A 1,042,292-nucleotide genomic window follows, 5' to 3' on the forward strand; every position below is an offset into this window, starting at 1 on the left:
TTATGTTAGAAACTGGGCTTCTCTGCAGATGCCCCCACATTTTGCTCCATTTTAGACTGGTAGAGGCTGGGTTTTGATTCTGATGGTGCACTGGACCCTGCTAAACAGGCCCCAGTGCCCGTGCTCTTTTCCCTGAAAGTGATGTGAATTGGTACACAAAATTGGTAAGGTACTTAGGTCCCTTATAAGTCCCTAGCAGATTGTACCAGGGGTACCTAGGGCAAGGGTGGTAAAGGTATCACCAGGACTGCAGACACTATATTGTGCCACCCTGTATGACCCAAGTAAAAGTGTATCTGCAGGTCTGCGATTACAGCCCTGCACAAGCAGCCTATCTGCTCAAGAGTGACTCTGCACACACCATTTGCTGCAGAGCATCACCAATGGCTTAATATAAGTGAGTCACTCTTAAGTTTGTTCCCCTAAGCCCAGGAGGTAGAGCGCATTATATTAAAGGTGTGGCTAAACAGGTTTATGCATCTATATCCCAACAGAAACCATGTAAAGCAAGGTTTTACAGTAAGCGACAGGTGGTCCATAGAGTAACATGGGATGGCAACTCAGAAAACTCGAGATAGTCAGCTCCATTATGGAATGATCAAATTGTGTCATGTTTGGTGTCAAACATTGTGCATTTTCCCCCAACACGATTCTCATGTTGAGGGTGAGCTAGCATGCAAGCAGGTGCCACCTTGAGTGGGTGCCCAACTAAGGTTTAGTGCTCCAGTGCCTTGGTGAGCTTCCCGGAGCAATTTGCCATCAAGACAAGAACCTGCCCTCCTGGTGAGATGTGCTAACACTTCCACAGGATGGTGACAAAGGCTTGGACAGGAAGGAGGCTACATCTCAGTCCTCCCAGGAAGGCTAGTGGTTACAGCTATCAAGGCAGTGAGTGTCAAGGGCTTCACCACACTTGATATGCAAGAGTACTTGCCCCCACATGAGGACAAAGCCCTTCCCGCCCTGTCCAGCATGACAGGTGGGAACATAGGTTATGCAGGAGGTGTATACCTCCAAAAAGCTTGCCACAACTTTAGGGTGATCTTGGAGGTCCGTACAGCCATGGAAGGGTGGCAGACCCTGAAAGAGAGGACTCTAGCTAGAAAGGTGACATACACCCACAGGATAATGTCACCTCAGGGGCGAGTCAGCCGCAGGGACCAGTAGCCCATTGGCCACTGACCCTCATGCCCTAACACCCTCTAAACTAGGATTTAAGGGGCTCCCCTAGCACCAGAACCTTTGTTCTGACTTTGAATTTGAGAAGAGGCACAAAGTAGTATGCCACCACCGACAACAGGACCGTGGACTCTGCTGTTGTGCAATGCTGGGGACACTGAAGTGCCCTGAAGAAAACATACTGGAATGAGTGTTTGACGTGTGTCCATGGCAAAAACTCATTACTCCCAGAAAGAGGGAATCCAGTGGACACCAGAAACGGAAGCAGACTACCTTGGATAGGTGGGACTAGACCCATGTACGCTACAGGAAAATCTATCTGCTGTATGACAAGAATTGTGACCTGCTGGGCATGTCAAGAGTGAGCCCAAAGAGAAGTAGTGTCCAGCAAGTTCAGATTGGTAGCTAAGCTTTCCCCAAGTTTCAAGCAGATGCTTCACTCCTGCTCACCTTCAGATGCCAAAGTAACCATGAACTACATTTGCCTCAGCCAAAGCTTTGTAATCGCCAGTGCAGTGATTGACTCCTTGAACATCATCAACGTCCCCGCTACTGTGTTCCTGCATCCTGAAGTTGGAGTTGTCTAGTGTGTGGCAAAGCATATTTGCACCCGCGATTGACTGCTGCCTGCCACCTATGCATTTGAAGCCACCGAGCACGGTATTAGGTATCCAGCTGTTGAAAACTGGTCTGAGGACCCCAAAGACCTCTACTCTCCGTGGATAGAGTGAAACTCCATCTCCATGTATGGGTTTCTCGAGTGCTGCAAGTTTGACAGCTACCATAGATCCAGTCAGCACCAAGGACAGCCAAAGAACCTCTGCGCCCAGACTCTCTGGGCAAGGTAAAGAAGTAGTGAGTGTTGAGTCTTGGTCTAGGGACCCTCATGACCTTATCCATAAGAGGGTCATTTTGAACTCACCCTGAAAGTGACCAAGTGTCACCTGTGATATCCCCCATTGACTCCAATGGGATCCATTAGAAAGATTTTGTGCATTTATTTTTCAACACTTCAAAAATCCACAACTTTCGATTGTATGTATAATACAAAGTTTGTTTTTGTGCCTATATTTAGCATAAAAATATAGTCTATTTTTATGAATTGATGCCAAGATTGCTTTCGAGTCATGTCACTTACTTATTCTCAATGCAGTTAGGTGAAATGCTTAACACATGTTCCTCTAAGTACGCCTGACTGGTCTGTGCCACACTACCAGGACCAAGCTAAGGCTGCTAAGGGCGAATCCAAGGTTTATCTTTGTGTATTGTGTTAGTATTACATGTAAGGCACTCCAGCCATATCATATAATACTTACACCTTGCAACATTATATAAATAGGGTATGTGTTGTAATCAATAAAAGAAGGCTTCTTTGTAGATAAGTCAGGGAGCCTGGCTGAGCAGCAGGGAACTGGGAACTATGGAGAGGATGCATAGCAACAACCACAGGTTACAATATGGCCAAGTCTGGAGTAGGGAAGTGCCAAGCAAACAGGCAATTGCACACTACACAACACTCAGCAGGTGGAGCTACTTGTGTTTCAGGTCTGGCGTACAGTATTAGGCGCTGATACTAATGCAGTGCCGGTTGCATAATGGAGCTTAGAGCGTGGTTTCCTAGTAACGAAAGTCTAAGGGGGATATTCACAAGGTTAGCGGCACTTTATCGCAGTCAAATCGGTGATAAATTCATCGCACCATTCACAAGCTGGTGCGAACAGCTGATATCACCAATTTACCTGCGATAGTAGCCCCAAAAAACAATGCCACGGATGACACCGGCAACTAACGCTAATGAGATGCAGAGTAGGCGTTCCAGTGCAAAAACACTCGAAAAAACCACAACACCACTTTCACAATGAACTGCCAGAACTGCGATGCGCATCAAAACCACGCAATAAGCCATGGTAGCCGCAGGTTTTTAACACCTGCCTCAAGCAGGTGTAAAGACAGTGACTCCCTGCAGTAGGGAACGGAGCCCCGCACACAGCCACACCGGAAGAACAAACAACACCATGGAGCTACTCATGCAGCTCGGAGCCCCAACAGGGCCACAACACCCACCGACACCACCCCAAGGACCTCCACCTCGACCTGGACCCGGACCCGCCCCCCCCGGACGACCACAGAGGCAGCGCAGAGTAAGACAGAAGACCTACTGAAAACGCACCACTTTCACAGACAACGCCCGTGGAAGTCATTGCCCACTACAGGCTCAAAAGTGCAACCATCCTCCGCATCCAGACCCACATTGCCCACAGGCTGACGGCACCAACACAGTGGACAACCAACACCCCTCCACAGACAAAGCTACTGGCTGTGCTGCATCTGTTGGCCTCTAGTATCTTCCAAACAACAACTGCCAGAGTCAGAGATGTCTCACAGTCAGGCCTATCAAAGTTCATCACACCTGTCCTGGATGCCATCCTCAGCTTCATACCCCAGTTCCTTCACTTCCCCAACACTGCACAGGAACAGCTGGAGACAAAGCAGGGCTTCTACGCCATAGCCGGATTCCTGGCCATGTTGGGGGCAATCAAATGAACACATGTCCCACTTGGTTCCCCTGCGGATACTGCACACCACTACCGCAACAGAAAGTATCAGCATTTCATCAATGTGCAGGCAATAGTGGACCACGGGGACTCTTCACCAGTGTTGTCGCCAACCAGGCAGTGTGCATGATTCCTTCATCTTCCGACAGTCCATCATCAACCAGTGCTTCCAGGATGGCACATATGGAACGGAACTGCTCGTTGGTAAGTGCCAAATCAACACATCACACACCCCAAAGCCACCAACACAGAATGCACAACTGTGGGAATGCACACGTGACCAAACCATATACAGCATGTCAAACTATACGACCACCTACCTAACATGACAACACCACTCCATGGCCATCCTGGGCTACCCCTGCACCCAATACAGACGTTACATGGCACCACAGCCACACAACAGCTGAACGTGTGGAGATGCGGAATGCAGCCATGTGCGAGGATGCATGTGACCCGTGAATGAGAATGTACACAACAAGAAGTGAGCCGTGGATGTGCAGGACAGACATGACTATGCAAACCACAGACATGTCCATGCAGACCACAACTGCTGGTGACTGGAGAGTAGTGAGTATTGGAAGCAACAATGTCACCCCGGACGTGGAACAGATAGCGGAAGTGTCACACGATGCCTACCCCCCTGTGTTCGTGAGTGTAGTGTGTTGGCCCTGAGTACGCCAGGACTGCACAGGGGTGTGGTGACAAACCCTGTCGCGCAGGGTGTGGTCCACTCCCGGGAAGGCCAACGTCACTGACAGGGCAGTTCCTCGCAGTCCGCCACAAGGCTGACACCGTGAGCAGCGGGGCCTGCGACCCTGTGCGCCTGCTGCACCCCAGGATGTTGATGCACAGACCAGGCCTGCCCGCCCCAGCACACTACGGCCACACTGCTCAGCTGCTGACACCATTGTGTGTCGAAGAGGACCCAACAAGTGCTGGTGCAAGCTCCAGGCCCCAGTCACGCAAGCTCAGCAGCCTCCGCAGACCCTCGCTGGCCCACATCACTCCTTACTTATTGACATGCTCCACCGGCGTCCTCTTCAGACCAGTAGGTCCCACATGTGGAACAGTGTCCTGAGGCCTGAATAACAGTGACCCCAAGTCTGTGGCAGCGGCCACAGCACCAGACTCCCTTCGATCAGTGTGGCATAATTCCATTAAGCAGGCCTGCGACACGTGATGCCACTAGCCCTGTGCACCATGAGTGACCGTCATCTGCCGGCAGAACATCGTTGGTGTCTGAGCCTGTGGCATGAGGGTTTTCATCAGTGCTGCAATGGGCAGGTACGGACTTTGTGTCGGGCCTGGGTCTGTGGCATTCATATGCGCCATGTTGCTGGACACAGCTGGCATGTGCCCTCTGCATCATGCCCTAGGGGTAGGCCCCCTATTCTCCCCCACGACACTCCACGGAATGCAAATACGAGACCCTGCTATGCCCTCATGACCCAAACCCAGTCTCCTGCAGTTCAGTGTCCGGTGTCGGTGGGCCCGTGTCGGCCGCTGTGCATCTGGGGCCACTGGCCGTGTGTGACTCGAGTCATTCCCCCTTGTTGTACTGACATTGCATTATTGAGTGCCTGATGACTGTTGGAGTTGTTGCCAACACCAGCTACTCCCTGAGGGCTGTCTTACACTAACCCCACACACAGCCAGCACACGCGTCACTGTATTGGTTGGCCTGCCATCACATTGTGCCGAACCAAGTATTGACTCTTTTCTCCCTGCACTGTCACAGGTGATCAAGGATATGCACTCTGCCCTTGGATGATGACACCCCTCCAAGACCCGAACACACCCGCCCAGAGGCAGTACAATGCGGCCCACATACGCACCAGGGGCATCATTGAACGCACATATGGCGTGTTGAAGTCACGTTTCAGGTGCCTGGATGTCACAGGTGGAAAGCTCCTGTACAGCCTGGACATCGTGTGCAAGATGATTGTTGCATGTTGTGTGTTGCAAAACGTCTGTGTTCGCACCAATGCCCCATGGATCCCAGTTCCAGAGGTACCGGACAATGATGGCGACGATGGGGCAGGTGGCCCACATCCCACTGCAGCTGCAGCTGGAATGGCCCATAGAAACTCCATCATTGACACTTACTTCGCAAGAGGACGTCACATTGTGGCCATCCATGGCAATCGTGGGAAAATTGAGGATGTCCAATAGCGATGCATGTGTGATTAAAACATATTTGCCGGTAACAGGTTGTACTTGTACAATGTCATGTTCCATGTCCCTGCAGTTTCAGGTGTGATTTTCCATGGTGTGCACATTTGCGGAACCTGTGGTGTTCTGTGTTCTGTTGTGGAGGTGTTGCTGTTTGTACCGGGATGTTGGCAATGTCTAGGTGCACTTCTGCTTATGTGCGTATGCTGCACGGTGGGCGAGTCAGTATCAACATGTACCTTTCCTGTTTTCCTACCTTTCCTCTCCTCATAAACCCCACTGGGGAAGTTGTATAACCTAGTGCACGATTATCTGAAAAAAAAAAGATGCAACATTTTCAAGAGCTACAGCCTGTGGTTGGAGGTGGGACCGGGAACCGGGACTTATTTCTCATCAACAAACTGACACATAATAAGAGAGAAAAAAAGGAGAAAGGAGCAAAAGAAGGAATGAAAAACTGACAAAGGGAGAAAGCTGTGCTAAAAGATGACCTGTAAGAGTGAGATTAAGAGGCAGGGAGTGCATAGGGCCCTGGCAGTTATTATTTTACAAATTAAACACTGAAAACATGTGAGCCACACCCAGTAAAGAGGAAAGAATGGCCAGTGGTAAGAAAGGTGGGAGGGAATTAAACTACCTAGCAGAGTGACATGAATTGGCCTCGAACGCTATCTACCAAGTCCCCACAGGAAGATGTTAGGGTGATGTGAGGTGAACGCCTCGCTCTTCGCTGACCCGCTTTATTTTCTGAGTACTTGAGGAACAAGTGTCTCTAAATTTCAGACGCTAGGTGCCGACGTATATAAACCTGACCACTTCTCGTGTGTTTGATAGTTCTTTCTTTTTCAAAGGCGAAAAGAAAAAGTCAGCAGCAAAGTTAAATTGCATCAGAAAGCAAGACATTTCTAGTGTAACGCTGTTGCCATCTAGCGTTACAAAATAAACCACAAGTATTCTACAAAACAAAGCGACAGAAAGCCTCAAGAAAGTCAGCAATAAATTGAACCTTGTTAAAAAATATATTGAGCGGAAAACATCATACTAGGGATTAACAAATGACTATGTACATTTTTCTAAATTGGATCAGTGCGATTTTTAGTCATCCTGAAAACCAAGCCGAAAGTCAGTGTTCACAACCCAGATTAGAGATTTAGAATTGCCAATATGGAAATCTCCCACTAGACACGTGGGATAGTTGAGACACATATTTCAATAGGCATTAACCTCCATAAAGTATCAGTGAAGATGTGTCGACATGGCCTTTTCTTGACACTCCTGTAGGCTACATGTCTTCATCGTGTTCTTTATTCGTTTTTTGACTTATTTTACAGGGGTATTACATTACTATTATTATATAGTTTTTTGCATAATTATGTTTGTTTGCATTTTACGCGATATGTGCCACATGCTACTTAAGGACCAATGCTTATCACATCGATGTGAATTACTGTGTATTTCTTTAAACGTTGTATAGAGTTAATGATACCATGTTGTTCGACATGTACCACTGTAATTGTTTTTGATTTCTGTATTTCTGTTTCTGTATTTCTGTTTTTTCTCTCTAAAAACAACCAATAAAAATATTTGAAATGAAAGAAAGAAATTTAAAAAAAAGAATTGCCAATAATACCACTAAAATTACTTTTACAGGCTTTTTAGACCCTGAAGCTTGTGGTAAAGTGGGGCAAATGGTGCATATCCCCTTTTAGAACAAGCAACGAATTAGAAGTACGCTTTCAATGCAGGCACGTTCATTTCACACTTGCTCAAATCATTACAAATATGGTATGGTGCTCCATATGCTATAAATACGCAAGAACCACTTCCAAGCTTTAGTACCAATTTTTAGGTCTTGCCTACAGACAGCTTCAGCTGAATGAATGAATGAGTGAAATAAGATTTCTAAAGCTAGTATCTACCAATACAGCATCCAGGCGCTACAGCTTCTGCTCCAACATGAGAAAATCACTGAAGGGACAGGTATTCCGCAGTTTGGCAGCCGGATAAGAAAGGCTCTGGCCTCAGGTCTCACAAGCATAATTTGGGGATATTTAGGAGTTAGAGAGAGGCTGAGCTAAGTTTGAATGCAGGGATATAAAAGAGAATTTCTGTCTCAGGTAGTTCAAGGTCTTATATGTGAAACACATGGATTTCAACTTGTTTCGGCACAGGGTGGGAGCCAATTTACGGAGGCGAGAAAAGGGGTAACCGAGTTCTGCTCGGGAATGTCCAGAAGTTTGGGAGCAGCATTCTGGGCAATCTTAAGACGTTTCAGAATGCAAAGAGGAATACCTAAATAAAGGAATAAAGGGAGTTGGCATAGTTCAGCCCAGGGTCGGATGGGGATCACAATTTGGCCTAGGCACTGTCAAAAAAAGTGGCTAAAATCTGTGGGGCGTGCCCTTTAATGAAACACCATTTGGTTACACTCAAACATCTCATTTGTACAGAAATGTTTGGTAAATTAAGCATTTCAACAATGGTAAAGACTAGGAGCCCTGCAATTCTGAAAACTGAATACTCACTTGCAGTCTTAACACCCTGTACAATGTAGTTAGATACTCTTTTCCGACCAGTTATGTCCTTGACACTGATCATAACATAAATCAGAAATCTAGTACAAAGTCAAGGGGAAAAAGTTAGTTTGGAATCTCTTGGAATACAAAAAGTAGGAGGAAGAGTAGCTCCGAACCTCTGCCTTGGAGAATAGAACCTCTAATGCATTTTGCAAATCAGCCATAAAATCATTTTGCAAAACACTCAAAAGAAATTAAATCCACCTCACTCACACATTTTGAGAAGTTAAGTAGAACCAGAAATCAGGTAGTGATAAATGAGATAGGAGAGACATGAGGGAAAGAGAATATGTATCAAATGCCACACAGAATTCAGAAGAAACAATAAAAACCCTCTGTTCAGAATCATGGTTAAAGTGACCGGAAGACAACAAGTGATATTGGTTTAAATAATCCCTCACAATTCTTCACATGCCCCTTCATGTGTTAGACACATGCTGTACCACCAAATCTGAGGCACGTTCTGTGGGTCACATGCATGATAACAAAAAACAACCAACCAGAAAAAGTTGTGCATACCAAATAGCCCTCCTCTGGCAGGCAGAATTAAGCCACATGTTTGGGCATAACAGGGCCTAACCCCTTACACAGACGAGAGGCAGTTATCTTGCAGAAAAACTCCTCTATGGATGGCAATAACCATGAAAAATATAGAAAATCAACAACAAGGACATATAAACTAAACGTGCTAGAAAAGGCAATCCTGCTGAGACCGAAGTGTCAAGTTTGCAAAATTTGCTTAGGCCCAGAGTAGGGCCTAGCTTAGACTGAGGCTCAAACTGTTCTCTTTTGAGAAAGCACATTACACAAAGTCTTATACATATCCTGACATCAACACACATATGCTGGCACATTCCAGCCTAGGACCTAAAACAGAGTCCAGTCAGAATGACCTAAAGAGTTCAGCCATAACCAAAATTTACAAATTAATATTCCTGGCATATGGAGAAATAAGTCCCTTGTGTGCATTTTAGATGAGACCTTTAAAATAGAGCTACACGGTTTGCTGGCACACAAATGATTTAGTTTAATTGTGCAAATAATTGGTAAAAATAAAATCAAAAAAAATAGTTGCTACCTGTTCCTTCTTGCTACAGAGCAAGGGATCGGCTAACAGCATACTGCATTTCTGGGTGCTGTATGTGGTAAGTCAGTAAAGCTTTGGAGCAGACCTACTGCACTGAGCCTAGTACAGGATTCTCTGGATGTGGTGGGATCGCTATTGAGGAACATGAGATGTGGCTTTCAGTACTGCTTTACTCAGCCTGCTTTCATCAGCCCAGTGGAGAGTGGAGAGTGGGGTGCCAGGGGGAATAGATGGCCCTCTTGAGTTGGAGCTTGGCCTTGTGGTGCATCTGGTTAGAAGAGCAACCAAATAGAAAAGGCCAGGTGAACACTCTGTAGTTCTGTACGGGAGGGCCAGGACTGTGTTCCTCCTAAGACTCAGGAGTTGGACTGGGCCACCGAAGGCCCAAACATGGATTCATCCCTCCTGGGAGAGATAGGAAAAGGTTGGGGCCTCAAGAGGTGAAAATGTAACCTGAACCAGAAGCCTGTTGAAGCATGTTTTCTGGGCATCTGAGGGCTGGACAAGTCTTTGCTTTGACCTCCTGCTGCGACTTCTGGGTAAGATCCTCCTGCTGATGGGCGCTGGAGACTCCAACTTAAAGTTGTCTGGTGCAAGCTGCTGGCCAGCTGCTTTTATGTTCCTCACCTGGCTAAAGTGGGAGTGCTAATTAGGAGGCGGGAAGGAATTCTATGAATTCTCATCCCCACTTCAAACCAGAAAATTCATCTTACTGACTGACTGAGAAAGGGGGTGTGGTCAGAGCAGTGAGACAGATACCCATAGACCTAAAGTTTTTACACTCATGCAGGCAGTGAGGGAGGGGTGTGGCCAGATGGAGGTCAGGCAGGAAATTTGAAAGAACCTTTTTGTTGGGGAGGGAAAGCCAAAAGCTTCACCCAACAAGATCCCCCGTTGCAGGTTGAGGAGGGACTCACTTAAAAATATGAACACAACAAAATGTTAAACTCTTAGGGGCATATTCACAAGGAACTATCGCTGAGTTAACTGCACTTTATCGCAGCCAAAGTTGCGATAAATCTATCGCCCCATTCACAAGCTGGAGTTAACAGCCCACAGCACCAGTTTACCTGAGATAGCAGCCGCAAAAAACATCGCCACAGAAGACCCCTGCAACTATCGCTAATGAGATGCAGAGTAGGCGTTCCCGTGCCCAAAGCCACGACAACACCACTCCACAACATTCACAACGACCAGACAGAACTGCAATAAGAACACGAAACAGGTGATAAGGCGCGTTAGCAGCAGGAAAATTACACCTGCTCTGACCTGGTGCTAAGTCGGACCACAGTCTGCACCACAAAAGGGAGACCAGCCCACAGCCACGCCTGAAGAACAACAGATGCACCCGGGCAACTGAACATGCAGCCCAGAGGGCCGAAAGGGAAACAAAACCTGCTGCAACCACCCCCAGTACCCCTCCTCCCCAGCCCCCCGACCAAAGACATGCCACATCAGCTACACCCAATCACGTACAAAATTATCCACATGATGTTGCTGAATCACAACTGGTTACATGCATGTGTCATCACAAAAATGAGCCTCACACATTAATTTCCGAAGCAACAAATCAAACTTTATTAAAATGAACACAGAAATGAAATGAAGACACATTGCGGCTCCTCTCGGGCCAATCCGTAGGTCACAGCCTGCAAGACAAAAATCATGATGAGAAGGTGTGTCCTGCGCACATCAAAGGACAGAGAGAGAGCGAAGGAGAGAGAGAGGAAGAGAGGGAAAGAGAGAGAGAGGAAGAGAGGGGGAGAGAGAGAGAGAAGAAGAGAGTATTAGAGAGAGAGAGAGAAGGAACAGAGGGAGAGAGAAAGAGAGAGAAGAAGAGAGTGGGAGAGAGAGAGAGAGCAAGGGAGGGGGAGAGAGAGAGAGAGAGAGAGAAGAAGAGAGTGGGAGAGAGAGAGAGAGAGAGGAAGAGAGGGGGAGAGAGAGACAGAGAGAGAAGAAGAGAGTGAGAGAGAGAGAGGAAGAGAAGGGGAGAGAGAGAGAGAAGGAGAGAGAGAGAGAGAAGAAGAGAGTGGGAGAGAGAGAGAGGAAGAGGGGGAGAGAGAGAGAGAAGACGAGAGTGGGAGAGAGAGAGAGAGGAAGAGGGGGAGAGAGAGAGAGAGAAGAAGAAGAGAGGGGGAGAGTGAGAGAGAAGAAGAAGAGAGGGGGAGAGAGAGAGAGAGAGAGAGAGAGAGCGCTGCCCCTGCGCACCCAGGCCACACTGCACACCTGCTGCCATCGGTGTGTTTCCAACCACTTGCCGGCATGAAGTGCAGTCCATTAGGGCACACATCTGAGACAGACCCGTCATCTGAAACAGAGTCCAGATACATGTTTGGTACAGTACACAAAATCGCACAAGACAACATTGCCTGCCCGCCCGGGCACACACAGACAGTGGCACCCCAGCCCCTCCCGCCGCCCATCTGTGCATTCCCGCCCATGCACACCCAGGCCGCACTGCTCACCTTCTGCCACCGGAGTGCAGACAGGAGGTCCCACCACCTGCCACCGCAGGCCACAAGCCCGGGGCCCGCGGACATGGCACACTCCACACCATGCCGCCCCGCTCCGCAGGCCACCAGGTCTCATGTTTGGTGCTGGGTCTTGATCACTCCATGGCAGAGGACATACCAAGGCACCCGGCCTCATCTCAGGCTGCACACCTGCTCAGCCCAATAGGTGCCACCAACTCCGTGAACCCGGAAGCGACGCCACGTGGCGGTAGGCCCGGGCTGCCCACTGGCTCTGGCCTACAATGCGGTCCAGCAGGGCACACAAAACCTGAGCTGTCTGGACCGCCGGGATGGGGCATCATCGCAGGCTGCACACCCGCTCAGCAGCTTAAGGTGCCACTGGCTCAGTGCACCCAAAGTCACCGTCCCATGGCAGGGTGCCTGTGCCGGCGGCAATGCTCCAGGTGCCACTAACCCTGTGCAAGCCCAGTCAGCACCATGTGGTGGCAGGCCTGTGACGGACGCAATGCCGTGGGTGCCATTAACCCTGTGCACAACAACACATGGGCCCTTTATGATTAAGAACCGTGGAACGTCCGTCATCTATTGACCACCGGCAGAGGGGAATGTGACGTCGTCGGCCCCTTATGTTGGCAGAGTCACATGGCCTGTGACGCCTGTGCCGGATGGGTGTGGTGTGCGTGTAAACCTGCCCTCAGGGAGTGTCTGTGACATGCTGACAACGAGATCAGTGACCTGCACACCACCAACTAGTACGCCTGCGACAGGTAACAATGAGGGCCCCTCCTCGGAGCATAAGAGGAGTGGTCTGGCCTGCCTTACGCTTTACCAGCACAGGGCTTGTAACAATGACACATGGGATCTGGGCGTGATTCAGTCCATGTCCGGACATGGAAGTGACTGATGCATGTGTCCCTGTTGTAGTGTTCATGGGACCCGGTACACAATATGCTATGTAGCACCCTCTGAATAGCATCCCACAGGATGAGTATCATTAACACAAGGGACATCACTGACCCTACATTCACCCACACGTTCATACATGGATGATGAACGACATAACACAGCAGTGCGTCACTGGATGTTTATTGCACATCCAGTGCAGTCCTGTAGCTGGAGCGGTACAGGGCAATGCCGAGCACACTACACAATATGGGCCTGTGGAGGGCCAGCCAGAGTCCATCCGGGGATGACAAATCCTGTGGAAGAGGTATGGTACAGTCTGTAGTGTGGTTGCCGTGTCATTGGTCATCAAACAGGATATGGCAGTCCATGTCGCTGTCCATAGTGAGTGCATCGGAGTGTATCGGGGGTCAGTGGTAGGTCATGGGGCCATGTGCAGCACCAAGCAGGAACAGGCCAGGTGGCGGAAATGAATGCTAGTGCCTCCTGATCACAAACCCATCCACGTCCTTGTCCCCAGATGTGTGCTCTGCCCCACCTGTGGGTGTTGCAGTACCGGCTGGGGCACTGTGGGCCACTGACACATCAGGGGCCAGAGTAGGGTTGTCGGCTGCACTGTGTGGCAGTGACACATCAGGTCCCGGAGTGGATATGCCTGCTGCACAGTGGGGCACTGACACACCAGGGGCAGAGATGTGGATGGTGTGGGGTCAGCAGCATTCATCAGGGCCACGCCTTGTGGCAGCAATGCTATGATGATGGTCTGCAGGGCCTGTTATATCCCAGCTACATTTCCCTGATGTTTAGCGGTGGCTGCCATCCTTTCTGCCTCCATCCACACCATGTCCTCCATGAGCCTCCGCATGTATGCCAGCTCACGGCTGCTATCACTGGAGCCCCTCTGAGCAGACAGGTGTTCTTCTCTCCGCGTCAGGACTCCAGTGATGTCAGTCAGGGCTCGTTGGAGGCCATGGAGTGGGCCTAGACACCCATGGATGGCGTCCAGTTTGGTAGCCATGAGGTCGAACCCCACCCGCACCTGCTCAGCCTTCTCCCTCTGGGACTCCAGCACATGGTGTTGGAAGGCCATGTGTTGTTCCTGGGGGTCTTGGGAGACTGGTGGGCCGTGGGTGCTTCCTGCTGGGTGGTTTGGGTGGTGGGTGGGGTCTCCTCGAGGCAGCTGGTCAGCCCTGATCCTGGAGGTGAGTCACAGATGATGTCAATGATGTCTAGGAGGGCTTGGGTGTCGATGCTGAGGTTGTCCTGCTCATCATCAGTGAAGAGTGCCTGGGACTGCTCTGCAGGGGGTGTTGCCAGTGGCCCTACAATGTGAAGGGGAGATGGTGTATTGCAATGTGTCCACATGTATGTGGCCGCATGATACATGTTGACATTGTGACAGTCTATGGATCTGGGCGATGTTCCAGAGTCATTGAGGGTGTGCACTGTGCTCTGCTTGATTTTGCATGTGTGCCATCTTGGCCATCGTGGCCATCTCCATCTGTCTCCCCAGTACCTGGTGGTCACTCACCCTGTTGTGGTTGTGTTGTGTCCTGTCGAGCAGTGTCCGGTCCCCCGACTCCGGCCACAGTATCCACACTGATGACTGTCGACACCAGCTCCTCCATGTCATCCAGCACGAGCTGTGGCGCTGGGCCCCCGCCTCCAGTCTGCATTGCTGCCTTTTGGTTGGCTGCAAGTTTCTCCATAGTCTTCCGCTTGATGTCATTCCATCGCCTCTTGACCTCTTGACCTCGTCCATTGTCCTCTTGTGCTCTCTGACGGCATTCACTTTATCCATGATGTCCCGTCATATTCCAGTTTTGGACTTTTGGTGCCCAATGACACTTTGGAGGTGACGAACAGTTGTTGATGGTGTTCCATCACCTCAGTGACTATGATCCTGTTCACCTGCGGACTGAACTTCGTCTTCCTCTTCTTCTTGCCCTTCTCTGTCCCCGAGGTCCCGGGCTGGTCGTCCGGGGTGCTTGTGGGGTTGCGCTCGTCCTCTGCGCCTGCTCCGGCTGCCTCCATGGTGCTTGGGTGTTGGTCAGTTTGTGTTTGGGTGTTTTTTTCCAATTTTATGGAGATTTTTCCCACCGCCCAGATGTGTGTTGCAGGCCTGGCGCTGCTTATCGCTGATTTCCTCATCGCCCTTCGGCCCATCGCAGGTGTTTGGGTGTTGTGGTGTGTGTTTTTATCTCAAATGAGGTGATTGTGTCACAGACATTGTCCACTGTTTCAGCAGACTATCGCATGGCACCGCCTTGTTGTGAATTCCACGTTGACACGGTGTTATTTTCCCGCAATGGGCTGCGATTCTGAGAGTTGCGTAAAGCTACTCTTGCGGTAGTTATCACGCGATCTTGTGAATATGCCCCTTAAACTCTCCCTGAATAACAAAAACAATATAGAAGTAGAATGTTGCATCCAACAAGAGGTACAGATTGGCTTGTTTCAGAACACAGCCTCCACAACATAGGAAATCTAGACCGTGAGGCACTAAGGGGAAGTAAATGAAAATTTTGCAGCAATATTAACTGAAACACTTAATTTGTCCCTATGTGAAAAAGGAGACATTAATTACCTTTTGTCCAAGCGGGCGAGGTGAAATGGCCACAACACCTATATGACTAGTTTTGCCACTTGGACGGTTTGTTACTGGCATGGCTGGCATTTTCCTTTTCTGGTGGGTTCAACATGATTTTAATCACTCAAATCTGGTATTTTTTCAGTATGTACTTTGAACAGTAAACATAAGGGAAAGCATCTTAAAATGTGTTCTGCCTGAATGATCCATGACTGATAGTTAAATTAAACAAAGGCAGAAAAGCAGTGTTAAAGAATCCGGATGTGTTTTTATAAAGCTTTCTCTTTAATTCTCATGTTCCCTTTGTAGAATCATAAAGCAAGAACAAATGGTTATTAGGTCAAGCCTAGGCAGCGCGCATGTGCTATCTTCAAGACCTGCTGTAATCACTATATGGAGTGTAATCCCACCTGCTGGTTGCCATTGGTTCACTCCTGCATTGCTCTTCTTTTGTGGCTCCCTATTGGTTGCTGCTCCTGATATAAATTTCCATTTTTATGCCAAAAAGCACCAACCAACTACAGTTTATTTACTTACACTATCTGGAGGAGGAGCAAGTTGTGAGCCAGAAGCATCATGCCCTCTGTGTCAGCAGTTGGATGAAGGAGCCGGGAACTACTCTGTTTTGAGCATGCCTTTCCCGTTATCAAGCACCTCTACCCCCGCCACTGGACGCCGTGTGTATGGAGGCGGGTGTGGCCTGGATGACCTCTCCATCTAGGCCTCGACAACCATTTCCTTCTCAGTCACTGAAGTCAGCCCAGGGGCGGTAGCCCCCTGAGCACGCAGCATGTCAGGCAAACACTACAAGTGGCCCAAGGTTAGCTGCAGCATTGTTTCAATGTGTTCCCGACCCAGCCCTTCTCCGAGGTTCAGCAGCTGCCTATGTAAAGTCCATGGGGTTAAAACAACAGTCAGACAGGCCACATCAATGAAGGCAGTAAGTGACAGTAGGCAGGCAGTGAGTACGCAGCTTTGCATGGTGCACGTGGTGTTGCTGCTTCCACAGCATTGTGTCAGTTGCTGCAGCCAGGTACTGTGATGCCTGTTTGTGAACTGGACAGGCAGTGGCTTCTATCTGACCTGTTTAGCAGTGTTACAGAAGAAACATGTCCTGCCCCACACCTGCTGCATGCACATTTGGAACACACACCATTTAGGAAAATCATAAACTAGTCATACACAAACCATAAACATATTTGTCCAGGCCTCTCTCTGCCCCCTGTCCCTCGTTCAGACCTCAACCAGTAGTTTTTCCTGAACCCTACCACATCCCCTCCCGCCCCCTCTTTCTTGGAGTCTTTCTCCCCACTCACAAAGACTAAGGAGTGTATTTTCAAGCCCTATCGACACAGGCAAGTCACTTTTAATGATGTTCCTGTGGAAATAGGGGTTTCGTGGCGTAATGTCGCCTTGTAAATAAGGCACCCTTTCACGCCGCAACACCCACTGATTTTGCTGCTGCCCCCTATTTACAATGGTGGCATGAACAGGAGGCAGGGCCAAAATTAAGACCAGGGAAAACCTGGTCTTAACATGGCGAAACGAGGAGAAATATTTTATTTCTCTTTGTGTTTGCGGTTTCTATGTGTGCTGCATTGTGCATCACACCTAGAATCAACTACATGCTATGAAGGATTGTTTATGTGCAGGAAGGTATCCCTTCCTGCACATGAACAGTCATTAAGAAAATTACGATGACGATTTGCAACTTCTATTTGTGCTGCACAGTGCAGTATACATAGAAGTTTCAAATCGACATTTGTGATTGTTTATGTGCAGGAAGGGACACATTCCTGCACATAAACAATCATTCCCTCAATGCAGACACCCTTTCACTATGGTGCAAGGGTGCCTGCTTTGGCGACAAGCAGCTTAATTTGGAGCCAGAGCTAGGGAAAATGCAGGGATGTGCCATTTCTTTGTAAATACATCTCATCCCTGCGCTTTTGGAAAGGAGGAGCTTGGTCTAAACATTTTGTGCTTAATGACATGCTCCGCCATTTCCTGCTAAATATGCTGCTAAATCTGTCTACCACCAAACCTCCTCCGGAACACTGTTCTGGTCTTCCATCCCACGGACCTTCCCTCACCCAGACACTGGCCATACCTCTCACTGCCGACCCCTTTCCTGCAGATTACTTTATACCGCAGTTTAAGGATACACAGAATGAAGGATCCTGAAGCCACCCTTGGGTAAGTCCCTGTCTTTCTCAGCCCTTAGTTCTTCAATTAGTAGGTAGCTATCATTGACGCAGCATTGTAGTGCACCAGTTCCTATTAGTTTAAAAGGCACATTGCGCCTTATTTACAGCTGTCTTTTATTGCTCAATAAAAGGTTGTGGGTGTCATGAACCATACCAGCAGATTTCTAATATCTGACATTTTTGTTAAACCTAGAACGCCGGCAAAAAGTACACTACCTCCTAAGCTCTTTTTGCATTGTATTTGAACATATATATTACGCATACTACCTGTGGGAGCACTGAAGCGCTTACCTACATTGATATCACTCTACACCGTGTGGGCAGAAAGATTTTGTTTTTTTTTATCCTGTTGGGAATCGTTTCCTTGTCATGCATGATGGTCACTGAGGTGTGGTTATCGTGTTATGGGACAGAGCACTTCGAAATGAAGAAGTTTGAGAAACATGCACACAGCTTATGGTTTTAGTAAGCCAGCAGATTTTAGTGGCTCTACAGGTCCCGTATTGTATTTCTTATTTCCATAGTTCATACTGCTGTGAGGGGATGTCTATGGAAGCTTCTTGTTTATTTTTAGCTTGTCGTCTTCCCTCACTCACTACCTGTTGCTTCCTCCTTCCTACTCCACCCATCCACCTCTGCTGCACCCCATGATCTTTTATTCATTTATTTAGGAGAGCGTAGTAGCAATTGCCAACAGCTGCTCAAACTTATAAAAAGCGATTTGCACTACGTGGAATTTCATTTCTTTTTATTTACCGATTTATTTATTTACTTTTTTATTCCCTCCGTTTACCTCTACCGCCTTCTCACTTCGGACGATTTCTCAGTGGGTTAAACGCACTTTGGGGAGGTTTGAACCTTGAGTCCGATAAAATGTTCATCCTTCCCACGTAGATGAAATGGCACTGGTACAAAACACTACTGCTTTCCTGGTTCAAATCCCTTCATGGTATCCATTCAGTCAGCACTGCACACCCACAATACTTGGAGTGTATTGTAGCTCCCAGGATCTCCCTTTGTAGATGCAAATTTTGCATGACGGTGCGGATATGTCTATGGTCATGATGTGCACATCTTTGATGTCACTGGTATTGGTCTGGACAAGAAGACATCAGCGCTGTACAGAACAACAGCAAAGATGTGCAACTAATGCACAAAGAAAAAAAGATTACTAATCTATTATTAACCTCTAATCTTGGGTTCCGGGGTAGCTTGCTACTCATAACGAAGTGCTTCAACTCATCGTCAGGGGTAGTAAGCGCTTTTTAAATATAATTTACAATATATTATTTAAGCAGGTGGTTCTGTGGGATGAAATGTATCCCTCAGTTTTATTTATATTTTTACAACTTTTTTGCTAGTATCTGAAAGGCAACATGGCTTTTAAGTACATTTGATACCACATATCAACAATGCACATAAATATACTCCACATCATACCTCATAATTCTAATCAGCATAATTTCATTCTGCACCACAGTTTCACTCCACACAATATAATTCCACAGAATTCAGCAACACACCACAGAATTCAACACATTTACACAATACACCACATACATCCAATCCACACCACACAATACCATATCATGCCACAAACTTCAACCACACACCACGTAATTAAACTTCACAACATAGCATAACACAAATTACCATACCACATAATTCCACTCCATGACACACAATCCCAGTCTACATAATTCCAGTACTCTCAAAACCACATAATTACAATCCACATAATTCCACTGCACACCATGCCTCATAATTCTAAGCCACACAGTTGCACAATCCAACCCAAATAATTCCACTCCACACCACATTCCACCACTTCACTCCATAACACATGAGTAAAACACATTGTCATTAAAACACCAAAGACTCTAACTCTAACAAATGCGAGACCTAGCGGCATTGCAAATGCTTGTTTGTTATTGTTGTTCTTCATTTTGACAGCTTTATATAGTGTGAGAGGCTGTTCCAGTGCTATTCATGAGCACCAATTACAGTATTCAAGGGGCTGGGAGATGAAGTGATTTGCCCAGAATCACAGAATTTTGAGTGTAGACGTTGGGACTCGAACCTAATCCCCCATCTCTGCAACTCTGACCTTCAGGCCTATGCACATGCAAGTCATGAAAGTGGGAGGATATTGTTCTTGGGAAGGAAACCTAGGACAAGGTAACAATGGCCTAAAGCCTGAGCAACAACAACTCAAAGGCACATACTATTATTAAATTATTCAAACCCTTCCCAGCTCTCCACTGTCTTGGGGCAATGGCCTGGTAGGGGAGGGGATTAAGCATAAAACACAGCTGCTGGACCATCCATATGGGTGGGCTGAGTGCAAGATGGCCTAAGTCCACAACATCCCCAGTCCCCCACAGCGAGACCCCAGCATAAACCCACCCTCCCCCGCCCACCATGCCCTAGATGAGAAGGGTGGTGGGTGAGGTGTCAGATAAAAACACAGTTTCTGGGCTGCATAGGCCCCAGGGCGGCCAAGGTGAGAAATTGACCCAGGATTCTCGCAGTCATCTCATCCCCAGCCCACAATCAGGGCTATTGTTTGGCAAGGCAGGGGGTCAAGGGGAGGCCACAGCTGATCATCACCCATGGGCCATATTACACAGCCCCCCAGTTAGGCTGCTTTACTTTCCCAGTCCAGTGCAATCTGTGGGTTGGGAAAGAAAAAAAACAGCCCACAGAGGGCACTGAGTCACCGGCTCTTCGGCCAGTGCCCAATTGCCTGTATTACCAATACGTTCCTGGTTCAGCCTCAATGTGATGTGTGCTTGGAGAACAGTTGTACGTGCACATAAAGGTAAACATGGTAACATTTTGAGAAGAGATTTTAGCATGCCAATACAGATGGCTGCCACATTCATAGTTTGATCGGCAAAGGACAGTGCATCATCTAGTGGTGGCTGTTGCAACTAAAACTTGGTAGGCAGCATGGGTGACAAAAAAAAATAACTTACCTGCTGCTCCCGGATGCCAAGTCGGTGCTCCTCTGCTCCAGCCACCTCGGTGTTCCTCTGCTCACCTTCCAATGTAATCCAGACACTGCTCTCATGCTATTACCCAGCATGAGTGAAGCACCGGTATTGAAATGCCACTCAGCTGAGGACCAGGAGCCTGTGTCTTTTCTCCCACCAGGCTATGCAAGACAGCTGGGTCTTGGAAATTTAGGTGTGCCTGTCAGTCTGGCCATCCTAAGAAGGCCGGCCAAACCAACATGCGCACTTACAGTGCACCTACCACTCATACTCTGTGGGCATGGCTGCTGCTGACCCAGAGCATGGCCAGCGTACTTCTCTAGACTCAGTAGACTCAGCCGAGTAAGTGAAAAATTAAAGGATGATAGATTAGTTTTACTATTATTTTATTTTTAATTTGCTACCTTTCAGCAGTGGAGCAATAAAGGAGGAGGAGCCCCCTGCATCCTCAAGTATCAGTGCAAGTTGTTTAGTTGATTTGGCCAGAGAGGGAGGAGTGACCATATCATTGTGCCACCACTCAGGAGCCAGGGAAACAACAGCATCAGTTTTAACCAGATTTGAAGAGATCGTCTCATGCATTGGACAACCACTGCCATACAATTTTGTCAAATATAGATACAATTCAGTGGCGGTGCGTCCATTGGGGGCGTTGGGGCGTAGCCCCCCCGCCCAGCTCCCGCCCGTAGCTCCCTCGGCATTTCTAAACTTGTCTTAAGTAAACACTTGACGCCGAGGGAGAACCAACTGACAATCATGTCAGTCAGCATGACGTCGGACCGCCCACCCCCTTCAGAGTCTGAAGGGGGTGGGCGGTCCGGCGTCATGTTGACTGCCATTCTTGTCAGACCAGGGAGGGACAACAGGCAGCAGCACAAGTGCGCATGAGTGGGGAAGGTGAGCGAATTTTCACCCATGCCCAGTCATGCGCACTTGTATTTGCACTGGCTTGCGCATGCCCATTAGGAGCCCCTCGGTCTCCTAATGGGCAGGCGGCGGGCGTAGCGTAAGCTGTGCCGTCAGCCAATCCTGGCGCTGCTGGCAGCGCCAGGATTGGCTGAGAGGGGTTGGCAGGCCCCTCCAGTGCCGTTCGTGAAGGCGCCAAGGGGAGCAGAGGTCTGAGAGGTGGCGTGGACCGGCTGTAAGGTAAGTTTAGTTTTTTGTTTAATACTTAATTTCCCCCGTGCGCGACCCCCCCCCCACGAGCCGCGCGGCGACTGTAAGGGTGTGTGTTATAACTTATTAGTTAGTTGTTATTGTAATTGAACATGCTTATATCAGATATGAGAGTTCTGATTGTGAGTTACCGTCTGTTTTGAGTGGTGGGTTGCTTCCTTGTCTAAAAAAAGAATAAGAGAAATAAGGTTTGTCTTTAGCTGAATTGAGTCCTTAATCATGGGCTCGTAATCTCCCACTTTAACACTATGCAGCAAGCCTGCTGTCGATTTTGCATATTACTTTTTGTGTTGGTTGAAATATCTGTTCTGCTGTTGTTGAGCTCATGGGCTGAAAGGCAGCCGTTTGTAGAGGTTGAAAGACGCCTTTTTGCAGTGTCCATGATATTCTGTGGTGTGCGTTATTGATGGGTTGAGGTTATTTTATGTTCTGTTACATTGTAGTAAGAAGGAAGTATGGTGTATCTTTTTCCTGGGCTGATGGGTCATAACTTCAAAACTACCTGGTTATTTTACATTATATAGGAATTAATGTTTCACCCTGGTCTGTGATGTTGTCGAGTCTCTTGTGTCATTCTGTTGCTGTGTTGCGTTGAACAGAGGCGTTTTGCTTCACCCACTGCACAACATACTTCAACCATTACATTTTACTTTCTGTGTTTTAGGATATATTCGTGAAAGAAATCGTAGACTGGTTATTCTGGGTCTCACAATGCCGTTGCACAAATAACCCTACAGTTTTCCTCCCCGTTATTTCAGAAATTCCCCTACACATGTTGGCTCCAAGAAAACCCTGCGCCCATTGCTCCTAGTGGTGAAGTGAAACTACAAGAAACAGGGGGAGTGTCAATGCTGGTCTGGACTTACCCTGGTATTAAACATACCTCTTAAGATGTATGCTCTGGAAACACACACTAAAGAATGTTTGCTAGAAGGAATACAACTGAAATAAAGAAATCACACAGACGTACTGGCTCATTGATAGGTCATTACTTTTGATAGTCGAGCTCCCAATGTGTCACTCTGTAAAGAACCACGGCAAGCAAAGATAGACGGTTTCATTTTTATTTTTACATATTTCCCATTCGAGTTAATCATTAGTTTACGCAGAAAAGGCTTCTGTAACAGGTTTTGGGTTAACGTACTATCTGTTTTAATGTTTGGTGCTTTTCACCTATTCGTTGATGCTTACAGATAAAATGAGCACCACCAAGTGGGGTGATAGCAAAATGTGTGAGCCTGAGGCAAATGCGTGCTTTATTAAAACATCTGGTGTCATTAGTCAAACACTTCGTTTTATGGATAAAGCACTAAGTGAAGTGGCCAGTAGAAGCGACATGTTTCACTTGCTGATATTTTGTTCCTACTGCTATGGTCTTAGCACTAGAAGTCGAGGGTAAAAAATATTTTAATATTTTATGAGCTTCTGGTATACTGACTATGACTTGGAGAATGCTTCTTTCGCTTGGATACTAGTATATGCCAGGTTCCTTCCTTTGTTATCACTTACTATCTTTAGAACTGAAGCAGAATTTAAATAGATGCTGAACAACTGGAGACAGGACAGCACAGTCATGGAGTTTCCTTCCTAAGAGCTGGCATATCACCGGTGTCTGGTGGGTCTGCTGTTGTTTGCAGTTGTCTTTTAATCATTGATAGGTCGATTAGTGTTATTGCTGTGGCCAACGTTCTTGTCGAAGCATTTGGCTGGTGTTCTGGTTTCTTGCCTTCCCATTTCCTGGCATGATGTGAGTACATTAACTCTCCATCAGCACAAAACATTTTTGCTCCCTCTGTCTCTTTGTCATGTTCTTCATTATGTTGAGTCTCAAGATGTGCCTGTGTATGTCTGTAAGTGTGTGTTATGGTATGTGTGTATGTATGTGCGACTGTGTGTGTGTATTTGTGCTTTATTGTACGTGATTCTTTTTTTTGTTTTTACAATGTGCTTAATGCATGTGTGGATGGTCTATGAATGTTCCTAATTTTGCCTGAAAATGTAATGAAGAAACAGGATGGGGAACTCATTTTCTGGGGATGACTCTCTTTGTTAAGTGGGGAAACTGAGATTATAATGTTAATGCATTTTAGTTTCAGCAGGACTTCACCTAATAACTTACCCTCTGCAGTGGGCTCTGTGTGTTTGCAGCTCTAGTCTCTGTGCTTCTCAAATTTGCTTGAAAATGCACCCTTTACCCACTTTTTTTTCAAAGTTTTCTCGGGGGGAAAATCCCCCCGAACCCCCTCTAAAGTGGTCGACCTAACTCTCCCCATGTTTTCTAGTTAATAATACATCGTGAGCAACTGTGTCCCATGATGTATTCAAATCTAAAAGGATCACTGGGGCAGACCCTTGTCAATCAAAGATCATTCTTCAGTCGTCAGATAGAGCTACTAGTGCTGATTCTGTGCTATTGTCTGCTCTAAACCCCGATTGTGAAGACTCGAGTCATTGTAGAACTAAGTACAATGAACCATACCAGCTGAGAGTTTACTGCTTTTCACTGACATAAGCTGGCAATGAAAGTAAAGATATTGATCTAAAGTTAGACAGATTAGATGGTCTCCGGAAGGCTTCTTAAGCAGTGCTGTTAGAATTGCTGTCTTCCATGGACGCCATTTAGGGGTTGCCAGGGATCACAGACAGGGCTGGACTGGCCGTAGCAGGCACCGGGCAAATCCCCGGTATGCCGCACGGTTGGGGACCGGTTTTGGGCCCCTGGGGGCCGTATTTGTTACAGGGTCGGCCTTGTAACAAAATAGGCCGAAAACCGGCCCTGGCAAAGAGCTCTAAGGCACCCCCAACCCTGGGGGGGGGGGAGGTCGAGTCTTTTGCAAGGGCCGGTTTTGGTTCCCAGTCCGGCCCTGATCGCAGCTGTGACCCATGACTTGCCCTTTGCTTTCCCTAGCACTGCCTTTACTACCCCTGACCTCCGAGGTGACAAATTCAGTGCCAGGAACACAGGGGCAGCTGGGACTCCACTCTCTTTAGTTTCTGTCAATTATTTATTGCACTATTAGTGAATAAATAAAATATTTCATTCAATAATAGTGTAATAAAAACAGAGTACAATAAGCTGGAATATGTCCTTCCATGGCAGCTGAGGTACGTAAAATATGCTTTTCAATGTATGTAGTGTGTGTGTTTGTGGGTGAGAGTGTGTTTTTGTGTGAAAGATTGCATGTGTGTGAATTTGTTTGTATGAGTAAGTATCTGTCTGTAAGTGAAAGTGGAGGCCAAAGGGCATGTGATGCCACTTCCACAACTCCTGGCATTTCGGTGAATTGCCATCCATGCTGTCTTCCAAGCTAAAGCAAAGTTTGCTGCTGTGAAAGGCTGGTGACAGAGCTCAGTACGTACAGACAAGACATTTTCCAAGGCTAATTTTAAAATTTGGCATTATGAATTTGTATGTATGAGTCAGTATCTGTCTGTAAGTGAAAGTGGAGACCGAAGGGCATGTGATGCCACTTCCGCAGCCCCTGGCCTTTCGGTGAATTGCCGTCCATGCTGTCTTCCAAGCTAAAGCAAAGTTTGCTGCTGTGAAAGGCTGGTGACAGAGCTCAGTACGCACAGACAAGACATTTTCCAAGGCTAATTTTAAAATTTGGCATTGTGAATTTGTATGTATGAGTCAGTATCTGTCTGTAAGTGAAAGTGGAGACCGAAGGGCATTTGATGCCACTTCCGCAGCCCCTGGCATTTCGGTGAATTGCCGTTCATGCTGTCTTCCAAGCTAAAGCAAAGTTTGCTGCTGTGAAAGGTTGGTAACACAGCTCAGTAAGAACAGACAAGACATTGTCCAAGGCTAATTTTAATATTTGGCATTGTCTAAGGCTAATTTTAATATTTCAGGGGGATGTGGATTGGAAGGAGATCTTGAATTTGTGGTCAGGACTTGAATAACTGAGGCTCATTCTAAAAGAAAAGGTCCTGAAGTGGGTGTGGTGCTCTCAGAGTACTGGTTGGAGAGATTTAGAAAGTTCACATAAATAGTTTCATTTGTGCTTTTAAAAAAGATAGCAAGCTGATCACAGAGCTTTTGAGATGGAGGAACGGGAAAATAGCACATTTTTGGATTTTAGCTGCTTTACAGTGGAAAAGAGCTCGAACCCTGGGTTTTAGAATTAACAATATGGGATGTTTAATACATATTGTTAGCATTTTTGATAAGTTGTTATATTTGTGTAACTGACTACGAAATTGTATTTTCTTTTCAGAATTGTATTGCTCCCTCCAGCTCTTTTCCATTTGATTTCTGATTTTTCTTCTAAGTATGTAACGGTTCTGTAAACCAGGGGTCAGTGGATTGTTTTTCAAACTGGTCTGTATTTACAGCCAGGGGCAAAAAAGTTGAGTGTTCTAGATGTCCACTGATTGAAAGTTTCTGCTGCATCAATGTTTTCAACAGTAGTAATTGGAATCTTCTCAAGTGCATGATTGAAATTATGAGGGAGGTGTTTCTGAAAGGGGCATGTCTCTGAAATTCTCTCAAAGGCCAGACTGTGAGGGGCATGTCGATAAACTCTCTCAAAGGCTAGACGGCGAGAGGCATTCCTCTAAAACTCTCAAAGGATACACTGCGAGGGGCATATCCCTAAAGTCTCCAAAAGGCTAGACTTCGAGGGGCATGTTCCAAAAGTTTGTCAAAGGTTAGACTTTCGAGGGGCATGTCTCTTAAGATGCTCAAAGGCTAAACAGCGAGGGGCATGTCTATAAAGCCTCTCAAAGGCTAGACTGCGAGGGGCATGTCTCAAAAGACATGCCCCCAAGACTTAGGATCGGCTGATTCTAAAGAACAAAGCTTATTGTAATGGTGACATGGTCTGACCGAATCATTGGGAGTGGTTGGTGGGCCCTTTTCAGAACATAATTTGTAAATGTTGTATCAAGTGTATGGCCTGCTAAGGTGCAGATCCCTTGACCAGTTGAACAAAGTCAGAGCAGCCACGACTCATCCTGCAAGCTCAGAGTAGTACTGAAAAGTAATAGCTGAATAGCTGAAAGACCTATTTGTTCAATGCCAATACTTACAGTGAGTTTTAGGTCAGCCTGTTACTTGTTATTGTCTGGCTTTATTATAACTTTCTTTTACTTGTTTGTAATCCAATGTCTTTCATTAAAGCCGTCAATTGTATTTTTGTATTTTTTTGTGTCTTAAGATGTTCACTATGGGGAACAACCTTTTTTCCTTACTACTGATGCTGTTTGGCATCAGCAATAAGCAATGTCAAAGCCAAAAGGTTGTCTACCACTTTTGAAAGGCGAAGTGAAGAAGGTTAAGTTGCAGAATAAATACAACATGAGATGGTAGAAGTGTATCAAAAAATGCCTTCTTTATTGCAGCAAAAGGAGCACACGTCTTGCAAATCCTCTCTCCACCAGCCCCCAACTGCAATTGAGTAAACTGAAGTTCGCAACCATAGTGAAGGAACACAGAACCTGAAGCTCGAGACAAGAGTAAACAGTGCATGCGATCCTGCATTACAAATAGCAGTCGTGCTGAACATTAAAGGAGATAGACAACAGACTATCACTACATCATCTCCCTCCTTACAAAAACATAGCACAACGATAAATATTAAAGAACAACTCAAATACCTAGATTTAATATAACCAAGGGGCTCAAATCAGGTCTTATAAAAAACCCTTGAGTCTAGCAGGTAAAGATACTTTGCGTGATACTCTACAGCCATGAGTTGAAACACCATTTTCGCTAGAAACAGGGTTACTTGAAATATGTGGAGCAACAGTACAGTCAGTCTGCAAGTCCCTTACCCCAGTCAACCCTTCATGAGGACACACAGCTGAAGCAGAAGTTGACATCACACCAGCAGACAATTGAGCAGAACCGATCTGCTGTGTTGAGACTTCGTGACCATGGTGACTATTGGGTAAATATTCCGAGTGGGGTGGCAATCCAAATATCATCAGAACTTTGATCAGTGCCACATTTCTCTCTGACTTCGCTTATAATCTTAGCCTGTTCAGGTGCAGGTTTAACTACTGCTCTTTTACTCCACCACCCTCTTCCATCAATTTGAAGTGAACCTTTCGCAACTCAAATAACTTTGAGGGAAACAGAACATTTTGGTCCCGATTCGGATCCTGTAAAACCCGGGTAAGATTCGTCGTACGGAGCGTATTCTCCATACGACTCGTACCCGGGAAATCCACCGTACAATCCAGCAAGTACGATTCGTACAGAAATATCATTTCCGTACGAATCGTACAAAACACCGTATGGCGAAAAAATACCTACGAGTCTGATCCTGGACAGCGCGTACGCGACGTCCGTACGGAGTCACTCAGCGTTTTACGGACCAGCAAGTACGATTCGTCCCTACGTCACTCCGCGCAACTATTTTTTTACGGCAGCCAAAAAAAACGGAAAACTGAGTCCGACGCGAAAACGGAGCCCCGGTACGCGACGGACAGCCATGGACCCCATCCTACGTGTCATCCCGGCCCTCTTAGCCTATGACCTGGTGCACGGAACCCGACGCACACGCCGTAGAAGGTGAGAACAACACCCAGGGGCCAAGGGGGGGTGAGGGGCAGGAAACATACCCCCTACCCAAATTAAAACCTACAATATTGAGGACAAACATTACCTCAAGGGTCTGGTCACTCCGGGGGGCGTGTCCACCAATCCCTGTGTCACGCAACAACGGAAGTGGATGTGTACGCCTACACCTACGGCAACACTACAATAATGATACGCACCGTACTCACACATACATAGCGTGGGTATGGTCCTTAGCACTATATCAGTGGTGCCGTGGGGGTATGCATGGTACGGACCATACACACGCCCCCAGAGCATGTGTACGGTCCGTATCACCATTGTAGTGGTGCCGTAGGGGTACTCGTGGTACGGACCGTACACACACCCTCAGAGCGTGTGTACGGTCCGTATCACCATTGTAGTGGTGCCGTAGGGGTACGCGTGGTACGGACCGTACACGTGCCCTCAGAGCGTGTGTACGGTCCGTAACACCATTGGAGTGGTGCCGTAGGGGTACGCGTGGTACGGACCGTACACACGCCCTCAGAGCGTGTGTACGGTCCATATCACCATTGTAGTGGTGCCGTAAAGGTACGCGTGGTACGGATCGTACACGCGCCCTCAGAGCATGTGTACGGTCCGTAACACCATTGTAGTGGTGCCGTAGGGGTACGCGTGGAACGGACTGTACACACACTCTCAGGGCGTGTGTACGGGCCGTACCACACGTACCCCTATGGCACCACTACTATAGTGATACGGACCGCACCCACGCATACATAGCGTGGGTATGGGCCGTATCACCATTGTATTTGTGCCGTAGGGGTACACGTGGTACGGACCGTACACACTCCATGAATGCGGGGGTACGGTCCGTATCACACGTACCCCTACGGCACCAGTACATTTGGGATACAAGGCGTACACACACCACGAATGTTGGCCTACGGCCTGGTGCAGCATATTACCTCTATATTGGTGTGTGTGTAGGCCCAGGACAGCAGTGTACTGCATCAAGGGGGTTGGTTGGTTGATTGGGTGGCTGCATAGGGGTGGGTGCATATCACTCCCAGCAGTAGTCAGACATGTGAGGGGTGGGTGCAGAGGACTCCCAGCAGTGGACAGACATGGGGGTGGGTGCATATCACTCCCAGCAGTGGACAGACATGTGAGGGGTTGGTGCAGAGGACTCCCAGCAGTGACCTGCAATATGAGGGGTGTGTGCATATCACTCCCAGCAGTGGACAGACATGTGAGGGGTGGGTGCAGAGGACTCCCAGCAGTGGACAGAGACATGGGGGTGGGTGCATATCACGCCCAGTAGTGGACAGACATGTGAGGGGTGGGTGCAGAGGACTCCCAGCAGTGGCCTGCAATATATGGGGTGGGTGCATATCACTCCCAGCAGTGGACAGACATGTGAGGGGTGGGTGCAGAGGACTCCCAGCAGTGGCCAGACATGAGGGTGAGTGCATATCACTCCCAGCAGTGAACAGACATGTGAGGGGAGGGTGCAGAGGACTCCCAGCAGTGGACAGACATATGAGGGGTGGGTGCATATCACTCCCAGCAGTGGACAGAGACATGGGGGTGGGTATAGAGGACTCCCAGCAGTGGCCTGCAATATGAGGGGTGGGTGCATCGCACTCCCAGCAGTGGACAGACATGTGAGGGGTGGGTGCAAAGGACTCCCAGTAGTGGACAGAGACATGGGGGGTGTACATCATTATCAGATGACCCTAACTCCATGGGTGTATGTACGCATCCCTAACTGTGGACAATGATGATAGTGCCATAACAACACATCACTGACAGCAGTGTCCCACTCCCAGGAGGAAGGATGTCACTCCCCCACTGCATGACACACCACATGTGGGTGTGAGGACAAATAACACATGCATACCCACCCCTGGCGGATGCAGCACAATACACACACTGAGATCATGCCACAAGACTGTACAGTCATGTCACTGCCTACTAAACTAAGAGAGCCAAAGGGAACACACACTGTCACGCACATCCCAGGACTGATAGGAATGTTCAGGTGCTGGGCCAGCCACCAAGATGTTGTCTCTCATGGAAGGACTAGGGTGGAGTTCCCACAGATACAATGCCCACAATTGTGAGTCAGGTGCCCAAATACCCTGCAGAAAAAGTACCATATGTGTGCTAGGCCGGGAGTACACACATGCATAGTGCTGAAAAGGGAGAATTTCTCCATGAAGGCATTTAGACATACTCAACACACAAGTACAGTGACTAGCAAGGATGGTACAGACGATGCAGCCGGAGACATTGCTGAGCAGGCATGGCCATAGTTGAAGGGATCCGTCACCAACAAAGGAAATGTAGACACAGGTCAGCACAACAATTGTGCAACTCTTTGCAGGGAAGATGTCAGGTGCCACAGAGGAAGGAACACTCCTTGGGACAATGTCTCAAAACCAAAATAACACACACTAACAATGATTCTTTGCAGAGACCTTGTGATGGCACGCAGAAACCATGGTCCACCTCATGACCATCAGAGTAGAACATTTCTCAGAACCATAACACATTACCACAACACCAACTCCAGGAGCCTCAGCACCATCATCAATACCTGAAATGCAATAGTGTGCAAAGTAAAAATAAAATGCTTTATTCAGCATAAAAGCATAAAAAAAAAAATTATGAAATGACACTATATACAAAGGCCAATGGCCAGTCCACAATAGAAGTCCTTGGGGGGACACATGGGCACGCGTCTCCCCTAGCTTGCCTGCACATTGGTACCCTCAGGTTCGTCGACCGGGGGGGGAGCATCATGTGGGGAAGAACCAGGCACCGCAGGGACAAGAGGGGGAAGGGCAGGTGTGGTGGGTGCAGGGGTGGACGTCTCCAACGCAGGGGGTGGGGCAGCGGCAAAGGTGGATGTTAGCACGTTGCTGCACATTGCTGCCAGGGCGTTCAGGGTAAGCCCTGCACCGGAAGAAACCCCAGGGCCAACGGAGGGGGGGGGTGGCCGAGGGATGGGGTGCAGCGCTCGTGGGGGAGGGGGTGGACAGGGGGGGACTTGACTACCCTGCCCGGGGACTTCCTCGCCCACTTGCGGGGTGGTGTCACAGTGGGGGTGATGGCCAGCTCTTCGGGTGTCAGTTTGGCAGGGGAGCCAAGGGGAGTGCTTTTGGAGGGACTGGGTTGTGAGGCCTGCGGACTCAGACTGTGGCTGCATGTATGTCTTTTTGCCTCAGACCCAGTGGGTGTGCCTACATCCCCCTGAGTGTGCGTGACAGGAGGAGTGTGCTTGCCCTTACTTGGTGGTGTGCTGCCTGTGTCTGGTGGGGTCCGGGCTTGGGAATGTCTGGGTGTGCATGGGACAGGTATGGGAGAGGGAAGTGTGGATGGGGCTGGGGTAGGGGGGGACGAAGCGCTGCAGTAGATTCACTGCTGACGTTAGTGAAGAGTCCATGGACCGCAGAAACCTGCGTTGTTCAGACATCGATGCTGACATGCCCTCCATGAACGACACCATCTGTGTTAGCAGTGTGGTGTGGCCATGGAGGACAATCAGCACCGATGCCTGCCCAACCTGCAACTGCCGCAGTATGTCCACAGACTCTGCACTGAGGGCAGCAGGGGTGACAGGGGCAGGGGGTGTGGTGCCTGTCCCAAAGGAGATATGGTGGTGCCCTGCACGGACAGAAGGGACCGGAGCAACTGGGAGGGCGGTGCTGGGAATGGAGGAGGCGGGGACAGATGTTGGGCTGCTGCCAGGTGTTGTAGCAGGCTCCGCCCCCTCGATGAGGTCAGCCTCAGACCCGTCTGCGTCGTAGTTGGATTCACCACCAGACAGGTCCTCTGACTGACTCCCCTCGCCCTCCGTGCCACTGGCTCCTGCAGACTCGCCAGCACTGGTGGCACTGGTGCTGGGTCCCTCATCCAGGTCCGTGCCGGTGTCTCCCTCGGTTTCCAATGATGATGCTGTGGGCAAGGTGAAGATACAGAAAAACATCAGTCACCTGTATACATCTGACACATGAGTACAAAAACAATAGGTCACAGTGCATATACAAGCAATGCATCATGAGTAACAGCTAGATTACTCCGCACATATGTAAGCCCTGTACTCCCCAGTTGGTAGAACCACCATGGCACTTGGACACAAGGAACAATAGGACACACCAGCCCAAAACTTGAATGAGAAAACACTGAGGAGCTAGTGTCTGGGAACAGGTGGGCACAGCAATACAATGAAGTCATGCCACCTCTTGTGTACCCTGAAAGAAACAGTAGTGGTGCACCCAAAGCAAAGTAACACACCTCAATACCAAAGGTGTCCCCACACTCAGAGACCTGTAAGTACTTTGGAACACAAAACGAAAAAAAGTTGGTCCCTTGGGAATCACAATACTTGACACAATCGACATGGTCAGAATGTGGGAATGTGCCATTTTGTGAACAGAACACACATGTGCCTTCATAACAGATGGCTCCCAAGGAGGTGCACACAAAACTACATTTACCCAGTCATTGAAGAAGCTGGCAGCCTTCTTTAAAGAAGCCACTGTTAGAAAGAAATGTTGTTGCAGAAAGTACATATACATGGGCCCACGTAGGGCTTGATGACTTGACACTCGTAAGTTGGTATCACCAACCACCAAGGACCTACCCAATTTCCACAACAGTGGGGGAACATGTATATGTATAATCTGAAAAACAGTCTCATTAGAACAGTGCCTTCTTTAAAATTGTGCCAGTGTGTTCCCTGAAAGTGTAAAGGTGGTTTGGTGTGCACTTCCTTGGGAGACATCTGTCATGCAGGCACATTATTGTTCTTAACAACAAAACATCAAACTAAAGCATAGAAAACATGAAGACCTGTTGACAAGTGTTGTGAGTGCCAAGGTACAATACCTTGTGACTAACAACTTGAATTATGTCAGTTGTCACATGGCCATCCGTTACCTGATGACACAGTTGCCAACACATCTGCCCCACTGCCTGTCATGTGAAGTGGCACACATGTCCAAACCCAGGACAATGCATGAGCTTATGGGCCTGCTATTGTGTTGTAAAAAGGCATAACTGCACTGAGGAGACACCCCCATGGCAAGCCAGAATGTCCACACAGAAGTCAGCGCGCAAAGACCAAACTAGGTAGCATCTTGACCACACACTGGTGCAAAAAATGAATGAGCAGGAATCATGTATCTAAACAATTGACACATGCTGCAAAGCACAAACATTAAACCCTGCACAACATCACTGGGACACTGCACGTTGAGTCTCTGTCCAGCCAATTATCACACACAGGTCCGACCTGGCAAGGAGACATAAGGTCTGACCACGTAGGCCTCGCCCGCACAAATCCCCCATACCCGAGACAATATGATTGAGACAGATCAAGAAGTGACACCTCTTAATCAGGCTTTACTAAAATGTGCAGCAAGACTTCCCAAATGTACTCCACATCACCTTGTGAGGCTGCCAACACATATTTGTGACTAACAACCATCGACAGATAGTTGTGAATAGACCCACAGGCACTGCCCAGTGTGAGTATGCACAAGCCAAATGGGGTCTCCCTGTCCAGTGGACACATGTAGCACACTTTGGATAAATACAAATGAGGCCAGGGAACAATGCCACAGAGGCAAACATATGCTGAACACACTGAGAATGGACACAGTGTTGGATGACACACATGATTACGAGGCAAGGGTGTCTCAGGGGACTGTAGTGGGCACAATGCTCCATGTTCCTGGAATGATCTGACTGTAACATTAGCAACCGTCCTGCCACTATGCATATCTCCCACTCATGCACATCATGTCTGAGGCCACAACATTGGTCATGCATGCTGCAAGGGTGTTCATTTGAAACCTCACACTCCCATGTTGAGACTCATCATCAGTGCCAACAAATATGGACCCCCAACAGAGTGAACAGGACAGGGCACAGGCAAAGTAACAACACATGTCACATACCACCCTCCCACATGATGCAGAAAGCAATGTGCACTTGGATCAACTGGCAGGCTAGATGACCATGTGCAATTGTGATTAAACACAGACCAGGGGACACATGTCAAGCAAGGGAAGGGACAAATAAGAGCACCGGTTGACTTTGGGGAACAGAATATGCGCTGCACATATAAACCCTGGCAGTGTATCCAGGCTACAGAGCACTTCCAAAAGCTGGGGACACACAACACAACAAACAGACAGGTACCTACCCCCTCCTTGCTGCTGTCCCTCCTGTAACTGCCTATCCAGGTCAGGGAACACCACCACCAGGACACGCATCATGTGGGTGGTCAGGCGTCGGCGCCCGCCGTGGGGGCGTGGAGGTGAGAGCCCCAGCTGGACCCGGGCGATCCGCCGGGTCCAGCACCGGATGTCCTGTCACAGTTTTCTGACTTTGGCTAGGCGCCAACTGCGACCCCCGCCACTCTCACGGCCCTGAGGATCCGCTTCCAGATCCCCCCCTTCTCGTAGGCAGTTACCTGTGAGGATGACAAAGTGAGACAACATCACTACACCTGCTCCATGTCACAAAGACACACATTTAAACATCGATGATATGTTGAACAGGGCATAGGATGCTGCCAAGGAATCCCATCTTACTCATATCGACATTGGCCTCTGTGGAAGCCCCAATGCACTACATGGCATTGAAACTACACAGGTGGCAGGAGTGGTGCGACACACTCCCTGATCATGGCACACACTGTGCATCACATACAACACCAGGTTGATGGACAGCACCTCAAAGCAGTTACATGCCCCAGCCCACTGACGCAACCTCAGCAGAGTACACAGACACACACAGGCACAGATCAATCACCTGCCATTGGCAACAGCGGATATATACCTCACTCTGCACATGTGCCACTTGCCTGTGGGGTGTCACAGGTGTCGGGCTAGCTCAGCAAGTCAGAGACACAGTACAGCTTACTCCTCACATCAGATGGGTAGAGCTGTTGCCTCCTCCATGCAGCTGTGGTGCAACACTTCACATAGACACTCACCCACATGACAAGGAACCTTCACACACATCAATGTCCAGGAGGGCGTACACATCACTTGGACACTCTCACCACAGCTCCCCTCAACTCATACACATCTGTGGGTACAGTCACCTGTCACACCGGGGGGACCACTGAATCACCTCCGGACAATAGCCAAAAATGCCACCAAGGATTTGCCAGGCTGAATGTGTCATGCACTATGCAGTGAATGTCACAGTAAGCACAATGCAAGTGAGGAGTGCACACAGGAATTACTTCATGCTCTGCATGACAGACATAAGCCTTCCCCCCCCCTGGGACCCACTCTAAACCTCTTTGCATGTCTGTCACAACTGGACACAATGCCAGAAGTGACAGCCACGAAACAGGTGCACAGTCAAAGGTAGTGGGGTCAGCACTCACCTGCTCCCCTGGTCTCCCATACAGGCTGGGGTATTGTGGGAGGAGGACATTCAGCAAGGCCTCATTCTCCTCAAGTGTGAATGGCTGGGCCCTCTCCACAGTCCGCGACATGGTGCCAGAGGAAGCACAGACAGCAGCAGTGTGGTCGACAGGAAAGTTGTGCAGGCAAGTGCCCTCTCATGGGTTCTGGCTGACTTATATCTGTCTTGCTGGGGGCTTTCATTTACAGGAGTACAGAGTGATTGGTCAGACTCATTTGCATCCTAAGTTTCCTTCAATCCCTTTAAACATATACCAATGACACAAATTTGCATGGTTCAAATTTTGAGCATCATGGCAAGGTAAACACCACTTTGCAACATTGTAATTTTTGAGCCAACTGACTTTTCAAGCCCACATGATGGCCACATTGCAACTGAAATCTCTGTATCCATGACAATCAGCATGCATTTTGGGCCTAATACTTGTCCCCTATGTAATTTTTGATTTAAAAAAACATGTACGGTGTGTTTCACACGTACCCGTACACGTACGGCACCACTACAATAGTGATACGGACCGTACACATGCTCTGAGAGCCTGTGTACGGTCCGTATCACTATAGTAGTGGTGCCGTAGGAGTACGCATGTGTGTACGGTCCATAACACGTGTACTCCTATGGCACCACTACTATAGTGATACGGACTGAACATACGCTCTGAGAGCGTGTGTACGATCCGTATCACTATAGTAGTGGTGCCTTAGGAGTACGGGTGTGTGTACGGTCCGTAACACGCGTACGCCTACGGCACCACTGCTATAGTGATAAGGACCGTACATACGCTCTGAGAGTGTGTGTACAGTCCGTAACACGCGTACTCCTATGGCACCACTACTATAGTGATACTGACCGTACATACGCTTTGAGAGCGTGGGTACGGTCCGTACCACGCGTACTCCTACGGCACCACTACTATAGTGATACGGACCGTACATACGCTCTGAGAGCGTGTGTACGGTCCGTACCACGCGTACTCCTATGGCACCACTACCATAGTGATACGGACCGTACATACGCTCTGAGAGCGTGTGTACGGTCCGTAACAAGCGTACTCCTACGGCACCACTACTATAGTGATACGGACCGTACATACGCTCTGAGAGCGTGTGTACGGTCCGTACCACGCGTACTCCTATGGCACCACTACCATAGTGATACGGACCGTACATACGCTCTGAGAGCGTGTGTACGGTCCGTAACAAGCGTACTCCTACGGCACCACTACAATAGTGATACGGACCATACACACACTCTCAGAGCGTGTGTATGGTGCGTTTCACATGCTTACACTGGTGATAGGAGGCGCACACGAAAGGAATGGAGGTCTCCGACTCACACAAGGCTGTACATCAAGTCATTGTCATTGCAGACTTTCATGTGCAGGGCCTAGGTGTGTCAGGCAGTGATATTGCACATGTCTCCTCATGTAGTTGCACAATTGATGTGTGATGACCTGTGTACACATGTCATGTGTGATGGGGCACTATGTGGCACACTTCTCTTCACACTTTGCACATGTGTGCCTGTAGTACAAACGTGTCAAGCACAGCATCACTGGTATGGCACAGTCACCACCACCCGCAATTGTCCCCTGATGCCAGGGACAGGGACACTAACAACTGACATTTCACAATCAGCGTGCCCCAATGTGACTATGTCATGTGTGTGTCATGTGTTCCCATGAGCTTACTGTTACTGTTCCGTCAACTATATCTGCTGTTGCTGCATCCAACATGTGTCTGTGTGGAGATGGGCATGGCACACATCTACGCACACCATGCCACATGTGGATTCCCACGTAAGCAGGGTCTGTATGCATCGGACATGATATTTTCACATCAGGACATATCTGCGTCGTCTCAATGTCTATGTTTTCTGTTTTCACGTGTACCCCTTCATCGCAATGTGTGTAAACTGTACATTTGACACTCCATGTGACCTGTGCGTCTAGCTTGCCGTCAGCTGTCTGTATGAGATGACATCCTTTAAATGCAGCTATGTGGATGTATGTCACTCCTGTGATGTCCCTGGCTGTTCACTCAGACTGGCCCCCAGCTCGTTTCAGGGCATGTCATGTAGACTTGCCAATCAACGGGTGTATCTGGCTTTTCGTAGGAGTATCACCAAGCTAGCATACGTGTCCTGGATGTATTGCACACACCAGACTCTGTATTTAGCAGATGTGTAGTAGCAGTTGAGCATGTGCTCTGTTCATTGACATTGATGTTGTTATCTTCTCAATTTTCGTCATTCATCACAATTTTCAGCAGGGCACCACCTGTCCCCCGACCAATGCCAGACTTGGGTGCCATGAGGGAACGTGCCTGCATCCGATGTTACAGATTCACTCAACAGTTGATTGAGGGCTTGACTGCCAAGGTGGCACCACACCTCCAACCGCGACCCAGGTATCCCACTGCGCTGACCCCCAAGATGAAGGTGATGGCAGCCCTACATTTTTTTGCCACAGGTACGTTTCAATTCACCATAGCTGATGTTGGTGGCATGTCACAGACAATGTTCAGCCGTGTCCTGCATGTTGGAGCACCTTGATGAATTCATCCATTTTCCGACTCCTGAGGAGTTGACAGGTGTCAAGGGTGATTTCTATGCCCTGGGAGGGATGCCCCATGTCATTGGGTCCATTGATGGGACACATGTGGCTTTGGTACCACCACAGGCACAGGAGGTAGCCTATCGCAACCGTAAACATTACCACTTTATAAATGCCCTTGTGGTGTGTCTTGCTAACATGCTGATTTCCCATGTCTGTGCACGTTTTCCATGGTCAGCACATGATGCCTACATCATGAGGCATAGCAGGGTGCCACAAATGATGCTGCGGCAGCACAACAAACGAGCATGTCTTGTTGGTGGGTATACTCTGTTTGTCCTGTGTGTTGCGGTATCTCTGGCTCTTACGGCATCTCCTGACCCACTTATTTAAATGATGTTTCCATGTAGGGGACTCTGGCTATCCCAACATGCCATGGCTGATGACGCCTCTCCGCAACCCAAGAGCAGCTGCAGATCACCGGTACAACAATGCACACGGGCAGACCAGGCGAGTGATTGAGAGGACGTTTGGCCTCCTGAAGAGCCGATTCCGGTGCCTTCACAAGATAGGCGGGTCCCTCCCATATGCACCGGCAAAGGTTTTCAAAATCTTCCTTGTGTGCTGCATGCTGCACAACATGGCAGTGGAGAAGGCAGTGCCACTCATCCTGTAGCAGGATGAGCAGGAACATCCACCCATTGGAGGATGAAGGGCTTGGTCACGAGGCAAGTGAGGAGAAGGAGGAGGAAATCCGGAGTCAGCTCATACGCAACTTCTTCTCATAATGGTGAGTCACTGGGTCTGAGTGTGCACGCTTGTAGCCTTGGGTGGCATGTGTTGTAATGTGTGTGTCCAGCTGACTGTATGCTAAGTGACTTAGATGTGTGTTCTGATGTGTCACTCGAGTGATGATGTCATTCCACACATTTTAGCAGGCACACTTTCTTTTAAATTGGCATGGGGACAACATTATTCCTGTTCAGTAAATGACCATGTATGTGGAGAAAAATCTTTTAGCTGACTTCTTGTGTGTCTGTCATTCCCAGGTTCTTGCGCATGTTGTCTGCTCGTGTCATCGTTGTCCTCCTGCTATTCGTCATGAGTATTGCAACGTGTGCTGAATCAGCGTTCCATGCATGGACATGGGGACATGGGGAAATTTCATTTTGGGTAAGGATTGCAGCAAGGCATTTTGAGGGTGGTACTTGTTTGGAATGTGTGGGGACTGCTTCTGTGCATGTTGTGTTACCATGCATACATGTTGACTCACCATGGGGCACATAACATGTAGCATGACTTCCATGAATTCACAGTCACCCTTCATCTGTAATGGTTTTTGGATTCTGATGAAGGCATCAATGTGTGTAAAAATTCCCTCGGGATGCTACGGGTGGACATAGTGTGGGACATCCCCATGACGGGCTCAATTGGGAATTGCAGCCTCTCCGTGTGCAGCAGGAGGTGTTTGGCTCATCCCCTTAACTTGTGTGCCAGTTCATTTGGATTTACAACATCCGTGTTGTGAAGGGGGTGTCCAGCGTAGGTCCCACATGTTCAGTCAAATGACCTGTGAGTCTGTTCATATTGATGCATTTCCCTCAGTGTGAGCTTGAGTAATAAAGGTGTTCCTCACCCTTCGAAGTGCCTCATCTCTGTCAATGCAGGACTCTTGCCACTTTGCATGCGTCATCTCTGGCATAGTTGTCAAAGATTGTGCATATGAGTGTATGTGTAGTTCGGCAACATGCATGCAGTTCTTCATGGATAATAATCTCTATTGTGCATGAAGTCCATGGTTGTGTATGTATTTGGGCAGGTTGCTCCCACCAACAGGCCGTCAACGCCTGCTGAGGGTGTGTCTCCTGTGCGCAGCTTGGCCTTCTGTTTCCTGATCCTGTGTCAGTCATCTTTGGTGATTGTTCATCCATTTTCTCTGGGTGAGCCATGAGTAACCTGACACTCCTTCCTTTACATGCACCTGTTGCAGTTGTCCTTTCTGACATCCTTGTCTTTGTGTGCTACTTTTGGCCTAGTTTCCAGTACATGCCGCCTGCTGCTGCGGGCCCTGCGGCAAGGGCCCACCAAGTTCCCCGATTCAGCAACCCACATGCCTCCAAGATGCTCCTCCCTTCCTCCCTCCACCCATTCATTAGGCTGTCATCAGCTTGTCTGTGCCACTGTTGCGGCCAGCCGGTGCCAAAGGCAGGATCGTCAGCGCATGCAACGTGCACATTGCACGACCCTCATGTCCTTGCATGACCCACATCACACAACAGTCTCATGTTGCAGCCACCCTCCAAGCAATGTCCAAGCGAAAATCAACCGCCTGCTCTCAGGCATACCCTAAGCGCACACACCACACCTTCGCATGCTGAGTGCACAACTCCAACTGCCTACACAGCGCTGCCCCGCCTTCCAGGCCCTGTCACACCAACCAGGTCATGTCCCTCTTACTCCACACCGGCTCCGTCCAACAGCACGCCATTGGACTCTGTTACCTCCTCAACACAACAAGCCCACACATCACCATCATGACAGTGACCTGGATGAAAGCATCCTCAGCACACAACTTCTTCATTGCCATCTCAGACGGATACAAGAGCACCCGCAGGGATGGCACTAACAATCCCAGAGGATGAATTGATATCTATTCCCAAGTACGCACTCAGGATCACAAATCCGGTTTGGCACAAACCCCCTGCAAACCATCAGAGTAACACTCATCTACAGATCTCCAGGCCTACAGCCACAATTCCGCAAAGCCATCAACACGTCCATCGTCACGCACGCCCTCACATCCACAGGATACATGTGGCTGTGGGCCAGGAACTTCTGGCTGGATGAGAACCACACCAGCATCCATCATTGGTCCATCCACATTAGCATCCACGTCTCTGACGGGCAACAGACTGCCACACACCCCGCTACCAATCCCCCAAAGATGCTTGATGTAAGTTAACACAGACATGCTGTGTGGGACACTGGAACCAACACCACCGCCACACCCTGCAACCTCACACACTGGATCAGCAACTGATCCAACAATCTAGCCACGTTGACGGACTTTCCTGTGACGCACATCAACAATTAAGCCACCTGGGACAAGGCATACCTACTGGACTCATACACGTCTCGCAGGACTCTTGTGCACAGCTTGCAACACAAATAACCATCAGTGGCCTTACAACCCTGGAAAACGACACACACAGCCATCACCATATCATCAGCAAGGACAATTGGAGATCCTTCAGATGGAGACGAGGACAAAAAACAGCACGACATCAAGGAGCTCATCAGCATCGTGAGTGCACTGACATCAGCTCTCCATCCAAAAGACACCCCACCCTTGCAAGGCTGAGCCAATCCCTTGCAACTTTCTACCACTGCAAGCTCATGGACATACACGCAAGCCTTGGCACACAGAGGCAGAACGCACTATTATACGTGTGACCAACCACCCTCAGGTTTTGGACTTCCATCATCAGCAGATACAACACCTGGCTCATGTGCAACATCCCCTGGGGATCTCCATCAGGACCCTTCCCACACAACATCTCAACCACATCATTCCCCATCATTGTAGCCCCCGTCCAGCACGTCATGTATGTATCTTTGGAGATAGCCACATTCCATGGTAGATAGAGGCATGCAGTGACCCAGGCCCTTCTTAGACAATGGACGGCAGGAACGCTGGCTCTCAAGGAACCTCAACGTGCTTCCCTAGCCAGCAAATGTCATCAGGGAGACAGTCAACGAGCAACTGACAAACTTCCTCCACGCAAAGAACTCCAGGCAACTTGCACAAGACCGTCTTCCACAGTAATCACCCCACTGCAACCGTCATCATTGCCACCAACACCGACAACTTTGCCCTGCTCAACAATGGTGAGGCCACCACCCTTGACCTCTCCACAGCATTATGCACGATGTGCTCACACACTGTCAGCTCACACATCTCCAACACTGGTATCCAGGGGATGGACCAGGATGAAATCACAAAGTGGCTCACCAGCAAGGCCATGGGAGTTGGACTCAAGCCTTCAGCATGTAGTACCGTGGCGTCATCTGGCACATGGCCCAGGGCTCATCTCTCAGCGTGTCAATATTCAATGTGTCCATGACCCCCCTCTCCACCATCACATGCGCACACAACCTCATCATCATCTCGTATGCCATTGACAGCCGGCTGCTCCTCACCCTCAACAAAGACACAGCCATTGCCAGTTCCAACCTTCAAGAAGGCATGAGGTCCGTTAATGAATGGCGGGACATCAGCCACCTGAGGCTGGACTTGTACAGGACTGAGATAATCATCTGAGGATTGTCCCCTTACAGCTGGGTCAACTCCTTGGGTCCCACCCGCCAGGGCACTGCACCAGCACTCAGTGGCCACGCACACAAGATGGTGTGCATCATGGACTCGTCGATCACAATTGCCATGCAACTCACCAGCATCAGTACCTCATGCTGCAACACCCTCCGCATGATGCACATGACCCACAGATAGATCCACTCCAAGGCAAGACAGACCGTCCCCCAGGTCCACGACACCAGCCATGTCAACTACAGCCCCGCCCTCTACGGAGCAAGTACAGCCAAACTCCTGGAAAACTTGTCCACATCCAGGGTGCATAGTTTTCCCACCTGGCTACACATACCTGGGCACCTCCACATGAGCCATGACCTCTACACCTTAATGATGCTCTTCCAAATTGGTCTGTCTGCACAGTATTGCAAGCCCCCCTCAGCAGCTTGAGGCCATCACGGGTGAGTATTGTGCTCCATGTCTGTATTGGATGATACATTGTGACCCATGTGTGTCCTGTGCCGGACTCAGATCCCAGGGTATGGATGGCTGGAGTTAGTGCAACACTCAGGCATAGTTTGACATTTCCCCACACACATGTTGTGGACTCATGAAAAATGACTACAACATCTAATTTAAGAAATTTAGTTTTATTCTCGGTGGGGGCGTCTATTGTGGGTGAAAATAGGTGCTATACAGTGTGCCTAGAATCCAAAGTTCACAGGGGGAGATGGGATCCTTTGCATTTGAAGTCATCAGATTCCAGAACACAGTGTTTGTCATCATTGGTCAGACTGTGACCAGCAAGTCCATGTGACAGAGAATGTCAGTGGATGAGGTGCTGCTGTTGCGCATGAAGGCCAGGTGCCAGGCCAGGTGACCTGGGAGATGTGGATGGTCCGCTGCCTCTCACGGTATTTTCCGTGGACGACCCACCTTCCTCGCGGGACCCTCAGATGCAGGCCTTGATGATGTTTGGGATGCTCCGTCGGTCGAATCCTCCTCCTCCTCCCTCCCTGTGGTTGGTGTTGGTCTTCGCCTAGTGGCACAGGGAGGGGTGCCCATGTTGTCAACGATCCGACGGAGTGAACGGCTTATGTCCGTTTGCACTGCCAGGAGCTCAGCCAGTCTTGCCTCCATCCGTCCTTGGTGTTGTTGTTGACTGGCGTGTTGCTCGGCATGCTGGTTCTTAATCTCTGTGAGGGTCTCCACTACCTGGCTGATGGCCCTGGTGTCACGCCGGTATGCGTCCATGATGTTGCGTACGTGTGACATACCGGTCCCTTCATATGGCTGGTCAGGTTCTCACCTCCGCCTGCCTCCACTCCCACCACCCCTTCCCACACAAGCCTGGCCTGCCGTTGTGGGCACATCGGGTCTACGGGACTCCTGAGGGATGGCAGTTGCGGGGTTGTCTGTCTGGGTGCCCGGCGAACCTTGTCCCTCCAGGTCACACTGGCTCAGTTGTTCAGTGCGGGCAGGGCTCCTGGGTGTTGAGGTCATTCAGTTTTAACTCCATTCTGTATTCTGTCACCATTTTGTTGCCCTCACTCAGGCAGCTTGGTAAACCGAGTGTTTTTGCCCTTTGTACTGCCACGTGTCAAATAACCTTCTCTTCCTTGTTGTGAAGCTAATTCCAGGAACTAGCCAGACTGACTAAATCCCTGCCTATCCCAACTATTTGTTGGCCTTCAGTATTCTTTCTCCGCATTATCCTATTTTGCAAGTTGTCCTTTGAAGCACACAAACATGTCCTGCCGTTACTGATTGACCTATAGGTGCTGTCATTGATTGACTTATGGGGTTGGGCAAAAACACGACTCAAGGGGGACGTTCTGGTTACATGATGCCTTGTTTTGAATGTTTTCCTATTGGCTAATATTTGGCAGATCTTGTATGTCCATATTGGCATTTTGCATGCTTGCATGAGCCAGGACTGCCCCTTTCTTTTATGCTGAGTATGTAACCCTCTCATATATAAGGCCCCAGTGTTCTGCTCTCTTTGGACTGCCTCATTCAGTTGCTGCGGCTTCTGGGTGACGTAGTCACACTCCTTTTGAGTTTAATAAAGATGTTCTTTTATATTTCAGTTTCTGTGCCAACTTCTTTTTTTTGTTAGTTTAACCCTGAGAAGGAGTTTTGAATTTCATCAATTGGTGCCCTCTCTGAGGATCATCAGGAGTGGCTATCTGAGGGAGCGATCTTGTCAGGAGACTGAAATCTACTGAGGAGGACAGGACAGGACTCTACTAAGGAGGTACTCTGTGCACGGAGATTCTGGGGATTCTTTGTCTCTGCAGCCCAGTATATTTCTGATCTTCCTGATTTTGATCCTCCACATGATATCACTCCTGACTGAGAACTTTTTTCTTGGCGTGAGTATTCTAAAAAAAGACCGTTAGGTCATTCAGAACTTGGCAGTTAGAATTTGGACAACCTTTTTATTGGTAAGAGTCGTTATGAATTTGTGTTGGCCAACTTTGGATTTGTGTTGGATTGATATGCAAAGTGCAATTTGTGTAGGCAGGTCATGAGGAGATTTTTCTCTACTTTGTATAAAATTTGAACGGTGCAACGTACGGAGAGTACCTTAAGCACTACTTTGGTTATAAATACTTGCATATTCTGCAGTATTTTTTTGCCATGCCTGTTTCAAGCTCACATCGAAGAATGTGTTGCTTTTTTGGTTTCTTAGTGAGATGTGATTTAAATTAGCCGTCTCCCATGAGGGAATACCTAAATAGGTTTAGGTATAAAAACATATTTCTTCCTTGGTGATTCTGTATCCCCAGGGAATTAAAATATGGACATAATACATACAAGGATCCTTTGTTCTGCGCAATCTTATGAATGGAGTGTATTTTGGCTTCTTGGACATATAGGTGCCAATTGCGATCCTGTAAAAAAATTCCCCGTACGACTCGTATCCGGTCTTTTTACCGTACGAATCGTACAAGTGCCGTACAAACTGCCAAGTACGAATCGCATGTGAAAAAGTCCATACGAATCGCATTGGGAATAATTCCCCACACGTCCTCGGGTCGGAAAATGTGTCCAACACATCCTCGGACGATTTACCGTACAAATGTGAAAAGTGAAGTCCGACCGCGCTAGTACGATCCATCCCGTGCGTCCGATGTTACAACCGGATGGAAAAAACACCGTCCGCAACGAACTCCCATAGCAACCATGGAGACATGTGCCCGCATACGCGCCCAACACTCCCCCCAGCCCTCCTATGTATGAGTCGAATCCCCACCCGTGTATGTACACCCGTGTATGTACGAGACGTACCCCCACCCGTGAATTTACACCCGTGTATGTACACCCGTGTCTGTACGAGACGTACCCCAACCCGTGTATGTACACCCCCGTACGTATGGCCCATACCCCCACCCGCGTATGTATGGAGCGTACCCCCACCCCAACCGTGTATGTACGACCCGTACCCTCACCCGCGTATGTATGGAGCGTACCCCCACCCCAACCGTGTTTGTACGACACGTACCCCCACCCCAACCGTGTATGTACGACCCATACCCTCACCCGCGTATGCATGGAGCGTACCCCCACCCCAACCGTGTATGTACGACCCGTACCCTCACCCGCGTACGTATGGAGCGTACCCCCATGCCAACAGTGTACGTACGGACCGTACCCCCACCCTGTATGCATGGAGCGTACCCCCACCCCAACCGTGTATGTACGACCCGTACCCTCACCCGCGTATGTATGGAGCGAACCCCCACCCCAACAGTGTATGTACGACCCGTACTCCCACTCCAACCGTGTATGTATGACCCATACCCTCACCCGCGTATGCATGGAGCGTACCCCCACCCCAACCGTGTATGTACGACCCATACCCCCACCACAACCGTGTATGTACGACCCGTACCCTCACCCGCGTATGCATGGAGCGTACCCCACCCCAACCGTGTATGTACAACCCGTACCCTCACCCGCGTATGTATGAAGCGTACCCCCATGCCAACAGTGTACGTGTGGACCGTACCCCCACCCGTATGCATGGAGCATACCCCCACCCCAACCGTGTATGTACGACCCGTACCCTTACCCGCGTATGTATGGAGCGAACCCCCACCCCAACAGTGTATGTACGACCTGTACCCCCACCCCAACCGTGTATGTACGACCCGTACCCTCACCCGTGTATGCATGGAGCGTACCCCCACCCCAACCGTGTATGTACGACCCGTACCCTCACCTGCGTATGTATGGAGCGTACCCCCACCCCAACCGTGTATGTACGACCCGTACCCTCACCCGCGTATGTATGGAGCGAACCCCCACCCCAACAGTGTATGTACGGACCGTACCCCCACCCCAACCGTGTATGTACGACCCGTACCCTCACCCGCGTATGCATGGAGCGTACCCCCACCCCAACCGTGTATGTACGACCCGTACCCCCATCCGCGTATGTATGGAGCGTACCCCCACCCCAACCGTGTATGTACGACCCGTACCCTCACCCGCGTACGTATGGAGCGTACCCCCACCCCAACCGTGTATGTATGACCCGTACCCTCACCCGCGTATGTATGGAGCGTACCCCCACCCCAACATTCTAAGTACGGAGCGCACCCCAGGCCCCAACACCAGCACCTTCACACAACATCGCGCATGTACGAGTCGTACCAAGCCAGACACAAGGACAGCACTGTACAACAAAATTGCCGAAGTACACACCGTACACACGCTAAAAACGCACGTACACAACCAGGACAAAGCACAACAACACAAGAATACACTATTCGAATGGCACAAAGCCACAAAACATGTCCAACAAGCACAAATACAACACATTCACTGACCTGCAACTGCCAAAATCCCAAACAGAGGCCCAAAACACAACCACTCCTTATAACACAGCCACCCAAAGTTCAAACACAGCCACACCCACCAATGGACCAATAAAAAGGGCCCACAGACACAAACCATGAGCCTTTGCAACAGACTCACTGCTGCCAGACCCCAGAGACAACCTACAGCACCATACTTGAACCTTTACTACACCTTACACTTGCACACCTTCACACACCCACCTTCACAAACACCCCCTCATCACATTCACACACACACCTGCACAACCACACCCACACACCCACAACCATCCACACCCACACCCCCCACAACCATCCACACCCACACCCCTCACCATGCCCACTAACAAGAATCCAAAGTTCACTAGCCAAGAGTTGGAGGTCCTTTTCGACGACATCCTCAGAGTCGAGCCACACCTCTTTGGAACATTTGTCAGACAGACCAGCATTTCCGAAAAAACAGCCATGTGGCAGAGGATTGTCGATGCTGTCAATGCTGTTGCGTCCACCAGAAGACCAGGCATGAATGCCAAGCCAGGTGGTACGATCTGCGGAGGAGGGTCCGAGCCAAAATGACCGACGACCACAACCAGGCCAACATCACAGGAGGAGGGCCGCCCCGCAGACCCTTACAATACCATCCCTGGGAGGAGAGGGTGATGGCCATGCTGCCGGTGGTGTCAGTGGACGGATTAGAAGGACTCCGAGACCCGGGTGAGTACACAAACAACTCACCTCACATGGAGGGAACGTCATCCACAACCAAACTCACAATCATTCACGCAACCACCCCAAGCTATTGCATGACTCAACCACACTCCATGAACACGCACATGCCACTAGCGCCACCATGCCCCATGCACCCAGCTGGACAATGCCAAGTCACAGGCCACAGAAAACACCAACACAAGACACGGTAATCCGGATGGCGGGAGTGTGGGCCCCAAAAATCACATAGTGCAACTCAGAAGCAGACAACAATGCCCTCTGCCCATTTGGCCTAGGTCACAGCCAGACAAATAGTGTGTCCCCACACAGGAAAGACTTGCCAGCAAATGGCGGACGCCTTGCATTAAGACATGGGGGTGAAGGCACGTTTTTGCACATGACAGCAGCTAATGAACAGCCAACACTGTGAAAGAGTGGCAGCACACACCACCACAGCAGCAGCGCAGACACAGACACTACACCCAATGGGTGCCTGGAGATCAGAAACAAACTCACATCAACAAGCCAAGGGCCATTCAAAGATCTGCAAAAAGTGTGTGCCTAGGAAGCTGGGCTGAGGTGACAGAGGGTGACACACAGAGGGAGGGAGAGGGGGAGAGAGAGGGAGGGAGACACAGGGAGACGGACAGAGGGAGGAGGCTGACACAGGGAGGGAGGGAGAGGGGGACAGAGAGGGAGTGAGAAAGGGACACACAGGGAGACCAATTCAGCCTTGTGGGGTGTGGGAATGTCTGCTCGTCAGCAGGTGGACTGCGTGCATGTAGACAAGGGTGGCCAGTGCCTGAATCCCCCTCTCTTCTCCATGGCAAAACACAGGGCCATGTCTCAACCTGTGCACAAGCACAACGCCAGCTACCTGCATTATATAAGTGTGTGGAACAACTCCATGTGCCCACGTACAGTGCAACACGGAAGGCGCCAATGCATGGCTCGCCACACCTGCTCACTCCACTGCTGACTGCAGTCACAATTGACGCAGCAAGTAAGACTGTGCCACACATAGGTAAAGTCTCAAAAGCTGTGGTCAAGGGACATACCCATGCACAAGTGCACTGTGAGTGGAATGCAAGACATATCCAAATTCCCAGAGGAAATGTGCCAACTTAGAAACGAATGAAACATGGATGTTGCATGGAACAAAATTAACATTGTCTCTCTCACACACAGGTCAACGTCGTGGATCACCCCCCAACACTGGGGGGGAAGACTCACAGGACCCGGCTCTGCGGGATGACGGACCCACCGGCAGCGACGACTCTCACCACTCTGTGGACGACCCCGACCAATCTGGCCCCTCTGGTGTCCAACCACCTGCAGCACCTGCGTCAGGTACAACTGGGCCTACCACCACCCCCACTCCTGCCACATCCCAGGAGACACCCAGGATCCCTGCCCCACCACCACGACGCAGCCAGGCTGACCAGGAGGAACACGGTGTACCGGGCACCCAGGAGGAGGCAGGCGACAACGCAAATGCCACCCCTCAGGGGTCCCGGAGACCCGATGTGCCCACAAGGGCAGGCCAGGTGCAAGTGGGCAGGGGTGGTGGGAGTGGAGGACGGCGGAGGTGCGAGCCTGACCAGTTGGCTGCGGAACCGGTATATTCCCATGTCAGAAACATCCTGGACACATACCGGCAGGACACCATGGGCATGGCCCAGGTTGTGTCCATCCTCGAGGAGATCAAGACCCAGCAGGCCCAGCAACATGCGGAGCAACATGCCTGTCTACTGCGACACCAAGGGCGGATGGAGGACAGACAGGCTGAGCTCGTGACGGTGTTCACGGGAATTCACAGTACACTCCGTCGGATAGCCGACAACATGGGCAACCCTCCCTGTGCCACCAGGCATAGAACATCACCACCCACAGGGAGGGATCAGGAGGAGGAGGAGGAGACATCCGACGGAGCATCCCAAACATCGTCACGGCCTGCTTCTGAGGGTTCCCACAGGAGGGCGGGTCGTCCATGGAAAAGACCGTGAGGGTCGGCGCAACAGCACCATCTCCCAGGACACCTGGCCTGGCACCTGGCCCACTGGACCAACAGCAGCACATCAGCAAAAGACATTCTCTGCCACATGGACTTGCTGGTCACTGTCTGACCAATGTTGACAAAGACTGTGGCATGGACTCTGAGGATTTCCAATGGCAAGGACACCAACTCCCCTAGTGAACTTTGGATTCCACACACCCGGAAAGCCCCTCATGTCATACCCCCCCCACGTACCCAAACAAAAATAAAAAGTTACACGATAAAGAGATGATGCCTACATTTTGCATTATTACCTTACATGTGTCTTGTTAAGTCTAACCATGCCTGAGTTCTCTTATGACTTCAACCATCCACACCCTGGGGCCTTAGTCTGGCACAGGACCCACATGGGTCACAATGTATTAGGCAACACAGACATGGAGCACCATACACACCCGTGATGGGCCCAACCAGCTGAGGGGGTGGCCGCACAACCGTGCCGACAGACATATTGAGTACAGCGACATCCATGCGCAGAGGTCAGGGATCATGTGGAGTGTCCTGGGGGGCACCCAGGTATGTGTGGACAGGTGGCAGAAGCATGTCCTGCAAGCTTGAGTCAGGTGGATGCAGAGAATGGTGGCCTGGCCAACGTTGGATGCATGGGGATGGCACATGTCATAATACCCACACAGTCATGGACATCATGCACAATACACAGTCTAATCCCACACAAACAGCTTGCATCTTGCTACTCGACACATAGACACATAGCCACTATCACGGAAAACCATGCCAGACATGCCGGATTCACCGTGGCAACACACCAGCATTGACTGAGAATAGGCACCTTGGAGGCATAGGGACACCTTTATTATTCATGTATTCGGGAATGCAGAGGCAACTCGGAGTACACATAAACAGGTCATGTGGAGTAACATGTGGGTCCAACACTGGAACCCCCCTTCTGCAGCAAAAATGCGTGATAGCCATGGAACTGGCACACAAGTGTCGGCTAACAGCTAAACACCCCCTGCTGCTCACGGAGAGGCTGCCATACACCATTGATCCTCTGATGTGGAAGTCCCACACCATGTCAAGCCAATGCAAACCGTATGTGTCCGAGGGCAGTGTTACACACATTGATGCCATCATCACAATACACTATCCCATCACAGATGACTGTCAACAAGTCTGACCATCTATCCAGGTGTACCCAGCTACATGTCATGTGTCCCATGGTGATGCGACATGTCTGCAGAGGAACCAAACATCGACAGGGGCAGTGTGCACACATCGTAAACAACTGCCACACCCAATACACCCCTGATGCATCCCTTACCCTAAGGAGACTTCCAAACGTGTCCGTGCGTGTAACGCTGAGTCAGCACACGATGACGGGTCCATGAGGAATAGCAGTGCCACAACAATGCAACCAGCAGACGGCATGCGCAAGTACCTGGGGATGAGAGACACATAAGAAGTCAGCCACAAAAAGCACAGCCACTTGCATGTGCATGTACTCGACACATGTAAGGATGACAACATGCTAGGTCACAATTATGACTGGGGAAATACACTCATCACTGGCACCATCACTCCAGTGACACATCCACACACACCTCTGACTCACTTGGCATACATGCAGATGGACACACACATCGCAACACATGCCACATGGGGACCAATGCGTGCACACACAGACACTGGTACTCACCACTAAGCAAAGAAGTCGCGTATGAGCCGACTCCGGATGTCCTCTTGCGGAACCACATCCTCCACATCACTAGCCCCATTGCCAAGCTCTTCGTCCTCCACGGGTGGATGGTCCTGATCATCTTGATCCAGGATGAGTGGCACAGCTTTCTCAACTGCCATGTTGTGCAGCATGCAGCAGACCATGAAGATTTTGCAGACCTTTGCCGGGGCATATGGGAGGGCGCCGCCGGTCTTGTGGAGGCATCTGAATCGGCTCTTCAGGAGGCCAAATGTCCTCTCTATCACTTGCCTTGTCGGGCCATGGGCGGTGTTGAAGCGGAGCTGGGCCGGCGTGATGGGGTTGCGGAGAGGTGTGATCAGCCATGGCATGTTGGGATAGCCAGCGTCCCCTACATGGAAACCACATGGACATAAGTAGGACAGGAGAAGCGGTCGTGCTGGAAGTCTACGCAAAATACAGGACAGACAGAGTGTACCCACCAACAACACATGCTCGTTCGTTGTGCAGCTGCGTCATCATTTCAGGCACTCTGCTACGCCTCATGATGTAGGCATTGTGTGCTGATCCTGGAAAACGAGCACAGACATGTGAAATCACCATGTCGGACAGACACACCACAAGGGCATTGATGGAGTGGTAGTGTTTGCGATTCCTATACGCTACCTCCTGTGCCTGTGGTGGTACCAAAGCCACATGTGTCCCATCTATGGACCCAATGACATGGGGCATCCCTCCCAGGGCATAGAATCCATGCTTGACCCCAGTCAACAGTTCAGGAATTGGGAAATGGATGAACTGATCCAGGTGAAGCAACATGGCCTCTAAGAAATCATGCAGCACACGGCTGAACATGCTCTGGGACATGCCACCAACATGAGCTATGGTATATTGAAAGGTACCCGTGGCAAGAAAATGTAGGGCTGCCATTACCTTCAGCTTGGGTGTCAGTGCCGTAGGATACCTGTGTAGCGGTTGCAGGTGTGGTGCCAGCCTTGCCGTCAACTCCTCAATCAACGGTTGGGGGAAGCGGTAGCACCTTATACAGTCATTCTCCCGCATGTCAGCCAAGTCCGGAATTGGTCGGGGAAGAGGCGGCGCTCTGCAGTAATTTGGAAGTGACAAGGAAGAGTGAGTGCACTACAACAACAATTTATTTGTACTGAGCACATGTTAATCTGTCAATACACATATGCTACATACGGAGTCAGGTATGTGCCACATGCCCTGGACACGTATGGCTGCCAGGTGACACTCCTACCAAGACCCAGCTACACATGGAGATTGTGAACCTCCACATGCCATGGCATGGGATTAGCTGTGTCCCAGTGTAAGTGAACAGCCAGACGCAACACAGGAGTGACATACATCAACACATCAGCAGAAGTAGGATGTCGATTTCAGTGACAGGTAGCGGAACACTAGAGCCACAGGTCACATGACATTACACTAGGACAGCCCACACACCTTGCCATGAAGGTGTACATGTAATGACTCACCACACATTCATTGAGAGGATGCAGACATGTCCTTGTTACGCTACTCCGTGCCCCATGCATACATACGCACCTCACATCCGATACCACATGTGGCCTGGTGTGCGTAACATTGTGCCATGTCCATCTACACACAGACACATGTTGGTTGCTGCAACAGCTGATGCTTTTGAGGGAGCACCAACATCAAGCTAATGGGAACACCCCACACATACATGACATAGACACATCGTGCACCGTGGGTAGTCACATGTCTGGTGTGGTAACCCCTGTAGCGGGCATCAGGGGACACTTGCGTGTGTTGTTGACTGTGCCATGCCAGTGACGCTCATCCCAAGTGTGCAGTACGACATGCACACATGTCAAAGGAGTTAAGGGCATGCCTGGCACACATTGCACCGTCACACATAACATCTGTACACATCTCATCATACATCTGTTGCCTTCTCGACTCAGGAGTAATGTGCCACATCACAGCCTTTCACACCTGTGCCCCACACATGTAGTACTGCCCAGACAATGCCTTGATGTCCATCCATGGACAAGTATGTCAGCTCTATTCCTTCCTGTGTGCTGCCTGTCACCACTGTGATGTGTGAAAGGCACCGTACATTCGCTCAGAGGGCCTGTGTACGTTCCCTATCACTATGGGAGTGCTGCCGTATGCGTACCCATAGTGATAGTGAGCGTACAGGCGTGTGTACGGTCCGTATCACTATGGGTACGCATACGCGAGCATACCCATAGTGATAGTGAGCGTACAGGCGTGTGTACGGTCCGTATCACTATGGGTGTGCTCGCGTATGCGTACTCATAGTGATAGTGAGCGTACAGGCGTGTGTACGGTCCGTATCACTATGGGTACGCATACGCGAGCACACCCATAGTGATACGGACCGTACACACGCCTGTACGCTCACTATCACTATGGGTACGCATACGCGAGCACACCCATAGTGATACGGACCGTACACACGCCTGTACGCTCACTATCACTATGGGTACGCATACGCGAGCACACCCATAGTGATACAGACCGTACACACGCCTGTACGCTCACTATCACTATGTGTATGCATACGCGAGCACACCCATAGTGATACGGACCGTACACATGCCTGTACGCTCACTATCACTATGGGTACGCATACGCGAGCACACCCATAGTGATACGGACCGTACACACGCCTGTACCCTCACTATCACTATGGGTACGCATACGCGAGCACACCCATAGTGATACGGACCGTACACACGCCTGTACGCTCATTATCACTATGGGTACGCATACGCGAGCACACCCATAGTGATACGGACCGTACACACGCCTGTACGCTCACTATCACTATGGGTTCGCATACACGCCTGTACGGGCCGTTGCTATGAATTTGGGGTGCCCTAGGGCCCCGGTACGCACTGTACCTGTGTGTGAAACTCCAAATTACATAGGGGACACATGAGGGACAAGTATAAAGGCCTACATGCATGCTGGTTGTCATGGAGACCAAGTTTAAAGTTTGAAGGTGTACATGTAATGACTCACCACACATTCATTGAGAGGATGCAGACATGTCCTTGTTACGCTACTCCGTGTCCCATGCATACATACGCACCTCACATCCGATACCACATGTGGCCTGGTGTGCGTAACATTGTGCCATGTCCATCTACACACAGACACATGTTGGTTGCTGCAACAGCTGATGCTTTTGAGGGAGCACCAACATCAAGCTAATGGGAACACCCCACACATACATGACATAGACACATCGTGCACCGTGGGTAGTCACATGTCTGGTGTGGTAACCCCTGTAGCGGGCATCAGGGGACACTTGCGTGTGTTGTTGACTGTGCCATGCCAGTGACGCTCATCCCAAGTGTGCAGTACGACATGCACACATGTCAAAGGAGTTAAGGGCATGCCTGGCACACATTGCACCGTCACACATAACATCTGTACACATCTCATCATACATCTGTTGCCTTCTCGACTCAGGAGTAATGTGCCACATCACAGCCTTTCACACCTGTGCCCCACACATGTAGTACTGCCCAGACAATGCCTTGATGTCCATCCATGGACAAGTATGTCAGCTCTATTTCTTCCTGTGTGCTGCCTGTCACCACTGTGATGTGTGAAAGGCAGCGTACATTCGCTCAGAGGGCCTGTGTACGTTCCCTATCACTATGAGAGTGCTGCCGTATGCGTACCCATAGTGATAGTGAGCGTACAGGCGTGTGTACGGTCCGTATCACTATGGGTACGCATACGCGAGCACACCCATAGTGATAGTGAGCGTACAGGCGTGTGTACGGTCCGTATCACTATGGGTGTGCTCGCGTATGCGTACCCATAGTGATAGTGAGTGTACAGGCGTGTGTAGGGTCCGTATCACTATGGGTACGCATACTTGAGCACACCCATAGTGATACGGACCGTAAACACGCCTCTACGCTCACTATCACTATGGGTACGCATACGCGAGCACACCCATAGTGATACGGACCGTACACACGCCTGTACGCTCACTATCACTATGGGTACGCATACGCGAGCACACGCATAGTGATACGGACCGTACACACGCCTGTACGCTCACTATCACTATGGGTATGCATATGCGAGCACACCCATAGTGATACGGACCGTACACACGCCTGTACCCTCACTATCACTATGGGTACGCATACGCGAGCACACCCATAGTGATACGGACCATACACACGCCTGTACGCTCATTATCACTATGGGTACGCATACGCGAGCACACCCATAGTGATACGGACCGTACACACGCCTGTACGCTCACTATCACTATGGGTACGCATACGCGAGCACACCCATAGTGATACGGACCGTACACACGCCTGTACGGGCCGTTGCTATGCATTTGGGGTGCCCTAGGGCCCCGGTACGCACCGTACCTGTGTGTGAAACTCCAAATTACATAGGGGACACATGAGGGACAAGTATAAAGGCCTACATGCATGCTGGTTGTCATGGAGACCAAGTTTAAAGTTTGAATTTTTTCCGGAAGGTGCACAGCAGAAGTCAGTTTGAATGAATCTACTTTGTTGCAATGTGGTTCTGGAGTTGACATCATGCTGAAGAAAAAAAACAATAAAAACCCACTGACTGTGCTAGGTTTGAAGGGATTGGAGGAAACATAGGATGCAAATGTGAGTGACCAATCACTCTGTACTCCTGTGCATGAAACAGGCCAGCAAGGCAGATATTAGGCAGCCAGGTCCCATGAGGGAGCACTTGCCTGCACATCTTTGGATTCTAAGACCCAGCTGCTGCTCCTGATTCCCTGGAACCATGTCAAGGTCTGTGGAGAGGGCACAGCCTTTCACCCTGGAGGAGAACCTGGCATTGCTGGATGTGATCCTCCCACAGTACCCCCTGCTGTATGGGCGACCAGGGTATCAGGTGAGTGCAGAGTCTACTAGCACAGACTGTGTCCCTTTTTTGTGACTGTGACTTCTGGCATTGTGTCCAAGTGTGACACACATGCTATGTACTGTAGGGGGGGTCCCAGGGGGGGGGAATGCCTGATGTCTCCCAGCCAGAGCATGCTGTGGTGCATGTCTGCCATCCTCACTTGCATTGTGTTTACTGTGACAATCACTGCATGGTGCATGCCACATTCAGCCTGTCTTGTCCTCCTGGGAATGTAGCCTCTACAGTCCTCACTTGATTATGTGGTCAGCCCAGTGTGACAGGTTACTGTACCCACAGATGTGTGTTAGTTCTGTGTACCTGTGCTGAGAGTGTCCACATGATGTGTTCGTACCCTGGACATGGGTGTGTGTATAAGTCCCCTGTCATGTGGGTGGGTGCATATGTGGAGTGTAGCACCCGGGCTGCATGAGGGATGGATATACCCTGCCCATCTGATGTGAGCAGGGAGCAGTGCTGTGTGTCTGACGTGCAGAGCCAGCCCCACACCTGTGAGCCCCCCGTCTAGTGGCACATGTGCAAAGTGAGGTTTGTCGCTGCATTTGGCAATGGCAGGTGAATGTCCTGTGCCTGTGTGTGTCTGTGTACTCTGCTGAGGTAGCATCAGTGGCCTGTGGCATGTGACTGCTTAGAGGTGCTGCACATAATCCTGGTGTAGCTTGTGATGCACAGTGTGAGCCTGGATCATTGATTGTGTCGTTGCACTCATTCCACCTGTGTACTTTCAATGGCACGTACTGCTTTTGCCCTTCCCCAGAGGATCATGTCCCTATGACAAAGGTGCAATGCGTTGGATGCATACTATGCCTTGTTGTAAACAGCAAATTTGTTCTAATATGTGTCTCTGTGACATGTGCCAGATGTATTGATGTAGTGTCAGTTGTTCATCCTCACAGGTAGGCGCCTCTGCCAAGAAGCAGATCTGGATGAACGCCGTCAGTGCCGTGAGGAGGACGGAGGGTCGCAAGCGGCACCTGGCCCAGGTGAGAAAACGCTGGCAGGATATCTGGTGCTGGACCAGGAGGATCGCACGGGTCCTGCTGGGGGACTCACCTGAGACCCATAAGAACCGCGGGCGCCGCCGTCTGACCCACATCCACAAGCGTGTGCTGGCGGTGGTCTTTCCAGACTTGGACAGGCGCTTACAGGAGAAGCAGCAGCAGGAAGGGGGTAGGTACATGTGTGTTTGTTGTGTGTCACCAGCATTTGTAAGTGCACAGTTGCATGGATACACTGCCAGGGTTTAAAGGTGCTGTGCAGATCCTGTTACCCACAGTATAGCGGTGCTCTCCTGCCCCCCTTCTCCTCCTTGCAATGTGTTACCTGGTCTGTGTGTAGTCACTCCTTCACAAGGTTATCTAGGCTGGCACTTTATCCACGTGAACAATGCCTGTAGCATCATGTGTGGGGGTGGTGTGTAACAGGTTTTGGGACCTTGCCTGTGCCCTGTCCAGTTCAGTACTTGTGGGTTCCATGTCAGTTGGCACTGATGCTGAGTCCAGACATGGGAGTTAGTCTCTCAAGTGTCATGCCTTACAGCACGCATGTCCTATGTTGTGGCCTGTGACATGATGTGCATGAGTGTGCGATATGCATGGTGCAGGGATAGTGGCGTGTGTTGCAGTCATTCCCATTCAGGACCATGGAGTTGTGTGGCCACTACTGTCCCCTGGGGCATATTTTCATAGGTGTCATGTGTGTCATCACAAAATGTGGACACTCTCAGTGTCTACAGCATAGGTTGTGCTCTGTGCCATTGTCCTCTGGCACCATGTATATTGACGTAAAATGTAGTACAAGTGTCCACTGTACAGCCTGACCTGATTTTCCTTGTTCATACTCACGGTGGCCAGTGCCTGTGTGTCTTGTTACAATCATCTGATGATGACCATTTGTACATGATTATTTGGACAGGCGCACCTTGGGTATTTGGTGTCCAATCTTGCATTTATGCAGCCCATGTGTATTTCACCCAGACTAAGAGATGTAAGTGCTTCCTGTGTCTCAACTAATTGTCTCATGTAGGGGGTGGTTGGTGCGGGCAAAGCCTACATGTCAAAACCTGATATCTCCTTGCTAGGTCTGGCCAGTGTGTGATGTTTGTCTGGACATACACTCAAGGTGCAGTGAGCCAGTCATGGTGGGCATGTTTTCAGTATTACCTATGCAGCATGTGCCTCAAGTTCATGGATATGGCCCCTGCTCATCCCTATTTTCGGCGACGCTGTGTGGTGCAGATGCAGTGCTGGATTGTCCCCAGGGCCTGGCTCCTCTGTCAAAATCCATTTCATGTCATTTGCTATTGTGTCATGCTCTCCATAGTTTTTCAGTGGCATGGTGGGTCAACCAACTGTGTGTTGCATGCCCTACATATGTACCTTGTTTTGTAGATGTTACTCATCTTTCTTTTCAGGCTATGCACTGTAACCTATGTAGATTGGACTCATGTGACATATGTATACAGGTGTATGATTAATTGCTGTCTCTTCACCTTGCCCACAGCATCGTCGGGGGACACGGAGGGAGACATCAGCACAGACGGAGCGGAGGGACCGAGCACCAGTGCAGCGGTGACATCGTGGCTGGCACATCGAGTGGAACTGATGCAGAGGAGAGTGAGGCCGAGGACCTGTCCACTGCCACCACAGAATATGAAGCTGACGGGTCCGAGGATGATCTCTCCGAGTGGCCGAGGCTGCACCAGCAGCTGACAGCGGCACAACATCTCTCCCCACGCACTCCATTGCCATCAGCCGCCTCCCACTTGCTCGTGTCCCTTCCCAGCGAGCCCAGTCACCGCATGTCTCCTTCCTGCCAGGCACCGCACCCCCTGCCCCTGTCTCCACTGCTGCCGCCAATGCCGAGTCTGTGGACATCCAGTGGCAGTTGCAGGTTGGTCAGGCTGCGATGCTTAATGTCCTCCATGGCCACAGCCAAGTGCTGAACAACATGGAGGCATACTTGGAGGGCATTTTCTCATCGCAGGCTGACCAACGCAACTTGCTGTGGTCCATTGACTCGACACTGACTGCAGCAGTGGGTCTCCTGCAGCGCTTCGTCCAACCCCCTACCCCTGACCCATCCACACTTCCCACTCCCATGCCTGTCCCACGTACACCCAGACGTCAGCATGCACCCACCACAACAGACACAGGCACCACACCAGCAGGGAAGGTCAAACGCATACCTCCTGGCACGCACACACAGGGTGAAGTAGGCACAACCACTGGGTCGGGGGGCAAACGTAAGACACGCAGCCAGAGTGGGAGTCCGCATTCCACCAAATCCACTCCCTCCAAATCCCCTCCCCTCAGCTCTCCTGGCCACATATCCGGCAAAGACTCCTTCATGGCTGCTCTATCCCTGAGCCCCACAGTGACACCACCCCGCAAGCTGTCAAGGGAGTCCCCGGTCAGGGTGGTTAAGTCCCCCCCCTGTCCACACCCTCCCCCAGTGGCGCTGCCACCCATCCCTCTGACCCCCCCCCTCCTTGGGGCCGGTGGTTCCTTCGGGTGCAGGGGAGTCGCTGGAGGACCTTGCTAAGGTGTGCAGCGCCATCCTGGCCTCCGCCTTTGGCCCTGCCCCACTCCCTGTGGTGGAGTCCTCCATCCCTGCACCCACGACGCCTACCCTTCGCCCTCATGTCCCTGCGGTGCCTGGTCCTTCCCCCCCACATGATGCCCTCCCCCCTCTGGAAGACGAAGGAGTCTGACTGTGCAGGCAAGCTAGGGAACACGCGTCCCACTGTGTCCCCCACCTGGATTTGAACTTTGGATTGCCCTATGGGCATTGTACATTTTGAACTTTCAAGGGACAAACAGATTTTTGGATGCTGAATAAAGCAATTTATTTTTCCTTAGTACACTACTGTCTGTCTGGTATTGCTGTTGGTGGACCGGCCCCATTATTTTGGGTGTTGATTATGTGTTGGGTGTGTGGGAATTGTAGTCTTGTGCTGGTCATATGGTGGATCCTGGTATCTGTGTGCCATCACAAGCTGTTGGCTACATAACTTTGTTCATGTAAGCAGTTACTGCATGGTGACATCGTCCCAAGATGTGTTCCTTCCTCTGTGTAACCTGACATCTTCCCTGCAGGGTCTTTCCAATATGTGGTGCTGAGCTGTGTCTACATTGGCTGGGTGTGTGACGGACTCGTTATACTTGGGCCATGCATGCTGAGCGATGTCTCCACCTGCATCAATCGTGGCGTCCTTGGTGGTCACTGTACTTGTGTATGTAGACTGTTGTCATGACTTCATGTGGACATGTTTTCTTTTCGGCGCTATGCATGTGTATACTCCCAGCCTCGCACACATGTGGTACATGTACTGCAGGATCTTTGTGCACCTGACTGACATTTGTGGGCATTGGATCTGTGGGTACTCCACCCTTTTCTTTGCAGGGGCACTGCTGTGAGTGTTAGGCACCCACCCCTCCTGTGTCTGGGCACTGCTGGGAGGCCTCTGCACACACCCCTCCTGTGTCTGGGCACTGCTGGGAGGACCCTGCACCCACCCCTCCTGTGTCTGGGCACTGCTTGGAGGACTCTGCACACACCCCTCTTGTGACTGGGCACTGCCGGGAGGCCTCTGCACATACCCCTCCTGTGTCTGGGCACTGCTGGGAGGACTCTGCACACACCCCTCCTGTGTCTGGGCACTGCTGGGAGGCCTCTGTACACACCCCTCCTGTGTCTGGGCACTGCTGTGAGTCTTAGGCACCCACCCCTCCTGTGTCTGGGCACTGCTGTGAGTGTTAGGCACAAACCCCTCTTATGACTGGGCACTGCTGGGAGGACTCTGCACACACCCCTCCTATGACTGGGCACTGCTGGGAGGCCTCTGCACACACCCCTCCTGTGTCTGGGCACTGCTGTGAGTGTTAGGCACCCACCCCTCCTGTGTCTGGGCACTGCTGTGAGTGTTAGGCACCCACCCTCCTGTGTCTGGCCACTGCTGGGAGTGTTAGGCACCCACCCCTCCTGTGTCTGGGCACTGCTGTGAGTGTTAGGCACACACCCCTCTTATCACTGGGCACTGCTGGGAGGCCTCTGCACACACCCCTCCTGTGTCTGGGAACTGCTGGGAGTGTTAGGCACCCACCCCTCCTGTGTCTGGGCACTGCTGTGAGTGTTAGGCACACACCCCTCTTATGACTGGGCACTGCTGGGAGGACTCTGCACACACCCCTCTTATGACTGGGCACTGCTGGGAGGACTCTGCACACACCCCTCCTGTGTCTGGGCACTTCTGTGAGTGTTAGGCACCCACCCCTCCTGTGTCTGGGCACTGCTGGAAGGCCTCTGTACCCACCCCTCCTGTGTCTGAGCACTGCTGGGAGGACTCTGCACACACCCCTCTTATGACTGGGCACTGCTGGGAGGACTCTGCACACAACCCTCTTGTGACTGGGCACTGCTGGGAGGACTCTGCACCCACCCCTCCTGTGTCTGGGCACTGCTGGGAGGACTCTGCACCCACCCCTCCTGTGTCTGGGCACTGCTGGGAGGCCTCTGCACATACCCCTCCTGTGTCTGGGCACTGCTGGGAGTGTTAGGCACCCACCCCTCCTGTGTCTGGGCACTGCTGGGAGGACTCTGCACCCACCCCTCCTGTGTCTGGGCACTGCTGGGAGGCCTCTGCACACACCCCTCCTGTGTCTGGGCACTGCTGGGAGGACTCTGCACCCACCCCTCCTGTGTCTGGGCACTGCTGGGAGGACTCTGCACCCACCCCTCCTGTGTCTGGGCACTGCTGGGAGGCCTCTGCACACACCCCTCCTGTGTCTGGGCACTTCTGGGAGGCCTCTGCACCCACCCCTCCTGTGTCTGGGCACTGCTGGGAGGACTCTGCACACACCCATCTTATGACTGGGCACTGCTGGGAGGACTCTGCACACACCCCTCCTGTGTCTGGGCACTGCTGTGAGTGTTAGGCACCCACCCCTCCTGTGTCTGGGCACTGCTGTGAGTGTTAGGCACCCACCCCTCCTGTGTCTGGGCATTGCTGGGAGTGTTAGGCACCCACCCTCCTGTGTCTGGGCACTGCTGTGAGTGTTAGGCACACACCCCTCTTATGACTGGTGTGAGACCCGGCCCTCGTAACGTAGTCAGACCTGACCCCTGCACCTCACACCAGCCCCGAGCCCACGGCCTAGCCGATCCTTCCCACCAGAACACACACACCCGACCCGGACTTCCCCCATCCGTGGCTGTTAGACGGACCGGGAGGGTCGGCCGAGGACAAGGGGAGAGGTCTCCGGGGAGAGCCGTCTCCAGCGATCGTACAGATGAGTAACTTCCCCCCCACAGATACACACCACACAAGGATAGGATTTAACGTTCTTTATAGGTGATTTCTTGAGGTACGATGAAATGGTACAAGGAGGTCTGGACTCAGGGGTCCCCTCGATTCTAGTCTCTTGGTTTGGGAAAAGGGGGTAGCGGGACAGTCTGGTTACCAATCTGGTAGCTGAGATGGTATGGTGGGTAGCTCACAATCCTCGAGCTCGGTGTTCTAGCTTGGACGGGCCGCGGCAGCGCCAGCAGGTCCCGGTGAAGGTGGTCGTTACACGGTCCGCGGCAGCGCCAGCAGGTCCCGATGAAGGTGGTCATTACACGGTCCGCGGCAGCGCCAGCAGGTCCCGATGAAGGTGGTCGTTACAACGGTCCGCGGCAGCGCCAGCAGGTCCCGACGAGGATGGATGATGCAGAAGGCCGCGGCAGCGCCAGCAGGCAGGACGATAATTCACAAGGCAGGGCTACGGCAGCGCCAGTAGTCCGTCAAGGCTGAGTTCTTCTCGGTGTCTCTCGACTCCAGGATACAACTGCCTTCCTGCTCTGGAGCTGCCCTAGTTATAGGTCTGGCGCCCTTTGATGTCCGGACCCTCGCACTTGGAGGTCGGGGGGTCCGGGATGAGGGAGTCCAGACACCCAGCAGGGGGTGGAGCCAGCGCCCGGGGGAGCTGGAGGGCGATCGGCACCTGGCGGGGGAGAGCCATCGACACTTCTTTCTCCCATTGACCTGCCAAGTGGTCCGTTCACCTCCTGGGTGGATGGTGGTGCCGGGCTGTCGGGGCCGGGCCAGGCCCAGGGTTAGGGTCGAGCTGAGGCCACGCGGCCTCGTGGCGCAGTGTCCAAGATGGCGGCTGATCCGGCCGGGGGAGCCGGTAGGGGTTCGGCCCCATGATACATGGATGTCCGGGGGCAGGAGTTCCGTCGGGAGACGGGGTGCGGGTTGCTCTTGTGGGTAACACCTAGGAGTCCGGGGCTTGGGCCGTGTCATGCGGGGAGGGAGTGAGCCCTTCATGTGGCCTGTCCAACATGCGTCCCCCCCAGCTGAAGGCGGGGAGAGTCACCCATCCTCTTGGGGACTCTCCTCGTCGAGGCGGAAAAAGCGTGACAGGCTATCTGCGTTGGCGTGGTCTTGGCCCGGTCGATGTTCCACAGTGAAGTCCATCCCCTGCAGGGAGATGGACCAGCGCAATAGTTGTGGGTTTTCCCCCCGCATCTGCATTAGCCACTGCAGGGGTCGATGATCGGTTTGCACCCGGAAGTGGGTACCAAAGAGATAGGGCCGGAGCTTTTTGAGGGCCCACACCACTGCAAAGGCCTCCCTCTCGATTGTGCTCCAGCGCTGTTCTCGGGCCAGGAGGCGTCTGCTGATGAAGGCCACCGGCTGGTCAAGACCCTCGGGGTTCAGCTGGGAGAGAACCGCCCCGATGCCGTGGTCGGAGGCGTCCGTTTGCACAATGAACTCCCGACTGTAATCGGGGGCCTGGAGCACAGGGGCGGTGCACAGGGCGGCTTTCAGCTTCTCGAAGGCCGCTTGACAGTCGGGGGTCCAGTTAATCTTCTTCGGTTGGTTTTTGGACGTGAGACCCGTGAGGGGCCCCACAATGCTGCCATAGTCCCTCACGAACCGCCGGTAGTAGCCGGTGAGTCCCAAGAAGGCTCGGACCTCGGTCTGCGTGACTGGGGGTTGCCAGGACTGGATGGCAGCGATTTTGAGTTGCAGAGGGGCCACCAGACCGCTTCCCACCTGGTGTCCGAGGTAGGTCACGGACCTCTGACCGATTTGGCACTTGCCGGCCTTGATTGTGAGGCCGGCCCGCTGGAGGGCTTGCAGGACCTCTCGGAGGTGGTGGAGGTGGTCGGACCAGTGGTGGCTGTACACAGCGATATCGTCCAGGTAGGCGGCGCTGAACTCTTCGAGCCCCGCCAAGACCTGGTTCACTAGTCGCTGAAAAGTAGCTGGGGCATTCTTCATGCCGAAGGGCATGACCTTGAAGTGGTAGTGGTCATCGGGGGTAGAAAAGGCGGACCGTTCTTGGGCTCGGGGTGTGAGACCGATCTGCCAGTAGCCCGCTGTCAGGTCGAAGATGCTGAGGTAGCGGGCAGCCCCCATGCGGTCGATCAATTCATCCGCTCGGGGGATGGGATGAGCATCGGTCCTGGTGACAGCATTCAAGCCCCGATAGTCGACGCAGAATCGGAGTTCAGGAGTGGTGCCGGGGGCAGCGGCTTTGGGGACCAGCACGACCGGGCTGGCCCAGGGACTGTCCGAGGGCTCGATGACCCCGAGCGTGAGCATCTTGAACACTTCCTCTTGGATGCAGGCCCGCACCCGATCTGGTACGCGGTATGCCCGGTGTCTGATAGGGGGACTGTCCCCCGTGTCCACGTCGTGCAAGCACCAGGGGGTGACCCCTGGGGTGAGGGAAAACAGAGTAGCAAACTGCAGCAGGAGGTCCCGGCAGCCTTGGCGTTGCTCTGGGGTGAGGGCATCGGAGAGCCGGACCCCGTCCACGGAATCGTCTTTCTCCTGAGTCTTCAGGAGATCAGGGAGAGGCTCGGAGTCTTCTTCCGCCCCACTGTCTGTAGCCATCAGGAGGCTGAGTTCCGAGCGCACAAAGTGGGGTTTGAGTCTGTTGGTGTGGAGGACCCGGAGGGGGTTCCGGGGAGACTCCATATCGATGAGATAGGTGACGGGGCTCTTGCGTTCGACCACTTTGAAGGGCCCCGTCCACTTGTCCTGCAAGGCACATGGTTCGGTGGGGGACATCCCCCACACTTGTTGACCAGGTTCGAATTCGACGGAGGAGGCATTTTGATCGTACCATTTCTTCATGTCCTCCTGACTGGCCTCAAGATTCGCTTTTGCCATTTCCCTGAATCGCCGGGTCTGATTGCGTAGTGCCAGGAGGTACTTGAAGACGTCTGGAGGGGTCTTTAGGGGGGCCATCTCCCAACCTTCTTTGACTAGGCTGAGGGGCCCTCGCACAGGGTGCCCGTACAACAGTTCGAAGGGGCTAAAACCGAGGGACTTCTGGGGAACTTCTCGATAGGCGAAGAGGAGGCACGGAAGTAGTACATCCCACTGGCGACGGAGGGGCTCTTCCAATCCCCCAATCATTCCCTTGAGCGTGCGGTTGAATCGCTCAACTAGTCCGTTTCCTTGAGGATGATAGGGGGTCGTGAATCGGTAGGTGACCCCGCACTGTTGCCAGAGGGACTTCATATATTTTGAGATAAAGTTTGTGCCTCGGTCGCTGACGACTTCTCGGGGGAAGCCCACCCGGGAGAAGATCCCCATTAAGGCCCGGCCGACCACCGGAGCTGTTACAGTTCGCAGGGGCACAGCCTCGGGGTAGCGGGTGGCGTGGTCCACCAGTACCAGGATGAACCGATGTCCTTGTGCTGTGCGGGGGTCCAGGGGCCCCACAATGTCTATTCCCACCCTCTCGAACGGGGTGGTGACAACTGGGAAGGGTTGCAGAGGTGCTTTGAGCTTGCGGCCGCTCTTCCCGCTGGCCTGGCACGTGGGGCAGGACCGGCAGTGGTTGAGGACGTCGTTTCGCATCCTCGGCCAGAAAAAGTGGGTCACCAGGCGACTGTAGGTTTTGTCCTGGCCCAGGTGTCCCGCCAGAGGGACATCGTGGGCCAAATTTAGCAGGAAGTCTCTGAAACGGAGGGGCACCACCAGCACTCGACTGGCCCCTAACTCCGCGATTCTCTGTTCACTGTATAACAGGTCGTTATCCCAATAGACCCAATGGGCTCCGGTGGAGTCCCCTGCGCTCTGGGCGATGGCTTGCGGGCGGAGTCCCTCGAGGGAGGGACAGGTCTTCTGCTCCTGGCGGAACTGTTCCTGGGTGGGCCCCCCTTCTTGACGCCACTGAGCCAGGCCGGGAAGGTCCTGGGGCTGGGCGACCCCTTCGGGGGTTGGCTCTGGGGGGTCGGTATAGTCGGTGTCCTCTACTGGAGCGATCGGGGGAGGAGGTGCAGGCCATTCTGGTTCTTCTGGTCGGGGGATGGCACGGGCGGCCATGGACCGGGTGGTTACGCACGCCCAGTCCGGGAGGCCCAGCATCCCCAGGTGCTCTCTTCTTTCGACGGCGGCCCACGGGGAACTCTCAAGATCATTCCCCAGGAGACAGTCCACGGGGGCATCATCCCGGACCGTCACCTTCAACATGCCGGAGACCCCTCCCCATTCGAAGGGGACGCAGGCCATCCGACATAGACTCTCGGAATTGTCGGCTGAGCGGACGGGGCAGAGAATGTTCGGCAGGATCTGCTCTGGTTTTACCAGGTGACAGCGGACGGCCGTCACACTGGCCCCTGTGTCACGTAGGGCTTCGGCCCGGCGCCCATTAATGTTCACCCACTGGCTATATTTTCTGGTGTTGGCGGGTAGGGGAGCCCGCGGGACCATGTCTTTTCCCCCTAGGCACGCTAGAACCATGGCGGCCGGTTCCCACTCTTGTTGTGCCTGCTCATATTCTTCTTGTTCCTCGGAGATTTGTTCTACCCCCAGGGCGGCGGCAGCTACCTGGCAGGGTTTTGGCGTTTGGTTCTGCGGGCAGTTCGGGTCATTGGCGTAGTGGCCGACTCGCTGGCATCGGTGACACGTGACATTGGCTCGGAACCCCGGGCGCATCGGGGGGTTGCCCCGGCCGGCCGGGGGCGGGGTGCTGGCAGCGGGAGTGGCCGGGACGGTGTCTCTCCCTCGCCCCTGGCCTCCTCCTCCTCCTCGGGGACGGTGCTGACCTTGGTTGTTCCGGTTTTGCTCGTGTGGCCTTTTCTCCGGCCCACTCGGGTGCTTTCCCACCGGTCAGCTTCGGCGGCGAGTTGCCGTGGGTCAGTCAATTTACTGTCGAGGAGGTGCTGCCTGAGCTCGACGAAGCAGTTGTTAGACAGGTGCTCCCACACCATGAGGTTAAAAAGTTGCTCGTAGGTCGTTACGTGGCTTCCCTTGATCCAACCCTCGAAGGCTCGGCTGAAATAGTTGACATATTCCACCCACGTTGTACCCGGGATCCGGGTGCAGTCCCGAAACCTCTGGCGGTACATTTCGGGTGTGAGCCCATATCGGGTGAGGAGGGCAGCCTTCATGTGGTCATAGGATGACATCTGATGGTCTGGGAGCTGCAGTAGGGCATCGCGGCCTTCGTTGACGAACCTCCCCCATAGGCCGGCTCCCCAGTCACTCCGATCGATCCGGTGGGAGGTCATGGCGATCTCGTAGGCCTTGAACCACTGTTGTATGTCGTCCTCTCGGACATACTCTCGGACAACATCCTTGGGGATGTGGACTTTCTTTTCTGTCGCTCCCGGGGTGCGCGGTCGCTCGGGCACCTCCGGTTCTTTGTTCTGCTTCCGTAGTTCTATTTCTGCCAGTTTGCGCTCGTGTTCGAATGTTAGTCTTTTTTCTTCGAGCTCTCTCTGCCTCTGTTTTTCTTCCCATTCTTCTCGGAGCCGCAGATGTTCTAGGTTCAGTTTTTGCTCGGCTAATTTTAGTTCACCGTCCATTTTGAGTCGTGCCATTTCCAACTCATGTAATCTGTTTTTTTCTCTTTCTTGGATCTCTTCCTGCGAGAGGCCCGTTCCTCCCTCCTCGGGAGCCGTGGCGTTCCTCTCCGATGCTGCACCGTTTTGGTCTGGGGATCCGGCGACCCCGGTTTCTGCCCACGACTCAATGGCGTGCTTAAAATCGTCTTTGGTACTCAGGCCGGTGGTAGCAATGCCTAGTTCCATGCAGAATTGTTTCAGTTCACGATGGCTATACTCTTCCAAATTATCCATCTGGAATTTCTCGGTGGATCCGCTCTCTTTGGTTGACATCGTGGTTTTGTCGTGGGGTGAGCTACTCTCTGTACGATTACGCGTTGATTCGGATCGCGCCGCTGGCCACCAATGTTAGACGGACCGGGAGGGTCGGCCGAGGACAAGGGGAGAGGTCTCCGGGGAGAGCCGTCTCCAGCGATCGTACAGATGAGTAACTTCCCCCCCACAGATACACACCACACAAGGATAGGATTTAACGTTCTTTATAGGTGATTTCTTGAGGTACGATGAAATGGTACAAGGAAGTCTGGACTCAGGGGTCCCCTCGATTCTAGTCTCTTGGTTTGGGAAAAGGGGGTAGCGGGACAGTCTGGTTACCAATCTGGTAGCTGAGATGGTATGGTGGGTAGCTCACAATCCTCGAGCTCGGTGTTCTAGCTTGGACGGGCCGCGGCAGCGCCAGCAGGTCCCGGTGAAGGTGGTCGTTACACGGTCCGCGGCAGCGCCAGCAGGTCCCGATGAAGGTGGTCGTTACACGGTCCGCGGCAGCGCCAGCAGGTCCCGATGAAGGTGGTCGTTACAACGGTCCGCGGCAGCGCCAGCAGGTCCCGACGAGGATGGATGATGCAGAAGGCCGCGGCAGCGCCAGCAGGCAGGACGATAATTCACAAGGCAGGGCTACGGCAGCGCCAGTAGTCCGTCAAGGCTGAGTTCTTCTCGGTGTCTCTCGACTCCAGGATACAACTGCCTTCCTGCTCTGGAGCTGCCCTAGTTATAGGTCTGGCGCCCTTTGATGTCCGGACCCTCGCACTTGGAGGTCGGGGGGTCCGGGATGAGGGAGTCCAGACACCCAGCAGGGGGTGGAGCCACGCCCGGGGGAGCTGGAGGGCGATCGGCACCTGGCGGGGGAGAGCCATCGACACTTCTTTCTCCCATTGACCTGCCAAGTGGTCCGTTCACCTCCTGGGTGGATGGTGGTGCCCGGCTGTCGGGGCCGGGCCAGGCCTAGGGTTAGGGTCGAGCTGAGGCCACGCGGCCTCGTGGCGCAGTGTCCAAGATGGCGGCTGATCCGGCCAGGGGAGCCGGTAGGGGTTCGGCCCCATGATACATGGATGTCCGGGGGCAGGAGTTCCGTCGGGAGACGGGGTGCGGGTTGCTCTTGTGGGTAACACCTAGGAGTCCGGGGCTTGGGCCGTGTCATGCGGGGAGGGAGCGAGCCCTTCATGTGGCCTGTCCAACAGTGGCCTTCCTCCTTCGGCCATCCCGGGCCCGCGTGCCCACTTCATGCACCAAGATGGCCGCCCGGCCCCAGCGCGACCCTAGCCTATAGGCGCCACTCCGGCTGGAGGACATCGCGCTCCCCTTGGGATGAGAAAGGGAGGAGCAGTTTCCATCACACCTCTGCGCTTCCCTGGGAAGGTGGGTTTCGATCGACCCGCCGGCCTCCCTGAGGGCTGGCTCCACGCCTGCTGGGTGTCTGGGACTCCTCCCGACCCGGCCCTGAAAGGATCAAAGGACAATGGCAGGAAACCCCCAACAAGTGACCCCCAGGCGACAAGACCCCTGCCTGCACAAGACTCCGGACATCAAAGAGGAGTCGCCCTATAACAAGGGGTGCTCTGGGACTGTCCGGCAGATTCGCCTTGGAAACACCTGAGCCCTGCTGAGTGACTCGCGGCTCCCTGAAGATCGTAAGACCTCCGAACTTGTACTCGAGCCTGCTGAGTGACTCGCGGCTCCCACAGACTCTCTTGGTCCCGCCGGACCCCACGACGACAAGCGTATCCCCCAGCTCGAGGATTGTGAGCTGTGCGCCGGGTACGCTCCTGCATTTGATCCCTATCCCCAAAGACTGTCCCGCTACCTCCTAACCCCTCTCCAAGACTTTGCGAGCCCGCGCTCTACTTGTATATATTTTGCCTTGCTGATCATAAAGATCCTACCACTCCGATCTGATAAAGATTTGCTCTTAAGAACTCCTCGTGTGGTGTCTCTCTGTCGTGTGGTGCAGAGTGTGGGATCCTAGATACGAGGTTCCTCCCCTGAGGAATCTCCCGCCAGTGCCCGGCTACGATACCTCGAGGGTGGGTCTCAGGGCAGTCAGGGCCCCCTCCGGGCCCCTCTGAGGTCGCCTTCTAACATTGGTGGCAAGCGACGGGATTCGGGCCCATAATCTAGAGATCGTACCGTGAACGGCTGACGCACTACCGACAAAGATGGCAGAAGGAAACACCGTGGTTCTCGTAGAAGACGACGCCAGTACCGTGTTCCAGGTGGAACAACTGGAAGAGTACACTCACAAAGAACTAAAGCAATTTTGTAAGGAACTCAGAATCGCTACCACTGGTCTCAACACCAAAGAAGATATGCAAAAGGCACTGAAAGCTTGGGTGGATTCTGGAGCCTCCCGCCCAGAAGGAGAGGGGGAGCCCCACAACGAAGCTGGACCCTCTCAAGGAGAACGCAGCAGCAACCAGGTGCGAGGCTTCATACCAGACGGGGGCCTATCCCCGGAGGAACTCGCAGACAGAGAAAAAAGTCGCCATCACGAGCTCGAATTAGCCAAACTCAAAATCGAGGGCGAGTTGAAATTAGCCGAGAAAAAGCTAGCAGTAGAACAGTTGCGAGTACAGGGAGAACTAGAAGAGAAGAAACTCCAATGAGAACACGAGGGAAGGAGACTTCAACTGGAACATGAACGCAGCTTGAAGGAAATAGAACTGAAAGCAAGAAGCGAAGAAGCGCGGCCCCCGGGGAACCGGGAGGCGGCCGCCCCGACGGAGCAGAAGGTCCACATCCCCAAGGATGTGGTCAAAGAATATTACAAAAATGATGACATTCAGCAGTGGTTCCGGGCCTAGGATTGGGGGGCGGGGTTATGGGGACGATTCCTGAGCGAAGGGAGAGACACCCTGCTCGACCTACCCACCTCCATGCAGACCTCCTATGAACACATGAAAACGGCCCTCCTCACAAGGTACGGCCTCACCCCTGAGATGTACCGCCAGCGGTTCCGGGACTGCAGGAAGATCCCGGGTACCACCTGGGTGGAATATGTGAATTTCTTCAGCCGCGCCTTCGATGGGTGGATCAAGGGCAGCAAGGTAACCACCCTGGAAGAACTAACCGACCTTATGTTGTGGGAACACCTGGCTGCCAACTGCTTTGTGGAACTACGCCAGCATCTGCTCGACAGCAAGCTCACGGACCCGAGAAAGCTGGCTGTCGAGGCGGATCGCTGGACCAACACCCGGGTCTCCCGGGGCCCTGTAGGAGAGTACCCCCGAGCCAGTCAGGGACCACCCCGCCAGAGAGGGGGGGGAAACCAGGGAGGGCAGAGAGAGTCCCAGGCTAGTCCCCCAAAGTCCCAACCTCCACCTTTCCCGGCACCCCCACCAGCTGTATCCGGCCCCCCCCCTGAGACGGAGGCACCGGGTAACCATCACTTGTTTCCGTTGCCAGAAGCCCGGGCATTACGCCAACGACCCTGAATGCCCCATGGCCCCACGCACCACCCAGGCAGCACCCCCCGCTAGACAGATAGCCAATGTAGCCCTGGGGGAGGAGGTTGAGGAGGCCGAGGAGTGGGAACCCGCCACTATGGCCCTAGTGTCCTTAGGGGATAGAGGGATGGTCCCTGGGAGCCTCCTGCCCTCTAACACAAAGAAATATGGGCAACTCGTAACGATCAATGGCCACCAAGTAGAAGCCCTCCGTGACACCGGGGCCAGCATCACCGGTGTCCTCAGCCATTTAGTCCACGAAGACCAGGTCCTCCCCAACGTATTTTGCCCTGTCATTTCAGCCGACAACCCAGAAAGCCTATGTAAGGTAGCCCTGGTGCCCTTCGAGTGGGGAGGGGTGGTCGGTAAACTGAAGGTCGCAGTGAGAACCTCCCAGCCCGTCGACTGTCTCCTGGGGAACGACCTGGAAAGTTCCCCCTGGGGACAAGTTGAGCGCAAGACCCACCTAGGGATGCTGGGCCTCCCTGAGTGGGTGTGCGCCACCACTCGATCCATGGCGGCTCGACTGACCCCCCTGAGGGACGTTGACGACGCCCCGACCCCTGAAGATGGGATAGCCCCGGCCGAGGGCCCCCACATTCCCCCACCAGAAGAGTCGATCGCCAGTTACGAACCCCCGCCTTCCGACTCCACCCCAGATGCCGAGTTAGGCGATCTGCCCGAATTAGCCCAGTGGCGCCACGAGGGGGGCCCCTCCCGAGAGGAGTTCTGCCGAGGGCAGGCTACCTGTCCCTCCCTGGTCGGGCCCCGGCAACAGGCAGAGGCCCAGGCCGCAGGCGACCAGACGGGGACGCACCGGGTGTATTGGGAGAATGACCTTTTGTACAGCGAACAGAAGTCGGTGGAGCTATGGTCCGGCCGGGTGCTGGTGGTACCCCTACGCTTCCGAAACCTCCTCCTGGGCTTGGCCCACGACGTTCCCCTCGCAGGTCACTTGGGTCAGGACAAAACATACAGTCGCCTCGTGACTCACTTCTACTGGCCCAGAATGAAAGCGGATGTGGAAGCCCACTGCAAGTCCTGTCCCACGTGCCAGGCCAGTGGGAAGAGTGGAGGGAAGCGCAAGGCTCCCCTCCAACCCTTCCCTGTCGTCAGTACCCCTTTTGAGCGGGTCGGAATCGACATTGTAGGACCTCTGGACCCCCCAACTTCCCAGGGGCACCGGTTCATCCACGTCCTGGTGGACCATGCCACCCGTTACCCTGAGGCCATCCCCCTGCGCACCGTCACGGCCCCCGTGGTGGGCCGGGCGCTGATGGGGATCTTCTCCCGCATGGGTTTTCCCCGTGAGGTCGTGAGCGATCGCGGTACCAACTTTATCTCCCGATACATGAAGTCCTTATGGCAACAGTGCGGGGTGTCCTACAAGTTCACCACCCCGTACCACCCCGAAGGAAACGGCCTGGTAGAGCGGTTTAACCGGACTCTGAAGGGGATGATCGCGGGCCTGGAAGAGCCCCTCCGGCATAAGTGGGACCTCCTGCTCCCCTGCCTCCTATTCGCATACCGAGAAGTTCCCCAGAAATCCTTGGGTTTCAGCCCCTTTGAGTTACTCTACGGGCACCCCGTCAGGGGGCCCCTCAGCCTGGTCAAGGAAGAGTGGGAGGTGGCGCCCCGAGGCCCCCCCCGAGACGTGTTCCGTTACGTCCTGACCCTCCGAAACCAGACTAGGAGGTTCCGGGAGATGGCAGAGGCCAACCTGAAGGCGAGTCAGGAGGAGATGAAGCGCTGGTATGACCAGAACGCCGCGCTAGTCGAGTTTCAGCCGGGCCAGCTGGTGTGGGTCATGGCCCCTGTGAAACCCTGCGCTCTCCAGGATAAATGGACCGGGCCCTTCAAAGTAGTTGAGCGAAGAGCCCGGTCACATACTTGGTAGACATCCAGTCACCCCGGGACCCCTTCCGGGTCCTCCACGTGAACCGCCGCAAGCCCCACTTTGTGCGGACGGAGCTGAGCCTCCTACTGGCCACTGACGACGGGTCCGAAGAAGAGTCAGATCCGCTCCCTGATCTTCTGTGCACCAAGGAGAAGGACGGCTCCGTAGAGGGAGTGAACCTCTCCCCGTCTCTCACTCCCCAGCAACGTGAGGATTGCCGCCAGCTCCTCGGGCAGTTTCCGGACCTTTTCTCCCTGGTCCCCAAGGTCACCGACTGGTGTGTCCATGATGTGGATACCGGGGACAGCCCGCCAGTGAGACACCGAGCCTACCGAGTCCCTGATCGGGTCCGGTCCTGTATCCAAGCCGAAGTCTCGAAAATGTTGACCCTAGGCGTGATAGAACCCTCAGACAGCCCCTGGGCCAGCCGCGTAGTCCTGGTCCCAAAAGCAGCTGCCCCCGGGGTCGCCCCGGAACTCCGCTTCTGCGTGGACTACCGGGGACTCAATGAAGTCACCCGAGCCGATGCCCACCCCATTCCCCGAGCCGACGAGCTCATTGACCGGCTCGGGGCTGCTCGGTTCCTTAGCACCTTCGATCTCACCTGCGGCTACTGGCAAATTGCGCTCACAGAGGGAGCCAAGGAGCGGTCCGCCTTCTCCACCTCGGATGGGCACTATCGCTTTCGCGTGATGCCCTTCGGGATGAAAAATGCCCCGGCCACCTTCCAGCGACTGGTAAATAAAGTCCTGGCCGGGCTGGAAAAATTCAGCGCTGCATATCTCGACGATATCGCAGTTTTTAGTTCCGAATGGAGTGAGTACCTCCAGCACCTCCGGAGGGTGCTAACCGCCCTACGCCAGGCGGGCCTCACCGTGAAAGCCAGCAAATGCCAGATTGGGCAAGGTTCGGTAACCTACCTGGGGCACCAGGTCGGAAGCGGGCAGGTCGCCCCTCTGCAGCCCAAAATCGACGCCATCCTAGCCTGGGAACCCCCCACTACCCAAACAGAGGTCCGAGCCTTTCTGGGCCTCACGGGCTACTACCGGAGATTCATCCGGAATTACGGCAGCCTGGTCGGTCCCCTCACGGGACTCACGTCCAAGAAGCAGCCCAAGAAGGTACAGTGGTCCCCTGCCTGCCAAGAGGCGTTCAATGCCCTGAAAACGGCCATGTGTACGGCCACCGTCCTCCAGGCCCCCGACTACTCCAAAGAGTTTGTGGTACAAACTGATGCCTCCGAGCATGGCATCGGGGCAGTCCTCTCCCAGGTAATTGACCAGGGTCTAGACCAGCCCGTGGCCTTCCTCAGCCGAAGGCTGTTGCCCCGGGAACAGAGATGGAGTACCATCGAGCGCGAGGCGTTCGCCGTAGTCTGGGCCCTCAAGAAACTACGCCCTTACCTGTTCGGCACCCATTTCAGGGTCCAAACCGACCATCGCCCCTTGCGATGGCTCATGCAGATGCGAGGAGAAAACCCCAAGCTTCTGCGGTGGTCAATCTCCCTCCAGGGGATGGATTTCACTGTGGAACATCGCCCTGGGACGGACCACGCCAACGCCGATGGCCTCTCCCGATTCTTCCGCCTCAGCAAAGAGAACCCCCAAGAAGATGGGTAGTTCTCTCCGGCTTTCAGCTGGGGGGGACGCGTGTTAGACCCTGCCCTCGTAACGTAGTCAGACCTGACCCCTGCACCTCACACCAGCCCCGAGCCCACGGCCTAGCCGATCCTTCCCACCAGAACACACACACCCGACCCGGACTTCCCCCGTCCGTGGCCTTCCTCCTTCGGCCATCCCGGGCCCGCGTGCCCACTTCATGCACCAAGAAGGCCGCCCGGCCCCAGCGCGACCCTAGCCTATAGGCGCCACTCCGGCTGGAGGACATCGCGCTCCCCTTGGGATGAGAAAGGGAGGAGCAGTTTCCATCACAACTCTGCGCTTCCCTGGGAAGGTGGGTTTCGATCGACCCGCCGGCCTCCCCGAGGGCTGGCTCCACGCCTGCTGGGTGTCTGAGACTCCTCCCGACCCGGCCCTGAAAGGATCAAAGGACAATGGCAGGAAACCCCCAACAAGCGACCCCCAGGCGACAAGACCCCTGCCTGCACAAGACTCCGGACATCAAAGAGGAGTCTCCCTATAACAAGGGGTGCTCTGGGACTGTCCGGCAGATTCGCCTTGGAAACACCTGAGCCCTGCTGAGTGACTCGCGGCTCCCTGAAGATCGTAAGACCTCCGACTTTGTGCTTGAGCCCTGCTGAGTGACCCGCGGCTCCCTGAAGATCGTAAGACCTCCGGACTTTGTGCTTGAGCCCTGCTGAGTGACTCGCGGCTCCCTGAAGATCGTAAGACCTCCGAACTTGTGCTTGAGCCCTGCTGAGTGACTCGCGGCTCCCTGAAGATCGTAAGACCTCCGAACTTGTACTCGAGCCTGCTGAGTGACTCGCGGCTCCCACAGACTCTCTTGGTCCCGCCGGACCCCACGACGACAAGCGTATCCCCCAGCTCGAGGATTGTGAGCTGTGCGCCGGGTACGCTCCTGCATTTGATCCCTATCCCCAAAGACTGTCCCGCTACCTCCTAACCCCTCTCCAAGACTTTGCGAGCCCGCGCTCTACTTGTATATATTTTGCCTTGCTGATCATAAAGATCCTACCACTCCGATCTGATAAAGATTTGCTCTTAAGAACTCCTCGTGTGGTGTCTCTCTGTCGTGTGGTGCAGAGTGTGCGATCCTAGATACGAAGTTCCTCCCCTGAGGAATCTCCTGCCAGTGCCCGGCTACGATACCTCGAGGGTGGGTCTCAGGGCAGTCAGGGCCCCCTCCGGGCCCCTCTGAGGTCGCCTTCTAACAACTGGGCACTGCTGGGAGGACTCTGCACACACACCCCTCTTATGACTGGGCACTGCTGGGAGGACTCTGCACACACCCCTCTTGTGACTGGGCACTGCTGGGAGGACTCTGCAAACACCCCTCCTGTGTCTGGGCACTGCTGGGAGGCCTCTGCACACACCCCTCCTGTGTCTGGGCACTGCTGGGAGGACTCTGCACCCACATCTCCTGTGTCTGGGCACTGCTGGGAGGACTCTGCACCCACCCCTCCTGTGTCTGGGCACTGCTGGGAGGCCTCTGCACACACCCCTCCTGTGTCTGGGCACTGCTGGGAGGCCTCTGCACCCACCCCTCCTGTGTCTGGGCACTGCTGGGAGGACTCTGCACACACCCCTCTTATGACTGGGCACTGCTGGGAGGACTCTGCACCCAACCCTCCTATTTCAGGATATGTACGCTTAGGACATACACGGGTGGGGGTATGCTCCATGCATACGGGGTGGGGGTACGGTCCGTACGTACACTGTTGGCATGGGGGGTACGCTCCATACGTACGCGGGTGAGGGTACGGGTCGTACATACACGGTTGGGGTGGGGGTACGCTCCATACATATGCGGGTGAGGGTACGGGTCGTACATACACTGTTGGGGTGGGGGGTACGCTCCATACGTACGCCGGTGAGGTTACGGGTCGTACATACACGGTTGGGGTGGAGGTACGCTCCATGCATACGCGGGTGAGGGTATGGGTCGTACATACACGGTTGGGGTGGGGGTACGCTCCATACATATGCGGGTGAGGGTACAGGTCGTACTTACACTGTTGGGGTGGGGGTATGCTCCATGCATACGGGGTGGGGGTATGGTCCATACGTACACTGTTGGCATGGGGGTACGCTCCATACGTACGCGGGTGAGGGTACGGGTCGTACATACATGGTTGGGGTGGGGGTACGCTCCAGACATACGCGGGTGAGGGTACGGGTCGTACATACACTGTTGGGGTGGGGGTACGCTCCATATGTACGCGGGTGAGGGTATGGGTCGTACATACACGGTTGGGGTGGAGGTACGCTCCATGCATACGCGGGTGAGGGTGCGGGTCGTACATACACGGTTGGGGTGGGGGTACGCTCCATGCATACGGGGTGGGGGTACAGTCCGTACGTACACTGTTGGCATGGGGGGTATGCTCCATACGTACGCGGGTGAGGGTATGGGTCGTACATACACGGTTGGGGTGGAGGTACGCTCCATACATACGCGGGTGAGGGTACGGGTCGTACATACACGGTTGGGGTGGGGGTACGCTCCATGCATATGGGGTGGGGGTACGGTCCGTACGTACACTGTTGGCATGGGGGGTACGCTCCATAAGTACGCGGGTGAGGGTACGGGTCGTACATACACGGTTGGGGTGGGGGTACGCTCCATACATACGCGGGTGAGGGTACGGGTCGTACTTACACTGTTGGGGTGGGGGTACGCTCCATGCATACGGGGTGGGGGTACGGTCCGTACGTACACTGTTGGCATGGGGGTATGCTCCATACGTACGCGGGTGAGGGTACGGGTCGTACATACACGGTTGGGGTGGAGGTACGCTCCATACATACGCGGGTGAGGGTATGGGTCGTACATACACGGTTGGGGTGGGGGTACGCTCCATGCATATGGGGTGGGGGTACGGTCCGTACGTACACTGTTGGCATGGGGGTACGCTCCATACGTACGCGGGTGAGGGTACGGGTCGTACATACACGGTTGGGGTGGGGGGTACGCTCCATGCATACGGGGGTGGGGGTTCGGTCCGTACATATCCGTACCCACGCTGTGGAATGCTTGTGCGGGCCGTACCCAGGCCTTTGCCACGTGGGTACAGCTGTCCCGCCATTGTTGGGGTGACGTAGGTGTGGGCATGGTACGACTCGTACCCACGCTCTTAAGGCGTGGGTACGGGACGTACCTGTACTGCTGTGTTGCCGGTTCGCATCGTCAACCACTTCCATTGTGGCGGACGCTGGCTTTGCTGGACACGCCCCCACCCCCTCGTAGTGACCAGGGCCTGGGGGTCAGGTATGTCCAGGGCATGTGTGCTGTGTGACTTTGGTGGGGGTTTTGTGGCCTGGCCCTGCTCCTGCCCCCCCTTTCCCCCCTCCCTTTGTTGTTCTGACCTTCTGCGGCGTCTGCGTCGTAACCTGTAGAGGAGGTCGACTGCTATGAGGGCCGGGATGACACGTAGCTTCGGTTCCATGTCTATCCGTCGCGTGCAGGTACTCCTTGTTCGCGTCGTCCTGATTTCCCGGCAGTTTTTGGCTGCCGGAAAATATTCTCCGTGCGGGATGACGTCGGTGCGAATCGTACTTCCTGGTTCGTGAATGGCAGGCTGCGTGCGTCCCGACGTCACGTCGGCGCTTTCCCGGATCACATTTGTATGTTTATTTTCGTCGGTCGGGATTTTGTACGATTCGTACGGAAATAGTATTTCCGTGCGAATCGTACTTCCATGTTTGTACATTGTTACGACCGGGTACGCGTCGGACGGGGAATATGTTCCGTTCGACGGTTCGTACCTGGTTTTTACAGGATCGTAATCGGCACCAAAGCAGTCTGTTGGGCTGGTTTTTTGGAACACTATTAAGAAGTGTTTCTTGTCAATATGACTTGCAACTAGTATTTATAAATGGTTTGGTTTAAGTACAGTCTGTGGGCTGTCCTTTGTTTCTGTCCTAAGTGTTGATCTGTGGGTTAAATGTGTGTTTCTGTGGGTTAAATATATGTGTCCTGAGTGTTTGACCCCTTTCTGTTTATGTCTGAATTGAGCTCAATGTGTGTTTGTGGTTTTTCTTGATGTTTTCAGTCTGTTAAGCAAAATGTCAGTTAATTAATATTAAGTAGAAATTAAATAAAAATCCAGAAATGAACCATGTGATATGCTAAATAGCTATATGTTGCTATATAATTTATAGAGTAAGCAATTATGCACATGTACAAACTGTTAAATGCTTAAAAAAATAAAATTAAAATTTACATTCACTAGGAATACAATGGCCTCAAAAATGAAATTGTGTGTTTTGTAGAAAAATAAACTTATAGTATTTTTTACTTACATACATTGTATTAGATATTAACAGGCAAACACTTCAGCTGAAGTAAATTTTTGCTGAACTCAAACGCAACACGCATTGATATGTCTTAGTTTGAAAAAGACTGCCACCGTGCTCATGTTACAACACTGAGAGACAAGCTTTTATTGTCGCTAAGCAAGCAGCTCTAATAGACAGGAATGTTTACTCAGCCAGGACTTCGCCCTCAGTTGAACACGGGTGAAACTTTGCATTTCAAAATGTTGTTTTAAAAAGGTTCCAAAACTAAGGATCATTATTTTGTATTACAGGAAGGCATTTAAATGATAGGCAAGGGATGCAGCTTGCTTTTATATGTGAAATTATCAAAAATGATTGGGTTTATCAAAAATAATTATTAATTATGAAAAATAATTATTAAAAATAAGTGCTTCTAAATTCATTTTTTTACTATTTATAAAGCTTAATACTCATACTGTGACCTCCTAGCATTATAATTTAATTTAAGTTGTGTTGTACTGCATAATGAGCTGGGGGAGTGGCCTAGTGTGGATGTAACTAGGACTGCAATGTGCACTGCTGTAAAGTTGTTTCAGTCATTTAATTCATTTAACATACAATTCACAATAATCATATACAATTTTTTGATATGCGTTTCTGTGATTACACAATATACATAATCATTCAATATGTGTACACTTGTACATAAATGTTGAACATAAATTGAAAATCAAATAACATTACAAGCACCCAATGCATTTGGTGCTTGTAATGTTATTTGATTTTCAATTTATGTTCAACATTTATGTACAAGTGTACACATATTGAATGATTATGTATATTGTGTAATCACAGAAACGCATATCAAAAAATTGTATATGATTATTGTGCATTGTATGTTAAATGAATTAAATGACTGAAACAACTTTACAGCAGTGCACATTGCAGTCCTAGTTACATCCACACTAGGCCACTCCCCCAGTTCATTCCACGTGCCACGCAAGCATATGGCAATGCTGCACGCATACCGTTAAATTTTTGCTTTACAATTCAAACACGAGTGCGCTCACCACCCATTTCTACGTACTGCATAATGAGGACATTTGTATATGGAATTTCACTTGGTGCAGGCTTAAAACACTCATTTTTCTAAAGGATTTGCAAGAGATATGTCTAATGTCCAATATCTGCAATCTGTAAAGAACATTCTGAGGATGATTAATATGTATCACAATTATAGGATATTTATTTTTAAGTGCCCCAAATATCAAAGTCGAAATTGGGTAAAATAGACTATTTAACAGCATTCTTGCCCTTTACGATAGCTTTAAAGTGCCTTAGGCTTCAGTAAATGCATATATTTAGGTATAATACAATTTGCAGGTTGTTCCCATTTGCGGTTGCTTTTAATGTCTCAGTGAGCCAATGTGCCCAGTGCAGAGGTGTGGGTTTAATATCAAGATTGAAGGTTCTAAATCTAGCTAGACCTACTGAGACGTTCATCCTTTGTAGGTTGATGAACTAAGTACCGTTGCATAGGGTAGTAACAAACATTTGTTCTAAAGCTAGTATGTTATGTTATTATGTTCTGTGAGTTATTCACAGTAAATGTTTTAATAATTTAAGAATAGAAATAAACTGTAGCCCCTAAAAGAAGTAATATATATAACATGTGTTTTTAAAAAGGGTTAATTATTGCAGGTTAGGAAGAGTTAGGAAGTTTTTTTTGTCTGTGACAAGCTTCAGGGTGAGGAGAGAGACAGGGCTGAGGAGCGCAGAACGCGAGGCAGATTTTGACCTTGAGGTCAGTAAGGTGGGAGTTAGGAGTGAGTGTAAACAGATGGAGAAACCATTGCTTGGAAAAGCTTCTCTGACAAGAAGACATTAATGCTTGCACACTATAGGAACCTTGAAAAGTGGCGGGGACCAGGAATGCTGGCAGAGGCTGGACAGCAGCCCAGAAAGTTCTGCTGAGGTGTTATTCTTAGCTCTTGGAGGACTGTGCAAGGTCGAGAAGTGCATTCCTGCACGGCCTCGCTCAAAGCAGGGCCTCAAAGGGGGTGATACATTCATATTTTTGCTTTTGAAAATACTGTCCATGTAGTTGCCTTAATTTAAGATGGTTGGTTACAATTGATATTTTGTGTGTTATGTGATGTATCAGCAGTAGGTTGAAACAAGATGATTTTTTTTTGTATGACTTCTTTGAAAACAAAGCAAAATGTTTGTGTGTTTACCATGTTTTTGCATTTTGTCCTTCTATGAATTGTTCCTGCTGGTCCTGTGTGTCAGAAGCGACACAGTAAGTTATATTTGACAGCCGGGCACCACTAACTGGTGACCAGCTGTCAAACGGAGGGTTAGGAAAGTAAAAGAGTGTAATTTTCATTTTAAGCCTGACAAATTAAGCAGGCCCGAATATTGGGTTTTGGGCTGCAGGTTCATAGTGCATAAAGTACATGACATGGTGTTGTGAGGAACTGGAACATTAGCTGAGATTACCGTATGTGGTGTAGGGGCCAGCGGTAGAGTGAAAATTTGTGTACTATTTTGACTTTTGTGTATCACCCATACTCTTGGTATTGTGTCACAAACTTGACTATCACCCGAGTAATTTTTGCTCTTCCTATAGATTTTTCTTTTGCCGCTTCTCCCCTGATTGATGTTGCATTGTGCCTAGTTATTGGGGATTTTAGCTATGTCCTAGTCCCATATCTCTTTTTCGAGTTCCTTTCACCAGTCAGCCCTTTTATTATTATTGGTGTATTGTTCAGGTTCACATTTCCAGACTGTAGTAATGTACCAGGGACCCCCATATTATGTATAATTACCTTTTTGTATGACCAGACTGGTTTTTAAGAATTTTCTTTAGGCCTACTTCAATGTTTTCCAGTCTGACTGTCAGGGTAGTGATGGACTGGTTAACTGACTCAATACTATAGTAAGACAAGTTTTCCACCTCAATAGGAGATACTTTAAATTTTTATTTTTTTGAACATGACAAATTTTCAATGACTATTTTAATTTGGTTTTTTACCCTTTTGTTCCTGCTTCTTTAATTTTCGGTGGGATCAGATGTGTTCTAAATAATGGAAATACCAGGACTCTCTAGTTCTTGTCTTTTGTTTCCACATTTGATTATTAGCCTGTGTATTGCATAGTGCACCTGATGCACAGTTATTAAAGGGAGGTATCTACATGTCCCTGATAATCTGTATCATGTGATTTCTCTTTTGAGGTGTTCTAGATAAGGAATTTAGGAACACCTAGACGTAATCATTGATAAAAAAAAGAATAAAAAAAAAGGTTTACCCCATTAGGCAATGCCACCATGTGATAGAATTCCCATGCAATTATCTACCCTCAGATGGCAGAGGATAATGAAGGGTACCCAAATTGAAGAGACTAGAAGTACTGCCTTTTAGAATGACAGTGTATTCTAGACCAGAGTTGTCCTATGGCTTATGGTCACTCCCTTGCAGATTCTAGGCCACCTGCTTGCAGTCCCATTGTTAAATACAATGAACTGTTTTTATACTAAACTGAGGGAAACTAACAACTGTGTCACATTTCCTACGTCACTAGATTCTGCGGGAATTAAGTCATAATAACCTGCAGAACACTGATTTAAACCTAATTCCCATCAGTGACAGCTACGGATGAAAGACGGATGTCTTGGCCCTACAGTCCCAGCACCCAGAAAGTAGCAAGGCTGGACAGCGATCGCAAGCGCGCCATCAATGGTATCTCCAAAGCATCGTACTTGCTCCATCAGACGGCGTTGGACATCACAAAACCAGAGTTTCAGTGTAAAAGAGCGAAAGAGAAGGATCCCTGTTGTTGATGGCAGAGCTGGTTTGAGGCTTCATTTTTCTACCTGTCATGTGCTGGTAACCTCTGACAGTGTGCAGTTCCTTGAGCCCCTTGGCTGGAGTTTGGCCACCCCCCCTCTCTTTTCTTTGCTCCAACGGAAGGGCAGTGCACCGGAGGATCTAAGGCACTACATGATGAAAGGAAAATTAAATGAAAGAGCAGCCCAAACATCCTCTGACACTGAATAGCGAGTGTTGGTGCCTGAAAGTGTTGCTGAGCGTGAAAGTCTGTTGCCTCTTTCCGATTAATAGTACTTGGGTCTGCACGGGATGATCTTTGCCCATGACCAACGAAGAGCCCAATATCTGTAGTGCCTGCCGCAGAGGAAATATATTGGTGCACTGCCTTGAGACATTGAGACTTTCGAGTAAGCTGTGAGTGTTTGCCAGGAGGGCACTCCAACGGATACTGAGAAGCACTATTTTCATGGAAGGCCTGAATGAAGAGGCCCAATGCAGAAGAAAACAACAGAAGCAGATTTGATGGACGATAGAAGCCTACCAGAGAGGCTTAGAACGGACTTTGGCATAGTTATGCTTGCACAAGCGGTTCCCGTGCAATTGCAGAGAATGGGTGTTAGGAGACTGATTCTTATTGTTTTGCTGGCATTGTTTTAGAGTAGTATTCTGTTTAGTAAAAGCAGAATGAGGTCTATCCTCTGTTGAAGAGTATCCCCATTTCACCTGAGAACATTGATAAGGATCGCCACTGTTTCACCTGAGTATACAATAGTCACTGAAATGCATAGGAGCCCTGAAAAGGTTCACTAAATAATTTTAGGATTTGCTTTTGCCTAGGGTTATGAAAAAATGATAATCCTTTTTGTAATAATGGTCATTACTTTCTTCTGCTATCTGAATGTTAATTATGACTCGATGCTTTGTTCTCTTTGTATCCCTGTTGATAGCTTACATATACCTGCTTAAATGAAATGTGTAGAATGGAAAATGCTCACCTAGCAATGAATTAGGATTTGCCTGAGTAATGGCAAAAGGAGGGTCTGAGGTAATTCAGTTTTAACTCCATTCTGTATTCTGTCGCCATTTTGTTGCCCTCACTCAGGCAGCTTGGTAAACCGAGTATTTTTGCCCTTTGTACTGCCACGTGTCAAATAACCTTCCCTTCCTTGTTGTGAAGCCAATTCCAGGAACTAGCCAGACTCACTAAATCCCTGCCTATCCCAACTATTTGTTGGCCTTCAGTATTCTTTCTCCGCATTATCCTATTTTGCAAGTTGTCCTTTGAAGCACACAAACATGTCCTGCCGTTACTGATTGACCTATAGGTGCTGTCATTGATTGACTTATGGGGTTGGGCAAAAACACGACTCAAGGCAGATCTTGTATGTCCATATTGCCATTTTGCATGCTTGCATGAGCCAGGACTGCCCCTTTCTTTTATGCTGAGTATGTAACCCTCACATATATAAGGCCCCAGTGTTCTGCTCTCTTTGGACTGCCTCATTCAGTTGCTGCGGCTTCTGGGTGACGTAGTCACACTCATTTTGAGTTTAATAAAGATGTTCTTTTATATTTCAGTTTCTGTGCCAACTTCTTTTTTTTGTTAGTTTAACCCTCAGAAGGATTTTTGAATTTCTTCAGTGTCTCCTGGGATGTGGCAGGAATGGGGGTGGTGGTTGGCAAAGATGTACCTGAGGCAGGTGCTGCAGGGGCTTGGACACCAGAGGGTCCAGGTGGTTTGGGGTCATCCACGGAGTGCTGAGAGGCGTCGCTGCCGGTGGGATCAGGTTCCTCCCGAGCCTGGGACTGTGATTCTTCCCCCCCATTGTTGGGGGGAGATCCATGACGTTGCCCTGTGTGTGAGAGAGAGACAATGTTAATGCTGTTTCATGCGACATCCATGTTTCATACATATTCAAGTTGGCACAGTTCCTCCAGGTAGTTGTATGTGCCTAGCATTCCCCTCACTGTTCACTTGTGGATGGGTATGTTTTGGGGGACAGATTGATATGTTCTCCTGAGTGTTTGACATGTAGATTTTTGGCTTGGATGCTTCTTTGGCTATGGATTGATCTTGTTGTGTGACATGTCCATTGTGAGAGTGGGTAAATCCATTGCCTGCCTCGGGGGTGTGTGCTTGTGTGAGGGGTGTGTGTGACAGGGCCTGCTGGTGGGTGTAGTGTGATTTGGCTGTGGGTCTCCCAGGTGATGTATCTGTCCCCTCATGGTGCATGCTGGCATGACAGTGAGTGTGAGTTCCTGTCCTAGATATCTGAGCTTGTGGTGTTGGTGTTTGAGTTTACAGTGATCACAAGAGGGCCTTGTGCTGGCTACAGCAGGGCCAAGTGTCAGCTACCTTGTCAGTACTGTGCCAGTCCCTGTGCATTGATCATGGTGCATGGGTATGTACCTGGGCCATATGGGCTGAGGGCAATGGTGTCTGATTCAGAGTTGAACAATGTGTTTTGTGAGCCCCACCCTCCCAGCATCCCGGACATCCAGTCTTGGGTTTGTGCTTCGTGTAGCCTGGGACATGGCATGGCCTTGCTTTGTGGATGGGGTATACACATGTTAGTGGTATGAGCGTTGTTTTTGAGTGCGGTGGTGTCCGTGAGGGTTTGGGGGTGTTGCATGCATTTGGTGTAGTTGGGGTGTGGATGCCATTACCCCCATGTTACGTAAGTTGTTTGTGTACTCACCAGGCTCTGCAACTCCTTCAACTCTGTGTACTCCCACCGGTGGAAGCAGGGCCATCACCTTCTCCTCCCAGGGATGGTAATGTACCGGTCTGCGGGGCAGCCCACCTCCAGTGATGTTGCTCTGGGCGTAGTCCTCGTTCATTTTGCGCTTGACTGCCTGCCGCCGATCGTATCACCTGGCTTGGCATTCATTCCTGGTCCTTCTGATGGGCGCAACAGCATTCACCCTATCGACGATCCTCTGCCACAGGCGTGATTATTCGGCTATGCTGGTCTGTCTGACCAATGTTCCAAAGAGCTGTGGCTCGACTCTGATGACTTTGTTGACAAGGATGTCCAGCTCCTCCCTTGTGAACTTTGGATTCTTGTCTGTGGGCATGGTGTGGGGTGAGGGTGTGGAGGGTTGTGGGTGTGAATGTGAAGTTGTGTGTGGGAATGTGGAGAGGGGGTTTGTGTGAAGGAGTGTGTGGGAAGGTGTATATGTTAAGGTGTATATGTTAAGGTGTATGGGTGCAGTTGTTGGGGTGTGCTCTGTAGCTGCAGTGAGTCTGTTGCAAAGGCTCATGGTTTGTGTGTGTGGGCCCTTTTTATTGGTCCATTTGTGGGTAAGCCTGAGTTTGAATTTTTGGTGGGTGTGGTATAAGAGGTGGTTGTGAGTTTGTGCCTATGTTTACCTGTTTGGATGTGCCAGGTCAGTCATTTTGATGTTTTTTGTACTGTAGACGTGTTTTGTGGTGTTGTGCGAGTCGAATTGACCCTCCCTGTGCTGTTTTACATTGTCCTGGATCCGTACGAGTTGTTTTCGCGTATGTAAGGTGCGTCCATACGCGATGTTGTTATACCGTGCTCGCATACGCAATGTTGTTGTAAGGTCCGTACACACGCAATGCTGGGGGACGGTGCTGGGGTACGGTGCGTCCAAGTACAGGGCTGGGGGACGGTGCTGGGGTTTGGTGCGTACAAGTATGGTTGTGGGGTACGGTACATCTAAGTACGGGGCTGAGGTACGGTGTGTCCAAGTACGGGGCTGGGGTACGGTGCTGGGGTACAGTGCGTACAAGTAGGGGGCTGAGGTACGGTGCTGGGGTACGGGGCGTCCAAGTACGGGGCTGGGGCACGGTGCTGGGGTACAGTGTGTACAAGTACGGGGCTGGGGTATGGTCCTGGGGTACGGTGCATACAAGTACGGGGCTGGGGTACAGTGCGTACTAGTACGGGGCTTGGGTACGGTGCGTCCAAGTATGGGGCTGGGGTACGGTGCTGGGGTACAGTGCGTAGAAGTACGGGGCTGGGGTACGGTGCGTCCAAGTACGGGGCTGGGGTACGGTGCTGGGGTACGGTGCGTACAAGTGCGGTGCTGGGGTACGGTGCATCCAAGTACGGGGCTGGGGTACGGTGCTGGGGTACGGTGCGTACAAGTACATGGCTTGGGTACGGTGCGTCCAAGTACGGGGCTGGGGTACGGTGCTGGGGTATGGTGCGTACAAGTACGGGGCTTGGGTACAGTGCGTCCAAGTATGGGGCTGGGGTACGGTGCTGGGGTACGGTGCGTACAAGTATGGGGCTTGGGTACGGTGCATCCAGGTACGGGGCTGGGGTACGGTGCTGGGGTACGGTGCGTCCAAGTACGGGGCTGGGGTACGGTGCTGGGGTATGGTGCGTCCAAGTACGGGGCTGGGGTACGGTGCGTCCAAGTACGGGGCTGGGGTACGGTGCTGGGGTACGGTGCGTACAAGTACGGGGCTGGGGTATGATGCGGACATGGGGGGTACGGTGCTGACATACGGGGGTACGGTGCTGACATACGGGGGGATGTGCGGACATACGCGGGGGGAGGGGGAGCTGTACGACTCATATCCCGGGCACAAGTTTACCCGGGATACGAGTGGTACAGAGTTCGCTCCGTATGGGACGTTTTACATACGCTTGCATATTCGGAAGGGCGGTACGGATCGTACTTGTGCGCTCGGACTTCAGTTTTACGATTTGTACGTAAAACTGGCCGGGTACGTCTCGTAGACCTTTTCCCGAAGCGATTCGTATGTATTTTACACGTACGAATTGTACTTCACCGGTGGGACGGGACTTGTACGATTCGTCCGTAAAAATATACGGATACGAGTCGTACGGGAAATTATTTTACCCGATCAGAATCGGCACCTTTGTTTCTCCCTTTTTCACCATGTGGAGTCTTGCTCATCACAAAATCACCAACACAAAAATCTACATGCCTAATGCTGTGCTTATCATCATAGTGCTTCCTTTGAATTTCTTGTGCATGGGGCACACTTGACTTGACCAGATCATTGAGCTCACACCAACAGGTTTTATCCTTAGTAAGCAGATCTCTAATCCAATCAGGACAAGTATTATTCTTGGGTGACCTTTTTTTAAATACACAAAAAAGAGCCAAGCCCACAGTGCAATGTGGTGTAAAGGAATATGCCCAACTTTTCTCTCTTAAAAAATCTTCAACAGGTAGTTTGCTCATTACAGCTGTTTGAACTCCTTCCTCAACAAACTGATTCACTCTCTTAACCAAATCATTGGACGTGGGCAACTAGAGTGCAACTTACACGTGCTTAACATGATGTTTGGCCAGAAAACCCTTCATTTGTGTGGAAGTGTAATGGGTGGCTTTGTCTGTCATTATCTCTCTAGGTGGGACTTTCAAAGCAAAACCGTTTTGTAAAAAGTTAATAACATTAGCTGTAGGGGGGTGCCAGAACAAAATCAAAATAGACCCACTTAGAGAAATAGTCCACAAGAACAATAAGATATTTTTGAGAAAAAGGTAGAATGTTGAAAGGCCCAGCAAAATCCATAGCTACTTTGGACCAAACATCATCTGGTAGAGGCACTGAATGAAGAGGTGTGAGGCGGGTTGCCCAATGTTTGTGAGACATCAGGCAAGTAGTACATTTTGAAACCCAATTCACAACTTATGTGTCCCAAGATGGCCACCAAAAGAACTGTTTGACATTTTTACATGTACCACCCACTCCTAAATGACCAGAATGTTCTGCTGAAATAATTCTTTCTTTCAAAGAAGTAGGAGGAACACACAAATCGTTTCTCATAAGAACACCATCAACTAAAGAGAGCTTGTCTTGAATTTGTGCAAATAGTTTCAAGGGTGCTACTAAGGATCTCTTTATCAAGAACTCTTTAACCAATAAAAGTACTTCATCCTTATCTAAAGCTTCCATACACTGAAGTTTTGAAATAGTACCAGAATAGGATAGAAGGGCATCATAAAGACTAGGAACCATGCATTCAACATCATTTTTAATTTTTAATTACGTTAGGTTCCAAAATTCGTCAATGGCAAACTTAACAGGCAGTCAGCCCTGACATTTTTCCCCCCTGATAAATGTAAAATCGTGATGTTATGCTCCTGGAGCTGCGACAAAAGTCTTACGAACCTTGCAGATGCTTTACCTGAACCATTTCCGTTTCACCAGGTGGAGTAATGGCTTATGATTAGGGCTCCCGGTATTATAGTATTTAGTTTTTTGCCATTTCTGTCTGTATTTATCCATATTTATTTTTTGGGCATTTTTTCTGTATTTAACCACATTTATTTTGGCCACAAGCAAAAGACGACGCTACAGCTAGTATTTTTCCACATTTATTTAAATTGACAATGCATGATTATTTTCAGTAATATATATATAAATACGCTGCTGCTGTGTTACAACAATATTGAAAACACACCTCACTATCCCAGAATAATTGACGTAAACACATTTAGAATTTGAAGGAGTGTTCCTGTGCACTCTAATGACCTGGCAAAAGAGGGCACGAAAAGCTGAAACACATGCTGGTTCCATATTAAAAAGAAATTACATGAAAACTGTAGCTAAGCACTCTTTTAAATACATATTCAAGGACATTAGGGCAAGACTGCAGAACAGAGCTGGCTCTATCAGGGGGCCCATGAAAGAATAAAGTAAGGCAACATTTCAAATTGCTGTTTGACTGCAGGGTAAGTAAGAGGCCACAGGGGTGAATGGGCATGCGCAAGATGTCAGGTGGTCTGGAATTAGGGTGCTGAGCATGAGCAACCGAGGCAAATGAAAAGGATAAAATGAGGAAATACTGTGCCCATGAAAATTAGTATAATGTTGATGTATAATGGTAAAAGTGTTCTCTTTTGTTAATATCTTTATTTTCCATTTTCTTTCCACAACAATATACACAATGCCTCCAAAATCAACTCAGCAGTCAAAACATTAATGTATCCCGTGGGGAGTACCAGAGGCGCAACTAGAGTGAAATTTCGGGAGTGGCTAATCAAAATTTCGGGGCAGGGGGAGGGCTGATTCTTCCAGCAATCGGCAGAGTGAATATGCAGGGGCTCTGAGAAGGAGTGAAAGAACAAAGCCTTGTTAGCAAGTGAATGGTCTTTTAAAGACCTGTGAAGTACTCGGGTCCGGCTGTGTGTGAGCCCGTTAAGCTGTCTCTGCCAGGCTGACACACATGAAGGGGGGGGCTGAAGCTCTTTGAGCGTAATGGGTGTTGCTCGCCTGGGGAGTACAGTAAAAAGACGAAATTACAACATTTCTAAACGTATGCAAACTTTGCTAGTATTTTGCCATTTTTACATATAAATACAGAAAACGGAAAACCAGGAGCCCTAGTTATGATCCATGTACTGTGTAAAATGTGTGCCCCAAAGTAAACTCTTAAACGTCTCTATTGCCCATGAGCACGCCAAAGCCTTTCTTTCAATAGTACTTAATGCCCTTTCAGATTGTAACAAAAGACGAGAGGAAAATGCAATGGTGCGTTCAATACCTTGTACATTCTGAGAAAGAACCGCACCTAGACCTATTTGGCTAGCATCAATCATTAACGCACACTCACAACCAGACTTGTAGGAAGGAAGTGCTGGAGCTTGAGCAATTAGCTGTTTGATGAATTCAAAAGCTTGTGCTACTGAGTTTTCCCATACAAATTTTCCCCTTTTTAAAAAATATTACTGAGAGGTTGTACACGAAACCCTACTCTTGAAAGAATCGTGAGTAGTATTTGCTCATCCCAATGAATGATTTTAATTCCTCTTTGTCCTTGGGGTGGTTCCTCTGAGATAGCTCTCACCAGGGAAAATATTCACATTCTTGTGCTAAGAGGAGACATTTATCACGCTTCAATGTGATTCCATACTTTTTTAAAACATCCAAAACATTGAATAGTCTATCATTATGCTCCTTGGTGGACCTACTAAAAATCAGTACATCATTTTGATAAGCAGGAGGACCAGTAATATTCAGCAATATAGTATTCGTGAGCTTTTGGAAAACACTCACTGCAGATGCCAACCCAAAATGAAGCCTAAGAAATTTTTGAGCTCCAAATGGGGTCACAAAGTTGGTCAAATCTTGGGAATCTGCAGCGAGTGGTACCTGGTGGTAAGCTGAGCGTAAATCTACCTTGCCACTGACAAAGTGGCTAAGAAATCCTGAATTTTAGGAAGTGGGTGACAATCAATCAGTATATTGTTGTTAAGTGTGCGCAAGTCCACACATAGACGAATAGCACCATCTGTTTTATGATGATGGGACTCACACACTCAGAGGAGTCTGTGGGAGTAATTATCGCTTCTGAAACTAATTTGTTAAACAACTCCTGCAGTTCTGCTCTTACTGATAATGATACAGGCCTAGGTTTATGAGAAATTGGTATGGTATGGGGTTTCAATTAGATTTTGTGCTCAAAATCAGAAAAGATGCCTATTTTAGATTGATACACATCTGGATAAGCTTTTGCAATACCTTTAATCTGTTCAATGTCTTCTGATGAATCACCACAAGCAGGAGCAATGCATGCAGGATGGACTACCACTGGAACATCAGACCATGAATTAGCATAAGGCTTAGTTTAGCTAGATCTTGCCAAGCAATATTAAATATTCCTTTCAAAGCTACATACATTTTCATTGTAACTTTCCTACCAAAGCACTTCAGTTCTTCAAAAAAGAAACCTAGCATGGTGATGTCTTGATCCCCCTATGCTTTAGGATTAAAATCTGTTGTCAACAAGGATTTATGAGCAGCCCAATGTTGGTTGTATAAAATATCAGAAACAATGGTAATGGGGGCTCCTGGATCAGCCATCGTTTGCAACATTACTCCTCCAACCATATCTTCACACAGAGGTCCCTTGACAGATTTGCTTGTACAATCAATAGCGTCTAGTGTAAGAACCACCTTGGAAAGATCATGTGAAACCAGAGAAACACACGGGTCTGCATCTAAAGTATGAACATGTGCATTTCCCTTGCTCCTACATACTCCCTGAAAGTGTCCAACCTTGTGGCATTTGTTACACCTCTTACCTAGAGCTGGACAACCAGTACAATTGTTCATGTAAACTTTTGAACCAAATCTGAAACAAAACCCAGAACCCTTTTTGGGTACAAACTTTTTACCTGTCTTTTTTAAAGGTAAAGCATTTACAGTATTCCCATTCCATCTTTTCATACTTTATTCCATTCTTTCAACATTCCATGCATCCACCCTTTCATTATTTAGTTTTCCATCCATCTATCCTTCTGATCACAGTTCCAAACAGTCATACATCCTTTTACGCATCCATCCATTCTTCTTCATCCATCCACCAATTCACCCTCCTTTCCTCAATCCAGCAATCCATCCTTCCACACCTTCATTCAGACGACCATTCATCCATTCACCCATTCATCTAGACTGTTATCATTCCAGCCACTTTCTTTCTCTCACTCATGAAAATATTGTCACACCCTTACATCCAGCAGTCCATTCACCCTTGCATACATCCTTCCATCCTTTTTACCCTTCCTTCTCATCACAATTTCTTCTTTATTTTTATATGCCCTTCATTTCACTCTTCCTTCCAGCCCCCTCTCTCTCTCACTTTCTCTCCATCTCTTTTGTTCTTCATTTCTTTGCTGTAAATACATTTCCTTGCTTGACCTCCATTATCGTTGTCCCGTGTTCTTAAAATCCTTTGTCAACAGAGCTGCAAATAGGAAAGGGTCATAAATAACTGTGAGTGTCAACACCACTCCCCTTAAGCTGTGAAAGAGGGGGGTTCACAACGCCACTGGAGAGGAGAAGCGATGTGTTAAAATCCCACAGCTGGCCCTTTCTGTTGGGCGATGCGTTGAAGAAAGGGTGCACAGGTGCGATGTGTGAAAAATCTAGACACGCTGGGGTTGATGCGATGGTTTTTCAGCCGCACAGCTGAGCCTGCATCAGAGTCAAAGTGGATGTCCCGGAGGTCAGAGACATGGTGCTCAGGACTCGGACTGCGGCAAACTTGGAGCCACATGAACTGGCACGGTATTGATTCTACCAGCTGTGAAAAGTAGTTGTGCTGATCCTTCAGACAGAGCATGGCGATGCCTTGGTTTTTCAACTGCATAGCAAGTTTGTGGTGGGAAAAACAGGCACGGAGGGTCACAGCATGGATTATTTTCAAAACCACCTCCAAGGGCCCAGAACTGGATTTGGCGTCACTTGGCAGGTCAGACCTCCAAGCAGAGGAATCCAGTGTCTGTGAAGTCTTTGATGGCCCTGATACTTCTTAACAAATGGAGAGCACACACTAGCCCTTGGAGAATCTTCTCAAGAAGGATACAAAGCAAAGTCCAGTCCTTTTCCTCTCCAAGACAGAAGCAGCAACTGCAGGCCAACCCAGCAAAGCAACACAGCAAAGGGGTGGTACGCCTCCTGATAGCTCTCCAGATCATCCTCATGGTAGAGTCTCTTTTTGATCCAGAAGTGTTTTAAATATGTTGGGTTACAGGTCCAATACTTATACCCCATTTGGCATACTTCAGAGAATAGTATTTATAGATAACACACAGAGAGGCAACACTCCAAAATGCAAAGACTGTACACTAGGCATTTAAGTCCAAGTTTTTTAATTGATACATGATGTGTTCTTTAATGTTGCAAGATGATCATATACAGCAGCAGCAAAACAGCCAACGCGTTTCGCACGACAACGGGCTTCCTCAGGGCAAAATTAGAAACTAGTCCAATCTTGTGCAAATCACTGATATATCACGATCGCTGCTTGATTAGCTTCACAATCATACGACATTTCTTCTTTAATTTCCAATATTTATAAAAGAAGGAATTCTTCAGTTAATCCCAATTTTGAGGTAAGTATTCCACAAAAAAGCTGTGACCGTATTAAGTCCACAATTCGCGTTATTAGAATCCAAGTCTTGTAGGACACTCACGAACGTTCACTACGATTGGTGAATTTTCTGAGCAACAGGCTCGAACGTTCGTGAGTGTCCTACAACACTTGGATTCTAATAACGCGAATTGTGGACTTAATACGGTCACAGCTTTTTTGTGGAATACTTACCTCAAAATTGGGATTAACTGAAGAATTCCTTCCTTTATAAATATTGTAAATTAAAGAAGAACTGTTGTATGATTGTGAAGCTAATCAAGCAGCGATCGTGATATATCAGTGATTTGCACAAGATTGGACTAGTTTCTAATTTTGCCCTGAGGAAGCCCGTTGTCGGGCGAAATGCGTTGGCTATTTTGCTGCTGCTGTATATGATCATCTTGCGACATTAAAGAACACATCATGTATCAATGGAAAAACTTGAACTTAAATGTCTAGTGTACAGTCTTTGCATTTTGGAGTGTTGCCTCCCTGTGTGTTATCTATAAGTGTTACATGTATATGGTCCTAAGGCAGTGGACCAGAGAGTTGGGCAAACTGAATCTAGAAATGTACTCACATCTTGTGTATAGGAGGGTGGTGCCGCTGTTGTTTTCCCAAACTGCCTATATTGCTGTATATTTAGAGAATAGTATTTGTAGTGCACAGATCCTGCCTTGCCCTGTGTTGGGTCCAGATATACTACAGGGAGTGGAAACAGCATTGAAGGATCATATTGCAACCAACTTAGAAAAACTGCAATCTGTTTGCGTCTATTGTTTAGCCCATTTGCATTATGACAAAACATTACAAAATCTGTACCCTTATTCGCTATCTATTATCTGAATGCTTAACCTTCTTTACTGCACAACAAACCTTTTCTCTAGTTTACCCAGAAAAGCAATGGCCAGCTGCTGTGTCCAAGCAATTTTTCCCCCTCTAAGCCAGTGTTACGACCAACCATCAAAAAGCGTGTCCCCTCCACCAAAGAAACCAACTAGTAAAACAAACCAATATTTCCCCAGAAGCCCCAATCTAGTGATCCCTCACCAACCCTCATCTCTTGGGCCCCTCCCACAATGACCCCTGAGCCCCATTAACTCTCTTGGCACCCTGATGCTGTGCCCAACCAACCTGCCTCAACCCTCCTGCAGAAAAAGAACCAACAAAGTTAAATCATAACAAATAAATCAACGGAGCTATTGCTTAGTAGAAAAAGTCTTTAAGAACCCCAGTGCTTCATCAGCCGATGCAAACCAGTTCAACTGTCCATTGTGCAAAACCTTCAGTTTGGCAGGATAAAAATTAATTGCCTGAGATCCAGCCTGGCAAACCAGAGGAAGCATGGCTTAAAACTCCATTCTACGACAGGCAGATCTATGGTCATGTCTGAAAAACTATAAATTGAGAACTCCTTGTTTATGTGAAATTATTTTGCTTGCATGGCCCTGCTTAAGTCTTTATCCCTGACCCTATAATTCTAAAAATTTAGCAAAAATGTGTGAGGGTACTGTGAGTTTACTGACATCTTGGCGGGTACATTAGATGCTCACTCTCTTGTTAGATCTGCATAATAACCTGGAAGAACTTATTTCTTTATAATATTATTCACAAATAATACCAGCCGCTCTGCATCCTCCTCGTGCTCTGGAATGCCAGTTATACGCAGATTGGATCCCCGTGAGTGATTTTCCAACTCCTCAAGTTTCATTTTCAGGGCTCCTAGCTGTTTTTCCAACTGCTGCATCACTCCCATCATTTACAGTACTTTGACCTCACAGTCAGAAATACGTTGATTCAGTGTTTCCATTAGGTCAAGAGCCTGAGAAACTGACTCAGCTCAAGACTGCAGATGGCGTGCAGACGGCTCCCATGACACGTTACACGTCGATCTTTGCCCCGCCCACCACCGATCCCATAGGGATGATGATGTGACCATGCTGATCTCAGCTGCTACTGCTGAAACTACATGAGGCAGCTCCCTGCCTGGATTGTGCACCGCATTTGAAAGGCTCAGGGGAAATCTTCATTATAGCCCCATGAAGGAGTGAGCAGCAGGAGTTGCAGGAGGTTAGCAGGCAGGATTGTGTACTTAGCACATCCCATAAAGAAGATAATTAGGGGCAATTGGATGCTGGGCAGTCGGTCCCCTAATAATCTACAGCGGTTCAGTGACTAAATATCGAGGGACATAATATAGAATGCCCAAAATATCGACTCCAAAATATCGAAGTACAGAATATAGAATCCCTATCTACAAACAGGTAAGTACTAAAATATCGATTCCAAAATATAGAATGTTAAATTATAGTTAACTAAAATATCGATTTTTTTAAATGTAATAAAAATAACATAAAATGTATGTATGTAAATGTATGTGTCTTGTAAAAGTAATTATATATTAAAAACAATTAAATAAAACATACTTAAAATAATATAAAAAAGCTTAAAATGTAATGTAAAAAAAGTCGAGATTTTGTTGGATAGTGAGAGCGTAAAAATTACTATTCCCACTCCAGTGAGTGCAACAGTAGGGAAAACGTTGGCTAGCGTAGGGGTAAAAATTACTATTCCCACTCCAAAGAGTGCAACAGTAGTTAAAGCGTTGAATAGCGGGAGGGTAAAAATTACTATTCCCACTCCAGAGATTGCAACAGTAGGGAAAGCGTTGAATAGCGGGAGAGTAACAGTTACTATTCCCAGTCCAGTGAGTGCAACAGTAGGGAAAACGTTGGATAGCGTACGGGTAAAAATTACTATTCCCACTCCAGTGAGTGCAACAGTAGGGAAAGCATTGGATAGCGGGAGGGTGAAAATTACTATTCCCACTCCAGTGAGTGCAACAGTAGGGGAAGCATTGGATAGCGAGAGGGTAAAAATTACTATTCCCACTCCAGAGAGTGCAACAGTAGAGGAAGCATTGGATAGCAAGAGGGTAAAAATTACTATTCCCACTCCAGAGAGTGCAACAGTAGGGACAGCGTTGGATAGCGGCAAGGTAAAAATTACTATTCCCACTCCAGTGAGTGCAACAGTAGGGAAAGCATTGGATAGCTTAGGGGTAAAAATGACTATTCCCACTCCAGTGAGTGCAACACTAGGGAAAACATTGGATAGCGTATGGGCAAAAATTACTATTCCCACTCCAGTGAGTGCAACAGTAGGGCAAGCGTTGGATAGCAGGAGGGTAAACATTACTATTCCCACTCCAAAGACTGCAACAGCAGGGAAAGCATTGGATAGCGGGTGGGTAAAAATTACTACTCCCACTCCAGAGAGTGCAACAGTAGGGAAAGCGTTGGATAGCGGGAAGGTAAAAATTACTATTCCCACTCCGGTGAGTGCAACAGTAGGGAAAGCGTTGGATAGCGTAGGGGTAAAAATTACTATTCCCACTCCAGTGAGTGCAACAGTAGGGAAAATGTTGGATAGCGTAGGGGTAAAAATTACTATTCCCACTCCAAAGAGTGCAACAGTAGGGAAAGCGTTGAATAGCGGGAGGGAAACAATTACTATTCCCACTCCAGTGACTGCAACAGGAGGGAAAGCGTTGGATAGTGGGAGGGTAGAAATTACTATTCCCACTCCTGAGAGTGCAACAGTATGGAAAGTAATGATTTAATATTAAAATAAGATTAAATTAAATATCAATACCAAAAAAAAATTAATTAAAAATAATTACCAATTAATAAAATTAACTACCATTGAAATACAATAATTACCAATTAATAAAAATTAATTACCAATTAATAATTAATTATCAATTAATTATCGAAACATATAAATAAAAATTAATATTTACTTTATTACAATTAATTTACTTCCCACCCAATTCCCCTATAAGCCCACAACCCACTCCCAATAATAAAAAATACAATTAACATTATTATCAATTAATCATTTAATAATTACCAATTAATAAAATTAACTACCATTGAAATACAATAATTACCAATTAATAAAAATTAATTACCAATTAATAATTAATTATCAATTAATTATCGAAACATATAAATAAAAATTAATATTTACTTTATTACAATTAATTTACTTCCCACCCAATTCCCCTATAAGCCCACAACCCACTCCCAATAATAAAAAATACAATTAACATTATTATCAATTAATCATTTAATAAAAACTAATTACCAATTAATAAAAATTACTTACCAATTAATAATTAATTATCAATCAATTAATTATCAATACATATAAATACAAATTAATATTTAATTCACTATAATTAAATTACTTCCCACCCTATTCCCCTATAAACCCACAACTCGCCATGGAATTAAATTACGCAAAAATTTAATTACATAACATTCACTACTTTAAAAAAATTAAACATACATTACAAAAATAATACATAATTTTAACACATATACTACCATACCTAACACTAAAAAAAAAATCGATATTATGGAAATCTATATTTTTAAATTCGATATTATGGAAATCGATATTTCATACCACAATTTCGATATTCTATCCTATCTATATTTTGGTAATTCTATGTTCTGTGCTATCTATATTTTGGAGTCGATATTCTGTCCTGTCTATATTTTGGATTCTATATTTTGGTCGTTTACCATCTTCAGCACTGTTGTGACAGTTGGTTTGACTTTTCTCAGGCTTTCTTTAGTCCCCAGTTTCTGCTTGCCGTTTGGTGCTGTTTGGGGATAGAAGCAAGAAGCTTCCCACGTGGCAGTTTCTGTGTTGACTTTTCCTGGAATCTCTATAAGAGGGTTACTTGTTCTTTTCAAATTTTATACTGATCCTGGTTTGAGCTGCAATTAGAGTATGCTGTAAAAGTTAACGAAGGGGGGGCAATAGATCATGTAAAGCAACTCCTGTGGGGAAACACCCTCGAGCAGGTGGGGTGAAAATGTTGGGTTTTATTCAGTTTAGTGGAGTTAAAGGTGGTGTGGGGGATTACCCAGGAATAAGATCAGAAAGTAGGCCACAATCGGAGATGGCAGATTCTGAGTTCTTACAGAGGGACCCCACTACACAAGCTCAAATCCTGCAAGTTTCTCAAACATGTAATCCCAACAGCAGCCAGGCTCACAATCAGAAAAGATGCCTATGGTCGACTTCAGGACGTACTATCAGGAGGGGGCCTTTGCCGGTAGCAGTCCCCAGGGAAGTGTAGTGTAGTTTCTATTTCCCTAATATGCTCTGTGTATTGGAATAATATACACTATAGGTTTGGCATAGGACTGAGGTCAGTATGCCCCTATCGAGTATATTAAATTTAATTTACTTTGTACCAGCTAACTCAGAGGCCACTAGAAACTCCTGGTAAACAAGAAGGGAGTAGTTTCTGGCATAAACATGACAACTTTGTTTCCCTTTAGAATCTGAACACGTCTCAGAATCGTGGAAACAACAGATATATTCGGGAAAGAAATGTGCAGGAGAAAAAAAAGCATTTACCAACTCAGTGCCAGCAGGGCAGAGCTCAGAAACAAGAACTGTAGATGTTTTGAGAATATACAGAGTCCTTCCGTGTTTGAAAAGCCTCTTCTCTTAACATAAAAACTCCAGAGTCTTAATAGTCTCTTATACATTATTCAACCCCCGTCTGCTGTGGATTAGGCAGTTTTCTTGCAAGTTCTAAACTTCTAGATGACTAGAATACCCAAGTGAACTGCATTGCAGCCCTAGGAAGCAACCTACATTTCTGCACCATGGTCATTGCCTCACTGGCTCCCAGTAGCTAGAAGGATTTCTTTCAAAGTAGCTTCCTTATATAGAAAGATAACTACATTGGTGTCCCCTTGAATTGAAGGAAAACAATAACTCCATATTTTCTGTCGATACAGCAAGGTGAATTAAACAAACTAGGTTAAATCTTACTTCCAAAAAAGGATTTATTTATCAGAATCCCACCATCTTAAGTTTGACCTCTAGGGGAATAAACACTGCCTCATAATACTTTCTTTGAAGACATGTTAAAGTCTGGAGCCTACATTTACTTTGTTAACAAAATCACCAGTTTATAGAGATGGCCAAGGAATGCTTAATTTTAGCCAGTGGTTTTCGGGGTTCTGCACTGGCACTTAATTGTCAACACCAGCACTGATGACAGTCTGTCACATGGCGGCGATGTTTGGCTAATTTAGAGTTGAGCACAACAAAGTTCAATGTTCAAAATAAGCTTTATTTGATTTCAGTCATATGAAATCACAAAAGCAAGTAGATTAAAAAACATTTCATAATATTCTTTACATTAAAATCCAAATATACTATAATACCACATTTCATTGTTTTCCAAATGCACTTAATACCAGGATATTGTGTTGAGAGATAAACACTACAAACAAAATAATCCTACAGAATGTAGTACATTCTAACCTGTTTTCTAAAGAGTTTGAGCACTAATACTTTTCCTTAGTCTCAGTAAGGTTTTTAAAAAGCCAGCCATAACTCCAATACAATAATCACCGTCCAATAATTGCAAATATTTGTTTATCAATTCAATATACATTATGAATGACTAGTGCTTGCCACGTAAGCCATTCTTATAGCTCTGGGGGCCTGGAATATTCTGAATTGTCACCTTTGTAGGAGTGTGATGGTTAGTAGTTATGTAGGTACTGTAACTTGCAGTGCTGAATGGGGCAATGGGTGGTGCAAGCTGCAGCGCCCTATTTACAAGGCCCCTGGCACTTATATCTTCACAAATTAAGCACTGTGGCCAGGATTTACTATCTAGGTGATGTGACTCACTCATTCAAATGTTCCAAAAAGGTAATTCTTTTATGCTGTGCCACATCATGAAACAGGGCATTTGAGCATCTGTTACAGAGCATTTCAAGAATATCTCTCTCCTTTTCAGTAGTATGAACCAAAGCAAAGCATTCAAACTTCACCTCTATCACTGCCTGGATTCTTTCTTAGAAATCATATGTAGGACATTCCAGTCTAAGTTGAGTCGTGCCTCTGTAATACATTATTAATTTTCTGATGGTTTTGTCTATGAGATGTATGTTTTCGTCTTCAAAAGGTAGGCACTGTATACTGAAATGAAATGTCTATGTTGTGCCAGTCCAGACCATATGACTGCTATTGTCACCAAGCATCTCACATAAGTGAAATACCCAGATCAGCAGGGGTGTAGCAGACACTACATTTCTTGAGGGGGCACAGGGACAGCCTTGGGGACTTTCCATTGACTATATTAAGTGCCTGTGGTCTGAGAGACTCCGGATTCGATAAACATATACAATTGATTAGTTCTGCAAGTACGCTTTGTGAGTACCGAAAAGTAATAAAGTTAGACTTTTGGTCCAAGTTTACTTTCATGAATACCAAAAAGTAGTAAACTTACACAAAAGTGTACGTTTATCTTTGTGAATCGGACCCAATGTGCCTAATTCTGCAGAATCTGAGTGCTTTTGTAACTCCATGGAAATCCGTGAAGGGAAACTCTGCGAGTTCCGCCCAGGACTAAACAAAACTTGCTCTCATGTGTTGTAGATTAGAGGGTAGCAAAGTAACACTGCAGTGTATTTGTTGATGGGGAGAGATATGATACTGGATCCAATCATCCATGATGATCTGTGCCAAACAAGCCTTTAATTGACACCTTGTAAGTGGGCAGAAGAGAAGCAGCACCGCGGGGGGCATAAGAAACTATTAAAACAAAACGTCATTACTTTTAAAAGGCCTTTGAAAAGCCTGTGCCATCCAGGCTACAACAGTGCACAGCAGAGGTGGGGCAGGAATCTGAAGCATTTTTAGTGCAATAGACATTGCACGCCTGGAGCCGTGAAAAGAGCCCTGCTGAAACAGCAACTCTTGCTTAACCCCTTCAGCGCTGGGCGAATTCCGCCGCGGTGCTGAAGGGTTCGAGCGCGGGCGGGACCATGACGGAACGGTTCCGTCATGAGCACAGCTCAACCGTGGCTCATGACGGAACCGTTCCGTCATGAGCATGGAAGGGGTTAAACTTATTTCTGTTTTCAGACCCGGTGCTTTTAATGCACTGAAAAATAATAAAGTTGAAATAGGAAATGCATCGCAGCCTCTTTGAACTTCAGGGTTGTTTGTCCCCCATGTCCCCACACCCTTGTCTTCTGTGTACCCCCACATCCAGGACTTTAAGTGGACCGGGTCTCACCGGTGCTCCGGCAGTATGTTAAAGGAGGCCTCGAAACGGGTCTCTATGGGGCTCTGTTTTGATCCCTGGCACATGCGGTGCGTTTTTTTCCGGACTACAGTGACATCGATGTGCGTGTGCTCACACTGCTCACTTCTCAGTAGTGGAGAAGTTACGGCATGACGTCATGCCAGGTGAGCGTTGAAGGGGAAGGGAAATCCTTTAAAGAGAGCCATTTTCTCTCTGGATTTACCTTCTCTTTTTGAAATTCAGGAGCAGAAACATTGCTGTGGCGTCACTAGGGCTTTAAGTGGGAGCTTTTTCAATATTATTACAAATAATAGTTGCTGCTTATTTATCTTATGCAACTAACAACCATTGACAAAGCCAACCACCTGGCTTGAAGTTATGATGTTACTTGTTGTATGATATATATGGATGCAATGACAGAAACAGCAAAATGCAAGTCGGGCGGCATACTATGCTAAGCTCAGTTTTGTGGCTTACCTGTTTTTAAGCCACGTCCTTAAATTCATAAGCCACGCCCCTTTGAGAGACCCCCCCAGTTTTTTCATCCCACTTAAAGCTCTGCCCACATCCACAATCTGAGGGTGTACCTCTTGTCCTCCACACTTCGTACTCCCATGCGCTGTTTATTTGTGCTGGAAGTATTGCGGTGAGGGAGGGGGTGGTGTTTCATTGAGCAGGAGTCCTGTTGTAAATAGGAGGTGCCCCCATCACGGCTGATCGTGATTATCTTGGTGCTTCTGAAGGTGAACGAGTGATTGGTCGCTGACGAAGCCTCTGTACCCTTAGCAGAGGGCCATCTGTCACAGGGCTGCTCTCACCTGATTTGGGACAGGTCTTTCAGAACTGATTTTCTCCAACCGCATGAGCCACGCTCAAAAATCGTAGCGGATAGCTCCAACGCTGCCATAGCGTAGTGAGGACGGAGTGCTCAATATCCTGTTGTTATATTGTCATGACCTGCCTGCTGGTTGCTGAGCCACACAACGCCCTGTACGTCACTGACGAATGCTATTGTGCCTACACGGAACAAAATCTAGCCAATATAAACCTTTTTAAGCTGTACCTGTTGAAGAACACGAATGGGGCACAGTAGAGGGACCACTTCTGCGCTGCCCGTTCGGGCAGACATTGAACGTTGGGACACATTGCTTGATACGGCTGAACTATACACTATATAGGACGGAATAAATTCAGGTACAGCTAAGCCCTAATGAGAAATGTATAGAAACCAGGATACATGAGCTCTATAGGATAAGGGGTCATTGGCCTTCGGGGGCGCGATTGGTGAAGTTCAGTATGTTCAAGCTAACTTGGCAATGTTGCAACTGTATAAACATGTCTGCCAGGCAGGTGGATTAAGCAGGGCATAGTGTCTATAAGGCGGGAGATCCTGTTCATTGGTAACTGTACATGGGCCTGCTTTTTGGGTTTCAGAAAGACCTCGTTGTTCTCTTTTTTACGCCTCCGTCTTTGGAAATCTGAGGTTTTTTGCTGCCGGCCTATATGGTTGTATGCGAATAAGCTGTGTAATGACTCTGGCAAGACCTTTAAAATCAATAAAAGTTGGTTAAAAAAAAAAAAAAATCGTACTTTAGCACAGAGAGTAAACTCCCTGCACATCAGAGCTATTTTTTATTTTTCCCCAGAAGAGAACCCCCTCTGCGCGCAGCAGAGAAGGTGGTGTTTCTGAGAAATACAAAAACTTGCCAAATTGCCCACTGCAACGTAGTTATATAGTTGGCATTAATTGCTGGCAACAGTGCTCCCACCAAATCGAAAAAACACTTTCTCTAGAAATTATCCACCAATTCGACAGAAGTCTGTAGGTGGGCAGTCTGACTGGACATGGGTGGAGCTAGTGGTATATTCGAGAACAAACTGCTAGCGAGAGCAGTGTGCTCTCAATTCGGGGCCGGCGCTGGGCATGGGCAGGTGCCCAGGGCCTCGCCTCTGCTTAAAGTCATGGGGCTTTGCACCTTTGCAGACTCCAGAGTTACGAGACCCAGGAGGCCTCCTTGAAGTTTATATTCTTTTATTTTTGTTCAGTTCCCATAGTAGGCTCTCTATCTGGGCCAAATCGCTGCATCTGCATGATGATGACAGCAATTAGACAGACACCTAAGTGTGCTTAGGAGTGAAATGAGCTCTGTGTATGAATGAAAAGCAGGAAACCCTGGCGGGCTCACAACAAAAGAAAGAATCAGGTAGCATCACAGTGGCATTGCTTACCAAGGATGCAGGGGAAAGAAGCAGAGCAGAGAATGGCCTAGACAGGTGAATGAAAGAGGTAAGACAAATGAAAGAATGTGGGAGGAGGAGGTGAGCAGATAGATGAAAATACAGCGTGAGACAAGGGATGCATGCAGAGGAGAAGAAGAGCAGAATCAGCAAGAAATAGTAAGTTCCTGGAGAAAGAAAGAAAGGCGGGGAAGAGGAGACGTGATGCAATAGGCAGAATCAATTAGAAGAGACTGGGAGAAAGATGGGGTGCAGGGCATAGCACGCAAAAGAGAGGGATGTAAGGGGGCAGAATCCATGCAGAAAGGAAAGAGGCAGGGGCAGCGGATGAACTTTGAAAGAGGTTGGGCTTAGATACCTACCTCAAAGAGGATTTATCGAGTGAGGCAGGTGAGCGCAACTTCCCCTTTGAGGTTTTAAAGGCATTCTCCCGAGAGTATTTTGAAAGGCAGGGCTAATTGGCATAGTTACAACACAAATGTCACACAATTGACAGAACATACTGAGGTTCCTAATGAAACGTACAATCATTTGTGGCGTGCCAAGCACGTCTTACCCTTCCCAGTGGTTTGGGGTGTTCACACTCCCCAGGAACAGATTGAAAAATCATGAAAGATAGAGTTTTTGGCCCAGTGATCTTAAAACGTGTCCAAAAAGCGACGTGTGATCCATTCTAACCAGCTTGCACCACTTTTATGTTCCTCATTCTCCTCATGTAAGCACTGTACTCCTGTGTTGTGCCTTCTGCCTCCTGTAATCTCCACTTTCTTGTGTGAACCCTTTTTCTCCCTTCAATTTCCAAACTTGGCTGTCTACAACCTTCTCCCCCAGTAATCACCTCTGTCTAGCGTGTACTGTTCTCTAGTGTGTAAATTTCTGCTCTCTAAGCACTTTTCTCATAGGTACACCGGTATAACCCCATGTGTAACTAACTTCTGTTGTCTTCACTCCACCTACTGGACAAAACAGGAGCAAGCACTATTTGCATGTGGATCCTAATATAAACACTACTGCTAAAACTGGTGAAAATAGTTTTTGCACCTATTTCTGCCATGCCTGGGACTAAATTACCCTGACTAAAGAGGATGATAACAGTTATGTCCGTCTGGACTCAGAAAACATTGTATCTCTTTTAGACAGGGCAATCATCCAGGAATTTGATATTTCAACTCATGTCAGAATGTAGGTTTGTGTAGGGAATGAAACATATTTAAATCTAAGTGGCAATGGTCAGTAGGTCACAAGTTACAATCCTGACTAAACCAACTCAGCAATTCTTTCTTTACTGTCATAAATAGAATACCATTACGTGTCTAATATTAAAACATATTTACAGCGCTTAGTATGGGCAAATGTGTGATATTAAGCGCTACATAAAAAGGTTATTGTTCCATTTACTTCTCTTTTCAAAAGAAGCATTCCTACCCTTTGGAATATGTGCCTACTCAAGGGTAGACACTGCCTATCTATAGGGTTTCCAGGAAATCAATTTAAGTCTGAATTACACCGAGGGTTCTCACTGTTTTGTGCAGATTATAAGTTTATGTTCAAACTTGGAAACAGCACATTTTGCAGCATAGGAGGTACATTGGAGAATAGTGCCAATAAACATTCGTTTTCCTCAACTGACACTTTTTTTTTTTTTTAAATCCTCATTTTGCGATTGTATAGATAAGGAGGTTTCTGGAGTCTGATGATCTTTTTTGTTAATCTTTGCCGTCACAGCCCCATCACTTTCCGAGATTGCTTTTTTGGGGAGTATCCCATTCATTGTTTTGATCCATCAGTTTTTCTCCACTTACCCTTTATCGTTTCCAATATTACCATTGGTTGGTGGGGGGGAGCTAGCCAGTTTGACTACTCGGCAGAAATCATTTCTGCCTGGTATTATGGTTTGTCGCGTTAATCATTGGATTTGTTGTTCATGACCCAGTAAAAGATTTTAGTTACTTTGAAAATGTTGTTCCCAAATTTCCCAAAAATTTGTTCTCTTCGTATAGCCACTGTTTCTATCGAAGTTGTTGATTTTAATGGTGTAATTTAACCAGTTTGTGTAACTTGGAGCGATCGGTTTAACCCAATTAATGCAGATTTCTCTCCGGGCTAATAGCATTAATACAAAGAGTAAATTTTCCTGTTTTTTATTTACCTTTTTTCTTTCAGCACCTGTGTTACTGTGTATCCCCCAAAAAATGAGAGGGGTACTTACAGTTATGTTGGTTCTTAGTATCGTATTCACTGTCTTACCAATCTCCTCCCAATAGTTGGTTATTGCGGGGCATTTTTGAAACATATGGATGTCATCCGCTCTTGCTTCTCCGCACTTGGGACAGAGCTTAATATTGGATCCTTTGAATTTAGACAGTTTCTTTGGGGTCCAGTAAGCCCGGTGAACTGTAAACAAGTGATTCCTTCTTAATGGTGATGATTTTATACAGGACCAGCATTTCCTCATAGATTCTTGCCATATCAGTTGTAGATCTATCTCTTGATCTGGTATGTCTTTCCTCCAAAATTTTTCCGGGATTGAGAAATCTTCCTCTCCTGATTCAATAAGTGTCCAATACCACTTTGATATTTCTTTTCTTATTAGTGTGGTTCTTATCGTTTCGCTTTCAAGTGTCTCGTTTCCGGTATTTTTCTCTTGTAGCGACTTGGCCCAATTTGATAGCTGGTAATATTTAAATTTCGATATCTTACCGTCTGTTAGTTCATATAGCAAGTTCCATGGGATTATCTCATTTCCTTTTAATATTTGTCCCCATAGTACTATTCCTGCTGCTTTAAGTGGCACTGCTAAAGAGTCTTTTAAGCATTCCGGTGACCCTGGAGAATCCCATATTGGTGCTTTTGTACTGTAATACGGTATATTTACTGAGCTTCTTATTTGGAACCAAAGTCTAGCAGCGTTATATAAAATCTTCAGTTTTATTTTTTTGAAAAATTTTGGATGTCCGAATTTAAACAGGAAGTGGTCTGTTTTCTCGGTCATGTTTTGCAGGAAACTTGGGTAGTCTTGATACTTTCTCAATAATGATCTAAAATTCTTAAATTGGAAGGATCTATAATATTCAAATAAATCAGGACTAGCTATCCCTCCTTCTTCCTCCTGAGTTTACTCCAGGCTATTCTCGTTCCTTTTGAGGCCCAGATAAAACTTGCAATTTCGCCTTGAATCTTCTTCATGAGTTCTTTTTTAAAATCCAATGGTATGGTATTGAAAAGGTATGTGAATTTTGGGATAATAGACATTTTTATTACATTGGATCTTCCCAGGAAAGTTAATGGTAGGCTTGACCATGTTTTAAGTAGTCTTCTCATTTCTTTAGCAATTATCGTTAAATTTAGTTGCGGGACTTTGTCCATTTCTTTTACCAGGGTGATTCCTAGATATTTTAGTTTGTCCCTACTATACGGTGAAAGTGGATTACAGTTCCAGCTCATTGTTTCAGTTTTTTCTTTGTTTGTTAAATAGCCTGAGACTTTACCAAAGTCACTCATCATCTTATCCAATGCTTGGTAGGCACTTTCGTAGTTTGTTGTAAATACCATTAAGTCATCAGCATATAATGCTATTTTCTTTGACCAGTTTTGATATTTAAAAGTAGAGATCTGTGGGTGGTCCCTAATCAGAGTGGCCAGTGGTTCGATATAAAGATTAAAAAGTAACGGCGATAACGGGCAACCTTGCCTTGTACTACGTTGTATTTTAATGTTGTTAGTCAGGTTGCCGTTGACTATTATTTTAGCCCTTGGATTCTTGTATATTTCTTTTATCGCATGAGCGACACTTTCCCCCAGATCATATTTTCCTATTGCTTCGTTTAGGAAAGCCCAATTTACCCTATCGAACTTGCTTTAGCGGCGTCGTAGGTGATTATAGTGAGGGGGAGTTTTTTGGAGGTGGCGATATCAATTGCTGCAAACAACTCATGAGTAATTTCATGAATTTGACGCCCTTTTATAAATCCTTTCTAATCTAAATTAATCAATCCAGGCATAACCTTAGCGAGTCGTTTTGCTATGACTTGTGTGAAAATTTTATAGTCGCAGTTCAGTAGCGATATTGGTCTATATGACTCGCATGTTTTGGGGTTTTTCCCGGGCTTTAAAATAATACTGATTATCACGTCGTTCCAAGAATCTGGGATCTTTTCATGATCTATATATATGCTATTCATTAGGTCTGTTAGTTTATTAACTAGGTGCTCTTTTAGTGTTATATAGAATTCATTTGGAAGGGCATCTGGCCCAGCGGCTTTTCCTCTTTTTAGATTGCTTATCGCTTCTCTGACTTCCTCAGGTTTAATCCTTTGATTTAACTCTGTCTTTTCTTCATTTGTTAATTTTGGAAGGGGAATAGCTTCTAAATATTTACCGATTTGTTCTTTGGTTGGATTTATATCTTCTTTATATATGCCAGAGTAAAATTTTGAGAACTCCTGTCTTATTATATTATCTTCGAATGTTTCTAGTGATTGTTCTGACATCTGGATGCATGGTATATTATTCCTAGATTGTTCACATTTTGTTTTCCATGCCAATAGTTTTCCGCACCCTTCCCCATATTCATAATTTGCTAGTTTACTGTTTTCCCATTTTTCTCTCACAATGGTTTCTAAATAATTTGCTAGCTTTTCTTTTAATCTTCGATGTTTTATCTCTAAATCTTCCTTTTTTTCTGGGGAGGTTTCGTTCTCTAGTTGTAACTCCACATTTTTAATGTCTAATTCCATTTTGTTGATTTCCAGTTTCTTAGCTTTTACTTTATGTGCTCCTAAGCTGAGTAATTTACCCCTTATCACGGCTTTGTATGCGTCCCAGGTTGTTTGTTTTGAGGTGCCTGTTGCATTGTCTTCGAAATAGTGTAGTGAAACCGTTTCTAGCTGGCTGATGTATTGTTGGTTGTGTAGTAAAGATCGATCTACTGTCCATCTAGAAGGAGTTATATCTTTGGGTAGAAGCAAAGTTAATTTTACCGCTGAGTGGTCAGATAAGTGTGTAGGAATGTGTTCAATACAATTAACTATATTCTGTAAGGATCTATTTAAGAGGAAAAAGTCTATCCTTGATTTGTGTCCTAATTTCTTATTGTGGAAGGTGAAGGGATATACTTTATCTCCTTTTTGTGACCACATATCTTCCAAATCTAAATCTTTTTTGTATATGCTTAGCCATTCCCTCATCTTGGGTAGGATGAGGTGTTTGTTTGGGGGTGATCTATCTTTTTTTGGATCCAGTATTATATTATAGTCTCCTCCTATTATTATGGGATCAGATGTTGATAGAAGTTCCGAGTATAGATTTTGGAGAGGTGTAGGGTCATCTATGTTTGGGCCATAGTATCCTACTATGTTAAGTATGTTTCCTTCTATTCTTATTTTCGCTATGGCCCATCTTCCTTTATTGTCTACTTTCTTGCTTATCACTTTTGCCTTTAAGGATTTTTTTAAGATAATTGCTACCCCCTTCACATTACAGTCTTGGGTAGTATATATACATGTTTCTACCCAATTTAATCTTTTTATTATCTGTTCCCACTCAGTACTAACAAGGTGAGTTTCTTGAAGTATAATAATCTCACTCTCCATCTTGTATAGTTCATTTTATCTTAACTGACCTCTTTTTAACGTACATATAGTATTGAATTTTATAGCTTGTATCTATTTTAGCATTATTTATGTGTATATAATGATTAATCGCATACGCGATATGTTCTTATTTTGTATTAATTGTATTTTCTTTTGTCTGAGTGTATTTAATTTAATCCCTTGTCTTTTTATGATATTGATTTATCGAAATAAAGTACTATGACTGACTGACACTCTCCGTCTCTTTTATATATTCCATAATTTTTCTCCTTCTGTTGGGAGTTCTTAGTCCGTTAACGTTCCATGAGAGAACATTTACTGTTTTTTCACTCGTCATTTCTTCTTAAAGAGTTTTACAGAGAGGGCTGTGTTAAGGCATTCTTGTATGTATTTTGTTTGACATCCTTTTGACTCCATTTTTGGTTTATGAGGATATTTTTTCTAATTTTTTCCCTAATTTGCTCCCCACCCGTGTATTTCTTTTTACATTATAGTGTTTCTGCGAGGTTCGTTTTTCCCTCCCTGAGGAAGCCTCCCTTCTTCTTTTGGATGGAATTTTCCACCCGATTCGAGCTCCGGTTCACCAGTTTTCTTACTTAAAAATGTTTTAAGATTTACTTTCCTTCTTCGATTAGATTATTCTGGAGGGATATTTCTTGTGTTTAAATTAATTTGATTTCTCCCTTTGGATCTGATCTTTTATTTGGTTTATAAGGTTTTCTACTTCTTGAGGCTCTCTAGTATTGTGCATTTTGTTTCGCCACATGATTCTTAATGCTGCTGGGAATTTCATCTGGACAGTTGCCCCCAATGTTTTCAACTCCTGCATATATTGTCCCAATTCCCACTGTCTATCTTGTGTGGCTTTACATATATCTGAGCGGATTTTGAATGACCAGTTGTCTTTGTTTAGTGTTCCATTTTTTAAACCCTCACTCAGTATTTTTTCTTTAAGGGTGTAGGTCATAAAATTGACCAAAATTTTTCTTGGATTTTTCTTTTCTTTACTTTTTCTGAAAGGATCCCTGTGGACCCTCTGAATGCCCACCATCAAGTTGCAGCTTTTGGCCCACGGGAAAAATTCTTCAAGAAGAGAGACAATAAACGATTTTATATCCGATCCTTCCATATTTTCCGGTACATTTAAAATCCTGAGGTTATTTTTTCTCCCTTGGTTTTCCAGTGATTCCAACTTTTCTTTGATTGTTTTCTCGTTGTCTTTTAGTTTTCGAATTTCTTTTTGATTCGTGCTAACCTTTTTACTAAGGGATTCCACTGCTGCTTCTACTGCGGTAACTCTCTCTCCCAAGACATTTAATTTTTGGTCTAAACCTTCACATACTTCGCGTATCTTGTTTTGATTCTCCTCAGAGACTGAGAATTTTTCTGTCATTGCTGCCATTATTTTTTCAGCAAATACCTCCATGACTTTTTCGGTTGTGATTAATTCTTGCTCTGTTGCTGTTGCTAATGCTTCTTGTTCTATAGGTCTCTCTGTGGGTTTAGTTTGTGGTAATGTTACCTCCATTAAATGTGTAGTTATTGGGGTTGCGTTAACCAGGATAGTTGACCTTTCTCTTCCGGTAATCTTCGACGTCTCCTCACCACTCACATTGCCTAGGTCCTTCTTATGTGTAGGTGATCTGTCTAAATGAGCTCCGGTGCTTATTGGTGGTTCAGTGGGCTCGCTCTGTATAGAGAAATGGCCACCTCTTACTTGCACTGATTGTTGAACCTTAAAATAAGACCGCAGGGAGGGAGTAACTCTAATTTTTTGATTCGTGGAGAGCTTTGATCTTGTAGATCTTAATTTAACATTTTCAGACAGTTCTGCTAGTTTAGGTAACACTCTCTGTTTTCGTTTAGTTGTTCCTGGAGACACACCCTTTTTTATCGGTTCAAACTGTGGTACTAATTTGCGATTCCTTAAGCAATAAGAGGATTTTCCTCCTCCTTCCAGATCTTTGTCTTTCTCTGCCTCTGTTATTGCACTTGAATCAGGGTTTCTTTCTATTTTCCTGGATCTTGTATTATACACCCTCGTTTTAGGTTGTGCTTGGGTGTGTCTCTCCTCTTTGCTCTTTCCAATGTCCTCTTGATTAAAACAGCTTGCAATTAAGTCTGGTGCTGTTCTCTCCAATCTGCCCGCCCCACCACTGGGTATGCTTTTTGCGTTGGTAATGTTCTCTGATTTTGTCAGATTTTCTGAAACTCCCTGGTCTCTGTTAATCTGTGAAACAGAGGAAAACACTTTTCCCTCAGTTATCAGTAGCGAAATGTCCTTCTTAGAGTTCATTAGCCGAGGGTGTTCTAGGTTTACAGCTTGCAAATTGATGTTAATAATATGCTCTTTATTTTCTCTTTTCAGTTCCCCTGCTGTTTGATTTGGGTTCAGAGTCTTATTCTGTCCGCTCGGCTCGCTGCTTTGTGTGGCTCTCTGTCTATCGGTTTCTCCCCCGCTGACCCTGCCGCTCGTGCCCCGGAACTGGAAAGTGACTCTCTGGAACGCCATCCGGCAGCTCCACGTCGCTCTTCGTGCACTCACCCAGGCTCCGGTGTTAGGGAAAGACTGCTGCGGGAGTCCCAGCTTCAACGGTATGCTCAGGTTCAGCCGGTTTCTATTTACCATATCTCTCTATGTGTTTTCTGTGTGCCGCTCGAACGTTCTTTTTTTTTTCGTTTCAACTCCTTTCGTCGAGAGTTTCCAGTTGCTTTAATCCCTCTTTTCAAGAATCCGTAAAAACGTTACGGAAAGGTTAATCTTTGATTTTCATTTGGCTGTTGAGTCGAAGCTCCCGACCGAGCGTGTTAGCCGGCCGCCATCTTCCTCCTGGATGTTTTTTTTCTCAACTGACACTTTTGTGGAAATTCTGTTTCTGCATGAGAGGGTGGACTGACAGGGTTCAGACGAGTGTAAGTTCTCTGCTCCCCCACGTAGCGAGCAATTGCCCACATCAAAGCAGATATTATAAGAGTGAACATTTACACAATGTGCGGCGGTCCCTTTACCTGAGCACTGTTGACTGGGTGGGGAATGAGTTAGGGAGGGTGGAGGGAGGGTTCTTTTCTTAAGGAACAGTATGGGGCATTCAGGACCTTTCTACAGAGATAGGCGCTTAAAATGTTTAGATTTTTTGCTGGATTTTTCACAGATAAGAAAGCAACTGTATTCCTTTTATTGTTCTAACATGGCTAATGGGAACTATCTGGAAGTGCTAATACTCTGTGTCGATACTGGAAATGGTCAATGAAAAGAAATTTGAGGGGAAAAAAATGACACACCTTACGATTTAGGAATATCTATTCATAAACCATGCACTCTGTGGCATGCCTTAGAGATGTAAATATGGTGCCAAAAGTATTGTGTTTTGTGAGGCCTTCACCCTGGGCCCTATGGCAGTCTGTAGATACAGTTTTTCCAAAAAAGGTGAGAGGCATAATCCTCTAATAAACAAGTTATTTCTTTTCAGACGCAATATGCCACAATGTCTTTATAATCCTTAATACTGCGCTTTGTGCCAATGTAAAGTGTTGTAAATACCTGAGTCACTTTTACACATTTTAATGCTTCTCTATTTGTTGATCTAGGCAGAATGAAAGCTGAGCCAGCCTTGGTGTGATTCGTTCTCAACACACCACACTGATCCATTGTACTGGTTTTAAAAACAAATTCCTTGCACAATCATGGCTAGTACTTAGAGAATATATTGCAAAGTCATCCTGAGCCCTGGGCAACCCCATTTTTTGCTAACTGGTACTGGGGTAACTGACTCTGGTGGCCCCTGGGCTCTGCCTAACCAGGTCCATGGCCAGTGCTATGGTGAAAACACAGTGACAACACACACACCTCTGGGTACCCTCTGTGTTAGGTGTCTCCCTATGGTTGTCATGACCTAACCTATAAGTCCCTAGTACATAATAGGGCAGGGGATTGAAACTACCTTTAAGTCCCTAGTATATAATAGGGCATGACTATTTGGAGGCCAGCAGTCCTTTCTGCACTTGCATATGTGCATTGCTTGAGAGTCTGAGGTCCTTTTAAAAACAGCCTTGTGCTGCAGTACTGCTTTTAAATATAAATTGTGCCCAAACTCGACTTGATATACAACAATATTTTGGCAACCAGTCTCCCCTAGGTGTCCCAGGGGTGGGGGATTGGGTACTTTATAGGGAATATCTTTATAAAAGATGTTTTATATGCCTTGGAGATAGATAAATTACACATTTCACTTCCCTCATTGTAGTAAAGTTCTTCCCAAAATCGACTTTTGTGTAGGCCTGGGCAGTGAACTTCGCTCCGTTCGCGGAATGTGAGGAGTTTACTGAACTTTGCACTCCGCGGAGCTCGCGGAGTACAGAAAACTCCGCTTCGCGATGTGCAGCGGAGTTTATTCCCCGTTCGCGATCGCAAATGGTAAAGTCGCGATCGCGTACGGTAAGTTCACGAGAGCGAGCTGCCGCTCGTGTAGAATTTCTACCCGAGCGGCAGGAATACCAGCACAAACTGCAGTTCGCACTGCAGTTTGTAACTTCACGGAGTTCCGTGTAGCTAAACTCCGCGAACTACGCCCAGACCTACTTTTGTGCTAGGAGCACTGTGGAGTGAGGATCTAAATTATTTTTGCATATTCAGGACCCCTGAAGTCTCACATAGTTGTCACAGGGGTGGGGGGTTATGTAGCTATAAGCAGGGTCCTTATAAAAGATGTTTGATAGTCCCTGGTGCTGGAGAAACTGAACATTTCATGTTCCTCATTGTAGACCGGCAGCCACATAGGTTAACATAGCAATAGTTTATTAATGAACAACTATTGCTAGGATTTCAAGAAAAATATCTTTCAAGGACTTAAGAGAATGGTATTGATAAATCCAACAATATGCTATTGTTGAATTTATCCTGAAATATACAGAAATAAGTTATAGGACTTTTTTGTCTTTAAGCCAAAGTTCAACCTTCCTGTGGTCTCCTCTAATTGGTCAGAGTAAAGAGGATTAGCCAGGCTGCTTAGATAAAGTGATGTGGCACCCAGGGAGAGAAGCTATCTGGTAGGAAAGGGCTCTGATACACAGGAATTCCAGAGCAGTGGGGAGGGGTCATAAACTATGGAGGTTCAAAGGAGGATAGGACAGGCAGGGAATGTCAGGGAATGGCAGGCCCATCTACCTACCATCCCATCTGGACTCAGCCAGATGACAGGCTTAAGGAAGGAATTTGCAGATGTCAGGGGAGGAGATCTATGAAAATGAGTCATACTGAAGGTTGGTTTTACTAGTTCTTGCTCCTCAGCTGATAATTCAGCCATAATGTATTTTGGAGGAATAGTGCTTCCTGAGAGACCATTGTGCCATAGTTTGGAGGAAGAGGTCATGCTCTGGGGTGCACCTCATTGGACAGGAGTGCTCTCCTGCTTGGCCCCAGAGAACACTGAATAAGCATCTGAGAGTCTGAGAGGAGCAGAGCCTCTCACATCTGCTGCTTGAAACTAAGAGTTGAAAAGAAGGGTCCATGCTGGAAGTTTGATTTGCACTATTCAGGCCCTGCACTCTGACTGACTCCGCGTGCTGCAAAATCTGGAACTACAGCCCTGTGTACCTAACTTGCTTCAAGAGGAATAAAGAGTAGATTCCCTGCAAGCTACTGGTTAACAGAGCTCACCTGGACCCTCACCACCAGGAATGCCCAGTCTGGAGTGAGTCTGGTGGATTTGTAAGGGTTTTGTCCAAGTGAATTGTGGGAAATAAAGTCCCAAAATTACAAGACCCATCATAGAGATGCCAGACCTTTGGATTGTGTTTTTGACACTTTGGGACCCCCAGAGAAACCTCAGGAAAAGTTCCAGAAGTTTGGAGCTACTTTGGAAAAAAGCTCCAGATGGGGACTTACTCAACCACGAGAGCCTGTCCTGCTGGTTCGTCCCATTGAAAAGCTCTGGAGGTCCAACTTCCAGCGTTTAACTGGGAGACACCTGGAAAGCAAGTTGGCGAACCCGGACTGGTGAAGAGCATCAAGGGACCCCATCATAAAAAGCTTCAGAAAAGTTTCTAATTCTGAAGGTGAAACTTTGAGCCATGCAGGGCTTGATCGCGGTCGGCCTAAAACTTCGACTTTGTCGCACTCTAGTGTGACCAGATGTCCCTTAGGTGCTAAAAGTTTCTCTGTGCCATATATAGTGCTAAATGAAAATCTCTGGTTCCGTACATTGGATTTGTTTCATTTTGGTGTAATTTTAAAGATACAAATATTCCCTATCTTCATTGATTGGTGTTGGGTTTTTATTGTGTGGTGTCTCTAAATTATTTATTGAATTGGTATTTTTAAATGCTTCACATAACTTCCTCTTAAGTTAAGCCTGACTGCTGGCAGCCAAGCTACCAAGAGTTGAGCATGGGAATAATTTCTTGAGACCTATCCTGAGCACTAGACTGCGTTAGTGGCCTTATTTCTATTGGTAGATACGCATGTACTACTACTAATAACCCACTTTACAACAGAATACATTTTATTTACATGTGCAATAAGGCTATTGTGGTAAATGAATATGAAGGGTAGCCAATAGTAAATGTAAAACAGGATAAGATTGAATCTAAAGGTAGCGTCACAGCTTACAGGTTTGGTGGTAGAAAGGAAGCAGGAAGGACACACCAGGAGCAGCACCTTTGCTGCTCAGCCCACGCATTTCAACTGACACTCACTTAAATCATGCACCCATCAGCAGTCTATTGCCTCACACTCACACTAGCTGAGCAGCAGGGGATATTTAACTAAGGAGAGAATGTATTGAATAGACATGAAAAAACCACACACCTCCCTTCTTTACAGCAAAAATAGACAATATTAATTCAGAAAAGAAAGTAATACATAACAGCCATGGAATGAGCACAAAGCATGGGAGTAACAAATTCAATACAGAAGAAGATCATACTCAACATCATGAAATTAACACATATGGTGTAAGTAAAAATTAAATCATACAATACATAAAATAAACAGACCAGGGAAAGAAATAATGATACCTGGTCAAGAGATACACATACATACATCACTCAAGAGAAACACCCACACTCTCCCACCAACAGCAGACAATAAAATATAGAGGAGCAACAAAACTGGCACCTCACACTAAAGTCACTGACTCTACAGCATAGCACAAGGATGCAATACGGGTGCCATACATCTTTACAATCAACAAACCACACAGAAATATCTAAGACATTGCAAAATATATGCCCCTGTGGGTGCAACACATATAACCCAAAGCTAGTTGTCCGGTTGCAAGAAAAAATGCTCCATCACCAATACTAGTAGAAAGTTGAAATGTAATATTGTTTTGGTAGCAACTCACCAGCCCATCACAATGTAAGATTAGGGTGCAAGTAAAAAATGCCCCAACACATATAAACATAAGTACGGTTTAGGCACAACGTAAATGCCTATCACCAGCAACTTAAATGTAAGTACGGCCATCACCAGCAACAGTAAGAAATGTCTGGGTGTGAATAAGCAACCCTAAGTACAAGTAGAAGAACGTATAGATTGGGTGCAACACTGTGCTTCATCATCGCCAGCAACAGTAAGCATGTTTGGGTATAAATAAACATCCCCCAGTACAAGAAAAAGAAAGTATGATTTGGTTGCAACAACGTGCCCCATCACCAGTAACATGAATGTAAGTGCGGTTTGGGCACAACATAAATGCCCATCACCAGCAACATAAATGTAAGTATGGTTTCAGAGCAACACAAATGCCCATCACCAGCAACAGTAAGAATGTATGGGTGCAGAAGAAAATGTAAGTAACATTAGCTCAAGGAGTAACACTCATGCAGCACACAGGGGTTTACTTCATACTCCGTAATGATCGAATAATGCACATCATGAGGCAAGTACTTATACTAATAATCTAAGCAGGCAGTGAATGACCGAAAAGGACAGAAAAATTCTGCATGGCATACAAACACATGCAAGCACAAATTCAGCATGACATAAAAAAATAGACAGAAAATCAAGATCAGCATTCAGCCAACTGCTAGCATGGCAATATATATTGATAAAATGTTCTGCTCATTCACTCTCAAACATCCAGCATACTCCAACAAGAGTGCATATGACAAGTGGCATTCCAGGTAGAGGAAGCTGAAAAAAGCACAGAACATGGCGACAGAACTGCAAAGTTGCGGCATCAAAGAAGAAATGTCAATCACATGAGCAGGAGTACCAAGCTCCTTTCAAATGTTGATGTCTGAGCCGTGCGCATCAGCGTCAGTGCTCTGAGCGCTTCTCCCAACACCGATTACCAGCACACACGAGATGAAAATGGCATTTCAAATAAGCACTAGTGCCTGGACCGTTAGAAAGCAGCAAACAATAAATGCTGACAGTCAGTCCCCTTTGGTAGCAAATAAAACACAAGAGAAGACATGAACTGGCATCACAGTAAACGTTCTCTCCCACAATTCCAGGAATCTTCTTGTTCACAGCATGTAATTGATGCTCCCTGTTGAAAATAAACAGCAAGTACCCCATGAAAACAACTCCTCGTAGGAAATGAGCCTGGGAGAGCTGCAGTCACTGAAACGCAACTGACCAAAGTGCGGTGACAAGTTGCTAAGCAACTACTCAAAAGGTCTGAGCGGTGAAATGTAGAGGCTACATCCTGACACACCACGAGGTGAAGATGTTACACGAATAGTCAGGTGCAAGAAAACTCCCTTTTTGAAAATCTAGTCTCAGCCCAAGAAAATGTTTGGCCTTGCACAGTAGCAGTGGATTTCTGAATGAAGACAAATTAATTCAAACCTTGTAGAGATAAGTTAGAGGTTCTCATCTCCAAGTAGTCTCATACCATATGGTGTTTTCTTTGGTGGCCAGTGTAGCTGGGTCACTCGCCCACTGTGGCAGTAAGCCAAAAAAAATCTTGGATTTATTTTCCAGCATTTTCTCTCCTTTTCAGAACGGATTCATCCACTTGCTTTTGCTACATCCAAAAGTAACACAAAAGCACTCTTTTTCCCCCTCTCACCAACTTAAGGCTGTTGTGCAGTCTAATAATAATTTTTATTGCATGATTAATTAAAATCTTACAATTCACGAATAACCAACACTCAATCACTAAAAGGTATCTACACAAGAGAGTTCATAAAATACATTGAATACGCAAGTTCAATTAATCCTTATTACGATTCATTATTACTAATATTAAAATAACAATTATTTACAGTTATAATTTCTTTACTTTTGTGCAGTATCTCATATGCAAATGTTGCTCTAACTGTCAGCAGCTTCCAGTCCTAATATGCTTGAATCATTAACTTCCAACTTCTTTCTTACAAGGGTCATAAATTTAGTAAATTTCGCAATCATTAGTATATCCATTGGGTTAAAACAAGCTAACAGAGCTTGTCTACACAATCGTATCCCTTTTTTTTTATAAAACCAGGTTTTTAAGTACCTCTTTCTTTCAGCCTTCAATGATGTACAAATGTAAACCAAATGTATAATGTTTTCTTCCCATCGGTTACATAGTCTACAGGGGGTTGGCTTGGTTGGTCTCAGCCCATGCTTAGCATGTATTAGTCCCGGCAGACTGCCAAATCTTGCGGTCATAAATATGTTTTTTATTTGGGCTGTCTACTGTATTTCTAGATATGGTTGCACTTTGAGGGTAGTGTTTTCATTCACCATCATTGTTAATCTATTAATTCGTTTTTTAAAAGATAATGGTGTTATTTACATCTCCCACATCTCGTGTGCATACAGTTTTTTTAGTGCTGTTAGGAGGTATGTACAAAAACGAAAAGTTTTGTTCTGTTGCATTTCTTGACAGAGTAGACAGCTCATTGGATTAAGATATTAGTTTTGATTTGCTTCCATACCTTTACATACTGGCCCATCCTCGCAACTTGCTGATTACAAAAGCCAAATTCCACTCTGATCTGAAATGCTGATGCATTAACCGGCAGTCGAAACAGCATTTTAAATGTTTTTGTTATAGCATTGTTCAAAAGTACAGATTCCACAACGCAAAGAACTTCACTTCCATAAGTGAGACTGGGCATTAATTTTGCTTTTATAACCTTTAATAGTGGCAGATAAGTTGGACCGCCCAAAGAGCTATGTAGTGAACGAAAGGCCGTAATCAAGCAGTTACTTCTTTTTTCAGCTCTGTTTTGTGTTGAGAAAAGGAACCCTCCTCATCAAACCATAATCCCAAATATTTGTAGTATTTTATTTGTTCAAGGTGCCGATTTTGTAAATACCATTTTTGTTTGCTGTGGCTCGATGCCCTATTGCAGGCTACCATTATTTTTGTTTTTGTTTCATTTATTATCATCTTGTTCTTTGCAGAATACATTGATATTTTATTTATAAGTCACTGCAGCCCTATCTTTGTTTGGCTGAGTAAAATAACATCATCAGCGTACATTAGTTTGAAATCTGTTTGTTAGCCAATTTTGGTGAGTGAGCCAACTCATTGTCCAGTTCTTTCGTAAGGTCCGCTAAAAATAGATTAAATAAGTACGGCACTAATACGCATCCTTGCTTTAGACCTTGAGATGTATCTATTCTTTATAACCGTAAGCCATCACCTAATCGAACCCTTGTCCAAGTCTGGGTATATAATCATTGAATTGCTTTTAAAAGGCCGGCGTTAATACCGTAATTTTCCAACTTCCTCCATAAAATGTGTCTATCTAAACAGTCAAATGCTGATTTAAAATCAACGAAACATAGATATAGTGGCTGTTTTATCTTTTTGTATTTTTCTGTTAACATTCAAAGTATTAATATATTCGTTGTTGTACCTAGTCCTTGTATAAAACCTGATTGGTTTGGGGGAATTAAATGCTTTGCCGCTGCCCATTCTGTTAGTTCTTTTAGAAGAATTGATGCAAAGACCTTAGCTTCGATATCTTGCAGTGTTATTAATCTATAATTAGCAGGATTTGACCACTCACCGCTTTTATAAATAGGTGAGATAATGGAACCCCTCCAAGAGGAAGGGATAGTTGATGTTTGCACCGCTTGACTAAATACTAATGTTAAGTATTTGGTCCATAATAAAGCCTTCTCTTTATAAAAGGCCGCTGGAATCCCATTTGGACTAGGAGCACCGTCAGATCTCTTTTTCTTTATAAGTTTGGATACTTGACTTTCTGAGATAGAAATGTTGGTATTTTTTTTATCCTCTGACTGTCTCGAATTATTTATGCCGGGATTCCAGTCCATGCTTGTGTTTATATTGGAGTTTAGGTGTGAATGAATGAAGTTGAACCAATCTGACTCAGGGATAACAGAGGATGTAGTTGCTCTTCTAGATCTATTTAAATTGTTGATTAAAGACCAAAACTCCCTTGCATTATTCTTTTTACTGGTATATAATGCCTTAGCCCAAAGTTCTTGTTTTTTTGCATTTTCTTAGTCTAAATTCGTTTTCTTACTTCTGCATTTATTTTCTTTAATTTATCTCCATAGAATTGATTCCCTGGGTGTTTCTTAACCAATCTCAAGATTTTATTACGCTCCTTTTTAGGTCTCGCCTGACCCAGCGCTTGCGCTGGTCTGGCGAGACTTTAAGTAAGGGCTTCAAAAAATGCTACCGCCGGCTACAGCTTGCAGTGCATGTGTGTGGGCGCACGCTTGAGTAGAGGCGCCATATGGCATTCCTCATGCTCATTAAGCGCATCGCTTGCCGCGCGCTTAATTGCGATCACTTTTGCGTCGTGCGACGGCCACGCGCGCACCACTCGTGAGACTACCACTGCCACCCCTTGGCCTTAAATAGCACGGCATCTCCTGTATTTAAGGCTTGCAGGTACCGGTTGTGTAATTCAGTGATATTATGCAATAATAAACATTGATATTATGCAATAATAAACATTTTACAATAACTATGTGTAGGTCGGATTCTTCTCGGAAACCAATCCCTTTGTCAAGCCATGACAACCCCCAATGTGCTAAACAGTTTAATATTACTAAAGTTAAGATTGCAATTAACTAGTGTGCATATTTACATCTCGGAATTAAATCATACGTAACAGCTTCATAAAAGTTCAATACATCAAGTCAGTACTGGAATCCAAGTCTAATAACCTATGATACAGAGCCACCCGATTCATCTAATCAAAACCAACCTAGACCTTCATCCGATTCGAAACCTCGGTGCTTCAATGTGTGCATTGTATTAATTGTGTTTGTAATTAGCAGAGTTAACACCCAGTGTACTGTTCTGGGATGGCAGGGTGCCCTACACACGCCTACAAACCTCGAGTGGGAGTCATATTCATGTTTTCCACGAAACACATGCCTACAGGGGCTCGAGGGTTGCTGTGGGATCCCCAACATGCTCTGTCATGCAGCATCAACTCTCTCTCTCTTTCATGCACACAAGCTCTCTCTCTCCCTCTCTCACACACGCATGCATGCACACATGCATGCTCTCTCTCTCTCTCCCCCTCTCTCTCACACACACACAGGCACGCACACATGCACGCTCTCTCTCTCTTTCTCACACACAGACAGGCACACATGCACGCTCTCTCGCACACACACACACGCATACTCCATCCTCTGTAATCTTTCCCGCACCAGTACTCTCCGTGTTGCTTCTGAGCCCTGCTTTCGTTATTTCCCTCCACCCACCTTAAAAAAAAAAAAAAAGCTTTGGCACTACTTTCTTTTTCTTTCTTTACCAGTACAACTTGGATCAGTAAATAAAAAAAAAAGAAAACTTCACACGCACGCTTTAGGTGCATTCATGTGTTGTGCTTTTACCCACAAAATGACACAGCTGCTGCGACTGCATAATAGCATTTTTTTTTTTTAATGGGGGGTTCCTCTTTATCAATGCTGCACAACATTGCTAAACAAGCATTGGCATAGCCAATTGGTCTTGCCTTTGGGACATTAAGTGTTTAGTTATCCAGCACAATATCCTTGGTGCAACAACATCAACTGTTGCATGGCTAAACACTTATAAGGTACAAGGTTTAGCCATGCAACAGCTGATGTTGTTGCACTAAGGATATTGTGTTGCAAAACTAAATACTTATAAGGTCCCAAAAGCGAGACCTATTGGCTATGACAATGCTTGTTTAATAGGTGACTTTTCGAAGACAATTTGACCAGCCCTGTTGATTTTATGCCCTTCTGATCTTTATTATAAACTTTTTATTTTTGACTTAAGACTAATTTATTTGTGAAGAGGGGCCATTTTTCAATAGCGTTCAGACCTTCATCATCAAAACAGGTTTCAACCATTACTTTCGATGTTGCTGTGATTGATTGTTTGGTACTTTCAGTCCAATAAAGTTTCTTATAATTTACCGTGTTTATATCTCCCAAAAGCGTCACATATTCTCCGTGTTTTACACAGTTTAATTATAACTCTATTATTTGTTGATTATGGTCACTTCAGTTCGCTTCACCGATCTGGTAGGTTGAAATCTTTTGAAATAGGTTTAATGACGCTATTGTGTAATCTATTCATGATTTATTACCCAAGGCTTGATAAGTACAGGCAGGTGGTATATCTTGTGGAAAACGTCCGTTTAACACACTTAAACCAAAGGCTTCTAGATCTTTTAGAAAATTCTTCCCAATTTTCCCTTTCCTCTCTTCCCTAGTATCCGCTGTAAGGCATTGGCTTGGTATTGCCCATAAATAGTTCTGTTCTTGTATTTCTTCATCTATCACGTAAGACCATAATATGTTCATATTAAAGTCACCCGTAATGATGACCTCAGGTTGCGTGTCATTTTCCAGTTGCTGAAGTACTATAGTTGACAAACTGGTAACCATTGCTTTTCTTAAACTGCCATCAGGGTGTATATAAACATTTATTAATAGGAGTGTTTTATTTTCCCATTTATCATTATATCATAGTTTTACAATCAAACAGTCGGTGATATTTTGTATTTCCTCTTCACTTTCCATTTTTATTTCTGTTGAAATAAAAGTTGCCAGGCCCCCACTAGATCTGCAGAAATTGTTTGTTTTAGTGGCGGACGTATAGTATACCCTAAAAGCATTCTAATATAAAAGGTTTGTTTGCCCAGGTCTCTTGTAGGCAGATAACTTGAGAAGCTTCTGACCCATGAGTCAGTTGTTCATTTTGTAGTTTAGATTGAATTTCTTTTATGTTCCAGGAGCATAGTCGTATTGTGTCCCTTAGATTTGTTACTTCCTTCTTGGAAACATCATTTGTAAGTCGTCAATCCTCCCTTGCTCCGTGGAGTGCTGTCAATAACCAACCTAGTTGCAATTCCTCCATTGGTTCTTTTTTGATCACTGTAGAGAAATTTGATGTTTGCCCCATGTTTTGTCCTATTGGATTTTTTAATATTGAGTATGCCTGGTTGTTCTCCGACCCCGCCCGATATGTAGTTGTTTTTCTCGGTCTAATAAACGGGCTTGGGGAGGAAGGTTGGGGCGGTATCGTAACTTTTATTCCCCAAGCCAAAAAAAGGTCATATTCTTGAATGATAAGATCTACAGAGGTGGATGAGGTCCAAGTTACCAGAGTTGGTTCATGATTGCTGCTTTCCTTTGCTAAAAATTCAATTGATATCATTCTTTCTAGAGCCGGTATTGCTTTACACAATCTCAAGATGTTACTACGATTTAGGATGTCGTTGTTTCCCCTGGATTTATATTCAGGTTTAAAAATCAGTTGGACACCTCCCTCCTTTTGAACTTGTTTTTTTATTTTGGCTTTTTGTAGTGGATTACAATAATTTGGCAGCTCTTGCTCTTTTGGCTCACCTGTATGTTTCGGTGGCTCCTGGGTCCATAAAGGTTGTTTTACTGATTGATTAGCCTGGGATATTACATTTGACATATTAAGAATTTTTATTCTTTCTGTATCACACTCTCGTGCTGTCTTACTTTCTTTGTGATTTTTTATCTTACCTGTAATATCTTCAGTTACTGTGAATTGGTCAGATTTTATTTTTGAGTTTTCATTGTGAGATCGTTAGCTTCTCACTTTTGTATCAATGTCCTTAGCTTTTGTGCTGTCCGTATGATGTTTCTTAGTTTCTAAGGCATCCAGTTTTTATAATACACCAGGCCTTTGATGTTTTTATTCATTACGTCTGACAGTTTTTTATTAAACAAAGGATAGAGGTGTTTTGTTTCTTCTACAACTTTGTTTACTTGTTTCAAAGTTACGTTTGTTGGTCCTTTTGCATTCAATAGGCTGTTCCCTGCTGTTCCCTGCATTTATTAACTCAATCTCAGGGGAAGAGATAGTTTTTGAAGCTTTTCTAACCTTGCTTTCCGTAGTTTTTTTCTCTGTCTTTTTGATAATTGGTGTTCCTGTGGTGTTTCCGATTGTATTGTTTGGGAAGCAGGTGAAATTCTTCCTGCTTGGGTTTCATTTTTTTCGTGAATTAAATCCTTACTACTTTCACCGTTTTGTTAATCGTAATTTTTTCAGTTGTACTCCCATTTTTGTTTGCATGGTTAAATAAATTCCCTTTTAAGTTTTCAATTATTGTATTTATTACTTCCGGAATTGTGGCCAGTTTGTCAATCAGTGGAGCACAGCTACAATCTGTGTATGAGGGTATTGGTTGTGACTGAGCTCTTATTACCAGGTTATTTAGCATGTCTATCTTGTGATCAATTCCCGCTACTGAGGTTGCCATGGTGCTAAGCAAGTCTACCTGCAAATCCATTTTATTTTACTGATAAGTCAGGGCTTCTAGTATTAATTGTGAGGTCCTAAAGAACAGATCCCATATTGATCCTGAGTCCCAGTTGACCATACAATGTGCATCCTGAATTTGGCTGTTTACAGAACAATGTTATTTATTTGATTCTTCGTCTTTATTTCCTAATTCGATCAATTCTAGCTTTTTATTACGTTCATCCTTTTGATAAGGTGTACTCCATCGCTGCAGATTATCCGATTTTGTAATGTAGTCATCCATATTATTTTGAAATATATTAGTCTGCTCGATATTTTCCTGACCTGCATTTTGCTCTACATCCTTTGACGTTGACATAGTGTCGGTTTGAAGGGGATTCGATAAATTCACATTGACCTTTGTTATTACTTTTCGGCTTTCACCCCCTTTTTTTTATTTGACTTGTTGACATTGGTTTGGCTGCACCTGATTGGTTGGGTCGCCTGCTATAGTAGCTTTTTTTTACGTTTACCTGCACTTCAATTGGTAATGGTGCCCTTGTTACTAAGAGGTGTTCGAAATCTCCATGCTGTGTTCTCGTATCGATTGGGTCTTCTTGTTGCACGTGACCTGTTAGAGGTATTTTTAACATCTCTAGATCAGTTATTTGGCCCCATTGATTGTCGGAATACTCATTCATTTTTATAGTTTGCTCCTTTCACAACTGATCAGTCTCCAAAATATCTTGTTTTTGGGATATTGCCGTTGATTCATTCACTAGTTTGATTGGTGTTTGTAGTCCACTTGAATCAGTTTGTAAATTTAGCTTTGCTCCCGTTGGGTCTTTCATAAAGTCAAACTTTGTCGGGAGCTTTGTTGTTTTCCCAAATATATGTGCCATAGCTGCTTTTGAAGCCAGGTTTTCCCCTGCTTGTTTTATTTTTATTTTGTTTAAAATTGCTGTTGATTGTACGTTTTTTTTCCTTCTAATGGGGGGGAATGGTGGTCGCTCCTTTCCTGACCTCATACCTCCCACTTAGTTGTACAGATATAAAAACTACTTTGTATAAGCAGGGCAAAGCATAGCAACAACTGCTTGCGACAACAGCTTGTAAGATCATGCGCTTCTCAAAAACCTCACCTCTCGCAGTTGCAATCGCAGTTGCAGTTTGCAGTTATAGCTGTTCCTTGATGACTGTAGCTGTATGTGTTCACTGTGAATGTCTCTGTAGTCACTGTAAATATCACAAGGGCCATGTGAATGTCAAAATTGTATTGCCCACCACAGAGAGCTGAGACCGGGAGGTTCCACTCTGGCACCGCTCTGCTCTGCACACTCTGCCCGCCTGGCCCAAGACTTGAGGAAGGAGAGCAGGCAGAGTTTGAGGGACTGTTGCTGGACACTAGCAGATCCCTTGGAGTGTCCCTTGGAGTGTCACACTGTGTCAGATTGTGAGCCAAAAGGGGCCAATGAGGGCCAAGCGGGACCAAGCAGGGCCAGCGGAGGGAACAGGCGGGTACAGGCTGGTTAATTGCCACCGTTGCGCTTCACCTCCTAACAGTGGCTCGAAAGACAATGCTGCCGCTGCGAGACGCTAATGCCGTTTGAGACCACTGCACTCTCAGCAGCACTCACGGCGCTACACCCCCTCTTCCCTGCCCGCTGCAAGGTGGAAAGATGCTGGAAAATGCGGGGGTGAAACAGGTGCCTGCAACCGGCTGGAAAAAGCCTCCTGGCTTCCTCACTCGCTCACTAGCTCCTAGCCATCCCCCTCACTGTAGCCCAGGAAATCTGAGAGACCGTTGGAACCTAGTCTCAGCAGCGGCGGCGCTTGGCTCCACCGCTTCTCACCGCTTCTCACCGCGGGCGGCCTGGGAAACCAAGGTCTGCGGTTCCGTTTGCTCAGCCAAGAACAGAATGCGGTGTTTCCCTCGGCACTCTCTGCAGCTCTCTGCAGCTCTCAGCAGCGACCGCGACCGTAGCAGCGCCTCTCACCTCTGACTCCAACGCTCTTGCTCTGCTCTGTTCTGCGGCGGCGAAATGTTGTACAGTCACTTAACATCTCACAACTGGATTATGCAAATGCTCTCTATCTTGGGCTTCCTGCCTTCTTGCATTTGGTACCCTACAAATAAGTCAGAAAAGTGCTAGTCTCCTCATCTGAGCCTGCTGCAGTGCTATGTCGTTTCTTCTCACCTTTCTGCTGGTTTACAGTTACCAAACCCTCGGGCATATTATCAAGGACGATGTTAAAATTATCGCCGGTTTAGCGGCAGAAAACTGCCGCTAAAGCGGCGATAATGGGCTTGATAATATGCCCTGGAGAATTCCCACAGAAGCCCAGGTTCTGGTGTGAACCTGGGCTTCTATGGGAATTCACAAGGGCATATTATCAAGCTCATTATCGCCGCTTTAGCGGTGGTTTTCTGCCGCTAAAGCGGCGATAATGTTAACACCGTTCCTTGATAATATGGCCCCCTCTAGCTGTAAAGCATTATCAATTTGTCATTGTGCGCTGCAGAAAATGGTTCTCTCTTTTGTCAGCACTCCTTGCATTCATTCCAGAATCTTATACACTGTGACTACCAAGCTCCTGTGCCCTCCTAAAATCAAGAGGGCACACACTGGAGTAAGATTCTTCACCTTTCTGGCTAAGCAGGACTGGAACCCTTTCTCTCTTGAGCAATGGTGCAACTCCAATCTACTGGAGAAACACTTAAAACTGGCTTTTCTCCACATTAGTAAAGACAACACCTCTCTTTTGGGAATCCCTTTGCACCAGGATGCTCAATTAGCGAATAAGTTTCATTAATCCAATTCAATAAAAATAACTAAAGATATGTGCTGCAATTTTTCAAAAAGTGCTTGGGGCACTGGGAGGTAAGGTCACCTTAATATCTTGTAAAGGTATTTTTTAGGCCTAGTAAGACGAGACCAAAGCATCTGCCCCAGTGTGCTTAAGAGTGTTGAACAATGCATCATTTGTCACTAACTGTCCCAGAAACTAGAACCATATATTGTACTAGCTATACTTACGAAACCATGCATTAATATGTGAACAATTAGTGAACACTGGATTAATTATGTCAGTTTTGGAGAGACATAGGCCTGGCTATTCCACCTAGTTAATTCATCTAATGTATTTCCACTTAATAGAGATTAAAAATAGATGTGCTTATTTTATTAGGATCATTCCTTGTATTTTGTACCACTTTGCTGATATTGAAACTAGCTCCTTGCATAGTGGTTTCAATGATGCTAGATAATTAATGGCTAATTGATGTTAATTCCTGTGATGTCACTTCTTGTGAGGTTACAATTTAAGGCAAATTATAGGGCCTGCATATTCCTATTCTGTTCAGGACCCCACAAATTCTAGAACCCGCCCTGTGTGTTTATTGGTGTGCTTGCTCAAGTGAATCCATTATGGGAGCTCCCCTTCGGTAGATAGGCCAAGTTTAAATGTACAAATACCGTAAAGGTCACCAGGTGGCAGAGTAAACCTAATTCATTTCCAGTGTTAGCTTTTGAGATTGTACCCAGTCTGACATCCCTAATTGGTTATTACCAATGACTCAACAGTTTACGAAATTAGGGGTATATTATCAAGAAATGGCGTTAAAATTATCGCCGGTTTAGCGGCTGAAAAACTGCCGCTAGAGCGGAGATAATGGGCTTGATAATATGCCCTTGAGAATTCCCATAGAAGCCCATGTTCTGGTGTCAACATGGTCTTCTATTGGAATTCTCTGCGGCATATTATCAAGCCCATTATCGCCGCTTTAGCGGTAGTTTTCTGCCGCTAAAGCGGCGCTAAATTTTAACGCCGTCCTTGATAATATGCCCCTAATTTTGGGTTCACCTCAGATGAGGAGTCCGAAATTGTTCTTTGTCAGGGCATATTGGTGTCGAATAGAGTTATTCCTGTAATGCCAACTACGCATTCGTTGCTGTTTATTGGACATTGATAATTTTGTTTTTATTAATCAAGAGAATAGCCTTTTGATGGTCTGAAATGCAACCCTTTTGATGGATTCCTCTGGCGTCAATAGTACACACGCAGGCGCGGTTTTGCAGGCGTGCTTGCGGTGAGCCTGGCGCTCCCTCAGTCAGTCCGTCTGCCTCAGAGGGAGATTATTATCCTCCAGGCCCGTGGGTATTGAACATACACTCGCTAGCCACGAGAAACAAACGGAATCTTACCACTTCCAGGAAGAAATCAAAACCCTTTTTTGTCTGTAAGCACTGGCGAAAGCAAACCACTGGCAGCTGGATGGCGATCACTGAATGGTCATAAAATCAGCAGCCAGAGCGCTTGATGAAGCAGGATTTGGAAAAGCTCGAGCGTAGGATTAAGTAGAAAACACAATTGGGCTGTTTGGATTCGGCGCATATTAAAAGTTAAATGTAAGCAGCGCCTGATTTAAGAAGGTCTCTCACGGCTGGATCCAACAGGAGGTGGCCTGGAGTGAAAAGGGACGATGGGCAGGGGTGCGGCCCCAAGTAATGACCAGTGGCACAGGTAACTGTGTTTGGAGAGCTGGACTAGGACCGGGGTTCGTGAATTTAGCACCGGACTCGGGGTGCCAGCAGGGGCGGCTGGTGACATTTGAAAGAGGTGGGGCGTAAAAGTGCCGGGCAGTGCAGTGTGGCAAGCGAGCGAGATCTACCCTATGAAGAATTTTTTAAAAAGAAAGTGCAAATGGTGCATTTTCAGGCACATTTCAGAAAGCAAGAATGTTAATAAACCATTCTATATATTCGCACCTTTCATCTTCTCCCTCATTATCTTTCATTCTTTCCGTCATCACTCTTACTCCTACCTTTAACCCTGCACTTAATCCTACTTACGCTTAATCATATTTCACATCTCTTTTTACTCTTAGTCCTACAGAAACTTCTACTTACTCATACTTACACAAATTTGCACCTACTCAGTCCTATTTACACCAAATCATACTTCTAATTAGTCCTACACTTCTTACTCCTTTCTTTTCTTGCTTATTTCTCTTCTTACTACTATGCTGATACTTCACCGCAAATACATAATGTAATAGCAGTCAAGGCTCGCAAATTATACCAAATGTAAACTGTCCAACTAGATAGGTACCAACTGGATGTAACCCAACTGAGGCAGAAGCCAACCTTCATGCGCGAGGCAGGCACTGCGCATCATAATACTAGAAAAACAATTTTGGTGAACATAATAAACTGTTTTGAAAGAAGCACGCCACTCTTGCTTCCAAAACGGAATGTAAATTAAGTACATCCCGTTTGGGAAGCAAGAGTGATTGTGCTTCTTTTAAAACAGTTTCTTATGTTCACCAAATTTGTTTTTCTAGTAATATGATGCGCAGTGGCAGTGCCAAATTTGGTGAACAACATAAACAGTTTTAAAAGAAGCACAATCCCGTTTTGGTAGCAAGAGTGATTGTGCTTCTATTAAAACAGTTTATCAATCAAGGCTAGGCCCAGGGTGGGTCGAGTGCTTCTGGAAAGGGCCTGGTGCATCCAGAGCAAGCAAGAGGCGTATTATAAACAATGAGTCATTTTATATGTGACTGTTCTGCCTCTGTTTTTCGTCACATTCAATTTGGCATTCACGGTATTTGCTGCTAGAAATCCGAGCTGTAATGTGAAGGGCATGTTAAAATATGACCTAGTGAGGAGGAGAATGGGAAATTCTGAATGCGGACCAAGTGTACAGAGTGTTAACTGAGCCCACCCTTCACTGCATAAGTATTTCAGTACGTTTCCACAGTTTTTTTTTTTTTTTTAACATTTAGCGAAATGTTCCAGCATGCGGCGACAAAAAAATCAAAACTTATTTCAACACCATCAAAAACTCTGCGCAAAGCCTAGCTTTGAATTGCGCTCTGCTGTTGAATTAACCTGCCATTTTTTTTTACCTTAAAAAGATTGCGTTTCGAGCTAAAGCAGTTTGCTTCGGTATCTAAATTCCCTTCACGCTTCTCCTTTCTAGGTGTTCGCCTTCTGCACTGGCTTCATTTTGCAAAAAGTGACTTTACTTTAACTTTGGGACGTAAATTTAAGTAGCTAGTGAATCCCATCCACACAAGAGTCTCGTCAGAGTTGACCCAGGGCCACTCTCAGGATAAACATCCGAATAAATGCATATCCTTACGATCAAGAACGGATTATCGAGACCTTTGTTTCCTTCATATGAAAGTTCTAAAAACAAACGGAACTACCTATTTCAAACGGTCGAGCCAGGACAAACGTGTAGTCAATGCCAGCAACATCACTTAGCATTTAAATGAGGTGATGCAGAGAAAACGATTCCACGCCAGAAGCCACAAAGGTCACATGATTTAAACGAAAGGCCACGCATACAACAAACATTACCTCCGCTCCGAAAACAGATAAAGAGCAGTTGGAGAATATAAGCCTTAGCGAGTGCTCAGTCATTACTCTCGAAGGCTTTTACTGAAAATCGTCTTTTTTCTTTTTTATGAGTATTATAACTAACTCACCTATGGAACGTTCTCGCGCCCAGGCTCCTCGTGTCTGCAGACAGCGTGGCGAAGCCAGAACTGGAAAGTGCTGGATTCTAACTCCTCCCCCAGCCCCCAGCCCACCAATCATTTAAAAAATAAGCAACTGGAAGGAAGAGACAGAAGTGACTGACACGCCCCCACGCCTACACTGTTTTAACCGGACTGCCCTGCCCCCAGCTATTGAAATGAATGGAGAGTTTCTGACTCCTCCCTGGGCCTGCTTTCTGGCTGAAGGTCGAAGAAATCTTCGCCCAGCCAGAAAAGCATGCACAGCAGATCCAAGGGCCATCCTCCGCCGCACCCTCAAAGAAAATACCCAGATTTACACATGTTTATTCACCGAGCAGCCAGCACAATTTATTGTTAGCTGCTCGGTGTTCCATCTTGCATTTTTTAATCCCCCCAGGGTGGCGGGGCGACGCCCATCTCGCCCCTTAGCACCAGCCGCCACTGGGTGCCAGTCGTACAGCCCAACATGGCTAGTTTCGGGGTCCCTGCCACACCAGTCGTGTCAGAGAGTCAGGCGCGGAATAATACTTCGTGCCTCCCGTGAGCGGGAGAGGGGAGATCCATGCCATGGGGAGAAAGTGTGCATTGAGAGCGCCACACGGAGGGCAGCTGGAGTCAGGCCAAAGTAGCCCCCTTTATAGAGTCTGACTGGAGTGTTATATGTAGGAATCCGAACTGTATTAGGGGTCGTCCGCTGGGGAGTAGTGCTCTTATTTCGCTGCAGCAGTATTTCGAGTCCTTGTCCGTTATAGTGTCACTGAGGTCTTCAACCCACTACGCCCTCGAATTGCGAGTGGACGCTACTGATTCCCTCTGCATCTCACTGTAGAGTCTTTTTAAATATAAAAAAAATTCTTGAGAGTTCATTTTACAGATATGTATACATAAAGTGCCTGTATAGTTCCATTTTACCGTTATAATCTTAACTCATATTCTCAAGTTTACATAATTGATCAATACAATATACTTCAAATATATAAAAGTAGAGGCTATTACTTAAAACGGTGGATTAAAAGCGCATACTACACGAAACCTTATAATAAATTACAGTTCTCAAATTTAGGATAAGTGACCATTTTCTATTTGATTTTGATTCTCTGCTGACTAGTTTCCTATAGATTTCAAACGGGTTATACATTGTCTATAGGAGCCTGAACGTAAAGCGTAACGCTTTTCCATTTCTCTGACTTCATGCAACTTCGACTTCCAGTGGAGAATTGTGGGTATAGTCTCACTCCACCAACTCTGCAGTATTAGTGATCTTGCCACCAATGCTAAAATATATAATCCTTCCGCTTGTGGGGTGCTAACAGTTATGTTTGGGGAATATCCCAGAGTTGCAACATATCCATCAATGGTTGTCCTAGGGCCTAATTTAAGTTTACAGTATTTTTCAATCTCTCCCCAGAAATATTTAGTTTCCGGACATTCCCATACAATATTGGTCCAGTTGCCTCCCCCCTCTGCTGAGCACCGGAAACATTTGTCTTCTATCTGAGGATATATATTATGCAGAAAGGACGGGGTCCTGTACAATAGACATTTAGTATAGTATTGCATTTTCCTAAAATTGGCGCCTCTTAGGAGTGTTGAATTGAAGTTGTTCATACTACTGCAGACCGACCTTGAGACCTGGAGGTCTTCTTTCCTGTGCCATTTATCTTGGGCCTTTTCATACACCCTCTTATCCTTATTCTCATTAAGGATTTGCAACCATCTGCTTTCTGACCTGTGTCTAGCTGTTTCCGAGAGAGCCTCGCTAAGTTCTAATGTTGCCCTGAGTTTGAGGGGGTCTATATTCGTAAAAAAAAAGTGATTAATTTGTAGGAAAGACCACTTGAGTATATTTTTAAAACAGCTTAGGCAGCACTCGATTTCTGACCATTTCTTACAGATTTCAAAATTAATAAAATCTAATTTCCCTAAAATATTAGGTTGGCTACGCCTCTGTTCCCCATTCTATAGGTCTGTTAGACGTGTAGAACCATTTATTGAAGGTGTATCATAATATTTAAACAGTTGTGTTTTCCATGTAAAAAAACACTGGGGTACCTTATACCGCATTTTTTTTTTGGGGGGGGGGGGGGGGTTCACCAGTCTCATTGTGTCCGAGATTTTGTATTCCTTCAGTATTATTATTACAAATACATTTTCTGTGCCAAATGAGTCAAGATTGTTAAAAAATCTGTAAGTGTTATGTGCAAAGTTCACATACAAGTATTCCCTCAAATTGGCAAGGGACAACCCACCTTCCTTATTTGGATTACTTAAAGGGCCTAGTGCTAATTGTGGTGATTTATTGGCCCATATAAAAGATGAAAATAACCCATCTAATTCTTTAAAAAAGGACATTTGCAATTTATAAGGGATTTCTGAGAATAGAAAGTTAAATAATGGTAACATCGATATTCATATCAGTGCTACCCGTCTAATTATTGAGATTGGAAGTTAGTTCAATTTTGCGAACAAATGCTTAATCTTTTGTAATAGTGGAACATAATTTAAAATATAGAGATCATTCACATTTTCCATAGTTAATATATATCTAGATATTTTTTAGGCCTTACATTGCATAATGGCTGGAGTTCCGAGATTAATGTGTCCTGGGAACAATTTCAGAGTAAAATTTCCATCTTAGCAATATTTATTTTGTATCCACCCCGTGCCTGGAATTCCCTAAAAATTTGCTAAGATTTCCTTTTGAATGTTCTCCCCAGGTTTAAGGAAAAGGACAACGTCGTCAACATATAATTTTATATTAGATATACCTTGCATTGGTGCAGATAAAGGCGTGTTTCGTCTAATGGCCATTGCCAGGGGTTCTAAAAATAGTGCAAAAATTATTGGGGCTAATGGACTCCCCTGGCGTGTGCCCTCACAACAGCGTGGGACCTGTATCCAAGCAGTCCGACATGCGCATAGCGATTGCATGCGCAGTTTTATTAAAAAGCCCTTTTTAAGCCTGTTGCAGGTACATGGATCGATGTGACCTGTCTTTCAACTTCATTTAAGGCTACCGCATATCGGAGCTACATCCCTTTAAAATAGGACAATTAATTCCAAAGCCTGGCCATCAAATAACCACGTATTTGCATTAGCCAATGCACTGCCCTGCAGTCCAGCTCTCCTGTCATTACCCCCCTTCCCCTCACAGGGTGCCCGGCTGGGTCACATGTGAGTAACCGCTTGCTTCCACTTTTTCACCAACCTGGGGTGCCCATGTATCACGATGACAGAGTATACCTCTATTCAGATGTCCCTATATTGCTAGGTCCTGAAGAGAACCCTCATACCTAAAGGGGTTGAAACGCCGTCGGCGACAATAAAGTGACCATCCTCATCATTTAGTTCTCTGGATGGCCAACTTTAAAAATTCAGTTGGAAACCATTTATAATTGTCACTAACTTGTCACATACTGTTGTATGTTCCAAGTTCACTGGGGACACAATGCACTGTACAATTGCATAATTGTGTTTATATTTACACAAATAACTATTACTTATACCCAAGATTGTGTTGTGTATGGTTCTTCTCTTTCAGATATCGCATTAACCCAGTCCTGCATTGCGATTGCGCTTATGAATATTATTATTTCCTATAGATATTACTCTTTCCCACAGGAACCACTGTTTCTGCATATAGTCTATTTACTTTGCAGCTTCCTGCATTTCTAAAATTGATAATTATATGTGCTGAGGAATCCTCATACAAATGCTGCGCTATTTGTATCTATTTTTGGGGAATACAAATCTATCAAGGATTACAAAATGACTTTCCCAGCACACTAGGTCAAAAGCTTTCTTAGCATCTAAAAATAGCATCTGGGCCCTTATTTTATTTTGGGTCAAAAAATCTAGGGCCTCTATTAAGAACTTTGTATTTGGGAAGAGCTGTTGTACGCCCACAAATCCACATTGATCGAGATGTATAATTGATCCTACAATTCTATTTAGTCTATTCGCCAACAGTTTTGTGAAGATTTTATAATCAAAACTAAGTAGGCTTATGGGCCTATAAGAATTAATGATTTCCTTATACTTGTCTTTCTTCAAAATGCTGACTACTACGGCTGTATGAAATGATGTTGGGGGTTCTCCACCATTTAAAATATGGTTGGCGAGCTTTAATAAATATATGTTTAACATTTTTGCAAATTTCTTATATATTTCAGCTGGTAGGCCATCCCACCCAGCTGATTTGCCATTAGCAATCGAGTTCACTGTTGTGTCTATCTCCTCCAGAGAAAACTCGGCCGTTATCATATGACTTGTTCCTCTGTTAGGGACGGTATTGGGAGTTTGTCTAAAAATCTTAAAGAATGGTCAGCCATGATTTGATCGTCTGTCTGATAGATTTCCTCATAATGTAATAAGAAAGCATTCCCAATCTCTGAGGAGCTGGTGATCCACGTTTTTAAGACTGCATCTGTCAGTTATAGGATCCTGTTTTGAACCTGTCGATCTTTAGCCTGCCATGCTAATAGTCTCCCTGTACACTCACTTTCCTCATATACCCTCGGAAGATAAGCCATATTGGCTGTACTACCCCGTGCATAATAATAATCCTGCATTTCTGATTTGGCCTGTGATAACTCCTGCTTTGCCGCAGAGTTATTTGTTTGAGATTAGGTTCAATTGGCTTGCTCTAGTCTGCTTTCTAGCTCACCTCTTTTTGCCCTTTTCTCTCTCTGTTGTTTCATTTCTTTAGAGGTGATGAAGCCCCGAAGAACAGCCTTGAAGGCATCCCAAACAATATCTACCCGGGTGGTGCCTGTATTGATCAGAAAGACGTTTTTTATCTCATTTGCTACCTCTGTACACCATTCTTCACTCTCCAGATTGACTTTATTAGAAAGCCATCTTCTGGGTGCTTTTTCGAGCCCCACCATTGCTATTTTCATTTTAACCAGTGCATGGTCTGAAAAAGCATTTGGAATGTATTAATGAGTGAGAAGTTCCAACCCATGTGATACTAAGAAATAATCTTTTCTGGGGGCAGAATTGTACTTTGCTGGGAAGCATGAAAAAACCTGTTCCTTGGGGTGTTGTAAGTGCCATAGATCGGCCAGGTCTAATTCATTTTTAGATCGACCTAGACAGTGCAGCTGTTTCTTTGAGACCTGCTATATTCGGTCTGTGGGCATCAAGTCTATGCCCTTTCTTGGCATTGTTTTTCATTTGTCTATGTCAGTGTCCTTTAAAAATTCCTGCTTGCTAGTGTCACTCCTGCCTCTTTGTCCCTCCTTTTCCTTTTCCGTTCCTCCTACAGAGCAGGGACTTAGTACTGTATCATTCCACCCTGGCTCTTTATCTGTTATTTAGGGGACTATTTTCTCCTTGGTTTCCTGCTCTATTACTGTTTGTCTGTAATTAGCTTCAGTGCCCTAGCTGCTTATATTCAAATATAGTATTTTTCCTCCCACCTCCTCTTAATGCCAGAGATGTGCTACCACTGCATTTTTTACTACTGTGTCCCACATCGTGGCTCCCTCTCTGTTGTTTGTATTTTTTGTATTATCCTTTTTACATTTTTTGATCTCCATCATCATTTGGGCATTTTCTAGTAGGATAAAGCCTTGGTTGAGCTTCCCCTTACAGGAGATTGGGCGTGTTTTTAGGTATGGCCTGCAAAGGGTTTACATCCGGTCCCCTTTCTTTTCTTGCTCTTCATTGGTTCCTGTGCGGGCCACTTGCTTTTCCTCCAGTTCTACTGGCTGTAGCATATTTTATTGCATGGACCAATGCTTGTTTTCACACAACTTCAGCCCTTCAACATCTTCAACATGTGGGTGTAGAAAGCTCTCTCTTTCATTATTCCTCCTTAAAGGTATCTTTCTGCACAACAGGTGCGGACAAGCCAGACTTAACAAATAAGTCACTACAAACAAAGTAAAGAAGAGGCTATCACATAGACGGTGTCATGTTTTGTGAAACTAAGGTTAATTTGATACGAGCTGCAAGCAAGAACTACAATTTCTTGAAAATAATTTGTGAACTACAGTTACAGTATTTAATTTATGATCGAGGTAGTTATATCGGCATACTAAACTGTAAATGGTTTGAATTGCATTAATAAAGAAACTTCAGTCAGTCAGTCAGTCAAAATTACTTTATTCGGTTCAAAGCAAAAACCATAAAAGTACGACGAACATAAAACAGTACAACCATTTAAAAACATTTGACATAAAATTACAATAAATATTTACTCAGACAATAAAAATGATATACACTATAACCATGTGATCTTTTTCCTCAATCTCATTGACATTACTAAAAAAGTGGCAATATTAAATATCTCCCAAGGAGAACCCAACATCTGAAGATACATGAGGGCTGGTTTCGCCTGTCTGAAACCTTTGTTTTTTAAGAGAGGAATGATGTACTTTTTACGGATTAAAGACAGGTGGTCACAGAAAAAGATAAAGTGCATAGTGTCTTTTATGGAGAATCTGTCACACGAACAGATCCCCAAATCCTTCTCCTTAGTCCAACCAGGGGAGTCAGTCAATAAGAGATGGAATTTGTTCAATCTGAACTTGATTAATAAAAAACGATGGTCCATCTTATTGACAATACCCAGGTAAGGCTCTAAACTGTTAGATGTAGTGATCAGCTGGTGTGCCTTTACAGTGGGTTTGAGTAATTCTCTTTCCTCCCTTATTATCATAGCCCTCTGTTTATAGGTGTCTTTAGCCCATTTTAAATCCCCCCTTACTATAGTGCTTGGATTCTCAAATAACTCAGGTCGACCCAGATACCTTACTAGAAATTTAATTTGGTTCAACCACGGTATAGTTTTTCCATACTCTAAGGATAAGCAATCTTTTAAAATTGCATGGTTCAGTTCTAGTTCAGGATTTAGCCAAATTGAGATCCATTTCAAAAGTGGGGCAATGGCTATACGGTCAGTTAAGTAGTCAATCCCACACTCTTGATGAACAATATAGCTTGATGTAGAACATGGGAGGGATAATAGTGATTTTAAAAATCTATTTTCTACAACTTGTAGGTCAGAAATATTTTTAAAACCCCACAGGTCTGCCCCATATAATGCAATGGAGGTGCATTTTGCTACGTAAACCTTCAACATAGCTTGCATGGGCTTCACCCCCAATTTGCGTCCAAACTCTAAGACAGCAAGTGTGGCCCTAGCAAAAGCGTTGCGTTTGGCAGCCAGTTGTGGGGCCCAAGTAGACTTGTCGTCAAAAATTACACCTAAATAAGGGAATCTTGAGACCCGTGATAGAACATGACCTTCACAAGACATAAAGAAACTTATTTTATAAAAGGTCATTCCTTATTAAGCCTGGGCGTAGAGTGCAAAAAAAAAAACGCCGCACTACGCGATGCTCGGTGACCATGCACAGTGCAAGCGGGCGCTGCTTTCTTTATGTCGCTCAAGTAGATTTTCACTCGAGCTGCAGCTTTTCTCAACGGGAATGGACAGTTTCCCAACGAGAGCCATCACGAACGTATGCGACCACTCGCAATGAGAAATCTGACCGCCGGCGTTTAGCAATCTCGCTGGGAGGTTGATTTTAAAACGCTCGCTCTCACCAACTTGATGTTGACGATCGCGAACAAGGAAAAATTTCACCGGGAGATGGATTTTCCTTGCTCACACTTGCCAACTTGACGTTGACGAACGCGAGCAAGGGAAAAATCTCTGCTCCGCTACGCGAAGAGGAGTTTTTCGGAACTCTGCGAGCTTCGGGTAATGCGGAGTGGGGAAAACTCCGCAAACTCTGCGAGCAGAAAAGAGTTCACTGCCCAGACCTATTCATTATTCAACCTAACGTGTATGAAATTCGGGATATGAATTATGTTATTCAGCGGATTCTTCAGTGATTGGCTGAAATATTGTATCTTCAAGACGGTCACAGTTTCAGATACTCAGAGCTCTGAATGGCTGTCCTTTTTTGATGTCTATCTCTTTCCCAAGAATCTAGGGAACTTGGTGCTCCAGATGTGCTACCACATGACCCACAGCGATTAACAAGCGACGTGAGTTCCATAGAGAAGAACATGGCGGTGGAGGCTGCTGTGGAGTTGCTTTTCATTCAACATTCAAACACCAGAACAGTGAGGTATGTGCAGGGAGTGGGGAATTGAGAAGAGGCTGTGCAGGCAATGGCAGAGATGGCATAGCAGTTCTTGGAATTGCTCGGACCATTATGATCTGCAGCTCAGCTGGATATGTTTATTTTCTGGACAGACAGACAGGCTGTGCGATCAGTTTGTAACTTGGAGGAATTGAACGCACGAACCACAGTTAGCCATGTCCTCAGCCGCGGTCGGTAGTAGGAGTAACTGCAGGGCGGTGACGTGGGAAGGGGGAAGGGCAGGGTGTGGGGTAGTAAACTATGGATTACGGAGATTTACAGGTAAGTTAACATATAAATTAATAAAACGAATTTTGTTGCGTGCACTGCATCGCATTTGGGGATGCAGTGCATGCAACGAAATTCGTTTTATTAATTTATATGTAAACTTACCTGTAAATCTCCGTAATCCATAGTTTACTCCCCCCCCACCCTGCCCCTCCCCACGTCACCGCCCTGCAGTTACTTCTACTACCGACCGCGGCTGCATGTCCTCCTTATGGAGCAAGAATAACTGCTGGACCTGGAGTGTCTCACACTAAATACGTGTACCACAGTCCGCAGGATTGCCCTGCTGTAAAAAAAAATACCATGCATGCAATTGAAGCGTAATTAAATTCAAGAGCGTCAATGGCAGTGTCATGTACAATATTAATTACATTACTTATTGAGGACTGCCCTTTGCTTTCCTCCACATCGGAGCGATAAACAGAGTTTGAAAGTCTTGAGGCAGGAAAGCAATGCTCGCAACCCAGTGTCTCCTGTCATGACTGCTTTATTTATTTTTTACGTGGAGTTCATTAGTTGGGTTGTTTTATGGCTTTTCTCAAGAGATTGTAGATTGGTTCTGCTATCAGTTTAGTCTTTGCATACATTTTGAAGTGCTTCTGGTACTCCTGTAAGAGCTGTCAAAGTGTGCATTTACATAATGAAAAACTGACAGGAAACAGATGTCATTCCACAGGTCACCAGCTGCTGATAGTTCTAGTCACACAATCCAAACTTGTTTCCAGTAACAGTAAGGAAGGATAGCATCAAACCCTCTAAGCAACATGTTGTGCAGCGCTACAGGCTGCTGTGACATCAAGATTCATGAAGTTTGATTGCATGTTCTTGTCCAACGTGACAAACAGATCTCTCATATTACCAAGAGTGGATTTGGTGCCCTTTGCACACCTGAAAGCATGCGATAGTCCTATCATTTGATTTTGTCTGTCATAAGCTTGAAGCTGTCTCGTTACATCTCTCACCGTGACCGGGATCTTGTTGGGGAGGCTGGTTTGGTAATGTTCCGGCCAGTGGTTACCCACAACCTTCAAGGTAGCTGTTTGTTTCCTTAGGGTTTCTCAAGTGGCTAGAAAAGACTAGTTTGAAGCTTCAGTCCTGGATGTAACGTCAGCTTCAAAACTTTGTATGAAGTGCATTAAGGATTGGCTGGCCCGAGCTCTGCATGCAGGTTGAATTCTATACTTTCTGGATCAGTCTTTAGATCTCCAACATAATAAGTGGGGAATGCATGGTGAATGAATCAAAGGTGAAATAACTGATGAATGAGGTGAAACTTTGAATAAGTAGGCATGTAATTGCATATTTTGTTCTTGAGTCACTCAGGGCATTTTTAAAGGTTTATCAATTGATAGTTTTCTGGTTTGCGGTATTTTCAATGTGTTTAACACGGTAATTATTTTGTCTCTCTTTAATTTTTTTCAGTGTTATTAATGGTCTTACTCTTCCAAGATGTCGGGATGAAGACTCTATGTTGGTATGCAAATAAAAATGCACTTGCATTTGTAAAACAAGCATTAAAGTAATCTGTATTCGCCTTCCACATGATGCTTTATTTTGTCCTATGAGCCTGGGGAAAAGGTGCACCAGTTGAGGCGCTGCGCCCTTACATTTCACTTCTATGTTATGCCGCTGTTCATTTGTAAGTCTCTGTCAGAACTGATGATTCGGACTCTCATCCTTCAGAGCTTAAGTAGTAAAAACTATTGGATTGTAGGAGTATCACTTCTTAAAAACCTTTTTGGTTACTTCTATATTGGTGTAACTTGCTTAATTATCTTACTGTTGCCTATGCCCTGAAATCAACCTGCACCTCCTATATTGCAAACAAAACTTTTTAAATGAACACCCACCATATGTTATTATGTAAATCACCAATTTTAAATCGCACTCTTGGAAACTTTTATTTTTCTAAACCATTTTTGTAAAGCATGTATATGCTTTATGAAACGTGTCTGACCCAAAAAACATATTATTTTTTTTAAATTTTTTTTTTATTGAAGTTGAATGGTGTCATACATATACTAAATATAAAATACCAGATATATACAATGAAAACAGAAATGAAGCACACAAAAAAAATTAAAAAAAATCCTCACCATGAAAATATCCTGCTTTCAGCATTAAATATAGACAGATAATGAATTTAAAATGAAACCATGGTGAAGAGACAGACACAATATTTGAAAAAATTAATCAAAAAGGTACCCCAAATTTTATCGAATTTCCTCCCCCCCCCAGTCCTCAGAGCGTAACTTCGCTCACTTCTCTTTACTCTTCGCATTTTAGAAAGCCATTGATGAATGGATGGAATTTGATTTGTGCGCCAATTTTGAAGTAGCAGAGATCTAGCAACGGCCATACAAATATAGACAAATTGTACCAATGGTACAGATAGATTAAGGTGCGGATCAAAACCATAAAGCATCAAATTGACATTTAAGGATATCTGAATATAACAATTAGAGCTTAAGAAAACAAAAATTTCAACCCAAAATGTTTTAACCAAGCTACAATCAGCGATTACATGAGTCCAGTTTGCAGGGGCGAAATTTAAACATCGAAAACAATTTGGAGAATAACTACTATACATTTTGGCGATTCCCGCAGGAGTACGATACAAAAGCCATTTTCCAAAAAATAACATTCTACGCCAATTGGCTCCCCTTAATGTGGAAAAATTCAGTTTATTAATAGATCGCCATGTAGACACTGTCAGAACGTGATTTTCTTGCTCCCACCATTTTTTTACAGCTTTGGCACCCAGATCCCTTTGTCTTGATTGAGCAAGACAACGTTTCCACTCTCCAGGTTTCCTTACAAGGTTATAATTAAAAAAGAGATCGTTATTTAATGGCGAGATCTGAGTAAATAATGTGGGGACATATTGCTGCAAGAGTTGATAAATGTGAATATAGGAGCCAATTAACAAAAAATTTCTTGGAATGAGTAATCTCATCTCCATCGGGGATATCCATCTTGTATTTTGTAAAAAATCACCCACTGTACTAAATCCAGCTTTTGTCCAGTGACCCATTAAATCAGAACTAAGCGCCTGTCCATCAAATGACAGTAGGTTAATAAACGGAGACAAGGAATGAAACAAGGATAAAGATTATCTTTTTAACATGGCCGTGCGTTTCCTAAAAAACCAAGCAATTATTTTAAACCTGACCAATTTAGGGGATTTAGTAACCTGGAGAGGGGGGGAAATTTGACTTTCCGAAAAAATCAAATCAACAAAAAAACTAATAAAAACGTTGGAGTTTGACCTTGGAGATTTAAATCGGGTCAAATACAGAGCAAAATAAGCATCATAATAATCTCTAATATTGGGTAATGTGAGACCGCCACTATCCAAATCCTCATAAAGAGTATTCAGTGCAATGCGAGGCGTTTTGTGCGTCCATAAAAAGCGCGAAAATATCAATTCAACTTTAGAGAAAAAACTACCCGAGAGAAAACAGGGGATAGTTGAAAACAGAAAATTAAACAACGGTAGAATTGACATTTTAATCAAAGCGACGCGGCCCAGGATTGACAATGGTAATTTATTCCAACGAGTGAGCATTGAGCCAACTTTCTGAAGAAGGGGTTCAAAATTAAGACTGAAAAGGTCTTTAACAGAGGCTGTAAAGAAAACCCCTAGATATCTTTTAGGCTTATTATTAATGCAGCTCCTTAGGTCCGGATATAATTCAGGTTTATGGTTACCACAGATCAATATTTCTGTCTTTTTTTTATTGATACGATATCCCCCGAGAGTCTCAAATTCCTCAAAAAGCTGAAATACAGAAACTTGAGACTGCAAATCAGATTTAATAAGAAGCATAATATCGTCAGCGTAAAGTTTTATTTTTGACATTGATGGAATCGGAGGTAAAATCTCAGCACATTGCCGAATTGCAATTGCGAGGGGTTCAATAAAAAAGGCGAAAAGAATAGGTGATAGAGGGCAACCCTGACGTGTACCCCGATTAACTGACACGGATCCCACTGTCGATGAATTAATGATAATATTGGCTTTAGCACCCGTGTAAAGATTGCGAATAAAATTAATAATAATTAATGGGATGTGGAAATATTGCAAAATAATAAAAAGAGTTTCCCAGACCACCAAATCAAAAGCTTTTTCCGCATCAAATAACATAATTAGAGCTGGAATCGCCTGTGTCTGAAAATAGTCCAAGGCTTCCGAAAGGAAATGAGTATTAGTCATCAATTGTCTGCCGGCGATAAACCCATTTTGATCTTCATGGATCAGATCCGGGGCAATATGATTGAACCGGATGGCTAGTAATTTAGTAAGAATCTTATAATCCGAATTTAAAAGAGTAATGGGGCGATATGAATTAGGGTCCTTAGCGTCCTTCCCCTTTTTCAGAAAGCTGACCACCGTGCCCTCGCGAAACGAATCTGGAATGGAGGCTCCAGCGAGCATCGAGTTGATGAGTTGTATAAAAAGATCAGAAAGAACGGGAAAAAAAACTTTAAAAAATTCGGCAGTTAATCCATCCGGGCCGGGGGCTTTTCCTGATGGGAGTTCTTTCACTACCGATTGTACTTCTAGTAGGGAAAATTCACTGACCATATTAAATTGCTCAGATTCGGAGAGAGAAGGGATCACCTCCCTTCCCAAAAATGCTTTTAATTTAAGGTGATCGATTTCATGCTGATGACTATATATTTTTTGATAATGAGAATGCATTATCTTACCTATCCCCTCGGAGTCAGTCACATATTGATCAGTGACGGGACAGATTAGACCAGGAATTAAATTGGAGGCGGCTTGTTCTTTAGCCTGCCAGGCCAGAAATCTCCCCGTGAAGTTACTTTCTTCATAGATTTTCTGATATTGACGACAGAAAAACGCCTCTCCTTGCTCAAATAAATATGAGCGGAATTCGCGTTTAGCTTCATCTAGTTGATCTTTAATATTTCTAGAAGAATCTTGTTGGCGTAGCTCGCTTAGAACCTGAATGCGTTGTTCAAAGGCGTTTTTTGTAGCCCTAGCAGCAATAGACGTAGCAGCATCTTTTGTGATTATGAGTCCACGGATAAACGCTTTTAGAGCATCCCAGATAATACTAAGAGGGGCGGTGCCGGTATTATGAGCTATAAATTCTGTAATCATATCTTTAAGTTCAGAGACCCATATCTCATCGTTGAGATATAATTTATTAAAAACCCATCTTTTGGAAGACCTTACAGTATCCCCTAAAATAAATTCCCTAATGAGAATAACGCGGTCTGAGAATACATTGTGAACCGTGCTGGAATAACCTAGCCTAAGATTACGTGAGGCGAGAACAAAATCAATACGAGATGAGGACTTAAATCTACTCGACCAACAAGTATATTCTTTTTTGGAGGGATTATCTAGACGCCAATGATCAGAGAGATCCAGAAGTCTTTTATAATTAGAGATGGTCTGAAAAATTTTAGGTTTAAGTTGTTTTTTTTGTTGAGATGATGAATCCAAATTGGGATTCATTAAGACGTTGAAGTCGCCAGCGATCACAATATCCCCTGACACAGTCAATAAAGATTGAAACATCTCTTCAAAAATATTGAAATCATCATTTAATGGGCCGTAGCAACTGAGAAAAATAAAAGGTCGCGGTCTATTTTTAACTCTACAAGAAACCCAGCACCAACGCCCTGAGCCCCCAGTTTCTGAGTGGATAATTTCCGCATATACATTTTTGTTTATAAATATCGCGACCCCCGTTTAGATTCATTACATGATGCAAAGCACCGATATGAAGCCCATGATTTAAACATAGAAAACTGATCTATCTTAAAAGAAGAAATATGGGTCTCCTGAAATAAAACTACCGATGGATTTTTTGCCTTAATCCAAATTTCAACCGCTCGTCTTTTCTTGATGTTATTTAACCCATTGACATTAAGAGAAAACAATCTCAGACTGTCCTTATTTGACATCTTAAATTATCTAAATATAGGGAATCGTCTGCAGGCCTCATCTCGCCCATGCCTACTAACACAAAAAAACCTGACATCATCAACTTCATTTTTGATTATAACACCACAGCCCTCCCACCAAACTACGTGACCACCCTCACCAATCACCCCCATCCCCGTCCCCACCCTCACCCCCCAGAACCCCACCCGCCAATGGCCCAAATCTCCCTTCCCACGCTGACCATCGGAGCCTACCCCCCTGCATTGGGGTGACCTGTCGCACCCCCTGGGCCCCCTGGATTACACACTCCCTTATGCATCGCTGATCCCCCCCCAAATCCTACCAAACAGTTCGCACCCCAAAAGAAAAATCAAGACTTATAACATTTAAGAACACAAAAAGAGCTATACGCAAAATCCTCCAAGTTATGACTTAATTAAAAATTCGAAATCTCCTTGAGCAAGTCCCTTGCTGCTGCAATATCGGATAGCATAAAGAATTTGCCTTTCACTAAGACTTTGAGTTTAGACTGTTGTGCTGTCGAGGCTTGGGCCCCTTTAGCTTTAAATAGCTGTAGCATTTGGACGAACTCTTTTCTTCTCCGGGCAGCTGAAGCGGACATCTCTGAAAAAATGCGACATTTCACAGTTTCATTAAAAAAAAATTGTCTTTTCTGAATTGCTGTCGAAAGAATAGTCTCTTTAATCCGTATATCAGAAAAGTTTAATAAAATTTTACGAGGAAGGGAGGAATTTGGAAAGGGTTGAGCAGGGACTCGATGAGCGCGCCTAATAGTTAGGTCACCCTCATGATTAGGAATCACTTTTGATTTTAAAAAAGAGGTAACCCACTGCAGCGTACTAGAGCCTTCAAGACCTTCGGGAACCCCCACTATGCGAAGATTTGATCGACGATTATAATTCTCCAAATCATCTAATTTAGATTCTAATAATCGTGAGGCAAGGGAGAACTGATTTGTGTCTTTTTTTACCTTAATCATTTGATCCTCCAGAGTAGAGATTCGGGTTTCGGCTTCTTGAAGACGGACAGGGAATGTAGAGAAGAGCTCTTCCATTTTGTCCAGACGCTGATTGATCAAAACGAGCTCAGATTTTTGAGACCTCTTCAGCTCTCGGACCTCATCAAGGATTAGGTTTAACATATCTTTAACTGACATCTGGATCTCTCCGACAGTCTCAGTATCCAAGTCTAACAAAGGACTGAGCGGACGGTCAATAGAACCAGTGGCTACCGGAGTAGTTAGAGACTTGTCAAGGTGAGGTACAGTTGTAGCCGTATTTTCCAAAGTCAAAGCTTCTTTCTGAGTATCATCCGTGATGTTCATAGGGTGTACCACAAGGTTATCTTTGAATGAAGATATCGAGATTGTAGACGGTACCAAGGGTGTCACGTGGTTGGGCTGATGCAGGAATTTAGGGGGTTGAATAGTCGAGGAAGAGAAGGAAGAACAGGCTTTAGTAGAGATACTTTGACAGAGGACAGCATTTTTCTTATCAAAAAGAGGAAAAGGTTTTGCGCCCTTAGAGACCTCCGCTAAACCATCATGTTCGGTGGTGGAATCCTGAGGAGGTGAAGAGCATACTGCCTCTACGCTGTGAGATACCTCTAAATCAGGGGACAAAGTCTCCCCGAAAGATTCCTCTAGCTCTACGGAACTTTCCGCGCTGTCACTTTTATCCTTCATACCGCCTTTACCGCCTGTAGTGTTAAGTAATTTGGCTGCTTTCCTCGCTTCTTTGACCTGAATGCGCAGAGCTTTGGCCTTGCGAGTATTTATTAATTTTCCCATACTGAGAGTGAAGAATGTGTAATAGTTGCCCCCCTAAAATGTAGTCCCGGCACCTTTAACTCTCTGCAGTCCAATAATACAAAGTCAAAGAACCTACCGAGACACAAAATAGGATTATAAATCCAAATCCAAGTGGCCGGATGCAGTTGCAGCGAATCCGGATAGGCAGTACCACAGGAACTAACAGCCGCTCCAGCGCCGCAAGTGAGACCGAGGATATGAGGGTATGAAGAATCCTTTCACTTCGGTGAAAAAAAGCACTCCGCTCCGGTGAAACTCCAACTCAAACTGCCAGGCGCCCCCTGCCAGTCACCATCGATCTACTCCTCAGCTGCAGAGCAGAAAACGGTCGGAAAACGGCCTGAAACTGGAGATTAATTTAGGAATGCCTGAGAGCATAAGAAGTAAGAAACCACTCCATTCCGCTGTGGTCCGATCGATTTTCAGGCTTGCAGAGATTTACAAGGACCGAAAAAACGCCGCCAGCCGCTGCCAGCCGCCATCAGCCTCTTCACCGCCGTGCAGCCTCGAGGGAGAGGGGAGGAGTCAGAAACCTGGGAATCCTCAGGTGTGCATGGAGGCGTGGATCTCCCGTGCACCGGCCCCCAATGGAACTGGCATATTAGTGATAAATGTTAGAATGTGTTCTCATGTAAAATGTATTCGAAAATAAAAAGTGCAGTGAAAGCTACAGAATACTAATGCAAATGTGGTAGAAACTGACAATATGCAATAAAGCTATCCAAAATAATAACATATGGCAATTTGTGGCTTATTTTGTCTTCGAGTTGTTGTAGATGAATCGAGTGATGGGTCTTGAAAAAAATTAAATCTCCACCTAGAATGATCTGATCCAGGATATTAGTTAGGGCCTGTTTTAGCTGTAACCACATAGATTGTTGCCATGGACAGGTTAGAATGAATAAGTCTCCCATTTATGAATGCCCCCCCCCCCCAAGTCTGTCTGCATGGCTTTTATTTGATATGGGACATGTTTACCAACATATATCCCTACCCCCTTCTGAACGCAGCTAGCATTTGATAAAAAAAAAAACCCATCCCATTGTTGTAAATACCTATTCACACTGTGTACCTTCTTAAAGTTTCCTGCAGGGGTACGATATCTGGGCTGGAACCCCTTAACCAGCTTTCTATAGCCTGGGCTTTGCGTATGGTATTGAGCCCATTGGCATTAAAATAAATTACTTTCAAAGCATCTTTACATGACATTGTTTGTTAATAACCATCATAAAGTGACTAGTGCTTTTTCTATTATAAACAAGTTGAAAGCCCCCAAAAAGCGTTGTGCATATTATTCCAAAATGTGAATCCATTGCAACTGATCTAATATAATATCCACTATAACATGATCTATATGGATCACATATTCCACAAGAGGTGAGAGATCTTTTCCGCAGTCTAGCGCCACATTCAATTTAACTGTTAATATATCTGCTATATATGTGTTATGAATACATCCCGTTCCCCATCCTACAAAAAGTGTCAAGTGAAGTTTTAGGAGTTCTAAACCTTTCTATCCTCATTTCTGAATGTTCCATAACTTTGTCTTTTATGTCCTATTCCTATTTTGTCCCGATGGAAATCCAAGCACTTAACTTTGAAATCTCCTTTTTTATTTTGTCTCACCCCGCCCACCACAATCCCCCATGCCCTCCCTGGAAGACAGATTTGCCCGCTGCTCCCTCACCCCTGTCTACCTCTGGATGCCTTTGTAGTGCATCCTTTCCACGCTCCTTGTACCTCCATCAGAAGCTCAAGATTCTGATGCCCCTCCACCTGCCCTGGAAAAAAAACTTTTACTTTACGACTAGCTAAATGGGTTGCTCCCCCATTAGATATCTTCAGCCCCTCATTTATTCCTGTTAGACAGGTTCGTTAACATAGATTGAGCTTCTGGTATATCCCTAAATAAATCAAATTGCCCATTATCTAATACTTTAAGCTTCAATTGTTGTATTATCGTGGCCTGCCCCCCCCCCTCCCTTTAAACAGGTCGATAATTTTAACAAATTCTTTTCTTTGCCATGCTGTTGCCGCTGACATGTCTGGGAATATCTTAAATTTTGAAATTTCCATTGTGGAGAAAGAATTCTTAGCAATTGCAGTACTTAATATTCGTTCCTTTACTCGAAACTCCGCAAAATTATGTAGTATTGTACAGGTAAATTTTGCATCCGCTGTCTCTGTGCGGGAACTCTGTGAACCCCCTGCAATTGTTAGGTCCCCTTCCAGCTCCGACATGACTTTCTTTAGAAATGATACGGCCCATTTGGGAGCCTGGGCGTCTTCGCATCCTTCTGGGACACCCACCAGGCGGAGCTTGGAGCGTCTATTATAGTTTTATAAGTCCTGGAGATTAAGCTCCACCTGGTTTTTGCTTTTTCCCATTTCTGATAGTTCTTGCTGAATGGTGGTCAGTTTGTTCTCCAGTTCCGAGATGCATTTTTGTTTGGTGTGTTGGACATATTTTCTTCCAACTTAGACAGCCTCTCATGTAGCGTAGCAATCTCATGAGCCTGTGAAGTCTTCAGATCTCTAATCTCGCCTAATATAGTGATTAACATGTTTCAAATTGAAGTTTCTCCCCCCTCTCCATCTCCCGACTTTCTTCTCAGGAGCTGTGTCAAGCGGTCTTCCTTCATATGAGTTCCACTTAGAGTTGCATCTCTCTCTGTACTTCCGCTGTTTGTCTCCCTAGTGGACCTAGTTGATGCTTGAATATCCTGGAGAGATGATGATGTACCATTGGGGGAGCTTAATGGCGACTCAGGCAAGGTAGCCATTTATGGTTGAGCTGAGAGCTAGCATGATCTAGAGCACGTGTGCCTTTATTTGGTGAGAGTGAGACTTGAGGCTCATCGGCCGGCTTCTGCTGCTTTTGAAAAAGTGGATACTGTTTAGAGGGGGTAGGCCTGTTGCTCTGACCAGAATTTGTCAACCGTGCCTATGGTCTCATCATCTCACATTCTACATTGGAAGTAGTAGCTATGGGTCAAGCTGTGTCTCGGGAGCACATCCCATATTTTCCACCTCTGACGTTTTCTCAGTGTCTGAGGTATCATCCAAGTCAGCTTGTCTTTCTTTTTCAATCAGCGCGTTAGCTTTGAGCTCCATTCTGTGTTGTGTATTTCTCTGTCCCTTGCATTTTGTTCTAGCAGCTGGTGAGGGAGTGGACTGATCTGGCGTTTAGTTATTATGTTTCTAGTTATTTTCAACTGTTTAGTGCGCATTCTACAGATCCGTGCCCAGTGGCGTAGCTAGAGCATGTGGCGCCCGGGGCTATCCCTCAGATTGCCGCCCCCCCCCCCGGCGGGTGGGGCGGGGGGAGGGCATGCACTTCAAAGAGGTCCGAGAGACACGTAGTATCGCCGCTAATAGTTACCTTGATCATGCAACTTACATGCACATACATGACACGGTCCAAGGCTACACAGTTGAATACAGCGGTGACTGGCAGTACAAAAGAGAACACACAGACTGCATGATCTATCTGGGGACTCAGAAAAACCGCATGTGACATCCATCAGAGAGCTGCGTGAACAATTACCTGGTAATCCCCTCAACACAATGCAAACATGCATATACATGACACTGTTCATGTAACCTTCATCTACAGCTGACATTAAATGACCATACATCATGGTCCCCTCCATTAAAGCAGTGGGGACCTGCACAAACGTGATGTGCTCTGTGGACCCAAAACCAACTTAACAGTGTCGAAGCCTGTGATTCTTTATCTTTCAAAAACAGCAAATTAATTATTCACAGGGAATGACTCGCTGTGTGCCCTTACAACTAAACGCAGCACAAAGGGGTCAGTCAGCTCCACCTTGCCAACACAGACCGGATACAAAGCCCACTCTGGTGGCCCAAAGGCAACAACCAGGGGTCGCTCCCTGTCATTACTTCCAAGCAGCAGCAACCAACTCCCTTGGAATGAAAAGACGTGCTCTTGGTACCCAAAACCAGCTTGTAATAGTGCATCTCTCCTTCACAGCAGTCTCAGCACACACATGGTGCATAGCCTGCCTGGGGGCCCAAAGCTAAAATACAGGGAAGGGTGGCCATGAGAACTTGTTCAACTCTATCCAAGACCCGGGACAAACTGTTCCGGCGCTGCGGCACTCCTTGAATATTCAGAAGAAACAAGAAAAATAGGACCAGTAAAACTCACTCTTTTCCAAATCTCTTTCTAAATATTATCACTTTCCATGTAATGTTCCTTTGATGGGAAGAGGAGGTTTCTGAGGTGGGAGTATCAGGCAAGTGATACTACTCAGGCTCCATCTGTTCAAGCCTTCATGGAGGATCCCTCTTCATTACTACATCCACCTGACCCCGGACTTGGCAACGCTCTCCCTTACAGGCTTGATTATCCACTACTCCTCTCTCCAGTGCACCTTATCTCACAGCTGACCTTGGGCCCCAGCCCCATATCAGGCACCATCGGGCTCCACTTTGATTTTTCCCGGTAAAAACATTAGTAAAATCACCTTCAAACTTAAAACATTGAAAGTAGCAGTTAATATAATTAGCATGCACTTTAAAGTATGTTCCACAGTAGCCCTTATGACCCGACTGATAATTAAATAAACAAAAACAGAAAGGCCATGACAGGGCCGGCTTTACCGCTGATGCGAAAGTCTTTTTTGGCGCCACACTAATAACCTCTTTCTCCGTAAATACCTTTACTACCACCTTCCAACCGTGCCCCTCATCCCTCCTTGGCCCCCCTAGTGACCTCCTCCTCAGATTGCCTCACGCCACAAGTGCCCCTCACCTCCCCATAGCCCCTCCCCCTCATGACCTCCTCCTTGGACTCCCTCACTGCCACCATCCACCAGTGCCCTTTATCTCTCTGTAGCCGCCTCTCCCCCTCATGACCTCCTACTCAGACTCCCTCACTACCACCCTCCACCAGTGCTCATCTCACCCTAGCTCCCCCTCGACACCATGACCTCTTCCTCGGATTCCCTCACTGTCACCCAGGGCACAAGTCCTAAAAAAAGAAGTGGGTGGGGGGACGCTGACGTCACAACAGCAAGTGATGTCACGTAAGGTGGCTTGCACCATCAGACTCATTGCCTCCCCTCGCTCACCCCTTAGATGTCATTACATCAGAGAAGCCAGCGCGTGAGCAGCGTTCTGAATGAGCTCCGATCTCGCCCCAGAGAGGCCAAAGAGTAAATGTGTGGCTCCATTTGCTCCAGTAATCGATCTCCCATTAAAATAAGTGAGGGACGCCATCCACCCGCCTGGTACCCCGACTCGAGCCCTGCAGTCACCCTCCACCAGTGCCCCTCATCGCTCCACAGCCCCTCCCTCCAACTACCTCCTCCTCAGATTCCCTCACTGCCACCCTCCACCAGTGCCCCTCATCGCTCCGTAGCCCCTCTCTCATATGCATTTGTTGTTTAGCGCTACTCATATCAGTGTAGTGTGTCTGCACTTTACACCACGAACACATTATACAGAGACAACGAATCATACAAGTATGTAAATCAGTCTACAGGGAATGTCACATAAGCCAATGAGGATTACAAGGTGTAGGAATCTGCTGCATACTTAGAAAGAGGACACAACAACCATAAATAAAGATATTTCTCCCCTTTGTGCCTCTGGTGGGGAGGCGTACAATTCTGATACATTCCCAGGTCTACTAATGTTGGTGAATCTGGGAATGTGTCAGAATCCATGGTTAAATGTGCTGGAACACCTACACTCCACCTGAGGCATGCCTCCCTGCTGCAGATTAACGCAAGGCAGCGATTGCGCTGCCTTGTGTTACTCTAGATTCCTCAAACCAAGGTGGCCTTGCGTGACTAGATAAATCTCATTTAGGTTTTGTGACGCCGTTTTGTGCCCTTGCGACGACGCAAAACCTTGATAAATATGCCCCTGTTTGTCTTTTCTTGTCTCTGCAAAGTGTTCACATTTGAATTCATCCACACCCTCTTTCATCTTGTTTCATTGCTACAGATACAATGATTTCGTTGTAATGTTAGCACAATGGAATTAAACATGTTGAGGAGGGAAGCAAAAGTGTGATTTGTTATGAAATGTCTCTAAAAACCTCCCCAATAAAAGATTATTCGCAGCAAAACACTCCAAGTGTTGCTTTATGTGTATGCTATTTCAACTGCATACACTCCTGCTTGCTGCAAAAACCTAATACCTTTTTTCTTTTTCAATTTATTTTGAAGCCACATTTAATTATTAATTTGTGTGATTCAATGTGAACTGTACCTGACCAGCTACAAACGTATTTCATTGAATCTATTACCCTGCATTATCCTAGTAACCAGAACAGCACCATCGGTGATGGCTGGGCAGCACCTGCCAGTATGGATAAACATCATACCAACACTTAAAAACTCATGCTAAGTAGAGGTGTGTGTTCACACTGGTCGATTTGATGGGGACATGGATTGCTTGCTGTACTCTGTACTGTTTTCACCACAGTGACCAGAAGGCACACTTAGACCTTGCCTTATTTCCTCTGAGTCATGGTATTGGACTAATTGCAGTAACCAGCCGTAACATGCCATGAAGGCCAAGCAACATACCCTGTACCCTCTGGGGATGCTGTCTTCTCTGCGTTCATCTCATCTCAGGTGAGGGTGGTAAGTGTGACTTTAGGAATGAAATTGTTTGCCGCGGGAACAGAGTTGTTACAGATAGACTATGGGTATAGTGGATTGTTTGTTACTTAACCTTTCAATATGCACGTTGCCATCCAGTCAATCCATGGAGTTGACTGGTGGCAAGGGGCTGTGGGGAGCTGCTCGGTATCATCTGTGGGAGCAGTGGGTGATGGCCCATGATCTTCATGCAAGGCAAGGGAAGTGCTCGTAGGCTGGCTTCTGCTCTACGAGGATGCAGTCTCATCCATCCCTCCCACCCAGCCTGTGCTCTTGCTGCTACCCCACCAACACGTGGGCTATGAACCAAAGGCACAGCATTTTGACAGAGCAGGTGATGTTGCAGGAAGCCCCTGTAGTGCCGCTTCTTCCTTATACCCCTCTTCCTTTTGTTACTACCCACTGAAGGGGATGTCCAAGTGATACAGGGTCCACATGCTTAGAATACCAAGTGCTGATGCTGCTAAAAGAACATTTTTACTTCTCTCTAACTAAGAGCCATGAAGCTCATTCATTAAAGGCCCACATTTGTGACCAGTCATGGCATTGTACTGAAGGTCCCAACTCACCCAAAGTTGGGATTTTCATGCTAAAAGCAATGAGTGCAAATCTCCAATGTAAGACCACATATGTACCCACATGTGTCTGTTCTTGTGTGTGTGAGTGCGCAAAGATGATCAAGCAATGTCCATGCTAATAGGCTTGTAACGGAACGTGCCTCTTCAGTCACTAATTAGTTGAGGCACTGAATAAGTCATCCCACTTTCTTTCACTTTGTGCCTCATCCTTGCACTCATACATCAACACGCTGACTTATTCGGTGACGGATTCATTCAAGTATTTCCGTCGATTTTCTAAGTGAGACGCCTAAGTGTCATAAGCATGTCCTATTTGGACCCCGGCCTAGTTTGCTCTTCTGTTGGACTCAGGCTGCACCCGACCCACCCCACCCCACTGACGAGGCCCGCCGCCCGACAAGGCCGAACCGAACGTACAATGTGTACAATCTGATTGCATCAACTCACATATGCACTGACTGTGCACGTGGCATCAGGCAAGCGTAGTTCTCACCGCCAGACTTCCATGTTGAGCAGACACATGCCCCTTGGGCTTGCATTGATTTTACAGGAGCTCATGAAGTATCTATGTAGAATCTGGAAATAAGACTAACTCCTGGCCTGAGTGACATACTTTAATAGTGAATTATAGTGAGAAACCCCCCAGGCCAGGATGAAAAGATAGGGGAAGGGGCGGGTGTGTTTGAAACCAAGGACGGCCTGTAGAGGTAGGGGGACGGGGCAGCAACACTGAGAAGTAGTGCGTGGGAGGGGAAAGATGCAAAACGGGTTATGGTTAACAAAAAGTCCCTCAATCACGGCGCGAGTAGCGGAGAGACACTAAAAAGAATAAATCTGTACTTGATATGTGCACCTGAGATGAAACAGGAAGTGACGCCTGGGCTGCACTGTCTAATTAGGAGGCAGCCAAGAAGAATGACTCTGAAGTCAAACAAATGTTAAGAAATGGGCAGGTTCCAAGCCCTTTATGTAAACAATAGTAGCACCTGCTGCTCACACTGGCTCGACCCTAAAAACCGGCCAGCAAATCATAAAACAGTACCACAAACAGCCAGATATCCTGCCCACACAGTGACCTGTGAGACCGTACACTCGGTCATTCCCTAATGTACCCTATAGGCCAGTCTGACCCTGCTAAATATTATAGATTTCCTATGAATAACTCCAATGAAGTGATATTTTTGTCAGCAATGCTTAGGTCTTGATATTTATTCCAGGCGCTATTCTTCATTGATATTCTGGCACTGTACCCTCTGCACACAGCACACAACTCTTCAAGCGTGACCCATCGACAAATTGGCAGCAAATAGAGTTCTACTCCGCCCAGGGGGTGCGGCGGGCCGCGGCTCGTGTTCCCACCCACTTAGTGGGCTCTCTCTAGTCTGCTGGAGCCAAGTCAGCCCTGCACATGGCTCGTCCCGGCACAGGTGAGGAAAAAATAAAACAATGGAATGAATTGAATAACCCCGACTCGAGTCAAAGCACTGGCTAGGATAAATGCAACCATTATTACGAATCACTGTATCCCAGCACAGACTTTTTGGTGGTAACTTGTTTCTTGTTGCAGGCCCTGGCCCGGGTCTGCTACCAATTCTCTAAGGCAGGCGCTGCGCGCAGCAACCCACTGCTTCCACACAAGATTGGAAGATGTAAACTAAACTGTCGGTATTCTCGCAAAGCATCTGCGTGATGTCACAGTTTGTTGGTTAGAAAAATAACCAAGCTGCATGCATTCCCCATCAATGAGAAAATGACGGGCTGTATTGATGCCCGCATTCATGCATTATTCATCCGTGACGCGGGCCGGCTGACAGCTTATCAGCATGGCATGGCTGGACTGGGGAACCAAAATCAGTCCTCTCTCCTGTTCTTCCTAAAATTCCTGAAATGCACCTGGCGGCGCGGGGCAGTAACAGAGGCATGAAGAGCGGCCTTGGGCTTCCAAACCGGCCTCAATGGGGTTCAATCCACCTGGGAAATGTCCTGTCCTGTGGAATAAAAGGTCTGCCGCCCGTCCCTGCGTATCAGTCTGTGTACCGGTTTGACCGTTTGACGCATACACTTGCTGCCTATGACCGAAGTAGGCCCTAAATGTACGTTCACGCATTGCTTCTCTGTGACGTCACAGTTTGACCTCCTAAATACAGGCTGCAATCATAATTTCATTTTCTATTGCATTACAAACACCATGTACATTTGTAAACAAGTATGACATATGCATTTGACACAAAATACAGTTCATCCAGTTATTTGAAAACTAACAGACAAATAATTGCTCTCCACTAGCGGATCATTAATCACCAGCGTTATTGGGCCATCTTTTAAATTTATTGTCTTATTGTTGTCCTGCACCGGCCATGATAAATAATGATAAAAAATGAAGCGCACAGGAAGTACGTGTCCTGCTGGGCCTGCCACCTGCGCATATTTTTAAAAAAGAAAAGAAACACGGAACCCACTTCCGACTGTTTTCCTCTCTCTACTATATCTTTCTTTTGTGAAAGACACGGCGACTGCAAAGCGCATTCCCATAGAAATCAGGGTAAAATATAGCCTTAAAGTGCACCTTTGTTGGGCACCTACCAGTGTAGTGTTTTTGCTGATGATGTCACAAGCGTCCACTTTGCCCACTTCCGGGTTGGTCATTTGACCTACTCACTGCCGGAGGAGGTACCTTCTAGATCTGCCGAAGGGAGCTGGGCTTCTAATGACAAATGTAACCATGTGAAGTCACCGGAAGTGACATCACTGGAAGTGGCACCCCTTGACGTGGCCCTGACGAAAGTGGGAAGATATATTTGTTATGTGGAACTGAGGCCGCCCTAGGGACTCTGGTTTTCTTAAAGGCTTTAGGCTTTACAACTAATATTTTAATACACCAGCTGGACTCAGGCTTTCAAAGTCATTCTGATATGGTCTGTTGTACTTTCTCCATCTCTCTCGCTCTATCAGGCCCAATAAGAGGTCAGACCTATAATACTGGCACTGTAATGGAAGGTGTGATCTGAAGCATGCCTACAGCAGGCGCTTAACCAACTTGGGTACCACATTGGGTCTGAAGCCTCTAACGTGCAGGTGTCAGTTTGCGGCATGCCCTTAACTCATCCCTGGTTACTGCCAGCGACCCCATAACTGTGTCATACAAACTGCAGAGACCCCAGTACAAGGTTGTGTAAACCGCACAATGTGCGGTTAACACCTAAATATGGACATTGGGGACTATTATTGCCCACCAGGGCTTTACATTCATAAAATGATATTTTGCTGTAGGTTCTGTGGTAAATAAAAATACCGGACTGAATTTCATACGGAATCTTAAAATAAAGTAAATAGCTCAAAATAACAAGAGGCAGAATCCGTGGTATAAGAGGTTTTCTAATGGGCTTTATTCCATTCAAAATGGCCGACTCGAGTCGCGGCCTTCAGGTTCCGTCACCACGAGGGTTCAGGAAGTGAAGTACAATAATTTATTAACAGACATGTATTTTTATAATAAGTACATTACAATGAAACGAATGTAGAAGGCGTAACATTTGATAAGAAAAGTGACAAAACAGTGACATAATCGAAACTAGGCGTAATAAGGAATAAAAGAAACATGATTGGTTAGAATTATCAGACATAGGTGGATCTATAAGATAATACTTGGCATAGATGCGCGCGCGGCAGCATGACGTGTAATTGACGTGCAACTAGGGGGTGAAGGGGACTTGACATTTAGCTCTACATGTGGAGACGAGAAGTCTGGGGGTCAAGTCAACCTAATCCCAAATCATATCTAACATCCTATGTTTAAAGAACTATGTTATCCACAAGGAAGAGACTCTCGGACAGAATCTATTCTATACTGACTGTGTACGTGTACAAGCGTCTAAGTGTCTATATGAGATGCGAGGGATAGAAAACTTTCCATGGCAACAGGGCTATGAATCACTTGCAGGAGGACGGAAAGGCTGAGTCCTTTGCTTGTGAGCTAAAGGAAATGTTTACCTAAATCACTGGACAGGAATGCATCGGCTGGAGAGCAAAATAGATAATTCGAAGGTGAAATACAACTTCTTGGCAGACAGGCGAAAACTGGCCGAGGCAGGCACCGTTAGCTGCACAGGGAGTAGGACAAAGTTCATGGATACAGATGCGAGCTCAAGCTGAAGCTGTCAGAGACAGAGAGCAGGGAAAGGCTTTGAGGACAGAATCGGGCCTACTCGCCTGAACTGTAAAAATGGAGTAACTTAGCCATATAAAGTCGGTGGCCTGTCATACCTAGGAATCGAATATCCAGCCCATTGATGGCGGATCTGACAGAGAACATGTCGACGGTAGACACACATATGTTTGCGTCTTAGAAACTGGAACTGGAGGGAACATACATGTACTTGTAACATGCATATAGAACCGTTGGGGTCCAAGATAGGGGACATAACTGATCAGGAAAATCCACATTTCCACATTCCCTCCTTGTCCCCTTCTTGCCCTTCACGAGACATCAATCTTCATCATTCCATTGATTTGCTCATGGAGCATCATTTCTTCTTCCTTCCGGCATTCTGAACGGGACCTGTGATGTGGAATGCATGATGTGGCACACAGACCACAAATCGCTGGTCCACCTTGCAGGCATAAACAACAACTGAAGAGCATAAGAAGGCCAATACCTAGGAAGGATAAAACTCTCCATCCCCAGGCTGATATCACACTCCAAAACCACCCGGACCACGTCCAAGTGCCTGGATTTTCGTGTATCTGGCTTACAATCTTATGAAGGTGTGTTATAGCTTTATATACAGATGGCGAATTTTCTGGTATGAATATGCAGCAGCTGGATCCGATGACCCTGCAAGCTCCGCCCCTATCGGCCAGGATGACGTCAAGGACAAGACGATTCTGGAGAACAACAATTCTCATCACTGATTGTTCCTCTGTCAGATTGCCTAGGGCGGCTATAGTCTCGTTTACTACAGCTTCAAGAGTCTTGGTGAGTCTGCGTATCAGCTTACTATTGGATATTGTACCTATATAGGGAAAGATACCTTTATTGAAATCTACATACTTGTCCCATGCTGTCTCAGTATAATCGACAACTGGGAGATCTCTTTGCTCTCTATTGTGTACTAAATGAACATTTCGATAATAATCAGGGGGAGCTAGGAAAACAGGTGGCAAAAGGAATGCTATGTAACAGGTACCATCCCAATCTAGAGGCAGACGCATATATGCCGTCTGACCACATATGAAGTAAGAATGGCGAGAAGCTCTAAATGAAGATTTACCTTGATCACTATATTCTACTGTAGTAACGCATTGGCTATGGCCCATATGTATGGAACCAACTTTTCTTACACATAATTCACCCTTAACTGGAAATACTGACATAGTGGGCAGAATTAGTTCAACTTCGGATTTGACATTCAGAATCATAAGATTAGGCGTAAAATTACCTAATTTATACACTTCATTTTCTAAATCAGTTCCTGTTCTACTGGGGTGACCCTCCTTATTAGGGTGACAGACTTTGAATAAAACTAGATTCAGATTTCCCCATATCCAATGTTGTTGATAAACTGCTGTGTCTGGGTCTATGGAATTTAATAAACTAAACCATGCTCCACAGGAGCCATTGTGTGTGAATGGATGTGGAAAGAAAGGCAGAACTCCTTTGTTATTCTGATAGGGAGGAAGTCGGCCACACACCCAACAATTGGTCGCATTACTAGTCTGATGGGAATGATGTAACATACTAATGAAGGTGTTATTGCGCAGCGCAAGTCTATAAGATAATTCATGTGGCGGTAGGTCACTAAAAGAATGTTCTGCAGCAACATTATAAACATGTCTAGAGATAGGATGATATATGTGCAAAATCACACTCGTAATAATTACTAAAATACTCAATAAAAACAAAATTAATAATGTCCTCATACAGTAGCTACGCAGTGATTTACAATACGCCTGTCGTTTCAACATTTCTCGGGTATTTTCTCTACTCAGGTCCAAGGGATACATGTCGGAGACAATTCAACCGCTTCACCTTGGAGAGGACTTAAACAATCAAATTGCTCGACTGTTTGGGCCTAAGCTTTAATTTATAGTACTGAGAGTCATTCTGTTCAACAAAAGGAAGTTTTGAATCAGTCTGTGAGGGAGTGCAGGGCACAGTGTCTATATCTGAAGGTAGTCCATGAAATTTTTTGACGTGACTTGAATGAATCCACCCTTTGCGTCCCTCGATCTTCACGGCTGTTCTTGTGGTCAACAGGACCAACTTGGGTGCTTTCCACCTGGGCTCCAGTTGACTTTTCCTGTCGAAATTTCTCACAAAGACAAGATTACCCGGAACAACGTCATGGGGTTTCGCCTCAGTGTTGTCGGGAAAGGCTGCAGCTACCTGTGAACGAGAAGATTGTAGTGCAGACATCAAGGAAGCCAAGTAATCTGTCAGCATGTTACAGTCAATGTCAGTTATTTTGCGTGGTATAGGCGTCCCCCACATATTCGGTGGTCTACCAAAGATCACCTCATACGGGGATAGCCCTGTTCTAGAGTGTGCTACCATTCTCATGTAAAAGAGTGCAACTGGTAATGCTACTATCCAGTCGACACCTTTCTCTCTACATATTTTGGACAGTCTGATTTTCAGTGTCTGGTTATGTCTTTCTACGAGACCTGCTGCCTCGGGGTGTCGGACACAGTGGAATTTCTACTGATATCCCAACAAGAGTGAGACATGTTTCATTAATTCGGATGAGAAAGGCTGACCGTTATCTGAATATACAACACGTGGTAAACCGTACCGTGGGAAGAATTCTCGAACTAGCTGCTTGGCAGTAGTCGGGGCAGTGTAATCTGATACGGGATACGCCTCTGTCCAACGGGAGAGAGCGCAGACAACTACGAGGACATATTTGAATCCTCGACAACGTTCCATCTGAATATAATCCATCTGGAGGACTTCAAAAGGATGGTCAGGAGGCTGAAATCCACCCTGCTCTACGGGAACACTCTTTCCTGGATTAAACTGACAACATATCATACAGGTACGAACTTTTTGTTTAGCTGCTGCTCGTAAATGTTTGTTGAACCAAATGTGCTGAATGCTGTCTAGCATAGCCTTCTCTCCTAAATGTGCTGGACTGTGAACTGTAGCTATAATGGCTTGAACCATGGAATCAGGGAGAAACCATACAGATTTCTCCTTCGTCATCCACCCTTGATCTGTCTGGATCCCTCCTAGTTCAGTCCACTTCTTTATTTCTTCTGCTGTGGCATGTGTCTGTATGTCAATTACGTCAAGTGCGGGATCCTTAATTGTCATACACTGTGTTGGTGTCTGAACTATTGGCTTTGTCATGTCTAATGTGCGATTCTGAGCAGTCTGTTTAGCTGTTTTGTCAGCTAAATCATTGCCTTGAGAAATGGTATCAGTAACCTTCGTGTGTGCTTTACATTTCATAATCGATATAGCAGTGGGTAGATGTATTGCATCTAACAAAGCATGAATGAGGGGCCCGTGCTGAATGTGGGCACCATGGGACGTTAAATAACCTCTCTCTCGCCACAGCACGCCGAAGTCGTGTACAACTCCGAATGCATAACGTGAGTCAGTGTATACATTAACTTTCTTATTTGTGGCTTGAATACAGGCTTGCGTTAGAGCAATAAGTTCTGCTGCTTGGGCTGACAGAGTATCTATACAATGTGTCTCAATAACTTCAGTGTCTGTTGTGACTGCATACGCGGCCACTAAATCTCCTGTACTTGCTCTCATGCATGATCCGTCTACATACAACGTCAGGTCTGGATCTAACAATGGAACGTCTGTCAAGTCTTGTCTAGGTTTCGTCTTTATTTCAATGATTTCAACACAATCATGAGCTAGTGGGTCTGTTCCAATTACAGGTAATAGTGTAGCAGGATTCAATGTATTACACCGTCGGATCTCTATGTGTGGTTGAAACAATGTCAGTTCATAACCGGTAAGTCTTGCTATGGTCAAGTGTTGTGTTTGTGTTCGGTTCACAAGAACCTCTACTGCATGTGGTACTTGAACTGTCAATGGGTGTCCTAATACTATGGCATCGCTTTGTCTGATTGCTAAAGCTGTCGCTGCCACTGATTTCAGGCATGCAGGCAAAGCCTGAGCTACGGGATCTAATGTACTGGAAAAATAAGCACATGGCTTGCATGATCCTGCTTGATCCTGAGTGAGTACTGACAAGGCAGTACCTTCGCGTTCTGTAACAAAGAGTGTAAAAGGTTTGCTATAACATGGTGTTGCTAAAACAGGTGCTTGACATAAAGCTTCCTTTAGGCTTTCAAAAGCTTGTGTATGTTCCTGAGTCCAAGGGAGAACAGTCGATGTGGCTGCCTCCTGTGTGGTTAACTGAATGAGTGGTTTTGCTAGAAATGCGTACTGAGGGATCCACTGCCTACAATATGAAGTGAGACCTATGAAAGCTCGCACCTCCTTTTGTGTCCGGGGTATTGACATGTTAGCAATTAACTGGATGCGATCTGGTGTAAGCTGCCTTCCCTCCTTGGACAGCGAGTGACCAAGATAAATAACTCGCTGAACACAGAATTGCAGCTTAGAAGGGGACACCTTGTGCCCCTTGTCGGCTAGGAAATGTAAAACTGTCAGAGAAGCTTTTTCACATTCTGACTCGCTTCTCGCGGTGATCAGCAGATCATCGACATATTGAAGCAGTGCAGTATTGACTGGCATGTGGATACTGTCAAGTTCTCGTTTCAATGCTTGGCTGTAGATGCTGGGGCTTTCTGTGAATCCTTGGGGAGCGCGTGAGAATTTAAAACTGCGCCCATTTAAACTGAATCCGAACAAGTATTGGCTTTCCGGATCTATTGGGACGCTGAAAAAGGCATTCTTGAGATCAATTACAGTAAAGAATGTTGCTTCGGAATCAATTGCTGTCAACAATGATGATATATCAGGGACCACAGGGAATTGTGGTACAATACACTTGTTTAGTTCACGCAAATCAATAACCAATCGGTACACTGGTGGGGCAGTAGGATCAGTTCGTTTAAGAATCGGAATTATCGGTGAATTACATACATTGGAGTCTGTTTCTACAACTACTCCCTGGGCAATTAGCTCATCAATGATTTTCAGCAAAGCCACTACAGCATCATGCGGTAACTTGTATTGTCGCATTCGTGGTAGTACCACTCCTGCTTTCAATGTAACTCGATAGGGTGTAATGTTCATGCAGCCAACATCCGTAGGGCCTTGTGCCCATAGATGTACTGGTAAAGTCTGTAGTCGGGGATCCATGTCTCTAGACACATAGTGACCTTTAAAATCACGCAAAAACAACCTTACTCCTTCCGGAGAACAACATATTATGGCTCCTAGTGCTTTCAGAGTTTTAATTCCTAACAGATTTTCTGGGCATGATTTAGTAAGCAATAAATCTGTAGTTCGTGTCAAAGGTCCTATCGTAAGTGGTAGAGGCTGTGATACTTCATTAACAATAGGTTTTCCTGAAAAACCAAGGGAAACATTTTGAGAGCCTGAGAGGGGTGCCCCTGGAACTTCACTACGTTTTATGGTTGTTCGACTTGCCCCTGTATCGAGTAAGAATTTTCTATCTTGACCTAATAATTCACTATGTACATAAGGTCCTTCTTGATCTACAGGAATCTCGATAAGCGGTAAGTCAACTTCCCTCTCTAGGCTGGTTCATGCGTAACGCTGATACTCAGGGTATTCATACTGTGCAGTCTGATACATTTGTCGTGTTGTGGTTTGTGTGGCAGTAGCAGGCAACGGTGGTGCAGCTGGCACAAACTGTATGGGTTGCTGTGAGGCTGGCATGGACTGTTGCTGAACTGGCATGGACTGTCCATGCTGCATAGCTCCTTGTTCATTCTGATCTTGTCTAACTAATCGTGGTCTCTCTTTTGCAATACCTGTAGCTATATTACGTTTCAGGACTGGACAATCGTGTACATAATGGCCTAGTTGTTTACAGTAATTGCAGGTTCCTTTTACAGGAACTGCAGAATCACCAGAATGTGTCACACCCTTTTTGTGACCATCTGCTGGTACTGTCTGAGAAACTAGCATTTTCATTTTTGTATCCTTCATGCGTCTATGCTCGTGTTCTTGTTCATCCCTAATTCTATTGTGATGATACTGTAACATTTGTAGCATTTGCGACGGAGTGTTACTTTGCCAGGTACTCTCGAATTTCAATATTCTATTCTTTACTGGAGGTAATGCATTTTCCACTAATTTTGTCACAAATAAATGTGGATATGAATCACTACTTGCTTTTATACCACTATTTATACCAAAACATTTTTCAAATCGAGCATAATAATCGCTTGTGTCTTCATCTTGCTTTTGTTTACAGGCTGTGATTGCACCCCAATCTTCCTTTTTTGTAGTTAATAAACGTGGCAGTACCTGTACTAGTAAACCTGGTAATAGTTTAACTTTATCCCCGAGCCCTGAACCTGCAGCTCGGCCCCTTTCTTCCTCTGCTAATGCTGTCCAGTCTATCTTTTGGTCTCCCACTTCCCACTCTTTTTCTTTCAGTTTTTCATATATGCCAGCAGGCAAAAGCACCTTTAATATCGTCATAATATCAGGAAAGGTGTACTCTCCCATCAGTAACATGTCTTTAATTTCTCGGTGGAAACCCGCTGGGTCTTTGTCATGACTAGGTACTACTTTTTTCATTTCTAATAATTCCATTTTTGATATGGGTGTGTAAACAAATACACGGTGAAACTCATTGTCTTCGCCTTTTATTGGGTGCACTTCTCGTAGGGGATTTTGTCTATCCATATAGTACGGCGCTCTTTCTCTGTGGGGCAGCGAGAGAGAATCCGGACTTACAAAAAGGACATACTGCTTACGTGACACTAATATCTCTTTAATTAGCTTGTTACTAGAACCTCTCCATCTGTTCGTGAGTAGTTCCGTTAATATATCAGGTAAAGGACCAGGGTCAGCATGTTGGCTCTTATATAATATGAGGAGTTGCTGAATCATATATATTCCAGCTAAACGTTGTTCATCTGTACTGAGGTTAAAAAACGTGTGTGCTACGGTCTCATCACCGTATTTTTCAGGACTGTCAATCCAGTGAACGGCTGATCTGGCTAATTCTTGCTCATCCATGGAATCGAGGAGGTGGTAACCTCTTCGTTCTCGTAGTATTTTATCTGCGGCTTGAAACGAATGTTCAGGAGATTTCAGATTTATTACAGGCGTCGGATACGTTCTGCTATTATTTGGACATACAGAGTGTATGGGATCAGAAAAACATCTAGTATTTTCACAGTATCTTCCTCTGCCTACATAGGCTATGGTCTCTGACTGTCTTGCGGAATTCCCTGATTCGGACACTTCATCTTGCTCAAACTCGTCTGTTCCCAATCTCTCTTCATGAATACGCTCTATTTCTTTACGTATTTTTCGGCACATGGCTATTATACAATTTTGCTTATCGTGTCTCCCTTCTGATATATTCTGACTCCATCTTGTAAGAATAAGCATTGCATTCGGGTCTACCCCCGGACGATCTTGATTTCTGATTACACAGTTTATGAGGAAACGTAACAGTTCCCCCTGTATCTCTACTTTCTGGAATTCCATAGCTCTGTTAATACATCCTGGATCTCGTCCTGTTTGAACAAAATGATATATGTTATCTAGATGCGTAGTCATCCCTGGTAACCTTGCTAAATACTCTGCGGCTCGCCTGATACGTAATGATGCCAGGACCATTTCGTCCTCTTTACCAACCACTGGGTCATATCTACAATTTACAAGGAGTTCCTTAAGCGTACGTTCACTTACGAATTTAGGTGTACGTGAATGCGCTGACTCTTGAAAAACAAGTTTATTTATTCTGGGTGGTGTAAAGGTACTGCTAGCACCTCCCGTGGCCCCATCTGGGGCGTCGGGTGTGAATGGATTCGTTGAACGTGACACAGCAACTACGGGTGTCGATACCCCTATAGGATCGACTGCGGAGACAGATGCGGAAACAGATGTGCTTGCCGAAGCTTGTATCGGGACTTGCTGTTGCACGGGGACAGATACCTGATCCTGACGTTGAACCCCTCCGCCAGACGGTCTATGTGGTGTGGCGTTAGCATACTCGGGAGCTGCATCGTCTAGATATGAGGAAAGAAAAACATCTTCTGCGGTTCTGGGATGCCCCTTTGGATGTACCTTAATTGGAAATAATGGGGGTGGCAAGTCTTTTGGCATCTCTGTAACAGCCTTAGGTAGTCCTTCGGCTAGAAGGGGATACATACCATTCATAAGAGCATTTCTTTGTCTATTCACTTGTTCTGATTTCACTCGGATACCTTCCTCAATTAATAGATTTTCTTGAACTTTATTTGAACTTTCTTTACTCCTCTCTTCTTGTCTACGTGCTTTTTCTGTTCGTCTATGAGATTCTTTACGCCATAACTCAACAGCGTCTTTCTGTGACTGTCTGACCTTTTTTTTCCATAACTCTTCCTCCACTTTCATGATGCACTCTGCATCCCAGGTTCCCGCTATGGGCCACCTTTGACTTTCCGGTAATCCTTTGGTATAATCTACCCATAGATCAAGAAACAATATGGCATCTAAGCCATGTTTATGGTACATAAAATGCCCTGGGGTGTCCCTAGGAGGAATAGGAACTGCTTCTTCAAGCACCCCTTTTCTGGTAGTAATCTGTCTTAACTTCGAGAAGAGCGGCATATTGACAACTGATCTGATACTTACTCTTGAATTTTCTTAATACGAAAAACACCATAAATGAACAGTGAACAATGAACAGTCATTCATACCACAATATGCAAGACATTTCTGAATACTTTAAACATTAAACATTAAACATTATAACAATGATCGACAATGATGACAGTCTGCCTAACTAATCACCACGCTGAATTCTTGACAATAACTGAATACTTCGGAATACTTGATATACTGCTAAACAGTACATATACACTGCTAAACAGTGCAGACCGGATTTGTGTACCCAAATCCGTCTTGACCGGCACAACCTATGTGCGCGTCAACACGCCTCCCCGGCGATGGTACTCACCGAGTAGCTCCTTGAAACGGAAGGCCTCAGAGAATGGACAGGACTCGATAACTGCGGACATCGGACCCTCTGGACGTCGGGATTTCGGAAAACCTGGTGGGCCTCTGTATACCTCGGATCTTGCTCTCTCAGCTAGGCTCTGGTCGGGATACTTCGCACTTCTCACCGCCTCGTCTGGGTTGATCGCAGCCTCAGTCGCCCCCGCTTGACCGGAGGGAGCTTACAGGAAATCCTGCTGGTACGCGTTTATGGTCCGTCCAGCTGTGGCAACGCGCCGGCGCGTGAGATGAGAAAGTGTCCCTGTTCGGGCGCCATTATGTGGTAAATAAAAATACCGGACTGAATTTCATACGGAATCTTAAAATAAAGTAAATAGCTCAAAATAACAAGAGGCAGAATCCGTGGTATAAGAGGTTTTCTAATGGGCTTTATTCCATTCAAAATGGCCGACTCGAGTCGCGGCCTTCAGGTTCCGTCACCACGAGGGTTCAGGAAGTGAAGTACAATAATTTATTAACAGACATGTATTTTTATAATAAGTACATTACAATGAAACGAATGTAGAAGGCGTAACATTTGATAAGAAAAGTGACAAAACAGTGACATAATCGAAACTAGGCGTAATAAGGAATAAAAGAAACATGATTGGTTAGAATTATCAGACATAGGTGGATCTATAAGATAATACTTGGCATAGATGCGCGCGCGGCAGCATGACGTGTAATTGACGTGCAACTAGGGGGTGAAGGGGACTTGACATTTAGCTCTACATGTGGAGACGAGAAGTCTGGGGGTCAAGTCAACCTAATCCCAAATCATATCTAACATCCTATGTTTAAAGAACTATGTTATCCACAAGGAAGAGACTCTCGGACAGAATCTATTCTATACTGACTGTGTACGTGTACAAGCGTCTAAGTGTCTATATGAGATGCGAGGGATAGAAAACTTTCCATGGCAACAGGGCTATGAATCACTTGCAGGAGGACGGAAAGGCTGAGTCCTTTGCTTGTGAGCTAAAGGAAATGTTTACCTAAATCACTGGACAGGAATGCATCGGCTGGAGAGCAAAATAGATAATTCGAAGGTGAAATACAACTTCTTGGCAGACAGGCGAAAACTGGCCGAGGCAGGCACCGTTAGCTGCACAGGGAGTAGGACAAAGTTCATGGATACAGATGCGAGCTCAAGCTGAAGCTGTCAGAGACAGAGAGCAGGGAAAGGCTTTGAGGACAGAATCGGGCCTACTCGCCTGAACTGTAAAAATGGAGTAACTTAGCCATATAAAGTCGGTGGCCTGTCATACCTAGGAATCGAATATCCAGCCCATTGATGGCGGATCTGACAGAGAACATGTCGACGGTAGACACACATATGTTTGCGTCTTAGAAACTGGAACTGGAGGGAACATACATGTACTTGTAACATGCATATAGAACCGTTGGGGTCCAAGATAGGGGACATAACTGATCAGGAAAATCCACATTTCCACAGTTCCACGAATATTCTTTAGAGAACAGCACCATTCATCACATCCTCAATAAAGAGATCTTAACATGGCAAACAACCTTGGCTAAACTTTTGCCATAATGTGCTATAGAATGGAGTTTTTCTCAGATCCCCGAGGAATAAGACGAAACCTCCCTGTAAGAGGCTGTTCGTGTTCTTGAATCCGTGGATTTAAAAAACACTATTTTGCTTTCTTTTTATGAAAAGATAATCGAAGGAGCACGCCCAGACTCGAGCTCGGGTTTAACATCCTCTCAAGCTTGCAACCATGGAAGTGTCTAAGAGTGCTTCCCAGATGCACACTAACATGCAAGAATAAGACCCCTGATTCGGGGCATGATTCAGGCATACGAGACCCATCCGGGTATTGGACTTGGAAAATGCCAGGGGGGTTGTGTTGTCCTGATTAGGACCCGTCACATTTTAGCCAAAATTATTGGCCATTTTCCTATCTATCTCACCCAGTCGAGGGGATTCATTTCTCATCCCTCCCCATAAACTCCGGCAGAAACACCCGGCATGTGGAGAAGATGTCAGATGACAAGGAGGCTGCAAATCTGGGAAGGCAGGCCAGAGGCCCAGAGAGGACGAGATGAAAGTATTTATAGTGCACCGTGTGCTCGCCTCCCTGTTACTCTCTCACAATCCTACCCTTCATCTTTCTGCTCTCCTCTTGGTCTTTGGCTCTCTGCTTCTTTCATATGTCTCGTTCATCCCTCTTTTATCAACCTGCAATCCATTATCTTGCACTTTCTGTACACTCTTCATTCCATTACTGTTTACATCAATGTTAATCTCTCTGCTTTACCTTTATAAACATATCTCTCACAAAATCTGTCATCTCTTGGTTTTGTTTCTGAAAATTCCACCCATCTTCACACTTCCACTGCATATCACTTTTCTATTGCTCTCATTTTTCTGTATTTCTGAATTACCTTATTTTATGTTTTTATGCTTACCTATCTTTCAACCTCTCTTTTCTCATCTATCTTACTTTTTCATTCTTGTTTATTTTACTCTCTAGCCTCAATTAATTTTCCCAGCCCCCTCTACTCTAATTTCCATCTCCATCGGTTCGCTTTCCTGTGCCTTCCCTACTTCCTCTGTCAGGTTCTGCCTCCCATTTTCCTGCCGCCTCTTCCCCCATTTTTCTGCAAAGTCTACTTCACCCACAAACACAGAAGCGGCGCGCTCCTCACACAGGGACGGTACTATCTGCAGAAAATCTTCCTTTTACTTCTGCCGATCAAAGCCCTTCACCTACTAGGAAAGATCAAGGAAGCACGTCATTATGGGGTGATCTCGCGCATCTCTCAGGTAAGGATTTATGATGCTGGTTATTGATGTCTAAAATGCATTCCTTAGAAGCTTGTTGAGTGTTTGTTCATCGTTGTTTTGAAACTGCATTTAATTTGGAATCTACTTATTAGTCAGTGTGTGCATAATGAAATGTGTGATGATTTCTATCTACTTGTTTCGCATTGATTTTTAGTGCATCCTTTTTAAAGTTGTTTTTGCAAAGAATCGATGGCGGCCTGGCGGGTCTCATTTCGCACTCACTGGGGAGTTTCAGAAATAAATAAATACATATCTTATTTTTGCAAAAGTCAACTAAGATGAACAGTATCAAACCCCTGGCCTGGCTCAGTCGAACCCCCGGGCTGCTGCAGAAAGGGCGTCTTTCATTTCTTTCAATTATTAGTCAGTCTACAACAACCAATGAAATCCTGGTAGGTCTATGTGAACTATGAGTATTTGATGGGAAAACAAAGGATACAGGTACAAAGCCGAAAAGCACCCTGATTCTCTTACCTATTACTGCAGACACTAAAACGAATTATCGGTGACGCAGCAGAGCCAGAGACTGCCAGTGCCCGTGCCCCAGGCCACAAGGTCGTCACGAGAGTGCGTAGCGGTGAAGCGCGTGACGCGTCACCGCTACGTTCTCATCGCGAGGGCCAGGCAAGAATGTAGCCCAGGGCCGTCATTGGGCGCTGGCGCGCTCTCCAAGATTGACAGACGGCCCTGGAGCAGGCACTGGCAGGCTGGGATGGGCCAGTGAAGTCAACGTATGCGCGCCGGGGCGGCGCCGCGGCCGCGGGTAGAGATTAACGTTACGTAACAACGGACGGTCATCATTTTGATTCATGTGGCAAATTTAGTGGGCAAATTGCAGGCAGCCGCCCTAAATATAGTGCCGCCTGGGGCGGTCTGCCCCCACCGCCCCCCCCTAGTTACGCGCCTGTCCGTGCCCTCAAACGAATCCAATCTGGAATGAATAATAAACAAAGTGCTTACTGCCCACTTGGAGCAGCCTCAGAGGGGCTCCACAAGCTCCATTAGTCCTAAAAGTCCGAAGGTTCGAAAAAAGTTATGTGAGCCCCTCCCCAGCTGCTTCATGAGGATGCCTACCTCCTGTGCTTGGCTCTTTGTAGCTTTGAGCACTCACCTTCGATTACAGCATCTATATCCTCTGCTAGCTCTTTGAGTCCATAGATTTTTGTATGACTCCAATACCACAGAGGCCTGTCCCGCTGTCTCTCTGTCTCGCTGCCGGATTCCTTCTGATCAAAAGTACGGAACTGAGAGCTGAATTCCATTGCGCGCTGCATCGTTGACCATTCTTCAGCAGCAGCTGTGTAACGCGTCTCCTATCACAGCCGTGAAAGAGGAGATGGGCGGGAGGAGGGGGGAGAGCTGGAGGCGAAGATAGTGACCCTAATAGGGTCACCCTGGTCCCTCGTGACCACCTCTAAGCCTTCCTAACAAATGAGTCAGTTAGACAGTAGAGAATACAAACCAAAAGTATTTATTAGAGGTACACTCGAGTGGAGTCTGGTCTGACCAGCCTCCTTAGATTGCTGCAGAGGAACTGACTTCTGCTAACATGGTAACACATTATGTACGTCTTCAGAATCACTAAAGACACACCCAGACTGATATTTTCCGGACGAAAGCAGCTACACAAAGGGGTGCAGAAGGATCAGTTTTAATTCTGAGGCCAGGCACACACTATCACTAAACCAAGGTCGTTCTGGCCGTACCCACCACTAGACTAGTGGGAGCAGACCTCTATCTAGTGGGAAAGGTATGCGCTAATAAGAACAGTGTATTCATTAGAACAGCAAGGCTCAACCTTGGAGAAACGAAAACTATCACAGCTGCCTTCAGCAGGGACAGAGTGAAATTAGTTTCGATCATGGTATAAGATGGCAGCCAAAAATAAAAATGGTGCAGCGAATGCTAACTTAAATCGTACAATGCACAGAGTATTCAACTAAAAGTATTTCTAGTCCAACAGAGCGCTTACGGCTACGTGCCTGGGCTACGTCAGCTGTCATCCAGCGAGTTCGATTTTCCTCACTCTAGAGTCTGGCTACAAGTCGTCTATGTGAATGGGCAGTAATAAGTGTAGTCAAGGTGTTGCAGTCTGGTGATCTATGAGGAAAGGTTGCATAATTAGTCTTGCATAATGTTCTCAACTGGATATATATCAAGGCGTCACTCAATTAAATTTCTACACTTCTGGGCCTCTAAGCTCTGTGAAGCACCAGTGCGATATTAGTTCTGAATTTACAAATAGACAAGTTATTCATTGTTTCCTGAACAAACCTTCTTCCTCAATCCTCCTAGTAGGTAAATCATTCCATAGTTTTGTCAAGAGAAAGGACAACAATCAACCTCAACTCCTAACTTTGCACACTGCAGGCAATTTGGCTGTCCTTCAGGAGAATGATCTCTAAGATCCCCTGTGCTCATAAGGACGGAGCTTGGGAAACAGAATTTGAGGGCCTTTTTTATGATAAGCTGTATGGGTAGTACATAATGATATAAATGTAATTCTATGTTTAACTGCAAGTCAGTGCACAACAGCCAGGGAGCTGCACACCAATTGATACCTCAGTATCTTTAGTAAAAGCCGCGCCGCTGTGTCCTGAATTGCCTGAAGTCTTTTCAACACAAGAACCAAGTATGCAACGTGGAGGGAATTTCCGCAGTCTAATCAGAAAATAATCATAGCCTGCACCACAGTCTTCCAAGAGCTCGGTGGGAGGACGTCTAACATTTTTTAAAGCATCCTAATGATAACAAAATAAATGGAGCACAGTTTGTAAGCTTGGGTCTAAAAAGAGAGTTTTTCATCCATCCACACACCTCGACTTTTAATTGTTGGTTTGGGCGGGGGCTGACATCCTAAGGGTCCTCAGCACTACGCTTTTATTGAACCCTGCGGAAACCGTCTGAACGCCCGCAATCTCGTATAGAGCCGCGTAGAGTTTGGAAAGGGGTAACAGCCTCTGCATTTAGCAGGCTCTATACCCCCCCCCTGTACTGTGGAGCGGGAATAACTGCGATCTGGCTTTAGAGCTATTTGAGGCCTCCATCACTGAGGTCCTCGATGTGATTGCACCCTTGAAGATGGAAAGGATTCAGGCCAGAGTAGCCCCTGCTCCATGGTACACAGACACACTAAGAAAGGAAAAGGCTTCATGCAGAGCAATTGAAAGAAAGTCGAGAAAGTCCAAGTCTGCAGCAGATGAATGGTGCTATCGTGAGGCCCATAGAATTTACTTATACAGCTGCAGTGTAGCCAGGAGAGCATATCTAGGCTCCCGGATTATGGAAGCTAAGAACTCATCGCGGGAGCACTTCACCATTCTGAGAGAGTTTACAAGCCCAGGGGCAAATAACCCGCTCCAACCGGCAACACAGGAGCTTTGTGATCACCTAGCATCCCATTTTACCAATAAGATGGATACAATATATTGTTCGTTTGGGGCAGTAGAGGAGATCCACGAGAGTAAGGTCCCCAAGGCAACCCCCGGCCGTCCGATGCTAGAGGAGTTCCCCATCATCACGGGGGAACAGGTGGGTGTTCCACTGGCCCAGGCCGAATCGGGTTCGATTTTAAACCCATTACCACCCATGGCTATGAATGAGCTAGCCCCGGTCTTGGCAGACACTTTGGCAGATATTTTTAATATCTCCTTAGCCACAGCCACCTTTCCACGTAAATGGAAAGTAGCGCGTATTAAACCTTTGCTGAAAAAGGCTCTAGCAGACCCTATTGACGCGAAAAACTACAGACCTATTTCCCTTCTCCCGTGCTGTTCCAAAATTATGTAAACACTAATAAACCGTCATTTTTCTAGCTCTCTACAACAGAACAAGATACTGGATCCATCTCAGTCAGGCTTCCACGCATCTTATAGCACGGAGGTCGCCTTGCTAGAGGTCACGGATACGCTGAGAATGTCGCTGGATAAGGACTCCCCAGTTATGTTAGTACTGCTTGATTTTTCGGCAGCCTTCGACACCATCTCCCATTGTATCCTGTTGAACAGGCTTCGAGAGATTGGTGTCGGAGGCCTGGCCTATAAATGGATCCAGAGTTACCTCTCCGACAGAACACGTGTCCAGTTAGAATCCTATGTGTCGCCTACAGCTGCAGTGGACAAGGGGGTACCTCAGGCTCTATATTGAACCCCACATTGTTCAACCTATATGTTGCCCCTTTGGCCTTAATCATCAGGAATTGTGGGTTTGAAACTATATTCTACGCTGATGATACGCAGCTGATAGTACATATAGAGAATGATCCTGCTGCAACGAAAGCCAAGTTCCTAAATTGTATGATCAGCATAGCAGACTGGATGAGGAAACGAAAAAAAATTTACAACTAAATTCCTCGAAAACAGAGATTCTCTTGTTTGGCAAAGCAGAAGAACTGTGGACTTCCGATTGGTGGCCTTCTGAACTGGGAGAAGCCCCCTCCCCGAGAAGCAGGGCGAAGAACCTAGGGATCAAAATCGATAACAAGCTTTCAATGGAGGAACCAATTAAGACACTTGTAGGCTCCTGTTTCGGGACCATGCGGATGCTTAGAAAGATCTTCCCATAGATTTCGCTCAACGCCAGGTAGACTCTCATTCAGGCGCTGTTAATTAGCCGCCTTGACTATGGCAATTCCCTGCTGGTAGGAATTAGGGAGGACCTGTTAGCCAAACTACAGGTCGTGCAAAATACAGCCGCCCGCCTCGCCCTTTTTAAACCAGCCCGAACCCCCTCTCTTCCTCTCCTACAAAAAACTTAATTGGCTTCCGGTCAGGAGATGGGCCATCTTCAAGTTGTTGTGCTTGGTCTATAGGTCCTTGCATGGAATGGGTCTGGCTTATTTGACCAACAAACTTGAACGGTATCAGCCTGTACGTCAGCTTAGATCCAGCAACTGCCACCTGCTCTGCAGCCCAAGAATTAGGAAGGTTAAAATGGGGGGTCGTGCCTTTTCCTATCTGGCTCCCAAACTCTGGAACGACCTCCACGACCAAATCCGGGACTGCCCCAATCTGCCCAAATTTTAAAAAATGCTTAAGACATGGCTCTTTTAAGTCGCACTTCACATGATGCCTTTGTTCTCAGGCGCCGAGAGATCCCCTTGGGGATGATTTGTGAGCGATACATATGATTTAAAGTAAAGTAAAGTATATTCCATAGATTTTATGACAAAGACATTGGCTATTTCATTAGTGTGGGCCACCGAAGGTGTCAAGGCGGACCCATTACTTTACTTTTTTTTTTTTAATTTGACTGCTCCATATAAATCTCTGAAAGAACTTGCTGCAGATTCTATATTTTTGGCATGACATTCTACTGTGTCCTTCTGCTAGCATGATGATATTTATTGATTGCCTTTCTATAATCTTTTTTTGTTATTAGGATTATATCCATTCCTTCACTGCCTCTCACACACTTCTTTTAGTTCTTGCAGCTGAGCATTAAACCAAGGTGCTCTTGTTTGCAGCCTGGAAGGCCTAAACTTCTTAAGAGGACTGTTATTGTTTAGTGTGGAAGCAATACATTCATTGCATCAAGCAAATTTTCTTCAGGTCTGGGTATAGTGTCTAAGAGAAAAACTTAAAATTTTAGAAAGTCAAGCTTAGACCAAAAGCAATCAAATTTGGGAGCAGCTGTGTGCTCCATACATAGTCAGCAGCAAACAGTGGCGTCCTGTGTACATACACAGGACTCAGGAGCTTATCATAACTCATGTATGTACAGACTTCGCCATACTTGCATACCTCATTCTTTGAAAAACGACTTACCTAGGAGTATTTACTGCAACTTCTGGACCAATATTGACCAGGAGAAGAGCCTTGAAGAAGCCATGTATGTGACAAAACATAGGTTGGCTGTACTGCATGATGTTGGATGTACCATTATTCAGAACATTTTGACAATAAGAAAAGCTTGGACCGAACATTTCCTGAACGTGACTTTTTGGACTAAATCCATAACTAACTAAATACTTTGTGTGAGCACTGCAACATCTCTTGAATTTAAAGTACCTATTAAGTCTGTAATAACTAGGGGAGAAAGGGAGAAGACTAAACAAGCTTTATATACTATACACACCTCCCTGCCCAACTTGTTTGGCGGATCTTTCTTGCAATATTTTACCCTATTTGTAGTGCCTGACAGACGTAGATCCTTTGTGGAGCCAAGGTGCCATTAGGAACATAATATCTGGCTGCTTGTCATCTAAAAATGTAAAATGTTTAAGTTTATGGCCAGGCAGTTATCTACAGTTAATTAAAAATAGCTTTCAATTGAGTGGGTCTGTATTATTTATATTACTAATGTCAGGTCTCAAATCTTTTGAAGGGAGAAATCGCAATGCACACATGCACACCTTTCATCCCCTACATCAATAGATTGGGTGCCCATATACATTCGAATTACTTTTAGTGCATGTAGTTGTTCAGGGAAATAAGTCCTTCTCTCTGGCCTTGGAGAGCCAGGGTTTGTGGCCCCTGGTACTGGCCAGATGCGGAATGGTGTCGGCAGGCCTGCCTTTGGCGTGCCAGCTACGCGTCCATGCACCAGCATCCACTAAATAGATGGACCAGAAAACAGCTAGAGTGCTAACCAAGATGGCGACTCACACTGGCCCAATAATGGCTGACACTCACCAAAATGTAATTGGTTTCAGCACAGTACGATGGCAAAAGTGCAATATGGGCATAAAAAGAAAAGTCCTCCTTTCAGTTTCCCCCTCTATTAACCTCCCATCGAGTCACCCCAACCATGAGAATGATTCTCCTTCAAACAAAAGTAAAAACAATAAAAAATGCGGCAAAGACATTTAAAACCAATGGCACTGAATGCGGGGCATCCACGCAGCGGCATCCATTAAAGAAGGTGGACCAGAAAACAGCTGGAGCTCCAAGCAAGATGGCGACTCGCACTGGCCCAATAATAGCTGACATCCACTAAAATGGAACTAGTGTCAGCACCATACAATAGCAAAAGTACAATGTGCCCAAAAGAAGAAAATTCCTCCTTCACTTTCCTCCTCAATTATCCTCCTATCGAGTTACCACAACAATAAGAATGATTCCCCTTCAAACAAAGGCAAAAACGATTAAAAACACAGAAAAGACATTTAAAACAAATAGCACTGACTGTGGGACACCCTCACACCGTCATCCATTAAATAGGGTGAAGCAGAAAACAGCAAGAGCACCAGCCAAGATGGCAACTCACACTGGCCCAATAATTGCTGACAACCACCAATATCTCACTGGTGTCAGCACAGTACAATGGCAAAAGTGCAAATGTCCCTAAAAGAAGAAAAGTCCTTCATTAGGTTTCCCCCTCAATTATTCCCCCATTGACTCCCCCAAACAATCATGCACTGTGGAACTCTCCCAGTTTGCGATGGTCACATTTTCAAGAATATGATCATTGGTAAATTGGACTCCAATGGTTCGAACATTCTCCCATGCTATCTGTGTGCATGTCACTGTTTATCTTGGCTCACCAATGGTGGGGAGGCTGTCCTATGAGAGGCTCATAGTGAGGTGCGGTGGGCTATTTCATGCTCAATAGCCAGGTGACCCATGTATGGAGGGTTGCAGCCAATGGGCTGCAAAGGGTGGCTGGGCACTATAATAATATTTGATTTAGTTGATTGATCGATTTATATATTTGCAAAGCACTCAAAGGCCCAGAGGCATGTTGGTGCTGCTTCTTTCCAAAGATAGGCTGAATACCTTATTTGCTGAAAAGCCAGGCTTTAAGGGATTTCCAAAAAGAGAGGAGGTTCAGAATTTCCTTCAACTGCAGCGGGAGAGAGTTCCACAGTCTAGCAGTTCCGTAATGAACCTTCTACCTCCCCAAGAGGCATGTTTAAGCTTAGGGACAGCCACATATTTGGCTATGGAGGATCTAAGCTTTCTGGGGGAACAGTACCAGATACATTTTTTCTTAAAATATTCAGGGCCAGAGTTGTGTAAGCCCTTGAAGGCAAAGCAGAGTGGCATGAATTCTATCCCTTTTAGGTCACGCCTCGGCAAGACCTGTTGTAATCTCTTTTGTGGTCTTTTGGCACACCGACCAATTGCCATTGGTTGTTATATGTGGTATTCAGAAATGCGAGCTTGTTATGTTATATATATAGGTTGCCGAATAGAGGCCTGGGTAGCATCCCAACCTTTTACCTATATTTGTCCCTATATTACATTCATAACGGGCTGCTAGGACTGACCCTTGGCCTAGTTACTGTACTGCTTACAGAATGTGGGGTTTTCCCTGAACAATAGCCTCATACATTATGCATGAGGATTCTTGGATTCTTGGAAACTCGGCAGGACTACCATCTCCTGCATAATAACTATGTGCAAGGTTCATTCCCTACGTCATCCTAAGTCCGACAAGTAGCACAGCAGGTTAGAACCCCCGGGGAGACCTTTTGGTATATAAACATCACATCTTGCTGAGATCATGACTTCCATGCTGACACACTGACGCAAGACGCTGAGGTTCCTGCATGCCGAAACTCCAGATCACAGTGGTCTAACATCCCTTGCGGGTTGCCCAACTCGAGACCAAGGTGGGGTCCCACAGTCTCTCATTTCAGGTAATGGGGTTGGCTTTGTCCTAGAGGGACTCTTGGCTTAACAGCTACATACATGCTAGGTACACTTAGGTACATCTAGTTAGGGTAGCATCATAGGAGTGCGCATTTTATTATCATGTATTTTTGTACTTGTGAGTATTCCTGATTATAGCAAGATGGTATAAATCTACCATCCTTTTACTTTCTTAGTGTTGCTAATCATTTATATCTGTTACTATCTAATGGTTGTTTCAGCACACCTATTTTACACTAGAATAAAAACTGTTCAATAAATGCTTCTTGAAAAACGTTCATACCATTTGTACTGTGTATCTCTCTGAGACTAAGTGAGCACAAGTGACTGAGCGAAAAGTAGTGCACTGTTTCCCCAGTCCTGAAGGATCAGGGTTGTCATGTTCGATAGTTGCCAAGAACTATTTTCTCCTTGGTAAGAGGAGTTTCTAGTGACACTGTAAGCTAGCTGGATACCCGGTGGGTGTGTCAGGAATCAGTCTGGACACCAAACCCGCAGTGTTTGTTGTCTACATGCGCAGATCCTCTATAGGTTTTATAGGAACTACACAACAGTTATTGGTGTTTGTCCGTGTTGGTTCCCCCTTTGTGTGTCTGTGCCCGCCCTATGGTGATTTCACTAATGGTTTCTTTTGGTCGGCTGCAATGCTCCATCGCAGCCCGTGATGGCCCCTCCTCCCATCTGAAAATGAGTATCAAGAATTGAGTTTCGTGTCCAGCAATCCATCACAGTCATCTCACTTGGAGGGCTCAAGCTGAGTTCGCTCTTTGGTGCTCGTGTTTCTTTTGTGTTTGGTGCTACCCCCGTCATCACTCTTCGTCACTCCCCCTCTGCTTTCATGGTTCCTCCTGGTCGTCCCAATGGCGCAGGTCCCAGCTGTTCCTGTTATTCGCCCATAATCACAGGATGCTGAGTGGACGCCGAGACTTGAACTCTTTTCCTCAAATGCAAAGAAGGCAGCTCTGGCTGTTATGCCAATCCTACCCCTATCATTCTGTCCCTCTTCTTGAGTTACCTTCTTTCCTCCCTTGACGGCACCCCACTTTTGGCGAGAAATCTCCCTCTCTAGCGCTTAATGAAGCTTCTCCTCCTCCTCTAGTGAAACACTCATCCTCCCTCTCTCTCACATTCCTGTATGGTTAACATGGGGAGCGCCTGGGAGGGGTTGAAGAGCTGGTGCACCTCTTTCACCTCTGACTTCTGTCCTCATACACTCGGTAGCTTGGAGAGAGACCCCATGGGGAGGGCCTCTTCGGCACTTGTGTACAGCGCCCACCGGCACGTCTAGCCTTTTTGGAAACCCGGGTGAGACTGTGACCAGAAGCCCACAGCCATCGGCGGATGTCTGCGAGCTGGCGTGGTCCATGTGATGGTAAGTACTGGCTTTGCAATTTTTTTTTCACATACTGAGTTGTACTAATTTGTAAGACCTCCGCTGGTGCATTTTGTTCCCCTCCGACCCCCCTCTCAGGGCCTAAACACCCCATTTGTCCTTGCTTCAACAGTCTCTCCGACTCCTCCATTGTTCTTCTTCTCCCCACAGACTGAGGATGCTGCCTCACTCTAAAGGTGTTTGTGTACAGGATACAAAATTGGGTACAAATTGCTTTATGTCTTGAAATGTGTGTTATTTCTGGAAAGTAGCCTCGTACACTGCATTAAATGACTACCCATCAGACCATCAAAACCATTTAAGCAGCCCCAGCCCACAAGCCCCTCTGATCATCTCATTTGAACCTGTTATAAGGACAACTGCGCAGGCAAAGGCCACCCACCTAACTCATGTCAAATCTTTATGTCTAACGCTTTTTAGTTCTTGATGGACCTCTTGTGGGCAGCATAGCAGACAGCACAAGCACGTATTTTCATGCTTTAACTTATAGTTTACTATGCAGCAAGTCTACATATCATTTCGTAAGACGTGTCATGTTAGCTAATCACACAATGGCTGTGGTGTATGTTTTTAACCTGTTCACACAGCACACACATGCTTCAGGATTAATACGTGAAAATAAGTTTTAATAGAAATTGACATGTCTTGTTTAACAGGACTTTGGTGTGCGACATAAATGTTATTCAGGAATTATTTTGTAAAATATAGAAACTTCTGGGGTGTGTGCATCAGTATAAACTAGCTTGCCTTTGCATTCTGTAGTCTTGTTTAGTCCCCGTTTAAAGGCACATTGCAAGTGCCAGAACTCAAACAAACGAACCTGGGCTGGAAAAGATATTTATGCATGGACGATAGAAACCCAAGAGCTCCCATACCCATTTTCCAGTATTTATTATGCAATTGTAGTTATTATAATAAAACAAACTACAAGTCCCAGAATCCAGAGTGATACTTGTTATGGCATGCCTGGCAGAAGCAGGTTGACCATCATGCTACAGAACCAGTGTTGGATCTGGGGGTCTCTAGTTGGCAGAGGCATGTACCAGTGTCCAAATAGGGGCCCTTACTTCTAGTCAGGTAAGGGGGATACACTCTTTAGATAACCCCTGCTCACCCCCTTGGTAGCTTGGCACGAGCAGACAGGCTTATCAAAGGCAATGTGTAAAGTATTTGTACCAACACTCACAGTAACCCAGTGAAAACACCACAAATGGACTCCACACCAGTGTAGATAAATAAAGAACTTTTATATAAACTACACAAGACCAAAACGACAAAAATCCAACATACACAGTTCAAGAATATGATTTCAAAAGAGTTCTTAGCTTAGCGACAAAATAATCCACATTAGTGTTGATTTTAGCCAACAGTACCTGGTGATGCGATAAAAGTTCCTAGCGGTGCTCAGGCATCGAAAAACAAGCAACAGCGTCAGTCCTGAGACCCTGGGGAGGTGATGCGACAACCCTGCTGCACGCAGCGGGCGTGTGCGACGAATCCGGCCTGTATGGGGAGTGAGGCAATACTTGTATGGATTCCAAGGCGTAGCTTCTCCGGTAGAAATTTACTCGCAAAGGCACGATGCGACGATCTTCGATGTTTCTCCGACGATGTTCGCAGCAATGAAATACGGCCCGCTAACGAGCGGTGCGACGATCTTCGATGGCTCTGCAACGATGTTCGCAGCGACGAAATGCAGCCCGCTAATGAGTCTTGCGACGATCTCACTTAGTGGCGGCAGGCTCTGCGACAATACTCGCAGCAACGGAAATCTTCCCGCTCCGGGGGCGATGCGCGCCGAAGATGAACGTGGCGTTGACGCTGCAGCGGCGACAGGCGCTGCGACGTTCTTCGCGGCGACGGAAATGTTCTTGCTAAGCCGGCGGTGCGTGAAAAAGTTGCAGATCTTTTACTTCTTTTCTCTTGGTCAGCTTCCCAACAGCAGGCACCACTTCCAGAGGCCCCACAATTGGATCAAGCACTCTAGGAAGGGCAGAACTCACACAGCAGAGTTCAGGGGGAAGCTGGGGGTGAAGTCCTTTTGTTCCTGGGACTTCTTAACAGGAGGCCAGCTCTACTCAGGCCCTTGGAGATTCCTTCAAGCCAGGGGACACAGCACACAGCAAAGTCTTTCCCCTCTCCTTGGCAGCAAAGCAACTGCAGGTCAGCCTTACAGCAGGTCAGTCCTTCTTCTTCAGTCTTCCAGCTTTCTCCTTGGCAGAGGTTCCTTCTTGATTCCGGGATGATCTAATTTCTTGGGATCAGGGTCCCAATATTTATACCCCAAAGTCCTTTGTCCTCTGAGGGCAGAGGGGCCTTTGTCCAGTCCAAACTAGTTCTGGAGCACTCTGTTTACATGACTCCTTCTTTCCTTTCACAGTGCAGGGCAGAAACATCAGACGCCCCACCGGAGGTGGAGCCAGCATTGTGGAGGGAAAGCACAGCCCTGGAGCACTGTGTTGACATGATTCCTTCTCTCCTTTCACAGTGCAGGGCAGAGACATCAGACGCACCACGGGGGTGGAGCCAGAACTGTGGGGGGCAGGCACTGTCCTATTCAGGTCCCAGGTGCAACTCCTCCCTCCCATCTAGATGCAGATCTCTCTATTCAGCCCTGTGCTGACTCACCCTGTCTCGGTGAATTCCCCAGCCCCTGTCACTCAAATCTCCAGACAAGGAATACACAGCCTTGCAAATGCAGGTTTGGATGGTTAGACAAGAAAATACCTACTTTCTAAAAGTGGTATTTTCAAACACAGAATGTTCAAACCAACTTCACTAAAAGATGTATTTTATCATTCTGAGTTCAGGCATACTAAACCCGAATTTCTACCATGTTCCCTGAGTCCGTTTAGGATTATAAAATGTAATAATCAAACTGCCCATTCTGGCCTATGGAGAACAGGTAGCCTTGCAATAGTGAAAAAAGAAAATGGCTGTAATTCGCTATTAGGACATGCCACACACATCAGGGCTTGTCCTACCTTATACTTACAATGCACCATGCCCTTGGGCCTACCATAGGGGTGACTAATGCAGAAAAGGGAAGTTTTGGGGACTGGCAAGTGGGTGCACTTGCCCAGTCAGCATGGCAGTTAGCAACTGCACACAGGCAATGCGGTGGCAGGCCTGAGACACCATTTTAGGGCTACTCATGTGGGTGGCACAATCAGTACTGCAGGCCCACTAGTAGCATTTAAATCACCAGAACTGGCACACTCAGTGCACTTTACTAGGGACTTCCTGGTAACACAAATATGCCAATCATGGATAACCAATTACAATAACAACTTACCTAGGGAGCACTTGCACTTTGACACTGATCAGCAGTGACAAAGTGCCCAAAGCATCTAAACCAGCAAAAACGAAATCCAGAACAGCATCAAATATACAGGGGGTAGAGGCAAAAAGTCAGGGGAAACTACGCCGAAGATGCCAGGTCTCACAACCAGTAGACAATAGACATGACTTGTCTCACCGGAAGTTGTATGGCAAATTTCATATGTTTTTCATTGTAAAATAGTAAATAACTTTATTGGCAATGAAAACATAAGAATATGTTCTTTTCCATGAACTCTGGAATTCGGTGGTTAAAGGTAAACATCCACTATTCCGAATACTCTCCTTGTCACGTAGGCGCTCTCTCCAAAGGCCCCATTTTACATGCTTATGTGTGTACCCAGCGGGTCAGGAGCCGGTTTTATTTGCACCAGATTTGAATAGCGGTCAGGTGGGGTGTGGCCAGTGTGACGTGTTGCCACACGGGGTCCATAAATCCCCTCTACACTACACATCGGGTCTGTTGTGTTGTTCTGAGCAGACCGACATAAACTAAGTGGCATCATCATACCTCACATATTGCATTCTGGGAATTGTAGTCTTCTTGGTTTCACTATTCTGAGACAATTGGGCAATAATGCCAGTGAGTAGCAGTTTTTGCATCAGAAAATCACATGTCTGTATATACTGTGCGCCGTGACACAGGGCCAGGAGAGCAGCTGCAGACGGGCGTCACCTGAGCTCAGGTACCAAGATTTTTATTCCACTACACTGGATTTTAGTGCACCAGTGTTTGCATAGCTATGTATTTCCACATGTGGTTTTATGTATGAATGTATGTTCCTTGTACAGTGCCCGATGCCCTAAAAAGAGTACAGCTCTATATTGCATTTAGTATTAACTGCCAGAGCTTTCTTTACTGTTTATCTAAGTGGTGAGATGTTGGCTGACTCTGTGGTGATCCAACTCGGCGCCATGCCTATTTTGCGGAGTTCTCTGCAACAGGCCCCCAACATGCTGAGCTACCCTTGCAGCCACTTGTGCAACAGAGCTCCTTTGCTCTCAGTGGCCTAAAAATTTGTTTCCTCTAAATGCTGGCTTAGAAGTTAAAGTATATGTGTTAAAGTGCATTATTAACACTTGAGGGATGTTACCACTTAACTGAAAGCTCTTCAGCGCCTCGCCAGGAGCATGAAGCACCACATTATACAAAATATGTTTAATTTTCTTAATAATAGCCCCGGTTCGCACACTTTGAACCAAACATCCTGGCGCAGGCAGACCCTGCCCACGTCCCACCTGCAAATAATGCTCTACATCTTGTACGGGTCATTTTAAGACAGAAGCATCACATTATCATTTCAGTGTTTTTTGTCCTGAAATGTTCTTTCCTAGTTTCACCTATCGATTTATCGGGCCCACCTGTTTCTAAGCGCTTAAAAAGTACCTGATAAAGTAAGCAGGACTAGGAATATCTGAGTTTCTGAAGTGTCGGGACCCTCTTTAATTTGGCGGAGAGCGAGGAACTTCTGTGAGGGACGGTGAGGCAAATTCCTCTACTTTACACCACCGTAAGATGGCATAATAACAGTTTGTGTGGTTTGGCAGTGCTTGAAGGTCTTATCCAGGAGACCACCTCTACTGCTTGGGTCTGCACAGCTTCATCTGTGGTTGGTAATAGTGATTTAATGTACTTCATGAAAATCCCAAACGTAAGTGAGTTTCCAGAACTGCTTGTTACCAGATAGATCTCTGCAGTGTGTGCTCTGAACACAAGTGAATTTAACGACCAATTTTTAGGTCTCGCCTGACACAGCCCATGCGCTGGACTGGCGAGACTTTTTGTGAGGGTTTAAAAAAATGCTACTGCCGGCCTAGAGCTACAGTGCATGTGCGCGGGCACGCGCTTACGACAGAGGCTTTCCTTCTCATGCTCATTAAGCGCATCGCTCGCCGCGCTTGATCGCCAATGTGATCACTTTCACTTTCGCGGCCATCTGCCTCCCAGCGCGATCACTGTTGCGCGCGCAGAGCGCGTCCTCGCTATCACGATCACTTCCTCTTTCAGGGTCGCGCGGCCGCGGCCAATGCTTGTTCTCCTTCCCAGTAACAATGTTCCCCCTTCCTCGTCGTTTCTACCACCAATGTAATTGTCGGCGTCTCAAGTCAACTTTCATAGATCTTTAATGACTATTTTACTATTTTTAAATAACCTTCCAGTAACAGATAGGGTGATTAAGCAACAACAAAGAGGGGATGTATATGGTTACACATGCATACACACGAAGGTCAACCTGGAACACAAGATGCCTTGTGCTTTACCGACTGGGCTGTCTGCTCTACAGGTCATCACAACTTAACAGCTCATCGCCAGAGAATGGTTTGTTCAGAATAGAGAACAGCTCTAAACCCAGCTCTACAAGTCCCTCACATTTGTACGGCATTCTAGTACTTTCTTTGATAGCGCCTCATGTTTGTAAAAGAGCGATCAAAAACGTAAATGCTGCTGAGTGCGACATATTTCCCCGTGTGTCAACACTAGTGCAGGTTTCTCATTATACAACTTAAGCTGTCAGTGTTGGTTTTCTGCTAAACCAGGAGTATCACTGTGATGCCAGTGTTTACATTGCCTCATTATGGAAACCCCGCATTGCCATCAGTTTTCAACTGCCTCCTTACACAAAATACCACTGCAATATGCAAAGCACTACTTGTGAGAATATGAAAAACATCAATGTCACATCAGAAACCGAATTGTGTTGGTACTTTTCTAGATGCCAGTGTTTGTTCTGCCACAGTAAGAACACCACACGCCGCCATGCAGTTTCTACACTCCTGCACCATATAAATATGAGTGTGCCACCAGGAACCACACATCATTGCAATGCGGGAAACAACAATGTCCTCGGATATACAGAAACAGTGCTACACCATACCATAATCCATACTGCCTAGTAATATACTGCACTGCCTTTCAGTGCAAACACCCACACTGCCCTGGTTTAAGAAGCAACACTCGAATTTGTGCTAGAGTCCTCTCTGCTGTCAAACGCACAGCGTTATTGGCATGGCAAACCCCACATTGTGCAGCTACGCACCCTGCCACTGCATTACGAAAAACCCGGCATTAACTAAGGTAATGTATACCATGCTTAGTGCAGTTATTTACATTTTTCCTTTCCACATCACACTCAAAGAATTTAGGGGTAGATCTATGTTGGAGTTGCGCCACTTTTACGCCGCCGTTGCGTCACTTTTGTGACGCAGCGGTGGCGTAAACCCTGCGCCACGTTGCGCCCTATTTACATCGTGACGCATCTATGGAGATGCGTAACGGTGTAAAGCCCTGCGCCACATGAAACCTGCGTCTGGTTTCATGTGGGCATTTCCACGCAGGGGGGGCGTTCCGTCGCAGGAACGCCCCTGAAAAGTGACTCAGTGAAATCTATAAGATTTCACTGAGTCACTTTCCCAACGCTGATGCGTCAAAACCCTCCGCCTGCTTGAAGCAGGCGTAAGGCTTGACGCACCATGTTAGGTATGGGGTAGGTTGGAACAGTGCTGAAGTTACGTCGCGCTTGCGACACAACTTCAGCACTGCGCCAACCTTACGCCGGCAGATACGTCACGCATCTGCTTGTCCTTGCGCCACGATGCACCGCATTGTAAATACGGCGCATCTGCGGTGGCACAAGGGCAAACTTGCGTGATGCATCTTCCCTGGCGCATCCATGCTGATTTGCAGGGATGCGCCAGGGAACATAAATCTGCCCCTCTGTCTGTCTCCTTTTTTTATATTGTTGACACACCCCTTTCATGTTGACAACAGTCACCGTGAAAATGTTATGCTTTAACAGTTCTCATAATTGAGAATATTTTAATGGAGGAAAAACATGATAGATTTACTGAAACTATGTTTACAGGATCGATATTAATACATCAACAAAATAGTGAACATGTACTGGGCGATCAACCACTAAACTAATCAGGTCATTATATAAATGTAATGATTACAAGATATTCTGCAACCCTATGTACTGGACATACTCAGTATTACGTGTGAACGTGATGAACCCCTAATTACTATAGACCTCTTTTTAAAATGGATTAGGGAGGAGGAGCCAAGATGGCGGACGGACAGGACGTCTGAGCTCCCGGCTCCGCAGCCCGTCTGCTGTTTACATGACATCCTGATCTTTAATCCTGCCTACGGCGCGAGCAAATGTAACCACGAATGCGCTGATACTTTCCGCATTCCTCCGATGTCCCCGCCGGCTTTTTTGGTCGAGGATTCATAGAGTTTGCCGACTTCGGACCTTGCCCACGCACTCTGGCCTGACCACCGTCACCGGACACCGCTTATCACGTACGGTGAGACGACCTGGGGCTGGACCGGCGCCTGGGGAAATGTGACCGGATGTGGAGTGGGCGGCTTGGCGGAGCCTTCTTCGCGACGGAGAGAATTCCTGTATGATTGGGTCCGGGCTGGCGAACCTTCCTTTGTCCTGCTACCAGCGGTCAGAGCGGTATCCATTTTAGAGCGCCCACCACCCGCATTGCAATACAGCAGAGGGCTCTCCCATCGTGTGAGCCCCGTATAGCGAGCAGTAACTCTTCTTGCCTTAACTACTATTCCTCCGTCCTATGGAGTCGCCCTCACCCCTCCGATGTGGGCTAACTGCAAAAATGGTGGCGGTGCCGGTCTACCTCGCCGGAAAGACGGAAGCCTCCATATCCCTGACGCAAGCTTCCCTGCCTACTGTCGAGCTGGAGGGTGTCCCGGTGGCGCCTTTACATACTGCCGACATGCGGAAGCGAGGAGCAGACCTGACCTATGGTGATATCCTTCTAGCCCTGGAAGACTTGAGGGCGACATGGTGCCAAAACACTCGAGAACTGGAGCGGAAGATCGATGCTGCTATGCCATCCAGGGAACTACTGCGGTTGTCTGACCCCCCAATGCCTCTCATTCCCTTCGAGGCGGATACAATGTGGCGACAGGGGGATACTGTGGAACGTCCTCTCCCTGGCTACAGTGTCGAGTGTTCTTTTAATGACAAAGTTGCAGATACAAAGCTCCCTTCCACTTTACAAGCTGAGACTCTGCCTCTGCAAGTGTTGCCACGGCTTCCTCAACATCGCCGGAGTGTGTGCCGTTCTGTGGGGAAAACTGTGTTGGTCACTATCGCTGTGGTGATGGTCTATGATTGGGAACTCTCGCTTCCTCTCCCTCTGCGTCTTCTATGCCGGGAGCGGCCATCTTGCTCCTTTGTTCTGCCTGAGGTACACTCCCAGCGGTGGCCATGCTTGGTGGGGTCTCAGCGTTCTGGCCAGGGCTGATGTTGTCTCCCTTGATGATCCTGCCTGACCGCCTGGCATGACCCGGACTAGAATATTTGTCTATGTATTTGCTGTGCCGCATGTGTGTAATTTGCTATTGTTGATTGCGGGGGTGGATCTGTGGGGCCACTTAGGATCGGGCCAGGGCTGGGCGATTCCCTTTAGTTTGCTGTACGTATTGGCGGGCGGGGACTAGGACGGGACTGCTAATTATCTGATTTATTCGCACATTTGGAATGGAGTCTCCCCACCTGCTGCTTTGCTTGCTACTTCAGTTGTGCTGATGATATTCAGGGTGGGGGATGCTTATGGGGCTGTGGTGACCGGGAGTATGTAAAATTTCCTCCTCCTGCCTTCTCTGGGAGTCGGAGACTGGGATGTTCTTTCCCACTCTCCAGACTCTCTTTCCTACCTGGGGTTCATTTGGGGCGACAGGCATGCCTATTGGGGGGGGGTGGGCCGTGGCCTTCCGCTGGTATGCAGGGTGGGGGGATGGGATGTGTTCTATGTCTTTTCTTCGTCTCTATGGCCCTCTTTCTCTTTCTTTCTCTCTTCTTCTTCGGTTTCTTTCTCTTTTATGTTTCTTTGTTTCTTCGGGGTCGGGGTTCAGTGTTAGTAGGGAGTTTATTGTGTTCTATCATTCTGTGGTATAGTGTTTGCTCTTAGTTCCCGGATGGTGGCCACCTGTTTCCTTACAAATGCTTTCCTATATAACGCCTCCTTCTGGGAGCTCCGTGAACGGTGATGTCTCTCCTGGTCAATGTCAGCTTCGACTCTTTTCGTAGTTCACTACATTGTACTCGACAAAATCATAAAATTAAACCTTTTCTTATCCTGACATTATTGTTCTATGTTCTACAATGTCATAGCGGCCGGCCCCGAGGGGTTGTAGGCAGACGCTGTGTATTGTGCATTTACCGAAATAAAGGTTTTAAAAAATAAATAAATAAATAAATAAATAAATAAAATGGATTAGGGTGCGCTTACATTTCCTAATTGTAAATAAAACCAGATGCATTCTAGTATTTTTAAGAATGATGTTAACTTCATGTTTTGATACCAATGCTAGATAAATGTAATTACATTTTTTTGGGATTGATAAGAACGTTGATTGAATTATTCATGTATGTTATGGTGATAAATTATAGTTCATGAGAAGAAGGAATTATCTTTTTTGAAGAAATAAAAAAGGTCACAGTACTTAAACTTAGGTTTTTAGATGTATGAAGAAGCCTTAGCAAACAGAAACAAGCATTGGCATAGCCAATAGGTCTCGCCTTTGGGACCTTATAAGTGTTTAGTTATCCAGCACAATATCCTTGGTACAACAACATCAACTGTTGCATGGCTAAACACTTACAAGGTCCCAAAGGCGAGACCTATTGGCTATGCCAATGCTTGTTTATTTTCCTCCAGATATTTCTAACAAACATCACATTTGCTTGATGTCTGTCTATAACTTGGACAATAAGCGCATCGAAACCAATAAGCATCACCCAATCCCAAGTTCTGATGTGTGTGCAAACTGAAGTTTGTCATAGATCAACATTCTGTTCAATTCTTGGAACCAGAGCCAGAGAATGTTGTCCATAGACACAACACACTTTGTCGCACCAAAGGCACACATGCAATGCACTAAATATGTAAGCAGGCAGAATCACATACTACTCGCTGTACAGTGCTTTAACTCCTCTTCAGGAATAGTAAGCACTATATAAATCCAATTACAACATCTTTTTAGTAAGGGTGAAAGGGAAATGGTGCGGCGCTTAGGAACTAACATGTCTGTTGCTGTGTACCCATGTGTTGCTTCTTCTGTGCATGTAATCTCTCCAGGTGTGTGTATTGTAAAAAGTGGGGTCTGAGGTCCTCTTAAAGAAGCAGTATAAATGTTATCTTCTTTTTTTTCTCCTTATTTTTCACTCCATTCCAAACCAAAACATTGGGTAAAAGAGATTGTCATTTACAATGCCTCTAACTCTCCCAAATGTGAGACCAATTGCAATGCACATGCTTGTTATAATGGGAAGCTTGTGGAATTTAACCAAGGCCTTAGATGCCAATTTGGTATTTGTGGATTCCTAGTAGAAGATGTGCTGAAGCATTCTGCAGTATCTGTAGTTTGTGGACAAATGTTTGTTGAACATTCAGAAAAAGAGCGTTGTAATAGTTCAATTTGGAAAAGGCAAGTGTAGTTACTATGGTTTTCTAAAGGTCTATATGAATGGAGGAACATACCTTCCTGATAATTTTCAAGGTAAAGAAAACTGAGGAGGCTGAGGCGTTGGCCTGATCTCTGAAGGTCAATCTGTTGTCAAATACAAACCCAGACTTCTCATTTTCTTCATGGAATTGGGCAGTACGCCTAGTTCTTGTAGACACCAGCTAGCTGTCCAGAAGAAGGTTTAATTGCTGTTAGAAATGGGAATCTCTAGTTGGCAATAATTTGCACCTTTGTCCCAGTAGGGACCCTTCTTCCTAGTAACCGCTGCTCACCCACTTGGAGCTTGGCATGAGCAGACAGGCTTATTTCAGAGGCAGTGTATTAAGCATTTGTGCATGCATACAGTAACGCAGTGAAAACACTACAAATGGACACCACACCAGTTTAGAAACAGAAGTATTCTTTATCTAAACCAAACAAGACCAAAATTGAACAAAATCTAACATACAACATTGTAAAAATAGTTACTTTGCAAGATGACATTAAATTTTTTGCTAAAGCTGAAAAACACAGTTCTTCCGAGATGGTAACTCCATCCGGGGCGTCCGCAATGCTGAGAACGACAGAGTCTAACAATTCCAGCTTACTGCATCAGTACAGGTCAGCTAAAGCATCAACAGACTAGTAGACAGTACCTTTCTCGTTGCGGCCGATCCCGTTGGTACGAGTCAGTTGGGGCAACCGTAGCAGTTGCGATGTGAAGTGGAAGCAGTGGAGCGTGCGGTTCCCTCATGGGGCAGTGCAGGCGGTGACTCGGTGACGGTCGTCTAACGGCATCGGTGAGACCAAGGCGTACGATGCGGAGTGAGGCAGTGCTCAATACAAGTGGAATGTATGTCGTTACTACACCATCCATTAGCCCGCAGTAGGTCACAACGCGGACGTTACATCATCCGCGTTGTTACCACGCATGGCTTTACATCGCAAGTCGTTTCTACGACTTGTGCTAGATGGCGCGCTGGACTTAGGAATAGTATAAATTACTACTACTACTCCAGTTAGCGCAACAGCAGGGAATGTGTTGGATTTAAAATCCAACACATTCCCTGGTGTTGCACGCCATCTAGCGCAAGTTGTTGAAACGACTTGCTATGTGATGCCATGCATGGTAACAACGCGGATGATATAACGTCCGCGTTGTAACCTACCCGTGTGGTATTACCAGCATTGTAAACGCTGTTTCCCATGCAAGTGTTGGCAGGTCATGGTGCGGCAATGGAGCCAGTCGATGTTCGGGTCGGGCAGGGACGGTGTCGGTGACACCAGGGCAGATTGAAGCGAGGCGGTGCGGAGTGTAGTGCCCACTGGATGCAGTGCATGCAACAGCTCAGTGAACGTCACCCAGCGGTGTCGGTGAGACCAAGGATGTGGTGCGAAGTATGGCGGTGCCTTCTGCAGTGCCTTCAGGTCACGGAACCCGCGACGGACTCGGTAACAGAGTCGGCGGCTCTTTTCTTCTGCTGCAACTGAAACCAGCGGTTCCAGAGATGGTGCCCAGAAGGATGGTGAAGTCTTTGCTGTTCCTGAGACTTCTGTAACAGGGATCAAGCTCTACCTCAAGCCCTTGGAGATACTTTGTCAAGCAGATTACACACACAGTTCCTCTCCTTGGCAGAAACAGCTAGTGCAAGCCAACCCAGACAGCACACAGCGAAGCGGCAGTACTCCTCCTCCAGCTTCTTCCAGCTCTTCTCCTTGGCAGAGGTTCCTCTTGAAGTCCAACAGTGATGTAAAAGTCTGGGGTCTGGGCCCCACTTTTTATAGCAGAAATTCCTTTTGTTTTCTGGTGGCAGAGAAGCTTGTTGTCCAGCCAAAACCAGTTCTGCCCTCTCTGGTGCAGCTGCCCGGAAGGGGGTGAAGAGAGCATTGTCCAAGGCAGACCAGGCCCATTAAGGTGGGAAAGAAATCTCCTCCCCTACTCTGAATGCAGACCAGGTCTATTCAGCCCAGCCTTGACTCACCCTGGAAAGGCAGGACACCCCTCACGCCCACAAGTGGCTTTCTGAACGGAATGCACATTCCCAGCCCCTGTCACTTCAAAGCCAGACAGTCAATACACAGACCTAGCAAAAACACACAGGATGGCTTGGCAAGAAAATACCCACTTACTAAAAGTTGTACTTCCAAACACAGAATCATCGTTACTAAAGATACATCTTTATATTCCGAGTTCAGGCAGACTAACCTATACCTTCCTATCGTGTCCCCAAGGAAAGTTATATTTATAAGATTTTATAAATAAACTTCCATTCTATCCTATGGGACAGATAGCCTTTCAACAGTGAAAAACAAAATTGCCAGTATTTCACTATCAGGACATGCCACACACATCAGGGCCTGTCCTACCTTTCACATACACTGCACCCTGCCCACAGGGGTACCTTGGGCCTACATTAGGGGTGACTCACATGTAAGAAAAGGGAAGGTTAGGGCCTGGCAATTGGGTGCACTTGCCAGGTCGACATGGCAGTATGAAGTGCACATAGGCACTGCAAAGGCAGGCCTGAGACCCTTTTGTAAGTCTGCTAGTGTTGGTGGCACAATCTGTGCTGCAAGCCCACTAGCACATTTTGTTTGCAGGCCCTGGGCACACATAATGCACTGTACTTGCAGTAAATCAAATAAACCAATTGTGGACACACTAATCCATAATAACAATTTACAGTGGGAGCACTTGCACGTTGGTACTGAAAAGCAGTGGCAAAGTGGCCAAAGCATCTAGACCAGCAAAAGCGAAGTCCAACACACAGTAAAACACAGGAGGCAAAGGCAAAAAATACAGGGAAATCCACTCCAAGAATGCCAGGTCTAACAATTGCATAAAAGAAGAACCTGTTTTCCCGGAGGTCAGTTTAAGACAGTTGATTTTCATCCAATTGTTTCTCTGACTCCTGCAGTTATTAAATCTAGTCACTATCTTCTCTGGATTACTGGAAACTGACACCATTATCTGAGTATCGTCAGCATATGAGGCATCAGAAAATCCAAAGGATTTGATGAGCCTGCCGAGCGGGGTGACCTAAAGATTAAAAGAGTGGGGCTCAGGGAGGAGCTCTGGAGCACTCCACATGGCAGCTGGAACACATCACAATTAAATTCACTCATGGCTACAAATTGTTTACTCTCTGATACAAAAGATTTCAGAAGATTGAGAGCAGATCCTTTAATTCCAAGATTAAAAAAAGATCAAGCAATAGGTCATGACTGACCGTATCAAATGCCGCTGAGAGATCCAGCAGTGTATCGGTATCCATGACCCCCTTATCAAGTATGGATCTCAACTCTTCAGAAGTGATAATAAGAGCCTATTCTGCACTATGAGCACCTATAAAACTGAATTGTGTGGTGTCCAAGAGCATGTTGGCATCAATAAAGGAGGCAAGTTTAAGATTTAATGCCGTTTCTAAGATTTAAGCTGGAAAAGGTAACTGGGAAATAGGCCTATAACTACTGTGGTCTTGCGAATTAAGGTTGGGTTTCTTGAGAAGAGTAAGGATCGAAGCTTTCCTCTATTCAACTGATAATAGAGCTTAAAGTCCAGTGTAGCAATTCCCCTCTGTTCATACTTTAGTGTCAATGTTTCCCATACAACCTGGTCCTGTTTGCCCGCCTCTACAAGAGTAGTCATGTGTGATCTGAGTGTTTAAAAGAAACGTCTGGTGGGTGGAATGGAAATGTAAAAAAGATACAATTGCTTGAGAAGTATTGTCATTTTCATGAGTTAATTCTACCATGCAGCGAATAGGGGAACCCTGATCCATCTGTGTGCTTTGACAATGGCTGTACCATAGTGTTCAGTGACAACTGTATTTGTGTCTTCACTAACCCAGATTCCTAGGTATTTTACTCTGGATGTGCTCCAGGGAAGAGGATAATCTAGAGTTCAAACCTTTATCACCCTCATCAACGGGAAGACCGTCATTTTGCTCCAATTATTGATATGCCAGATAGGGCATTGAAAAGTGTACATTTTGATACTACTGGCCCTAGATCAGTTTTAGGGTCACTGAAATATATTATAATGTCATCCACATAGAGCGATAAAATGATATTGTGGGAAGAAGGCTAGCCCTCGATGTCCGTGCAATTGCCTTGCACAAGCCAGGGGTTGTGAGGCCATGGTGTATGAAATAGGTGACAATGAGCTTCCCTGAACCTAAACGGGTCAGAGAACAATCCATTGAGGTGTACTCTAGCAGCAGGGCCAGTATACAGTAGCTTTCATAGTTGAAGGAAGGAAGAGGAAAACCCCATCTGAGCAAATACAACAAATAGATATGCCAATTCTAAAGAGTCGAAGGCTTTGGGAGCGTCCAGGAACAAAGCCACAATCTCATGGTCCTGTTCTAGCTGGTGAAATAAGGGTATAATGTCTCAAGTTATGTGCTGTGAATTTGCCAGATATGAAGCCTGACTAGTCAGGAAGTACCAAAGTAGGGAGGAGCAGCAGAATTTGGTTGGAGAGAATTTTGGCGAATATCTTGGTATTGCAGTTTATGAGGGATAGTGCTCTGTAGGATGACTGCCAGTGTGGGTGATATGCTCATTTTTACTAGGGTAACTAGGGAGGCTTCCCTAAAGAGAAGGGGGGGCGGGTAAGGTTGCTTGCCTTGCCGTTTTCTCAAAAAACTTTTGAAGTTAGATTACCAAGGTAGCATATGTCTTTTATATAATTCTGCAGGAATCCATTGTTCCCAGGACTTTTACAGGTTGGGAGCCTGCAATTGTGGCTACGATTTCATTGGTGGAGATGGGTTCTGCCAAGTACTGTTTTTGGGGTCCCTCTATCCATGCCAAGGCTTTGCTTTTCAATCAGTGTGTGTAATCGTACTATGTTCAGTCGATGTGAGATGTATCTAGTCGAGAGTAGTGAGTGACGAATTGTACCGGAATATTGTCTGAACTGTAGAGCGTGCCTCCATTCTCATTATCTTTTTGTTTCCCATGGGAGAGGAGCATATCTGGACGATGCATTAGTATGGCCAGGATCATGCCTGACCTATCCACCTTTCCATATCACCGTGTCATGATATATTTATATTGATGCTTGACCTCTCACTCAGCCTCTTCATTGAATTCTATTACCTTGGCCATAATTTCTGCTAGAGACTTGGAGAAAGGGTTAGTTCTATAGGTGCACTGCAATGTGCTGTCATGTAGTTCTTATGAACCTATATAAGATCTGCTAGTTTAGACAACTTACACTGTAGTATTGGTGTCAGACTGATTCTAGACCCCCCCAAAGCGTATGTTGCCCTGTGTACCAGCTAGTTGACAGTGCCACTAGAAACTCCTCTTACCAAGGAGGTAATAGTTCTTAGCAACTATTCTAACATGACAACCCTGATCCCTCAGGACCGTGGAAACAGTGTACTACTTTTTGCTCAGTCACTCGTGCTCACTTGGTCTCAGAGAGATACACAGAATAAACGGTAGGAACGTTTTTCAATCGGCATGTATTGAACAGTCATTAATCTAGTGTAAAATAGGTGTGCTGAAACAACCACTAGACAGAAACAGATATAAATGATTAGAAGCAGTAAGAAAGTAAAAGGATGGTAGATTTCTACCATTTTGCTATAACCATGGCTACAGGCAAGAATATAAAATACATGACAATAAAAATGTGTACTCCTACGATGCTACCCTAAGTGTATCTAGCATGTATGTAGCTGTTAAGCCAAGAATCCCTCTAGGATAGAGTCAACCCCATTACCTGAAGTGAGAGACTGTGGGACCCCCGTCTTGATCTTGAGTTGGACACCCCACAAGGGATGTTACACCACAGCGAGCTGGAGTATCTGAATGCAGGAACCTCAGCGTCTCGGTGTCAGTGTGTCGGCAGGGAAGTCCTGATCTCCTCTGTCTATCTCAGCAAAATGAGGTGTTTATTTACTCAAAGGAATCCCCAGGGGTTCTACCTTGCTGTGCCATTGTCGGACGTAGGATGACACCGGGAATGAACCTTGTACATAGTTATTATGCAGGAGATGGTAGTCCTGCTGAGTTTCCAAGAATCCAAGAATCCTCATGCATACTGTATGAGGCTATTTTTCAGGGTAAACCCCATGTTCTGTAAGCAGTAACGTAACTAGGTAAAGAGTCAGTCATAGCAGTCGTTATGTATGTAATGTAGGCACGAATATAGGTGAAAGCTTGGGATGTTACCCGGGCCTATATTGGGGTACCTAGATGGAATATAACAGTTCATAGTTTATTATCTAATTTATCTAGTTGGTTGCGAAGGGCCTTTCGAACACCATGTTGCTTAGCAATACAGAGTCGTCATGTGTATGTCATAAATGCATTGCACAATATACCCAGAGAGCTTACCAAGTTCTCATTAGCCCAGAAGAACTCTATTATTTCAGTTTCCAAGTGTTCCCGGAAGGCCTCGTCTGTGAGCACCATGGGAGAGAGACGACATGTGAATGCTCATTCTTTAGAGTCCAGCAGTTCAAGATTCAGTTTAAGTGGGGAGTGATCTGAGTACTTGTGTGAAAGGTGCTTGGTGCACTTTGGCCAATCACACATGTCTTTTGTGCATTTCCAGTAATCTAATTTTGCCAGCAACTCATTCGCTGTGGATGCGTGTGTACCTTGCTTCACATATGGGAATATGCAGCTCCAGATGTCAATGAAGTCATGCATGTCCATTGTGTCACAATGAGCCATTGCTGCTGCATGGTGAGTGTGCCTACTGTAAGCAGTCCATATGTGTGTCTAATACTAGATTGAAATCTCCACCCCATGTTATTGCTGGTCGATAGCACCATGCATTTTAGCTACATTTGTTCAATGAACTCTGAGTCTTCAGTATTAGATGCAAATACACTTTGAAATGTAATGTTCTGGTCTGCTAGTCGTACTTGTATCAGGTTGCACTTGCCTTGCATGTAATTTTCTTCATGTGTAAGAGTGAAGAGGAGGCCATGAAGAGCAAGTATAGCTGTGCCCCAGGCATATATTGAGAAGTTTGCTAGAGAACTGTGGCAACAGCATCTTATTGCCAGAGAAGTGGGCTGGAGGCTTCCGAGGTGCGTTTCCTGTATAATGCGACATCAATATTATATATATCCATGTAGGTTAATATGTGTTGTGCTTTGCAGGGTTGTTTAAGCCTTGTACATTCCATGCCAGTAAGCTAATTTGTGGGGGAGTCTGTTGGTGTGACGACATGGATTTTGTGAATTAGTGAACAAGGGGAGTGGTTGAATCATATCTTAGAATCAACTGTCTGTGTGTGTCTGTGAGTCGTAGCAAGTATGACATTTGTAGACAGCAGTGGTGGTGTTTGAACAACCCATTCCCTCCCACTGTGTAAACAAATAACCCTTAAAACCCTCTCCAGCCCACTCCAACATCCCAACTAGATTGAGGAAACAATATCTACCCTCCCACCCATAGATGAAATGAAACCCACATAGATAAAGTGAAACCATCACCAGCAGCTTACATAGGGGGAAATAAATGGGAGGTATCTCTGACAGGGCCAGAGAGGTAGGTGAACAACCAATCTCAGGAGGCAGACAGGTGGCCAAGCGAGGTTGAGGAGAAACGTTTTTTTGGAGTTTACTCTATTCTTGCCATGTGCTGTGGAATTACAACCTGTGATAGATGTCCAGTACCCCGGGTGATGACAGTTTAGCTGGGGCTGTGAAAGGCCGTCACAAGGTTGTGATATTAAGTGTTATCTATTCCGGCCTCTGCCACTTTCTCCTGTAACCAACTGCAGTCAGTCATTGTCACTTAAGCAATTGCTTCCTCCCTTTTCTCATCCATGTGATCCACTGGGGAGACGCAGGCCTGTTTGTGATAACCTAACAGCTAGAGCAGTGGACCTCAAACCTGGGGAACCGGGTTCTAGTCTTGGCATGGATGCACAACATCCTGTGCTTCCGGGCAAATCAATTAAACTCCCCGTGCCTAACAAAAAGTGAATGTGTCTGTCTGAACAGCACTCTTATACCTTCCGGTCTAGTTTGCGCTATATAAAACTCCTCCCCACCAAAAAAAGTTGACCACCTCATGGGATCTGTGAAGATGTGAGGTCTACCCTGATGAAAAACTCAGCTTTGCGTGGTACACTAAAACATGTTTGATTCCTGCCTTGCAGAGCATATGTTTAGTGGGTAGAAATTAGCACCTGGCAGTCTGATCTATAGCGTGAAGTCCGGGTAGAATGACAGCTGGTTTACTGAATAGTGCAGTTCTCCACACTCAAAGGTCATTACCAGTATAGTGTCCCAGTTCTTATCATTTTCAGGCAAGCAATTATTAGGCAGGCTGATGCTCCCAAGGGGGTATGGGTGCCCAATTAGTGGTAGGCTCATTCCAAGGTGAACAATATCCTGAGTGACCCTCCATACAGTGTGGTTAGCATTGTTTTGACATACTCTTCAACCCTGTATATCTCTGTATTTTCTGGAATGCTTACAATCTTTATGTTATTCCATCTAGATCACGCTTCTAAGACCTTGTCCATTACTTTGATCACCTTAAGCTCTTTGTCCATTTGCGTAACCTGTGTGTGTGAGCAGGGGTGCAGCCTCCAGTTTGACCTACTCAATTTTCTAAGTGCTCTCTTTGGTGGTTGTGCTTGTTAATCCTTTCTTTCATATGGTCCAGTCTGGTTATGTGTGTGTCTATTTTGGAGTCAATGGTACGGAGACTACATTTCATATCAGTGAGGTTGGCTCTGATATCTTCAGCCGGAGATCCACCACTGCATCAGTGAGCGGCAGGCCTCCGACATGCTGTGCAGTTTGGTTGGACCGCTTTGTGATAAATTGTAGTTTTGATTGATGTTGTTCCTGCTTTCCCATGTTTTGCATCTTCAGGTGGGTGTATCCTGCCGACAATCACAATGAAAATACCCTACACTGTAATTAGATCAACTGCCAAGGACACGAGCAGACCTATAGTCCTTAGACACTTGAAGTGTTCCCAGCTGGTCATTGTAGGGGCCCTTGGGTCTACCCAACGCGGCCCTCTCTTATCCGATTTCCTGGCAGTATCTAAAGGCTGCTGTTTCTTGGGCACTTTGTTTCCCCCAGGTATTTAGGGCCCAGAGGTGACTGCCATGAGGTGTCCACACATAAATTGAGGCCTCTTCCTCCCTACTCTAACTTCTCTGAGCAGCAGTTTTCTAACAACATTTCACTGCTCATGGGCACCAGATCGGCTGGCAGCTCTCACATCTAAGGTCAGCCCATGGGAGCCACTGTCCTTCTCTCCAGGACTCCGCAGAAAGGTCCAGAATCACATCCCCACCCACTGGTGTTTCAGTCTTCAGTCACCGGGTGTGAGCTCTGGCCTGTTGTTGTTCAGCAGTAGTCCTCTACAGCCAGGAGAGATCGGGTAGGGTACAGCAGAGATCTAGGCAGGTGCTGGAGGCCAGGAGAAGGGTGTGAAACTGGGTACAAAAAGTAAGACCCTGGCTCAGCAGCTGGCCCAAATCTGCCAGTGCGAGCAACCACAAATCCTGCCCTGGCCACTTTTCCGGCTGCGTGAGGACCACCTAAACCCGGTTGTTTTCTCCAGAGTCACAAAGGTAATCTGCCCACTTCAAGAACAGTGGCACAATGGATGGGAGAGGGTAACCTCCCAAGTACCAAAGGCTTCACTCAGCAGGGCGGGCCAGTATGGTTGTGGTTAATATCTTGGCTAGGCCGTGGGCACCTTTCACAACCTGGATCTCAGTTGGTCAGTCAGCAATGTGGGACGATTCTCTAGCCCCGATAAGTTATATCCTTTATCCTTTTGTGGTGCACTTGGTAGTGTCAGGCAGGATTGATGCTGCTTGCTGTACTCAGCTGGTGGACTCACTATTGTGTGGCCATCTTGCTGCCCAGGTCTCTGGTGCCTCCTGGCCGATATTAATTCAAGCTTTCCAGCCACCATTTTTTTGTTTGTTTTAGTGGATCTTCTTAAGTTTTGGGGATATGCCCAGACTTGAGTCCTGTGCATGCTGTCACTAGTAGCAGCCTATACCTGGCTGATAAGCCCAAAATAGGGCAAAACCGGTCCTGTGTTGCTTGTGTTGTAGTTCCAGGGCGATCTGGCTTGGCAGTTTGGGCTTATTTGTTTCCACTGAAACATGACCCAGAATCATTTGCATATGCCTGGCTCCAAACTGGGGTGGCGTTGTGTGAGAAATAACAATGAACTGGGATGCCTGCCCAAGCAATTAACAGTGGCTGAGATTATTTCAAGCATTCCAACCATCACTTTTTTGTAACTTTTAGAAAGTTGGTAGTTTCCTGCTCTAAACCTTCTAAGGCCTTTTAGGAGTTTCCAGCTGCCTGGGTCTTTTAATTGATCCCTCATCAGAAAAGCATGTTTGGCCCAGACAGTGAATAATAGGACCTGGGAATGGGGGCACGGGGCAAAGCTGTTCTCTGCCCCACTTACATTTCAAAGGGCTGTTTCCCGCAACCCTACAAAGGAATTTGACACTAGACATTTGCCACCCTACACCTCTTGGAGGCTGGGCAGGGAAAGAAAGGAAAAAGATGTAACTTTCCAGAACCAGATGTGAGGGTGGACTAAAAGATTCCCCCATGACAAAGGGTAACACTAAATGTCAATTGTGATCCTCCTGAACCATTCATCAATACACTCCTGGACCTGTGAACATTAAAGTAGAAGGACTGCCTTGTTTCCCAAAGGGGGGTCAGAAAATTCAGTTCATTTTCATAGACAATTTTATTTCACTTAGCTGCAAAATGGCTGAACGGATTATTAATAAACGTTCAAATGTACTTTAGACTATCTAAATGATTCTTTTAGCTATTGCAAATATCATGTACAATAGACCATGTAAATGTACATTAGACAATGTAGATGATTCTTTTAGCTATTGCAAATATGAAGTGGTTATGAAGTTATAAGAGCCAACTTCTCAGTGATATCTTGTAGTACAATACTACTAAAAGTAGCAAGGAAACCCAAAACATAAACTAGATTGCTTTTTTACTACATGAACAACTGAAAGGCCCATCTTAATCTACATACATTTTCTTTGCATGCTCTCTGGCTCACAAAATAATATTGGCCCAACAAGCTGTGCAAAAACTATCTTTCCTATACAACAAAATAAAAAATTACCCTGGCAGTTAGCTACACAAACTACTATTTGGAGGACATGATAATTAACCACTAGGAACAAAATAATAATCTCCTTTTTTATAATAATAACAATGATTACCTTTCATTCACTTTGGCCTTCATATGTAGCGCAATACTTCTAAAAGTAGCAACAAAGCTCAAAGAATGAACTAGCCTGACTATGTAAAGTTTCAGATTTACTAAATGAACAACTGAAAGACCCACTGATGGTCCTATTCTAATGGAAACCAATGAACAATACATGGCAAACAGAATACAATTTAAAGTGCATACGTTTTTGTTTCATGCTCTCTCCTTCACAAAAGAAAACGGAGCCCAACAAGCCAAATAAAAATCATCTTACTTTTGTACTCCTGTGCAACAAAATGGTAAAGTGACCTATCAGTGAGCTACATAAACTACTATATGGAGTAAATGATAATTGGCCATTAGGAAAAAAATTATCTTGATTTGGGCTTTCATTCAGTTTGGGATTTATATGTAGCCCAATCCTACTAAAAGTAGCAAGGAAGTCCAAAAAAGTAAACTAGACTGCATGTGTAAAGTTTCGGAATAGCTACATGTCCAACTAAATGACACATTTATAGTCACATGATTATCTAAACCAATGAACAAATACATAACAAATACAATGGATAAAAAGGAAGAAATCACATTAAATCTGATTGCCTTTCTGTAGTTATAGTTAGTATTCTCAAAGATAGGAAGTCCTCGGATATTAGCCCCCTAACTTTTCCACCTGTTCGATGAATCACCACAAAACTTTCCAGACCTATAGCATTATGTACATTTCGAGATTATTTAAATTTTAGTGGTGAATTGTTAAGGGGGTACAAAGAAAAAAAGATTTCCTACATCACTTTTTTCCACCAATGCATTTTCCACAGACTATTGTATTTGATGTAGCTGAATGGATTTACATGAAATTTAGCAGGATTATACTTTATGGTGCAGAGATGATGTTTTTTTGGGTACTGCAGATAAGTAGCATAAGTACTTTTTAATATAATATTACACATTTAAACTTAGTGATATCTGTTACCACTGTATTTTTGCAGAATTTCACAAAATGTTGTGAAACTATCATGGTACATGACTATAAATGTATTTGAAAATTTATAAAAAATATAACTGAATTTCCCTATAGGTAGGGACCTTCTACTTACCTATATCTATGGCCATGAAACACTGAACACAGCCAAATTGTAGTAAAACCAATTTGACTGCCTTTTTATTTTAAAAAAATAGCCATTACCCAATTATATACTGGCTTGTCATCACCGTGTATCACAGTATACTGCAACGTTATAATAGTAGACCATGGCCCAAAATATAACTAAGGCCTAGTTGTATTATTGGTTTAAGGTACCCCTGTGTCACTTCTGGTGTGCCATGGGCAATGCAATACTTAAGTAAGTTTTACACAGGAATGCAAGGCCACCATACATGGCATTGTGTTGATTGGTAAATCTGGAGAAACGCACGGCAGAGCACTTCACTATTTTTCATTAATCTGCATACCATAATCTACATTGCTGCTAAATTTCACATGCATCTATATGGCATGCCTGAAAGACCCATTTAGGGCCTATTCTAATGGAAACCTATGAACAAATACATGCCAAACAGAATACAATTTAAAGTACATATGTTTTTGTTTCATGCTCTCTCCTTCACAAAAGACAACTGTGCCCAACAAGCCAAATGAAAATCATCCTACTTTTGTACTCCTGTGCAACAAAATGGTAAAGTGACCTATCAGTGAGCTACATAAACTACTATATGGAGTAAATTATAATTGCAATATAACAAAAGAGAGAGAAAGGGATTTCACAACTAAGTTGTAAGGGGTACTCCCAGTCCCCTGAGGTACACAAAATAAACAAAGAAGGGGGTATCCTTAAATGAGAGAAGGTAAAGACCTTCTGTCTGTTGGAGAGTTCTCAGAGAAGTAAAAAGAGAAATTATTTCTTTTTTATGAAACCCCTCACTCACCAACCGTCTGTCTCCCTTATGAGCCCATGACACGATTCGAGTAAGAATCGCGAGTTCATCTATACACAGAGGACTCCTTGAACCCTTTTTACCACCTTCGCAAGTATATGTGGGTGGCACACAGACGCTCCAGGGTTGGATGCACCTTAGTGCGTGTAGACCGCCCGGTGTGTCGATAGGTCCTGACGAAAACCTGTGATTACACTCAAAGGTTGAAACATGTAGACCGTCAATATTTGGATAATACTGTAGGTCAAATTAAACCTACATTAGTATTACACTTCACCACTTTTTTAATCGTGACCCTGCTGCTCCATATTAAATTTGTTAGGGAGTACAGTAGGATTACTTTTAACTTTATTTCACTCACTCACACACGTCACTTACACGTACTGATATAATAACAAACCTGCTCCGCTGTAATCAGGCGTGGAAGCACACCCGAGTGGTATTCGACTGCTCGGGTGGACCCCGATGATGAAGCATGTCCCCAACCAGGTTGGTGAGTGAGGGGTTTCATAAAAAAGAAATAATTTCTCTTTTTACTTCTCTGAGAACTCTCTAACAGACAGAAGGTCTTTACCTTCTCTCATTTAAGGATACCCCCTTCTTTGTTAATTTTGTAAATTATAATTGGCCATTAGGAAAAACATTATCTTAATTTGGCCTTTCATTCAGTTTGGGAATTATATGTAGCCCAATTCTACTAAAAGTAGCAAGGAAGTCCAAAAAAGTAAACTAGACTGCATATGTAAAGTTTCAGAATAGCTACATGTCCAACTAAATGACACATTAATAGTCACATGATTATCTAAACCAATGAACAAATACATAACAAATACAATGGATAAAAAGAAAGAAATCACATTAAATCTGATTGCCATTCTGTAGTTATAGTTAGTATTCTCAAAGATAGGAAGTCCTCGGATATTAGCCCCCTAACTTTTCCACCTGTTTGATGAATCACCACAAAACTTTCCAGACCTATAGCATTATGTACATTTTGAGATTATTTAAATTTTAGTGGTGAATTGTTAAGGGGGTACAAAGAAAAAAGGATTTCCTACATCACATTTTTCCACCAATGCATTTTCCATAGACTATTGTATTTGATGTAGCTGAATGGATTTACATGAAATTTAGCAGGATTATACATTATGGTGCAGAGATGATGTTTTTTGGGTACTGCAGATAAGTAGCGCAAGTACTTTTTGATATAATATTACACATTTAAACTTAGTGATATCTGTTACCACTGTATTTTTGCAGAATTTCACAAAATGTTGAGAAACTATCATGGTACAGGACTATAAATGTTTTTGAAAATGTATCAAAAATATAACTGCATTTCCCTATAGGTAGGGACCTTCTACTTACCTATATCTATGGCCCTGAAACACTGAACACAGCCAAATTGTAGTAAAACCAATTTGACTGCCTTTTTATATTCTAAAAATAGCCATTACCCAATTATATACTGGCTTGTCATCACCATGTATCACAGTATACTGCAACATTATAATAGTAGACCATGGCCCAAAATATAACTAAGGCCTAGTTGTATTATTGGTTTAAGGTACCCCTGTGTCACTTCTGGTGTGCCATGGGCAATGCAATACTTAAGTAAGTTTTACAATGCAAGGCCACCATACGTGGCATTGTGTTGATTGGTAAATCTGGAGAAACGCACGGCAGAGCACTTCACTATTTTTCATTACTCCGCATACCATAATCTACATTGCTGCTAAATTTCACATGCATCTATATGGCATGACACTGCAGCCAGTGCACTATACAAGTCTCCACTCTATGCCACTCCACTATAAGCTACTAAACTGTACGCAATGCCACTGTATGCTAGTACACTCTATACTCTTACACTGTACACACTTCCACTCTGTCACTCCATTCTATGTCACTGGCCTGCTGAAAATGAGGTGCTTGAGTGGATTTTCTCCTCCAATGGACCGTTCGCACTCACTCTCGAAGGTTACAGAATACAGTTAGGAAATACAATATAAAAAAACCTTAGAAATTCACTTAAAAAGCAAAGGTTACACGTAGACCCAGGCATAAAACTCTGCTCTGTTTGCAAAGTTTGTGGAATTTGGGCACTCAGCGCTCCTCGACAGAGCACAGAGATCCTGGATTCCACCTTCTGTGTCTTTTTACATTTGCACACTTGAAATTTGTTTTGGTACTCGCTCGCGAGTACCACAATATTCTCGGGCCACTACTGAATGCGTGTAAAACTTTATGCCCACTCACACAGCCTCCAGTTGTGAAGCACCACTTGAGTAGCTTTTGTGTTCAAGAAGCAGCTAAAGAGGCGTTTGAGTGGATTTTCTCCGCCAACGGACCATTGGAATTTTTTTTGTACAACAAGCCATTTTTTAAATTTTCGTTTTCCAAGAGGAAGGAAGTGCCCCAGAGACTCTAAATTCCTGTTCCTGTCCAACAGGCTTCTTCAGTGCTTTGTACATCTTTGGGTCACTTTTCATTTGTATTTGGAGCTGGAATGATCACTCACTTCTGCATATATACCATTGGATTTAAGGACTTTTTATTTGAGAATTCTCAAGAAAGTTAAAACAATCTTGAATAAGGGTGTTGTCGGTTTGATAGAGGGTATGTATCAGTATTTATTTGAACTTTAACTTGAATTTTCAGTTATTGTGGTGGATGGCCAGAATTTTCAGTATGGGCCTAGTTATATTTTTGTATTTATGTTATCTTCTTTTATTAAGAAACAATGTTGTATAGTTCTGTACATTTTCTTCATGTTGTTAAATTTTCAATATTTATTTATTTTACTTTGTGGCCTAGTCTGCCAAGGGGCCATCTAGAAGGCCCAGGCCAGTGCTAGTCATGGGTGCATGAGACAACTGTTTCTGTGGTGTATATGTTGTTTCAAAACATCATTTAGGGATGGGATGGCATTGGATTAAATTAAAAATGTGGTTTTTTTGTTGTATTTCAGTTTTTTTGTGTGCAAAAAGTGTACATGTGGAGTAATATTTGATACCTTGGGAGGATGTGTGTTGTTGTACAATTTTGTGGCTCAGTTAATTTTTGTTTTTGGCATTGCTGGATTAATTGTAGTGTTTTCTTCAGTGTTACCGTGCCTCCTTTGTCAGTATGTGTATGTGTGTTTTCCATAGGCCACCATTTCTTTGTCTTGTTTCTCCATGCCTTGTGTTCCCCACGCCTCCTTGCTTGCTGTTGTGTGGCAATATGGCTGGCAGCCGTTTTGTGCATCCAGCCAGTGTGCCTTTGCCAAAGGCTTGCATGTGTTCTTTATTCCCCATGATTCCTTGCTTGTTGTTGTTCGACCATGTGGCACTTTCTGGCAGCCATTTTGTGCATCCAGCCAGTGTGCCTTTGTGAGTCCACACCTGCCTCTTTTCAGCTGTGACATAGAGGGTTGTACCAGGGCAGCTAATTCCTGGCTTGTCAAGGCAGCCAATGGCATTGGCTTTTTAAATTAAGTAAGGTCAAATCCTCCGCAAAACGACTGTTAGTCCTTTGGTTCAATGAGGCGCTCAAGGGGCTGTGTAAAAATTGTGAGAAATTTGAAATAATTTGAAGGTGACATTATTTCCAGCTTGATAAATCTAGATACAGAAGGGCCTTAAGGCACTTTCATAAAGCTCTAAAATAAAAGCTTAATCCAAATTTCTTACTGCTCAAATAGATGCATCAAACAACAAAATTGGTGAGGTCTTATAAAATTGCAAAGAAATTCACCCATCCAGACGCTTTGCTTCAGCCTTTAACACCTTCACCCAATCTCTGCTCTCAACTTTGATACTATATTGATAATAAAATTAAAATCACAATTTATTCCCTACCACTGACTGATAAGGCTCCATTAAAGGCCGCTTCCTTCTAGTTCAGCAGGAGGTTGGTAAGCCACCCAATGGCCAATTACTAAAGGTCTTTGCTCCTATTTTGTTGGAAGATTCTGCACGTGCATTAAGATCTTGGAATTCTGGGTCACCAGACGACCCCTGTCTTCCTCACATTTTAGCTTCTAAATGCAATGGTATTACCCCATCCTTAAACCAGCTCTTGAATAATTCGATTCATTCAGCGATAGTGCCTAACAGCTGGAAACAAGCAAAGTTAATCTCATTATTAAAGAAACCATCTGCTGATAAAAACTATTCTTGCTAACTATCGCCCCATCTCTCCGCTCTCAGTCTTCACCAGGATATTATGGAAACTTACTAATAAACAGCTTTCTGCCTTTTTAGAGCACAATGGCTTAATCCAACCTTCCCAGTCAGGCTTCTGCCCAGGCTTCAGCACCAAGACCACTCTGTTGGAGGTAGCAGACGCAATCAGGCTAGCAGTGGATCAGGGAAAACGGGTTGTCCCGGTTCTCCTTGATCCATCTGCAGCTTTTGAGATTGTATTGCATCTCATTCTTCTGCAGCGTCTTGGTGCTGTAGGTGTGTGTGGTTTAACCATGACATGGTTGAGTTCCTTTCTGGCAGAGAGGTCTCAATGAGTGTGGATTGCCCCTTATGCCTCAGAACCTAAGGCATTGGGTGTTGGTGTTCCCCAGGGCTTGGCATCGAGCTCTACATTATTTAATGTGTATATGACTCTTCTGGCAACATTGACTGAATCATTTGGCTTCACATTGTCTCATACGCCTGGGATATGCAACTTCTATTTTAAGACATGTCTGTCTGCTGTATTTCAATAGATGCATGATAGCAGTCTCCAATGTAATGCTTGCAAGACTAAAATTATTCTTTTTGGGTCCTCACCTGACCTGGAACAATGGCCTGTGGCCACAGTATGTTCCTCCCCCCACCCTCTCCAGCTATGGTAGTGCATAATCTGGGAGTGAAATTTGATAATTCTGTGTCTTTTGCACCTCAGGTGGCTGGGGTAGTGCTCTTTTTTCAGCAGCAAAAAATTGTGATCACTTTCAGGCTGGACTATGCCAACTCACTTTACTGGGGGTTGCCTGCCTAGCTCCTCAGGAGGTTGCAATTAGTACAGAACGTGGCTGCTCAACTTTTGTTTTATCTCCCCAGGAGAGCTCATATTCAGCCAGCCCTAAAAAATCTACAGTGTTTACAAGATTGTTACAAGATTGTGTTGGGTTTAAAGGCTTAGTCCTTACTCAAACAGCTTTCCATCGCATGGGCCCTCAATATCTGTCCAATAGAGTCACTCAGTATCATCCGACCAGATCTATTCAGTCCTCCAATTCTTTGTTGGTGGTCACTCCGCATGTGTTCTGTGCTCCCCATGCCTCCTTGCTTGCTGTTATTGTTTGAGCATGTGGCACTGGCTGGCCTGGCAGCAATTTTGTGCGTCCAGCCAGTGTGCATTTGCCATAGGCTTGCGTATGTTCTTTGTTCCCCATGCCTCCTTGCTTGCTGCTCTTGTTTGACCGCTAGAAGACTTGCTTTGCTGAATACAAAGAGACCCAATGCGGTCCGTTTTTTTGTGAAAATTAAAGCAATCTGAGCCACCGCTGATAAAACAAGCTGCGGAACAGCCTCGAACAAAATATCCGACATCGCCGGCATGGCAAACATTGCCCGATGAAAGCTCAACTAAGCTTCCTTTTACCGCCAACAAGCATAACTACTGCATTGGTAGAAGTATCGCTCGATTGGCGCAAGTCATCATACTTATATTTTAACTTGCATCTTTTCGCCTGCAACACGCAAATTGCTTACTCAAATCAATCAGTTAACCAGTCCACGCTCTGAAGAGAATCCCATAAGCCACCCTGGGAAAGGAAACGCGTCAGCATTACACAACAGGGGGACTGTTGTATTTGATTACATTTTTACGCCCAGTGGAAATGCTTTTTGAATTGTCTCACTACTGGGTTTGATTGTTTTATTCCCCATGATAGCAGCTACTTAACTCAGTTATACAATGTGGATGTTAAAGGATATCCAAGTAGCTGCTTTGTTTGTGAATTAAGACTGGTGACATAATGTTTGAATAATTTGTTGTTTTGTATCACTACTTCATCACAAAGTTTGTATGTTTTTGTTTGATCTGTGGCATAAATAAGTGTAATTTGTTCTAGTCTGAAACGTATATAACTTCTCTGAACCATGATTCGAATGTGGAGTACATAGAAATGAGCAGCAAAGAAATGCCTCAAGCCACTATCAACTCAATAGTTGGTTCATAGTCTGTTTTATTAATGTAGCAGCATTTGAAAGGTGATGGCTAGGACATTTCTTGCTCTTAGTTGTTTGACCATGAGGCACTGGCTGGCAACCAGTTTGCGCATCCAGACAATGTACCTTTGCCATAAGCTTGCATGTCTTCTTTGTTCCCTATGCCTCCTTGCTTCCTGCTGTTGTTTGACCATGTGGCACTGTCTGGCAGCCATTTTGTGCATCCAGACAATTTGCCATTGCCATAGTCATGCATGTGTTCTTTGTTCCCTATGCCTCCTTGGTTGCCGCTGATGTTTGTCCATGTGGCACTGTCTGGCAGCCATTTTGTGCATCCAGCCAGTGTGCCTTTGCCAAAGGCTTGCATGAATGGGTGTGATTTCAGTTTAATAGTATGCTTGAGGATCATTGTAGTATGTGTATTAAGAATATGATTTTGATGCCTACATACCACTTTTTAAAAATATTTTTGTTATTTAGGTAATTTTGTTATTCGATATTTTAAAATGTTTTTTTTGCCTCGGTTGATCCATCCATCCACCATAGGAGGACTTCCATGCAACAACATTCAATATGTTTTAGGTGTAATTTAATTTCCTCCTGGGCACCCTGGCTGCAGTGCACTGCAGACACATCAGCATCATTCATTTCTTTAATGATTTTTCCATTTCCCACTGGCCCACATTGCCTGTCATAGGGGCCCACTAACCTCTAGTTTTCAAAAGATAATTATTCAATTTACCCATGCAGTTCCCTGAGTGCCACAGGTTTCTCCTCTAGAATATATGGACATTGTAGGAGATTGGCATCGACTGAATAGTTGCCCCCAACTTTTTGCTGATGTTTTGACTGTTTCTTGACTCTAGCCAGGCTGTGGCCCTGCTATCCAGGACCCCAGCCTATCTGCTTCCTATCTAAACTGATGTGAGTACCCTAGGTAGATACCAATTGGATACTGAGGACACCCTATGAGCCCCTTGTAGATGGTACCCTAGGTACCCAGGGCATGGGTCCCTCAGAGGCCTACCAGGGGCTGAAGCACTTATTGTGCCACCCCTGGGACAGCCATACAAACTGACACCACCAGACCACTACTGTAGTCTGGGTAAGGTGGTGCTTGCACCCCTTACAGGGATATAGGTATCCTGTATCCCACTTAAGTACAACACATAAATCCTCTTAGGTCACCCGTAAGGCAGCCCTTGCTATTCCTACAAGGCAGGGTGCTCACATATGTGTGAGGGGGAACCCCTACCTGAGTAGGGCGCCTCTGCAACTTTCGTAGAAATGAATGCGAGGTTGTTTGTAGTGCAGCCATACCATATACTCTTAAGCGCATTATAATCAATCGCGATAGCATGCTAACTTGAGAATGGCTGCACAGAACCATGTCGTGTTTGGTGTCAAACATCTTGGAATCATACCCTCAATCCAGTCATTGGAGAGAGGGCATGATTCCACCCTGCTAGTAGGGTGATATGGTAAAAGCGGTTGGTTGATTTTAGACACCAATTTAAAAGAGCACATTTAGTACAAAATAGATGCTACCCGCCACCCACACGATTCTGGCTGCCTATTGCTGGGCAGAACTCCAGCCACGGCAGCTGGACAATAGGGATCTTGTTGCAGGGAGGTGTCCTCACCTCCCCAGACAGACTATGTGGATTGGAACTGGGTGGGTGCACCTTAGGATGTCTTTCAAACTTGCACGTAGGCTTCTCCAGTGCCTACTTCTGCATACACCGGCTCAGACCGGTTCAGGGGCATCCTGTCCCCTGCCCCGGTGGGAAACACACAAAGGGGAGAGGTTGTAGCCACCCTTTCCCGCCTGAACTCCCATTGGTGGGCTCTGATTTAGACACTCCCCTATTCCCTGGATAAAGGTGGGTGCAGGGTCCCCAGAGCCTCAGATTAATCTTGGACGAGAACTCTGCTTCAAAGACTTGAAACTTTGACGAGCTGCCGCTCAGCTGACGGAAGAAATCTCCCTTGGGGTAAAGGAGTTACCCCCCTGCTTGGCAGGCACCTGAAACACTGCAAGTGACCTGGTAGGAACTCCGCTGCTCCTACGGACATCGAAGACTTCTGCCTACCCTGAGGTGGGTTCCCAAGCATCCCAGAGGCCAGTGAGTGTGCACAGCAAGGCTGAGCACCGTGGACCCTGAGGGTGCCGAGATACCCAATACCCCAGCACACCGGCCACCTCTTGCCCAGCACACGAACCCGACGAGGGAGGAAGTTGTGCTTTGGCCCATCATTGAGCCAACCTCTCAGCATCAACTGTGCCATAGATCAACGCCCAAGCCCGCTCCGGCGACCCGTGGGCACATCTTTACGCACTCCAAATTGCTGCCTCCCGCGGTCCCTTGTCTCTCGACTGGTGGGCCCTGGCGGAAGTGAAACTTTACTTTCAAGGGCTCCCCTGGTTGCTCCAGGCCTGCTCTACAGTCTCCTCGCTGAAGACCTCGCTCAGACCTCGTGGGTCTGCACCGTAGCTGTTTCTTGATCCTTCCATGGGTTGAGGTTGCCAAGGCTTAGTGGACCCAATCCCGACACTAACACCGCAGCGGCCTTCATCCTTTGTGGGACAGTTGCCCTCCAGCAGCTGGCCTTCCTTGAAGCCTCCTGGACCCCGTGGCTGCTAATCCAAGCTACCCGTCTTCAACCTGGAAGCACCCGACATTGAAGGGCTCTTTCTCCTAAGGCCCCTGGTCACTGGCGAGTGACCCAGACTCTGTCCCCTCTGCTTTCAGGTCCTTTCCTACAAGATCTACATCTTCAATCTGCACGACATCGACGACGCTCCTCGCCAGCAGCAGTTCTTCACGTTTTTCCATAGAAAATGAGACATTGACCCGACACTGAAAATGACCTATGCACCCGGCTTCCCTGGGGCAGGTAACACTAGTACCTCGGTACTATCGTAGGTGTGGGCCCTCCAAGAGCTTAACTTAAAACTCCTGAACTTGAACTCCTGCTAGAAGTGTCTAGATTCTTGCATTTTCCAACCGCGACATTTCCCATAGGGTTTAACAGGGATCCCGACTGTAGTTTAAATCACTACCTTGGGTGGTTTCATAAGGGGTCAGCGATCCTAAGTGCCCTAGGCACTGTCTGCAGAACTGTCGTGGATCTTATACCACTTTTTTAATATATGGTTTGGTCCCCCCGTGGGGCCCTGTGATTCCAGTGCTATTCATTGTGTTTATAAATGCTTTATTGAATTGTATCTTTACCTCCAGCCTCACAAGAGACTAGTGGGATTTGTTCTTAGAATAAATACAGATATTATGAATATATACCTGTGTGGACTACTCTTTCATTTGGTCATTCAAGAGGTTATCCATGGTAAAACAATAAGCTTAACACTCCTTCAAGACTTAGCCTGAAGGCTGCTCTCCACAGCTACCACTAGGATAGCTTTCTTTAAAGGTTGTCTTTTAACCTATCACCTTAAGAGTCGAATTGGACTGGTGCAAGGTGTCCCCTATAACTAGTGGACAGCATATGCCAGGCCAAATTCTCACATTGGTGTGCAGCGGTTGAATTCAAGCTTGCCATTGTTTTACCAGATAACAAATTGAATTTCTAAAGTGAAAGCCACTTTGGTACTAGAGGCACATATAAATTCAGCATAGAATACAATAAGTTCTACTGAACTTAGGAGTTGTGTGTAGAGGGCTTAGCACACCTTGACTACAACTCAAGAAAGGCTTCAGTAGGCCACACCTAGTGTAGGTAGATGCAACAATCCACTACACTAGAAATGTCTTCAGGATCAGGAGCCCATAAGGCCCTGGAAGGACCTCTAAGGGTCCCAGTCGACAGGTATGACAATCTCACTTTTGCTGAGCTAAGGGAGATGTGCACTGCTAGACATTTGAAGACAACCAAAGGTGCCAACACACATCTCAGAGAAATTCTGATCATTGCAGACTTCAAGCAGACTCTAGTGTCTGCACCCACTTCGCCGGCCACACGCTCGACCCACTCTTCTCGTCCAGCAAGCACGTCACCTTTAGCCACTCCACCGGACTTCACTGGACCGACCACAGCTGCGTCCATTTCAGCTTCAGAAAGAACACGGTCCACAATCACCCGAAGCAGGCTCCCCACAGAAACTGGAGCAAGATCACCGCCGACCAGCTCGCCACCTCCCTCAGCCAGAGCCCACCTGCCAGGACCACGGACCCTAACACAGCTGCCCTCGACCTCACGCAGTGGCTGACCTCCTGTGCCGACGACCTCGCCCCACTGAAGAACCCCCCCTCCAGACCCAGAAGCAAGAAGGCCCCCTGGTTCACCGACGAACTCAAGGACTCCAAGAAGGCCTGCCGCACCCTCGAGAAGGCCTGGCTCCTCAACAAGACCGCCGACAACAGAACAGCACTCAAACTCGCCACTCGCAGACATCACCAGCTCATCCGCACCACCAAGAAGAAATCTCTGCGGGAACGACTGGACAAGAACGCCCATGACAGCAAGGAGCTCTTCAACATCGTCAAGGAGTTCTCCAACCCCAGCACCGGCAACAACGACATCACTCCCTCACAGGACCTCTGCGACTCCCTCGCCTCGTACTTCCACCGCAAGATCGCCGACATCCACAACAGCTTCGACATTTCACCCCCGCACCCATCGGTTGTACCTTCGCGCCCCGCCGCCACCCTCCAGACATGGACCGAGGTGACCCCCGAAGACACGTCACGCATGATGAACACCATCCACTCCGGATCTCCGACCGACCCGTGCCCCCATCATGTCTTCAACAAGGCAGCCTCTACCATCGCACCCCACCTCCGAGACATCATCAACACCTCCTTCAACACAGCAACCTTCCCGGAGAGCTGGAAGCACGCCGAACTCAGCGCTCTGCTGAAGAAACCAACAGCGGACCCGACCGACCTCAAGAACTACCGCCCCATCTCGCTCCTTCCTTTCCCGGCCAAAGTCATCGAGAAGGTCGTCAACAAGCAACTGGCAGCCTTCCTCGAGACGAACGGATCCCTCGACCCATCACAGTCCGGATTCAGAGCCAACCACAGCACCGAGACAGCCCTCATCGCAGCCACCGACGACATCCGAGCCCTGCTCGACAACGGCGAAACAGCGGCACTCATCCTCCTAGACCTCTCCGCAGCATTTGACACTGTCTGCCACCGCACACTAGTCCAACGCCTCAACGACACCGGCATCCAAGGGAAGGCTCTGGAATGGATCATCTCATACCTCTCCGGCAGAACACAGAGAGTACGCCTCCCTCCGTTCCGCTCCGAGGCCACCGAAGTCATCTGCGGCGTCCCGCAAGGATCGTCGCTCAGCCCTACTCTCTTCAACATCTACATGAAACCCCTCGCTGCCATCGCACGCCAACACAACCTCAACATCATTTCCTACGCCGATGACACCCAGCTGATTCTCTCCCTCTCCAGAGACCCCGACACCGCCAAAGCCAGCCTGCACGAAGGGATGACAGACGTCGCTGAATGGATGAACATCAGCCGCCTGAAACTGAACACGGACAAGACAGAAGTCCTCATTCTGGGACCATCACCCTCCGCATGGGACGACTCCTGGTGGCCCCCGGCACTAGGCACCGCACCTGAACCGACGGACCACGCACGCAACTTGGGCGTCATACTGGATTCCTCCCTATCGATGACCAGACAAGTCAACGCCGTCTCCTCAGCTTGCTTCCACAACCTCCGCTTGCTCCGAAAGATCTTCCGATGGATCCCGACCGAGACCAGGAAGACGGTCACCCACGCTCTCGTCACCAGCAGACTAGACTACGGAAACACCCTCTACGCCGGTACTACAGCCAAGCTTCAGAAAAGACTTCAGCGTATCCAGAACGCCTCCGCCCGACTCATCCTGGACGTCCCCCGACGCAGCCACATCTCGTGCCACCTGAGAGACCTGCACTGGCTCCCTGTCAACAAGAGGATCACGTTCAGACTCCTCACCCACGCACACAAGTCCCTCCACGACCTAGGCCCAGGGTACCTCAACAGCCGCCTCACCTTCTACACGCCCACCCGCCGGCTACGTTCCGCTAACCTCGCCCTCGCCGTCGTCCCTCGCATCCAGAGAGCCACCGCTGGAGGAAGGTCATTCTCCTACCTGGCAGCTAAGACTTGGAACTCCCTACCCGTCCACCTGCGGATGACCCAGGACCACCTGGCCTTCAGGAAACAGCTCAAGACCTGGCTGTTCGAGCAGTAGCAGACCCCCTTCCCCAAGCGCCTTGAGACCCTTACGGGTGAGTAGTGCGCGATATAAGTTCCATGATTGATTGATTGATTGATTGATGGGGTAGACTGGTTGGGTGGGTATCCCACAGAAGAGAACACCCAGGTGGTGGACTCTTATGAGGACCAGGAAGAGGATAATGAACTCGACCTGGAAGAACAAGACCACTCACAACATGGAGGTGGGGACCCAATGGGCACCCCTCCATCCTTAATGGGAGAGTGGAGGATCTATACAGGAGGAACAGATCACCCTCGGGGGGGTCTGCCCATTCTGGGAGATCCAAAAGGACCACTGCCTCTTCTCAGAGAAGAGATTCCTCTGAAGAGAGGAAATGCAGACTGATCCAGTTTGAGCAAGCCAAGCTTCAGCTCAGGAGAGAACAGCTAGCATTAGATAGGGAGTCCCTGGAGCTTCAGAAAACTTCAAAAAGGTGGGGTCTAGAGACCCCTGGTGGCAGTAATAATACCCCTAGAGCTAGAGAGAAAGCTCCTGACAATAGGAACCTGCATAAGATTGTGCACCCTATCAGGCAGGGGATGACATCCATAAATGGATCACTGCACTTGAAAGGGCCTGTAAGGTTCAAAGGGTCCCAGTAGAGCAGTGGGCAGCAATCTTATGGCTCTCCTTTGCTGAAAAGAGGATGCTGATGATTATTATATCTTGAGGAGTGCTTTAATAGATGGGTTTGGTCTAACCACTGATCAATACAGATTAAAGTTCAGAGATACCCAGAAAGCACAGAATCAAGATTGGGTAGACTTTGTAGATTGTGCTACCAAGGCTCTGGAGGGTTGGTTAAATGGCAGTAAAGTAAATGATTATCAAGGATTATACAATCTGATCCTGAGGGAGTAGATCCTTAATAACTGTAAGAATCAGCTATTGCATCAGCACCTGGTGGACTCAGATCTGACCTCTCCCCAAGAATTGGGAAAGAAGGCAGACAAATGGGTCAGAACCAGGATCAAGCAAAAGGTCCAGCCCTTGGGGGGTGCAACTAAAAAGGAAGATGCCAAAAACTCTGAGAAGGGTGGGGAAAATGGAAAAGACCAGCAGTCTTCAACAGGCCCCCAAAAAGTAGCATCTGGAAATTCCCAATCTAACAAAGCTAAGCAGCCAAGGAAGCCATGGTGTAAAAACTGTAAGCAGAAAACCCATTGGACTTCAGACTGTAACAAGGACAAAGACTCCACAACTACCACTACACCTGCCCCTAAGGCATCTGTTCTCCCTAGTCCAGCTATAAGTGGTGGTACACAGAACAAGGAATTAGTAGGGTTGACCAGGGTTCTGGAGAGGACTCTGGCCTAGTCAGAACACCTACTCAGGCTGTGCTAGTTTGCGATGGGGACCTGTCCCTGTTTGTGAGTCCCAGTGGTCTGTACAAATTCAAACAACAGCCTAGGATAAATGGAAGGGAGTCTCTAGCATACAGGGACACAGAGGCTAGTGTCACCATGGTGACTAAGGACCTTGTGGACCCTAGCCAAATCATACTTGGGGAAACTTACCAAGTGACCAATGCGAGCAATGTCAGTACTAACCATGCTCTGGCAGTTGTTAACTTCTCTTGGGGAGGGGTAACTGGCCTAAAGAAGGTTGTTGTAAGTACAGACCTACCAGTAGAATGTTTGCTAGGAAATGATTTGGAGACCTCAGCATGGGCTGAGGTGGAGCTAACTACCCATGCAGCAATGCTGGGTATCCCTGCAGAAGTGTTTGCCCTGACAAGGTCAAAAGCTAAGCTGACAGAAACTGAACAGGCCTTGGATCCTGGAAAAATGGACCAAGAGGAGGAGTAGCAGGGGTAAGGCAGTGCCTTCCCCCCAGGATCAGTCTGATGAAACTATTGTAGCAGAAGAGGATCTGACCCCTGAAGAAGGAACTGTCTCAGATGAACTTGAGCCTGATCAGGTTGAGTTCTTAGGGACAGGAGGACCTTCTAGGGCAGACTTGAGCCTGGAGCAGCAAAGCTGCCCCACTCTTGAACCCCTCAGACAGCAGGCTGCTGCTGAGGCTGCTGGGAATGCTAGTGGAACCCATAAAGTATATTGGGATGATGGGCTCCTTTACTCTGAGGGTCGAGACCCCAAGCCTGGTGCAGCCAGGAGGTTGGTCATACCTCAGAAGTTTAGGGGTTTCCTGCTCACACTAGCCCATGATATTCCCTTAGCAGGACACCTAGGCCAAAATAAGACTTGGGACAGACTTGTCCCTCACTTTCATTGGTCTCAAATGAGTGAGGACTGCAGGAGTTTTTGTAGCTCTTGTATTACCTGCCAGGCCAGTGGCAAGGCAGGTAAGTCCACAAAGGCCCCCCTGATAACACTACCTATGGTGGGGGTTCCCTTTGAACGGGTAGGGATTGACATTGTTGGTCCCCTTGACCCACCAACAGCATCTGGGCACAGGTTTATTCTGGTGGTAGTGGATCATGCCACCAGGTACCCAGAAGCTATTCCCCTTAGAACCATCACAGCACCTGTGGTGGCAAGAGCCCTCCAGGGAATATTTTCCAGGGTAGGGTTCCCAAAGGAGGCATTGTCTGACAGAGGCACACACTTTATGAGTAGTTAACTCAAGGCAATGTGGAAGGAGTGTGGTGTTAACTAGAGGTTCACCACCCCTTATCATCCTCAATGCAATGGGCTTGTTGAAAGATTTAACAAGACCCTCAAGGGCATGATCAAAGGACTACCAGTAAAGCTGAGGCGAAAATGGGATGTTCTTCTGCACTGCCTTCTCTATGCACACAGGGAGGTGCCACAGAAGGGGGTTGGTTACAGCCCTTTTGAACTTTTGTTTGGCCACCCTTCCAGAGGGCCACTCTGTCTAGTAAAGGAGGGATGGGAGTTACCTCTCAACCCCCCTAAACATGATATTGTGGACTATGTACTTGGTCTCCGCTCCAGGATGGCCGAGTACATGAAGGAGGCAACAAAAAACCTTGAGGCAAGTCAGGAATTACAAAAAGCCTGGCATGATCAAAATTCTGTACTGGTGGTGTACCAGCCAGGACAGAAGGTATGGGTGTTGGAGCCAGTGGCCCCAGCAGCCCTCCAAGACAAATGGAGTGGACCCCATACCATAATGGAACAGAAGGGAGAGGTCACCTACTTGGTGGACCTTGGCATTCCCAGAAGTCCCCACAGGGTACTTCACGTAAACAGACTGAAACCATATGCAGACAGGGCTGACATGGGCTTGCTCATTGCAACTGATGAGGGACAGGAGGAGGAGAGTGACCCTCTCCCAGACCTGCTCTCTCACAACCCTGATGATGGGTCAGTAGATGGTGTAGCCTTGGCAGGCAGCCTCACTGCTCAGCAACAGTCTGACTGCAGACAAGTTCTCCAGTCATTCAGACATATGTTTTCACTGACTCCAAGTCAGACCATCTGGTGCACTCATGAAGTGGACACTGGGCACAGTCTGCCTGTGAAGAATAAGATCTACAGGCAACCTGACCATGTCAGGGACTGCATAAGGACAGAAGTCCAAAAGATGTTGGAATTGGGAGTTATTGAGCCCTCAGATAGCCCTTGGGTTAGCCCAGTAGTCCTGGTACCCAAACCTCACACCCAGGGTGGTAAGAAAGAGATGAGGTTCTGTGTAGACTACAGAGGACTCAATGCAGTCACTAGGACTGATGCACATCCCATTCCCAGAGCAGATGAGCTCATAGATAAATTGGCCTCAGCCAAATATCTGAGCACATTTGATCTGACAGCTGGCTACTGGCAGATAGGGTTAGCTGAAGCTGCAAAAGCCAAGACAGCATTTTCAACCCCTAGTGGGCACTATCAATTTATTGTAATGCCCTTTGGTCTGAAGAATGCACCTGCCACTTTGCAAAGGTTGGTGAACCAAGTACTCACAGGCCTGGATGACTTTAGTGCAGCATATCTAGATGATATTGCCGTCTTCAGCTCCACCTGGGAGGATCACCTGATCCACCTGAGGAACGTTTTGGAAGCCCTGCAAAAGGCAGGACTCACTATCAAGGCTACCAAGTGCCAGATAGGGCAGAGTCAGGTTGTGTACCTGGGCCACCTTGTAGGTGGAGGCCAGGTTCAACCACTACAGAGCAAAATCCAGACCATCATGGACTGGGTTGCTCCAACCACCCAGACTCAGGTCCGAGCTTTCTTAGGCCTGACTGGGTACCACAGAAGATTTGTAAAGGGATATGGATCCAATGTGACCCCCTTAAATGACTTAACCTCTAAGAGGATGCCCAAGAAGGTTCAGTGGACTTTCAGCTGTCAGAAAGCTTTTGATTACCTAAAACAGGCCATGTGCTCTGCTCCAGTGCTCCAAAGCCCCAACTACTCCAAAGAATTCATAGTTCAAACTGATGCATCTGAGGTGGGGGTAGGTGCTGTATTATCACAACTGAATGAAGAGGGCCAGGATCAACCAGTAGCTTTTATTAGCAGAAGGTTGACCCCCAGAGAGAAACGTTGGTCAGCTATAGAGAGGGAGGCCTTTGCTGTGGTCTGGGCCTTGAAGAAGCTGAGGCCATACTTGTTTGGCACTCACTTCATTGTTCAAACCGACCATAAGCCCCTCCTATGGCCAAAACAGATGAAGGGTGAAACCCCCAAACTAATCAGGTGGTCCATTTCCCTACAGGGGATGGACTATACAGTGGCACATAGACCTGGGAGCAATCATGCCAATGCAGATGGCCTCTCCAGATATTTCCACTTAGAACATGAAGACTCAACTGGTCAAGGTTAGTTTAATGTCCCTGCATTTGGGGGGGGTTATGTAGGAGATTGGCATCAACTGCATAGTTGCCCCCAACTTTTTGCTGATGTTTTGACTGTTTTTTGACTCTAGCCAGGCTGTGGCCCTGCTATCCAGGACCCCTGCCTATCTGCTTCCTCTCTAAACTGATGTGAGTACCCTAGGTACATACCAATTGAATACTGAGGACACCCTATGAGCCCCTTGTAGATGGTACCCTAGGTACCCAGGGCATGGGTCCCTCAGAGGCCTACCAGGGGCTGAAGCACTTATTGTGCCACCCCTGGGACAGCCATACAAACTGACACCACCAGACCACTACTGTAGTCTGGGTAAGGTGGTGCTTGCACCCCTTACAGGGATATAGGTATCCTGTATCCCACTTAAGTACAACACATATATCCTCATAGGTCACCCCTAAGGCAGGCCTTGCTAATCCTACAAGGCAGGGTGCTGAGATATGTGTGAGGGGGAACCCCTACCTGAGTAGTGTGGTAAATATTTCATTACCGGTACTATTTTTTATGCGGTAAAGTCTAGTAAGAATAACTCAGTAAATATAAGAGGCAGAATCCGTGGTATTAGAGGTTCTAAAAGGCTTTATTCCTCTACAAAGGAATTACAATTCGAACTGCAGGCTTCCAATTCCATCACCATAGGGGTTCAGGAAGGAAGGCCATACATTATTGACAAGTAATGGTATTTATATGGAAAGCATTACATTTAAGACAGATGCAAGAGGCGTAACAGCTGATAATACAGATATGGTATGCATACGTAACTAAAAAAGGCGGACATATAGGCGTAACTTAGTAAACGTCATTATACATGATGTCACAAGTGGGTGGATCCATAAGAGAATCCTGCAATGTCAGCAGAAATATTTGGCAGAGATGCGTGCGCAGCCGCATGACGTGTGATTGACGTGCAACTAGAGGGTAAAGGGGACTTGACATTTAGCTCTACATGTGGAGACAGAAGTCTGGAGGGTCATGTCAACCTAATCCCAAATCATATCTAACTTCTTATGTTTAAAGAACTGTATTATCCAAAAGGAAAGGTCTCTATGATGAAATCTATTCTATACTGACTGTTAGTGCGTGTACAAGCGTCTAAGTGTCTACATGAGATGCGAGGGGGCAGGAATCTTCCATGGTAACAGGGGCTATGAATTACTTGCACTTGGACAGCGAGGCCTGGCCCTTAGTACGGTAGCTGGAAGAATGTTTACCTAAACTACTAGACAGGAATGCATCGGATGAGGAGCGGAGCAGATAATCTTGAAGGTGAAATACAATTTTTGGCAGGCAACAGGCTGGATCAGGCACCGTTAGCCGCGCAGGGAGTAGGACAAAGTTCATGGATACAGATGCAGGCTCGGACTGGAGCTTTCAGAGGCAGAAGGCAGGAAAAGGCTTGATGGCAGAATTCAGGGCCTACTCGCCTGAATCTGTAAAATGTGGAAAGTGAACCACATAAAGTCGGTGGCCTTTCATACTTAGGAATGGAATATCTGACCCATTCATGGCGGATCTGAAAGAGGACATGTTGACGGTGGACGCACATGTATTTGCGTCTTCAAAACTGGAACTGGAGGGAACATACATGTACTTATAGCATGCACATGGAGCCGTTGGGGTCTACGATAGGGGACATAACTGATCACAAAATTCATATTTCCTCATTAGGGCCCCTCTGCAACTTTCGTAGAAATGAATGCGAGGTTGTTTGTAGTGCAGCCATACCATATACTCTTAAGCGCATTATAATCAATCGCGATAGCATGCTAACTTGAGAATGGCTGCACAGAACCATGTCGTGTTTGGTGTCAAACATCTTGGAATCATACCCCCAATCCAGTCATTGGAGAGAGGGCATAGTTCCACCCTGCTAGTAGGGTGATATGGTAAAAGCGGTTGATTTTAGACACCACGTAGTACAAAATGAATGCTACCCGCCACCCACACAATTCTGGCTGCCTGTTGCTGGGCAGAACTCCAGCCACGGCAGCTGGACAATAGGGATCTTGTTGCAGGGAGGTGTCCTCACCTCCCCAGACAGACTATGTGGATTGGAACTGGGTGGGTGCACCTTAGGATGTCTTTCAAACTTGCACGTAGGCTTCTCCAGTGCCTACTTCTGCACACACCGGCTCAGACTGGTTCAGGGGCATCCTGTCCCCTGCCCCGGCGGGAAACACACAAAGGGGAGAGGGTGTAGTCACCCTTTCCCGCCTGAACTCCCATTGGTGGGTTCTGATTTAGACACTCCCCTAATCCCTGGATAAAGGTGGATGCAGGGTCCCCAGAGCCTCAGATTAATCTTGGACGAGAACTCTGCTTCAAAGACTTGAAACTTCGATGAGCTGCCACTCAGTTTGCGTCTTCAAAACTGGAACTGGAGGGAACATACATGTACTTATAGCATGCACATGGAGCCGTTGGGGTCTACGATAGGGGACATAACTGATCACAAAATTCATATTTCCTCATTCCCTCCTTTTCCCCTACGAACCCTCAGGAGATATCGATCTTCATCAATCCATCGATCTGTTCATATAGCATCATTTGTTCTTCTTTCTTCTTCCGGGATTTTGGACGAAAACTTGGAGGTGGGATACACGATGTGGCACACAGGCCACAAATCGCTGGCCCACATTGTAGACATAAGCAGCAACTGAATAGTATGAGGAAGCCAATACCTAGGAAGGATAGGATCCTCCATCCCCAGGCGGACAACACGCCCCAGAACCAACCGGACCAAGTCCAGGTGCCTGGACTCTGGTGTATCTGGCTTATAATCTTATGAAGGCGGGTTATGGCTTTATATACTGACGGCGAATTTTCTGGTATGAAAATGCAGCAACTTGATCCGATGACCTTACAAGCTCCGCCCCTATCGGCCAGGATGACGTCAAGGACAAGACGATTTTGAAGCACAACAATCCGCATAGCAGACTGCTCTTCTGTTAAATTGCCTAAGGCGGAAGTAGTCTCGTTCACTACTGCTTCAAGGGTTCTAGTTAATCTACGTATCAGCTTACTATTAGTGACTGTACCTATATAGGGAAAGAAACCTTTATTGAAATCTGTGTATTGCTCCCATGCCGTTTCAGTGTAATCGACAATCGGGAGATCTCTCTGCTGTCTATTGTGTACTAAATGGGTATTTCTATGATAATCAGGAGGAGCTAGGAAAACAGGTGGCAGAAGGAATGCTATGTAACAGGTACCATCCCAATCTAGAGGTAGACGTATATATGCGGTCTGGCCACATATGAAGTAGGAATGACGGGAAGCTCTAAATGTAGACTTGCCTTGATCACTGAATTTTATTACAGTGGTGCATTTACTATGGCCCATGTGTATGGAACCATTCTTTCTTACACATAATTCCCCTTTAACTGGGAATACTGACATGGCGGGCGAGATAGGTGTAGTTTCAGATTCAACGTTCAGGATCATGAGGTTAAGTGTAAAATTACCTAATCCATATACTTCATTTTCTAGATCAGTTCCTGTTCTTTTGGGAAGTCCCTCCTTGTTAGGGTAGCAGACTTTAAGCAAAACTAGGTTCAGGTTTCCCCATACCCAGTTGTCTTGATAAACTGCGGAATTTGAATCTAGGGAATTAATCAAACTAAACCATGCTCCACAGGAGCCATTGTGTGTGAACGGATATGGAAAGAGGGGCAAAACTCCCTTATAGTTCTGATAGGGAGGGAGTCGGCCACATATCCAACAATTTGTAGCATTGCTGGTCTGATGGGAATGATGTAACATACTAATGAATGTGTTGTTGCGCAGCGCAAATCTATAAGACAACTCATGCGGGGGGAATTCACTAAAAGAATGTTCAGCAGTAACATTGTAAGCACGTTTAGAAATAGGGTAATACATATGCAGCAATATACTAGAAATGATGATCAGAAGACTTAGAAAAAACAAAATTAATAATGTTACTGTGCAGTGACTACGAAGTGATTTACAATACGCATGCTTTTTAAGTTGCATCTGTCGATTTCTTTCTCTATTCCGGTCTAGAGGATACATGTCAGAGACAAATTCAACCGATTCACCTTGGAGAGGACTTAAACAATCAAATTGTCTGACTTGCTAGACCTTAATTTCAGTTTATAAAGTTCGCGTTTTGTTGGTTCAACCAAGGGGAGCTTTGAGTCTGTTTGTGAGGGCATGCAGGGCTGAGTGTTCACACTGGACGGTAGTCCATAAAATTTCTTGATATGACTCGAGTGCAACCACCCTTTACGTCCCTCGATCTTCACGGCTGTCCTTGTTGTTAGTAGAACGAGTTTAGGCGACTTCCACCTAGGCTCCAGTTGGGTCTTCCGGTCGAAATTCCGTACCAGAACCAAGTCACCTGGAACCACGTCATGGGGCTTCACCTCAGTGTTATCGGGAAAAGCTGCAGCTACCTGTGAACGACAAGATTGTAGTGCAGACATCAAGGAAGCCAGGTAATCTGTCAGCATATTACAGTCAACATCAGTGATTTTGCGAGGTATAGGCGTCCCCCACATATTTGGTGGTCTACCGAAGATCACCTCGTACGGGGATAGCCCTGTTCAAGAATGTGCTACCATTCTCATGTAAAAGAGCGCAACTGGTAAGGCTACTATCCAATCGACACCTTTTTCTCTACATATTTTGGACAATCTAATTTTCAGAGTTTGATTATGGCGTTCCACGAGACCTGCTGCCTCAGGATGTCGGACACAGTGGAATTTCCATTGGTAGCCTAACAAAAGTGAAACGTGTTTCATTAATTCGGATGAGAATGGCTGGCCGTTATCTGAGTAGACAACACGTGGCAAACCATACCGTGGGAAGAATTCTCGAACTAACTGTTTGGCAGTAGTCGGGGCAGTGTAATCTGAAACCGGGTAGGCTTCTGTCCAACGGGAAAGAGCACAAACAACTACGAGAACATATTTGAATCCTCGACATCGTTCCATCTGGATATAATCCATCTGGAGGGCTTCAAAAGCATGATCGGGAGGTTGAAATCCACCCTGCTCTACGGGGATGCTTTTACCTGGATTAAACTGACAACATATCATACAGGTACGTACTTTCTGTTTGGCTGCTGCTCGCAAGTGTTTGTTGAACCAAATGTGTTGAATACTATCTAGCATAGCTTTTTCTCCTAGGTGCGCTGGACTATGTATTGTGTTAATGATGACTTGAACCATGGAGTCGGGAAGAAACCATATAGATTTTTCCTTCGTCATCCATCCTTGATCCGTTTGGATCCCTCCTAATTCAGTCCATTTCTTTATTTCTTCTGGTGTAGCATGTGTCTGTATGTCAATTACATCAAGGGCAGGATCCTTAACTGTCATGCAATGTGTTGGTGTCAGAACTATTGTCTTTGTCGCGTCAGTTATATGAGTCTGGTTCTGAGCAGTCTGTTTAGCTGTTCTGTCAGCTAAGTCGTTACCCTGAGAAATGATATCGGTAACTTTTGTATGGGCTTTGCATTTCATAATCGATATTGCAGTAGGTAAATGAATCGCGTCTAATAGGGCTTGAATGAGGGGTCCGTGTTGGATGTGGGCACCGTGAGAAGTTAAATAACCTCTCTCTCGCCACAGTACGCCGAAGTCATGGACGACTCCGAATGCATAACGTGAATCTGTGTATATGTTGACTTTCTTATTTTTGGCTTGGATACAGGCTTGTGTCAGAGCGATGAGCTCTGCTGCTTGAGCTGACAAAGTGTTAATACAATTTGTTTCAATGACTTCAGTGTCTGTTGTGACTGCGTAAGCGGCCACTAACTCTCCTGTACTTGTTCTCATACATGAACCATCTACATACAATGTCAAGTCTGGATCTGATAAAGGGATATCTGTCAAGTCTTGTCTGGGTTTCGTCGTGATAGTAATGACTTCAATACAATCATGTGCTAATGGATCTGTTCCATTTACTGGCAAAAGTGTGGCAGGATTTAACGTATTACAACGTCTGATTTCTATGTGTGGCTGAAACAATGTCAATTCGTAACCGGTGAGTCTCGCTATAGTCAAGTGTTGTGTTTGTGTGCGGTTCAAGAGAACCTCTACTGCGTGTGGTACTTGTACTGTCAATTGATGTCCTAACACTATGGCATCGCTTTGTCTGATTGCTAAAGCTGTTGCTGCCACTGATTTCAGGCACGCAGGAAGAGCCTGAGCTACTGGATCTAATGTACTAGAGAAATAAGCACATGGTTTGTGTGATCCTGCTTGTTCCTGAGTGAGTACTGACAGGGCAGTACCGTCGCGTTCTGTAACAAAGAGTGTAAACTGTTTACTGTAACATGGTGTTGCTAAAACAGGTGCTTGGCATAAAGCTTTCTTTAAGCTTTCAAAGGCATGTGTATGTTCTTGAGTCCAAGGGAGAACAGTCGATGTGGCTGCCTCCTGTGTTGTCAACTGGATGAGAGGTTTTGCTAGAAATGCATATTGAGGGATCCACTGCCTACAGTATGAAGTGAGACCTATAAAAGCCCGCACCTCCTTTTGTGTCTTGGGCGGTGGCATGTTAGCAATTAACTGGATGCGGTCGGGTGTAAGCTGTCTTCCCTCCTTGGACAGCGAGTGCCCAAGGTAAACAACTCGCTGGACACAGAATTGCAGCTTAGAAGGGGACACCTTGTGCCCCTTGTCGGCCAGAAATTTTAAAACCGTCAGTGACGCTGTTTCACATTCAGGTTCGCTTCGGGCGGTGATCAGCAGATCATCGACATATTGAAGCAAGGCAGTGTTGACTGGCATGTGGATACTGTCAAGTTCTCGTTTCAGTGCTTGGCTATAGATGCTGGGGCTTTCTGTAAATCCTTGAGGTGCGCGTGTGAATTTAAAACTTCGGCCATTTAAACTGAATCCGAACAGATATTGACTTTCCGGATCTATTGGGACGCTAAAGAAAGCATTCTTGAGATCAATTACAGTGAAGAACGTTGCTTCTGAGTCAATAGCTGTTAGTAATGAAGAGATATCTGGGACCACAGGGTATTGTGGTACAATACATTTATTTAATTATTTATTATTTAATTCGCGCAGATCAATAACTAATCGATATACTGGTGGTGCTTTTGGATCCGTTCTTTTAAGAATCGGAATTATTGGGGAATTACATACATTGGAGTCGGTTTCTACAACCACTCCTTGTGCAATGAGCTCGTCAATGATTTGCAGCAAAGCCACAACAGCATCTGGTGGTAACTTGTATTGTCGCATTCGTGGTAGTACTACTCCTGTTTTCAGTGTGACACGATATGGTGTAATGTTCATGCAACCAACATCAGTGGGGCCTTGTGCCCATAAATGTGTAGGTAAATTCTGCAGCCGGTGATCCATGTCTCTGGACACGTAGTGACCTTTAAAGTCACGTAAAAATAGTCGTACTCCTTCCGGAGAACAACATATTATAGCTCCTAGAGCTTTCAATGTTTTTATACCTAACAAGTTTTCTGGACATGATTTAGTAAGCAATAAATCTGTAGTACGTGTCAATGGACCAACCGTAAGTGGAAGGGGTTGCGTTACTTCATTAATTATAGGTTTTCCTGAGAATCCAAGGGAAATATTTTGTGAGCCTGAGAGGGGTGCCCCTGGAACTTCACTGCGTCGTATAGTTGTTCTGCTTGCCCCTGTATCAAGTAAAAACTTTCTGTCTTCCCCTAATAGTTCACTATGTACATAAGGTCCCTCTTGGTCTACAGGAACCTCAATAAGGGGTAAGCCAACTTCCCTCTCTAGGCTATTTCATGTGTATCGCTGATAATCGGGATAATCTGCTTGCGCATACTGGTACATCTGTTGCGTCGTTGCTTGTGTTGCAGCAATAGGCTGCGCTTGTGGTGGTGCTACCATCGGTTGTGGAGCTGCCTGTTGCGGAGCTAGTTGTTGCGGATCCTGTCTAGGTGGACGTGGTCTTTCCTGGGTTCTACCTGTGGCAATATTATGTTTCAAGACTGGACAATCGTGTATATAATGACCTTGTTGTTTACAATAGTTGCATGTCCCTTTAACTGGACCTGTCGAATCACCCTTTTGATGACCATCAGCTGGAACTGACTGAGCAACAAGCATTTTCATTTTCGTATCTTTCATACGTCTTTGTTCATGTTCTTGTTCTTCTCTAATTCTATTGTGGTGATATTGTAACATCTGTAACATCTGTGACGGGGTGTTTCCTTGCCAGGTACTCTCAAATTTCAATACTCTATTCTTAACTTGTGGCAGGGAATTTTCAACTAATTTTGTCACAAACAGATGTGGATATGACTCACTACTGGCTTTTATGCCACTATTTATACCAAAACATTTTTCAAATCGGGAATAGAAATCACTAGTGTCTTCATCTTGCTTTTGTTTACAGGCTGAGATTGCACCCCAGTCCTCCTTTTTTGTGGTTAATAAACGTGGTAGTACCTGCACTAGTAATCCTGGTAGTGCTGTAGTCTTTTCCCCAAGCCCTGATCCTGCAGCTCGGGCCTTTTCTTCGTTTTCTAATGCTGTCCAATCTATCTTTTGGTCTCCCACCTCCCATTCCTTTTCATTGAGTTTCTCGTAAATACCGGCAGGCATTAACACTTTCAATATTTTCATAATGTCGGGGTAGGTATACTCTCCCATGAGTAACATGTCTTTTATCTCACGGTGGAAACCTGCTGGATCCTTGTCATGGCTGGGTACTACTTTCTTCATTTCTAATAATTCAATTTTGGTTATAGGTGTGTACACAAACACGCGTGTAAAGTTATTACCTTCACCTCTGATTGGGTGTACTTCGCGTAACGGATTCTGTCTATCTATGTGATACATTTTTCTTCCCATAATGGGAACTGGAACGTGTTCTGGGCACACGAAAGTTATATACTGGTTTCGAAATTCTAGAATTTCTTTAGTTAAATCAGTACCTGACCCTCTCCATTTATTCGTGAGTAGTTCTGTCAATATGTCAGGTAAGGGTCCTGGATCGGAGTGTTGGCTTTTGTATAATATAAGGAGGTGTTGAATCATGTATATACTAGCTAAACGCTGTTCGTATGGGGCAAGATTCAGAAACGTGTGTACTAGTGCATCATCATTGTATTCGCTGGGACTGTCAGCCCATTGTACTGCTGACCTGGCTAATTCTTGTTCGTCCATGGAATCGAGCATATGGTACCCCCTTCGATCTCGGAGTAATTTATCAGCGGCTTGGAATAGGTGTTCAGGGGACCTTGTATTTAACATAGGGGTTTGAAAATGTCTGTTACATTCTGGACGTATCGGACGTATCGGATCATTAAAGCCCCTAGCATTATTATGGGGTCTTCCTCTACCTACGTAAGCTATCGTTTCTAATTGTTCTGATTCTTGCTCCTCCTCTTCCTCTGATTCAATTCTGTCTGCTTCTCGTCTTTCTTTATGTATTCGTTCTACTTCCTTGCGGATCTTTCGATACATGGCGATTATACACGCTTGTTTATCATGTTTCTCGTCTGATATGTTCTGACCCCATTTGGCAAGTTTTTGTATGGTATCATGATCTGCCCCAGGCCTGTCTTGGTTCCTAATCACGCAGTTTATGAAAAAACGTAGTAGTTGTCTTTGGACATCCACTTTTTGGTATTCCATAGCTTCGTTAATACTCTCTGGACCTCGCCCTGTTTGGACAAAGTGATATATATTGTCTAGGTGTTCAACCATTCCTGGTATCGTCATTAAATACAATGTAGCTCGTCGTATTGTGGAAATATGGATTTTTATGGTCGGTTATGTCCCCTATCTTGGACCCCAACGGTTTCATGTATAAGTTACAAGTACATGTATGTTCCCTCCAGTTCCAGTTATGAAGACGCAAACACATGTGCGTCCACCGTCAACATGTCCTCTTTCAGATCCGCCATGAATGGGCCGGATATTCTATTCCTAAGTATGAAAGGCCACCGGCTTTATATGGTTCATTTATCCCATTTTACAGTCCAGGCGAGTAGGCCCTGATTCTGCCATTAAGCCTTTTCCTGCCTTCTGCCTCTGAAAGCTCCAGTCTGAGCTCGCATCTGTGACCATGAACTATGTCTTACTCCCTGCGCGGCTAACGGTGCCTGACTCGGCCTGTCTGCCTGCCAAAAACTGTATTTCACCTTCAAGATTATCTGCTCTGCTCCGCTCCGCATCCAATGCATTCCTGTCTAGTAGTTTAGGTAAACATTCCTCCAGCTACCGCGCAAAGGGCCAGGCCTCGCTGCCCTCATGCAAGTAATCATAGCCCTGTTACCATGGAATATTCCTACCCCCTCGCATCTAGTGTAGACACTTAGACGCTTGTACACGCACTAACAGTCAGTATAGTCAGTATAGAATAAGATTCTATCCTAAGAGACCTCTCTTTTGGATAACACAGTTCTTTAAACATAGGATATTAGATATGATTTGGGATTAGGTTGACATAACCCCAGACTTCTGTCTCCACATGTAGAGCTAAATGTCAAGTCCCTCTCTCCCCCTAGTTGCACGTCAAATCACACGTCATGCTGCTGCGCGCGCATCTCTGCCAAGTATTTTTGCTGACATTGCGAAATTCTTTCATGGAACCACCCATTTGTGACATCATACCTAATGACGTTCTTTAGTTACGCCTAGTTACACCCATTTTAGTTACGCATGTATGTCTTTATCTCTGTTATCAACTGTTACGCCTCCTGCATCTGTTTCACTGTAATGCCTCTTCTATAAAAATGATTACCTGTCAATAATGTGTTGTTCCTTCCTTCCTGAACTTTCGTGGTGATGGAATAGAAGGCCCATAATTCGAATTATGTTCCTTTGTATAGGAATAAAGCCCGTTCGGAACCTCTAATACCACGGATTCTGCCTCTTATTTTACTGAGCTATTCTTGTTAATTTTCCGCATCAAATTAAGTTCCGGTAATTAAATTATTTACCACATATATGGCGCCCGAACAGGGACACTTTCTCATCTCACGCGCCGGAGGTGCGTTGCAGGCCCGGTCTCCTGCCACAGCTGGACGGACAACAACGCGTACCCACAGGATTTCCTGTATCTCCCTCCTGCCGAGCGGGGGTAACTGAGGCTGCGATCAACACCCAGACGAGGCGGTGAGAAGTGCGAAGTATCCCGACCAGAGCCTAGCTGAGAGAGCAAGATCCGAGGTATACAGAGGCCCACCAAGTTCCGAAGTTCCGAAGTATCGAGTCGAGTCCAGTCTGGTCCAAGTCCAGTTCAGTTCAGTTCCGAGGCCTTCCGTTCCGAGCTACCCGGTGAGTACCATTGCCGGGGAGGCGTTCTGACGTGCACATAGGTTGTGCCGGTCAAGACGGGTTTGGGTACACAAATCCGGTCTGCACTGTTTCAGCAGTGTATCTGTACTGTTTAGCAGTATATCAAGTATGTCTAGTATATAATTCAGAATTACCTAGTTAGTGCCGAGTATTATGCTTAGTGACTAGTTCCCTAAATGGCCATCATTGTTGTTCATTAAATGTTAAATGTTAAATGTTCTAAATACGTTCTGCATATTGTGGTGTGAATGACTGTTCATTATTGTGTTTTATTGTATTAAAGGTGTTCAAAATTAGGTCTCAGATCAGTTCTCAATATGCCGCTCTTTTCGAAATTAAGACAGATCAAAACTAGAAAAGGGGTACTCGAAGAAGCTGTTCCCATTCCTCCTAGGGACACTCCAGGGTACTTCATGTACCATAAACATGGCCTAGACGCCATATTATTTCTTGATTTATGGGTAGACTACACTAAGGAATTACCAGAAAGTCAGAGGTGGCCCGCAGCTGGGACCTGGGATGCAGAATGCATCATGAAAGTAGAGGAAGAATTATGGAAAAAGAAAGCTAGACAATCACAGAAAGATGCCATTGAATTATGGCGTAAAGAATCATATAGACGTACAGAAAAAGCACTCAGACAGGAAGAGAAAAGTAAGGAGAATTCAAATAAAGTCCGAGAAAATCTATTAATTGAAGAAGGTACCCGAGCAAAAGCAGAACAAGTAGACAGACAAAGAAATGCCCTTATGAATGGTATGTATCCTCTTCTGGCCGAAGGGTTACCTAAGGCTACTCCGGAGATACCAAAAGACTTGCCACCTCCATTGTTTCCGATAAAAGCACATTCCAAAGGGCATCCCAGAACCGCAGAAGATGTTTTCCTTTCCTCTTATTTAGACGACGCAGCTCCCGAGTATGCTAATACTGCACCACATAGATCGCCTGCCGAGGGGGTTCAACGCCAAGACCCTCCGTCTGTACCTCCGCAACGACAAACTCCGACACAAGTTCCGGCAAGCACATCTGTTTCTACAGCCGTACCCACACCTATGGTTGCTATATCACGTTCAACGAATCCTTTCACATCCAGCACCCCAGGCGGTGCTACAGGAGGTACGACAAACATTTTTTCCACGCCACCCAGAGTAAATAAACTTTCCTTTCAAGAATTAGCTCACCAACGTACGCCCAAACTAGTAACTCCCGACATGCTTAAGGAACTTCTAGTAGATTGTAGATATGACCCTGTGCCCGGCAAAGAGGACGAAATGCTGCTGGCATCATTACGTATCCGACGAGCTGCAATATATTTAGGGAGGCTACCAGGAATGACTACACATTTAGAAAATATATATCACTTTGTCCAGTCAGGGCGAGATTCTGAAAGTATTAATAGAGCCATGGAGTACCAGAAAGTGGAGATACAGGGGGAACTGTTACGTTTCCTCATAAATTGTGTGATCAGAAATCAAGACCGACCAGGGGTAAATCCGGAAGAAATGCGAATTCTTACCACATGGAGTCGGAATATATCAGAGGGGAGACATGATAAACTATTAAGTATAGTAGCTATGTGCCGAAAGATCCGCAAAGAAGTAGAACGAATACACGAAGAAAGATTGGCGGTAGACCAGCTTGAACAAAACGAGGAGGAGGAAGAATTAGAACTGCCCACAGGACAGTTAGAAACTATGGCCTATGTAGGTAGAGGAAGATCTTGTAATAATACTAGATGCTTTACTGATCCGATACGTCCGATACGTCCAGATAATAACAGAAATTTCCAAAACCCTATAATAAATATAAGGTCCCCCGAACATTCGTTCCAAGCCGCTGACAAATTACTCCGAGAACGAAGGGGTTATCATATACTCGATTCTATGGACGAACAAGAATTAGCCAGGTCAGCCGTTCACTGGGTTGACAGTCCCGGAAAATATAGTGATGATACACTAGCACACACGTTTTTGAACCTCACCCCAGATGAACAGCGTTTAGCTGGTATCTACATGATTCAACAACTCCTTATATTATATAAAAGCCAACACTCCGATCCTGGTCCCTTACCTGATATATTGACTGAATTACTCACGAATAAATGGAGAGGTTCAGGTAATGAGTTAATTAGAGAAATACTAGAATCCAGAAAGCAGTACATTCTTTTTGTATGCCCCGAACATGTCTCACTGCCCATCAAGGAAAGAACGACGTATTATATGGATAGACAGAATCCCTTACGCGAAGTGCATCCGATAAAAGGTGATGACAATCAGTTTAAACATGTGTTTGTATACACACCCATATCTAAAATAGAACTATTAGAAATGAAGAAAGTGGTACCCAGTCATGACAAAGACCCAGCGGGTTTCCACCGTGAAATTAAAGACATGTTGCTCATGGGAGAGTATACCTATCCCGACATTATGAAAATATTAAAGGTATTAATGCCTGCGGGCATTTACGAAAAACTCAAAGAAAAGGATTGGGAGGTGGGAGACCAAAAGATAGATTGGACAGCATTAGAAAACGAAGAAACAGCTCGAGGTCCAGGTTTAGGGCTTGGGGAAAAGACCAAAATACTACCAGGTTTATTAGTACAGGTACTGCCACGTTTATTAACTACGAAAAAGGAAGACTGGGGTGCAATCTCAGCCTGTAAACAAAAGCAAGATGAAGACACTAGTGATTTCTATGCCCGATTCGAAAAATGTTTTGGTATAAATAGTGGAATAAAAGCAAGTAGCGAATCGTATCCACATCTGTTTGTGACAAAATTAGTTGAAAATGCCTTGCCCCAAGTTAAGAATAGAGTATTGAAATTCGAGAGTACCTGGCAAGGTAACACTCCGTCACAAATGTTACAAATGCTACAGTACCATCACAATAGAATTAGAGAGGAACAAGAACATGAACAAAGACGCATGAAAGACACGAAAATGAAAATGCTAGTTTCCCAGACAGTTCCAGCTGACGGTCATAAAAAGGGTATGACACAGTCCAGTGTTTCAGCAGGTTCTGTAAAAGGGACATGCAACTATTGTAAACAGCCAGGTCATTATGTACACGATTGTCCAGTTTTAAAACATAATATCGCCATAGGTAATACAAAAGAAAGACCACGGCCACTTAGACAGGATCAGAACCAACAAGGAGCCCCGCAGCATGCACAGTCCATGCCAGCTCCGCAACCGTCTATGCCAGCTCCACCACCGCAGCCTATTGCTGCCACACAAACAACCACACAACAGATGTACCAGACCGCACAGTATGACTATCCTGATTATCAACGATACTCATGAAACAGCCTAGAGAGGGAAGTTGGCTTACCCCTTATAGAGGTCCCTGTAGATCAAGAAGGACCTTATGTACACAGTGAACTATTAGGCCAAGATAGAAAATTTTTACTTGATACAGGGGCAAGCCGAACAACCATAAAACGTAGTGAAGTTCCAGGGGCACCCCTCTCAGGCTCACAGAATATTTCCCTTGGTTTTTCAGGAAAACCTATCATTAACGAAGTATCACAGCCTCTCCCACTTACGATTGGTCCCTTGACACGAACTACAGATTTATTACTTACTAAATCATGTCCAGAAAACCTGTTAGGTATAAAAACATTGAAAGCTCTAGGAGCTATAATATGTTGTTCTCCGGAAGGAGTAAGATTGTTTTTACGTGATTTCAAAGGGCACTATGTGTCCCGAGACATGGATCACCGACTGCAGACTTTACCCACACATTTATGGGCACAAGGCCCTACAGATGTTGGTTGCATGAACATTACACCATATCGAGTCACACTAAAGACAGGAGTGGTACTACCACGAATGCGACAATACAAGTTACCCCCAGATGCTGTAGTGGCTTTACTGCAAATCATTGACGAGCTTATTACCCAAGGAGTGGTTGTGGAAACCGACTCCAATGTATGTAATTCCCCGATAATTCCGATTCTTAAACGAACTGATCCAAAAGCCCCGCCAGTATATCGATTGGTTATTGATCTGCGCGAATTAAATAAATGTATTGTACCACAATACCCCGTAGTCCCAGACATTTCTTCATTACTGACCGCCATTGATTCCGAAGCAACATTCTTTTCTGTAATTGATCTCAAGAATGCCTTTTTCAGCGTCCCAATAGATCCGGAAAGCCAATACTTGTTCGGATTTAGTTTAAATGGACGAAGCTTTAAATTCACACGCGCACCTCAAGGATTCACAGAAAGCCCCAGCATCTATAGCCAAGCACTGAAACGAGAACTTGACAGTATCCACATGCCAGTCAACACTGCCCTGCTTCAATATGTCGATGATCTGCTGATCACCGCTAGAAGCGAACCTGAATGTGAAAAAGCCTCACTGACGGTTTTACAATTTTTGGCCGAAAAGGGGCACAAGGTGTCCCCTTCTAAGCTGCAATTCTGTGTCCAGCGAGTTGTTTACCTTGGGCACTCGCTGTCCAAGGAGGGAAGGCAGCTTACACCCGATCGCATCCAGTTAATTGCTAACATGCCAATACCCAAGACACAAAAGGAGGTACGGGCTTTTATAGGCCTCACTTCATATTGTAGGCAGTGGATCCCTCAGTATGCATTTCTAGCAAAACCACTCATTCAGTTGACAACACAGGAGGCAGCCACATCGACTGTCCTCCCTTGGACTCAGGAACATACACAAGCTTTTGAAAACCTAAAGAAAGCTTTATGTCAAGCACCTGTTTTAGCAACACCATGTTACAATAAACATTTTACGCTCTTTGTTACAGAACGCGAAGGTACTGCCTTGTCAGTACTCACACAGGAACAAGCAGGATCACACAAACCATGTGCTTATTTTTCTAGTACATTAGATCCCGTAGCTCAGGCTCTGCCTGAATGCCTGAAATCAGTGGCAGCGACAGCTTTAGCAATCAGACAAAGCGATGCCATAGTGTTAGGACATCCATTGACAGTACAAGTACCACATGCAGTAGAGGTTCTCTTGAACCGCACACAAACACAACACCTGACTATAGCAAGACTCACCGGTTACGAATTAACATTGTTTCAGCCACACATAGAAATCAGACGTTGTAGTACATTGAATCCTGCCACACTTTTGCCAGTAAACGGGACAGACCCACTAGCACATGATTGTATTGAGGTTATTACTATCACGACGAAACCCAGACAAGACTTGACAGACGTCCCATTGTCAGATCCAGACCTGACGTTGTATGTAGATGGTTCATGTATGAGAACAAGTACAGGAGAGCTAGTGGCCGCGTATGCAGTCACAACAGACACTGAAGTCGTTGAAACCAATTGTATAAATACTTTGTCAGCTCAAGCAGCAGAGCTCATCGCTCTGACACAAGCCTGTATTCAAGCCACAAATAAGAAAGTCAACATATACACTGATTCACGTTATGCATTCGGAGTTGTACATGACTTCGGCGTGCTGTGGCGAGAGAGAGGTTATTTAACTTCTCACGGTGCCCACATTCAGCACGGACCCCTCATCCATGCCTTATTAGATGCAATACATCTTCCCACTGCAATATCAATTATGAAATGTAAAGCTCACACGAAAGTTACTGATATCATTTCCCAAGGCAATGATCTAGCTGATAGAACAGCTAAACAGACTGCTCAAACTCACACATCTGACATGACAAAGACAATAGTTCTGACACCGACACATTGCATGACGGTTAAGGATCCCGCTCTTGACGTAATTGACATACAGACACATGCTACACCAGACGAAATAAAGAAATGGACTGAATTAGGAGGGATCCAAACGGATCAAGGATGGATGACGAAGGAAAAATCTGTATGGTTTCTTCCCGACTCAATGGTCCAAGTTATCAATAATACAATACATAGTCCAGCGCACCTAGGAGAAAAAGCTATGCTAGACAGCATTCAACACATTTGGTTCAACAAAAATTTACGAGCAGCAGCTAAACAAAAAGTTCGTACCTGTATGATCTGTTGTCAGTTTAACCCAGGTAAAAGCATTCCCGTAGAACAGGGTGGATTTCAGCCTCCTGATCACCCTTTTGAAGTCCTCCAGATGGATTATATCCAGATGGAACGATGTCGAGGATTCAAATATGTTCTCGTAGTTGTCTGTGCTCTTTCCCGTTGGACAGAAGCATACGCGGTTTCAGATTACACTGCCCCGACTACTGCCAAACAGTTAGTTCGAGAATTCTTCCCACGGTACGGTTTACCACGTGTTGTCTACTCAGATAACGGCCAGCCGTTCTCATCCGAACGAATGAAACACGTTTCACTTTTGTTAGGCTATCAATGGAGATTTCACTGTGTCCGACACCCCGAGGCAGCAGGTCTCGTGGAACGACATAATCAAACTCTGAAAATTAGATTGTCCAAAATATGTAGGGAGAAAGGTGTCGACTGGGTAGTAGCCTTACCAGTTGCACTCTTTTACATGAGAATGGTAGCACATTCTCGAACAGGGCTATCCCCTTATGAGGTGATCTTCGGTAGACCACCAAATATGTGGGGGACGCCTATACCACGCAAAATAACTGATGTTGACTGTAATATGCTGACAGATTACCTGGCTTCCTTGATGTCTGCACTACAATCTTGTCGTTCACAGGTAGCTGCAGCCTTTCCCGACAACACCGAGGTGAAACCCCATGACGTAGTTCCCGGGGACCTGGTGTTAGCGCGTAATTTCGATCGGAAGACTCAGCTGGATCCTAGGTGGAAATCGCCTCAACTTGTACTACTCACCACGAGGACAGCCGTGAAGATCGAAGGTCGCAAAGGTTGGATACGTTCAAGTCATATCAAGAAATTTCATGGACTACCGTCTGATGTAAATGATACACCTTGCGTGTCTTCACCGATTGACTCAAAGCTTCCTTTGGTTGAACTAAGCGATAAGGAACTATACAAACTAAAACTACGGTCTAATAAGTCAGACAATTTGATTGTTTAAGTCCTCTCCAAGGTGAATCGGTCGAATTTGTCTCTGACATGTATCCCCTAGACCTGAATAGAGAAAGAAACCGAAAGATACAGTTGAAACAACATGCGTACTGTAAATCACTGCGTAGTCATTGCACAGTGACGTTATTAATTTTAAAAAGTCTTTTAATAATCACTGCAAGTATATTGTTGCACATATATTATCCTATTTCTAAACATGTTTACAATGTTACTGCTGAACATTCTTTTAGTGAATTACCCCCGCATGAGTTGTCCTATAGATTTGCGCTGCGCAATAACACTTTTATTAGTATGTTACATCATTCCCATCAGACTAGTAATGCTACAAATTGTTGGATATGTGGCCGACTCCCTCCCTATCAGAACTATAAGGGAGTTTTGCCCCTCTTTCCCTATCCGTTCACACACAATGGCTCCTGTGGAGCATGGTTTAGTTTGATCAATTCCCTAGATTCGGATTCCACAGTTTATCAAGACAACTGGGTATGGGGAAACCTGAACTTAGTTTTGCTTAAAATCTGCTACCCTAACAAGGAGGGACTTCCCAAAAGAACAGGAACTGATCTAGAAAATGAAGTATATGGATTAGGTAATTTTACACTTAACCTCATGATCCTGAACGTTGAATCTGAAGCTACACCAATCTTGTCCGCCATGTCCGTATTCCCAGTAAAAGGGGAACTATGTGTAAGAAAGAATGGCTCCATACACATGGGCCATAGTAAATGCACCACTGTGATAAAATTCAGTGATCAAGGCAAGTCTACATTTAGAGCTTCTCGTCATTCCTACTTTATATGTGGCCAGACCGCATATATACGCCTACCTCTAGATTGGGATGGTACCTGTTACATAGCATTCCTCCTACCACCTGTTTTCCTAGCTCCTCCTGATTATCATAGAAATACTCATTTAGTACACAATAGACAGCAGAGAGATCTCCCAATCGTCGATTACACTGAAACAGCATGGGAAAAATACACAGATTTCAATAAAGGTTTTTTTCCTTATATAGGTACAGTCACTAATAGTAAGCTGATACGTAGATTAACCAGAACCCTTGAAGCAGTAGTGAACGAAACTATTTCCGCCTTAGGCAATTTAACAGAAGAGCAGTCTGCTATGCGGATTGTTGTGCTTCAAAATCGTCTTGTCCTTGACGTCATCCTGGCCGATAGGGGCGGAGCTTGTAAGGTCATCGGATCAAGTTGTTGCATTTTCATACCAGAAAATTCGCCATCAGTATATAAAGCCATAACCCGCCTTCATAAGATTGTAAGCCAGATACACCAGAATCCAGGCACCTGGACTTGGTCCGGTTGGTTTTGGAGTGTATTGTCAGCCTGGGGACGGAGGGTCCTATCCTTCCTAGGTATTGGCTTTCTCATACTATTCAGTTGCTGCTTATGCCTACAATGCGGACCAGCGATTTGTGGTCTGTGTGCCACCTCGTGTATCCCACATCCAAGTTTTCATTCGAGATCCCGGAAGAAGAAAGAAGAACAAATGATGTTATATGAACAGATCGATGGATTGATGAAGATTGATATCTCTTAAGGGCAAGTAGGGGACAAGGAGGGAATGTGGAAATATGGATTTTTATGGTCGGTTATGTCCCCTATCTTGGACCCCAACGGTTTCATGTATAAGTTACAAGTACATGTATGTTCCCTCCAGTTCCAGTTATGAAGACGCAAACACATGTGCGTCCACCGTCAACATGTCCTCTTTCAGATCCGCCATGAATGGGCCGGATATTCTATTCCTAAGTATGAAAGGCCACCGGCTTTATATGGTTCATTTATCCCATTTTACAGTCCAGGCGAGTAGGCCCTGATTCTGCCATTAAGCCTTTTCCTGCCTTCTGCCTCTGAAAGCTCCAGTCTGAGCTCGCATCTGTGACCATGAACTATGTCTTACTCCCTGCGCGGCTAACGGTGCCTGACTCGGCCTGTCTGCCTGCCAAAAACTGTATTTCACCTTCAAGATTATCTGCTCTGCTCCGCTCCGCATCCAATGCATTCCTGTCTAGTAGTTTAGGTAAACATTCCTCCAGCTACCGCGCAAAGGGCCAGGCCTCGCTGCCCTCATGCAAGTAATTCATAGCCCTGTTACCATGGAATATTCCTACCCCCTCGCATCTAGTGTAGACACTTAGACGCTTGTACACGCACTAACAGTCAGTATAGTCAGTATAGAATAAGATTCTATCCTAAGAGACCTCTCTTTTGGATAACACAGTTCTTTAAACATAGGATATTAGATATGATTTGGGATTAGGTTGACATAACCCCAGACTTCTGTCTCCACATGTAGAGCTAAATGTCAAGTCCCTCTCTCCCCCTAGTTGCACGTCAAATCACACGTCATGCTGCTGCGCGCGCATCTCTGCCAAGTATTTGCGAAATTCTTTCATGGAACCACCCATTTGTGACATCATACCTAATGACGTTCTTTAGTTACGCCTAGTTACACCCATTTTAGTTACGCATGTATGTCTTTATCTCTGTTATCAACTGTTACGCCTCCTGCATCTGTTTCACTGTAATGCCTCTTCTATAAAAATGATTACCTGTCAATAATGTGTTGTTCCTTCCTTCCTGAACTTTCGTGGTGATGGAATAGAAGGCCCATAATTCGAATTATGTTCCTTTGTATAGGAATAAAGCCCGTTCGGAACCTCTAATACCACGGATTCTGCCTCTTATTTTACTGAGCTATTCTTGTTAATTTTCCGCATCAAATTAAGTTCCGGTAATTAAATTATTTACCACAGTATACGTAGTGATGATATTAGTAATCTGTCCTGTTTACCTGGCACTGGATCGTATCTACAATCCACAAGATGTTCTTTAAACATGTCGGACGTCGCTAGTTGGGGTGTACGTTGGAGTGCTAAATCTCTAAGGGTCTGTTTATTTCGCGGCGGTGTGGCAAACATGTCTGTCGTACCTCCTGTAGCACCATCTGAGGTGCTGGACAAAAAAGGATTCGTTGGACGTAAGATAGAAATTGTAGATGCGGGAAAAACAGTAGAAACGGATGGACCTGTGGGAAGGGGCGTAGGAGTTTGTTGTTGCGGGGATACAGACGGATGATCTTGACGTTGAACACCATCGTCATGCGGTGTGTGTGGTATGGTATTAGCATATTTGGGAGCTACGTCATCTAAATAGAAGGAAAGGAAAACGTCCTTTGCTGTTTTGGGATGTGTTTAGGGATGTGCTTTTATCGGGAGCAATGGAGGAGTTAAGTCTTTTGGTATTTCCGGGGTAGCCTTAGGTAACCCTTCGGCCAGAAGAGGATACATACCATTCATAAGAGTGTTTCTTTGTCTATCTACTTGTTCTGATTTTACTCGGGTACCTTCCTCAATTAATAGATTTTCTCGGGCTTTATTTGAATTCTCCCTACCTTTCTCTTCCTGTCTGAGCGCTTTTTCTGTACGTCTATATGATTCTTTACGCCATAATTCAATGGCATCTTTCTGTGACTGTCTGGCTTTCTTTTTCCATAATTCTTCTTCTACTCTCATGATGCAATCTGCATCCCAGGTCCCCGTTGCGGGCCATCTCTGACTTTCTGGCAAATCCTTGGTGTAGTCCACCCATAAATCAAGAAATAATACGGCATCTAGGCCATGTTTATGATACATGAAGTATCCTGGAGTGTCCCTAGGTGGAATGGGAACAGCTTCTTCGAGTACCCCTTTTCTAGTTTTGATCTGTCTTAATTTCGAAAAGAGCGGCATTTTTAGATCTGGTTACTTAATCTTAAACACACTTAATACAGTAAACACAATGATGAACAATCATTCACACCACAATATGTAGAACGTATTTAAAACATTTAACATTTAACAGTCTTAACGAACGATAATAACTAATAGAAAACTAGTTACTGACATATTACTGACACTAGATAATACTTAATTATATGTAAGACATACTAGATATACTGCTAAACAGTACAGATACACTGCTGAAACAGTGCAGACCGGATTTGTGTACCCAAACCCGTCTTGACCGGCACAGACTATGTGCACGTTAAATGCCTCCCCGGCAATGGTACTCACCGGGTAGCGCGGAACGGAAGGCCTCGGAACTGAACTGAAACTGGACCGGACTGGACTCGACTCGACTGGACTTGGAACTTCGGAACCTGGTGGGCCTCTGTATACCTCGGATCTTGCTCTCTCAGCTAGGCTCTGGTCGGGATACTTCGCACTTCTCACCGCCTCGTCTGGGTGTTGATCGCAGCCTCAGTCACCCCCGCTTGGCCGGAGGGAGATACAGGAAATCCTGCAGGTACGCGTTTTTGTCCGTTCAGCTGTGGCAGGAGACCGGGCCTGCAACGCACCTCCGGCGCGTGAGATGAGAAAGTGTCCCTGTTCGGGCGCCAATTTATGTGGTAAATATTTCATTACCGGTACTATTTTTTATGCGGTAAAGTCTAGTAAGAATAACTCAGTAAATATAAGAGGCAGAATCCGTGGTATTAGAGGTTCTAAAAGGCTTTATTCCTCTACAAAGGAATTACAATTCGAACTGCAGGCTTCCAATTCCATCACCATAGGGGTTCAGGAAGGAAGGCCATACATTATTGACAAGTAATGGTATTTATATGGAAAGCATTACATTTAAGACAGATGCAAGAGGCGTAACAGCTGATAATACAGATATGGTATGCATACGTAACTAAAAAAGGCGGACATATAGGCGTAACTTAGTAAACGTCATTATACATGATGTCACAAGTGGGTGGATCCATAAGAGAATCCTGCAATGTCAGCAGAAATATTTGGCAGAGATGCGTGCGCAGCCGCATGACGTGTGATTGACGTGCAACTAGAGGGTAAAGGGGACTTGACATTTAGCTCTACATGTGGAGACAGAAGTCTGGAGGGTCATGTCAACCTAATCCCAAATCATATCTAACTTCTTATGTTTAAAGAACTGTATTATCCAAAAGGAAAGGTCTCTATGATGAAATCTATTCTATACTGACTGTTAGTGCGTGTACAAGCGTCTAAGTGTCTACATGAGATGCGAGGGGGCAGGAATCTTCCATGGTAACAGGGGCTATGAATTACTTGCACTTGGACAGCGAGGCCTGGCCCTTAGTACGGTAGCTGGAAGAATGTTTACCTAAACTACTAGACAGGAATGCATCGCATGAGGAGCGGAGCAGATAATCTTGAAGGTGAAATACAATTTTTGGCAGGCAACAGGCTGGATCAGGCACCGTTAGCCGCGCAGGGAGTAGGACAAAGTTCATGGATACAGATGCAGGCTCGGACTGGAGCTTTCAGAGGCAGAAGGCAGGAAAAGGCTTGATGGCAGAATTCAGGGCCTACTCGCCTGAATCTGTAAAATGTGGAAAGTGAACCACATAAAGTCGGTGGCCTTTCATACTTAGGAATGGAATATCCGACCCATTCATGGCGGATCTGAAAGAGGACATGTTGACGGTGGACGCACATGTATTTGCGTCTTCAAAACTGGAACTGGAGGGAACATACATGTACTTATAGCATGCACATGGAGCCGTTGGGGTCTACGATAGGGGACATAACTGATCACAAAATTCATATTTCCTCATTAGGGCCCCTCTGCAACTTTCGTAGAAATGAATGCGAGGTTGTTTGTAGTGCAGCCATACCATATACTCTTAAGCGCATTATAATCAATCGCGATAGCATGCTAACTTGAGAATGGCTGCACAGAACCATGTCGTGTTTGGTGTCAAACATCTTGGAATCATACCCCCAATCCAGTCATTGGAGAGAGGGCATAGTTCCACCCTGCTAGTAGGGTGATATGGTAAAAGCGGTTGATTTTAGACACCACGTAGTACAAAATGAATGCTACCCGCCACCCACACAATTCTGGCTGCCTGTTGCTGGGCAGAACTCCAGCCACGGCAGCTGGACAATAGGGATCTTGTTGCAGGGAGGTGTCCTCACCTCCCCAGACAGACTATGTGGATTGGAACTGGGTGGGTGCACCTTAGGATGTCTTTCAAACTTGCACGTAGGCTTCTCCAGTGCCTACTTCTGCACACACCGGCTCAGACTGGTTCAGGGGCATCCTGTCCCCTGCCCCGGCGGGAAACACACAAAGGGGAGAGGGTGTAGTCACCCTTTCCCGCCTGAACTCCCATTGGTGGGTTCTGATTTAGACACTCCCCTAATCCCTGGATAAAGGTGGATGCAGGGTCCCCAGAGCCTCAGATTAATCTTGGACGAGAACTCTGCTTCAAAGACTTGAAACTTCGATGAGCTGCCACTCAGTTGACGGAAGAAATCTCCCTTGGGGTAAAGGAGTTACCCCCCTGCTTGGCAGGCACCTGAAACATGTAAGTGACCCAGTTGGAACTCCGCTGCTCCTATGGACATAGTACCCTGAGGTGGGTTCCCAAGCATCCCAGAGGCCAGTGTGTGTGCACAGCAAAGTTGAGCACCGTGGACCCCGTGGGTGCTGAGATACCCAATACCCCATGACACCGGCCACCTCTTGCCCAGCACACAAACCCGATGAGTGGGGAAGTTGTGCTTTGGCTCATCATTGAGCCAACCTCTCAGCATCACCTGTGCCAAAGATCGACACCCCAGCCCGCTCCGGCAACCCGTGTGCGCATCTTTATGCACTCCAAATTGCTGCCTCCCGCGGTCCCTTGTCTCTCGACTGGTGGGCCCTGGCGGAGGTCAAACTTTACTTTCAAGGGCTCCCCTGGTTGCTCCAGGCCTGCTCTACAGTCTCCTTGCTGGAGACCTTGCTCAAACCTCGTGGGTCTGCACCATAGCTGTTTCTTGATCCTTGCGTGGGTTGAGGTTGCCAAGGCTTAGTGGATCCAATCCAGACACTAATACCGCAGCGGCCTTCATCCTTCATGGGACAGTTGCCCTCCAGCAGCTGACCTTCCTTGAAGCCTCCTGGACCCAGTGGCTGCTGATCCAAGCTACCCGTCTTCAACCTGGAAGCACCCGACATTGAAGGGCTCTTTCTCCTAAGACCCCTGGTCACTGGCTAGTGACCCAGACTCTGTCCCCTCTGCTTTCAGGTCCTTTCCTACAAGATCTACATCTTCAATCTGCACGACATCGGCGACGCTCCTCACCAGCAGCAGTTCTTCACGTTTTTCCATAGAAAATGAGACATCGACCCGACACTGAAAACGACCTATGCACCCGGCTTCCCTGGGGCAGGTAACACTGGTACCTCAGTACTTTCGTGGGTGTGGGCCCTCCAAGAGCTTAACTTAAAACTCCTGAACTTGAACTCCTGATAGAAGTGTCTAGATTCTTGCATTTTCCAACCGCAACATTTCCCATAGGGTTTAACAGGGATCCCGACTGTAGTTTAAACACTGCACACGCTCCCCGTGGGTCCCCTTCCTCACTACCTTGGGTGGTTTCGTAAGGGGCCAGCGATCCTAAGTGCCCTAGGCACTGTCTGCAAAACTGTCGTGGTTCTTATACCACTTTTTTAATATATGGTTTGGTCCCCCCCCCCCCCGGGCCCTCTGATTCCAGTGCTATTTATTGTGTTTATAAATGCTTTATTGAATTGTATCTTTACCTCCAGCCTCACAAGAGACTAGTGGGATTTGTTCTTAGAATAAATACATATATTTTGAATATATACCTGTGTGGACTACTCTTTCATTTGGTCATTCAAGAGTTTATCCATGGTAAAACAATAAGCTTAACACTCCTTCAAGACTTAGCCTGAAGGCTGCTCTCCACAGCTACCACTAGGATAGCTTTCTTTAAAGGTTGTCTTTTAACCTATCACCTTAAGAGTCAAATTGGACTGGTGCAAGGTGTCCCCTATAACTAGTGGACAGCATATGCCAGGCCAACTTCTCACAGACATAAAGGAAAGAGCTCTATCTGCATATTGTGTGTTATCCTGATGGGGAATTACCTTTTGTGGTTTGACTTTATAGTGGTTATTACCTAAGCAACCAACCACACTTATATTGCCTTAGTCTGTTCCAATTCCAACTGCAACAATGCCACATTTCACTAAATGTTTTTCTTGCTTGTTTGCTTTTAGGTGCACATGAGAAGAAGAGACATCAACCGCAGTACTGCCAAACAGAAGGTCTGAACAGCGATGTTGGACTTGGCCCTTTTTGCAGGGTCATCCCTAAACTTTTTGCTTTTCTCCTAGCAATTTTTCTGACATAGTATTGGTGGTTTTAGGCCTCTGGGCACTTTAGCACTGCTGTCCAGTGTAAAGTGCATGCGCTCTCTGTGTTAAATATGTTAAGATTGGTCTACACCTGTTTAGCCTATTTAATTTACCTGTCAGCCCCTTGTAATGTGGTATCTCAGATACCCAGGGCTGGTAAGTTAACTGCTACTGGTGGACTTGCAGCACTGATTGTGCCACCCACCAAAGTAGCCTTGCAAACCTATCTCAGGCTTCTGCCATTGCAGGGCCTGTTGCGCGCAGTGTTACTGCCGCTGCGACGTGACACCTAAAGTGAGTGCCATGTCCGTGACCCCCCTTTTACTAGATGTCAGTCACCCCTAAGGTAGGCCCTAGCTAGCCGTATGGGCAGGGTGCATTGTAAATAAAAGATAGGACATGTACCTTAAGTGTGTGACATGCCCTGGTAGTGACAAACAGCCATTTTAGTTCCTCACTACTATGGGGCTGCCCTCCCATAGGAATGCATTGGGGATTCCCTGATAAGTGTTTCAGTGGTAATCCCTGATAAGAGAGGCGCAGCATGGTCAAATATGGTATGTTTGGAATAGTGATAATAAATCCTATGAAATGGTGGCTTATGAGTGACAGGGACTGGTGAGGTGTGTGTGGCTCCAGGAGGGGCAGGGTGATTCAGCGCGAGGCCGAATAGGACATCTATATTTTGAGTAGTGGGAGGGGAAGTCCCTGAATAGGCTTGTGCCTGCCCTAGTGAATGCCGTCTCCGTTCCCCTGTGGTGTGTCCCATGGGACCCAGTTGCCTTCCTCTGCTGGGAGGCCCTGCGTGCTGGCCTCCTGGTGGGAGTCTCAGGGACCCACAAGGACACAGGAAGAGGTCTGTAGTGCTGGGATCTTCTGTGACAGAGAGGAGCATTTTGGTGGGTCTGCAGTGCCGCGCTGCTGGAGAGAGGGAATCCCCGGCGGAGGGATTTCCCCAAGCTGCTGCAAGGAGCGGGTGCCCACCCCGCATTCTGTGCTGACTGGCAGGTGCCCACCCTGCTTACATGTTCAAATTTGAGCCGCGGGTGCCCACCCGCATTGTGCCTGGAGAGTGGGTGCCCACCCCGCATACCTGCTTGAAAGCCGAGTGGGAACCTACCCCGTGTCGGTTCCCAACAGGGCGGGGGCCCACTCCGCATTCACCTTTGGTCTCGCGGGTGCCCACCCCGCATTGAGGATGTATTGATGAGCGGGTGCCCACCCCACGATTGCCTTGTTTGTGGCGGGTGCCCACCCCACTCTTTACTGAGTGAAGCAGCCGCCGAGGAGGATCGCCGGGCCGTGGCCAGATGTGACGCGGAAGCCAGGCGCCTGCGGCCTGATAGTGGGCATAGCCAATCACAGACATAGACGGCAGGAGAGAGGTTGTCTTCACCCAGGCGGGGTTCCCGTGACCGGAGAGAGCCCCGCGTGCTGAGGAAGTGACTGTCGGCCCGAGTGGGCTACCGTGTTGTTGGGAGGAACCCGCAGGCAGCCCAGGAAGACCGGAGCCTCTTAGGCTCCTTGCCGAAGTCCCGGTCACAGGGGAGGGACCGGGTGAAGCACAGAGATCACCGGATGTGAGGAGATGACGCCGGAGTCCTGAACCAGCCCGGTGAGTGGGGCTGGCTCTAAAAGTATTTCGGGTGCGGGGATTGGCACCAGAGGAGCCCAGTGACGTGGGGCTCCCTGAGGCACATTGTCGGTGCCTGGGTGGTCCCGCAGGAGAGCGGGCCACTCCAACGGTGGGGGCCATTGCTTACAAAGCCCCAGAGGGGGGCTCCCAAGGCACCGTGGTGCCTGGGCTCATTTTCTCTACAGCTGCCCCGCCGGATAGTGGGCGGCTGCAACGGTTGGCTAGTCTTGGGGCTCCCGAAGCAGCACAGTTCCGCCAGGGCCGTTTTTCTTGAAGAGTCCCAGTGGCGATTCAGGGCCAGGAGCCCCAGTGCCTGTTTTGTTCTCCAGTTGCGCCACCGTAGCGGGCTACTGCAACATGGAGGGCCTGTTCTTTTGGCAGTAGAGAAGGAGCGCCCCAGCGCCAGTGCACACTTTGTGTTTGCTGCCAAAGCAGCCAGGGGGGCGCTTTCAGAGGTCCCCCCTTAGCACCCTAACTTTCTGGACATAGGGCAGTGGGGGCCCCAGTGAAAGTTCAGTTGGCCTGGGGGTCAGTTGAGAGTTTTAGTAGGGTGCCAGGCCCTAATGTGATGACCCATGCATAAATGTTCAGGCCTACAGTGATTGCATACCGTGTCAATGCTTAGGATATTTATGCCAATGTTCTGGCCTAATTGTGATTCAGACATAATGTGCTTTATGCTTGTGATGCCTATGACAGAATGAATTTATGTTTAGGAGTTTTATGCACAATGTGTTTATGCTGGTGAGGCCTAGTGCATAATGTGGTTCTGCTAATGAGGTTTGGGCCTAATGAGATTCATCGCCTAATGTCATGTTATGATATTTTAGGATGGTGTCTAATGCTAATGTGATATAGTCCCCTGTAGATATTGCCCAGTGCCAGTTGGCACAGTGTGAATGTGTGATTACTATTCTATGTGTTTATGATAATACAAAGACTATTTTTGATATAACCTTGTGTGGAGTTTCTTTTGTAGTGTGCCTAGTGTGTTGCTGCTGTATATGTGTGTTGCGCAAACGCTTTACACATTGCCTCCGGAATAAGCCTGGCTGCTCGTGCCAAGCTACCAAGGGGATGAGCAGGGGTTATCTTTGGCGTGTAACTCCCTTGCCCTGACTAGAGTGGTGGTTTCTGCCTGGCTTTGGCACAAGCCGTAGCCAACCAGAAATCCCATTTCTAACAAGGGACATCACACATCAGTCCTCCAATCGCTTCCGCTTGTGCAGCTTAGTGCCACTGCCAACTGAGAGCTTTGAGATGGTCTGAAACAGCAAACCCCCACCTCAACCTAAGCCCAAACCCACATCTGATAGTGAGGCAGCCACTTCCAGACAATCATGGTGATGCCCACAAGTAGTGACTTTGAATTGGATTTATCCCTGTCGCAAAATAGTATTCAGTCATTTCGGGAAACAGAGCAAAGTGGACAGCAGCCACAGCCAGCAATAGTACATCTTCCTGATGTTGGAGCAGAACTGGAGATTGCGATTTCTGCCAAGCAAGAACCTACTCTTTTAGAATCATTGGCTCCTAGACCTCCAAAAAGGAAAAGGAAGGGTACTACTCCACCATCTTCCTCAAGCACCACTTCTGATGATGATTATAGGGACGTGGCATGTACCCAACCAGAGTCCAGGAGAAATCAGGAGAGGCAAGGGTAAAGAAACATTCCTGAAAGCCTTAGAATTCTAGAAGGGGATGATCACAACAACCTAGTCATTGTGGAAGATGACACAGAGGAGTCTGACATTGCTATTCAACCTGCTTTAATGGATGTGGCACAGGTAGCACCACCAGCTCCCATATTTGGAAAGCCCCAACTGAGACCTGCACTAACCACTACCTCAGTAGAAGTATGTGCTGCAGAGAGGCAATCACCAACACACCCATTTACCTTCTGTTTTTCTTCAGGCTTTGGCAGTAGTCCAGTAAAAAAGTACTTCTCCCCAGTTTATGACTTTTTTACCGTATTTGCAACACACGTTCATCAAGGTAAGCCTGGTTCACATTATGGTACTGGAAGGCAAATGACCCATATGAAAAAACACCATGCAATCCGATGGGAGGGGCACCTTAAATAATACTCTGAACGTGGTCATGGTGGTGAAGGTCAGGAGAGCTGGGGAACATCAACTACAAGTTCAATCAAAGTGGGAGGTGATGATGAGGAAGAAGAGGATGCCATCCTTGTGCAAAGCAGTCCTGTCCCCAGACGTATGCCAGAAGAATCACCTTCCTCAGCAACTTCGCAATGGCACAAGTCTTAGAGTCAGATGGAGACACCAAGGCATACAGTGACTGCTCCACCATGACACACACAAGTCTACCACCAGCTACTTCTCAAAAGTCACCTATTTCAGTGGAAAAGAAGAAAAAAATACAGGCTACTATTACAGGCATGTTTAGGCAGGAGGGGCCGAATGTATAATGTTACATCGCGGTCTTCACACCGTGATACGTTTACAATGCAGTCATTACAATGCAAGTGTTACAACAACTTGCGCTGGGGGGCGCTGGACTTTGGAATAGTATAAGTTACTATTCCAACTCCGGCCTACGCAACAGTAGGGAAGGTGTTGGAATAGTAAATCATACTATTCCTTAGTGTCTAGCTCCATCCAGCGCAAGTTGTTGTAACGCTTGCGTTGTAATGGCCACATTGTAAACATATTGCAGTGTGAAGACCGCGATGTAACGGATGTCTCCCGGAGAGGCCCTACGACCGCAACCACCCAACAGCCCTTTTGTACAATGAGAAACTGTCAAAAATGTTAGCGATGGACCTCCTCCCTTTTCTTTTGTAGAAGTAGTGGGTTTCTTAGAATTTGTAGCAGCTAACTGCCCAAAATGGAAGGTTCCAAGTAGGATCAATTTTGCCAGAGTTGCTGTTCCAACGCTTGTTTACACTATCCACCTAACAACAGACATGTGGACCAGTTGTCAGGTGACTGATTACATGTGAATCACTGCACAATGGATCTCTTGAGGAGGTAAAGCAAAAGATATCTACAGGTCTCAGTCCTGAGGAAAGTTTCAAGAGTGTTCGGTGACATGCAACAGTGGTCACGTTCGCCGTGGAGAAATCACAAACAGCTGCAAACATCTCGGACAAATTTAACAGCAAGGTGTCTGAATGGCTGCGACCAAGGGGTCTCAGAAGTGGATTTGTTGCCACAGCCATGGCAGACAGTGGCTATTTCAGGGTCTTATGTTTGGCCCATTGCATCAACTTGGTGGTGCAAGACTTTCTAAAAAAAGAAGACATAATCAGCAACTAACTGACCATCTACACTCATTTCAGTCATCTTTTAAATCCCCAAAGCATTTGCAGATTATTCAGCATGCTAACAGACTACCAGTGAAAGCCCTGATACAGGTGGTGCCAACAGGTTGCAACTCGACCTATTGCATGTCACAACCTCTTTCTGAGCAGTACAAACAGATCAATTAATATGTCATTCAAAGAGGAGGGGATACAATTGGTAAAGCTATGACCATGGATGTGGATAAATGAAACCTAGTCAAATGCCTGACACAGATGCTATTCCCTTTTGAGGTTTTCACACGAGAAGTTAGTAAGGAGGACAGTACAATGGGTCAAGCTATCACGTTGTTGCATCTGCTACATGACAAGCTAAAGAAGGTGTCTGCAAAGTTTGCACTCACAGGTGTGAATGAAAACACAGAAACGCATGCCTTGGTTGAGAGCTTACTCTTTCACTTGGCTTGTAATGGAAGACTGCAAGATGGCATCAAAGAGTACAGCTGTGCCACACTAGTTGATCCATGGTACAAAACAATTCTGCCCACTTTCATTCCTTTTCCAGAAGAATGGCTGGAAGTTAAAGGGCCACTCCACAGATCTGGGGGGCCGCTTTTAACTTGCAGAGAGGTCAGTCCTCTCTCACAGAAACCAACACCCTCACCCTGAAAACTGGCAACAACAGCAATAGAAGGATCTGAAGCAGCCTTTGCATTGTATTGGTATCAAATGGCAGGGCTTAAGTCAAGTGGAGAGGCCATGACAAAAGAGGTCGAGCAACTGGCAGCACCAAGGACCATCCAGAGGATGTTCCAGAAGTATCTGGATGATCTATGTGGATCAAAACCCATTGATGTATTGGTATGGGAAGATGCGCCAATGGCCAGAGCTCAGCATAGTGGCAATAACGTATCTGGCTTGACCCGTAGACAGTGAGTCTGCTGGGCATGTGTTCTGTGCAGCTGTTGCAGTTGTTCCAGTGAGAAGGACCAGTCTCTTGCCTCAAAATGTAGAGAGATTGACCATGATCAAAATGAACCAACATTTCATAACACACAACTAGACCGTTCCTGAAACAGGAGGAGAAGGATTGGTCAGAAGTGTGTTACCAGACCAACTTCTGGGTGAACCACCTGAGTTTAAGGACAAACTCTACTTACTGGACTGAGTATGCCCGTGCCACCATAGAGTATTTTTTCAATTATTTCTCATTAAACTTATTTCTTTGTAAAATAAAAAGTATCTAGTAGAACATTATGTTTGTGTCAGATGTATGCTGTCCCACCAGTTTTAAGTCACGTATATGACCGGATTGCAGTTGGACCAGCATACAGTTAATAAGCCGCCACAATTCCTTTATGAGATTGAGACAATGCTTGCCTCCCTCTCATGACTATCCTTTTTTGCATCACTTATTAGAGCTGCCCTAGAAGATCATTGATTTACAAGAGTGCAAATACCAAATTCCAATGTGTTGACAGTGTCAAAGATACAATTGTGTACCTACTACCTAACCTACCCACGTTTGGATTGGAAATGGTAGCTACAACTATTGCAACAATAAGGGAGGCAGTATGAGTGATGATTGATGATTCATGTGGTGGTAGGCAGTGAGGGAGGGTGTTAAACTAAATTGTAAACTTGATTTAGATGATTTGAAATGTTTGGGGCCTGAATGATGGGTCAAAATTTTCCTGAATGTGACTGGCCATTACAAACTTACTTAGTGAAAATTAACCTATAGGGTCCACTCTTTCCTTCGTTTTTTCATCACCTAGAAGTGCCTAAAAGGGCCCCAGAAGATCATTTGATTTACAAGACTGCCAAATTCAGATCTGTTGCTTGCATCAAAGAGGAGATACTATTGTGTACCAGCCACCTACTTGGATTAGAACAGATAACTATTGCACCAATGAGTAAAATAATATTCAGTGATTGTCAGTGATGATTGATGATTTAATGGTGGCAGACAGTGAGGGAGAGTGTTCAACTATAATCTGTAAACTTGATTGAACTAATTTGCAATGTTTGGGGCCTGAATGATGGGTGATCATTTTCTTGAAAGTGACTGGCCTTTTCACAGTTAGAAAGATTTACTTGCAGGGTCCACCCTTTTTTTCTGGAGACCGACCAGTCAATTTAATTAACGAACAGAAACTTATACAAAATACAGCAATTGTGTTTCTCTACTTGTTCTTCAACAGCAGTGCACTACCCATCTATCTTGCTCGGGTCGGGCTGGGACGAAGTTACTCAGTGTCAGAAGGAGGATGGAAGAACACAGGGTGGGTCTACGTCATCAACAGCTAGAAGAAGAAAGTTATCGATGTCAAAGGGAACCCATAACTCTGATGCCTAGTACTCAGCTATGTGGATTGGAAAGAGGTTTGTTGATTTGGCAAATGCTTCTGAGTGTATATGTTGCACTGGTGGCAAAATTGAAACGCCTAGTCCTTCTTTTTTGCTCTGCTTCTGATTCTTCTTGGTAGACTCCTCATGAATCTCACCTTTCTTCCGTCCTTCTCCTTGACTCTACAATACAGTTACTGTTTTACAGTCAGCAGGCCTTCTCGTCTCCTGCATGAATGAACGGCCAAAGCTGAGCTCAACACTCCTGCTTCGATACGGGACCTACCAGACAGGCACCCAAGAATGATGGAAATTCCTGAGGAAAATGCAGATGCACCACCGAATTTTGCAATACAATATTATTTTTCTCTTGTTGGACCTGGCCCTTTTGGCAGGTTCACCCCTAAACTTTTTGCATTTATCCTGGCCTTATTCCCTATGTAGTGTTAGTATTTTTAGGCCTCTAGGCACTTTAGCACTGTATCCCAGTGTAAAGTGCGTGCGCTCTGTGTTACATGTAGTGAGACTGGCTTGCCCTCCCATAGGAATGCATGGGGGATATGTGTGTCCATAGTAGTTCCTGATGTGAGAGGGGTGCAGGGGCAAGTTTTGTATGTGCGAACTCGTGAGAATAAATGCTGTGCAATGGTGTGCGCAGATTAAGTGTGACTGGTGGAGCAGTGCCACTTCTAGAAGTTGGCATTTCTGTGTGCTGTGTGATGTGAATTGCCTGTCTTGCTTGTGATTGACAGGAGCTGAGGGGGCTGGGCCTTCCCTTCACAATGCTGGCTCCACCTCCTGTGGTGCGTCTGATGTCCCTGGCCTGTCCTGTGAATAGAGAGGGGAGCTGAGCAAAACAAAGTGCTCCTGAACCAGTTGCATCTGGTTCTCCCCTTTCCCTACAGTTGCAGAACAAAGGAAAATGCTGTATAAAAGAAGGGGCTGTGACCCCATGAAAATGTTCTTGTTTTTGGACTGGAATCTGCCAGGGGCGTGCTGCTGCTGGGGCCCAGGGGAAGGCTTGCCTCCCTGGGCCCTGCCCTGCCCCTGGATGCCTGGAAGACCTTTTTTTTGGGACCTTTTGCTCTGATCCTCCAGGACCGTGGAGGACCTTGTCCTGATCCTGGCGCCTGGTGAGCGCTTGTCTCATTTTGCTACCGAGCGCTTTGTCTTTTTCTGGAGAGGAGTGCTCCTGTTCTCCCCCTGCAGGTGCCCACCCTGCATCTTTGTTTTTGGTTTTATGATTAATGCGGGTGCCCACCCCGCTTGTTTGAGCCCAACACGGGTGCCCACCCCGCTTCTACATTTGTTTTCGCTTTCGAGGGAGCCTACCCCTCATTTGCCGCCGTTCAAATCACCGCGGCGGCCCGAGACACAGACAGGGCGGAGGTCAGGCAACGACGTGCCTGACAGCGGGCGGGACTTTGGGTTTTGAGAAGGAAGTCACGCGCACGCCGCCGGAGAAGCTGCCCAGGAGGATGGTGATGGCGCCTGTCCGTGCGGGGCTCCCGTTGCTGAGGGAGAGCCCCACAGGCGCCAGCCAGTAGGAATTGAAGGCGAAGGGGGCGCGAGGCACCTTGCCGGTGCCTGCCCTCGCTGCAGGTGAAAGCCCCAGTCCCAGAAGAGGGACCGGGTGAAGAGGAGACCGGAGGAGCGGAGTCCCCCAAGAGCAGCCCGGTGAGTGAGAAAGGGCTGAGGGGGCTCCGTGTTGTCAAGTGCTGGTGCCTGATTGAGGCACAGTGTGGTCGGGGCATTTAGAGCGGCCCCGGATGGCAGCGGGCCGCTCCAACCTCGGGGTCATGTTTATTTAAAGCGCCAGTGCTTGGGGGCCTGATTTGTTTTAGGGCCTTGGTGGCTCCAACGTGAGGGCACAGAGGTGCCCAGGCCCCATAGCTGCATTTCGCCCAGCTGCCCCGCTCGCAGCAGGCAGCTGCACCTCAGGGCATGCTTATTTTTAGAGCCCCCATGGCTCCAACATTTGCATATTTGGGTTTCAGAGCCCAGATGGCTCCAATGTGCGCACTATTTGTTCCAAGAGCTTAGGTGGCTCCAACGCTTCCCAACTTTTTGCATATTGATTTCAAGGGCCAGTGAGAGCCCATGCCGCATTTTAACTTTTACAGCTGCCCAGCAAGTAGTGGGTAGCCGCACCGTTTAGGTCTTGTTTTCTTTTAGGGGAAATGATTAAGCCAGGAGTAAGACGCACTCCTTCGCCCCCATCTTTGCCTGCACAGCTGCGCAGCAATTATTGCCAGCTTCAATGTTTGGGTTTGCGCAGTGGCACACCCTTTACCTTCGCTGCCTAGGCAGTAGCCCTGACTCTTTGGACATAGGGCATTTGAGCCCCTTTTCTGAGATGGCCAGTTGGCCGGAGGGGACGCCAGGACCCTAATGTGATTTATGTTCATGTGGTTATGCCTAATGTGATTTATGATTAGGATGTTAGTGTCTAATGCGTTAGAATTCTAATGTGAGTGTGGTGCTAGGAAATGTTATTCATTTAGTATGATTTACGCACCCTGTGTTATACCTCTAACTGTGGTTTATGATTATGAGGTTGGTTTGCATATTATGGTTTATGCTAGCGAGATTTATTCCCTAATGTAGTTATGCTTAGGAGGCTAGGGTCTAATGTGTTTAGACTTGTGAGAGAAATGTATAATGTGTTTATGCTGATGAGGTTGGCGTACAATGCGTTTGGCGCCTAATGTGATACTGTGCATATTGAAGTTTATGTTACAGGCTGATGCTAAGTACAGTGGTTACCAGTAGTTACTGGTTGTGTTCGCTGTTTAGGATAAGTTCTACATTTACTAAGTTCACTTTGTGATGTACTGACTGGGGTCCAGTTGGCCCTGTCAGGTGTAAATAATCCCTTGTGAATATTGCCCAGTGCCAGTTGGCACAGTGTATAATATGTGCTTACTATTCTAATGTGTTATGATAATACAAAGGCTATTTTTATATATAACCTTGTGTGGAGTTTCTTTTGTGGTGGGCCTGGGATGCTGTTGCTGGGTGTGTGCGCAAATGCTTTACACATTGCCTCCGGGATAAGCCTGTCTGCTCGTGTCAAGCTACCAAGGGGGTGAGCAGGGGTTATCTTTGGCATGTAACTTCCTTGCCCTGACTAGAGTGGTGGTTTATGCCTGGCTTTGGCGCACGCCTTAGCCAGACAGAAATCCCATTTCTAACATCTCTTAACAATCATAGTTTTTAGAACTTGGTGGGTTCCCTTCTCCATAATTTGATTTGTTCAAACCTAGAAGGCAGAACATTTAGATATCTGATAACATGAGTCTCTGGGGCAGAAGGACTGTTTCCAATGCATTTAATTGTACTGTATGATACTAATTCCTTTGTTTCCACACACAATATATTGATGATGATGATGCGCTGCTCATTGCCCAAATTAAAAGTGTCTTTGTATAGTGTTTGTCTTTGTCACACCTTTACCCAAATCCCCTTTCCCATCCATTCATCAAACCTTTAAACTCCCGCAATGTGCGATTTATTGAGGTGTGACTTAATATACAACATTAGTGGACCACACACTTGGTGGGGTAGATGTGGTGAAAGCGACACCAACTCACTGCAGGATCTCCTATTACCTAAGCAATAACCCACACTGGCCCCATTTACCCACCCACGCATAAAAGTGATGCATATTTTAGATATAGGAGAATATCAGTCATCAGCATCATCATTCAGGCCTTGTGTTGTGTAAACGCTTAGCTTAGTCCACTCCAGACTTTGAGTCTAATTTTCATGACCCAAAGATTTTTTAATTTTAGTTTTAATTAAATACTAGCTCCCCATTGCTCAGAAGTTACTATTGCTATTTTATGTTATTTTATCACTGTGCAGTATTCTTTGTTGGATCATATAGTGGTCTGGACTTAATTCTTTGTAAATCTATGATATAATTTATAACTCACTAACTGAGTGTTTTTATTTCCATTAAGTTGCCTGTGATGAATAATCTTTCTGATTATTCCTACAGTTGGAGCTCACCAGGGTGGAAGTGGGACCTCGCTTTTGAAGTTGTGATGCCTTCCCTGTTCTTGCTTCATCTCTATTCAGGTAAGAGAACTATAGAGTGAAGTGAACTAGTTAAGTTAGTAAGTAAGCAAATAACTGCTACTGCAGATAAGTAATCGTTTATCTAGGTTGTTGTAGGCAATATAGGTCATGGGAGCATCCCCATTAATGGTCAAGATAGTTACAGGGGTACATAACTAGATATAACTAGCCAGTAACATTTTTATACGCAGATTTAAAAAAGCAGCAGTGCAAAGTAAAAGCTAAACTCAAATAAACTACTTCAGGCATAAATTGTGATGACATATAATCCTCTCCTTTATTTTTTACAAAAAAAAACCACACTCTCCACATGCAACAGACCCACCCCTCTCCCCAAATAAATTGACCCACCCCCATTCCACAATCAATGTCCTTGAAAATGTCCAACATATTAACAAAACCTGGTTCCAACTCCATTCCTACTCACCCCACTCACAACAAGTCCCTACCACCAAAACAAAAAATTAAAAAAGGGCTAGAAGAGGGCATTGTCCATTTGGGGCTGGAGCTGATCCAGGCTTCACTCTATCCAGCCGAGCCAGCTCTCCATACATTCCAACCATGCCAGGATACACCGGAGCATTATCCTCTCAGAGATGGAGTATCAGCAGTTCCAGTCAGGGCCTCTGACAGCTGGTGCCGGTGATAGGATGGCTGGGAGGCTGGAGGCCTCTAGGTGACTGGCCGCACTGGGGCTCAGCTCAGAGGCAGCTATTTTCACTTCTTCATCGCCAATGCCACCAGCAGCAGATATTCCTGCTAGATAGTCTCCAACCTCTGCCACCGCAGCTGGTGCACTATCTCCTGCCTAGTGGGTGGCAGGGGTTGACCAGCAGGAGTAGCTATATCAAGAAAGGCAAAAATAAAAAAGACAATGTAGCAGTACATTGCTGGTCCCCAGGGCCATTGGAATTTGATGTGATTATAGTTGGGAAAGTCACAAGGACAATTTGATATTTTATCCACACATGCCTCGCATAAAAAGCACTGACTGACTGGCAGAAAAGTATTATCGCAGAATAGCACCACATTGAAAAATAACAGTGATGTGAGTAATTTTTTCTTTTAAAGGCTTTTCTAGGAACTAAACAGGCACTTTAAGTGAAAAATTACAAATAAATTGCCTCTCATTAATGAGTAAGGCACTATGCACTATGGAGTACAAGTTGTGTTGTGCTAAATTAATGGAGGCATGCCAGCCAGCGCATCAGGTATTTTGCTACTCTTTGCAGCTGGGGAAGCTGTAGTTGACATTTTTCTATCTTTAATTCCAATGGCCCCTGCTCTTCTTCAAATGCCTTTCACTTTCTATCATGACTCCAAAGTAGCAGATGAATAATAAATATGATCACACACCACATGTATAAATGCGGATATTATCCTGTCTGCCATAAGTAGACATTGGGGAAAACGATGCACTGCACTATAGAGGAAGGAACAGGCTATGTATTTGTTTTTGGGATGTTCAACACAGAGTATACCATTCGTCAAACTAGAAATCAAATCAGGCACTTTGACCCACTTTACTCACTGGCCTCGCCCACCATCACAAATGATTTCCAATGAATTCATTTGCTAGGCAGTAAGGAAAGGAAACTTGATTTACTCTACTGCAGTGTAAGGTAGAGAGATTAGGCAGGTAGGTAGAGCTTTTGATATAGAAAAGAGGGGTGACACTGGTCATCGATTTGTCATGGGACTTTTAAGCATTGGCCTATTCAGTCACTAAAAAGGCATTAAATACATCTGTTATCGGAAACCTAAAATATATTCTGGAATGACTTCAAATGGCCATAAAATGTAGCACATGCCAGGAATGGAATTTCCAATTTTTCGGTAGGCTTGGTCAGAAAAACGTAGAAAAGAATAAAGGAGTGAATGAGTGGATGAAGAGAAACTCATCTTGTGTGTTCAGTTTGCTATGCATGGAAAACTTTGTAAATGCCACATTAACTGAAGCACACGCACATTATACAGTCAACACTGCAGTTAAGAATTGATCCATACTGCACTTCATTCATGGGTGGCAAAATGCCATAGGTAGTGATGGGGGTGATGAATGAGGATGTTTGGGATACATAACTACCTTGCTTAACAGATACAGTGAGTCAAGGGAGTTGAACAAAAATACAAATTAAACACTTTGGGGGAGATTTTCCAAAAAGTATTGCAACGCAGCACAGACCCCCGTGAGGCTGCGCTGTGTTGCGTGACTGGGAGGGAGCAGGAGAGCCCCATATCTTCAGAGATATGGCTCTCTCTTTCCCTTGCTTGGGTGCTAATTTCAGCTGCTGTGTGCCATGCACACACCTTAGTGCCGTAGCGCTAGTGTGTGTGCATGAGTGTAGCATAGTTTTTGTATAGGAAGAGTATACTTCCAGTACAAAATACTATGCTAGGGACAATGCAAAGCTTTTTCCACTTTGCATACGTGCTGCACTGTGCAGCACGCATGCAAAGTCGTAAAAGCATGGAGAAATAAAAGCATTTCTCCTGTTAGCGCCTCCTTTGAAGGGGAATTAACTTTTGGCGCAAAACCATGTTTACAAATCTTCGTAAATAAGGATTTGCATCAAAAGGCATGGGTGGTTGCATGGGAACGCCCATGTACCACCCATGTAACGCCCCCTTGGCGCAAAGTAACGCAAAGCAGTGCTTTGCGCTACTTAGAGGGTGCTTTCCAGCAGAAAGATAATAGCAAACAAAATTTAAGCTGGTTAGCGTTACTTTTGTGACGCTAAACCAGCGCAAAAGGTTTGAAAATCTCCCCCATAGAACCATAGCTTTGATTACCATAAAACAAAGTAAGTGAAGTAGGCGAGCAGCATGCCGCTCTCCAATAGTGCTTCCATGCCTACTCATCCAAGCAATCCAATTATTCATTCATCCTTTCATTCTTCTATTTTCACCCATAGCCACCATGGTTTAAGCTTTACTTTCTCTTATCCAGTCTTTCATCAAAATTTCCAATCCATCCATTCAGTATCCACCGTTCCTTTCACCCATTCATCCCTTTACCTAATACCCACCCACACATCCTTTCACTCATATACCATTTCACCCATCCTTTCTTTTAACCTTCTGTTCTTTTATGATTCCCTCAAGCCATCACTTTTAGCATTCATTATGTGAGCATTTGCTGAGTTGCAGATAGAAGAGGCCATAACTCAACCATGGCTGCAGCTGGTAAAGCGGAGTGTTCACGATCATGAGTCACAAAGATGAACTTGTAGCCACTGAGTATAATAGTAATTGTCAATAAGCAAGCAATGTAACTTACCACCGCCCATCCCTGCCACCACTTCGCCCTCTCCAACTGACTCTCCTTCAACTCCTACAACAACACTTGAGGAGGCATCACTGGTGTCTGTGTGGCTAGAAAAAAACATTATACATTTTGTAGTTGCCAGATACCTCCCCTTAATTTTTTTAATCAAACAAATGCAACCACAATACATCACTACAGTTCAGTTAGCACTGCAGTATCTTCTAAAACAAATATCACTCTGGGCATTTTGTTGTTTGACAATGTTAGCAAAGCCAAGTAGTGAAGCCAACCAAAACCTTTTCGTAATGGGAGACATAGCTATGGCCTAAGATGATCATGTTGACTCTGAGTCATTGAAGCACAATGAAGGGGTGGAATAATAGTCAATGAAAGACATATGGTATTGGGTGGCAAATGCAATGGGACCTCATACTTTCTAGCCAGGCTGCACAATCATGGAAACTGCTCGTATACTGCATAAATGAATTACAAAGCACAACAATGAAGGAGTAGAGGGTTGGTTCATGGCCATGGCCACTCTCTTGTTGACTGTTCATGAGCAAGAAAAAGAAAGCCTTCCCAACAAATATTCATGGTGAATATTATTTATAATTCTAACTTATTTGGGCCTGCAATCTTCACAGTAGAGTACCACAAATCTGTTCTTAGACTTACAGCACCACAAAATATATTGGGGAGAGGGAATGATTACTAACAAAGCAGAAGAAAAGTGAACTAGAAACTAGTACAGACCGGAAAAAGTAATCTACCAAAAAATAAGGGGGAAAAAAGATAATGCAGGGATAACAGGAATGAAACAAAAATTAGATAGGGGAGCTGGAAAAAAAGAAGACAGCATAAAAAAATAAACAAGGCAAATTTTAAAAGTAGAATTATAGGCAGAGGTAAAAGAGCTAATCCATTTTGCTTTGCACACATGGGTTTGTATCCCATCCTCATCACCACGTGAAAGGAAGAAGGCAGGTAAGGGTGTTAGAGCAACTTTATTTCTAACCAGCAACACCAGGCTCCAGGCAGCAACACTTGTCCTGGAACACAGCACCAACTTTCCTATATGCCAAGATTGCACCCTAATCCCACAACAATCATAAAACCCAACATTAGGACTTAATAGGCTGAGAAAAGTCCTCAGCAGCGGCGCTCGTGGTTGGATCCCCATTCCCAGCTCTTCCTGGACCTGCCACAGCACTGCCCCTCTTCTTGACATTGTGTGCTGATGTAAGAAATGAAGTAGATAAAACAAATAGATTAGTGGTGCAGTTAATCTCCACAAAATTATTATGACAGGCAAACTCAGTCACATTGTACTTATCTAAAACAGATTGCCTATTGTACTAGTAACTAGTCTATTGATTATCGTTGAGTTGGCCATAATAATCCTAAAATACCAATTCCAAATTTGATTAACGAAAACTACATTTGGAACGAATGCATTGCAATGAATGATCTTTGACTCTATTCTCCTTTCTCAACCCCCTTGATGGACCAACTAAGTCTCCCTTTTTTGCAATGCATAGATTCATACTACATATCATTGTGAAGTAGCTTGGGACTGTACGAGCTACATAAAGAAAGTCACAGAGAATGCTAGCTCACTGATATCACTGGATCACCCTGGGGACAGGAGGACAGAAGAGTCTGCAATGGCTTATTAATTAATCAGCCAAAGCGGGCGCCATTGAGGGCAATTAGATAGTGTTGAGCACCAGCCTAGCTGAAACTGGATCACATAATAATAATATTTTTAACGTAGACTAAACGTAACTTTCCTCTGAGTGTGAGCAGCATGCTATTCTGGAAAGCAGTTTTGCATTGTAGAATACGCATACATCGCACCCTCCCCCAGCACAGCCGACGCTCCTGCAGTATGTCCCCACTGCCAGGCCTGATGCCCGCTGGTAGCATGGAAGGGAGGAGGCTTTTCATGAAAACAAACTAGTGCTGCCACATCTACCTCACTAAAGATAGCCTGGGGCTGCACACCTTGGTGTCACTGCCATCCACAGGGTAGGCGGGTGCTTGCTTTTCGGGGGACCTAGCACCTAGCACCACTGCTCCCCTGTTGCCCTTGCTCTGACATGGCACTGGATGAGGGGGATTAAAAACAGGGGGAGAAAGGAAGGATATAAAATACAAAGGAAGTTAAGGAAAAATACAAAAAAGTGCAAAATGTCATAAAAAACACACAAAAAATGAAAAAAACGCAAATCACATAGAAACAAGAATACACACTAATATAATAAGTAAAAATTAGGAGTGGATTATTTAGGAGGGTGGAGGATTGAAAGGATTAACAAGAGATTCATAAATTGGCCCAGCACCAAGAGCAGAACAGAGAAACAAGATGGCCATGCCCAAGCAAGCCACACGGTGCCTCCTATTTTTCTGAATTAATTTTTGAAGGCCTTGAAGGGATCTGTCCAATTTACCACTGCTAACCAGTGCTAAAGTGCTAGTGCTCTCTCCTTAAAACATGTTGCATTGGCTTTAACCCAATAGGCACATTTGGCACAGTTACTTGTAAGACCCTAGTAAAGGGGCATTGCCTGTGCCCAGGGCCTGTCATTTATATGCTACTATTGGGCCTGCAGCACTGATAGTACCACCCACTTAAGTAGCACTTTAAATATGCCTCAGGCCTGCTTTGCAGCCTGTGTGTGCAGTTTTAAACTGCCATTGTGATCTGGCAAATTAAATCTTTTTCCAGGCCCAAACCTTCCTCTTTAATACATATAAGTGACCACTGGGGTAGTACCTGGTCAGCCCTTAGGGTAGGATGCAATGTATGTAAAACGTAGGACATGTACATTCAAGTTTTACATGTCTTGGTAGTGAAAAACTCTTACAATCATTTTTCATTACTGCAAGGCCTTTCTCACCCATAGGATAACCTATTACATTTTATAATTGTAATTTTCAAATGGGAAGAGATGACTAACTCATGTTTGGTGTCTGGAGTCACAATTTAAAATCTTAACTTATGATGAAGTAAGATTTTAAATTGTAATTCTGAAAATGCCACTATTAGAAAGTTGCCTACAAAGAGGTTGGGCCTTTTAATCAGCTGGGTTGGGCCACCATTATATTGTATGCATAAAGTGTAGCTAGACTGTAATATTTCAGTCAACACTTCTTTACTGAGAGATCAAGTAATTTAATTACCTTGATCATTGTTCAATTTTAAGACTTTGTAGTATTTTGTACATTTCACAAACACATAGACATATCTTCAAGACAACATTAAAGAATAAGGCACAATATTTACAGCCCTGTCTAAAAATCCTTAGTTTACAAAAATCACATGAAAACATAATTTTTCAAAGGAAAATGAATCAAGTGCATTCAATTTTTCATACATATAACAAAAAATACAATACTTAAACTACTTTCAATTTAAACTAGTCTTATGATTTGCATGGTATTTAGGTTGCAATTATTAGTCTTATTTTTTTCAAGTTCCGAACTTTCTGCTCAAATTGTCCCTTAGCGGTTGTAGGACACACTCTATTTGAGTGGGACATTAATGTCTCTTTTAGGATTGCCTATATTGGGTTTTCACTTTCACTGAAAACTCCCCAAGTCTTGTTGACGACGCATTTCGAACTTCTCATTGCTTTTGAATTCTCCTCAGGACCTTGACTGGTTGATTCTCATTCTCACTGTAGTTTCACTTGTTGACTGTTACGGTGGGGCCTCTGTCAGTTTCCTCTTGACTCCTTCTTTTGTAAGGACGGTTTATTAATCAAGGTAGTGTCTTCACAATTCTTTTCAAGGATTTCTGGCTTAGCCTCTTTGAGTGTTTCTTGAAAGCAGTCCAGCGTGTCTGACCGTTGGTGCTTTTAGAAAGTTTGCATTTACTTGCCTTAGCCATGTGGTGCCTGCCACGTCTCTCTGGGTCACCTGAATAGATTTAGCTGACAGTTGGGCTTTGTGTATTCCTTCTAGACACCCACACACAATGGGAAGCTTAGGTGTGAATGGATCACTGACAGCATGGGTGGGAGGAGCTGGGCCGAGTCCCATTTGCACTTGAATATGTTGTGCCCTGTCTAAACACAAAGAACTGCACACCCCATGTAGCTAGACTGGAGCCAGGGCAAAAGAAGGCATGGCATCTGTGCACTTCAAAGGCATGCCTCTAGAAGCTTCTCCCAACTTCAGAGGTACAATTGTGTATGAAAGAAAGACCTCAGATGCCAACTCTTCAGTACACTTCTGGACCTGTGGGTTCTCTGCCAGGAAGAAGGAATACTGTGCTGCTACAAGGACTACCACCTTGCTGATCTTCTGCTCTAAAGGACCTGCTGCCCTGCTGTGCTGACCTGCTGCCTGCTGCCCTCTTGCCAGGGGAAGAAGAACCTGACCTGCACTTACAACCTGAACCCATGACCCCAGAGTGACTCCAAGGGCTAGTCTGCAGGCCTCCTGATCTGAGCCTCAGAGACGTAAAAGGCTTCCCAACCAGTTCCTGGACCCAGTTGTTGTGAGTTCCTGACCCCCATATGGTGCTGCTTATAATCCTGGACTCTTGCCATGTCTCAGCGCTCTTAAAATCAATCTTTTGATCTGTTCACAACTGCAAATGGGCCCATTCGCACATCACAGTGCCGCTCGCACCACAATCAATAGCGAGCCACCACCAGCCCGTCACTTTGCACTGCTGCATCAACAGCCTGCAGGGGACCTCCAATTCAAAACTTTAGCCTGCCAATCCGCAACATCTGGACTGCTCTTCGCGTGACGCCAACACAACCGCACGCTACGCTTGTTATTGTCCCCTATAGCTTCGACAATGCAAACTGAACTCTTGGCACAAAACCTGTGAAGGTAAAACTTCAGTGGGACTAATCTGTTATGTTATGTTATGTAAATAAAATCTATTGAGTGCACGAATACCCGGAGGTGTCTTGGTGCTAAGACAGTGGTGAGCCCTAGATAAAAGCACTAGTTCTGAAAAAGCCATGTTTTTAGTTCCTTTCTGAAAGTAGTGAGTGAGCCGGCATTTCTAATATCAAATAGTAGCTCATTCCATAATTTTGCTGTGCTGTTTGAGATACTATGGCCTCCTCAGCATAAGGTTTGGATCCTTGGAACCCTCATGAGTCTGGTGCCTGAAGAGCGTAGTTGTCTGGCTGGGCGATACCAGGAAACAAGCTTTTGGAAAAACATTGGTCCGGTGTTGTTCAAGGCCTTGTAAGCTAGACATAGTGCCTTGAACTTAATGCGCTGCGCCATCGGGAGCCAGTGAAGTCTTCAAATTTTCTTGGTTACAGACTCATATTTAGGAATACTTGGTAGAAGTCTTGCGGATGCGTTTTGAATCATCTGCAGTTTTTTTCGATTTTGCTTCTGCATATTTAGGTAGAGTCCGTTGCAGTAGTCTAACTTTGACTGCACAAGTGTAGTCACTACCGTCCTTTTGGAGTTATCAGTAATATACGGTAGAATCTTCAATTTCTTGATCAGAAAATGGGAGGTAGATACAATGGCATTGGTTTGCTGAGATAAGGTGAGTTTATTATCAATCAGCACCCCCAGGTTTTTTACCTTCTGGACTGGTTTTGGCAGTTCCCCCATATCCGCCGGCCGCCAAAGGTCATCCCATCGGGTTACAGATTCCCAAAGATTACCACTTCAGTTTTTCCAGAACTGAGCCTAAAACAGTGGTTTCCCATCCATCTATTTATTTCCACCATACAGTTTTGAAACTGCATGATGGGGAGGCTTGATCTTTATACGCTGCCACCACCATCTGGGTATCAACGGCTAATGAATTAAGACTAAAACCGAAGTCTTGGATCAACTGGGCAAGTTCTAAAACATAAACGTTAAAAAGTACTGGACTAAGCGATGAGCCCTGTGGGACTCCGCATGGAAGGACATAAGGTATTGACTTAGACTGGCCCAGTGTCACCGTTTTTCTCCTATCCTTTCGAAAAGAGGATAGCAAGGCTAGTGCCGGGCCATTAACTCCTAGCATTTCCTGCCACGATAGCAGTAGGTTATGATCCACAGTATCGAAATCCGCCGAGAGATCAAATCGGATTAGGGCGGCAGCATCCCCTTTATCAATCACCCTCCTGATCTCTTTGGTGGCCTTAATTACTGCAGTTTCTGTGCTGCGTTCAGGGCGAACCCCAAATTGGGAGGGATCAAGTAAGTCATTTTCCTGTATGAAAATGGATAGCTTCTTGTTCACAATTTTCTGCACAATTTTTGCCGGGAGAGGTAGTCTGGATATCGGGCAATAGTTATTGGGGTCAGAGTCGTCTAGATTGTTTTTTTTTATCAAAGGCAGTATTGACGCATCCTTCCACAAGGTCGGGAAGGTACCAGAGTAACATATTGTTAAATATTTCTGTAAGCAAAGGGCTCACCTCCTTCACTATCTCTTTCTGAAAAGCGGGAGGACAAGGATCTTGGTGGGACCCAGATTTAGTTTTTTTGATGTGTTTTTCCGCTAGTTCCATATTAACGAGCGAGAAGCTGCGACAAGTGTTATCACTGGAATCTGAGCATGGGCGTATATCAATAGGAACCTGGGTGGGGATAGTTTCAAAAGAATCATAGATATTTTTAACTTTATTTCTAAAAGCTTCTGCAATAACCTCACAAAAACTGTGGTTGTTCTTAGTGCATTTTTAATTTGGCAGAGAGGAAAGCTTCTCTACTACCCCAAACAGTTCTTTGGAGGAGTTCTTGGCTTCTTTCGATCTGCCTCGTAAAACATGCCTTTTTTTCTGCGCTCAGCAGAGTTTTGAAATGAATTAGTGCAGTTTTATAAATGCCTTTATCTGTTGTATCATGTTTTGTTCACCAGCATCTTTCAAACCTGTGACATTTTTGTTTTTCCTGCCGTAAGGCCTCAGTAAGCCAAGGGGCTGAAGGTAGGTTGCGGTTCCCTGAAATGTTTCCGATGGGTACCGTGGCCCCGATTGCTTCATTAAGCCAATCAGTATATTTGCTAACTGCTAAGTCTGGGGACACATTTAAAGGAGGTCGTGTCCTATCCAGTTGGTGGCAGAGTGAGGCTTTATCAGCCATGTTCCAGACCTTATATGTTAATGAGTGGGATTTAATTACTCCTCCTTTCTGGACTTTAGGGATAGTATAATCGATTGTGATTAGAGAGTGGTCTGACCATGTGAGAGTGTGAATGTCATTAATTATTAGGCTAGATACAGATGTGAAAATGCCGTCCAGTGTGTTTCCTGCCTCGGGGTGGGCTTGTGCACCACTTGAGATAGGCCTAGTGTCCCTAGGGTCTCTAGTAGAGAACTAGTGTCTTTATTCCCCCCCTATCTTCCAGGTACACATTAAAATCGCCCAGAATGGTGAACTCATCAGTGGAGAAGATAGGTTCCATGAGAACATCTAGGTTACTGTTAAACGTACTTCTGGATCCTGGGGGATGGTTGAGAAGTATGCCCCTAAAGGCTTTTTAGCATTTGCTGCTAAGGTGAAATGCAAAGCTTCATATTAAGGTGTGGGAGCTGGTGAGAAGGTGGCTTCAAACTTTTCCCTATATATTACAGCCACTCCACCTCCCCTCTTAATTGGCCTGTCTACCCTAAATGATAGTAAACCCTGTGGGGCTGCTATCACAAAGTCCGGGTCTGAGGCAGCATCGGCCCAGGTTTCTGTGAGGAACAAGACATCTAACTCATGTGATGTTATGATGTCTGCTACCTCATATTTATGTTTCGCAATGGATATGATATTAATGAGGCCCAGTGTGCTTTTATTTAGTCTGGGGGTTCTAACAATTTTACCTCATGGTTGTTTCTGGAAGTTTGGAGCACCTTAACCATCTGTTGTGGTGGGACCGCAAAACCACAGGCACAGTTTTGTTTAGCATGTGCTTGATTCTTATTCAGTTTAAAAGTACAGTAGCTCCCTGTGGGAGGGCAGGTCGGATAATCAGACGAGGAGGCTGTATATAGTGGGATACTCGGCGGGTTTTGTTTGAAATAACAGGATTTGGGCCACTCGAAGATTTTATAGGGCTGTTAACTGTCCCCTCGGGCTCTTCTGTTTTTCCTGGTCCCCCTGCTGATGGTTCTTCCCTTCGGGCTACTCCTAGTTCGTCTTCGGACGTCTCGTCCCCTGGTTGTTCACCTGGACCAACGGTTGTCCCACGGAGGCTCATAGGAGAGAGGAAAATAAGGAACTGTCAGATACTCATAATAGATATGCCATGGTTTTTAGATCACCGTCACCGCACCACCGTGTTTGAAGGTGAATTCCACTAAAAGTCAGGGGGGGTAAAAAGGAAAAGTGATCACGGGTGAGGTATAGGAAGGGGAATCGGGGTTGGAGGGTTGGTTGGGTGTGCTAGCGTGACTGGAAGTGCCCGCTACTCCTCTGGAGACCCCGTTCTTCCTCCTCCCTACGAACACTGCTTCCCAATTCAACTTTAAAGGGTGAATACCAGGTGAGTGCAGACCTACTTAAACAATTCTCAGTGTCGGCATCCAATCCCTCCCTTCATACCATGTCCCTCCCGCCACCCGCTCTCCGTTCACCCTCGCTCGGGGTTACTCACAGGCTCCGCCGCAACTCTCTTGAGTTGCGGCCGCTCTCCAGCCTCCTCCGGTGGGGACCACCACTCCTCGTACCACTTCTCGTCCTCTTCGGGATATTCGTTGCCTTCGGTCTTCGTCCCGAATCGTTCTCCGTCCTCGCGTCCTACGTCTTCTTCTCTTCCGCTTCTCGATTCCTTCAGTCCTCCGTCCACTCTCTCCTCGATCTGGCGTCTCTCGTTCCTTTTCACTTCTGGGTCCTCAGTGCTTCCGGGGTTAGTCCCTCCCCTTACCACGCCCTCAACGTCGACGATCTGTTCCTGCAAGTGTAGAGGACAAGGGGGGGGAGGTTATCCTTTTCGTCACCGTTGCGAAGGACCTTTGGGGTCGGTTGGCGACTCTCTAGGCTCCCCCGGACCTGGGTATATGGCGGCCCCCAGAAGGTGAGTGGCGCTGGGGACCCGGTCCCTTCTCACACTCCCTTTAACATGGGCGAACTCATGTAGTTCTTTTCTTGTGTACCTTACTAGGTTGATTGTCAATGGACCAGAGTTTCCGGCACTGGGCCCGGTCCATGCGCGGATGGGAAGGTATCACTTTTAAAATACCGAGTATACAGGTTAAATAGATTAACAGGTTAAAAATCCAAGCTAAAATACTAAAAGGTCCCAGTAAGACCATCTCTAAAATCCACTGTACTGAAAATAAGGACTTTACAGCAATGGCTCGCAGTGAACAGGGCGTACATGAGTCTGCTGCGTGGCCGCACCATCTTCCACGGATATTGTGTGGGATGGTGAAGACTAGACCGCACGTTGCCGGAAGTGTAACACACTGTGTGCCAGCGGAAGTTGGAATCCATGCTGCAACGCCCTCCGCTCAATCAGCACGCCAGTCATGGCAGAACCGGGCAGGAGACAGCGGGAAGCGAGGGTAAGTGCCAAATAGTGCAAACAGGTTTAAAATATGGCAGATACCACTTTTAAATAACCGAGTATACAGGGTAAATGGGTTAACAGGTTAAAAATCCAAGCTAAAATTCTAAAAGGTCCCAGTAAGACTGTCTCTAAAATCCACTGTACTGAAAATAAGGACTTTACAGCAATGGCTCGCAGCGAGCATGGCTTACATGAGTCAGCTGTGCAGCCGCACCATCCTCCACTGATAGTGTGGGATGGTGAAGACTAGACCTCACGTTGCCGAAGTGTAACACACTGTGCGCCAGCGGAAGCTGGAATCCGCGCTGCAATGCCCTCCGCTCAATCGGCACGTCAGCCGTGGCAGAACCAGGCAGGATACAGCGGGAAGCTCGGGTTAGTGCCAAACAGTGCAAACACGATTCAAATATGGCAGATACCACTTTTAAAATACCGAGTCTACAGGTTAAATAGGTTAACAGGTTAAAAATCCAAATTAAAATACTAAAAGGTCCCAGTAAGACCGTCTCTAAAATCCACTGTACTGAAAATAAGGACTTTACAGCAATGGCTCGCAGTGAGCAGGGCTTACATGAGTCCGCTGCGCGGCCGCACCATCCTCCACTGATATAGTGTGGGATGATGAAGACTAGACCGCACGTTGTCGGAAGTGTAACACACTGTGTGCCAGCGGAAGTTGGAATACGCGCTGCAACGCCCTCTGCTCAATCGGCACGTCAGCCATGGCAGAACCAGACAGGAGACAGTGGGAAGCAAGGGTAAGTGCCAAACAATGCAAACAGGATACAAATATGGCAGGTACCACTTTTAAAATACTTAGTATACAGGTAAAATAGGTAAACAGGTTAAATATCCAAGATAAAATACTAAAAGTTCCCAGTAAGACTGTCTCTAAAATCCACTGTACTGAAAATAAGGACTTTACAGCAATGGCTCGCAGTGAGCAGGGCTTACATGAGTCCGCTGCACGGCCGCACCATCCTCCACTGATATAGTGTGGAATGGTGAAGACTAGACCGCACGTTGCCGGAAGTGTAACACACTGTGTGCCAACGGAAGTTGGAATCCGCGCTGCAACGCCCTCCGCTCAATCGGCACGTCAGCCGTGGCAGAACCAGACAGGAGACAGCGGGAAGCGAGGGTAAGTGCCAAACAGTGCAAACAGGATTAAAATATGAGAGGTACCACTTTTAAAATACCGAGTATGCAGGGTAAATAGGTTAACAGGTTAAACATCCGAGCTAAAATACTAAAAGGTCCAAATGAGACCGTCTCTAAAATCCACTGTACTGAAAATAAAGACTTTACAGCAATGGCTCGCAGTGAGCAGGGCTTACATGAGTCCGCTGCACGGCCGCACCATCCTCCACTGATATAGTGTGGGATGGTGAAGACTAGACCGCACGTTGCTGGAAGTGTAACACACTGTGTGCCAGCGGAAGTTAGAATCCGTGCTGCAACGCCTTCCGCTCAATCGGCACGTCAGCCGTGGTGGAACTAGACAGGAGACAGCGGGAAGCGAGGGTAAATGCCAAACAGTGCAAACAGGATTCAAATATGGCAGATACCACTTTTAAAATACCGAGTATACAGGTTAAATAGGTTAACAGGTTAAAAGTCAAAGCTAAAATACTAAAAGGTCCCAGTAAGACCATCTCTAAAATCCACTATACTGAAAATAAGGACTTTACAGCAATGGCTCGCAGTGACCAGGGCTTACATGAGTCTGCTGCGCGGCCACATCATCCTCCACTCATATAGTGTTGGATGGTGAAGACTAGACCGCACCTTGCCAGAAGTGTAAGACACTGTGTGCCAGCAGAAGTTGGAATCTGCACTGCAACGCCCTCTGCTCAATCAGTACGTCAGCCAGGCGGAAGCAGGCAGGAGACAGCGGGAAGCGAAGGTAAGTGCCAAATAGTGCAAACAGGAGTAAAATATGGCAGATACCACTTTTAAAATACCAAGTACACAGGTTAAATAGGTTAACAGGTTAAAGGTCCAAGCTAAAATACTAAAAGGTCCTAGTAAGACCATCTCTAAAATCCACTGTACTGAAAATAAGGACTTTACAGCAATGGCTCGCAGTGAGCAGGGCTTACATGAGTCCGCTGTGCGGCCGCACCATCCTCCACTGATAGTGTGTGGGATGGTGAAGACTAGACCGCACATTGCCGGAAGTGTAACACACTGTGTGCCAGCAGAAGTTGGAATCCTCACTGCAACGCCCTCCGCCCAACCAGCACGCCAGCCACGGCGGAACCGGGCAGGAGACAGCAGGAATCAAGGGCAAGCCCCAAACAGTGCAAACAGGACCAAACCCCTGCAGGCACCACCCTCAAAACACAGAGACTGTATTCAGCTCTGAACATTTAACTTTGACCTGGTCCAGCACGGCCAGAGAGCCAATGTTGGTGCTTTGTGCTTTTAGGCCTTATTTTACAATTTATTCTTAAAAATGTATAACTCCGATTCTGCTGATTGGATTATTGGTGTTTTGGTCTTGGTATATGTACAAAATGTTGCTCTTTTTTCTAACCTGGTGTGTGATCTTTTTGTGTGGATCATTCAGAGTTTTGCTGTTTGAAGTGTTGCACAAATATCTTACACATTGCCTCTAAATTAAGCCTAGCCAATCTGTGCTAAGCTACCAGGGGGTTGAGCACAGGTAGATGTTGGGTTTGCTTGTGCTTTACCCTGACAAGGATTGTGGTTGCTGCTTGACCAGGGCTCACACCCCAGTCAACCAGCAATCCAATTTCTCACACCTGTAAGTAGGCCTTAAACAATGATGCAACTTTATTCACTCCACTCATCCAGTATTGACAGCGGTTACTTCACTGTTTTGTAATTACAATAGCAGATAATGCAACACATTAACGAAGCACTTTTAGTTCAGTGTCTCAAAGCACAGTGTAATGCTTGCTGGTGTTAAATCAAAAGATAAAAGAGCCAGCACTGTTCATGAGGTTTCTCTTGTTACAAATCATGGTTTGCATTGTTGTGTGTGAAGATGGGATGATGGTGTAGATGTGGGAAGAACGATAGTTTGGTGTAGTGATGAGAGATAGCAGAAAAGTATCTGGTAAATCTTGGGACTGCATGCCGGCATATTCTCTGGAAGCTGTTTTGTTACTATTTGTATTTTGTTACGGTTTATTTCTCTCAGGAAGCAAAATTAGGCAGAGGTCGGAGGCTGGTCTATCTGGTAACTGTTGAGACCAATGGATGAGTGGCACAAAGAAGTCTTGAGAGCGAGCAAAGAAGACGAGCCAGTAACATAGCTTTCACACCATGTGATGACTCAAATGGGCACTGTTCCCATAAACTCTTACGCTTCTGTGAACTTTCAACAGAGCTGTGTTACTCTCACTAACTCACTAGGTGGTTGCTGTCAGAAAGTGGGTTGCAATTAGTCCTTATCAACTTAATAAACACGCCATAAGTAGGCCTCAGCCCAAGTCTCAGTTCTACTCCGCTCAGCCCCTGCTAGCTGTGGCACAAGAAGACGGCACCACTGCAGAAAATTCTGTCGTAATTTCAAGCAGTACCAATCATTTTAAACTGATGAAATAACACCTCTGAACCACTACAATTGATAAACATGTTCTCCTGCCTGTCAGACCAAAGAACTGTTTTAACCCGGTGCTGGATTTGAACCCCGATTTGGGATCTCCAAGTCAAAAGAGGTAGAGTAAAGGCTGTCCTTTGTTCTGGCATCTGTTTCTGCACTCACAGATTTCTTGTCCATTTGAAGTGGCAAGTCTATTGTCCTCTGTAGAGCAAGGCCATTAACTCCAGCCAGCAACATGTATTGGCCTCTAGAGGTGAGATGAGTTTTAAAAGTGGTTCTAAGCCAGATTTGGGTCAGGCAGAACACAGTGTATTTATACACCTTTACTTTCCTAGTAATGTTATCAAAAATCTGATTTCATCATTAAATTATATTTTTAAAACTTTGTGGAATTTTTTTTTTCTAGAAGGTTCCTAGGCCTTCATAGAAATTAAGGATCCTAATTTTACCTGGGCTTGTTCATGGGAAATGAAGGTAAGCCTCCACAATAAAAACAACTTTTGGACAGTTGATTACTGTAAGGGCACACTATTCTAAATATATAGGGTGTCAGATTGTTATTGTTTAAGCTTTCAGCCCTGTGACTATAGTAGACTCATTGTCAGGTTGACTTGCCAATATGCAAAAATAGGTTTTCCTACATGGCAAGGGCACTTTTATTTTCTATGTGTTACTGTCGTGCTCTTTTAAACTGCACCCCAGCCAGAGCATGGTGGTGCTTCTGACAGCCATATATTTTTGTCATATATCTGGGTGGTGTACATGCAAACAACTGCCCACGTGATATTTGACTTCCATGCTATTGGATCATTGCTATTTTCTGCTAAATCCAGTTATATTGCAGGAAAGTTAAATAGGTAATTGGTTGAAACCTATTTCGGTAGTACGGTTTTACGCCCAGAGCGCACACACAGTGGCACTGAACAGCAATGTTACAGTGCAGTCCTAATGCCAGCAAAAGTAGAAAGGTTCTAGAAAAAGGTGAAAAAAAACATGGTGACCTTGCGGATTTGTGGTGGTTCTTAGTAAAATGTCTGAAATAGAATTTAACTGAGAGTTGGCATAGTTTGCCATTTTATTCTCAAAGAACCATGTACATAAGAGACAGCATATCAGGGAACATATTTATAACTGGGTCAGGTGAACTTTGACATGTTTTCAGAATGTATCAATTTTTTCAATGGCAAAACATCAGGTAGTTTGTTGTACAAAGTTAAAGTCATAAGGAAGAACCAGAACATGAGACCTCAGGAGCACCACTTTAACAGTATTCCTTTATGAGCTCTTCATGCAATATTTAAGGAGCGAAATCTCCTTTTCTTTTCTCTCTTTCTTCATAGAAATCAAAGTGGAGGAACTGTATCATAAGCAGAGGTCACTTTTTAATATGGGGATACATGTAGTGCGCTGCAGTACATTTCCCAGGAGTTCTTTTTCGCATCAGAAATTCTGAAATATTCGCGTTGCTGATGCTCACAGTGGTGAGAAAGTGAAGCACTCTCTGTTCTGAACCATCACAGTACCATCCACCTTTGTAACAGGGCACAGACGCGTCAGATCAAAGTAGACAGTCGAGCTTTAGAGGTGACAAAAATGAAGGCGCTGCTGGGATCAATCACATTTTTAAAGGGATTTGAAATTGCCTTGGGTAATCTTATGCTGCCTGCAATGACCTGTGTTAGGCGCCGATGTAAAGCACTGAAATGTAAGTTCCTGCTGGCCTGCTGCCTCTGAGACGATACAATGTGACGGAGCATTATGTATTCTAAGGGCAAATAAAAAAGACATTTCAAATTAGTGGTGAGATTGCAGAAAAAGTTAATTTTTCATGTTGTGTTAGAGAAGTAGATAACTCATGGGCGGCAGGGGCATACCTTCAGGGGGAGGTGTAGGGTGTCACGGCCCTAATAAATGCACTTTAAGTCTTACCCTGTTCTTTCAAAGCGGGGTGAGACAGTGTCTGTGTTCTGTGTTCATAAAGTCGCAGCCCTCACTTCAGAGATGCCAGACCTTGGACAATGGAATAGTTCCCACAAGCAACTAGCCAGGCAAAACAAATATTGTCATTAATTGACACTGCTACCTGACGACTCTGTAAACAGCCAATGCCTAGCAAGATTTTACATTTAAAATTATTAGTTTAAAATTGTTTTTGCTTGTTTACTTTTTGTGTAGCTACTTGAATCTAGGCTTAACTGCATAGAGTACCCAGTTCATAAACGTTTTTTTTTAAACTCTTTTTATTGATCACAGCACAAGTTGATGATACAGTACAAGGAATATCAGCGATATTTCAACCAAATACCTGGAATAGGAATATGTCCATCCCTTCATTGTTCACATGGCGTTGTGAAGTGTAAATACGGCATTGTCATGATATGTTCTTCAGCTCTCCAACAGCGATAGGCCCCTTGCAGGGGGGGGGTACACAGCCCTCCCCTATAGGCATTCCATCCTCCCCATACCTGTTCCGATTTTTAGGGCATCCTCTATTTATATAGACTGCCTTCTCGGCTACCATGGCTCAGTCTATAACTTTGCACCATTCAGCATGTGTAGGTGTGGTCTGTACTTCCCAGTATTTAGCAATATTGCACTTTGTGATCATCATACCTAGTGTCGCCCAGTCTTGCATTTTACAGGTAAGGTCCGTCGCCTCCCAAATATTGAGGAGACACATGTTGGGCTTGGGTGGTACTGGGGTCTTGCATACCTGTATCATTGTGTGCATGACTGCCCTCCAGTAATTTCCAATCTCTGGATAGTCCCATAGGATATGGTAGAATGTGCCTGCCATTCCACACAGATGCAAACAGAGTGGGGAATCAATGTGTCCCATTTTGACTAGTGTTTCTATGGGTACCTTGAGTTGAATTAAGCGCAATCTAGAGGGTATTGTCACCTCCCGCGGGGATTCTAGCGCTTCCTGACAGTCAGTATCATCTAGTTCCCCGATATCCTTTTGCCATCTCTCACTGAGGCCCTGCATTGGATCTGGCAAGTTATTGATTCATTTTTGGTATGTTAGGGAGACCACCTTATGGTCCATCTTGCCCCTGAGCAGCCTGTCCTCTAATGGTGACACTTGCGGGAGGGTTTTGCCGTCAGGGATCACTATCATGAGTGCATGCCTGATCTGTAAATATCGGAATGTTTCCATTATAGCCATTTTATATTGTTGTTGCAGTTTTTCAAAATGAGCAACTTTACCCTTGTCCCAGAGATCTCCCACCCTTGAGATTCCAATAAGATCCCACTTTTGCAATCCTTTACAGTCAATTTATCTTCCCAGCTTCTCTGTCTCCCAGAGTGGGGTAAACAGCATCAGATTACTGTGCCAGCCCAGCTTTTGGTGTACTGCATGCCATAGGTGAACTGTTTGCGCTGTAGGCCCTGTGAGGCTTCTATTGTTCGATTTGACATATATGGCTCATTTCCGATCTCGCTGGGAAAGCCCTACGGCCGACCTGCGCCCGTAGAGCTTTCCGAGCGACTCGGGCTGCTGGGCTCCGAGCGACCAAGTACGATGCAATTCAGCGCTGACGGACTCGGGTCACTCGGAGCCCCATTGAAGTGAATGGGAGCCTGTTGTACAGAGCGTACATACGATCCTATTGACGAAAAAGGCACTTCTCGGAAAAGGCGCCCCCTGTAACAGGGTCACCTCGGTGCACGCCGCACCTTGCATGCATTTGAAGGGGGGACCCCTGGGTCCCCCCTGCTGGCCGAGTCGTGGGGCCCCGGATGAAGGGGATCTGCTGCAGACCCCCGAAGTGCACTTCCCAGAGCTTTTTCGAGTCGGAGGCTCCGACTCTCTCCAGCTGCTCGAAACGCACATAGCAATTGCTCGGTCGGAAATCGTACACATTGCACTGTACGTGTCGGCCATCTTGGAGTCGCTCGTAAGGCATCGCTGACGGGTACGAGTCATTTGTAGCGCGAGGCTTAAAACGCATCATACTTGCTCGCTTGTACACCGGTACAAATCGGTTGGAATCGGGTCTATAAATTGGACCCACGCTTGAGGGATGAGATTCGTAGCCCTTGTGAGCGAGATCGGAATCGGGCGCATAGTGTTCACAGGGCACCTCCCTCACCCAAACATTATCTATCTATTTGAAATGTGGAGTCGGTATGAAGGCAGTGTGTTCAATGGTTAAGGACTATGAGCTGTGATGCCCAGTAATACGCTTGTTTGTGGGGGAGAGCTATGCCACCATCGTACCATCCCGTAACTCATTTTTGGGTGGCTATGCGAGGTGTCTTCCCATCCCATAGTAGGGTACGTACTTCAGTGTCAATTACTTGAAAGTATGTTTGTGTTATCTGGAATGGAGTGTTCTGGGGGGCATATAGGAATCTGGGCAACGCCATCATTTTAAAGAGTGCTGCATGCCCTAGTAATGTTAGTGGGAGGAGTGCCAGTGCCTGACATCACTCCGTAGGCGCCTCAAGGGCTCCTGGAGGTTCTTATTCATAAACTCCTCAGGGTTCAATGTGGCAAAGATACCCAAAAAGCAAAAGCCGTCCGTTACAACTGTCACTTCACACCCTCTGGGTATCATTGGGGGAGAACAGTGAGGACATTTGGAATTGATTTGTTCCAATTTATCATGTAACCAGAATATTTCCGAAATTTGTAAAGATGTTCATTATTCTAGCATGTTAGTGAAGCCACGTAAAGCAGGATGTCGTCAGCATATAATGATATTCGGTCCTCCCAGTCTGCCATCCAGCGGAGTCCCCGTATCAAGGGGTCTTCTCTTACCCATGCTGCAAGGGGTTCTAATACAAGAGCGAAGAGTATTGGCAACAGGGGTCATCCCTGTCATGTCCCATGCCCTAAGGAAAAGGTCCCTGATAGTCTAGCATTGACCACTACCTGCGCCAGGGGTTTTGTGCATAGGAGGCGAACCCAGGACCTGAATTTGGAGCCAAGCCCCAAACTCTCTAGGACTACAAAGAGAAAGGTCCACTCAGTGGAGTCAAAAGCAATACATGCATCTAAGGAAAGGATAATTGCCTCCTCCTGGATGGTGTCTCTCCTCCACAGTACCCCATGTAGACGTCGCAGAGTAAAGGCAGTGTTCCTGCCCAGCATAAAGCTGGGTTGATCTGGGTGTACCAGTTTATTAGGGTGTCAGTCTGTCTGACAATGCTGCTTCTGCATTAAGCAGTGAGATGGGTCGGTAGGAGCCACACTCCGTCGCTGGCCTACCTGGTTTATGGATTGTGACTATTGTTGCTAGACGTTGGTCTCTAGGGAGCTCCCCTGCCTTTATGCTGGCCCGGTACATCTCTATAAGGTGTGGCATTAATTGTGTCACTGTCCTTTCATACAATTCGATTGGAATGCCGTTGGGGCCTACGGCCTTCCCTGACTTCATATCGCCAATGGCCAAGGTTATTTCTTCCTCTGAGATCACTCTCGAGGTACAGTGTCTCTTCTGCAGTGAGTGTGGCAACACCGATGTCCCTGACATGTTCAGCAGTTTCTGCTGCTGTGGTGGTGGTCACTGGGGGATAGAACTTGGCATAATAATTTGCAATCTCTTCTACAATTAATTGTGGGTCTTTGATTAAGGTCCCTGAGTCAGCCTGGAGTCCGGCTTCACCACCTATCTGCTGGTTCATGTCTATCCAACCAGGCCAGTAGTCTACCTGCTTTGCCCTCCACTTCATAGATCTTGTGTCGAGTCGTTGCCTTTCTAGCCCTAACTTCCTCCCACATGTGTTCCTTGCATTCTTGCTTTTAAGTGTTGAGTCGATGTGTTTTGGATTCAGAGGGGTCCTTGGAGTGTAGCACCTCTAAGTCCAGGACATCCTGCTCTAGAGTGTCAGTCATACTTTTTTTTTTCTTTTTTGTGACCTGATATACTGGAAATGGCCTGTCCCCTTATTACTGATTTATATGCTTCCCAAAGGCGGATCAGGGAGGTGACCGAGTGTTCATTTTCCGTGAAGTAATGTTGTGTGGCTGTGAGGAGGCCATTTCATATTTGCAGGTTTTTAAGATACCCAGGGTATACAGAAAATGTGCGATGTGAACGTAGGGTGTCCAAGGCGTAGCTGGCCAACACAGGAGAGTGATCAGAGATGCCCCTTGCTAAATGGTGTATATCCGTAAACCGAGCGACTCTATCTGTCAGCGTGAGAATTAAATCTATTTGTGAGAGACTATTATGTGCCCATGAATGAAACGTGTATTGTCGAAGTTGTGGATAATGTGCTCGCCAAAACTCAGCAAGCCCCATGGCTCCCAAGATCCCAGATCGCAACTCCACTACCCCGATCGACAACCTCGCCAACCTAGGACTCCGAGAACTCATCACAACACCCACCCACTCCGCCGGCCACACGCTTGATCCCATCTTCTCCGCAAGCGTCCACGTCTCCTTCAACCACACCACCGAACTCCACTGGACCGACCATCGCTGCATCCACTTCATCTTCCAGAAACCCACCACGCACTACCACCCCCAACAGATCCCCCGCCGCTGCTGCAGCACAGTCACCGAAGACCTGCTAACCACCACCCTTGCCCGGAGCCCACCCACCGACCCCGACCCCGCCGCCCGCAACCTCAGACAATGGATCGACGACTGTGCCAACACCCTCACCCCAATCAAGAAACCCTCCAACAGACACGCCAACAAGAAAGCCAGCTAGTTCACTGAAGACTTCCATGCCTCCAAGCAAACCTGCCGAAAGCTAGAGAAGAAATGGCACCATGAACAGACACCGGACAGCTACGCAGCCCACAAGTATGCCACCCGCAGACACCATCACCTCATCAAATCCGCCAAAAGGGCCTCCTTCAAAGACCGCCTAGACAACAACGCACACAACAGCAAAGAGCTCTTCAACATCGTGAAGGAACTCTCCAACCCCAGCTCCAACACCAACGACATCCCACCTTCGCAAGACCTGTGCGACTCCCTTGCCACCTTCTTCCATTGCAAGATCGCAGACATCCACGACAGCTTTTATGTCACGACCACCCCGACAACCACTGAGACCTCCGTCCCCACGGCCACCATCCGCACCGACCCCCTGCTCCCCTGGAACAACATAAACAACAACGACACCATTAAAATCATGATCACCATCCACTCCAGATCTCCGTCAGACCCATGCTCACACCACATCTTCAACAAAGCCAGCACCACCATCGCACCCAATCTCCAGAAAGCCATCAACATCTCCTTTAAGACAGCAACCTTCCCGGAGATCTGGAAGCACTCCGAGATCAACGCCTTACTCAAAAAACCCAAGGCTGACCCCAAGGACCTCAAGAACTGCCGGCCCATCTCCCTGCTCCCGTTCCCGGCGAAGGTCATCGAGAAGACCGTCAACAGACAACTGACCCACTACCTCGAGGAGAACAGCATCCTGGACCCGTCCTAGTCCGGGTTCCTCAGCAACCACAGCACCGAAACTGCCCTCATCGCAGCCACCGATGACATCAGGGCCCTGCTGGACAACGGAGAAACCGCGGCCCTCATCCTCCTGGACCTGTCAGACGCCTTGGACACTATCTGCCACCGCACCCTACGCACACGCCTCCACGACGCTGGGATCCAAGACAAGCCTCTGGACTGGACCACCTTCTTCCTCTCCGGCAGAACCCAGAGCGTCCACCTCTCCACTTTCCGCTCTGAAGCCACCAAGATCATCTGCGGCATACCCCAGGGCTCATCCCTCAGCCCAACATTGTTCAACATCTACATGGCACCGCTCGCCCACGTCACCCGACTGCACGACCTCAACATCATCTCCTATGCCGACGACACCCAGCTGATCCTCTCCCTCACCAAGGACCCCCTTACTGCCAAAACCAACCTCCACAAAGGAATGAAAGCCGTCGCCGAGTGGATGAAGAACAGCCAACTGAAGCTAAACTCGGACAAGACGGAAGTCCTCATCCCCGGCTCCACTCCCTTGGCCTGGGACGACTTCTCATGGCCGACCGCACAGGAAACAGCTCCAACACCCACCGACCACGCACACAACCTAGGGTTCATCCTCGACTCTACTCTCTCCATGATAAAACAGGTCAACGCCGTCTCGCTCTCCTGCTTCAACACACTCCGCATGCTCTGCAAGATCTACAGGTGGATCCCCACAGAAACAAGAAGAATGGTCACCCAGGCCCTCGTCAGCAGCAGGTTGGACTACGGAAACGCCCTCTACGCAGGAGCCTCGGCCAAACTCCTGAAACTACTCCAACGCATTTAAAACACCTCTGCATGCCTGATCCTCGACATCCCTTGCTGCAGCCACATCACACTCCACCTGAGAGACCTGAACTGGCTCCCCATCAACAAGAGGATCACCTTCAAGCTCCTCACCCACGCACACAAGGCACTCCACAAGACCGGACCAGCATACTTCAACAGACGACTCAGCTTCTACACCCCCAACCTCTAGCTCCTCTCCACCGACCTCGCCCTCGCCACAGTCCCCCGCATCCGAAGAGTGACCTCCGGCGGCAGATCGTTCTCCCACCTCGCCGCCAAGACCTGGAACACTCTCCCCATCCCCCTACGGCAGGCCCAGGACCTGCTAACCTTCAGAAGACTCCTCAAGACCTGGCTATTCGAGCAGTAGCAGCATCCCCCCCCTCCAGCACCTTGAGACCCTCACGGGTAAGTGGTGCGCTTTACAAATGTTCTGATTGTTTGATTGATTGATTGAGAGAGCTGTGACATGTGTCAGTCGGCTTCCAATGTGGATGGCGTTCTACTTGATCAAATAGGGCTCTGTTAAAATCCCCACCGGTTATCAGATCTCCCTCCGGAAGTTTGAGTAAGAATGTGCTCAGTGCAGGGAAAGCTATGTTATGCAGTGCCGGCAGGATATAGACTGTAAGTATGTTGATGGGCTTTCCTTCCCAGTGTCCATGTCTGCTATATAATTAGGGGAAATTGTTTCCTGACTAAGATACCCACACCTCTTGATCTGGAAGTGAATTCGGAGTGTACCACTAGCTTGAAGCACCATCTGTCTAAAGCTTTATACGAGGTGTCTACCAGGTGTGTCTCTTGTAAGAGGACCACGTCAGGTGATTGACGTTTGATATACTGTAGTACCAGCCCTCTTTTCAATTTATCTTTAACACCGTTCACATTCCATGAAAAGAGCGGGAGATGTAAGTCAGCTGGTGGTGTTTGCATTGTTTGCGATGGGTGGAAAATCTAACTTTCTGAATGCTATTTTCGCCCACTCCCCTTTCTGCCTGACAAGGCATTTAGCTTCTTGCTGCTGTATGTGTCATTATCCCATAACGCCCAACCCCCATTTCCTCCCCCACCCTGTCTCCCTGCATGACGGACTTAAAACTACCTGCCTACCCAACAATGCAGAGAGCCTGTCGTTCCCACCCCAGTACCTCTTTGAGGTGAGCATTCTGGTCATCCCCCTCGTCAACTCCCCAACCAGAAAGTACTGTTCTTCCAGTTAGGACTATCTGCAAGGAAGTCTCTTGAGGACGATCAATGACACATGTCTTTGTGACTTATTAGGTATTACCCCTCTAGATGTCCTGTAGGTACAGACCCATTTTTCATCCGTACAAAACCCCTCAGTCCTCCCGCGTACTGCCTTTGTTTTCTTAGAGAGAGTTTATCCGTTCCAGGGCTGGACAATACCCCAAGGGTTAATGTGAGTTTACGCTGCAGAGTTTGTGGGATTATCTTCAGTGTGTCATATGGCATTTCCTGTAGCTTCTGCTTGTTTTCTTGTCTACGCTGTGATTGCTGACTTGACACCATCACTAAAGCTAATCCCAGGCCTCTTCTGTTGTCAGGAAGAACCATACTTTCCCTTCTGATTCAACACGCAATTTTGCAGGGAACAGCATTGAATATTTAGGTTCATGTTGTCTTAGTTCCTTCATACTTCAAGAAAGCACTGCCACCATGTAGTCTGGAAATAAGGTTATTGTACTTTTGGCTTAGCATAGCGGTAGGGCAGTGAAAGCTGTTTGGAGGATTGCGTTGCGGAAGTTAAAAATTCGAGCCAGGACTGGTTTCGGTGGGGCTCCTGGTTTCAATCAATCAATCAAGACATTTGTAAAGCGCGCTACTCACCCGGAGGGTCTCAAGGCGCTAGGGGGAGGGGGGTCCGCTACTGCTCGAACAGCCAGGTCTTGAGTTGCTTCCTGAAGGAGAGGTGGTCTTGGGTCAGGCGGAGGTGGATGGGGAGGGAGTTCCAAGTCTTGGCTGCCAGGTAGGAGAAGGATCTTTCTCCCATGGTGGCTCTTCGGATGCGTGGAATGGCGGCGAGGGCGTGGCTGGTCGATCGTAGCTGGCGGGTGGGTGTGTAGAAGGTCAGGCGGTTGTTGAGGTATCTGGGGCCCAGGTCGTGGAGGGCCTTGTGTGCGTGGGTGAGGAGTCGGAACGTGATTCTCTTGCTGACGGGGAGCCAGTGCAGGTCTCTCAGGTGTCCGGAGATGTGGCTGTGTCGGGGGATGTCAAGGATGAGTCGTGCGGAGGCGTTCAGGATGCGTTGGAGTCTTTTCTGTAGTTTGGCTGTGGTTCCGGTGTAGAGGGTGTTTCCATAGTCCAGTCGGCTGGTGACGAGAGCCTGGGTGACCGTCTTTCTGGTTTCGGTGGGGATCCATCGGAAGATCTTTCGGAGCATGCGTAGGATGTTGAAACATGATGATGAGACGGCATTGACTTGTCTGGTCATCGAGGAGTCCAGGATGAAGCCCAGGTTGCGTGCGTGGTCCGTAGGTTTGGGTGCGCTGCCCAGGGCGGGGGGCCACCAGGAGTCGTCCCAGGCGGAGGGTGATGATCCCAGGATGAGGACTTCCATCTTGTCTGAGTTCAGTTTCAGGCGGCTGTTCATCATCCACTCGGCTACATCTTTCATCCCTTCGTGTAGGTTGGTTCTGGCGGTGGCTGGGTCGTTGGTGAGGGAGAGGATCAGCTGAGTGTCGTCGGCGTAGGAGATGATGTTGAGGTTGTGTTGGCGTGCGATGGCTGCGAGGGGGCTCATGTAGACGTTGAAGAGGGTGGGGCTGAGTGATGATCCTTGCGGAACGCCGCAGATGACTTCGGTGGCCTCGGATCTGAACGGGGGGAGCCGGACTCTCTGGGTTCTTCCGGCGAGGAACGAGATGATCCAATCTAGTGCCTTCTCTTGGATTCCGATGTTGCTGAGGCGCTGTACTAGGGTGCAGTGGCAGACAGTATTGAACGCTGCGGAGAGGTCCAGGAGGATGAGGGCCGCTGTTTTCCCGTTGTTGAGCAGGGCTCGGATGTCGTCAGTGGCTGCGATGAGGGCGGTCTCGGTGCTGTGGTTGGCTCGGAAGCCGGACTGCGAGTGGTCGAGGGATCCGTTTGTCTCGAGGAAGGCGGCAAGCTGTCTGTTGACGGTCTTCTCGATGACTTTGGCAGGAAAAGGGAGGAGCGAGATGGGGCGGTAGTTCTTGAGGTCGGAGGGGTCTGCTGATGGCTTCTTCAGGAGGGCGCTGAGTTCGGCATGCTTCCAGCTCTCCGGGAAGGTGGCGGTGTTGAAGGAGCAGTTGATGATGTCCCGGAGTTGGGGTGCGATGACGGAGTCGGCCTTGTTGAAGACTTGGTGGGGGCATGGGTCGGTTGGTGATCCGGAGTGGATGGTGTTCATCGTGTGGATGGTGTCTTCGGTGCTGACAGGGGTCCAGGCACGGAGGGTGGTGGTGGGGGTCGTCGGTTCGGTGGTTGGGTGCGTGGTCTGTGCGCCGAAGCTGTTGTGTATCTCGGCGATCTTGCGAAGAAAGAACGAGGCGAGTGAGTCGCAGAGGTCTTGTGAGGGAGTGATGTCGTTGTTTCCGGCGCTGGGGTTGGAGAGCTCTTTGACGATGCTGAAGAGTTCCTTGCTGTTGTGTGCGTTGTTGTCTAGTTGTTCCTTGAATGCTGTCCTCTTGGTGGTGTGGATCAGCTGGTGGTGTTTGTGGGAGGCGTGCTTGAGGGCGGTCATGTTATCTGTAGTCGGGTTTTTTCGCCAGGCCTTCTCGAAGGTACGGCAGTTCTTCTTGGAGTTCTTGAGGTCGTCGTTGAACCAGGAGGCTTTCTTGCTGCCGGGCCTGCTGGGATGGTTTTTCAGAGGTGCGAGGTCGTCAGCGCAGTTGGTGATCCACTGTGTGAGGTTGTTGGCTGTTTGGTTGGGGTCCGTTGAGCTGGCGGGAGGGTTCTGGCTCAGTGATGTGGTGAGTTGGTCGGTGGTGATCTTGTTCCAGCTCCTGTGGGGAGCCTGTTGCGGGTGGTGGTAAGTCGTGGTTCTTCTGAAGCTGAAGTGGACGCAGCTGTGGTCTGTCCAGTGGAGTCCGGTGGCGTGGCTGAAGGAGATGTACTTGCTGGAGGAGAAGACTGGATCAAGCGTGTGTCTGGCGTAGTGGGTGGGGGAGTTCACCAGTTGCTTGAGTCCGAGGTTGGCGAGGTTGTCCAGCAGGGTGTTGGTGTTGTTGTCGTTGTTCTCCAGGTGGAAGTTGAGGTCCCCTAGGAGGATGTAGTCAGCGGAGGGGAGGGCGTGTGGGCTGATGAAGTCTGCGATGTCTTCGCTGAATTGAGTGCGGGGTCCTGGGGGTCTGTAGATGAGGGTGCCTCTGAGTGTGGTCTTGGGGTCGGTGTGTATCTGGAAGTGAAGATGTTCGGCAGCTGTGAGGGTGTCGTCGGAGTTGGTCGTGATGCGGATGGTGTTCTTGTGGACGATGGCGAGGCCTCCTCCTGTCTGGTTGACGCGGTCCCTCTGGGTGATCTTGTATCCATCTGGGATGGCGATGGCGATGTCGGGTGCTGAGGAGGCGTTCATCCATGTTTCCGTGAGGAAAGCGACGTCTGGAGATGTGGTGTCGGCAGGTTCCAGAGTTCCACGGCGTGTCTGTGGACGGAGCGGGTGTTGAGCAGGATGCACTTCAGGTGGTTGCTGCTGGTGCTCGGCTTGGCGGGTGCGGTACAGGTCCGGATGCAGGAGAACTTGCAGGAATGGCAGGTGAATGGTCCGTGGGTGCGTCTTGGGGTGGCTCGGTAGCAGCCAGGGATCCGGCCGGTGTTGAGTGCGATGAGGGTGGCGGCGTCGTAGGTCCTGCGGGTGGGCTGGCGTCTGCGGGGGCCAGGGGGTCTGGCGCTGGGCGCGGTCCGGCCGTGGACGGGCGCAGACGGGCTTGCCTTAGGCACGCCAGTGGCGCGTCCGCTGCGCGCGTCCGCTGCGCGGCCTCCATATGAGGGGGCGAGGGAGGGAGGAGCAGCTGGGAGGTGGGAGCGGGGCGGCCAATGGGGATCAAGGGGGCAGGGCCGCAGGGACACAGCGGCGGGAAAGGCGTGGCGGGGGACACGGAGGCAACGGGCCAGAGGAGAAAGAGTCCAAAATGAAGAACGGGCTCAGTGGGTACAGAAGGCAAAGGTGGCAGAGGCAGGGAGTACAAAGAAAATCAGGGGTACAGTGCGGAATAAACGGGCACAGTGGGTACAGAAGGCAAAAGGTGGCAGAGGCAGGGAGTACAAAGAAAATCACGGGTACAGTGCGGAATAAACGGGCACAGTGGGTACAGAAGGCAAAAGGTGGCAGAGGCAGTGAGTACAAAGAAAAACAAGGGTACAATGCGGAATGAACGGGCTCAGTGGGTACAGAAGGCAAAGGAGGCACAGGCAGAGAAGCAGCAGTCAGGACACAGTGCTTACGAGCGGCAGAGGCGGCGAGATGCAGGAACACACAGGGGTCTGTGTGGCGGTGAGGGGAGCGACCTACCTGGTGGCAGGGTCAAAGGTCGCTCTCTCTACCGCTGCGCGTTCTCCATATGAGGGGGAGAGGGAGGGAGGAGCAGCTGGGAGGTGGGAGCGGGGCAGCCAATGGGGATCAAGGGGGCGGGGCCGCAGGGACGCAGCGGCGGGAAAGGCGCATCGGGGGACACGGAGGCAACGGGCCAGAGGAGAAAGGGTCCAAAATGAAGAACGGGCTCAGTGGGTACAGAAGGCAAAAGGTGGCAGAGGCCGGGAGTACAAAGAAAGTAACGGGAACAGTGCGAAATAAATGGGCACAGTGGGTACAGAAGGCAAAAGGTGGCAGAGGCAGCGAGTACAAAGAAAAACAAGGGTACAATGCGGAATGAACGGGCTCAGTGGGTACAGAAGGCAAAGGAGGCACAGGCAGAGAAGCAGCAGTCAGGACACAGTGCTTACGAGCGGCAGAGGCGGCGAGATGCAGGAACACACAGGGGTCTGTGTGGCGGTGAGGTTTGGGTCTTCCCCCTTGCACCCGGTGAGCACATTCCACAAAGAAATAGTTTGACAGCCCTCGGGGTTGCAGATGCTTTGGAACTAGTTCTTCCACAAATAAGTCAGTGGCTGGCCCCTTCGCTTTCTCTGCACCCCAATGTCCCTCACATTATTACACCGTGAGCGGCCTTCATAATCATCGAGTTTGGTGGTAAGCATCTTATTTGTGTCTTATAGCTGTCGGATTTGAAGTTTAAGGTTATCTGTGTCATCATGTAGCACTGCAGTTGTTTTCTCCACCTCCGTGACCCTCGCATTCATGTTTTTGAGGTCTGCTTGAACCAAGGAGATTGCTATGGATATTGAGTCTATATGAGTTTCCAAGGATGAGTGTACTTTATTAAGTATGGACATGATGTCTTGTAGTGTAATTTCCTTCTCCTCTGTGGGGGTTTGGCTTTCTGCCTCAGCCGTTACGTGGTCTTGCAGGTTCTGGTTGTCCTTTTGCCCATATAAATTTGTCGAGTTTCGTTTGGTGTGCATTGCATGGCCCTCTACTCCCCGTCATTTTCGGGACTGTGTCGATATTGAGGATCTTACATGATTTTTGGATGGGAGTAGTCACCTATGCCTGCCTGTGGGAGAGTGTGAACCTACGTGGCCTTTCGGTTTTCCTGCCTCGTTTTGTCCCTTAAGTACTTTATTTCAATGTGGGATATGGCGGGGGGTCTCTACACAGGTGTGTTCCATCTTCGGTGGTCCCAGACCTGTCTGTCACTGAGACACCAAGGATATAGCAGTGCTGTGGAAGTGCTGTTGTTGTTCGAGTTTTAGGGCCCCAATGGGTGGCCACCGCAGGCCAGTCCGAGGGAAGAGTCCCCGTGGGCCCTCCGGCCTTATTTCAGTCCTCACAATCCTCCGCAATGCAATGTGGTGCTAGGTTACTTTCCTGACTTCAACAAATATGTGGGGGAGGAGAACCGGAGCACTGCACAATGCCTGGTTGTGTGATTGCTGCTTTATTCAATGGGACCTCTTTGTGCTGATTTATTCCCTCTGCATATGAGTTCTTTGCCTGGTCTCTGGCTTATGGTATAAGGAGGAAGGGATCCAGCTACTTTCGCCCGTGATTTCAGATATGGTCTTACCCCTCTTGCCGGATCGTTGAGTTGTGTGCTGATGGCGGCTATTATTATTTATTATTAGGGAGGTTTATAAAGCGCTTGGTTACGCTAGGAAGCGTGTCCCCGCGCTATGGGTTGAGGGGAGGGGTTTCCCTGTCCTCCTTCCCGAATTACGGGTTGTTGCCAATTAAGTGGTGCCCAAAGTATCACACGCACCTGGTTCTGCCGGTTCCATCACCGGGAGGCAGCTGACACTATTCTGGGCCTCAGCTCCTCTGCAACCCAAGTCCCCGGTTTTCCTTTGTGAGCAGGCTGCAGCTTCCCCGCTCGCCTCCGATACTTCTACCACTCTCCTCCCTGGTCAAAAAGGAAGATCATCCTGGAGCCATTCTGAAGTCATTCGATGACTTCAGCCAGGCTATTCCTGCAATTATCTGGGGACGTCAGACCAAACCATCCTGAAGTATGCCTATAGGGGGAAATATTTAAATGGGATGACTCTTACTGTAATCACAAAAACTACTCTAGGATGGTGTTCTGATGACTTCCACTGGCAGGGAGTGATTACCTTTTACAACTCCACGAATACTAATTGACAACTTTGGGATGAGTGTGAATTACTCCAGGATGGGTTCCAGACAATTTAAGGATGATTGTGGATTATTCCTGGATGATCCTATTACCGCTTTAGGATGGAAGTTGATTACTCTGGAATGATCCCATGATAATTTCAGGATGAGTGTGGATTACTCCAGGATGATTTAATGATAACTCAAAAATTAGCATAGATTATTTAGGATTATATTAGGACAACTACAGAATGAGTGTGGATTACTAGACAATGACTACATAAGGTCTTTAAGATGGTTATGAAATACTCTTGCAGGCCAAGTGTAGATAGCTCTCAGGTGATTTAATGGATAAATCAGAGTGGCTGTGGATCACTAATAAATCATTACGGTCTGGATTACACCTTAAAATTTCCATGTTACAAGCACATTAGCTGACTGTCAGTATTTCCTTGCAGGGTCCCACTATTAGTTTAGGAATATGGATGTGCTGGTAGGGAAATATTTAGAGGATCACCTCCTCAATGAACCTTCCTGTCAAAAAAAAAGCCTCTTGAATGCAATATGCCTCCTTTATACAATACCAGGAATTATTTGCAATTCCATAAGTTCTAAAGTAAGACCTAGATTTATAAGTGTCACTTAATGCAGCTCAACACCCAAATTTGCTGAGTTGCATCACAGGGTGAGAGCAGGAAAGTGCCATGTCTACCCCTCTCCCTTGCAACAGTGCACCATTAGGCAGTCGAGCACCATGCACACACATTTGCACTATGGTGCAAAGGTGTCTGCGAGAGTCTAGCTTTGGTTTTGTACTGGAAGGGCCCCCTTGCAGTACAAAAAATGCTATGCCTAGAAAAACCTGAAAATGTTTCCCATTGTGGATGAGTGTTGTAACAAATAACAATTTGCTCTGGTTTATAAATCCTGAAAAGATTTTGCGTCAAGTCCGCATTATAAAACTTAAGCAAACCAAAAAAAAAAACTTCCATAAATCTGGTCCCAATAATAAGATGAATATTCTCCTACTCTGGAAAGATTACTTTTTAAACTCTGCCGTGAGATGCAGGCACTGTACAAAATAAATCTCAGAAACATTCCTTTTGGCTAGCTTTGTGCTGTAGAAATACCATATGCATACAAAAGTAGTGGCTTCAACAATGTTATACTTTACATTCAGATAAGATTAACAACTTGTCCAGCTACTCCTATACTCCTGACTCACTGGGACTTGCCTTACTTTGAGGTACAGAGCATTATCTGAAGCTGTTTAATGTAGTGACCAGTGGCAAAAGACTGAAAAAGTAATAGTTAAATGAAAAAGCACCAAAGGGGATGCGTTAACATGTAATTTTATTGATCTAAAACACAACTTTGGCCCCATAGGAACCAGGATACTGAACAATAGAACATAAAGAAAGTCCAGGACACTCTTCAAGATGGGAAAAAAAATGCCAGAATACTACAACAAAAACAAAAAGGCTTAATGAAAGCCAGCAACTTCAATGTTTGTTTTTAGATTCAGAGTTTTCTTTAGTCCTCCTCCAGTATTGCAAATCTTTATAGCCAGCTTCCTTCTCATAGTTCTGTTGTCCAGTGATGGCCAGCCTTCATCCCTGCACATATAATTCATAGAGTCTGGAGGAAAAAGAAATTAACATACATCAGTATCATGTTAACACCACTATTTTAGGTTTTTAGTAGGACTGGGTTGCCTTTAAAATGTTCCATCCTTTTATTTCATATAGTGTACCCGATGAGATATGGTTACAAGGGCTCATAAGTTTAACATTAAGGTTACTTGGTCAAAGAGGTAATGGTGAGAGCAAGGCATTGATGAAGAGGTGGGCAGGAGGTTAAGAAAGAAGACTCACCTGTCCAAGTGAAAAAAACGCCGCTGTTCACCAGACGCTGTCACGCTTTCTCTGCAAACAGAAAGCAATCAATACCAGATTTCATTTACAAAACCATCATGGAGGCAGCTATGTTGAGCCTGAACTCTACCTACAGTATTCTTATTTGGAAAACAGGCTAAAAAATTACCATACTGACCAGGGTTCAAACATTTTTGTAAAACTGAATCTCAATGCACAGCCACGGTTTCAGTGGCTTTCACATGGCCAAGTGTTGGTGCAGGTCAGAAACAGACGTCTAAGACATCCTGAGACAGGACAGAGATATCCTGTGTGTTCTTTTCTAGCTTGGGGAAGTGACAAGTTTGGCATTTAACAGTTGACTGATTCAATGTTGTCCCTTTACAGTTGCATGACGTGGGAATTTAAGAATTCTACATTTTCTCCACACAGATGATAATGGCCACAAAAAAAAACGTGCAAATAACTGCTTCATGGGCCGTCCCTAAATAAATCGAGCATTAGCAAAACCAATAGGTCTTGCCTATGCAAGAGCTATTGGCTTTGCCAATATGTTTTATCCATGTTGCACACCAACGTGACTACTGTTCAGCATGGTTAAAGGTTAGTGGGCTAAAGAGCGGCATGGAGTGGAGTGTCGTGAAGTAGAATGGAGAGTCATGGAGTGGCGTGGAATGGCATGGAGGAAGTAGTGTTGTATAGTGGAGATGAGGTGAGTGGCGTAGAGTGTCAGAGAGGAGTGGAGTCGTGTAGAGTGGAGTGGAGTGACAGAGGGTGTTGTGTAGAGTGGTGTAGAGTAGATGGTTGTAGAGTGGAGAAGTGTAGGAGAGCGGAATGGCATAGAGTGGAGAAATGTGTCAGAGTGGAGCAAAGTGGGACAGAGGGAGTCGTGTAGAGAGTCGTGGAGTAGTTTTGTAGAGTGGCATTGAGTGGAGTAGGGTGTCAGAGTGGAGTAAAGTTTAAAATAATAGACCGTCTTAGAGTGGAGTGTTGTAGAGTGGCCTAGAGTGAAGTGGCGTAAAGGACAGTGGTGCAGAGTAGACTGGTGGAGTGCAATGGGTTTGAGTGAAGTAGTGTAGAATCAATTAGCATAGAGTAGATTGTTTCAGAGTAGAGTGAAGTGATGTAGAGTGGAGTGGTTCAGGGTAGAGTGGAGTGGTTCAGTGTAGAGTGGAGTGGTTCGGGGTAGAGTAGTGTGGCGTAGAGTGCAGTGGTGTGGAGTCAGTGGTACAGAATAGATTAGAGTGGCATGGAGTGATGCAGTGTAGTGGCGTAGAGTGCCATATATTTATGTGTTGCAGAGTAGAGTGCAGTGACAGAGTAGAGTGGTGCAGAGAGCAGTGTTATAGAGTAGAATAGAGTGGCATAGATTGCAGCGAAATAGAGCGCAATGGTGTGGAGTATAGAGGTGCAGATGAGGAATGAAAGAATGCAAAAAAGGAAGAAGGAAGTGGCAGACTCAAAAAAAAGATTCAGAAAAGATCAGAGAAATAGCAAAAGGCATTTTATCTGAGAAACGTCACAAACAAAGCCCTCTAACTTCACTGCAGGATCATTTGCATTCATGAAAGCATCCTAGACTCAACTGGACTACCTGCATATCACAATATGATCTCAGTATACTTAGGAGAGTCTCCATGACACATAGCTGTAGTTGTATGTGTAATAGACTTACTTGAAGAAGCTTTTCCTCATACCTCTACATCTATAGGTCTGTCCTTTTCAATAAATCCACTACAGCATGGAGCAGCACACTTCACACATTGGCTAACTTCGCTTTCAGTGACGGCAATCTTTCCTTTCACCAGAAACACATTCACACACAAAGTATTTTCCTTAAAGGCCAGGGGCTAATATGCCACGGTGTGCTTTTAAAGACACATTTTTGTTTTCAACCAATTGTTTTAGATTGATGTGGGCCTGACAGGTTTCCTAACCATGTTTCGCAACATAAATGATAAAACAAAAACTGACAAATCGAAAAGGCATGCTGTCAATGCCAGCCCTTTAAGCTTAGCCACTGCGTTTTCTATATTTTTGAACATTCAACCCCAGTCCTGTCACTTTGTTGCCGAACTGTGACCATTGCCAAGCAGTAGCATCATCGTAAGAGAGTGATTCTGAGTTTTTGGCCTATGCTGGCTGAGACCTGCAATTTAGTGATCAAGCAACCCCAGGAAAGAGGGCTGGGGAATGGGGCAATTTGGTACCTTTCAGTTCCTGTGTGCACTACACAGAGAAGAGTGCATGGTGCTGTTTGCGAAGAATCCAAGTAAAAATTGGGCTGGTCAGATGAGTCCTGAACAAGCAGTTCTGGTGATAGCAGTACTGCACAAAATGTAGCAGTTAACTGCACAGTGCATGAACTATCATTGTGCTAATGTACCAGGTCTGGATTGCAACGTGTAAACACTTTCTGAAGTGGGGGGTATGGAGGAAGAGTAGAGAAAAGGAAGCAGGCAGGTGGAAGTCATGAAAGAGATGTACAAGAAGGAAAATCATAAAAGGGAGAGTGAGGAAGGAGGAGAGATCGGAATGCAAAGGAAGACACATAATTTGAAGAGAACTGGGGAGAGCACAGATAGGAGTACAAGATTGGAGTGGAACATGAAGAGCGTGAAAAGGAGTAGACAAGAGCAAGAAGCAGCGGTAGAAGAGCAGTCCTAGAAGAGGGCGTGAAGGGAGAGAGTGATGGAAAGACGTGAAGCTGAACAACAAAAAGCAGTTAGCGAGAGGAGTACCGAGAGAAGGGGGAAACTCGAACATAGGGAAGAGCATGAGTGGAGAGAAAGAAAAAAGGTGAGAAGAGGAGGAAGAAAAGCAGATAGTGAAGGAGAGAAAAACAGTGTAGCTATTCATTATTAAACAGAAAGTAATTTAATATGTACGGCTGAGGGATTGGCAGGGCTGGAGTTTCCACGGCCTGCTTCAATAGTGGCTAGTTCTGCTGTCGAAGACATGCAATAAAAATTCTTTAACTGTGTTAAGGTCTGCTGATGTTAAAAGGAATTTCTGTAGCATCACCATTGGTACAAGTTAATAAGGTTTCAGTAATTCCATCAGGATCAAACTTTGGTGGAGATCGGGCTCTGTAGCTTCAAGGAGTTATATTACATGATCAGGCTGTAAGACACAAATCCTACTGCCACCTCTTTCAAAACGAAGTCAGACACACATTAGGACAGGCTTTCACGCGCACCTTTGACATAATTAAGCACTAAATTCAGCTGAGTCTGCTCCATGGTTGTTGTTGAGATGTGAGCATAACCCCTCCCCCACATACAACATATTTGCTCGGTGTCTCAAACAAAGCCCCAAGCACATTCATACAATCTAACTCATATGTGGTTCGATTCCCACATTTTCAAGAGACAAAATAATTAAAGCTCAGAGGAGCGGACTCCTGCATTCACCACTTCTCCCATACAAAGCACTACATGTTTGCGCGGCATATTAAAGAGTGGCCGGTTCCCGCCTTAAAGCGCTGCGTTTCCCTACAAAAGTGCGAGTAGAGGCGGCAAAAATCAAACCCATCGCACTCTCTGCCTCTTCCCCCGAGCCAAAATACCAACGAAACGGAGCAAATCTCTCTTCTTTCCCCCTCTAGTAGTCTCCCCGAATCGGTACACTTTCGACGAAGAACTTTCTCTGCTTCCCAGCGGGTTCCCCTGCACCTCAACTTCCGCTTCCGTCCAATGCAGAGTAGGCACTACGGTGGGATTCAGGAAATAGAGGATGGACTAGAAAGACTTATCTAGTCATCAAGCACTGGTAATGACAACCAATGTCCTAACTTGCTAACATACAATGTAAAGGTAGCGGTGACCCTACAAACTAATAGCAAGACCTGAGCTCAGGCTGTAAAATGCTGGTTTATGATCAGAGTTTGAAAATATGTTGTATGTTAGCATACAACATAGATCATGTTACAATAAAATAAGGTGTCTTTAAAGTTCAAGCAAGTGTATATCTTTATGCGCTGATGCCATTTGCCTTAGCAAATCATATTATGTGCTATCTTTTAAAAGTGAACGTTTTAAAACATTAACCCGAGAAACAATTCTGGCCCCGCTCTGATGACATTTCTGAACTAAGAGGCAGGCAGAGGTCATGCATATCCCTGTATTTCCACAAGGACATTTATGCAAACCCTCCCGATTCAGATGGGAGACTACCGATTTCGAGCCTAATCTCCCGATTCATGATTGTAAACATCCGATTTTGAGACTGCTGCTGACAGGCGATTAGTTGTCAGCCTGGTTTCCTAAACCTGCCCTGACTCTGTTATTGATTTAAATGTAGGGCGTGGAGTGGGTCATGGGCAGGGACTGAAGAAAGGTATTCAGTGCAGCCAAGGTGCAGTCTGTGCCTCCGTTAAATGGCACTGCAGTGACAGGCAGTGAGTGGTCCGATGCCTTGAAGTGTGGTGCAAGCAGGCGCGCAACACCCATTGGACTCACAGGGCTCCAGCCCCCCCCCCCCCCCCCCCCCGTCGCGTGTGGCAGCCCGGGATGAAACAGCTTCCCGGCGCAACACAGCCGCACCCCAGCACTTCACAGGTCTTTAAAAGACCATTTGCATGTTAATGAGGCCTCGCTGTTGTTTCACCCCTTCTAAGAGCCCCTGCAGCTCCACTCTGCCTATGGCCGAAAAGATTCAGCCCCCCCGAAATTTTTTCTTAGCCCCCCCCCCCCGAAATTTGGCTCTAGTTGCGCCTCTGGGTGCAAGTAACCTGCTGCTTAAGCCTACCAACTCCCTGCAGCACTCTAATGCGCCATGACAATCAAACATGTGTCCCTCTGAGCCACAGAGCTGTCTGTACTCTTGCCACAGTTAAGGTCAAACAAAGTATTGATCCGATAGGATAGTGGGTGCCAGTCCATAGTAACACACTGTATGTACTGCGGGGGGGGGGGGGGGGGGGGGTCGCTCAGTAGCAATATCAGCTTTTTCTAAGCCTGACGCACGCTCATAGTCATGAGCAATGCCAATAGCTCTAACTTTAACAATGCCGAGACCATTGCATTGTAAATGCTTGTTCTCCTTGTAATTTGCACCGTACCTCAATAGCACATGATTTTCACTTTTGCCTCTTGCAAGTGCTTTTGTAACTTGTTCATTGTTCATATCGCTCTGACACTTCGGGTAAAGTCCGCGTATATATAAAACGCATAAATAAATAAATAAGTAAGAATTGGCAGCTGCTCTCCAGGACCTGGTTCGAGGCCCATCCGGCAAACTGATCTGAGAAAAACAAGCATGCAGGGGGAAACAAAAGTTCAGACCTTTAACGCTGCATACATTTTGCTATTCATGCACAGCACCATTTCTGCCCTTTTTGTTTATTAAAAATTGCAAAGCAATTTTTCACCTTTGTATAAAAATGCACAACCACGCGATATAATCACCCCGCAAACTTTTACTCCGCATATGCCTTTACCACGCATGCCATGACAACGCAAAGGCGTGCACGGTGAATGCATAAACTTTGTAAAAGTGTTTATGGTAAATATATATATATTTTTTAATATGATATGTATATATATATTTAATTTTAATATTTTTTTAAAAAAAACTAAAAACCAAAAAAGTTCTTTTTTATCCCAATAACTAAACACCCCTAACATTGTTAAATTACCCATACCACCCCAATACCCATGCCCACTAAAATCTTAAATTACCCTTGGCACCCCAAATCCACCCTGAACCCTAAAACACACCCTGACCACTAACAATACCCCTACACCCCCAATCCCACCCTGAACCCTTAAACTACCCTAGCACCCCAAAACCTAAACTGAACCCTGTACACTAAAATTACCATGAGCACCCCAAAAACAAAACACACCCTGATCCCTAAATGTTCTACTACACCCCAAACCTAAAGCCACCATGAACCCTAAAAATCCCCCAGCACCTCTAAACCCAAACACACCCTGAACCCTAAAAATTCCCCTACACCCCAAAACCCTAACCCACCATGCCACTTAAAAATACCCCAGCACCCCAAAAACTAAACCCACCCTGAACCCTAAAAATACCCCAGCACCCCAAAACCCAAACATACCCTTAACCCTAAAATTACCCATAACCACTAAAAATAAACCTGCACCCCAAAACCTAAAATGACCCTGAACCCTAAAAATACCCCTGCACCCCAAAACCTAAACCCACCCTGAACCCCAAAAATACCCTGGGCACCCCGAAACCCAAACATGTCCTTAACCCTAAAACTACCCCGGACCACTAAAAATAAACCTGCACCCCAAAACCTAAACCTTAAAAATACCCCTGCACCCCAAAAACTAAACCCACCCTGAACCCTAAAAATTCCCCAGCACCCAAAAACCCAAACATACCCTTAACCCTAAAATTAGCCATGACCACTAAAAATAAATCTGCACCCCAAAACCTAAAATGACCCTGAACCCTAAAAATACCCCTGCACCCCAAAACCTAAACCCACCCTGAACCCCAAAAATACCCTGGGCACCCCAAAACCCAAACATGTCCTTAACCCTAAAACTACCCCGGACCACTAAAAATAAACATGCACACCAAAACCTAAACCTTAAAAATACCCCTGCACCCCAAAAACTAAACCCACCCTGAACCCTAAAAATACCCCAGCGCCCCAAAACCCAAACATACCCTTAACCCTAAAATTAGCCATGACCACTAAAAATAAACCTGCACCCCAAAACCTACTACGACCCTGAACCCTTAAAATACCCCTGCACCCCAAAACCTAAACCCACCCTGAACCCCAAAAATACCCTGGGCACCCCAAAACCCAAACATGCCCTTAACCCTAAAACTACCCCTGACAACTACAAATAAACCTGCACCCCAAAACCTAAACCCTAAAAATACCCCTGCACCCTAAAACCTAAACCCACCCTGAACCCTAAAAATACCCCAGCATCCCAAAACCCAAACATGCCCTTAACCCTAAAATTACTCCTGACCACTAAAAATAAACCTGCACCCCAAAACCTAAACCCACCCTGAACCCTAAAAATACCCCTGCACCCCAAAATCTAAACCCACCCTGAACCCTAAAAATACCCAGACACCCCAAAACCTAAACCCACCCTTAACCCTATAAATACCCCAGCACCCCAAACGCCTTAACCCTAAAATTACCCCTGAACCCCAAAACATATAACCCTACACTCCAAAACCCAAACCCTATACATACCTTATACTTACATATAAATCACATATGCTTCTACCAGTCATGCATTTACAACAACTTTCATGTATGGTAAATGCATATGCATTGTAATGCCATGCGTTGTAATGGCATTGCCGAGTATTGGTAGTTGCATTGTGATGGTATGCGGGGTGATGGTAGTAGTGGTGAAAGATTAGTTGTAATGGGTGTTTACCTCTTGCACTAGAAGTATAATCATTCTCAAAACATAAGGAGCAATTTCATCATGTTAAGAAGAAATGATGCTTGTGGAGATTTGGATGTTTATTTTCAAATCATCAAGCACAATTGAATCTTATGAAGAAATCACATACTCATTCTTAAATCCTCCTGAAGTCATCAGGAATAGTCACACCTTGTGAAGTCATCGCATACTCATTCTTAAGTCTTCCCGAAGTCATCAGGAATAGTCACACCTTGTGAAGTCATCGCATACTCATTCTTAAGTCTTCCCGAAGTCATCAGGAATAGTCACACCTTGTGAAGTCATCAGATGCTCATTTTCAAGTCATCCACAAGTCATCGAGCTCAAGTTTCTAAACTCTGCTGATGACTTCAAGAGCTTGATGATGTCTGATGATGTGAAAATGACTTCTAGAGTAGTTGGATGATCATCCAATGACTCTGGGATTGCTTCTAAAGTAATCCTGTTTGACCTGGGCTGTCTCTGGTCGCAGAGTCTCTTCGGCAGTCGTCCCTGCCGATATTTTTGATCCCTTCTACGTATCCTATCGGAGTAGGGTGCTGTCGTCTTCGGCTTCAGCCCGCCCTTCACTGAAGGCCCCAGCTTCACATCCTCGCGCAGGCCCCAATCCTCCTGATGGCTCTGACAAGTGTTTTCTGGCTTATTTGGGGATTTAACCATCCCGGCCCTGGTGGCTTCCGCTTCCTTTTCCGCCTTGTTTGGCAGTCTGCAACCGGATGAATTAGCGGATTTGCTAGGGGAGTTGAACAGGGTATTCAGGAGCTACATTAGTGGCTGGCCATTTCGCTCGGCAGCCAGGCCATAAACATATTTTCTGCCATAAACTCACATTTGAGTCATAAAATTTCACTGTAACACATGCCAGGATGTCACCAGAGGACTCCTAGCAGGCGTACATAGTTTACCAACTGCGAATTTCACCCAACTCAAGTTTGGAGAACTCCACAATAGTAAATACTACCACAAAGGATGGGAAGTGGGTATTCCTATGTATGGTGAGTCTTGTACATTTGGGAACTCCCACAAACTTTTAACTTTTAATTTGTGGGCATTGCAAAACTCATCTAACCATTTCCAGCACTTGAAAGGGTCGGTAATGTACTGCTGTCAAGGATTGAAGTGATCCCTGCTCCAAGAAGGAAAAGAGAAAGTATTACTCATGGATTTGGTGGGGAAGGGCTTTCTCACTGGAGAAAACTATATTTTTTTTAACTGCGCATTTGCACAGTGATAGCCATCCTCCCTGTGCTTAATTCTATGGTATATACAAGTCTGCACATGTAGAATAGGAGCCATGGAGAAATGTCACATAACATTCCCAGTAATATGCATGAATGCCTTCACCTGATGCAGCTTTTCAGGCATACTATTGGAAATGTATGTTTTTTGCAAATAGAAGTAAATCAACACCAATAGGTAGGATTACTTTTTTAGGGCAGATCTTATACGTTCTTTGTGCCAGGTCCAAAAATGTCTAAATATAATTTAGGCTATGGGAAATGGTAGAAATCAATTCAATAATTTTATCTACATTAACAGCATGGTTTATTTTTTAAATACTCTTTTCTCTGGAAACGTTGAACATAATTTAAAAAGAATTAGGAAGTGTGAAGGAAAATGCTTCTCAAGGCCTAATTTACTTTCCACAGGAATATACCCAGAATTGAAACATGCACCAGGCATTTAGGGCTAGACATACGCAATTTGCAGCCAGTATTTTGTGACCAGTGTGGCGACTGGTGTGAGGCCACTGCCTACTCTAAAAAAATGATTTTTCAACATTTACAAAAGGGAAGGATTTCTTTGTTCCCCTTCCCGTTTGCAAATGGCTACCACCTCTTTGAAGGAGGTGGTAAAAAATATAGTTTTGCAATCGGAATTGGGTCACAAAACATACAAATTTCAATCGGTATTTTGACGGGATGCCCTAAACACGGCCCTATCAAATACTGATTTGTACGCCCGTCCTGACCTTGTTGCCTGCCACAGAGGGGAGAGGGGAACCAGGACCATCAGTCTCAGCCTCCCACGTGGCCGCTGCTGCCAATGTCACTCTTCTGTGCCCGGAGGTGCTTTATAAATCCTCGCGGGCTCTCGCAGTGCGGGAAGCCCGTCCTGACCTTGTTGCCTGCCACAGAGGGGAGAGGGGGACCAGGACCAGCAGGACCAACCTCCCACGCGGCCGCTGCTGCCAACGTGATTCTTCTGTGCCCGGAGGCGCTTTAAAAATCCTCGTGGGCTCCCGCAGCGCGGGAAGCCTGTCCTGACCTTGTTGCCTGCCACAGAGGGGAGAGGAGGACCAGGACCACCACTCCCAGCCTCCCACGCGGCCGCTGCTGCCAACATCACTCTTCTGTGCCCAGAGACGCTTTAAAAGTCCTCGTGGGCTCCCACAGTGCGGGAAGCCCGTCTTGACCTTGTTGCCTGCCACAGAGGGGTGAGGGGGACCAGGACCACCAGTCCCAGCCTCCTCCCACGCAGCCACTGCTGCCAACGCCACTCTTCTGCGCCCGGAGGTGCTTTAAAAATTCTCACGGGCTCCTGCAGCGCGGGAAGCCCATCCTGACCTTGTTGCCTGCCACAGAGGGGAGAGGGGGACCAGGACCACCAATCTCAGCCTCCCACCGGCCGCTGCCGCCTATGTCACTCTTCTGCATCCGTAGGTGCTTTAAAAATCCTCACGGGCTCCCGCGACATCTGTCAGAGCGAGGACGAGGCTGGGCTGGGTCCACCCTCTTGGCTCTCAATCTTTACTTTTTGTTCCATTTTCTTTTTCTTGGAATAGGATTGTTTGGATCTGTGACCTCCTCTGACGAAGTTTGCCAAGTAAGTTTGCTCTGATTTACCCCCATCTAGTGTGACTAAATTTAGCTTGGGACTATGGCAAAAGTGAAGCAAACGGGGAAGAGGGAGAGTACTCCCAAACCCCTTCAGAACTCCACCCTTGACTCTTTCCTAACACGTTCCGCGAAAGCCATAAATAAAGAAATATTAGTAGTACAACGCCGGCTATCTATAGAGGGAGGCTCCACTATATGTATGAACCAGGATATCTCTACAAGTGTCCAAACAAAGAATATGTATTTAGAGAGCCTTACTGTTGATCAATCTATATTGGAACTGACTCCTCCTGTGATTCCCATGCCCGATCTCAAGCATCCCCAATACCTTGCCCCCCAGGAAAAAGGAAGAGGAAGCAAAAACATCTGGAGCCCGCTCTAGCAGCTAATACAAGATCAAAGAGAAAAACCAAAGAGGCCCCAATTGTGGACAGTAATAGCTCTATTCTAGTATCACAAACAGCATTACACGCCCACCCTGTGCCACCTCTCCCTGCAGTTTTATCTTTGCATGATCTCAAGCTTTTAATGAACGGATTTGAGAAAAGAATGCAAAATAGTCTGTTACCTATCATCAATAGGCTTGACAACCTAGAAGTTAGTGTGGAAAATATTTAAAAAGTCGCTTTCAATGGTAGCAATAGAGAATGGGAATTATGGCCCCTCATGTCCAGATTCTGTAGATCAATTAGGAGCTAAAAGTTGCAGGAAGTCTAACAGTATGGTGGAAAAAACACTCCTGTAATCCAATACAGCCTTTAGCCATAACCAATGCTCAAGTAAATGGTCATGATATACGAGAAGTCCCATTTAAGTGCAAAACTATGGTGCACAACTCTGGTATTTATCCTGGACTTAACATCGCTAGCCCACCACTAACTAGGAAAGGAACTGAACCATCTAGACAGTCTGACTTACATTTAGTTTATCCTTCCACAGGGGCAGACACCCGTAACGATGTGACTCTTCACCTCCTTTCAGAATGCTGTCCATATGTGGTTATTTGAACTAATGCCCCACCACTTACGGACAACCAAAAGGAATCTACCACCAAGTTGAGGAACAAAGTATGTCACTGGCTATCTCAGAACACTGACTTCTCCAATTCTCGTTTTCATGACATCCTGTTTGTTTGAACAGTGAGCTGGGTTGGTCCGCTACGAAAGGCTACCAAAGGAGACAACTTAGTGATTAACTGCAGATCTCCAGATCTTGCAGGGCAGTTACTCCAAAGTAGGAAGAAGCCATCTGGGAGGGGCCCAGGCCAAGGAATTGAGCTAGTGCCACTTGATTTCTTTTATAAGCATCTTAAGCCAGCTGGGTTATTTCTCCCATCGAATGCTCGCTCTGTCCAGAATTCATCAAATAGAAAAGTTAATTTCCCCATAGAAGTCAGTAATAGATATGCAGCTCTCACTGATCTGGTAAGCCCTGACTGACTAAACCAAGGGAATGGAAACCCAAAGCTGCCCCATGTTGTAGCTAAAAGCATCCTAGCACAGGGAATAACTACAGTTGGTAATTATTTCTATAATGAGTTAGTGAATAATACCTCACCTATCAAATCAGCTACTTGTGAAACTGCTCAGGACCCATCGCAAGCAAACTGTATAACCAGCTGCCTGCAACAGGGAAGCAAGGGTGCTGAACAGCCACTTCAGTTTGTTTCTTGGAATATTGCAGGAATAGAATCTAAATTAAGGGACCTTGAGTGGAGCAAGATGGTGGACAGTTGTCGTGTATGCCTGTATCAAGAAACCGGGGCGACAGAGGGGGTGTACAGGGTGAGGTTCACCACATTTAGCATTGAGGCTAGGCCATCAACAGTGGGACGCCAGGCTGGAGGTCTGCTAATTTGGGTTAGGACAACACTGGAGTGTAAATTCAAACTACTTGAGGTAGAATCCCAGGAGATCCTTGGCATCGATATGATATGGCCCAAAAGGAATATCCATATTAGATTATTCAACATATATAATAGTTTTAGTAGCCATCATAAGCACTCTGAAACTATAGCAACGCTTGCCGATTTCCTTGAAACCTGTAGCGGAGAGTATTACCTTGTCCTAGCTGGCGGTTTTAAGACAACCTAAGAGCCAGTAGACTTTGTACAAGAACTTGTACAGGAAGAAGAGCAAGCAAGGGGTGTAACAAGCTACATATTTCCCCTATTAAAAGATGCACCAAGGTTGGACAGCAGGTATTGTCACTTACTCTAGCCCTTGGGGTGCGTGCCTGTAATGGGCGGACATCATCTGATGAGGAAGCCAAATTTACATTCAAGGAGGGGAGTGCCACAAGTAGGATAGTTTATATTATGGTGGACCTTGACTTGTGGCCATATGTCAAGTATATGGTTGTCTAAAACCGTGAGGATAGTGATCAAAATGCCCTCTTTTTGGAGCTAACTGTCCTTCCTAGCTTTAATAATCAAGCCTATAAAACAGCAGCCCCAATTGTTTCCTCGAATAACAACAGAATTAAGTGGCCTCAGGTTAAGGCAGATGGGAAAATTCTCCCAGTAATCTATAAAGATGTGGCACAGACTTATTGTGGCCAGCTTCCAAAAACTGTCCAATAGTATTAAACCTCACTTTAGTAAATTGTCCAACTTTAAAACTTCCAAACGAAAAATCGCCCCGTGGTACAATGAGGACTGCAGACTAGCTAAGGTCCATCTAACGGTGGCAGTAAAGCAGGGGACACAAGATGACATTAAGAACATTGTATAAGAGGGTGCAGGACAGGGCTAAAAGAAGAAGGGAGGATGACAATTGGCGTTCATTGGCAGAGGCCTCTGGACGGAAGGATAGTTGACTCTTTTGGCACCTTCTTTCTAAGGCCCCAACTAAACAGGTCAGTGAAGATAATTATTATATACAACCAAATGTCTAAGAAGAATATTTTAAAAAGCATTTATATTGGTGTGGCCCTTGACCCTGAGAAAGGAATAGTAGCAGTACTAGGGTAAGGTATTTTAATGTCAACATATGAATATCCTGAGAGTTTCTCTTTAAAGGACGTTATAATAGCAATCAAGTCACTCCAGTCTGGGAAAACTCCTGGCCTAGATAGACTTCCAGGAGACCTGTACAAAGCTGAGCCCAACATCTGGGGTCCTTTGCTCCACAAGGTCTTCAATGCCATCCAGTGTGGTGGGGATATCCCTCCAACCTGGAAAGTAGCTGAAATAATTCCCATTTTAAAAAAAGGAGACAAATGGGAATCCTCAAACTACAGACCAATAAGCCTTATTGGTGAAGTCATTCTGCTACGTCTCCAGAATTGGATGGAGGAGAACAGCATTATCTAACATTTGCAGGCAGGCTTTAGGCCATCCATGAGTACCCTAGATCAAGTGTTTGGATTCCTGTTGCTCATTTGGAAGGAAGTGAAGATCCAGAAGGGTCACTTATATGTTGTATTCGTTGACCTTAAAACAGCATTCAATTCCATTGACCGCACCAAGCTTTGGGCCACACTTGGAAAATTAGGACTCCCAGGTGACTTACTCCACCTATTGGTCCATTTACATCAGGATAACGAGGCAAAAGTTAGGTGGAAGTCAGATAGCAGCCTCTCTAGCAGCATATTAATTTCCAAAGGTGTACGCCAGGGTTTTGTACTTGCCCAAACTCTTTTCACTTTGTACATTAACGGGCTAATAAAAGAGTTTTACGACTGTGAAGGTGACCCACCAAGACTAGCAGGGAGCCTTCTTCCCTCCTTGCTATTCGCAGACACATTGCTCATCTCTAAGACTCCGATAGGCATTCAGAATATCGAGCTCCATGTAAAAGAAACGGTGGTGGAATCACTAACCCTTCAAAGCCAGACTGGTCAACTGCCCTGGTTTAATAGGATCAGGGAGTGGCTTTTTAGATTGGGTCTAGATGCGATGAGGGAGGCCCCACAGTCTATTACAAAAGATAGTGCCCCCCCCCCCCCCCGTTACATTTTATTTTTTGGTGTCCCAGGTATGCAAGCTCAAGGTAATCATGGATTATTCCAGTATGCCGACTGCTTTCCTTCTCCCGCCACTTGAAGCTTTACGCTTATTCAGGTCAGATTTTAAAAAATGGCTTGTCTTTGCAATAACTAGATACCTACTATATACTTAGTGAAAGAGATCGGAAGTTATATCATGAAGAGCTTGGGGCTAGACTAGTTTGAATATATGTGTCTTTCATTGGATATTTTCATCTCTTAGACTTGTGAAATTTTAATTTGTCTTAAAGTCTATCTGACAGCTGAGCCATGCTATGTTGTATATTATTGTGTTAAAGAATCAGTTTTTAAAGTTTTTTATGTAATAATGTGTATATGAGATTTTATGCTGTATATGATCATGTTATTGGTCAATCAATAAAATATATTTAACTACTGATTAGGACTTTGGTCGCAAATCTAAATTCCTATTCGGTAACATGATACCCAATCGTAAGTAATGATTTGTACATATAGAAAAGTCTTTTTGCAGTATCAAACAGCCCGATTCTGTGAATCTGATCTTTTGTGAATGAAAAAAATGTTAAGTGCATCGGTCCTTAGTCCTCTGCAGTAGTCTAGTGGTGGAAATCAGGACCTATTTGCTGCGTCTTCTCACTTTTTGCCCCATTTGAGACCCCTAGATGCTGGCTTTCTGTTTCGGAGAGTGCCCTAGGCTCTGCTGGAAAGGCCCAGGACCAGTGCTATGTTGAACACACAGTGAAAACACTTATATGAGGGTTGTTGGAATGTGGATTATTAGTGGTGATAAATATATATCTAACACTGACAATAAGGCCACTGACACAGTCTAGGGCTCAGAATAGGTCTCAGAAAATTATTCCCATGCTTAACCCTTGGTAGCGTAACTGCAAGCAGGCAGGCTTAACTTCAGAGACAGGTACGTAAAGCATTTAAAAACACCAATTCAGTAAATAATTAAGACACAACACAAAATAAAAATCCAACACAATAGGAAATATTTTTATCTTTAAAATGACACCAAAATGAAGTATATTCAATGTAGGGAACCGGTGATATGATTTTTTCAAAGATTTAGAACTATGTAGCACATAGAAACCAATAGCACCTAATAGCACTATTTGTTCATGCTAGACTGGGACAAATTCAAAGTTTTGGCTGACCTCGATGAAGCCCTGCAGTAGGCCTTGGCCAATGTTTTTACCTTCTGACTTAGAAACTTTTCTGGAGCTTTTCTTCCCGGGGTCCCTCGAAGCTCTCAGACAGTCTGGATTCGATGAGGATTCGCCAGGGTGCCTTGCGACGAGCTCCCAGTCAAACCTATGGATCCAGGCTGGCTCGTGGCTGAAGGTGGGCAGTTTGACTCTCACAGTTGGTCCGGGTCACCTTTCCTACGTTCGTACTTAGAAACATTTACAGAGCTTTTTCTCCTGGGGTCACTCGATGCTCTTCAACAGCCTGGATTCGGATTCAACTAGCTTATAGTGAAACTCTGGAAGTCGGACCTCCAGAACATTTCAACAGGACGAACCTGGAGGGCAAGCCCAGTCGTGCCTGAGGGTCACCGGCTTGGCTGGCCAGGTTGAGGGTGTCCACTTATGGAGCATTTTTCAATGTTGTTCCAAAGTTCTCCAAACTTCTAGAACGTCTTCTTGAAGTTCCTTTGAGGGTCCCGAACTGTCCAAAACTTTCTCCAAGGGTCTAGAAGTTCCAAGATGGTCCTTGAAAGTTTGAGATGTCAATTCCCACAATTCACTTGGACAAAACACCTACAAATCCACTGGTAGTGTTCCAGGCTAGGGATTCTTGGTAGGGATGGTCCCGGTGAGATCTGTTAACCTGTAGCTTGGAGGGAGCCCACTCCTTTTGAAGCAGGTTTGATCCACAGACTGAAGTTCGAGATTGAGCAGCAGGAGCAAGTCTGTCAGAGTGCAGGGCCTTGTTGGTGGAAATCAAACTTACAGCATAGACCCTTGTTCTTCCTTTAGTTTCAAGCAGTAAATCTGAGTGTCACTGCCCTTCTCAGATACTGAGGGGCTCATTTATGAGCCCCTGCGTCACATTTGTGCCACCGGTGCGTCACTCTTTGTGATGCACCAGTGGCGTAAAACGTGCCATGTTGCGCCATATTTACGAAGTGATGCATCTAGGTAGATGCGTCACTTCGTAAACCCCTGTGCTACATTATACCTGCACCAGGTATAATGTATGCAGGGTGGGCGTACCCCCGCAAGAAAGGGTTGTAGGAGTGGCGCAGCGAAATCTATGAGATTTCGCTGCGCTACTTCTAGGACGCCAATGCGTCAAAACCTTAAGCCTGCCTCATGGCAGGCGTAAGGGTGACGCAGGCCCTTTCACATGGGGCTTGCCCCCATGTGAAAGGAACATTGCTGGAGTTGTGTCAGGCTTCCGACATAACTCCAGCAATGCACCACTTTCTGCGCCTACAGATACGTCAGTTATACTGACGTATCTGTCCTTCCTTGCGACATGATGCATCATATTATAAATATGACGCATCATTGGTGTCGCAAGGAGGGCGCACTGAGAAGTGACGCATCGCTGCTTTAATGCAGCGATGCGTCACTTGTCATAAATGAGGCCCTTATTCAGTATTCTCTGGGGTCACACAGGAGGGAACTTCTGTCCAATGAGGTGCAGGGCTACACCCCAGAGCATGACCATTTCTTCCAAAGTGTGGCATAGTGGGCTCACAGAAAGCACTATTTCGTCCAAAATTCAATATGACTGAAGTCTAAGCAGAGAGGCAAGAGCAGGCTAAACTAACCTCTAGGATGGCTCATCTCTATATTCTCCCTCCCCCTGGTGTCTGCACATTCCTTCCTTAAGCCTGCCATGGTGCTGGGTTCAAAGAGTAGGGGTGTAATGAAATTCGTGTTTTCTGCCCATCCCCTCCTTCTTTTAAAGATCATGGTTTACGACTCCTCCACCAGGCATTCTTATGCAGTAAAACCTTTCCTCCCAGAATGGCTCCTAACCCCATGGGCTACTTATCACCTCATCAAAGCAGCCTGGCTAATCAACTGAACTCTGACCAATCAGAACAGATCACTGGAAGGCTGAATTTTGGCTTACAGACTTTACTACAATGTGGGAAGTGCAATGTGCAATTTCACAAAACCCAAGGCATAGAAAACTTATTTTATGAGGGTTCTCCTTATACGTACTTTTGCCTCACAATAGGGCAGGGGATTAGAACTACCTTTAAGTCCCTGGTATGTAATAGGGCATGGATGTTTAGAGGCCAGCAGCCTATTCTGCACTTGCATGTGTGCACTGCTGAGTCCTGAGGTCAGTTTAAAAGCAGCCCTGTGTTGCAGGACTACTTTCAAATGTAAATTGTGCCCAAACGCGACTTTGATGGTAGGGGCATTTAAAAATGACAAACTACAATATATTGGCATATTAGGTATCCCAGGGTCTACCATAGGTGTCCCAGGGGTGGGGGGAGTCAGGTACTTATAAGGAGGGCCCTTATAAAAGATGTTACATATGCCCTGGGGATAGAGAAATTGCACATTTCACTTCCCCCGTTGTAGTAAGGTGCTCCCCAAAATTGTCTTTTGCACTAGGGGCCCTGTGGAGTGAGGATCTACAACATTTTTAAATATTCAGGACCCCTAAAGTCTCCCCCAGGTGTCCCAGAGGTGTGGGGGTCATGTAGCTATAAGCAGGGACCTTATAAAAGATGTTTTATAAGCCCAGGTGTTGAAGAAATTTCACGTTTCATTTTCTGATCCCCAGCCACATAGGATAACATCGCAATAGTGTATGAATGCATAACTATTGTTAAGAATCAAAGAAAATATCATTCAAAGACTTAGGAGAATGGTATTGCTAAATCCAGCAATACACACAACGTGATGGATATGCCGTCACCTAAAACATAAATCCCATAGGATATAATGGGATTTATATTTTAGCACACAGGATATCCGTCACCATTGTGATGGAGAAACCCATCTGGCGAGATTTAAATCAGGCACCATGTTCTTCTCAAAAGAGAGTGGCCAGCCTGTTTCCACTTTCTCTGTCCTGCTTCATCTAAGAACATTGAAACCAAGAGAGATTGCTATTTTGATGGCAAGTTGGATAAAACATTTAGCCAAGTTTCAGTAACACAAAGAATACTTAGATTTCTATCAAAGACAACTTGATATATAACTCCATTGGGTATCCAGTAGGAGTTGATCAGTCCCAGCTTGAGCCCATCACAGATGGGGTATGCTGGAAACTGTGCTCACCTGAGACTGGCGGGTAGACGTCTGTGGCATCACCGATACAAAGTGCCATGATGCAGTTTCAGTTTTAGATGAGGCTTGCTGATACAACTGGCAAGCACAGCCATGTCCTCCTGGGAGTAACTAGCTGCCTGGGAAGGCTTTTTCTCCTACCATGACTACATTTGCAACTTTTTTTATGGCTGGAAATGGTCAGAGAGAAGTTTAATAATACCCAAATATCACATATTTTTAGGGCATTCAGAAACTTTCCAGGGAAACTCAACTTTGGAACACTCACTTTTCCACCCTACAATGAGGATTAAATCATAAACGGTTCCGAAATATTGTGCATGAGCAAAGGGATTTACAACTGCAGCATCAGCTTTTATGGCTGTCCTACAGTCATAAATCTAGCCAATTGTACATGTGTGTCATGGAAATGTTTGTTTTACTTGGTCCCTTTACTTTAACCTATGCTCATTATAATTTGCATATCTGCTGGTCTTTGTGTCTAGGCGACTCCTTGTCAGTTGGTCCGCCTATATTGATACATTATATGTTGTTATCTGTGTGCAATGGTGCTTGCAGTGTTGTGTAAGTCCCTAATAAAGTGCACGGTGTGTGCCCAGGGCCTGTAAATCAAATTCTACTAGTGGGTCTGCAGTACTGATTGTGCCACCCATATGCGTAGCCCTGCAAATATGTCTCAGACCTGCCAGTGCAGTGTCTTTGAGTTCTGATTTAAGCTGCCATGTCGACCTGACAAGTGTACCCACTTGTCAGGCCCAAACCTTCCCTTTTATTACATGTAAATTGCCACTAAGATACACCCAACGTAGCCCCATGGGCAGGGTGAAGGGTGCAGTGTATGTGGAAGGTAGGACATGTACTGGTGTGTTTTACATGTCATTATAGTGAAATACTGTATATTTCATTCTTCACTTGTGCAAGGACTGTCTCTCCCATAGGTTATTCTTGGAGCTGCTTTATAACATCTTACAAGTGTAGCTTTCAATTGGGAAGAGCTAGAGATTTGTAGGTTTGTCTCCCTGAGCTCAGGATTAAAAAATGTATCTGTTAGTGAAGATGGTTTTTAAATTGAGTGTTTGAAAATGCCACTTTTAGAAAGTGGGCACTTTCTTGCTTTACCAACTTCTGCCTCTGCCTGTCTGTGGAATCAAAATCTGGTTTAAACTGACAGTTGGGCTGTTTGTGCATTCATTCTAGACAGTCACGCAAAGGGAGCTGATGTGTGCCCTGCATAGGCTGATGGGCCTTCCTAAGCTAGAATGGTGGGAGGAGTTAGTGACACCTGAATAGGGTTGTGCCTGGCATCTCACAATGCTGTTTCCACTCCCCTCCCCACTTCCCCCCTGTAGTGTGTCTGGAGCCAAAACAGGGCAAGGCAGGATCTGTGCACCACAAAGACTATCCATTGCAGTATGCCTACTTCAAAGGCCAAAAAGGGTATACGTATTGGACCTATAACCCCAGACTTTTAGAACACTTCTGGATCAAGAAGAACTCTGCCAAGAGGAAGAGCTGAAGAACGGTCAGGAGGAGTACTGCTCCTTTGCTATGTTTGCTTTGCTGGGTTGGCCTACAGTTGCTGCTTCTGTCTTGGAGAGAAAAAGGACTGGAATTATGCTTTGTCGTCCTGCTTGAGAAGATTCTCCAAGGGATTGTGTGTGCTTGCCTTTTGTTAAGAAGTCTCAGGACCATTAATGAAGGGGCCCTTCTCATCTACATGCAATCTATGTCCCTCACCTATCACCTCTGCAAGGCCTTTCGGAACCGCACAACATATAGACACTTTCAGCAGAACTATTCCCAGATTACACAAATCTTCAGGCTGTGGATTGAGACTGTGATGTACCTCTAGTAAAATAAAAGGCTTATAGGCTGCACACACTAAATGGCATCAACCAGACTGGGTGGTAAACTGGGGAGTAGGTATGTTACTGATACAAGAAAGAGAGGCATCTTCGACAAATTACTATTGTTCTTAGTGTATGCAATGCTTGTGCTGGCAGAGAGGAAATCAGAAGATCTAAAAAGATATTTTATTTAATTGTCAAAATGGCAGAGCTGGAATGCAAAGAACTTTAGAAAAGAATGGAAATCAATCAATCAGGAGCCTTATGTAGTGCAAATGCCAAAAGCACTAAGCACTGAGCACTGACAAACTCAATACTTTGTTTCAGGATTTGGGGACATGGTAGGCAGAAACCTTGAGGCTTTTTATTAACCAATAAGCACACATTTGAGGATGTTGGTGCCTCTGTCTGAGGCAGCCAGTCTATCTAGTAGGCATAAGTTTAAACCCTTGTCTAGTTTGTCCATTTATCACCAAAGGCAGATGTGTAGAACAGCAGAAAGAAGGTGGAGGAAGAAAGAATTTGAGGAAGACAGGGCTTGCTGTAGGAAGCATCTGCAGTTCCATTAGGAACTGGAAAAGGCAAACATATGTATTATATAACTGCAATAATGGAAGCCATAACATCAAGCTTCTAGGGGGGTTCAGTTAGCTTACTCATCCATCAGCCCTCTTCCTGATGGCATTGCCTTCACATAATTTGACGACCAACTGGGACTCTTGCCTTTCAACACAAGATCATTATAATCCAGCACAAAATATGAATATTCTCTAGTCAGGAATTCTATTTTCTTCTCCATATCTCACTGGGTGAGGCACTGTTGGGTCACTGCACAGCAGCATGTTGTGGTATCTGTCCCTGTTATGGCAAGAGGGTGTGGTCTCACAAAACTTTAAAACAGCTGCTGTGACTCCCCATCTTAAAAAAGGAGGTCTTCTCAAGGATGACTGACAATTTTAGACCCAGTTTTTAATTGCCGGTATTCACCAAGTGTCAGAGGGAGCAGTACAGCATGTTTGTAAGTTTTACTTACACAGTAAATGTTAATTAGGGTTTCAACTGGGGCATGGTACAGAGACAGTCATTTTTTTTATTGAACCTGTCCGTGTCCTATGCTACAATAGATCCATCTGTTCTTCTGGAAAGGGAAAACTGTCCCCTACAGATTTTAGGTATAAAGCTTGGCTGTAATCAGCTTTAGACCGGGTTTGTGATTAAGATAATTATTCCATGACGAGGGAGCTTTGTTCTTGAGCTGCCACCGGTTTCTCCAGTTTATCCATTGTTTTTTAAAGGATATATGGCTGTACTTTCAACTGGACTGGACTTTCAGCACTAAATAGATGACACCCAAATAAGGGTTCATCTGGAGGAATGGTAGTTGCCAGGCTCTGTTCCCACATTCTTACTGGCTCACAGAGATTGTGGTCTCTCGATGGCAACATTTAATCACAGAATCATTGCCTTCATCCAAGAGCCTACATCAGCAACCACACCAAGCACAGAACTAGCTATTGTTTTGCACACGCCTTCTCGTCAGTGAACGGAAGACAGCAAATGCCTTTAAGAAAACTCTGATCACTTGAACATGCTCAAGTATCAGTACACTTAAAAAGGAGTTTAGCTCCAACTGTCAGTGTTCCACAGCGTTTCGTTGCAGTACACAACTTCTCCAGCTCATCTAAGCATCCTCAATTGTCCTCCTGCTCACCACTGCTCCACATTCTTCTCCTTGCCTGCCCTTTAGCATATACTCTCTCACTCTTCCAGATTTCCTACAGTCTTTAAGTTCCAAGTGATCCTCTTTGCCTTTTTAATGCCACTGTGCAACTTTTCTACTTGCCTACTATATTTAGCCCAGGTCAGACAGATACCTTTATTACCAGGCATTTTCAGATCAGCATTTCAACTAGCAGGGCATCACTCCAGGCTTCTGGTTTCTTTGCCATCTATGGCTAGTCTGCAGTTGGTCAACTCTACTGCTGATTACCATTTCACTCCAGAACCTTTTATATTGGCAAGTTCAAAGGCACAATCTTGAAAGGCAGAAATTAGACTGCCATCATCCTGAGGCTTGGTTCTGCCTCTTCTTTTAAATCAGGAGGCATGCACCATTTTTGTGTGAAGGTTGTTTTATTCTATCCCCTCATGTCTGACAATAGAGAGAGACCAAATAACAGCTTCTTGTGGGGATAAGAGCAAGTGAATCAACTTTCAGTGGTGGAAAAAATGAAATATCACAAAATGGAGTGGCTAATCCATTGTTATCTCTGTTTTATTGGCCAGAGTCCCTTACAGCAGCATCATGAACCAGCTCTACTGTTAAGAACCTGAGAGTCTATACTGACCATCAACACTCTTTAGTTACCATAATTAGGACAGAAGTGAAAGGTTTAGTCCAGACTGGCCAGAAATCTTCTTCCATTCTTGGTCTCAATGAAAAGGGCTGCATTTATGAAGGTTATAATTTTATTTAGTATAACAACGTCCTTCATCATAACTGCTAGATAGATTTACATGTTCAGATGGCACAAGACCAAGCTATGTGATTGATTTACAGAGTGAAGAAACCACATTATGTTGTGCTCCATAGAATTAAAGGTACAAAGTCTGGCCCATAGAGCTATTTATAACAAAGGGGATATGTGCCTTCAAAAGTCATTACACGATACTGCCCCAGAAGACATTTGAGGTATTCAGCTCCAATGAGACCTATCTCTCTGAGGTACTGTAAACGTCATTCCATTGGAGCCTTCTTTGTCATCTTCGTGGTTTCCCTATGTTACAATAACTAGGCAACTGAGAAACTGTTAAAAAGCCACCATTTCTAGAAAATGTATAGCTAGTTGCTGCTCTACTGGGTAATGCTGTTCTTCGTACAGTGGCCAACACTCTAAAAACATACATATTCTCCATGATATAACACTAGAATGTTAATCTATATTTGTAATAGGACATGATTACTTTTCTCCTTTGTGTTGTACTCCTCTGCAAGTTTCCCCTTCTTTAGCTATTCTACCCATCTGTGTTTTCTCCTACTAATATTCTACCTCATGTCACCTTCTCTTTTTACTCTCTCCTTCATATCTTCCGTGCCCTATGGTTCTCCCCTCCCTTTCTCTGTCTTTTATTTCGCTTCTCTCCTCTGCCCTCTCTTCCATGCTTTTTTTTGTCATCTCCCCTCCACAGGGTTGTCTGTCATTTACCCATTCCATATTGCTCGTCTCTGAGTCACCTGTTTTCCTCTCTCACCCCCCCCCCCTTTCTCATGTCTCTTCATCATCACCGCTACTTTTTCCTATCAGTTGTTTCTTGATTACATATATGTCTCTTTATTACCTCTTTCACCCTTCTCCCCCTCTTGCTCAGCTATCTCTCACTCACATAATTATCATTCAATTACCTCTTTTCTATATCTTTTCCATACCTGTCCCTTCATATCCTGCCTGTCCCTTTATCAACTCGTTATCTATCCCCACCCCCTCTGCTCTCTTTCTAACCTATCACCATGCTCTCTATTAACTCCACACTCTCTCTGACTCTCAATTATTTCTTATCTGTATCTGTCTCTTGATTTACCCTCCTCTTTCTCCCCACTATCTGTCACCTGTCTCTTGATCATGTCCACCATCACTTCTCCCCTCTTTCTCTCTCTCTGCTGCCCCACTCTCATGTCTGTAGCTTAATCACCTCTTTTAGCTCGTCCCTTTCTTACCTCTCTCACTAACCTGTATGTCTCTTTCTCATCCCTCTCTTTTGTGACTTCTTATGCTCTTTCAAGGCTATTGCTTTCTTGGCTGTCTCTTTATAACCTCTCTCATCTGCCACCCTTTTTACCTCTCTCAATTGTCTTTCACCTCTCTTCATCCCTCTCAAACGCCTGTCTCCTCCCTATCTCTGTCTCTTCTACTGTGCAGCCCTTTTTTCACTTCTCGCTCTTAATCACCCACTCTATCCCACTCACCTTTCTTCCCTTCCCAGTCCTTCTCCCTCACCCATGCCCCCCTCTGTGTGTCCTTTAAGCTGTCTATTTCTCATATTTCTCTATGTCTTTATCACCTTTCTCACACAAATCTCTCCTTCCATATCTCTCATCTGTGTTTAACTAATCTCCCTCCCAAAAACTGCCTGTCTCTTTCTCAACTGCCTTTGTTTCTTACTGTTCTGGCTCTATCACTTCTCTCCCATTCTCTCTATAAATGTCTCTCACTTGTCTGCTCTCTCTCTCACATTTGTCTCGTCCACACTGTTATCCTCAGTTGTCCTTTATAACACCGCTGTCACTTTACCAACCGCCATCTCACTCACTCTGTCTCTCTTTCTTTCTCTCAACTATTTCTTTTCTTGCCGCAGTCTCTTTTATATCTTTTTAACTGGCCTCTCCTCTATCAATCCCTATGGTGTTTCACCTCTCTATCGCTCACACACCTCTTTCTTCTCTGTCTCTCAACCCTGTTCATTTCTCACCTGCCTCCTTATTTATCACCTCTTATTCTAATTCTCTGGCAGCTGTCTCTCGCCTATTTCTGTCTCACACCTGTCTCATCTCTCATCTGCCTTTTTCTCACCTCTCCCACGTCTCCACCTCTCTCTGTATGAAACTTGTTCTTTGTTACCTCACACTAATTCTCGCACTTCTCTCTCTCTCTTTCCCCCTCTCACCTGTGCCTTTTAAGTGTCCGCTATTTCTCATTTGTCTTTCTCCTTCCCTGTGATGTCTTTACCCTCTCTCACCCTGGGCTCTGCAGATATTTCCCTCCTCAATGACACAAAGAGACATGGAGGAGCATTTTTCCAGGGGGCCTCCTCTGCCAACATTAATTCATTTTGAAAGTTTGTTATGAGTGTTTCACTGTGCTGGGATATCCCATCCCGTACAGCAGGCTTCACCGCATCAGCCAGGCAACAGCTGTCATGTTTTTTCTTGCAGCTTTTGTGAGAAGGCTTCGGAAGTGGATGGGGGCCCCCTCCAGAGCAAGGGTACCTGGGCCCCCCCTGCACTGTGGGGGCTGCGAGGGCCTGTGTTACGCCTCTGACCTGCCAAGTGGTGCTAATTCCACTCTGGGCCACTTGGAGTTGGCTTCTGCTGCAAGAAGAGCTGAAAGTACATGCATTGCCTTTCAGCTCTGGTTTTCCCCACCACAAGCTTGCAGTGCGGTTGAAAAACCAATGCATCCCCAAAGTGCGGCAGAAAAGGTTGACACAGCACCTGTTCACAGCCAGAAGAACCGCCGCACATCGAGTCCAGTGCACCTAGTCTCCAACGTCTGAGTCCCATGCTCCGACTCCAACACAGGCCCTGGTCTGCGGCTGACGGAATCAAAGCATCACCTGTTCTCAGCTGGAAGAATCTATGCAGCGACTGTTTTACCACTGCCTCATTGACTCCAATGCATCCGGATTTTCCACTCATTGCACCTGAGTGACAAGTCTACATTGACGCTGGGCTTCAGTAAGGAACCGAGGCTATGTACGCGGAGGAAGGAACCATCACCTCCCCCGCATAGTAAGAAACCAGCGCATCTCCTCCTCTCACAGTAAGGAACCGATGCATCCCATTATCTGCGTAGCAGTATGGAACCGATGCATCACCTTCCCAGGGAATAAGAAACTGATGCATCACCTTCTCTGATGGGAAGAACCAACGCACCGCTTTGCTTTCCAGCGCCCCACCTCCCCAGCGCCTGTTTTCATCTTGTGATTTTGACGCATCCCAAGTACTTTGTACAAAAAGTGACATAGCTATAGTTTTATATGGACTGAACTGTTTTAAACATTTTTTAAAGTAATATCTTGATATGTGTATGTTGGATTTTTGTTGATTTGGTCTTCTTTGGTTTAAGATCAAGATTTGTATTTTTTTAAACTGGTGTGGTATCCATTTGTGGAGTTTTCACTGTGTTACAATGTGTGTTGTTGTGCAAATGCTTTACACATTGCCTCTGAGATAGGCCTGGCTGCTCATGCCAAGCTACCAATGGGGTGACCAGGGGTTAGCTTAGCTGTGTAATCCCCTTACCCTGACTAGAAGGAAGGGTCCATACTTGCACCGGGTACAAACCACTGCCAACTAGAGACCCCCATTTCCAACCCAATTCATAAGCAAACACGATCCTACTTATAACTACCTTGTAGTGACCCCCACTAGGTAATAAAATGTATGTTTGAACTAGTTAAAGGATGTGCTGGAGTGCATTTACCACTGTTTTGACACCTTTAGGGCTCTAAAAAGTTAAGAAGTATATTTTGTGAATTGCCATTGTCTTACTCTTTGTGAGTTTGAGTTTTATATTCGCTCGTCCCTGTCAAACTCCTAGATTTCCCCAAACACAACTCCCATTTAGTAGTAATTATTTTCCTGCCACAAAACATGTATGTTTGTGTGCGGAAATCTCTGCCACAGTGACAGAGAACTCCATACACAAAGTTGCATGTTGTGATAAATAATACTACAGTAGTACTACTTACATACTACAAAGTGCAGTTCATGAATCAGACTAGCGTGTTTTTCCTTTTACTTCCAAACTTGCATTTGCAATGCACGTTGAATACCTTTCTGTACTCGGTACCGATTTAAGACCCGTCGCAGGATACTTCATTTAGGTTTGGACCATTGATACATTAATTCTTGGGAAGCCCCGTGGAGATAGAAAAATGGGTGACTAGGATGTGCTCTCTGAATTTCCATACTTTGTATCAGGCAGAAGGAGAGCTTCCGCAATGGAACTTACGTGCGGCCCCGCGCTAACGTGAGATGCACAGTTTTCATTGGTGCTGCCGGTTATAGTATTTGCCCTCGCCTTCCCCCTGTATCTGTCAGACGCTGCTGTACTCCATTTTGGGAAGCATGCATAATTGACTGACTCAAATTAGTGTGTTTCTGTATTTTCTGTTCCCGATGTAAATGTTTCCACATCAGCGTCGTGATGTGTGTCAAAAAGAAGCCATTAAACTTACACTGGATGTTATTTGGTTTTGTGTCACATGGCAATCATTTGTTGCACATTTTCAGCGCTGGGAATTCTCAGAAGAAACCCCCTTCTTGCTGTTAAGAACACACTGTTATTCAGAATGTAGCAAACTTAAAAAGCACAGACTGCTTTATTTGCAAACCCTGTAGCTATATGTCAGCGTTGGAAACTTACGAAATCTCTTAAAAGCAGAAAAACTAAAATAAATCAGAGACACATTTAGAAAACAACACGTTTTTTGTTTCCATTAACCCGAGTCGGCATGAAGAATGAGGCCACGAAGCCTCTGTCTTGAGTGACCCCTTCACCCTTGCTGTTTTTGGCTACTTTGCAACTGTGGATGTGTAGTTTTTGTTTTATGATTGTATTTATACATTTACAATTTTGCCGTTGGCCAAAACCTCATGCCTTGTCACACAAGACATGAAACTACTTGGTTGCCTGTGCACGATTGCCTGCGTGAGAGCTGTATGTGTGCGGCCTTCATGCGTGGGTGCCTCTGTGCATTGGTGACTATATGTGTGTTCACAAAGCACGTGGGTGACTGCGTGCCTTTTGGTCCTTGTGTGCATGGAAACCTCTAGTTGTGCTGCTCTTTTTGCACACTTGTGTTACAAAAGTACAAGTTGTGTAAAATGTCCCCGCATATTGTGGAGTTATGTGTGCATGTACCTACAAACACAAAGCCATTGCTTGGTCATTGATTAATGGCAAAGTGCTGTCGTTTTCTGAAAGGTTTACTAGAACTAATTTGATAAGTTCCGCTGAATCTGTGTGTCAGTGATTAATTGAGGGCGATCTTGAGTTTAGGCATCGCCTCTCTGCATGGTATTTATTACAAGTAACCTAACAGCCTTTTCAAACAACGTCTCAAACCCAAAAGTGTTTAGTAAGTTCCTGGGAACTTAGCACAAACCTACAACGCCATCCAATCTGTGGCCCACAGATGTCTCTCTCCTCGTGCTTGGACCATTCTCAAACATCGACGGTATTTCGAATCAGAAACTTGAGAACTGAGAATACTGCCAAGGCAATGAGCAAAGATTAACAAGCCAGGTGATAAAATTATCGCGGCTTTAGCGGCAGAAAACTGCCGCTAAAACGGCGATAATGGGCTTGATAATATGCTCTATGGAATTCCAATTGAAGCCCATGTTAGATTTGAAGGACGTCTAACATGGGCTTCAATTAGAATTCCATAGAGCATATTATCAAGCCCATTATCGCCGTTTTAGCGGCAGTTTTCTGCCGCTAAAGCGGCGATAATTTTATCGCCTGGCTTGTTAATATGCCCCATAGTTCCCATACAAACTTTTTTAACTGGTTGAATATATAGCCCACTAAAATACCGAGCATTGGTTGAGTTAAGGCAAGCAATATGCATTCTATGGGGCAAGACATCGACGTGTAACTGAGAAAATCACCTCTCTGCAAACAATCTACAAACTCAAAAGAATTTCGAAAAAAAGGGCACAGTGGCATCTTCGACTTACTATTGGTAGTGCTGGTATCTAGTTTCTGATTTTATAATTCCTGGTGGTACAAGTCCGCTGTGTACCTAGAAGTTGCCTCTAACAGCTTGCTAGAGGCACCAGCATTCTCTTTGTGCCCATGAGTGCAAAGGGTGCAGGGCCTCTTTTAGTGTATGGAGGGAAATGAAAATCCTCCCATTTCTGAATCCACAGACTCATATATGAGGATATGAGTGTTGAGGAAATGCATTAGGTACTCCCTGTTTAGACTTTCCTCGAGAAAAATGGACGATTATTTTTTTTTAAATGACGATTTCTAGTTGACTCCAAACTCTATTCGAGACTCTGGGTATGTGTTGGCATAGCATAATGACCGTAGAGGGAATAATCAGAGAAATAGACAACCCAAATCTTAGATCCTGTTAGATCATTAACAGAAGCTAACAGGTAGGCAGGGTCACTGGAATTATGCAAATATGTGGCCGGGGTGTTTTTCTCATAATTAAAGATTTACAACATTTGCCACATTATCCATCATCTTCTGCATAATCTGCAGATTTTGACAAAACAACATTTTGTTCAAATGGTTCAAAGGTTGCTAAAAACGCAGCAACTCATTGTGTCATGCAGTGTAAGGCCCTTCAAAAGGTTGACTGGTCAAATTTCTGTTGTTTATTCCTATATTCAGGAGTTAAACAGGTAGCAATGTGGTGCAACATATGTCCAGAGAAAGTTAACAAGTGTAAAAATGTCAAAATGATTAAATATTACTATCACAAAATAAGCTGCATTGTGGCACATAATTTGGCTTTTCTTACAGCATAATTTAGGTAACCCTGCCGCATAATTTGGCATCGTTATATAAACAAGAGGGTTTTTAATTGCTTTCTAAAGATGAGTGGGTTAATATTGGCCCTAACATTGTGGGTCACTACATCTCTAACATCTACATTGCTGAAGGTATGTTCTCTAATTGATAATGGTGTCTCGTTTAATAATAAAACTTCATCAATTTAAATTTGATTAAATCGTTTTATGGGGTGAAGAACATTAATAAACAATTATTTAAATTAATTTCATATGCCAGATTAAAGTAAAAAATAAAGGATGATAGTTTTTTGGGGAGGTAAGCAGTTAGGCTTTCCCTGAGGTATAATATTTATATTATTTCATATAGTATATAAAAAAATAATATATGATTTAAATATGATTAAATCATTTTGGCAATAGAGGTATTAATTAAAATAAAATGAAATTTACGTACCTTTAGTTAACTATTTGAAGAAGTAAATAAAAAAGGTAGCTCATCAAGAGATATATTAATAGCCAACATCGATTAAATACAAATTTATATTTTGAGACATATTTGTAGGATAGGATAATTTTAACATGTATTAATTAATTAATCACCTGATTGCAAGTTACATAAATAGATTAACAGGTTCATGATATAGTATGAAAATAAAATTATAGATATGTGTGAAAAAATTGTGAAAGGTGAGGTATAGAGTATTAAAGGAAATAGAAACAAATGTAAAAAGAAATAGGAAACGTTTAGGTCAATATAACATATTTGTTTTTCAATTAAATGAGCAAACACACTAAAAGAATTGTGTACGGATTATAATTGAATTTAATTATAACTGTACAACATATAAAATGGGGTTAGGTAATTAAATTACACAATTTGAAAATGTATTACATTTGTTTAAATGTTTGGAGGTTACTTAAATGAGTACCATGGACTCAGTGGATTTAGTTAGGTATAACCCTTCGGCTTCTATTGTGGGTACAATGATTATTGAGGGGCAATAACATCTCTGATCCTGGATGGGTTTTGTTCTCGATTTGTTTTTGTCCCTTTAGTCTGTGACTATCCCATAGAGGAGTACTATTGGCTGTACCTGTTCAGGGACTTTATCCCTTTAATGGACTTTTTTCAAGTATGTGGATCTTTTTGTACATAAATAACTTTAGAGGCTATGCACATTTGGTTCAAGATGGTGACGGTGGGCTCATTTTATAATTTCTTTTTCTACTCTGTTGTCCCTTGTTATTTCATCTATTTTTTCAGTTCTCACCTGGTTGTAACATATAAAACTTTATACAATTTTATTCGATGTTGGCTGCTACTCCTTCATTCTTCTTATTCTCTTGAATCTTACTTTGGAATGGTTTCTTGCTCCTGCTTGCTAATTGTTAGCTGCAATTTCTTCTGACATATTTTATTTTTAAAAAACAATTCCTTCCTCCACAGACCAACAGTTTAAATGTGAATGAAGCTCTGCATCATTCTGAAAATTATGGTCAGAAATTAAGCCCATGGTTTGTCTCAAACTAAACTAACCTATTGGGCCCTGAAGAAGGAGCTTGCTGAGTTGCATGGGATCTCCGAAATGCGCGTCGGCGCTTTTTCTCTTTTTTGTTTATTATTTTTTGTATGTATATGCTGTATTGTATTTTGTCATTTAATGTTTTGTTGAGTTCTTTTTGTTAGGTTTATTGTAGTCTTTTTATGTATTGAGTTAGGTCCTTTCATGTATTCTCAGTTATTGATTCCTTAACTATTGTGCTTGCTGGGCTGAGATTTTGTCTCATTGGGTTGCTTTCTTGTTATGTCATGTTTTGTATTATATACAAAAATATAAGAAAAAGATGAATACATTATCATCATGAAAAATATATTTTTGATAAATAAATGAAACAAATTAATGTATTATAACTATACTCTTGGTCTGTGGGTGCTTCTAATTCTATGGACGTATTGCCAATATTTGAAGGTATATTGTGAGGGAAGTTCTGTTATTTTTTGATATTGTTGTTTCCCTGATTACTTCCTCACCTATCTAATTAATTCAGGGTCCCTCTCTTGTGGTTTTGTTAATGGGCCCCATAGGCCCCTTACTACTCTGGGCTTCGGCGTTTCAAAGGGAAGATTCACCTCTGCTTCTTGTTGGACACTACAAGCCCCTTTTTTAGAGTTACACCTCTGCTCCAAGGTGGATCCCATAGACTGTTTCACTTTTGTCCCTGGATGGAATCCATAGTCTGACCACTCCATAGTCTGCTGGTTAGGCGGTAGCACGTGCAATGCGAGTGAATCCCACAGACCCCTACTAATGTGGGTCAGTAGATTCTGAAGGACATTGACTCCTTTGTTTATGGTGGACCCTTTGGACCCCTAACAATTGCGGCCTCATGAGATCCCAGGCCTAGTTATACCTTCACTCCTATGTCTTCCTTATACATTGACCACTGTTGTGTGCTTAGTTTATTCTCTAAGGAAGAGTCAGTGGTTTCTATACAGTGGAAATAATTTTGCAGTATAAAAAGAACTATGTGATTCAGTCAAACAAGAATTCTCCCAACTACAATATCTTAGTCGTGCCAGGAATATATCCTTTCTGAGACATATCCTTCACCTATTACTTCTTCTTACTTCTCTACCTATTTCTTCCTCATATATACAGTTCACATCTTCTGTCCTCACCAACTTTCCGTATACTCTTTGACACCTCCACATTACACTCTCCTCCACCCCACACTCTAAGAAAACATTATTTTCAGCTGCTGGCGATAACCCATTTTGCCCTATCCTGCTCCTTTCATCCCTTCAACTCTCAACACATCCCTTTTATCTGTACTTCTCCTCTGACCTAGCTTCTATTTCCCATCAAAAGTCCCACATGTATTTTGCTACTGTTTAGCTTCCACCCTCTTTCGCTCATGTCCCTAATTTAAATACCAATCATAAAATACACAGAGCTGATCAATCTACAGTTTTCTTTATGCAGCTACAGCTTACCCTTGGAAGGACCCCCAATTCCACACTTATCTTTATAACTGCCTCTAACCAACCACCCTCCATACTCTTTGAACATCTGCATGTCTATATATCTTTTTCACCAACCACCCTCTATACTCTTTGAACATGTGCATGTCTATACATTTTACTCCTTTTCCTAAGCATCCACCTAACAGCCCCTTCACAGCACTCGTAATGCATATACCTCCTACTTCTAACCATATCCAGTAAGGTCAATGTTCTTACTTTTAGACCAACTGGACAAACCTGACAATAGAACCTGCTCTCCACCTCTGCTGCCACATCGACCAGAGATGCAACATAAGCACTATTCTGTTAACACTGAGGTTAGCCTCTTAAGGTACAAAAATATTAAACATCTCCTCCATCACCTATAACATACCTACCCTCCACCTGGCCTAACCAACAACAATATTAGTAGGAGAAATCTTCAGTTTTCACTTGAACTAACCTGAATATAAGTGATACCCTCCAACTTGACAAGAAACATCCAATAATTACTGTCGGCTCACCACAGCAGCTGAAAACGCAGTAAAAAGCCACCCAGTGACCAAAAAGTAACAAAGACTACATGATCCTGCCTGTAAACCCTGCCCTGAATATATACCTGTCTGCAAGACCAACTTTTAGCAGATTACAACAAACCTAATACCTTACATATTTCCAGAGATTACATTAAGCATGCTTCCTATTCAATGATGTATCAGTAAGCAACAACAGAGAGTGTCATTCTAGCAGATGTCAGACCTGACAACTTCTTCCTCACAGACACTTGGCATGGTGACGAAGGACCTCCTGTATTACATGAAGCAATACTCGACAGATACTTAATCCTCTTCAGAAATTCACCAGATAAGAATGGCAGGAGAATAGCAGAGGTCCACAAAAATGTGCTACCTTTGCCCTACATCACAGAATCCACGTTTTTCCGGATCAGACTCATGGCAAATCTCTTGCTTTCCAACCACACCATCTCAACCGCCAGCCTCCTCATCTACCAACTGCAGCACACACACATTCTTTAGCAGAATCTTTACTGGTGCCAATAGTGGGCATTTCACAAGACCCTCTACATATCATGGAATTGCAACATCTGATTTGAAACACCAGCACATCATCAGCCCTCATGCTTAGAATAGGTTGCATTTAGAATTACAATTAAGAAAAAATATATAAGTATTGAAAAGGTGATCTAAAAATGTAGGTTAAGATTGGGCTACTGTAGCAGCGTTCAATGTAAAGATACAAAAAACATATAAAACATTCATGGATAATTTAGTGGAGGACATAGTCAAAGGTGGACTTAATGGTGGAGAGTGCAACATACAACACATTTATGTAAGTGTAAACAACGATGGTAAATAATACCAACTAGTTCCTTTTTCAGTGAGTGATTCCGTGCCCTCTGTGACAGGATGGCTGTGAACTCATAAAAGGAGGTATGTTGGGTGTCAATAGCACAGCGATCTCAGTGCATGCCGATATTCCAGATTCAACCAGATTCAACTAGTTCGTCATATTTTACTTGTTGAATTGTTATCATTCATCTTATGCACCGTCTTAAACCCTCTGCAGTGGACTTGCTGTCATGAGCCATTGCAGCAAGTAATGTATCTGTACTTTTGACCTCACCTTTTAGGGCTGTCTCCATGCCACCAACAACATTAGGGAGTCTGCATATCTTGAGAAGCATTGCAGTCTGATATTTATTGGCCTTAGCTGTGCAGCAAAACACATTTTTATTTTGGATCACTATGGTTTGCACCATCTATCAGTTATTGTCCAATGGTCCACCTCATAATCTGCAAAGAGTGTGTCTTCTGTGTGTACTCGTTTGGACACTCAAGGGTTACCTCATTGTTTAAAGGAAATATCACCACATAGTTTTCTGTTTAGTAAGAATGCTTACAATGTGGAGAAAGAGAGAAGGCTTCGTCAAACTGGTTTGCCTTTCTTGTTAACATTCCGTAAATACCACAATACGATTCAACTTTATTCAAAACAAGACCATGTAAAGATAGTGAGTGATATCAAACACTTGAAAAGAATAATACGAGTTAAACTTTACAAACGTCCATCTTTGCTTACATCTCCAAATAGTACTAAGGTCCATAGTCTAACAAGATGGTGTCAGAAGAATTGCTTAATGGTCCATGGGAAAAAATGGTAACAAGCAGAAGATATCACGCTACCTACAAACTATTTACTAAACAAATGTAATTGAAATAAAAATGGAGTCCACTAAATATATACATCTCATTCATCCTTGTGCAATTATGCATTATTATACAAGTCAAATAAATCACACCGTACTTGGTTCACTGGGTTGCTTTTACGTCTGAAGTACAAGTTCACTCTGGAAGCTAGAGAGCTCTTGTAACCGTCCAAATCGACTAAAACACTTTATTTTCTACCATTACTGCTCTTATAATCAAACTTCCTTTATCCGACCTGCAAAACGTCTTGGGTCAGCTCATTAAATATAATAAAACACCCCAAGTGTGATGAAGACTAGACTGGGAAGAGCTGCAGGATCACTCCCCACTGGAAGCAAAGATACTGATGGCAAACTTGGACAGGGAAGCAGTATCTCACATATATCGAATGATAGTCAACAACCTGCCAGATGTCCTTACAGTCCTTAGAGGGAGATATGAGAAGGATGTGGGTGATTTTGATGACATTGAGTGGGACAAACCCCTAGTGTGTGCAAGAGAGGTAGTAATTCAGTCCTTTAATTCAACTTAAAATCCTGCGTAGGATTTACGTAGCAGAAGCTTGGTGATAGACACCACATGAGTGAAATATCAGGTGGTGCCATCGACCTTCTTGAGCACTATTTCTGAGAGTTTGGTTATATGGCACTTATTATCAAATTTAGATACAGAACTACAGAGGGTTCTGAGAGAAAAGTTTTGATCTATTTCTGAAAATGCCCCTACTGGGTATGAAGGGGTAATGCATTCTTGCAAAGTTCAGGGTCAGGCTCTAAGAGTGAGGAAGAAAAGGCTGCGGCTGCTTAGAACTAGGGAAAGGACCTAGACTGCATTGTGAGCTGAAAAGCTACCTGAGCTCACTGGAAAAGGGTAAGACTCTGCCTCAATGTGTGTTGCTGTGAGTACAAAGATTCTGCTCACAACTAGGCCAGTCCGACTGAGGACTAATGACAGAAAAGATCACCCTTCTTGTCTCTCTCTATGTAGCATCCATGAGAGAAATTCCCCTGAGCAAAGCCTCAACACAAGTTTGAGGGAAGAACTCAGAAGCAAGTGATGCAAAGTGCTGCCTATCTGTGGAAGAACCTGCTGCACTTTTACTCCAGTGAAAATGGCCCCCCTTTGTCTCCATGATCTCAGGTGCTGTGGGCCTTCCTGCACTTTGCCACTGCCCCCTGGTAAGCTAATATGCAAATGCTTCATTGCCCAATCCCCATGTCAGGACTGACCCCTACATTTGCTGCTGCCTGTTGGAATGGCCTCCATCTTATAGATTTGGAACCCCAGTTCCCTGGGGGCTAATATACCCTTCCACACTCAAGGCACCATCTCAAATGCAGTGATCAGCTCCAACAGCATGCCCTTAATCTGGCAGCCACAGTTCCTTTCGTTGGCCTCTTCTTTAGTCCACACAGGTGCAGCATGATTTAAAATGACACAAGGTGGACTATCTTCCTGGATCCCAGGATCAGAATATATGTAGAATTAGTTCCAGTGTCCGCCAAGCTAGCTACCCACCTACAGATCATGCAACACTTGAGAATTTTGAAAGAACCAACCAAAAAAAGGAGCATCTTGTCATCTCATAAAGCCAACAGTGTTTCTGCTGTCACTATGATGATGACAGTTATCCTTTAACGCTATTAGAGAATGTTTATCATCTCAAGTCAATTTTCAACTAGCTTTATTCGAGCTTTTTTTTTTAATAGTCATAAAAGCACAAATAAGACAAAACACATTCCTTATACAGCCATAATCAATAAAGTATTCACATAAAAATCTAAAAAGTGCATTTTATTATGAACACATCAGTATGGATTTTCTACAAGTTAAAACATTCTTTAAAAACACTAAGATTAATTCAGCAATATAATCTTCTCCTAATAATTGTAAAAACAAAAATTGCAGGACAACATCGACTTAATCCGTTTTTCCTTCCTGTGCAAGGAAATACATTTACAGAAAAATAAAATATGAATAATTGATTGGGCTGATACATTATCACATGGACAATTGCACAACACTCTTGACCAATCATTCTGGAGGGGGAACGAGGTCAATCTATGAACAATTCCCAGTTTAAAGCGAGTCAGCAGAAATCTGTTCAAATCTCCTGTAATGAACCCTATATAGAGTTGGATTTTATATGTGGTCAGAATAAGGTGGTATGCTTGAACAGTTACTTTATTAATCTCATATTTAGGTCTCGCCTACGCTGCATAGGAAAAAGACCTTTAGAAATCGCTTTGGCTTTTCAGCCAAAAACGTGCCCGCATTGCATTGCTTTCAATGGCAATGTGTGCACGTGTGGCGATTCCCTTGCGGGAGCGAGCTTGACACCATTTGATTGTAATTAACTTGCAAACACATGGTGCCCAAGGCTCGCTCCCGCAAGGGAATCGCTGTGTGTTCTCTCGCCCACCCCTCCCACTTGTTAGGCCGGAGTACTGTTTCACTTTCGTGGCCGAGGGGCCGCGTTTGTGTTTCAGCGCTTGTTTTAAATATACATGTATACGCTTCATAATGGAATATACCCGGCTAAGTGGACTAGGTTTACATATATATGTAGCCACCCTCTTTTCTTCAAGTGGTTGGTTAAATTGGCCTTGAACTAAAAAGAAAAACTGCTTCAGTGTCTGTAAAAGGAGATGTTATTTCTGGACGCACTCAACATACAAAAGCAGTCTATTTTTAGCTGAACCTCGTTTTCAGAAAAAGGCAAGTGAAACAAAGTAGTGTTAGTTTAATGCAGGTCTCATCTTGGCAGCGAGGCTCAAGTGCTTTTTTAAAAATCTACATGCGATGCTGTAGCAGTGCAAATATCACATTCTGTTATGCCCACATTAGACATTGCTGGGCTGTTAGAAGTACATGGTACGTGTAGTAAACCTGCTATGCCCCCTGTTCATGGCAAAAAACAGTAAACAAAAAAAACAGGAGTGACATAAAGAACAGTTATTAGAACTTCACTTAAATTAAATAAGCCCTTTTTACTGTATTTTGGTTTTTAAAATCCAGTTCTTAAGGGTGAATAAGCCCACATGGTAAACTGCCTCAATCAGTAGCCATTTTAAGGCGGAATGTGTCTTTATTTATGTCTGTGTGGCCAGTTGCTGAACTGTTCACTGTGCAGCCAGCAGACCAGAGTTCTTAATCCAGTTTGACCAAATTGTGTAATTTATCCCTCTTTCCTTAATTGACAGAGTCCAGGTGCACAACGAGACATGCAAGCATCCGTCAAAATAATGCTTTGAGGAAAGAGAAGCAGTTGGTGGGGTGTTTCTTCACTAGTTTCTCTCCGTTTATTCCATTAACTAGATTGTGATTTTCCTTACAGCAGTAGTTTGCCATTGAACAGAGACGATATAACCTGCCCCTGACAGCCGGAAGGGTTCGTTTATTGAGAGCAAGATAGGAAAATTCAATTTTCTGCCCTGGCCCAACTTGTCAAAGCTTCCATTAGTGCCTTACTGCGGACGCATAAAGGTCTGCAGTTTGATTATTATTTTCATTAATCCTATTCCTTATGTGTTTTAAGGCCCAACTGTTACTATTTGTTCCCTCTCGGAGTGCATTGCCGGCTACAATAAGTTACTGTCACATTTTTACTCGGGATAGAAAGCGTTTTAATTTAAACCTAGTCAGGGAGCCAGTTCTCTTTAATTAGTTTAACATTTTCCTCCGAGAACCAACACACTCAAAGTCTAAATACTTTGACAGTCTTCTTAGATTTTGTATAATTTATATTTTGTATAGAGCTGCCCGTCTTGTACGCTTTTTTCTAAACCTGAGCCACAGTGTTTGTGTACGAGTATGATTTTGCACAAATTCCGCATACCCTCATATGTTTAATACATATGCATATTGAAACGTTGTTATTCTACAATAAATCTTGAGATTTGTGGTCTGTAGAAGTTGCTTTGTTACAGTATCAACAAGACGACCAGCTCAGGCAAACTCCCGACTGCAACTGTCACGGAAAGAACATTTCCCTTCTAACATTCCATCCCTACATTCTGTAGTACTGGCTATCAACACAGAATTAATTCCACTTTCTAATAAAACAGAAGCGATGTGTGTGTGTGTGTGTGTGTGTGTATGTGTGTATATATATATATATATATATATACATACATATACAACATATGAGAACTACATTTCAATCTTAATGGTCTACATTAACTGAAGGCAAACTGGTTAATGACAATATATGCACATCATATATAAACCTTGGTGGTAATTTCCTTGTTGTAAACTTCTTCACAAATCTGTTCATTCTGTTGATCTGACCTGCACTCCAGGCAAGCTGTTTTGTTGATTTCAATCTTCCTTTGACCCACCATTTGAAGAAGATGTAGACAAGCCTTTCCTGTCACTGCATTTTGCCATTTCAGCTACCCCACATTTCACCGCATTCCTTACATTCCATCTTTTGCCATCTTCTAACACAACTGTAAACAGCCCAGCTCTCTTCACTATTTTTGCCATTTACCACTTAGATGAACCTTTTCTCACACCAGCTTGTATCCTGCAACTCGCGTAATACCCTTTTTAGGTCGAGTCTAGCGCAGCGAGCATGCGCTGCTCTAGGAGAGGGCTTCTTGGAATTACTCCAGACTTTCGCTAAACTCGTGCGTGTGGCTTTTTATTTTCCACATAGTCTATTGGCCTTTGCGTGTGGCTTTCAAAAATAAAAGCACGCAATTGGCCAAAGGCGGGTGCATGTCCCACCTTCTCTGTAAATGTTCACTCCCAAGGCCTCCAGCTGTCGGGAGCGAGCAGCTGCGCGCAGGGTACCATCTGTTGTGGATCATGTTACAAATTAGCGTGGTCGCTTTCACTTGCGCGGCCGCGCATGTTTTTCATAGTCAAAATGAATGCCAGCATCCTTTCTGACGCCTTTCCCGGAATGCCCTGGCCACTGCCAGAATATTTTGTTTTGTTTATTGCAGGAGTTACTTTTCTGTAAATCACTTCGGTGACATTAGGGGCTCTTAACTTCCGTTGTGAAGGCGAGTTTGTTTTCTGAAATATACCCAGAGCTGAGCAATTTCTTTGTGTACATTCGGTTCAGACATTCTTGGGTTCTCATGCAATCGCCATCTCTGTGCTCGTGGTTGGAGTGAATTTGCAAAGGGGAGTTGTAAGTAACGACGACACTGCACGGACAACGGTCTGTCAGTGCAGGTAGTGCGTACATTTGATGTAACACATTTGGATCACGGGCTGTCTACTAGAGCGCTGTTTCACATCTTCCGTGGTGTCTGCGTTTCTCTTCTGCGTTGCCCCCTGCGAATGAAAACAGCGCACTGCCAAGCCTGTGCGATTCCTACTATAGAGGGCACTCCCACGTGCTGCGCGCTACTGGTCTGCCAACGCGTTTTGAAGCCTTGTCAGGAGTCAGAACCGTTATTGAAATACAAACACTGTAGCCTACCACAATGCGTTATTTAGGGAAGGCCAGCTCTAAACTGTCAGATACTGGAATGAACATCTTCTTTATGTTTATATGCCATTAAACAGGGGACAGTATATTTAGTGAGAAGACACCTTGGTGCACAGTGTGCTCAGTAAGACGTCCACTGCTGTAACGGTGACGATGTTTGAACCTGAGGAGATGGAAGGACTTGCTGAGTGTCTTGGAACACCTCATTCACACCGAGAAGTGCCCATGAAAGTGAACGGCTGCAGAAAGAGACTCCCCAGCACATGCAGTCAGCGCAGGCACCCAGGGCCTGTCAGCTTGAAGCATTGACTCTTCTGATGGCTGTCTATCTGTCTGTCCAGCCCCCCTTCTTGTTTTCGGCAGGAGGTTTATATAGTTCCTGAAGCGGGTAGCTTTTAGGTTTTGTTTTGAACTTGAAGTATTGTGTTGGAAGGACGTAAGTGGCAAATACATAAATAATTGCCTTCAGCACCTTGAAATCTAGGTCTCTACTAACACATACTTCCAATTACCCAGTAAGTGCGCACAGGCCTTATGCAGTAGGCACCAAAATGCAGCACATTTTATAACAGTATTACCTCATTATTTTGTCAGTACAAAAACTAAAATTAAGGATACTTTATTAAAGTTGTTAACACATAAACAGCACCTTTAAATATGGGTAACTACATCACCTTAATAATCTCTTATAAGGTCCCAAAGGCGAGACATATTGGCTATGCCAATGCTTGTTTCTTCTTATTTCTTTATGGTATACAGACAACTGTCTTTTAGGTCTTTCCTTTGTACTAAACGTAAACTTGTGGGATCTGAAAAATACTCAGGATGACCTAGGCTAGACATAACATTTCTGACATACTCAAACCATCTAATGTGCGCCGCCCCATCCAGCCAGCAACTATCTTCTAAAATCTGTCTGTTCAGAAGTCCAAATCCTATGCCACAAGAGGGCTGGTTGGATTTTACAAATATCCATTATATAGGGCATACCTAATTCGAGTGACAGATAAAAGTGGAGGTACTCTCAGGAACAATCAGCAGAAACCTAAAACACCTATTCTCAAGAAGTTGCAGGGGTTTTACATCCTCATAGCCCCAGATGCCTGCTCCATAGGTTGCTATGCTAATGCACTTAGCCTTGTAGATCTGCAAAAGTTCCTCTGGCGCCCGTTTTCCTAGTTTCCTACTAAAATTAATTAGAGCAGCCATGGCTTTTGAGAACTGCAGCCTCCTTGCCTTGATCTCCTGAGTCCTGGACCCTCGTCTGTCAAATAAGATCCCAAGATAGGAAAAGGTGTCAGTGCATTCAATTTGTTTGGTGCCTAGAAATAAAGACCTGCACTTCCTACTGCCAGTCCCACATTTCATCACAAAGGTCTGAGATATGTTGATATTTAAACCTAAATTTGACTTAAAATTTGCAAAGCTACACACTAATTTCTGAATACCCCTCGGAGTACGGCCCATTAAGACCTCATCATCGGCATACATTAGTGCTGGTATTGGGCGTTCTCCTATTAGTGATAGGTCCTGGCACTCATTCTCCAATGTTCTTCCTAAATCATTTATGTATAACGTAAAGAGAAATGGTGCCAGGACACAACCCTGCCTCACTCCTCTCATCACCCTAAAGTGTTCTGTACATTCACCCCCACACCAAACCGGACCCTTGCTATTGCCCCAGCATATAGCTGCCTTAAAAACAATAATAAAGATGCATCCCCCCCATATTTTAAAAAATTGCCATCGTTTTTCACGTATAACACAGTCAAATGCCGCAGTTAAATCGACAAAGGGTAAAAAAAGGCTGCCCCCTTTGGCCTTAGTATATTTGCCTATCAACGTATTTAAATTCAAACCTTGCTCCACAGTGCCTAGACCCTTGCGGAAGCCAAACTGTAAGTCACTAATGATCGAATGATCCTCCGCCCAATCTTGTAGTCTGGTTAGTAGCACTCTACCAATAACTTTAACCGTGGAGTTGAGCAGGAATATAGGCCTGTAGCATGCTGGACTAGACCGGTCCCCCTTTTTAAAAATCTGGACCAGTATCGATTCAAACCAAGATGGCAAAAGTCCAGTCCTACTACTGGCATTTATAACTTGTGTTAATAATGGACCCCATAAGTCAATATTATATTTAAAAAGATCAACCGATATGCCATCAGGGCCTGGGGCCTTCCCGACCATACTTGACATTATTGCCAGGTTAACCTCACTGAGATCAAAACTTGAATTGGGTTGCTTACCTAACTGATAGTTACTTGACACTTCTGCAACTACACCTTCCGGGCTTAGGACCAAAAAAGGATTGCTATATAACTTTGCATAAAGTTCCACCCATTCCACCTCACTGATGGCTATCTCGATTGTCGGCCTATCTCCATTTACTAGAAAGGGATTATTTGCCGCCTTCCAAAAGGCTGAAGAATCCCTCACCTTTGAAGCTAAATGTAGCGCTTGCCATGCTTCATCTTTTAACGACCTTTTCCTTAATTTTAATGTCCTGTTATACTCCCTTCTGGCTTCTCTAATCTCATCATAGTTTTTTGTTGTTTTGTGTAGGGAGTTTTTAAGCTTAGTGTAAGCTTTGGTGCACCTGGTATCAAACCATCCCTTTTTTTGCCCTACTCTTTTATTATCCTTCATTTGTAAATCCTTTTTAATAAACTCAGCTATTAGCGAAAAGCCAGCTATGATCTCATTGTATGTAGATTCTTCATTTAAACAGGCTATAAATGCCTCATTACAACTTGTAATGATCTTATTTGTAAACTTCTCTGGGTCTAATTTATCCCATTTCAGGGCATAACCATTTTGCCTGATCAAGTTTATGTTCCCAACAGTTCGGGTGGAATGATCTCTCATACTCGCCATATTACTTTTCATCATAACTGTCAAACTCTGGGCAAAGTGATCACTCACTGAAATTTCGTGTGTGCTAAAGTCCACGATCCTTGTTGCAAATCTACAAGAGGCTAATATAAAATCTATGGTTGAAAATATGCCCCGTCCATTAAATGTAGGGTTAAATGGTCAAACATAAACTGTTTGCAAAACCCAAGTCTGCTTCAAACATGATTTCATTCAAAATATCTCCATAAAAACTATGAGCAAAGTGTTGAAAGGATAAATTATTGTTGCTAGCAATTCAACAGAGCCCATTATCTGCATGCTTACATACAGTACAGTTAAAATACCCTCCCCATCTTGTAAACAGATCTTTAGATATTGAGGCCTGACTATTTTGTATGGATGTATGATGGTACAACGCGTACCATCACAACGCGGTATGTTACATCGCGGTTTTGACAACGCAAGTCGTTACATCAACTTGCGTTGGAGGGCGCTGGATTTAAGAATAGTGTGAATTACTATTCCAACTCCAGTCTACGTACAGTAGGGAAGGTGTTGGAATAGTAATTCACACTATTCCTTAGCTTAGAGCGCCCTCCAGTGCAAGTCGGTGTAACGACTTTCGTTGTAAAAACCACGATGTAACCATACCGCCTTGTAATGGTTGCGTGGTAAAGGATGTTTCCCATTTTGTATAATAGCGCTTATCAACCTCAATATTCCCTCGAGTCTTTCATATGGGGCGTTGTTGTAAAAATTCACTAAAACAATACTCAAAGATTTATCAACGTCTAATAACAGGACCAGGAAATATGAGTCACCGCCAATCATCCTCATTTTTGTCAAGTTCAGATGGTTTGATACAAAGGTGCTTAACCCCCCTTTAGCTCTACCATGTGTCGATGCAATAGCCGGCTTATGATACATCCTAAACCCATTTATATAAATCGGACCCTCTGCCCAGGTCTCCTGTATACTAACTATTTCAAATTTTTTCACAAAATCACTCCATACCTGCTTATTCACCTTAGTTTTTATACCTGCTACGTTCCCCCTGATTCTTTTACTACTGGTCCCAAATTAAAGTCTGTTGCCGTGGGCTGGGAGAAGTCATGGATCTCTGGCCTAATATATGTAGCTGGTATAGTGGAACTTACAATACTCGTTGTCAAGATGGCAGGGGGTTCAGTGTCAAAGCCCTCCCCATTGATGGGGGGATCATGTGTTATCACCGACCCTTCATTAAGATGTACATTAAATTTTCCCCCCTTCTGGTTACCTGCACTTTTGGCTGAGAAGTTGACCCCAAATGTCTGCTGGTTTACTTGTTCTAGACACAGTCAGTCCACGTCTTCTAGGTCAGGAAGGTTGTCAAACCTGTTATGGACTGGTAAATTATACAAATGATTGTAATTTGCTGGTTATAGGTCGCAAAAGTCTGAGGGGCTGATGTTAGTCAATGGTTGGTAAAAGTAGCCCAACGGGAGAATGTTAATAGCAGTTCTTGAAAGGACCTGATTTCCTGCCCTATGCAGGATCATTTGTACAAAGTGCGGTGTTGTAAATGTCAAAACTACACAATCGCCACTTAACTTCTTCAACCCTCTCCCTATCCAGCTTTTCCTTCTTGCCATCTTAAACTCAGCAAACAATCCATTCCGTTTGACCTATTTTCGAACCAGCCAGCATAAGGATTTATTCCTTAGGGAATCCCAAGTCTCTTCGACCCCATTAGAAAGTTTGGGTACGCTTGCTAGAATGACCGTATATGGCGTGACGGCTGAAGGTAAATCTAATGTAATGAGAGTGAGGGGATCTTCTTGATTTGGCTGAGTAGCTTGAGCTCTTATGCGTCTACCCTCGAGACTTATTAATGGTTGTGGCCCAGCATTTATCCTCTCTGGTGTGCAGATTATAATATCGTCCTGAGAGAGAAAGACATTATTTAACTTAGGTGAGGGCAATAAAGCTGTACTTACGGGGTTAGACGAACCATTTGACCGGGTGGAATTCATGGTGTAATCTTTCTTCTCCGTTACCTTCCTTTTAGTTAGTCGATTACTCAAGTTAGGTTCCCCACTACTAGGTTGTGGCTTCGAAATTTTACCCTCTATATCTATCCTACTATTTTGCATTCTGGTAGTGTTAGAGATAAGTGATTGTTGTAACTCAAAACACTTTAATGGTGAGTCCTCAATTTTACCCATTCTAATGGTCACATTTGTCAGAGTATCTCTAATAAAAGAATCTTGTGAGTCTAGTTTGAGTTTTAGTTTATCACTTTCAGTCGTATTAAGCCGTTGAGCCCACCCACCGGGTTTAACTTTTAATTTTTCTTTTGTCATAAGGTGAGCCTTATCTTTCTTAGGTGTTTTTTTAGATGCTTTATTTGGTTTAACTCTGGCTTCTGTACCGTTGTTAAAATTTGGGGGAGATCTACCTATCGTGGGCGCTTGATTGGTGGTGATGGTTGTGAGTCACTTTCCTGATCACTAACAAAGATTTCATCAGAGGCATCCAGTACGCACCCATTTGTCTCAACCAAACCTCTTTGTGGGGTATCCTGTGGCGAGGAGATGGTAAGTGGCCCTGATTCGACTGTTTCTACAATTTTGTTTACCTCTGGGCTACGCTTATCAGTGTTTAGTACTTCTTCCACAGAGATGATCTGCTGCTCTATGGCCCCCATTGGCCCCGTTAAATAATTTAATAAAGTCTGTCGGGAACCTGCCTCCGAGTTTTTCTTCTGTAAACTCGAATTTTATCTCTTCCCCGTTATAAATAGAGAAAAGACGAGACAGTTCTTACCTATTAGAAATTAAATACACACAATAAAAAGTCAGGTATCCAATAACTAGATGTATCCTTTCCAAAAAATACCATGTCCATTAAAAGTTCCAACTTGATGATTTTTAAGTCAATATTGTCCCAGCTCACATTCCAGCTGGCAGTTACGAAAAGGGGTTTTCCTATTTTGGAGCAAAACCAGGAGATGTGGTCCAGCCTCTTCCGGGCTATGACGGGCTAAGACGGGCCCATCTTGGCCCAGTCTTCGCCCGGGCTGCGCCCGGGTACGTCCCGCACACATCCCGCGCTGCGGGCCTGCTTTCTCCTTATATCTGCCCGCCCTCCTCCAAGGAGCGGGTGCAAAGTGCGGCAAAGTTGGGAACAGCAGAGGTCCGGGAGTAAAGTGCGGTTGTGCTTGCTTGTGGCGTCCTGAGCTGCGGGCCTGCTTTCTCCTTATATCTGCCCGCCCTCTTCCAGGGAGCGGGTGCAAAGTGCGGCAAAGTTGGGAACAGCAGAGGTCCGGGAGTAAAGTACGGTTGTGCTTGCTTGTGGCGTCCCGTGCTGCGGGGCCTGCTTTCTCCTTTTATCTGCCCGCCCTCCTCCAGGGAGCGGGTGCAAAGTGCGGCAAAGTTGGGAACAGCAGAGGTCCGGGAGTAAAGTACGGTCGTGCTTGCTTGTGGCGTCCCCAAGTCAAACCTCGGCCCGCCAGATGATGCTGCCAGGGCTTTATGTATCTCTGTGAAGTCGGGAACGTGTATCTACCACATCCCTTTGTTCAGATGAGATTAAGAACGTTGACTATTCCCTTTCCCCTTTGAGTAGGTGTTGCATTTTTAGGCTGCAGGAAGACATATCTAAACTGTCTGGGTGCAATGGTTATGAAGATCCCTCCCTGCTCCATTGTGCGGTGCTCTGAGACAGATGCACAGTAAACATTGATTTATGAGCCTGCAGGTAGGGAAGAGGAAGGACATTGTTATGTTTATGGGGAACACCCCCCTGATCACAGAGAGGGTGGTCTGGGCTGTGACCCGGAAGAGATGCATATAATAAATGGGGGCCGGACCGGATGATCCGGGTCAGTGCACCAAAGCGTAAGCGTGGAGTAGGTGTGTGTTTAATCATTCCCCGATCCCGGAGCGCATGCTGCCCTCCTACCCACATACTGCTATCGTCACACTAGCCGACAATTTAACAACTGGCGACGAAGGTGGGATCTTTCCTGATTCTCGACCCACGGCGGCTGCATCTTCGCTGCCTGCTCACCCGGAGGCCGTTGTGTTTCGAGCGCCGGAGCGCTGCCTGACCCGCTCTGGTGGCGGCTGCCACGCGGAGCGCTGAGCCTCGCCCACGAGTGCGCCTACGAGGCCTGCAACTTTTTGCTCCCTGCCACCTCCCGGTGCAGTATTCTACAGGGCCCGCGACAGGGCTGAACACGTCCCGGTGACGGCGCACGCGCACGTGCCTGCGTATCTCTCGCAACGAGCGCATGTGGGGGCGCTCTCTTCGTCTAACCTGCTGCCTGGCTGCATCCTAACACGCGAGTGAGTGCCGGAGGTGCTGCAAAGAAGGAAGCCACCTACAGCCTGCTCTCCCTGGTTAGTTCACGTGTGTGTGCCCTGTGAAGTGGACTGCTGACCGTGGTGGATGCATCAGTGTGGCGAATGGGCTGCTGGGAGAGACGGGGTGTTCATGACTGCTGAGTCTCGCCCAGGGAGTCTATCCTAATACCACTGGTTGAAACGTGGGGCGCAATCACCTACGCTGGACGCCCATAACCTGAAGCCTGGCTGATGAGTGCCTGTAGGCCGAAGTCTTGCTGCTGCCTGAGCCGGAGGTGCGGGTGCTAATTATTTTGACTGCGTTCACTCCCGGAGCACGTCCTCTGTCATGTCCAGGTCAGCCTGCGCCGGCTGAATCAAGGCTACTGACCAGTCAGCGTGAGGATGACGACGGTGCCCCCGATTGAAGCGTTCGTAGTGGACGGCCCGCCGTCCGCACAGGTGGCTAAGTGGAAAGAATGGCTGGAGCGCCTGGAGAACTATTTTGCCGCAGTCGGCCTAAAGCCCGAAAGACATCGGCCCATGCTATTGCATCTGGGTGGTCCTGCCATTCACCGACTGGGAAAATCCGTGGTGGAAGCCGGCCCTCCCCATACCTATGCTACGCTCAAAGCAGCCTTGACCGCACATTTTGAACCCCTAGCAAACCCAGATTACGAACGTTTTCTCCTACGACAAGCTAGACAACAGCCGGAAGAATCGGTCGACACCTTCTATGCTCGTTTGAAGGAACTGGCAAGCACCTGTACCCTACCGGACACAGATGACGAGCTGTGGGCACAGTTCATCCAGGGATGTTCGTCCATTAAGTTGAGAGAAAAGGTACTCGAAACGCCCGGAATCTCCATGGCCGACATTCTCACCATGGGCCGGTCTAAGGAGTTGTCCAAAGTGCGCGCCGCACATATGGAGACGGCCCTTCAACGGCAAGTGAAGACAGAGCCAGTGAACGCGGTGGTGGCGACTACCTCGAAGAAAGCGTCTACAAAGAAACCGGAACACAGCAAACCACCACCCTCAACTCGTTCCTGCTACATGTGTGGAGGGTCGTACCCACACCAAGGTCCATGCCCTGCTCAAGGGAAAAGATGTTCGGCGTGTCGCCGTCTGAATCACCTAGCCAAAGTGTGCCGCTCTGCGGGACGTCAGCGGCAACAAGGTCGGCAGATCAATGCAGTGGATGCCCCACAACAGGGGGCTGAGGAAGACGATATGGATGACGATGAGGACGAAGGCACGGTCCATGTAATTCACGCCCTACAACCTGATGGATGTCCGAGACGGAGGGTCCCAAAGTGTAACGTCAAGATTGCAGGACATCTGACGCCGGTGCTGATTGACACAGGTGCGTCCATAAACATAATGGCCCAGTCCATGCTGAGATCCTTCCCGATACAGCCCATCTTGAAGCCAACGTCCATACAGGTGTTTGCTTATGGCTCCGGCACACCACTCACGGTGTTAGGCGTCTTCACCACCGACATCACCCACGAGTCAAGTTCCGTTCGCACAAAGGTGTACGTCACCAAGGAAGGTGCTGGAATGCTGCTGGGCTGTCGTACGGCAGAACATCTGCAACTGGTGGTGTTTGCATTCGCTGTGCACGTGGAGAATGTTGAGTCACTGATGGAAGAATTTCGAGACCTGTTTGACGGTATCGGGTGCTTAAAGGACTACCTGGTACGGCTTCACATAGACCAATCAGTACAACCAGTCGCTCTCAAGCATCGGAGAGTAGCGTTTCATCTGCGGCCGAAGGTCGAAGAGGAGCTAAGAAAATTGGAGGCCGCTGACATCATCGAGAGAGTGGAAGGACCGACACCATGGGTCTCCCCCATTGTGATAGCCCGAAAACCGAAACAACCAGGTGAAGTCAGGATATGCGTGGATATGCGTTTGCCGAATCATGCCATCAAGCGGGAACGCCATCTGACACCCACGGTCGATGACATCATTGCGGAGGTCAGCGGATCACACTGGTTCTCGAAGATGGACCTTCGGGCGGGCTACCATCAACTCCTGCTGGATCCCGAGTCAAGGGCCATAACCACTTTCTCCACCCATGTGGGTCTGCGCCGCTACAAGCGCCTCAGCTTTGGAGTGTCCAGCGCGGCGGAAGTATTTCAAGATACCATCAGAGGTGTATTGGCTGGCCTCAGAGGGGTCATAAACGTCAGTGATGACATTTTAGTACACGCACCGACTCTGGAGGAACACATGAACCGTCTACGATGCGTGTTCCAGAGGCTCCAGGACAGTGGCCTTACGTTGCATCGCGAAAAGTGCGAGTTCCTAAAAAAAGAAATAGCGTTTTTTGGATATCACTTCTCACAACAAGGAGTGTCACCCGACCCAGCGAAAGTTCGTGACATTCAGACGGCACCTGCCCCGACCACAGTCACCGGAGTGAGAAGCTTCCTAGGCATGGTCACCTATTGTGGTCGTTTTATCCGAAACTTAACGAATCTAACGGCGCCCCTACGAGAACTCACGAAGAATGCCGCCACATGGGAATGGTGTCCCATTCAGGAGAAGGCTTTTCAGGACACCAAACACGCCTTGTCCGCCGAAACCACCTTAGCGTATTTTGACCCCGCCCGGGAGTCCGAACTGTCGGTGGATGCCAGCCCCATTGGTTTGGGTGCCGTATTGTCTCAGAAACAACTGGACGGAGAGTTGGCCCCGGTAGCCTACGCGAGCCGAGCTCTGCCAGAAACAGAGCAAAGATACTCACACATAGAAAAGGAAGCGATTGCAATCCATTGGGGGTGTCGTCATTTCCACCTATACCTATATGGGCAGCCATTCACGGTTCACACTGACCACAAACCGCTGATTCCTCTTTTCATGGGCGTGTCGTCGAAACCACCTCCAAGAATTGAAAAGTGGATCCTGCAGCTTCAAGAATACCAATTCAAAGTGGTCTACCGCCCAGGGACACAAAATCCGGCGGACTTCCTATCCAGACATGCCCGCCAGTTACCCGAGAAGAGGAGTCTGAAGCGCAGGAGACGGAGGAATATGTCAGGCTGGTGGTGGAACGCTCTCGGCCTCTGCCCATCAGGCTAGAGGACATCCTGGAAGCGACCAAACGGGATGACTGCTGGGAGATGGTGATATCCGCGGTTGGATCAGTAAGATGGCATCCCCTGTTGGAGAACCTGACACACCGAACGGATGATGCACAAATGGCGTTAAAAGCTCTTCACAATGTCCGTTCCGAATTGGCCGTGTCCCCCGAGGGATGTCTGATGAGAGGCACGCGTCTGGTTATCCCCAGGTCACTACAGCAGCGAGTGGTGGACTTAGCTCACATTGCGCACCAAGGTGTGGTAAAGACAAAATCACGTCTGAGGAGCAAGGTGTGATTCCCTGATCTGGACAGTGTGGTGGAGAGGACTGTCCGGTCCTGTGCGCTCTGCCAAGCGGTGGGGCCCGCTGATCCGCCAGCCCCAATACTGACGGAAGACATACCTCCTCACCCGTGGCACCGGGCGAGTGCCGATTTTGGGAGCCTACCGGATGGCCGACACATGCTTGTCGTCATTGATGACTTTTCAAAATACCCCGAGGTTGAGATACTGGACTCAATCACTGCGAGCAACACAATACCTCGTTTCGAGAAAATCATGGCCAGCCATGGGCTAATCAAGGAGCTACGCACAGACAATGGTCCGCCATTCGCCAGCCACGAGTTCTCTGAATACCTCCGATCAAGAGGTGTTCGACACGTGAAGATCACACCCCGGTGGCCACAGGCCAATGGCGAGGCCGAGCGTTTCATGCGCACCCTAAACAAAGTACTCAGGATAGCAATGTCCCGAGAACAGAACATGGAATGTGCCCTGTACACTTTCGTGTAAGAATACAGACTTACACCTCACTCTACAACGATGGCCAGCCCCGGTCTCTTGTGCAATCAACGGGTGCTGAATGATGTGTTTCCTCATTTGACACCATCCTCGCCTGCACATCGTCAAGTATGCGAACGCCTTCGGCAGAGGCGGGCCAAGAATGACCGCATGTCCAAGAGGCGCCATGCCGGGAGCAGATCGTTGGTGGCAGGTGACCTGGTGTTGGTGAAGAATCGCCATCCATGAGGGAAGTTCTCCCTTCCGTTCGAACCTGAGCCCTGGGTGATTCAGATGGTCAAGGGCACAATGGTCACTGCCCAGAGGGATCACGAGACAGTCACCAGGAACATCTCCCAGTTCAAAAAGTACCAGTGTCCGGTGCGACCAAGTGTGGTGGTGCCAGAGTCCGAGGATGGCGAACCGACGGGTGACGCCCTCGACGAGGAGAGTGTCTCACCTGGGCCAGCCCCACCAATGTCCGGGGCAGCTGTGGAACATTTGTCAGGGGCAGCTGGAGCTGAAGGCGGTAGAGACGGGAGTGAAGGTCGAGGCGGACAAAGATATCATCTCCGGGCCAATCCAGCAGTGTCGTCTCGACTGAGAGGTTTTGTGATGGACTAAGGAAAAGAAATGCATTTGGGTTCTTTTCTATCTCTCTCTCTCTCTCTCTCTCTCTCTCTCTCTCTCTCTCTCTCTCTCTCTCTCTCTCTCTCTATACTGGAGTGTTTTTCAACCGGTGTTTTTGTTGTTTTTGTTTTGCCATGATAAAGGAGGAATGTTATGTTTATGGGGAACACCCCCCTGATCACAGAGAGGGTGGTCTGGGCTGTGACCCGGAAGAGATGCATATAATAAATGGGGGCCGGACCGGATGATCCGGGTCAGTGCACCGAAGCGTAAGCGTGGAGTAGGTGTGTGTTTAATCATTCCCCGATCCCGGAGCGCATGCTGCCCTCCTACCCACATACTGCTATCGTCACACTAGCCGACGATTTAACAGACATAACATGGACAAGGAGGGGACAAATGAGAAGACAGCGTCCAGCAAGGTGGTGAACTGTTCAGTTGGTGAACAACTATCTGCTATTACACAGGCATTGTATTTTGGCTTAGACACTGGAACACTAGTCAACCGTGCTAAAAGGGGTTGGATCCGTGCCTTCAGCTGAATTTTATTTTGCCAGGGAGAAAAGTAACCAAAAACATAATAGACACCCTCCAGGAAGAGGATGCCATACTGGTACGGTCAGCACTTGTGAAATAATGTGCTAGGTAGGTCACAGTATTGCTGCCTCAGAGATTTTCAGCTCGACACTTCGGTTGCATTTTAAAATTGTATTAATTTTATACATGATGTGACATTTTTATAGCCACATCCTCAATATTACTCCTCTTGATGTCAAAACATCAAAGGTTGCCTTTATGTTATTGTTTCTTACTTTTTCTTTATTCTGCTTTAGGACGTTTGCTGTGCCAGGGTTCACAGTGTCGTTTTGCAAATATTTGGCTTTGTTGTGAGTATACAGCACTCCTCTGGCTTCGCACCAGGACGTTGTGCTCTTAATGTAATTGATAAATAAACACCGAGCATTGCCATCAGACCCAATGATAGTGTGATTTCACTTCCTATGAAGTGATTGGTGGTAATGGTTATGATAACGTCACGTTTTGTGATGTCATGACAGGGGTGAAAGGGAAAGTGTGCGTCATGCTACTTACAATGTGATTCTGGCGAAATTACATTTCACTGCCTAATTAAGAAGGGAGACGAATTTGTGATTGTATCCCCTGCTGCACGTTTATCATATCCTGTAATGTTCCAGTATGACGCGCTCGGCAAGTAGGTTCGCCTCGTCAGTCCTCCGGTAGTCACTAAAGCCGAATCGCAGCCAGGTGCTTGTTTTCCACGCTGTGAACACCTCTGCCTCCTCCCTCGCAGGTGATCATTATTTACACAACAGGACCTCTGTGTGCCAGGTGCCCGTTCAGTGCTGTACCCGCTGCCGCTTCCTGGTCCCCGCAGCCTCTGCACGCCTCTCGTTCCGGCCCCTCCCTCCGCGCCCAGTGCGTGCACACCCCGGCTCTGAGCGCTGGGTAAAGTTCAGGGCAGATAAAGTCACCGGGACGACCCAGTTGCTGACATCTTGTCTCTAGGTGGATTTGTCATTTCTTTCATAAATCTGGATTCACGCAGCCATGGCTTTTGGGAAGACTTCAAAGGATCCTTTCAGCACACACGTAGGACACCTGATCGGTAAGATTCACAGATCTCTGTCAAGTGAGGCACTGGCGCGCCCGACCAGAGCTGTACAGGAAACTCCATCGTTAATGAGCAACGCATATCCATTCCTGTTATTTAAAGCGAAGCTAAGCAAGGAGTAAATGAAATAGTAAAGCGATGGAATGTGTAATATTTGATACCAGCACGCTCTAGAACACAGGTGGGCTTCAGGTGGGAAGGGGGAGGAGCCACGCCTGGAAGGAACGTGTTTTCGTTCGCCTGTCTCTTTACCATAAAGTGTTTGGCGAATCCTTGTTACTGTAGTCATCTTGGCATTACAAATCATACTTATTTCTGTAACAGTAGTATCAGGGAATGTTTGACTATTCGCATATGCCATCACAATGTCACCAAGCCACTGTTTTGTTGGGTGATTTATGATTCTGGGTTGATTTAGGAGCTAATTGAGTATTTCGACATGCTACTTATTCAGACTTTTATATACACTATTCAGTAGACAGAATTAAAAAAACAAGTTTAACATAGCCAAAGCCTCCGGTTTTATTAAGGGAGAGTGAAGAAAATCATATGTTTCTCAGTTATAAGGAACACTTGTATCCAAGTTATCCCAGGGATGTTGCTCCATCAAAATTCCAGGGGTAGACGAAGGGGCTATTGCTAATTGACATCTTTGCATCCTTCCTTTTCCTCTTTCCAGTCCCCACTTTTGATTAGTTCACAGATTCACAGCAGTATCTGTCAAACTCTCAAGGTCCACCCACCACAATCCCGAAAACTTACAGCAGCCATTGCCCCACAATTCTGTTGCTTTATTACCTATCCCCAGTGAGGCAAGTGTGTGGTTGGTAGCAACTTCGATGGGCATTTTGGGTGACAGATGGTGCAGTGATGGAAGTGTGACGGATTAAATGTACTGGTTCAGTTGAGCATGTGTCTTTGCATTACGGTTCCAAGTTTGTGCCAGTGCAGAGGAAGCGTGAACCAAAAATGTAAAGGAGTAATGCAGCTTTATGTACCTTTTAATCATTTTGCTCTGTCATAGAGAGTATTAGTGAAGTACTCATTCCAGTAGGAACAAGTCCACCTTTTAGCATCCTTTGACTTGGGGGAGAGCTAACAGCCATTGGTTAAGAAACATAGGGTACCGTGGAGTAGCACAAGGGGGCGTGGACTGATAATCTTCCTGAAAACAGGTGTCAGATTTGGCGAGGCATATGGAGGAGACTGGTAGCATATACAGTTTACCTATTTCCCCTACTTAATCACCTAGCTACAAGGTTTGCTCCAGCACAGCAGAAGAGACAGTGGAAAGCAAAGTGGAGCTTCCCTTTTGAGAGAGGATGTGGCACCTATCAAGGCCCACGAGAAGAAATACAAGTTTTCTTAAGCCGAAGGGACAGTGGCTATCACCAGAAACAGTTTCAAAGCAAGCTGATGCTTCAAGGCAGACATGTTTTGCAATGATTCTTCTGCAATGGAAGGACGGGGAAAGGGTCAACATGCCATACTACATGGCTATGATTATATGTACTTTATTCGGTATAAAACTCTTTCTCAGGGTCCGCACCGATGCCACATGCGCTGCAGTTCCTCGCTGAGGACTCTTAGGCCTTCTTTTAGGTGATGGGTGAAGGCGAAGAGTCTGCATTCCTATTTGAGGGCACACAGAAACAAGTGGAGTAACCATTAGGTATTTATTTGGGTGGTTTGAGAACATTAGCTCCACCAGCAGGGGAATATATCACAACCAGGCGACATTTGCATGCCTGAGACTGCAGAAGAAAGCGATACCAAAGGGAATGATGGACGGAGCGTTTGAGCAAATCAAACACCCATCCCCAGTCAACTGATCTGGGTTTAATCCATCATCATTCTTTAGCTCGCTCCACCATCCCAGTTTAGACATGGCCATATGCAAATCAGTCAGAAGAGGCACAGATGAATGCAACCTTAATTTCTACTATTCAAAAGGTGGGACTAACTGTCAATTGGTTAGAATAGAAAGCCTACAAGACCTTTAAAGAAAGGATCTTCCAGGCAAGAATGCAGATATCCTATTGTGTTCTTTTCCGCAAATCAAAAATCAGTCCTACTTTTCAAGGCTAAGGGAGTAAAGCTGGCAGTAAAGTATCACCGACATTTCAAGACTTCCTGGGAAAAATCTACGCCAGACACTTGGATATTAGAAGTCTATTGGACCAGTTATTGCATAGATATGTCCTCAACATTAACCCTGAAGGGTGCAAGAAACACCCCACTCGAGGAATGGAACACAGAGAGTAACCTCCTTAGGAGAGGATAGTGGCTTCTGCACTACAAAGCCATTTTCCAGTATTACAGGAAGTGTTAGGTGAGCATTAAACCTATGCATTAAGGCGCCTCCTGGTTGAGGCATTAAACAAACGGATTCCTTTCATAACAGGCATTTGCAATGCAATAGGTCTCACATTAATTAAAGTTTGTGCTATTGGCATTGCAATATTTCTCACATCTGTTTGAGTTATAGCTATTGGCATTATAAAGGGTACCTATATCTTATGGAATATATGTATGTAGTGCTTAGTGGAATTATGTGTATTGGATTGGATTAGCTAGTTAAATTTGTGGTATGGCATAGTGTGGCGTGGATTGGATTTGTGTAGTGGGTTTATATGGCATGGTATGCTGTAAAATTATATGGATATTAAATATGTGGTTTGAGTGTACTGGAATTATGTGGAATGGGATTGTGGGTTATGGATGGTGGGCAGGACCCAGAGCCCCAGGTAGCACCGCGGCCAATCGCCGCAACTCACGTCACCAGCAGGGCCACCCTCTTTACATCTGACCCAAGGATCGCGCTGTTTGCCAGCATCCGCCCCTTAAGGTACTGTTTTTCCTGCTGTTTTATCACCATTTATTGACAATATACAGATACACAATATACAGATACTACTGAGGACCATACTGCTATTCATTGGGGACAATCCATTGGGACTCTTGTGTGACTCTTGTGCTCTCATCAGAGTGTGTGGTTAACCTACTATCTGTGTACTGATTCCCTTGTATTGCTGGTCTCTGGGCTCTGAGGGATGGGGAAGAGAAAATCAATGAAGGGCTTAGGTGGAGGTGGTGGCAACCACGTAGGGAAAGGGAAAAAGGCCAGTATGTTGTCAAAACAGCCAAACAATAATTGTGTCTTTGATCGCATTGACACTCTTATCAGCGAGTGTGAAGGCATCCTAGGGAAGATCAAACTGCGCATGTCACCCTAGGTAGCCCCCCCCGGCCAATACCCTCCCCTCCCCTCCCCGAGCCCCAAACCCTTGGTCTATCTCCAGCTCAAGTCGCATGCCTACCATCCCAACAATGTTTCAAAGACCATCTTCTAAGAAGACGCATACAGCGACGCAGAGGATAATGCTAGATACTGCGGAGCTATGCCAACCTTATACTACTTCCCTCAACGCCCCTGATATTGATACCCAGCAGCTTGAGCCCACAATTCATTGCGCAAATAGATTCTTGCCTCTCCAGGACCTAACCGATGATCACAACGGTGATACATTCCAGCCTCCCCCTCCACCCACAGTTATGACCAGCTGAGTACACAAACTAGAAGACACACACTATCTTATAAATATGGTTAGAACTGAGATAGGTTCTATGAGATCCATGATAGAAGGACTAACCATCTTAAGTTAAAAGATTATTGCAGACTGATCCATTTTGATTAAAGAATGGCACCCACACATTAAGTCGCTATTTGCAACCTCCTTACAATTTTTGCGTGACGCAAAAGCCAATTCTACATGGAATAGGTATTGCCCCTCATGGTTCCTTTTCGCACCACCCTGCCACTCCTGCCATTCCTGTCCATAGGCAAGACTCACCTGACCCCATAGAAAAGCGAACTAACAATCCTAACAATATTCCTCACAATAAATTCCAGAACCCAGTGGCTGTACAAGATTCTTTAAAAGGATCAGGGCCATACCCCCACTGGGTGTTCAGCATCTTTCTCACAGTGGCCAATATCAGTCGGCCCCTCTAGCCACCATACCTCCGTTACATACCTAGAAAATCTACATGACTAATGTTCGTAAAGTCAATACAAAGAATGGCTACGAGAGCGGAGAATCTCTGACTAATAAAGTGATCCACTGGATCCGCCACATCAGGGGCTGGTGCTCAGTAATTAGAGACAACATTTCCAGGGCTCGGAGGTGTACCTCTTCTATCTATCCACTCAACTACATTGAACTTGCCTTCAAGGGGGCCAAGCTGGTGGAAAACCTCTTTGCCCTGAATTTACAACCTGTCCCCCCAACGGATCCTCTATTCAGTTTAGGCACTCTCCTATTCACGATCAGAGCAAGCCATCATCCCTCCAACTATCAACTTGTCTAGCAAGTAGCTCTTTATTGGAGGATAATGATTGACTACAGAACATAGCCCTACATAACTCTGTTTTAACCACCATTATTTCTAACTATATAGTTAGCCCCCCTGGAATTCTAGCTCTGCAGACCATGCCTTACCATAAAGAAGATAGTTCTCAGGGGGAGGCAGGACTAAGCAGCTACAACATCACCACCCAAGAAGAGGAGGGTAATGACCAGTTCACGTGCCCAACTCTGCAAACACCAGCTCATCCTCTAACTAGCAATTCCATCCCTATTCAAAGTGTTGCACTTGGTCTGGCACACCATCAGCAGCGGAGGATTTTATCATAGAATGTGGCCGGGCTAAGTAGCAAAATGCCAATACTCCATTGGAACAAATTAGTGGAAGGATTTGATGTTTGTATCTTCCAAGAGACCTGGAGTCTGGTTCTGCCACACAAATCTGGTCATGCTTGTATCCATTCACCTGCAATTTTATCAGGGAGAGGCCGCCCGTCAGGGGACTGACCATTTGGGTGAATATTGCTCGACTGTTGAATCATCCGTCAAAAAAGCTTGAGCCCAGATATCTTGGGGCTCAGCATTACGGGGCCAAGGGGGGGGGGGCACAATTGAACTGTTCAGTGTTTATGCGAGGGGGACAAAAGGGGACAGACTCTCCCCCACTATCTCAGCTTTGGAGGAATGGCTTGCCAACTGCTCACCCCATGCCAGAGTGGTGGTGGCAGGAGACTTTAACTGCACCTTTGAACCCCTGGCTAATGAAGATCTAATGGGAACTGAAGAACATGATAACAGATGGGCAGTCCCCCAACTAGACCTACCTCCAGTTAAGCGATGGATGCAGCAGGCACTCCAGTTGAATGCTATCACTATAGAGTATGGTCTGAGTGCAGTTAATGGTAGGTCACCATCAGACAAACACGGTGCTAATACCTATAATAGAGACAGTTGCCTGCCCCGGATTGACTTCATCCTTCTTGATGTGAAACTGTGGGGGGATATGGTCGATATGATCGTGGGTACTACCACAGAGAGTGACCATACCCTCTCTAATTAACTTTGAAACCCCTGTGGGAGGCACCCTACTATCATGGGCGCAATTCACTATTGATTTCTACCAGAGAGTTAATTCCCTCAAACTGCAAAAAGTTCTTGAAATGGCAGAAGGTAATCTTGCATGATACTAAGATCGCTGGCATAAATCACGATTTAGTCGTAGGCATATCATAGCTCGAGGCTGCCGCCTATAGTGTAACTAGACTGACGGATGTACCTAAGGTCCATCTGTGCACCGTCAACCGAATTAGTTCATATTTCCAAGTCCCTAACTTGGGCAAAAAACCTAGTATGCCCACAAAAGGGTCATACTTGTGGTACAAAAAAAATTGTAGGCAAAAAATTAGATCTTAGCAGTAGCAATTAAAGATAAGAACCAGCCCCTCATAAATCTGCCAGGAAGTCCTATAAAGCAGTCTTACAGGAGGCAAAGTTAGCATGGGATGATTTGCACTGGCAGGAACTTAAGGAAGCATGTACAGCCAAGAATACCATTCTGTTTTGGAATTTAATCATCTGGGGGAACAAATCATGGGCATGCCCATCTGCAAACCACATCACGGGGCAGGTATGGCATGATCATTTTAGAAAACTCTACTCAACATCGGAGGCCACCCTATCTGTGGAGTCAGATGATTTAAATGGGTCCTTTGTAGATGATGAGTGCTTTGACCTAGCGGAGTTAAAGGCTGCAATAAACAAAATAGTGCCCTCCAAAGCACCAGGACCAGATAGCCTGCCAGGCGATCTCTTCCTCGCTGACCCCTCCAATTGGGCATGTTATATTCTACTCCTAGCAAATGCTATAGCCAGTGGAGCTCTGGTCCCTAGGTCTTGGAGGAGCGCCAAGGTGGTCTCAATCTACAAAAAGGAGCCAGAGATGATCCTTCCAATTACAGACCCATTAGTTTGTTTGATGCTCTGTGGAAGGTCTTTGGTCGAGTCCTTCTGCAGAGGATTCAGCCATGGACTGAGGACGAAGCCATCCTTTCCCAGTGCCAGGCTGGCTTCAGGCCAAAAACTGGAACCAGGTGACTCCTCCTAGTCCATTGGAAGGTAGTGGTGATTGGCAAGGGCAGTCTTTATCTCACATTTATCGATTTAAAGACTGTCTTTGACCTGGTCCCTAGAAATAAGTTGTGTTCAATGCTTAGTGAGAGGGGTATTCCCCCTTCATCCTTAAACCGCTGATCCGGCTACACAAGGGCAACTTCGCCCAGGTTAGATGGGGCACAAGGACAATTAACAGAACGCATCCCCATCAACAAAGGAGTTTCACAGGGTTGTGTTCTGGCCCCCACCCTATTCTCTCTTTACATGAATGAGGTGATTGGCTTTCTGCAAGAAGATCCAGCAGACACACCAACTCTGGGGGGCGAAAAGGTACCAACACTGATATTCGCCGATGACACTCTACTGATATCTAAGACCCCACCCGGGCTGCAGCGCCTACTAAACAGGTTCCAAATTTTTTGTGACAATCAGGGTCTGGCCATAAAGACCTCGAAGACCAAATTCATGGCCTTTAACTGTCATAAGTCATACAGGAGAAGCCCTTTGCTTGGAAAGGGTAGACACCTTCGACTATCTAGACTCTCTAACAAAATGTCATGGAGGCCCCACCTAGCAAAGATGCTGTTGGGGCACAAACGAGTGGTTGGAGCGCTGGGGAAAGAACATCGCTCCTCACATTCTAGGCCGGTAGCCCCTGCCCTTCAAGTTTACGACGCCAAAGCAGTCAGCTCAGCCCTTTACGGAGCAGAGGTCCAGGGATTTGAGAAGGCTGATGATCTCACAGATCTGAGTATAAGTTTCTCAGAGGCCTGGTGATGCTACCTCAAAACATCTCCCTCACCCCCTTATTGCTGGATATGGGTAGGCGGTCGATTGGAGATATTGCCAGGTTGCTCCCACTGCTCTTCTGGGCTCGCAATAGGCGAACCCCAGAGCTTCTCCCCCATGCTGAAGCTCTTACTGAGATCATCCGGTTAGATACTGGCCACAAAGTAGGTTGGATCTCAACTGTTAGAAAATTGCTGACAGCTATGGGGCTTCAAGATTATTGGGAAAGGCAAGAACCCCCAAGGAAAGACAAGCTCAAACGATTGTACTGGGAATGGGTGGAACAACGGGAAAGCTGCAAACCCAATCTGGGCAGATTAACAGTAGAATTTTATCTACATTAAAAAAACAGACATTTAGAGCCTTTTTTAGATATAATCCAGATCCCTAGGGACAGGATGCTGTATATACATTTTAAGTTCGGAACTCTCCCTGTCTGTGAGATGACAGCGAAATGGCACTCATGTAATGAGAAATCAAAAGACTGCCCGTGTTGCAGAGCCCCGCAAGAAAGTTCTGCCCACGTTATGTTCGCCTGCCCGGCATATAACATCTTGTGGGCTAAGTGGCTAAAATTGATCTGTCAGCAACTGGGCACACGGGACTACCAGGCAGCCCTGCATATCCTTAGGTCCAATCCCAGACCGCTTTTTGCTTGTTGCATGGCAAAGTTCCTCAGCCAGGCATAGCTTATTAGATTGAAAGTATTCCAAAGAGCGGCACAGCACCAACTGAACTAGGCTGTGATGAAATCGTTGTACGACTCTAAGGTTGTTTGGCCAAGCCACAACACCAGACCTCATGCACAAGCACTTTATCTGTTAATTTCTGCTGCTATCCTATGGAAGCTCAAACCCCTAAAGCAAAAGTAATGCTCTCAACAGAGCCCACTATAAAGATTATTACTAAGATGAATTATTGTACAGCTTTTTATCCTATTTTTATTGTATATAATGTATATTTATATCGATATGTGGTGTATCAATTTGAAAAACAATTGAATATGGCAATTGTGTTATGTGTCGTGTGTCTGATATCCTATTCTATTGTACTGTCTGTTTGTATAAGTTTTAGGTTGTTGTATGTTACATTTATTCTGTTTGTATTTTAAAGCATTTTTCTATAGCTTTTATGACATTATCTGTCGAAATAAACCTTACGCAACAACAACAGCATAGAGCGGGATGGCATTAAATGGAGTGACATTGTACAGAGTGGTGTTGCGTGGAGTGGCATTTTGTAGCTTAGAGTGGTGCGGCGTAGAATGTAGTTGTATGGAGTGCAGTTGTGTAGAGTGGAGTGGGGTTGCATAAAGTGGAGTGTAGTTGCATGGAGTGGAGTGCAGGGACATTTTAAGGATTTTGGGGGCCCTGGGCCAAACATATTTTGGGGGCCCCTGTTCGGAATAACTTTGAATTCACTGTCCATTTTACGTTCATTCACACCCTTGTTATGTCACGCAATATTTAATGATACATTCAAAATGTATGAAACAGTAAAAGAAAGAAGAAAAATGAGCTGTAATTACTTATATTACATTTTATAGTGATTATGTTACTTGAATCCACACCTGAAGACAAATGAAGATCAGTGGGGCCCTCTGGTTGTGCTAGGCCACTCTCTCAGGCACTCTAGGTATCACATATAACATTATTGAAGTAGGCCAGAGTGATGTTGTCCCATTTTCTAGCAAAATTCAAATTGTTTAAGGCCTTAACAATGTTGATTCTGGGATGAACTTTATTGCATAGGCTGACAGCAAACAGTAATAAATACAGAAAAGCATTGGCGTTCAACCTTCTTCAACGTGTTCTGTGCAATAGGTGGTTGTTTGGATGATATCATATATATCATGGTTCATAGGTTTAACAGAACATGATTGAACAAATATCCTTGTTGGACCTCATTTTGTATCTCTGCAAATCTTGTTACCTACACCTGACCTGTGCAGTAATTGTGTTAAGGAGTTCTATTTTAATTTTGAGGAATTGAACATAAAAGCTGCTGGGTTTGGAAGTTTTGTTGAAGGCAATGTTTGCTGCCTGTATCAAAGGCTTGAATTAAGTTTCAATGATAAGTAGAAAGTTATAGACCATAGAAAGCTATAGGCTTTTGTGAACTGCTGACAATAAGTTTATGATGCTCAGATGGACCCTAGTTATGATTTACCATTTTTCAGGTCTATTCAGTCTTAGAGATGCCTGCAAGGCATCCATGCTGTTTTCCTGAATGGTCAGGCCCTCTTTGGTTGTTTTATAGTTGGAGAAGGATGAAATAGGCAAGATTGAGTACAAGAACTCTATGCTGTTGGCTTGAATTTTGACAATGCCGTTTGTCACATAGAATACGGTTTTGGTATTTTCTTGCGAACATTATTCAAAGTGATTTTGTTCTTGGATCTTCTTCCCATTTGTCAGTTTTTCTTGTCATATAATGTCAAATGCTATAAGTGCACAATGTGCTGTGATTCCAGAGCATCTTGGGGTATTTTAAGTGCAGTTTAGGATGTAGAAGTCAAACATCTTAATGCAGATGATTTTTAGAAAAGAGGAAGGTAAATGTGTTTCTATGAATATTTACTTAGATTCAATGAATACCAAAACTGTCACTGTGTGTTTCTGCAAATTAAAGCTTCTAAGTCAAACCTTGGAGCATCTCTGTACAATATTAGGCACCTGTAAGGCACTACTTAAAGTATGCATCTCTTTCTGGATTTGCTAGCAGCAAACTCATTAACCAGATCAGCAAATTCTATTTCTTGGAGCATTTCTGACTCAATACTCAGCAGAGCCAGAGAATTGAGTCTGGCTTGTAGCATTCGATTACGTAGCTCATTTTTTATGAGCTTCAACTTTGAAAAGGACCTTTCACCACTACAGTTTGTGACCATCATCGACAAGAATATTCGCAGTGCAATTTCAATGTTAGGGAAAGTGTTCTCCAGTTTATCAGTTTTTATTTTCTTGTAAACACAAGACATTGAAATTTTTTCATTTTTGTGTACAGGATAATGTTTGAACTGCTGGCATTCCTTGATGAGATCAGATTTGTTCAGGTCTTTATAGTACAAATAGGCAAGTTTTTCACACCACCCTTCGATTTCTTTGGTGTTCATGTTTTTTAATTCTATAAAGAAGCCAAACCGATTATTTAGGTCTCTATATGCTTCGCTTCGCCGTGTTAAACCATCAATCAGAGCATCCATGATCGGTAAGTATGCTTCTACCTTAAATTTGTTCCGCCCTTCAAGTACGGTGTCACTAGAGGGTCCTTCAAACCGAGTTTGTCTACTGCTTCGTTGTTTAGTATGCTTTCCAAAATCGCTGTAATGAGTATCAGGAGCTTTTGCCTTGCATTCATAGTCATCAAATTGGTCTCTCAACTCTTGGACATAAGACTTCAAAGATTGAATAATGTTGACTACAACAGATAGGTTAACATCTTTTTGTACAGTCTTGCTTGTTTCGTTGAAATGCATTAGTATGTAATTCCAGAGAATGGTCAAAAAAATGGTTTCCAGCTTGTCCATTTTTTTAAGGAGACTAAGTGCATCATGCATTGTATCTTTTGACTGAATGTGATCATTTGTCAGTGAATCAAGAGCAGCTTTAATTCTTTCATAGCCACCACACAATGCATTGAGGGCATCTGCATGAGCTGACCATCGAGTATCAGACAAGCGTTTTACAACCTTGTGATCTGGGCCTACAGAATGAAGTAGCACATCCCAACGATGAGTAGAAGCAGCAAAAAAAGTGTACAAAATTTGAACAAAGGCAAAAAAGACACAACCTGCATGCTGCACTCAGCCGCTTTTATACCCACCAGGTTCAAAGAATGGCCAGCACATGGCACATAAAAAGCAAATTCGTTGATCTCTTTCAGTCTTGCCTGTAAGCCCGAAAATTGACCAGACATATTGGATGCATTATCATATGACTGACCACGGCAATCTGATAATGGAATACCAGCCCGCTCTAGGAATTTCACTACAGCAAGATACTCTGCCCCATGACCATGAATGGAGATAAATTCCAAAAAACGCTCCTTTGGTACGTGACCCTTTACATACCTCACAGTGAATGTCAACTGATCGATGTGACACACATCTGGAGTGGAGTCTACACTGAGAGAATAATATTTTGCCTCTTTTATTTCTGATATTATTGCAGAGAAAAATGTCTTGCTCATTTATGCGATAAATTCTTCACAAATTGTTGCTGATAGGTATGAGGGATTGCCCTTTCCAGCGTTTCCATATTTCCTGATGTGTTCTTCAAGAAACGGGTCAAATTGGCTTAGAAGTTCTAAAATCCCCAAATAATTTCCATTGTGCAGTGATCCTATCATCTGGTTTTCTCCTCTGAATGGCATACCTCTTCCTGCTAAAAATTTAACAACTGCTACAATTCTTTTCAGCACACGCTACCAGTATATTTGTTCATGTTTTATCTGTTCCTCTAATTCAGAATCAATTTTACCAGTTTCTTTTTGATGGGTGGTGTATACTAACATGCATTTTTGATGCTCAGGGCAAGCTTCATGTTGAGAAATCCGACAGGCTGCATGCTTCCAGTCGTTAAAACCAGATCTACTGAAGGCAGAATCTGTGCTAGAAAACAAACGACAAGCAAAACAGTACACTGTTCCTTGTGAAGGAGAATATAATAGCCATGTACGACTTACAAATTCCCCATTTTGCAGTTGCTGCTTGAAAGCAGCATCGGATAAATTCCGCTTGTGTTTCTTTTCTCCAATTTGATAAACACGAGCAGAACTGGAAAAATCACTATTTTGATTTTGACAGGTTGAAGGCCCTCTTTGAACCCAATATGATCGTGTTACTTTTGTGATAGGATTCCATAAGGCAGGATCTGTTGCGTAGCTCACTGCTGTTGGTTGTGGAATTTGTGAACATTGGCTGTCATCTGTTATCATACTCTGAGAAGCATTTCCGGCAGTAGTTTGTAAATCTATAATGTTAGAGGATGTGGAAACAGATACATCCTCAGTATATTCTCTTACTGGCTCATTAGCAACAAGATCATCTCATTTATACTGAGACTGCGCCGCATTATCAGTACAACATTTCGATTGTACCGTAAAAAATGAAGTTACTTTTTGAAGCTTTGCAAGCTTCTGTTTTACTTCAGATTTTTTTTCCTTTTCATAGCTCCACTCACATATGAACGCCTCATTTTGTGCAGTGAGCAACTTTTCAGACTATATAAAGATTCAATAACGTATGTGCTCAAGAGCTGAGGAAGTAAGAAAACAGTACATTGTTGTTTGTTATTTATATCGGTAACCATTTGTTCAACACACTATTGCAGACTATGATGTGGGGCATACAAATATGTTCAGGAAATCCAGAAACATGATCAAACATTCTGGACCTACTAGGCCAAGGTATAAAATATGTACATTTCAAATTTACCATCCCTATCAGCAATGTGGTGGGAGGTTGGGGCACAAAGTAACTAGCATTCAGTTATACGTGTAATTGCATGAACAATACTCACATTTCTTTTTACTTAGGGAGCAATAGAAAGGTATCACTTTCCTTTGTGGGACTTAATTTGTTTTTGGGCAACTTTAATTTTTCACATGAAGACAGGGCAGGTTTATGATTCCTTTAAAAATATATTTGCATACATATTAGTATGGATACATTTATTTTGGACACATCATCCAAATATTCACAGTGAGTCAATTTCTAATAGAAGTGGATTTTCCAAATTAGCTATGTATTGAAACATAAAACAAAAGAAAACTTAAATACAGGCAACTCAACTAGCTAATAAATTACGCAAAGCATGTCCTTTGGATTTCTAATTTACTTGGTAAATAGTGTCTATCAATATTTCAATTATCTGCGTAAGAGGAATACATTAGTACATTATTTGGGATCAATAATATATGATTAGTACACGAGGGGCATCATTTAGGAGTCACCAGGGGTGGCAGCTCTGGCCCCTGGCCCCTGGCTTGCCCTTTGTAATCGCTGAAACTGGCTTTGTGATCCCTGGCCTCAGAGGTGGCAAAATCAGTGCCAGCAACACAGTGACAGCTCGATCTTATGGACCTCAGTTAGGGCTTCACTCTTTGTTTACTGTCAAAGTTTTATTACACTAATAATGAATGATATTACATTATTCATTCTTAGTGAAATAAAAAATGGAGCACCGTTAGCTGAAATATGACCATTTACTGGCAACTGAGATATGTAAAGAATATGCTTTTAAATGCACTTTATGCTGTGCATTGTATGTCCTGCATACCATAACTGGCCGACTTGAGAGGTTTCACATGTTTGCATTAGCTGAATCACAACAGCAGTGTTTTACTCTCTCTATCGACACACACACACACCTACACATCAAACGTATCTAACTTTCTGCTGTTTCTTTTCCATGGATTAACTTAATAGAAAAGACAAGGAGTGGGCATCTTTTGCCCCAGTGACACAGATGTGGTATCTCTGTATGGATTTAGATTACAGTTCCACTTCTGAGTATGTCAATGTTTCGGGCCTCATTATGAGTGCAGATACAGAGTCCCTGCACTTCTTTAATATATAAGGGAGAGTTCCTATGCTCCTCAGCAGACTGCCAATACTCTTAATGGGAGAGCACATTTACATCTCAGGAGCAAACAGATACTCCGGGATAATGAGTACCTACACTTTCATATTTCCATTTGATGCACTGAAGTTGTTTCAAAATTCCAAATGGAGCTGGTAACTGTTACTGGCCACTTCTGGAATTCTCATTAGGTGGTACATAGTCTATGGAAACTCTGTCATGTTTCCCCTGAAAATTTTGGCTGCATGAAGCTGCCAAAATAGCTGGGGCTATGGGGGTGGAGGGAGGATGAGTAATTACTGGGAGAATCAAACCCAGAATTACCAATTTCCCCCAGTAATTCCTCATTAATCAGGCTTCTACCTGGAATCACCATTAATTCCGCACCTTCACAGTTAGCAGGACCCTGGTATCTATATCTCTTGAGGTGCAGAATTAACATCCCAGCATCAGTTATTTGTAATGGGGCTCTAAGTAAGTGTTCAAGCATATAGTAAAGATGGCCTCACATCGAGCATAAGACGTTTGTATACACTGGCGGACAGTGTAAAATGTAATTTGTTTTTAAATACCATTTCTAGCAGAACAGAATATCAAAATTAAACTTTAACAAATGGGAATATTTAGCCATTTTCATTGGATTGGGTAAATGTTACAAGAACCGTGGGGCGTAACATTATTGGCATACTGCACTGTGGTGAGCTAGCGTAGTGAACGAATCTGAACAACCTACGGGAGTTCGGGGGGGTTCTCCCCCCCAAAGAAAATTTGAAAAAAGAGTGGACAAATGGTGCATTTTCAAGCAAATTTGAGAAAGCAGGAAGGTTAATAAAGCAATTGTGAAAGTGCAATTATTACATTAATAAAGAGATGTCATATAACAACATAGGTAGCTATATAAAACTGCAAAAAAGGGCCCTACTGTCCCATTCAAAGTACAATAGTGCTGGAGTGCCATACTGCCTCATTCAAAGCACAGTAACGCTTGAGTGTGATACTGTCCCATTCAACACACAGTAGCACTGGAATGGCCTAGAGTCCCAATCAAAGTCCACTAGAACCAGAGCTCTCAACTGTCCCATTCAAAGCACATTAGCCATGGAGAGCCGTGGAGAACCCCACTGTCCCACTGAAAGTACAGTTGCACTGATGAGAAGCGCCTTACTTTCCGATTGAAATCATAGTAGCACTGAAAAAACTCAACTGTTCTACTCACATCATTATAAACCTGGAGTGCCCTTCCGCCCTATTCATAGCACAGTTGCACTGGAGTCCTCTACTGTTCAATTCAAATACAGCAGCCCTAGAGTGTCCTACTATCTACTTCAAAACGCAGTAGCTCTGGGGTGCCCTACTGTCCCTCCGAAAGTAAAACTGCACTGGTGAGAATTGTCGTTCCATTCAAAGCAAAGTAGCTCTGGAGTGCCTAACTGCTCCACTGAAAGTACAAAACACTAATGAGAAATGCCCTTCTGTCTCATGCAAAGCTCTGTAGCGCTGGGAAGCCCTTCAGTTCTTTTCAAAGCACAGTAACGCAGGTGTGCACTAATTTCACATTCAAAGCCCACTACCCTGATAAAGGAGCTCAAACCCCTACAGTGTGGCTCTAGAGCTCTACAGATAGCTGCATTTGTCTTTTAATTTGAATGCCATTACTATAGCAGTGCTACCGATGCCTGTTTTCATTATGAGAGGGCCTTCTGTCATTCCATATTTAATAAACATGTGGACCACAATTACAAGGTAGGTGCCTAGCAGCACTTTTTGGCAATGAAGAGGGCAGCTTTATTGAAAGGAAGAGTTTTCCATATAGCATTGCTGAAAATGTTGTATATCACAGTTCATCTGAATTAACATGTGGTTTGAGGTACGAAAATGAAATGGAGTTAGTTTTACTTAAAAAGTGGGAGTGTAACAGCAAGATTGTTATCGGTGGCAACTGTGCTGCTGTTAATAGGCCTTCATGTGACTTTCACTTTTGAGATAAATACGGGTGGGAAGCTTCCGGAAGTATTGTTTTGTATAGTTTACCCATAGTAAGTAAAATAATTGCACATGACCTACATTATGTGATTGCTTTTAGGAGATATAGAAGAAATAGTAAACAAAAATAATTTCTCCTCAGGTCACACACACACACAACATTCTAATTTATTAAAAGTACGTTTGTCATCCAGGAGGTTACACTAACTACACGTGGATCTGGAAGGCAGCCTGACTGAGCCGGCCCCCATCCAGTCTAAACTCTATAGCAGGTTGCCTCACCCAGACTGAGAAATACACATGGGGACATGTGCGAGCTGGCCATTGACATGATTGGCGGAGGTAAGCGAGGACCACCTTAAGTTAGCAGCCAAAGCTCAAATTACACGACCTCTATGCCCATACCGAACACAACCCTGCCCTGTACTGCTTTCACTGCTACAGTGATAACAACTCTGACACATGGGGGACATATATCCGAACCAAAAATCAATTCCATTAAAGGAATTTATAGCCCAAACACATTCCCCTACACTGGACATTCCAGGGTATCATATAATCTCATACATGTAATGAAACGATTAATCCCAACATTTCCAGAAGCCCGTCAGACAGGGGTCTGCTATTTTACTTGTTAGAGAAACTAACCCCTAAACCTCTTATAGCTCGTATTTATATTATAGCATACTGGGCTGCGCAACTTCAGAACCAGAGGGTTAAGCCTGCATACTGTGGTCCATAGACATAAGTAATGAAAACACTGACAAATAATGATCCTTTTGCTGTGTGCATGCTAAATGCCGCACATTGGCAGGGTCTAAATGCCGCGGATGTGCTGCCCCTGGGTCAGATAGATTTCGAGCACTTGGTGTGCTCCTGCCCCGCCCAACAGCTGCAACATCTCGGTCCCAGGTAATTCACACGCTAGAGCTAATGATTCCTATGATAATATAAGAGGGAACTGAATTAACATATTCCATTTTAAAATGGAAAACATTTAGGTTGTACGGCAACCTGCATGTAAATTAACAAATCGTGTTCACTGCCCCCAATGGCGCTCAATGCACAAAGCACTTTTGCACATACCACGCTGCATTTTAAACAGGGTATTTTCCTTAGGCCGAATGCTAATTTGTACTAATGTAAGTAAACAGACATAGAAAACATATATCAGGGATTCTGAAGAGCTCAAGGCTCACCACCCCTAAAGTAGTAAAAGGTTAAACGCATAACCCGCACTGAAGCTCAGCAAACAAATGTAGTAATCAGAGGGTAATGACGCCAATACATTTAAGGACCTAAGCACTCTTTAGCACTAATTGAGCAGTTAGTGGCCTATGCACGCAGCACTTTATCTTCGCACAAGTTGCACTTACATAAAAGCACACATTCTAACTGGGTTCAAAGCATGGGAAACCGAGATCCGTGACTTTTTGAGGTTCAAGACAACACACCTCACTCACTAGCTCTCAAGTTGTATGAAGATGAATGTAAAAATTACTTTAGTATCAGTCAAGTCGCTTTCTACTAATACGACAATTCCCAGGTTTGGTATTACACACACACAACCTTATTTACCTCGGGAGTCGGGACTCTCCTTCGACATGCATCTCTCTGATTCTTACTCCTGGATTCGGCCTCCCACAAACTGCGCGCCAGTCTGAACAAGCGGAAGCTGTCATGAATGATAACTTTTGCTCATCTTGGCCTGTCAAGCGAGTTTCTGCCATATCAGATGCTAGGATAGGGTTGGAGGCGAGTCCACCTCCTCTATCCTGCCATCTGATAGGATATCGGGATGAAGAGTGACAAGCCCCACCGAAGCCTCATTAGCAGACATGCTGCACTGCCGGAGGCAAGTGCTTCATGTCTGCTCTACACTGTGAATGTGCAACTCCACTGCGCCCCCTATGGGCGAGCCGGTAAAGCACACAATGCATTGTGCTTACATTGATTAGTAGCTGGGACTTTGCAAGGGGCCCCTTGTGAGGTGGGGGCCCTGGGCCAGAGCCCACTTTGCCCCTGCCTTAAAACGTCTCTGGTGGAGTGCAGTTTCGTGGAGTGGATTGGCAGTGGAGTGGCATTGCGTGGAGTGGCGTGTGGCATGCAGCTGTGTGGAATGCAGCGGTGTGGAGTGGCATTGCATAGAAAGGAGTGACGTTGCGTGACGTGGAGTTGCATAAAGCAGGGTGGCGTGGCTTTGTATTGAGTGACATTGTACTAAGTGGTGTTGCGTGGAGTGACATTAGTAGAGTAGAATGGTGTGGTCTAGAGTACAGTTGTTTAGGGTTGAATGGGCTTGCAGTTGCGTGGAGTGGTGTTGCATTGAGCGTCTTTTCATGGAGCGGAGTGGCGTTGCTTTGAGTGTCAGTGCTTGGAGTGGCGCTGCATAGAGTGTAGTGGGTTGGGTAGAGTGAAGTTAAGTTGTATGGAGTACAGCTACGTAGAGTAAATTTGCATTGCGTGGAGTGGTGCTAGTGAAACAATTGGCTTGTTAGGAAATATCAAATTCAGAACTACATTAAAGAATTGTACTTCAACTGCATAAGAAAAAATACTAAAACTGTGAAAATGTGCATAAACTGTATTAGCAGTAACTCAAAGCAGTGCAATTGTAGTTATTCATCTATCATTCTACCTTTTAGATGGAGAACCATTGGTTCCAAATAAACCTTTATATTCATATCATTCAAAAAACCTCTCAGCCGTGAATCTGTTAAAAATCCTCATGAAAGTCTGGTTTGTTAACTATCCCCTTTAGATCAGACTTGCGAGCGATGATCAATAAAATGTTTTTTCTGCACCTTTTTATTTGTCTTTAAAACACAGCAAGCAGAACATTCTAGAGGGATTGATGGGATGACCTTTTTGCCCATTATTTACCTAGTGAAACGTTATGTTATGTCCTTTAAAAGCACTTATCAAAGTGCGAGAAATGCTTGGTTTTCACTCACAAGGGAACTGCCAGAGTCAGTTATTTGTGCCAGAGCTTGTGCTACGGTTTGGGGAAACGACTGCAGTACGTTAAGAACTGGCTTCAGTCTTTAAGCTATTATTGTTACCAGTCTTTGTGCCAAAGTCTCTTTTGGGACTTGTCTCAATATCTCTTCTCACTGTCAGGGTGTTTCTACCACTTTGGATAAAGGTGAAGGTTGAGAAGCATATTTTGAAAGGGATGTAAGAACCTCTTGAGCTCTTCGATGCCTCATCAGGGGTAGTAAGCGCTATATGAATACAATTAAAACTACAAACGGAGTGTTAATACATGAGGGCCATCTGGCTGGTTTGGGGTGGGTGGGATGGAGGGGGGAGAGGCTATAGGAGAGAGTGCAAATGAAGAGCTATATATTTTAAACGTTGGCGAAGGCATGCACCGAGGCTTTACAGACCCATGAATCAGTTTAAAATAACGACGGGTGAAGCATCAATTGCATCAAGCACAAGGGCAAACAAGCTCATGATGCAGTCCAAACATGCAAACTGTATTTGTTAAACTTAATGAACACAACAAAGGGGGTAACAACCCACAGAATCATCCAAAAGCAGACATACCACCACTGAATTCCTCATACAAGGTCTGCCAAATTAAGATCTCAAAACAAATGCATGAAACCTCCAGTGTGCGCACGTTTCTGCTTATATCTGTGATTTATTAAAAGCCTGGAGCACGTGCCAAAGGAGAAAGCAGCTAGATGCTTCAGGACAGCAATAAATCTTAAGTGTAAGTACTGAACATCAGGCCCAGGGGCTTTTTTGCTCTAAAAGACAAGAATACAGCCTGTGCACAGCCCTCTCTCTCCGTCTCCCTGGCTCCAGTGTTCTGCTGTGAGACATGCCAGGCTGGAGCCCCGTGACTGATTGAAAGGACGGGGTGGGGGGAGAGCAGAGAGAGTGTGATTGAGGAGCAGAGGAAGAGACAGGAGAATGAAAGCAAAACCAGCGCTGGGCCCGTGAAACGAGCGCAGCGCTGAGAAAGTATGTCCACAATTATTTTAAAAAGTAGCAATAGAGCTGGAGGCAGCAGTAACACAACTCTGGCATTAAGAGGAGGTGGGAGGGTGGAATGCTATATTTAAATATAAGCAGCCAGAGCGCTGAAGCTCAACACAGGCAAACACTAACAGAGCAGGCAACCAAGAAAAAAATAGCCCCCCCCCCCCAAAGAACAGGTAAAGAACCATAGCAGCATGAGACAGTACTAAGTCCTTACTATGTGGGAGGAACAGAAGAAAGAAAGGAGGGACAAAGAGGCAGGACTAACCACTAGCAAGCAGGGATTTTTAAAATACACTGACATCGACAGAAGAAAAGCAATGGCAAGAAATGGGGTGGACTTGAAGCCTACAGACTGATTACAGCAGGTCACAAGGAGATAGCGCATTTTCTGTCTAGTTTGACCTAAAAAGGAATTACCTTTGTAGCTGTACCCTAGAATTGTAATAGAGGGCCAGCACTACCATTTTTCAGTCTTCTCACTCAAGTTGAATTTCTCTTCAGAGGCCTTGACAAGCAGTATGAGGCCTTTATTGCTGTCCATCCCTAGACAGATATCTTTATACTCTTATACGATAATTACTTAATTTCACAACCACAGTCATTTCAGGACATTGAGCATCAGATGCAGGTGATGTATGACACAATGAGTTTTCAAGGTGTTCATATCAACTAATCAAAATCCTACCTAACACTGTCTCAGGATATAGGTTATTTTATTTAAAATAATTGCTAAGTTACTTAAACCCATTGCAATAAAAGTTAAACATGATATATAAAAAAAAAATATGATATGCATAAAAATTTGGAATTCTATAATTAAATCTTTGCATTAAAATTTAAAAATGTTGAATGGTAAGACAGAAGGTGGAAATCAGTGTTTAAGAAAACAGGAAGCCCTATTTTAGCAGATTCGATGTTATCACTTAGGTCAATGTCACATAACAGGGAGAACTCTTTATACTTTTTTATAGTTTAGTTTCAGGAATATTTACTGCTCTTGTCATTTCATTGAGGAGATTTGGTTCAAGAATAAAACAGGTCAGCAGCAGTGTTGCCTTGGTGGAGGGACATATTGTTTCTTAAAAGTGATGTAACTATTTAAGCAGCAGTGAATGTCCGCAGCGCTGAACAAATTACATTTTGCTGTAACCTTTGCTGCACCTTTAACAAAACTTTGACAAAGGAGCAGTTTATTTGGGGTCCCCTGCATCAAAACGGGCTAGAATTGCCACCTTTTTGTTCAAATTCCCCTTTGGTAAATGCCCTGGTTAATAGTTGTTTCCTTTCTGCCTGAACAATGTTGCAGGAACACACTAAGTGCAACAGATCTTCCTTATTGCTCCCGCAGAGTCGGCAGGTAACAGGGAAAGTTCCACACAGCCACGGTACCATATGATCTTTAACTGGTAATAACCCCAGCCGGTATTTTTAAAACTGCAGCTTGATAAAAGCTGGGTAACCAGTGGCAAAGTAATCTTGAAGGGCAATAAATTTATAGTTATTTATTGTCATCCATCCATGTGCTCTTTTTGCTAGTATAGCTTTGACCTCTATAACAGATTGAGTTTTATGTGACTTCTTGACCAAACGCTTGAAAGTCTGTAAATTGGTTGGAGTTTCCCATAGTTGTGTGAGGCCAGCAAGGATGAGAGACTCTTGCAGGCATGCTCTAGCCAGTGACATATTGTGGTGCTGTAACTCGTCCTATAATGTGATTCAGTGTGTTGGGTTCGGAATTCCTAATCTTTTACAGCTTATTATGTATGCATCGCGTTTGGCTAGTACTGTTTAAGCAACCCGAATTCTGATTTTATCTGCGCTGGTGAGGAATAACTTGGTAAGGAGAATATAATTCTGTAAGCATGAGTGATTGCGGAGTCAAGGGTGTTGGCGTCCTGCCCTCTTAATGCTTCACTTCCATATGAGATTGTTGGGAGAAGCTTTGCTCTTACGGCTTCCATCAGTGGCTTCAGAGAGGGTCCAGCACGTTTTTAAATGCTATGGCAGGAACCATTCCTTCCTTTTGGATCACAACATTCTGTGTTAAAAAGCTGCCTATGTTATCAATAGTTACCCCAAGATACTTGTATTCATCTGCGCTTTCCAGCCGCGTTTCGCCCAAAAACCAGGCCTGCATTTAGGAGCTCTTGATGTTATAACTCATGGTTCTTGTTTTGCCCAAGTGGATCGACAGGCCTTTGGCTAGTGAGTACACATCATTGTGTTGAGCAGTCATTGAAGCCCACTGAGTGCGACTAGCCAGTACCACGTCATTGGCACGTAAAAAACTCGATATTGGTTTTTTGCCTAGTTTAGAAGCCTGAGGATTACATGATCGTGGTGATTCCATCAATTCTGGTAGAAAGTGTTTGAATAAGGTTGGTGCCAGATCGCGTCCTTATTTTAGGCTTCGAGTGGTTTGAATTTTTCGAGAGAGATGGGCACCTGCTCCTATTTTGACTTGAATCCATGTATCTCTATGCAACATTATCAACATATTTAAAAGGTTTTGCAGTATATTCCTGTTTGATAACTTCCGCCATATCTTCCCCGGGTCCACACAGTCGAATGCTGCTTTAAAATCAAAATAACCAAAGTATAATGGTGTTTTGGAGGCATGGGCAGTACCCGTAAGTAAAGAAATTGCTAAAATGTTCATAATCGTACCAGGTGACTTTAAAAATCCGATCTGATTTTATGCTATTGCTGCAGCGTGGAGTACAAAATCCCTCCCTCCGTCACAGACCAAAGATCTCACAAACATACACTATCCATACATTCACTGGTGGGGCCCATAACACCAACATTCACTCACCATCAATCTGTGTTTCTCGGGAGGCGATTATCTTCCAAACGCTGACATGAAAGGAATTACCTCTTTACCCTAATGAGCAACAAATCTACGCAACCTTCTGATACTCATTAGGCCCTCAACTTCACCTTTAGTATTCCTCTCATAAATTGGGATGGACCAGTTAGTTGCAGGTTTAGGTTGACTTCCAATTCTCTAATTTACCTTTAAATCAATACATTTTCAATGAATAAACAACCCAACTCATTCTGTAGTTAATCAATTCAATCTTTATCTAATTAATGCAAATTAAATCAGTCCTTTCTTCAAGTCGCCAATCATATTGACCTATTCTGGCTAATTGTCGTCCTCTAAGTCAAATCGGGTAGTCTCGCAAATCTATGCCCATCAAATTTAGTAATTTCAGTTCATCAGGAGTTTGGGCATTAATTCAGTCCGTCAAAGATTCAGGGAAACAGCTGTCCTGCAGCATCACCGTCCTCTCCGTCAGCATAACGTCAGGAAATCGAGAAAAGCCAAAAACAAACCAGCACCAACCTCTCTATTCTACCATAATTTATAGTAAAATCGTTGACAAAATGTAACAAGTATTGGTTTCCGGCTCCTCTGATTGGACAATCGAAGATCGTCTGACAGAGTTCTCATGAACTAATGTCTCTTAGATCATCAGTCCTGTTGGTTCCGGTTTTAAGAGGCGTCTTATTGTTCTTCTGAAAAGCTGGCTTGCTTCCCAGGGCGGCCTTGGTGGGTACAGTCTGGTTAGGGTCATGACGAGGCCACTGTAGCTGGCGTTAGCGCAGGCGCACTTCACCCAAAACCTCGTGTAGTGTCGACGGTCAAGTTAGATACCGGAGGCAGCCATTTTGTAGCAGGCCCAAATGGTCAACTTAAGCAAAAGAAACACAAAATGCAATTAATACATAGAAATAACTAATAAAATGTTATTCCCTCGCTAATACCCTTAAGTGTATGTATTTATCTAGCAATAAGCAACACTCAAGCGGTTTATACTTACTGAATAAAGCACAAATCACAAATACATCACTAAAGCAACATATATCATGCAATATTCTAATTGTCTATCATTAGTATGCGTACATAATTTAGTTTACGAAATAATAAAGTCATGCAAAGCAATCCCACGTGTATTTCAGTTATTAATAAGATTAATTAATAATTTCCACTTCAATCCATTAGTTCGATAATAATTGAGTAATTAATTTAATTAGCATAAACATGCAAAATGGAGAGGATATACAATTTTTTTTTAATTACCCGCTCCAGCACTATGACAGTGTTGCTAAAGGCCCATGATGGTAGCTCTTCAAGCACAATTCTGTCAAAGTATTTAGCATCAACATCCATCAGAGTTATAAAATGATAGTTTGCTTGAAGAGATCTGTCCCCACCTTCAAAAATGGGAGAACCTTTCTAAGATGCAATTTGTGTGCTTCTGACCTCAGAAAAAACTGGGGCTAAGGTTCCTACCCAGAAATCTGGGTCATATTTAAATACCACTAGAGGTATGCTGTTTGGGCCTGGGGCTCCTTTTTGCCATTTCGTTATTTATTTTTTAATGCTATCTGCATTCACCTCAGGCCGTCCCTCATGTTGTATATTTGTTAGAGTATCCCAGATTCCCATCTAGAGGGTATCTGTAGATACGTCATTGAAGTGATTATATAGTTAGTGAATCCATGAAGAATCAGTGATATATGAGTTTATACCTCTATTGCTTGGTTTGAGAATTGGATTCACTGTAGCCTAGAACCTAGTGCCATTGTTATATTTCATATCAGTGAAATTTAGCCCATATTCATTGTCCTGGCCTCTTTGTATTGTCCATCTTAAGTTCTTTAGCACTTGATTATTTGGCCTTAAAGCTGTGAAAGCTGTTAAATCTCCTGACTTTTTCCTTAGACTTCTGAGGGCTTTATTTATTCCAGTTTTGTACCCCCTGGTTCTAGAGTCATGTGTTGCACTGGTGAACTCTACATCCTTTATTATCACATTTGGATTTATTTGCTTTAGCATGTTTTTCTAGTAGTGTTCCAATGAGAGTTTCTTATGTATTTACTGCAGTAGTTGCATTACCTAAAATGTCTTGAAGTATGTCCTTTATGGTTACATGCAGGTGAGTAAACCTGACTGGTGTGCTCTTAATGTGTCTCTAATTTGTGAGGTATATTTTGTCATTTGTCTCCCTTACATGATTTGGGGTAGTGAAGTATGGTGAAAAGGTGACTTCTTGTGGAAGATGGTCACTGCCACATCTGTCTGTGATTTGACATGAATAGACATGTTTAAATATGGACAGGGATGCAAAAGTGTAGTCAAAGCAAGTACTGGTTTTGTTGGAGCGGAATATGGCATTCGGTGGATTATCTGTTTGGAACCTGCAGTTCAGGGACGACAGCTGAGGGTCCGACCACTAGCATTGTAATGCGGCGGTTCAACCATTGGTGACCCGACTGCCCAACATCGTAATGAGGGACTATGTGCATATTTTTGGAGGTGCCCTAAGGCGTAAGTGTTTAAGGTCATCCAGTAATCGACTCCCAATGTTTGTTAGGTGCCCGGATGTATTGCTGTCCTGGTTGGGTATTTTCCAAAGTGCTGTTTAGGCTATTGTTAAGTCGCCTGACGAGGTGCCCATTAAATATAGATTAAAGTCACCAGATATAACAAAGTGGATCGAATTTTCCTCCTCCTGCAATCTTGTTCATTCTTGCACTACTTTTTAACTGTCATTGGATTGGTTGTTAGGGTGAATATAGATATTAACACGAATTACATCAGTAGCGATGCCTTCAAAGTTAATGGTGCATTTTGTTGCATTAATTCCTGTGGCTTTAATGTCTAGGGCTGTAGCCGTGGCTGCGCTGGCTATAGAAACATAGTTTGACAACACTCCTGAGGGAGGCCCGTGTTTTGCCTGTTTTACATCTGGAGTAAAAAGCGAATGTAGCCTTGGATATAGACAGGCTCAAATAGCCACGTTTCCTGGAGAAAAATAATATCAAAGACAGCAGATAGTCTCAGGATATAAACGCCAGACCCTATACCCATAAAGGCAAAGACTTTGTTTCAGAAATGTGAGTGAAAATATTACGATCTATGGTTCAATAGACTGGGATCGCAGCGTCTGTGAGTGCAACAGATGCACGGCCCCTTATATATTTTTATTGCCCTCAGCTATGCTACTTCTTTAACCACCAGTCAAGTGCCTGCATTCTTTTTGGATTCTGAACACTGAGGGCTTCAACACAGGAATAGTAATCCTGGACTCAGCGAGGGTGGCCTCCAATAGTAACTGGTTGCAGCCAACCTAAAAGAAAGTGTATCCTTGGATACTCCTTCTATGATAACTGTGACAACTGATGGCAGTGGGCATAGTTGGGGTGAGACATTGGATCACAGGGAAGGGCCAGCAGGTAATCCAAAGAAGAGAGATGGAAATTCATCAACGAGAAGGGGTTTGAAATGGTTTTCAATCCATTTTGTGGGTAAAGGCTCAGGTTGCATCAGTGTTGACAGACAATACAACAGCCTTGGCCTATGTCAAGATTAGAGATCATGAGGTCCAGCACAGTGACCAATTTGAGTCTCCAGCAGGATCTTTGCTGAATGATTGTGTGGAAAATAAAATATTACGCTCTCAGAATTTTTCAGAATATCAATAGGATCATGCATAAAGCAAGAGGCTGAGTCTGTGGTATCAGGTTCAAAAAGGGCTTTATTCCAATAACTCGAGTCAAAGGGAGAATATTACCATCACCAAAAAAGGATCTGGAAAGGGACTCAAAAGTATTCTCAATATTCTCAAAACATTATTCACAGAGAACAGTATATATACATTTCTCAATTGTACGTAAGCAAAAGAGCAAGAGAGAATGAGATAAGAGCATGTGGGCGTGTAAGTAGGCGTGAAGGTGGGCGTCCATGTGGGCGTCCACTTGATGATAATGGGTAATTTGTCATGTGTGGGTGGATACCTGGAGAATCCTGCAATGTCAGCAGAAATATTTGGCAGAGATGCGTGCGCAGTCGCATGACGTGTGATAGACGTGCAACTAGAGGGAGAAAGGGACTTGACATTTAGCTCTACATGTGGAGACAAAAGTCTGGGGTTATGTCAACCTAATCCCAAATCATATCTAACATCCTATGTTTAAAGAACTATGTTATCCAAAAAGAAAGGTCTCTCGAACAAAATCTATTCTATACTGACTGTGAGTGCGTGTACAAGCGTCTAAGTGTCTACACTAGATGCGAGGGCAGAAATCTTCCATAGTAACAGGGCTATGAATTACTTGCATAAAGACAGAGAAGCCGGGCCCTTTGCTCGATAGCTGGAAGAATGTTTACTTAAACTACTAGACAGGAATGCATTGGGTAGGGAGCGGAGCAGATAATCTCGAAGGTGAAATACAGTTTTTGGCAGGCAACAGGCTGGAGTCAGGCACCGTTAGCCGCGCAGGGAATAGGACAAAGTTCATGGATACAGATGCGAGCTCAGACTGGAGCTTTCAGAGGCAGAAGGCAGGAAAAGGCTTAACGGCAGAATCAGGGCCTACTCGCCTGGACTGAAAAATGGGATAAATGAACCATATAAAGCCGGTGGCCTTTCATACTTAGAAATAGAATATCCGGCCCATTCATGGCGGATCTGAAAGAGGACATGTTGACGGTGGACGCACAAGTGTTTGCGTCTTCATAACTGGAACTGGAGGGAACATACATGTACTTGTGATTTATACATGAAACCGTTGGGGTCCAAGATAGGGGACATAACTGATCATAAAAATCCATATTTCCACATTCCCTCCTTGTCCCCTACTTGCCCTTAAGAGATATCAATCTTCATCAATCCGTTGATCTGTTCATATAACATCATTTGTTCTTCTTTTTTCTTCCGGGATGAATGAAATTTTGGTGGTGGAATACACGATGTGGCACACAGACCACAAATCGCTGGTCCACATTGTAGGCATAAGCAGCAACTGAATAGTATGAGAAAGCCAATACCTAGGAAGGATAGGACCCTCCGTCCAAAGGTAGATAATACACTCCAAAACCAACCGGATCAAGTCCAGGTGCCTGGATTCTGGTGTATCTGGCTTACAATCTTATGAAGGCGAGTTATGGCTTTATATACAGATGGCGAATTTTCTGGTATGAAAATGCAACAGCTTGATCCGATGACCCTACAAGCTCCGCCCCTATCGGCCAGGATAACGTCAAGGACAAGACGATTTTGAAGCACAACAATCCGCATAGCAGACTGCTCTTCTGTTAAATTGCCTAAGGCGGAAATAGTTTCGTTCACTACTGCTTCAAGGGTTCTGGTTAATCTACGTATCAGCTTACTATTGGTAACTGTACCTATATAGGGAAAGAGACCTTTATTGAAATCTGTGTATTTTTCCCATGCTGTCTCAGTGTAATCGACTATTGGGAGATCTCTCCGTTCTCTATTGTGTACTAAATGAGTATTTCTATGATAATCAGGAGGAGCTAGGAAAACAGGTGGCAAAAGGAATCCGATGTAGCAGGTACCATCCCAATCTAGAGGTAGGCGTATATATGCGGTCTGGCCACATATAAAGTAGGAATGACGAGAAGCTCTAAATGTAGACTTGCCTTGATCACTGAATTTTATTACAGTGGTGCATTTACTATGGCCCATGTGTATGGAGCCATTCTTTCTTATACATAATTCCCCTTTTACTGCGAATACGGACATGCGGGCAAGATTGGTGTAGCTTCAGATTCAACGTTCAGGATCATGAGGTTAAGTGTAAAATTACCTAATCCATATACTTCATTTTCTAGATCAGTTCCTGTTCTTTTGGGAAGTCCCTCCTTGTTAGGGTAGCAGACTTTAAGCAAAACTAAGTTCAGGTTTCCCCATACCCAGTTGTCTTGATAAACTGCGGAATTCGAATCTAGGGAATTCATCAAACTAAACCATGCTCCACAGGAGCCATTGTGTGTGAACGGATAGAGAAAGAGGGGCAAAACTCCCTTATAGTTCTGATAGGGGGGGAGTCGGCCACAGACCCAGCAGTCTGTAGCATTGCTAGTCTGATGTGAATGGTGCAGCATCTGAATAAAGGTATTGTTGCGTAAGGCAAGTCGATATGATAGCTCATAGGATGGCAGATCACTAAATGTGTGCTTTATGGTATCATTAGTGGAGGAGTATAAGAGTGAGGCAATAGGAGGAAAAATAGCATGTAGTATTAAGCTGATACATATTATCGTGATGCACATCTTGCTCTTTTTTATCAATATTATTGTCCAAGATCTTATGCAAGCCAGAATACATGTTCAACCGCTTCACCACCTAGTGGACTTAATTGATCAAACGGGTTCTGACTTTTTAGATCTAAGTTTAGCTTTGTGGAAACTGCTGGGGAGTCTCCTCTAGAAAATGGTGTTCAAAATCCAAAATCCAAGTTCAAAGTCTTTTTCCTTTGTAAAAGAGTGGTGAAGGTGCAACCATCTTTTCCGCCCTTTGACTTTAACGGCCGTCCCCGTGGTCCAGAGCACTGACTTTGGCGCCTTCCATCCAGGAGCGATGGAGTATTCTTTGACCTGGGTGTTGTCAGGGAAGGCGGCAGCAACCTGCGAACAACAAGAGAGTAGTGCAGACATCAAGGAAGCCAGGTAATCTGTCAGCATGTTATTATCAACATCAATAATCTTTTAGGCATTGGAGTGCCCCACATATTTGGTGGTCTACCAAAGACCACTTCATAGGGAGATAAGCCTGTTCTAGAATGAGCTACCATTCGCATGTAAAAGAGGGCAACCGGCAGGGCTACCATCCAATCTACACCTTTGTCTGCGCAAATTTTTAATGTCTGATTATGTCTTTCTACAAGGCCTGCTGCTTCAGGATGTCGCACACAATGGAATTTCCAGGTATACCCTAACAGAAGGGACACCTGCTTCATTAGTACCAGGACATATTTGTAACCTCTACATCTGTTTATTTGGATATAATCCATTTGGAGCACTTCAAAAGGGTGGTCAGGTGGATGGAATCCACCTTGTTCCATCGGAATGCCTTTACCTGGATTGAATTGGCAACAGATCATACATGTTCTGACCTTTTGTTTCGCTGCTGCACGCAGGTGCTTGTTGAACCATATATTCTGTAAGCTATCTATCATTGCTTTCTCTCCTAAGTGTGCATCAGTACCCCTCCTTGTTCCGACCATTTCTTTAATTCATCTATAGTAGCATGTGTCTGTATGTCTTGTACATCCTTGGAAGGATCCCTAACTGTCATGGCTTTGGACACTTATTGAACCTGTAACTTTGTCATGTCTAGTGGGGTCTGAGCTGTCTGTTTAGCTGTTCGGTCTGCCAGATCATTGCCTTGGGAAATGGTATCTGTGGCTCTAGTATGTGCTTTACATTTTAGGATAGCTATGGCTGTTGGTAAATGTATTGCTTCCAGTAGGGCTTGAATATGGGGGCCATGCTGTATCTTGGCCCCATGAGAGGTCAAGAAACCTCTTTCTCGCCAGAGAATCGGTGTAAATGTTTACTCTCAGGTGCTTAGCTCTTATGCACGCTTGTGTCAGGGCGATGAGCTCTGCTGCTTGTGCTGACAATATGTCTATTCTTTTAGTCTCTATTATTACAGTATCAGTAGTCACTGCATATGCTGCCACTAATTCTCCCGCCCCTGTCCTCATGCATGAGCCGTCAACTTATAGTGTTAGGTCGGGGTCTGGGAGTGCAACGTCTGTCAAGTCTTGTCTTGGTTTAGTCACGGTATGTATTACTTCAACACAGTCGTGTGGTGAAACGCTTTCTGTACTGGAGGGCAAAAGGGTAGCAGGATTCAGTATGTTGCATCGTCTGATCTCTATGTGTGGTTGAAATAACGTTGGCTCATAGCCTGTCAGTCTAGCTACAGTCAGGTGTTGTGTTTGTGTCCGGTTCAAGAGAACCTCTACTGCGTGTGGTACTTGTACTGTCAGAGGGTGGCCCAGCACTATCGAGTCACTTTGTCTTATGGCTAAGGCCGTTGCTGCAACTGATTTTAGGCACGCAGGCAAAGCCTGTGCTACTGGGTCTAATGTACTAGAAAAATAAGCACAGGGCTCGTGTTTTCCTGCATGATCTTGTGTTAGGACAGATAGTGCTGTTCCATCCCGCTCTGTCACAAAAAGCATAAACGATTTGTTGTAATCAGGGTTTGCTAAAACTGGTGCTTGACATAAAGCTCTCTTTAATTCTTCAAATGCCACAGTGTGTTCTTGAGGACTTTAGTCTTTTTGTGTCTTGGGCTGTGAAAAACCAGAAATCAATTGAATACGTTCCGGTGCCCACAACTAATTCCCCTGAAAGATCACAATAAAACATGAGAAAAAGGGGAAAGCACCATACCTATTTCCTCGACTTAATTTCTAAGGGGGCTAATTTCTAAGGGGCTTAATTTCTTAAGGGGCTAGCGGGAAGCGAACCTCCTCAGGGGCCAGCAGAAAGCCAATATTCTCCTCCTTCCCCCCCTTTTTGACAGGAGGAAATCTGAAACAGATTTCACTGCTGTCAAACACTATCAAACCCTGTGTCTTGTCAACACTATTAATCCCTGTGTGTAGCTACTGGGCGTAAGCAAAATTATAGGAGATACACAGCGTATTTGAAACGGCGAGAAATCCTTCAAATTAATGTACAAACCTCATTGTGTTAGCTCATAAGCTGGCCAAATGACATCTCATATGCAAATGTCCCTATTACATGAACCTACACCAACCTGAAGTCAATATTAATGCTAGGAGGCCCTAATAGGAATGCTAAATTACCTAAATATTCGGAAAACCAAGTTTAAGAACAGTTGTTAATGTTGATAATTAATAATTAATCTGCTAAAAAAAAATCAGTAATTCTGCAATAATTTCCACCTATACAATAAACAGCCTAATTTAAAAACAAGTCAACTTTTGGGGCCACCACTTACAAGAATGAGCTTACTAAAGCAAACTTTAAAAAGGAAATCCTGTCAGATATTTTCTCATTACCCTAAATACCGAGCCTCATTTGTCACTCTGTGGTGGCAGTCCTTATTTAAAACAGGCCTTTCAAGAGTTAAGATGCGAGTGCACAAATCATAATCGTTCCTTAATGTCCAATCTGGAAACATATGACCGAGGCTGCCTGTCTATAAGAGAAAGGCAGTTATGTGAAAAATATTTTAGTCTTGCATAGCCTTTTTCTTTTGTTTCATTCATCTCCAACACCAATTAGACATACACTGATAACGTGTTGTCTCCTATTTTGACAGCATGATAATGGTAATATCAGCCTTAAAAAAACGACAATCAAACCATTGCTGAAGAAACCCTCTTTGGATAAAGAGGAACTTAAGAACTATAGACCTATCGCAGGCCTCCCTTTCTTGGCAAAGGTTCTTGAGAAAGCCATAAATCTCCAACTGGCAGAATATATAGAGCAAAATAAACTGCTTGATGACACTCAATTTGGTTTTCGGAAGCTACACGGTACGGAGACCGCCTTGATTAAAGCCGCTGATGAAATCAGAGTCATCAAAGATCAAGGGGGGACCGCAGTTTTAATACTACTGGACCTCTCTGCAGCATTCGACACGGTCAATCATTCTATTTTGATTGACCGTGTTGGAAATCTAGGCATTCAAGCAAAAGCCAAGGACCTGCTTACCTCCTTCTTATCGGGCAGAACACAGGTGGTAACAATAGGCCCTTTTAAATCTGTAAGCCTGGCATTGCCATGTGGGGTTCCGCAGGGCTCATCCCTAAGCCCGACACTCTTTAATATCTATGTGTCTGATCTGGCTAGGGTCATCAAACAACATGGGATGAGCCTGACCTCTTACGCGGACGATACCCAGCTTGTGCTTGCCATTAAGAACGATGGGAAGGAGGTAGCAGGAAGGTTCCAGGAAGGTATGCTCGCAATTAGAGACTGGATGGCAGGAAATTGCCTCAAATTAAACTCGGAGAAAACAGAGGTGATCATTTTTGGAAAACTAGTGCCTGATTGGTCCTCCGTCTGGTGGCCTTCTTCCATGGGCGCCCTACCGACTCCAGTATCTAAAGTTAGGAACTTGGGCATCATCTTTGATGATAAACTCAATTTTGCCTTACATGCAAATCAGACCGCTTCAGCTGCTTTCCAGAAATTGAGGACTATTAAGAAGGTCATCCCGTTCCTACCTGACAATGTGGCAAAAACAGTTGTGAGCACTTTAGTACTATCTTCCTTGGATTATTGCAATGGTCTTTTTGCTAATGCTCAAATACGGGTGATAGCAAAATTGCAATCGATTCAGAATGCAGCGGCAAGACTGCTTTCCAAGGTATCTAAATTTGATCCCATTAGTCAAACTATTAGGGACTTTCACTGGCTTACTGTCAGGAATAGGATTAGATTTAAGACCTTATGTCTTACGTTTAAAGCTTTAAATAAGCAAGGTCCACAAGTCTTTCAAGACCAATTGATTCTATATCAACCCCCAAGATCCTTGAGATCAACAACAAGTTTCCAAATTTCGGTCCCGCGCACAAAAACCGTGTCTTGGGGAGATAGACGCTTTGTGGTAGCGGCCGCAAAAATGTGGAATGTGCTACCGTTACACATTAAATTAAGTCACACTCTGCTGCAGTTTAGGAAATTATTGAAAACATGGCTCTTTAATCAATAATCATTGCTAACCACCAGCGTTCCATTCTATTAATGATAAGTTCTGGATTCTGTTAAAGTCTCAGCGCCAAGACACCCAAGGGCATACGTACGCGCTTAATAAATTGCAAAAATAAATAAATAAATAAATAAATAAATGTCTGTGAAATTTAGTAATTGTGAACAAGTTCCAGCCAAGCGCTGTGCAAAGATTGCCGTCGTCACGACCATCTCTGTACTTGCACAGGAGAACTTTGTATTAAACGCTAAACAGACTGGTCAATACAACACAAAAACAAAACATATATAAAATACATATGCCAAGCCATCAGTATACCAAGCACAGAAAGCATAGACAATTACACTAACATATATAAATGAGCAGTGATGCGCAATTACAGTACCTACAGCTCAGAGGCGAACATTCTGGCCTGCTTAATTTGTCAGGCTTATAATCAATAACTGATTTACCTGCCCTATACAACCCCATCTGGCAGTGGGTCATCCCAATGATGACCGTGTCAAGTCTGACACACAGGATCAGCAACAATAATCAAAAATGAAGAACACACGAACCTTTTTGTTTTCTTTTATAAAAACAGAATCAGCAATAATAATCAAAAACGAAGAACACACGAACCTGTTTGTTTTCTTTTATAAAAATGAGCTATGCATCTTCGTCAACACAATGTACCCTAATGTCCCAGACGAAGACGCACCTCTCATCTCTACTCACAGACTTTTAACCACTGGATCATTTATCCAATGCAACTGGTGGCAGCTTGTGGCCACAATTCAAAAATGTCTGAATTTGAAAATCGTTTTTATATAGGCACATAGCCCTTAAAATTCCAAGCAAGAGCAACATTTTACTTTCTGGCCAGAAGCAATATAACATTTGCTAAAAAATAAAACAAATCTTCTCCATAGACATTTCCCCGGGGCACTGGTTTAGCACAGAATAGACCAAGGGAATCTTTCTCGACTTACATTTCTCAGCTGCCCTGTCTTATCAGAGAAGCTAAAAATAGCCCCTCAGCGCGGCCTGAGCCTGGGCTGCCAGCCAACTTTTTTGTTGTTCCGGCTGCAGGCATTACACAGATGCGATGTCAGAGAAGCTTTCTAAGCAGTGCCTCTGTTCTGCTCCTCTCACCGGCCCCCACCTACACTGGCTACAAGGTCAGAATCTGTCTCCGATTTCTGTATCACATTCTGCTCTACACAGCCCCCTCCTTCTCCTCACTCTGAAGCTGTCAAAGACAAAAAGACTACTCAATTCCATAAAAACTGCAATAATTCGCTCAATTGAAAAATTATTTTTACATACAATTTTGCACTCAGGGGGTCATAATCTCACCGACTTGACCCAGCACATTGGCTCACTGGACCACCAAGAACACAAACCTGTATTCTTGAACAATTTGCAAATTCGAAATACCCACAATTCTTTTTTCAAGCTAAACTGTTCAAAAATTACTTTTTCGTTAGCACTTTGTACATTAGGGGTGTCATCAAATCACAGGTGTTGCTCCTTCTCTAGCTACACCCCTCTCAATTTCCTATTGACAACGTAGTCAAATGTTGGACCATGTAAACACCAGCTATGCGCTGTTCATTTGGTGGGTGGCTCAAGAACCTTTGGGCTACTATATCATTATTATATGTATCGTGGTACTTGCGGTGGCACTCTAACTGGTCTTTCTACTGGGGCCACTCTTGCTAGGTCCTCTGAAAGGACGGGATAAATACCAGCAACGTCAGTATTTCTTTCTCTGTCAGCCTGCGCTCATTTTACCTGCTCCACTTCCTCCTGTAACATCCTTTCCTTGGCTTTTCCAGACTCCAGTCTACTTCTCTCTGCTTCGTGAAACACTTACTCTGACCTCCTATGTGACTCCTTGCACCAAAACTCAATGGCATCCTTCCAAGCTGGTCTACATTTTCTCTTTCATAAGAGTGTTTCGTTGTCTATCTACTTGTTCTGCTTTTACTCGGATACCTTCCTCAACTAACACGTTTTCTCGGGCTTTGTCTGAATCCTCCCTACTTTTCTCTTCTTTTCTGAGCGCTTACTCTGTGCGTCTATGCTATTCTTTACGCCATAATTCAATGGCATCTTTCTGTTACTGTCTGGCTATCTTTTTCCATAATTCTTCTTCTACTCTCATGATGCAATCTGCATCCCATGTCCCAACTGCGGGCCACCTCTGACTTTCTGGTAAATCCTTGGTGTAGTTCACCCATAAATCAAGAAATAATACGGCATCTAGGCCATGCTTATGATACATAAAGTACCCTGGAGTGTCCCTACGTTGAATGGGAACAGCTTCTTCGAGTACCCCTTTTCTAGTTTTGATCTGTCTTAATTTTGAAAAGAGCGGCATTTTTAGACCTTATTACTTGAACACACTTAATACAATAAACACAATAATGAACAGTCATTCACACCACAATATGTAGAACGTATTTAAAACATTTAACATTTAACATTTAACGAACAACAATGGCCATTAGGGAACTAATCACTTAGCATAATACTCGACACTAACTAGGTGATTCTGAATTATATACTAGACATACTAGATATACTGCTAAACAGTACAGATACACTGCTGAAACAGTGCAGACCGGATTTGTGTACCCAAACCCGTCTTGACCGGCACAACCTATGTGCACGTCAGAACGCCTCCCCGGCAATGGTACTCACCGGGTAGCTCGGAACGGAAGGCCTCGGAACTGAACTGGACTGGACTGGACCGGACTGGACTGGACTGGACTCTACTCGTGACCTGGATACTTCGGAACTTCGGAATCTGGTGGGCCTCTGTATACCTCGGACACAGCTCTCTCGCAGGTGGGCTCTGGGTAGGACAATCTGCGTTCCTCACCGCCTCGTATGGATGCCTGGTCGCAGTCTGTCCCCTTCGTTGGCCTGAGGGAGTTGGCGGGAAGACCCGCGACGTGCGCGCTTGAAGTCCGTCACGGCTATGGAAGGGGGCAAAACTGGACCTTCATCTCCGGCGTGTGGGGAAAGAGATTAAACTGTTCGGGCGCCATTATGTGGTAAATAAAATATTACGCTCTCAGAATTTTTCAGAATATCAATAGGATCATGCATAAAGCAAGAGGCTGAGTCTGTGGTATCAGGTTCAAAAAGGGCTTTATTCCAATAACTCGAGTCAAAGGGAGAATATTACCATCACCAAAAAAGGATCTGGAAAGGGACTCAAAAGTATTCTCAATATTCTCAAAACATTATTCACAGAGTACAGTATATATACATTTCTCAATTGTACGTAAGCAAAAGAGCAAGAGAGAATGAGATAAGAGCATGTGGGCGTGTAAGTAGGCGTGAAGGTGGGCGTCCATGTGGGCGTCCACTTGATGATAATGGGTAATTTGTCATGTGTGGGTGGATACCTGGAGAATCCTGCAATGTCAGCAGAAATATTTGGCAGAGATGCGTGCGCAGTCGCATGACGTGTGATAGACGTGCAACTAGAGGGAGAAAGGGACTTGACATTTAGCTCTACATGTGGAGACAAAAGTCTGGGGTTATGTCAACCTAATCCCAAATCATATCTAACATCCTATGTTTAAAGAACTATGTTATCCAAAAAGAAAGGTCTCTCGAACAAAATCTATTCTATACTGACTGTGAGTGCGTGTACAAGCGTCTAAGTGTCTACACTAGATGTGAGGGCAGAAATCTTCCATAGTAACAGGGCTATGAATTACTTGCATAAAGACAGAGAAGCCGGGCCCTTTGCTCGATAGCTGGAAGAATGTTTACTTAAACTACTAGACAGGAATGCATTGGGTAGGGAGCGGAGCAGATAATCTCGAAGGTGAAATACAGTTTTTGGCAGGCAACAGGCTGGAGTCAGGCACCGTTAGCCGCGCAGGGAATAGGACAAAGTTCATGGATACAGATGCGAGCTCAGACTGGAGCTTTCAGAGGCAGAAGGCAGGAAAAGGCTTAACGGCAGAATCAGGGCCTACTCGCCTGGACTGAAAAATGGGATAAATGAACCATATAAAGCCGGTGGCCTTTCATACTTAGAAATAGAATATCCGGCCCATTCATGGCGGATCTGAAAGAGGACATGTTGACGGTGGACGCACAAGTGTTTGCGTCTTCATAACTGGAACTGGAGGGAACATACATGTACTTGTGATTTATACATGAAACCGTTGGGGTCCAAGATAGGGGACATAACTGATCATAAAAATCCATATTTCCACAATTGTCTAGTCTCACTATCTGCAGCATACATAGCAGCTGTGGTCACCATGAAGGGAAATTGATTAAGCAGGAAATTTGCTTTTCAGGGAAGTTCATTTTAAAATGGCAGCTATTTCAGCAGGTGTATCACAAGTCTGGGATACCACACTTGCATTTTTTAAATTCACTGTGAATGTTTTTCTTCCGCATGGTACCCCACCCGTTTCCTCTGGTCTGGCATTTTGACTCTGGGCATGTGGAGACTGAAATTGCCACTAGTGCATGTGCTCTGTCCCCTGAAACTTGGTAACAGCTGGCTGGTTAATTCTAATGGTCACACCTGGTCTTTTGCTAAGAGCTGAATAATATATTCTGCAGAAAGTGCACCAGTGGCACAAAGGTCATATGTCACATGTGGGCTGCAATGTAATTTTACACCTACCACATGTGTAACTTCAAAAGCGTACCTTGAGGACTGCCAGATTTTTGGAGGTGTCTCCATATACTTTGGTTGAAATGATAGTAACTGCCTTGAATGGCTGTGTGGGGGGTATATTTCTTGTGTGGTTTGAATCATGGCTTACTCAAAGTCTATGTGTATATTTGGGGGATGGTAGTAATTTGTTTTATGTTTTATATGGTTCAAGGACTCTTAATAAGGGGCCGATTTCGATCCGTGTCGGAAAGCTCTCCGACCAAGCCGGATCCAGAGTGTTTTCCGACCGAGCCGGAGTCCTGCAGTTCGACCGAGCGAGTACGATGAGGCCGTATGCTGCCGGACTCGGTTCGGTCGGACTCCCATAGAAGTCAATGGGAGCCGGTCGTACGACGCGTACATGGGCTACCATTGACTGAATGGGTACCTCTCGCACAAGGGCGCCCCCTAAAGTGGGTACGCATCGGTGCCATCCGCAACATACATGCCTGTGTTGGGGGTACCCATGGGTCTCCCCCTGTGTCCGAGTCGTAGAGCTACGGGTGTCAAGGGGTCCAACGTGGACCCCCAAAGGCAACTTCCCGGACGTTTTGCAAGCCGGCACTCCGTCTCACACCAGCTGTCGGATGCGTGCATCGTACTGGCTCGGTCGTAAATCGCATCCATTGCACGCCATGGTTAGCTTACGGCTGAGACGTACGGAGCGGTTCGGACCTTGAAACGACTCGGTCGGTGAATTTCACGTAGCTTGCATCGTACTTGCTGGCTCGACCAGCTGTACGAGTCAGGCGGAAAGCACTCGTACGGCTCGTAGTTTTTCCGGCCGGATCGCGTTCGGTGCCCTTCCGTCCCGGATCGAAATCGGCCCCTAAGTGTTGCTTTGTCTATATAGTCGTAAGTCATATCTAAAAGGGATGTCTGTGTTTTGATATTCACCATTTGGGGTGTATATGTGATTGAATGGTTTGAGACACATTTTGAAGGTCCTGTCCATCATCCAGTTTTGATATTGGCTAAGTTTTATTAAGTTGTTTGTTGGAGAGAATGTTAGGATTTGTTTCACATTATTTAGGTTGTCATGTAAAATGAATGGTTCCCCATGATTTGTAATTGTTAAAAGATCAGGTATGTCTGTGTCTTAGGGGCCGATTACGATATCGTTAGGAAACTCATCCAACCGAATCGGTTTCTGAATAATTTCCGAGCAAATCGGGTTCTGCGAGTCCGAAGGACCGATTACAATGCTACCGAACATTGTTCGTTGGACTCACATTGACTTCAATCGGAGCCTGTGTTCCGGACGAGAACACAGGCTCCCATTGAAACAAGCATTTGCAATGCAATAGGTCTCACATTTGTGAAATTTTAAGCTATTGGCATTGTGAATGACAATGCCTTTTATTTATCTGTTTTGATAATTAACACAAAAGTAAAATGCCAATAGTTCAAACTCTTGCAAAAGCAAAACCTATTTCACTTTAAAGAAGTGGCCGCCATTTTCCCGGGCTGCTTGTAAAGTGAAAGCGCGCATGGCGTGCTGAATGCTGCAGGAAAGCATGTTGTGTCTGCAGTAGGAGAAACTCATGTGCTAACAGACTAAATAAGACATACCATGTAACAGAAGTAAAAGGGCCAGTCCTCATGGGAGGTTACAAATGAAGGCGGTAATAAGGAGGGACTAACAAGCCTATTCACAAATCAGAAACCAGCATTTATTGAGGACAATGACACAAGCCAATGGAAAATATGGGCGGAGAGTGGGCAGAGCTTCAAGTCTACACTCGAATACAGCATGCCTCGCAGCGCATGCATTACCCAGGCTCGACCTAAAAAGCAGAATGTTCTGAGCTGGCCTGCTCATGAAAATCAGGATGTTCTCCACCCTTGGAACTCTCTTTCAACATCCCTCACCTCCCTCGTCCTCAAGTAGCTCAGAGGTGGATACTACTAAGCTGCAAACTAATGCTTATTGGGTGAAGCAGGTCCCTTACAGCAGACTGCAGAAACTTTCCACAGAGGAATTAGGAGCAATTAATTTATGTTTTAGAGTTGTATGATTTCTTCACTTCATGGATACTTCATAATACTTTTATATATGGTGGGAGGAATGGTAAAGTTTCAGTGCTCATGGATCAGGGAATGGAGAGTAGCCTGGGGCAACAAAAAGACACATTAACAAGCCATGTTCAGTTTGGATGCTGGAATGGATAGGACAGGTGGGATAAAGGGGGAGGTTAGATCAAGAAAATGTTTAGGGAAGACTATGGTGGAGAAGATGGTGGTGTCAGAAAGAGAGATGGTCACACAAAAAGAATAAAAAAAGCCACATGTATGCTTACCAGAATATTGTATAAACTATGCACGTATGTGCAGTGGAGTACTGCGAAAACTGCCAAGGTTGCTGGCCTTGTGCGCTTTGAAATGCTCTATTCTGAAATAAGATTTACTGAACGATACTCCCACAGTCCACCACTTCTGAAGCTGTGACAAACAAAGTAGTGTCGCAATTTTCTTTATGATGAGATCCTGAAACTTCCCTGTAAAGCAGTTATTAATCCCATCAGGTTTTAACCAATGTCATTAGGACTACATGCTTTTAAAATAACCATTGGCAACTTCCACAATGTGATTTGAAATGTGCTACTCTGTCATTTAAAATAAAAAAAAGTCCTCAGGGTATGAAACACAAAACCTCAAGCAGGAGGTCTTTACATCCCAACAAAGTTTTGTACAATGCTGTGGGCCATGTCCGTTTCGTAAATCATATTCACCACTAGTGTCTCAGAACAAAGCATGTGGGGGGACTGGCACGAATGTGACACCAAATAACAGACGACGAGACAGATGTTTGATACTTTAAATGACTAGGTACGGAAGATATCCCAGTTGCCTTGGTGAAGGTGACCTAACGTATTTAAGATCAGGAGCATTTTTGCGAAAATTTTAGCATTGTTTTTAAATGTTGCGTTTGGGCCCTCTTCTTAAAATATCATACAAAACAATTATGGCACGAAAGCACTTCATGTGATGGCACCTGCTGCACCTGTGCTTTGACCGAAATGTGTGCCTTAGTACGTCTGAGCCCCACTTTCCTCTAGAAAACGTTAAACTTGACACCTATTTAGCATGTAAGACTAGGGGGTTTAAACTAAAATGTTGCTCCCCTCAATTGAATGTTTTAAATACGGGAATCCTGAAAGGCTTTGTATGACACAATGAAATGCAAGTAAACCATGGACTCCAAGAGACTTTGCAAAACAAAAGGGGATGATGGACGGAGTGTTGAACATTGCAGGCACTACCCCCAGTCAACTGATCTGGGTTTAATCCATCATCATTCTTTAGCTCACTCCACCACCCCAGTTCAGACATGGCCATATGCAAATCAGTCTGACCCTGTGCCTCATGGGAACAGTCCAGCCCGAACTGCCAAGCCATGTCTTCCCTGGACCGGAAACAAGCATCCTGGGACCGGTTTCTGGCTAAACAGCCGTCATCAGCCAGGCAAGCTTGAATCCAGTGGCAAAGTGAGCAAGGGACCCACGTCTGGGCACACCCTGCCAACTTAGGGCGAACAAAGCAAAACCAAAGGGGATGATGGCTTGGCAGTTCAGGCTGGACTGTTCCCATGAGGCATAGGGTCAGACTGATTTGCATATGGCCATGTCTGAACAGGGGTGGCGGAGTGAGCTAAAGAATGATGATGGATTAAACCCAGATCAGTTGACTGGGGGTGAGTGCTTGCAATGTTCAACATTTCTTGCTTAATGGTTTGTTGCAAGAATCTGACAGAGTTTCCTTGTCTTGCAGTGTTTACCTTTTTTGAAGTGTTTAATTGTTTAAATTAGTGGGCCTTTCATACTGTTGATTTAATTGTTTGTTTAAGTTTATTGGTTAAATTTGTTTATAGTTTTATTTTACTGGTTGGTTTAATATAGTTTGATTTTTTTTTATCAGTTGAATCCTTCTATGGTAAACCCAAATTTAGGATTTATTTTTTATGTATAATGTATAGTTTGATATTTTTGGTTATAGATTTATTAATATTGGTGTTTCAATGTTTGTTAGTAATGCTAATTTATTGGTGGGTTTTATTGTAAATATTTTAGGTATAAACTTTTTGGGGGTAAATGGTAATGATTTTTTTGATGTGATATATTTGTATTTAATTTAAACATGTGTATAACAAGTTTTGGGTTTAATGGAAGTAATTGTTTTATGTGAAAAGCAGTTTTTGTCTTTGATTATTTAATTATGTTGGCGATAATATTTTAGTCGATATTTTTTGCATACTATATGTTTATTTAAAGGTAACACAATTTTAGTTTGAAGTATTTCTGTTTTCGATATTTATAAAAATTTATATTTCAAGCAATGATATTTGTGCTCTCGATATTTGTGGTTTTTATACTTAAGTATACAAAGTTGATATTTTGCATATTATGGATTGATAGTATGTCAGTGATCCCTCTGACTATTAAGTAGGCCTGGGCTAATATTCCATTCCGCTCACGGAAATTGCGATAATTTGACATTTTCGCGTTCCGCGGAGAGCGCGAAAATGTCAAAATTGCCGCAATCCGCATCTTACCGGAAATTTTTTTTTTGCTCGCGCTGTAAAAAAATACATTCTCGCGTTTTCCCGATCCGGTCACGTTCTCCACGAGATGTTGGATTGTTGGTAGCCATTTGCGCTGTCTCGTGACAGTTCGCGCCCGCATTAACGTCATTTGTCGCGCGATCACGACATTCGTCGCGCGATCACGTCTTTCTTCTCGCGATCATGCACTGCGAAAGTATGAGATGATTGAGATCTCGCGCCCGTGAGCAACCGCATGGGTAAGTTGGCGAGCCGCGATCACGCAGAAAATGCCGCGAACGGGCGGGAAAAAAACTTCCGCGTCTTCGCGATATTTTCGCGTGTTTGCGGAGATTTTTCACATTTTCGCGATAGTTTGAGAAAGTGAATTTCACAAATTATGCCCACCCCTACTATTAAGAGGAACCACCATGCGGCGGTTCCTGTCAATGTATTGAAAGTGTTCCATACAGCTCCAACAATATGACCATGCCTTAAGGCACTCTTCCAATACGTTTCTTTATTTTCTTTAACAAAATCTAAAAGTGGAATTTTATTTTTGAAATAAAAAACTTATGACCCTTTCTCCATGGAAATGTTCTCCTTTGGTATGGGATTCTTTTGAAAGATTTTACTTTCACTTCCCATCACTTTTATACTGGCCATTTGACTCCTACTCTAAAACTTACACCTTTTACCCTCACAGAGCAGAGCTATTCCACAGGTTACAGAGACCTATGTGAACTGGCTTTTTATATAAGAGTTATCCCTCAGCTGAAAATGCAGTCTTCAAATGACAGATTAATGTTAAGATTTGTCACTAGACATGAGAGCTATGTTTCACATTATGAATGTCTTCGGGGTGTTAGCTTTATACTGCAGCACTACCCTTTTGGTGACTTCAGACATTGGGGCCTATTTCGATGCGGTTGGAAACGGCTCTGAGGGTCAGTCAGAGCTGCCCCGACCACATCAAAATGTCCCGTATGTATTCCTTTCTGGCCAACCCATTTTGATGGGGTTGGTCAGAAAGGAATCCGAACCGGATATCTGAATAGCATCCGACAGGCTCGGAGAGCCTGGATGCCATTCGGAAATCCTCCATCAATCCCTCGGGTGGCTCTTTCCGGCTGAGGGATTACTATGGAAGATTCCCACAGCCTTTTTTTGCCGGCCTTTCTGACACAGAAAGGCTGTAGGAATCTGACTTTGGGGCTCCCCAACAGGTGCCCCCAGTTGATTTCTGCACCCGGTGGCAGGCACCTAGAGGTGCCTGCCACGGGGTGGTTGATGAACTGTACTGCTGCTCTTTACAATGCTATCATGCATTCCATTCAGAATGCATGTTCCCATTGCAAAGTATAGGATTTGTCACATCCTATTTGCTGGTGTGGAACCGACAACAAGTGGTCATTAGGTTGCAGTTCCCAAACGATGTCGGATGGACTCGGGTCTGGCCCACATCGTAGTCGGGCCCTTGAAGATTCTGGCAACAAATAGACAGCAGGGTTATTTTGTGGGCAACACAGGCCTTAGAAGTGCGGCCATCAGATATCTTTCGGAACGTGTGTTTCAGCTTACATGAATATGACAGCCTGAAGCCTTGATTAGCAGGTCAACACCTCAAGTAAAGCAGGTTAACATTTTCTAACTTTAGATAGCAGAGCTATATATCAAATGCAAAAGGATTACAGTGCCAGACAGCACACAGAACTATCCCTCCAATTTCACAGATCTTACAGCTATTTATTTTACTACATCACAACTATTCTACAGGTAATACATATTTTTAAGGTTGTTACTTTAAGACAGCAAAGATAGCCCTCAGGTTTCACAAACCTCATAGGTTCAGACCTCTTTTCACAGGCAGCAGAGCTAGCCCTTAATTTGCAGGGAATGTTCATGATTTGAGTTTTAACAGCAGCGTTCTTCCATGGGTCAATCAAAACTGTCAGGTTTAAGATTCTGAATCCAGAGTTATCAGTCTACATAGAATAGTATACCTGTATTTACAAACTCAAACAGCACAGCTAAGATTCAGGCTCAGGCTTAAGAAAGTGCAGCTATCTCACAGGTTAAACAGATCTGACAATAAAAGTCCTTAAGATGCAGAACTAGCACTCATCGTATATTGTTCCTACCACATGAACTACTTAGTGTAAGAGATTGGATTATTTGTTGAAGTAGGTGAGAGCCCACTTCAAAGAACAGTAACAATCCTCATCAGGGTGAACCACAAAAGTCACTAAATAAACATGTGCTCAACCCTCTGGTAGCTTGGTACGAAAGCAGTCATGCTTTACTTAGAGGCAATGTGTAATGTATTTATTCATCACTCAAACAGAAATAAAGAGAAAACACAACACAAGAAAAATGCAAATAACATGACACCAGAATGTAAAAAATTGAATCATTAGAACCGAGGACATGAATTCCTAAAATTTGAAATAAAAATAGCGCTAAAAAGCACAAAGCGACAACCACGGTTATTTGGTCGTGCTGGACATAGTCAAAGTCAAACGTTAAGGCAGACCGTGATGGAGCATAGGTCAAATATAGCAATCAGGTTTCTTCTGTTGGAAAGCTTGTTTTTAGACTTGGACATTTTTCTCGAGAAAAGTTGTCATGAATGAGCCAGGACAACCTGCCAGCTGGATCCTCTGCAGGGCTCAACAACGGTAGGTTGCTGAAGAGCGGGGTCCTGGCACTTTTGCCGACGAAGGCAGGAAAGATCAAAGCAGGAAAAGTTTGAAGTCCATGCCCAGGAAAGCAATGATGTCAAAGCGTTGCGGCTTGGTGTCGATCCTGCTGAAACCCTCCACGTTCGGACCTAGAAACTTTTCTGCGAGGCAAATATCCTTCAGTAGGGCAAACCATACAGTTTAATTCAACCAGTGATTAAATGTCGATTGCTTCAGCTCAATACAAGCCCCAGTCTCCTGCCTGTTCTTTGAGGGAATTTCGTTTTTAAATTCACAGCTGTCGCAGTTTGGAAAGAAGTGCTCTCTAACACCAGCCTTTCCTCCAGGACCTGGGAGGCACAACTTGAGGGTTAGGACTCACTCAAACAGTGGCCAGCAGTAGGGTCCTGGGCCGGTCCAGTTGGAACTGCTTAGCTGGGCAGTTGCAGGGAGATACCACTTGAAGCTTGTTGTGTTCTTGTAACTTTATCAAGAGGCCAGCCAACTGACCCTTGGCCTCCCTTGTGGGGTTCTTGCTTTAGGCACCAGGGCAGTCTTTCTTTTGATCTTCATGGGTCCAGGAGTTTTCTGAGAGGAGTATCTGGGTTGCCACTTGTGTGCCCAACATCTTCCTGGTGGTGTGGGAAACTCCTGCCCTTTCCATATCAAATGGGGCTAAAGGTCCTAGGGGTGACCCTAACCACTTTTGCAGCACACCCTATGTGTTTCACTTTAAACTATCCCAGAGTGCCATTCTCCACCTAATTCCAACATGGTAGAACTCTTCTTCCTTTGATAGAGTTACCCCTGACCACCCATAGGTATGGCTATTCCAAACCAGGTTTGAGGCAGCTCCGCCCTTCCACTGGGTTTAGAGCCAAGCAGATGAGGAAGTCAAAGTCAAGCAAACAGTTAGACCTTCCATCCCTAGGTTGAGCTTGCCCCAAATGTCTTGCTTTTTGCCTCCATGTTTTGCTGAATATTGTTGTTGGCCTTAGGACTCTGAGCACTTTACCACTGCTCACCAGTGCTAAAGTGCATGTGTTCTTCCCTAAAGTCAATCAATCAATAATCTTATATAGCGCTACTATTCACCTCTTAGTGTCTTAAGGTGCTAAGTGGGGGGTCTGCGGTTCAGTCCAATAGTCAGGTCTTGGGGTTCTTTCTGAAATGCAGCAGGGATGGTGATTGTCCGAGGTGCAGAGGCAGGGAGTTCCAGGTCTTTGCAGCTCGGTAGGAGAAGAATCTTCCTCCAGCCATGGTCTGCGGATCCATGGGATGGTGGCCAGGGCCAGTTGGGAGGAGCAGAGATGTCTGGTGTGAGGGTGGAAGGAGAGGCAGTGGTTGAGGTACACAGGTCCAGCGTTGTGGTGGGCTTTGTAGGCATGTATGAGGAACTTGAAGGTGATTCTTTTGTTGAGAGGTAGTCAGTGTAGGTCTCTCAGGTGGCCGGTGATGTGGTTACAGCGTGAGATGTTCAGGATGAGTTTGATGGAGGCTTTCTGGATGTTCTGTAGTTTTTTCTGGTGTTTCTGGGTGGTGCCAGCATAGAGCGCATTGCCATAGTCGAGTCTGATGCTGTCTAGCGCATGGGTGACCATTTTGCTGGACTCTGTGGAGATCCACTTGAAGATCTTATGAAACAGGCAGAGCATATGTAAGCTTAAAACGAAACCGCATTGATTTGGCGGTTAATTAGGAGCGAGGAGTCAAGGATGAAACCGAGGTTTCGTGCATGGTCTCTGGGTGTGGGAGGCTTCTGAGCGCTGCAGGCCACAAAGAGTCATCCCAGGTGGAGGGAGAGGAGCCCAGGTTGAGGATTTTGTTCTTATCTGAGTTAATCTTGAGGCAACTGTCCTTCATCCAGGTGGGGACTGCCTTAATTTTGTTGTGGAAATTGCTGTTGGTGGCTATGGGTTCATCTGTGATGGAGAGAATCAGCTGGATGTCATCAGCGTAGGAGATGTTGTTGAGTCTGTGGCTTCTGATGATGGCTACAAGCAGCCCATGTAGATGTTGAAGTGGGTGGGGCCAAGGGAGGATCCCTGAGGCACTCTGCAGCTGATCTCTGTGGGTTCTGAGTTGCACAGTAGAAGTCTGACTATGCGTTCGGCTGGTGAGGAAGGAGTGGATCCATTCTAGGACTTTGGAATGGATACTGGCATTGTGGAGTCTTGTGCAGAGGGTGTGGTGGAAGACGGTATTGAAGGTGGCAGAGTGGGCCAGGAGGATGGGGGCAGCAGTCTCTTCACAGACAAGGAGGGGGAGGATGTTGTCTGTTGTGGCGAGGAATGTTGCTTCTGAATCCCGATTGTAAGAGGTCCAGGATGTTGTTCATTTCTATGGACTTGGAGAGTTGGGCTTTTATAACTTTCTTGATGACTTTGGCTAAGAAGGGGAGCAGAGAGGTGGGTATGTAGTTCTAGCGGTCTGTTGGGTTGGCAAAGGGTTTCTTCAGCAGGGGGAAGGTTGCGGACTCGATGGAGCATTTGATAGTATGGCAGAGTTTGGGTGCAATGGAGGTGCAGTCTCTATTGAAGATGTGGTGAGGGGATCTGAGGGGCCTCCAGAGGGGATGCTCTTCATGATCCTGAGTGTCTCGTCACAGGTAAGGGTAGTCCAGCTGGTCAAGGTCTGCTGGGGTTTGGAACCATTGGATGTAGTGGTTGCAGGTAGGGCGGGTGTGTCTTGGGTTGCAAAGCTGTCGTAGATGTCCTTGATCCTGCAGTGGAAGAAGGTGGCGAGGTTGTAACAGAGGTCTTGAGACGGGACAATGTCTGCTGTCTCTGTGCTGGGTTTAGAGATTTAAACTTGTATGTAATTGATGTATACATGATTAGTATATTCAATTTACCTGTAAGTACAATATAAAGTGGTATACCATATACCCAGGGCCTGTAAGTTAAATGCTACTGGTGGGCTTGCGGCACTGATTGTGCCACACACATAAGTAGCCTTTCAAATCTGTCTGAGGTCTGCCACTGAAGTGCCTGTGTGTGCACTGCAGTGCCTGTGTGTGCAGTTTACTGTCACTTTGACTTGACATTTAAACCTATTTGCCAATCCTTAAACTCCCCTTTCCTTACACATAATCCATCTCTAAGGTAGGCCCTGTGTAGCCCTAAAGGAGAGGGTGCAGTGTAAGTAAAAGGTAGGACATGTACTTTTATTATTTGCACATCCTGGCAGTGACAAACACTTAAATTAATTTTTCCACTACTGTGAGGCCTACTGCTCCTATAGTTTAACATTTGGAATTCCTTAATACACATTTAAGCTCTAATTCCTGATCAGAAATGGGTAGCTAGTTTATGGGCATGCAGATCCCCCCGGACCCTAGACCACTTCCCCTGGGCCAGCAATTAAAATATATGTGGGAGGGGGACCAAGCAGCCCCTCTCCTGTGCCACGTACAGCCTCAGGGAGTGCCACCTCCCTGGGGCGAGCCCATGACTTGGAAAGAAGGGGAGCAGTATGGCCCATGTTGTGGAGCCATTAATGGCCCTGGGGATCACCAACCCCAGGGACAGTTCTTGTTATGTCCCGCAGTGACCACCCCCGGGACATAGCTGTTTGCTTTTGCTTGGTGGGAGATGACAGCTCCCGCCCAGCAAAAGAAAACACTCCATTCCCGGAAATGGTAGCTGTCAAACCACTCCCGCTTGCTGGAGGCAGAGTTTTCATCTCTTTTCCTGCCCGCACATATGCAGGCAGGGAAAGAGATGAAAGATTGCACTTGCACACGGAGAGCTGCATTTCCAGCAGCTTCCTGTGTACAAGACCAATGCCGGCCCCCGCAGAAAGCGGGAAGCTGTCTGGGACCATGGGGGCCTTGAGGGTCCCCCTCGGTCCCAATCCTGCACACTGGGTGCCATGACTGGGACCAAGGCAACAAGGGACATATGGCCGGGCCCCCGAGGATTCGTTCCCTGGGGCTGAAACTGCCACAGGGAGGGGAGGCCCCCTCGCCATTCAAGCTATATAAATTAAGGCTGTGCCCTTGAGAATGGGGTCCACAGGGCTAAAATTGGCCTGGGTAGGGGGGCCACGTGGCCCCCTCCTCTATTCAATTAAGGCCAGGCCCTAGTGGATGGGGTCTCCAGGGCTAAAATCAGCCTGGAAAGGGGGACCAGGCAGCCCCCCCATTAATTCATGGCCAAGCCCCAGGGGAAGGGGCCTCCGGAGCCATTGTGGCCCTGATGCTCTTTTCACAAAAATTACTCCTCAACAGTAAGCTCTTACACATATAATGATAGACGGTACCCCCATTGAAGCTTCACTTCTGTAAAGAAAATATGATCCTAACTCCTGGGCAATGGCAACGCAAGTGTGTTTGCTCTGAAATGCTTCATGGAGGTGAATGCATCTTTGATCTATAGGAGCACAATCTTTATGTGACTGTGATGAGTGAGTTATTTCTTGTCCTGTCCCGGTGAGAGCAGAGTCCATGGTTCACCCCTTGAATGACTACGAGTATGGAAATGTGCAAACCACTTGGACGCTTCACCTGTTTGGCCCCACCCACCTTCATCGTATGTAAAGGTCATCCTGCCTTTTTCCAAGATGATGGACAGCTTCACAAGCTGCACCCAGGGAGTTTCCAACCGATTTTGTTGAGGAGTTCTTGATGCCTAGGAATATGAGGCCTTCTCCACCAAACAAAGAAGAACTTACTTCATATAGTCAAGAGGAAGGGCCCTTATTGGTGGCGAGATACCTCTTTCTACTCTTGTCATCTTCTCTATAGGAAGATTCATGGTATGACAGATTTCTGGATAAAGACTCACAAGCTACAATTACAATACCAAAACTGTCACAAGGTCACTGCTGACATTTCCCCATGCTCCATTACGCAGCTGTAGTACAGAATACGTACTGGCCCTTTTCCCAAAGGAGGTAGCACTTAAAAATTAACCAGTAGAAAGTACTCCACTTGGGTAGATATTTTGGGCAAAACTATGGCCTCTTTTTGGATACAGGGGCAGGTGCAGTTGCGCTGTGGCCCAGTTACTAACACAGCTAGTAACACACTCACACAGACACTTAGATATATATTAACACACTCAGGCACTCACACACCCACTGACAGACCCACTCAGATACTAATATACCTACTCACAGACCCAGTCAGACACTCACACACCTACTCACAGACCTATTTAACCACCCACTCACATACCTACTCAGACAATCACTCACACTCATAGACCCACTAATACACTCATGTAACCACTAACAGATACACTCAGACACGCTGATACCCACTCAGGCAGTCATGCACCCACTCACAGACCCATTCAGATATTAATGTACCCATTCACAGACCCACTCAGAAATGTACACCCACTCACAGACCCCTCAGATACTCATGCACCCACGTATAGGCCCACTCATTCTCTCTCACTCCCACTCCCTGACCTACTCAGAGATTCATGTACTAACTCACAGACCCACACAGAGACTCCCACTCACAGACCCACTCAGAGACTCATGCATCTACTCAAAGACCCACTCAGACACTCATGAACTCACTCGCAGCCTTACTCTCACACGCACATGAAGGCACTTGCAAACCCACTCAGACATTCTCACATCCACTCACAAACCCACTCAGACACACACAACCATTCACACACTCAATTATACACTTATGCAGCCACTCTGAGACCCACTCAAACACTCACATACCCACTCACACATCCATTGAGACACTCACTCACCCAATGAGACACACATGCACTCACTCACACATTCACTATCAAAGGTTACAGGTTACAGTCAGGAAATAAAATAAAATAAACTCTAGAAATTCACTGAAAAAAACAAAGGTTACAGGGACATTATAGTTAGGAAATAGAATTTTAAAAAACCTTAGAAATTCACTGAAAAAAACAAAGGTTACAGGGACGTTGTAGTTAGGAAATAGAATTGAAAAAAACCTCAGAAATTCACTGAGAAAATCAATGGTTAAAGGAATGTTCTAGTTAGGCTCAGAGTTCACTCGCACACAACCATGGAAATTCAGAAGTTATAGTTACCTGAGTTGACTATAACTGCTTATGATCTAACATATTACATCGCTCATGACATAATCAGTGACATTCTTCATGACATCTCAAATGATACCACTGATTACATCATCCAGAGAACCGCTTAAACAGCCACTCACACCACCATAGAACATCTTATACATCCACACTAACTCCCACGCAACCTCTCACATACCCATTTGCAGACCCATACCAGTTTTCACACAACCAATCACTTAACCATTGAGCCCCTCATATATCCACCCACTAACTTACCCATACAGCTACTCATGCACCCAATCACTCCTCAATACAGCCACTCACACATCTAGTCATACAGACACTTACATACCCACTCGTACACCCTTCCAGCCACTCACACACCCACTCAATCACCCAGACAGAAACTCACATGGCAACTCACTTGCCCATACAGGTACTCACATACCCACACACTCACCAGTACAGCCATTTACACCTACTCGCTCAATCAGCCACTCACACAGCCACTCATTTACCTATACAAGCACTTACACCCCTACCAAACCACTTACATACACATTCATACATCCATACAACCACTCACACACCCACTCACTCACACTTATAGCCACCCATATACCCATACACACACTCATACAGCTACTTACTCACCCATACAGCCTCTCACACACCCACTCCCTCACCCATATATCCAATCACACAGCCACCCAGTTACCCATACAGCCACTCACACACCCACACACACACACCTATTTGCCGCACACACAGCCACAAACTCACCTATACAGCCACTTACACACCCACTCACTCTCTAATACAGCCTCTCACTCTCCCATACATCTATTCAAATGCCCACTTACACAACCATAGTGCCGCTCAGACATCCACTCACACACTGATACAGACAGTAACACAGTCACTCAGATGAGATATGTTTGAAATAGCAATTACTGGTACAGAAAGAATAGTAATTTAACTTATGCTATCGCTTAGTATATATCTTTAAGTGTCAGAAACGATTACGAAACACTTACACTCATGGGATGCTGTCATTAGTGATGTCATTTGAGATGTCATGAGTTATGTCAATGACCATGACATGAGTGATGCAGTATGTGTGGTCATAAGCAGTGCATTGCCGGGGCAAAGGTTATAGTTAGCTCAGGTAACTATAACTGCTGAACATCTACAGTTCTGTATGAGTGAAATCTGAACCTAACTATAACACCCATCTAACCTTTGTTTTTTTCATGGAATATATATATCTATATATAAGGACCCAATTGGGTTTCATTATTCAGTGTGGCCCCCAACAGCACCCACTTGGGCTATACTTACGGCTTTTGGACTGCATTAACCAGTATGCCTTGCGGTGTGCAAGGCGAGTGAATTCCTGCAAGGGGCGGGACTCTATTTTAAATAAAAAGCAGGTGTTCCAAAACCATGCTGTTGGCATCCTCATTCTGATTTGCTTGTGAGTAAGGAAGAAATTTCGAAACGCGTCGAGTCTTTGGCCACGGTTGAGATCAAGGGCTGGTACCTGTGGCTGATCCTGCATTACAAGAATAAGCTGGCGTGAGGTCTCTCCTACTATGGGCAACTTTGGTGTTTGAATGTATATATATATATATAAATATATATATCTATATATGTATATTATCTACTGGCGGTCGCCAGTAGATAGTTATAGTTAGGACCGTGTTTCCATAGGAAATCCGCAACATTCTATTTGGAATAACTTTGGCGCCGGTTGACGAATCCTCGCGAAATTTTCAAAACTAATGGGGCGCTATGCTCCGCTCCTACCCTGAAAGTCTCGGGGGGATTCGTCAAGCGGGGGCTGAGAAAAAAGGGGTTCCCAAAACGCGTTTTCCCCATGCATTTTCCCATAGGACCTTTAGTCCGAGCTACAGCCCGAACGGCTGAACAGAATTATTTGAAATTTGGCAGAGAGGTAGTCCTCAGGTCAGAGATGTGCCTTTTGCAGGTCTGGTGTAAATCTGTTCAGTAGGTCCTGAGAAAATAGCATTTAAATCAATATATATATCTGTAAGCGTGCTCCGTGCGCTTACGGTAAGCTTACCGTACGCGTACGGTGCCGTGCGCGAGCTCAATTCTGATTGGTGGTTACATGACTGTAAACATTCGAATCGGTAGAAATCAGAAAGTGTCGGCCGCCATTTTATGTCTCTCGCTCTGAAAAACAAAGGTGGATAACGTGAAAAGGGGGCAACGAAGAGAGTTGCAGACCCCCTAGCGTTTGTGAGGGGGTCCAGGAAGGACCAAAAAGTACGAAAAATACAATTAATAATTTTTAAAAAAAAATCGCGGAGTGCGCGTACGGTAAGCTTACCGTACGGTAAAAAAAAAGAATAAAAAAAAAAGAATTAACAATCACATTTAATATATAAAGCTAAGGACCCCCAAGGGAGAAAAAAACAATTGATATTTTGTAAAAAATGGCGAGGCGTGCACGGCACGAAATGCGCAACGTGGGAGCTCGGTGCGCGAAACGCACCGAGTGCCCACAGCGCGCGCACGGTGCGCGAAGCGCACCCTGCGCGCAGGGTGTGTGCACGATGAAAAACCAGAAAAAAAAATTAAAAATAAATACATAACTTAGCATTTAAAAAACCGTACAAATTAACTGAAAAAACCATAGGTTTCACACACGTTATAGTTAGGAATTAGCATTTAAAAAACCTTGCAAATTCACTTAAAAAACCATAGGTTTCACACAAGTTATAGTTAGCTGTACATTTCACACGTAAAAAACCAATGAAATTCCACGTTATAGTTAGATCAGGTAACTATAACTTGCGCGACCGCAATCCACAATGTGTCATTTCAGATGTCATCATTGATGTCATGAGTGATGTCACTGACCATGTCATGAGTGATGTAATATGTGACGTCATCAGCAGTTTATTGTGGGCGCGCAAGTTATAGTTACCTGATCTAACTATAACGTGGAATTTCATTGGTTTTTTACGTGTGAAATGTACAGCTAACTATAACTTGTGTGAAACCTATGGTTTTTTAAGTGAATATATATATATACATATTCACTGAAAAAACTATAGGTTTCAGGCATGTTATAGTTAGGAATTAGCATTTAAAATCCTTAGAAATTCACTGAAAAAACCATAGGTTTCAGGGGCGTTATAGTTAGCTGGACTTTTCACTCGTACAAAACCATTTAAATTCCCCCGTTATAGTTAGTTCAGCTAACTATAACTCATGCGCCCGCAATGCACTGCTGATGACGTCACATATTACATCACTCATGACATGGTCAGTGACATCACTCATGACATCACTGATGATATCTCAAATGACATCACTGATGACATCACTGATGACATCATCGAATGAATGTGTGTTTTTCTGAAAATTACATATGTTTTATATATGTATATCTCAAGGTCGATGGAAGAATAAATGGGTATATAAGTGTCTAAATGGATGATTTGTTTTTGAAAAATTGATTGTATAACTGACTGATTAAGTGTATCTTAGTGAATACATGGCTTAGTGAGTAATGTTTAAATATGTAAACATCTGTATCAGTCTCTCACTTTGTGTATAAGTGGCTGCATGGGTTGGTGAGTAGCTACATGAGTGTCTATATAGGTTATTAGTTGTTTGTTTGAGTATCAGTATGAGTGTCTGAGTGTCTGTATGGTTTGGTGGGGGGTATTATGTAGTGCATAGGTACACGAATGAGCGACTCACTGTTTGTATGTGTTGAAGACAGCATGTGTGCAGGACTGTATGGGTGGATGAGTGTGTGCATGGGTGTGTTAGTGAGTGAATGACTGTCTCAATAGTGTCTTTATGAGGAACTACATATGTTTTAAACTAGTATATGTGACTATTGGTGTATATAAGGGAGTATATGTGAGAATGAGAGATTGAAAGAGTTCCTGTAAGAATAAGTATGTGTTTCTATAAGTGATTGTTTAAAAGACTAAGTATGTGTAATTTCTGTAGAAGTAAGTGTGGTGGTGTGTGTATAACTGTGTATGCAAGTAAATGGATGTTTGATTCTTTATTAGCATGAGTGACTATGTGTGTGAGTAACTCTATGGGTGAGTGGCATTGTGTAACAGGATGTATAGGTGTATGAGTACATATGATGAGTGAGTACATGTATGAGTAGCTGTATAGGACTGTTGGTGAATGAGTGGATGTGTATGTGGATCTTAGAATTACTGAATAGGTTGTTGTAACTGACATTGGTATGTCCATTGTTTTGTAAATTTTAGTTTCTATTTTTGAATGTGTGTATCAAAGGTTATATTAGGGGGAGAGGAGGTCTGCCACTCTATCACAAGGATGATGTAATCAGTGATGTCATTTGAGATGTCATGAGTGATGTCACTGACCATGTCATGAGTGATGTAATATGTGACGTCATCAGCAGTGCATTGCGGGCGCGCGAGTTATAGTTAGCTGAACTAACTATAACGGGGGAATTTCAAAGGTTTTGTACGAGTGAAAAGTCCAGCTAACTATAACGCCCCTGAAACCTATGGTTTTTTCAGTGAATCTATATATACATATATCTATTACCTACTGGCAGTCGCCAGTAGGTAGTTATAGTTAGGACCTATTTTCCATAGGAAATCCGCAACTTTCTATTTGGAATAACGTTGGTGCCGATTGACGAAACTTCGTGAAATTTTCCAAACTTTTGGCCAGCTCCGGTCCGCTCCTATCCTGAAAATTTCACGGTGATTCGTCAAGCGGGGGCCGAAAAAAAGGGGGGTCCCAAAACACTTTTTCCCCATGCATTTTCCCATAGGACCTGTTGACGCAGCTACAGCCCGAATTGCTGAACGGAATTACACCAAATTTGGCAAAGAGGTAGTCCTCAGTTCAGACTCGTGCCTTTTGCTTAAATGGTGTAAATCCGTTCAGTAGGTCCTGAGAAAATTAGAGTTAAAAAGATAGATATAGCTGGGCGGAGCTTAACCACACATCTCATCGTGAGATCTGATTGGCTGTCAGTACTTCATCCAAGAAGTGTTGGCAGCCATCTTGGGACCAATATACATGATAGCACCTCATTAAAAAGCACTGCAGTTAATAGAAGGTTTTAAGACTTTAGTTACATTATAAACCATTTGTTGATGTTACCATACTCATTTTAGGAATTGTGGTGTGTTCTAAGGTGATTTTACCATGTGAAAAAGCCTTTTGCTGTGATATCATGAATCATGTTTGAGAGAAAACTATTTTCTCATGATTTTCCCACAGAGGTTTGGAAGGTGATCTATAAGCTAAACTGAGAGTATATTTTCTGTAAATTCACATTATCTTTCTCAGTCATGTGAGAATGAAGTCTGACATTCTCAGTAAAACATGTACATCCAACAAGGGAAGAGACTGTCAGTTGATTCCTTTGTGATCTCCTGCAGCTTCCCAGAGTGTTCTAAAGAACAACTAGAGCGCTAACAGTCCTACTTATGACAAACGTATTGCACACCTGAAGCCATCTTGATTGGAATAAAGTGGTAACTCTTAAAACATTTAATTTAAAAAGGAACAAAATGAGGGGGTTCATTTTTCCATAGAAAGTATGATTAGTGCTGCAGAAAGAAAAATTAGGGCACATTTTGAGTGACTTCTCAAATCCTCTCCTATTTCATTAAAAAATTCTGACATGCAGACTGAAACATGCACTTTCAATACCAGCAGCAGACTTCCCTGGTGAGCAGTAGCTTTACTACAGTGATCTAATAAGCAACTAGAGTGCTAACATTCTGAATTTATGGCAAATGTGTGACACATCTGAATGCCTTCTTTATGGCATCAAAGTAAAAAACTGAAATTATTTCCTACTGAGGAGACTGTAGTAAAAGAGGAAATTAGGAAACTTCATAACAAATAAGTCTCCCAAAATGGCCACCAGAGACAAAAGAGCCCAAATGTAGCACAAATATCACCCAGATGTAGCCCAAGTATAGCCCAATGACAGAATGTCCCAGAGTGTTCTAACGAACAACTAGAGCGCTAACAGTCTTACTTATGACAAAAGTATGGCACACCTGAAGCCATCTTGATTGGAATAAAGTGGTAACACTTAAAACATTTAATTTACAAAGGAACAAAATGAGGGGGTTCATTTTGCCATAGAAATTATGATTAGTGCTGCAGAAAGAAAACATAGGGCACATTTTGACTTCTCAAATCATCTTCTATTTCATTAAAAAATTCTGACATGCAGACTGAAACATGCACTTTGAATAACAGCAGCAGACTTCCCTGGTGAGCAGTAGCTTTACTACAGTGATCTAAGAAGCAACTAGAGTGCTAACATTCAGAATTTATGGCAAATGTGTGACACATCTGAATGCCTTCTTGATGGAACCAAAGTAAAAAACTAAAAGTATTTCCTACTGAGGAGACTGCAGTAAATGAGGAAATTAGGAAACTTCATAACAAATAAATCTCCCAAGATGGCCACCAGAGACAAAAGAGCCCAAATGTAGCCCAAATATCACCCAGATGTAGCCCAAGTATAGCCCAAGGACATAATGTCCCAGAGTGTTCTTAAGAACAACTAGAGCACTTACTGTCTTACTTATGACAAAAGTATGGCACACCTGAAGCCATCTTGATTTGAATAAACTGGTAACACTTAAAACATTTAATTTAAAAAGGAACACAATGAGGGGGTTTATTTTGACATAGAAATTATGATAAGTGCTGAAGAAAGAAAAATTAGGGCACATTTTGAGTGACTTCTCAAATCCTCTTCTATTTCATTAAAAAAATTTGATATGCAGACTGAAACATGCAATTTTAATACCAGCTGCAGACTTCTGTGGTGAGCAGTAGCTTTACCACAGTGATCTAATGAGCAACTAGAGTGCTAACATTCAGAATTTATGGCAAATGTGTGACATATCTGAATACTTTGTGATGGAATCAAAGTAAAGAACTGAAAGCATTTCCTACTGAGGAGACTTCAGTAAATGAGGAAATTAGGAAACTTCATAACAAATAAATCTCCCAAGATGGCCACCAGAGACAAAAGAGCCCAAATGCAGCACAAATATCACCCAGATGTAGCCCACATGTAGCCCAATGACAGAAGTGTGCAAAACACTTATTTTTTGTGTATTTGCAGTTTTATATAGTGCAGACTTGTCAGGTATTGGAGTGCTTTACATGAGCATTGGTTACATCACACAAGATCAAATTCATTTTGGTTGTAGACATGGGGAGATTAAGTGATTTGACCAGAATCACAGAATGTTGAGCTGAAGCAGAAACTCCAACCTGGTTCCCCAGTTGTAAAGTCTGCAGCTCTGGAAGTAACACCACATCCTCTCCCCTAGGTGCAGCATTTAATCAAGTGGTCAACTGGATAAAAAACATAAAGATTACAAATAATTTAAAAGTTCTTTGTCGCTATTTGAAAACTCAGAAAATATGTCCTCATTTTAGTTTTTTAGAGCACTAACCATAATTTTGATGCAAATAAGACCCTCTCATATATGTAATTTCTAAAGGAAATGCTCAGGGTATTACAGTTTTGATTACATCAAGATGACGTCAGGCGTTCCACACTTTTGTAATAAATATAGAATGTTAGCAATCTAGTTGTTTATTGGGATACTGTTGAGAGGCAGAGGCCATGGGCACGGACTCTGAAAATTGAAGGCAGGTAGAAGAGTGCAGAGGCAACAATTTGACCACACTGGGCAGGCAGGAAGGGCAATGGCGGCACAACAGACTATGGAGGGCAGTGGAAATGGGGGCAGGGGCAACAAACCAACAATACAGGACTGTCAAGAGAGGCTGTGGCAATATATTAGACCATTGTGGGCAGAAGGAAGAGGCAGTGGTAGTACAACCATACATGCCAACAGACCCGTTTCAGCCAGGAAACGTCCAATGTTTTTAAGCTCAAATGGGCTTTATTTGATCTGTCTCCTGTCTACAATCTCCTCTTTTTCAATGTAACTCAAAGGGGAAAATCAATATCCCAGTTTGTTTTCAAAATCTCCCTCTTACCAAGTTCAAAATGTTCGCAAGTATGGTACATTGGAACATTGGATCATGGTAGGCAGGAGGAATTGGGGTAGGGACATGGACTCGGATAACAGAGGACAGGAGGGACATGGAGAGGTGCACCAAACTGACCCTACAGGGCAGGCATCAGGGTTTGCAGCAGCGCAATACACCACACAGGGCATGTGGGACGGGAGCGCAGCACAACAATCCATAGAAAGGAATAGGGAGGGGACAGGACCATGCACATGGACAACATAGAACAGAGGGGAAAGAGGCAATGGTAGCTAGCTGACCATAATGGACAGACAGGAGAGGAAGCTGCAGCATAACAGACCATAAAGGGCAGGAGGGACGGATCAGGGGCATTACAATGGAACAGACATGCCAGGAGGGAGGTAATAGGGGTCTGCACATGGAAACAGAGGGCTGGGGCAAGGGGGCAGGGCAGGAGCAGCAAGATGACCATGGAGGTCAGGCAGGATGGGCACTAGAAAAAAGACACACCATGGAGAGCAACAGTGAGACTATGATGGCATACACACAGACCATGGAAGGAAGGTGGGACGGGGTCAGGGGCAGCTAGCTGACTACACATGGAAGGTGGGAGGGGCCATGGCAGCACAGAAGACCATGCATGGCAAGCGGGAGGGTTAGTGGCAGCACAATGGCTATGATGGCCAAGAAGGAGGGTGCAGGGGCATGCACAAAGGACCATGGAGGATAGAAGGGAGGGTCAGGACCTTGGCACAGACAAGAGAGTTCAGGGGAAGGGACCTCACAACAGACTGCACTGGGCAGGCAGGAGGAGCAGTTGCAGCACAACAGACCAGGGAGGGCAGAAGGTTGTGGCAGTAAAATGGACCATGGAGGACAGGAGGAAGGGGATAGGGGCATGGCATGTGAACAGGTAGGGTGGAGGTGGCAGGGACTGGTCACAGTCATCTGACAATGCTAGGCAGGTGGGAGGGGAGTGGCAGCTCAACAGAACACTCAGAGTAGATAGGAGTGGCAGGTCCATGGAACATGGTGGGCAAAAAGGATGGAGCAGGGGCATGCACAAAGACATCGGAGGGCAGGGGGAAGGAGAATAGGGGCAGCAAGCTAAGCACAGAGGCTAAGCAGGAGGTCAATGTTTGGGCAATGGAGGGCAGGAGGAGTGGACTGGTACATCATGCTAAATGGAGGGCAGTGGCAGCACATCAGACCATGCATGGCAGGAGGGAGGAGGCTAGTCCATGGATTCAGACAACAGAGGATAGGGAGGAGGTGGATGAGGCAGCAAGCTTACTGTTCAGAGAAGGTGGGTATTAGGAACTTTATTGTTTTTAAAATGTGTGTCTGTGCGAACTACTTAAAATATGAACAAGTATGCAGCATAATCTCACTTTTATTCAGGAATAAGAGGACGTTTGTGACTGTGACTCCGGGCTCACTTGGCAGAAACACCCCCTGACCCTCCACCCCCCATCGCAAAATGTAATTCCCATGAAAAGGGTAGGTGGATGCAGTGTTACATAGAACATAGTCCGGAGAGCACGATTGAAAATGAAAACTAGATATAGTATATGGTATAAACTATGCACCAAAAAGTGTGATATAAGATGAACCAGGGCGTGAAATATAATATGCAATACATTGTCTGCAATGACAGATTCATTGGAGAGCGCAAGATAGCACAGGCACTAGCGCGTGCTATGCGATATGCGCCTTGGAGTGTAATATGTACAGGGCAGTGTTGTGTAACCTAACTAGTCTCTAAAGTTGTAATATAAAATATGTGCTGGGGAGAGTAACGTTACATATGCACTATGACAAAGATGTGAATCCCAGATTGTAATATGTATGGCATAGCGCTGTGCGTTATAACATAGGCATCGAGGAAGACACATTAGATGGGGCAATATAACCCGTGCGAAGGCAAGTGTGGCATGACATATTCACGGGGTGGTGTTACAGTGCACATGGGCTAGAGAGTGTCATAGCATACGCACGAGCTGGTGGAATACAACACAGAGGTGTGTGGCACTCGGCGGGCACTGGTGGGTGTAACACAGCATTGGGCTCAGCCAGGAGCATGCTGTGACTCTCAAGTGAGGTTCGTCTCCTTTCCAGAGAGTAAAATACAAAGTATTACACATCCGGCGGTGGATGTGTGTTTTATTAACTGTGAGGGGGGTTTCTTGCATAGTTTGGTCGAATTTTTGTCGAATCCCCTTTGAATGGCTTGGTGTGCGTGTGCATTAAATGTGCCCGTCAATAGCTACCCATGTTTGTATAAATAAACGACAAGGGTGTCTACTTGGAGAGTACCCACCGGCGGGGGCGCCGGGATTATGCATGGTAGGGCGTCAGACACGTCAGAGCTTCACTAGCGGTGTAAATACATTCCACGTGGATTCATTGTATGCATAGTCGCCTTTTAATGAATATCACACAAATCGTCATGGTGATAGGTATATACGGTTTGTCCAGCATGTCCTAGGTGTTTCTATAAATATGTTTTTTTTTTTTAAATGATAAAAAACAAAGGCCGGCCCCGGGGGATGGGATCCCCGGGGCTATAAGTGGCCTGAGGAGGGGGGCAACGCATCCCCCTCCTAAAGAATAAAAAAAAAAAAGGCCATGACCTGGGGGTTGGGGTCCCCGGGGCCGATTTAGGCCTTGAGAGGGCCATATTTATTTTTTTCAACAAAATAAATTAGGATGCAGGCCCTGGGGGATGGGGTCCCCAGGGCCAAAAATTTAGAAAAAGAAGGGGGGGCCACACAGCACTCCTTCTTCAAAAAATAAAATAAATAAAAGACCGGCATCGCGCCGGAGGCCACGCCCCCTCCTTGCAGCACTCTGCAAACGCGCCCCCTGGCCAGTTGTAAGTTGGGGAATTAATTCCCCTTCAATACTGAGGGTACCTGAGGGCCAACTATCCCAACAGGTATCTCCAGTATGCGCCAGGGAGCTGCGTTGCAGACAGGTGTTCTGAGGCCACGCCCCTTTTTACACCTCTCTGCAATGCCGCTCTGTGGCACTTACTGGAGGTACCTAGTGGGATAGTTTGACCCTAGGAACCCTTAGGATTCAAGGGGACTTAATCTCCCAACTTAAAACGGCCACAGGGCGTGTTTACACAGTGGGGAAGGGAGGGGACGGGGCCTGAGGTGACATGTGCAAACACGCCCTGTGGCACGTTTTAAGAGGTAGTTTTAATCCCCTGCCCTATTATATACTAGGGGCTTACAGAGGAGGTCATCCTAATCACAGGGGGACCCCAACGCATAGTGTTCCCTAGTGTATGTAGGTGTTTCCACTGTATTCTAAGTGTCTTTTAACATAGCACTGGCTTTAGGACTGGTTAGTCAGACTCAGTTACCACCAGTATCCATCTGAAAAAGTTGAGGGTGCAGGATGATTTTGCAACAAGGCTTCTTTCTGCTCTTCTGTTTGTTCTTTCTGCACGTTATCCTTATTCCTGCACTTTTCTTCGTCTTTGAGGACTTCTGTTGCTTCTTTCTGCATTTTTTTTTCTTTCTGTGCGTTTTTTCTTCTTTCTTCACATGTCCTAACATAGGCATAGTTAGAAATTAGCATTTAAAAAACCTTTGAAATTCACTGAAAAAAACATAGGTTTCAGGCACGTTATAGTTGGGAATTAGCATTTAAAAAACCTTAGAAATTCACTGAAAAAACCATAGGTTTCAGGGGCGTTATAGTTAGGTGGACTTTTCTCTCGTACAAAACCATTGAAATTCCCCCGTTATAGTTAGTTCAGCTAACTATAACTCGCGCGCCCGCAATGCACTGCTGATGACGTCACATATAACATCACTCATGACATGGTCAGTGACATCACTCATGACATCACTCATGACATCTCAAATGACATCACTGATGACATCATCCTTGTGATAGAGTGGCAGACCTCCTCTCCCCCTAATATAACCTTTGATACACACATTCAAAAATAGAAACTAAAATTTTCAAAACAATGGACATACCAATACCAGTTACAACAACCTATTCAGTAATTCTAAGATCCACATACACATCCACCCATTCACCAACAGTCCTATACAGTCACTCATACATGTACTCACTCATCATATGTACTCATACACCTATACATCCTGTTACACAACGCCACTCATCCATAGAGTTACTCACACACATAGTCACTCATGCTAATAAAGAATCAAACATCCATTTACTTGCATATACAGTTATACACACACCACCACACTCACTTCTACAGAAACTTACACATACTTAGTCTTTTAAACAATCACTTATAGAAACACATACTTATTCATACAGGAACTCTTTCAATCTCTCACTCTCACATATACTCACTTATATACACCAATAGTCACATATACTAGTTTACAATATATGTAGTTACTCATAAAGACACTATGGAGACAGTCATTCACTCACTAACACACCCATGCACACACTCGTCCACCCATACAGTCCTGCACACATGCTGTCTTCAACACATACAAACAGTGAGTCACTCATTCATGCACCTATGCACTACGTAATACCCCTCACCGAACCATACAGACACTCAGACACTCATACTGTTACTCAAAAAACCAACTAATAACCTATATAGACACTCATATAGCTATTCACCAACCCATGCAGCCACTTATACACAAAGTGAGAGACTGATACAGATATTTACATATTTAAACAGCCATGTATTCACTAAGATACACTTAATCAGTCAGTTATACAATCAATTTTTCAAAAACAAATCATCCATTTAGACACTTATATACCCATTTATTCTTCCATCGAACTTGAGATATTCATACATAAAACATATGTAATTTTCAGAAAAACACACATTCACTGGATGATGTCATCAGTGATGTCATTTGACATGTCATCAGTGAAGTCATGAGTGATGTCACTGACCATGTCATAAGTGATGTAATATGTGACGTCATCAGCAGTTCATTGCGGGCGCGCGAGTTATAGTTAGCTGAACTAACTATAACGGGGAAATTTCAATGGTTTTGTACGAGTGAAAAGTCCAGCTAACTGTAACGCCCCTGAAACCTATGGTTTTTTCAGTGAATTTCTAAGGTTTTTTAAATGCTAATTCCTAACTATAACGTGCCTGAAACCTATGCTTTTTCAGTGAATCTATCTATCTATCTATCTATCTATCTATCTATCTATCTATCTATCTATCTATCTATCTATCTATCTATCTATCTATCTATCTATCTATCTATCTATCTATCTATCTATCTATCTATCTATCTATCTATCTGTCTATCTATCTATCTATCTATCTATATATATATATATATATATATATATATATATATATATATATATATATATATATATATATATATATTAGATAGTTATGGTTAGGACCTATTTTCCATAGGAAATCTGAAACATTCTATTTGGAATAACGTTGGCGCCGGTTAACGAATCCTCGCGCAATTTTCAAAACTTTTGGCCAGCTCCGCTCCGCTCATACCCTGAAAGTTTTGCGGTGATCCGTCAAGCGGGGGTCGAGAAAAAAGGGGGGTCCCAAAACGCGTTTTCCCCATGCAATTTCTCATAGGATCTGTTGTCGCAGCTACAGCCCGAACCACTGAACGGAATGACACCAAATTTGGCAAAGAGGTAGTCCTCAGTTCGGACTCGTGCCTTTTGTGCATATGGTGTGAATCTGTTCAGTAGTTCCTGAGAAAATGAAGGTAAAAAAGTTAGTGATATCTATGGCCAGGGAGGATCCGCGGACCCTACCCGCACCCTAAGCGCACCCTCCCCGAACCGAGCGCGCACCCTCCCGATCGCGCGCTGAATGCTAATTGGCTGTTGAGTGTCTCTCTACATTCGAAACCAGGAACTGTTGGCGGCCATTTTCTGCCTCGTTAGAAGCGAGGCTGAAGATGGAAGGGGAATAAGTGTGTAAAACATATAAATGGGGCAGAGTGGAAATACTCTGACCCTCTAGAGGTGCTTAGGGGGTCCCAGAAGGACCCCCTGGGGCCCCAGAAGGACCCCCTGGTGCCCCCTTTTTTTTAAAACACGGGGAACTGCACGCACGGTGCGCGCATCCTATCGCGTTGGATGCCCGGATTCTCTCGCGGTGGGTGCGCGGATTCACGGAAACATTTTTTGAAAAATGACAAGAAATCATTGGTTGTATGACAACTTTCTACACTGAAAGGTAGGGTGTATATTTCTGTTTTTTAAAGGTATGATTGTTATTGGTTAACAAAAACAGATTGTAAGGAACATTATATATGATAAGCTGATATGTTGAAAAGTCAAGCACACTTCATGTCTTGTGTAGGAACATTGTGTGCTGAACTTGTGACCTGTGAGCTCAGTGCAGTGTTCCATGACCTGTTTCTATGGTAACAAGCAGAAGGCAGATTGGGGGAAGGGTTGAAATGTATTTCAGTTGGAAATCGTTGAAATGTTTAACCAATAGAAATGTGTGTTTGCTTTTGAGTTTATGTGTGAAGGATTTTGATTTGATGTTTACATGTATATGTGTGGAAAATAAAAGGGAAACTTTTTCATTCTTTGCTTTTGCTGAGAGGTGCACAGTGCAGAGATTCTGTAAAAGAAAATATGGTGAGTGATTGATATACTTCTTAATCTACAAAAGAACTTGAAAGATGAGTTATTTAATTGTGAGGGGATGTATGTAGACTATTTTGATTTTAATCAGACTAATGTATTTTTCCTGCTAAAGTGTAGGGAGTACTTTTTTCTCTACAATGTGTGTGCATGTAGAAACCATTCTGTGATAAGCATTTGTGTTTTTCATGTGTTTTTAAACAGATAACTGTGCAGTTTTTATATTTTGGTAGAATTAGAAACCAGTCATTGTTTATGAATTTGTGAAATGAGTTATGTTATGTTTCTATACTAAAATGTAGTACTACTTCTAGATGAAGAAATGTGTTTTGGTATAGTGCAAGGGATAGTGTTGTTTGTCTAGAATCACACAGTGAGTCTGTGTGCATTTGGGAACCACTGTGAGAGAAGCATTTGGTAACATCGTGTATTTGCTGACAGATAACTGTTTTAACTTGTCATGTTGTGAAGTTTTAGTAGCATTTGAAGACAGTTATGGCTTATGATTTGATTAAATGTGTCAGGCTTTGACAGAAAAGTGCAGTCCTGAAATATGTAGATTGTGTGCAGTTCCCTTACCAGTTGCACTGTAGTGAATGAGTTTTGGTAAACTCCCAGGGATAGTGGTGCATGTCTAGAATCACAGTGTGAGTTAGTGTGTATTTGGGATCAGTGCGAGAGAAGCATTTGGTGATCTCATGTATTTGCTTACAGATAACTTTTTTAAAACCTGTCATGTTGTGAAGCTTTAGTAGCATTAGAATCCAGTCTTTGGTTATGCGTTGATTAAATGAGTCATGCTTTGACACTGATGTGCTATACTTAAATATGTAGATTGTGTTCAGTACCATTAACTCTTCTAGACTAGTGAATGAGTTTTGGTATACTCCTAGGATAGTGTTGATTGTCTAAAATCACACTGTGAGTCTGTGTGCATTTGGGTAAGGATTGTGAGAGAAGCATTTGGTAATATTGTGTATTTGCTGACAGATAACTGTTTTAAAACCGGTCATGTTGTCAAGTTTTAGTAGCATTAGAAGCCAGTCTTTGTTTATGCTTTGATTAAATGAGTCAGGCTTTGACACAAAAGTGCAGTCCTGAAATATGTAGATTGTGTGCAGTTCCCTTACCACTTGCACTATAGTGAATGAGTTTTGGTAAACTCATAGGGATAGTGGTGCTTGTCTAGAATCACACTGTGAGTAAGTGTGTGTTTGGGATCAGTGTGAGAGAATCATTTGGTAACATCATGTATTTGCTAACAGATAACTGTTTTAAAATCTGTCATGTGAAGTTTTAGTAGCATTAGAATCCAGTCTTTGCTTATATGTTGATTAAATGAGTCATGCTTTGACACTGATGTGCTGTACTTAAATATGTAGATTGCGTGCAGTCCCCTTACCCCTTCCACAGTAGTGAATGAGTTTTGGTAAAGTCCTAGGATAGTGTTGATTGTCTAAAATCACACTGTGAGTCTGTGTGCATTTGGGTGAGGATTGTGAGAGAAGCATTTGGTAACATCGTGTATTTACTGACAGATAACTGTTTTAAAAACCTGTCATGTTGTCAAGTTTTAGTAGCATTAGAAGCCAGTCTTTGCTTATGCGTTGATTAAATTAGTCAGGCATTGACATTAAAATGTAGCCGTGAAATATGTAGATTGTGTGCAGTTCCTTTACCACTTCCACTGTAGTGAATGAGTTTTGGTAAACTCCTAGGATAGTGTAGTTTATCTAGAATCACACTGTGAGTCTGTGTGCATTTGGGAACCACTGTGAGAGAAGTGTTTGGTAACATCGTGTATTTGCTGACAGATAAGTGTTGTAAAACATGTCATGTTGTCAAGTTTTAGTAGCATTAGAAGACAGTTGTGACTTATGCTTTCATTATATGAGTCAGGGATTGACAGTAAATTGCAGTTGTGAAATATGTAGATTGTGTGCAGTTCCCTTACCACTTGCACTGTAGCGAATGAGTTTTGGTAAACTCATAGGGATAGTGGTGCTTGTCTAGAATCACACTGTGAGTTAGTGTGTATTTGGGATCACTGTGAGAGAAGCATTTGGTAACATCATGTATTTGCTGACAGATAACTGTTTTAAAACCTGTCATGTTGTGAAGTTTTAGTAGGATTAGAATCCAGTCTTTGCTTATGCGTTGATTAAATGAGTCATGCTTTGACACTGATGTGGTGTACTTAAATATGTAGATTGTGTGCAGTACCATTAACTCTTTCAGAGTAGTGAATGAGTTTTGGTAAACTCCTAGGATAGTGTTGCTTGTCTAAAATCACACTGTGAGTCTGTGTGCATTTGGGTAAGGATTGTGAGAGAAGCATTTGGTAACATCGTGTATTTGCTGACATATACCTGTTTTAAAACCGGTCATGTTGTGAAGTTTTAGTAGCATTAGAAGCCAGTCTTTGCTTATGCTTTGATTATATGAGTCAGGCTTTGACATAAAAGTGCAGTCCTGAAATATAAAGATTGTGTGCAGTTCGCTTACCACTTCCACAGAAGTGAAAGAGTTTTGGTAAACACCTAGGTATAGTGGTTGTTGTCTAGAATTACACTGTGAGTCTGTGTGCATTTAAAATCCACTGTGAGAGAAGCATTTGGTAAGATCGTGTATTTGCTGACAGATAACTAATTTAAAACTTCTCATGTTGTCAAGTTTTAGTAGCATTAGAAGCTAGTCTTTGCTTATGCATTGATAAAATAAGTCAGGGTTTGACACTAAGGTGCAGTACCATGTACTATTCTGTTCACTGTGGCAGAACAGAAAATTTAAAAGTTTTACCTAAGCACTGTCCTAGAAGTAGTCTGATTATTTAGTCAGTTTCTAAGTACCAAATAGACTGCTTCAAATGTCTATGCAGTATGCATGTAGTGTTCTAACATACTGTACACTTGTCTTTTACACCTTCAATTCCCTAGTCAGTATCCATACACTTCCAGGAAACATCCTGTCACTTCCTTTGCAGTCCTCTAGAGACCCATTCAACCGCATGCACTAATCCATTCACTGTGCCAAAACCCAAACACTTATATATTCACCAAGGCACTCTCTTTCCAGTACTGATTCAGTCACTGCCTAAGTATTCATGCACTGAGCCAGGTCTTAGCACATGGACTTCTTCAAACCCCTATCCACTATGCATGCAGTCCTCTAAGCACCTACACACTTGTCTTTCACACCTTCAATTCCCCAGTCAGTATCCATACACTTCCAGCAAACACCCTGTCCCTCCCCTTGCACTCCTCTAGTGACCTTATTAAGCATCATGTACTAATCCATTCACTGCGCCAAACCCTAATAAATTCACCCAGGCACTCTCCTTGCAGTACTCTAATCATTCAGTCAGTACCCAAGTACTCATGCAGTGACCCAGGCCTTAGTATATGGACTGCTTCAAACCCTTGTCCACTATGCATGCAGTCCTCTAACCACCTATACAATTGTCTTTCTCACCTTCAATTCCCTAGTCAGTATCCATACACTTCCAGGAAATACCCTGTCACTCCCTTTGCAGTCCTCTAGTGACCCATTCAGCACCATGTACTAATCCATTCACTGTGCTAAAACCCAAACACTTATAAATTCACCAAGATACTATCTTTGCAGTACTCTAATCATTCAGTCAGTGCCTAAGTATTCATACACTGAGCCAGGCCTTAGCACATGGACTGCTTCAAACCTCTATGCACTATGCATGCAGTCTTCTAACCACCTAGACACTTGTCTTTCACACTTTCAATTTCCTAGTCAGTATCCATACAGTCCAGTACTTGTGACTGCCTTTGCTCTAGTGACCCATTCAGTACCAAGTACTGATCCATTCCCTGTGCGAAAAGCCTAGCACTTATAAATTCACCTAGGCACTCACCTTGCTGTACTCTAATCATTCAGTCAGTACCCAAGTAGTCATGCAGTGAGCCAGGACTTAGCACATGGACTGCTTTAAATGCCTATGCAGTATGGATGCAGTCCTCTAATCACCTACACAGTTGGGTTTCACACCTTCAATTCCCTAGTTAGTATTCATACTCTTCTAGCAAACACCCTGTCACTCACTCAGTGTGTCTCCTTATAGTACTGTAATCATTTAGTCAGTTAGCATGTAGTCTTTTAGTGAGGTAGGCTTTAGGGCATGAACTGCTTCAAAGTAGTATGCACTATGCATGTAGTGTTTTAACGATCGTCACACTTGTGGTTCAGGGCTATAGTTTCTTAGTCAGTTTTTATATAAAATGTGTTTGTACAGTAATGGAATAGTATAAATTTGAAAGTTATTAATATACATTTATTTGTGATTCTTTTTTACAGATACAGAACAGGAGTGTTTCTCATCTGTTTGCACTCTTCTCGTGCAAGATTGTTTGGATGAAGGGTCCTTAGGTGTTTGATCATACTTGCCGTGCCGCACGAGTATTTTTTGTTAGGATCCCCTCGTAACAGAACTCTTTGGCAAATCTTGCGAATGAAGAAGGTGGCATTGGTCTTTGTTTGCCCCTTGGAAAAAGTTAAAAATTTCTTCACCACTGAAGAAAAACGTAGTGGGCGTGGTGCCTTCTGCAAAAAAATTTCCTCAGATTCAGTAAATATTTTAAAGGGGCAACATTTACAGTTTTTGTAAGTTAAACTTATAACATTTTGTTAGCTGTATACATTTTATTTATCTGTGATTTGTTTCTTGTGGTATTTTGTTGTGAATACCATGTTGTTGTTTTTTTAACAATCTTTCTGATTTTCCAGGTCTGTCGTCGACATCCGTAGTTCCCACAGGAGTATTCCGCCTTGTTGTTTTGTATTATTGTTGTTACATTTTGTTTATTAGTTTATTGTTTATATTTATGTTAATAATAAAAAAAAATGAAAATAGTTTATCGTTTATATATTTATTATTATCAAAAATAAAGTTTGAAAAAAAAATTAATAATGTTTTTGGTTGTTCTCTTAACTGCTGTGGGACTCTTTCTTGTTCTTATTACTGTTATTTGATGGAGTCCACCATGGTGTTAAATTTTGGGGCACTTATCGCTGGAATACTGGTGATATCTGCAGTTTGCACCAACTTCTGAATAGTGTGTTAGATTTATCTCAACTTTACTTCCGTTAAAGTGCTGATAATGAAATGGAGAGTAGCCGTTCCCGTGCAAAAAGACACAAGGTGCACCTTTGCGATTTATTCTAAATACTAAAATCCTGTATTGTATTGCACTGAGGTATTGGCTGCACTTACAGTGTACACACAAAATCTATTAAGAAATCTCATTGTATTTATATTGATTGGGAATAGTGCGTCAGGTGCTGGATCTTGACGAGATACACTGCTCAGTTCGTATATTGTTGTGCACATGAAAAAATCACATCACAACTTTCACACCAATTGCAATGTGAAACAAATTCCGGCGATAAGACACGTTAGCACCAGGGATTTAACACCTGCTTTCTGCTGGTGTTAAGCAGGACAACTACCTACACCATGAAAGGGAACACAGCCAAGAGCCACACCAGAACACCCACAGGTGCCATAGAGTCAATGAGCCTGATACAGGGATACCCATGAGGGCCAGACGACTCATCTCAACAACTCCAGGACCGCCAATGCCCCCCAAACCCACATCTTAGTAAGTGTGTCCCTGTGGTCATTGTCTTAGCATGATAGGCACGAGCCCTGCAACATCACAGTGTGCTGTCACCTCAGCGTTGGCAGTGAGCCTGGATGTGTAGCTACGTACGCATCCTCCTGCATGCACAACTGGTGTGTGCTGGTCTGTCATTCACAGGTCAGTGCAGGGGTGTGCCTATCCGGCAAGGGGAATGGGGTGTCTTGGACATGTCCGTGTACAGGAAGTGCGGTAAGTGTGTCTCTGTGTTTAGGTGTGGCCTGTTACAAGAGCCGCAGCAGTCGATGTTGTAAAGTGGCATGCACCACCTCCAAACGGCACTGTGATTTTGTAGTTGGAATGTAGCAGGACATGCGCAAATAGGCATTACAATGGCGTGCCATACGAGTGCACGAGATACAACAGCTCACCGTACAAAAGTGTGGGGGCTTGTGGGAGGGAGGAGCAGCCGTTTGGCAACATAACACACAGTGAACTCAACCATGTGCCACATGCTGGGCATCTCATCCATGATGACCATGGTCGCAGACATCCCACAACACCAACGGCTGGCCTTTGTACACATTCTGTATGAATGCAGCGTGGTTTTCACTTCTATGCTCGTTCAGTGGTGTGATGTTGGCAGGTTGTGTGACTTGTGCTCCTTGTTGGTGTGTTTCATTTTGGCCATTGTTAGTCTATATGTGTGTTGTACTTAATTGTGCATGTGTGCCATTCTGCCCATCTACCCCCTCCCCCCACTCCCTGTTTCTTCCTTTTCCTAGTGCTGTTGTGTCTATAATTTTGTTGCTGCACACATAAATACATGTAAAGAATAAATTAGAATCGTTCCTTGATTCTTTTAGGTTTGAAAACTTCTCTATTGGTTTCTTTTTAATTTTCCATATGAACCGTTTTTTTAATATTCAACAACACATAGAAGTCAGAAGTGCAACGTATTCTATCAACACACTTTCTAGAACATTCTACAACACGTGCAGGTTAAAAGTTCATCAATTTTTTAAAACTTAGCGATTTATTTTGCAACAATTTGTTGAACATTTAACGACACATGCAGGTTAAAAGTTGACGATTGTTTTAAGTTCGAACAGTGCCTTCCAAATGCAAGTAGCAGGTGTGGTTGAGCTGAGCAAATCTTATCCTATGATATGTACTCCACGTTGAAACTGCTTTTTCTTAACCAATCACAAAGATGCTTTTCCACAAAACTAATGTGCGCCCTACTTTAAAAAAAAAATGTTTTTCATGATATCTTCAGAGATAAGTTATAGATAGGAATTAGCATTTAAAAAACCTTTGAAATTCACTGAAAAAAACATAGGTTTCATGCACGTTATAGTTAGGAATTGGGATTTAAAAAACCTTTGAAATTCACTGAAAAAACCATAGGTTTCAGGGGCGTTATAGTTAGGAATTGGCATTTAAAAAACCTTAGAAATTCACTGAAAAAAACCATAGGTTTCAGGGGTGTTATAGTTAGCTGGACATTTCCCTCGTACAAAACCCTAGAAATTCCCCTGTTAGTTCAGCTAACTATAACTCGCGCCCCCGCAATGCACTGCTGATGATGTCACATATTACATCACTCATGACATGGTCAGTGACATCAATGATGACATCACTGATGACATCTCAAATGACATCACTGATGACGTCATCCATGTGAAAAATTAGTGTATCTTCTCACACCCTAATATAACCTTTGATACACCGACTCAAAATTTCAGACAGCCATTTTGACAACCATAGATACTCCAATACCAATATCTACTCACCCACTCATTGACTTTTAAGTCTACATACATCTCCACTCACTCACCTGTACAGTCACTCATACTTACAGTCACTCTGTGCATTTATTCACCTATATAGACACTCACACACCGCCAATCATCCATTGAGGTACTGACACATTTAGTCAGTCATGCAAATAATTAATCACAGTAAAATTTACTCACCTATACAGTTAAAAACACTCAAGTTCACTTACTCATAAAAATACTAACAAATTCTGTGTCTTCCTGCAGAAAAACAAACAGCACATGACACAGATATCCTTGCACTATGGCGCATACAGCCACTCCCAAAATCACACACTCTCACATATAGATAGTTATATACTCTTAAACACATATACACTGCGCTTCACATATGTAGTTACTGACACATGTACAACTGAGATATACATTCAATCACTAACACACCCATACATACACCCACCCAACCATACAGTCCATCACAGATGCACTCTTAAAAACATGCACCCACTGAATCACCCACTCACACATCTAGTCACAGAGTCACACACACCCTACCCACACAAACACTCAGGCACCCATACAGATACTCAGACAACCAATCAATAACCCAAATAGCGACTCATATAGCTATTCACAAAACCATGCAGCCACTTATACACCAACACACAGACACATACAGACATTCACACAGTTTAGTCACTAGTCTGCCGTAAGATACATTTAATGACTCACTTATAGACTCAGTTACGCACCTAGAAAATCATCCATTCACACACTTGTACACCCACTTATTTTTCAACAGGCCTTTCCCTATATATATTAAACATAATAAAACTGTTCAGAAACACATACTCAATGGATGATGTCATCAGTGATGTCATCAGTGATGTCATTTGAGATGTCATCAGTGATGTCATCAGTAATGTCACTGACCATGTCATGAGTGATGTAATATGTGACGTCATCAGCAGTGCATTGCGGGGGCGCGAGTTATAGTTAGCTGAACTAACTATAACAGGGGAATTTTTAGGGTTTTGTACGAGGGAAATGTCCAGCTAACTCTAACACCCCTGAAATCTATGTTTTTTTTCAGTGAACATATATATATATATATATATAGCTAGATATATTATAGATATATATAGATATATATGTAGATGTATTACCTACTGGCGGTTGCCTGTAGGCAGTGTCATAGTTAGGTCCTATTTTCCACAGGAAAAGCGTTTTTTCTTTTCCCAATAACTTTAGTGCCGATTGATGAATCTTCGCGAAAGTTTCAAAAAAAGTGGCCAGTTCCGGTCAGCTTCTGTCTTGAAAGTTTTGGGGTGATTCGTCAAGCGGGGGCTGAGAAAAAAGGGGGGTCCCAAAACTTGTTTTCCCCATGTTAATTTCCATAGGAAACTTTAGACAAAGCTACTACCCAAACTGCTGACTGGAATTACACCAAATTTGGCAAGAAGGTAGGTCTTGGTTCAGAAAGAGCCTTTTTTGTTAAATGGTGTAAATCCGTTCAGTAGTTGCTGAGAGATTAGAAAAAGAATGTTTTGATATCTGAACACCAAGGAGGGTTCGCACACCCTCCCGGGCACGTGCTATACTCTGATTGACCGTCAACGCTCCAAACCAGAAAGTGTTGGCAGCCATCTTGTGACTCGGTTGAACTGAGTGACAAGAAAAAGGGAAAATAAAAGGTTAACAAACAAGAAAAGGGGGCAGAGAAGAAACACCCTGACCCCCTAGTGTTGAAAACTAAAACAGCGATATGATTAAGCATTCACTAAAGACATGAATTCTCTCTAGTTGAAACATGTTTCTTGTCTTATGTTGACTAATGTCCGGACTCCATTTTGTATTGTCGTGTCTCCACGTGCTCAGCACGAGAAGAGTCCTACCTCTTTGCTAGTTGTTCTTGTAATCTGCCTAGTAACAGTCTATAAATAGCTCCTTTGTCCGTCTGGCGCATGCCCAGACTTGACCACATCTGTTATCAGTTAGTCCTTGCTTGACCATGTTTTCGTGGGCTCAGGAAATTAGTTACTCCGCCCACATATTGATTCTGTATCGAAAATGCCCATAAAAGGTAATGAATTTCGCTTCATGTTGTATCCACCCACTTATGAGCCCCTCTTTTGTGTATAAAAGGGGACCATGTACGCAAGTTCTTTGTGCTACTCTATGCAATACTGAAGAGTGTTGTATAGGTTGTAGGACCACCCTTAAGGGTTAATAAACTCTGTCTTTGTACTTTGCAGTTTCCGTGCCAACTTCCTTCCAGTTTTTATTACAGGAGAGCGAACCCTTGTACTCTGCGGGCCTAGCTGGGGCCTGTATTCATCACTAGGCCTGTTCAGGCGGTCCCAGGGCCCAAAAAAAGCATTTAAATTTTTTAAAAAAAAATTCACGCTGGGTGCGCGAATCCTGCCAAAAATAAAAAAAACAAAGCACGGGCTCCCGCGCTTCGTTTTCAAAGTCCCTGGGTGGACCAAGTCCCGGGGACAATTTATTTATGTAGCGGGGGCCCACGGGTGCACCCGCTGCCCCAGGGACTGCCACCTCCCTGGTGCTAGAATTAATGAAATAGGTGTGGGGGAGCCCCTGCTCCCCCACACTGCTCCGGGGGACCACCACCTCCCCAGTAAACAAATTGTTCAAAAGGAGTGGTCCGTTACGGGCCCCCGAGCCCCGGGGACCACTACCTCCCCGGGGCTATGTTAATAAAAGGAGGGGGGCCACGCAGCCCCTCTCCTGGAGCCCTCCATGGCCCTGGGGACCACCAACCCCCAGGTCCGGCTCTTGCAGAGTCCTGGGGTGCCCACCCCCGGGACACTGCTGTTTGCAATGGCAGGGTTGGCGCCATGCGGCTCCTGTCCTGCCATAGCAAACTCTGCTTTGCTTCATTGAAGCGAGGGCAGGGAAACCTGCGCTCGCTTCAATGAAGCAAAGCAGATTGCTTTTCCACAGTTGGAGCTGCATGTCAGCACCTCCGCCTGTGGAAAAGCAATGCCGGCTCCCGCAGGAGGGGGGGTGCTGGCGGGACCTTGGGGGAATTGGGGCTCCCCCCATGGTCCCCAATGGAGAGGCCAGGTGCCGGGGGATGGGGTCCCCGGTGCCAGAAGTGGCCCGTGAGTGGAGCCACGTGACCCTCCTCCCTCAAAATAAAAAAAACATAGAGGCAGAGCCCGAGGGGATGGGGTCCCTGGGGCTAATAGAGGCCTCAGGAGGGGGCCATGCAGCCCCCCTCCTTAAAAAATATTTTTTTAAATAAATAAATATATGGCTATGCCCCGGGATGGGGTCCCCGGACCGAAATTGGCCTCGGGAGGGTGTGCCACGTGGCCCCCTTCCCGTTTATTATTTTTTTTAAATAGGGGTCAGGCCCTGTGGAATGGGGTCCCCAGGGCCGCAAAAATGGGAAAAGAAGGGGGGCCACACAGCCCCCCTTCAGAAAAAAGAACAAAAAAGCTGGCATTGCACCGGAGGCCCCGCCCCCTCCCTGCAGCACTCTGCAAACGTGACACCTGGCATGTTGTAAGTTGGGGGATTAATTCCCCTTCTCTCCTGAGGGTCCCTGGGGGCCAACTAGCCCACCAGGAACCTCCAGTAAGCACCACAGAGCTGCGTTGCAGAGAGGTGGTTCGAGACCACGCCCCTTTTTACACCTCTCTGAAACGCAGCTCTGTGGGGCTTACCGGAGGTACCTGGTGGGCTAGTTAGCCCCCAGGGACCCTCCAGATTCAAGGGTACTTAATCCTCCAAGTTACAACACACCAGAGGGTGCGTTTGCACAGTGGTACAGGGAGGGGGTGGGGCCTGATATAACAAGTTAGCAATCTTGCTGTGTGAGACATACTGGAGGTAATAGAAGGGTTAGTTGGTCTCCAAGGTTGATGTTGGGGGCTAACTACCCCTCCTGTTACCTCCAGTAAATTCCACACAGTGGGATTGCTAAAAGGTGTTTGGAGGCCACGCTCACCTTTCTCCACCACTCTGAAAATGAGTCTGCTATGTTATAGTTAGAAATTAGCATTTAAGAAACCTTTGAAATTCACTGAAAAACCATAGCTTCAGGGACGTCATAGTTAGATATTAGCATTTAAAAAACCATTGAAATTCACTGAAAAAAAACATAGGTTTCAGACATGTTATAGTTAGAAATCAGCATTTAAAAAACCTTAGAAATTCACTGAAAAATCCACAGGTTTCAGGGACATTATAGTTAGTTGGACATTTCACTCATACAAAACCATAGAAATTCCGCCGTTAGTTAGTTTAGCTAACTATAACTCGCGCCCCCGCAATGCACTGCTGATGACGTCACATATTACATCATTCATGACATGGTCAGTGACACCACTGATGACATCACAAATGACATCACTAATGTCATTATGTGTCCCCACCATTCAAACAGTGTCCATGTGGGCACCAGCATAGACCATTGCAATAAGGTAGCAATTTTGGAACAAGAAGTACCATTAGTTTCCATAATGGATTTGGCTCACTTGATAAGTCCTGCACCTGAGGGTGGAGTCCTGCACCTGAGGGTGGAGGTTGAATACCTCAAAGGAATATTCTGTGAGAGATGACTAAAACAGTCGATCTCTTTCATTGCTTGTATGGGCCGCCGGTCAGTCTGTGCCTTCAGGAATGGCCAGTGCTGGCCATCGCTTGGTCCGTATTGTGATGAAATGATATATCCTTAGGAAACTGCAAGTGCAAGGATTAGGGCGATGAATTAGACAAGAAGGATTGTTCTGAGGAGGCAGTGGTGCGTGGTGACTTGTGCGATCATCTTTAGATCTCCTTCACATAGGGAGGTGCAAGAAAGTGCCCCTTGTAGTCTCAGCTAACAAAGCTATGCTTGGCTTGCTGCTGGCCTCAGCCAATCTGCTCATCTGAAGAGTGTTGTTCAGTACTTGTTAAATCACTGCTTGTGCTGCAAATTTGATGTACTGTGGGGTGTCATTTTTTCCACCTTCAGCAGACATTTGACAAATCGACAGTTCAGTTGGGGATCTACCAGCTGTCTCCTTTAGCCTTGTGTTGCTTCACAGGTGCAGGCAAGATGGAGCAAATCTTCTTTCCCAGCCCCACAAGCCAGCAGATGTCAGAGAGGCCTTCTCATAGCCAGGGGAGAAGGTGGACTTTTGAGGGTACCCGTTCCAGCCAGTATATTAAAGATTGCACCTTGACAGATGCTGCGTATCCGATGGTAAAATATTTCTGTGGTTGAAGATTTTTGTAGTTGTTTAATGTTGCCCATCCATGAGCTCTGCTCAACAGTGATGCCTTGTCTTTGACAAGCGAGTTGTTTTCTAAAGACCAACTTTTTAAAACCTAGTGACTGGTTGGCATATCCCAAAGTTTTGTGAGACCTGTGACTTCTAAAAATTCCTGAAGGTCGGCCCTTGCTGGCGACAGATCACGGTCCTGCAACTTCATCCATAGCAGATGGTTTTGTGAGTTTACCTCTGCTTTCCTGATCTTGTTTTAGCATATTGTGTACACTCCCTGCCTAATCAGTCCTTGTTTTAGCAGCCCCAATTCAGATCTGGATCTGTGCCGGTAAAGTGAAATGCAGGAGTGAAAAGATAATTCTGTAAGAGCGTGCCATTATGTTATTCAAGACTCTGGCATCTCTGCCTCTTAATAGTTCACTTCCATATGAGATTGTCAGTATGAGTTTGGCTCATGCTACTTAAAGGAGGGGTGTCAAAGAGGGACCGGACAGTTTTTTCTTTAGCTTTTTAAGAGTTACAGCCAGAGCCAAGCATTTTCTCTTTATCACTTCGTTTGGGTAGTAAAGGAACATTTCTTGCCAATGTTCACACCTAAGTATTTTTACTTGTCCATGCTTTCTATCCGAGTGCTTCCCAGAATCATGTAGATGTGTTTTTTTGCTTGTTGTTATATGTCATGGTCTTGGTTTTCCCAAGATTGATGTTCAGCCTATTGGCCGTAGAATAGTCCTCTGTAGCGTCAAGTAGCTGTTGCAGCCCCACCTGAGTGCAGCTGGCCAAGAACCCATCATCGGCATTGAGAAAGCTAGCTATTATCTTGCCCCATAATTTTGGAGCATGGGAGTTACAGGATTGCAGCTGGGGAGTCAGGTCCGCCAGAAAGGGATTGAAAGGGTCCTTGCCAGGACGCACCCATGCTTTAAGCGGTGGATGGTTGGTATTTCCATAGAAAGCTGTGTTCCAGCACCCAGCTTGACCCATACTCAGGTATACTTGTAGAGGAGAATTAGCATATTCATCAGTTCTTGAGGTATTTTCCAGTATGACACCTTGCGCCACAACTTTCCCCGGTCAAAGTGGTAGAAGGCCGCTTTAAAATCAGTAAAGCAGAAGTGAAATGGCATTTTGGCTCTTTGTGCTGCATCCACTAAAAGAGAGATTGATAGTAAGTTTGTTGTTGTACCTGACATTTTCAAAAACCTTGTCTGGTTGAATGGAATGATTAAGTTCCTAGAAGCCCAGAGTAATTGATCTTCAAGCAGAGCACTGACAAAATATTTGGCTATTAGATGATAGTTGGTTGACAGAGATCTTTTAAAGATTGGTAAGATTATCGAGCCTCCCCACGAGGCTGGCAGGATGCTCAAACTCCCGATCTGCGAGAATACTGGAGCTAAGGTTTCTGCCCAAAGAGCTGGGTCATGTTTAAAGACCACTGGTGGAATCCCGTATGAGCCTGAGGAGCCTTCCCTTCGCCCCTTGGCTATGTGCTTCTTGATTTTGTCTGCATCCTCCAGGTTGGGCCCTTTGGTGAGTATAGTGTGTGCAACTTCCTGAGTGCCCAGCAGGGGACTACCTGTCACTGGGCATTTCAAGTTGTCTTTTAGAAACTGTGCCCAGGTGGCTTCGGAGATGTGAGAGGTAATGCCTCCATGATCAGGTTGAAGGAGATGTTAATGGGGGCCCAGACCCTAGCGCTGTCATTATGTTTTAAGTAGGGGTGGGCGGAATTTGCGAAATTAACTGTCGCAAACTATCGCGAAAATGCTGAAAATCTCCGCAAACACGCCAAAAATATCGCGAAGACGCGGAAGTTTTTTCCCGCTTGTTCGCGGTAATTTTTGTGTGATCGCGGGTCGCCAACTTACCCATACGGTTGCTCATGGGCGCGGCCATCTTGTTTTCACTTGTCCTGCCCTCTCGCGATGCTTACTTCCTGTTCCGGGTCGCACAATGCATGTTCGCGCCCGTTCACGGTCGATATTTCCTGTTCGCGACCGCTTTTACTTGATCGCGTTGCTTTTTGCATGCTCGGGAGAAAATATCGCGCAAACTTGCGCACATGGTCGCAATGGGCGCGGCCATCTTGTTTTTCACTCTATTGCATGGTTCTGGGGCCTGATTTTTAATCCTCCCAAAATCTTTTCAATCCTTTGTTTATAGCCACTTTTTTTGGATCTTTATTACTTATTATTTCTCTAACTATTTTCCTGCCTCTATATTTTTGGTTTTTGTCTACTTTTTTTTTTGTTTTATAGCTACTTTTTCTCTTTCTATTGCCTGCTATTTATTTCCTTTACTCCTTTATTTATTTTACCTTTTCTTTCCCGCCCCATCCCCAGAACCATGTCCAAGGGTAGGGCTGTTCGCCGGCGCAGCCAGAGCCGCGACCGCCTTCCTTGCGGAAGGCGGCGCCCACAAGGGGTGCAGGCACGGGCCTTATTTGGGGAGGTGGAGTTGGCTGCACTAATTTTCTTTGTGCAGCGCCACCTCCCCTCAACCCTGGCAGCAGGTGGCAGGCCTGGGTCCGGGTACGGCCTCCGGGAGCGTTGGCAGCGGTGGGGGTAGGTGTGCCGGGCAGTGTCACGCTTCTCTGGTGTTCGGCGCACCCAGGCGCAGCTGACGCACCGGTGGTCCGACATCTTGGACCGTGAGCAGGACCTGCTGGACCTGCTGGGAGTGGAGGTCCCGGGGCTTGGTGAGTACCTATTTAATTATTACTACTTTGTGTCTGTTCTTCTGCTCTGTGTTATATATTGCGAATATCTTTTTTTTCTTACAACCAGCTAGAATGTTGCTGCTTACATTCCAGGTGAATTACGTTAAAAAGTCTGTGATTTTTTTGACACAGGTGCTCTTCTGCGCTAATCTTACTTGTTTGCAGCTTTGCGTTTGCGCTTGCTTAGAGTGATTCTTTACGAGTTTATTTTAGAGAAATTAAGTTACGTAATGTTACAGTGACTCTAGTCCACTCCTTACTTTGTCCTGTCACTAATAGATAGGGGCGGATTGATACTTCGGTTTAGGTACTTTGTATGAGCTTCTAATTTGTTAGTGGTATGCGTGATGCACCCTAACTCAGTTACGTGACGTGCTGGTAGTACGGCTGTCTTTATTAGAACCTTTTCTAGTTTGTTCAATGAGTGGTGGTAGGCTTAGCAGTTACTTAGCACGAGCAGATCAGCATCAATCAATCAAACCCAAATTTGGTGTATACAAAACATGTAGTCATGTTCATGTGTCCTCCATGATTTGACCATATGCATTGTTGAGGAATACAGTGGAAATGCATACTTAATGTACAATTGGCATGCCTGGAATAGGTGGGCTAGGTTGGGTGGTACGTTGTACTTAGGCTTAGTTGTAACTTGGTATTCTGGAATCAGAATGGAAGACTGGATTACTGTTGATAGATAGTAACTTAAGTAGTCGAACTGCGAATCCACCGATATTACTTGTTGACCAGATGAGATCGGTCAATTTAGTTATTGCAATTGTTGTTTACATAAGTGTTTTTTGAGCGTTGTTGAAAAATATTGTATTTGTTTGACACCATCCATCAATGTTTGTCTCTTTCTTATATCTTTCCTGTTCATCAGCACCCAGGGGCAGACCGACAGGAACTGGGCAGTCGGCGGGACACACAGACGAACACCACCAGGAGGACACCGCTGAGGGCTCCTCTGCTGGCCCCAGTAAGTCTTCTTGTTTTTAATAATATTTCTTATTCCATAACTTGTACTGCCCCATATTTTTCCCGAACTATTGTTTGTTTCCAAATGCTATTTTTTTACCACCAATTATCCTTCGATCTGTACGGTTTCAAAAATCTTATCCCTGCCTCCGCTATGATGACTGAGTACTACTACATACTGTCAGTCTGTCTGTACTGTAGTAGCTAGTCTTGCACAGTTGGCCAGTGCCACTCTTTGTGAAAGGTTGTAATATAAAACTCATATTCACCAGTAGCTCGAGCCATTGAGTCCAATCCGTTGGGTCGTTGTCTTGTACTACTTTTACTCTTATAGATCTTGAGGCTTTGAAAGTTCACAGCAACAGCCCTACCAGATTTATTCCTATTTTGATATGATACCCTATAGGACATACTACTGTTGTAGGGATCTTGCACATACACAGACATTTGCACCAGAAAATAGGATGTTGGTGATGGTATGGTTGGACCTTGCTTGCACACCTCAATCAGAAATTCCGCACCCACCACAATTCCACTGCTTGACTATAGTACTGTCTTGTCATAACTATTAGGTCTCGGAACCTCCCCCCAAGATACCCAACAAGTAGACAACCCAGAACATAACACACCCAACCTCTCAGTCGTGGAAGCAATTCACATGCACACCCTTACTTTAATTTGCTCACTCGTGTAAGTTAGTCCATACCAAATACCACCAAGTCTATGTAAGTTCAAAATGTTTATTTCAATTTGAGAAGGTCTGTACACTGTTTTCTTATAAATGCAGCACCAACCGGAAAATCAATAACATTAAAACAATATACATTGTTACACTTATACAGTTGGGAATTAAATCATGATAACTGAACAGTGGTGGAAGGCAGCACCACCATCCCATAGCAATTTAGTTTATTTAAATTCATAAATGAAGATGTGAGTGAAGGGACCCCTCACCTTAGAAGAACCTAGTACTGGTAGTTGTTGCATCATTCAGAAGCTCTGGTTCGTAGAAGGGAATCTCGCTTCTGTAATGCGAAAAATGAAATGGTGTGCGTTAGTATTGCAACCTGCAAGCATTTCTCAGCCGTGCCAAAAAGTGTAGCATTTATGGATAAGCAATATGGACTAACAGTAACAGTAGTACACCAGTACTTCCTAAAAAAGTGGCTTGTTAATGTTTGGTGACCGCTTGTACGCAGCACGTAGACTAGACAGTAGCAGTGTGAGGCAGGTCATGTGGGCTCAAAGGTGTCTTATACAAGAAGCTGCAAGGTAACGTCACATGTGCAAAAATAAAAGACACAAAGGTAAAATGGTAGCATGGCTAGGGCTAATTAAGCAAAGGCTACAATGATCATATATAACTATTAGTGTCTACTCTACTACTACCTGATTTGTACTAGTGATGTATGTCAGTATTAACTCATTTTTCAACCTTGCTACTGATCAATAGGGGGGAGGTGTATATGACGCCTAATAAATGTGTAATGTTTTCTAGGCGCACTACCGACCACCATTGCCGGGGCCAGCGAAGGCGACGCGGAGGGCGAGGATGCGGCAGTTGCTGCAGATAGCAACGGAGCGGTAGGGGTAGTGGCAGCACCAGTGGCAGGCGGTGGTAAGTTAGATTCATAATCCTTAACTATTGTTGAACTTGACAGTACACTCACTGCAAGGGTGTACTGTATGTATATGTATACTGTACAGTTGTGACTTAGGGCCCCATTAGGATGGTGGGCGCATTGCCCCCGCCGGGCCGGCTGGAATTCACTGCTGACACCGCAGGGACAAACCTCCCGCCATCCCTGTAGAAAATATTCAGACCCCCCACATGTCGACCAGGCGGAAAAGGGTTCAATATGGCGGTGGTGTTTCTCTGAACACACCGCCAGCCATATAATCTGCATTTTGGAATGCCTTTGCGTGGCGGCATTGCCGTCCGCCACGGAAAGGCATGCAGACATTGCAGAGTATGCTTGGGGGCCCCCATGGAGGGTACCTACCTATGCTATGGTACCCTCCCGCCTTTCAAAGCAAAACGTGACAGGCTCCGTGCGGGGCCCGTCATGTTGTGCTTGGAAAAGCAGCACAACATTTTAGCATTGCTTTCAGCAAAGCCAACCAGAATGTAAAAAAAGAAAACAGGATGCGCCCACCACTGTGCCGGGCGCATCATCCTAATTAATTGTCCCCACGGGACCCCCACCCTTTTTAGCATGAGGATGGCGGGCGGACAAAGTCCGCCCGCTATCCGATGTCGTAAGTAAGTATGAGTTGTTGGGGACGTTTGAAGAGTGAACTAGAAGACTAGAATTCCCTTTAATTGGCATAGGACTAGGAGCCGGAGTATTGAGTAACCAATGGCCTCATCTATCTGATTTCAACTCCGCTTTGAAAGTTTTATGGAGAAGAGCACCTGGTGCACTGTTCAACTAAAAAGTGAAAGACGGGTGGAAGGAAGAAGGACGGGCGACATTTAAAATGTTATGTACTACTGTGCTTTATTTTATAGTGCTACTCTACCATGCCACTATGTGTATAAATAATTACCTTGTCCTACTGTTTTTCTAAGAGTATATTTTACAATTGTCTTTTTTTTTCTTTTTGATACACAGCTACTCCGAAACTCAACCGGAAGGAGTTGGCCGCCAAGGCACGGCGCCGGAATCCAGCGGGAATACCGGCGGCTGGTGGTCCTAGCCGAGGAGGAGGAGGAGACTGCGGCAGCAATTGTTCAAGCCTCCTCCAGTGCCCCGGGCCCCAGCCACCGACCTCCAGCGGTACAGCGCCACCGTCTGGCGGCTGCCCGCCGCCACCGTGCCATCTCCGGTGCCCCCCCACTGTGGCTGCAACTGCCTCTGCCTTAGACGCCGCTTCGCCCGTTTAGAGGACGAGATGCGCCAGATGCGTGTCCTCCTTCAGTCTCGCCCCACCACTTAGCCCCTGTCATCCTGTTCTGCCCCTTTTTTAATTCTTGTTTGGGTGGGTGGGTGGGAACTTGTTAGGGTGTTACGGACTTCTATGGACATTAGTTGGGGTTAGGGAGGGGGGTGGGTCAGCTTTTGTGGGTTTAGTTTATTTTTGTTAGGGTAAATTAAATATATTTTTCTATGTTACATGCAATGTTGTTAATGTTTTGTAGGTGGGGTAACTGTTTTACATCACACTGTTTCCTTGCTGGTGCATGGCCTCCCATAGCCTGTGTTTGATTTCAATAATTGGCTGACTGTATAAGACACAAACAGATAGATGCGACACACCTCACTCATTGACTGATCCTTCTAGTACTTTCAGTCTGTCCTGTAGTCTATGCATTCTTTGGAGTGGTGTGTGAAAATGAAATCATTGACAACATGTCCATAATTAATTCTGCCTCCCCCAAACTTCTCTCTTACCGGTGCTTGATGTTTATGTCCAACTGTGGCACAGCACTGGCTACATGGTGAAGATGGTTTCCTTTTTCATGCCATGATTGGGGTGGTGGTGGTAGCAGCATAGTAGTAGTAGTAGACACTGGCAGGGCGGCAGCATTTGCAAAATAAGAGAAGGAGACAGTCAATCGCCTTTGAGAGACTGTTAGGAGTAGTTGAATGAAGTACAGTACAGAACTTACCGAGCAACAATAATATGCTCAAATATTGGACAAAAAAACAGAATGGTGGTTAGGAGGATAGCCTACTAGACAGAGTTACAAACTATAGTTGTGTCGAGTCACTTGACTAGGCCTACAGCCTAACAGTTAGTGCTGTATATGAGGAATGACAAGAAACACATCCAATCAATGGCGGCAATTCATGCTGAGGTATATGTTCCTTTGTTAAAAAAAATAACCTCTGAAATATCCTACTCATGGGTGGCCAAGCAGAAGAAGATCATCGCTCTGCCTTGAAATTGAAGTAGTGTTGCTTTCACCACATCCTCCCCAGCAAGTGTGTGATTAAGTATTGGTGTACATTTAATTTAGTTACACCTCGACAATAAGTCACACAGCCCGGGGAAAGAGGGTTAGGGTTTGTTGAATGGATGGGAAGGGGGTTTTTGGGAAAGGTTTGACATAGAAAAACAGTATGCATACATAGACAAACAAATGACAATCATTGAAGACTACCATATCCATATGTTAAGGGAGAAAAAGGCAATGCATGCATGATGATGAGAGACCCGTATTACATACACTTCTAGTTCTTGTTCTGTTATGCCAGCCTTAATACTTTAACAGATACCAAATAGAAATTTTAAATATTGGTAGGGAAGAATCGTAATTACACAGAGCAAACCTAATGATGATTGATAATAACAACTCCAAGAACACACTGTTGTAAAGATTGTATACAAGATATTAATCAAATTATTTAAAAGAAGATAAAAGTGGATACTGTTACTGTCTTATCCTGGTCAAAAATGTGGACTGGATTTTTGCATCTCGGCATTCCTCTTGCTCCTCTCGTCCATCAATCTTGGGTGTGTCGCCTCGCCACTCGCCACTGCCCGGCTGGAAAAAAAAAGGTGATTGATTGGTAAGGTAATTAATATGCATTTTAATGTTTTACAAAGTTTCAGGCAAGGCCTGGCCTGTAATTGTAGATGGAAAACCAAAGGGGATATTGAGAAAGAAAGTTAAAACAAATGCACAAGTGATGGTGTAGTGCAACAAGAACACTTTCCGAGGTGGCATCTATGCATCATCTCTACTCTAGTCTGTTTCCAGCATTGACCTTCAACAGTAACAGGAGAGAGCAGGCCCACAGTGCTTAGCATTTAGCACATCCTACGTTAACACTTAAAATTCTTTTTTTTTCTCTCAAAGAGTTGGACAAACGCAAAGCACATTATCCATCCCAAACATAGCATTTTACAGTTTAAGTTAGTAAAATCAATGCACTGCAGTCATCCCACCGCCACACTCTATTCAACTTCTACACAGACATTTGGGTCTGCTGTGGTTGTTGTTGTTGACGTGTTTACCTTTTGGCTTTTCCGTTTATGCCACTCATGAAACGTCCTCCTGAGTCCTGACTTAATCATCATCATCTCTGATACTTTTACTGACTGACTGTGAAGATCGGCCTGCAGTATAAGTAACATTTTTATGACACAACAAGAGTAGAAATATAAATATTATTGACTTGAGTCATTCTTTATTGTGTACAGAAAGATAGATTACTAGTACACTTTGACATCACTTTGTGCACAACAAACAAACAACGGAAACACAAAGACCAATCGCTCAGAGTCAGGTGTCCAATGCATGCCATTAATTGTCATTACCAGTTCCTTCTCATCTTAAGTTAACGGGCCGTCTATTTCGCCATCATCATGATGGACGGGTCTGTTGTGTCAATCATACTCATTGCGCAGATTGAGTGAGTCCCCTTCCTGTATTGAATTAAAAGCAATGTATCACCTAGCTGTAGGAGAAGTACAAATTTACACTTTTTACACATCTCTGCAACGCAGCTCTGTGGCACTTACTGGAGGTACCTAGTGGGCTAGTTGGACCCTAGGGACCCTCAGGATTCAAATTAACTTAATCTCCCAACTAAAAACGGACACATGGCGTGTTTACACAGTGGTGAAGGGAGGGGACGGGGCCTGAGTTAACATGTGCAAAAACGCCCTGTGGCCTGTTTTAAGGGGTAGTATTAATCCCCCTGCCCTATTATATACTAGGGGCTTACAGAGGAGGTCCTGCTAATCACAGGGGGACCCCAACGCATAATGTTCCCTAGTGTATGTAGGTGTTTTCACTGTATTCTAAGTGTCTTTTAACATAGCACTGGCTCTAGGACTGGTTAGTCAGACTCAGTTACCACCAGTATCCGTCTGAAAAAGTTGAGGGTACAGGATAATTTTGCAACAAGGCTTCTTTCTGCTCTTCTTTTTGTTCTTTCTGCACGTTATCCTTCTTCCTGCACTTTTCTTCGTCTTTGAGGACTTCTGTTGCTTCTTTCTGCACTTCTTTTTTTTCTGTCTGTGCATCTTTTCTTCTTCCTTCACATGTCCTATCTCTGTAGGCATAGTTAGAAATTAGCATTTAAAAAACCTTTGAAATTCACTGAAAAAACCATAGGTTTCAGGCACGTTATAGTTAGGAATTAGCATTTAAAAAACCTCAGAAATTCACTGAAAAAACCATAGGTTTCAGGGGTGTTATAGTTAGCTGGACTTTTCACTTGTACAAAACCATTGAAATTCCCCCGTTATAGTTGGTTCAGCTAACTATAACTCGCGCGCCCGCAATGCACTGCTGATGACGTCACATATTACATCACTCATGACATGGTCAGTGACATCACTCATGACATCACTGATGACATCTCAAATGACATCACTGATGACATCACTGATGACATCATCCTTGTGATAGAGTGGCAGACCTCCTCTCACCCTAATATAACTTTTGATACACACATTCAAAAATAGAGACTAAAATTTTCAAAACAATGGACATACCAATACCAGTTACAACAACCTCTTCAGTAATTCTAAGATCCACATACACATCCACTCATTCACCAACAGTCCTATACAGTGACTCATACATGTACTCACTCATCATATGTACTCATACACCTATACATCCTGTTACACAATGCCACTCATCTATAGAGTTACTCACACACATAGTCACTCATGCTAATAAAGAATCAAACATACATTTACTTGCATATACAGTTATACACACACCACCACACTTACTTCTACGGAAACTTACACATACTTAGTCTTTTAAACAATCACTTATAGAAACACATACTTATTCATACAGGAACTCTTTCAAACTCTCACTCTCACATATACTCACTTATATACACCAATAGTCACATATACTAGTTTAAAACATATGTAGTTACTCATAAAGACACTATTGAGACAGTCATTCACTCACTAACACACCCATGCACACACTCATCCACCCATACAGTCCTGCACACATGCTGTCTTCAACACATACAAACAGTGAGTCACTCATTCATGCACCTATGCACTATGTAATACCCCCCACCGAACCATGCAGACACTCAGACTGATACTCAAAAAACGAACTAATAACCTATAACCTAATATAGACACCCATGTAGCTACTCACCAACCCATGCAGCCACTTATACACAAAGTGAGAGACTGATACAGATATTTACATATTTAAACATTACTCACTAAGCCATGTATTCACTATGATACACTTAATCAGTCAGTTACACAATCAATTTTTCAAAAACAAATAATCCATTTAGACACTTATATACCCATTTATTCTTCCATCGACCTTGAGATATACATATATAAAACATATTTAATTTTCAGAAAAACACACATTCACTGGATGATGTCATCAGTGATGTCATCAGTGATGTCATCAGTGATGTCATCTGAGATGTCATCAGTGATGTCATGAGTGATGTCACTGACCATGTCATCAGTGATGTAATATGTGACGTCATCAGCAGTGCAGTGCGGGCGCGCGAGTTATAGTTAGCTGAACTAACTATAACGGGGGAATTTCAATGGTTTTGTACAAGTGAAAAGTCCAGCTAACTATAACACCCCTGAAACCTATGGTTTTTTCAGTGAATATATATATATATATATAATTATATATACTGAAAAAACCAACAAAGGTATCACTGATGACAACATTTGAGATGTCATAAGTGATGTCACTGACCATGTCATGAGTGATGTAATATGTGAGGTCACAAGCAGTGCATTGTTGGGGTGTGAGTTATAGTTTGCTCAGCTAACTATAACTGCTGAAGTTTTCAGGTTTTGTATGAGTGACATGTCAGCCTAACTATAACATCCCTGTAACCTTTTGTTTTTTCTGTGAATATATATATATATATATATATATATATATATATATATATATATATATATATATATATATATTACCTACTGGCGGTCGCCAGTAGGTAGTTATAGTTAGGACCCTGTTTCCATAGGAAATCCGCAACATTCTATTTTGAATAACTTTTGCGCCGGTCAACGAATCCTTGTGAATTTTTCAAAATAGGTGGGGCGCTACGCTCCGCTCCTACCCTGAAAGTCTCGGGGGGATTCGTCAAGCGGGGGCTGAGATAAAAGGGGGGTCCCAAAACGCGTTTTTCCCATGCATTTTTCCATAGGACCTTTAGACACAGCTACAGCCCGAACGGCTGAACAGAATTACTTGAAATTTGGCAGAGAGGTAGCCATAAGGTCAAGGAAGTGCCTTTTGCAGGTCTGGTGTAAATCTGTTCAGTATTTCCTGAGTAAATAGCATTTAAAAGCATATATATATGTGGGCGGAGCCTAACCACACATCTCATCCTGAGATCTGATTGGCTGTCAGCACTTCATCCAAGAAGTGTTGGCAGCCATCTTGGGACCAATATACATGATAGCACCTCATTAAAAAGCATTGCAGTTAATAGAAGGTTTTAAGACTTTAGTTACATTATAAATCATTTGTTGATGGTACCATACTCATTTTAGGAATTGTGGTATGTTCTAAGGTGATTTCACCATGTGAAAAAGCCTTCTGCTGGGATATCATGATTGAGAGAAAAATATTTTCTCATGCTTTTACCACAGAGGTTTGGAAGGTGATCTATAGGCTAAACTGAGAGCTTATTTTCTGTAAATTCACATTATCTTTCTCAGTCATGTGAGAATGAAGTCTGACATTCTCAGTAAAACATGTACATCCAACAAGGGCAGAGACTGTCAGTTGATTCCTTTGTGTTCTACTGCAGCTTCCCAGAGTGTTCCAAAGAACTACTAGAGCGCTAACAGTCCTACTTATGATAAACGTATGGCACACCTGAAGCCATCTTGCTTGGATTAAAGTGGTAACTCTTAAAACATTTAATTTGAAAAGGAACAAAATGAGGGGGTTCATTTTTCCATAAAAAGTATGATTAGTGCTGCAGAAAGAAAAATTAGGGCACATTTTGAGTGACTTCTCAAATCCTCTTCTATTTCATTAAAAAATTCTGACATGCAGACTGAAACATGCACTTTCAATACCAGCAGCAGTTTTCCCTGGTGAGCAGTAGCTTTACTACAGTGATCTAATGAGCAAAAAGAGTGCTAACATTCTGAATTTATGGCAAATGTGTGACACATCTGAATGCCTTCTTGATGGAATCAAAGTAAAACACTGAAAGTATTTCCTACTGAGGAGACTGCAGTAAATGAGGAAATTAGGAAACTTCATAACAAATAAGTCTCCCAAGATGGCCACCAGAGACAAAAGAGCCCAAATGTAGCCCAAATATCACCCAGATGTAGCCCAAGTATAGCCCAATGACAGAATGTCCCAGAATGTTCTTAAAAACAACTAGAGCGCTTACTGTCTTCATTATGACAAAAGTATGGCACACCTGAAGCCATCTTGATTGGAATAAACTGGTAACACTTAAAACATTTCATTTAATTTAAAAAGGAACACAATGAGGAGGTTCATTTTGCCATAGAAATTATGATTAATGCTGAAGAAAGAAAATGAGGGCACATTTTGAGTGACTTCTCAAATCCTCTTCTATTTCATTAAAAAAATTTGATATGCAGACTGAAACATGCACTTTTAATACCAGGAGCAGACTTCCATGGTGGAGTAGTTTTACTACAGTGATCTAATGAGCAACTAGAGTGCTAACATTCAGAATTTATGGCAAATGTGTGACATATCTGAATACCTTCATGATGGAATCAAAGTAAAAAACTGAAAGCATTTCCTACTGAGGAGACTGCAGTACATGAGGAAATTAGGAAACTTCATAACAAATAAATCTCCCAAGATGGCCACCGGAGACAAAAGAGCCCAAATGTAGCCCAAAATCAACCAGATGTAGCCCAAATATAGCCCAATGACAGAAGTGTGCAAAACACTTATTATTTTGTGTTTTTGCAGTGTTATATAGTGCAGACTTGTCAGGTATTGGAGTGCTTTACATGAGCATTGGTTACATCACACAAGAACAAATTCATTTTGGTTGTAGACATGGGGAGACTAAGTGATTTGACCAGAATCACAGAATGTCGAGCTGAAGCAGAAACTTCAACCTGGTTCCCCAGTTGCAAAGTCTGCAGTTCTGGAAGTAACACCACATCCTCTCCCCTAAGTGCAACATTTAATCAAGTGGTCAACTGGATAAAAAAACATAAAGATAACAAATAATTTTAAAGTGCTTTGTCGCTATTTGAAAACTCAGAAAATATGTCCTTATTTTAGTCTTTTAGAGCACTAACCATAATTTTGATGCCAATAAGACCCTCTCATATATGTAATTTCTAAAGGAAATGCTCTAGGTATTACAGTTTTGATTACATCAAGATGATGTCAGGCGTTCCACATTTTTGTAATAAATATAGAATGTTAGCAATCTAGTTGTTCATTAGGATACTGTTGAGAGGCAGAGGCCAGGGGCACGGACTCTGAAAATTGAAGGCAGGTAGGAGGGTGCAAAGGCAACAATTTAACCACACTGAGCAGGCAGGAAGGGCCGTGGAAGCACAACAGACTATGGAGGGCAGTGGAAAGGGGGGCAGGGGCAACAAACCAACAATACAGGACTTGCAAGAGAGGCTGTTGGAGGGAAGATCTATTACGGGTCAAGGAAGCTAGGGGCGGTCCCCAGATCCCCGGGAGCCACCACAGAACTGAGCAGGAGAGTGAGTCAGGGACAAAAGGGGCACCTTAATTTGAGCCGGGGTGCCTAGGAACGCTTGCTCCAAAAATGAAGAAAACAGACATATGAGACATGGAATTGGAGGCAGAATACAATGGCAGTTTAATGAGAAGATGCAACTTCAAAGAAACCGCAGAATAGAGACATAAAGTACAAAATACAGAATCCAGATAATCATACAGCTGTCATAATATTCTCTGTATCTCAATTAATGTACTGACAGAGAGAGAGAGAAAACACATCTATAAATGCATCATGAGAAACAAGTTACACCAAGGAAAATGTTACCTAGGAACACTCACGTTTACTCTTAGAGCAAGCATTCCTGCAATTACAATACAAAATCTTTTAAATGCAAAAGTAAAGAGAACAATGGTTAAACATAACATGACATTTCATATAGGTAAAATAGAATAAGATACTTCAAGCAAAGCAGAGCAAGACATTTTAAGCAAAGGAAGACAAGAGCTCCCAGCTCTTGGGGAAAACCTGCACTGCCTGTTAACCTACATACAGACGGCGAGGTAGTCCGTCGATATCTGTGGGTGCTCCCTTTTTATATCATTTTGTGGGCTCCTTTGCACGCTACATCTACCTACGTATGCTACCCAAAAGCTTCGTCTGCAGATTTTACCAGACATTTCGTCATTTACCCACTTAATGCTGACAATGGACTGGGTGAAAAGGTCAGTCTCTCAGGCCAATCGCTTATCGTAAGTTCCATAGAGCAAGCAGAAAATAATGGGTATTGTACGGGAATTCAATATATTTATGTATAAAATCTCCTCAGTTCTCCTAACTTGACGCTCTGCGGTTGCCACTTCCTTAAAAGCGGGAAACCTGCCCAGGAAGCAAGTACCAGTCCAGGATGCAGCCTACTGTATGTCGACAGCTTCAGGGGGATGTTGAACTTTGATACCGAGCACGGAGCACTCGGGTAGGGTGGGGGCTACTAGTTTGGATCAGAAGGCCTCGCAGACCTGCCTTCAGACTGCTATACACTAAAATTGCAGAGCTATGGTCAATTTAACAAAGAGGCCTACATATTGAACAGAAGGGCCTACACAGGGGTTTTATGCTGGCTGAGTGGTAAGGATGTCTCAGGATAATTATATAGCAACACAGGACCCGCTGGTCAATTTAATACGGCCTACAAATGCAGCTGGCAGGGCAAGGACAAGGGTCTCATACTTCAGGTGTGGACAGAACGGGCCAGGGGCCCCCTGTGATACAAAATCTACCCTCCTTCAAGGCTGTGGCAATGTAATAGACCATTGTGGGCAGAAGGAAGAGGCAATGGTAGTACAACCATACATGCCAACAGACCCGATTCAGCCAGGAAACGTCCAATGTTTTTAAGCTCAAATGGGCTTTATTTGATCTGTCTCCTGTCTACAATATCCTCTTTTTCAATGTAACTCAAAGGGGAAAATCAATACCCCAGTTTTTTTTCAAAATCTCCCTCTTACCAAGTTCAAAATGTTCGCAAGTATGGTACATTGGATCATGGAAGGAAATGGGATAGGGACATGGACTTGGATAACAAAGGACAGGAGGGACATGGAGAGGTGCACCAAACTGACCCTGCAGGGCAGGCATCAGGGTTTGCAGCAGCACAATACACCACACAGGGCATGCAGGACGGGAGTGCAGCACAACAATCCATAGAAAGCAAGAGGGAGGGGACAGGACCATGCACATGGACAACAGAGAACAGAGGGGCAAGAGGCAATGGTAGCTAGCTGACCATAATGGACAGACAGGAGAGAAAGCTGCAGCATAACAGACCATAAAGGGCAGGAGGGACGGATCAGGGGCATTACAATGGAACAGACAAGCCAGGAGGGAGGGAGTAGGGCTGGGGGCAAGGGGGCAGGGCAGGAGCAGCAAGATAGCCATGGAGGTCAGGCAGGATGGGCACTAGAAGCAAGACACACCATGAAGAGCAACAGTGAGACTGTGATGGCATACACACAGACCATGGAGGGAAGGTGGGAGGGGGTCAGGGGCAGCTAACTGACCACACAGGGAAGGTGGGAGGGGCCATGGCAGCACAGAAGACCATGCATGGCAAGTGGGAGGGTTAGTGGCAGCACAATGGCTATGATGGGCAAGAAGGAGGGTGGAGGGGCATGCACAAAGGACAATGGAGGATAGAAGGGAGGGTCAGGACCTGTGCACAGACAAGAAAGTTCAGGGGAAGGGACCTCACAACAGACCACACGGGGCAGGCAGGAGGAGCAGTTGCAGCACAACAGACCAGGGAGGGCAGAAGGGTGTGGCAGTACAATGGACCATGTAGGACAGGAGGAAGAGGATAGGGGCATGGCATGTGGACAGGCAGGGTGGAGGTGGCAGGGACAGGTTACAGTCATCTAACAATGCTAGGCAGGTGGGAGGGGAGTGGCAGCTCAACAGAACACTCAGAGTAGATAGGAGTGGCAGGTCCATGGGACATGGTGGGCAAAAAGGATGGAGCAGGGGCATGCACAAATACATCGGAGGGCAGGGGGAAGGAGAATAGGGGCAGCAAGCTAAGCACAGAGTTTAAGCAGGAGGTCAATGATGGGGCATAGAATTGGGCAATGGAGGGCAGGAGGAGTGGACTGGTACATCATACTAAATTGAGGGCAGTGGCAGCACATCAGACCATGCATGGCAGGAGGGAGGAGGCTAGTCCATGGATTCACACAACAGAGGATAGGGAGGAAGGGGATGGGGCAGCAAGCTAACTGTTCAGAGAAGGCGGGTATTAGGAACTTTATTGTTTTTAAAACATTGTGTCTGTGCGAACTACTTAAAATATGAACAAGTATGCAGCATAATCTCACTTTTATTCAGGAAGAAGAGGACGTTTGTGACTGTGACTCCGGGCTCACTTGGCAGAAACACCCCCTGACCCTCCACCCCCTATCGCAAAATGTAATGCCCGTGAAAAGGGTAGGTGAACACAGTGTTATATAGAACATAGTCCTGAGAGCACGATTGAAAATGAAAACTAGATATAGTGTATGGTATAAACTATGCACCAAAAAGTGTGATATAAGATGAACCGGGCGTGAAATATAATATGCAATACATTGTGCGCAATGACAGATTCATTGGAGAGCGCGAGATAGCACAGGCACTAGCGCGTGCTATGCGATATGCGCCTTGGAGTGTAATATGCACAGGGCAGTGTTGTGTAACCTAACTAGTCTCTAAAGTTGTAATATAAAATATGTGCTGGGGAGTGTAACGTTGCATATGCACTGTGACAAATATATGGATCCCAGATTGTAATATGTATGGCATAGCACTGTGCGTTATAACATAGGCATCGAGAAAGGCACGTTAGATGGGGCAATATAACCCGTGCGAAGACAAGTGTGGCATGACATATTCACGGGGTGGTGTTACAGTGCACATGGGCTAGAGAGTGTCATAGCATATGCACTAGCTAGTGGAATACAACACAGAGGTGTGTGGCACTCGGCAGGCAATGGTGGGTGTAACACAGCATTGGGCTCTGTCAGGAGCACGCTGTGACTCTCAAGTGATGTTCGTCCCCTTTCCAGAGAGTAAAATAAAAAGTATTACACATCCGGCAGTGGATGTGTGTTTTATTAACCGTGAGGGGGGTTTCTTGCATAGTTTTGGTCGAATTTTTGTCGAATCCCCTTTGAATGGCTTGGTGTGCATGTGTATTAAATGTGCCCGTCAATAGCTACCCATGTTTGTATAAATAAACGACAAGGGTGTCTACCAGGATTAGGCACGGTAGGGCATCAGACATGTCAGAGCTTCACTAGTGGTGTAAATACATTCCACGTGGATTCATTGCATGCATAGTCGCCTTTTAATGAATATCACGCAAATCGTCATGGTGATAGGTACGTACGGTTTGTCCAGCATGTCCTAGGTGTGTCTATAAATATATATTTTTTAAAAATAATAAAAAACAGTGGCCGGCCCTGGGGATTGGGGTCAAAAAAATATAATTAGGAGACTGGCCCTGGGTTATGGGGTCATCAGGGCCAATAAATTAGAATAAGAAGGGGAACCAAACAGCCCCCCTTCTTAAAAAACTAAAATAAATAAAAGACTGGCATCGTGCCGGAGGCCATGCCCCCTCCGTGCAGCACTCTGCAAACGCGCCCCCAACAGGCATCTCCAGTATGCGCCAGGGAGCTGCGCTGCAGCCAGGTGTTCTGAGGCCAAGCCCCTTTTTACACCTCTCTGCAACGCAGCTCTGTGGCGCTTACTGGAGGTACCTAGTGGTCTAGTTTGACCCTAGGGACCCTTAGGATTCAGGGGGACTTAATCTCTCAACTTAGAACAGCCACAGGGCGCGTTTACACAGTGGTGAAGGGAGGGGACGGGGCCTGAGGTGACGTGTGCAAACACGCACTATGGCATGTTTTAAATTGGGGATATAATTTCCCTTCAATACTGAGGGCCCCTGGGGGCTAACTAGCCCACCAAGTGCTTCCAGTAAGCGCCACTGAGCTGCATTGCAGAGAGGTGGTCCAGGCCGTGCCACTTTTTACACCTCTCTGCAACGCAGCTCTGTGGCACTTACTGGAGGTACCTAGTGGGCTAGTTGGACCCTAGGGACCCTCAGGATTCAAATGAACTTAATCTCCCAACTAAAAATGGACACAGGGCGTGTTTACACAGTGGTGAAGGGAGGGGACGGGGCCTGAGTTAACGTGTGCAAAAACGCCCTGTGGCCTGTTTTAAGAGGTAGTTTTAATCCCCATGCCCTATTATACACTAGGGGCTTACAGAGGAGGTCATGCTAATCACAGGGGGACCCCAACGCATAATGTTCCCTAGTGTATGTAGGTGTTTTCACTGTATTCTAAGTGTCTTTTAACATAGCACTGGCTCCAGGACTGGTTAGTCAGACTCAGTTACCACCAGTATCCGTCTGAAAAAGTTGAGGGTCCAGGATGATTTTGCAACAAGGCTTCTTTCTGCTCTTCTTTTTGTTCTTTCTGCACGTTATCCTTCTTCCTGCACTTATCTTCGTATTTGAGGACTTCTGTTGCGACTTTCTGCACTTCTTTTGTTTCTTTCTGTGCATTTTTTCTTCTTTCTTCACATGTCCTATCTCTGTAGGCATAGTTAGAAATTAGCATTTAAAAAACCTTTGAAATTCACAGAAAAAACCATAGGTTTCAGGCACGTTATAGTTAGGAATTAGCATTTAAAAAACCTCAGAAATTCACTGAAAAAACCATAGGTTTCAGGGGTGTTATAGTTAGCTGGACTTTTCACTTGTACAAAACCATTGAAATTCCCCCGTTATAGTTAGTTCAGCTAACTATAACTCGCGCGCCCGCAATGCACTGCTGATGACGTCACATATTACATCACTCATGACATGGTCAGTGACATCACTCATGACATCACTGATGACATCTCAAATGACATCACTGATGACATCACTGATGACATCATCCTTGTGATAGAGTGGCAGACCTCCTCTCACCCTAATATAACCTTTGATACACACATTCAAAAATAGAGACTAAAATTTTCAAAACAATGGACATACCAATACCAGTTACAACAACCTCTTCAGTAATTCTAAGATCCACATACACATCCACTCATTCACCAACAGTCCTATACAGTCACTCATACATGTACTCACTCATCATATGTACTCATACACCTATACATCCTGTTACACAATGCCACTCATCCATAGAGTTACTCACACACATAGTCACTCATGCTAATAAAGAATCAAACATACATTTACTTGCATATACAGTTATACACACACCACCATACTTACTTCTACGGAAACTTACACATACTTAGTCTTTTAAACAATCACTTATAGAAACACATACTTATTCATACAGGAACTCTTTCAATCTCTCACTCTCACATATACTCACATATATACACCAATAGTCACATATACTAGTTTAAAACATATGTAGTTACTCATAAAGACACTATTGAGACAGTCATTCACTCACTAACACACCCATACACACACTCATCCACCCATACAGTCCTGCACACATGCTGTGTTCGACACATACAAACAGTGAGTCACTCATTCATGCACCTATGCACTACGTAATACCCCCCACCGAACCATGCAGACACTCAGACTGATACTCAAAAAACCAACTAATAACCTATATAGACACCCATGTAGCTACTCACCAACCCATGCAGCCACTTATACACAAAGTGAGAGACTGATACAGATATTTACATATTTAAACATTACTCACTAAGCCATGTATTCACTATGATACACTTAATCAGTCAGTTACACAATCAATTTTTCAAAAACAAATCATCCATTTAGACACTTATATACCCATTTATTCTTCCATCGACCTTGAGATATACATATATAAAACATATTTAATTTTCAGAAAAACACACATTCACTGGATGATGTCATCAGTGATGTCATCAGTGATGTCATTTGAGATGTCATCAGTGATGTCATGAGTGATGTCACTGACCATGTCATGAGTGATGTAATATGTGACGTCATCAGCAGTGCATTGCGGGCGCGCGAGTTATAGTTAGCTGAACTAACTATAACGGGGGAATTTCAATGGTTTTGTACAAGTGAAAAGTCCAGCTAACTATAACACCCCTGAAACCTATGGTTTTTTCAGTGAATTTCTGAGGTTTTTTAAATGCTAATTCCTAACTATAACGTGCCTGAAACCTATGGTTTTTTCTGTGAATATATATATATATATTCACTTAAAAAACCATAGGTTTCACTCATGTTATAGTTAGCTGGACATTTCACTCGTAAAAAACCAATGAAATTCCCCGTTATAGTTAGTTCAGATAACTATAACTCGCGCGCCCGCAATCCACTGCTCATGACGTCACATATTACATCACTCATGACATGGTCAGTGGCATCACTCATGACATCACTGATGACATCATCCTTGTGATAGAGTGGCGGTCGCGCGAGTTATAGTTATCTGAACTAACTATAACGGGGGAATTTCATTGGTTTTTTACGAGTGAAATGTCCAGCTAACTATAACATGTGTGAAACCTATGGTTTTTTAAGTGAATTTGCAAGGTTTTTTAAATGCTAATTCCTAACTATAACGTGTGTGAAACCTATGGTTTTTTAAGTGAATATATATATACAGAGAGAGAGAGAGAGATACAGATATATATTTGTGTTTAAAATACTGTTGTATAATTAAAAAAAACAATTCGGGTTGTGGGGAGGTTTGTATGGGTAGTGATATTTTGATTTGAATTGTCATTTAATTCGACGACTTACATTATTTCTCAAATTTATAGAATGAATTATTGGGGTTCATTGATTTGTGTTTTTTTTCACATTTGTCTTTAATAAAAAATGGTATCTTCATTTTGAACTATTTTATATAAAGGTGTCAAATTGTCATTATTAAAATTCCAATTATCTTATTATTCTTTTTTGAAGTCTATTTGTTTAGAAAATACAGTTTAGTAGTAAGTAAAATGCATTGGCGTTCTTAGTTTTTTTTTATTGATATATTTTATATGTTTTTCAAAGTAAAAAAAATGTATATATTAATCCTATTTTTTCTATAAAGTGATGTTGTTATGATGTATTTAAATGTACAAGATGTACATATTCCATTCTAAACAATATTGTTTGACTTGATTCCTTTTCCCCGATATCTGCACTTTCTTTAAATGTGTGTTTAGCTAGAGTTCGAACAGGAAATTTGCTGGGGACAAACTAGAGAAATGGTCCAACCACCATCTTTAATATTTCTTTAAAATCCAATTCAATGATGAAGTTAGATTTTAATCAATATTTAAGAAAGATAACTGTTATAAAGTTACCTATTCCAATCACTACCTGAAGCTTCTGTAGGCTAATTTGCATTAGTCTTCCAGCAGCTCCCCCCTCCGGTGCTTGATCGTAATAAGGTGTGAAAACTGCTCTCAAAGCACATGACAAGAGCAGCTGGGAGAGCTCAGGAGTTTAATTCACTTTAAAGGGACAAGGGTGAGGGTGAAAGCCTCTGATCTATAGGCCTTCTGTAGCCGAATAGATACCAGCCCAAAGGGAGGGAGTGGTGGTTCTAGGGCGGTTTGGTGTAGCTGAGAAGGGCACTGTTCATTTTCCTAAACACACCCATGACTGGCCCAAGGCTTCTAAGAGGAAGTAGGCCTGTACCATCTTAGATATCCCTTAGAAGGGTGCACTGTGGCATAGTTAACTAGACGAGAAACAGGATATGCTTTAAAGGTAGGAAGGGTTGCCCCTGGAAACCTTTTCTTACTGGTTAGGTAGTGTTAAACAGTCAACCCATCCACCACAAAACACTCAGTAACTGAAGAAGAACAGAATAGGAGTGGACTTGCTGTTTCTGACCTACTTTGAGATCTGAAGAGCTGGACCTGCTCCCACCTGTACCCAGTGCTAAGATTTAGATTACAAGAGTTAGTTCGCTGTTCTACCCTGTAGCTACAGGGCATTTCAAGCTGAAAGAGGCCTTCTCCCAGAAGTTCCAGTTCTCCAGTAGCAACTTGAACTGGATTGGACCCTGATAGTGGCTGGAGGGAGGGCCCCTAAATGCTGTCCCTAGGGTCCTCGGAGCCTCAAAAGTGACCAAGAAGAACTGCTCCAGAAACTCCTAAAAGTTGAAACTTTGCACATTTTTGGACTTGCAAGACCTTCGGTGCATAAGTGGCATGGCACGGAACAGGTGTTGATTTTAATATAACTTCATCATATACAGCTTCAGGTTTACCCTGCAGCAGGATTTCAGACTCCATAAACAAGACTAGGGGGATATTTATGAGGGGGTTTGCATTGCATTTGTACCATGCAACATGGTACATGCACATTGCAAACCCCAAATGCAGTTTATGAAGTCATGCAAAGCCACTTTACATGGCCCTGAGTGGCTTCATAAATCTGGAATAACGCAACGCAGTGCAAATCGCTGTGTTGCATTACTCTACCCTGGGAAGGCATTCCATTGGGATTGCGTGGGTGCTCCCATGCAACTCTCATGGATTTTGACACATTCCCAGATATACCAGAACTGGTACACCTTGCAATACACCAACAGGATATGCCTTCCCAGGGGAGGCGTAATGAGGAGAAGTATCTATATTTCTACTCGTTACTTCCTCTTTCTATGTGTGCTGCATTTTACTGCACAGATACTGATAGGAAGGTGCCCCTTCCTGCACAAAAACCATGGTGCAAGGGAGCTTGCTTTGGTGCTAGGCTGCCAAAAGGGTGCCAGCACCAGCACAGGGACAAAGTAGGAATGCACCATATTCTTCTAAATACAGTGCATTCCTGCCCTGTCCCTGTGGTGCAGCACCACAGTCCCATAAATCGGCCCCTAAGCCTGAGGGTAAAAATCTTGAATGGGCAAAAGTACAAAAAATACCCATCAGAATCTAGAACTTTGGTAATCAAGAAATTTGAACATCTCATGCTCCTAATCTTCCTCGCTAAAACCAATGGCTTCACCAAGACCTCATCCAGGATAACTGTGCTGGTGTCCAGGTGTCCAGGTGTACCTGACTGCTCAGCAGCGTTGATATCCATTCACCACCATGCTGTTGTCTGCATTTTCCACACCTAAGAGGACTGGCGGCCAAGATGTTGTATAGGTTTCTCTTCAGCTTTGCGGGTTAGCAATAATTTAGCCACACTCTCATCTGAAGCCTCACCACTGCCAGTCATATGTGGAGACCCACATAGTACTTTTAGATGGAGAGAGTGTTCTGTCTCGTAGATTGTGCTGCTGGAATAAATTTGTTTGACAGCTGTGTTTTTACAACTTGTGATGTTAAATTGTCAGTAAATGCATGTTTTTACTATTTTTTTAAAATATGCTTTATACCAGTGACAAAGTGTCAAAATGCTTTTGATGACCGCGAAAAGTATTACAGCAAAATATGAACAATAAACATCACTTGTTATGTTATGGAATGTTATGTTAAGTAGTTTTATTAAGCACTCGAATAACTGAGGGTGTCTTGGCGCTAGCAACATTTTGCAGATCGGGATAAAACCGAGACTCATTATGAAGAGTTAAATTGCCAAGTCTTAAGGGTCTTTCTGAAGATCAGAAGATTTGGGGAAATTTCATATGTAAAGGAAGATTATTCCAGGCTTGAAAGGCTTCCCGCACAAAGCTGCCTCCGCCCCAGGTTGCACGTTTGAATCTGGGCATGATCACAGCTTTGGCGACAGAGAATCTCAAAGGCCTATTGGGAATGTACCAGTTAAAACTATTTCTGAGGAACAAGGGCCCCCTTGGTCGTGTAGAGCTTTATAAACAATGCATAAAGCCTTGAAAGTAACTCTTTGCCTGATGGACAGCCAATGCAGCTTCTTCATAGGTTTAGACACTGATTGGTGTTTGGCAAATTTAAGATGAAGCCGGGCAGCTGCATTTTGCCAGGTTTGTAGCCTATTAAGCACATGTTGATGTGCAGTTAGATACAGACCGGGATGAAAGGGAGTATCTTCTTTATTACCCTAAGACTGTGAAAGACTTTGAAAGTGTCCACATTGACTTGGTCAGTAAGAAACAATGTATTATTAATAAGGACACCCAGGTTACGGGTTTTGTTGACAGGAGCAGGAAGAGGGCCCATGTCTTGGGGCCACCAGGCGGGAGTCCATAACAAGTGCTGAGCGCCGAAGAGCAGGACCGCAGTCTTTCCTGAATTTAACTGTAGGCAGTTCTCCGCCATCCATTGGCCTACAGCCTGCATACAGTTACAAAAGTTGGTTTCTATGCCAGATGCGTCATTGGCAAAGGAGACAACAATTTGAGTCTCATCGGCATAGGAAGTAAGTAAGAGCCAAACGAATTGATAAGCTCAGCCAAAGGGGTTTCGTAAATGTTAAATAGTGCCATGCTTAGTGAGGACCTCACACGGAGGGAAATAAGACTTTGAAACAAAATTGTCCAAATGGACTGATTGTTCATGACCATGAAGGAACAAACTAAGAAGATTCCAAGCAGTGCCAGTGATACCGATATTGGCTAGACGAACTAACAGTCTGCCATGCTTAAAGGTATCAAAAGCCGCTCCCAAATCTAATAAGATCAGGGCAGCTTTGCCTTTCAGGTCTAGGGATTACCTATATTCCTCTGTTGCCTTGTCTAATGCAGTTTCCATGCGATGGCCAGAATGAAGCCAAACTGGGTGGCAGCCAGCAAATTGTTGTCTGAGATGAAGTCAACAAGATGGGTATTCATTACATTCTCAATTACCTTGGCAGGCAAGTGGAGACACAATATGGGGTGATAGCTTTATGGATGTCGAGGATCCAATAAAAGGTTTCTTCAAAAGAGGAAGCACTGATGCTATTTTCTAACTAGTTGGAAAGGAGCCAGACTGAAACATTCACTGAAAAATAGTCAGTGTGGGAGCGATTGTTTAAGCAATGAGAATGGCGTCACTGGGAGGACATGGGTCACCTGGGAAGCCACACCTGATGGCTTTGATCAGCCTTATGATTGTCTTGGTAGAGGGAGGATTGAAAGAATTATAGATGGGCTCAACCAAGGTCAGGCTGGAGGGGATGTGACTGCAATAAGGAGTGGCTAAATTAGGAAAAGTATCATAGATATATGGAACTTTCTGAAGAAAACAACTGGCCAAGGAGTTGCAAAATGATTGGCTAGAGTTAGTAGAGTGCTTTGTCAGTTGTAAGCTTGATGACCCTAGAAGAATCTTTTGCTGATCTGATTTTATTGGCTAATACGCAGTCTTTACTATAAGAATTCTCAATTTGTAGGTACTCAGACACTTCTTGTGCTTGACTCTTTCCACATTGTTGTATTCTTGTCACCATTTTTTATTTGCCTTCTAGAGCTCTCTTTGAGAGCTCTCAAGACTTCTGAGAACCAAGGGGCAGAGACCCTATTTCTCTCAGGTTTAACAGCCTTGGGGGGGGGGCACGGTACCGGCGACAGAGTCCATCCAATGTGTGTGCTGGGTAACCACAGTGCTCAGACCATCAGAGAGGGCAGGTTGAGAGTTTGATAGCAATCTGGCCAAATTTTCAGAGTCACCTTTGTGCCAGGTCTGGGTGAGGACTGTGTGGGGAATAGATCTAGTAGGAAGAAGAGGCACCCTGGCAGTAATATGAAACAGGATGGCACTGTGAACTGACCAGGTTAGAGGAAGAATATCTGTGATGGTCAAGGAATAATTATTAGAAAAGATACTGTCTAATGTATTACCTGCCAAGTGGGTAGGGTCAAAAATCAAATGAGGGAGCCCTAACGAGAACATGGTTTGAAGAAAGGCTGAAGTGGCAGTATCTGACTCGGCCTCCAAATGGAAGTTGAAATCACCCAACACCATATAGTCACTAATAATTATGTCATCCTCTAACAGGCTGCTAAATTCTTGCATGAAGATTGGGCGGGGGCCTGGAGGGTGGTAAACCAGAGTACCCTTGAAAGATTGGGTCTTAAATAGAGGGATGCTGAAAGACAGCGCCTTGCAGTAAGGAGATGGCAAGGGGTTGCAGGAAACTTTTTATTAATAACATTTTATATAGTGCAAACTTGACCCTAGAAGAGTATCAGAGTTCTTTACAAATAGTTCAATAAGTAGAAAATAGATAACCAAGTAACATAAATGCTGACACTATCCGTGGCAAATCAGGAGTGGGATAGTGACTTTTAATCGTGGACTTGGCGAGTGCAAGCCGTAGTAGGAGAACTGCGTCATATCAGCATCCAGAGAATGAGTCAGTGGGTTCAGAGTAGAGATTTGGTCATTAAAAGCAGTTTGACTTCTTTTTTTAATGAAGTGATTGAAAGAATAAGTCTGATTTCATGGGGCAGGGAGTTCCAGATTCTAGCAGCCAATCCAGAGAAGACTCGTTGTAGATTTTCTTTTTCTGAAATTTTTGAGGTTTCAACAGTAAGGTGCTGGTGCTCTAGATGATCTGCCATCCCCAGACAGTTCCAGTTACTCAGCTAGGTACTTTGGTGTGTTGAACTGTAGGGCTTTGTGGGTCACATAAGCAATTTTCATCTGAATCCTTGCCTCATAAGTGAGCCAGTTTAGTACCTTCAGATCTGGAGTGATGTGGTTGTACCTTTTGGATCCAGTGATGAGTCTTGCAGCAGAGTTAATGGATGCCCTTAGTGGAGCCAACTTGGATTTCGGCAGACCACATAGAGTAGCACTCCCATGTCTAACCTAGGGATCACTAGAGCTTTCACCGTTGATTTAAGTTCGTTGAAGGTGAGGAAGGGTTTTATTTTTTTTTAAATTCTGATTTGAAAGTTTGCTCCTTAAGTGGCTGAGATGATGTGTTCCTGCATGTTGAGATTCTTGTCAAGTGTAATTCCTAGTGATATTGTGGAATCTATAATGTGTGGAAGTCAGTTGAAGGCTGTTAAATGTTTCATCCAATCTTTGATGTTGAGGCATCATTTTGGTGGGGCAAATAAGAAGAATTTGGTTTTGAGCGAGTTGAAGTTAAGTTTTTTTCTGGTTAGCCAGTTTGGGGTTTTTAGCAGAGTTGTGTTGAGTAGATGGATATTCTCAGGGGTGGACATTTTAAGGTATAGTTGAGTGTCATCTGCATACGTGTGTTATTGTACATTGGAAAATTTCAGAATGTCGAAAATAGATGCTCCATAGACAGGCTAAAGAGAGTAGGTAATAAGGTGGACCCCTGAGGGACCCCTAAAGTGACCAGGGTGGTAGTGGACAGGGATTGGTTAACCTTAATTATTTGAGTTCTGTTGTGTACAAATGAGGCGAACCAATTTAGGACAAGATTAGACCAATAAATCAATGCTAAGCCACCCCACCTGCTGTCAGGTCTATCCTGGGGGGGATTGCATAACCCACAGTAATAGCTCCAGGAATTCCGGAACAGATGCAGAGTTCACCCAAGTTTCAGTAATAAAGGCAAAAGAAAGTTTGTAAGTTTCCATGAAAAGAAGGAATTCTGCATGGTGCTTTGCCTGTGATCTTGCATTGATGAGCACACAGGACAAGCGTTTGTTAGATTTAGGTGGAAGCCTCTTTTGAGTGACAGGAATATTGTCAAAAGAGCATAGAGTAGGAGCGAAAGGGCCCATTCTTAGGTTACAAATAGGGCAAATATAGTGACCAATTAAGAAAACATCAGTCATGTCTAATGTAAATGTAAATGTACAGATATTTATATAGCGCAAATCACCAACCGGTCTCTAAGCGCTTGCTTAGGGAACCCGTCCTGGTATTCCCCTGTGAGATAACCCAGCAGGGCATCCACAAGGTGAAAGCCAGGCATCCCACCACGAGGGGCCATTGTGGAGATTAAGCAAGCTATTGCCCAGAGTCGCAGAGTGTGAACCCATGAATTGAGTATGCACTGGAGCGAGAATTATCGAGTCCATGGACAATTTATGGACTCATGACCCAGCTGAGCCGGGAATTGAACCCTGGTCCCGGGCTGACCTCTGCTTCCAGATCTGCCTACTCTAACCAGTGAGCCACACTTCTCCACAATGGGAATGGAGATGTGCACTAACCTGTAGACCTGAGCGCTAAAAGAGTGTCTCAGGAGTACCTGCTTACCGGCCACAGGTCTGGATGGTGAGAGAAAGGGGGACTGGTGCTCAGCGTGAAATGGGCACAGACAGGCACCGATGGACTTGCCTTAGGTGCACCGTTGGCGCGCCAGCTGTACTGACATGCTTTGCCGGTAAAGAAATAGCCCGACATGGGCAGGGGACATGGGCAGGCGTGTCGCCTAACACGCTGTGGAGCACGAAGCCACATAGAACATGGAACATGTGGTAACAAATTTAAATGCCATCCGGGGTCCAGCAACCCCTGAGACACATCAGCAGGCTCCCCTGTCTGAGGGTCTCAACTGCTAAAAGAACAATGTGAAATTAAAACTCAAAAATTAAAGGGCAGAAACCCCTCTAAAATGATGCTGCCTTGCCTATTGCTAAGTGAAAGGGGCTATGAGCTTAAACAGATCACACACAAAAGTAACCTTGGCAGCATTGCAGTTCACAGAATACACTGCTCTTGTAAAAATACTCCAACTGTTGACATGGCAACAAAATTATTATTTTCGGAAATGTGAAGTATAGACGACTTCATTATTGTTCACACCAGTTATAAACATCAATACATGTATTTATTTCCTCACACACGGTCTCCACACGCGCTTGCCATGAGAACTGTTATTGCAGGATGTCAACAAACTCACTTAAGTTGGTAAAAACTGTCTTTTTTAAACAGGATAAGTAACCCAATTACAAATATAATAGAGGTGATAATGTGAAATATTTTAATTATGTTGTCATGTTGTGATTGATAATTGTATACCACAGGTTTGTCATCAGTGGCTCCATGACACAGCAACAATGCATGCTGGCATCACAGAAAGGTGTATTAGATTTAAAGTTCTTGTGCATTCATGCACACATATCGTGAGATCCTTGGGTAACACTTTCCTGATTTGGAGTTTTGCAGACGGGTTACTCTGTCACAAATGTTCACCGTAATTCAAGAGCTTTATATCCAGTGACACTTGTAATACGGCAGACGGGATATCCATCACTTGTGCAACAGAGTAACCCATCCAGCCAACTCTGAATCAGGCCCAAAGAAATTAAGGGTAGAATTTAGCTGTGGTTGAAATGGTTGCAAAATGGACATGAACCTTATGAGACGAGTGTTTAGGCAATATTCTAGTAGGTATTAGAGGAATGTAGCATACATTTTTATTGACCCTCTTGAATAAGAGGTGGTCCTAGACGTTTAAGCGATTTAGTATTTTGTTCTCAAAATGAAGAGCTCTTAATCCAGGTCTGGATGCATTGAGCAAAGAATACCTGAGTCCCCACCTCGCTGGTGCAGAGCCACTTGCCACATTTAGAGATCCTGGTCTGCCTGGTGGGAATCCTTATGGCTTCAGTGCAACCAATGGTGTGGCAGTTTTGCGCTTGGGCATAATTTTCATTCGACCCTCTTGGAAAACTTTTTTATATTTTTCAAGAATAAACTCCAAAATTGTAAGTTTGTCCCAAAAAACTAAAACATCAACGACCCCGGTGTGCAGGAACTTTCCTTACTGTGGGTAGAGGACGTTGAGCTTCACCAAAACTTAAAGTGAGGGCCTATGTGTAGGGTGGTAGCAGCACATTTTACCTGGCATGATTCTGTTTGAATATCGATGTGCAATGGATATATTTTTTAGCAAAATTTCAAATTTCAAGTCTACTGGCTTACGCATCTCTAGCATCCATTTTCAGTATTCTTTTGATTTGTCTACACCAATGCATATAAAACACAATAGGTATCCAAATTTCAAGCACTAAAACATGTTCATGGTAACTGGATCACTGCAAACACCAGAATAATTCTAAAATGAAAACTCTGTTTTACAACGCAGTTACCATAATGAAACCAATAGATGATTCAACACTATCAGTACTAACTGAATGCCAAACCTATCTTGTACCATGGAAGCTCGTAATCCACCAACCAAAACATGATTACTTTCTGTGAGGATTCACAACTACCATTCATGATGTTACTTATTGCAACCACTGAAACTGACAGAAACAAATAAAACACAATCTGTTGCTTACAACTGTATACATGCCTGTATGTGTCTACCTCTGTGTTGGGTTGTAGACATGGGTACCTGGCTATTTCTGGCTTGCTCTGCCATCTCGAGAAATCCATTATTCCTAACTTTCTGTCATACCAGAATTCCATTCACTGTGTGATTCCTTTCCCAAAATGTATCACCCCTACATGTGCCCGCTCCCGCCTACACCCTCCCTTCTCTACTTGCACATTAGACAACTAAGCTTTGTCACTAACTACTGCTCTGATTCGGAGAGGTTCATTCCATTCACAAGAAACCTGTCTTATTAGCTCTCATTTCCTCCTTTCCACTCGCATTTAGAGTATTTAGATGGCCAAAGAGCAGCATACATAACCATACAAACTAGTAAAATAACATAGCTCTCTTATGGTCTCCATCTGTTTAGAAAATAACAAAAGTATCGGTGACAAAACTTTAATTAAAAATATTCAGGACACAATTATTGACTTTATATGCTGTAGGCCTCATGTACGTATTTTTGCCGTGGGGAGTGCAGCAGGCCTTCCTTCCTGTGCTGCCCTACGGCAAAAGAAAAGGGTAGGAATGCGCCATATCCATGAGATACGGCGCAATCCTGTCCTTTTCCCCATCGCCGGCACACCATAGGTTGCCATGCGCCAACGCAGGCACCTTTGCACAATGGTGCTAGGGGGTCTGCCTTGAGGGGATGATTGTTTTTGTGCAGGAAGGGACACTTTCCTGCACAAAAACAATCAGAAGAGGCTTTTTCCTTTTTCTATGTGTGCTGCAGAATGCAGAGTGCAACACACATAGAAAAAGGAGAAATAAATATATTTCTACTCGTTGTGCCTCCCTTACGCCCCCTCTGGGGAGGCATACGTTTTTGAGGTTGCCTCAGATTTAAGAGTTCTCATAAATCTGGGGCAATGTCAAAATGCCATGGATGTTGCTGGGAACGCCCACAGCAACACTCATTGCATGCCCCTTTAATGCAGAAAACTGCGTTAAATAAATAATAATAATAAAGCCACTTATAGAGCGCCTGGTTACACTCAAAACGGTGTGTCCCCGCGCTAAGAAATGCTAATGCCTCCCCGAAAGGCTGATGACCGGGACTAAAATAAAACCTAGGCTAGAAAGAGAAAATTATTAACATGGGAAAAGGTAAGTTTTTAGCTTCAGTCTAAATCTAGTTTCGGATGGTTCCATGCGCAAGTCAAGAGGGAGGTTGTTCCAGTGCCTACTCACTAGAAGGCGAAAGGAGCTACCTCCCATCCTGGTACTGCGTACGCGAGGAAGCTGGAACAGCATCGCTCCAGCAGATCTCAGGTTACGAGTAGGGCGATGGATATTAAGAAGATTTTGCAGGTAACCTGGACCTTTTCCCTGGGCAATGCGATGGGCAAAGCAAAGTGCTTTGAACTTGATGCACTCTTCAATAGGGAGCCAGTGAAGTTTCCATAATGCTGTTTTTCCAGAAGCCCTGCGAGGAAGATTGAGAACCAGGCGGGCGGCAGCATTTTGGACGCACTGCAATTGGTGTATGCCTTTTCTGCTTAGGCCTAGGAGAAGAGCATTGCAGTAGTCCAAGTGTGGAGTGACTAGGGCATGAATCAATGTTTTCCTGGCACTAATAGGGAGCAGAGTGAGAACTTTCCGAAGTGTTTTTAATATTCCAAAACATTTTCCCGTAATTTTACTAATCTGTTGTTTGAAATAAAGCTCCGCATCCAGCCAAATTCCTAGATTTCTAACGGAGTCTGCCGGGACGGGGATCGCACCTAATTCTGATGGCCACCAAGCCTGGGTCCAGGCAGAGGGGGATTTTCCAACCACCAACAGTTCTGTTTTATCGCCATTAAGGCGTAGGCAGTTGTTGTTCATCCACTCTGCCACGGACCGCATGCAGTTGGAGAAGTTTATGGCATCCTCTGCCTGATTGTTGGTAAGTTTAATTATTAGTTGGGTATCGTCAGCATATGTGACGATATCCACACCAAAAGCATCCACAATATGTGCTAGGGGCTCCATGTAAAGGTTAAACAGCGTGGGGCTCAGACTTGAGCCCTGTGGCACCCCATGCCTCAACTTACGAAGAGTCGATATGTACGGAGGGCAGTGTACCTGAAAACTCCTGTTTTCTAAAAAAGATTCTACCCATTTCAGGGCTGGTCCTTCAACTCCCAAGTCTGAGAGGCGAGACAGCAGCGTCAAGTGCAGCACGGTGTCAAAAGCTGCACTAAGATCTAATAGAACCAACGCTGCCGTCTGCCCCTCATCAGCAAGTTGTCTCAAACATTCAGTGGAGAAGAGAACCGCCGACTCTGTAGAGTGACCTGTTCTAAACCCTGACTGCGTGGAGTGGAGACGAGAGTTCTCCTCAATGAACTTCATGGGAACAATATTTAAGAGGCAACATTAAGCCAAAGAAAGTGGCATAGAGCTGCCTCGTAAATATGGGACTGGTTCCTGTGCCACGGAACGTCACAAAAAGTGACATTCCGATGGTGCAAGGGGCATCATAAATGAGGTCCTTTGTATGTAAAGTCAAAAATATTGACTGCAAAAATATAGAAGAACACAATATTGTCAAAGTATATTGAGTTTGTACTACATACTTATAATAAAAATTATACTTTCAAATTAGTGCAAAAATAGAAAACTTAATATTTGAAATATAAATCTATGTACACATTTATCATAAGAATATGAATACAATTATTTGTAAGATCAAATACTAAATATAACCAATTCAATATCGACTCTGGTCGAGGACACACTCTCTCCCCAGCAGCTCCACACCAATTTCCCTGCCGCCGAAGCCTCCTCACCTCCTATTGAGAGGGGCTCGAGCCCCCTGCGTGCCAGTCACCACCGCTGATTAGAATTTTTTATTCTCTGTGGGCTAGTTTGTTTTGTTGTGTCTTGACTGCTGTGCTTATTGTTGTGTCTTCACTGCTGTGCCTATTGTGGTGTCTTACTACTGCGCTTTTCTCCCAGCTTCATTCTCCCACCTCTATGCACCTGCGACCCTGCCCCCCTCCTCCTCCCATCCCACCTCCCAGCTGATCGTCCCTCCCCTTCTTAATTGCAGTCGCTGTGCGGTCGCACCTTCGGCGCCTAAAGCAAACCCTGGTTCTCCAAGACCCCACCGCTACGACCCCACCACCCTCCACGCACTCAATCCCGGAATACACACCGACTGCAAAAGAGCCTCGCCGAACACCACCCCTGGACAGTTCTCGTGCAGAACCTGCCGCAGATCCTTCATCTTTGACAATGCCCCTTGAACCGTCGAAGGCCCGCCGAAGGCACACACAGCCAAAACCCTGACATGCATCCTCCTCAACGTGCGCTCCCTACGACAACACGCCGTAGAGATCTGAGACCTGATCGACACCCTCTCGCCCAACATCGCGAGAAACCTGGACCAACGCCACCTTCGGCCCCGACATCGCCACTGCCTTCCCCGACGTCTACAAGATCCAGAGGAAGGACAGTCCCATCACCCAGGAGGAGGACTCGCCATCGCACACAAAACCCCCCTCAGACTCTCCACCTCCAGCACGAGCAACCCCCACTCCAACACAGAACACCTCCACTTCTAGATCCAGACCAGCCCCATGACCATGCTACGCGGAACCCTCATCTACAGACCACCGAGACCTCGCACCCAGTCCGCAACCACCATCTTTTAGCTCGTCGCACCCCACGCTATCACCTCCATGGACTAAATTCTACCCAGGGACCTGAACTTCCATCTCGACAACTGCAACGACCCCGACTCCACCACTCTCCTTGACAACCTCGACAACCTCGGACTGAAGCAGCTTGCCAACACACCCACGCACAGAGCTGGACACACCCTCGACCCCATCTTCACAGGAGGGACAAACATCTGTTTCAGCCACACCACCCTGCCCCTCTGGATGGACCACCACTGCGTCCACTTCACCTTCAACACCACCACCGCACCAAAGCCCGCCCCCTCTAAGGAACAGGAGCAAAGTCACTGAGGAACACCTCAACACTACCCTCCTCCAAGACCCCCCCAGCGCCACGACCAACACCAATGCCGCAGCCATAGAATTTCACCGCTGGATCTCCTGCTGCGCCGACAAGCTCGCTCCCCTCCACCACCCCGCCAAACAACGACCTCTGAAGGCCGCCTGGTTCACCACTGAACTTCAGGAAGGCAGGCGCTCCTGCAGACACCTAGAGAAAACCTGGCAAAACCAGAAAACCACAGAAGCACAGAACAACCACAGGAGCGCCCTGAAGGAATACCATCAGAGCATAAGAGACACCAAATGGACCTTCATCAGAGATAAGTGCACACCAACACAACCAACGCCAAAGAACTGTTCAACGTCATACAGCATTTCACCAAACCCCCCGGAGAAGCCACGGACGTCACACCTTCCCAGGAACTCTGCAACAAGCTCAGCTCCTACTTCCATCAGAAGATCAAGGTCCTCTATGACAACTTTAGCGAACAGACGCCGGGCACCACCCCCCTCCCCACTGCCTCTGACAAGCCTACCATCACGTACTGGAATCCCGCCACAATCGAACACATCACCGCGACCATGAAGAAAACCCACTCAGGAGCCCCGATGGATCCCTGCCCATCGCACATATTCCAGAGGGCCGCCATCGCACCCGAACTAGGACGAATCATCAACGCCTCCTTCAGAGCCGGCATTTTCCCAGACGACTGCAAACGTGCGGAGGTTAAACCCCTCCTCAAAAAACCTACGGCCGACCCAACGGACCTGAAAAACTACCGGCCCATCTCTCTCCTCCCCTTCGTGGCCAAAGTCACCGAGAGGCTCGTAAATGCTCAGCTGACCGCCTTCTTCGAAGAGAAATCCATCCTAGATGCCTCCCGGGATTCTGCAGCAATCACAGCACCAAGACCTCCGTCCTCGCCACCACTGACAACATCCGAATGCTACTAGACCAGGGACACACTGCGGCCCTCATCCTTCTAGACCTTTCTGCAGCCTTCGACACCATTTCACATCGCATGCTAGCTGCCAGATTTCACAACACGGATACAGGGAGCTGCCCTCGACTGGATCCAATCTTTCCTCTCTGGCAGAACACAGAGGATCAGACTCCCTCCCTTCCTCTCCAAACCCACTGATATCAACTGTGGAGTACCCCAAGGATCATCGCTCAGCCCAACGCTTTTCAACATCTACATGGGCCCCCCTTACCGCCATCGTCAGACAGCATGGACTCAGCATAGTATCCTACGCCGATGATACCCAGCTCATCCTCTCTCTCATGAAGAATCCCGAAGGTACCAGATTCTGCTTCCAGGAAGGAATGAAGGATGTCGCAGCCTGGATGAAAGACAGCTGCTTGAAGCTCAACTCAGAGAAAACCGAGGCCCTCATCCTCGGACCCTGCACCTCCACCTGCGATAACACCTGGTGGTCCTCGGCCCTTGGGAATCCACCCACCCCTACAGACCACGCACAAAACCTCGGCATCATCCTTGAATCCTCCCTCTTCATGAACCGCCAGATCAACGCCTTTGCTTCCACTAGTTTCAACTGCCTGTGCATCCTCCGCAAGACCTTCAAATGGATCCCCCTGACTGCAGAAGGACCATCACACATGCACTGATAACGCGCAGACTGGACTACGGCATTGCCCTCTATGCCGGAATCAACAGAATTCTTCTACACAAACTCCAAACCATCCGGAACTCCGCAGCAAGACTCGTCCTCGGGACACCGCGCCACGAACACATGACCCAACACCTACGAGAACTCCACTGGCTCCCCGTTGAGAAGAGGGTCACCTTCAAACTCCTCACCCACGCCTACAAATCCCTCAACAACATCAGACCCAAATACCTCAACAAGAGAGTCTCCTTCCACGTATCCAATAGGAACCTCCGCTCTGCCGACCTCGCCTTGGCAGAGGTCCCCTGCATCCACAGAAACAGAGCAGGCGGGAGAGCCTTCTCCCACATCACTGCCAAGACCTGGAACAAGCTACCGGTGAACATCCAACTGTCCCCTACCCTGCAAACATTCGGAAAGGAACACAAGACCTGGCTCTTCGACTGATCCAGAGCTGCACCCCTACCTTTCCCCCGCAGCGCCTTGTGACCCTCACGGGTGAGTAGCATGCTTTATAAACCCCTGATTGATTGATTGAATATGCATTCAATATTTAATTTAAAACATAAGCCAGTTTCCCCCCCACCCCCCCATTGCTACACAAGAGATCAACTACTCAATCTAAATACCGGTGAGTGCCTCAACCCGACCGTACTGATAGAGTACGGCAATAATGGACCAACTAAATGCAATTTGTGCGGTCTTATAGCTATGTATCTACCTAGCAAAAATATAGCTGGTAATGACAACATGGGTACAGCTCCACCTCCTCTAACAAAGGGATATCAGGATAGCACCAAAAGGATAGGAGCCTCTCTTGTACTGCCAACTCACCAATGCGCTAGCACAGCGGTCATCCATAAGGTGGCAGCACCTCGCAGTGCTCCACTGCCGATCCAATTATATGTATTCTTCTGAAGACTAGATCAGTGATAAAACACAGATATGAATTTGAGTGTTTGATGTAACTCTCGCAAACCCAGATCTCGTCTTTTTAACAGAGACCTGGGCGAACGCTACATCAGAACCTGATTGGAATGTCGCATTACCTGCAGGTTATCAATTAGCCTGTGCAGACGGGAAGGGGAAAATAGGGGGGTATAGCTATAATTTATCAGTCCCATTTTAATGTTAGGATGGAGCCCACTCAGCAACTGGAAGCAGAGGCTGTGATTTTTAACATCAAATGTAACAACTATGTGTCTTTCCCGGGCTACTTCTTTACTGGCCACCAATGGGTCAGGTCCACTTTCACCCACTCACTCCAGACCTTTTTAGAATCATGTTTAGAAACTCCCACTTTTACAATTCTAGGGGATTTCAATCTCCACCTAGAAGCAAACAACAATGAAGATACTGCCATTCTGCTGGACAATCTTGCAGGTTATGGTTTAAAACAGATTGTGTCTGAATCCACGCATAGGGCGGGCCATACCCTGGATGTCATATTTACTAACAATCCTAACATTAAGTTGGTCAACACGCTGCCTCTGCCGTGGACCGATCACAAAGCAATATATTTTAATATACTAATTTCCACCACTAGCAGCCCCCATCTGAACAGATTACCCCTGGTCAAATCTCGACCTTGGAATAGAAACCAAAAAAGTGAACTTGAAGCAGTCCTTGTGAGGAACCCCCCTAATGATGTCTCTGACCTCAATTGGGCAACAAGCAAATTTGATGACTGGATTCGGTCATCAGTAAATCTGTTAGCTCCAGAAGTCAAGCGTCTGCACCCTGGTATAATGCAGATCTCAGACTTATCAAATCCAAATGTAGACGTTTTGAATGACTCTGGAGGACAGATTATAGTGAGGAATGCAAAATGGCCCATGATCTAGAGGAATATAAGGCAGCTATAAAAATGCTAAAACGGTATTCTTTACAACCAAAATAGATGCGGCCAAAAACTCCTCGAAGAAGCTCTTTAAAACAGTGACGGTTCTACCAAGCTGCAGCAGGATAGGCAATTTACTCCTGACCAAAATTTTGCTGACAAGACTGCTACCTCTTTCTAGACTAAAATACAGACAGTCTATGATGAACTTCTCAAGTCGCTACCTAATTCGAGTGGAAACAATGAAGATACCTGGGAGGATAATCCAACTCATGGTAGCCTGTCAAGGTTCTCTACTCTAATGATAGAGAAAGTAAATGAGCTGCTGCTATTGACAAAGTCTGGCTCTCCTACTGATCCATGTTCCCCTTCTATTTTGCACTCGGTCTCTGGAAAAATTAGCGCTCATTTGACCCCTCTCCTAAATGAGGTTACCAGCTCTGGGACCTTTCCATAGTCATGAAAAAAGGCTTGTATTAGGATTATCCTGAAGAAAGCTACATTGGATCCTACTGAGCTATCGTGTTTACCTATACCAGCTAAAATTCAAGAAAAATCTAGAAACAGGGAACTCACCGACTACCTAGATTGCAACAACCTCCTAGATGCTACCCAACATGGCTTTAGATCTCGCCACTCCACAGAGTCAGTCCTGATCATGGCCGTATAGACAGATGGATTGTGGGGCAGCATTTGATACCATTAACCATGAGATGCTGATGCGGCAGCTGAAGGCAATAGGTATCAAAGAGATGGCCTTAACCTTACTATCATCCTTCCTGACATCCAGGGAGCAGATGATCTACTGGGACAGTCTCAAATCAGAAAACTTTTGCCTCCTGTGTGGTGTTCCACAAGGATCGGCTCTATCACCAACGTTGTTCAATATATATGTCACCCCTCTGGCTAGATTAATCAAAGATCATGGGCTTATGTTAATTTCATATGCAGACGCTACCCAGATAGTAGCATCTGTCACACAGAGGGTGGACGCTACAGCCACCAGTTTTCGAAATTGTCAATGAGTTTGGGCAGGGTCCTTCCATATGGAGCCAATTGTGGTGGCCATCTGAGGTGCAGGATTGCCCCATTCCTGCTATTAAGGCAAGAAACCTCTGATTCATATTTGACCACGAACTAAAGTTTGCAAAACAAATCAACTACTTAACCTCCTCCTGTTTCTTTACATTGAAAATTTTGCGTAAAATGTTGCCATTTATTCCATTAAGCCTTAGGAAAACGGTAATAGGAGCTCTTGTCCTTTTGAAAATCGATTATGGGAATGCGCTATCCCTGGGCATCGAGAAAGGCCAGACTGCCTAACTGCAGTCCATGCAGAATGTGGCAGCACAAGTACTGCTTGACATTCCCAAACACCATCTCACATCCGCCAGTATAAGGCAGCTGCAATGGCTTCCAGTCCGACAGCGAGTAGAATTCAAAGCTCTCTGTCTTGTGCATAAGGCACTCTATGGAGGGGGAGCCATGGTCATTCAGAAACCTTTCTCCTGGTAATCCCCACAATGGAATCTCAGGTCAGCCAACACAGGGCTAGTACAGGTTCCTAAAATAATAAAAGCAAGATGGGAAGGCAAAAGCATCTCCCATCAAGCAGCTAAATTATGGAACACACTACCAACTACCATTGGACTACAGTCTAATAGGCTTCTATTTACGAAATAGGTAAAGACCTGGCTTTTCCCTCAACACTAACCTCAACGAGCCTGTGCACGGCAACAAGGCACTCATAGCGCCAAGACGCCTAGGTAATCGAGCGCTTTATAAGTATGTCAGTCAGTCATAAACAAAATGCATATTAAAAAAGATTAAAGACAGAATTTACAATAAACAAACTTTTAAAATTAAAGCAAAGGAAAGAAAAGAATTCCACTTGAGGGCATACAATTAATTCACTATCCCACTACAATCTGAGCAACAGAAGAGAAAGTGTTGGACTTTCAATGGGTCAGATTTACTATTCCCATTTCAACCCGAGCAACAATAAGAAAAGTGTAGGACTTTGGAGGGGTTAGATTTACTAATACCCCGCCAACATAAGCAAGAGTAGGGAAAGTGTTGGATTTTGGAGGCGAGAGAACAACTATTCCAACTCAAGCATCAGCAACTGTACAGAAAATATAAAATTTTAGAGAGCTTAGATTAAGTCTTTACTATCCAGAATTAACACAATATAAATCACATATATAAAATAAAAGATGTAAAATATATTGGCATAAACACATTTACATTAGCAAAAAGTAAAATCACAAAAAGCTAATAGAATTAGAAATTAAAATGAAATCAAATAAAATATTTACATTATAAATTTAAAATGCTTCCCAACCTATTTCCATAATATTCAAACAATCACAAAAACAAATTATTAAGTAAAAATAATACACAACAGTGTGACAATATAATACAACTATGAAATGAATTATTAAACAAAAAAGTATATATAATACAGTTATTATATGTAACAAGTAAAAAATGAATATTTAAAATATTTTGCACCCTATTCCCCTACAAATCCAAAAACCTGAAAAAAGTTACATGAGAAAAAAAACGTTACATTTATTGCCGAATTAAAAAAAACACTGATAAAAAATTCAACCTCCTTAACATTAAAATAACAGCAACTTATAACACAAAAACAAATATAATTCAATTAAATGATTGTTAAATTAGATTATGTAAAACTAATTAGAAACAGCATATTAAAAAAACCTAATCAAACATTTAAAACAATTCTTGCCTTCTATGTTCTGTCCGACAATATTTTAGCCATCACAATTTTTTGCTATAATGTTTGCGACTCACAATATTTTTTGCACAATATATTGTCAGAATACCCCATGCCTGTGAGTGACTGCATTTCTGCTGGGCTGTGTATATAAATATGTGTAGGTCGATTGGCCTGTGTATCTATGACTATCAGTGGGCATGCTATTTTTTGCAAATGTGCGTGAATTTGCCATATGAGTCAATGTAGCATTAATGCAGTTCTAGTTCATAAACATTGTTAGAAATATCTGAACCTGCTTTCCACATGAGCATTTTTTAACTTTGCAGTGATATACGCATCATTGTCCTCCGGAAGCTATTTCATCTTAGTATTAAACATGTTTTGATGTAAATCTGCTAAGCACTTATTCAGGATGTGAACTGCAGAGACCAACAATTGTTAAACATGTTTTTGACACTGTTTCCTTCAGTACGGCCACTCAGTGATTTCAGTGCATTGTCCACACAAGCGTCCTCTGACTGGGTTAATTTCTCAGTACTGCCCTTATGATCCTCAAATTCTTCTCTTGAGACACAATTAAAATGCATGCTCAGACAACTATTTCATCCAAAAAGACAGGCCAGCATTACAGCTCTAAAACTAAAATTGTGACGGTACACTGTGTAGGATAACCACGAGATTTAGACTGTTACTGATTATTTGTTTGTTGCATTGTGCATCGAAGTTTAAGAACAGCAACCTGATCAACAAGCTACACAATTTTGTTAAATCTCTTCAGGGATATTTGTCTTTTGTTTGCCACTCTATGGTTGCAGCTCACTTCGATTGATTTTATGATGATAGAAGAGGTATTGGACTTCATTTGCATGGCCTCTAATGCTTCATTAACTCTTCTCTGGTCATTTTCTCTTCAAAGATTATTTATTTATTTGCATCCTTTGGTACAGCAAATTTCAAAGGCTTAGAAGACATTCTGACTTTCTTGTTCAAGGGCTTGCTTCTTCCACTGCACTTCCTTCAACCAAAATATTTTAGAAAAAGATGCTTTTTGAATAGAACACATCACTAGATTTGGAGTGGGTTGGAAGGGGGTTTGAAGGCAGGAGGGGTTGGGTCTAATTGAGACTTTCAGCACCGCTTTCTCATCCCCTCAATTGTTACAACTTATTTTGCCCTTCTGGGTGCCAATGGGCTCCTAATAGCCTCAGAGGCACATGCAGCTTTGCCCCTTCATTTTAGAGCCATGCTGATGAGTCGTTTAAGAAGTGGGACCTGGATTCAAGCAATGTGGACAGGCAATCTCCAGCTTGAAGGAAAATATTTGTTTTATATTATTAAACTTTGTATTGCGGTGAGAGAGTGTCTGGAAACTTAGGGAGAATCTTCCTCTTTGCAAGTATGTAAAATGATTTACTGCTTGTATCCACAGTGCTCGGTGCTCAAAAGTGCTCTTAAAATGTAACAGGCATATGAAGAATATGACAATGGAGCCACACAAATTGATTCAGAGAGACAATGGCAATACAGAATGTTATGCATCACTAGAAGATTAAATCCCAACAGTGCTCCATTTGCCTTGACCCTGAACAGCTAATGGATCATCATCATTGTAGCATCCTCACCGGCTGCGGTACATGTAAATGATTCCGCCATACACAGAGCTTGCTATTACACATCTGTATTCCTCAGTGTATGACCGTGAACTCAAAATTCTAAATCATGAACTCTATTAACCACACCCAAACACTTACATCACAGTTTTACGGAGTCTGTCAGGAGCCAAAAGGTTCCCGTCATCTTTACGTCACAAGGCGCTACATCTCCACCATGTTAAATAAAAAGTACAAATATCACATATATACATCACAACTCTTCAATAAGTCATCGTGGAGCTAGAATCAGTCACCCAGAGCGTATCATATGAGGCTGTGAAGCGATAGGAGAAATCTCCATTATTGGCACTTGTGATATAGAGACAGGTGCAGTTAATGAGCTCTCAGAAGTCTCCATTGAAACAGGCTCATTTCTGAACCTGGAGTTAGTCAATGATGAGACAGATGCTTGAAATGTGGAGATTCTTGCGTAATGGAATTTTCAGGGAGGTGAGCAGTCACCATATGTCCTTTATAAGTCACAACTTTAAAGGTTTCAGAATCAAATGGAGCATCAGACTTGTGTTTTCTCTTTTGTCTTGGTAGGACTCAATCTCCTTCTGTAAACACAGTGTTCTTAGCATATCATCTTTTGTCTGCGTAGATTTTCATCTTGTGCTTGTGACACAAATCTGTTTGACGAAGTTTACCATCATTTTTTGATCTTTCATTACTCCATTGTGGCAACTTGATCGTCATGCCTCTTCCAAACATCAGGGTGGTAGGACTTTCACCTGTCGTTGAATGGGGAGTAGACCAGTAGGCACGAAGAGCAGAATGAACAGCTGATTTGAGATCAAGTTTCTCCAGGGCAGCATGCTGAACGGTATACTTGAGTGTGCTCTTAAAACTCTTAACAACGCCGTTCGATTATGGCCTAAAAGGTGAGCTTTTCTGATGCTTAACTTTGAGATGATTAAGAAAGTCTCTGAATTCTCGACTTTTGAAAGGTGGGCCATTATCCGACTTGTCAAAGGGCCCAAAGAAGTCAAAAGCAATTCTCTCCCACACACGCTTTGGAAGATCAGACATGTTCAACGGATGCTGGGTTGTTTTGGGAGATAAGCAGTTGCACAAAGGACAGGTCTTTAATACCCTTTCAACTCTTTTGGCAAGATGATGAAACCTAGCTTGGTCTAGGGGGGCTTGCTTAGTGACAAGACGGGCCAGGATGTCCTTCATGTGCCACTTCAATTGCTTGTTACCGCAGACTCTCCAGTATGACAATTCTCAAACTTCATAAGACAATACCTTCTTGAGGAATAGACAACCGTTCATCTTTCACATTTCTATATTCTCTGTCATTTGTAAGAGTTTGAGTGTGCTCGTTCCAGGTTTGATGTGCAATAATGTCTTTAATTATTAGCATGCCACTATCTATGCTCATGGTAGTAATGATTTGTTCCAACGAAATAGCAGCAAGTGTACTGGACTCTATGATGAAGTTAATATATGCTTCAGCTGCTTTGGAATGGAAAAATGACACTGTACTGGCACTCATGAAAAATAGTCAACAGGGTTTTGATCTTTCCCAGGTCGGTGCACAATAGTGTAATCATATTCCTGAAGTCGCAAATGCCAACGTTCATGTGAGGCGGTATCATGGCTTTAGGATTGTCTAAAATGGTAAGCAATGCTTGAAGATCTGTGACAAGAGTGAAATGCTTTCCATATAAAAATATGTGGAAATGTTCACAAGCCCACACCACTACTAAACATTCTTTTTCCGGCACGTTCAGTTTGTGAGAAACTTCTGCTAGCATATGCCACAATATGCCTTTGAGTATTTGGATGTCCATTGTGTTGGGCAAGGATCGTGCCCCACAGATGAGGCTTGAGTTAACAACAACCTCTGCATGAAGCTTTGTTCACATTTATTTGACCAGTGAAATGAAGCATTTTGTTTAGTTAAGTCTCTTAAGCCAGAAATGACTGTGGCAAAGTCATGTATGTACCTAGAACAGTAACTGGCCATGCCAAGACAAGAATGTAACATGGTAACATCTTGTGGGGGACAGCTGGCTGACAATGTCTGTTCTTCAGCTGGATCTAGAGTCATTTTCCCATCGGAGAAAATATGGCCAAAAATATTAGGTTTTTTTTGCGGCACTATTTGTCTGCATTCAAGGTTAGACCTGAATCAGCACGTAATCAATAAACTTGTGTAAGAGCTTTATTGTGTTCTTTTTTGTATGGCCCCAAAGACGAATATGTCATCACTGTAATTTGAAGCATTCATGACAGTCTGCATTATAAATCTAATGATGTCTTGAAAAAGTTCTGCAGCTGATAACTGACAAAAACGTGATCTTTTGTATCTGAACAAACCAATATGGGTAGTAAAGGTGGTTATGTACCTGCAATTTTCTTTGAGTTCCAATTGATTGTATCCTTGGTTCAGATTGAGGCGAGAGAAAGCTTTGGCACCATTTAGCTGTGTGATCATGTGGTGTCTGACCAGAAGATTGCTCAATTATATCATGCTTTAGTAATGTCTCAAGTTCCTATCCAACAGCTTCTTGTAAATGAAATGCTATTTGACAATGTCTTTGAGCAACAGAAGGAACGTCCTCACGGATATGCAGTTGCACTTTCATGGTCTTAAGTTTTTTTAATCCATGAAACAAAGTTTGATGAGCCTTCATGTTGTAGTTTATAGATATCAGTGAATGGGTGCTTGTACTTTTGTCTTTTTGTGTTTCGTGGTTGGTACGAATGAACCTTGACTTTTTAATGCCGTTGATGCCACCCATGTATTCACTTTAATCTTCGATGGGGCACTGGAGACAGTTTATTAAACTTCTCCTCAAGCATAATGTTTATTGACGCACCGCTATCCATAATAAAATGAATGAAGCAACCGTTCACTTTTAGTGTAATTTTAGGACAGTGTTTGAATGACTTTTATGATTTGACTTGTCGACTTTTCATTGGCACATCTTCTTCCTTGCATGCGGCGAGTCCGACATGCATGCGTTTCTCTGAGGTAAACATTGACACTGCACATCCATCGTCTTCACTGTCGCTTGAAAATGACACCCAAGAACTCTTAGACGAAGATTTAACAACAATCGACATCATGATGAGGTCTCGGGACCGACCGACCTCCAGTCGCATACCCCATTTGTCTATGAGAGCTTGTGCTGCGGCCATAAACCGGCTGTAGCACAAGCTCCCATAGACAAATGGGAGAATCTTTTCATCCCTGAATCGTGTGGCATGCACCATGCAGTGCCTGCCATGGAATAGAGATTATCATGCCCCCAACCAGAGGCTTCAGGGTGAAGAGGGCCCTGTAAAGGGACAATGTTGCTTTCTGGCAGGCTTTCCCTGTTGGAAAACCCGACATTTTAATCCCTACAGAGGAAACGCCGTCCATAGGGATTACGCGCTGATCTCCGACTGGCTGACGGGCTCGTTGAGCCTGTCAGGATCTAGCTGGAACGACCGGTCGGTTTCACTTTCAACCGCCTGCAACATAAGCGGCAGTCAAAACTGGAAATGTGATGAGACTCAGAATGAGTGACTAAGTGTTTCCCTCAGCATTCATTGTCTGAATGAATCTAACAAACATCCATCTCCAACTCAGAGATGTATGGCTTCTTAATCATTGAATTAATTGAACTTAGAGTGTTTGAGAGTATCAAGTCTTATGACAAATTAATTGATAATTTCACTAGCTTTCTGTTGTTCCTGACTGAAAACATTTATTTCATAATTGACATTCGGCATTGGATCTAATTTAATATTTAGCACCTTTTTGACCTGATAGTATTATACTTCATCAGCATGAGGTACTTTATTACCTCCTTTACTTCTTCACCAGCAAGATTTTTGAGATATTTGATAATCTTTTTGTTATCTGTTTCTTCCAGTGCATCGATTAAATCATCAAACGTTTCTATCCAGGCAGTCCATCTGTCCATCTGTCACCAATATTCTGCTTTTTGGCAGTATCGAATGGAGGTGGTTGTTTTAGAATGGGGGCAGCATTATAACCATTTGAGGAACTAAATGACGTTGAAAGTGGGGTTCTCTCCTGAACCACCTGCTGTCTGCTGGGACCTCCTTTATGACATCTCTGAGGTCTTGCGACATGCCTGTAACAGGGTAGTTACAGACACTTTGAGGTTGGGTGGTCTCTTTCTTTGTGGCCATTGAAATCCTTCATCTTCTCAAATACTTTTTGAGTTGTTCTGAGCTCCACCCAGCACCATTGGTAGTGTGCCACTTCAAGGATTGACCTCTCTGTAAACACAACCTCTGCACTTTCACTTGGGTCACTTCGCCCAATGCTGTGGTGGTCTGATGAGTTGCTTTACTCAGGTTTCGGTAAGTACAATGAAATGCTTTATGGTTGAATATTCTTTCAGCTAACACTTCTTTGTACCCAGTTTTCACTGCTTTTATTGCTTCTTTGCACATTGCTATCGCTGCCTTCAGTGCTCATTTTCATTCAGCTATTGCTGCCTTAAGTTAATTTCTCTACCAAGATGTTGCTGCTTTTAGCGTTTCTCTGTCCCTGGTTGTTTCCGCCTTTAGAGTTATCGTTCTGTATGACTTATAGCTCAGTGTTGCGTTGTGGCAGAGTACCTCTTACACTGCCTTTCCAGCAGGTTTTTGGCTAACTATGAGTAAACTTCTTTCTTTTAAAGCTTCGCACTGGGTGGAGTGGTGTTTTGACTCCACGTACACCTACCTTAGACCTTAGATCTTCACTTTGACTGAGGCATTAGCAGTTTGCTGGTGCACGGCAATCCCTCTGGGAGTGCACTGTTGACTCTTTGGGTTACCATCCTGTTGGAAAACGAGACGGTATCTGTGAGGCCTTCACAAATAACATGTCACATTGGTCCTTCACTGGGAACCAAACACCCCATTGTACCGCTTGGCTCTCAAAGGGTAGCGTTGCAGAGAAGTCTAAGGCTTACTTAAGGGAGGTGGTGTAGGCTAGTAATCGCCATTTACCAGTACGCAGCAATAACACTCAATAATTGACTGTCCAGTCTGAACTTTGCTTTATAAAAGAAAGAGTACATTTATTAAACACACACACTACTCATGACTAAGCACCAATTTACCAATATAAATAAGCAGCTGGAATTACTTTGTGACATTGCATAACATCTCCACCCCTCCTGCAGGGGGAGTGGGGTCTAGTACCACCACTCCCATGTATGCACATCATCTTGCCCCCTAATGCAGTTGGTTGACACAACCTGGAGCGAGGGCCTTGCCAGTCTCGGCCCACACCATCATCTCAACAAGCATTAAAAATAGGTACACCTGCCCTGGGGACACATAACCCTGACTGAGCATCTTATACTGACCATACAGTATGCACCCTACATCACAGTCGGGGTTGTTCTTCCCCTAATGCAGTAGTAAGAATGCATGTTTGGGCATCACTTTAAATGAGGTACTTATCATCGCTGATAACAATTGTACGGCTTTGCAATCACAGCCCCTATAAGGCATCACAGTTATAATCACAGGATTAGGCATATGCTGCCACACACCCTAGCAGGAATGTCCGGCAACATAATCCCACTTTGCTTATGAATTCACAATTGCACCTCTTCACCTCCAGGAGATGCCCTTCTCCAGACATCCCCAGCACAGCCTTCCACACATTGAGGCAATTCTTAAGGCACCCCCCAGCTGTAGAACAAATGTTCCAGCCCAGGTAAAAGTTGATTGCTGGCTGAGCCCATGAGGGGTTCTTCTATCGAGCCCCCCAGAGGCTGAGGGCGGGACTTAATATGTTCATGCTGGGGGAGTCTGCGTTGCTCCTGCAGCTCCCTGCCACCTCTTTCAGCAAATGGGGGTGACCCACCCCTCCTCTGGCGGCCACCAGGCACCAACACCAGTAGCTTTCCCCATGCCTTGCAAGACATTATGGGGCGCTTCGTGCTCAGCCCATGCATTTTAGAACAGCGGCTCTCCCGCTGCTCCGGGGAGAGCCGCCCTGCCCTGGCTGGTGCCCTATTGCTGCACCTGCTCTTGTTGGGGACCCGGTCCCACCCAGACCCCGTACTGCCAGGTGAGTGCTGTGGGGCTCGGGGAGCCCACCCCCGGCCGCTCCCTGTATGGCCCGCACCCTCGTGGGCAGCCGCAGTAGCCGGCGCATTCATTCTGTTCTGCCCGCTCCCACGGACAGACACGGAGGCTGCTCCCTCTCCAGCGGGGCTTCGGGTGAGTGCAACAGCACTCTCATGGCCTTCCCACTACCACGGGGAAGTGAGACGGCACTCCCCCTGCCTCCGCCTTCTATCCGTGGACAGGAGATGGGGTCCAGGGCCACTAGTGCATCTTTGCGGGGAGCGTGACGGCATTTGTTTCTCACACGAGGGGGGTGTGACAGTGCTCCCCTCTCTCCAGTTTCATCGGGGGCCTGGGTGGGCTCCTGGCACCCCTTGTGGGCAGTTTCACAGGGAGCGCGACAGCGTTGCTCGGCTTACCTTCTTGTGGGGGCAGCCCCTGGGACCTGACCCACCTCGGGGGCCGATTTCAGACCAGCGACAGAACCCCACACGCTTCGTTGTCAGTCAGGCCAGATGTCCAAGATCGCCTACCTTCTGGGGGGCATATCTCAGCCCCCAGGAACCGATCTTCACCATTTTGGCCACTTCTTGCTCTTGTTGGCGAGCCCCAGCCACTGGGAGCATGTTCTTTTGCCCTCCTGGTCTCATGGAGGGTGAATTCATCAGGGAGCTGTCTTCACTGGCTCCCTGCACCAGCCTTTCGCCTGGCTCTCCTCCTGGGTCTCTCTTCTCCTTGCTCCGAGGCCCAGACTTCTGCTCACTGGTCCTGGTCTCCCCTTGTGGTGCAAGTCAGGGTCCTGGGCCAGTCTGGAGGTTCTTCCTTCCAGCTGCCCATGGCGCCAGGCTCCAGCACCAGTCTTCCTCAGCAGACCACCCCCCAGAGAGGTCCTCTTCCTGTGCAAACTCTTTTTAAAGAATTTGGAGGGGGCTGGCAGGAAGTCTCTGCCCCTGCTCCCTCCTTCCTGCCCAGGCCTCTAGGTTAGCTCAAGATGGCGTCGTCCAGGGTTATCATGCCACATGGTCTCTGAAAGCCCCTTCTCCCCTTTCTGCCTTCTCTCCAGAGCAGCTTGGTGCCTGGTTCCAGGAGACAGTTGCTGATGGATTGACCTGTAGCTCCACCCATCTTCTGTTCTTGGAGAGGAGGTCTTTGCCCTTGGAATGCTTGTTGTGAAGGGCTAGGCCTCTGATGCTACAGCTTGGAGAGAAAGGTCATTAATCCAGCCTGACAGGGTCAGCCCCATCCAGGTTCTGGTTATGAGCTGACTCAGAGGAATATGACATTTCTGGATGACCCAAAAACAGTACAGATATGACTTTGGACTCTGCAGAATACTTCTTCTCACCTAAGTTACAGTGGACTTTAGTGCGTGTCTGTAATTTGTAGGCCCTAGGGAAGTGAAACTATCCCATGTGATCCCCATCCTCATAGAGGACTAATGAAATGGTCTTTCAGTGAAAACAGTAAAGCACACTGACTTTCCCTTACATGTTTCTTCCCATTGTATAAACCCTATTCCATTTCACAACCCAGCTCTGCATAATTCCTGCCACACCATTCAATTTGTAGCTGCTCCTGGGCTGCGCATGCCAGGAATCTCCCCTGCACAGCCCTTACACTTGTGCACATGCATGTACACACATGTCTGCATGTAACCGGCCTGGTTCCCCTTACTCTGGCTGCAGTGCAGCGGCCTACTCGCGCCAGGGAGACACCGGTAAAATACATATGTAAATAAATTAAATGTTAATTTGATATTTGTATAGCGCACTACTCACCCGCAAAGGTCTCAAGGCGCTTGTACGAATACCGCTGTGGAACCCATCCTGGCTTTCCCTGTGAGGCGTCCACTCCTGGGCACCCCCAAGGTGGAGGCCAGGCATCTTTAGCGTTGTGGGGGCCATTGTGGAGATTAAGCAAGCTTTTGCCCAGAGTTGCAGAGTGGGACTCCATGATTGGAATAGGCACCGAGGCGAGAATTATCAGGTCCGTGGAATTTTTGAGCCCAAGACCCGCCGAGGTGGGGAATTGAACCCTGGTCCCGGGCTAGACCTCTGCATCAGGGTCTGCTGCTCTAATCATTGAGCCACACTTCTCCAGGTATCTCAACTCCTCTATGCAGTCCGTTTCATCATGAGTTCACTGTGGGTGAGTCCCAACTTATGAGGCTCTCCCACAGTAAAAGCTCAACAAATAGGTGTTCAAAAAGCAAAAAATCCCGGCGGCTCAGATGGTCAGAACCACCTTCTAACACATCCCATATCTCATCCCCAGTTGTAGCATCTTCCTTAGCCTCAGTACATGTGTATGATTACACCAAACACAGAGCTTGGTATTACACATCTTTATTCCTCAGCGTGTAACCGTGAACTCAACATTCTAAGTCATGAATTCTATTAACCACACCGAATACTTATGCCACAGATCTAGGGAGTCCGTCAGGAGCCAAAACGGTCCCATCATTTCTAACTCACAAGACACTACTTGCACAACTGTAGGTAAAATTAGAGAGCAGCAAACCATTAATCATGGCAACTTGTCACAAATTAATGAGGATTATGTCGTTGTCATACTTTATCTGCTTGCAGTGGGCTACAAGAGAAAGCATCTAACCTAGACGAATGAAACACCAGGAAAGTTTCTAGAGGGCACAGTCCCAGTACAGTGAACCCCAGCAGGCAATCTTCAGCTGCGGGAAAATGTATCAGGGCCTATGCAGAGAGCAGCAGCCAGTGTCTGCTCTGAAACACTTCTACAGTCGGCATCTCAAAGTATAAAGGAAAAAGACTGAATGAAGGATGGAGGAAAGGAAGGAAATATCAGAATTTCCTTGTGAAGCGCACTCCCATAAATGACTGAAGGGCTCGTTTCCCTCAAATGTTTGCTCATTGCTATCTGGATATGGGAAAAATCGAGGGGTATTTTATTTTTCTGGCTAATTCCTTGGCAGGGTGAGGAGGTTGTATATTTTTCTAGTCTTCTGATTGGACTCTGGAAAGCTTTAAATGTTGACAAGTGTCAAACTTCATTGTTGTTGGTGTGAGTTGGTCTTGAAATACTGCCCACTGTATTGTTTACATTCTTTAGGTGCTGGTCATTTTTGTAACCATGCTGCTGCTTAACATTTAGCTAGCATGTGCCAATGGCTCTGATGAAATCAGGGGAAAGTGACATCTCTCACTTCCAAGTAGCAGGTGCGCACAATTATCCTTAGACCCGTTAAGGTCTAGTCATATTTAATCTGTTTTATAAAGAAATCCATTTAATCCATTGTGTTTATGTTCATTTCATTTATTATTCTTATTCTTCAAATTGTCACGTTTACTCATTTCTTTAGTAAAGCAACTAAATCTTTTTACATATTCACATGTTCACACTACCCAATGCATTTCGGGTCAATGAAAAAGACCCTTCTTCAGGGGTCTGTAACAGAAAAATAAAGGAAATATAATGAGCAATTCAGTCGTCTAATCATACTCTTTCAGTATTTGACTCTATCTAATATACAAAAATTGTCAATGTATCTCGTTTATAATAAGGTTTTCATTATTCTGTCAGTTGGCGAAGTCTAAAAATCTTTACAACTCTATACCTTGAAAATCCAGTGCCTGTATTACCCCTGTCAATGTTTAAATAAAACACCTGAAAAGATAATCCTAATGAAATAAAGTTCATTAACATTCAAATTGCAAAAAATATATCTGAAAAATGAAGACTAAAAGCTAACATATCTAAAAGATGAAGGCTGAAAGCTAGCGTAACTATTCTTTGCAAGTCTGCCGGTTACTTACTTCCATGTGCAACACGAAGTTCCCAACTCTCCTTCAATGCGAGTTCAGTTTACAAAACAGCCCTAGTGTGTGATATTTATACATGACTTAATTGGTTGAAAGCATGATGACACATCGTGCCTACAGCCAATCATATGTAGTGGTTACTGGTTACTGGTAACCACTACATATGATTGGCTGTAGGCACGATGTGTCATCATGCTTTCAACCAATTAAGTCATGTATAAATATCACACACTAGGGCTGTTTTGTAAACTGAACTCGCATTGAAGGAGAGTTGGGAACTTCGTGTTGCACATGGAAGTAAGTAACCGGCAGACTTGCAAAGAATAGTTACGCTAGCTTTCAGCCTTCATCTTTTAGATATGTTAGCTTTTAGTCTTCATTTTTCAGATATATTTTTTGCAATTTGAATGTTAATGAATTGTAGTTAGCACGAACTTTATTTCATTAGGATTATCTTTTCAGGTGTTTTATTTAAACATTGACAGGGGTAATACAGGCACTGGATTTTCAAGGTATAGAGTTGTAAAGATTTTTAGACTTCGCCAACTGACAGAATAATGAAAACCTTATTATAAACGAGATACATTGACAATTTTTGTATATTAGATAGAGTCAAATACTGAAAGAGTATGATTAGACGACTGAATTGCTCATTATATTTCCTTTATTTTTCTGTTACAGACCCCTGAAGAAGGGTCTTTTTCATTGACCCGAAATGCATTGGGTAGTGTGAACATGTGAATATGTAAAAAGATTTAGTTGCTTTACTAAAGAAATGAGTAAACGTGACAATTTGAAGAATAAGAATAATAAATGAAATGAACATAAACACAATGGATTAAATGGATTTCTTTATAAAACAGATTAAATATGACTAGACCTTAACGGGTCTAAGGATAATTGTGCGCACCTGCTACTTGGAAGTGAGAGATGTCACTTTCCCCTGATTTCATGTTTCATAAATAGTGTTCCTAGACAAAACACTAAAAGAGGGAGCAGCACACCATAAATACGAAATTACCAGAAAACGTTAATAAGAGTGCCGGATGGATAAATAAACGAATTATTCCAATGGCTCTGATCTCATGTTACAAACCAGGTACATATTTTGAGCAAGCAGGCTCTGTTATTTAAGGTTTTTACTGTATTTAAGCATTTGTATAGTACTTAATACTCATAACAAGGCTAAAATGCACTTTTGCATGATTCGTCTCAGGTTTGTATAAGCCCTTTTGATTAGTTTGGTTGGTTGTATATTTGTTGATATTTGTCCCACATAGAAGAAGCTGGCATTGCTTCTTTTGCTATTCTGTTCCATTTATTATCATGGAATCCACAGCTACCAGCACCTTAAAGTGTCTTGTGTCTCGAAATCTTCATTTTTATCTGCTATGACATGGAGGACCTTCTCCATACTGTGAAGAGTAGTATCATATATGGTGAATGAATCCTCCACTGTGGAGATCTCCCACTCCACCCGGGAGATGCAATCATCGTTTTGTTAAGTTTTCTGCTGATGGATTTCATATGAGTAGCTAGGGGATCGATTTTGGAATCAGTGGAGACCAGGCTCTCTTATATGGCTTTCCTCGGTGCCTTCATATCCTCTTCACTGGTCACCACTTCTATGGGGGTATCCACATCCTCCATGGTCGTCAAATCTTGTTAGCGACTTGGCACCCCTATGGGACTGGAATGATAGCTCTGTCTGCTTATTATCGGCTTTACCCATGATGAAAGAGACTGTTCTGCGCAGCCGGTGTCTAGACCCCTCTGATGATGCTCATAAATGAGCCTTTCTCGCACAGTTTCACATATGGGGGTGGAGGAATCACAGACTGCAAGCAAATGCATAGGTTTGTGATGTCAAGTCTCCAAAGTGACCTTTTGCTGCTCCCCCCCTTCGGGAAGTATCATGTAGGGGAGGATGGTCAACCAATGTCCAGCTACAGGTGGAATATTCCAGATGCTGTAAGGTGACTCATACCCTTAAGTTTCCCAGCCACGACAGGTGCCACCTTCACCCTGGCCCATCAGAGGCCGCAGTGGGGCACAAGCAGATCCAGGGCTGTTCCGCCCTCCTACTGATGTGCACAAGATTCGCCATCAGCCGGTCCCACCATGCAGTTACTCTAGGCCAAAGGGGAGTTCGCGCCTACCAAGAGTGGGGGGCAGGATCAACAAATCATCCCAAATGGGGCCTCCAGCCAAACAGAGTGGAAGGACTGGCCGGCCACCTGCCGAGGGCTGCAGGGAAACTCCAGCGCTGGAGATGGGGATAAGACACCTCTCAGCACGGTGCAGAGGGCCCCGCTCAGGCTCCATATTGACAATGGTTGCTGGAGGGGCAAGCACAAGGCCCAGGCCTCCCTGCTCCCTCCCAATGTATTTCCCTCTGGCCTCATCGCTAGCCAAACACTCAAGGCAATCTCTCTGAGCCTCTCTCACCGGATCACGCTTCTATCCTAGAAGGCGGCGACCCAACCCTGTCCCATCGACCACTGCCTCACTGACCAGACACCCTGCGGCAGCTACACCCACCACCGCCTGTGGTGCCACTGGGCCAGCAGAGTCCATCTCTTCTCCCTCATGTGATGGGCCATCGAGCTGAGTCTCTGCCTCCTCCCATCACAGGCCACACTCGGATCTGCCTCCAGGCTGCGGGAGTCACAACAGGCAACTGCAGCACAGCCATACAGTGCAAATATATTTTCCGTGCAGATTTAGATGCCCCGGCACGTTAGGAAAATGTGTCTGGCCCCATGGGGGTTGAAAACGAGCGTTTAGTAGCAGAGGATGCTGCGTGATGTCCCTTGGCTGCAGGAGCCTCCTGTGTGTGTGCCCATCTGTCTCGCAGGCTCTCTGGCCCCCCGAGAAAGTGATTTCTGCTTCGTCTCTACAGCTGCTTTCAAGTTTAATGATACAGATTAGCATCTTTACAGGAAACCCCTACTCGTTGTATTTTGGAACTTTTTGGGGATCATTTTTATCCTTTGTTAATCCTGGACTTAAGCATCTTTGTCAGCATTTTGCCAAGTCCAAAACGATGAGTGGTTTCATTTGGGTACGTTAAGCTGACACGCGTCGCTTCCTGAAAAATCCAATAAAGTTTGGACCATCACTTCACATACCTTCTGCTTGGAGTTTGTGATCTAGTCCTGAAATAGTTTGCAATAGACAAGTTAACTAAATTATGAATTTTACAGCACCATTCTTTTCAAATATGGTGGTTAAAAAGCCATAAAATGTACGCACAGTTCTGGAGGGAAGAATTAAAATTTTCTACAACTGAAATATTCAAATACTTCAAGATCTGGCACAGAACCCAAGAGCAGTATTTCCATAGAGAAGCAAGTGTATTTCCTAAAAGGGAATGATATGTTTAGTACAATGAACTAACTGTACAATAGGCAAATATTTGTGGCAGTCGGAAGAAATCTATCTGAAACATTGTGACTATAATTTTCCATACCAGTTATAGCACACAAAAAGATGTGTGACAGAAAGAATGGGCTTCTCTGTCGTGGACCTGTGTGTACATATGGTCCTGATCATGCATATTTTTATCCTTTGATTGTGAGGTACCATTGTCATTTGTACTGGAGTGCTCTGTTGCGATCCTGCCAGTGTCACTCTATACAAATTAAATAACATACATCCATGTTTAGTGTTTTACATATAGGGCAATATGGAAATATGCATCCAGACATCTTCTTCATGGCTCGTATTAAGGACACATTACCATGTCCGATTTCACATAATCCAATCACTAAAGCACTTGCGATCGGCAATATTTCTTTATATATGCAATAATATGAAAATATGAAATGTGCATGGCTTGTGCTTTGCACAGTTTCCTGTTTACAAAGAACGCATTAAAGATAGCCCTGTGAGAAATGTTTGTTATTCTGGCATGATCTTGCATCCTTACTGAATTTTGCATTCTGAAATGTGCAACATTTTCGCAATTTCGCGTAGCATGAAGTGTTGTGTAATTTTTCCCGACAACAAACTGCTTTGAGTAGGAAACGTCTCATCAAGACACAATTTTTCCTCAAACAAGACATTATCCTTGAGCCAGTCTAATATTGGTGCCTTGTATGACTGTTCTATGCAATGTATACTACCGTTAAGAAAAGTTACTTGAGATAGCGGTGGAATGTATCTTGCATAATATGTGTAATTTTATTAAAGTTATGAGTATGATATCAAAAATATGCAAATTCTGCGCACCCACAATTACAATATGCGTTCCACATTGCCTGGTATAAAAAGTGCACAGTAAGTGGCTTTCATGCCCTGCTCGCTAGACCTATGCAGGCAATGAAATGCCAGAGGCAGAAAACACAAAGGAGCAGGGATACAGGCCAGGGGAGTATCTCCTTTAACAAAACAAGCATTTGCAATGCAATCGGTCTCAGCTTTGGTACCTTATATGTATTTAGCTATGCAGCACATGAACCTGGGTGCTGAAATATCTAGGGGTCATGCATTGATTTCTATGAACTCCCAAGGCCAATCAAACGAGCCCTTGGAAAGAGACGAATAGGAACTAGAGTCCTTTACTTCTAGGGTCAGCAACTTAATAGAAAAGTACCGTATTTACAGCCTACCTTTGCGAGGCCTCAAGCGGGGCATGGTCTAATAGATCATATCATTGTTTCAGAAGCAAAGGCTTGACTTGTGAAGAACACTATTGCAGTTAACTCTACAGCAGTCACACAGTCCCATCAGAGGCAGGGGCTTGACTTGTGACTCAGTCATTCCTGGTACTACCACGATATCAAGAGCATGACTTTTGACTGCCACTGCACAAGCCATAACAGTAAGCTGGTCAAGCATGACCTGCAACTGTCTCTTCCCAAGCTCTACTGGTGTTTCATATCTACCACGAAGAAACAAAGAAAGAAAAAAAAAGAAATTAGAGGACTCGTTCATAAAGCAAGTCACAAATGTGCAACTGCAGCTCTATAACCTTTAAGGCCTGCAGATTTATAACTTGGGGCATTTATAAGAGCTTACAGAAGTTAGCCTAGAAATCATACACTTAGCAAACTTCTTTGAATTCCATTTGACATGGGCAAATATACACATGCACATCTGCTTTTGCAAAACCAGTGCAAATTCATTTGTTAAAACTTTGTTTTCTGTTTTCTACAATAGGAAATATTTTCCTTAATGGAGAAAGTCCTTTACCTACATCGCCCCTTCTTTTTGAAATTTTGCAAGGGTTGGTCCCTTCTCACTCTAGAAAAGGTTTTACTACTGCCCTTGTCAGGAGTAGATTTGCAACCTTTTGAATGAGTTAGACGGAAGTTGGAAATATAATACCCTTAAACATGCAGGTTTTTGGGTGTGCACAAACTCACTGTGCATTCCAGCCCTGAAACTACTACTTCTCACCTGCTTCCAGGTCTTATTTAATTTTTTCACACAAAAATCTTAATGTGAGTTAATCATTTTTTTAACATAAAACTACATTTTGCATGAGTAAGGTAAGCTTAGTTACCTAAATAACTTTGATCATCAGGCCCATAACATTTTGACTCTCACAAGACCTAACATAGTTCATATAAATGTAAATAGAAAACCAATTATTGAACCATATAGAACTGGAGAGATGTTCACAATTGTGCAAAGAAGGGGACTGAGGCACACTGAGAGCATGTGATCAACCCAAGACTTATACAATGTGCTTAAGTGGCGAAGCTTAGACTGAGTGGTCTTGTTGATCTTCAGTTAGCAACCTGGGCACTGGAGCACAAATAAAATCCATCTTTATTTGAAAACATTTTGTGACGTTGAGGAAATGCTTAAAACTATGTATGCCAATGCATTACACAAACTGATTCTTTGGAAACTCATGTAAGAAACCGAGCTATGGCACAATGCAGTAGTATATACTAAACTCTAAGAAAAAACAGGAGGGAGATACCCTTCAATATTTACTAAGGAATAGGGTCAATAGATCCAAAAAGTCAAAACATCCCAAACAACAAAACAACAATTCAAACCATATATGTAGTGCCAGTATTGATGGGGAATTACTCAAACAAAAAAATGTCAAAAATAGTCTTAGACAGTCATTGCAAAATCAATAAGTCAGTATCACATAAAAAACAATAACACAAAATATTAAAAATTGATAGACAAATTTATTCAGCGTTTGTACAGTAACAAAGTTTAAAAACAATTTTTTTTTTTTAAACAGAGACAGAAAAGTCGACACAGCGTTTCGGTGGTTGAGTGATCTTTCACCCTCTTCAGGACAATTCTCTAAACAATAGAAACAATCACCATTCATTATTATTTTCATGTGATACTGACAGCAATTCATAAATAATAAATAATAACAAAATTGGCAGTGGTTTAAAATCTTTTTATAAAAAGAAGAATGATTATTAAGACCATTGTTATCAAAAACATCATTGTCTAAGAGCATTTCAGAATACAAAATACAATCCCCAGCACATACATAATGCAACACTTTAAATGCTGATGAGCATTGATGTACTAATCATGTAAGCATCTTACTAACAATGCCTAATCAACACATAATCAAAACACATACCCAATATACTTTCTGGATATAGCAAGTTTTTTCCATCACTTGACCTTCGTGTGTAGCAATTTTCTATCTTTTGCTATACGGGATTTGAGGATGTCCCACTTATAAAAACCTTAATACATGGAAGAACAAACCAAACATCAGGATAAGTATTATACTATAATGGTCCCTTCCAAAAACACATATCATGTGTAAAGATAAATGTTGATTTATAGTTACCTTAAAATAAAACCCAAAGTATGTTGGTTTTGTTCGTTCGTGCCACCGTACTAATATGGAGACTAGAGTTTCTATAATGATAAGAAACATTCCTTTATTCATATATGAAAGTATTATTAAAAATTAGTTTCTCCAAGAGGAAATTAGCTTACCCTTATATTAAGTTGAGATTCATAGATTAATGATAATCCAAAGTGCTGAGATTTGATCTATTCTCAGTATTATATACCCAGATTTAATACAGGGTCATACCTTGATAATACTGAGAATAGATCAAATCTCAGCACTTTGGATTATCATTAATCTATGAATCTCAACTTAAAATAAGGGTAAGCTAATTTCCTCTTGGAGAAACGAATTTTTATTAATACTTTCATATATGAATAAAGGAATGTTTCTTATCATTATAGAAACTCTAGTCTCCATATAAGTACGGTGGCACGAATGAACAAAACCAACGTACTTTTTTTATTTTTTTTTTAACAACAAACTTTATTGTTTTGTACAGTGCAAGGGTCAATCAAGAAAGGCGACTTCGTAATAGTGTGACACACATAAGCCCCTTCACTGCAATTTCCTCCCACTTCCCTGGTCTGCAAACATCAGACCCCTAACCCCCCCTCCCTTCCCAACTCATGCCCACACCCTCTTCTTCCTCATTGCACAACATGACAATTACCACAACTTTGTTTTTTATTTTAAGGTAACTATAAATCAACATTTACCTATGCACATGATATGTGTTTTCGGAAGGGACCATTATAGTATAATACTTATCCTGATGATTGGTTTGTTCTTCCATGTATTAAGGTTTTTATAGGTGGGACATCCTCAAATCCTGTATAGCAAAAGATAGAAAATTGCTACACACGAAGGTCAAGTGATGGAAAAAGCTTGCTATATGCAGAAAGTATATTAGGTGTGTGTTTTGATTATGTGTTGATTAGGCATTGTTAGTAAGATGCTTACATGATTAGTACATCAATGCTCATCAGCATTTAAAGTGTTGCATTATGTATGTGCTGGGGATTGTATTTTGTATTCTGACATGCTCTTAGACAATGATGTTTTTGATAACAATGGTCCTAATAATCATTCTTCCCTTTTATAAAAAGATTTTAAACCACTGCCAATTTTGTTATTATTTATTATTTATTAATTGCTGTCAGTATCACATGAAAATAATAATGAATGGTGATTGTTTCTGTTGTTTAGAGAATTGTCCTGAAGAAGGTGAAAGATCACCCAACCACCGAAACACTGCGTCGACTTTTCTATCTCTGTTTAAAAAAAAATAATTTGTTTTTAAAGTTTGTTACTGTACAAACACTGAATAAATTTGTCTATCAATTTTTAATATTTTGTGTTATTGTTTTTGTATGTGATACTGACTTATTGATGTTGAAATGACTTTCTAAGACTGTTTTTGAATTTTTGTTTGAGTAATTCCCCATCAATACTGGCACTACATATACGGTTTGAATTGTTGTTTTGTTGTTTGGGATGTTTTGAATTTTTGGATATACTAAACTCTGGCATAACCTAGTCACTGGCATATTAAGAACCTTGTGGTGATCAAAACACTGCCCTTAAAAGAGGCCATTCATTAAAAAAAACATTGAATAGCAAACTGTTCTAGTTGGAGGGCTGGGTCTTCATACAAGAGTTAGTAGCCATTCAGGTAGGAGGCAAGTTTTCTATTCCATGTTAGGCACTAATGGTACAGTCACAATAGATTTGTACTGTTAGGGCTCTATTCTTGCTCAAACTGTATCTTTCAAAGGATGAAATCAGACTGCAGGGGTTGTTTTTTGTGACCCCCCTAATTAGTTGATCAAGTCTTGATTTTGACTTGTAAACAGATGTAAAATTCATCTTGAAACGGCTGTGCAGATATTTTGTTCATGTTCTGCCACCTCAGAAAAATGCTGCAAGCCAACAACTTTCTTTCCAGAGTTCTTTACCAATTTATTTAAGTTGGCAGTCAGGAGATCCTGCTCATGTCCCTCTGAACTAAACAACCTTCCTCACTCTGCCTGTCTATGAAAATCAATGTAGCCTAAGCTTTCTAACTTCAGTGATGCTGAAAAAATAAAAGAGAAACATAAATCAGTTTGGTGACCTAAGCACACCTACAGCTGGATAGAACAAGGGTTTACACCAGAAAGCAATCCTAAATGGGGTTTGTAGCACTGCAAAACAGGTGCACATGTAACACAAATGCACCCACCAATGCTGGAATCGAAGACTCCGTTAGGAGGCATCATCCTGTAGCCAGGCAACAAGCAGCAAGCCACACACACCACTCACAAAGAGCATCCTCTTTTGGACTGACACAAACAGAGTACCACGAGGAGCACCGGCTACTCCTGCAGCTTTCACAGATCCCATTCTCTGCGCACCACAGCTGGCACTCACCGAAGGAGGGGGGCATGGATGCTGTGCAGTGGGGCACAGAGGCACGACTAGAGCCAATTTTTAGGGGGGGGCTACAAAAATGTTTGGGGGGGCTGATTCTTCCAGCAAAAGGCAGGGTGGAGATAGAGGGGCCCTAAGAAGGGGTGAGAAGCAACAAAGCCTCATTAACAAGCAAATGGTCTTTGATAGACCTTTGAAGTGCTCGGATGCGGCTGTGTGTGTGCCCGGGAAGCTGTCTCAGCCCGGGCTGACACACATGGCAATGGGGGGGCTGAAGCCCTTTGAGCCCAATGCATTGCGCGTCTGGATGCTGTGCAAGAGGGCAGCTACACAGAGAGAGAGCAAAGGAAGGGTGGCGAAGGGTTCTTTCCTGGAGCAAAAGTTGACTTGCCATGCGCCCCAACCCGTGGCTAACAAGCATATAAAAATAAAGTGCAATGACACTCATCCTGGTGTACAAAAGGTACTTAAGAGGGATAGGAAAATGAATCACTTGACCTCTGGGGTAAACTGAGATGTACTAAAAATATGTACAGCCCCACCTGAACATCCTGTGATTCTGGGCAAATCACTCAATCTCCCCATACCTAAAAAACATAATTAACATCCCCTTGTTTAAAGTAACTGGTGATCGTATAGAAGTTTCAATTCCTAGGGGCACCAGTTTGCGTTATATAAAACTGAAAAAATACTGAATCCATGATGTTGGCTGTATTTGGTTATTTCCGTTTAGTCATCCTCTCTAAATGCTGTACAAGACTCTAGGTCGGTTCGGTTATCAGAGTGGTCCATCGCCCCTTCTCCATCACAAATAGCTTTCCACTGGACGTCAATAATGGGACAAGGAAACAATGAATACTGCAGGGTGAAAACTAACGTAGCTCAACATCCCAGCAGGCAGAAGAGAGCACGTGTAAGAGGACTCCACGTTTAAGCCTGGTTGTGAAATTAGTAGTCCATGCAGACATCAATTATAGTTAAATAGTAAAAGAATTGCAACGTCAGGGGAGCCTCACCTTCAAGAACTGACAGCGGGAAGGTTCGCAGAATAAACGCTAGTGAAATAATGTGCCATTCCTCAGGTTAGGTTGGAGGCACAAACAATTGTTAATGTGAATACGGCGAACAGCGGCATTGCGCAGGCCAATAAAGGGCTGCACATAACAATGCTATGCAATCGCAACACCCGATCCATTAAACTGAAAGTGCGGCATGGGTGCACTTAAAAAAAAATTGTTAATGTAAATACGGCGGGGAACCGTGCCAGTGAAGAGCTGCGCATGACACCTCTATGCAATTGCTGCACCCACGTCATTAAACTGAAAGTGTGGCCATTGGGTGCCCTTTAAAAAATATATTGGCAATGTAAATACGGCGAACCACAGCATTGCGCGTGCCAGAAAAGGGCTGCGCATGACACCTCAAAGCAATCATGGCACCCGCGCCATTAATCTGAAAGTGTGGCATGGGTGCCCTTTAAAAACAAGCTTGCTGTCCTCCCATTTACCCTCCCAGTGCATCACTGATCACAGCAGTTTGACAAAGCTGCGTTTACAGTATCGTTTCACACAGAGTCGCAATTTTCAAGTATTGGGGTTTGATGAGGGAAAACATTTGCGTTCGGATGGTGGGGGGGAGGGCTTATAACATGAAGCAGAAGGGAGAAGCAATCAAAACAAGTTGTGACAGGCGGCTAGCAACAATAAAGTAAACAAGTCCAAGCGCCCGAAGGATTGGTGAAGATCTCATGCATGATCTTATCTCCCAGTAACATCATGTCGCTGGTAGCGATCTCCAATAGTTTACTAAAGTCACCATGCTCATGCTTTTTAATATGCGTGGTAGTAGTAGTAGTGGTGAAGAACAAGAACAATGGACTACATTCCAAGACGTGAGCCTGCTTATGACGCACTGTAACTAAAATCTCTCCTGCATTTCTGCTCCTCGTACAAAAAAGCTGAACGATGCATTACATTAAGGTAATCAAACCGGAAAGGACTCGGAAATCAAATAATAGCTTAAATCTATCTCGGCTAGATTCCAAAACATGTGAAACTCTTTTACTCACCTAATCTTTGTTGAGAAGAAAAACCAGCGGTGGCGAAGTTGGAAAGGCATCATTGTCACGCTGCCTTGAAAGTGGGCGTGGCCGCTGAATGAAGCACGTCGTCATGCTTGAGTTCAGATAAACTCAATAAAGAAAATAGAACAGGTCCAGTGCCACAACCTAGTAAACGGCCCAATAGACATGGGAGGAATGAATTGACGACAAGGACGTACTAAGGAGGGGCTAACAAGCCTCAAAATCAATCAAAAGCCAGCATAAAAGCCAGCATTTAGAAGGACAAACACACAAGCCAATGACAAAGATGGGCAGGGTAGTGGGCGGAGCTTCCCCCGCTATACTGTATACAGCATCTCTTGACGAGACAGCGCATGGGCTGCATAGCCGAGACCTAAAAATGCAATGGGTATATGGGCCCGATTATAAAACAGTATGCAAGGAGACAATCCTCATTTAAAGAGACAATGGCAGGCCAAGGAAGCCTGTATTCAAAAGCTATCCCCCAAAATAAAGCTGACCGTGTCTTCCAAATATGCACAGAATGGCACCAGGGAAACAACATTCATTGGCAGAGCAAAGAGGTCTGGCGCTGGCTGCCAGTCTTTTGGCTTAAGCAATTCATGTTTTTTTTTTCTGTGGTGGTTTTTGCAAAACTCTTCTGTTGATTTTTTTTGGGTAAGCTGCTGTCCCCTCATCAATATATAAAAAAAGTTGGTTGACAGCAATAATATTCTTTGGTCTGCAAAAAGCACTCATTATTATAGTGCTCCTCGGCACCCAAGAGGACTACATTTGTATGGAAGTATTCGTTGTGAAATGGATGCATGCCATAACTTACAGTGAAGTCAGCCAGTGGATGAAAGGGACTGACTGGTTGCCCCATGATGCATGCTGGAGTGGGTAGAAGAAAAATATGAGACACAAAAACAGACTAATGGATGAAATCTGGCTGAAAAACCCTATAAATAAATATGGTGCATACATAATTTTAGTAAAATCAAAAGGTACTGGATAACAACGGACCTAAAAAGGGCCAACTGGGCTATGATTGGTGGCCAGCCTCTTTGCCAATGGTTTTTTTGTGATGCCTTTGTAAATGTTTATTACAAATAGGTAAGAAGCATTGAAAAGATTATTAAAAAAGGAGCCATGCAAAGACAGATAGAGAGTGTTCTATAGAAATATTGATTTGCTAGATGAATAGATAAATACCCACAGCCATTTTGATAAACAAAGCAGACAGAGAGTTAGACAAACAGCGCAGACAGAGAGTTAGGCAGAACAGACAGGTGGATAGATAGCTAGATAGATAGACCGACAGACAGACAGAAAGAGATAGATAGATAGATAGATAGATAGATAGATAGATAGATAGATAGATAGATAGATAGATAGATAGATAGATAGATAGATAGATAGATAGACAGACCAGACTGTGAGTGAGACCAACAGACAGGTAGATAGATAGACAGAGCAGACAGAGTTAGTCAGACAGACATGGGGATAGATAGAAAAACAGAGCAGATGGAGAGTGAGACAGACAGATGGGTAGATAGCTAGACAGGCAGACAGGCAGACAGACATAGATAGATAGATAGATAGATAGATAGATAGATAGATAGATGATAGATAGATAGATAGATAGATAGATAGATAGATAGATAGATAGATAGATAGATAGATAGATAGATAGATAGATAGATAGATAGATAATTTAAATGTCTATATAAGCACAACATAGAAGAGCACTGAAAGTAATCTAGAGAGTAATACAAGCAGGATATAAATACTTTAGTATACACATATATACCCATACTACGTTAAAGAGTACTGAAAATAAACTAGAAGGCCATACATGCATGACATACAGACTGAATTGATTTACAAATATAACTCTAATCCTCAAGTAAAATACATACCACACAACATACAGGAGTACAGTTAGAAAAGTACTTTATTGTGTGCATTATAAAGACACCTTCCTGAAGAACAGTTTCAAATTCTTGCACTCTAGTATGTTGTTAAATAGTAGCAGCCACATAATAAGAAGACCACTCTTAAAGAAATGTACAAGATCATTAGCAGGATGCAGGAAAGGATCAAGCTGGAATGTATCCTGTGCCTTGAAGAGCTGGTAGAAAGCATCCTGCTATCTTATCAGACTCTAAATACAAACGCAACATCAAAGTAATAAAGTAAAAATAAAAAAATGAAAATAACTCCCTTGTGTGCTGATGTGTTTATTGTGAAAGAGCAAAATGCAGTCACTCAAAGTGAAGTTTTCCAATGGCTGAAGTGGGCTGACTCCTTTCCCCATGCTGTATGTTGGTAATGGGTGGAAGCAACATATGAATATTTGTTTTAAATCTAACATCAAACCTAAGGAGCAGCATGGTGAGGGAGGATGAAAAAGGAGCCAGTGAGAACGTCACCATCTGTCCCACAGTTAAATGCCCAGTTTGATGGAAAACTGGAGTGCTGATATCTGAATGATGGAATGAAAGTTAGGCAGCTGTAAACAAAACACACTGTTAAAATCGAAGCTATGCAAGTTTTGTATATCCTCTGGGGCAAGATGAAGGAAATTAGTTTTTACAATATTTGACCAATTGTGCTTCTGCACTTGTTCTGGATGTCTAATTGCAGGCCAGATACACCCTGTCAAACTGAGGCACTTCAGAGTCAGATTGTCAGATTTCTATAACTCCATAATCATTCAAATTCAGCACTCATTTTTGGGAGTGGGGAAGTGTCATGTTCCAGAAGTGGAGGACGTTCTTGATCATATTTTGCTGTGGACTCCATCATTTTGTGTTGATAATGAAGGTGTATCCATTGAAAAAGCTGGAGCACATGAAATGAAGTCGGGAGTGAGGAGATGTCTGTGAAGTGAACCCTACTTTCGTGATCGAGACAATTTCAGTAAAGAGCTCATGCTTCAAGTAGCATTTTCAGAGATGGACTTTTTTGATGATAAACTGGTTTTTCCAACTTGGTCGGTAAAATCTGTAGGTCAAATGCCTATAGAAATAGCAATAGCACACCTTAGATTTTCCAGTGGAAGTTTTATATCCCAATTCTTAGTGTCGCAGAATGAAAGAAATCATACTGTTTCAATTTACCACATGATTAAACCAAATGCTTTCCTCTTTCCCAACTTTCAAAACCTAAAATTGAGCGCCAGATATACTATTATAGAGTTCACAAAAAAATGGGCACCAACTTATTTGTGACCTATATTTGATGTTGCAAAGTGACTTATGAACTATTACATAGCTTTACAAAATCATCATTCACAGAGGATCACAGAACAGCCTGCCAAATTACTACTAATTAGGCAAGTTGCAATTTGTGTTTTACTGTGGCTGGCAGTAAAAACAGGGATGTTGACATACTAGGGACCGCAGACACCAATCCCTGTGTTAGCATTCCCAAATACGAAACTTTGTTTTGAATTAGTCACTTTCCTTTAAGGAAGCGCTGCTACTTTAAAAATAATAAAGACATTTCCATATAGGGGCATATAGGGGTGCAGGAACTAGACCACTGAATACTCCCCCGTAGGCTGCCAACACAATTCCCAAAGGAGAAGGTGTCCAAATCTATTACCACCTCCTTTGACATGTTGGTAGCTGTTCAGTGGTTTGCCAGCAGAACTGCCATTAATACACTACACAACGAATCACAATTTGGGAGAAACTCCCCTTCGAAATTACATTGTGGTATGGGTCTTAAAACCCCAAAACTTTTCAATCTTGCAAAATGGGTTTTCTAACTAGAAACAGCCATTTTGCAGTCACAAAACCTGTGATTTGGGGAATCACAGGATTTGCTATAGCAAAATTACTGGCTTCAGCAACATCTGTGTTTCATGAGTAAATATCACCATGCATTACCTGTTTGGGGATAATCAGTCTTAGCTCCTTTTGTCTGGAATCAGAATGTTAAATTGGGTGAAGAGATGTGGGTGCAGAATTTTTTATATTCCTTGAGATTACAAATGAGAACTAGAGAGCCAGCCCAGCATGTATCCTTGTACACAAAGTAGTTGGGAGGTTTGAATTGCCATTTTATTAATGAATGATTCTTCTGTCATAGCACATGCTAAAAACTGGATTGATTCTAGGCATTGTTGTTGTTTACTAACCGAGGCACAATGAAAAAGGTGTTGGCAATGTGAAAAGGTCTGGCTTATAAATGAAAGAGCTTCTTCTGTCATTTATGGTTTCACTCAAAATGTCATTAAACATACAAAATGTCATTGATCTTTGCATTCATGCTTCCATTATCCACCCACTGGCTCATTCTGACATTCACACGCTCACAATAAGATAAACACAACAACATTTTTAGAATAAATGTAAAGAATAAAAGTAGAGAAAAGAAAACATGCTGCTGCCTAAACATGGAATGAATATGTTTTCAACAATAAACAGAATTAAGCATCGCAGCTGGTGGCCATCTTGCAATGGTATAATACATAGTGTATCATTGTTTTGAATTTACAGCATGGCTGTCAGGTTTAGAGCCAACATGTTGACCATCTTGGAATGGTAAAACAATGATACACTATGGACAACAAAATTCCATGTTGGCTGCTTGATCTAGCACCAGGGCTGATTGGTATTTGCCTTCACCAACCGGCAAGCGAGACAATGGCTGAAGTAGGCTGCCCAGTTCCCTATGCTGTATGTTCTCATAGATGGAAGCAAAGTGTAAACAAGACCCATTCAGACCAATGACAGAAGAGGGCTGACCCAAAGCCCATCTGGTTTTGTATGTGTATGCATGTTGGACTTGTCCTTTTCTGCAGGGTCATCTGCAAAATGTTTACCTTCACCCTCCTGTTCTCTGAATCTGTTTTTGTTAGCTCTTAGGACTCTGCAGATTTTAGCACTGCTAATCAGTGTTAAAGTGTTTGTGCTCTCTCTTATTTAAACATGGTAACATTTTGGCACTTTTATTTTACCTGTAAGTCCCTGGTAAAGTGTACTACGTGTGCACCCAGGGCCTGTAAATTAAATGTTACTAGTGGGCTTGCAGCACCCTTTGTGCCACCCACTTGAGTTGTCTTTTAAACATGTCTCAGGCCAGACATTTGTGTGCACTATAAACTGCCATTTCCACCCAGCAAAATAAACCTTTCCAGGCCCAAACCTCTCTTTTTAATCCATATTAGGCCCCTACTATCTCATAGGGCCGTGTGCAGTGCATTTAACAATCTGGACATGTACTTTAACTTTTACATGTCCTGGTAGTGAAAAACTCCTAAATTTGATTTTCACTACTGTAAGGCCATTCCTCTCCTATTGGATAACATTGGGTTACCTTATTACATTTAGCAAGTGATAACTTTAAATTGGGAGCACATAGGAATATCTAGTTTGGCGTTTAAAGAATTGTACTTTTTAGTGATAAAGTTGGATTTTAGGCCACAGCTGAAAATGCCACTTTTAGAAAGTTGTGATTTTCTTGTCCCAGCCATTTGGTGTCCACGGCCTGTACCCTGGGTCACTTAACTAGGCGCAGCCAGTAGTTTGCCTTTGTGTATTGCTCCCAGACAGTGAGGCAAAGGACAATAGGTGTTGGCAGGAGGGCCATCTCTGACAGGATCAAGGGAAGGCTCTGTCATCTGCAATGCTTGAATATCAAAAAGGCTCTGCGAGGGCACATTTGCAAAGGTTTTGACACTAGTATTTTGTGACCCCAGACAAGCTTGGGCCAGGACAGGGAGGCAGGCAATTCGAAACACCTTTAGGGATGGAAAGCACAGAAACTTCTCCTATTTCAAAGCTAGCACCAGGTACAAATACTGGACCATCAGACCCAACTCTTCAGTACACCAATGGACCTGTAGAAGACTCAAAAGAACTGCTGTACAGCTCTGCTGCAAGGAGGACTTTTACTCTGCTGCCCTGTTACTCAGCTGCCCTGCTGCCCCTCTGCACTACTGCCTGAGTGAGAAGGACTGTAGCTACATCTTGAACCCAAGACCACCAAAGTGGCTCCAAGAGCTAGTTGGCTGGCATCCTGATCAGAGCTTCAGGGAGAGAAATGGCTCCAACCACATTGAATCCCGCACCAGCTCTCTGCCTGCGGGGATTCCTGCCCTACAAGTGAGACAACCCCAGTCCTGGACCCTTGGAAATGGGTGTGAAGGGGCTCTGCCAGCCCAGCTTTGGTCCCCATGGGAACCAACGCAAAGCGATGTGAAGCCCTGCAAAGCCTCACCGCTTAGCCGCCAGCCTCATCAGAATCTACGCAGAGCAATGCTAAGCATTGCCGCACAGCTGTCAGCTCCATCTGAACTGACGGAAAGACCCACCAAGCTTCATCACACAGGTCACCCGAATTGAATCAAAGTGACACAGATCGACGCAAAGCCTCATCGACAGCTTCATCATAACTGATGCTGTATGACCTGAAGACTCACAAAGCAATGGCGTGCAGACCACACACCTGGATTTAAGGTATTTTGTTCTGAGGACCAAACTTGTTTCCTTTATCTGGCCCACACTCCACTGTGGTCGGCCTGTCCTATTCCTTCGCAACCAGATGAGCACAGTTGGCTATTTGTTCTTCTAGGCACTGTTTTCACATAAATCGTTAAACCTGCATAGTTCCAGTTCTACTGATTGGATTTATATTGTTTTGGTCTCAAGTAATGTATTACATTTTCCTCCATTTTTCTAAATTGTTGTGGGATATTTCTTGTTTTGTGTGTTCACTTTATTACTGTTTGAAGTGCTGCATAAATACTTAACACATTGCCTCTAAGTTAAGCCTGACTGCTTTTTGCCAAGCTACCAGAGAGTTAAGCACAGGTTAACTTGGGGTTGCTTTTGTTTCACAGAGATTGTGGTTGCTGCTTAAGTAGGGTTTCATCCCCCCATCTGTAACCCAATTTCTAATAATGCATATTATATATATGTTTGTATATTTGTATTTTCTAAATTAACTTTTTAGTACAAGATCCCAAAAGACAACAAAGCCTTCCAAAGATATTCTAGCAATAATTATTACAGTGCAAATGTTGTTCGTATTGGGTAGGTATCATTCAACTCTTGGCAACTTGTCTAGGGTGCAAATTTCAACTGGGAAAAAAAGAAATCCTGCTAGGGTTTAAATGGGGATTAGGTGGGCATGGTGGCTCAATAATATTAATAGCAATTGTCAGCACTCATCTATGCATTTCTAGAGCCTCGATCAGTCTTCTTCCGCTGAAAGTAACTGAGTGGTGGGCACTGTTATGGCTAATTTTTTGATGTGATCTAGCAATTGCTAAAGAGAGAGGCCTTCATTCAATTAAGAAATTTGAGAAGATCTGGTCCAGGTAACTGCGGGATTGATTAGACTTTTTGCAATACATATTGCTTGATTCCGGATCAATTCACTACTTTTTCTTATTTTCTATTTTCTTGTATTCTCCCTCATTTTGTAGATCTGTATTAAAATGTTAGAATTTGAATGCCCATATGTAACCTGTTATCTTGATGTCTTTAACTTCATACTCCCCAAAAACAATAAAAATATTTTTTTTAAAAGAAGAAATAAAAATGTTGTTTGTCAAAGGGTATTAGTAGACACAAAATACTTCCCTACAAAGCTAATAAGTAACATTTCATGTAACAAGGCTTTAATGCAGTGCAGAAACAATAAAGCAGTAAAGACTTGGCTTTACCATATGTGCACATAGAGAAAAAAGGGAGTGACCCTACTATCCAAGAGACAGGGTACTGCAGGTAATGCTAAAAAAACAAATTCTCTTGGACCAGATTTAGGAAAATTATTATTCAAAATCCACTCATACAGCTACTTCAGTACTTCACACTGATCACACACATATATGAACCCAGAAAACAATTGCAAAAATACACAAAAAGAACCTATAACTTATAAGTGCAAAAACATTCTTATTTTTATAATGAAATATTTTTTATTTTTGATAAATAATCATCATATAAAAGATCTCAGTGGTAGACGAAATGCAGAATCACAAACACATAAAACAATTTTATACAGCAAATAAAAACTATGTTTAAAAACTATGAGAGACACATGACATGTGAGACATTAAAAACATCATAAAGTGGTTATCCCTACAAGAATCAATTAAACGTATAGATGTCCACTATTCAATAGTTAAGTGGGACCACAAACGTTCCTTGGGTATAACTCTCAACACACAAAGCGTCAACCTGTTTCGGTGGTAACAAGACAGTTTATACGACCACCTTCATCAGGACACAGTTAATAAGTAGTCTATCCTATTGCTGAAATGATTTCATTGCACCTATTTAAAAACCCAGAATGTTACAATTTTTTTATTACATCAATCATAATAATATCTAAACACAACCTAACTTTACACCTATATAGACTCTATTAACATAACATAGTCAAAAGCACAGACGTTTGTCAGAGTCTTCTTACAATTGTTTATAAGGGTCCACTATTACTCATACAACACTATGCTCATACATTCATTTATTAAAACCATCATATTCATTTGTTCATACTATACTCTATTTTTGTCTTAGGGGATCAGAAATATAATGTCTTGACCCCTTACTCGTGTATATAAAATTTCACATGTTGTCGCATCTCTAATTACGAGTTTTAAGAAATGTTCTTATTGTTGTTAATTTACACCCACCTTGGCGTGGTAGTATCCTATCGCCCAATTTTGTGAAGTAGCAAGAATTAAAACCTTTTCTTTCTTTATGCACTGTGATCTCAAATTCCTATAGAAACAAGACTCGCAATTAGTTTAAATTGGCTACAAGGGATATATATCTAATGTTTCACTTGCCCAAAATTCCCTAATTTGGCACAAAATCTATTTAGCCAAACCTACCCTAAAAGAGTTGGTCAAACCAAAGACTGAATAATCCACAAGTCTTTATTAGAGTTGGGCAAACTGTACATCAGTGGTGGAACCGCATTACTCCCCTGTGTTATCAGTGGGATCCTTAATGGGGTAAAAAGCATAGAAAATTGTAAATATGTCACTTCAATATTTAACATGCCCCTGTTTACCCATTACTGTAACTAAGCTGTATCATTTAAGGTTACATACATTTGAATACTAGTCTTATGTTCCTCTACAAAGACGGATTTATCGGTAGTCTTTGGTATTCTAATGGCGTGCCGTTATGATATTCTATCCGGTCATTGTTTTAGGCATTCCCTTAGCTTCAATCTGAAATAATATTACATTACTACTCAGCGAGGTATACTGCAAAACCCTATTTTACAAAAACATATATGCCTAAATTCGTCATCTCGAGGTTTGAATTGGTTTAGGGAATGGTAAATATTAATTACTACTCTTTACTTTCTTCAGATAACATAAAACCGTTTCATTAAGTGGCCAAACCTCTTATATTTATACAACCTTAAGCAAGGCCTTTTTTATTTAAACTTCAGTTTTGAGAAATTAACCGAATTTCTATATTTTTAAACTCATTTCCAAATGCATACAAACATCACCAGAATAAACACCACTTCTCTTTTGTAATACCTACTTGTGTGCATGTTGGTGTATTATAAGTTGTTACATAAAACTACCCTGGATTGGTTGTATCTTTATCGGAATTTGATGGGTTGTTTTTTGATCATGTTAAATCCCTATTAGGTATTTTTTATTAATCAAACTCAGGGCGCCCCAGGCCTCAAAATAAAAATAACATAACTCGCAGCAGCCAGCTTGATATAAGGCGTGCAGCTCAGCACAAGGGTGAAGCACCCCTGTCACCATGAACGTCATTTAGGGGTTGCATGGGATCGTACTAGCAACCCATTTCTTGCCTCTTTCAAACCCTAGTACTGCTTTTGCGACCGCTGCTTAATAAGTGTCAAAAATCCAGTAAGCGGCTGGCATGGCTTCAGGTGGCGGGGAGGACGTGGGGGAGTCGCGAGGGGGAATAAAAAAAATAATCTTACCTTGCCGCCGGGTCACGCGTCTCCGCTCCTGCTCTCCTGCCTCCGACTCCAGGGACAGAAAGGAGGAAGCCAGGCTCCCTTCCCTAAGAAATGCAGCATTATGATTGGTCTGAGCGCCATGACATGGTACTCAGCCAGGGGCTGGAGGGGTGGGCATGTTCTCCATGCAGGCTGTAATGCAGCCTGCATGGAGAGTGGGGAAAGTGCACATGACTGGTTTGGGCAGCCTGAGAGGGCCTCCAAACAGTCATTGTGCACTTAGGAGTGGGCAAACCACTCCTCCCCTGCTCCAAGAGCAGAGCAGCAATGCCCATCCCGCAAAGCAGCAGGACACAAATTATAAAATGATAATACCTCTAAGTTAACATCATTTTATGTTTCTACTTGGCACTGCTTAAAATCCATAGGGCGAAGCTCCTCCGCCATAGCGGAGGAGCCACCACTGCAAAAATAAAAATCAGCAATAGAAACATAGAAGCAGCTCCAGTGGTGTAACAAACTTGAGGGGCCCCCCTGCTAAGTACATGAAGGCCCCTCAGCCCACCACAACACTAATAACTAGCCCCAGACCTAGTCAAAGTACTGTGCTGAGGGGCCTCCCTGAGCCTTGGAGCACCCCTGCACCACGGGGGCTGCAAGAGCTAATGTTACATTACTGGGCAACTGGTTCCTACATGTGTTGATTGGGGCTCCATAATCCTTGATTTCTGCCAAATGTTTTTATTACACTAATGCCCAGTTAAGAAAACTGTATGTCTTGTAAAATGTATTTGAAATATACCAATGTCCCCCAGAAAGGAAGTTGTGTTATTGTTGAACAAATGTGATTCTCAAAAATAGTTTTGAGAACTAAACTATTAAAAACACTTAATACAATTATATAAAGGAAACTGTGTGAAACTTTTTCAGTTGTAGCAACAAGGAGACTCTAAACTTAAGGTGAACTTGGATTCCAGTCACAATGAAACAATAGGTTTAGATGGCAAAGTATTTGGACCAAAATCTTGAGATCCAGTTCACAGGGCCAGCTGGCCGAAGTGGCTGGTGTCACAGTCATAGGCTACAGATCAATGGGGGTCCGCTTGCAGTCCTAACCGGTTATCGTCAGTTATAGTTTTTACAGCAGGGGGCTCATGGTACTGGATTTGGGCAAGCATCTAATGTAATTTCTCTAGGAGGCGTTCATGAGTAAATATCTCATTCATAACTGCTTGAAACAAGGATCTTCATTGTCTGGGTGCTTTCTCTCACATAGCTGCTGGGGTAATAAAATAAAATAAATGCTTTCAAATGTATGTTGTATGCATGCTTCCCGATGAAAAAGTGCTTATGTGAAAGACAGTTTGTGTATGTGTGAATGTTTGAATATGTGTAAGCATGTGTGTGTAAGTGGAAGTGAGTGACAGTCAGTGACTAATAGTGAATGATAATGTGTGAGATTGAGTGTCAGAAAGTGAGTGTGCATGAGTCAGAGTGAGTGCGACTGAGTGTGAGTGAGGTAATGTAAGTCAGCATGAGTGAGAATGCTTGTGAGTCTGTTGTTTGATCTAGCATAGTGATTGTAATTCTTGTCTGATGGAAAAATACTCCTATCGACAATCCTTAGCATGACAGGCACCTGTGACAAAATACTGGCAGACTGCAGTTAACCCTTGGTATAATTGTATTTGTAATTGCATTTATATAGCGCTTAGTACCCCTGATGAGGCCTCAAAGTGCTTTTTGGCGAGTAGCACGCTACTCCAGAATCCCAGAATCATTAGTGGTGAGTTTGTATAGGGAAATATGAAATTTATTTGAGCGGTGGACATGTTAGTGTTATTTGGGTTGAAAAGGATAGTGGACAGAGAAGAGGGAGGTGTTTGAAATTCTAAAGTGCTTAATAGCCCTGATGAGGCATCAAAGTGCCTTGAGCAGTAGCATGCTACTACAAAATCCAAACAGGATTAGTGGTGGAATTTGTATAGGTAAATATGAAATTGCTTTGAGCGCTGGACATGTGAGTTTGTTAGTTGAATTGAAAAGAATAGTGGAAGGATTGAAGAGGGAAAGGTCTAGAAAGAGTTTGTTTGGAGATCATAGCGGTAAGAGCAGATTTGGGATGAGTAGTGAGGAGTGTCATAGGAAAGGGTTTAGAAAGGCTTGATTGGGAGAACTGAATAGTGAAATAGGTTTGTGATGATGTAAGGGAGGGTTAGAGGAGGGAAGAGACTCGAAAGGGTTATTTTGGGATCATAGTAAGGGCAGAGAAGGGAAGAGTCTTGAAAAATGTTTTTTTGAGAGATCATAGTAGTCAGAGAGTGGAGGTAGAAGATATTGAGAGAGGCATAGGGTGAAACACAGGGTAGTGCATTGGAGAGAGTAGTAGATTGAGGTTTGGGATAAGTCAAAGAGTTGTGGTAGGGAATATATTGAGAGAGGTGTGGGGTGAGATATAGGATAAGACATAGTGTAGTGCATTGGAGATGCAGATGTTAAAATACCGGTACTGGCTTCCTCAAGGTATTAGGTACTAGAGGTAGATTTTGGCATAATGGTAAAATACTGGTTCTTGTGCACTTGAGGTAATTCTTGGCATATAGGGCACACATGGAAAATTCTTAAGCTGGCATACTTGAGGAAATTGTTGCCATGGGGGCACTCTTGGCAGCATGCTAGCACTAGCACATTGGAATTAATTATTGTCATGAGAGAGGACAACCGTAGCATATGAAGGGGGCAACCATGACAAAATACTGGCCCTGAAATAGTGAGGTAATATTTGAAATAGGGGTCAAAAATGGTATATGGATAGCATTAGTGGTAACATTCTGGCTCTGGTATATTATGGAAGGCGCCCATGGCAAAATGCTGACTCTGGTACAATGGAGGTACCTTTTGACATATGGAGGCACGTGTAGCACATCTTTTAAAAATGGGATCAACTCCTGGATAATGTCAGGTTTCAATGGCTTGGCATGCCATTATATGTCTTGAATATTTAAGGCTTGTCCCTTTGGAGCCTGTGGCTTTTTCATAAATTTATGTGAACATTGTGTTTCGAAATTTTCAGTGGTACATGAACCCCTCTTCCCTCTTAGATGAGATCTGGCTCACTTGCTCCACCCACTTGCTACAAATCAGGGCTAGAGTTACACCCTAGAGCTTTCAAAGATCATGTCAGCATGCTAATATAGGCGGTATCTAAAACAGACATGTGTTGTGTTGTGATAAAGGAAACACAATAAATTAGGGCCAAGGGAGATTTAAAGAACAGCATGGGTTGACTCCCCAAGTTACCACTATACCACACAAATAGACACCTGTACCTACCGTACCTCTGAAAACATCAGTTGAACTCCTCTTTCGCAGTGAAAGAGTTGTAGCCTGCAACGTGACTAGCTATCACGGTACAAGAAGGCACCCGATGATGAAGCATGCCACCTTTGGTGGGTGAGGGAAATCTTCCTTAAAAAGGAATATCCCATCCCAGTTAGGATACCTTTGCTTCCTTTATTTGTTTCTCGTCTTCTTACTTAGACCCCTTACTTAGGGATGTGTATTTGTGTGGTATAGTGTTGTTATATTAGTCATGCAGTTATTATGGAACTTTAGAGATGTTACTTATCGTGATGTCATCAGGAGTAAGGTTATGTGACCTGACCTCCTTGTAAAACGTCACTACCTGTGATGTCATTAAGAATAAAGGGTGTGTGTTGCCACTTCTGCTACCCCTGGCATTTTGATAAATCGATGTCCATGCCCGTGGCCCCTGTAGAAAACAAATTACCAAGGTTTACTTACAGCTAAACACATGGTTCACTTGCTGACACTTGTTAATCAGTATCATAATCTCATTTATAATGTGCTTCAGGCCAGCAGGTCAATAGGCATAGCTGTGTCGCTTAGATAAGTAATAAGATAAAAATGATTTTAGTCTTTTCCTGAAAGATAATAAATCTTCATGGAGACAAGGTGAATCTGCAGTTTATGAAATATGCTGGCTACTCTGTGCAGTAAGCTGCTTTCTCTTGCTGTTGAGCTAAGAGCATTCTATTAATGGAAGGCATATCTCTTTTTTATTGTTAGATCTGTAATATGCTCTTCAGTAAGTCCAAATCCATATATTGATTTTTGTGCTAGTGTGAGAGATTTAAACTTAGTTCTTTCATTGAAAGGAAGGTAGTGCAGGTATCTCCTCATGGTGAAAATGTGATGTAGTAGGATGTCCTTTACTGATCTAACTGAAGTGTTCTGTAAGACATGTGGTCTTTGGACATGTACCGTAGATGTACCTAAATATAGGGTATTAGATTAAGCTTTCTTCGAGCCCACTGGTAATTGTGGCTTTATGTTTCGCGTCTTGAAGCAGTTTGCAGAATCTGAGCAGTTGATGTGGTTGAGGTTAGAGTAGAGTACTGGAATAATTTGAGAATCTGTCAGACTTAAATCACTAATAACCTGTAGATCAGAATGTTATTGTTGGAATAATGTGGAACATATCCACGTCTGTGCTCCACACTAAAGATATAGAAGGGGGATTGGGATAAGGATATAAGAGAAGGCACACAAGAAACATCATCAGTTTGTAATCACAAAAGTAGTCTTGTCAGATGGAGCTTCTCTCAGATTTTCTGCAGCCTCTCATAAGAGATAGCTTTTTTTATACAAAATAAAACACAAGACTATTTTTACTCTCTGCTCCTATACACTTACAATATACACAGTATTTTTATTTACATGGATTTTGCATAAATGTTAACATTCTACAGGAAATGAGACGTACGCAAGATATACTCTAATAACTGATGCACTATGGTAAACATTCAACATATTAACGGCAAAGTAGCTGTATTATGTTAGAGACAAAAAAAATTGAATGAAACGGGCCTTTTTCTGATTTCCTATAGCAGGTTTTATAGCGCCACAACTTGAGGATCCAATCAGAAACAAAGACACACACATGATCTTCATATAACACTGTGACGGTCCTAGAGGCAGTTGTTACACTGCAAGTTTGAGACCATGACAAAATCTCAATATGCAGTAAATGCAGGGCCAGTGCAGGGGCCCAACAGGAGTCCCACAATTCAATCTAATAATATGTGATGCTCTCCAGCTATCACTAATCTCTGAAGGCCTTCCATGGCCTCTGAAGACAGCACTGGAGGAGGATTATTAATTCTAAGAAAGCAAGGAAAGTTTCTGAGGTGACACTGCAGAAGGTATTTCAAGAAGTGTCACAAAGAGAAAACTTCTGGGAACATGTTCCAGATGTCTACTTGAAGTTAATTCTGACTGGAGTGTCAGGAACACAGGTGAAGCTGAGCCTAAGCAGAGAAACACATTTGAAGAACAGAGCCCAACAGAGGAACAGGTAACAGGGAAGAAGTCTACCACCTGGCCATGCCCTGGGTGTGGTTATTATAGCTTGCAGGATCCACAAATTCTGCAGTAGATCCTCAAATCCCAGGATTCTTGAATCCCATGGTAAATCCTCAAATCCTAGGACCCTCCAATTTTGCTGTAGATTCTTGAACCCCGCTGTATCCTGCTACTCAAATGGGGCATACATTCAAGCTAAGATTTACTTGGATTTTGTGTTGGAGTTGCAGCACTTATTTGGTGTAGCTCGAACTCAAAATCTATTTTGGGATTTATAAAGCCACACAAACCCCGATGCATGTCATTGTTTAAAAAAGTACAGTAATTTATTGCCCTGCCTTCCTACACCTTCCACTAGATAACCCATGTATGGTGATGCAAACGCGTATTTACAGAGCCGTGTTAACATTAGTTTGCACCATAACTGTGCAAATACTTGAGGCTCATGTAACAAGCAGAAATATATTTCCTCGCTATTCCCTCTTTGCATGTGTGCTACATTCTAAAAAGGGACATCTTTCTGTTAAAAAATGATCCCTACAACAATGCAGGAACCCTTGTGCCATGATGCACAGGCCCCCTGCATTGGTGCCAGGCAGCCCCAAATGGGTCCACTCTAGGAGAGAGCAGAGCTGCGCCATATCTTTGGAAAATATGGCACTGTTCTGTTCTCTCTCTTTCTCCTACATACAACCCAGTGCAGCAACTTATTTTGCTGCTCTGATCTGCATTGCATGAAATGTTAGTAAATATGTCCCTCACGATTTTAAGGGTACCTACAGTGGGACAGATTGAAAGTGCTGGTGATGAAGGTAACATGTGGGAAGCACAAATGGGACAGCCTCAATCCTGGGAAGCATAATTCCTATCACACAGCACGGATGACAGCCTGGGATGCATTGACCTGGTGGCAGAAGGGGCAGGTAATAATGCCCAGGAACAGATTTGATGGAAGTAGAGGGGAACACTTGTGATAAGCCATGACAGAATCCAATGATTTTCTCTTTTCAAAAATACCCCAGTGTTTTAATCTTATCGTTAGGTAATAATAGAATGCTTACCACATTAATATGGAAAGAAGGCCCTAGGTCTGATTTGTTTCTGGTTCCAGAGTGTCACCAGGACCTCGATTTTGTATTCATTAAGGTTTTAAAAGTTAAGACTCCATCCATTCCTTGGTGTTGCTTCCCTGTTAGAGAGATTGAACACTACTCTAGTGTCATTGGCATAGTTATCCAAATAAAGACTCTAAGTACAGAAAATATTTCAGAATGTCTAAAACCACGTAGTTGCTGATTCAGAGATGTCCATCAGTTCTTGTAATCTCTGGACCATGATGCTATGGACAGGAGATTCAGTGGCTGAGGGGGTGTCGAATAGCATCATTCAGACAGAGTAACTTTTATTCAATACGTTATAAATGTATATCTGCACATCAACCAAAGCAGATTCAGGACCTCCAATCTGATAGCCAGGAGATTATCTGATTCAATATAAGATTCATTATACTACAGCTGATTTGTAATGAGGGCATATGATAGGAAAGAATAAACAGCTGTTCACTTAAAATTGTGGTGACCTGCAGTCGTTGTGCAAATTGCTTCCAAGGTAATGGTGCAGTCTTCAATATTTCTGGGAGCACAGCACAGCATTATGAGAATGCAGGTTGTGCCTTCCAAGATCACAAAACAGGTTAAATCAAAGTTATGTAACTGGAGGTTACATGTTGTTGAAATAATATGTATGATGAAAGATGTGTAAAGGTCATTGAGTTGATCATGGCTCAACAGTAGAATGTAAAACCATTATCTTACTCTATCTCTATCTCTTTCACTTTCTCTCTCTCTCTCTCTGCGATGAATGAGTGTATGGTCAATGGCCTGTGTGAAATCAAATTAGGACCCTGACAAACATACCATTATGGAATTGTTATTAACTCAGTGGAGGATAAATCATTATTTTGCTGTTTCCCAATGTATTTGCTGTAGACATCTGTTGTTTACAACTGTAGTGGCTGAACATCTTATAATGAGGTCACAGTCACATTTGCTCTGATAAAAAAAGATAGCCATTTTACTATAAATTACCATATCTGTCAGTCCGGGACATGGACTGTCTCTTTGCAGAGCTTTCACGCAGTTGTAAAACTAGTAGATATGGTGTGCAGGACTAAAACAATACTTTAGTAGCTCAGTCCTGGAAGTATGCAAACTCTGCCCTGCTGAATTCCAGTTACCATGTGGTAGCATACAACTTGTGCTGTTTTTGGAGAGTGCATGCGATTTTTGATCTTTAACAACACTGACCTTATAAAAACATTGAAAACCCTAGATAAAAGGACACTGTGACACTCCATCTGCTGCTGCTACAGTTCCCTGATAACTGCCACAAACCTAAATAAGGAGGAAGCATATCACCCGCACATGTGTATGAATGGACTAACCTCTGTGTGTTTCCCTAGCTAGTGGTGGATGGAAATCTGTTGTAAGATAATATATAATTTGGTGGTTTAACATGTGCTTAAAGTATGTGTCGTCCTCTATTTGATCAAAAACTGCAATCCTGGGGAGAGGATGTGGTCTGACAGCTAGACTGCTGACTTTGGTGCTGGAAACCAGGGTTCGAGCCTCGGGGTCGCGTCCACATCCTGTGATTCTGGGCAAATCATTTAATCTCCCCGTGCCTGAATGTGTAACGTAACCGGTGCTCATGTAAAGCGCTCCAATATCTTCGGGTCGAGATTGCGCTAAATAAATCTGATATAAAAAAAAATGAAATCCCTCTACTGTGTCGAGCTTTGGTGTACTGCCAAAATTCATCCTTCTCATTACCATTGCATTGAGGGCTACCATGCTGGATTCTCAGAAACAACTTGTGTAATTTGCACCTAGTTACCACTTGCCTCCAATGGATCGTAATTTGCGGGTAACCCCATTTTTACCAACATTCTCAAATTGCAAGTGCTTCATACATTCCATTCGTGAATCGGCATGAAAAAATGGGTTCTTGGATGAGGTGGGTGAAACCCTACTCAACCCTACTCAATCAACAGCTAATAGCCCTGTTAAGGTGAGCCACAAAAAGTCACTAAACTATCTGGTGCTTAACCCTCTGGTAGCTTTCCGCAAAATAATTCTGGAGAACTTAGAGGCAACATGTAAAGTACTTATGCAGCACTTAAAGAAACAAAGTGAAAACGCAACTCAAGGAAAAAAACACACCAATTTAGAAATATAGAGTAACATGTAATAAAATATTTGATAACAAAATGGCACGAATCCAATCAGTACAACCGAAGATATGCAATTTTAAAGATGTAACATAAGAATAGTGCCTTAAAGCACTATGCCACACTTCGGTTAACTAGACATGCAAGACCGTATAAAAGTCACAAGTTCAGGCCGGCTGCAATGGAGAACAGGCTGGAAACAGTTACCAGGTTAGTACTGCTAAAAAATGTACCATCTAAAGTCCAGGGCAAAGAATCCAGTTCAAAGTGGAGGAAGCTTCAAGGAGCAGGGAAAGCATTGCGGATGGTTGTAGCTGCACTGCAAAGAGCAGGACAGGCATAGCGGATGGTCATCACTGTGGACCAAAGATCCTATTGGACATTGTGAATAGTCATTTCTGGTTCTTATAGTCGGCGGTCATCACAGGCTGTAAAGTGAGGTGCAGATCTCATTTTGCGGAACGTCACTGGCGGTCACTGTAGCGTGAACAGTCGGGTTCACTGGAGCATTACATTGACGGTCTGTGCAGACGGTAAGATCTTGAGGTGAAAAGGGCTTTTTTGTGGTCATTATGAGCCCAAAACTGTAGGAATTCTCCTTTTCTTCGAGAAGGAGCTGAAGTTGAAGACAATAATAGAAGTGAGAGTAAAAAGGAAGAAGAAATTAATATAACAAACATAGGTCTATTTAAATAACAGAATAGTCATCTATTGTATCATAATGTTGTGGAAATTCAACACAAAAAAGTACTGTTTTTTCTGCTGAATCTGCCCAACATTATGATTCCTTTGAAACATCATGCATCTTCTTCAATGATTATAGCGGACAGCGTTATTTAAATAGACCTATGTTTCCTGCCTTACTATCTTCTCCCTTTTTACTCTCAGTTGTACTTATTTTCTTAATCTAATTCTTTTTTTTTGCACCATATTGTCATATGGTGGGGGTGGGCACATGCACTATTACTTGAATCCCTGTAACATCAAGTATTTTAAAACTTTTTTATATACACCTATATTAAGGCATTTGTTTGCATACACTATATGTGATTCTATAAATTGAAGCATTATATATGCTGATTGAGTGTTTTATCCAATACTTGTGGTTGAGATCTTGCAGTGTGGTGAATCGGCTTCCTAAGGGAAGACTATATTTTACTGTCTAATGTGGTTCTCCTTCCCTTGGATTGTGGGCCTCTCTCTCTTGTCGTGTTTGCAGAATTATGAATCCAACTTTTCTTTTACAGAGGGTTTAATTTACAATTCCTTAGACACCAAACATGATTCTCCTATCTGCTCACAAAATAAAAGTTAGCACTTATTAAACATAATAAGGTATCCCAATGTTAACCAATGGTAAGAGTAGACCTCACAGTAGTAAAAAATGAATATTAAAAATACATGTCCAACTATTTATTTCACCCTGTCCAATGGGCTATTTATGTCCTACCCTAGAAGTAATTTATATGTATTAAAATGTGTATTTTGCCAGGTCCAAGAGGCAGTTTAAAACTGTTTACAAAGGCTGCACACAAAGGTAGGAATGAGACATTTTTAAAATGGTCACTTAAGTGGTTAGCACAATAAGTTCTGCAGGGCCACTCATAGTATTTACTTTATGGGCCCTGGATATATGCTAAAGTACTTTACTAGGGACTTACAAGTTATTAAAATGTGCCAATTGAGTGTAATCCGATCTTAACATATTTACAGGAGTGAGCACAAGTACTTTAGCACTGGTTAGCAGTGGTAAAGTTTGCAGAGTCCTTTAGCCAACAAAAACTAATCCCGCAAAACAGGAGGAGTGAAGGCAAAAGGTTTGGGAGAAAAGACACCAAGGATGTCAGTTCTAACAATCTATATCAGGTAATTGCTATTTGGTAATTAAAAATGTTATCTTAAATAAAGAAAGTTTAAATTATTCGGTTAGCTGTGCTGAATTAGCAAGCCATTATTTTTTAAGGCTTCTTGCATTGCAATATATTATTTTAGCATTCTGTAATCACTATGCAACTTGTTACCAGTTCACAAATACATAAGGGCATATTTATCAAATATTCACGCAGTGCAACATAGCAAGACACCTTACTGCTCTAAGTGAAAGGGCAGGAATATGCAGTATTTAACATTAAGCAGAGCATTCCTTCTTTCTGTCTGCTCTGGTGCACAAACTGCTGTCTATTGGCAATGCAGACACCCTTGTGCCATGGTGCAAGGGTGCCTGCATTGCTTGCAGGATTGTTTAATGCAAGAGGAACCCTTTCACACACAAAAATAATCCTCCAAGGCTTTTTTCTCTTTCTACATGTGCTGCACAATGGAGCACATGTAAAAGAATGGAAAAAACAAATAAAAAAAATAAACATATTTCTCCTCGATATGCCTCCCCGGGGAGTGTGTAACATTTTAAAGCATTCCCAGGTCTACCACTAATGGTAAATCTTGGGATGTTCCACAATCCATGGGTAGGTTTGTGGGAACATCCATGCTCCTCCCATGGAACACCTCCCTGGGGCAGAGTAAGACATGGCAGCAACTTGTGCTGCCTTGCTTTGCTCCACAAGCAGGGCCATGCAAGGTTCTAGGTTTTGTGTCACCCTTGCACCCCCTTGCGTGTCGCAAGAGGGATGGAAAACCATGATATATATGGCCTTTAGTATACTGGGCCCTACATGTACTGATCAAATGTTTTGAACAGTTGGCATTGAGTATGATATGCAAATAAAATATTTTCACTGTCCACTGTCTCCTTTTTTTCAGAAATAAGTACAGTTGGAACAGTACATACTGAAGATTGGGGTCAGTTTATGAACATCTGTGACTTCATCAACACAACAGAGGAAGGGTGAATAAAATATTCCATTATTTATTTTGTTTTGCATAGAGGATGGAGATGTCTGCAGCAAAGTTGAAATGTTAATTATTACCATTTGGAAAGTTTTTTGATGTGCTAAGGCAGACATAATAGGGTATATTTACCAATTTTTCACACAGTGAAACACAACAAGTCACCTTGCTGCACTGCTCTGCATGAAAGGGAAAGGGCAGGAATGTGCCATATTTAATATTATACAGCGCATTCCTGTCCTTTTCTAGTGCTTGCACACTTTTGGCTGCCAACGCAGACACCCTTGCATCATGTTGCAAGGGACACCTTCATACACAAAAACAATCCTAAGAGGCTTTTTCATGTTTCTACATATGCTACAGAATGCAGCAAATGTAAAAAGAGGAACAAAACAAGAAGAAATAAAGATATGTTTTCTCGTTACGCCTCACATGGGAAGGTGTAGCATTTTGCTCACGCCCAGGTCTACCACGAATGGTAAATCTGGGAATGCACTAAAATCCATGGGTGGATGCATGTGAACACCCACACTCCACCCATGGAACTCCTCCCTGGGGCAGAGTAATGCAAGGCAGTGATTTGCACTACCTTGCGTTACTCCACATTTATCAAGCCATGCAGGGCCTCGCAAGGTGGCCTTGCATAGCTTGATAAATCTCAAACCTTGCAGGGTACCTTGATAAAACTGGACCAAAGTTTTCATGTGTGTATATAATATATGATCAGTGCCCTGGTTGTGCTCATTTTCCTTTACAATATTTCCAACAATACGTTTCTACTGGTTATAGCAGTTTTTCTACACTCAACTTTGATGCTATTAAATGAATTCACTTTATTGGTCCTTTTCACACAAATCACTTGTTTCATAAGATATTAGAACATAATTCCTCTAACATAGCTGAGGCCCAAAAAGAATATTGGAATCCCCTAACTCATCTCTTCTTAACCTGTAGTCTGGGACCCCCTGTAACTGGAACACCCAGTCAGAGTGTCCGCCAATAAATATTTAACAGATTAATAAAGTGTACATAAATAAAGATTCAACATATAAAACTGAAAATTTGAAAACATTCCATAAATGTGGAGGGATTTGAAAGTGGAGGATAACAATTAAGCTGGTGTACTCAGAATGATTCATGGGAGTAGTACAAATGTATCAAACAGAATATAGAATGTATGATGGGTGGCCTCACTTGAATTTAGAAAAGCCCCAACCTTCCCATTAAGATAAAAAACATTTTTTTTCATATTTGGGAATTAAATATGATACTTAATATTTTTGGGGTTTGTTTGATGTATACTTGTTTCTCCATTTTTATTTATTGTGCTGAGGTGCAAATATTAGAAATGGGGAACAACCTTTACAACGCAACTTTTACAACGCACTACCATTACAACGCATTTTTTACAACGCATAATCCATTACAACGCATGATATTACAACGCATGACACTACAACGCATTTTTAAAAACTACCTTTACAACGCATTCCATTACAACGCATACTACCATTACAACGCATACCATTACAACACATAATATTACACTATACTATCCAACACTTACCCTACTGATGCACCCCCTGGAGTTAGAATAGTAATTTTTACCCCTATACTATCCAACACTTACCCTACTGATGCACCCCCTGGAGTTAGAATAGTAATTTTTACCCCTATACTATCCAACACTTACCCTACTGATGCACCCCCTGGAGTTAGAATAGTAATTTTTACCCCTATACTATCCAACACTTACCCTACTGATGCACCCCCTGGAGTTAGAATAGTAATTTTTACCCCTATACTATCCAACACTTACCCTACTGATGCACCCCCTGGAGTTAGAATAGTAATTTTTACCCCTATACTATCCAACACTTACCCTACTGTTGCAACCCCTTGAGTTAGAATAGTAATTTTTACCCCTATACTATCCAACACTTTCCCTACTGTTGCACCCCCTGGAGTTAGAATAGTAATTTTTACCCCTACACTATCCAACACTTACCCTACTGTTGCACCCCCTGGAGTTAGAATAGTAATTTTTACCCCTACACTATCCAACACTTACCCTACTGTTGCACCCCCTGGAGTTAGAATAGTAATTTTTACCCCTACACTATCCAACACTTACCCTACTGTTGCACCCCCTGGAGTTAGAATAGTAATTTTTACCCCTATACTATCTAATACTTACCTTAAATGTAATTTAATATTATGCGTTGTAATGGTATGCGTTGTAAAGGTAGTATGCGTTGTAATGGTAGTGCGTTGTAAAGGTATTTTTTAAAAATGCGTTGTAGTGTCATGCGTTGTAATGTCATGCGTTGTAATGGATTATGCGTTGTAAAAAATGCGTTGTAAGTGCATGCGTTGTAATAGTGTGCGTTGTAACGTCATACATCCATTAGAAATTGCTTAAGCCAGCTTCCAGTAATGGCTGAATTGGGGTCCCCGGATTTGAGTAATGATGAAGTGGGTGTTGACAGAAATCAAAAAGTTGAGAGCCGTTTCTGTAACTCAGTTTCTCGGGTTGGGGGGCATATCCTTTCTTTTGCTGTATTTATTCATGGCACACTAGGACTGGGTACAAAACACCCACCCAGTGCAAGCTGCAAATTCCCCGGTGCTCTTTGCAAGCAAGCACATATTAATTAGTTGCATCTGTTGTGGGAACATGGTACCTCTCCAATTGAAATTCTCCGGTGCCACTGCATCTACATGGTGTAGTGGCACTCTTGAAACCTACACCAGTGAGACACCTAAAGCTCCTGCCTATAGTGAATGCTCGCTCGAGAACCATAATTGTTACAAAGAACAATAGCTCCTTTTTTTACATAAAATCTAACGTTATTGCTAATGCTTATATGAATTTTACATGCAAATAGAAACCAACATTTGTTAAATATTACCAAGCGCACAGTGGGAGACGTTGTAAAACATAAAGTGGACCAGCATTGGATACACAACATAAATTATCCAGCTGCACAAAAGAATTGAGAAATCAATCACGTATTCCAAAATCTAATATATATATATATATATATATATATATATTTTTTTTTTTTCTGCAAAGCGACCCACTTCGGAAATCACAGGGCGCTCTCAGGCGGTGCGTTCAGAGACGGCAGGGTCAGGCCGTGATTAATTGTTCATTCGTTTCCCCGTGGGGCTGGGTTCTCGCGCACTCCCGGAAAGAACAGATCGTCACCAAATCATTTCGTCAGGTTTCTTTCTTTATTACAGCATGCCAGTTAGAAAAAGCTCTACGCGTTTCAGTCCCACCAGGGACCTTGTTCACGAGACTGGTCTTTGGTCAAACTTTTTTTTGTTTGTTTTAAATCCACCTCTACAATCAACAGTGACATCACTTCCTATTCCGGAGCTAAGCATTCTGGTACATGAAGTTCAATCAGTTTTAGCTTCGAAGTTCATACTGTCCCCCATTAAATTAAATAAAACGAATACTGGGATTCAAACCCTTAAGTAAGGATGCAACATAGGTATATGTACATAATTACGACAACCTTCGTGAATAATGCAATAATATAACTGAAATTCTATTTCATTGGTTTGAAACTAACACCCTCTAGTGGGTCATCCTTTTTAACCTAAGTAATACACTCATAATTAATTTAACTGGGTGTCGAATTCGCCCTCTGGTGGGCCCTTATTAATAAAACATTGTTTTCTAACTGAATTTCTTCCCAGTCTGTTTTTCGTTTCGATTCTTATTTTGGTTAAGATTAATACTGTTCTGCCCAGTGCTCCCGAGTCTACCCAAACTGTGATGAAGATAAATAATCAATTAATCAAAAATCAAAAAATAAACAATTAAAACAGCTGAAATTGCTGACAGTTAACGAGAATGTCACTCATGGTGAAAAATAGTTCTGCATTTTAAAGATGGTAGTGGAGTTCCTCGTCTTGATTTAGACCGTCAGGGGTCAAAGTTCTGAAATTAAGGATGTGCTTCGATTCTTTTTGCCTCATCACTCTTTCACGATCTCCTCCTCTGGGATGTGTCCCCACTGCTTCGATGGCATAAAATCTCAGATCTTTCCAGTTTCCTTTATGTACCTTCTCCATATGTTTGGCCACCGCATTGCTCCTATCGATGTTGATGGTGGCCCTTACGTGTTCCAAGATGCGTTTTTTCAATTCGCATTTTGTACTCCCCACATATTTCATAGGGCATGGACATTCTATGATGTAGATTACAAATTGGGTCTTACAGTTAATCAGCTGTTGAATTTGCCATGTACGTTTGTTTGCCATCAGTACTTCTTTAGTGTTTTGTGCGATAGTACATACTTTGCAGCTTGTGCATTTAAAAAATCCTTTGGGTTTAAGCCAAGTGTCTTGTTTTTTAGGATTTCTAAAATGACTATGGACCAGTTGATCTCTTAGGTTTTTGGCCCTTCTGTACGTGATGTTTGGGTGATCCCCCATTATAGTAGCTGTTGTGGTGTCCATATGGAGGATATGCCAGTTTTTGCGAAGTATTTGCATCACTTTTGAATTTTCCGTGGAGTGGGTAGTAATGAATCTTATTTTGTTTTCTTCGTTTGTTTCTTTGGGTTTTTCTTTCAACAGGTCCTGCCTGATGATATTAGTCGTTTTTAGCAATGAGGTTTGAATCGTCTTGGTACTGTAATTTCTTTGTTTAAATCTTGAGATGGCTTGATTTCGATGTTTAACCCACTCCTCCTCTTTAGAGCAAATTCTTTTAATCCTCAGGAACTCGCCGTAAGGAATGTTGTCAATTAGACTTTTTTGGTGAAAACTCCCAGCGTGAAGAACTGCATTGGTCGCTGTGTTTTTGCGGTGCAAGGTGGTGTGGACAGTGTTTTCTGAGATATAAATTTCAGTATCTAGGAATACCACTCTTTGGTCACTGATGTTGTATGTGAATTTCAAATTGAAATATGAATTATTCAAGATTTCAAAGTAATCCGCAAATTCCTGCTCCGTTCCTTCCCAGACAATCAACAAGTCGTCGATATATCTAAACCAGGCTATGGTTTTGTTGACAAAGATGTCATTTTCCATGCTCCATGCCCAGGTTTTCTCCCATTGACCCATGGTTAGGCAGGCGTATGATGGACTGAAGGAAAATCCCATAGCAGTACCCTTGCGTTGGCGAAATATTTCCTCTCCAAACATGAACGAGTTCTGTTCCAGACACATCTGGATCATTTCTAACAACATCTTGTTGTGGTTGGAAAAATGAATGTTTCTCTCCGACAAGAAGTGTTTACATGCGTTGAGTCCAATGTCGTTCTGGATGTTAGAGTATAATGAAATAACATCCATCGTTATGAGTTTGTATGTCGAGTGCCATGGGGTATCTAATAAGTGTCTCAATAGATCTCCTGTGTCTTGAAGATATGAAGGGAGGCCCTTGACAAATGGTAAAAGGAACACATCTAGAAAGTTGGCCATTGGTTCCAATAAAGCATCCTTGGCTGAAATTATTGGTCTGCCTGGAGGGTGTTTTGAGTTCTTATGTATTTTCGGCAGAAAATAAATTGTGGCCATTTTGGGATATTCCGTTCTAAGATATTTTGCTTCGTCCTCATCCAATAAACCCTGCTTGCTCCATGTGTCCAATTTCATATCCAGTTCTTCTTTCCATTTCTTAGTAGGGTTAGTTTTCAATTTTTCATAGTATTCTTCATTTCTGAGTTGTGAGTATGCTTCTTTCATGTAAGCCTCTTTGTCTAAAACAATGACGTTTCCTCCCTTATCTGCCATTTTTATTTCGATGGTATCATCATTTTTTAGAATGGACAGCGCTTTTCGTTCTTCAAATGTCAAATTGTCTCGTTTTTTTGAGTGGTTAAGTTTATAAAGATCTCGTATCACACACTCGTGAAACAAATCAATTTTGTTTCCGTGTGGCAATTGCGGATAGAATTTAGATTGCGATTTCTTCCGACTGGTTCCTGCTCCCAGTTGGTCACAATAAGCCTGTAGGTCCCCTCTTTCTTCTTCAGGGTTTTTATCCAATTCCATTAGGGTGATGAAGTGTTCTGCATCCTGTGCAATTAGATCCATGTTCGGTGTTGTAGTGGTACCACTGAGTTTGGCCATTTTTGGGTTTTCGGTGAACAGTTTCGCTAGTTTGATTTTTCTGATGAATTTGTATAGATCTATTCTTGTTTCCGCTAGATCCAGGCCACTGGTGGGACAAAAGTTGAGGCCACGTTTAAGGAGTTCCATTTCGGTTTCCGTGAGGACTTTTTTTGAGAGGTTGATGACTTGTAGTTCGTTTATGTCATTGGTGACAGTGTTCTCAAGATTTTTTAGGTCCATTTCTGTCGCATGCTCCGTGTCATCGTTCCCACTCGGTTTGCGCTGAAACTTTGTTTTGTACTTTCGCTTGCCTCTCCTTGTTGGTTTCTGCGGGCGTTGCCACGTCCCCTGCCTCTTCCTCGATTGTTGGGGGATGGTCCTCCCGTTGTCTTTTCCCAATTCTTTTGTTGCAGGGCCAATCTCATTTCCCCTAAAAAAGAGCGCTTTGTTCTTGCTTCAGTTGGATCTCCCTCTAGGTCACTTAAGTCCGTTGATGTGAGTGAGGACAGACTGCTACTATTTGTTTCTATGTCAGATTTTTCATACTGTTTGAAGCGGTCGTATTTCCTCGCATAGGTGAAAATGCGGCCTTCCAAGTAGTCTTCCTTGTCACGTTGAAATTTGGATTGTTTTCTGCTTCGCACAGTAACTTCATGTTTTTCAATATAGTGCTCCAATTCTTCTTTGAATTTAATTAAATCCGAGTTCATCTCCGCAGTTGCGAGTTCTTTCTCGATTTCTTTTAGTTGAGAGGTGGTCTTCTCTAAAGCAATGGCAATGTGTTTAACTAAGATTTCCATCAATCCTAGTGATGATTTTAAGATGAATTCGCCCCATTCACTTAATAATTCATTACTTGTGTCCACATGATTGGGCATCAGGCCAATGCGAAGTCCACGTGGCACTCGTTTGACTTCAAGATATTTCTTTAGAGACGCCACCTCCCACCACTTGTTTATTTCTATTTTTCACCATGAGTGACATTCTCGTTAACTGTCAGCAATTTCAGCTGTTTTAATTGTTTATTTTTTGATTTTTGATTAATTGATTATTTATCTTCATCACAGTTTGGGTAGACTCGGGAGCACTGGGCAGAACAGTATTAATCTTAACCAAAATAAGAATCGAAACGAAAAACAGACTGGGAAGAAATTCAGTTAGAAAACAATGTTTTATTAATAAGGGCCCACCAGAGGGCGAATTCGACACCCAGTTAAATTAATTATGAGTGTATTACTTAGGTTAAAAAGGATGACCCACTAGAGGGTGTTAGTTTCAAACCAATGAAATAGAATTTCAGTTATATTATTGCATTATTCACGAAGGTTGTCGTAATTATGTACATATACCTATGTTGCATCCTTACTTAAGGGTTTGAATCCCAGTATTCGTTTTATTTAATTTAATGGGGGACAGTATGAACTTCGAAGCTAAAACTGATTGAACTTCATGTACCAGAATGCTTAGCTCCGGAATAGGAAGTGATGTCACTGTTGATTGTAGAGGTGGATTTAAAACAAACAAAAAAAAGTTTGACCAAAGACCAGTCTCCTGAACAAGGTCCCTGGTGGGACTGAAACGCGTAGAGCTTTTTCTAACTGGCATGCTGTAATAAAGAAAGAAACCTGACGAAATGATTTGGTGACGATCTGTTCTTTCCGGGAGTGCGCGAGAACCCAGCCCCACGGGGAAACGAATGAACACATATATATATATATATATATATGTATATATATATATATATGTATATATATATATATATATATATATATATATATATATATATATATATATATATATATATATATTCACTGAAAAAACCATAGGTTTCACACATGTTATAGTTAGCTGGACATTTTACTGATAAAAAAACAATGAAATTCCCCCGTTATAGTTACTGTAGGCAACTATAACTCACGCGACCGTAATCCTCTGCTGATGCTAATACTGTATTTAGACACTTATTTGCCCATGTCTTCTTCCATTAAATTTTAGCTATACATATATTACAAATATTTTTTTTTCATAAAGACACATATGTCATCAGCAGAGGGTTACGGTCGCGTGAGTTATAGTTGCCTACAGTAACTATAACGGGGGAATTTCATTGGTTTTTTATCAGTAAAATGTCCAGCTAACTATAACATGTGTGAAACCTATGGTTTTTTCAGTGAATTTGCAAGGTTTTTTAAATGCTAATTCCTAACTATAACGTGTGTGAAACCTATGGTTTTTTCAGTGAATTTGTACGGTTTTTTAAATGCTAAGTTACTTTACGCCATTTGTGGCGTGCGCGCCCACTTAACGCAGTTCGTTCCGTGCGCGCACGGTGCGGTTCGCGCACTGTGCGCGCACAGTGAGCACGCGGTGCGCTTCGCGCACCGCGTGCCCACGTTACGCTAGATGGGCCATGAACGCACGATGCGCTTCGCGCACCGTGCGCACATGGAGGACATATGATGAGCATCGTTGTGACAGGTAAAATATATGTTTTGCTTTTGATGTAATAAGCCATGCACAAATGGTGCCCTGCGGGCACCGTTTGCACACGGGGTGGGGAGAATGTGGATATTTTTTTTTTTGTATTATTATTTATTACCGTACGCGTACGGTAAGCGTAATCGGCGAAATTTTCGCAAAAATTAAAATTGCCTTTTTTCACTTGGGGGATCGTTGGGGACTCCCTCGACATGGCTAGGTGCTTGGGAGCTGTCTAAACAGCCCCTTTATATGTTTTTGCACTTTGTTTTTCAACCCCCTGTCAGAGTGCGAGTGAGAAAATGGCGGCCGCTGCTTCCTGGTTTTGACCGATTCGAATGTTTACTAAGATCTAAGAGCCAATCAGAATCGCGCTCGCGCACGTCACCGTATGCGTACGGTAAGCGCACCGTAAGCGCACCGTAAGCTGGCTCAGATATATATATTGATTTAAAGGCTATTTTCTCAGAATCTACTGAACAGATTTACACCAAACCTACAAAAGGCACTTCCTTGACCTGAGGACTACCTCTCTGCCAAATTTCAAGTAATTCTGTTCAGCCGTTCGGGCTGTAGCTGTGTCTAAAGGTCCTTTGGAAAAATGCATGGGAAAAACGTGTTTTGGGACCCCCCTTTTATCTCAGCCCCCGCTTGACGAATCCCCCCGAGACTTTCAGGGTAGGAGCGGAGCGTAGCGCCCCACCTATTTTGAAAAATTCGCGAGGATTCGTCAACCGGCGCCAAAGTTATTCAAAATAGAATGTTGCGGATTTCCTATGGAAACGTGGTCCTAACTATAACTACCTACTGGCGACCGCCAGTAGGTAATACTCGGTTTTGGGTACGATTACCCATTGAGAGTGTGGAGCTTGGATATATATATACCTTAGAGGGGGGAATAGATTACTAGCACTTCGTAGACTTGAATCCAGCTATATTTTTCTTCTTAATTCTAAGATCCCTCACGGCATGAATGTTGACAAAGCTCTTTCCATGCACCTGTAATTTAACGCTGCTTGTCCCAAACCACACCCAGCTCTCCGTTTTTCCGTAGGCTTTCCTTTTTCATTTTTTGGGGTATTTATCTAGTGGTCGTTTTAGAATGCACTACCCCAGTATCCTCTGTGGTTTATGGATATCTGAGTGCCTTTTCTGTATATAACATCCTGTTGTTGGACTGTTGGCCCACTTGGGCAGCACGTTTTTACCTAGCTTTTACCTAACTTTTGGATCCCATGGCCCACTAAGGTCTGAGTCCCATAATGCAGTGTAGAATTATTAACACACCATTTAGATATACTTATCTTAATTGGGTTAGGTAACCAGTCCTATGACAAGTACTAACTATGATTATAAATTCATTACCTAGCTTATATACAGACTAGATGTGTTTCTACCGTCCTAATCGGAGCACTTGCTAGGAATTATGGCTTTTGGGGTTTTGTCTAATTCTATTGTGAAGATAAATGCATAAGAGAATTACGAGACATAGAGTCTGTTGTTTAGAATAGATCCATTGTTCTGTAACAACTGCTTTCTGTTCTTTTATCGTTTTTCTTGCTCTTTATAATTTTCAATTTTGTCAAAGATATATTTTGTCTAACAAGTTGTGCTTGTTATGTTATTTTTGTACATATTCTTTTAGATAACCAGTATTTGCTCAGGAGATTGCTTTGAGTTCACTCTTTATGTTCATTACGAGCGGGGTTGCTGTAACAACCCCTAGAACGACTCATATACTTAATGCCAGATAGGAGTTAAGCCCGGAGGTGTGACGAAGGCGGCTTGCTGTCGAAATGCGTTGTGGCCTTCTTTTTTGTCAATAATGAATTTTCTTGTTCCATTCTCATGGAGTTGGCGCCTGTTTGTTTGATGACTGACGGGATTGGTTACATATATATATATATATATATATTATCTACTGGCGGTCGCCAGTAGATAGTTATAGTTAGGACCCTGTTTCCATAGGAAATCCGCAACATTCTATTTGGAATAACTTTGGCGCCGGTCGATGAATCCTCGCGAAATTTTCAAAATAGGTGGGGCGCTATGCTCCGCTCCTACCCTGAAAGTCTCGGGGGGATTCGTCAAGCGGGGGCTGAGAAAAAAGGGGGGTCCCAAAACGCGTTTTTCCCATGCATTTTTCCATAGGACCTTTAGACACAGCTACAGCCCGAACGGCTGAACAGAGTTACTTGAAATTTGGCAGAGAGGTAGTCCTCAGGTCAAGGAAGTGCCTTTTGTAGGTCTGGTGTAAATCTGTTCAGTAGTTCCTGAGAAAATAGCATTTAAATCAATATATATATGTGGGCGGAGCCTAACCACACATCTCATCCTGAGATCTGATTGGCTGTCAGCACTTCATCCAAGAAGTGTTGGCAGCCATCTTGGGACCAATATACATGATAGCACCTCATTAAAAAGCATTGCAGTTAATAGAAGAATTTAAGACTTTAGTTACATTATAAATCATTTGTTGATGGTGCCATACTCATTTTAGGAATTGTGGTATGTTCTAAGGTGATTTCACCATGTGAAAAAGCCTTCTGCTGGGATATCATGATTGAGAGAAAAATATTTTCTCATGCTTTTACCACAGAGGTTTGGAAGGTGATCTATAAGCTAAACTGAGAGCTTATTTTCTGTAAATTCACATTATCTTTCTCAGTCATGTGAGAATGAAGTCTGACATTCTCAGTAAAACATGTACATCCAACAAGGGCAGAGACTGTCAGTTGATTCCTTTGTGTTCTACTGCAGCTTTCCAGAGTGTTCCAAAGAACTACTAGAGCGCTAACCGTCCTACTTATGATAAATGTATGGCACACCTGAAGCCATCTTGCTTGGATTAAAGTGGTAACTCTTAAAACATTTAATTTAAAAAGGAACAAAATGAGGTGGTTCATTTTTCCATAAAAAGTATGATTAGTGCTGCATAAAGAAAAATTAGGGCACATTTTGAGTGACTTCTCAAATCCTGGCATGCAGACTGAAACATGCACTTTCAATACCAGCAGCAGTTTTCCCTGGTGAGCAGTAGCTTTACTACAGTGATCTAATGAGCAAAAAGAGTGCTAACATTCTGATTTTATGGCAAATGTGTGACACATTTGAATGCCTTCTTGATGGAATCAAAGTAAAAAACTGAAAGTATTTCCTACTGAGGAGACTGCAGTAAATGAGGAAATTAGGAAACTTCATAACAAATAAGTCTCCCAAGATGGCCACCAGAGACAAAAGAGCCCAAATGTAGCCCAAATATCACCCAGATGTAGCCCAAGTATAGCCCAATGACAGAATGTCCAAGAATGTTCTTAAAAACAACTAGAGCACTTACTGTCTTCATTATGACAAAAGTATGGCACACCTGAAGCCATCTTGATTGGAATAAACTGGTAACACTTAAAACATTTAATTTAAAAAGGAACACAATGAGGGGGTTCATTTTGCCATAGAAATTATGATTAATGCTGAAGAAAGAAAATGAGGGCACATTTTGAGTGACTTCTCAAATCCTCTTCTATTTCATTAAAAACTTCTGACATGCAGACTGAAACATGCACTTTTAATACCAGGAGCAGACTTCCATGGTGAGCAGTAGTTTTACTACAGTGATCTAATGAGCAACTAGAGTGCTAACATTCAGAATTCATGGCAAATGTGTGACATATCTGAATACCTTCATGATGGAATCAAAGTAAAAAACTGAAAGCATTTCCGACTGAGGAGACTGCAGTACATGAGGAAATTAGGAAACTTCATAACAAATAAATCTCCCAAGATGGCCACCGGAGACAAAAGAGCCCAAATGTAGCCCAAAATCACCCAGATATAGCCCAAATATAGCCCAATGACAGAAGTGTGCAAAACACTTATTATTTTGTGTTTTTGCAGTGTTATATAGTGCAGACTTGTCAGGTATTGGAGTGCTTTACATGAGCATTGGTTACATCACACAAGAACAAATTCATTTTGGTTGTAGACATGGGGAGACTAAGTGATTTGACCAGAATCACAGAATGTCGAGCTGAAGCAGAAACTTCAACCTGGTTCCCCAGTTGCAAAGTCTGCAGTTCTGGAAGTAACACCACATCCTCTCCCCTAAGTGCAACATTTAATCAAGTTGTCAACTAGATAAAAAAACATAAAGATAACAAATAATTTAAAAGTGCTTTGTCGCTATTTGAAAACTCAGAAAATATGTCCTTATTTTAGTCTTTTAGAGCACTAACCATAATTTTGATGCCAATAAGACCCTCTCATATATGTAATTTCTAAAGGAATGCTCTAGGTATTACAGTTTTGATTACATCAAGATGATGTCAGGCGCTCCACACTTTTGTAATAAATATAGAATGTTAGCAATCTAGTTGTTCATTAGGATACTGTTGAGAGGCAGAGGCCAGGGGCACGGACTCTGAAAATTGAAGGCAGGTAGGAGGGTGCAAAGGCAACAATTTAACCACACTGAGCAGGCAGGAAGGGCCGTGGAAGCACAACAGACTATGGAGGGCAGTGGAAAGGGGGGCAGGGGCAACAAACCAACAATACAGGACTTGCAAGAGAGGCTGTTGGAGGGAAGATCTATTACGGGTCAAGGAAGCTAGGGGCGGTCCCCAGAGCCCCGGGAGCCACCACAGAACTGAGCAGGAGAGTGAGTCAGGGACAAAAGGGGCACCTTAATTTGAGCCGGGGTGCCTAGGAACGCTTGCTCCAAAAATGAAGAAAACAGACATATGAGACATGGAATTGGAGGCAGAATACAATGGCAGTTTAATGAGAAGATGCAACTTCAAAGAAACCGCAGAATAGAGACCTAAAGTACAAAATACAGAATCCAGATAATCATACAGCTGTCATGATATTCTCTGTATCTCAATTAATGGACTGACAGAGAGAGAGAGAAAACACATCTATAAATGCATCATGAGAAACAAGTTACACCAAGGAAAATGTTACCTAGGGACACTCACATTTACTCTTAGAGCAAGCATTCCTGCAATTACAATACAACATCTTTTAAATGCAAAAGTAAAGAGAACAATGGTTAAACATAACATGACATTTCATATAGGTAAAATAGAATAAGATACTTCAAGCAAAGCCGAGCAAGACATTTTAAGCAAAGGAAGACAAGAGCTCCCAGTTCTTGGGGAAAACCTGCACAGCCTGTTAACCTACATACAGACGGCGAGGTTGTCCGTCGATATCTGTGGGTGCTCCCTTTTTATATCATTTTGTGGGCTCCTTTGCACGCTACATCTACCTACGTATGCTACCCAAAAGCTTCGTCTGCAGATTTTACCAGACATTTCGTCATTTACCCACTTAATGCTGACAATGGACTGGGTGAAAAGGTCAGTCTCTCAGGCCAATCGCTTATCATAAGTTCCATAGAGCAAGCAGAAAATAATGGGTATTGTACAGGAATTCAATATATTCATGTATAAAATCTCCTCAGTTCTCCTAACTTGACGCTCTGCGGTTGCCACTTCCTTAAAAGCGGGAAACCTGCCCAGGAAGCAAGTACCAGTCCAGGATGCAGCCTACTGTATGTCGACAGCTTCAGGGGGATGTTGAACTTTGATACCGAGCACGGAGCACTCGGGTAGGGTGGGGGCTACTAGTTTGGAGCAGAAGGCCTCGCAGACCTGCCTTCAGACTGCTATACACTAAAATTGCAGAGCTATGGTCAATTTAACAAAGAGGCCTACATATTGAACAGAAGGGCCTACACAGGGGTTTTATGCTGGCTGAGTGGTAAGGATGTCTCAGGATAATTATATAGCAACACAGGACCCGCTGGTCAATTTAATACGGCCTACAAATGCGGCTGGCAGGGCAAGGACAAGGGTCTCATACTTCAGGTGTGGACAGAACGGGCCAGGGGCCCCCTGTGATACAAAATCTACCCTCCTTCAAGGCTGTGGCAATGTAATAGACCATTGTGGGCAGAAGGAAGAGGCAATGGTAGTACAACCATACATGCCAACAGACCCGATTCAGCCAGGAAACGTCCAATGTTTTTAAGCTCAAATGGGCTTTATTTGATCTGTCTCCTGTCTACAATATCCTCTTTTTCAATGTAACTCAAAGGGGAAAATCAATACCCCAGTTTTTTTTCAAAATCTCCCTCTTACCAAGTTCAAAATGTTCGCAAGTATGGTACATTGGATCATGGAAGGAAATGGGATAGGGACATGGACTTGGATAACAGAGGACAGGAGAGACATGGAGAGGTGCACCAAACTGACCCTGCAGGGCAGGCATCAGGGTTTGCAGCAGCACAATACACCACACAGGGCATGCAGGACGGGAGTGCAGCACAACAATCCATAGAAAGCAAGAGGGAGGGGACAGGACCATGCACATGGACAACAGAGAACAGAGGGGCAAGAGGCAATGGTAGCTAGCTGACCATAATGGACAGACAGGAGAGAAGGCTGCAGCATAACAGACTATAAAGGGCAGGAGGGACGGATCAGGGGCATTACAATGGAACAGACAAGCCAGGAGGGAGGGAGTAGGGGTCTGCACATGTAAACAGAGGGCTGGGGGCAAGGGGGCAGGGCAGGAGCAGCAAGATGGCCATGGAGGTCAGGCAGGATGGGCACTAGAAGCAAGACACAACATGAAGAGCACAGACAAGAAAGTTCAGGGGAAGGGGCCTCACAACAGACCACACGGGGCAGGCAGGAGGAGCAGTTGCAGCACAACAGACCAGGGAGGGCAGAAGGGTGTGGCAGTACAATGGACCATGTAGGACAGGAGGAAGAGGATAGAGGCATGGCATGTGGAGGTGGCAGGGACAGGTTACAGTCATCTGACAATGCTAGGCAGGTGGGAGGGGAGTGGCAGCTCAACAGAACACTCAGAGTAGATAGGAGTGGCAGGTCCATGGGACATGGTGGGCAAAAAGGATGGAGCAGGGGCATGCACAAAGACATCGGAGGGCAGGGGGAAGGAGAATAGGGGCAGCAAGCTAAGCACAGAGTTTAAGCAGGAGGTCAATGATGGGGCATAGAATTGGGCAATGGAGGGCAGGAGGAGTGGACTGGTACATCATACTAAATTGAGGGCAGTGGCAGCACATCAGACCATGCATGGCAGGAGGGAGGAGGCTAGTCCATGGATTCACACAACAGAGGATAGGGAGGAGGGGGATGGGGCAGCAAGCTAACTGTTCAGAGAAGGCGGGTATTAGAAACTTTATTGTTTTTAAAACATTTTGTCTGTGCAAACTACTTAAAATATGAACAAGTATGCAGCATAATCTCACTTTTATTCAGGAAGAAGAAGACGTTAGTGACTGTGACTCCGGGCTCACTTGGCAAAAACACCCCCTGACCCTCCACCCCCTATCGCAAAATGTAATGCCCGTGAAAAGGGTAGGTGAACACAGTGTTATATAGAACATAGTCCTGAGAGCACGATTGAAAATGAAAACTAGATATAGTGTATGGTATAAACTATGCACCAAAAAGTGTGATATAAGATGAACCAGGCGTGAAATATAATATACAATACATTGTGCGCAATGACAGATTCATTGGAGAGCGCGAGATAGCACAGGCACTAGCGTGTGCTATGCGATATGCGCCTTGGAGTGTAATATGCACAGGGCAGTGTTGTGTAACCTAACTAGTCTCTAAAGTTGTAATATAAAATATGTGCTGGGGAGTGTAACGTTGCATATGCACTGTGACAAAGATATGGATCCCAAATTGTAATATGTATGGCATAGCACTGTGCGTTATAACATAGGCATCGAGGAAGGCACGTTAGATGGGGCAATATAACCCGTGCGAAGACAAGTGTGGCATGACATTTTCACGGGGTGGTGTTACAGTGCACATGGGCTAGAGAGTGTCATAGCATATGCACTAGCTAGTGGAATACAATACAGAGGTGTGTGGCACTCGGCAGGCAATGGTGGGTGTAACACAGCATTGGGCTCTGTCAGGAGCGCGCTGTGACTCGCAAGTGATGTTCGTCCCCTTTCCAGAGAGTAAAATAAAAAGTATTACACATCCGGCAGTGGATGTGTGTTTTATTAACTGTGAGGGGGGTTTCTTGCATAGTTTTGGTCGAATTTTTGTCGAATCCCCTTTGAATGGCTTGGTGTGCATGTGTATTAAATGTGCCCGTCAATAGCTACCCATGTTTGTATAAATAAACGACAAGGGTGTCTACCGGGATTAGGCACGGTAGAGCATCAGACATGTCAGAGCTTCACTAGTGGTGTAAATACATTCCACGTGGATTAATTGCATGCATAGTCGCCTTTTAATGAATATCACGCAAATCGTCATGGTGATAGGTACGTACGGTTTGTCCAGCATGTCCTAGGTGTGTCTATAAATATATATGTTTTAAAAATAATAAAAAACAGTGGCCGGCCCTGGGGATTGGGGTCAAAAAAATATAATTAGGAGACAGGCCCTGGGGGATGGGGTCATCAGGGCCAATAAATTAGAATAAGAAGGGGAACCACACAGCCCCCCTTCTTAAAAAAATAAAATAAATAAAAGACTGGCATCGTGCCAGAGGCCATGCCCCCTCCATGCAGCACTCTGCAAACGCGCCCCCAACAGGCATCTCCAGTATGCGCCAGGGAGCTGCGCTGCAGACAGGTGTTCTGAGGCCAAGCCCCTTTTTACACCTCTCTGCAACGCAGCTCAGTGGTGCTTACTGGAGGTACCTAGTGGTCTAGTGTGACCCTAGGGACCCTTAGGATTCAAGGGGACTTAATCTCTCAACTTAGAACAGCCACAGGGCGCGTTTACACAGTGGTGAAGGGAGGGGACGGGGCCTGAGGTGACGTGTGCAAACACGCACCATGGCACGTTTTAAATTGGGGATATAATTTCCCTTCAATACTGAGGGCCCCTGGGGGCTAACTAGCCCACCAAGTGCTTCCAGTAAGCGCCACTGAGCTGCATTGCAGAGAGGTGGTCCAGGCCGTGCCACTTTTTACACCTCTCTGCAACGCAGCTCTGTGGCACTTACTGGAGGTACCTAGTGGGCTAGTTGGACCCTAGGGACCCTCAGGACTCAAATGAACTTAATCTCCCAACTAAAAACGGACACAGGGCGTGTTTACACAATGGTGAAAGGAGGGGACGGGGCCTGAGTTAACGTGTGCAAAAACGCCCTGTGGCCTGTTTTAAGAGGTAGTTTTAATCCCCATGCCCTATTATATACTAGGGGCTTATAGAGGAGGTAAGGCTAATCACAGGGGGACCCCAACGCATAATGTTCCCTAGTGTATGTAGGTGTTTTCACTGTATTCTAAGTGTCTTTTAACATAGCACTGGCTCTAGGACTGGTTAGTCAGACTCCGTTACCACCAGTATCCGTCTGAAAAAGTTGAGGGTACAGGATGATTTTGCAACAAGGCTTCTTTCTGCTCTTCTTTTTGTTCTTTCTGCACGTTATCCTTCTTCCTGCACTTATCTTCGTATTTGAGGACTTCTGTTGCTTCTTTCTGCACTTCTTTTGTTTCTTTCTGTGCATTTTTTCTTCTTTCTTCACATGTCCTATCTCTGTAGGCATAGTTAGAAATTAGCATTTAAAAAACCTTTGAAATTAACAGAAAAAACCATAGGTTTCAGGCACGTTATAGTTAGGAATTAGCATTTAAAAAACCTCAGAAATTCACTGAAAAAACCATAGGTTTCAGGGGTGTTATAGTTAGCTGGACTTTTCACTTGTACAAAACCATTGAAATTCCCCCGTTATAGTTAGTTCAGCTAACTATAACTCGCGCGCCCGCAATGCACTGCTGATGACGTCACATATTACATCACTCATGACATGGTCAGTGACATCACTCATGACATCACTGATGACATCTCAAATGACATCACTGATGACATCATCCTTGTGATAGAGTGGCAGACCTCCTCTCACCCTAATATAACCTTTGATACACACATTCAAAAATAGAGACTAAAATTTTCAAAACAATGGACATACCAATACCAGTTACAACAACCTCTTCAGTAATTCTAAGATCCACATACACATCCACTCATTCACCAACAGTCCAATACAGTCACTCATACATGTACTCACTCATCATATGTACTCATACACCTATACATCCTGTTACACAATGCCACTCATCCATAGTTACTCACACACATAGTCCCTCATGCTAATAAAGAATCAAACATACATTTACTTGCATATACAGTTATACACACACCACCACACTTACTTCTACGGAAACTTACACATACTTAGTCTTTTAAACAATCACTTATAGAAACACATACTTATTCATACAGGAACTCTTTCAATCTCTCACTCTCACATATACTCACATATATACACCAATAGTCACATATACTAGTTTAAAACATATGTAGTTACTCATAAAGACACTATTGAGACAGTCATTCACTCACTAACACACCCATACACACACTCATCCACCCATACAGTCCTGCACACATACTGTGTTCAACACATACAAACAGTGAGTCACTCATTCATGCACCTATGCACTACGTAATACCCCCACCGAACCATGCAGACACTCAGACTGATACTCAAAAAACCAACTAATAACCTATATAGACACCCATGTAGCTACTCACCAACCCATGCAGCCACTTATACACAAAGTGAGAGACTGATACAGATATTTACATATTTAAACATTTCTCACTAAGCCATGTATTCACTATGATACACTTAATCAGTCAGTTACACAATCAATTTTTCAAAAACAAATCATCCATTTAGACACTTATATACCCATTTATTCTTCCATCGACCTTGAGATATACATATATAAAACATATTTAATTTTCAGAATAACACACATTCACTGGATGATGTCATCAGTGATGTCATTTGAGATGTCATCAGTGATGTCATGAGTGATGTCACTGACCATGTCATGAGTGATGTAATATGTGACGTCATCAGCAGTGCATTGCGGGCGCGCGAGTTATAGTTAGCTGAACTAACTATAACGGGAGAATTTCAATGGTTTTGTACAAGTGAAAAGTCCAGCTAACTATAACACCCCTGAAACCTATGGTTTTTTCAGTGAATATATATATATATATATATATATTTATCATACCCTTTCCGCAAAGAAAGAAATAGGTCGCACTCTGGTAAAAGTGTCCCACTTTTGTTGGTTTTATTTTCAAGGTTTTCAGTTGTACTCCCGAGGCAATAACAAACCAACGCGTTTCGGTCTCCACCGAGACCTTGTTCACGGTAACGCCCCTTCTGGAAATCAAATGTTATAAACATTTGTTTATCATTACATCATTTCCTGTGTCTCATACTGGGGCATTATGGGATTTGTAGTGAATTCTTTCTCAAATTGAGTCCAATAAAACATGCACATTATAAATAATAACCAAATTGAAACAAAATTAAAACTTTAAGTCTAAAATAACCTTTCCTCAACCTTACACTTCATATATTTTATACTTGGGATACCAGTTGCAGAATCAAAGAGGTCAAGTAAGAGGAAAAGGGAAACAACGTACAAATGTAAACAGACAAGAAGAGGAAGGAGGGGCTGCCTTTGGAGAAAAAGTAGGAGTGAGTACTCGGAGTATGCAAGTGAAAAAAACCTTTTAGAAGACACACAGGAATTAACAATTGTGAATTTATCCAGCAGACCAATCACAGATTCGGAAAGTTCTTTGTTAAAACGAGGCCTCAATTTTTGCCCCAGTGCACACATGGACATTGCACAGACTTGTATTGACCTGTACAGATATGTAAGAAAAATAAAATTGGCAAAAATCTTTAAGGAAAAAAAAGAAAATGAATTTAAACATCAAAGTACGCCAATTGATACACCAACTTAAACTTTCTCAGCAAAAGATTCAGAAGGTTTTTTAACTTTAATGAATTTGGATGCAAGAGCAGAGTCAGAACACGTGGTTTTGGAGGAAGTATGCACACAATTGGGAGCAGGCCTAAGCAAAAAGAGACCTAAATCCCACTTCTATCCACAATTGCCAGCAGGAAATAAGATAGATATCTTTCATGAAGCCATCATTCAAGATATCTATAAAATAAAAAAACAAAGATATGTGGATAATCTGAAGGTGGAGGAGCGTAAAGCTTTGGCAACCTTAACTCAAGATGAAAAAATCGAAATAAAAATGGCCGACAAAGGTGCAAGTATTATCATCTGGGATAAACAAGACTATATAAATGTGGCATTTGAACAACTAAATGATACAACTTATTATGAAAAATTACAAACAAATCCCACACCAAAAAAGAAGATCAATCTGGACAAAACACTGAAAGAATGGCTAGATTTGGAATTAATAGATCAAGATGAATGTAAATATTTGACAGTTGAACATCCCGTAACAGCGACAATGTATTTTCTCTCCATGATCCATAAGAATCGCACTAGACCACCAGGGCGTCCTATAGAATCAGCAAATGGATCCTTATTTGAACCGATGGCCAACTACATTGATCATTTTTTGTTACCATTTGTTCCCAAGTTAAGCTCGTACATCAAGGACACTAGCGACATGTTGAGACATCTGAATGGCACCCCATGGCAAACATCTTACAAATTGATAACGATGGACGTTGTGTCTTTGTACACGAATATAAACCATAAGATTGGGATTTCAGCCTGCAAATTTTTCTTAAAAGAAAGAAACATCCACCATAATCAATATAACATCATGTTGGAAAAAATGATTGAAATATGCCTAACACAAAATGTATTTTATTTTGGAGAGGACATTTTTTATCAGACAAAAGGCACTGCAATGGGTTTTTCTTTCAGCCCAAGCTACGCCTGCCTCACAATGGGCTGGTGGGAGCAAAGGTGGGCTTGGCAATCCGATAATGACACATTTTTTAATAAAATAATTCTTTGGTTACGTTTCATCGATGACCTCCTGATTATTTGGGATGGGTCGGACCAGGAGTTCAAGGAATACTTTGCAATTCTCAATACAACACCAGCAAATTTTAAGTTCACATATGAATTAAGTCAAACGAGAGTTACTTTTCTGGACAATGAAATTTATATCTCAGATAATCAAATTCAAACAACTTTACACAGAAAGATTACTGCAACAAATGCAATGTTACATGCAAGTAGTTTTCATCAACAATGTTTGTTCCAAAATATTCCATATGGTGAATTCTTAAGACTGTGGAGAATCTGCTCTGAAAATAAGGAATGGCTCAAACACAGTGTCTTAACATCAAAAAGATTTGAAAAAAGAAGTTATCCAAAAACACAAATCAACAAAGGTTGGGAAAGGGGAAACCAAGTAAACAGAAAAGACCTATAGTTTATATTAGGGCATCAGTATGTGCATCAGATTATCACGTGGATGATGTCATCAGTGATGTCATTTGAGATGTCATCAGTGTTGTCATCAGTGATGTCACTGACTATGTCATGAGTGATGTAATATGTGACGTCATCAGCAGTGCATTACGGGCGCGCAAGTTATAGTTAGCTCAACTAACTATAACAGGTGAATTTCTCTGGTTTTACATGAGTCAAATGTCCAACTAACTATAACGTCCCTGAAATCTATGGGTTTTTTTAGGGAATTTCAAAGATTTTTTAAATGCTAATTCCTAACTATAACGTCTGTAAAACCTATGGTTTTTTCAGTGAATATATATATATATATATATATATATATATGGGACTGCTCCAAATGCACCAAAAACGAGTCACTCGCGGTCGGGTGCTGTAATACGGCGGTGCCTGCCGTATAAAATTAACGCTCCAAATTCTTAAATTGTAAAGAATATAAGCACTCACGGATAGCGTGGCAACAGGTCTTTTATTCCCGGAACAGACGCGTTTCGGCGGTCTGCCTTCCTCGGTGTTAACAACACACCGGGAAGCGCCATATTTTATACATTGCATCTCCGCGTGGCATAGTATAATAGACATAGACATAGGACAGCGTAAAGTGTTGGTGGAATCACCAGCGCCATCTTGTAATGTGTCAATATACATATATACAGTGCAAATCATACAGTATATACATTATATACAAATTAATTCATAGCGTTCCATATGTTATTCACTTGAAATACACGCCGAAATCAAATATAGATCAAACATCAAATTAATGCATCACTGAAAGATGGCTGCCATACCACCTCTATTCATGATTGAGCCGTGTATCGGCAATGCTCGTGATGATGCCGTATATCGGCTTACGCTGGCTGTCAAGAACTCCATAATTTAATGTATAATACAATTAATCTAGTCTTGACACAAATAGCAAATTGGTAATCAAAGCGGCCACAACAGCAGCAGGTCGCCGCAGCCAGAGGACAAAATCCATCACACTTACATTAGATATCCTGATAAACATATTATTCTAGATAACATATTAATTTCCCAAATGTACTGACAGCTCTTCATTACTGTTAAGACCTGACGGAAATTTTGACTGAAGGTCAATAATGTAACGTGATTCTAACCTCCGCAATTTCTGCAGGCGGTCGCCGCCTCTGATATTTTCTGGGACAGAATCTAGACCGAAAAACTGTAAAACATTCTTACTACTTGGATGTTTTTCTTGATAATGTCTCGCTACAGGGTAAGAAGCATCCCCTTTCAATATTGCCCTCCTGTGTTCTAGTATTCTGATTTTCAACGAGTGAATGGTGCTGCCTATGTACAATAGGCCGCATGGGCAAACGAGACAGTAGACAGCATAGGGGGTACTGCAAGTCAAAAACTTTCTAATGGGCTTTTTAAATTCACATTAGGTATTGTGTAATTAAGTACTCTATGGCTGTTAGAACAAGCCTTACACTTGCCACATGGAAAGAACCCTTGCATATCTTTCAGGGTGCCCTGTTGTAATGTTGGTTTGGTTAAATGACTGCTAACCAATCTATCTTTTAAAGATCTTGCCTTTTTATAGGTAATCATCGGATGATCAGGAATATCATCCCCTATGATGGCATCACTTTTCAAAATATGCCAATTTTTTCTTAACATCCTTTTCAAGAAATTAGACTCAGCAGAGTATGTCGTAATCATTCTGAATTTGCCTTCATGTGAATTGACCAAATCTTTCCTTGTAACTGTCTTCTCTTCTAGCAGATGTTGTCTAGGAATACCTCTAACTTTATTGAGTGTTGTCTCCAGTAATGCCTGTCCATATCCTCTGATACGAAATCTATTTACACATTGATTAGCTGCCAATTCAAAATCACAGGTTCTGGAGCTATTGCGTTTTAATCGTAATAGCTCCCCATATGGTATACTCTGTATCAGTTTGGGGGGATGATTGCTAGTTGCAAAGAGGATCGAATTCCCCGCTGTGGCCTTACGGTACAAGGATGTTTCTAATTTCCCCTCAGAAATAAATACCTTTAGGTCCAGATAGTCCACTGCCACTGGACTTACTGTACCTGAAAAGTGTAGATTAAGGTTATTGGTGTTAAGATCCTCAATGTATCCTTCCGCTGATTCCATGGTACCCTCCCAAACAATGAACAGGTCATCGATATAACGATACCATGCTTTTACCTGGCCTGTCACTTCTCCTTTTTCATAGGTTCGGGACACTTGCTCCTCCCACCAGCCCACCAACAAGTTGGCGTAGCTGGGGGCGAAACAAGTGCCCATCGCAGTCCCTGAGATTTGTTTATAGTACTGATCACCAAATAGAAAAATATTATTTGAAAGGCAAAAACTTGTAAATTCAATCAACATGGAATTATGTTCCGCAAATCTCAATTGTCGTCTATTGAGGAAAAACTGGACGGCTTGAATCCCATCTTCATGTTTTATACATGTGTACAGACTAGTAATGTCCAATACCATTAAAACATACTTGGAGTCCCAGTTTAGGCTATTCACTTTCCTCAAAAAGTCTTTCGTGTCTCTCACATAAGATTTTAATTGTGACACGAATGGGAACAAAAAGTGGTCGATAAACATGGACATATGTTCTGTTAAACTCCCTTGTGAGGAGACTATGGGTCTACCTGGTGGATTGACATTATCCTTGTGAATTTTAGGGATATGATAAAATGTTGCCACCAGTGGAGTAGTTTTTCTCAAAAATAGATACTCATCAGTCCCCAACATGGATTTATCATACCATTTTTTAATTAACAGATCATAGCTCTGGACACTGGTTAGATAGAGTTCACGAGAGGATTTGATGTAATAGTTGTTATCCGATAATTGTCTGAGTGCTTCAGCACAATATTGCTCCTGAGTTTGTAGCACTACGTTGCCGCCTTTATCTGAAGGCTTGATTATGATTGACGTGTCCTGCAATAAGCCATCAAGTGCTTGCTTCTCCTCCTTTGTCAAATTTTCACCGGAATTGCGTTTTTGAGTTCTGCATCTGAATTTCACTAGATCTTTCACCATTGTATCAGAAAATGTATCTATAGAATCAAAAGGCATTTGAGGTACAAAAGTTGATTTTAATTTGAAGGGACTTACTTCCAGTTCTTGCTCAATGCCCACCGCTTTTGCTCTTGCAGCCGTATCTTCCGATACACTTCGTTGAATGGATGTGCCAGAGTGCAGATTCTGCAGAAGTTCCACTCCAGATAGATCATTGCAAGTCAATATGTCAGTGGCAGTAATCCTTGCTCCTGCCGAAGTAGATTTCATTAAGTTCGGCCTCAATTTGAAGTATTTATGTAGCTTCAATTTACGAATGAAATTGTACAGGTCAATCCTGGTTTGCGTGAACTCCAACTTGCTAGTCGGACAGAAGGTCAGTCCTAGGGTAAGTACCTTAATCTCACTTGTTGTTAGTTCTTTCGACGTGAGATTAACCACTGTTAGATTAGATTCTTCTATTGGCGCTTGTAGTTCCTCTTCTTGCGCATCCACGTAGATCTTCCTCTGCCTCTGGCGGCCCCACCCTGATCGACGTGTTCTCCTGTTTGATATTCGGGTGGTTTGTTCTTCCCGCCTCTCAGCCATGATTGCCTGATTATTTGGAACTCGTCGTGAAAAGGAGTCGGCCCCATAGTTCCTTCCACTACAGGTCTTGACCGCTCGTCTCCTGATTCATTCTCCGTTAAATCGGATTCTGACGTTTCCACTTGTACATTGGCTTTGGCTGTGCTTCTTTGCGTTAGTTCTTTTCGTGGCCCATCAAATTTGCGCGCAAAGGTTAGTACTCTGCCCTGTAGATAGTCCCTCTCATCGCGCTCAAATTTCTCTTGTTTTCTGGTTTTAATTTTTCCTTCATATTTCAGCAGTCGTGCTTTCATTTGCTTCATTAGTTCTTCCACTTGTATTTTGTCTTCCTCTTTCGTTAACAACTCCTCTAGAGTTTTGATCTCCTCCAAAGCTTTCTCTCGGTCACTCCAGGCATACTTGACTAAAATATCAAGAGTGCCCTGGCAATACTTTGCAGTGTGTTCTGCCCATTCTGATAATAAATTCGGGTCAGGATTTTCATATGAGGGAACAGTGTACACTCTTAAGCCTCTGGGAACTCTATTAGTGTCCACATAACTCTGTAGAGAGGTGGCCTCCCACCACTTCCTTGTTTCGCGTTCATACAGTCTTTCCAATTTGGTCAGAGTGTTATGTAGGTTGCCACCCAGCCGCGGCGCCTCTGCCGCATCGGCCCCCTCGGTTCCTCTTCGCCGTTGGGTTTTAAACATATCCTTTGCCGCTTCCGTCAGGTCTTAACAGTAATGAAGAGCTGTCAGTACATTTGGGAAATTAATATGTTATCTAGAATAATATGTTTATCAGGATATCTAATGTAAGTGTGATGGATTTTGTCCTCTGGCTGCGGCGACCTGCTGCTGTTGTGGCCGCTTTGATTACCAATTTGCTATTTGTGTCAAGACTAGATTAATTGTATTATACATTAAATTATGGAGTTCTTGACAGCCAGCGTAAGCCGATATACGGCATCATCACGAGCATTGCCGATACACGGCTCAATCATGAATAAAGGTGGTATGGCAGCCATCTTTCAGTGATGCATTAATTTGATGTTTGATCTATATTTGATTTCGGCGTGTATTTCAAGTGAATAACATATGGAACGCTATGAATTAATTTGTATATAATGTATATACTGTATGATTTGCACTGTATATATGTATATTGACACATTACAAGATGGCGCTGGTGATTCCACCAACACTTTACGCTGTCCTATGTCTATGTCTATTATACTATGCCACGCGGAGATGCAATGTATAAAATATGGCGCTTCCCGGTGTGTTGTTAACACCGAGGAAGGCAGACCGCCGAAACGCGTCTGTTCCGGGAATAAAAGACCTGTTGCCACGCTATCCGTGAGTGCTTATATTCTTTACAATTTAAGAATTTGGAGCGTTAATATATATATATATATATATATATATATATATATATATATATATATATATATATATATATATATATATTCACTGAAAAAACCATAGGTTTCATGGGTGTTATAGTTAGTTGGACATTTCACTCATACAAAACCATAGAAATTCCTCCGTTATAGTTAGTTCTGCTAACTATAATTCGCGCCCCCGCAATGAACTGCTGATGATGTCACATACTACATCACTCATGACATGGTCAGTGACATCACTGATGACATCTCAAATGACATCGCTGATGACATCACTGATGACATCATCCAGTCACTGTGTGTTTCTCTAAAGTTTAAATATGTTTACTATATATAGGGAAAGATGTATTGAAGAATGAGTGGGTGTATAAGTGTCTGAATGGATGATTTAGTAGGTGCGTGACTGACTCTATAAGTGAGTGATTAAACGTATCTTACTGAATGCATGGGTTAGTGATTAACTGTGTGAATGTCTGTATCCGGCTGTCTGTTAGTGTGTAACCGGCTATATGGGTTTGTGAATAGCTACATGAGTTTCTATATGTGTTATTGATTGGTTGTCTGAGTATCTGTATGGGTGCCTGAGTGTTTATGTGGGTGGGGTGTGTGTGACTCTGTGCATAGATGTGTGAGTGGGTGATTCACTGGGTGCATGGTTTCAAGAGTGCATCTGTGATGGGCTGTATGGTTGGGTGAGTGTGTGTATGGGTGTGTTAGTGAGTGAATGTATATCTCAGTGGTACATGTGTGAGTAACTACATATGTGAAAGGCAGTATATATGTGTGTTGGAGTATATAAATGGCTATAAGTGAGAGTGTGTGATTCTGAGAGTGGATGTATGGATGACTGTGTGCTTGTATCAGTGATTGTATAAGAGCTTAAGAATGTGCTAGTATTTGTGTGAGTGATTGAGCTGGTGTGTGTATAACTGAATAGGTGAGTAAATGGCAGTGTGATTAATTATTTGCATGACTGACTCGGTGTGTGAGTACCTCTATGGATGAGTGGTGGTGTGTGAGTGTTTATGTAGGTGTATGAGTGCATATGATAGTCCTGTACTGAGTGACAATAAGTATGAGTGCCTGTATGGGTGAGTGAGTGGATGTGTGTGTAAACCTAAGAATCAGTGAGTCTGTATGTAGCTATTGCTGTTGGAGTGTCTATGGTTTTGAGAATGGCAGTCTGTTATTTAGCGTGGGTGTATCAAAGGTTATATTAGGGTGTGAGAAGATGCATCAATTTATCACATGGATGATGTCATCAGTGATGTCATCAGTGATGTCATTTGAGATGCTATCAGTAATGTCATGAGTGATGTCACTGACCATGTCATGAGTGATGTAATATGTGACATCATCAGCAGTGCATTGCGGGGGCGCGAGTTATAGTTAGCAGAACTAACTATAACGGAGGAATTTCTATGGTTTTGTACGAGTGAAATGTCCAACGAACTATAACACCCATGAAGCCTATGTTTTTTTCTGGGAATTTCTAAGGTTTTTTAAATGCTAATTTCTAACTATAACGTGCCTAAAACCTCTGTTTTTTCAGTGAATTTCAAAGGTTTTTTAAATGCTAATTTCTAACTATAACGTGCCTGAAGCCTATGGTATTTTCAGTGAATTTCAAAGGTTTTTCAAATGCTAGTTTCTAACTATACCTACAGAGGTAGGACATGTGAAGAAAGAAGAAAAAACACACAGAAAGAAGCTTAAGAAATGCAGAAAGAAGCAACAGAAGTCCAGAAAGACAAAGAAAAGTGCAGGAAGAAGCAAGACATGTGCAGAAAGAACCAACAGAGGAGCAGAAAGAGGCCTTGTTCCAAAATTATCCTGTGCCCACAACTTTTTCAGATGGGTACTGGTGGTAACTGACTCTGACTAACCAGGCCTAGAGCCAGTGCTATGGTAAAACACACTTAGAATACAGTTAAAACACCTACATACACTAGGGAAAACTATGCGTTGGGGTACCCCTGTGATTAGCATGACCTCCTCTGTAAGGCCCTAGTACATAATAGAGCCGGGGGATTAAAACTACCTCTTAAAACGCGCTACGGGGTGCGTTTGCACAGTGGTGAAGGGAGGGGAGGGGGCCTGAGGTGACATGTGTGCAAACAGGCCCTGTGGCCATTGTAAGTTGGGAGATTAAGTCTCCTTGAATCCTGACGGTCCCTGGTGTCCAACTAGCCAACCAGGTATTGCCAGTAAGCGCCACAGAGCTGCATTGCTGAGAGGTGTAAAAAGGGGCGTGGCCTGGCCCACCTCTCCACAACGCAGCTCTGTTGCGCTTACTGGAGGTACCTGGTGGGGTTGTTGGCCCCCAGGGACCCTCAGAATCAAATAGGAATTAATTCCTCAACTTAAAACGCACCACAGGGCGTGTTTGCACACATGTCACCTCAGGCCCTGCCCCCTCCCTTCACCACTGTGCAAACACACCCCGTGGCGCGTTTTGAGTTGGGAGGCTAAGTCCCCTTGAATCCTGAGGGTCCCTGGGGTCCAACTAACCCACCAGGTATGTCCAATAAGTGTCACAGAGTTGCATTGCAGAGAGGTGTAAAATGGGGCATGGCCTTGGACCAACTCTCTGCAACGCAGCTCTGTAGTACTTACGAGGGGTACATGGTGCGCTAGTTGAGCCCAGGGACTCTCAGGATTCAAGGAGACTTAATCCCCCAACTTAAAACGTGCCACAGGGCGCTTTTGCACAGTGGTAAAGGGAGGGGGCGGGGCCAGAGGTGACGTGTGCAAACACGCCCTGTGGCACGTTTTAAGTTGGGGAATTAATTCCCCTTCAATCCTGAGGGCCCCTGGGGGCCAACTAGGCCACCAGGTACCTCCAGTAAGCGCCACAGGGCTTCGTTGCAGAGAGGTGGTCCAGGCCATGCCCCTTTTTACACCTCTGTGCAACGCAGCTCTGTGGCGCTTACTGGAGGTACCTGGTGGGCTAGTTGGACCCCAGGGACCCTCAGGATTCAAGGGGACTTAATCTCCCAACTTAAAATGGCCACAGGGAGTGTTTGCACACATGTCACCTCAGGCCCTCCCTCCCTTCACCACTGTGCAAACGCGCACCGTGGTGCGTTTTAAGAGGTAGTTTTAATCCCCCTGCCCCATTATGTACTAGGGACTTACAGAGGAGGTCATGCTAATCACAGGGGTACCCAAACGCATAGTGTTCCCTAGTGTATGTAGGTGTTTTCACTGTATTCTAAGTGTCTTTTAGCATAGCACTGGCTCTAGGCCTGGTTAGTCAGAATCAGTTACCACCAGTACCCGTCTGAAAAAGTTGTGGGCACAGGATGATTTTGCAACAAGGCCTCTTTCTGCTCCACTGTCGGCTCTTTCTGCACGTCTTCCTTCTTCCTGCACTTTCCTTCGTCTTTGTGGACTTCTGTTGTTTCTTTCGGCATTTCTTTTGCTTCTTTCTGTGCTTTTTTTCTTCTTACTTCACATGTCCTACCTCTGTAGGCATAGTTAGAAACTAGCATTTAAAAAACCTTTGAAATTCACTGAAAAAACCATAGGATTCAGGCACGTTATAGTTAGAAATTAGCATTTCAAAAACCTTTAAAATTCACTGAAAAAACCATAGGTTTCAGGCACATTATAGTTAGAAATTAGCATTTAAAAAACCTTAGAAATTCACTGAAAAAACCATTGGTGTTAGGAAAAGTTATAGTTAGTTGGACATTGCAGTCGTACAAAACCCGTGAAATTCCCCCGTTATAGTTAGTTCAGCTAACTATAACTCGCGCCCCCGCAATGCACTGCTGATGACGTCACATATTACATCACTCATGACATGGTCAGTGACATCACTGATGACATCACTGATGACATCTCAAATGACATCACTGATGACATCACTGATGACATCATCCATGTGATAAATTGATGCATCTTCTCACACCCTAATATAATCTTTGATACACCCACTCTAAATAACAGACAGCCATTATCAAACCCATTGACACTGCAACACCAATAACTTCATACCCACTCGCTGATTCTTAGGTCTACACACACATCCACTCACTCACCCGTACAGCCACTCATACTTATGGTCACTCAGTACAGGACTATCATATGCACTCATACACCTATATAGACAGTCACACACCACCACTCATCCAGAGAGGTACTCACACATCTAGTCAGTTACGCAAATAAATAATCACACACCCATTTACTCACCTATATAGTTATACACACACCTGCTCACTTACTCATACAAATACTAGAACATTCTTATGCTCTTATACAATCACTGATACAACCACACACTCATCCATACAGCCACTCTCACAATCGCACACTCTCACTTATATCCACTTAAATACTCTAACACACATATATACTGCCTTTTAAATATGTAGTTACTCGCACATGTACCACTGAGATATACATTCACTCACTAACACACCCATACACACACTCACCCACCCATGCAATCCATCACAGATGCACTCTTGAAACCATGCACCCAGTGAATCACCCACTCACACATGTATGCACAGAGTCACACACAACCCACCCACACAAACACTCAGCCACACATACAGATACTCAGACAACCAATCAATAACTCATATAGACACTCATGTAGCTATTCACAAACCCATGCAGCCGCTTACACACTAACAGACAGATGGATATAGACATTCACACAGTTTACTCACCAACCCATGCATTCAGTAAGATACGTTTAATCACTCACTTATACACTCAGTTACGCACACACTAAATAAATCATCCATTCAGACACTTATACACCCACTCATTCTTCAATACACCTTTCCCTTTATATATTAAACATAGTTAAACTTTACAGAAACACACAGCCACTGGATGATGTCATCAGTGATGTCATCAGTGATGTCATTTGAGATGTCATCATCGATGTCATCAGTGATGTCACTGACCGTGTCATGAGTGATGTAATATATGACGTCATCAGCAGTGCATTGCTGAACTAACTATAACAGGGGAATTTCACGTGTTTTGTACGAGTGCAATGTCCAACTAACTATAACTTTCCCTAAAACCTATGGTTTTTTCAGTGAATTTCTAAGGTTTTTTAAATGCTAATTTCTAACTATAAGGTGACTGAAACCTATGTTTTTTTCAGTGAAAATATATATATATAAATATTACCTACTGGCAGTCGCCAGTAGGTAGTTATAGTTAGGACCTATTTTCTATAGGAAATCCGCAACATTCTATTTGGAGTAACTTTAGCGCCAATTGACGAATCTTCGTGAAATTTCCCAAACTTTTGGCCAGCTCCGGTCCGCTCCTATCCTGAAAATGTCATGGTGATTCGTCAAGCGGGGGCCGAGGAAAAAGAGGGGGCCCAAAATGCATTTTCCCATCATATATATATATATATATATATATATATATATATATATATATATATATATATATATATAACAAACAAAGTTACCCTGAAGAGCCGCACTGCAAGTATGATAATCCGCTTTATTACGTGAAAGGCAGCAATCAGACACGGTGGAAAGAACATCACAGTATTCAGCCAGCAGGGTGGAGGTGGCAGGGACAGGTTACAGTCATCTGACAATGCTAGGCAGGTGGGAGGGGAGTGGCAGCTCAACAGAACACTCAGAGTAGATAGGAGTGGCAGGTCCATGGAACATGGTGAGCAAAAAGGATGGAGCAGGGGCATGCACAAAGACATCGGAGGGCAGGGGGAAGGAGAATAGGGGCAGCAAGCTAAGCACAGAGTTTAAGCAGGAGGTCAATGATGGGGCATAGAATTGGGCAATGGAGGGCAGGAGGAGTGGACTGGTACATCATACTAAATTGAGGGCAATGGCAGCACATCAGACCATGCATGGCAGGAGGGAGGAGGCTAGTCCATGGATTCACACAACAGAGGATAGGGAGGAGGGGGATGGGGCAGCAAGCTAACTGTTCAGAGAAGGCGAGTATTAGGAACTTTATTGTTTTTAAAACGTGTGTCTGTGCGAACTACTTAAAATATGAACAAGTATGCAGCATAATCTCACTTTTATTCTGTTAAATGGTAGCGGCACCTTCAGTCGATAACCTTCAAGTATTGCCCGGCGGTAATCGCCTCTTATACCATTCGATAATTAACCAACAAAAGAGGCAGGCGCCGTAGACTGGAAGGCAGGAAACAAAGTTTTATTCCGTCGGAGCAGAACACGTCAGATCGGACAGCAAGGTATCGTCTCGAGGTGCTCTAACCGCATCTCTGAGGCCTGGCCTCTTATACACAGGTTTATTGCTTTATTACATGTGATACATTCTTGTTGAGACTTTGATGTACGGAAAGACATCCTTGGAATCCCCACTTCAAGCTTGTTCCCACATATGTCTACAGTAGAAGTCCCCACCCCACCCACAGTAGGAGATGGTTATCACACAGCTGGACATTCCGCCAATTCCCGGGGGTGTGTGCGACTGATCGGGTCTCAGGGGGTGGGGGCTTTGATCTACTGTAATCCCTTTGATGTGAGGTGTTTCCCTTTCAGTAGGGGCAATAAACTGCATCCGCAGGGCTAGGTGATGGCCTGGGATCGGTTCGGACAATCGGGCGCAGAGGAAGGGGGTTATCAAAAGGATGTATGACCATGTATGGGATGAAAAGGAGGTGTTGGTCAGGCACGGGATGTGGTTCCATGGCAGGGTCGCGCAGAAGGAGAGGGTTTAAGGCCCATGTATGAGAGAGCGGGGGGTGGCCGGCGCGCGGGGGATGTTTGCAGCGCCTGAGGGGCACACTGGCGATCGGCAATGAGACCATGGCGCCTAAAATGGCCGTTGCGCGTTTTCTGCATGTGGCGCTTGGGCAGAGACAAGATGGCGCAGATAATGTTCAGATACGAACTAAATTTCCACAGTCCTCCCTTTTAACATATCTCGCCAGCTTGTTTAGTTCGGATCTATCCCCATAATACCACGTACTTCTGTTTCGTACAGGGCTTTCATTCGTTCTGCTTCAAAGTTCAGAGTCTTGGGGCAGATGTAGTTCGTGAAAAGTGAACATAAAGGTGGCAAGCACTGAATCCCCAGGCAACATCCACATAGAATCACAATCGGCATTAGGATAAACGTAAACAACCTCCACCCCCAGTTCTTTATTGAGTCCCAAAACCAATTCCCAAGCGACCATCCTTCTTGTTCCTGATGCACCTCTGAGGAAAGTCTGTGGAGGTGTTCGATCGCCTTGTAGACGGAGGGTGAGTTGTCCGGTACGTAGGTACAACAGCTGGACCCAATGATGCGGCATGCTTCTCCACGATCAGCCAGAACCACATCTAGAACAAGGCGGTTCTGGAGAGCCACCAGGCGGACGGCCTGAAGCTCGGCGGTGTTGTTGGTGAGGATGCCAGCCGTAATGTTCATTGTTGTTTCGACTGCCTGGGTTAAGTGCCGGATGGCACGGCTGTTCGCCATTGGACCCCAAAGCGGGACAAGTCCTTTTACTGAATCCATGAACTGTGCTCCGGTGGAGTCGGCTTGCACAATGTCCTTGGCACGGTACTGCCGGTGGTGGTTTGCTGGAGCCACATATGTTGGAGGAAGGATAAAAGCGATGTAACAGGTGCCTCCCCAGCCTTTCGGAAGCCAGGTGTAGGCCTTAGTACCACAGACGAAGTACATATTTGGGGAGGTAACAAAGGAGGGTGGGTCGACTGAGTCCAATGTTCGGGTGATGAGACAGGAACTGCGGCCCACCGGCTGTGTTCCCAGACCTTCGAGGCACACAAGACCTGTGATGTTGATGACGGACAGAGCCACTGTTAGGGTGGCGGCCGTTCGTTTCCGGAGGTAAGAGAAGGTGGGTCTGGCTGGGTTGTTGAACACCTGCATTTCAACTCATTCTTTGGCAGGGATGTCTATATGAAAGGAAGTGTTTGATCCTAGAGGACAGAAGGGAGCAGAAGTTTTTCCAGTTTTGTTCAGCCAGAACCCATGGTAGAAGTGTTTTGCTGGAAGTGGCATTGTCCTTGTAGCTTTCTTGCAGGAGGATTAGCCAAGCGAGGCAGGAGCCATGGACAGAGAAAGGTGAGGGGATGAAAGGGATAGAGTGTCCAGTGGCATGCGGTAGCAATCCACAGATCCAGCAATTAGTGGCATTGGCGGCAAGATTGTGTTGGTGGAGCAACTGCACGAAAGAGTTATTCCAGAACTCCTTACGCCTTTCTCGCAGTTGGGGAGAAAGCGAGATCAAATGGTGTTCTTTCATGGTGGTAGGTTGAACAGTGGTCAGCAATGTCTTATGAGCGGGTGAGCTCTCTTCCATGATCCAGAAGGTGGCCATGAGGAGAAGGTAAAAGAGAAGGGTAATAAAAAGTGCGATAGTCTTTGAGCTGTGCATCTTGTCAGTCTTTGGGTTTTGATAGTGGATCTTCGGACGTCCGGTTGCTTCCATCACCTTCATGTCGGGCGCTTCCATCATCTTCAAGGGACTCGGTAGCGGGCAGAACCACTGGCTTTGTTTAGTTCCTCTCCTGGAAGCCTTTTGAGGTGATTAGGCTACCGATCTGGGATCTCAACTTAGTTCGTGGTCTGCTTAGCCGAAGTTCCCTCCTTTCGTCGCAGGTTATACCCTTCTTTGGATGGCACAGTGGGGTCGGGATATTTCGTTAATTCAAGTGTCACTGTATTCTGGTAGCAGCTCAGGGATGGTCGGTCTTTGTCCGGGGGTAATCCTTGGCCGGTGATGTTGTCGGTTGTCATCAGGGTCGGTGATACCTTCTTACTGTGATGTGCGTGCAGCCAGTTGCGCTTCCCCTCCACTCGAAGAGCTGTTCGGGTGGTGATCAAGACTTGCAGAGGGCCCGTCCACCGGGGCTCCAGACTCCTTGCACGCTGGAAATTACGCACTAGGACGTAATCTCCGGGTCGGATATCGTGTCCGGGACCCCTGGAAGCGTCGGGAATGGCTTGCAGCACCTGCTGATGGATAACATACAATGTTTTAGTTAGGTTGTACAAATAGTCAGACATGAGGACGTCCGGGACGTCGCGAATGGATGTCGGTTTTGGTGCAGTCCAAAGGTTCATGGGCCGCCCGAAGACGACCTCGTAGGGGGTTAAGTGGTGTTTGGTGGGAGTGGAATGCATTGATAGCAATGCTAGCGGGAGGGCGTCTGGCCACTTCAATCCTGTGGTGGCAACTATTTTGGCTATTTTGAGCTTCAATGTGGCGTTATGTCGCTCAACCAAGCCTGCAGATTGGGGGTGGAAAACCGCATGGAACTTTTGTTTTACACCCAACCCTTTTAAGATGAGTTGGATAACTTCGGCTACGAAGTGGGGGCCGTTGTCGCTCCATAAAATTCGACAAAGACCGTAACGGGGGAAGAATTCCTTCAGTAGTACTTTTGCGGTAGTCATAGCAGTGTTGTCGCGGGTTGGGTAGGCTTCCACCCATTTGCTGAAGGCGCACACAACGACAAGTACGTACTTCAGGCTCTGGCACCTTTCTAACTGGATGTAGTCCATCTGCAGGACCTCGAAGGGATGGTTAGGAACCCCAAACCCTCCCCGGGGTACAGCAGTTCCTTCACCAGGGTTGTGTTGGAGGCATACCAGGCATTGTTGGACCAGACGTTTGGCTGAGTCTGGGATCTTATCGTTGTGCCAAACTTTGGAGATGAGTTCGATCATGGGGGCAGACCCTATGTGTGCGGGGGAGTGTGTCATGGTCAGCATGGGAATCAGGAATGAGTCAGGTAGCAACCATTTGTTTGTGTCTTTAGTCTGCCAGCAGCCTTCATCACCTTTCAATCCTACCCGTGCCCATTCAGTCAATTCGTGTGGTGTGCTGGCTAATTGGATGTCCCTAATCATTTCCCTGGCATCCTTCCATCTCTCAGTTTGTGACCTGGTCACGTACATACGTGTCGTGGACCTATTCTCGGCTGTGGTTCGGGCAGTAATGTCAGCCAGAGCATTTCCCTGTCCTATAATGTCTGTCACCTTCTTGTGTGCCTGGCATTTGATCACAGCCAGCCGTGCGGGGAGGAGGACTGCTTCGGTCAGGGCAGAGACTAGATCTCCATGTAGGATGGGTGTGCCATGGGAGGTTAGGAATCCCCTCTCCTTCCATAGGAGTCCAAAGTGGTGAACCACCCCGAAGGCGTACTGACTGTCGGTGTAAATGTTTGCGGTTGTCCCTGCTGCTAGGATGCACGCTCGTGTGAGAGCAATCAGCTCAGCCGCCTGTGCGGATCGCTGTGTGATGCGGGCTGTTTCAACAACTGTTCGGGCCGTGGTGACTGCATAGGCTGCTGAGGTGGTGCCATCGGGGAGCTTGATGCATGAGCCATCTACCCACAGTTCTCCGTCAGGGTCCGGGAAGGCAGTGTCTCGGAGGTCAACCCTACTCTTGGTCTGTTCATCGGTGAGGGTCACGCAGTCATGTATAGGGGACGCATTGGGGTCAGTGTCAGGGAGAGGTAGCAGAGTGGCTGGATTCAGGGTGGTGCATCGCTTCAGCGTGATATGGGGTGCAAGCAGAGTCAGCTCGTAACCAGTCAGTCGTGCGCTAGTCAGGTGTTGAGTCTTGGTCTGGTTCAGGAGGGTGTCAACTGCATGGGGTACTAGCACGGTGAGGGGGTTTGAAAGCACGATCCCCTCACTTTGTCGGATAGAGACAGCGGCGGCGGCTACTGCTCGAAGGCAGGCGGGCAAGGCTCTGGCTACAGGGTCGAGAGTGGCAGAGAAGTAGGCGCAAGGGCGTTGCTTGGGACCTATGGACTGTGTTAGAACAGACAATGCGCACCCCTCCCTTTCGTGGGTGAAGAGGGAGAAAGGTTTAGTGTCTGGGGTCCCTAGGACTGGTGCTGAACAAAGGGCATCTCGTAATTCCTTGAAGGAGGATTGGCATTCGGGTGTCCAGGGGATGGGGAAGGGGACGTCTTTGACCAACAGGGAAAGCAGAGGTTTTACGATAAGACTGAAGTTTGGCAACCACTGTCGGCAGAAGGAGGTGAGGCCTACCAGGGACCGCACTTGCTTCTGAGTTTTGGGAACGGGGGTTTCTAGGATGGTCTGAATTCGATCAGGTGCAAGCTTCCTCCCATCTTTGGATAGGAGGTGGCCTAGGTATGTCACTTGGGGTTGGCAGAATTGCAACTTCTTCCTGGAGACCTGGTGACCGTTCTCCGCGAGGAAGTGGAGGAGGTGGATGGTGGCTGTGACTGCGAGTGGAGTGGTGTCGGCCGCCAAAAGAATATCATCAACGTATTGTATTAACACCAGTCCATCTGGTAGTTGGACTGCATCTAGTTGTCTTTTGAGGGCTTGGCTATAAATGCTGGGACTCTCAGTGTAGCCTTGGGGTGCCCTACAGAATCTGTACGAACGGGCTTTTAAGGTGAAGCCAAAAAGGTAGCGGCTGTCTGGGTGGATGGGGATGGAAAAGAATGCGTTCTTGAGATCAATAACAGTGAAGGTAGTGGCAGTGGATGGAATCAGGGTGAGGATGGTGGTGATGTCTGAGACTATGGGGTACTGAGGTATGACTACTTTGTTAACTTCTCGTAAGTCAACAATGAAGCGGTATGCTTTCCCATCTCCTTCGCCTTGTTTCTTTACAATGGGTAGGATAGGGCTGTTGCAAACATTACTGACTACTTCTTCTACCACTCCTGCGTCGACTAGGGACTGGATGATTTCCACCAATGCCTTCTCGCCTTCGGGCGATATCCGATACTATGGAAGCTTTGGGAGCACCGCGTCCGGTCGGACAGTTATGTGTACAGGGTCGATCACCATGCGTCCTACGTCTGAGTCGGTTTTAGCCCACAGGTGTGAGGGTAACGTGTCGAGTAGGGACAAGTCAGCATCGGTTATAGAGAACATACGTTGCGTGAGACAAGGCCTGAACAGATCTGGGTTATCGTGCAGTATGACTCGGACTCCGTCTGGGGAACATCTGATGGTAGCTCGGAAATGTTTTAGTGAATCAAGACCCATAATAGCGTCGGGGGTGTTGGAGGAGAGCAGAAACGTCGTGTCAGTGGTGTTATTTTCCAAGTCAAAGGAGATTGGTGCGGACAAGGGATTAGTGGAGGGCGTTCCATCGAAGCCTATTGAGGTTACGTGTGAGCCAGACAAGGGTGCCCTCGGAATCAGTTGTTTAGATAATGCACTACGTGTCGCCCCGGTATCTACCAAAAATGGAGACTTTGTGCCCAGGACCTTAGCAGTGACGTAAGGACCTTGCTGGTCAACACGGAGTTCGACTGGATCCCTCCCTTGCCCCTGGCGGTCCTATGCCAAGTCATGGGCGTTTTCATAGTCGGACTGCTGACACTGGTTCTGTCGGGGGCGGTCAAAGGTGTTTGGTCTGCCTGGCCTGTCGTTGGTGGTGTCGTTCGTGTACCCTCGTCCCTGTCCTCTATTTCTGGGGCTATTTGCTATGTCTCTTGTGTCCCTATTCTTGTTCATATCCAGAAGGACCGGGCACTGGGACTTCCAGTGTCCAAACCCTTTGCAGAACGCGCACTGATTCTCGTCTAAGTCCCTGCGTCCACCGTAGGTTGTGGGTGCATGGTCTCTAGGGGGTAGTTTTCTAGGAGCAGTCGGTTGGTAGTTTCCCTTGGGAGGTTCCCTTCCTATGGTCACCCCTTGCAGCTGTGCGATCATTACCCTTTCCTTCAGTTCCTTTTTCTTTCTCTCGGACGCCCTATCGTTCTCATTCTTTTGGTGTTCATAGTACTGGGCCAGCTGGAGGATAGACGCGGGTTTGGAGGCTGCCCAACTACACTCGCTGGTCTGTAACTTCTGGGAGATGTCCTGTGACAGACCCTTCACATAATTCTGGACAAAGAGGTGGTGTCCGGTTGCAGTGGCCATGTCCTGGCCACTATAATCGGAAAACACTGTTTCGAATCGAGAGAAGTACTCGGACACATCCTCCTGGGGTTTCTGGCGGCAAGCCGTCACTATCGACCAGTCTACCTTCCTTTCTGGGATTAGGGTCTTCAATTTCTGTACAATCTTGTCTGGGAGTTCCAATATGGCCTTTAGAGGTTTCTGTCCAGGTCCTCGCTGTTTGTCTATGGTATCGAGTTGTGCCCAGGTATATCCGAACGGCTCAGCGTGGTCGACTTTCCGGATTTGCTTCCACACATCCGCCGGCAGACACAACCCGAAGAACAAATCGATATCCACCAAGGTCATTATAGTTGAACCTAAGGCCGTACCTAGTTCTGTGTAAAAGGCAGTCGGGTTCTTTCTTAAGTCGGGTAGGGTTTTTCTAAAGGTCAAGATGTCTTGTCGGTCCCATGGCTGATAGACCCAGTTATATACAACCCTTCCCTTCGCATCTTGGTGGTTGATATCGTCGTGTGTTCCCTGACCTCGTGGGGGGACCCAGTAAGGAGCAGCTTCCTTGATGGGCATCATGGTATCAGCTTTTCCTGCCTGGGGTTCAGTCGCTATGGGGGTCTCTGCCTTGGTTGTCTGTCTGTGTTCTTTAAGATGCCGGAAGACTTCGAGTGTACGAGTGAAGAGGTCCGTTACATCGCTCTCTCCCCCCTCCCCCATATCTACCTTCCTATACAAGGTCGCTAAGCCTTCGGGACCTCGATCTTGGTACCTATCCTCATAGGCATTCAGGGTGTGATAACAAAGTCGTTCGACAAAGTGTCGTCTGTGGTTGTCGGCATGCGAGTTATACATGTCTGTTATATACTCCTCACTTTCCTTCCGTTCTACTAGTGTTCTTACTACCTTATCGATTTTGGCTCGTTCATCCTTTGTTAGTCGATTCACTCTGGCGGAATCCCTCTTTCTCATCTCAGGGTCATCTAACGTTATTGCTAACGTTGTGTTCAGTACAAGTGGCTCGGCCGGTGCGGAGGCCGTGAGGACCGAGGCCCTGGTACTGCTTTCGCTTGCGTTCGGGGGTTGCGGGTGCTGCACTATGGGTTGGGAGGGAGCATATGGAGGGGGCATGTAGATGATCGGGGGATCTAATAGTAATTCGTCATTCACTCGTTGCTTGGAAGGTAACTCAGGGTAGAGCGTAGAGGAGGTCCTAACAGGGCACTGGCCTGATGTTTCAAACTCTTGTTTTAGTTTAGCTTCCTTTCTCTCCTTTATCTCTTCCTCTAACTTTCTAGCGGCAAGGTGAGCTGCCTTACGCAATTCCTTTTCTGCTTTTACTTCTTCCCTCTTTTTTCGTTGTGTTGCTTCTTTATGCCATAATTTGCTATAAGCTACGGTGACTCGTCCATATTTAGTAAACATGTCCTTATTAGGGGTGCCTTCCAGTGGAGCCGGATGGTTCATCTCTAATAAGCGGTCCGGGCATAACCAACTACCAATCAGTGGGGAGAAGATAGGCATGACGGGTTACAACGGGGACAAAAGTCTGCACTACCTATCTTTTCACTGCTTGCAAAGACTAGATAGAATATCTCTATTCTACGTTATTTGCAAGTAGAGAATACCTCCAAAGAACCAATATCGAACAACCAGTGTTCGGACAATCAATCAATCAAATGGTGAGAAAGAGATAGGCACGACGGGTTACAACGGGGACAAAAGTCTGCGTTACCTACCCTTCACTATTTGCAAAGACTAGACAGAATATTTCTATTCTTCGTTATTTGCAAACAGAGAATATCTCAAAGAACCAATATTCTTCAAAACAATCAATGTTCGGACAATCAATCAGTGGGGAGAAAAAAATAGGCACGACGGGTTACAATGGGGACAAAAGTCTGCGTTACCTACCCTTCACTATCTGCAAAGGAAGAGAGAGTATTTCTACTCTTCCCCGTTTGTAGACAGCGAATATCTCAAAGAACAATCAAGTAAGCAATACTAGTATTTTCAATCAATCAATCAATCGTTTCGCAATTCGTCGTGTTACACGACCTTACCCAGACCGTATGGACAGTTTCTCGTCTTCCGCCTCCAGCGCCTGATCGTCCTCTACTCTCCGTATTTGCCGCGGCACTCCTGACGGTTCCCAGTCAGGACCGTAGATCACTCGAGAGAGGTCTGTTCGGAACCAGTGAAGTTCGGATGATCGGCTGCCAGACGAGGGTCTATCAGGCAGGAGCTCTTCCCGATCGTTGCAGTTGTTCACTTTGTCGTCAGGACCTCTCCCACTGGATCCACGTGTCGCTGATGGGCCCCACGCTTGGAACGCCAATTGTTAAATGGTAGCGGCACCTTCAGTCGATAACCTTCAAGTATTGCCCGGCGGTAATCGCCTCTTATACCAATCGATAATTAACCAACAAAAGAGGCAGGCGCCGGAGACTGGAAGGCAGGAAACAAAGTTTTATTCCGTCGGAGCAGAACACGTCAGATCGGACAGCAAGGTATCGTCTCGAGGTGCTCTAACCGCATCTCTGAGGCCTGGCCTCTTATACACAGGTTTATTGCTTTATTACATGTGATACATTCTTGTTGAGACTTTGATGTACGGAAAGACATCCTTGGAATCCCCACTTCAAGCTTGTTCCCACACATGTCTACAGTAGAAGTCCCCACCCCACCCACAGTAGGAGATGGTTATCACACAGCTGGACATTCCGCCAATTCCCGGGGGTGTGTGCGACTGATCGGGTCTCAGGGGGTGGGGGCTTTGATCTACTGTAATCCCTTTGATGTGAGGTGTTTCCCTTACAGTAGGGGCAATAAACTGCATCCGCAGGGCTAGGTGATGGCCTGGGATCGGTTCGGACAATCGGGCGCAGAGGAAGGGGGTTATCAAAAGGATGTATGACCATGTATGGGATGAAAAGGAGGTGTTGGTCAGGCGCGGGATGTGGTTCCATGGCAGGGTCGCACAGAAGGAGAGGGTTTAAGGCCCATGTATGAGAGAGCGGGGGGGTGGCCGGCGCGCGGGGGACGTTTGCAGCGCCTGAGGGGCACGCTGGCGATCGGCAATGAGACCATGGTGCCTAAAATGGCCGTCGCGCGTTTTCTGCGTGTGGCGCTTGGGGAGAGACAAGATGGCGCAGATAATGTTCAGATACAAACTAAATTTTCACAATTCAGGAAGAAGAGGACGTTTGTGACTGTGACTCCGGGCTCACTTGGCAGAAACACCCCCTGACCCTCCACCCCCTATCGCAAAATGTAATGCCCGTGAAAAGGGTAGGTGAACACAGTGTTATATAGAACATAGTCCTGAGAGCACGATTGAAAATGATAACTAGATATAGTGTATGGTATAAACTATGCACCAAAAAGTGTGATATAAGATGAACCGGGCATGAAATATAATATGCAATACATTGTGCGCAATGACAGATTCATTGGAGAGCGCGAGATAGCACAGGCACTAGCGCGTGCTATGCGATATGCGCCTTGGAGTGTAATATGCACAGGGCAGTGTTGTGTAACCTAACTAGTCTCTAAAGTTGTAATATAAAATATGTGCTGTGGAGTGTAACGTTGCATATGCCCTGTGACAAAGATATGGATCCCAGATTGTAATATGTATGGCATAGCACTGTGCGTTATAACATAGGCATCGAGGAAGGCACGTTAGATGGGGCAATATAACCCGTGCGAAGACAAGTGTGGCATGACATATACACGGGGTGGTGTTACAGTGCACATGGGCTAGAGAGTGTCATAGCATATGCACTAGCTAGTGGAATACAACACAGAGGTGTGTGGCACTCAGCAGGCAATGGTGGGTGTAACACAGCATTGGGCTCTGCCAGGAGCGCGCTGTGACTCTCAAGTGATGTTCGCCCTCTTTCCACAGAGTAAAATAAAAAGTATTACACATCCGGCAGTGGATGTGTGTTTTATTAACCGTGAGGGGGGTTTCTTGCATAGTTTTGGTCGAATTTTTGTTGAATCCCCTTTGAATGGCTTGGTGTGCATGTGTATTAAATGTGCCCGTCAATAGCTACCCATGTTTGTATAAATAAACGACAAGGGTGTCTACCGGGATTAGGCACGGTAGGGCATCAGACATGTCAGAGCTTCACTAGTGGTGTTAATACATTCCACGTGAATTCATTGTATGCATAGTCGCCTTTTAATGAATATCACGCAAATCGTTATGGTGATAGGTACGTACGGTTTGTCCAGCATGTCCTAGGTGTGTCTATAAATAGATATTTTTTTTAAAATAATAAAAAACAGTGGCCGGCCCTGGGGATTGGGGTCAAAAAAATATAATTAGGAGACAGGCCCTGGGGGATGGGGTCATCAGGGCCAATAAATTAGAATAAGAAGGGGAACCACACAGCCCCCCTTCTTAAAAATATTAAAATAAATAAAAGACTGGCATCGTGCCGGAGGCCATGCCCCCTCCTTGCAGCACTCTGCAAACGCGCCCCCTGGCGAGTTGTAAGTTGGGGAAATAATTCCTCTTCAATACTGAGGGTCCCTGAGGGCCAACTAGCCCAACAGGCATCTCCAGTATGCGCCAGGGAGCTACGCTGCAGACAGGTGTTCTGAGGCCAAGCCCCTTTTTACACCTCTCTGCAACGCAGCTCTGTGGCACTTACTGGAGGTACCTAGTGGTCTAGTTTGACCCTAGGGACCCTTAGGATTCAAGGGGACTTAATCTCTCAACTTAGAACAGCCACAGGGCGCGTTTACACAGTGGTGAAGGGAGGGGACGGGGCATAATGTTCCCTAGTGTATGTAGGTGTTTTCACTGTATTCTAAGTGTCTTTTAACATAGCACTGGCTCTAGGACTGGTTAGTCAGACTCAGTTACCACCAGTATCCGACTGAAAAAGTTGAGGGTACAGGATGATTTTGCAACAAGGCTTCTTTCTGCTCTTCTTTTTGTTCTTTCTACACGTTATCCTTCTTCCTGCACTTATCTTCGTATTTGAGGACTTCTGTTGCTTCTTTCTGCACTTCTTTTGTTTCTTTCTGTGCATTTTTTCTTCTTTCTTTACATGTCCTATCTCTGTAGGCATAGTTAGAAATTAGCATTTAAAAAACCTTTGAAATTCACAGAAAAAAACATAGGTTTCAGGCACGTTATAGTTAGGAATTAGCATTTAAAAAACCTCAGAAATTCACTGAAAAAACCATAGGTTTCAGGGGTGTTATAGTTAGCTGGACTTTTCACTTGTACAAAACCATTGAAATTCCCCCGTTATAGTTAATTCAGCTAACTATAACTCGCGCGCCCGCAATGCACTGCTGATGACGTCACATATCACATCACTCATGACATGGTCAGTGACATCACTCATGACATCACTGATGACATCTCAAATGACATCACTGATGACATCACTGATGACATCATCCTTGTGATAGAGTGGCAGACCTCCTCTCACCCTAATATAACCTTTGATACACACATTCAAAAATAGAGACTAAAATTTTCAAAACAATGGACATACCAATACCAGTTACAACAACCTCTTCAGTAATTCTAAGATCCACATACACATCCACTCATTCACCAACAGTCCTATACAGTCACTCATACATGTACTCACTCATCATATGTACTCATACACCTATACATCCTGTTACACAATGCCACTCATCCATAGAGTTACTCACACACATAGTCACTCATGCTAATAAAGAATCAAACATACATTTACTTGCATATACAGTTATACACACACCACCACACTTACTTCTACAGAAACTTACACATACTTAGTCTTTTAAACAATCACTTATAGAAACACATACTTATTCATACAGGAACTCTTTCAATTTCTCACTCTCACATATACTCACATTTATACATCAATAGTCACATATACTAGTTTAAAACATATGTAGTTACTCATAAAGACACTATTGAGACAGTCATTCACTCACTAACACACCTATACACACACTCATCCACCCATACAGTGCTGCACACATGCTGTGTTCAACACATACAAACAGTGAGTCACTCATTCATGCACCTATGCACTATGTAATACCCCCACCGTACCATGCAGACTCTCAGACTGATACTCAAAAAACCAACTAATAACCTATATAGACACCCATGTAGCTACTCACCAACCCATGCAGCCACTTATATACAAAGTGAGAGACTGATACAGATATTTACATATTTAAACATTACTCACTAAGCCATGTATTCACTATGATACACTTAATCAGTCAGTTACACAATCAATTTTTCAAAAACAAATCATCCATTTAGACACTTATTCTTATATACCCATTTATTCTTCCATCGACCTTGAGATATACATATATAAAACATATTTAATTTTCAGAAAAACACACATTCACTGGATGATGTCATCAGTGATGTCATCAGTGATGTCATTTGAGATGTCATCAGTGATGTCATGAGTGATGTCACTGACCATGTCATGAGTGATGTAATATGTGACGTCATCAGCAGTGCATTACGGGCGCGCAAGTTATAGTTAGCTGAACTAACTATAACGGGGGAATTTCAATGGTTTTGTACAAGTGAAAAGTCCAGCTAACTATAACACCCCTGAAACCTATGGTTTTTTCAGTGAATATATATATATATACCAATTCAATATATGCACAAAAACGCTTTGCAAATCTGGCCCATAGTTCTTTATACATTCCAGTAATATTTAGCATTAAATTAACGAACCCTCGAACTTACATTGTATTTCAAAATTGTGCTATTTCCCTTATTCATGCATTTTAATGGATTTTTCTGCTTACTATTTCTTTAATTTGAACCACTATAATAGTTCAAATGTATTTACCATCTATATTACGATGAGGTTGGACCACACAAAAAATTAGAACGTAATGGGATTCATTGAACATGTTAAACAAAACGTTTCTTCTAACAACCAGTAGAAATCTGAGGGAATCTGCCCGTGGGAAAGAATGGTCTGTTCCTAAAAGAAAATGAGCGATAATTGGAGATCTCCTTTGTAATAAACTTTTTGCATTGTTACGTAGAGTCTTTCTGGATTTTTCAAAACTACTACACGTACATGGGATTCCTTAATACAAAAGGTTGCAGTGGCATTATGGTGCAAGGAAGGGTGCTCTCTGGGAAAATATGAGTGACAGCAAGGATTGCCAGTTTAGGGCATGCCTTAATTAACTTGATGACATGCATAATATTAATTAACTGGCACAGTTGTGTTTCTAAATATTAAGTGTCTCGTTGCAAGCCTAGCATGGAAGACTGGCTTCAGGTAAGGTTGTCCATATTTCTTTGTAGATGAATATAGGGTGGCCACCTAAGTCCATGGCAGTGTAGCTAGAGTTTTCAGTTCTGCACTTCAATGTGACTCTTAAACACGTTATGGATGCTGCAGTCTACGTTTTCTGTCTTTAAGTTAATTTGACTAACACACCTGATAAGACGAACCAACTCATTGTGGGTTTAAATCCCATGACTGGAAGCAATGTCAGCTATGAAATGGACTGAGGTGGTCACGGTCCAAGCCACCTCAGAGTGTGCAAGAAGGGTGAGATGTGCTCAAGCCTTCTCATTCCCACAGCCAGCCTGGCAGTAGCATGTAGGTTTACTTTCAGAGAAGGTAGGTGCACTTTAGCAATACCTGTGAGTACAGAGTTAAATGGGTAACTAACAATTTTAGGTTAAAGTATAAATGGTGTAATTCCACATAGGAGTTTGATTGGGACTCCTTTTGCCTTTGCATTGTTGTGTGATTGCATGTTAACGTTCTTGTCCAGATTGAGCCCAAGGGATTTAGCAGACTCTACAATTAAAGAGCTGCATTTAACATCACGATTGAGTTTAGGCATGTTTGCAATAGGATGAAAGAGTTTGCTGGAGAAAGCAGTGGGAGGTCAGTTTGTGGCTTAAACTTCAGGTGTGTTGACATTCTCATGCTTTAGAGGCTTGGCTAAATTTTCTTTAGAGGAGGAGACTTTCAAATACATCTGATTGTTATCAATATAGAAATGGTAAAAAAATATAGTGCAGCTGAGAGTAGAAGCAGTGATTCAATGTTAAGAATAAGGAGGGTGGCGGATCGATTAGGCTATTGAGGTAATCCTAGTTACTCTGTAATAGGGTCAGAGAGGCAGTTGACTGTCTCCTGGATTGTCCCTGGTTGTCTCAGTATGAGGTGAACTGATTTTTAGAAACACTGTGAATGAACTGCTAGACCTTGATAAGACATGTTAGAAAATGGTCCCTATAGTTGGGTCTTGTTTGCTTCTAGTTTAATCCAGAAAGGTTAACACCTTCCTCAAAATTCCATCTACTGGGATTACACCCTAGCCAATCTTTCCTTTAACCGTGTTTTGGGGGGACTATCAGAAGCGTTTTTGACATTTAAGGACAATCCTTAGTATGAACCTTTTCTGGATATGCTGCAACCTCAATTGGCAAAATCTATGTATCTTAAATTTTGCTATGATACTCTGGAAACAGGGTCCTTCCCATCACAGAGGATTACTGGAAGGCCAACAGACCACTTTGAGTAATATTCTATCTGCTGCCTACCCCTTAAGGAAAATATTGACCATGTTCTCTTCTTCTGTCTTGCCTATACAAAGTTGTGAGCTAAGTGGATTTACCCATCATGTATTTGGCTTGGCCTTAGACATTATCGGGAGGCTTCAAGGCTACTAAGAAGTGACACTTCAACTAATATTGTGTTTCACCTGAGTAAATACCTATACACAGTGGGGCTAATAAGAAAACAGAAAGATCTAAAGTTCTATTCCTACAGAACCCTGAGTGTGGGTTCTAGACCTAAATTAAATATTATTGTATTAGTGTCGAATTTCAGCTCTATTGAACTTCATTCTTTGGGTATTGCAATTTAGTTCACTATCATATTTATAACTAAGCAAGCACTACTAGTATTTTAACACTTGGAATCCTGTTCCCAGAGTTATGGTGCACTTAAACCTTAGAGATGCTGGCCCGTGACTATGGAAGATGTTTTATTGATTACATAGGTTTTGAGGCAAAGGGACATATTAAGCAGTTGGTCATGTATTCAATTGGTTAGAAAACTGGTCTTTTGGATTACAGGTTGTACGAGTCACCCACAATGGATTTATTTTACAGGGTAGCACATGTACTTTTGTACTGAACCCTATTGCTTATGAAACTGTATGTTCTTTGGCCCCCTGAAGTACCTCTTGCCCTCATTGAGTTTAAACCTCATATTATTACTAATTCCCTTTTTCAATATTTTCTTTCTCTTAATTTTATTCATCCATGTATTTTAGCTTGTATATTACTGTTTTTAATGTTGCTATATGCATACAACTTTTTGGAGCCTTACTTCCACATCAGGCGTTGGTTGGACTGCAATGGAACAGTAAGAACTATGATATGGTCTACATATTTACTATTGGTCCTACGAGACTGGCTGTACACAGTGAACTTGTCTTGAATTTAATGTTTTTATTGTATTGTATGCATTGTTGTTTTATGGAATGACATTCTCAAAAAAAACACTTTAAATGACAAACGATTCAGCTATTGAGGCAATCCTGGGTACTCTGTAATAGGGTCAAAGAGGTAGTTGGCTAGTTCCTGAATTGTCCCTGGCTGTCTCGGTATGAGGTGAACTGATTTAGTGATATGTTACTAATAGCCATTCTCTTTTAAAGGATTTCTAGGAATGTTACATGGCTATCTGTGTCAATGGCAATTGATAAATCAAGGAGTAGAGAGAAACGTGATTCACCCTTATCCAGTATACATCATGTATATTTTTTAAGATTGTTGTCTCAATGCTCCAGTTTGACCAGAAACCTGATTTCAGATCATATAGTCAATTTCTTTCCTAGATAAAGTTGTAATTGGGTTTCCACACATCTCTCTAATATTTTTAACAGGAAATGTAGATTTAATGTAGAGTGACTTTAATTAACCTCCGTTCAATATTCACCACCATTGTTTAGTGGATGTGATACTTGTCCTATTTTTAAACTATGTGGCAATTTTCCTTGTGAAAATGAGGTGCTAATCAGGTAGCTTCCATGTGGAATAGTAGCTAATATCACTGATAATAGTAGAGGGAATAGTTTCATTAAGATGAGACAAGTGTTTACTTTTGGCTATTAGTTTGTGCAATTCCAGCAGAGTGATTTCCTCTAAGGTAGGGTCAGGTGATCCTTTGCCATCTGTGCTTTGTCTTTCCAGACTTGTGATTTTACAGGGTAAAGTAATCAGAATTCTATCTTTCTTAGCTAGTCATCAAGAAGGTGGAGAACCCTTCACATTCTGGTTTTAATATATTAGAGGTCACAAATTGCTTTGGGAGGGAGTGTAATTTATCACTATGCTGAAGTGTTTTTCCTAATGGTATTTAGCTCGATTGTCTCCACAATGTGTGTGGTTTTTGTTCTGATGATACCTTTTTATACTCAGTTTTTTTCTGTGCAATTGTACTAAGTTCTATGCTCTGGGTTTTTTGCTGCTTGTTCATTCTGTTGTTCTAAGAGTTTTTCTGAGTGATTTGATGAAAACACTTCCATTACTCTTGCTATGGTGTTTGATGTACCAACCTGTTAGCTCCTTGACTTTCTGCTCTAGGACAATCGATTGTGATGCACGTGTTGGTTCCATAGCTAGTCTGGCAGTTTTAATATGTCTATCAGTTTGAACCCATTGCTTGCGTCCCCTCAGGTGGCCACTGGCTATAACTGTTGGTTTATTATTCCTGCGAAGTGGAAGGAATGGGTATGAGGAAATGTTTGCAACAGACTGTTGTGACTGGCACCAGTCTCACAATTTCCTCTTGTTTTGTTATGAGGAGCTCCAGGCTGGAGCCTTTTCTGTGTATGTACCAGAAGTTGAGACATGTTGTCAGGATAGGAGTGAGGCTAGGCTTGATGCTGCATAATCCCAATGGTCATCCCTTTGAGGTTAACATCTCCAAGGAAGATTATACTTGAGTTAATTATTGAGACAGGGATGAGTTCCATAATTTATTTCATGAAACCTTTCTCTTTCTTCCACAAAAAACTTTTACCTCCCAACTGCTTTTTTTAATCTCAAACTGCCTTATTACCACCCGTCACGTAACTTGATTTCTCACAGCTATCCGCTGCTACACTCTTATGAAATGTTCTATATTTTTTCATCAATGTCATCTAGCAACTTTGTGTGGCCCCCTTGTCTTTACATCCCAAAGCACATCCTTCTGGGTGGGTGTTATGTATTAGTAAATCCTTCTCTGTGTTATTGGTTACTACGGAGGGACTCCATTTTGAATGGTTCCTGCTTTATTTTAAGTTCATATGAGTGTGAAAAAACATCCTATTAAAAGAGAAGAACAATTTACATAATATATCATTCAAATTCAAATGGATTGTATGTGTCGAAAAGCAAATGATAGGTACTAATCATTTCCCGAGAAATTTAAGAGCTATGCTTCATAAAACAGCTTTTTGAGGTGCATACATTTGTAAGATGTATACTATGAACTACATTCAGTAAGCTATATTAATCACGATGCATGACAAAAATCAATAACTTCTGAATTTGGAATGCCTACCTACCCTAGAAAGGAATTAAAAATTAAAATATGGCAGCTTTGCCTAATACATTTTAAGGTGGTATAATGTAATTTATTGGGTTTATTAGTAAGTTATAAGTTTTTGACTACAAGTGTTCAAGTTTTGTATATTTTCATGTTTTATTGTTGTAATGTCCCCTTTTTGTACTTGTGCTGCAGGCCAAAGGAAGCGGTAAAAGCGATAAAGAGAAGGATTTCCAAAAATTATAACCATAAAGAAGTTAGACTTTCTCTATCAGTGAGTACTGAGATTTTATATTGTCAATTTAAAAAGCAAAAACATGTTCAGCATAAACCCAGGGATTATAATCAAATTTAAATACCATGGATTCAATTTACAAAGATGTTTTCTGCCTTAATTAGAAGTAGCTAAGTGTGTCAGGGGTCCACAAAGTGCTGCCTAGCTAGTGTAATGGAATGTAAAACTGTATAATTGTATGTCATACCTGCAAATGACTACAGAGTAGTAAACTTCATGGTAGTTGCAAGGAGTGGGCAGATCAACACCTTGGAAGGCTGGAGTAAATCCCTTCAAAGATGGAAAAGGAAACAGGGCATGCAGAAACTTTGTTGGGGTTCAGGCAAATGGTTTTCTCCGCAGGAAAAAATATCCCATATGGAGAAAAAAAGAAGAGAGAAAAAATGTACTCTTGCGCAGCAGAGCTGCCTTTACCCAATGTGGAATTGTACTGCATGTACGATTCTGTATTGTTAGTAATAGAATCCAGACGTGCTGGTTTGGTTTCTAAGTAATTAGTTGTATTTTCTGTTTTCAACTAAACTGGCATTGGCCCTATGTGAAGATATTTTACTTCTAGATGCACAAACTCTAGCCAAAGCTCACTGGTTGTTCTTTAAAAGGAAAGAAGATGGGTTTGGTGGTCTATGCTCAGTCCCGGGTTAATGTCATGGCAGCTCTTCATGAAGCTAAATTGGTACTTTTACTTACAGTAGTATATACTTGATAACCTGCAGTTTGGAAAATGTTTATTACATTATAATACATGGAATTCTACAATCCTTGTATAAACAACACTCACTAATTTCTTTAAAATCAACGACTTGTGGTGCACCAAGTTGCCCATTATAATGGAAAGACGTCAGAACTCGACAATTATAAGGTTATTACAGTCGAGTTCTGATCTCACAATGCCTGCTTGCAGTAGGCGAGGTGCGAGGCAGGTCAGGTGACAGAGCATAATTAAAGTAGCTGTTTAAGGCAACAAACTGAACATTGCTTTCCTGTCTTCTGCTCTATTTTATTAGATTACAATGACAAGCAGAGAGAAAATTTATATTTTTTGCACTGCTTCAATAGAGAAAAGCTGGAAGCATTCTGCATGTTCGTAGAGGTTCTGAGCTACTACAGCTTTTTTTTTAAACTGACTTGTACTGTTCTAATATATGTTTGCAACAATTATCTAACAGAATTTTAATGTGTTTGATTTTGCACTAGAGGTTTTATTTTTGTTTTTCGTGTTTGCAAGTTGCACACTAAGGTTTTCTGTGGCTTGTGGGAAAGGTGGTAGTGTGAGCATATATTATATGGGATAAAATAATGCCTGGCATACATGATAGCGATATTACAAGTCACTTCAGAATTTATTTTTTTATTTATTTTATAACACTTGTAAGGCGCACAGCTACCCACAAAGGGTTTCCCGGCGCCGGATCAGCGTCACGTACAAACGTCCACTGGACAAGGAGCAAACTTGAAACACATTATTTATCGAACAACCAGGTCTTTATACTTTTTCTAAAGCTCATGAGATTTTCCTCCTTACGTATATGGATGGGTAAGGTGTTCCACAGAACTGGGCCCAAATAGGAAAACGATCTTCCGCCTATTCTGGCCCGCTTGAACCTAGGTACCACAAAATTCGCAGCAGTGCCTGAACGGAGGCTGCGATTGGGAAAATAGAGTTTAGCAAGGTCCTGTAAATATTTAGGGGCGATACCGGCTTTGATTTTAAATAAATAAATCAGGGTTTTGAACCGAATCCGGTTTTCGACCCTGAGCCAGTGCAGGTCCTTAAGATATTTGGTGATCCCAGCGGATCTGGGGATTCTGCAAAGCAGTCTGGCAGCGGCGTTTTGCACCAGTTGCAGCCGTCTTATTGCCACTTTATTTGAACCCAGGTACAAGATGTTTCCGTAGTCAAGCCGAGATGTCACTAAAGCATTGACTACGGTCTTCTGGGTGGAAGGGGGTGGCATCCAGGCAATTTTACGAAGCCATTTAAGAATGGCAAAACATGTGCCAGCCACTTTGTTAGCTTGCTGTGTCATAGATAAACTATCATCTATGATGACTCCGAGGTTTCTGACCTGAGAGGCAGGAGGAGGAAGTTTGCCAAACGATAATGGCCAGTGGAGATCGCTCCACAGCTCTTTGCTATTTCCCAGGAGGAGGACCTCCGTTTTTTCCCCGTTTAGTTTGAGTTGGTTAACTGACATCCAATTAAATATTTCCTGGAGGCCTATTTTTAGTGCAGATGGAGCAGATGAATCGGATTTTGAGAGAGAGAACAAAATTTGAGAGTCATCTGCATAAGTCATTAAGACAAGGCCAAATTTTTCAACTAGACCTGCCAATGGACGAAGGTACAAATTAAAAAGCAGCGGGCTCAGTATCGATCCCTGTGGCACGCCGTGAGGAGAGTGGAATATCTCAGAGCATGCCTCCGAGGAAGAGATCTGAAAGGTGCGGAGGGATAAGTATGATCTTATCCATTCAAGTGCCTTGCCCTCGACACCATTCTCCCCCAGCCTGTCGAGCAGTATGGAGTGAGAAATGGTGTCGAAGGCCGCACTTAAATCCAACAGGACCAGTGCTACCGTTTGGCCATCGTCCATGAGCTCCCTAATTTTTTCTGTGACCCCAAGTAGGGCCGTCTCAGTGGAGAAACCACTCCTAAAGCCAGATTGGGACGAGTGAAGAAGCTCGTTTTTTTCCACATAGGATGAGAGTGCTTTGTGGATGTGCCTCTCAAGGATTTTTGAGAAGGCAGGCAGCAATGAAATTGGGCGGTAGTTGGCCAGTATCAAAGGGTCTGCGCCCGGCTTTTTAAGTAGAGGAGTGACCATTGCATGTTTCCATAGTGCAGGGACTGAAGCCTGCTCAATGGAGGCGTTCAGTAATTCCGCTATGGGGACCAAAGTCGAGTCCTCTAATTTACTTAAAATACTTATAGGAATAATGTCACGTGGGGAGCCTGATTTAATCGATTTTAGGAGTTCCTTCAGTGTATTCAGATTAATGGGAGGCCAGGCCCCGAGATGACAAATTCCTCTGAAAACTTGAGGGATGTTAAAGTGTTTATGCGTGGTTATACTGTCCCTATTGATGTTGGAGACAATGTTATCAATTTTGTCAGTAAAAAATGAAGCCAAGTCTTGACATTGCTGGGTGTTAAGGGGGGTAGGTTCCGCTCTTGAATTTTCACCAGCCAGCTCCCTTACGGTATTAAAGAGAGTCTGAGATTTATTTACGGCCATATTAATGCTGGTGGTCACATAGCATGCTTTAGCTTTCATGCATGCTGAATGATAGCTGTTTCTGGCTTTACGGTAGACTTCTTTTTGATGGAGTTCATAGTTTTTTCGCCACTGCCTCTCAAGATTCTTACATATGGATTTTTCTTTCTTGAGAGCTTCAGTATACCAGGGGGCAGGAGGGCGATGTATTTTCCCTTTACAGCGGGATAAGGGTACACAGGAATCCGCTGCATCATTTAGCCATCTTTGTGTGGCTTCTGCTATGCTATCCATGTCTCCATCTAGGCATGGATGATCTTTCCTCAGCGCATTATTAAAATCCTCCAAATTTAAGGATTTCCAATTTCTCCTACGGGATTCTAGCTCGGTCGTAACTGGGCGATGTATAGGTTTAAGTGAGATGGCAAAACGTAAAAGAAAATGATCAGACCAGAGAACGGGCGTAGTGTCAAGCCAAGAGAGTTCCTTCATGTTTGTTATGATAGGGTCTAACAAATGTCCAGCTCTATGTGTAGGACCCTTGTTGCGTACCGTCATATCTAAAACCATGAAGTTATCTATAAAGTTCTTACAGGTCTTATCATTACCGTCTTCAAGGTGAAGATTTAAATCTCCAAGGACCGTGTAATTTTGAGCATTCAGATATTCGGGTAGGATAGAATTTACCAAAGAGTCTGACCAGGCAAGATTTTTTACTGGCGGTCGATAGACCAGTACGCCGGAAAAGGTGAAATTGGGACTAAGAATAATTTTAAATAATGCCGCTTCGCAGTTGGGAATATCTACAGGTTCGAAGTTACATACAAAATCTCTACTGTAAATAATAGCAATGCCCCCTCCTATTTGTCCTACCCGATCCCTCCTTACAATAGCATAATTCGGGGGGAGGGCCATGGCAACGTCCGGACCTGATCCTTCATGAAGCCAGGTCTCAGTTAAAAATAAAGCGGTAGGCTTTTTTTCCATTAACAGATGAAAAATATCAAGTTTATGTTGTACTAGTGAACGGCAGTTAACCGAGTAAAATATACAATTGTTAGACCTCGCTCCCTGCTGGCGAGATTTAATGGTAGTACCCTGTGTGATTTCACGATAGGGCTGGAAATTAATTAAGGACAGAGTACATTCGGGGCATGTTTGTGATCCAGCTAATAACGGGTTCAGGGTTATACAGTTGTCATGGTTAATGGGGCGTAGCGCCCTAAGTGTAACACTTGTTATCATACCGTATAGTGTGGAAACAGAGTAATACGCCCTAAGTCCCGGCCTGGACGGGCACAGACGGGCTGACTCTGGCTAGACTCCGGCGAAGACGAGGCGCGTCCGCTCAAAACGCGTCCGCTATCGCGGAGAGAGACTGTTTCCTTTTATCCCTGAGCCTAGAGCGCTCTCACCGCTCTGTCCCGCCCTAAGATGGCCGCCACTAAAACCCTGGTGCTCGGTGCCTTGCCCTGATTCGGCAGGTATCGAGCGCGAGTCTGCTGGCGCCGGAATGGGTAAGCCCCCCAGTGTGCTAACTGTCAATTTCTACATTTAAAAACATGCTAATTCAAATTCAATACAGTACAATTTTAAAAAGGTTTCAGTTCGTTTAAAAAATGCAGTTTATACTCTCTAGCATAGTAGGTAAAGCAGAAGGATGATACGCTGCTCGAGCGCTCGCTAATCCCATAACCTTCTAAAGGAACTCCGCCTTTGGCCTTGTTACTCTATATGGGTATAGAATTCCTTGGTGGCTTGCAATATCCTTATAATGTACTGCAGGAGTTACTTCATTCTTTATATCTATCAGACATGATTAATTGCATCTGCACTTTCTGTTTACCATACACAAACACTGTGTCCTTAGAATTAAAAACCTTCACAAAACATAGTCTGATGAGTACAGGTTCCCTTCAGACTGTTGCAGGTAATTCTGAATGTACACCTGACCATCCACCCATTTTGGCCTTAAATAACCCCAACCCATCTCTGCTTCTTGGTGTAAGCCCAGGAAATCCAGGAGTATGGGTGAAGACTCATACCCATATGTCCTGGGTGTTCGTTCTGGCTGCATGTGGCAATTGTGCATATTTTGATGCACATCTGGTGTCAGCTCACATTCCTCTGTCAAGCATGAGTTTATCATCTGGTTGCTCCTGCCACTTCTGCCACTACACAAACATATATTGTGTGGCTTTAACAGGGGGCATTGTTATAACAAACCATATTTGCACTGGTCTAAACCATCCTTTTTGCAAATAATATTGCTCTAAATGTTGAGAACCATTTTACCTATCTTATTAAATAAATGTATATGGATTTTGGATTTATAATCCCTGGCCATCCTACAGATCATTTTCCAGCATATGAGTATATGTTCACTGCAGTCTCACAGTGCTAGAGTTGAGTGGTAAAAAGAAAATGAGCAGACTGTCACACCATCATCCACGGTATAGAGGTAAAAGAAGGAGCTGGTTGTTGAAATATGGCTATCTCTGGAAGGTCACCCCAAAATGTTGCCTTCCTCCTCCTCATTTTCTGGATTTTTTGTTGGCTTTAGGACTCTGGGCACTTTACCACTGCTGACAAGTGTGAAAGTGCACGTGCTCCCTCCTCTAAAAATTGTATAATTGATTTACACCTGTTTGGCATATTTGATTTGCTTGTAAGTCTCTTGTAAAGTGATTCACCATATACCCAGGTACCGTAAATTACATGCTACTAGTGGGCCTGCAGCAAAGATTGTGCCACTCAGAGTGTGGCCTTTCAAACCGGTCTCAGGCCTTCCATTGCAGCACCTGTGTGTGCCTTTTACTGCCACTTGGACTCAGAATTTAAAATTACTTGCCAAGCTTTAAACTCCCCTTTTATTACACATACGTCAGTCCTAAGGTAGGCCCTAGGTAGCCCTAAGGGTAGGGTGCTGTGTAAATGAAAGGTAAGACATGTTGTATGCTTTGCATGTCCTGGAAGTGACAAACAGCCTATTCCGTGTTTCACTACTGTTAGGCCTACTCCTCTCCTTGGTTAGCATTTGGAATTTCTTAATACACTTTTAAGCTGTAATTCCTGATTAGAGAAGAGAAGCTTTTTCATGTTTCATATGTTTGGAATGGTAATGACAAATCCTACTTACTGGTGAAGTTGGATTTAGCATTACTGTTTCGTAAATGCCACTTTTAGAAAGTGGATTTTGCTCTGTGCTTATAACTCTGTGTGCGCTGTTGCCTGTCTCCAATGCATGTCTGGACTATGCATTCCTTCTAAACAGCCACAACACAGGAAGGATAGGTGTGTCTGGGTACCTATCTACGTACATTTTCATTCTGATGACCTTGCATGGGCAAGATGGAAGGGAGGAGCTAACATTTCACTTGAATTAGCTGTGTTCGGTCCCCACACAAAGGACTGATTATCCCCCACAGATAGCCTGGCAGACAGTGATAGGTTGAAAGGAATGCATGTGCACTTCAGACAGGAGCTTTGAATTCACCCCCACATCAAAGGCACTTTGGTATATAAGTGCTGGGTCTCTGACCCTCTAATATCAAACACTACTGGACTTGTAACTGAAGCTCTGCCATAACTGCTATGCTGCTTAAAGGACTTATTTTTGGACTGCAGACTTGAAATGTCTGCTTTCTCTTGTGTTGCCTTCCTGCCTTCTGCTCTCTGACTCTGCTGAATCAGAGCTGGACTCTGCCTTACCTCCAAATGATCTCCAAAAGCTTGTTGGCTTTCCTCCTGTTGCTTGAGACTCTGGGAAATCAACGTCTCTGCCCCTGCTCCTGTGCCTGGCTCACTGTCAGAGGCCAAGGTACTTTCAATACAGACTTCAACGCATCTCCTGTGGGAGTGTAGCAGAACCAGCGCATCGACCCGGTTTCCTGAGTAAAATCAGTGCATTGCATCGGAACCAATGCTTTCCCCCAGAGATTGATGCATCAGACAGCGTATCACCGCCGTTGCAGCTCAGTCGGATCAACACAGCCCCTTGACTGCGATGTAGAAACCAGCACATCACTCGATGCCTCTCAACTCTAGCACCCATCTTCAGAACTGAATCATCGCCTTCACTGCATGGAGAAGATTGACGCATCCTGCACCTGCACGCCTCGACAACGAGCATCTTGCTGTTTGCGACTAGGAAAGGTATTTGTTTTCACTGGGAATAGCATGGGTCCTGTAGCCAACCAGCACTTCATCACGATCAGCCCAAACTTTGACTTTGCCTTGGTCTAGTGCGACCCAAAGAAAATATTTTAGTGCTACTTGCTTTACTGCATCTATTCTTTTAGAATTCAATATCTCAACCTCTATACATTAGGTTTGTTGTTTTGGTCTTGTTTTGTTCAGAATATAATAGTCTACTTTTCTAACACTGTGTGGAGTCTTTTTGTGGTGTCTTTATTGTTTTACTATGTGTGTGTGTGTGTGTGTTGCACAAATACTTTATACATTGCCTCTTTACATCTGCCTGACTGCTCTGTGCCAAACTACCAGAGGGAGAATACAGGTTATCTTTTAGCGAGTATCTATCCTACCCAGACTAGGACTGTGGCTTCTGCTTGGACAGGGTGCATACCTGTGCCACCCAGAAACCCAATTTCTAACACTGGTAATGAACTGGAGTACTTCCTTTGACTGAAACCGCAATATGTCTCCAGTGGTGGTAAATTCTTAGAGGTGAACATCTAAACATTCTTGTGGGATTTAGAAGAAATATTTGTGATAAAACCTCCAGTATGACGTTTTGAATTCCTCTTTTTGAGATGCATGTGTAAATGGTGATTGGTTTAAACAATCTTAACCAAATTTCTCTTATTGAATATAATTTAAGAAAATGTCTGAAAGATTTTTAAGAGTAATTAACTTTATGAACAATTTATAGGAAATAAAGAGTGATTTTTTCTCTGAAATATTTTTTGCTTAAGCTACTACATAATATATACCTTCCTGAGTATTGATACAAGAAAAAGGCTACCTACATCACCAAAATGCATTTTTCTTCATTTCAGAAAGTGGATGAACACTGTAGCTTGCATACTAAGCCCAATATACAAATACAATAGGTTGCATAGTTAATGCCCACCATAGAGCAAAATTAGAACAGGCACAATATCTGAACTCTATACTAACACTTTCCTTTTTTTCTTTTATTTTAGCTTCTAGACATGTGCATGCAGAACTGCTGTGTAACCTTCAAAGCTCTTGTTGTGAAGAAGGACTTCTGCAAAGTGCTAGTTAAACAGTTGAAGCCAAAATACAACCTACCAATTGTTATGCAAAATAAAATTTTACATTTCATCATGGTAAGTAGTGTACTTAAATGTGTAAAAGTTGTAACGAGAAAAAAAAGGACAGAGAGACAGGAACACATATGGGGCCATTTAAAGATGAGAAGATTTGGATATGTACTATAAATTAATGGATGTCCTTTTCTTCCCACCTTGCTTTTTTTCTGTATCATTTGTAGTCAAGTAATTGCTGAGTTTCTGAAGGTAGAGACTGACCCTGACTACAATTCTCCTTATGATCCATGTCCAGTGGTAGCTTTAAAGCTAGCCCCAGAACCGGTTACGATATCGTTGAAAGGATATTTCCCCATAGCCTGGAAATCCGCTTCAATTTTGCCTCTACTTAAGAAACCTAACCTGTACCCGTAGGACTCTAATAACTTTCAACCTATCTCGCGTATCCCTCTGCCAGCTAAACTGGCCGAGAAAAGTATGAACGCACAACTTACTACATACTTACGAGAAGCCCAAGTATTAGATCCAACCCAGTACGGGTTCAGAGCAGGTCATAGCACGGAGTCCGCTCTGTTAAAATCTACAGAGGAAATTAGGACCGCACTAGATCAGGGAGGCAAAGCCGCAATGATCATGCTGGACTTGTCCGCGGCCATCGACACGGTCCATCATGATTTGTTGATGGACCGGTTGTGGGAGTGTGGAGTACAAGGCAAAGCATGGGAACTCCTGAAGTCTTTCCTCTCGGACAGAAAGCAGACAGTGTCTCTAGGCACTTTTTGTTCTAAACCGTTTTCTCTCCCCAGTGGGGTGCCGGAAGGCTCCTCTCTTAGTCCAACATTATTTAATATATACGTGTCCTCTCTTGCCCCTCTGATCAGGTCATTTGGATTTGATCTGACCTCCTATGCAGATGACACTCAGATTGTGGTGTCTCTGCTACTAGGGCAAGAGAGGGAGACAGAACTACGATTTCATGATTGTATGGATGCAGTGGGTATATGGATGTCCCAGAACTGCCTAAAACTTAACTCAAGCAAGAAGGAGGTCATTTTGTTTGGTAATGATCCCACGTTCTGGACCCCAAGTTGGTGGCCAGTTTCGCTGGGCTTACTTCCAACTCCTTCCAGGAAAGTAAAGAACCTGGGAGTTTTGATTGATGATAGATTTCAGTTTGAAGATCAAGTCAACTCAGTTGTCTCGGCTACCACATTTGCCCTGAGAACCTGTAAAAAAATTCTACAGTATCTTCCAAAGGAAAATCAAAGCACAGTAGTGACTGCATTGACTATGACAAGGCTGGACTATTGCAACAGCCTTTACCTTAACATCCAGGAGCGTCTGTTGCAAAGATTATAACTTCTACAGAACTCGGCCGCCAGACTGTTTACAGGGACACCTAAGTTCGCCTCTGTTTCCGGCGACATCAGAAGACTCCACTGGTTGCCTATTAAGAAACGGGTGCAGTTTAAGTCACTTTGCACCGTTTTAAAAGCACTTCATGAGACTGGCCCAGAACATCTGAAGCAGCAGTTTCAATGGTATGTTCCAAATAGACTATTGCGATCCCTAGGAGCTAAATTGGTAGCAGTTCCAACCTTCAGAAAAACTGGCTGGGGAGGCAGGAGTTTTCGTGTGGGGGCAGCCAAAGCTTGGAATGCCCTCCCATTTCAGCTTCGAAATAGTACGAATCTCATGGCTTTTAGGAAAGCCTTAAAAACCTGGATGTTTAATGTGTAATATGCGGCTTTTTTTGGTGAGCTATTTAGGAGGTTCTTTGTAGATAGCGCCAGGACACCTTCGGGTAACAGTTTGCGCTTTAGAAATATTATAACATAACATAACATAACATAACAATTCTGGCACCCCTTAGTTAATGGTCTTTCTGCTACAGCGTCGGTACATTGACCTTTTAGAGCAACCCTTTGAATATTGTTTTTTTCTGTCATAACCACTGAAAAAGCCACTTTTTTGTTAACAGGAAAGTATAACGATGTTCCCGCATACTGGGAACTATGGCATTAGTGATATGGCGGGTGGGATATCAGCCACATTCCTAAGTTAGTATCCCGTTTGCCAAACTCTATATAAGGCCCTAAATTGATAAAAATAAATAAGTGAGATAATGATCTAAAATGCTATAAAAGTAGCTCCTTTATCGTTAACATCCACAAAGGGCGATAAGTGATCAGATTGTTTGTTGAAGGCAAAATAGCCCACCACACAGATTTTCATACAGAGGGCTGGCTGGTGCGGTTTTGGTTATCCTGCTTTGATGCACACTGCTGCTAAGAAGGGGATGCTATAGAAAAGCTCCAAGGAGTGTTTATGTTTTCAGCAGCCATGTAAGTGTGCATGGGCTAGTATCTGGATAGTAAGACAGATAGAGAGACACCGTTACAGCACTATATTTGAAACACTAAATAAAAAATAATCTTTGCATCATAAATATCCCCCCCATGTAATTTTACCAAACTTTTGGAAAAAATAAAGATCTGAATTAAGGATTTCATCCTGCCATACTTGGTTTAGAGTGTTCCAAGTGGGGCAGGAAGATTGGAAGGAATAATGGGGATTCGAAAACGTGCTTTTCTCCGACTTTCTCTGCATCTAGCAACAAACATTGGTAAAGCCACGCCTCACCTATTGGCTTTTCCAAAACATTTTGTGGATGATGTTCAGCATTAGCAAAATAGACAAAATGTTTTTGCTGCTGTTGTACATGTACGTGCATGCATGCATCACAAGACTACGGCCTCCCAACCTCATGAGATGTGCATACGCATACGTAACAAAGCATATGCATGCCTACAGCAATACGCAGCCAGCATTTTTGACTGTTTCATGATGGTGAGCGAGCTGGGTAGGTGGAGAAGAGAGCAACATTGAGGTGGGAAACAGCACACGAAGGAGAAAGTGAGTGAACACTTTCACTCCCTTGGAGTTCTGCAAGAAAAAGAAAAAGAACTTCCCTGATGTGAGCAGTGAAAGGTTACAAATCATCCAATCAAAAGGAAGGTAACATAGCTATACTCCAGCATATGGACAAATACAAGAAGAGGAAGGAAAGTCGTTGAATAAGAAGCAGGCAAACGGAATTGGCATAAAACCAACCAATTGTAAGCAGTGGACTGGCCGAAATGCCACTGTAAATATTGTCCTCCATTGTTCTTTGAGATCAGGCAGCTAAATGCTTCTTCAAGGTGACACCCAAAAAGGGTTAAAAGTTAGTACACCAAATTGTCATATATGTACGGCCTAAACCTATTGGGTGCCTGTGCTTAGTTTGGTATATATTCCTCCAGCAGTTTGTGAGAAACAAACAAAAACAATGTGGCTATAGCACATGCTCAAGTTCTCTATATTTCACTTAATGTTACAATGTGACATTAAGGCCATTTTTTAAAACTAAGCATCCATTGGCAAAACAAGGCAATATTCATGAACATCATTTGGCATATTTAGAAGGAATCCCCCGGGGGAATTCATGCCAGTTCCATTGTTTGATTCAGGCGAATGTAGGTTTGGGAGGCTCTACGTTGCATTTGCCATAGTTTTCGAGATTTGGGCCCATTCAAATAAGCAGATATTTCCATAATGCTACAAGCTTTGCCCAATGGTTCACAGGGCTTGGGACACCCTGACACTGCCTTGATTAAGAACAGGATGAAGGCTGGTCTTCCTTTTTAAATCCCTAACCAGAACCTTCTGTGGCCCCACTATTACCCATTTTGGCCAAAGCTGTGTGAAGTTCCTCAGCTATGATGCCGAACTATGGGGATGTTTTGTCAGCACTCCTAACCTTCCCCACGTGCAAGGGGTCTTTTTACCATCCTTCTACCTTGCCAAATACACCATATTACTGTTGCCCTTTGCCCAACCTACACTGTGTGCAAGAGCAGGGGCACTGTGGTTAGCTGCTGCACAGCCCTGTACACATTTGCAAACAGGGAATGGAACAAGTGTCAACAACAAGGGTAAAGAAGGCCGGGGAGAGATGGCATTGGAGATGCTGCCCAGCTTCCACTTGTGAACAAGACAGTGAGATAGTGAGGATCAGACAGCTAAAAGCTGACAGCTGTTCACACTGCCCTGTTTGCATTTGCGAATGGACCAGGGGGCAACTGCTAGTATTCCCAGAACTATTTGAACCCTTTTGTGAGGGTGAAGTAGGGTCGGAACAGATGTTAGCTGCTTTGAGAACCCTCAAATTAACCCACTACCTGGCCTTTTACAATGCGGGAAAACTACATAGCCTGGATCCTCGGGAAAGGTGGGGGCACTAAGAGCCACAGGTACAAAGCATTTTTTGGTCGCAAACAGCTCCATTTGTAACCGAAAAAATGCAAAATGCGATTTGGTAACTTACTATTTTGCATTTGCAATTTGGTATTTGGAAGGGGCATGTTTAGGGCCAAATTCCGGTCACAAAACAATAATACTTTACCACAAGTTTTGAACTGGTGGTAACCCAGTCGCAAAAAGGGGAAGGGGTTCCTTGGGGACCACTTCCCCTTTACGAATTTGAAAAAATGAAACTGCAAAGTTTATTTTTTTCTTTTTAACCACATAAAACTTTCCTTTAAGGAAAACAGGTTGCATTTAAAAAAAAAAGTCTGCTTTATTCAAAAGCAATCACAGTCATGCTGGTCTGCTGACCCCAGTAGGCCACCATCCCTGTGATGGACTCGATTCCTTGTGGGCCACAAATATGCATGATGTAGGTCTATTTGCGACCCACTAGGATTCACTAATGAACCTCTGGAGAGTTCCATACATTAGGAATACTGATTTCCTAATTGCGATTCAGAGAGAATTGCAATTTGGAAATCGGTATTCCTAATGTTTTCATATCTGGCCCTAAATACCCTACTCTTTTTGGGCAAGGGGAGCAGATCACTTTAAAGCCCTGACCAGGTCTAGTTTTAGGGCTGTGCAACCAATGTAGCTGCACCTGGTACTGCCCTCGGAGGGGGTGGGCAATGTGTTTATAAGCAACTTATTGTTTTAAAAGCACCTGCTGCAGAGTTCCATGTGTGTCTAGTAGTTTTCAGGCAACAATAAACATGTCAAGATAACTCTGGTGATTGATGTTCCTGCTGCAGAGAGAAGGAGTTTTGTCTAGAGGCAGTTTTGACTCATCATAAAGTAGCACAGACGATTAATCTGCCTTCTGCAAAGAACGTGTAACATGCAGATCATAGAACTGAGTGTGAGTGAACTATGATTAGCGCTATAAAAAAAGGAAATTAACTTGTGAGGATGGGATTCGGATCCAACTTTATAAAATGGATCCAACTACTTTATGCCTGCCCGACCGCACAGGTTGTGGTAAACAATCATACCTCCACACAGTTTCGATTAGCGAGAGGAACCAGGCAGGGGTGCACTCTTTCGTCTTTGCTCTTCGCCCTGGTGCTGGAGCCTCTTGCGGTCTAGGTCAGGGGGGACCCGCTGATCCGTGGACTGAAGTGGACGGAGAGCCATGAGGACCGCATTTCATTATATGCGGATGATATCCTTTTATACATGGCCTCACCATCAGTCTCTCCACCGTGTTCTATACATATTCCACATATTCGTAACTCACTCAGAGTACACCATTAATTGGACCAAATCTCAGCTCCATGTACTGTGGAGGGCACCACCATGCAACCCTAGGGGACATGACATCCCATTGGCATTGAGGGGCTTCCGATATCTAGGTATATACATTACACTTGATCCAGCCCTATTCTATGATGTAAAGTTGCTTGAACCTCTGGCACGTTTCCGTGCCAACACCAAGCACTGGTGCTCCCTCCCCCTCACTCTCTTGGAACGTGCAGCCCTCTTTAAGATGCTAGCACTGCCACGCTTCCTCTAAGTGTTGCAAAACTTCCCAGACAAGATCCCTGACACTTATTTTACGAACTTCGAGGGCGCCGTACAAGCGTGGTATGGGACAGTCGAGCCTCTCGGATAGCCATGAAAAAATTAATGGCAGGGTCACCAAGCAAATGGAAAGAGCGGGAGGTAAGACCCTAAAGACCTCCCCACAGCTCTGCCTATTAAACATCTGGGATGCCACTGACCTCACGCAAACTGAGAAAACATGGGCCTTGCTTGTATAGGCCATTGCCAAACGAAATATTGCACAGACGTTTGGGGGTTGTGGTAATTTCTGTTGTGCGTGACTGGGCAGCTTATATGGATAGGGCAATGATAGCTGAAAAGGATGTCTTCAAACACAGGGGATGCCCTAGAAAATGGGATTGCAAGTGGGGTGGGTGGAATAGATATAGAGGCAACATATGCCTGTCTCCGACAGCCGAACTGCGACGCGACCGACACAACATTGTGGACTTACCCGATATTGACAATGTGATTTCGCATGAGGATGGGTAATGTGATCGTCTATATGTCGACTAATATATGCCATATATATGTATACCGTGACCCTGGTGCAATGTTATATCTAAACTGTGGACATATCTGGTATTGGAAATATGATTCTGCATGGGGATGTTTAACATCATTCCCGAATACCAACTAAATCGATGACATATATGTTTACTGTGACCTTGATACATTGCTGTACTGCTGCTTTAAGTTTTCTTTTGATCAATAAAAAGTTTATCCAAAAAAAAAAGAAAAAGGAAATGCATGTCAGAGAGGGGCTATGGAGAGATGTGGGCACATTTGGGGGATGGTAGTGAGGGAATTCATGAAGAAGGAGGTCACTGGGAGGGACTGTCACACCGGGTGTCACCAGTCTTAAAGCCGGCACTGGCCATGACTTTGGACATGGCAGGAGACATAAATGTTTCTTCAATCATACCTCAAAATCAAGGGTATATTATTATCAACTCTTCCTATGACGTGATATTGGACACTAGTTTTATATATGTATATATTCCCCCCCCAAAAAGGTAATGATAAGTTAGTAAAACTTTATTTATGTTTGGTATAGAAACCCAACTTAAACTACACAAACATTTGAAATTCTAAAGTTATATTTATCTCTTAAATGGATCATTTATGCACCTCTTATGCACTTATCTATTTCTTATTTGTTACAAACGCAACCTAAACCACACAAACATTAGAAATTCAAAAGTTATAGTTATATCTTAAATTTATCAGTTATATACCACTTTCAAATTACTATGTCATACTTATGACTCACATTTAAACTTACGCACCACCTTCAAATGTGTATAACTGGTGCACCTCAATACACAATCTTGCCACCTTAGTCACCTCACTACATTAACTACAACTTGTCCCTTCTCCATGCATTAGCTATACCCTTGCACATTACTTAAGTTATAGCATGTGACATCATTACATTAATAACAACACGTATGACAACTGAAATTATATGATCTGACACGACACAGTGCATGATCTAGTGGCAAGTTATAGTTAATATAGTGTGGCGAGTGAGGTGACAAAATTGTGTATGGAGGTGTGCGAGTTATATGAATTTGAAAGTGGTGCATAGGTATAAATGTGAGTTCTAGGTATGACATAGTGGGTAAAGCTCTAAGGAGAAGTCAGGGCCTGATATTTTGAGCTAGAAACCCCAGACAAGAACCAAGAGACATTAAAGCTGATTTTAGGTGTGGCCAGGAGCTGTATATATAAAAAGGGGGGTCTGACCTGTCTAATATCCGTTGTTAAAAAAAGTGGTCTTAAAAACCTATGCCGAATGGTGTTGTATTTAGGGCAGATATGTACAATGTGCAAAGAGTCACACGTTGAACCTTGGCCACAGGTGCAAGATGGTACATATGTGATTCTATACCAGGTACCTTTTGAGAAAAGAAGCTGGTGGAATATGCCCAGCCTAAAATAGGTCAAAAAATGCTTTGATGGTTGAGCATTTCTAGGGGAACATATGGTTCTACCCCATTAACTGTTTTTATCATAGTATATTTACTATTTTTTTGTGGATATAGCAGAAGCTTCCCAATCAGCAGCCGCTCTATGATGAAAAGCCTGCTTTAGGAATGCAAAGGAGTTTGATCCAGTAAGGCCTGATCCGCTGGGAGGGCTCAGTATCAAAACACAAGAATTCTCATAGAAACCCAACACGGCCATCAATCAACATTAATTTAAGGAATACTACGTACACTTCAATCTTGTGTGTATGAGTATTTATCTCATTTCTCATATATATATTTTTTCTTCATATTTGTCATCTTTTGGTGATCATATCCATCTGGTACAATCAAAACAATACAGTGGACAAACAACAGCAAACACTCCTCAAATCAAATCACAACAGAATATAGTCACAAAAAAACATGAACAAAATTCAAAAATACATTAGCTGCTGAATAAAAATAAACTTGGTATCGCTTTGTTCGCCCTAAGTTGGCACGGTATGCCCAGACGTGGGTCCCTTGCTCACTTTGCCACTGGATTCAAGATAGCCTGGCTGATGAGGGTTATGAACTCGAAACCGGTCCTAGGAAGCTTATTTCCGGTCCAGGGAAGACATGGCTTAGCAGTTCGGGCTGGACTGTTCCCATGAGGCACAGGGTCAGACTGATTTGCATATCGCCATGTCTGAACTGGGGTGGTGGAGTAAGCTAAAGAATGATGATGGATTAAACCCAGATCAGTTGACTGGGGATGAGTGTTTGATTTGTCCAAACGCTCCGTCCATCATCCCCTTTGGTATCGCTTTGCTTTAGCCAGACAACATCTTGTTTTGTGATCTTCCCAGGGTTAGAAAATAGCTCAGGTCTCCGAAGGGCTTTAACATGTACCCTCTCAAAGTGCAGCCAGGCTATATTGGACATATTATCCAGTTTCAAACAGTCCTGAATGACTAACCTATTAATGCTTAGCTCCTTAGTAAGCCAAACTGAGCGACATAATAATAAAGGGTTGCAGCCATATAAAATCAGCAATGTAGTTCATGCCACCCTCTTTGTGTATAATCTCAGAGGGCGAGCATTTACCTACGCTCAAAAGACTCCTAAAATGTATTCTCTGCCCCCAAAAGCGGGGCTATAATGGCATAGCCCCATATCTCAGAACCAAAGGTGGATATTCGGATACACTTAGCTTTATAAATGTATTAGTGTGGTGGAGTGGTGTAAAGTATAGTGTGTAAATGTAAGCAGGGGTACCATGAAATTGTGTGAAAAGATGTCAATGTTATGTTGCCAAAACATATATTATAATGTGTAAATGTGAATTTGTATATGTATAAAACATCGTTATATATTGCGTTTTGTGCCATTTGGTCAAGGGGGTGCAAAGAAAAAAGCGGGATCCCAAAACAGGTTTGCAATCAAGTGCATTTTACGCAAACCTTTATATTTCGGATTTGGATGAAATTTGTCAAGATTACAAACTATAGTACACAGATGGTTTTTATGGGTAGTGCAGGTAAGTAGGGTAAGTATTTTTAAGGTACTGTAAGTTAGTGATATTTGTTGCAGCAGTATTTTAGCAAATGTTTTCTGTATTTTATGGGAGCACCATGGAACATAGCAATGACAACTGATTAGGTGATTTGCAAATGACTGTCTTTACACAAGTTCAAGACAGCCTTGTTGTTTTTAGAGACAGTTTGCTCGTGTTGTCACTGACCATGCTATGAGTGATTTAATATGTGAGGTCATACCAGTGCATTGTGGGGCATATGTTATAGTTAGGACAGCTAACTATAACTGCTGAATTTCACTGGTTTTGTACAAGTGAAATCTGAGCCTAACTATAATGTCCTTGTATTCTTTGTTTTTTTCAGTGAATTTCTAAGTTTAAAAAAAATTCTATTTCCTAACTATAATGTCCCTATAACCTTTGTTTTTTTCAGTGAATATATATAGATATATACACATATACACAAATACAAGTGCGCACATATGCTCTATTGACATTTCCAGGGGCCCCATCCACTCTTCCTGTAGCCCAGTGCATTCCACCCTAAAAATACACTCTTCTAGAGACTGACAATTCATGTTATTGCACTTGGAGTGGTTTGTAACATGCTAATAATCATCCTGTGGGGGTCTCAGAGTGCCATTGGTAGAATTGCTCAAACAGTTTGCCCACCTTGCTAGCAGTCTTTGTTTCTCGTACCCAGGTACATATAAATTAGTTTTAGACATGGACTATGAGCCAGTTGGAAGCTGTGAGAGTCAACAGCGCTGTGTTAGCATCTGCACAATAGTAGCCTGAGTTCAACCCTCACCACTTCTGATGGCTGGTCTGTGGTGAACACTACATCTTGCGCTGTTCTTGTTTTATGTGAAGTTATTATGTGGGCGTGAAGCTGATTGAGTCAAATGCATTGTGCATTTTCCAAAGAGACTAAGGACACATTGCTGTGGGTTGGAGCTTTTCCAGGGCTCTATGGGAGCATTCCCCTGTATCTGGAGTCCTTCACTTGCGGTAGTGCCCATCTCTCTGTGTGTTGCTGTGCTGGAGCGTGTTTCCTTGCAGCAAGCATCAGGGAGCAGGTTGCAGAAGGGAGGAGGGCTGCTGAATGGGAGGCAAATGTAAACCGGTGGGGGGGGGCGGACAGAAGCTGCATGTCTAGTAGCAGGTAAAAGGCTGAAGACACCGGGTAAAGGGTGGGGGAGGAGTTGGCATTGCAGGGGCAAGGCAAATGCTGCTGCAAGATGGGTAAGGAGCAGGGAATAGGCTAGGTACTGGGAGATGGAGCATGGGATGGGATGTTGTTAATCCGCAGCTAAGGAACAGACCAAAGCTGCTAGTACAGAGCTCGGGTGTTACAGAACTTAGACAGGGCTGCCCGTGCATTGTGTGGACCTGCGGTGTAAGGGAGGATCGCAGGTTGATGCATGTGGCTCATTTGTATAGATGCCTGCCACACCTCTCCTGTGGCATGGATAGAGTCACAGGAAGTTAGAAGTGTTTGCTGCAGGACCTGCCATAAGGGATTAGTTGGAACATTTTTACCCAGACTGATTTTGATTCCCACTCCAGCACAGGACTTATTGTTACTTTGGGAGAAGTGTAACCCATGTGGATGCATGAAGGGCACCCGGAAGTTCCTACCAGGAACAGATACCTGCAGATGAAGCTTTGTTTCCTGTGTGTGGGTTGTGTGGATGCTAGGGAGAGGGAGATCCTGTGTGGCAAAGCAGCACTGACTGCTATGTACTGGTGACACTGATTAATGCCTGACAGCTGCTGGCTGCTCCTGCTTGCCTACCGCATGGTCACCAGGGCTTCTGACCCTGGCACTGGCGAGGGTGCCCCAGCAGCAGCCTGGGGCTCACCAGTTTGCTATGAGGGTGTGCCACAGGTGATATGGATAATAACAAAGCTTGCTGCTACTGTGCTGCTCCTCTTTTCACTAGAAATACAGTTTCCTGCATGTGAGAGCAATAGTTTCATCTCTTTCCCAGCCAACATGACAGCAGGCAGGCGAAGTGATGGAACTTCCACTTCCAGCAAGCAGGCATACTCTCACAGCTCCCGCTTGCTGGAAGCAGATTCTTTGCTTTTGCTTGGTGGGAGCTGTCACAGCTACCGCCAAGCAAAAGCAAACAGCTAAATCCCATGGGTGGGCTCACCGGGACATAGCAGAAACCAGCCTTTGATAGTGGCTCTCCCCAGGGCCATATATGGCTCCAGGAGGGGGGGGGGGGGCGTGTGGCTCCCCTCCTTTCTTGTGCAGCGGCCAGCCCCAGGGAGATGGTTGTCCCTGGGACTTATATTGCCCCATCTTAATTTTTTTTAAGTATTTGTCTTTGGGGAACTGTTTTTCCCTGCGGTCTGGAGTGCGCAAGTGGCCCCCCTATCTATTTTAAAATTAAAGCCCATGGGAGGTGGTGGTCCCCTGGAGTCTGCGCGCCCCTGCCTATCTATTTTTAAATTTAGAGCCTGGGGAAGTGGTGCTCCTGAGAGATCCAAGTAGCCTCCTTGTCATAATGTAAACATCAGCCCTAGGTAGGTGGTGGTCCCCGGGACATAAATAAGCCCTAGGAGGGGGTCCGTGCGCCTCCCTCCTTATTAATAAAAGTACACATGGCCCTGGGACCTGACCCACCTGGGGGAAATACTCAAAGCAAGCGCGGGAGAACATGCTTGTTTTTTTTTGGTGTTAAATTCACAGCAATATTCGTGACAGTTAATGAATCTCCATTAAAGATAATGGGGTAACCCAGTAGCCCTCAGAACCTGGGCACTATAGTAAAAGCAAAAAAACAATGGTTCTGTCGGGAAACATACAGACTTATTTGGGTATGTACTTAATACAATGGAGAACAACGAAGGACACACACAAAAACCAGGATAACAGAAATGAATTTGTTTTACTGGATGGAATTATATCAAATATCATATAAAAACACCGAAGTGTTTACAGGATGACCCAACCAGGAAGCACATACAAAATTAAACAATTAGTGAAACACTGTGTACTTTCACAAACCAAAACCTCACATATCACAATTATGTACAATGGACAATACATAAAAATAATAATAAACAGACAGATCCAGTTTGGAGTACATAAACCACAATAGGCTATAATTTCCTAATTCTGTATGCGGATTTGCATGGACGCATTGGACAAGTAACGTCGACGTTTCGACCCTATATGGTGGTGCCAATTAGTATGCATCAAAGGTGGGTCTTCATCAGGACAGAAGATTGGTTGGGGACCTGGGAGAACCAATTTATTCTATTGGAAATGGATTCCTCGTATAGCGTTAGTGGTAAGCCGGCATCTACTTTGGTAATGAATTCTGAAAAACGGTAATTTCATTTAGAAAGGAAGAGTGGTGCTGTCATGACAATCGCCACGTAATGGTATCCGTGTGCTGGACGTCTTTATACTAATTAGCGGCCGAGGTTTTGACGGATAAAGACGTCCAGCACACGGATACCATTACGTGGCGATTGTCATGACAGCACCACTCTTCCTTTCTAAATGAAATTACAGTTTTTCAGAATTCATTACCAAAGTAGATGCCGGCTTACCACTAACGCGATACGAAAAATCCATTTCCAATAGAATAAATTGGTTCTCCCAGGTCCCCAACCAATCTTCTGTCCTGATGAAGACCCACCTTTGATGCATACTAATTGGCACCACCATATAGGGTCGAAACGTCGACGTTACTTGTGTGGTAAATATTCTTTTCACCTAAACTGAATTTCATACGGAATCTTAAAATAAAGTAAAATAGCTCAGAATAACAAGAGGCAGAATCCGTGGTATAAGAGGTTTTCTAAATGGGCTTTATTCCAAAATGGCCGACTCGAGTCGCGGCCTTCAGGTTCCGTCACCACGAGGGTTCAGGAAGTGAAGTACAATACTTTATTGACAAGAAGTAACTTTTATAGGTCATACATTACAATGAAACGAATGCAAAAGGCGTAACAATTGATAAGATAAATGACATGGTAATACGTAATCGAAACTAGGCGTAATAAGGAGCAAAAAGAAACATGATTGGCTCTGATTATCTTACATAGGTGGATCTATAAGATAATCCTTAACATAGATGCGCGCGCAGCAGCATGACGTGTGATTGACGTGCAACTAGGGGGTGAAGGGGACTTGACATTTAGCTCTACATGTGGAGACGAGAAGTCTGGGGGGTCAAGTCAACCTAATCCCAAATCATATCTAACATCCTATGTTTAGAGAACGATGTTATCCACAAGGAAGGACTCTCGGACAGAATCTATTCTATACTGACTGTGTGTGCGTGGACAAGCGTCTAAGTGCCTATATGAGATGCGAGGGGCAGAAAACTTTCCATGGCAACAGGGCTATGAATCACTTGCAGGAGGACGGAAAGGCTGAGTCCTTTGCTTGTGAGCAAAAGGAAATGTTTACCTAAATCACTAGACAGGAATGCATCGGCTGAAGAGCAAAATAGATAATTCGAAGGTGAAATACAGCTTCTTGGCAGGCAGGCGAAAACTGGCCGAGGCAGGCACCGTTAGCTGCACAGGGAGTAGGACAAAGTTCATGGATACAGATGCGGGCTCAAGCTGAAACTGTCAGAGACAGAGAGCAGGGAAAGGCTTTGAGGAAAGAATCGGGCCTACTTGCCTGAACGGTAAAAATGGAATAACTTAGCCATATAAAGTCGGTGGTCTTTCATACTTAGGAATCGAATATCCAGCCCATTGATGGCGGATCTGACAGAGAACATGTCGACGGTAGACACACATATGTTTGCGTCTTGGAAACTGGAACTGGAGGGAACATACATGTACTTGTAACATGCATATAGAACCGTTGGGGTCCAAGATAGGGGACATAACTGATCAGGAAAATCCACATTTCCACATTCCCTCCTTGTCCCCTACTTGCCCTTCAAGAGATATCAATCTTCATTATTCCATCGATTTGCTCATGGAGCATCATTTCTTCTTCCTTCTTTTTCCGGCATTTTGAACGAGAACTTTGATATGGAATGCATGATGTGGCACACAGACCACAAATCGCTGGTCCACATTGTAGGCATAAACAACAACTGAAGAGCATAAGAAGGCCAATACCTAGGAAGGATAGAACTCTCCATCCCCAGGCTGATATCACACTCCAAAACCACCCGGACCACGTCCAAGTGCCTGGATTCTCGTGTATCTGGCTTACAATCTTATGAAGGCGTGTTATAGCTTTATATACAGATGGCGAATTTTCTGGTATGAATATGCAGCAGCTGGATCCGATGACCCTGCAAGCTCCGCCCCTATCGGCCAGGATGACGTCAAGGACGAGACGATTCTGGAGAACAACAATTCTCATCACTGATTGTTCCTCTGTCAGATTGCCTAGGGCGGCTATAGTCTCGTTTACTACAGCTTCAAGAGTCTTGGTTAGTCTGCGTATCAGCTTACTATTTGATATTGTACCTATATAGGGAAAGATACCTTTATTGAAATCTACATACTTGTCCCATGCCGTCTCAGTATAATCGACAACTGGGATATCTCTTCGCTCTCTTTTGTGTACTAAATGAACATTTCGATAATAATCAGGGGGGGCTAGGAAAACAGGTGGTAAAAGGAATGCTATGTAACAGGTACCATCCCAATCTAGAGGCAGACGCATATATGCCGTCTGACCACATATAAAGTAAGAATGGCGAGAAGCTCTAAATGAAGATTTACCTTGATCCCTATATTCTATTGTAGTAACACATTGGCTATGGCCCATATGTATGGAACCAACTTTTCTTACACATAATTCACCCTTAACTGGAAATACTGACATAGTGGGCAGAATTAGTTCAACTTCGGATTTGACATTCAGAATCATAAGATTAGGCGTAAAATTACCTAATTTATACACTTCGTTTTCTAAATCAGTTCCTGTTCTACTGGGGTGACCCTCCTTATTAGGGTGACAGACTTTGAATAAAACTAGATTCAAATTTCCCCATATCCAATGTTGTTGATAAACTGCTGTGTCTGGGTCTATGGAATTTAGTAAACTAAACCATGCTCCACAGGAGCCATTGTGTGTGAACGGATGTGGAAAGAAAGGCAGAACTCCTTGGTTATTCTGATAGGGAGGGAGTCGGCCACACACCCAACAATTGGTGGCATTACTAGTCTGATGGGAATGATGTAACATACTAATGAAAGTGTTATTGCGCAGCGCAAGTCTATAAGATAATTCATGTGGCGGTAGGTCACTAAAAGAATGTTCAGCAGCAACATTATAAACATGTCTAGAAATAGGATGATATATGTGCAAAATCACACTCGTAATGATTATAAAAACACTCAATAAAAACAGAATTAATAATGTCCTCACACAGTAGCTACGCAGTGATTTACAATACGCCTGTCGTTTCAACATTTCTCTGGTATTTTCTCTACTCAGGTCCAAGGGATACATGTCAGAGACAATTCAACCGCTTCACCTTGGAGAGGACTTAAACAATCAAATTGCTCGACTGTTTGGGCCTAAGTTTTAATTTATAGCACTGAGAGTCATTCTTTTCAACAAAGGGAAGTTTTGAATCAGTCTGTGAGGGAGTGCAGGGCACAGTGTCTATATCCGAGGATAGTCCATGAAATTTCTTAACGTGGCTGGAATGTATCCATCCTTTGCGGCCCTCCACTTTCACGGCTGTTCTTGTGGTCAGCAGGACTAGCTTCGGTGTTTTCCACCTGGGCTCCAATTGGGTTTTCCGATCGAAATTCCTCACAAACACTAGATCCCCCGGAGCGACGTCATGGGGTTTCACCTCAGTGTTGTCAGGAAAAGCTGCAGCTACCTGTGAACGACAAGATTGTAGTGCAGACATCAAGGAAGCCAAGTAATCTGTCAGCATATTACAATTAACATCAGTTATTTTACGTGGTATAGGCGTCCCCCACATATTTGGTGGCCTTCCGAAGATCACCTCATACGGGGATAGCCCTGTTCGAGAGTGTGCTACCATTCTTATGTAAAATAGTGCAACTGGTAAGGCTACTATCCAGTCAACACCTTTCTCCTTACATATTTTAGACAATCTGATTTTCAAAATTTGATTATGTCGTTCCACGAGACCTGCTGCCTCGGGGTGTCGGACACAGTGGAATTTCCACTGATATCCCAACAAAAGTGAGACATGTTTCATTAATTCGGATGAGAAAGGCTGGCCGTTATCTGAATATACAACACGTGGTAGCCCGTACCGTGGGAAGAATTCTCGAACTAACTGTTTGGCAGTAGTCGGGGCCGTGTAATCTGATACTGGGTACGCCTCAGTCCATCGGGAGAGAGCGCAGACAACTACAAGAACATATTTGAATCCTCGACATCGTTCCATCTGGATATAATCCATTTGGAGCACTTCAAAAGGATGATCAGGAGTCTGGAATCCACCCTGTTCTACGGGAACACTTTTTCCTGGGTTGAACTGACAACATATCATACAGGTACGGACCTTTTGTTTAGCTGCTGCTCGTAAATGTTTATTGAACCAAATGTGTTGAATGCTATCTAACATAGCTTTTTCTCCTAAATGCGCCGGGCTGTGAATTGTAGCTATAATGGCTTGGACCATAGAGTCAGGAAGAAACCATACAGATTTCTCCTTCGTCATCCATCCCTGATCTGTCTGGATCCCTCCTAGTTCAGTCCATTTCTTTAATTCTTCTGCAGTAGCATGTGTCTGTATGTCAATTACGTCAAGTGCGGGATCCTTAATTGTCATACACTGTGTTGGTGTCTGAACTATTGGCTTTGTCATGTCTAATGTGCGGTTCTGAGCAGTCTGTTTAGCTGTTCTGTCAGCTAAATCATTGCCTTGAGAAATGATATCAGTAACCTTCGTGTGTGCTTTACATTTCATAATCGATATAGCAGTGGGCAGATGTATTGCGTCTAACAAGGCATGAATGAGGGGTCCGTGCTGAATGTGGGCACCGTGGGAGGTTAAATAACCTCTCTCTCGCCACAGCACGCCGAAGTCGTGTACAACTCCGAATGCATAACGTGAGTCAGTATATACATTAACTTTCTTATTTGTGGCTTGAATACAGGCTTGTGTTAGAGCAATAAGTTCTGCTGCTTGGGCTGACAAAGTATCTATACAATTTGTCTCAATAACTTCAGTGTCTGTTGTGACTGCATACGCGGCCACTAAATCTCCTGTACTTGTTCTCATGCACGATCCGTCTACATACAGCGTCAGGTCTGGATCTAACAATGGAACGTCTGTCAAGTCTTGTCTAGGTTTCGTCTTTATTTCAATGATTTCAACACAATCATGAGCTAGTGGGTCTGTTCCAATTACAGGTAATAGTGTAGCAGGATTCAATGTATTACACCGTCGGATCTCTATGTGTGGCTGAAACAATGTTAGTTCATAACCGGTAAGTCTTGCTATGGTCAAGTGTTGTGTTTGTGTTCGGTTCACAAGAACCTCTACTGCATGCGGTACTTGTACTGTCAATGGATGTCCTAACACTATGGCATCGCTTTGTCTGATTGCTAAAGCTGTCGCTGCCACTGATTTCAGGCATGCAGGCAAAGCCTGAGCTACGGGATCTAATGTACTGGAAAAATAAGCACATGGCTTGCGTGATCCTGCTTGATCCTGAGTGAGTACTGACAAGGCCGTACCTTCACGTTCTGTAACAAAGAGTATAAAATGTTTGCTATAACATGGTGTTGCTAAAACAGGTGCTTGACATAAGGCTTCCTTTAGGCTTTCAAAAGCTTGTGTATGTTCCTGAGTCCAAGGGAGAACAGTCGATGTGGCTGCCTCCTGTGTGGTTAACTGAATGAGTGGTTTTGCTAGAAATGCGTACTGAGGGATCCACTGCCTACAATATGAAGTGAGGCCTATGAAAGCCCGCACCTCCTTTTGTGTCTGGGGTATTGACATGTTAGCAATTAACTGGATGCGATCTGGTGTAAGCTGCCTTCCCTCCTTGGACAGCGAGTGACCAAGATAAATAACTCGCTGGACACAGAATTGCAGCTTAGAAGGAGACACCTTGTGCCCCTTGTCGGCTAGAAAATGTAAAACTGTCAGAGAAGCCTTTTCACATTCAGGTTCGCTTCTCGCGGTGATCAGCAGATCATCGACATATTGAAGCAGTGCAGTATTGACTGGCATGTGGATACTGTCAAGTTCTCGTTTCAGTGCTTGGCTGTAGATGCTGGGGCTTTCTGTGAATCCTTGGGGAGCGCGTGAGAATTTAAAGCTGCGCCCATTTAAACTGAATCCGAACAAGTATTGGCTTTCCGGATCTATTGGGACGCTGAAAAAGGCATTCTTGAGATCAATTACAGTAAAGAATGTTGCTTCGGAATCAATTGCTGTCAATAATGATGATATATCAGGGACCACAGGAAATTGTGGTACAATGCACTTGTTTAGTTCACGCAAATCAATAACCAATCGGTATACTGGTGGGGCAGTAGGATCAGTTCGTTTAAGAATCGGAATTATCGGTGAATTACATACATTGGAGTCTGTTTCTACAACTACTCCCTGGGCAATTAGCTCATCAATGATTTTCAACAAAGCCACTACAGCATCATGCGGTAACTTGTATTGTCGCATTCGTGGCAGTACCACTCCTGCTTTCAATGTGACTCGGTATGGTGTAATGTTCATGCAGCCGACATCCGTAGGGCCTTGTGCCCATAGATGTACTGGTAAAGTCTGTAGTCGGGGATCCATGTCTCTAGACACATAGTGACCTTTAAAATCACGTAAAAACAACCTTACTCCTTCCGGAGAACAACATATTATGGCTCCTAGTGCTTTCAGAGTTTTAATTCCTAACAGATTTTCTGGGCATGATTTAGTAAGCAATAAATCTGTAGTTCGTGTCAAAGGTCCTATCGTAAGTGGGAGAGGCTGTGATACTTCATTAACAATAGGTTTTCCTGAAAAACCAAGGGAAACATTTTGTGAGCCTGAGAGGGGTGCCCCTGGAACTTCACTACGTTTTATAGTGGTTCGACTTGCCCCTGTATCGAGTAAGAATTTTCTATCTTGACCTAATAATTCACTATGTACATAAGGTCCTTCTTGATCTACAGGAATCTCGATAAGCGGTAAGTCAACTTCCCTCTCTAGGCTTGTTCATGCGTAACGCTGATACTCAGGATATTCATACTGTGCAGTCTGATACATTTGTCGTGTTGTGGTTTGTGTGGCAGTAGCAGGCAACAGTGGTGCAGCTGGCACAAACTGTATTGGCTGTTGTGCGGCTGGCATGGCCTGGGGATGCGGCATAGCTCCTTGTTCATTCTGATCTTGTCTGAGTGGCCGCGATCTTTCTTGTGTTTTACCTATGGCGATATTATGTTTTAAAACTGGACAATCGTGTACGTAATGACCTGGCTTTTTGCAATAATTGCATGTTCCTTTTACCGGTCCTGCTGAATCGGACTGTGTCATACCCTTTTTATGTCCTTCAGCCGGTACTGTCTGAGACACTAGCATTTTCATTTTTGTATCTTTCATACGTCTTTGTTCGTGTTCTTGTTCATCTCTAATTCTATTGTGATGATACTGTAACATTTGTAGCATTTGTGACGGAGTGTTACTTTGCCAGGTACTCTCGAATTTCAATATTCTATTCTTTACTTGAGGTAATGCATTTTCTACTAATTTTGTCACAAATAAGTGTGGATACGATTCACTACTTGTTTTTATCCCACTATTTATTCCAAAACATTTTTCAAATCGGGCATAATAATCACTTGTGTCTTCATCATGCTTTTGTTTACAGGCCGTGATTGCACCCCAATCTTCCTTTTTCGTAGTTAATAAACGTGGCAGTACTTGTACTAGTAAACCTGGTAATGCTTTGACTTTATCCCCGAGTCCTGAACCTGCAGTTCGGGCCTTTTCCTCCGTTTCTAATGCTGTCCAATCTATCTTTTGGTCGCCCACTTCCCACTCTTTTTCTTTCAGTTTTTCATAAATGCCAGCAGGTAAGAGCACCTTTAATATCGTCATAATATCAGGATAGGTATACTCTCCCATCAGTAACATGTCCTTAATTTCTCGGTGGAAACCCGCTGGGTCTTTGTCATGACTTGGTACTACTTTCTTCATTTCTAACAATTCAATTTTTGATATGGGTGTGTATACAAATACACGGTGAAACTGATTGTCTTCGCCTTTTATTGGGTGCACTTCTCGTAAGGGATTTTGTCTATCCATATAGTACGGCGTTCTTTCTCTGCGGGGCAGCGAGAGAGAATCCGGACTTACAAAAAGGACATACTGTTTACGTGACACCAATATCTCTTTAATTAACTTGTTACTAGAACCTCTCCATCTGTTCGTGAGTAGTTCCGTTAATATATCAGGTAAAGGACCAGGGTCAGCATGTTGGCTCTTATATAATATAAGGAGTTGCTGAATCATATAGATTCCAGCTAAACGTTGTTCATCTGCACTGAGATTAAAAAACGTGTGTGCTACGGTCTCATCACCGTATTTTTCAGGACTGTCAATCCAGTGAACGGCTGATCTGGCTAATTCTTGCTCATCCATGGAATCGAGGAGGTGGTAACCCCTTCGTTCTCGTAGTATTTTATCTGCGGCTTGAAACAAATGTTCAGGAGACTTCAGATTTATTACAGGCGTCGGGTACGTTCTGCTGTTATTTGGGCATACAGAGTGTATGGGATCAGAAAAACATCTAGTATTATCACAGGATCTTCCTCTGCCTACATAGGCTATGGTCTCTGACTGTCTTGCGGAATTCCCTGATTCGGACACTTCATCTTGCTCGAACTCGTCTGTTTCCAATCTTTCTTCATGAATACGCTCTATCTCTCTACGGATTTTTCGGCACATGGCTATTATACAGTTTTTCTTATCGTGTCTCCCTTCTGATATATTCTGGCTCCATCTTGTAAGAATAAGCATTGCATTCGGGTCTACCCCCGGACGGTCTTGATTTCTGATCACACAGTTTATGAGGAAACGTAACAGTTCCCCCTGTATCTCTACTTTCTGGAATTCCATAGCTCTGTTAATACATTCTGGATCTCGCCCTGTTTGAACAAAATGATATATTTCGTCTAGATGCGTAGTCATTCCTGGTAACCTCGCTAAATACTCTGCGGCTCGTCTGATACGTAATGATGCCAGGACCATTTCGTCCTCTTTACCAACCACCGGGTCATATCTACAATTTACAAGGAGTTCCTTAAGCGTACGTTCACTTACGAATTTGGGTGTACGTGAATGCGCTGACTCTTGAAAGACAAGTTTATTTATTCTAGGTGGTGTAAAGGTATTGCTAGCACCTCCCGTGGCCCCATCTGGGGCGTCGGGTGTGAATGGGTTCGTTGAACGTGACACAGCAACTATGGGTGTCGATACCACTGTAGAATCGACTGCGGGGACAGATGCGGAAACAGATGTGCTTGCCGAAGCTTGTATCGGGACTTGCTGTTGCACGGGGACGGATACCTGATCCTGACGTTGAACCCCTCCGCCAGACGGTCTATGTGGTGTGGCGTTAGCATACTCGGGAGCTGCGTCGTCTAGATATGAGGAAAGAAAAACATCTTCTGCGGTTCTGGGATGCCCTTCTGGATGTACCTTAATTGGAAATAATGGGGGTGGCAAGTCTTTTGGCATCTCTGGAACAGCCTTAGGTAGTCCTTCGGCTAGAAGGGGGTACATACCATTCGTAAGAGCATTTCTTTGTCTATTTACTTGTTCTGATTTCACTCGGATACCTTCCTCAATTAATAGATTTTCTTGAACTTCCTTTGAACTTTCTTTGCTCCTCTCTTCTTGTCTACGTGCTTTTTCTGTGCGTCTATGAGATTCTTTACGCCATAACTCAACAGCGTCTTTCTGTGACTGTCTGACCTTTCTTTTCCATAACTCTTCCTCCACTTTCATGATGCACTCTGCATCCCAGGTTCCCGCTGCGGGCCACCTTTGACTTTCCGGCAATCCCTTGGTATAATCTACCCATAGATCAAGAAACAATATGGCATCTAAGCCATGCTTGTGATACATAAAATGCCCTGGAGTGTCCCTAGGAGGAATAGGAACTGCTTCTTCAAGCACCCCTTTTCTGGTAGTAATCTGTCTTAACTTCGAGAAGAGCGGCATCTTGACAACTGATCTGATACTTACTCTTGAATTCACTTAATACGAAAAACACAATAATGAACAGTGAACAATGAACAATCATTCATACCACAATATTTGAACACTTTAAACATTAAACATTAAACATTTTAACAATGACCGACAATGATGACAGTCTGCCTAACTAATCACCACGCTGAATTCTTGACAATAACTGAATACTTCGGAATACTTGATATACTGCTAAACAGTACATATACACTGCTAAACAGTGCAGACCGGATTTGTGTACCCAAATCCGTCTTGACCGGCACAACCTATGTGCGCGTCAACACGCCTCCCCGGCGATGGTACTCACCGAGTAGCTCCTTGAAACGGAAGGCCTCAGAGAATGGACGGGACTCGATGACTGCGGACAGCGGACCCTCTGGACATCGGGATTTCGAAAGACCTGGTGGGCCTCTGTATACCTCGGATCTTGCTCTCTCAGCTAGGCTCTGGTCGGGATACTTCGCACTTCTCACCGCCTCGTCTGGGTTGATCGCAGCCTCAGTCGCCCCCGCTTGACCGGAGGGAGCTTACAGGAAATCCTGCTGGTACGCGTTTATGGTCCGTCCAGCTGTGGCAGGAGACCGGGCCTGCAACGCACCGCCGGCGCGTGAGATGAGAAAGTGTCCCTATTCGGGCGCCATTATGTGGTAAATATTCTTTTCACCTAAACTGAATTTCATACGGAATCTTAAAATAAAGTAAAATAGCTCAGAATAACAAGAGGCAGAATCCGTGGTATAAGAGGTTTTCTAAATGGGCTTTATTCCAAAATGGCCGACTCGAGTCGCGGCCTTCAGGTTCCGTCACCACGAGGGTTCAGGAAGTGAAGTACAATACTTTATTGACAAGAAGTAACTTTTATAGGTCATACATTACAATGAAACGAATGCAAAAGGCGTAACAATTGATAAGATAAATGACATGGTAATACGTAATCGAAACTAGGCGTAATAAGGAGCAAAAAGAAACATGATTGGCTCTGATTATCTTACATAGGTGGATCTATAAGATAATCCTTAACATAGATGCGCGCGCAGCAGCATGACGTGTGATTGACGTGCAACTAGGGGGTGAAGGGGACTTGACATTTAGCTCTACATGTGGAGACGAGAAGTCTGGGGGGTCAAGTCAACCTAATCCCAAATCATATCTAACATCCTATGTTTAGAGAACAATGTTATCCACAAGGAAGGACTCTCGGACAGAATCTATTCTATACTGACTGTGTGTGCGTGTACAAGCGTCTAAGTGCCTATATGAGATGCGAGGGGCAGAAAACTTTCCATGGCAACAGGGCTATGAATCACTTGCAGGAGGACGGAAAGGCTGAGTCCTTTGCTTGTGAGCAAAAGGAAATGTTTACCTAAATCACTAGACAGGAATGCATCGGCTGAAGAGCAAAATAGATAATTCGAAGGTGAAATACAGCTTCTTGGCAGGCAGGCGAAAACTGGCCGAGGCAGGCACCGTTAGCTGCACAGGGAGTAGGACAAAGTTCATGGATACAGATGCGGGCTCAAGCTGAAACTGTCAGAGACAGAGAGCAGGGAAAGGCTTTGAGGAAAGAATCGGGCCTACTTGCCTGAACGGTAAAAATGGAATAACTTAGCCATATAAAGTCGGTGGTCTTTCATACTTAGGAATCGAATATCCAGCCCATTGATGGTGGATCTGACAGAGAACATGTCGACGGTAGACACACATATGTTTGCGTCTTGGAAACTGGAACTGGAGGGAACATACATGTACTTGTAACATGCATATAGAACCGTTGGGGTCCAAGATAGGGGACATAACTGATCAGGAAAATCCACATTTCCACACTTGTCCAATGCGTCCATGCAAATCCGCATACAGAATTAGGAAATTATAGCCTATTGTGGTTTATGTACTCCAAACTGGATCTGTCTGTTTATTATTATTTTTATGTATTGTCCATTGTACATAATTGTGATATGTGAGGTTTTGGTTTGTGAAAGTACACAGTGTTTCACTAATTGTTTAATTTTGTATGTGCTTCCTGGTTGGGTCATCCTGTAAACACTTCGGTGTTTTTATATGATATTTGATATAATTCCATCCAGTATAACAAATTCATTTCTGTTATCCTGGTTTTTGTGTGTGTCCTTCGATGTTCTCCATTGTATTAAGTACATACCCAAATAAGTCTGTATGTTTCCCGACAGAACCATTGTTTTTTTGCTTTTAGTTAATGAATCTCACCATGAATTTGTTTTTTAAATGCTTTTATGCCCTGGCGTGGGTGTGTGTGGTGGGTGTGAGTGTAGTTGTGTCTTGAGAGAGTCGGTGTTTGTGGGTGTTGGCTGTGTGTGTGCAAGTGGCTGAGAGAGGGGGTGATTGTGTGCATCTGAGTGTTGTGTTTGTGTTACTTTTTTGTGTGTGGGGGCTATGGGTGCGTACAGGTCTGTGTGTATAGGTATGCTGCTGAGTCTGTTCAGAGTTCCTGAGGAAACTCATGGGGCCATGCAGAGTGTTGCAGCTGTACCACATCACTGCAAAAGAAAAGTTGTTTTTAAAGGAACCCCAGGGGGTCCGGATACCCCAACTGTGTCTCTTTATGTTTTATTTGTATTTTTTTTGGGTGGCTGCAACATTTGTCTTCATGTTGCGGTCAGCCAATCAGGCCTTATGATGTATTTGAACCTTACAGTGATGCGGTAGTACAGAGACAGTACTGCAGCCTAAAATAAGTAGAAAACGTTTAACGTTAACTTTGCAAAAACGACTGTCTCATAAATCATATAAAAACATGCTTTCTGTGTAAAGGTCTAGCTTCTCCTAAATTAATTTGGTTTTATTCTGTTTAGTCGTACTGGCTCTCCTATGAGAAATTGCATGGGAAAATGTGTTTTTGAACCCATCCTTTTTCTCAACCTTTGCTTGACAGATCACACCAAAACTTGCCAGAAAGGTACTGAAGTGGATCAACTTTTTAGGGAAACTTTCCCTAAGATTTGTCAAACTGCCTCAAAGTTATTAGAAAAACAATAGTGGTGACCGCCACTGTATAGTTATACATTTGAATGGGCTTTTGTAGGAAATGGAAAAAGTTAAAATTAAGTTATTCCTAGCTTTAGTTAAAATGTCTTAACATGTGTTTAAAAACCTTTAGATATTCACTGAAAAAAACACAGTTTAGGTGGAGTTAAGTTTGCGAATCGGAAACGAAACACCACAGAAAGTCTCAAGTTATGGTTAGGACCACAATCCACAAATCATACCACAGAAAAGCAAGCTATAACTTATACTTGACCTCACCCTTGATGTGAGAGATCGCATTACGAATGCCGTAAATAGTTTTAGAGATGAGATTGCATATCATTCTATAATCAAAACTATGAAAGAGACAACTATGATTTTAGTATTATTTTTTGTTGAGTGTATTGTTATGTAATACCATTGTAATTGTAGGTGTTGTTATTTATTTTAATAAATTCTGGAAGGACTTAAGCATTTTTTTCACAACTTTGTCCAAGATTCATGCCTCCTGTGACCAATTTACTAATCTTGAAGCCCATGAGGTCCCCGGGACCCGGGGAGGTTTCTATTTATTTTATTGTTGGGGATCCCTTTGGCAGCCACACATTTTCTTGGTGTCCGGGTAGGTTCAGCCCTTCTCCTTTTTCCAATTCTTATTTTACTTTCCCAACATGGTGCTCCATGCACAGTGCTTGGTAACAACAGAAACATTTTCATTACAACCAGCCAATAATAATGCAGTGGATTTGTGAATCATGGCCAGATTTGCAAATCCTCATGTGTAACGGGAGAAAAATGATCCCTTGCACAATGGTGTGCCTCTATTCTTTAATTGTATTTGCAAATCCACTATGGAATCACAAATCTGCTGAGGGCCTGCAGATTAACAGTCCATCATTCTAAAATGTAACCTCTTCATTCCAACACCGGAACATGTCATGATTTCTTGAAAACTCCTACACAAAAAATGTATACCAAATCAAGCAAAGGCACCTCATTGAGTAACATTCTATGTACATGCCAAGTCTGGTGCAATTCCATTCAGCTGTTTTTCTGTATCGAGGAGTAAATTTAATCCACCTCAGCTCCTTCCTATAGATTTTCACTCTGATCCATCAAACACAGGCCAAGGAAAAAGGGGGTGGGGTCCTAAAATAGTCTCAATGGAATTACACCACGTTCGACAAAAATATAGATCTTTTTCAACAAAGTGTACTTTTTGTAATTGGTATAAATCCATTCAGCTCTTTTTGAGAAATTTGTGTTTAAAGAGGTTCGGGTTGGGGCTGAAGGGGTTAAAAAGTCAGGTATAGCTCTACATTCTGAGAATTATTTAAGAAGAATATAAGGGGGCAAGATAAACACCCCCTGGCTCCCAGGGTCATGGGTAGTGGGTTTTTCAATGGGAACCCAACTTGTTTTGCTGGCAACACAATATAGAAATCACACTGTGTCATCCATTACAAGACTTGGGATAATAGTACCTTTTTGAATTGCATTGTAGTGAAGGAATGTTTTTGAATGGTTATAACAGATCACAATATAAATAATTTGTTGGTGATGTTGTACTCATTTTAGGAATTCTGGTGAGTTCTCGGGTGATTTTACGCTGTGAAAATTACTGGTCCAAAACTAGGATTTGATGTCCCATGTTTAAGAGAAAACAGTTTGGTTTTCTCTAATGCTTTTCTCAAAGAGGTTATGGAAATGTGCACCAAAAGCTAAACACTGAACACATTTCTTACAAGGGCACACTATCTTCCTCAGCCATATGAGAACAAAGTCTGATATTCTGAGTAAAACGTTCTTCCAATAGCAGCAGCAGCCTGTCAGTTGATATCCCAGTGTTCTATTGCAGCTTCCCACGGTGGTCTAATGAACAACTGAAGTGCTAACATTCTGTATGTATGACAACATTGATAACACTTGAACACCATCCTGATGGCATCAAAGGTGTAAAACGTAAAGCATTTCCTTTATAAATGAACAAAATGAGAGGGGGTATTTTTTTTCATAGAGTTTATGGTTACTGCTCTAGAAAGCAAATTGAGGAGTATCAATTCTCAAAATCTTCCTCATCCATGTCAGTAATCATTCTGAAATGCCGAGGGGAATATGTACTTCCAACACCAGCAGCGGTCTGTGAGGTAACTCCCTAATAATCAATTGGAGAATCACTACAATGAACAACCATAGCACTAGCATTTTGAGTTCAAAACAAAAGTGAGGCACTCCTGAACGCCATTTGTTGAAATAGGAGCTGTTGAATTTCCTGAGGAGCAGGCTGAAGTAAATGAGCATTGAGATTAGGCCTGTGAGTAATTTTAATTACACCGGAGTAATTTTGGTAATTTCTAAATACTCTTTGACACAGAGTTGCCACCAATTACGTGATTACGAGCTTGCATGATTCAAAGTAGTACTTTGGGGGAAAATAATTTCCTTGTTATGGGGATGGGCATATGGATTACTTCTTCAAACCAAGTCATGGCCCTTGGGACCCCATCCACCCGGGTCAATGCCTTGTTAACTGGGAGGAGGCCTTCTCTTTCAGAGTCATCCTATACCCCGGGTAACCCATCCAGCTAGGCCAAAGCAATTTTTGATTGAGGAGGGTACGTGGGGCCCTTTTCCCCAAGCCATCCTATAGCCACCGGGTACCACACCGCCTAGGGCCCAATGACATGGAGTGTCCCTGAGACACCACCCCCATGGACACTGTGCTGTTCTCTACCCGTGAGAGTGTGAAAAGGTAATAAAAATCTAATTCACTGCCTGCCCTTTCTTAGGCAGGGAATACAGCGTTGCTCCCACCTGGCAAGAGCAGAGAAAAAAGCTGCTCCTGCTTGGCGAGAGCAAAGCAGCATAGCCAGTTCATGCTGCACCCAGGATGAGTGCTAGCTGGGGAGCCAGCAGGGGCAGAGGGGTTCATCAGGCTCCCACTGGTGACCTCCAAAATTAAACAAGCATTGGCATAGCCAATAGGTCTCGCCTTAAAAGTGTTTAGCCATGCAGCACATTATCCTGTTAATAATCCGGCCACACAATTTTATGCCCTATGATGTTTAAGGACGTGCTCCCTGTGTGTCATGGACAGAAACATGCTTTGTAATGTACTGTGGTAACACTGAGCTGCAGAAGTCAGTGAAGACTATCAGTCTATGCAGTTTGACCAGTGGAGATGTCTGTTAAAAAACATATCTTCCACTCATGTGGTAAAATGCAGGCGTGTGCAAATGGTGGCAACACATCATACTGTAAATACACCAGCCGGCACATGTGAAGTATTCTAGAAGAATCCCCCACCAGGGACCTGTCAAGAGCTACCCCCATTGCTTAATGAGCTGACAAGTCACTAGTGGAGCACACTCGGCTCAGCTCCTGAATGAGGTGTGTGCCAAACCATCACATTCAGGGCCCCTGGAACTGTGCGGCAGGGTACGGCCAAATTATGCGGCAGGGTTGACTAAATTAGGTGGCAAGAAATGGCAAATTATGTGCCATCATCCGGCACATTTTCTGATAGGATCAGTTCATTTTTCTGTCTTTTTTTTATACTTGCTAACGCTGTCTTGACATAGGTTGCACCTACTTAGTACCAGTTTAGCACCCAGACCCTGATCATACCTTTAACAAAACCAATACACACAATGTTGGGACTAAAAGGCCGCAGTTTAATAAACAATTCAATTCTCATGTCCCCCTCGCGGGCGGCATGGAATTGATTTTTTCATGTGAGGTGCTGGCGATGAAGTAAGTAATGTTCTTTTAGTCCAAGTTCCTGAACCCTGTAATGGACTGACGTAGCTACTGCCCCTTTAAACACCAATCATCCCTTGCCTTTTTACCCTCAACAGCACATCCACAGCCCCCCACAAACCATTTACAGCAAGGAGATTAAACATGCCACGTTGCCACCCACACAACACCGCACGCAGCTGCGTAATTGGTAATAATGCGTCTCAACGAGGCAGCCTTTTTAGGCCGGGCAACAGAGCAGAATCCAATAAACAGCAAGTGATTTTGCACTACATTAATACAGATAATGCACTAAACTGATATATTCCACCCAGCATCTGTGCAGCGCCAACTATGACTGTGCAGCGCACTGCAGACATTTTTTTGCAGTTTTATAAAGCGCAAACTCGACACGAAGGTATCAGAGCACTTTACATGAGCACCAGATGCATTACAGATGGACGCATTCATTTTTAGGCGCAGGGAGATTGTTATTTGTCCAGAATCACGGGATTTTTTGAGTCTCCAGCCAGACTCGAACCTGGTCCCACAGCTTAAAAGTCGACTGCTCTAGCCGTTAAGCCAGACATTGCCAATGAGTGTGCAACTTGACTTCTCTTAGCGCCTGCCCCACATTCATGTTGGCACCCATCTCCTGAGAGTAAGAATGATAGCAGTTTGCTGTACAAATGTTGTGAACAAGACATGACACCCTGTCACCTAGAATATAACGTTTTGGGCTGAAATGCTGCAATGCTTAATACAACAGTCTGTAACATTAACATCAATTTGCAAGCAGAAAGAGGGTTCCGATTTGAGGGCACTCTAGACATACCATGTGGTGTGAAAGGCGATAGGCTACTGTCAGCAGTGCAGCTGCTGTTTGCAGTGGCACTGTGCCCCCAGAGCGTGAGGTGGCAGTGCACCCTGATTCTTTCTGTCATTTCCTATCCAACTGTCGGGGGAGCAGCCTTTTCCTTGAGTACGGGCTATTGGCATCCTTTCTACCCGCTGTCTGGGTTAAAGGTCACAGGGTACTTGGAATAGGACTAGGAGGCTATGCCCTCTCTTAAGCAGACATAGATATGATGTGCTTCTTGATTTTGCTTTTAAAATCAACCAAAAAAAATTCTAAGTCAGCAGAAAGGAAGTAGAAGGAAAGTAGGCCTGGCGTTAGTGGCAATGCATCGATAAACCCACGGCAGCAGGCGGCACAGTCTATCAGTGTCACATATGCGAGCCATGCACTTTGAAACCATTACGCCGGTCTGCCGTTAGTTAAATAAACGGAAGAAAGAGCAAGTCGTAGCTAAGAGAACTCATAATGTCTGCTGAGCTGAAACAAAGCACAAGTTTTTAGCAAAATCACGTACACAGTTTTAAGACCAAAGAGAGAGTATGTGAGCAGATATAAACAAACATACAACAGCTCACGCCAATAGAAAAACAAACCAGCACGGCCGCGTGGCGACCGCGCTAATTAGAAACATGATCCCGAACAGATGGCGCTCCTGCTCGTAACCGCAAGCCATAGCCCATGTGGGACATGCACCCGCCTTTGCCCAATTGCGTGCTGTCTTTTTGGAAAGACGCACGCAAAGCTCAATAGAAATAATGACGAAAAAAAAACACACGCACTAGCGTGTGAAAAGTCCTGATGGATTCCAAGAGGTTGTTTTCCTAGAGTAGCTCGATCTAAAGAGGCTTAGCTCAAGGATGGGGGGGGGGGGAGGGAGGGGCCTAGCAACGAAGGCGTTAAAGGCCTGTTTACAGAAAGCCAGTTTGTAGAAGACTACAATAAACAAGGTTTGGGCAGCAGGAGGGATGGACTCAAGCTGGACAGTCTAACACAAATAAAGCCAGCAAATGGAAAGCCAAAAAATGGGAGTTTCAACCCACAAAGCCAATGGTAAGCAACTGGCAGAATGCATTCCTAAGTCAGCTTTCTGAATGTCCCCAAGAGGTCTTCAGCAAACTAGACAGTTTTGCTGTCTGGTAGGCTGTGGCCTAAAAAAGAGATACACCAGAACATGTCTTGAAAAGCGATGTCATGATCCCATAACTCTGCCCACTAGTATCCTCCTGTAATTCACCTCTTGTGGCTAAGCTATTTGAAAAGTTGGTTGCCTAAAAACCCTACGCACAACTCACTTCAAACATAAAAGCACCACTTCCTTAAAGTAGAATCAGCCAAGGAAAAAGCAATGAATTTGACCAAGTTTTCTGAAGGTAAACTTACTGTAGACTCCAAACAAGAGAAATTGGAGATGGGGTACTGCAGCTGTCCTTTTGGAATTATCTGTATCTCTGATACAATATACCATAACATTTTGATCATTAAAACAGTTGAAATTGTAGCAGTTGGTCAAACAGCGACCCAGTTACAAAAATCCTTCCAATAACCGGCTCATATTGTGCATATCTGGAACCATCAATGACTCCCACAGGATTACACAAGAATCACCACCTCCTCCAATAATTTCAAATAATAACCCAAAACCTATGACCATTAGCAACTCCGATCTGAAATATCATGCGTTCAATGATGAAAGACACCAAAATTAAATTACCCGAAGATGGAAACTTGGTGTTAAATCCTCCCCCCACCCCTATTGTTTTGCCCAAAAATATGGACTCATTAAAAACTCTAAATTCAACACCAAAAAAACACTGATGGGATAAACACATTGTTCTTTCAAACCTTATCCGATAACTCTGCCTAGAAACTTGGGCTTGTATCGACACTGTCCACAAAGAACACAATCAAGCAAAAGCTCTAAATCATCCTCCAAAATATAAGTTGCAAAACGACCATTTACAAACTTTCATCCTTAAAAAAATGCAGGACAGAGTTGCTTATCATGCTCTATGACCTACTCCCTTGAAAATATCTCAACAAGTTGCAAATGGACCTCAAGCCTCATTGGAAAAATGCTCCAAGCAATTCATCTGCCCATGCGTTAAGGCCCCCACCATCATCAGCTCCACAACAAAAGACAAGGAGTATCAAATTCAAGAACACGACACACCTGCAGATTAAATGAAAATTAATCACCTTGTCCCTCCAAAATACATTTCCCTAACTTTTTCCACCTCACTATGTCTCACTCCTTAGGGCATATTAATACAATCCAACAATGCCATAATATACAGTGCATGAGATGCCCTCTCACAAACTCTGAATTTTTCCTTTTGTAAATGACTCTTAATACGAGCATGTTATAATCTGCTCTATCACTCAAGACAACCAGCACCCCATAGAACCTGGCAGGAAAGTCACAAGAACGCTCTCCACAATGTAAATTCAACCATAACAAGCACTGGCAAAGCCAATAGTTCTAGCATTGGCATGCTACTACAATGGTCACTTTTAGTTCTTCATTGTTTAATGCAAACATCTGCTGTAAAAATAAAAAAAAGAAGACAGGCCGCCACCTACATGTGACCACAATATGTCTAAAATAAAAAAACATCTACAGTGTCAGTTAAACAATATTTATAACAAAGTTAAAATGAAGACAGGTATTAAATCATCTAACTGTGCACCTGAAGAGGAGGGAAAATACATAACAGGTTTTTAAAAGAAAAAAGATAATTAGGGCTCCCGGTTTTATGTTTTTTCTTTCTTTTTTTAACATTTCCATCTGTATTTATTCATATATATTTTTGGGCCATCTTATTGGTATTTATCCATATTTATTTTGTGTTTTGAAAATAAAAATCTTAAGATAGTATATTTCCACATTTTTCAATCTTTTAGATATGCACTCATACATAAATGCCTGTTTCGTTTTAGCAAATTGAGCAGTCATATATAACAAAACACTACACCCACAGGTATATATCAGTGTTAAACAACAAATATATGTTAACATATCCTGTTTTTTCAACTCCCCATGAGGTGTATCTGCTCAGCTTTTGCCTGCAATTCATGAAAGACAGCATGGAGAGTCTCTCACAAAAAAACACACTTTTCAATATTTGTCTGCTTTTAAAAATAAATACAGACAGGAAACACATTGTTTTTGTATGCATTTATCTTTAAAAAAAATAAAAACAGTAAAAACTGAAAACTGGGAGCCTTAAATATACATAAATAAAATGAAAAAAACTTACTTTAAGAAGCTGTCACTGAAAGAAAAGGAACTGTTTTTAAGCAGAAGTGAACAATGTGCACAGTTTTGAGCAGTCACTTGAAGTGAATGGAACCACTTGGAAAAGCTGGCTGACCCACTGCACCAAGCTGTATACTCTGGTGGTCGGAAGCCCGTGGAGGAAATCTGCTTATCAAAAGCCCCTCTTTGTATAGATATTATGTGAGGTGTGTTGGGAAAACAATGATCTAGCTACACATTTAAAGCTGTCTCAAAGGCCAGACCTAACAAAAAAAAAAAAAAGAAAAAATGAAGCTCTGAATTTTAGTACAATCTTGTTAAATCACTCGTACTCAATGTGTTATCTACCATATAACAGCAACATACTCACTATAACTGGCCTTGCCTAAAACCTCCATGGCAACTTTAAGAATATTTTACCAGGAGGTTTCCCTGCTGCAGTAAACAGGATCAGCACACCACAACATTGCCATACAAATAGCCAGGGAGATACAAAGGTGTCACATGTTCATAGGGCAGAGATGTTAGGTAGACCACTGCCCAGCAGGCTGTTCTTGAATTTTACATTCTGCTACTCTGAATGCAACTCCGCCAAAAGAAGTCAATGCATTACCAAAAATCATACAATCATGCAATACTTATCAAAGCTTTCCATGAATGTCCTGAGACAAACCAAACAAGGGATGTCTGAACTTTAAGTCTGCTAAAATTAGACTGCCCCCCCTTTTGTTCCTCTCTCTCATAGGGCGAACCTCCATTCAATAGGCACTAGTGAAAAAACAATAATTGAAAGCAGCAGTATTTGTTAGTCAACTCTTGAAACTATTATGCATAAAACACATTCATGGGCCATTTAATGGGCTAAACTTCTGTCATCCAAGCATCACATCTAGATAAAGCCTTTACTACGCATCACAGTGCCAGAATAGTGCACATTAGACAACTCCTGTCACCATTATACATACAAAATGGATCCAAGGAAAATAGTTGGCCAAGAAGTTGCCATGTCAATGGTCCACTCAGATAAATCCCTTTCCTCTCTTAACCTTAGAAAAACATTAAGCAAGAGACAACTCCTGACACCATCTTAAGCAAGTGGCTCCAAGCCATCTAGTTGGCTAACATTTGCCACCTCAACTGCAAAGCTACATCAAGCTATTGTTGGAGCTCACTCTTCGCCAACATATAGCATACAACCATTGCCCTTCACTTGTACAACAAGGCTCCAATATATATAGCTAGCTCAGTATTTGCCATTGCAACAATACACGTAACCCATCGTCAAATAGCATCAGATACTCCTAAAGGGCTAAGCTGTAAAATGTCACAACTAACCAGAAGCAAAGCCACTTCAGGCGAACAAACGGCAACATTAAATGGCGCACGCACATCAATTCACATAATTACAGTATTCATAACATGATCTAGCAGCTCACTTCCATTTACAAAGTACAATTACAAACATAAAATGTTTAAGACTTCTAAAGGCGTTCTCACTTTCACCTAACCTAAAACAACAAGCCCAGGGAAAATCACTTTCCCAAACCTTCTTTTTATTTGACAGTTTTTGATCCAACACTGCTAGACCCATAAGAGCAACAGAGTCTGTCACAATGAATGAAAATATAGGAATAACTTTCCCAACATTTACGGTGGAAGATGAATTACATAATAAATGAAATGGTGATGCAAGTTAGAGGAACTACTAATCTTCACCCTGCCAGTTCCAAAGCACTGCTATATAGAAAGAATGACGCTCGCTCCCCATTAAGTTACACAAAAACGCTATTTGTAGAATGCTCTCTGAAATGCACTAGTAGCTTTTCATCACTTGCTGTTCATCACTGATATTTCATTTAAGTGCAAGAAGCACGCCCCTCGGGGCAGATAAGCCTCTGATACTAGTGTCCAGCAGAGGTAGGATGCGAGCACCCGCAGAGGAAGGCTCCGCACCAATGGGTAGAGAGGACCGCCCGCACAGGTTGCAAAAATGTTTACAGGGTAGCCCCCTGCCGAGCTCCACGCCCCCTGCAACAAATACGCCCCCGGGGGCCACCCAAGTTTTATACAGCTTCTCATGGACCACCATTCATTCAATGTGTGTCCGTGCGCCTACTGGCAAGCAGTCACTCTCAATAAGCATCAGCACCCACCCCCTTACTGCTCACCTTTGCCAGTATCCCACAACACTCGCTCCAGCTGCGGGAAGGTAAATTCGGGCAGCTCCAGCAGCGTCCCGTACCGCTCCAGGAATGAGCAAACCACTGCGAAATCCAGCAAGGAGTCCGGGCAGGTGTCTTCTTCCATGGGCGCCTGTATCTCCGCCGCTGCCTTCGCTGCCGCCATCTTGGACCTGCTGGGGAATGAGGGGGTGACCAGGCTCGAGCTTCCGGAGGAGCCTGCCGCGATCCCACAATGCACCGAAAGAGGCAGCAGAAGCAGCCCAGGTTGCAGTGACGCTCCTCCCCGACTGCCCTCTCGCTCTCCCTCCCCCTTCCCCCGTTCTAGTCTGGCCTTGTGTGACACGAATATGAAAACAAAAGAGCATAGAGATCTAGTGGTTTGAGAGCGGAGACCGAGTGGAAATAGACAACGGACGACCAGCTGAAGATTTCGTTTGTTGATCTACAAGGTAGCCATCTTGGGAATAAAGCAGGGGTTCAGAAACGAGTCAAACAAGAAAAAATAATTATTTTAAACTAATTTTGGGAACAAATCCAATTCCAAGAGACTGACATATGTTAAATGTTTATACAAAAGCTCGCTAAAGCATTTGATAAGATATTGTATCTTTTAAATTCTACTCTGTTTTATATGAGCAGAAAGCTCAGATGCTTACACTGTATTTTTTGTTAAGCATATGTAAAGTAACATTGAAACTTAGATACATTAATAAGATAATTACTGTAGTTAAACACTGCTCTTCAGACTGTCGCGCGGTCGAATGCGCAGAGATGGGTCCTTGAACGTTTGCCTTCCAGTTAGCCCCATTTCTGTTTCTATGAAGTGGGTGGTTGGCTTTAAAAGGCACAAGAAACTTAAATCACAATTGGCCAGTTAGGAGGGGGCTGTGTTAAAACGTGAACTGTAGCCAACAGCAGCACAGAGGAGGCATGGTCAATTGAACATTGTTTACCTCCTAAGCGTGGGGTTCAAAGAACTATTTAACAAGCAAAAGCAGGTGCGTGCCTCGCGCAGCAGCAGGGGGAGGGGGCCTGCTCGATTACCTTGCAGGAGCGAGCGGCAAGGCGCGATAATTGATACCATATGGCGCTGCCGCTCGCTCCCACAAGGGAATCGCCAGACGTGCACACGTTGCCATTGAAGGCAATGGAACGCGTGCACGTTTTTGGGCGAAAAAGTGAACCAATGGCTAAAGGTCTCATCCTATGCAGCGCATACGCGCTACGTAGGCGAGACCTAAAAATGTGTGGGTGCCACGAGTGACTCTGGGTTTCCATTGGAAAAATGAAAAATGTCTGGCTCCCACTTGCACACAGTATCGGGGCTGGCTGGTGAACCGGCAAGGGATCGGTGGCTCAGATAGAGTACAAATGTGGCCTACTCTGTTTCAAATCTAAACCCCCCAGGGCCCGGGGGTGGTACATTTCTATTTTTTTGGGAGGAGGGAGTGCGACACCCCTCCCAAAGCCCTTTTAGGCTTTAGGGCCCACATCACCTGTAGCCTCTTTTTAATGATTGGGGACCCCCTCCAAGAACTCAGAGCATTTTGTTTACTATGTAGAAAAAACATTTGAATCCTCCATGCCACACAGACTTCTAAATTCCCACAGCTACCCTTCACAGCCATGAGACTTGTGAAAAGCATTCTGGGTCACTGCAAGTGTAGATCCACCAGAATGACCCATGCTTCAAGCTGATCAGCAGCGGGTGAGCTCAGCACTTGAGAATCTTCTGATGCATAACACACGGACTGCTTGTCCTTCTGAGCCCAGGCAGACTCTGGTAAATTCTTTTTACTGCCTTTTGTAGAGCTCCTAGTTAAAGTGTAACAGTATGTTTTCTCCTGAAGTTCCATTATAATCATGGTGTTATTGAAAGAAAGTTTGAATTAGTAAAGAGGCATGAATTGAAGAAGCATCATTTGTAGAGTGTTTGTAAGTGAACAATCCTTCAAATGGATCAGAAGCCAACCTTGCAACTCCAGAGAATCACACATTTCTTGAATCTCATATTTAGGTTGTCCTTGTACATGACTGATGAATCTTACATGTATGTGACAAGGTCAACTAGAAACCCAAAGGACTGATCTGATGAGTTATCATAAATACATGTATTAAATATTTTCTATTGTGTCCTACATTTAAAAAAATACATAAAATTAATTCAAATAAAAAAATAAAAAATGTACTATTTTGGGGGGTTAATAAACATTCTTATTGTCCCCAACTTTTACAATCGGCATGGCTTTTTCTGCAGGATTGGATAAGAGCTGGTACTAAGTATCAGAAAAATAGCTAGCCAACAAGTAAAGTAAGGCCTGATTTTCCAGATTCTATTGGTGTGGAAAGAACTCATTCAGTTGAATTTGAAGTGTATGCAGGAAACTGATATTTCATTGTGGTTGCAAGAATTATTCTATTGAACTGAATTGGAGAAAAGGTATATTTCAGATACATTAATGCCTTAAAAGCATTCATGAATTATGATTTATTTTTTCTTATGGGTTGCCATGTAGTTAATTTATCATTGGTTTATGTATTCTCTTGTGGAACATGGAAATGTGATCACTACTCCTCCTTCCATGCCTGTGCTATTGAGCCTTTATCACTTTAAATTCTTTCTTAGACTTGATGGTTACTTTTAGTGATCAATCTATTATTCTTAGTATTATAAACTAATCAATGTATTGTACCATTCTAGTAATGCTAAGATCAAATGTCCCTAAAAAGAATATGAACTGTGAACAGGGGAGTGTAGAAGGAAAAAGAATAGGACAATGGTTGAAAGTCCAACATAAAACGATAAAAAAGTTTAATGCAATATGTAGTAATTTAGGTAATGAGCTCTTCAAAAATAAGCTTATGATTGGTGTGATTGGTTTGCAAGTTATCCTGTTGACTACTAATGAAATAAACGGTGTTGTATGAATATGGCACTGTGCCTAGAAGGAGAAAATATATCTGTCTTAGTGATGTTAAGATTAAACTTAGAGTCCATGTCCAAGTACACACTAGGTACTAAACTCAAGCAAGCACTCAGTGAGACATTTGTAGATTACATTAGAAAAGGAGGAAGAAGGAAACTGCATGTGCCTGTATGTCTGCACATGTGCCATCGGCATAGAAATAAAAAGTGCAACTTTAAACACAGTCACTGAATAAATTGTCATATTTTACCTAAAAGAGGTCAGAGTACAAAAAACAGATCCTGCAATAACTTCATAGGGCAGAAACTGTGGAGTAGAAGTCTCAGTTCAAGAAGAGACAGATAAAGAATGTGAACAAAGATAGAAGAGAGCAATTTCATAAAAGTCCGAGAAATATCTAAAGAAGAAAGTGAATGACGAAAACCACTGTACTTCAGCAAGCTGACAAGGGCTGATTAGAATGAGCAAGCACAGCAGGTCCTTAGGGAGTCCTTGTGGAAGTTATTGAGGCTGTAGATACAGTTATGAGAGTGAAGAAAACATGACAGGTGATAGGGAGCAGTCCTTTAGATTACTTTGGGCAGGTAACAAAGAAAAGAATTAGGATAGTAGTCAAAAGGAAGCTACAAGTCAGCTGAAGCCTTTTCTAAATAAGAATGCCTTGATGTGGGTTTGAAAAATTGGGTAGGCTGGAGAATGAAAATAAGGGTTGCAATAAGTTAACGATTTTGAAGTGGTAGTAGTAGGATTATCTTGATTAAATAGCTTTGGTGCACTCAGAAACTGGGTGAAAGTTTGTCAACATCTTAACTATGCTAGGGAGAGACTGATGGGTTAGATATGAGAAAACACAGTATTGAGATAAAAAGACCACAATTTCAAATTTTGACATGAGACTTGAGAATGAGTCTTTCATGAGCCAGAGCTAATGATAGAGGTGGATCTGGCAGAAGATTAACATGAACCAGAAAAAATCCAAACATTTCAGTGCCTGTCTTTTCAAGTTGAGAATTTTAATAACTTTATTTCACTGTCTGTGTTGTGAAGAGAGTCATATATGTCTGTTTTAATTCTGACTTTTTTGACAAAACAGGTCTGGTCGAAAGGGCTTGAAGGTGGATCCGTTGATGTGAGTGATGTGAAGGATGTTTACCTGGATTTACTGAAAAAAGGAATATTATTTCCAAGTCAAGAGACAAACGGAGAGATGTCATGTGAAGAGCACATGGTAGGTAGTTATGTTATAGGTACTTTTACAAATACAAAATAGCCCTTGTTGATTGGCAATCTATATATGAGGGAATGTGAAAGATTGTGTGATATTATAATACAGGAAATATAGGCGTTCATTTCAACTGTTCAATGTGTGTTTGAGAAAATGCGCACAGTGAGTGATTTTTAACATTAATATGCACATTTGTGATTTATTCAAAATATTGCAGGTGCTATTTTTTTGCAGGGTAACTAATAAAATGATGCATTTTTTCCTGTAAAGTTCTCTGACATATTCAAAAACGTTTCACTCATTAAGAGAGGAACCCAAATTAACTTTCAATTATAATTTCTTGATACCCTGAACCCATGCCTGGGCTGGGAGCCATCAGTAGCTCTGTAGTTTATGTTCATACTATCCCCTCACTGCACCGAGAGGGCAAGCATGTCCAATGTTTCCCTGCAAAGTTCTGGATCCCCCAATAAAATATTGTAACAAATGAGGGCCACATGGTGCATGCCAAAGCTGTTTTTATTAAACAAATCACTCAAGAAATTAGATATGCCAAAACATAAACTAATGGTTCATTAACATTTCATAGATTTTGCCATAGTATACGGAGGCACTGATTCTCTACAGCAGCAAGAGATGGAGGTACATGCAAAACACATTTACTATTCTTACTCTAGTCTTAGCAACAGTAGGTAAACTACTTCACTACAAACACATTTCATACCTGAATAGCCCTATTAATTTTGAAAAAATATAAAACTTTGAATATAAACATTATTACTTAACTTAATAAATAATGCTTATTTAAATATTACTTCATTAACTTTCCACCCTACACCAATACAAGCCTAGCAACCAATACCTAAAATATAATGAGTATACCGCAATGTATGTAATTGATAAACAGTTACATAATTATTGTTAATTAAATATTACAAGTATCACCACCCTATAACCTCTAGCAGCCCACACCTAAAAAATAACTAAAATATATAATTATTACACAATTTACATAATTAATGATCAAATCGAAATGTTTATATACAATAATCATTATTATTTTTTATGTATTAACTAACTTCCCACTATATACATCTACAAACCTAGCAACCTGCAACTATAATACAACTAAAATAAATCAATATTACATAATGTGAATAAATAATAATCAATTCATAAATGATAATACATTATTAATTAATTGTTAATTATTACTTAATTAACCTCCTACCCTACACCACTACAGGCGCTTCAGTCTACACCTAAAATATAACTAAAATATATTATTCTTACACAATTTCCATCATTAATAATCAATTTAAATAATTCATAATAAATTATAAAATAATTGTAAATTATTGATCACCTAATTAATAATAATCCACATTTGTAAAGCGCAAACAATTACCCGTAATTGTCTCTAGGCGCTGGGGGCCGTCGGGAAGATTAAGCAAGCTATTGCCCAGAGTCACATGGTGCTGGGCTAATCTGCCGCCGGGGATCAAACTGTGATCCCCAGATTCCGGAGGCAGTCACCCTGGCAGCGGCGCCACACCTCTTCCCTAATTAATTTCCTACCCATAGCCCTACAAAGATAGAAACCTGCATGTAAAATCTAAGTATAATAAGTAAATATATTACATAATATACATAATGAATATCAATCACATACTTGTTTCAAAATTAATTCATTCATAATTATTTATTACTTACCTTCCTACCCTATCCCCCTACAAACCCAACATCCCACTATCACACTATAAATTACTATTAGCAATTAAATGTAAAATTCTAAATGATGTACAATTACAAACTATATTTAAAAAAATGAATAATTATACAAACAATACTCCCTGAGCCCTGATTGGGCGCAATGTTATCATCCATGTTTGCCCTTGACTGTTACTATCTTGTCTGTATATATGTCAGCTTGGACTTTGCGTTAGCAGATCCATGCACCTGGGGAGCTGCTACATCCTATACCGTTTTCTAATATGTGTTTTTGCTTTCTTTATCTTTTTGCATGACCATTTGTAAAGCACTCTGATACCCCATGGGTCATATTCCTGCTATATAAAGTTTTTATAAATAAAAATTTAAAAGAAATGTTACACATAAAATAAATAAATAAACTAAAACAAATGAATCCAATGAAACAATTATATTCTTTACATCTGTATTATTTAAAACAATATTTACAACAATATTCTTAACAACGATCTTACTTACCTGAAAAAACTATATTTTTGACAACAATATTTCTGCATCACGATATTTTTGCATCACAATAATTTTTTTTAGATAATTCTGTCTCCCAATATTTAGAACTCAATATTTTGTCTAAATACCACTTCTATAAGGTTGTGAGAAAATGAGAATGTTGTTAATGTTTCTGTTTCCCCTGTCCCCCTTCTCTATTTGCATTGGGTCTGAGGTCTGAGCAAGCTATTTGTATAAGGGTTTGCCCAAGGCTTTGGCTAAGAGTTTGGTGGAAACAAGTAATTTCCCCATCTCTTCTTCCCTGTTCAGTCTCCCAACCAATAATGAAACTCATGCGCTAGGTCTATCAACTCACAGTTATCTGAATGGTGTGGTACCTGAGCCAAAACGTTCTTCAGTTCTTCACTAAGAGTCGTATTTTCTCCATTTGACCTCTAACACTTGGTTTAGGTATGTAATCAAGTAGTTTTACCGATTCAGTATCTAATAAATTAGTTATTGTACCCTGTCAGACATAAATATGACATATCACTTACTTAAAAGTCAACGTGATGCATGAAAGGAACTATTATATGCAACCAAGATCAATGACCATGCCACAGCATCACCAGACAAAAATATGAATGCTAAAGGGGATTCAGCTGTGGGAAAGGGTGGTGGTCTACATGCAAAAATGGAATTCCCACTAAGTCAAATAGATTTTAAACATTTATAAGACTCTAGTATAAAATTCCATGACTAGTACTGGGGTATCCAAATAATGGTCCTACTTTAGTGGTGATAGCAGAAGCTGGCATCTGAACCAGAGGACTGCATATTACAGGTAAAGCAAGAGTGCTCGGGATGTCGGGAGTCTATCCAATCTGTATGACATTCCTGAAACCTCCTCCTTCAACCATCTGTTCTCCTTTCTGGCTTCAACCACCTCTGCCAAATTTTTTACAGCATCCTTCACAAATTGAGAAGAATAATCCATGACAAGACTCATGGCACCCCGGTAAAGAGACTCAGTGGGCACCTCAAACTGTCTAAGTTGTATCTCAATTTAGTGCAGTGGTGCCATGGATAAGTGTTTCACTGGAATTAAAGACTTTATATGAAGCGCAAAGGGAATGAGAAGCGCTATCTGACTTCTTTCTGCTCACTAATTAATTAGGTTGTGTTCTTGATTTCTGTTCAGCTGAAGTGTCTCTGGGTGTGTTTGTGCAATGAGCAGTATCTCATTTGTCTTAAAGAGTGATATAAAGAGCACTATATGCACAAGTTTGTGATTAGACATAACATCTATTTTCTGTTATTCCTGTGTATCTACCTGCTTCAGGTCTGTACCTAGCTCAGGCTACTTTTTCTCTGTTGATAGACCTATAAAAAACTTCCAACCTGCCAAGCAAACAAAATAGGTTGGCTACTACTTATGATTAACTGACTAATCTCCCAGGTTTGCCCCCACCCCTTCAATCTATGCCTACATTGGTCTTAGGAGTAGCTGGAGGTCGCTTTTAGTAGTGTTTTTTCAAACACACATTAGCATCTTGATTTCCTCAAAGTCATCAGTCCTTTGTAAAAATAGGTGCTGCTCCAGTAGGAGTCTGTGTGGGCCCTAACATTACCAAGGACTCGTGTACCAAAGTCTTTTGAGCCAGAGCCTCCATCGCTGTCTTCTGATTGGCCCAATTTGCTGCCATAGAAGACGTTTTCCTGGTAGTCTTAACGATGGTTGCTAGGCTGGATGTTTTTGTGACTCCTGAGAGGAGCAATAGGCATGGCTCTGACTGCAACGATAAAAGTAGCATCCACAAACCACAGTCTACTGGGAAAATTTCCTGGGTGACAAAACTGCTCAATTCGAGGAGTTTTCTAAATGTAGGTAATTTCCTTTTACGTAATTGTTTGAAATTTCTGAAAAATGATGTGCAATAACGCAAAATGCTAATCTAGCACTTGACAGTAGTGCAGAGAACAGATTCTGTTTGTTCGCCTTATTTGCCTGCAATAGGATTCTTACCACTGCCTCCCCAATTGTGCCATTCAGTGTAGTTGCAGAATTTAATGGTATTTCATGCAAAAAGTGTAACATGAAGTGATGGAAATTATGTCAATTTTGCTGGTGTTATTTAATTCTCTCCTGGGCCTTTTAATAAAAAGCAATGATAGGATAAGGGAGGAATCTAATATGTATTAGATTAATTAATGTACTTTGTGATAAGCGAAACTTGCATAAAGCCCTATAAGTGGGCTGCAGAGCGAAATCCCTCCGTACATTTATAGAATTTTATTTAAAAGTGATCCAGGATGAAAAAAGAGTCTGCACCTCATTAAATTTGTTTCTAGTGGTCATCTAGAGTTAAATAAAGCACACACAAGATGATTGGAGAAAAGCTTCTAAATAGTCCAACCTGCTGGCTATTGCTCTCTGTAGCATTACAACCCGTTGTTGTTCACCCACTGTGGCACTTTAGTCAGAGTCCTGACCTATGCAAATCAGTAGAGATCCTGCTCCTTATGTTAACAATCCATCCTCAACGGCCAGGCTTGGTTCCCTCCAGAAGGGAGCACAAGCAACCACATATGGTTTCATCCTTTTTAGGCCTCATCGGTAAGGTGTCCTTGGTGGATTTCATGCAAAGAGTCATTTGACAATCACTTGCGTTAGTACTGCAATCCATTGTTTTTTGCCTACTGGGCCATGCTAGACCGTGGTTTGCCTTATGAGCATCATTATTGACTTTGTTTCAAGTTACACAGAAATACAGAATTGCGTGAGAAGGATCTTTGGAGATAAATGCCTTGCACTCCTGATTTAGTAAATGCTTTCAGTTTTTTTTTTATGTCAACGTTGCTTTTGGGACGAGTGTAAAAGCAGCAATATATTACTTTTTACTGTTGTAGTTAAGGTGCCTGGCAGTATTCCTAAATGTTTCCGCTTCCTTGCTGCTGGTTAGTTCTTCATGAACTTTGTTGCGTTTTCCCATTTTGATTCTGTTAGGAATTGGGTTTGTGGATTGTAGAGGTATGCACGCTGTCCAAGCAGGAACCACAATCCTAGTCAGGGTAAGCTAGATACACACTAAAAGATAACCTGGTAGCTTGGTACAGAGCAGTGAGGCTTATTAAAAGAGTCAAAGTGTAAAGTATTTGTGCAACACACACACACACACACAGTAAAACAATGAACACCACAAAAAGACTCCACGCTGGTTTGGAAAAATACACAATAATTGTAAGAATAAACCAAGAGTAAAATGACGAAAATCTAATAAGTAGAAACAGAGTTATGAATTTCTAAAGATTAAATCAAACTATAGTACTGCAAGTCATTAGGCGCCAAATGAGGACTTCTGGGCACGCTAGACCAGGATAAATACAAAGTTCAGGCTGAGCGTGATGGAGAGCAGGAGTCCCACAGGTCCCTCTGAAAACGTACCTTGGATGGAGGAAGCGTAGATGTCGAAGACTCGATGTGAGGAGCAGAGGAGGCGATGCATCACCGTCGATCCCGTGGGTAGACTCATTGCGTCAGTTCTGATCCGCACAGTCGATGAAGGCTTTGTCATTTGTCATTTGTCATTTGTGGGGTATTTCTAGAGCGCGACGTTCGCTCCGGAGGGAGCATCTTGGCGCTGAGGATCCTGAATGAACCAGTCCATGAGGATTTATATGGAAGCTTTGGAGTAATCGTCCGAGAGATTAAAGATCCATGTCTTTAGAAGCTTTCTAAAGGGTTTTTCCTGGGTTTGTTGTCTGAGTGTTTTGGGCAGTTTGTTCCAAGCTTTAGCTGCAAGGAAACTGAGAGTCTTCTCACCCTTCGTTTTCAGATTGTATTTAGGGGGAAGGATGAGGTTGTCGTGGGTCGAACGAAGGTGACGGTTGGGCAAGTAGTGGGGACAGCGCTTGGTGAGATATTTAGGGCCTGTTTGGTTGTACCCACGAAAGGCTATAATCAGGATTTTGAAGAGAATCCTTTTGTGAAGGGGGAGCCAGTGAAGTGAACGAAGCGCTGCAGAGATAGAGGATCTGCGGGGTAGGCCCAGGACAAGACGGGCAGCTGTGTGCAGAACGCTCTGCAGTTTTAGGATGGTGCTCTTTTTGACTCCTGCAAGCAGGCCGTTGCCGTAGTCCAGTCGTGAGATTATGAGTGCTACTGTCCCCGTTTTTCTGGCATCGACGGGGAGGAAGTCGAAGAACTTTCTCAGGGATCTGATCGTTCCGAAGCATTTGCCTGCGACGGTTCTGGCATGCTGCTCAAAGGAGAGTTCGGAGTCAAAGATTACGCCGAGATTCCGGGCTGACGACACTGTCTGGGGGGGGCAACAGAATTATCTGGCCACCAAAGTGCTGGAGAGAAGGAGATGTTAATACCAATCGGGAGAATCTCCGTTTTACTCGAGTTGCATTTCAAGTGGTTGTTGTCCATCCATCGAAATACTTCGGTCAGGCAGTGTTTCAGGTTAAGTTCAGCTTTGGTAGATCGTTCGTCCAGTGGCACAATGAGTTGTGTGTCATCGGCATACGAAGTGACAGGTATGCCGAATGATTCTATCAGATTAAGAAGGGGAATAAGGTAAATGTTAAAAAGGAGAGGGCTAAGGATGGATCCTTGCGGGACGCCTGAGGGGACAAGTTTGTCTTTGGAGTGGAATGGGCCCAGAGCGACTGTTTGGGATCGGTCGAAGAGAAAAGACTTTATCCAAGATAGGGCGGAGTCAGAGATGCCAATGTCCCTGAGTCTACTGATGAGGATGGTGTGGGAGATGGTATCAAACGCCGCCGTTAAGTCGAGGAGGATTAGAATGGAGTTTTTTCTCTGATCTTGTAGGGATTTTATGGTGTCAGACAGTTCGATAAGAGCGGTTTCTGTCGAATGCTTGGGGCGGAATCCAGATTGTTGGGGATGAAGAAGGTTGTTTTCATCGAGGTAGCGTTTAAGTTCGTTGTGGACTAGGTGTTCCGTAATTTTTCCCAAAGCCGGGAGTAGCGAAATTGGGCGGAGGTTGGTTAGGTCAGTCGGGGATTTATTTGCCTTCTTCATAAGGGGTTTGACAATTCCTTTTTTCCAACGGCTGGGTACTGAACCTGAGCTAAGCGAGGAGTTGATTAGGTTGTTGATGGTCGGGTTAACCTCGTCAATTAATTGGTGAAGTATCTTGGGGGGACAAGGATCAGACGGGGCGCCCGATTTGCAGGCCAGGATGGCTTTTCTCGACTGCTCAAGAGTGACAGAGGGGAAGCTACTTAGTGTGCAGCCTTGGGGGACCAGTGGAGGGGGCACAGGGGGAGTGGTGGGGGGGGGAAATTGATTTGGATAGAGGCAATTTTGTCCTCGAAATAATCAGAAATTTGGTCACAGAATTTCTGGGAAGGGGGGATTTCAGGTAAGAGTGCCTTAGGCTGCGTGAATGATTTAACTATAGCGAACAGCACCTTTTGTTTTTGGCCAGCGTTTTTAATGGCGTTGACGTAGTAGTTTTTTTTACCCAGTTTGATTTCCAAAAGGTAATTTTTCCTTGTCGCGATATAGGAAGTACGATTAGTGGCCTCGTATGTCTTTCGCCAATTTCTTTCTGCTTTTTTACATAGCAGATGCGCATTTGCAAGTTCTGGTGTGAACCAGGGGGCATTTGTTTTGGTTTTTGCCCGGGAGGAGCGGGGGCGTGGGGGCGGGATTCTGGATTTAATTTCTTGAGTGATCCAGTTGTGAAAAAGATCGGCGTCGGTGTCGACATTGCCGGAAAGGATGGGTGCTTGAGTTTGCATTGAGGGATTAAGAGTGATGTTATCCTGAACCTTTTTGCAATTGATATGATTGTCGGGGTGAGAAGCAGCTTTGTTACGGTTGGGTAGATTTTCGCTCAGAATGTGGAATGGGATTAGGGAGTGATCAGACCAGATCTGAGGCAAAGGGGATAGTGTGATCAAGGAGGGAGAGTTTGTGCAGACTCCATCGAGGGTGTGACCTAGGGAGTGGGTCGGTGAGGTGACGAGTTGCTTAAAATTCAACATGTCGAGGGTTTGTACGAAATTGATGGTTTGAACATCTATTTTCGATTCTAGATGAAGGTTAAAATCACCAAGGAGGGTGAAGAATGGGTATCTGAGTGAGAATTGTCCTAAAGAATCATACAGTGAGTCGAGGAACACAGATTTGTCAATATACCCCTTAAGAATGAAGGCGATGCATTGTCATCCAGCTGCGCAATCCGCTGTCGTCGAGCGGTGCAGTCTGTCAAAGCGATGTTGCCAAGCAGCTGCGTCTGCACTAAAGGAAATGTGACGGTTCTGATCAGGGAAAAGTCGTCGAAGCATAGGTTCTGTTGGGTCAACACGTAAAAAGGCACTTCCGAGGGCCCAGCACTGGATTGGCAGCACTTGGCATGGCAGGACTCACAGTTGGCAGAACCAAATATGCTGATGCAGGGTTGGAAGAAGCCTTTGATGGCCCTGAGACTTCTGAACTGGGGGCAAACCAGCAAGCCCTTGTAGTCACCCTGGGTTCAAGGGAGATGGGTCCAGTCCTCTTCCTCAGCAGGGCAGAAGGCAGCAGACAGCACAGCAGAGCAGAAAAGCAGTTCCTCCAGAGCAGCAGTCTAGCAGAGCAGCATGATTGAAATATATTTTTTTTTTGTTTGATACAATTTGGAAAAGGTCATTGGTAAATGTACGCATACCTGTAAAGTCACATTGTTTAAGCACATATGCACTTGCACCCCATAACACCTCATTGGGTGTAGTACAAATGTTTTCTTCATCCATATGTGGAAATCCATATGTGGAAATATGGATTTTTCTGATCAGTTATGTCCCCTATCTTGGACCCCAACGGTTCCATGTATGAATCACAAGTACATGTATGTTCCCTCCAGTTCCAGTTATGAAGACGCAAATACATGTGCGTCCACCGTCAACATGTCCTCTGTCAGATCCGCCATGAATAGGCCGGATATTCCATTCCTAAGTATGAAAGGCCACCGGCTTTATATGGTTCACTTATGCCATTTTACAGTCCAGGCAAGTAGGCCCTGATTCTGTCATCAAACTCTTCTTGCCTTCTGCCTCTGAAAGCTCCAGTCTGAGCCTGCATTTGTGACCATGAACTTTGTCTCATTCTCTGCGCGGCTCACGAAGCCTGACATCAGCCTATTCTCTGCCAAAAACTGTATTTCACCTTCGAAATTATCTGCTCCGTTCCCTGGCCGATGCATTCCTGTCTAGTAGTTTAGATAAACATTCTTCCAGCTACCGAGCAAAGGCCCGGCTTCTCTGTCTTTATGCAAGTAAATTCATAGCCCTATTTTGTGGAAGATTTCCGCCCTCGCATCTGGTGTAGACACTCAGACGCTTGTACACGCACTGGCAGTCAGTATAGTCAGTATAGAATAAGATTCTACTCGAAGAGACCTCTCTTTTGGATAACATAGTTCTTTAAACATAGGATGTTAGATATGATTTGGGATTAGGTTGACTTGACCCTCCAGACTTCTGTCGCCACATGTAGAGCTAAATGTCAAGTCCCCTTCACCCCCTAGTTGCACGTCAATTACACGTCATGCTGCTGCGCGCGCATTTCTGCCAAGTATTTCTGCTGACATTGTGAAATTCTTTCATAGAACCACCCTAATATGACATCACATCTAATGACGTTCTTTCATCACTCCCAGTTACGCCTATTTTTACTACGCACGAATATATTATCCGTATTATCAATTGTTACGCCTCTTGTATTTGCCTCACTGTAATGCCTATTGTATAAAAGTAATTGATTGTCAATAACGTATGTACTTCACTTCCTGAACCTTCGTGGTGATGGAACTTGGAGCAACCGATTATAATCGACCATTGGAATAAAGCCCATTCCGAACCTCTAATACCACGGATTCTGCCTCTTATTTACTGAGCTATTTTATTATGTTTCTGTATCAAATTAAGTCCCGGTAATTAAATTATTTACCACATGAATGGCGCCCGAACAGGGACAGTTTCTCATCTCACGCGCCGGCGGTGAGTTGCAGGCCCGGTCTCCTGCCACAGCTGGACGGACAATTACGCGTACCAGCAGGATTTCCTGTATCTCCCTCCGGTCAAGCGGGGGCGACTGAGGCTGCGATCAACACCCAGACGAGGCGGTGAGAAGTGCGAAGTATCCCGACCAGAGCCTAGCTGAGAGAGCAAGATCCGAGGTATACAGAGGCCCACCAGTTCCCGAAGTCCTGAGTCGAGTCCAGTTTCCGAAGTGTTCGAGTCGAGTCGAGTCCAGTCCGGTTCAAGTTCAGTTCAGTTTCGGAGGCCTTCCGTTTCCGAGCTACCCGGTGAGTACCATTACTGGGGAGGCGTTCTGACGTGCACATAGGTTGTGCCGGTCAAGACGGGTTTGGGTACACAAATCCGGTCTGCACTGTTTCAGCAGTGTATCTGTACTGTTTAGCAGTATATCTAGTATATCAAGTATATAAATTCAGAATAACTCAGTTAAAGTCGAGTATTATGTTTTAGTGATTAAGTTTTCCTTAGATCGTCAGCATCATTGTTGCTCAGTTAAATGTTAAATGTTAAATGTTTTAAGTACGTTCTGCATATTGTGGTATGAATGACTGTTCATTATCGTGTTTACTGTATTAAGTTTGTTCAAAATCAAGTATCAGATCAGTTTTCAATATGCCGCTCTTTTCGAAATTAAGACAGATCACAACAAGAAAAGGGGTACTCGAAGAAGCCGTTCCTATTCCTCCTAGGGACACTCCAGGGTACTTTATGTATCATAAACATGGCTTAGACGCTATATTATTTCTTGATTTATGGGTAGACTACACCAAGGAATTACCAGAAAGTCAGAGGTGGCCCGCAGCGGGGACCTGGGATGCAGAGTGCATCATGAAAGTAGAGGAAGAGTTATGGAAAAGGAAAGTCAGACAGTCACAGAAAGACGCCATTGAGTTATGGCGTAAAGAATCTCATAGACGTACAGAAAAAGCCCTCCGACAGGAAGAGAGAAATAGAGAGAATTCAAATAAAGTCCGAGAAAACCTATTAATTGAAGAAGGTACAAGAGTGAAATCAGAACAAGTAGACAGACAAAGAAATGCCCTTATGAATGGTATGTATCCCCTTCTGGCCGAAGGATTACCTAAGGCTACTCCAGAGATACCAAAAGACTTGCCACCCCCATTATTTCCAATAAAGGTACATCCTAAGGGGCATCCTAGAACCGCAGAAGATGTTTTTCTTTCCTCATATTTAGATGACGCAGCTCCCGAGTATGCTAATTCCGCCCCACATAGACCGCCTGCCAGGGAGGTTCAACGCCAAGATCCAGTACCCGTATCTCTACAGCAACAAGTCCTGACACAAGTTCCGGCAAGCACATCTGTTTCTACCTCTGCTCCTACAGCTACTTCTATAGCTGTGTCCACACCTATAGTTGCTGTATCGCGTTCAACGAATCCTTTCACGCGCGATACCCCAGATGGGGCTACGGGAGGTGCTACCAACATTTTTTCTACGCCACCCAGAATAAATAAACTTACCTTTCAAGAGTCAGCACATTCACGTACCCCCAAACTCATAAATGCCCGTACGCTTAAGGAACTTCTTGTAGATTGTAGATATGACCCTGTGCCCGGCAAAGAGGACGAAATGATCCTGGCATCATTACGTATCAGACGAGCCGCAGTGTATTTAGGGAAGTTACCAGGAATGACTACGCATCTCGACAATATATATCATTTTGTTCAAACAGGGCGAGATTCAGAATGTATTAACAGAGCTATGGAATACCAGAAAGTGGAGATACAGGGGGAACTGTTACGTTTCCTCATAAATTGTGTGATCAGAAATCAAGACCGACCGGGGGTAGACCCGGAAGCAATGCAAATTCTTACCAGATGGAGCCAGAATATATCAGAAGGGAGACATGATAAGCAAAATTGTATAATAGCCATGTGCCGAAAGATCCGTAAAGAAATAGAACGCCTACACGAAGAAAGATTAGCGGTAGACCAGTTCGAACAAGGCGAGGAAGAAGGATCAGGACTGCCCACGGGACAGTCAGACACCATAGCCTATGTAGGTAGAGGAAGATCTTGTAATAGTAATAGATGTCTTATTGACCCGATACGTCCGATATGTCCAGATAATAACAGGAATTTCCCAACACCTATAGTCCATATAAGGTCTAACGAGCATTCGTTCCAAGCCGCTGACAAATTACTCCGAGAACGAAGGGGTTATCATTTTCTCGATTCTATGGATGAACAAGAATTAGCCAGGTCAGCTGTCCATTGGGTTGACAGTCCCGGAAAGTACAGTGATGATACAGTAGCACGCACATTTTTGAATCTCACCCCAGATGAACAGCGTTTAGCTGGGATTTATATGATTCAACAACTCCTTATACTATATCAGAGTCAGCATTCGGACCCTGGTCCCTTACCTGATATATTGACTGAATTACTCATGAATAGATGGAGAGGTTCAGGTACTAAATTAATTAAAGAAATACTAGAATCAAGAAAGCAGTACATTCTTTTTGTATGCTCAGAACATGTCTCATTGCCCATCAAGGAAAGAACCACGTATTACATGGACAGACAGAATCCCTTACGAGAAGTGCATCCAATAAAAGGCGAGGACAACGAGTTTAAACGCGTATTTGTATATACGCCCATATCGAAAATAGAATTGTTAGAAATTAAGAAAGTGGTACCCAGTCATGACAAAGACCCAGCGGGTTTTCACCGAGAAATTAAAGACATGTTACTCATGGGAGAGTATACCTATCCCGACATTATGACAATATTAAAGGTATTGATGCCTGCTGGCATTTATGAAAAACTCAGGGAAAAAGAGTGGGAGGTAGGAGACCAAAAGATAGAATGGTCAGCATTAGAAGCAGAAGAAAAGGCCCGAACTGCAGGAGCAGGACTTGGGGATAAAACTAAAGCACTACCAGGTTTACTAGTACAGGTACTGCCACGTTTATTAACTACGAAAAAGGAAGATTGGGGTACAATTTCAGCCTGTAAACAGAAGCAAGATGAAGACACTAGTGATTACTATGCCCGATTTGAAAAATGTTTTGGTATAAATAGTGGCATAAAAGCAAGTAGCGAATCATACCCACACCTGTTTGTGACAAAATTAGTAGAGAATGCCTTGCCTCAAGTGAAGAATAGAGTGTTAAAATTTGAGAGTACATGGCAAGGTAACACTCCATCACAAATGTTACAAATGTTACAGTACCATCACAATAGAATTAGAGAGGAACAAGAACATGAACAAAGACGCATGAAAGACACGAAAATGAAAATGCTAGTCTCCCAGACAGTTCCAGCTGAAGGACATAAAAAGGGTATGACACATTCCGGTGATTCAACAGGACCTGTAAAAGGGACATGCAATTATTGTAAAAAGCCAGGTCATTACGTACACGATTGTCCAGTTTTGAAACATAATATCGCCATAGGTAATACAAAAGAAAGACCACGGCCACTTAGACAGGATCAGAATGAACAAGGAGCCACGCAGCATGCACAGTCCATGCCAGCTCCACCACAGTCTATACAGTTTGTGCCGGCCGCACCAGCGCTGCCTGTTGCTGCCACACAAACCACGACACGACAGCTGTACCAGACCGCACAGTACGACTATCCTGAGTATCAACGATACGCATGAACAAGCCTAGAGAGGGAAGTTGACTTACCCCTTATCGAGGTCCCTGTAGACCAAGAAGGACCTTATGTACATAGTGAATTATTAGGCCAAGACAGAAAATTTTTACTCGATACAGGGGCAAGTCGAACAACCATAAAACGTAGTGAAGTTCCAGGGGCACCCCTCTCAGGCTCACAGAATATTTCCCTTGGTTTTTCAGGAAAACCTATTGTTAATGAAGTGTCACAACCTCTTCCACTTACGATAGGACCTTTGACCCGAACTACAGATTTATTGCTTACTAAATCATGTCCAGAAAATTTGTTAGGAATAAAAACACTGAAAGCTCTAGGAGCTATAATATGTTGTTCTCCGGAAGGAGTAAGATTGTTTTTACGTGATTTTAAAGGTCACTATGTGTCTAGAGACATGGATCCCCGACTGCAGACTTTACCTACACATCTATGGGCACAAGGCCCTACTGATGTTGGTTGCATGAATATTACACCATATCGAGTAACACTAAAGGCAGGAGTGGTACTACCACGAATGCGACAATACAAGTTACCACCAGATGCTGTAGTGGCTTTACTGCAAATCATTGACGAGCTTATTGCCCAAGGAGTGGTTGTGGAAACAGACTCCAATGTATGTAATTCACCGATAATTCCGATTCTTAAATGAACAGATCCGAAGGCCCCGCCAGTATATCGATTGGTTATTGATCTGCGCGAATTAAACAAGTGCATTGTGCCACAATTCCCTGTGGTCCCAGATATCTCGTCATTACTGACAGCTATTGATTCCGAAGCAACATTCTTTACTGTAATTGATCTCAAGAATGCCTTCTTCAGCGTCCCAATAGATCCGGAAAGCCAATATTTGTTCGGATTTAGTTTAAATGGACGTAGCTTTAAATTCTCCCGCGCACCTCAAGGATTTACAGAAAGCCCCAGCATCTATAGCCAAGCACTGAAACGAGAACTTGACAGTATCCACATGCCAGTTAACACTGCTCTGCTTCAATATGTCGATGATCTGCTGATCACCGCGAGAAGCGAACCGGAATGTGAGAAAGCATCACTGACAGTTTTACAATTTCTAGCCGAAAAGGGGCACAAGGTGTCCCCTTCTAAGCTGCAATTCTGTGTCCAGCGAGTTGTTTATCTTGGACACTCGCTGTCCAAGGAGGGAAGGCAGCTTACACCCGACCGCATTCAGTTAATAGCTAACATGCCAATACCCAAGACACAAAAGGAGGTACGGGCTTTCATAGGCCTCACTTCATATTGTAGGCAGTGGATCCCTCAGTATGCATTTCTAGCAAAATCACTCATTCAGTTGACAACACAGGAGGCAGCCACATCGACTGTTCTCCCTTGGACTCAGGAACATACACAAGCTTTTGAAAGCCTAAAGAAAGCTTTATGTCAAGCACCTGTTTTAGCAACGCCATGTTACAGTAAACAGTTTACACTCTTTGTTACAGAACGCGAAGGTACTGCCTTGTCAGTACTCACACAGGAACAAGCAGGAGCACACAAACCATGTGCTTATTTTTCTAGTACATTAGATCCCGTAGCTCAGGCTTTGCCTGCATGCCTAAAATCAGTGGCAGCGACAGCTTTAGCAATCAGACAAAGCGATGCCATAGTGTTAGGACATCCATTGACAGTTCAAGTACCACATGCAGTAGAGGTTCTTGTGAATAGAACACAAACACAACACTTGACTATAGCGCGACTTACAGGGTACGAACTAACATTGTTTCAGCCACATATAGAAATCAGACGCTGTAACACATTGAATCCTGCCACACTTTTACCTGTGATCGGAACAGACCCACTAGCCCATGACTGTATTGAAGTTATTACAATCACGACGAAACCCAGACAAGACTTAACCGATGTCCCATTGTCAGACCCAGACCTGACGTTGTATGTAGATGGTTCATGTATGAGAACAAGTACAGGAGAGTTAGTGGCTGCTTACGCAGTCACAACAGATACTGAAGTCATTGAAACAAATCGCATAAATACCTTGTCAGCTCAAGCCGCAGAGCTCATCGCTCTGACCCAAGCCTGTATTCAAGCCACAAATAAAAAAGTCAACATATACACTGATTCACGTTATGCATTCGGAGTTGTACATGACTTCGGCGTGCTGTGGCGAGAGAGAGGTTATTTAACTTCCCACGGTGCCCACATTCAGCACGGACCCCTCATCCATGCCTTATTAGATGCAATACATCTACCCACTGCAATATCAATTATGAAATGTAAAGCTCATACGAAAGTTACTGATATCATTTCTCAAGGCAATGATCTAGCCGACAGAACAGCTAAACAGACTGCTCAAACTCAAACATCCGACATGACAAAGACAATAGTCCCGATGCCGACACATTGTATGACGGTTAAAGATCCTACTCTTGATGTAATTGACATACAGACACATGCTACACCAGACGAAATAAAGAAATGGACCGAATTAGGAGGGATTCAAACGGATCAAGGATGGATGATGAAGGAAAAATCTGTGTGGTTCCTTCCTGATTCAATGGTCCAAGTTATAATTAACACTATACATAGTCCAGCACATCTAGGAGAAAAAGCTATGCTAGATAGCATTCAACACATTTGGTTCAATAAACATTTACGAGCAGCAGCTAAACAAAAAGTTCGTACCTGTATGATCTGTTGCCAGTTCAACCCAGGAAAAAGCGTTCCCGTAGAACAGGGTGGATTTCAGCCTCCTGATCACCCTTTTGAAGTCCTCCAGATGGATTATATCCAGATGGAACGATGTCGAGGATTCAAATATGTTCTCGTAGTTGTTTGTGCTCTTTCCCGTTGGACGGAGGCATACCCGGTTTCAGATTACACTGCCCCGACTACTGCCAAACAGTTGGTTCGAGAATTCTTCCCACGATACGGTTTACCACGTGTTGTTCACTCAGATAACGGCCAGCCGTTCTCATCCGAATTAATGAAACACGTTTCACTTTTGTTAGGCTATCAGTGGAAATTCCACTGTGTCCGACACCCCGAGGCAGCAGGTCTCGTAGAAAGACATAATCAGATACTGAAAATCAGATTGTCCAAAATATGCAGAGAGAAAGGTGTCGACTGGGTAGTAGCATTACCAGTTGCACTCTTTTACATGAGAATGGTAGCACACTCTCGAACAGGGCTATCCCCGTATGAAGTGATCTTCGGCAGACCACCAAATATGTGGGGGACGCCCATACCACGCAAAATAACTGATATTGACTGTAATATGCTGACAGATTACTTGGCTTCCTTGATGTCTGCACTACAATCTTGTCGTTCACAGGTAGCTGCAGCTTTTCCTGACAACACTGAGGTGAAACCCCATGACGTAGTCCCGGGGGACTTGGTCCTGGTGAGGAACTTTGATCGAAAGACTCAGCTGGAACCTAGGTGGAAGTCGCCTCAGCTGGTCTTGCTCACCACGAGGACAGCCGTGAAGATCGAAGGCAGAAAAGGTTGGATTCATTCAAGTCATATCAAGAAATTCCATGGACTACAATCAGATGTGAATACCACCCCTTGTGTGTCTTCACCCATTGACTCAAAACTTCCTTTTGTTGAAAAGAGTAAATCCGAACTGTATAAACTAAAACTCAGGCCCAATCAGTCAAGCAATTTGATTGTTTAAGTCCTCTCCAAGGTGAAGCGGTTGAATTGTCTCTGACATGTATCCCTTGGACCTGAATAGAGAAAACACCCGAAAAATGTTGAAACGACAGGCGTACTGTAAATCACTGCGTAGTCATTGCACAGTGACGTTATTAATTTTGTTTTTCTTAAGTCTTTTAATAATTACTGCAAGTATATTGTTGCACATATATTATCCTATTTCTAGACATGTTTATAATATTACTGCTGAACATTCTTTTAGTGAATTACCTCCGCTTGAGTTGTCTTATAGATTTGCGCTGCGCAATAACACGTTTATTAGTATGTTACATCATTCCCATCAGGTTAGCAATGCTACAAATTGTTGGATATGTGGCCGACTCCCTCCCTATCAGAATTATAAAGGAATTTTACCTCTCTTTCCATACCCGTTCACACACAACGGCTCCTGTGGAGCATGGTTTAGTTTAATTAATTCTCTAGATTCGAATTCTGCAGTTTATCAAGATAACTGGGTATGGGGAAATTTGAACTTAGTTTTGCTTAAGGTCTGCTACCCTAACAAGGAGGGACTTCCCCAGAGAACAGGAACTGATCTAGAAAACGAAGTGTATGGATTAGGTAATTTTACGCTTAATCTTATGATCCTAAATGTCGAATCCGAAGCTACTCCAATTTTGCCCGCTATGCCAATATTTCCAGTAAAAGGTGAACTATGTGTAAGAAAAAATGGTTCCATACATATGGGCCATAGTAGATGCACGACTGTAGTAGAATTTAGTGATCAAGGCAAGTCTACATTTAGAGCTTCCCGCCATTCCTATTTCATATGTGGTCAGACGGCATATGTACGTTTGCCTCTAGATTGGGATGGTACTTGCTACATTGGATTCCTTTTGCCACCTGTTTTTCTAGCTCCTCCTGATTATCACAGAAACACTCATCTAGTAAATAATAGAGTAAGGAGAGATCTCCCAATAGTCGATTACACTGAAACAGCATGGGAAAAATACACAGATTTCAATAAAGGTCTCTTTCCCTATATAGGTACCGTTACTAATAGTAAGCTGATACGTAGATTAACTAGAACCCTTGAAGCAGTAGTGAACGAAACTATTTCCGCCTTAGGCAATTTAACAGAAGAGCAGTCTGCTATGCGGATTGTTGTGCTTCAAAATCGTCTTGTCCTTGACGTCATCCTGGCCGATGGGGGCGGAGCTTGTAGGGTCATCGGATCAAGCTGTTGCATTTTCATACCAGAAAATTCGCCATCTGTATATAAAGCCATAACTCGCCTTCATAAGATTGTAAGCCAGATACATCAGAACCCAGGCACCTGGACTTGGTCCGGTTGGTTTTGGAGTGTATTATCTACCTTTGGATGGAAGGTCCTATCTTTCCTAGGTATTGGCCTTCTCATACTATTCAGTTGCTGTCTATGTCTACAATGTGGACCAGCGATCTGTGGTCTGTGTGCCACATCGTGTATTCCACCACCAAGATTTCATTCATCACGGAAGAAGAAAGAAGAACAAATGATGCTATATGAACAGATCAATGGATTGATGAAGATTGATATCTCTTAACGGGCAAGTAGGGGACAAGGAGGGAATGTGGAAATATGGATTTTTCTGATCAGTTATGTCCCCTATCTTGGACCCCAACGGTTCCATGTATGAATCACAAGTACATGTATGTTCCCTCCAGTTCCAGTTATGAAGACGCAAATACATGTGCGTCCACCGTCAACATGTCCTCTGTCAGATCCGCCATGAATAGGCCGGATATTCCATTCCTAAGTATGAAAGGCCACCGGCTTTATATGGTTCACTTATGCCATTTTACAGTCCAGGCAAGTAGGCCCTGATTCTGTCATCAAACTCTTCTTGCCTTCTGCCTCTGAAAGCTCCAGTCTGAGCCTGCATTTGTGACCATGAACTTTTTCTCATTCTCTGCGCGGCTCACGAAGCCTGACATCAGCCTATTCTCTGCCAAAAACTGTATTTCACCTTCGAAATTATCTGCTCCGTTCCCTGGCCGATGCATTCCTGTCTAGTAGTTTAGATAAACATTCTTCCAGCTACCGAGCAAAGGCCCGGCTTCTCTGTCTTTATGCAAGTAAATTCATAGCCCTATTTTGTGGAAGATTTCCGCCCTCGCATCTGGTGTAGACACTCAGACGCTTGTACACGCACTGGCAGTCAGTATAGTCAGTATAGAATAAGATTCTACTCGAAGAGACCTCTCTTTTGGATAACATAGTTCTTTAAACATAGGATGTTAGATATGATTTGGGATTAGGTTGACTTGACCCTCCAGACTTCTGTCGCCACATGTAGAGCTAAATGTCAAGTCCCCTTCACCCCCTAGTTGCACGTCAATTACACGTCATGCTGCTGCGCGCGCATTTCTGCCAAGTATTTCTGCTGACATTGTGAAATTCTTTCATAGAACCACCCTAATATGACATCACATCTAATGACGTTCTTTCATCACTCCCAGTTACGCCTATTTTTACTACGCACGAATATATTATCCGTATTATCAATTGTTACGCCTCTTGTATTTGCCTCACTGTAATGCCTATTGTATAAAAGTAATTGATTGTCAATAACGTATGTACTTCACTTCCTGAACCTTCGTGGTGATGGAACTTGGAGCAACCGATTATAATCGACCATTGGAATAAAGCCCATTCCGAACCTCTAATACCACGGATTCTGCCTCTTATTTACTGAGCTATTTTATTATGTTTCTGTATCAAATTAAGTCCCGGTAATTAAATTATTTACCACAGGGAAGAAAATGAGGAACATTTGAATATGCACATTGACTCTAAAAAATCACGACCCAGCACATTTTCTACAGTTTTAGGGATGACAGGTCAACACACAAGAAAAAGTATGAAAATCATAGTTTTCTTTGAGTCTACCCGGTACACTGTGAATTGTGATACATGCAGAAATCCACTGAAATCTGAAGCACAAGTCTTCATCTTGATGTGTGAATATTACTGAGGAGGAAGGACTTTTGTTATTTCTGAAAATATTCACAGGTTGGAACATTATAAAATTGACAAGGAAAGTTCATAATAAAGTTAGCTAACTTTAACATTATGTCCGTAGAGTTCATCGCAGAACACCAAGCAACCTCTGTCCTGTACTCAGCCTAAAACATGTCCGGTAGACCGTCCTCCTGCATCGTCAACAGTATTGCTGGCTCCCGAACAGGTACATAAAACATTATCTAAATGTATATTTATATCTTCATAACATTTCTTTCCTACAGTAGGGGCAAATATTGAGTGCAAAATAATGTAACCTCTCTTCAGCATCATGTGGGATACAAGAAGAATGCATGCAGAGAACTCTGATGTTTCTAAGACAAAACCTAGTTTTGGGGGCCTATTTATGAGCCGGTTTGTATCGCTCTTGCACCACGCAACGTGGTGCAAGAACGACGCACACCTTACTTGTGATTTATATAGTGGTGCAAGGCCACTCTGTGTTTATTTATTTTGAAGGTTTTATATAGCGCGAACAAGACTCTTGCGAGTATCAGAGCGCTTTACAGGATGGAAGGTGGCAAAGTATAGTATACATAGACAACAGACAATAAGAAAAATAACAATGAGTAGATATAGAGTTCAAGTGAATTTAGCCATGAGGATAGCTTTCACTTCTCTTTTGAAGGTTGAAGTGGAAGGGTTCATTCTTGTTTCACTGGGTAAAGCGTTCCAAATCTTCGGAGCCATACCCGAGAAGGAACGGTTATAAGTTTTTTTTCTTGGCAAATCGTTGAGGTTGTAGGAGAAGGGTTTTGGCACTCCTAGAGGCTCTGTTGCCCGCAGAGAGAACCAGTTTATGTGCTAGGTATTGTGGGGTTTTGTGGTAGAGGGCCTTGTGCGTCATGCAGGCAAGTTTTAGGTGACTTCTGGCTTCAAATGGAAGCCAGTTGATGGCTCTCAAGTCAGGGGAGATGTGAGCGTTTCTTTTTGATCCTGTGATGAGTCTCGCAGCTGAATTGATCGTGGCTCTTAACGGTGCTGTTGAGGATCTTGGGAGGCCGCATAGGGTAACTGCTCCGTATTCCACTCGGGGAATTACTAGGGTTTGAACTGCTTGTTTGAAATCGTGTGCAGGCAGAAAGGGTTTCAGTTTTCGCAGGGTCTTTAGTTAGAAGTTAGCTCCTTTAGTTGCGGTGCTAATGTGTTTCTCCATCTTTAAGTTACTGTCTAGCGTTATCCCCAGAGATTTCGCTGAGTCGACTATGAGCGTGTGACCATTTAGAGCTGTTAGGTGCTTCATCCAGTCCAGGATAGTGTGGGTTTTGTTAGGGGGGGCGATTAAAAGGAATTCCGTTTTGAGAGAATTAAGTTTCAGATGGTTTTCTGCCAACCATGTTTGGGTTTTTTGAAGTGTGGTGTTGAGCGATTTGATGTCCTCTAGTGAGTGTATCTTGATGTATATTTGTGTGTCATCTGCGTACATGTGGAAGTGTATCTTGGTAAGGCTTAGGAGATCTGTGAGAGGTTCCATGAAGAGGTTGAACAAGGTGGGTGAGAGAGAGGAGCCTTGAGGGACTCCTAACGTGACTGGCATAGGGTTGGACAGGAATTGGTTGACCTTGAATCTTTGGGATCTATTTTGGAGGAAGGAGGTGAACCAGTTCAATACATTTCCAGATATTCCCATTCTGTGTTTTAGGAGGTCAAGTAGGTTGTCGTGTTTGACGGTGTCAAAAGCTGATGACAGGTCGAGTAGGATTAGTAGATGTTAGACATGGCACCATTGGCGTGAGTCTCCCTTCCATTTTTTCGCTGTGTCTCCTCTGTTTTTGCTGGTTATAGATGCTCTGGGCGCTGTGCCACTGCCATTCAGTGCCACAGCGCGAATGCTCCCTTCGTAAAGATGACATATGAATTGGTACATCCATGATTGGCTTATTTGGTTTACCTGTTAGTCCCTAGTAGCGTGGCCTGTGTGTGCCCAGGGCTGGTAAACCGAATGCTGCTGGTGGGCCTGCAGCACGGGATTGTGCCACCCACAGAAGCAGCTTGTAAAGTGTGTCTCAGACCTGCCACTGCAGTGTCTGCGTGCAGTCCAGAACTGCCATCTTGGCTGTGAAGTGCACCCACTTCCCAGCCCCTAAACCTTCCCTTGGCATCCTGTAAGCCCCCCTTATGATAGGGCGCATGGTATGTGTAAGGTAGGACATGCCCTGATGTGTGTAGCATGTCCTAGTAGTGAATTACACCCCATTTCCTTTTTCACTACTGTAAGGCTACCTGTTCTCCATAGGACAGAATGGGAGGTCTGGGCTATTACACTCTATAGTCCTAACTGACCCACAGAACATGGTAGAAAAACGAATCTAATATGCCTGAGCTCAGAATATTAAAATACATCTTTTAGTGAAGGTTATTTTTATATTCTGTGTTTGAAACTACCACTTTTAGAGTTAAGGTACTTTCTTGCCTAAGCCTTCCAGTTTGCTCTGCTATGATGTGTATTGGCTGTCTGGTTTTGGAGGGACAGGGCAGGCTGAGTCAGACCTGGGTTGAATAGAGCGACCTGCCTTGGTGTGAGGGGAGGGGTAGCTCCTGCACTTGAATAGGACTGTGCCTGGCAAGGTGAACGCTGGCTCCACCTCCCACTGTGCGTCTGAGGCAGACCCCCTCATTCTGAAAGGAAGGATGCAGCCTGATCAACAAAGTGCTCCAGGGCTGGGCAGAACTGGTTCTGGCTGGGTTCAGAGACTTGGGACCCCTAAGAACAAAGACTTTGGGGGTATAAATATTTGTGCACAAACCCCTACAAGTTGTATTGCTCCTGGATAACAAGAAGAACCTCTGTCCGTGTGGCTACAAGAATCTGCAGGAGAAGGACTGTCCTTGTGCTTGTGTGCTGTTCCTGGGACTGGCCTGCAGCTGTTACTACTGGACTTCAAGAAGAGGAAAGGAACTTTGATTTGACTTTTATTTCTTTTACTACAGCAACTACCCAAGGGCTAGGAGAGAGCTAGCCTCCTGCTGGAGTCTCAGGCACATCAGACTCCACCATCAGCCTCCTGTTTCCTCCCAGCGAGGATTACTATCTGCAGGTGAGGCTCCTGTGTGTTCCAGGACCTCTATTTCTACTGCTGAGAAGAGAGCGCTGAAAATCGTCGCTAACCTCCGTTAGCGAGCCGCTGCAGCTGGTGAGCATGAGAACAATCGCCGCTCCGCTGTCGCCGAGTGCTCGCTAACCCCGAAGATCGTCGCTGCACCTGTCTGCGGACCTGAAAACGCCCGCTATCCGAAGATCGTCGCAGCACCTGTCTGCGGGCCTGAAAACGCCCGCTATCTGGAAATCATCGCAACAGGATCATCGCAGCGCGGACGCCGAGCGTTCGCCATTTTTCCCCGCATCGAATCCGGATCGTCGCTCCCTCGCGGAGCGCCATCTTTTGTCAACGCAGCAAGATCGCACACGCAACAGGCTCGGTGCATCATCCTCTCTTCGCGGCAAGGATTTCATCGCATCACCGGCTTAGCGTGAGGAAGTTTGTAGCTTTGTCCTGCCCGCAACCCAGCGCATCATCCTCCCTTGCGGTAAGGATTCAACGCATCGTTGGTTAGCGTGAGTAAATTTATCGCTACAACGCCTTAGCGACATTTTTGTTGCTTTGCCCCAGGAACCAGATACTTTGTGAGTAAAAGGGTCGCAGAGACCACTGCCTTGAACTAAACATCATTTTGTGCATCCTGAACTATTTTTCCTTGCAGCATTTCTAAAGTAATTATATTTTTATAGTATTGTGGATTTTTACTGTTATTGGTCTTGTGATTAAGTCTATATAAAAATACCTATTTTTCATAACTACTTGAGTGGTGTCCATTTGTAGTGTTCCTCATTATATTACTGTGTATGGTCATAAATGCTTCACACACTGCCTCTGAGATAAGCCTAGCTGCTCGTGCTACGTTACCACAGGGTTGAGCAGGGGTTGTCAAAGGGTGTAGGCTGCTTACTCTGACTTAGGAAGAAGGGTCCCTACTTGGACAGTGGCCAGCCATTGCCAACTAGAGACCCCCATTTCTAACATTGGTGGTCAGCGGTGAGGATCTGGACTTGCATTTATGATTGCATACAGTAATTATAGTGTACACTACTAGTGAGTGCAGACCATAACATAACCACGTACGTTGTTGAGATTTTTTTATTCTATTTTTGATCGTTATTGCCAGTTATTGCCACAATGGGCAAGCCCAGATCCAATGCCTCTGAGGATCTCTCCTGGGAAGAAGAGAAATTAGACACCTACAATGCCAAGCAGCTCAAATATTTTTGCAAACGCTTCACAGTCCCTATCACAGGTCTCACTAGAAGGGAAGAGTATTACAAGGCGCTGAAGGCCTGGTTAGAAGCCAGGGATGCCCCTAGGAATGTGGAAGAGCCTGTGGAGGGGGGAGAGAATGCAGGAGAGCAGCAGGACGAAATTGTAGATTTGGTAGGGGATAAAGCAGTTTCCAGCCCGGGCACTAGTGTGTCCTCAAGGGGCCTGACTCCAGAAGAGATGGAGGACAGGGAGAGAGATAGGCGGCATAATATGGAGATGGCCAAGCTTAAATTGGATGGTCAGAAGGACCTAGAGAATAAGAAGTTGGAAGTTGAGATAATGAAGATGAAATTTGAAAATGAGAGAATTTTGAGGGAATTGGAGATTAAGGCCAAGAGTATTGAGATCTCCCCCTCTGGTGGCAGCATACCAGTAGTGCATACTGATAGTAGAGTATATATCCCTAAAGATGTTATTAAGGATTTTCATAAAAGTGAGGATATTGGGCAATGGTTTGCCGCTTATGAATTAGCTATGGTGTCCCACCGGGTCCCTGAGAAGGATTGGGGAGCGGGGCTGTGGGGACGCTTTGTGAGTGAGGGGAGGGATACCTTGTTGGACCTACCCCCAGAAAGTAGGATGATTTATGCTCACATGAAGGAAGCTTTGATTACCCGCTATGGTTTAACCCCTGAGATGTACAGGCAGAGATTTAGAACCTGCAAGAAGATAGAGGGTACCACGTGGGTTGAATATGTGTCTTTTTTTGGCAGAGCAATGGAGCGCTGAGTAAAAGGCAGCAAAGTAGAAACTTTTGAGCAACTGTATGACTTGATTGCATGGGAGCATTTTTCTAGTAACTGTTTTCCTGAGCTACGCCAGCATCTGATAGATTGCAAGCTGACTAACCCTAGGAAGCTTGCTGAGGAGGCGGACCGCTGGGTGAGCACCCGGGTTCGCAAGGGTCCAGTGGGAGACTTCGCCAAAGGTGGGCAGGGTCCCCAGCAGAGAGGTGGGGGGGACAGGGGTAAACCAAGGGAGTTCCACCGAGGGCCCCAAGATAATTCCCAAGGGAACCAGGCAGTGGTATCCCAGCCTCCCCCAGATAAGAAGCCAGTGCCTCCAACAGGTAATCCTGTTCCAAGGAGGCCCCCTACGTGTTTTAAGTGTGGCCAGGTGGGCCACAGATACTTTGACCCCCAGTGTCCCCAAAAGGATACTGCTGCACCACCCCGTGCACCGCCCGCCAGCTTGCTAGTGTAGCCCTGGGGGAGGAGGAGATGGGTGCCCCAGGTGGGTGGGACCCCGTAGAGTTGACCCTTGTCTCAATAGGAGACTTTGAAATGGTTCCTAAACCTGCACTGCCTGATAACACTAAAAAATACAGGCAGTGGGTAACCATCAATGGCCATAGAGTGGAGGCTCTGAGGGACACAGGAGCCAGTGTAACTGCTGTCAGCTCCCGGTTGGTGTCCAAAGAGCAGGTTGTGCCCCATGCATTCTACCCAGTAGTGTCGGCAGACAACACAGAGAGCCAATGTGAGGTGGCCCAGGTTCCCTTTGAGTGTGGGGGGGTCTCAGGAAATCTTCAGGTGGCTGTGAGGCCCGCCATGCCTGTGGACTGTCTGTTGGGCAATGATTTAGAGAACTCACTGTGGGCTACAGTGGAGAGGAGAGCTCACTTGCAAATGTTGGGACTGCCTGAGTGGGCATGTGCTACCACTCGGTCCATGGCAGCCAAAGAGAGTGTTGAGAAAGACCTGGAGCCTGAGAATATGGCCCAGGTCCCTGCCTTAGAGGGAGGGGGCAGGGGGCACGGGAAACCGGCCCCCTTGGTTCCCACGGCCCAGGAGGGAGCAGACCCTGAGGGGGATGCCCTGGATCCTACCGGGGAGCAGAGTACCGACCTGGGGGACCTGCCTGAGCTGACCCAGTGGCAGCAGGAAGGGGGGCCCACCAGGGAGGAGTTTTGTGAACAGCAGAGAACTTGCCCCTCTCTTGAGGGTATGCGGCAACAGGCTGCAGCCCAGGCAGCAGGTGATATGTCTGGTTCACATCTGATTTATTGGGAGAACAGTCTCCTGTATAGTGAGCCTAAGGTTGCTGAGCCGGGGTCAGCCCGTGTGCTGGTGGTACCCGAGTGCTTCAGAACCTTCCTACTGGGGTTAGCTCATGACATTCCATTGGCAGGACATCTGGGGCAGACCAAGACCTTTGAAAGGCTGGTCACCCACTTTTATTGGCCCCAGATGCGCAAGAGTTCAGATACATATTGTAGGTCCTGTGAGACTTGCCAGGCAAGTGGGAAGAGTGGGGGGAAGATCAAGGCCCCACTCCAACCCTTCCCAGTTGTTAGCACCCCATTCGAGCGAGTGGGCATTGACATTGTGGGGCCTCTGGACCCCAAGACAGCCATGGGCAACAGGTACATCCTGGTCTTGGTGGACCATGCCACCCGGTACCCTGAAGCCATCCCGCTCAGGACAGTGACGGCCCCCGTGGTGGGACGTGCACTGATGGGGATCTTCTCCCGTGTGGGGTTCCCCAGAGAGGTGGTGAGCGACAGGGGGACCAACTTCATCTCCCAGTATATGAAGTCTCTGTGGAAGGAGTGTGGGGTGACTTACAAGTTCACCACTCCTTACCACCCCCAGGGTAACGGTCTGGTTGAGAGATTCAACCGGACCTTGAAGGGCATGATCATGGGCCTAGAGGAGCCCCTGAGGCGTAAGTGGGACGTCCTCTTGCCATGCCTGTTGTTTGCATACCGTGAAGTGCCACAGAAGTCCTTAGGGTTCAGCCCCTTTGAACTGCTCTATGGCCATCCGGTAAGAGGGCCTCTGAGTCTGGTCAAGGAAGGCTGGGAGCAATCTCCCAGGAAACCTCCCAGGATGTGTTTAGCTACATCCTGGCCTTCAGGAACCAAACTCGGCGTTTCAGAAACATTGCTGAGGCAAATCTGGAAGCCAGCCAGGAGGAGATGAAACGTTGGCACGACCAGAATGCCACTCTGGTCGAGTTTCAACCTGGTCAAAAGGTTTGGGTACTGGCCCCAGTGGAGCCCTGTGCGCTCCAAGATAAGTGGACCGGTCCATTTGAGGTGGTGGAGCGAAAAAGTCAAGTTACCTATTTGGTGGACTTTAAATCTCCCAGGAACCCCCTGCGGGTCCTGCATGTGAATCGCCTAAAGCCCCACTTTGCGAGGTCTGAAGTGGGCATGCTTCTTGCCACAGATGCAGGGATGGAGGAGGAGAGTGAGCCTCTTCCTGACCTCCTGTGTGCAGGAGAGAAGGATGGGTCAGTGGAGGGTGTGGTCCTCTCCACCACACTGACCCCAGAACAGCAGAGAGATTGCCACCAGCTGTTGGGGCAATTCCCAGATTTATTTTCCCTGGTACCTGGTGTCACTGACTGGTGCGTCCATGAGGTAGACACCGGGGACAGTCCTCCTGTCAAGCACAAGGCTTACTGGGTGACCGACAGGGTAAGGGCCTGCATTAAGGAGGAGGTCTCCAAAATGTTTGCCCTGGGGGTGATTGAGTCCTCTAGCAGCCCTTGGTCCAGCCCCGTGGTCTTGGTACCAAAGGCTGCAGCGCCTGGTGACACTCCAGAACTTAGGTTCTGTGTGGACTACCGAGGTCTCAATTCGGTCACGAGGACCGACGCGCACCCCATCCCCAGAGCTGATGAGCTCATAGATCGGTTGGGGGCTGCCCGGTACCTCAGCACGTTTGATCTGACGTCTGGGTACTGGCAGATCGCCTTAACTGAGGGGGCAAAGGAGAGGTCCGCATTCTCCACCCCAGATGGGCACTACCAGTTCCATGTGATGCCTTTTGGGATGAAGAATGCCCCTGCCACCTTTCAGAGGTTGGTCAACCAGGTGTTGGCTGGGCTGGAGGATTTCAGTGCCGCCTACCTGGACGACATTGCTGTATTTAGTTCCTCATGGGAGGACCACTTACGCCACCTCTGGGAAGTGTTGATGGCGCTGCGCAGAGCAGGCCTCACAATCAAGGCCAGTAAGTGCCAGATTGGGCAGGGTTCGGTGGTGTACTTAGGACACCAGGTAGGGAGTGGCCAGGTGGCCCCTCTACAGCCCAAGATTGAGACCATCCTGGCTTGGGAGCCCCCAAGGACCCAGACCCAGGTGAGGGCCTTCTTAGGACTCACGGGTTATTACAGGAGGTTTGTCAAGGGGTATGGCAGCATTGTTGCCCCCTTGACTGAGCTGACTTCCAAGAAGCAGCCCAAGATTGTGAACTGGACTGACACCTGTCAGAAAGCTTTTGATGCTCTCAAGACTGCCATGTGTACAGCACCCGTACTCCAGGCGCCCAACTTTGCTAAGGAATTTATTGTCCAGACAGACGCTTCAGAGCATGGGGTGGGGGCTGTTCTGTCACAGATGAATGAGGAGGGACTAGACCAACCTGTAGCCTTCATCAGTAGGAGGTTACTTCCACGGGAACAGAGGTGGAGTGCGATCGAGCGAGAGGCATTTGCTGTGGTCTGGGCGCTGAAGAAGCTGAGACCATACCTGTTTGGGACTCACTTCCGGGTTCAGACCGACCACAGGCCCCTCAGGTGGTTAATGCAGATGAGGGATGAGAATCCCAAGTTGTTAAGGTGGTCCATTTCCCTACAGGGTATGGACTTTACGGTGGAACACCGCCCTGGTACAGAACACGCCAATGCTGATGGTCTGTCCAGATTTTTCCGCCTTAGTGATGAGAACCTCCCAGGGGATGGGTAGTTCTCCCCACATTTCAGCTGGAGGGGACATGTGTTAGACCTGGCACCATTGGCGTGAGTCTCCCTTCCATTTTTTCGCTGTGTCTCCTCTGTTTTTGCTGGTTATAGATGCTCTGGGCGCTGTGCCACTGCCATTCAGTGCCACAGCGCGAATGCTCCCTTCGTAAAGATGACATATGAGTTGGTACATCCATGATTGGCTTATTTGGTTTACCTGTTAGTCCCTAGTAGCGTGGCCTGTGTGTGCCCAGGGCTGGTAAACCGAATGCTGCTGGTGGGCCTGCAGCACGGGATTGTGCCACCCACAGAAGCAGCTTGTAAAGTGTGTCTCAGACCTGCCACTGCAGTGTCTGCGTGCAGTCCAGAACTGCCATCTTGGCTGTGAAGTGCACCCACTTCCCAGCCCCTAAACCTTCCCTTGGCATCCTGTAAGCCCCCCTTATGATAGGGCGCATGGTATGTGTAAGGTAGGACATGCCCTGATGGTGTGTAGCATGTCCTAGTAGTGAATTACACCCCATTTCGTTTTTCACTACTGTAAGGCTACCTGTTCTCCATAGGCCAGAATGGGAGGTCTGGGCTATTACACTCTATAGTCCTACCTGACCCACAGAACATGGTAGAAAAACGAATCTAATATGCCTGAGCTCAGAATATTAAAATACATCTTTTAGTGAAGGTTATTTTTATATTCTGTGTTTGAAACTACCACTTTTAGAGTATAGGTACTTTCTTGCCTAAGCCTTCCAGTTTGCTCTGCTATGATGTGTATTGGCTGTCTGGTTTTGGAGGGACAGGGCAGGCTGAGTCAGACCTGGGTTGAATAGAGCGACCTGCCTTGGTGTGAGGGGAGGGGTAGCTCCTGCACTTGAATAGGACTGTGCCTGGCAAGGTGAACGCTGGCTCCACCACCCACTGTGCGTCTGATGCAGACCCCCTCTTTCTGAAAGGAAGGATGCAGCCTGATCAACAAAGTGCTCCAGGGCTGGGCAGAACTGGTTCTGGCTGGGTTCAGAGACTTGGGACCCCTAAGAACAAAGACTTTGGGGGTATAAATATTTGTGCACAAACCCCTACAAGTTGTATTGCTCCTGGATAACAAGAAGAACCTCTGTCCGTGTGGCTACAAGAATCTGCAGGAGAAGGACTGTCCTTGTGCTTGTGTGCTGTTCCTGGGACTGGCCTGCAGCTGTTACTACTGGACTTCAAGAAGAGGAAAGGAACTTTGATTTGACTTTTATTTCTTTTACTACAGCAACTACCCAAGGGCTAGGAGAGAGCTAGCCTCCTGCTGGAGTCTCAGGCACATCAGACTCCACCATCAGCCTCCTGTTTCCTCCCAGCGAGGATTACTATCTGCAGGTGAGGCTCCTGTGTGTTCCAGGACCTCTATTTCTACTGCTGAGAAGAGAGCGCTGAAAATCGTCGCTAACCTCCGTTAGCGAGCCGCTGCAGCTGGTGAGCGTGAGAACAATCGCCGCTCCGCTGTCGCCGAGTGCTCGCTAACCCCGAAGATCGTCGCTGCACCTGTCTGCGGGCCTGAAAACGCCCGCTATCCGAAGATCGTCGCAGCACCTGTCTGCGGGCCTGAAAACGCCCGCTATCTGGAAATCATCGCAACAGGATCATCTCAGCGCGGACGCCGAGCGTTCGCCATTTTTCCCCGCATCGAATCCGGATCGTCGCTCCCTCGCGGAGCGCCATCTTTTGTCAACGCAGCAAGATCGCACACGCAACAGGCTCGGTGCATCATCCTCCCTTCGCGGCAAGGATTTCATCGCATCACCGGCTTAGCGTGAGGAAGTTTGTAGCTTTGTCCTGCCCGCAACCCAGCGAATCATCCTCCCTTGCAGTAAGGATTCAACGCATCGCTGGTTAGCGGGAGGAAATTTATCGCTACAACGCCTTAGCGACATTTTTGTTGCTTTGCCCCAGGAACCAGATACTTTGTGAGTAAAAGGGTCGCAGAGACCACTGCCTTGAACTAAACATCATTTTGTGCATCCTGAACTATTTTTCCTTGCAGCATTTCTAAAGTAATTATATTTTTATAGTATTGTGGATTTTTACTGTTATTGGTCTTGTGATTAAGTCTATATAAAAATACCTATTTTTCAAAACTACTTGAGTGGTGTCCATTTGTAGTGTTCCTCATTATATTACTGTGTATGGTCATAAATGCTTCACACACTGCCTCTGTGATAAGCCTAGCTGCTCGTGCTACGTTACCACAGGGTTGAGCAGGGGTTGTCAAAGGATGTAGGCTGCTTACTCTGACTTAGGAAGAATGGTCCCTACTTGGACAGTGGCCAGCCATTGCCAACTAGAGACCCCCATTTCTAACAGTAGACAAGCTTCATTTTGGTCTAGGATTTTGATCGCGTCGTCTACAACATGAGCCATGGCTGACTCGGTGCTGTGACCGGCTCTGAAGCCTGATTGAAATTGGTTCAGCAAGTTGTATCGATCAATGTGACTGTTCAGCTGTAAGTTAACACATTTTTCCAGGAGTTTGGCTAACATAGGGATATTAGATATCGGACGATAGTTGTTGGGGTCCGAGGGGTCCACTGTGGTTTTCTTAATGGATAGGTGAGACCTGCCCAGTTTTCAGGATGTCAGGGATGGAGCCTTGAAGGAGGGAAGTGTTAATGATCTTGGTCCAGCTGGGTAGTATGAGAGGAATGAAGTCTTTTAGGTAGTTCGCAGGGAGCGGGTCAGTGAAGTAATTGGAGGGCTTCAGAGTGTTGAGTGTTTTTAATATGGAGTCTTCAGAGAAAATGTCAAAATGGAACCAAGTTGCATTGTTTTTTAGTTTAAATAATGGGCGGATATTAGCTAAAGCACCATCAAGAGGGAGTGAAGGGCTCTTAGTCAAATCTGATAAGGAGCTAAGGTCCTTGAGTAGGTCCGATTTAATGGATTCTGTCTTGGAGGCGAAGAAGGAAGCAAACTCCTCACAGTTGGGTAGAGAGAGTGGGCTGGCATTGAGGGCATTAGGTAGGCTTTTAGTTTGGGTTTTGATAAGGTCGAATAGCTTTTTGGGGCGGTTCTTGGCAAGGTCTAATTGAGACCTGAAGAAATCAGTTTTAGATTTTTTGATCTTTCTAAAATAGGCGTTTCTGGATGTTCTCAGAGTTTGGAGGAGGTCCGTTGAGGGAGTATCTCTCCATCGGCGTTCAATTAATCTAAGCGAGCGTCGGTCATCATTTAGCCTCCCATCGTACCATGGTTTAGAGTCTTTTGAGGAGGTTCTTTTCAGTTGTAATGGGGCCATTTTGTCAAGCAGGTTGTTCATGGAGTGAAAGTAGTGATTTGTCAGCCCCTGTACATCATTCATGTCTTCCGGGGGACGGAGAGGGTTTGCGTTATCTAAGGATGAGAGGTCAGATCCGATGTTTTTCAGGTTTCTCTTCCAAATCTTAGTTCTCAGGGGTTGTGTCGGGCGTCGTTTAAAAGATTCAAGGATTTGGAAAGTAATGATATGATGGTCAGACCAGTCGCATGGGTGTATCGAGTCTAGCTATGTGGAATCCGCTTTGGAGATAATTAGGTTGAGCGTTGCACCCTTGTCGTGTGTAGGGCTGTTGCAAATTTGAGTGAGATTGAGGTCTGTGAGGAAGGCTTTGAGACTGTTAACCGCAGGGCCGTTCTGGTCATCCCAGTGAAGGTTAAAGTCCCCTAAGAAAATTTGTTTAACATGTTGATTGTCATTAGAGGCTAATATGTCCATGAAGTGTTCTATGAAGTTGAGGTTATCTCCCGGAGGATGGTAGAAGGTGTGGAGAGAACAGATTTGTTTGTTGTTGTTGGCGATGTTTAAGCATAGGTATTCGCAGGATGGTGTAGCAGGGGCATAGGAATTGGTCACAGTTAGGTTGGTCTGGTGTATGCAAGCTATCCCACCGCCTGGCCTGTCAGTTCTGTCAAGTCTGGTGATGTCATAGTTAGGAGGTAACAAGATGTCCAGGATGGGAGTAGAAGTTTCATTTAGCCATGTTTCTGTCAAGATCAAAATGTCTGGTTCGTTTGTGATGAGTAAGTCGGCAATATCAGCTGCGTGTCTGGAGGCGGACCTGCAGTTGAGGAGTATACATCTTAGACGTGGCTGGGTGCTTACAGTGGTAGGTTCAACTGTGATGGGGATTTAGTGAGGTATTTTTCAACAATGCCTCTGGAGTTGAGTCTCGGGGCTCTGTGTGTATTGATTGGAATGGAATTAATTTGGGAATCAGATTGCGGGCAGACTGGAGGTCCCGTGTTGAGAAAAGGGTAAACTAGATCGTAGGATTGGAGGAGGGCCATTAGGTCCAAGTCAGATAGAGGGTTTAACCTCCTGACCGGGCGGGATGTGGCATTAGGGAGTGGGACTGTGATCCAGCGTGGAGAGCCATGTGTGTGGGAGTTTGCAGGATGATGTTGGATGTGGTTAAAGATCTTAGGGTGTGGGAACGGGCTGTATTTTTGTTTAGCACAAGTGGACTTAGGTTGGTGTAGGATAAGGTCTTGAAGGGCTCCAATGTCTGATTTGACTTGTTGAAGGGTTGACAATATCAGGTCAAGTCTCATATCAGGCAAGATGGATTCGTTAAAGGATGGGGGGACCAAGGGAGTGTACGGTGAAGTAGTTTAATTAGATATGGCTGTGTAAAGAGCCGTGGGGGTAAGTGTAGGGTTTATGTGTCCAGGGGAGGAGCTGTAAGAAGAAGTGGAGCAGGGGGGTGAGATATGGAGAGCCAGGTGAGAGGTTCAGGTGGTGTGGGGGGTGTGGGGGGGGGAGTCCTTACTGGGGTTTAAGTGAGTGGTAATGGGGCTGATAAGAGGCGCCGGGAGAAGAGGAGAGGGGGGAGGGTGCTATAAGGAAAGCGGTGGGAGTGGGTAGTGGGGTGTCAGTGCTGGGGTCCGAGGGGGTAATGTTGGGGTTGTTGCAATGACGGGAGGTGTTGGGTGTAGCGGTGAGGGGGCAGGGGGGTGCGAAAGTGCAGGGAGTGGGGGGATGGGGAGTGAATTGTCGATGTTAAGAAGTGGGGTGGTGGTAAGGTGGTAATTGTCGTTGGGTGGGTTGTCTTCGGGGTCTGAAGATAAAGTTGTGGTGGGTAGGGTCATCTGTGAGTTCTGATTTATTTCAGTCGCAGGATGAGAATTGTAAGGGACCAGGTGAGGAGAGGGGGGGGAGGGGAGAGCAAGAGTGACTCTATCCTTAGTAACGATCAATGTATGAAATGTGTCACAATGGCTGAATTTTAGTGAGAGAAACCACGCAAAACATGCACAGAATGTATACATACGTTAGTCATGAGCCTAAGTTAGTGTTTCTTCTATAGGCATAAATGGTCTGTCTTCACCTGTTCTTTCCTTCTTTGTTGGTGCCATCTGTCTTCCATTTCTACGGTGCTGGTATGGTGCATCAACTGAGTTGTCTGGTTCCATTGCTGGCATCTCTCTTCTAGTTGGGATGTTTAAAGTTCTCCTTCTTGGTTATTGACAATGCCGCCATGGGTCTGAGCTTACAGAAGATCAGAGTCCAGTGTGGGTGTCTGTGCATGTGTGGTTGCTGCTGCCCATAGAGGTGCTCCATATACACCGGCCTTGTCTGCGGGTGGGACCATGGGAGTTCACTATGGGACGAGACCCCACTTTTTGTTTCTGCCACGTTTTCGGGGCTATGACCCCCAACCAGGAGGCTGTGTACCCGCATGCATGCAACCACTGGTGCAGTGTTTCTTTCAGGGCTACACAACGCTACTGTGATCGCTTATGGGCAAACAGGTTCCACAAAAGATCTACACACTCGAGTGTGGGTGAGTAAAATTCCTAAGTTTTTGTGTGTCCCGCTATCGGTGGCTGTGTGTGAGCAGTTGAGCTGGTCGTGCTTCTCACGGGCGAACAGCTCCTCAAAGGAGCTACATAGTATTGTGTAGAGTGGAGCAGAACTCCGCGTAATTCCACTGAGGCCATGAAAGCCATGCTAAAGATGTTCCTCCATCCAAAATCTGAAACTTAGGACATGGAAAAATTTATACCAAAAAGAGGGTTGAGAACTGAGAGGAAACCGGGACCTACCTGCTCACCGACCCTCCCGAGGTGCATTGCCGGTCGGCCTAAAATTGCGGCAGCTCCCGCTACATTCTTATCTGCATCAGCAAATCTTGAACCCCACGGAAAGGGTATCTGGACTTGTGGAGCACTCCTCAGCTACAGCCTGCAGCTGGAGATTTCCAATAAAATTCTGAATGTAGATTTCTACACAGTGACTGTGTCCAGCAGCTCCCCGATGATGACGCCTCCTCCTTGGATGACCGTCGGCTACCTTGTCTCGCTGAACTCTACCTACTCAGGAACTTTTCTTCAAATAAATGTCTACATCAGAGTGTAAGCCGAGACCGGGTGCAATCCACCTCGTGGTCAGTCTTAACTTTAGACTTTGCCCTGGTCTTGCGAGACTAGATACCGGCGGCTGGCGCATTAATCTTTTAGATGCTATTTTTAACTTAAATCTTTACAAATTCATAACTCTGATTCTACTGATTGAATTTAATTAGTTTTGGGGTAATTGTATTTATTAAAATATTCTTTATTTCCCTAAATTGATGTAGGAGTTTTTCCTGTTCTATGTTTTCACTTTAGGACTGTTTGTGTGCTGCATAAATACTTAACACAGTTCTTGTAAGTTAACCTGACTGATTTTGTGCCAAGCTACCAGAGGGTTAAGATCTGGTTAATTTAGTGACTTTTGTGGTTCACCTTGACAGGGATTATGGCTGTTGCTTGAAAAGAGTCGTCCCCCAACAAAACCCCAATTTACTATACCAACATTATATAAATCTGTTGTTAAAGTGGGTATTTATCTATAAGAGTGGAGTGTGAGTTAGAGCCATTGTGTCTTCTACAAGTTGCAGTAGCCACATGTTTACATTTTTTCTCATCAATATGAGAATTAGAAAACATAAGGGAAACTCATAAACTGCTTTAAAGTGGATTTTTCAAATTTTTGGTTGTAACATAATGGGAGGGTTGTAAACCCCACGGAAAGGGTATCTGGACTTGTGGAGCACTCCTCAGCTACAGCCTGCAGCTGGAGATTTCCAATAAAATTCTGAATGTAGATTTCTACACAGTGACTGTGTCCAGCAGCTCCCCGATGATGACGCCTCCTCCTTGGATGACCGTCGGCTACCTTGTCTCGCTGAACTCTACCTACTCAGGAACTTTTCTTCAAATAAATGTCTACATCAGAGTGTAAGCCGAGACCGGGTGCAATCCACCTCGTGGTCAGTCTTAACTTTAGACTTTGCCCTGGTCTTGCGAGACTAGATACCGGCGGCTGGCGCATTAATCTTTTAGATGCTATTTTTAACTTAAATCTTTACAAATTCATAACTCTGATTCTACTGATTGAATTTAATTAGTTTTGGGGTAATTGTATTTATTAAAATATTCTTTATTTCCCTAAATTGATGTAGGAGTTTTTCCTGTTCTATGTTTTCACTTTAGGACTGTTTGTGTGCTGCATAAATACTTAACACAGTTCTTGTAAGTTAACCTGACTGATTTTGTGCCAAGCTACCAGAGGGTTAAGATCTGGTTAATTTAGTGACTTTTGTGGTTCACCTTGACAGGGATTATGGCTGTTGCTTGAAAAGAGTCGTCCCCCAACAAAACCCCAATTTACTATACCAACATTATATAAATCTGTTGTTAAAGTGGGTATTTATCTATAAGAGTGGAGTGTGAGTTAGAGCCATTGTGTCTTCTACAAGTTGCAGTAGCCACATGTTTACATTTTTTCTCATCAATATGAGAATTAGAAAACATAAAGGAAACTCATAAACTGCTTTAAAGTGGATTTTTCAAATTTTTGGTTGTAACATAATGGGAGGGTTGTAAATGCTTCCTCGAATGGGAATTCTTTGACAGTGTTTCTTTTTTTCCAATACATAGATTGGCAAACTCTACAGTGAATTGGATATGGTGAAAACAAATGTGACTGTTATGTCAGCAATTCTACTAGAAAATGCTCCGGACACGACGAATCTTCAAGACATGGATCTTTTACAGGTAAAAGGCAACACTTTTCTGGGCCATTTCCCACTATTTAATCTAATCTGTGGTGTATGGTATGCACTTATAAAGTACGCGTTCACCAAGGTATTATGGCACTTAAAACCAGAAGTCGCTGTTCGACTAAGCCGAACAAAAGAGTAAATTTAAAATAAATATGTTTTCAAGACTTTCTTGAATTTTTGTAAAAAATTTTCAGAGCAAAGGACTTGAGGGAAAGAGATCCATGGCTTGGCAGAACACTCAAAAAGGATATGCCTCTGTACTTCCAAGAGCAAGCTCTTGGAACAATAAGCTGAAAAGCCTTGGCAGAACATAATTCTCTCTTGGGGACACAAATACAGCTTGTTTTAGCTAAAAAATCTGAAGAATGTTGATATATTGCCCTTCGACCAATTTCCATGACTCTAAAGAAGATCCTGTTCTTCCCTGGTTGCCAGTGAAACTGGTGTAGAATGGTGGACCTGTGAGATCTTTTAGAATCATTAATAACTAGCAAAGATGCATTTTGTACTAACTGAGGTTGGTGAAGAAGGACATCTAAATAGATGGCTGATTCCAAGCATTTACATTAGTTACGTGGTAAGTAGGATCAGTAACTGGCAACAAAAGATCTTAACGTTTTAAGTTGCCACAAGTTTTCAAAACAATATTCATCTGGGTTTTTAGCATTTCATCAGACAGCAAAATGTACCCGCTTGCTCACACCTTTCCCCAGATTCTAACCCATAAGTAGAAATGTGACTCATTATATGTGATATAATTGCTGCTTTATTTAGACTTAAATTGACATCCTTGGGTTGAGCAACAGATTATTTCAAGTGACATTTTCTCTTACTCACTGTTCCCCACAACAGTCATTACAAGCAGCGGGTGAGTCTACAGATCTCTAGAAACACATCCATAAAAGCTGATTGCATAATTATAAAGGCATTTCAGCTCTCCCACTGATGAGAATTTTGGAAACCGTAAAAGTGTTCTTCTTTTTACAGCATAATGAAAGAGCATGGCCCAGGTTTTTTATCCATGCAGGTTATGGTCCGTGCAACGTAATAGAAGCTGTTTTATTAAACTGATGGTTACCACTCTCAAAGGTAACTGTGTTTTCCGTATTCATATACATGGAAAAGAATGCATGGTGCCTTCTCTAGAGACAAGGGCTGTGTATTTATTCAATGTCAGAGACTCTTTGGTATGCAATTCAATTCTCCATTTTAGATATAGGGCTGCTTATTCTTTGAAAGTGATGGCTGTTAAATTGTGATAAGGTCAAATGGTTTGTTGTTAGGATCTAAAGTATGACCTGTCTGATGTAGTGGTTTAGTGGACATGTTACTTAAAATAAATCCACCATTTCTGTCCTGAAAAAGGCAGTCCGTAGTTCTGCGCATACTGAAACATAAACACTGACTCCCTCAAGCGATTCTATGAATGATCCATGCTAACTCATTCCTGTTACCCATCTCTTTTGTGGTTGTTTTGTATTAATCTGCTCTCAACATAATTTAATAATTGTGGTTGGAGATATGTTGTGTGTCATTGAAAGTAAATATTTAATGTTGTTTTGTATTTATGATATACATACAATGTTTATATTTTGAATAAGGCATGCGTGTCAGGATCTCTCACAATATGACTTGCGAACTGCATTACATGGTGATTACCACTATTACTACACTTACATCTATTCAAAGGGGAATGGGACCACTTGAATGTAGCCCCTAAAAAGGTTTAATCAAGTTCTGCTCCAGGCCATCTAATCCAGTGGCACAGAGATCACCAATCACAATTATATGGCTGTGCTTATCAATGACTGCAGCTGAATACTTGAAAACAAAATCATTGGGGTTGTATTGCTTGAGTGACTTAATGCTAAACTCTCTTGTGGTCATTATGTTCACATTATAAAGAAATAGTGCATTATTCCAGAAACCTTCCTTTGCCTCACTCTCTCCACTCTCCCTCCCTTTCTTTTCCCTTTTTCCCACTTTTTTCCCCCTGTATTATGTGCAGGTGTAGTATGATGTAGTTAATGCATCACCTTCTTTTTTTATGATATCTTTTTATTAAAACATAAACATTGACAGTCGGCCAAGCAATATACACTTACATGGGATCGATTCAGATGGCGAATACATTTCGACATCATAGGCAGCTGGGACACACATCGGGTACACAGATGGGTTTCAAGGAGACATAGGTTCATCCTCCAAAGGTACCACAGGAGCCGGACATATATCTCCCCGGTAGACATTCCACTTAGACCATACAGAGGACCACTTCTTAGGACATCCCGTGCCACATACACCGTTTTCTCCCTGAACATACACCACTCTAAGTTCTTTTTCCAGGTATCCAGGGTCGGAGGCGTCCCCGCCCCCCACATTTGGGCTATATCACGTTTGGCCACCATTGCACCCAGAGTAGCCCAGAGCCTCTCCACACCGGTCAAATTGGTGGGTTCTAAAACATTAAGGAGACATCTTTTCACCTCCGGGCGTATGTCTTTGTGTAACACTCCCCTCATGACCTCCTGCAAACCCCGCCAGTACTCCTGGATCTGTTCACACTCCCATAGTATGTGTAGGAAAGTGCCCATCTGACCACAGCGCCTTCTGCAATCTCTCCCTCCCCATATGAACCAGCTGGGGCCCAGTGACGTACGTTCTATGCAATATTTTGAGCTGGACCAGGCGTAGCGGAGCAGAAATCGCCACCTCATGGGGGGAGGCCACCGCCTCCCGCCACTCCTCGTCGTCAAGCTCCAGGCCATCCCCCACCCAACACTCACAGAGCAGCTCAAGGGGATCGGGGTTTTATTAATCAATTTTCAAAGTTAACGAAATTGCTTCCTGTGGGAGGTACCCATCAAGTAATCTGTCTTCGAAAGGTGAAGACTCAGGAGTGTAAGAGCCCTTCTGTAGGGCCGTTACAAGAGCATGACGGATTTGTAGATAACAGAAAAACTCGGGGAGTTCACATTGCTGTTGGAGAGTATTGACCGCAATCATATCACCTTTCACCCAGAGGTCACCTATCTGGGGGATACCAATAAGATCCCATTTGTCAAAACCCTTTGAGGAACGCAGGTTGCCCAGTTGATCCGAGTCCCACAAGGGAGTTGCCAGTGTGAGCTTCCTGTCCCAACCTAAGCTTTTAGTAGCTGCATGCCAAACCTGGACCGAGTGTTTGGTTGGACCAGTTAAAGGGAGTTTCCTGGGGTTCGAATAAAGGGCTCTGTTGTAGTTCCCACCAGGTAGAAGCCATCTATCCATGGTGAATCCTGGATTGTCTGGCCTTTGGTAGGTGCCCTGATAAATAGCGGCAAGGTGGGAAGCCAATAGTATTTCCTGATTTCGGGAAGGCCTATGCCACCGTCATACCAGTTTAAGACCAATTTGTTGAGAGCTATTCGGGGCCTCCCATCCCACAGTAACTACCTCTGTAAGCCCTCAATTTCCTGAAAGTATCTTGCAGGGACCGTCTCAGGGTAGTTTTGCAGGGCGTAGAGGAAACGGGGCAGGGACATCATTTTGAATGGGGCTGCCCTGCCCAGCAGTGACAGTGGGAGTGCCTTCCAGCTGGCGATATCTCGCCTCAGCCTCTGCAAGGGCGGGAGCAGGTTTCTCTCGTAACGAAGCTTAGAATCTGCGATGACAAAGATCCAGACGTAGCGAAAGCCATCTCTAACAGTTTGCATTTGGCAGTCCCTGGGCAGAGCGGGAGAATCACCTCCTAGAATATATATGAGCGACTTGCTCCAATTAATAGAATAGCCAGAGTATCCACCAAAGATCGTGAAAATAAATAGCACACATCTTAGGGACATTTTGGGGGAGGCTAGACAGAGGAGTATATCATCTGCATAAAGCAAGATATGGTCCTCCCAGTCTGCCGACCACCTGTATCACAGGGAAAGGGCGAACAGGAGGGGCGACATCAGACATCCCTGATGGGTACCACGACTCAGTTGGAATGGGTCTGATTGTTTATTGTTGACCACCACCTGCGCCAATGGCTCCGAGTAGAGTAGTCTAACCCATGCAGTGAAGACAGACTCAAACCCCATTTTGGCAAGAACAGCGAGAAGGTATGGCCATTCGATGGTGTTGAACGAGATAGAGACATCCAAGGAGACAATCACGGCCGCCTCTTCAATGGTGTCAACTCTCCCCAGCACTCCATGTACCCTCCGCAGATTCAGGGCCGTGTTTCGGTGGGGCACAAAGCCCGATTGATCAGGGTGCACCAGAGTATTTATCATCCGGGTCAAACGAGTGGCCAAGAGTTTAGCCAGGATTTCGGGTTCTGCATTATGCAAGGAGGTGGACCTGTAGGAGGCAAATTTATTTCTAGGGTTACCCTCTTTATGAATCACGACAAGTGACGCGAGAAGCTGGTCCGGTGGGAGCAACCCCACCCTCCTACTCTCCATGAACATGGCCCGTAGATGAGGAGCAATTTTATCTGGACGCAGTTTATAAACTTCGATCGGCATTCCGTTGGGGCCCAGTGCCTTTCCCGACCGAAGGCTCCTGAGTGCCTGGGCTATTTCATCATTGGTGATGTCACTTTCCAGGAAACTCTTATCCTCCTCAGAGAGGACGAGGATGTGGATATCTCGAAGGAGATCCATGGAGTCCTCCTCGAGTAAGGAGGAGCGTGATTGATATATCACGCTGTAGTGCGCTGTGAACTCACCAACAATTTTTAGGGGGTATGTGATTGTTCCGTCTTCATTATCCGCCAACCTGGAACAAGCCTGTTGGCCCTTTCTTTCCTGTCTAGCCAGGCCAGAAGCTTCCTGGCTTTGTCTTCCCATTCATACACTCTACCATCCCTCTCTCCCCACCAAGTTCTAGCCCTGTCAGTGGCAATACTTTTATATTTGTCCCACTTTCATTTCAAAAGGTGAAGTTTTTCTGGACTCACGTCCTCAACGAGACTCTCCTCCAGCTGGAGGATCTCCTCCTCCACAGTTTCAAAGTCTTTTTGTTTTTCTTTCTTGACTCCGGCAATTAGTGAAAGAGTCTGCCCCCTGATTACCAATTTGAACGCTTCCCACAATATTTGGGGGGATTCGAAGGACCCCTGATTTTCTTGAAAGTAGTGGTCGATGGCTAGCAAGAGCTCTTTGCGAACCACAGGGTTGCGTAGGAACCAAGGGCTGATGGGCGCGACCATTCCCATCCACGTGTCCCCCAGGACCAACCGGGTCCATATCGGGGAGTGATCGGAGATACCCCATGCCAAGTGCCTTATCTCCTGAATGTGGGCGAGTTGAGACGCAGGAGCCAGGAGGTAGTCAATGTGGAAAAAGCTATGGTGCGCCCCTGAAAAAAAGGTATGCTGTATACTATCAGGATGAAACGCCCTCCATACATCCGGTAGGCCGAGGGCTTCCAGAAAGTCAGGAATCCAGCGACACGAGGGTCCTATGTCGCGGGAGGGTTGACGTTCCAGGGAGCCAGAGGCAACCGCATTGAAATCTCCTCCCACCAGTAAAAGACCTTCAGGATGTGAGAGCAGTTGGGTATCCGGATTGTTGAACGCTTGGCTCTGTAACCCAGGCGGGACATAAACAACATTAAGGTTAGTATGTTGCCCACCCAATGCCCCGTGATAGCGATATATCTACCCCATTCATCGGATCGCATAGACTGAATTGAAAAGGGGAAGGTGTATTTGATCATGATGCCCACTTCCCTGGTCCCAGAAGTAAATCTGGAATGGGCCAATAGCTTATACCCCCCATCTGTTTAATGCTTTACAAGTGTTACCCACCAGGTGCGACTCCTGGAGGAAAACCACATCAGGGGAGTGGCGTTTGAGCTATTGTAGGACTAAAGTATGCTTCCCCTTGTCTCCGAGCCCATTTACATTCCAGCTCAATAGAGTAAAACTTTTATCCCAGTGTGTACCCATGACGATTTTTCAGTTGTGAGCCTATCTCCATGCGCAATTGTAGCCGTTGCTGCCAATTGAACCATTGCAAATGAACACCCCCCCCAATCCTTCTCGTTCCCCGTCTCCGGGCAAAGGGTGAAAATAGGCATCGGAGCTCACCAAGCCAGGGAACATCTCATACTCAGAGTTCCATATTGATCGAGTGTCAGCAGGCATTGTGTTCCTTGGCGTCTCTCCATCCCTCCAGCCAGTCTGCCACTGCCTCCGGGTGATCAAAAAACCAGGCCTTTCCATCCGCCCCAACCCGCAGCCGAGTCGGGAAAAGCATTGCATATTTCAGTCCTTTGTCCCTAAGTCTCTTTTTGACAGGAAGAAAGGATCGCCTTTGTTTCTGCACAGCTTGAGTAAAGTCTGGAAAGAAAGAGATGACTGCATTTTCATACTTGAGCGGTGGCGCCACCCTTGCGCTCTGCAGGATCACATTGCGGTCTCGAAAGTTAAGCAGCCTAGCTAAAATCAGACGGGGAGGGGCGCCGGGTTTTGGACGCCCCCCTGGGGACTCTGTGGGCCCGCTGAACCACAAAGAATTGCAACAGGCCCTTGGGGCGTAGATGATTGAGTATAAGGTCCTCGACGAATAGATCCAGTGCCTGTCCCTCTGCCTTCTCCGGCACCTACAATATGGAATTATAGCCTAAACCTTCGGAAACAGATGCACTAAAATAGATGCATACTCAAGCTGCCTCGTGTCAACCGTCCACATCGCACCCAAAGAAAGCTTGAACAAGCATTGATAAAGTAATTTATTTTTAAATTTGGATCTACATTTATTTTACTTGCAACATCAATATTTAACATGGAATTCAGTGTATAAGCAGGTTGTTACTCCCATTCAGCAGCGGCTCCTCCGCTAAGGCAGAGGAGCGCTTTCCCCCTGCTCTTTGAGCAGTGCAAAAAACAAAAATAAAATGATAACGCAACATTATTATTATTTATTTTTCTATACTGAGGGAGATTTATGGGGCGGGGCGGGGCTGGGCTGTCGTCAAAGCCAGCAGGGGAGGAGTGGCTGGGGCACTTAAGTCCACATGACGGTTTAGTCAGCTGTCATGGGTCGGCCAAAGCATCATGTCTACTTTGCATGCTATCCACGAGCTGTATTGTACAGCCTCAGTGGAGAACATGAACAGGCTCATAGTCCCCTTCTGAGTGCCAAACCAAGGCGCTCAGACCAATCACAATGCTGCTGTCATGGAGACAGCAGCATCGTGATTGTCTTAGGGGAGCCTGTGTGTGCTTCCTGCTTCCGGCAGGAACAGGAAAGGACGGAGGCGAGACGACGGCCGGCAGCCAGGTAAGTAATTTTATTGATTTTTCTGACCCTTCCCGGCCCCAACAAACAGGTACTTTTTGGTGGCAGCCGCTACTGCTCCCATTGTAAGAAAAACAAGCTTAAAGTTGACTTGTGAGATGTTTAGTGGACTATTGCATAATATTAAATTAAGCTAAATGCACATAGCACTTAAAATTGTAGCTTAAGTTGCCAAACACTTGTAATCACCCTCTTCGTTACTGGCATTAATGCTGCAACATTGAAAATGAAATTACTGATCTGAGAATTTCGAACATTCTACTGGTTAAAGTCTAATAGCATTCTACTAATTTATCTTCCCCTGTCTTGTCCATCTTCTCCTCTTCTATCTGTACCCTTCTCTGGCTCAACACACACCTGTAACCCTTCTAAGTAAGAGAAATGGGATGGGGCATCATATAAGGGATAGACAGAGACATAAAGAAAACTGTATAGCAATAGTGCTAAGTAGAGGGAGAAGGAGGTGGAGAAAGAGATCAATCAATGAAACAAGATTTGTAAAGTGCTGCTATTCACATGCAAGTGCATCCAGGCTCTGAGGGCAATCTGCTTTGGTGGAAGCAGTTTAACAACCAGGTCTTGAGTCCCTTTCTGAATTCCTAAAGAGAGGGTGATTTCCAGAGGTGGAGGAAGAAAGAGGCTGTTCCAGGACTTCACAGCGAGGCAGGAAAAGGAACGTCCGCTACTGTTGCTTTGGCAAGGGATAGGGGAGTGACGAGGGATAGGGGAGTGGAGTGCAGGTGCCTGGAGGGTTGGTGGAAGATCAAGCAGTAGTTGATGAATACCAGTCCTTGATTGTGCAGGGCTTTGTTGGCAGGGGTCATCATCTTGAATTGACATTAGTGAATGGGGAGCCAGTGGAACTTCTTGTGGTGTGGGGTGATGTGGGTCCATTTGGGAAGGTCGAGGATGAGTGAGACTTCTGAGTTCTGTCTGGTCTGCAGTCTCTTTAGGAGGTTGGTGGTGATTACTACGTAGAATGCATTGTCATAGTCCAGGCAGCTAGTGACGAGGGCTTGAGTGAAGCTATGTCTGTTGCTTACTGGGAGCCATCTGAGGATCTTTTAGAGCAGGTGAAGATAGAGGATGCAGGCGGAGGAGACTGCGTTGATCTGATATTTCATGGTGAGTTTGCTGTCCAAGATGATGTTGAGCTTCCAGGCATGGTCTCTAGGAGTGGTCGAATGTCCAAGTTCAGCAGGCCAACAGGGTTGTTCCATGGGGAGGTGTTGTTTCCGAAGATCAGTACTTCTGTTTTGTCTGTGTTGAGTTTGATGCAGTTGTTTTGCATCCAGTCGGCGATGCTGGTCATGTGCAGGTGGAAGTTGGACCACGTGGTGGATGGTTCTTCTGATAGAGAGAGGATGAGCTGGGTGTCATCTGCGTACGATATTATTTTCAGTCCATGTGTTCTGACGATGTTCGCCAGGGTGGTCATGTAGGCGTTGAACAGGTTAGAGCTGAGGTATGAGCCTTGGAGGACGCTGCAGATGACGTCTTCGGGTTCCCAGGTGAACGATGGTAGGCAGATTCTCTGGGCTCTTCCGGTGAGGAAGGATGTGATCCATTTGAGGGAGTCTTCTTGGATATCGATCTGAAGAAGCCTCTCAATCAAGGTGTGGTGGGACACAGTGTCCATGGCTACTGAGTGGTCAAGAAGGATCAGGGTGGCCGTCCTTCCTTGGTCTAGGAGGATTCTAATGTTGTCGGTGGCTATGATCAGGGCGGCTTCGCTACTGTTGTTTGTGTAGAAACCGTATTGTGAAGTGTCGAAAAGGTCATAGTTTTGCAGGTATTCGATCAGTTGGCAGGAAAGGGGGGGGAGAGATGGGCCGGTAGTTCTTGCGCTCTTTGGGCTCAGCAGATGGATTACTGAGGAGGGGCTTGACTGTGGGGTGTTTCCATTCTTCTAGGACGGTGGTCGATGTGATGGATGCGTTCAAGATGGCAGGGAGCATTTTGCTGATGATCCTGTTTTTGAGATTGAACAAGTTGTGGGAACAGGGGTCCGTGGGTGCTCCTGAGTAGAAGGAGTCCATGATAGCTCAGGTGCTCTGTGTGGTGAGCTGTTCCCAGGCAGTGATCCAGTGATCGAGTTTTTGTCTGTGGGAGCGAGGAGACTGAGGATGTCAGAGGCAAAAGGTTGAGGTTTGAAGTGTTTGTAGATGGTGCTGATCTCTTCATGGAAGAAGTCGGTCAGAATGTTGCAGAGTTCCCGGGAGAGGGTGATGATGTTTCTGGTTGTTGATGGGTTGGAGAACTCCTTCACAATGCTGTAGAGTGCTTTGCTGTGGTTAGGACTTGCTTCGATCTGGTAGGCTAGGGCATTCTGTTTTGTCGCCTTCAGGAGTTGGTGACAGTGGATGAGCGATATCTTGAAGATGGTGCTGTCTGTGAGGTCCTTTCTGGTGCACCATTTCCTTCCTGGATGTTTGCAGATGCATTTTGAGGTGGTCAGTTCCGGAGTGTATCCGCTAGCAATTTTGGTTGATATCTTGAGTTTGGTGGGTTTGATTGGGGCAACTTTGTTGGAGCAGCCGGTGATCCAGGTAGTGAAGTTCTTGACAGCCTGTTCAAGGTTGGTTGTGCTCTCTGGGTGGGAGATGCTGCTGTAGAAATATATGTGAGTTCGAAAGAGAAGTAAAGCAAATAGAGAAAGCTGAGAAGTCAGATGGAAAAATAAAGAGAGGTAGAAAGAGGAAGGTTGTAGGAGTGTGGTGGAAAGATAGAGAGAGAGAAATTTAGGGAGTAGGAAATGCAGACAGAGGCGAACGGTACTCCAAGGAGTGAGATAGAGAGAGAGGTAATGCAGAAAAAGGGGTGAATTAGAGAGGGGTAAAGGCAGCAAGAAGCGGAGGTAGATAAAGACACTTGAGTAAAAACAAAAAGATGTACTATTTTATTATATTTTAGAATGTAAGATGTAAGCTAGTGAGTGAAAAATGGTATTGAAAAATGGGCCAGATAAAGAGAGTGTGGCAGAGAAGGAAAGGTAGACAGTGTGTTCAATGGTAGAAAGAGAAATGTGGCATAGAGTGAAAGGAGGAATTTGAGGGACATACATGAAATAGAGAAACAGAAGTTGGGTGTACACAGAGGTAGGGAGTTGTGAGAGGAAGATATCGTAATGAAGAGAAATCTATAAAAACAAGTTTGAGTTAGACATTTGAGCTGGAGGGGTGGTTTTAAATGGAGAAGCAACTCAACAAATAGGTATGTGTCTGTGTGAGAGAAGAATGCAGAGAGAGAAGTTGATGATGGAGCAAGAGTGGTAGAGTTGCAGATATAGAGGTAGCCGTAAAGGAGTAAGATATTAAGAGAGGTGAAGGAAAGGGAACAGAGGTAGAACGAGAGGAAAGGGAGGTGGAGAGGTGAGGTAGTGAACTAATAGTGAGGTCAATTGAGAGGTTCAGTGGCGGCTCTTCTGCTAAGGCAGAGGAGCGTCACTCCACTGCTTTTTTGCAGTGAAATAAAGGGAAAATAAAATGATGAGAACTTGTCTTATTATCGTTTTATTTTCTCCATCTTCAGCAACTTTGCATTAGGAGGCAGGGGTAGGAAAGGAGTGGTAGCACCCTTCTAAGTGTGCAATGGCTACTTGGCCGGCCCTCTCGGGCCGCCCAAAACAGTCTTGCCCACGCCACATCTTCTTTTTGCAGGCTGCATTACAGCCTGCATGGAGAACAAGCCCAGGCTCCCAGTCAGCGCCTGAGTGCCGAAACACGGCACCTACCAATCATAACGCTGCTAAGGCAGCATTGTGATTGGCAGACTGGGATCCTAGCTGTGCTTCCTGTTGAGGCCGTGCGAGGGAGGACTGCAGAGGAGAGATGCAGCCAGGAAGCGGCGAGAAGTTATGTGTTTTTTTAAAATATATATCTGCTTCCCCCGTCGCACCTGCCCCCTACCTCCGATCCGTGCCGGCCCCCGCTGGAAAGGTTAGCTAGTGACACAGAGAGAGTATAAGAATTGAAAGATGTGAGGTAATGAGGGAGATGTGAAGTACAGAGAGAAATGAGATAGAGAGGAGAGAGTAAGTAGTGAGTTAGAGAAAGGACTGAGAGTGAGGTAAAGAGAGTGTCGGAGGGATGGTCGGAAGCAGAAGCGAGGAGGACGTATCTGTTCAATAGTGGTGTTTATTGCAAGTATATGTCACAGTCTGAAAAACACAAGACAACTCAGTTTGAGTAAATGGTACGTAGTTTAAAGAGTTCAGAATGATAGATGGCAGGGAGTAGGCAGTCTTCCCAGGTCTTGGATGAACTTGATGAAGGTGTTTCCTTTCTTTGACGGCCGAGAAACCTATTACGGGTTTCTAGAGGTCCACTGGGTTCCCAGAATAGACTCCCAAAAATAAACAAAAAAAGAAAAGTAGCGGTTAATATCGGGTTCTACTTTGAATGGGAATACCGTCACCATGCCACGTGAAAAATATTTTAAAAAATAGGAATGCGTGGTTTTCTAAGGGAGTTTAGGTGAAGGGGAGTGCGTAGGGTATACGTGAAAACGTGAGGTAAGACAGGCTAGGTGCAGTATTGGTGGCCAAAAACCGGGGTGTCAACAGAAAGTGCTTTTAAACCTGTCAACCCCCTACCGCCTTTACAACTCCCCTCCCCTTCCCTAAGATCCCCTGCCCCGTTTTACGTACCGCCAGGAGCCACAACTCTCCTGAGTTGTGGCAGCTCGTACGTCCTCCGGGATCCACCACTCTTCGGTCCACCTCTCGAGGGCGTCCTCTTCTGTTTCCCCTGCTCCGGCATTGGCGTTGCTCCTGGACAGCGTCTCGGTCTCTCGGTCCTCTGGTTCCGGGGTCTCCTCCGCTGGCATACCTATCGTTGTGTCTCTTCCCTTTTTCTGCTGGCCCCAGCCTTCTACCGGCGTTCCTGATTGGCCTATACGGCTTCCCGTCCCGCCTTCCTGATGCCCGATCAATTCCAGGTTAGTTCCGACGTTCTGTGGGAGGAGGGAAGAGGTATCCATTAGAGATGTCGTGCCGGGGAAGTTCTTCTCTTTGCTAAGGTAAGGCCTAAATGACGGACATTGCAAAAGTCTTCCATTATTAGCGGTTTCACCTTCGGAGACTCCCTCACAGAGAGGTAAGGTGGTAGAGGCATGGAGAGAAAGGAGTAGTAAAGATAGAGAGGAGGTTATGTGAGAAGTGAAGGGAAGAGGGATGAGGTATAGAAAGTTAAGATATAGAGAGGTGATTAGGACAGAGAAATATAGATGTAGGCAGAGAAAGTGATAGCGAGAAGGCATGGTCAGGAGAAACAGTGCATGGTAAATGGGATATTGAGAGAGAGGTGTGGTAGGAAGACCTGAGATAATGAGACTGGGTGAAGATAAACAGAAAAGTAAAGAGAGAGAGAGAGGGCGTTAACATAGTAGAAGCAAGGTAAAGTAGGGAGAGAGAAATCACAAATTAAAATTATGTTTCAATTTAATTGCCACCAACTGCCTGAGAATGCGTGGGTTAAGTCTTGGCAGGCCAGGCATGCACATTGAGGGGCAGGGTTGTCGTGCACAAGCTTTGCACCATGATGTAGATGTGTGAACTTGCTGTCTAGCATAGGATTTGCACCGGAAGCAGACTCCTTCTGTTACTAAATTCTGTGACTATACAGCATTCTACACTTCATGTGTGCTGAGTAGCTCATATGTATTATGTGGAAAATGTGTAGAAATGTAAACTTTTCTTCAAGTTAGCAACAGTTTCAAGGAGGTGTTCTTTTTTTATGCCATTCTGACTGTTTGTGAACCCGTTTGTGCATGCAAAAACAGCATGGGCCCTGTGCAAAGCCTATTTAGCGAGTCACAATGTATTTGCAACTCACTAAATAGGTTTTGTGACTTGCTATTAGGAAAGGGCATTCCCTTCCTAATAGCGTGCGCAAGCCCATGTATGAATTTTTTGCGTCTGCAATTGCGGGCGCAAAATACCACACTATTCAAGAGGGTGGCAATGCATTTGCAAAAGAGAATGGGTCCCCAGGGGACCCCTTCCCCTTTGCAAATGCATGGGAAAATTATTTTTTAAGGGAAGGCAGTGGTCCCAGGGACCACTATCTGCCCTTGAAAAATGAAACAAAAACGTTTCATGTTTTTCTTGTTTAATTGCATCCTGTTTTCCTTTAAGGAAAACGGGCTGCATTAAAAAAAAAAACTTCTTTATTTAAAAGCAGTCCCAGACATGGTGGTCTGCTGACCCCAGCAGGGCACCATACCTGGGAGGGCCTGCCATTCCCAATGGGGTTGCATATTCCAAGAGGCTCATTAATATTCATGAGCCTCTCAATTTGGGAATCGCTAACAGTGTGGTACTCACTTTTGTACATTCAAAATAGCGCCTCGCAAATTGCGAGTCGCAAAAAACTCCGAATTTGCGTGGCGCTATTTTGGGCGTCATACATCCTGCCCTTTGTGTCAAAAACTATGGGTGCTTGCACTAATCTGCCCAAGTTACACGGAAGTATCGACCATTGCAACAAAGTAGTACAAAGCACTGAAATATTTTGTGCTGGAAAGTAAATTCCCCTGGAAAGTAAATTTGTGCAGCTTTGAGCCAGTTTGCATTACTTCGCCCTGACATAAACCCTCAGTAAATCTGGCCCTAAACTTCTGTTAAGATGCCCAGCGGTCAAATTAAAAAAGAAGGTGGCTTTTATGAGCAATGTTATTATGGCAGGATTCACTTAGCCAGAGGGGGCCTTGGAAGGTAACAGACTTGTGGAAATACGTACTTTGTGCATGCCTTAAAACATCTAAGATGCACACCTGCTAGGGTTAAGGAAACCCCAAAGTACACTAGTAAGCTCAACCTGTAAGACTTGGCTGATATTGTGTTTATGTGATATTGCGCCATTCATTTCCAATACTGTGTAGTTCAATGGCATAGTACCTTACAGATTCAAGCATTAGTACTCCATCTTTTCAGGTACTTTGAGGACAGTGAGTCTGGGCAGACATGCCTTTTCCTGTTTATTATGCACATAATGAGATGCATGTGAGATCCCTTAACACTGAGATGCAATTGTGGTTATGTGCTAGAATTAGGGTGTAAGGCAGCAATGCCAAACTCCGGTCAGGATAGGCAGACCTCAAGAGATAAGGCACCTTCAGATGGGCTGATAATTGTTGCAACAAAAGGGAGGGGTGGGCGTGGTGACGAGAATGCAAGCACTGAGTCATAGTCACTGATTTTGGCCTTAGATTGTAAAATGAGGTGGATATGTTACCCGTTTCTTCAGATCTCTAAACACAGGAGAGGAAGGGATAAATGTTCTGAATTTTGCCAGATGTGCCAAACCTCGAATTGTTACGGAATTAGCTAGGAAATTAAAAAGAGCATAACTATAATGTGCATATAATTTCATTTGTGTGCAGATTAGTGAAGAAAGTTTGGGGGTCCTAAAATTATAATTTCCAACTGACTTTCCCATATGGAAACCCTGGAAAGCTCGAACACAAAACCTGTTAACGTACACCCATGCCCTATGGATATATTGGGGATATGAGGAGGGAGCTGAGCACAAAATGTGGCAAAAACACACCTGTCCAGATCCCGGAGGATATTGCCAGAAGCCATCACCAGCTGCTCCGAGGTGTGGACATTAGCCATGGCCGGAGACTATGTCTCATGTCCATTGCTCGGTTGGCATGGCCATAGGCACTGGGTCCATGGAGACTTTAGGTGTGGACGCAGGTTAGCTGTGTGGCACTGACCCAACTGCGCTCTTCTCATGGCTCAAGACCATAACCAGCAATGACTGGTGACTGAGAGAGGTTTTGTAAAGGAAAGGTCAAGCAGAAGGGGACAAAAATCTGAGGTTTGGTCTAGCCCAGATTGTTCTGCGGACTAGGGCAAAGATGTCATTGTAAATCCCAGAAGAAAATGGAATCATTTAAGTCGTTTGTTTTAAAAAACGTTAAGAATGCACACTAATATTGGCTGCTTGTCAATGTTGAAAGAAACCTTCACCTTTTCTTCTGGTGATGGAGCATTATGATTATTGCCCAAAACTTAGAAAGCTCTGAAAGTAACTAGTCATGCTAAACTGTGAAACTGACACACCCAACGAGCTTAGCTAATACCCGCTCTTCTGGCATTAGTGACTGCATCTCAAATGACATCACAGGTTGTCGCCAGAATTGCAGCCTTGTGTGCTCATGATCTTTCGAAACAAAACTACTTGTTGACAGTCCTACTGCTGCCTCAACATCATTTAATGTCTGTCTGAAAATCTGCTATTATTTAATACTGTGATTCCAGCTGCCTCGCGTCTCCCTACAATCTCTGCATGGGCATTTAGCTACTAGTAGTGGAACTGCAGCATTCCATCTGCACCTAATGCATGCGACAATATCATGAAATTCATATTGTAGCTGCTGAGGCCTTTCTTAATATAAAATCATTGGGCATCTAGTTTCGAGCAGCACTATTATACACTTTAATATTTGTGAGTATGTCATCAGCCTTGCCTCTCTTTGTAAAATCTGAGAGGACATCAAGTCGCAGCCAGCAGCACTGCAAGGTTCACTCCGCATGTAATCTTTACCAAGACATTTCTTTGAAGGGGTTGTAGCCATTTCTTCTATGAAGGTAGTCACCGCTCACTGCAGCATTGTAACTTCTATTTAAATGTGATAACCAAAGAATGGCTTCTCAGTGCGATGCAATATGGAATGCCCCATTATATAATCGCCAGTACTGTCAATTGTGATGTCAACAGTGACTGAAGATTTCATATATTACTATGTACTTAAGGCAAAAGTATGAGGTCTTGATAAGTGCATTGGTGAGGTTACACGCAGACACTCTGGCTCAAGTGAGGTGGGGTTAGGATGGGCATTGTCGGAATCCAATCATATTGATAAAGGGGTAAGGCAGGTGTGCGTACTGGTGCCAATGTTGTTCACTCTATATATTAATGGTGTCATTGAGTATTTAAACAAAGATGGGTTCAACGCTAAGGAGCCCCCGCACTCCTTTTTGTAAATTACACGTTGCTGATTTCAAAGTTGCCCCAGGCGCTGCAGCCACTGTTGAACAGTTTCCATGCGTTCTGTCTGGAGGGATGTATGACGTTACAACGCATACTTTTACAACGCATGCACTTACAACGCAATTTTTACAACGCAACATCCACTACAACGCATTCCATTACATCGCATGACACTACAACGCATTTTTAAAAACTACCTTTACAATGCATTCCATTACATCGCATACTACCTTTACAACGCATACCATTACAACGCATACCATTACAACGCATAATGTTTAAATTGCATTTAAGGTAAGTATTGGATAGTATAGGGGTAAAAATTACCATTTTACTCCAGGGGGTGCCACAGTAGGGTAAGTGTTGGATAGTATAGGGGTAAAAATTACTATTCTAACTCCAGGGGGTGCAACAGTAGGGTAAGTGTTGGATAGTATAGGGGTAAAAATTACTATTCTAACTCCAGGGGGTGCAACAGTAGGGTAAGTGTTGGATAGTATAGGGGTAAAAATTACTATTCTAACTCCAGGGGGTGCAACAGTAGGGTAAGTGTTGGATAGTATAGGGGTAAAAATTACTATTCTAACTCCAGGGGGTGCAACAGTAGGGTAAGTGTTGGATAGTGTAGGGGTTAAAAATTACTATTCTAACTCCAATGGTATGCATTGTAATGGTATGCGTTGTAATGGTATGCGTTGTAATGCCTGCGTTGTAGTGACATGCGATGTAGTGTCTGCGTTGTAATGGTATGCGTTGTAATGCTATGCGTTGTAGTGTCATGCGTTGTAAAGGATGTTGCGTTGTAATGCCTGCGTTGTAAGTGTAGTGCGATGTAATAGTTGCGTTGTAAAGGTTGTTTCCCGTCTGGAGCAGGGTTTGGAGCTTCATAGACCACATGTATGATCGTTTCCTCCAGATCAACGACTCAGTGCAGTAGACAGATGTTTGTGGTTCACATCCCTTTAGAAGTAGTGGCTGAGTTTAACTATTTGGGTATAAAACTCACAAGAAACCTATGTTGGTCTCCACATGTGGAAAGGGCACAGTTGTCCCTCGTGCAACAGACAGCAAATGTAGCAAACATTCACCATGAAACCATATCTAGAAGGGAGCCCCCCGCATTAAAGATTTATAATGTTACGGCTCTAGGGGCAGTCTCATATGGTGTGGAGCTATGGGGCTGCACAAAACTTAATAGTTTGATAGTGACATAATAAACATTTCTTAGATCTTAATTAAACCTTCCAATGAGTCCCTTTACTTAGACTTGGTGCAAAAATGACCCATAAGATTAAGTGTAGGCTGCTTATGTTTTGGTACTGATTATGGTCCACAACAACCCTGGTATCTTATAGGGTTAGACTCCATGACCTAATGTGACCAAAATGTGTGATTAAGATTTTATGGCTCTGCTCTTTAAAGAGTCTTTTACAGAGGCTAAGCCTTGACAGATATTGGGACTTCCCAGAGATTTTGGGTCTAAACCAAAAGCCCAGTCTCAAAGCTGCGTACTAGGGTAGTGTTGCAGTGAACAATATTGAAAATTGCAAAGGTTCACTGACTGCTGCTTTTATTGATTTTAAACCGGCCCCATTTTACGAGAGCACCATTGACAAAATTGTCAAATTGTCCCCCCATTAACAAGGAAACTATACCTACAATTTAGATTTGGATGTCTACCTGTAAATACCTTTAAAAGGAAGTGGCATAAAGAAATGGATATGGTGGATGTTAGATTTGGGGGTCTCTAGTTGGCATAGGTAGGTACCTGTGACAAATAGGGACCCTTGCGTCTAGTCAGGATAAGGGGGTACACATCTAAAATAACCCCTGCTCACCCCCTTGGTAGCTTGGCACGAGCAGACAGGCTCATCTCAGAGGCAGTGCGTAAAGCATTTGTGAACACATACAGTAATCAAGTGACAACACCACAGATGGACACCACACAAATTTTATATAAAAAATAAGTATTCTTTATATAGATTTATCACAAGACCATAAACAACAAAAATCCACAATACTGTTAGTTTAAAATGGTAGAATTTATCTTATTTCTCACAAGATGGTAAATTCGACACTCAGAGTTCAATGTACCTTAAGATGTGACACGCAGGGCAACAAAAGTGTTGCAAGGATGGTGATGTGTTGAAGATCCGGTGCAAAGAAACAAAGATGGCGCTTTCTTCTTGATGCAACACGCTTTTCGGTGATGCTGCGGTGCCTGATGCAACGTCAATCCTCTTCTCCGGTGATGCGAGATGTTTCCACACGATGTGAACCGTGACAGGCCCTGCAACACTCATCCCGGTGATGCGGCGTCTGCTGCGACGTCGATCTTCTTCTCCAGTGAAGAGCCGCGACAGGCCCTGCGACGTGCTTCTCGAAGATGCGGCGGCTTCTGATGCGACGTCGATCCTTGTCTCCAGCAATGAGCCGCGACAGGCCCTGCGACACGCATCCCAGTGATGTGGCAGCGTCTGCTGTGACGTCGATCCTCTTCTCCTGGCGATGCAAGGCGCTTCGGTGGACCTGCGATGACTCAACAATTCTTCTGTGACACGCTTCCTGGTGATGCGGCGGCGTCTACTGCGACGCCGATCCTCTTTTCTGGCGATGCGAGGTGCTCCGGGTTGTGAAGCGGCAGCGGCAGTTCGGCAACACGCTTCTTGTTCTTGAATCACGCTTCCAGCTCCTTGCAACACGCAAGTCCTCAAAAAGTCCAGCACAACCGCAGGCACTTCAAAAGAACTCTTGGGGAGCTGGTGGGTGAAGTCTGTTGGCCCTGATACTTCAGCAGGAGGCAAGCTCTTTTCCAAGCCCTTGGAGATCCTTCACAAGTTGAATAAAGTGCACACAAAGTCCTTTCTCCTTTCTTTGGCAGTCAGGCAACCACTGCAGGTCAATCCCCCAAGCAGCACTTCAGCTTAGGGATAGTCTCTCCTCAGTTTCTTCTGGGTCATGTCCTCAGCAAAGGTTTCTTCTTGTTTCCCAAAGTGATCTAAAGTTCTTGGGTTTGGGTCCCAATATTTATACCCAGTTTCTCTTTGTTCTCTGAAAGCAGAGAGGCCTTTGCCTAGTCCAAACCAGTTCTGGTCAGTCCTGGAGCACTTTGTTGACAAGACTCCTTCTTTCCATTCAGAGTGCAGGGCAGAGACATCAGACGCACCACAGGGGGTAGAGCCAGCATTGTGGAGGGAAGGCACAGCCCTATTCAGGTCCCAGGTGCAACTCCTCCCACGCATCTAGATGCTGATCTCTCTATTCAGTCCTGTGCTGACTCACCCTGTCTCCTGGAATTTCCCCAGCCCCTGTCACTCAAACTCCAGACAAGGAATACACAGCCTAACAGAGGCAGGTTTGGATGGTTCGACAAGAAAATACCTGCTTTCTAAAAGTGGTATTTTCAAACACAGGATGTTAAAACCAACTTCACTAAAAGATGTATTTTATCATTCTGAGTTCAGGCATACTAAACTCGAATTTCTACCATGTTCCCTGAGTCAGTTAGGATTATGGGATGTAATAATCAAACTGCCCATTCTGGCCTATGGAGAACAGGTAGCCTTGCAATAGTGAAAAACGAAAATGGCTGTAATTCACTATTAGAACATGCCACATACACCTGGGCATGTCCTACCTTATACTTACACTGCACCCTGACCTTGGGCCTACCATAGGGGTGTCTGATATGAAGAAAAGGGAAGGTTTAGGGACTGGTAAGTGGGTGCACTTGCCCAGTCAGCATGACAGTACCAGACTGCACGCAGGCTCTGCAATGGCAGGCCTTAGACACGCTTTTACAGGCTGCTTCTGTGGGTGGCACAACCAGTGCTGCAAGCCCAACAGCAGTATTTGGATTACCAGCCCTGGGCACTCCTGGTGCACTGTACTAGGGTCTGACAGGTAACCCAAACCAACCAATATTGGAATCACTAATTCATACATCAATTTACAATAGGGAGCACTTGCACCGTGGCACTGGACAGCAGTGGCACAGTGCCCAAAGCATCTAACGCCAGCAAAAACACTTGAGGAAACAGCAAAAATTGAAGGGAGACCCAGGCCAAGGTGCCAGGTCTAACAGTGGATGAGCATTGTACCTGTTGCCAAGGAGAAGTCACTCAAGCAGGTTGTATATTTTTGTCCCCTTTATAGACAGTGCCTAGGTAGATGGATAGCCCCCTTCTGCAGGAACCTAGGAATTAGGAAGCACCAGGAGTCGTTAAGAATACTTCAGACACATTCAAACTATATTGTGGTATTCTGTATGGACGAATTCCTAATGGCAATGTGGATTAGGCGTGCCAAGTGTCTACTTGGTAGTCTTTAAAAGCCAACACTCCCTGGTGTCTCTTGCTACTTGGATACCTTGGTGTTAACTAATGTCTTTTAGTATTTATAGAAGATTTGTATCCTACTTTTTTTTTTGCTATTATAACAAAAGTGTTTTAATGGTGAACTTTTATGGTCTTTATAAATGAAAACTTCTCTTTTCTGCTGCAATTGAAATGGTCCGACAAAGGGGTATTTAAAGTTTTATGTGTACTATTTTGTGTTTGCCAGTGTACGGTTTCGTGTAGTACTTTTTTAATCTAAAGTGATCAAAATAAATGTTTCTGAACTGATAAGTGCATTGGGCATTTTATGTGTGTGTAACCTTTCATGCAAAGCGAATTTTATTGTGTTTAGGTGTTGGATCATACCCATAATGCCCCTTCATATGTAGTCTTTCCAGGAAGTTTTTTTTATACCATTGATTAATATTTGATCTTAGTAGGCAACCATTAATGAGATTTGTTTTAGTAAATATATAATGTATACCCTCTAACATTGTATATGTAATAAATAGTCTGACATCAGGAAACAGTAATGTGGGGCATTGGTGGTTTCTGCACAACAGTGATTGTGAATCCACTCATGAAGAGAGCAGCTTTCACGCAGTGATTAGCTGCTGCTGCTCACATACAGGGTAGGAGATTATAGCAGCAGCTCAGTCATTCCTTGCGGGATACAAAATAGTACTTGGGTGTTAAGAACAAATACACTTCTACCTCCTCACAGCAACACAGTTAGTCTGTGCGGTGCCTAATATTGGCCTAAGGTGATGAAAATCTGTAAGGATTTCTTTGTGCTTGTCATCTAGTTCCGCCTCTCACCTTCTTAGGCCTGTGTGAAACTGAGGCCTAGGATAGGTGGCAGGGTCAAGGATGGATGAGAATGAGTCTCTCTGTATTCACACCTCTTCCTCGGATGTCCCCAACTACACATATAAAGGGAGAATGTGGAAATGGAGAATGAATTTCAGAAACATCTGTCTGAGGACAGCATTAAAATCAAGGTGCCTATCCTAGAAATAGTGTAGGACAGCAGGGTAATCCAGATGCATAACCAGGCTGCTTCACAGGGTTGCTCAATACTTAATGTGCATTTGATACATTGGGAAGTTAGACTTTCACTGCCATGAGACAAAACGTAACAGGCCTGAGTCACAAACTCGGTTTTGTAGTCCTCAAAGTAGTACTACAGTAGTACTATTTACTTACTAGAAAATGCATAAACAAACTTACAAGTATACATTTCCACCTCCACTTCTCGTTTTCAATGGGACTCACAGTTGTAACCTTGCTAAATAATAACAAATGTTGAAGAGACTTGGGAATTGCTGGAAAAGGGGGCTATTATAAGAGAATCATAAATGCAGCAAATTACTAGAAGAACTGTATTTGTTTCCTCATGCTCTTTGGACCGACCATTGCTGCGTCTACTTCTCCTTCACCAAACCCACCATTCACCACCACTCCCCCCACTACCCTTGCAGAAGTTGGAACAAGGTCACCGAAGAACAGCTCACCACCTCCCTCAGCAAAACACCACTTCCAACTTCGGTGGATGCCAATAACTCAGCACTCAAACTCCACCGGTGGATCTCCAACTAAGCCAACACACTGGCTCCCCTCAAGAAAGCACCAGGCAAGCAACCCTCCAAAAATTCTGCTAGTTCTTTCCCACCCTTCCTGAGTCCAGACGGGTCGAGAAGAGATGGAGGAGAAGCAAGATCTCAGAAGGTTGCTCACCCTTCCGAACCACCACCGCATTAGAACAACAAATAAAGTGGCCCTACAAGAAAGGATCAACTCCAATGCACTCAATAGCAAAGAACTTTTCACTGTGGTCAAAGAATTTGCCAAACCCAGCAGAGAGACAGCAGTCATCTTACCCTCTCAAGACCTATGCAACAAACTCAGCACCTTCTTCCACTGCAAAATTAAGGAGATCTACGACTGCTTCAACAGCCTTGATAACCAAGACCCTCTCACCCCACTCGCAACAATTGCACCCAAAGACACCTGACCCCAGCAGACCCTGCGTAGCTGGAATCCCTCACCGCTGACAACACCCTCAAGATCATGAAGAGCATCCATTACGTAGCCCCCTCGGACCCCTGCCTGGACCACCTCTTCAACAAAGCCTATACACGAAACCTCGCTCATGCCTACAAATGCCTACACACAACGTACACAAAAGAATCCTCCGATCTTCCAACCTTGCACTGGCCGAAACCCCACGCATTCACAGAGCCAGAGCAGGCAAAAGATCCTTCTCTCACATTGCAGCCAAGACCTGGAACGAGCTACCAGCCGACATTAGACGCGCCCCTTCCCTGAACATCTTCAGGAAGACCCTCAAGACCTGACTCTTCGGCTAAACAGATCTGCGGACTCCCCCTCAGCACCTTGAGACCCTCACGGGTGAGTAGCGTGCTTACAATTCCCTAATTGATTGATTGATCATAGTTTCTACTTCCCATTTTTTTAAAGTTATTAATGTCAATAAGGGTATATGGAGAGCATGAATCAGTATACACTTCAAAGGCTATGACATCAAGAGTGATGGTGCAAGTATGATATGACACATTTTTACAGTTAGACTTGGTGGTAGTGTTTACTTCAAATATGTTTTCATAGTTATCTCCACCTTCATCGGTGACAACATGGACTTTTTTGTTGACAAAATCTCCACAGACCATAACAAAATGCCCTATTTTGATCAATTCCTTGCAGGGTACCCCTGCCCCCAACCACATACCAATTTCGGTTATTTGCCAAGTACTTACTGTCACCACAGAGAAAACAGCGGATTTTCTGGTTATGTACTTTTATTTTCTGAGAGTCAGAATTATTCTTTTCAATATGGGTACTCTTTATTTTGATCCACTTTTTTCTATAGATGATTCTCGTATGTATTTACTTACTAGTTTCATTTCTTTTATGCATACTGCTGTATGTTCAATACTTTTGGCCACTCTATGGCTTCTTTGAGGTCAGGATTAAGCAATAAAACGTTTTCTTGTACTTGTACTTCGGCTCGGGCCTTTAACGCTGCAGCGGGCCTTTAATAGCCGGTATAGCCCGCTACGGCGGGCTATAAGGCTATATTAATGAATCCGTCAAAGGTCCAAAATCAGAGGTCAATGATAATCCTCTAAGGATTGCTATGTAACTGGTAACTCTTTATTTTTACCCAGACTTAAGTTAAAGGACTACATTAATGTTTTCTCCAAAGTGTTCTTCTATTTTCTTGACTGTAGTTTGATATACATCTGAATCAGTCTCCTTTTCATCATCATTCTCATTCATGTCCATGCCCACCAGGTTTTCAAATACCTTCCTACCCTGTATGCCTAAATCATGCAGCAATATGTGCTGTTTACATAAAGAGGAACATTTTTCCCCCCTATGGCTATTAGGTAGGATTCAAAGAATGTTACCCAATCCTTCCATGGACAAATAAGTTCACCTGAGTCAAAATTTAGTAATAGCTTGAAATATTAACAAATTGTAGTCCTTTTAAGCAAAATAGAAATACGTTTACCATTACCACTGGGGAAATACAATAATCCACAGAGAGTCCTGTTTCTATGTTCATTAACTAGCACATGTCATGTGCCTAATCTTGTGTAAGAGGTGGTCCTACGACTCCAGAAGAGAGGGAGCAGTAACCGAGGGGAATCTGGAAGATTTAGACAGAGAGAGCAAGCATACAACTTAACAACAGGCTATGCTATAATTATTATGATACAAAGTACGATATTTGTAAATGGAGGTGAGAAGTCAAATTGTAAATCAGCACCTCAAAGAAAGACATTAAAATGCTTTTGGAGTTGATCTGTCAAGAAACTGATGCTCACTTTACTATGTACACATTCGGGGGAGTGTGCCAGGGGTGTGTACTGGCATCTACTTTATTCTCTCTATTTATTAACAGGGTCGTTGACCATTTCGATGTCGAGAGGGGAGATCTCCGAAGTTGAGCGGAATTAAGGTTCCTGCGCTCCTCTTTGCGGATGATACCCTTCTCCTCTCTCAAACTCCGTCTGGTTTCCAACTTCTTTTAACCAAGTTCGAGGACTTTTGCGAGACAAGAGGTTGGGAATTAACACATAGAAGATCAAACTCATGGCTTTTAGACCCCTTAGTAACCTTAGGTAACAGCTCACCCTCAGCTTGACCCCCTGCAGTCGGTATCAACCTTTGACTATCTTGGGGTAAGGATCTCTAACTCCCTCTCTTGGTCACCCCAAATTCTCAAAAGATTATTCCCTAAACTTATGCTGGCATCATAAAAATGAACATGTTCTACCAATCCAGGCGACCCTGCACTGAAGGTATACAGAGCCAAAACACAAACGGCAGCTCTTTACAGTGCCAAGCTATTGGGACACACAAATTCCAACTTGCTAAAATCAAAAGAGCTTAAGTTCCTCAAGGTGCTACTTAAACTCCCTCATTCTGCCCCTACCTTCCCTATCATTATTGACACCACACATAAAAGTATAGAGCATCTTGCAGCCTTAAGACCTGTTCTTTATTAGATCTGACTTTGGTCCAACCAGGAACTTGATCTCTATAGAAGGAATGTCCGTGAAATCAGGAGCCTAGGTGTAGGCAACAAGATCAAGTGGTTCACTCATCTCATGGACTGGTTTGCAAAAGTGGGATTGCAGTCCTTTTATACCACTACTGAATGCATCACTGCTAATTCAAAGACCATTTTAAAGACTGAATATTACTCCAATTCCTGACTTGCAAACCTACACCAAAATTTGAGAGTTATCATGACGAAATCACCCCTCCCATGGCAAAAGGTTTGTACATTAAATGTAGTTTTGGCATACTGCCTCTGGGGGCCTTTGCCAGTAATAGGACGCAGGACCCCCCTTTGATGAGCGGTTGTAAATTATAAGGGCATAAACGTGAGGATATTAGCACTTCCTGTTTTTCTGGCCATTTTCCTGCAGCCTGATGCAAATGGACCACCCTTCCCTTTGTGACTCACTTTGGTTATCAACGGATCCCTGGAAGCTCGTAGGATCTTTACAACTGGTCCTGCAAGAATTAATGCATTCGCCACCAGCAGATAACCCCATGCGGCCTGGTTCATTCGATCCAGGTGACTCTCAAAATATCCTAAGAGCTCATCCTAAATCCTTAGGTAACACTTGCCTTCTGTATCTCCAACTGTACACATGATATGACAGGTAATCTACTGATTCTGTACATTACAACTACGAACTTCGTTGACCCAAAAAGAATAGGTCATATGTATGTCCTTATCTTTTCTTTCCCTTCACCATGCTATGTTCACACCCAACCCTTTAACAAACTGTAGACACCATAGCCCCACGGCTTATATAGCTTTGTTGTGTGTTGGGTCCTTTCCTATGCCTTGTTCAAGTATTTAAAACCAACTGCACAATTGTAGTAGCACATAGTGGACCCTAAATTGAGGTTTCTGTCTCCTCTTTCGCTTTTTCTACTTGATCACATAATCTTTCTAGCTACTATACATTGGTTTCTAGATGTGTAAATTTTCTTTTATCGTCTTTTGTTTTTTTTTTTACTGTTTTAATGATGCTGTCATCCGTTTTACCGTGCTCATGCAATGTATTGTATAAAGTGGGGCGTCAAATGCACAATTGCTTTTTTTTTTTAACCCTTGCGCATCATCGTCGGAGTGTTCTACCTAATCTGTGCACGTACCGATCTATGTCGATATGCCACTGTGCACTTTATTCGAATGTCTTTCCTCACCCGCACTGCATCTTTTTGTAACATGGGATTTCCAATTACAGTTGTATCTATTGATCTGTGACAAATGCCAACTTGTGCTTTGTTTGTATTCTGTACTTTTATAGTCCTGCGGCCGAAATGAAGATGTTACTACTACTAGTAACATCTGCCATTTAAAGCACTTTAAAAAGGTAGATGTGTTGTATGAAGTGCTACATAAAAACAAGTTATTATTTTAATCCTCAAAATGATGAATTGTTCCAAAATCCTGCCTTTATTTTAATATATGATCAGATTCCTGCAGGAGATGCATTTACCCACTGAGGCACCACGCCCAAGAATCCTCTAGATTAGAAGAACGGGGGATGGGCCTGCTTAGGATGAAAAGCGGAGGCCTTGCCTAGATGCTCCGCGTTTATGGCGAGCTGATATTGCGTGACAGCTCATGTGGATATGAAGACGTTGTTTGCTCTTGATACAGCGCCATGCTATTTGTACTAGAGGGCACTTACTCACAGCTATCGTGGATATTTCATAAATCATGTGAAGCTATTTGACGAGGTGCGCTGCGAGCTGCATCGAACCCCGGTGTCAGAATCCGAGACTGCTGTCTGCGCGCCAAGGAGGCGAGATCGTGTGAGCTACGGGGTGTCTCTTCTGTCTGAGCCTGCAGTTTTCATGTTGCCTTAGGAACAGCTTTGCTGTCTGCGGATTTCAGCGATGTCTAACTCGAGGGATAGCTCCCGTGTCTAATGCCCGAGACTGCAATATTCACACAGCGTTTCATTTTCGCCTTTGTTCCCTTTCAAACAGATTCGGAATTCTACTTTTGAATTTTAGCCACAATATTTAGGGGATTGAGAATGTGTCTTACTTTCCTTGATGCTATTTATTCACAGGAAACATGGCCAAGCCACGGAGGGACAGGGCTTGTTTGTTTTTCCAGTTGATTTCTGAGGTTGGTGTACATGCCCCTCCCACTCGCCTATGCTATCGTCAGCACTGCAACGAGTAGCACTTATTCGAAGTATTAACAGGGCGATGACGCTGTGTTCTAAGTGTTCGTTTTGGTGACATCAATCATGTGGTAACAGATTTTCTCCCGCTTCCATTCAGTTTTTGGGGGTCTGGCTTCATTTTAAGCAGCCGCAATAAGCTGTTCGGGGCGTGCTCACCACTCCTAAGACTTTACTGCAGTGAAAACAATATTTAAGTTAGATCAGGTGCCACTACCTGAAGCCTCTTGTGTACATGATGACACAGGGAAGGGCTGAGCAGGAACAATAGCTCGGAGCATAGCTCAGTGGAGTAATGATTGACTCGTGGGCCTGTGCGTAATCTGACGTCACACGTTCCAACCCAGCAGGGCTGACTCAGCCACCCGATTGGTGTAGTAAATACCACCGAGTTGGGTAATGCGCACACAATGTGCTGCTACTGGCAGACTTTGTGCTAATATTTCTAACCAGAGAGCTGGGCTGTCAACATCATTATGTTTCTCAGCTTTTCAACACATAGATGTAAGAAAATACCTCTTTTTGCACGATGACTCCCATTTTTATTTGGACTGATGCTGTTTGTTTTTCGACTCTAAACTCTAGGATCCTGCTAACGAGGCCAACAAGCATGTGCTCTGACCCTTAAAATGTGGTGAAATTGTTAAAAATCCTAATTGGCACAATTAACTTACAGATAAGTTCCTAGTATATGGCACCTGGTGTAGTTTAAACCCCCATCCAGGCGGCGAATCTCCCCTCCCCGCTTCCCCCCTCGTACCATCCAGCTATGCTCTGCTACCTCAAATCACCACTGACAACTTTTTTTTGGGTGCCTGAAAAGGTCGCAGTTTATTCGCATAATAACACTTTATACATTTGTATCACATTGTTCATGGTTATGTACATGTTGCATTATTATTCTTGACCCAGCTTTATCGATCACCTGGGAGGGGAGGGAACCCTTTTTGTGTTTCCTGCTTCCGGGTCTAGGCTTCAGCTTGCTACCGATTAGGCGGGTCTCCGTTTGGACCGGTCTGGGCCGCAAGTGCCGTCCCGCTCGCCCTGTGCCCTTACGTGGGCCCTCCCTTCACCCAGAGGCCCCTGCCGGCTGGCATCCCAAGGGCCTTCCTTGCGTATCTACTTTAATTTCTTGTGACTGGGTCCTTTGCTTTTGTCTCCTTCTGAGCCCCTGCCGTGAGGCATCCCAAGGGTCATGGGGAGAGCATTGTCTCTAGTCTTTGCTGGCGGCGTGCTGCCCTTTTGGCTCCCTCAGTGCCCCTGCCGTGCGGCATCCCCAAGGCACTGCGAGAGCCTCTCATCTATCTTCTAATGGGTTCTCCCCTTTCGTTTGTTAATTTAGTCCGTCTAGCTCCGCTACCCTCCACCTTGCAGCTGCGACGCCCGACTCTTAGGTGTGGGTGGGTGGGATTCTTCTTTCCTTGTCCTTGGCCCGGGGGGGGGATTTGTGACTCCACTGGACCCTGTGTCCCCCTTTTATCCCCCCCCCCTGGCCCCTGTGCTCGCCCCCTGATTGGGGAGGGCTTGCTCGCGCCATCGGGGGCCAATCCTGGCCCCCGTCGGCCTAGCCCTTATGTAAATGCGGGACGGGGGTGGCCGGGGGAGGGGCGCCACCCCCGGACGGCGTTTTGCCCGGGCCTCTAATGGGTCCGGCTTTGCCTACCCGGCCCGGGTTCTATGTCACTGGTGGACTGCAGCATTTATTGAACCACCACTAGAGCGACAAAGCATGCCCCCAGGTTTTCCCCTGAAGCCTTAGTGTGCAGTTTTGAAACTGCAAAATATTACCAGGTAAAATAAATCCTTTGCCAGAATTTCATATTAATACTTATAAGTCGCCTGTAGGTGGAACCTAAATACCCATAGGGCAGAGTGAATAGTATTTAAAAGTAGGACATCTGTTATTAGGTTTTACATGTCCTGTCAGGGAAAAATCTTCCAAGTCATTTTGCACTTTGGCAAGTTTGGCTCTCTCATAGAGAAGCATTGGGTTTGATTGCAACATATTATGAATAACTTCAGTTTGAGAATGGCTAAAACCATTATTTAGGGGCTCAAATTATTATTAATTCATAGTTTAATCTGATGCTGATGTCTGATTTAAAATTATGAGTTTGAAAACACCACTTTAAAAAATTTGACGTTTTATGCCTGAAGCCTCAATAGCCTTTTCAGTGTTAAACCCCTGCTGTCACATGGCCGCCTGCTGGCCTTGGGGGGTAATTGAGCTCTGCAGTAGTCTCTGGGTGCCAGAATTTAGATTCAGTGTAGACTAGAGGGGACTCAGTGCTGTCACCAAGACTGAATCACACCCCATTACCCAGAACTGATGATCTCATTGACCCACTTCAGGGAAGTACATCAGGCCTTAAAACAAGCAGGCCTGACTATCAAAGCCAGGCAGTACCAGATAGGGCAGGGTTCTGTGGTGTGCCAAGGCCACCCAGTCGGTTAAGGACATGAGCAACCTCTCCAGCTCAAGAACCAAACCATCATGGTCTATGCCTCCTAAACACAGACCCAGATCAGGGCCTTTCTGGGCCTGACTCGGTATTACAGGAGATTTGAGAAAGGGTATGGCACTATTGTGCCACCCCTGACAGAATTCACCTAAAAGAAACAGTCCAAGAAAGTCATTTGGACTCATGAGTGTCAGAAGGCATTTGATACCTTGATAGAGGCACTGGGATTTGGGCAGTATTGTCATAGTCGAAGGATGAGGGTTAAGATCAACTAGTTGCCTTTATTGGTAGGCAAATCCTCACCAAAGAGCAGCATGGAGTGCCATTTAGAGGGAACCTTTGCTATGGCTTGGTCCCTAAAGAATATAATACCCTACCTATTTAAGACTCACTTCAAGGCCTCCCAAATGGCTAATGCAGATGAGAGGGGAAAACCCCAAACTGTTGAGGTGGTCAGTCTCTCTGGAAGGAATTGACCTTACAGTGGAATATAGACCTAGGGCTGACCATGCCATTGCAGATGCCGTAGAAGCACAGAGGGAATTGTTAAATTTCTCCTCATCTTTCATCTGCAAGGGGACGTGTAAGAAAATGACTCTTTTTGCATGATCATCCCCCATTTTGTGAACTTATACTGTTTGTTTTTGGAATTTATACACTTGGACCCTGCTAACCAGGCCCCAGTCCTTAGTATAAGGTACCCATTGTAACCATGGCCTGTAAGGTAAGTGTTACTGGTGGACTGCAACACCCTATAGGGCAGGGTGCATGGCATTTAACAAGTAAGACATGTGCACTAATGTGTTACTTGTCCTGGTGGTGAAAACTCTAAAACTTTTTTTTTTAATGTGGCAAAGCTTGATCTCACATAGAAAAGCACTGGGTTGCATAATAACACCTTTTAATGCATACCTTTAGTTTGGGAATATCTGGCACCATGATTCAAGGACTCAAAATAATAGTAATTTAAAATCTAATCTAATGGTCAAGTCAAATTTTAAATTACCATTTTGAAAATGCCATTTTTAGAAAGATGGCATTTAATGCCTAAATCCTCTAGTAGCATTTTGAGAATTAATCCCCAACAGTCCTCAGCCAGCCTACTTGCCCCCAACAAGGAGGTGTAAATGGCTCCCAGGAAAGGGAACAAAAGGCCCTTGGCTGGGAGGATGTGTGATCCCCTCCTGACATGAGGGGCGGAGGGTTGTGCCCACTAACTGCACAGTCTTGAAAGGGGCGTCCTCTGTCACAGGCAAATGTGACTTACACCTAGGCCTGCTCCTGCCATCATCTACGTAGCCATAGAGGCACTAATCCCAGTAGTGGGAAAACCTGTTTCAGAATTGGTTTGCAGGGGGAGTTCCTCATTTCCCCAGACATACCTCAGGGGTGTGCCCAGAGCTCTGCTGAGGGGAAAAAAGGTTCTGCCCTGTTAGATTTTGGCAGAACAGTGCACTGTGGCATTGTTTAGAGCCAACCCCCCACTAAGTGATGTTAAAGTGAGTAGGGTTGCCCTTGGACACGTTTTCCATATTAGTCAAGGAGTTTCTCCCACCCACAAGCAGGTGTCAGTCATAACTGTGGCACTCCTGGATACATTTTTCAGAACCTCTCTGGGGCTGTGGAAGACAGACTAATGACTGCACCTGATGTTTAACCTGTGGAGAGAAACCCCTGGACCCATGATTGGTGTTAGAGTTCAATTTCCCCCCTTCAAAAGTACAAGAATGGACACTTAGAAACCTTTCAAGAACGTTTTGCAAAAAGAACCAGAATCTACCACTGAACTGCATCCGAGCTGCAGCCAGCACCCCACTGACTACAACACTTTCCCGAACTTCAGACTTTGTGAGCTTGTTGTTTCCTCATCATCAGCATAGAGATCCTTGAACTTCCCACCAGAGCTGAGGCTCCCACAAGGTCCTGTGCTTCAGCCAGCAGCTGTCAATGAACTCTATAAATCCAGCTGGCATCCCAACTCACCAATAACCTCATCACCAATGACTTTTCTCTAGTAAAACAACCTCAGAAGGTAAACCTCCCACCGAGATGAACCTGGTTCCTGTATCTGACCCACCCTACAACTTGATTGGCCATAACCTTTGGCTTTGACCCAGTCTAGCAAGACCAGATACCCACGGTTGGTGCTGTTTGTTTTTTGGTGCTAGAAACACCTACAACTTTTAAAAACCATATCTCCAGTTCCTTACATCAGATTTCTGCAATCTGGTCGAAATTGGAATGAGATTTTTGTTGTGTTGTGTCTATTTTATAACTTTTTGATACTGATAGATGTGTTACACATTTCTTCTAATTTGAGCCTCCTGCCTGCTTTGTGCTACAGCAACCAGGGTTTACGTTCAGGTTTAAATTATTGAGACCTAATTGGACCTAGTAAGGAATAGTGCCATTGTTATTTGAATGGGTCTACTATCCACTCAACTAATAAGCCACTTTCTCATAATTGTTAAAAATAAAAAAAAGTGAAATATTGTGTTGTTAGCCTCCCGTCAAATACCAGAGAACCAGCAAACATATGGGATGGTTCAGATTGTCTTCACATCTTGATAGATATGATGACTATGGAAAGCCAAAGAGAGAATCCCCACAACTGTTTTCTACCTGTGACACTAATCCTTCTTGTCCTAATATTGATTTCCAACGGTTTCCTGTCCGTCTTTCAATCAAAGCAACCCTTAGATCCCCTCTAGGATCTAATCTGTACCATGCCTACTGCTGGCAAGCACATAGAATCCCATACAAGCATAAAAAACGCACTAACAAACTACACAAAAAGTTAAGTGATCTAGCACTCTAAAGAGGCTACAAATAAAAACAAACATTGGAAAAGCCAGCAGGCATGGCATTAGTGTTCCAAAAGATGTAAACCCAGATATAACAGATGTAAACAAAGGCATTCACAAATGCTGCATGCATGCATTCTAGGCATACATGTTGTTTAGCACCTTAAAATCAGCCCTCCTGCCTTTGCTAGTGCTGGGAAAAAATTGCTCTCTGTGTAGAATCAATATATATTAGAAATAGAACTGCATCCGATAAACATGGTAGTTGCGTACATTTTACCGGTTCAGAATAGTCCCTCATACATTCTAATTTAAGTACTTTCTGAAGAGGGTTATGGTACATCACCTGATAGCATGAAGTGAGAGGGTAATACTCCTCTGAGTGGAGCCGATTCAAAGCTCTACCTATTCATAATTTAACAAAAACCGATAAAAATATGTCATCCAGACCGTTGAACTGTCAAGCTACATCTAACAAGGAAGGTTTACCTTACACAGATAGGCTATTAGTTAGCATAATATTTGGTGTATTTTGTCATTCATGGACTTCTTTGGGAGTCATACAGAGCATGAAGGAAGCTGTAAAAGATCTAGTGAAATGTGTTGACAGTGGTCTTCTGTGCATGTAATGCTATTTTTGCTTTTAAAGAAAAGTTCTGCATTATGTGTCAGTTAGTACTAGAGCACAAGAAAGTAGCTGATGCTAATTCTACACCAATAGTTATGGTAAAACTGACAGAACCAATGCTTACCCATTTAGATCCAAATTTGAGGTAATGTCATGAATACTGGCTGTGGTAATGCTATTACCAAATTGTGGTATAACAGCAAAAATCTGATATTCTGTAAATGACTTAGTGAAGTGTTTATCATTTCTCCTATATAGCAATGCAGCACAGTTCCACCGTACATAAACAGTAGAATATATTCCTTCGGAGTCCGCAAAGTGCTTTCCCTGATGCACTAAAAACATTCTTCTAATCAAACTCTTTAAAAAGGTAAGTATTTTTGAGTTGCTCAACACAACCAAGGGCCTTTTAATGACATCCCTGATTTTACCAGGTAACTCTACCCTAGAGTTACCAATGCCCGGGGCATTGATAACTGCAAGAGGGAGGTGATGATAGAAATAACAGGGATCACAAGTGGGACCCTATGTGTCCCCTTAGAAAGGAGGAATTACCAGGGGAATCCCTAATGTGGTTCCCAATTTTTCCCAGTATTTCACCCATAAGCTCCACTTGTTTTCAGCACCAGAGTTTCTAGGGGACATAAAGGGGTAGTAAGGGTTTTTTAGGGATCAAGGAAGGATAACATTAATAGGTAGTAAGGAGTTTTCAGGGTTCAGGAAAGAGGAGCCTTAAAGGATAGAAAGATGTTTTTACGGTTCAGGAAAGGGTAGTTTTAAGTGGTACTAAGGTGTTTTGAGGTTCAGTGAAAAGTAGCGGTAAGATGTAGTAAGGTTTTCAAGTGTTCAAGGAAGGCCAGCATTGAGGAATTGTAATGGGTTTTTAGGGTTTACGGAAAGGTAGTGTTAAGAAGTAGTAAAGGTTATTATGGTTCATTGTTAGGTAGCGGTAACGAATAAGGGTTTTCTGGGCTAAGTGTAGTGTCATATTGAGGTATAGTAAGGGGCTTTTATGGTTTAGGAAAGGGAAGTATTAAGGGATAGTAAAGGATTTTCGGGGTTAACAGAAGGGTAGCATTAAGCGGTAGTAAGTGGCTTTTAGGGTTCAGGGATAGGTAGTATTAGGGAATAATAATGGGTTTCTGGGATTCAGGGAAGGGCATTAATGGGTAGTAATGTGTTTTTAGGTTTCATGGAATGGTAATGTTAAGAGGTAGTAAGGAGTTATCAGGTTTCAGGGAAAGGTTGTGTTAGGCAATAATAAGGGGCTTTTAACGTATAGTTCAGGGAAGAGAAGCATTAAGAGATACTAAGAGGGGGTTAGGTTTCAAGGGAGGATAGCATTAAAGTGTTTTTAGGATTCAGGTATGGACCATTTAAAATTACAGTGTATTATATAAATGATAAATACATTAATTTAATTTAAGCAAATAATACATTTGAAATAATACATTTGAAGTAAACTAAATATATTATTATTGTAATGTTTTTTAATTAAATGCTACATTAAAATGTATAATTATATTGACTTATTAGAGTTGATATAAAGTTATTATTAATACTTACAAACTTACCTGCAAAGTTAAAGCACCTCAGATGTAAAAACAAAAGTGAAGGAAAGATTCTCGTGGTGTGCTCACATTACTGCATTGGCTCCTCATGTAAGGGTTATGTTGGAAGTGGGGTACTTGGCCCTCACCGCCGCCACCAAATGCTGGAGGCGGGAGTCCCCTTCCCACACCGCTGTTGCTAGGTGTGAGATCCAGACCCCTCGTTTCAACGTTAGGCTAAGTAAGGACACCGTCTGAGATAGCCCTGCTCACCCCCTTAGCAGCTTGGCACGAACAGCCAGGCTTATCTCCAAGGCACTAGTGTACAGTATGTGCAACCACACTCTCAGCAACCCACTGATGTCACCACAAATAAACTCCACACAAGTTTTTATAAAACTAATATAATCTTTATATAAGAAGATAAACGATATGACCACCCGCTACAAAACCAACATATAATAATGGGTAGTATTCCTTAAGGTGGAGTGGTAGGTTCTTATGCCAACCACTGCTTCTAACCAACAGTTGAGTTTACTTCTAACCGTACCCAAAAGGTTAGGCAGGTTGTATTGCTAGAGCCACACACGTTGCAAAAGAAAAGAAATACTGCAATACGTAACGATATACCCCCATACTGTGCACTAGAAAAACAATGCCATAAGTAGCGCCACAATCATGTACTTTGCAACAGAAGGAATAATGCGTATCACTACCAGCAGGCCCTGTACAAAGAAGAAACAAAGCAATGCATCACGCTACAATCATGTACTTGCGCAATGGAAAAACAATGCAAGGCGCCACGTAATAATCCTGGACTATGCGATGAAGAAAGAATGCAATGCGCCACGTTACAATCATGTACTCTGCAATGGAAAAATAACGCAGTGCGTAGCGCACTCAGCATCTAGTCCGTCAGGCACAATTAAGGTCAGGCATCATACGACAGTTCGATAGTTCGTTAGCAGCAGTAATGCAAAGTGTAATACAACAGTTTAGGTGCTCCGTTAACAGTTGCCCCCCAATCATGGATCAATGATGACACAAAAGTACCGCTTCTCACTCTGGCCCCAGTACTGCCCCTTCTTGGGCCAGCACAGGCCTAGATCCGAACAGAAGCAACAGGCTTGTGCAGCTGACCGAAGCGAGAGGCCGAGAGAGTGTCCCTCCAGACCAGCACCCCACCCCAGGTGGTGATCCACGTTACCAGGGGGAGGAGGTGCGACCCAACTCTCCTCTCCTTCTTCATCGACTTGGGCCTTGATCCAGAACTCCGTTAAATGGGCACGGTAAGCTCATGCTGGCGGCTCTGCTCCTCCGGGGCTGCCAGTCCATGCCGCTACTGCTTCACTCCGAGGGCCCGATGACCTGGCCCTCTTTCCGGTGCTCTCAGTAGACACCGAGACCCGCCCTCAGCACTGTGAAGACCTATTTCGATTTTGGTGCACACACCACCCAGGCACTCCTCACCAGCGCCTGTGGTCGCACCACGACACGAACTCTGCGCTTCCGAGACTCGCCTCTTATCTGGTGCACACGATGACCAGGCGCTCTTCAGCAACGCCTCGACTTGCACCATGACACGCACCATGCGCGTCCGAGACTCACTTCATCTCCAGGTGCACACAACGATCAGGTGCTCCTCACCAATGCCCAGGCTGCACCCTGACACGCTTCTTGCGCGTCCGCGACTCAGTTTACTCCCGTGTGCCCACGATCACAAGGCACGACTTCTGAGGGTCTCAAGCTGCAAAAGAACACACACGCCGCGTTGCTTGGGATTTCCCTGGAAACTTTTATGTTCCTGTGTTTCCAAACAGGGAGCCAGCTCACCTCGGGCCTTTGGGGTTCAGGACACAGCACAGAGCAGAGTCCTGCTCAAGAAGGGGGGGGGGACACCACCCACTGCAATGTCCCTTCAGTCTCTTCCTTAGTAAAAGCTACAAACTGCAGGCCAGCCCCAGATCATGAAGCAAGGGTCAGTCCTATCCAGCAGTCTCTTCAGCAACTCCTTCTTTGGCAGAGGTTCTTCTTGATCACGAAAGAAGCCAACGCCTTTTCAGACTCGACCTGCCCATTTCGTCATTCAAAACGACACGGCATTTTAGGGGTTTCAGTTCTCTTAGTTATACCCCTTCATGTCTTTGAAGTTCTTTGTGCTCAGGGGTCCCTGACCCCTCCCTAAATCAGTTCTGGGTGTCTCCCTCCCGGTGTCACCTTTCGCCCTTTGATACTGGGGGTCTGGATCCTTAATCAATCAGATGGAGATGGGTCAATTGGTTTATAGCACCAGCCCAGGCCATTTCACCTCCCGGGCTTCTTCTCCCCCTACTCTACAGATGCAGCCAGCCTGGTGCCATCTCAACCCCAACCTGGGTCAAGACCTCTCCCAGCTCCCCTCACCTCACAGATCCAGACAGTCAATCCACATTCAGCAGACACACACAGAAATGCTTAAAGCACAAACTCAGCCACTTTCTAAAAGAGTGGTTTATGAACACACAGTGACAAAATCACTTTTACACATACATACTAAACTTCACCTCTCCATTATAAACTTACAGGAAACTGGGCTACCAAAACACAACCCCCAGCCTCCCCTATTCTATCCTATGGGCAGGATGGCCTTTCACCAGTGAAAAACGAAATGGAGTGTTTTTCACTGTCAGGACATAACACACACCTCAGTAGATATCCTGCCTTTTACCTACACTGCACCCTGCCCAGGGGTTACCTGGAACCTACTACAGGTGTGCCCCGTGTGTATGCAAAAGGGAAAGTAAGGCCTGACAAGTGGTTGCACTTGTCAGGACAACATGCTAACTTAGCACTTTGCGTGCAGGCCCTACACTGAAGGCCTGAGTTCCCTTCTCTGCGTGCCTTTGCATTACTAGCCCCTGAACACACAGTGCACATCACTAGGGACTTTACTGGTAAGGCCAACATACTAATCATGGCCAACCAATTACCACTACACTTTACATAGAGAACCCTTGTACTTTGACACTGATTAGCAGTGGCAAAGTACTAAAGCATCTAAATTGGCAACTCTATGTCAGGAAAACGGTCTAGGGGGAAAGCAAAAAGTTAAGGTTAACAAAATAATGATTGACAGGATCGTTGACACAAATAAAGAGAGAGGAATAAACAAACAATAGCCAAGGAGCTTTAAAAAAAGTCTCTGTATGCATGTCCAACATCGTTAAACTAGGAATTAGAAAGAAAAAACACATTGTTCTCATGCAATGCCATGTTAAGATATCTCTGATGTTGATGGTGGAAGGGGTGTGGGAGGAGCTGGGACTGCAATACAGCAACACATTCCTCCTGACTATGCTGCTCCCATTTGAGCTGTTGTCTGAGAAGAACAAACACCGTCATTATCTAGGAGACAAATAGCAGCATAACAGGTCAAGTCAAATCCTATCAACAGAAGTTTGACTTGATAAAGAGCCATAGATCATGCAGTTTGATAAACAAATGATTACAGTTACTTTTAGGGTAAGCACACCTTATGTGGAAGCACACAGCATTGATAAAAAAAACTGTTTTTCTCCAATGAACCAGCATCGGGGTGGACCTACAGTTCCTCTCTGAAGTACTAATTAAAGCTCTGTTCTTAAATTTATCAATTCTGGCAACAGCTACACTGTCAATTGTGCTTTTAAAACAGCAAAAATAAATGACTGAATGACCGCTCTCTGCATTCAATTGGTTGAATTGCATCTCACTAAAGGAAACATACAGATAACCATCAGACTAATTAGTGTTAAAATTCCTCCTTTACTAATGGGCCCACAATGAAACAAAACCACATCAGAGAATTACTAAAAATACCATTGCCTTCCCCTTTTGTCCCAACCCATCAGAATGTTCATATAATGCATGCATGCTCAGGCTATGCAATGATGATTGCACACATGTAGTGCAGGTGCAAGGCGCAAATGGCTTATGGAGACCAGAAGCATCAGACTTTACACGTTTTATAAATGCACATGAAAAACTACCATGAAAAGTCTGTCGGGAACACATATTGGGGGCCACAAACAGGACCCCCTTCCATCATGGGGCACTCAGTGACCCAGGGGGGCACATGTAGTGCCCCCACGCACCTCCATGTCCACTGCAATAGTCCACTCTAAACTACGGGTGTATGTGCCAGGACCCTACCACCATATGTTCTGTCCTGTTTAAGACCAGCCTGTTATTTCAGTCACTGTTGGATGCCGGCCATCATTTGTTTGATTTCTTGTCATAAATATATGACCAGAAAAATAGCTATGTATTTTGCTTTAGTTGCAAATAGGAATAAATGTTGAATAGCATCTATGCTTCTATGTGTGACTCTATATGTCGTAGGAAGTGATTTAAAGAACATCTTTCATTGGTAAACTGCCATTCTGGTGTGTTTACTGGGTGTCTTTCATCCTTGAAGAGTCTCAGGTACAGTTTGTAATCGTATTTAATTTTGATCCTTATTTCAAGAAATACCAGATCATTTGTGTTGGAGTAGAAGGGTTTGCTGGGCACTCATGACTGGATGACTGATTTTGTGGTTCTCTAGATAGGCCTGTACCTAGTCAGCATACCGTGCACGTAGTTCGTTTGCATTTAAGGTGTAGTATAATTCTTCGGAATTCTAGATTTTTTTTACTGCTGAATAGCTGAATACTGAATATTTCAATGTGTTACAGGTGAGCAAACAAACGCCCATCCATTTAAGAATATCCTTTAGCTAGAGGTTCAGGCTTTATAAGATGTCATAGAAATTGTCAGGCAAGAATACAAATGGCTATCCACTGCACAAAAACGCAAACTTACACCGTGGGTTCTAATGACATTTGGAAATAGGAGAAAACACAATAATGGATCAGAGGTAATTTACTGCTGTGTGTATGAAGCTGAAAATAACTGGTTTGATCTGTTGAGCTTGATACACTATTAAATGATTTTAGTGGACCAACGACAGAATATTGAAAGGAACAATATTGTGTAACACAAACATTGTTTAAAAAATATTGTTTACAAAAATTTTGTGTTGCCACCCGTATAATGATAAGTACAGTAATATCAGAACAAAGTATAATTTCACAATAATATCATTAAAAAACATTCAAAAATATTGTTTTATATATATATATATATATATATTAAAAAAATATGTCTTAAATATGTTGCTATATACCATTAACATAATGATAGTTAAATACATTACACTAATATTTCATACTATATATAACTATATACCTATAAAAACACATATATGCATATATAGTTTTGTGTGTACATATGTATGTACTACTGTTTAAAAAGTACATTATGGAGGGGCATGATCTTTATGTAATATGGAGAAGCACTGAAGAGAGTGTTACACGGTTTGTAGAGTTAATTAATGTAAATTATTTAAATTTAAAGTTTACAAATGAGATCAACCCATAAAAGTGATTTTAAAGGTATTTATTTATAATGGCAGGATAGAAACCAAATTGTTTCAAAAGAAGAGCACATGAAATACACTATTGCATGCATCTAGCTTTCATCCGAAACATCTTGTAGGGAGCATCCCCTATGTTGAGATGCTAAGAGTCAAGTGTAATTACAGCTTGGGGATGTGACAGTGTGCCAACAAACAATGACCACAAGATTTCGCCAAAGTGGCTACAGCATGCAGGTGTTAGAAGAAACATACAAAGCAGCCAGTAGGAAGGAGAGGGAGAAAATCCTTTTTGAAAAGCCAAACAACAAGGTAAAGGTGTTGTTTGGCTGATTACACTGAAAGGGCTGGGCCCATAAGTTTTGGACCTATTCTAGAATCACTACCCGATATTATTTTTAGCAGCATGTAAGAGTAGAGGGGAGAAAGTTGGAATTATTGCCAATCAATTCAACAGGAACTTCTCAGGACACATATTAACCTCAGACAACTACCAAAGGTTAGTTAATTTATTACAAAGTAAAAAATAACTGTACATAAAGACACCTCAAGAATGGAGTGTAGAAATACATTGGAATCAGCATGAAGCCAAACTTGTGCATCCAATTTGAACAGTACAGAATAAACAAAACAATTAACTCAAGAAGCAGGATACAAAGGATCAGAAAGTCTGAGTCCAAGTTTCCCTGCATCGAGGGTTGATGAATATAAAGCATTAATCTATCCCTGCACTTACGCTAATATGACATCCCAACTTAAGCATCTTCAGGGACAAGAAATAAAAGGTGTCAGCATGTGGAGTCTTCCTAAGAAGTCTCTCCACCATCGATGGGTCAATAGCATAAAGCTAAGGTGCTCTCTATCCAAGGGCAGAAGGAGAAGTGGGCACTTTCCCTACTCCCAACAACACAATATTGAAGATAATGTTCCCAAGATCCTTTACAGGTCACAGCATCTGGTCTGGGTATCGTCCTAAAGGTAGTTTTCCGTGGTACAACGGTGTTCTTCATATCACCTTTGCCCTTGGTTCCCAAGCCTTCTAGTGTGCGAAGGACAATGGCCTTCCATTATCGATTCAGACCGTACAATGTAACTTTTTTTCTCTCCTTGCCTGACTAATAAAACAAATACATTATTCTAGCTAACAAGAGTGCTTCTTTCTCCTGCAACACAAGGCGTGAGAAAGAACGATTCCCACAGCACACATGAAATTCAAACTGTTAATTCTAAAGCAAGAGCTTTCAGGGAAAATGTGTTTCAGGCCTACAAGATTCAGTTGACATAAGAAAATGGCATGCGAGCTTAATGTAATTGAATAGGAAATAAGGCATATTCAGTTAATGCATTTACCTACATGTAGACAACAAATTAATAAACATATTTAATAAATGAATGATGGTCAGTTACACAACGCAAACTTTTCACGTTGATGTTTGCTGCTTGTCACATTCATTTTCTTGGTTAATTCTCCAGGTTACTATTCAATGGTCTAAACACATCATGTGTCATGTTATTATATTTCAAAATTCTAACTCTCCATTTTAATACGATAAAGGATTATATGCGGGTGCATTCTACACGTGTGATTATAATGCACCCATACAAATGAACTTCAATATCCACTACATCAGTTCCCTCCTTTGATGATGTTGAGTCATCACAAAACACTTTAATTCCCTGTAGAGTAGACTGATCTAAACAGACGTCATAGCTAGTCTCCTCTGTTTGAACTCCTCCAAAAGCTTCAGATTCTTGTTATGACTGTCCTGCATTCTTTCCACCCTTTCTTTCTCTCTCATAAAGGAATCCTCCATTTGCCTTGCCTTGTGCTATGCGTATGCCCTGATCATACCTTGCAAGATGATAACACAGACCACAAAAAATTATTATTGGCTTCAAGATATATCAAAGAATTCCCTTTCCTAGGTTAGAAAACCAACTTCCAACTGCTGCAAATCCTTTTCCAATCTTATCCCAAACTCCCTCAGTTGCCAAGTCATGTATCTCATGATCTATCTCAGTGATGTTAATTATATATCCCCTCACTTCTTTATCAGGAATGTGAGTACAACACTGTTGAACCTTCAGCATCCTACAGACTCCGACCTCTTTTGCTAATACCACATCTAAAACATAGACGGTTTGCATCACCATCGCCCTTATCGAAACTATTTCTCCATCTATGAGTAACAAAGGCTGTGCTGTGTTCACCAACAACTTTTCCACAATGGTAGGCAACCTTCTAATCTTGATGTCATTCGACACCACACCCAAACTAGGTATCATCGCTCCAAATACGTCTCCCACAATTTCACCACCAATTTATGTTTAGATGTTCCCTCCAAACTCTCCAAATCCTCCACATGATAAATCTTTGGAAACACAACTGCCACATGACAAGCACCATACAATTATTCGGAAGCTGAACATAGGCATTCTTCCCACAAACAAAATATACTTCTGGCACCACTTGCACTGCTTCTTGGAGGAACTTTTTCGAAGAAGCATCAATTAGGACAATGTGATCACACACACTCTGTCCCACAAAAATAGTGTTGTAACGGGTCTGTGCCGGTCGAATTGCTTCACTTAGCCTTGTGAGCTAACTCCTCCTTGGTCCATTCAAAGTTTCCCTCCCTATTGTTAAGTTTAACAGTTAAACCTCTAACATCTATCCTCTACTTGATCTGTAAATTTCCTCAAGTTAAATTATATATATGCGCATAAGCAGTGCCTAGTGTTACTGTGGATACAAAATACTTTCCCATTCTCTCTTCCTGTCCTTCTTGTAATAATCATATCTGTTCAGATGTTTATAGACTGGTATCTCTGTGAAAACTAAATCATAATTCGTGAAATAGTACTCGTAATGACCCTTTCAATAAAACATACTAACGAGCAAACTACATGTAATGCCATATGTCAGAGGTAGGTGATGATACCTGATCCCCTTCTCAACTGAAGCAGGCAATTGCATACATATCAATCTCTTACATCCATCGAATTCACATATCCGTAGCACAGTTTAGCATAAGCATTCAGCGTTCAATCACCTTTAGACAAATCTACATGCAGGAAGCTACTAGTTTCCTCTATTAAGCCTTTATCAGATCCTAATGTACTCTCCTTTGAGGCAGCAGTGGTAGACGCAGATTTTCCATGTGCCACCACTCCCTGTTCCTCAACTTTGTGTGCACTTAAAATGGACTCAGTAATGACTACAGCTATTTCTATGATTACCCCTACAATACGTGTACCCATAATAAATTTGTGTCTCCGATTTGAAATTCCAGACTCCATTTTTAAAGTGGCTTGGATTGTAGCTGTAACAGGATTAACACACGGAGTCTCTTTTCTCTACCTCTAATTTTTTTGCGGCAACAGTCTTTGAGCAGCTTTCTTTTGGGTGTTAGAAAATTCTGTAGCAGTCTTTGGCACAATATTTACACAGCTTGGAAGACTTCCTTAGCCCTCTTTCTTCTTCTAATGGAAAGTCCCTATTTTTCTTCTTCTTCCACTCGGGCCTAGGTTATCTTCTTTCAAGCAATTTTTATTTCCAGTTCAAATGTTCAATTTACTTCCCTTATGAGATCAGAGCCAATCTCCTCAATGACTCGCTGGAACAGTTCTGCTCTGAATGCTGCGGTCTCTTGAAGAGGCAGTTAAGTTACGAAGCTCGGAAATTGGATGTCTTCCAGAACTAGAGTCAGTATACCACTCAACCTTGGTGATTAAGGCCCAGTCAATGACAGGATTGCATTATCCTCTATTTCAGGAACTCTCTGCAAGATCTTGACGATCAGTATCGAGAACTCGGATCTCGCTCTCCCTGGCATTGGTAACCAGATAAGTCCACTTGGAAGAGGAATATCTCTGATACAGCACTCTTGCTCTCCGTGATCTCCTTATACTTCCTGGGGCTTGGTCAGACTCACTCAGATCAGACTCAGACTATTCACTTATTGGTGCAAGTTCTCTATCAGATGCAAGTCTCAAGTTCCTTCTTTTCTGTCTCACAGGCCACATTTAATCTGCGGCATCTTTCTTCCTTGACTGCACACACCTGATTTCCATGCCTGTTTCTTCTACTGAGTCAGACTCTAAACCTCTCACAATGTTTCCGTTTCCCACAGAGTCTTTATCTGGGTCTTTTATAGCTTGACCTCCCTCAGCTTGATATAGTGGGTTTCCAGCCTCGTTAGGAACTTCCACCGCTTGGCTTACCCTCTCCGGTGACCCTTCAATTAAAGCTAGAACTACTTCTGGGAGAGGAGCTGTTTCATCGGAGGAACCTGGGACTCGTCGGGCATGGGAAGCGTGGATCCAGTTCGGCACTCCTCCACACTTTGCAGGAGTCTGGTCACCAGTATCACCTGATATGGTCCACACCACCGAAAGTCAAGACAGTTCTTCCTTACATGCTTTCGGATGTGCACCAAGTTCCAAGAGCTCAGGTCATTGCGAAGGGCTTTCAATGTTGGTGCAGTTGTCTCTTCAACCTGATGAGACACAAAATTAACCACATCAACCAATCCTTTACAGTAGACAAGGATGAAATCTTCTGTTATGTTTATCAAATGTCATTGGCACTGCAGGAGGGCGCACCGCCCTTCCTATCAGAATTTTTTTGCAGTCATAACCCAGTTCTCCTGTCAGGAATGCTGTGCAAGCTTATTAGAACCAAGGGCAACACAACATGTTGAAACACATGCTTTTGCCAGCCTCACCTTTAAAGTCTCATTAATTTGCTCCACAATGCCTGATGCCTCTGGTCTGTAACTACAATGCAGTCTTTGGTCCACACTCAAGAGGGTACACAACAGCTTCATGATCTCGCTGTGGAAGTCAATTCCTCTATCCTACTCCAATGTAGTTGGAAATTTGAAACAAGGTATAAGCTTCCCCAACTATAACTTTGCTACTGTGAAACTGTCACACCTCCTAGCTGAATAAGCTTCTACCCACTGAGAAAAGATGCACACAACAACCAGGATGTATCTCAGTCCATTATACATAGGCATCTCAACACAATCTAATTGGATCCGATTGGAGGGACCCCATGATCTGCCAATATGACTCAGAGCAACAACCATCTTTTTCCCAGCATTGATCTGTTGGTATGTGACACACCAATGGCACACTGCTTCTACATACACAAAACCTTGGATTGAACAAAGTCTGCCTGAACAATGTCACCATTGCATCCCTTCCTATTTGAGGTGCTCCATGAATCTGCTCTGCCATTGGATTGATCTAACAATTAGGTAACACTGCCCTACCTTCAGTTGAAACCTATATGTCACTTTCTCCTTTCTCACAACCTGCTCTGATCCAACCCACTTGTTCCTGATCTGTTTCTTCCATTTGCAGATGCCTAACTTCATCCGATGTGTCTGCGACAACTAGCATCATCTTCTCTGCACTCTCGCCAACATATTCCCCATTGAAAAGGCATGCATGTGTAGCACAAAAGCGTGCAACTCCTTCCGCATAGAGGTCTCCCATCATGACAAAGTCATCTCCCTTCCCATGGACAGCACATTTAATGACTCCACTACCTTTGGTAACTGTCATATATTCCCCTTCCCTAATGGGAGAGCCTGATGACGTTAGGAACCCTCTCTGCGACCATAGCTGTCCGAAGTCATGGACCACACTGAAACTGTACTGGCTATTGGTATAGATGGTGAGGTGACTCAGATCTACTCAGAGTCAAGACATGTACGGGTCAACGCAATGATTTTGGCTACTTGCGCGGAGTGTACTCCCTGTAAACAAGCAGCTTCCACAACTCCAAAGATAGAACATACAGTAAACGCTGCTCTCAAATTACCCTCATTGTCTCTTAGACATGAACCATCAACAAAAAGGACTTGATGAGGATCAAACAATGGTTCATCGACAATGTCAGGTCTTGGCTTGGTGCAAAGCTTAATAATGTCCAGATAGTCATGGTCTCCACTATCTTTCCCATCAGCATTGGGAACTGGAAATAAGATAGCAGGATTTAACACAGAACAGAGTTTCAGAGTGACATTCTCTATGGCAAGCAGCAACTGCTCATATCTTTTCAGCCTGTTATTAGTCAAATGCTGTGTGTTCGTTCTCGTCATCAGGAGCTCAATTTATTGCTGTACATATACAGTAAGTGGATGACCCATCACAATGCTCCGCCTGGGACGACTCCTGGTGGCCCCCTGCCCTGGGCACCGCCCCCAAGCCCACGGACCACGCACGCAACCTGGGCTTCATCCTTGACTCCTTCCTCATGATGACCTTGCAAGTCAACGCAGTCTCATCCTCATGCTTCAACACCCTTCGCATGCTCCGAAACCAGAAAGGCGGTCACCCAGGCCCTCGTCACCAGCCGGCTGGACTACGGGAACGCTCTCTACGCTGGAACCACAGCCAAACTACAGAAAAGACTCCAGCACATACAGAACGCATCTGCACGACTCATCCTGGACATCCCTCGTCACTCCCACATCTCCGCCCACCTGAGAGACCTGCACTGGCTCCCCGTCAGCAAGAGGATCACGTTCAGGCTCCTCACCCACGCACACAAAGCTCTCCACGACAGAGGCCCCGAATACCTCAACAACCACCTTACTTTCTACTCGCCGGCCCGCCAGCTCCGCTCCGCCAGCCTCGCCCTCGCCACCGTCCCACGGATTCGCAGAACCACCACCAGAGGAAGATCCTTCTTCTACCTGGCCGCCAAAATGTGGAACTCCTTCCCCACCCACCTACGACTGACCCAGGACCACCTCTCCTTCAGGAAGCACCTCAAGACCTGGCTCTTCAAGCAGTAGCAGCACCCCCCTCCCCAGCGCCTTAAGACCCGCTCGGGTGAATAGCGTGCTCTATAAATTTTGTGATTGATTGATTGATTGAATGCTTTCACATCATTCGATACTGATACCTGTTGCAGCAATGGACAAAAGGCATTCAGGCAACGCTGATGGTACAGGATCTAATGTAGCTGAGAAATAGGCCATGGGTCTATGGGCACCTCCATGTGTCTGGGTAAGTACAGAAAGAGCACAACCCTCCCTTTTGTGGCAGAACAGCGAAACTGCTTTTTGTAAGCAGGCATTCCTAAAGCTGGAGCGTAACAAAGGCGCACTCTCAGCTCCGAGAAGGCAAGTAATCAGTCGTTAGCCAAAGGTACGGGATCACTCACATCCTTGTGGCTCAGCATCTGCAAAGGTTTTGCCATGAAGGAGAAATTCAAAATCCATTGTTGGCAGTAGCCAACCATCCCCCAAAAAATCCTGACCTCTTTTGGATGGTAGGCAGATTCATTTTCATGATCGCCTGCACTCGTTCTAGTGGCACCTTCCTCTTGCCTCTCTCGATTTGATGACCCAAATACTGAACTTCAGTCAGACAGTACTGAAGTTTGCTCAGAGACACCTTATGCCCATTGTCAGCCAGATGGTTCATTAAAGCAATAGTATCGTCCCTACAAGCCTCCTGTATTTCAGATGCAATGAGGAGGTCATCGATATACTGAACTAGCACTGAGTTTCAGGGAGGAATCAATCTCTCAAGGTTCTTCTTCAAGAACTGATTGAAGATGGATGGACTTTCAATATACCCTTGAGGGATATGACACCATGTTAAGATACGATTCTTCAGACGGAAGGCAAATAAAAATTGGCTTTCCTAGTGCAATGGAATAGAGAGAAATGCCTAACAGCGGCCAATCACTGTGAACCAGACAGCTTCGCAAGGAATCTGGAATAGAATCACAGATAGATTTGGTACCACATTATAACATAGAATCACAATGTTATTCACCTTTCAAAGGTCCTGGACTATGCAATACCTTCCATTCGGTTTCTGCAATCCCATAATGGATCTCCTTCAGTATGCCCTGCGCAATCATGGACTAAATCACAGGTGGAATCCCTACCACCGTTTCGGTGGTAAGGTTGTACTGAGGTATTCTCTGAAATTCTGCAATAGGCTTGACTTGTATGCGCACTGCCTCAACTTTTCGATTTAGTCCGATTTCCTCTCCAGTGAAGTCCCATTCCACGGGAGAGACATCTTGGATCAATTTTCCCAAAAGGGGTAGGTTTGGGACTACTACAGATCTCACAGTAGAATTGGTAGCACCACTATCAATCAGGAATGTAATGGGATAACCATCTATGTCAGCTTCTACATAGGGTCCACTCTGGTCTACCTCCAAGATTGAGCCAAGTGTACAGTTTTCCTCCCCCCTGAGGCACCGTCATAAGGATGGGTCCTGATCTAATCCATCCAGCGCTTCCATTAAGGGCATCTGATTGTATGTTTGATTTTCCTGCAAGATTCTCTGAGGTTGGGGCACTTGCCCTAACTGGTTTTGATTACCCCCGCCTCATCACTGTCGGTAATTCCCCGTATTAATCGGCACTCCCACTTCTGACAAACATGACAGGCAATGGTCTTTTTTAGAGTAGCAACATCTATACCTGTTTTAGGATCTATGAGGACACCTCTTCCTCTTCCCTGACCCGCCGGAACGGCAACTGATATAATCTGAACTATGCCTGGGACATTCTCTGATTGTGAATTACCATTCCTCCGGTTACCTGTACCTGCTCTCCCTTCTGTGCATTTCACATTAAACTAGCATTTACTTCGCTTTTTTATTCCTATGTTTGGAATCCACCTCACCACTGCAATACCTGGTGTACCATAGAATTTCATCCACTGACTTATTTTGCCAGCAGATCAAATGTTGCTGGATCATAAGGCTGATTTCCGGTCTCAGTCATGTCACAAATTTTGAGACAAATTGGCCCATGTCTTTAGGGTCGAGTTTGTCCAACCACTGTACTGCTTAAATGCTTGCAATATTTTTTTATAGTAGCATGTACTGCCTCTTTAGGCTCCTGGGTCATTCGATCTATCTTAGCCCAATCGATGTCTTGAGGGGCTGTTTTGGAATGCAACCATGTGATCACCTGATCATACTTTTTTTTAACCAGCAGCGGAGAACCATGAGTGACTGATTTCCTCTCTGGCTTAGCAGCAGGCCACTCAATAGCTATTATACAAGCAGACCAGAGATCACTAGAAACCACAATTTGAAACAAGGTGTTCAAATCAATTCACACACTTTTGAGATTTTAACAAAGCGAACAGCTTGCTTGCACCATTCAGCAGGTTTCTGCCTCAACCTGGGAGAGTCATCATAAATGTAGCAAGGTCACCTCTACTCCACGGAACATGCCCATACCCTCCACTAAGCATATCCTGTAACGAATATGTCTCAACTCCCAACGTTCCCCCTCCTGGAGTTGGTGTTTCCCCTGTCACCCTTCTAGTTGTCTGCTAAGTGTCCTGGCTGTGCTTTTTGTCAATAAAATTATTTTGAAGTGAGCGCTTTGTAGCATAGTATGGTTTTGATACTAGTGTGAGGTAATGTAATGTAATGTAAAACGGATTTATAGAGCGCACTATCACCCCACGGGTATCTTCGCGCTGAGATTACCTTAAATTCCAATTAACACATAAGCTACCAGACCAGACGGATTTTCCAAAAGTGGTGACTAGGCTCCATTATACCCTAGGGAAGAGCCAAGTTTTAAGGCTTTTTCTGAAATGAAGAAGATCTTCTGTTTGTCTAAGATCGTCCGGGAGTTCATTCCCTAGTTGCGCAGCTACAGAGATAAATGCTCTGCCTCCAAGCCTGATCTTTCTGAATGTGGGTATGTTCACCAGCTTAGCTGCTGGTGAACGAAGGCTTCTGGTCGGGGCATACCAGGTAAATTTACTCTGTAGTGGCCTAGGTCCCATACCATGTAATGCCTTCAAAACGATGCAGAGAGATTTAAACTGTATTCTTTGCATGATTGGCAGCCAGTGAAGGTCTTTAAGGGACAAAGAAGCAGATGCCCTACGCTGTCTCTTTAGAGCTAACTTGGCAGCTATTATCTGGATTCTCTGAAGCTTCTTTATCAAAGAGTTCAGAGCACCCAGTAGCAGAGTGTTACAGTAGTCTAACCGACTCAGGATAGCGCTTCTCACCACCAGTGCTCTAGCGGAAGTTGGTAGCATAGGTAGTATTTTACGTAATGCTCTAATGAGAGAGAAACAGGTTCCAACTGTTTTGTTCACTTGGGCATCTAGACTTGGGTTATCACCCCCCACATCACCCCCAGATTGTGCACTGTCTTAGAGGGAGTCAGTGGTTTTTCTGTGAGGGACTTTCTTTGCCGTACAGTATAGAATTTCTGTCTTATCTCCGTTGAACTGTAGGTAGTTGTCTCTGAGCCAGCTTGCAGTTCTTTGCACACCCTCATGGAACCTGTCAAGTGATACTGATTGATTCCCTTCTATTGAGAAAATGAGTTGTGTATTGTCTGCAGAATTCGTCACTTCAATTCCATAAAAATGTGTTAATTGGGATTAGTGGACTCAAGTATATGTGAAATAAAATCAGGCTACTCGCCGAGCCCTGGGGGACACCATGCTGGATGGAACTATATTTAGATAGAAAGGGAGGCAGAGCCACTGCCTATCTGACAGGTATGATTGAAACCAATTTAGTGCCATTGCCTCTATCCCAATATCCATAAGTCTATTCAGAAGGACTTTGTGGTTAACCGTATTGCATGCGGCTGACATATCCAATAGCACCAGTATAACTGATTGGCCTGTGTCTGATCGCATTCTGAGTTTATCTAGAACTGTTACTAAGGCAGTTTCTGTTCCATGGACTGGACGAAAACTAAATTGTACATCTTCTAACTTATGGTTAACTTCTAAGAATTATGAAAGAGTTTTGCTGACTAATTGCTCTAGAATTTTTACCGGGTAGGGCAAAAGGGAAATGGGTCTATAATTGGATAGGCATAGGGGGTCGAGCGTAGTTTTCTTCAACAAAGGTGTCACCGTTGCCTGTTTCCAACATACCGGCACTACTCCATTGCTCAGTGGTTGGCAACAGATTTGATGGAGCTGTGGAAAGAGCTCGTCCTTAAATTCTCTCCACACCCTGTGTGGGAGAGGGCCCATTGAGGACCCGGATGAGACACTCAGAGACAATTTATTAAAATCTTCCTCTGTGGGAGGCTGGAAGTGATCCAGAATTGCCGGCTTCTCATTGTCTACTCCCTCCTCCTGCTTCGCAGGTGGCATCGGCTCAGGTAATCCGATTTTACCATCTGTTTTATTCTCTTTGTTCATTCCCAGACCACTAATAATTTTAGCGATCTCCTCAAAATAGACTGCCAGACCATCCCATAGATCTTGGGGTGCAGTGATCTTGTTTTTTATGCAGTCAGGTTTGGAGAGGTCGCTCACTATTTTAAATATAGCTCTGGCACAATTAGTCACCTTTAGAATGGTGTTTATGTAATACTTGGTTTTTGCCTTGGCAATTGTCCCTTTATATTTGCCCAATACTGCCTTCAAGGCTATTTTGTCCTCTTCCTCATAGAGTTTCCTCCACTTTCAGTCTGCTCATTTGCAACCCTTCTTTAGCTCATCATTATACCAGGGGGCTGATGATTTATACGTATTTTTTAGATCTTTCTTTGGAGCCAACTGATCGAGAGTATGGTTTATCTGGTCGCAGAATTTCAGATCGTTTTTCTCCACTGATTTACTGGCATCGAAGGAGTTATTCTCTCTAAGTACAGGGGAGTGTTTTATTTTCAACAATTTGTTCCTTTCCCTTCCACGTTGTTGGTTTTTCATAGGAACAGTTTTTTTAATTTGTTCTGGCATTCAATACTGAAAATTGGATGAGATCAGTCCAACATAGAGACAGTATATTTTCCACCTCTACAACCTTACTATCTGCAAATATTACGTCTGTTGCATGGCCTCCCTGAAGTGTTGGGTCCAGCACCAGCTGTTGCAGATAAGGATCTTGCATGCTTGAAGTAGATCTTTCAAGGCTGGGCCTAGATTCCCATTTTCCCAAAGATGAAAATCTTCCAGAATGATCATTCTAGAGTGAGTGAGTGACATATTATAGAAACTGTCAATTAGTGATTGTTGCTCAGGGCTCATTGAGCCAGGGGGTCTATAACAAACTATGCCAGTAAGCAATTGTCCTTTAACTTCTTTAAGGGAGAACCCTAAGAGTTCAATGCTCTCCACTTTATTGACATCCATAGGAGCGTAATTCCATTTATACTTGTAGATATCTCCTAACCCCCCTCCTCTTCCAGTGAGTCGTGGTTTGTGGAAAGCTTTATAACCTGGAGGACATGCCAGCCCCAGCTTGACCTCTGAATCAGGGCGTGTCCATGTTTCAGTTAAGAATAGCACATCCAAATTGTGAAATTCTAACACGAGATGTATTTCCTGATGATGTTTCACCAGGGATCTAACATTAATTAGGCCACATTTGAAGTTACCTACTATGCTTTTCTCAGGCGTTGCACTCAATTCCCTCAGTTCTATATATTTAGAGAGGCCGGATCACCCTGCTCACCTATTAACAGAAGCTGCTCCTTCTAGTAACGGTAATTGACTTTCCCCATTGGGCAGTGTCCCAAACCGGCAGCATGGCTGGGGCTGTGCGTGGCCGGTGCGTGTACGGGAGCAGACGGGCTAGCCTCTGGCATGCCTTCAGCGCACCAGCGCCGCGCCCATCGCACGTGTCCGCTGCGCGCTCGCATTTCCTTAAGAAGGAATGGAACCTCCTTTGTAAGAAGAGCTAGAGCGCTGATCAAAATGGCGTGTGCTCGGTGACCCGCTCTTACATGCGGCTTACACCAGCTCATCTTGGTCAGAATTACAAGCAAGTGTAAATTTGGGAGGTTAAAACATATTTACAATTATACATGCAATTTTAAAATCAATGCAGTTTTTAAAACACAGTGCACTTTCAAGACGCCATAGTTCCAATCTATCTAGTAATAGCAATATGTGCAAGTGGTAATCCTACAGTCTCCACGCTCGCGTTTGCCTCTCCTTAAATAGGGAGGAAACCTCCTCTGTAAGAAGAGCTAGAGTGCTGACCAAGATGGCGTGTTCTCGGTGACCTGCTCTTACATGCGGCGTACACCAGCTCACCTTGGTTAGAATTACGAGCAAGTGCAAATTTTGGTGGTTAAAACAGATTTACAATTATACACACAATTTTAAAATAAATGTGGTTTTTAAAACACAGCGCACTTTCATGACGCTCTAGTTCCAATCTATCTAGTAATAGCGATGTGTGCAACGGGTAATCTTACAGTCCCCACGCTCGCGTTTGCTTTTCCTTAAGTAGGGAGGGAACCTCCTCTGTAAGAAGAGCTAGAGCACTGACCAAGATGGCGTAAGCTCGGTGACCCACTCTTACATGCAGTGTACACCAGCTCACCTTGGTCAGAATTACGAGCAAGTGCAAATTTGTGTGGTTTAAACAGATTTACAATTATACATGCAATTTTAAAATCAATACAGTTTTTAAAACACAATGCACTTAGAAGACGTGCTAGTTTCAATCTATCTAGTAATAGCGATGTGTGCAAAGGGTAATCTTACAGGTAATGGATGCATCATGCAGTGCTACCCTTCTGTGGATGGTGTAGTGTTTTGGGGATCTCGTGGCTTAGCAATGTTAATAGTTGGAGAGTTTGGGCTGTTTTTTTGTAGATGGGCTGTTTATTCTGAGCTTTTGCAAAGTAGGTATCATTTGAATGATTAAATAGATGAAATAATTAATGGGTGCATGCATAAATAAGAGAATATTTGAAAAAATGAAAATTTATGTTGAACATTACAGAGAGATGCCCCCATGCACATATTGGTTGGCAACTGCCCAAATGATCACAGAGATAGTGTTCCATCAAGTCACTGAATTACTTATGCATTGAAGCATACTAAATACTGTTAGGAAACGTACCCTAGAAGTGGACATCTTTTGACTGTATTGTGTATGTGCTAAAGGAATCAACCACCAACAGGCCTTATTTGAATATGTTACTAAAAAAGGATCACAAGTGCCACCCAGGGTGTATCAGGGCATACTGTCCTGTAATTATCTAGGTGCAGCATCTCTAATTCACTCATAGAATGTAGAGAGCGATTAAAGCTTGCTAGGGAATTCAATTCTTTAATATCCTATTTGTGGGCCTAACTCTGCATTTTGGACTTTTTGTAGAGAGAAAATATACAAGTTTGAAATAAGATTGTATAATTGATGGTGTAGTCAATGGGTGTCCAACACAGAACCAGAAGGACCAGTTCCATTCTAGATTTGCAGGATATGCATGGAAGATAATCGTATATATAGTGATTTTGAATTGAAAACATTTACACAGTGGTTACTGTGAACTGATAGTATGGATCTGACCATCCTAAACCTAGGTTTGGCATGCCTAGTTTAGTGTTCCAGGAGCTCACAGTGGAGCCTGTAACACCAGGACATATATTGGTCCTTTGTTTAGCCAAATGAAACAATACATGTTTCCAAAATTCTTAGTCTGTGGCCTTAGAAAGAGGTTATCAAGAAGAAAATCCCTAAATTCTTAAATGTTTGTGCTAGAGTCGCAGTTACACCAAAGAAGGAGGAAACTGAGTTAAGATATTCATTTCGGATAGACAGTCTGTGGTTCCACACACAATTGCCTCTTTTTCCATGATACAATTACTTGCAGCTCTCTTTCATCTGACTCTCAATATCTCATAAACATTTGTGGAGATCATAGAACCACCAAGATTACAAAGAATTTGCTAACATAAAGAGGTTTGCCCAGGAACCTGATGACTTGTACTACAAAACCTTTCCACTGGTTCCAAGATTTGGCTATTCAATGGAGTCTCTAGTGATGATATAAATGCAGGGGACTCAGCTGATTTCTTTGAGTTTATTTATCAGTTTTTAAATGTACATAACAGCATCACAATATCTAACTTAACAATGAAGTGACATTATACCAGCTAATCTCAGTACTTGTGACTGCACCATAACAATTTAAGGGATTTTATCAGATATTTCAAAACTTGATATACATTACAACACCTCTATTACTCAATTGCCATACAAAAACATAACCGAGAACCTTTTAACCTTTTAACTATTTGTATCCTCCATCTGAATATTGGATTTATCAGATTTAAAGTTAAACCTTCTAATCATTTTATAAAATATTAATATTAATATTATAAAATATTAAATATATTTTTTAATAACATCATATAGTACCAATTAACGCTTTATAAATGTAATCACCTAAAGCATGAGACTTAGCTCTGTTTACAAATGTTCATATCAATGCAGTGGCTCAATTGGAGCCTATATCCTACTTACCTTCATCCTCTCTAATGTCATCTACCTCCACAATGGCCCTCTAATACATCTATTGTTTTACTCGTACAAGAAAGCCACATTAGATCATCATAGGTCAAAGGAGAGCATACTTTAGAGTGCTATGCAACCAATACTGGCTGTAAAGAATAGCCACTATATATGATGTTAAAACATAAACGTGCAAATATATTTGCATCTGCAAGGGCCCCATCTCAGGATACATTGTTTTTGAATACTGAGATAGCATGTTTAACATTAATTGCAATCCAAGGGCAGTCTGGTCACAAAATGACAGATCCTTGTCGCAACATGATGCTATGACTTTTAAGTTTACACCATCACACACACTTATAGTTCAAGAATGGTACAGCTACTTCAACAAAGGAGCAATGGTGCCAGTAACACACAAGGCCTTACTGTGCCCTGCCTCACCACCAAAGCAGTAGGGGTGGGGCTGCTCTCAGTGGTTTGCACTCCCTATGTGAGCATGAGTGGTTGGCCGGCCCACTCGGGCCGCCAAAATGCTTCATGCACGCATAACGTGTTCTCCATGCAGGCTGCATTAAAGCCTTCATGGAGAACATGCCCATCACTCCAGCCACCGGATTAACGCCATGTCACAGTGCTCAGACCAATCACAATGCTGCATTGCGGCATTGTGATTGGCTGCAGGCAGCCTGGGAGCCCTGGTGCTTCCTGCTTCCTGTCTCCCCCAAGAAGCCAGGAAGAGGACGTAGGAGAGGCTGCGGCCAGCCTGAAGGTAAGTGAATTTTTTTAACCCATCCCCCCAAACCACACCCCTGCCCTTTCCCCCCACCTGCCCCACTGCTGCTTCCAGGTAGTAGCTGCCACTGAATGAGAGGGTCCAAATCCATATTGTCCTTTCAGTGCATCTCCCACTGAACCACTGACTCATTCAGCTAAGTAAAACTGGTTGACCATGTTAGGGAAATAACCTTGCCAGTCATTGTTTTTATCATTGCATTCTAAATCTTGTAGTTTGGTTTTCATTACAAATGCAAAAGAAAAACCAAATTGAATAAACTATTCACACAAGACATGCAACAACTAAGAATAAATCCATCAATGCATAAATGCTGAACGTTTCTTACATGAGGTAAATAGCAACGTTCAGTGTACGCATTGAAATTATATCACTGTGCACATCTATTTGGGGATCAATGGAGCACTGTGCATGGCAATAGAGATGAAATAGGACTGAAGGACAGAATGACAGTTGGCAGTCCCAATAATGGACAAATGACTGCTGTATCCTCCCAGGAAACTCTTTGACTGTTGAACTTGAAGTACTGCACTCTCTAAGTTATGCCCATCTACAGTATGATGATTTAAAAATCATGTAACTCTTTTTATATCTCTTCCTATAGAAACTGAACACAACATGTCGCAGTATGCAGGAGAGGATTATGGAGCTGCTGGTGGCCGTACAGAACGATGAAGTGACAGCTGAACTCATACAAGTGAATGATGATCTAAACAATGTTTTCCTGAGATACGAAAGGTAGCTAAATCAAAAAATTGCTTTAATGGCTACACTTGGTAATCATGGCTAAGTTTGATCTGCAGAAATTCAATGTTATAAATGCAGACAACATATTTAGATTGTATCTAACAAAAATAGTGGAGGCTAAGGCAAAAGAAACATATTGGAAAGTTATGGATTATAAAAAGGTAATATCAGTGACATGATGCTTAAAATTAGATTTAAAATCCTTCAAAATACAGACAATTCCTCAAGACAATTGCGCCTCATATCAATTTGTTGTAAGAAACAAGTGGTGCCCTCTAAGGCTTTGTTATTTGAGCCACTTTAAATATCCCCAATGCCAATAAAGCACTGTATAATAATTTTAGACTTCATCCCCCTTTTACAGTTGAAACATTGTGTGGATATTTTAATCTTTACTAATCCCACACATAATTCTGTTCTCTACAGCATTGTGCTAGTAGGCTTTTTGATCTTTCTGCAAGACCAACGGAAAGCCAAAAGAATAGAAACCGATTTGATCTTTATATCTTACGTTTCCCCAAATGAGATCCAGTTTCAGATTTGGAAACAATGATATTCATGTTGGTTTTGTCTTAAATAATAAAGTTATATGATACTGACAGATTGTCCACCAAGACACAGCTGAGATCGGATCTTTTTTTTTATTGCACAGCTCCTTAGCTATATGGAACCCACACCCAATATGCTATAATTATTGACCTTTAAGATAGAATGAACTTCAAATTTTCTAGCACGTCCTTTGAAATTAGCCATTGACTGATCCATTAAAATATGTTCTTAGAATTGGTTATAGATCTTGCATGTTATTGTGTCAAGATATACACATGAATTAGATTAAAAATAAGAAGGGCAGCATCAAGAGTGTCTAACGTATTATCTAGTCTAGCCATCACATCAGTCTCATTCATACCATGCATCTGACTGGACTACTAATATGTCCAACAAATTTGTAATGTATACATTGATACCATCCTAAAGTCCTGAGTCCTAAAGCTCAAGCACATGTTAGATAGATCAGCTTCAGAATACGTTGTGCCAAACTGATTGTACTATTCACTTTGAGAATTGAAATAGGCGCATTGCCACTATGAAGACTCAGTGTGCAAATCTAGAGCTTTATGAAGTACCATGGCTCAAAACTAATTGATATGTCGCTCAGAAGTTAAAATATTTTATTCCATTTAAAAATATTTACAGATAATAACAGCATAAACAATATATTAGGAAGAGACATTACAAATGGTAACTAATCTTACGTGCAGTTGAGGATCAGACATTGGGCCCCATACACTGTAAGTTTGCCATGATTCAAAACGTATGTGAAAGCTTAACAGCAGTATCATTACTAAAATTAATAAGACATTCCTTATCCATAACTGTCAAATAATACTTAATGTGAAATCCATGCAAGATACCACATAGATATTCCATTCCTCCACAAACATTCCATTCCTCCATACTTCACGTCCTTAAGCCGTCTTCTAATAACAGAATATTAGTCTACAACACATCCAGAAGCTAGAAGAGACTATTGCATCCACTCATTTTATATAGAATGTCATCCAACTGTGGCTAGGTAGAACCTATCAGCTCTATGTCTATGTTAAAGAAGTGAAATATTTGTATATGTGTCCCTCATACAAAATGTAATTATGTGCCCATGTTCCTGTCACTAGCAAGGATCAGCAGATCATTTCACAGCTGGTAGAAAGAGAGTAAGTTACGTTTAAAGTTGGAATTTGCTATTTTAAAAAAAAACTCTTTTTATTGAACAAAACAACAAAAAGCACAGCAAGACAGACCATCAGTTGTATACATATAGGGACAGTAAATGTACAGATTGCTCTCAATGTACTGCTCCAGAAATATTTCATCATCCCGATATCTCCCCCTTGATATTTAATAGGTCTTGCAGTCCTATGTCATGGTGACGTAGCTCCACCGTAGGGGACAAGCATATTTCACCCATGTTCATGTTCCAGGCAGTCTACTTACGATCCCATTTTTTAGGGCATCCTCTGTGTTTAAAATCATCCTTCTCTGCAATCATGGCTCTATCCATATCTGAAACCCATTCTCTGATTGTTGGTGATTCCCCCACACCCCATTTTTGTGCGATGTTTCGCTTTGCGAGGGCCCAGCCTAATGAAACCCTTGATTTCTCAGTTTGGGTTAGATCCGTGGCCTCCCATATGTTTAGTAGGCATAATTTCGGTGTGGCAGTTAGTTTCCCCCCCCCCCCTGCTCTCTCCATTTGTTCTGTGACTGCTTTCCGGACATTTGGGGAACTGTGTGAAAGAAAGTTCCCTCCAGGTGGCACTACCTGAGGCAATAATGTCGGCCCTCCTACCATCTTGACCAGAACTCCTGCAGCAAGGTAGACGTGGTGCAGAATTTTAAGTTGGACTAGCCTCAGTGTCATGGGAATGGCTATTTCCCTGGGAGAGGCCAGAGCGTCTCGCCAGTCGCCTTCCTCTAACTCACCGAGGTCCCCATCCCAATGCTGCTGCAAGTGCGTTAACAAGTAAGGTCTATTATTGATCATTTTTTTTGTACCTGCCTTCTTGGTCATGGGGTCTAGTATTAGTCTGTCTTCTTCAGAGGAAGCTTCAGGAAGTGGGTCGCCCCCCAGTATTGCTGTTTTGAGAGCATGGCTGATCTGCAGATATCTGAATGTTTCGGATTGTGCAAGGTCATATTCCTTCTGTAGTTCTGCAAATGTGGCCAACCCTCTTGTATTCTACATGTCCCTCACGATTGATATACCAATCAGATTCCACTTATCGAACTGGGGCAAGCGCTCAGACGGCCCAACTGTTCGAGTTCACAGAGTGGAGACGCACGTGCAATTTTGTGGTGCAAGCCAGAAGCCAGGAAACTCAGGTCTCCCCGAGAACCATGGGCCCAGCGGTTGACCACCACGAGTTGGGATGCCCAATAGTATGACCTGAGGTTAGGTAAGGCGATTCCCCCGTCGTACCATCATGACGTTAATTTCTGCATCACTATTATTATTATTATTATTATTATTATTTGGAGTTTTATACCGCGCACGGTTACCCTTGGGCATCCCAGCGCTGTCAATAGATCGGAACAGCGCCCAGCGCATATCATCTCAAACCGGGAACAGGTGGGTTTTTAAAAGTTTACGGAAACGCAGAGTATTGGTTTCTGCCCGGAGTCTGAGTGGCAGGGAATTCCAGGCGGAGGCCGTATTCACTGAGAACCGTCTCCCACCAGTGCGGGCTCGTCTTACTCTATCAGACTGGAGAAGAAATTTATGATCAGAGCGAAGAGCCCTTGCTGCTTTGTAAGGTTGGATCATATTCCTCAGGATCGCTGGGCCCTTCCCCTGCAGACTCTTCTGCGCCATGCAGAGGGCCTTGAAGGTTACTCTTTCCCGTATCGGGAGCCAATGCAGTGCCCTCAATGCTGGTTTAGCAGACTGCCTTCTGGGGACATTAGTTAGCAGTCTGGCTGCTGCATTTTGCACCTGCTGCAACTTCTTGAACGTGGATTCCGGAGCGCCCAAGAAGAGAGCATTTCTGTAATCCAGCCTGGAGATGATGAGCCCCTGTATAAGCAGCTTGCGAGAGGTCTCAGGGAGGAGTGACAGAATCTTGCGGGCTGACCGGAGCATACCAAAACAGACACCCGCGGTCTTTTTGGCGTGTGTACTAAACGTCAGGTCTTGCTCCAGCCACACTCCCAGGCTCTTCATCTCCTTCTTTGGGCTGGGAAGAGCTCCCATGCAGTCAGGCCAACAGCTAGGAGAAAGGGAGAAGGAGGACTGGCCTAAGATCATAATCTCGGTCTTAGAGCCGTTCAGTTTCAGGTTTGAGTTACACCTCCACCCAAATACTGCCTCCAGGCAGGAATGGAGCGCCGCTGGGTGCTTATCTAACTGAGAAAGCCCCACCACCAGCTGCGTGTCGTCCGCATAGCTGATGATGTTAAAGCCGAACGGAGACACCACATCCTCCAGGGGGGCCATATATACATTAAATAATGTAGGGCTCAGTGATGAGCCCTGAGGAACCCCCCACTGGAGGGCGAAAGGGGGGGACTTCTCGTTTCCTTCCCAAACTTCAAATGACCGTCCACCTAAAAAGGAGGCCAGCCATCCCAGAGCCTTCCCTGTGACACCCAGCCCTTCCAGTCGCTGGAGTAATACCTGATGATTCACGGTATCAAAGGCCGCACTCAGGTCCAGGAGGATCACTGCCACTGACCCCCCTGAATCCAGAATGCATCTGGCCTCCTCCACCACGGCCAGAAGGGCAGTGTCTGTACCCTGTCCAGGCCTGAATCCTGTCTGGGAGTCCCGTAGCCGGCCATTCGACTCCAGGAAATTCGAAAGTTGGTAGTTGACCAGCCTTTCAGCCACCTTACTCATCCCGGGGAGCAGGGAAATCGGCCGAAAGTTAGCCAAGTCAGTGGGATCAAGGCTCGGCTTCTTCAAGAGAGCTTTTACAACTGCTTCTTTCCATCCAGGTGGCACCACCCCCTGTGAAAGCGACAGGTTGATCAACTCGGTCACTGGGGCCGCAATAGTCGACGCGACTTGTTTAAGATATCGCATCGGGACAGGGTCTTTGGGAGAACCACTCTTCAATTTCCCAAGCACATTCAGCACTTCCTCCGTAGTCACGGGGCCAAAAAAGTCCAGCTCAGCGGCTCCTACCCTTTGCTGAGCAATTGGCTCTGCTACTGCAGTTGGCTGAGGGAGTGAGCGTAGGATGGTCTCGATTTTTGAGTTAAAGTAAGTAGCCAACTCCCGGCATTTTCCCTGGGGATTGTTGTGTATAACCGGTGGGTCGGGAGTTTTTATTAACTCTTTCATTACTTTAAAAGATTCTCTTGAAGAACAGGTGGCTTTGCAGATTCTTTCATTGAAGTGTTGGATCTTAGCTTCCTTTATCGCGTTCTTATATGCTCTCATTGCTGAGCGGTAGTTGTTCTTACTAACTGTCCCCCAGTCCTTCCTCCACTCCCGTTCCAGCCTTTTACAGCTCTTTCTCAGAGCCCTCAGTTCAGGAGAGTACCATGGGGCCGAGCCCACTCTCTTATCCCTGATGAGCATCTTTTTCATTGGGAGAATGGCATCTAAGGAGCTACTCAGCCAGGTCTCTAGGCTGGCGTCCGCCGCCACCGGGTCAGAGTCCCCATGGGGGCATGTTGATTCCAAGAGGGTAGCCCATTTATCCATAGGGAGCCTCGACCAGGCTCTATCCGTCCTGAACGTCCTAAGTGGGGGAGAATCCCAGATCCCAGGGGCCCAACTGAATAAGACCAGGGAGTGGTCTGTCCATGGGAGGGCAAGGGGAGGTGGGGCAGTCAGGTACTCCATATTGGAAAAAATAGGGTCTAGCAGGTGACCCTTTTCATGGGTCGCCCCTGAGTTGATTCGTCTCAATTGAATGGCATTCAGGTCGCATTGTAGGTTAGTGGCCGACACGTCCATTGAGTCCTCGAAATGGAGATTCAAATCTCCTAGTAGGATAAAGTTCGTCGTAGAGGAGGCTATACAGGTAACGGATTCCATTAATGAGTCAATGAAACCGGCCACTGCCCCCGGGGGGCGGTAAACCAGGAGGCCTGAAATAGCGACCGTGGGGGAGAGTCGCAGGGAAAATTGACAGCTTTCGCAGTCCTTAACCCCGGCTTCCTGCGTTTTACACGTGAACGTATCACGGTACAGAATGGCCATACCCCCTCCCCGTCCCATGGGCCTGTCGAGATGCAAAATAACAAATCCCGGTGGAAGGGCACGAACCATATCTGGGCCTGATGTGGACGTAGTCCATGTCTCTGTTAGAAATAAGACATCAAGGTCCTGGTCCAGGATTAAGGAATTTATTTCTGTGGCATGACAGGGCAGTGACCTGCAGTTCAGCAGACCGCATGCTAAGTGTTTTCTAGCCTTATGGGCCCCAAACCCTGGACGACACCTCTTGCAACTGACAAAAGGTTGCCCATCCTTCACAAGGTACCCACATGTATCCACTTTAAGAGGACGTAATGACAGGAGCTCACTTGCTTCGTACCGACGACGGTTGTCCTGCAAAGATGTCACGACGGGCATATTGGCAGGCCCTAGGCCCGGTCGGGCCCGGACGGGCACAGACGGGCTTTCCTCTGGCGCTCCTCCGGCGCGACGCTGCGCGCGTGCGCTGCACGCGACCATTTCCTCCCCTAAGTAGTGTATGGCAAGGGGCGGCGGTCCGAGCTAGAGCGCTAATCCCGGAAGCGACGTGGGAGCGCTTCCGACCCACACCTAAGATGGCGGTCGGGGGTAGGGCAGCGAAGAAACACCCAAATGGTGAGTCTAGTGCATAAACTTTTAAATGCAAGCAATGCGATCGTGTTGGGGAGGCAGATAACAATAAAAGCACAATTTAGCACCGTTTTAAAAGCACGAGGATCAGCAGTTAATACACAATACAAATGTTAAAAAAGGAGAGCCACAGACAATATCACGTTTCAGGAGGCAGCGTTAGGTGACAGTCCTATCTATTGACCAGCCGGACACCAACAGCGCCCCCTAAATAGTGTTTGCCAAGGGGCGGCGGTCCGAACTAGAGCGCTAATCCCGGAAGCGACGTGGGAGCGCTTCCGACCCACACCTAAGATGGCGGTCGGGGGTAGGGCAGCGAAGAAACACCCAAATGGTGAGTCTAGTGCATAAACTTTTAAATGCAAGCAATGCGATCGTGTTGGGGAGGCAGATAACAATAAAAGCACAATTTAGCACCGTTTTAAAAGCACGAGGATCAGCAGTTAATACACAATACAAATGTTAAAAAAGGAGAGCCACAGACAATATCACGTTTCAGGAGGCAGCGTTAGGTGACAGTCCTATCTATTGACCAGCCGGACACCAACAGCGCCCCCTAAATAGTGTTTACCAAGGGGCGGCGGTCCGAACTAGAGCGCTAATCCCGGAAGCGACGTGGGAGCGCTTCCGACCCACACCTAAGATGGCGGTCGGGGGTAGGGCAGCGAAGAAACACCCAAATGGTGAGTCTAGTGCATAAACTTTTAAATGCAAGCAATGCGATCGTGTTGGGGAGGCAGATAACAATAAAAGCACAATTTAGCACCGTTTTAAAAGCACGAGGATCAGCAGTTAATACACAATACAAATGTTAAAAAAGGAGAGCCACAGACAATATCACGTTTCAGGAGGCAGCGTTAGGTGACAGTCCTATCTATTGACCAGCCGGACACCAACAGCGCCCCCTAAATAGTGTTTGCCAATGGGCGGCGGTCCGAACTAGAGCGCTAATCCCGGAAGCGACGTGGGAGCGCTTCCGACCCACACCTAAGATGGCGGTCGGGGGTAGGGCAGCGAAGAAACACCCAAATGGTGAGTCTAGTGCATAAACTTTTAAATGCAAGCAATGCGATCGTGTTGGGGAGGCAGATAACAATAAAAGCACAATTTAGCACCGTTTTAAAAGCACGAGGATCAGCAGTTAATACACAATACAAATGTTAAAAAAGGAGAGCCACAGACAATATCACGTTTCAGGAGGCAGCGTTAGGTGACAGTCCTATCTATTGACCAGCCGGACACCAACAGCGCCCCCTAAATAGTGTTTGCCAAGGGGCGGCGGTCCGAACTAGAGCGCTAATCCCGGAAGCGACGTGGGAGCGCTTCCGACCCACACCTAAGATGGCGGTCGGGGGTAGGGCAGCGAAGAAACACCCAAATGGTGAGTCTAGTGCATAAACTTTTAAATGCAAGCAATGCGATCGTGTTGGGGAGGCAGATAACAATAAAAGCACAATTTAGCACCGTTTTAAAAGCACGAGGATCAGCAGTTAATACACAATACAAATGTTAAAAAAGGAGAGCCACAGACAATATCACGTTTCAGGAGGCAGCGTTAGGTGACAGTCCTATCTATGTGCAGTGCCTGTCCGAACTACAGCAGGGTGCACATGGTGCTACCAGGCTAATCCTTGGGGTGATCTGTACTGGCCCCCAGAATTAGGAAAAACTCCTACTCCCGGTACGGTGGTAAAAAGTCTAGGTCTAAAGATCGATGCAGATCTCACCATGGCCCCTCAAGTTTCGGCTGTGGTAGGCTCTTGCACGGATGTGTTGAGGCAATTACGCAAGCTGACCCCTATTCTTTCAGCTTCCACCCTACAAACCATTGTCTCTGCTACAGTCATCTCGAGGCTAGATTATGGCAACGCTCTGTATCTTGGCTTGCCACAGAAGTTGCTGAGGATGCTGCAGGTCGTGCAGAACGACGCAGCTAGACTGATTTTTTCTCTACCGAGAAACTCATATGCAACCCCACTCCTTTGGAAGCTGCACTGGCTGCCTGTGAAGCTCAGGGTTCAGTTCAAATGTCTCTGTGTGGCCCATAAGGCACTTTTGGTAAAGCCCCAGAGTACATTAAGCAGCGCCTGAGGAGGTATGTTCCCGGCAGAACTTTGCGCTCAGGTCAGGCCTCCAATCTGACTCAACCCAGATTTAAACTAAAAACTAAAGGAGCTAGAGCCTTTTCGGTGATTCTTCCGCAACTTTGGAATGAGCTACCGACCAGTCTGAAGGAAGATTCACAGCTATTTTCCTTCAGGAAGAAACTGAACACGTACCTATTTAAAAAGGCAATACTTCCGGCCTAATCAGAAATGGCAGAGGGTTTCGGGGTGACAGTATGTTATGTTCTTTCTGTTTAAGCGCTTAGAGACCGGCGGTGAAAGGCGCTATACAAAAACTTTATAACATAACATAACATAACATGTTTGAGAAGTAGGAGCCTGGGACCCTGTAGGGAGTGTTTTGCAGAGCTCAGAGAAAGTGTCGCAGTGCCAACATTTTAAAAAGAGCCGCACGCCCCAGGAGAGTAAATGGTAGGGAACGCTAGTGGTTTACATCAATGCGGAAGCACGTCAGGGGCCCTTGCAGATTTGCTTCGTAGAAGCAGGTTGGATCCATCGTTATGTATATTCCTACATAACAGAAGCCCTCCGCTGCCACCAGGATGTCATACTTCCTTGGTATGCGCGGCTGCGGGCCATGCAATGGGAATAACTGCGACTTAGACCAGTTTATTCTGTAGCCTGAGTGGTTAACGAATATGAGGAAAATGTGGAGGATACGGTGAAGAGCCATAGATAACAATATATCATCCGCATAGAGCGAAACTCTGTTCTTGTGATTCTCAGTCCATTTGAATCCCTGGATCAGAGGGTCTCCCCCCACCCAGATTGCCAATGGTTCTAATATTAAAGCAAATATTAGGGGCGACAGGGGGCACCCTTGCTAAGTTTCCCTACCCAGCTGAAACTGTCCAGGTGTGTGCCAGTTCACCACGATTTGGGCTGTTGGGCTAGTGTATAATAGCTTAATCCATTTTATGAAATTGGTCCGAAGCCCATTCTTTCGAGGACAGCAAACATATATGTCCATTCATTAGTATCAAAGGTCATTTTGGCATCGATGGACAACAGGGCCACATCTTCCCTTATTGTGTGTTTCCTACTCAGCACCCCGTGCAGGTGTTGTAGATTCAAGGCAGTGTTCCGGCCGGGCATAAAGCCTGACTGGTCTGGGTGTATCAGGCCTGTTATCAATAGGATGAGTCTATTGGCCAATAATTTTGCGAGTATTTTAGCCTCAGTCGTGAGGTGAGAAATAGGCCTGTATGCCTTACAGTCGTTGGTTGGTTTGCCCTGCTTGTGTATTACCACGATCATGGCTAACTGGATCTCATTTGGCAACAGACCTGTCTCATAACTTTCTAAACACATCTGGCCGAGGTGGGGAGTAAGTTTGGTGGCAGCCGACTTGAAAAGCTCAATCGGGAGCCCATTGGGTCCCATGGCCTTGCCCAAGCGTATGTCTCGAATAGCGTGTCTTCTACTGTGGGTTCCCCTTCAAGAGAGTCTCTCTCATATGGTGAGAGGCAGTTAACATTGATAGTGGAGAGGAATTCCCATGCGGCAAGTGGCATGACTGCCACCACCAACGTATACACCGATTCGAAGTAAGTAGCAAATATTTCTGCAATATTCCGGGGATCAGTTATGTCTTCTCCCTTGGGCCCTTGTAGTTGGTGTACCCACCTAGATGCCTGCTCCCTCCTTTCCAACCAGGCCAATATCTAGCCTGTTTTCTCCCCATGTTCATATATCTTATGATAGATTGACTTTTGTTTCATCTTGGCCGCCTCCGTGAGGAGCTGTCTGTGGTCTAGTGTCTTGACCGCCAGTAACTGCTGAGCAGCATGGTCGGGGACTGTGTCAGGGCTTTTTCTCCCCTCAGGATTTCTACTTCGAGTTGGTCTATGCGCTTTGTTAATTCCTTCTTTTGTCCCACCATCAAGGCCACTGCTCTTCCCTTAATAACTGCCCCAAATGTCCCCCATAGAATTTGGGACGAAGTTACCGAGCCAACATTTTCCTTAAAGTATAGGTTGTAATCTTTTAATAATGCCACCTTGATGTGTGGCATTTTAAACGCCCACAGGTTTATCGTCAGTGTCATACGTCATTTTAGTCAGACTGGGCGAACGGTCCGAATTTCCATGTGCCAAGCAGCGGGGCTCACTAAATTCGGACATGTCCTCAGCGTGTGTAAGCATGTAATCTATACGCGATTGACTGTTGTGGGCCCCTGAGTGGAAAGTGAATTATGTGGTCATGGGGTTAAGTTGTCGGCAGATATCAACCAGGCCGAGAGCCGAACAGAATTCAGCCAGTCTAGACCCAGGGCCAGGATTTCTGCACGGGGGCAGCCGGTCAAGCAAACCGTCTACGGTGAGGTTAAAGTCCCCTCCTATCGCTAATGTACCAACCGGAAATTCAAGGATAAATTCACTGAGATCTTGTAGGGCGGACTGTTGCAGTGCTGGGGGAAAATAGACAGAGAGCACATTTAGTATTTTCCCCTCCCAGGAGCCAGATGCTGCCGCAAATCTACCCTGAGGGTCCACCCATGTTTTCCTAACAATATAGGGGCAGTTCATCCGCAGGAGCACGCCAGTCCCACAGGAACTGGAGGTAAAACCCCACATGCACTATCAATCGGTAGCCCCATCTATTTAGGGCCTTGCAGGTATTGTCTATCTGGTGTGTTTATTATTGAAGAGCTTTGTCAGTAGCATGTCTCTCTAGATACTGGAGGACAATTCCTTGCTTCAGTTTGTTCCTGAGCCCATTTACGTTCCCTGTAAGGAACTTAAGCTCTGCACTCAGCCACAGTGGCATAGATGTGTGTGGAGGCCAAGTGTGGTAACAGCGGTACAGCCATTACCCAGGGATTACAGTGATATTTTGTTTTACGGACACTCAGGTTATTTACTTGTTTGTAAATTTGGAATCTCTCTGCTGCACGAAGACCGACACAGATTACGCCCCCCATACTCTATTGCAATGATGCTGGATATTCAGGAGTTACAATCTAGTTCTGATACTGACCATTGAGCAATGTTTCATTGCTGTGCTAAACTAAAACAAGTAACCAAACTAACAACCCCCCACCCAGAACTCCCTCCACCCCCCTCCCTGCCTCCCTGCATAATGGAATCCACTTACTTTCTTCCCTAACTGTGCAGAGTGCCCGTCACCTTCCCAACCCTGAAGTGGAGAAAACGTAGGCTCAACCCTCCACTCCCACTCCCCTAGTCCCCCCTCTCCCTGGTAACCATATCTTGTGCTACAGGCACAATTATATACAGTTAATATATGCTCATCGCAGTCCTGGAACAACATTCCCCAGTCCTTGGTGCAGTTTTCCCACTCATTCTCCACCTGTGACAGGACAATATTGGCAGCCAGTATATCAACAGTTCCGTGTAAACCTTGCAGCTCATTTTGGTGGCAAACAGAGTCGGTACACCCCCACCGCATATGTTAGCCTATGGTTTGCATTAGCTAGTTCGCAGTGCCACTAGAATCTCCTGCTATCAGAGAGATTAGTTTTTGGCAGCCTCAGAACACAATAACCTCAGACTCGTGGAATCAATATACTACTTTTCACTCAGTCACTCGTGCTTGCTTGTTTTGCTCTCAGGGAGATACACAGAAGAAACAGTTGAGCGTGTTTACAATAAGAATTTATTGTACCGTTGTTCTTCTCATGTAAAATAAGTGCGCTGCTAGAACTGTAACACAGTAGCAGAGATATAATATCAGCAATACAGTGAATAAAAAGGAATAGTTCAGCTCTACCATTTTTCAATAGTCATGACCCTATACATGAATATATAATGCATTTATAAAATAAAGTGCGTACTCCTAAGATGCCAGTCTAGATGTACCTAGTGTACCTAGCATGTGAGTAGGTGCGAAAGAGCTAATCAGCCTAAGAGCTTAGTAGCCTAGAATCTAAGAGCCAAGAATCCTGCTAGGATTTAGTCGAACCCCCATACCTGAATAGTGAGAGTGGGGTACTTCGTCCTGGACTTGAGTTGGACACCCCATCAGGGATAGTTAGACCACTGTCAGCTGGAGCGATGGCATGACGGAGCCGCAGCGTCTCTGGTCAGTCTGTTGGCCTTGAAGTCTTGGTTCCCTCCTGCTTACTGATAGCAAGAGGAGCTGTATTTATACAGTCTATGTACGTGTGTTACCCATTGTTTAGTATGAGGATGATGGGGATTATATTTTTGATCATAGATAGGAGAGGTGAAGTATGCTCCCCTGGAGAGTGTACTCATAAATTATTCATATATGCTAAGGATGACGTCTTAGCAATATCGATCGAGAAAACCCACCCTCGGCATGGAACTAGGTAAAAGGTTTAGTCCATAAAAGGCTACAGCCCTTCTAAAGCGTTATGTCCATACAAGGCAGTCTATCCTTATTTGGAGTTATGTCCTTATAAGGCTTCATATGAAATGACGGGGAGATGATGTAGGGAAAGTGTACGATGTTCTCTAAACCTATGTCAGGGTACCGATATGAAATATGACACCTCCAGGAATGAACGTCTTTGCTTCTGGACTTTAGCGGTGAAATCAGGGAAAAACGTGATCGTGCTGTTTTCAAATCTGAGTAGGGGGCACATCGGGCTATTTAAATGGTCTCGGTCTCTAAAGTTAAACACCCTCCCCAACATAGGTCGAGAGGGGCTTGGGCCTACCTCCTGGTATACGATGGGCTCACTCAATAGAGTAATAGTTGGAGAGTTAATTTGGTTGCAGATGCTTAGTTACAAGGTCCTCAACAAAAAGGTCCACTGCTGGCCCCTCGGCCCTCTCCTTCACCCCTAGGATGCGGACGTTATTGCCCCTCGATCTTCCTTCATAGTCATCGAGTTGGACCATGAGAAGCTCGGTACGTTGTTGTAGTTCAGAGACTTGTTTTTTCAAGGTGAATGCATTGGTGACCAGGTCTTGTGTGACATCCTCTGCCTCCTTCACTCGAGAGTCCATTTTTCCTAAGTCCGCCCTAAGCAAGTATATGTTGGTGGTGACTGAATCAATGTGCGAATGCCATTGATTGCCACCAGGACGTCTTGAAGCATGGGTGGGTCTTGCTTGCTCAATTTCTGCTGGGTGTCTTGCTCCACTACCAGGTTTAGCTGACCCCCGTCCTACACCTTTTACCATGCACATTTATCAATTTATGACTGCTACGAGCCACTCTGACTCAAGTCAGGGTACTCACTGCTGCCTACTATGACAGATACCACATGGCCTGTCGGTATTTCTCCCCCTGCAGAGCCACAGCCTCCTAGAAGCAAGTTTTAGGATATGCGTGTCGGGACGGTGTGTCTCAGTGCCCGTTGTTATAATACCGGTCTAAAAGGTGGCATCTGAGGTTCCCACTGTATGCAGGCAGCAGCTATTGGAGGGCTAAGTGGGAGGTGCCGTCTTCCCGCCACCCCCGGTGCACCCCTCAGACCTTGGGCCACACGCAAAAGAGAGGACCCCTATTAGGGCCCTTCAGCGATCAGGCAAGTGCCCCGCCACACACTTATAGATCAATGTTGATCCCCTTGAATCAGGTTGCCCACATATGTTGTAATATCACTATCTCTCCCATACCGTTAACTTGTATCCAGGATAAGGGTTGTAGGGTCAACTGGCGTCGTGAGGTCACAAGGACAAGCCTTCCGATCGAAGTCCCTGAAGGGGATGCTCTCGGGCGCAGTCCGCCAGGTGGTAGGTAGCATTTTAAATTGCACCTCCATCTCACTCACCCCCAGGTGTCCGTGTGCATGAGTGCACTGTGTGGCGGCTCGGGTTATGCAGTCTTAGCGTGTTTAAAGTCTGAATAAGACCTGCGTCATCAGTCGTGCCCAGTACTGGGCCTTGCACACCATGGGGAAAAAACAGACTTACTTGACAGTCTTTCCACTGCACTGACCACGCTTGGGATATCCAGAATCCATTGTGATGCAATATTGTACTGGTGTCAGAATATTCAGATGCTTAATCCATTAGTAATGTGGTGTTTGACTTGCTAAATATTCGCCAAATCTGTATCAAATGTGTCAGCCATGTTGATCATTTGACACAGGTTATATGTAAATTTTCAACTTTCATGGAGAAGTATGAATTAGTCAATACATGTTTTGAATGGATCAAAAAGTTCAGTTTCTCATTTTCACTCCAATAGAATATTTTACTCTCACTTAGACTAAAAACTGTAAAACGATGTATACTGAACTTGGTATAAAGATTGAACTTTTTACTTTGTTTTCTTTTGGGGGGGGTTGGTTAGCATAAATCCAAAATCTGCCCTATTGACTTTGAATGGCTAATCTTTAGTACATTTTATTAGGTTTGGTCCCATATGATCTTGAACCGTAATTCTAAACTACCTAAGTTTGATTGGTCAAGAATGTTATTTTTTGCAGCCATGCATTTCAGAGTTGTAAGAAATTGGGCAATTGGTTTTAGGGAACAACCACAATCCTTGCCAGGGTGAATCACAAAAGCCACCAAAATAAACTATGCTTAACCCTCTGGTAGCTTGGCACAAAGCTGTGAGGCTTAAATTAGAGGCCATGGGCAAAGTATTTTTGCAGCACACAAACAGTAATAAAGTGAAACGACAACACTGAAAAACACTAAAAAATCCCAAACCAATTAAGAAAGATAGAATAAAATGTAATAAATAAACTGACAGCAAATGCTAATTTAATTAAAGCAGTAGAACCCAATTCATGATTTGTTAAAATTCTTATTGCAAAACAGTGCCTAAAGATCAAAGCTCCTACCGCACTTATTTGGTCACGTGAGACAGGGGAAAGTCAAATATTAGCATCGACCATGAAGGGGGCAAGATACAGCGGGTGGATTGGACCCATCTCGGCTTACCTTCAGAATTAGAAAAAATCCTGAAGAAAAGTCCCTGAGAAGGTAAAGTTCAGAGGGGCCCAGCAGCAGGCGGTGTCTGAGGAGGAGTGGTCATCATCAGGGAGCTGCTGGACAATGTTATAGTGACGATTTTTACCCTTTGACTTAATCACTTTTGTGGAAGTGGAAAAACCCCAGTGGAATGAAGCTGCAAGCTATAGCCGAAAAGGGGCCCATGAGGCCAGAAACCTCCACTGAACAGTATTTGCTGCTATAGAGAAGACGTAGCAGAGCTACAATGAAGTCAGGCCAGCCGGTAATGTACCTTGTGCAAATCGTCTGCAGGTAGGTCCCGTTATCCTGTCAGTTTGCATGGCACGTTTTGGTGAAAATATTTCTAGGTCCCATGTTTTAGGGTTAGGCTGGAGCAGAACCTCTAGCACCATTTCCAAATGTCAAGAACCTGGCGGACACCACTTGGGCGCATTAGGACTCAGAGGCCAGGTGCAGGGTTCAAGGCATCAGGAGATTTGTATGTCTCTTTAGCTCACGCAGGAGTCTAGCCATCTAGCACTTGGGGTCACTTCTGGTGGTCGTGGGTTCAAGGAGATGGTCCAGTTCTCCTTTGAGCATTAAGGCTGGCCTGCAATTCATACTTTAGTTTCCACTGTTTAATGTTAGATTGAAATGTTCTAAATGTTCGGGCGACAGGGAAGGGAGATCGGCCATTGAGCCTAATATAGCGCCTCAAGCCTGGGAGACTCGCTTTGGCGCATTGTACTCCTCCAGGGATGGTGGGCCTGGCAACACTCCTAGTTCCAGTATGGCACAGGAGTTCCAACAGGAGGGGGACATCAAGATCACTATGATCGAAGTGAAAAAACGCTATTAACAAGCTGCACCGTAATAAAGCGCCAGGTCTAGACAAATTACCGGGGGACCTCTTCCGTGAAGAACCCAAAATTTGGGTTCCATATTTGTGTGCCCTATTTAACACTGTCCTGAAGGGCATGGATCCCCCCGATACCTGGCGAAGGGCTGAGATAGTTCCCATATTCAAACAAGCATTGGCATAGCCAATAGGTGTCGCTTTTGGGACCTTCTAAGTATTTAGTTATGCAGCACAATATCCTTGGTGCAACCACATCAACTGTTGTGTGGCTAAACACTTATAAGGTCCCAAAGGCGAGAACTATTGGCTATGCCAATGCTTGGTGTGGTTGTGTGTGGTTGTGTGTGGTTGTGTGTGTGTGTGTGTGTGTGTGTGCGTGTGTGTGGTTGTGTGTGTGTGTGGGTGTGGTTGTGGTTGTGGGTGTGTGGTTGTGTGGTTGTGCGTGTGGTTGTGTGTGTGGTTGTGGTTGTGTGTGTGACAGTAATCTTAAAAGCATCTCAAAATAAAGGAACACAAACATCGAGTTTGTGGAAAGAGAAAGCACGTTGTAAGTCAAATGGGTGCAGCAAAGCATTAACACAACAACAAAACAAACAAGATCACTTAGCGAGGACTGAGTGCTGATAATGAATACACACAGCCCATCATCTTAAGAGTTCGATTGCAGCCAATGTGCACTCAACCCTGCCCCCTCCTTGTGAGTTGCACTCCATATTTCATGAGATGTAACTGCTGCACCCACCATAGCGCTTTGAGATCTAAAGCGCTACATAGGTCTAATCGATTAACCAGTCGCCAACATGCTGTGCTTTTAAAGAGAATGTGCCAAAAGTTTCCAATTTCCTCATCATGTCCTCATGAAAGCGCCAACGAAAGGACTCCCTGAATGGTGCAACGGACATGAAGCAGCCACTGCGATCAGAAATAAACACTGTGAACGTTGTCCAGTTTCACAGTAACATTTCCTTAATGTTCTTTAAGTCACAAAACAGTAATACTAAAAGCATCTCAAAATAAAGGAACACAAACATCGAGTTTGTGGAAAGAGAAAGCTCATTGTAAGTCAAACGGGCGCAGCAAAGCATTAACACATCAACATGTTCTTTGATGTTTGATGTTCTTTGAACGAGAACATCAAAGGGGCGCCGCGAAAGTGATCGCGGGCGAAAGTGAAAGTGATCGCGGGCGCTTATTGAGCATGACGAGGTTTGCCAGCCTCTGCTCCTAAGCGCGCGCCCGCGCACATGCACTGTAGCTCTAGGCTGGCCATGGTAGCATTTTTTAAGCCCTCACAAAAAGTCTCGCCTGACCCAGCGCATGCGCTGGGTCAGGCGAGACCTAAAAATAGGGGATGGAAGTAAGTAAAAGTTAGATAAAATGTCAATTTTTAATGCATGGTTTTAGGGAATATAGTAGGCGAAGAATTTTAGCATGCAATTTGTTGATGTAAACCTGTTGAAAGAAACACTTATAAATTCTGCTCCTAAGAAATGTAGCTTATACAATCTTTCAACAGGCACTTAAGAGATAACACAGATGCTTCCAACAGTGAAAAGGAAGCCCAGTGCTTGTTGAAACCCCTTTACTGTCAAGCAATCAGACAAATAAGCATATTCCGTTACCGGTAATTACAATGAGAGCTCCTAGAGAGACCCTGTTATACACCTACTGCAGCAGTTTATTTACTACTGAGAAGAATCAGTATGGTTTATGCATATCATATGCCCCATACATAAACTATACATATAATATGAAACATGTGTTATGTAGGCACCCACCAATTTTAAAATATAACAAGGCAATAGATAAACACATTGCAGTAATCATGAATATATTGACTATGTCTTCATGATCTCTCATTCGTCATTACTACACTGGTAGCGTAGAGTTAATCATGTATAGCCCTCAACATTGCATTTAGGTATTCAAAGAGCACCATGTTGGAAAGATACAAAATACCAAAATAAATCAAGTGATTACCTAGGTACGACTATAGTATAAATGTAATGGAAGAAGTGGGGGGGGCAACTCTGGAAACTGGAGTTCTAGGTAAAATGAACATTCCTTTCAGTGTGTTTTTCACACAGTTAATTACTATATTTATTATATTACTTTTAAGGGCAAATGTGTGTTCACCTTTAATTGTACACCATGAAGTCATTGTGAAACTTTCATATGAAAAAAAACTGAAGCAGGCTGCTGTAGAAGTATTCTCTTAAGTACGGGTCAGTACATGCAACAGAAGGGTGTACAGAAGATATTTTTAAACCAGTATATTTTATATCGGATTACGTTTAGCCATGCATTTCCGTATTTGGGTCAGTGAGACGTAGGCTCTGTTAAAAAGGAGTTTGAACAATCATAATAAAAGGGATTATACAATAAATGCGGATGTACCAATTTACACACACTTTAACTTCAAAACGCTAGCTCTGATAATGGCCCTACAAACTCGGTTCACACGGAAGAGGGAGGGGGTAGTAATACACATGGCTTAAAATTGTGTTTATAGAGCGCTTACTATCCCTGACGAGGCGTTGAATGACGAGTCACTGGGTAAGAATCAGTTTTAGCTCACCCAGGCCTCTAAGTCCAACGCTGCTCCTAGTCCCCGTGCACCACCCCTCCTGGCATTTCCCAGCATGCACTTGTATTTTAATCTGCTGACAAGACAGGTCTTGATTGCTAATGCTTGTGAACGCAATCAACTGAGCCAGAGCTCTCAGTAAACCTGACGTGGAATTCCAAATATGCGCAGGCCTCACCCAGAGGGCTCGTTGCCTCCCGCCACCGGGGCAGTGCACTGCGTGGCATCCGGTCTGGTGATGGTGCTCGTTCAAGCCTGCTGGTTCAAGTGGCATAACGGCCAGAGATGGCGACTTTGGAACTGTCGTGCCTACCAAAAATGAATATGTCCATGTGTAACGTAACTGGTGCTTATGTAAAGCGCTCCAATACATTGGGGTCGAGTTCCCCCTATATAAAAACTGCCCAGAAAAAAAAACAACTAGCGCTATAATCCTTCCATTGTAAGTTAGCAGGAGCCAACTGTGCAGCTTGCCTTAGTAAACCTATGAACGCACAAGGCTCACAAAAACAGCAGACATGACGAGCAAAGATGACGCACACGGGGCCAATCTATGGGGAAGTAATTACTAATTTGTCTCCAATTTAGAAGGATGGAGGACACAGTCAGCCGGTATGTGCTTTCATCCTGTCACACAAGTCTGGACAACGGACCCCTGAACCTGCCAAGCTATCTTCATTAATGTTTTTCCTGCCATTAAATGGCTGCTTGCGGTTATAGAACTGTTTTTTTTTTCATTTTAAGTCCTTATGCTCGTTCAAAAACAATGTGAATGACGACATCAAGTGATTCCAAAGTATATTCCAACTGCACGGTGCCCCCATGGCATAGGCAGGGGCAGGGTGCCTGAAACCACTGTCCCTTGTAATTGCAGCCACACGGCGGAAGAAACAATTAGCTTAGGTGGCAGTAGCTGTGAGCTTCAAATGAGCTAAAGACAATATAGAAGAAAAGGTTTCCCTCAGTGTTAAATATGATGTTTATGTACAGCGTGCTGAGAAGATTATACAACCAAGCCGGACAGAATCTCAGACAGTAACATGCATTGGCCGCGCAGCCGTAAAAGTAACGCAGCGCGGCGCGAAATTAAATTTTTTAAAAAACAAGCATTGACAGTAAAAGTGCCGCGCGGCCGTAAAAGCGAATGTCATTGCGTTCGCGGATGCGATGACGCGCTAAAGAGCATGAGTTTTCAAAGTGCCGCTGAAGGCTAGCGGCACTTTGAAAACTCACCTCCAAAATGTCTCTCCGAGCCGGTGCATGCGCTGGGCTCAGCGAGACCTAAAAAGGGTGTCCCCTCTCACCCTCCAACTATAGGCCGATCAGCCTAATTGACATCACCCAAAAACTCTTCAGCTGGTTGGTTCTGGACCGCCTTCAGTGCCTGGCTGGAAAAAGAAAAAATTTTAAGTCCCTACCAGGCCGGCTTCAGAGCAAATATGTCAACTGTAGACCAGATATTCTGACTATAACTACTCTTCTGGAAAAAGGTGACTATAGAGGGTGGCAGCCTCTATCTAATATTTGTTGATCTGAAATCGGACTTCGACCTTTTACCCCGGGAGAAACTGTTTAAGGTGATGCGTGACCTTGTGACCTCTCTTTATCTTCTAAATGTTAAAGAGAGGCTCCACATGGAAAATTTTGCACAGGTGCGATGCGGAAAATATGGGGAACTCACCTCACGTTTTCCTGTCAAAAAGGGGGTACATCAGGGATGTGTTTTAGCCCCTACTTTATTTTGTCTTTTTATTAAGGGTCTTATTGACCATCTTAAAAAAATTCAGGACAAAGATGCCCCCAAGTTAGTCTCCGGGAAGGTCCCCGCACTGATGTTTGCAGACGATACCCTGGTACTTTCAAAAACACCAATGGGTATCCAGAGCATTCTTGATGGCTTTGCCAATTTTTGTAAGCTACGAGGGCTGGAGATCAATCTAATATAAACTAAATATAAGGTTTTCAACCCCCCCAACACACCCCGTCCAAACCTTTCTTTACACGGCATTCCTCTGGAAAGAGTGAAGATATTCGATTATCTGGGAGTCACCCTCTCAGAGCATTTTGAATGGGGGCCACAGTTGGACAAAGCAAGACTCCGGCTAATCCAGACAGTGGGCAGAATAATGAAACTGTATAGCTCCTCAGCTTTCAAACCAGCCGCCCCTGTGGTGGAAATCTATAAAGCTCAAGCAAGGGGTGCCACACTATACGGGGTGGAGTTGTGGGGGCACTGCCCTACTTTACCAATAAGGAAATTTCTGCTGTTCCTCAATATATGAAAAAAGAGGAAGAAGAGGAAGAGTCAAGGGGAAGGCTGGAACCAACTACATACAGTGTGTGTTTAGAGTTGGTAATCCATTTGTTGGATAATAATGCCCTCACACACCCTTTCAGGTGTCATGCTTCATCATATGGGCTGCTCCTCGTCGGGCCGGCGGTGCAATGCCTAACGGGCTCCCTTTGTAAGGGGCACTTTATCGGAGATCTTCAATCCAACTGCCGTATGGTGAAGTGCGGGTGTGGGGGCCTAAGTGGTGTAGACGTGACTAAGTGATATAAAACAGGGTTAAGAGTGCCAGCTAGGAATTCATTTTATTCTGGGGGCCTCCTTCCCTGATTAAAAACGTGAAGGTGTGGCACTCATCAGAGTGTAATGTCTCATGTGTGAGTGGCCTATGTAAAGATGGTCAACATGTTTCTCGCTAAGAGTTGTTACACTCGCGATTCTTCAGGACCTATGTAAAAAACTATCTACAGCTAAAGAGAATGTAATATTAACAATATTCTCAATTAGGTGGTATGAATTGAGTCATTAACTACTATTTAAAATACCTGTCGGTGTCTGGTGTTACCCTATTCAGTATTAATCCAAACCGCGACAGTACCCGGTGGGTGCACCATGAGTTACAATTCCTCATCAAGTAGGAGTTTACAGTAGCTCATGTCGTCCGGTTAGACCTACCCTCACCACCGAGTCTGGAACTGCCCTACTACCAACCTGATGACGGTGGAAAAGAACTTCATGCGACAGTTTATAGGTTTACCCCATAGTACCCCCTTACTCCCCCCCCTTACTCCCCTTCGCATGGACCTGGGTATTAGGCCCCTTGTTGATGAGATTGCCCTGAGACCTCTAACCTTCTGATGGAGATTATGGGTGACCCCTGAGTTGTCCTTATATAGGGCAGAGTTAAAAGATCTCTTAGCCATATGCACCATCAAGAAAATTCCATGGCTTTGCCACATAAGGGACCTTGCCTCTGGGCCAGGCATGCCGGACCTCTGGAGAACTCCCGAGACCTCATGCGCCATGATTTCGAGGTTGGAACTAGTCAAACGCTATAGACTAGCCAAGTTATTCTCCATTCAAGAAAGTACCTCATGTGGTCGTTTGACAGCAGAATTCCTGCAAGTGAAAGATGTATACAGCAGCGAAAACTTCCTGGATTTCATTCAACCACCACTGGCCAGGAAATTGTATGTGCAACTCAGACTAGGGACTCTTCCATTACTAGCGTTCACTAGCAAATGGGTGAAAGACCAAAGGGCTGAATGCCCTGCATGCAATTACAAGGAAGAGTCCGATCTACATGTCTTGCTCCTCTGTCCTGCCTATCGACTGCCGCACAAGCGGTGCTTATTCCAGCTATGTAAGAATTTGGGCTTTGTGCGCTGTATTGAGGCCTACAGAGTTTTAAAGTAGACACTCATCCACCAATTGTCTTTGCTGTATCACGGTACTTAAAGTGCATGTGGCACATCCGGTGGGCCTGTCTAAAGTAGATCCCAACGGGGAAGCACAAATGCACTGAATTTGCACAGGTTGAGTAACTGTGTACTCATGATGGGGGATTTGTATCTTTGTTCTATATTTTTAGCTTTTGTAAAAAAATTAATTTTAGATTACAGCTCATCTTTGGATGGTTGTTTTTATTCTGTTTTTAATGGGTTGCAGATAGTTTTAGACATAATTCTACATCCCTGCTGTATTTTCTATGCACTGTGGGTTTTCTTTTTTTCTTGTTCTCTTGTGGGATGAACTCTGTAAGAGAAGATGATTGGGAGTTATCCCAATTTTTAACTATAAGTGTACAGTATCTGTTTTATTGTTCTTGCACTTTTATGGCCCTAGTGGGCGAAGTAAAGTTAATAAATGGAAAGAAAAAATGGGAATGTCTATGATTCAGATTCATCTTGATAGATTAAACATTGACCCACCATTTGTTTTGGAACTCAAGGGTTCAATATAAATAAAAAAAAATAGGTAGAATCAGGTTTACCTGAACCAAACATTTGTAAAATACTTAGAGCCTGTCCTTTGGTGTAAAATATTTAAGGATGTACAGCACCAGAAATTGATCCTACCCATTTTCGGCTTGCTCTGCTTAATAGGTGCCAGTGCCTTAAGAAAATCAACACTCCATGCTACAAATGCAAAACAGACTGCCAGTTTCATCTGGAATTAAAGCCAGGATTTTCATTAGAAAGAAGTTGATAACAAGCAAATAGGTTGTTACCAACAGGTGATATCTCTGGAGGCCATATTCAGTGAGTTTACTCGTTGGGCAGCAGTCGTGTGGCAAAATATTGACTAGAAAATATTGTTATACAATAATATTTCGTTCAAAACCGCAACCACAATAATATTTAGGGGCATATTTACGAGTCCCTTGTACTGCGGGAGCATCACTTTTTGTGATGCTCCGGCAGCGGAAATCACGAAATCATATCTAGGAGGCCACGCAAAGCCACTATACATGACTTTGAATGGTCTCATAGATATGGAGTAAAGCAAGGTGGTGCATATCACTGCGTTGCCTTTCTCTGAGCACGGGTGGCATTCCATGGGCGTTGCAGTAGATTTTGCCACGCAAACCCCATGGATTTTGACACTTCCCCATATTTATGAGAGCATGTAAAGCTGGGGAAGTGCCAAAACTTTACGCCTCCCGAGTTGAGCCGTAACAAGGAGAAATAACTTTATTTCTCCTAGTTTTTTCCTCTTTCTAAGTGTGCTATATTCTGCAGCACACTTACAAAAAGGAAAACACCTCTTAGGATTGTTTCTGTACAGGAAGGTGCCTCCTCCTGCGCAAAAACAATCCTTCCGACAACACAGGCACCATTTCACCATGGTGCAAGGGTGCCTGCATTGTTGCTAGGCTGCTTAAACTGCACCAGTGCAGTGGTAAAGGGCAGGAATGCACCGTACTGCATAAATACGGTGCATTCCTGCCCTTTCACTGTGGGGTAGGGCAGCACAGCAAGATGACTTGCTGCACTGGATTACGCCAAATCGCCATAAATAAGGGCTTTATTATACATAGAGATATGCAAACTACAAAAATTAAATTGTGTGCACCAAACTACTGTAATCAATAATTTTGGCAATGATAATTATATATTTAAATGTAATTATCAATATTATAATTTAAAATAACATTAACATTATTCAAAAAAATACTTTATAACAAACCAAATATACTGAATATATCACATATAAACATTAGTTTATTAACTTTAGAAATATTTAATTAAACTACGTCTAATTTTAAACAAGTATCAATGATCAAAAGAGATGTTAATATTGAATTATAACTTATAATAAATATATTATACTGATACAAATAATTCCTAAATAAAAATATATAACATTAGTAATTTATAAAGAATATAACACAGCATACAAATTGAATTATTATCTATTTGTAAACAACATAAGAGCATATTTAAAAAATTATGATATAATAGTAAATAGTATCTGGAAATACAACAAAAACTAACATTTTTAAAATAAAAAAATGTAACAAATAGTCAATAATATAAAAAAAATTGAAAACATTTGAAAGTATTTACTATTCTAAGCCCAGCGTAACAAACATTGGATAAAGTGCATGTTATATTCTATTGTCTCACTCTTATGTTCTGTCCTGCTCTCGGTTCCACCATGTGGAAGTCCATTCCGTTAAGGAATTTCATAATGCTTGTAGCGAGGGCAGTTACAGAGCGAAGCCTCTCCCGACCGGATTGTTGATTCCTGCATCTTGAATAAATCAACATACCTACTGAACTGTGTGTGGAGGTGACTTTATTTCAGTGTACACATTGGGGGTACAAATATTTCCTTCATCAATGCATTATTGCTGCTTTATCTCCACACATCTAAAATGGTCAGACAAATAGCATTAAAGAACTACTGAAAGAAATATCTTCTTATGCCAGTAGTTGAAATCCTGAAATTGTCTCACATAAGACACCAATTTTCACAGGACATCTTATCTGGACTAATAGGGACAATTATCAATGGTGAAGGATGTCCTTCCTTTGAAAAGCTCACCTTCAAAACTTAAAAGAAGTTCAACAGAAAGACATTGCCTCTGAATTCATGAAAGCAGCAAATAAGCCATTCGACAGAATTCTGCTAAAAGAGCGTCCATAAAGCTTTCGTAGCAGAGGTGTACAACTAGTAGGTTTGAGGGCTGACTACATATCCAATTTTCAGATCATTTATATAAGATAAATTTGCAGACAATGAAATTAAGTGAAACTAAATCACAGGGTTAAATCATAAAAAGCCCTCCTGGACCTATATAGGACAATCCTGTTCTATAGTAAATCGTACTAGGACTAAAGACTCCACCCTAGCAAGGAAGAGCAAATCCTTAACAAGTTCACCCCCTCATCTTGCCTATTTCCAAAGTAAGTTTTTGAGCAATAAGCTGCTTAGACCGTCAAGCAGGCCTAAGAATGTAATTTAATTGTTTTCTCACATATTTTCAGGAGATGTTAGTATTTCTGTAGTTCCTTCCTTTCTCAAAAATGGATTTCCAACTTCCCCAAGTCTAAAATCAAAAGAGATATTTGAACTAATTTATTTAGTTCAGGTAAACTATCGTTAACACTGTGCAAATCAAGTTAGTAGCCTACCGGACCTCTAAATGTTATTAGCCTAGAGTTGAATTTATTTACTGCCATATGGAAGTGCACTTTTGTGTTGTCTGTTTTCTTTCTGAACATTTCAGTGAATATTAGAAAATAATAAAAATTATACTGCTATCTTTATCGTACATGTAAATGTTTAAGTGTACAGACAGTCTGGAGATTCATACTTTTCTTCTAGTATGATAGCAGGTGCTGCATTAAAAGTGAAGACTATTTCATTTTAAACAGAACACACAGTGGATGTGGCCTCTTTGGCATACAATAGACCAATTTATAGTCCATAACCCAGGAGTCCAAAAAGAGAAAAACTCTGATTTTATTGGCACATATACATTACTAGCCAAGCCTACCATATTGAGAAGTCTACAAATGCTAAGAAAATATGTTATTTTAAGATAAAATAATTGCCTTCTGTGTGGATGAAAGGCATATTCTTTTATCCAGCATCTACTTCTTTAAAGGCAATGACCTTTTGGTATTTCAGTACATTAAAATATGTTGTGCTTCATCACAGGTTCTCTCGAAACAGAATCCGTTTGACAGAGGACCACATAAGACAAGCTGATTGTACAGAGGTATGATATTAAATGTAAAAAAACAAACCAATATTAAACAATGCTTACAGTTGTCGAGGTGGGAAATTACAAATTTTCCTCTAAACATAGAATTAGTGATAATGTACACACTGCAGGAGATAATTCTATGATCAAGAGAACTGAACTGTATATTCCTTTCAGTGTTTATCTTATATCTCATTCATATACCTGATCTTAGATCAGTTGTCATCTCTTTCCTTTCCTTTAGTGTTATTCTACTTTGTTTACATATGCAATAAGAATGGAATTTAAAAAAAGATCTGGGCTAATTCATACTGATAGTGATAGCCCATTACAAAAATCCCTTATCCTTCTAAGATTCCCCAAAAATATGCTGTCATACAATGGTACATTGAAGACCATCACATTCTCTGTCTGCGAATTCTATTCTGCATTTAAGCCCAGCAAAGGCATTGACCCCTGTGTCTATGACCATCTGAGAATCATGATAGGTGACACAAAACCGCCTGACCTTTGACAGATCTTTTTAGTAAGAGGCATTTTACAATGGATTGTTCACTCGCTTAAACTCACTAAGCTCTCTACAATGCCTGAATAAATATGGTTCTCTATGGTAATGTCATTCTTTCTTGTATGGCTATACCTAAAGCATCAGTCTTCTCTACCATTACCCCTGTCTCCGGTGGTGTCCCACACGGCTGCACTATCACCACTTCGGTTTAACAGCTGTTTGAAACCCCAGTCAGATTTGAGCAGAAGTTATTTACTTCAGTTTCAAATATTTCTATTACAAAAACCATATTTTGTCTGGCTGCACAACAGGATCAGTAGCAATAGCCTCCACCTGACCAATGATTGCCTCAAATCCATCCCAAAATTCGAAATCCACTTAGTATGCTCAGAGAGAGTAACCAGAGACAGACATAGCAACTTATCTCTCCAAAACAAAGTGCCATTTGTTCATTATTAGGCAGAAATAAAAGAAGAAAAATTAATTACTGGAAAGGTAGGAAAATAGATCTGCTAGGGAAAACAATCTTACAACACAGTAGTCATAAATGGATCAAATAGAAAACAAGTATATCTAAAACCAACAGCTGAAGAGTGTCTCTCAGGTAACATTTAAAAAGACTATTTGCTAAAGAATTTCAGATGGGAAGAAAAGGAAATTCTCCAAAAAGAGATTCTCCAAAATGACTGAAGTGAAGTCCTTACCTGCATTGCTGTAGTGGATGCATGCTGGTGCTGGTTATCTGCATTTATGTTGGAAAGTTCACAAAAATGCATGTGAACACTTCATCCTCATGTAAGGGGAATGAACTCTGTAGCTATCCCAAAGAAAAAGCTGCCACTGGTTTTAAAGATACATCTGTGCCCAAGTGAAGTTGACATGGTGAATGAATACTGCACAGATGCCTTTTGGTGTTCTAAGGCGGGATATCCAGTGACGGAGCTGGAGGAACACCACAGTTATTGCCGGCACCAGACCAGTCACTAGCACATCATGCCCATATCCATGGCACAGAAAAAAGTGCAGCCACTCAGCGTCCCTACGTGTCCATCTACAGACTGTTCTGAGCATCGCAGCTGTCTACTTTAGTAACTCATGGCATTTGAGCTGCCACTTCAGTAATCCAGGCAAATAAGCAGGCAAGGCTACTCCTCCAGTACATGTCTTAAATTGTGAAGCTGGCTCGTCTACACTCGTTGTCATAGTTCGGTTAAATTCATGTAGCTTGCATCAGTAGGACACAGTAATCATGCAGCCCTGTCGGGCCATACTTGTTTCACATAGGGAGAGTCATGTAGGCAGCACAAGAGTGATGTAAATAATTATTGAATCGATCTGCATCACTGGCGATCACTATAAGAGCATTCCATTTTTATTAACTCATGGTGGGAGGTCTCAGGTAGAAATCTGCAAGACCCATTGTGGACTTTGGCTGCTTCTATTCACTCTTTTAACTTTCTCTGTATATAACCATAATGCGGTTTTAACGTGTTCACTGTGGGGATTAGTCTATTGTGAAGATACGTTTTTATCAGTTATACAGTATGCTACAGTATTTATATTGGTTGTTGGTTATTAGTTTGCTGCTATATTTTAGTACATTTATTTTAGGTAATTAAGAAATTAATACCTGGCATTTGTGTCTGTGGAGATCTATCGAACACTCTTATATTAAGTATATTCATATAGCATGAGTGTTTTTTTCTGGTTTCTGTTTCCGTGTGGATGAAGTGACACAAAGCTGTTATTATGAAATCAAAATGACAATAATGCTTCATAAAGAATATGATACAAAACTGGGGGAGTTTAGTACGAAATTATCCTAATATAAAGACTTAGCTGTGATTGTGGCATGGAATATATGCTGTTTTCAAGACTCATATGTGAGACTATAGAGGTTATGTCTTAAAAATACCCAAGTTATTTTGTCCCAGGAAACATAGCATAACTGATTTGATATTCTGAATGTGGTATAGCTGCGGATTAATGCATCCACTGTAGGGAACGCTGCTTGACCCCCGCCTCCCACCCCTCATCAGAGTTAGGTTCATCATTTCAAGTTTAAAAAAGTGAGTAACGCTAAGATGTGTGAAAATGAGCATCCATATTCTGTCAGTAGCACTAAAAAGGGGTAACATCTGCAGAACCTTGCACGGACTGTGCTACCCTGGTCTGAGGAGTAATGAAGAAAGTGTCAGGAAAAGGAAGTAAAGAAGGTTGTTAGATCTGTTTACTGTAGTGTCCACTATCTGCTCTTCAGGCCCTCATCTGCTCATAGAGGACTATTGAGGGGTCAAGAGTGGGACACAGAATCCAGCATGTGACGTTGCTGGGACCAAATGATGCATGATATCGCTGCTGCTACCCTATACATTTTGATAAATTATTGTGCATGCAAGCAATATGTTTGGCATAAAGACTTCAGAGCTATGTACTCCACAACACTCCTTCAGGAGTGGTAACTATCTATGCCAACAATTTTTTTCAACATCTATGCTCATCCAAACGCCCAAGATAAATCGGCAATATTCAAAAAGTTAATACACTAAATAGCCGAAGTAAGATAATACCCTGAATTGGGAAATATTGATTACAGGTGACTTTAATACTCATCTGATTTACACACCAGATGATGATGATGACCAGTTAGCAGCAGAAAATGAAATCTGGTTGGTAAATCATCAAACGACCCATCCTTGGAGGAAAGCCAATAAAGTAGACAAAGAACTGGTCACCACCTCAGAATATTTTGGTTTAGAGTAATCAATGGGAGAACACAGGACGATAATCCTCCAAATTTAACATATTACAGACCAACGTCTAGGTCTATAATTGACTATACTATTCTTTCTTTACCACTAGTACAGCAACTAAGCATGTTCAAAATTAAGTACACTACACCCAGCGACCATTCAATACAGCAAATAGCTATAGATATAAATCCAGACAGATATCAGTTCGCTCCAACAATGGATGAGGGAAGTGCAGTAACTACCTAAAAACAATTAAATTGGTCAACTCATCGACTTCCAAAACTCGCAGACAAAGCTAAAACGATCTTGGAGACTAGTATAGCGTTCTCTCCAACGGCACTAAACGCCTGGATAAAATTTGTGACAGAATTGACAAACCAAAAACCACATTCAATATCAAGACGCACTAAAAGTCACATTCACCCATCATCTCAGAAAATTAAAGAATTAAAAAAAGAATTGAGAAGAGAAATGAGGAAGGTAAAACAACTAGGTACTCAAGTAGTAGCATGGGAAAAATGAAAGCCATTGAAGAAGGAATTTAAGAAACAGGTCTGGCAAGGAAAAAGAAAAAGGACAGAAGGGTTCTGGGCAAAGCTGCTCCATGATTCCAAACAATCAAATACCAAAGCTTTTTGGAAAACAATAAATGGCTTAAACAAGGTAAACAATGTAACAGTATCATCAAATGTTACGGAACAAGAATGGATACTTTATCTGACAAAATTCTTCACTAACGAAGATCAGTTACAATTAAACAAAACCAACAAAGCCATCGAGACTCAGATAACAACCAGGATCGAAACATTGCCTTTCCTTGAGTATATAACCGCTTCAGATAATACATCTTGGACGCTCTCAAGAGTTGAAAACGTGATTAAAGCTGGCAGAAGTGACAGCTCCCCAGGTCCAAACGGTATTCCACAGGCAATATTTAAATTGGACCCAAAATATTGGGCTAACCCGTTAATGGCATTGCCTAAAGAGGTGGAAAACACAGGTATGATTCCAGATAGTTGGAGGTGCCCAATAATAAATCCACTTTTTAAGGGGGGTGACAAGACAAAGCCAGCAAATTATACAGATTAATAGTTATTGATTCAGAAGCAAAATATTATGCATCATTTATATTGTAAGATTTAATAGAGTGGTCAAATGCCAAGAATTTGATTCCACCCTAACAAACAGGATTTTGGAAAGGGTACGGTACCTCAATTAATATAACAACAGTTGCTCTAATTGCGGAAAAAAGTAAACACCTATAGAAAAAACTAAAACTATGCTTTATCGATCTAAAAGCAGCTTTCGATCAGGTGGATCAACCACTCCTATGGGCTAAACTAATATGGTAGGGTATCCAAGAAAAAATCTTAAGAGCAATTGAAACTCTATATACAGAGACATGGAGTAAAATTAAGGTGGGAGATGGGAAGAGAATATCAAGAAAAGTACCAACCGCAAAGGGCCTTAAGCAAGGGTGTGTGCTAGCACCACATTTGTTTAACCTATTTACTGCTGATATATCTTCCCACCTGGATCAAGTAAATTCACACACTCCCAGGCTAGGCCCATTAATGATATCCCATCTGTCATAAGCCAATGATATTGTGCTGCGGAGTCACACAGAAGTTGGACTACAAAGATTAATTGTAGAAACTGCAGCATATACAAAACTCAATAAATTGGAAATTAATATTGCTAAGACTAAAATCATGTCTATAGGAAACAATCCCTATCCCTCACTAAAGATCAAGCTGGGTAATGCAATCATAGAAGAAGTCAGCACTTATAAATACTTGGGCTTCAATTTTGATAAAAATGTTAACTTTCATACACACCAGCAGTACATGGTTAGATAAAACGATACTCTAATGCACTTATTCTGTTTACGTGTAAAAAACTAGACAGCCCCCTCCTATCAATCACTGCTTTCTGTTATCAAGGCAAAATTGCTTCCATCGCTAACTTATGCAAGTATGGTGATGCATGGCAAGGATTCCAAAATGTTGGATAGACTACAAATTAAAACATACAAACTTTCTTTGGTCTCACCTGTAATGCTTCTCCTGCTCAAATCTGTTTGGAATTTGGATCGACCCAGCAAATTATAGCAAGAAGATATAATTTTATTAAATCTATGTACAAAAGCTCAAAAAATCAGTCCAGCCCTTTAATCAGCACTTTATGGGAATCCCTGATCAACGATGTGAATTCAAGTTACAACAAATATTTGCGATCATCATTACAAATATCTAATACTGGTGACTTATGGGACTTGAATCTGACGCATTCCACTTTTTGCCAAACGATGAATAAAGCAGCAAAAATGAATTTGCTAGTTGATGATAAAAACATATTCTCGCGGCGATCCCATGCCTGGATGACAATTCAAGCATATGTCACATTGCAACCTGCAATATTTTCACATCTAACCTACCCGGCTTATCCCAAGAAAAAAATATTGGTTATACGCTTAGGAGAACTGCCATCCTTAGTAAATAAACCACCATGGAGATATAAAGGCCCAAAACGTGCAGATTATGTGGTGCCCTAAACGAGGATTTCTTGCATTCGGTCTGTATATGTTCCATACTAAGTAATGTACGCCGTATACTCTTAAAGCGACTATGAAATGAGAGAGGGAGTCACACATGTAGGGATTCATACCAGCATGAGAAGCCTGGACCCCACAGACCCTCAGCCAAACTGCAAACTTTTAAAGTTTCTACAATTGCACGAGAAACCAGTTAAACTGAATTCCAAGCAGCTTACATCAGTATAAGGAACTTGGCCTATATTGTGAGCAAAAGACATTGATATGATATTGACACAACTGTGGGGTGTTGACATTTGGAGCTGCGGATATTTATATAAACAAAATTAGTTGCTAATTTCATACTGATGCACATTCCACTTTATAATAACCGAGAAGAGTGTTAATGTTTATGAAGTGAAATAATTTTATAATAACACGCTGCAAAGAGGACCAATATATTTTCCTGTTTTGTGGCAATATTAATCAATGCTTTTAAGAAAACTGATCATTTTAAATAAAAGTATTTCAATTTGAAATATGCCCACTTAATTTGTATTAATTTAATTGTAAAATATTGTGATGGTTTTTATTAACTAATAACAATAAACTTCAACTCAAACTATGCCAGATCTTTGCTGGTGGAATTGCAGAAGGATTGGCAATTTTAACCTTTTGTTCTTTCAGTGGCCTGCACTGAGGGAATTTAGTGGTGTTCAGTGGTGTTGTTTCTAAAAAGATTGACTTCACTCTGTTGATTACTACAGGCAGAATGTCATTTTACTTGCTTCTGAAAATTGAAATGACCCTTTCAACTTTGGTGTAGAAAAGAGGCCCAGCTTTGCCCTTGCATCATCATGCCCTGAAGATACTCTGTAACAGATAATGTGGAGTTGAAAACCCTAACTAAGAGATCAGTTCTGAAAAGCTGACAATATAAATACCTCTAGTGTTCTGTGGTTGGTGTTGGAGATGCTGTACATGTGTCTCATGGAACAGAGAGGCATGATACCAGGCGTTGCACAGTACATGTAAGGTAGAGGGTACGTAGATGTAATAGAGGAACTTTCAGTGACCATCTCCTGTATCCTCAGATGCCTGACTGATGTTACCACGACAGAAATCTAAATGTATACCTCTCCTCACATTAGCAGTAGACTAAGTTCCAAATGTCAGGAGGGCTCTTCCAAGAAGTCCACCGGGTGACACAGGAAAGATTTAAAGACAGAAGAACAGCATTTGTGCACACGGTCAACAGAACATCAACATTGATACTCTGTTTCAAAAGACCCACATTCAAGATACTGATATTAATTTACAGCTTCCAATGAGACTGCATATCAGAATAGCATCTGGTGCGATGAGGGTTCAGTTGTGAAGCTGGAAACCACGTTGGAATGTGTTGCTCTATAGCCCAGTAATGATGGCTGCCATGTTGAAATGCTTTAAACATCGGGTGACTAGAGTAGCATGAGGAATTTGCCATGTTAGGAAGGAATTCTGTGACACGATAAGCAGGCACAGAAGGTGCAGATGCAAGCACCCTATTACACAAGATGGATGTGCAAACCCTACAAATCTGTAATTTACACGTCCAAGGCGCTCACATCTAAAAACTTGAGTTGGAGTTTGAATCCACGTCTTCTATTTACGTTTTGCTTAGAAACATGCACCCACAGTTAAAAATAGCAGTCAATATGATTTTTTAGAAAATCCGTGTGGATTGTGAGACCCCCTTGGCGCTGAGCACTGGAATAGCACCAAGAGTATTGGGTCTAACGGTCGCTACAGAGGAGAGGGTAAGTATTTGTGAGATCGAGTGCACACTTAAAATGAAATATAATGAATTTTGCAAGTAATTTTCGGTCCTGCACACAATAAGAAGGGGGGATAGGTTACATTCCTACCCCGACCTCCCCAGTCACAGACTATAATACACAAAAGGAGGTAGGAAAGTGTTTTCTGGTGGTAGCACGTGCTCAGTGAGTAAAAACTTCCCTCACTCAGAAAATTGTGACATATACACTCATTTTCGGTCCCAGAGAAAAGCTGTGGCATTTCCCACTACTTAAGATCACATGTCTTCAAAAGGATGACAACTGCAGGAGTTATCCGATTATTGGTACCTGTTCGTAGTACGTCGATGTCAGTACGTAGATAGGAACGCTGCAAGAAAAATGGCTGCAAAGGCCAAAAATATTTATCCAAAGAAAACTTAGGAAACTGTGCCACGTTTTCATGACAATAAATAGCTCTAAAATGATCTCTTAAATTGATCTGGGAACACATTTAACTGTGGATTGTTAGTGGGATTTAAACCTAATTTTGTTCTACTTTTAAACACGTCTCTGTAAAGCATTGGCAGCTTTTGTGACACGAATAGTTTGTTCAGCAGTGGGGTAGCAATTATGCAAGCAGGGGAAGTGGACCAGCGTCGCTCCCTACTGGACAGTGAGCACTGATGACAGTGTGCCTGCTGCACTATTGATAGACAACTCCCTGCTTTTGTTAGAGAACGAAACTCGATGACAACATTCATGTGAAGTGCAGGAGGTACGATAAACAACGAAACACTGCTTATATGTAAAACATTTGAAAAGGAAGAAAAGGTACGCAGAACAGCTGGAACAGACCAGTGGATTCATGTTTGCAGAGTTAGCTAATTTGCACGGCGCCATGTGCACCACTCTATTTAAAAGAATCTATTAAGCACTTCCCAATAAAGCTGCAGTCTTCTAGAGCTTGACACATGAATGTGGTCCTGAAATAACATCAAAGAAAGAACACAGCTACATCAGCACGGCAGGCAGGCTGAGGCCTCTCAATGGGGTGGGTGGTCCCCCAGAGGGTCTAAGTGACTCTCTCAGACTATGTGCATGAAGCCAGTAAAGAGCTTGCGTTCTGAATGTCACTGGTACTGTCCTCTGTTAATGATATACCAAGGAAACGAAACTAATAAAGGAATTGTCGATGCTGCCCAAAAGCACCAGAGGTTATTTTCATATTATTGTGATTGCACCTGCAGCACTTGTTTTAAAGAACAAAAAACTAAAAATCATTGGAAACTATCTTTGATGTAACGAATGATCTCTGAAAAGAAAAAGTTACAAATATAAAAGGATAGATAAGTTTCCCAAGTCCTTTCAGTTGGTGTGCTTGGAGTTGGAATGAAACGTTCTCAAGTATTAGGATCAGTCTTAAAATTATACATAAAAACAAACCTTTCATCAATGTTTATGAAACACTGTGATACAAGCACCTTCTTTTTAAAACCAATTTCATAGGGCTAGTTGTTGGACCCGGCCATTTTTGCAGGAATATCCCTAAACTATTTGCCATCCTCCCGAATTTTTTCTGACCTGTTTTTGTCGGCTTTAGGACTCTGGGCACTTTACCACTACTAATCAGTGCTAAAGTGCATGTACTCTTTTGTTTAAACATGGTTTGATTGGTCTACACCTGTTTGGCATATTTAATTTACTTATAAGGCCATTGTACAGTGGTATCCCATATACCTGTAAATTAAATGCTACTAGTGGGCCTGAAGCGTTGCTTTTGCCACCCACAGAAGTAGTCTCTCAAATCTGTCTCAGGCTTGCCACTGCAGAGCCTGCATGCACAGTTTACTGCCACATTGGCTTGGCCTCAAACTCCCATTTTACTACAAATAGGTCACCCCTAAGGTAGACCCTAGGTAGCCCTATGCTGTGTAGGTAAAAGGTAGGACGTGTGCTTTTATTCTGTGGCATGTCCTGGTAGTGACAAACACCCTATTTAGTTTGTCTCTACTGTAAGTGCTGCTTCTCTCATAGGTTAGCATTGGAATGCCTTTAAAAGTCTTTAAGTGTTTATTTCTGATCTGAAAGGAGTAGCGTTGCCATGTTTGGTATGCTTGGAATAGTGGTGATAAATCTTGATTTTTTTATTACTATGGTAGAAATACCACTTTTTTTTTTTTTTTTTTTTTTTTTTTTTTTGAAAACCTTTATTTCGAAATTCAGGACACAGCTATTCAGCCGACAGCCCGAAGGTTCGGCAGCATTGCAAGTTAGATACAGTAATGCGTCCCGGATACAGTACGAAGTGTAATGCAAAGGTCCAATTTTAAATAAACACAGAAAAAACACACAACAAACCCCAGCAAGGCAGAACATTGAAAACCCATGGCGAAAGCCCCCAGGGGAGGCAGGACCCCACTCATCTACTAAGTATAAGACTGTGTGCGGAGGAAGAAGGGGAACCGCAGAGGCCCAGAACGGGTACCTAAACCAAACTGTGCTGGACGGTAGGTCCGGGGGAAAGCTGTTCCTCGGGAGGTTCCAGATCCGGGGCAAGACATATTCCCCCCCTATATTGGTTCCACCGCCCCCAGATGGCGTGCCACTTCCGGGGGCGACCTCTAGAGCAGTAGACCGTCTTCTCCCTAAACATGCTCCAATCCATGTTCTCCTTCCACGCGGTCAGTGTAGGGGGACCCGAGGAGCCCCATAATCGCGCGATATCCCTCTTAGCCACCATGTTACCCAGAGTCACCCATTGGGTCTGTGCCTCATCGAGATCAGTGGGCCCCCAAACGTTCAGGAGGCAACACCGCGCCTCCGGCTGTACCACAATGCCCGTCACCTCCCCCATAACTGCATGGACTCTCCTCCAGAACTCCACGATGACCCCACATTCCCAAATGATGTGCAGGAAAGTACCCACCATACCACATCCCCTTCTACACAGGCCGTCCTCCGAGAATCCCATGTGGACCAGCCGTGGCCCCGTAACATACACCCGGTGCAGTATTTTGAGCTGCACCAGCCTCAGACGCGACGGGATCGCAACCTCCTTAGGCGAAGAAACCGCTGACTGCCAGTCCTCATTATCCAACTCGAGGCCATCCCTGGTCCACTGTTCTCTCAGCCCCAATAGCAAGTCCGCCCGGACGTTTATCAACTTCTTATATATGAGCGAAATCGTGCTCTCGGGCATATGACCATCAAGGACTCGGTCCTCAAGGGGAGAGGACTCCGGCACCTTCTCACCCTCCACTAGGACTGACCGGAGGGCGTGGCGCAGCTGGATATACCTAAAATACTCTGAAGGCCCTAGCTCAAACTCAGTCTGCAACTCCTCGAAAGACTTCACCCTCCCCTTATGCAGCACATCCCCCACCTTGGATATCCCTATCAGATCCCACTTATCAAAGCCCTTCGTATGCCAAAGTCTTCCCAACCGTTCCGATTCAAACAATGGGGTAGCGAGGGTTAGCCTGTCCTTCCAGCCCAGCGAGTCGGTCGCCATCTTCCACACGCGCACCGCCACACCTGTGGGCCCCGTGAGGGACGAGTCTAGGGACCGCGAATACAACGCCCTGTAGTAGTTGCCGCCGCGCAGCAGCCACCTATCCACGGCATACCCAGGGCTGAGGGCAGGGCCGTAAAACCCATGGTTGATCGCGCTCAACTGCGTGGCCCAGTAGTACCGTCGGATGTCTGGGAGCGCAATGCCCCCATCGTACCATGGGAGCGTCAACTTTGAAATAGCTATTCGCGGCCGCCCATCCCACAGCAACGTCCGTTGGAGGCCTTCGACCTCCCGAAAATATTTAGCCGGTACCCAGTCCAAGGTGTTCTGGAGGGCGTAGAGGAAGCGGGGAAGAGACATCATTTTGAACAGGGCCGCACGCCCAACAAGGGAGAGCGGCAGCCTCCGCCAACCCTCAACATCTCGCCTCAAGCGTGCCAAGGGGGGGAGCAGGTTCCTCTCATAGCGCACAGCAGGATCCATGGATATAAAAATCCCCAAATACACAAAACCTTGCTGGGCAACCTGTATCGAACATGTTCTAGGGATCGGTGGGACCTCGCCACTAAGAACGTACAAGTACGATTTGCCCCAATTAATCACAAGCCCCGAGTTCCTACCGAACGATGCGAGTACGTCACAGACCACTATAAGTGACTTCTTAGGTGAGGCAAGATAAAGCAGGATATCATCGGCATAAAGTGAAATACGGTCCTCATGATCAGGCGACCACCGAAGGCCCCGTATATCCGGGTGCCAACGTATCCACGCAGCCAACGGTTCAAGGGCGAGGGCGAACAACAGAGGCGACAGGGGGCAGCCCTGCCGAGTACCCCTTCCAAGCTGAAACGGAGCAGATGCCCGACCATTCACCACAACCTTCGCTAGTGGCCCCTCGTACAGCAACCGGACCCAACTCACAAACCCGCGACCGAAACCAAACTTGGCCAGCACGGCCCATAAGTATGCCCACTCCACCGTGTCAAAGGCCATCGTGGCATCGAGAGATGCCACAACAGCCGGTTCACGCAGCGTGCCCGCCCTGGCGATGACGCCATGAAGACGCCTAAGGTTCAATGCTGTGTTTCGGTGCGGGATAAAGCCAGATTGATCCGGGTGGACCAGATCGCCAAGTACTCTAATCAGACGGGTTGCCAGGAGTTTGGCCAGAATTTTCGGCTCAGCGTTGAGGAGTGAGATGGGCCGATAGGAGGCGCATCTATCTCGGGGCTTACCCTCTTTGTGTATGACCACGATCGACGCCAGCCGCTGATCCAACGGAAGGATCCCATCTCCCCGCGCCTCCAAGAACATGGCGCGCAGGTGAGGGGCGACCCTATCCGGGAACAGTTTGTACAGATCGATCGGCAGTCCGTTCGGTCCAGAGGCCTTACCCGAATTCAACGCGCGAATCGCCCCCGCCACCTCGTCAACCGTGATGTCGCCATCCAAATCGTCCCTATCTATGTCAGAGAGGCAGGGCAACTCGATATCACGAAGGAGATCAGACGAGTCCTCGGGCGGCCTGTCCGACACAGAGGAATAAACCCTATGAAAGTACTCCGCGAAACACTCCACAATCCCTTCAGGTTCCACAATCACCTCTCCCCCCTCTCCAATCAACTCTGGCACCACTCTATTGACCCGTTCCTTCCTGTCCAGCCACGCCAGGAGTTTCCCTGCCTTATCTCCAACATCATACAGACGGCCCTGTTGTTCCCTGCTGAGGGTCTTGGCGGCGTCCGTCACCAGGTCCCTATACTCCGCCTGCTTCAAGCAAAGCTCATGCAATGAGGACTCTGTGACCTCCTCCTCCATATCCCCTTCAAGGGCCGCAATCTCCTCCTCTACTTGCCGCACTTCGCAATCCCTCCGATTCTTGGCAGTCACCACCAGGGAGAGGGCCTCCCCCCGAAGCACGGTCTTAAAAGCTTCCCACAGCGAGATCGCCGAGTCCACAGATCCCAGATTGTCCTTAAAGTAATTATCTACCTTCTTTACCAGGGCGCTATGCATCTTGGGATCTCGGAAATACCAAGGGTTAATGGGGGCCACCCTCCCTCCTCCCTCCCGACCAAGATCCAGCCGGATCCACACTGGCGAGTGATCAGAGATACCACGTGCCATGTGCCTCGCCTCGGATATCAACGAGGCATGTGTGGCCAAAGTGAGCAGGTAGTCAATCCTGGAGAGGCTACCATGCGCCCCGGAGTGAAACGTGTATTGACTCTGTGTGGGGTGCCGGAGCCTCCAGCAGTCTATCAGGCCAAACGTGTCTAGGAGGTCTGGAAGCCATTTCTGAGCCCCCCCTGTGTCCCTGGGCGGGTATCTATCCAGCAGGCCGGAACCCACAGCGTTGAAATCCCCTCCCACTACCAGCATGCCCCCCGGGAGATTCAGCAAAGCCCTGCCCAACTCAGCAAATGTGGCGGCCTGCAGGGCCGGCGGGACATAAACCGAAACCAAAACCAAAGTCCTTCCTTCCCACCGCCCCGCCACCGCCACAAACCTCCCCCTATCGTCAACAATGGTGGAGTCCACCTCAAAAGGCAGCGAGGCTCTAACGAGGATGCCCACCCCCCTGGACCCAGAAGAGAATCCCGAGTGTGCAATGAATTTATACCCCTTCCTATTCAGGGCATAGCACGTATTGCCTATGAGGTGCGTCTCCTGCAGCAGTACAACGTCTGGCATTGAGCGTTTCAGAAATTGCAAAACAATCCCCCTCTTAATGCGATCCCCCAAACCATTAACATTCCAGCTTATAACACTTAGGCCTCTACCCCCCATCCTCAAACGGAAAGAGGCCCACCCCACACCCGAGGCGCCACCATGGAACAGCCCTGAGGATAATCATCATGCCTTGCAGAAATAAACCCCCCAACAACAAACTCAAACTCCCCATAACTCCCCCCACCCTGCACCCCTGCTGCTGCTTAAAAAGCCCCCCCAACTTGCAGTGTGCCTGTCGCCCTACAAAAACAAAAATCTACAAAAAGTACCCCAAGGGAGGAAAAGAGCACCCCTCGTCCTCCCGCAACCCTCCACAGTTACTGCACTCTATTCAAATCTACAAATATGGTCAAATCAAGTCAGGCCGGCTTTGAGTTATCAGCCCTGGCCATCCCGGCCACTGTCTCCATGCTCAGCTGTGTCGTCCCCGGTCCGTCGCCGGGGCAAGGCGTCCAGCCATTCATCGGCCATAACAGGAGAGTCAAAAAAGAATGTCCGATCTTCATGCACCACCCGTAGTCTGGCGGGGAAAAGCATGGCATACTTTAGGTCCCGCTCCCGAAGCCTTCGCTTCACCCCCAGGAAGCTCTGTCGCTGTCTCTGCACCTGCTGGGTAAAGTCCGGGTAAAAATTCACCGACGCATTCTGGAAGGGGACTGGGCCCGTCACCCTCGAAGCTTGCAGGATAGCGTCCCGATCTCGGAAATGAAAGAGCCGGGCGACAATCGGCCGCGGCGGGGCACCCGCCTTGGGCCGTCCGCCTGGCACCCTATGGGCTCTTTCCACCGCAAAAAACTTCCCAAGGCCCTTAGGCTTCAGATGGTTGAGGACCAAATCTTCCACAAGCAGGTCCGCCGAAGCCTCATCTGAGGACTCCGGGACCCCGATTACGCGCACGTTGTTGCGCCTGGACCGGCTCTCGAAGTCCTCCAGCCGGCGGGCGGCGAGGTCACTCTCGGCCCTCAGCTTCCGGACCTCGTTCTGCAGTTCCGCGACCTCATCAGTGAGGCCCGTGGTCTTGTGGTCCAGGTCCTTAACGCGCTCGTTTGTCTTGCCCAGGTCCGAGCGGATCAAGTTGACATCCACCAGGATGGCATCCACCTTATGCGCCAGGGCCTCGAATTGCCTCCCCATCGAGGTCTGCATCCCATCAAGCGCGCCCATGACATCCTGCAGGGAGAGCTCCGGGGTCCCAGGCGAGTCCTCCTTCTGGGCATCCGGCGCCTGGCTCGATCCACTCGGCGATGTCTTCAGGAGGGCGTAACGGTCCATACTATTGACTTGGGAGTACGTTCCCCGCCTGGTGGACTTAGTCTTCAACCTATCTCCTTCTGCCTTGCCCGACATAATGGACTCCAAGCAGTCCAATGCAGAGAGGACCGTCCCCTCTCAGAGAGAGGTATAAAGAGTGAGCAGGTCCGCCTTGTTCTTCCAAAATAGCCCACCGAGGTGCAGTAATTTAGGCATGAAATATAGGGCTCATCGACTTCTGGGCACCTATGGTGGGTTATTTAGTAATTCTACTAGTTTTCCATGTGCAGCAAGTTCCTAAAGAAAGCTAGCCTGAGGGCGATCGGAAACCCGTCAGGGATCAGTCCCGCAAACCTGCTCCCCCAGGTACGTTTTCCCGGGAAAGATGGGGCCACCCACACTGGGGATTCGATGGGGAGGTCTCCCCTGGTCCCCCCACGTGCTAAAAACAGAAGAGTATGGCTGCCCATAGTATTGGGGGACCGCTTGTGAAGCCCGCGAAGCTTCACAAGCGGTCCCCCAATACTATGGGCAGAAGTCAGATAACACTGGCTCACCTCCATTCAGCCTCTCTCAGGAAGCTAGCATACTTAAAAATGGAGACAGCCGCATTGATTTAGCCAATGAGTTGGAACTTTGGCTACCACTAGATATCACCACTTTTAAACAGCACTTAGCATTAAATTCCGCTCCCCTCGTGATCTACTTCCCATCTCAGTACTGCAACAGCTTGAGCTGCCTCCACTTTTTATGGAGCTTCTCAATTCATCCTTAAAAGAGGCAACGGTCCCCTCTGATTGGAAGCATGCTATGGTTTTACCTTTGCTAAAAAAGACTAATGCTGATACCACTGTGTTCGCTAATTATCGGCCGATCTCTCTCCTCCCAGCGCTCTCTAAAGTTTTAGAGAAACACATCAATGGACAACTAGCCCAATTTGTCGCAACTCAACATTTTCTCCACCCATCACAATTTGGCTTTAGAGACGGCTTTTCTACAGAAACAACTCTTCACGGAGTTACAGAAGCGTTACGTCATCATTAGGATATTGGAGATACAGTGGCACTTATATTACTTGACTTAAGCGCGGCCTTCGACACAGTGTCTCACATCGTGTTACTGAAGGCCCTTCAATCCTTGGGGGTTGTTGGCCTAGCATTAAGTTGGTTAAAATCTTATCTCACGGACCGTACGTTTCAAGTCTTTTCTCCGGTGGCCTCTTCTAATATCCACTCCTCTCCCTATGGGGTTCCCCAAGGGTGTATTCTTAGTCCCCTGCTTTTTAACATTTACATCAAACTCCTAGCAGTGATTGCAGAGGAATCGGGGTTGTCTCTATTTTCTTATGCAGACAACACCCAGATTATTTTCTCTCCCTCTATGCGGGGAAGGAGTTGGAGACTTCCATTCTTCAGACGGGATTGCGCAAAATCGCTTCCTGGATGCAAACTAATTTTCTTAAGCTTCATAGTGAAAAGACTGAGGCTCTCATTTTGGAGAAAAACAAAGATCTTTGGGGCCCCCACCATTGGCCCCCAGAAATGGGCATTTTGCCTCAGCCCTCCCATCATGTTCGTAATCTTGGCTTTCTTATTGACGACTCACTATCTATGCGTCAACAAACCTTCATGGTGGCTGCAATATGTTTCACCATACTGAAATGGCTAAAGAAAAAGTGTCTGGATGCTGCCCATCTCCACCCAGAGGACCGTAGTCCAAGCTCTTATTACATCTAGACTGGACTACGGCAACATCCTTTATCTGGGGGCCAATAAAGATGTGACGCACAAACTACAACTGGTGCAGAACTCCGCTGCTAGACTGCTCTGCCAGGTTCCTAGAGCTGCATCCATCTCAGGTTCTCTGAGAGACCTCCATTGGCTTAGGGTCGAGAGCTGCATCAAGTTTAAAGCTTTGAACTACATGTTCAAAATATTCCAGGTGCCTAGGATTAGATTGTCCCGTATGGGAGGTCGCTCCTTTGCTTACCTAGGCCCTTCCTTGTGGAATACACTGCCTTTGCCTCTCCGCAAGGAAACTTCTTATGTGCATTTTCGCAAGTCACTAAAAACCTGGTTGTTCAATCAGTAACTTCTGACCTCTCTGTTCCTCTCTGGCTGGTGCCGGGAGACCCTTTTGGGTAGCTGTCGCGCCTATTTCAAATGTAATTGACATAACATTCAGGATTCACATTTGTTTGCACGGTGATGGTGTTTTTATGATATGTGCAACTATAAGTATTTATCCAATTGCACTAACTGTGATGTTATGACAATTGCCTATTTGACAAAGTAATTGTCAGTTCATGTTGTTTTGGTCTATATTTATATGGAATACAGGAATGTATGTTTATATATAATTTTGCGTGTAATCTCTTTTGGGATGTATTTATGGTGTCACTGATGTGAGAATGTTGCATAAATGCTTTACACATTGCCTCTGGGATAAGTCTGACTGTTTGTTCCAAGCTACCAAGTGGGTGAGCAGGGATTATCTTATGTGTGTAACTCCATTACCCTGACTAGAGTGGTGGGTTCTGCCTAGCTTAGGTGCATACTCTAGCAGACCAGAAACCCCCTTCCTAGCCTTAGTTATGTCCTATTCATACACTGATTGAGCGATGTACTATAGCCTTATAGCCCGCCGTAGCGGGCTATACCGGCTAATAAAGGCCCGCTGCAGCGTTAAAGGCCCGAGTCGAAGGCGAGGGCATTTAACAAAAGCAGCGGGACTTTAATAGCGGTATAGCCCTGCTACGAAGGGCTATAAGGCTATTAGAACATTCTGCCACTAGAGGGCAGAATGTTCTAACAAATTAAACAAAGGCTTCTCGAAGCTCGAGGGGATTTAAATCCCCTCTAGATTCGAGAGGCTTTTGTAAAACATTGGAATGTTGCTCTGCGGGCCTTTTGCGGGCGTTTACCGGCCCGTAGAAGCATGGAGCACTCCATTGTCTACAATGGAGTGCTCCACATTCCAATGTTCTAATATGAAATATTGACCAGAAGCCCTAGGATAATGAACTTCGGCCTTGATTTTGAGTTTTGCGGACATCTTACTCTGTCACAAAAGCTATGAATATCCTGCCAACCTTGTTACAAGTGCATTATATCTCCTGGCACTTGTAATAATAAGGATGTGACATCCACCATGTTTGAGGGACTTTAACAAAAGCAGCGGGACTTTAATAGTGGTATAGCCCTGGTACGAAGGGATATAAAGCTATTAGAACATTCTGCCACTAGAGGGCAGAATGTTCTAACAAATTAAACAAAGGCTTCTCGAAGCTCAAGAGGATTTAAATCCCCTCGAGCTTCGAGAGGCTTTTGTAAAACATTGGAATGTTGCTCTGCGGGCCTTTACCGGCCCGTAGAAGCATGGAGTACTCCATTGTCTACAATGGAGTGCTCCACATTCCAATGTTCTAATATGAAATATTGACCAGAAGCCCTAGGATAATGAACTTCGGCCTTGATTTTGTGTTTTGCCGACATCTTACTCTGTCACAAAAGCTACAAATATCCTGCCAACCTTGTTACAAGTGCATTATTTCTCCTGGCACTTGTAATAATATGGATGTGACATCCCCCATGTTTGTGCCGGAGTAACCCTTCTGCCAAACTCTATATCAGGGCCTTCATTTATTAGACAGCACCGCATCATGTATACTTGCTTCTACCATGACCTACAGCTAGGCACTCAATTTATGGCACACCTGATGCTGCTGTTGAACCATTAGAGAAGATTGGGTAATGGGATCAAGTCATACATGCCCTCTTCTCCCACTCCTGTTACTTACCCTGATTAGTTCAGCTTTTGTGGTCCTTGACCTCACGTTAATGTCTTCATGCTCAGTGTGAATAAAGTTAAGCCACTTTTGAACACCCCAATCCTGCACATCTCAAATTCCCATTTATAGAGAAGTCCGGTGAATCATTTCAGCCCATGGTTGCCGATGGGGCTCAATACACTCATTTTTGGGGACCACCACTTATTTTTCCTCATTAGGAATTTCCCAAGAGCAAGAGAGGTGAAAACAAAGAAAAAAGAGAAACGCAGAAAACAGTCACAAAAGAGGAAAGAAGGAATCTGCAAGAAGGAGTTAACAAGGCATATGATGGATTCCAGACTACACAGCGTTAGGATTCAGTGTGCTGACGTTTAATAGCACTGACCGCCAGCTTCTGAGTAGAGCTTCAAGTACCTGTACTCGTTCTTTTACAAGCTAAGCACTGGGGAGAGCATAGGGCTTGTACTTGTCAGAAGTCTCTACTACAGTGTGTAATGCTTGTTGCGATCTATATGAGGCATGTATCATGCGTGTATGTGAGATTTATATCTGTACCTTTTATATGGTCCTATTGTGGTCCAGACTATATGCATGACAGATCCAGGTTTGAGTCCCGGCATCAGCTCAACATCCTGTGACTCTGTGAAAATCACTTAATCTCCCTGTGCCTAGGAACAGCGACTACAGACAACCCCAAGTGATTAGGAGTGCCATACCAATCTGAGTATCATTATTATTATTAGCCGAAATGTTTACATTGGGTAGAATACAGTACATAGTCATGTTCATATAAAGGAATGCATAAGAACATAAATGTGTATATTCTTCCAGGCAAAAAATCTGAGTAAGTGCAGCTGTATGAATGTTTCTCCACAGGGTAAATATTTTACCCTCTGGAGAAATCCTTTCCCTTACAACCACATACATTTAGGGATTTTCCAAAGTTCTCCCCTGACTTAACAGGCATTTTCTCCAATCTTCCCATGATTACATTGGTGTACTTTTAAATGCTTAAAATAGGCCAGAACATCGTTTGTGAATACATAGAAACATGGAAGTTTGTGGATGTGCACAAACATCTAGCATTTTCCCACCCTTGAACACTGACTTCACAAGCAACCTCATATCATACCAATTTACAAATGTGAAACCAACTTTTCTTAGCTGGAAATGTGGCTTGTGCTCCTTAATCACGCTACATGCATGTGTCATTCTATCCAAGATTAGTTTTATAGATACCTGATAATTAACTTTTATTCAACTTGTTAACATTGTTGTATGCTTGCCAATAGCATGTAATTTACATTAGTCCTCCAGCTGCTGCCTAGCCAGTGCTTGACAAAAAGGAGGTGTGAAAACTGCTGCAGCCCATAAACAATAGCCTGGATGTGAGGGGTGAAGTTTTCTTCCTCTTGCAGGAAGAATAGTTAGGGTGCAGCAAGGAACTTTATTAACTTGTAAAGGGGGCTGCCATTTCACAAGCTAATGTAACATGATACCTAGAGAAGGCAACCTTTTGTTACTGCAGCTGGAATATCACCATACCCAGTTGGAAGGGAGCTACCACCAGAACCAGTTTTGAGTGACGAGACTGCTCACTTCCCTGGCCTCACATTATTGGGCACATAGGCTCTGCACAGAGTAGCAAGGGTTCCCACTGTGGATTTTGTGAGTAAGATACACATTGGGATTGTTTACAGTAGGGCTAACAGATACCTGCTGCAAAAGTGGTTAGGGTTACCCTTGGTTAGGGAGGAACCAGAAGTCACCCCAATCACGAGCTGACACCAGCCATAAGTATGACAATGCACCCTCCTCCAAACAGTCTCTGAACATCTGGATGAACAAAGGATGGACTGCAATTTCTGTTTGAGGCATGTAAGAAGACCACATGGTTTGGACCTGCTCCCACTTATACCATGGACAAAGAAGTGGACTCCAAGGGTTGGTTGTCGAACCCCCTGTGCAGCTAGAGAGAAACAAGCTCCAAGAGGCTTTTTCCCCCTGAAGTGCGTAGCTGACCAGAAGCAACTAGACCTGCAGTGGACCCTGCTGGTGGCCTCTGCTGTGCTGAGTCTGATCCACAAGTGCTTTTCCTGAGGTCTTGGAAACCTTGGTGTTGTCTAACTGTACTTCTCCTAACCACTCTAAAATGTTGGGGCTTGCAGACCACGGGAGGACTAGAACCCACCAACCAGACCAATCTGCCCAAGGTGAAACTTCTCAGGGCTGAAGAAACAGGTGTTTCATCAATAAGCCTCGTGGAACTCATAATCTGAAGTATCCTTCAACCTTGTGCCTTTGGAGGCTCTAGAAAAGAGACTAAATCTGAACATAGAAATCTTTAGCTGGCAGGAAAAGGTATCAGGCTGAAGCAGGGCTTTCTCTGAGTGCAAAATTAGAATTTTGCCAGTCAGAGCTTTTCCAACCAAGAGCAAGACCTCGTCCAATAGCTATCCGACTTCAAGTGAACTTTCTCAGATACAGCCTGCAAACTTGCCCCCCTGGAGGACTTTGGCTACCATTTTAAAAGACTAAGAGCCTGATTTAGAGTTTGGCGGATGGGATACTCCATCACGAAAAGTGAAGGATTGCCCGTCAGCCTTATTACAAGTGCATTATATCCTTGATATTTTTTTAACTCTTCGGTCTGTCGAAACTAGAAAAACGGTGATCCAAGCCCTGATTACTTCCATGCTAGACTACGGAAATTTCCTTTATTTAGGTCTGTCCAACCATCTTCTGAGTCTTCTACAAGTGGTCCAGAATGCGGCTGCCAGAATAGTCCTTAATCTTGCTCCTAGAACCCATATGACCCAGTTTCTGAGATCATTCCACTGGCTACCCATTAAAAAGAGGATAAAGTCCTGCATGAGAAAGGTGCAGTGTATCTGAGGAGGAGGATTTGTGCTTATGCCCCTCCCAGTGTTTTACGGTCAACCTATGGCCATCTAACCAGCATCCTTGAAATTCAATGGGCCAGAATTGGTGGAAGATCCTTTTCTTGTCTTGGAGCAAGGGCCTAGAACAAACTCCCCCTGTAACTGCATGTTATCCCAAAACGTTTGGTTATCAGGAAAAGGCTAAAAACCTGGCTTTTCAAGCAAGTGGCATAAACATTCTTTCTTTTAGTCTGCGGGAGAACTCTCTCTCTAGTAGCGGGACACTCCTTGGAGTATGCATGCCCTCTTCAAATGCCTTTTTATTCATTCATCCTATGGCACTTGTAATAAGGTGGCCAGAATATCCATCCCGCTTATGGAGCAACACACCCGCCAAACTCTAATCAGGCCCTTTATCTTAAGGTTAACTCTCTGACAGGGACAAACCTGCTTGGCGTATCCCACCGGTGCTCTATTGCAGTCAGCCTGAAATCGCACCCAGGTCCTGGTCACCCAAAAACAGTGACTATTGATTGTTGTTTTACTTTTGCATGGCTGTTTTTCTCTTAAACATTTACAAATTCATATCTCTAGTGCACAGAGTGAAAGTAGTGCTAAGACCATTTTGACCAGTGTTTTAGAGGCCATCATCAGGAACAAGCCAACTCAACTGGCACGTAAACACTTGGATAAGTGTTTTCCATAATAACAATGCGACTAGTTTGAACTGGAACAAAGGTGTTGCTTTAAACTTTTGATTGCACAGTTATTAGATTAATTGGCCATTTGTAGTATTGTTTTACCAAAAAGTAACACGACCTGGATAAAATGCGCCTTACAACTCCAATCATGACCTTTTCTAATCCTTTCCTAAGACTCCTTCAGGGTTGGTAGGTCAACCTATAGTTTAATGGACAGACAAATCAAACAACTTATATATAAATAAGATATTACTATGTACTATGTAGATGTTGCAGATTTGGACTCTGACAATCATTTAGATTTACTGTTTATCACGGAGACATGGCTTGCTGTCTTTTCAAACCCCATCGTGGCCTTGGCCACACCTGTTGGCTTCAAAGTCCATCGGGTGGCTCGCCCAGTTGGCAGAGGTGGTGGTTTGGCGATTTTGTACAGGGAATGCTGGACCCTGCATAGCGAGACATCCACTCTCTGGGGGGACTGTGAGGTTCTGGATTTTAGCCTACAACTTTCCGCTCACTTTACTCTGGGCGGGTCTCTGATTTATCGGCCACCTGGATCAGCCAGTGCCTTTTTGGAAACTTGCGGGGATGCACTGGTAGAGCGTGCATTGCGCTTAACGCAAGAAGAGTCAGCACCATTGTTGGTCCAGCTTACTCCTATCAAGTGGTGCCGTACTTAAAACTCCCAATCCCTGGGGAGTTAAAGATGAAACACCTAAGGCTACGGTTCAGCCTGTTTGACACAAGTGAAATCCATCACAACTGGAAATACAAAAGGAGGAGATACAGCCTGCCACTTTCACAATTATAAATGTGAATCTCTGGCACATCAATGTGCTTCTTGGGGATGTCAATATCCATCTTGACCACTCGGAGATGACCAACTCTGCAGCTTTTCTGGACTCCCTTCACTTGACCCAATGGGTCAGATATCCTACCCATCAAGGAGGGCACACTTTGGACACCATCTGCTCTAATTTTCCTATATCAGTGGCGAGGCCTTTGCCGGTCTCCTGGTCAGACCATTTCCCCATATTTTTCTCATGGGATATTAAGCGTCCTTCACGACTGGTCAACTGCCATCGACCACCCCTCCTTTAGGAAAATGGACCCCAGGCAACTTAGCAGTTCTCTGGCAGCCTCCCGGCCTTCCCTCCTTGGGGACCTGGAGGAAAATGTGTCTAGGTTTGCAGACTGGATCTCCGACTCGATTGGTACTCTATCTGCACCATGTCAACCAAAGCTGAGGAGAGAGTCCCCCTCCAAGCCTTGGTTTACCCATGAGCTGAAGACTCTTAAACATGTGTGTAAAATATTGGAGAGAGCATGGTGCTCCTGCGGCAATTATTCCACTGCCAAACATGTGCTTAGAGCTAAACAAAAACTTTACTATGCGGCTATTGGAGTGGCTAAAGGCCAGCATTACTCCACTCGCATTGATCGGGCCAATAAAAATTCGAAAGAAATCTTTGCCACTGTGCAGAGTTTCTTGGCCCCTAGCGCCCAGGTGGCGTTAGTTCCAGTTTCAGAGTCCTGGTGTAATACCGTGGCGAAATTATTTAGGGACAAAATAATGAGCATCCAAGAGAAGTTTCTGACTATTCCCAGGAAGCCTATAGACGCCCTGTCAGGGAATCCGGTGTCAGAATCCGCCTCCACTTTTTCTATGTTCAGACCGATCGATCAGCCCAGCTCTCTCAGAATCCTTAAGGCACTAAAATCGGGATCACCTAATAACCCGTGTGCGGCCAGGCTTCTGTCCGAAGTGGCGGATACTATTAATCCAGAGGTGAATCTTATGGTCAAGAAATCACTGAGCGAGGCGCACGTTCCAATGTCATGGAAACAGGCGCTGATTCTTCCCCTCCTCAAAAAGCCGACACTTGACCCTCTGTTACCTGAGAACTACCGCCCTATCTCGCTTCTGCCAAGTTTGGCTAAGGTCGGCGAGAAGGTGGTCACGTCTCAACTTACCAACTATGTAGAGGTGTCAGGCCTGTTCAATCCGGCACAATCCGGTTTCCGTGCCTCGTCTAGTACGGAGTCAGCACTGTTAGAGGTGACAGAGGCAATCCGGGAGTGTCTGGATGCCGGCGGGAGAGCAGCTTTGGTTATGCTAGATCTCTCGGCAGCATTTAACACTGTGCCCCACTCCCTGCTCCTTGATCGATTGTCTGTAATAGGCATTTCTAGACCAGCTCTGCAGTGGATCAGGTCCTTCTTGGAAGGCCGGTCGCAGCAGTTCTGGCTCCCTCCATGTGCCTCCGTGCCTATGCAGGTGACTACCGGTGTGCCGCAGGGGTCATCACTTAGCCCCCTCCTCTTTAACATCTATGTGACTCCGCTGGTTTATCTCGCGGAGTCATTAGGGACCAAAGTGATGGCTTACGCTGATGATACTCAGCTTTTGTTTTCTTGAAGTAAGGAGGATGACTCGGTTGTGGCTGCGCAACATTGTCTGTCTTCTGTGTTTCACTGGCTTGCGAATGCACAGTTGAAGTGCAATGAAGGAAAATCGGAGGTGCTCCTGTATGGTTCTTTCTCGGCGGATTTTAGAGAAAGGCTATGGCCTCCTGGTTTTCCGCGGCCAACTGTGGGAAAAGGTGCTGTAAAAAATCTAGGCGTCTGGTTCGATGAAAATGTTAACTTTTCGACATAAGTGAAGAAGTTGGCTGGGACCTGCTTTGGCACTCTAAAAACTCTGAGGAAGTTTCTCCCCCTTTTGCCTGAGAGCGCCAAAGAAACTGTGGTCCGTGCCCTGATTTTGTCCTGCTTGGACTACGCCAACACTCTTCTGGTTGGTAGTCCGGGCTTTCTTGCTAAGAAATTGCAAGTGGTCCAAAACTCGGCAGCCAGACTGCTTTTGGGTCTGTCTTCTAGGCATAGTGTTCGCACCCACCTGCGTTCCTTACATTGGCTCCCAGTTGAATCTCGTCTGAAATTCAAAATGCTGTCCATCGTACATCGAGCCCTCTATGGCTTAGGCCCTATCTATCTTCAGAAGAGATTTGCCTTTTACAAGCCAGGGAGACAGCTCCGCTTGTCTGCTCAGCTGATGATACAGACCCCCAGATTCAATCGTCAAAGGATTGGTGGGAACTCCTTTGTTTGGAAAGCTGGTCTGGCTTGGAACATGCTGCCTTTTGCCCTTTGGGGCATCCAGGATCCTCTGCTTTTTAAGAAAAAACTAAAAATGCTGCTTTTTTAGCCTCTGATTTGTGTGCATTGTTCTTCCTGGAGCAAGCGCCGGGACACTGTATAAATTAAATATAACATAACATAACATATTGAAGACGGAAGCATGAAAAATATAGATATTCAATCATCATGAGGGTTCCCACTTCTAGAGTCAAAATGAGAGACACCCATTTCCCTCTAAGTGTCGCTCAGATTTTATGGCAAGACCCAGATTCTATCATTATACATTAATCTCCTAATTGTTGCACCTCATAGTAGCTTTAAAGTACAAGCAAACACATGATGAATGAGCATATGCTTTAGATGATGGTCATTTTGGTGAGGTGTTTGGTGCGGAGGATCAAAGGAAACCATTGAAACGGTAGCATCAGAGACCCTCAGATGAATGAGATGTTTAGCCCCGGAGTGATACTCCATCTGTAAGAAATCGTGTTATTGGTTGGGGGCATGAAACCCCTACTCAAGCAGCAACCAAAATCCTTATCAGAGTGAACCACAAACTCACTAAATAAAGATTAACCCTCTGGTAGTTTGGCTCAAAATTAGTCAGGCTTCACTTAGAGATAAGTAGAAACTATGTATGCAGCACACAAACAGTAGAAAAGTGAAAACAAGGCACAAGAAAAAGTCCAAAGTAATTTACAAAAATAGAGAAACGTTTAATGAATAAAATGATAGTAGAACAACAAGAATCCAATGAGTAGAACTGGAGATCCTGAAATGCTAAAGTTTAAGTAAAAATGGCACCAAGAAGCAGAAAGCGCTAACTGTGGGTATCTGGTTTTGCTGGACAAGAACAAAGTCACAAGTCTCACTACCATGGAGTACAGGGCGGGCACAGAACCATGTTTGGCCTGCTGAGAACTATAACTTATATCCTTGTTGGAAGGTCTGCATGGTGTTGCTTTGCTTGGATTTGCATCATCCAGCTTTGGGTCTGATAAAACTGTGCAGCAAACCTTTGAAGGGTTTTGCATCACTCAATGTCAGTTCCTTTGAAGCTTGCATCTGTGCGGCAAAACTGCGGGGCTTTGCATCGCTATACGTCAGTTCAGGGGTCATGTAAGTGCAGTTGCAAGCCCAGGTATGTCTAGTGCTGCAGGTCAGCTGGGCAGTTGCAGGGAGGCCTCTGGAACTTGTTGTGTCCCAGAACAGAAGTTCAGCCAACTGACCCTTGGAGTCACTCAGGTTAGCCTGGGATGAAAGAAGCAGGTCCGCCTACCTTCTCAAAAATTAGAGCACTCTATCCTCTGGAGAACAAGGCAGGATCAAACAACAGAGCAGTCTTCTGGGGATAAGGCAGCCATTCTGTAATATCTACAGGTCTTGTAGTGTACTGAAGAGGTGGTTGTGGAGGTCCAATATTTAAAACTGGTGCCAGACGTTGAAGTGAGGGGGGCTTCCTGGCTACCCCCTCAGTTAGTTCTGGAAAGTTCTTCCCTTCTCTTGCAAAGGCTTCAAGTAGTCTAGAGTGACAAAAGACTGGTGTGTGTGCGCTGAAGGCAGCCACTTGAAATGTAGTGGGGCAGTTAACATCTCCACCTTACCCATCCTGGCATGATTGCCATCCTGCTATCAACTAGTCCCCCTTTGTCTCACTGTCAGGCAAGAATACCCAAAGGACAGCAGCTGAGCTATTCACAGCCAGGACACAGGCAGCAGGTACGAAATGGTTAGGACAAGAAAATGCCATCTTTCTAAAAGGTGTAATGAAGGGCACCTCTCTCGAGTCCCCATCTGTCGCACTGCTGAAAAAGGGATGCTTCTTCCCATTTGTTCTCATCCTCATTAGTTATCCATATTTTAGCCACTGTAGTCCAAACATATTCCAAAATCTTCTTCCTTCTTCATATCTGTTTATATAATCACTACGGAGACATGTTCAAAATCAATGAAAGAATATGTTCCCAATTGCCGTAATCTACTGATGGCACAACCGCAGAAACAAACTTTAGTGAGTCTGCACCCCATGGATTCGTAAACCACGATTTATGTAGGGGGAACAGTTAAATGAGTAATCACTTCGGAGACAGAGATCACGGACGATATGGAATGGACTATGGAGTTACGTCGTAACTCGTCTGATGTGAACTAGCATTTTATTTAAAAGAACAGTTGAACTGAGTTTGTTTCTGCGGTTGTACCATCAGTAGATTACGGCAATTGGGAGCGTATTCTTTCATTGATTTTGAACATGTCATTGTTGATTTATCTGTTTTTTGTGGCAGTACGTTTTTATTATCATTTTAATTAATGATTATTTTTTGGTAATTCTTTTTTTTTTACGTTGACTAGCGAGAGTTGGTTGGAGTGTGGAGCACCTGAATGGGGTTTTGCTGGTTGGGTGCCTGAGGAGGGAATTGTGGGATTTGGAGTTTTCACATATTATATAATTTTAAATAGAGGCATTACTATTGGATGAATAGGTCACGGGGTTAATTAGTGTTCTATTTGAATTCTTTGAGCACACGAGGGTGGGTTTATCTCAAACAACGGTTCGATCAGAAGGGAGAGAGAGGAAATAGGTACTCTTCTGAAGAGCATTTAGAAGTTAGGCTGCCAGGCATGGCTCTTTGAGGTAATTCACAAAATTGTTTCGTTTGATTGGGACTCGAGGATGATGAGTTTGAAAGGGTAGTGGGAATGTACTTTGAATGTAGGGTCACTGTTAGGGGGAGCAGGGATTGAAATAGTTGTTTGGGTGTAGTTGATGAATTTTGTTGTATAATATTAGTAGTATTATTTTACGTAACAGTGTAACTGTTTGGTTTAGTCGGAGAGCATGCAGAGGGGTGAAGTTCAAACACTTTGAGAGGATACACGAGTGGTTATCAGGGATGAGGTTGGGGTGGGGAGTAAAGGTTGATGAGTGATACTGCATTGATCATTTAGGTTTTCTTTATTGTGTTTAATAAGCTCACAATGAGCAGCCGGTTGAACTGTTGTTTTCATTATTTCAGAGACCCCTGACGAAGAGCTTAGGCTCGAAATGCATTGGGTATAATCAAATGAGTCTTTCTTGGTGTTTGATTGACCTGCACGTGCCATTTGTGAAAGCCTGGATGGGCACACAACAGGTGCTTGAAAATGTTGAATAAAGAATTAAGGTGCAATCAAACTGTCTCCGTAGTGATTATATAAACAGATATGAAGAAGGAAGAAGATTTTGGAATATGTTTGGACTACAGTGGCTAAAATATGGATAACTAATGAGGATGAGAACAAATGGGAAAAAACATCCCTTTTTCAGCAGTGCGACAGTTGGGGACTCGAGAGAGGTGCCCTTCATTACACTTTGTAAGTGGCTGTGATGCTGGACGGTTCGCAGCATCTGAACGCACGCAGCACAAAATACCGTTTTTTTTTCCGAATGTTTATGGACAAGGGGAGGAGTGCACTTTCACACTTACTCATCTTTCTAAAAGGGGCATTTTCAGAATTGAGACTTAAAATCCAACCTTACCATTAAAGAGAATTCATTTAAGTCCAACCTTGACATCCCTATCTGCCCCAATTAAAAGTTAGCACTTATAAAGTGTAATAAGGCAACCCAAAGTTATCCAAAAAGAGAGGTTTAAGGACATGAACAACCTACAAACACAGGTTTTACTTTTTAAATACAATGCACCCCACCTTATGGACTGTTTAGGGCATACCATAATAAATAAAAAGGATTATGTACAAGGCCAAATAGGCAGCTTAAAACTGCACTAGAGGCTGCAATGCCAGGCCTGAGACATGTTTAAAGTTATATTTAAGTGGGTGGCACAATGAGCAATGCAGGCCTTCTAGTAGCATTTAATTTACAGGCCCTAAATGCATGCGGTACCATATACTAGGGAACTGTACATACATTAAATATGCCAGTCATGTCTAAGCCAATTCTAACATGTTTTAGGGAGATATTACAAGCATTTTAGTACAGGTTAGCAGTGTCAAAGTGCACAGATACTAATGCCAACAAAAACAAAAGTCGGAAAACAAGAGGAGTGAAGGCAAAAAGTTAGAGGTTGTCCCTGCAGAAAGGGACACGTCCAAAACTATCCATGAAGTGACCATTGGAAAATGTAGCTCGATATGTGACATATCGGAAAAGAAACCCTCTTAAAAAGAAAACTAGAGTGATTATGAGAGCCATGTGCTATGCCTTCAATAAAGGATAACATATGCCCAATGCCTAACTTTGATCCAGAAATGTTTTTGCTCAGGTCAGGAAGGGATCGAAAGAAAGGCTAGGAGAGATCATGGAAGCAGTACAAGGACAAAATGTTGAACATTTTGGATCTTTTAAAAAAAAACTTGATTTAGCTGAGAACACTCACTGTGATTATTTCCTTCCTTAGAGGATGGAGCCATAGTGCCCTGTTTTTGGCTGATGCAAATATGACATTAATACCAGAAAGACAAAATGCTTCTTTGAGGTATATCAATCTAAACTGGGTTATATGGTTAGCAAGGAGGTTAGTACAAATGCCTATGGTCTACTCTTTAGAGAAAGAATGTTCGCATCCAGAATGTTGAATCAACTGAAGAGATATTTCAGTTGGAAGATGTAACCAGGCACATTCTTGGTGGTTGCATTGAAGCAGGTATGAACACAAAAAGAGCTTTTGAGGAGACCAGAAGGAGAAGACCATCTAATGATAGAAAGTATGCTCTTGTTTGGAAAGTGTCAGGTGAGCTAGAGAATTTGAGAAACTTTCACAGGAGGCTTCAAATCTGTGTGAGGACCCTTGGGCACCAGCTACAAAAAGGAGGGGCAAGAGTGCATAGTTGTTGTGGGTATGTTGGTGCCTGGATTTTGTGTGTGAATTCTATGAAGTCAGATGTGGTGAATCTGGCTAGATTGCTACCAGATTTATTTATCCAAGGTTTTAGTAACAGGACGATTAATTGTTACAGAGCTGAGGCCTCAGCAACACATCCTCTGAGAGATGGTAGGGCCGGGGAAGTGATTATTTGGTTTGCATGGCCATAAAATGAATTAGGATTCAGAGGGCACCTAGCACAGTTCAATGTGAAAATTAGAGGTGATTTGATTATGGCCTTGCCGTCAAACATGCACCTAGATTTGAGGGCACTGAATGGAAAGTTTGCCAATCTTTTATCATTAGTACAGAAGGGAGTCAAGTGTATAGATTTTGGAACTGTGCAACAGCTTTATTTCCTGAATATTGTTCTTTCGATATAACGAGCATAAACAAGACAATTAATGTTTCTATATTTATTCTATGTTTGAAGAATATCCTAAGTAGTGTGTGTTCGAATGTATGCAGGAATATGAGAGAAGACTGGTGGACGACAGACCCGCAGGTGAAGAGCAGTTGCTGATATCTTATGTGAAGCCGATCAAGGCTTTCCTGACAGTTACTAGAGTAAGATGGGTCAAGAAAGTGATTGAGGAGTCAGGAGTGTATATGTTGTTGTTTTTTGCTTATTCAGCGAAGGGGGCAGGCTAGTAAGATGTTTCATTCGGAAAGAAATCTGCAAGAGATTTTGAGGGCAGAAGATTCATTGAATGCAGATGTGTTTGCAAGATAATATTTAAGAACAGTAGTTCATATTTCAAAAGTAACCGTAGGAGGCTTTGAAAATGCATAATGATAGCCTTCAGGTCTTGTCATAAAATGTTGATTCTTTTAATGATGGCGAGAAAATCCGTGATTTTTGCATACATAATTAATTTTGATTTTATAGTCAGTTATAGTTAGTAATAATATGAGCGAAGGTTGGCAGAAGGAACATGGGGCCATGGTTTGGATTTGGAGTTTAGGAAGAAACGACTCCTTAATCACCTTTAAAAAGTACTTGAAAGGTGGTTGTTTTCTCTAATGATACTGTTGATGGATTACATTGATGGTGTGTTGTTTTGTGTCTCAATATGGTTAAATCTGTGTGTATTCTAAGTATATAATCACATTTTCCCAGCTCAATCCATGACAGGTTCACGTAACCAATCGTAGGTCACCCACCTACCAGATTGATTGTGAGCACATCGGCGCTACACTCTCTGGTCCTGCTCACCAATTGGCCCATTGGGACAAAGATGTTTGTAGAAAAAGATTTATTTATAAAATCATATGTCTCAGCATACTGTAAATGTTTAGAGGGTTCATATGAATCCAATTCTGTGTTATCGCTCTCCAAAAGTTTGATTGTGAGCATGTTCCTGAGTTAGGGACCAAGGATTCATAGTCAAGAATCAGTGGTCAATATAATTATTCCAAGACAACAGTGGTGCCATAAGGAATGACAGCTTTGTTGAATGGAGTTATAAGCTGCGACGGTGTCATTTGAGGACCTACTCTTGCCTGAACCAGAAGCCACTGCAGGGATTTTCCCAGATTTGAGACTTTGTCTCAACTACAGAAAGTAGTCTGTGTTATTACTTAGTCGTCACTGTTTATTGTAATGGTGTAAAACTAGTCTCTCTGACACTTTACGTGCAAGACTTGTCTACATTTCTAGCATGGGACTTGTACAAAAATGTAAAAAAGATCCTAACTGCAAGGTGGTTTAATTATTTCAGAGAATTCACCAAACAAATCACAGAGGGGCAAAATCAATTTGCATTCCAGAAGATTAGCGCATCATGTTTTGAGTCCAAGCAGCAATATGTGCTCTGTAAATACAAAATCCACTACTAAGTTCCCGAGTGCTCACTCCATACTGTCACAATCCATGTTGTCTTTGTAGTTTTAAATTAGCACTACACTACAATGTAAAAGCGGATTTTTAAGACAATGAAACACAATATCAATGAAGCAGGGTAACAGTCATTTTTGTGCATAGCAATGCAGTATACAGGGAGATGTGCAAATTGAAAAATGTTGTGGCTTCCCATCTTCTGATTCATGCTTGTGTCAACATGCTCATAGAAATAGAATTTTTTCACCACATTACTGCTTGGGCAGAGCTATTAGTATTTACAAGGCACGATTGAAATGTTATTAAGGCTCTTGTGTTTTTTATGTTTCAGATAGAAACAAACAGACCATCAGCCCCAAAGAGTTACTTGATTGATCTGAGTTCTAGATCACAAGCTCCTGATTGTCAGACTCAAGCAATCAAAGCCTCTCTTCCAGCCACTAACATGGACATTCTGTCAATGGGTTTTGCACCTTCTATGGATCCATTCCAATCTCATCATTATTGCAGTGAGTATTCCAAGCAGTATATGCTATGTTTTGTGAAATGTTGTTGATTATTTAACAAAACTAAAATAATAATAACAACTATAAAATCATAGTTTTTATACAGTGCTCACTACCACAATATTGCCACTTCATACATCTCTGGGTAAGAGGTGTTACTGTCACCAACAGTGATTGTACCAAATAAAGCATGAAGCATTTGTTAACATAGATCAGTTGTATTGCCTATGAGTTGTTAAATGTCTGCCTGTCTGTTGCTCCACATTATGGATTGAGAAATGATACTAAACGATATCCATACTTTTTTTTAAAATTGAAAACCATATAGAATACAAACAATTTGAGTCCAAATATACATCCAATAAAATCTATCAATGACATTCAAAGGAGTAATACATAGCACCAATTAATCAAGAAGCAATACATCCAGTAATAAATAAGCCGGGGGGATCTTAAAATAGCATTTTTAAGCCAAAAGATAAAAGAAACACCTAAAATCTTAAAACTTTTATCCACTACCTCAAAAAACTACCAATTAAGCAAAACTTTAAATTTAAGGTATCTAAAATATATGTAAGATCGTATCAAAAACATGTAACTTAGTCCGATAAGACTAATAAACTGACATGAATTATACTATACATATTAAAGTGCCAAGCTCTGAGATTCATAAAAGTAAGGACAGATTAGAAAAAATACTACCGGTTATATACTAATTTTCAGAAATCACAGTCAAAAGAAAATGCCCAGATCTTCTCACACTTTTTAAGCCCACCAATTCGTGAAGCATAAACTCTTTCGCTTCTTTTAACCTGACCCATTTTCCGAACCCATTCATTTTTAGATGGAATTAGATCCGTTCGCCATCTTTGAAGTAAAAGTAATCTGGCAACAGCCATTCCAATATATAATAATTTAATCAGCTTCTCTGGTAGCCGAAGATCTGGGTCATAACCCAACACTATCAACCAAGAGTTAAACACAGTTGTTATTAAACATTCTTTTGCCAAATAATCAAAAATATTGTTCCAAAATTTCTAGATCAAGAGGCACTGTAATATTATGAGTCCAGTTGGCTGAAGGGTGAATATGACAACGGAAACACTGCCCCGATTGATTGGGATAAACGTTGGCTACGAAGCAAGGGGTTCTATAAAGTAACCACTTGCTAAAATATAACATCCTTCCTCAGTTAGCCCCTCTAACTGAAATAAAATTAAATTTATTAATTGCAGACCACATAATTGCTTTAATTTCCAAGTCCTCGTATTTACCCCATTTTGTTATGGCCTTGGCCTCCAGATCTATCCCTGTAATTGAGGCTAAACGTTTTTTTCCATTCCCCCGGCTTTTTTACTACCCTTTCTTCAAGTAAGTCATAAACTAATTGTTTCTGGCCAATAACCTGAAGCAGATCAAGTTTGCTAAGGAACTTACTGAGAATGTTATATCACCCAAGGAGGAGAAAATTGCCGGGGATTAATTGAGATATTTCACTAATATTCAGCCATCTATCATTCCGAAGAAAATCCGAGAGTTTATGGAAGCCGACCTACGTCCAATTTTCTATAATTAGAAAAGAATCTCTAATTCCTGCTTAGGCGAAAAGTCCATCTATTGGGGTTGCGACATTATTAGCTGAAATAGAATACCTTCTAAAAAATGCCTGACGTTTATGAAAGAACCACTGTAAACACTTATATCTTACTAATTTAGGAGAACTAAATATTGAAAGCGGGCAGTGGATCTGATTTTCTTTACATATTCAATTCTTGAAGAAGTTAATAAAAAGACCCGGATATGGACCCTGCTTAAATCTAGACATTTATTGTGCAAAATATGCAAAGTTGTATTCCCTCAAATTGGGCAGGGCTGAGCTGCCATCTTCCAGTTTCTCATATAAAATGCTGAGGGAACTTACTTGTCCCACAAGAATGATGTAGACATTGACTCTAATTTAGTAAAAAAGAAGTTCACTGAAACACAGGGAATTGCTGAAAAAAGGGAATTAAACAGTGGAAGCACTGACATTTTGATCAAGGCGACCCTGCCGAGAATGGTTAAAGGGAGAGAGTTCCATCGTGAAAATAAGCTTTCATTAATTTTGTAGCCACCGAACGACTCGTAGAGGTAAAAAATCTGGGAGGCTTTTGCCTGCACTTCCTCCTCCGGCTTTATAATAAGCATAATTTTGTCGGCGTATAATTTAACTTTACCCATGGTTGGAAGTGGAGGGCAGATGTCCCCATTATTCCTGATAGCTATCACGAGGGGCTCAATAAAAAAGGCGAATAGCACCAGGGATAATGGACATCCTTGTCTGGTTGCCCTTTTAACTTTTACTTGGCCAACCTCAGTAGCATTAATAATACAGGGCCATATGTAGGTAATTTCTATTTACCGATTCCTAAATACCGAATTTTACCGATTCGGTATTTAAGAATCGGTAAATAGAATGCAGGTAAAAAATCGGTAAATTTTACCGATTCGGTAATATTCGTTATTACCGATTCGGTATTTACGGAATCGGTAATAAGGCATACCTTCCCATTCATTCCTATGGGCCTGGAGGCCCATAGGAATGAATGGGAAGCCATTCACTATTACCGATTCGGTAAATACCGAATCAGTAATAGGGGGAGCATATGCAAGGGTGGCAGGGTGTCACATTGACACCCTGTTGCACCCCTGAATCGTGCATGTGTGCACATGTGGCGCACATACATGCCCTAAGGGCATGTATGTCTTCCACATGGCACTTTTAAAAAAGCACAAAATTGCTTTTGAAAAGGTATTCGGTATTTACCATCAACTTGTAGTTGGTGGTAAATAACGAATCCTTGAACCAAAAATGCACTCACTTGAGTGCTCCCTTCATAGTATTTAAGGATTCGGTAATTTACTGATTCAGTATTTTACCGATTTCTTAAAATACCGAATCGGTAAATTACCGAATCCTTCAATCCAGCCTCCTATATCTCAAAGGGCTAAATACTGGTCGGTAACGGAAAATTTACCGATTTTCGGCCGTTACCGACCGGTATTAGCCCACCTACATATGGCCCATTGTCCTCTGCGTTCAAATATAATTTCTCAACTAACCCTGTAATTTAGAGGGTATGCCAAATTTCGCTAAAATACAAAATAAAGTCTCCCAAATCACCAAATCGAATGCCTTCTCGGCGTCTAAAAAAAGTACTAATGCTGGTATTTTCCAGGTCTCAAAATAGTCTAGTGCCTCCTCTAAAAAATGCGTATTAGTTCCGAGCTGCCTCCCGGCTATAAAACCATTTTGATCTGGATGGATTAAATGTGAGGCGATCTCGTTAAATCGATTGGCTAAAAGTTTAGTAACTAATTTGTAGACAGAATTTAAAAGCGTAATCAGGTGATATGAATTGAGATCTTCGCTATTTTTGCCCTTTTTAAAAAAACTGACTCCATTCCCTTTTCTAAAAGACGGAGGTATAAGCCCTCATTCAAGAATTGAGTTTACCAATAAAATGAGATAATTAACAATTACACTAGCGAATGTTTTAAAAAAAATTCGGCAGGGAGGCCCTCCGGCCCACAGGCTTTACCATTTGGGAGATTTTTAATTACCTCACCTAGCTCTTCTTTTGTGAATGGTCTCGCCATGTTCCTTTTTTTCTAAGTCGGTTAAGACAGGTAATTCATAGTCCTGAAGAAAATCTCCCAAAGATGACATATCGATAGATTGTTGTTGACATATATCCTCTTATAATGTTGTACCATTATGTCACCTATCGCTTCCGAATCCTTCAAACGAGAGCCGGAAGTAGGACATCTCAGTGCGACTATTTGATTATTTTCAGCCCGTTCCCTTGCCTGCCATGCCAGAAATCTACCTGTATAATTGCTTTCCTCATAAATCTTTTACCTATCATGCTGAAATAGGGATTCACTTTTAGCATAATATTTTTCGGCCAGGTTCCGCTTAGCTTGAGCCAGCTGTCGTCGGTTCACCGCCGAGGGGCTAGAAAGGAATATATCGTAAAACTTTTGCACTTTTTGCTCAAGTGTGTGCTTCTTCTCCTTCCTAATCCTTGAGTTCTCCGCCTCTTTACTAATAGCAAGCCCTCGAAAAAAGGCTTTAAACGAGTACCAGACCACCTGCAGTGGAGCTGAGCCATGATATCGCCCACAGCAGAACGATATCCATACTTGAAGAAATCCTTTGTGCTTTTGCATTTGGATGCGGCTACTTTCATTAAAAAACAGCTGCAGTTAAGTCTTACGAATGGGATGTAATCCACGTGGTCAAAATTAGCAACACGCCAGGATGAAAATCATCGACTTCAAACCAAGCATGTAGACTTCTTAAAATTGTGGTCCGAGGAAGCAGTTAAGTTTGACCTGCCTTTTGTTTACCCTCTTCCTGAACCCCCTTGATAAATGTGCTTGTAAAGACCCCGATGAACTGTACAGCAGAGTAAAAGCTTGCGGGAGGACGCTTTACACCGGCAATTGTGCCAGACATTTTACTACCATGTGTGCAGGTGCAGAAGGGAGTGGGGGAATGTCCTGGAAGTAACGGTCGGGCCGAAGAGATCTTCACCACTGGTTGCTGCAACACACTGGATCCACTACCTCTCAATCGGGATTGGGCACTGTAGTGTTGTGGGCACACATGCTACAAATAATGGACACGGTCTCAATGGTATATGGTACTGTAAGTGGCCCAGGGCACGTGTGCCCGGCCCCTTTTATTTGAAGGGTCACCTGACTGGTGATGCCTGTGATGGGTGGGTGCTGGTGTTAGTGTACGAACAGGCAGAACACTAAAACGTGTCCCGCAGGACACTACAGGCACCACCCAATAATCCTGACGATGGCATCAGACTTCTCAACGGCCTAAAAAACCATCTCGGCGAGCGTAGAACAACTCTCCCAGGACTGCCATAGTCTGTCATTAAGGTGGAAGAGGGCCTGAGGTGCTGCAGTGAATGTTGCCATACCGCCGCTGCTGTGAAGCCGAAGCACGGGAAACCTTCCTGCCTTCAGGTACCACTGGCCTTGCCTGTTCCCTGCTTGTACTGACTTTCTAGCATTTCTGGTATTACCTTTGGGGTGGGACTTTGACCCCCAGCAGTCCTGTGGCGAGAGAAGGGGCCAGCACATGCTGATAAGTGCACAAGCATCCCACAGCACAGGTCAGACCAACAATCCTGTTCCTTGCCCACAGTGATTTTCCTTCATTTCTGGCATTAGCACTGGGCGGGGTCTTTTTCCTCCAGCAGCCCCATTGCAAGAGGAGGGGTCAGCACACACTGATCTGCATGTGAGCCTTCCGCAGAGTGGGACGTGCGGGTTCAGACCGGTCTCAGAGCGGGCCCATCTTTGCCTGTCATTACCAGTAAGAGGTCAGGCCCCCTGTATTTATTTAGAGAACATTAATATCCAAAAGTCTGCAACAGGGGGCAGACCACAAGACCCAGTTACCTCTGCAGCAGGAAGCCACCAACCCCAATGTCTGCGCCCGGAGACCCCTCATTAATATGGCCTGGGCTCCCGCAGGACAGGGAAGAGACCACAACAGGGGGCATACCACATGCCAGAGTTACTTCTGTGGCAGGAAGCCACCAACACCAACATCCGCACCCGGAGGCGCCTGATTATTTCGGCCTGGGCTCCCGCAGCCAAGACCGGACCAAGAGCGGGACTGTCTGGGCCCGTCAGCACAGGAGGAGGCGGGCCATCCCCTTTGGTCCTGTTGTTGAGCACTGTGGAGCAGTGGATAATTATATACCCATATTTCCATGTCCAGGACAAGGTACTGTTTCTCTAGCTTACTCTTCTTGACTGGCTCGTTAGACTGGGCCAAGTGGCCACCTTCTTGGTGATTTCGCCTCAGCAATTCTTAGAGGGGTTAACCTGACAAAAGGGCTAATGGTGTTAAATGATGCAATGAAGATGGGGACGAAGAAAGGTCCTTCTATTATACGCCCTCATCAGCAGCCCCTCATGTCAATACCATAGAAGGTTTTCTCCAACAGGCAGTGGGGCTGTAGCCAAGGAAATAGAGCTGGTTGAAAGGAGACTCTCTTTGAACAGGGACAGGTCCCTCATTCTCCCCATGGGTCACCGGCAAGTTCTGGTTTGGAGGGGCCTCCTCTCGATTTGAGTCATCTGGGTGGGCAGGAGGAAGCTCTGGGGGGGTCACCCACGGGAGTCATGAAAGTAACTCCATAACTCCTACCACACCAGTTGTCAACCCAAAGCAGAAGAGAAAAAGGAAAATTGCCCAGCCTCTTGTTGAGCCCAAAATGGGTGGTCGTTCTACTACTATTTTAACAGATAAGGAGGGGGGTTTGTCCTGCAGAAATGTATTGCTTAAAGATTTGGAGTCAATGTTAAATAACAAATTGGATCCAATTTTGGTGAGACTTTCTCAGATTGAAGAGAGGGTCACAGAGATATTTACCATGATGAACAAGGAGAGGGTGGGGTTAGCCGGGAGCAGGGCCCACTTGAGCCTTCTTGCCAGGGGAGGGACCCTGTGTTAAATCATGTTGTTCCAGCCACAGATCCTGTCCTTATTGCTCCTAAGCCAGGAAGGGGGTGGAGTCTCCGGATGCCGCTTCTTACCCCTGTCTTCTGGTTACTGATGGGTTGGTCAGCCTCCTGGGCATCCCATTAAGTTATGAGAAGTGCTAAATCTGCCCCCAGAAGCAACCCACTATGCAGTTGTTTTAGGGAATGTCCCTCCCTGCACCACCCCCAGGGGCGAATCATATGAAGAACTCAAGATAAGGTGGTATACTGGTTTAGCGCACATATGCCCTGAAGTAGGGTGTTAGCAGACTCCATCATCGTGGCCCGTAGAGTAAGCTGGGTAGGTAAGGATAGGAAACCCTGGGGGGAAGACTGTGTGGTGATTAACTTCAACAATCCCTGGCAAGCGGGTAAACGTCTTGAGGCTGCCTCCCACCCGATAAAGGGAATATCAGGGATAGTCGTCCTTATAGTGGGATTTTTCTATAAACCAAGCAGGACAATTGGTTCGTTAGATTTTTGTCATATTCACAGGGGGTCCCGCTAACTAGTGAACACCTTGAATCTGTCTCTAATAGATCTCTCCCATTGACTGGGTTAGAGTCCTGTGACTGACTGGAGGTATGAAATCCTGTTAGTGCCCCGGGGTATCCTTGCTTCGGTTCCCTGAAGGAGTCCCCTCTCAGTCTTTAAAAAGTTATACACTGTTGTTGTGGAGTATAGCAGGTCTCCCCACCAAGTTTTCTGATCCAAGGTGGGTCCAGTTTGTTAAATCTTTCCATATCATTTGTCTCCAAGAAACTTGGTAAATAGTTACTATCTTGAGGGATATGCGACTTATTTTGAATCAGCTATACCCTCAAGGGCAGGTAGGTCGAAGGGGGGATTAATTCAGTTTATTGAAGTCGAATTGAGTGGTTGCATTTTTGATCTCTAGTGGCATGTACATATAATGCAGGGACTCCGGTTAACACTCCCTGGCTCCCTATCAGTGGGTTTAGTCAATTTCTATAATAGTAAATGTGGTAGTTATGAGCCGGGGTTAGGGGTTTGCAATTGGACCGCCTTTTGCGCTCCATTTCAGCCAAGGGTGACAGGCAAGTTCCAACAGTTATTTTGGGTGATATAAATTGTCATTTATGCAACGACCCCCCCCCCCCCCCAGGACAGTGAGGCACAACATTGTAGTTGTCTGCTGAGTGAAGGGCGACATTTTGAGCATTCACGGAAAGACCAGGAGCTCAATGAGTTCAGATGGTCATAATCTGGTCTTCGCTACGGAGACATTTTTGAATTTCTCCAACTTTTAAAGGGAGGGGCTGTAAGTCGATTATTGATATTATTTTTGTTTCTGCATCACTATATTGGTTCATTACCCATTTTAAGATCATTTTTAGTCCTTTTCTGTAACTTTGGATGTAGCCAAGCTCCCCCGGTTATAGCATATGGGGGCTTTGAGGAGGCTCTCCACTGTTCAGCAGGGAGATGGCTGAAATGGTCTCAGATGGACCCCCAACACCTCCAAGCAGCGCTTTTTCTTTGCACTTTGTCTTAGTGAAATTAAAAGCTGTCTTGATAGTGCTGCGTGAAATAGGGATGTCCTGGAGCCTTTTAAAGCTTTTGCTGCTGGGGTTCTTAAAGTGATGACAGTTTCAGATTCTAGCAGTAAGGAGTTGCATGTCCCCAAATGGTTTGACAGGGATTCCCCTAAAACCCTGCGTCTTCTGAAGGCGACTAAGCAGCAGTCAACGAGGGACGGGCAATTGGTAAAGATTGCAGACGGACTTACAAGCAGGCTCAAGGAACCTGTAAATATAATTTATAGGACGTAGCATGGGAGGAGCTCTGTCAAGCATGTGAGATGAGGGACAGCTCTCTCTCTTTTGGAGGGTGGTAAACAAATCCGATCTTGAGAGGGTCCCAGGTGGCTCATTTCGAGAGCATATATAACTAGGGGGTGTGTATGAGTGACAAAACTCCTGCTGGATCAATTACAGCCTGTGTACCAGTGGTATGGACCCTAGATTAGGTTGCACAGGGTATTCTCGCTTTGTCTAATAACAAGGCTCCGGGTCCTGACAGCATTCCAACAGATTTGTTTAAATCAAATATTGAGGTCAGCGCTCCACTCTTAACACAAGTGTTGAATGCAGTAGCTCAGGTTGGGATTTTGCCCTCTTGGTCCACTGCTGTCCTTGTTCCCATCTTAAGAAAGAGGGCAAAGACAATCCATAATGTTATTGACCTGTACCTTTGCTGGATTCAATGGTTAAGGTTTTGGGGAGGGTGATTTTAAATAGGCTAAGTGATTGGGCAGAAGAAAACAACATTCTGAGTGATGTACAGTATGGTTTTAGAGCTGTGAGGTCCACTTCAGACCACTATCTAAATCTCCATCTAATTATTAATAAATATATGGTGGCTCGGTCTGAATCTATGCACTTAGCCTTCATGGATTTGACATTCACTTTCAACGGGGTGAACCAGGCAAACCTGTGAACCCTGCTTAGCGAGATGGGGATTGAGCCAAGAATATTGGCCATACTAGCCAACCTGCACTCAGAGACCTATGCCTGGGACAGTTTTCCTCAGGACACCGCATGTACTCGTTCATTCCGAACCTGCTCAGCGGTGTGCATCAAGGATGCATTTTGGCTCCTTTTCTATTTACCCTTTATGTAAATGGGCTTGAGTCCGCGCTGTTATCAGCTGCGCCGGATTGCACCAAGGCTGGTGACAGATTTCTCCCTGTGCTATTATACGTCGATGATGGGGTTCTCATGGCGCAGATCACTTAGAGGCTGGACGTACTTCTAGCCAGTTACATATCTTTCATGGGGAATCTTGATCTGGCTGTTAATTTTTTAAAGTCATACGTGATGGTAGTAGGTCCCAAATCAACTAAGAGCAACACCTATAACGTTGCTAATTCTACCCTGGGCAAAGTGAAGGTGTTCCCTTATTGAGGGGTTTAATTTGATGTAAATAATTGTTGGAAATTTTTGTTGGAGGCTAAGAGTGCTGAGTTTCTAAAAACTACATGGCTGGTTTTTAGTTTTGCACAGAGGGTTGGCACTAGGGCACCGAGGGATTTGTTAAAAATTTACCATACTAAGTGTATCTCTCAGCTACAATACAGTGGTGAGGTATGGGGGTACACCAAGCTGGATCGAAACCAAGCAGTTGAAAATTAATTTCTTCGTAGAATGGTACAGGTTCCACACTCTACCCCAGCTTTTTCTGCAGAGGCGGAACTTGAGCTTGATCAAGTGTCAGATTTGATATCACTGAGTCCACTCCTGCCTTGGGTGAAGATTTGGAGCAGGGCGGAATTTTCTTTAAACCAATTGATCCTAGTGGACTGCCTGGTCCTTGATCGGGCGCATAGTATACCTTGGATAGCTCATGTCAAAGCTGCTTTTAACAACATATATAGGTCAAATATTTTTGATGATGCAGGAGGTGGGGGTGTTAAAAGGTTGTTCTTAGAACAGTTCCACCTGGAGAGAGGCACTTAGAGCTTCATAAAAAATCAGTTCAGGGTCAAATGTTGCTAAAATCTGTGCAGGGGTTGGAACCGTATCTCGCCAAGGTTCGCTCACAACACAATAGGTTTCTGTTGGCCAGATTTAGGTTCAACCAATTGCATCACCTTTTGACACCCCCTCTGGATGGGTACTGCCTAAGGCAAGGGTAACCTGCGGCTGCGACAATACAACTCCACAGGATATGTTGCATTTTGCAAAGATTTGTTCTTATAATAGTTGACGAAGGAAGCAATTATTAGCTCCTTTGTTGAAATCTTTGAATTTTAATCTAGTCAGGGCAGCCTTGTTGTATCTTCAGATGCTTCCCACTGATCATGCTATTCTTACAGTTTTGCCCTTTTTACAAGCAGCCTTGGCATCCAGAAGAACGAGACCTGATTAATCGCCCCTTTAATCGTTATTTATTGTGTAATTTAACTTGTTCTTGGTTTGTATGCTTTTATGGTGATTTTATCAACCAAATAAAGATTTTACTGACTGATATCCATGCTTAGTTATTTTGTAGAATGGTGTCAGGTAGCTACTAAATACTAATCAGTAAGTGACTTATTCAGCCATTTGCTTTTGTAGCTGCCAAACACTGCAAATGTTACAAAATTGAAATAAGCGTTATTGAGCATGAAATACAGAAGCAGTAGGAAAGAAGCAGTAGCAAAATCATTTATTATCTCATTGTAATACTGTCCTGAGGGAAAGTGGACTTAGACAAGGTTATGGTTCACGCAGCATGATGGGGCAGTTCCCTTCATAACTCTGAAGGTTTTCCAAACAGACACCATGCTTCAATTGATTGGTCAGCATACCTTTTATGTATTGAGCAAATAAACTTCTACAAAAAAAACCAAATAAGCCAGATGCACAGGGAGTTTTCTTCTTAGACATGGGGGACATTCTATATTTTTAATTTGTCCTTTTCTGCTATGCTTAGAAAGGGAAAATGAGTAACCAGGGCAGGATAACCATCATTGTGACTTGTTGGAGCCAGCGGATATGCCAGTAGTGTAAATACAGCAACCCATCTCTGAACAGAGCGAAGGAACTGCAAGTTTGGATGGGCAGGAGCACTGCCATTTTACTACGGTGTTCCCAATCCATCAAACTGTAAATGAGGCCCTTCGTTTCTTTATATGTTTTCTAATTTGCACCCATGGTTTCTTAACTCCAAACTAAAAATTATTTTAACAATGTATTTTTTTGTAAAAAATAGTAAGAATATTTTGGTAGAGCATAAGAAACAGTAGTTTAGTCTGATTGTGTATCTTTTACACATTTTGTTAGTGGTGCACAGACAGATGCCTGGTCTATGGTGTCCTTTTTCCAGACAAATGTTACTCCTCATTAGATCTGTTCCCATAATACTTGTTTTTTGACTGCTGTGAACTTGATGTTGAGTGGATACCTTGTGAATATACATTTTAGCCTCTCAATTTACAGTAAAAGTACTGTATTTACTTTACATGATCTAGATGTATGTTTCCTTTTGTATTCCTTGCTATGGATGTACATTCGTCAGGACCCCCATACATGTATTTGTCCAAATGTACATTGTTTTGGGCTTATTTCGAAGTCTTTCTCAAAGTTAATGATGTGGACATTGTACTGCCTTCACTAACAAATGCATGTGTCTATATTGTCAAAAAAGATTTGTGGAGAAGAGCGCATTTCAATTACATCTTTGCATGTACTGTTTTGCATAGAACTTTGCTCTGTTTGCGATTGATTCATACATAAATCCAACCTCAGTGAAATTACTTTTTTCTCTTAAATCACTGGATCCCGAGTTTTACAAGCCAGGAGCCAGCTACAGAGCACGTGGTTTGTTGATCCTGAACCTTTGACCAGCCAGTGGACTTACCTGATATGTTTGTATGACTTCTCTACGGGGTCAAAGTCTGTTTTCTTCTTGTCAACAGTAGTCCCAAAGCAAGTTTATTTGCTGTGCAACAGGCATCGTAGTGACTGGGATTTTCAAGCGATTTCGAACGATTGATCGAGTCTGACCAGCAGCAAGGATGTCACATGCACTCGCGGAGACCGGAGTTTCAGAGAATACTGCCAAGATCACCCTCTCTGCCCTTTCTGCCGCGGGCTGATATTCTAACGCTGCGCACAGCCATGTTGGCCCCCTCAATCCCCTTCAACCCCCCTAAATCCTCACTCTGGCCTTTGCCCCTTTGGCTCCACAGGTGCATCCCCAGGGGGCAGGAGTTTCCAGACAAAGTGCAGCCCACAGCATCGACACCCCACCGTACCTCTGCCTGGGGACCGGTCTGAGTGTCCGGCATGGACTGCATTAGAACAGTGGTTGAAGTGGCAGAGGGGCTAACCGGACTATGAGGTAAACAGGGGTTCAGGGGTCGACAAAGACTGCAGATTTGCAGAGACTGCTGAGAATTGGGCAGGCGGGAGATTGTGCTGTGAGCCCCAGGGTGGCTAGTGGTGCTTGCCCTCACCTGCCTGCTCCCTTACCTTACCTTTGCCTTGCTATGGCTTCTTATAAATTTGAGGCCACCACTTGCATTCCCTAACCAGCACCTGCCTTACCCGCCCCATCTACCCAATTCAATGAGGAGGGCCTAGACTCTCCCTAATGTCAGTACCCCGGATGGATGGTAGAGGGCGCAGCAGTACAGTACAGCAGCAGCTCAGAGTCACACCAGGAGGTTTGTTATTAAGTCCAGCCCACGAGCATGGCGGTGGTAGCCACCGACTGTTAAAAGTGAACCCGGGTATCTGCGGAAGCAGCTCAGCCAGGTCTGGGTGCAGCTTGCAGGAGGCCTGGTGTGTTCCCACTCAGCTTATTACCCAGACCCACTGTAGTGTGCCAACAGACAAAACCAACTTGCCAGACAAACCAGCAGTGGCCAAACTAACTCCAGCAACCAACAGAAATCGCCATTAGAAGGAGACCCTGCAGGCCTATCTACCCAAACTAATTAACCATCAAATACACAGCCAGGAAAATGATATCTGGAAGGGTCACAAAAAAATTCAAATCAAAGGAAAATGACAAAAAGCACAAAAAATCTAAAATCCAACAAAATCTGTTCAAAACCCTAGTGCAAAATTAATATCTCCTATCTACTCAATATTTGGGGCAATGAATCCTACCAGTAAATTCACCTTCCTAAAGGATCCAACTACAGCTATCTATGCAACAACAGATAAAATAACAGATCTTCCAAAACCGCTGACACTGCAAAAGTTTGGCATTCCATTAGAAGAGGACTCAATTTTAAACATAGATCAGAGTCTAACTACAACAGAAGCAATCTCAATTCTCAACAAAAATCTGAGCCTAATAGTAACAACTAATAAGGATGAGGAATCAAAAACAATAAATCCTGTAAGTAATAGACAAGTGACACACGCCCAAGTGCAAACCAGAAATTTAGTTCACTCCACCCAAGATTGGAGACTTTGAAAAGTGTTACACAACGGGAAAATTCAAACTTGGACACAGCAAATGATTCATGGCTTGAATCAATCCCACTGACAAACAACATGGATTCAGTACAAGTGTTAGAAATCTCAACAAAGATCCCAGATGCTAATTAAACCAGTAACCCTTCCAAGGAATAAATGGAAATTCAACAACAAGCAATTACCGAGATATCAAACTTATTAGAGCAAGCAAGCAGTGGCGATTTGTATCCATCTCACAAACACCAAACAAAAGATGGACAACAAAGAAATCTCAACAAAGAAATCTTAACAAAGATCCTGGATGATGGGGAGGAGCCTAGCGCTTGACCAAGATGGCCGCGTGAGCTCTGAGCTCCCGAGAGCCTCGCGCCCTCCGTCGATTATCCTGTCTCCAATCCTGTCTGTATGCATGGCATCGTGTAGATGACCTGTCAGGGAGTCGATTGATGCTACCCGCGGTCGAATCGCCCACCGGGAACCGAAGTTAAGCATGGCGGAAGATTGCGGCCTATCTCCGAGGGATGCCAGGGGCTAGAGTTGGAAGGATGCCCGACTTCTAGTTGAACAACAACGGCCAGGCGAGGTGTGAACTGTCGGATGGAGGTCCCCGTCCTTTCACTTTCGTTTTCTCTCCCTTTGTCTGCCCTGCCCCTGGAGAGCTCTTGGTGGCTTTATTATCCTTTGGACGCTTTACATGCTACTCTGGCGGCCCATTGCAGAACTGATCACTCCTGATTCCTCTCGTTGAGAGGGGGCCGTCTTATCTGAACCGACCCGCTTGGCACCAACCATGTCGGGCAAAGCAGAGGTGGATCGGCTGAAGCCTAAGTCTACCAGGCGGGGAGCCTATACTCAAGTCAATAATATGGACCGCTATGCTCTGCAGAAGGGATCACCGAGTGGGTCGAGCCAGTCGCCGGATACCCAGAAGGAGGCTTCGCCCTTGGCCCCGGAGCTCTCGCTGCAGGATGTCATGGGTGCGATCGAAGGGATGCAGACCTCGATTGGGAGACAGTTTGATGCCCTGGCGCATAAGGTGGATGCCATTTTGGTGGATGTTAACCTGATCCGTGCGGACTTGGGCTAAACGAATGAACGGGTCAAAACCCTGGACCTAAAGACCACGGGCCTCGCCGATGATGTCACGGAATTGCAGACCGAGGTTCGTAAGCTGAGGACCGAGAGTGATCTCGCCGCCCGCCGGCTGGAGGACTTTGAGAGCCGGGCCAGGCGCAACAACGTGCGCGTTATCGGGGTCCCGGAGTCCTCGGATGAGGCTTCGGTTGACCTGCTCGTCGAGGACTTGGTGCTTAACCATCTGCAGCCTAAGGGTCTTGGAAAGTTCTTTGCGGTTGAAAGGGCCCATAGAGTGCCGGGGGGGAGGCCCAAGGTGGGAGCCCCACCGAGGCCGATTGTCGCCCGGCTCTTTCATTTTCGAGATCGGGACGCTATCCTGCAAGCATCGAGGGTGACGGGCCCGGTCCCCTTCCAGAACGCGTCGGTGAATTTCTATCCGGACTTCACCCAGCAGGTGCAGAGGCAGAGACAAGGCTTTCTGGGGGTGAAGAGGCGACTTCGGGAGAGGGATCTGAAGTATGCCATGTTCTTCCCTGCCAGACTACGTGTGGTGTACGAAGATCGGACATTCTTCTTTGAGTCTCCTGTCATGGCCGATGAATGGCTGGACGCTTTGCCCCGGCGGCGGCCGGGAGAGGACACTGCCGCGGATGGGGAAAATGGCCGGGATGGGCAGGGCAGATTTTTCGGAGCCGGTCTGACTCGATTTGACTTTATTTGATGACTTGATCAGAGTGCAGTATATGCGGAGGGTTGCGGGAGGACGAGGGGAGCTCTTTCCTCCCTTAGGGTGCTTTTTGTAGATTTTGGGTTTTGTCGGGCGACAGGCACACTGCAAGTTGGGGGGGCTTTGTAAGCTGCAGCAGGGGTGCAGGGTGGGGGGGATGGTTGGGATTTCGGGGTTGTTGTTGGGGGGTCTGTTTCTGCAAGGCGTAGTGATCATCTTCGGTATTGTCCCATGGTGGCTCTTCGGGGGGGGGGTGGGCCTCCTTGTGGTTGGGGATGGGGGGTAGAGGTTTAAGTGTTATTAGCTGGAATGTTAATGGTTTGGGGGATCGCATTAAGCGCGGGATAGTCTTGCAACACTTGAAACGGTCAATGCCAGATGTTGCCCTACTGCAGGAGACACACCTTATAGGTAACACGTGTTTTGCTCTTAATAGGAAGGGTTACAAATTCATAGCTCATTCGGGTTTCTCCTCCGGGTCTAGGGGTGTGGGCATCCTTGTCAGGGCCTCGTTACCATTTGAGGTGGACTCCACCGTTGTTGACGATAGGGGGAGGTTTGTGGCGGTGGCGGGGAGGTGGGAAGGTAAAACTTTGGTTTTAGTTTCGGTTTATGTCCCTCCAGCCCTGCAGGCCTCCACGTTTGTAGATCTGGGTAGGGCCTTGCTGGATCTCCCGGGGGGTATGTTAGTGGTAGGGGGGGACTTCAATGCTGTTGGCTCTGGACTGCTGGATAGGTACCCGCCCAGAGACACAGGGGGGGCTCAGAAGTGGCTTCCAGACTTCCTAGACACACTCGGCCTGATAGACTGCTGGAGGCTCCGACACCCCACACAGCGTTAATACACCTTCCACTCTGGGGCGCATGGTAGCCTTTCTAGGATTGACTATTTGCTCACTTTGGCTGTGCACGCCCCCTTGGTGTCTGAGGCCAGGCACATGGCGCGTGGCATATCGGACCATTCGCCAGTGTGGATCAGGCTGGATGTCGGCCGAGAGGGAGGGGGAAGGGTGGCTCCTATCAACCCCTGGTACTTTCGAGATTCCAAGATGCGCAGCGCACTGGTAAAGACAGTAGATAATTTTTTCAAGGATAATCAGGGGTCCGTGGACTCGGCAGTGTCGCTCTGGGAAGCATTTAAGACCGTGCTGAGAGGGGAGGCCCTCTCACTTGTAGTGGCGGCCAAGCGGCGGAGAGATGGCGAGGTTATGCAGGTGGAGGAGGAGATCGTGGCTTTGGAGGGAGCGCTAGAGGAGGAGGTAACAGCGGCCTCACTGCATGAGCTGAGCTTGAAGCAAGCCGAGTATAAGGACCTTGTGACAAATGCCGCTAAGACCCTCAGTAGGGAACAGCAGGGCCGCCTGTATGATGTTGGTGATAAGGCCGGGAAGCTCTTAGCTTGGCTGGATAAAAAAGAACGGGTTAATAGAGTAGTGCCGGAGCTGATGGGAGAGGGGGGAGAGGTGATTGTGGAACCTGAGGGGATTGTCCAATGTTTCTTGGACTATTTCCGTAAGGTTTATGCCTCAGTGTCGGATAGGCCGCCCGAGGACTCGTGTGACCTCCTGCGGGATATCGCTCTGCCCTGTCTTTCTGCTGTAGATAGAGATGATCTTGATGGAGACTTAACGGTCGATGAGGTGGCGGGAGCTATTAGCGCGCTGAACTCGGGCAAGGCCTCGGGCCCGAATGGCTTGCCGATTGACCTGTATAAACTGTTCCCGGATAAGGTGGCCCCTCACCTGCGCGCCATGTTCGTGGAGGCACGGGGGAGTGGGACCCTCCCGTTGGACCAGAGGCTGGCGACAATTGTTGTGATACATAAAGATGGTAAACCCCGAGATAAGTGTGCCTCATATAGGCCCATATCACTCCTCAATGCCGAGCCGAAGATCCTGGCTAAAATCCTGGCGGGCAGATTGGTCAGGGTACTTGGAGACTTGATTCATCCTGATCAATCCGGTTTTATTCCGCATCGCAACACCGCGTTGAACCTTCGGCGCCTTCATGGGGTGATCGCCAGGGCTGGCACGCTGCGAGAGCCGGCTATTGTGGCGTCTCTTGATGCCACGATGGCCTTCGATACGGTGGAATGGGAGTATTTGTGGGCTGTGCTAGCCAAGTTCGGCTTTGGCCCTGGTTTTGTGAGCTGGGTGAGGTTGCTGTATGAGGGACCCCTTGCGAGTGTGGTGGTAAATGGCCGGGCATCGACTCCGTTCCGGCTTGGGAGGGGGACTCGACAGGGCTGCCCCCTGTCCCCTCTGTTGTTCGCTCTTGCTCTTGAACCTCTGGCGGCGTGGATACGCTGGCACCCGGATATACGTGGCCTTCGGTGGTCGCCCGAACACGAGGACCGCATTTCGCTATATGCTGATGACATCTTGTTGTACCTTGCCTCGCCCAAGAACTCACTCATAGTGGTCTGTGACGTTCTTACGTCCTTCGGTAGGAATTCGGGTCTCGTCATCAACTGGAGTAAATCGTATTTATACGTCCTGAGTGGTGAGGTTCCGCCGGTCCCGCGAACTTGTTCGATCCAGATTGCTCAGCAGGGCTTCGTGTACCTGGGGATCTTTATCTCCATGGACCCCGCCCTGCGGTATGAGAGAAACCTGCTCCCCCCCTGGCGCGCCTGCGGCGGGATGTTGAGGGCTGGCGGAGGCTGCCGCTCTCCCTCGTCGGGCGCGCTGCCTTGTTCAAAATGATGTCCCTTCCCCGGTTCCTCTACGCATTGCAAAACACTCTAGATTGGGTGCCGGCCAAGTACTTTCGGGAGGTCGAAAGCCTCCAACGGACGTTGTTGTGGGATGGGCGGCCGCGGATAGCGATCGCTAAATTGACGCTTCCATGGTATGACGGGGGTATTGCGCTTCCAGACATCCGACGCTATTACTGGGCCACCCAGTTGTCCGCGATTAACCACGGTTTCTATGGCCCGGCCCTCAGCCCTGGTTATGCCATGGACAGATGGTTGTTGCGCGGTGGAAACTATCTTAGGGCGTTGTATTCGCGGTCCCTCGACTCATCCCTCACGGGGCCCACTGGGGTGGCGGTGCGTGTATGGAAGATGGCGACTGACTCCCTGGGCTGGAAGGATAGGCTCACCCTAGCAGCCCCGTTGTTCGAATCTGAAAGGTTGGGTAGGCTTTGGCATACGAAAGGGTTTGACAAATGGGACTTGATCGGCATCTCCAGGGTTGGTGATATGCTGATTAAGGGTAGGGTGAAGTCCTTTGAAGAGTTGCAGAAGGAGTACGAGTTGGGGGCGTCTGAGTTTTTCCGATATGTTCAGGTGCGTCATGCCCTGCGGTCAGTCCTCGTGGAGGGTGAGAGGGTGCCCGAGTCCTCTCCTTTGGAGGACCGGATCCTTGATGGCCATATGCCGGAGAGCACGATCTCGCTCATCTACAAGAAACTGATAAATGTTCGGGCTGATTTGCTACTGGGGCTGCGGGACCAGTGGACTAGGGACGGACTCGAGTTGGATGATGAGGACTGGCAGTCTGCTGTTTCCTCTCCTAAGGAGGTTGCGATCCCGTCGCGTCTGAGGCTGGTGCAGCTCAAGATCCTGCATCGAGTGTATGTGACGGGGCCGCGACTGGTTCATATGGGATACTCTGAGGAAGGCCTATGTAGGAGGGGATGCGGTATGGTGGGTACTTTCCTACATATCATCTGGGAATGTGGTGTCATCACGGAATTTTGGAGGCGAGTCCATGCGGTGATGGGGGAGGTGACGGGCATTGCTATGCAGCCGGAAGCGCGGTGTTGTCTCCTGAATGTCTGGGGGCCTACTGACCATGATGAGGCACAGACCCAGTGGGTGACCCTGGGTAACATGGTTGCTAAGAGGGACATCGCGCGCTTGTGGGGTTCCGGGGGGCCCCCCACGTTAACTGCGTGGAAAGAAAATATGGACTGGAGTATGCTCAGGGAGAAGACAGTCTATTGCGCCAGAGGCCGCCTTCGGAAGTGGCATGCCATCTGGGGGCGGTGGAATCAATACAGGGGGGGAATATGTCTTGCCCCTGATCTGGATCCTCCCGAGGAACAGCTTTCTTCTTGACCTTTCCAGCTCAGTATGCAGATGTGATGGTTAATTGACTCTTGGGCCTCTGCTTTTCCCCCTTTTTCCTCTTATTATAGTACTGTGACTGTTAGACGATTGGGGTCCGGCTCCCCCTGAGGGGCTACCACCGTGGGCATTCAGTGTTGTTGCCTTGCTGGGGTTTGTTGTGTGTTTGTAATTATTAAAAATGGAACCTTCTCACTGCTCCTTCAATGTACTGTGGACGATTCTTTGTATTCTCCTATCGAAGCTGCCGAACCTCCGGGTTGTCGGCTGAATAGCTGTGTCCAGACTCTTGAAGAAATAAAGGTTTTAAAAAAAAAAAAAAGATCCCGGATGATAATTAAACCAGTAACATTTCTAAAGAACAAATGGAAATTCAACAACAAGCAATAATCGAGATATCAAGCTTATTAGAGCAAGCAAGCAGTGGCGATTTGTATCCATCTCACAAACAGCAAATAAAAGATTGACAACAAATAAATCTAGGCCAAATATATAGCAGAGCCAGTTCACCAGACAGAATATAGTCACCAAAGGCAATAAAAAGGAAAAAGGAAGAGATCACTACAATAATGCCAAAGGTAAAAGTGGATAAGCCGTAAATAAAAATGGAGGACCTTTTTAATATGCATACCCTTCTAATAAACTTGTTGCAGACCTCAGTCAGTGTACTTAATATGCAGTCGGATACATTGGCTATCCAGATAAACTTGATGGGCATAATAGCAGCACATATCACTGGTATAAACTCAAAACTTGAAATGCTGATGGACTTTATAACCCCCAAAAAAACAAAATTGCTACGATCACTGAAGTCCGCTGTGCATATGGACCTATGGTTGACAAATTAAGTGCAGTACCAGCTATCCTAATGAGCATACTCAATGAAAATAAACAGAGTAACCAGAGACCCACACCAAACGGCATACCAAAGTGGGACTCAGCAGCTGGGAGGAAAAGAACTATGTCACAGGAAACACAAACACTAGCAGACAAACCTATCCCAGGGATCATTACTTTTTTGCAAGAACCCGGCAAAAATGATAAGAAACCAGTTAAACTAGAAAACACTGTAACAACACCAAATGTTTCAACTAATAGCAATACAGACATCACAGAGAAATCAATCAATCAGCAAGACAACCAAGACAAGTCCCTGAGCTTTCACCAAATAAAAAGGCAGAAGAAGCGCACCAGGAAGGCCAGAAAAAAACAACAACATAAAGGAAAGGCTGGCCTACCAGGAAACAGATTATATCCAATATTATACCCAATATTTGCCGTAATACCCAAGGAGCAAGACTTAACGAATCAAGAACCTGAGGCAGATCAAAAACATATCCCAGAAATCGCTTCGCCAATGGATTTATCAATTAGAGAAACCATGGGGTCAAAACGTGTATATGAACCACCAGACAATTTCAAGATCAACTGCAAAGAGTATGTTAATAGAAACAAAGAACCATCCAGATCGAAGGACGCAGCTTCCTAAATGGGCAGTGAACACTGAAGGGGATACTAGGACTAAAATCTATACATGATTGGCTGTAATTGATTGAGAAACATTGCACACGACAAACGAAGGAATTGGCAAGTGCAAAAGATTGGTTACAGGCTCAATCCACAAGGAAAACAATGAACCTAAAAAAACTAAACGAGAAGTGGTCTTACAGAAGGGCAAAATGAACTGATACTAATAAGTATAAATTCACCCCATGACAACATGATGCAACAATCCTCAAGACAACAATTAATAATACGGAGCCCTGTATATATCCTCTTCCTCGTCTAAACCAAGAAGCAAACGCAAAATTTAAACAATCAGATTGTACTAACACCACAGTACATATCACAAGGCCCTCAGGAGAACGTGAATACAGTAAATGTCCTAAGCGTAATGGCAGTAATACCATCATTAATCTATCTCACCACGACTGACCTGCTAGCTATTGAGTTTATCAACTAGGGAAGTACGAATCAAAATTAACAAACTCTTTCCACCTGGAGCCTGTCTTATTAATCTTAAACGCAGCCCAACAATGCAAAGACTAGGGCATAACATTTTCTAAGCCCAAAAGGTGATGCTACCCCAAAAAAAGATGGCTGATCACTCCAGTTCAAGTAGCAGGCTACACCCTACTACATCATGTAGAGGCAACAAGATCCCAATGATATGGCAGGCTAAAAGGTTGCCTGGCCGTTTACATCTCCACAGCACTAAATATCACATCTGCTCAAATGCCAGCAACAACATCTGATATGTAATTGATTAACATCAATCTAGGGTACAGCAAAGTAGCAAATACAATCATTCTTATAAATCTATATGCACATCCAAAAAGTGAGAGAAAAAATGCCCTATTTAACAAACTGATCAACATAATAATGGAAATAAGGTTTGAGGACCCATTGTGGGATATAATAACAGGCGATTTTAATTCTAATTTAATTTATACGGCAGAGGAAGATGATCATTTAAGTGCGGAAAACACAATATGGGCAGTGCTAACTCAAGCACCCCTACTCCTCAAATGATATGATTTAAGAGGACAGAAATTAGTGCCAAATCTACAATATCTTGGCATGAGAGTAATAAGTGGAAGAGCCCAACAGGACACACGTCTGAACTTCACATACTGTGGTGTGAAGGCACGGTCCTTTATAGATTATACAATACTTACTTTACCGCTGCTTGCTCTAGTAAAGGAGTTTTCCATTAAATACACCACCAAAAGTGATCATTTATACGAACATCTTGAATTACTTGCCTCCTTACCAAGGCTCACAACAGCCCCTCCAGAGGCAGGACAAATATCAACGGCCAATGTAAAACGCATAAGATGGTCGATTAATGCTCTCCCTGAAATAGCCACCGAAGCATAGGAACTGATAATAAAACACTATACCATGGATGGCTCCCAGATAACCCCCTGGGTAACCTCTTTAACAAATCTGTTTAACCACGCCTCTACAACAAACTACTCTGCAAGACCACGGCAGACGCAGCTTAAACATAGGGGGAAGCCTGGAGTAGAAGGAAAGAATTAAGAGGCCTAATTAGATCCATAAGGGATACAGTCGTGTCTACAAGCACCTAGGTAAAAATAAAAGACCTCAACAAACAGTACATAAAGGAAATCTGGGAGGACAAGAGAATGCAAACAGACAACTTTTGGTCCAAACTTCTTTTTAATGCTAACCATTCAAATGCCAGAGCTTTTTGGAACAGGTAAATGGCCTTACAAGACCATCAAAAATATACAGAGCAAGTGGAATATAAAAGGGATGATCTTATAAAAAACCCTAAACACCTACCAACGAAGGATGACAATATAACAACATACTTAACTAGAAGAAGGCCAAGTATCGATACTATCCTCCCAAACTCAAATAGCACAATAGATCAGGCCAAACCATCATACATTTTACAAAGACATCAGAAAAACCACATTATGTACCGAATGTTGTAAAATATATAACAGAAAATTCTCCAACACAATACACAAAAAACAAAGATTCCAAAGTAACGAGATCAGGCCAAATGGATGGTGCCTCAGGTCCAAATGGTATCCCTCAGGCGATCTTCCAATCGGACCTTGACTTTTGGGCTTTCCGTTGTCTTATTTATACAACAAAGTGAGTAGCACAGCCATACTTCCAGAAAGCTGGAGAGGCTCTATAATTAATCCTGTATTAAAAAGGAGGGGACCAGACGGAACCAGTCAACTACAGAATGATTGCTTTAATCGAATCGGAAGCAAAATATTACATCTCGTTAGTTCCTAGAGACCTGATAGACTGGTCAGATAATAACAACATAGTCCCTATTAACCAATCTGGATTTCGCAGGGGTTCTGGCACAATCGCAAACATTGTAGCCCTAGGTAGTATGGCAGAAAAGACCATACAACAGTGGAAAAATCTACATCTATGTTTAATAGATTTCATAGCAGCATTTGACCGTGTCAAGAGAGCAATCTTATGAAACAAACTAAGGCAGTGAGGTCTCCCAGGCCCAAGCCTCCGAGCCATTATGCAGCTGTACACAAATACGTGGATGCAAGTTAAAGTAGTAGAGGGCACCAGACTTATGAGGAAAATATTTACCGAAACAGGACGGATATTGACCTAGATAACCCACGATCTATTGTTTGGTCTGACCATTTTTTGCTCACTTTCTGGTTGAAAAAAGAGCGCAACAAGACCCGGTCTCAGGGTATCCAACAAATGAAAGAAGTCAGATCTTTTAAACTAATTACACCAGACTCTCTGGCAGAAATACTAAGTTTTCATCCTATCCTTGTGGAAGGGCCTCTAGATGATGGAACACTTGCTCTCGAAAGTTGGCTGCATAATTGGATATTACACCTGGCTCCTCCTAAGACGCATAGGGCCTTACGGGGCAATCCTTTGGCTCCTTGGTTCTCCGAGGCGCTGAAGAAGAGCAAAAGTGCTTGCAAATGCCTGGAGCGCTTATGGAGGAAAAGTTATGATCCTCTGAGTAAACTCATATACAAACAGGCCCTTAAAGCACATTATATTAAAGTTTGCGATGAGAAAAAAAGCTTCCTTGCCAAAAAAATCGATTCTGCCAGAAATTGCAGTAAGGAATTATTTAAGATTGTGAAAGATTTTGCCTTCCCCAATGTTACCCAGAGTCTTTTCACCCCCACTCTTGAATGGACAAATCAGATTGCAAAGTTTTTTTTGGACAAAATTAAGTCCATCCAAGACACATTTGATGTATCCGCTTATACGAGTCAGGCCGCTGCGCCTGACTATAAAGAACTTTTTAGGGAAGAATCACTTCTGGAGTTTCCGCCTGTCTCCTTGGATACCTCACTCACCATCATGAAGGTGCTAAAATCTGGGTTGCCTACAGACCCTTGCCCTGCAAAAATAGTAGCTTCTGTCGCCAAGGTTTTAAATCCTGCTGTTAACTAAGTTATGAATCTTTCCCTGGCTAATGGCAAAGTTCCAGTAAGGTGGAAACAGGGTAATATCCTCCCTCTCTTGAAGAAACCCTCAGCTGACCTAGCTGTAGTTAGTAACTATAGACCCATAACACTGCTTGCTTTCTTTGCCAAGGCGTTGGAGAAGTATGTGAATGCAGTAATTACGAACTTTATTACTAATACCCTCCATCCCAGTCAATCGGGTTTTAGAGCTAACTACAGCACTGAAACGGCTTTATTGGAAGTCACTGAAAGTATTAAAGTCACCCTTGATAGAGGAGAGAAGGCAGTTTTAATACTGCTGGACCACTCGGCGGCTTTTGACACTGCGCCCTGCGATCGACTCCTTCAGAGACTTAGGGAATGTGGTTTCGGGGGTACAGTTCTTAGCTGGTTCTCCTCCTTCTTGAATGACCATCAGCAAGCTGTCTGGTCTCCACCGTTTTCAGCTGACATTCCTTCGCTGAATGTCGGAGTGCCTCAGGGCTCAGTTTTGAGTCCTACTCTTTTTAATATCTATATGGCTCCTCTGGCACTACTTGCGGAAAAATTTGGGGCCAAGGTTATAACCTACGCTGATGATTCTCAACTGCTGTTTACTTAAAGAAAGGATGAACCATTTAATGAAAGTGAAATCTATCAATGTTTGACCAATGTCTTTGACTGTTTTCGACAGAATCAACTGTCTTGCAATTCCGCCAAAACCGTAATTTTCTTTTTTGGACATACACCTAGTGATGAATGGTGGAATTGGTGGCCTAAGGACCAACCTCCCCCCCCCTAGCCCAGTCACCACTGTAAAAAACCTTGGAGTCTTACTAGATTTGGATCTCTCTATGAAGTCGCAGGTTCCATCTGTGACTGGTATGTGTTTTAGGCTCCTAAAGATGATGAGAACCTTTCTCTCATTACTGCCTCTGTCTCATAGGCAGACGGTAGTACAAGCCTTGATCACCTCAAGGCTGGATTATGCCAATGTTTTGTACTTGGGCATCCCGAAATACTTATTAGGCCACCTCCAGATAGTGCAAAATGTGGCTGCTAGAGCTATCTTGATGGTTGGAATTTGGCAATTCATCTGAAAACTTTACACTGGTTATCAGTGAAAAATAGAATTGATTTTAAGGCGCTGGTGTTGGCTTTTAAGGCTTTTCATGATAGAGGGGCCCAGTATCTCAGAAACAGAATTACACCCTACTGTCTGGTCAGGATACTGAGATCTTCGGCCCAACATCTGTTAGTGGTGCCAAAATTATTTCAAGCTAGGAAGGGAGGACGCTCCTTTCAGGTGGCTGTAGGTAGATTATGGAATTCACTGCCTCTTTCTCTCAGACTTGAACCTGTTCTCATAAATTTTAGACGCCAACTTAAGACCTGGCTGTTCCATCAATAATCTATGTCGTGCAGGACTGGAAGCTTTCAGGATCTCTATTCGCAAGGGGTACCTTCTTAGCGCCGGGACACTCTCCGGAGTAGCCGTGCGCTTTACAAAGCCCCCATAACATAACATAACATAACATAACAAACAATCTGTTTTAGCCCCTCACTTGTTTAGTCTTTTCATGGCTGATTCTCTCACCAAAATTAGACCAGGCAAACCTGCATCCACCCTCCCTAGGTCCATTACGACTAATGCATTTATCTTAAGCAAACGATATAGTTCTGCTAAGTCACACAAGAGTAGGTCTCCAAAGAGGGAGTAATGAACTGAAAAATGTTGCCAAGGAAATCTTACTAGAAATAAACATAACAAAAACTAAAGTCATGACCATAAGCCATTGATTCCTGGCACAACAACCATTTAAGCTTGGCAACATGAACCTGGAGGTAGTCTCAAATTACAAATACCTCGGCTTACATATAGACAACCAATTTAACTTCAAAATACACAACGATAATTTAACTAAAAAAGGATATGGGTTGATATACACCTTCTGCACCATAGCAAAGAGTTTAAGCGGTCCGTCGTTTAAACCATTATTAGCCGTCATTAAATAGAAACTCCTGGTGACCTTAGCCTATGCGAAATGAAGTCCAACACAGTAAAGATGCAGCAATTGTTGAGAGACTGCAAATAAAGACATATAAAACAGTATTTGGATTACTGCGGAACTCCTCTCCAGCACAGATCTGCCTGGAATTTGGACTACTGTAGCAACATCTAGCCAGGGGGTACGCGACAATTAAACTATGGTACAAAATCTGGCCAAACCGTCAGAATCTACTTAATACTGCTATGTGAAAGGCACAGGAAGATGATCCTTGATCAGCCTACAACAAGTACCTGCGGTTATCAATAAACTCAATGAATGTGACAGATCTTTGGCAACGCAACTTACCATACTCGACATTTCACTGAACAAAGTAGAAAAAAGGCACTCGCAAATGGAAGATAAGATCGTATTTAGCAAGCACTCCCACGCGTCGATGTTACTGAAATCGTATTCAATTTTACAATCCAGCAGCATATTTGAGTATAACACTCCCTACATTTGAAAAGTAAGCGGCTAGCAATATGTCTTGGTTCACTACCGACTAATGCTGATCAACCAGCCTGGAAATACAGTGGGCCACCATCCTGCACCCTATGTGGTGCAACAAACAGGACTTTGTTAATTTAATCTTCATATATGCCGTTGTAAAATCAAATCGACTTTGCTAAAAAAAACTTTTAATGCTAAGGGCATTCGCACCTGCAGATCAGCCATACTAAAGTGTCTTGATCCGCAACTTACTTGAAACTTGGTAACATATTTACTTTTATATGCAAAACTAATCTGAACACGTCTCTGGACAAGCACAACAGCCCTTATATAAAAGAATTATTTTGGCACATTTGTTCAAATATTGTCTCCTGTGTCTGTAAACGTACTATTGCTGACCATCAGCTTTTATTTTTGTGACAATTTGTTCAAATATTGTCTCATCTGCAATTATACTACTGGTGACCACACATTTTAACATGTATATTATATTTGTGATAAAATGCCCGTTTTCTTTATTGAAATATTGTTATGGTTTTAATCTTAATTAAGATTATACATACACTGGATCAGGTGTCGTCAATTTTGAAGTGCATTTGTGGTGTAAGTAGGTTATATACGTGCATGCCAAATTTGGTAAAAACGTTATCAGATATTTAACTTTTTATATTCTATGTAAGAGTTCATGTTAAAAAAGTGATCAAACTGACTTGAAAATGCATTTCACCCTAGGACATCCATGGCCTAAAGTCACCAAACTTTGTTAATACAAACACATTTGAGGTCCAGAAACTTTTTGGCAACCTGGTTATTTTAGTCAAAAAGGTCCAAAGTCATAAGCAAAACTTACATTTAATTTTCCATATGGAACTCTAAATGAAATTTTAATAGAGTGTGACAATAATAAATGGATGGATGGATGAACAGATGGACAAATGGACAGGTGGGTTAAGCTGTGTATGTATCATTCTTATATAACGTCTCCCAAAATATTTTTAAAGACGATTTAAAGAGGTCAGCCAGTGAATGATTTCACAATGTCTCAATTGCCCAGCAGATGTCACAAATAAGCAACATCCTAGAATGCTTATTGTTGGTTATTGCTAGTGATGCAGGACCAGGAAAAAAGAAATATGTTTTCCCTTGAATGTGAATAAATGTGAGTTTATAAAGTGTACAGCTTCCTAAAGGCATCCCAGCACTAGGATTACTGCTACTGCAAAGGAAGCATATAGCAGTTATTGAGGAGAGAATGCCAGGTTGTAAAATGTTTAGGAACGAGAGTATAATCACATTTAAATCTCAAGTATAAGGAGAGTGAGTCCCATAATTTGGTTGCAAAGTAGGAGAAAGATCTACCTCACAGTTGGCAGAACTTGATGGTAGGAATGTTAATCATATAATTAGACTCTGATCTGAGATTACGAAGAGGTTTAGAAAAGGAGAATTTAGTGAAAGATATGTAGATCTGGTTTTCTGAAGAACTTTGTGTACACAACTATAAGCCCTAAAGGAAATTCTTTTATGAATTGGAAGCCAGTGTAAAGAGGAAAGGTAGCATTCCAACGATGTGCACTCTGTCTTTGGATGCTTGAGAGTTGTAATGAGAGTTCCTAGAAACAAGGAATTGCCCAAAATAGTTCTTGAGAAAAAAGGCCTTCAACAATTGTCTTTCTAGAATTGTAAGGGAGAAGAGGGTGCAAGCGAAAGCTATTTTGGAAATATGAAGCTAAAATGTCAGCTAAAATGTCACCTGTTGGGTGTCCAAATTTCACATTGTTTACCAAAAACTAAAATTGACATCTTATCTCCATTAAGACTGAGGCAATTGTTGTGCATCCAGGTTAAAACTGCCTTTATATAATTTTGAAAGTTAGTTTTGGCCTCACAAGGAGTGTCTGAAATATTGATGACAAATTTAGACAACATCTGAGTAGGGTATCAACTTGAGATCGAAAGATCTAACTAGGGCTGCAAGGGAGAACTTTTAAATGCCAGTAAGTGTGAGTCTCAATGACAATCCTTTAGGGACCCAACATCCTAAAGAAAATTAATCAAACTGAAACAGTCCAAGAACAAGTGTCTGAGCTCTATTTCTTGGGAAGGGGAGTATCTATTTCAGGGCTGTAGCTCCAAAGCCAAAGTTTATTAATCTAATTTTGAGTATTTCATGGGACACCTTGCCAGATGGTGTTAAAAGATCTGGTAATACAAGGTCTGCTGTGCCAACTTGATGAAGAATAAGCTTAATATCATTAGCTTAGTAAGGAGGGCTGCTTTGTTGCTGTGTCCTTGCCTGAGCCCAGACTGTGAGGGATCTAGGATATTATAAGCTTCAATGTAATGAGAGATTTGAATGTTGGCTCTATCCTGATCACTTTGCAGGGTAGTGGCACCATGGAGATGGGCCTATAGTTGTCCACGATGGAAGGATCTAATGTGGGCTTTTCAAGTAACAGCGTTATATACTGACACGTTTCCAGACTGCTGGTATTAATGCTGATTGCAGGGACAGATTGTGGATTCTAGAATCAGATTTTGGATTTCAGAGATAGACTGCAGATTCATCACAGGATGAGCATTCTAAAGAGAGAAGGAGAATTGAATGTATCTGAAACAATGATTCGGGGTTTGTTATACATGGCAGTTTTAACACACTCAGTTGGCACAATGGAGATAAATAACTTTTATTTTACAAATGAATGTGAAAATGTGCTGTTAAATACTACATTGGTCGGGGTACAAGTAGCACAATGAAGTATGAACCAATGCGATTTGAGATCACCGCCATACCATTTATTTTAAGAATGACTTCATATCTGCCATTCTTGAACTGTGCAGACCATGTCATGCCTTCATTTCCTACGAGGTTATCTCCTGTTTATACCATGGATTCTCATTACATGAACAGGTGCACTGCAACCTGTTTTTCAGGTTCGCCAATATTTCATTGCATCACACCACTAATTTTCCGCTTACTAGATTAGTGCCAATTAACTTAATCTAGATCAGATGCCCAGGGACAGCATGTTGGTCGTACCTTGGCAACTGTTTCTCTGAGTTACACTAATCAGTGTTTGCAGAAACTTCTGTTTACTCTGTGTCTACTTGTGACTGCCAGTGGAAAGAGAGACAACAGGCTCGCAAGTATTTAACAGTCGCTTGCAGTTATTTCATGCTAAGCATAAGTTAGATCTTCCCAGAGATCACGACTCGCTGTTTGTTGAGTTGCTTAAAATGGGACCTGGCAATCCGGGTTCTCGTCCCAATTTAGGCACTTAAAAAAACAGTGTATGAATTCTAAGTAAATCTTGTCATTTACCTGTGCTAAAATTGTAAATATGTGTATAAAGTAAAAAACAAAAGTATGTCAATATGAGTAATGTAAATGAGATGTAATGCACTCTCATTCATTGCATTCAGACCTACCATGGTTTTGCGGCTGAAAGTGGCAAACTTTGCGGCCAACTAAAGCAAAATTTGCAGTCTAAAACCTTAAGATTTTCTGTATTTGTGCGCTGGGAAAAAATGTGCCTGCCACAAACTTACTGCAGAGCCTGTGCTATCACTGCTGGAGACTGTGCTATGTCACAATTTGTAACCTTGCAGAGACTCAAGCAGCACAGCCCATCAAACTGGAGGATATCTGATGCCAAAGACAGCAGATTATAAGATGAAACCTGCTCTTGTTTGCACCAGACAACATGCGTTCTTTGCCCTGTGCAGGGCAGCAGGGGCAGTGGGGGGTGGCAGTGGATGTCATAGGCATAGAAAAAAGCAACAAAAAAAAACCAAATAAGGCGACATGGTGGGGTTAGGCGTTAAGTGAAGACAGAGAGGGCCGAGGTAGAGGACTGACTGCAGTAGAGGGAAGGGGGCAAACGTGCCTTTAAAACGCCTGCAGAGTCTGCAGGGAGCACATTAAAACGTGTGAGGCAGGCTGCATGCTAATTGCACAGGAGGGTTTTCCGTGCATTTTAAAGGTAGGTGACAAAGGAAATTAACATCTTAGCTGCCTGCTAGCCTGCTGCTCACCCTCCCTGTACTGGCTCAGAGGCAGGGTAGAGCCAGGTAAGAGAGAGTCGACCCCATGAGTTTTTTTTCCTAACACAAATGTTAAAGGCACCTTTGTAAACATTCCGGTATCCTGGAGGGTCTGTGTATAGTCCATTTCATCACCAATCGTCTCAAAGAACGGTGCCAAATAGGAGGAGTTGTGGGAGGCACTTGTCCTGGGCCGTGAATGTACAGTGCACCCTCTGCAGCTTGTGCCACCCTTCTTTTAGAAGACAGAAAGTTTGGCAAGCTATAAAGGAAAACTGTGAGACAGTGTGCAACGTAAAGCAATTATTATGGAAGATACACAGGATATGGAGGTATGGGGAAGGACAGAAAAAAATATAAAGTTTAAGTCCTTCTCTAAGCATGAGGCACTCTATTAAAATATTTCAGGAAACAATCCCCTATTTTTTCAGTAAACAGCTTGTATGTGTGTTGAATAATAAACAGACCTTACTTGTGAATATCTTTGGAAAACGCTGATCATCTGGACACTTGGTTTATTTTTCTTTATGATGTGGCACAATAACTGTACCCTCTTTAGGTCGGACTTGGCAGCACAGCCTCAGCTCAGGCCTATTGTTAACTACTGTTTGTTTTAAATATACATAGAGTGGGCTTTGACTCCATCCAATTGAGTATTTCCCTTACCCTCATGCTAGTGGCTGTTTGGTGTATCATTCTGCCTCCTAAGGGGTTACACCTCAAAAGTACAGTCAATCACATTAAGGGCTAGATGTATGAACAGTAGCAATTATTATTCCTAAAAATGTTTTTGTGAATCGCTATTTGATTATCGCTATTACCAATGTACTAAATTGAAATCTGGCCCTGATTTCCAAATAGTTATTCCAAGTGGGTCAAAAATAGACCAATCTCATGAATATTAATAAGGTAGGTCGCAATTTATGAACCACTAGGATTTGCTGCCATCACAGAAATTGTGGTCTGCTGGGGTCAGCAGACCACCATAGTTGTGATTGCATTTAAAGAAAGCAATCATTTATTTTTAAATGCAGACCATTCATATTCTCTCTTTGAAAGGGCCACACTGAACACACCCCTTCAAAATAGCAATTCAGTTTGTTTTCCAAATCCAAACTGCGATTTAGTAACAAATTACCAAATTGCAATTCACCAAATCAAGTTGTTTGCTACAGCAAAAATACTTAGTATATCTTGCCCTGAATTTTTTCCTTCAGAGATGCACTATATATAGAAAGCGATAGTTCGATGTTCCATTTCCTCACTACATCACACTTGTTAATGTTTTTTCGGGGATCAAAATACCTACTGATTTTGTCAATGCGTGTTAAATATGCAATCGGAGAAAGCTGTGGTGTGCAAACCAGCGCCAACCAGATCTGTTCCTTTGTGGGCTCTGGCGGCCGTTATGGCGCCGGCCCTCGATGCCCCCTTCGGGGGCAGCCTTTGCTAAAACATGTCTACAGCACACCCCTATTGACCAGAACCCTTTTCTTTTTGGCGCCTAGTTATCCTTCAGGCAGTTTGAACAGAGATTGACAGTTTTATCATTTGGGAGCCTTAAGAGCTTCATCCCAGATCATGAGCCAATGCAAAAGGATATAAATAAAATAGAAACCAGAAACCTTGAGCAAGCCCTCGATTCTGCAACTATAAAAGAGCCAAAAAGTAAAGCGAGGAAAAGTGTATTGAAAAAAACACTGAAGAATGATCGAATAGCAAGAATACCCTCTCGTGTTTTGGTTTTTTTGCACAATATGGCCTGAGGCTGAAGCCATGTTGAAAACGTTTATTGTTGAAGCGCGGGTACCTCCGTCTTCTTTGCTGTAAGCCTAGAGGCACACTGTAAGAGTATCCAGAGTCAGTCTACTGGGAAAAAAAAGTCACAGTGTTGGTGCGAGCTGTGGCTGAATTTCCTTACTGGCCAGTCAGACGATTCCATGAAAATAAATAGCTTTCAATAAGGCGAGCAGTCTTGTCTCACCTTGACTAGCTTACCCTGAGCAATAAGACAATTGTCTGAGAAAGTGATTGTGGCTTTGTGTGCAACGTGTTAAACAAAAAAAGAGTTTAGAAAGAATTTAAAGGTTCATGTGGTTTCTGTAAAAAAGAGAAAATACTCAAAGTAAGAAATAATGCACAAAGAAACCGCACTAGGGTTCAAGAGATATTTAATATGAGACTTCCTAGGTAGAGCACACAAAAGGTACTATTATCTTTGGAATGCTGTAACCCGAAAGCATAGTTCAAACAAACCAAGACGATTAAAAAAAACAAGGAGAAGGAATGGTAAGCATTAGCTAAGTAAAGTATTTACTCACCATGCCTGACACCAAAGGATACTTCTTTTTAGAATACATGTTTACATATGATGAAGAAAAAATTAATCTAGCACAATCCATGCGAATTTAGTCGCACCATTCAGGTTCTTCTTCTTATTACCCCAAAAAAGCTTCAGTGGGGTTTGTTATTCTTTGTTGAATGTTCTTCGTTTTGAGGTTATGTAAGAAATTCCATCTACAAAATTAGTTTCCTCTTGTTTTTTTATGTTGGGCTTCTGGATTTTTGGCCTCTGTTCTGGATTGGGGACTGATAGTTCATCATCACATGTTGTTACATCTGTAAGTTTAGGGTGGTCTTCCCCCAAACATTTTGCCATACTCCTCCATATTTTTCTGATTTCATTTTTGTTGGCTTTAGGACTCCCCACTGCTAACCAGTACTAAAGTGTGTGCGCTCACTCCTTAAACATGGTAATATTGGCCTGATCCCAATTGGCATATTTAGTTTACTCATAAATCCCTAGCAAAGTGGGACTACATGTACCCAGGGCCTGTAAATTGAATGTTACTAGTGGGCCTGCAGCACTTATTGTGTAAACACACTTAAGTAGCCTTTTAAGCATGCCTCAGGCCTGCCATTGCAGCATATGTGTGCAGTTTTAAACTGCCATTTCGACCTGGTCAAATAAAACGTTTGCTAGGCTCAAACCTGTCTTTTTAATACTTATAAGTCACCTTTAGGGTACACCATAACAACCCTCTGGGCAGGATGTAATCTATTTAAAAAGTAGGACATATAATTATAGGTTTTGCCTGTCCTTGGCAAGAAAAACTCATACATTCTTTTTTCACTACTGCAAGGCCTGCTTCTCCCATAGGATAACATTGGGGTTACCGTATTACATTCCATTTGCTGTAACTTCCAGATGAGAACAGGAAAACATTTCATTTTTATTGTCTTTGGAATTGTAATGAAAAATCCTCTTTTATGGTGAAAACAGATTTTTAATTACAATTTTGAAAATGCCACCTTTAGAAAGTTGCCATTTTCCTGCCTAAGCCATTTAGTGCCTGTAGCCTGTCTCTGACTCACACGTTGGGTGTATTTGGCAGTTGGTCTTTGTGAATTCCTCATAGACAGTCAAGCACAATAGAGAGCATAGGTGTGCCTGGATGGATGATAACTGGCATAATGGGAGGGTGGAGTTAGGCGCAGCCCCACTTACACCTGAATAGGCCGTGTCCTGCTTTCACACAAAGGATTGCATGTCCCCTGTAGTTAGCCTGGAGCCATACCAGGGGATGGTGGAAGCTGTGTTCTTCAAAGGAAAACCTCTAGAAGCTTCTCTCACTTCAAAGGAGGCACCAGATATCAATTTTGGACCTCCGACACCAACCTTTCAGTAAACTTCTGGACCTGTGAAAGACTCTGCCAGGAAGAAGGACTTCTGTGCTGCTGAAAGGGCTGCCACTCTGCACATTATACTCATTATTGGGTGTATAGCATTTGTCTTCTCTTTATTGAAAATAATGTGACCACATGATACAATTATTTTGTACACAAACTGCTCCTCGCATTTATTATACACAATTTATTTCTGACATCAGCTAGCTTATTATTTTAATAATATGTACAGAACTGTTCTGTAATATGTTTCATATAGCGCAAAAGGGATTATGTGTACGTTCCATCTGACATTCTGGAGGATATACCAACGGGGCTGAGGATGAGTATTTTATAGCAAAACCTGTGGCATCGACATCCTGCACAGCGTATCACTGCTGTCAGAACGTCTGCCATCAACTATGGGAACGGAGAGTGTAGCTCAAGTTGGGAGAACCATTACTAGTGCCCACATATCAGTTTTTCTACACATGTTAATGGGTATCTTCAGAGCTTAGACACATTATAGTTACCCTTCATGAAAGTCCCCCACCATATACATTGAAGTCCAGTTGCCACCCAGTAAGTCATGGTGGCAGCTAATCCACCCATGACATCTGTACTTTAGCAGAGCTGGAGAATTCTTTACCAGAATGGCACTCTTCAGCTGAGGTGGAACCGTATCGGCCACCTACCACTTACTGGCAGATCTTCTGTCCTTCTCTAAATACGGCCCTTCTCTAAATCAGGCCCCCAATGTATTGCCACTAATTGCGAGCAGTGCATCTGCTTCTAAATACGTTTCTTTTTGAGTTCCCCATGAAATATGAATATATCATGCTACCAGAGTTTATTCATTTTTTTGCACATCTGTTTTATAATTTTTTTTTAAATATTATTACAACATATGGCATATATGTATAAGCATTGCTGTGCATTCTATCTGTTATATAAGGTACGGTACATATACATTTATATATTCCTAACCCATTCACAAGGCAGTATTAATGCTGTTAAAACAAGACTTTTAGGTGCAGTTTCAATTCGTGCCCAATAGGTAGGCGAGGGAAGAAAACAAAGGGGGGGACAGAAGTCATGTCAATTACATATTAGTTTACATTTCTGATTGAACGTTGGAGTATATACGCTATGACATGCCTACCTCTGCACGCCTTTACTTCCCCTAACATACAGATAAAGTGGTTGTACCGGTACGCATAGAAACGTGTGTAACAATTGCTCACCCCTCAACCCCTCCCCGTTTCCATGCATAGCGTTGTATGTTACTCTTACAGCCTGTAGCTACTAGCTGCCCCCCAGTTTCTAAAGTGTGTGGTTGTATACAGACACAGTCAGCGCATATTTGCCAGTAAAAGGGTGTCGTGGTGTATACGCTATCTCAGTTTGCATGTATGGTAGGTACCTATAGCCTGCGCATCAGAGGAGACCCCGGCTGTCGTGGCTACCAGAGTTTATTCATATGTTTAGTGTAAGGGAACTCTGTACGCTCAATTAGAGTGAGTGCTTCCATCCACAGCTCCATTGAAGAACATAGTTATATAAGAGAAGAATAACATGTTGACAATCCTGGCATGATGATGTCACTTAAATTGGGTATATTCAAACAAATGTGAACCTCACCGCAAATTACGTCTTTGTCTGTCACTATGCTATGATTTTCACAGCAATCACGAGCAAAGCCATTCCCCTTCCTGTAGCATCGCGCCACGAGTAATCACACGCACTACTGGTGATCGTAAGCAGAGCTTTATTCTCTACATCCAACCTCGACCCTGTCCCTACTCTAACTGCCCTCATCCTGTGTCGACTCCTCCCCTTCCCTTCACCCCACTCGCTCCGCCCCCCCAGCTACTGGGCTGCTAACTTCATTACATCTCCCCTTTTCTTAATAAAACAAACAACAGTGCTTCAGTCCATCTCTTCAATGAGTCTCTTTGGTGGCTGGATATCACGACGTGGCCGCAATGACATGTTACCGGTGGACACAGTCGGCCTGGGCTCACTCTGCTGACCTCCTCCTTCTATGGCACCAAGGTCAGGCTCTTCACATGCGGGGGTGCCAGTAGGGCTCATCCCAGGTCCCTGTATGTCTCGCGGACACCTCTTGAAGTGGGAGATGTTCCTGGTGACTCTGCGGTGTTCAGATTCCGCGGTCACCATGGTGCCCTTCTGTTGGGTCACTAACAGTGGCTCGTCCCGGAATCGGGAATCAGTCTTTCTCTGCTGCTCCTGTTTGATGAAGACGTGATCCCCTTCATGCAAGGATGGAGAACGCGCTCTCCTTTTGGCATCAGCATACACTTTCATTCTGTCTTTGTTATGCCTGTCAGTCACAGCCATTTCCTGGTGAATGTCGTTTGGCGATACCGCTTGCAAGGCACCTTCCCATGTTGGGATGCGATTTCTCATTGGCCGCCTGAAGTAAGTACACCGCAGGTAAGTTATGAAAAGACTTTATTAAGTCAGAAGTTAACTGGCACTCCAGGCAGCTGGCTGTCATGACATCTGTGAAGGCAGTATGTCAACATTCCAAGGCTGCCTTCACTCCAACATTCTAAGCTGTACCAACAGCTGATAAGGGGAGGGGGGGGAAACATGGAACCTACCAAGTGGCAAGTTATAACACATCTTCCCCCTTTAATATAGACAGTTACAAAAAGAATGTAAACCGATAACCAGAACCATACCTAGAAGGAAAGAAAGGGTTAAGCAAATACAAAGATCACTCCCTTCTGAAGTCCTTGAGCCAACTAGGGGGATTGCGTTGTCTGAAACCCCTTCCCTCTTGGGTTCCCCTTGCTCTGGATCCCGTTCCCAGATTCCCACTGCGCCCCACCTGGAAAGAGTCCTTCTGTCCTGTGGCAACCCGATCCATGCTCAATTTCCGCCCATCCTCCATGATGACAATGTTTCTCTTGACCTCCCTAATCTTTTCTGGAGCATAGAACTTGTCCTCCTTACTTCCCCTTGCCACAGGTTTGCGAATATACACTTCCTGTCCTCTGCTGAAGGTTCTTTCTTTGGCGCCCCATTTGTTGTCATAGGAATCTTTGTACCTCTTTTGCCTAGCTTCCACATTCTTACTAAACTCTTCTTGATCGACTACCACAGGATCCTTGGTCTTCAGACAATTAGGCGATAGTTTAGATCCTGCTTTCCTTCCTCTCAACAGTTCGAAGGGTGTGTGTCCCGTGGATAGACTAGGCGTCGTGTGGTATGACCAGAGCATGTCTCTCAATGCTGCGTCTATGTTCCCCCCAGACTTAACCGCTAGTTGGATACATTCCTTCAGCATACGGTTGGCTCTTTCTACTTTGCCGTTGGCTCGCGGGCAGTACAATGGAGAACGTATATGCTTTATGGACAAGTCCCTTAGGAACTCTCCCATCTCCTCTGACACCAGTTGGACTCCATTGTCTGTGATCAATGTTGAGGGTATGCCCTCCTTTGAAAAAGTGTCACTCAGAAATTCAACTATTGCCTTGGTGTTGATGCTGGTTACAAACTTGTGGGAGACCCAGTTGGAATAATAGTCAATGATCACTAAAAGGTACCATTGCTGCGGCCCCTTTGCCCTGATGGGACCCGTGATGTCGAATCCCAACTTGTCCCATGGGGACTTTGGAACCTCCACCGGACTAAGTGGGGATCTCCTGGTGTTCTTTGACTTGTCGCTAACTTCGCACGCGTAACATTCTTTCACTCTCTCTTCCATGCTGGAATCCATGCCTGGGAACCAATAATCTGATCTTAATCTAGCCTTGCATAGACTCCTTCCCAGGTGACCTTCATGGGTTAGGTCAATAATTTGCTTCCTTAACCCCTCCGGGGGAACTAGTCTGCCTGCTTTGAGGAGGTACTCTCCTTCAATTGACAGTTCATTTCGTACATTCCAATAGGGTCGTAAGTTCTCCGGCAAGCCTCCACATTTGTTAGGCCACCCTCTGACAACCCATGTTTTAACTTCTCGGAGGATATTGTCCTGTTCCATGTGACCATCCCACTGCTCTCTGGTCATGGCCGGGATTTTTATTTCCAAGACCCTCTCCCGGTCTTCTTCCTGTCCTTCCACTGGAGCTCTGGATAAGAAATCTGCTACTTTGTTCTGTTGGCCAGGAACATACGTAGTTCTGAAATTGTAGCCTTGTAACCCCAGCACCCACTTAGCGATGCGGGGAGTGATATTCTCCAACACTTTGTTTCCGAACAGGTTGACCAAAGGCTTATGGTCGGTACATACTACGAATGGTAGACCCCAGACATAAAAACTGAAATGTTTGATTGCCCAGTACACCGCCAGAGCCTCCTTCTCGATAGTGGAATAGTTGGATTCCGCCCCAGACAAGGTCCTTGATGCAAATGCCACTACTTTTACTGTATCATCCACTCTCTGTGACAGCATGGCCCCCACACCTTTTCCACTTGCATCAGTAGTGATCACGGTGTCCTTGTTTACATCAAAGTTTCCGATGTAAGGTGCCGACACGATAGCCTCTTTAATCTTCTCAAAGGCCAGCTCCTGATCTCTCTCCCACTTGAATGGTGTGTTTTTTTTTAACATTTCTCTGAGTGGATGGGCTATCATGGCAACATTTTTTATGAACCTAGCCATGTACTCGGCTAAACCCAGAAAAGAAAGTACTTCTTCCTTGCAAGATGGCATGGGTGCTTTTCTTACTGCCTCCACCAAGTCTATTTTGGGCTTTATCCCCTCCTCCGAGATGGTGTGCCCTAAATAATCCACTGTGGTAACTCCTATTTTGCATTTGCTCTCCTTGGTGGTGAAACCAACCTCTCTTAAACATCTGAGTACCCTTTTCACATTTTCCTCATGTTCAGTGTCACTCGCCCCATAAATCAAAATATCGTCCTGAAAACACATGGACTTAGGACAATCCCTCAACACGTGTTGCATAGCCCTTTGAAACGCTGCTGCCGCTGACGCCAACCCAAAAGGCATTCTCATAAATTTAAAATTGCCAAATGGTGTGGTGAAAGCCGTCAAGGGTTGAGATTCGGGGTGCAGTCGGATTTGATGGTAGGCCGATGAGAGGTCGAGCACACTAAAGAACTTGGCTCCCTGTAAAGTACTCAACATTTCATGTATCCTTGGGAGAGGATGCCTGTCCACCACAATATTAGCGTTAAGCGCCCTCAAGTCTACGCATAACCTAATGCTTTTCCCACCTTCCTTGCTTGTAATGACAATGGGCGCCAACCATGCAGAGCATTCTATCTCTTGTATGACCCCTTGTTTTAACAACTTCTCCAACTCCATTCTTAAAGGCTCTCTCATTAGCAGGGGAATGGACCGTGTTTTGTGTACAGTAGGTGTTGCTCCTTCCTTGAGTTCAATCCTATGCATGTAGTTTTTTAGTACCCCCAGTTTCTCATTAAACACCTCTGGAAATTCTTTCACTAGGTTAGACCCCACCCCCGGGGATTCTATAAGAAGTACCTGCTCCTGGTTGTTCGGATCAAGTCTTATACCTAATTCTTTCTGATGTTTCCACCCTAATAGACTTGATCCTTCTCGGGTAACATATACCTTCCCCACAGTATGCCTGTCTTTGAAGGATATTCTCATTCTCACCATCCCATCCAACTGGATAGGTACTCTGTTGTACCCTGTGGGGGCTATGTCAGCTGACTCTAAAGTGATGTTATGTTTCGCAAATTTTTCACTGAACACTTGCTTATCTATTAAGGTGAACGGAGAGCAAGAGTCTGCAAACACCTTAAATTTCTCTCCATCAAGTTTTATTTCGCAAGTTGGGTACTGTGTACTTTGTTCCTTACTTTCGTCTTCAATCTGACAAATAAAATTCTTCTCCTCCCCCACTACGTCTTCAGGGTGATCTACCATGTGAACCTTTGAGCTCCCTACATTGCATGTTTTGGCAAAATGGCCCTTTCTGTTACATCTTCTGCAAGTGACGTTCCTTGCAGGGCATCGCCAATTGTTGGCCAGGTGGTTGTGGTTCCCACACCTAAAACATTTAAGACCTTCCGTCTTGTTGCTCACCCCTTCTCTAAACTTGTTCTCCAATTTGCACACTGTTTCCCCCTCCGATGCCTCTTTAGACATAGATTTTTCTTTCCTTTCTTCTGACACTTTCATCTCTCTCATACATATGGCTGTATGTTCCAGACCCTTTGCTATGCTTATGGCTTCCTCCAGATCCGGATTCCTTGTGAGTAACTCCTCTTGCACTTTCTCTTCATTGGTGCACCTTACTAATTGGTCTCTGATTAATGAATCAGTAAGTGCCCCGAACTCACATGTAGCTGCCATTCCTCTCAACACAGCAATGTATGAAGACACTTTCTCCTCTTTTCTTAGCACCCTTTTGAAAAATTTGTGTCTTTCTAAGACTACATTAATTTTCACTTTAAAATGTGCTTCTAACTTACGCAATGTGTATTCATAAACATCAACCCCTTCATCCTCATCCTGAACCTCATCCTCTACTAATCTCCCTGTTATGTCCTCGTAAACTTTCCTTCCCTGTATACCTAAATTATGTAACAGTATGTGCTGTTTCCTAATATTAGAGAAGTTCCCTCCACCAATGGCTATCAGGTATGATTTGAAAATACCTTCCCACCTTTTCCAGGGGATGTCAGGTTCCCCTAATTCATTCAAAAACGGTGGAGGTTGACTCATTCCAGCCCCCGCCATGGTCGGGTACTGCTTTATCCAGAGGAAAACTCTAAAAAAAAATTTAAGAGACTAAACAGAAGAGAATGTAATAATAACCTTATATGTGAGGGTGAGTGGCAAGGAATTTAAAGATATGGGGTATGGCTGCTTGTAAATAGGCTCCTAGAGCCCTCTTCAAAGGTGACACCCTTCAAAAACCATACAAAGAGTCTGATACACCAAAAGAAATGCCTAACTGAAGTTCAGTCCCCTTTCTATCTCCACTGTAGACTCCCAGCAGTCCCTTCGTGTGTTTCCTGTCTCTCTTCCTGCCTTTCGTTTGAAGAGATCAGCGTGTTCTCCTGAGGAAAGGATACCAGCACAGACTGCATTCACTGAGGTGCCTCTCGTTCACAGACTGCTTCCCTCACCGTGATGTGAGCACCGCTGCCCCAGAGACAACAGCAAAGACGCGTCTCACTCCAGCATACCACCGCTACTCACGGACGGTCCTCGGTGTACCTCCAGCGTCGCGCGGGACCGGGACCTCCCCTGAGATGCCATGGCAACGACCGCTGCACAACAAAGGCGCTCCTCACCCCGGCAAACAGCAGCTTCTCACACCCGGTCTCCTGTGCTCCTCCCAGATCGCGCGTGACAGGAACCACACCTGAGGTGATACGGCGTCTGCCAATACAGGTCACGCCAATATGCTGCTGGTATAGTTCTCGCCTCAGCCTCCGCTGCCCCACGAGCCTCACCAGACCGGACAGCTCCAGCAGTCAAACAAACGCCACAACCAGAACGACCCCTCCGTTGTCCATCCGCTACAGACTGCGCCACTCGTGTAAAGTCTCCTCATAAATCAGGCTGCATTCTTTCGCCACAACGATCGCCTCTCACGCAGAGATGTACCACAAAGTTCCTTCGCATTGAGCTCATAAATCAGGCTGCATTCTTTCGCCACAACGATCGCCTCTCACGCAGAGATGTACCACAAAGTTCCTTCGCATTGAGCTCACCACTGCACAGCCTTAAAGCGAGGGTCAACGTTGGCGCTCCGCTACCCAGCCTCACGATTCTTTTCTTCTAAGTTGCCAGCATGCCGAATTTTTCGCAGGGAAGAGTGCCACGCTGTCCCTGCCACAGCCACAGTTCTCCTCGTCGCCAAGATGAAGGAAGTACACCGCAGGTAAGTTATGAAAAGACTTTATTAAGTCAGAAGTTAACTGGCACTCCAGGCAGCTGGCTGTCATGACATCTGTGAAGGCAGTCTGTCAACATTCCAAGGCTGCCTTCACTCCAACATTCTAAGCTGTACCAACAGCTGATAAGGGGAGGGGGGGGAAACATGGAACCTACCAAGTGGCAAGTTATAACACCGCCCTAGCATGAGCGTTGCAGGGCATTGTCCGGTGGTTGAGTGAGGAGTTGTCCTGTAGGCTCTGAGAACTTCATTCAGAGCTGCCTGTAGTTCTTTCTTCTCAGCAGTGGCGTGCTGAAATGTCTTTTTGATCGTAGCCATAAACCTTTCGATGGTGCCATTTGCCTGGGGCCAGAGTGGTTTGACTTTTCTGTGCTTAAAGTCCATGTGTTTCGCAAAGGCACTGAATTTGTGTCCATTGAATGGGGGTCCATTGTCCGTTGTGATCACTTTGGGGACACCCCATATTGTAAATACCTTATCTAGCACCTTGAGAGTGCAGGAGGCGCTTGTAGACGATATTATTTGTGCGATGGGAAATCGTGAATATTCGTCAATTATGGCAACCACATATTTTCCAGACTGCAGCGGTCCATAAAAGTCCATGGCAATTTCTTGCCAAACTCCACTGGGTAGGGTGGTCATTTGTAGTGGTGCCGGTGGATTGCTTTTGCTGGTCAGCTGACAGGGGTGGCAATCCTTTAGTGTAGACTCCACCATCCGGTCCAGAAAGGGGAACCAGACGCGTTCCCGTAGAGCTCGTTTTGTAGATACTACTCCTCTGTGGCCTTCATGGGCCAGATCGATAACCCCCTGCCGTAGTTGACTGGGGATGACAAGTCGTTGACCTCTTAGGATGACTCCATCAGTGGTGACCGACAGTTCGTCGCGGACGTGCCGGAATGCTTGTATCTCTTTCCGGATTGTAGAGTCTGTGTCTTCTTCTTGCGGGTTGTATCTCCATCTATTAGTTGGGATCCGGTGGAGTACCATTTGCAGGATAGTGTCTTAGGCGGTCACTTCCCGGATGGCGTCCATGGGAATGGCAGGTGGCAATGCTTGGTCAGCCACGAAGTGGATGAACTCCTCAGCAATCGATGGTTTGGATTCTGACGACGGCTGAGGGTGGCGGGACATGTAGTCAGCCGGGTTCTCCGCCTTCCCCGGTTTGTGAACAAACTTGCTGACACAGTTCTGATTGTCGTTGACTTTGAATAAGACTTCCACCAGATAAAGACGCTCTGCGGTGGGGAGGCTAAGTAGGCAGTCGGCTTCAGGCCCTTTGATGACATGTATAACCGCCTGTACGGTGATGTCGTCATGGGTGAGAGTTGTGTGGAATTTACCCAGACAGGGCAGTGGTTTTTTGGACATCCACGTGAAGACACGGACCGGTGCAAACGTTAGTGGGGGTTTTGGGACCATTTTCTCGTGTTCCGTAACTGGAATATAGTTCAGCGAGGCTCCGCTGTCCAATACGAATTTGGTGTCATGATTCCCCACTCTAATGTCTAGGCGTGGATACTTTTTCAGTTGATCAGGGTCCGCAATCATGTTCACGTATTCCACAGTGTAGGTCGAGTCTGTGGAGGAAGATGATCTCGAGTCCCGAGATGGGGAACTGCATTCCCATCGTGACCTGCATGATTCCCGGCTGGAATCTGATGAGCCAGGGGACCGCATGGACTCTCCTTGAACAGCTCGTATGTGATGTTTCCTTGTGTCTGATCAGGATGATCTCGTTGTTTCACTTCGACTTTCCTTGTGATAGTCCCCGCACATTGCTTCGAAGTGGTTGGATCGCCCACATTTCCTGCATCGCTGACCCATGGCCGGACAGGTGTCTGCATGAGGATAGTCATATCCACACCGATAGCATCGTTTAGTCCTCTCTGGCTTTCGGTCCCTTCGCCCCGTTTCTCTTCTCCTGTACTCCGGGCGTCGTTGGTGAGACGACGGTCTCTGTCTCCATTTATTCTCCCGCAAATACTTCCTTCTGCTAAGAGGTCGGTCTTGAACACGGTGTGCTTGCTCCTGTCAGCCGTTGTGTCCCGTTTCGATGGTGGCGGCGTGTTCCTCCGCTTCGTCGTATATACGAGTCATTTCTTCTATCTCTTCCAGTTCGTGGGGCTTCCTCAGTAGCCGTCTCCTGAGAGCTTCTGAGTGACAGCCAGCTATGATTTGTGATTTGATAGCAGCGTCAGGCGAGAAGGTTTCAAACTCACAGTGTCTCGACAGCCGTCGTAACCGGGTGATAAATACACTCATTGCCTCCTCTTTTCCTTGACGCGCTTGGTGAAACTCGTGGCGCTCATAGTCCACGTTTCTTTTATGTAGAAACTTTTTGTTCAGTGCCTCACGCACCTTGTCATATGTTCCAGTATCCGCAGGCAAAAAATCCTTGATGATTTTGCTTATTTCCCAGCCTGCTAGGTTGCGGAGGGCACTTAACTTCTCTTTGTCTTCCGTCACTTTGGATCCCTCGATGTAATCCTCGAATTCTTCTAACCATTCTTGCCACTTGGGGCCCATTCTCCCTCCCGTGGTCACGGTCAGAGGTTCCGGAGCTCGCAGGTGTGATCCTCCCGCAACAAGGAGCTTCCGCTGTGGTGAGGTCGCCATTGTGTCGTTGTCTTCTTTCCACCCCTTTGTTGGGGCCTGTTTCTTTATGTATTCTCACCAATGCTTGTTTTGTTACTCTTGACAATGCTTGTTTATTTTTTCTCGCCAATGCTTGTTTATTTGCTCTCGTCAATGCTTGTTTATTTGCTCTTGTCAGTGCTTGTTTCTGTTACTGTGTGCCTGACTTCAAAATGGCCGCTCTACAACAATCAAGGGGTCTGTCTTGAAAAGTGCCTGACTCCAAGATGGCCGCTGTCACTACATGCACACGAGGCTTGCTCTCATGGCTCACTCGGTCTTCTTTTCACTCCGGACTCACCAGCGGGCAGCTTCAGAGGCAGCACACGTCAGGACCTGCATCTCCCCCACGGCGGCTATGATCAGGTGAGTTGGGGTGGGCTCCCGCCTTACTCTGCAGATTACCTCGTTTTTCCTCGCGCCAGCATGCCAAGACTCACTCATCTGGGGTGAGATCTTCCGACGTCGATGGGCACTCAAGCCCAGACTTCACGGTGCTCGGCGGCGCTCGCCGGCGGGCCTTCAGGGACAGTGTCCCTTACACTGGGCACTCCTCTGGCGCTCTCGGGGTGCAAGGCAGGGTCGGGGTGGGCTCCCGACTTCTGCGCTTATCAGCCTCCCTCACAGCACACGCTTCTGGCGTGAGTCGCGCTTGGTGCGATCGCAGCGTTCTCTTCGACGTTGCCTCAGACAGGGTGACCTCATGGGTTTCTTATGAGCGGTGGGGGCTCAGTCATCCCACCCTCATCGCCAGTTGTAGCATCGCGCTACAAGTAATCACACGCACTACTGGTGATCGTAAGCAGAGCTTTATTCTCTACATCCAACCTCGACCCTGTCCCTACTCTAACTGCCCTCATCCTGTGTCGACTCCTCCCCTTCCCTTCACCCCACTCGCTCCGCCCCCCCCCCAGCTACTGGGCTGCTAACTTCATTACACTTCCTTTCAAGGGAGCTTTGAAACTTCCTTTGTTAATTCCGTTCTCATATCTGTTTCTGTCCTATTGGTTAGCATTTCTTTGCTAACAATGTACTCATTTATTTCATTTCCGCTCATAGATTATTGTCAAAGGGATAAGGAAAGTCCTGCTTATTTTGAAAAAATAATTGTTCACTATACACTTTTTTTTATATATCCGGCCACATTTGTGCTGTGCATGAAGATTAAATATAAACAGAATTATTCAGGGTTCGAGTTTTCTGTTTTGGGTCATATTAGGAAATAGATGTAATTGATGACTAGCACAATTGTTTAAATAAATGATTCCAAACAGCACTTGCTTCACATCTAACTTTTATATTTCTATTATGTATTCTGGACTTCAAATACTCTCATGCTTTCTCATCAAAAGGCCGTACCATGTCAAAACGCATTTCTAATTATCTATTGCATAATTATTTCACTCTGTGGATATTTTCTACTGATGGCCTTGTGAAAATGAAAATACCTGAAACACTGTGCAGCCTTATCATGTATTCCATATTTCCATTGTCCATGAGAGTTGCCTTGGCTTTTTAGGTCTGGCCTTAGTCAAGATTTTGCTAAGATTAGATATATAATATACTTAAAGGGGGTTTCTTCCAGCACTCTTCATCCATTAGTCTCTTTTGGTGTTATTCAAATGTTGCTTCTGCCCACTACAGCATACACCATGGGGTTGTGGGTCAGCCTCCATCAGCCCCTGGCTAATCTCACTTTAGTGACTACATTTTGGTCTTTCACAAGGAAAACATCCATAGTTCCCTTTAGTGCCACTGTTTCTGTTTTTAGGTCGAGCCTGAGCCAGCACACAAGTGCTGCTCTAGTGATCTGTTGTAGATAGAGTACGGAGGAGAAGCTCCGCCCACATTTTTCTTTGGCTTGTGTCTTTGCCCTTCATAAATGCGGGCATCTTATTCCTTAATAGGCTTGTTAGTCCCTCCTTAGTACAGCCATGTCGTCATTTGTATCCTTCCGTTGCTACTGGCCTTTTTACTTGGCTGTTACTCTTTTTTGGTTTCCTGTTGTGCTTTACTTTGCTCCTGCCCCCCTACCGTTGTCCGTGTTCTCCATCCTCCCGCCCCCCTCCCGTTGTCTGCCTTCCCTGTGTTCTGGCCCCATCCCGTTGTCTGCGTTCTCCATCCTCCCGCCCCCCTCCTGTTGTCCATGTTCTCCAAATAGATATGCAAACTACAACGCACACAATCCCCATATTCACTTTCTTCTCATCCCATCCCGTTGTCTGTGTTCACTTTGTTGCCGCCCCCTCCCCTTCTCCATATTCACTTTCTTCCCACCCCCTCCCGTTGTCTGTGTTAACTTTGTTCCCGCCCCCTCCCGTTCTCCATATCCACTTTCTTCCCGCCCCCTTTCGTTGTCCATGTTAACTTTCCTCCCTCCCCAGCAGCAGGAGTCCTTGCGGTGAGATGTGGCCCATATGAAGAGTCATGGGGCAAAGTTGGTGAGTAGTGCCTCGTGAGGTATCACTCTGCAAAATCATGTTCTTTTCAATTTTATTAATAGCGCTAGCGCGCTACGGTAGTGCCTGTCCGACTATCTGCATTTTACTAGGATTCAGCCTATACCTTTACCAGTCTCACCATCCCCTCACAGCTCAACACATACCAAGCCTCCTCCCCACCACCTCAATTCAGGCTCTTCGTATTAACGCACCCAACACAGAGCAAGGCCTTTCTCTTGTGCAATACTACTGATTTGGGCATCAGGCAGGTGTGCTTGTGACCTACAAGGCGGATTTATGAAGTCCCTGCTCTGTACTGCTTGCTTTTGTTTCCGATTACAACAGCGCTGAAGGGGCCGCTTTCATTGCTGTTTTCACCTCAGGGTGTTTTTTGTTTGTGCAGTGGTTGCTTGTTGTTTACTAAAGTATGATCAAAAGAATATCCCCCACATACCAGATGCTAAACCTTATTCGTATATTCACGAATCTATCAAAACTCACATATTCTCTATTCTCATAACACTGAACCCTGATATATGCAAAAATGTCTGATATTTTTTATGTTAATTAAATGTACATATACAAGACAGTTAAAATAGTTAAAAAATCATTCCATTAGCCTTCAATATACACTTTATCTCCTGTGTCCCTTTTGTAATGATGTATTCATACAATGTCATAGGAAAAAAACATGTTTCATAAAAAGTCAATTTCATTTAAAATAAACCTTTTCCTTTTTATACACAGTGTGCAAATAAGCAAAATGGGGAAAAAAGTTTTTAATGAAATATCACATTCCTTTTAAAATGCTATGCAGCATGTTGTTGGCGACGCAGCGTTTCAGAGGAAGGAAATCGATATACCACCTTCTTCAGGACTCTAGTTAATGACAACAATCATCTATAAAAAATATACATAAAGTATAATTACAAGGCTGGTATATATTTAAGTATAGGGGAATGCTCATGCTTAGGTCTTCGAATTAGATACAATCATTTAATAAATTGGGCAAACTATGGATTTAAGGAGCTAAGACACTTTATTACCCAAAATAGATTAGTTTCATGGCAGGAAGTTATAGCAAGAGCTAAAAGTCCCAATTTACCTATTTTCTTCGAATATTTGCAGATTGTTCATTTTTTGAGTAGTATAGAAGGCTTTATTAACCCAGTAAGCAGTCGAGTGGCAGCCCTGTACGGGGCAGGAACGAAGGGTATGGGAAAATGGTATAAACTAATGCACAATCAAGGTCATATACAATTAATTGATAAACATTTAGCCAAAATAGCTAATGAAACACAATGTGTTTTGTCGACCAGGGAGTGGGAAAAAATCTGCCATCTTGGAAATAAAACCCTGCGTGCAGCTAATTTTAAAAAGATGGCCTTTTTATCTCGATGGTTGGCCTATCTGACTCCAGAAGCTTTGGGGAAACGGTATGCGGAAGTCGAAAATCGCTGCTTTAGGTGTCATATTAATGGTCAGGGAGGTTGGCATCATATATTTTATACATGTTCCCAAATCCAACCCTTCTGGGAGGCAGTCTTTTTAGATATAAATTTGGCAATTGGAAAGAGACTAGAGCCTGAAAGAGAATCAGCCTTGTTTGGTATATCCAAGGAAAATATGTTAATGACCAAGGCCGAAGAAGTATTTTTATATATCTCTTGTACTGTAACTCGATCATTAATATTGCAGAACTGGAAGTCTAGAGATGTACCCTCCCCATTGAAATGGTATAATAAAATGAAAAGGATTTATAAATTCGAAAAAGCATATGCAAGCAGAGTAGGAGCTCTCAAAAAATTTGAAGTGAATTGGAGATATTTTGAAAATTTAGAAAAGGCTAAAGGGGATTAAAATGAAAAAATTTTATATTATTATTTAAATGGATTCAGTCAGCATATTTATAAGTATCTGCACTTTACTTGTGGAAATAGTACTCATTAGATATGAAGAGCTAATAAGCATCTTGCACTTTCTATGGCTATCGCACTTTAGTTAAAATTTCTGTACACTTTTGTCAAAAAGGAAAATTGAATATGGCAGTATAGAGGTTATTGAATACTACTGAGAGTCCTTCTTCTTCGTTGTGTTTTTTTTTTCTTTTCTCTGTATTGTTAATTGTATTTTAAATATCTAATTGTATTTTAACATCTGATGGTAAAAAGAAATATATATTTTATTGTATGCCATGCTCAATAAAAACATATAAAAATAAAGGCTGGTATATACATGACAAAGTTACATATACAGAGTTCAATAAAATCAATCCCACTAATATCCATGTAGGATATCCTGACTTTCAACCAGGTGCCATTACTATTATATTGAGCGAGTAAATCATGACTCTGTTTCTTATCTACTCATAGGTCTCCAAATTTATATAGATAACCTAGTTTTTTACTATCTTGTGAGAATGATGGCTAATTACCTTTCATCTGATTGTCCAAGATTAGCACTTAATGAATTTCATGCTTCTTGATTAGTACTGGATCTATAACAAAACCCACATTTAGTTTACTCATTTTTACGAAGGTACCAAACTATTTAACTATTTTAGTATACTAATTAATTCTTACCTCCTGAATGATATTCATACATTTATCTTCAATCTCCAGGTAAAGCATTCTCTCTGAATAGGGTATGAACTAAGGAGTTCAACAGTGTGTATTAGAAAAAATATTTTCTCTTTTTGATTTTATGTACATGCCCTACATTCGGAAGGTTGTATTTCTCACCTTTTGTTTAAAATCCTTTTACCACATACTTACATTTTTCGTGGTTGATGGATTACGACTCCTTAAAAACACATTTGGTAGGTAATCACCAATGTTCTTTTTAATTTTGATGGTGGCACCCTTTTGTAATCTGAAGGTAACAAACAATGTCCACATGGTGTTTTATTACAAAGTTACACACCTAATTTTGAACTTTCACAACTTATAATACATTTCTTTTAGTTAATGTGGTTTCTTTGTGGCCTTACCTTGAGAAAGGACAAATGCAAGTTCCTTCAAGAGGGTGTGGACTATCTGGTTCACCATATCTCTGTCATGGGTGTCAAACCTAAACTGAAAATTATGGAGGCTATTCAAAATGGACCCACACCTGTGAACAAAGACCAGCTTTGCTCTTTTTTGAGGTAGGTAGAATACTACACTAAATTTGTGAGCAATTTTTCCAGCAAAACTGCGTCTATCCGTGGTCTCTTGAAGAAGAATGCTAAGTATGGATGACGATTGTAGCAACAATTTCAAATCGATTAAGCAAGAGATTGTTCATGCCCGCTCTCTTAAAATATTCAACATTAATGACCAGTGCATTGTGTCCACTGAAGCAATGTGGGTTTGGGTGCTGTTCTTTTGCAGAAAAGAGCTGATGGCTGCAAAGAAACAATTGCTTTGGCCTCTAGAACTTTAAAGGGTGCTGAAAGTACTTATTCTACTATCGAGAAATTAGCTTTAGCGTTGTGTTGTTAGGCAAGTGTGTGTGTGTTACCGCCTGACGATTTGGAAATGGTTTGTGCGGTGTGTTCTTTGGAGAATACTCTGGGTGGGGCTCTTTCGGAGTAAGAATGGTTGCAAGCCTTGTCAAGGGATGTTGAAATTAGAATGGTCATTGACTCTTTATCAGGTGTGTGGCCCATCAACAAGGACTGTCCTGCTGAATTGATTCCTTACAAAAGGATCAGCGAGAAGTTATCTGTGGTTGGTGGTGTTCTTAGGAGAGGTGGTTTACTGGTGGTTCCAGTGTGTATGCGCAAAAGAGTTTTGAACTTAGCCCATGAAGGTCATCTGTGCATTCGTGCTGTGAAACACAGAGTTAGGGAGGATTTTTGTTGGCCCGGTTTAGACAGAGATTTTGAACACTATGTTCGTGACTGCTGCATTTGTGTTGTCAGCGGCAAATCTCAGATGACTCATCCTTCCCTGTTTGATCAGGTGGTTGTAAAAAAGTCACCCTGGTGTAAACTTGCTTTTGATGTTGCCGGTCACTTTGGGTTGATTGGGAGTCCACCCAAGTATGCTTTGGTCCTCATTGATTATATGTTAAAATGGCCCGAAGTCAGGTTTGTAAATAATTGTGAATTCTTCGCCTGTCAAAGTTTCAAAGCTCCCTTGAAAGGAAGGGGAATGGCTTTGCTCGTGATTGCTGTGAAAATCATAGCATAGTGACAGACAAAGACGTCTCTTGAAGAAGAATGCTATGTATGGATGACGATTGTAGCAACAATTTCAAATTGATTAAGCAAGAGATTGTTCATGCCCGCCCTCTTAAAATATTCAACATTAATGACCAGTGCATTGTGTCCACTGAAGCAATGTGGGTTTGGGTGCTGTTCTTTTGCAGAAAAGAGCTGATGGTTGCAAAGAAACAATTGCTTTGGCCTCTAGAACTTTAAAGGGTGCTGAAAGTACTTATTCTACTATCGAGAAATAAGCTTTAGCATTGTGGTGGGGTGTTTAACATTTCAGGAATTTCTTGTGGGGTAATGAATTTGTCTTAAGGACTGATCACAAACCTTTGATTGATCTTTTCACTACCAAAGGTGGTCGGAGGGCTACTCCCCGTATAGCGAAGTGGCAGTATAGACTGCAGGAATTTCATTACCGCCTGGAATATGTTGCTGGTGCAAAAATCTCCTGACCAATTGCTTATCTAGGCTACCCCTTAAGGCAAGTGTGTGTGTGTTACCGCCTGACGATTTGGAAATGGTTTGTGCGGTGTGTTCTTTGGAGAATACTGTGGGTGGGGCTCTTTCGGAGTAAGAATGGTTGCAAGCCTTGTCAAGGGATGTTGAAATTAGAATGGTCATTGACTCTTTATCAGGTGTGTGGCCCATCAACAAGGACTGTCCTGCTGAATTGATTCCTTACAAAAGGATCAGCGAGAAGTTATCTGTGGTTGGTGGTGTTCTGATGAGAGGTGGTTTACTGGTGGTTCCAGTGTGTATGCGCAAAAGAGTTTTGGACTTAGCCAATGAAGGTCATCTGTGCATTCGTGCTGTGAAACACAGAGTTAGGGAGGATTTTTGTTGGCCCGGTTTAGACAGAGATTTTGAACACTATGTTCGTGACTGCTGCATTTGTGTTGTCAGCGGCAAATCTCAGGTGACTCATCCTTCCCTGTTTGATCAGGTGGTTGTAAAAAAGTCACCCTGGTGTAAACTTGCTTTTGATGTTGCCGGTCACTTTGGGTTGATTGGGAGTCCACCCAAGTATGCTTTGGTCCTCATTGATTATATGTTAAAATAGCCCGAAGTCAGGTTTGTAAATAATTGTGAATTTTTCGCCTGTCATCAAATTTTTCCAAGATGTTTTTCTCAGGGAGGGTCTTCCTGAAGAGCTAGTGTCGGACAATGGAACCCAATTGGTTTCCATGGAAATGCAAGTCTTTCTCAAAGACGCTGGTGTTAAGCATATCCTGACTTCACTTTATCATCCCCGCAGCAATGGTTTGGTAGAACGCTTTAATCATGTTATCAAGGCACATTTGCAATTGCCTTTGGTTAATGGCTTGCATTGGCGGCAGGCTGTTACCGACATGTTGTGGACGGTGAGAACTACTCCTCATGTTAGCACTGGCATGCTCCATTCACTTTACTTAGAGGTAGAGATGCAGGCTCCAAGTTGAATAAGGAGTGGATGTCTAGAAAGGAGATTGATTCGGAAAAGATGTTAGATGTGGAGGATGTTAGAACTGCTGTTCAAGCCAAGTATGGCACTAGGTCTGCAATGCTGGTTCTTTGTGTGTCAAGGTTGATGATTGCGTCAGAGTCAAGAAACCGGGCTTTATTTGCAAAGGCGAGTCACGCTTTTCGGTGCCAATGAGAGTGTCTGTGGTGAAAGATCATGTAGTCGTGTTAGAGAGTTGACAAGGTATGGAACAAGAGTGCTATTTCTGTGATTCCTGAATCCAAGGTTGGGTATGTCAATGAAAGAACCGGTGTTCATTCTCCTCCTGTGGTTGTGCCTGGTGGTGCTCATGGGAGGTTGGCTGTTCAGTCTGGTTGTGTTCCCGTAAGAAGTGTTTCCTCCAGGTTGAAGTCTTTTCCTCACAAGTTCCAAGATTACGTTATGCTGTAGATCATATTCACTTCTGGGCCTCACATGTCATCACTAACTATGTGCGTGTCATTGCTTTTATTATACTTACCATGTTTTGCAAATTTTGTTCATTCTGTTTTGCCATTGATATTTTCTTATTATTATATTGTTACTTTTGTTGTGTTATGAAGGAAGGGGGATGTGTTGGTATCTGGAATGTGTGTGGGCGGGTGCTCGTGGGTTTAGGGGGTTCCTTGTTGGAACGTGGAGTGTCGTGGAAGCGGCAGTTGCTGCCGGGGGTTGAAGTCTACTGAACGTAGTAAAGAAGTACTTGACACTACCTGTACCTATGATCTTCTCTTCACTTGGCATGGATAGCACTTTGCTAATCCTATGCTTAAACACTTTGCTGTATCAATGGCAAAAAACTTTCTAGAAAAATAGCCATTTGAGGTGAGCAGATTCAGAGTGTCGCTGATTTTGCAGGGTGCTTTATATGGGAGCTTCTCTCCACCTAAATTTGGGAACTACCCAGAGTTCTCTGCTTCCTATTTGCATAATTTATTCAACATTCTAAGCCTGAAAGAGTATTGTTTTGACTTTTACTGGGTGCTCACTGGTGTCTGAACAAAGCTATACCTCTCTAAAGAGCTCTAATGAGAGTGAAACACCTGTCAGGGGTTGCTTTTGTGCATTCCAAGTTGGCTTGGATGTTTTTTACCAATCCAAAGCTGTAATACTGTGCTAGGAGTGGTAAAAGACTTTTATCATTTCTTTCTATCTGCCTCTTTACATCTCTATTAAATGTTTATCTTTAGTTGTAAATCTATCCATCTATCTATCTAGACAAACCTCTCTGTCTTATGCATTCTATCTATCTATCTATCTATCTATCTATCTATCTATCTATCTATCTATCTATCTATCTATCTATCTATCTATCTATCTATCTATCTATCTATCTATCTATCTATCTATCTATCTATCTATCTATCTATCTATCTATCTATCTATCTATCTATCTATCTATCTATCTATCTATCTATCTATCTATCTATTCTAGCTGTGCCCCTGTCCACCTATCAACCTATCTTGCTAGCGATCTTTCTGTGCAACACTATCTATCTATACTCGCACACTATTTATCTGGCTTTGCAAGACTTTCTTTTCATCTATCTTTTCAACGTTCTCTATCTATTTTTTCTAAATATTTAGAAAGATATTGCAAAATAAATATTAACAGAGGTATGCCGCCAAGGCCAGACCAACTGGCTTTTTGTAGGTCTGGTGTAAACCAAGACCTTCAGATGTTACCAAATGTGTGTGTATAAAATAGCTATGGGAGTTTTCAACCAGACATCATCCATTAGGTTGTTGTTGTGTCATTCATGTTTTTCTACCACTCACGCTAGCATGCATAGAGGAGTGGGTCAGTCTACCTCAAACATCGGCTGACTTCACTGTGTGTTACCAAGGCGCACATCCACACATAAAGTAGTTTCCTTAAGTGTCTGGACTAATATTTATATGTTTAGAGTTTTATATCGGGCAAACAACCCTTACGGGTGACAGATCGCTTTACAGGACAAGCAAAAGCAGACAAATAATAATAACAAAATTTGTATAGTCTGATATAAAATAGATAAGATAGCATATATCATGAAGAACGGTATATGCATACACAGAGGGTTAGAAGAAAGATAAGACAACATAGTCTAAGAAATTCCCAGCCTGAAAGTAGTTCAAGGGATGGAGGAATGTAGTTTAAATGACAGAGAAACGCAGGAGAAAGAACAATGCAAGACACAGGAGCAGGTGGGAGCAAATAAGTCCTCAGTGGGTGGTGAATTTGTTGGAATGTGGAAGGGTTGTATCTGACCTTGGGAGGGAGAGCTTCCAGATTCTATGAAAATTGTCAGAGAAGAATCTGTTGTATGTTTCTTTTTCTTGATTTTTTGTGGCTTGAATATTAGGGAGCTTGAACTTCTGTAAGATCTGTTTCCACCCAAAAGTGTCAGTTTCTTAGCCAGGTAGGAAGGGGTATTGTGGTGCAACGTTTTATGAGTCATACCTGCAATTTCTAATTGGATCCTAGCCACATAGAGTACCAATTTCAGTGGCTGGAGGTCCAGGGTGATCTTATCTCTTTTTTTGATCCCGTAATGAGCCTAGCTGCTGCATTTAGTGTGGCCTTCAGAGGTGCAAGTGATGTTTTTGGGAGGCCCACAAGGGTAGAGTTACAGTAGTCTAGTTTCAGTAGTGCAAGATCTTGAACCACAGTTTTGAAGACTTCTGGGAGGAAGAAAAGTTTAAATATCCTAGGAAGATGCAACTGATGGTTAGCACCCCCTGGTGGCAGCATTGATGTGTTTTTGTATGGAGAGCACTTTGTCCAAGGTTATACCTAGGGATTTAGCAAAGTCAACAAGCTGTGGGGTACAGTTAAAGACAGTAAGATGTGGAAGCCAGTTTTTGATACCAGGGACAATGGAAGGTGGCGAGATCAATAAGAATTCAGTTTTTAGGGTATTACGTTTCAGGCGATTATGAGTCAGCCAGTGTTGCATTTTCATCAAAGTGAGGTTGAGGATATTGGTGTAATCAGGGGAAGTGATTTTCATGTAGAGTTGAGTATCGTATATATGGTAGGAAATGTGGGCAAGTTTAGGGATTTCCATTAGGGACTCAATGTATAGGTTAAACGGTCTCGGGGAGAGAGTTGAGCCTTAGGGTCGAGTCAGCATCCCTGGCAACTGGTCAGAAAGAACATAGTTGAGTAGGATGCGCTGAGATCTGTTGTGTAGGAAAGAGGAGAACAATTTAAGAATGGTGCCAGAGAGACTTATCCTGTGTTCTAGAAGGTTTAAGAGGTCAAGTACAATTAGGAGGCAAGATTAATTCTGGTCGAGTGAGCGTAGGGCATTGTCGACAATGTGGACCATTGCGGTTTCGGTGCTATGGCTTAATCGAAAACCTGACTGCTATTGGTCTAGGAATTGGAATTGTTCAATGTGATTTTGAAGCTGTAAGTGATCACATCTTTCTAAGAGTTTGGCCAAAGTTGCGATATTGGAGATAGGGCAGTAGTTGTTGGGATCAGACTAGTCTGAGTTGGTTTTTTTCTATGATAGGCGTAACCTGGCTGCTTTTTAGGCAGTCGGGCAAGGAACCTTGAGTGATTAAGGCATTGATTATCATGGCCCATAAAGGGAGACGTAGGTGAGTGGACTAGTTGAGAAATTTGGAAGGAAGGGGATCGTTAAAGTGGTTGGAGTATTTCAAAGAGGTCAGAAGATTGAATAGCTCATTGTTGTTGAAGGTTTTAAAGCTAGACCAGATGGCATGATTATTAGGTGTGGAGGGGTTCTCGGGCATACTTCCTGATCAAGAGAGGTGGGAAATGGGAGGTTCATGTGGCAAGAGTTGAAGATCATTTTGGATATCATTGGTGATTAGTGTATTTTTCTTGGCAAAAAAAGAGGCAAAGGTTTCACAGCTGGGTGAACTTTTCTTTTCTGAGGAGATGGACTCGCTTTTTCGGATCAAATGGTTTTTGATGATCTCACACAGTTTTTTTTGTTGGTTTGTTTCCGTGTGTGGTTGGTTTTGTAAGAAAGTTGCTTCGGATATCCTAATGCACCTATTGTAGGCCCTACGTCTTTGTCATAGGAGTTTTAGGCAGAAAGGGGGTATGTCATTAGGCTCTTTGTGTACTTCTGAGTTGTCGACGTTATTCATTATGGTTACAATTAAACCAGAGGTTGGATTTTATTGACGGGATTCTCTTAAGTTGTTTGGGGGCAAGGGTGTCCATGATATTAGACATAGACTAGATGTAGTGATCAGTGAGGTCCTGAGCATCTTGCATGAAGGGGGGAGGGAGCAGGGTGTTGTTACTCAGAGCCTGCAAGGAGAGTGAGTTGATGTTATGTGTGTCACAGACCCAGTGTTTGGCTTTCACAGGTTGGCCCTTAGATATAGTTGTTTTTTCTGAGACAAAGAAGGTGATGAGCTGATGGCCCATCCAGTTGCAGGGTAGTTTTCTGTGTGCTTTGTGTTCTGGTACATTTGTAATGTGAAACGAAACTGACGTGGCAAAATGGGGGAAGCACAGAGTGCACTGCATACAGGAAAATGTGGCATCTCTGGGGCCATGTTTGGTGTAGCGGTGAGAGCTCTGCTGTGCTTGCCTTTACTGAAAGGGGTGGGAGTGGTGTGCAGAAGATTTTCCAGAGCTATGTAATCCGAGAGCTTTGTCTCCCACCCACCCCCTTAGGAGTTACTAATGAGCAGTGTAGTATCCGATTGATGTTACTGCCTGTCTCATTTCTGACACAGATCTGTATCACAATGGTTTACTTTGAATCCCCATGGTCTTCATGCACCTCACAAGACCCCGAGCCACTTCATGTGGTTGGGTAAGGTTAATTTATGCAGTTACTACTGAGGTTGGTGTTACTCAGGGGCGGCTGGTAACATTTGAAAGTGGTAAGGCGTAAAATATTTGGCATACTGCACCATAGCAAACAAGCGTGCCCGAACAACCTAAGGGGAGTTCGGGGGGTTTCTCCCCCTGAGAAAATTTTGAAAAAGAGGAAAAATGGTGCATTTTCAAGCAAATTTGAGAAAGCAGGAAGGTTAATAAAGCAATTGTTAAAGTGCAGTTATTACATTAATACAGCATATTGTTAGTATCCATGGCACAATGGGGTCTTGGGAATGTGGTGGTAATTCTTGTTATCCTCTAGGCATCCATTACATAACAGCAATCAGTGGTATATTGTTGGTGTCATGACAGAATGGTGTTAATTCTTTATATATTGTCGGATATCAAGTGCAAATCAGTCAGACGTGCTAATAATGAGTAATGAGTACCACCACTACGCGTTATCCGAACTAGTCCAGCGGAGCGAGGTCAGTCCTCCTTCACCCTCCCCCAGGTGCATAGACTCTGGCTTGTTCTCACACTGTGCTCCCGAGGGCGGAAATGGAATTGGAAGAGAGACACCGTGGCCCCAGTGCATGCATGGGAAGCACATATAACAGGAGAATCATTTTGTATTTGACCCCATCGTACTGCCTCACAGCCACATCGGTATATTGCTGAACTCTTCCTTAACTAAGAACTTGTCATCAATTTTATCCTCACCGAATGCTTCTTGGATTTGCAGCACCTGCGCAACACCAGCTTCACAATAGTTGCCCCCTCTACTACTTAATGAATCACACATGACATGAAGAATACCATGCAATTTTATACTGTTCTGAGAACACTGTGCGACAGTGCTGTGAGTGACGTGTCTTTGTTTCTAAATCCTCCTCCCTGTTGACTTATTGCTGCATTTGTCTGATGGCTCCTGTTGATCGGGACAGACTGGGACTGAAAAATGTGTGGGGATCAAAAGAAATGTGGCCCCTGCTCACTAAGCACCCAGTCCCCGCCGCACCAATTGTACACTTAGTTGTGTAGTACACTGTCTCTGCACCGTCCGTGACCCGGACCCCACTGTCCCCGGCCCTCAGCCTCAGACATATGTTGTATCCCCACTACACCCGGCCGGGACCTCAACAAAAGTCAATCATATATATTTATTATCATCACATTATGTGTACAATAATACGGGGGCCGGCCAGAGGCTGCTCTGGCCCGGGTCACAGAGGGGACCCCCGCCCGACTCTTACTTGTTGTTCCAACTTCCAACTATTCACGAATAGATTATTAGCAATAGCCACGAGCGAGCAGTAGACTGTAGAGACACCGGCACGAGGTCGGTCTGTGTGGTGCGACTCGTGACTCGTGTGGCGCGGTGACGTGTCGGACGCTGCGATGACAGCGTAGGAAATGGCCAATCACTACTGCATGGCTTCACATAGGCCACAGTGATTGGCCATATAAGTGCGGCAGTGCCACCATCCACGCGCGGCAACCATATCCATATGCCATTGCCTGCCTCAGGCTCGGGCTTAGCGGTCTCTCAGCCAATCCTGGCACTTTTAATGCAGTGCCACTGCACCAGGATTGGCTAAGGGACATGGTTACTCCTCGCCCATTATGAGACCCGGGAGCTGCAGTATGAAGCACCCTCGGGTCCCTCGCCAGTCGCTACTACTGAAGGGGAAGGGAAGGTACTACTGTGCGCATGTTCGGGCTGGTCATAAAAATGACCAGCCCAAAAACTGACATGCGCACTGCTTGCTGCACTGCTGCACGATAGTGCCGTGCTCACTCAAGCTGCCGCAGCCCTGCCCCACCCCCACCCCCTTCAGCGCCATCCGATTGAGTTGGGCTTGTACTGCACTGCGGCGAGAATACTTTGTTACTGAATTAAATTTTAGCGTGACCGTCGTCCATGTGGCTTAGTGGGGCAACGCCCCAACGCCCCGATGGACGCACTGCCCTGTTACTGTAGAAATAATAGAGCAGTGGGAACTGATGGATATGTGTGCCGTCTCACTCACTACGAGTGGCTGCAGATGGGGCTAACAAGCGTTTTCCGTTTGTTCCATTTAAGTGAGGGGTAGCGCAGCTCTCACCGGCTGCATTACCGGAGGGATAAATTGCAATTTTAGAACCAAGGGAGAGCTCTGTAACGTAAGGGCTAGGCCACCATATTTACAAGGATGTGGGGCAGCCTTGCATTTCCCCCTACGCTAGTGCTACCCTTAGCAGTGCAGCGCCAACGCAGGCACCCTTGCACCATAGGGCAACGGTGTCTGCGTGCAGGGTAGGGTTAGTTATGCTTCATGCAGCACACATGGAAGTTACAAAATGGCATTTTTTTAAGGATTGTTTATGTGCAGGAAAGGTCAGCTTCCTACACATAAACAGTCAAAGGCGTTTTGCTTTTTCCATGTGTGCTGCACAAGGCAGCACACATGGAAAAAGCAAAAACATGGAGAAATAAAGCATTTCTTCTCATTTCGCTAACTTAAGACCAAGTTTTTCCTAGTCTAAATTGTGGCGCTGCCACCTACTTATGCTGCGCTTGTAAATAGCTGGCAGCATCAAAAACAATGGGTGTTGCGTGGAATGCCCACCGCAACACCCAACCCCACCCCTTTCACGCTAACCATAGCGTGAAAGGGGGCCTTATTTACAAGGCAGCGTTAAACCACGTTAAGTGGCTTAACGGTGCCTTGTAAATAAGGCGGGGGCCCCTATCGCCAGCACAACGTCACTAAAAGTGACGTTGTGGTGGCGATAGGGGCTTATAAATATGCCCCTAAGTGGCTTAGGCAGGCCAGACGTTTATCGTAAGCCATAGCTTTTAAGAAGTCTAACAATCCCTGGCCCTTAAGAGAACTTCATGCCCCAGAGAGCAGAGTCCCTGGAACAAGTGAAATCCTCAGTCACGTTGATTTCGTGACTGAAACACATATAGTTCTGAACTTTTGTGGACCCGTGGGTTTAACTCTGATGCTTGGTGCACATTACACAAATAAGCACAGCTGGACAGGTGGTAAACTCTGAGACTGACACAAATCTGTCATTACTGCTCAAACATTGAATACCCACTGCACAGTCCCCAGAGTGTATTCGTCTGGGTGACACCAACTGTGCACTGCTCATTTTTTTGGACCTTTTATCCTGTATTCGGCGTACATACATTATGCCCATTTTCAGAATGTGCCATGCATGCTAGTATTTATCTTCTGTCTCAGATCCGGCTGCTCGCTGTCGGCCTCCTTCATCCACAGGCTTAGAGAAGGAGAGCTAATAAAAAAGTTATTAGCATTCTAACACTGTATTCATTGCCTAAACGACTGGGGGTGTCTAACAATCGGTACTTTTATCGTGACGTTTTAGGAACCGTTGCATGTTTACTGCTTGTATGGTTTCTATGTACTGTTTTATGGGTTCGCTAGGAGTCTAAGATAAACATCACTACAACAACACCTCCTGCTATTACTACAACTACTATATCTACAACTGCATCTTTTTATCACTAGTTATAGAGAGCAAGATGTGGGCATTCAGGGACTGCATCCTGCATTGGCATAGTTCTGTCTCTTCATCAATGCTACCAGACTGTGCCAGGAAATGACAACATTCAACATTAGCATCCCCATTCAAGTGCCAATTGAGAAATTGTCATTGAGTTTGAAGTGGATTCTGCAACAAAATAAATCAGCTTTATGGGTAGATTGTAAGGACATTTTCAGCATTTTAAGGGTGTGACACAGTCCCCAGGACCGCTATTTTTCTGAGGCAGGAGATCATATCTGAGCCTGTAACAAGCAGAGTGCCTCTCCCTCAGGGCTCCTTCCGGGTTCATCATCCAACCCAACCATTAAGGAAGTCTGCTGATTTCCCTCCTATCAGGTGAAGGGATTCTCTCTGTTTGTGTGACCAGCCCAGTTAGGCCGGGCCCTTCTCTCTGTGGTGAACCTGTAGGGAGGAATAGGGAGCAAATCTCTTGTCTGGTTCAAGTGAGGATGTGGGCAGAATTCAGTGGAGCCAGGCTGACTCTCCAGGAATTGCCTGTTGATCTACACTCGGCAGACCCATTAAGTGATGTTGTATTCCCGAACATCTGCCTACATAGTGCCCTGTCAAAAGCAGCTCGCCCTCTTCATGCTGCCCTGAGCAGATGATGTCCATTGGTGTAGCTGCGTATCTAACATGGCACTTGAAAACGTACTGTCTACCTGTGTGCCCATCAGTGTCGCCCCCTCAATATCCGCAGTCCTCATTTGTGTATCTCTGTATGGTGCCTCCAGAGGAGCTGTTATTCCTCTGCTGGGTGGCTTAAGAAGGAATGTTGTCTTCTTGTTTGATTCCCTCTCCATATCTTCCATTTCTTATGACTATATGGTAAACTTTAAATTAATACTTTGCACCAGAGCGAGTACTGTTTCAATTCCTCCTGCATAGCTGCTGTCGTCTCTTGCTGTTGCCTGTATGATTCTATCCCTGTGTTTGAAGCCACACAAAGAATTGTAATCCCCTTATATGGTGCCAATGGACAGATGCTGTCTCGATGAAGCTACTCACGCAGTGCCCACTGAACAGCATGGTACTGAATGATGCTATCTTATATAAAGCAATGTCTCAAGGCACAGCCATCATATCCATGCCTACCCTAACACACTCAGGCACAGCAATCATATGACTATGAGTGGCATATCTCAAATACCCTAATAACCCCTCAAATCCACAGAGATGGTACCATATGCAAAGGCAAACCGTCATATACCAAACTATGCATTCAAATGCCGAAGCGCAGCCCAGATGCTCAAGTCTAACCTCAAATGCCTAATTCATGCTCTCAGATGTCCATGTGCAAGTTCAAATGCTCAGATATAGCCTTAAATACACATGTACAACTTCGAGGGCCCATATACAGCCTCATCTGCTATAGTAAGGTCTTATATGCTTCCCCCACCACACTCCTCCTCAAGGTGAAGGTAGGAGATGGAGAGTAGGAAATCGCCCCATTATGTTTGCTATTACAATGGCTCTTTGAAGAGTCTGTGTCCTCGTCACTGGCATCTCAACCCACGTGTGCAAGAGCAGGAGAGGCAAAGGGAAGCCATCTAGCACTTGAGGGGAACTGCAAGTTTAGCTGGGCAGGAGAACAGCCAGTTTGCGGTGCTTCTTCTATAGCACCATACTGTTAATGGCCCCCTCTTTTCTGCAACATCTCGGTGATGGTAAGGCAATACTAGCTGGTCCCTCAAGACGTTTCCAGCTTATCTGAAAGCCATCTTCGACACTGCAGCCTGCCTTATCAAAGATGTTAAACGTTCAGATGGTATCAATGTTATCATGAGAGACCACCAATGGTTTCTACTTTCAAATAGCTTACTTTACTCACAATCCTTTGAATTTCGGTCTACCTAACTATTTGAAAGATAAGCTCCTCGTCACAGGATTGAAAACAAATGCCAGACGTTCACTAATGTTACTCCATGGAAGCACAAACACGAAAAATGTAAAATGTTGAACTAGACCGCATTTCAAGACTGAAAATACTGAGCTTTATTCTCAAGCTACTCTCTAGGAAAAACGTGAAACATATCTATTTAATCTCTAACTCAAACACTGACATTTCTGTTGGGTAACTCTAAAACCCTAGTTCTATCACTTTATTATTGCATTTCTTGTGTCATATGAAGTGCTTCATTGCCCATGTCGATGGTACACGCAGTGAAACTATCTCATTAAATAAATAAATAGAATACTACTCAAGAGCATGGTGAGGGGCATGGAGCAGGAACAGAAGGAGGTACATAGGGGCAGATTTATGTTTCCTGGCGCATCCCTGCAAATCAGCAAGGATGCGCCAGGAATGATGCGTCACGCAAGTTTACCCTTGCGCCACACATGATGCACCGCATTTACAATGCGGCGCATCATGGCGCAGGAATAAACAGATGCGTGACGCATCCCATGGCGTAAGGTTGGCGCAGTGCTTCAATTGCGTCGCAAGCGCGACGCAACACCAGCACTGTTCCAACCTACCCTATCCCTAACATGGTGCGTCAAGCCTTACGCCTGCTTCAAGCAGGCGCAGGGTTTTGGCGCATCAGCGTTGGGAAAGTGACTCAGTCAAATCTTATAGATTTGACTGAGTCACTTTTCAGGGGCGTTCCTGCGACGGAATGCCCCCCCCTCTGTCGACACGCCCACGTGAAACCTGACACAGGTTTTACGTGGCGCAGGGCTTTACATCGTGACGCATCTCCATAGATGCGTCACGATGTAAATATGGCGCAACGTGGCGCAGGGTTTACACCGCCGCTGCGTCACAAAAGTGACGCAACGGCGGCGTAAAAGTGGCGCATCTCCAATATAGATCTGCCCCATAGGGTTTTTAGACAGCACAAAATCTGGTGGTCTTTGAAGAATGTCCAGTTTCACTTAGTAGAAGATAAAAAGTGAGCAAGGCTACTTACAGGTAAAAGAGGACCGTAGGGGCAAGCAACGAGGTGACTTGAGACTTGAATTTCTGACACAAACACTAAAAATTGAAATAAACATATGTGCTATTGTAGTACCTTTGTTCATCATATACCCACACTTTATTATGCCATCAGTAGATGTGGTTGAGTGGCCATATTGCAAAACTAGAAAGCCTGGTTTCATATGATGAAGTCTGCACATTGACAAATTGTGTGATTCAGTGAATCATTCTGCATGTATTCACCTCGATTTATGCTGGGGTAAAGCACTGTTTCCTCCCAGACTTCAATTCTCTTACAACCCTGTCCTTCGAGTGCCATGACAGTGAGTGGAAATTTCCTTTGGTTACGGAGTAAGTTGTGTCGTGGATGTATAATGGCGGTAATGGACTTCAGTTAATGACACTAGTAAAAGCTGAAGAAAACTAAAATAAGTTCAGTCCTCACCATTAGTGTTGATTAAGGACAGGCATTGAATTAGGTTGTGTTTTGTCCTTTTCACTCCACGGTAGTAACTGCATGTTTGTGGACAGCATAACCATAGGGATGGTGCAAGACTGATTCCATGCACCCCCTCAGGATATGCCATCCTAAAGGCCAGCTAGCTCACAGTGCCACCATAAGCCCCCCCTAACCCTAGGCAGGTAGCAAATGGTTCTGGCAACCACTGAACATGACAAACCTGATCCCCCAAGAATTGTTGTAACAGATCTAGAATCCTTTTTCTTTTTCTCAGTCACTCGTGCTCTCTTTCTCTCAGAGAAATATACAAGGTATACACAGTGGGACATTTTCGATATTTATTGAACCAACAATATATGTGCTGAAATGATCAATCGACAGAAACAAATGAAAGTTATTAGAAGTATTAGGTCAGTGAACAGAATGTAAAGTTCCACCATTGTGGTAGAACAATGAATATATGCAAGCATTTAAAACAATATAGAAATCTGGCATACTCTTACTACCTGTCGCCTAACCCAAGCGTCTAGGGTGTGTGTGTTTGTTTTGTCAAGAATCCCCGTACTGGGTGATCCAACCCCGGTTAACTGAAGGGAAAGAATGTAGGTCCCCATCATGGTCATGAGCTGGACACCCCTCACAGAGATATCAAGAGGATGCTGGGCCAAAACATCAGCATGTAAAGACCTCGCCAATGACAGCAAAGTGCTCCTTTGCCAACACCCAGAAACTGATGTTCATTTATAACAAAAGGCATCCTTGCCTTGGGTCGAGGTCTTGGTCAGGCAGCCATTGTTTATGTGGTGTAGATAGCTCTGTTGCCATATTTACCCAACAAATAATCACATTTGCACAATGTATGCATTAACCTTGTACATGATATGTCAAGGTATCATGATAGTATTCTTGTAAAGTTGGTTTGTAAGCAAGTATAATTTCCTAAAAACTAATCCTCACTGTCACGGCTGCAAATGTGTGGCAAAAGTCATTGTGTGAGAGTGAAGGCTACTTTTGGATGAAACCTGTCTACATGTAAAAATGGCATTGTTTCCCTCTAGGCCTAACTGGGACACATGATATTGATGTTCACCCTATAAGTAGAAGAACATTTTAGCTACCGGCTGATACCATTTGAAATAATTCAATGTTCGCTGGATGTCAAATGCATTGTGCAATTAAAGGGATCTGTCAATAGATTACAATATTTACTCCTGTTATTTACGCACTCCACCTTTTCTTACAAAAATTGAATGCAGTGAATGTCCAAAAAGGACCTAGGGTGTTCCCACCTATCTACCATCTACAACATTTAGGCCCTATTTTCAAGACTGAGCCATACAACGCAACTGATCGTTAGCACGTTTGTTCTCATTTAAACTTGGAAATGCACCCAAACTCTTGATCCTGGACTAATTTTAGGTTGACTACTTTTTTAATAATCTTGGGTAGTTTGCAGTAGTCTAATTCGCAGTCAAAAATGCATGTAGTAAGATGTGTCCTTTTTGTATGAAAAGAAAGAGGTAAGCTCATTAGATTTTTTCTTCAGAAATCTTGTTGTTGCCTACTTTCACTAGAAAATGGAAGGCCATGATAATATACAGCTTCTAAGGGGCATATCAGCAACAACCGGCGATAATTATCACTAAGCGCACTTAGCGCTAGGATAATTATCACCAGCTAGCGTGGATTTTTATCGCTGAGATAGCGTGCTATTAGCAATGCTTATCTCAAAAGCGATAAAAATACTAGCGCTACCTGCCAAACGTGAGATTATCCCAGCGATAATCCCACAAAGTTTGGCGATAGCTTGCTGATAGGGCCTCACATACTTAGCCATGATATCCACCTTCCATAGGATATCATGGCTAAGTCAGTTTCAAAGCAGGCGTAAGGAAAGTAGCGATAACAGAGGTTATCGGCACTTTTCTTCTTGCTAAGCTGCTTTGCGTGAGGCTTGATAATAGGAGAAATTTCGCTTAGCGACATTTCTCCCGTAACCCTGGGGAGGAACGCCCACTTTGCATCTCATTAGAGATGCAAAGATGGGCGTTAGGAATTCAGGCGCTAAGGCAAGGTTTCACGCGATAGCGTGACCTTGCTGATATAGCGTAAAATTATCGCCGCTTTTCGGCTGAAAACGGCCGAAAAAGCGGCGATAATTTTATATCGCCTCCTTGCTGATATGCCCCTTAGTTATTGGTCATTGTTACTAAAATGATAGGATTGCTAAAATATCTTGACTAGATCGGTGAGAAGGTGTGGTTGGAGTAAAAGTTGGAATAGAGGAATTCAGGTATTCAAATATTTAAGGTGAGTCATTTGGATGTAGAGGACTGTCAAGAATTCATGAATTGAGAGGGAGCCCTATGATTTGTACAGTAGTTCAGTGTCCTACGTATACTTATGATAGACATAAAGCAGTGCGTGAAATGTAAGAGTGAAAGAACTGAGCCTTGACAGGCACCTTTGCTACATTTAGACATTTCAGATTTCAAAGTGCCAATTTTCAAACAGTAGGTGCAATCAGTAAAAAAAAATAGGAAAGAGTGAAGAGCATAATGTATGTATTGGGTTGATTCTGTAAAGTGGAATGGGATAGCTTTAATACAGAAAACTGCAAAAGGGTCTATTAGTTCAAGGAGGTCCTGGAATTGAAATCCTCTGCCATGAGCAGTTTTTCTTCTAATGTAGAGTAAAGTCCATTTCCTTATGGGAGTTTGTACATCGGTCAGAAACCGGCCACAACACAAGCACCCATTGAGAAATGGGAGTTCCTGTAAATCCCTGCACCATGTGGCAGTCACCACACAGTGCCTGCCACACGATGCAGGGATTTACAGGGGGGCACTGTAGGGGCCTTCTGGCCCACAACTGGAGGTCGGGAGGCATGGGTCCCTGCTAGGACCCCCCCAAAGTTGCTTTCCGACAGGTATTTCATTCCAGAAAGCACAGTATTAAAATCCCATAATCCCGACGCAGAAACGCCGTCCATAGGGGATTATGATCGACCTCCGACTGGTCAACCGACTCCTTGCCGGTCGGTCCGACCGGTCGGTTTAAACTCCATCTGCCTACATTGTAATTAGGTGGTTGGACTTTAAACCAAGGATGTTGGTCAGCAAGCCTCCGACCTGCAGTTGAAGGCTTTCCAATGTAGTGTACACAGATCAAAATGGGTGCAATAATTTTAGAGTTCTAGATGTTTGAGTCTAGAGTCTTTGGATTTATTCTGGAATAGGGTGGTCTGGACTTTTTTAATAGAAGACTGGATTAACTGTTGGAAGTGTTGTCTTCCCAAAGGTGTGAGAACTCTGCGTGGTGGTTTTCTGCAGGTGCAGTGCTTCCACAAACCTCTGGTAAGATATTGATAGTGAGCTGGAGAAGAATTCTAAACTATGCATGCATCTAAAATGATTGATTGTGTCTTCATGGAGTTTTATTGATTGTGCTCTCACTGAAATGTATGATTGCTTTGGAAGACTCCAGGTAGGAGATCAATCTGTAGTCAGTACAAGATAAGTGAATCAGGGTGCGCTGGCTTATAGGCATCCATGTGTAGCCTTAATCCTGGTATCCCAGTACATGGGTTGGAGGATGATCACCCCAGAGGAGGACCCTGATCATGAAAGGGGCCTTTCTTGAAAGTTAAACAACCCCCTCAAGGACCCAAGGGACTGTGTATGCTAGCCATGGATGGGGTACAACCATCCACTGAGCTAATTCCTCCAGTCATCTTGACCCCAGCCTGTCTTCTTGAGATACACATGATGGAGAGAAGACTCAGCATTCTGTTGCCTTTAATTTCTTTGTAAAATCTAAGTGGGCAATGTACTGATAGAACTACGTACCTTGAGGGTGGCATAAGGTAGGATGGGTCTAAAAAAATTACAAATAAAGGCAGGATGGGTCTCTGCATTCCGTATTTGAAGGTTGAACCTCCTCAAGACTTGTGCTAGTTTCCTGGAAAGCAAAGGCCAACACCTGACAAGCCCTTTTGGGACTCAGGTACTTATGCATTCTGTGCCGTCGCCCAGCTGAAGGTTTAAGTTACATCTTTCACCTATGGAAACCGGTGGAGCAAAAATGGCAAGGACTGTGTATGCTTTAAGCAGTCTCCAAGTGAGTGTGTTATTTGAACCAATATGTAACCCATCTTTTTTAGATAAATGTGGTACTCTATATAGTTCAAACTAATTATGCCCTTCTGGTTAAGAGGCAGGTGATTTGTTATGTATGGCTCTCACTGCTAAGTATGGGTTCTTATTGGGACTGTGTAAGACACATGGATGTAGAGTTTGGGAGCCAGACAGGCAATTGGAGGCACTAAGTTACATGGAATGATGATGCTGAGAATGGTGTTTAGGCCCTCTATTCACTTTTTCTGATGTATCATGATGTGAGCTCGCTCCTGTATAAGTTAGCACCATCACAGACATTTTGCCTGAGAGGGTGTCTGTCACAGATATGGGGAACCAGAGCTGTAAGAAACTGGGTAATTGGTTGAGGGGGTGAAACACCCACTTAGGCAACAACCACAATCATTGTCAGGGTGAACCACAAAAGAAACTAAATTAACCTGTGCTAAACTGTCTGGTAGCTTGGCACAAAAGCAGTCAAGTTTAACTTAATGGAATGTGTAAAGTATTTATGCAGCACACAAACAATTATTAAGTGAAAACACAACACAGGAAAAATCCCAAACCAATTTAGACAAACAGAGCAAATTGTAATAGATAAAAAGATACCGGGAACAATAAAAATCATATCAGTAGAAATGGAGATGTGCAATTTTAAAGTTTTTGTTGAAAAAATTACACCCTGAAGCACTTGAGGTCCTCCCATTGCGCTAGACCAGGGGAAAGTAACAGGTTCAGGCCAACCATAATGAAGTGCCAGTCGGATACAGTGACCAGGTAAATCCTGCTGAAAAGACCGGCATGAAGAGTTCTGTTTTCATTGAAGGAGGCCACGAATAGGGGGCTGAGCATCACAGATGGTTGTTGTGCAGCTCAAGAGCAAGCCAGGCATTACACAGTTGTCATTGTAGCACAAAGAGCCAGTCAGGCGTCGCGGATGATGTAGCTTTGCATTTGAGGTCATCACAGGCTATTGTTGCTATATCACGAAGTGCAGGTCTTGCATTTTATGCCGTCGCTGTTGGCATGAAGACCCGGTCACACTGGAGCTTTATTGTGGCTATTGTCAGTGACGGCAGAGTCTCTGCAAAAAAGTGCACATTCAAATTCACGAAGAGCCGAGGCTTCAGGATTTCACCTTTTCTTGAGGAGGAGTATACGCTGATGCCAGCCAGGACCTGGGGAGGCACCTCATGGGGATCAGGGACTCACTCCAGTGGAGGCCAGCAGGGCTCTGTTGGGATCAGTTGCCGGCTCCATTGGAGCAGGTCAGCTGTGTAGTTGCAGGGAGGCCTCTGAAGCTTGTTGTATCTCTGTAGCTCACACAGGAGGTCAGTCATCTGACCCTTGGAGTCACTCTAGTTCACCTGAGATGAAGGCAAGCAGATGCAGTCTTCCTTCTTAGACAGCGAGGGAGTCCTTCAAGCATCAGGGCAGTCCCCTGGCAGCCGGGTACTGCTTCTATAACTTCCACAGGTCCAGGAGTGTTCTGAAGAGTGACTCTGGAGGTCCAATATTTATACCTGGTACTAACCTTTGTGTGGGGGGACAACCCAAATCCAGGTTCTGGTGCTGGAAAGTGTTTCCTCTGTCAAGGCACCAAACTGTCTGGGGCTGATAAAAGGCAAGGCAGGCCTAGTGTCAGGTTCCTTTGTGTGTGCTGGAGACAAAGTAATCTGGAGTGAATGTGGGGCATGATACATCCCCTCCCCAATCCTCCTACCAGGAAGGTGCATCCTGTCCACACCTAATCCTTCTTTATGTTACTGTCTGGAGGCAATACACAACCACCAAGAGTAGAGCCATTTACAGTCATGCTACCCAATACACTGTCAGAAGGCACATATGGTTGGGACTAGAAAATGGCAACTTTTTAAAAGTGAAAAAGCAACTACCCAGAAATGTATCTGGGAATGTCCAGTGCACTACTGTCGATACACTACCCAGTGTACATAATATAATCAACATATATAATAATCGTAAACACTTTGTAATCATCAACAATCATAATCCAATTGGTGTTCAATGAATCAATGAAATAGAATCCAATATTCAAACAGTCCAAATTGCGAAGTTGATGTAAATCTGCTTTATTTCTGAAAAATGCAGATGTAGGTTTGGTTGTAACAGAGAATGCAGCTTGTAATCAGCGAACACAACAAGGTTTCAAATATCCCAATGCATTTCGGGCTCTTCCACATGAGCCCTTCGTCAGGAGAATCTGTGAAAAGCGATAATAACCTCATTGTGACACATATATCATCATGACATGAACTTCATAGCCAACTTAGGACCTTAGAGGGCAGGACGAATATGAACTAACAGTCTCATTCGGTGAAAGAAGATAAAAACATGTGAAAATGAGCGACAACAAACAGAAATCGATTTAAGAGCCAAAACAAAGGTATAGGTCAACCGGACCCCCACCAAGTGATAAAAAATAAAGTAGTGAAATAGCCCACGTGAACATCATTATGACAAAGTGAAACCAGAGTAAATGCCGAAAGTGCTTCATACCTCTAACGTTTAAAGTATGTGAACTCTAAACAAAGATAGGAGCAACGTCAAACCGACTGACTGTACCTGAAGAAAAAGATATGCTCATATGACGTAGAGTGAATGAATGCGGACAGAGTATTTGAGCAAAACTGAGTTCTGCGCTTACCAATGAATTTGAGTGAAAACGCACACACCAAAATTTCCCGAAGAAAATCTAGAAAAAACCAGAGAAGGAACATTGTATTGAAAATTCCCAGAAACGGGAAATACAAGCATAAATTAACTTTGGAAATACAACAGCAACTATGAAACGCCCGACACTTACGGGACCATCATATCTTTTAATGAACATCCCAATTAGTCCGCCAGCACAGAAAGGCTCGCCTACAGGCAACCACTCAATCCATATCATCTATAACTAAGGGAGCGCTAACCCAAACGAGCGTTCTCATGTAATCCTGCACATAAAAAGCATACCAGTACACGGTAAATTTGCCAGCATAATGCGGGGCTCACCTGAGGGGAACCAGTCCAAACACCTCAACATCAGCTCGGAGAACGCCAGCATCAACAGGTGTTCTCGTAAACCCGCACATTTAAAGGCATATCAGTCCACGGAGGTATAGAAATGAAAATAGGACTGGGAATACATAATAAACGGTGGCCATGATAGCAGGGTAAAACCACAATCACCACAGTACAAAAGTGAGAACTGCTTCCCCACCTATCCAGGTTGGCTGCCCAGGAGCAGATATACGTTGTCTAAATATAGATACCACTTTGTCAATTGGCAGCCAATCAGAGTGTCTGAAATAAACCTAGTATTTCAGTCAATCACATGTGCTATCAGTTAATACAAATGGCTTCCTGGGTGTAATGCTTTTCTGGTTGGCTGTTAGGAGGGCCAAAGGAATAGCTTGGTCTGTCTGACCCATGTTGACCCTGGGATTCAGCCTTTACAGCAAGGTTTTTACCATTGATTTTTTTACCACAAATGTTTTTAGAACGCATATGCTTTTGAAAGATATGCCTTTACCACGCATTTAAGGGAAGTTCAGGGGCGTGGAGGGTCTCCCCCCACAAATAGATTGTTTCTATATATATCTATATCTATATCTATATCTATATATATATAGATATATATACAAACAATGCGTGGTAAAGTCATGTGTTGTAAAAGAATATGCGATCTAAAGAATTGCAGGGTAAAAAATGTATTTCTCCGGGTTATTCTGTCATAGAAACGTTGACCCTACTTTGTAGTCCAGGGTGGTGTTTGTGGTATTGGGCTAAGAGAATTTTTTTCGAACGAATTCTGTTGCATACATTTCAAGTGTAGAAAACACTTGATTTACTGTTGCTAGAGGACTGATGAAAAAGGTTTATTCTGAAAGTTTCGCATTCCAGGGAGAAATGTTTCACTCCTCTATTTATAAACTGTGCCACAATCTACTGGTTGACTTGAAAGATCCAGGTCAGCTATTATAATACTAATTTTATGTTCCGTGAACATTGATCGTCTTGTCATTGCACTTACCTTCTAACATAATTATAAGAGTATTGCTATAGAGTAGCTTTTTTACTTTTTACTGCATATTCTGCCCATCTTGTTGATCCACAGATGGGTGTGCTTTTTCAGAAATGTCACAAAAGTGCAAAAGAAACTCATCTATTGCTGGTGTATACGTACAGTAGTGTGCGTTAAGCTCATTCGTGCTGTAAGGGAAATGAAAACAGCACGCTAAGCTGACAGTGTCTTATAGTGATGTTAATAGCGGTAGAGTCTTAATTGACAGACAGGTAAAATGCAAAGATGGATCGAATATGTAAGCGATCTATTTGAGACTTAGTAGATACTAAATAGAGAAGATTTGTATATTTAGTAAATGCACTTACAGCAGTATTGCCCGGGTGGGCTTATGGCAAAAAAATCTCTGCTACGAAAAAATGTCTAAATACAGTTTGTAAATAACTGTAGAGTGGGCCTCCTAAGGCGTAAGCTAACAAGTAGGTAAATGGACGTACAGAGATAAAGAAAACCGGTTGCTGAAATATGTTTAAAGAAAAAGCAAGGCTAATGTGTGCCTAAGTTAAAATAGTGTGTGTCCTAAACGTTGCAGGGTTGGGAAAGAGTTGGGAAAGAGTAGCGGGATAAGCAGCAAGGGATTGATCAGAGGTTTACAGTTAATGCTTCATCCGCATTCATTCCATTGGGGATTTTGGATTTGTAGAGGATGATGTAGCGTGATTCGAGTCTCCTAAGGGCAAGTTGTCTATTGCCCCCCCTGGGATTTTTGGGGATGGTGTCCACCACATAAAAGGAAAGATCTTGCACCTTGCCATTGTGGACTGCATTGATATGGCGAGTGACATGGTAGGCAGGGTCATTATTAGTGATAGCTCTCAAGTGTTGTATAATACGTACGTGTACTGGGTGGATGGTGCTACCCACATAGATTTTCCCACAGGTACACGATAACACATACACAACAAAATCAGATTTGCATGTGTAGTGCCCTCTGATGATGTAGGGGGATTGTCTGAAAGGTAATCTGACCTCTTTGGTATTGATGCCGTGTCTACATGCCTTGCACTTGGCGCATTTATAGAAACGTCTAGGTGATTTGAGCCAAGAGCCCTCATTTTTAATTTTTCCGGGAGCGTTGTTTACTATCTCCTGTCTCATAGATTTGGCTCTCCTGAAGGTGATTTGAGGGTTTTTGCTGGAGATGGTCCCAATAACAGGGTCATTCCTGACTGAGTTCCAGTGTCTGTATATGATTTTTCTAACTTGAGTGTGATATGCATTGAAACCTGTTATTAGTCTAGGAGTGTTGATAGCAGAACACTCGGTTTGTTTCACAGTGGTACCTGAGGCTAAAAGCACTCTACGGGTTTTGGTTGCAGTTTTCATTCTTGCTTTGGTAAGTGTTTCTTGGCTATATCCCCTAAGGGCGAATCTGTGGCATAGATCTCCTGTTGCTTCAACAAGGCTTTTATTGGGGCTGCAGTTACGCTTCATGCGGAGGCATTCGGCGTAGGGTATACTTTCTTTCAAAGAGGTGGGGTGGAAACTGTGTGCATGCAGTATAGCGTTCCCAGCAGTGGGTTTTCTGTAAGTTTTAGACTGCAGTTTGTCATCTTCAACGTACAGCTCTAGGTGGAAAGTGTATGCTCTCTTTACTCATATTACAGGTAAAACTGAGATTTAATGAATTGTTGTTAATTTCTTCGGAGAAGGCTTTGGCACTCTCTACAGACCCTTTCCATAATATAAAAATGTCGTCGATGTACCTGACGTACATTTTTACATGTTCTGATAATGTGGCATTATGTGAAACTGCGAACACCTGCTCCTCCCACCAGCCCATATGCAAATTAGCATAGCTGGGGGCGAAGCAGGTACCCATGGCAGTGCCCTGCAGTTGTTTATATGTCAAACCATCAAACATAAAGACATTATTATCCAGACACATCTCAGCCATCTGTACAATCATCATAGAGTGCTGAAACATTTGCATAGGTTGTTTGCCCAAGAAATGATGTAAGGCATTAAGTCCATCTGTATGTCTGATGCTGGTGTAGAGTGTGTTGACATCTAGGGTCATTAGCAGAAGGTCCTTTTCCCATGTTACATCATAAATTTTATTGAGAAAATCGCCTGTGTCCTTGATGTATGCTGGAAGGCTGCAGACTGATGGCTGTAAGAAGTGGTCTATGTATCTTGAGGCATATGTATAATATTGTATGGCAGCAAAGGCAACTCAGAAATACATAACAAAGGCAGGTTGTGACAAGAGTTGCAGAGTCTGAGAAATAAGCCTTCACCTTCTTCCTGACTTCAGTCATGCTACACAGAGAAGGAGGGAGGAACTACACAGTACTAAAAAATGATTGTGGTGGGTCTGAGGGTCTCAGATTTTCTCTACCAATTGTGCTTTGAGGGATGTACAAGGACAAAACATGTGTTCTCCCAACCACAATCGATGAGAGACTACTTAGATAGAAAGCATTTAGGTGAGACGGGTTCAGCAAGGGCCTGCACACACGAGTGGACTTTGTGAGGTATCTGACACAATCATGTCCTGAGGATGGCCTGGGTGTCATGGGGACAAACATTTTGAGAATTCCTAAACTCCTAGGTTTTTTACCAGAATATCCAATCCCCTCGTCCCCCACCCTTCCACTCTTCACTTTCAGCACCCCTTCTGGAAAAAGAAACCATAAGTATACAACAACCTAGAGTGTGTATTCTTTCATTGTGTAGTTAATTAAAATGGGTGCAATAACAAGTGTTCTCTCTGTAACATTTGGCCTGTAATGTGTAGTGGATGCTCCATAATATGTCTTTAATGGAAAAAAGAGTTTTCATTGGATGAAACTGTTATTTAAAAAATGCAGTTGGCAGTACTAAGCAGCAGAAAGAGCACCAACAGCAGAGGGACACAAAAGTGGCCCTGAAAGCAACAAATGGTCCAGTTTAAAAAAAAAAAGAGAGATGAAAAATGCAGTAAAGTGTTACTTCGCATATCATAATATTCATTGCACTGACCCTGAATTCAACATACTAGCGTGATTAAAATTAGTCACAGCAGACTGAATTATTGTGTACAAGTATGTTTTTACGCTTTTCATTAGTTTTTTATCCAAGCCTGGAAGATGAAATATTTTGCCAACAATAGATTTCTTCCCTGTTGCAGATCAGGAATCCAATACAACTGATGCTGTCCCAACTATGCCTTTTCTATATCCCCAGCTAAGCTCGCTAATGCTGGAAGACAACAGAACAGCTCTGTGAGTACATTTTGTCTAGAAATACTAATTTGAATGTAGGATTTTCATGAATTAATCAATTCACCTGTTTTTGACTGTTTTTAGGCTACCAGAAATTTCTAGTTACTGGTTATTTAACCACTGATTAAGTGCTAAATACTATGGGGCTTATTACAATGTCAGGTGGCCGTCCGCTGCAGATTGGGAGCTGCTGGACCTTAGGTCAGTGGTTCTGACCCCAGTATTTGGACCTGACCACCCACAGGCAAGTCGGAAACATCAATTTTTCAATGGAAGCTTGTGCAGCAGGCAGAACAGGCACACAGCACAAGTTTCCATTGAAATATTTGTTTTCAAACATCCCTGCACTGTGTGGCAGGCACCTGTCGGTGCCTGCCATATGGTGCAGGGATGTTTAGGCCCCAGAGTGAAGGTACAGAAAGGAAGGGGGCCCTTCTAGGGGTCCCCAATGTCACTTTATGACAGCCTTTCCATGTCAGAAAGGCTGACATGGAATAGCTGCCGGAAACCGGCACCATAATCCCGCCGCCTGAGCCACCGTCATTAATGGATTATTTAGGGTCCAATACGCACCAATGGGCTCCTTGAGCCCATCGGAAGTGCCACGGACGATCCCTCGGCCTGCTGCCTCCGAACATACGCATGGTAATGCGTCGGTAGGACCACAGCAGAGATGGCAGTCGAACCGCAACTGACGAGCCGTCGGGTGCGGTCCGACCACCATCGTAATGCACCCCTTGTGTTGATCTACTTTTGGAATCCCTCGACTAATCCCTTGTAAATACCCTTCTAGTTCCTATGCAAATTTGATGATCCTTCTAAGGATACCATTACAAATTCAAGGCTGAATTCATGATCCATGTATTTTGAAGAATGGCCCTCTCTGAAGGGTCACCCCAAACTTTTTGCCTTTCTCCTCATGTTTGTCTTACCTCGTTTTTGTTGGCTTTAGGACTCTGAGCACATTTTCACTGCTGCCAGCGCTAAAGTGCATGTGCTCTCTCCTCTAAACTAGGAATACTTGGTTTACACCTGTTTGGCATATTTGATTTACCTGTAAGTCCCTTGTAAAATGGTATATCATATACACAGGGCCTGTAAATGTGATGCTACTAGTGGCCTGCAGCACTAATTGTGCCACCCAAAGAAGTAGCCTTTGAAAGCTGTCTCAGGCCTGCCACTGCATGGTCTGTGAGTGAAGTTTACTGCCTCTTCGACTTGGCATTTAAACTACTTGCTAGGCCTAAAACTCCCCTTTAATTACATTTAAGTCACCCCTGTGGTAGGCCCTAGGTAGCCTTAAGGGCAGGCTGCTATGGAAGTAAAAAGTAGTGCTTTTATATTGTGCATGTCCTGGTAGAGACAAACAGCCTATTTCGGTACAAGGGTGCTAAATTGCATGCAGGAATCCTCTGAGGCTTTTTCCTCTTTCTATGTGTGCTGCAGATTGTAAAACAAGTAGAAATAAACATATATTTCTCCTCATTATGCCTCCCCTGGGGAGGTGTAATATTATGATGCATTCCCAGGTCTAGCACTAATGGTAAATCTGGGAAGGTGCCACAATCCTTGGGTAGAAGTGTGAAAACATCTATGCTCCACCCATGGAACACCTCCCTGGGGCAGAGCAACTCAAGGCAGCAACTTGTGCTGACTTACTTTCCTCCACATTGACCAAGCCAAACAGGGCCACGCGAGGTTCTATATTTTGTGTCATCCTTAATCCTCCTTGCATGTTGCAAGGGCAACTCAAAACCATGATAAATATGGCCCTTAGTATATTGGGCCCTACCAGTACTGATCAAATGTTTAGGTTGGGTGACAGGTACACTTTGTGCATTCCCTCTAGACAGCCACAAGCACAGGAAAGTGAGGTGAATTTGCATTCTTAGGTATCATCTGCATTCATCTGCATGCTGATGGGTCTGCATGAGCAGGGAGGAATGGGAGGGGCTGACATTTACATTTCATTAGGTAGTGTCCTGTCCACACACACAGCACTGATTTAATGCCAAGGGTCAGCCTGTCACACAGGACAAGGTTGAAAGGGATTCTTGTGCACTTCAGAGAGTTCCTGTGAAGTTACCCCCTACATCAAAGGCAGTTTCGGGTATACGTACTGGGTCTCTGGTCCCCTAAAATGAGACACTTCGGGATCTTGAATTGAACCTCTATCAGAAGGACTGTTGTGCTGCTTAAAGGACTCAACTGGACTGCTTTTCTGCTGGTTACCCTGGTGCCTGTTGTTCCATGACTCTGCATTCCTCCAATTGATCTCCAAGGGCTTGGTAGCTTGTCTCCTTTTTTCCTTAAGTCTCAGGGATACATAAGACTGCCTACAATTATATTGGTGCTGCTGGACTCTGCATTCTGTGAGTCCTACCCTTGCCTGAGGTGCCCCTCCAGGCTCCGCGCCTCAAAAGTAGGTTCTGCAGCTGTTTCATCAATACCCGACGCATTGCATCGACTGAGTGAGAAATTCCGCTGCATTGCCATTCGACTCTGATGCAGAGGCTACCCGGTGACAGCACTTTCAAAGCTCGAAAACAACGCTCTGTGCGGTTCAGCAACAATGCATTGCCTTCACTTCACTGAAGCTCGACGACGGTGCAGACACCAGACTGCATGGTAAAGATCAACACTTAACTCCATCCAAGGCACCTTCTCAATGGGCCCTGTGTGGGACCTGTAGCCAGCCTGTCCTCTATTGCATTTGGCCTGAAATTTGGATTTGCACCAGTCCCTCGCAACCTCAAGTAACATTTTGACCGATGGTGACTTCTAAGCACTATTTTTGCATTTAATCTTTTTACATTCATAACTATGGTTCTACTTATTGGATTCTGTTGTTATGGTCTTGAGTTATTCATGAAAATATAATCTATATTTTTTAACCTATTGTTGTGTGGCGCCTATAACCCTATATAGGATCTGTGCGTTTAGACAACATAGACTGTGGGATTGGTGTCCAGACTGATTCCAGACCCCCCCACCGGGTATGTTTGCCTGTATACCAGCTAGCTCACAGTGCCACTAGAAACCCCTCTTACCAAGGAGAGAATAGTTCTTGGCAACTATCGAACATGAGAACCCTGTCCCATCAGGGATTGTGGAAACAGTGCGATACTTTTCGGTCAGTCACTCCTGCTCACTTTCTTTTAGAGAGATACACAGAATAAACAATGGAAACGTTTTCAATAAGCATTTATTCAACCAGCTTTTCCAACGCATTTGTTTACAATGTGGTTTTTACATCTCAACATCCATTAGAATGCATGATTTTACAACGCATGCCATTACAACGCATTTATAGAAACTACACTTACATCTCATTTCATTACAACGCATACCATTACAACGCATACCATAACAACGCATAATACTTTTAGGGCAACAGTAGTGTAAGTGTTGGATAGTGTAGGGGTAAAAATTACTATTGTATACAACAAAGACCTGTTCACACTGTGAGCCAATATTTCATACATCCGGATTGTTGGCCATAAACATTAGACCCTCATTTGTAGCTTGCGATTCTGTCGTCTAAGCTATTCTACGGTGTGGTTCATTAAAAAGAAGATAGAGACAAATTGCCTACGAGGAATGTCAATTTGACTATTTATGTATAATAACCTTATGTCTCCCACCCCCAAATGTGGTGAAAAAAGAGTGAACAGGAGTGTTGGTGCCTCACGGTAGCGCCACCAAGGAGGGTTAAGCAGGATGGTACTCTGAGCACACTCCGTGCAGGAAAATTGAGCACCAAATTGGTGCAACATTTTCAAACGCAAAAACATACTGCGCAAGAAGTGCGCTGGGTAGTCCTTGAAAAAGTCACAGGTGATCAATACAGTATTGAATCCAGACTAAGTAACAGGGAAGCACGGTGGATTTACCAAGAGGGAGTGGACCAGAATGGATTGAATGACCTTATAGAATGGAGTAAGGTAATTGCATGATCGCTCAATAGAACATAGAGGCTATACCAACAGGGTAAGGAGTATACATGCAGTACATGGCGTAAATGAATCAATGGTGCCAGTAACGCCATTCTAGTATACTCAAACCTTGACCATTGATCGTCGGAGCCTCTGCACACTTTATCCGCATTTGGGAGGGATCAATATTTGTAAACACACCTACAGGAGTAACCTAGGAAATACATCACCTTGGGTACTCGGCAAAGTAAGCATGCCATTACGTGCAGACAAGCATAATAAAACATTCCCTATTGGAAAATGGTTATTGCACTTTCTGTGTCACACTGAGTCTTTCCTTTAAACACCACATCGAGCATTATAAAAGGTAGACTGAGTAAATGACACTAAACTGGTATTATGGAAGGGCTAAACGGGAAGAATATTGAGTAAATTAACAACAATGTAGAGCCTCACGGCGAGCCTTTATTTGCTCATTCCAAAATGGCGCTCCGCTTTTATCACCGAGCTCCCTCATTAGCGCAGCATAGTCAAATGGCACTTTTTGCATCACACAGAGCCCCCTTTTCATACCACATCGAGCATTCACATCACCATAGGACGAAAAGCAGATTTAATAGATGACATTTAACTCGTGCAATGGAATGGCTAGGCTACTATAATACGGAGTAAACTAATAATAATGTATATTCTCATGGTGAGCCTAACTTTTATTCGCCCATTCCAAAATGGCGCTCCATTTTCATTGATGAGCTCCCTTGTCAGCGCAGTACAGTCACATGGTACGCGTGATTACGCTTTTAAAGAGCGCCGTGTAACGATCGTGTTGTTCCGGGGCTGAGTCAACGCCAGTTACGAACAGTTACACGGTGAGTGGTGACAGATGGTGTGAGTCTGGGAGAATTGAACTTGAGACAGGCTAAGTAGTGGAGATTTGGATGTGGCTTATAACGAGGTAGTGGGGAGAAGGTTGTCCATTTGGAAGGGAACTATTTTAAAGGGTGATGTTAAAAGTAAGGCACTGATCAAAAATGATTTTCTGAGATGTGGCGGCATCGCTTGAGACGGGAAGGGGATAGATCAGTATGTACCCACGAATGAGATATAAAAACGGGAACCAGCTTACATTTCTCATCTTGTGTTATACATTACAGACTCACGTTTGGAGTGGTACAAGGGATGCCTTGAACGCGCACACAGAGCCGCAAGGTCCCAAGGGTAAAGGTATGCCCATGTTGGGCTACATCCTGGTAAATATATGCCTTATGGGGGGGGTCCTCAAGACTATATACGAGATTTGCCCTAATTTTAACAGGTTACCAACCTAGCCATGTTGTTGTGTGTGTGTATGTTCTCTTTTGTCTCCCACAGAATTGTTTTTAAACGACAAACAAAGGTGCAGGGATAAATGAACAGACCCCAAGCCCTGAAGAAGTTACCGTGAGTGTTGTCCGATGGTAACGAAACATGTCGGCATTTTAACATATGAGCTATCACGCAGCTGAGAATAAAGTATGCAAGCCAGTGTGATTTAGCTCTTTCTCTGATATTAATATATATCACTTAGGGGGTTCTTTGAGACGGTGCACACATTCTAGCACAGCTTCTTTTCTTTTTTATTCAATACACACCCTAGCACCTATTTAGTTCATCACTAGCTTCATGCACAATTTCTTGCTGTTGGAGTGTTGGTAGCTGATGATGAGAAATTGAGGTAGCAGGCGAGTACCATCCTGCTTAACCCTCCTTGGTGGCGCTACCGTGAGGCACCAACACTCCTGTTCACTCTTTTTTCACCACATTTGGGGGTGGGAGACATAAGGTTATTATACATAAATAGTCAAATTGACATTCCTCGTAGGCAATTTGTCTCTATCTTCTTTTTAATGAACCACACCGTAGAATAGCTTAGACGACAGAATCGCAAGCTACAAATGAGGGTCTAATGTTTATGGCCAACAATCCGGATGTATGAAATATTGGCTCACAGTGTGAACAGGTCTTTGTTGTATACAATGCATTGAGTGGGGGATGACCTGTTCTCTGCCCCTTTAGCTCCTTTTTGTAGACTGGTCTTGAGAACGGCAGCTTAGCCGTGAGAGCTTTTTAAGATTATTTTCATTTTGCACACGAGGCACAGCACAGCACTTCATGACCCGGTTGGTTACCTGTAGATAGGCTTTTTTGTAGACAATTGTACACCCTTCCCTCTCCCTTTTCTTTCCCTCCACTAGCACTTACGTCATCACAGTGCAAGATGGATAAGTTTTGTCTAGCCTTTACTGACGAACACATTGCATCCATATTATCAGGTCCTTCCCTCCTGCCTAATGCACCTCTTGATGGGACAACTTCAGCTAGGGAAGAATGGGAGAAACTGTCGAATACTAGAAAACGACAAGTAAGAATTGCACTCCATGGAGCGCTCATGACGGAATACCTTAGAGCAGGAGCAGCACCAGCCAGCCTCCTAGTGCGCATTGAGCCTAAGATCTTTTTAGAAGACAAGAGATTCCGGGTGGACTGGAGCTATATAGCTAACAAGTGCACCCGGGACTGGCTTGTCTTGATAATTAATACAGCAAAACGACTCAGTGATGAACTCCTCAAAGAAATCTTGGAAATCGAGGAAACCCTAAAAGCGGATACCACCATCACTGACACAAAGGAACAACTAGCAAGAATCCAAAATGACCTGGGGGAATACCAGGCGTATATGGTTAATCAAAAGATTAAAGGCTTAAAGCGCAACCTAGAGCGATTCAGTCATGAATGGGCTTTTCCCTATGTTGATGATCAGTATTATCAGCAACCACCACCTCCCCAATCCACGTTTCAACCTCGGGGACGGGGAGGCCGTCAACAGGGCAGGAGGACACCTAACAACTGGACATTTGATAATACAAGTAGCGAGGATGAAGAAACTGGTGCCCAAACAACAACTTCCAATCCTAGGGTTAGGTTTAATCCTCAAGAGAGATCTAATGAGGATCTAGGAGCTATGTTCAGGGTTTTTTTAGGTCAACAAACACTCAACACGGGAGACCAGAGGGGGAACAACTACAGAGGCCGGGGACGGGGCCGGGCTCGGCAGAACCCGAACTCAACCTGGCAGGCCTTCTCCCCCAGAATTACCCGCAGCAGAGGCAGAACACCCCTGTAATTGCCAAGGTCAACAACATTGTGGTTAATCTCTCTCATTATTCCCTTACAGAGGCGGAATCCACTATACTTAACAAGGGGTTGGGATTTGTCCCCACCCCACGCCATGATGGGTTCCAACTGCGGGCGGAGCTGTACGGGCTAATGAGGAAGATAAAACTTAAAAAGTTCTTTGCTGGGAAGGAAAAGGAGGACACATCCAATTTTTGCACAAATTTGCGGCGTCCTTCTCAGTTTTGCCCTCCGGGTAACACAACAGGCCCAGAAACTGTGGTGTTTGAACAAAAGATTCTACAAGAGATTGGTAAAATTGAACAAAGTATGCAAACTGTGGATTATAGCAATATGAGCTCTAGAGACTGGCAGGCATTAACAAGCCTACAAAACAACCAAACAATTACCATCAAGCCAGCCGATAAAGGCGGGGCGGTCGTAGTGATGGATACACTTGACTACGACACAGAGGTGGCCAGGCTGCTGGGGAACCGCTGCAACTACAGACCTCTAGCGCGGGATCCTACCAATGACTTGCAGACGACCATTATCCATTTGGTTACTGAGGCTAAAGAAAAGAAATGGGTTACGTACAGGGAAGCCGAATTCCTGATTAACACAAAACCGAGGATGCCGGCATTCTATATCGTACCCAAAATTCATAAAAAACAACAGCCCCCGCCCGGACGACCTATTGTCTCCGGCATCCAGTCACTACTAGAACCTCTTTCCCAGTTTGCAGACTATTTTCTCAGGGAATGTGTCATCACCCAACCCTCATATGTCCAGGACACCACGGACATATTGAGAATTCTGGAGAATGTTTCTTACAACCCAGTAAACCAATTTCTAATCACCATCGACATAGAGTCGCTGTATACCAGCATCCCTCAGGAGGCCACGCTGGTGGCAGCGGCGCGTGCCCTGAGGGACTCTGAATGGTTTTATGATTGCCCCCAAACCTTTGTCCTTCAATGCATAGAAATTGCATTGACCCAAAACTTCTTCTCTTGTAAAGAACAGATATATCTCCAAGTGTCGGGGACTTCGATGGGGGCTACATTCGCCCCCAGTCTGGCCTGCATTTATGTGGGCCAGTTCGAAGCTTACCACATCAATACAGACACTAATCTCTTCCAGAGGAACATTGTCCTCTGGAAGAGATACATAGATGATATACTTTGCATATGGGAGGGGACCGAGGAAGAATTAAATGAATTCCTTGCTTGGCTCAATGGTTTGGATGAGTGCTTAAAGTTCACCTGGGAAGTAAGCAAAACCAGAGCAGTCTATTTGGACTTAGATATCCTAGCTGAGGGTGACAGGTTGGTGACCACGGTCCACCATAAACCAACGGACAGAAATTCTCTCCTACACTATAGCTCCTATCACCCGAGGGCCCTTCGGGACAACCTACCTGTGGGACAGTTTCTGAGATACCGCCGAAACTGTTCCACCACACAGGAATACTCCACACAATCAAACATCCTGGCCACTAAGCTACAGGACCGAGCTTACCCGAGGAAGGTCATACGACAGGCTAAAAAACGGGCATATAACACCCCCCGTGCAGCCCTGTTGGAAAAGACCAAAAAGGAGAAAGGAGAATGCATCCCAGTGGTCACCACTTTTGGACCACTTTCCACGAAAATCAGGCAAATCATCCGGAAGCATTGGCATCTCCTCAGTACCACCAATATGCAGATGCCCCCTCCTCGTTTCGCATTTAAAAGGTCTGCAAACATTCGGGACCGGCTGGTCCACACTAGACCCAAAATTAGTCCACGTGAAACCAATATCCCTTCCGGGCATTACCCATGTGGTAATTGCTCCGTGTGCGTATTTACATCATCAACCAAAAGTGTTACTCTTAAAAACAACAATTTAGCAACTGTAATACCTCGCATGTAATATACAGATTGACATGCCCCTGTGAGCTCCACTACATCGGCCTTACCACCAGGAAGGTAAAAACAAGAATACAGGAACATCTGAGCACACTCCGTGCAGGAAAATTGAGCACCAAATTGGTGCAACATTTTCAAACGCAAAAACATACTGCGCAAGAAGTGCGCTGGGTAGTCCTTGAAAAAGTCACAGGTGATCAATACAGTATTGAATCCAGACTAAGTAACAGGGAAGCACGGTGGATTTACCAAGAGGGAGTGGACCAGAATGGATTGAATGACCTTATAGAATGGAGTAAGGTAATTGCATGATCGCTCAATAGAACATAGAGGCTATACCAACAGGGTAAGGAGTATACATGCAGTACATGGCGTAAATGAATCAATGGTGCCAGTAACGCCATTCTAGTATACTCAAACCTTGACCATTGATCGTCGGAGCCTCTGCACACTTTATCCGCATTTGGGAGGGATCAATATTTGTAAACACACCTACAGGAGTAACCTAGGAAATACATCACCTTGGGTACTCGGCAAAGTAAGCATGCCATTACGTGCAGACAAGCATAATAAAACATTCCCTATTGGAAAATGGTTATTGCACTTTCTGTGTCACACTGAGTCTTTCCTTTAAACACCACATCGAGCATTATAAAAGGTAGACTGAGTAAATGACACTAAACTGGTATTATGGAAGGGCTAAACGGGAAGAATATTGAGTAAATTAACAACAATGTAGAGCCTCACGGCGAGCCTTTATTTGCTCATTCCAAAATGGCGCTCCGCTTTTATCACCGAGCTCCCTCATTAGCGCAGCATAGTCAAATGGCACTTTTTGCATCACACAGAGCCCCCTTTTCATACCACATCGAGCATTCACATCACCATAGGACGAAAAGCAGATTTAATAGATGACATTTAACTCGTGCAATGGAATGGCTAGGCTACTATAATACGGAGTAAACTAATAATAATGTATATTCTCATGGTGAGCCTAACTTTTATTCGCCCATTCCAAAATGGCGCTCCATTTTCATTGATGAGCTCCCTTGTCAGCGCAGTACAGTCACATGGTACGCGTGATTACGCTTTTAAAGAGCGCCGTGTAACGATCGTGTTGTTCCGGGGCTGAGTCAACGCCAGTTACGAACAGTTACACGGTGAGTGGTGACAGATGGTGTGAGTCTGGGAGAATTGAACTTGAGACAGGCTAAGTAGTGGAGATTTGGATGTGGCTTATAACGAGGTAGTGGGGAGAAGGTTGTCCATTTGGAAGGGAACTATTTTAAAGGGTGATGTTAAAAGTAAGGCACTGATCAAAAATGATTTTCTGAGATGTGGCGGCATCGCTTGAGACGGGAAGGGGATAGATCAGTATGTACCCACGAATGAGATATAAAAACGGGAACCAGCTTACATTTCTCATCTTGTGTTATACATTACAGACTCACGTTTGGAGTGGTACAAGGGATGCCTTGAACGCGCACACAGAGCCGCAAGGTCCCAAGGGTAAAGGTATGCCCATGTTGGGCTACATCCTGGTAAATATATGCCTTATGGGGGGGGTCCTCAAGACTATATACGAGATTTGCCCTAATTTTAACAGGTTACCAACCTAGCCATGTTGTTGTGTGTGTGTATGTTCTCTTTTGTCTCCCACAGAATTGTTTTTAAACGACAAACAAAGGTGCAGGGATAAATGAACAGACCCCAAGCCCTGAAGAAGTTACCGTGAGTGTTGTCCGATGGTAACGAAACATGTCGGCATTTTAACATATGAGCTATCACGCAGCTGAGAATAAAGTATGCAAGCCAGTGTGATTTAGCTCTTTCTCTGATATTAATATATATCACTTAGGGGGTTCTTTGAGACGGTGCACACATTCTAGCACAGCTTCTTTTCTTTTTTATTCAATACACACCCTAGCACCTATTTAGTTCATCACTAGCTTCATGCACAATTTCTTGCTGTTGGAGTGTTGGTAGCTGATGATGAGAAATTGAGGTAGCAGGCGAGTACCATCCTGCTTAACCCTCCTTGGTGGCGCTACCGTGAGGCACCAACACTCCTGTTCACTCTTTTTTCACCACATTTGGGGGTGGGAGACATAAGGTTATTATACATAAATAGTCAAATTGACATTCCTCGTAGGCAATTTGTCTCTATCTTCTTTTTAATGAACCACACCATAGAATAGCTTAGACGACAGAATCGCAAGCTACAAATGAGGGTCTAATGTTTATGGCCAACAATCCGGATGTATGAAATATTGGCTCACAGTGTGAACAGGTCTTTGTTGTATACAATGCATTGAGTGGGGGATGACCTGTTCTCTGCCCCTTTAGCTCCTTTTTGTAGACTGGTAAAAATTACTATGCCAACTCCAGTGAGTGCAACAGTAGGGTAAGTGTTGAATAGTGTAGGGGTAAAAATTACGATTCCCTCTCCAGTGAGTGCAAAAGTAGGGTAAGTGTTGGATAGTGTATGGGAAACACTTACTATTCCCAATCCAGTGAGTGCAACAGTAGGGTAAGTGTTGGATAGTGTAGGGGTAAAAATTACTATTTCACATTAACTACCTTATAATGTGTTGTGATGGCATGTGTTGTAGTTGAATGCATTGTAATGGCATGCGTTGTAGTGACATGTGTTGTAATGGTTGCGTTGAAATGGCATGCGATGTAAAGGATGTTGGGTTGTAATGACTGCGTTGTAAAGGTAGTGCGTTGTAATGGTTGTTTCCAGTAAAATAGGTGTGCTGAAACAACCATAAGACAGAAACAGATATAAATGATTATAAGCATCAACAGAGTAAATGGATGGTAGATTTCTACCATAGTGCTAAAACAATGAATACAGGCAAGTCTACAAATACATGACAGTAATAATGCGTACTTCTACCATGCGACCCTAACTAGATGTACCTAAGTGTACCTAGCATGTATGTAGGTGTAGAGCCAAGAATCCCTCTAGGATAAAGTCAACCTCATTACCTGAAGTTAGAGACTGTGGGGCCCTGTTTTGGTCTCAAGACCACTGCGAGCTGGAGTGTCTGCGTGCAGGAACCTCAGAGTATTGCATCTGTGTGTCAGCATGGAAGTCCTTTTTCTCCTCTCCCTGCCTCAGCAAAGATATGGTGTTTATATATATGTTCAAAGTGGTACCCTTTGGGGATCTACCTTGCTGTGTCATGTCGGACTTAGGATGATGGAAGGAATAACCCTTATACATAGTTATTATGCAGGAGATGGTAGTCCTGCTGAGTTTCCAAGAATCCTCATGCATAATGAATGAGGCTAGTTTTCAGGGAAAACCCCACGTTCTGTTAGCAGTACCGTAACTAGGTAAAAGGTCAGTCCCAAGAACTGTTATGTAGTGTAATGGCAGGTGAAATATAGGTGAGGAGAGAGAGGAGAGAGAGGAGAGAGAGAGAGAGAGAGAGAGAGAGAGAGCGAGAGAGAGAGAGAGAGAGTGTGTCGCACAAATACTTTACACATTGCCTCTTACCATAAACCTCACTGGTCTGTGCAAAGCTATCAAATGGTGAGCACAGGTTATCTTTTAGCATTTATCTAGTTTACCCTGACTAGAGTGGTGGTTCCTGCCTGGCCTGGGTGCATACCTCAGCCAACCAGGAATCCAATTTCTAACAATGTTCAAACCTTGCTTGTTTTTGCTAGTAACAAATTGTGTTTAGGCAGCTAAATTCCTTTAGGTTTCATTTCTGAAATCGGAATCTGCTACAGGTACTTGATGTTTCTCTCACCTGGTTATTATAGTTGTCTTGAGCTCTGTGAGTGAAAATGGTTATAAACTATGCATCCTTGTGATGTCAGGTAGGGCCAGGGTTTCTGGTGTCCCACTTGAGACACCTGTTCCTGTACACTACATTCCCTTTCTTTCTTGCTCCCAATCCAGTCACTAGAGAGTGATGGAGCTTCTGTCCGTGAACAGAGGAAAAGGAGAGGGAATCGGATTTGTGTAGGACAGTTGCATTGTTAGATAGAAGCAGATGATAATCCATAAGGAACATTTCAATTGGGACACAGCTCCTGCATCTTCACAGGCATGATTGTTAGCACAAACAATGCTTTAGTGATGGCCACAATACTAGTGACTCAGGATTTTCAAGGATGCTCAATGATGAACAGGATATCATATAAGAAGATATTTCCATGATGAACAGGATCTGAGGTGGCCATATGGAACACCTCGCAGATATGCTGTGCCTTTGGAGGAAGTCCTAGATGACTGAGAGAACACAAGAAAATAAGGTCAGTCTGGAAAATGAATCTTACTAAGTTACAAAAAACTACAGTATCTTCTCAGGCTGGCACCTGAGACGGGTAAAAGTTGTAGGTACAAGGTGGTCAGTCAAGAAAGGGTTTTTGACAACCTTACCTTACCTTCCATAGTTCTGCCTCTGTCTATATTAAACATTAATTTTCTTTAAACATAGGCAAAAGGGAAAAAGAGACCAGTGACATTCTCGTAAGTCCATCTTCAATGGCAACCTTGATTCGGTATTAACATGCCAAAAGAATTGGGGCAAGTTGAGCTAACAGCACATCTCTACTGTCAGGCCTTGATATGATATTTAAAGGGTACTGTGGAAAGGACCAGAGCTGCGATTAGGGTGTGTTAGACATTTGTATTGGGCCTCTGACATTTGCTGAGATTTGTCCTGGCAGACACACCATTTGTGGAAGATTTCTCATGCTATTTGTGTTTTTTTTTTTTAAACAAAGCAAACATTGTGACGTTCATCACGACTGTTAAGTTTCTCTGAAAATGTTCACACACATTCAGAGGACACACTTTTGCAAATTCGCACATCCTACACTGCCCAGTAGAGGAGAGATGAGTGGACAAATTTGCCTTTTCCTGACCCTACATAAGAATTTAAGCTATTTCACTCAACCAATTCCCATCCCAGATGAGAGCTATGTATGTAGGCCACTCTACATGAAACAGAAGAGAGTGATCAGACACCACCCACAATTGATTGCCATGGAAGAATGGAAGAAGCCACCACATGTACAACAGGGACCTGGAGGGAGCAAATGAGGCGAAGCTAATGAAAGAGTTCAAGGGTAGAAAGCTTACGATGGGAGAAGGGGGATTACGGAAAAGTGTAATTTAAATGTTAAAATATGCAATTTCATATTTTTCGTCACTAGAAAGCTAAAAAGAGATATTTAGGTCAAAGGGAAAGTCGATTTCAATGGGCAACTAAGAAAATTGCATGAATATTTCCAGCTGAAGGAGCAGAACCTTAAAGCACACATTTCCCAACCTTAAGAGCGGTATGTTAGATGTCTGCAACAAAACAATTATGAAGTATTTTGCCCCACAAATATTCTGCTTCACTGAGTGAACAAAAAGGGTGTGAATGTAGATGGCCTTTATCCACTTCTCACCACCCACCCCTTCAGATGGACTAAGTAAGATCTATTGAGATTAATATGGTCATAACTTCAAATTCATATTATTATGACATGATATATCGAGGTCAGGAAGATGATTGTGCAGAATAGAGTAAGCTCCTATTTTTGTCTACGTAATCAATATTCCTAGATGTTTCATGATGATGCTGTGAAGCCAATTAAGATTTATGGAATATTTCAAGCTAATAAGTCAGTGGCCATTCATACATTTACTGAATGATGTTTTGGTGACAATCTTGCAGCTTGCAAAAACATACTTATTTTGAGGGGTGTTGGAAATGGGGCTTCTTGTTGGCTAGGATATGCACCTAAGCCAGGCAGAACCCACCACTCTAGTCAGGGCAAGGGAGTTACAAACCGAAGATAACCCCTGCTCACCCCCTTGGTAGCTTGGCTGAGCAGTCAAGCTTATCCCAGAGGAAATGCGAAAGCGTTTTTCCAAACACACTCACACAGCAGCGACACACTAGGCACACCACAAAAGAGGTTATATAAAATATCATTTGTATTATTAATAGAAAACACATTAGACCACAATCACATATATCACTTTGCCACTATACACTTGTCATGACATCACAGGGATTACATAAACCTTTTGGCCAATTGGGCCACTGTCATAAACATTACAGATAGGAATACCCAGTAACTACTGGTAGGACTGTACTGAGCATAAAACATTATGCATAAACCCCATCAATAGGGTACTATAGTGCACCCTTGTAAGCTGCACACCTTATACTAATATCCTTACTGGTAACCTTACCTCTGGGCAAAACCCATCCACATTACACGTTATGCAGTAATTCTCCACACAGCGTGGTGCACGAAAGCCTCCGGGCCTCCCTTATGGGAAATGCAGAAATGTCATGGAGGTTCCTCCCTCCTCAAGGACTTGGGGGCCTCCATCGAGGTCTCGCCCTGCCCTAGCAACAAGATGCGGTGCTCCAAACAGGCTCAGCTGGTCCGGGACCTCCATAGAGGCTCCCTTACCGTTAAGTCCGCTGTGCGGGAACTGCTCCCCTGGGTAGGGTCACCCATGCAGGGGAATGGTGCCCACACTGTCCCAAAAACGATGGAGAGAAATACCTTGGTGTCCCCCATGTGGGCGCATGACTGAAGAATCGCCCGAGGGCGTTGCCTACGATCCCACGGTGCTGCTGCCTGGTAAATGCCATGAGGGGCATGGATTCCGCACTGGCCTCCTCTGTGCAGCGGCGGCAGGACACGGAGCGAAGTCTCAGTCGACTTTGCTTCTCCTCCGCTTGGCCTTCCACTCCAGTGGGCCCAGCCCACAATTACATTGGCATAGCTCGGCAACGCTGGAACCCAAGCCCGGGTTTCCTCTTCCGATGGGACAGTTTGCAGCAACTGGGATCTGCAAGGTCTCCCCTTTGCGGCAGTCACAGTGCTGGTGCTGCGGGTGAGGTGGCCAGTCCCAATGCTCGAGCTGTCACCGCCTCCGATCCCCATTATGGTAAGAGGCACAAGTAGGTTTCTTTCAACAACAGCTCCCACCCAATTTGTCTACACAACATCTATCGCCCCCTGGAGCCCCCCAGCCCTTCATCGAGGACTTATCTGAGCTCCTGACACAATCCTCATTATCCAACTCAAAAAACCTCTTTCTTGGAGATCTTAACCTCCATTGGAACGACTCTGATGATCCTATTATCTCCCTCCTCAATAATCTACTGGAGATCAATGAACTCAAACAACTATGCCTGTCCCCTACTCACACTAAAGGAGCCATCCTTGACGCCATCCTTTCCAACGAAGATCTGGCCTCCATGACTAATATCGTCCCCATCGACTGGTCTGACCATCACCTTATACTGTTCACCATCGCTACCACTGCAAATCTCCCTACCTCCAAAATAAACAGACCTAAGAAATTGACCAGGAATCTAAAATGTATACTCCCTGGTGTTGTTGAGTCTAAACTCCAAGCTCAACGTCTTCTCATTCTCCCCTCACAAAATGCCAATGAGCTCACTGAACGCTTTAACAATACTGTCACCGGTATCCTTGACCAATTGGCCCCACCTAAACTCAAAAACCAAAGAAACACTCCCTCTAACTCTTGGTTTACTACCAAGCTTAATAACGAAAGACGGTCTCTCAGACTGTCGGAAAGAACCTGGAGACACCATCCCTCTCCCTCCTATCTTGCACTCCTCAGATATGCTAGATCCACGTACAAAAAACACATCTTCAAGGAGAAGGCATCCTTCTTCCGCACTCAATTTGATCATGCCAAAAACAGACCTAGGGAACTCTTCAAAATCATTCGAAACCAAACTTCCACCGCACCTCCACATCTGCTCGCCTCCTCTGCCAGATGTGAAGAAATTTCCCACTTTTTCTCGGAAAAAATAGCTAAAATTGATCAATCCTTCCTTCCCACATAGCTCCCCTCCAACTCCCAATGCAAACCTGTCTTCACCGCTAATTCCTATGCCACATCGCCTCCACCTATTGACCCCTTCTCTCTTCCACCCGCTACCCTACCGCTCCCCAGTGAATCTCCTCACCCACCTACTTCCCCACCCCCCTAACCACTCCTCACACCTATCCCCTACCACATCTCCAGAATCCAACTCCCCTAAATCACAATTAAAGAATAATGCCTCATTGCTCAAATTCCTACCCATGACTGAGCTAGAAGTCCTTAAAATAATTGGTAATCGTAAACCGTCCTCCCACACAAAAGACCCCTTACCCTCTAACCTAACCTTATCCCTGCCCTTAAGCACATCATTACCCCATACTGGACCACAATCATCAACACCTCTCTCTCCACTGGCTGTGTCCCCACCTCCCTTCAACTTTGACAAATCTCTCCCATAATCAAGAACCCCAATGCTGACCCCAATGACCAAAATAATCTCCGCCCCATCACTAACCTCCCACTTCTCTCAAAAGTCCTTGAAAAATGTGTCCTACTACAACTAGACAAACACATCGAAAACTTCAACCTACTCGACCCCTTTCAATCAGGCTTCAGGAATGCTTAATGTTATCGATGACATCCACCACTCACTTGATAATGGTGAGACTTGCCTTCCTATCCTCCTTGATCTCTCCGCAGCATTGGATACAGTCAACCATTCAGCCCTCCTTAACGTGCTTAGGACCCGTTTCGACCTTAATGGTACTGCCTACAAATGGTTCGTCTCCTACCTACAACACTGAACTCAGCAAATCAAAATTAAAAACTGTCTTTCTAACCCCCCCTCCTGTCTCCCTTGGAGTCCCCCAAGGATCTATTCTCTCTCCCTCCCTCTTTAACCTCTTCATGGAACCCCTCACCCTCATTCTTAAACAAGCAGGCATCAACTACCACCTCTACGCCGATGACACCCAAATCTATTACAAGATTAAAACTCATGATGACATCCTACACCTGAACAACACCCTCATGAAGATCCAAACCTGGTTCCATTCCAATCATCTCAAACTTAACCCTAATAAAACCGAAGTCATTCTCTTCTCCCCAAAAAATAACCCTCTGCCCATTCAATCCTGGATCACTGATCTTAACGCACTCAACTGCTCACTCATCTTGTCCAACTCCATCAAATCTCTTGGTATTTCTATTGACAACACCCTAAGCCTCAATGTCCACATCAAAAACTCTGCTAAAGCAGCCCGCTTCACTCTCCGTCACCTCAAGAAAATCAAACCCTTTATTCCTACCGATGATTTTAAACTTGTTATTCAGTCACTTGTTCTTTCACGTATTGATTATGGTAACGCCATCCTCAACGGAATCCCAAAGGTCCACCTTGCTCCAATCAAAGCTGTGCTCAACCTTGCAGCTAGGCTCATCACAGACTGCAAATGTTTCGATCATATATCCCCAGCTCTCAAATCTCTTAAATGGCTCCCTATTGAAGGCAGATCCGCCTACAAAACTGCCTGCATTACTCATAAAGTCCTCCACCAAAACAATCCGCAGTACCTCTTCAAGAAACTCCTCATTGCAGGCACCACACGAAGTCTGAGAAGCACCAACACCCTCCTCCTAATCCCACCACTTCATAAAAAGAAATCCAGACAATCGCGCGCCTTGCGTGGTAATGCCCCTATCATCCGGAATGCCCTTCCAAAAAACCTGCGCTGTAACCCCTCCTATTCCAGCTTCAAAAAAGACCTCAAAATCCACCTCCTCAATCATTATTGGGGATCCTAACCTCTGACCTGTACTTGATCTCCAATCACCATGTTATATTTAGCCAGTAAAACCTGTCCATTTCCTGAACATCACTACCTAATTGCCTGAAATATATAGCTTTTGCCCCTGTTTACCTATTTGATTTGTACATCCCGCATTTTGTCTTCATTATTTCTTATCTATTTGTATGCCATGTAGGCCCAATTACTATTGGGGGTCTAACCTGTGACCTGCACTCGATCCCCAATCACCATGTTATATTTGTCCAATTATTTGTCCATTTTCCTAACATCACCTACCTAATTACTTGAAGTGTTTATCTCTTGCACCTGTTTACCTATTTTGATTTGTATACTTCACATGTTGTTTCAGTATCTTTTATTTACTTGTATGCCATGTGTATATTATCTTACTCATGTAAAGCGCTCTGATACCTCTGAGTCTAGCCAGCGCTATCTAAAACTTTTAAAATAAATAAAATAAAATAAACAAAACAGCTGCGGCTCTCCATCAACACCCCCCAGGCCTCCGTTTGGGCAACCCGAATTTGCAGCCCGGGGCCAGTTAGGAGAGCCCCGACTGCTGGTAAGCAAATCGATGCTGGGGAGAGAGATTCCGTCCTCTCCTCTCCCACTTCTGTAGTTCCAAGAGGGACTGTAGCACTCCTCTAGGGAGTCACATAAGAACCCAAGCGCCAGGGCTCTTGCCAGTAAGAATGCACCACCCAACTTGACAGCATTCACCACACGCTGATAACAAAAAACAACTCACAGGGTGGCAATCACAGCACTCACCCAGTGCTGCTTCCAATTGAATGTATGTCGATACTTCGCATTGTTTTTACTTTGCATAAACCATTACTTCGCAAGTTTTAACTGCCCATGCATTTAGAACGCAAATCGTTAGAAATGTACTTTAAATGCTTTTATTCCGCATTCTATTACTACGCATAGCACTACTACGTTTTTTTCCTGTAATGGTTTATTCTAATTAAACAAATTGCACTAAAAATTCACCCTCACACACTACACTACCCTACACTACTCAAAAACCACTACACTACCCTAAACCCTGATACACTACTCCTTACACGACCGTCCCCCTTGCCCTGCCTGAACCCTACACTCTAACACTACACTTCACGACCCCCCGACACTACCCTAAACCCTAAAACACTACCCTACACTACACCAACACCATACCACTACCCTAAACCCTAATTCACCATAAAATCTCCACACTACCCAAACCCTCACACACTACACTACCCTAAACTACTCAAACACCACTACATTACCCAAAACCCTAATACACTACCCCCTACACAACCTTTCCCCTTCCCCCTGCCTGGACCCTACACTCTAACACTACACTTCACCACCCCCGACACTACTCTAAACCTTGAAACACTACCCTACACTACAAAAATATCACACCACTACCCTAAACCATAATTCACTACCTCTTACCCATTCCCCCGACCCACAGTCCTGTCCCTACTCCCAAACACTACCCTTCTCGACCCCCGTCACTACCCTAAACCCAAATTACACTACACCAACACTACCCTTAAACCTTAAACACAACCCCCTGCACGACCCTAAAAAATACACTGCCCCACTTACCTCTCTCCCCTTATGTTCCCTCTCTTCACCTTCACTCTTCGATCCACTCTTCTCCTTCTTCAAGCGTCTTAAGAGAAGAACTTCGTTGTTTGGAAACGGAAGCGCCTCCTTTTCCAAACAACGATGTGGATAATCTGCAAAGTATTTCACTTTGCGAAGTAATGGTAATTGCGTAGTAACAGCTTGCTAAGTAAAAGCATGCAAACTAAAAAATGTGCAGTAATAGTAATATGTAGAAATGCCACGAAGTAATGGTAGATTGCCCTTCCAATTACCCAGGGCACAGGCAGGCCAGCACACAGGGTCCCTTAGCAGAGTGGCAGTCCATTCATCTGCCCAGCAGGCAGCAGGTTCAGTCCCCCAAGTAGGTAGTCCCAGATAGCGGTTCCTCCTCGCACACAGCAGTCCTCTCATCCCACGCACTGTCTCCTCATGGGGGCACAGCCCCTTTCCTTATAGTCCTAGTGTCTTTGTTCTGGGGGCACTTCAAAATTCAATTTCAAGTGCACACCCCCCATTCACAGTGTAAGCCTTGGCCCCAGATACACCACAGGGGGGGAGCTAGCATTGTGGAAGGCAGGCACAGCCCTATTCAGGTGCAGGTGCTACTCCTCCCACCGCTCCAAATGCAGACCACACCTATTTAGGTGCAAGGGAAAACTCCTCCCGCTACTCTAAAATTCAGCCAATGTCTATTCAGCCTAGCACTGAGTCAGCCAGGCAGGGCAGGACACACCTCAATCCCCACACCGCCCAAGGGACTGGCTGGAGTGAATGAATATCCCCTCTCCCCTGTCAGAACCAGACCGTCAATACACATCCAGGCAGGGCACAAAGACACATAGCACACAGAAATGCCCACTTCTTAAAGGTGGCATTTCTAAAATAGTGATAATAAATCTGCTTTCACCAATAAACAGGATTTATCACTACTATTCCAAACATACCAAACACGGTCGTACTACTCCTCCCATGTCAGGAATTAACACTGAAGTGCATATCAGGCAATCCCCAATGCAACCCTATGAGTGGGCAGCCTCACAGCCGTGAGAAACCAAATAGGCTGTTTGTCACTACCAGGACATGGCACACAGTTAAGGCACATGTCCTACCTTTTACCTACACTGCACCCTGCTCATAGGGCTAGCTAGGGCCTACCTAAGGGGTGACTGATATGTATTAAAAGAGGAGTTGCAGACATGACAACGACTTTAAATGTCACGCCACAGCAGCAGTAAACTGATCACGCAGGCCCTGCAGTGGCAGAGGCCTGAGACAGGTTTGAAAGGCTACTTCGGTGGTGGCACAAGCAGCGCTGAAAGCCCACCGGTAGTATTTAACTTACTGGCCCTGGGCATATGAGATACCACTGTACAAGGGAATAATAGGTAAATTAAATATGGCAAGCTGGTGTAGACCAATCTTCCCAAGTTTATCAGAGAGAGCACATGCACTTTAGCACTGTTCAGAAGTGATAAAGTGACCAGAGTCATAAAACCACCAACAACAGGTCAGAAAAAATACAGGAGGAAGGAAAAAAGTTCTGGGATGACCCTGCATAAAGGGCTAACTCCAACAAAGGGCTATGAGAAAATCACACTAAAGGGATTTTGCAGTTGCACATACTGTGATTCACAAATTCATGGTGTTGCGAACGCAGAATACAACTTCTCATTGTAAAAAAGAAACTTGGTGAGTTGGAAATGTATTGTGATTCATTTGGATGGTGGAAGGGACGTGACAGGGGCATCACACCCTCCTCCTACCAACGCATAATGGAATGTATCCTTCATTGGTTTCCGACTTTGGCTGGGATTACATAGCACTGATTAGATACCCACCAGTCAAAGCAATGTGCTTATTGCAAGCTGTCCATGGCAGGCCACTTCCATTTAGGAATGACAGCTGTGGACAGTGGGGGTCTCATTACAAGAGGCCTGTTATTAGGAGAGGTAATACTCCATTTGGTAAATACCAGCCTTTGAGGGTGCAGTATTACCTCCGTATTTGAAGTTCTGCACCTCCAAATATGGTATACGGTGGTAACCCCACACATTTTCCTTTGTTTTAAGGTGCAAAGTATTTGGGCTTTATTCTTCTCTTGTTCTGCCTGGTGGTCGCCGGCAAAATTTGTGCAAAAGAAACAGTGTTACATTTGTTCAATACCTGGGATCCTGACTCAGGCACAAACCCCTGTTGTACCTAATACGGGGTTAAGTGCAATCATATAGGACTAAATAACCTATACTCATTGAAGAATCACATTTTATGACATATTCCTGACATTGTGATGCCCATACGTTTTATTTACAATCATGTGGAATTTTTTATGTGTAAGAATGGCTTTTTCTTAAAATAAGGACGTTTAACCTGAAGTTAGCTTTAAAGATTTAATAAAGTTTGTTGGATAATTGCCATTATTACAGGGTAACCCGTGATTGTTTGCCTTTTACTTGAAAACTATTTTTGTTGGCTGTAGAACTCTGTGCACTTTAACCCTGCTAACCAGATGTAAAGTGCTTGTATTCATCCTCTCTAAATATGTTAGAATTGACATACCCCTAATTGGCACGATTAATTTATTTCTAAGTCCCTAGTAAATGGAACCACGTGTAGCCAGGGACTGTTAATCAAATGCTGCTAGCGCTAGCTGGCTGCGGCCCTGATTGAGCCACCCACTAAAGTAGCATTGTAAAACACGTTGCCAGGCCTTTCAGCCTGGTGTGCAGTTTTAAACTGTCATTTCGACCTGCCAAAACAAACCCTTCGGCAAGATCTACACTTAATTTGTGGATTTCGGCTGCACAGTGCTTGTGCTGTGCTTGTGAAATCTCTTGTATTTAATATATCTTAAAAGGGGGCTCCTATCATTTCCCATTACCTAATTACTGTGTTTGTTTGCATTTGTGTGGAACTTTATATTTTTACTTCCCCTTGCTGCACGCATTTACAATACTTCTACTAAAGCTGTTCACACTGTTTAAGCCCCATTCACTGTCAAGATAAGATTTCTTCCCACAGAAAAGGCAGACAGCTTCTAACAGTATGCTGAAATGCTTACATTTTATTACTTCATTGTGTAAAGCAGATGCTATAACATTAGAACATTTGTGGCATTTCCTATTCATGCCACAGTATCTTTCTTTGCACTTTGTAGGCAATTATGGGATTGATTTTTTCCACTTATTCGAATTGGTCATTATAATCAGATTCTAACTGTTGTAATAAACAATGTGTGTTAAAAATAAAGTTAATATACAACAGCTATGCTACATTTGACTGCTAAACAGGCATCTACAGGTGCAGTTACGTCACAGACAACAGGGTCATTATTTGAATGATGCAGCATGTGCAGTAGCACCGGGCCCAAAAGTTGCCAGAACTTCTCTACACACATAACATTGCTATATTGGACTACTAAACAGGTAGCCACAATTGCAGTTACATTTCAGTTAAAAGAGACTTGATTTGAATGGTGCAGCAAGTGCAGTGGCACTGAGTCAAAAGATTTAGAAACCCTATTAAATATAGATTATAGCTAAAATGTAAAACTAAGCTGGCAGCCACAAGTGCAGATGCCTTACAGGCAATAGGGTCATGATTTGAATGGTGCAGCAGGTGCAGTGGTACTGGGGCCAAACGTCATGATAACTACTTTATACACCAAATATTGCTATATATTAGTACTAAACAGGCTGTCACAAATGTAGTTATATTGCAGGCACTAGGGTCATGATTTGAATGGTGCAGCAGGTGCAGTGCTACAGGGACAACACATTGTCAGAACTCCTCTACACACCTAATATTGCTCTATTCTACTACTAAACAGGCAGTGACAACTGCAGTTACCTTGTAATTGAAAGGGCCTTGATTTAAATGGTGCAGCAGGTGCAGTGGCACTAGGGCCTGAAGTTGTCATAACTCCACTAAACGCCAAATATTGCTATATTTAACTACTAAACAGGCAGTCATAATGCAGTTATCTAACAAGCACCAGTGTCATGATTTCAATAATGCAGCAGGTACAGTCGCACCAGGATCAAAAACTCCATGGACCCCTCTAAACACCTAATATTGGTATATTTTATGTCTAAACAGGTCATGATTTCAATGGTGTAACAGGGGCAGTAACACCGGGCCCAAATGTTGTCAGAACGCCTCTAAACACATAATATTGCTATTTTTGACTATTAAACAGGCAGTCACATTTGCAGTTACCTTGCTGTTAAAAGGGACTTGATTTGAATGTTGCAGGAAGTGCAGTGGCCCTGGGTTCAATAGCTCTAGGGACCCCACTTAACCCAGATTATTGCTAAATTGTACTGCTAAACAAGACAGGCACAAGTGCAGTTATCTAGCAGGCACTATGGTCATGATTTGAATGGTGTAGCAGGTGCAGTAGCACCAGGTCCAAAGGTTGTCAGAACTCCTCTAAATACCAAATATTGCTATGTTTTACGTCTGCACAGGTAGTCACAAATGCAGTCATCTTTCAGGCACTAGGTGCATGATTTGAATGGTGCACAATGTGCATTGCTACTGTGCTCAAAAGTTGTCAGAACTCCTCTAAACTACTAATATTTCAATTACATCAATTCAATCTATCATTTCCCTCTTTCATTTCTTTTCTCAAAATGTTGCTAATATTTACCCCCACTATACCACTAGTAACACCACAATAGATTGCCTTTATGTACATAAACAAGTCCTAACACTTTAACAGAATTTCTGTAATTATTGTACAACTACTCAGCAAGCTACAGCTTACAACAAAAAACAGCTTATAATTATTCACACATAATTATTCCCTAATGTATTTACCAATGTTTGGTAATACTTACAAGTCACCCTTAAAGTAGGCTAAAAATGCACATAGTGCAGGATGTATGGTATTTAAAAAGTAGGATATGTTAGATGGAGTGTCTCCTTACCTATATCCTCATGTGGGGCCTGCTGTGGAGCTTGACTGCCTCCACACCTGCCATGCGTCTCCTATCCTGACATGTTCAGGCTGTGCTGACTCCTCCTGCAGCGATGACGCAACAGAGTCCTCATTGGTGGCCATGTTGAGGTCAGGCATCTGCTGAATAGATTGCAAAGGGTAGGATGAGCAAAAATGATTTTTATCTTACCTGATTTCATGAAGGCATATAAAAGAAAAAGTCATATGTCAATTTCTTTCTCCTTCCCAATCCAAGATCGCAGAGTATTTTCTTTTAGAGTGATGTCATGTCATGTTATCTGCTTTAGAAGGGCTCCATTTTCAGGACCACTTGTGTTGCTCTTTGTTATGTACCATTGCTAGCTTAACCGACCGCATGGATTCTATGTTCTTTTTAGTTCCTGTGTTTTACACTCTCGGTTGCCTTCTGTTTGGCCTGGTCAGTTTCAATGATTTTTCTGGCTTCCAGTTTTTTCCCATCTAGCTAAATTATTTTCTTGAGCATTATTAGACTTCCTATTCCAATCTAACATCTGGTACTGCCTCCAAGGATAAGAGGCCTTTTTTTAACCAAGACACTACAAGTGTCACCCAGAAGACCCATGCTTGAGGTATATATAATGTTATGTAATATTTTAAATGACAAAGCAGTAAAAAACCTCCAAAGTTGTTTTTCATAGTGGCAGGACTGGCCTTCCGATAGGTCAAGGCTGGTTTCCATTTGACCTTTAATAAGTGCTGAATTCAGTTTGGGGGTAGCTAGTAAAATAGATCAAATACCCATTTTAAAAGTAATTTAAAATTCAACTTAATATTCAAATCTGATTCTATATAATAATATTACTATCCTTACCCCTCATGTCTTCCTTGTGGTGAGATGTGCATTGCTTCCAGACAGTAGACATAGGAACCTGAGAATAGAGAGGCGACACCCACCTTGACAGGCTGGCCTGGGCGGTATCCAGCCTCTTCCTGAGCTTGAAAGGATGCTTACATAGACACTGACAGATAAAGTTCACACCTAGGCCTGCCTCTCCGTTGGCTCTCTTATCGGGCTGGCACCAAGTCCAGTGGGGGGTAGAGGAACTGAACAAAACTGGTTGAGGGAGTGGACCGTGGCTTGCCCTCCACCCACAGGCTGGCATGAGCAATAAATATGGACCCCACAGACCTCTCCTCAGAACACTTATAGGCCTGTGAAGAACCAGAAGAAGGAATGTCCTGCTGTCTGAAGAACCTGAAGGAAGACTGGACTTGCTTGTCTTGAACCAATGCCCCGAGAAGTGTTTCCACAGGTCAGTTGGCTGACCTCTTGTTTGAGCTAGAAAGACACAAGCTTGCAGAGGACACTGTCCCTGAATAGCCTAGCCAACCAGTTCCAAGTGGACAATCCATGGACCCTGCTGCTGATCTCTGTTGGAGTGAGTCCTATCCTCCAAGTGGTGTCCCCTATGTCATGAACCCTTGGCTTGTGTTAGAGTGCACTCCTCCTGTCCACATTGCAAAAGGTGGGACCTAGAATCTTTTTGCCAACTTTCTTCCAGGAAAACGGATTGAGACCGGGATCGCCATTGGAGTTGGAATCATCAACACTGAATTACTGCTCAGCCTCAGCTTGCTGGTTTGAACCACTGAAGGAGAGTTGACTTCCAGAAAGGTTTTGACATAGAATGCTTCATCAAGACCATCACAAAGCTGACGCCGATCTATTTTGAGGCCTACCTGTGCACAGACTCCAGACTATACCCGCTCACAGCTATGACACTTCAACACCATCTGCACCTGGCTTAACCCTGACCCTAAGCTTCAGCAACCTGCTGTCGTCGAGCCCTGTTTCGGATCCAGCTTGCAGCTTGCCCCAACGGCAAACAAGTTTTCACCATAAATGTTTATAATTCAGACAGTAAAACTTTCACCTGGATAAACATGGTCACTGCATCTAACCTGCACTCCATCACAGTCAGCCTTAACTTTTAACTTTGATCCAGCCCAGCAGGATCAGATAACCACAGTTGGTGCATTGTGCTTTTTGACACTGTTTTTAATTTTATTTTAATGTTTATATCTCCAGTTCTAAGTATTGGAGTTTTGTCATTTTATTTATCAAAATGTACTCTATTTTTCTAAGTTAGCTTGGAATTTTTCTTGTGTTGTGTTTTCACTTTATTACTGTTTGAGCACTAGATAAATACTTTATACATTGCCCCTCTCCAAATTACGCCAAACTGGTTTGTGCCAAGCTGACTGAGGGTTAAACACACCCATATTTATTGAGTGTGATGGTTCACCCTGACAAGGTTTGTGATTATTTGAGGTGAGTTGTCATCCTCCTGAACTAATACTACAAGTTTCCAAATTCTTCAATGTGTTGCCAATAAACCCAACAACAAAATGCAAGTGCACATTTGTGCATTGTTTCTAATTTTCAATTATATTCATGCATTTTTAGGTTTACAAAAGGAACGCCATGTGAAGGTCAACATGTGCTACCACCTCGTATCTATGACAATGTGAGTAATAATGAAAAGACTACATTTTTGATTTCGTGTTTTATAATGTATATGGAGATGAACGTTTTAAGGAGGGTTTAACAAGTGAACTGTACAGAGTTCAGTGAAAAATATAGAAGGAGAGCACTCGGTTCATCACTGTAGTATTCTTGGTCAAATAAAACACCCACAATAAAGTTTCTTGCATTAAAAGGAGTTCATCAATCTAAAACTTTCATTCTAAAACACTATAATTGTATAACATTTCCACCCTAAATCACACTAATTACATGATTTGTATTCAGTGATTCTCTCTCTAACTCAATTTATATGCAAAATACGAACACTCATTTAGAAACTAATACTAATCTCAAGTACAAAAGGATAAAAGGCTTACCCTACCTTTCTAAGACTATAAAGCAAAGCCATTTCACATACACATATCCATGAAGAATGCAACGCATATTTGTACGTTTAAACGTAGGTAAATTATGCCTAAACAGGAATGGAATCTTCAAAGAAACCACTTATTAAGTGCTCAAGTCATGTTTTATTTATTCAGCCTCTTTCATGCATGCACATAAAACAAAAGTATTAAAGATTGAGTTAAGTGCATTTCTAACTGTGTGCAGGTTTAGAATGTGCTGTCCCTAAACGTGTCGTGCTGGTGAATTGATTACATCCAAATAGCTTGTTTAACTTTCCGGTACGGTCGTGGCACAATGGTGCTGGAAATGAACCAGTGATATGTAAATTAAATGTCATAAGTGGGCTGCAGTGTGCATTTACATGGCCCACATGTATAATTAAAGTGTCCAGTTCCAGAGAACACCAGTGTGTTACGATTGGGCTACAGTTTGAAACCACTGCAGTGACACAAAGGAAGAAAAAGGTTTTTGCCCTGTAGAAAATCCAATTTTATACAATAGCCAATTCACTTGTAACTCATGAAGCCACTGGGTTGGGGGCCTAATGTAAAATGTGTGACGTTCTAAATATTAGATGAAAATATGTCACCACAGTGAAATGTTACCAAAAGCTGCTTGTCACTGTACCGGTCAAGTTACTTTTTCTAAGAATAGGCATGAGACTGAATGAAAATCGAGTTTCTCAACTCTACTTGGGAAAAGAGTAGAAATATCTTTAAATGCTGCTTTCCACATTTTGCCAAAAAATGAGTTCAATGGTGAACGTAAATGTTTGTAAGTGTACTGGAAAAGTAACTTTTTTAAAGTATTCTTGGACTACCGCGAATTAAAATTAGTTTGACTGGATACCGCCACTCCAGTGACAATAGTTAGCTTTGAACATTAGGTATGAGCAACTGGCCTCCTGGAGGATAATGCATCCTCTGGAAGGCTGGAGTCATGTAAACACTGATTAGTTAGCAGGGATGATTCAACTGGGTGGGAATAAAAACAGAAGATAACACAAAGGACTTCCACAGCTGTTTTTCCTTTTGAAAGGAAATTCCAAAGGCACACAGAACAGACGAATAACCAAATCCAGAGCTCCTTAAATGATTCGTCCATTACCGCAGCTGCAAGGTAAACTGTCTACAGCAAATGGAGATACGGTGTTGTCTCATTTCCACAGGGGTGGAAGGTTCTTTGGTTGTGCTGAATGAGTGATGATTCTGGGAAGATTAGATTTCTGTGGTTGGCCTGATTGGGTATAGAGCATACTCTAGTCATTGGCTAGTGCACTGAACAATCTTGGCAACTCTCCACCACCGAACATTCCTGATCTTGGAAGAACGTCTCAAGGTAGACGATTCTGCCAGACGTCTGGGAAACAAAACCATAAGGACTCCTAACCCCTACTGGCACGCAGGAACTGGAATTGTCTCTATGGGTCATCTAGTTGGTCTACCACTTACTACTACATGAAATTAAAAGGCAGAATGGCTCTGTGCTCTGAAGTAGTGGTTGTAAGTGGACTGCGGTGGATTGTAAGAGAGCCCCGCTGGAGAGAAGAGATATCTGGTTCATCAAGCCTCCCCTGAGGACATAGACCTCTAGGAGAGATTGGGACTGATATTACCCAGCATCGTAAAACTCTTGGGATTTTCTAATTTTTGTAAACTCTAGAGCAGAGGATTGGGACAGGGTGCTGAGATTACAACAAGGAAGGTTTACTCTCAGCAGGCAATATCATCAGGTTCATCCTACTCATCCTGAGTTTTTGCCCCTGAAAAAGGTGTTTTCTGCGAGGTCTTGCACTGAAGGTAATAAACCGTGTGCAGAGGCCTGTCCAGCCATAGATCTCAGACTTTCCCAGTGGAAAATAATTCTGAGAACCAAAAAAGTGAACAAGTCCAGAGGTAAAACTTGTTGTGGGGCGAGAGGCAGGGTACCCACTCTCTAATTTATAACTATACCTCTTACATATGCCCATTGCCATGGAAGACATTGGCACAGGCTAATCACCTCAAAATGTGGTGAACAGGAATTAAAACATATCTGACACCCTAATTTGCTATTGTTTGCAGCACTGTAGTACTCTGCGCAAGCATTGATGCAAGGCAACCTATGTGGCTGGAGCATATTCACAAATTCAAAACTCTGTTGGGTTGGTACAGCACCGCAACAGTTATGGATAACATACACAGCAAAGGACAAGCTGAATAGGATCCAACTGCCAGCTTCCAAACCCGGAGTGGGTCTTTGAATTCATAGAGTAGACCCTAATCCATCCTGGAAAGAAAATCCATCCTGGAAAGTAAATCCACCTTTTTGTCTTGCTCCCTACCATTTTATGTTTTCTGGAAATCTGGTGTCTTGAACTATTCAGAGTCTTTGAGCTGCTAAGAAGACTCCGTCATACCTGCTGTGTTTAACAATGATAGGTATATTTATTTCAATATTGCCAGTATTGCCCCTATGGTAAAACAACGGGAGCTTAAGTTATCGCTCACTGCTATCATCGTTTCTTATTTGCAGATCACAAGATCAAATCCCAGCAAGGGCAGTTCAACCGTTTATCCTTCTGAGGTTGGTAAGCCAAATACCATTAAATTGTGTAATTGTAAAAAAGGGAGTGTTAATAAATGCAGAAGTGTTGTATGAAGCACTTTATAAAAACAAGTTATTATTGATAGAAGTTTGTAATACAAAATATATACTGTCTAAGCGCAGCTGATTTCAAAGTGCATGCACATTTCTTTCTCAGATTGTTACAATTCACACCTTTTGTTGGTTCTGTTCACCTGCTGTCACTTCAAAGGACCAGCCACAGACTGGCAAGGTTGGGAGTGAGGTTAACCACAGGGGCCTCAAAGAAGGACATCTCTGTTTGAATTGATTGATATGACAAGTTTGCATTTACAGTAGTGGCTTAGGAGACTGAGTGGAGCATGGCTTGCAGTATGCTTGCTACATGTTTTGAATCAGAGGATGAAATAAGCTTTGGAGTGCAGTGGGTTGAACTTGTAGATGGAACTGGGTGTAAGGAGAGAGCTCTGTACAGCTGAGTCAGTTTGGGAGCATGAAACTCTGGGATTGCGTCACAAACAGATACTTCTCACATGAACTGCATCACTTTCTTACAAAACTAGGATCGAGAAGGCTGTGATTTCTATTCGAATTGGCTAGACCTAACAAAAACTCACTGGATTGCCCTTTAACGTACCCTGTATGGCACACTCCACATCCAGAACCTGTCTATAGCTGAAGATTAGCTATAACTTCCCTGACTGCTGCACTTAAGAATTGCAGTCTTCGTGTCCGGGTACTAGTAAAAGTGGACGCCAGCTCTGTCATGAACGCATTCTAGCACTATGGTGAGATGCATGCAGGTCCAGTCTCAGGCTTGCAAATAGGACTAAGTGGTTCTGCCAGTCCATCCTACTTGCCCCTGTGGAACCTCTCTCTTTCCTTCCCATGGCTGAAGGTTGCAGAATGTCTTGGAACAGAGAAATGCGTTGTTGGCCTGGAAGAATTCCATGGTCCCCTTTGGAAATGGACCTTCCATATGGTCCTGAATGCAGAGATGTATGAACCCTCTCTTAAACAGAAACAGTGCACTAGAGTTTGAGGAGCAAGTCTTGAAGACTTCAAGACTTTTCGTCAAGGTAGCAGCTCTACAGTAATTATGAAGAAACTGTAATTCCTGCATTCCTGAAGGACTAGATCACCCTGCAAAGCCTCCATAATAATGACACAATCTCTGTGGCTTTCATTTTGTATGTTTCCCTCCTCCCCGCCATTCAACATATTCAAACGTGAGGCGCTCTCTCCAGGTAAAGATACTAGAAGTTTGAAGTTAAAAGCTCTGTGTGGGAATAATCAACATTTATGTGACAGTGCCTATTCACAGGTCTGCCACAGAGGATGGTTAGATTCCTATTAACCAATTGATGTTTATTTATTTTCTCAGTTTCTTTTTTTTACACCGTATGATAACATTAAACAAAACTTTAAATGCTTTTCTCTGGGGTGATTCCTATACTAATTTTCATCATAATTAAAATAATATTAATATTACATTTTGTTCTACTCAGTTAGCTTGGTGTAAACCCCCTAAGTTTGTTTTCAATCTATTGTTTTGTCTGCTTTTTTGCACATTCACCGCATGCATTTTCTCTGAGGAAAGCCTTCCTGTTTGTGCTCAGTTACCAAAAGAAATTTGCAATATGAACAATTTACTTTCTGGGTCTAATTGTCGACGCCCTGTGAGAGCTCACTCATGGCTCACATTAACACCTTTCTCTCCTCTAACCTATCTCATTTAACTCTCTGATTCACTAAATATTCCTAAATGAGAGGTGTATTTTATGTGCATATGTATAATATTCAAGAAGCACTGACACTGAAAAAGCATCTGTTTATCTGGCTGATTCTGTCTAGGTTTTGATTAGTAGAGACATTAACCAAGTGCTCCAATTACTCTATGACCTTCTGCCTAGTAGACTGATTGTGAACAATGCCATACAAGAGCTCTTTATCTTGTCTATGGGGGCTAGACAAGGATGTCCAATCTTCTCATCCTTGTACAACCTTCAGCTCTGCAATTTCATTCCAATTATTATTTGAATCAGTTTGCATATTGTAGCATTCAAGATCTCCGTATAGGCAAATTGTGAGATTTTGGATATATTTGGAAGAGGAGGGACCACGCTTACGTCATATCACAATATCATAGTGGGTCAAAACACAGCTTCAATGAGAAAATTGGGCTGAACTCCTGGTAGCAAAGGCCTAACACCACACGATTTTCCCTAGAGAAATGTGGGAAGTAATAAAGCATCCAGCAGCAAAAAAGTCATATTAAATTCAGAAAAGCAAATAATAACATTCCTAAACTAATTCAGCACACAAGAGAGTAACTTAATAAACCTGATGACTAAAAATTATCAAAATTTAAGTAAGTCAACAGGAGATATTCGTTTTTGAAGCAGATGTCTATAAATCCCCATAGGAGCAATGGGAGTGTAAAAGTCACAGTTAGTTTATGTGCATCACCAAATGCTGCCACCTGAGTCCACTCTTGCATCAAAATGAAAAGCAAGAACATGTTATACCCATGTTAGTATACTACAATGATTACAAACTTTTCAGGTGACTGGATAATAATCATCATAGATTACAGTTATGCAGTGGGATGCAGACTCAACTACTCGCTTATACTTGAGCTACAGCACATTTCAGCAGTGCGAAGCAGGCTCAACCACTCAGGCCAGCTAGGGGCTCCTTCATGGTTCAACATTGGGAGGTACCCAACTATAGGAACAGACATGACTCTAAAAAATCCCAGCTCAAACTTTTTCTTCGCAGCAGGTTCCTATTAGGAACTAACTAAAAATGAATGGCGACAGAATGCCCCTTTGTATTAATCAGTACTTAATTTGTTTTGGTAGGCCCCACCAGCAATTCTTTATTTGGGACCAGGACTTTTCTAGCCTTTCAATTCTTTGAATCTGATAATCTTCCGTAGCTGCCTGCTCTCTCTCTGAGGCCAACAAATGTCCAGGTATAGACGATGTAGCATCAACTTACATTAGGCTGCTGCTTAAATGGTGTGGGTTGGTGCAGTAAAGTGCCCCATGCAGTTAGTTTTCACTCAGTTCTTTCACTGTGCTGTCCTGACCATGCTGACTGGAACAGCACAGTAGTCCCCACATCCTGGGATGCCTAAGTAGTACTCTGCCTGTATTACCTTTGTAGTCTCCCTTTCCATGCCTTCTGAATTTCTCACCAATGATCTGGCCTTCAACACGGTAACTGGGAGCCTGGGCCAATCACTATCCCCAAGTCTGGAGTTTGTGTGTAGCGCCGCTGGACTCGGCTGGCGGACAACACTACACTCCAGAGTTGGGAACATGCCCTAGACACACCACAGCAGAAAGCATTGGTTCTGTCACTAAGTGACAGCCTCGGTCCTCAACACACACACACATGCAACATGGTGAACAGCTTGGAAGGGAGGTGTCATCTAGTAAGACAGTATATTCTGAACCTGTTCCATTGTTTAAGAACAGACTGGTGTGGTTCGCTCGTGCCTCAATTTTTGCTGCCATTATCAGATCAGATCAGACGTAGAAAGAATCACTTGTAAGGTTTGATGTTGATAATTACAGATCGTCCTCCTGTCCCTCAGTGTGTTGCAGGATACCTGAGTAGAGTAATGTTTGTAGGCCACATAAAATTACATTCCAGCCTAAATTATTCAGCACTGAAACTGTGTTTACTGAACCAAGGCCGAGGGATAGGCTTAGAGGGAAGGGGCTACAGCTCTGAGAGAACTTTATTTGCCCAGATATCAAGTGATTGAACCATGGGGGGAGGCTAGCTCTGTCCAGGCTTTGCGAGGTGCCAAGGTTACCACCTTAGTAAAATAACATTTTGGCCAAAGCATGTCGCTGTGTTCCAACCACTGAGCAGTGTGACTGATTATAAGAAAGAGGACGCTTCGCTAGGAATTTTGTGCATTCTGTGTTGTAACACATTCGTGTTTATATAAATAATAGATACTTACAATTTTAGTTATGTCTGGCTTGTTCAAAGAATTCAGTGTGATTTTGAGACACTGTCTGCGCTGATTAATTCTATCTGGTCACGTACTTTGTATATATAGATACCGTCCAGACTTCGATATGAACTTTGTAGCTTGAAGTAAAATTAGGATGAATTGTGTAAATATGGGATTGTTACCATATTTAGCATCTTTTGTATATTTGCACATATTAGATAATTTACCTGGAATTTGCACCTCGTTATAAATATAATGTGGATGCTTTGTTGGAAGATTAAGCTTAATTGTGTATTATTCAAGGAAGCACTATGCACTTTAACAATGTGTTAAATATAGTTTTCTGTTATGTCCTGTGTATAAGACATTTTAGTCTAATATGTATTTTTAAATGTTTGTTCTGCTTATATGGTTGTATTTTTACATACCGAATAAAGCTTTTGAACTTGAACTTGAACTTGAGACACTGTTAAATATTGCATGCACTTAAAAGATAAACACATAAAAAAGCAACAAATGTAAAAACTACAAATTCTGAAAGACACATATGGCCTGAGTCAGGAGACAGCGCTAAGATAAAGATGGGAGATGACAGAGAGCAGGACTGAAAGGCAGAGAGGTGAAAAGATAGAAAAACAATTGTTATGAGAGATAAAAGAGAACAATGTAGAAGCAAGAGAAAAGAACGAATCAGTTAGGTAGGGGTGGACGGTTAACTCCACTAAGCGGATGAAGTTTGCATAATTTTGTGACTCCGCGCTGTGCTGGGAGTGCTGAGTACAGCAAATAAAAGACCTTGATTCAGCCGCATAGTGGAGTTTGCCCCCACCATTATGCTGTGAGGTCACCTGGGTACTCTTGCACAAGTGCAAGACTACTCTTGTGCATGCGCACACTGTAGTGAGGATACGGGATTCACTGCGGACATTGCTAAGTTAGCATATGTTAGTACATGCTTGGCTGCCATGTTGCAGCTGTTGTAAACATTTCTACATGAATTTGTTTTCGCCACACCAGTGCTTGGGCTCGTTCACATGAGAACGGTCTACCTTTCACTTTTGATGTGCTCTGTGGGTTTCGTCTGCACATCATGTTCAAGGTCGAAAAACAATGTCTCTCGTTAATCTGCTTTGGTCACACACACACACAGCTGCACTACTGAAAATCGAGTGCTTTTAATATGGCATGGCATGCATGTTAGGCACTTCAAGAAAAATCTTTCCAGAGAGAAGAGCTGTGCTTGAAAGGAGATGTAAACTTTCGCATCTAAACCTAGAGGTATGGGGTCCCCCCTGACAAAGCACAGAGGTCTTCTATTTCTATAATAAACTAATTCCTAGCACGGGGAGGGTGGCAAGGAACGGTAGTCCTTTTACCATTATCTTTATAGAATGATATCCCCGTTTATTTTCTATGAAATTGTAACAATGCTTATTATCTTGTGTTTATGCATTTTGCTGCTAGTATTGGCTGGTATACTGCATTATAGAGCATGTTAGTTAAAATAAACATTTTAAACTATACAGTGTCTCTGATTATTCACGTTGTGGACAAGTAGTGAGTGAACGAAAGAGTGTTCTTGCTCCTGCGATCCCTGAGAGGATCTGAGTTACATGTTCTAGGATGTCTAATCATTGGTAGCTTTGCTGTAGTATGGAGAATGAATGAGACACTATAGCTAGTCGGATTGGGGTTCCGGGCACTAAGGTGGGTTTTTGGTACACCACAATACACTGAGGTCCTGGTTTCCTGTGCATAGTTCTGTATATGTGCAGAATCCCTGCAACATGGCGCACCTAACATTTGGAGTGGTTCTTATCTGCGAGACGCTTGAGTACTGCTTGTCCACATTCCCTTCGCATCTGTTTCCGGAAACAGCTGTGACGGTGTAACCTCCTTTATTGATGTTTATATAGGTTTTGTCAAGCTTAATATTATTAAAAGCTGTTTACTTTTCATTGTTAACTCTTTATTGCGCTGCCACACATTAGGTTGTTGCACGTTCTTCTTCTTCATGGCTGAAGTTGTGCTCCGTCGTCATTTGACCGGTTATGGAGTGGCTGACGTGGGTGTCGCTCTTATCTTTGTGGTTGGAGCTGACCCGGCTTACCAATTTTAGGCATTTTATTCTTGGGTCACATTTCCGGCAGTCGATGGAACCGACAATTTGTTCCATGTATACACTCCTTCGGCCCTTCCTAATGTATATCGACCTTATAGGACTCTTGAAGTTCCGTTGTCGGCATGGCAACACCACATTTGGTTTAATGGCGCCCTCCCTCACCCAGTGACTCCGATCCGTTTAGGCCCCGTATCAATAGATGGGGCAACTTTGACTGTTTTAGCTGGGTACACACCACATCCACGGCATCTAACAGTTCCTATAGAGGAGCTCTGCGTCTTGCACACCACTTTAATTTGGGTGCAGAGGGCTGTTAAACAATATGTCTCTAACAACATTCTGGTGGGACCACCTGGAGTTGCTGTTCAACCAGCTGGACCTAGCGGTGTGACTATCAGTCCCTTTATGGTTAATTCGGTAATGGGCAAGCGACCACAGAATAAGGATGATTTACCTTATTGGCTTGCTGAAAAATTTGACCAGCTGGAGGCAGTATATCCGAATACCTCTCCTGTGGAAAAACACAGGATTTTGCTTATTAGTTTGCAGAAAGACTTAGGGGCATATGTATCAACATCACCATTTGCGATTCTCAAATAGCGATTTTTAAGGAATCGCTATTTGAGAATTGCAAAACGGGATGTATTTAAAAAATTGCAAACTTTTTGCGATTTCTTAAAATTCCTTAATTGCGATTAGCAAATTGCGAAATCGCAATTAAGGAATACCTGCCCATTCATTCCTATGGGCCAGGAGACCCATAGGAATGTATGGGAAGTAATTCTCAAATTGCGAATCGCAATTTGCTAATCGCAATTTGAGAATAATTTCAAAGGTGCAAGGGTGTCAGAATGACACCCTGATACACCCCTGAAATTAGCATGTGTGGTCATATGGCGCACATACATGCCCTAAGGGCATGTATGTGCGTCACATGGCACTTTGTAAAATTACAAAACGTGCATTTTTAAAAGAAATCGCAAAATAACACCAACTAGTAGTTGGTGGTAATTTGCGATTTCTTAAGGATTAATCGCAATCCTTTGGTGAGTGTTACATTTCATTTAAGAAATCGCAATTTGCGATTTCTTAAATGCTTACGCAAACTTAAGAAATCGCAAAATTAGCGATTCCTTAAATTTGCGTTGGGAATTTGCCTAATACATCCCGTTTTGCGAATTTTTAATCGCAAACGCTGTATTTTGCAAATCGCAGCGTTTGCGACTAAAAATTTGCTTGATACATATGCCCCTTAATCCCCGAGTTAACCGATTGGGGTAAGGTGTCCGCGGCAGTATATGCAAAGTGTTTCGGCACTCCCCCAATGACCGTACTCCTCTCCGTGATTAAGCGGGTTTAAGATTAGCACGGCCCTGAGGCGGCAGTTGAATTGGGGATGCGATTGGTGGGGTGTTTTACATGGTTGCTGATCTCATCCTTGCAAACGTGACTGGAGATACAGTGAACTTTCAAGTAGCTAATGCTTTGGCTCTCGTCCCAGAGGATGAGAAGCCAGGCGAATTGCTGAAAACTATTGCACAGGCTTATAAAACCATTGGCCGCAATAGATTGGGTGTTAAGCTTTTTGCTAAAATACCACCTCTAACGCAAACACAACAAAAGTCTCAGTCTGATAAGGACCAGCACCCAATCTTTTCTAAGAAAAATTGAAGAACTAAAAAACAGGGGTCGCGTACTGCGTCACCGACACCAATGTCTTCTGAGCGCACTTATGATTTGCGCGACCGCGCGAGAATTAGGTCTCCTGATAGGTTTCAGGTTCCTGATCAGCATTCTCCTCATTCTTTGCAGGAAGCATCAGGCTCTCCAGGCGGTGGAGGGGAACACCAGGAGCGCGACAGAGGACGGGGTGCACCACAAGGACGTGAGCAGCCTTGTCAGACTGACGGAAAAGGAAAACAAGACAATTTTCCGCATCAGCGCCCACAGTTCACAGTTTCAGAAAAAGAAAGTTGCAGCTTTAACAGCGAGATATGCCACAGACGGTGAGAACCCAGCTACTGAATTTAACGGGCAGTGACTCTGCTCCACAGCGCAGCGGAAGTTACCATAATGCGGCAAGCACTACGTCCATTTCTGTAGGCGACAGCAACTAAAACTTTCATTACAGTTGAAACCGCTGACACTCAAGTGGCTCCCCCTGACAGACTATATGACATAGTTCTTTTAATTGAAGGTGAGGTACAGCGTGTCATTGATGGGATTTTTTGGGACAATCTAACCTCTTCTTATAACATTTTATTAGCAGAGACAGATTGGCCCCCACCTTTTGTTCTTGCAGCTCCAAAAGGAGAGGAGGTGATACTTCCAAGTTTTTCCAAAAACGTCTCCAAGGAGCATGCAGAGGCTTTTGCAGAGGACTGAGCTTTGGTGCTTGCACCGGCTCTGTACCGTACTCATGTGTGTTGGGATAAAGATTCTCCACCCTTTGAGATACCATTGCGGTCAATGCCACAGCCACAACCCCAATATCCCCTCCGACGGGAACCGAAGGGTCCCGTTTCTGAGATTTTAACACAATTAGAGTATCATGGAGTGATTGAGACATGTGTGTCACTGATGAATAACCCTCTTTTTACCGTTACAAAACCCGATGGGTCGTACCACATAGTTTTGGATTACCGGCATTTGAACTCTCATTGCCGCACTTTTGCTGTATAAAATACCCACAGTTCTGCTCTTGCAGACAGTTTTGTTGGTAAAAAATATAAAACTACACTAGACATTTCAAATGGCTTTTTCAGTCACAGCTTATCTCCGGCATGCAGTCAATGTACCACATTCACAGCCGGCGGTAAACAAAAACAATTTAGGCGACTAGCTATGGGCTACAAGAACAGCCCTGGTGTTTTCGCCACCCGTGTTGTCCCTTTGCTAGACAGCATAGACCCAGATGCATACTCGTACGTTGATGATATTTATCTAACGGACGACGAATTCTGGCCGCATCTGTGCCGTGTTGACCGCATCATTATTTTGTTTGTGGACTACGGTTATAAATCAACTTTGCAAAATCACACATTGCTGAGTACACAGTGTTGTTTTTGGGCTATGAGCTCAATAATGAAGGTAGAGGCTTAGTGCCTTACTTCCTGGAGAAATACGCACATTTACGCCCTCCTACAGCCCTGAAAAAACGTCAATCATTGCTGGGAGTTTTGAATTTCAGTCGTACTTATATTCCTGAATATGCCCAGCATATCAAGCCTCTTTATGCTCTGATACAACCAACATTTTCTAAAGCCTCCTGGCTTCCGGAACATTCAACTATCCTGCACTCTTTGCAGTCTGATCTTCTTGAATCTAAATACTTGTTAACTCATGATAACCACACAAAGCTGGTAATAAGAATTGTTCCAGGTGCAGTTGGTTTCACTTACTTGACGTTTAATGAGGGTGACACAGTACAGTGTATTTATACACTTATGCCGAGTTGCGGTTTTCCACTGTTGAAAAAGTCTTGACAGCTGTATAGATGGCGATCCTGAAGGAACGTGCACTGGCACAGGGGAAACGCATTTTGGTGGTGACACCATACCCTGCACTTGAAGCTGTGACTAAGGCAAGTGTACCAAACTCTAAGGCTTTTCACCCTCATTGGATACAATGGGCGACTTCTTTGATGTCTCAGGTCGTGACATTTGTTTTTGACTCCTCACTTCAGACTCAGGAGTTCTTGCAGTATGAGTTTGTTCATCCTCCTCCTCTGTCACTACGCCCGCTTGAGTAGTACGCTTGTATCATTTACACCGATGGTTTGGCCCAACCAGGCACTGGGTCTAAGCATGCTTATTCGGCAGTCTTTGCAATAGTGGCAGGTACCATTGTGAACGGTGAGTTCAAGTCCAGTGTCGTACAAACGCAGGCGCTCGGTGACTGTACCGCCCAATTCGCCGAGCTGCACTCTTTGGTGTTTTCTCTCGAATTTGCTGATCTTAATGTCACTACTCTCATTGTGAGTTATTCTTATTACTGTGTACAGTCTTTCATGACAACTTATTCTTTTGGTCTCAGAATGACTATTGTGATTCCAAGGGCAGCGTAATTAAGCATAAGATGCTTTGGGTTCGAGTGGCAGATCTTAAAGAACGTCTACCTCTCACACAAGTTATTCACACTCTTAGCCACCAGCGTGTGGGGACACACGCTGTTGGTAACAGTTTGACTGATGAAGCAGCCAAATCAACAGTAGCCACATGTCTAGTTGCAGCTGTTACAAGATCCATGACTCATGTTAATAATGTCATTTTGGCAGCTGTTGCTGCTACGGAGAAGGGTGATAATTACCCTCAAGGGTTCCCTTCAAAGTACTCTTATCATTTAAGTCCCAACCGAGTTCCTTATGTGAGAATACATAACGTTGGTGACAGGTTGATTCCCAATGCGGACCGACCGCAGACTTTCTTTGATAACAGCCGCACACGAGGACATGGCTTCGGCACACGTTACTGGTTTATACAACAGAGCCGTAATTATGTACTTTCTTGTGACATTTGTCATCAGATTAAACCATCTACAGTTACACGTCCACCGCAGACACAGCTCTGCTTTTCTAATAAGCCTTTTGGCTGGGTATATCTTGATCACTGCGGTCCATTTTCTTCAGATACTGCTTATAAATACATCTTTCATGTGGGTTTGGCCACAACGCAGTGCTGACGCTCGAAATGTCATCAGGGATTTGCGTGTCTTTGTGGGAATATTTGCATGTGGCACCTTCCATTCTGACGAAGGTCCAGCGTTCGCCTCTAAGGCATACAAGGATTCGATGACGTTTTTGGGGGTGCTGGTGAACTTTTTGTCTCCATACAGGCCTGAGGGCAACTCAGTTGTGGACGAATGAACCGTGACTTAAAGCACTCCTTGACAGCTAAAGTCTTAGGTACTGGCAGGAACTGGCTAGCCCACTTGTATAGCATGCAACGTGCACCAAATAATTTCCCTAGAAGATCTCTACGAAAGGCTCTTTGGCATAAAAATGTTTGTTCCAGACATTGATGTTTTAGACATGGCGGCGGCAGCTGCCTGCTTTGATGTAGATAATCATTCTACTATGTTACAGGACTTACAAGAGACCCGTGACAGTCTTGCAAAAGAACATTTACCCTCGGCCACTGATGCAGCACTACAGATTGCGGTAGTTGGCTGGCTACCGAAGGTTGGAGAACTGGTCCGAGAGAAGGTGGAGAACAAAAAAGAATTTGGCCCCTCTTATTGTGCTCTGGTTCCAGTGCTTGGCGTGAAGGGTACTCGTACAGTCATTTTACCACCACTTCCTTGTCGCAAAGACAATAGATACATCTCAGTGGACAATGTCAAGCTACAACATCTGGCCGATCCTGAATAGTACAACACCATCTTCCTCATGTCCAGCAATATCCAGGAATCCTGTGTTTGGCGCATCTGACGACACACAGCGTGACACTGCCATTGAGATGAACTCTGTCACTAATCCCTTGGTGACCCCACCAGCCTCAACCTGTACTGACGAAACTGAATATGCTTATCCCACAAGCGAGTCGTGGCCTGGTTTGCAACCAACTACACTTAGCCAGTCACGTTTTTCTTTTGACTCGACTTCCACCTCATCATTTGACCCTACAAAATTCAGTATTTTTGTCTCCTGGTTTAAACAGACTTATTTGGTCCCTCCTTGGACATACATCTGGTCGGTGCTGATCCTAATTTTTCTGTTCATGTCCATTGGTTTTGTGACAGTATTTTTCTTACTCATCAATGGTCACTACTTGCCAGAACGCTCTGCTGTTGGTATTTGGAACTTTGGCTCCGCACTCGTCTTCCCACATCATGAAGCGAGACCATTTCTGCCTTTCCAGTCGCTGATGGCATAGTCTAGGATGCTGTGGATTTCCAAATTCATTGCCCAACAGAGATTAATGTACCAAATGTACTTCGTGTATCAATGGGTGATGTAGTGAAACAGAACATACGTTCAGATGATTGGGATGTGCAAGCAGTACAATCTTTATTTTCAGATTTGAAGTGTTATGCTGCCTTTGATGCGGAAGATTTGTATTTAAATACTGCTAATTGTGCCGATTTATATTGTTACCAGCATTTTGGACACCATTACCTGCATTAGGCTAATACATTTAGAAATGTTTTTATTACACACAATGGGAACATTGCCCAACTTCATTAGAAGGCAGCTCCAAAACCCTGTTTAAGAAATTTACAAATTTTATGGATTTTGATAGGTCAAACCCAGAGTCCTTTTATTTTAAATTAAACATTTCATCTACTCCCAAAGGGATGTTGACTCACACAAAATTGTTGTATTCCAATTCATTTATAAATAGCTTATCAGTGTGTGGCTATGAACATTGGAAGGCCACCTTTGATTTGAAATCAGTCTGGGGTTCTAGATCCTGGCAGGTACACTGCACTGAAGCTTTGCATCGTGCGTGCCTAATCCCAACACAAATCCTGTTTTTGAATGATTCCATATATCAAACAAACTGTTTTGGCCAAGCAACTACAAAACAGATGAATGCCCCTACCATCATTACTGGCTCAATATCATAACTGGAGCTTGCATACTGATTACTCCATTGAGGAACTGCAAGCTTTGTTTCAGAATATATCATTTAATGTCTCCAGTTTAGACCCCCTAGGTTGGTTAGTTTGGCAGACGACTTCTGATACCTGCCAATTACGTTTCCATAACGCAGTCCCTGGTTACAAACAGGTTAGACCTGGTCCATGTTTTGCAAATACACATTCAGTTACCACGTAATCTGTGGATAAATTGTGTCAAAATTGGTTACAGCAATCATCCCTATCGAACGTTAAACAACATTTATCATTGTTAACAAATAACATTGATTTGGCCGACTTTATCAAGGGGCCTGCTAGTCCTAGGAGAAAAAGATTTATGTCTAATCATTGGTAGCTTCGCTGTAGTACGGAGAACAATTAAGACACTATAGCTGGTCGGATTGGGGTTCCGAGCACTAAGGTGGGTTTTTGGTACACCACAATACACAGAGGTCCTGGTTTCCTGCGCACAGTTCTGTATATGTGCAGAATCCCTGCAACAACACGTGCAGTACACTGGAGAATCAACAGGGATGGATTACAGCGGTATAGGGCACAGTGGAGCTTCGGGCATAGTGGAGCTTGACTTTAAATGTTGTTGCAGGTGAAGGAGTGAAAATTAACAAAAACGTAAAGGGGTGGTGGAGAGTGCTGTACTGTCAGTGTGAGCGGCAGGAGGCGGTTGACCGATAAATTGTGGTGCGCACAAGTGTGCCCCTCTGTCCTGTTTGTCTCATGGGCTGTGAGGCATTCTTGCGTCTTCACACATTGCACTACTTTCTGGAGTGACCGTAGCCGGAGTTTGTGCAGGTGCTGGCGGCTCGAGGGCGGGTGACTGGAGCCATTAGATGTTAATCGTATTACTCAATATGTTCTATTTGAACGGTCTTGATTGCCGATATAGGTGAAGCCCATGTTTTGTGCACACAGCTTCTTGTGCTTAGGCACATTCAAGTTATGAAAATGGTTCTCAATGATATGCAAGCCCATCTGCTCTTTCATCCTTGGAAATCGTGTGCATTTTGCTCAGGTTTGAGTACACGTTTTCTTTTTGTGAACTGGTCCCTGTGTTAGCAAGTGCTAACTACACAGACAAGGAAAACGTAGTACTATGTGTTTGACTTCTCTGCATATCACTGTTAGATTTGGGGGTCTCTAGTTGGCATGGGTAGGTACCTGTGACAAATAGGGATCCTTGCGTCTAGTCAGGGTAATGGGGTACACTCCTAAAATAACCCCTGCTCACCCCCTTGGTAGCTTGGCACGAGCAGACAGGCTTATCTCAGAGGCAGTGTGTAAAGCATTTGTGAACACATACAGTAATCTAGTGACAGCACTACAGATGGACACCACACAAGTTTTATATAACAAATAAGTATTCTTTATATAGATTTATCACAAGACCATAAACGAAAAAAATCCACAATACTGTTACTTTAAGATGGTAGAATTTAGCTTTGTTCTCTTAAGATGGTAAATGCGACACTCAGAGTTCAATGTACCATAGATGCGGCACGCAGGGCAACAAAAGTGTTGGAGAGATGGTGATGCATTGAAGATCCGGTGCAAATAAACAAAGATGGCGCTTTCTTCTTGATGCGACACGCTTCCCGGTGATGCGGCGGCACCTGATGCGATGTCGATCCTCTCCCCTGGCAATGCGAGTTGCTTCCACAGCGATGCTAGCCGCGACAGGCCCTGTGACACTCTTCCTGGTGATGCGGCGGCGTTTGCTGCGACGTCGATCCTCTCCCCTGGCAATGCGAGTTGCTTCCACAACGATGCGAGCCGCGACAGACCCTGCGACACGCTTCTCGGAGATGCGGCGGCGTCTGATGCAACGTTGATCCTTGTCTCCTGCGATGAGCCGTGACAGGCCCTGCAACACCCTACCCAGTGATGCGGCGGCGTCTGCTGCGACGTCGATCCTCTTCTCCTGGCAATGCGCGTCGCTTCGGTGGACCTGCGTTGACTCAACGGTTCTTCTGCGACACGCTTCCCAGTGATGCGGCGGTGTCTGCTGCGACGTCGATCCTCTTCTCCGGCGAGGCGCTTCGTGTTGTGCAGCGGCAGTTCGGCGACACGCTTGAGTCGGGCTTTCAGCTCCTTGCGATGCGCAAGTCCTCAAACAGTCCAGCACAACTGCAGGCACTTTAAAAGAACTCTTGGGGAGCTGGTGGGTGAAGTCTGTTGTCCCTGAGACTTCAGCAGGAGGCAAGCTCTTTTCCAAGCCCTAAGTTGAATGAAAATGCACACCAAGTCCTTTCTCCTTTCTTTGGCAGTCAGGCAACCACTGCAGGCCAATCGCCCAAGCAGCACTTCAGTTTAGGGATAGTCTCTCCTCAGTTTGTTCTGGTTCCACTCCTCAGCAAAGGTTTCTTCTTGTTTCCCAAAGTGATCTAAAGTTCTTCAGTTGGGTCCCAATATTTATACCAAGTTTCTCTTTGTTCTCTGAAGGCAGAGAGGCCTTTGCTAGTCCAAACCAGTTCTGGCCAGTCCTGGAGCACTTTGTTTACATGTTTTCTTTCCTTTCAGAGTGCAGGGCAGAGACATCAGACGCACCACAGGAGGTGGAGCCAGCATTGTGGAGGAAAGGCCCAGCCCTATTCAGGTCCCAGGTGCAACTCCTCCCACCCATCTAGATGCAGATCTCTCTATTCAGCCCTGTGCAGACTCACCCTGTCTCCTGGAAACCCCCAGCCCCTGTCACTCAAACTCCAGACAAGGAATACACAGCCTAGCAGAGGCAGGTTTGGATGGTTAGACAAGAAAATACCTACTTTCTAAAAGTTGTATTTTCAAACACAGAATATTAAAACCAACTTCACTAAAAGATGTATTTTATCATTCTGAGTTCAGGCATACTAAATTTGAATGTCTACCATGTTCCCTGAGTCAGTTAGGATTATAAGATGGAATAATCAAACTGCCCATTCTGGCCTATGGAGAACAGGTAGCCTTGCAATAGTGAACAACGAAAATGGCTGTAATTCACTATTAGAACATGCCACACACACCAGGGCATGTCCTAACTTATACTTACAATGCACCCTGCCCTTTTGCCTACCATAGGGGTGTCTGATATGAAGAAAGGGGAAGGTTTAGGGACTGGCAAGTGGGTGCACTGGCCCAGTCAGCATGACAGTACCAGACTACACGCAGGCTCTGCAATGGCAGGCCTTAGACACACTTTTACAGGCTGCTTCTGTGGGTGGCACAACCAGTGCTGCAAGCCCACCAGCAGTATTTGGATTACCAGCCCTGGGCACTCCTGGTGCACTGTACTAGGGACTGACAGGTAAACCAAACCAACCAATCATGGAATCACTGATTCATACATTAATTTACAATAGGGAGAACTTGCACTGTGGCACTGGACAGCAGTGTCACAGTGCCCAAAGCATCTAACACCAGCAAAAACACATAAGGCAACAGCAGAAATGGACGGGAGACCCACTCCAAGGTGCCAAGTCTAACAGTCACTCATCCTGTTACTTTGTATATTTTACAACTCCACTTAAGCTGCCGTGCTGTATTATTTGGCCATGTAGAATGCCTATAAGTCCTTCAGGTCCAATTAAACAGGCGAAATCAAACTCTAACTGCGCTCCGTAAAGGTCTAACTAATTGAATTAATTGGCAGCGAGCTATAATTATTATTTCAAATGTATGGGCGTTTTCAACCTGAGCAAGGGGTAATGAGTAGGGCGGAGCAGAAATTCACGGAATTCCACTGAGTTTTTATGCAACACAGTGAAATTCCAGCCTGGCTTGGTATATGGTGCACACAGCTAAAGGAATGATGCCCCCTACAATAATCCAGGCAACTCTTACGGTGATTTTAGTTGGCTTTGATAACCTTATATGTTCTCAAAGGGGTAGATGTGGAGAGCAGCCTTCAGGCTTATCTTGAAGGAGTGCAAAGCAGATTGTTTCACGACATTTAAACAAGAGTGTAGGTTAGATGAGAAAAAAAATCACACAGTGTTTATGAAAGATAAGTTTATATATTAACACAGCACAATCACTATCACTTTGTATATCTCCTATCCGGAGATATCAACAATACACATAAGAATACTTCAAAGAAATCAGGTGAGTGGTGCAAATACACTTTGATCTCCAGGGGGAGACCAAACCATATACTAAATGACTTAGAAGAGCTTGGAGAACTAGGAACCATCCAAAGTAAGTACCTAGAAACAGCCATGTGTTCAATAGAAGTCAAAGGAGAAATAGAGTTTGCATTTTAAAGAAAAAGGACTCTTCCCAGAGTACCCCTAAGAAACCCTTTGGAAAATATGAGGTTGGAAAGCCACCCCACCAGGGGATGCCCCAGAAACCAGGTTACCTGCACCAGGAAAGCCAGGTACATAGGGTTGAAGTGATGTCGAAACCTCTCGAAGACGACAATGGGCGACTTGGGAGGAAAGGCCTTTGGACAAGTCTGTGAAGAAGTCCGGTGGAATCCAATGATGGATTCTGGAAGAGGAGAACCTGCAAGCAGATGGGACAGAGTCTATGCCACTTGGAGGTGACCAGGATGCGTGGATGCACAATGCTCAACCTTGGCAGGAAGCTCAGGAGTTCACGAGGACCTTGTCGCTGCAGCTGTGGGAACCAGCCAATGCTATGGAAGACCAGTAACCGTACACAAGCTGTCTTGCGTTGGAGGTCGATGTCCAGTTGGTGGTGTCCGGCGGGAGCCACAAGAAGCTTTGGTAGCCACAACTGGTGTGGAAGATAAACAGATGCAATTGTTGGGACCAGCAAGGTATAAGGGACTCACCACATGCAGGAAAGTCAGAGTAGGCCATGAGCAAGCAGGGGAGCCAACCACAGCTGAAGGATACCCTTGAGAGGACCCACAGGCCGAAGGCACAGGAGTTACAAGAGGACCTCAGGCAGCTCACCAAAGATGGAGGCCCACGATGAAAGGGATGCAGAGAGGACGCTGGTCTTTGAGGGATGAGATGCTGGAGATTCATATAGTCTGAAGATCTCCGGAGTGCAGCACCAACAAGCCTTTTCAAAGGCAAGTTCACATGGTGCACAGAGGTTTGCATCCAGCGACTCCAAAGAGGAATACTGTCCTCCACATCAAAGGGCAGACAGGTCAGGCCTCTGGGAAGCCACAGATCCACCACCTGTGTCGCTGAGCTTCGGGAAGGATGACAGGAGCAGCAGACTGGTCAGCTTCAATGCGGTGCCTGCAGATGCAGGGAAGTGACTCCTTCACTGCAAGGGAGATTACTTCAGATGGCCTTGATGCGCACCGACCCCTGGAGAGCCTTAGAGAAGCATAGACACAGAGGAGGCAGAATACTTGCAGAACAGTTAGACCAGAATCAGCAGGAGTCTTCCTTGATGCAGTCTCCGTTCCAGGCGAAGTCCAGGTGTCCAGACGGTCGAAGAATGTCTTGGTTTCAGAGGTCATGTCTAGGGGTGGCCGCACCTCTCTGTGGCAGGAAACCTTTTGTTTTACCTTCCCTTGCTCAAACTCTGCTCAGCAGCAGGATGGTAGAACAGTGTCTGTGGCCGGCGGCAGAATTAGCTTGCTGGCAGACCCTGAAAGGCGGTAACTGGGAGTACAGGGGGCTCCTCTAAGGAGCTCCCCAGTGCATGGGATGATACCACCAACACCAGAATGACGGTTGAATATGATTCCAACATGTTTGAAACCAAACATGACCAGGTTCAGCTCAGCCATTATATAGTTAGACATCTCGTAATGACTGATGTCCACTATATATCTTAAAATGAATAACAGCACTCACAAAGCCTGGAGAATCAACTCCATAGGTTTGTGTGGGTGTCCTGCTCATGCAGGGGCACACTCAGACTTATAACCAAGCACCCTGCCCTCAGGACTAGAGGGCCTACCATAGAGGTGACTTGTACGTTTTAATTGCAGTGACCTCAGATATAAGAAAACCTATATCTGTCATGAGCGGTGCAAGCATCATTTCATTCAGGATGCAATGGCAGGCCTGTAGTCAGTGTTTAAGTGGACTCCCATGGGTGGCACAGTGCATGCTGCAGCCCATGGAAGACCCCTGGTGTACCTATGCCCTTGGTACCTTAGTACCATATACTAAGGACTTATAAGCGTACACCAGTAGCCAATTGTGGAGGTACCAAAGTATTTAACAAAGCCATTTTTTTGGAGCGAGAGCACAGATGCAAGGGTCCTGGTTAGCAAGACCCCAGCAAACTACAGTCAAAACATACTGGCACCAGGCAAAAAGTGGGGAGAAGCATAAAAGAAAGATCTTACTTTCCTACAGTGGTACAATAAACATGAAGGAAAACAAGGAGATAAATATTACACCGAAAAGAGCTGCGAAGGGGTAAGTTGGAGAGCGAGATGATGAGGAGTGGAGGGGAGACAATAGAAAAGAGACAGGGTATATAGGTAAGAAAGGGATGGTGCAGGGAAAGTAAGTGGTAAAATAGAGAGAAAAGGTGTTAGATCTGGGGGTCTCTAGTTGGCAGAGGTAGGCACCACTGTCCAAATAGGGACCCTTGCTTCTAGTCAGGGCAAGGGGGATATAGTCTTTAGATAACCCCTGCTCACCACATTGGTAGCTTGGCACGAGCAGACAGGCTTATCAAAGGCAATGAGTAAAGTATTTGTATCAAACCTCACAGTAACACAGTGAAAACACCACAAATGGACTCCACACCAGTTTAGAAAAATAAAAGTATTTAATCTAAACTAAACACGACCAAAACGACAGCATTGTGGAAGGCAGGCACAGCCCTATTCAGGCCCAGGTGCTATCCCCTCCCACCAATCAAGATGCAGATGGAGCTATTCAGCCTAGGGCTGACTCACTCAGCCTCTGGGAGCCACCCCAGCCCCTGTCACTCACAAACCAGACAGTCAATTCACAAACAGGCCAAGGCACACAGAAAGGTCAGACAAGAAAACAGCCACTTTCTAAAAGTGTTGTTTTCAAACACAGGATTTAAGTTTAGGGATACCAGACTTTCATTTTCTATCTTGCTCCTATGGGAAGATATGCAGGTAAACCTTATACACAGCATTCCCCATTATAGCCTATGGGCAAGATAGCCTTTCAAGAGTGAAAAACGAAAATGGCTGTAATTCACTACCAGAACATGTCACCCACACTAGTACATGCTCTACCTTTCACATACACTGCACCCTGCCCAGGGGGGTACCTAGGGCCTTCCATAGGAGTTTCCAATGTGTATAGAAAGGGAAGGGTTAGACCTGGCCAGTGTGGACACTGGCCAGGGCCGCATGGCAGTTAGAAACTGCACCCAGGCACCCCAGTGGCAGGCCTGAGACACCATTTTAGGGCTACTCCTGTGGGTGGCACAATCAGTGCTGCAGGCCCACTAGTACCATTTGAATCACCAGCCCTGGCACACTTGGTGCACTTTACTAGGGACTTCCTGGTAACACAAATATGCCAATCATGGATAACCAATTGCAATAACAATTTACCTAGGGAGCACTTGCACTTTGACACTGATCAGCAGTGGCAAAGTGCCCAAAGCATCTAAAGCAGCAAAAACGAAATCCAGCACAGCGTCAAAAATACAGGAGGGAGAGGCAAAAAGTCAGGGGAAACCACGCCAAAGATGCCAGGTCTAACAAAAGGCATATTAGAAATTAGAGGGTATGTGGTGAGAGACCATGGGTAATAAAGAAAAGAACAAAGAGGAAGAGGTTACAGATAGTAGAACAAGATAGAAATGGAGGCAATGGCAGAGGTGAAAGTGGGCTACACCCATCATAGAAGTTGGCCATATCAGTTTTATTTTGAATCATGCCCGGTCTTATACTCAATAAAGCACAATTGGATTAAATGAAAGAGGATAACTCATCATGAATCCCTACTGAATGTGGCCAGAGACTTAGTGGAGAGTGGGAGACAGTATTGAATGGATAAATCAGATTCAGTACCACTAATACTGCACCGTGTCCGCTGTCCAGCAGCAGACAGATTTGACTGCCAGCATAGCCTACCACAGAGGGGATGGAAACCAGCCTTAGTTGAATCCAAGACATTATTATTTTTTATAAAAGTAGAACGTTGGGTGTTAATCCCCCTTTTCAGTATCTTGGAATTCTTTAACTCATTAGAACAATAAAAGTGAGTACATGCTTTCCTTCAAAATCAATCACACTTATAACCATCCCTATAATGCACTATTTAAATTTGTATCTAAAACTAAAAAGCAATTTGGAAAAGACCCAGAGAGCTCCATAAAAGTCACTTCAAGTTTCCATTGATCATAATTACGCCCAACTTTGCCTCTTATGTTTGTTTTTCTCGCCTTCTACCTTTAAGGATGATAAACAGAACAGGGTAAGTCCCTGATACTTTTTTAATTTCCAAAATCCCTCTAAGCACCGTTGGCACCATGCACAACTGTGGTAAGCATGCTCACACCCAAATGTGAATCCAATGTTGTCCATTTTGTGTAAATTAATATACAAAAACATTTATTTCCAGGCAAATGTTATGCATGATTATATCAAGTAAAACTGCTATGGTGATTGTGTTTGGTGGATATTAGCAGACTAATTCCATAAAAAACTCAATTATTAATCAATATTTTTTCAATTTACGTACTTAGTCATTTTAGTACTTTGGAAGGGTCAAGGTGCATTGAGCCTGCTTCATTTTGTTTGGCCCTACACCACTTCAACCTATTCTAGAGTTTCAAACAGAAAATGGCATTGTCATTTTCCATGTAAATCAATAGTTTAATCTAATAAAATGTAATTTGCCAGAGAAAAGCATTACCTGGTTATTTATTGGCTGAATGCATTTTAACACAACCAAAACCAAGCCTCTTTAAAAAATACAGAGTCCTTGCAAAATCTAAACACTTCGTATTTGCTAGCTAAAGCCCAGCCTTACCTATCAGTTGTTATCAACCTCAGAACATGGAGAGAGTTCATGAATATGCGTTTGCTGGGCCTAATAATACTTGACTTCACTCCGGCATAGGCCAACCAGCCCAATGGAAGTACTTGTAGGTTATGTAACTACAAACGTGAATCATGGCTGCACCTTCTGTGCTGTTGTCCTGCCATGATCTAAGAAAGGAGAGTTTTACTCAGGCAGATATTTCTGAGGCAAGGGGTCCGTACCTGCATAGAGGCATCGGCAGTATTTGTTTCACAATCTGCTGTCTCCACCCTCGCACGTTGAAGGAGGATTTGTAACAAGCATTGGCATAGCCAATAGGTCTCGCCTTTGGGACCTTATAAGTGTTTAGCCATGCAACAGTTGATGTTTTTGCACCAAGGATATTGTGCTGAATAACTAAACACTTATAAAGTCCCAAAGGGCAAGACCTATTGGCTATGCCAATGCTTGGTAAAAGGTGTAACAGAACTAATGTTCAAGTCTAAACATACTTTAACATTTCAAATTGAATAATTGTGAAAAATTCTGAAGGGGGAGGCCACTGAGTTGTTTTTTTTTTAAATACTGGGGTGGCTCGTCATTAAAAAGTTTGAAAATCACTACTCTTAATTAATCAGATGGCGCCTACATCGCTCGGTTTCTGTAGAATCTAAAAACAACTTTATTTCTGCAAAATAAATGAAAATGGCGTTCGAACGTCCCAACTATGGGGGACTAGCTTAAACCAAAACAAAACAATGCCGCTTATACTGACAGATCTTCCGGTGATCCAAGTCAAGTTCCCTGCATTACTAAATTGCCTTTCATGTGTGCACGGGGTGTGAAGGGACGGTTTGCCTTTTAAGTGCGGCTCTGCTCATTTGTGCAAGGCGAGGTAGTCTGCCACAGACCTGCCCCTGCGCTGAGATGCTAGTTTACCTTTCTGCTTCTCGCCGTGGCTTGGCTCAGCGCTTCTTCCCGTATCTCCTCAGTTGAACGAGCTGTGGTGATTTTAAGCCCCTGTTCTCATTTCAGCGACTCACTTCCTATATTTTTCCAGCAGCCAGTGGCAGGTATCGGCGGCCGACGTCCGTGACGTAACCCTGTCTCAGCTTGAGAGCTGCGTGGGTTTGTGTACAGATGCGATGACCCTTGTTTTGCTGAGGGGGAGGAGTTTATTGCTTCAGAGGCGTGGAGAGCATGGCGGGACATCTATTATGTGAGTCATGAGGAAAGAGGACCTGCAACTCGTTACGGGTGGGAGGAGCCGTACAGCATACATGTGACTGCCTGACTCATGGATGAGGAAGCGTGACCAGAAAGGCAGTTTAGTTTGCACAAAGGTCTTGCAGTGTGCCTTCCTGCTGCGCTGAATAATATACGCAATTGAACATTTCTGGTGTTCTTTAAATTGTATTAAGTGAACAGGTCCTTTATGGTGTCCTCATTAAATTATAGTTTCAAAACGAGTATCAGAATGCTAAGATAAAACCTGACTTGTGCACCTAAAGTAATGGACTTGTAAACCGCAACTTTTCATGTCAGAGTACTGTGGGGGCGAACTCTCAAGTGCCCACTGTTTTTAAAAGCTGATCTCGCGGGCGTCAATCCACTCGGGATGGCTCGGTGGAGGTGGGGGAGGAAGATGTACATACATTGGGCATTCAAACAGTTTGTTGATTTTATTTTTGTGATAAGAGTGGTGCCCTACCACACGCTTACCAGTCCCAGGTGCTTAAAGTGGTATCACAGCCAAGTAGGCTGGTGTGGAGTAACAGAATAGGCGATCAGTGGTTGTGTTGATCTTACTTTTTATTCCCTAGGGCTAAAAGCTTGTCTGGTCTCAAAATTTTGGGCTATGGCTGAGCATGCACGTTAGAATTTATGGGGACTGATAGCAACCATACTCCAAGTATGGAAGGACTTGGGCTCATGTGTCCATTTGATACAGCGGTTTAGCGTTTCAGTATGCTAAATGTGGCATATCAGAAGATTACCGCTTCTTCATGTGCGAGGCAATGAGAGTTTGGGGATAAATAACACTTGACAGCAGCTGGCTCATATGCAGCTTTTGAAAGATTAGCTGTAGTACCGCAACTAGTAACCTTGTCTTTTAGTTGTAGGTTGTACTCTTCTGGACCAACTAGTAAGCATTCATGTTTTGTGTTATTGAAACAGTCATTTGTGAATGAACTTTACGTGACTGACATCTTTGTGTTCAGAGTTATTGACTAAAAGATGAGTATCACTCGCATCTAAGATGACTCGGTCATCAGCTCTAATGTATGTCTCAAGAGGAGGTACATAGAAATATTGAAACAAGCATCTGCAATGTAATCGGTCCGATTGCATTGCAAATGCTTAAGTTTAAAACTGAGCGCGACGCCCCTCCACGGACACCGCACTCGGTTTCTTTATATATTTCTTAACTTCAACACTGAGCGCGGTGTCCTTGAAACGGGTGCTGCGCTCAGTGCTAAAGTTAAGAAATATATAAATAAACTGAGCGCTGTGTCCGTGAAGCGGCGCCGCGCTCAGTTTCAAAGTTAAACGAGCGAGACTCGCAGAGTGTTTCCCTTGCGTGAGCGAGCCAAGGGCACCATCTGTTTGCAAGTTAATTACAAACAGATGGTCTCAAGCTCGCTCCCGCAAGGGAATCGCCAAATGTGCACGCGTTGCCATTGAAAGCAATGCAACGTGTGCATGTTTTTGGCCAAAAAACCGAGTCGATTACAAGAGGTCCCCTCCTAAGGAGCGCATGCGCGCTGCGTATGCGAGACATAAAAAGGCTTAGTGATGCTATATACCCTCGACCTGAATCCATGCAACACCGGCACTAAGTCCAGAAATGTATAACTACCTACTATATAAGAACAACGGGAGTCAAATACCCAGCCTAGTGCAATTAGCGAATATAGCAAGCACTAGCCCTTTTAATGCTGCTCGAAAATCTGATAGTGTTTTAAGAGACACTTATAATTACATAACGCATTTCTCCCAAATAAAATAGAGTATACATTTGTTGAAGTGGTTGAGGCGGAAAACATGGTGGTGATAAGTTGTCTTGATACACTTGTGTAAATTAATTTGCTGCTTTTAAAGTTTTGTATCTTTTTGTAATGGTTTTAATTAACTGATACAAATAAAGAATTGAAACATTTTGACACACATTAATAACTCTTTTTTTCCTCGATAGGGCTTTACTCCTTTATCATCCAGCCATCAACTACAAACAGCGCTTGAAACACTGGAACCTGTTAGTGTTACAGTAAATACTGAGGCAAGATCGGAAAGTCTGCCAGCAGAACAGGACACAGGTAATCTCTGAGAGCCATGCTTCCACTGCCCTATTCTAGTGTAGCTCTACTAGAGAATGCATGAGGGCCTATTCACTACTACGGTAGTCTTCCTGCGTCGTTTTCAGCAGATTTATGATTTTATGGTGGTTAACAAAGGTTTCCACAAGTACTCATAGGAAACTAAAAGGGTTGCTGTTGTACCTGGATTACCCCTGAAATACTTTGTGAATTCCATTTTCGCATGAACAAATAGCCACATGTAAACATTTCATGATAAAATCCCAGACTATGCACAATACCACTGGCCACTGTCTTTGTACCTTTTACTCTTCATAGAAAATGTTTACACCTCTAAGAATATCCCTTCCACTGCACCCCGCCAATTTTGAGTGTTCCCTGCCCTTTCTCACCCTGAAACAGGATTGACCCTTCTTTTACATGAATGGGTCAGGAAAAACACTTCTGTACTGGGTGAGGCTGTGGTCCTCCCCAGCTCTCCACTATTATAGGCTAGCAGTAGAGGATAGACTGTGTCACAGAAAAGTCCATCTCCTCCCCTGGTTTACGTTTGTTAAATCTCACTTTATTGACTTAGGTTTGAGTGATTATTGAAGTAATCCTTCTAAAATTGGGGTCGGCCCCAAGGGTAGAGTCAAAGCTGTGTTCTGGGACAAGAAAATCAATGAACACCATCAAAAAGCAAAAGGGGGGTTGATTGAAGCATTCGTAGCCTGTAAAGTTCACCCAGCTAATGAAGCATATGTAGATCAGATCCAACCATCTATGGCAAGCACGATTTATATAAAATTTAGACTGGGAACACTTTTAGTGAATACGTTTACACACAGATGGAAGCTTCACCAATCTATCCCATTAGCCTGTCAATTTTTGCAGATATGCCAGTGAGGATGTTGAACACATCTTATTTTTTTGTCCAATATATGCCAGGTCCAGGCGGAGAGGGATTAAACCATTGTGTAGTCTGGGGGAGGGGTGGGGGGGCGGTGAGATCCTATCAGCTGGTTTATCATATTTTGAGATCAAATACAAGCCAGGTTGTGGTTTTCGGAATTAGCCGATACCTCTATACTGTCTGGTTATCCAGGGTTATCATGGTTTATGAGGTCTGGAAACTGTATTATTGCTTTCTCCTGTTTCAAATGGAACTATGTTTGTTGGTATATTTATTTTTTAGCGTTTTTTTTAACATGGTTCTTGTGTTATTCTCTCTAACTTCAGGACTGAGGCTCTTCTTTTCATCTGCTCCAACTGACTCTCATTGAAAATTGTCATAACATGCTCTCTCAACTCATTTTATTCGATTTAGTTTAGAATTGACTATATTATGAATTTGTTTTCTAAATTGATATTTGTATACATTTTATGTAACATGCGATTATGGTTTAAAGAACCGAAATAGAATTGAATTGATTTATTAAGTCAGGAAAACAGTTTGCCAGTACTCACAAACAAGAACCTTTGGGTACGCTGCACAAACTATTAAAGCATTCCTGATATGTGTCAGGTTTACGTGGTCTTTATGCGCAGGTAGCGGGGCCTTTTTCTGCCCCTCACCATTCACACAAATGACCACATATATGGAAATACAATGGCTAACTGTAGAGGCAGGGAAAGTGGAATGGAGGAAGAAAACAAACAGAGACATAGCACTCCATCACTTTTGCCTCGTTACTTGGTGGTTGGTCCATGAGGTCTGTAGAATGTACTGAGCAAGGTTATAAAATCCGCTACCCTTAGCACTCGAGGTTCAAATGAGATTTCTTCTTTTTGACAACAAAAATGTTGCATATGGATTATTAATTCTTAACACCTTATTGGGTTTATTTATCTTCACTTTATGTTTCTTACAAATAAATAACATAACGTAGTATAAAATACATAACATAGTTACACATATTTGTATTACATACTCAAATATTTGTAAATTGACAGAGTTAGATGGATTGTTTTGGGGAGCTATACCTGGAACAGCTGAGAAACATTGTCAGGCAGAATTCCCTCTGTGGGACTATGTTGATCACATGCATAACCGAGGCCCCGCAGTCCCCCCGATGCGGGGGTAGGCCCACACCGTACACCTCAAAGGAGACCCCATCGGGCTGGCTAGCTGCAAACAAATAAAACACTCAGAAGAATAGGTAAAAGGGGCCCCTCACCTTAGCTTGCCGGGGACGGGGGCCCCCTAAAGTTCTGTTACGCCACTGGTGTTGGTTGTGTGTGCTCTTTTAAGTGCAGGGAAAGATTGACCAAACAAACTTACTGTTCACAGCAACTGCTACTGAATTTGTATGGCCCATGTGGTTGGCATTGGTATAGTCACATGCCATGTAGTTTAGCTCACACAGGTGATAGAGCATTAGCAATTTGGAATTGCAATCTACTGACGTAGATTATGCACGCACTCTTTTTCATAGCAATAGACTTGGAGATGATATGCTGGGTAGTGCATGTCTCTTTGCACCGAATGCCACACATTTGTTTGTGTGTGTGTGTATGTATGTGTATGCATCAGTGGAAAATATGGAAACATGGGTTGCGTGCCGAGCTCTATGCAGATTCCTCAATATTTACCCAAAATGTACTTGCTAAATCTCATGTTCACCACTTGTTTCATTTGGTAACATTTCATAGCATCTTAGACAGGATAGGAAGTATGGCCATCATTGGTGTGATCACTTGACATATAGTTTATCTCACACTGGTGAAAAGCCCTATGCAATGTGGAAATTGGGAATCAACTATTCCCAAAAGGAAATTGGGAATCAGATATTATCCAGTTCAAGCAATCTTACATGCTGTAGCAGTCTCACCACCTCCCACAAGAATAAAGGTATCCAATGGCGTATTTCAAACTGGAGTCATGTAGGTCATGATAATATCAAGATTTGCCACCATCTTAAGAGAAATGATTTGGTAATTCTTCACAACATCTTAGGTAGAATATTGATAATGTCGCCCCGAGATTAAAGCGATCTTGAATAGTGTAGATCAAGATCAAGGATGTCTGATGATGTCTTTGGATGTGGAGACTTTTAGTTATAAACTACGAACTGTAATTTGGAAGTCACAAGAAATACATTCCTTACCTTTTGAAAATTACTTTTTTGGTTGGACCTCCTAAATAGTTTTACTTTGTAATAATGCAAGAAAGGATTCCCCAGAGGTTAACTGGTACATTCACATTTTAATACTTTATTCGGTTTAAAAGAGCCATAAAAGCATACAATAAAACAATTAAAACCTCTAATCATCGCACTGGAATATATTCAATAAATTCATCTTAAAACACAAATCCGAATAAAGTGCTTCAATATAAATGTAATAAAATAGACTTATTAATAAAAACATTTCATTCAATAATATTTAGAACAGGAATCCTGATAAAACTCATCATTTCCCCATCAGTTTTCTGAATTTCATAACATGAACAATAAATCTATATGCAGTTATGCAGACTTGATTCATCTGGAGCATTTGTAAATGCTCTAAAGCCTTAAAGCCTCTTTACACTTTCTGATACTTAAAATGTTCAAGATTGGCTTTAAAAACATTTTCTCTGTTCTCAATAAAGCTCACTAAAAAGAGCATGTGCAATTTGGATTGGAGCGTAACTGTATGGGCATAGATCCAGATCCTTCTCCGAGAAAACATTAGAAGGGTAAGACACCGGAAAATGGGTCACGCCCAGTCTAAATTTCAGCAAAAGAAATCTCTGATGATGAGGCACCATCAACAACAATGGCTCAATGCCAGGTGTAGTACACAATGGGAGGTACATTACCACCCTACCCTTCTTCTACTCAGCTTCCCACTTCTTTTCAACTATAAGGTCCAATAATTCATTTTTAACCAGTAATCTGGTCTGAAGGTTGGTAGACGTCAGGTTGCTGAACAGGGCATTGACAATAGCCTACGCAAAAAAATGTTTTTACCATTTTGTAACTGGTATATATAAATGGGGTGATCGCCAGGCCTTGATCCTATTTACCTACTAACCAAATTAATTGTATGTGTCCGTGTTACTCAGCATTGGACATGGCGAGGCTTTGCCAGCCGCCAGGCACAATGAAGCTGGCATCACTAAAGTCTATTTAAGATTCTGCACTGTCAGGATGATTTAATGGCAGATCAGTAGCTGTGACATGTCCTCTGTTAGACCTGACATCCTTGGCATGTTTTCCCCCCAAACATTTTGCCTTCCTTTCTCCTGATTTACTGAATTTGTTTTTGTTGGCTGTTAGACCTGGCATATCTTGGTGTGATTACCCCTGACTTTTTGCCTCTACCTCCTTTGCTTTTAGATGCTTTGGGTACTTTGCCACTGTTGATCAGTGTCAAAGTACAAGTGTTCCCTGTGTAAAGTGTGATGGTAATTGGTTGGCCATTATTGGTATGTTTGCCTTACTACTAAAGTCCCTAGTGCTGTGCACTGTGTGTACCAGGGCTAGCAATGCAAAGGTGCTCGGAGAAGGGAACTCAGGCCTGCAGTGTAGGGCCGACGCGCAGTTTGCTAAGTTAGCATGTTGTCCTGACAAGTGCAACCACTTGTCAGGCCTTACTTTCCCTTTTCCGTACACAGTGGGCACCCCTGTGGTAGGTCCCTGGTAACCCCTGGGCAGGGTGCAGTGTAAGTAAAAGGCAGGACATATACTGAGGTGTGTGCTATGTCCTGACAGTGAACAACACTCCATTTCGTTTTTCACTGGTGAAAGGCCATCCTGCCCATAGGACAGAATGGGGAAGGCAGGGTATTGTGTTTTGTTAGCTTAGATTCCTATAAGTTTAAAAAGGAGAGGTGAAGTTTAGTATGTATGAACTCACAGTGTCATAACACATCCTTCTATGAAAGCGTTTTTGTCACTGTGTGCTCAGAAGCCACTCTTTTAGAAAGTGGCTGAGTTTTGTGCTTTAAGCATTTCTGTGTGTCTCTGCTGAATGTGGATTGACTGTCCGGATCTGAGAGGTGAGAGGAGCTGGGGTAGGTCTTGACCCAGGGAGGGGGTTGAGATGGCACCAGGCTGACCTGCATCTCGAGAGTAGGTGAGGAGAAGCTCCGGGAGGTGAAGAGGCCTGGGTTGCTGCTATAAAACAATTGTCCCATCTCCTGCTGAGTGATTAAGGATCCAGACCCCCAGTATCAAAGGGAGAAAGGTGACACTGGGAGGGAGACACCCAGAACTGATTTAGGCAGGGGTCAGGGACCCCTGAGCACAACGAACTTCAAAGACATTTAGGGGTATAACAATAAGAGCTGAGGCCCCTGAATGTTGAAATAGAAATGGATTGAGACTGAAAATTTTTGGATCCATTTCATGGTCAAGAGGAACCTCTGCTAAGGAAGGAACAACTGAAGAGACTACTGGGAAGGACCAACCCTTGCTTCGTGAACTGGGGCTGGTCTGCAGTTTGCTGTTTTAACCAAGGAATAGGCTGTTGGGACTGTGCTGTGTGCGCTGGGTCCCCCTGCTTGAAGAAGACTGTGCTTTGTGCTGTGTCTTGTTACCCCAAGGGCCCGAGGTGAGCTGGCTCCCTGTTTGGAAACACAGGAACATAAAAGTTTCAGGAGAAGTTTCAAGCGACACTGTGGGTGCGTGTTGTGGCAGCCTGAGACCCTCAGAAGGTGTGCCCTGTGATCTTGGACACACGGAGGAGAAGTGAGACTCGGACACGCTGGTTTCGTGTCGTGGTGCACAGGAGGCATTGGTGAAGAGCGCCTAGTCAACGTGTGCATCGAAGGTGAAGTGAGTCTCGGGCACGCTGGGTGCGTGTCGTGGTGCACCGCAGGCATTGGTGAAGAGCGCCTGGTCAGCGTGTGCATCGGAGGTGAAGTGAGACTCGGACGGGCAGGGTGCGTGTCATGGTGCACCGCAGGCACTGGTGATGAGCGCATGGTCAGCATGTGCATCGGAGGTAAAGGGAGTCTTGGACGTGAGGGTGCGTGTCATGGTGCACAGGAGGCGTTGGTGAGGAACTCCTGGTCAACGTGTGCATCGGAAGTGGAGTTAGTCTTGGACATGCATGTTGGGGTGCACCGGAGGTGCTGGTGAAGAGCACCTGGTCATCGAGTGCACCGGAGGAGAAGTGAGGCTCGGACACGGTGAGCATGTTGTGGTGTCGCCGAAGGCGTTGGTGAAGAGGGCCGGGATATCGGGGCACCGGAGTTGGAGTAAGTCTTAGTGAAGCAGTGTGCGTGTGGTGCAACCTGGGACTTTGGAGGTGATCAGCGGATCATCGTGTGCACTGGAAGAAAGTGAGTCTCTGCAGCGTGGTATGTGTGTCTTGGTGCCAACTAAGATCGAAGGAAGGAAAGCCTGGTGAACGTGCACTCAGAGTCGACGTGAAGTCCCATCAGCATTGTGTGTGTGGCTTCGTGCCAGAGGAAACCCGGAGGGTGCTGTGGTGAACATGCACCCGGAGTAACGTAATCTCAGAGGCGTGGGGTACGTGTGCCCCGCAGCCGCCTGAGACCTTCCTAACAGTAGTGGCCCGGACCAGCAGCCCCGGAGGAGCTGAGCTGCCAGGCCGAGACGCTGAGGCCCATTGAGAAAGTTCTGCGCGGAAGGCCCAGTTCACTGAAGGAGGAGAGAAGAGTGGGGTCGCGCCCCAGGTAATGTGGATCACTACCTGGGCGGGCTGCGGGCTCGGAGGGACACTCTCTCGGCCTCTCAGTCCTTCTGGCAATGTGAGCCTTAGCTTCGGCTCAGATTGGAGCCCATACTGACCAAAGGAGTGGCCGTACTGGGGCCAGAGTGAGAAGCTGTACTGTAAGTCATCGTTGATACGTGTGGGGGGCAACTGTTATCGAAGAGGCTGATTGTCTTAATACACATTGCCAATATTGCTGCTAACGAACTGCCGGACTGTCTTATGACGCCTGACATTATGTCTGCATAATGAAGTACACGATTGTAGCGCTACGCATTACATTATTTCTCCATTGCAAAGTACATGATTGTAGCCGTGAGCATTGCATTATTTCTTCATTGCAAAGTACGTGATTGGTGTGTGACGCATTGCATTATTCCGCAATTGCACAGTACATGATTGTAGCGGTACGCATTGCATTATTTCTCTCAGTGCAAGGTACTGTGGTATATCATTATGCATTGTATTATTTCTCCTTTGCCCTGGATTGTATCGTTACGCAGTGCATTATTGTTTGTCCATTACACCGTGTGTGATTCTAGCATTGTGACCAGCATAGCATTTTGAAAGCGGTGGTTGGGATTTGAACCTACCCTCCAGCAGGAATGAATATTACCCATTATTATATGTTGGCTTTTGTATCGTGTGGTCTGATTGTATATCTTTTTATATAAAGTTTATACTCGTTTTATCAAACTTGTGTGGAGTCCATTTGTGGTGTCACCAGTGGGTTGCTGTGGGTGTGGTTGCACATACTGTACACTTGTGCCTTGGAGATAGGCCTGGCTGCTTGTGCCAAGCTACTAAGGGGGTGAGCAGGGCTATCTCAAGCGGTGGTCTTACTTGGCCTAACGTTGAGTGAGGAGTCCCGGGTCTTGCATTTGGTGACAGTGGTGCGGGACGGGGACTCCGGCTTCCAACATTGGCATTAGGACTCTGCACACTTTACCGCTGCTAACCAGTGCTAAAGTGCTTGTGTTCACTCCTGTAATCATGGTAAAATTGGCTTACACCCAATTCGCAACCTTTAATGTGCTTGTATGTAACTATAGCTTGTAAATTAAATGCTACTAGTGGGCCTGCAGCACTCATTGTGCCACCCACTTGAGTAGCCCTTCAAAAACATGTTTCAGGCCTTCCAGTGCAGCCTATGTGGAGTTTTGAACTGCCATTTCAGGCTGACATAATAAGCCTCTTGCCAGGCCTACACCTTCCTTTTTAATACATATGTCACCCATAAGGTATGCCCTAAACCGCATTTAGGGCAGGGCACAGTGTATTTTAAAAGTTGGACATGTCCTGTCCTGGTAGTGAAAAACACTCATGTTTGTTTTTCATTACTACAAGGCCTACCTCTCCCATAGGATAACATTGGGTTACCTTATTACATTTAATGAGCAATAACATTTGTTTGGGAATAGGTAGAAATGTCATGTTCTAAAGAGTTGTAATTCAAAATAATCTTCAATGGCAATGTCCGATTTTACGTCACAGGTTTGAAAATGCCACATATAGAACTTGCCAGTTTCTTGTCCTAAACCATTTGGTGCCTGCAGCCTGTATCCTGGGTCACATGACTAGGTGTGGTTGGCAGTTGGCCTTGGTGTATTCCTCCTAGACAGTGATACAAAAGGGGGCTAGGTGTTGTCAGGATGGGCTATCTTGTCAGGATGGGAGGGGTGGAGCTGTCACCAATTTAGTGAAAGAGGCACTCTTTTGGTTTGGCACCCTATGATGACCTTCGACTACCATCATTTTAATTGACTTTAGTGTGTTATTTTACCCTAGCCTGGATATATGAGATGGTCCTGCATATGCATGCTTCTCTTCTTTTTTGTAATCTTGCTGTCTTTCAGTGGAAGCTGTCACGGAGTAGAATAACCTTGCCAAGAATAGGAGGTGTGGTATGTACTCTTTGGTTTCGAAGTGCAGTGTTGTGGGCAGTGATGCACACATGTGCTCGGTGTTGTACATTGGTGAGAATTATGAAGGTTTTACTATTGGCTTTGACATGGCCTCATGTCATCCTTTTTTCCTGGCTTTGCCTTGCTGCAGTTTTTCTGCATGCATAGCAGTGCTTTCAAGTTGTTTGGGTTATTCACATTCAAGGTCTTTCTGTATTTCTGAGCGATTGCTTTTGTTTAATGTACTCTGGAAGGCCTTGTGGGAGCTTTGTCAAGATAGAGGCTGGAAGATGTGAGAATGTACAACTCTGCCTCGGAGACAAAATACGGGAGCTTGGCCAGCCTCCATCTTGGCCTTTACGCAGACTGGTACAGCCAGCTCGGTCTTTTCTAATGAGAAGGGGGCGAGGTTTTCTCGAAGCTTTGCTTTGCCTCACGTTGAGTAATGATATTTAAGCTGGGAACCTTCCAGGGCCAGGTGGAAGTTCACCACAGAATAGACGTATTGCTGTGGAGGTGATGGAACTTGAGTCCTGATTGAACTCCTTCCTGGGCTGTTGAAGGGCTTCCCCAGCTTGAGTTGGCAAGGATGATGCAAATTAAATCGGTGAGGTGTTCCTAACCATTTTGTATATATTTTCTAATTTTTGCTACTTGTATATACTGCATTTTATTCTAATTGTACCATTTTAGTCACTTGATACTTGGGAATCTGCATTCACTGATATATTTGGCCTACCGCCATTAATAAACTTGTGTGTGTTATTTTAAATGCACCTGAATTTGCTTTCTTGCCTCACCTAAAGGGAGTGCTGCATCCTTTCCTCGTCTTTAGGGAGTGCTGCTCAAAGTGTGTGTTACTTTAAATGCACCTGAATTTGTTTTCTTGCCTCCCCTAAAGGGAGTGCTGCGTCCTTTCCTCGTCTTTAGGGAGTGCTGCTCAAAGTGTATTATTTAAAGGTGCAGTGGTATATTTGCCTCCAAAGTGGGAGTGCAGGGTTTGGGTGTGTCCTTTTAGCGAAAAGCACATTAATTACACACCAACCACACTTGCACTTCAAAGGGGCTATCTCAGCACACTCACAAAGGACTCACACTAGTTTATTGTCACCCGAGACCCCTTGGAGCCAGGGCTGGGGAAGGAAGGAAATTCCAGAAGCAGGAGTGGGGGTAAGTCTACAAGTTTTTCCCATTTCAAAGCTGGTACCAGGTATTTATATTGGACCGTTGGGCTCACTCTTCAGATCACTTCTGGACATGTGGAAGACTCAGGAGAAGGGAGGCCCTGCTGCTGGAAGCCTGCCCTGCTGCCTGAGAGGGACATCTGGACCTACTCCATTCATCCCAGGCTCCCTGAGTGACTCCAAGGGTCAGTTGGCTGACTTCCTGTCTGAGCTATAGGGACACAACAAGCTCCAGAGGGCTCCCTGCAACTGATCAGCTGAGCCGCTGAAACTGGCCTTCTTGGACATGCAACTAGACCTGCTTGAGCTCTGCTGGCCTCTGCAAGACGGAATTTCTAGTCCCAAAGAGGCGTCCCCCCAGATCCTGGGCCCTTTGTTGGTATCAAAGTGCACTCTTCTGAAGACAAAGGAGAAATGCTGAAGGTGTGGTCTCTTTGTAAATGGACCCGGTTGCACTGAGATCTTGCCACCTGTCGCGACTACCAATGCAAAACTCCAGTGGACACGATTCCTTGAGCTACAGCGACCGCCAGCGATAACCGGTAATGCAAGACCTGCACTTCATGCTACAATGACGACAGCCCCCAGAGACTGCCAATGTGAAGCTCCAGCAATGACAGTCTGCGATATACGTAATTTCTTTTTACCGTTAGTCTTGTGTGTGTTGGTTGTTGTGTCAGACGTGTGAGGTTCTTTTGTATATTTTGCGATTTTTGGCTCACTTCTCAGCACAGCGCCGGCATGGAGAAAGTTACCTAATGTTTCTTTTTTAAAACCACATAGAGGCACATCAGAGGCAAGAGTGTACGAACACTTGGGTGTAGTGTGCTCACAATTGATAATGATAACAGTGCATATGACTTTTTGTTCCTTTAATATTTGTATTTAATTGTATCCTACAGATATTGCCTGACGTACATTACGTATGTATTAATTGTAACGCATGCCTTACAGTTGCAGCGTCTCACTTTTGCACCTTAATTAGGTTAACTAGGAGTGGTGCTTTCACACTTGGCTGGTCCCGGTGGAGTCCTGAAGAAGAGCTGGGGAAGCTCGAAACTAGTTGACCATATGCTAGGTACACCTATCCATTATAGTTAGGGCCTTTAGCATATCACCCCGTTTTTAAGTCAATTAGCTAGGATCATTAATAAAATTTATTTTGGCCCACTAGCTGATTATTTTAATTTACCTTATCCCACTCCACCACACTTTCACTTGCACTACACATAATCTGATTTTTAGTGCTCCTACGTAATTCGCAAGTCGCAGCACACCTCAGTCCGTAGAGGACTGGGAGGACCCCAATGATGAAGCATGTCCCCGTGGGGAGACCCTGGTGAGTGAGGGGACTCAAGAAAGAGATAATTTTCTCCTTTCTCTCTATTTTGGTGGACTTCAGAATCCAATAGATTTCTGACACCTTCCTCTCCCTTAGGTTAGGTTCTTTGACTTGACTAGTTCAGGTGGTTTTTGATACCCGTCTGCGATATACGACAGGATATTCGCATTACAGCAATGACCATCCGTGATGCTGTCTTCTATCCACGCTGGCTCCTTCACTGTGAACTGGACTGTTCGCACCAGGCTTTAAGAAGGTAAGTTTTTCAGCAGGACTAACCTGGTCCCGGTATCCAGCCCATGCTCCATCAGGGTTGGCATGAGTTTTCCCCAGGTCTATCACAACCAGATTGCCATGAGTGGCGCTTTGTGCTTTAGCGCGCTATACTTACCTAAATCTTTGAAAATTCATAACTCTGGTTCTACTGATTAGATTCTTGTTGTTTTGGTGTCAAATAATTTAGTAAAATTTACTCCGTTTTTCTAGACTTTTGTGGAATTTTGTTTTGTGTTGTGTTTTTACTTTATTACAGTTGGAGTGCTGCACAAATACTTCACACATTGCCTCTAAGTGAAGCCTGATTGCCTTTGTTCCAAGCTACTAGAGGATTAAGCACAGACTAATTTAGTGACTTTTTGTGTTTCACCCTGACATGGGTTGTGGCTGTTGCTTGAGTAGGGTTTCACCCTCCACAACCAATAACCCAATTTCTCACATCCTCCCTCAGTTCTTCCAACAACTCCTCTTCCCATAACTTTTGCCGAGCAGTCTTACATATGTAATTTGGTCGGACTGTGCCACTTTTCCAGCTGCAATTTCAAATGTTGATACTTTAAAATTGAAGCCGGTTTCAAAGAATGATACCAAGAGGAATTCAGTATTGCTTTTCATACTTACTTTTGTACATCTTCACAAAAATCCTGAAGTCATCCTTTAACCAGCTCCACTATCTCTGACTTTCCAGAAAACTCCTGTTCTGCACCTTAGTGCCACTCTGAATTTTAAAGCATTTTAGTTAACTTCATTGGCAGCCTTCTAAAAATATCAGGCCATACAACAGACATTGCTCCTGAACTGCCACTGAGTTGTGAGGTGTACTCATCCAGTGCTCAGGTATGAGTGCAAGAGTAGTCACTTACTACAGGGCGGTGCTTGTTCTGGTGGTGTAGCATCTGCAGTACTAACTGAATGTTGGAGAGCACAGGATATTTTCGTCTGATGGCATGAACATTTATGACACCTCTTAAAAGGCACAAACCATTTCTGAGTGTATGACTAGTTGAAACCAGAACAAATCTAGTCAACTACATAATGCATCACTCTGATAGATGTGCAGTGGTTGTCAAATTGTGTCACCACAAAATTAGAGGACATAGGCAAAAGAAGGTAAATTACCTGACTTGAGCAACCTTAAAGCAACAATCACATTGGGTCCACAGACTCCACAAAACCCAAATGTAATTGAGAGGTAGAAAGTAACTGTGATGCTACTTCTACCAGTATCTCACAAATGTCAGCTCCCTTGCTGGTGAATAACCGGAGATTAACCACTGTCTATTTGCTAGTCTTGGACTCCAGATGTCTGCCAATCAAAGTGAACGTGCCCCTGTATATGGTAGTCAGTGCATTGAGTACTAGTCCACATGTCCTTACTCGGGTGCACTGTACTGACCTGGGATGTGGGTAATGTTTTAACAATTTGATATTCACTAAACTATTACCTTGTATACAATGTTGCTCCTACAGGCAATTTTTCTGCAGTGGTTTGCCACTGCTCTCAACTATTTGAAACCATGTATTTCGACAGAGTAGGAGCTCTGCTGCTGGCATTGTAGCAAGGTCGGCACTCCGCATGTGTCATGAATCATAGTGTTTAGGTCACTTTCCGCCTCTGTGACACTGGGCTGGTGTTTTAGCATCACATAATCAGTATGTCAGTGCTAAGAAGCATTGTATATTTCTTTTAGGCACTGTGATGGTTTATGGAGAGGGTCTAAAACACAATGTATTACTGTTTATGGGCCTTCTGTGAGCCATCTCTGCCAGCATTGTGACAACTGGGTTGATTTCTTTGTCACCGGTGATGTTCTGAAATAAGACTTTCCACCAAGCCAAAGGAGCAGGACCATAGTCAAACTCTTGATCATCATCGAGATCAGGCTCAAACTCTTCAATTTCTGGTTGGGGTTGAAGTCTGCATGTCAAGCCCTAATACACTCATTCCCCGAACTTCTGGCATCTGCAGGGCTACTCTGCTGCCCCAGAACCAGCAGACTGATGGCCATCCCCTGGCATGCCCTGGTATTATCTGACTTCACCAGTTACTATGTGGCTATGGGCATGGAAAAGATGGTAGTTGTGATAATCCTTCACAGGCCATTTTTGGTCTGACTCCTGTGTGTTGTTTGAGACAGCTGCTGTGCCTGCATTGGCATTTAATGATGTGGCGTCAGCAGCCTCTGCACACGCTCATCTAGTGTGATGGACCTACAGAGTAAATTGTATGTAAAATTGATACTTGTATAGCGCACTACTCACCCGCAAGGGTCTCAAGGCGCTTGTACGAATACCGCTGTGCAACCCATCCTGGCTTTCCCTGCGAGGCGTCCACTCCTGGGCACCCCCAAGGTGGAGGCCAGGCATCCTTAGCATTGTGGGGGCCGTTGTGGAGATTAAGCAAGCTATTGCCCAGAGTTGCAGAGTGAGACTCCATGATTGGAATGGCACCGAGGCGAGAATTATCAGGTCCGTGGAGCCCAAGACCCGCCGAGGCGGGGAATTGAACCCTGGTCCCGGGCTAGACCTTTGCATCAGGGTCTGCCGCTCTAATCATTGACCCACACTTCTTTATGCTTTGTTGGCAGCAAAGCACCATAGTTTAATTGTTACTCACCTGTATTGTATTGCTGCAACTACCACACACCAACTTCAAATCTTCCCCTGCCCAGGACATATTAGTGGAGAATTAGGGCACGTTTACAGGAGAAGTCAATCTCTCCAGCAATGGAGTATCCTGCCGTCATAAATAATGTACTGTTGGCACAAAATGTCATATCTGTGGCTCTCAGATGGTAATGCTTACAGGTTTCTCTCACATCACGCCACAAGTGAAACGCCGCCTGCCATCTCAGTCTCTCTAATAGGTCAGAGTGCGCCTGTCAAATATAAACTGACTCTGGGGAACAAATGTTGTTATCTGTCTCCCAGGAGGTAACACGTGCGATTTTACTCATGTGACTCTGCAAGGGAATGGACAAAGCCTGTCGCAGGCTCTCAAAAAGTGCAGTGTTGTTCTGTTAAAAATACATGTACTTTACGGAAAGGATGTTTTGTTCTCTAAGGAGGTAAATTGGTTCCTCAGTGCTGTTACAATTCAACAGACCCTGCCCGCTTCCATCTTTATCAGTGCAGAACGCACTCAAACTAACAGCATGGCTATCTCAGTGCCAAATAACGATTGCACACTCTGCCTGCTTATCTCACTCACTAGCAGTGCAGTAATCTCTCATACTGTTTCTTATCTCGATCCAGGGGAGCTCAAATAGCAAATTCAACAACAAGTGATTCATCAAAGTAAAAATCAAATGGTAAATCATATGCCTTTCCCAGTACCTTAATTCTAGCAATGTTCATAAAGTAGCAGTGCAAATTACATTTTCAATCTAGCTCAAACACTCAATATTCCTCTCTGAGGATTTCTTTAGGAAGGAAAAACAACGAGCTGTTGCCTGGGCTGATTCACCATTTTGTCTGCACGAAACAACTAAAGTAACTAAATTAAAAACTGGCCCAATTGCTGCATTTGCTTGTGGAGTAGCATCATTTTGGCTCCATCCTTCTACTTTTGGCTAAGCCATGTACATATGTATTTACACTTGGCCTTATGTACTTATGTGACGCAATAACACTAAAGAGATTTGGAGCACCGAAGGTATAGAAGTGCATATATGGTGTGTTTGACATATATGTGTATGTATATTAAAATGTTTCCTTTTCAGAAACATATGGGCGTGTCTTATTATGCCTTAGAACGTGCTCATCATGTCCACTGGTGGTCCCCGCTGCCTGGAGCGGCCCTCCGTTTAGTGTTGGAGAAATGTTTGCCCTATAAGAACAGAGACCATATTCTGTCTCAGGCCAGACTTAGTGGGGACATTATGCTTGAGAATCACAGAATAATGTTCTGCCCTGATTACACACTTGAGGTACAGAAGAAAAGGGCCTCCGTTGTGGATGGCAAGAAACGCCTTTGTCTACAGGGCATCACATAGGCTTTGTTATTCCGAGCTAGATTGAGGGTGACCTTGGGAGATGAGATACCATTTTTTACGTCTCCACAATCCCTGTGCAAATGGATAGATCAACTTCCTCAATGGAAAGAAGATCTTTCCCTGAAAAAATGGCAACGAGGCTGCCGACTGCCCCTCAGGAAAGCAAAGGGCACATGGACAACTGCTCCGTCGCAGTTGCAGGTGCTTGAGCCCCGGCGCGTGGTGGAGGCGGTGGCTACCTTGAGTAAAGGGGGCTCTGCTTTGCCGTCTGTCAATGAGGATGGAGAACTGCATGATTCAGACTCTGACCAAGCATCAGTCTTGAATTTGGGATCTACTGAATCTTTGCCAAAGATTTCTTCAGGGGCTTTGGACGAGATAATCTAAAAGCTCTCCTATCTGCTATGCATGAGTATGGGTTCTGTATTAGCAAAGAATATTGTAGTACTAGTTTGTTTGTCTAACAGGGTTAAAATATTAGGTGACTATTTCATGTGTGGCCTAATTTTGTGGGGATTATTTTGTATGTTTCATGTAGAGATGGTGTGTTGTGGTAGGCGCCCAACCCCAAATTGTTGTGGGGCTTGTCATGCATGCACGTAAGTTGGATGGTTTCCAACTAGTTTGGATGGGGAGTCATTTGCTTCTGGTCCTGGGGATGGGGAGTTGGATTAGTTGTAAGTATTTATGGGTTTTGAAAAAGGTTACCCCTACCTGCTGCTCTTGGATACTATTGACAGAAAGAAGGGCCCCTGTCGTGAGAGCTAGAATGATTCTTCCCCTTCCCCTTCATACGGCATCCCCCGTAAAGTATAACTTCATCTTCCGGAACGTCCAGGGTCTTGATAATATGGCTAAGAGATACAAAGTTTACTTCTACCTTAAGAGACGGGGAGCACATATAGTTGGAAACCCATCTTACTAAGTCTAAGGAATTGGCTCTCCATAAAAAATGGCAGGGTCAAGTGTTTGCTACATCTTAGTCTTTGCCAGAAGAGTTTTGTTATGGATAAGACCTGAGATCCCCTTCCAGAAAACTTATGAGATTATAAACCTGGACGGTAGATATGTGGTTGTTACAGGGAGACTGGCGGGTCGTGATTTAAAAATAGTTGCATACTATGCTCCCAGTACTGACCATATGCTTTATTTTACAGAGCTTTCTATGGTTTTGGCTCCAGACCTGACTCAGACCATATTATTGAGTGGTGACTTTAATTGTGTTACTGACCCCACCCTTGATCATTCCCATCCACCTTTAGGGGATTCCCTGGTTGCCCGGTTAGTGCGCATCTTCTCTGACTGGCAACGTCTGTGGGGATTGGTAGATTCTTGGAGACAGCTTCACCCGGTGGCCTGAAACCACTTGTTTTATTCTGGTATGCATGAGCTTCATGTTTGACTTGATACTTTCTGTGCCCTAAGCCTGTGCTTCTAACGGTACATGGTGTAGGATATTTATGCCATTTAATTTCATTTCATAACCCAGTGTTACTCGATCTGAATTGGGAGTGTGAGCGGGCACGCATCCCTTATTGGTGACTTCAGGTAGCGTCATTGGATGATCCAGTCTTTAAAAAAGCATTAGTGAGGCCATTGGGGACTATTTTGCAGTTAATGCTGGGTCTGCTTCTTCGCCTTAAATTGAGTGCGATGCATTTAAAACTGTGATCAGAAGTCGCTGTATTGTGGAAGGGGTTGAATTTTAACATATGCCAGTAGTTGAGGCTGAATCCCAGGAAAGGGCATTGGAGGACATGGAGTGGCAGAGGCAGGGGAATCCCACCCTTAAGTACCCATTGATTGAGGCAAAGGATTTACTGGAATCTCAAGTTGGGAGGCTCCACTGTTTTGATTACAGGGAGTATCTGACTCGTGCACATGTGGAGCGTGACAAAGCAAGCAAATAAGAAGTGTGGTTTGCCAACCTGAAAAATAGGGGATCCATGATTTTAGAGGTCGAATCAGACTAGGGTGCACCTTTATATAGTCTATCTTCCATTAAAACTAGATTCTGGGACTTTTATGCATCCCTCTACAACCCATCACAAAAGATACATCCTCAGGCCATTGAAGACTTCCTATCACTGGGTCAGCTTTGAGTGCTCCCACAGGTAGATGCAGATAAGTTAGGAAGAGATATTGAAGTTGAGGAAATAAGAGATGCCATTAAAAATATGGTTTGCTGTAAAGTTCATGGTGCCTGTCGAGTTCTTTGCCACTTATGGGAACACTTTTGTCACGAAATTAGTAGAACTCTACACTACAGCCAGCCAAATCAAGTCGTCTTTCTGTATTTACATGTGAAACTTTGGTTAACCCTTTATTGAAACCAGGTCGCCCTGACATGGATGTCAGCGCTGTCAGCCTTTGTCTATGCTTAATGTGGATTAAAAAACACTTCATAGAATTCTGGTGTCTCATCTCTTGCCCCACTTGCCTACTTTAATTCATATGGATCAAATGGAATTTATTCCTGGGTGCAATACTTTACTTAATATCTGTAGACTCCTTTCACTTATGAATAAAGAGTTTGTAGACAAAAGTACAGCAGCTGTTTTGGCAATAGATATAGAGAAGGACATTGACAGTCTGAGTTGGGACTTCCTGTATCAAGTAATGGTTCATATGGGGTTGGGACCTGGGTTCATATGCTGGGTCAGACTCCTTTATACGGGTCCAACAGCATGGGTTCACACTGGCAGAAATATCTCTGCTTCAGATGAAGTGGGACGAGGTATTTAGCAGGGGTGTCCACTCTTTCCCATATTGTTTGCAATTGTAATGGAACCGTTGGCCAGCAGTGCTTGTGCAGGGGGATTTTACTGTGGGTGGGAAGTTTGTGGGCAATCTCACCATTCTGCTTTATATGAAGATTATATGCTATAGTTTCTCAGAGATGTTGGAATTGGCCTGTCTGGTGCAATAGATTTGCTAGAGCACTTTGGCACAGTCTCATGCCTATACGTTATTTGGCAGAAATCCCATCTGTTTCTTCATTGTGGGGACACCAGCCCTCCTCAGACCAACTTGATCTTACCTGGAACCCTACATGTGTTTAGGAGTTAACATATATCATAACCACCAAGATGTATTGAATAGTAATGTTGGGGCAGCAACTGGAGCGCTCAGAAGTAGTATAAACATTTGGTTGACATTGCCTTTAGCTGTGCCCAGTAGAATAGTGATGGCCAAGATGGTGGTGCTTCCGAGACTGCTTTAGTTGTTCTCTACCTTGCCAGTATTGGTGTTTATCTGGCTGTTCTAAGAACTGGAATCACAACTTTTGGAATTGATTTGGGGGACTGGTAGACGTAGAGTATCACTAGATAAGTTGAAGAGCCCTGTAGCAGAGGGTGGGTTGGCTGCACTGGACTTTGAAGCATATTACTTGGCGGCTCAACTTCAGTGGTTCAACCAGTGGATCTTTTGTAGATTGAAGCCTGATACAGGTGTTATTGGTGCACCTCCTGACTTGAGGGACTTATTGTGGGTCCTCTTGTTTCCCAGGAGGCAGTGGCATACAGCCACTCGTAAGCTCATGGTGATACAGCATTGTTGGCAGCATTGCTTACAGTGAACCTGCAACCCAAAACCCTATTTGTCAGATTTGTCACTTAGGTGATTGAAGACAGTGGCCCATGAGAGGGGTTTGGGGGAAAGGCAGGGCGGACTGCTTATGATTTAAACCATAATAGAAATCTGAATCAGGACAGAGAATTACATTCATTTGCAGACTTGGTAGAAGACTTCGGAATTCCTGAGGGCCAATTCTTGTTGCACCAGGTAATAGTAGTCACTATTAGGAATCACTGGGGAAATGGATACTTGGAACCTGCAATGCACAAAGTCTGTCATCTGTTCTGTACAATGACTGGTCATGGTAAAGCGGTCATCTCATTGTGCCTTGCCATTTGTGCGAACATTCTAACTTCCCTCACAGATCTGAAAGTTAAATGCGAGACAGACCTGGAGATGCAGATTTCTGATATCGATTGGGAAAAGATCCTAACACACATACCACCTGTTTTCTGAGATTCCAGATTCAAACTAATTCATTTTTATTTTCATCATAGAGCTTACCTTACACCTGCCGGGAATATGGAGCAGAATTGTTCCATATGGTATGGTCCTGTCCATCTTTGACAACCAATAGAGAGGCGGTGGTGGACTGTCTAAATGATATCCCTTTTTCAACTCTGGCTTGTCTCTTTGGGGGTTTGCTATGCCCTAAAAAGTGAAAGAAACACTACTAGATTGATGTATTTAGCATTGATTCTTGCAAAAAGAAAATTGACAGTGCATTGGAAATCTGCTGGGAGACATCAAGTGCTTAGATGGAGGGGTGAGCTAGTTAAAGGGGCTGGACTGGAGAGTACTATATTATTTCATGAATTGAAAAAAGGGCGAGGGAAAATTGATCGAGCTAGAGCATGGGAAAATTTAGTTTCTAACTTTCAATCTCCGGACGTATGGCTCAGATGCATCTGACAGCTCTCAAAATTTGCAGAAGGATTCTGAGGCAGGAAGTAATTCACTTTATTGAAGTTGATTTGGGTGTGAAGAGAGCAAAAAATCTGACAACCAGGTAAGGGGTAGCTATGGGTGAGGGACGGGTGTAGTTGGTTGTTAATTGCTAACTACTGAGAAATAATGGCATATTTTAATTTGCATACACTTGAGTTGTACAAGTTTGAAACGTGCATAAATTTGGGTTGTCAATGAATTACAATACGTAGATTGTTGTTTGATTCTGATGTCTAGTATTACCACTATTCATAAGATATTCTCTGTTTCTGTAATACTAAGTTCTGGCACTCATTTTCTGTATTTTGTGTTACAAGAAAAAAATACAATTTTGTTTAAAATAAATCTGGACTGCTGATATTAATCTTTTATAGGTTTGGATTGCAAGGTGTTTGTAAAATGTATTTGATCCAGTGAACTCGTCAGAGATTAGTGAGAATGAATCCTATGTGTCTTAAAATGTGACCAGTTGACGTTTTTGCTTGATAAAATGTATGGGTATATTGTGCCACATACATTCCATCCATCCATTGTTTCTTTTGCATATGTCGCCCTAAGTGGGAAGGGAATGCCCAGACGTGGGTTCCAGGATGCTTGTTTCCGGTTCAGGGAGTATCTGGCTTGGCAGTTCGGGCTGGACTGTTCCGACAAGGAACAGGGTCAAGACTGATTTGCATATGGCTGGGTCCAAACTGGAGTGGTGTGGTGAGCAAAAGAATGATGGATTAAACCCAGATCCTTGTGACTGGGGGGTGAATGTTTGCATTGTCCAGCATTCCATCCATCGATTGTTTCTTTTGCTCACCACACCACTCCAGTTTGGACCCAGCCATATGCAAATCAGTCGTGACCCTGTTCCTTGTGGGAATAGTCCAGCCCGAACTGCCAATCCAGGTCCTCCCTGGACCGGAAACAAGCATCCTGGGACCGGTTTCTGGGCATCAGTGAAAAGCACATTGTATTTCAGAGATAGTGAGACGAGGAAGAGCTGGCAAGGTCAAATGATTTTAATGAAGAACAAAATTATGATGTGAATGAACTCATGTTTTACTTAGATTCCCTTTAGACTTGGAGATGTACATACCTCTCTTGACATCTCTGATTGTGTGGCTTCATGCTATACATGATTCTTTCATTATACATCTCCTACAGAGATTCTGAGGCTGGAACCTTTCTTGCTACCTTCATTCAATAGGGTTTTCCATACTCTTAGTTTAGTGTAGGATTTAGTAAATGTCGTAAATCTTTTCCATGTATGGGAGGAAGGATTGAAACCATTCCACGAGTCATCAAATTCTTTTCCTTATTTTTTGTAATGCCTCTATGGAGATCCTTAAATGCTTATTTGCTGTTGAGGACCAATATTGTAAGTCACTTAGGTCTCCCTTTGGTTATTTTATACTTTATATTATGTTTTTGAGACTGATATACATCATTCTGGCTTTGGGTTTGTAATAAACCTTTTCGATTGCAAGTTATTGACTCAGACTTGTATTATGTAATCCTAATGATCACACTGTACTTTGAGATTTAAAATGTTGCTAACCCCTCTTCCTCTCAGGCTACTACAAAGGTCTATAGAACAGAGCTGAATGGGAAGATGTGGCCCATAGCTTTCTCGATTGCCTCACAGTGAACCTAGCTAGTATGCATCTATCCTACTTTGAAAATCTGCATATCACACGGACCTCCTTCCATAAATACTCTGATTACAAGCTATAGCAGATTGACCTTTTATAGCCTAATTCGAATCACTGAAAAAATTCAAGCCTTGGTTAAATCTCGAATTGCTTAAAATTAAAAAGTGGGAGATGCAAGTCTGATCAGTTTTATTAAGCCCAATGCTATCTACTAAAGGCATTGGGTTACTGGCAATTGTCAGATAGTGACTACTTCACATCTTAACTCAAAGGTCGTAACGCACTGCTGATATCTTTTGGCATTGAAACTCAAATATTTTTTATGTATCAAACTTAATGAAGTGTATCTGTTAGCCTGTCACAGTCAGGGTATGAATATTGTGGCTGCAGATTATTTAAACAGGGTGAGATTCTAGAATAATAAATGGTGGTAGGACCAGGTATGGTCTCCAGCAAAGTTAGTAAGCTACTTCCTTATTACTGTTCACTGAGAAAACCTGATCAAAAATCTTGGTAGCAATGAAACAAAGCAGCAGGCTTTCCCTAGAGAAATGAGAACTGCATATTTAAGCAGCACAAAGCTAATATTAAAGTCCGAAAACAAATCTTAAATTCCAGAACCAATATAGTGAAAGGAGATTAAATCTAATGATTAAAACAAGAAAAAGCTGGTAATGGAGTTGTAAAAATCAGTGTTATTAAAAGTGGGCAATGAAAGACATTCTCACACCCAAATGAAAACAGCAATACATTACCAGCATGTTCTTCTGCCTTAAAGAGGCCGTGAAAGCAGAGACTGAGCTTGTTACCTTTCAGGCTGGTACACTTAAACAATTCCAATTGTCCTGCTGCTCTTCTGAAGAACTCCAGCCTACAGTTCCAATTTCTCGAGGTTGAAACACCTCTAGGAGGCCATCGGTACTCAGCCCGCAGGCACCCCTGTGGACGATGCCAAGAACCATGGGATCATCCTGGGCACCAGCTTATCCATGAGCAAACAGATCAACGCTGTCTCCTCATCATGCTTTCACATTCTGTGAATGCTACAAAATATTTTCAAGTGGAACCCACTGAACACCAGGCAAATGGTCACCCAGGCTCTTAAATAAAAATAAAAAAATGTAAATGCATATTTGTAAAGCACAAACTACTCACCCTTATGGGTCTCAAGGCGCTGGGGGCGTCATGGAAATTAGGTGAGCTATTGCCCAGAGTCACATGGTGCTGAGCTGAGCTGCCCCTGGAGCCGGGGATCGAACCGTGAACCCTGTGCTCCGAAGTCAGCTGCCTTGGCCGCTGCACCACACCTCTCCACTCTTATCACAAGTACACTTGATTGCAGAAATGCCCTCATTGTCAGAACCCCAGCCTATATCCTATGTCAATTCTAAACCACCCAGAACGCCGTCGCAGGACTCATCATGAACATCTCACGAAAAACCCACATCTCTCCACATCCCAACAATCTCCACTAGCACCCAGTCCAGGAAAGATGTAAGTTTAAGTTACTCACCCACACTTACAACGCTCTCCACATCACCGGTCCAGCTTACTTCAACCACTGCCTCAACGTCTACCAACCCACCAGACACCTTCAATCTGCGTCCCAGGCAAGAGTACACCTCCCTCGCATCAATAAGACCAGAAGCAGAGGATGCTCGTTCTCATACCTCACAACCAAGACCTGGAACTGTCTTCTGAAATTCATCAGAGCCTCCCCTTTCCCTCATGAACGTCTTGAAGGAAACTCAAGACATGGATCTTCCAGATTGGACATGCATGATCTTCTCTTCCCCCCTCAGACCAGGCCTGGCCTTCTCAGCGCCTGGATACCCTCTCGGGTGATTATCCGTGCTCTACAAATTCACATAACATAACACCCTTCAGCTCACTTATAAACTCTCAGAGTGGCTCTAGTGTTCAAGCCATACTACAGCAGTGGGAGGAACCCTCAACTTCTCGCTCCAGACAGGTCTTCATTATGGGTCCCAGCGCCCACAGGTCTACTAGCCCTTCAGAGCCCCTTCAAATCTGTGATACATGGGTGAACTAGTACTCTGTCCTCAGTCTTTACCTAGTAGATATAACATAACAACAGATCTTCCACTTGTGTTCTTCTTCTTGTCCAGTTATGTTCTGATTGGCTATTCAAGGAAAGACTGATGTATAGGGCATACTTACTAGTTATTGGTGACAACTTTTAATCAAATCATAAGAAAACTCCCAGTCCAAAAAAACAGCCTAGCTTTGCAGTACTTCTTGACACTTTTTGGTAAACAATCCCAGGAAGCCTTCTTCTGGTTGTCTTTCAAAAAGTCAAACACCCACGGCAAGTGTGGGGACCCCCCCCCCTTATGCCCTCCCAGCAGCTGTCTGACTCAGATGAGGGAACTCTCGTTGAAAACCAAATGTCAAGTTCCCCCCTACACTTAGCAGGAACAGGTTGGCTGAGAACAGCCCACTAGCAAGGCCCACCTCTCACAAGGCCATTGTCAATCCTCTACATGCTAAATATCCAGGCCTGTAATCAGCTGCTTCCTGATTTCCTGCCACAAAGGCAATCAAATTGTCTTCTCCCAAGTAGGGCTTTTCACACCTCTAAAGAATTAATCACTATCACTGGGGAAGGACATTCTTTGTCAGAAATGGTTTAACTACGGCCATGTTTATAGACAGAAACAAAAATATTTTATCAAATTAAACTTTGAAGTCTATTGTAAAAATGTGTTATTATCAATACTTTATAATTCTGTTATATAACAGGACAGGGATAAAGTTTGTAGCTTTCTACTAGCCTGGCATTTGTTAAATTTGACTTTTTATTAAAAGTAGTTACAAAAAAGGGGTAAACTCAATAAAGCCACTGGGACCTGGGTAGGGAACAGTACGGTAGAGAATTGGTCCCAGTAGAACGATTCTTAAGAAGAAACAAAATTAAAACACATTAGGCATAAATACACTAATACACTATAGATATATAGAACACTGTTATTTAATCACATTGAACATCTTTGGATGCTTGTAAATCAGCAAATGACTCAGCACAAATGACTCAAAAAGTAGTACCAAACCAGTGCCCCAGGTAATGGGAGAGAAAGGGAAAGAGAGAGGGTATTGTGCATCAAGTGAGGGTTGGAAAAGTGTAGAGGGAAAGTAGTGAAATGCTATTCATTGCATAATTAATTACAGTGAAACACGGCTTGTTTTAAGCCACACAATTGAGTGATAAACAATACATAGCCATGATTTGGAGTACTATATCACAGTGAAAAAGCACTGTTGATCCAACTGGCATGTGACAATGAAACAGTCAACGTTTCGACCCCCAAGAAACAAAGTTGGCTGCTTAAATCCTTACGATGGGGTCTTCCTCAGGGCTGAAAAATAGGGCACCATGAGCCACCCTGAACTGGATGGTATTGACGTTGTGGTTGGGCCCAGAAGCTCCAAAAGACAGAGAGCAGAACAAAAAAGCCCGCCATTTGAAAGGCCTTGAAAATAAATTAAATCAAATAAGGGCTGCTGAGCAACACCATGGAAGATGGGATAGTTCCTGAATATCTAAACACAATGCTTCCAAGAAACAATCACAAGAAAATATGACTATTAATATATAAAGAAAGAGAAAAGATCATTTAGAGGAGCATGTCTGTGAGCAAACTTGAAAAATATTAGATATTTAATAATGTATGCAAAACTAAAGTTATACAAATATTTGAGTAAGTGAATATGAAATAAAGAAAACAATAAACGCACCTATACACATACACAAAGACAATCATTTTTACTGAAGATAACATGCCATTTATTTTTTATTTTAAAGAATGGTCTGCTATCTCAATATTCGAATACTACTCCATCTGATCAGAAAAATATACAGTAGTATCAAGTCCTTCAATAATAACATGGATCAGTGTTGGAGTTTTAGTAAAGGACAAAGAAGGCTTTCTGGATGGAGCCTCCATCAAATCATCATCAGTGGATGGCGAGCCACTATTAACAATACCTCATGATCAAATCAGGTCTTAAACAAATCACATCCAAAAGAGTAAATCAATCCAAAGTAGACATTGTTTGAAGAAGTAACAGAGAGCCTGCTCTTGAATAATAGAATATGCAGCCTGCAAGTTAGGACATCATAGTTACAGAGCACAGTGTAGATGTCCCTCCTTCACACACAGATTGGGAAGTATGGGCAAGAATAGAACAAGCTTCTTTACACACAGAACGGGTAAATAAACGGTGGCAGCAGTGCAAGCTTCCCTCAAACATGGCATGGACCACGTGCAGCACAGCGGGCAACAGTGCAAGGCTCTCACACAGACCCTTACTGCACAAACAGCAGTGGTACATGCTTTCCTCATGCAACCAATAGGTGCAACAAAGGCAGCAGCTATTAATCCTCATACACACATAATCGATATTTATTAAAGGTGGGTGATAAATTCCCCTCCCCTGGCAGAGTTCACTGAGTTTTGTCCACTCCGCGTTTTAAACGTAATGCGGAGTTCCGGCCAAACTTTTACACTTTTTTCTCACACATGGCTCGCCAATGGTAAGCTGACAAGCACGAGCGAGAATTAGCATCCCATAGCGCGATTTTCCCAACGCAGGCGGTCGATGGTGGTCGCAACCGTTCCTAGTGAGAAAGCTGCAGTTCGAATAGAAAATCTACTCGAGCAGCAGCAAAACTAACTTGAGAAGCACCGCCCTCTGGCATGCTGCGTGGTACAGTTCGCACTGATTTTTCAGCACGGAAGATCTTCCAGCACTAAAAATCAGTGCGAGGAGCGCAACGTGCTAATTCCCGCCAATTTGCAGAACTTCACAGACTCTTTTGAGTTTTCATGTAACTCCGCGGAATTCCACGTAGTGAAACTCCACAAGTTACGTCCAAACCTAGTATTATCAAGCAGCAGTGTAAGCTTTTATCACACACTAGAGGTGGGATACTCAGCAGCATAGCAGGCATTCCTCAGCCAAAGAATGGGTAGAGTGTTCAGGAGAAGTGCATTCTTTCCTCATTCTCAGAACATGTACAGCGATGCTTAATCTGTAAAATATTAGATGTTGGGGTCCAATGTTTTGCTCAGAAGGCAGCAGCCTGCACTATCAAAGGTCAGGGTACTGAATACCAAAGTTGTGTAGTCTTGATTACACTTGATGCCTCTGTAACCCACCACCAGGCACTCTCTGCGTCTTTATCTCACCCTTACAGGTTATTTTTCATCCTTTGTCACCGTTTTTCCATCTTTCTCTTCCTCCCTCTTTCAACCCTTTTGTGTTTTTCTCTCTCTTGCTCTAAAATAAAGTCGGCTTGGGGAAAAGGTGCCTGTCCCCAAAATGAGGTGCGGTGTGCCCCACCTGCAACCATCAGCTCCAGTTAAGTACTGAGCACAGGAATTGGTAGTGCAAGCTTCCCTCACACTCTACAGGTGAAATAGCCAGCAGCATTGCAAGTGCCCCTCGGCCAAAGAATAGGTGGGGTGTCCAGCGGCAAGCAGTGCATGCTTCCTTCAATCACAGAACATGCGTACAACTGGTATTGGTAGTGCAAGCTTCTTTCAGCACAGAACATACGTAGAACTGGTTATTGGTAGTGCAAGCTTCTTTCAACACAGAACATGTGTAGAACTGGTTGTTGGTAGTGCAAGCTTCTTTCAGCACAGAACATGTGTAGAACTGGTTATTGGTAGTGCAAGCTTCTTTCAGCACAGAACATGTGTAGAACTGGTATTGGTAGTGCAAGCTTCTTTCAGCACAGAACATGTGTAAAACTGGTTATTGGTAGTGCAAGCTTCTTTCAGCACAGAACATGTGTAGAACTGGTTATTGGCAGTGCAAGCTTCTTTCAGCACAGAACTGACATATTAAGCTGAAATAAGCACCCAGGTGGCGATTGCTGGTGTAATGCACGTTTGGAAAGTTATCAAGAAACAACTTTTAATTGCTTTTTTAATAACACATTTGTAAAGTTCTGAAGAATCAACTCTTTAATAATGCTGGTATGCGAGTTGTGGCACGGAGTAAAGAGACCGCTGTTAGCACTGCTGGAAACTTCAAAAATCCACGTGTTTTGGGGTAATCCACGATTGCACCCCGGTAGATGTCTGTGGCAATGCTAGGCCGTGTGTGGACGCTTCACGACTCACCTTCAGCATTTTTCTCTTCCAGGCACCATCAAAGAGAGTTCGCTGCCACCGAGCTACTACGAGCTAATAGAGTTCGATCCACTGGCGGACACCGGCCATTCAGAGTAAGTGGGCGCTGCAAAATGACAGACTGAAGCTTGGTCAGCCCTGGCTTTGCGCATTTAAGGATTATATTCACATCTCCTATTGGATGGATGCCAGTTTATGCTATATAGAGCGTAGACAATCATCAAGAGGTCACAAGGACAACGATAAACAACTTTAATCAAAATCTCGAACACTAATAATGTGTGTAGTAAGAGAATACTGGTTTCAAGGCTGATGCGTTTACTTATAGTAAATCAGTGTAGGAATGGATGCTTTTTATTTGTAGTTATTAGCCATAGATTTAAGGTTTTCTACTCTTACGTCCTTTCTCGCCTCGTGTCTGAATACACTGTTTTCATTTGAGAAGAGGGCAAAGGGGTCTTGTCCCATTTTACAGAAACCAGAGCAGACAAATATGTAGCATTTATGGAGCACGCATCCAGCCCACGCCACTGAATACTCAAGGCTTTGCCCGCAGCCTCGGCAATTGCTGTTCAGTCTCGGACGTTAAGGGTCAGAAGCAATTTTCTTGGGGTCATCCGCATTTCCTCCACAACAGTCATAAATGTGAATCTAGGATTCCTATTATGTGCAGCTTGGCAAACAACCCGTCCTCTGGAGGGTGCTGAGCAGGACAAAATGTGTTATTTGATTTTAAGCCTGTCCCCATTGAATAGTCTATCAAACAGCCCTAACAAAACGGCAAAGCATTTATATTAGCTTTAGGAGGGTGTGCAAGCTTTAATACATGTGCAAAATGGTAAATGTAATCAGATGTCACGTTTAATATACCATTGTGCCATATGTTTGGGTAGAAATATATAAAGATTCCAATATGTAATGACTGGTCCGTCGATTCCTAACATGCACATATTTATAGAGTGGGTCTAATCTGTCCGTATGTATTCATTAGCTTTCTCTTAGGGGGTTTCATCATCAGCACGTCATCAAGGGGTTAAAGAAAACAGATATTTTACGCAGAACACTAAAACCTAAAGAACTATTAACACGATTTGACAAGATCCCCTAAACACTCCGAATGTTTGTGATATGTATTGCTGCACTCTGAGTCGTTGACCGTCACGGGGGCCAACTCAGAGTCGTTGACTGTCACGGGTGCCAACTCAGAGTCGTTGTACATCACAGGTGCCAACTCCGAGTCGTTGACCGTCACGGGGGCCAACTCAGAGTCGTTGTACGTCACAGGTGCCAACTCAGAGTTGTTGCACGTCACAGGTGCCCAACTCCTTGGGTTAACACTTAATATGTAGGACAATTTACACAAAAGTGATAGAAGGTCGTCATAAAGTGTAATTATCTATCAATTAGTCCAGATAAAGGTGTATTGACAAAGTTATTTTACCTTTGCCCAAAAGGATATGCAATTGCAGTTGAAATATTATTAGACAAATTGTAGATGAGATAATAGTATTTTTTTCATTCTTGGGCTCTTCAGAATTATCACCTTGATCTGGACTCACTGAGTGATAATTACTCTTTACGGTGTACCCCCCTCAACTTTGTATGAATCACAAGATTTGGGGTCTTTTTTCTCGAATAATTGAAAGGAATTTAACAAATCACTTCTTGTGTTACTGCATTCAATTACTACGATTGTACCACAAATCAACTTTTAAATGTGGAATAATGCAGTGAAATAGTACTTCAGGAAGTTTCCCCCCATTTAATGGTGTGGGTTAAGCACCAGCCTATTGAGGTGCTGCTGGTAAAGCCTTCCCGTGCTGCAAGGTGGTAATGACACTTTACAAAGGTGAGATCATCATGCTTGGAATGTGGTGCGCTTATCACATATTTGAGTGCTCTCTAATTGAAGGCCAATGTTTCATAAACAAAATAAAGAGTTGCACCCCACCAGGCATTAGTTAAGTGGGAATATATGCCTAAAGGTGACTGTTGCTCCTTTTCTAGAAAGTGTAAATACAATACCTACCAAGAACGAGTCAATCAAACAACAACAAGTGTAAATACAATACCTACCAAGAACGAGTCAATCAAACAACAACAAGTGTAAATACAATACCTACCAAGAACGAGTCAATCAAACAACAACAAGTGTAAATACAATACCTACCAAGAACGAGTTAATCAAACAATAACAAGTGTAAATACAATACCTACAGCACGAGTTAATCAAACAATAACAAGTGTAAATACAATACCTACCAAGAACGAGTTAATCAAACAATAAAAAGTGTAAATACAATACCTACCACAAAAGAGTTAATCAAACAATAAAAAGTGTAAATACAATGCCTACCAAGAACGACTTCATCAAAAAATAAATGTTTCTGACTAAAACAGAACCTACCTCCGGAAGCATCAACGAGACTCAAAATTGCTCACTCTCTCTCTGTGTACAGAAAGATGATTTTGTGCAGCAGCGGCCCGTGGAGGGAGTTCCGTGGGGCGGTAAGTAAACAATTAAATAAATAAAACTAATTTCGTAGCGCGCCCTGCATCACAAAATGCGGTGCAGCGCGCGCTACGAAATTCGTTTTATTTATTTAATTGTTTACTTACTTCCAATTATCCATATTCCGGTGTTTAGTACCCCCCACCCTGCCCCTCCCCCGCCCCGCCTTTCCGCCACATGGAACTCCCTCCACGGACCGCTGCTGATTTTGTGTCGCTTTGTGTTGCATTGTCTTAGGCTGTAAATGAGTTTCTTGACTTTGTAGTATTTTCGGAAATTGGTATCAAGGGTGTGAAAAACAGGACACCACAGACCGAGGTAAGCTTCTTAATCAGATGATTTATTTCAAGATCGTTACAATCACCCCACCCGGTTAAGCACCGCCTGCCTTCGCTGGACCAGCTCCCCAACACCCCTTAATTTGAATTGCTACATTCTTAGTACCCTGGTTCACCTTGCAACAGGCCAGGCACACACAGGGGTTCTATTCTACCTCTCTAACTACCACACACCTACCCTTCTTAACAATACATAACATTAATTTCTTCTTTTCAAAACCACGTTACAAATTCACATATGTACATCATTTTACAAAATCCTTCAAGTATGATGGTTTGATGATAGTTCTTGCGCTTCTTCCCAGATCCTCATGATTTCCTCCACCTTTGCTGCAGCACTCAGAGCTCACTTCTTTATCGCCTTCCAACTCCACCATATTGAATTTTGCAACTCTGTTCAAATTCCATATTTTATGATCATCTGTCTTGACCGCATTAGTAAACAATTTGATTACCTTTATTGCCTTGGCAAATTTAGAAAATTCAGCACAAGACCCTGGCAGTCTGATCCCTATCCAGTCTCCAATCTTAATACATCTATTAGCTTCACTTTCTTCCGATTGTCAAACTCTTCCTTCATTTTTCCTATAATTTCTTCCACTGTTCACTTCCACTTTGCCTCATCAACATTGCGTATGAAGCTGGCTCTGTATATACTATACCTAAACGAAGTATAGTGTGCACAGAGTCCAGTGGAACTCCGAAGGTAGGCAGCGGTAAAAGTAGATAGCACCTTACTCTCTATTTGTGATAGTGTGGGGGAGCAGTAAGGATTTATCAGAGGGTAGCGTTAAGCATTTGTTGTACACACAAAGCCAAGAAATGTCACACACTCAAAAACTGAACTCAGACCAATTTGTTTGTGTCAAAAATATTATTTAGTTATTTTAGCCTGGTGCAGGTAAGTGAAATAATACTTTGCAAAATCTCATGCAGTGATTTACAGTTGAATGCAGGTTCAAATACAGTTGGTTGAATTATATGTAAATTAGCAGTTTGAAATTACTTTTAGTTACTTTACAGATTACCGTGCATGTTACTTTTTAGATTACTTTTTAAGTTACTTTTGCTATTCAGTGTGATATGCCGACATATCACACTGAGACATTTCTTAGACGATAGGTAAGTAATTAACTTTTAGTACATTTGCAGTTTTTCAATGATTCATACAAACCAACTCCACACTTTTCTAGGAAAAGCAGTCAATGCAATCCTATGGAAGGCAATGAAGTTAATGGTTTGCAGGTAAGTACTTATTTGTGGGAGTTGGTATTTTGGGGTTAGAACCAGGGTTCCCCCAGGATATAGAATGCACTCTCAGAACACCCTCAGCGGCACTAGGGTGGCTGGGTGCAGAGTGCTGAGGCCCAATATTATCCAATGGGGGAAAGCGGGCCTCCGGTTGGTGGCTGCTCACGAGCTGGCCACAAGGTTAAGGGAGCAACGCTCGTGATGTTAGGCTCAGGACAAAGGGGGATCTGAGTTAGCACCCAAAGTGCAGGGTGCTGTTTTGGCGTTTTTGCCCGGTTTTCAATGGGGATTCTCCGGTTGCAACAAAGACTGCAGGCTCAGGGACGAAGATCTTCTGGAGGTGATCACCAGTTGAAGAGGTAAGTTGGGATGCCTGGGGATGCTGGGAGACCTTCTGTTGGGCCACTCATGGCCATGGGACATCGAGTGCAGGGGTGTCCTTAGGTGTCGGGTTTTCTTACCAGCTCCGGTTGCGGTCAAGGAGATCCTCCGGAATGGGGCTGCAGGCATCGATTGGAGATTTGAAGCAGGTCAGAGATCACCAGATCTCAGGTCAGGATCACTGGGAGACCTCCTTGTGGTGTTGGGCCACTCAAACTCGGGTCGGGTGCAGCGTCATGCAGACTCGCAAATTTGACAAACCCAGAGTCTGTGGGTGAGCAAATCTGGTGCTCACAGGAGACAAAGTCTTGGTTTTGGAAGCCAGAGCAGGTCCTTTGGGTTCTTGAGGGCTGCTGGCTGCAGGACACACTGAGATTTTGCTGGAGCAGTTTCGAGGTGAGGAAAGGCCGGTAGGGCTTGGGCCAAGTCAGTGGACGTTCCCCTCTTCTTAGTTCAGCATGGCTTCTTCGGCCCTTCTTCTTCTCTTCTGGTCCGTTCAATGTCTAAGGAGGCAAGGTGCAGGGTTGCGCTAAATACTTGATTTATAGGTGTTACAGGTAAGTAAAGGTCGGGATCAATGGGTCCCTTCCTTGGGGTGGGTACACCCCCTATTTTTCCACCCTCCAGTGGAGGTGGGTATATGCCTCTCTAAGAGTTGTGCTTCACCTCACCTCCCCTATCTGAGGGGTGGGGGTGGCAAAGGTGGGCACACCTCCTTTCCTCACTTGGCACTTGGTTTTCCCCCTGATTCTCCTGCCCAAAATGGGGGTCAAAACCAGTAGAGGCTAGTTGCTGAAAGTAGCAAATGGCTGACGTAGCTCACAAAGGCTGCAAGCCTTTGAAGCTTCCCCTTCGTGGACCCTGCCCATTCTGGGGGAGGAGGCTTGGCACCACGTCCCAGGATGTGCATTGTTTCAGACCCACAAGAGCAGTAGGCTCTCGACCCAAGGGTCCAGAAACATGTCTGGTGGTGCTTGTGCTCAGGTCCACCAAGTAAGAGACCTCAATTTTCTTCTCTAAGATGGGTTAAAGGCCACTCCATTTGTCCTGGAGAGCCCTTGGCGCCACAGGCTCCAAAGCGCACACCTTTTGCCCTGGTTGGAACTCCACCAGCGCAGCTTTTTGGTTATACCAGTGATTCTGAAGCTCCTGGCTGGCCTCAATATTTTTGGAAGTTTTTTCAATGTACTCTGCCATTCTGGACCTTCGGCCTAGTACATAGTCCACAATATCCTATTTGGGTTCTATGAGAGGCTTCTCCCAACCCTCTTTTACAAGACCGAGTGGTCCCCTAACAGGATGGCCAAACAGAAGTTCAGAGGGGGAAACCCCTACTCCCTTCTGAGGCACCACTCTGTAGGCGAAAAGCAAGCATGGTAAGAGGATATCCCATCTCCTTTTGCGCTTTTCAGGGAACTCCATAATCATGCTCTTCAATATCTTGTTAAACCTTTCAACAAGACCATTGGTTTGTGGGTGCAGTAAATTTGCACTGCACTCCACACTCTTTCCACATGTGTTTTAGGTAAGCAGACATGAAGTTTGGCCTCTGTCTGAAACTACCTCCTTAGGAAACCATACCCTGGTGAAGACACCAATGAGGGCCTTGGCTACTGCAGGGGTTGTAGTAGTCCTAAGGGGAATTGCTTCAGGATACCTGATGGCATGATCCACTACCACCAGTACAAATTTGTTTCCTGATGCTGAGGAAGGTTCAAGTGGACCCACTATGTCCACACCTATCCTTTCAAAGGGAATCCCAACCACCTGTAGTGGAATTAAGGGGCCTTTGGGTTTCCACCTGTTTTGCCAATGGCTTGACAGGTGACACAGGAGCTGACAAACTCCTTTACCTTCTGAGACATCTGGGGCCAGTATAAGTGGCTAACTAGCCATTCCCAAGTTTTGTTTTGGCCCTGATGCCAGGCTAGGGGGATGTCATGAGCCAAAGTGAGTAAGAACTCCCTGTACTTCTGAGGCACTACCACTCTCCTGGGTTGGGGGGTCTCTGACCTCAGTGTACAGTAGTCCTTCCTCCCAGTAGGCTCTGTGGGTGCCACTGTCATCTTCCTTTTCCTGTGCAGCAGCTTGCTGCCTCAGGATTTCAAGAGTTGGACAGGTCAGCTGTCCTAGGCACAGCTAAACCCTAGTGGGTCCCCTTGGGCCTAAGAGCTCAACCGGATAAGGATCAAGTTCCATGGGCTCATTTCCCTCAGGGGCTTCCAAGTTCTCTCCCTGAGGAGAGAACCCCTGAGTTTTTGGCTGTTCAGAAGCTGGTTTACCAGTCTTCTTACCTTTCCTCTTGGAAGGTTGGGCCATTCTTTGAGGTTCCAACAGTTCCTTTTCACCCTGTTTTCGGCTCTGTGCTCTAGTCTTGACACACCCAATCTCAGGGATGTCCAGCATTGCTGCATGGGTTTTCAATTCTACCCCAGACCATTCTGAGGTCTCCAGGTCATTTCCAAGCAGACAGGAATCTGAAAGCTATGGAGAGACCACTACCTGTTTCAGGGCAGTAACCCCTCCACCCCCCAGGCTAATATCACCAAAGCCATGACATGGTTAGCGCAGCGGGCGCGCCGAAGGCGCGCCTAAGGCAAGCCCGTCTGCGCCCTTCCGCGCCTGTGCCGCGACCTGCGCCGGGCGTGCTGTCGGTGGCCCCCCAACCTGGCGAACTTGCTGGTCGAGGTCTCAACTATTAGCACTGAGGCCTTTGCCCGGCTGTGGGAACACCAAATGCAACCCTGCACAGCTACTTACTAAGCACTTTGTATGTAAGGACTGTTCCTTCTCTCTCGCCTATGTATCAGACAGTCCACGAGTATGTAGGATAGAGAAGCCACACCAAGCACCACCTAGAGAAATAAAAGCCTGCCTCCTCAACTGCCGGTCTCTCCCAAAACACGCGGGTGACATCTGGCTATCTCTTACATCTCACTCTTGGGACCTGATGTTCCTGACTGAGACCTGGCTTAAAGATACTTCCAAACCTGATATCACCCTAGCAATCCCCCTGGACTACCACTTTGCTGGGATTAGTCGGCCAGGTACCAAAGTGGGTGGAGGGATCGCCATAATATTGCGAAAACAATGGAACGTCACATCTAGGAAATCAGCTAATTCCGGCCCTATCGAAGCCATGTATTTTAGTATTTCAGACTCAACACATCTGATTCTTGCAGGAGCCCTGATTTACAACCCTCTGGGCACACAACCTACGTATCTCTCGGAGCTATTAGTGACCCTAGCAGACCTATCATTGAAACATCCCCACTTTACCATTCTAGGCGATTTCAACCTGCATGTTGATGACATGTCATGCCCAAAAGCGAGGTCTCTAGTAGAAACTCTGGAGGGTATAAACCTAGACCAGAGAATTCACGGTCCTACGCATAAGGCGGGTCACACCCTGGACCTCATATTCACAAACCTACCAGTCCTTACTACCCTGCAGCCGCTTCCCCTGATCTGGTCCGACCACTTTTTAATCCCGTTTAACCTGACCTCCATTCCCCTGCTGGCCACTGACAGTAGGAAGGAGGGCTTGGGGAGAAAGTGGTATAAAGTCACCTGTGACACAATCAAGCCCAAATTGGCCAACCTGAAATGGCATTCTTCGGATGATCTAAACGCCGATGTTGAGAAGTTTAATATGTACCTCTCCTCAGTTGTTGACACTATTGCCCCTTTACAACCCATCTCTTTGGTTCGTTCAAAACCCACTTCCCCCTGGTTCTCTCCAATGCTACGTGAAGAAAAAAGTATATGTAAGAAGCTCGAATGTTGATGGCGACTAACTTATGACCCTTCTGCTAAGGTTATTTACAGATATATATGAACAATGGTTCCGTAGGGGAATTAATATTTACAATGAAGAAAAATCAATAGAACAAAAACACAGCAATCAATGATCTAGCAAGCAATTAATCTTAAAGAATGAATAATACTTCAAAAAACGTAACAATTTATTTTTAGTATTTCATGTGAATTTTAAATCATTCATCAACTCCTTTAGATATGTACAAAAAATGAGAACGGGCTGTATATACAATAATATTTACAAAACAACGACGCAGTGACAAAGTGAATAAGGTGACTCTGTGTGATAGTGCAGAAGTGGATATTTACAATATCAATAAAATACAAAGGAAGTTTTTTACACAAAAAGTCCTCGGCTAATTTATGGATAGGTAATGAGCCTTGTATGGCACACGTCCTGTAATCTGTATATACAAGGGATTCCAATTAGTGCAGGACTGTGGAACCGTCAACGTTTCGACCCTGTATCGACCAGTTGTTCTATATGGTCATGTCGGGTCTTCTTCAGGACATTGGGGATGTATAACAGCCTGCATGAAATAGATATAGATCAATATCTGCTGTGTTAAAATTAAAAATAGGGAAGGTATAAGTTTCCCATAAACTCACCCAATTAGAGGTGAAAGGACCGATGTCAAACAGTATGGCGTGATTACCGCTCAGTGCCAGTCAGAGGAGAATACCTATTGACATATGTGCACATTAGTAATCAAATATTAAATGCCAATCTTACTTAAACACCATATAAGACACGTAAAAATATTAATTTTTACCAATATCACAGAAGGTCTAGATTCTTCTTCGCCTAGTTATCTACTCTTTTTCTTCTTTTGTCATTCTGGTTAGCGTGCCCGCTGTGAGTCACTGCAAACATGAACGCAAATAAGGATATTCAGAATAATAACTATAGAGTTTAAATTAGGCGCCATTAGAGCTTAGTGGTCCATGTGATAGCTCACCTGACTTCAGGGTAATTTATTTAGCGCTGCTGGAGTCTAGGTCATCAGGATATCACTTCAACTAGAATAAATCACAAATCAGCCCTCATTAAATATTGGACTAGTATGATCTGTAAACATTTCAACATTTCTGAACTCTTGAGTCATATTAGGCTCCGATTCGTACAAAACGCAAGCATATTTAAGTGAGAATCCTATGATAACGATATATCATAAGTACCCCCTCATAATAGCAAGTGTGATCTATGGGTATTTAGAAGAGTGTTATAATTTCTCTCCTTAAAACTCAGACCTGTGACCCAATTAAAGAGTGGTTGTTATGGTGGCGAGAAATCAATTCCAGAGTCCATCAAAAGGCGTAAAATACACTAATCAATTGTCTGCAGTACAATAGTTACTTCACACACCACCTGCGGTCCGTACGGCAAAAGCCAAATAAACTTACTCGGCTATAATTGGCAATCGTTGCTTCACGCGCTGCGAGCGTAAAGCCGTATATAAAGGAGATTTCTCCTACCTGATGTGTGAAATGTATTCTCAGCGTCTCGGGGAGTCAGTCTGAAGCGCGCCACCAACCCGACTGTGGAGCGTGCAGCAGCTAAATAGTAGCTGCTATGGATAAAGAAATAGGACTGGTGTGGGTGTTTGTTTTAGTTTTATAAATTTAAAATTTCCACAATTGTTTGCGATGTTAATTTGGATAGTATATTTAAGGTGGGTAAGGGCCTAATTAAATAAATTGAATGCTCGAACTACGACATTTGTCAGAATCTAAACCAACCTGGCTGGGTCGCGTGCGATGTTATTTTTGAAGTGTATTAGGGCGGGAAATCCGTTTTGCTCAACCGCAAGGTTCTAACTAGCGTACCAATGCGCTAGAAAGTGATCAGTTTATACAAAATGAGACAAATTGCTCAACTCCCAAACAAAATAAAAATAAATAAACAGAACTTAGCCTATAGGCATTTCAATACCATATAGGTAAATTCTAGATATTTAGAAACAGAACACATCATGTTTAGAATGCTTGGGAACAATAAATCTATTAAACCACCGATGCCGATAGAGTTTTCAATGTTCTGTGATCAGAAGCGGTTATTCCAAACACAGTCAGAGGTCATGGATACACTTTAACCTAAGCAATTCTTTGGACCCATGTGAGCAAACCCTATATATATATATGATAACATTTGGTGGCATTATGACGATTGTTACTTACATTGCATATCATGTAGCATATGAGTGACATAGAAAGACTGTCATTATATATGCGTTTTTTACAATATTTCATCGCACCTTGGTGACAGGACAACAAAAGGTAGTCATGGCATGTATCTTCGAAATAATGTCAAAGGAAGCATATCAATAAAATGGGTTTCATACAAAATAGCCGTAATGTGCATATTGATGTCAATACATGTGCATTTTAACAATTCCTTAGAGTGATCATGAACTTAGACTGTGGATTGTTAGCAAACTTCCCCAAAGCTTATCGCAGACAAGTCAAGTGGTAATTGTCTAATTACCTAAAGCATAACATTCCCAGTTGTTTGTTAGTCTCCTCATTTTCGTTGAGCCCTGTCTTTACAGAATCTAGGGAGTGGATCCACCTACACTCCTTATAATTGAGCATGGAATGGATATTCCCGCCTCTCGGGTGCAGCCGCACCCTCTCAATTACTGTCCATCTCATACTGTCTGGTGGATGATTGAAGCTCAAGAAATGGTCAACTAGAGGTGCACCTTGCGTTCTGCATTTGACCCTGCTCATATGCTGCAGAATTCTACATTTGATTTTTTGTGTAGTTTGCCCTACATATACTTTATCGCATGGACAATAAATTGCATAGATAACGTTGTTACTGTTGCAATTGGTAAATGTAGGTCGTGTGAAGTTCTTTGTACCATACACGAAAGACATACCCTCTATCGATGAGTCACAAGCCTTGCAGTTGCCACATTTTTTATGGCCCAAGATGGGTGGCAATGATAGTTGAGAACGTAAGTCTGGTTTAGGGGGACCATGAAGGTAGGCACTGACTACTGTATCTTTTATACTCTTGCCACGTTTGAAGGCAAATAGTGGTAATTCCGTAGTTCCAATTTCCGTGGCTACCAGATTCCAATATTTGGCAATAGTTTTTTTAATGGATTGGCTATCTGGGTTAAAAGTGGTAACACAGACTATTCTATCACTCGTCTTCTCACTTTTTTTAGTCTCTAGTAGAGTTTCTCGTGGGCAGTACCAGGCTCTTTTTTTAGCCCGTTTCAGGAGGATGTTAGGGTAACCTCTATCTCTTAGCCTTTTTGTGAGAACAGTTGCTTCCGCAAAATAATCTGCTCTCAGTGTGCAATTACGGCGCAGTCTAAGAAACTGCCCATAGGGCAGATTATCTCGAAGACTGCGGGGATGGTTCGAATTATAGCTAAGAAGAGCGTTTCTCTCAATTGGTTTTCTGTACAATCCAGTATAGAGTACCCCATCTGCCGTTTTCACATTGAGATCTAAGAAGCTTATGGTTTCATTGTTTTCATTCATTGTAAATTTTATGTCGTTGGATCTTCCATTTAACCAGTCAAAAAACGACTTGAGGGTCGTAGTTGAGCCGGTCCAAATCATAAAAACATCATCAATATATCTTTTCCATATATTGATGCTGTCTCTATAAGGATTGCTTTCGTCATAAAGAAAGGTCCACTCAAAATGATTCATGTAAAGGTTTGCTAAGGACGGCGCATAGCTTGCGCCCATGGCAACGCCCTTGCATTGAAAAAAGTATTGATTATGAAACACAAAGTAGTTTTTTGTCATTGCGATGTCCAACATGGCTATTAAGAAATCCGTAGGGATTCTATGGGGTGCAGGTCTTGTATTGAGTACTTCTTGTATTACAAACAGAGCATCTTTTTGTGGTATGCTCGTGTATAAGGAGGAAACGTCTAGAGTTACTAAGAGTTGTTTCTCCTTATCAAATGGATGGTCCTCTATGAACTGGATCATTTGAGTTGAATCCCGAACATAGGATTTGGTGGCAATCACAAATGGCTGTAGAAAGTAATCAATATATTGATTTAAAGGTTCCAGTATGGAGCCACAGCCCGATACAATTGGGCGTCCCGGTGGTTTATCAAGGTTCTTATGGACTTTCGGCAGAGTATAAATTGTTGGAATTCTGGGGTTAGTTTGAGTAAGAAATTTGGACTCTGGAATACTAAGGAAACCTGAATCAAGTGCTTGTGTTAGTAAGGAATCAATCAGAATTTTTATTTCGGGTGTAGGGTCCTTTGTGATTGGTTGGTAGCTATCACGGTCATTAAGTTGTCCTTGGATTTCATCTATGTAATCACTCCGATTTTGTATTATGATTGAGCCCCCTTTATCAGCAGCTTTGATAATTATTTGGTCGTTGTTCTTTAGGGACTGTAGGGCCAATTTTTCTCTCAATGGAATATTATAGGGGACAAATCTAGGTTTGTCCAATATGGACAAAACTTCATGTGTAACAATTTGTTCAAAAGCTACAATTTTCTGGCTCATATTCTGTATACCGGGTGTAAAGACAGAGTTAGGTTTGAAAGGTGTTGCTGCAATAGACCGAGCAAAAGGTTCTCTATGTGCATAAAAGTACTTTAGTCTAACCTTTCTGAAAAACTGCATCAGTTCAAGTTTTACCATAAAAGGATCTGTTCTCTGAGTGGGCACAAAAGATAGCCCTTTGGATAGAATATTATTTTCTTCTTGCGACAAAGTATAGTTTGAGAGATTAATGATAGGATTACTCTCATTTACAATCGCCGATTCAATTTGGATGTTATTGGGGATGAGGGCATCTCTAGTGTCAACCTCTCTAAGAGGAACATATGTCGGTGGTAAGGTCGTATCTGAATTTACAGTAATTAAGGTGTCAGACGTTGTATTAGGGGAAGTTGATGTTACCATCGGTATGTCTGGCGTCTTGTTGAAATTTCCCCATGATTCACCTGGTCGTAGAATCTCACTTGTTGGTTGCCTCGTTGGGGTGGGGGATTCTGATTTCCCCTTTGGGGGTGGGCCTGTTGGTTCCCGCCCCTGCCACGATACCTAGTTGGTAGATACTTGAACTGAACTGATGCAGTTTTTCAGAAAGGTTAGACTAAAGTACTTTTATGCACATAGAGAACCTTTTGCTCGGTCTATTGCAGCAACACCTTTCAAACCTAACTCTGTCTTTACACCCGGTATACAGAATATGAGCCAGAAAATTGTAGCTTTTGAACAAATTGTTACACATGAAGTTTTGTCCATATTGGACAAACCTAGATTTGTCCCCTATAATATTCCATTGAGAGAAAAATTGGCCCTACAGTCCCTAAAGAACAACGACCAAATAATTATCAAAGCTGCTGATAAAGGGGGCTCAATCATAATACAAAATCGGAGTGATTACATAGATGAAATCCAAGGACAACTTAATGACCGTGATAGCTACCAACCAATCACAAAGGACCCTACACCCGAAATAAAAATTCTGATTGATTCCTTACTAACACAAGCACTTGATTCAGGTTTCCTTAGTATTCCAGAGTCCAAATTTCTTACTCAAACTAACCCCAGAATTCCAACAATTTATACTCTGCCGAAAGTCCATAAGAACCTTGATAAACCACCGGGACGCCCAATTGTATCGGGCTGTGGCTCCATACTGGAACCTTTAAATCAATATATTGATTACTTTCTACAGCCATTTGTGATTGCCACCAAATCCTATGTTCGGGATTCAACTCAAATGATCCAGTTCATAGAGGACCATCCATTTGATAAGGAGAAACAACTCTTAGTAACTCTAGACGTTTCCTCCTTATACACGAGCATACCACAAAAAGATGCTCTGTTTGTAATACAAGAAGTACTCAATACAAGACCTGCACCCCATAGAATCCCTACGGATTTCTTAATAGCCATGTTGGACATCGCAATGACAAAAAACTACTTTGTGTTTCATAATCAATACTTTTTTCAATGCAAGGGCATTGCCATGGGCGCAAGCTATGCGCCGTCCTTAGCAAACCTTTACATGAATCATTTTGAGTGGACCTTTCTTTATGACGAAAGCAATCCTTATAGAGACAGCATCAATATATGGAAAAGATATATTGATGATGTTTTTATGATTTGGACCGGCTCAACTACGACCCTCAAGTCGTTTTTTGACTGGTTAAATGGAAGATCCAACGACATAAAATTTACAATGAATGAAAACAATGAAACCATAAGCTTCTTAGATCTCAATGTGAAAACGGCAGATGGGGTACTCTATACTGGATTGTACAGAAAACCAATTGAGAGAAACGCTCTTCTTAGCTATAATTCGAACCATCCCCGCAGTCTTCGAGATAATCTGCCCTATGGGCAGTTTCTTAGACTGCGCCGTAATTGCACACTGAGAGCAGATTATTTTGCGGAAGCAACTGTTCTCACAAAAAGGCTAAGAGATAGAGGTTACCCTAACATCCTCCTGAAACGGGCTAAAAAAAGAGCCTGGTACTGCCCACGAGAAACTCTACTAGAGACTAAAAAAAGTGAGAAGACGAGTGATAGAATAGTCTGTGTTACCACTTTTAACCCAGATAGCCAATCCATTAAAAAAACTATTGCCAAATATTGGAATCTGGTAGCCACGGAAATTGGAACTACGGAATTACCACTATTTGCCTTCAAACGTGGCAAGAGTATAAAAGATACAGTAGTCAGTGCCTACCTTCATGGTCCCCCTAAACCAGACTTACGTTCTCAACTATCATTGCCACCCATCTTGGGCCATAAAAAATGTGGCAACTGCAAGGCTTGTGACTCATCGATAGAGGGTATGTCTTTCGTGTATGGTACAAAGAACTTCACACGACCTACATTTACCAATTGCAACAGTAACAACGTTATCTATGCAATTTATTGTCCATGCGATAAAGTATATGTAGGGCAAACTACACAAAAAATCAAATGTAGAATTCTGCAGAATATGAGCAGGGTCAAATGCAGAACGCAAGGTGCACCTCTAGTTGACCATTTCTTGAGCTTCAATCATCCACCAGACAGTATGAGATGGACAGTAATTGAGAGGGTGCGGCTGCACCCGAGAGGCGGGAATATCCATTCCATGCTCAATTATAAGGAGTGTAGGTGGATCCACTCCCTAGATTCTGTAAAGACAGGGCTCAACGAAAATGAGGAGACTAACAAACAACTGGGAATGTTATGCTTTAGGTAATTAGACAATTACCACTTGACTTGTCTGCGATAAGCTTTGGGGAAGTTTGCTAACAATCCACAGTCTAAGTTCATGATCACTCTAAGGAATTGTTAAAATGCACATGTATTGACATCAATATGCACATTACGGCTATTTTGTATGAAACCCATTTTATTGATATGCTTCCTTTGACATTATTTCGAAGATACATGCCATGACTACCTTTTGTTGTCCTGTCACCAAGGTGCGATGAAATATTGTAAAAAACGCATATATAATGACAGTCTTTCTATGTCACTCATATGCTACATGATATGCAATGTAAGTAACAATCGTCATAATGCCACCAAATGTTATCATATATATATATAGGGTTTGCTCACATGGGTCCAAAGAATTGCTTAGGTTAAAGTGTATCCATGACCTCTGACTGTGTTTGGAATAACCGCTTCTGATCACAGAACATTGAAAACTCTATCGGCATCGGTGGTTTAATAGATTTATTGTTCCCAAGCATTCTAAACATGATGTGTTCTGTTTCTAAATATCTCGAATTTACCTATATGGTATTGAAATGCCTATAGGCTAAGTTCTGTTTATTTATTTTTATTTTGTTTGGGAGTTGAGCAATTTGTCTCATTTTGTATAAACTGATCACTTTCTAGCGCATTGGTACGCTAGTTAGAACCTTGCGGTTGAGCAAAACGGATTTCCCGCCCTAATACACTTCAAAAATAACATCGCACGCGACCAAGCCAGGTTGGTTTAGATTCTGACAAATGTCGTAGTTCGAGCATTCAATTTATTTAATTAGGCCCTTACCCATCTTAAATATACTATCCAAATTAACATCGCAAACAATTGTGGAAATTTTAAATTTATAAAACTAAAACAAACACCCACACCAGTCCTATTTCTTTATCCATAGCAGCTACTATTTAGCTGCTGCACGCTCCACAGTCGGGTTGGTGGCGCGCTTCAGACTGACTCCCCGAGACGCTGAGAATACATTTCACACATCAGGTAGGAGAAATCTCCTTTATATACGGCTTTACGCTCGCAGCGCGTGAAGCAACGATTGCCAATTATAGCCGAGTAAGTTTATTTGGCTTTTGCCGTACGGACCGCAGGTGGTGTGTGAAGTAACTATTGTACTGCAGACAATTGATTAGTGTATTTTACACCTTTTGATGGACTCTGGAATTGATTTCTCGCCACCATAACAACCACTCTTTAATTGGGTCACAGGTCTGAGTTTTAAGGAGAGAAATTATAACACTCTTCTAAATACCCATAGATCACACTTGCTATTATGAGGGGGTACTTATGATATATCGTTATCATAGGATTCTCACTTAAATATGCTTGCGTTTTGTACGAATCGGAGCCTAATATGACTCAAGAGTTCAGAAATTTTGAAATGTTTACAGATCATACTAGTCCAATATTTAATGAGGGCTGATTTGTGATTTATTCTAGTTGAAGTGATATCCTGATGACCTAGACTCCAGCAGCGCTAAATAAATTACCCTGAAGTCAGGTGAGCTATCACATGGACCACTAAGCTCTAATGGCGCCTAATTTAAACTCTATAGTTATTATTCTGAATATCCTTATTTGCGTTCATGTTTGCAGTGACTCACAGCGGGCACGCTAACCAGAATGACAAAAGAAGAAAAAGAGTAGATAACTAGGCGAAGAAGAATCTAGACCTTCTGTGATATTGGTAAAAATTAATATTTTTACGTGTCTTATATGGTGTTTAAGTAAGATTGGCATTAAATATTTGATTACTAATGTGCACATATGTCAATAGGTATTCTCCTCTGACTGGCACTGAGCGGTAATCACGCCATACTGTTTGACATCGGTCCTTTCACCTCTAATTGGGTGAGTTTATGGGAAACTTATACCTTCCCTATTTTTACTTTTAACACAGCAGATATTGATCTATATCTATTTCATGCAGGCTGTTATACATCCCCAATGTCCTGAAGAAGACCCGACATGACCATATAGAACAACTGGTCGATACAGGGTCGAAACGTTGACGGTTCCACAGTCCTGCACTAATTGGAATCCCTTGTATATACAGATTACAGGACGTGTGCCATACAAGGCTCATTACCTATCCATAAATTAGCCGAGGACTTTTTGTGTAAAAAACTTCCTTTGTATTTTATTGATATTGTAAATATCCCCTTCTGCACTATCACACAGAGTCACCTTATTCACTTTGTCACTGCGTCGTTGTTTTGTAAATATTATTGTATATACAGCCCGTTCTCATTTTTTGTACATATCTAAAGGAGTTGATGAATGATTTAAAATTCACATGAAATACTAAAAATAAATTGTTACGTTTTTTGAAGTATTATTCATTCTTTAAGATTAATTGCTTGCTAGATCATTGATTGCTGTGTTTTTGTTCTATTGATTTTTCTTCATTGTAAATATTAATTCCCCTACGGAACCATTGTTCATATATATTTACGAGGCCCAGGTTCCTTGGGTTAAAGGGTTACCCCTGTGTGCTTAACAAAGGTTATTTACAGAGCTGCTGTGAAAAAATTCCACACACTCAAAAAGGCCACTATGAAAGAATATTTTTCCAACAAAAATATTACTGCGGAAAATTCGGCCAAAACACTATATCAAATCGTGAAGAATTTGGCTAAACCGACAGCCCTTACTCGCCTTACAAAACCTAGTCAAGAACTCTGCGACGGCCTTTCTGACTTTTTTCACAATAAAATTATTGATATATTCTCTTCTTTTAATCCCACGGAGAGGGCAGGTGAGGCCACACCTCCTCAGGATCCCATCCCCTCCAACGTAATATTGTTCCATGCCTTCAAAGCAATCCCACATGACACTGCTTTATTAAAAATACAGCGGTGCAAATCAGGTTCACCTCTCGACCCCGTTCCCGCTCAGGTGTTTACGACCCTAGCCCCAGCTATTATCCAACCGCTAATTTCAATTTGGAATTCATCTCTCTCCTCTGGCCAGTTCCCTATAACATGGAAACAGGCCATGTTGATCCCTATCTTAAAAAAGGCAGAAGCTGATTCGTCAGTCTATTCTAACTATCGACCCATATCACTTCTACCCAAACCAGCCAAAATATTAGAAAAAGTCGTGCAGGAACAGCTGGCCGACTATTTAGAGACCCAAAATCTCCTCCACGACTCACAATCAGGTTTTATATCCGGTTATAGTGCTGAGACAGCACTATTAGAGGTCACTGAAACAATTAGGGAAAGCGTGGACAGAGGCGAGGTAGCCATGCTGGTACTCCTCGATCTGTCCGCAGCTTTCGACACCGTCTCGCACTCCATACTGTTGGACAGACTCTATAATATGGGGATACGAGACACGCCTTTGGCCTGGATTAAATCCTTTTTAACGGATAGAACCCAACAGGTGTGGTGTCATCCCTATATGTCCAAAGACCCTCAGCTGCGGAGTCCCTCAAGGGTCGGCTCTCAGCCCCCTTTTTTTCAATGTTTACCTGTCACCATTGGCAAAGGTCGTGGAGGCCTCTGGAGTCAGAGTGGTCTCTTATGCTGATGATACACAGCTTATTTTTTCTTTCAGAGACCACTCTGACACCGGACTCTCTAATTTAAAAAGCTTCCTCTCTAACATTGTATCTTGGATGACCTCCAATACCCTGAAGCTAAACACCGACAAAACCGAGGTGCTTTTTTTTAACCAAAAATCACCTTTACTTCCATCCTTATGGTGGCCGTCGGATTTAAACCCTCCCCCATCACCTGTTAAAACCGCCCGTAATTTGGGCTTTCAAATTGATGACTAGTTGTTGGGTAAGACCCAAAATCATAAGGTCACTTCTGCCTGCTTTGGCAAATTGCGCATGATAAAAAAGATATCCCCCTATTTGCCCATGGATTCTTTAAAGACTATTGTGCATGCTCTCATTACTTCCCACCTGGACTATTGTAATAGCCTATACGTGGGTGCACCAGCATATCTCCTCCACCGACTTCAGATGGTTCAAAACGCGGCGGCCAGGTTGATCTGTCATATCCCTTACCGCCATTCGATCTCCCCTCATCTGAAGAACCTTCATTGGCTTCCGATTTCCTCCCGCATTCAGTTTAAAGCACTGATCCTGACGTTCAGGGCCTTGAATGGTAAGGGGCCAGGATATCTCAGACATAGGCTGAAGCGAGTCCATTCCTCTTGAGCGCTTAGATCCAATCACCTCCGTCTCCTGCTTCCCCCCAGGTTCTACAGATCTAGGAAAGGTGGCAGAGCTTTTGCAGTGATTACTGCAAGGCAATGGAATGCCCTCCCACTTAACATCCGTATGATCGACTCAGAATTTCAGTTCAGATGTAAACTGAAGACATGGCTGTTTGCCAGCTATTAGCTTTTATGTTCTCTGCTGCTGCTGTCCTCAGCGCCGGGACACCCCCGTTGGGGGTAGCCACGCGTTTAACAAATTTCATAATAATAATAATAGTAACACTGTCAGCGTTGGTGACTGACTAAGAGTTCCCAATCAGGTATTGCTCTGGGGAAAACGAGTGTGTCTCTCACCACAGTGACACTGGCACCTGTATCCCTCAGGGCTTCTAGTCTAGTCCCATTGAGGCAGTGGAATTGCAAATACTTCTTTAAGTTCATGGCCACACAGCTAATAGTGGCAAACTCAACTTCACCCTCAGTGACTAGAACTGCTTCAGTGTGAACCCTGATTTGCTCTGAGCTCACTGTTGATCCCATCTGGAGACTGACTACACCAGTAGTAGCTGTAGGAAGACTAGGGGGTTTCTTGCTAGGAGAAGCAGCATCTCCAGTTAAGACTTAAGACTCTGTTTTTTTTATCTTTGGGGGTCTCGCCCCCTTCCCTCTGCAGAGGTTTTGTAACCCCTTTCTTTTGGTCGCCCCCCGTGGCTGTTTTTGTTACCCTAGTCTTGACCCAGCAGTCTGCCTTCTTTCCCAATTCTTGGGGAGAAATGAGACCCAGGTCAATCCAGGGCTGATTTGGGGTTTTGTGAGCCTCCCTGAATCTAGTTCTATATTCCTCAGTTGTGGGTCCAAAGCTCTCAATCACAGTATTCTTAATGAGGTCATAAGACCCAGCATCTGCCCCGGTAAGGGTCAGGAGTCTCTCCCTGCAGTTACCAGTAAACCGTTACCAAAGGAGTGACCCCCAGTGTGACTTCTTCACTTTTCTCATTTCACAAGCGTTCTCAAAAGCTGTGAACCATTTGGTGATGTCATCACCTTCCTCATATGTGGGGACATTCCCTTTAGGGAATTTGGTATCATAAGATTACTCTCTGTCCCTATTTGGTATATTGCTGCCACCATTGATGGGAGCTAAGCCCATCTCTGCACTCTCTTTTCCTAGAGCCAGGAGTCTAGTCTCTAGATCTAATCTTTATATCAACCTCACTAAAAGATTGTTTCCTCATTGAGGCTGTCCTCAATGTCCTCAGAAGCATCTGACCCACTTATGTGGACTCTGGGTGCTGAGAGGTGTATTCTTGGAGTCAGGGCCACTGGGGCCCTTTTCTCCCTAAGAAGTGGAGGGGGTGGGGGTATGAAGGTGTCCTCATCCACTTCATCTTCTTCCCCATCTGAGAGGTCTTCACCATTCTCAGAGGGATGATCCTTAACATACCATGCCAACAACTCCTGGAGCTTTTGTTTGGAGGGACGGGACCGCATGTTAATATTTTTAAGTTTACATAGAGACCTTAACTTCCTAAACTCTAAGTGGAGGTAAGGGCAAGGTTGAGCGCCTCAACCTGGTTCTCTATGTCATTGTTGTTATCTTCACTAATGGCTGGCTTCTTGTTAAGAGACATTGTAAAAGAAAACTTCTAACCCCTCTTAACCCTAACTAAAGTGAGCTTTTTTTTTTCTAAAATTCTAAAAGGACTTAACCAAGGCCTTAACAAGACTTTTAGTAATTTTGAAAAATGTGTCAATTCAAAAATTCAGAATTCCTAAAGACAATTTAGTAGTTCTGTCGTGCGATCAGGCATTGAGCAAGTCAATCCAACAAATGCAAAGTTGTACATCCCACCGTTGATCCACCAATGTAGGAATCTAGCTCTGTGTGTACAATACCAAAATGAGGTATAGTTTTCACAGAGTCCAGTGGAACCCCAAAGGTAGGCAGAGGTAAATGTAGATACCACCTTACTCTCTATTTGTGTTAGTGTGGGTGAGCACTAAGGCTTTATCACAGGGAAGTGTTAAGCATTTGTTGTACACACTCAGGCATGACATTATGTCAAAGACTGAACTCAGCCCAATTTGTTTGTCTCAAAAATATAATTTACTTACTTTATTTCTAGAACCAAGCCAAGCCTGGTGCAGGTAAGTGAAATAATACTTTGCAAAATCCTATGCAGTGATTTACAGTCAAATGCAGGTTCAAATGCAGTTGGTTGAATTACAGGTAAGTCAACAGTTTGAAATTACTTTTTAGTTACATTCCCGTGGCGATAGGGGCTAGTACATATGCCCCCTTTTTTGAAACTGGAAATGGCGCTTTTAGTTCTTAAGTGCCCTGAGAGCATATTACATAAACAGTTTTATGTGAACAGTATTTGAATTTGTCTGTAACAAAAACTGACTGTATTTGTCAATTTATTAGCTGTATGTTTATTCATCCCCACATCAAGGCAGATCCAATTGAACAATTTAATCTAATTCAGATTCCCTGATTGACTCCTTCTAATTTAAAATAACTCACACACTGTAATCAGGAATATTTCCTCCAGCAAATACTTGAATCACAAACTAAAAGGAATGGAAAATTGTCAAGGAATCATGAGTAGCACGCCAGAGGTCTTCTGTTACCTCTGTTGTTTAAAATCTATCTGTTCTTGACTACTCAGTAAATTCATTAGAATCCGGTCCTCCTCATCTTCTCCATACTTGGTCCACATCTCAATGGAAAAAGCGGTGGGAGTCCACGCAAATAACAACAAGTACCCGTGCAATCAACAGATGGAGGAAATTACCTTTGACTGAATAGAGTCAAAGCTGTTATTGGGTGGACATTGAAATGGTCTTATTCATTTGTTTTATGGACATCACAGTTCCAGAGACAGAAAGATGGCAATGTGGAATGATATTACAAGCAGATATTGTATTTGGAAACTCAAGTCAATGAGCCATTGAAGGGCAACAAATTTCAGTGCTGTGAAAGACCCATCTTACTAAATCAAATCCGTCATTGAGTGGAATTTGATCTACACCAATCACCTCTAAAGCTTTTAGAGAACCTACATAGACCTCCAACCTAGGAGGACAGACTGTGCCTTAATGTGAAAAGTGTAATCATATGAAAACATCCCTATAAGCACTCTACTTAGTAAATCCAACACCAGATTTAAAGTATGCACCACAAAAAGACCAAATGAAGCAATTGTACCCAAGAAACATGCACCACATGAATATCAGCATGGAATCTCTCATAGACAAGCACACACAAACCATTTGCCAATCATTATTCAAGTAAATGTACCTCAATGTTCCCAACCCAACACACTTTAATACCACATTAACATGCATGAAAGCAACCTCACTTGAGAAAATCTGCTTCTTATTATATTTCTATCTTTCCACTTAAACTTGTGATTTGAAGATTGTATTTTGTTATTGGTTGGATTTTTATACAACCTACAAAACCTTTCATTGGGCACGTGTCACTGTAGGCTACCAAAGGTGATTCATGGTTGTACTTATTTCTACTTCTGTGAACCACAATTCTAGGCATGTCATAATAATGCATTTTGTACCATATGTCACTTCAGATGTAATTACATCTTTCTTGTTCTCTAGACTTGTTCCTGTGCCCATCTTTCTGCGCTCAGGAAGATGAGGCAAACCTTGGCCCGTGTCTAGTGTGCATTAACTGAATGGTGCTCTACTGGGAATAAGAAGTTTGGATGTCTTACTTTCCCTTTCTCTATATCTCTCTATCTCTCACTCTCTCCTCCTTATTTTTGAGTCTAAGGGCAATTGGATTTCATAGGGAACATATTGGTATGTGCATTGTGACCACAGGGAGGTTAGGTGGGTTTCTGTGATATTTTCTGCAATTTGGCAGTCCTGGACATATACCTCTACCCTCTTCAGCACTAGAGGACGGACAGTTTCCTCGATTTATTGGCTTTGGAGCTAGGAGAACCATCATTAGACTCTTTCAGAGTAATGGAGAAATGCGGACTACCATCCTGCAAAGAAACGCAACCTGGTTTCCTCAGGGGAAAAAAGTTGAGTGTGTAACCAAGGAGGAGGAAAAGAAAGCAGAGGATTAAATAATTTTGTCAATCATACAGTATAACAGCAAGAAGACGTGTGAGCTCTGGGTGACAATACATGGCCTCTCAGACCCGTGTTTACAATTTTCTTCTCTTTAGAGGCTTAAGACTCCAACTGCCTCAATTTTAACAGACAACACTCAGGTGGTAGTCTTTAGAAAAGAAAGCCTCACCTTAGGACTTCACCTATTGGCCCTCAGACCATGGACCCACCCCCATGCTCTGCTTGAAAGCAAGAAACCTCAGAATTATCATAGAAAACAAACTGGACATAACTGCATAAGTCAATACAGTGGTCTCAGCCTGCTTCAACACACTAAGGATGCCGATGAAAAACTTGAAGTGGCTACCAGTCAATACCAGGGTAACGATTCACCTAGCCTTCATCAACAGCAGCCTAGGCTATGGAAACACCCTGTATGCAGGGATTACCCACCAGCTCACAGGAAGACTGAAGACCACCAAAACTCAGCTGCCAGACTATTCCTCAATCTTCTACACCTTAGGCAACTCCACTGGCTTCTGATACGCGTGCATGCACACTTTAAACTTCTCACCCGCACCTACAGGCACTCCACAACACTGACACTGACTACCTGAGCAGCTGCATTAATTTCAACTACCTTCCAGACACCTCCGCTCTTCAGATCCCTTACTAGCCCACACCTAACGCACAAAAAAGCGAAGCAGGGAGATGAGCCTTCTTGCACCTGGCCGCTAAAGCCTGGAATGGCGTGCCACAACACATCAGAACCTCCTCCTTTCTTATTGACTTTTGCAAGAAGCTAAATACCTGGCTTTTTGAGTAAGCCCCCAGAGCTGTCCTGACAAACCAGCTACATAGCGCATTGATACCCTCACATGTGACTAGTATGCTATGAAAACACTGATGAATAACAAACAGAATCAAAAAGTGTGGCAACAAAGAATAGCAAATAAAGAGTCATGATACCTTTGAATCTACAGATTATTTATCTAACATAATTAATATAGCTAAAAAAGCCATATGCACCACATGTGTTACAAATATATTTGAACAGTTCAAAATTTGATGGACTGGATGATTCGTTGATTGATAGAGTGTTTGACAGTTCATCTCACTATATCAGCACTGGTCTAGAACCATAATGTTTACATCTGTTGGCATGAAACATGATCAAGTTAACACTTTATCCCCATGCATTTCTGGATAGACTGATAGAAACACTATTAATAACATCCTAGAATTTTATAGTGATCATCGATCTGTCAAACCTTTTACACTTTTTATTGACAGTGACAAGATACAGATAACGTTTGCTGGCAGATGTGCTTAATTTTTAGACTCTCAAAGAGAGTGAATGGTTCTGTGATTCATCAGATTACGGACAAAGCAAAGTGAACTATTGTAATGTTTTAAGTAAAATATCTAATTCTGTTTTCTATTTTAGAGCAATTTATGAAGAGATTGACAAGTACCTCTTTAATACAGAAGCCAAACAAAACACGGAATGCTAAAAGAACAGGTAAAGTATTTTTTCTGCAGATCAGAATACAAAAATCTCCTCTGTTTCACCAATATGTTTTCTTTAAAGATTGGTGATTGTTCCTGCTGAACTCCCGTAAATGGAAATGCATGTCCTTCTTCATCAAGGTACTGGAAAGCTTTGATAGCGCTGAAGCAAACAGGAACGAAGTTGATACTTGTTAGACCTGTCAGCCTTCGGGTGGTCTCCACTCCCCCACCAAACTTTTAGCCTTCCTTCTCCATTATTCTGATGTCGTTTTTGCTGACCTTAAGGCTTTTGAGCACTTTACCACTGCCAACCAGTGCTAAAGTGCATGTGATCTTGCCTCTAAAACATGGTAATATTGGCTCATACCCAATTGGCATATTACACTTTGCCTATAAATCCCCAGTACAGTGCAGTACATGTCCCGAGGGCCTGTAAATTAAATATTACTTATGGGCCTGCCCACTAAAGTATTTAAAAAAAAAGACCAGACGTGAGTCTTGTGCTCACTGTGTCACTAAGACCAAGCTGTACCTGGCTGATGAGCCGATAACTAGGGAAAAACCAGTCTTGGGTTGCTTGCGTTCCAGTTCAAGGAGGACCTGGCTTGGTAGTTCATGCTGGACTGCTCCAATTGGAGCAGTGTCAAGATTGATTTGCATATAGCTAGGTCCAAACTGAGATTTCATGGCTTTCTAAATAACTGTGGAGTGGGATGCAGCTTGATTAATTACAAGTGGCTGAGATTAATTCAAGCATTCCATCCATCAAATTTTTGTATACTAGTGGGACTGGTGGCCTGCAGCACTAATTGTGCGACCTACTTAAGTAGCCCTTTAAACATGTCTCAGGCCTGCCATTGCAAAGCCTTTGTGTGCAGTTTAAACTGCCTTTTTGAACTGTTAAAATTAACATTTTGCCCAGCCTGATAGTTTTTTTTAATACATACAAGTCATCCCTAGGGTAGGACCTGTACAGCCCAGGGGGCAGGGTGCAATGCATTAAAAGAGCAAGACATGTACTTTTAAGTTGTATATGTCCTGGTAGTGAAAAACTCTTAAATCAGTTTTTCACCACTGCAAGGTCTGTCTCTCCCACAGGATAACATTGGGATTACCTTATAAGGTATTTTATCAGTGTAATTTCCAAATGGGAAGATATAACTGGTGCAAATTTGGTGTGTCTAGAATCCTAATTTAAAATCCTGACTCACTGGGTTCTGAAGTCGGATTTTAAATTACTATTCTGAAAATACCACTTTTAGAAAGTTGGCATTTTCTTGCCTTGGACAATTGGTACCTGCAGTCTGTCTCTGGTTACATGACAGGGTGTAGTTGGCAGTTGGTCTTTTGTGCATTCATCCTAGACAGCCACACACAGTGGGAGCTTAGGTGTGACTGAGTGAGAAGGACTTGAACTGCATCTCTATAAAACCCAGAACACAGATTGGCTCCAAGGGCTAGTTGGCTGGCCTCCTGATCTGACGCCTCAGGGACATAAGAGGCTTCCATCAACCTTGCACCTTGCGTCCTTAAGTCTACCCTGCTAAGTGGTTCCACCCCAGTCTTGTTCCTAAGGTTCTTGCAGGTGTAACCAATGTATTTTCTCTAATGAGCTGCGCATCCCTGAGTAGAACCGAAGCACCTCCTCTGCTGAGTTGAGCCTAACTGAGCAGAACCTACACATTGTCACTGCTGCGTGGATTGGACCCATTGAAAAGACCAACAATATCTCAGCAGTCCTTGGATCCAACTCATCGCACCGACAGCGCTACACTTCCACACTGCAGGTACCTGCATCTCTTGTTGATGGCAGCCTTGACGATGATGCTGGACTCCGCATCAGCCTGGCAGCTCTTTTCGGAACTGACACATCATCAGGTACTGCAGCATCCCTGATACTGGACTTCACATCGCAAGCCCAATCAATGGGATCCTCAGTGACACCGCAACAGGACCTTGCACTGCAGTCTCGCTGCATCTCGGATCTGATGCATCACTTTGGCTGTGTGTTGCATCTTCGATGCATATCCACGCAACGTTCCACTACCAGTATTTAAGACACTCTGTTCAGTGGGCCTAACTGGGTGCCTCTATCTAGCCTGTGCTCCATCACGTTCGGCCTGGTCCTGGGCGACCAGATATCTCCAGTTGGCGCTTTGTGCTTTTTGGTGCTATTTTCACTAAAACCTTTACCATTTAATATCTCCGGCTCTATTAATTGCACTCTTGTCATTCTGGTCTTTATTTATTAGAAGTTATTCTATTTGTCTAAATCTGTTGTGTGCTCCTTTTGTGGTGTGTTTAAACTGTTGTACTGTTTGAAGTGCTACACAAATACTTTAAAGATTGCCTCTGAGTTAAGCCTGACTGCTCTGTGCCAAGCTACCAAGGGCGTGAGCACAGGTTCATTTGGTAATTCGCATGTGCCTTACCCTGACAAGGATTGTGGTTGCTGTTTATCTTTATTTTTGCAATTATTAATCATTTAAGGCATTGAGTGTCAACTGGTATCTTACATCAGACACTCTAATTTGTTCAGTTAACGGAAATACTGCAACTATATCTCACAAAGGAATCCAGTATCACAAGACCACTTCATCCCCCACAATTAAAGTGGGAACACTACAGTTTAGAATTTCAACACTCCCTTGTAAACTCGACAGCTGTTATAGTTCAATTGCTTCCTTTGGTCACAGAGAACTTTCACTAAACTATTGCATCCAATAGCCAAACATCCTCCAGCAGAGAAGCATGCTTACTAAATAGATTTTAACCTTTGAAATCACTTAAGGACATTGGTCCAATCCTTGTGCAAGGCTTATCTAATAGATGAATCTGGGTATAATGCCTGAACACACTTCCAAAACTGGCTGCACTAGCACAATAGAGGTTTCAGTGCCACTGTGTGAAATCTTAAACAGGAGGACTGGGATACACAGCTGATTTTAAAGAAAACTTCAACTATGTCAATAATTTAGGAATCCTTAGTTAATCTATACTGAATGAAATGCCATCCTGCGCACACCTTCTTTTTAAGAAAAATTCTATGAAAACCACAGAAGTGCTTCACAAACCGATAAGGTGTCCCCACAAAATAAAAGAAGCTAAAAGATTCCCTCCAAGATGAGTGTCGACATTCCGCTGTCAGTATCTGTAAAAGAATACATATCTGAATCAACCAGAAAAAGTGGCAGTTCCCCCAGCATCCTCAGGTGTGGCATGATGCTCAAAAGGGCCCATCTTGAGGAACCACGGACTATGATTACTACTACAGTACAAAGCATCAGAGTCGCCAAATGGAGGGAAACAATTGGGTAAAGTGACAGCAGGGAAAATAAACTTTTAAGGGCAAAATATGAGCAGGAATATCTGCCTCTGTCTACTCGGGGGGTAACACAGGCCCCTGGGGCGCAGGGAGCCCTCAACCCTCCAGGGCCCCCCTAACTCCTCAAGGTGCCCACAGTCAGCCAGGGACTAAGGAATTTCTGAGAGATATGGGAAATTCAAGGCCTCTTCACATTCTGCAATGGGGCCGATCATTTTGAGTTCCACCACTGCTCTCTATTATTGTAGCTTCCTGTTACAATGGGCCGCCTCCCACCTTCACTGTAGTACTCCTAACTTCCTGCCAATCAGGCGGCGGACATTTATTGGACCAGTTAAGGCTCAATGTTTATTCTGCTGTCCCAAGAGAACGGAGTATTGTTAGTTGAATGACCTTATCACATGATCCATTGATCCTGACAAGATCACAGGAAGCGACACCACTTAGTGTTTTAAAAAATCTTCAGTAGGTACAACTTCACGACCAAAGGTTATTTTTACCTAAAGGTACCATAGGGTGTGGTGCCTTCTGTTGTTGAACACCACTCATTAATCCACTGAACACTTGTGAGATTACAAAATTCCACCATGTTCCTATTTAATTTACATGGCTTGTCTCATGGATAATGTCAAACAACAAACTCTAATCAGGGAGTTGCAGAATTAGCTCTGAAAAAGGCAATAAGTCTGTCTGCTTCATCAATGAGATGTCAGCTAATCTACTCTCTGATCTTTGTAGGGAAGTGGACTTTAGGGAAATTTCAGCCCATCATAAATCTAAAGTCTTAATTTCTAGATCATGAAAATTCTCTTAAAAGTAGACTTTACAGTGCATCATTTCTTTGATTTCTGCAGATGGACGAATGATAAATCTTTAGTATGCTTATTTGTATATACCGCTCGCAGCTGTGTGCAGAGTTCGTGACTTTGATCTTAACACCCTGTTCGTTTGCCTACAGAAGTGGTGGAGTGGAGCTTTGGTCATTTTACCGTGGCCGAGGAGAGTGTGAGGCGCTTTCAACAGGGGCCGGGACTGCGAGACCCAGGGTTCCGCGCAGGATCAACGCAGCGCACCTGGAGTCTCTTCCCGCCCCCTGCTCCTCCCCGTTTGCCTTGCCTGGCTTGCCCCTTCATAACAGCTCGCGGCCCCCGCTTCGCGGGAGCCGCTCGCAGCTGTGTGCAGAGTTCGTGACTTTGATCTTAACACCCTGTTCGTTTGCCTACAGAAGTGGTGGAGTGGAGCTTTGGTCATTTTACCGTGGCCGAGGAGAGTGTGAGGCGCTTTCAACAGGGGCCGGGACTGCGAGACCCAGGGTTCCGCGCAGGATCAACGCAGCGCACCTGGAGTCTCTTCCCGCCCCCTGCTCCTCCTATAAAATCGTGCCCCTGACGCATAGCGGGACGCGTGTGCGGGACGCCGGACGAAGCCCGGACAAAGGGCGGACAGTCTTAGACAGTCCGAGACAGGATGAGACTGGACTGGACACGCTACTCAGCCCTTACTGTCTTCGTTTTGCGTGGTTTGCAGTAAGACTATTCATACTTGTTTCTACTTCTTGGATATACCGTCATCCATTATAACATTGTTGTTATTTGGTTATTATCACTAGTTCAAGAAGAATGCCTAAAAAGAATTTAGCGGCGGGAGGTAACTCAATAGAAAACTATATGATACAAGTAGTCTCTAAGATTAACAACGAGAGGCGCGAATCCTTAGGTCTTAGCCTGTCCCCTAACTTATCTCCCCTAAGCCCTTCACCTGATTCACCCTGGATTGATAAACCTTCTCAGGTCGAGGGAAGTGCAGTTTTAGACTCTGATACCTTAGAACATGGCATTTCAAACCTGAGTACTCGTACAACACAGGGCCAAGACATAGCTCGGGCTAATGACTCGGAATGTCAGGTAGTTGACACTGATCAAGACCAAGATCAAATTGTGCAGGAGAGTGAGCAGCCAAATAATGAAGCTGATCCCCCAGTTCTAGATCATGCGCCACGTGCCATCAGAAAATGTAGAAAAACTCAGTTATACCGTGGTGGAGTTCTTTTAGGGAAGAAGAGGGTTGCGTCACCCGTGAGAAGTAGGGACAAAAGCAGGGGGATAATAGAAGAACCCGAGAAGTATAATGTGGATGAGGAGTTATTATCAAGATTAGCTGATTTAATTGACACTAAACTTAAAATCTTAATTAAACCAGTAGTGACCAAATTGGACAAGCTAACTGCTGATATAAAGAAACTAGGTGCAGATCAAAAAAAGTTAGTAGAAGCTGTGTCTAATATATCAGACACAGTTACCAGCCTAGCTCTACCCGTAAAAGAGGCTCTTTTTCCTTCATCTGAGGGAGGCACTACCTCAAACACTATACACGCAAATCTACAGGAACAGTCCTCAACTACAGCGACACATCATTTACTGCCAGGAGATACACTACCCCCAATTCCGCCTGTAATACCTGCACCTACTATAGAAGAAGTTATGGTACAGTTTCTGGAAGATGCGGCTCCATTAGTACTGGTATTGGCTAACGTCCCCCCACTAGCCCCAGACCAATCAGAATCCCCCCCGGCAGTAACAAGTAAGGCCCTGCACTGGTTATCAGGCAATATGCAGCTGGCCCCGTGGGGGAAACAACAGCTAGCTGGTGACATTAAGTCAGCCAGAAGGGTCCCATGGATAGGTCAAAACCCTAAAAAATTCAAGGGTGACTGCATTATTATAAATTTTGCCAATTCTGCAGTTTTACCAAACATCCTGCCAAATATTTTGCCGCCGCAGTGCAGAAGAGGTACCATCATTCCTCTCACCCTAGAATTTTTCGGCAAAAAACAGCGGAGCATGTCCTATCCTAAGCCTACCCATAATTTCACCAGGCCTATATGGCCAGCGACATCTAATGGCTGGGGTTTTGAGGTACCAACTAATAACTGGGGGTATAGTCAGGATAGAAGGGAACGTCCAATACGACCACCCCCTCCAGATCAATATTACTCTACTCATTTTAATAATCACTTTAACATCCCCATCTCCAATAGGTATGGCATCTTCTCAGATGAGGGGGGACTGGATGGGGTGGAATGACTACCTGACATATCTTCTAACCTCCTCCCCACCGACCGATTGCCAGAAGTTACAGACTTTGGAGATATTCTACAAGGGTTAGAACCGCAAGGCAGTAAGGATGGGGGTTTGGTTGGCTGGAATCAGGTTTACCCACTGATATAAACCCAGCCTGTCCTCCAGCTTGTTCTTCGGCTAATCCCGGGACAGATGGGGTACGCTGCTGTACAGGCTTAACACCTACCACTCAAATTGTATGTGGAAATGTGGCTATAATACAACATGAACCAATTAAATATAAGGAGGGGCTATTATCCTGGAATATAGCTGGACTGCAGGATAAATTGTTTAATATAGATTGGTTATCCTTTGTTAAAAATTACCCCGTTATATGCCTCCAAGAAACCTGGGCAGTGGGGAAAAATATACACATTGACGGTTATGAGAGTTTTATAACTTCGGCAGTTCCTTCACCTAGTGGTAGAGCTAAAGGGGGTTTGGCAATCTTTGTTAACTTATCACTAATATGCCTTAAAACTGTACATCACTCTGGCAATAATAATATTCAGGTTGTCGAATTTAAGAGGGGCAGTACAAGTTTTGCTCTGATCAACTTTTATAACGCAGTGAGTCAGTCTGGCGATTGCAATATGGAGTCATTGCGTGAATTCCTAAGGGCCAAAGATGATTCCCTTCCCCGCCTTAAGATAATAGCGGGTGATTTCAACACTCATTTATGTGGGAATCCTAGCCTGAGTCCTGTTGGTCATTTGGGTTGTAACAATCTGGAAGGAATACACTTTGATCACTCGCGAAGGGGTTCATGTTTAAATGACTTAATGAATGAATATAACCTTTTCACTGCTATGTCAATAGTTGAGGAACAAACTGTATTTTCAACCCCTACTTTTAAAGGTCACGCAACAGGGTCATATATAGACCATATTCTATTATCGGCAGAATTTGTTAATTTTGTTGGGGATTTTTCGATTATTTCAAGCATTTTTAGCGATCACAATCCTTTATGTATCACTATGGGTGTGAACTTACTCGAAAAACATAACCCTCGAGAGGACTGTGGTACCACTAAATGTATTAATGGTAAGCGACGCTTAAAGTGGTCAATGGTGGACTGTAAGCAATTTTATTTTTCTATCAACAATGTATGCCATCATGATCTGATAATATGTACATCTACTGCTTCAGCACCATTACAAATTCTGACGTCTTTTAATGAGATTGCTAAAAAGGTGGAGTCACTTTTAACGTTACCTGCTAAGAGGATAGCTAACTCATCCAATAATCCAAAATGGTTTGACAGCAACTGTTCGAAGGCCAGTCGCGAGCTCAAGAAAGCATTAAAAACAAACCAGAGAGATCCTTCAACCATCAGGGTGTTGCGGGCTGAGTACAAAAAGTCTCTTGCCATTCGCAAACGTGCTATTAAGAAAAGCGTTTGGGAGTCCTTGTTAGATCCAGAGATACTAAAAAATAGCTCTAAGTTCTGGGAGATCATTAACAAGCCCTTATTTGATCATCCCAGTATTTCAAGTACAGGCACCAAAATCCCAGAAGAAGTTTGGATTAACCACTTCAGTTCCATTTTTAAAGGTAATGGTTCCCAGGTACAATGCAGTCTAAAAGAAATTAGTGAAAAATCCCTGTTCTTCACAACTGATGAGGTAATAAAGGGCATAGAAGGCCTATCAAACAACAAGGCCCCAGGACCTGACGGTCTCCCTCCTGATCTTTTTAAATCTTGTATAACACTCTGGGCACCGGTCCTTACAGCTGTACTTAATGCTGCTGTGCTTTGTGGATGCCCAAAATCATGGGGGGTATCCACTATTGTGCCTATTTTTAAAAAAGGAGACCGCAGTAGCCCTGCCTGCTATCGACCAATATCTTTAATAAACTCCGTGGTTAAAGTTGTGGGAGGAGTAATTTTGAACAGATTGGTCAGATGGTCAGAAGAAAATAATATAATATCTTCAATCCAGTATGGATTCAGGCCTGGTCATTCTACGATTTCACAATGTTTAAACTTATACCTCATCATCGCGAAGTATACTAAGGCTCGAAGAGGAACGATCCATATGGCGTTCATGGATCTTTCCTCGGCTTTCGATTGTGTGAGCCGGGGGAAGCTCTGGGACGCCATGCTAAAAATGGGTGTGGATCCAAACTTAGTTGATTTGTTAGATGATATGCACTCGGACACCAATGCAAATGTCAGATTCACCCAAGACCTGAATGTGACCAAAGACTTTGGGGTGCATCGTGGTGTCCGACAAGGCTGCATCCTGGCCCCATTCCTTTTTAACTTATACATAAATGATCTGGAAGAGCATCTTTTAAGCACCAATACGGATTATCCGTACATAGGCCGTAGGGGGCTGCCAGTCCTTTTATATGCGGATGACGCAGTTCTCCTATCAAGAACAGCAAACGGACTACAAATCTTACTAGACTCCTTCCATTCTTTCATGACCTCAAGAGAGTTAAGCATTAATAACTCTAAATCATACATAATGAAGGTCGGACAGGGAAATAAAAAAGTAAACTGCCTAAATGTAAATGGTGTACGTATTCCTACTACACATACATTTTCCTATCTCGGGGTCCTCTTTGACAGTCAATTAAATTGGGGACCCGTGATTGAAAAAAAGAAGGGAGAAGTCACTAGGGTAAACGCGGCAATAATGGACTTTTCTAAGAAAGTGGGCAATAGTCCAGTTGCCGCCTTGCTCCAACTTTACCAAGCAAAAAGTGTCTCCACAGCGTGCTATGGAAGTGAAATTTGGGGTTATGTTCCTCCGGATCCCTTACAGACTGTTGAAAATAACTTCTTGAAATTAGTATTAAGGGTTCCCAGGGGCACGGCCAACTTCTCCGTGAACGAGGAACTGGGGGTTTCCTTCGTAAGTGACAAGATTGCTGTTAATCCCATGTTATGCTGGATGAATTGTTGGTTAAATGATAACATTCCACTAACCCAGCTTATTTTAAGAGAGTCACTCACATGGGACAACAGGATGAAGGTTCCCTGGTTAAAGTATCTTTATAAGTGCTTTGCTGATCTAGGTCGCCCTGAACTCTTTTTATCCCCTGAATCGATCACTAAACAGGATGTTATAACGGTCAAGAAAGCTTTTATTGATCTTAAAATCCTAGATAGGGAATCACGTGAGCTAAAAAAAGAAAGTGTTCGTAATCATGTATTAGTAAAAAGCACCTTGCTCATGGAACCCTATTTATCCTGGCAATTGTCCAGTTATGACCGTTTCTTACTGATCAGGTTCAGGTTTAATCTGTTTCATTTTCTGCTGGCTGTACCTAGGGGATCTCATCGTGGACAAGTGTTGCCGGCTTGCGGCTGCGACGATATGTCTCCGCAAGACCTGGCACACTTTCTTTTCTTTTGTCCCTTTTATACTGTACCGAGGAATCTATATTTAAAACCCTGTCTGAAAAAACTAAATTTTATACAATATCGTCCTGCACTGCACTTTTTACAGCTATTAAGTTGTGAATATACCTTGTATCTATGTAGTTTTTTAAAATTGGCAGTAAAATTTAGAAATAGTATGGAAGGATAAAAATAATATATGAATTGCTATTACCTCTTTTTTATAATGGACTCCACAAAATACTCTGAATGCTTGTTGTATATTTGTCTTCACCTGCTTATCTTACAACTGTATTTTATCTTTATGTATTAATGTGTTCTTTCTAAATGTAGTGTAAATGCTTTTATGGTTGTCAATTCGCACAACCGAATAAAGTTTACTGACCTGACCTGACCACTCTTTCCAAATCACCACAAGGTTCTTTGTAGGAATTCTTCATTGGCAGTTTCAGGTCCCAACGTTTGGACTAGAGATTCCACCAAGAGTATTCACTAAGCTGTTGGCTCCTGTACCATCTCTTTTTCACAACAAGGGAATCATGGTGTGTTTCTCCCTAGATGATTGGCTGATCTCCTTTCCTTCAAATTCAAAAAGACACAACCAGGGTCTGTCCTCTACTAGTCAAACACAAACTGACCCTCAGGACCTAGAATTCATGGAATAATTGATGTATGCTGCAATGTCCCTTCCAAAAGCTGTTTTTCTTCTTGTTTTCAAAGCACAAGTATAAGAAAGGCTTATAGGTCAGCATTCCAGCCCGATCTGGGGCTGGTACTATCCTGGGGCAACATAGTAAGCCTCGGTCTTGAGGAGACTCCGTTGAGTTGTCTGCTCACTTTAAGGTAACAATATTTTGAGTTATCTTTTTCTGTATATGTCTGCTGGCCCCCTGTGTATTAATGGCACCATGGCCCCAGGATTACGGCCTTCCTATACCAATACCCAGTTCAACCTGAGAAGATATTCAACAATGACTTCTTTCCCTAGATATAACAAAGATGCTCCACTTTCTCTGTTTCCTCCAGTGGTTTTGTACCACAGCCACTCACAAACTAGGATGGGGAGCAACTTTAGAAACCCAATCAGCTCAGGATAGGTGGCTTCCAGAGGTAACTGATGTCACACTACTGCTCTCTGCTTTGGTTTGATCCTCTTCTGCAGAGATAGGGGTTATATTTTGGACAGACATTACAGTCACACAGCCTATCACAAGAATAGTTTGGATGGGTCTCAGGGTTTAGCATCTTTTGCCTTTCAAACAAGGAACTGAGCAAAACACCATCTAATGTTTCTCTTTCAGGGTGTTCAGACATTGTGGTAGCAGACCAGCTAAGCAGAATCTTTTCTCCTTACCATGACTTTTGTCTAGCTTGCCACATCTTTTTAAAGATAAGAAAGCATTTAGGACCCCTGCAATCGATTTATTTGCCACCTCCAAGTATGCTCTTTTTCTGTATTTTGTTTCTGGACGCAGAAGATTGAGAGGTGGATACTCGGATGTCTGCATGGGGTCCACTACTCTTTTCTATTCTACCATTCCATCTGATTCACACATTTTTAACGTGCCTTTGAAGGAAAAAGGTGGTATGTATTTTAGTGGCTTGCTGTCCCAGACTCAAGGCTAGGCTCCAGAGTGGATCTTCCCTCAAACTGTTTGGCCTATTCCCTGCCAGTCCTCCTGCCAGTGAATGTGTTTATCAACTTGGCTGTAGGCTGTTGAGAGGTATGGTTTCAAGAATCTAAACCTTCATTCCCAGAGGCAGCCTAAGTACAAAACTCTTATCTGCAGTTTAATCAATGATCTTGTGATTACCACTAAGCATTGTTTTCTTCATGACATTTAAGCATAGCCTTAGACCATTCGAATTAAACCGAAGTTGTGTGTCCAGCTTTACAAGGTGGATATAATCAGGTTTTAGAATCATCCACCCTTCGTGCCCAATGTTTAGCAATGAAGGCAATCAGATTTCCTGAGTGGGGTCTTTCTAAGAAGGAAAGTCTAGGCTCCCCGTCAACAAGAGGATATCCTTCAAGCTTCTCATCCATGCACACAAGGCATTCCACAAGACCGGCCCAGCCTACCTCAACAGACGACTTTCCTTCTACATCCCCAACCGCCAGCTCTGCTCCGCCGACCTCGCACTCGCCACCGTCCCTCGCATCTGGAGAACAACCACCGGCGGAAGATCATTCTCCCACCTTGCCGCCAAGACCTGGAACACCCTCCCATCGAGCCTACGAAGGACCCAAGACCTGCTGACCTTCAGGAGGCTACTCAAGACCTGGCTGTTTCACCAGTAGCGCCCCCACCTCCCAGCGCCTTGAGACCCTCGCGGGTATGTAGTGCGCTCTACAAATGATTGATTGATTGATAGGCAGGAGATTACAGAGTGTTTTTTCTCTTCAGTGACCTCCTGTTAGACTAACCATTGCTACATTGGATTTACACCTAGTTTTTACTGCTCTTCAATTCTCTCCCTTTCGACCCCTTGTGGAAATTGACCTTACGTTTTTACCACTATTTCTCCCTGGCTCCTAGATTTGGAGAACTGGGGTCTTTATCTATTAGGTCTGCATATTTACGAATATACTGTGACAGATTACTGTTACATCCGGGACCAGGTTTTTATCCCAAATTGATTTCTTCCTTTCATCATGATCAGGGTATCTCTGTTACTTCTTTTTTTCTTGTTGACATCTTCACCTGCAGAGCTGGCTTGGTATATGTTGAATGATATCTGAGCTGCTTGTCTTGTAAGAGTACTTGATTACAGTCCCTTGGGACCTTTACGGGTGAGTAGCTGTGCTATATAAATTCCTGATTGATTAATTGAAGGTGAGAATCTCTTGGAAAATGTTGGGGTCTTCTGACAAGGATATAAAGCTTCTTTTTCAACCTAGCACAGTTGAATGGACAATCGTATATACCCTTCAATGATTTTCTTTCCAGGTTCTGATTCAGTAATATCTACTCAAGGAATGGCTGCATCATGGACCAAGGCCTGTCGTGATGGGGTTAGTGTGACTCTCTTTGTGGGAGGACATATAATTGCTCTATTCTATTTTTTGATTTCGCCATATAAAAATATAAGTGGGACAGTTTAACCCATTAATGGGACCAGATACACTGGGCAGGTTGTCAGAATGTCAGATGAGTGCATCCGCAAACAACTCTTCTACCGAGAACTCACTGAGGGAGAGCGCTCCCACAGAAGACAAAAGAAGCGGTTAAAGGGCACACGGACAGCCTCCCTGAAGTCCCTCGAGATCAACACTGCCACCTGGGAAACCCTTGCACTAAACCATCCAGTGTGGTGCCGCCTCATTCATAAAGGCTGCCAAACCTCTGAGGCAAGACGTACTGCTGAGGCTCAATGAAAGCATGATCTGCGCAAGCCCAGAGCTGCCCGCACATCACCAACAGTGTCATCACATGTCTCCCTGACTTGTGAAAAGACATTTCACGCCCAAATCAGACTACTTATCATCTTCGGACGCACAGAGCCGGATCAACCAATCAATGAGGTGTTGAACTCTTCATGGACAAAGGTTGGCTGAACATTAATGATTTTATGTAATGCCCAAGGGGCATTTTCCTGATGTGTTGATTTCACTGGCTACCATATCCCCTTGCAACAATATTTATCAAGGTACAGAGTATTGTGTTTTGTAGATTAATAACCAAATCACAGGGCTGAAGACTTTGGCAAGAATCATAGCGTCTTCCAAGGATGGTGTGGTGGTGATATCCAGAGAAGCAGCGAACCAACATTGAAGGCCCCTGGAACAGGAGGCATTGGATCATGAAGGTTTTTTTTTTGACAAACACAAGGATCACTATAACAAGTGGCAAGAGGATGAAGGGTGGAGCCTCCCATAAAGAGGCTGGGTATGGCTTGCTCTAACTACTACAAACTCGAATAGGAGAAGTTGAAGAGGGAAAAGGGAAGGCCATCAACAGGAGTATTTTGGAACCAAACCATAGGAGGTGAAATATCTGCAACCATTTGTTTTCTCCATTTTTATATATCCTAAAGGGTCTTATGTATTCCAGAAACCAACCTATAGGATAAGACAAGAAGGGCTGATAAAGAAAGACAGGATCCCATCCAGAACAAAGGAATGACTGTCTTTGAACCCAATCCAGTGAGGAAGGAAAAATGAAAAGCTGCACTTATTACCTGCAAATGCTCTGACGCAGATGTAGCAGCAGTCAGTTGGCGCTGATTAAAGTTTACAAGGCCAAGGAGAACCAGTGTGGTTGTGGATTTAGAGCACGACTAATGAATCTGTTGCATTTATACCACAGACCTAACAAGAATTCCCACAGGACACCTAATGACATGGGTTGCATGTATTGTGTGTGATAGTGGTTAGGCATTGTGAAGGAAGGAAACATACTTGATCGTTGGTCCTATCATGCTGTGCGTTGGGTCAGCCTGACCCTATAAAAAGGCGGATCCTAGGAGAGAGGTATTTAGCAGAAGTGCGAGAACTAATTAGTTCCTTGCAGTTATTAGACTGGCACAAATAAAGAGATCACAGGACATTTGTGGATGATTGGGTTTTCATGGATTTGCCACACCACTAGGCAGGAAGAAGGGAACTATATGGGTGTGGGTCTAGAACAGTGGTGAAGGAAAGTGTGAGTCATGCTGAGGGTGTGAGCCCAAGGCTGAGTTACCAGAGAGTCTTTGCCCCATATGCCTTGAAATCTTGCATTTCTGACCACAAAACCTAACGGAAAAATGTGGGTTACATTAATACAGCCCCAAAAGAGACGCATCAAAAGTTAAATGGACGCACGGCTGGTTAACATGCCTGGCACCTGCCATATGGCACAATAACTATATGACTTGAGCAGCAGGAGGCTCAATAACAGCCATCTCAATTCTCAAACCTGGGTGTAGTGGGGGATCAGAAGGCGTCGAGCAGAATGCTATCCTATCTGGAATCTAGCCACAGTGTTGGTTTAAATATTGGCCCCCCATGCAGGATGGGTAAAGGGCACACTTGTGTACTGCTGAGCCAGGAGAGGGCTCCAAACTGCCACAAAGGATCTGCAGAGAATGACAGTTCAGCTGATTCACAGCAGCTCCGCCATTGGAACAATTGCGTAAACTGTAAACAACTAGAGGCATATTTATTCATTTTTGATACAGGGCAGCGCAGAATGTCACTTTGCTACTGCATTAAAAGAAAAGGGCAGGAATGTGGTGTATCTATGAAATACAGCGCATTTCTGTTCTCTTCCACCACAGTGGCGCACAATTGGCTGCTTGTGCCAATACAGGCACCCTTGCACTATGGTGCAAGGGTGTCTGCATTGTAGGAATTGAGGTTTTTCATCCTTCTACGTGTGCTGCAGAATGTAGCATGCAAAGAAAGAGGAAAATGCGAGGAGAAATAAAGGTATATCTCCTCGTTATGCCTCCCCTTGGGAGGTGTATGCCTTTGACGTATTTCCAGGTTTACAAATCCTTATAAATCTGTAAATGCGTTAAAATCCATGGGTTTTGCATGGGAACACCCACTGCAACGACCATGGAATGCATCTTTTACGCCGACTAAGGCAATGCAGCAACCTGGCTGCTTTGCCTTGCTCCATATCTATGAGGCCATAAAAAGCCATGCAAAGGGGCTCTGCGTGTCCTCGTGGATATGGGTCTGCACTCTGCGTTGCCTGTGTGTCCAAAAAAGTGACGCATTGGCGGCGCAATGGGCATGTAAATAAGCCCCGTAGTTCTCTTCTATGATAATGTCTCCGAAAAGCATCCATTTCTCTGTGCATACTGATCAAGGTCCTTTAATGGGGGTAATTCTCATTTCTTCTACATCTGCAGGATAAGAGAAGAGGCTTGGAAATCTAGGCCCAGGTCAGTGTGCCATTTGCCTATGCTCTGGCCATGATTATTACAAGACTGACAGCCTCATGGATAAAGACACATTCGTTAATGAGATTCTCCATCAGCATAACTGAACATGTTTCACCCCATCTACCCTGAAGCAGCTAGACTTTGGGGTGAATTACACAGTGAACCTTGACAATAGTCATAAGTGAGAAGATGGTTGCTTGCATGCACTGACACTGGAAGTAGGTTGAATGCAAATTCAAGGTCACTCATAGCATTCCTAATCATCTTTGCAAGTTCCATTCACCTGGGATTACCAAAGCATTTGCAAACCTACTGGACATGCTTCAGAGTGTGCTTCCACCGCACCATCTGCTGGTGGGAGTCTGAAAATATAAGCCTAGGTTTTTTCATCTTAGTGAATGGTTGTGTTACATGCAGTGTAGCCTGTCAGGCAAAATCTAATCTGCACTGCCTTTAGAATGAACAAAGTGTTTTTGCATAATATGCATTTTGTTGGTGCCTATGCATGATTAGAGTAGGACTTTGTCATTCAAAGTCTAAATTAAACTGCCTTTAGAATTGCAAAAGTACCCAGCCCAGTTGCATGTGGCCCAGAATGCAGGTGAGAGTCGGTAAATGCAAGCCTGCATTCTTTTATCTCAAGGCTCTGCACTACTTAGCATTCAGCAGCATATATCCTTCAAGATCCTTTGCATTGTACTCTGTGTCATTTTTAGATCACGTCTAGACAGTGTTTGACCTGTCTCTTTGACACATGTTGTATATACTTTGTGGGCGTGCAGCCTGTTCACAGGCTTCCCATTTGCTGGCCCCATCGTCGCGCTCCTGTTCTCCCCGTTTGCCCATGCATGCATTTGTCATGACTCTTGCTGTGTTTAGCCCTCCCAGAGAGCAGGGACCAAGTACTATATAAATACACTGTTCACCATTTTAACATCTGTTCAGGAACTCCTTTTTTCTTTCTTAAAAAATAATTTACACAATCAGTCCTGTTTTCACTTGCTCGGAGCTTGCTGCGTCTCTGTAAACAGGCTTGTAAATCTTGCTCTTATATTTTCTTCTGTCACTGGTCTCCAGTGACAGCTGCGACTACTGCTGATTGTTTGGCTGGCATCAGCCAGCAGCTGCGAGGCCAGTGAGCCAGCCATCCAGGTCTCTTTGTTCCGGTTCCTTCTGCCAAAGCCTTCTTTCCTCAAAAGTTTGTGTTTATGACCAGGACTGCTTTGGTTTTCTCTCCACGTATGTGTAAAGCGATAAGAAGCCCCTGTACTTTGTTTGAAGGGGGCGGCTCTTGTTCTTTCCTACTGTTGCTTGACAGCAGCTATCATTAAATTCCCAAAGCGTCACGCATTGCTAGGAATGTTTGCCAGAGAAGCATTTTGTTTTCTTAGAAAACTTTGCTATTGTTGTTTTTAACCAGATCTGAATTTGAACCCGCTGTATTCCCACTGAGGTCTCGCTGTCCACAGAAAAAAACACAAGTTCTTCAAATTTGATTGTTTTATGAATTTATTTATTTATTATTTATTTGAAAACAAGATGCTATCTATGGCACGGAAGAAGGAAACTTAGCATGATTTTATTCAGGTTTTGTGGGCGGGCGGCCTACAAATTCGATGCAAGTCAAACCTGGTTCCACTGCCACCTCTGTTCCCCCAGATTTTAAGTCTTTATATATTGTGTATGCAGGGCTACAGTATATGTGACTATTAAATACTTCCTTTCGGTGCATGTGCATACATCAGTTCCAGCCAATCCGAAGATGACAGTGTCAGGCATGTATACTGGAACATCGCATTTTATTTTCTCTCGGTTTTCGTTTATTTCTGTGTATTTCATTGTCTTCTGCATTGCATCGCAGTGTTGGACTGAATGATGATCAGCATAACAACATAGCTTGTTCTTACTCACCCGTGCCCCCATGCTAGTTGTTTTTCTCGTCTTTTCAAAAAGCATACATTGTGATTTTGCAACGATAATACTTTAATTGCGCTCACTTGTTTTTGGTTGCCAGCTTTTGGTAGGGTAGATATTGGGTAGTAAGGAAAGGGAGCTATGTGGTCTTGAAGGTCCTTACACTAAAGCAGGAGTTACGTATGAACATTCTATTCCAAACCTTTTTATTTTTGTCCAAGGTAATACCGTATCATTTTCCCTCTAGGCTCAGTTTAACGGGCAAAAACAAACAAGCATTGGCATAGCCAATAGGTCTCGCCTTTGGGACCTTATAAGTGTTTAGCCATGTAACAGTTGCATAACTAAATACTTATAAGGTCCCAAAAGCAAGACCTATTGGCTATGCCAAGCTGCCGTGCGGCCACGAAAGTGATCGGGATCAAACATCAAAGCGACCGCGAAAGTGCAAGTAATCGCGGTCAAGCGCGGTGCGCGCGCCCGCGCACATGCACTGTAGCTCTAGGCTGGCCTGGTAGCACTTTTTGGAGCCCTCTCAAAAAGTTTCGCCAGACCAGCACATGCGCTGGGTCAGGCGAGACCTAAAAAGCGACACGAGAAGTCCTTGAATTAATCTCTGCCACTGATAGTTACACTGGGCTGTCATTACATGGAAGAGCTTCTTGGTCAGTTCTGTTCAGTGTGAGGCGAAGCTATTAAATCAGGACGCCCACCCCGCACCCAAACGCTCTGCTATGCAAACCTCGGAATATGAAATGAGGGTGTCGAAAGGCGGGGGGTAACGGGCATTAGCTGTTCTTGTTAACCTTCCCTCAAAACTAAAAGTTTTTTTTAAAACTGACCATTATTTGAGTAAAGATAGAGACTTTAGGCGGCAGCAGCTCTTGACATCACAGCTCACAGTATATAATCAAGCGCATGCTTTGTTATGTTGCAGAATTACAGGTTTAAAGCAAAGGGATCAGTAAAATCAAGCCATTCGGATAGCTCAGTGGGTTGAGTGCCTGGAGCAGGCATGTATGTGTAACATGGAACTCACAAGTATGAATTCCACTAAGGCAGAAGGTAACGTCTGTTCTGGAGAGGTGAAAAACATAAGTATCATGATTTTACTAGGTAATTTTGTCTGCACTCGTTAAAGGGAATTGACGCATTTCATATTATGTTTTGCTCTATATCAAACGGTAAATTTAATTTAGGATGCCTTGTTCATGTATGCCCATGGTTACACAAAGGAAAAGGAGTACCGGTGCATCAGCTGCGGGCGCTTTGGTGCTGCTTCTGCCTGGTTACAATTTATGTTACATTTACTCAAGGAGTATTTTGGCAAATGTGTGTGCTTTGTGACCTGCTCACTTGAAATTGCTGATAGTATCTCATGTCAGTATGGAAAAGTTGGAGGATTATTCGGAGAAAGGAGAACTGCAGAATTACACCCTTTCTCACCGCATTGACTTGGGGGACAAATGTGAGTTTGGAACTGAAAGGTATCCCCAGGTACCTGACCTTCATGAAGGTTGAAAAAGGGGTTCTAAGGTCAGAAGCCCAGAGGAAGAGTAATGAACTGGGCTCCCGCTCGCTCATAACTAGAACCGTAGACTTGGCTTCATTCAAGTACAGATAGCTCCCTTCATCCAGAGGAGCATTGTTTATGGAAGCTTAGATAAAACCGTATGCTTTTCTAGAATAATGTTTTATCATTTTCTTGTTTTGATTTCCCTTGAATGGCTTCAGCATCTCATGTTATGTTTGGACAGTACACACTCACCCAAGCCGTTTTATTCACAAATGCATCCATACGACGTTAAAGGATTATTTTGAAAGCCAAAAAACTACAATAAAGAAGCAAAACTATGTGAAGGAAAATACAGTTCCTTTAACTTATTCATGAACCTTTTATGTTTTTCTTTATTGCAGAACTATTCCAACTGATGGACAATGAAGTGCATGGTACAACTATAGCAACAACTAAGTTAAATCTAAAGAAAATGGAACTATTTTCAAAAATATTGCAGTCTAACCTAGCAACTCGTTTTTTAAAGGCCTTTTATTTTTAAGTAATGGGCACTATTCCTCCCATGTTGATGTTCAAGGTAATATATTGCACTGCCGAGACAAGATGTTCCTTTTTAGATGGTTTATAAACTAGAATGATGTGCTACCGGACTGCATTTTCATGGGTGAATTACATTTCATGCTTTGTGAAAAGCCAAGCAGATGACAGAGATCGAATACTATATTTGTTTGGTATGCACTATAAAGCAATATTTGAGTTCAATTTATGTTTGCCTTCTAGCAGACGAAAATTCTTTAAAAAACGTTATTGAAAACGTTATATAAAAATGTATGTAATAAAGTTGCTGTAAACTGCTGGTGACAAGTTTCAGACCGCACTGTAACATATTGCAGATACTTTCTTGAAGTGGTTTTTTAAAAATATATATTTTTAAACATTTGGATAGTAAAATGATTTATGTTGAAAATAATTTGCTTGTGACAAAAATGAGTTGTCGACCTGTCTCTTAGAACACGTTTGCTGATTGTCACATTAAATCTAAGTTGACCATGAAAGATAGTGACGTGAGGTTTATTGGTTCTGAAGCACACATATTCACATAAATGCAATGACAAAAAATACCACAAAACTATATCATTAAAACCAACAACAGAGCAATATAAAATAGACAAACTACCAAAAAGATAGGATAATATTGCAATTTAACCAGATTATCGTTATTCTAAGACCCATGGATCACATTTTACAAACACCCAAGGACATCAGAAATGGCACTTGGGTGATACTGACTGCAGACAAGATTGCCACTTCGAAGACGGGTATTTCTGAGGACTCGTTTCTGTGATGTCCTTTGGCGACGGAATATTAGGGACATAAATACAAAAGGATGCAAGCTGACACAACGGTTGGTTGAATGTTGGGCGGACCTTTGCCAAAGTGTTTTGTTAACTTAGGATAAACTGTTTTTGCTTTTAGAGCAGCTCTTCCATGTAGACAGTCAGCCATGCAGCATACCAAGTTATCCATGTGGTGTTTTCCGACAGGTCCCTTCCAGTATACTCTCGGGTACACTTGTGCTTTAAATTCTGCAAAGTCGGCTGCATTGCCTTACCTCAAAAGATTCATATTTAGCCTACAGAGACGCCATGACAGGCCACGAGCAATGAAAGCATGGGTGCCCATAGCTATCAGACATATTGGGATCGCAAAGAAGAGGTGCATTTAGGCAAAGGTTTAAAAAGCCCACTGTTTGTTTATGAAATTAAACTTGTTACATTGAGTTAGGGAGCTCGTCATTCCCACAGAGGTCAACGCTGTTCAACGCATGGTGCAGAGGACTCCGTATTGGACACTGTTATAGTTGCCTTTATATACGATCCCCCAAATCGATAGTTGAAATTAGCAAGAACGGAGAACATGGCTAGGCAGCAGAGAAGAAGTATGTGAGAGAGTGGAGTTCAGCTGTATACCCCACTTTATACTGATATTATCCTGTATGCCGCCAACGCAAGCATTGGACTCCATTGTCCATCACCACCCCCTTTTGTACCGCTTTGTTCGCCATAAGTTGGCAGGGTATGCTCAGACGTGAGTCCCTTGCTCACTTTGCCACTGGATTCAAGCAAGCTTGGCTGACGATGGCTGAAATGCCAGAAACCGGTCCTAGGAAGCTTGTTTCCGGTCCAGGGAAGGCATGGCTTGGCAGTTCGGGCTGGACTGTTCCCATGAGGCACAGGGTCAGACTGATTTGCATATGGCCATGTCTGAACTGGGTTGGCAGAGTGGGCTAAAGAACGGTGATGGATCAAACCCAGATCTGTTGACTGGGTGTGAGTGTTTGATTGGTTCTGATGCTCCGTCCATCACCACCCCCTTTTGTACCGCTTTGTTCGCCATAAGTTGGCAGGGTATGCTCAGACGTGAGTCCCTTGCTCACTTTGCCACTGGATTCAAGCAAGCCTGGCTGACGACGGCTGAAATGCCAGAAACCGGTCCTAGGAAGCTTGTTTCCGGTCCAGGGAAGGCATGGCTTGGCAGTTCGGGCTGGACTGTTCCCATGAGGCACAGGGTCAGACTGATTTGCATATGGCCATGTCTGAACTGGGAGGGCAGAGTGGTCTAAAGAACGGTGATGGATCAAACCCAGATCTGTTGACTGGGTGTGAGTGTTTGATTGGTTCTGATGCTCCGTCCATCACCAACCCCTTTTGTACCGCTTTGTTCGCCATAAGTTGGCAGGGTATGCTCAGAGGTGAGTCCCTTGCTCACTTTGCCCCTGGATTCAAGCAAGCCTGGCTGACGGCGTCTGAAATGCCAGAAACCGGTCCTAGGAAGCTTGTTTCCGGTCCAGGGAAGGCATGTCTTGGCAGTTCGGGCTGGACTATTCCCATGAGGCACAGGGTCAGACTGATTTGCATATGGCCATGTCTGAACTGGGGTGGCAGAGTGGGCTAAAGAACGGTGATGGATCAAACCCAGATCTGTTGACTGGGTGTGAGTGTTTGATTGGTTCTGATGCTCCATCCATCACCACCCCCTTTTGTACCTCTTAAGTGTAGGGCAACAGATGCTTGTCTGCATGCCCGCTGTCTCTACTATGCAACCTTGTGGATAGAATCTAAGGTCATACATAGCATTGTGGGATGCATGGCTGGCACACACCCTTTGTCTCAATTTGAGATGGCCTCTATTGACCAGAGCCACTTCATTTGACCACAGTGTACCTGGCCACAGTGGAGAAACAACCCAACGATCTAGCCAACAAGTGCCCCTTGAGGAGCTCCACTATGCTACCACTATGTACCAAGGATGCCCTTACTGGTAGCAAATGTTCTGCTCCACTGATAGAGTGTGTTGGTGCTCGCCCCACAGCTGGTGTTGAAGATTGAGTGCTAAGATGGTAACACAAATGTAGGAGATGGTCAGCTACCTTCATGCACTGTGAAATTCTACCTGTGACTGTGAATTTGACTCCTGCCGCTAATGAGCTCTGCTATATGGAGACACATCAAGATTCAGAAGAGAATCAGACCACCAAGTGAATCACTTTGTATAGCTGAAGCGACTGTGATACATTAATGTTGCATGCATTGGCCATCCTGGGCTCCCATGCACATGGAGGCTCAGTGATTATGACATTACAGCAAGGTCTGATAAAAAATTTAAAAAAATATTGAAAATGCAGCATAGCAACAAACTAATCTGAAGCACTAGTGAATTAGGCAGAGAGAGCAACTCCCACGTTCAAATCACAGGTGATGGTTGTCAGAGGTGCAACTAGACTTGACTTTCGGAGGGGGCGCTAACTCTTCCAGTCAATTGGGCGGGACAACAATTTCAATCAATGTAAGTGGAGATATCTTTATAGCCAATATGAGGGAAAGAAGTGCCAAGCTGCAGTTTAAACGTATTGGACAAATATAATCATATTATGTTTGACAGACTGTAGTCCTTATTATCCCAAGATAACTCCTTTGGGCTCAGTTGTTTGGTGGTGGGCCTAGTTGCTGACGCCATATTTTTGATGGGTGGTGTTTGATCCAATTGCTGAATATGGATACTTCGATTTGTGATCATTTTTGTTTGCTGTGGTTAGATGTAATCCATTATTTGACTGAGACATTGTCCGATTGAGTTTGAGTCAAAGTCGGACAGGTTATCATAAGTATGATATGTTTATTATCTGCTTAACAGTAACACTTGAGATTAAAGGAGTATCAAAGGCAAGGCAGAGTTAAAGTAGTAGGTGTGACGGTACTCCATTTTTAAGCCACTTTAGTTTTAAAATCAATCCACATGGAAATCACTGCTGCTTCTGTGCGTCAGCCATACCAGAATCTGTTTTGGTAGTCTGAAAGCAGGTTATTTTCTTTGAATGTAAGTATATGTTTTGAGGTAGATCCTTCAATTGTTCTGTCTTTTTGACTACCAACTGTCTGTTATTAGCCAGCGATTAGAAAGCTCTCTTGGCACAAAGCCTGTTTCGTCTAGGGAGGGTTTTATGTAAGGCTTTTAGAGTTCCTTTTCAACAAGGTGTTGGCTGTTTGCAGAGATAGTCATGAGAACCTGGTTCTGCAGGTGATTCTGCTGGCCCACAGGCATTTTCAAAATTGAGGAAGGACTGATGAACCCTTGATGAGATTTAAGGTGAGTGAATGTAGATCTTTTTGTGTTTTCTTATATGGTGAACTGTACTGAGCTTCTGGAATTGTGGTTAGGCAGTGGGAAGGGATGCAAGAAGAGTTAAATTGGTGGGTGGGAAGTAATACAGGTTTGCCCTTCAAACAGCAAGGGCCGGTGATGAGGAGGCTTTCAGCTGTACTGCCAAGGAATCAAAATCTCCTAAGGTAGTACCAGTCCTCTGAAACCTTCTAGCAAAGCTGCTTTTTGTGACCTTGAGGCATTTCATCAGGTCTGCCGGCCCCTCACCAGCTCTCACTATTCATATCTTCTGCCCCACGTTTAGGGCTTTTGGCCACTCTCTGCTCTTCAGGGAGTAGGTAAGCTCTCCAGGGCATAGGGCCTTGAGAAAGGCAGACACCAAGTAGCAAGGATTGTTTATTTTATTGACTCCTTTCAGCTTTCCTTGCTACCACGTCATCAGGCTTTTGAACAAATAAACATCCAAGTGACTCACCATTTAGAGGGTGAGGAGCAGCTACTCCTGGATGTGTGCACTGTGTAGGGATGGGCAATGATTGGAAATAATGTATATTCACACCAATGTTTATTCATTGAGATACAAATATGCACTTGTTTAGTATCCACAAAATGCATATTTTCTGGAGTCAACTAAACATATATGTAGTGAAAAGACATAAGTCATTTAACGTAGGAAAAATATAATATTGCCTGAACATGCTGATGCACTGGTAATATTCCCTGTGGGGTGTGCCATCATTGTGTTATCTTCTGAGGGCCTGACTGCGACTATTTTTTGTCCCAATTATTGCTTTTGCTCTAGGCTCACGCTAATATAACAGGTGCAGAGGCTTACACCTGTTCCTGATACAAACTAAGACCTGGAACTTTCCTGTGACCTGGAGGGGTGCACCAAGTGTGCCCTCATTTTGCTGACAGTTGGACTACCAGCCTGTCATGGGTTTAGCATGAACAGTGGTGGTGGCAACATACCATCTTTTGTGAATTCACAGTAATGACCAGACTTCTATCTGTGTTGCCTACCTCGCTTGTGTAAAGTTTTGCAGCAGTATGTTACCTAGATCCTAGTACTGACATCCCAAGTGGATTTTGTGTGTTTATGGCTTGTGTAGAGCATGCAGTATGTGCATGAGTGAGCCAGAGTAATGAAGGCCTGTCGGTCCCATTCTGGAAGCCCCGAGCCTGCTCTTTTGCACAAACTATACTTGCAATTGTTTTCACAACCAGTGGAAGAGTATTCTGTCAGTCCTGAAAATAGAGAGAGGAGATAAGACAAATTCACATGAGGAGCCCATGCTGAGTAGAGATGCTGATTAATTGTCCTATGGTACTGCCAATTGGTAGGTGGTTGGGGTGGGACTCTTGTCTCTGTTGTTTAGTGTGAGAAAGATCTCTTAGGTGAGGCTTGTCTTTTGTCTGCATCCTGATCGTGATCACTAGTGAAAAAACTGTTGCAGAAACCTCACACCTCTTTGGGCCTTTGTTGTAGGTACTCCAGGCAGGAAACTACCCTGCTGTGAAGAGCATCACTCTACTCAAAGGCTGTGTCTGGAGATCAGCCTAGTGAGGACACTTGACAGAAGAACAGCTGCAAACCTGTTTTGAGATTGCATACAGAGAATCCACGTTCCTTATCTGCATTGATTGCATAAAAGTGGTAGCCTGCTTAGAGAGTGAAAGAGCTTGTCAAGCTGAAGGAGGTGTGACTGTCCAGGGGATGCCACAAACTACCAGGCTCTAGTATGGAGGGTCTACCAGGAGAAATAAGGCAGCAGAGATCAATCTGCATGTCCGAAGAGGGTGGGTGCAGTCTCTCCAGAAGTGCAGTTCCAAAAGGGAATCACAGGTGGATGGCCAACCTTGCCATTATGAAATAGGAACAATCATGGTTGACCTTGCTGCTTAAATCAAGAACTGTGCACATGATGAATGTAGGCCCCAAAACCCAGAGCCGTGCTTGTGGCTCTCATCTCCACAGAAGTCAAGAAGTGTGTCCATGGTGGACATCGCCCTCAAAGCCAAGACTTGTGTACATAGAGGTCACTACTGAAGTATCTATAAAAGTGCATCCTGAGACTGCCAGCATGCTGCTGTGAAACCCATGTAAGTGGCGGTTCATCTGCTGCCCAGCGACCCATTACCTTCATTCACTGATGGTCTCATGGCTGCGGCTCTGGCAGCCCCATCCTGCTTCAGCCTGCCCAGTTTGACGGCCACTTCTGCAACTATGCTGTCTTATCCTATAAGCGAGCAAGATCAAAGACACATCATGCTGAAACACACAGAGTCCTGCATTGTGGAGAGACTGTATCTAGAGGACTGTACTGAACTAAGCACAACCATAATTAGTAGGAAAGTGCCTCTTTTTGCATGGTTCACCCTGACTTTTTGCCTAATGCCTGATGTGATTTTGAAATGTAAATGCACTGGGTCCCTGCTAACCAGGTCCCCAATGCCAGATCTCTTTCCCAAAATACTGTACCATGATTGCCACAACTTCAGCTACCCCTGTAAGTCCCTAGAAAATGATACCCCTGGTACCTCGGGCATGGGGCTGCAGCACTGGTTGTGCCACCCAATGGCCCCCCTCACCAAGGCTTTGAACTCTGCCATTGCAGGCTGTGTGTCTTGGTGCAGGATAATTTGACGAGTCGACATGGCACACAGCCCTGTGTGCCATGCCACCCGTACACTGCATAAGATATAGGTAAGTGACCCACTACTGCTGGCCTTTGCCCGAAGGCAGGGTGCAATATATCCTATGTGTGGGCATATCAGCATGAGCAAATATGCCCCTATAATGTCCAGTCCATTCTGTGATGTTGTGAGTGAACAGGGAAGTCATAGTGTAGATGGGCTAGATACTTGTCAACAGGAGTTTCCTAGCTCCATGATGGCTTCATTGATTTCTAAGTTGATTGGTACCAAACCTCTTGTCTGATGCCAGTTTTGGATTTAATAAAATATTTCACACAGGAGATCCAATGCTCTCAGAGGACAGAAACAATACCTGCTGTGGACGGGGCTGTTTCACACCTCCTCATGGACAGGATGCCCTTCCTCGGTGGGAAGCTTCAACGGCAATAACACCTTTGAAATCTAACCCAGAAACCCCCCAGATAGCAGGGGAGGCCAAGCCCCTTTCCATCTCCACTTTTGGTGGGAGGAAAAGTGGGAGAATTAGTTAGATGAGAAGATGGGTCCCCCCTTAGCCTGCACCACCCCTAGGGCAGGGTAGGAGAGGTGAACCCCTCTCCCAAAATTCCACTGTCTTAAGATTGTGGAAAAACCTCCAATCAGGACTAGGGTAGTGCCTCTTCCCACAGAAAGTGGTTACTAGACGGTGTAGACATCCTACGGTTAGCAGCCCATTGGCTACTATCTGTCTCCCCTTGTAACACCCCTAAATTAAGTGTTTAGGTGGCTCCCCGAGACCTGAACATCAGATTCATCAGACCAAAGAAGACCAGGACAAAAGAAGACCTGCTTTGTGAGAACAGAAGCGCTGCTGCAGAAAGAAAAGGTGCCAAACTCTGCCAGATGCAAGAAGGACTCAACAATCGCTGCTGCTGTTCCATCCTGAAACCTGAAAGGACTCCAAGAACTCTGAAGCACTTCCATCCTTGGAGAAATTGAAGAGACGCTCCCTTGGAGTGAAGATATCACTCCCCTGCACACCGCAGGCACCAATCCCATGAAGTCCGGTATGTCAACTTGCTGCTGCCTGACGACCTCGACGCAGCACCAAAGCAAGAAGAGGTAAAACAGCTCTGAAGGGTCAGATCTGCCTCTCCACCAAGTTTGGAGGGACCAGGACCTACTGGAACTTCAGCGTACCAATACCTGATGTACCAGACTCCAAACTGTAAAAACCAAGAAGAGTCCACCCCGCACACCATAAGCAAGCACATGTTGAGGAACTTTGAGACACGTGAGACCCTCTTCCAGAGTGGCACAAATATTCTGAGACTGCCTCTCCAATTTGTCGGCTCCTGACCACAAGGACCTCAAGACGCACAATGCCCGGCTTACTTGTGTTCTCTTTGTTCCCGACCCCACTGGCCCCTGCCCCAACTAACCAGCCTGCTCCCGTGGTCCACAGGCCCTAGCAACTTCTTCCCGCTAAGGAGACCCATGGACTTACCTGTCCAGTGCAGTGCATTTTTAAGTGGTCACCTTCGTCTTTGATCTCCAGCTTGATCTGGTATGCTCCCAAATGTATTCTGCTGGAACTTTGGACCTTATCCCTACATCGAACCAAAACGAGAAGGTGAACTTTGTGAAATCATTGCCTGATTTGAAATGCATTTTCCCCCTTCGATTCCTATGGTGCGTAATTTTGCACAGAAGTTATATATTTTCGGAACTTTGAAAAATTGCAACTCTGAAAGTATTTACCTTAGAACTGTGTTCTTGGTCTTAAAAAATACATAAAAATTTACTTTAGTTTTGCAAATTGGTCTCGGATTTTTTCCTGAGTGTGTGTCCCATTTATTGCATCTGTGAGTATAACAAATGCTTAGCACTACCCTCTGATAAGCCTAACTGCTCACCCACACTACCACAAAAAGAGCATTATAATTATCTGCTTTTACCTCTGTGTACCATTTGGGGATTCTCTGGACACTCTGCCCAGTTTACTTCATTTTACTACACTATATAGAAAGCCAGCTTCCTACATAATTGAACGGAGGTACCTCCTGTTTAATGTCTCACAAAACTAACCTAATGAGGACCGGCCAAGACTCACAAGAGGAGGGACTCATGTAAAAGAAAGAAGAGTAATAGTAAACAGTATGCATTAAACCAAGTTGCAGTGCATATTATTGTACCTGCTGCAGTATACCGTTTTGAGCGTGTCTATTAAAGTATGTTTCTTATCAAAATAAAGCACTGGTTTGGACAAAATGTACTTGCTCTGCTGGGTGATCTGAGTCTCCATACCTCTACACTACCTCCCTGAGAAGTGCGTGACTGCTCCAAAGTGCTACCACTGAGAGTCAAGTGTGAAGGGGTTGTACCTAGCTCATTTTGTGAAGCCATAGTAGGACAGAATGTAGGTCATCCCAGGCACACCACCCCTGCCCCCACGCAGAGGTCTAGTAGCTATTGCTTGCCCCATTCCCCCTGAACTGGATCTGACACATTCCCTCTGCCGGAAATGTATTGTATTCATAATGTCTAACTATACAGGGGAGAGGATGTGGCCTCACGTCAAGAGCTGCCGACTTTGGAGCCGGGGTACCAGGTTCGAGCCTCAGCATCGGCTCAGTATCCTGTGATTCTGGGCAAATCACTTAATCTCCCTGTCTCTACCCAAAAAAAAAATTAATGTGTCCTTGTGTACACGTAACTGGTGCTCATGTAAAGTGTTCCAATACCTTCTGGTCGGTTTGCGCTATATAAATCTGCAAAAAAATACACTAAGTCTATATAGTCAATGTTATTCACTTAATAATACGTTTTCAATTGGAGTCAAGGGCACAAAGGATGCAGGTAGGAATGGTGCAAGAGTCTGGGCACTAAAGGCATTAAAGGAACAAAATGAAAACAGGGTATTTTGAATAAAACTGATAACATTATAAAAAACACTTCACTACTTTTGGATATTCACCAGTACTGCACAACACATGACAAAAATCCATTTGTTATTCTTGAAGCATTAATGTACTTAGGTTACTGTATAGTTTTACAATGTGTGTTTTTAAGCACCTGACGGGATGTATTTCAATACTTATGAAATGTACTTTTTAGGTCTAGCTTGGCAGCACAGCTGTCACCATACCTTATGTGATAAACAGCAAAAACCTTTAAGAAGCACAACTGTCAGAAACGTTGGCTCCTCCCACATGTTTACCATGATTACGGCATTTGATTGGGCAGAACTTGTGTGGTGCTGCCGAGAAATAGTGCAGTGCTTCTTCCACTCCTATTGACGCCTGAGTGGTATTCCCTCTCCTTACAGGGCTGCACCATCAAAATACAATAACGTGGAAGTGGGAAGAAAAAGACCCTCCACAATGTGATCGTACTGGCTAAGAGTATTGCTTTGTGTGCTAGCTACAGTATAACTGATAGAAGTATTATTGAAAAGAGCTTTGCAATAAGGGATTTCCCCCATTCAAAATTGTTGCTATGTCCACCGTGATGACACAGTGGCATCTGAGTTTATTTGTTTTTTCTTCCCCATTTGAATTGGTGGCATTAAGATCAAAAAAAGGTTGTTTTTCCCAACCTTCCTGGCACTCCAGAAGCACTGCTCACTGAAGCCGTATCCTGTGATCCTGTGACACAACAGTCTCATGCCAGTACCTCCTCCTACACCAACCTACATCCTTAGTTCACTCTCCCCAACTTCACCTGCTCCCCCACGGCCTGCTCTCATCTCAAACAACAGCTGCAGTCGAAGAAAGTTCTCGCCTCCAATCCCAGTACCGTAGAGCGCTACTGGCATGCAGGACAACAGGGCCCAGATTTTGGTCTACATCATGCCTTCAGAAGCAGCAAAAACAGCATGTCTTGCCAAAGGTGACCCCCCCCCCCCTATCTGCACACCAGGTGTTATGAAGGCCAATAGAGCTCAGTGCAGGGCCAACAAGTGCCTCTTGAGCTGGGGACGCGCTTACAGCCTGGTGCCATATTTCTGCCATACCCCTGCATAACGACGCTGCTGTGAGGGAAACGGCTCATTGGGGACATCTTGCCTTTAAACAACTCTTCGCCTACCTCGTATCCTTGCCGTGAGGGGAACGGCCTTATCAGGACTTCATATCCCAGAATTCCCAGCCCCGGGCGCTTGCCGTAGTTGTCATCAAGGCAGCGCCTGGGCTCTACATAAGGGCTGCAAAAGACCCGCTGCGCGGGACGCGCGCGTGCAGCGCCCGGGCCAATGGCGGGCCCATCCTTGCCCGTCATCGTCAGATATTGCCAGGGCAGGGCCAACCCCCTAACGCCATTGTCCCGCTGGGGTTCTTAAGGTATTAGTGTTGCGTTGGCGCTGTTGGGGCTCACATATTTGTTCATAATTGTTTGTTATCCCTGAAACCAGGGACTGAGATCTCATTGTTAGTAGCGGATATAGTACAGCTTACATTGTTTTTCTGTGCCGCTGTTATAACATCTGGATATATCCACAAGAATATATATTTGAAGTCTGGTGTGCACTTCTGATCTAATAGGGGTTGAGAAGCGCCTTCAGTAGAAAGAAATGACAACAAAGTCGGGGAAGCTGGGGAAGAGTGGGAAAGTGGTCCCTACAGGCTCAGTTATGGGAACACTGGACCAATTTATCGTACGTGCCTCTTCTATTTTGGCCTATAAAATTGACTGTACCGAAAAAAGACTATCATTGGACATTGCGGCCAATAGAAGGTCCTCGATGGGTCTTTTAGCCGGTGCGTTGTCTCCTATTCCCTCTAACAGCATTCCATCTATCCCTATTACCATCCCGGGCCCAGAAATCCAGCCAGTGGTTTGTACCGGAACGATCCAGGATGCTCATACTGCCCTTGTACACGCAGCCTCTAATGAACCCCATAGGGGGTTGGAACTCGCTTCAACACTTGTATCTTCATCTGAGGGCCAAATGGGCTCTTTTGTTGGTAGTATATCGCCTGATCCTGTGGAGAGTAATGCCAGGACTCGCTATAAACGTAGCGTAAAACCAGCGCTCCCACTGCTAGTAACTAAGAGGAAGCGTGGGAACACGGCACAGAAGGGCAGGAAGGCCAAACTCCTGAAGCCAAATGTCTTAACTGAAAATTCGGGAGATGGATTGCCGCCCGCAGAGAATAGTGCTGAGTTCTCGTCTTTAAGAACGGTCGAGTCAGGTCAAGAATTGTTGCCTGCGGTAGTTACTCCGTCTAAATTATCACAGACAACATGGGATAAAATTGAACAGCTATTCAATAGAATTTGTATCCCTATTTACAAAAGATTGATCTCTATAGAGGAAAGACTTGACCTATTTGAAGGTGCAAATGTAAAAACTACTAATAATGTAAGGGCCAAGGATAGTGCTAGCAAAGGTCAGAATATAATGGGGTCCATTGAGATCAGTTCAAGGCTAGAACCTCCAGCTCAGCCCCCACAGATTGCTGTATCTAAAAGTAACCCTACTGTGAATGCGAGTGCTTCTAATCCCCTGACCTCCACTCGGCCTATAATTAGATCACAGGCCCCATGTGGAGTGGATGCATCATTGGGTGGTTCTAACATAATTCCCCCGGTCTCTGATAGGGGTAGTAGGGTGCCAAATGATCTATCCTTAGGCAGACTCCCATGTATAGACCTCCCTCCTGCATCTACTCCATATGTGTGTATTTTGACAGGGGTACCTGTATTGAGAAAGAGTCAACGTGAGGATTACATTGATTTAAAAAACAAGTGCGTTCATTGGCTCAACGCGAACAGACCATTACCCCCTGGTGTTTTGGCAAAAATTATTTTTGCAAGGAGGGTGGATTGGGTTGGGCCAACAAAGAAAACGATCAAGTGTGACTGTATCATTATTAACTTTGGGGACACTAGGGCTGGGGAGCACATCTGTGGCCGATATCACCAAGGCATGGCTTCTAGGATAATACCCCTTCCCCTAACATATTTCTACCCTGCCCCCCATTCTGGCCCCTGGGAAGTTAGCGAAAGACGGAACGACACGGTTGGTGGTCTTGGGGGGGAGCTAGGCGTTCTGTTGGAAAATAGATTTGATGTTTTATCTGGTTTAGAGGAGTGTGATTGACAACAAACCACAATTAATTATCACAATTCGGCATGTACCCCAAAAGGCATATACTTTCCAGATTTAAGCCCGAAGATGCACGACGTGGGACATAGTAATAGGATTGCTTCTAGTCACCCTTTGAACAGGATTATAGCAAGTAAAACCCCTACCTTTGTCAGTGAGAAAAGACACGGGGAAAATGGGAGTAATGATCGAGCATTACAATCTAGGACGTCTATGACTTTGGGTCCTCCCCTCCTTAATCTAGATAGCCCTATGATTAAGGATCCTTGTACCCAGGGACCACTGGCTTTGAAGTTCCTGTCCTGGAATATTGCAGGGTTGGGTTCCAAAATGGCTCATTCCGAATGGTCGGATTTTATCGAAACCCACGATTTATGCTTTTTTCAAGAATCATGGGCAATAGTGCCCCTGTTCCGCCTGGGGTATCTTACTTTCCAGATCCCTGCAGTAAGACAGGAGAAGGGCCGCCCAATGGGGGGCCTGATCATTTGGGTAAGGCAGGCTTTAAGGTGTAAAATCATACAAGCACCCACTAATAGCATTGACATCCTTGCAATAAAAATTATTCCAGAAAAAAGTCCTAGCCTATATATCTTTAATGTCTATGCCAGAGGCTTGGTGTGTGGCCAACGTTCTGACGTTGTAGCCGTCCTGGATAGGCTATTGGATGATGTACCAAGGGAATTTAGCACAGTGGTCGTGGGGGATTTCAATACTACGTTTGAACTCCTTGGGTTAAAGGACCATGAACTAACGGAGAATGAGGATATAAAATGGGGCATACCCGCCCTTGAGGCCGAGCCAATTAAAAAATGGACCGAGGCGGCCATACAAATGAAAGTGCTGTGTATTGGGCATCGGTTGAGGGCCGTAAATGGGCGCACAATATCTGACAAGAAAGGGGCCGATACCTTTAATAATGGACGTAGGGCAAGTCGTATTGACTATGTCTTGGTAGGCCTGGACTTGTGGTACTGCGTGAGGGATATGACCGTGGTTACTAGGTTGGAAAGTGACCATGACCCACTCATTGTTACAATGTACGGGTTACTAGAAGAAGTAATGCAAGTTAACCCAGTGGTAGAAAGTGACGACCTGGTACTGGCAAATGATGTTCGGCATCTACGATTGAAAAATGTTGCAAGATCTCAGACAGCATTGTCAGCGATGAATAAAGAGGTGGACAGGGTATTAGAAATTTGGGGTTTGGGTGAAGGTAGCCAGATTCCCTTGACCTAGATTACTGAGATGCATATAGCCCTGTTTGAACAACTGAAATTGTTCTTTTGTAAACCTGCCAAGCACAGTCAGGGCAAGAAAAAGGATACTGTTGGATGGTTTACTAATAATTGTCGACAGTTGCAGAGAAATTTGGGCCTAGTTATAGGAGAGGGAGACCCAGTGAATGTAAGGTTGGCACGGGACTCCTATAAAAGAGCAGTTAAAGCTGCAAATAAAGCATGGGACCAGGCAAGATGGACAGAGCTTAAAGAAGCTTGTGAGTCACGTAACTCAAAAACATTCTGGGACACATTTAAGTGGGACAGGGGAGGGAATCCGGATCCCCCGCAGAATAATGTTGCACACCACTTATGGGTGGAATATTTCAAATCCCAGTACGCCTCCTTTGAGGACGAACAGTCCATGGGCCCTATTGAGCTAACCTTTTTCTCTGGCGAGGTGTTCACGCTAGGGGAAGTAGATAGGGCCCTAGATACTATTACCCCTAGTCGTGCTCCTGGAATGGATAACATTCCCGGAGACGTGTTTTTGAGTTATAAAACCTCATAGCGTCTGTACATAAAATATTTAGCAAATGCCATTGCGTGTGGGGCACCAATCCCGGCCTCTTGGAAAGGGGCCGAGATAATACCGAGATTTAAGCCCGAAGATGCACGACGTGGGACATAGTAATAGGATTGCTTCTAGTCACCCTTTGAACAGGATTATAGCAAGTAAAACCCCTACCTTTGTCAGTGAGAAAAGACACGGGGAAAATGGGAGTAATGATCGAGCATTACAATCTAGGACGTCTATGACTTTGGGTCCTCCCCTCCTTAATCTAGATAGCCCTATGATTAAGGATCCTTGTACCCAGGGACCACTGGCTTTGAAGTTCCTGTCCTGGAATATTGCAGGGTTGGGTTCCAAAATGGCTCATTCCGAATGGTCGGATTTTATCGAAACCCACGATTTATGCTTTTTTCAAGAATCATGGGCAATAGTGCCCCTGTTCCGCCTGGGGTATCTTACTTTCCAGATCCCTGCAGTAAGACAGGAGAAGGGCCGCCCAATGGGGGGCCTGATCATTTGGGTAAGGCAGGCTTTAAGGTGTAAAATCATACAAGCACCCACTAATAGCATTGACATCCTTGCAATAAAAATTATTCCAGAAAAAAGTCCTAGCCTATATATCTTTAATGTCTATGCCAGAGGCTTGGTGTGTGGCCAACGTTCTGACGTTGTAGCCGTCCTGGATAGGCTATTGGATGATGTACCAAGGGAATTTAGCACAGTGGTCGTGGGGGATTTCAATACTACGTTTGAACTCCTTGGGTTAAAGGACCATGAACTAACGGAGAATGAGGATATAAAATGGGGCATACCCGCCCTTGAGGCCGAGCCAATTAAAAAATGGACCGAGGCGGCCATACAAATGAAAGTGCTGTGTATTGGGCATCGGTTGAGGGCCGTAAATGGGCGCACAATATCTGACAAGAAAGGGGCCGATACCTTTAATAATGGACGTAGGGCAAGTCGTATTGACTATGTCTTGGTAGGCCTGGACTTGTGGTACTGCGTGAGGGATATGACCGTGGTTACTAGGTTGGAAAGTGACCATGACCCACTCATTGTTACAATGTACGGGTTACTAGAAGAAGTAATGCAAGTTAACCCAGTGGTAGAAAGTGACGACCTGGTACTGGCAAATGATGTTCGGCATCTACGATTGAAAAATGTTGCAAGATCTCAGACAGCATTGTCAGCGATGAATAAAGAGGTGGACAGGGTATTAGAAATTTGGGGTTTGGGTGAAGGTAGCCAGATTCCCTTGACCTAGATTACTGAGATGCATATAGCCCTGTTTGAACAACTGAAATTGTTCTTTTGTAAACCTGCCAAGCACAGTCAGGGCAAGAAAAAGGATACTGTTGGATGGTTTACTAATAATTGTCGACAGTTGCAGAGAAATTTGGGCCTAGTTATAGGAGAGGGAGACCCAGTGAATGTAAGGTTGGCACGGGACTCCTATAAAAGAGCAGTTAAAGCTGCAAATAAAGCATGGGACCAGGCAAGATGGACAGAGCTTAAAGAAGCTTGTGAGTCACGTAACTCAAAAACATTCTGGGACACATTTAAGTGGGACAGGGGAGGGAATCCGGATCCCCCGCAGAATAATGTTGCACACCACTTATGGGTGGAATATTTCAAATCCCAGTACGCCTCCTTTGAGGACGAACAGTCCATGGGCCCTATTGAGCTAACCTTTTTCTCTGGCGAGGTGTTCACGCTAGGGGAAGTAGATAGGGCCCTAGATACTATTACCCCTAGTCGTGCTCCTGGAATGGATAACATTCCCGGAGACGTGTTTTTGAGTTATAAAACCTCATAGCGTCTGTACATAAAATATTTAGCAAATGCCATTGCGTGTGGGGCACCAATCCCGGCCTCTTGGAAAGGGGCCGAGATAATACCGTTTTTTAAAAAGGGGGATAAATCTGTTGCCGCTAATTACAGACCAATAAGTCTTATAGATTCCATCCAAAAGATCATGGGCAGAATGATTTTAAAAAAGCTACAGTTATGGATGGACGATGAGCAAATCCTTACCCCACTGCAAGCGGGCTCCCGCCCCCTAACAAGCACTATTGACCAGGTCTTCCGTTTTATTAACATTTATTGGAAGACAGTTATACTAGGGAAAGGAGCCCTCTATGCGGTATTTGTTGATTTGAAGGCAGCCTTCGATTTGGTGCCACGACAAAGGCTGTGGGATGTCCTAAGCGAAATGGCGATGCCGGCTGAATTGCTGTCCTTGATCGTCCGCTTACATGAGGATAACCATGCGCGGGTCCGGTGGGGTGTAAAGGGTGAGGTTACTGAAGCATTCCCCGTTGACAGAGGAGTGCGCCAGGGTTGTGTGCTTGCGCCTACCCTGTTTTCGCTCTTCGTGAACGGGGTGGCCGATTTCCTCCTTGAGACACCCACCAACGCCCCTGTGCTGGCGAAAGAATATATTCCTATCCTCATGTTCGCGGACGATACCCTGATAATATCCAAGACCCCTAGTGGTTTACAGAGAGCCCTTAGCAGGTTTGAGGCTTTCTGTGTAACCCGGGGACTTGTAATAAATACAGAAAAATCTAAGTTTATGACTTTTAATGAGCATAAATCTTTTAGGGGTAGGGTTTTCATGAATGATTTACCCCTTGATAGAGTAGACGCTTTCAAGTATTTGGGGGTTGTACTCCAGTCAGACATGAGCTGGTCCAAACAAATTAACTTAGCCACCCTAAAACATAAACAACAGGCGGGGATCCTCATGGTTAACTTTAACACTTCTTTTTCTAAACCAATCGGCCCATTGATGGAAATTTATGGTTTGAAAGTCCTAAGCTCCCCCCGATATGGTGCGGAGCTATGGGGGTTCCAGAACCTTCATACCATAACTGTTGCTGAAAACGCCTTTTTGCGTAAGGTCATCGGTGTCCCAAAAAGCACCCCCATCTCCCCATTATTCCTTGATCTGGGAAGGAAAGCACTTCGAGATTTGGCTAAACTTCGCCCTCTTTTATATTGGCGAAGATTGTGGTGTACGGTTGAACTCTCACACTACGCCAAAGGGGTAAAAGACGTAATGGACTTAGACCGTTTTCACAGGATCAAATGGCTACGGGAGTTAAGGTCGTTGTTGGTGAAATTAGATCTGCTAGAACTTTGGGCTGACCCCCAAAATGCTTCTTTTCCTTCAAAAAAGATATTGAAGGAGAAGTATTGGGAGATGATAATGGAATCCGCTCGTGTGAAGGATACAACAAAACATCTGTCAGGTCGTTTTCTTGAATTTAAGGCAAAACCCGTATTAGAACATTATTGAGATTCTATAGAAAAACCTCTAGACAGGAAGCTTTACTTTCAAATGAGGATTGGTACCCTTCCCATTAGATCATTTACTGGCAACTGGGTTGGGGCTATTACGAAAGTCTGCCCAAATTGCTTAGATAAAGATGAAACGGTTAGCCATTTGTTGTTTTTTTGCCCACTGTATAAAAAACCTCGGGCCAAGTGGGTAATACCTAGTTGCAAGCTTTTAGGCTTTAGTAAACACGAGGAGGCCCTACGAATTCTTACTACGGACCCCTCACAGCCTATAGCTGTTGCAATGGCTAAGTTTCTAGGTTGGGCCTGGCTCATCAGATCTAGGGTGTTGACCAGGCTTACTGATTCTACTGCCCTTAGTCCCAAAGTCATGATTTGCTTGAGATAAACTGTGTGATTATGCATTGTAATGTTTTAGTATCACTATATTCGGCAGTACTTAAGTTTAATTCGTTTTTAAATGTTTTAGACTCAGTATATTTATAATCTTATTATATATGTTTTAATGTATATGTTCTGCTTTTATGACTAATCTGTCGAATAAAGCTTTGTTGAAATGAAATGCCTCTTGAGCTGTAATTTTTTCCACCCCCTACACCATTCCCTTAGCTGCAGTCCCAGTCAACTGCCACACCACCTCACAGCCTCAGTTGCAGTGCGTCATTCTTAGACTGTTGTGATGCTCCCCTCCTGCTACCTCTGGCTGCTTTCACCACTGCCTCTTGGCTGATCTCCAAATTTTAAGACTAATCCTGCCTCCCAAACCAGCTCCCACTGCCTCATCTGAATCGTGTTTCTCTTACCATCCCACAGTGTTAATACATTTTCCCCACTTGAACTGGGCCTGTAGTTGTGGATGGAACTGAATAAGCATCTCACACTACAGGAATAGCAGGTATCCTATGCATACATTTGTAGGCATGGGTGCCTGTTCACAAGTGTTGGGTAGTTTAATGTGTGCTGTGTTAGAGGAATGATGTGTAAGTGCTGAATGATGGTGGATGGTGTAAGAGCAGGGTGAGCAGTGTGAGTGCAGGGTGAAAGGAATGCCTGTTTAAGTGCAGGGTGAGAGGTATGAGTGGTGTTTCCATGTGACAACTTGTTGACCAGGGTACTCTTGTGAGTGGATCAGGAGAGTAAACGGTGAGCCCATGTGAGGGAAGGATGATTAGTAAACTTATATGAGTGTAGTGGGAGCTGTGTGAATGCAGGATGATTTATCCCTAGACACTCTAAGTAATTCACCATGTCCTTGTCAGTTGACAAGTGGGGATTCTGGTGTAATTTGAACTATGATTATCAAAGCTGATTCTGCACCAATATGTCATATATTTGGACATGTGGAAAGTTACTTTTCTAGAAGTGGAAGAGCGATTGTAGGTCAGAGCCAGTTGCTGAGCTCTGGAAAAAGTCTTGTGGAAATTTGAGTCAAGACTTCATGTGGCTTCTGCCACCCATGTCCTTATTGCAGTCACCAAGCCACTTACCCTTCATCTAGTAACTAAATTGTACACTGTAAAATCAAGAAACCTGGTTTACCTGCTGACAAAAAAAAAATTCAGAAGGCAATTACCTTATTTCATTGTGCCTTCATATGTTTTATTGTTCCTTTTAAGAGTACAATAAAAAAAACTCACTTTTTTGTTTTAATTGACCTTATTGTTGCTCTTATGTTATAATAGACCATAATGTTTCTCTTATGTTATAAAAATCTAAGCGGGGTTCACATGGCAACTGACTTGCCTCTTGGCTGACTAATAGCCAGAGCCACTGGAGTTATGCGGCAGAAGTGGACCAAATTATGCAGCAGTTTTGATTAAATTATGTGGCAAGACAAGGTAAATTATGCGGCTTAATGTGGTTTATTTTGTGATAGTAGTACTTCATTATATTGTAATTTTTACACACTGTAACACTTTCTCTGAAAAGATTTCAACTTATTACTACTAATTTAACATCTAAATACAGCAATTAGCAACTGAAATATAACCACACAATCTTTGCAAAGGTCTGTACAGAGTGCAGTAACATGTATTGCCATGTTTTAGTAGCTTTTAATCCATTTGAGCTAAAAACTATTTTCTTTTTGTTGGAATCTACAGATTATGTAGCAGCCAAAGGATTATGCGGCAAATGCGGCAAATCCATTATTATTCGTACAACACTGCAGCCCCAGAATCACACAATTCCAGTGGCCCTGCTAATAGCATCGTCATCGAAGCCTTAAATGTTTCAAAGTTTACATTTAGAAATTGTGACTGCTGATAAATGTCATAGTCAATGCAGAAATTCATACTAGTGTACTGAAGTGAAATGCTTTCAAGTTAAAGAAATGTACTTTAAAGAAATTTGAGTCTCTAGCACATTTTTAAATGATGAATTGTATACCACGCAGAGGGTTCCAGTTCCTATTTTGGAGCTTAGAGCCAAACCAGACCATTTGCTGGGCTCTGGCTCAGCACTCCCTATTCACGTGCCGCTTGCCCATTGTATTGTTAACGACTTTCTTTCTCCTACTCTGGCAGCAACAGCCCATAACAAGAGTGGGGACAGCAGGGAGGCCAAAAGAAATTAAAACACATCTGGACTGAAAAATGGTCTTTTGCAGACCTGTGAAATACTTTGGAGGAGGCCGAGATGTCAGCCCCTGAACAGCCAGCCACAGCCCCGAAACAGTTCAAGAACTGCCTGTATACTTCATGCTAAGAGAAACAAAGGTCCCTTACAATTGGATTAAGACACAATGTCACAATTTGGTAATACAAATTGGAAAGTAATAATATATCAATGAAATATTTAATGAATAGATAAATTGAACGCAGAAATTTAAAAAAAGAGTGAGTGACCAAACCGTGATAGGCAGAGGGAAATCGGCCGATTTCCTTACCACAGGCAAGTGACTTAAAAAGGTGACTTTTTAATAAGCGAGCATATGAATAAACAGAAAGTCACAATCTATTTAACATCTCATACTCCACATTTTAGTATAGAGTTGGAGACGTGTGTGTCGACGACGTTTCAATCCCTTAAGGAATAACGGGATCTCATCAGGACTAACTGATAGAACAGATGCCTGGAAAGTTGCCTGGATAAAATAAGAAAAGGAGAGAAGGGAGGAAGAGTAAAAACGATCAGTGGGAGTTAAAACGATCAGTGGGGGTAAAAAAATATATTAAATTAGGGGAAGAGGGAAGAGAGAGAGGGGAGTAATAGCAAATAGTAGCAAGGGTCATAATTGAAAATTGGGTAGGGTTAGATAACCTGCATCAAGAGGGGGAGTTAAAATGATAGCAAGGACATAGGGAGAGAAGGCTGTAGAACAAGGTACTTAAATATTAGTTACAAAACAAAAGGAGAGATAGAGGGCCGTTACCAGTGCAGAATTTGAGCAATTAGAGGGCAACCGAGTGAGTGGTCAGGTTCTATGTTGGGAGAGAAGGGGGGAAGGGGGACAAGTCTACTGAGAAGGGGATACTGACCAGTGGAGGAACTTCCCTGACAGTCAGGGGAAGGTAGAATCAGCATGGAGTACGTGGAGTAAGCGAACTGCGTTGGGTGTCAAGCGATCTAAAATAAAAGGGGTGTAAAATGAAGGAAGAGCAGTCGCAGATGGTGGAGGAACCATGAATTGCGGTGATGCTGGCTGGGGAGATCTTACCAGCTTGTGCTACAGCAGACAACGAAGGGGCTAAAGCACTTTCAGCCCAATAGGCATTGTATGCCTGGTGGTTCCAACAATAGGCATCATTCAATCAATCAAAGTGAAGAGTGGGTTGTGAGCAGCCGCGGTCGGTAGTAGGAGTAACTGAAGGGCGGTGACGTGGGGAGGGGGAGGGGCAGGGTGGGGGGTAGTAAACTATGGATTATGGAGGTTTACAGGTAAGTTAACATATAAATCAATAAAACGAATTTCGTTGCGTGCACTGCATCCCCAAATGCGATGCAGTGCACGCAACGAAATTCATTTTATTAATTTATATGTTAACTTACCTGTAAACCTCCGTAATCCATAGTTTGCTACCCTCCACCCTGCCCCTCCCCCTCCCCACGTCACCGCCCTGCAGTTACTCCTACTACCGACTGCGGCTGGTTGTGAGCATATATTCCTCCTTTCCAAACGCATATATGTATCCATCAATAGGTTAATTCCTTTTCCAGATGTAACACAGTACAAGTATTAGGAGTGAAAGTAGTTCTTTTTATTAATCACTTGATTGAATCCATTTCACTCATTGTGAGATTTTCTCAGAGAAAACGTTGGAAAAGAAAGAGAGAACAGCCGACACATGTTTCGCCCCGTGTGGCAAATGAAGCCAGGGATTTTTCAAGGCTATTTATAATATTCTAGCAACACAGAGTTTTTTCAATGTAAAATTCGTACATTTCCACAAAGAGTTGCATTACATTTTAAAAAAACATTCAAATTTCAAAACGAATCAGTATAGGTTCCCGTCTGGTCACCGGGTAAATCCGCAATCAATCAATCAATCAATCACTCAGGGGGTTTATAGAGCGTGCTACTTACCCGTGAGGGTCTCAGGGCAGTCTGGCTGGTCTGCGAATGGGCTCCCAACTGTACAGAGCAACTGATAACTGTATGCTTATTTCTTAGAACACCTGTGAGCCAAACAGATGATGGAGTGGGAACTTCTTCACCTCTTTTGTAGTTAGTGGCACTTCACTTAGCTCATCAGATCTTTCCCCCGCAACCATACTTTTCACAGAATTCCTTTGTGTACCTCATAGCATAAAAACTAGTGGTCTAAAGTTTCTCACAACCATGCTGTGCAAGACTAATGCTTTAAGGTATCCTTTTCAAATCACTACCTTGTAATGGCACAGCCAATAGGTCTGGCTGATGACTTTGCCAATATGTTTTAGTTTTGTTGTATATTAGTGTGGTTGTTATTTAGTATGGCCAAAAGTTAGTTGTGTACAGGAGCGTTGAGTAATGTTTTGTAAAGTTGAGCTGTGTAATATAGGGAGTATAGTGTTGTATAGTGAAAGGCTATAGTGTTGAGTGGAGTTGATTGTTAGAGAGGAGTATAATTTCTGAGTTTAGAGTGTTGCATAGAGGGTTGTGGAGTGGTGTAGAGTAGATTTGTGTGGTGTGAAGGGAATTGTGTAGATTGGAGTAGGTTGTTGTAACACAGAGTGGCTTAGAGTAGACTAGATTGTGAATGAGAAGTTGTATAGAGTGTAGCAGAGTAGGAGAGTGTAATGGTATAGAGTGGGGTAGAGTGGTGTAAAGTTTAGTGACTGAGTATAGTGGAGTGGCATGGAGTGGAGGTGTAGGGTGTATTAATGTGTTGTATATTAGAGTGGACTAAAGTGGTAAGAAGTGGTATTGAGGGTGCTGCATAGACTGTTGTTGAGTGCTTTACTATTTTAGGGTGGAATAGTGTAAACTTGATTGGTGTAGATTTGATTTGTAGAGTAATGTAGAGTTTTGTTGCATTGATTGATATAGATTGGATTAGAGTGTGATGTTGGAGTAAAGTTTAATGGACCTTTTACTCTTTTAAGTGGAATAATGTAGATTTTTGTTTTGTTGACTGGAGGTAGAGTGGGGTGTTGTAGAGTGGTTTTGGGTGGAGTTGTGTAAAGCATAGTTGTGCAGAGGAGTAGGTTGCTGTCAATTACAGTGCTGTTGATTGTATGTTGTGTGAGTATGAAAAAAAAGAAGCTTTATTTATATGTATAGCTCAGGTTTTTATTTTGCCTAGTAGTTTTATTGCATACATACATACTATTATGCATGTTTAGGCTTTACAGTTTTCAGTTTCTATTATTTGTAAATTCTGGTGGTTTTTTTCCAGTGATTTCAATACCTGAAAAAAAAGTACTTATCAGTGGTTACACATTTTGGCGCCATTAAAAACAGCAGAAGCACTGTTTATGGAATGTTTTGCCTTTATTATTGCTTGTTTTCTGCACTGATAGTGCATGGTTTATAGACAATGTACGTATAGTGTATATGAGGTCCAAATACATTTTTTACAAATCAAACCTATTTTAAGACACCATACAATACTTCTTCAGTGAGTCTTTGGTCATGCTCTCTTGCTCTTTCCTTCCCATGTAAACTTTTATCTGTGAAAAGGCTCTCTCAACACTGGCACTCGAGACAGGCAACGCCAAAACACCCATTACATAATTTGCTAACTCTGGCCACTGATAAAGCTTTCCATGCCAATACTGGTGCACCTGAAGATTGTGATTCTCTGGGACAGGTTCACCAACAAATGCATTGAACTGGGTGCATATGCCCTCAGAGTTATTGATGTAGTAAAAAATGGCGCAGTCCTTTTCAAAGTCAGGGTAAAATTCTCCTTTATGGAAGGGATCTAAAACTTGTGCAAAGTAACACAGTGAGGCTTCTTTGACTTCAAATGCCATGGTTGGTGAAAGGACATTTCTATGCATCAATGCAAGCCATTTCTCATACATTGTAAAATCAAATGTCCTGAAATTTTCCTCAACATTTTTTTGCTTACCAAGTGGCAAGCATTCTAACATGGACCATGTTGCAGTTCCAAAGTCACTAAAAGTGTTGCCCAGCCTATTCTCAAGGAGATGTTTCACATCTACACCAATTATGCTGAAAACTTGGTAGTCAAAGGTGTTTTCAGACTCTAGTTTTTTAATATGTCCATGACAGCAGTCATGTTTTCTTGTAAAAATCTAAGAACGCAGTGGAGTGTACTTTTCTCAAATCCCTATCAACATGCGACCAAAGATCTTCACATTCCGTGCCTTTGGCATCATCACTAAGCAAAAATTCTGTAAGCTCAGGTATCAACTTTTTCATATACTTAGATGAATGACTGCAAATACAAACAATATCACTCCAATCTTTTTTTAACCTGGTAAGAACATTTTGCAGCAGCATTCTAAGTAACACTGCATTCCGTGTTTTCCAAAAGTCTGGTGTCATGTTTTTACCACTATCCCAGATGCCCGATGACAGCACTCATTTCACATATACCTGGCGCTACACCGTGCAGTGAATGTTTAATGCCTGGGCTGTTTGGCAATTCACCTACTATCTATGCTGACTCACTAGAGAATGTGGCTGATGTATCAAAGGGTTTCACCCATTCTCTGTCTGTGGGTAAATGTGATGGTACATATTGGGAAAGATTCTTATGAAACAAGTCATTTTACCTATCAGTGAAAGAATCACACCTAGCCAAAATATCAAATAAGACTTTGATATTTTCTGATTCTCTACAGTTTGTAAAATAATTTAAATAAGACCTAAAACATGCTTCTAAAACCTGCATCCTTAGATCAAACACCATGAAACTGAAAAAAGCAAAAGGAAGAAGAAACAATATTTTTGTGATATTCCTAAACAACAAAACTCAAGCACAATATTAGTAGCCCAGTGTTTCTTACTGTTACCTTGTATAACAAAGTTACATTGTATTGGCCTCTTCAGGAAGGACTAAAAATGACTCTTTCACACTTTCTTTGAATGGCATTTAGTTTGTGGTTGTGCGGGTGTTTTTTTCAGTGTTGATATGTTTACTCTGGTGAGGGCTATTTCTCCTTTCGGTGGGGATTTATCAGTTAATATAGGTTTAAACCTGAAATTTGTTTCTATTATAAAGTCTTTTTTGTTGTTGGAAAGGGAGTGTGTAGGCACATTGTTTGGGTAAATTATTGCTTATCGGGGAAGAGAGACATGCTGCCAGCATGCAAGCTGTTTGAAAGCGCTGACACTTTATTGTATTAGAAGTGAGAATGGTGCAACAAGGAGGGAAGAGTGGCAAAGGCGGGTTGAATAGTTTCTGGTTGTGTTGTGAAAGCAGACTCATAGCTATAAAGATTTCTAGCACTCTTGTGAACTACATGTGGATTTTGTTTGGGAATGTAAACCTTTAGTGAATTGCTCGAAATTACAAGATGGGAAGCTATTGACCGACATATGACCTTAGTTTACAAGCTATAAATACATTTGATGGAGCTACTAAACTACATCTGGTCTGTTTTATGTATATTTTAGTCTTTGTAAATAGTTAAGTGTTTTTTGGGGAAATGTGTTATTAGGGCATCTAAAAGGCAGTGTGTGTTTTTGTTCTTAAAACAGTATGCCTATATACGAAACATTTTCAATTTAAAAACAAATTTGAAGATAAAGACACACTACCTTTCAGATGCACCTAAAGCCTATTACCAAAAATCAATTGGAAAAGAGACACACAGCCTTTCAATTTGCATAAATACACTGATAAATTTAAAAGTTTAAGTAAATAAGCACATACTTTTTTATAACCCACAAACACAATGTAGAATGAAAATACTGTAGCAGTTGAGCAAACAACAGTAAGAGACACTGCCTTTCTATTTGCACACCCTTTATGCAAATTAAATGGCAGGGTCTCTTTCTCTCGTTTGCTAGTCTGCTACAGTATTTGAATGCTACGTTGCGTTTAGACCTAATAAAAAGAATTGGCTTGTTTAATACATTTTCACATTTGTCAGTGCCTTTTTGCAAATTGAAAGGGAATGACAGGCAGATGGAGTGCAGGACTGTTTAAAAATAAGATTGAATGTCGGAGCGAGAATGCTCTACCCAAAATTGCGCCACTGAGATAAAAAACGAGCGACACGTAGATAAAGATCAAAATACTGAGCACAACTCAGAAAACAAGCAGGAAAGTAAAACAAGTCAACAGTACTATATCTTTCTGTGTACGACTGCGTCACCAGAGTATTGAGCAGCCTATGAAAAAAAGCAGTGAAGTACTTTCCAGTGGCAGAGGTGTTACACACCTCTACCCCCAGGCCTCAATTTACCAGGCAACCTTCTACAGCGTTTTCCATTCAAAACACTGCTTGCACCATCTGTTTACCAGCAAGTCCCTGGCCCCGCCCTCTGTCCCAGCGCCCTGGATATAGGAGCACTGGACATTGCAACAAAAACAAAATGCTCCCATTTGTCAAGTAAAGCTGAAATAATGAATAAACTGGGACAGCATCTGCCTCACTTAATCTTTGTGCACCTAAAAACAAAAATAATGAACCCAAGGGAGCTGCCGTGAATTTGCTTTGAAATTAGAGCTCGGAGAGGAGGAGATGAAAGAGGCAGCGGGCAGGCATGCCATTAAGCGACATGGGAGGAGGTGGGAGGGATGAATGCTGCTTCCATTTGTCAGGTAGAGGGGAAATAATGAATAAACTGGGGCGGCGTCATCACTTAATCTCCACGCACCTAAAAACAAAACAATGAACCTGACCTTGTGTAATGTAACTGATGCTTTTGTAAAGTGCTTAATATCTTTGAGTCAGTCAAGTTCGCACTCTATAAAAATGTCCCCAAAACAGGATCTGACATTGTTTAATGTAACTAATGTGCTCCAACATCTTCGAGTTGCTCAAGTTCACATTATATATGAAAAATGCATCACGTTTCCTGGGAAGCTGCTGTGAATGTGCTTTGAAATTAGAGCCCCAAGAGGAGGAGGATGTCAGGAAGAGGCAGTGGTCAGGTATGCGGCGACATGGGAGGAGGTGGGAGGGACGAATGCTGCTCCCATTTGTCAGGTAGAGGGAACATAATGATTAAACAGGGGCAATGTTGACATCACTTAATCTCTGCGCACCTAAAAACAAAAAAATTAAACTGACCATATGCAATGTAATAGGTACTTTTGTAAGCGCTTCAATACTTTTGGGTCAGTTGAGCTCGCTCTCAATAAAAATGCCCCCCAAAATGTATCTGACATGGAGCAATGTAACTAGCGCTCTTATAAAGTGCTCCAACAGCTTTGAGTTGCTCAAGTTCTCATCATACAAGCAAGCATCAAATAAAATGCGACAGGAGTTGCCCAGGCCTTTGCTTTAACTATGCTGCAAGGTTGGATTGCTGAAGGTCTGGTGGCCGAGGCTTGCTAAAGCAAGAAGCAGTAAAATGGGAGGGGCTTGGGAGAAATGCTAACACTTTGAAGTCAGAGAAAATTAAAGGGGCGATTTTGAAAACAGCGCCTGAAGTGTCTGACCTTAAATCTCAGCATTTAAACGGGACGGGGAGATTAAGTGACGGGTGCCAAAGCTGAACCACCAAAGATGGGCCAACAGGGACACAAGCAGGAATCAAAGAAAACAATAGTCCCTCAAATGAACAAATAAACACAGAAGAGTAATGTTGAAAGTATTTGGGCGGTGCTCTGTGGAAGGAAGTCAAACATAACAAGCATTGGCATAGCCAATAGGTCTCGCCTTTGGGGCCTTATAAGTGTTTAGCCATGCAACAGTTGCATAACTAAATACTTATAAGGACCCAAAAGCAAGACCTATTGGCTATGCAAAGCGGCCGCGAAAGTGAAAGTGATCACGATCAAACATCAAAGTGGCCGTGCAGATGCGAAAGTGAGAGTAATCGCGGTAAAGCGCGGCGCCCGCGCCCGCGCACATTCACTGTAGCTCTAGGCTGGCCTGGTAGCACTTTTTGGAGCCCTCTCAATAAGTCTCGCCAGACCAGCGCATGCGCTGGGTCAGGCGAGACCTAAAAAGGCCAAACACAAAAAGGAGGAACAAAGAGGAAGGAGTAACCACTAGCAAGCAAGCATTTTGGAACGACATTCGATGGGACAAATAAAAAGGCAATGAGGGGGCTGTAAGCACACAGGGTGAATACAGCTTTTCTCAAGGAGACAGTGCATGCGCTGCCTAAGCTCAACCTAAAAACAGAATCCTTAAATGAGCAACAGTGTGCATACTGAGAAAAGTATGCAAGCCTCATTCTGCAGTAACTAGTCTCCACTGCTCACTGGCCCCTGAAAATGTAAAACATGGCAAATCTTGTGGCCTTCACAGCAGCATGCATTAAAAATCAATCACATTAAATTAATGGCATTTGTACCCAACTTACGGGTACGAGAAAGATGATCTGCAGTATGACTGAGGTGGAGAATGCAGCAGTCATATGCAAGATGAAACCACAACAACCACTGAAGATGTCTGCATCTGCCTTGTACCCATACATCGACATAACCTACAGGAGTTCTGGAGAAGACAGAGATTGGTACTCTGATCTTCCTTCAGCCATACCTTGAAATTTTTACAGAAGAGATATTAGCACCCTCCATTACTGATCTAGCCTTGGTGTCTCCAGTGGCCATCTCAGATCCAGAGCTCTGTGGAGTCCTACATTTTATGGATTGGAAACAAGAAGATTGTTGAGGCAGCAACACTGCAACTTACTATCTGTGTAACTGTGCCAGAGTCTCCTTCTCCCCCAGGGTGAGTTAAATGGTCCAACAGGAAAGCTGCATCTTCAACAGTATCCAAGCTGAACTTAGGAAGTGTCAAATAGGTATGCCATGTTGCTTCAGACAGCCCCAGACTTTCACTCTTTGATTAAAGCTTTCACTGTTGCCATCTCTCTGAAGCACACCCCTCGCCTCTGATCCGCATAATCTCCATCTCCTTGCACCATACAAGTATATGATGCACGCCTTAAAACTATTCTGCTATTGTTAACTTGGTTCATAATTGTGTTATGTTACATTTAATTTCAGTTCCTGATGCTCCATAAACGATCATTTCACTTCCAGCATCAATAGTTACAGAATCGCCCTGGGAGGTTGGGAGGAATGCAAGGTATTTTCATAAGGATACAGAGGGTAATAATGAGATTTAGCTCCTTAGATATTCGATGGAACACTTTCCCTGGTCAAGAGGTATAAGGTTTGCCACAAGACTAGGAGAACAATTTTACAAAAGACCCCACTTCTATGATGCACCGTCCTCTTGATTTGATGACTTGTAGTCAAAGTAGTTATTCCTCACTCCTGCTCACAGATGTTACTGTAAGAGCACCTGAAGTATGACATTAAACAATAATGGCGTACGTCCACTAACCCTCCTCGCACCACATGCCATTTGCTGATACCCAAACCTAGAAAACAGGCCGAAATCATTATTACATTATAACTCACGATATAGGATTTCACACCAGGAGTAGGAGGAGGTCGGACATGTCTCAGAGCCAGTATATTCTACTGGTCCAAATGACCCAGAAGAGCCTCAGTTAGAGAGAGAGCAGCTCAGTCCTAGGATAAGGAACACCAGCAGTTTAAATACAGTGGTAAAGGTTTGAAAACAGCTGTAAATCTACCCTCTGGATCTTCCTCTACATTCCACTGTCAGAACAAAGCGACCCACACATCCAGATGTTTTAAGATAATTCAAAGCAATGTGACAAGCCAGGCAGACAGGAAGTAGTACCATCATTAAGGAAACCCTAATGCAAATCCATGATTATGTTAGCAGAAGAAGGCCCTGCAAAGACACAGAATGAATTTGAGGGGTAGCCCATAATGAAAAGAATACAGCTTTGTGCAGTAGAATAATAGTACATCAGCTATCAATGTTCTGAATCTGTGAAATTAGTAAAAATGGCAAAATACTATTAATTATAACTAGTGAAAAGATCAGAACAGCTCCCTTTTCCTCAACAGTTTAAGCCGTTTTCATGTACAAAGGAGACACTTAAAACATGTGCTAACATACAATATTTTGGGTTTGTTTCTTGTTCTCTCACTCCTTATTAAATGGTTCGCATATGCAGCATTCTCAGAATTCTCCACAAATCTCTTACTTTGCAGGTATCTAAATAACTTCCTAACTTTCCACACACCACCATTCTCTTGAACTAAGGGTATACGATTCACGATTATTACTCACTTTCTTCCTTCCTGCTCCTGTGAACATTATTTTTTTTAAACCATCTTTACTGAATATTAGAAAATTGGAATGTTGGGCTCTCCATTGAAGACAATGTAACTCCCAGCTCCAACATTCCAATGTCTACACTATCACTGTTAATAGTAGAGAGACCCTTGCCTGGAAAGTCAAATATGTTTTATTGTGAATGCCCTGACATCGCTAATTCACATTCACCGTGTCTTAATCAATTAATCTTTTCAAACAAGAGGAACCAGGAGCTTAACTAGGTCCAGCACACATGCTCCTTGAGATGATAATTTAGATACAGGAGTGTGCAGTTTCTTTAGAGGAAAGTTGCAGAAAAAGAGGAAAAATGAAAAATAATACATTTCCAGGTCACTGGAATCAGCTCCTATAGGAGCAAGTGCCCTCACACACCCCGAAAGGTGTCATGCTTCATCATTTGGGCATGCTCTTTGTCAGACCGGCACTGCAATGCCCGACGGGCACCCACGAGGAGGCTCTTTGCCGGAGGTCTTTTGATTCGCCGTATGATGAGGTGTGAGTTGAGTACAATATGTAGTGTGGTGGTAGAATGTGAATTAAAATAGATCCAATGATGCTAGATTAGGAGACATTTACTGATCAAGCTCACTAAACTAATTAAAAAACGGTGGCGCTCGTCTGTGTTACAATGAGCAGTCTGGATCATTCGTTGTAATGTGAGGTCAACATGTTTCTTGCCTAAATCAGTTCACAAAGGATCTACTCTACTGTGTGACTTGATTAAAAAGTTAGTGATATGTGCTTAAGTAATCAGTCACACTCAACAAAGCACTCATGTTCCTTGTATTGCAAACTGACCTGGGAAACAAAGAGACAAACATCTCATAAAGCATTTAGATGTCCATTCTGAAATTCTACCCATTGATCGGTAGTATTTGTGCATGCATGTGATAATTTTTATTTTTTTACTACATGCCCCACTTGGTTTTTCAAGAAAATTGAGACGGTACGCAAATATGGGTTAGGTATGGTAAACCATGGATTAAAACCACACCGAACACCAAGTTGAAACACCCTTGTGCAAACCCCTTCTTTCATAAGATCGTGCTGTGTACCATGAACACTGATAACACACACGTCAGTGATCGTGTTTTTATCGGGTTCCCAAGGGACACACACATGCATGTAAATGGGTTCCGCTCTTAGTACAGCACACTCACCTGTATTAGAGCCAGTACCGGTCTCAGGGGGATGAAGCAGAGAATAACGCTCATTCGCGTCCTGGGTGAATAAGCAAGAGAGTTTTAAACAGGTACAGACTTCTTACGGGTGAGTGCGCTGTACTAAGAGCGGAACCCATTTACATGCACGTGTGTGACTCTTGTCAACGACACACAGCACGTAAGTTTAGAAGTTGAGTTTTGTGCAAGGTTTATGGCACTATGATGTTTGTTGTGGTTTTAATTCTGGGAACCAGATAAGAACACGATCACTGATGTGTGTTATCAGTTTTAACCGTACACGGCACGATCTTATGAAAGAAGGGGTTTGCGCAAGGGTGTTTCAACTTGGTGTGGTTTTAATCCCGGGTTTACCATACCTAACCTTTTATTTTGCTTACCGTTTCCATTTTCTTGAGAAACCACGTGGGGCACGTAGTGAAAAAAGAACAAATATCACATGCATTCACAAAACTAATGAACAACGAGTAGAATTACAGAATAGACATCTAAATGTTTTATGACATGTTTGTCTGTTTGTTTTCCAGGTCAGTTTCCAATACAAGGTACATGAGTGCTTTGTTGTGTGTGACTGATTACTTGAGCACTTATCACTAACTTTTGAATCAAGTTACACAGTAGTAAAGGTTATAGTTTTTTTGGTCCTGATAAATTGCCAGCAGATCTCTAGTGGACTGATTTTGGCAAGAAACATTACAACGAATGATACAGACTGCTCCTTAGGACCATTGTATCCCAGATGAGAGCCACAGTTTTTTAATTAGGTAAGTGAGCTTGATTAGTAAAAGTTTCCCAATCTAGCATCATTAGACCTATTTTAATTCACATTCCACCACCACACTACATATTTTACACAACCCACATAACCACACCTCATCATATAGCGAATCCAAAGTCCTCTGGCAAAGAGCCCCCTCGTGGTTGCCAGTCGGGCATTGCAGTGACGGCCCGATGAGGAGCATGCCCAAATGATAAAGCATGACACCTTTCGGGGTGTGTGAGGGCACTTGCTCCTATTGGAGATGATTCTAGTGACCTGGAAACTTATTATTTTTCATTTTTCCTCTTCTTTTTCCAACTTTTCTCTAAAGGAAGTGCACACTTCTGTATCCAAATCAATTATTTAAATGACAGCATCGGCGTACGCACGGAGCATGGATCAGATGGAGAACCCAATTTAAGCCGCTTAATGGCAGCTAATATTTGGGAAGATGCAAAATGAAGGAATCTCAGAAGTGGACTTGCTGGGAAGTACCAACTCATGGGGAATATATGTAGCCTGGAAGTCAGTAAGCAGGCTAGCTTGGATAGTAGTTTTGTTGTGAAAATAGGAGGCCAGTAGGCCACACCATTCAGCTGAAGGTTGTTGGCTCTTAGCAGCAGCATCTGGATTCCTAAACATTTTTATAATTTTAAACATTTCTTTAGATTTATTACCTGATTCTTCCATCATAGTCACAAAAATGCTTTTTATTGTTAAGCGACCTGAGAATAATAATCTTTTAATTTTCTTGTTTTGAGGTGTTTGCAATGCATTTCTACAGTCCTATGGTTCTCATTGAACCAAGGGGCTTGACTGTTTGATTCTGAGGGAACTGAACGTGGAGTCCAGGGCTAGGCCATTAATAGCATTACAAATCCATTCATCCATGCGCTTCACATCCAATTCCAGATCTCCAGACAGAGATGGGAATCTGCCTCCAGAGAGCCGCACAGGTCTGAGGGGACAATTTTGTGATAGGCTCTTGACATGGTATGGATTATTTCAGAAGAAGCTAGTTAAAATTGGATTTAGGCCATCTGAACTGTATTAAATAATGATCTGACCATACTAAGGGCCATGATGATTTTGCCTTTATGTTAGAGAGACTTGGTCAATAATATGACCAGCCTGGTGAGTAGGTTTGAACACCTGTTGGGTGAGACCAAGGGAAGACATAAGTGGTTACCTTGGAATCAGATGGTTAATACATATGAAGTTTAAAATCACCAAGTGCAAAACAATTAGAATATTGGAGAGACCACGGTGCCAAGGCAGTGCTCAGTAATCTCAGGAAGGGGGCAGCATGCCCTGGAGGTCTACAAATCAAAACCCCAGAAATGGACTGTTGGGGGGACAAAGTGCAACAGAAGTCTAAACTCGCAGCTCCTTCCAATCCTTCAGAGGGATAGATACACAGTCACACTCGCTTTTATATATACCTCTGACATTTTTAAGATACTGCCTAAGGATTTTATATCCCAGAGGGATAGCAGTAGAAAGAGACAGATTTCAGATTTCTGTAAGCCAGATTTCTGTAATAAACAGAATGTCTGGCTTTACTTCATCTAGGAGCTCAAAATGCTTTTGCAACAAGCGGACGTTTAGTAAATAAGCGGAGAATTCTGACGTAACTGAATTACTGGTAAGAGTATCAGTAGTGGACTTATTCCCTGCAATGGGATATGGAGTCGAATGACGGTGTGGACAGAAGAAATCAGTTTTAAGTAAGCCATTTTAGGAGCTAAGCTGTGCAGAACTATGCTGTCATAGGTTACACAAGGTTTACCTTCAGACTTACTAGTGGCTGGTGCTGGCAGCTTCTGAGATGCTGACGGGTGCAGACAGGCTTGCCTTTGGCGGGTCAGAGGCGCTTCGCTCAGCACGTCTCCTTAAATATATGCGGCCAAAGACAAGAGCGCGCACTACTCAAGATGTCGTCACTCTATGTCCCAAAAAGAGTAAAAATGGTGAGAAAAGATTTGATTTTTCTAAGTGGATTTTAGCTGCTCCCACCTCCCTCACAGGCCCAAACAGCAGCAGCAATTTCAATTCCCCTTATAATGTGCAAATAGCTAATAATCCCAAGTTTAAGAACAAAATTAAAACACTATTAAAACAAAACAGCAGTTGTGCCTAAAAAAACACATGGAGACCTAATTGCATCCGCACAGTGCCTCTCCTTAAATGCGTGGCCAGTACAGATGGCTACAGAGGGCTATAAGGCTATATTCTAGTATTAGATGGCATGCAATACGCAATGTCTACATAAGAATAATTACATTACATGCACTCGTCATACAATGTAATTGCCTCACTTAAAACAATAGACTCAGGATGGTACAGCTGTCTGAAAAACAGGAACAAGAAAAAAAAGTCCAATGATCTAAACTTCGAGCTTCCCTCCCTGATGCGGGTTATTGCACATCTTAATCCGGAATGTTCTTTGATGGCGTGGAGTGGTGTACCGAGCTCATGAGTGATATGTTAGCCTGGCATCTCGAAAATAACTTCACTCTGTACCATGACCCAATATTCATCAGAACAGGGACCTCACCTGCAACTACGGTGGTCGGATGTCAGTGTCAGGCTGGAGTGAGCTCCTCCCACGCTGCCACGATGGGGTTTTGTGTAGACCACGGACTCCCTCCTGCCACAGTGCTGCAGATTTGGCCTCTGCCCACTTGATAATTGCGGCTTACCAATGTGAGACCCACAGGAGTGACGCCGCCTTACACCCCATCACAATTAAACATCTAGTTAATAAAAGCGCTAACTCGCTCCGTTTATAAAGGCCCAGGACACAGTGCCCATGCTATTTAAGTCTTGTCAGCCTGTTACTCACAGGAGAGTCACGCAGACTGCACGCCAGAAGGTTCACGCTACTGGGCAGCCATCGAACATGTGTAAGAAGTTAGCTGGAGGAGCTTGACAGGGAGGGCAAGCAGGTGACACTGTGGGGTATATTCTGTGAAATGGGCCTTGTGGAGAATGTTCTGCTGTATATATTGGAAGCGTGCATTGCGGGAGACCTTGCGCAGGTAAATGCCCCAGTTACTTACCGGTAATCTTCATACGCCGAGTATAGACTTCCTCGCCACATGAATAACAAAGTGAGCTTCAGTTCCACACCAGAACCCTCCAAAGCAAAACGTTAGCCTCCCATGCCTTCCCAATATGGCTGACCCATATCACCCTTGACCTCTATAAGAGGCGGGCCGGCCCAACCATTCAGCCTGAAACTACCAAGTCGAAACATGAAGCCGATAGCCAGACAGGGAGGGAGGGATGGGAAGTCATGTGGCGAGGAAGACTATACTCGGAGTAATAATGATAACCGGTAAGAAACAGGGGCATTACCTCCTCGTAAGTCTTCCTCGCCACATGAATAACAAAGTGAGCACGTACCGAAGCCAAACGGCTTCATGGAAACTCACAAGAAACCAACGGACCAGGAGCGGATGCCAACGAAGCAGGGCAAACCCAGAAAACACAGACAAGTGGAAGGAACCACCCAAGAGAGGCAACCACGAGCAGGAAGAACTAGCCCTGGACAGAGAGACACCGGAAGGGCCGAAAACCCGAACCACTGAGACTCGTAGGCAGAAAAGTGGCCTGAGAAAGCACTGGCCAAAACCGCACTGGGCCGAAAGCAACAACAAACAAGCCCCAGAAGCGAAGCAGCAAGCCAAACCAAAAACACCAAGACCGGCCAACGGACAGCCAACAGCGAGACGGAAGCAAAAGCCCAAACCTCGTGGCCGAAGAACAGAGGGCACCCCCACCACAGTGACACAAGAATCCACAGCCGAAAAGAGAGGCAGTCCGACTGAAACACAGCCACACCACACGGCTGGCCACCAACAGCGAGAGAACCAGACCGCCCCACAACCAACGACCGGAGGAGAAGACGGAACAAAACCCCCCCAGGCCTGGAGGCAACCGAGACCGACGCCGAGGAACCAGATGGGCAGGAGCCGTAAGAACGGATAGAGGCGCAGAAAGGAACCCAGCACCCCAACTACAAAAAAAAAAAAAGAAGGCCACCAACACTCCACCAGCAAGGAGAGAAACAGGTGGGACACAGCAGAACCCAGGCAGGTACAGGGCAAAAAAGGACCCAGGAGGCCATAGGAAAGGACTCAGAAGCGACCCGGCCACCTTGGGAACCCAACCGACTACCAGCGCACAGCGGAAAACCCACAAGGCCGACCATGGAGGCCGAAGAGCGGAAGGGACCAGGCCCAAGGCCAAGTCACCAGAAAGGAATGCGAACGACCACCAGGGGCCACCACGCACCAGGAAGCAGAAAGAACCCGGCAGAAAGGGCACTGCAGAACAAATGAGGGAGACAGGCCCGCGTAGGGCCCAAAGAAAGTGTCCTCGCAACGTCCCACGTGTAGCAAACGAGTCGCCGAATCGAGCACCCAGGAGGCCAGTCATACAACCAACGACCAGGCCTGACCTAGCTGAACAATGGCGAGTCGACAGGAACAGGAGCGTACATGTAGGAAAGGCCACAGGCAGAGAAACACCAAAGGCGAGAAGGGAGCAGACCCGAGCCAGCATGCCCCAATACACGGGAAGACCCCCGGCCGCACCGGAGACAGGGCAGGAAGGAAGCCACTGGGGCAAGAGAAGAGACACCCAAGGGAAGCCGGGAAGGAACCGGAACCAAGGAAGGCCCAAAGGCACTGAGACCAAACGGACGGGGAGGACCCCCAATGGACCGACCGGTCAAGCACCGTTGGGCAACAAGGCACAAAGACACCCCAAAACACTCCCCGTGGAAGGCCCCACCAAGGGAGGGAACCCCGACACGAACAGCCGGAGGGCCACACAAAACCAGTCGATGGGGGACAGGCACCAGGAGGAAGGCAACCAAAAAATGGAAAACCAGAAACCGGGTGAGGAAAGCACCAACACCACACCGGTAAACCGGAACCGGCCCAACAGACCAGGCCAAAACACACACCCCAGCAGAGGCGTGCGACGAACCCCTGGCCCAACCAAGCCGCCACCACCCAAAAGGGCAGTAGAACAACCAAGAGCCACAGCACCCCGGACACGAGTAGGGGAGCCCCCCTCAACTGAAAACCGGTGACAACCGGCGTGGCCCGGCAGCAGGCAGGACCCAAGGAACGAGACAGAGGCCACCCAGGACAGGAGGAGAGGCAACAGAAGTACACCAACCCCCAGGAAGTGAGGAGAAGCACGACCAGAAAGTGGGTACAGGAGCCGCACACTGAGCCAGAGGAGGAGGAGGAGGCGCCACGACTTAGGCCCCGGAAAAGGCAAGCCTTCCAGAAGCAGAAGCAAAAAGCCCACATGGCGTCCACCAAAGCAGACCAGAGAAGGACGGACAGACGCCAACAGCCGCCCGCCCCCAACAGATACGCAGCAGGCAACAGCCCCCGGAACCCCCAGGAGGACGCCTCACCAGGGACCAAACAGGCCAGACCCTGCACAGAAACGGAGAGCAGATGGGAACAGGAGTAGACAGGACGGAAGGACCATGAGCCCAAAGCCCAGAAGGAGAGAAGAAGTCAGGGGCAAACCAGCAAACAAAACGAAGCCACGGCCCCGCGATACACCCCTAAATGACAGCAAAACACCAAGACATGAAGACATGAACACACCACCCAAAGAGCAAAAGGGCGTCCAACTGGCTCCCAACAGGACAGACCCGAATGGCAAATCACACAGCCCTCGCCAGAAGAGCGAATGAATACCCAACGGAACTTGCCATGGTAATCATAGTAGCCCGAAAGACCGAGAAAACACCCGAATGTGGCCCCCAGGGGAAGTGAGGTCGACAGACCAGTCTTCCCATGGGATGTATGACGTTACAACGCATGCTATTACAACGCATACCTTTACAACGCATTTTTTACACCGCAAGTACTACTACAACGCATTACTTTACAACGAATACTCTTACAACGCAAAACCTATTAAAATACTGAAAAGTGCTGTTACAACGAAATCTATTACAACGCATACCATTACAACGCGATTTTTTTTTTTTTATTAAATTAAAAGTACAATAAAATCTGGCACGGGATGCAGGGAAATTAGGGGTTTTAGGGTGGGGAAGTGTATTAAAATGTGGAGAACAACTGAGCGTAAATCTACTTAAATGCTTAACAAAATTAGTACTCGGGTATTAAAATTAATACTCGAGTATTAAAATTAATACTCAAACCCCCCAAATAAATTCCGTTTTCACACATTTCAAAGATTAACAAAAAGAACGATAGTTAAAACAACAGTACTAACACAATTTGTATCATGAATAAATCGGAAAGTAAGTAAACAGAGTAAAACACACATAAAGATAGGCGCCATTTTAACCATCTCACTTGTAAAACTTGTCCTACCACAGTTTCTATGTAAACAATACCAAAAGACATGTTCCAAAATGGATGCCAAAACGGAGCAAATGAATGAAAACAATATTTTTTACAAAGCATTTTTAAATTATCATTTTCCACAGTAAAACAAAGCATTTAAAAAAACACAACGAACGCAGTTTTTAAAAAAATTAATAGTGACACAGAGCAAAACTTATAAATACAAGGAAGACACCATTTTGCACTCAGTTGATTATCAACTAGCAGAGAGCCCAGACGTGAAAAGCTGACCCTCTGTCACCTCCACTGCGACCTCCTCAGAGAGAGCACGGATTTCATTCGTAAAAGCATTACAATAGAGCAACTACTAGTAAGTCATTATAATAATTTTAAACGTTGGTTTTGAGGAAAATATATTTTCTTAACCCAAAAAAATTTTAAATTAAATTCTTAATAATAACTTTTAAAATGTACTGTTTCTAATTTATTATCACTAAAAATACACACCAACTTAAAACAAGTATTTTATTTTCCAAAAACAGAAACTCGGAATATATTGAGATTCAACAACAGGTGTACCTAATTGAGCATCACCACCACGTAAACGGCTGACATATAAAATTGTGAAGGTAAATGTAATTTATTTGTAATGGTTTTAATTGTAAAACATATTTTTAAAAATTACCTAAAGTGATGTATGGCAATGGTGTTTTGTTTTTAAACCTCAATCTCACTACATCATAAACGAAAAAATAGCATGATGCAGGAGTAACAATTACTAATAAGACTTCAGTTGGGTACTACATCTGAAAAAGCGATTCATATTACTAGGGCAACTATTTCTATTCAAAGTCCTTGAATATTCTGCATTATAGCAATTTAGTGATAGTATCAGATTAACCTTTTTTTTTTTGCGAAAAATGCATTAAATGTGTAATATGTTTTCTTTCACCAATTGTTACTCATACTCCTTTGTCATATATCAAATTGTTGTTAAAATTTATTTTTTAAACAACCAACGTTGGCTAAGGAACAATAAGTTATTCAAGTTTTTTTTTCCACAGAGTACATCTGTACCCAAAAAAAAGTTTATCCTGCTGCAAGCATTAGCTTAAAGGCACGAAAACAAGCAATAACAGAAAAAGGTATGTTACCTTTTGAGTATTATTTTTACTATACATTTTTAAACCTTCTTTTTGCAATTATTACTCCTCTAACGTACCAAATTAGTAAAATAATGGATAGTTTAGAGTAACAATATACTATTTCTTCTCCAGGAAGGTGCAACATTAGGGAGATTTTTTTATAGTGTAGGGGTACATATCTCTATTTCAACTACAGGAAGGTGCATTGGTTAGTACAGTGTCATGTAGTATTAGTTATATTGTATGTCATTATTAATTTAAATATACTCAGATTTTAAATTTCAAACCAACGTTAATTTTTTTTTTATCGTCTTTTTTTTCAAAAGACAACAATTTGATTCCTTACAGAAAGATTCTTTCCACCATACACGTTAAATCTAGAATCAACAGACCAAATCATCCTCCGAAGCCTCATCCAGAAAAGCAAGTTCTACAAAACAAGGTATTGATTTTCATGATGGTTTCTTAACCTTCAATATATTAGACTAGCTATCTCATTGCTAATGTTGAAAAAAAACCCAATTTAATTATGGTTACATTTGCAGAATTCAGAATTTTATTTCATGACTAAAGGATGGTGTAGCATTAGGGAAAGTGTTCTCTACTGCAACTTATAACAAATATACAAGTTTTCAAAAATTATTGTAAAATTGCATTTCTCAACATCGTTCAGTTTTCTCATTCTTTTCTATTTTCACTTTTTCAGACATTTATTTTTCCATTCCAAATCCAATCACCTCATAACTGTCTACTGCTGCCTACACGCCATTCCCAATTTAGAAAAGTCAGCAAGAAAAGCAAATTCGAAATAAAAAGGTAATTTTATCCAACATTCTAAGGTGCACCAGTTCTAAATATGTACCATGCTGTAGGGGTAACAATTACTATTCTAACTCCAGGAAGGTGCATCAGTAGGGAAAGTGTTGGATGGTGTAGGGGTAACAATTTACTATTCTAACTCCAGGAAGGTGCATCAGTAGGGAATGTGTTGGATGGTGTTGGGGTGCAATTTACTATTCTAACTCCAGGAAGGTGCATCAGTAGGGAATGTGTTGGATGGTGTAGGGGTGCAATTTACTATTCTAACTCCAGGAAGGTGCAGCAGTAGGGAAAGTGTTGGAGGGTGTTGGGGTGCAATTTACTATTCTAACTCCAGGAAGGTGCAGCAGTAGGGAATGTGTTGGAGGGTGTAGGGGTGCAATTTAGTATTCTAACTCCAGGAAGGTGCAGCAGTAGGGAAAGTGTTTGATGGTGTAGGGGTGCAATTTACTATTCTAACTCCAGGAAGGTGCATCAGTAGGGAATGTGTTGGATGGTGTTGGGGTGCAATTTACTATTCTAACTCCAGGAAGGTGCAGCAGTAGGGAAAGTGTTGGATGGTGTAGGGGTGCAATTTACTATTCTAACTCCAGGAAGGTGCATCAGTAGGGAAAGTGTTGGCTGGTGTAGGGGTGCAATTTACTATTCTAACTCCAGGAAGGTGCAGCAGTAGGGAATGTGTTGGATGGTGTAGGGGTGCAATTTACTATTCTAACTCCAGGAAGGTGCATCAGTAGGGAAAGTGTTGGCTGGTGTAGGAGTGCAATTTACTATTCTAACTCCAGGAAGGTGCATCAGTAGGGAATGTGTTGGATGGTGTTGGGGTGCAATTTACTATTCTAACTCCAGGAAGGTGCAGCAGTAGGGAAAGTGTTGGATGGTGTAGGGGTGCAATTTACTATTCTAACTCCAGGAAGGTGCATCAGTAGGGAAAGTGTTGGATGATCTAGGGGTGCAATTTAGTATTCTAACTCCAGGAAGGTGCAGCAGTAGGGAAAGAGTTGGATGGTGTAGGGGTGCAATTGACTATTCTAACTCCAGGAAGGTGCAGCAGTAGGGAATGTGTTGGATGGTGTTGGGGTGCAATTTAGTATTCTAACTCCAGGAAGGTGCAGCAGTAGGGAAAGTGTTTGATGGTGTAGGGGTGCAATTTACTATTCTAACTCCAGGAAGGTGCATCAGTAGGGAATGTGTTGGATGGTGTTGGGGTGCAATTTACTATTCTAACTCCAGGAAGGTGCAGCAGTAGGGAAAGTGTTGGATGGTGTAGGGGTGCAATTTACTATTCTAACTCCAGGAAGGTGCATCAGTAGGGAAAGTGTTGGATGATGTAGGGGTGCAATTTACTATTCTAACTCCAGGAAGGTGCATCAGTAGGGAAAGTGTTGGATGGTGTAGGGGTGCAATTTACTATTCTAACTCCAGGAAGGTGCATCAGTAGGGAAAGTGTTGGATGATGTAGGGGTGCAATTTACTATTCTAACTCCAGGAAGGTGCAGCAGTAGGGAAAGTGTTGGATGGTGTTGGGGGCAATTTACTATTCTAACTCCAGGAAGGTGCAGCAGTAGGGAAAGTGTTGGATGGTGTAGGGGTGCAATTTACTATTCTAACTCCAGGAAGGTGCATCAGTAGGGAAAGTGTTGGATGGTGTTGGGGTGCAATTTACTATTCTAACTCCAGGAAGGTGCATCAGTAGGGAAAGTGTTGGATGATGTTGGGGTGCAATTTACTATTCTAACTCCAGGAAGGTGCATCAGTATAGAATGTGTTTGATGGTGTAGGGGTGCAATTTACTATTCTAACTCCAGGAAGGTGCAGCAGTAGGGAAAGTGTTGGATGGTGTAGGGGTGCAATTTACTATTCTAACTCCAGGAAGGTGCATCAGTAGGGAATGTGTTGGCTGGTGTTGGGGTGCAATTTACTATTCTAACTCCAGGAAGGTGCATCAGTAGGGAAAGTGTTGGATGGTGTAGGGGTGCAATTTACTATTCTAACTCCAGGAAGGTGCATCAGTAGGGAAAGTGTTGGAGGGTGTAGGGGTGCAATTTACTATTCTAACTCCAGGAAGGTGCAGCAGTAGGGAATGTTTAGGATGGTGTAAATGTTATGTTTTAGGTAAATCATAAATTTATTCAGGCTAATTTTTGTGTCTTTTCTCCTCTTTTCAGATAATGTCTAGCCTGGGAGCTGCCAACTTTATTAAATCCAGGAAGGGCAAAAATTTGTTAAACCATGGTGGATACATATATAGTAAGGAAAGAATAAGTTTAACTAGAAATCATTGGAGGTGTGTGCAATACTACACTACCCATTGCAGTGGCAAAGCGGTTACTGTTGATAATTTGGTTGTGAAAACCACAGAACATAACCACTCTGCCTCTGCAATGGATGTAGAAATTAGAGAAACAATAAACGAGATGAAAGCTATTGCAAGCACCTCCAATGATTCCACAGGATCAATTTTAAGAGAGGTTGCACAGCATGTCCCCAGTCATGTTGCTAGTAACATGCCTATAATACCTAATTTGAGAAGAATTATTCAGAGACAAAAGCAGGCAAGTAACATTCAATTATCTACACCACATACTTTCTCTGACATTAGAATTCCTCATGATCTTTCTATTTCTTTTTCTGATGAACCTTTCCTTCTGCATGACAACGAAAACCCTCAGAAACGTATTTTAATTTTTAGTACCCCACGTAACCTTGCTAAGTTAGAAACTAGTGAAATTTGGATGATGGATGGGACGTTTAAAAGTACACCCCATCCTTTCACTCAAATTTACACTATACATGCTAAAATTAACAATAGTGTAATTCCCTTAGTTTATAGTTTGCTACCTGATAAGACTTCTGCAACATACACTGAACTTTTATCAGTGATTAAAAGTAAAACATCTCAAAGTCCTCGAAAAATAATTATTGATTTTGAATTGAGTATGATCAATGTGATCACTAAAACGTACACGGATACCCAAATTCAGGGATGTTTTTTCCATTTTTCGCAGGCATTTTGGCGTAAATTACAGAAAACATCCCTAGTTGCAGAATATTCTCGGGATAGCAAACTACAATTTGAACTAAAAAAATTAACTGCACTTTGTTTTGTTCCTCCCGATAGTGTGGACGAGTACTACACTGCAATTATAGAATCTGTTTATTATACGAGTAACGAAGAAAAATTGGCACCCATTCTAAATTATTTTGAGGACACATGGATTGGACACCTAAGCAGATCGGGTCGCAGGAGGAAGCCACGATTCCATGTGGAGTGGTGGAACTGCTACACGAGTTGTTTAGAGGGAGAAGCAAAAACAAACAATGCCATTGAGGGATGGCATAACTCCTTCAACCATACAATTGGTAAACCACATCCTAACTTCTACTCATTTTTGGAAACTTTGAAGAAGGAGCAAAGTTTCCAAGAAATGAGAATAGACCAAACACTCGCAGGTAGTCTAAACCCACGAGTAACAGTCAAAACAAGGGAAATGTCTGAGAGACTATTGGCAATTCTACAACAATTTTCGTTGTGTGTGGCTATAGACTACCTGGAAAATCTTTCTAACATTCTTTCTTTTTAAAATAATGTAATTACTTACTTTCCTGCTTTGCTTTAAATTTTACTAATTTTCAAATTACAATTGGCATACCAAGGTATTTTCTAAAAATGTTTTCAAACAAACAAGTCGGGTTTATTTTTTTTTAAAACAAATCTTCATTTCAAGCAAAACCTACCAATGTCTACAAATTTACTGTCCCATAGTATTTGAACTATTGTTCGACATCGGAACTCCATTAATTAAATTACCGAAAAAATCCAATTTAATTACCTTCAAAACTAATCTCCAAAAATGAAACATATGTAAAATCTACAATTCAAACCATATTCCGAAATGCACTTTGCAGCTTAATCATCATTTTTATAACAATCGTTATTTTTCAAAATTTGAAAGTACGCAACTTTTTTGCAGTTCGACATGAAGATCGACATTACTTTTGTTACTTCCTAAATAAACAAATCAACTTTCTGAACAGTAACTTATAATTTTTTAACAGTTACATACTTTTTTAAACAAAATAAATAAATTTTAGCGACCCGACATAGGCATACATTAATGACATTAATGTGGACATGTTTAAAAACAATTAAGTAATCAATTAGTTTTCCCGCAACCTCCCCTTATTCTTTCCTCACTATATATGTATCCCTTTTAAAGGTTTATTCTACAATTACAAATGAAAATATTTCCTACCTGGCCGCAGATCAGCTTCCTGCTGCTTCCTCCTCCGATGCTCTGCAAAATGGCGTATTACGTCGACGCTCACGTCATTACGTCATCGCGTGCATCTAAATTTGAAGCGGACTACTTTATTTAACTAACCTGTAAATAAATGTTTATAAATGTTAATAAAATATTTATATTTTGTTTCAAAAATGTTACTTACATTGCAAAATTCATTAAAAATATGGTTTATTTTTTCATGATTTTTCAATAAATAAAAAATGTGAAAACAAAAATTGTTTCCTGTCATTATTTTTTATATAGTTATTTAACTTTCAAATTTATAACTAATTAAATGTAAATTCACTAAATATGTTCCTTACCTCGACTCTATTGTCTTTTCCTTTCAAAACTTTCTCTTTCTTCACTTTCTGATCCTTCTTTTCTTGTTCCGCGGGTTGTATATTCTGATGCTACCAAAATAAATAAAGGACAAAGACACTCATAGACTTCAATGGAAAAGCGTGGGAATTTTTTTTAAAAAGTAAGTAATTATTTATTTTTTTTTGTTTTAAACTATTACTGTTTTTAAAATGCATTTTTTATTACTCTTTTAATATTTCAAATATTATTATATTTTTAATTATTTTTAATAAATTTATCTAATTTTTATAATAAATAATCCAAAAGTACTCTTCCTTTTTTTAAAAACAATGTTCTCTATTTTTTGTACTTATAAATACTTTAGTATTTACATATCTTATTTCTTAAATTTTTGATAGATACTGTAGTATTAATATTTTTAAAAAGTACTCACAAACTTTAAATAAATTAAATTTAAAATATGCTGTTTCTTAATTTGAAAAAACCAATGAACTAAATTAATTTAAGAAATACACTTTAATATTTAAAAAATACTCAACTATTAAAATGTATTTACTCACTCTTATTTTTTTGAAAAAATATATTAAATACTCTTTCAATTTAGAATAATTCTCAATTATTTATTTATCTTTAAAAATACTCACTATTCACTGTAATATGTATCAAATTAAATATAAAAACAATCATTCCATTTTCAGAAATACTCAAGTATTAATTTAACTATCCAACAAAACATTCCTAGTAAAGAAAATACTCAAGTATTAAGTATCAAGAATTAATATTAAAATACTCAAGTATTAATTTAACTATCCAACAAAACATTCCTACTAGACAAAATACTCAAGTATTAATATTAAAATACTCAAGTATTAATTAAACTATCCAACAAAACATTTCTACTAGACAAAATACTAAAGTATTAATATTTTGATAAACAACTCACTTTATTTCAAATACAATTTTTTTTATAACAAATAATTATACGATATATATTTATTTTAATTAAAATACCAATATTAAAAAATGCGTTGTAATAGTATATGCGTTGTAAAAGTACTTACCATATAACATCTTGCGTTGTAAATGCATGCGTTGTAAATGCATGCGTTGTAAAGGCATTTTCAAATAATGCGTTGTAAAGGTATATGCGTTGTAAAAGTACTTACCATATAATAGCATGCGTTGTAAAAGCATGCGTTGTAAAAGTTTTTGCGTTGTAAAAAATGCGTTGTAATAGCATAGCGTTGTAAAAGTTGCGTTGTAAAGGTGGTTCCCCTTCCCATGGGGAATTCGCGCGAGCCCTCAGGACAGGGTTTAGTTAGTTTTGGGGGGTGGGGTCTTAGGAAGGGTTAAAAGGGGGCAGGAGAGGAAGCTCTTCCTCTTCCTGTCCCCAGCGCAGTTAGGGAACGATTAGGAAAAGTTTTGTTGTCCACCATCCCACCCTACTTGTTTAAGAAGTGGGTAAGGTGTGTAATTGAATAAAGCGTGCCAGTTTAGGACGGATTGAAGTGTATGTTGGCGGTACTTGGGGGGCGGGGGAGGAATACTCACCCTTCCGGTGAGGGGGATACAGGTGCAAGGTGGGGGTGCGTCATGCAGGAGTGCGATGGCTGGAGATGCTGGAGGAGGTTGAAAGAGAAGTGAGGAAGCGAATGGGATAAGTGAAGAGGTCGCTGGGTGATGTGGGAGTGAGTAATGGGAGTGTGGGAGTGAATGGAGGGATGAAAGACATGAGGTTGGGGATTGTTAAGGGGTTATTGTATATTTGGTCAACCCTGTCCTAATAAATGGCCTTTTACGCTAACTAACAGTGTGGAGTGGTTATTGCGCGAAAAGCCCAATGCAGTGAAGAGTACGGCACAGCACACACACGGACCCGTAACGCCGCCTCAAAAAAAAAATCACAAAGCCGTACCAAAAAAACCAGGCAATAATGACCAGCCGGCAAGACACCCAAAGACGGGTCTGAACAAGGCTAGCACGGAGAGGAACAACGTACATAAAGCCCAAAGCTGAAACCGCACCATACACACAGCGCAATGAAGCAGCCTGTCAAAACCAGTGTAATCGGGGGGAAACCAAAGACACATCCGCATCCAGGCTGTAAGGTTGCGTCAATGCGTGACTGAGAAATCACAACCCGTGAAACAATAGGATGTGGACACATACCCCTTGGAGTAAGAGTCAGAGACCGTAACCTGCAGGCCACAGTGACACCCAGTACCCAAAGACAGCAGCCAGACAAACCTAGACAGACCGCCGCTTCGGGTGACTGAAACCCAATCAGCAACACCAAAAGATCTACATATACATCTATAAAGCACTCACCCAGAGTACGGTGAACCCCCACGACCCAAAAAACAACGCTACAGAAGAGCCTGACACGCGACAGCAGCAGAAGAGGGGTGCAGACTCGAGAGCACTGAACAGCATATGCACCCAAGCACAGCAAGCTGAAAACCAGGATAACAGTTGCGCCGCCTGAGCACAACGTAGAGCGTGCGCAAGACACACCAAACAAACAACACCAGATGAAAGCTACGTGCTCGTAAGGTGACAGCACAACACAATACACACTGAAAGGTCGCAGAACGAATGCACCCTAAAGCATGGCGTCACACATGGACACATACTCCCTGGCCAAACAGTACGTGCACACAGTGGTCAAAGTGGGGAAAAAAATGTAGGGGAACTGTGGGCGGAGGATCAGGGGGCGGGAATAACCAGAGGTTTGGGTCAGTGGGCGGAGCCAGAGGTGTGGCTAGAAAGAGCAAAACATACCAATTTTTAGTAGTTTGGGTATTTCACTGACCAGTTACAGCTTAGAATGTTATTTAATGCAACCAATAGATACACGTTTATTTGAGGTTTAATATATGAGTTATTGACATTAAAATACATTTACAATGTGGGATATTTTTCAATCACAGAATATCCTGTATACGCTTATAAGTGGAATCATAAGCCATTTGTCTCCGAGCCATGCAGTTTCTTTCATCAGCACTTCTCCTTTTTTCAAACCATTTCTGAACATAACATTTGTGTTTAAATTCTATGACAGGAGACCCCACGTTTTGGAGAGCACTATTGATTTTATCATTCTGTACCCCACGGTCAATGCAAAATTGTAGTCCTACATTTTTTATGTGCTTCACGCAACATGTCATGAAGCCAGCATTAGATCCCTCTTTGTTTCCTGTTATTGTATCTAGACATAGCACTCATAAGTGAATATATACATCTAAAACAACCCAGACATGTTGTTTTTGCAGATGCTTTAAGCAGTATCAGATGAATGAGATACAACTATTATATTAGTAGGATGTGCAATTACTACTCAAGGTAGTTAGCATTGAGAATTGCAAATGTATCAACTCTGGAATTATGAGTGTAGGAAGCTGGCTCTGTGTACACTATACCTTACTTTGGCATAGTATATAAAGAGTCCAGTGGATTCCCGAATACTTACAAAAGTAGATAATACCTTACTCTCTATTTGTGGTAGTGTGGGTGAGCAGTAATGCTTTATCAGAGAGTAGTGGTGAGCAGTTATTGTACACACTCAGGCAAGAAATGATAGCACACACTCAAAGAATGAACTCAGACCAATTGTTTGTATAAAAACACTTTTCATTGTATTTTATTTTTAGAACCAAGCAGGACTTGGTAATGGTAAGTAAAATTGTAATTTCACAGACAGGTTGATAAGAATATGCAAGCTGAATTAATTTGACTTTGTTACAGGTTGGTACAATGCTTAAAAACAGTTGTACTTACTTTTGGAATACTTGGCGATTACTTTTTAGGTTACTTTTTCTACTCAATGTGATATGCCTAGATATCACACTGGGACATTTCCTAGACAAAGGTAAGTAAAACACTTTTACATTAAAAATACAGTTACTTAGGTTTCCATACAAACACATCTCAACACAGAACTTTTTCAGAGAAAAACAGTCTTTGCAATCCTACGGAGGAAAATGTGGTTATTGGTTTGCAGGTAAGTAATCGGTCTTGAGGGTTGAGTTTCAGGGGTTAGAACAAGGAATACCCCAGGGTCAAGGATGAACTCAAAAAGCAGCACTAGGGCAACTGGCTGCAGAGTGCTGATGCCCAATGTTAGCCTATGGGGCTAGGGGGGCCTTTGGTTGGTGGCTGTTCACGGGCAGGCTACTCGGTCTTGGGATCCAAGCTCCTTGGGTTAAGGTCAGGGCAAAGGCGGGTCCCAGGTCAGCAGGTCAGCACTAAGTCCACAACACAAGCGGTGCCGGGACGGCCATGTGCAGAGTGCTTAGGAGGGCTCGGGAGCCCAATGCAATCCTACGGAGATTGCCTGTTTAGTTTTTTAGCTGCAGGCTCGGTCCAAGAAGACTTCCAGGAGGAACCAACAGCTGGGCAGGTAAGTTTGAGGGGTCGGAGATGCAGGCGCACCTCAGGTCCTCTTCTCTAGGGTGCAGGGCGGCAAGATGCAGGGGTGCCTTTTGAGGTCAGATTTCACTCAAGGTTGGGGGGGGTCTCCTTACAGAGGCTGTAGGCAATGTCAGGGAGTCCTGGAGGGGTCAACCCATGAAGGACTTGGACTCCGGAGAGCTAAGAGACCTCACTGGGACTGGTGGGCCACTTGGACTTGGACTGTAGGCGACGGGTGTAGTGGTGGTTCCAGGCATAGGGTTTGTCTTCAGCAGGCTCAGAGTCTTTCTTTGGGTATTCTTTTGAACAGAGTTGCTGTTCACAGGATATCCTCTGTTGAAGGCATTCAGTCCTCCCAGGGGTTCTGGAGGTCGCTGGCTGCAGGACAAGACGACTTCTGGTGCAGGACCTCTGGAAACTGCAGACGGACTGGGACCAGGTCAGTTCTCCTCTGCTGTGCATCTTCTTTCGTCCTGTTTTGTAGGTTGTTGGAATCACCCTTTTGGGTCCAGGGCAGCCCCCAAATCACAGTATTTAGGAGGCGTTTTAGGGGTCTCGGATTAGTAACCAATAGGCTACTGACCTTCGGGTGACTGCACCCTTGGTGTGCTCACCCCACGTGGGGGAGTGGGCACAATCCCTAACCCGGATTGGAGAGTGCCTGCCATCTGCAAGATGGCAGGCACTGAAGAGTGGGCTTCACCTCGCCTCCCCCACCTGAGGGGTGGGGTTGGCAGAGGTGGGCATATCTACTAGGGTGTCCTAATTGTGCCCGCCTGTCTTCTTGCCGAAAAGGAGGTGAGGCAGGAAGGGGGCCTGCTCCTGATAGCAGGAGAGGCTGGTATTGCAAAGGCAGCAAGGCCTATGAAGCTCCCCTGCCACAGATGGCTCTCCCTGACCTGAGGGAGGTGTGAACACCTCCGCCCAGAAATGGCTTTGTTTCTGGCCTCAGAGAGTGAAGGCTCCCACCGTAGGGGTCCAGAAACTTGTCTTGTAGCAAGCTGGTGTCTACCAGTAAGGGAACCCACCAGAGGCTGGTTTTTTTTCAGGTGGCATCTCTAAGATGCCCTCTGAGTGCAATCTAGAATAAATCCCACACTGGCATCAGTGTACCTTTCTGCACAAAAACAATCCTGAGAGGCTTTTTTCTCTTTTCATGTGTGCTGCACATATAGAAGGAAGAAAAAACAGGGAGAAATAAAGATATTTCTCCTTGTTGTGCCTCCCTTGGGGGAGGCGTAAGATTTTGATGCATTCCCAGGTTTACAAGTCCTTGTAAATATGGGAATGCATCAAAAAACATGGAAGTTGAGTGGGAATGCCCACTGCAATGCCTTCCTTGTGCAGAGTAAGGCAAAGCTGCGATTTGCTCTGTGTTGCATTACTCCATATTTATGAAACCATTCAATCTCATGCAAAGTTGCTTTGCGTGGCCTCATAAATATGACTTGGAGATTTGTGTCATGCATTTACCACGTTCTGTGGTGCAAGCATGACACAAGGCCCTCATAAATATGCCCATTAGTTTTGGGTGCGTGCAAATTATGCATTGCTGATCCCTGGTGAGTTGCACTACTACTGCTGGAACAAGGCCAATGGAGCCACCAATGGGTGAGGCGGACTGGCCTCAAGGGTCCTGTAACCTCAATGACAACGTCTCTGTTGATCTAGGGTGTGCTGCTTTGTAGGCCTGCCTGCAAGACTGAAGGTGAACCTAAGTATGGATTGTGGTGTACAGGGCTTAAAGGTTAGCCCACACTGGCCACTGGTAGTGTCCACCTGCTGATGCTAAGAGACCAGGGCTTCTATGGTCCTGCGGGGGCCATCTATGGTCCAGTAGGGAAATGTGCTCCCTCAGGATAGTTGTTTAGGTGACTGGTCATGATGCCTGATCCTGGTTCCCCAGTTCCAAATTTGGTAGCTCTGGCCATAGTGCCACATCCTCTTCCCCCTGAACACTTTTTCTGCCCCACCGAGAGAAACATGCACTGCCTTCAGCTACAACGCAATTGTGCCCTGTAATAAAAGCCTGGATGTGATGCAATTCAAATTATACACTGCCTGGAAAAAAATAATAACATCTTGGAAAAAGCAAACACCCATAGGGAATGCAAGATTTTGTAAAGCATGCGAAATATAAACAGGAACAACATGGTTACCTTAACGCTTTAACACTCACTGTTCAGAAATCAAGGAGTGTCTCTTGCCTCAAACGTTGAGGACACAAATACAGGGCTCCTCCTGTACACAGGTGTGCCTTTGTTGCACTCATGGACAGGAAGGAAGGGGTTAAGTAGGGCTCATAAGATAAAGGGACTCTTCAGGAAAATCAGATCTGACTCACGGAAATCCACAAGGGCTTCTCCACATTCATGCCAGCTAGCTGCTCAAACAACGACATTATGTATTCAAGTGTCCTGCAAAGGATACTTTTTGAACTGTCCAGTTTGGCTAACTCTCCTTCCCACAAAAAACTTGAGCTCTTGAGAGTAAAAGGCAAAAATTATATTTTCACTTGGGAAGTGAAGGATACATCTAACTTTATTTTTTTGGGTGACACTATAGTATGTTAGTGATGCTGAAAAGCGTCGCTAAAACAATTCACAAACCTAAGAGGTCCCAAAGACAAGACCCAATTGGCTTTGCTAATGCTTGTTCAGTTATCTAAATTGCTAAATGGGGCACTTTTAATTTGGTGCCAGACAGGGCTGAACTGGGATCCCAAAGCAGTCCTAGCAAAGAGGTCCCAAAGACAAGACCTATTGGCTTTGCAACTGCTTGTTTAGATATCTCATTTGCTAAATTGGGCGCTTTTAATTTGCTGCCACACAAGGCTGAACTGGGATCCAAAAGCAGCCCTGGCAATTTGTCCATCCCCTGTACGGTGTGTTGCGAGCGAACGCAGTAAGCGAGCCTGATTACTACAAAAGGGGCATGGGATGAGAGTGTTCTCTCCCCAAGACAATTTTGAAAAAATTACAAAAAGAGTGCATTCTACAACACATTTTATTATATATTCAATTGTATTGGCATTTAGAGCACAGTAAATGATGACCTTACAGTGCACCAGGATACGACAATCTTGTTGGGGCTCTTAAATGTTTCCCTCACTATCATCCTCCAACACTGACCCTCATCCCTCCATTGCCCCTCTCACATGTATTTAATTTGTTTTATAGAGCCTCTCATACCAGTGTAGCGTTGCACAACAGGGAGGGAGCAGCAGAGGGACATATTTTCAGAGATATGGCTCACTCCTCCCCTTGCGCTGGCGCTCATTACACCTGTCGTGCGCCACACACACACACACACACACCTTAGCGCCATAGCGCTAGAGTGTGTGAGTGAGCCCAGCATAGGTTTTGTACAGGAAGGGTACCCTTCCTGTACAAAATACGATGCCCAGACACATGCAAAGTTTTTCTGACTTTGCAGCACGCATACAAAGTCGGAAAAGGAAGGAGAAATTAAAGCATTTCTCCTTCCGTATGCCTACTTGAAAAAGACTCCGTTTTCTCACGCTAAACCCAATCTACTTAATTTAGTAAATTGGGTCTAGTGTGAGAAACCCTGGGAGAGTGCTTGGGAACACCCATGCTCCATCCTTGATACGCCCCCATGGAGCTAAGTAATGCAAAGAAGCGCAATGTGCTGCTTCACATTACCTTTCCGTTCTTTCCAAGTAAATTGGGAAAAAAAGATTTTGTGCCGATTTGCGTCACTTTTGTGACACAAAATCGGCACAAAATCTTAGTAAATCTCCCCCTTAGTGTGCTGGACAGCCCTGCTAGTTTTGTTACTGGGGGACGGTTTTGCAGCCCCGAGTAGCCTCCCACTCCCCCAGCCTCCCTCCCAATGCCCATTACGCCAGTCCGGCCTTGGAGCCTGGACCTATTTGTTTTCACAGTCCGACCCTGGATGGGGTCCACAAGGGGCTCTGGTGCTTGGGTGTCACGGAACTGGACTCCTCGGGCTGCTTTTATGTCATATCCTTAAAAAAGGTAAACAGTATTTTTAAAAATACCCATCCCTGACAGAGCAGTAGTACACAATCTATAAAATAAAATAAGGAAGACATTAAACGTTTTCCACGTTTTTTTTTTTTAAAGCGCCAAGGTTAGGACACAGTCTGCCACAAATTCCACACTGGAGTCCTCTTCCTTTTCTTGTGGCGTCATCAGTCTGGGTGAGGGCAGGGCTGCCAATGCATCCTGATGTGACAAATTGTATTAGTCACAGTGGGGGGGCAGACCGGTAGCATCGTGTAAAGGAGATGTAAAAATCATTGCAGCAGCAGGGCCATCATTGGAAGCCACTTTCTCATGCTGCTGTATTGCTCCTACAGTGCAAAACGGCTTCTACAGTGTTCCTGGGCAGGCCCCTTCCCACAGATACAGAGGGGAAGGGGAGGAGGTCCCGTAACTGCAGAGGTTATCTTCAATGTGCACCAAACAGGGCTCGTAATATTTTTTCAAGTTCGGACCATTCCTGCCGTCCTGGGACGCATTTTAAAAATAAAGAAGTGGGGGAACGGACTTTGTTACATTAAAAAAGTAGGAGCACGCCATGCCCTTCCGATCCCGCCCACTTCGACCACTGCGTGCACACATGGATACTGTGCAAGACACAAGCTGCACGCCCCTGGCTGTAAAACATCAGGAGATGGGCATGCGAACCTCGACACGACTGCCGAAACGTACCACAGGACCTTAAGAAACGCTGCAGCGGCAGAGCCCTGTCCTGAGGAACGGGCGAGGCCGTGGCTACCAACGGGACCGGGAGAAAATCGGCCACGCGGGAAGCAGGACGAGCCCCGCCCCGCCCCTCAGAGGCCAGACCAAGAACGCTGGAGGCACTTGTAGAAGAGGACCGAGGAACAAGCCAGCGCCAAGCCCTGGAAATGCACCCCTCCCAGCGACAAAGGGTAAGCCCAATGAGGCAGTGATGTTTTTAGGAAGGAATAATTCTTGTATCTCTACTGAGCACAGCATATCTGTACTGAGCACAGCAGAGACCTCTGTCAGATTGGACCATGCCAACCGTTAGAGCTGAGCTGCAAAATAAAGGTGCTTAAAGATCGGCGCCCCCAGCCCACCACTATCCGTGGTTAATTGTAATTTAGAAAGGGTGACTCTGGGGCTGGAGTTCAGAGATGGCACTCATTAAATTGCCCTCAAGAGATCAAGGGCAGAACATGTGGGCCTCCCATTTAATCTGGTAGTTATCTACCATGATAGGGTAAACAGGGCAGTCCCAGTGCAATGGAAAAAGGCTGATTTTCGACCAGTTAACCCCTGGGCCTGAGGCATTCTTGAAGTCGCTCAGTTCACACGCTATGTCATTCATGCAATTTTGTATATCTCGAACATAAACAAGAACATCTTCTGCATACCGTGTATGCTTTGCCTCATAAAGGAATACCCAGGCTCTTCCAGAGTGCCGTACTCACTGCGCCAAAGGCTCTATGACCAAAGCGAATAAAAGCAGCAGTGATGGGCTGCCCTGGCATGTTTCCCAACTACCGGTAAAGGGGCTGAGATCAACTGATCCACTATGGTAACAACCAGCTGCCAAAGCTGTGGTGTTCACTTGCTCGTTTTGGGATCAACAGATCAGCGTTCATCTTAAAGAACTCGATGGGAAAACCGGCAAATCTTGGAGTTTTGCATATTAGGGAATCATGGATGGCGCATCTGATCTCTTGTTCTAATATTGAGGCATTCAAGGACAGTCACTGTTCCGCCATCACAATTGAGAATACAGTGGTGGAGGTGGTCAAATATTCTTCTGGCCCCAGGTGTTGCGGTCTTACCTGGAGTATAGAGGAGTTGGTGAAGGATAAGAAATGTCTCATGGATTGCTGCCTGTGAGCACACTACAGTAGTGGGGCCAGTATGAATTGCCATTATTGGTTCATGTGTGGTCTCCCTTTTGAGGAGCCAAGAAAATAAACAGCCAGGCGTATTGCCCACTGAATGCATTTTTGCTTGGTATGTTGGTAGCCCAGGCCTCGTAAGAACTCCAAGAGGCAGGCGTGGTGCTGCCGTGTCTCCTGTAGGTTGGATCAGGCCACCTAGTCAGCTAAAGGATCAGTTTCGGGTCAGTGTAGGGCACTTCCTACGACACAGGTACTCAAACAATTTTTTCATGGGCCACAAAGTTTGGACTGTGATGTGATCGAGGGCTGCATTGGTGTCAGAAGGGTGGCAGTCAAGGGTTGGGAGTGGATTGGTGGATGGTGGGTTGGGTGTTTGGAGAAGCAAAGCATGTACATCTAAGGCCTTATTTATGAGGCCATTATGCCACTGTTATGCCACTTTTTGTGACACTACGGCGGCGTAAAAAATGCATCCAAGTGCGCCATATTTATAAAGTGACACATCCGGGCAGATGCGCCACTTTGTACACCCCTGCGCTACATTATACCTGCATTAGGTATAATATATGCAGGATGGGCGTTCCATCACAGCAAAGCCATGTAGAAATGACGCTGCGAAATTTATGAGATTTCACTGCGCCACTTCTAGGGTGTCACAATGTCAAATCGTTATGCCTGATGGAAGGATGCATAAGGAGTGTCTCAGGGCTTTTCACATGGGGCGTGCCCCATGTGAAAAGACATATTGCTTGAGTTGCATCTTTTTTCAGACACACTCCAGCAATGCACCAATTTTGCGCCTACAAATACGTCAGGATTCCTGACAATCCTGTCAATCCTTGCGAAATGGAGGGCCATACAGTAAATACGGCGCATTAATGGTGTCACAAGGAGAGCGCAGTGAAAAGTGTGGCATCTCTGTTTTAACGTAGCGATGTAACACTTTTCATAAATGTGGCCTTTAGTGTCTGAATTGCACAATGTGAAACCAAAAACTTGGAGTCAGTACCGGCTTCTCCACTTAACCAAGTGGGGGATCCTAGGAAACTGTTTTCTTTCCCTTTTCCTTCATTATCACATATATAAGTACCTCAAAATACATGACGTTAGAGTGTGTACTGTACAAAACTTTCTCCTGTATTTGATTTAATAAACTATAATATTGTTCATGTATAATAGAAACCCATTCCATCCAAACAGTGCATATAACAACTGGTTTGCCTCTTGGTGCATTGTTCTCTGGGTGAGGGGGGTTACTGTTTCTAAATTCATGTTGGAAAACTATCACTTAAAAAATAAACACTTCTGAATGCACCAATATAATTTGATGTACTGTAGGTAAAACAGTTCTGCGTGTTAATGATATACGGTTTTGAATTTTGAAGAGAGTTTATCATACTTTTGTACTTTTGCTACAAGAGGTCTTTAAAAATGAAGGTATTTAAGTTAAGTGGTGCAGGACACCGTAGTTGCTTCCTTTCTTTAACTTCAGTTAACCTTTAAATAAATACTTGCCTGTTTATTTAACATATTTTCAAATGTTAGTGCTATGTCAAGTAAGTAGTCCGGCTTTTGACCAGAGGGCTGAATGTAAAGGTCAGGAGGGCCGCATGCACCCCTGGCCGCAATTTGAGTATCACTGTTAGGTGGTCGCGGTCTTTATTCATTGTGCCCTGTGCGCCAATAAGCACTTGTATACAGTGCCTTCTGACTACTGTTTTCATTGCATCCCATTCAACCAACCATGTAGAGGCCGTATTTGCATTCATGGTAAAGTAATTTGTGAGCATGTCATGAGTGGTGGTGCAGAATGCTTGATCCAGTGCTGTGGACTGAAAGTGCCAAGTAGGCACTGGCAAAGTATGTCCCCTCCTCAACTGAGTCGCAAGAGGAGGGGGTTGTGGAATGAAAGGTCTTGCCCAGATATTTAGCATCTAATACCTGTAGTTGTGTGGCCGGGTGACAGAAGATTCTATCAAGGCTAACATGTAAATTATGGGAAGGGGTATAAAAGGAGTACTCTCTAGCATCGGGGTACATCGCTCTCCAGCTGTCGACTAGTGACTATTGTATGGCCTATAGTGATAGGAAGGCCGCAGCGTGTGACATAGATGAATTTGGGAGGGGGTGTGTGTGAGCGGTCCAATACAGTGTCAAGAACACAATTGAAGTCTCACCCTAGCATCCAAAGATTATTGGGACCAGTGAACTGCAATTGTCCAGTATTCTCCAGATAAATGCTACCCAGTAGTACGGCCATTCTGTCCAATGTTCACTCCACCAGGATGTAACGTCCCTTCGGGTCTACCTCTATTGTAACTTGGCGAACGGGATCACAAGTCGCATCTATTTGAGCACCCCTATAGCATACCCAGAATAGATAGAGTCATAGCACTGATCCCTCCAGCACTTTGGAATTTTCTTATCCTCTCCCTTGGCTAGGTGGGTTTCTAGCAAGAAAGTAATATGGGCACACTGCCTTTTTATAAACTGATACACAGAAAGCAGCCATCTTGCCCTGCTCATGCCACAGATGTTCCAAGTCAGCAATGTTAATTTAGTGTGATGATTAGATGTGGACAGAGGAGGAGGCCGGGTTGAGGAGGAAGACAAATCTGTGTCTCCCAGCTCCATCTCCAGGCCAGTGGAGCTGGGAAGACACAAGCAGCCTCACGTTGTGTCTCAGCCTTTGTTGGAGGATTGTCTAAGATGCTGGAAAAATGTGTTATTCAACAGCTGCCTCAGGGGCGAGGCCAACAAGATGGCAGAGCTGCAGCACTGAGCGTTCGATCGGGCCCCAGAAATTGAATCTTATAACATACAGCTGCTCCTGTGCCCCAGAACACTGCCTGTTCACCACATGCAAGTAGTGAGAAGTGGGGTGTCCGCTGCCAGGTGAATGCAATTGATTGGAATGCGGGCCACCTGGAAAGCCGTTAACATCGTGGCGTGTTGAAGAGCTGGCCCGGGGGGCTGCGGTCACCCTGACTGGTGGTGGAGGAGCTGGGCTGGATGGGGAAAGAAGCTGTGGTGTTTCCCCGCTTTCCAGGAGACACCAAGCCTGGCCCACACCCTGCCACAAGGAAGACTGAGGAAGTTGGCAGCAGTTCGGTGCCCGGCGCAGGGGCCCCGGCGAGCAGGCACAGTGTGCTTTTCTAGAAAGGACTTGGGGCCTGTGGAACTGGGGACTTTTGTCCCTGAGCTCGCCCTGCAGAGGACTGGATCAGGCGGACCGTGGCCCGGCACCAAGAGGAACTGAGCGAGGCTGGTAGGGCCCATGGACAAGGAGCTTTCGTCGGACTCAACTGCAGAAGTATAGAGGACTGGGTGTGGCAGCCTGTGAAGAGGTGCACCCGGAGCGGCCCATGCCAGGAGGGAAGGTGCACAAGTTGTGAAGTCCCCCGGCAGAGGCAACGTACACAGAACAGAAGTGTCCCCTGGATGTTCAATAACCTGATTGAGTCAAGGAGTGCTGTTGTCCCTCCCAGGGTTGACTTACCGTCCTAGTGACTACAAAAAAAATGTGTGGTTCTGGGCCATTTTGAACATCGCAACAGTTGGCGCGTTCAAGGCTTCCCCATTACAGTGCCAGCTGTGGTTCATTGCCTTCTTGCAGATGGGTCCGCACTGTTCAGAGATGGGTATGGTGAAGGCCTTCCTGGTGTAGCTTGTCACAGAGTATTTGGGGACCCGTGCTACAACTGCATCAGGTACCCCACTCCCTGGTGTTCAGCTAGCCCAAGCTTTGGGGTCAGCGACAATTGAGCTACTTTGTGGTAAAGGCGTTGTATAGCACCCTGGGAGCAGATGAGGCAACAAGGACCACGCGCCAATGAAAATGGACCGATACACTGCCTCACAAACAAGCAGTAGTCAGCAAACTACGGAGGGGGGAGACATCTTTAAATGTGCCTTTAAGCCCTTTCAAATGTAATGGAGGCCAGGATGGAATATGCAAAACGGTGATCGCGCAGATGCAACCTCTGATCTGTGAGATCCGAAGATTTCTTGGAATGCTGGATTAAATCGATGCTCTTATTTGCCAAGTTTTCCAAATTTCTCCCAGGGAAAGGGCATATAGATCCTTGGCCCCGCCGCGGCTGGCTGGGGCTCCCCCTCAAACAATTATTCCCAAATTTCTGAACCAGGATGAAATCCTGCAGATGATCCGCATCTGGGGGACCCGAAATTCATCAATGCTACCATTTGAATTTTCACAGATTACACCAGGGCTTTACAGCAGCAGAGACAACTGTTCCGAGGTGTCAAGAAAAAATGTCAGTCATGGGACTACAATATATGCTTCTGTATCCCACCAAGTTGAAGGTGATTCATGATGGCCAGACTTTCTTAACAATGCTGGAGGAAAAAAGAGAGTGTCTGAAAATAAGGAGTGGTGACCAAATACAAGCTAGGTCCATGGTGAGGAGATGAGATACGTCTAGGAACCAGGCGGCAATGGTCACACAACCGCGGAAATGGAGCAGTCGTCGATGGAGGACTCAGTCAGCTCCAAGAGTGATAGTAAAGACTGATGGAACTATCTCATTGGAATCCCAACCACCGGAGAGGGCGGAGGCCAGGGCACTGGTCGAGATGGTTACATCGGCTTCAGTGCCAGGTCGAAGATGCAGGAGGAGACTTGTGGCTCACTATTGGACACTGCTGAGGTCTGGAAGGAGGGGTGTCTGTGGGATTTGGGTATGGGGCTGCATCCCCACCACTTGGTTAGTTAGAGACAAAAACCTGCCTCTAATGGGGTGATTGATCTGAAAGTGATTTAATGCGCCTATCGGGGATAAGCACACCAGCACTATGAGACTATGTGTTTGTTCAGTCACATGTCCACATTCCTTGAGCAGTGTCTCTGGACTTCTGTTTACACATTTAGTGACATTGAGATAGGTGTATGGGGAGGCTGCTTCCAGGGGGGGACAGACATGTTCCTTTTCAATATCTCCTATCAGTACTATTTTGATTTGCACATTGTTTTACATTTATTATTATAGATCATTTGGACATTTGATAACAATGAGTAACCGCTGTGCACACACACACAATCTTAGGAGAGGTGTGTTATTGGGACACATAGGAGTGGGACAGTGAGTGGGTTAGTTTAACTTAACCATCTGACTCCTTAGCGTTTTTTAAATTAGGTAACGTCCGTTGCAGATCCCACCGCACTCCAACACTTGTGTGGCATAGCGGTGTTGACGGAGAGGTGGTTGTTGCATTTGTATATTTTTGAAAGTGTATTTACAGGCGTGTTTGTTTGACCATGATAGCTGATCAATTTGCAGTAGTTAGTATAGTCAGACCTTGGGACAAGTTATGGAGTTACAGCGGCCGAGGCACCAGGTTAAATGGATGTATCTATGGGAACAGTTCCTATTCGGGCAGATACTGCATTGTGTGGTGTTTGCTATGGTAGGTATTGCAGCTTGCCTTGGCCATTGTTGAGGTGTTTGGGCTTACTGTGACACCTGGAATGTAGGGTGGATATGTGTTCCAAGTTGGTACTTGTTTCTCCACACATGTGGGTGTTGTATTGTCATACCTATTTGGTACTTTGGATGCACATATAACCATTTACATGTGTCCTTCACGTGCCACGAGTGCCCCAGTTTGAGTAACCCATTTCTGCAAGGAGTCTTTACAAAGTGGATTTCAAATGTTTGGCACTGTGGGCTGTGTGCATTCCATTTCCCTGCCTTTTCTTTTTCATGTGGGTAATGTGTGATAGCCCATTGCAATGTTTTAGCTGCGTAGGGGTTTTTTATGTTCCTGAGACATCCATACTGATGTCTGTTCAATGTGACAGCAGGACCTAGCTCAATAACAATGTGAGGGTGTCATAGAAGTTGATTTCTATATCATTGATGTGGAGGGACTATTTAGTGACACTATTTAATGCACACATCAGTACACACGTTTCTGAATGATCAGTAATTTGTCACCCTTCTGACATAGGAAAACCTTTAGGTATGTGATACTAGGAGCTGCACTGCCCATACATGTAGCCAGGACTATTGGATTTGGCAATGGTTGTTAGTAACATTAGTTAGTAGGGATGTCTGCTGTGCCATCATTTGATTGGATTAAAATACTGCCTCAGTATTGAGCAGCCAACACTGGGAATGGTGTATTGAGAGTGTCTTTGCAGTTACATCTGTGTAAAATTTCTGCTGCTGAATTTATGTAGCACCCTGAGGGTGAGGGTAAATATGGAGAGTAAAATGGGAATCATGTCTGCATCAGCTTTTTCAGCCTGCAGGTAGTAACCGCAGGCAGACCCTACACTACTCTCACTACTCACCATGTCAACTGTCCCGTCAGGCCCCCTCATGTCATGTTTCTCATGCAAAATGTATTAGCAACATTTCCCCGCTTGTTGACTTGGAGACATGTTACTCACACAATGTCCCCACTCATACTGGCAAGGTCTGCCCTTGCTTGTCCATGGCAGTGCATCGTTTGGCTGTGGACTGACTGTACAGAGGTAAGTGTGAGACTTACTGGCGGTTGTATCCACAACGGTGTGTAATTGGAACAGCATCGAGCAGGTAGAGCAGTGGCAGGACGTGTGCAATGGGCTCCATGGCACCACAGGATGTGCAAAGCAGTGTACAGCTGGGTTTGGCCCTCTTCTCCCTCTTTTTGGGCCCGCTCTGACGAGCTGGTTGGACTGCCACGATTACATCGTCAGTATGGCACACTGTAATTTAGCAACCGGATTGTGAGACGTTCCGCTGCCCAACGGTCTCCATTGATCCTTTCTGACACCATCGAAGTTGTAATTTAATGCCGGGGAGTTTTGAAAAGTGTCTATTCACATGTATTGTAATAAGGCGGTCGGACCGACAGCTTCCAATGAGATCTTCGGCGGTACAACCACCTCCGTCAGGACTGGGGAAGTCAGTCCAACAGCATCGTAATGAGGCCCTATGTTTGGAAATCTACTGGACCCTGAAGGAGTCAAATTTACTATTCCTACTCCAATATAAGCCACTTGAGGAAGCTGTTGGACACTAAAGGGGTAACAGTTACTATTCCAACTCCAATGTAAGCCATTTTGGGAAAGGTGTTGGTCAATAAAGTGTCAAATGTACTCCAATTTAAATCGTTTTGGGGAAGGTGTTGAACGCTAAAATGGTAAGTTTTACTATTCCCACACCAATATAAAGGTGTTGAACACTAAATGGGTAACATTTACTATCTCCTAGAAGCACAGTCCTCAAGGCTTGAGGAGCGTCTCCAATTGCACTCAATCGTGACTGTAAAATCAATTATTCCATTCTTCTTAAGTTATTTGCAAACTTCTTTACTGATTTTTTGGGTTATTCTTCATAGGTTTCGTTCTTTGATTATTCATGACGATACTTTTCATTCATATGTTAATACTTCACATATGCTCTGATGCCCAATGGATATCAGGCTGTTGCCCTTCATCAGGGGTTTGTTCAACACCGCGTTTGCATTTTACTCAAGCTCTTTCCTCGTTATATTAATTGTCTGTAAAACATATCCGTGCTCGATGTAAGGTGCGTGAGCGGCTTCTCCCGGTGCAGTTAATGGCTACTATGATGAATGGCAACAGGCCGAAAGTCTAATTACCACGCAGACCACCACAGCCCTCATGTCCTCAACCCACTCCAGAGCACCCACGGACCCATTCCTTCACAATTTCTTCAACCCAAGAAATCAGCACCGAACTCACTAACATCCTCAATGCCTCCATCACTACAGCAACCTTCCCTGACAGATGCAAACACGCGGAGGTAAGACCGCTTCTGAAGAAACCCTCTGTTGACTCCAGTGAACTCAAGAACTACCGCCCATCTCACTGCTTCCATACGCTGCCAAAGTCCTCAAAAAGGCCATCAACTGCCAGCTCACCAGATACCTAGAAGAAAATAACCTGCTCAACACCTCTCAATCTGGCTTTCACACAAATCACAACACCGAAACAGCCCTAACTGCAGCCACTGACATCAGATTCCTCCTCGACCACAGTGAAACAGCAGCCCTGATCCTCCTCTACCTCTCAGTGCATTTGACACAGTATCTCATCACACCCTCATCAACAGACTCAACCACATCAGCATCCAATGGATCTCATCCTTTCTCAGGGAATCCACCTGCCTCCCTCACCTACGTACACAATACTATCACCAGCAAGGGTCCCCCAAGGATTGTCCCTCAGCCCCACACCTACATGACTCCCCTCACAGACATTGTCAAATGACATCCCATGGGCTCAACATGGTATCCTAATCAAACGACACAATTCATTCTCTCACTCTCACCAATGACCCCTTAACCACCAGAACAAACTTCTGCAACGCCATGACCAGCGTCACCAACTTGAAGATGACCAACTGCCTGCTCAAAATGGAAGTGCTGATCTTCTGGAAGAACACCTCCCCGTTGGTCAGCAGCTGGTGGACCACCACACAAGCAGACCATACCTGCAACCTTGGCATAATCCTCAACACCGAACTCACCATGAAGCAACAAATCAATGCAGTCACCTCCTTGTTGTTCCACACCCTTTTGTATGCTCCAGAAAATCTTTAAATGGATCCCTGTGAACACCAAGAAAACAGTCACCCTAGCCATCGTCACCAGCCATCTCGACTACGATGTTATATTCCATATAGGTACCCTATACAGGCATAGGTAACATCACAACCTTTCACCTATATTCTTCCCTACATTACATACATAACGGTTCTTAGGTACTGACCATTTACCTAGATACGACACTGCATTCAAAATGCGGGTTTTTCCCTGGTTCGATACTCATACATTATGCATGAGGCTTCTTGGAAGCACAGCAGGACTCACAGCAGGATGAACATCTCCTGTATAATATCCATGTTAAAGTTCAAGCCCAATGTCATGCTTTAGGCCGACACAGTAACACAGCAAGGTAGGACCCCTGGGGAGACCTTTGTGGATATATACATCATGTTTTGCTTGGAGAGACGGAGGAGACCGTGACTTCCCGGCTGACACGCTGACCAGACACTGAGGTTCCTGCATGCAGATGCTCCAGCTAGCAGTGGTCTAACATCTCTCGCGGGGTGTCCAACTCGAGACCAGGATGGGGTCCCACATTCTCTAATTCTTAGGTGATGGGGTGGACTAGACCTTAGAGGGATTCTTGGCATAACACCTACACTGATGCTAGGTACATTTAGGTAAATCTAATTATGGAAACATCATAGGAGTACGCACTTTCTTATGTGTTTTATGTACTTGTATATATTCACGATTACTGCAAAATGGTAGCACTGTACCATCCCTTTACTTTTGTTGTACTGCTAACCATATATCTATGCTACTGTCTGATGGTTGTTACAGCACATCTATTTGACACGAGAATAACAACTGTTCAATAAAAACGTATTGAAACGCCCAGACTGTTTATTCTGTGCATCTCTGAGATGAAGTAGGTAAGCACGAGAGACTGAGCGAAAAGTAGTATATGGTTTCCACGATTCTGAGGGATCAGGGTTGTCATGTTCTGAGGTTGCCAGAAACTATTCTCTCCCCAATAAGAGGAGATTTCAGTGGCACTGTGAGCTAGCTAATGCTAGCAGGTTAACGTATCCGGTGGGGGTGCACGGAACCAGTCTGCCACCAAACACACAGCGCGCAGATCCTGTATAGGGTATATAGGAACTACACAACAACGGGAATGCTCTCTATGCCAGAATCACCACCCAACTCACCAAGAGCTCTTGACAATTGAACATGGTTTGATTAAAACTATTTTTAATTGGGAAAGTTACAGCACTGAATAAAAGTTATGTTGAGCTAGTAAGCTTTACCTCATTTTTAACTTTGGGAATTGCATTTCTATTCTCACGGGGTCCAGTGGGCACTTTAGTGATATTTCGCACTGACAGTTCGTTTACATTTGGTTTTTCGAGAATTTCACGATAGAACACACACTTTTTCTTTATGGGGAGAAAGCAACTGATGATGATGATAAGTGGGTATGCTAGGGAGTACCAACCAACGACCGTGAGGTGCTTTCTGTCCTCTCTAAAAATTTTCTCGTGTATGGGTGGGAGTCTTCCTATGTTGTATTGACATTTTTGTTATAAATAAAACACACTGACACTTGGATTAGCGATAGTGAGTCGCCCATGTGAGGGAGTATTTGAAAGACGTTAGAAACCCCTACAGTGTCCTGAATTTAATGGAAGGTGTTATCGCTAAGTCAGGCCTTCCCCATTAAGAGAGGCCACTTCAAGCTCTTAACATACACCTACCTAGCTCTACACGAACAATGACCAGCCTTCATCAACCACTGGATAAACTTCCACCAACCAGCCAGACACCTGCTCTCCACTCCCAGACCATCGCACACATCCCCTGTATCTGCCACAGCATAGGCCATGCCTTCTCCTATCATGCCACGACAGCCTGGAACGACTTGCCCTTCAACCTACAAGCATCTTCCTCCCTGTTGGAATTTAGAAGAGAACTCAAGACCCAGATTTTTGAATGAGACCACCCATACCTCGGCGCCTGGATACCCTCAGGGGTGCGGAGCAGCTCTTTACTAGACAAATTTAAAAAACAATAACATTTATAAAAAGTAGAGAGAAAAAAATGACTTTGCATTTATTTTATCATTTTAAAAACACTGAAACATAACAATACATAGACACTTTTTAATATTTACATTTTATTAACCAAACAAAATATACATTAAAGAAATGTACATAAACAAAATTATATCAAGAACATTTAAATTTTTATGAAAAATCCAAATTTAAAACAGTTTTATAACTTTTAGAAATTAAAATAAGAAAAACAACAAGAACAATTTTAACATTAACACATATATATATATATATATATATATATACATATATATATATATACACATGCATTAATATAGTGTAAAATGTAAAACTTCTAAATTATAAAAGTACTAATTAAAAAAATTACATTTACATAAAATAATTATTTACAAAAATATATTTTCAAAATCTCTGCACAAGTTTCACCTTTAAACTCAACATCCCTCTTCTAAAAATGTCAAAGCTATTTTTTTTTATTTAAAATGTTCTCAATAAATACATATTACAATTAAATACAATAAACTTTACAGTTAGATTTTCAAATAAATATATATTGCCTTAAACTACTGTAAATGCAAATACTTAAACTAAATGTTAAAACTAACAACAGTTTAACAAACATATCGTAAAAACTGACATTATATACAAGGGTTTTTTTAGTAAATGATATATTTAACAATATTAAAAGTAACACTAAAAACAATATACTTGCCTTCAATATTTATGTTGATGATATTTTTGACATCAGGATATTCCTCTGACAAACTCCTAAAAGAGGGGAGTGGAGGGCAAGAGAGCAGAACAAATGTGGGTGCAAAGTAAACAATCAGGGACAAGGAAGGAGTAAGTGTCCCCAAATGGGTAGCGATGAATTGGAAAGATGAGTGGTAATGCATCGGGGAGGGGGCATACTCTGTATAGAGAATAGAAACGCCCATCCTGACAATTCTCCATTCCGGTCAGCCACCCAATCTGCTCTCCACTCCAGGAACGAACCCTAGACATCATCAACACCTTCACATTATACTACAGTCTATAATTAATGTGTTGGTGAGATGCCAGCTGGATGAGCTATGGGACTCATTCACCCTAAGCAGATGCAGAAGTTCATAGCCAGTGCCTCAGTAAACATATCTTAATAGTCAACAATAAGTATGCAATGCATTGCCTCTAGTGTGACAGCGCAGAGTCCATGTCAGTCATGTCAATCAGAATGGTTAATTTAGGAGAAGGATGAAAGGGACTGTAGCTTATATATTTCTTATTGCCACCGGCAACTCTTGCAAGTAATCTGATATGGCAGGGAATGACCATAGTATGTGTAACAGATCGTAGCAGCGAGCCTTTTATCTGCAGTACAAATTGTCAGATTTTTTACATGTTTCTTTTATGTGGCTACCAACCTCAGGGAATAATCCCAATCCTTGTCAGGGTAAATGCTTAAAGTCAATTAATTACAGTTCAAGTGCAAAACAAGAAAGTACCAAACCAAATTTGAAAAATAAAGTAAAATGTAATAAACAAAATGACACTGAATTGACAAAATTCCAATAGGCAGAACAGGAGATATGATTTTTATTTAAACCTTTAAGTAGGAATAGCCCCAAGAAGCACAAAGTGCCAATGATCGTCTATAGTTGCAATTTGACACTGAACGTTATGTAGTGCGGCTTGGGACAATGACCGTGATGTTTTGTGACTTGGATACACCAACCCGTTTCCTCCTCTTCAAAGATTTTTCCTTCTGACTTTAATCCTTTAGGTCCCCATCCACCACATGAGCACACTTATAAAGCCCCCCATGAACTTAGGGAAGGCAATTAAGGAGTCACAAAGTGTGAGGCAGAGGCCAAACAGTAGGGTCCAGGATAGGTCCAGTTGCCAATGGCCAGCTGGGGATTGCATAAAAAGGCCTCCTGTAGGTTGTTGTGTCACTATAACTTTAACAGGAGGTCAACATTATGGCCCTTTAAGCCCACTTCTTTGTTGTGAGCAAAAGTGAGAGCAGGTCCAGTCATTCAGGGCTCTCTGCTCAGGTCAGACAGCAAGACCAGTCCCTTTCTGTTCTCCTCAGGTCCAGGGGTCTTCAGAAATGGGTGTCTGGAGGTGCCAAATTTGCTCTTGGGAGAAACTTCACACCACTTTCACATCGATTTAAAGGCTAATTACTGGCTGGCATAAGTCGGAGAGCAAATAGAAATTTAGCCTTCTGGAACTTTAATCAGGAAAAATGTACTTTTCCTTAACATTTATTAGAAATCCAACTTGACCATTGAATTGGAGTTTTAATAACTATCAAACAAAAGTTGTTGAATTATTTTTCTATCTTGTCCTATTCCCAAGATACAATATAAGGATTTTAATGTAGACTCTGGATTTTGACATATGACAGCTATGCCTGCCATAGAAGAAAACAGTGTTTCTGTATTAGTCCCTTGTACGGATATGTTACATGTCCTGCTTTTGAATACCATGCACCTGCTTTGTGAGTTGCAAGGCTTAAAAAGGGTGACTTATGAATATTTAAAAGGAAGCTTTGAACCAGTCAAAAGGGTTTATTTTTACAGGTCGAATTGTAGGTTTTAAACTGCCACAGTCAGGGTACAATAGTAGGCCTGAAGCCATGTTTTTCACTGCCATTGTAGCGTTTGACATAATGGGTGCTACAGTCCACTAGTGACATTTAACTTACAAGCCTTGGGTACATTTTGTACAATTTACCAGGGACTTATAGGTAAGTTATATATACCAATTAGGAATATGCCAATTCAACCATGTTTAAAAGGGGAGCACTGGCACATCACTACTGTAAAGTGTACAATGTTCCACGCCAGCGAAAAGCAAAAAATAAGGAGTGACCATGCACAAAAGGCAGATTTCCTACAAAGCCTTAGTAGTAGGATTTGCTCATGGAAATTTCACAATTTTGGCAGATTTTCTGTACAAGCAAAAATCACTTACAGGGCAGATTTCCCAACATTCGTGACCGTGAAACAGGAATGGGATTTTGAACTTGACGTTGCATATAGATTTTCAAATATCTTTGTGACTCAGGTCCACCTCTTTATAATGATCATTTTCCCAGTGTATATGGCAGAATAAAATGTGAGTCAATAAATTATTTACATTCAATAAGTATGTAAATATAATTGAATACATGTAAAAAAATGTATCTGCGGATTTGTGTTTATGAGCATATGGCAGCACTATGAACTACAAATAACAACCATATTGAAATATTTTGAAATAAAGAAGCACATATTTTAAAACATTTCAATATATTAAACCGTTAACGCTGATGAGTTGACATGCCGGTATTGTAAAGAAGTTACAAATTGCATTTTAATTGTATTCATTCACAGGATACTCTCCGCAGGAGGATCGAAAATGTAATTGAGTTCAAGCTGTACTGACATTCTCCCTGGTGTCCTGGGATATAATGAATGATCTATCAAAACATTTAATGTTTCCTCTGTCAAAATATTTACTGTGTGATCTGTCACTGTCAGGACATTCCAGAAGAATGATATTCACAATGCATATTTTTAAGTGATCATTTTGTCCTCAACAACTTCCTTACTCCAGACAAAATAGTTACCTTCATATTGCATTGCTTTGCACATGCATTTCACAAATTATGTTCACCCAGTTTTCGATGGAAGTTTTTTTTTCTTTACTGTAGGCTTTTAATGAATATCATTTACCTGTATATTTCTTTTCACATATAGTCAAACCTCCTTCGGGAGCCAGGGCGCAAGCATGCCATACTGGGCTACTTGGGGTCTGGGATTATTCGCAACTGATGTCCCAGAGTACATCCAAATATGGCTCTGAAAACTGAGCAAAGAAAAGCCCCTTCATCATTTGATTCTCAGTGGTAGAGATGGAGAACAGTCACAGGCCTCAAAGGGAGGTCATGTTGGGGTGCTTGAAGCTCAGGGGCCGTATCATGAAGAGCTGCGCTTGATCCACAGAGGGAGCGCCAGATTTTTTGCAAAAGCAGTGTCTAAAGTTCAAACATACAGTTCAAAGTTAATGAATGAAATGTAGGCAGCACAAGTCTATACCTGCTTTTTCTCTGTTTCAGGCTTGTTTGAACAGTAGACACCTCACATGCAAAAAGAATCACTGGTGTTCCACAACTGTACTTGCGGCTGGTAATCCATCCTGCTCTCCTCGCCTCACTCTGTCGCCTCTCCCAGGTTCAAGTTCCGTCTTGGGCAAGTATCATGAAAAGATGCAGTGTTACTGTCTCTATTAAGTCTCTGTGCTCAGTTACTCTTTTAGGCCCAATTGTCTTTATTTGACAACTGTAGATTTGTGTCTGTTCTTCGGCCACAACAGTGACCTGCAGTCCAATTCTGGCTGTGTCTCACTCTTCCAATAGTGGTGACAATGGCCTTGAGTGCTTTGGCACCGAGGCCAAGTCCGCGAAACAGAACAGCAGAGGCCGCCACCCTCATTCTGTGCAGACGCTATTGTGGTGCAGCCATTCACAGGAGGAGACTGCACTCCTGTCCCTGGAGCACACAGCCCACTCTTCATCTTCTTAAGTGGTCGGATCCTTAACCTTCGAGGTCAGCTGCTTCTGGCTTGTCATGGACAATCACACCTCCTGCAGGAATGGCATGTCCCTCCCCATAGCAGGCAGGTTGGCCTTCAGGCAATTCAGGACAAGCGGACAGCTTTTTCCTTCCAGCTCAGACTCCAGGTGATGTTCCCTCACTTCTGAAATGTTGACTATGAAGCATACACCAGCTCTGTTTG

At 44.2% G+C, this 1,042,292-nt stretch overlaps 1 protein-coding gene and 1 long non-coding RNA gene across 3 annotated transcripts; both read left to right on the forward strand.

Moving 5' to 3' along the window:
- Positions 1 to 305,646: 305,646 nt before the first annotated feature.
- TOM1L1 (target of myb1 like 1 membrane trafficking protein) lies at positions 305,647 to 971,571 on the forward strand. Of its 2 annotated transcripts, none has more exons than XM_085617158.1 (17): positions 305,647 to 305,748; positions 512,897 to 512,981; positions 564,486 to 564,564; positions 572,972 to 573,118; positions 612,692 to 612,826; positions 633,474 to 633,578; positions 650,365 to 650,481; positions 707,371 to 707,504; positions 733,724 to 733,784; positions 766,393 to 766,570; positions 842,783 to 842,876; positions 870,516 to 870,576; positions 873,498 to 873,548; positions 898,316 to 898,436; positions 926,127 to 926,208; positions 951,349 to 951,423; positions 970,918 to 971,571. In XM_085617158.1, the coding sequence occupies exons 2-16, from the start codon at positions 512,944 to 512,946 to the stop codon at positions 951,413 to 951,415; spliced, it is 1,470 nt and encodes a 489-aa protein (XP_085473284.1). In that variant the 5' UTR covers positions 305,647 to 305,748; positions 512,897 to 512,943; the 3' UTR covers positions 951,416 to 951,423; positions 970,918 to 971,571. The 2 variants fall into 2 exon arrangements, with proteins under 2 accessions (XP_085473284.1, XP_085473283.1); XM_085617157.1 differs by lacking the exon at positions 305,647 to 305,748 and adding an exon at positions 348,742 to 349,096.
- Positions 971,572 to 1,011,578: 40,007 nt separating this feature from the next.
- LOC146810178 (uncharacterized) lies at positions 1,011,579 to 1,016,512 on the forward strand. The gene is made up of 3 exons (XR_014965639.1): positions 1,011,579 to 1,011,649; positions 1,011,914 to 1,012,023; positions 1,016,247 to 1,016,512. It is a non-coding gene; the product is annotated as an uncharacterized LOC146810178 (long non-coding RNA).
- Positions 1,016,513 to 1,042,292: the final 25,780 nt, after the last annotated feature.

This window comes from Triturus cristatus, chromosome 7, assembly GCF_964204655.1.
Source record: "Triturus cristatus chromosome 7, aTriCri1.1, whole genome shotgun sequence".
Classification (NCBI taxonomy): Eukaryota; Metazoa; Chordata; class Amphibia; order Caudata; family Salamandridae; genus Triturus; species Triturus cristatus.

What these genes read in the sequence shown, in the direction of transcription:
- TOM1L1 (XM_085617157.1), top strand. Translation starts at nt 349,039, where the DNA reads ATGGCTTTTGGGAAGACTTCAAAGGATCCTTTCAGCACACACGTAGGA. An exon ending in TATTGCTGGCTCCCGAACAG is followed by an intron (nt 633,579 to 650,364) that starts GTACATAAAACA and finishes TCCAATACATAG; the next exon opens with ATTGGCAAACTCTACAGTGA. An exon ending in GCCAGCAGAACAGGACACAG is followed by an intron (nt 898,437 to 926,126) that starts GTAATCTCTGAG and finishes TTTCTCTTCCAG; the next exon opens with GCACCATCAAAGAGAGTTCG.